We start from the raw sequence: 1,153,433 nt of genomic DNA on the forward strand, positions 1-1,153,433 counted from the left end.
GTCTGCCTCAAACTTTGACTTTGACCTGGTCAAGGATGACCACATGGCCACGTTTGGTGCTTTTTGCTTTTAAGCACTAGAAAACACATTTTTTAATTTAATTTGTAGAAGTTCATATTTCCTGTTCCTTACATTGGATATTTGTGTCATTTTGAAGATATAAAATATTCTCTATTCTTTTAAATTGATGTTGGATTTTTATTGTGTGTTGTGTTTTACTTATTTACTGTTTTGTTAATATTAAATGCTTTACACATCTGTCTCCTAAGTTAAGCATGACTGCTCATGAGCCAAGCTACCAAGTGATGAGCAAGGATTACTTTATTGAGTGACTGGACCTTTTGTGTGATTGTGGCCTTATTACTAACTGTAGGTACCTACCCGCACCTACTAATAAACCACTTTCCAACAAGTACTCTTAGCTCCATGCCGGGTGGCACCTGAGACACACATACATTCAGCACACACATTTAGTCGGGGTGCAGCCTTCAGTACTGCATCTTTTCTATATTTTACCAGGGTGTGCTGTTTGCAAACATACACACTGTCAACACACACTCTCACCATGTGCGCAGCAAAATACTTCACCCTTCATGTATTGTACATGTGCTGCAAAACACTTCACCTTTCACCCTTCATGTATTGTACTTCAGGCAAGCACACATACTACCAGTACATGCTTCCATCCTGTTCAGGGAAATTAATGAGATAGCAGATGTGGATTATCTATGACCATTTCCTTTTACATCTTTATCAGTCAAGGTTTCACAAAACTAAGGCAAGGATACTATCACCCTGAGTGTGGTGAACAATTAACTTAATACGGCTGACATTGGTTACACCAGCTTGCTTATGTTGGTGTGTCAATAAGCTGTTTTAGATACTTTTTACCATATTTATGTAAATTCATGCATTCTGTATTAGTGTTGGTGGTGGGTGCTTGATGTCATGCACTCACCTGCCTACTCAGGAAGATGCAGAACCAAGGGACTGTACACCTAGATGTGCCGGCTTCCAGAGGTGAGAGGGGGAAGGGACATAATACTATTAATACAGTATGGAATCTGCTCAACACAGATACTACACTGCATACTGGGAGCGTTTACAGGACACCACCTCTGGTTTTGTAAAGATACAATACTCTGGGAACAACAAGAAGAGGCAATTGCCATCAATAGTTCAACAAGCCTCTACACAATTTTCAAAGCACTGTTTCAAAAGCCAACACTTACAAGTTTCTTCAAAATCTAGCATAAGAGCAGAATAACCAGATTCTTCGGCTAGAATCTTCTGGGACTCTCAAGGAAGAACTCAAAATACTGATGGAGCATATGACACTCCCAGGGTAAACTCAGAACATAGATTGAAGTTACTGGCACTCCCAAGGTAGTACTCCATCATGGATTGGAGTCGGGGAACTCCAAGGCATACTAGAAACAAGGTTGCTCTTGATACGTAGGTTGGAGCTTAAACAAACTCTCAAGGTATGCTAGAGACAAGGTTACACCAGGAACTAGGTTACACTCAGTACTTAGGTTGGAGTTACTGACACTACCAAGGTTACACTCAGTACATAGGTCACACTTGGAACAAGGTTAAACTTAGAACAAAGTTACACCCGAAGCAAGGTTACACTCGGAAAAAGGTGATGCTCAGAAAAAGGTTATACTCGAAACAAGGTTATACTATGCACAAGGTTGGAGTTATTAGACACTCTCAAGCTTGTACTCAAAACATTGGTTGGAGTTACTGGCTCTCCCAAGGTATGAGAGAAAAAGGTTACTCTTGGTACACAGGTCGGAGGTAAAAGGTTCATTCAGAGTTCAGTCTCTAGTCCATGAGCAACACAGTTCAAGAGCCAAGGATTGAAGAGAGAGTAAAGAGCAAGGACAAATAAAGAGGACTGAAGGAAAATTACAGGGAAGAAGCTGGAGCAAAATCTAGAGTCTTCAAGAGGTTGAAAAGACAGGCCTGCTACTAATATTATGGATTAGTGCACACTAATCTGAAGAGAAAGTACTTAGTCTTGTCTAGTACTTTAAATGGAATCCAATGATGACAGGAGGCTCGTTGCAAGGTGGATGAATTGTAGGTTATGGAGTTAGACACTGGAAGAGTCACAGGAGTCAGGATCACAGAATCATCAGGAAAGCTTGGAAGACTAGATTGCTGGGAGTTTCTGGGTGACTTAGGAGATGAGTGAAGGGTCAAGCCTTGTGCAGGGCTGGAGTGCTGAAGGTCTGGGCTACTTAGGAGTTGAGTGCAGGGACAATGCTTGTGCTGGACTGGAATACAAGAAGATCCAGGTGACTCAGGAGGTGAGTGCAGGGCAAGCCCCATGCAGTTTCCAAGGCGGTATTTATACAGGAAGCAAAGAGTGTTCCAGAAAGGCACATGCCCCATGTGAGAGCTTGGAATCTTCCAATGAACTTGGAGAAAATCATGTGTTATACAATGGAAAAACACATTACATACAATGGATATGAGGCCAAGCTGGCAGCAGGTGCAAACAGTATTTGACAACAATAACAAGTACAACGGAACCTCAAGTGCATAATGGTACAAATCAGTGGTTCACAGTGGAAACGTGACTATCCTAAATTGGCATGCAATATCTGCAGGTGCTAACTAGACTAAACTTGAATAGGAACAGAACAGAACGGTCAATCGTTCAGGGTTTTTTGGAGGGGGGAGCCATGGAGTGCAATTTCAGTGCATTTAGGGCATTGTTTTCATGAGTAGTAGCACCTGCTGGAAGGTGGGGTGTGCTCAATACAGATGGCATCATGAAATGATGCCTTCTCCCACTAAAAGCAACACACAAAGCAGGTTAACCAGTGTTTTCTTTAAGTTTGATCCATATGTTTAATAAATTGCAACATAATATCCTTAATGTATTATTTTTAAAGTCAATATTTTTACCTGCAAAAAACAGACACATCAAAAAATTGTATGTTCTTTAATAATGAGGCCTGACAACTCTTGTGGATTTAGATGCCAATTTATTATACATCCGGTAAGTGCTTTGTTTATTTTGTGGCTTGTAGTGGTTTAAGTCAGGAAAGCTCACTTTTTATGCTGACTTCTCTGAACCATGGTGTGCATTTGTTTCTGTACTGTCATTCAATAGTCTGTGCTAGCTATGATGGAGTGGTCCATTGTCCAGCCAGCTCAGCATCTACTTTCACCACTGCCTGCTATGCTGGAGATTTGTGGAGACACTACAAGCTCCTGCATAGGACTCTGGCCGAGAGTCCTACAGACTGTAAGCCCTGTAAGACCATCCCAGTCTCGAGATTGAAGAATTGGCAGACACATTAAACGAATAAATCATTTCTGGTGTTTCTAAAGTAAACTATCATAAAGAGGTGCATTCTGCAGCTAGTGCAGCAACCTTGCTGTGCCATCTGATGTCAAGCATAGATTGTTCAACAAAAGAAAGGGAACTGCTGGGAAGGAGAGACTTCTACATGTTTTAAGATGTGTACCCGTGCCCTGAGTGCCCAACTGTACTGTTGTCTGGATCCCTAATGCTGATATTTTTGTCATATGAAAAATTGCATCATGTGTGTGCACCATGGCACAGACCTGTCACCCGGATTGTGGCCTGGTTGGACCAGGTGGGGTACCTGAAGTGCTCCCCTTACAGTGGTGGAAGGTCACCCACTTCCCTAAGATTTAAGTAGCATGGGTGCGGATGGTGGCAGCATACTGTATACTGATCAGTAGTAATGAATAGGTCCTTTTTACCCTGTGTCACTGGAGTGAGGCCTACAGACTCAATCACCTTTTTGACATTTGTTCTGCTGTGTGTTTAAGTCACCGTTAGCCTACATCAGTTAGGTGTGGAGTGCTGCACAGCACAGGAGTGGTGATTCTGTGCTGAATGTATGTGTGACTGGAAGGGTACAGTACAGGAACAGAGCAGGACTGTGCAGTATATGTGTAGTTAGTGCATGCACTGGGTGCATGTTTGCTTGTGAGCAATACGTTGCAGAAGAGATGGTGAGTTTTGTGTTGATCCTGGCATAGAGGGTGTTCCCGTAGTCCAGTTTGCTTATGATGATGGCATGCATGACAGTTGCACATCGCGGTTGCTACCAGGAAGGGGTGGAGGGGCTGAGGAGGAGCACATAGAGCGGGAACAGTGCACAGAGCGGTGGGTGCGTTGCAGGCAGTTAATTAGAAAAAAACGTACCTGCCCCTCCATGATGCGCCACTTTGCTCCAGCCGTCTCGTCTTCTCTTCCCAACCAATCACAGCGCTTCTTTCATGCTGTTATACAGTATGAAAGAAGAAATGCCACTTAGGGCGAGAGTGGGGAACTACACTTCAGTTTGCCCAGCCTCGGCCAGCCAAACTGACATGTGCACTTAGAAGCACACATATCACTCCTCCTCCACTTGTCATGGAGGAGCTTGGCCCCGCCCCACCGTACAAAGGAGGAAGATTAAAGGGACAATAAAATACTTTATTCGTCAGTGGGGCGACGCTCCCCCACCATAGTGGAGGGGCCGCCCGTGCAGTTGCACATTTATGCTCATGTGATGTGCACAAATACCTTTGTGAATCAGGACGTAGTGTGTATTTTCATGGAGCGTCTGAAAGTTTTGTGACCTCTTTTGGAATCTTTAGCTACATCATTTATACAAAGTAATTCAATTATAATATTGAGATCTGACATACTAGACTTCTTAAAAAAGGCTAAAAATAAATGTCTGGAAAAATCAGGTGGTCAAAGCAACACCAAAAACGTTTTATACAGTGCTCACAATAAGGTTTCAAGACATTCTTAAATCTGTTGATTGGTCTAGACGCACAGCATTGAGGAAAGAAAATTGTAAACTGTGGCTCATGCATAATTGGTAGTAATGAATGGGCTTTAAACAAGTACATATTGAGCCTCCGTCCTCACAGTAAAATGCAGATTTTCCTCATTGAAACAGAGTCCTAATTGTATTAAAGACATTTCTTTCAACTTCAATTGCTACAATTCCAGGTTCTTCTATTGCTACATCCCCAAATGGAAACATACGAATCTCCAGTCTTCTAGATAATCCTGGTGAGTCATCTAGGTTTTTGAAAAAAAAAAAGTTGCTCCATTGTTTCTTTTAGGTTCCTTCTGCTGAGGTGCCTTAATTTTATTCACAGAGTTTAATTTGTCTTCACATCACAAAAAGAGGCTGTATTTCCTGGTGACAGCTATACAGCCACTAAGTTAATGACCGATTAGTATCTTCACTTCAACATGTAGATTCTGACAGCGGGTCAGTGTGACATGCAGTTTGTGATCCCTTGGAAGTGTATTTTTTATTGATTTGTGGGTGCCCTATGATAAAAGTAGCAAAATAATAAAGCAATTTATTCACCTCCTGATCTTTGATAAAATCTAGACTTTACTTCACTATTCTTGCTAGGAAAATCTGTAATGTATTATTGAGTGGTATACCTGTCCAGCCGATGGATCAGAACTTGGCGCTTGTCATCTGTTTTGCAATTTGTTTCTAAACCATGACATTTTCCATCATTCTCTATCACGCAGGAATATATCTCTGCTGTAAGTTGATGCATATATGTTTTCCTGTGAGTCTCCTCATTGTTATAAGATGTGTGTGAGATGGTTCGAAGTGCCTACATGAGAAACGTTTAAGTGCAGTGTAGATGGGTATTTTCAGAATGAACAGAATCTGAAATGTTTGTATAGATCAATTGTCCCTTGATCACAGAAATCAATGTCTAGACTACAGGGGTGGCTCCTCTATAGGGGCAGAGGAGTGTCCCCCCCCACCTGCAGGGCCATGGGGTGACGTGCCCTGGGGGGAGCCTCAGAGCACATGTGTGTGTTTGGCTGGCCGTCTCTGGGTTGCCAAACACACAGGCGCACAGGGCTCTCTCCAGCCCAGCAACTGTGTTGCTGGGCTGGAGAGAGCCTGCACAGGCTCACAGTCTGCCTGGGAGTGCCCAGCCAGGCCGCTCCCAGCCAATCCTGACGCTGATCTAAGTAGTGTCAGGATTGGCACAGGGCAGGCTGGGAGCCTGTGCCTGCAGCACCAGTGAGGCGAGAGGAGGGAGAGGAGCGGTGTGGCACAGAAGCAAAGGGTAAGAGGGTTTTTTTTTGTATTTAATTTAATTCTTCCCCCCACTTCCACTTGGCCCACCCTGCTCTTGCTCATGCAACACCACCCCTTTCAGTCAGCGCGAGCCGCGACTGCTAGACTATAGAGAATCATAACACCTCAGCACATTATTCTGAGCCTCCTAAGTGTTGGTATAACTAATGTGAATAATTACGCAAAGGGGATGTGGTCTTTCCTGCACAAACATTAAGGGGTAGATTTAACAGCCCCTAGTGCCATTGGAGTGTCACTTTCATGATGCTCTGGTGGCACTAACCACTGCTCCATATTTACAAGGAGTTGTAGGACACTTTTTGTGGAGTTACACCTCCTTGTGAATATGGGCTCCTTGGACGCAGTTTTCTGCATCAGAGGGACATGCAATGGGTGTTGCAGTGGGCATTCCACCACAACACCCATTGCTTTTGATGCTCCCTCAGTTTTATGAGTTGTCGTAAACCTGAGGCAGCGCCCCTCTTTTTTTTCTATGTGTGCTGCATTGTAAAGCACACATAGAAGAAGCAAAATGCACGGATGATTGTTTATATGCCTGAGGGTGTCCCTTCCTGCACAAAAGCAATCATTCCAAAATTATGCTTTGGTACTTCTCTGTGTGCTGCATTTTGCAGCACACATAGAAGTGCCAAATCTCCATAATAGATTGTTTATGTGCAAGAAGGGACACCTTCCTACAAATAACAATCTATCCCCTCAACACAAACACCCTTACACTATTGTAAGGAAATGCCTCCTTGGCATGGTTACCCCCTGACTTTTTGCCTTTGCTGATGTCAAGTTATGATTTGAAAGTGTGTTGAGGCCTGCTAACCAGGCCCCAGTACCAGTGTTCTTTCCCTAACCTGTACCTTTGTCTCCACAATTGACACACCCTGGCATCCAGGTAAGTCCCTTGTAACTGGTACCCCTGGTACCAAGGGCCCTGATGCCAGGGAAGGTCTCTAAGGGCTGCAGCATGTCTTATGCCAGCCTGGGGACCCCTCACTCAGCACATGCACACTGCTTGCCAGGTTGTGTGTGCTGGTGGGGAGAAAATGACTAAGTCAACATGGCACTCCCCTCAGGGTGCCATGCCAACCTCACACTGCCTATGGCATAGATAAGTCACCCCTCTAGCAGGCCTTACAGCCCCAAGGCAGGGTGCAATATACCATAGGTGAGGGCATAAGTGCATGAGCACTATGCCCCTACAGTGCAGGGTAGCCATAAGAGTATCTGGTCTGGGAGTCTGTCATACACGAACTCCACAGCACCATAATGGCTACACTGAAAACTGGGAAGTTTGGTATCAAACTTCTCAGCACAATAAATGCACACTGATGCCAGTGTACATTTTATTGTAAAATACACTCAGAGGGCATCTTAGAGATGCCCCCCTGAAAACATACCCGACTTCCAGTGTGGGCTGACTAGTTTTACCAGCCTGCCACACACCAGACATGTTGCTGGCCACATGGGGAGAGTGCCTTTGTCACTTTATGGCCAGGAACAAAGCCTGTACTGGGTGGAGGTGCCTCTCACCTCCCCCTGCAGGAACTGTAACACCTGGCGGTGGGCCTCAAAGGCTCACCCCCTTTGTTACAGCGCCACAGGGCATCCCAGCTAGTGGAGATGCCCGCCCCCTCCGGCCACGGCCCCACTTTTGGTGATAAGGCCGGAGGAGATTAAAAGAAAAACAAGGAGGAGTCACTGGCCAGTCAGGACAACCCGTAAGGTGTCCTGAGCTGAGGTGACTCTGACTTTTAGAAATCCTCCATCTTGCAGATGGAGGATTCCCCCAATAGGATTACGGATATGCCCCCCTCCCCTCAGGGAGGAGGCACAAAGAGGGTGTAGCCACCCACAGGGCTAGTAGCCATTGGCTACTAACCCCCCAGACCTAAACACACCCCTAAATTCAGTATTTAGGGGCTCCCCAGAACCAAGGCAACTAGATTCCTGCAACCTGAAGACGAAGAAGGACTGCTGACCTGAAGCCCTGCAGAGAAGACGGAGACACCAACTGCTTTGGCCCTAGCCCTACCGGGCTGTCTCCCCACTTCAAGAAAAACTGCAACAGCGACGCGTCTCCCAGGGTCCAGCGACTTCTGAAGACTACCCTGCATCTAAAAGGACCAATAACTCCCGAGGACACCAGCCCTGTTCCACAAAGACTGAAACTTGCAACAAAGAAAAAACTTTTAAAGGGCTGCACGTTTCCCGCCGGAAGCGTGAGACTTTCCACTCTGCACCCAACGCCCCCGGCTCGACCTGCGGAGAAACACCAGTACAGGGAAGACTCCCCGGCGACTGCGAGCCCGTGAGTAGCCAGAGTTGACCACCCTGAGCCCCCACAGCGACTCCTGCAAAGGGAATCCAGAGGCACCCCCTGACCGCGACTGCCTGCTTTAAAGAACCCGACGCCTGGAAAAGACACTGCACCCGCAGCCCCCAGGACCTGAAGGATCCGACCTCCAGTGCAGAAGCGACCCCCAGGTGGCCCTCTCCCTTGACCAGGTGGTGGCTACTCCGAGGAGCCCCCCCCCCTTGCCTGCCTGCTTCGCTCAAGAGACCCCTGGGTCTCTCATTGAAACCAATTGCAAACCCGACGCCTGTTTGCACTCTGCACCCAGCCGCCCCTGTGCCGCTGAGGGTGTACTTTTTGTGCTGACTTGTGTCCCCCCCGATGCCCTACAAAACCCCCCTGGTCTGCCCTCCAAAGTCACGGGTACTTACCTGCTGGCAGACTAGAACCGGGGCACCCCCTTCTCCAATGAAGCCTATGCGTTTTGGGCACCACTTTTACCTCTGCACCTGACCGGCCCTGAGCTGCTGGTGTGGTAACTTTGGGGTTGCCCTGAACCCCCTACGGTGGGCTACCATGGACAGAACTTTGAACCCTGTAGGTGTTTTACTTACCTGCAAAACTAACCAATACTTTCTTCCCCCAGAAACTGTTGAAAATTGCAGAGTCTAGTTTTAGAATAGCTTATTGCCATTTTTGCTAAAACTGCACATGCTATTTTGTTGATTCAAAGATCCTAAGATACCTGAGTGAAATACCTTTCACTTGAAGTATTACTTGTAAATCTTGAACCTGTGGTTCTTAAAACAAACTAAGAAAATATATTTTTCTATATAAAAACCTATTGGCCTGGAATTGTCTTTAAGTGTGTGTGTTCCTCATTTATTGCTTGTGTGTGTACAACAAATGCTTAACACTACCCTCTGATAAGCCTAATGCTCGACCATACTACCACAAAATAGAGCATTAGAATTATCTCTTTTTGCCACTATCTTACCTCTAAGGGGAACCCTTGGACTCTGTGCATGCTATTTCTTACTTTGAAATAGTACATACAGGGCCAACTTCCTACAACTATGGTGCAAGGATGCCTGCATTGGAGCTGGCAGCTTAATTTCACACCGGCGCAAGGGGAAACGCAGGGCTGTGCCGTATTCATGTAAATACGACGCATCCCTGAGTTTTAAAAGTGGCTTAAATCAGGGCCTAAGTCTCTCCAAGTATAGTTTTGGAAGATTTGTGGGTCATGAGGATACATACCTATGTTTTTTACAACAACCTTTGTGACTTAGAGAAACATACCAAAACTATATATATTCAACATCTGTCCACTCTAAAGATTCCATTTCTTGGTGCCAGATCTACCTTGCAGCAATTTGGTCATTCCGTTGATTATTCAGTGCCTGTAACGCTTTGACAGCAATTTCTGTAAAGAAAACATCTGTGTGTTCACACAAGAATAGATAGGGTAATATGGTGAATGTATAAGTGTAGGAAGGTAGCCTCTTTCTTGCCTTGTTACCCCCACTTTTGGCATATTTGTGAGTATATGTCAGGGTGTTTTTACTGTCTTACTGGGAACCTGCTAACCAGGGCACAGTGCTCATAGTGAAAACCCTATGTTGTCAGTGTATTTGATATGTGTCACTGGGATTCTGCTAGTCAAGACCCCAGTGCTCATAAGTTTGTGGCCTATATGTGTTTACCTGTGTGGTGCCTAATTGTATCACTGAGGCTCTGCGAACCAGAACCTCAGTGTTTATGCTCTCTCTGCTTTCTAAAATTGTCATTGCAGGCTATTGACTAATTTTACCAATTCTCATTGGCACACTGGTACACCCATATAATTCCCTTGTACATGGTACCTAGGTACCCAGGGTATTGGGGTTCCAGGAGATCCCATTGGGCTGCAGCATTTATTTTGCAACCCATAGGGAGCTCAGACAATTCTTACATAGGACTGCCACTGCAGCCTGAGTGAAATAACGTCCACGTTATTTCACAGCCATTTTCACTGCACATAAGTAACTTATAAGTCACCTATATGTCTAACCCTCACTTGGTGAAGGTTAAGTGCCAAGTTACTTAGTGTGTGGGCACCCTGGCACTAGCCAAGGTGCCCCCACATTGTTCAGGGCAAATTCCCTGAACTTTGTGAGTGCGGGGACACCATTACACGCGTGCACTACACATAGGTCACTACCTATGTGTAGCATCACAATGGTAACTCCGAACATGGCCATGTAACATGTCTAAGATCATGGAATTGTCACCCAATACCATTATGGTATTGGGGTGACAATTCCATGATCCCCTGGGTCTCTAGCACGGAACCTGGGTACTGCCAAACTGCCTTACCAGGGTTTCCACTGCAGCTGCTGCCAAACCCTCAGACATGATTCTGCCCTCCTAGGGTCTGGGCAGCCCAGTCACTGGAAGGCAGAACAAAGGATTTCCTCTGAGAGAGGGTGTTACACCCTCTCCCTTTGGAAATATGTGGGAAGGGCTGGGGAGGAGTGCCTCCCTAATCTCTGGAAATGCTTTAATGAGCACAGATGGTGCCCACCTCTGCATAAGCCAGTCTACACCGGTTCAGGGATCCCCCAGCCCTGCTCTGGCGCGAAACTGGACAAAGGAAAGAGGAGCGACCACTCCCCTGACCAGTACCTCCCAGGGGAGGTGCCCAGAGCTCCTCCAGTGTGTCCCAGACCTCTGCCATCTTGGATTCAGAGGTGTTGGGGGCACACTGGACTGCTCTGAGTGGCCAGTGTCAGCAGGTGACATCAGAGACCGCTCCTGATAGGTTCTTACCACACTTGGTAGCTAAACCTCCTTTCTTGGTAGCCAAACCTCCTTTTCTGGCTATTTAGGGTCTCTCCTCTGGGTCCCCTCTCATCCTGATGAGTGTGGGCCCTGGAACACAGGAGCTGGGTCCAAGTGTCTCCCACAGTCCAGTGGCCCTTCTGTCCAAGTTTGGTGGAGGTAAGTCCTTGCCTCCCCACGCCAGACAGCAAACCTGTGTACTGCGTGATTTGCAGCTGCTCCGGCTTCTGTGCATTTCTCCAAGGATTCCTTTGTGCACAGCCTAGCCTGGGTCCCTAGCACTCCGTCCTGCAGTGCTCAACCCGCTGAGTTGGACTCCGACATCATGGGACCCTCCTTTTGTGACTCTGAGTTCACAGAACGTCCAGATGCCTGCTCCAGTACTTCTGCGGGTGCTGCCTGCTTCTGCAGGGGCTCTCTGAGTTGCTGAGAGCCCCCCCCTCTCCTCCTCCAAGGGGCGACATCCTGGGCCTTCCTGGTCCCCAGCAGCACCCAAAACCCTCTAAAGCAACCCTTGCAGCTAGCAAGGCTTTATTGCGGTATTTCTGCATGGAAACACTTCTGCACCATTCAGCTCGCCGTGGGACATCTTCCATCCAAAGGAGAAGTTCCTAGCCCTTTTCGTTGTTGAAGAATCTTCGGCTTCTTCCACCCAGAGGCAGCCCTTTTGCACCTTCACTCGGGGTTTCCTGGGCTCCTGCCCCCCCCAGGACACTATCGCGACTCTTGGACTTGGTCCCCTTCTTTTTCAGGTCCTCAGGTCCAGGAATCCGTCTTTAGTGTTTTGCTGGTGCTTGTGGTTCATGCAGAATTCCCCTATCACGACTATTTTGACTTTCTGGGGTAGTAGGGTAACTTTACTCCTACTTTCTAGGGTCTTGGGGTGGGGTATTTTGGACACCCTTACTGTTTTCTCACAGTCCCAGCAACCCGCTACAATCTCCCATAGGTCTGGTGTCCGTCGTGATTCGCATTCCACTTTTGGAGTATATTGTTTGTGTTGCCCCTAGACCTATGTTCACCTATTGCATCCTTTTGTGATTCTACATTGTTTGCACTACTTTTCTTACTGTTACTTACCTGTTTTGGGTTTGTGCACATATAACCTGTGTATATTACTTACCTCCTAAGTGAGGGTATTTTCTGAGATACTTTTGGCATATTGTCAATAAAATAAAGTACCTTTATTTTTAGTAACTCTGAGTATTGTGTTTTCTTATGATATTGTGCTATATGATATAAGTGGTATAGTAGGAGCTTTGCATGTCTCCTAGGTCAGCCTAAGCTGCTTTGCCATAGCTACCTTCTATCAGCCTAAGCTGCTAGAAACACCTCTATTCTACTAATAAGGGATAACTGGACCTGGCACACGGTGTAAGTACCACAAGGTACCCACTATAAGCCAGGCCAGCCTCCTACAATAAGTTATTCCACTGCATTTTATGAGTGTCAGGAATCCTGACTACATAGTTATGTGTAGGTTTTTTGTCCTTCTCATATACGTAATTAAACCTCCTCAGCATAATTCCCGAGGCTTTATAACCCAACGCCACCTGTTTATTTTGAGAACAACCCCTTGGCAGTAGGGAAACATATCATAACCATATATTCTCAACATGTTTACACCATAAGGATCAAATGGCTTGCCCCATACCTCCCTCGCTATCAATGGTTGATCAGACGGCTGTATTGAATACGTGGTTCCCATATTTTCTGTCAGAAATTTCTGTCCAGCTGGAGTTTTGCCACTTCACAAAGGAAAGGTTATGTTAGTATTGACAGTGCTCATGATTAATCTCTTAGATCTCTGGAATAGCAGGATACCCGATATGCATAGAGTTTTGTAGGTGTACTCATCTCCGCTTGCACATTACACGTTCGTCCTCTGAGAAAATATGTTGGCCATAGACATAGTTTCTTTATATTTTCAACATCTGTACACCATAATGATTCCATGGCTTGGTACCAGACTTCCCACGCCCTGAAGTGTATGTTATGCTATGTTATGTTATTTGATGTTAATTTGTTGAGCGCACAAATTACTTGGTGGGTATCCTGGTGCTTAGAAAAAGAGACACTGCCCTATCTGGGGCTTATTAGAAGAGCCAGGATTTACGTTTCTTTTGGCATTCTGGGACTGTGCTGGCAGATCTGATGTGAGGGTAGAGATTGTTCCGGGCTTTAAGAGAAGGTACCAAAAAGTGTGATTGCCAGCTCTTACCCTTCAGACAGGAAGGGCAGAGGTGAGCAGAAGGTTGTTGGAGCGAAGATGTTTGCCTGGGGAATGTAAACTGATATGGCTGTTCAGGTATGTGGGTCATAGGTTGTGCAGTATTTTATATGCGTGTGTGAGTAGTTTGAAACCGATTTGTTTGTGAATGGGGAGCCAATGAAGGTTTTTGAGGTGAGCGGATAGGTGTCTGTGGGATGGGGGGATGACCTGGAGCCTCTTAGTAAGTTGAGCAGAGATTAACATGTAAAGTGGTTTTCCGTAAATATTTGGTGAAAGCAAAGTGTGAACATTGGTGTCCAAGGGAGCACCCAAGCAGATGTAGGATGGTGCCATTGTTTTCCTTGAGGTAGTGGTAGGCCAGCAGGACAAGGCAGTTTTTGGTGTGTTCTCTTTGTTGTTTTGGGGAGCTACCAGAGTGGAGAGGTCTTTTGGGGGTGCAAAGTCATATACTGTTCTTATCTTGCTGCAGACATACATAGCAAGTTGGGAGCAGAGCTTCTGTGAGGGGTGTTGACGTTCATAGAGCTGTCAGTGGAGAAAGTGAATTCCTTTACAATGTAGAAAATTTTGTTTGAGTTATTGGTGCTGTTGTTGATCTGTTCGGTCAGGGAAAAGTGCTTGTGGCTCCGACTTGCTGGTCGTAGTGTTAGAGGGCTGATTTGTAGGTCTATCTTTTGTTGTGGTCAAGGGACAACATCAAATATGTGGTTTCAGTGCTTTTGTGCCTGGAATTACCACAAAATGGATGTTTCTCTCTCATCTTCCTCTCATAGTAAAAGTCTTATTGGTTAGATTGGTGCACACTGACAGTCTAACGAATGCGATGATAACTGACATTTTACTCTTCAAACAGGCCTTAGCCTCCTCTGCAAATAATCTTTCCACAATATTGTCTTGTACGTTTTATGGACTCATAATTTGTTTATGTGAAGAACAGCCACAGGACAATAGCAGAACAAATTAATATTATAAGTGGCGTAACTTCTTTTGTCATTTAGCCTCACCAGAGTCCAGGGCTTGTATTGAGTCTTACTATCCAGTCCCCCCAAAAATCAGTCTGGCTCTCATTGTATCTTAGTACTTATATTATCCTCTTTACTCCAGCATCATTCATTGGACAATGTAATGTCTCCTCTAAAGCATGCTCTATTCATACCTAAAACAACCTTCCTTGTAAGGGTGTGATCCTTGTAATAATGCAATGTTGTGTTCTATTTTGCCTGCCATATTTACCTTGTTTCTTTCCTGATTACTTTCCCTTCGGAAGGTCATATCTATCATCACTCATGTATACTGTGGGCTCAATGTAGAGAATAGTTGTTTTGGGAAGCACACACTAAGATAACCAAGGACCTGTCACGCATTGTCACAATCACTGCATTATCATTATAGTCTGTCCTTACAACTAACACCCAGAACTCCCCCTAATAGGGAAGCCTTCCAGGTTTCTGTGCTCTAGTTCATGTTGATTTGCCTTCCCTGTTTCTGCAGCGTCTTCATGGCATAGTCAAGCCCCCTTTATAGGAGACCTATTTATAGATTCAAGATGTGTGTCCGCAAAACAGACATGCACAGGGGGCTCGTCGCTGGTGCACCAAAAGTGCAGCTCAGGCAAGCTCGTCTGCACCTATCCATGCCTGGACGGCACCAGAGGCCAGAACCCCTGGTTCTGCCGACTCTCAGAAAATATTCCTCTCTTCAATTTAGGGAGTTAGCTATTTTGTTCCCCCATGCCTGCCATCAGACGCTGGATCTGTCTGACAAAGTCTTAATATGCAATGCCTGTGGCTACACGCTGTCAACCGAGTTAGACTCCACTTGAGTGATACCTTGCAGTATTCATAAATGGTACAGTTTTACTCAGAACTCAGAGCCAGATATCCTTTCCGTCATTCCACCAGGTTAAGTGATAATTAGATGGGATAGGAGAACCCATCGTGGACGGGGCATTGCCATTAATTTTAACCAATCTTTCTTCTGTACATTCAGTAAGTTATGCATAGTGGGTTGTGAAGCAGCTTTTTTCTCCCTAGTCTGTTCTAGTAATTCTCTTGTCCAGGATTCTTATCTATCGCCCTCTGGGCCCCGCTTCCAGTTTTATCACAGCATTGGTAGAAGTTTTACCTCTTTTGGTCCTGCACTAGGCCAGCTTCAGAGCTGGGGGAGATTTGAATCTTTACTTTGAAGACACTGAGGCCCCCATTATCACAATGGCGGTAAAAACCGCCTACCGCCGCAGCCAAAATACCATTGCCGCGGCTACCAGCCATCCGCCATTTTATGACTGTAGCCTGAATTCTGCCAGAAGGATGTTGGATTTCCAGCTGCGGCCATGGCGGCGGATGGAGGTAAGGTGGCGCTGCTGCCAGTAGACCTCCGCAGACCGTATCATGACACATGATATGGCCTGGCAGTATTCTGCTGGCAGACGCTGCTGCTGGCAGCAGCGCCCCGTCCTGTTTTCTGCCAGAGGACCCCCTGCAATTAGGTAAATTGCGTGCTCCGGCGGGGGAGAGGGGTGGGAGGTGTTGTGTGTGTGTGGGGGTGTGTGTGACTGTGCGTGTGTGAAAGCGGGGGGGTGTGGCGTGTTGTATGTGTGTGCATGTATGCCTGTGTGAGTGCATGTATGTTGTGTTGTGTGAATGTGTGTGTGCCTGTATGTGCCTTGCATGCGTGGGTGAATGTGGGTATGAGTGTGTAAATGAGTGTGTTTGATGAGTGAAGGTGCGTGTATGTCGTAGGGTGGTCTGGAGTGGGAGGGGGGAACCTGGGGAGGGGGTGGGGGTGGGAAAGACCCCTATCAATGACAGGGAAGGTCTTCCCTGTCACTGATAGTGCCTACCGCCATGGTTTTGTGGCAGTAAGGAAGACACAGAAACCATGGCGGTAGCTGGGGTCATAATCCGCGGGTGGGACAGTGACAGCCACCGAGCTGGAAACTAAAGTCTCCAGCCTGGCAGCTTTTACCGCTGTGGCAGACAGAGTGGTACATTGGCCAATGTCATATTATGGGGTAAAGTACCGCCAGCCTGTTAGCAGTACTTTTCTCCATTTTATTGCCGTCTGTCATGGTTGTAATGGGGGCCTGAGTGTCCTGTGGTAGCCATGTTAGTGACGGGCTTGGAAGCTCTTCAGTTACCTCAATTAGTCTCCTTTCACACGCAGTGGTGTGGTCACACGCTTGATTCCATTTTCTCCAATTTAAGCAATATACTCATTGATGCTCTATTACCTCTTTAATGGTCTGACCACTCTGCTGTATCTTTTTAGGTTCTTCTATGCCGTCCACTCTGCAAGATCTGTCTCTGGACTTAGGATCAGGTCAAGGAAATGGGCTAAGTTTACCTCTGTGAACTACACTCAAGCCTTAACTACTAGCCACCCTTAACTTGATAACTGCATTACCACAGCTAGCACACAGGTAGAAGATTGGATATCAGGATCTCTTGACCATATCACACCAGTGGTCGATAGGGTAATTCTCAGAACCAAGTCTACAGCAGATTGATTCAATGAAGAACTAGTTTTGCTTAAAAAGCAATGTAAGTGCTTTGAGCAAATGTGGTGTAAGGATTTTGATGAGGCTAGCAAGGTCAATTATTGCTCTTCTTTAAAGACCCAGCATTACCGTATTCTACAAGTGAAGCTTGAGTTCTATACCAATAAAGCTGAAGGAGCCCAGAACTCATCACAAGAAATGTTCTCAATTGTCAAGTCTTTGTCCTCTTTAGACCATGTATAACCTCACAGTCCCCCTTCGGAGGAGAGATGTAACACTCTTGCTACTTTCTTTCAGCACAAAGTAGCATCTATCTACTGGTCCTTTTCCGTGATTTCTAGGAATACTCAGTATCGATAGGTCTGGTTTGAACCTTCACAGGATCACTCTCATTTGCTTCAGTTCAAACCTTGAAAATCTGATGAGTTACAGCCCCTGATGTACTCTATAAACTCAGGTTCTCCTCTTGATGCATTCTCCCCTGCTATTCTGGAAATAAGAGCTGAGGAGATTAACCCAGTGCTGCTAAATCCTATTGACAACTATTTTGCTTCTGCCCAGGTCCCCACTCGCTAAAAGCATTCCTCAGTTGGGCCGCTCCTGAAAAAGCCTTTTTTTAAATCCTTCCAAACTTGAGAGCTATAGACCTATTTCATTGCTTCCTTTCTCCACAAAAGCTGTGGAACAACTTGTCAACCAACAACTCCTATTGTTTATTGAGTCAAAGGACTTACTGTACAGAACACAATTGGGCTTTTGACCTTGGTACAGCACAGAATCTGCCTTGTTGCTGGCCACTTTGTGCCAGATTCTGGACAGAGGTGGCACAGCAGTACTTTTGCTGCCAGACCTGAGAGTGGCCATGTCCCACAATTATAGAGCAATTGTGGAGCTACAGAGTTGGTCATAAGGCCCTGCTGTGGCTTTCATCCTTTCTACAGGGCCATACTTTTCAGGCCCTGCAGAAACCCTTTCAATCTGATGTCCTTCCAGTGCAGCGGGGGGTGCTTCATGGCTTATCACTGAGGCTCCATGGTATTCAATCTTTACATGTGCCCCCTGGCGGATATCATCGAGTGGCACGGGTTTGACATCATATCGTACACCAGTGATACTCAGATCACTGTCATCATTTTCAGAACTCTGCTGGGGCTGAAGCATCTTTAAAGGCTTGCCTGTCTGAGGTGGCCCTGAAATTAAATGCAGGCAAAACTGAGGTCCTTATTCTGGTAGGGCAGGTGTCTATTTGGACCCCCGATTGGTGTCCACCTTCACTTGGTTCCCTCTCAGTGCTGAAGCCTAAGGTCAAGAACCTGGGCATTCAGTTTGAGGTGAGCTTCACTTTCAATAGCCAGATCACTGCCTTAGCTGCCCAGTGCTTTGAGTTATTAAAATCCCTCATAAAAAACATCGGGCTCCTGTCTGAAGCTAAAAAAAAAAACAGTAATCCAGGCTTTAGTCATCTCACAATTGGATTACTTTAACGTCCTATATCTAGGAGTCTTGCAGTCCTGGCTGTTGAGGCTGCAAGGGCCGTAATGGTCTCTGCCCTTCATAAACTGCATTGGCTTCCAATGAAGAAACAGCTGTCCTTCAAGGCTCTCTGTTATTGTTAGAGGGCCTTTAATGAAACAGCTGCAAGTCATCTACACCATTTTATCAAATCCTACCTCCCCCTGAGGTGTCTGAGATGTTCAGGGCACTGTTGGCTGAAATTTCCAAGTTAAGAAAGCCCATTTTGGGGGCTGCCCTTTTAGCTGTTTGGTTGTCAAGCTATGGAACTCTCTCCCATGTAAATCAGAGCTTCCATTTCAGAAAAATCTTTAAAACGTGACTGTTTAGATAGCTATCTGGTTCTCCTCTGGCTCTCTGTGTCTTCTGTCGGTAGCTAGACCTTATCAGCGATAGGACACTTCTCTTGAAGTAACCATATGCTTTATAAATAGTTTTATTTATAATTATTATTATAATCCAGCAATCCAGATCTCATCAGCTAGCCAAGAGTTTTTTCTACTCAACGAAACCATAAGATGTCATCATTGTTGGTGCTCCTACAAATGGTCGTCGATAGTCAGCACATGCTACACAGAACACTTACACCCGCCTATGCACAATATTGTATCAAAGCCATGTAAACAGCAAAGCTCTGCGAAACCAACAGCACTGTCATACATCACACCCGTGTCAACCACTGCAATAAACTACCTTTAATATAATACACCTTTGTGCGTTCTAGTGGCAATTTTAATGCTTTAACCCTTCCCTAAATCAAATAGGAAATAAATAAACGGAGAAGATAACGGCACATTTAACATCAGGAAAAAGGTACACGCATGGAATGAAAGAACTAAGTAATTTAAGTAATATGAAAATGAAAATAAGTGGACATTAAATGTTAGATAAATGAAATAGTAAATGACATATGAGGATAAAAGATATATAGCAGGCACTGGCGTCTTTGCCCAGTACAGGGTTGAGCTCATAACTAATCTCTTCATTACAATAAAGCAAATAATTAAAAAAAAAAATCCCTGCCCGAATCTATGCACACAATGGCCGTCCCCATGAAATGCGCTCTTGTTCCATTTGCCAGTGGTTTACAAGTATAGATGATGGTGTCGTCAGTCAGGGAGACTTTTATGACTGTAATTATCGGGCCCAGTTAAAGGCTACGAAATGCTTGATGGGACTCATGAGACTTATTGCTAGTTGCTTAAAGTTCAAGAAACCAATGACCCTGGAAGAGTTATGTGCCTTGTGACACTCGGGGAGTATTGGACAAAGGCGTTTGAGGCTGGGTCAGGCAACCCAAGGAGGGATCACAAAATACTGCCGCCTTGAAGAGCCGATTGTATGTCACGAAAACAGTGCCTGCCTGCTTAAAAATGCTGCATTTACAAGATTTAAAAAGTAAGATAATATAGTTCCAAGATTTACGGCTCTCAGCTCTAGTTTAGGTTACCGAGTAAGTTAGCTATAAATGATGCACATGTTAAGGTGACATTCAGTTTCATTGCCTCTACTAGGGGTGAAGTTACCTGGAAAAACACTCCTTGCTTGCTGTTTCATTTTTAAAGGCACTGGGTAGCTGGAACAGACAAGTGATGTATAGAACAGACGACCTATGTGATAACTTGGAGCCTTGGGTTTGTCAGAGGTGAAAGACTAATGCTCATGGCAGGGTCACTTGTTTCACTGGCACAGTGACAAGGCCTCCCATTATGTAAAATAAAACACTCCATTAGTAAAGGCTATATTACTGTCCCCTTTAGAAGTACACTGGTTATTCCCAGATAAGGCTAAGAAAGCTTCTCATGCTCAATATTGAGGCTATACCTATAAGACCCCTGCCCAACCCCTTGCCCCAAATGTACTGATTTAGAACAGCTTAGCTCTCACCACAAAATCTGAGAATTGACCCAATTATTTAATTCAGCCTCATTGGGGCCACAGTGAAAAGTGGAACCTTAGACTCCTGCATCTGCCGGAAGGTGCAGCATACTGCTGACAAACTGCCAAAAGTAATACCATGCAAAGGCCAGTCTTACTTTACAGCTGTATTGCCAGCCCTACAGTGCACCAGTACTGTTTTCTGAATTGTGTGGTGTAGTAGTACTTGATCAGCGGCGGCGGAGTACATGACTCATAAAGGACTCATAGAAATAGGACCTGTCTCTTGGATGAGTCTTACTGATGTAGGTACGTATTGCCATGGTATGCTCACCAGCAGAAAGAGCGACAAATTTTGGTGATCATGGTCTTCTACCAACAAGTGAAAACAAACAATTGCCAGTCCTTAATTTGTGCAGGTGGTTGCAGGAGATCGACACTAGCACTCACTCCTGGGAACTGGGACTGGTATTTCTTCCACTGGCTCTGGCCACAGAAAGAGAGAAAGACAAAAATGAGGAGAAACGAAAGATAGAAAAACAGATTAGGGATGTAAAAGGGCCTGCAAGATTGATTCAAAGAGACAGAATGTGTAGGGTGGTCTACCACAGAGGCAGGAAGTGAAACCGGTACCCGTGAGACGAAGACTTCCTTGAATGCTGATTGAATTTGGTAAATATGAAAGGAAAATGTACAATTGCATTGTGTTTCTTTTTAGGTAACCAACTGCTGATTTTTGATAAGAGCCCTAGTTAGGAGTTTTCCAAATTAATGTTGCTAAATTGTTTTTGCATGAAGTCCCACATGCAGATGCTAATTTGAGGTTAGATGAGGATTCATTTGTTGCACGATGCAATTTGAGACCTTGTTATGCTGACTAATGTATGCAATTAGCCCATTACAGATTATAGTTTTAGTGGTTTGCGTTGCTATCATCGAATGCATTGTTATTCAAATGCTGCATAGATTGCATCTTTTTCGCCGTTATGGACAGCTATTAATGTTCATTTACATATATCATTTGGTGTTGAGACACATTTATATCGTGCTAGCTTTGTTAATATAGGGAAATAAATGCATTAACTTTGAATAAACTGGTGTGGTTATTCATGGCCGGAAGGTCATGGTTCGCAGAAATGTTTTCTGGATTAATTGTGAAGTGTTATGTTGATCAGGGCATTGCTTATGTTCGTTATTGATTATTGATTTGATTAAATTGATTACTCTCGGGTGAAGAGAGCCCCACTTGGTCAAAAGATTCATCGACCCAAGAGCGTCCAAATACAGGTAATTTATTAGGTCGGAACGCTCTATCAGTAGATGGTAGCAGAGGACGGTTTCGCCCTTTGGGACCCCGCTCGAGAGGTAACGGTTTCGCCCTTTGGGACCCCGCTCGAGAGGTAACAGTTTCGCCCTTTGGGACCCCGCTCGAGAGGTAACGGTTTCGCCCTTTGGGACCCCACTCGAGAGGTAACGGTTACGCCCTTTGGGACTCCACTCGAGAAGTATATGGTGTTGAATTAGATTTTTCTTGGGTAAAACCGATTGAGAGAATGATGATGCCCTAAGTCCCCCGCGACTTTCCCGGGATCTCGGAGCTTGCGAATGGAGAGAATGGAGGTGTGAGATCGGCGTTGGCGGTACTAGTGATGGTATGAGTGAAGTTAGGATTTTGCGCTTGCACAGCTTATTGCCGCAGATTGTTTGAAAAGGTTGCGAGGATTTTAGAGAATAGCGGAGGTGCGACTCCAAGTGTGAGAGTAGGGAAGTCGTCGAACTTCATGTGTATGTGGCGCTTTGTGCAGAAAAAGGTCCACGTGGTTGTTGTTGTTGTGACGGGCCCTGCGAGGTCAAGAGACTCCGGAGTATGTTGAAAAGTGTATGAGACACTTGTTTTAGGTTGTGGTCTGGTCGGTTTAATAGGTTGACCGGGCGTGGTCAACGAGTCGGTACGTGTGTTAAGGGAGTGAAAGAAAACTTCGACTTCGGGCTTTGACAAATTCTAAGTGCACTAGAATAGATCACTGACAAGTTAAGAGCAGAGTCTGCGGGTCAGAATTTGCTTGCGAAAGTGGGGACCGAGAAAGATGGAATAACTGCCGAGGCTAGTGAAAAATCCCTAAGGTCCTGAAGCGATTGTGTTACCCTTCCTGTAGTAAACCGACAGATCTGTTTTATTATTATTTGGTTGCTCGCGATACATGCTAGAAGTTGTTACGAGAGGAGCTGAGTGAAGGAGGACAAGCCGCGAGGCTTTGTCAGCCGCAGTGTGTGTGAGTGTGACGTCACTAGGAGCCGCGCTGGGATAGGTTGGTTGCAGAGAAGGGTCGCGCACGGATTGGACGCAGTCCGTGGGGCTCGATTGGAAGGGGAAAGGCAAGCGAAGAGTAAGTCACTTATTGATTACAAATTTTGTGAAATAAAAGACGAGAAAATGAAATTTTTTAAAGCATTAAAGAGCGCGATGAAGGGGGAGTCTTACATTAAAGCGAGCGTAGGAGAGGAGACGCCACCCGAAGGTACACCAGCTTACATTGTAATGGAGGAAAGGGGGGTAGCTCCGTGCCTTTGGCTAAAGCAATGGCACAAGCTGACAGAGAGACATGGGAGCGTAGCGTTCCCGATCCATGGGACATTCAATATAAGGATCCTAGAGAATTTGAGATTCACGATGTACGACATGAAGGTACCTCCAAGGCCAGCACAGTTTGAGGCTCTAGCGATTTGGGAACTAATGGCTAGACAGCAACAGCAAAAGAAGTTCGAGAACAGGATAAGAAAGGTAGAAAAGACACTAGCGGACGCTAGGTGGGATAATGAACAGAGGGTGTGGAGGTCAGATATATTGCAGGGGATAAAATTGTTTCCCGCAATTGCTAAGGAAGAAGAGGCGACAGGCAAGAAAGCTACCTGTAAGACAAACAGGAGGTGTTCCAAAGATAGAGAGGACGAGGAAAAGTTAAGGAGAGAAGAAGAGTCAGAGGATGAGGAGTTCATCATGCAATTGCTGAACGACCGTCCACCACCTTATGTAGAGAGTGAACAAGGTCCAAGTACCAGTTCTGCCCCTCCGGCACCGGTACAGAATAATGAAATTCCGAATTCAGAAACGCCAACGGGATCTAAGGACCCGAGTTTACTGTTCACCCCGCAGATACCGCAGGTTAGGAGAATATATCCAGATGTGCATATATTGAAAACAGCAGAAAATTATCAGCCGCAGGTCCCAAGGTACTACAGCAGTGACAACAGTACGGGAATGATTCTAGATCCAACCGTAATGGGAGTACAGAATGGTCGCAACCCAACATTGGCACAAGCTGAGTCAACCCAGCTTTTGATACCTCAAAAGCAGATGCAGGGGGGAACCGCACATGCTCAGATGACGGGGAGTCAGACGGGCATGCCGGCAATGATGACCCATAGTGTGGGAATGAACATGCCTCAGAACATGGGGAATGGACAGAACCCAGATGCGATATCCCTACCCATTACTGTAGGTCCACCGGTACCTTTGTACATTCAGCCTAACTCAGGTATGAGCGGTCAAGGATCAGTGGTGCAGAATGGGACGGAAAGGAGGTGCATAGAAAACACTCCAGAGACAACTCCGATAGCGGCTCTGCCAACTGGATCTGGGTCCTTGATGGAGTTTAGTCCCATATGTGCTCAGTCAACAGTGGCGAGGTCGAGTCCCCCACTGATGATACCGTTATCATCGAACACTGAAAAGTTGCCGCAACCATCAATGGCAGTCGATGTGAATGCTACACTGATGGGGTTGAATGCGCAACAGCTGACACAGTGGTTCAACAGTCTGAATTCCACACAAAGCTCAGCCAGTGGGAAGGGAGAAGACTATCTGAATAGGGTAAGGTTGAACATGGAAGCAGAAGAATTGGTGGAAGGGACTATGGGTTTGAATAGGTTAGAGTCCTACTCGGAAGAAGAGCTGAGGTATCTATGTCCCAGGATTACGAGAGAAGTGAACAAGGTACATAGAAGGTTGCAAGAAATAGCTGACAAAAACGGGGTTGAGATAGACAAGACAAAACACTTGAGCAGGAGCTATAGATTGGATTTCGGGACCACAGACTTTGAACACATGAGGTCAGCAGGCATGAAAACGCACCTTAGAGAATTGCTGCAGAGTGCACAAGTGTGGAGGTGCTTAGACAAATGGGAAAGCAGATGGGCAAAGAAAAAGGAAAAGAAGAAAGATAGTGTCCCAGAGCATAAGGAGAAAAGACCACAGAGTAGTGATGCAATAACCATGTTACCAATGAGGGAGACAGCAGGGGGAAAATTAATACATGTACCGTGGCACAGAAGCGACATTCAGTCTTTTACGGATGATTTTCCCAAACTGAGAGAGAAACCGATTGAATGGTATCAACAGACTGATAGGTTTGTGAAGCTTGCGAAATGTCTTTGGGAAGACCTGAACACCCTCTTTGAGATTGTGGTTCCGGCAGATTTGTGGGAAGACTGCAAAAGGGCTGTAGGTTGGCCGACAAGTGAACCAGAGAGGGACAGGGATACGGGTGCACCATCACCTATGGTAATGAGCTTGTACTATAAGGTGATTGAGCATTTGAAGACGAAGGTTGCCGCGAAAAATGTGGATTGGCAGAAGATTGATCGAACTGCCCAAGAGGCTAAAGAGTCGATTCATGGTTACTATGAGAGGTTGTTGAAGGCGTTCAAGAACTACAGTGGCACGGAAACAATAGAGGCGAAGGACATGCTTCATTTTGTGTTTAGATTTGTGGAAGGGCTGAGACCAGAGATAAGTCAGATGATAAAGACGCATTTGATTTGTTGGCAGTCGAAACCTATTGATGAGGTGTTGAATTATGCGAAATACTGTAGCGACTAAATTGAAGTGAAACAGAAAAGGTTTATAGAGAAAGTGATGATGATGCAACTTAAAGCAGCTCAGACAGGGTTGCAAGGGTTGCAAGGGTTCCAACAGCAGATACCGCAGCCGCAGCCGCAGGGAAATATGGTGTTTCAGCCACAGGCGAGAGGCAGAGGCAGAGGAGGTTTTGGGAGTAATGGTCCGGATTTGAACACTGTTGCGATTCCCAATGGTGTGCAGGCAATGAAAAGGGTGATGCCGTGTCACGTGTGCGGAATCGTCGGGCATTGGAAACGCGAGTGCCCGATGGTGGTGCAGGAAGGTGCAGGTGTTGGTCAGCAAAACAATGATGTCAATGCATTCCAGACAATGAGGGGACCGAAAATGAGAGGTCCAAACCCACATTTTCAGACCATAAATCAGCTGCAGGGATTACAGCCCATGCAGCCGCAGCAGATGCAGATGCCCCGTATGCAGATGACACAAATGCAGCCAATGCAACAGCAGTTTCCCATGGTACCTAATCAGCAAATGCAAATACCTTTGGCACCAATGAGTCAGCAGCAAGTGATGGTTCCTCCACAGGTCTCGGGTCAGGTGATGAATACAAATGGCACAGTACAACAGTTCCCACTACGCAGTGAGAATGGAATAAACAATGTATGGGAGAGTGAAAGTTCAGATGAGGAGGGAAATTGTGTGCTTGCCGCATCCTTGGAAGTTGATCAAAAGGGTCCATATGTGGAGGGAAGAGTTATGGGTCATCGTGTTTCATTCTTGGTTGACACAGGAGCCACACGTTCAACTGTTAGGAGCATTGAAGTACCAAATTTGCCACTCTCAGGGAGAACAGTTCAAGTAGTGGGAGTAGCAAACAGGCACCTGACGAACCCAATCACAGATCCAGTACAAGTCAGAATTGGTAACTATCAAGGGTTACATAAATTTGTGGTATGTGACTCAAGCCCGATAGCACTGTTAGGGAGAGACCTATTGTGCAAATTGGGATGTTCGATTATGTGTTCGAATGATGGAATTAGAATGCAGACGAGCAGTGATGGGGAAGAAGAGGACAGTGTAGAAGGGGATGAGATGGAAACTGTTGATGAAGAATATCCTCTGATTAACCTTTTTCCGATGATAACTGAAGAAGATATTCTAGCTGAATTACGGGAAACAGTCGGAAAGGAAGAGTGGGATATGACAGGAAAAGAGGTGGGATTGGTGAAAGGAGTGGAACCAGTGAAAGTGACCGTAAAACCCAATGTAACCTTTCCCCAGACCCCACAATACCACATGGCACAAGACACCCTCATGAAAGTCGCCCAACTCATTGACGAGTTTGTAAAACAGGGAGTACTGAAAGAAGTGTTAAGCAGTCCATGTAATTCGCCAATCATGGGACTAATAAAGCCGAGTGGAAAGGTCCGAATAGTGCAGGACTTGAGGAAAATAAATGACATCATAATTAAATGCTGCCCTGTAGTACCGAATCCAGCTGTGATAATGTTTCAAGTCCCTTGCGATGCCGAGTGGTTCTCAGTCATCGACTTGTCACAAGCATTCTTTTCGGTGCCTCTTCATGAGGACAGCCAATTTCTCTTTTGTTTCAAATTCTTAGACAGAGTTTACAGTTGGTGTCGAATTCCTCAAGGGTTTTCTGAGTCACCGTCAATTTTCAATCAGATTCTAAAGAAAGACTTGGAAGCGTTAGAATTGCCATTCGAGTCAACCCTAGTACAGTACATTGATGACTTACTGATTGCATCTAAGACAGAAAGTGGCTGCACAGCCGACACCATTGCTTTACTGAACCATTTGGGAAGGAATGGACACAAGGTGTCTCCTTCAAAGTTGCAGTTCTGTCAGAAGAAAGTGAAATACTTGGGTCATCAAATAGAGAAAGGGTCACGGAGAATAATGAAGGAAAGAATCACAAGTGTACTTCAAATGAGTCCACCAAAGACGAGGAGGGAGGTGAGGAAGTTTTTGGGGATGGTGAGCTACTGTCGCCAATGGATTCCCAACTTCTCAACTCTAGCAAAGCCTTTACTGAAACTGACCCAGAAGGATGCATTGGATGAAATTGAGCTGAAAGGAGATGAGATGGATGCTTTTATTGAATTGAAAGAATGCATGTGCAGGGCTCCAGCTTTAGGTATGCCTGATTACACAAAGCATTTCACATTGTTTTGTCATGAACGTGATGCATGTTCTTTTTCTGTCTTGACCCAAGCCCATGGTGGCATAAACAGACCAGTAGCGTATTTTTCAGCTACTTTGGATCCGGTCGCAGCAGCACTGCCAGGGTGTTTGCGCGCCGTAGCAGCAGTTGGTATCAGCCTCACTCAGAGTGAAGGAATAGTGATGGGACACCAATTAACAGTCATGGTCCCTCACTCAGTTGAGATACTTTTGACCCGCTCCCGAACGCAACACATGACTGGAGCAAGACTCACAAGGTATGAAACAATAATTCTGGGCTCACCGAATGTGCAGCTGAAAAGGTGCACTACGTTGAATCCAGCAACCTTGCTTCCCGGTGAAAATGCTGAAATTGAAAACGCTGAAGACGTCGAGCACGACTGCCTTCAGGTGACTGAATTTTGCACAAAACCCCGACCTGACATTAAGGATACTAAGCTTGATGAAAATGACCAAATTGTTTTTGTTGATGGGTCATGTTTAAGAGATGCATTGGGAATATTGAAAGCAGGATATGCTGTATGTACTGTAACAGGTGTCTTGGAAGCGTCCTGGCATCAAGGAGTCTATTCCGCACAAGTAGCAGAGCTTGTAGCCCTTACAAGAGCATGCCAACTGTCTACATTGATGAAGGTTACCATTTACACTGATAGTCAGTACGGGTTTGGAATTGTGCACGACTTTGGGCAACTATGGTCACAGAGAGGTTTCCTGACCTCTTCAGGGTCCCCAGTGAAAAACGGGGAGAGAATAAGGGAATTGTTACATGCCATTCAGATGCCAGCCGAAATTGCAGTGGTAAAGTGTAGTGCTCATACAAAAGGACAGGACTATGTTTCCCTGGGAAATGCATATGCGGATCAAGTCGCAAGATTTTGTGCCTTGAACTGTATATTGCTCAGGGATGAATGGAATTTGATAAGTGAGCCAGAGCTCGAACCAGCTGAAGCATTTGCCTTGAAGGTCGTGGATACAATGGATGAACTAAAAGCATTACAGAATAGCGTCAGGGAGGATGAAAGAGCTTCCTGGATTAAGTCACAATGTACAAGGAGACCAGATGAGTTATGGGTTTCAAATGAGGGAAAATTTGTTTTACCAAATAGTCTCTTATCGCAGCTAGCGCGGTTCTATCATGGGCAGGCTCACCTAGGGAGAGATGCCATGATAAGATTGTTCAAAACTGATTGGTTTAACCCCAGATTCCGTCAAGTTGCAGAAGCAGTTTGCCATCGTTGTGTCATTTGTCAGCAGATGAACCCAGGAAAGGGAACGGTTGTGAACGTGAGCCACATTGGCAGGGTGGGTGGCCCGTTCAGCAGAATGCAGATGGACTTTATTGAGATGCCTGTGCATGGAGGTCTGAAGTATGTGTTGGTGATTGTGTGCATTTTTAGTCACCGGATTGAAGCATACCCCACACGTAGAAATGACAGCCTTACAGTTGCAAAACTATTGTTGAGGGAGTTGATACCATGTTTCGGATTCCCGATCTCTTTAGAATCAGATAGAGGAAGTCACTTCAATAACGAGGTGATAAAGTTACTTTGCGCAGCACTGAACATTGAGCAAAAACTGCATTGTAGCTATCGCCCTGAAGCCTCAGGACTGGTGGAACAAATGAATGGTACACTGAAATCAAGAATGGCGAAAATATGTGCATCGACAAATTTGAAATGGCCTGACGCATTGCCTTTGGTGTTAATGTCAATGAGAAACACCCCTGACAGAAAGACTGGATTGTCCCCGCACGAAATTCTCATGGGCAGGGCCATGAGACTTCCTGCAGTTCCCGCAAACGCGCTTTTGAATATTACAGATGATATGGTGTTAGACTACTGCAAAGGTCTGGCTGACGTGGTTCGCTCTTTCTCTCACCAGGTGGAAGCAACCACCTTGCCACCGATCCAAGGTCCAGGACACACACTGAAAGCAGGTGACTGGGTCGTGATAAAGAAGCACGTGAGGAAGTCGTGTCTGGAACCCCGTTGGAAAGGCCCTTTCCAAGTGATCCTGACGACCACTACCGCTGTGAAGTGTGCGGGAGTTCCCAACTGGATCCACGCCAGTCATACAAAGAAAGTGTTGTGTCCCACAGACGAGGAAGTCGAAGCGCTGAAACTGCCAGTACCTGATAACAAAGTGCCGAGCGCTGAGACAGAGCAAAACAGAACTAGAAGCGAACAGGCAGAAATAGAGGAGAGAGAAATATTCTCTGAGGACGAAACAACCGATTCACTTGGGGAAGACCAAGGAGAAACCTCAGACAGCGACGAAGCAGCTGAAGGTAACAAAGAGCCTGAAGCAGCTGAAAGTGACAAAGAGCCTGAAGAAAGTAACGGTGACAAAGGGCTCGAAAGAGGTGAAGAAGCAGGAGAGCCTGATCAGAGGAGGGCTTTCCCAGAAGCAGACGGTACAGAAAAAGAAAAGGAAAACCTGATTGACTCCCCAGAAGGAGGGGACAAGGCAGAACAGAACAAAACTGTTCAAACTTCTTCAGAAGAGATCGCAGGTCCATCAAGTGGACACAGTGCAAAGAGAAGACCAAGTATATCACCAGTAAAACTAAGAACTAGAGAAACGTTGAACGACAGTGAAGGGCCAAGAGTGAAAGAGAAAAGAAAAGAAGTGTCTGTCGTGGTACCAACATCAAGTGAAGAAAAAGACTTGGCCAAAGAGGAAAGTACCAGTGAGGCAGAATCAAAGAGAGATGCAAAATTGAAAAGGAAAAGGATACCAAACAGGAGATATTCCGGTCCAGAATGGGCATATGTAGTCAATGACGATTGGACCGACGAATTTGTATCTCTTAGCCTCGAGAACGAAGAAGAAGAGATACCAATAGAAAAGAAAAGTTTTATGGACACTTTTGACTGAAAAAAAACAACTGATAAATGACATTGCTTGCTATAATCTAACGTGATACAACCAGCTGAGACATTGCTAAACCGGATGAGACATTTGCTAACTTGATAAGACTTTGATAACCTGATTGACTCTTAAACCCGATTTGAGACAACGTTGCTAACTGATAAAAGACTGAGTTATTGCCGAATTGAGACAAATGCTGCTAACCGATAAGTGACTGGGCTCCTGAAGAAAACTGTGTGAACATTGCGCTCGTTCAGCTTTGTAACTAATTGCTAAATCGTTTCTTTATAAGTGCTTCTAGCTCTCTGATTCTATACAGATCATGACTAAGTACGCTACACAAAACAGTAGAGTGAAATATTGTAAATATGCGTGTATAGGCTTGATAACTGCATGTGTACTAATAATAATGGCAATAGTGCTTGCAACGCGTGGTAAGGGTGAGAATGAGAAAATTGATGCTTCTACTTCTGCTCCTGTTACTGTGACTGAACTAACCGCATTGAAAAGACTAGAATTAGATGAGAGACACTTGCATGATAAGAAGGAACTTTCGTATAATGTTTTCTATCGCCTACTAACAGAATATGTTGAGACTATGGATGCGAAAGATTGTTATGTGTGTACACAGATACCGACATCGGTAACGGAAGGGGTGACTTATCACCACATGCCTCTTACATATGGGAGTACATGTAGTTTAGTAACTTCTAGATTTTATGGTCAAACTAACATACAGTATTTTTACTCAAATTATGATGTTACCTTTACATATGTTCCTATAATAACGCAACTAAGCCAGATTGCTAAAGATTGGGATGCTAAAATAATGAGGGAATTTTTCGAGCCAATGCAACCTTTTGAAACCGCTCACGCTCATAGGGAAAACCTTACCTGCTCGCTCTCTGCAGTAGAAATAAGCTTTATAGATCGCACAGATGATAGAAGGGCACAAATGAATGCGAAATTAGAAAAGGAGCTAAGTAAGAGGACTTCAGTAGATAATTATGCTTTTGCCGCAATAAAAACGCAAGGAAGAATAGCTTTAGACGCTTGGCATGTAGGGAAATTTTGTATATATCGTGGTGAATCTTATTATGATAACATTTTCGTGGGAGCGAGTGAATGTAAACATACGTTTATCTTTTAAGGCCAAATGGACATTCATGCTGAACGGACTTGACCCTGTCATACCTGGTGTATATTACATTTGTGGGCATAATGCCTATTATCGTCTTCCAAAGGGATGGTGGGGGAGATGTTATTTGGGTATAGTGTTCCCAAAGGTTTATCAACTGGATGACCTATTGGTGATTCCAAAGACGTCTGGATCTCATCGTATCCAGAAAAGAGAGACCGCAGCTGCTGTGGTAGGAGATATATTTGGAGCCATGATTCCTTCATTGGGAGTTGTGTTGAATTCCATCAAAATAAGAAAGTTGTCTACTATAGTGGATAACATGTTGACAAAGTTTTCAGGTGCTATAATCCTGATGGATGCTGAACTTGCAGCAGAAAGAGCTATGACTCTTCAAAACAGGCTTGCCCTAGACATTCTTTTAGCAAAGGATGGTGGCGTTTGCAAAATGCTTGGTGCGTGTCACTGTTGCACGTATATACCAGACAACAGTGTGAAGATTAAAACAATGCTTGCAAATCTAACAAAAGAGAGTGCAGACTTGAAGGAATTGAAAGAACCAGGAGTTTGGGAGAAGGTTGGAAAGGGAATTGCTTCAGTGGGAAATTGGCTTGGTGGCATTTGGAATGGAATATTACTAAAAATAATACAGGGAATACTAATAGTACTAATTTGCATTTTTGGGATTTGGGGAATAAAGAGGGGAATACTAATGATCATGGCAAGAATTAAAAGAAGGAAGGAAGAGAAAATGATGAAAAGAATGGCAGAAGAATACAAGACAAGAACAAGGGGAACTAAAAGGCAAAGAGAGCTGACAGAATTTTAATGGAATAAAATTTGTGGGAATAGTTTTGTGTGATGACAAATAGTCATCAGAGGAGGGATTGATGACGCAGAAACAAAGGTTTTACATTTATTAGCGCATAAACGTAGTGCCGCAATAATCAAGTGTGACTTTAACCGAACTAATAAAGATTGTACGGGGACAAATGTGCCCTCAGAGTAGTTTGCCAACATTTATAAGCGTGCTTTATATAACGTGATGTATTAGAATTGTACTAATCTGACATAACCGTAAACGTGTGCCATGATTTGCTTGTTTGAAATGTTTTAACTTAGCATAACTTTAGTGGAGGCTTTGGCCTAGTTGCCTTGTCTCACGGTTTAGATGCTCGTGTTTTTCTAATGTGCTAATAAAACGTGTATTCTTGCTTGAAGCTGTACTTTTCCAGTGAGATCGGTTCACATGCTTATCTTTAAGGTTTCGTGCCAGCCTGGCATCTTCTTCTTTGCTCCAAGGTCAATCTGCAGGTGCAGACAATGGAAGCTCTGAAAGTGAGTTAATTGGTAAAATATGTTGCAACTTACGTTCCCGACTCCAAGGATAATGTATGCCTAGGTAGAAGCTTGTGAATTGTTGTTTTTGATTGGACAATTTGAAGCCAACCTATGAACCCTCCAATGGAAGACCCTACTGGATTTGAACTGTTGTTTATTTAAACCTGGTGCACAAGAAGAAAACGGACATTAGCCATTACCGGACATTGAACATTTGCCATTGGCCATTACCCATTGCACCCATTGAGGTTTGCAGGACATTGCAGCCATTATGGCCCATCTTGCCGACTTCGTCATTTTGCCATCTTCTACGATGCCAATTGATGTTCGACGCCATTTTAAATGAGACTTTGATGCTTTCTCTAATCGAGAGAAAGAGACTTTAAGTAATTCTCGCCCTAGAGACTTTAACTTTGATTTGCCCCTTTGCATGAAGTAGTAGTTTTGTCCTTTTATCTTGCCGCTGTGAGGCAATTGCCCCGTCCACCCTGCCCCTTTGCCCCGTCCCATGCTGATCGGAAACCGGTACCCGTGAGACGAAGACTTCCTTGAATGCTGATTGAATTTGGTAAATATGAAAGGAAAATGTACAATTGCATTGTGTTTCTTTTTAGGTAACCAACTGCTGATTTTTGATAAGAGCCCTAGTTAGGAGTTTTCCAAATTAATGTTGCTAAATTGTTTTTGCATGAAGTCCCACATGCAGATGCTAATTTGAGGTTAGATGAGGATTCATTTGTTGCACGATGCAATTTGAGACCTTGTTATGCTGACTAATGTATGCAATTAGCCCATTACAGATTATAGTTTTAGTGGTTTGCGTTGCTATCATCGAATGCATTGTTATTCAAATGCTGCATAGATTGCATCTTTTTCGCCGTTATGGACAGCTATTAATGTTCATTTACATATATCATTTGGTGTTGAGACACATTTATATTGTGCTAGCTTTGTTAATATAGGGAAATAAATGCATTAACTTTGAATAAACTGGTGTGGTTATTCATGGCCGGAAGGTCATGGTTCGCCGAAATGTTTTCTGGATTAATTGTGAAGTGTTATGTTGATCAGGGCATTGCTTATGTTCGTTATTGATTATTGATTTGATTAAATTGATTACTCTCGGGTGAAGAGAGCCCCACTTGGTCAAAAGATTCATCGACCCAAGAGCGTCCAAATACAGGTAATTTATTAGGTCGGAACGCTCTATCAGTGACTGGGAGGAGACCCCAGCATTTAGCAGGACCGGCGGAGGCAAATAAAAACTGCCTCCAGGCACTTTCAATCACCCCTTTCCACTATCAAACAACGCCTAAATCCTTTTATTAAATGTATAAACCTAATTCACTTCAAATTCCATTCAATGCAACCAGCTTCTTTGTTGACAAAATTCAGAAAGTTAAGAAGACGTTAACTCTTTCACTGCCAGGGTGTTTTTTTAAACACATTCAGCATTAATATTTTTTCCTTAACAATTTGCAATTGTGACAGTCTAAATGCGACAAGTTGGTCTTGTAATCCTATAAAAGGCAAGGAAAAGTTTCATCACATTCGGGATCATCAGAAAGTGAAGGCTGTGTATAAAATCAATAAATACATTTTTCAATAAATATGTAACTGGATGCTGAAGATACAATTGAAAACATTACAAACACGCTACGGAGCTGCTCTATAGTTTGTTGAATTTCTCAAACACACGCTGGACCACGGACCAGTTCCAAAGGTCCCGCTTCTGACAATGTGTAATATGCGTATTGTTCCCCAAGGCTACGGTCAGCAAGCAGGGTCATTATTTTCCTTATCCGGTGTCTGTTGGTGGGAAACGCAGCTATTTCATATTGAAAGATTAGCCCAAAGAACTTGCAGAATTTAGTAATTTGTACATTTTCGTCATGACGCAATAAAAATTGGTATGGTATTCTCACGTCATCTCACATACAACATACATGTGAAGTAGTTGGTCCTTTATGTTAGTTCTAGTGGGCCTCATCAGTTTTGAGCTATCTGGCGTGTATAAGGTTTGTTGAATTTGCAGTGGGCACTATGAAGCCTTTTCTCCCAGTCCTGGCACAGACAGAAATGCATTTTCGGTGGTATCCGTGGTGGGTTCTTCTGCATGCCAGTGGTCTTCCACACACTCATTTACTGTTTCTCTCCAGTTTGGTACCTGAGTTACATTCTTGGTACACGTTTTTCTTAAAGGGCAGCCAGACGAGAAGTTCATATTAAGCAGGAGATGGTATTAGGTTTGTAACTCCGATACAGTATGACATCGTAATAATATGCAGTTAGTTATGTTTGAAACTACTAGGTCTTTATTTATGTGGGTGAAACTTAGAGCGGATAAAAGAAGGAAAAATACTCAGAACTGAATGCCACAGTAACTTCTATCACCAAATTAGCACAAACACGTTTATAGTTCTTATGAGTTATTAAAAAATCCTCCCTATACAGATAGAGGCTGATTCATGACGCTGAATATATGTGTATATTTAATTATGTGTACATTAACTACTACACCTAAGTGTTGGTCTCCGCTCAACATTTTAGAGTAGAGATTTACTCCTAGGTGTAGACTTACATGTATCTATCCCCTCCATTTCCATGACTAGTCAAAAGTAGTAAAGTTAGTAAGAAGTGTAAGAATACATTTATACATGTAAATTATAAAAAAATGTTTATTACTCATTTATAATTTTGAACATTTTTGAATACAATTCCTTTTAAGTGATTTACTTATATTTATTAAAAGTTATTGTATCAAGCTTTAAATGCAAAAAGGTTTATTAAAATATTTCATAATTACATTTGAAATAAGTATTGTGTTTCTATTTTAACATTTGATTCCATTGATTTTATTTATAACATTATTTCCTGTCTGTTTTTATTTTAGGTCCCTGTAGCCATTATTTTCTATAGGAAGGAGTTGTAGTGCCAGCGGTTGGCTTTGTGTGGTGCTAGACTTACTCCAGCTCTGAGCCATTCTGGGTCCCGTTTTGCTGTCATAACTTTAGAAGTGCAGAATTGAATTCATTTTTTCATTTTCAGCTTTATTTCGGCAAAACAATACCATAAAAGCATACTGACAACATTCTTACATTTCTAAAAAGGAACGAAAACACTTTTGAAAAAGACGATAAAATCAGATCAAGACCAGAACTCCCTCAGGGCCATACAATAAAAATAGGCAAGTTGTGGATATGAGTGTTATACAAGTAAACAATTAATCAATAAAAACACTATAAAAATATACAATACACATCATCATACAAATCACCATATAAATATTATAAAATACCTATAAATATAAATCTTTGTACAAAAACAGTTAAGATTGCTATCTCACTAATAGTGGCAATGACTATGTACTAGCACAAATAGTGACCATTATAAAAATAGGGTGCATGTTTTTTGGAAAAATATTTGCATCTGGCATATCAAAATGCCTCTAAAAATCCTGGCAGTGTGCATACCGTCATCACATGAGGGGTTGTTTAGCTAATTTTTGAAAGGTGATTGACAGTCCCTAGGACCCAACGTTTTCTTTCTTTCCTGCGTGCCTATATTCATTTAGAAGCCGTAAAAGGGGTACAAACAGGTAATACAAACAGCACATTATTCCAACAGCAACTAATATTCACTTAACTACTAAAAACAAGTTATCTGATGTTGGTCTTAAAAGCAATAAATAAGAATCAAGTACAGTATTTCATTTATAAAACCCATAAAAATGTACCTCCCGTGCCATCAGGCACTTATTTGCTTAGCTAAGGGGGGAATTTTTAGAATAAAAGTAAATAAATAACTGGATCCAAGAACTAGTTTCATACGTGTCAAACGACCATTCTAGGTAACTTAAGGAACCTCCCAGTGACTACGGTCCTTGTGCCAATTATCAGTTTGGGGACCGTGGATTAACTATGGGAGTTTTGCCTGAGTTAAAGCGCCTACAACCTCAGGCCTGCCTTGTCTCTGATGAATGAAATTGCTAGTAGAAACCGGCTTAGACCAGGAACAACATATGGTATCGTGCTGGATCTCAATAATCTTGCTGCTTCATTGCAGTTCCTGATTCCAACGTTCCTGCAGATAGGTCGGATCCATTTCCTCCTTGGTTTTTCGTAAGCAATGCAGTTTAAAAGAACATGATCCATCGTTTCCGGAGTCTCCATATTACACAGCTCACAGGTCGCCTCATGACTACTCCCGTTCGGGAGGCCCCATTTAAAGGTAAAAGCCTTAACCTGGAGAATCCCATATCGAAGCTTCATAAATAAGACTTTTGCTCGTCTAGGTTGGATAGTATCTATCTATTCCTCAGCACTCGGTAATGGTTTAAAATCCAGGAAACTTAAGGTTAGTCTACCTAGATCCTTGTTATAGAAAGGGCTACTAAGGGTAAAGTCCCAAAATACTTGCTTTAGTCGGATCTTGTATTGAGTTGTGAGTGTATGCGGTTCATCCCAATAGACTTTCAGCCCTAGATTGTAACAGCATTGCCTAATATAGTGAAGCCACGGGAGGGAGATGGCCTTGTCCAAACCCATGATCTCTGTTAGTGCTTGCCTGTATTGGATCAATTCAGGGGTTGTCCAAAGTCTACACCAGTAAAGCAGGGGCCTCAGGGCTGCCAATTTGCCTATTTGTTTCATATTAATGTCATAGGCTAAAGGGATCAACGGAGTGGATGGAGGGAGACCCAGTACCCCCCTCATAAAATTATTTTCCTGAGTAACCAATGGGGTTAATTTTGTGAACCCCCAGAGTTCAGCGCCATATAGAGCAGCGGCCTGTGCTTTGCACCTATAGATCTCAAATACTGGTGACACAATGCTCGTCCTTGAGCATTTGTATTTTTTACTAATTGCCATAGAGCTATGAGTTAAGGAGATTGCAGCTTTATTGATGTGCGGAGCCCATGACAATTTGGCATCAAGCAGTATCCCTAGGTAATTGAAGTTTTTTACTCGTTCCAGTGCCTGCCCTCCAATCCGAATGTTTCTCTTAAGTGCTTTATGGGGGTTGACAGTCAGGTATTTGGTCTTATTTGTATTTATTTCTAATCCCTTCGAGCTGCAATACTCACTGAATTTATCTAATAGAGATTGCAAGCCCATGGGAGTTTGAGATAATAGAATGGTATCATCTGCAAAAAGGAGGACGGGGACTGGAACATCATTCAATCTTGGTGAATCATGGTTACTTTGTTTCAAATGATGAACCAGATCATTGATGTATAATGAGAAAAGTGTTGGGGCCAGCACACAGCCCTGTCTCACCCCCCTCTTGATAGGTATTGGGTCTGTCAACTCTCCCTTTGGCCCCCACCGAACCTTTGCAAATGTATTTTCATGTAACCTCTCCAGCTGGCCCAGGAGGTTCCCTGGCATGCCCTGTTTTCCTAGTGCTGCCCATAAGGAGTCTCTTGGCACCAGATCAAAGGCTGCACGCAGATCCACAAATGCGATATAGAGGTGACCTTTCCTTAGTCTAGTATATTTCCACATTATTGTCAATAGCCTAAAGGCCTGGTCGACTGTACTCGTCTGCTGTCTAAAGCCTGCTTGGTATATAGTCATTATGCTGTTCTCTTCTATCCAGATACTAATTCTATTCAGGATCTGTCTAGCGTAAATTTTTTGCATAACATCTATAAGGCTGATTGGTCTATAGTTCCCTGGGTCTTCCCTGGATCCTTTTTTGTAGATTGGAATTATTTCTGACCCTTTCCATGTCTCGGGTATTAGGCCTCCCCTTGCTATAGCGTTATTTAAAAGGTTTAGATAAGGTGCCCAAATTTCTATGCTATGTTTGAACATATCCCCCGGGATCTTGTCCAAACCGGGGGCTTTTCCTGGCTTGATTGCTTCAATGGCAATCACCGTCTCCTCCAGACCAAATTGTAACTCGGGTAAAATGCCCCAAGTAGCTAGGGTTTTATGTCTTGAGGGATAGAAATCGAAGGTGGGGGGGTCAGAGTAAAGATGTGTAAAGTAGTTAACCCATGTTTTGGGATCTATATGATGATCTGTGGTAAATATGCCCTCTTTGCTGCCATGGGTAACTATTTTCCAGAAGATCCTTGTATCATTGCTTTTTGCTGCTTCCAGCAGGTCTTGCCATTTTTGGTCCTCCCAGTTGCTTTGGGCAGTAGCCAGCGTTTTCTTGTAGCTGGCCCTTGCCTGTTGTACGGCTAATTGATTTTTTTGCTTTAGTGCCTCTATCAGTACTCTTTTCCTCTCCCTACATTTGATAGTATACCATGGACTGCTTGGGGTGGTTTGGACCTTCTCCTTTTTATACTTGTTCTGTAGCTGTTTGGTCAGGATGGGTCTTAGTGCAATACTCAATGAATGGCGAATAGCCGTAATAGGGATGTCACTAGGTTTATTTTCTGCATAAGGCTCCAGGAGATCAGAAAATATGTTGTAAATATTTGTCATTGTATCCTGATTGCCTAGTATTGCTGGCCATTTTACAACCCTTCTATTGTTACTGAGGGTGGGTTGTAACTCCACCTTGTCGTGTTCTATATATTTCAAGTCCAAATCTAGGAGGTGGGCCCTGAGTTCAATTATTAGTGGGAAGTGATCGCTATCCCTTCTTTTATCAATTTTAAAATTCGCTAATCTTCCCCATGGACTTACACTATGCAGGATGTAGTCTATTTTTGAAGTTGAGTTGCCTCTCTGGAAAGTATCCAGATTAAGGCCTCCTTCACCCACTCTGCCATTGCACGCCCTCAGTCCGTTGTTTAATGTAAGGCCCATGAGTTGCAGTGCGGCCACTGTGCCTGGGACAGTTTTTTCTATTGTTAGGTAAGGAATTGCTCTCATTCGATCTTCCTCTTCTGCTAAATGTTCGAATCCAGTTATAGGTTCATAATTACAGTTAAGGTCACCCCCTATCATAATTGTCTCTCCTACTGGGATTTTTTTGAGCAGGTCATCTAGTAGAGTTATTTCAGGAGACTCCAAGTTTGTCCTTCTAGGTCTTATATATACATTGAACAAGTGGGTTATTATCTTATTTTTTTTCCCCACTACCAACCATAAAATGTCCTCTGACTCAGTGGCTTACATACATATCTCGACATTTAATGAGATTTTCGCCCATACAACCAACCCCCCAGACGGTCTCCCTCTGGCAGCTGAAGTTGCACTAATAAAGTAGGTTTTATATCCTAATTTATACGGTGGATCTTTAAGCCACGTCTCTTGAAAGAGACAGACATGATATCGATCAATATAGTCCTGCCAATCGGGGTTTATAAGCTTATTTTTTAAGCCGGCTACATTCCATGAAATCATGGTAATAAGACCCCTTCCGTTTAGGGTCGTAACATTGGAAGTAGGACTCAGATAGGTTGTTGAATCTTTCCTACTATGCAAAGGCTCCCCTACACTCCCTGCCCCTGTAGCATGAAAAACATTCCCTTCGTGGGGCTCACCTACTGTTGGGTCCCCATTGGGTCCCACTTGTGCCTGATCTATCTGGATTAGTCAATCTACTCTTTCAAGATTGGAATCACCATTTCTCTTTTGCAATCCCTCATTGTGATTGTGCTTATGCCTCTGGACACGGAGTTTGGTAATTAATGGATCCGAACTAAACCTCATGGCATTGAAATTGGGGGCGGGGGTTCTCTGTTCCATGTCAATCAAGCCTCTGGTTAATCTTCCATCCTTAAATGTTAATGCAATAACGTCAAGTTGCCCCTTCTCTCCAGGGATTCTTTCTGCCCCCCTGATATCTGAACGAATTATGGATAGACAGTGTCTTTTGGCCCTAATCCAGTGTGTAAGCTTATTTTTTAAGGAGTCCTCATCTTCTCTGCTATTTAAGGGCAATTTTGGAACATTTAACAAATAAACAACATTGGTCCTAATAGGAAACCTATCCTCCTCAGAATATGGATTCCATATAGTGTATTGATTATAATCATTAGATACTTGGGAATAGGGGTTCAGAGTAGGTTCCAAATTTCCTTTTTGGGATCCTTTTACCAAACGGGGATCTCTTCGTGGATTCCCTGTTCCTTGCCATAAATCACTAGCATTTCTTCTGGGGAAGTTGTGTGAGCCAATATTTTCCCCATTAATCCCTATCATGCATCCCTGTGGTTGATGTACAATCTTAGCTATAGCTGGAGTAGGGTTGGGGTTAGTGATCACATTTTGAAAACATGTGGGTTTACCTTGTAGATGGAACGATATTGGGGGGGACTCCTTTTCGCACTGAGCTCTATGGGTACCCCTACCCCCCTCCTTTTCCACGATATCTGTTAAGGTTCTTACTTCAAGTTTCAAGTCCCTAACTTCCTGGATTAATCCAGTGATTAGATCATAAAGGTCTGCTATAGATATTGTTTTATGTTTCAGAGGGTTCACTGGTTCTAAATTGAGAGGAGAGGTCCTCTCACTATCTAACTGTACAGTTGGGATATATGGGTGTATCTCATCCACAGATTCCCCCTCTTGTGCATTCTGTGCATTACTACTATCGAGTTCTGCCAGAACTGCATATTTATTGGAGCACATAGCTTCACGCTCCTGCGTATGGCTCTTCTTCCTATTATTATCGAAGGTGCATAGGTGTATGGATCGAGTTGTGGCAACTTTAGGGCTGCCAGTCCTAATATCGGATGATGCCTCCCCCTCTTGCTGGCAAACAATCTCTATCACTTTATCTTCCACTGGTTCGGTTTTCTTCGTGTAATAGGAGGTAATCTTTTTATCGGGACCCTCCCGAATAGTGGCCCTACTAGATAGTAGTGACTCTACCTCCTAGATAAGATCATCTATTTCAGCTATTGTGCAGTTCTCACCCGCATTCCTAAGTTTTTTTACAGATTTCTCCTTCCCCCTTGGGGGTTCTGATGCCTTGCGTTTTCCCATAGCTTGAACTGCCTATGTAGTGCTTCGGCTCTGTGAACCAGACCACAATATATAATTTATAAAAGAGAATAGAAGAAGGGCTGGTGGGGATAGACCTAGTTAGTACAATTATGACAACGATAACTATAAGTTTTCGACTATAGATATAAGCAGACCTGTTGCAACATGTGAAAAGGCAGAGGCCCAACCTAGCCCCTCTCCAATATCTATTAGGTAATGATAAAAGCGTTGCAACAATAGGTGGAGTATACCGTCCTAAGGCCCTCTGTAGAAAGACCTATTTAGGAGTAAATGTCAACACAGTACCTTCAGGCAGCCATACGTGTAGGTTGCCTAATCCATACAACTTTGGATGAATGTCAGGGGGGTGGCCCAGCCCTGCCTCTTTCTGGCAATGACAGGCAAGGACGGGCCCGCCCTTGGCCCGGGCTTCGCCCGGGCGCGTCCCGCGCGCGTCCCGTGTGGCGGGAGCGCTGTTTTAGTTTTAAAGGGCTCCTGCCCCTGCCACACCTCCTGGGACCTCTAACGCGCTACCCGCGGTGGCGGGAGCGCTGTTTTAGTTTTAAAGGGCTCCTGCCCCTGCCACACCTCCTGGGACCTCTGACGCGCTTCCCGCGACGGCGGGAGCGCTGGTAAAGATTTAGAGGGCTCCTGCCCTCGACACACCTCCTGGGACCTCTAACGCGCTACCCGCGGCGGCGGGAGCGCTGTTTTAGTTTTAAAGGGCTCCTGCCCCTGCCACACCTCCTGGGACCTCTGACGCGCTTCCCGCGACGGCGTGAGCGCTGGTAAAGATTTAAAGGGCTCCTGCCCTCGACACACCTCCTGGGACCTCTAACGCGCTACCCACGGCGGCGGGAGCGCTGTTTTAGTTTTAAAGGGCTCCTGCCCCTGCCACACCTCCTGGGACCTCTGACGCGCTTCCCGCGACGGCGGGAGCGCTGGTAAAGATTTGAAGGGCTCCTGCCCTCGACACACCTCCTGGGACCTCTAACGCGCTACCCGCGGCGGCGGGAGCGCTGTTTTAGTTTTAAAGGGCTCCTGCCCCTGCCACACCTCCTGGGACCTCAGACGCGCTTCCCGCGACGGCGGGAGCGCTGGTAAAGATTTAAAGGGCTCCTGCCCTCGACACACCTCCTGGGACCTCTAACGCGCTACCCGCGGCGGCGGGAGCGCTGTTTTAGTTTTAAAGGGCTCCTGCCCCTGCCACACCTCCTGGGACCTCTGACGCGCTTCCCGCGACGGCGGGAGCGCTGGTAAAGATTTAAAGGGCTCCTGCCCTCAACACACCTCCTGGGACCTCTAACACGCTACCCGCCAGAATTGAATTGGAATTCCGGGCCAGATGTAGGAAGAAAACATTTTGCGAGGTGCAAATTGCGAGTACTAGCGACTCGCAATTTGCACCTCGCAAAATGTTATGCAGAAAGGTGTCTCAGACACCTTCTGAGACTCGCTACGGGGTCGCAAAGACCCACCTCATGAATATTCATGAGGTGGGTCGCAGTTTGCGACCCCATAGCGAGTCTAGGCACTTACGGGGATGGTGGCCTGCTGGAAACAGCAGACCACCATGTCCATGACTGCTTTTGAATAAAGCAGTTTTTTTTCTTTTTTTTGCAGCCCGTTTTCCTTAAAGGAAAACGAGCTGCAAATAGAAAAAATACCGAAACCTTTTTGTTTCGGTTTTTTTCAGAGTAGGCAGTGGTCCATAGGACCACTGCCTGCTCTGAAAAAATATTTTTGTTTGCATTCACAAAGGGGAAGGGTCCCATGGGGACCCCTTCCCGTTTGCAAATGAGTTACCATCCACTTCAAGTGGATGGTAACTGCGAGTTGATTTGCGACCGCTTCCGCGGTCACAAATCAACTCTACATCGCGATGCGGTCGCAAATAGGAAGGGCACACCCCTTCCTATTTGCGAGTCAGAAACACATTTTGCGAGTCAGTACCAACTCGCAAAATGTGTTTCTGCATTGCCTGAGGCCTTATGCGCCTCGCAAACAGTGTTTTTCGCAGTTTGCGAGGCGCAAAAGGCTACCTACATCTGGCCCTAACTTACTGTTTTGTGGGTGGGTGGGTAGGCAACCCTCCCGTAACCCACCCCTTACTCCTACCTAGTCTCTTCCCCTTTAGTAGTAGACATTCCCTATTTTCCACCCACTCCCGTCTGTTCCACCCACATTTACTCCTAAAAGATGTACATATGTGTGCGGAGATTCCACACTTGGACGGACATCTATAGGCATAAAAAGAAGAGGTGGAGGTATAAACCTTACATGTAGGTTCATGTACAGCATTATGTTGTATGTTTTGTAGTACTAAGAAATACAGTTTGTGATTAAGACATATTGGTCATTGTTGTTTGTTTGATGGACATTCTTATGACTATAGGTAAACAGGACAAGACAAATCTTTTCTTATTGCACACTTAAGGAATTAGGATGACAATCCATGTTAATCAATAAGATAAATGGAAGAACTGAACATCAAGTACTACCCGTTTTTTGTTAGCTTCATATGAAATTCATTTCTGCTTAGACATGCCTCATTCAAGCAATGGTAGCTGGGCAGCAGAGATTTTGAGTCTGAGAATGCCTGTCCTGCGTGAGTGCACATGGGGGATATAATTATTTCCGCAGAAAATATTCTTTTCAGTACTGTATAGGTCCTAAACCCTTTTACTTTTGGGGAGAGCATGGCAGCCAGAAAAAGGGCCTAGCGAGCCAGTCATCACCTGCATTGCCTGTCATCCTCAAATAGATTTTCTATGGTCTGCAGAATCTTAAAATGTAGTATTTACCTTGTTTTACTAAAGCCACTGGGGCATCTAAAGAAAAAGAAGAATGTGGTCTATGGAGAGACCAAAGAAATGCTAGAAAGTGCAAGTGTTTATGTACAACTGGAGGACGCCTGACCTTCTACTCATACTTACTGACATGCTCTTTGCACCCTTAAGACTCAAGGGAACACATTTATTGTTACACCTTTAACTTACATTTTCACATATGAGCTAAGATTGACACAAGTGCCAAAATCAATTGCATTCTTTTAAAATATACGCATACTTTTTAACTCCTGGCCGATCACTGTGCCACTCTACGACTTCACTGCGTCAAAATTTTAACTTCTTCTCAGACCTGGAGTAAAATTAATGCAGGTTTTTACAATGGGAATCTCCTCTTTGTTCTGATGCATTGCTGGAGTTGCGTTAGTGTTATGATGCAACTCCAGCAATGCGTTACTTTAGCATCAACAGATGATTCAGAATTTCTGATGCATCCACGAAAATGTGCGCCATGGAGCTCTGTATTATAAATACAGCGCATCCATTGTGTCTCTATGGGATATGTGGCAGGCACAAGAAATCTGATGTGCCGATGTGCCAGTTTCTTATAAATGACCTTGTTTAGAGTTCAGCGCATGGGATTATCTGTCACAAATTGTATGTGACACCACCATGTCACATACCAGGTCAACACAGTCACATTTACCTGTTTCCACACCCTTAAACAGCTCAGAGAAATCTTTAAACTACTCCCACTGTATACCCACAAATGTCACAAAAGCCCTCATCACCAGCAGACTCGACTACAGCAACACCGTCTAGGTGGGCATTAAAGCCCACCTCACAATGGGGCAGCTGGTTGGTGTACAAGAACAGGACCTGCGATGATTCGACCTCCTGTGGGAAACAAATATGGTTAGATATCTTGGGATAAGACTTACACATGGCATGGCGGAGTTTGAGGCCGCAAATATAGGCAGAGTGTTGGAGGGTCTGAAATCTGCGGTGAAATTCTGGAACACTGTCCATGTCTCCTTGATGGGGAAGCTGGAGTTGGTCAAAATTATTATTCTGCCTTGATGCCTATATGAGATCCAGAGAAAAATGTTTGTGGAGCTGTATAAACTGATCTTTTCTGGACCACAAGGAGAAAGAGGGTTAGCCTAGCCAACCTCAAACGCACCTAGCATAAGGAGTGCTGGAACTGCCAAACCTAGAATTCTATTATCTGACAGCACAGCTGCAACACGCAGTTCACTGGCTTCAGGAGCATGAAAACTGGGAGAGTCAGCTGGTGAGGGGTACCTGTGGCAATGTCCCTTTGCCCGAACTCTTAAAAATGAGGGCAAGAGTCCCAGACTGGCTGGTTCAACAGGGGAGCATGGGAGCATGGGAGACGACAGTCAGGATTGTACTGAAATGGGCACCCTATGCACCAGAAATGCTCCTCTAGAATCTCCGCCCCTTTAAACTCATTGCTCGATCTCGATCGACGGCGAATGTGAGCTCCTGCAAGACCTCTACCCCAATGACAGGTTCATCACATTGACGGATGCCACAGAAATATTTCACTGGGAACAGGACAATTTCTGCAGTTTGCAAAAATTGGGGTGACAGCTCACAAGATATGGTTGACTTTCCCAAAGGTCCCCAGGGCATCCCAGACCTTGGATACATTGTTAAATATGCCTGGTGGCCGGAGATCGATCTCACACATCCATAGTGCACTGAGGGAGGATCTGCCTATAGGTGCGCTGCCGGTGCAGGCCAAGTGGCAGGATGTGCTGGAGGTGCCCCCTTTGACTGAAGACTGGGAGGAGATGAATGAGGGTGTGAAAATCACATCCATTAATGCATGGTTTAAACTGCTTCAATATAGGGTGGTGCACAAGGTTTATCTTACCCCCAGCACGCTTCTTGCAATATACCCGGTGCAACGCTCACTGAGCTCTTGTAGCCCCCGGATGGGCTACCACCATAGATATGTGTGTCGGTATGAGCAGCTGAGACTGCATTGAAGCACTGAGGAGAGGTAGAATGTATGGGTGTTGGGGACCTGGGGTGTCCCCATTAGTTGCAACCGACAGCCCATCAGGATGAACGGAGTTGAGTATACAGTGCCTGGAAATTAATCAGGCTGCACTAGAGCCAGAGAAGGGGATGGTGGAAAGAGGTTTCATGTTCATTTAAGAGTTGAAATGTTTTATGGACTATTCACATGAAGTATTGTTCTGCTGCTTTTGGAAAATGCCAATACAAATTTATACCAAAGAAAAACAAATGTGGCAGATGCTCCGTCTACTATAGTAAAAGTACATTACAGCCGATGGCACATGTGATAGAACGGGTGGATATCAATCACGTTTGGACAGAGTAGCCTTTTCACCAAAAGCTAAATAAAGCCCTAACACTTTAAACATGCACACTCTCACGAAAGGGTAATCTTTCTTCCTCCTGGCTCACTTTCTTCACAGCTACGAGGAGATGCCAATACTACACTCAGTTTATTTTGCATTCAATCATTTGAATCTTTGCATACAAAAGTTTAAAACGGTTGTTGGAACTATTTAAATTCTGTCTAGTGGGACAGGTGGGGAAAAGAGGAGGAAAGAGGGTTTTGTGGAAATCTTGTGTTCAGGGGCCCTTTTAGTGAAAGGGTGTGAGAGAGCAGGCATACAATGTTGTGGTGGGTAAAATACTGTATCCAGAAGTGATTTCAGTTCGAATGTTTCGGCTCATGGCCAGGTTTTCCTGGTCATGCCTAGTTTCATTCAATTGCATTTAGTACACGGGGTTTGGCTAAGTTTAATTTCAGTCTGTTTTGAGAGTCGTTTCTCATTGTGAGGAAGGAATAAGTGAAAGAAAGAAGCAGCACTGCTAGGTAGTAATTAGCAAAGTATTAGAATCGTGCCCATGCTTTCCTGGAAAGATATCCTATTAGCAGCGCTGTAGGTATAGGACTGAGCTTAGATATGCAGTAAAGTGTTTATTCTCCTAATTTCATCTTCGTAGCATGGCGATCAAGAATGATTTTGAATTTTATAGTATTCCTGGCTGCCTTTGACAAAGGCTGAAACTTCATGAGAAACCAGGAAAGTAATCCTCCAGGAGCATTGTCAGGATGCTTGTATAGTCTTCAGGTTGAATGTGTCTTATCTGCTTTCTAGGAAGGTGTTTCTACTGTTTCAGTTTGAGCACCATTCCCATTCCAGAAAGATATGTGCAATGCCTTCAGTTGATTTTCCATTGTAGAGTTATTACGTCTGCAAGGTATTGTTTCATTTGCGACTTTGCTCATGCTTTGCTCATACTGAGTCTTGCTAGGCCAAAATGTCTGCATTGTTTATGGCCAGCCTTGCAAAGGTACCTGATATGGTTTATTTTGTGAGTGTGGTTTCTATGCCTCCATACATGGCATATTGTTGACCATGTCTGCTTTTAAGCAGTATTAGGTTTTGTCTTATTAGCACTGTTTTATAAGACCCCATTCTTTATAAGAAATAGTGGGGGAGAAATATCTGAGGTGAGAGGTTTGTTTGCCTTGCTTTTTGCATCACATCCTTTCTTGCTAGTTTTCTTGGCAAATATATTATTGGGACTGAGAGTTTCTTCCTAGCAGTTGTTGATCAGGTGGGCACTGTGAGCTTTGCTAAGTTTGTCTGCATAGCCCATCCCACTTTTTTGTCATTGTAGTTCAACTGGACTGAATGCACAGTCTGCGTGGAGGGCCTCTGATGTTGAAAACCATGAGATCTAAAACGGAGAGTTCCAGAGTTTCCTCTGCGATGTTCTCAGATCAGAGAAATTCTCTGTGGCTACGACTCTCTGCTCCATAAGTGGAGATCAAGCCCGTTTTTGCCTGTGATGAAGATGACACACTAGAAAGTATTCTACCTCCATAACAGTATGTGAAGAAAAGGCTCCCCTGTTTGGCGTGCTCCTGAGTTATCAGCCTAAAGGAGAATGGGAATTGAGATATTTCGGATTTTTGAAGTGTGTGCTGGTAGCTGTAGGAATTCCTTAGGCAGGTCCTTTATGTGTGTGATGAAGCAAAACAGGCCCAGGAAGCAACCTTGTATCATTCCCGAGTCGATAGAACATGTTGGAGTCAGCGGACCATTTGCTACATACCTCACATGTGCAGATGTGTCTATGTACAGTTACTTGATTAGTTGGATCAGAAAAGAGTTCAGGATTGTTTTCTGACCTTCAAACAGAGTGTTCTGGTTAATGTGGTCAAATGCCAAAAGCAAAATATTGAAATGCGGCATACAAACAGTCGTTTTTCTGTTTTGAATATTTAGACACAGGTTGTTGACATATAAAGACCTGATCCGTCTAAATCAGCCTTGATCATTCTGAGACTTTGTCATCTTCTTTCTTCCCTTTCTTTGATGTTTTTCAGGACTACACTCGTGTAAATCTTGGCTTCCTGTCTATTAAACTGATAGGCCTGTAGGTTTTTGGATCTGTGGTCTTGTCTTTCTTGTAAATTGGGTTTATATGTTGTTATACCCTAAGTCTAGGAAGAAACACGTTTCATTGTACTGATATGAAAGTTTGTGCAGACATACCTTTTTCAATCGTATTTGATGTTGACTCAATCAGGTTCTAATTATGTGTTCTTTTCATTCTTCCAACCCAACTAGATCATTGAGCATTCTCTGATCTGTTATATTGTTCAGACGTTGGTATATGGTCAGTGCCTCTATTCCCCAAGGCAATGTTAATGCTTTTAAATACCTACTTAAATAAGTAAATACAAAAAAATAAAAAGTTAAATAAACAAAAGTAGCTGCAGGTGGGGGTTGGCTTGATGCCCATCTCAATCAGTGGCTAGACTAATCTAAGCCTCAAACATGAACAGTATTTTCTAGCCATGGTGTTCAACAGATCATTCCCATAGCTTGTTCGAAGCCCAAAAGAAATGACTGCCAACTCCCAGGAACGAGACTAACAATGTGTTTCTATGGTGTCCCACAAGGATGAAGGGAGTGGGGCATACTTTGCTCTCAGTATGTTTCTGGTGTGTGAAACCCTTTTCGTGGTGGTATAGGATGTTGCGTCCACAATGAATAGACAAGCATTTTCCGACACGCCCCCCCCTTGGAAGAAAATCCCATTGTTATTTATCTATGTAAGTATGTGTGTTGTTAACAATTTACCTCTGAATAGCTCTTCTCTATCTGTGTGGCTTTTTATAGCAGGAGTCTTGGGATACACCAACAATGAGAAGGAAAATAAATTAAAGCCACGACACTGGTGACTGGGGTCACTAGGAGGTAGGGTTACACCAACACCTGAATATGCATTACACTTTCTCTGTGACACAGAACAAATTCACTCTGGGACAAGAAAAACACCTAACCTAGAGGACACAAAGACACATAGTAGCGTGCTTTCTCAGACATAAAGTACAAGTGACTCCCAAACAGGAGTAAAGAGTGGCAAATAGACATCATAACTGACATGCAAAAGGCCTACTGATCACACTCACATGGTACTTGGTGGATGTTTGGAGGATCCAATGCTCCTTTCACTATAGAACATTCACCATTTTAACTTCCAGTACTTGGAGACGATAGTCTCGCCAGTGAGATCTCCAGAGTGCCACGATACCGAAGTATTAGCACATTCTGCAATATATCGAAACTAATAAAATAATATGCGATGTATGCATTTAGGGATAATTCCATATCGTACATATTCAAAATAAAAAAAAAATTCAACCATGATGTGAATGTTGTCTGGCAGCCGGAATTTAGACGGTAGCCGTTAGAACAAAATTGTAAATGCAGGGGGTTATATTTCATAGTCCAGCAACTGAACCAAAAGTAATGTAAACCTTGTGGCGCACTCATTTTTCACAGTGTTGTGGGTGAACCCGCATAAATCATTTTTACAACTTCCACTCCAGGAGAAAGCTGCCGTTCCTAAGCCATAAATATCAAACACCATTTGTCAGATCACATTACTTTATATGTGCAGTGAAGTCCCCAAGTTAACTGTTGTTGGGTCTCGTTTCGTTTGTGACCCACTTCATCAGAAGCAATCCTCAAAAATCGACATCCTTTCCACTCGACTCCGGATTACTGTTAGCTAACAAAATAGATCATGTGGCTTTCCTACCCCGTGGGGCACTGCCTGCTATTAATCCAAGCCCATCTGTCTGCCATCTTGAAACTCATTTATGTTTTCACTGGTGTGTTCTTAAAGGCGTCTTAAAATGATTTGCTTGTTGTTGAGGGTACGCGCGGGGCAAGGTCATAAAGCCTGAACTATGGATTCCAGCAGAACACAAGAAACTACAATGAACTCAAAGAATCATGGATAATATGTGCGTGCCTTTGTATGAGGAGAGTGAAATGTATGAAACCAGACTATTGTTTTCAAGCACGCCTCCCAGACCGACTGGTGCCCCCAGAGGATTGACTGTCTTTCACTATTTGATGGACATGCGATTTATCAAGAAAATAGCATTTTCTTCTGTGGATAGCTCTGCCGTTGCTTGAGGAGACATTACACAATGATATATATACATGGTATGTACACATGGAAGAGAGAGGGGAGTGAAAGAGAAAGAAAAAGAAACGAAGAGAAAGGAAGGATTTATGACAAAGTGAGGGATCGAAGTAAGCATTAAAGAAGGGATGGAAGAATTTTTTGAAGGATGGAAGAAAGGGCTATGACTATTGAAAGATGGTAGTCAAGATGGCATGATGGAAAACAAGATGGAAGAAGGATTGCTAGAAAGCATACAAGAATGGAAGAACAGACCTGAAGAGCACTCGTCTGCTTTGCAGGTTGTTCTCACTATACAAACATACAATAGATTAAAAGACAATAATTGGGAAAACAACTAAAACAGCAATGTCCTACGATTGGCTCAATCATACAAAGACAATAGAACAAAATAACAAAGTGCCAAACTAACTTGAACCACCAAGAACTACACAGAATATACACAACATGTAAAGTTACCTGACTACTTTCAGTCCTATCAATTTGAAAATCACACCCACGAGGTCGTCCAGAGAGTACAAGGCATTCTAAAGGCAGAAATATTCTCTACAAATGTTGATGGCATAACAAAGCAAAATAAGGTAAAGATAAAAGGTAGGAAAAGAATAACATAAAATGCATCAGACGAAGGACAATGGGATGAGCGAAAGAAGGGCATGGAAGAAAGAAGGGTAGTGGGACGAAGGATGAGTGAAGAAAGGATTGGATGAAATAATTAATTAACTAGTGTATTAGGACAGCAGAGATGCATGGGAAGGGGGTGCCTGGTAATACAAAGAAAAATCAAAGTAATAGAGAAAATGATGTAAGAATAAAAGGAAGGGGGAAAGAAACGAATACTGACAAACTGAAAGAGCAAAAGAGGTTATGAAGCAAAACACAAAGTATGCAAAGCTAGAATCAGCCGGCACAATTGAAACTACAAAGAAGAGACAACATGAAGGAATGCATGAATTGCCAGACGGAGGGATTGATAGATGTATAAATGGATATGGATATAATAGAGGCGCTTGCAAATTATTTTCTGCTCATAAAGGTAAATAGCATAGAATACATAACACAGGACTGTTAGACATGACAGCCTTTGGGTGGTAGTGCCCCAAACAGTTTGTCTTCACTCACTCCTGGTATGCCAAATTCGCTTTTGTTAGCTTAGGACTCTGCTCTAACCAGTGCTTAAGTGCTTGCACCCTCTTCCTAAAATATGGTACATTTGGCGTACACCTGATTGGCACATTTAATTTACTTGTAAGTCCCTAATAAATTGGTACTACATGCACCCAGGGCCTGTAAATTAAATGCTACCAGTGGGTCTGCATGAGTCAATGTGCCACCCACTTGAGTAGTCTTTTAAACATGCCTTAGACCTGCCATTGCAGACTGTGTGCAGTTTTAAACTGCCATTTCGACTTGACAAAATAACATTTTTGCCAGGCCTTAACCTTCCATTTTAATGCATATGTCCCCCTTTAGGTAGGCTCTAAACCCCCATAATAGAAGAGTGTAGTGTATTTATAAAGTTGGACAGGTACTTTTAAGTTTTACATGTCCTGGTAGTGAGACACTCTTAAATTTGTTTTCACTACTGCAAGGCCTACTTCTACCATAGAACAACACTGGGTTACTTTATTCCTTGTAATAAGTGATAATGTTTGATTAGGAGCAAGTAGGAAAATCAAGTATGCTTTTATATTAATTGTAATTTAAAGTTCTATTTAATGGTAAAGTTGGATTTTAAGTCACAATCCTGAAAATGCTACTTTTAGAAAGTTGGTATCTTCTTGGCCTAACCATTTGCTGCCTGCAGCCCATATCTTTTGGCACATAACAAGGTGTAGCTGTCAGTTGGCCTTTGGTATTTCCTCAGCTTAGCGTCACAAAGGGGAACTGGGAGTTGGTAGGATGGGCCATCATGACCTAATAGGAGGCACGGAGCTGTCACCTACCACACATACACTTCAAATGGGCTGCCTCAGCACACTCACAAAGGCTTCACACCAGTCCAGGATCACCCCAGACTTCTCAGAGCCAGACAGGGGGTGGAAGGACATTCCAGAACCAGATGTGGGGAGATGTCTAGAAATTCCTACCACTTCAAAGCTTGAAACAGTTATGCATCTTGGATCCTCAGACCAACTCTTCTGATCACTTCTGGACCTGTGGAAGACTCAGAAGAAGGACTACTCTGCTGCCCTGATTTGGAAGAACTGGCCTGCTGCAAGAAGGACTGCTGCGCTGCATTGCCTCCTGAGGAAGGAAGACTGGACCTAGACCCACCAGAGTCACTACAAGGTCTGGCTGCCTGGCCTCCTGCTCTGAGGTACAGTTACATAACAAACTCCAGAGACCTCTCCTGCATCTGTCCATCTGGCATGACTCCACTGGATCTACCTGTGCTCTGCTGCTGGCCTCTGCTAGAGTGAGTCATAATCCTCAAGAGGCGCCCCTCAGGTCCCAGTCCCCAAGTGTGATTTCCCTCAGAGCCAACACTGTGTGAAGCAACCTGATGCTGCGCTGCATGGGACCTTGCACCGGAGCACCTCGCAGGGCCTGATCAGCAGCCTCAGTGGTCGACAGTATGACACATCTCGATGCACGACCTTGCATAGAAAGACCTTGCAGCTCCTGATCGACAGCCCAATCAAGACCAATGCAACTCAATGCAGTGTGACACAGAACTTCGCATCTTAGTCTAAGTACAACCAGGTGCATTGCCCAGCAGGCCAAACTCAATCCTGTCCCCAGCACGCACTCCATCACTTGTCCCAGTCCAGCATGACCAGATAACACCATTTGAAGCTTTGACCTTTTTGGCACTTCTTTTACCAAAGACTTTGAAGTTGCACATCTCCAGTTCTACTGATTGCATTTTGTTTGTTCTGCTATCATTTTCTTAACTAAATTGTACTCTACTTTCGTAAATTGGTGTGGAAATTTTCTTTTGTCGTGTTTTCACTTTATCACTGTTTAAGTTCTGCATAAATACTTTACATATTGCCTGTAAGTTAATTTGACTGCTTTTTGTGCCAAGCTACCAGAGGGTTAAGCACATGTTAATTTAATGACTTTTTTGTGTTTCACTCTGACAAGGATTATGGGTGTTGCTTGTGTAGAGTTTCACTGACCTCAACCTATTAAATAATTTCTAAGAAGGACTAAATAAACAGTCTCACATTTCTCTTCAAATGAATCTGCAAAGTAATGCACAATGCATATTTTCAAATTGTTGCCCACAGCACATATCTAAACTTTGTTGTATTTTCCAAAGAACAGGCTTTGTCTGTGAACACATAGCAAACATTAATCTATCAAGAGTGATCTTGCAATCAAAGGACAGAAAAAAAGAATTAGCAAAGCCAATAGGTCTTGCTTATGTGAGAACTAATGGCATTGCCAAATGTTTTTGTAGCCATGTTGTACTGCAGCATGACTGCTATGCAGTGTGGATGAAAGTAAAACAAAAAAAGCAATATGGGGCAGTCAACGCTTGCCGCATCATAGCACTTTTATTTTTAATTTCAACCATTCTGCACATCAGCTGCACTGCAGTACAACAAGGTATAAAAACATTGACAAGCCAAATCGAAGGGCTATTTGGCTTTGTCAGTGTTTTTAAACCATTTTGTACAGCAGAGTAACTGTTGTGTATCATGGCTAAAAAAATAGAGTAAAAAATGCTATATGGTGGGCAGAACTGATTGTGTCATAGTGCTTTTTTTCAGGTGGAAGGGAGACGAGCAAGCAACAATAACAGGTGAGGGGAGGGAAATGGGCAAGCACCAACTGTGGGAAGTAGAGGGAGGGGGCAAGCAACAATGCCAGAAGTGGGAGGGAGAGGGACAAGCATCAATGACAGGAGGGGTCGGAAGGAGGCGAGCAACAACAAACAGAGGCAGGTGGGTACAAGCATCAATGTGGGAAGGTACAGGCAGCATTGAGCAATAAACAATGATAGGCAACAATGACAGCAGGAAAAGCAACAAAAATGGAGCAATAACAAAAGAGCTACAATAACTGGGTAACAATGATGCAGAGCAAGACTGGGGAGAGAGAAAGAAATAGAGAGCCTGCAAACACATTTACTCTTATGGAATACTGCAATTAAATAAAAGAAAAAGCACTGGAAATAAAGAGCGAGCAGTGGAAGGAAGCTGGGTGGTGCAAGAATGCAGTATTCAGCCGCGCTCCATAGAACAGGAAAACACATGAAAAGAAGGTAAAACTGACATGTGCTGACCAAACAGGAGCTAGCAAATAAGAGTGACAATGAAGCCAACTAATGGTAAGCATAGGGTGGGCTCTTACCCCCTATAAGCTAACAAAATGTCTCCCCATTGACAGTGTATGCTCTTTTCTCAAGAGAGACCTAAAAAGAAAAAAAAAAAAGGTGGAAGGATTCAAAAGTGACTATCTTCAGAACCTCAAAATAATCTAGAGAAAGTCACACAAAGCAGTAAATGTATCAGCATAATTTACATATTTGCATATGCCATGCTAAAAGTACCAACATTTCAATCTGTTCAGATTTAGAAAAGGTAATTTCACAATGCATGCATGGTTATGCCAGGGCAAATGGATCAAGTGTGTACTATCATGAAGCTTGATAATGAGAACTGATGATTCCTTATGAACATGTGCTAACAACCGTCCTTTCATAAGCAATCATTCTATTACCTAGTATAGGCTTAGATGCAGTGCTTAATTTGTAAATAAAAAGGTGCTGGTGCCCAAATCCCTCCTCTTAAGCATGCGGATGCTGCAATTAAATGCGCAAACATGGAATACTGAGACGGTGTAATCCTGAAGCCATCTTGGGCCTCTTTAATCCATTCACATCCATTTCCTGCTTCTTAAACTCACTCTTGCAGCTTTCTGCTTTCTACTACTGTGACACTTTTTCATTTTTCTCTTCCTTCGTCTTTCCCAAATGTGTATTTTGCTCGCAGTAAATGCCTGAGGCAGAAAAATAAGTGTCGGCACTCAAAAATAAATGTGGGTCCTCAAAAATAAGTGCCTGTGCTCCGCACTGGAAACAACAAGCACAAATTAAGCACTGCTTATATGGTTGAAAAGATGAATGTAAGGAATGGATGGATGGTTTAATATAAATAACTTGGGACACTAATCAGTTGATGCCCAGTGTCAGGGCTGGAACTGCCAGAATTAGCATTTTTTTAAAAAAAATGAAATATGACTTTTTGTTTGGAGTTTGGGAGAAGCATAAGGAGAATTTTAAGATCAGTTCTCTTTTCTCTATTAAAGTTTCAAGTTGATGAAGACCAGTATTTTATTTTTACCTGTGAATCCAGGTGGTGTATTGGGCATGACCCTTATTTTTGAGGACCAGGACTTATTTATCATAATTAGACTTTGACTCAGAGCAAAAGAGAGAAAGGTAGCAAAAGGAGAACAAGCATTTGCAATGCAACGGGTCTTGCATTTGTTCGAGTTAGAGCTTTTAGCATTGTAAACTCCTAACCGGACTTTTCTTGCCACACAAATCGAAAAAAAAAAAAATGATCATGCTGAAATTGAATAAAAAATTAGCGTGATTGCACTATGTAAAACCCAGCGCACTTCCTGGAAAATAAACAGGTAAAGTAGTGCAGAAACCAGGCTGAAAACATTGAGCCTCGTCAGTTTTTAGTAGTTTGCCGGTGTGCTCGAGGAGGGCTAAACACCGGAAAAAGCATGACGGATGGATGTTTTTCACTAATGAAAGCAAGCGGATTTTAAAAGGCAAGCCCACAAACCAATGAAAGTGACAGGCGTAATATGGGCGTGGTTACAAGCTTAAAGTGAGATTACAATGGGGCCGGAGTGCTTGTGCGCTCGACCCTAAAAAGGGAAGAAGAAAGAGAAAGACAGGAAAACAGTGATAAAGGGACGAAACCGATAAATAACACGGAACAGTGAGAAAAAAGACAGGAAGTGTAGAGCCGTGGAAGAATGGGCATTAGAAAGAATCAAGGATAGTAAGTCTTGTTATTCAGCAATGCCAGTGGTGTGCTCTTAATGAAAGCCCTTACGTAAGAAAGTAAGGGTTGGGGCTTGTCAGGCTGTGGGAACTGCAGACCTCATGCTGAAACAGTTCTGACAGATCACATCAGTTCTTAGGGATAATGATTTTTTACTTTGTAAGGAGAGCTACACTACGGCACATGACTACCTAATTACATGTCCTTCTAGGACTATTCATAGTAAAATTGTAGGGTGCCTACAGAACACCTCTGTGCAATGTGAGTTGTGCAAATCACTGTAGCATTTTTTGGCACTGGCAAAATTCGTACTACTTAGGTTGTGTAAAAAGACCTGGTAATGCTATGGACAGATAAATACATGCACACCAGCTAGCACAACCTGTGTACTCGGGCCAGTGGAAAGAGAGGTGTTAGGCATTAGGGACTGAAAACAGTCTAGGCTACTTTCCAAGAGAGGCCTTGTGGACGAATATCAGGAGCTTGAGCTTGATCCTCAGCCCTAAGGGGAGGTGAGTGTACACAAATTTACAGTACACAACTTTGAAAGGACACATGACCTCGTGAGCTCTAGCAAATTATCTATGTGTTGTAACTGAAGCATGGAATAGGAGCAAGATGATTAAATAAAAATAAAAAAACACCCTTGAATGTGGGATGAAAGTTAAGGTCTGAATTGATGTTGATTTCCACGATTCTACTTTTATCTACTGATGTTGATGCCTTATTTAAGTGATGTAAATGGGAGGGCTGAGAGAACTTAGCTTTTATATTCTATATTAACATGAAATGCTTATAAACTAATGTGTGATATTGCCACATAGAAATTGAATTAATACATTTTGCTTAAACGTGCATTTAAAATGTGACCACGGGGAGTGGCTGACAATGTATACGTGGACTAATAAAATGGCTAATGTTTCTGAATTATTGTAATCAAATATGTTTTACACTAATTATTAATGATTATGTTATTACAGCTATGCTAAATGAATCTTGTAGGCCTTAAGTTAAATGTGTTTTTCTAACGTGCAGTGTACTGACTCGCAAAAGGACATGACCTCTTGTTTTCTTCAAACTAGAAGCTGAATGTAACCATAGTGGATCTGTTCTCATGAAATTCATATTGCTTGTAGGAGAGTGCTAGCTTAAATGCAACAGTGTAGATTATTTATTTACTTAATGCATTCGGTCCAAAAAGTTTGGGCCATTTAAAATTAAAAAGAAAAACACAGTCTTACATAGATGTATAGAATCCATTAGAATCACAATAACTCATCATAATTCATAATTATAGTCATTCAAAATACTATAAAAATCTAATAATCAACTAGCATATAAAATATTTCAGTAAAATCCTTACAACTACAGTTAAATTCCGACTTAAAATACGACGATTAGCAAATTATGACATAAGAAAAACATCTCTGTAAGCTTCTGCGGTGTCAGTTTGCTCCTAAAAAGATCGGAAATTCTTGCTACAATACAGGGAAGGATGTCGCATATAAGTTAATAAGTTCAAAATAATGACAAGGTACATGACATATATTAAAAGTAAGAGGAAAAATGAAGAAATATGGGTCTGGTTGAAATCTCCCTCTATAAACAAACAAAGGCTCAGCCTGGAACTCTAGGGGCCCTCCACAGAAATAAGCCTAAGACTGATACACCAAGCTGCCGATAAGAATTTGGAAACTGAGGAGGCAACCAGTGTGGATATATCATATTTGCATATTCTGGTGGCATTGGCTCTGTCCAACAATGATAGATTTTTACAGAGGGGAATAATCCACTTTCCTCTAGGACTCTTATATGAGGGACAGAAGAACAGAATATGCTCAATTGTTTCTTTATAATGAGGGCAAGATATACATCTATCGGTCGAAGGGACGCTTGATGACCAGTGAGCCGTATAAATATTAATCGGCAGGGAACCATATCTAAACTGTAAATAAAGGGCACGAGCATATGGTGGGATGGGGAGGTTCATGAAAGTCTCAGGCCAGGGTTCATGTTTGAGTTGAAGGAATTCTATTGTTAACCTACCCAGCCCGTTTTGGCGCAGCATATCCTCGTTTGCTTTTTCCCAGTATCTTCTTTTAACAAGTTGTCTTGAGTTGCTGGGAATCAATTCCGGATGTTCCCAGTAATGGGGGAGACCTATTTTAACCCAAGCAGATTTCATCTCCTGCAGCCATTGGATTTTAGTCGGGCCCTGAGAAATAGCTATGAGTTCCCTCACCGCCGCCCTGTATGGTTCGAGTTCGGGAGTTGTCCAAAGGTGGATCCAATAGGAAAGCGGTCTCAAGGCCGCTAAGGTTTTGATGCTGTTTAACCCTAAGTCGAGCCTGAGAGGAATCATTGGGGTACCTACCCCTAACCGGGAAAACTGTCTAAGGAAGTTCTTTTCTTTTGTTTGTAAAATATCCAATCTTCTATGTAATCCCCAGAGTTCTGCTCCATACAGGGCCTCCGCGTGGATTTGGGCATTATGAATCTCGGCAATAATAATCAGAGGGGAACTCAGAGCCTTTCTGGACCTACGTACTAGGGCCCCACCTCTTTGACTTAAGATAAGTGCCCCTTTATCAATGGCTGCCTCCCATTTTCCTGTAGTCGATAATCTAATTCCCAGATAATCAAACTCTTCCACTTTCTCCAGCAGTATTGAATTCATTTCGATTCTGGCACATGGTCGTTTCCTTGAAGAGCTGTATATCATAAGTTTCGTTTTTTTTGTATTGACGTCAAGCCCAAAATCCCTGCAGAAAGCACAAAATTGGCTAACCAAATTTTGGATCCCCACGGGCGATTTAGCTACCAAAATTTTATCATCCGCGTACAATAAACAGGGGATTTTTCCCCCAGCCAATTTAGGCGAGTCGTTTATGCAATTCTCCAGATACTGGATACAGTTATTGATATAAAGCAAAAAAAGGGTAGGAGCCAGGACGCACCCCTGCCGGACGCCTCTATTAATAGCCACAGGATCTGTCAACTCACCCTCCTTGCCGCATCTAATTGGGGCATAGGTGTCGTCATGAAGCCGGGTGATAAGACTCAAGAGGCCTGAAGGAACCCCGTTGTTGGAGAGTGTTGACCATAGCATGTTCCTGGGGATCATATCAAATGCAGCTCTCAGGTCTATGAAGACCACATATAGATTCCACCCCCCCCCCCAAGTCCACATTCTTCCATTTGATTGCCAGGAATCTCATAACTTGGTAAAGAGTGCTCACAGCAGGTCTGAACCCTGCTTGTAAATTAGATAGGGCATTAGTTTCCATGATCCATTCATCGAGGTGGCACAAAAGGTGTTTAGCATAGATTTTTAGAAAATTATCTAGGAGGCTGATCGGACGATAATTAGCTGGAATATTGGGCCAACCTTTTTTAAAGATAGGGACTATCTCTGCCCCTTTCCATGAATGAGGGATAGGGGCTCCAGCTGCGATTGCATTGCAAATTTGATTGAGATAAGGAGCCCATATGTCAGGTCTTGTCTTGTATAAATCGCAGAGTCTCCACAGTTTTCAGCTATTAATTTCCAAAACCTGGAGGTATCTTTTGATTTGGCAGTTTCCAGGATAGCTACCCATCTAGCCCCTTCCCAGCTTCTACGTGCCTTGGTACATTCATTCCTATAATCTTTTCTGGCTGTTCTTATAGATTCAACTTGGCCTATTTTTAGAGTTTTCAATAAAGTGAGCTGTGCTTCCCTACATAAATTATTAAACCACCGTGCCCGGCACTTTTTCTTAGGGCTACTGGTGATCTCTTTTGTAAAAAGGTGTTTTAGGGAATCAAACAGCTTACTGTGGGCTGCTAAAAGCCTATCACCCTCATCATCTTCTTTGTAATGAAGCATGCACTTCATTTGATTAGCTAACAGATTGTATATTGATGAGAGATGCTCGGGGGATGTAGTAACAGACTCCCATTTTAAATTCCGTCTATTATTTGATAAAGCTAGCTGATGGGCGTAAAGCTTAGAGTGGGGTGTCTCAAGTAAAGGGAATAGGCCTCTAGTCGATAAAATCAATGGGTCGTGGTCACTCTCTTCATGCTCTTGTACTCTCATATCAACCATATGGCCCCACAGTCTAATATCGAGGAGTATATAATCAATCTGGCTTCTAGATCTTCCTCGTGAAAAGTGGGGTGCAGATTTGTGTCAGAGCAGGAGCGACCATTGCAGGCTCGAAGGCCATAAGTTATTGTAATATCAGCCACTAAACGAGCTGTTTTGTTCAATCTCGGCCTTTTATTAGAGACTAGCTGTGGAATCCCCCAATAGGCATCCTCTTCTTGGTATATCTCTTGAACCAGGGGGTTGGGCTCAAATGTGACATTAAAGTCCCCTCCAATCAGAATAAAGTGAGAAATATTATTTTTAAGTAAGCCATCCAATAAAAGTACAGTATCATGATCTACAAGGCTGCACTCACTCCTGTTATAAATATTGATTATTAATAAAGATTTTTCCTCGGGGATCATTAACAGTAGGGCCTGTAGATCAGGGCAGCCCGTATCTATTGCTACAGCTTTGCTTCTGAGAGAACTGCTTAGCCATATAAGTAGCCCTCCCGAAGGTCTCCCAGAGGGTGACTCTCGAGCTGGAACCCAAAAACTTCTAAAACCCAGTCTATGTTTGGGACCCGTCGCCCAAGTTTCTTGAAAGAGGCATAGTAGATGTTCATCACTAAATTGACCCCATTCCGAATTTTGCATTTTACTTTCCAGCCCTGCTATATTCCAACTAAGAACCTTAGCAGGATCGTTAGATTTGATATGTCTAACTTCCTTTGGAGGGATATGGTTGCCTGTAACTGTATTGTCCTGTGTGGTGTACACTTCACAAGGTGCTGGGCCCAATGAGATCATATCTAATGAGGTATCTAAACAATAGAGCCCTGGATCCCTAGAAATGATTGTGGGAGGAGGGGCCCCATCCTTGTTGACTGAATGAAAAGTGTTGTCAAAAGTTCCCCGATTATCAGGGTCCATCAAAAGCAATGAAATTGCTGAAGTAGGAACATTAGGCACAGTATGGTTTGTGTATTCAGAAGCAAGGGTGTTGGAATCCTCTTCCCACAAGCCATCACATAGTCAATCTATCTCCGAGAGTGACAGTGATGGATGTCTGGTACCAAGAACAGGGCTGGACCGTGTCACAGTGTCACGGGAAACTTTCCGTAACAATAATGGTTGCCTATTCATGGGTGGCCGTACGGACGGATAGAATGCTGGAAGTCTACACAGAGAGACCATGCCTACTGAAGGTTGTGGTCTATCTGCATTTAACGCGAGCTGCCGTACAAGAGCAGGGGAGTCAAAATTGATGACAATACAGTCCCCTGTGCCAATCTTTTCTAAAGAACCCACCCACCCAACCCTTCTCACCATCAAGATCGAGGGTGTCATGGAGAATGCAAACCCCGCATTAAGATGTAGCCAATGGATAACCTTGTTTTTGAGCTCAATAAAGGATTCCGGGGATTTGGTTTTAAGTACAGGCACATTAGAAATAACCAAGACATATGGGCATGACTCCGGGGGGAGTTGCAATGCTCTTGTTCCAGTTGGACCAATGGTCAGGGTCCTCTGCAAGGAGCCAGGGAGAACATGATCACAAGTAGGATTAAGAGTACCAATACTAGGGACTGGATTTAATGAAGGAGATATCCTTTCTGGGGGATGGACTGGAGCCATCAGCGGAGAGATAATCGAGGAGTCTGGTGCTCTGGCAGGACTGCTTAAATCTTGATTTAAAGAAGGAAAGTGGCTCTTGCTCGTTAGGGCAGGTCGTCTATTAACACTAATCTGCTCGTGAGTAGGGTAAGAATGGTACGAACAGGGTTGGGTGTCTGTAGTGGTAGAGGATACTGGCTTCTGGGTCTTAATAAAAACTTCCAGTTTCTCCTCTATTGTTTGAAGGCGGGTTGCAATTGGAAGGAGCAACTTAGAGATCTCTTCTCTTATGAGAACCCTAATGGACTCATTTGACTGTTGGTCACTGGTAAGAAGCAAGGAGGATGGATCCATAACCGTATTAAGGAGCTGAATCGAGTGGAGGGGACTCAGGGTCCTGGAACGTTTATTTAAAATGGCAGGCTCCCTACGTTTCCTTTTGCCCTTGGGATTGGGAATGATGGTGGTAGGGAGCACACTCTTTGAAAAGCTCCTGGCCGGCGAAATCAACAATGCAGGTGGAATGGAGTCATTTGGCGTTTCACCCTGGGACTTCTAGAGGGTACCTGCGGGGAGAGGAAAGGGGGGTCGTTATAGGTAGAGGTCCTGTGTGCAAGGTGGACTGTATGGGGAGGTCGTCGTGGGCTACAAAAATAGCTGGAGAAGATGGAACTGGTAAACGACGCTGCACCAGCTCTATTTCTTTCTCTAGAGCCCCGACGGCCTTTTGTAAAAAAACATCTAGGGTTTATTTGATCCAAGCTTCTCTTCGACCCCCCCCCCCACGCCGACGACCCATATTTCTTACTGGAGTCTTGGGGCCTTAGAGTGGAACGCAAGCTATAGAGATACAAACGAGCCCCTCTCAGTACTGTTAGAAACCCCGCACCTTACGATAATTCTTACACTCCACAACCCCTACTGCAGATGGCAGGCAAACAGGAACCCCCAGGAGCAAAAAGGAAGGGGGATAGCCCGACCCGGGCTCCTATACTCGTGGACGGGCACGGGATAGCCCCACACGCGTCCCGCGGCAAGGAGTCCTGGAGGGGCAGTCCCCACCTCAAGCACCAAAAACCGGTGAGCGAGGGGGGTCTGGGTCCTGCCCCTACCTCGCAAGCAGTCAACAAAGTCCAATAAGCGTGACCCACGGCAGCGGGCGCGCAAAGAGTCTTGAAGGGGCTGTCCCCACCCGAAACACCAGGGACCAGTCGGCTAGCGGGGTCTGGGTCCTGCCCCTACCTCGCAAGCAGTCAACAAAATCCAATAAGCGTGACCCACGGCAGCGGGCGCGCAAAGAGTCTTGAAGGGGCTTTCCCCACCCGAAACACCATGGACCAGTGGGTGAGGGGGGTCTGGATCCTGCCCCTACCTCGCAAGCAGTCAACAAAGTCCAATAAGCGCAACCCACGGCAGCGGGCGCGCAAAGAGTCTTGAAGGGGCTGTCCCCACCCCAAACACCAGGGACCAGTGGGCGAGGGGGGTCTGGGACCTGCCCTTACCTCACAAGGAGTCAACAGGATCCTCTGTCCACAGGACCGGCTCAACTGCAGGACAAAATCCTCACCTTACAGCCCTCCAAGAGTGGGACGTCAGGGGGGTGGCCCAGCCCAGCCTCTGTCAGGCGCTGATGGGCGCAGGACGGGCCCGCCCTTGGACAAGACGCGCTTCCCGCAGTTGCAGGAGCGCGAAAAGAAACTTAAAGGGCTCCTGCCCTTGTTTCCCGGCAGCACCTCCTCCTCTCTGGACAAGACGCGCTTCCCGCAGTTGCGGGAGCGTGAAAAGAAACTTAAAGGGCTCCTGCCCTTGTTTCCCGGCAGCACCTCCTCCTCTCTGGACAAGACGCGCTTCCCGCGGTTGCGGGAGCGTGAAAAGAAACTTAAAGGGCTCCTGCCCTTGTTTCCCGGCAGCACCTCTTCCTCTCTGGACAAGACGCGCTTCCCCTCTCTCTGCACAGTTCCACTCCCTACAGTGTAGATTAGTGTAATGTACAAGGTTGTTTAAACCGGTGAAGACAATGGAGCTACTGACCAAAAGATGTGCAAAGAATTACAGAAGGATGAAATCATACCGGACGTGCTACCTCTGAAGACGTCAAACACATGGACCAATAAAATGTCTGTAAATTAATATGGGGTGAAGGATTAATGACATAATCTGTTTTCTATTAGGATAAAGATAGTGGGGTATAACCATGAACCAATGAAATTTTAGGGGAATGTACTACGAAAAAGGGATAAAAACCCATGACACGGGGAGCCATTTAGGTGGGTTAGGGAATGCTATTGATTTTATCCAGAAACTCTTTCACTCTGTTTGGTGACTTATTGGTTTACTTAAAACCATCCTCATCCTTAGATTGCCCATTTTACACTTTGCCTCCTTATTGTTCCCCTTTTGTTCCCCAGAGCTGAGTTTTGACTGATAGCGAATCGACTGATGTCCAGAAGACGAAGTTGAACCTGAGTGCTGACCTAAATTTTGGAGAGTAACTATGACAATGAAATTGTGATTTGTCTGTTTGCTTTTCCTTTCTAGGTACCAACTGCTTAATTTTGACAGAGAACATAGCTAGATGTTTTCCAAATTGGTGTTCTAAATTGTTTTGCATGAAGCCCAACATGCTAATGCTAATCAGTGGTTAGGACAGGGGTTCACTAAAATTGACGCAAATAGACAAACGACTGAATCTATGTCTTGTTGAACTGACGCATTAATGACACTCTGCTAAAGTTGATCTATGTTCACGTCGTGTTATGTTCTGATGTTCACGATTCTTGCCTTAATGAAATCTTATCAGAGTTGCCAAATTGTGACTATGCTGTTTTGTTTCTTGGTTTTGAGATTAACACATCTACTTTTAGAATTGTAACTAATAGGGAATAAAACTCATAAAATTCTACTAAACTGGTGTTGTTATTCGTGACTGCAAGGTCATGGTGGAGGTGTCTTGAGTTGATTAATGTCTTTGACTAAAGTGAAATGCATTTTGATAAATATTGATGACATTATTGACGTATTGATTGACATATTGATTAGCTATCTCGTCCTTAGGTGTCTCTCAACTGGGTCAAAAGATTAATTGGCCTAAAACGAGTCCTAATGTGCAATAAATTATCATAAAGGGACGCGTTAGCAGGGCTTTGGTGTTCATGTCACCTAGGATCAGCTCATGTATTTTCATTCCTTGCATCAAGAAGCAGGTGCCCTTCAGCCAAAAAAAGATGTGATTTAGCCATTGCGCTATCTTCCCGTACTGGTTGTGGGGCTAGACCTGTGACCTAGCACAAGTGTTTGATTACGTCCGCTTGGACAAAGGTATTTATGAAGTGAGTATGTAGGAGGTAAAGTCATTTCAAAACGTACAGGTGATACATATTGAGACACCCCACCCACTTTGCTTCCAATGATGAAAGGTCTGCTTGGGTCTCATGTACTTTTCTTCTCAGGATGGCAATGAAAATCAAGGCTCTTCTTTTTCATAGAAAGAGGGATGCATCATCTCAGCTCTGCTCAGCAAGCACTTCGATTCTCATGGATCACTCACACTGCTTTTTACCTTGTTAATATTCGGAATGCATAAGCTAGATCTGTGCTTTTCTGTGAGAATCCTCCCATATCTTAATAGTAGCCAAAATAATAATCTGATTCATTGACTTGAATAGGTGTCGTCCAATTTCTTAATGGTGCTGATAAAGTAGTATTGAAACTTGGTGGCTCAGTACGAATTGACACTGGTTACAAGCTTTTTTTTACTTCTAAGTACACTGGTTCGAAACCTCAGTTCCTGATTGTGTACTGGTTGACTTTTTTGCTTATGCAGGGTCATCCCCAATCTTTTTGCCTCCTGCCTCCTATTTTTTCTGACCTGTTGCTGTTGGTTTTTTAACTGAGCACTTTACCACTGCTAACCAGTGATAAAGTGCATATGCTCTCTGCGTAAATTGTAATGTTGATTGGTTTATCCATGATTAGCATATTTGATTTACTAGTAAGTCCCTAGTAAGGTGCACTAGAGGTGCCAGGGCTTGTAAATCAAATGCAGCACTGGTTGTGCCACCCACATAAGTAGCTCTGTAATCATGTCTCAGACCTGCCACTGCAGTGTCTGTGTGTGCAGTTTTAACTGTAAATTCGACTTGGCAAGTGTACCCACTTGCCAGACCTAAACCTTCCCTTTTCTTACATGTAAGGCACCCCTAGGGTAGGCCCTAGGTAGCCCCAAGGGCAGGGTGCAGTGTATGGTTAAGGTAGGACATATAGGCCCTCATTCTGACCCTGGCGGATTGAATCCGCCAGGGCCGAGGGCAGCGAATGCACCGCCAACAGGCTGGCGGTGCATTCATGGGCATTCTGACCGCGGCGGTAACGCCGCGGTCAGAAACGGGAAACCAGCGGTCTCCCGCCGGTTTCCCGCTGCCCATGGGAATCCTCCATGGCGGCGCAGCAAGCTGCGCCGCCATGGGGATTCCGACCCCCTTCCCGCCAGCCTGGTTCTGGCGGTTTACACCGCCAGAACCTGGCTGGCGGGAACGGGTGTCGTGAGGCCCCTGGGGGCCCCTGCAGTGCCCATGCCAATGGCATGGGCACTGCAGGGGCCCCCTAACAGGGCCCCACATTGCTTTTCAGTGTCTGCTTAGCAGACACTGAAAAGCGCGACGGGTGCCACAGCACCCGTCGCACACCTTCCACTCCGCCGGCTCCATTCGGAGCTCGGCATCCTCGTGGAAGGCGCTTTCCCGCTGGGCCGGCGGGCGATCTTTTGCAGATCGCCCGCCGGCCCAGCGGGAAAGTTGAAATGCCCCCCGCGGTCTTCTGACCGCGGGGCGGTGTTTGGGCGGTTTCCGCCCGGCGGGCGGCATCCGCCGCCCGTCCGGGTCGGAATGAGGCCCATAGTAATGTGTTTTATATGTCCTGACAGTGAAATATTGCTAAATTCGTTTTTCACTGTTGCAAGGCCTGTCCCTCTCATGTGTGTTTGAAAATGCCACTTTTAGAAAGTGAGCATTTTCTTGCTTATACCATTTCTGTGACTCTGCCTGTTTGTGGATTCCCTGTCTGGGTCAGTTTGACAGTTGGGCTGGTTGCACCTCACACTAGACAGTGACACAAAGGGAGCTGGGGTGTAGCCTGCATATCCTGATTAGCCATCTGTGCTAGGAGGGAGGGGAGGAGTGGTCATTCACACCTGAAAGGGCTGTGCCTGCCCTCACACAATGCAGTCTCCAACCCCCTGGTGAGTGTCTGGGTCCTGGCCTGGGCAAGGCAGGATTTCACATTCCAAAGAGACTTTACTTTGAAGTAGGCCTACTTCAAAGGAGAAATTGGGTATAAGAAGGGCACCCAAAACCACAGACTTTAGAAACACTTCTCGAACCAAGAGGAACCTCTGCCTGGAGAAGAGCTGAATAGCTGAGGAAGAAAAGCTGCCCTGCCTGTGACTGTGCTTTGTGGAGCTATCCTGTAGTTGCTGCTTCTGCCAGAGTAAGAGGGCGAAGACTGGACTTTGTGTGCCTTCCATCTTGAGAAGAAATCTCCAAGGGCTTGATCTAGAGCTTGCCTCCTGTTGTTTGAAGTCTCAGGGACAGCAAAGACTTCTCTCTGCCAGCACCTGGAGTCTCTGGAGAGACTCCTACTCTGCCCTGTGGTGCCCATCCAGTTCCTGGGACCCTGAAAGGAGAAGTTGGCAGCCTAAAGACAAGAAAATCCACGCACAGTGCGCCGTGCAGGGAAAAGATTGACGCGAATCCGATATGCGGCTGAAAAAACGACGCGCCACCGGCTCAGCAGCTGAGATACGACGCTCGCAGGAAATACGACCGAAAAATCGACGCACGGAGTAGGAGAAACGACGCGCAGCATCGCTGACGGAGGCTGGGAGATCACAACCTGCACTGCGGGATTTTCGGGTCATCGTGCGGCTGGATTTTTTACTCAAGTACCGCCGTGCGGAGTTATTTTTGACGCACATCCGCCCGTGTGGGGTTATTTTTGACGCACACCAGGTACACTTTCACTCTAGCTGCGCTAGTGTGTGTTTAAAACTACTTAAAGACTCCTTTTGCATTTTTATTGATAACTTGACTTGTGTATGGTGGATTTTTGTCGTTTTGGTCTTGTTTTGTTTAGATAAATATTTCCTATTTTTTCTAGACTGGTGTTGTGTCATTTTGTAGTGTTTTCATTAAGTTACTGTGTGTGTTGGTACAAATACTTTAGACCTAGCACTATGAAGTTAAGCCTACTGTTCTGCCAAGCTACCAAGGGGGTAAGCAGGGGTTAGCTGAGGGTGATTCTCTTTTACCCTGACTAGAGTGAGGGTCCTTGCTTGGACAGGGGGTAACCTGACTGTCAACCAAAGACCCCATTTCAAACATGTACTATAAACATGTAACGTATGTTTGGTGTGGGAAGAATTTGTCTCTTGGTTATAGTAATCACTTTGGTATCTAGGGATCTAGGTTTTAATCTGGGATCTTTGTACTTGACAATGATTCCTGGCACATTTCATCATCTCCCTAAAAAATAATAATGTGTGTTTTGAAAAAAAAACAATTGTACAAGTTAAATCTGCAAATCACCACTTGCTGTGCATGACCTTGTACTGTTTTCCAACACATTAATTACACGCTGTGCTCTGTTACTCTATATAAATACCAAATACATGCAATTATAGACACATTGGCCTAAACCACCTCACTGCCTTGGTACCTACATAAAATGAAGTGACTTGTCCCACAAAAGGGAGGCTTTTGAAACTAATTGCTAATGTCACAATCCTCTTTCAACTTTACTTTGCCTTCAATGATTTACTACATTAGAAATCAGGTGACAGTAAAGTCCATAAATCAATTCATAAATCTAACAAATTACAGGCTTGCCCTGAAATCTAGTTGTTTGGTTTTGCATTTCTTGTGGGATATTTTAATGCTGAATTCATTAGTAGACTTTTTCACTCATATCTCGTGTTCTCCATATTGAAGCTTCTTGTCCCACTGACTGTGACATGCTTTTTAACAGTGAGGTCATTGTTCTGTAACCACCATCTATTTATTCTTTGTGTGTTAGTCAAGTCTATAGGCTGTTGATACTTTTTTTAATAGGAACAAGGTGTTAAAGGTCAGTGTCACCTAGATCCCTTCTACATATGACATTTAATGCAGGGATCAGAAAGATACAAAGCTGCCTTGAATATTATTACACACATAAAATAAATGTAAAAGTACATGGTTCACATTGGTTTGCCAAATCCAGAAAAAAATTGGAGAAGTTGGCCCATAAATTTTACATGCCCTGGAAGTTAGGGTCTTACTTCATTGTCATAAACGTAAGTACAGATGATTGCTGGTTCTGCTGTTGATCTTCTTTGTCTGGAACACAACCATTGTCTAATTTGTAGAGGAAGGAGGCCCATATTTACAAGAGGCCTGTGCTGCCGGTGCATGACTATTTCTGACACACAAGTGGAGCAGGCTGCACACCCATTTGGCCTTGCAGATATGGAGTATGGCAATGCAGCCCAAGTAGCTGCATGCCTTACTTTGCATCAGGGAGGCATTCCCATGGGTGTTGCATGGGTGTTCCCAGGTAACACCCATGAATTTTGATGCATTCCCAGATTTACAAGGTTTCACAAACCTGGGAATGCGTCAAAAGCCTACTCCTCCCCAGGGGAGGTGTAAGAGTGATGTAACAGTAAGAAATATCTTAATTTCTCCCCGTTTTTCATCTTTCTATGTGTGCTGCATTCTGCAGCACACATAGGAGGAAATCACCTACATTGATTCTTTTTGTGCAGGAAGGTGTCCCGTCCTGCACAAAAACAATCATCCCCACAATGCAGGCACCCTTGCACCATGGTGCAAGCGCGCCTGCATTGGTGCATGGCAGCAATTTGTGCGCCAGCACGAGGGAAGAGGACAGAAATGCGCCGTATCTTGTAGATACGGCACATTTCTGCCTTTTCCCAGTGGCCCAGGATGGCGCAGCAAGAGTCTTGCTGTGCCTCCATGCACCATGGGCCTTGTAAATATGGCCCTAAATGTTGAGGCCCAAAGTTAGCTCAGACCAGCACTATTGAATGTTGTGGTGCTGAACACCAAGGCTATATAGTCTTGATTTCACCTCTTGTCACTTGAATCATCCACCAGGCACTCCCTGCCTCTTAATCCCACTGTAGCAGATACTTTTTCATCCCTGCTCTCTCTCTTGGTTACTGTTTTTTCATCTTTATCTTCTTACATTTTTCCCCCTTTTGCGATTTTTTAAGTTTTTGCACTTAATCAAAGACTTTTGAGGAAAAATATGTGGCAGCCTCCAAAAATGAGTGCCTGTGGGCCATGCTTGCAACCCATCACCCGAAAGTAAGCACTGGACCCAACTAAAATCGCAGGTATTCAAGGCTAGTAAAAATAGAATGGCTTAGTCTAGTAACCGTGAGCAGGAAACTAACTATGTATGTAACACAATGTAATCCATACTTACTCATCACCAATTTTTTATTCGGCGTATACATCGTGCTTTGTTTGAGCAGTTGAAAGACAGTGCAAATATACAATGATTTCACGATTTTGATTTGAGGTGTCTTTAATTGATTTTGTAAATTATAGTACACTGATAATACAATCAAGAGATGAGTAGTCTCTAGTTACTACCTGTTTGATAGAAACGGCACAGTTATTCAATATTAATGAACAAGGCATATGTATGCCTAGGAGAAGCAAACAGCGGCAAAGGCAATCGCTAAATAAAGCGCGAGGAACCGCGAGAGCTGATTCAATCAATCCTCATTGTGAGGCGGAACCTCATAAACGACAGGGATGCAGTGCTATTGCCGTGGACCGTGAACTAAGTACTTACTGGACGGAGGTTTCTGCTAACTCGAGAAAAAGAAGCTTGTTAAATATAAAAAAGCAGGAATCCCGAAGCCCCACCTTTTTCAGCTTCACAAACCTACGTTTTTTCGACATACATATTAACCTCGAGGAAACATCCAGTCCTATTACAGTCATCAGTGATAGAGCTGAAAGTCCCCAGGCCGCTACTTCTTCATCTCAACACGCACAAGAAAAGAAACAGCGAAAGGAACGTTTTGGACAACACAAACCGAAGAGTTAGCACGTTTTAAAACTTCGACGTAAAACCGGGTTCCTGCCAAATTCGCCGACGTCTGGTTGTACTTCACTTTAGTCCTGAAGCAAAAGTATATATAATTTAAAAAATGAACATTTTGCGCCACTGATTATTTAAAAAATGCTGTGCCCCAAAGTTTTTTAGAAGCCCACTACTGGTGCTGAGTTTCTAGTATCAAGGCTGCTTGTTCTCGATTCCTCCTAATGCTTGTTTCCTTCACCACCCTAGACTTCCTACCTCTTTATCACCCTTGCAGGTTTTTCATCCTTGTTTTTTCCAATTGTCAATACTTTCCTATATTTTTCTTCTGCCTTCATTCTCCTCTCCCTTTTCTGTTTCCTCTCCTACTCCTGGTCAAAGCCTACTGATGAAAAATAAGTCCTAAACCCCAACATAGGGGTCAGTGTCCACAACCTGCAACCCTTGGCATTCACTAAGATCTGTTTGCAATCATGCAGTCCACCCACCAGCATATCAATGGACTCCAGCTATGTGACTTCCCAAATCTGTACACTATAAAGTCGTGAATGGTATTAAAGAGCGGGCAAGCTTTATGTTTTACTTATCACTCGTTTCGTCTATGCACAAGTTCCACCCGGAGCCTTTAATGGCTGCCAGTACCAACAGGATTTACCTGCGACTTCATAGCCATGCTGGTAAGGCAGGAAAGAACCTACAATCAGAGCACCAATATCTAGCATTATTCTGTTTAGCAATTAGGCCAGATTTGTGCAGAAGACGTTATCATTGTTGCGGTTTAAAAACTTGTTAAGCCAGCTCAGGGGCGCCTTGGACCCCAGTGAAACGAATTTCAAGGTTATGTCTCAATTTATCACCAAGGCGTTGTCTATGAGCAGCGACTACAAGCTCAAAGCAGATCTCCCAACACAACTCAGACAAGTGATCTTTGTGTTTAAATGTAAGCCATAGTTCATCTTTGCATCTAATATTGTTTTGAGCTTTTATTGTTAATAGATAAATAAGAAAGGGTGAACCAGATCGCTGTTAAGATGTAGTCAGTCACACTAAGAACAGAATAGTCCTTTATAGCTTTAAAGGATAGATGTACAGAGCACTGGTTGGAAAATACTGGTCGCAATTTCCGACCAGTATTTTTGTGTCAAGTGTGGTATTAATAGGTCCGCTTGCAGAATACTAATTCCTAGTGGGTCATAATTCAACTGACCTCATAAATATTAAAGAGGCAGGTCGCAAACTGCAACCCACTAGGAATCGCTGCCATTAGAGGGATGGTGGCCTACTGAGGTCAACCGACCACCGTGTTTGTGATAGCTTTGTAATAAAACATTTTTAAAAATGTAGTCTGGTTTTCTAAAGTGAAAACAGGATATAGTTAGTAAAAATGGCACTGACATTTTTTAAGAGTAAGCAGTGGTCCATGGGACAACTGTCTACTCATGAGAACAAATAATTTCAGCATTTTAGAGGTGATGGTGTCCCCTGTTGACATCTTCTGATTGCTAATGGCTTACCAGTACATATTAGCTGTCATTAAGGTATTAATGTTTTGCAAAAAGAGTTTGGTTGCAAAATAGAAACACATCCCATTCAGTATTTGGAAGGGACACCCTAAACACGCCCCTTCCAAATACCAATTCGGTATTTGGTCATAAAACCAAATTGGGATTCATTACCAAATGGCAATTTCATTTTACACAGAAGAAAAGGCCTTTTTGCAGTCACAAATGCCCCAATTCTGCAAATTGGGCCCTTTACGAACACACAAAGGCTTTGTACATCTAGCCTACAGTCTGCTCTGCCAGATTATTAATAAAGAGCTGTGGGTGTTATATAGGTTTTTCACTTGATGTTCAAACCACTTCGTTATTATATTCATTACCATATTGTCTGAAGAGGCCACTAAAGATATTTTGAGGCGTATGTGGGTAGTTGTTAGAAGTGGCGTCTCTAGTTAGCAGAGGTATTCACCTTTGCCCAAATAGGGACCACAATCCTAGCAGGGTGAGTCACACACAATCCAAATTATCCTGTGCCCACCCTCTGGTAGGTTGGCACTGAGCAGTCAAGCTTAACCTAGAAGGCAATGTGTAATGTTTTTGGGCAATAAATCATACAGTAACACAGTTAAAACACCACAAAAATACACCAAAGGTTTTGAAAAATATAATACATTTATCTGATTAAATTAAGGTCAAAACAAAAAAGATTCAATAAGCACAATTTGAGTTATAACTTTTGCAAGGTTAAAAAGAGTTAGAAATCAACAGTTGTCTTTTGTTTGCACAAAGTACCTGGTTTGCATCAAAATTACCACACACGGAGACTGCAGAGGAGGAGATGCGTGGAAAAATAAGGTGTGCGTCGGACTTTCCGACGCGGCACAGAAAATGCATTGTTTCTTTCCATGCTGCAAGGGGCTGTGCATCGATTTCCGGCATGCAGTCTTGGTTCCTCACTGCGATGTAGGGATCTTTTGGTGCCCAGGGAAGATGTGGGGAAAGTTCTGGGTGTGTGGGAAGAAGTCACAAGCATTGCGTCGATCCAGTGGGTGATGCGTTGAATTTTCTGTTGAATGGCAGGCGCTGTGTCAATTCCTCACTCAGGAAGTCAGGCTGAGTCGTTTCAGCTCGGATGTGCTTCGATTCGGTAGGGTTGTGCATTGAATTTCTGGTTGCAACGCAGGCACTGCGTCAATCTTCGCTTGGGAAGTCGAGCTGCATCACTCCAGTTCGGCTGTGTGGTGATTTCCTCCTCGCAGGGCAGACTGTGCATCGGTTCCGGCAGGCTGTGCATTGATTTTCAGCGTAACAGGAATTTCCTTGAAGAGATGAAGTCTTTTTTGGCCCTGAGACTTCAGAAAACAGGGGGCAAACTCAATCCAAGTGCTTGGAGAGCACCTTTCAGCAAAGTTAGAGGGCAGCAGGGCAACTGCAGGGCAGCAGTCCTCAAATCAAAGCAGTCCAGATGCTTCCTTTGGGCAGCCAGGCAGTTCTTCTTGACAGGTTGCAGGGTCAGGTCCAGAGGTGTCTGAGTTGGTGGGTTCAGAGACCCAGTTTATATACCTAAAAATGCCTTTGAAGTAGGGGGAGACTTCAAGTGCACAAGGTCCCCTTTCAGTACAGGTCTGTATGCCAGGGTCCCAGTAGGGGGTTTGGTAGTTGTTTGTGTGAGGCCACTAGCCTTTGAAACGTATCAGGTCCTCCACTTTTCCAGCCCAAGAAGACCCATTCAGTATGCAGATGAATGCAGATGTGTTTGAGTGTCCTGTGTTTGTGGTTGTCTAGGTGGAATGCACCAGGGAGCTGTCAACCAGCACAGCCGTGCATTGTAGACTGGCTGTAAGGCACAGATGGATTTTAAGTGCAGAGAAATGCTCACTTTCTAAAAGTGCCATTTCTAAAATAGTAATGTAAAATCCAACTTCACCAATGAGCAGGATTTTCTATTACCATTCTGGCCATACTAAACATGACCTGTTTCCCCCTTTCTGATCAGAATCTATAACTCAAACAGCATGTGAGGGCAGATCGAATGCTAGCCTATGAAAGGAGCAGACCTCACAGTAGTGGAAAACGTATTTAGATGTTTTCCACTACCAGGACATATAAAACACACCCGTATATGTCCTGCCTTATACTTACATGGCACCCTGCCCTATGGGTTCCCTAGGGCCTACCTTAAGGGTGACCTATATGTAGAAGAAGGGGAGTTTAAGGCCTGGCAAGTATTTGTAAATGTCAACTCAAAGTGGCAGTGAAACTGAACACAGGCCTTGCAATGGAAGGCCTGAGACATGGTTACAGGGCTACTTATGTGGGTTGCACAAACAGTGCTGCAATCCCACTAGTAGCATTCAATCTACAGGTAGTGCACTTTACTAGGGACCTACAAGTGGATCAAGTATCCCAATTGGGTATGAACCAATGTTGCCATGTTTAAGGGAGAGAACATATGCACTTTACCACTGGTTAGCAGTGGTAAAGTGTGCAGAGTCCTAAAATCAGCAAAAGCAGTGTCAGAAGAGTAGAGGGAGGCTAGCAAAAAGTTGGGGGGTGACCACCCTAAGGCTGTCAGGTCTAACGGTAGTGATCAAAAACAGGGTTGTCTCAGCCCAGTGGTTCTAAGTGGCATAATAAGCAATGATAGTGAAGTCTACATTGCCTGTGATATTACTGAAAATGCCAATTAATAACAGCTACCTGGGGATAATTTTATGTTGTATGTGGCCTCCTCCATGTGTCCTCCTTTTCCTGGGCCAGGAGTGAAATTCTACTGAGCTCATGAATATTAATGAGGGAGGTTGCAACCCACAAAGAATCACTGCAATCACAGCGATGGTGGCCCGTTGAGGTAAGCAGACCACCATGTCTGTGATAGCTTTTAATAGAAAAACAGGATGCATGTAAAATAAAACAGTTTTTTAAACATTTTTAAGAGTTAGAAGTGGTCCATTGAATAACTGTCTACTCATAAAAATATTTTTTTAGAATTCTTAAAGGTGATGGTCTCCCTTGTTGACATCTTCCTAGTTGAGAATGGCTTATCACTATATGTTTACAGTCGGTAAAGTATTAATGTTTTGCAACCGGATTTTGATTGTGAAACAATAATACATACCAATCCCATGCTCGTAACCCTGGCAGAACCCACCACTCTTGTTAGGGTAAGCTAGCTACACATCAGATATAACCTGTTCTGTGCTCACCATCTGGTAGCCTGGAGCAACAGATTATTTATGCCAATAAAATGAGAACAAAATGACAAAAATCCAATCAGTATATCACAAGTTATGCTTCTTAAAAGGGTTAAAGGTCAGCAGTGCTAGATTTCAATGGGCTACTCTTAAAGCCTTACAGTAATTCCTTATGTATGATTAAATCTAACAAGTTTGCTTCAGGACTTAGTGCGTCCCTTCGTTTCAGTACCTTTGGTGAGAAATGAAGCAGCTGGGGCCATGAGTGTCTGCGCACATGGGACATGCGTTGCTGCAGGTGAGTTCATGGTTGTCCGGGTGTCCGGCGACCAGAAATGCAGGGCCAGGGTGCACACGGTGATCGGGGTGTCCAGGCGCTGCTCATTCTCTGATCCAACAAACAGTGTAGGGGGCTGAGATGGAGCACCAGCTCACTTCTCTGGGGTGCCAGTGGCAACAGGCATGCTCAGGATGGTGTGGGCTGAGATGTAGCACCATGCTCACTTCTCTGATATGCCAGCAACAACAGGCACACTCAAAACGGTGCTAGTCTGAGATGAAGCGCCACACTCACTTCTCTGGGGTGCCAGTGGCAACAGGCATCCTCAGGATGGTGCGGGGCTGAGATGAAGCACATCACTCACTTCTCTGATATGCCATTGGCAACAGGCACACTCATAACGGTGTAGGGCTGAGATGAAGCCTGAGGTCTTTGATGTCTCTGAGACCTCAACGTGAAAAGGGAGCTAGCCAGCAAGCCTTTGCAGTCACTTTGGATTCAGTCCTTGGCAGGGCAGAAATCAGCAGGCAACAGGGCAGCACAACAAAGCAGAGAAGCAGTTCCTGGAAACAATCAATCCTGGCAGAGTGGTAATAGTTACAGCACAGCAGTCTTTACTTCAGCAGAGTTTCTTTCAGGTCCAGTAGTGTACTAATTTCAGGGGTCAGAGACACAGTACTATACTAAATAGTGCCTTTGATATGGAGGATGACTTCAAAGGATCTCTCTGAAGTGATCTGGTCCATCCCCGTTTCTGGCCAGCCCTGGATTCAGACTATTGGTGGGGGGTAATCTTCCCTTTGTGTGGGGCTCAGGCCACTCCCCTTTCAAGTGTAAATGTAAACCCTTCCCATCTTCACTGGCCAGAAGACCCATCAGTATGTAGATGCAGTGGAGTGTCCTGTGTTGTGGGTGACTGAAGGGAATGAACAAATGTAGATATATAGAGTTGTATGTGGGTAGCTATCAAAAACAGCAGTGGAATTGAATTGTACCCGCATACAATCTTCCTTTTCACCCCCTTCCACTCATAACAATTCCTATCCACAAATTACGTATATGCAATAATTACCTAGCACCTTGACAATTATGTTAATGTTACTTAAGTGGTTTCTCTTTACCCTTTCCCCGCTCCCTCCACATTTTCTTTCCCTCCCACAGTGTGCTAACCCTGCCGTCCCATTGGCATTGACTCTCTCTTTAAAGGTTGCCGCCAAGCATGGCAAAGAACCACTGTACCCCGATGTTCGCAATTATCTGAGGATGTGGGCAGTAGCATCACCTGCCTTTCCCCTACTTCAGTTAGCTCTGTGGATATCCAAGCAAGAGCAATGGAGTGCGTGCATCACTCTTAACGATTGTATCACATCTGAGGGCAATAGTTGATTACCTCCTCATCCATCTTCCTCTCACAATCCTTACTCTGTGAGTTGTGCTCTGCTTCCTACAGATACTGCTTCCTACCTCAACCAAAATTCTACCTCGAGAATGGCACCTCCAAATCCAGAAGGTCATAAATGAGGTAATGATCACATGTACTTCTGTTTTTTTTTCATACTGTTCATACTGCTCGGTGTATAGTACAGCGGATGTAAAAAGTTGAAATGTATAAGGCACAATCTGTAGTTAGGGGAGAGCTCCCGCATCTGCGCACAGCACTATCGCCACATCTTATCCAGAATGGGCGCACCCAGATCCGCCTCCCAATGAACTTTAGCTTCGGACTCAACAGAAGGCACCATATTCTGCATACAAAAGATATAGATTTGTGATGAGTCAACGGGGGATGGTGGCGTGTATACTATTTCCTGCACTCAACACATCAGGGGCCTCGCGGTAAAGCAGGAGTACAGCACCACCAACATGGCCCTGATCCTAAAGAAGAATAATCAGTAGAGCGTGGTGTCAGAGCAGGCTCTTAGTTTGTTCTCCAAGGAGACAAACATCGCCTCCAGAAGCCAAGACCCCAAGTAGTCATATTTAACTCCCGAAGGCATTCATTCAGTTGGCCAACCTCTGACGGAGGAAGGCCTGCTACATCCCGCACCGGCACCGAAGGAGCAAACACCTTGCACACCCCAGCACGCCACAGCAAGTTAGCCCAGGCCCATGCCAAACACGCCAGTGTCCACACCTTGCCGACGGGGCCTGGGAAGTCCGCCAACCACCCCAGCTATTTTGTCAGGACATACCAAGTCATGTTCAGGAGCCAGATGCGGAAAATAACATATGGGGTGTAACTAAAAATGCACAAAGTAGGCCTGCACACAGTGGTTAAAAAGTTCAAGATCCGGGGCCATGAGGCCTCCATGTTTGATGGAAGATTCAGAATCTCCCACGAAATTCAGGGCTGCCCACCTGCCCATGCAAGAGCCACGAGTGAGGATTTAAGTCGCTTCAGGAAACTAGTTGTGAGGACAGGAGGTAAGTTAACAAAGAGATACAAGAATTTAGGCAGAATCACCATCTTTGCTATCGTGATGCGTCCGGTCAGCGAGAGCGGCAGCGAGCGCCAAGCTGCCACCTTATCTTCCAGCCACGCAATGGCCTTGCAATAGTTGGCCGACCACAGTTCCTCCACCCTCTGGCTCAGACAAATACCCAAATATCGCACCGGCCAGTCCGCCCAGCAGAGGGGATAGCCGGAGCGGCACTGCAGCGTAGTAGCAGACAAGGGCATCACAACCGACTTTGACCAGTTAATTGTGATCCCAGAGATCCGGCTGAATCAAACTATTTCATCCAACAATATATCAAGGTACAACTGCGAGTTGTGAACATATAATGCAATGTCATCCGCATACATAGAAACTAGGATGGGTGTGCTGCCGGAAAGTCAGTCCCCTATGATTATGATGCTGTCTCAGTCGCGCCGTGAGGGGTTTCATCGCCGCCGCAAAGAGCAGTGGTGAGAGCGAGTGCCCCTGGCAATCAGACAGGGGTCCAACAACATCCCATTTATTATCAATCGGGCGGTCGGCTTCCAGTACCACAGGCAGATCAATTGGATGAACCTGGGACTAAGCCCCACTCTAGCCAGTAAGTCGAACATGTACGGCCAAGCAAGCGAATCCAATGCCTTCATGCCATCCAGAAAGACCGCCGCTGCGTGGTCCTCAGGGCCGATCACATGGCACATTGCGAAGAAGGTGCGGAGATTATACAATGTCGAACTTCCCTCACTAAGCCAGACTGGTTCAGCAGCACCAAAGAAGGGAGCAGGGGCTGTAGATGGACCGCAATGAGTTTCGCAAGAATCTTATTGTCTATATTTATTAGCGAAAGTGGCCGATAGGAATCACAACTACTCAGGTCCTTTACGGGCTTTAAAATCACCAAGATGAGAGCTTCCCGCAATGAGGCCCGGAGGGCACCTCTCTCAAGCGCCTCAGCATAAACCTCAAGGAGGTGCAGCACCAGTATATCTGCATATTCCTTATAGAAGGCCGGCGTCAAGCTGTCCAGTCCGGGTTCCTTATCGCCCGCTAAACTGCGTATAGCCTGAACCACATCTTCCACCAAGAAGAGGGGATCTAGATATTGTCTGTGCAAGTTCTCAAGCCAAAGCAGGCTAATATCCTCAAAATAATCAGCAGTGGCTGTAGCGCTCATTCCCGGCTGCTCAGCATACAGGTCTGAATAAAAGTCGGTCAAGACACGATTAACCTCCTCCCTACCAGTTTGGAGTACCCCTGCCAAGTCAGTTAATTCCACTATATAGTTCCCAGCCCATGGCTTGTGGAGCATAGCAGCCAGTGTCCTTCCAGCCCACTCGCCTCCAGCATATCTCCTCACCTTAACCTCCTTACCCAGAAAGCAAACCTCGCGAAGTGCCGCCTCCTCATACTGAGTCAGCGCCTCCCTGAGTTCAGCTAGGAGGCCGCCAGACCAGCCAGAGGTCAATCGCCGCTCCAAGCCAGCAAGCTGCACCTCCAGGTCTGCCAACTCCCATCCAAGCATCTTTAGCCCTCTGTGTTGTTTAGCAAGACAAATTCCATGGATTACGACCTTGAAGGCCTCCAATCAAGTGCCCGCCGAGGATACCGAACCCTGATCAACATTAAAGTAGTCCACAATAGCAGTGCGGATCTCTTCCCTGAAGGCCTGGTCTCTGAGCGCTCCACACGGCAACCTCCATGAAAACTCGCAGCTGAAGCCCCCAGGCATATGCAGCTCAGCAGAACTGACAAATGATCCGATAAGGTGCGAGGCATATGCTCAATTGACTTCATCAAGAGCTCCGCATCTTTAGTGCCAAGCCACCTGTCGATTCTGGACCAGCTGCCATGTGTGTAATTAACGCATGTGCCCTCTCTATCCCTGCCATGTTTTGCCCTCCACAGGTCCACCAGTGCAGCCTCAGCCATGATATGAGACAATGTCCTCGCAGCTGCCGTGTGCTGAGGTCTAGCCCGGCTCTCACAGTCTGCCCTCTGGTCCAATACCACATTGAAAGCACTGCCCCATAGTAGAAAGCCTCTCTCCATCACCATGGCAGCCATCCTCCAAATCCGAGGTGCCAGACTCCACATGTTCGAGACGGGTGGCATGACTGTCCACACTCTCCTTCAGGCGATCGGTTTGCTCAGTCAAATGATCTACCTTTCCATCTATGCTAGCCAAGCTGGGCTTGAGGTCCACAAACATATCCTTTATGGAGGGCGATTGCGGGTTCTCTTCCTGTGGCAGGTCTTCCAACGACCTGCCCGCCTGGCTGCATTTCTTTTTGCCCTCAAATGTAAGTTTGGGCTGCTTCTGGTCCACTTTCCCCATCGCAGTTAGGACACACAACTGCTTTCAGGCATAAGTCGTACAACCCTCCAACTCGGACATCCGCCCAGGCCAAAGGAAGGAGAGGGGGATTCGCCAACCCCCCAGTGCGCCCGCAGGTAAGTAAGAACAAGCACCAACAGCCTCCATCCAGAGCCAGCACGCTCCTCCAACATAAAATGATCCCTGGCCAGCAGCCCCCATCCACTCCAACAGCGAGCGCCGTCCCTAGGCTCCTACAGCACCGTCCATGGCAGAGACTTCAGACCGTGGGGCCCGCGTCCCGACCAGCACCGCCGAGGTGGCCCCACGGGGAACCAATGGCAAAGGTGCCAACAGAGCCACCAAACTACATCTCAGGAGCAGGGGGGCTGCCGTCCACAGCCCCTCCCCGTCTTCAGGGCACCGTCGCATCTCCCCCGTAGGCAACTAGATTCACTCTGTTAGGATTTGGGTGTTTGACTTGAAAAGGGGGGAGGTGGCGGCGTGATTTATGTGGTTTCCATCTGCATTTCTCAATGGAGTTATGGATAATTGTAATATATGCTATACCTATTAGCCTGCTGTTCTTTTTGGTCATGTTTTTTCTTTGTTTACACTGGCATGCTGATGTTCCTGTCCCCATTATTCCAGGCTCCTCTACAGTAGCTCGTTCAGACATTCAGATGGTGGCCTATAGTTGTACGCCTCATGCTGGAGTTTTGTGTTAATATTACTGTTTCTGTCTTATTGCGCTATTTCCTTCCCTCTTTTGTTCTCAGTGCCTACCTAATTCATGGTTCAGTAGTTTCTGTAAATATTAGCCAAGGGTTTCTCTTTATCCAGCGAGGCTACCTGTGTGAGACTGTTGATGGTATGGTCTCGGTACACAGCGGGAGGCGCTGTGTGGCCACAGCTTCCAATCAGAAGGGGTTGGTGCGGTATTTCCCAGCCGGAGGGGCTGGGGAAGAATACTCTGGCCGGAGGGGGTGGTAGTTGTCTACCCCAGCAGTAAGGGCAGGTGGTGCCCAGCGATTATCGAGTGGTAGTTGTCCACTCCAGTGGAGCAGGCAGGCAGTGCCGTGTTCTTGCATATTTTTCTGTTCTGATAGCGTTGAAGTGTTGTGCTCAATGGGGGTGTCATATTGATTTATTGTTTTTCCTGCTGGTTACATGAGGAGTTGAGTGAGATGAATGGATGAGGTGTTACAAAGGGGTGTTGGAGGAATCAACGGTGTGCATGACTTCTGTGTTAGGACAGTAGTGAGAATATAGTGAGGTAGGAGGGTTGGTTCCTGGTGGACATACTGACATAAAATAAAAGGGGTGTACTGACATCTTGTAAAGAAATGGCTCCCTGTTGCCGTTACCCCCCACTTTTTGCTGTTACTGATGCTGGCTTGACTGAGAAGTTTGCTGGGACCCTGCTAACCAGGCCCCAGCACCAGTGTTCTTTCACCTACAATGTACCATTGTTTGCACAATTAGCACACCCTTGGCACACATATAAGTCCCTTGTAAAAGGTACCAGTGGTACCAAGGGCCATGTGACCAGGGAAGGTCCCTAAGGGCTGCAGCATATGTTGTGCCACCCTAAGGGACCCCTCACCTAACACTTGCACACTGCCATTGCAGATTGTGTGTGTTGGTGGGGAGAAAAAGGCAAAATCGACATGGCATCCCCCTCAGGATGCCATGCACACAAAATACTGCTTGTGGCATAGGTAAGTCACCCCTCTAGCAGGCCTTACAGCCCTAAGGCAGGGTGCACTATACCACAGGTGAGGGCATAGCTGCATGAGCAATATGCCCCTACAGTGTCTAAGTCTATTCTTAGACATTGTAAGTACAGATGTGGCCATATCAAGTATATGGTCTGGGAGTTTGTCAAAAACGAACTCCACAGCTCCATAATGGCTACACTGAATACTGGGAAGTTTGGTATCAAACTTCTCAGAATAATAAACCCACACTGATTCCAGTGTTGGACTTATTTTTAAAAAAATGCACACAGAGGGTATTTTAGAGATGCCCCCTGTATTTTACCCAATTGTTCAGTGCAGGACTGGCTGGTCTGTGCCAGCCTGCTGCTGAGAGATGAGTTTCTGACCTCATGTGGTGAAGGCCTTTGTGCTCTCTGAGGACAGAAACAAAAGCCTGCTCTGGGTGGAGGTGCTTCACACCTCCCCCCTGCATGAACTGTAACACCTAGAAGTGAGCCTCAAAGGCTCAGGCTTCGTGTTACAATGCCCCAGGGCACTCCAGCTAGTGGACACAGCCCCCACTTTTGGCGGCAAGCCCAGGGGAGATAATGAGAAAAACAAGGAGGAGTCACTCACCAGTCAGGACAGCCCCTAAGGTGTCCTGAGCTGAGGTGACCCCTGCCTTTAGAAATCCTTCATCTTGATTTTGGAGGATTCCCCCAATAGGATTAGGGATGTGCCCCCCTCCCCACAGGGAGGAGGCACAAAGAGGGTGAAGCCACCCTCAAGGACAGTAGCCATTGGCTACTGCCCTCCCAGACCTAAACACTCCCCTAAATTCAGTATTTAGGGGCACCCCAGAACCTAGGAAACTAGATTCCTGCAACCTGAAGACGAAGAAGGACTGCTGACCTGAAGCCCTGCAGAGAAGACGGGGACACCAACTGCTTTGGCCCCAGCACTACCGGCCTGTCTTCCCACTTCAAGAAAAACTTCAACAGCGACGCGTCCCCCAGGGTCCAGCGACCTCTGAAGCTTCAGAGGACTACCCTGCATCTAAAAGGACCAAGAAACTCCAGAGGACAGCGGCCCTGTTCCACAAAGACTGCAACTTTGTAACAAAGAAGCAACTTTTAAAGACCACACGTTTCCCGCCGGAAGTGTGAGACTTTCCACTCTGCACCCGATGCCCCCGGCTCGACCTGCGGAAAACTAACTCTACAGGGAGGACTGTCCGGTGACTGCGAGCCCGTCAGTAGCCAGAGTTGACCCCTGTTAGCCCCCAAAGCGACGCCTGCAGAGGGAATCCAGAGGCTCCCCCTGACCGCGACTGCCTGCTTCAAAGAACCTGACGCCTGGGAAACACACTGCACCCGCAACCCCCAGGACCTGAATGATCTGAACTCCAGTGCAGGAGCGATCCCCAGGCAGCCCTCTTCCTAGCCCAGGTGGTGGCTACCCCAAGGAGCCCCCCCTTGCCTGACTGCATCGATGAAGAGACCCCCGGGTCTCCCATTGAATCCTATTGCAAACCAGACGCCTGTTTGCACTCTGCACCCGGCCGCCCCTGTGCCGCTGAGGGTGTACTTTCTGTGCTTGCTTGTGTCCCTCCCAGTGCCCTACAAAATCCCCCTGGTCTGCCCTCCGAAGTCGCAGGTACTTACCTGCTGGCAGACTGGAACCGGGGCACCCCAGTTCCCATGAAGCCTATGTGTTCTGGGAACCACTTTGACCTCTGCACCTGACCGGCCCTGATATGCTGGTTTGGTAACTGTGGGGTTGCCTTGAACGGAGGGCTGCCTTGGACCCAACTTTGAACCTTGTAAGTGCTTTACTTACCTGTGAACCTAACAAATACTTACCTCCCCCAGGAACTGTTGATTTTTGCCCTGTGTCCATTTTTAAAATATCTTATTGCCATTTTTGCCAAAACTGTACATGCTATTGTGATGATTCAAAGTTCCTAAGATACCTGAGTGAAATACCTTTCCTTTAAAGTATTGTTTGTAAATCCTGAACCTGTGGTTCTTAAAATAAACTAAGAACATATATTTTTCTATATAAAAACCTATTGGCCTGCAATTGTCTTTGAGTGTGGGTTCCTCATTTATTGCCTGTGTGTGTGTACAACAAATGCTTAACATTACCCCCTGATAAGTCTACTGCTCGACCACACTACCACAAAATGGAGCATTAGAATTATCTCTTTTTGCCACTATCTTACCTCTAAGGGGAACCCTTGGGCTCTGTGCATGCTATTTCTTACTTGGAAATAGTACATACAGAGCCAACTTCCTACACATGTGTATTAACTGACTGATTTAAGCTGCTATTCTACCAGAGCTCAGGAGATGTACGCGCCAATACCATTACAGTGACTGATTACTCCAACTGACAGGGTCTGCCTGTGCACAACACACTCTGCTGTCACCCCGCACCAGCACAAAGGGTAGGAGGCATGACCATCACTTAGGGCACGTACCTGTTTTTGTCATATTGTCCTATATGTGATTGAGAGCACTGTTCACCATTGTTGCATTCCCTGTGTGTCACCCGCCATGGATCTGGTCCGGGTTCTAATCCCATACAGCCGCACCCTGCCTCAGGGCAGGAAAGCAAAGGTGTGGGATCATTGCCTTTCTCTCTTGACCTTTCTGTCATCTTTTATTCGCTAAAAGGACGCCGGTGTACGCCGTCACCAGCACCTTGGCACTGGTTTCATTCCAACTTGTGCATGCTTGCGGTGGACAAGGCTCCGTGTACTGTTGTGTGATTGAAGACAAGCTCTCCGCTTCACTAATAACAAATGTGTTTGGCAGTGCTGATTTAAGTGCATGTCTTCCTCATGTGTCATTGGGTATGAGCGGAAAGGATAGCCTGCCGACTCCCTGGTGTTTCCTGGTGTGACCGAATTGTTTGCGTGAAGTGGTAAGGGAAAGTGGTGACCTCTTATTTAGCTATGGGGAACCCCTTTAGGAAGGAACATTTGAACACACACCAACCCACACCCCGAGGGATAGTCCTGCATACCAAGTAGCCGTTATGCAAGGACTACATGCATTAATGTTTCTTGACAAATGGCATAGACTGACTGCCAGGCGACCTAACTTACAGTTTCCAAGTAATGGCACATATGACATGAACAAGTTGTCATACTTGAGACAAATGCTGATTCTAAAGGGACGGAAAATACGTAACTTAGAATGGGACTCCTTCTAATCCTGGGACTTTTGCCTAAGGGAGCTCAGAGCAACCAATGACATCAAAGCTAAAGTGTGCAAGGAATTGGTCGTGCTGAAAGACGGATTTTATTCTGAAAGACAGAGGAGTGACAAAAGGGAGGAGCAGAGGGATAAAATGCTCGAAGTGGCAGGAACATTCCCATGTCTTCCTGTGGTAGGTGCACCATCACAGGAACACAGTATGCAGGGAACAACGGAGGAAGAGACAGAGGACGCACTCATTGAAGACATAGTGATGGGGAGGTTAGGTAATGAGAATAAAACAGTGAGGTCAGGGGAAAAAGTGCATGTTGAGCACTTAGTGACAGGCACAGAGCCTCCTGAGCTATCCCTGGCTCAGAAGGCTGCAGCCAGTGAACTCGCACATGGTTTAATAAAAGAGGAACTAACAAAAATGAACCTTGAACGAGTAACAGACTTTCAAACGCTGCAGGAAATAAGAAAGGAAACAGCCCACATTGCCCAGAAAACAAAAAAGGAAAGTGACAGTTTGTTGGTGTAGGCTACAAAGAAAGGCAATGGACCAAAATTGTTGAATACACATTGGAAACAGCAGTTCCAAGATGCATCCAGGGACAGTAGTGTAGGGACAAAGGGATTGCATGAGATAATATGGGAGATATGTGTTTTCACACACCACACGAAGCATAACATTGATATTATGACAAGGTTTTTAGAAGGAAGTCTGTCAGGGAATAGGAGGAACAGCCTCACGGGGGCACAGGCGAAGGGGAATTCACCATACAGTACACCGAGTGGTCACCCCAGCACACTGAGAAAGACAAAGGGGGTCATTCTGACCCCGGCGGTCAGAGACCGCCGGGGCCAGGGTCGGTGCCCCGCAGGGCATTCTGACCACGGCGGTTCGGCCGCGGTCAGATGCGGAAAACCGGCGGTCTCCCGCCGGTTTTCCGCTGCCCCTGTGAATCCCCCATGGCGGCGGAGCGCGCTCCGCCGCCATGGGGATTCTGACACCCCCTACCGCCATCGGAACAGGATGGCGGTAGGGGGTGCTGCGGGGCCCCTGTGGGCCCCTGCAGTGCCCATGCCAATGGCATGGGCACTGCAGGGGCCCCCGTAAGAGGGCCCCACTTTGTATTTCAGTGTCTGCTTTGCAGACACTGAAATACGCGATGGGTGCCACTGCACCCGTCGCACCTTCCCACTCCGCCGGCTCAATTCTGAGCCGGCGTCCTCGTGGGAAGGTTGATTTGCCCTGGGCTGGCGGGCGGCCTTTTGGCGGTCGCCCGCCAGCCCAGGGCAAATCCCAAAATACCCTCAGCGGTCTTTCGACCGCGGAGCGGTATTTTGGTGGGGGAAGTCTGGCGGGCGGCCTCCGCCGCCCGCCAGACTCAGAATCACCCCCTAAGTTCCTGGAATCAGACAGAAAAAATTGTCATGCCATACTTATAGATCTCATTGATAAAAGACAGACATTTTCAGAGGTAGAAAGAGATAACAATAGGGAATACAGGGAGGAACTACTGGCCATGGCGCGATCAGAACTGATGGCCCTAGGCCCTGAGGTACACCAGATATTTGCACAATACACCAACAGAATACAGTTGGGACACTTCTCAAATGAGTTTCACAGATGCAGATGTGCCATCCTGGGGTAACGATAAATTGTCTGAAAAACTGGAATACACCATATTAAAATTACAGAAATGGAAGGAATTGAAAGAAGGGCTAAAAACACCTCAGGTCCTGCAGAGCCTAGAGAAAAACAAGGAAGAAACAGAACAGGTACAGACAAAGATGATGCCTCCGAGAGAAGTACCTTCGTCCTCCATAGGAGAGGATGACCATACCCCAAAATATGTCTATGTACCTTGGAACAGAGCTGACCTGTTTTCCTTCACCAAAGACTTCCCAAAATTTACGCGATGAGCCACACAAATGGTACACAGAATTGAATAGAATAGTGGCAATGGGAGAAATGCTTTGGAAGGATTTGAACATGTTATTCAGTATAATAATACCACAAGATTTATGGGAGGATTGCAAGAAGGTGGTAGGATGGCCGGCAGAGGAACCAGTGAGGGGAAAAGGAGGGGCACCAGGACACGAGGTAGAGGAAGCAAGAGACAAGGTGAAAAAATACATACGAGAAAAAGTACCAGAGGAAAAGGTAGATTGGTCTAAAAATAATACATACAAAACAGGAGAAGAATGAGAGTGTGACAAGTCACTATGACCGCCTTCTACAGGTCTACCAGCAGAGTAGTGGAATGCAGAACCCACTGGGTGAAGCAATGCCTGCGTTTGTGACCAACTTTGTATATGGATTACAGCAGCCTATACAAACTCATTTACAGATGTCTTTTGTGTGCTGGCAACAAGAACCCATTGACAAAGTGTTAGCAGCAGCAAGGTATTGCGCAGACTATCAAACAAATATCCAAAAAGCAGACGATGAGAAACTGAAAAAGGATAAGGTAAAGCTAATGGTCGCACAAGAACAATTTTACAACAATAATCAAAGCAGGGGTAGGGGAAGGGACAGGGGCAGGGGACAGGGTAAACGGGTACCTTTCACGCCCCACCAGGTACCACCTGTTTCCACTGTAACCAACAGGGACACTGGAAGGCAGATTGCCCCCTTTTAGCCAGGGGACAAAGAGGCAGGGGTCAGCAGAGACAACAACAGGGCAGTATACAACACAGGACACAACAGTTACCCCGACCTTATACTAACAATGCATATGACGCAGCCACAGTAATTGACCCGGCTTGTACGGGTTGGGGTACATATTAAGACATTCCACAGGCACCTCAGGGGGGGCATGGGTTTCCATATCCACCTCCTGTTGAGGCGCATATCACAGGCCCAGTGTTGTCGGTTGATCAAGAAGGTCCATATGTAGATGGAACAGTGCTAAGCAGAACTTTGCCATTCTTAGTTGACACTAGGGCCACTAGGTCAATGCTAAAGGCCTCTTATGTACCCAACGCACCATTATCAGCAACTCAAATAACAGCCGTAGGTTTGACGGGACAACCTATGAATGAATACTTAACACAATCATTGAAATTCAAAGTAGGCCCTATTACTGTAAATCACCAATTCATTTTTGGGAGATATTGTCCAGTAAATTTGCTAGGAAGGGATCTCCTATGTAAATTACAGTGCACCATCAGCTGCTCACCTGAAGGGATCTTCCTGGAAAGCAAGGAGAATGGGATAGCGTTGCAGGCTTTCACGACATGTGACCCCGGAGGCAAGGGGCAAGAGCAAAGTCTCCCACAAGAGTTACAAGACTCGGTCCCCAGTGAAGTGTGGGCAAGGGGGCCAAATGATGTGGGAAGAATATTAGATTGTTCCCCAGTGTGAGTGACACTGCGCCCTGGAGCCCGTCTACCACAGGTGCCACAATACAAAATAGCCAAAGAGGAAGAGGAGGGGATAGCTCTAATAATAGAAGAGCTTCTAAAGAAGGGAATACTGCGGGAGGTACAACACAGCCCCTGCAACACCCCTACTCTCCCAGTGAAAAAGGCAACGAAAGGGCCAGATGGGTCCCCGATATACCGATTTACTCAAGATCTTAGGGAACTGAACAAGGCAGTTATACCATCATTCCCTGTGGTTCCCAACCCAGCCACCATTATATCAAACATTCCCAGTACAGCCACGCACTTCACAGTCCTGGATCTCAGTAATGCATTTTTCTCAGTGCCTCTTCATAGGGAATATTCAGTTTCACATTTAAAAATAGAAAGCTAACATATACTTGTCTTCCACAGGGGTTCGTAAATAGCCCAACATTATTCTCTGATGCTTTAAGAGCAGACTTGGCATCATTGCACTTTGCAGGAGGATCAACTTTGATACAATATATTGATGATTTGTTGCTAGCCTCACCATCACGGGAAGCGTGTGTCGAGGACACCGTGGCCCTACTCTGTCACCTTGCCATAAAAGGACATAAGGTCTCCCCAAAGAAGTTGCAGTTTTGCCAATCAAGGGTGGTGTACCTAGGGCACGAACTATCACCAGGGTCCAGGAGATTGCTACCAGATAGGATAACAAAAATAACTCAGTACCCCAGGCCACAAACACAGAAGGAGGTGATAGCTTTCCTTGGGGTGGTAGATTACTACAGGCATTGGATACCGAATTTCTCCTTGATTGCGTGACCACTTTTAAATTTAACACACAAGGATGTGCCAGACAAAGTACCATGGTCAGACAACTGTGAGGAGGCTTTTCAGAAATTAAAGTTTGCATTGTGCGCGGCACCAGCGTTAGGCCTCCCAGATTACACCAAAGATTTCCACTTATTTTGCCGTGAAAAGGGGGGTTGCTCCCTAGGGGTTTTGGCACAAAAACACAGCACCTTCTACCGCCCAGTGGCTTACTGTTCGGCCACCCTGGACCCAGGAGCAGCAGGTCTTCCCCTGTGTCGGAGGGCGGTAGAAGCGGCTGCCTTAGCAGTGGAACAATCAGAGAACATTGTCCTGGCTCATACTTTGGTGTTACATGTCCCAGATGCAATTGACACATTACTAACTACCACTAAGACCCAGCACCTGACAAATGCTTACCTCTCACACTATGAGTTGACACTATTGGCACCACATATAAGGATAAAGAGATGCACAACATTGAATCCCTCCTGCCTGTTGCCTACCGAAATGGATCACGATGATCCCATCATAGATAATTCCTTCCACGATTGTATTATGGCAGTTGACACAAACACCAAGGTCAGGCCAGATCTCAGAGACACCCCATTCCCTGAGGCCGAGGGCGATTTGTTTGTGGATGGTTCATGCATTAGGGACCGCACTGGGATGCTACAAGCAGCCTATGCCGTGGGGACGGCCAAATGACTACTTGAAGGAGGAAGGCTACCAAACATTTGAAGTGCCCAGGCAGCAGAATTAGTAGCACTAAACTAAACTGGCAGCAGGAAAGACAATGAACATTTACACAGACAGCCAATATGCTTTTGGGGTCACTCATGATTTCTGTCAACTGTGGGCGATGAGGGGATTCCTCACTTCAGCAGGCCAACACATACAACATGCTTCATTGATTGTTGCCTTGTTGCAAGCTCTACTACTGCCCTGAAAAGTTGCAATTGTAAAATGTGCAGCCCACACCTCTGCTAAGGACTATGTTTCTATGGGAAACGCTTTTGTTGACAAAGAGGCACGAAGAATAGCACTCATTGGGTAATGTAATGGTCAATATTAAACCCACCACAATAGCTAAGGAGGAAAGTACATATTTTGATCCAAAATGTGTTCAACAGCAGGCTGACGCGTCAGAACTAACAGATTGGGAAAAGGGCGGTTGCAAGACAGATGGGGAGGGTGTGTGGGTGGGACCCAATGGTAAAATATGTCTACCATCCACGTTACTGTCCTCTATGGCACGCCTTTTCCATGGCCCCTCACATGTGGGTAGGGATGGAATGATACGCCTGTTTTCACAATGTTGGTTTAATACCAAATTTCGTCAATGTGCAAAACATTTATGTAAGAGATGCACTGTTTGTGCACATTACAACACTGGAAAAGGTACGCCAACTGCTTCAGGCCACTTCCCACCGCCACATGGACCTTTGAGAGCCTCCAAATGGACTTCATTGAGATGCCCCCAGTTTACAAGCTAAGATATGTTTTGGTAATAGTTTCCATGTTCAGCAAATGGACTGAGGCATACCCCACCAGGAACTGTGATGCACAAACTGAGGCTAAGTGCCTTTTAAAAGAGTTAATGCCACGTTTTGGGGTACCGATTCTTTTAAGTTCAGACAATGGACCAGGATTCATTTTGCATGTTATTCAGGGCCTTTGCAAAGGGCTGGGAATAACACAAAAGTTGCATTACACATACCATCCACCCGTAGCAGGGGCAGCAGAGAGGAAAATGGGGTGTTGAAAAACAGAATAGGGAAGATATGTGCGGTGACTGAACTATCTTGGATTGATGCATTACCATTAGCGCTCCTTGCTATGAGAAGTACCCCTGATAGAGTCACAAAATTAGGTCCCCATGAGGTGCTATTTGGGCGCCCCATGAACATTCCAGGCCACATATCAGTTGCCCCATTGGCAATAAAAGATGATCTTTTGTTACAATATTGCAGGAAAATAAAAGAAAGATAAGCTGTCTTCACCGCCAGGTACTGCAGGCCTTGCCAGAAGGAGGAATGCCACCAGAACACAGACTATTGCCTGGCAACTGGGTTTGGGTCAGGGCCCACACTAGACGCCATTGCCTTCAACCACGGTGGAAAGGGCCTTACCAAGTCCTACTGACAACAGCCACAGCGGTCAAGTGTGAGGGTCTCAAATATTGGATCCACAGCTCACACAGCAAGAGAGCCATTAGACCTGAGGACATCCAGCCACCACCTGCGGTACCCATAAAGATCACACCTGCACCGCAGGGGTACAACCTTCGATCAACAAGCAACACCAGACAACAATGACAGGGCTGCTCGTGCTGCACTCCTACAGGAGTCAGGAGGTGCAAGCGGGTCCATCAAGGAGTTCTTCATAGACTGCTCGTGCTGCACCCCTCAGGAGAGGGATGGGTGCAAGCAGGTCTTATCTGAATATCTACATATATCACACAAGTGTTTCAAGTGCTAGTCACCTCTGACACCACTCTGTGAAGTGCCAACAAGAAGATACAAAGAATAAGAGAGCAACAGGCAAGGACTAAACAGTGCAATATGTGACACCTGGAGTATAATAATACCTAGAAGAAGAAGAGAGGAGAAAAGGTGGCCTATGGTACTAACTGCCATATGTACCCCGGTTTCAGCAATAATTATCACCATAGTGATTATTACATATGAAGAAGAAATACGAATCCCATATCTGGACCAAGAACAGCATATCAATAACAGGGTAAATGAAATAGGGATTACCATTGCTGTGAAACAAGAACAAGGGGAGAACTGTAGTGTGGTAGAAAGAGTGGGGAACAGGACACAGTGGATAAAATATACCAAATGGGAGGAAGATGGGAACAATTACAAGGATAATGCATTTGTGCAAATGGTGAAATTTTATAAGGAATTGGCAAATGTGTTGGATTGCTATATTTGTACACACTTACCCACCTCTGCCCAGGGAAGGACAGATTACACTCAGATTCCTCTTCCCCAGTATGTTTCATGTCACATACTAAACAGCATGTTCGCAAAGGAAGTGAATGGGACTATAAAGAGAAGGCCACCTAAAAGGAAGAGAAAGGTTGGAAAAGGGAGAATAAAGAAGGGAAACAGTAGGGGGGGGGGAAAGTAAAGGAGGAGGTAGGATAGGTGTGTGTGGACAACTAGTAGCGGAAAAAGGTGAAACAGAGCTGCTGGAAGCATTCAACATAGGAAGAGATAAGGGGTATGCACAGGGGGAGAAGAACATAGATATATCACAAATGTCCCTTTCTATACATAAGAAGAAAAAGGGGTCACGGTGTTTTCGATACCTCAAAGGCAGCATCCCAAGGCCAAACACATTTTATGATAAGGTGTGTTGAATGGTTACACCAGTAATAAAATGCCCTAGCATACACCTCCCAGACCATAATAATAGCAGCATAAAGGTAGGAGATAGCACCTGCTCCAAATACTCTGATTTGGATAACATATGGAATGGCCCAGAAGGTTTGTCTATAGGTCTCTCAGCTCCAAGGGGAATATTCATAGTAGGCAGGACATCTGCATATTTTAGGCTGCCTGCAGGGTGGCAGGGCTCCTGCTACCTGGCGTTCGTACTACCCTGAATGTTGCACATAACCAATTTAACCAATGCAACACAAGGGGCACCCGGAAGGGTACGAAGAAGAAGGACACCTACTTGGTTGGATAGGTTCATAGCAGTGGAAGGAATATTTGTGATGCCATTAGGGATAGCACATTCAGAATATCAAATACACAAATTGGCAGAATTGGTGGAAAAATTAGCAAGTTCTACAGCAGCAGCCCTAGGTAGCATTAATGAAGAACTTACAGACTTAAGAGCTGTTGTAATACAGAACAGACTTGCGTTAGACATAATTTTAGCAAGAGCCGGTGGTGTATGTCACGTGATCCATCAGGAATGTTGTGTATATATACCGGACAACAGTGGGAATATGAGGATGGCAATAGGGAAAATAGAGGAGGTAGAAGAGGGAGCAAGGAAAGTGGCGGATGTGACGGACGTAAGAGGAATACTAAATGACATTGCAGCATGGTTCCTGGCTGATAGAAGTACTGGTGATGGGAATAGTGGGACTAATAACACTAAGGGGGTTATTCTAACTTTGGAGGAGGTGTTAATCCGTCCCAAAAGTGACGGAAAAGTGACGGATTTACCACCAGCCGTATTACGAGTCCATTATATCCTATGGAACTCGTAATACGGCTGGTGGTATATCCGTCACTTTACCGTCACTTTTGGGACGGATTAACACTCCTCAAAAGTTAGAATAACCCCCTAAGTGTGTTGATAAGGGTGTGCCTTTCCTGTTTGACCATGTTAATGAAGAAAATGTGTCATAAGGACACTGAGCACCATCGCAAGAGAAGGCATGAGGATGAGGCCAGGAAAGTTGATTCTATTGAAATGACACCTGTCCATCAGGATAATTAGACTGTCAATGAGTGTTTTCATTGGATATCAGAGGGCGGAATGTGGAATCACATTCTCCTGGATCCATTTTGGGCCTGGTAGGCCTTGTGACACACAATGAAAATACAGGCCTGTTTCTGTTGAACACCTTACAATGTTGAATTAGCTAGGCCTTGAAGAAATGTCTATTGTGCTTGAAACGCATTATATTGCAAGGCTCGCTAAACTGATGGCCATCACAAGACACCAATGCATGCTAGCTTACGAAGTCCTCACTGCTAAATGTACTAATGTATGCACTTTTGGTTCCTCTTTCTCCACATATAGATGTATCACAAGACATTTGATTCAGAGGACATTGTGCAAGCTTCTTGTCTATGATTCTAACCCTTATATGGAGCAGAATGAAGAATAAATGATAAATCACGTGTGCTGTATAGTACAATTAATCATACGTCAATATCGAGAACCAATTAAATGTGTTAATGTGTCTGCGGTTTAATGCTATAAAATATCATGCATTACTTCCTTGTTCAGACTGTTTGAGCTGGACTTTGGCTGCTCAGTCTCCATGTACATGTATTTCTTCTTAAACTTTATCTAAGGAAGAGCAGGCTGGTCTTTGGTTTGTATCCTGAATTGTCTGCATCTGATTTACATCTGAGTTGGCTTCAACACAAGGTCATTGCGTCCTGTCATTCTGAGACCCATCCTCAGGGGATTACAATCTCTCCATACCAGTGACAAATTAGATTTGAGCGGACTTCCAGTGGTGACTGATGCAACTAAACTTGGACAGAGGGATTTTTCTTCATCTTCCCCCAGTAACATTAATCTCCACAGATGCGAGAAAGTGGGTCTGGGAAACTGGTTTGAGCATTCACAAAGCACAGGGAAGATGGATCAGAGTTGAGTCTTTCTTCCAATTTAAAGGAGTCACTAGACATCCAGAAAGCTATTCTACACCTTTTGAGCCTGATTCAGAATCAACTGGAATGCATTAAGACCAACAATCATGTGGCAAAATAATATCTAAATCATCAGGGAAGTGTGTAACCTCCAGCTCTTGTTCTCCTTGAAAGACCTGCCTCTGGCATGTGGAGAATCTCCTTTCTTTCAATGCATTTATCTTACGGTGAAGGAGAATGGGCCTACAGACTCACTTAGTCATCAGTTCTCTTCCTCTGTGTCTTTGTGCCTATGCCCCCTCCTCTTCCACCAGCTATCGAAGAAATTTGGGCCCATATTTATACCTTTTGTGCACCTTATTTGCATCACTTTTTGGCACAAAAGTGGCACAAATTTACAAAATACAATTATGTTTTATAAGTTTGCGCCACTTTTGCATAATAAAATGACGCAAATGCAGTGCACAAAAAAGGATAAATATGAGCCTTAGAGTTCAGTCTCTAGATCTGTTTGGCACACAGGAGAACAGTCTTCTACCTTTAGCAACACAAAAAGATGATGGACGGTGTGCTGAACAATGCAAACACACCCCCCCAAAGACAGATCTGGGTTTAATCCATTGTTCTTTTGCTCACCATGCCACCCCAGTTTGAACCCAGTCATATGCAAATCAGTCTTGACTCTGTTCCTCACGGGAACAGTCCAGTCCGAACTGTCAGGCCAGGTCCTCCCTGGAAAGGAAACAAGCATCCTCGGACTGGTTTTAGGGTATCACCTTTCATCAGCCAGGCTAGCTTGAATCTTCTACCTTCACTCTGCAGTTTACTTCCCTCATGGAAGGCCCGGACGACCTATGTATTCATGATTCCTGTGACTTGTGGTCTCCCTACCACATTTCATGCATTCAAATAACTCTGCGGGTGGTGAGCAAAATCCTGGAGATCTATGAAGGTCTTCCTGGTGCTCCCTGATTGGTCAAGGAGGTCCTAGTGCTTGTTGCTTCTGCAAATGCCGGTATCCCCTTCACAGGAAACTCCCAATTCATCCTTCTCCTCTCAGACTACCCTGTATAATCCCATCCTTTTGAAATACCTCAACATGGGCATTTGGCTTTTGAGAACTTCAGTCTAATCCCTCAAAGCTATTTGACAGAAGTGCCAGAAACTATCTAAGAATCCAAAAGGCCTCCATCCTCAAACATTATACTAGGCAATGAGGTAGCATTTTTCATCCTTTGCAGGAATTAAATGTTCATCGAGGTCGATGGACCTTTTGACTCAGTAAGTGGTGTGGTAGGACTATCAACAAAATGTCAACATCATCCCAAACAATTTAGACACTATGACCAATGTGGACACGGAAAGAAAACTCCAATCAGGAATAAAGTTAAAGGATTTATTACAAACACAAGCTCAAAGTCATGTAGACAATGTGTAAAACCAATTTATAAAGATACATAATCACCAAGGGTTGTCCATGGCATCAAAATAGATTCAGGTGAACTAACATTAATACAATTAAACATTCAAGTAAAATAAAGCATAACATGAATAAAAATATCTCAGACACAGATTTAACTCACTGCTCAGAATTTACAATCATTAGTCAATTCAAATTGAGCAGAGTCAATCATCTTTCGCTGGGGAAAGGTCAATCTTACAGCTAACCAAATCAGGGAAATATATGTGTGGGGATGAACACTTGAGGGCAAAATACCAAAAGTATGAAAAGGACAAGAAGAATTTGGAAAAAGATGATCTTGAATTGAAGGTCACTAAGTACGTTTGACAAAAGATAAGTAAAAAGAGAAGGCATCAGCATAGCAGAAGGTCAGTCACAAGTCTTTGGAAGGGGCAAATAGAAGGATTAATAAATCTAAAAAGGGCATTTCAAGGGTAAAAGCAAAAGAAGAGATGGAAATACCTATTCAAGGGTACAGCATTCAGGGAATCTTCATCAGCAAGACATCAAAATCAGCAAGGCATCTGCAAGCTTCAGGGTATGGATAGATCTGATCAGGAAGTTTCTCAAGACTGCTCACGACTTAAACTTGTCAAATCCTGATGACTTTTCTGACACGAAGGACAGCACAAATTTTTAAGCTTTAGCAGTGTGAAATCAAGATATATTTCTCCATATTCTTGGAAGACTAATAAGACAGCTTCCTTTTGGGTTTGGCAGTTTCAACTTCAAGAAGTCAGTTGGCAGCCATTCAAGCTTTATGGGATACTGACACCTTATTGATACCCTCTTTAGCATTTCAACTTTTACGAAGTTTTCTCTTTATCGCCCGCAAACCAGTCCCCGATTCCTTCCTGGGACCTCTCTTTAGTCTTGAAAGCTCTGTAGAAACACCGATTTGAACCTATCCTCCCTACAGATTTCAAATTCCCCAAAGTTCTATTCCTAGTGTCTATTTGTTCAGGGAGGAGGATTGGAGAGACTAGAGCCTTATTATCTTCATCTCTCTTCCTCAAATTCTTTCCAGACAAAGTGATTTTTAAACCCAGTCCATTTTTTGTATGAAAGAAATTGACTAACTTCCACTGCTTGGAAGAAGTTGTTCTCCAAGTATTCTTTCTTGACACTCAATCTATCAAAAAGACTAATCCCCATTGCTTGGAAGCGTATAGAGCTCTGTCCATTTACAGAACAATCTTTTCCCGCAAGACTTAGGGCATAATTTTGAACTTGGCGGATGGGTTACTCTGTCACGATAGTGACGGATATCCTGTCCACACAATGTAAATCCCATGGGCTATAATTTTATTGTATTGTAATAGTACTTATATAGCACTTACTACCCCTGACGAGGTGTCAAAGTGCTTTTCAGCAACTAGAACGCTACTCCAGAACCCAAGAGGAATTAGTGGTGGATTAGTATAGGGAAATATGAGTACAGTTTTAGTATTATTGTGAGTTAATTTGAGCAGAGGATATGTGACTTTGCTAGTTGGAATGACTAGAGTAATGGAGGGATAGAGGAGGGAAAAATCCAGAAGTGTTAATTGGGAGTTTATAGTAATGGGATGAGGTTTGGGATGAGTAAAGGGGAGATGGAGGAGGGAAGAGTCTGTGTAAAGGGTTAGGGAGATCATAGAAGCAGGAGGGGTTTTGGATGAGTCAAAGGTGAGATAAATGAGGGAGAATTTAGCAAGGTTATTTGGGAGATCATGGTAGACGTGGAAGAGGAGTGAAGAGCTTAGGCAGGGTTATTTTGGAGATGAAAGTAGTAGAATGGGTTTGGGATGAGTCAGAGTGGGGATGGAGGATAGATTGATAGAGAAATGACATATGGTAATGGGTAGACAAAGTAAAGCTTACAAGAGAGATAGAGTGCATTTACATTATTTTTATTTATTTATACATATATATATATATATATATATATATATATACATACATTTTTTATCATTATTTTTATTTTTATTTAATTTAATTATTCATTATCATTATTTTTTTATTTTAATTTACTTATTTATATTTTGAATTTTATTTATAGATTTTATTTTATTTATTTGTATTTAATTTTTCTCTAGTACAGTAGGACTAGTGTAATAAATAAATAGATATGTAAATACATAATAAGGGAATATATGTTCAAGGAATATGATAATTGGTATAACATGAGAAGAAAAGTAGTATTGTATGAACACAGATGTTCAAGATTTGTAATATTTGAAGTAAATTAATAAGTGTACTTTTCTAACATTTATTTATCTTGCCTCAATTTGTGAAGAGGAAAATGCTTATGATAATAAAACATTTGATCAGTGTGATATACAAATAGAGCAGGGATTCATAAGTATCTAGTATAACAACTTATCTAGGACCTATGCAATGACCTATGAACATGTTAAGCATAGAATAACATACACATATATATGTATATAGACACATATACACACACACATGCATACAGACACAAAAACACACACATATATATATATATATATATATATATATATATATATATATGTATATATATATATATTTACACACATGCATATACATATTTAACCGTGACTAAATATACATTTGTTAACCAGGTTTAAAGAATATGTGTGTGATCTATTGTTATGACATAGTTATACATATTTCCTTAAGAGCTATACATATCTAGAATGTTAAATTATTTATCAACACAGGCATATGATTGCTGTTTGAATATGGTGGTTATGAAGGAAACAGCCAAATCTTGAGTGGTCTTCTGAAGACAAGATAGCTTTCCATGGATCTTATATTTGGGGATAATGAATTCCATATTTTGGATGCTTGGATGGAGAAGAATGTACCACCTAAAGTCTTTTTCTTGTATGGTGGTGTTCTAAGGTGGCATGCCAATCTTCAGTGGAAGTTTCTTTGTTGAATGTATTTGGTTATTTTGTTTCTAGTAAAAAGTGGTCCTGTTCCATGTATAGGTTTGTGGGTGATATAAAGCAGCTTGAAGGTGGAACTTCTGGCAACCGGGAACCAATGAAGTGCTCTCAAGGCAGGCGAGATGTGGGCTTGTTGCTTTACTTGTAATAGTAGCCTGGCAGTAGAGTTCTGAATCCTTTGGAGTTTTTTCCATAAAAGATAGAGATGATCCATGGTACATGCCATTGGCATAATCCAATTTGGATAGTACAAGAGAAATAGTAGCCTGCACTGAGTGTGGAAACCCGAGTGTGGGGGAAGATGCGTCGCAGAGGCTTCAAGTGATAAACCTTGTTTGTGCTAATTTGTCCACTTGGGCATTCATTGTTATCTTAGAGTCCATGGTAAATCCAAGATTTTTAACTTCCTCAGATAATTGAGGAGGTGGTCGGAATTCGCAGATCTAGGTGCACAGTTATTCCAATCACCACATATGAGTATTTCCGCTTTGGAGTTATTTAGTTTGAGATGGCTCCAAGTCATCCACTGATCAACGGCTCTAAGGCAACTGAAGATTTGTGAGTTTTTAATTTTTGGGGCATTCCAATTTAAGAATTATTTTTGTGTCATCTGCATAGTTGCAACATGTGAGTTGAAAATCATTGATCAGTTCTGGTAATTCCATCATGTAGCTGTTAAAAAGCAAAGTTGAGATGATTGATCCTTGGGGGACCACTGCTTTTGTGAGGTACTGTTTGGACGAGAAAGGGGAGAATAGATAATATTAGTTCTGTTTTCATGGTAGGATGTAATCCAGTCGAGAGCAGTCCCTTCTATGCCGGCTTCGTGGAGTCTTCGAAATTAGGGTGTCATAGTCAACCGTATCAAAGGCAGCAGAGAGGTCCAAGAGAAGTAGTGCAGCAACTCCATTGCACTTGGCTGTGTTTTTAAGATCATCCCAGATTGCTATGAATGCCGATTCAGTCTTTATTCCTAGGCGGAATCCAGTTTGGAAGTCTGAAAGTCTGGAATTGTCTTCAATGAATTTTGACATCTGGGCAAATGCTGCTCTTTCTATCAGTTTGCCCAGGAAAGGTCCATTTGTGATTGGTCTGTAGTTGTTGGGGTCCTGTGGGTCCAGGTTTGTTTTCTCTAATAACGGTCACATGTATGCCTTTTTCAGGTCTTCAGGAAGAGTTCCTGTAGTTAAAGAGCTGTTGATGATTCTTCTTACAGGTGTGGGAGCAGAAGTAGATAAAAGAATGTTCTTGAAGATGTGTGGTGGACAAGGGTCAGAATGGCAACCGAAAGGCCTGCTTGCTTTGACCAAATCCATAAATTCAGCTTATGAAATTAGTTTGAAGGACATTAGAGGCTGGGTTGGTTTATTCATAGAAGGTATTTTAGGAAAGGGGTTGTGCTGATGGTTTTCTTCTGTTTTAAATAGGAGTCCAATGTGTCTGCATTGGCTGTGTAGTAAGTTGCTAGTTTGTTTGTGAAATCTTTAGTAGTGGGATGACTTCCTTCCATGGATTTAGGTTTTTGAAATTAATTGAGAATTTTATAAAATTCTTTGGTTGCAGATTTAGCATTTTTTATCCTGTCTGCGTAGTACCTTTTTTAAAATCTTTTTTGATTGATAATTTGTATATTCTGTTAGGTTTGTGTAGCTACAGTTTGTCTTGAATGTTGTTTGTTTTGAGCCAGGTCCACTGCAACCTTCTGATTTGTCACTTTATCTTTTTAAGTTCTGTGTTTCTCCAAGGTGTTGGTTTTCTTTTGTCCTGTTTAGTTTTTCTGAGTGGTATTAGGATATCAGAAGCTTCCTGTAGCCACTCATAAATTTTGGAACAGAATTAATTGTATTTAGATCCGTGTTGGCAGTTAGTTGTGTTTCTAAGTCATCAAAATTGAGTTTGCTCCATGGTCGATAGGTGGGGGGTGTGTTGATTTATGGTGTTTTATGTCAGAAAGTTATCAGATAGTGGTCTGACCATGTGATTGGCATGATGCTATGAACAGTAACTAGTTCACGCTTAGCAAAAATTACATGTAGGATGTGTCTAGGGATGTGTGTGGGATTGTGTACAATCTGATGTAGGTTCACTGCGACCAGGCCAGTGGTGATAGCTTTTGGATGGAGCATATTGGATTTGTCAAACCAAATATTTAGGTCCCCAAGAATGCATAGGTTTGAGTATAATGTAATAAGGTTTGAGACTGTATCGAGAAAAGCACCAGGGAATGTTGAGTTGTTAGGTGGAGGTCTGTAAAGGAGGAGAAAGATACAGAAGAGGAGGTTGGAGTAGGGTGGCATCTGGTGAGGAGGGTTTTATAACCTTGTATGGAAATGCTGTCTGTTTTACTGCGATTTATTGCTTGTTTGAATATAATGGCTAGTTCACCTCCTCTTTTGCCTATACAGTTTGTGTGATGGTTTGATATCCCGGAGGAACAGCTTCATGCAACACTGGAGCCATGTCATCTCCCAATCATGTTTCTGTTCTGAATAGTAAGTCAGGCTGTGTGCCTGTGAGCAGGTCGTAGATGTGGTGCTTGTTTTTTTAGAACAATCGAGCATTTATGAGCTGTCAGTTTAGAAAACGTGTGTTGTTTTGTTTAGGAGAAGGGTGAGCAGTATATTTGGAGCTTGTAGCAGGTGTGTTGTTAGTTGTGATAACTGTGTGAGGGTCACAATAGTCTTGTTTTTCAATATAGTATTCCTCTTCCAGCTGGCTAAGGAGGCATTTTGTTGGGTCTGTGTGTGTCAGTGGTGAACTTTGTGGCTGAGAGAGACATGAAGAGTGCACTTTTTTGAAGGGTAGCCTTATTATGTAATAGACAAGGGGATACAAAGTTGTTAAGAGTGGCATGTTGTTTATTTTGTTTGCGTCTGTTTAGTGTGGAAGGAGTATGGGTTAGTGGTGGTTGAGGAGCATGTGGATCATAATGTAAGGCTCTAAATTGTGCAATGGGTGAGACGTGGGTGAATGAATCTTGCTGTGTTAGGATTCTTGTGGTAGATGTTTGTAAAGAGTGAGAATGTAGCAGTAAAGATTGGTCAGGATTTGTATCTTTGTGTAGTTATGAGGGTGGGAGTGGGTGTGACGGAAAGTATAATAAAAGCTTGTGTTATTTTGATGTGCTGTTATGTGTGGTCTGTATTGTTTTTGTGGAATAGTGAGAGGGGATATTGATGTAGTGGTTTTCTGTGAAGGATTTGTATGTGAGTTAGTGCTGGTGAGTGGTATTAGAGTATTACGGGGGTGTTTATGTGTTTTGGAGATGAGTGTATGAGGTGTGTAAGAGGGGATGTATGTGTATCAGGGGAGTTTGTGTTAGTTGTGATGACTGAAAGAGGTAATATGTGTGGTGGAGTGGAGTGTGAGGATTGAATGGTTGCATGTAATTGGTGAAGAGAGGGGAAATGTGTTTGTTGATGGTGTGTTGGATGGGATTTAGATTTCAGCAGGCTAGCTACCCATCACTGTTGTGAAAAAGTAACCCATTCACCATGTTCTAAATCATGCTGTTAGTTTCTGTCACATATGGTCAGGTTGGAGAGATCTTAAGCACCCCTCTTCTACTTTATCCAGATGTATCAAAACTAACCATTACCAATGTATATCAGTTAACAGAGCAAGACCTCCCATCTTGTATTCAAGATAGATCAACTAGGGGTGTATCCACCTCCAGGGCAGCCTTTAAGGCACCACATCTGTTGTGCAGCAACATAGGCTACACCTCCCACTTTTATGTCTCATTATCATCTCCAGGTAGGTGGTGGAATATCAGTGGAGTTTGGTATCCATGTGTTATCCTCTGTGCATGATGTTTGAATCTGATATTTATTTACTTATTAAAATCATAAGTGTTACATTAGGTTAAATGGGATTATTCTTTCACAATCAAAATCAATGCCTTTTTAAATTGCTCCTTTTGCATGTTTTACAGACTCAGACATCAGCAAATCTAGCCACAGTGTTCAATCATGCATGAAGAATCATAATCAATATCTTCTTGCTTGGATAGTTACTCATGGAGTGAGGACTGGATGAGGAAGGCAGACAAGGAGCAAAAGACCTGGTTACTTACTAGTAATCTTCATTACGGTGGGTCCAGGTCTTCCTTGTCACAGTCCTGAATCCTTAGATTTTCAGAGATATTGAGCTTTATAATTTACAGGAAGTGCAAATGACCATTTCCTCCTTCATGGCCTTCTGACACTGTGAGGCGCCATCTTGGAGGTAGAATTTTGGTTGGGCTATGTAACAATGTCTGTAGGAAGCAGAACACAATTCATGGAGTAAGAACTGTGATGAGGAAGACCTCAACTCGGAGTAATAAAGATTTCTGTTGATTCCCATATTATTGTTGTCTTTCTATGAAAGGCACACAAGACAAAGAGTAATAGCGTTGGAGGAACATTGACAAGAAAAGTGTGTAATAAACCAGGCAAAATATCAAACCTTGTGAGGAGAGCATCTATCAGATTCTGTCAATATTTGTTTTGTTTGTCTTTGGGTTTATTAAATGTGACATGACTGCTTGACAATCCTTTATGTGACTCTTGTTAGTGTGAATTCCATGCAGAGATATCTAGCAGCTGGACTTGTTACCGGTGGATATCTCTGCATAGATTTTTAGCCTATTATGAGATAAACCTTTTGGAATGGGCAATGAAAGACCAGATACAGAATTTATGTGTTTTTTTCTCTGTTCTGAGGAGTTAAACAAGCACATTTCGACTGTAGTCTGGCAGGGAGAGAATGTGTCATGGCTGAGGGATGGGTGGGTCAGGAAAACGAATCCCAAATCAAACTTACCAATTGGATTTTGTAGCCGTTAAAATCAGGTCTGTTACTGTCCACCCAGTAAATCCAGGTGTAGTAAGAATGGCTCCCTCATGAATGAGTGGAGTGGAAATCGGTACAGGAATTCCACTGAGCCATTTCATTATCGGGAGATATGTATTTGTTTACAGCTCCACTTGTGCTGTTGCCTTTGGCACTAAGACCTTTGATGGATCCTCCAACTTTTTTGTTAGTTTTAATCGAGGATGGGCAGATAAGGTTTTTGAGGTAGAATTTCATAGGTACCCTGATGAGTCGTCCTGTGGTTTTACTAACCGCCCATTGTCCAATAGGCAATTCCACTCACTCACGTAACCCCCTAAAAAATCTTAACTCTTATAACGTGAGTGAAAACCACTATTAATCATTACAGTGTACAACAATTAGGTACTATTATATCAAAAAAGCAGAAACATGGGAAGACTGAACAGGCTTGTTTGTCTCAGTATAATATCAAGTGATATGCTGCTTATGGACACACTTCTTACTGAACCATAAATGCACTAGTCCCAGGTGAAAATTGCCTATTTACATATATTAATATACAGCCACAATTAAGAAGACTGATGAAAATGTCATACATGCTATTTTGTTTGATCATAATTTTCATTTTAGCATTCTGCTCAACCAAGGAATATGTTTATCCAGTGCAAGACAGATTATGGGGGTCATTCGGACTCCCGCCGGCCGCGGTAACCGCAGGGCCGGCGGGAGCCGCCAGAATACCGCTGCGCGGTCAGAAGACCGCCGCGGTTATTCTGAGTTTCCCGCTGGGCGGGCGGGAGACCGCCAGAAGGCCGCCCGCCCGCCCAGCGGGAAACCCCCTTCCACGAGGATGCCCGCTCCGAATGGAGCCGCCGGAGTGGAAAGGGTGCGACGGGTGCAGTTGCACCCGTCGCGATTTTCAGTGTCTGCATGGCAGACACTGAAAATCTTGGTGGGGCCCTGTTACGGGGGCCCCTGCAGTGCCCATGCCATTGGCATGGGCACTGCAGGGGCCCCCAGGGGCCCCACGACACCCCTTAACGCCATCCTGTTCCTGGCGGCCAAAACCGCCAGGAACAGGATGGCGGTAAGGGGTGTCGGAATCCCCATTACGGCGCAGCAAGCTGCGCCGCCGTGGAGGATTCCCCAGGGCAGCAGGAAACCGGCGGTACACCGCCGGTTTCCCGTTTCTGACCACGGCTGTACCGCCGCGGTCAGAATGCCCAGGGATGCCCGCCAGCCTGTTGGCGGTGCATCCGCGGTCCCCGGCCCTGGCGGATTTTACCGCCAGGGTCGGAATGACCCCCTATATCTTTTCTGAAAACTACAACACTTCTACGCTTTCTACTTTCATGGAATACAACTTGGGGTCTCCTGTAAGGTTGTGTGAAGTCAGGTAGTTTGTGCAAAAATAATGCTTTTTTCTTTGAAAACAAGCCACAAAAAGGCATTCCCAGACAGAAATGTGGGCTCAATAATGTGTGAAAACAATCCCGGAACCCTACAAAATTGCAATGACTCGTGACAATTTTTGAAGGAAGAGTTAGCATACAGCAGACTTGGGAACTATACATTAAGTCCAATTGCAATATTTCATGAGTTCTTAGACTTTACAAGTGTAAAGTGAAAAAACCTTCACTGAACATGCGATGCTTTCAGGTTTAAATACACACGTGCTTCACTAGGAAACGCTGAGCTACGCGTTTCACCTTTATTACTAGCTATAATCTTTTTAATAGCAGCATATTTGTTTTTAAAAAATTTACAAATTGCATAACAATCATTACCAAAGCAAATGTGTGTGGCCTTTTTATGGTGAATGTGTGCTTAAAGGGGTTAACAAGTGCGAGATATTCTGCGGAGGTCACCAAACCCAAGTTTGCAGACAATCCATATACAGAAATTAAAAACATAAACAGGTCTAACTGCTAGAGTGAGGTTTTTCTTCTGTATTTCATGTCCCTGGACCTAATCTACTCATTGTCTAGTAGCAATAGGGAAAATTCTGTTACTGCTGCAATTTAGAAAATGAAAAGGGGCCATGAGAATCCACGGCAGCATCCCATCATCCCTTGTTTTATAACGAGACCCAACAAGGGCCTCCCCTTAGTCAAAATTAAAAAAGCAAAAAGTAAATTTTTTCAGATTTCATAGACCTGAACTCAGCACCAAGGCCCACAAGCCCTGCCTCGAGGTCAGTGAATTCTCGGCAGGGGCCAGTGGACCAATTTTTCGGTGTCTCTGAATCCTGCAAATCCAGGCGTAGGGTCTGTGAATCCATCAGGACTTGTTGACCCTTGTTTGACTTCCCTCAGGATTTGTGGAGCCAGGTCAAGTAGGGCGAATCTTTGAGATGTCCAACATGGGCCCAAGAGTCTCTGTGTGTTCACAAACCCAAAGTGGGACCTGCAAACTACAAAAAAAGAGACCAAAGACCTATTACAACGAGGCTGGCCAGAGGTGAACCTCCACTGTGCATGGCTGAAGGGGTGGCATGGTGGTGGTGTGAGCGCTGAACTTTTACTAATAAAATATTCATGTGTATTTGATTATGATTTTGCATAGAAAACAGTTAAAATTGAAAACTGATGTGCGACTTGAAACTGTGCCCACTTGAGTGGCCGTCATTAATAACAGAGTGTCTTTGTTAATAGGCTTATTGACATTAATTGAAGTATTTATGTTATGAAAATGTAGCAGTAGGCCATACTCATGAATCTGCAATAACTACTCACTTTATAAGCCAAAGGCCTCAAGTTAACAAGGTTTGGGCCTTAGTTACACTGCCTCATGTTAAACTATACTGTTCTAATAAATTGTGAAAAATATGTCACAGAAATAATCAAATAAGGTCAGACGCGCTACCATAAATGTTAGCAGAGTAGGATGCTTTGTCTCTTTAGGAGCTCATCCTTAAGTCTGGTTTATGGTTTGTCTCCTTAAGAGATCACCATAAAGTCTGGAAAATATAGAAGAATAGGTTTGGTACATCCCATTATAGATTGTTACCTCAGAAATGATTAAAGAGTTGGATGGGTAGTCTCTGTAGAAGATCAGAGTATAATTCACAGATTTGGTAAGAAAAGAAATTGGTAAAGGCTAGAATTTTCAGATTTGATGATACAAAGTGGAGAGGGAATGTCTCCCTAAGAACCTACCACAACTTTTCCAAATCCTTGGAGCTTGCCAATGCTTGTTTGAGGATGTTCTCAGCATTCTAATTACAGTGTGAAAGGATTAGGTTTTGCGCTTACACAGCTTAAGCAAATCGCAGGTGAATTGTGATGTTTATGAGGATTTAGGGAGTTTGCAAACTCCAAATGAGGTTGTTGAAGGAGTTTGTGTACTCCTCAATGTGAGAGTAGGGAAGTCGTCGAACTTCACATGTGAGTGGCGCTTTGTGCTCAAAATTGTCCTTGTGGCTGTTGGTATACGTAACCTGTGTGATCTAAGACTCCGGAGTATTGGTTAGTTTATGAGACACTTAGGCCCCTTATTACGACTTCGGCAGTCTTGGAAAAAGACCGCTGAAGCCGCGGGAGCCAACATACCACCAGTGCTGGTGGTTTGCTTGGCCCCCTATTATGACCTTTCCGCTGGCGTAGCGGCAAAGTCACATCAACATTGCAGCCGGCTCATAATCGAGCCAGCGGCAATGTTGATGTGCAGGGGGTACAGCAGCACCCATTGCGCATTTCACTGCACGTGATTCAGGCATTGAAATGCGCGATGGGGCTGTGCCTGGGGGCCCCTGCACTGCCCATGCCAAGTGCATGGGTAGTGCAGGGGCCCCCAGGGGCACCCCAAGTCCCCCTTACCGCCAGCCTTTTCATGGTCGTGTTTACCACCATGGAAAGTCTGGCGGTTGGGGATTATGACTGCCCGTTTGAAGCCTGGCGGTATACTGGAGGGACCGGCGGTATGGCCGTGGCTAATGCACCACAGTCATAATACGCTGGCGGAACACCACCAGCCTGTTGGCAGTATTACCGCCAGTGTTCCGCCGACCGCCAGGGTCATAGTGAGGGCCTTAGTTTTTGTTGTAATTTGTCTAGTTTGATAGGTCAATCAGGCGTGATTGACAACTCGAGTGAGTGCGTTAAGGTGAATGAAAGGCTTTGTAGACTGAGATCTGGCAAGTCCTATGTGCACCAGAATAGACCCAAGGATTAGTTGAGAGTAAAACTTGCGGGTCAAATTTTGCGTGCGAATCAGGAAAACTGAGAAAGAAAGAGAAGCTGCTAGAGGGAAAGGCGGTCAGTGAAAAATCTGTAAGGTTTCTGAAGCAATTGTGTTACCCTACCTGTAGTAAACTGACAAATGGGGTTTTTGATTTGTTTAGTGCTGGAAATAATTTTGCATTTTTTTCCCATGAGTTTGAGTTTAGGAGGGCAAGTCGAAAGACTTTGTCAGCCTCGGTACGTGTGAGTGTGACGTCATTAGAGCCATGCTGGGGTAGGTCGGTTAGTGAGAATGGTCACACACGGACTGACGGACAACCGTGAAGCACAATTGGTTGAGAAGGTCAGCAAAAAATATTTTGGGATTGAAAGTCACTTCCTGATTTGATTAAAAAGAATGTAAGTTTACGAAATGATATTTTTCAAGGCTTTAAAGAGTGCCCCAAGGGGAGGCATGTATCTTGCAATGAGAATAGGGGAAGTTATACCAGCAGAAGGTACACCCGCATATGTTGTTATTGAAGAGCAGGGTGCTACGCCATGTCTTTGGTTAAAACAGTAGTGCAAGATGACAGAGAATGATGGGAGCCTAGCGTTTCCTGACCATTGAACATTTAATCTGAGGATTTTAGAGAATTTGAGAAGGATATTGTATGATTCGAAACCTCCTCCAAGATCACCACAGTTCGAAGCATTAGCAATTTGGGAACTAGTAGCTAGACAACACAGCCGTTGAAATTTGAGAGAAGGATGAGAAATCCTGAAAAACACTAGCAGAGGCTAGATGGGATAGTGATCAGAAATTCTGGAGAACAGAGACTCTACAGCAAATTAAGTTACTTCCTGCGATTGCCCAGGAGAATGGGGATGAGACTAGAAAAAGTATAAAGAAGAAGGATTCACAAGAGCAAAGATCAACAGAAGTAATCAAATTGCGATGTTCAGCTTTAAACATGAGCAGAAACTGCATTGCAGTTACCACCCTGAAGCCTCAGGACTTGTGGAACAGTTGAATGGTACCTTGAAATCAAGAACGGCGAAAATGTGTTCATTCACGAATCTAAAAAGGCCCGACGCACTACCTTTAGTTCTGATGACAATGAGAAGCACACCCGACAGAAAGACAGGATTGTCGCCGCATGAAATCCTCAGGGGCAGAGCAATGAGGTTGCCAGTGGTATCTGCCAATGCTCTCGTGAACATTACAGATGATATGGTGTTGGACTACTGCAAAAGTCTGGCTGATGTGGTTCGCTCTTTCTCTCATCAGGTGGAAGCCACCACACTGCACCCCTCCCAAGACCAAGGCCACAGCCTGAGAGCAGGTGATTGGGTTGTGATCAGAAAGCATGTGAGGAAGATGTGTTTGGAGCCTCAGTGGAAAGGTCCTTACCAAGTGGTGCTGATCACTACTACAGTCCCCTTTCATGACCTGTTGCTGATGCTGACCAAGCTGATGTCCAGCTGACGAAGACAATCGCAGCTTGCCGATCCATGAGGCGAGGTCTAACAAATGCTGATGTTCCTTGTTGCAATATTTGGTCTTTTGTCTCTAGGTACCAACTGCTGCTTTTGACAGAGACATTGTTAGATGTTTTCCAAATTTATGTTGACTGAAATGTTTTGCATGAAGCCCAAACATGCTATTCTAATCCGACGTTAGTGAGGTTTGCTCAATCAAACTAAAACTGCTATTGATGTTACTCAGTTGCTGGAATCAAATGTATGCTATTTCCATTGTGCAGTTACTTTTACTGTTGATTTGTACTATGGCATTAGAGGGGTTATTTATTAATGCTTTAGTTAAATTAAGATTCTTTAGGAGATGTGGTCAACCAGTGTTGCTTTTATATGTATATCATATGGTTTTGCTACTAATTTACATGATATTATTGTTGTTAATCTAGGGAAATAAGTTTTCTAACTTATACTAATGGTGTGGTTTTCATGGCCAAATGGGTCATGGTACGTGATAAGTTACTGACTCCAAAAAATGCACTGTTTGTTTGATGATGAGTATGATATATTGGACTTAGGGTGGGAACTTCTTAAATACAGTCAAAAGGTCCATCAAACCTCTAATGCGTCCCCTTATAAATTAAAGATAAGAAACCACATAAGGTTAGACGCGCTAACAGTGGTTGCCCACCAACAGAGGTTTGGGTGCAGGCCTTCACTCTAGGCCAGGCCCTTTGCCAAAAACCCACTTAGCATGGCTGTGTTGTCCATCCAAATTGGCTTGGGGACAGGACCTTGACAAACAGCAGGTACAACAATGGTTTGATGCCGGCTGTTTGATGGGTTCAATGCCTAGCCAAGAGTGTGTTTAACAGGTTTTGATTTGGATTTGGCTTCAAGAATATTACTGACTCAGGAGGCTCAACAATTAATAAAACTAGCATTTCATGGGCTACAACATGACTAATAGCCCAGATGTGACCTGAATTGAGATGCATCTATTAAAACAGTACCATAGATCATCACATTAGTAGCATATAGTAGTAGTCAAGCAGTGATCTATATTTTATTTTGAAGGATTAGCATATCGCCTCTACTTATTCTCATTCAGAAATATATGGGGAACTATAATGTTTGTTTGAGATAGGATCCTGCCACTCTGTTGGTGGGAGATTTAATCATCAGATTCCATCCTAGTGCCATTAAATGAGGATGGATTTAACCATATTCCAGAGAGCACTTTCGAGATTTTCCAACAGCGATCTTCATAAAGAAATACCTTAGATCTGCCCCTGTTATTGTTGGACGCCTAGTTATGATTAAAACCGTGGATCAATGTGAGTGAGAAATTATCACGCACACACCCAGGTGTTGACATGTTTCAGCATTTTTGCGCTGCCTCCATGGGCCATAGGCTTTCATCATGACATAAATCATACCCGAAGGGTACCATATTGCATTTGTGCTTAATAATGACCCCTCAGTATTCCTGACCATACGGTATGAAACACCACCATGAGCACCTTGAGAATATTTTTTCTGTGAGGACTACTAGAAGGATTAACTGCTGCCTTTCCCTCCACCAGTTATCCTGGTAAATGACTGAAACTTTATTTAAGGCCATCCTACTATGCTCACACTATTTTAAATATGATTGTTGGCCTTCAGGAAAAGGAAGGTGCATTCATTTGCTATCCCTGGAAATTAAAGCAAAGCAAACATTCTATCAGTGGCAATTTCTACCTCCCCCACACATCGTATCTGTTTCACAGTTTATAAAATACATTTATATCTTACTAGATGATTCCCTATCAGGTTCAAAATAAAATACTCAAAATGTGGATAAGTAGACACCTGCGGTAAGACGAGGGTTAAACAGATTGCCTACAAATCATTTCTGGCATATCAAGACCATAATGGGACCTGATAAAGTAAAACATACAGAACAAAAAAACTAGTTATATTTCTAGTAGAGCATATTATGAACAACTGCAGCAGATCCCTTTGATCATAATACAGTGTAGCAACTCGTTCAAGGTCCTGCTATCTTAGTATGGGGTGATCGGTTATTGAGAATGTGCGCTAAGTACCTTCTGAAATTGCAACAGTGCAGTGAAAGGATCCTCTGTTACTAGTTTATCCGAAAATGTGCATTATTCCATATCTGACAAAGTGACCCTGAACTTTAACATTTGCCACTTAATTGTTTGGAGCTAGTTAGGCAGTCTTCAAACACAACTGGAAGTTCAGCAACTGCGAGCGTGGCAGGGTCCCACAAAGCAGCAGTATAAATTCTGACCATAATTCTGACAATAAAACAACCCCAACTGTGAAGTTCAAGATGGATAAAGAAAAAATAAACTTAATTTATACAATATCAAGGTAGAACCAACTGGTGAGTTCTGTTTGTTTTAAAAATCATTTAGTGATAATTTAAACAGCTCTGATATACTTTTGAATTCATTTCTTATTGTACTTGCTAGTTTAAGTTTACATTTTAAAGGGAAAAAATACTAGGATTCGGTAATTTTCCCAAAAATGTTATTTTCCTTTTATAATAATTGTATCTATTCCAATATAGTACTGTTCAGGTCCTAACTGTGCCAATTGCCCCAAGCTGCATGCTGTTATGGGAAGAAGCAAAATGTGGAAGACAAAATAACAGGTCAATGGACAATGAGGGTGTGCTCTAAGGCCATCTGTGTACTTACATGTATTTGTATTTAGGATTTTTTTAATAGATAAGGATGCTATCAAAAGCTATCTCGTCTCTATGCCAGGCCTAAAAACTGCTTTGTTGCTTGGTTATTGGATACATTTTCTCTGATGTGCAGTGCAATGACACGTACGTTTGTGCACTTAGTTATATGGCACCTAGACACCATAAGAGTGCACATTGTGTACTATGACCTAAAAGATGTAAAACACAAATAAAGCTCCAGACCCTGATAGTGTGCCTTTGACTTATTCCTCTCTGATCTTAATATAAAATAGCCAGTGCTTCTGCCATAATGTAATAATACAAGTAATGATTTTAACAGCATTCTACCTACCTGGAGCACAGCAGTAATCCCGCCAATCCATACAAATGGTTCTAAACCCCTTTCATCAAACATATCACTCAATATCATGAAATGATAACTCTTACACAGTGTCTATGAAAATCTTATTTGAAAGGATTTTGCCATGGGTGAAAGCAATTGTAATGCTTCATAATATACATAGGATTTAGGTATTGGCACACCATCCTAGACAAACATCTGAGATTCCTAAAATCAGGCCTGTTTTGGAGCTTGTGTGATTCAATGGTATGCAGACAATCCTAGTGGGAAGTATTGCTGCTGTCCTTGGAAACACAGAAAGCAGGTACTAACGGTAGCTCACTAAAATACCTCCTCCTTAGGGGTTGGCTTTAAAGCGGCAGAGAAGATGAACAGTCAGGGATTTCTCTTGGGTTGTGCTGTGAGGTAGTGTGACTAGTTCTGACAGCCCATCTGCCATTCACAATAAATACAAAGCCCATGTCATGTGACTCCTTTGTAAAAACAAGCATTTGCAATGCAATGGGTATCACATTTGCTCGAGTTAGAGCTATTAGCGTTGTAAACTCCTAACCGTTCTTTTCTTGCATCATATATTGAAAATGAAAAGTAAAACAGTTTCACATAAGCAAGCTGATTCAAAGTGCCACGGCATGAGCTTGAAGGCGACACAGAAAAGGAAAAAGAAGTTCGCTTGCAGTCAAACGTATTGGCAAAAGTGCAATTAGCCATGTAACAGGGTTGATGTCCAAGGAGGTAACCAAACCACCCCAAGGAGGACAAAAGTAAAGCATTTCCCAATGATAACAATGGATTTTTCAAGGGCAAGCCCATGAATACGCCATAGTGATGGGTGTGAGGTGGGCATGGTTAAAAGCCCAAATAGATTACAACACATTGCTGCTATGCTTAACCTAAAAATGACTGTTGTTGTCATTACGTTAATATGCTCAGTAACTTTAATACATTTTATCGCATAATATAGGGCCTGATTATGAGTACGGCAGTCCTGAGACCTATGTGCAGGCAGTCAGAATGCCACAAGACCACCGGCAGGATCTTGAACCCCAGCGCTTTGGCGGTGGGGAAAGCTGTGGTCAAGCATGGTGGTGCCGATGTCAGCACTGTCATGCTGATCATGACTTGCGTTTCCGCCAGCCTTTTCATGGCAGGGACATTGCCATGAAAAGGCTGACAGAAAGGCAGAGACGGGGCCACAGGGGCACCCCTGCACCGACGGTGTCCATGTCATGGGCAGTGCAGAGGCCCCCCTGTCAGAATAGTCGGAATGTGCATTGTCTGCAATGGCAACAGTGTGCATTTCGACTGTGCTGATGGCGTTGACTATGCAGGAGCATTGGCCTCGGCCCTCCCTTAGAGCCAACGCAAATGCCACTGCACTGTCTCAGCCGTCTAGCCCAGCGCGAACATCAATACAGCAGTAGAGAGGCTGCTGACTTAGGCCCTCATTCTGACCCTGGCGGTCGGCGGAGAGACGGCGGTCGGACCGCGAACAGACCGGCGGTATTAAAAATGGCATTCTGACCGCGGCGGTCCCCGCCGCGACCGACCGCTACTTCTCCACTCCGACCGCCGCGGCGGTCATGACCGCGGGGCTGGAGTTTGCGCACTCCGGCCCGGCGGTCGACCCAAGACCGCCAAGGGTATTATGACCCTGCCTACCGCCGCGGTTTCTTGCGGGCGGGAACCGCCGTGCGAACCATGGCGGTAAGCACTATCGGGGCCAGGGAATTCCTTCCCTGGCACTGATAGGGGTCTCCCCCACCCCCCACTACCCACCCGAGTCCTCCCCCCACACCCTCCACCCCCCTGCCACCCCCCAGAGGTGGTACGAACCCCCTCCCCACCCCCACCCCGACATGCACATACATGTACCCCGACATGCACACACCCCCAACATGCACATATACACACCCCCTACACACACATACACAACGGGGACACATACCCGCACACATACATGCCGACATGCGCACCTGCCGAACAGCACACATTACCCATAGACACAGCAGCACCCCCCGCCCGCATACACGCACTCACACACCCCCTCTACACACTCCCACGCACACCCCCATGCACGCCCACATCACACAACACCCCCCCACCCCCTCCCCTCACGGACGATCAACGTACCTTGTGCGTTGGTCCTCCGGGAGGCGACGGGAGCCATAGGGACGTGACCGCCAACAGAAGACCGCCAACAGAAGACCGCCACACGGAAATGTGGGTCGTAATTCTGTGGGCGGTGTTCTGCTGGCGTGGCGGTGGAGGTTGACCAGTCTCCACTTTCCCGCCGACCGCCAGTGTGGCTGCTGGCGGTTTTCCGGCGGAACGCTCCCAGCGGTCAGAATGCGCACAGCGGCACACCGCCGCGGTCGGCGGTCTTCACCGCGGCGGTAACTCAGCGGTCTTGCGAAAAGACCGCCAAGGTCAGAATGAGGGCCTTAGTGTATTGGCCAAAGGCCAAATCAGGCCCATAGTGAATCATTGAGTAACACTAGGGACTTAGTAGAGGGGCAGTGCACTGGAAATCACTGTTACATCAATCATCAAAATATATTGATAAGCAAGTAGGCACCTTCGCATGCATAGGAGCTCATATGTAAGGACACTAAGGCCCTCATTACAACCCTGGCGGTCGGTGTTAAAGCGGCGGTAATACCGCCAACAGGCCGGTGGCAAAAAATGGGATTACGACCACGGCGGAAACCGCCAACATAGACAGCCACTTTAGTACTCCGACCGCCATGGCGGTACAAACAAACAGCGCGGAGGTAACCGCCAACAGACAGGCGGAAGACAATGTACCGCCCACCCTATCACAACATGGCAATCTGCCACCTTTTCCGGGGCTGAACCAACGCAAATAAAAACACGGTGGAAACAGTACACAGAAGGGAAAACATTCACCGCTCCACACCCCACGTGGAACCAGGACGCCATGGAGCCAGAACTGCATATCCGGCTGGCGATGGTCTTCCTGCTCCTCTATCAGGAGCTCCAACGACGGCCGCGATGACCACGGTGAGTACTGCACCTACAACACAGGGGACGGGGGAGGGGGAGGGAAAAGAGAGTGACACACACACGCAACACCCCCATCCCCACCCTCACCCACAACACCATACACAAAAATACATGCTGCAACCATTACATATACACCCCCCACACCCCCCTTGAATAACACAAGGGCAAAAGGAAATGATTTGAACGATTGTAATCAATAAAAATCCAGTAGTTAAAACTCCAAATCCAGTATATACAATTATGTACACCAACTGCACAAGTCCGGATAGTGCACCAATCATTGTCCATGGACCACTGGGCCCAAAATGCATGGGCGTGGCCCACACAAGATACCTGACTGGAAATGGAGAGAACACTGCTGGGGCATCAGACCGAAAATATACAGGCACCTCAGGGGGAGGGGGAGGGGGGCACCTCAGCCTGATGCACACACAACGCCACTGCTCTACGAGGGGGCTCAATGCCAATTGATGTATTCTGGGGAGTGCAAAGCCACAGTCTCTCAAGTCTCTCAAGTCTCTCAAGTGGGTGGGTTGCCCACTGCTTTATCCTGGGGAGTGCAAAGCCACAGTCTCTCAAGTGGATGTCATTCTCCACTGGTTCTTGAGGGGGCTTGGTGCCCAGAGTGCTTCATCCTGCCAAGGACTGAGGAAGTGGATGTATCTCTCCACTGGTTCTGGAGGGGGCTTTGTGCGTAGGGTGCTTGATCCTGCCAAAGATTGAGGTAGTGGATATATCTCTCCATTGGTTCTGGAGGGGGCTTTGTGCCCAGAGTGCTTCATCCTGCCAAGGACTCAGGTAGTGGATGCCTTTCTCCAGTGAAAGTGATGCTTCATGGAAGCTGCTCAGGCTCCTGGAGCTCACAACCAGCTTCGGACGACTGACCACTGAGGATGGCAGCCATGTCTGCGGTGGTGCCACTGCTCAGGATGTCACGGGGCCGCTGGCGGTGCTTGCGGCGGTGTCAGTCGCGGCAGTGCTGGCAGCGCGCTCTGTGGCGGCGGTGCTGGTGGCGGGCTCTGTGGCGGCGGTGCTGGTTGCGGGCTCTGTGGCGGCGGTGCTGGTTGCGGACTATGTGGCAGCGGTGCTTGCGGTGGGCTCTGTGGCACCGGTGCTGGCGGCGGGCTCTGTGGCAGCGGTGGTGGCTGCGGGGTCTGTGGCAGCGGTGCGGACGGCGGGCTCTGTGACAGCGGTGCTGGCGGCGGGCTCTATGACAGCGGTGCTGGTGGCGGGCTCTGTGACAGCGGTGCTGGCGGCAAGCTCTGTGGCGGCGGTGCTGGTGGCGGGGTCTGTGGTGGCGGTGCTGGCGGCGGGGTCTGCGACAGCAGTGCTGGCGGCGGGGTCTGTGACAGCAGTGCTGGTGGCGGGCTCTGTGGCAGTGGTACTGGTGGCGGTGCAGGTGGCGGTCTTCTCCACCGTACAGGTTGGCGTCGACGTGGAAAGGAGGTGTGACACTGGTCCCTCAGTCGCTGCCACCATGCCCTCTCCTGACCCTCCCTTCAGTTTCTGGCCCTTCCCCACTTTTGATGGTGGCGCAGCTGTCTTGCCACGTTTTGCCTGACACCTTGGTGGCAGGTGTTTTCTGCTTCTCCCTCTGGGATGTGGGCAACTTTTTTAGCTTGGCAGGTGGTGGAATGTCCTTGTCCTCGCTCTGTGGCACACTGTCAGCCCTGATGGTTGGTGCACTCCAATAGCCCACAGTTGCTGGCACCACTCTGCCTGGGGATGTGGTGGGTGAGGTGCTGGGTTCAGACCTGGAAAGCCTGGCCCTAGGGGACAGAAGGGGGGGGAGGTGTAGGGAAGAGGTCAATATTAGCCAGGAAAAGTTTTTGGACACACTGGGACGAGTAGATGGAGGGGGTTTGGGAATGGAGTAAGAGATAGTGGTTGTAGGAGGTGTACGTCCGCTGAATTTGGGTGAAGGTGCATGGGCTGGAGGCTGTTGTGAGGTGGATGGCTGTTGGGTGGGTGTGTGCCTGCGTTTGTGCACTTTGGGAGGAGGGCTAACTGACACACTGGGAAAGGACACAGGGGATGTGTGAATGGTAGTGGGGGTGGTTAGTGCACGTGAGCAGTGTGTGGTGATGGGCATGCTGGTGATGGAGGTAGTGGCTGAAGATGTAGTGCATGCAGGTGTGAGTGGAGAAGATACTGGAAGGGAGGAGGGAGATGTGGAGGAGGGGGAGACAGTGGAGGCGGTGGATGTTGGTATGTCTGCATGTGTGTGATGCTTGTGTGAGTGCCTGTGGGATGTTTGCCTGAGCCACCCTTGTGTATCGAGATGTGTGCATGCTGGTCTGATGATGTGCTTGGGATAGGCTGAGGTACAGGGGATTGGTTCTGGTTGGAGGAAGTTGGAGGGGGGAGGCTGAACACAGGGACAATGGCTGCCATCAGTGCTGAGGCCAGAGCCTGAAATGCTCTCTGTTGGGCTGCCTGGTCAGAATGAATGCCCTCCAGGTATGCATTTATTTGTTGCAAATGCCTCTCAACACCCTGGATGGAATTCAGAATGGTAGACTGCCCAACAGTGAGGGATCTCAGGAGGTCAATAGCCTCCTCACTGAGGGCAGCAGGGCTGAGATGCCTCCTCACTGAGATGCCTGGGGCGAAGGAGATGCCCACCCTCCTGGGTGAGCGGGCACGGGACACACGCTGAGGGGCTGCTGGGATTGCAGTGCTGATAGGGGGGGTGGCGGTTGTACTTATTGATGCAGGGGGCACAGAGGGGCCAGCCACCGCAAGGGAGCTCCCATCAGAGGAGGAGTCGCTGTCACTGTTGTCACCTCCTGTCCCCGCCGTGGAGCTCCCTTCGCCCTCCGTCCCACTGGTGGCTTCAGACTCCGTTGTTTCGCCCTCCAGGGCCAAGGGAGATGCAGCTCCCTCCTGCTCCGATGCCACTGATCCTCCACCTGATGATGCTATTGCACACAAGAACAGGGAGACCTCAAAAAGGGGGGAGAAAGACAGAAGAAAGACATATTCAGTGCATGCAACACCACTATTATTGGCGGGCACTACAGACACAGCAGCCCTCTGCACTACGCCATGCACTTATAGTTCCTACATTATTCACGTGCCCATGGGGTACAAGGCCTAAGCCCGATTGCTGCACACATGGAAGTCACAGGAGCCTGACTAGGTGTAGATGGCACTGTCCACTAGTGGGGTTGGGGTTCCACTGAACCTGCCTCACAATGGACCTTGCCTACCAAGCTCGCCCTGGCCTAGGGGAACCCACTGCCCACCTCCCCCACCCAGACACCTCGTAATGCGCGCAGAGTCAGATGAATGTAACTGTACTCACCCCCTTGTGGCTTCTGTGATGCCCTCAAGCGCCCATCCAACTCTGGATACGCCACCGCCAGGATACGGAACATCGGAGGGGTCATTGTGCGACAGGCACCCCTCCCACATTGGGAGGCCATCCCCAGCTGGGTCTCTGCCGTCTTCTTGCTCCAGCGGTGCAGGTCCTCCCATCTTTTCCGGCAGTGGGTGCTCCGTCTGTGGTGGACTCCCAGGGTCCGGACGTCCTTGGCGATGGCACGCCAAATATCCTTCTTCTGGTGGGCGCTGACCTAGAGGACCGTCATACTCATTGGCCCACGTTCCCTCCCTTGCCCTGACGCACATACACTCACCGTCCACTCATGCAGGCCTCAGTCCTCCCCCCCATGTATCTTCCATCCACACCACTCCAAACAGGCATTGCCCATGCAGCATGCTCACAGTGTACTCACCTGTTTGTCTGGAGGACCATACAGTTGTGTGTACTGGGGAGGACCCCATCCACTAATTTCTCCAAGTCCTCCGAAGTGAAGGCAGGGGCCCTTTCCCCAGACACATGAGCCATTGTCGCTTCCAGACTGAGGTCACAGCAGCACTTGCAGTGTAGGTCCTCTCCTGTTGAAGGTCAGGTATCAAGTGAGTGAACAGACATAAAATGTCGGTCACGTCTGCGGCGGTGCGTACCGTCACCGCCGGCGTACATCGTCATTGGCTCCTGGGACCCATAGGGTCCAATGGTAACCAATGCAGGATTGCGCCACGGTCTTCGACCACCTACCGCGACGGTGTAGAATGCCAGGGCAGTCACCTCATATCCCCTTGTCCCACCTTACAGGTCAGGCAGCCGCCATTTCAGGGGGCCACATGGCATTAATAATAACTGCGTCTCACCTATCTAGGCCTTGCATGCACACAGTACCAGGCACATTGCGGATTAATAAATGTGTGCAAATGACATTTTGTGATACCTCTGTGTTGACTGACTCTCTGCTCGCTGTTCTCGTCCATAGGGCACCTCCGCTGGGGCAGGTGATGAGATGGCAGCATCCTCTGATGTACAGACCGCTGGTGGACCTGTCGACAATGGAAGAGAGACACGTAATGGTCACCTACAGACTTGATCGTGCAACAATCCATGAACTGTGTGCCGAGTTGGAGCCAGACCTGATGTCAGCTATCTGCCATCCCACAGGGATACCCCCTCTACTGCAGGTCCTGTCGGTACTCCATTTCCTGGCAAGTGGGTCTTTTCAAACAACAGTGGCCATTGCATCAGGGATGTCCCAGCTAATGTTCTCTAACGTGCTGTCCAGAGTGTTGTCTGACCTGCTGAAACACATGCGCAGCTACATCGTTTTCCCTCAGGTGGAGGATTTGCCTACAGTGAAAGGTGACTTCTATTTCCTGGGACATATCCCCAACATCATAGGTGCCATTGATGGGACACATGTGGCCTTGGTACTCCCCCCGCAGAGGTGTGTTTGGTCGACCTGTACATCTCCCAGGTGAATGCCAAATTTCCTGGCTCAGTGCATGACGCTTACATTCTGAGGAATAGCAGCATCCCTTATGTGATGGGGCAACTCCAGAGGCACTGTGTGTGGCTAATAGGTGAGGACAAGGACCCTATACAGTGTGAATAGTTGTCTGGGTATGGGGTTGTCCCTACGGGTTAGTGTGTGTCTAACAGTTGTCTCTCGAAATTTGCAGGTGACTCTGGGTACCCCAACCTGTCATGGCTACTGACCCCAGTGAGAAATCCCAGGACAAGGGCAGAGGAACGCTACAATGATGCACATGGGCGAACTAGGAGGGTCATCGAACGGACCTTCGGCCTCCTGAAGGCCAGGTTCCAATGCCTCCATATGACAGGTGGTTATCTCTACTACTCACCAAAGAAGGTGTGCCAGATCATCGTGGCCTGCTGTATGCTGCACAACCTGGCTTTGCGGCGACAGGTGCCTTTTCTGCAGGAGGATGGTCCAGGTGGAGGTCTTGTGGCAGCTGTGGAGCCTGTGGACAGTGAAGAAGAGGAGGCAGAAGAAGAGGATATCGACAACAGAAACAACATTATCCAGCAATACTTCCAGTGAGACACAGGTAAGAAGATGTCACTGCCTCACACATCTCATACTATTGTTTGAGCTATCATAAGTTTGTCATTTTCACCCAGTGCATGGACCCTGACTTGTCACTTTTCCTTTCCATTTATCAGATGTGGGTCCCACTTTGTGACCTCTGCTATATTTCCTCCAGCCCTACAGCTGTGTTCCATTGGTATGTGGTCAATTACATTGACATTGCTATATTCCACAGTTATTGCAATTACACATTTGTGAAAGCACAGACTGACACCAGATTGTTTTGTGATTGATGTGTATTTATTTCTGTGCAAATAAGTGGAGGGGGGTTGTAAAATGGGCTGGGGTGATGGTGGAGGAATGTCCATGGCAGAGTCCAGTCTATTTGTTTCACAGGTGCATTGTACAAAGTGCATAGGAAGTGGAGCAAGGGCAGTTGAAGGATAGACAGGGTGACAAAGTGGGACAGAAGGGTGACATTCAAGGGGGTCTCATTTCCTGGCGGGGTCTTGGCAATGCTCTCTGTCTTGTTCCTGGACCTCAGGGACCGTTTGCGGAGTGGCTCTCCATCTGCTGGGGGTGGGGTGCTGGTGTCGTGGTCCTGTGGCGGTGCCTCCTGTCCACTAGTGCCGGCGGAGGTGGAGGGTTGTTCATCATCCAGGCTAGTGTCAGGGGCCCCTTGTTGTGCCACATTGTCCCTCCTGGTGTTGACAAGGTCCTGCAGCACCCCGACAATGGTGACCAGGGTGGTGTTAATGGACTTCAGTTCCTCCCTGATCCCCAGATAGTGTTCCTCCTGCAGCTGCTGGGTCTCCTGAAAGTTGGCCAGTACCGTTGCCTCGTCTCCTGGGAATGATGGTACGCTCCCATGATGTTGGAGAGGGCCTCGTGGAGAGTGGGTTCCCTGGGCCTATCCTCCCCCTGTCGCACAGCTTTCCTCCCAGTTTCCCTATTTTCCTGTTGCTCTGTCCCCTGAACCGTGTGCCCACTGCCACTGCCCCCAGGTCCCTGATTTTCTTGGGGTGGTGGGTTTGCCTGGGTTCCCTGTAGTGGTGGACAAACTGCTGCTTGAACGAATCCTGGGGACAAAGGAATGGGCCCGCTGGGTGGGTGCTGTGGTGGTGTTTCCTGAGAGGGGAGGCTCTGTGGTGGTTTGTGCCAGTGTCAGGGGAACCGACTGTCCTGAGGTCCCAGATGGGCCGGGCTGGTCATCTTGATCCAGTTGTGCAGAGCTGCTGTCATCACTGTGGGCCTCTTCTGTGGGGGGACTGGATATGTCTGGAACCTCCTGTCCGGTGACGTTGGGTAGGGGTCCTGCAGGGTTGTAAAGACATGATTATTGCATCTGTGTATGCCATTGTGCGCAATGGGTGAGTGACCTTGTACTCCAGTGCTTGCTTTCTTGTCTTGGTCCTTGTGTGATATTTGGTTTGGGGTCTGTGTGAGTATCTGTAGTGGACATGCTTTGGTGATGGGTGTCCCTGCTTTGGTGTTGCATGCAGGGTTTGGTGTTGGGGTGGGTGGGTTGTGATTGTGGGACATACGTGAGGTGTTGGAGTGATGGGGTGATGGTGAGGGTGGGGGTATGTGATGGCTTGCAGGTAGGGTGGGGGATATAATAGTTAAAAGTTGACTTACCAGAGTACCAGACTTACCATGACTTACTGCGAGGCCCTCAGGATGCAGTATTGCCAAGACTTGCTCCTCCCATGTTGTTAGTTGTGGGGGAGGAGGTGGGTGTCCACCGCCAGTCCTCTGTACTGTAATATGGTGTCTTGAGACCACGGAACGCACATTTCCCCTTAGGTCGTTCCACCTCTTCCTGATGTCATCCCATGTTCGTGGATGCTGTCCCACTGAGTTGACCCTGTCGACGATTCTGCGCCATAGCGCCATCTTCCTAGCAATGGAGGTGTGCTGCACCTGTGATCCGAATAGCTGTGGCGCTACCCGGACGATTTCCTCCACTATGACCCTGAGCTCCTCCTCAGAGAACCTGGGGTGTTGTTGAGGTACCATGATGTGGTGTGGGTGATGTGTGAGGTGGTGTGTGTTGTGATGTGTGAGGGGAGGTGTTGTTGTGTGTTGTTTGAGGTGCGTAGATGTTGTGTGAGTGATGATGTTGTGTGCCTGTGGATGCTAGTGTTGTTTCTAGTGATGTCTCTCTCTGGCCTTCTTTCGGAATATTTGGTAGTAAGGGTTTGTGGGTGATGTGGGTGTGTGTTTTATATTGGATTGGGTGTGAGGGAGTGGTATGTGTATGTGTATCAGGTGTGTGTATGTCAAATTGTCCAATGTGGTTGTGTTTTGTAAATGTATGTGTATTTGTACTGGCAATGGAATACCGCAGTTGAAAGACCGCCGCGTGGATTCGTGGGTCGTTATGCATGGGCGTATTCCTGTTGGCGTGACGGTGGAGGTTTTGTTATCGCCAGTTTATCACTGACCTTTGGTGTGGCGGACTTGTGTGGGTGTCTGGATTATGGCGGATTCCGATCTGTGGGTCGTAATAGCTGTAGCGGAATTCCGCCACCGCAGCGGTGTGTTGGCGGTCTTCTGAACGGCGGTAAGCGGCATTTACTGTCAATGTTGTAATGAGGACCTAAATCTTGTACTCCATCCTAAGGCTGTAATCTGCATCCCCCAAAGGAAGATAGCCAAGGATTCTGTCTGGTTCCCAAATTTCTGTGCATATATATGCAAAGCTTCCCCATCTGAAAGGAAATGAAGTAACATGCAGTTTGTGTCCAGTCCTGGGGCATGCAGCATAAATCCAACTGTCTACTCAAATACAAAGTTTACCCAAAACTTTAGGAGCAACCAATACTAACAAAGTGCATTTTCATTTGTTGTGTGCTTTAGCTTCTGGCCAATGTGTCACAGAGAAACTGGCATATTCTGCTTGATTATTGCTTACAGAAAATTATCTTCAGTAACACAAAGAACAGGATGGCATGTTTGGGCAAGAAGCCCAATTTCTCTGTAAAAGGTGTGAAAACCTGGTCCTGCCTTATGGCGGTCTCATTTTTCAGGTGCTGGTTTTGTCAAGCCACAGGCTGACCTATTGGAACTCGTATGGTCCTGATTGAATGGGACCAATGATTTCTCCTGATCCATTCTCTAGGTTGGTACTTACTGCCATAAAATTTTATGGAATACCCTATAACCTTAAGTACTAAATTCATGCAGGAGGACACCAGCCAATAGGTACCCCATTTCAATGTACTAGTACTCTCATGCTGACTTCACATCCAATGAAGGGTAATCAGAGGACCAGTGATGCAATATTACACCACAGATTTACCAGGGAGAGCCCATAGACCAAGGGTTCCAAAAAGATCCCTATGACCCACTGCTATGAGCAACTGTTACCAGCGGAGAGTAGTGTCACAGCTTGCACATTCAGGCCATAGCCACCAATGTGGAAATGACTACCACTTTGGGGTGTACCACTTTCACTTACAGAGTGTATCATTCTTTTGATTAGCAACATAAAACACAAGTGTATATATTTATAGATATTAAAGCAGCGTTTGACTTGTTTTCTTGATCATTGCAAGAAACAGAGAGAAAACGTGATAGTGATATGCAAGTGAATGTTCTTCAGCTCCTGCACAATGCTATCGTGGCCAGAGTTAGATATGGTAGCTATGAAGAAAACAGCAATTATTCTCTCACGATAAAAAAAAGTTTGACATGGAAGTGTGCTTGCCTACACTTCATTTTATCTGTTTGTTTATAAACAATCTAGAACTATCTCTTTTTGAAGTTAACAGTCAGATTAACAGTCACCTGATATCAGTACAGCCACTCGCTGCTGAAGGATCACTTCTGCGGCAGACCGAAATTTCTCAAAGCAAGTCTTTAGGCACCTTTCTCTGCTGTCATGATAAACATTTGCTGAACACCAGCACCAAGAAAAAATATTTTGTGATTATTTTCAAGTTCTCAGTTGTTTAAATTGTTTTGACTGCATGTAAGGTTTGATTTTATACATTTCAGGTTTTATACAGTGAAACGTCAGCAATCATGTTATCTTACATTTTATTTAAAAAATTGACTTCGTGACCTTTACTGAGTAAATGCTCTGTGGGCGGCTTTATATTGTTAACCAGACTCAATCAAAGGTTATGACGTTTTCTTTCACTACGGATACTAAAAATGTCCTCCATCTGTGTAAGCGCTGAATCAGGCATTAAAATCATTAGTGAATAAACTGCCTCGAGCCCCTTATTATTGTGAAATGAATTGTGTTCAAATTCATAACGAGGCATCTTTAAAAATACATTGAAGATATTATTTTATAGCCACAATATTTTTATAATTACATGGCTAAAATATATACGAGACGTGTTTGAGGGCTAGAAGCTTATTTGCGAGTAGAGGCTGGAAGCAGAGGCGCAGGGTTGGTGCAGCTCTCCCAAAAAAAACATGCTGGTGTTCCAAAGATGAATAAGCAGTGAAGATTTGTATAACGCCAAAGGTTAAATACGAGGTTTTGCCGTTTGACAAACTGATGTTTATTCTTTTAACATAGATATTTAGGGCCAGATGTATGTAGGCTTGTGTTTACGATTTCCTAATAGCGAATCTTAGCCAGTCGCTATTATTAAATCGCAAACTGGAATGTATAACTGTGTGTTTGACACTGTTTGCGATTCTGAAGGAGTCGCAAATTACCTATCTCTTCATTATTCATGAGGTAGGTCGCAATTTGCGACCCCTTTGGGAATGGCCACCCTCATAGGGATGGTGGCCTACTGGGGACAGCAGACCACCATATCTGTGACTGCTTTTTAAATAAAGCATTTCTTTTAATTAAATGCAGCCCATTTTCCCTAAAAGAAACGGGATACATTTCAAACAAAAATATGAAAAAATTTCTTTTCATTGTTTCGGAGCAGGCAGAGCCCGTGGGACCACTACCTGCTCTGAAAAAAATATTTTCACTTCCATTCACAAAGGGGACCCCTTCTGGTTTGCAAATGGGTTTCCACTAACTTAAAGTTGGTGGTAACTGTGATTTTTTTGCACCCGCATTAACGGTCGCAAATCTCATCTTACATCTCCCTGCAGCCTGCTATGAGGAAGGGATGCCTTTGGCATGCTTCTTCGTCATAGCGACTTGCAAACCTATTTTGCGAGTCGGTAACAGCTTACCGAGTCGCAGAATAGGATTTATTACATGGGGGAAAACCTTTTCCGATTCGTGACCGGGAAAAGGCTTTCATACTTGGTGTTTACTTTTCTATGTCTAACTGCAAAGTCAGAGCGTTTTGTGAGCTAACCTATTAGACAATCACAAGGAGTGTGAAAGGAAAGGCTGTAGTATGTCAGTTTTTTTGTAACTCATAACAAAATTGAAATACATGTAAATGAAAGGTACACATTTCAAAATATATTAGCAGTTAGGTAAACACAAATAAATTACATGTTTTGTAATTCTGAAGTGTGACGAAAACAAAGATTTTAAGAGGATCAAAACAAATCAAGCCGGCAGGGGCGTCCCAAGCGTCGTGTAAGATGGCCACCGGAACTTGAGCCTCCCAGTCGGTCTTGGCTTTGTTTATATAAGTCGACGCACAGACTCCAGATATCTATCTCTGGAGTTCAGATTTTGAAATCGGAAGGTGTTGTCCTTCTGTTGATGCCTCTGTTTTGTCCCTGGAGGTGGAAAGTCTCCTGATAACAGCAGGGAAATAGATTGCACTTAATCTTCTGACTCCATCTTTATTGCCTGGCAGGAATTCCTGAGGTAAACAGTGTCCAGAATAGATGACTCTTGTCTTTTACTTTGTGGAAACATAATGTTCTGACTTTCAATTATGTGTTGGAATATAATGACCTTTATTTGACTCATTTTCATTGCTTTTGGAGGATGCTTTAGCTTACAAAATGGGAAGAGCTTTCTTGTCAGATTTTCTGAGGTGAAATACAGTTAGTTTACCGGCCTTCCAATTTTTATATGCAAAGAATTCAAGTAAGGGATTTACTTACAATTGCTTTACGTTACTATTGCTTCTATCTACAGTAACTGCGATGTTCCTCCATTCATTTAAAGACAAAGATCTATTTTGGCTCTTTTTGACAAATTAACTTTTACTTATTTTATTTATGGGCAAACCGCCAAAGTCAAAAGATAAAGACTCTTCTTTTTACGTCTCGTCTAAAAGTATTGCCCATTCCAAGGCTCAAAAGTTAAATTTACCTCCTAATTCTTTGTCATTTATAATGGAAGGAGCAACGGAAATTGGAACAGGTTGCTTGCCCTCATCTTCTGGTGCAACTCCCAAGAAGCTTTCTGCCACAGTTAAACGTCATAAAAAAGACACAGCGTCACCTCCAAAGTCACCATCACCTTTCACCTAGGAGGATGTTATGGAAGAGCTTAAATCCTTAAAGCCCTTTGTGGTAAAAACCAATGCCTCCCTTTTAAGGATTGAAGATAAACTTTCTTCTCATGACCAGCGTATTACTGCAACAGAACAAAGGATTACCGAGATTGAGCAATCCATTCCAAATGTAAACACACTTACTAAATAAATTGAGACTCTCAAGCAGGCCACTGATGATTTAGAAAAGAAGAAATAGAAGGAATAACCTCAGGTTACATGGTATTCCGGAGAACTCATAAGGACCAAATATGATCGCATTTTACAACAGATAGTACCTTCTATTGTTTAGCTACAAGACCATGGTCCACTCGATATACAAATGGCACATCATCTGGGGCCAAGGTCACCTGCAAATAAGAAATACGTAAAGCCAAGGGGCATCATTATTCTTTTTCTTCAACATACCGATTTAATGTGATTCTTGTAGCAGCAAAAAACACAAAAAATCTACAATGGTCTGGCCATAAGGTCTTCCTTTCTCAAGACGTTTCTAATGCAACAGCTGCCACACACAAACGTTTTTTGGAATTCTGACCACATCTTAAATCTTTGAATATAGGATAAGCTTACTTCATCCTTGTATCTTTTAGATAACATATAAGGAAACATCTTATTCATTTGAAGATCCTGCTAAACTTCAAGACTTCCTTTGTCAGCATTGTCATGAGGACATGGAACTTGGAGCTACAGCGAAATGACATTTAATTTTTTTTGCATTTACTATACTCAGTCTACTTTACACTTCCTTCATGGTCCTTTCTTCTTGCTGTGATATATTATCCCATGTACTTGAGTATTTGTTTCTTTTTTGTATTATTCTCTAGAGTTGGATTGTTTGTCTCCAGTGCCATTCATGTGTAGTGGTCATCTGTTGATTATCATATATCCCTACCTCTGTTAACTCCGGTAAATCCTCTGATATGGTTTTTGTTTTATGTGTCTTAAACCCTTGTCTTTACTATTGCCTATATAATGTGATTTCTTTTTAATTGTCACTATTACCATTTAGACTTTCTTTAGCTGGGGTCGAGTTCGGTCCCATCTTTTGTGGCTCTCCACTCTCACTGTATCCTCTAGATATACCCTTATTCCTTAAGGTTTTTTCTGCAAGCAAGTTTTTTTATCCCTGAGTTGCCTTCTCTTCCAATATACTTTTCAAAGGTTTTTTTTACCCTTTGTCCTTCCTTCTCTTTCTTTCTATTCTCAGTTCAGGACTTTTTCTTCATTTCCAACTCTTCTGATGTCTATATTCAAGGAACTAAGTAATACTCCTAATGCATATAGATGACTTCACATGACACACCACTCAGAAGTATTTCTTGGAATATTAAAGGTTTGAAGAACCCATTTAAATGTCAATGAGTGCTTTCTCACCTTTTTCATTTACACTGTCATTTTGCACTTCTTTGAGAAACTCATATGACAAATGTAGATTCAAATAAACCTAAGAAACAATGGGTGGGGGGAAATATATCTTTCTCCTTCAGTTCAAGGTAAAAATGGGGTAGCAATCCTTTTTCATAAAAGACTAAACATTAACTTTGACAAGCAGGAGACTGACAATGATGGTCGCTGGGTCATTATACAATTTAAAATACATAATATTCTATATACTGTTTTGAATGTTTACTGGCCCACAACTCCAGACCTTAGTTTTCGGAAAATGATTTCACAAAAGATTTTAGAGTATCGTACTGACAACCTTATCTTAGGAGGAGATTGAAATACTATATTTGATCCTTTTGTAGATCGAAAGTCCACAACCAAATTCAATCCGAACAATGCACATAAAGCCTTCATTCATACAATTAAACATAATGCTCGTTCTGATTCTTGGAGACTAGCCCACCCTTCTATTCAGGAATACACTTTCTATTCTAATCCTCACAGAACCCAACTAGAATAGATTATATTTTTCTTAGTAAACATCTTACACACTATATGCTACATTCAGAAATATGCTCTATCTTAATTTCAGACCATGCTCCAGTCTCTACTGATATAGAAATTCCCCAGAACTCTTCCTTCAAATCTAGATGGAGGTTCAATAATTATTTGCTTTTGAATACATCTTTCATATCCTCATTTAAATAATTTATCTCTGAATACTTTGATAATAATGACACAGCTGACACTTCTTTTCAATTTGTTTGGGATCCTTTTAAGGCTGCTTTCAGAGGCTTCATCATCAATTACGTTTCCAAAACACGGAAAAATATGGAGAAACAATCAACTTCCATCTTAAGTCATATTAAAGCACTGGAAAACAAGCCTTATACTTCCAAATAAAACAATCAGGACCTCCAAGAGTTACTTGCTGCTAAGATTCAATTCAATAAAGTTACAACAGAAAAGATCAATTCCCGATACTATGAGGCAAGAACAAATCAGGTGCTTTTTTAGCTAATTATCTTAAAGGGAGGAAGGAAAAGAGTTCTGTTAAATCTATTGTTATTTCATCTGTTGATATCCTTTTAAATTATGCAGAAATTGTGAAAGCATTTGCAGAACTTTTATAAAGGCCTCTACACCCCATAATCCATGCCTTCCGATGATCTAATTAGTAAATATTTTTCTTGTCCTTCAATGCCCAACCACTGTCAAATTGATTTGTCTCTTTTAGATGCTCCATTAAAATTGGATGAATTATATTCAGCAGCCAGAAATCTTCCTTCTGGTAAGGCACCATATCCTGATGGATTTACTGTAGAATTCTGCCTTCACTTCTCTAATCTAATTTTTCCTAAATTATTCAAAATATTTAATTATCTCATTACAAACAACAATTCATCTGGTACCTTCACAGAAGCAATGATTTGCGTCATCCCTAAAAAAGAAGAGATCTCTCTCAATGTAGCAATCATCACCCTAGTTCCCTTATAAATACAGATTGTAACATTTTTGCAAAGGCACTTGCCATTAGATTGAATATGTTTATACCTGATTTAATCAAGGGCGAGCAGTCAAGCTTTGTTAAAGGCAGGAATATAATAGATAACTCACATGTCTTTCTGAACATTCTCAGTAAAGCCCCCAAACGTAAACATTCTTTAGCTGCGATTGCTCTGGATGCTGAAAAAGCATTTGACAGAGTCAACTGGAAATGTATGATTCAGGCACTACGCTGGCAGGGTTTTGGTGCCAGATTCATAAAATTAATATCATCATTATACTCTTCTCCACTCTCCTTTGTATTAGTAAATGGAATTCAATCATCATACATTTCCTTAAAAAAGGGTACATGACAGGGATGCCCATTATCCCCATTGCTTTTCATATTAGCATTAGAACCTTTTTTACATAGACTCAAAATTTCCAACAATTTTTCTGGTTTTCATTTTAGGGATGTCCATGTTAAATTTACCACTTATGCTGATGACATTTTATTATACATTTCCAAACCTTAATTCTCCCAATTTTTTTGACCAATTGCATCAGTATTCAATTCTCTCAGGGTATAAGCTTGAATAGAGAATTCTTAAATAATGCCTTTAAATGAATATTGTCTTAAAACTGAATTTGCAGGTATAAGTCTGGCTTGGAAACCTGGCAAGATTAAATGCTTGGGAATTTTATATCATAATACTCTCAGAGACACTATTAAAATCAATGTGGAAAGTTTGCTTTCCAAAATTACCAAGCTGTCCCAAAATGGGCTCCTCTTTTTCTTTCTTGGTGGGGAAGACAGGATTTCATTAAAATTATGTTTCTCCCAATTATCAACTTCTTTTTAATGATGCTGCCTCTTCAAATACCTGGGAAATATTTTAAATCAATTGATAAGATTTAACACATTTCATATGGAATGGGAAAACACCTCATATTTCTTTAACTCGTTTAAAGTTACCTTAGAACTCAGGTGGAATTAAATTTCCTAATTGTTGCCAATATCATAAAGCACTTAATATTAAGCAATGTCAAGTATGCTTTCTAAATGATTTGTAGTTTAAAACTAAGATATGGTATCAATTAGAACAAGCTTTATTTTCTTCCTTCCTTCATGACCATGTCTTAAATATGTCACACCCCCCTAAATATTGGATGCCATCATTGATTTCATTCGCATGCTCCCTGTTTCGATCATACATATCACTAATTCTTCTTCTAGAATAAACATTTTATGTTGTTCTATTTGGTACAATAAACATCTTTTACATAATGGCAAGCCACTATTTTGGCGTACTTGGCAGTACAAAGGTATTGTTATAGTCTCCCAGCTCCTTCTCCCTGATTGTCATAATTCCCTTTAGTTCCCTTTCCTCCACTTATAACCTTCCTCCCACATGTATTCAGTAATACTAGATTCTGAAACTACTTCTTTCACATGCCATAACATTGTTTTCTTCCTCTTCTTTACACCAAACTAATTCACGGTCATTCCCAGATCCCATCACAACCTACTTCAAAGCAGCACTCATATATAAAACCATCATAACTCCTTCAATAGATAGACCTAAATTTAAAATAGAAAATCTATGGAACAAGACCTACTTTCTCACTGGCCTATTGCCTTATGGCAACAAATATGGGAAAATGTACACTCCACTGCATGCCCAGCAAATTTCACTTAGACTTTATATTATTTTTACAATAGAATGTTTTATACACCATGTAGGAGGCTGGCCTGGTTTGTAGTGGGTACCTTGGGTACGTACACCTTACACCAGGTCCAGATATCCCTTATTAGTGAAATATAGTAGTGTTCTAGCAGCTTAGGCTTATAGAAGTAGCTATAGCAGAGCAGCTTAGGCAGAACTAGGAGACATGCAAAGCTCCTGCAATACCACTTATAGTTCCATAGTACTTATACACAAGTAAAGACAATACCCAGTGTTACCAAAAATAAAGGTAGTTTATTTGAATGACACAAGACCAAAAATATCTTAGAGGCAATACTCCCTCCGGAGGTAGGTGTCATACACAATATAGACACAGACACCAAAATAAGTAATTAGACATAGGATAATGCAAACAATAGGAAATGCTGTAGAATATAATGGGAGAAAATAGGTCTAGGGCAACAGAAACCATATACTAAGAAAGTGGAATGCGAATCACAAATTCCCCCTAGACAAGTGTAGTGTGTAGAGAATCGCTGGAAGAGTAAGAATACAGCAAGCGTAAGTAAAATACTTCACCCCAGAGCCCAGAAAAGCAGGAGTAAAACACTGCAAGTTTCCTTAGGACACACTACAAGTTGTGATTAGAGTTATTGCAAGAACCAAACAAGACTGCAAACAACAAATGGTGGATTCCTGGACCTGAAGACCTCCAAAGGAAGGAGACCAAGTCCAGATGTCAAAAGAAGTTCCAGGAAGGACAGGAGCCCCTGCCAACCCGGTTGGACGAAGACTGCAGAAATGCACCCAAGGAAGATGTCAGTGGGTTCCTGCATGATGCACTGGATGTCCCACAAAGAGAAGTTGGATGCAGTTGAGTTTTGGTGCTGGATTCCTCCAACAAGCCTTGGTTTCGGCAAAGTTGTGTTTTGTATCAAGTTGGCACTATTTGGACCCAGGAGGGACCTGGGGGCCTTACCTCTGTGTGAGGAGGAAGGGGGGGATCTCAGCACTTTAGAGAGCACTCATAACACCAGATAGCACCCACGGGAGTCCAGGATATAGGGACAAAGGAGGTGCAAAATGCAGTTGGTGCAGCACTACAAAGGAGGGTCCCACGCCGCCGGAGGTCAACTCAGTGAGTTGAGCATCACAGAATAGAGTGCTGGGGACCTGGGCCAGGCTGTGCATGAAGGAATTTTGCAAATAGTGCACATAGGCCTCCGGAGGTGAAGAAGACACAGTGCACAGGGGTACTGTCATTCTTGGGGAAGGCAAGGTCTTACCCCGTCCAAATTGGGACAGCAGGACAGTCTGTGTTGATGGGGTCCATCCTCTGTGTTCCAAGGAGCACACTCATCACCAGGAGAGGAGTCCAAGAGAACCAGTCGTCGACTTAAAAGGTGCCTGCTTGAGTAGGGGAGTGACTCTGTCACTCAGCAGGAGATTTCTTTGGTCTTTCTGGTGCAGGGTGAAGTCAGGGAGCCCTCAGAGTGTGCACACTGGAAAGTGTTGCAGTTGCTAGCTGGAGCTGAGGAAAAGTAGCCCTTCTGGATACTTTTTTGCTGTTACATTGGTTCCTGGAGCAGTCTGCAGTTGATCTGAGGTGAGAGGATGAAGAAGTAGTTGATGAGGATTCCTGCTGGAAACGTGCAAGTAAAATCTGAAGAGAACCCATAGGAGAGACCCTAAATAGCTCTGAGAGGGGGATTGGCTACCTTATCAGGTATGGACCTAACAGGAGGGGTCTCTGACGTCATCTGCTGGCACTGGTCACTCAGAGGCCTCCAGAGTGTCCCCACACCTTGGAAAACAAGATGGCTGAAGTCTGGGACACACTGGAGGAGCTCTGGGCACCACCCGAGGGGTGGTGATGGACAGGGGAGTGGTCATTCCCTTTTCCTTTGTCCAGTGTCACACCAGAACAGGGACTGGGGGTCCCTGAACCGGTGTAGACTGGCTTATGAAAGGAGGGCACCATCTGTGCCCTTCAAAGTATTTCCAGAGGCTGGGAGAGGCTACCCCTCCCCAGCCTGTAACACCTGTTTCCAACGGGAGAGGGTGTAACACCCTGCTCCTAAAGGAAATGCTTTGTTCTGCCCTCCTGGGACTGAGCTGCTCAGACCCCAGAAGGGCAAACCACTGTCTGTGAGGTGGCAGCAGCTGTTGCTGCATTGCTAGCCTCAGAGAGCTGGTTTGGCAGTACTGGGGGTCCATGGTGGAGCCCCCAGGATGCATGGGATTGGCTCCACAATACCAGATTTGGAACGTGGGGACAATTTAATGATCTTAGACACCTTACATGGCCATATTCGGAGTTACTATTGTGAAGCTACATATAGGTATTGACCTATATGTAGTGTACGCGTGTAATGGTGTCCCCGCCAATGTTCCCTGTAAGGGGTGCGCGCGAGCGCGCGCGCACCTTTCCTTCCCCCATCGCGCAGGCCCCTTTGGCAAGCGCGCACGTTGTTCCACCATTCCTGTACTTTGTGGTAGTTTATATGCGTTATCACTTTCTAAGCCTAAATAAGCCTTTTAGAGCGATATACGTGCTCCCCTAGGGCAGATAATGCTCATATTTGAATCTGGATTGAAGTCAATGAAAACAGCGTTTAAAGGCCGCTGGGAGTGTTTTAAACATCATTTGCCGTACTTTAACATACAAGCGAGCAAGTGATATTTATGTTGAAAATGAATGGTTAATGAGCTAGGAAATGCTTCAGAACAGTAGAAAATGTGCTGTTATCAACTTTTCCATCATTGTCGTACTTCATAGTTGTTTATATGCATTATCACTTTCTCAGCTCAAATAAGCCTTTTAGAGCGATAGTCGTGCTCTCCTATTGCAGAAAATGCTCATATTTGAATCTGGATTGAAGTCAATGAAAACAGTGTTTAAAGGCCGCGGGGAGTGTTTTTAACATCATTTGGCGTACTTTAGCATACAAGCGAGCAAGTGATATTTATGTTGAAAATGAATGGTTAATGAGCTAGGAAATGCTTCAGAACAGTAGAAAATGTGCTGTTATCAACTTTTCCATCATTGTCATACTTCATAGTTGTTTATATGCATTATCACTTTCTCAGCTCAAATAAGCCTTTTAGAGCGATAGTCGTGCTCTCCTATTGCAGAAAATGCTCATATTTGAATCTGGATTGAAGTCAATGAAAACAGCGTTTAAAGGCCACAGGCAATGTTCCCTGTAAGGCGCGCACGCACCTTTCCTTCCCCCATCGCGCAGGCCCCTTTGGCAAGCGCGCAAGTTGCAACGTTCTTGCAACGTCGCTCCCTGCATCATGCACAGCAAATGTGACAAGACAACAACAAGACGTAAAGGCACCTTCATTGCTCATTTATCGTCTGAATGGACAGAACACTTTTTTTTGTCCGCTTGCCAGAACGAGCCAGTAGGCCTAAAAATGGCTCACCCTTATAAATCCGATTAGTCATAGTGAGTGGCTGAGCAGATAACTTGAGGCCTCTACTTCAAGTTCCGATCTGTAACATCAACAGAGCACAAAACAGTGTTTGGGGGAATTGTAACTCTGAGTGCATGCAATGCGGAGGCTATCACTACAGCTGTAAAAGAGTTCTACACTGCCAATAAGCTGGACCTTATGAAAATGGTCATGTTTACATCAGATGGTGCATCAGTGATGCTGGTAAAGAACAATGGTGTTGCTACCCGCCTCAAACAATCCATTCCTCATCTAGTTGAGCAGCACTGTGTTGCGCACAGAGAAGATTTGGGAGTTGATGATGCCTGGAAAAAAGTGCTGATGATCAGGGAAATGGAAACATTACTGAGGACTGTCTACACTGTGTTCTCTCGCTCACCTTTAAGAAAGTCCAAGCTGGAGGAAATTGCTTTGGTCATCTGAATGTGAAGCGGTCTCCTTTTGGCCACTCAATGAGGTGCGGTGGCTTTCAAGGCATTTTGCTGTTGGTGCACTCTTGCGTAATTATGAGGTTGCTCTCAAATACTTTGATCATGAAAGAGTTGAGGAGAATGACCCAATTGCTAAATATCGGATTCAAACTACCATATTTCCTTTGCAGCACTAAATGACATTCTGGGTGAACTTGCATCTTTGTGCAAGTTGTTTCAGAAAAGCTCTTTGACCACCGTTGAAGCTGTACAGTATGCAAGAACAAAAATTACCCAAATAAAGGAACAGTACTTGGGAGACACTGTCTTTTGGATCGACACAGTAAGAGATCTGATGGCTTTGTGCAGAGAGGACCGAGAGTATGATAGTGAGCCGATGTTATCTTTCATTAAACTTCTTTGTGAGCACATGGAAAGAAGGTTCCGCAAAGATTAATTGAAGGAATGGACAAGCTTTGATTTCCATACAGTAACAACACAATCACAGTTTGATTTTGGGACTGAGAATGTACAAAGACTTGTTGAGAAGCATAAGAAGGTCTTGGCCCTGGGTGATTGTTACACCCCTGGTGATGTTGTCCGGCAGTGCAGAGGTAATAAATATGTGGTGGCAGCGCATATAAAAAATGGATTGTTTAGGACCTTTCAAGACATGGTGAATTTCACTCTGCGGAATGCTGCACAGTATAGTGTTGTATCTCAGCTTGTTGATATCTGTGCAACTTTCCAGGCTTCAAGTGCAGACTGCGAATGTGGATTCAGCCTCATGAACTTAATCAAGTCCAAATTAAGAAACAAGACTAGAGGAGAGTCACCTAGATATGCTGATGAGGACAAAGGCTTACCTCTCAAATGGGAAAGTTGATTTAGACCGAGTTTATCAGCACTGGAAAAATGGCAAGGACCGGCGAGAAAAACAAACATGTCACATATCTAACGTTGGCACCTGACTTGTCTAAACTCTGATGCGGCTTCTCCTACAGTCCGTGTGTGGGTGGGGTAGGAACATTTCTCAGCCTGTATCTTGGCAGGGGCATCATGACATTCATCAGCAGTGTGTTCATCAAACTGTAAATGTTAACCAATTGTACAACTGGCTGTATTTGATGTGCGGGGTCCTCTGCAGCACTCTGAGAGTATTCATTAAAGTTTCATAATGGTTCAACCTCCTGATTTCTGTTTTCTCTAACTGGGGTGTAGATGGCACTTAACAGGTCATGTCCTTGGGGTGTGCAACCAGGTCACAAAACTGCCTTGATGCCCTATTGCATGGAGCAATGATATCCCTTTTTTGCTTTAGTGGTATGGAGAGGCTAATGCCAAAGATTTTGGCTAGTTATGCGCTGCGCGCGCGTGAATGGTCAATTTCTTGGCGCACGTATCCTTGGCTGCAGCGCACAGGGACCGCACACTGCCGCACACAGTGGAAAAAAATTAGAGGGAACATTGGTCCCCGCACTCACAAAGTCCTGGGAATTGGCCCTTAACTATGTGGGGGCACCTTTGCTAGTGCAAGGGTGCCCTCACACTTAGTAACTAGCATTCATTAAATTAAGGTTAGACATAATTGTGACTTGTAAGTTACTTAAGTGCAGTGGAAATGGCTGTGAAATAATGTGTGAACTATTTCACGCAGGCTGCAGTGGCAGTCCTGTGAAAGGGTTTGTCTGAGCTCCTTATGGGTGGCAAAAGAAATGCTGCAGCCTATAAGGATCTCCTGGAACCCCAATGCCCTGGATACCTAGGTACCATATGCTAGGGGCTTATAAGGGGGGTCAGTGTGCTAATTGAAATTGGTAAATGAAGTCACTAGCCTATAGTGACAAATTTAAAAGCAGAGAGAGCATAAGCACTAAGGTTCTGGTTAGCAGAGCCTCAGTGACACAGTTAAGCGCTACTGACAACACACACATTAGGGCCACAAACTATGAGCACTGGGGTCCTGGCTAGCAGGATCCAAGTGAGACAGGCAAAACACACTGACATATAGGTTTTTCACTATGAGCACTGGGGTCTTGGCTAGCAGGGTCCCAGTAACACAGTAAAAACACACTGACACACACTCACAAACAGGCCAAAAGTAGGGGTGACCATGCTAGAAAGAGGCTACTTTCTCACACACCAGCTCACCTTTTTGGCGTTGTAACTGTAGTTCCAGAATCTATATTCAGATGTTTTTTTCATGATCCAAGGTTACCCAATTTGGGGAAACTGTTTGGTCTACCATTTAAAAAATTACTCGTTCCCAGGTTCCCTTTTCCATCAATGCACTTTTCTTAGGAAATCTGAGTAATCTCTGGCTCCATATTAAAATGTTTCATAAATTAATAGATCTGCTTGCTGCCATTGCTTTCCAGGTGACCAGGTGACCAACTGGAAGTCTACTGAAAATGTTTCCTATCTGCAGTGGTGGAACTTGGTGTGCCATAATCACCATCTAGATCACTACAATTTACCTTCAACTTTACTGACGAACAAGAGGGAAAAATTATGGGAACTATTAACATCATTTTTATCAAATACTGCTAAGATTCTTCATTGTTTTAGCAGATTACGTTACTCTATAGTTGTATTTTATTAAATATATTGTCTAATATTCCTTTTTATATACAAAAACCTTTTAGCTTTGTGCTTTTATAGTTTCATACTTTGCTATGTTATTCTTTTATCACATTGAGGTTTTGGTATACTTATCTTCATATAACTAATATTCTATACATTTTGTTACTCATCATACATCGTTTTTTCTTATTTTTCTTTCTTTGTTTCTTTTTTTTCTTTCTCACTCTTTTCTCCTTTCCTTAAAATTCCTTTCTATTTTTACATTGTTATAATTTATCTAACATAGAGTTCATATATTAATGAGAACATTTTATTTGTACACATTATATTGGAGTTGCCATGAACAGTTAAATCAATATTACTTTGTTTATTATTGAACTGTTATTCTTGAATATCTGTTCTGTATTATTCGTGCTCTTAATAAAATATATTAAACTTTAAAAAAAATCAAGCCACTTTACTTGCTGAATTGCAAATGATAAATATTTAATGAAACCTGATTTTTACAAATTGTTTGTTTGCTATAGTTTTATCAGTAAAACTGCATTTCAGTGAGAAGTTTGTGGACATTTCAATGGAACATGTGCTGTTTGTAAAAGTAACAGATTTGCATCAGTATATTCCAAAATGCTACACACCACACCCATGATACCCTCCTGCTGAATGGGTGTGGCTCAATAGTTATACCGATTCTTTGTGTGATGCATGGATTTTTCACATTCCCTATGATTTCAGTGATGCAGCATTGATGAAAGCTACGCCACTCTGATAATTAATCCAGCACCACTGATCTTGACCAGTGCCACCAATACAATTATTGTATCAAAGAAAGCATCTTCTCAATCACCATGCTAGTCTTAAACCACTGATAAGACAATGAGAAAAAGCCCTATTCATTCACACATTTCAAAGCAAAAACCATGTGTGTGCACAAGACATATCTGTCTTCATTCCAAACTTTTTCTCAGGAAATGTTTTTGAAATTCAGATTTCGAATGATTCCAGGAACCCTGTTTTCAAAAGACTGTAAAAGACAAAACATCATGGGATAGTATGAACTATGCCTTTTGAGTCACTAACAAATGTTCTGCTGTTCTCACCAGTTTATGAAGTGAAATAAATGTAATTACTTGGGATTTTAAAAGAGTAAAAAATGCGGTATATTGGGTCACCGGTGTTGGCATTACAAATATCAGAAAATGTAAAAAAAAACTTTTACCCCTTGCTTTTCATGGAAAATTTGGTTGGTGCATTAAATAATCAGCAATTCTGTAAATTCTTAACTGTTTAATTATTTTAAATACAATTTTAGAAAGAATTACCATGCAATTTATAAAGATTTTTTGCATGTCCTTACAATTGAGTTTGTTTGCTAATGTCGCTAAAACATTGATTTTTTGAATACATTTTGAAAACAGAGATGGATTTGTTAGATGTGATCAGACCCTCAGTCTTAGTTATTAATGGCCAGCAACATTTGGATGTTTGGACAAAATATTGAGTCCAAAATATGATGTGGACATAAAATCGTATCAAGAATATTGAAGACAAGAATATTGTGAAGGTAAGTTTCTATGGATATGCAAAGTTTTACTATACTGAACTCCACACATTTGTAACTTGACGATGTATATTTCTTCAAGGTACATAGTAAATCTATACCTACCTATTTGCATTTACCTTCTCAATATTTTGATCTTCTACATTGTTGACATGATACTCTGTCCACACAATATTTTTGTCCTTGCAATTCTGTCAGTGATCCAAAGCCATTTAAAATGGAATCAGTGTTTGGGCCCTGTTTTGAATTGTCACTCCTCAGAAGTAAGATCTAAAAATACTAAAGATTGTTTGCTAAGGTTTGAGTTTTCAGTTGAAAGCCTAGAAAACTCATAAAAGTATCTGCCACAGACAAGGAAAACGATCAATTCAAAAGAAAGGTGGAGAGATTGAAAATATGGCAAAATCCCATATCTATTACCATGACTAATTCCCCTGAAAAAAACATAGTCATTATTTTTAAAGAAGAAAATAATGAAGAAAGTAGTATAACGCTCGAGGTATTGTTGACTTTTTGTACTAATACAGAAAAGACAAAATACATATTAATTGTACAAAAACCTAATCAAATTCATTAAGGAACTAAGTTTAAATATCTGTCATAAATTATTTTCTTAAAAAAGTAATAACAATAAATGTAATAATCAGAAGATTGTATATATGTGTGTGTGTAGCAGTCATTTGCACAACCAAAGCATTTGGCCTGTGAACAAGGACGAGATGTCTGAAACGCGTAAGGCCTGGAAAATGTGTAAAGAATTCTTTGAATGTTACTGGCTTTGCTGCTTTCCAAAATAAACTGCAACCTGTTGAGAGTGCGCTTTTGTCCAGAGGACAACTTTGTTTTACACATATGTGTGTGTATCTGTGTGTGTATATATATTGGTAAGATGGTAAGATGATAGTTATTTGAACATTTTGAAGTTAATTAACTTAAAGTAAAGGAAGACGGAAGAGAGGGGACTTGTGGTGGTGTGAGACAGGCAGCAAGTGGTGGTGGAAAAAGGGAGGTGATTGAGTATGCTGTGAAGAAAGCTCTGGAACTTACCTCCTATACAAGGGCAACAAAATGAAAAAGGTAAGTGTTTCACTATGTGATATGGTGCTGAATAATTTCGGGGTTCCCATTAAAAAAGAAAGAATGCATGCGGAAAATATGACAAAAAAAGAGTTGATGTTTATTTTGAGCTCTTGAATTTAATGTTATTAATAAAAAATGCTATCATTATTTTGGAGCATGGAAATAGCAATCTCTGTTCTCACATAGATGGGCTCAATCACAACAACTCGGTTTAATTCTTCTAAAAACAGGCCATTCAGATTCCTCCTGTCCATTACCACAGTGAGTCAGGAAGAAGAACACGTAAAAGTATGGGCCTGATTTAGAGCTTGAAAGGAAGTGAAAATCCTCTGAATTCTGGAGGAAATACTAAATACAGAGTTGAATGCAGTGGCTGATTTTCCACCACAACACTATCACAACGGTAGAGGAAATTCAGTATGTGCCTTGTGACTGTCAAATAGAAATGAAAGGTTATTCACTTCCCTCAAAACTCTAAACCAATGTGATAATACACAATATCAATCTATTGTTGGCTTTCTACACTTGGTCAAAGGTTATGTCAAGCCCTTGCAGACCAGGCTACACAGCCTTTGTCTCTAGGATGAAGTGTGTAATTTAGGTTCAATCCTATGTATCTTCCCTCGCTAACTTGATGGAGAGGCAACATCAACATCCTCGGTTTTGGGGTATGCATTTTATAACTATGTTTGTATTTACTGCAGTGCAGTAGAGGGCAGAAACGCATACTGATTTAGATCACACCTCAATAACTGTGCATCAGAGCTCTCAACACTCCATTGACAATCGATAATGCAAGTATGGTTCTCATAACTGCTGCTCTGTAATGTGCACAGCACTGGGGTAGTCTCTGAAACGCTGACTGCTTGTAAAGATACCATCTAAGACAGCACTGCAGAGACACTCCACGTAATATGCTGCCCTTAAATGCTGTCACTATAACTTATCCGGGTACCTGAATATCCACCACAGGAATTTCCAGGAAAAGTTTTAGACATTTCCTGCTTTTCTCCTAGAACTCCCAATCAACCCTTCATGAATGGGGAAAGATAGTGAGCTCCTGGGAAAAGAGGAAGGGGAAGAGAAACACCAGCTGGCACTTAAAATGGGTATGTATCAGCAGATTAATCTGTACAGAGTGTTACATCTGTGTCATGAATGGAGTTGAGAGCTTACCACAGGGCAAAGTACGAGATGAGGACAAAGGAGCATTTCTTACATTGTAAGGTGGCATGCTTCGAGATGCCGTGATCAGCATGTGGCTAAGCATTCTTGCAGCTGGGACTGCACAGGTGTCTCCACCAACATCACAGCAGGCATACAGGTAAGAATGGAAGCAACAGGATTGCAGAACACAGTCATGATTTCCAGAATATGAACGCAGTCCTGCTGTATGTTACTGAAAATTGTTAGGCTCTGAAATGGCTCTAGAACTAACACACCTCATGTGTATCCTTTCAAGTGCGTGTAACAAAGATTTCCACTGGATATGACCCTAACCCACAGATGAATCAAATAGTCCTTAAATAAAAGTTATCTTGACACTATTACATTTCATAAGATGTCAAAGTCATTTCCGTCAAATATTCAGAGGTGGTGATTTCAGGTATCTTTATTTCAATCAATCATGTCTTTTCTCAAGTTGCAAGGGGGAATAAACGCATATAATAGAAATAAGTACATAAATGCTGCTACCAGATAGAAGTGTGTACATAGTACTCTTGGACAGTGTACTTATTCTGTGATCATAAAGGTGCAATTAAAAATGGAGAAACGCCTAAGAGATCCAAATTATAATGCAAACTCAAATGTGCAGACTGGGCATTTTCTCAGTGTAAACTATGCAGACTGAGTAAATCGAAAAAAGGACCATTTGTAAAGATTCACAAATGGGCCCGAAGGAACATGTGGGCCAAAATGACCATTTTTGGTGCACAGAATTCTGTAATCCATCCATATCATGAGAATGAACTGAAATTTTGGTATTTAGGTGCACCCAAAACAAGTGAAGTAAGAAAACTAAGGGAAGTGTTCACCTAATGAAATACTTTGGTTTTAAAGCGTGAGATTTTACTCCATTTATCAAAAGTCTGCACTGCACATAACACTTAAGTGTATATGATTTCCAAAGGCTTGCAATGTGATCAAAAGACATCACAACTATAGTGCACATAAACCTATAGGCATAAATAGAATAATACAGTTGACCATAGCTTCAAAATCTTCAAACTTGTATTATACCCTATTGATAGAAAAATGTGCCAGATTATGGGGGTGAGGGGAACCAGAATACAAATTTTAAGGTAAGAGGTTAACATGTATTCATTGTGCCAGGATATCAGAGTCTTGCCACTTTTACCAGTTCTGGACTGCAACAGTACACAACATTATCTTTTTGATGACCGGTAAGATTACTGTATTCTATTTCTGGCATCTAGCCTATCCATTTTTTAAGTCCTAATACTCAGAAGCAGTCTTGAGGTTTGTTATTCTTGTCATTTCAAATCTTCACCTTTAATTATGATTCATGATATTGACAATAAGGTTTTTCCCCTTTGCGCGTTTTTCCTCCTATGCTGGACACTCCTAAGGAGCCACATGACACCTTGCAACTATACGCTTCCTTCCATATTGGCTCTGAGATTAATGGGAGTAGTTCCCTCTTAGAAAATCAAGAAAGCAAGACTATCCAAGAATCCTCTCCTAGGCACTGAGAGTGAAAAAGTAAGGATCAAAAACTTTAATTGTGTGTGCAAGTAAATGTTAATTTTCCACCTTAGTGTCGCCCACCAATAGCATCTTTAATGGATTCATAGCTGTTTTCCTGGTCATTTCAATTACAGACCTATTGCATTGAAAAACGCAAAACATATAACTTTTCATAGCTATTCGTTCCCTCATTTTCTTCTTCGCCCCTCTAGTGTTTCTGTTTATCCCACAGCAAGGGCCATTCACCTAAATCCAAAGTAAACTTAACAATATAGAAACCCCAATCACTTCACATATATGTTTTGTAGGAGGCTGGACTGGCTTGTAGTGAGTACCAAGGGGTACTTACACCTTGCACTAGGCCCAGGTATCCCTTATTAGTGTATAGGGTGTCTAGCAGCTTAGGCTAATAGATAATGGTAGCTTAGCAGAGCAGCTTAGGTTGAACTAGGAGACGAGTGAAGCTCCTACAGTAGCACTAGTGTCATATGCACAATATCATAAGGAAACACAATACACAGATATACTAAAAATAAAGGTACTTTATTTTTATGACAATATGCCAAAGTATCTCAGTGAGTACCCTCAGTATGAGGATAGCAAATATACACAATATATATGTACACAATACCAAAAATATGCAGTATAGTATTAGAAAACAGTGCAAACAATGTATAGTTACAAAAGGGTGCAATGGGGACACATAGGGATAGGGGCAACACAAACCATATACTCCAAAAGTGAAATGCGAACCACGAATGGACCCCAAAGCCTATGTGACCTTGTAGAGGGTCGCTGGGACTGTAAGAAAACAGTGAGGGTTAGAAAAATAGCCCACCCCAAGACCCTGAAAAGTGAGTGCAAAGTGCACTAAAGTTCCCCAAAGGACACAGAAGTGGTGATAGGGGAATTCTGCAGGAAAGACACAAACCAGCAATGCAACAACGATGGATTTCCAAACGAGGGTACCTGTGGAACAAGGGGACCAAGTCCAAAAGTCACAAGCAAGTCGGACATGGGCAGATGCCCAGGAAATGCCAGCTGTGGGTGCAAAGAAGCTGCTACTAGGCAGTAGAAGCTGAGGTTTCTGCAGGAACGACAAGGGCTAGAAACTTCCCCTTTGGAGGATGGATGTCCCATGTCGTGAAGAGTCGTGCAGAAGTGTTTTCCCGCCGAAAGACCGCCAACAAGCCTTGCTAGCTGCAAATCGTGCGGTTAGGGTTTTTGGATGCTGCTGTGGCCCAGGAGGGACCAGGATGTCGCCAATTGCATCAGGGGACAGAGGGGGCGCCCAGCAAGAAAAGGAGCCCTCTCAGAAGCAGGCAGCACCCGCAGAAGTGCCAGAACAGGCACTATGACCCAAGGCAGAGTGACCCTTGACCCAAGGGTAGGTCGCTCTCCCTGCCGCTGCAGCCCCTCCAGGTTCCTGAGTTCCTGAGACCCACCTCACAGTAAGTACCCCCCACCTCCCAGCCCCTCGCTCTGCCCCGTGCTACTCACCCTCTCTCCTGCTTCTTTTCTTCTTTTCTTCTTCTCTGTTCTTCTGTTCTTCCTCCTCGCTCCTCGTCTGTAATCTTCTTCTGTACTCTTCTTTTCCCCGTCTTCACTCTTCTTCTCTTCTTCCTCATCTTCTTCTGTGGTCTTCTGCCCTCTGTTCTTCGTTTTCTGTATCTTCTTCTGTGTTCTTCTGTGCTTCCGGTCTTCCTTTCTTCTCTCCTTCCGGTCTTCTGTTCTTCTGTTCTTCTGTTCTTATCTTCTTCTGTTCTTCCGGTCTTCTGTCTTCTATCTTCTGCCTTCGGCTCTTCTGCCTCCTCCGTCCTCTTCTCCCCGCGCCTGCCGTCCTGCTCCTGCCTCATCGCCCTCCCTCACTCGCATCCCCCTCTCTATCTCCCCTATCTAACCCGTTCACAATCTACCTCCCTCACTCCTCCTATCTACCTATCTCTCTATCTCTCTATCCCACTATCTAACTCCCTCACTCTCCACCTCCTCCTATCTTCCTATCTCTCTATCTATTTCCCTATCAATTTCCCTATCTATCTATTTTCTCTATCTATTTCTCTATCTATCACCCCTCCCACCACCCCCTCTATTACCTATCTTCCTATCCTCTCACTCTACCTCTCACCCTCACCCACCTCTACAACCCCCCCTCCCCTATCTTCACAACCCTACTCCTATCTTTCTCCCTAATCTCCTAAACCTCCTAACACTCACCCCCTCCACCCTTAAACCCCCCTCCCCCAGCTCTTCTCACTCTACCTGTCCCCCCACCCTCGCGCTTTCCCGACGCGACCTCCTGCACGCCCATGCCCCCCGGCTCCCATTCGCCCCCAGCTGACCCCTCCCCCCCTCCTACCTCATATGGCGGCCGCTGCGCGACAGTGGTAGCGACCCTTGACCCAAGGGTAGGTCGCTCCCCCTGCCGCTGCAGCCCCTCCAGGTTCCTGAGTTCCTTAGACCCACCTCACAGTAAGTACCCCCGACCTCCCAGCCCCTCGCTCTGCCCCGCGCTACTCACCCTCTCTCCTGCTCCTGCTTCTTTTCTTCTTTTCTTCTTCTCTGTTCTTCTGTTCTTCCTCCTCGCTCCTCGTCTGTAATCTTCTTCTGTACTCTTCTTTTCCCCGTCTTCACTCTTCTTCCTCATCTTCTTCTGTGGTCTTCTGCCCTCTGTTCTTCGTTTTCTGTATCTTCTTCTGTGTTCTTCTGTGTTCTTCTGTGTTCTTCTGTGTTCTTCTGTGCTTCCGGTCTTCCTTTCTTCTCTCCTTCTGGTCTTCTGTTCTTCTGTTCTTCTGTTCTTCTGTTCTTCTGTTCTTCCGGTCTTCTGGTCTTCTGTCTTCTATCGTCTGCCTTCGGCTCTTCTGCCTCCTCCGTCCTCTTCTCCCCGCACCTGCCCTCCTGCTCCTGCCTCATCCCCCTCCCTCACTCGCATCCCCCTCTCTATCTCCCCTAGCTAACCCGTTCACTATCTACCTCCCTCACTCCTCCTATCTACCTATCTCTCTATCTCTCTATCCCACTATCTAACTCCCTCACTCTCCACCTCCTCCTATCTTCCTATCTCTCTATCTATTTCCCTATCTATCGATTTCCCTATCTATCTATTTTCTCTATTTCTCTATCTCTCCCCCCTCCCACCACCCCCTCTATTACCTATCTTCCTATCCTCTCACTCTACCTCTCACCCTCACCCATCTCTACAACCCCCCTCCCCTATCTTCACAACCCTACTCCTATCTTTCTCCCTAATCTCCTAAACCTCCTAACACTCACCCCCCTCCACCCTTAAACCCACCTCCCCCAACTCTTCTCACTCTACCTGTCCCCCCCCTCCCTCGCGCTTTCCCGCCGCGACCTCCTGCACGCCCCCACCCCCCAGCTCCCATTCGCCCCCAGCTGACCCCTCCCCCCCTCCTACCTCATATGGCGGCCGCTGCGCGACAGTGGTAGCGACCCTTGACCCAAGGGTAGGTCGCTCCCCCTGCCGCTGCAGCCCCTCCAGGTTCCTGAGACCCACCTCACAGTAAGTACCCCCCCACCTCCCAGCCCCTCGCTCTGCCCCGCGCTACTCACCCTCTCTCCTGCTTCTTTTCTTCTTTTCTTCTTCTCTGTTCTTCTGTTCTTCCTCCTCGCTCCTCGTCTGTAATCTTCTTCTGTACTCTTCTTTTCCCCGTCTTCACTCTTCTTCTCTTCTTCCTCATCTTCTTCTGTGGTCTTCTGCCCTCTGTTCTTTGTTTTCTGTATCTTCTTCTGTGTTCTTCTGTGTTCTTCTGTGCTTCCGGTCTTCCTTTCTTCTCTCCTTCCGGTCTTCTGTTCTTCTGTTCTTCCGGTCTTCTGGTCTTATGTCTTCTATCTTCTGCCTTCGGCTCTTCTGCCTCCTCCGTCCTCTTCTCCCCGTGCCTGACCTCCTGCTCCTGCCTCATCCCCCTCCCTCACTCGCATCCCCCTCTCTATCTCCCCTATCTAACCCGTTCACTATCTACCTCCCTCACTCCTCCTATCTACCTATCTCTCTATCTTTCTATCCCACTATCTAACTCCCTCACTCTCCACCTCCTCCTATCTTCCTATCTCTCTATCTATTTCCCTATCTATTGATTTCCCTACCTATCTATTTTCTCTATCTATTTCTCTATCTCTCCCCCCCTCCCACCACCCCCTCTATTACCTATCTTCCTATCCTCTCACTCTACGTCTCACCCTCACCCACCTCTACAACCCCCCCTCCCCTATCTTCACAACCCTACTCCTATCTTTCTCCCTAATCTCCTAAACCTCCTAACACTCACCCCCCTCCACCCTTAAACCTCCCTCCCCCAGCTCTTCTCACTCTACCTGTCCCCCCCTCGCGCTTTCCCGCCGCGACCTCCTGCACGCCCCCGCCCCCCAGCTCCCATTCGACCCCAGCTGCCCCCTCCCCCCCTCCTACCTCATATGGCGGCCGCTGCGCGACCGCGCCGCTGGCGCGCCAGAGGCAAGCCCGTCTGCGCCCGTCTGCGCCCGTCCGCGCCTGTCCCGCGCCCAGCGCCACGACCCCTGGTCCCCAGCTCTCCCAAACCCCGCTGATCCGCTACGACCCCACCACCCTCCACGCCCTCAACCCAGGGCGCTCCAACACCTGCTTCCAAGCTCACCCCAAACGCACCCATGGACCTTTCGCCTGCAACTCCTGCAAACGCATCTTCCACTCCCAACAACCACGACCACAAGCCCATGCGCCATCAACCACCTCAAGTGCATCCTAGTCAACGATCGCTCCGTCCACAAACACGCCGTTGAACTCTGGGACCTCCTGGACTCCATAGCACCGGACGTCGCCTTCATCACAGAGACCTGGATGAACGCCTCCTCTGCTCCAGACATCGCCACCGCCATCCCCGAAGGCTACAAGATCTCCAGGAAAGACCGCACCAACCAAGCAGGAGGAGGTATCGCCATCGTCTTCAAAGACTCCATCAGCGTCACCACCTCCACTGAGGACACCCCTCTCGCCGCGGAACACCTGCATTTTCAGATTCGCACCGACCCGAGGATCACCCTCAGAGGATTCCTCGTCTACCGTCCTCCCGGGCCACGCGCCCCTTTCAGCGACGCCATCGCCGACTTCATCTCCCCGCACGCCCTCGCCTCTCCGGACTACATCCTCCTAGGCGACCTCAACTTCCATCTGGAACAAAACAACGACCCCAACACCACCACCCTGCTCGACAACCTCGCCAACCTCGGCCTCAAACAACTGGTGAACACCGCCACGCACATCGCCGGACACACGCTCGACCCCATCTTCTCCGCCAGCAAACACGTCTTCTTCAGCCACGCCTCCGCCCTACACTGGACCGACCACAGCTGCGTCCACTTCACATTCCGACGCGAGACCCGCCACCTCCGCACCCAACCCATCCCTTGTCGACAGTGGAACAAGATCCCCGAAGGGCAACTCTTCTCCGCACTCGCCGCTAACCAAACCACCCTCACCACCGACCCCAACGACGCAGCCCTCAACCTCACAAACTGGATCTCCAACTGCGCAGACATCCTTGCTCCCCTCAAACGCACGCATCGACAGACCAACACCAAAAAACCTCTCTGGTTCTCTGACACCCTCAAAGAATCAAAGAAAACTTGTCGCGCCCTTGAGAAAGCCTGGCGCAAGGACCACACCGCTGACAACATGACCGCCCTCAAGAACGCTACCCGCGAACACCACCACCTGATCTGCGCTGCCAAAAGGAACTTTTTCACAGACAGACTGGACAAAAACAGACACAACAGCAGAGAACTCTTCAGCATCGTCACGCCCTCACAGGATTTGTGCGAATCCCTCGCCACTTTCTTCCATCGCAAGATTAGCGACCTCCAGGACAGCTTCGGACACCAGACCCAACCAAACACCACCGAACCGGCATCCACGGCCATCACCCTCAACAACTGGACCCACATCAACACAGAAGAAACCAAATCCATCATGAACTCTATCCACTCCGGCGCCCCTTCGGACCCCTGCCCGCACTTCATCTTTAACAAAGCCGACGACATCATCGCCCCGCACCTCCAGACCGTCATCAACTCCTCTTTTTCTTCTGCTACCTTCCCCGAATGCTGGAAACACGCCGAAGTCAACGCCCTACTAAAGAAACCTACGGCTGACCCGAGCGACCTGAAAAACTTCCGCCCCATCTCTCTTCTGCCTTTCCCAGCCAAAGTAATAGAGAAGACCGTCAACAAACAGCTGACCACCTTCCTGGAGGACAACAACCTGCTCGACCCCTCACAAACCGGATTCCGAACCAACCACAGCACTGAAACCGCCCTCATCTCAGTCACTGACGACATCAGAACCCTGATGGACAACGGTGAAACAGTCGCCCTCATTCTGCTCGACCTCTCGGCTGCCTTTGACACCGTCTGTCACCGCACCCTAATCACCCGCCTCCGCTCCACCGGGATCCAAGGCCAGGCCCTAGACTGGATCGCCTCCTTCCTCGCAAACCGTTCCCAAAGAGTTTACCTCCCTCCGTTTCGCTCAGAACCCACCGAGATCATCTGCGGCGTACCCCAAGGCTCATCACTCAGCCAGACACTCTTCAATGTCTACATGAGCCCCCTCGCCAACATCGTACGCAAGCACGACATCATCATCACCTCCTACGCCGACGACACCCAACTTATACTCTCCCTCACCAAGGACCCCTCCAGCGCCAAGACCAACCTACAAGAGGGTATGAAGGACGTCGCAGATTGGATGAGGCTCAGCCGCCTAAAGCTGAACTCTGAAAAAACGGAAGTCCTCATCCTCGGCAACACCCTGTCCGCCTGGGACGACTCCTGGTGGCCCACGGCCCTCGGCACCGAACCGACCCCCACAGACCACGCCCGCAACCTCGGCTTCATCTTGGACCCTCTTCTCACCATGACCAAGCAAGTCAACGCCGTGTCCTCCGCCTGCTTCCTCACCCTCCGCATGCTCCGCAAGATCTTCCGCTGGATCCCCGCCGACACCAGAAAAACCGTGACCCACGCCCTCGTCACGAGCCGCCTGGACTACGGCAACACCCTCTACGCCGGGACCACAGCCAAACTCCAAAATCGCCTGCAACGCATTCAAAACGCCTCGGCCCGCCTCATCCTCGACATACCCCGCAGCAGCCACATCTCCGCACACCTGAGACACCTGCATTGGCTCCCAGTCAGCAAAAGGATCACCTTCCGACTTCTCACCCACGCACACAAAGCCCTCCACGACAAGGGACCGGAATACCTCAACAGACGCCTCAGCTTCTACGTCCCCACCCGCCTCCTCCGCTCCTCTGACCTCGCACTCGCTGCTGTCCCTCGCATCCGCCGCTCCACGGCGGGTGGGAGATCTTTCTCCATCCTGGCGGCCAAGACCTGGAACTCCCTCCCCACCAGCCTCAGGACCACCCAGGACCACTCCGCTTTCCGGAGACTCCTAAAGACCTGGCTGTTCGAGCAGCAATAACCCCCCCCTTTTTCCCCTAGTGCCTTGAGACCCGCACGGGTGAGTAGCACGCTTTATAAATGTTAATGATTTGATTTGATTTGATATGAAGAGGAGTGAAACGGTGCTCACCCGAAGTTGCACAAAGGAGTCCCACGCCGCCGGAGGACAACTTAGAAAGTCATGCAATGCAGGTTAGAGTGCCGTGGACCCAGGCTTGACTGTGCACAAAGGATTTCTGCCGGAAGTGCACAGAGGCCGGAGTAGCTGCAAAAGACGCGGTTCCCAGCAATGCAGTCTGGCGTGGCGAGGCAAGGACTTACCTCCACCAAACTTGGACTGAAGAGTCACTGGACTGTGGGAGTCACTTGGACAGAGTTGCTGGATTCAAGGGACCTTGCTCGTTGTGCTGAGAGGAGACCCAGGGGACCGGTGATGCAGTTCTTTGGTGCCTGCGGTAGCAGGGGGAAGATTCCGTCGACCCACGGGAGATTTCTTTGTAGCTTCTAGTGCAGAGAGGAGGCAGACTACCCCCACAGCATGCACCACCAGGAAAACAGTCGAAAAAGCGGCAGGATCAGCGTTACAGAGTTGCAGTAGTCGTCTTCGCTACTTTGTTGCAGTTTTGCAGGCTTCCAGCGCGGTCAGCAGTCGATTCCTTGGCAGAAGGTGAAGAGAGAGATGCAGAGGAACTCTGATGAGCTCTTGCATTCGTTATCTAAGGAATTCCCCAAAGCCGAGACCCTAATTAGCCAGAAAAGAGGGTTTGGCTACTTAGGAGAGAGGATAGGCTAGCAACACCTGAAGGAGCCTATCAGAAGGAGTCTCTGACGTCACCTGCTGGCCCTGGCCACTCAGAGCAGTCCAGTGTGCCAGCAGCACCTCTGTTTCCAAGATGGCAGAGGTCTGGAGCACACTGGAGGAGCTCTGGGCACCTCCCAGGGGAGGTGCAGGTCAGGGGAGTGGTCACTCCCCTTTCCTTTGTCCAGTTTCGCGCCAGAGCAGGGCTGAGGGGCCCCTGAACTGGGGTAGACTGGCTTATGCAGAAATGGGCACCATCTGTGCCCATGAAAGCATTTCCAGAGGCTGGGGGAGGCTACTCCTCCCCTGCCTTAACACCTTTTTCCAAAGGGAGAGGGTGTAACACCCTCTCTCTGAGGAAGTCCTTTGTTCTGCCATCCTGGGCCAAGCCTGGCTGGATCCCAGGAGGGCAGAAACCTGTCTGAGGGGTTCGCAGCAGCTGCAGTGAAACCCCTGAAAAGGCAGTTTGGCAGTACCAGGGTCTGAGCTACAGACCCGTGGGATCATGGGATTGTGCCAACTATGCCAGGATGGCATAGAGGGGGCAATTCCATGATCATAGACATGTTACATTGCCATATTCGGAGTTACCATTGTGAAGCTACACATAGGTAGTGACCTATGTGTAGTGCCCGCGTGTAATGGTGTCCCCGCACTCACAAAGTCCGGGGAATTTGCCCTGAACAATGTGGGGGCACCTTGGCTAGTGCCAGGGTGCCCACACACTAAGTAACTTTGCACCTAACCTTTACCAGGTAAAGGTTAGACATATAGGTGACTTATAAGTTACTTAAGTGCAGTGGTAAACGGCTGTGAAATAACGTGGACGTTATTTCACTCAGGCTGCAGTGGCAGGCCTGTGTAAGAATAGTCAGAGCTCCCTATGGGTGGTAAAAGAAATGCTGCAGCCCATAGGGATCTCCTGGAACCCCAATACCCTGGGTACCTCAGTACCATATACTAGGGAATTATAAGGGTGTTCCAGTATGCCAATGTAAATTGGTGAAATTGGTCACTAGCCTGCTCGTGACAATTTGGAAAGAAATGAGAGAGCATAACCACTGAGGTTCTGGATAGCAGAGCCTCAGTGAGACAGTTAGTCATAATACAGGTAACACATTCAGGGCACACTTATGAGCACTGGGGCCCTGGCTGGCAGGGTCCCAGTGACACATACAACTAAAACAACATATATATATATATAACAAGATGGTACTTTCCTACATGTTTAAAGTCTCAATGACTGATTTTTACTCGATAAAAAGAGCTTCAATGTCATGTCTCTGATGCTACTCCAAATCCAGGAATGCAAAGTGGTCCATATTATGCCATCCAACTAAGTGATTAAGAGCACTTCTATTCAGTCTTCACCACTGCAGTTTAGCAATAAAGGATATATCACATGGAATATTCAGGTACAAAAAATCAGTATAGCTTCACTCTCTGAGTGGGAACATCTTCTTTGAAATCTTTTCTATTAATTCTGACAACTTTAAAATACATCCCACAGATAAAATGTTTTGGGAGGTGGAATTCTGTTTGTGTTAAATATATCCTCTATGTCCTGTCCTATTCTCTGCATCAATTAGACTGCTGACAGTTCAGGGACACCTCAGGGTCCCTTCAAGATGGCCACATTTCAAAGGAAGCATAATGGAACACTCTTATCAACCCTCTCCTGTCCTTCTCCACACATCACAGTTGAATTGTTTCAGGCCCAGTCTTCCTCACAAGTCCCAATTTCAAGCTAGTCATGTTTGGAAAGGTAAGAGATAATACAAATTGTGCATAAGCACACAACGACTTATCTGGTTGGTAGTTGACCACTGATTCCTATATATTACTCTGTTACATACATTGAACACAGAGGAAATTAAATCATTAACAGCCTTTATCACTTGTGTAGGTACAATGAACTTGAAAAGATTTGGCCTGCAATTAGGTTTTTGTGCCTTTCCTTATGAACAGCATTGTGCCCAGGGTGTTCTCCATTATGGTATATCACTTTGATTGCACAAATTAGACATTGCAGGATCACATCTTTAGTTTACAGAGAGATCAATTTTCTGAATTGTCTATAACTTATTTCCAAGTATGGGTGCACTTGCTTAGTGCCCTGATACTTGGTTCTCAATTTGCCCAATAGCATCTGTCTGAAGAGAAAACTTCCTCAGACATATGTTATCTTTCACTTGGATCCCATATGTTATCTGTGACTTGGATTCCATAGTTTGAGTTTCTTCTGTTGACTCTCTTAGTTTCCTTTAGATCTTTTTGAATCTGGTACCTACTAACCACTGCTCCTAACATTGCAGATTCCTTCTAATCTGAGACACAGTCTGAGGGGCATGACTTTGCTTGAAGGCTCTGTCCACCTCCAGTGATTATCATATACTTTCTTGTCTAAGAGTTCTTAACACAGGGTTTGATGTGAATTTTCCTTCTCTCCTACGAGTTCCATATTTTCATATTGCTGTAACTTTCTCTCTCAATTGTGACTGCCATGTCACAAAGCTGTGCATTCCTTAGTACAAGATTTACATCAATATGTTATAACAATACTATTTGAACCAAATTCTAGCATTAAAACTGGAAATTAGTTTAAAAAGTATTTCTGATATTAATGCACAACATTCAATTTTATATTGGATCAGGCACCTAAGAAACTCTTGTTATGAAATGTATCTTCCATCGATACAGGATATTTCCTCTATGTTTAGTTTCAAATTGATTATTTTTTTGAAACACATGTTGACCACTTTGAAAGATATTGGATGTGATATGGGTATTCCCATATCTTGAACCTGAGCTTTATGCTGTAATAATAAAGGAAAAACAGGGCAGAAGATGACACTGAAATGTATAAAGATCTGGTCTAAATACATAACGTTCAAATGGCATGACAGTTTTGAGTTATATTTTGTGAAGATTTATTTCAAATAACAGTATGCACACCTAGTTTAAATTAAACAAAGGGCCGATTAATTCATAGGCATCTAACAGGACTAATTGAATAAGTGAAGGTAGACCTTGCAGCTGTCCAATTACAGGGAAAAAACTCAGTGACCCACGTTATGTTTGTTTGTATCAAATGGAGGAAATGTTTGTTTTTTGAAGTTCAGAGATTATGGAACTAATAAACTCACCTTTGCTGTTGGATGATGCTATGAAAACCAGACCCCACAGCAGCATCTTACATTCGGTTAGGTCCAGTATAATGCATTAAGAAAGTTAGTTTTTATGAAAATAATGCCAGTGGTTGGCTGTTAATCACTATGGGGGTTATTCTAACTTTGGAGGAGGTGTTAATCCGTCCCAAAAGTGACGGAAAAGTGACGGCTTTACCACCAGCCGTATTACGAGTCCATTATATCCTATGGAACTCGTAATACGGCTGGTGGTATATCCGTCACTTTACCGTCACTTTTGGGACGGATTAACACTCCTCCAAAGTTAGAATAACCCCCTATATATTTATTAATGTAAGCATAAGAAAATGCAGATTCTCAAGGCTATCGTGTATAGAGAATTTGGATTTTATTAAAGACATGGAGGCTATCATTATGCAAAACCCTTTATTTACTACTTGCATGCAGCAAATCCTCCTAAGTTACAATTCCAGAACTCCGTATGACACATAAACAAGAACAGAACATTCACGGCCATATATGCAAGAAATGATGCATCGCAGGGTTGTGGCAGCGATGCATCAAAATTATTTATAATGTGCGGGAATTGGTTACAACGCCGTGGACGCACCATATTTACAGTAGGGGTACCATTGTGTATGGACCCAAGGTGCGTCAGAATTTCTGATGCATCTGTGGGAACCTTTCCGTAATGATTCCACCTCAACTGTGGCGCATTGCTAAAGTTGGCCTCACAACTGACACAACTTCAGTGATGTATCAAAATTTACAGGTGCTGTGTTAGTTTGAAATGTTGCAAGTAGCATAATGTGTTAGGACCAATGTAAAAGACTGTAAAATGGTGGAATATCACTTTCTATACTTTACATTGGTTCTGGGTGCAAGAGAGTATGCATGCAGTATGTCTATGTGTCACATTAGAGTGGGCATAGTATACTTATGTATATGAGGAGACCTGAGTATGTGTGACATAGTGAGTGACAGTGTACTGTAAGTGAATACAAGTATATGTTGAAATGTGAAGTGGAAATACATGTATTACCTACCTTATTTATGTACATACCTGTTGTCCTTTCATAGTACGCAGAGCTGGACCTGGTGACCCATTCCTCCATGGATAAGTGACAATCCAGGCCTTTCCCTTGCAAACAGTACACAGCATCACATAGCCTTGCTGCAGTGGATAATGAAATCACAGGTGTCATAGTCCCAGACGGGTGTATGGGGTCCTACAACAAGATTGGCACATGTGTGGACCCACTACGAGTCAAGAGGGAGTGAAAAAATACATATTCCAGTGTGTTAAGTGACTTCAGCTGGTCAGATTCCTGTTGAAAAGCCACTGCATCATTTTTACACCTGGGTTAAGCAGGCATAGGAATTCTGAAGCATTTTGGACAATTGCCAGTGATGCGTTACTTTGCATATGATTGACTTAACCTGACGCAGAAGGTTGTAGCGCAGGTAAAAAATTAATATGCCATCGCTGCATCAAAAATAATGATACAGCAGTGGTGCAAGCGCCTTGTAAATATGCCCCTCAGTCTATAAAAACTTAAAAAATTTCATTTTCCACCTCTTTTGGTGCTTCTCTGTATTTATTTCACTTTTATCCTATCCCGTTTTGCCCACTGCCATATATTAAATGTCTGACAAAAATATGAGACTATAAAATTCCATCCCAACAAAAATATGCTATTAGCAACTTACCCAAACATCAGATTTACAAACAAAATACTGCAATCTAACAACTGAAACAATTCTTTAAAATTGCTATACATTTAACCCTAATGTATTTTTCCTACTCTTTCTCTTTCTCTTCCATTTAACCTATGGAAAGGGAGGATGGGATACTGCTATACTGTCTTTAATAAAATAACAATTCTCTATACACAATAGCTTTGAGAATGGGCACTTTATGACATGACAGGAGGATGGCATTGTGCATGTTCAAAACCCCTCAGTGTGAATCCAGAATCGTGATCAACTGGTTTGAAACAAAACCTTTTGAAAATCTTCTGAATTTGACCAAACCACTGCTTTCATCATCCCCTCCAACCGTGATCCTGCACATAAGGCTCTCACAGCCATAGTTCCTCTCATAGAATGTGCTTTAAACCTATCAATATCTACTCCTATCTCCTTCATACCACCATAACCCATCTTGCAATAGTTTCTACTGACACTGCTTCACTATAATTTCTAGCATTTGAAATCCACAACTGATTCACGCCATATCCTCTAAACTCCTTCACCATTGATTATTGTACCTTCATGCAAAAAAAGAAATGACACAAAACTTTGGAGACTCCTCAAACTTTGGATAAAAAAGAGAATCCAGCATAGTCTGAGTCCTTCACCAAACTTCAAATAATAGTCCATCTGGCTAGTAAAATGTACTCTTCTGGACAATATTAAACAAAGTAACATTGCTAAATGCCACATCAATTCTGGTAGGGCTAGAAACCTATTTATTGGCCAATCTTCAAATAACTTAAAAGCTAAGGTAACATCCCAAAGGCTTTCATATTTAAACGTAGAAGTTATTTTCAAACAAATACCTTTCAAGAATCTACAAATCAAAGGACTCCAAACAATCAACAAACCCTCCAAAAGAGAAAGTCCTGCTGCAATTGCCAACCTCTAACAATTCAGTGTTCTGTAAGAAAACGTTTTCCAAAGAGGTCTGCGAAGAAATAAGCAACCTGTATTTCATCTGCTTCCACAGGGTCCAAATCCCTTACCATGCACCAATAAAACCATACTTTCCATGGACTGTGATATCCTTTCTTTGTGACTGGAGCCCAAGATTCCGGCTTAAGCTCCGGCTGGACTACATCAACTTACTCTACATAGGAATCACCAGGCACCTCCTGAACAGCCTAGAGACAATACAGCGTTCAGTGGCTAGACTCAACCTTGACCTCCCGAAATGGACCCACATCACCCACCACCTCAAGAAGCTCCACTGGTTCCCCATTCAGAAGAGATGTCAATTTAAGATGCTGATCCACACCTACAAGGCTCTTTACAATTGAGGACAGGCATACATCAACCACTGCCGCAACTTCCGTCAACCCTCTAGACACCTGTGCTACGTTTCCTTCTGCCTCGCACACACCCCTCACACCCTCTGAAGCAACAGTGGATGATGTTCCTCCTGCCTCACGGCGAAATCCTGGCACGACATCCTCCTTCACCTTTGGACTTCATCCTTTCTTTCTGGAATTCAGAAAAGGACTAAAGAACTGACTTTTCATCTGAACCCTCTAGCAGCTATGTTCTCAGTGCCTGGATACCCTCATGGTTGATTAGCCATGCTTTATAAGTTCTGTTTGATTGACTGATAGAGTGAGAATCTCTGAAGCCTTTCTCTAAAGACCTCTAAATCTCTCCGAACTCGTGATATCCTCCAGTCTAGAAGATTGAGCATACCTGACTCAATCAATGAATCAATCAATCAGTTGATGTGCAGAGTGTGACTTGTCACCCATGAGGATATCCAGGCACTGGCATAGTCCAGGATCTTAGTTAAAGAGCGAGGTTTTCAGCATCCTAAAGAATTCCTGACTCCACTAATAGATGCTCCTCTAAATTATTTCCTTTGAAAGACTGTATCAAAAAAGGACTTTCCATTGCCATTTCCATTACAAATGGAAACCAGATCTGTATGGTTCAAAAAGCAGTCCCTAGAACCACATTATACTCTCGTCTCCTTACATGAACCTCTGAATCATCGCAAACAGAGGGAAGGCCTATCTGTTCAAACTTTGCTAATTTTAAGTGAATTCATCCACTGCCATTGCTTCCAGATCCGGTTGCCAACAGAAATACCCCTTCTTTTGAAACATGTTATGGAATGCCAATAAATCTACACCCATTGGTCCCAGAATCAACTCTATTTTGCAAAATATATCCTATCTCAATTTCCACTCTCTCTAATCCTTGAGTTAGCAAGAGTTTCAATTTGCCACCAAAAATGTCCTTCCCCAGGAATTACTGAACTGCTAAACCAATCTTGTGTTCCTGACAAAACTCCCACAACTCCTTCAAAATCTCTATCAACTTATTTGATCTGCTTCCCCCCACTTTGTTTATATAACTCACTGGTATTACAATGTCCATCTTTAGCAATCAAACCAACCTTGCAACTGATCCCTGAGATTGTGTTACTCAAATAGACCTGCTGTAATTTCCAAGTAAATTATGTGCTCTGGCTTATCCTCCACACTTCATCTTCCTCCTGTCTTTTGTCCCAAACCCATCACACCCCAACCTAAGGTCCGACTCTAGTACAAAATCCGGAGCTGTCTCAAAAACAGACTGACCATTCCAAGTCTCCATATTCTCCTACCACCAGGTCAACTCCTCCTTCACTTCCTCTGTCACCTACACTTTGTCCCCATTCCAAAGACCTATTAACAGACCTTTGGTCTTCAAACCTTGAAGAGCCCTGTTATGCAATGGGCCCAGGAAAACAGCCTGAATGGAAGTGGACAGTAGGCTAAACACACAAGCTATTTCCCTCAAAGTTACCACCTGTCTTCCTCTCACATAATTCACTTCTTTCTTTATCAACTTTATTTTCCTCTCTGGCAACTGTGCAGTAAGTGAAATATTGACTTCTAATTCACAACGAGCCTAAATCTTTCCAACAAACTCCTCACCATAGCCAAATGTTTTTCCAAAACTGCTTTTCTTGATTCAAAATAAAACTATCATCCAAGTAAGTTATCATCCTCACATCCTGTCCTTACAACAACCCGACTACTGTCTTCAATGATTCATAAAACACCAAAGGGCAGACAAAAGAGCAAATGGAAGAAAAACAAGGAGGAGTCACCCTCCAGCCAGTACAGCCCCTAAGGTGTCCTGAGCTGAGGTGACCCCTGCCTTAGGAAATCCTCCATCTTGCTTTGAAGGATAACCCCCAATAGGATTAGGGATGAGCCCCCTTCCCCACAGGGAGGAGGCACAAAGAGGGTGTAGCCACCTTCAAGGACAGTAGCCACTGGCTACTGCTCCCCCGGATCTAAACACACCCCTAAACTGAGTATTTAGGGGCGACCCTGAACCCAGGAAACCAGATTCCTGATGATCTACAACAACAAGAAGGACGCGCTGGACTTCTGCTATTGTGCAGCCACCGGGGGTGAGTCCCGGCAACGTTTTCTGTGGGGGCGGAGCCAAGCCCCTTTAAAGAATTGATCGCACTCCCTCCTCGCGGGACGTGCTGGACTTCTGCTATTCTGCAGCCACCAAGGATGAGTCTCGACAACGTTTTCTGTGGGGGCGGAGCCAAGCCCCTTTAAAGAATTGATTGTGCTCCTGCCTCGCGGGACGCGCCCAGGCGGCACCCGGGCTAAGCACGGGGCAAGGGCGGTCCCGTCATCGACAGGAAGAGGCTGGGCTGGGCACCCACCATTAATCCTCTTCTAGGGGCCCCGGTGAACGGGCTAAAAGCATGAAATAGCACAGATTGAAGGAGGAGAAGGAGGCGCTCCTTTTATTTTAGGTATTCGAGATGCTTTTTCAGACACTCTGGTGGTCATTACAACCCTGGCGGACGGTGTTAAAGCAGCAGTAAAAAAATCTGAATTACGACCGTGGCGGAAACTGCCAACAAAGACAGCCACTTTAACACTCCGACCGCCACGGCGGTACAGACAAACAGCTTGGCGGTCACCGCCAACAGACAGGCGGAAGACAAAGTACCGCCCACAGTATCACAACCTACCAATCCGCCACCTTTTCCGGGGAGGATTCACCGCGGACAAAAACACAGCGGAAACAGGATCTCGAAGGGAAAACGCTCACCTCTACACACCCCACGAGGAATCCGGACACCATGGAACCAGAGCTCCACATCCTGCCAGCCCTTATCTTCTTACTCCTCTACCAGGAGCACGAACGCCGGCAGCGAAGACAGCTGTGAGTACTGCACCTACGACACAGGGGCGGGGGAGGGAAAAAACAGGGACACACACACGCAACACCCCCACCCACGACAACACACACACAAATACAGCATGATACATTACAGTTACACCCCCCAACCCCCACGGAAGAATGCAAAGACAAAAGGAAATGAGTGTAAACATTGTAATATATTAAAATCAAGTACGCAAAAATATATATTTACACCATAAACAAAATATACACCAAGCTTAGTAGTCCGGGTAGTGCTCCAATGAAGTCCGTGGAACATTGGGCCCACATAGTATGGGCGAGGCCCACACAAGATCCCCGACCATGACAGTGAGAACACTGCAGGGGCATCAGAGAGCAAGAAAACAGGCAAATCAGGGGGAGGGAAAGGGGGGGCACCTCAGCTGGTTGAGTGCACAACACCAAATCCACGAGAGGGCCACATGCCCACTGTTCAATCCTGGGGAGCGCCAAGCCACAGTCTCTCAAGTCTATACAGTGGGTGGGCTGCTCACTGTTCCATCCTGGGGAGTGCAAAGCCACAGTCTCTCAAGTCTATACAGTGGGTGGGTTGCCCACTGTTCAATCCTGGGGAGTGCAAAGCAACAGTCTCTCAAGTGGATAACAGTCTCCACTGGTTCTGGAGGGGGCATGATGCCCAGAGTGCTTCATCCTGCTAAGGACAGCGGTAGTGGATGACAGTCTCCACTGGTTCTGGAGGGGGCATGGTGCCAGAGTGCTTCATCCTGCTAAGGACAGAGGTAGTGGATGACAGTCTCCACTGGTTCTGGAGGGGGCATGGTGCCCAGAGTGCTTCATCCTGCTCGTGACGGACTCAGTAGCGTCAGTGCCCTTGCCGCTCATGGGCCAGCGGTGCTTGTAGCAGCGGTGCCCTGTTCAGCGGTGCTTGAGGCGGCGGTGCTCTATTCAGCTGTGCTTGTAGCGGCGGTGCCCTGTTCAGCGGTGCTTGAGGCGGCGGTGCCCTGTTCAGCGGTGCTTGTAGCGGCGGTTCCCTGTTCAGCTGTGCTTGAGGCGGCGGTGCCCTGTTCAGCGGTGCTTGTAGCGGCGGTGCCCTGTTCAGCGGTGCTTGAGGCGGCGGAGCCCTGTTCAGTGGTGCTTGAGGCGGCGGGCTCCTTTGCAGTGACTCAGCTGCTGGCGCTCCTCTCTAGGCCAGCAGGGCTTATGCTGGCAGTCCTCTCTAGCCCAGCGGGGCTTGTGCTGGCAGTCCTCTCTAGCCCAGCGGGGCTTGTGCTGGCGGTCCTCTCTATCCCAGCGGGGCTTGTGCTGGCAGTGGCCTCCTGGGCAGCGGGGATGATGGTGGTGGCCTCCTGGGCAGTGGGGATGATGGCGATGGCATCCTGTGCAGCGGGGATGATGGCGGTGGCCTCCTGGGCAGCAGGGCAGGTGCTGGCGGTGGTCTCTTGGACAGCAGGGCAGGTACTGGCGGTGGCCTCTTGGGAAGCAGGGCAGGTGCTGGCGGTGGCCTTCTGGGCAGCGGGGATGATGGCGCTCTTCTCCGCCGTGCTGCTCTTCCCAGACTTGCTGGGTTTCTTGTGGCCCTTCCCCACCTTGGAAGGTGTTGCAGGTGACTCCACATGACGCTTACATCCTGCTGAATAGCAGCATCCCTTATGTGATGGGTCAACTCCAGAGGCACCGTGTGTGGCTATTAGGTGAGTACCTGGAAGCAAGTCAGTGGGAGTGGTTGTCTGGGTCTGGGGATATCACTCCAGGTTATTGTGTGTCTAACAGTTGTCCCTCGCCATTTGCAGGTGACTCTGGTTACCCCAACCTGTCATGGCTACTGACCCCAGTGAGGAATCCCAGGACAAGGGCAGAGGAACGCTACAATGAGACCCATGGGCGAACACGGCGGATAATAGAGCGGACCTTCGGCCTCCTGAAGGCCAGATTCAGGTGCCTCCATATGACAGGTGGATCCCTATTCTACTCACCAAAGAAAGAGTTCCAGAAAATCGTGTATACTTCACAACTTAGCTTTGCGACGACAGGTGCCTTTTCTGCAGGAGGATGGTCAAGATTGCGGTGTTGTTGCAGCTGTGCAGCCTGTGGACAGTGAAGACGAGGAAGCAGAAGAAGAGGACATGGACAACAGGAACTCGGTGATCCTGCAATATTTCCAGTGAGACATAGGTAAGAGTACAAACCTGCCTACTACATGTACTTTAACACTACTACCTCTCTACTGTCTGTTGTTTTCACCCAGTGTATGGTCACTGAGTTGTCACTTTCCCTTACGATTTCACAGATGTGGGTGCCACTGTGTGACATCTGCTTTGATTCCTCATGGACTAGAGTTGTGTGACATAGGTATGTTGACATTACAATTGTAAGAGCATTTTGCCACAATAATTGCTAATACACTATTCCGAAATCACAGACTGACTCCAGATTATTTTGTGCTTCAAGGGTGTTTATTTAAGTGCTCAATATTGGAGGGAGTTGCAAAATGGTAAGGGTTGTTGGTGGAGGACTGTCCATGGCAAAGTGCAGTATATTAGTCTCACAGGTGCATTGCCCAAATGGGCATAGGAAGTGGAGCTGGGGCAGTTTGAGGATGGACAGGGTGACAAAGTGGGACATAGGGATGACATTGAGGGTGGTCTCATTTCTTGGCGGGGGTCTTGGCATTGTTCTCTGTCTTTGTCCTGGATCTCAGGGACCATTTGCGGGGTGGTTCTCCCTTTGCAGGGGGTGGGGTGCTTGTGTGGTGGTCCTGTGGCGGTGCCTCCTGTCCACTAGCGCCGGCGGAGGTGGTGGGCAGTTCATCGTCCAGGCTAGTGTCAGTGGCCCCTTGTAGTGCCACAGTGTCCCTTCTGGTGTTGAGTACTTCCTTCAGCACCCCTATGATGGTGCCCAGGGTGGAATTGATGGCTCTGAGTTCCTCCCTTAAGCCCAAATTCTGTTCCTCCTGCAGGCGCTGGGTCTCCTGAAACTTGGCCAGTACCGTTGCCATCGTCTCCTGGGAGTGGTGGTAGGCTCCCATGATGGAGGAGAGGGCCTCGTGGAGAGTGGGTTCCCTGGACCTGTCTTCCACCTGTCGCACAGCAGCCCTCCCAGTTCCCCTGTGTTCCTGGGCCTCCGTCCCCTGGACCATGTGCCCACTACCACTGCCCCCAGGTCCCTCTTGTTGTTGGGGTGGTGGGTTAGCCTGGGTTCCCTGTAGTGGTGGACACACTGCTGGTTGACGTGTCCTGGGAACAGAGGTATGGGCCCGCTGGGTGGGTGCTGTGCTGGTGTTTCCAGAGGGGGGAAGGTCTGTGGTGGCCTGTGACTGTGTCAGGGGAACCGACTGTCCAGAGGTCCCTGATGGGCCGGGCTGGTCATCTAGATCCAGTTGGACAGAGCTGCTGTCATCACTATGGGCCTATTCAGTTGGTGGTGTGGACATGTGTGGACCCTCCTGTCCGGTGACGCTGGGTAGGGGTCCTGCAGGGGTATAAAAGGATGTTTATTACATCTGTGTGTGCCATGGTGTGCAATGGGTGGGTGTCCGTGTACCCCAGTGCTTGCATTCCTGTGTAGGACCTTGTGTGATGATGGTTTAGGGGGGTGTATGGGTATGTGCAGTGGGCATGCTTTGGTGATGGGTGTCCATGCTTTGTTATTGCATGCAGGGCTTGGTGTTGGGATGTGTGGGTTGTGATAGTGGAACATTTGTGAGGAGTAGGAGTGAAGGGGGTGAGAGTGAGGGTGGGGGGTATGTGAAGGCATGCAGGTAGGGTGGGGGATGTAATAATTAAGATTTGACTTACCAGAGTCCATTCCTCCATCTACTCCTGCGAGGCCCTCAGGATGCAGAATCGCCAAGACCTGCTCCTCCCATGTTGTTAGTTGTGGGGGAGGAGGTGGGGGTCCGCCCCCAGTCCGCTGAACCGCGATGTGGTGTCTTGAGACCACGGAACTTACCATCCCCCGTAGGTCGTACCACCTCTTCCTGATGTCATCCCGATTTCTTGGGTGCTGTCCTACTGCGTTTACCCTGTCCACGGCTCTTCGCCATAGCTCCATCTTCCTTGCAATGGAGGTGTGCTGCACCTGTGATTCGAATAGCTGTGGCTCTACCCGGACGATTTCCTCCACCATGACCCTGAGCTCCTCCTCCGAGAACCTAGGGTGTCTTTGCCGTGCCATGGGGTGGTGTGGGTGATCTGTGGGGTGGTGTGTGTGGTGATAGGTGGGGTGCTATTTAGTGGTGTGTTGTGTGAGGTGCGTGGAAGTTCTGTGGGTGATGGTATTGTGTGCCTGTGGATGCTTGTTAGTTGTTTGTGGTGTCTCTCTCTGGCCTTTGTTCATGATTTGTGGTCGTAGGGGTTTGTGGGTGATGTGGGTGTGTGTTTTATATTGTATTGAGTGTGTGGGAGTGGTGTGTGTATGTGTATCAGGTGTGTGTATTTCGATTTGTCCAATGTGGCAGTATTTTGTAAATGTGTGTGTATTTTGAGCACGGCGGTGTATACCGCCAATGGAATACCTCGGTTGAAAGACTGCCACGTGGATTCATGTGTCGTGATAGTGTGGGCGTATTTCTGTTGGGGTGATGGTGGAGGATTTGTTTTTGCCAGTTTATCACTGACCTTTGTTGTGGCGGAGTTGTGTGGGTGTCTGAATTTTGGCAGATTCTGAGCAGTGGGTCATAATGGCCGTGGCAGGATTCCGCGGCCGCCGCGGTGTGCTGGCGGTCTTCTGCACGGCGGTAAGCAGCTTTTACCGTCAATGTTGTAATGACCCCCTCTGTGTCTTGTCAACTCATACGTGTATCAGGAGACGGTGAGGGTCATAGGACCATAACTTTTATGATTTTCTGTGGCAGGAAGCCGTGACTAATCCTCCCCCTTATGACAGGAGTTGTATAAAACTCAGCCTTACCCTAGGTTAGCATTAGGTATTGGACTCTATAAGGAAGGAAAAATAAGGCGTTCAGTTTTTTTAAATTTTGGTCAAGGATTCGCTTGCCCTGATGGGGAAACGCAAAGGAGATTGCGGAAGGAGGGGCCCCCTCAGGAGGCTCCCCCAGGCTGATAACTAGTTACCTCACCTCTGTGATGGGTGTCATTGAGTCGGAGATAGGGAGGGTGGAAGCTACTTTAGAGTCATCCCTCGAGAAAATAGGGAAAGGTGAGATGGAAGAAAGGACTCCCTATGTAAAATCTCCATCAACTAAGACAAGGACAGGGAATCCTTGTATTATAATGGATAAGGATCCCCAAGTTGACCTAATTACTTCCATGACCTCCGAGAGTCCCCCCCCCAAAAAAAGCAGGCAAGTGATCTCTCCTCATGTAACAGTCCCCTCTTCAGATCCAGCCCTGTCCCCTGTAAAATCTTATGCGCTAGAAAAGGACCCAATAGGAATGGAGAAGAGAAAGGGAAAACTACAATCCAAACCGTTAAAAATAATTATTGGAAAACAGACAAGAGACACTAAGACCTCTGAGCTCTCTAATGTCTATCTTAGCCAGATTGAGAACCAACTCAGGGATATAAAAAAGTTATGTTTTTTGGTTCTGGAGAAAGTGGCTGTCCTTGAGGAGAAGGTTGACTCTATATCAATGACAACGAACCCATCATCACTGAGGGTAGAATCTCAGCTCAACCATACTGACTCTGTGCGCCTACGAGCCTCGGTTATTTTGCCACATCAAAAACATAGGCTTAACCCCGTCCAGAATTCAGCTTCAAAGTCCTTGAATCCTGTGGCAATACAAAATTCTACAAATATGCAATCCCAGTGGGGAACAGATAAGCGGGAGGATTGTGAGGGCCAGGTGCCTATAAGAACTTAAACAATTCACCCAAGGATCCCGCTGGCATGTGTTCCCTATATTTTAATTCTGGATAATGTGCCTACACTAGGAAACTTGCAATACGAGTCTCATGCACCATTGTTAAATAAAGTGATGCACTGGATAGGAAAGTATTTGGGGAGGAGGGCAGATTTTTGCAAAGATATTTTAAGTGTAAGAAGGGTCCCCTGGGTTGGCTTATCCCCCAAGTCTTCACAAAGGGATTGCTTAATTATAAACTTTAGGAGCCCCTGGATAGTCAATGCCTTGCATCATCACTTTTCAACTATAATGCAACCTGCAGGCCCTATAAGAGTACAATGTATATCTAAGTTTATTCTTTCTTCACCTAAGTCCAATCCATCTGATTTAAATCACTCTGGAAAACAGAATCTTAGCCATCTTGGTGTCTCCAAATAGCTCAATACCGCCCTGGTGCTGTCTAACAGATTTGAGCCCCTGGTTTCTTTAGAGCAGTTAGACTGACCATCAGCAATTGGGTCTCCTTTACAGGGGACTCCGGATATAAATACACTGCATCAGCCCCTTCTGCAATCTAAGGGAGCCTCTGATATACATGATATATATGATAGGACAGTTTCTGGGATTATTTCTTGCAATGTGGCAGGATTAAAAATGGGAAACCTTGATTGTCTAAAATTAGTGACAGAAAATCTTTTTCTTTGTTGCCAAGAGACCTGGCTTATAAAGCTTCCATACATTAATGGTTATACCACATATAGTGCCCCTGCAATTAAGACCTCCCTGGGTAGGGCTAAGGGAGGTTTGGTTACTTTTGTATCAGTAATGGCAAAGGGGGTGGATGTGCGTTGCGGGCACATCCCCTTTTTTCCTGGCTTTAATTTTGAAATTATGTGAGCCATTTGACATATTGCTGATTAACTATTATAATAATATCTTTGATAACTCAGACACTAGTGTAGTTGGCAACCTGGAGACAACAATACACAAGGCAATGAATACTAGCAAGAAGGACCTAAAAATAATATGGGCCGGTGATTTTAATGCTCTCTTATGTGAACCAGAGTACCTAGACTGTTGTGGGCTCCTTGATGAAAACGACTGTCCCATCCAGCACTTTAAACATTCTCCTTATGGGAATGCTCTTAACCGTGTGATAACAGCTAACTCTCTGCTTTTTCCTATGCCAGTCTCAGAGGGGGTGCCGACGTTTATAAGAGGAGATGCCCACACCACAATTGATTTTATTATTTATTCCAGAGAATTAACCCCCTTTGTTGGGCAGTTTAGGGTGACGCCAACCTGTATTAGTGATCACAACCCTCTAACTATTGAAACAAACTTGGGTTTGAAGAGTGATTCTAGATTAGAGAAACAACATCCAGATATGAAGTTTTCATCCCGAAAAGGTCTTACAATCAAATGGGGAAAAATAGATAGTAACAGCTTTTTTAGAGAATTAATGCTGAATAAATGGACAGATGTTATGAAACTTTGAGTGACGATATGCCCCCCCATGAAATCGTCTATGCCCTTTCTTCTTTAACAAAGTATATGGCTGAAAAATTGCAGTGCTAAGGTACTAACAAAATAAGAGGCCCTCGATGGTTCAATCATGCATGTACCTTATCCCTAAAAAATCTAAAGAAAATAATGAATGCATCTGCTCAAGATCGACAAGCAGTTAAAATTGCAAGAAAGAGTTATAAGGAAGTACTTGCTATTAGGAAGGCTGAATTGAGTGAGTCTGCCTGGGAGGAACTGATTGAAACAAGTAAAAATAAAGATACAACTGCATTTTGGCGAGTGGTTAACTCTCCATTGTTGAACGATAAGCATGAAATGACTATGGATACTGTCCTCCCAGCTCAAACCTGGGTGGATTATTTCTCAAAACCTTTCGCAATGGAGAACAATACCCCACAAGATGACACAAATTGCCTTATGAAAATAGGAAATGCTTCGATTAGTGTGGCTTTTAGTAATACTATAAGTGTAGCTGATGTAAAACAGGCTCAAGACTGCCCTCCTGAGAAAGCCTCTGGCCCAAACAAAATTCCTGTTGATTTATACAAAGCGCTTCCAGATTTTTTGGGGCCATTGCTCACCAATGTTTTGAGATCTGTTATGACAGGTCCATAAGTAGATACTTGGGGAGAGGCGATTATTGTCCCCATTTTCAAGAAGGGGGACAGGGCAGATCCTTTATGCTAGCGACCAATTTCCCTGTTGGACAACTCAGTTAAAATTTTAGGCCGAGTGATCTTAAATAAGCCGGAAAACTGGGCAATTGAATCTAACTGTCTTTCAGAAGTGCAATTTGGCTTTCGACCTGGGTTGGGTATAGTAGAACAAACATTCAATTTGACACTTATAGTTCAAAAATATTTGTCCTGTTTAGCAGACTGCATGCTTGTACATCTTTTCGAGTTTGTTACTCTAAGGGGGGTTGTTTAACAGAAAAGTTCCCTTCACAAAAGGGGGTTAGGCAGGGTGCTGCCCCCCTTTCTTTTTCTTCTTTATATAAATGGGCTAGAGAGATCTCTCTGTGAATCGGGGAAGGATATGCCAATTATTAATAACACCCCAATTCCGGTACTATTGTATACGAATGACGCCGTACTCATTTCAAGGACAGCAAATGGCCTTCAGATTTTATTGAATGCTTTTAATATATTCATGAGAAACCTTGGTCTTAAAATCAACAGATCTAAGTCATTTGTGATGAAGACTGGGCCAAAGCTAGCAAAAAGCAAAAAATTTGTTTTGGACGGGGAAGAAATACTTAAGGTCCCACATGTTGCGTACGTGGGGGTTCCCAATTGATGTAGATTTTAATGGGAAATTTTTAGTAAATATACGTTCAATACAATTTCAGAACGCCATAGAAGCAGTTTTTAGATTCTCAGAAAGGTTGCGACACAAACCTGTAAAAAAAGAGGATGATTGTCTTCTCTAGTAAATGTCTCCCTATTGCGACATTTGGAGCTGGGGTTTGGGGATATGCTGAATGCTTGAGTCTCCAGATTGTAGAAACTACGTTTCTAAGAAGGCTATTAGCAGTCCCGCAATCAACTTCAGTAACGTTTTGCCATGAAGAAGTGGGCCTGAGATGCATATCCAGCTACATAAAGCTCCAACCCATACTACTATGGATGAAAATCTTGTCAAAACCAGAAGCTCATTTATGTAGAAGGGTGATACAGGATTGCCTTTTATTATCACGACCATTGGACATACCTTGGCTCAGATATGTCCACTCCTCTCTTCTTTCTTTAGGTCTAGGGGAGTTCTTTCTCAAGCCGGACCTTCTGACAAAGCGGGATATCAAAAAGGTAAAGGAAATATATTGGCAGAAAATGTATGATTTAAAGCCGAATTTGGCTACAGATAGAATCCAGGCGAGGAACCAGACACAGCAATCGCACCCAATGTTATATTTTACTACTACTAGCCTTGAGCGACATAGGTTCTCACTTACCAGGCTACGCCTAAATACACTACACTACTTGGTAGCATTTCCTACCCGTGGAACTTGGTTTAAGAACCTTCCACTGTGCTGTTGCGATGGAAAAACACCCCAAAGTATCTTGCACTTCACACTCTTCTGCACTTTTTATGCTATCCCAAGAAAAAGGTTTTTAAGTCCGTTATTTTTATCTAAAAGTATTAGAACTACCCAGCTTGCTTTCTTTTACTTACATAATTTGGGAGACGCAGACATAATACAGGCTGTGATAAACTTTATATATGCTGCTTTTGGAATTCGAAATATGTATCAATAATGTTTTTATTAATTTAATAATCAAGACATTTGTATATTTGTATTTATTGGATGTATTTTATGGTCTATTTTGTACCAAATAAAGTAAATTGATGATGAAGGACTGCTGACCAGAAAGCCCCACAGAGACAACGGTGACGACAACTGACTTAGCCCCAGCCCTACCGGCATGTCTCCAGACTCAAAGAACCTGCATAACGACGCATCCAGCTGGACCAGCGACCTCTGAGGTCTCAGAGGACTGCCCTGCAACCAAAGGACCAAGAAACTCCTCTGGACAGCGGCTCTGTCCAAACAGCAACAAAGAAACCATCTACAAAGGGACACCAGCCTCACTCCTGAAGCATGAGTTCCCAATACTCTGCACCCAACGTCCCCGGCTCGACTCCAGAAGAACCAACACTGCAGAGAGGACCCCCAGGCGACGCCAATGACGTGGACACTCTGAGACGACCTCCTTGCACCCCCACAGCGACGCCTGCAGAGAGAATCCAGAGGCTCCCCCTGACAGCGACTGCCTGGTAACAAAGAGCCTGACGCCTGGAAGAAGCACTGAACCCGCAGCCCCCAGGCCCGAGAGAAACCAACTACTGGTGCAGGAGTGACCAGCAGACGGCCCTCATCCTTGCCCAGTCGGTGGCTGCCCCAAGAAGCGCTCTGTGCCCTCCCTGCATCACCAGAATGACCCCCGTGTCCCTCCATTGCTTCCAATGCAAGACCCGACACCTACTTTACACACTGCACCCGCCCCTGTGCCGCTGATGGTGTATTTTGTGTGCCTGGTTGTGACCCCCTCAGTGCTCTACAAAACCACCCTGGTCTGATCCCCGAGGACGCAGGTACTTACCTGCTAGCAGATTGGAACCGGGGTTCCCCTGGTCTGTATAGGTGCCTATGCGATTTGGGCCCTACTTTGACCACTGCACCTGAACGGCCCTGTGTTGCTGGTGCTGGGTGTTTGGGGTTAACTTGAATCCCCAACGGTGAGCTGCCTATGCCCCATTACTAACTATTACTTACCTCCCCCAGGAACTGTTGATTTTTGCACTGTGTCCACTTTTAAAATAGCTTATTGCCATGTTTGCCAAAACTGTGTACATTGCTACTTTATTTCAAAGTTCCATATTTACCTATGCCAAGTATCTTACAATTTATGTACTTACTTGAATTCTGAATCTTGTGGTTCTAAAATAAATGTAGAAAGGAATATTTTCTATATAAAAACCTATTGGCCTGAGTGTGTGTTGTCATTTATTGCCTGTGTGTGTACAACACTTGCTTAACACTACCCTCTGATAAGCCTACTGCTCGACCACACTACCACAAAATAGAGCATTAGTATTATCTAATTTTGCCACTATCAACCTCTAAGGGGAACCCTTGGACTATGTGCATACTATCTCTCACTTCGAGATAATATATACAGAGCCAACTTCCTACACCTTGTCTTTCTTTCTTTTTTCCCCTTTGGTCTAATTGCACTAAAACACTTTTCCCCAACATCTGTTGTATTTCGCTCTCTACGATCTGCAATTGATCTTGATGAAAAACCAAATCCTTTGGTTCTTTCTCCTGAACCAGAACCTTCTCAAATTCTATTGCATAACCTCCTACAGTTGCAATAATCCGAGGATCCTGGGTTATGTTTTCCCACTCTTTTAGGAAGTTTCTTATCCTGCCTCCCACCATTCCTTGGAAAGAACCAGAAATATCTTCATACTCACCTGTTCGACAAGAGGATTGGGGACCTCTTTCTCTACCTCGTCCACTTCTTCCCCTCTGTGTGACGCTGCGCTTTACAGTGGCGTCCCTTTTGCAAACCACAGTCGGGCCGCCACACAGAGTATTGGAGCGTCGGCATTACTGCGGCCTGCATTTTTGTATTTCTTTTTAGGCGGCGTGTTCCAGAAAGCACATTTCATGCTCCCAGTAGCGCCGCCATTCTAACCTATTTCCCTGAAATGTTTGCTTTACTTACCTGGTGGGGGGACTCCTCTTCTTTTCTTCTCCTCTATTATTCTTCTATTTTCACTTCGCCTTTTCATTCTTCTGGTCTCCATTTTGTCTTCTTAGTGTTTTTTTTTCCCAGCATACCCTTTTCTTTTATGCTAATACTTTTTTCTCCAGCAGCAGGAACAAAGGCTTTTACCACACAAAAGGAGCAATTAGCACTACTTCTCCCAGCTCCCGAAGAGGAAAAGGAGTGAGGAGGAATGATCTGTATCAATCACCCAGCTGTCACATTGCACCAGAGATGGATCTGCCCAAGAGCTCCGAAAAAAGGAGAATGCCAGACAACTGGAGCCAACCACTGTGGGGCTGCCTTTGAAATTCTAGTGTGCAAGTCCCTGGCAGTGATGTCAGTGAGAAGTGGAGCTGAGACCCAAGGAGCTGATGTGACCAGTGACTCCTGGATGACACCATTTTGGATTGTTCCAACATGCTGTGCAGGAGGATTGAGTCAGGATTAGAGAGGTGATGTGGCACCCCAGGATTGATTAGAGGTGTCTGTCTTCTGGAACCTTCCTTCCCCCCTTTATAAACTCTTGCACAAGGGAAAGATACTCTCTTGCCCGCAGAGTTTTTATCTACTTCATTGCTGGATCCTGGGACTGCCATGGAGAACTGGAAGGAGGACCTCCCTGAGCCTAATTCAGGACCCAGGACTCTCTCCAGTTGACCCCAGGACCAAAGGGTCTCCCCAAAGGCCAGTGAGGCTTCCCCCTTATGCCTCCTGAGGACCAGTTAAGGGAAGCCCTGGACTTCTCTGCACCCACCAACAAAGCACAAAAGGCGAACTGGTTCATAGAGCCAGAAAGACCAGCTTTTTGAGGACTGCCCTGCTTTGGAGGTAAGGAGGGTTGTTGCAACTCTCCTGGTGGATAGAGCGCACCACCACGAGTAAAATGAGCCAAGGATCGTCCTTGTCAGCGTAACAAGGCCCCAGTTATGGCATGCTAAAGTTTGGGGACCTTTGGCCTATTTTACTCCCTCGGAGCCCATGGGGCTCCACAGCCATTCAAATACTTTCCCCCTTGGTGGACCAGGGCCATGGAGACGGCACAAGTAAGCTGACTGTGACCTTTATGTACATGTGTGGGGCACCTCTCCATCCTCTCACCCAGGAGCCCCATCCTCTGGGTGGATTCCTGGCAAACGGGGTTGGGGCCCCATGCCCATGCCCGAATGCTTCCAATATGGGAAGCATTTCCCCGAGATTCGATGTTGCAATCCCCCTGCAAGAGGTGGGTGGGGCACAATACCACATCCTTGGGTCCTGGATTGTTCAGGAAGATGGGAGGGCAGTGCCACCACACCCCCCATTCGGGATTCTCTTCCTGCTCCCCATGCTAAGGGGGGAGCAGGAGGGAGAAGGAGGGGGCCCCACACCAATGCACATCTGTCTGCTCAAGTGAAGGCACAGTGAAGGCAGACACAAGTAAAGGCTGTCAGCTCCTGCTCCCCAACCTGCCCTTCAACAGGGGCAATGGGACTAGGCGCCCTGATAAAAAAAAGAGAAACTTGCGGAACGAAGCCACCGGCAAGACGGAAAAAGACACAGAGAAACCAACACTGATATTCCCAGGCACAGGGGGAGAGCCACTGGTACAATATTCACTGCCTTTCAGGGACTCACCCCATAATGCTTAGCTGGGCCTTTCATTTCATTCACTTTTTTACCCATGATGATGGGACCACTACCAAATTAATCAGCCCAGTGCAGCCTTCCTGCCAAGGGTACTTTCTAGGTCCTCATCCTACGATGGGGAGGACCCCAAAATCATCACCTTTCCTGCTTTTCAATACATTGTCAACTGCTTCCATGACTAGAGCTTTTTGCTCTACAGCAGAGAGTGTTTTACTCTCTAGAGGCCTTGTGTACGGTAAAATTTTGGGAGGCCTAAAAGTGTATAAGTCCACTGCTCATTTGGTTACATCTTCTGGGGACTGATTGTATGGTTGCAATGCAATGCTTTTCCCCCTGTGATGTTCTGTAAGAGTTATTGTGACAATTACAGGTTAATGCAAAATATATAGATGTTTTATGGGGTTTTATTGCAATAATGATAATGATTCATGGCAAAGCAATCTGGTTATTACAAAATGACTTATTAAGTTCACTTAATTTCTTTGGGTGACCAGTGATTACACAATGTCATCTATGTACGTTTCATCTGCCAATGTATATTTGTAAATTTGTGTGTAATAATTGTACCCCTCCTTTTATTAAAGAGAATGACTGGACAATCATTTATTGAGTGTTATTATTGCATGCCAGTGATTACTAGCCCAGACTTCCTCCCTTGAGTAAGCCTTGGACTGCTCCAGCTCGCTACCCTGTCAGAATCAAGGGCTTCAATGTGGTGTTTCATTCCCAATGGTGACAATTATGGATCTATTACTTGTGATGGCCACACAACTAATAGCCCAATTTACAACAGTGGGTGTCATTATTTCCTTGTCACCCACAATACGCCAAGAGCATTCTGCTCTCATGACATTACATTCATCTTTCTCTAAAGGCTTTCTTATCCTCTGCCTTGGATAATCTCAACATGACTCAAAGGACACCAGTCACAACTTCTAGTGTGTCTCATGTCCTTAGGATCGAAAAGCTTTTGACCCAAAGGATGTTTAACTGGCCTTCCCGAAACAACTCTACTGTCTTCACACTCTCCAAATTCATTGTCTGAATAACCGTCATTATCAAATTGAATATGTACTCATCCAAATCTTTCTTTTTACCTTCTGTTATGTTATTAAATACCCATTCTTTCAAAGGGTTAACCTTCCCTTTCTTCTTGCCATTTTGGGCATCTTCCTCTTGTGAGTCACTTAGGACTCTGATCCTAGAAGAATCAGACACTTACTCTACTGATAGATGTTTCTTCTTCCTAAAACATTTACCTCCAGGACCCATATTAGAGATACCACCTTATTCAGACAAAAAAACAGAATTAGCCCATCTATTCCTATATTCATTCTCCAGAACAGTAGACCTGAATTATTTCCTTATTATGTCTCCCACTTTCTTCTCCTGTTCATTTCTCAGGCTGTCATTAACGTCCTCACCCATTCCTAAAGCCACTGCTTGCTTCCAAATAAATTCAATAAACTTATTTTTCTGTAAACAATTGGCTTCTCAAATGTAAAATCAACCAAACTCCTTATGTCCAGCATTAAAACAGATTGAGACACTCACCCTCTCTTCAAAACTGTCCTTATCAACAACAACAATCGCGCCTCCGGAGTAAAAACCGCAGATCAATTCTAAAAAATGCTGACCGACAGTCAAAATTAGTCCGGTGTTTCAGAAACAAGGCCAACTGAGCATAGATAATGCGCCTGCCATAATACAAGGCCTACTTGCTCTTGATGTAGGTCGATGTAGGCCCCAAAAGCGAGGCGTGCCCTCAACAAATATGGCTGCTTCCTTGCATCAAGACTTCAATTTTAGGTTTGTGCACATTGCTCAAAAACTTAAATCAACCATCTCGCACAAAGCGTGTGAGCCAGATACCTACCACTTTGCACTCATCGTACGATTCTTTCTCACAGTATGTCATTGTCTAACGACTGTTTGAAATCCCCAAGGAAAAGCCTAGAACACCTATCAAGCCACAAATTAAGGTAATTTTTCAAATAAATCAATTTATTCAGACTGTTTAATGAATATAAAAATGGCTGTTTCAAAAGCACAATTATCTCAATATCTAAACGTGACCTTTTAAACTGGAATGTTCGCTTAAATATCCAAAACGGAAACACAGCTAAACAACTCACACAGTCACTCTTAAGATCCCAACATTGGGTTCTTTCAATTAAACCTAAAATTTCCCACACATATCAAAATAAAAAAATGTATTGAGAAAAAAATAGAGTATACTTATCTCCTGAGAAGCGGCAAACAAAAGAGAGAAAAGATGGAATAATGAATGATGTTATGGACTGTGATCTTTTTTGGAACTTTGAAATTTTTTCTAGTTGGAGGTAGTAGTAAAAGCTTCTGCATAATTCTAGACTCCTGTCTTGACATAAAAGGCATCTTTTTCATATGTGTTTCTGAACGTTTTGCTTTCTTTGGATCTGTAGTGTTGCCATTTCTGTGACAGGTTGCTAAACAGTTCTAACTATTTCAGCGTGTTAACTATGAATTGCCATATTTAATGTTTGACAGACCTTAGATTTTGTGTGAACTGTGTTGCTAACTTATTGTGGGGCCCCTCTCTGGTTTTCCAGCAGTGCAACCATCTTCTTCAGAATCGAAACAACATATACTTGGAGGCTACTGTAGCAGATAGCCCAACCACGTGGCGGCTGCAGTTGCCAGCCTCGATTTGAATTAATCACAAATGCAAGCAAGGCCTGCATTTGTGATGTATAAATGCATTTTGTAGCAGAAAAGAAGGCATGGAAAAATGCAGGGCCTGGAACTAACAACCCCATCTGCCTCTTTTTTGTGATATTCATGGACGTTTGTGCAAGCTAAACTTAAGTGTGCACGAACCACACTGGTTGCATAAAAAAACAAATACCCCATGTACACTACAGATATGCTTTGCCTCCCACAAGTGACACACATACCTATTCAAATAAAAAGCACCCCTGCCAAAATGTGGGAAAAGCCTGAGGGTTGAAAGGTAAAGCAAACTCAATTAAACTGCATAATATTCAGATTTAAAAGATGTTTTCTCACCCCACTTAAATGTTTGTGAAGACAACGTGTGCTGAATATCTTGTTATTAAATGAAAGTGCAGACACAGTATATACATTGATAAAGCCTACAATATTTAAAAGTCTACCTTTCCTAAATTTGGCTTGCACCAACTTGGAAATTTCATTCTTGGTTCTTGTGGCTAAGTGCAAAATTAAAAATAATAATCAAATATAGATTTTAGCTGCTTGGCTGGCTCCCTGCAGCTTGTTTTAATTACTTTTTGTTGTATCTCTCCCGGGCAAAGGTGTGAAGAAATGCAAATGTTTCACAGATCTTGGTCCTGCTCAGGACAATACGTTTTTTAGGAAATTATGTAGGGGAGAACCGAATAATGAAGCAGGTGGGCTAAATTATGCAGCAACAGAATGCAAAATCGGCGTCCCAATGTATCACATTTTGTGAACTGCACTATTTTGCCATTTTTAGGTCTCAGCGCGTATGCGTTGTTTGCTGCAAGGGGGATTATTTACAGTAAAGGGCTTGGAGGCCACCCTTACTTACCATTGGTTCGCTCCATCTTCACTCTTCAGTGCAGCCTTTTAATTGGGCATCATAGACCATTGCGTCATTTCCGTTCCTTCAGTGGAGCATGGGCGAAATACAAATAAATAAACTTATTTAGTGGCCATCCGCCTGCGATATGATTAAGGTACTATTTCTTTTTTACCCCTCCCACTCCACCTCTCCTTTTTGCTTATTTCTCCTCTAGCACAAACTCGACTCGAAGGTATTGGAGCACTTAACACGAGGCCATCTTACATTCATGTTTTTTATTTTCTTTTCTTATTTAGACCCAGAGCTACTTTAAACAAATTACATTCTTTTTATTATTCTTTTTTTCTTTATCACAGGACAATTAGGTGATTTGCTCAGGATCACAGGATGTAGAGCGGATGCCAAGACTCAAGCATAGGAAGATTAAGTGATCTGCCCACAGTTGAGGCGACGGCAGACTGGAACCTGGTTCCTCCTTCCGTTCAGATGTCGACATCTTTGCCTGTAGCACCAGGCCCATTTGAGTCAGGCCTTGCCATCGTTTCAGTAAAACAAATTAATGATAGGGAAGCTGATTCACAGCACTGCAAGTTGATCCCTATTTCATTTGTTTTAACTTTACTGCAAACAACAATTGTGAACACAAGTGTGCTTTGCTTGCTGTTGCCAAATGTTCTGTTAGCAGATCTAAGGTAATAAACATAGCGTGACCAATAGCACTTGCATTCAACAGGAGAATTTGCTTCCTCCCTATTAAAGCACAGCATGACATTTTTACCTAAATATTTTTTTTTTTTTGTTTTTATTCCAAGCAATCAGCACATCTTGTTGCACGTCATGTATTTATTTCCCAAGAGCCCTTTTTCCTTGCATACTGCACCATCAGTGCTACGTGTGCTTAACACGGTATATGTGAGTATAACACATAGTTTATGACGGAGCCGCTCGTGTCATAAACCTTTTGGCCAGCTTAGTTCACACAGGAGCTAAAGAATGGGCCATTAGAAGACTCCATATCTCTGCCAAAACTATGTTGCAGTGCTTTCATTTAACAACCTAAGGCATTTTGGACGGGAGATGAGTAATGATTCACTTCACACCAATCTTTTATTGGATTAAAGTACACAATGGTTTGTGGAGGGAACAAACATATTTTCCTCAGTGAAATGGAGTTATTCTGCATTCTTATTGAAAGAGGGAAGCGTTTGAAGAGCTGTGCTGATAGCAAATATCACTACTAATAATAATTAATGAAAAACCTTTATTTCGATTACAAAAAAAAACATAAAAGCACAAAATCATAACAGACATTTGCAATTCATATAAAAAATTAAACACCACGAGTTTAAGATCCACAAATCTCATCAGTACAAAAGGCACATAGACACAAAAAGTTTTAAAAACCGGCATCATACTACAAAAAAAGTAAACGTTTTTCAAAGCAAAACAAAACCTCAGACAATTACAATAAAAGCCCAAAATTCATAATCTTATTCCAATGGAGTGCACTCAAAAAACTGGAAACCGCCATGGCAACAATAGGTTCATTCATCATTTGTAAGTATATAAAAGCGGGCCGATATTGTTAAAAACCTTTTGCTTTAAGAACAGGCAGCAGATACCTTCTTCTAGGGAGATCGTCGTAACTACAGAAAAATGCCGGATGTTCTAGGGTCTGGAGCGAAACATTGCCACAAGGACAGACCTTGATAAAAGATGTCTCAAATTGCCCCGGGGGGGGGGGGGGGGGGGGACGTAGGCTATGTCAGACAGAGCCTCATCTAGACCTGGTAAGGAGGAGTCTCCTCCATATGTTTCTAACTAAGGAAAGATAAGGTTACGGGCCAGGACTTGTATTTAGAGGCATCAAAGCCCTGGCTGAGTGAATACCCAAAACCAGCTCTTCTCTGCTCTCTCTTGTTTGCTGAAGAAATAACTCCCTCACAAACTTTCTGTCGGCCCATTTTAGCAGTTCTGGATTATAAAATAATTCAGGACGTCCCAGCAACAAGGCAATAGATCTGATGTAATTGAGCCACAGAATGTTATGGCCTAGCTCACACCACATACTGCAATCTACAACATCATAGGAGCAATTTTGGCATACTCTTCTGCAAAATTCGAGCCCAACTCCTCATGCATAAACAAACTCGGACTAGCAAGGTCCACCCCCAATAATTTTCTTCAGAAGTGATTTTCTTCATGTTGAATAGCCTTGAAGTTAGAATATCCCCAAATTTCTGCACCATGCAGTAGAACAGGTAAACACTTCAGTTGATATATCTTCAGCAATGGTAATAAAGGTATACTCCTAACCATCCAGGCAAATCTAAAAAGAGCCCCACAATAGTGACTGACATGCAAACAGCGAATTACAAGACATGGAGTCCAACTGCAATGCTGGACAAACATAACCACGAAGTAAGAAAAATGGATCACCCTTGACACTACCTTCCCCTTGATTGAAATGGGTCTAAGTTTTGGATTCCACTTCCCAAAAACCTTAAAGTGTGTTTTTGAGGTATATACATCCAGTTCTAAATCACCCATAAAATCAACAAGCAGATCCACCAAAACTTTAAGGCCATTCATCATGCAGGAATGTATAACCGCATCATCAGTGTATAGTAAGGAAGGCAATGAGGTGTTCCTAACTTTCAAAAAATCGTTACCATGGGCAGAATTCAGGTTGTTAATATGTAATAAAAATATGATTGGTGCTAGGACACACCCCTGCCTAATACCCCTTGAAAATTTAAAGGCATCAGAACACTCCCTTGTCGTACCAAATCTTACTGAAGCATTTACACCCGTATGTAAAGCTCAAAGAAGGTTTACCAAGGGTTGCTGTAACCCAAGACCCTCCAGGGTTGACCACAGCTTTGAAAGATTAACCCTTTCAAATGCACAGTTTAAGTCTAATAATACTTTTGTTAGCAATTCATCACACAGTGTTTTGTGTCTCTGTGCACTGTAAATAAGAAGAGTTACTGCTTTATTACTAGCATTTTGCAGCCAGAAAAGAGGATCTTCTGGTTTCAATCCAATGACTTGCTTACTAACAACATCACCCAAACCTACATCACAAGACGAACTGTGCCGACAACAACATCAAAGAAACAAACATTGGCAAAGCCTTGTCTTTGGGACCTACTGGATTTGGCTATTGCTTTTGTGGGGACCGTAGACCATTGGGACGCACACTGTGCAGCATCTTTAAAACAAAAAAGTATTGACAAAACCAAAGGCTGTCACATAGGCCAGACCTGTTGGCTTTGCCAAGCCTTGTTACACATGTTAACACTATCTGGACAAAGGTTTCATACCATTAGTACTGAGTTAATACCCAACTCCAGCAATAAGCAATAGATGGGTGACCAGTTAACTTTTGTGAAAGTCCTTCCACTGTGCAGAAACATGTTTGACTGCATTTTTAGTTACTTTTGTTCCATTTGAGCTAGTGACAATTTTTTGTTGAAATCTGCAGATTGAGCATCAGTCGAAGGATTACATGGCACATGTGCCAAATCCACAATTATGCAGGAAAAACCATGGCTATAAAATTGCATAAATACAGTGGCCCTGATCAAGACAGACACTTTCTGTTAAAAAAGTTTAGGCACAGAAAGAAAGGACAAGTTATCTCCTCTTTCTAGTTGTGGTCCTCTTGTCAGTGGTAGGGTTACTCAGAACAAATGCCAGTTCACACAAAGAGACAGTTGATGTTGCAATTGGGTTCTGCCCAATCAATACGTCTGAATTTTTTGATTTTGGATCACCCAGTTTTGCACTTTTTACTGTGGCTGAGTCTCACTAAATGTGTCTCACCCACAGTAATCACAAGGCAAATGGACTGAGCATGTTTACTGCCAGAGTCGACGTTATAAGGTAAGGCAACTCCTTTGCAGCTAGGATAAGGGGCAATTGGCTGGATACACATAAAAACATGTGCAAGCACATGTGTGTGCTGTGCATGGGAGATTCCCATTGTGCGCTGCCTGGTAACTGCACACAGGTAGCCGGGCTCAGAGGGGACTCCACAGGGTTAGATTTTGACCTTGGGTAGCCCTAATTATGTTAACGCACACTCAGTGTATTTTACTGTTTTGTCTGATGTGATACATTATAATACACATAGGATGAAATACTGCCTTAGAGTGCGGTTTCACTTCCTTTGGCCTACAAAGTCCATTTTCATAATGGGGTGGAACATGTGCACTAAAATCAAACTTGAGAGTTCCAAGAAGATACTCGTACAACTTATGGATCATCAAGAATTGCCATATTGCTCTGGCTCAGCTCAGAGCACAGGCATTTCGTCACCCGGTTGGGTCAGGTTAAATGCATTTCTTCGCAGCAGAGGGAATTAAGGCCTCCCCACTCTGAAGCAGTAATCAACAGTGCTTTCCCCAGCTACTGAGGAATAAAGGGTTGGGATAAAAAAAAAATCTGCTTGTGTCACACTGTACCAGGGCAGGGGACAGCCCAGGCTCACTGATCAAGGGAGGAAACCCAGGCAACTGGAGCCAACACAGGCGCTGGATCTCCTTTGAAGTTTTGGTGGGAAAAGTCCTGGCAGTGATGCCAGCAAGGGGTGGAGCTGAGACCCCAGGAGCAGATGTGACCAGTGACTCCTAAATGATTGCATTGTCATCTGTCCCAATATGTTGTGCATGAGGGTTGGGACAGAGGTGAAGATGTGATGTGGCACCCTAGGATTGGCCAGGGGTGCCTAGCTTCTAGAACCTTCAACACCATTTGAAACCCTTGCAGAAGGGACAGATGGGGCTTTTTGTGGCTGTTGGCGCTGATTATGAATTTTGGTGCTGGACCATCAGACTGCTACAGCCATGGGCAGATGGAAATAGAAACACCCTGATTCCCAAAAGAACTAAGGACTCTGCCCCCAGTACACCCAGGACCATGGGGGTCTCCCCAAGGACCAACGAGGCTGGCCCCCTCCTGAGGACCACTTGGAAGGAACATCTGGTCTTCTGAGCCCAGAGACAAAGACCTGGAGGAGAGCTAGCACAGCCAGCTAGTTGAAACACCTTCCTGTAAGGTGCACTGCTTTGTAGGCCAATAGGCCTGCTGACACTGCTCCTGATGGATATAGCTTGCCATCAGGAGTAGTAGAACAATCCTAGAATTGTCTAATTCAGCTGACCAGGACCCAAGTTAAGCTTGGTTCAAGATTAGTGACCTTTGACCCCCCCCAGAAGATTGAATGCATGGGGCTCCTCTGCCCAGTGGAAAAACTACCCCCTACATGGACCAGGTCACAGTGGTTGGTGCAAGACGTTTTTTATCATTTTTTTCTGAGGAGGGTATATGCGTGGGGCCACTCATCCACACATTGACTGGCCCTGGAGCACCCATCTCCCCAGGGGCCACTGCAGTGGAGACAGGGAGCATCATCGTGCCCTCCCAACAAAGAGAAAAGGGGCCCAGGACCCCACCTCTGAGTCCCCAAAGGCAGAGGCCTCGCTTCTGCTTCCTGTACCTTAGTCTGGGGGGAGTGGGGCAGCCACCTAAGATGAAGCGCCTTGCCTGCACACAGTGGGCAGGGTAGAGGTCAAGTGCTTGCTCACATACCGGTAAAGATGGATGCTGGACAGGAAAAGAGCCGGCAGAGGCAGCCAGGTTGGTGCTCCCCAAGCTGCCCCCATTTCTTCATAATGTTAGAATTCTTGAGTCGGACTGAGCCCCTGATGAAAAAAAAGAAGACCTGGGCTCCGAGCACAACGGGAGACCCACTGCTGTATTAATTGCTGCTTCCTTGGAGGAGTGCCCATATTGCCTCAGGAGAGGCCCATCTCCGTATATGTTTGCTTCTTGTGGTGGCCCCAGGAGGGCAGGGCCACCACCAACGAATTTAAGAAGGGGTGTGAGAAGCTGCAAGAGTTACAGCAGCCTCACAGAAGTCATTTTAAATGGTATCCTATGTTTGTGGGGTCAAGAAATCTATAACCCTTTGGGATTTTCACCTAAGTTTTAAGCATTGAGTTTTTGCTTTATGGCTGGAAGTACAGCACTCTCTAGGGCTAATTCTATGACTGTATTTTATGTGACCTGAAAGTGTATAAGAAAGACATATGGAATGTAGGCCCTTTAGAAGCCGCTCTATGGTTGCATTGTATGTGGTTCATAAATAGTGTTCTCTACTGCATGCTTTTATGGCTGTACCTTGTGTACCTTATGTGGCCTGAAAATATATAAAAAGAAAAACAAACAGATGCATGTTATGTTCATTTTAAAATGCTTTATTGGAATAATAATGTTGACAGTGTTCGCTGATCAAGGTTGTTATGCTTTAACGATATTAATAATAGCATGTATACACAGTTATGATTGATTATTACATTTATCCACAAAATGATAGTGTTTTTCACAGGTATTTTGAGGTCTTTTAGTATGGTAAACCTTCGACCAAGCCAATAGACTTACCTTTTTTTTCCTACAAACATGTATGACCCCTTATGAGGGTCAAATGTGATTGTAGGGTGCCCTCTAAGGTATTTTCTATCTGTCTTGTGTGTAAATTTGTAAATGAATGTGTAGTATTTAGTAGTGTGTGTATAATATGTGACAGGACAATCATTTATCAAGTGCTATTATTGGCAGTATATGGTGATCACTATGTCAAACCACCTCCCCTTAAGTAGGCCTTGGACTGCTCTGCTTCACTACTCTCAGATAATCAAGTGCTAAAATAGGATGCTTGGTGCCCAGTACAGGGAAACTGCAGACTTTTTACTTGTGCAGGCCTCACCTTGCTCCAAGGGAGAAATTGCATGGGGATACCACAGGGGTACCTGCAAGGGATGTTTCTTTCTGATTATAAAAGGTTTGGAAAAGGCAGGCTTTGGTTGGGGCTAGGAAGGTAAGATAAGGAGCTTGAGCCCTAAAGTACCATTTGTTTAAAAATGGGAAGGGAGTCCTTGTGAAATTGATTTTTCATAAATCAACGAAACAGATGAGGACAGAATGAGATTATTTTTTTAAAGTGAATTTGGTAATTCACTAGAAGATCCATCCTATAATCTACAGCTTTTAAAACTCTCAAAACTGTTTTACATTTATACAAGAATCTAGGAAGATGGAGAATGCAGTTATAAGAATTCCATTCAGGAAAGGACTGCAGACTGTATCTATTTTCCCTTGCCTCAGAGGCTCTAAACGCTGCTATATGGACCAGGAAATGTGGCCTCTTGCTGATCCAACAAGGGGACACTATATTGAGGCTCTGAGTTGAAATGCCTGTCTGTTTTGGATTATCTTTCCTTGGACTGAGAAGATGTGAGAATATAAGCAGTAGAGACAGAGACAGCTACCTCTGGGAAAGCAAGACTTATGCAGAGTTGAATTTTCCAATTGGATCCATAGGCTCAGGTGTGAAAAGCAATCCATGTACGTTTGAGGAAATCAGGGACACCATAAAAGACGTTTTATATGTGATACATATTTAATTTTAAAAAGTGGGTCATTGGTATGGTCAGTGCCCCCACAACAAGTGAACTGCTGCAATCAAGAGGCCATTCTGGTTGTCTTTGGATAGCTACCAGCCAACCAATTCTGTAGGTAGGTTTTCAAGAACAAAACAGGCTTTAATACATAAATAGTCAAAATAGCTTTTGAACAGCTCCTGAACTATATGCCATATTTACTGCATTTTCTTTCTATTTTGAAGATGCTATAATGCAGCAACCCGTGCTTAAAATGTTTCACAGATATTTGGTGGATGTACAGATAGGTGACTGATCAGCAGTGAAATATGGGAAATGTCTAAAATGTCAGTACCATGAGAATGTGCCAACCTAATTGAGTGTTTGTGTGTTTGGTTTTTAGGTTTTTATTCCAACACAGCATATTTGATTTTGCCTTTATGGTCTTGCGAGTACATTGGTGCAGCTATAAAAAGTTAGAATTCCCTGTAGGGAGCAGTATGTAAATGTTTAGTTATGCTACTAATTATTATTAGCCTTTTCTCATTTAACTATTGAAAGAGCTCATAAGTTGTTTATATTGTATGTTGTCTGGTTGCAATATTTCCAATATCATTGAAGGGCCCACGAGATTTATCTCTATTCGCTGATAATATGTTCATTGATCGTTCTTATGTGACAGGTCATCTGCTCTATTGTCTTAGTCCTATCCCCTCGTCCTCCACCAGTCATTCGGAGATCACAGTGTGACACATGCCATTTCTATTCAATTCTTTGAATTTAGTTACTGTCTTTCCCGTCTGAAGAGGTGGAAATAGAGAGGCCTGCTGATTACTGTGCATTGGAGAGTCTGGTTTAATTGGATGGTTCTCTCAGTGCTCACCAACAAATTGCATGAGTGTTTTGTGTGGTTTCTCAGATGCTGCCTCCTATAGCTCTATTTAGCTTGTAGAATTTTGTTTCGTATCAATTTTGAATCAACTACCTCACAGCTTTATTTGCTATTACCATGTAGATACGAGCGAAATATCTTTCTTCCCATATTCTGTTTGCAGTAAAGGCATCAATTAAATTAAATGGTTGATGATATTTGTAGACAGTAATGTTATCAATGAATCCTAACCAACATAAGTTGTTTTCAGACATGTCTAATTTCAGTTATCAAATTAAATATATTCCTGGGCAACAGCACGGTGTCCCACAGCCAGCTGGAATGAAATGATAGAGGGACACTGTCCATTTGTTCATCTGCAGCAGACGTTTCTCATAGGTTTCCTTCTTCATGGCAGATCCTACTTGACTCCATTTTCACAGCTATAAAAAGACAAAAAAAAATATCTTAGTGTTGGAAATGGCTCTTTCTGCAGGGTTGTCTTTCTCCTCCTATTTTTCGGACCTTGTATCTGTTGGCTTTAGGACTCTGGGCAGTTTACCACTGCTAATCAGTGCTAATGTGCATGTACTTTCTCTCATAAAACTTGGTATGATTGGTTTACACCTGTTTGGCATATTTAATTTACCTGTAAGTCCCTTGTAGAGTGGTATACCATATACCCAGATCCTGTAAATGAATTGCTACCAGTGGGCCTCCAGCAATGATTGTGCCACCCACAGAAGTAGCCTTTAAAACCCCATTCTCTGCCCACTCCGGCGAGCGCAGGGGACAGGGTAGGCCTATGGGACACAAGCAAGACGCACAACAGGCGTCCCCTCTGCCACTCAATTGAACTTTTTAAGTGATCAAGTTGGTCAGCTATTTACAGAACAGTTAGACAGTACACACTTATTTTGCAAGGAGTGGATTACATGGAGATATCTGTTAAACACAACCCCCATGAGATTATGTTAGGTTTCTGGTCCTGAAGAATTGCTGTGATCCATGTGGGACATTAAATAGGCAAGAAACATGTCAACCTTATTCCATTCATACACCTGAAACAGAATGATAATTGCGACCATTACTGACTTGCCCTGTTGCTTTTAATCATGACAGGTGCTCCTACACTATAAGCTGACTTTGGATCTCCCCTAGTCGTTTTTATTTTACCTTTCCTGCACCAACCTAAACTCCCCTTTTTGTACACCTTGTCACCCTAAGGTAGGCCCTAGGTAGCCGTATAGGCAGTGTGCTGTGTATGTAAACAATAGGACATGCACTTTTATGTTTTACATGTCCTAGTAGTCCTAGTAGTGACAAATGGTCTATTTCGTTTTCCCCTACTGTGAGCGCTGCTCCTCTCATAAATTAGATTTAGGAATTCCTTTATGCATTTATAAGTGGTAATTTCTGATCTGAAAGGAGTAGCATGGGCATGTTTGGTATGGTTGCAATGGTAGTGAGAAATCCTGCTTACTGGTGTAGTTGGATTTTGCATTACTATTTTAGAAATGCTACTTTTAGAAAGTTAACTCTAGTGTTTTGCAACCTGGCTCCAATCCATTTCTAGGGCAGAGTGACAGCTACACTTGGTTCATATTTTCCAGATAGTCACAATACAGGAGGGTCTAGGTGTGACAGGAGCGGTGTAAGAAAGTCCTCATTTTTGCCCTGGTCACCCCCAAACTTTTTGACAGATACTGGTGGTTACTGACTCTTGGCTGTGCCCTGGGTACTGCTTTCTAGTACCAGGGCCAATGCTCTGTGTAAAGGGGATATGCAAATCCCTAGTATATGGTGAGGCATGTAGATTTGGGTACCCCAGCATAGGTAGTGCACTGCTGAGGTGCCCAGTGTCATTCTAAAGGCAGACCCGCCTTGCTGGCTGCTTTTAAACCAAAGTTATACGCAAATTCGACTTTGGGATTAAATGTACTTCCAAAGTCTTAAACTACCTTCTTTTTACATATATGTCACCCGTAAGGTGTGCCCTATGTGCCTCTAGGGTTGTGTGCCATATAACTATATGCAGGGACCTTATACAAATTGTTTTATCAGCCCTGGTTAGGTAAGATAGCCAAATTTGTGTTTCCCTCACTGTAGTGAATGACCTGCATAGGCTAAAATGGGGTGACTTTATTTTAATTAACAAAGTCCCCTTAAGTGTCAGATGACTTGAGTTTGGTATCAAACTAATTGTTATAATAAATCCACAACTTACAATTGTTGGATTTAATATAACTAGTTCAGGTAAAGAGTTTTAAAACTCTACCTGTTACCAACTTCAGATCTGTAGTGCCCTTCTCCGATTAGCCAGCCTCTAACAGCCTAGCCAGGCTGCCTTGATGTGGTGTGAAGTGGCCTGGGCTGAACACAAAGGATGTGCCTGGGACAGGACATCTGCCTCAGCAGCTGGGCAAGCAGGAAGGAGGGCTACCAAACTGTTCTTCAAAGACAGGGAAGGACATTTGGATCAACCCAGGCACCTCCCTCACATCTGGCAACCCCAGACAATTAGGTGCCCTCTTGATTAGATTAGGAGAAGGCAGGAGAGGGGTGTGTTTAGGATTTTTAGCCACACCAGTGGGTGGCCTCAGCCAGATCTAACCTCCAAAAATCACTTTCAGCCATGTTGGATTTTTGAGGAAAGTTGCTCCCTGGGATTTTTGCCACACTTCCCAAGAAGTGGTCATCAAAAGGGGAAGGAGCCTGCCTCTGATTGGATACCCATAACCCCATACAGGCCCATGGGTGCGAATGGGCTCAGAATCGCTATTTGCGATTCGGTAATAGCATTTGCAATTTTTAAGAAATCGCTATAACCGAATCGCAAATATGATACATACCATTTTGCGAATCCGAAATAGCGATTTCTTAAAAATCGCTAATAGAGATTCGCAAAGTGGTTTCTTCATACATCTGGTCCTAAGTCCGAAGGTAAACTTTTGACCGAGGCCTCCCGCTTGCTGTAGCCAAGCAGGTCTCCATCACTGTCGGCCTTAAACTTTGACTTTGCCCCAGTCAAGGTGCGACCAGATGACTAGATTGAGGCTATTTATTTCTATGCGCTAAAAAACATGAATTAAAAAAAAATCATATCTCCCGTTCTCCTTATCTGAATTTATTTGTTTTGATGTCAAACTAAAGATAAAAATATGTCCTATGTTTAGGAATTGGTTTGGGATTTTTAAACTATTTCCTGTGTTTTATTTAACTACGGTTTTGTAATACTTGAATGCTTTACACACTTTGGTCCTAATTCTAACAATGGTGGTAAAAAACACCTACCTCCTCGGTGAAGGGCGCCAAAATACTGTTACTGCGGCTACCATCAATCAGCCATATTATGATCACTGCCGGACTTCCTCCACAGGAAGGGCGGAAATCCGGCAGTGATCATACTGGCGGACGGAGGGAGCTGGTGCTACTACCACCAGCACCGCCACGCCATTTGAATGCCGCCCGCCATATCATGACCTGTGTTACGGCCTGGTGGTGTTCTGCTGGCGGGCACTGCTGGTGGTAGCAGCACCCCTTCCCATTCCCTGCCGGAAGACCTCCTCGACAAAGGTAAGTTGGGCTTCCGACAGGGGAGGAGGATGGGGGGTGTTGTTTGTGTGTCTTTGTGTGTGCATGAATGTGTGAGTGTGTAAGAATGCGTCTGTGTGTGTTGTGTTGTTTGCATGGTTGTATACGTGTGAGTGAATGCGTGTAAGAATGGTGGTGAGTGCGTGTCTGCATTTCAGTGTGATTGTGTAAGAATGTGTGCGAGCATGTCTGGAAGTATGTGTGTATGAGTGCATGTATGCCAGTGTGAGTGATTGGGTGTATGCATGGTGCATGTCTGCAGGTGTGTGCGTGTATGGGGGGTGGGGGGAGTGTGAAGATCGGAAGGGGTGGGGGGAAGTTTGGATGGAGGGGGGTGTCAGGTGTGTGTTAGGAGGGTGGGGGAGCTGCCTACTGGGGACAGGGTAGGAATTCCCTGTCACCGGTAGAGCATACCACCATGGTTTTCATGGCATTGCTAACACCATGAAAACCATGGTGGTTGGCAAGCTCATAATGCTGCCGGTGGTACTATGCCAGCCGCCAGGCTAGAATTGACATCTCCAGCCCGGCGGCTGATACCGCCATGGCGTTATGAGTGGAGAAGTGGTGGGTTGGCTGCAGCCAACCTGCCTTTCTCATAATGTGGTGGTATGTACCGCCATTTATATAGAAAGGTACACTGTTCCATAAAGACAATGGGATTAATAGATAAAGATGCAGGGACAAAGAGTGTCAGGGATATCATTGATATCAGGAGAGCCCTCAATCACCCAAGGGGTGACAAGGATCATCACTGGGCTATCTCCTCGTCAAACCGGTGCTGCAATGTCTGGCGGACCACCCCAGTAATTGGGATGGTGCTAAACTGAAGGCAATTTGCCAGGGAGAGGTCTGAAACGAATACTGACTGAGAGGATAGAAAGGGTGTAAGTGTGTAGGAGAATATGAGAAGGTTAAAATTAGCTCTGAGCCTTAAACATCACTTTAATGAATCAGGGAAAAAGGCGCAGGCCAAGATTAAAAATAATCCAGAGTGTTAGTGGGAATAATGTCCCACTGTACTCTATAAAGAAGAAAAGGTAGTGTGCCTAACAGGATTAGAATCCAGGTAATAACAGGTAATTTTGGGAGACTGTACACTAGACCAGTAATCTCCCTGTCCCTCTTTTGTATTTAATGGTTTAAAACAGCAGGTTTGCTGTGGGACTTAGACTGGTTCAAATTACGAACCTTTTCAGTTATTTCTTCCACCTTTATCCCCTTTGACTATGGAGAATTTCCAAGGTCTCAGTTATGATGACGAGATAGTATCCGCGATCCTACAAGCCCCCTCGATCCTTAACAATGAAGGCTCTAATCCTACGGGAAGTCTCAAAGAGGACTGGGATAAATTTTCCTCTTTAAAACGTGAACTGATCAAGACTATAATGCATGACACCATAATGACGGAATATCTCAGAGCAAATATTGCTCCTAACTGCCTCTTGGTTTCCAACATGCCCAGGATTTTCAGACACGATCTGGTGTTCAGAAAAGATTGGGCACAGATCGCATGGAAATGTACCAGAGATTGGTTAGTTTTGATCATTAACAACTCAAAGCGTTTAGCGGAATCTATCACGGTACAAATCATGCATTGAGAGCACCATAAGACAACAGTCACATTATCATTTAAGAGCCGTCTCCTTGAAATCAATACTGAACTCAACGAGACGAAAGAATTTCTGACTCAACAGAAAATCTCAAAATTGCAAAAAGATATCAGGAGATTTGATCGAGAAAAAGTATATCCTTATATCAAGGAAGAGTATGATGCTGATGCTCAATCTCGTTCATCCGATGAATCCATTGTGTCTAACAAAAAAACTCGCAATTACAGCAGCAGTTCTTCATCTGATGGATGGAGCACTGACGAAAGTATGCAACAACCCCTTTATAACCAACCACAATACCCTCCTAACCTACCTTTCTTCTGGCAACCCCCTTACCCATTATTTCAGGCAGAAGAAGAGGCAAAGGCAGACGGGTCCATTGGAGCAGAGAAGAACCACAAATGGTCACTCGGAGCCAGGGCAAGAACCCCCCACCGAGGACTTAGTGGTCAACTTATCCGATAGACCTCTCTCTACACACGAATCAGCAGCCTTGAACAAAGGCTTCGGTTTTGTCCCCACACCTTCGGAGGATCCTTTCCGTTTGAACTGTGAACTCTCCCAGTTCATCAGGAAAATATGACTTCACTTTTTCTTTTTGGAACGCCCTGTGGCCCCTGGGAGTGATGACACCGGTCTAAGAAAACCATCCACTTTTGTTCCTCCATCTCATTCTCTCCCAGTTGAGGTCCTGGCATTTGAAAAAGCTGTTTTGGCGGACCTTGACTTAGTCTGCCCTAAGAGGCCATTTATGAATTTACCATCCACAGAGAGGAAGGCCTTGAAAGAGTTGTCTTCAGACCAGTCGATAGTGATAAAACCAGCAGACAAGGGGGGTGCGATTGTAATTATGAATACCTCTGATTACAGGCATGAGTGCCTCCGTCTCCTGAGTGACACAGCTCATTACGCTCCTCTTGCTCATGACCAACAGATGATCTTCAAACACAAATCAGAAGTATGATTGAAGAGGCTCGTAGCAACTTGTGGATCTCTCCTAAGGAAGCTGAGTTCCTCGACACTTCACATCCTTGGACTCCCTATTTCTACTGCTTGCCTAAGATACACAAAGGTACCTTCCCTCCTCCAGGCCGCCCCACTGTATCAGGCATTGGTTCAGTGTTACAACCCCTGTCTGTTTTCTGTGACTTTTTTTCTCCAACCTCCGGTGAAAGAATCTAGCACTTTCCTGAAGGACACTACACATGTCCTGAACCTGATTGACAACATTAACTCCAACACTGATGTTCAAGCTCTCATCACTCTAGATGTAGAGGCTTTATATACCAACATCCCTCAGGAAGCTACTTTACAAGTGGTAGAGTCAGCACGCCTTGCTAGTTCATGGTCATCTCCAACCCCGGTCCACTTTGTGATGCAATGTGCGACATTAGCTATGAAGAAGAACTTTTTTCAATTTGAAAACTCCCTGTTCCATCAGATTCATGGGACATCTATGAGCAGCACGTTTACACCCAGTTTGGCCTGTTTGTATATGTATAACTTTGAGAGATTGTTTATGCTACCACCATCAAATCCTTTTCACGACAATCTCATTTTGTGGCGTGGCAAGGGTCATATGAGGATATAGACAACTTTATCCAATGGGTCAATACTCTGGACCCTTTCTTGAGATTTACAGCCCATTCTTCATCTACACAAGTCTCCTTCCTGGATCTTGAGATCAAGATAGATAATGGCAAGCTCATAACTAACACCTTCCACAAAAGTACTGACCGTAACAGTTGACTTCTGTATGACAGTCATCATCCTAAGGCCTTGCGCGACAATCTACCTGTTGGACAATTCCTGAGGTTATGTCGCAACTGTAGCTCGGTCCAAGCCTTTGACACTCAGGGGGTTATTCTAATTTTGGAGGAGTGTTAATCCGTCCCAAAAGTGACGGTAAAGTGACGGATATACCACCAGCCGTATTACGAGTTCCATAGGATATAATGGACTCGTAATACGGCTGGTGGTAAATCCGTCACTTTTCCGTCACTTTTGGGACGGATTAACACCTCCTCCAAAGTTAGAATAACCCCCTCAGTCTCTTGACCTTAAACAGAAACTTTTTAACCAACACTATCCCAAAAAGATTATTAATCCTGCTTACAAGAGGGCTCGTAATAATCATAGAAATGCTCTACTGGCACCTGTACTTAGGGAACCGGAAAATCGACTGACATGTGTTTCCACATACACCCACCTGTCCAACTCTGTAAAGAAACTAATTAATAGGCGTTGGAATATTCTACAGAGTGTCGGCATCCAGATCCCTAGGCCACTGTTTGCTTTTAAAAGATCTCCCAATATACGAGATTTAATTGTCCATACTCGTCCACGCGTACAAACTGACTCGGTCAAACAGACCACTTTGTGGAATTTGCCTCCGGTCACCGGACATTATCCGTGTGACTCCTGTAATGTCTGTCCACTCACTATGTGGATTGACAGAGTGGACCTTGATCATTTTGGTACCTGGCATTTGAATAAACATACCAATTGTAACACACAACAGTGTATTTACTTGATCTCCTGTCCTTGTAATCTGAAATATATCGGTATCACAACTCGTCCGGTAAAACAGAGAATCAATGAACACCGGAGCAATATTAGATGCTCCTGTATTACAACTAAACTAAGTTCTCACTTTCTAGAAGCCAATCATGGTCCTGATGACATGTGGTGGATAGTGTTACAGGTACCAAGATACAATAGCAATGATCCCAATTTTCTATTCAAAATCGAACAAAGATGGGTGTTCAGATTCAAGACCTATAGTGAAGGTCTGAATGATGAGATCCCCTGAAATTCTTTGACACCCTAGGATGCTATTTCAGCGCAAATTCAATTTTAGTGTCCTTGTGTCGTCAATCATTGGTTCCCTGATAACCCAAGATGACACACAGATCCCTCTATGACCTTTGGACAGACTAATAATAACCGCAAATGTTTACTCTGGTGGGGGTCATGGTATCCTGAATCCTTGCTGAAATGTTCTCTCTTATGGATTCGGATCCCCCCTCCTGGAGTGATCTGATATGCAGATTTTTGAGAAAAGCGATGAGCCACTTGTCTGGCAGGGTGGCCTTATGTTATTTACCTATGCTTTGTTTGCCAAACTTTGGGCCAGATGTAGGTAGGTATTAAATTGCGACTTGCAATTTGCGAGCCATAGCGACTCGCAAATTGCAACTCGCAATACGAGATGCAGAAAGGTGTCTCAGACACCTTCTGCGACTCGCTATGGGGTCGCAAAGACCCAGCTCATGAATATTAATGAGGTGGGTCGCAGTTTGCGACCCCATAGCGAGTCTAGGCACTCACAGGGATGGTGGCCTGCTGGAGACAGCAGACCACCATGTCCGTGACTGCTTTTTGAATAAAGCAGTTTTTTTTCTTTTTGCAGCCTGTTTTCCTTAAAGGAAAACGAGCTGCAAAAAGAAAAAATACCGAAACCATTTGGTTTCGGTTTTTTCAGAGTAGGCAGTGGTCCATAGGACCCCTTCCCTTTTGCAAATGAGTTACCATCCGCTTTAAGTGGATGGTAACTGCAAGTTGGTTTGCGACCGTATTCGCGGTCCCAAAGCAACTCTGCATGGCGATGCGGTCGCAAATAGGAAGGGAACACCCCTTCCTATTTGCGAGTCGCAGCCTCAAATTGCGAGTCGGTACTGACTCGCAATTTGAGGTTGTGCATCGCGTTTGGCCTTTTGCACCTCGCAAAAGGCTTGCTACATCTGGCCCTTTGTTCTGGAATTGTAGATGATTCAGCTGTGGGTTGTATCACCACTAGTAAGATGGCCGCCTCCTCACGCACCCGTTGTCCATCTTCTATTTTTTTTTGCCTATTTGCCATAATATATTCTACCTTGCTATATTATAAAACGATTCCACTGCTATTGGACCAGTGAATCTAAAATGCCGGCGTGATTACTTGGGATCCAGACTAGGCTGAGTAATATCAGGTTTTCTTTCCCAGTGTCTGCTCACACCAGAGCTTTTCCATAGGATGGAACTGAAGAGTTGTTTCTTCCAATATGGCCACTGGGCAATAATTTTGCCCGTCTTCTATTTTTACGGCCCACAGCAACCGGTCGGTTGCTTCCAGATCGAGACGCGAACAAGACGCGTTTTCGAAATCATATTTAAACAGCCTGAAAATGCCGCACACGCATCTACAGGCGCACAGCGAATGGGCAGGTTTCCGGACGGACCAGGGAGCAGAAATAAGTAAGTGTACCATTAGACACTGGGCTTTTAGTGGCTGCCCCCTTTATGAGCCTTGGTCTCTAGCAGTATTACATTACTGTGCACAGGCACACGAGCGTGTGTTTTTAAGTGTTTAACCTTGACCTGGTATACCCAGATTTCTCTCAGCTTTCTATATGACCGCTCTGTTTTGCCAGCTGCACGTTATTTGTAGTGCATTCTCCTATACGCATAGGATCCTCAGCTCACACTCGGGGCCATGGACCTTTTGTCTGAGTTTGGGTTTGAACTCACATAGTAGTTAGACCTTTTATTAAGGTTTTATTCTTTACCGACTGATGTTTGATACTCCGACATTGAAAATCATTATTATATGTGTGATTTGACCAATTTCATAATGATGGTTTTGGCGCTTCCTTTCTGACCTACTATTGTGTACATGTGTGTTACTATGTTGCTTCTATGCCTAGTAATACCTCCTTGGTTGTGGCTAGCACGGTCCTAGGAAGCTCAATCTCGAATGTGGGATGGTAAGCCCTTTTATCATTTTGATTTGTGGCACCTTGGGGTTGTTTTTATGTGCTTACCTGCACTTTTGCACTAATATGTATTTGTCTTTCACTTCTATGCAGGGCGACTAATTGACCAACTGACATTGACAACTTGTCTACAGTTTGTAAGTGACATTCTAGTATTTCTTGTTTTAAATAGGAGAAGTAGTCTTCCGGGTCCTGCCGAAGCGTCGCAGGATCATTTATTTACCAAAAAAAGACACGAAACATGTTGACCACAAATTAACAGGATTAAGCACACTACCTTTTCTTCTTTATAGAGTACAGTGGGACATTATTCCCACTAACACTCTGGATTATTTTTAATCTTGGCCTGTGCCTTTTTCCCTGATTCATTAAAGTGATGTTTAAGGCTCAGAGCTAATTTTAACCTTCTCATACTCTCCTACACACTTACAGCCTTTCTATCCTCTCAGTCAGTATTCGTTTCAGACGTCTCCCTGGCAAATTGCCTTCGGTTTAGCACAATCCAAATTACCGGGGTGGCCCGCCAGACATTGCAGCACCGGTCTGACGAGGAGATAGCCCAGTGATGATACTGGTCACCCCTTGGGTGTTTGAGGGCTTTCCTGATATCAATGATATCCCTGACACTCTTTGTCCCTGCATCTTTATCTATTAATCCCATTGTCTTTTTGGAACAGTGTACCTTTCTATATAACAGGTAATTCTGGAATACTGTACACTGGACCAGTAACCTCCCTGTCCCTCTTTTGTATTTAATGGTATGTACCGCCAGCCTGTTGGCGGTACTACCGCCACATTTCCGCTCAACGCCAGGATCATAATGACTCCCTTTGTCTTCTAAGTTAAGCCTTGTCGCTCGTTGCCAAGCTACCATGTTAATTTATTGAGACTTAACTGAACCTAGTGGGGGTTAGTGGCCTGTTGCTAAGTGTAGGTACTTACCTGCCCATACCAATAATCCACTTTCCAACATTTTGGTGCGCTGGGTGGGATCTAGTACTTGTGTTCAGTATCACACTACAGTTTTAAGTAAAGCAAATTAAAAATCCTTTACATTGTCCTACTGCAAAAAATGTTTTAGATTTTTAATTTAGATTAATTTTAATTATTGAATTTTTGTGATTTTTTTAAATTCTTGTTTCCAATTTTTGCAAAAGGTTTTTGTTGACACAAAACTAGGAAACCATGGAGCTTGATGTGGCTAGCCTATCCACAATGACAGTAGTCCATCTTAGGGGTATGTGTACTGAGAGGAGGTTGCATGCAGCCACTAACCTCAGGAATTTTTTTTTATATAAAATCCCTGACAGCCAGGGCTGAGGCCCAAGAAGTAAGCACAGAGGAAGTTCCAGGGGAGGAAGACGTAGGGGAGGATGCCAGCTCCAACCACTCAGGGGAGGGAGGGCATCTGAGCCTGGGTGAGGATGAAGAAGACCAGTCCTCACTGCACACAGTTACCAGGGCCATACCCAAAGTTTGTTGGGGGAAGGGGGTCCCTTCAGAAGGAGAGAACCTGTCCCTTAGGTAAAGAGAGCTGGAAGCCCAGCTAGCATTTATTGCTTTGGAGACAGAGAAGCTGGCCCTGGAAAACAAAACGTGGGCAAGGGAAGAGAAAAAAGATGGTGGCAGTGACAGAGAAGTTGAGATGTTCCTGGGTGGGGGGTTTTGTCCCAGATTACTCAAGTAGGTGGTTCCTGCCTATGTAGAGGGAGATGATATAGAAAAATGGTTGGGGATCTTTGAGAGAGCCCTCCAGATGAGGAGAGGTAAGCCTCAATACTGGGGTTCACTTCTATGGGAGTTGGTCCCCAGCTTTGGGAGGGATAGGCTTCTGACCTTAAGGGGAGAGGAGGCAGATTCATACCCTGGTATGAAGAGGCGCTTAACTAAAAAGTTTGATCTGACCCCAGAACAGTATAGGCTTAAGTTTAGGAACACCTAGATGACAGCTACCCAGTCCTGGGTTGATTTTGTGGGCATCTCAGTTAAGGCATTAGAGGGCTGGATACAGGGCAACAAGGTAAGTACCTTTGAGGGGCTTTACAATTTGATTATGAGGGAGCACCTTCTAACTAATTGTTCCCAAGAGAAGCTCCACTAGTATCTAGTTGACTTTAAGTTGACCAACCCGAGAGAGCTGAGAGAAGCAGCAGATGACTGGTTAAGGACTAGGGATAACAGAAACCCCTAGGGAGTGACCAGAAAAAGGGAGGACATGGCTCTTCTCAGGGGAAGAACCAAGGGAATGATGATAAAAAGTCAAAAGAGTCCTCACAAGAGTCCCCAACACTTTCTCAGGGTGGGGGAGCCCTCAGCCTTGCCACTTCTAAGGGAAAAGGGTACCAGGGGAAGCATTATGATCCTATTAAGGCAGGAAAGTTTCAGGAGCTTGCTAAGGCAGGCATGTGTTTTGAGTATCATCAATCTGGGCACAACAGAATGGATGCTATTTGCTCCAAGAAGCCCCTAACTGGTGGGAAGTCCCATGGGATTGATAGTGTAGGTGTGGGGATGGAAGTTGATTCAGGGCTGGGATCAGGGTACACAAAGGTCACCTTAGTACCCATGGGTGGGGTGAACATTGCAACTATGGCCACCTTACCTCCCAGCATGGAGAGGTATAGGTAGAGGCCTAAAGTCAATGGGACTGAAGTGAAAGCTCTGAGAGATACAGGAGCCAATGTTACAATGGGCACAAATAATCTGGTTTCTCCAGAGCAGGTTTTACCTGATGTCTTCCATCAAGTAACATATGCAGATAGCAGAACCAAACTCCATCCCATGGCTAAGGTAAGCCTGGAATGGGGAGGTGTGACTGACTGGACCGAAAAAGGTAGCAGTAGCTCCTTCCCTCCCAGTAGAATGTCTGCTGGGAAATGATCTGGAAGCATCTCAGTGGTCAGAGGTGGAAAGAAGGGTCCATGCACAGATGCATGACACTTGGACCCTGGAACAATGGGCCAAGACTCAAAGAAAAAGAGAAAGGGCACTGGGTCTGACTTGCCAGCCCCACCAAGTACAGAGAGTCAGGAGGAATCCAAACCTGAGGGGGAGAATCTGACATCTGAGGGAGAGTCCCTTCTCCTCTAAGCTCTGCCTGATGTGGCAGAACTGCAAGGGGCAGGTGGGTTCACCAGAGAAGAATTGTGCCAGGGACAAAGGGAGCGTCCCACACTTTAGGGTCTGAGGCAGACTGCTGCCAGGCAAGAACAAAGGGATACCAGTGGGACCCACAAGGTTTAGTGGGAGGATAGGGTTCTCTACACGGAGGCAAAGGGCCCCAAACCAGGGGCAACCAGGCGAGTGATGGTCCCCCAGAAGTATAGAGAGTTCCTCCTGATATTAAAACATGATATCCCCAGGTCTTGTGGCAGACCAAGACCCAGAACAGGCTGGTCAGCCATTTCTATTGGCCCCACATGTCAGAGAAAGTCAGGGAATTTTGCAGCTCCTGTGTCACCTGACAGGCCAGTGGCAAGGCAGGGGGCAAGCCAAAGGCTCCCTAGATACCACTGGCAGTGGCTGGGACTCCATTTGAGAGGGTGGGGATTGACATTGTTGGTCCCCTAGACCCACCAATTGCCTCAGGCAACAGGTACATTTTGGTGGTTGTGGACTATGCCACCAGGTACCCTGAGGCAATACCCATCAGAACAGTCACTGCTCCCACAGTGGCTAGGGCCCTGCTTGGTGTGTTCACCAGAGTGGGATTCCCAAAGGAAGTGGTCTCAGATAGGGGCACAATTTTTATGTCAGCCTATCTGAAAGCAAAGGGGGTTGAGTGTGGTGTTACATATAAATTCACCACCCCCTATCATCCCCATACCAATTGTCTGGTGGAAAGATTTAACACAACCCTGAAGGGCATGATCATGAGTTTGTCTGACAAACTCAGTAGGAGATGGGATGTTCTCCTCCCATGCCTGCTGTTTGCATACAGAGAGGTGCCACAGAAAGGGTCTGGATTCAGCCAGTTTTAGTTACCGTTTGGGCACCCTGTAAGAGGCCCATTGTGCTTGGTGTGAGAGTCTTGGGAGAAACCTCTCAAAGAGTCCAGGAAGACTGTGCTAGACTATGTGCTGGGCCTGGGATCCCTCATGGCTGAGTACATGGACAAGGCAAGCAGCAACCTGGAGGCTAGTCAAGAGCTCATGAAGCTTTGGCATGACCAGAAGGCTACCATGCCTGAATATCACCCATGTCAGTTGGTGTGGGTTTTGGAGCCTTTGGCTCCTAGGGCACTTCAGGCCAAATGGCTGGGCTCTATCCAATTTTGGAGAAGAAGGGTGAGGTCACTTACCTGGTGGACCTTGGCACCCCCAGGAATCCTCATAGGATCCTACATGTCAACAGACTGAAACCCCACCAGTACAGGACAAATATGACCATGCTTATGGTCACTGATGAAGGGAAGGAGGAGGAGAGTGAACCTCTGCCAGACCTCCTTTCCACAAATGCACAAGATGGGTCAGTGGATGGAGTGGTACTCTCTCCCAAGTTGACAGCCCAGCAGCCAAAAGACTGCAGACACGTATTTGAGCAGTTTGCTGGCCTATTTTCTTTGATCCGTGGACTCACCAATTGGTGGGTCCATGATATTAACACTGGTGACAGCTTACCTATCAAGAACAAGCTGCACAGGCTGTCTGACCAGGTCAAAGCCAACATCAAAGCTTAGGTGGCTAAGATGTTGGACCTCAAGGTAAATGAGCCTCTGATAGTCCTTAGGCCAGTCCAGTGGTACTGGTACCCAAACCTAATCTCCAGGGTGGGAAAAGGGAATTAAGATGCTGTGTAGACTACAGAGGTCTAAATGCAGTCATCAAGACTGATGCTCACCCCATACCTAGAGCTGATGAGCTCATTGATAGTTTAGGGGCTGCCAAATTCCTGAGTACATTTGACCTACCCTCAGGATACTGGCAGATTGTCTTACGTCCAGGAGCTAAGGAGAGGTCAGCATTTTCCACAGCAGAGGGACACTTTCAGTTCAAAGTGATGCCCTTTGGCCTGAAGAATGCTCATGCCATCTCCCAGCAGTTGGTGAACAGGGTCCTATCTGGTTTGGAATCTTTCAGTGCAGCTTATCTGGATGATATAGTTGTATTCAGATCCACCTGGGAGGACCACCTGGTCCACCTGGAGGAAGTGTTTCAGGCCCTGCATCAAGCAGGCCTGACTATCAAGGCAAGCAAGTGCCAAATAGGGCAGAGTTCAGCTGTGTACCTGGGCCACTTTGTTGGTGGAGCCCATGTACCGCTTCTCCAGCCCAAGCTCCAGACTATCCTGGATTGGGAGGCTCCTAAAACCCAGAATCAGGTCGGGGCCTTTCTTGGCCTGACTGGGTACTACAGGAGGTTTGTTCACAATTATAGGACCATAGTGGGCCCCCTGGCCGAACTCACCTCAGAGAAACAGCCAAAGAAAGTAACTTGAACCCCAGAGTGTCAAAAAGCCTTTGAAACTCTGAAACAGGCTATGTGTTCAGCACCAGTGTTACTGGCCTCTGACTATAGCAAAGAGTTTGTAATGCAAACAGATGCTTCAGAAGAAGGGATTGGGGCAGTGTTAGCACAACTTAATGAAGAGGACCAGGATCAGCCAGTTGCCTTCATCAGCAGGCAACTACTCTCCAGAGAGAAAATATGGAGTGCCATTGAGAGGGAGGCCTTTGCTGTGGTCTGGTCCCTGAAGAAGTTGAGTCCATACCTGCTCGGCACTCTGTTCCATGTTCAAACTGACCACAGACCTCTCAGATGATTGATGCAAATGAGGGGGGAGAACTCAAAACTGTTAAGGTGGTCCATTTCCCTTACAGGGGATGGACTTCACAGTGGAACATAGACCTGGGAGTGCCCATGCCAACGCAGATGGCCTTTACAGATTTTTTCGCTGAGCTGATGGGGACTACCAGGGTGTAGGTTAGTAGCCATCGAATACAAACAAAAAAGGGCTAATATGTCGGGAGTGTTTAGAAAAAAGTTGGTCCTGTGTACGGTACTCCCATCATAATACCAAAAAAACAAAAGTACACAGTTTCAGCCAATAGACTAGTGCAAATGTATACAGTAAGTAATAGAGTTTATGAGTCTGCTCTTATTAGAACAAGATCCCTCACTCACCAAATGGTGACATGCTTCATCATCGGGCTTTTGCTCCTCGTCAGGCTGGCACTGCAATGCCTGACGGGCCCCTCGTGGGGGCTCCTTGCCGGACATCTTTTAAGTATAAAGAATGCCGGTAGCTGAGTGCTAGTATGTGGGATTGGTATATGGGTATGTGAAAAAAAAAATGGCTAGAGGTCTGGAAATATAGTATTTAATCAACCCAGACCCCTGCCATGATTAAAAACAGAGTGTGGGTAAGGATTAGAAGTAATGTCTAGTCCACCCTCAGAAACAAAAAAACTGTCAGTCCCTGAATTGGGGGAATGTGGAGAGTTAGATTACAGAACTAACTATACTTCTATCTTCGGGGTCAACATGTTTCTCGCAAAAAATGTCTGTTAAGATCGGTGCGATTCGTCAGGACCAAAAGACGTACCTAATCCACATGTTATAACCCAATACGGTATTTCTTCGTACCACAAAAACCCTTCTTGTATTAAACCTTTTTCTGGGATGTGGAGCAGGGGTAGGTTATCCACCCGGTGGCCACACGAGCGGGTTCACTATACAAGCCTGGACCACTGATGCTTATCGCTATCCCGATGGGGCCCATCCTTTAATACAAGGAGGGTTTTTGTGGTACGAAGAAATTCCGTAATGGGTTATAACATATAGATTAGGTAAGTTTTTCGGTACTGACGAATCGCACCGATCTTAACAGACATTTTTTGCGAGAAACATGTTGACTCCGATGATAGAAGTATAGTTTATACTTAAAGGATCTCCGGCAAAGAGCCCCCACGAGGGGCCCATCAGGCATTGCAGTGCCGGCCTGATGAGGAGCAAAAGCCCGATGATGAAGCATGTCACTATTTGGTGAGTGAGGGCTCTTGTTCTAATAAGAGCAGACTCATAGACTCTATTACTTACTATATACATTTGTACTAGTCTATTGGTTGGAACTGTGTACTTTTAGTTTTATAGTTAGTACCCATCACCTTTCATCCTGGGTGCAGTGTAGGAAAGTCCTCCTTTTTGCCCTAGTCACCCCCAAACGTTTTGGACAGATACTGGTGGTTACTGACTCTTGGCTGTGCCCTGGGTACTGCTTACCAGTCCCAGGGCTAGTGCTCTGCGTAAAGTGGATATGCAAATTAGGCTAATTATAATTGACCGTATCAACCTACATACAAGTCCCTAGTATATTGTAGGACATGTAGGTTTGGGGACCCCAGCATAAGTAGTGCACCCATAGGTGCACTGCTGAGGTGCCCAGTGTCCTTTTAAAGGGAGGCCTGCCTTGCTGGCTGCTTTTAAACTAAATTATATGCAAATTTGACTTTGGAAGTAAAAGTACCTCCAAAACCTTAAACTACATTTTTTTTACGTATACGTCCCCCCTAAGGTGTGCCCTATGTGCCCCTAGGGATGAGTGCCATGTAACTATATGTAAGCAGGGACCTTATAGAAATTGTTTTAGAAGCCCTGGTGAGGTAAAATACCCAAATTTGTTTTCCCTCAATGTAGTGAATGGCCTCCATAGGCTAAAATGGGGAGACTTTATTTTAATTTACAAAGTCCCCTTAAGTGTCAGATTACTCGAGTTTGGTATCAAATGATTTGTTATAATAAATCCCGCAACTTACAATTGTTGGATTTAATATAACTAGTTCAGGTAAAGAGTTTTAAAACTCTACCTGAAAGTTGCCAACTTCAGCTCTGTAGTGCCCTTTTCTGATTGGCCAGCCTCTGGCAGCCTGGCCAGGCTGCATTGAAGAGGTGTGAAGTGGCCTGGGCTGAACACAAAGGATGTACCTGAGGGAGGAGATCTGCCTCAGCAGATGGGGAAGGGGGAGGGCTGCCAAACTGGTGTTCAGAGGCAGTGGAGGACATTTGGAGGAACCATGCACCACCCTAACATCCTGCAACCCTGGACAGTTTGTTGCCCTCTTGATTAGATTGGGAGAGGGCAGTAGAGGGGTGTATTTAGGATTTTTAGCCACACCAGTGGGTGGCCTCAGCCAGATCTAACTTCCAAAAATCACTTTCAGCCATGTTGGATTTTCGAGGAAAGTTGCTCCCTGGTATTGATTTTTCCACACTTTCCAGGAAGTGGTCATCAAAGGGGAAAGGAGCCTGTATCTGATTGGATACCCAGGACTGTTTTTCACCCAGGAGCAAGAATAAATATGGCAGAGTTGAACCCACACCTCAGATCCCTACAAGGAAGAACATCAGAAGAAGAAAGACTGCAGTGCTGGACCCCTGACCTGCACCTGGACGCTGCACTCTGAAGGACTGCACCAGCTGCACACTTGGACTTCACCACAAAAAGGACTTTGCCTGGCTTCAACTGGTTCAAGGAGGGAGACCCTGGTTATTACAGGTAAAATAATGCTAACCAAAGTGTCAAAGCCCAGCTCACCTGAGTCCTTGTTCAGTTCTGATGGAGGTTGAAGACAATCCGACCCCACCCTGAAACTGCTTGTTCCAGCACACTAGTTTTTAAAACAGTGCACTAAGAACAGAAGCTCAAGGGAAGGGGGGAAGTGGATAAAATAAAATAAAGAGACAACACCGTTCTTGCGTTTCCACTGTTGAAGTGCTGCACAAATCTGCGGCCCTCTCTGACTTCTGTAGAAACTGGTGCCTAATGAAACATAAACAAAGAACAGATAAGTACAACCTATTCCTAACTGGGTTCCTGACTATCCCTTTATTTATTAGAAATTTTCTTCTAAAAGTACCTCTTGGATCCTGGTCTCTAGTTTCCAGGTTTGGAATGTGTTACTGCTCTGGGATGTGCTTTCTAATACTCTAAAGCTTCTAAAACATTAAACAAATACCGTTATCAGAATTACCAATATCAAACATTCATCTTAATATAACTAAAGCCTAAATTCCCAATAGCAGACTCACTTTTCCCATATTTCCAGAATCTTTTATAAAACAAATACTGTACTTTTATGTCAAAATACAGCATGTAATTTGTGCAAGTCCTTGATTTACTGTTTGCCTTGCTGTTAATGGTTTCCACGGTTCGATTCTTAAAAGTTCCATAAAAAAAAAAAAATGTTTGCTTCACAAAGTTCCGCAAAGTATTCTTGCAACAAAGAGTTTGAATCACAATGTTCGTGGAAGGTATCTTGTTTCAAATTGTCTCTACACAAATCCAGAAATTGTTGTCAAAGTTCTTTCAGGTAATAAAAGTTTTGCACTTACTTGTTGCTGGCAAGAGATACTGATCAGTCTAACCTTGTCTTCTTTCTCTTTTGCAGGTTGCTTGTAGGAGAGAGGCTGAGGCAAGGAGGAACCGGAAACCGGAAGAAGGAAGAGCCAGCAGCTGCGCCCATTGAAGCCAATGAAAGTCTGTAGAGAGCAGGAGTGCCAGCGCCGAGGGATCTGTCCTCAGGTAAGCGGGAGGTAGACGAGCACAAGCACTGGGTGAGGCTCGGGGGCTGCCTTTTATAGACAGGGCTGGATGTGGTCCTCACATGCTGCACATGTTCTTGAAAGGTGTGCAGAGCTGGGTGTGGTTTGAAGAGCTGGGTGTGGTCCTCACATGCTGCGCATGTTCTTGAAAGGTGTGCAGAGTTTCAGTTATTATGCAAATGAGTTAAATTAACACATGGCCTAGAGAGGAGTGTTTTAAAGAAGCCTTGGTAAAAGCAAGGCCCAATGTGTAAACAAAACAGCACATTAAACAACATACACAGAAGCCTGGGGGGGGGGGCAGGTGAGATAACAAGAAAGGCTTTCAATAGTAAGTTTAAAAGGGAGCTATTACAGAACCCACTAGTGCAGTGAGAGGTGACATGCTCTTTGCTGTGCACAAACCCTAACACAAAGTCCCCTGCATCAGCTGACCACTGTCCAGTGGCTATTTTGGAGTTTGAGCCAGGTGCATTCTGGGAGTAGGAGTACGCACCCTCAAAGAGCAACTCAGAGCTTCTGGTACCTTGGGGTGAGCTGTGGACTCCTAAAGGACCATAAAAGACCTTCTGGAAGAAGATCCAGAAGTTTGGAGAAGATTGGTAATCTTTTTGGAAAAAGCTCCATACAGGAACCGACCTGCCGCGTTGATTCTAGCCAGCTTGCCTCAACCGCGACCCAGCATGACTTGCAAGTTCGTCCCACTGAAGAAAATCTCCAAAAAAGTGACTAAGTCAGAATGTAGAATGTTGACCAGGACCTCCCGCACAGTGTATCGGAAGAGGGCTCGAGGGACGTCGGAACAAGATTCAGGTTTGGCCCGGTCGAAGGATTTTCATCTCGAAAAATTGTCTAAATACGAACGTAGAAATGTTCACCTAGGTCTCCTGCGATGCGTAGGGCTCCAGGAGGTCAGATCAGACTGGCGACTTCATCCCACTGAAGAAAACCTTCAAGAAAACGACTAGGTCTTTTGACCCAGGCCTCCCCCTTGCTGTAGCAGAGCAGGGCTCCATCGCTGTCAGCCTTAAACTTCGACTGTGTCCTGGTCGAGGTGTGACCAGATGACCAGATTGACACTATTTGTTTCTATGTGCTAAAAACATTAATTCTTTAAAAATTTATATAGCTGGATCCCCTTATCAGATTTTATTTATTTTGGTGTCAAATTAAAGACAAAAATACTTTCTATTCTTATAAATTGTTTTTGCATTTGTAAACCGTTTCCTTGTTTTATTTAATAACTGTATACTTCACACACATTGGCCCTCATATGACTCGGGCATTCTTTTCCTAAGACCGCCGAAGCCATGGGTGCAAGAATACCGCCAGTGCTGGTGGTCTTCCGACCACCATATTACGAGTACTGAAGGATTTCCACCACAATTTGGGCAGAAATCCTCCCGTAGTTGTGCTGGCGGTCGGGGTGCATGGGCGTTTCCACCACCGGCCCCGCCAAAAGGACTCCACCAGCCATATTATGACCTGTGATATGGCCTGGCAGTGTTGTGATGGCAGGGTGCTGCCGGCGGTGGAAGTGCCTGTTCCCATTCCCTGCCGGATGACCTCCTTGCCGGATAAGGTAAGTCGATCGTTCAACAGGGTGGGGGGTGTTGTGTGTACGTGTGTGAATGGGTGTGGTCTGCATGCGTGAATGTAAGTCTGTATGCGTGTGTTTTTGGGTGTTTGAATGCGTTTCTGAATGCATTTGTGTAAGGGTGTTTGAATGCATGTATGATTGTTGGAGTGAGTGAATGTATGGATGCATGTGAGTGAAAGAATGTATGGATGCATGTGACTGAATGCGTGTATGGATGCGTGTGAGTGAATGTCTGTATGTCAGTGTTGGTGAATGAGTGTATGCGGTGTGTTTGTGGGTGTGTGTGTGTGTGTATGCGGGGAGGGTGGTGCTGTATTGGAAGGGGGTGGGGGAAGGGGGGTTCTGGTATGGAATGGGGGATGGGGTATCCAGATTGCAAGGGGTTAGGGGGAGTCATCTGCCGGTGACAGGAAAGAGATTTCCTGTTACTGGTAGCCTTTCCACTAAGGTTTTTGTGGCGGTGCTACAGCCGTGGAAACCCTGGTGGAAAGCCAACTCGTTATACCCCCGGCGGTCTTCAGTGGACCGCCGGGTTGGAGATGCTAATCTCTGGCCCAGCTGTTCAACCGCCCTGTTGGTACAGTAAGGGGATGTGGCGGGTTGCCAGAGGCCAACCTGCCACACTCATAAAGTGGCGGTCTTCACCACTGGACCATTGGCAGTGAGACCGCCACCGTGGCCAAGGGTCATAATGAGGGTCTTTGTCTCCTTTGTTAAGCCTTGTTGCTTATTGCCAAGCTACCAAGGGTTGAGCTGGGGTTAATTTATTGAAACCTAACTGAACCTAGTGGGGGCTAGTGGCCTATTGCTAAGTGTATGTACTTTCCTGCCCTTTCCATAAATCCACCTTTCCAACAAGAGGCATCTGCGTCCATTTTTATACTGATAGTCTTCCTGGGCTGGGAGAGAGGGAAGCAGGCACACTTACATTTGTATTGGCTGTGTCCTTGCCTCACACAATGGGCTGAATTACTCCCTGCCGAGGTCCTTTGCTGGGTTGAAAGGAGATGTGTCATACCTGAAAGTGTCCTTTTGAAGTCATCCCCTGAACAAAGGCATTTTATAATTTAAGTATATGGGCTCTGACCCCATGATTTTAAAGCACTTTTGGAACTGGGACCAAACCTCTGTCAGATGGACTGCTGAGCCAGACTCATCTGGACTTCTCTTCAGTTTTTGCCCTGCTACCTGTACTGGCTGGGTTTCATAAAGGACTCATGGGACTGCTTTTCTGCTTGTTGCCCTGCTGCTAGCTGCTCCCTGACGTTTGGTTTCACCAGGCACTACTGGTCTGCCAGTAGGAAAAGTGATATGGACCACTTACTTTGTTGTGCTAACTTGCCGCCTTGGTTGGCTGTTTCCCCACCCCCTTGGTTGTCAGAAAGCCAGGGGTTCAAGAGGATCCAGAGAGATTCCTCCTTTGGTATTTATCTGGTGCAGAAGACGATCACGTGGTGAGTGTTTCACAGTTTTCGTTGTGTCATGAGCAATGAGAAATGTGTGGTGAGCGTTTCAGTGTTTATTTCATTGTTGACCAAAAGGAGCACATGGTGAGCCCTTCCAACTTTCTCCAAAGTGCGACTAGCAGCATGGGGTTTCCTTAGCGTGGCCCCTGATAAGGGATATTGTGATGTGCGAGAGGGAGTGCTGTGCTGAAGTACCATGTCCCTAGCCCCAGACACTGCTGGCTGTGAACCTCCTGGCCATCCCCCTCTGCCGCAGGAGACACAGAGCTCAGGGCTGGCAGCCTGGGGATCAGAGGAGAATCTCTCCCATCAGTGTCATCTGCTGCTGTTATTGAGTGGAGCGGGTGGGTCGCCAAGGATGCGGGGACCACTCTGAGGACATCAAGTCCCGGGGGAGCCTTTCAGCTGTTCCACACTCCTGCCAGGTACTCTGTCCCCAAACCTTGATGCGGCCCCCGGGGAAACATTGGAAATTTCCTCCACTTGTGTCAGAGGGACAAGCCCTGTAAATCACTATCATATTTGGGGGCATGGGCCTGAGGATCAAGCCTCATTTGAGGTTGGGGTCCATGTGATCCGGGTGCAGTGACTATGCATACCCCCTGTGGCACGAGTGCTCTCCCAGCTCTTTGATCCCGGAAGTTACTGCAATTCACCAGTGCCCCATACCCTCAAAGTTGGAAGTGCTTTATTTTACTTGGGGTATAAAGCACAATGGCCCTCATTATGAAATTGCCGCAGTGGTGAGAGCCGCCAACAGCCCGCCGCAGGGGCGGCAATTTGCCCGCCAAATTATGACACACAAAACCAAAACCAACAGAAAGCAGCCACAACAACAATTCTGCCAGACCCAATGGAGGCCAAAAACTTACAGACCCACCACCCTCCCTGCTACACCTGCAAAACACTGCCCTCCAAATTATGAATCATGAATCACCACAGTGGACACTCAGTGGCGGTTACCCATTGGCGGTGCAGGCCGCCGCAGTCGATTTGGCAACTCCACACCAGCAGAAGCCAATAGTAGCCAGATTGAAAAACCCACACCTGACACATATACACACACCATACACACCCACCAACAGCACTATAAAACACATCCCCACACAACCCACAATTCTTTGCTAACTCCACAATCCTGCTACACGTTGCCAGCATGTACATTGACAGAACTGCACACACCACAACCACTTATATACCCATCATGCATCACACACACCATACCTCAACACCTAATACCGTCTGCACAAAACGCACACTATACAATAGGCATGTACCCACAAAAGAACCCCCGTTTCACTGATGAGGAGTTGCGGGTGATGGTGGAAGAAACTGTCAGAGTAGAGCCTCAGCTGTTGGGTATCCATTGCCAGGAAGATGGAGTTATGGCATAGGATCGTGGATAAGGGGAACTCCATGGGAACCTATCCACGCACAAGGGACAACATTCAAAAGAGGTGGAATGACCTACAGGAGAAGGTGCATGCAGTGGCCTCCAGGCACCGCGTTGCCTTCATGAAGACTGGTGGTGGACCCACCTCCTCTCCCACAGTTAACAGCATGGGAGAAAAAAGTTTTGGATATCCTGCATCCAGAGGGCCTCACTGGAATCACTGGAGAGCTGGACACTGGTAAGTCACCATTACCACCTCAACACCAGCGATACCTGCATGCCATGTCACCCCCTACCCCCATAACCACCCTCAACTCTGTACCCCTGCATGCCCTACTCACTAAAAGCACACCCCTCCCAGCTCTGCATGCACACACAACAGTAATGCATGGACAGCATGTAGCACTGCCATTTCTACAATCCCTCACCATACACGAACTAAAGGTGGAAGGACAACACCCATCTCATAGGGAAAGCCAGAAATGCCGAATATGTAAATGACAATCACTGTAACAAATCTTTTACATGTCCACAGGTACACCAGCCAATGACAGCGGCGAGCATGTACCATGGCAACCCAGTTCTCCACCAGAAGAAGCCCTCAGTGATGACAGCAACTCTAGATGTCTTGACCTGGATGATCTCCCTGGCCAATCTGGGACCACTGGTCAGTCAGGCACCACAGCCAATACACAGTCCACCACAGGGCCCCCCCATTGGACTCCATCACCACAGCAACCACCCTACGTCCCCAAACTCTGTCCCCAGTACACCAAAATCAACAGTGTGCCCACCTGTTCAGGGACCCGAGTCGACACCACATAGGCAAGATGATGAAGGTCCTGGTGTCATTGGGAGTGGGCACACAGTTCAGGGGACACAGGCACAGGGGGCCAGGGCCAGTGGGAGGTTATCTGTGTGCTAAGGGGAGGCCCAACCCAGGGAACCGATTGCCCAGGAGGCACTTACACATGTCCTGGGAGTCTACTAGAAATCCCAGGACAGGATGGGCCAGGTACTTACCATCTTGCAGGAGAACCAGCGGCTGCAGTGGGAACACCACCGGTCATGCAGCAGTTGCAGGGCTTAAATTCCAACATAGCCTCCATTGCAGGGGTGCTGGGTGACATGGCGAACATCATGCATGAGCACACAACACACCAGCTTGCCCCTTTCACTAGCCAGTGTACTCACCAGCCTTCCACATCTGCTGCAGCTAGTGAACAAGAGGACCCACCACAAGACTCAAAGGCCATCAGCACCCCTCCCTGTGCAGCAGGAGAACCACCCCGCAAACGTTCCCTGCGGCCCAGACAGACACCAGAGACTGCAGCCAAGACCCAAACCACCACCAGGAAATGAGCCCCACCAGAATGTCTCCCTTGTGTGCCACTGAGACACCTTGTTCACTTTGGACTGCCATTGCTTCTTTTCCTATGGCCCTTTGGATGCTGGACCTGTGCTAGAAACTAACTGGGCCACTACACCAAAGATTGTATCCCCATCACCCCATTCTGTGGCACTGTCCCTTCCTTATTGTCACTTCAATAAACACACTTGAACACAACTGACATTTTTGTGCTTTAATTACAACATGTAATGTCTTGACCTGTATTATCCTGAGCAAATTTCAGGTAATTTGTGAATCCATACAATGGACAGTCAGTTTGGGGTACACATAACCAGTGTGAGAGCATCCCACAAGGCACGATCCACCAAACTGTGCGAAAGCAGTCTGTAGTGATCACAATCGTTTACAGTTGTGACCACACCAACATCTGCTAACAAGGAAAGCATCAGTGACAGTCATTTGAGAAGTGACGAAAGTAGAGTAACATGATCCCCTGTAACATAACAGCATACATTCAGCTGGTCACGTCTACTCAGTAATTTGCACAACAATTGACTCATAACACCATAAGTGAGGAGAAACAACCAATTACAGGCCCTCACGCAAGATACCACAGTATTAGCTATGCCATGTTATCTGCATGTCCACACTGTCAGGGAAATTGAAGTCACAGATCGGTTGTGTAAGCACATTATAAGTCACATGACATTCCTAGCAACATATGCTAAGTACTGTATGGGATGAGGACACAGTTTGCAGTGGGCATGTATTTGAGAATGCTAAGCTACTAACACATTGCCTGGGCTGAATAAACTTTTACATCATCACCATAACACTGGCACGACTGACCATAGATGGAAAAGTGTCAGCCCATGTAGGAAAGTACCATATTTCTTGGCATGTTACACCCAATTTTACATGTATGTCAGTATGTTTTTGCATGTCTCACTGGGATCCTGCTAGCCAAGACCCCAGTGCTCATAGTTTGTGGCCTAAATGTGTATACCTGTGTAGTGCCTAACTGTGTCACTGAGGCTCTGCCAGTCAGAACCTCAGTGCTCATGCTCTCTCTGCCTTTAAATTTGTCACTATAGGCTAGTGATTACATTTACAAATTTCAATTGGCATACTGGACCCCCCTTATAAGTCCCTAGTATATGGTACCTAAGTACCCAGGGTATTGTGGTTCCAGGATATCCTTAACGGCTGCAGCATTTCTTTTGCCACCCATAGGGAGCTCAGACAAACCTTTACACAGGGCTGCCATTGCAGCCTGTGTGAAATAATGCACATGTTATTTCACAGCCATTTTCACTGCACTTATATGTCTAATGTTCACTTGCTTAAGGTTAGGTACACAGTTACTAAGTGTGAGGGCACCCTTGCCCTAGCAAAGGTGCCCCCACATAGTTCAGGGCCATTTCCCTGGACTTTGTGAGTGCGGGGACACCATTACACGTGTGCACTACATATAGGTCAATACCTATATGTAGCTTTACAATGGTAACTCTGAATATGGCCATGTAACATGTCTAAGATCATTGAATTGTGCCCTCATTCCAAATCTGGTATTGGGGAGCCAATTCCATGCACCCTGGGGGCTTCACCTTGGACCCCCAGTACTGCCAAACCAGCTCTCTGGGGTTTTCACTGCAGCTACAGTTGCTGCCACCCCACAGACAGGGCTCTGCCCTCCTTGGGTCTGAGCAGCTCAGTCTCAGAAGACCGGACAATGGATTTCCTTTGGGAACAGGGTGTTACACCCTCTCCCTTTGGAAATAGGTGTTAATGGCTGGGGAAGGGTAGTCTCTCCCAACCTCTGGAAATGCTTTGAAGGGTACAGATGGTGCCCTCCTTGCATAAGCCAGTCTACACCAGTTTAGGGAACCCCCAGTCCCTGCTCTGGTGCGAAACTGGACAAAGGAAAGGGGAGTGACCACTCCCCTGTCCATCACCACCCCATGGGGGGTGCCGAGAGCTCCTCCAGTGTGTCTAAGACCTCTGCCATCTTGTTTTCAGAGGTGTGGGGGCACTCTGGAGGCCTCTGAGTGGCCAGTGCCAGCAGGTAACGTCAGAGACCCCTCCTGATAGGTGCATACCTGACTAGGTAGACAATCCTCCTCTGAGGGCTATTTAGGGTCTCTCTAGTGGGCTTTTCCTCAGATTACGACTTGCAAGAATCCAGCAGGACTCCTATGCACTTCTCGCTTTGATTTCTGCCTAGGATCGACTGCTGACTGCTCCAGGACGCCTGCAAAACTGCAACAAAGTATCCAGAAGACTACCAGCAACATTGTAGCGCCTAATCCTGCCGGCTTGCTTGACTGTTTCCAAGTGGTACATGCTCTGGAGGCTGCCTGCCTTCACCCTGCACTGGAAGCCACGAAGAAACCTCCCCTGGGTAGACAGAATCTTCCCCCTGCTCCAACAGGCACCAATCAGCAGCGTCACCGGTACTCTGGGTCCCCTCTCATCCTGATGAGCGTGGGGCCCCTGGAACACAGGTGGTGGACCCAAGTGACCCAGACTGTCCATTAGTCCAACTGTCCAAATGTGGAGAAGGTAAGACCTTGCCTCCCCTCCCCAGACAGTAATCCTGTGCACCGTGTGATCTGCAGCTACAAGGGCTTCTGTGCACTTTTCTGAGAAATCCTGCTAGCACAGCTGAGCCTAGGTCCCCAGCACTCCCTCCTGCGATGATCAGCACCCTGAGTTGACCTCCAATGTCGCTGGACCTCTCTTTGCAGTGTTGAGATGACCGCCATGTTCAGTCTTCTTGAACCCGTGTTCAAGGACTTCTGTGGGTGCTTGCCTCCTTTCCATGGGCTCTCTACATTGCTGAGGGCCCCCTCACCTGAGTGGCGACATCCTGGTTCTTCCTGGGCCCGGGCAGCACCCTTTTTCTTCAACTGTGACTCTTGCAAGTAGCAAGACTTGTTTGCGGTATTTTGCCAAGGAAACAACTCTGCATCCTCCAGCACACCGTGGGACATCTTCTGCACAAAGCAGAACCTCCTACCTCCTTTTGTTGTTGCAAAACCAGCTGCTTCTTCCAACCAGAGGCAGCCATTTTGCACCTTCATCCGGGGTTTAGTGGACTTCTGCCCCCCTAGATACTTTAACGACTCTTGGACTTGGTCCCCTTCCTTTGCAGGTCTTCAGGTCCAGGAATCCGTCTTCAGTGTTTTTCACTTTGTTGTGGTCCTTGAAAAATCCTTTATCACGACTTTAGTGTGTTTTGGGGGAAATAGTGGTACTTTACTCCTACTTTCCAGGGTCTTGGGATGGGTCTCCTTTACACCCTTAGTGTTTTCTCACACTCCCAGTGACCCTCTATGCACTACACTTGCCTAGGAGTGCATTAGTGGTTCGCATTCCACTTTCTTAGTATATGGTTTGTGTTGCCCCTAGGCCTATTGCATCCTATTGTGTTTTACAGTGTTTACACTACTTTCTGACTGTTTTACCTACCTGATTTGGTTAGTTATATATATTTTGTGTATGTTACTTACCTCCTAAGGGAGTATATCCTCTGAGATATTTTTGGCACATTGTCACTAAAATAAAGTACCTTTATTTTGAGTAACTATGAGTATTGTCTTATTTATGAGGTAGTACCTACATGATATAAGTGGTATTGCATGAGCTTTGCATGTCTCCTAGTTCAGCCTTGGCTGCTCTTCTATAGCTACCTCTATCAGCCTAATCTGCTAGAACACTACTACACTCTACTAATAAGGGATAACTGGACCTGGCATAAGGTGTAAGTACCATTGGTACCCACTACAAGCCAGGCCAGCCTCCTACATTGGTGGTGAACGGTGGGATAAGTACATGTAACTGCTTTACTACTTTGTCATTGGTGCTTTTCATAAGACAATCATATTCCTAATACTTAGAAATATACACAAGTAAAATTAACAGTCTGACTTTCACTCTAAAAACTTCCTAAAAAGTTTCTTAAAAGTTTCTACAAAGTTTGAAAAAGTTTTTCTCTCTGTTCTTAAAAGCTCAAAACTTTTTCTCTTACCCCTAACCTCTTTCTTTTCACCATGTCTATGGTAGAGGCTACTCCGAAAGTTGTGAAAACAACTTATGACAATCTAAACTTTAAAAGTTGAAGGGGTCTCTGTATAGAAAGAAGTTTGGGGATTGGTAAGAACCCTACTAAGGATCTCCTTCTTAACCTTTTCCTTGAAAGTGACTAGAGTCAGACTGGTCAAACCCAGAATCAGGAGGTAGAGGAGGGGGGTACCCAGACAGATTCAGGTTAGGGTCCTGAGAATTCTGGAGAGGGTACTTCCAAATTCCTTTAACTTAACAGGCCATCTAATGAAGCTGGTAGTTTGAGGGGGTCACACAGCAGTAGGACACCTTTCACTCCTAAAGTCCAGGTCACTAGTATTCAGGTAGTCAGAGAAGGATCCACTTCTGCACATTCTCACATTTCTTCTGTATCAGAAGCTTCCCAAAACTCCACCCTGAGGATAGCACCGTAGACAGGGAACTCAGAAAGCTGAGGTTGGAAGAGGCCAGACTGAGGCTAAAGCAGCAACAGTTGGCCTTAAATAGGAATCCTTAGATGTAGAGAGAGAAAGACAGAAGTTGTGGTTAGTTCCACATGGTGGCAGCAACAGCAGCAATCTTGATAGTCATCCTGTTAGAGAAACAGATTCAAGAAACCTGCATAAGATTGTTCCCCCTTACAAGGAGGGGGATGATATTAACAAGTGGTTTTCTGCACTTGACAGGGCCTGTATGGACGAATTGGTCCCTCAAAGGCAGTGGGCTGCTATATTGTGACTATCTTTCACTGGCAGAGGTAGGGACAGACTCCTTACGGTCAGGGAGAGTGATGCCAACAATTACAAGGTTTTGAAGGATGCACTCTTAGATGGATTTGGCTTAACCACTGAACAATACAGGATAAAGTTCAGAGGTACCAGAAAAGAGTCCTCTCAAGACTAGACAGACTTTGTAGACTGTTCAGTGAAGGCTTCAGAGGGATGGTTACATGGAGGTAAGGTGATTGATTATGAAAGCCTATGTAATCTAATTTTGAGAGAGCATATCTTGAATAATTGTGTTTCAGACTTGTTGTATCAGTACTTGGTAGACTCAGATCTGACCTCTCCCCAAGAGTTGGGAAAGAAGGCAGACAAATGGGTCAGAACAAGGGTGAGCAGAAAAGCTCACACAGGGATGACAAGGATGGCAAGAAGAAGGATGGTAAGTCTCATGACAAGGGTGGGGACAAAGACAAAAATAATTCTGAGTCTTTATCAGGCCCACAAAACTTCTCTGGGGGAGGTGGGTCAAAATCCTCTTCTCACAATCACAAGAAGCCATTGTGTTATTTATGTAAAAGTAAAGGCCATTGGACAAGTGATCCCACTTGCCCAAAGAAAAACACCAAGGCTCCCACCACCACAACCCCAACTGCGTCCCCTAGTGCCCCTAGTAATAGCAGTGGTGGTGGGAAGAACACTACAAATAGCCAGACAAAGGGTGTAGCTGGGCTCACCATTGGTAATGTAGTGGGGTTGGTCTAGTTAGGGAGACCACAGAGGCTGTTTTAGTCTTTGATAGTGGTATTGATTTTGCCACGTTAGTTGCTTGTCCCCTTAATATGGGTAAGTATAAGCAACTGCCCCTAATAAATGGTGTTCAGGTTGAGGCCTACGGGGACACAGGAGCCAGTCTCACCATGGTGATAGAGAAACTGGTTGCCCCTGAACAACACCTACTTGGTCGGCAGTACCAAGTGACTGATGCTCGTAACAACACTCTAAGCCAACCCATAGCTGTTCTGAATCTCAACTGGGGGGGTACTGGCCCAAAGAAAGTTGTGGTAGCCACTGATGTACCTATAGACTGACTGCTTACTAGGAAATGATTTGGAAACATCAGCTTGGGCTGAAGTGGAGTTGGAGGCTCATGCAGCAATGCTGACCATTCCAGGGCATATCTTTGCTCTCACAAGGGCTCAGGCCCAGAAGCAAGGAGGACAGGGAAACTTGGATCCTGGAAAAATGGACCAAGTGCTCTCAAAATCTAGGGATAGAAAGGGTAAATCCTTGCCCACTATCCCTCCCTCTCAAGAAGATTCCCCTTTTGAGGAAGAGGAATCCTCTCCCTGTGCAGAACCTACACCAGAGGAGCTGGCAGCTGACACTGCTGAGCATTTGGGTGCAGGGGGGCCTGCTAGGGAAGAGCTGAGTGTGACAGAGCAGACCTGTCCCACACTAGAGGGTCTAAGACAGCAAGCTGTCAAAACAGCAAAATGGGGATGTCACCTTATCTATACTGAGGCAAGGGACCCTAAACCTGGAGCTGCGAGGAGATTGGTCATCTCTTTGCAGTATAGGGAGTTTCTTCTGACTTTGGCTCATGACATTCCGTTGGCTGGGCATTTGGGCCAAAGTAAAACATGGGACAGATTTGTTCCACTGTTTCACTGGCCTCATATGTCAGAGGACAAAAAGGAGTTCTGTCACTCTAGTGTGACCTGCCAAGCCAGTGGCAAGACTGGTGGCACACCTAAGGCCCCCTTAATTCCACTTCCAGTGGTTGGGGTGCCCTTTGAGAGGGTATGGGTTGACATTGTTGGCTCCCTTGACCCTCCAACAGCTTCAGGGAACAGATTCATCCTAGTAGTAGTGGACCATGCCACTAGGTATCCTGAAGCTATACCATTAAGGACCACTACAGCTCCTGCAGTCGAAAAGCCCTCCTGGGAATCTTTTCCAGAGTGAGTTTCCCCAAGGAAGTGGTATCAGACAGAGGTAGTAACTTCATGTTTGCATCCCTCAAAGCAATGTGGAAGGCGTGTGGTGTTACCTACAAGTTCACCACTCCTTATCATCCACAGACAAATGGATTGCTTGAGAGATATAACAAAATTCTCAAAGGCATGATCATGGGACTCCCTGAAAAACTCAGGAGGAGATGGGATGTCTTGTTGTCATGCCTCCTTTTTGCTTATAGGGAGGTACCCCAGAAAGGAGTGTGCTATAGCCCCTTTGAACTCCTCTTTGGACACCCTGTAAGAGGTCTGCTTGCTCTTGTGAAGGAGGGTTGGGAACAACCTTTAAAAGCTCCAAACAAGACATTGTGGACTATGTGCTTGGCCTCAGATCAAGGATGGCTGAGTACATGAAAAAGGCCACTAAAAACCTTCAGGCCAGCCAAGAGCTCCAAAAGCAATGGCATGACCAGAAGGCTGTCCTGACATAGTACTAACCAGGACAGAAGGTGTGGGTATTGGAGCCTGTGGCACCAAGAGCACTCCAGGAGAAATGGAGTGGACCCCATCTAATTGTGGCAAAGAAGGGTGAGGTCACCTATTTGGTCGACGTGAGCACTGCCAGAAGCCCCCTTAGGGTGCTTCATGTTAATCGCCTTAAACCTTACTATGACAGGGCTGACTTAGCCCTGCTTATGGCCACAGGAGAAGGGCAGGAGGAAGAGAGTGACCCTCTCCCTGACCTATTCTCCACCACTGAAGCTGATGGCTTAGTGGAGGGAGTTCTATTGGCAGATTGCCTTACTGCTGAGCAGAAGGATAACTGCATAAATCTCCTTGGACAGTTCTCTGACCTCTTCCCACTAGTTCCAGGAACAACTACTTGGTGTGAGCACACAATTGACACTGGAGACAGTTTACCTATCAAAAGTAAAATGTATAGACAGCCTGACCATGTCAGAGACTGTATCAAACAAGAGGTACAGAAAATGTTGGACCTTTGAGTGATTGAACCATCTGAAAGCCCCTGGGCCAGACTAGTGGTGCTTGTCCCCAAACCCCATAGTAAAGAAAGAAAGAAAGAAATGTGGTTTTGTGTGGACTATAGAGGTCTCAATCAAGTAACAAAAACTGATGCTCACCCTATACCCAGGGCAGATGAGCTAATAGTTACACTGGCTTATGCAAAGTATCTAAGCACTTTTGATTTGACTGCAGGGTATTGGCAGATTAAGTTATTAGAAGATGCAAAACCAGAGATAGCATTTCAACCATTGCGGGGCATTATCAGTTCACAGTTATGCCCTTTGGATCGAAAATGAACCTGCCACTTTTCCAAGGTTGGTGAATACAGTCCTCCAAGGATTGGAAGCCTTTAGTGCAGCATATCTAGATGATATTGCTGTCTTTAGCTCCACCTGGGATGATCACCTGGTCCACCTGTGGAAAGTTTTGGAGGCCCTGCCAAAAGCAGGCCTCACTATCAAGGCCTCAAGATGCCAGGTAGGGCAGGCGAAAGTGGTTCATCTGGGCCACCTGGTAGGTGGGGAACAGATTGCACCACTGCAGGGGAAGATCCAAACCATTATGGAATGGACCTCCCCTACAACTCAGACCCAAGTGAGAGCCTTCCTAGGCCTCACTGGGTACTACAGGAGGTTCATCGAAAATGATGGCACTATAGCTGCCCCTCTTAATGACCTCACATCAAAGAAGATGCCTAAAAAGGTATTATGGACAGCTAGCTGTCAAAAGGCTTTTGATGAGCTCAAACAGGCCATGTGCTCTGCACCTGTCCTCAAAAGCCCTTCTTACTCCCAACAATTCATAGTACAAACTGATGATTTTGAATTAGGGGTAGAGGCAGTTCTATCACAGCTAAACACAGAGGGCCAGGATCAACCTGTTGCTTTTATCAGCAGGAGGTTGACCCCCTAGAGAAACACGTTGCTCTGCCATAGAGAGGGAGGCCTTTGCTGTGGTCTGGGCCTTGAAAAAGTTGAGACCATACCTCTTTGAGACTCACTTTATTATTCAAATAGACCACAAACCTCTATTATGGCTTAAACAAATGAAAGGTGAAAACCCTAAATTGTTGAGGTGGTCCATATCCCTACAGGGAATGGACTATATAGTGGAACAAAGACCTGGGAGTACCCACTCCAACACAGATGGACTCTCCAGATATTTCCACTTGGACAATGAAGACTCATCTGGGCAAGGTTAGCCTTATTGTCTCTCGTTTGGGGGGTTGTGTAGGAAAGTACCATCTTTCTTGGCATGTAACCCCCAATTTTACATGTATGTCAGTATGTTTTGCCTGTCTCACTGGGATCCTGCTAGCTAGGACCCCAGTGCTCATAGTTTGTGTCCTAATTGTGTATACCTATGTAGTGCCTAACTGTGTCACTGAGGCTCTGCTAATCAGAACCTCAGTGCTCATGCTCTCTCTGCCTTTAAATTTGTCACTTTAGGCTAGTGACTACATTTACAAATTTCAATTGGCATACTGGACCCCCCTTATAAGTCCCTAGTATATGGTTCCTAGGTACCCAGGGCATTGGGGTTCCAGGAGATCCATATGGGCTGCAGCATTTCTTTTGCCACCCATAGGGAGCTCAGACAAACCCTTACACAGGACTGCCATTGCAGCCTGCGTGAAATAATGCGCACGTCATTTCACAGCCATTTTCACTGCACTTAAGTAACTTATAAGTCACCTATATGTCTAACCTTCACTTGCTGAAGGTTAGGTGCAAAGTTACTAAGTGTGAGAGCATCCTTGCACTAGCAGAGGTGCCCCCACATAGTTCAGGGCCATTTCCCCGGACTTTGTGAGTGCGGGGACACCATTACACGCGTGCACTACATATAGGTCAATACCTATATGTAGCTTCACAATAGTAACTCCGAATATGGCAATGTAACATGTTGAAGATCATGGAATTGTCTCCCCATTCCAAATCTGGAATTGGGGAGCCAAGTCCATGCATCCTGGGGGCTCCACTATGAACGCCCAGTAATGCCAAACCAGCTCTTTGGGGGTTTCTCTGCAGCTACAGTTGCTGCCACCCCACAGACAGGGTTCTGCCCTCCTGGGGTCTGAGCAGCTCAGTCTCAGGAAGGCAGAACAGTGGATTTCCTTTGGGAACAGGGTGTTACACCCTCTCCATTTGGAAATGGGTGTTAAAGGCTGGTGCCCTCCTTGCATAAGCCAGTCTACACCAGTTTAGTGAACCCCCAGTCCCTGCTCTGGTGCGAAACTGGACAAAGGAAAAGGGAGTGACCACTCCCCTGTCCATCACCACCCCAAGGGTGGTGCACAGAGCTCCTCCGGTGTGTCTCAGACCTCTGCCATCTTGTTTTCAGAGGTGTGGGGGCACTCTGGAGGCCTCTGAGTGGCCAGTGCCAGCAGGTGACGTCAGAAACCCCTCCTGATAGGTGCATACCTGACTAGGTAGATAATCCTCCTCTGAGGGCTATTTAGGGTCTCTCCAGTGGGCTTTTCCTCAGATTACGACTTGCAAGAATCCAGCAGGACTCCTATGCACTTCTCGCTTCGATTTCTGCCTAGGATCGACTGCTGACTGCTCCAGGACGCCTGCAAAACTGCAACAAAGTATCCAGAAGACTACCAGCAACATTGTAGCGCCTAATCCTGCCGGTTTGCTTGACTGTTTCCAAGTGGTACATGCTCTGGAGGCTGCCTGCCTTCACCCTGCACTGGAAGCCATAAAGAAATCTCCCGTGGGTAGACAGAATCTTCCCGCTGCTCCAACAGGCACCAAACTTCAGCTTCACCGGTACTCTGGGTCCCCTCTCATCCTGACGAGCGTGGGGCCCCTGGAACACGAGTGGTAGACCCAAGTGACACAGACTGTCCAGTGGTCCAACTGTCCAAATTTGGAGGAGGTAAGTCCTTGCCTCCCCTCCCCAGACAGTAATCCTGTGCACCGTGTGATCTGCAGCTACAAGGGCTTCTGTGCACATCTCCAAGACATCTTGCATGCAAAGCCGAGCCTGCGATGATGAGCTCCCTGAGTTGACCTCCGGTGTCGTGGGACCTCTCTTTGCAGTGTTAAGACGACCACAGTGTTCAGTCTTCTTGAACCCGTGTTCAAGGACTTCTGTGGGTGCTTACCTCCTTTCCGTGGACTCTCTACATTGCTGAGGCCCAAACTGTCCCCTCACCTGAGTGGCGATATCCTGGTCCTTCCTGGGCAGCACCCTTTTTCTTTAACTGCGACTCTTGCAGGTAGCAAGACTTGTTTGTGGTATTTTTCCAAGGAAACAACTCTGCATCCTCCACCACGTCATAGGACATCTTCTGCACAAAGCAGAACCTCCTACCCCCTTTCGTTGTTGCAAAACCAGCAGCTTCTTCCAACCAGAGGAAGCCATTTTGCACCTTCATCCAGGGTTTAGTGGGCTCCTGCCCCCCCTGGAGACTTTAGCGACTCTTGAACTTGGTCCCCTTCCTTTGCAGGTCTTCAGGTCTAGGAATCCATCTTCATTGCTTTGCAGTCTGTTGTGGTCCTTGTAAAATCCTTCATCACGACTTTAGTGTGTTTTGTGGAAATAGTAGCACTTTACTCCAACTTTCTAGGGTCTTGGGAGGGGGGTCTCCTTTACACCCTTAGTGTTTTCTCACACTCCCATTGACCCTCTACGCACTACACTTGCCTAGGGGTGCATTTGTGGTTCGCTTTCCACTTATATGGTTTGTGTTGCCCCTAGGCCTATTGCATCCTATTGTTTTTTACAGTGTTTGCACTACTTTCTGACAGTTTTACTTACCTGATTTGGTTAGTTGTGTATATTTTGTGTATGTTACTTACCGCCTAAGGGAGTATATCCTCTGAGATATTTTTGGCACATTGTCACTAAAATAAAGTGCCTTTATTTTTAGTAACTATGAGTATTGTCTTTCTAGGTATAGTACCTACATGATAGAAGTGGTATTGCATGATGTTTGAATGTCTCTTAGTTCAGCCTTGGCTGCTCAGCTATAGCTACCTCTATCATCCTAAGCTGCTAGAACACTACTACACTCTACTAATCAGGGATAACTGGACCTGGCATAAGGTGTAAGTAGCATTGGTACCCACTACATACCAGGCCAGCCTCCTACAGCCCACATAATGCAGACATTTGTGCTTGGCACAACACAGCAGCCACACATCACTTAACTGTGATGGAGGACTGAACAGAAGTACAGTCTTACCTGTGTGTCATTGGAAGTACTGCTGTATCAGATGTGTTCTGTTGTCCACATCCTCTTTCTTCCCATCCTCTTCACTGTCTTCAGTGTCCTCTGCTGCCACAGGTGCATTGTCTCCCCCCTTCTCCTGCAAGAATGGCACATGGTGTTTGAGGGCCAAATTGTGCAGCATGCAGTGAGCCACCACTACCTGGCAGACTTTCCAAGGGGCGTGGAGTAGGGATCCATCAGATAAATGGAGACACTCGAACATGGCTTTCAGTAGCCCAAAATTCCTTTCAATTACCCTTCTGGTACGACCATGTGCTTCATTGTACCGATTTTCTGCCCCTTTCCTTGGATTCCTCACTGGTGTCAACAGCCAGGATAAGTTTGGGTAGCCAGAGTCACCTGGAAGTAGTGAGAGACACACATTACTCATGTGCAATGGCACAACTTCAGGTGGCATATAGTGACATACATTGGGTGAAACCTCTAGCTCACCTATGTGCCACATTCTCTCTCTCTGTCTAGTTGTGCCATCACCTGTGGGATGCTGCTATTCCTCAATACATAGGCATCATGCACAGATTCAGGAAACTTTGCAGTAACGTGGGAGATGTATTGATCTACAAGGCACACCATATGGACATTTATTGAATGGAAACTCTTCTTATTTCTGTAGACCTGCTCATTTGTCCTGGGAGGGTTCAAGGCAATATGGGTCCCATCAATGGCCCCAATCACATGTGATATGTGTGCCATTGTGCAGAATGCAGCCTTCACAGTGGGCAAATCTCACTCTGGGGGAATGAGATATAGCTGCTCATGTGTGTCATCAAGGCCACCAAAACTCTTTTCAGCACATTTGAAAACATTGGCTGTTACATTCCTGCAGCCAAGCCCACAGTCACTTGGAAAGAACAACTGTCCAGGAAGTGGAGCACTGACAGTACCTGTGCTGCAGGGGGTATTGCTGTAGTGCTACGAATAGCAGGAATCAGATCTGGCTCCAATTGTTGACACTGTTCAGTAATGGTGGCCCTGTCCAGAAGTTAGGTCATTACAATGTGCCGTTCCTCCAGTATAGCCAAGTCACTGAGGGATCTGTACATGGGTGCTTGCCTCCTCCTCCGCAGTTTTTGGTATTTAGGTAAAAGAAACGTTAGAAGGGTTTGACTACAGGAAGGATGGACACACAATATCAGAGTACACAAAGCAGTCACATCCAATTTATTCAAACAATGATTGAAATTTGCACTGGTGTCCCCTACATGCAAACGGACTTCCTCAAAAATACCAATACTTTTCATTAGCCATTGTGTCTCACAGATGTATTCGGAGTCATGTGTCGTGATTAGTAGCATTCTATTTTAAATGTTCTGTCAACTACTCATCTGCAGCAGTGCACTGGTATGAGATCTATTTAGAGTGCCAGAGTCTACAAGCAAACCAAAGAATGTAGCAGACTTGAATTGCCCTGGTGTCTACCATCGGTACCTATGACGCACATTAACTTGACCACCAGCATTATGAAATGGCAATTGCCTGTCCTGTATGCAGAGACAGGTGAAAGTGACCTCACTCCGCCGGCGTTTGGCGTTATGGTGGGCTCCACCACCATACAACTCCTCATTGGTTAACATAGAAGTCTATGGAGCAGAGGAACGATTGATGATCACTGCCGGTGATGACCGTGTTCACCGGCATCGACGTGACCGCCATTTCTCTATCCCACTTCACTTGATTCCTGACTCTCAACACATCAACACCTCCATCGCATGTGCTGCTGTGTCCTGTGTCTGGCACCTGTGATGGCCCGTGCTACAGGTGATAGGACTCCAGTCTTCATATCTAAGGACCTGGAGAAGCTTGTGGATGGGGTCCTAACCCTGTATGGACAGTTGTATGGGCCGCCAGATCAGCAGGTGGGCCCCTTTTGGTAGGTAGATGTATGTGTGTGCTGGCAGTGTGTAATTTACGGAGTGTATATTTGCTGCATGCAATGTGTACAAAGAGGAATGAGTAATGTGTGAGGTTTATGTGGGATCTATGCAGTATGTAAACTATTGCTGTAACAGAATGTAGTGTGGAGTTTATGGTGTCCTTTCGTCTGTGTTCCCTATGCAGGTCAGCGCCCATCAGACAAAAAGGTTATGGCGTGCCATCGCCAAGGATATGCGGACCCTGGGGGTACATATCCGGTCGAGCACCCACTGCAGAAAGAGGTGGGACGGCCTGTGCCACTTGAGGGCAGCACAGCAGCCACAAGTGGGTGAGTTCACACTGTGTGGAATTCTTTCCTGATGCCTGCCATGTTGTATGCGTGCAAGGTACTAGTCAGTGGATGGCCCAATATGCCAGTTTGGCTAATCTTGTAGAGTCCTGCTTAGCAATGTAGAGTTGTATGTACATTTGGTGTTGACAAGTAGCTGGCATACCATGGCAGACGTGGCTTAGTGAGTCCCAGTAGGTGTGCAGATGGTTGTGTTTGAGTTAATTTCTGCTGTTGTCCCCAGGCAATGGTTTGAGATTGTGGTTCATACCTCACAGATTTAGTTCCAGTGAGTCATTGTGTTGTGCATGCCATATGTGCTGTTGTTGCTGTAATTGACCCTGTGCTCCCATTCTTTCTCCCCTACCCTCTCTCCTTTTCTCATCCTGTCCTTGTGTGCATCAGCATCTTCTGGCAGAGGAGTGGGGGCACTGGCAAGTGGGGGAGCTGCAGCCCACGGGACACAGGAAGCAGAGTCCACCGATGCCGAGGGGACCAGTGGGTTAGAGGGCGAGGGGAGCACCACGAGGGAGACTGGAGTTGATAATACTGACTCTGATTCCTCCTACGATGGGAGCTCCCTGGTGGTGGTGGACCCCTCCGGGACCACCCCAGCTACATTATCTTCCACCACCCCGTACCAGCCCCGTCCTCCCAGTAGCCCCTCTCTCAGTTTTTTGTGCCCGCTCACCCAGGAGGGTGGGCGTCTCCTTCGCCCCAGACACCTCAGACCCTGCCCCAGTTATCCCTGCTGCCCTCATTAAGGAGGCTATCGACCTACTGAGACCCATGCCTGTAGTGCAGTCAACCACAGTGAATGCCATCAAGGGGTTGGGTTCTCAGATGCAGCAATGCAATGCCTACCTGGAGGGCATTCACGGTGGATTAGCAGCCCTACAGAAATCGTTTCAGGCTCTGGCCTCCTCTTTGACAGTAGCCAGTGTCCCTGTTTCTTCCGTCCCTTCTCCAACTACCTGTTCCCAGTCCCAAAGCCCTCTCCCCCTACCAATCCCAAGCACACAATCAAACCAGCATGCACAGACAAGTACAGGCACCACAAATCACACCACACGCATACACACAGCCAACACACTGAAGCACTCACAACAACAGCCACTGCCTCCACTGTCTCCCCCTCCTCCTCCTCCTCCCTCACAGTCACATCAGAACTCACACCTGCATGCACTGCACCTTCAGTCCCAGATCCTGCCACCTGTACAGCCTTGCCCACAGTCACCACAACAGCAGACCCGCAGACTAGCACCCTATTCACCACCTGCGCAGTCACCAACACCACCATCACAACTACATGCAGCACACCCACCTCACTTGCAGACACCACCACAACATACATGAACACAATCTTTTTGTCCTCTCCCACCCTGTCTGCCCAACCCCCTCCCAAAACACATAAACGCTTCCACTCAGGCACTAAACAGCCATCTACCTCACACATGCACACTGTACATGCACATGCAACCCAGTCCAGCACACCTACTCTTCCTACAACTACTCCCTGTACCTCCACTCCCAAACCTACTCCCACAGCCCGCCCCATTGTACCCAAAAAACAGTTCCTTGCCCACCTTGACCTCTTCCCTCCTCCTCCCCAACCCCATCCTGTCCGTAAAAGGAAGATCCCGCTCCCCCAGCTCAGTACCTACAACACACAGTCCTCTCATGTCCCTCCCCCTGCAGCAAAACCTCCCACTAAGGGGCACAAGACTGCCACTCCAACCCCCCGCTCCAAGCCCACTCCACCCCCCTAAACAGAAGAGCAAAGGCCTGCCCCCTCCCAAACTCAAACCCAAGGACCCCCTTCCAAGAATATCCCCTCCCCCTCAGCCCCACCTCCTCTTGAGATGGATGCCTTACATAATGATGTCCCTGCCCAGTGGAGTGACTTGGGGTGTCAGGTGTTGAGTTGGGCCTTGTTTGTTGCCCTGTGGGTTCTTTCTTACACTGGACTGGCCAATGGCCCTTTGTATATGGTTGCCTCATTTGTTGTGGGCACTATTCCCATCGGAATACAGTGGTTGGTCCAAAGGTATTTGACCTGGCCTTCTTTACTTCTGGGTTATGTTGCTGTTGGATTTCTCAGCAGATTGTTTTCGGTGTGTGGAATGTGTGTATGGTGTGTGTTGTGCTTGTGGGTGTGTCACTCTCCCCTCCCTCCCTTGTTTGATAGGCGGCTGTACTCACTGTCGTCATCAGCGTTGCTGCTCCTGGACTGCAATTGGATAGTACAGCATCAGCAGGGCTTCCAGTTCGGGTTTCCTGGCGGCCACGGACTCCTCTGTGTCACTGGAGGTGAGTGTCTCATTTTATATGATTAGTTTCTGCCAGGCTTTTCATGGCGACTTTGACCAGGATTCTGGAAATTCTGGCGGTGTGCTATGTCATAATATACTGGGCGGGGAATGGTGTTCCCCCAGCCTGAAAATGGCAACCGCTGTGGTCGGTGGCCGGACCGCACTGGCGGTTCAGGTGGTACATTGGCTGTATATGGAAGGGATCATGGACATGGTCATAATTTGGCGATCTTCATGCCAGCCTTGTGGCGGAACTACCGCCATTGCCGGTGTGGCGGTCAGCTGACCACCAATGTCAAAATGAGGGCCAATATCTTTCCAAAACTATGGATGTGTTTTCTATAGCACTAGAGGTTACAGCCTGCACTATATTAACATGTTTTCTTTCAGCATAGAAACTATTGCCTGTAAAGTACGTTTTTGATCCCTGCATTCTTGGTGAAATATGATACTACTCATGTCTGATGCATTTCATATCTTAGGTACCCACTAATGTTCCAATGCTTGTCATGTGACATAAGATGCTTCTCATCTTTACTTCGTAGCCTGATGCATTCCATGAGTGCTCGCTGATGTCACAAGATATATCATGTTGATTCATTCCTTGTTGGGATACCGAGTTCCATGTTAGGAATTGCATAAATATGCACAGTATTTATGATTCATGTTGTTTTGGTCTATGTCATACACTATAGACTATATTTTCTATATAACCCTCTGTGAAGTCTCAATTGCAGTGTATTTATTGTGTCACTGGTGTGAGTGTGTTATCCAAATGCTTTACAGATGACCTCTGGGGATAAGCCTGAGTTCTCTGCACCAAACTACCGGGGGATGACCACAGGTTATCTCTGGTGTGTAACTTACTTGCCCTGGGCTCTGCCTGGCTTGGTGCAATTCCTAGCCAACCAGTAGCCCAATTTCTAATACTAAGCATTTGTAGACTTGTTGGATAAAAAATAACCTGATGTCAGTCTGTTTAGTGAGACACATAGTTAGCTAGTTATCTGGCCATCCTGCCTACTTCTTTGATGTGTATCTGTTGATTAGAAGCCTGAAACCATCTTTCTGTCCACTGTAGTCAATTCTCAGGTTTGACTGACGCTTCTCAAAGGTATTTTAGTTCAGAATAGGGAGAGCCACACTCAGGTAATAAACACAATCCTAGTCAGTGTGAACCACAAAATTCAATTAAAAAACCTGAGCCTAATACTCTGGAAACTTTGCACAGTAGCAGTCAGGATTAACTTAGAGGCAATTTGTAAAGTATTTATACAGCACTTAACCAGTAATAAAGTGAAAACACAACACAAGAACAATCTTAAACCTATTTAGAAAAATAGAGTACATTTTAATAAATAAAATGACACCAAAACAACAAACGTTCAAACAGTAGAACTGAAGTTCTGATTTGTTAAACTTTCAGATGAAAATAGTGTCAAAGCATCACTAGGTGTTATTTGGTCATACTGGACCTGGTCAAAGTCACAAATTTCGGTCCACCACGATGAAGCCGGAGTCAGATACAGGGTCCAGGTTCATCTTGGTGAAGGGTTTAACTTCTCAAACAGTCCAAGACCACATGAGAAATCTTAGCTTGAGTTTAGCTTTGGCAGACTGTAAAAAGATTGTTGTGGGTGCCAAGAGCAGGTCACCTCTGCAGCTTCATACTGGCAAGAGACATGGCCTGTCACTGCTGACGCAAACAGCAGATTGTGGTCAGAGCTTTGCAATGGCAGGATATGTGGACGGCGTTGTTGATGTGAGAGCCCACTCCTGGTCGCAAAGAGTCCAATACTTCAGAATTTTCACCCGTAGTTCAGCCTATGCAGTTTTGAAGTAGGAGGAGTACACTCTGATTCAAGCGAAGGGTCCAGGACCTGGTGGAGCACCACTTTGGGATTAGGACGCACTCCATCAGACGACAACAGCATGGCTCTGGCAGGTCTAATTGGTGATGATCAGCTGGCAGTTGCAGGGAAGTTGTCTGGAAGCTTGCGTCCCTGTAGCTCAAAAAGAAGTTCAGCCAACTGACCCTTAGAGTTACTTCTAGGAATCGTAGGTTCAAGGCAAGAAGGTCTGGTCTTCCTTTTTCAGACAGCAGGGCAGTCCTGTTTCTGACTCTTCCACAGGTCGAGGAGTGTTCCGATGAGAGTTTCTGAAGGTCACACCTTTATACCCAGTGCCAACCTTTGTGTGAGGGCCCTCTTTTTGTCTACCCCCAAACTGGATCTGGTCAGTTGTGCCCCTTCCCCTGGGGTTGGCCCCCAACTGTCTAGAGTAACAAATGGCAGAGAGGTCCTGGTGTCAGCTGCAATTTCTGGTGACAGAGCAGACAGGAACGGAATGAGCACAACCATCTGACACCTCTCAGTGTACCCTTTGAGGCTCAGGAAGGGTTGTGTACAACCACCCAAGCCATTCTGCTCAGGAAAGGAGAACCCAAGGCCCTTTTCCCTGTGTGGAAGGAATGTATATTGCAACACAGGAGAACCATTAGAGTCATGCAGCCCTGGACACTGGCAGAAAGGCACATTTTATTTAGGCACAAAAATGACAACCTTCTAAAATTGGAATTTTTAGAATGGTAACTTAAAATCAAATTTTACCATTAAAGAGAATTTTAAATTACAATTGAAATGAGTGAAAGAAGTATTTATGCATCTGCTCCCAAACCAAAGGTACCACTTATAAAAGTTAGTAAGGTAACCGAGTGTTAGTCCATAGGAGGGGTAGCCTTGCCCCAGTGAAAAGTGCCTTTGGGAGTTTTTAACTGCCAAGATATGTAAAACGTAGGTACACATGCCAAGATATGAGGTGTTAGGGCCAATTTAGGGGGTGACTTTTAAGAATTAAAAGGAAGATTTAGGCTTGAGAAGTGGTTTATTTTGCTAGGTAGAAATAACAGTTTAAAATTAGACTACATGCTGCAGTGGTAGGCCTGAGACATGTTTTGCAGCGCAACGTTAGGGGGTGGAACACTGAGTGCTGCAACCCATTAGTAGCAATTCATTTAAAGGCCCTGAGCACATGTAGTCTCATTAACTAGGGACTTATAAGCAAAATATATGTGTCAATTAGATGTTTGACGATTTTACCATGTGAGGGAACACCAACACTTCACCACTTGTTACCAGGGCTAAATTGCATAAAATTCTAATGCCAAGAAGAACGGGTTCAGCAAAAACAGCTTTGTGAAAGCAAAAAGTATAGGGGAGTGTCACGCCAAAAGTGTCAGGTCTAAGACGTACCCTAACATATTTTGACTGCTGTAGTCAACTTCATATTTCTTTATTTCATCACCACAGTGTAGCTACTACCAATGGTTTGAAGCGCTACACATCATCTTAAATAAAATTAAAAAAGACTTGCATGCACATGAATTATCCTTGCTAATGATCTTCCCGGCGAGGCTTGTTTGTGGATATTCCACAGGTGATCATATTTCTAACATAGCACAATAAAGCTTCAGATCAACAATCATGCTTCACTACCTCCTCTCCAATGTCACTTGTCTGGGCTGGTAGCTTGGGTTGGAGCACAAATATCATAACACAACAGCTTTAGGGTTGTTTGAGCATCCTGTCTATGAGGGGCGTTCGAAATCAAAGCAGCGTGAATGTACAACATTGTTGGAGCTGAACATTGATATGTTATTACAGGGAACCATTCCCTTTACAGATCCATGGAAACTCTTTGAACGGGAAAAATGAAAAATGGTCTATGTTCATATTAGCCTTTGCTGAACTTACACATAAGTGTCGCATACAGGATGTAAAAGAGCAATATGCTAGAAAAACACAGGACGGTTTATCAGAATTATTGCCTCAATTGTAGGTGGAAGAGCATTTGCTTTACAAGATTGAATTTGCATTAGTAGTAGCCAATAAATGCTTAAATATTATAATTATTATCATTATTAGCATTATTATTAGTAGAAGTAGTAGCTGTAGTAGCAGTAATATTAGTAACAGTCGTAGTAATATGAGGACTATTGATAATACGATTAATAACAATGTTTTTGTTTTTATTATGAGTGGTAGTATTAATTGTAATATTAGTACTAATCTTTCAATTAGCAGTATAGTACTTGCTACCACCATTTTGCTGTTCAGAATGGGTGTTTTTATTATCCATCTCCATGGTACCCATTACAAAACATCAACTACCAATAACCTTGTGTGTGACTGGTCTTAGTGACATCTGAAATATGACCGGCATAACTTGCGTCTAGGGCTCTCTGGTACCACAAACATGGGTACAAGGAACTAGTCCATTTACCATTGTACAAAAATCTAGTGCCATGGTCACATTCCAAATATCCAGAGACTTTATGAGTTCAGTATGTATTCTAACATTGTGTGCTGATAATATCATCAGGCATCCTTTTAATGGTGTTTCTCCTCTTTAGTCCTCTTTAGTACCTCTAAGTGCTTCCAGTATGTCTGTGGATCCCTTGCTCTGAGGTAGGCTGTGTGGGTGATAGGTTTCCAAAGCCAAAATCTTCTCCTTTGACAATTAGGTCAGTGTATCCTGTAGATGAGCAGCTTCTACTTCATTGCATCTGGTGGGCTTTCTACGTACAAGATGCTACTTAACTACATGTGACTGATTGCATTTGTTAATACATGGAAACTTGTTTGGGGTTTTCTTGACTGCGAGCTGTTGCCAGAACTTAGGGCCAGATGTACCAAAGGATTTTACCCATTCTGGGGGTCATTCTGACCTCGGCGGTAAAAGGCGCCTACCGCCGGTCAGAAATCCTCCATAATCCCGCCGCGGTCGCGGAAACCCGCCACGGTCATTCTGACCCGCAGAAGGCAAACCTCCGAAAATCCGACCGCCACAACAGACCGCCAGACCAGCGGTCGGCGGAAAGGTGGAGGTGACCAAACCTCCACCGCCACGCCAACAGAAATACGCCCATCCCATTACGACCCACGAATCCACGCGGCGGTCATTCAAACGCGGTATTCCATTGGCGGGACACACCGGCGCGGTCAGAATACCCACCAACGAACAAAACTCACCCACATTGGACGATTTGAATCCCACACACCTGATACACATACACACACCACTCCCACACACACAATACAATATAAAACACCCACCCACATCACCCACAAACCCCTACGCTTACAAAATCGTAAAGAAGGCAAGAGCGAGACACCAGCATCCAAAACATAACAGCCACAGCCACTCAACACCATCACCCACACACTATCCACACACAAAACAACACACACCACCACACTCAACTCACTTAAATACACATACTCCACCCCACACATCATACACACCACCCCATGGCACCCCAAAGACAACCCCGCTTCACAGACGAAGAACTCAGGGTTATGGTGGAGGAAATCGTTCGTGTAGAGCCCCAGCTGTTCGGCACACAGGTCCAATACACCAGCATTGCCCGGAGGACGGAGCTATGGCAGAGGATTGTCGACAGGGTGAACGCAGTGGGACAGCACCCCAGAAATCGGGAAGACATCAGGAAGCGATGGAACGACCTACGGGGGAAGGTGCGTTCCATGGTATCCAGGCACAACATCGCCGTGCAGAAGACTGGCGGAGGACCCCCACCTCAACCCCCACAATTCACATCATGGGAGGAGGAAGTCTTGAACATCCTGCATCCTGACGGCCTCGCAGGAGTCGGCGGAGGAATGGATACTGGTAAGTTGAAGCTTCAATACTGCTTCCCCCCCACCTGCATGCCAAATCAGACCCCAACCCTCACCCCCATCCTCGAACCCCACCCTCACCCCCACCCCCATCCTCACCCCCACCCTCACCCCCACCCCCATCCTCACCCCCACCCTCACCCCCACCACCATCCTCACCCCCACCCTCACCCCCACCACCATCCTCACCCCCACCACCATCCTCACCCCCACCACACCTATTCCCCGCCAATGTCTCACCATCACAACCCACACATCCCAAAACCTAGGCCTGCATGCGTCCACTAAGCATGGACACCCATCACCAAAGCATGCCCAATGCATATACACATCCCCCCCACAAGCCACCCTCACCAAAGCCCCCACACACGAATGCCAGCACTTGGGGACACGGGAACCCACAGATACACCCATATGCCACACATTGAAACTATAACCATACCTCTATACCCCTGCAGGACCCGACCGTCAACACACCGCGGCGGAGGGGCCAGAATTATCCACACCCCCCACCCAAGAGGCCGTCAGCGATGACAGCAGCTCTGTCGATCTGGACACCGATGACCAGCCCGGACCATCGGGGACCTCTGGACAGTCGGTTCCCCTCACACAGGCACAGGCCACTATAGACCCTAACCCCTCTGGGAACACCAGCACAGCTCCCACCCAGCGGGCCCATGCCTCTGTCTCCAGGGCGCGTCAATCTGCGGTGTGTCTACCACTACAGGGCACCCAGGATAACCCACCACCCCAACAACAACAGGGACCTGGGGGCAGTGGTAGTGGGCACACCGGCCAGGGGGCAGAGGCCCAGGGAAACAGGGCAACTCGGCGGGCAGCTGTGCGACAGGGGGGGGAGGAGAGGCCCAGGGAACCCACTCTCCACGAGGTCCTCACCACCATCATGGGAGCATACAACCGCTCCCAGGAGACGATGGCGACGGTACTGGCCCGGTTCCAGGAGATCCGGGTGCTGCAGGAGGAACACTATCGGGGGTACAGGGAGGACATCCGAGCCATCAACACCACCCTGGTTACCATGGTAGGGCTGCTGCAGGACCTCGTAAACAGCAGGGCGGACACTGAACAACACCCAAGGGCCCCTGCCACTAGCCGGGACCAAGAACAGCCATCCACCTCCGCCGGCGCTAGTGGACAGGAGGCCCCCGCACAGCAGCAGCCCACCAGACCCCCACCTCCTGCAGGAGAAGAACCACCCCGCAAGAGGGCCCTGAGATCTCGCAAGACAGAGTAGGATGTCAAGACCCTCGCCAGCAATGGATACCACCTGATGTCATCCCACTGTCCCACATTGTCACCCTGTCCATCCTCGAACTGCCCATGCTCCATCTCTCCACAGGCCTCTGGACAATGCACCTGTGTGACTGTTACTCTGGACTCTGCCATGGACATTCCTTCACCATAGCCCCCACCCACTTGAAACCACCCATCCCATTTTGAGCACTTCAATAAACACCTATTTTGCACCAAAATATCAGGAGTCTGGCTGTGATTTCAATAGATTGTAATTGACATGACAGTGCAAATATGTCCTTGTACATGGTGAAGTCAACAAACAGCTGCCACAAAGCTGTAGTCCATGGGAAACGAAGCACAGGACTCGTAGTGGGGACCCCAGATCTGAAATAGGGAGGGAAAAGCCAAAACTCAGTCATCATACACTGGGGCAAATAGACAGGCAGCAGAGATGCTGCAGAGTAGTTAACTTTTACTAAATTATCTTTGAAATGTTACCTGTGTCCTATTGGAAGTACTGTTCAATGATTCTGTCCCTGTTGTCTGTTTCAGCCCCGTCGTCTTCCTCCTCGTCACTCTCCTCAGGTTCCACCGCTGCCACAACACCACCGTCTCGACCATCCTCCTGCAGGAAAGGCACCTGGCGGCGCAAAGCCAGGTTGTGAAGCATGCAGCAGGCCACGATGATGTGACACACCTTCTTAGGTGAGTACATTAGGGATCCACCGGTCATATGCAGGCAGCGAAACCTGGCCTTTAGGAGGCCAAAGGTGCGTTCGATCACCCTCCTAGTACGCCCATGGGCCTCATTGTACCGTTCCTCTGCCCTGGTCCGGGGATTCCTTACTGGGGTCAGTAGCCACGACAGGTTGGGGTACCCAGAGTCCCCCACTAGCCATACACGGTGTCTCTGTAGCTGTTCCATCACGTAAGGGATGCTGCTATTCCTGAGGATGTAGGCGTCATGCACTGACCCTGGGAATTTGGCATTTACATGCGAGATGTACTGGTCAGCCAAACACACCACCTGGATGTTCATTGAATGGTAACTTTTTCTGTTCCTGTACACCTGCTCCCTGTCTCTTGGGGGAACCAAAGCCACATGGGTCCCATCAATGGCACCAATGACGTTGGGAATATGTCCAAGGGCGTAGAAATCACCCTTCACTGTAGCCAATTCGCCCACCTCAGGGAAAATGATGTAGCTCCTCACGGATTTCATCAGGGCAGACAACACTCTGGATAACACCTTTGAAAACATGGGCTGAGACATCCCAGAAGCAATTCCCACGGTTGTCTGAAATGACCCACTTGCCAAGAAATGGAGTACTGACATGACCTGCACCAGAGGGGGAATCCCTGTGGGTTGGCGGATGGGGGACATCAGGTCGGGCTCCAGCCGGGCACACAGTTCATGGATAGTGGCACGGTTAAGACGGTAGGTCAGGATAATGTGGCGTTCTTCCATTGTCGACAGGTCCACCAGCGGTCGGTACACGGGAGGATTCATCCGTCTCCTCGCCCAACCCAGCGGACGGTGCCTAGGAAGGACAACATGGAGCACACAGTCAGGCAACCCACAGGTACGTACTCACAGCTAGCACAGTATACGATTCTCTATGCAGTGAAAGGCGTGTATGTGTGGCTATGCAAGGCCTAGGCCTGTGTGACGCAGTTGAAATTGAGCCATGTGGGCCCTGGAAATGGCGGCTGCCTGACCTGTGAAGTGTGACAATGGGATGTGAGGTCAATGCGCTGGCGTGGCACACCGCGGCGGGCGGCGGGCCAAGACCGCGGCGCGAAGCCGCATTGGTTAACATTGAAGCCTATGGGTTTCAGGAGCCAATGGCGAAGGGCGCCGGCGGTGGCGGGACGCACCGCCGCGGTACGCACCGCCGCGGACGTGACCGCCATTTTCTATCTACTTATCCACTTGCGACTTGAACTTTCACAGGAGAGGACCTATACTGCAAGTGTTGCTGTGACCTCGGTCTGGAAGGGACAATGGCTGCTGCGACTGGGGAAAGGGCCCCTGCCTTCACTGGAGAGGAGTTGGAGAAACTTGTGGATGGGGTCCTCCCCCAGTATGCGCTACTCTACGGTCCTCCAGACCAACAAGTGAGTTTAATTCTATCTGGATTTGGGGCCACTGGCTGGCTTGGGGGCCTGGCGGGGATGGGGGGCATGTTGGGGCTGGCGGGGGCCTGGCGGGGATGGGGTGCATGTTGGGCATGGCGGGGGGCCTGGCGGGGGGCCTGGCGGGGATGGGGGGCATGTTGGGCATGGCGGGGGGCCTGGCGGGGGGCCTGGCGGGGATGGGGGGCATGTTGGGCATGGCGGGGGGCCTGGCGGGGGGCCTGGCGGGGATGGGGGGCATGTTGGGCATGGCGGGGGGCCTGGCGGGGATGGGGGGCATGTTGGGCATGGCGGGGGGCCTGGCGGGGGGCCTGGCGGGGATGGGGTGCATGTTGGGGCTGGCGGGGGGCCTGGCGGGGATGGGGGGCATGTTGGGCATGGCGGGGGGCCTGGCGGGGGGCCTGGCGGGGATGGGGTGCATGTTGGGGCTGGCGGGGGGCCTGGCGGGGATGGGGGGCATGTTGGGCATGGCGGGGGGCCTGGCGGGGGGCCTGGCGGGGATGGGGGGCATGTTGGGGCTGGCGGGGGCCTGGCAGGGATGGGGTGCATGTTGGGCATGGCGGAGGGCCTGGCGGGGGGCCTGGCGGGGATGGGGGGCATGTTGGGCATGGCGGGGGGCCTGGCGGGGGGCCTGGCGGGGATGGGGGGCATGTTGGGCATGGCGGGGGGCCTGGCGGGGGGCCTGGCGGGGATGGGGGGCATGTTGGGCATGGCGGGGGGCCTGGCGGGGGGCCTGGCGGGGATGGGGGGCATGTTGGCCATGGCGGGGGCCTGGCGGGGGGCCTGGCGGGGATGGGGGGCATGTTGGGCATGGCGGGGGGCCTGGCGGGGGGCCTGGCGGGGATGGGGGGCGTTGGGCCACTGGAAAGGAAAATGCTGAGTAACTTGAACGTGGTATTTCTCCCTCCCTGTACGTGTCACATAGGTCCGCGCCCATGAGAAGATCGGGATTTGGCGTGCCATCGCCAAGGAAGTCCGGGGCCTGGGGGTCCACCATCGACGGGGCACCCACTGCCGCAAGAGGTGGGAGGACATCCGCCGCGGGACCAAGAAGACCGCCGAGTCTCTGCTGGGGATGGCCTCCCAACGTAGGCGGGGTGCCTGCCGTCAACTGAGCCCCCTGATGTTCCGGATCCTGGCGGTGGCCTACCCTGATTTGGATGGGCGCGTGAGGGCAGCACAGCAGACACAAGGGGGTGAGTACAAGCATCATCTACTCTGTTGTCGTGCAGTGGAGGTGTCTGGGTGGGGGAGGAGGGCTGTGGGTCCCCCTAGGCCAGGGCGATATCTGTAGGCTGGGCACCCCCGTAAGCCTCTGTGTCCCCAGCCACCACCCTCAGTAGTGTGTCAGTACAGCCATCCCTGGGCCGTGTCATCCATGGGTGCAGTTGACAACTCTAGGCGTGTAGGGCATCTTCCACGGAATGCGTAGCGGACCCCAAGTGCGCAACTTAGTGCAGGGGGCATCTGTGTCTGTCATGTCCGCTAACTGTACCGGAGATCCATGTACTCAATATCCCTTTATTTCTCTCTCCCCCCCCCTTTTTGTTTGTCTTTCTGTGCTTGTGTGCATCAGCATCATCAGGCGGAGGAGAAGTGGCATCGGGGCAGGAGGGAGCTGCATCTCACATGGCCCAGGAGGGCCATGCCACAGAGTCAGACTGGACCAGTGAGACGGAGGGCGAGGGGAGCTCCACGACGGGGACGACTGGAGCCTGCAGCGACACGGACACGTCCTCGGAAAGGGGCTCCCTTGCGGGGGTGGCACCATCCGTGCCCCCCGCCATTACAGGTACAGCCGCCACCCAGCGCACCATCTCCGCCCTCCCAGCAGCCCCTCCGCGTTCGCCCCGTGCCCGCTCTGCCAGGAAGCCGGGCATCTCCTTCGCCCCAGGCACCTCAGGCCCTGCCCCTGTTACCCCCGCTGCCCTCAGTGAGGAGGTCATTGACCTCCTCCGAACGCTCATTGTTGGGCAGACTACCCTTTTGAATGCCATCCAGGGGGTGGAGAGGGAGGTTCATCGCAGCAATGCGTACCTGGAGGGCATTCATTCGGGTCAGGCTGCCCATCAGCGATCGTTCCAGGCTCTGGCCTCAGCACTGACGGCAGCCATTGTCCCTGTCTCCTGCCTGCCTCTACTAACTCCCTCCTCCCAGTCTCCTGTTCCTCTGCCTGTCCCACCCACACCATCAGACCAGCCTGCACACACCTCAACACCCAAGAGAAGCTCATCCAAACATAAGCACCACAGATCACCCAGACATTCACACACGCAACATTCCGATGCAGACATGCCAACAGTCACTACCACCTCTGTGACCCCCACCTCCTCGTCTCCCTCCTCCCTCCCTGTGACGTCTACACTCACACCTCCATTCACCTCACCATCAGCCAGTGTTTCCATCACCAGCACACCCTCCACTCCAGTCCGCACACGTGCAGTCACCATCCCACTGCCATTTACACGTCCCCTGTGTCCTCTCCCACTGTGTCTGTCACCCCCTCTTCCACACCACACAAACGCAGCCACCCACCCACCCAACAGCCATCCACCTCACGACAGCCTATCCCTCCTGCACCTGCACCCAAAGACAGCAAACGTGACTCACCTACAACCACATCCTCTCCCTCCACTCCCATTCCCACTGTACCTACCACTCTCCATTGTCCCAAGAAGCTCTTCCTCGCCACTACTAACTTCTTTCCTGACCCTGAGCCCCCCCTCCTTCTCGTCGGGGTAAGAAGAGCACCTCAGCCACCACCAGCCCTGCAGCCCCCTTGACAAGGGTGCAGGGGTATTGGAGCCCGCCAGCCGCATGTCTGGATCTTCGCCCAGCAGCAAGGGGACAGCCAGCCCACCCCCTGGGAAGAGGAGCAGAAGGCGGAAGGGGCGCCGCAGGAGCCCGCCTTCTACATCCCCCCCGGACACCACCCAGAGACAGTCACCAGCCACAGCTCCAAAGGGAGGCAAGGGCCACAGGCCGACGACTAAGGAGGGCAAGGGCAGCAAGTTGGAGAGGTCAGGCAGCAGGCCTGCTGCCCAGGAGGAGCCCACAACCCCCATAGCCGCTGCCCCGGGAGGAACCGGCACAGCTGCCCCGGGAGAGCCCACCACCCCCATAGCCGCTGCCCAGGGAGGACCCAGCCCAGCTGGCCAGGAGGGCCCCACCACCCACAGCCCAGGTGGGCAGTGAAGGAGCACCATCCCCGCTGCCCAGGAGGGCACCACCAGGCAATTAGCAGTTGGCCATAGACCGTCCGCCGTCTCAAGAACCGCTGAACTGGGCCCCGCCGTCTCAAGAACCGCTGAACTGGGCCCTTCAAGGCAAGAACCGCTGAACTGGGCCCTTCAAGGCAAGAACCGCTGAACTGGGCCCCGCCGTCTCAAGAACCGCTGAACTGGGCCCTTCAAGGCAAGAACCGCTGAACTGGGCCCCGCCGTCTCAAGAACCGCTGAACTGGGCCCCGCCGTCTCAAGAACCGCTGAACTGGGCCCTTCAGGGCAAGAACCGCTGAACTGGGCCCCGCCGTCTCAAGAACCGCTGAACTGGGCCCTTCAAGGCAAGAACCGCTGAACTGGGCCCCGCCGTCTCCAGAACCGCTGAACTGGGCCCCGCCGTCTCAAGAACCGCTGAACTGGGCCCCGCCGTCTCAAGAACCGCTGAACTGGGCCCTTCAAGGCAAGAACCGCTGAACTGGGCCCTTCAAGGCAAGAACCGCTGAACTGGGCCCCGCCGTCTCAAGAACCGCTGAACTGGGCCCTTCAAGGCAAGAACCGCTGAACTGGGCCCCGCCGTCTCAAGAACCGCTGAACTGGGCCCCGCCGTCTCAAGAACCGCTGAACTGGGCCCCGCCGTCTCAAGAACCGCTGAACTGGGCCCTTCAAGGCAAGAAACGCTGAACTGGGCCCTTCAAGGCAAGAACCGCTGAACTGGGCCCCGCCGTCTCCAGAACCGCTGAACTGGGCCCCGCCGTCTCAAGAACCGCTGAACTGGGCCCCGCCGTCTCAAGAACCGCTGAACTGGGCCCTTCAAGGCAAGAACCGCTGAACTGGGCCCTTCAAGGCAAGAACCGCTGAACTGGGCCCCGCCGTCTCAAGAACCGCTGAACTGGGCCCCGCCGTCACAAGAACCGCTGAACTGGGCCCTTCAGGGCAAGAACCGCTGAACTGGGCCCGCCGTCTCAAGAACCGCTGAACTGGGCCCTTCAAGGCAAGAACCGCTGAACTGGGCCCCGCCGTCTCAAGAACCGCTGAACTGGGCCCCGCCGTCTCAAGAACCGCTGAACTGGGCCCTTCAGGGCAAGAACCGCTGAACTGGGCCCCGCCGTCTCAAGAACCGCTGAACTGGGCCCTTCAAGGCAAGAACCGCTGAACTGGGCCCCGCCGTCTCCAGAACCGCTGAACTGGGCCCCGCCGTCTCAAGAACCGCTGAACTGGGCCCCGCCGTCTCAAGAACCGCTGAACTGGGCCCTTCAAGGCAAGAACCGCTGAACTGGGCCCTTCAAGGCAAGAACCGCTGAACTGGGCCCCGCCGTCTCAAGAACCGCTGAACTGGGCCCCGCCGTCTCAAGAACCGCTGAACTGGGCCCTTCAGGGCAAGAACCGCTGAACTGGGCCCCGCCGTCTCAAGAACCGCTGAACTGGGCCCTTCAAGGCAAGAACCGCTGAACTGGGCCCCGCCGTCTCAAGAACCGCTGAACTGGGCCCCGCCGTCTCAAGAACCGCTGAACTGGGCCCTTCAGGGCAAGAACCGCTGAACTGGGCCCCGCCGTCTCAAGAACCGCTGAACTGGGCCCTTCAAGGCAAGAACCGCTGAACTGGGCCCCGCCGTCTCAAGAACCGCTGAACTGGGCCCCGCCGTCTCAAGAACCGCTGAACTGGGCCCTTCAGGGCAAGAACCGCTGAACTGGGCCCCGCCGTCTCAAGAACCGCTGAACTGGGCCCTTCAAGGCAAGAACCGCTGAACTGGGCCCCGCCGTCTCCAGAACCGCTGAACTGGGCCCCGCCGTCTCAAGAACCGCTGAACTGGGCCCCGCCGTCTCAAGAACCGCTGAACTGGGCCCTTCAAGGCAAGAACCGCTGAACTGGGCCCTTCAAGGCAAGAACCGCTGAACTGGGCCCCGCCGTCTCAAGAACCGCTGAACTGGGCCCCGCCGTCTCAAGAACCGCTGAACTGGGCCCTTCAGGGCAAGAACCGCTGAACTGGGCCCCGCCGTCTCAAGAACCGCTGAACTGGGCCCTTCAAGGCAAGAACCGCTGAACTGGGCCCCGCCGTCTCAAGAACCGCTGAACTGGGCCCCGCCGTCTCAAGAACCGCTGAACTGGGCCCTTCAGGGCAAGAACCGCTGAACTGGGCCCCGCCGTCTCAAGAACCGCTGAACTGGGCCCTTCAAGGCAAGAACCGCTGAACTGGGCCCTTCAGGGCAAGAACCGCTGGCCCTTTGGCAGACGTGGCAGGGCAGGATCTATCTCGGGCAGGGCTGCAGGATGTCCTCTGGCCAACTTGCCTCCTCCAGTGGCAGTGGGGTCTGTTATGGACTGTATGGACTGTGGCTTTGCTCTCCCCAGGATGGCCCAGTGGGCAGGCCACCCACTGTATGGACTGTATGGACTGTGGCTTTGCTCTCCCCAGGATGGCCCAGTGGGCAGGCCACCCACTGTATGGACTGTATGGACTGTGGCTTTGCTCTCCCCAGGATGGCCCAGTGGGCAGGCCACCCACTGTATGGACTGTATGGACTGTGGCTTTGCTCTCCCCAGGATGGCCCAGTGGGCAGGCCACCCACTGTATGGACTGTATGGACTGTGGCTTTGCTCTCCCCAGGATGGCCCAGTGGGCAGGCCACCCACTGTATGGACTGTATGGACTGTGGCTTTGCACTCCCCAGGATGGGCCAGTGGTCATGGAGTCCCCTCGTGGATCTGGCGTCGTGTACTCAAGTGGCTGAGGTGCCCCCCCTTCCCTTCCCCCTGAGGTGCCTGTCCTATTTTCTTTCTGATGCCCCTGCAGTGTTCTCTCCGTGGAGTTCTTGTCGTGGGACTGGGCCTTGCCCCTTTGCACAGGACCCCTGTGATCCACGGACAGTGGTTGGACTACATTTAGTAGCTGTATATATTTTGTACATAGTTTATTTATTTATTTGGATTACTGGTGTCCATATTTCAATATATCTGGCCGTTTATGATCTCTTCTTTTGGTCTTTGCATTATTTCGGAGGGGGGTGGTTTGTGGGTTGTGACAGTGATCTGTGGGAATGCATTGATGTGTGTGTTGTAGTGGGTGTGGGTGGGTGGGTGTGTGCCGGTAATCTTTTCCCTCCCCTGTGTCGTAGGTGCAGTACTCACCGATGTCTTCCGCGCCGCCGGGCGTGCTCCTGGTATATGAGGAGGAATAGGAGTGCGGGGATGACCTGTAACTCTGGCTCCATACTGCCGGAATCTCGCGTGGAGTGCGTAGAGGTGAGCGTTTTCCCGTTCGTAGTCTGTTTCCGCCGTGTTCTTATCGGCGGTGCTCCCGCCCCGGAAAAGGTGGCAGATTGGTGGGTCGTAATAGGGTGGGCGGTACTTTGTCTGCCGCCGGGCTGTTGGCGGGAACCGCCGCGCTGTTTGTTTGTACCGCTGTGGCGGTCGGAGTGTTAAGTTGGCGGGCTGTGTTGGCGGTTCCCGCCAGGGTCAGAATGCCATTTTTAATACCGCCGGTCTGTTCGCGGTCCGACCGCCGCCTCTCCGCCGACCGCCAGGGTCAGAATGAGGGCCTCTGTGTCTATGGGAAAAAGCTTTCGTACATATGGCCCTTAATGTTCTCAACAGAAAATGAGCATTCAGAGCTGTGCTGAGATATAGGTTTGTTTGCACACACGTTGGTTGCACTGTGTGCGGCACTTGAATGGACAGAACATGTGTTTTACCAATGAAAAAGAATGCTTGTATTGCCCATTTTTCCTGGTAGGCAAAGCGTATGCACCAAACTGGGAGACTGTATTGGCCATGGTGCAAATTCAATGATCAAGGTTATCGACCTGATTGATTTATTATTTAAAGATACAATAAGTGCAGCAGGATCGGTATATTTATTGTGATAGGCACAGGTTAAGGTCAATATGCATTTAACCCCTTCGGTGCCAGGCCTTTTCCCCCTCCTGTGCCAGGCCTTTTTTTGGCTATTTGGGGCAGTTCGGGCTTAGGCCCTCATAACTTTTTGTCCACATAAGCTAGCCAAGCCAAATTTGCGTCCTTTTTTTCCAACATCAGAGGGATTCTAGAGGTACCCAGACTTTGTGTGTTCCCCTGAAGGAGGCCAAGAAATTAGCCAAAATACAGTGAAAATTTCGTTTTTTTCAAAAAAGTGGCTGCAGAAGAAGACTTGTGTTTTTTTCCCTGAAAATGGCATCAACAAAGGGTTTGCGGTGCTAAAATCACCAGCTTCCCAGCTTTCAGGAACAGGCAGACTTGAATCAGAAAACCCAATTTTCCAACACAAATTTGGCATTTTACTGGGACATACCCCATTTTCATGTTTTTTTGTTCTTTCAGCCTCCTTCCAGTCAGTGACAGAAATGGGCGTAAAACCAATGCTGGATCCCAGAAACCTAAACATTTCTAAAAAGTAGACATAATTCTGAATTCAGCAAGGGGTAATTTGTGTAGATCCTACAAGGGTTTCCTACAGAAAATAACAACTGAAAAAGAAACATATTGAAATTGAGGTGAAAAAAACAGCAATTTTTCTCTACGTTTTACTCTGTAACTTTTTCCTGCAATGTCAGATTTTTGAAAGCAATATACCGTTACGTCTGCTGGTCTCTTTTTGTTGCGGGGATTTGTAGGGCTTGTAGGTTCATCAAGAACCCTAGGTACCCAGAGCCAATAAATGAGCTGCACCCTGCAGTGGGTTTTCATTCTATACCGGGTATACAGCAATTCATTTGCTGAAATATAAAGAGTGAAGAATAGCTATCAAGAAAACCTTTGTATTTCCAAAATGGGCACAAGATAAAGTGTTGAGGAGCAGTGGTTATTTGTACATCTCTGAATTCTGGGGTGACCATACTAGCATGTGAATTACAGGGCATTTCTCAAATAGACCTCTTTTTCACACACTATCTTATATTTGGAAGGAAAAACTGTAGAGAAAGACAAGGGGCAATAACACTTGCTTTGCTATTCTATGTTCCCCCAAGTCTCCTGATAAAAATGATGCCTCACTTGTGTGGGTAGGCCTAGCACCCGCAAAAGGAAATGCCCCAAAACACAACGTGGACACATCACATTTTTTGACAGAACACAGAGGTGTTTTTTGCAAAGTGCCTACCTGTAGATTTTGGCCTCTAACACAGCCGGCACCTTGGGAAACCTACCAAACCTGTGCATTTTTAAAAACCAGAGACCAAGGGGAATCCAAGATGGGGTGACTTGTGGGGCTCTGACCAGGTTCTGTTACCCAGAATCCTTTGCAAACCTTAAAATTTGGCTAAATAAAACATGTATTCCACTAATTTCGGTGACAGAAAGTTCTGTAATCTGAGGGGAGCCACAAACTTCCTTCCACCCAGCGTTCCCCCAAGTCTCCCGATAAAAATGGTACCTCAGTTGTGTGGGTAGGCCTAGCGCCCACAAAAGGAAATGGCCCAAAACACAACGTGGACACATCATATTTTTTCAGTGCCTACCTGTGGATTTTGGCCTCTAGCTCAGCCGGCCCCAGGGGGGCAGAAATGGACTAAAATAAATGTACCCCCCCAACCCCCAAAACACATCGTGGACACATCACATTTTTTCACAGAAAACAGTGCCTACCTGTGGATTTTGGTCTCTAGCTCAGCAGGCACCTGGGGAAACCTAGCAAACCAGCACATTTTTGAAAACTAGAAACCTAGGGGAATCCAAGATAGGGTGACTTGTGGGACTTTGACCAGGTTCTGTTACCCAGAATCCTTTGCAAACCTCAAAATTTGCCAAAAAACACTTTTTCCTCTCATTTTGCTGACAGAAAGTTCTGGAATCTGAGAGGAGCCACAAATTTCCTTCCACCCAGCGTTCCCTCAAGTCTCCCGATAAAAATGGTACCTCACTTGTGTGGGTAGGCCTAGCGCCCACGAAAGGAAATGGCCCAAAACACAACGTGGACACATCTTATTTTTTCAGTGCCTACCTGTGGATTTTGGCCTCTAGCTCAGCCGGCCCCAGGGGGGCAGAAATGGACTAAAATAAATGTACCCCCCCAACCCCCATACCTCCCCCCGGGAGCGCCCCTTGCCTACGGGGTCGCTCCCCTTGCGTGACATTGGCGCAAAAAAAAAATCCCAGTGCCTAGTGGTTTCTGCCCCCTTGGAGGCAGATTGACCTAAAATCGGCCGATCTTCCCCCAAGGGGGGCAAAAATTGTCTAAATACAATTTACCCCCCAAGGGAGCGACCCTTGCCTAATGGGTTGCTCCCCATCTCTAAAAAAACAAAACACAAAAAAAAATTGCCCTGGCGCCTAGAGGTTTCTGCCCCCCCGGGGGGGGCAGAAACGGCCTAAAATAAATTTGTCCCCCCACTCCCCCCCTGGAGCGACCCTTGCCTAATGGGTCGCTCCCCGTCTCTAAAAAAACAAACAAAAAGAAAAACACCCCAAAAAAATTGCCCTGGCGCCTAGAGGTAATAACAATAGGCCGATCTGCCAAATGGCCTAAAATAAATTTGCCCCCTGACCCCCTCCCCCCCGGGAACGACCCTTGCCGACGGGGTCGCTCCCCCTGCGTGACATTGGCGCAAAAAAAAAATCCCCGGTGCCTAGTGGTTTCTGCCCCCCTTGGGGGCAGATTGGTGTAGCAAAAATCGGCCGATCTGCCCCCAAAGGGGGCAGAAATGGCCTAAATACAATTTTCCCCTCCAGGGGAGCGACCCTTGTCCAAGGGGTCGCTCCCCATCTGTAAAACAAAAAAACAAAAATCCCCGGTGCCTAGTGGTTTCTGCCCCCAATCGGCCTACTCAAAATAGGCTGATCTGCCCCTCAGGGGAGTGACCCTTCCCTACGGATTTGCTCCCCTTGCGTGAAATTCACGTAAAAAAATAAAAACTCCCTGGTGTCTAGTGGTTTCTGTCCCCCTTGGGGGCAGATTGGCCTCATAAAAAGAAATGGCCTAAATATAATTTGCCTCCTAGGGGAGCAACCCTTGTCTAAGGGGTTGCTCCCCACCTCCAAAAAAACAAAACAAAAAAAAATGATCCCTGGTGCCTAAAGGCCTTCCAAATAAATGCCCTCCCTGGGAGCGACCCTTGCCCAAGGGGTCGCTCCCTTATGCCAGTTTCTAATACAAAAAAAAATATCCCTGGTGTCTAGTGGACGTTTCAAAAGCCGGATTGCTTGAGACGCTCAGAGAGACTTCAAAGGGAAGGAAATTCCTTTCCATATTTTTGTATGTATTTGTAATTTTATGACTGTCTGCTTGGTGGTGGCCAGCTTATGCACAATAAAGTAAGCCTGAGCAGGTTTTTGTGACAAACCAATAATAAAGGCTATAGACCTAATTCGGTTCACTCATAATAGTTATGCTAGATGCCATTGGACTGATGTGTTCATTATGAAAAGTTGTGATGAAGATAGTAGACCAGACATATTTATGGTGAAAAGCATTTGTTAAAGCCAGTAAGCCTTTAAGGGTGGATAGGTATTACACTGTGTGCAAGACTGTAGACAGATATTTATGCATAAGTACCTATATATATATATATAAGTACATACACATATCTCCATAGAGGGGCTTTGAATCAGGCCTTTTCAGTCAATGGTCTGCCCAGGTATCATTCTCACCCTGTTTCCATCCATGGCAGCATACAGCAGAAATTGCAGACTTAATTGATGAGGTCCGAGAACCCATTTCAAATAATAACCACGATCCTTGCCAGGGTGAACCACTAAACTCAGTAAATTACCTGAGCTCAAACCCTGGTATCTATGACACAGAGCATACATGCTTAAATTAGAAGTAATATGTAAATTATTTCTGACAAAACCCCAATAAGTAGAATCTAAGTATAGATTTTTAAAGTTTTAATTTAAAAATAGACCCAGAAAGCATTTAGTGTAAACCACAATCATCTGGTTGTGCTTCAGTGGGACAAGGTTGTCACAGTGCCCTTTACTCAGGATCTGCACGCTGCTGAACGAAAGGCCCACCTCCCGGCGTCACCAACTCAGAAGGCTATTATAGCACAGAGTTATGATGAAGCCAGGCTGGGGGAAGGGAATTAGCGTAGGGGCCTGTAGGGAGAGAGATTTGAAAGGAAACGGTTAGAACAAATATACATACATTCATTCATAACAGTATAACTCACCAATAGACTCTTGAATAAAGGCGGCTCTGTGATATCAGAGTGAGACCCTTTGTGAATTGGGCGTAGCCACTTCTTTGAATCATGGAACAAGAACAAACTGCAACCTCTAAACCTAGAGATGGCAAGAGCTTTGGACTATGGTCATACTCTAAATATCAATCATGTAACAATTATGCATTCATGAGATAAACGTTTGATCTCAGCCTAGAAATTCTCAAAGACTTAAATATGTATCTCACATATTATGCTTCCCAAAAAAAACCTATGAAACTATAATTTGCTTATCTCTGAAACGTTTTCAAATTTGCTACCTAGGCCTGAAACTTTATTCATTGAACTTGAAGCGTTTTGTTCATTGGGCAGAAGCGCCTTGCTTGTTGTTCGTGAAGCGCTTTAATCATCATACATGAAGCGCTTTGTTCATTATGCTAGAGAGCGTTTTTACTTGCTTTGTCTGAAGCGCTACACTTGTTATGCCAAGGGGCGCTTTACTCATGTGGCCTGAAGCATTTTGATACTCGTGCCCAGATCGCTTTACTCATGTAGCCTGAAACGCTTTGATTGTCGTGCCAAGGGCACTTTACTCTTGTGCCTTGAAGCGCTTTGCTCGTTGTGGTAAGAGAGCGCTTTTACTCATGTGGACTAAAGCATTTTGATCCTCGTGCCAAGAGCGCTTTACTCATGTGGACTGAAACACTTTGATTGTCATGCCAAGGGTGCTTTCCTCGTGTGGACTGAAACGCTTTGATTGCCGTGCCAAAGGCACTTTACTCATGTGGACTGAAACGCTTTGATTTTCGTGCCAAGGGCGCTTTACTCGTGCACTGAAACGCTTTGATTGTCGTGCCGAGGGCGCTTTTCTCATGTCAAATGAAACGCTTTGATTATCGTGCCAAGGGTGCTTTACACGTGTGGCCTGAAATGCTTTGCTCGTTGTGCTAAGGGGCGCTTTACTCCTGTAATCCGAAGCACTTTGATCATCGCGCCAAGGCCGCTTTACTCTTAGAATTGGAAACGCTTTGCTCGTTGTGCTAAGGGGCGCTGTACTTTTGGAAATAACAACCTCCTTCAAGATTGGGCTCATCAAGACCTTACCGCTACAAAGTATGACCTACTCATATCTGAATTTACCATGGAAACAAGGATACTCTGACTTGCTGTCAAACTGCCATGCAGGAAATCTGCTCTTCTTCAGAGGAACCCCCACAAGGTCTGACTCCATCGAAGTCTTCAAAATAGTGAGCAATGTGCTTGGGTGTGGCCGGGCTTTATAGGCCTGCCACACCCCAAGATGGCTGCTGCCTCTAAAAACCTGGGAATTGTAGTCCCTTCATAGAATAGCACTGATAAGTGCATCTTGTCCAACAATGTCCTGACCCTGCAGCTACATGAGCTTTACCACAGGGCAGACGATGCTGATGACCACTTTTAGAATAGGAAGGGATGACAAGTGGTACGCATAAAGCGCCGCAAATACACGCATCGGAGTTTCGGGCGGGACCTGGACCGCACACAGCCTTATTCCTGACAAAGGTTGAGTTTTAAGGCGGTTTGTCCTGGTGAAAAAATTACATTCTAATTAAAATATTTTTCTGAGCAAAAAGCCTTCAGCAAGGCAAAGTATCAGGGTGTGATCAAAGCTGGGAACAAAGACGATGGGAAGCTGAAGTCTGAGGTTCTGGTAAAACAATTGCAGAAGGCAGAAAAGCTCTGAGCAGGAAACATTCAGGTTTCACGTCCAAACAGCCTTCAAAGTCTATTGGCTACAGGCTGTGGCTTCACAGTCTATCAGATACAGGCTGTGGCTTGGTCTGATAAAGCTTTCTATGTTCGGACTTAGGAAGTTTTTTGGAGCTCAGATTCTTCAGAGGGGCAAAGCTGCAAGCTGTGACCAAAGAGGGACTGACATGGTCAAATACTGGTAAACAGAGGTCCCACTGAACTGGATTTTCTGATGCAGAGAAGAATTAGGCAGTGCCAATTCCAGTGGTGGTGCACCCTCAGGAGTTTGGCTCGACAGGTTTGTCCCATTCTCAGGGCATAAGGTTGGCAACATGTATATAAGTTCTAGGTTTCAGCAAACGTCAAGAGAAGTATACATTTACACCAGGCAAGGCCTCAGGACTTCAGGGACAGCATATAGGGGTCATGCCTCTTTCCAGCAATGAGCAGTATCAGGTCCAGGGCAGGTCCAGTTGGAAATGGGTAGCTGGAAATGTGGGAACATGGCCTATTAAAGCTTGTTGTGAACCTGTAGCCCAAACAGAGGTCAGGCTTCTCATCTTTGGAGTCTACTTCTTTGCCATATGTACAAGAGGGAGAGCAGGTACAGTCTTCAGGGCTCCTTCCAAGTTACAGGCAGCAGGTACAGTCTTTTTCTGTTCTTCCACAGGTCCAGAAGTGCTCTGAGGAGGGTAATGGTGGTGCCAAATTTATGCCTAATGCCAGCCTGTGGATGGGGGAAACTCCTGGTCACTCTGAGTAAAAGTCTTCAAGAGTGGCCCTATCCACCTTTGTAGCACTTTCTATGTTACTGCAAACAATTCCACAATATCCTTCTCAGCTCAAAACCAGCATTGCAGAACATTTCTTCCAGTGTGAAAAGCTTCTGTGTGCCACCCTAGATGTGTAGCCATTGAAAAGGGGACCTCTCCTCTGTTGGCACTAACACCCGTTCTGGGAGCAACTCTTCTCCCACTGGACCTGGTGCCCTACTGGCTATGGGGGAAGAGGATTGGGGCAGGCTCAGGTGTTAGTTACATCTGCCAGTGACAAGGTAGACCCCTTTGAAGTTATTTAGATTCTGGAGCACAACCCACAAGGTCAGCCTGCCAGACATACAGAACACCCTCCCAAACCCAAAGACTTTGTCTCGGCTCTATGAGCAAGTTCACACTTCATTAAGGGAGCTAATCATCTTCTGGGTGACAGCTGGAGGATCATGCAAATCAGAGTCCAGAGGCTTTAGGCCAGTAACAGACAACTTTTTAATGGTACCTGTTCTCAAATATCTATTACAAAACCAACTTTATCAATAAAATGTGTTTGCAATAAACATTTTAAAAAGTGCGGGAATTAATTCTATTGCTTCTTCCTCAGCAGAGATAGCAATATTAAAGGTAACATTGTATCCCAATCACAGTTGCCAGTAAGCTGCATGCCTGGGCAGCTGTTTAGGTTGCACTTTTATTCTGTGCACAAGGCCTGTCTGGAGTGTGCATTACAAAGGGACATTCTGCTGTGCTTTGTGGACACAAATCAAAAAAATTATGAAGGCACCTGCAATCTACAAGATCTAAAGAAAGGTCTTGCATAGTTTAAAATGCTGTGTTTTTGGTTGTACTTACATTCTGCTGTCACGTTGCTTTACAACTGCTTACTCTTTCAGACAGCTGGCACAGTATAAGTACTTTACCGATTTATCTTGTTTTGATCATTTAAATGAATAGAAAAGATGTGCTGTCTTTATCCAGCCCTGAGACAGAGCTGTCCATCAGAATGGGTTTTACAAGAAAACACAGTGGGATAACTTTACTTGTCATTGTTTTGCTAATGTATACATTCAGGTGCCAAACCTCTTCTATCAGTCTGTTTGAGTCCAGGAGGTGATTTCAACCAAAAACATAGGCCCTCATTTAAATCCTGGCAGTCCTTGGACCCCCATGGTTAATGTGGTGGTATCACCAACAGCAGGCTGGCGGTGTATACCGCCACATCACCAGTCATACCGCCAGATTGCATCTCTGACCCAGCGGTCCACACATGACCACCAGAGGTATAATGAGTGGGCCTACCACCATGGTTTTTGCGGCAGTACCACTGCCACAAAACCATGGCGGTAGGGTTATCGGTGACAGTGAACTCCCCCACCCCCAGCCATCACCTAATCCGCCCTCCCCACCTAGAATCACAGCACCCCCAAACTCCCACCCTCCCTAGAATCACAGTGCCCCACCAACCCCACACCCCCCTCCTCGCAGTCATGCACACACACACCCACATGCACAACGCATGCACCCATGTACTTCCACTTCCATACACGCATTCACTCGCACATGCTCACACGCATACACAGCGACATGCAGACCTGCACTCACCATAACATTCATACACGCATTCACTCAAATGCATACAACCTGCATACACCAAAACACTCATAGATGCATGCACACATGCGCACACACATTCATACACACACACAGACACCACACACTCACATACAATCCCCCCTACCCTCCACCCACTCCCCTGACGGACTCCCAACTTACCTTGTCCGGCGAAGAGGTTGTCCCGAAGGGAACAGGAAGTAGCACTGTTAGCGCCAGCAGCGCCCTGCCAGCAGGACACTGCCAGGCCATATGAATGGCCATAATACGGCTGGCGGCGTCCTTCTAATGGGGCGGTGTAGTTGGTAGCACTGCCCAGGGGCCTCGCCCTCCAGCATGGCTACTGATGGATTTCCGCCCTAATTGTGGCGGAAATCCGGCAGTGTCCATATTATGGCTGGCGGAAGACTGCCAAGACTGATGGTCTTCTGGCACCCATGGCATTGGCGATCTTGGGAAAAAGACTGCCGATGTCATAATGAGCGCCATAGTCTGCTTTCCCTTATGATTAACTTTGTACTTTGGAAAAACTTCTTGATATCAACTTAAGTTCTAAACACATACTATTTTATATCCTGAAAAATAAAACCAAGCGTTTTCTCTAGTGTCAAAATGAAGAGAAAAAATACTTATTCACACAATAATTGAATAGGTCAATGTCTTAAAAGAAAGCCTCAGCCCAAATCCCAACTTCCCAGCTTGAATTGTGATCTTAGGTAAATGACTTTACTTCACTGAGCCTCATTTTTTATGATAAACGAATCTGAGGACACCCTTAAGTGATTCAGTTCATGATGAATGCCATACAAAAACATCAAATGTGTGGTTAGTGAAAAACAATATGACTCAATTTATAAAAAATAGTATTTTGTGTGTGAAGAGTGGATATGACGAACTCACTTGTCTCCTTGTTCACTAATGCCACCCTCATAGGTGCATGCAGGTCTTTGTGAATGTTTCTAAGTTCATGTTTAGAAACGAATACTCTTAGTGTCACGTAGTGCATCGCCATGATCTAATATATGCAGTGGTGCCTGGTAAGCCAAATAAGCCCTGGCATTATTCTCTTATACTAGCCCCAAATCTCACCAAGTGAACACAGCGAGTAAGACTGACAATACCCAAAGGATGGGGACAAAAAGTTTCTTCCCAAGGAAATTGTGAAAAAATAAACAGTATGACAACATACAAATTAATTTTAATAGCACAATTTTCTAAATACATGGTTTAAAAAACAACGGTTTCCCCAGCCAGCACTGAAGGGTGAGTAATGAACAATTACAGTATTTCAAAAGCTGCCTAAAACAAAGAAGGCATACTTCACTTCTGCCGAAGTTACATATCTATAACCAAGCTATATACCCAATATAAAAGACACTGAATACACAGGCCCAAAGTGTAGTGAGGGAAACGCAGTCCCTATTAGATGGAGGGTGATCCACTTTGGAAATAAGAAGTTCATATAGTCTATGCCAAATGAAACAGGACATTTGTTCCTCATATACTGAAGAATGTGACCACATTCAGGAGAGTGCTATACCGGTATTATCGTTTCTGTGTAATATGGCCCAAATCAGGCAAAGTCCATAATACCCAAAAAAGCCTTTACTGCTTACTGAGCTGGGGAGGATTTTTGTGCCAGTCCCAAATGGCTATCAATGTTGTTAATGGCTGTTGCTGAGGGTTGCTTCAGTCATTCAGTACCTCCATATTACAGGTCTTCATGAATTGGGAAGCACAAAGAAGAATTGCTCTACTGGTTGTAGACAGTGCCATGAGGCCTGTGTCTACATTGTGCTTTGTCATGTCAGTTTGCCGGTTGCACTGCACATATGAATAAAACACCATACCCAAGGCAGTTTTCACTATTCGAAAGAGTTTGAAGCACCATAATGATGCCTCTATTCACAGTAACGCAGTATATCCCCATAACGGGCCAATTTCTGTAGTGGACAGAATGTACAGCACCATAGCCAAGCTAGTTTGTTATTGTATGTAAACCACTGCAACCAGGCCAGCATGAAGCCATAAGAAGAGGCACCACACCTAGGACAGTTTCCACAATCTGCTACATTTGTAACTCACCACAGCCTGGCTTGTACTTTCCCAACATGCGAAGCACCAGAGCCAGTCCAATAATGATCCAGTGTTTGAAGCACTATAAGAGTTATCTGCATGGCATGTGTATGTAAAACATTCCAGGCAGTACAGCACCTCTTCAGTAACCAAGGACCTCGGTCAGACTAGCATTGGCCTAAGGGGGCCAAAAGGGGGAGCACTTTGGGTGCTGGACAACGGATAGAGTCTAACGTTTTCTGGAAGCACATTCGAACTGTCCCCTAATGGAGCCAGAAGAAAATATGGCAACACCATAAACCAACATTTTTTAAAACATAGGGGCATATTTATACTTTTTAACGCACAACTGCGCCAACGCAGTTGTGCGTCAAGAATTTCACCGCCGGCTAACGCCATTCCAAACTCCATGCGGGTGCCTTATTTGTGGAATGACGTTAGCCGGCGCTGCAGACTGGTCTGAGTAAAAAAAAATGACTAACACCAGGCAGCGCCGGCGTATGGGAAAATGGGGGTTGTGTGTCAAAAAATGGGGCAAGTCAGGTCTGAGGCTAAAATCAGCCCTCAAACCGGACCTGCGCCATTTTGTTTGACGCACAATCCCCGTTGACATGACTCCTGTCTTAACAAAGACAGGAGTCATGCCCCCTTGCCCAATGGCCATGCCCAGGGGACTTATGTCCCCTAGGTATGGTCATTGGGCATAGTGGCATGTAGGGGGGCCCAAATCAGGCCCCCCACTGCCACTTAAAAAAAAAGTAAAAAAATACGTACCTGAACTTTCCTTTACTTCTCTGGGATGGGTCCCCCATCCATGGGTGTCTTCCAGGGGTGGGCGAGGGTGGCAGTGGGTGTCCCTGGGGGCGGGGGGAGCACCTCTGGACTCCTTCTGAGCCCACAGGTCCCTTAACGCCTGTCCTGACCCAGGTGTTGAAAAACTGCGCCCATCAGGCTGTGTGCCGTTTTTTAAGGCCCACCCCCTCCTGAGCGTCAAAATGATGCTGGGGGATAAATAAGGTGCACAGGCCTTTAAGTAATTTTTTGGAAGGGAACGCCTACCTTGCATATCATTAACGCAAGGCAGTTTCCCGCTTACAAAAAATGACGCACATGGTGGAATTTTGACGTCCGCGGGGTCGGGAGTCAAAGTTTAAATATGGGGCAGTGGTTGTGCCGAATGTGCGTCAAACTTTTTGAAGGACATTCGGCGCAAACAGAGTATAAATATGGGCCATAATGTTACAGAACAGTACAACTGTGATACGAATCACTATACTTTAATCCTTATAGATAATGGTTAAATCAACCTTGAAAGAATAAGAAGCTGAGGCAGCCCATTAAGGCATTCCCAGCCACGGCCACAGTTTTGCAACGGACATTCCTACGCCACCCATGGAGCAATGACATTTTGTGAGTATGTGTTAGTAATATATTTTTTCTTCAAATAGAAGAACTGCTGTAAAGTCATTGCTCCGTATTTTTTAAAATACGTTTCATGGCTGAGGTTCTTATAAAGCCGTTGTGTCAGAGGGAAATAATTCCAATGCCTGGGGTTCTGAAAGGCTGGTAGGTTTGGAGAACAGCCAGTCACTGGTCAGGCTCAACTCTGAAACCTGATTAGACGAGCGGCACAGGCATTTACACTTTACCTCTGATGGCTACATCAGACTCGTGGCTTAGCTTTGGCTCTTCTCTCCCTGTCAATCTGTGAGCTAAGCAGTTGTGTGTGAACCTGGAAAAAATGTGTTTAACGGGAGCCTGTTCAGGAGAATCTTTCTCCATAAAGCAGTTTCCTTGAATATTTCTTTATGAATGGCATAGATCTCTGCAGAAAATCACTTTGAAGTACACTGGGGTGCTGTATTATTGTAATTTTGATGGACATATTCTCCTACCAAATGCATTCTGATGGAATTTTTTTCTGCCACAATACATTGCTATTATATTGTCATTGCCATTTGCTACATATCTCTTATCATAGCATGTATGAAGGGTTGTTTATTTCACGAGCCTTCCCTTTCCCTATACCACTTTCTCTACAAATGATGGCTTTCTAGTAAATGTAGTTAGATTCATGAGATTTGAAATTTACCTTATCGACACTTATTTAAAAATAAATCCCAACAGATATGATGCCTCTTAATACTGGAGAAGTAGCATGTGCACACCACTCAGTAAAGTGTGCTCCCAAACACTGCTAGCCGCACATCAAGAAAAATAAATAGAGGGATAATTGATCCCAATGCTTTCCTATGGCATATCTAACTCTGCTACAGTGAAAATAGCCTTTTGGGTCTTTTCAAAGTAAGGACATGTTTTACATGAAACATTTACATGTCCTGCTTTTAAATACCATGCAGCCTTTCTTAAAGGGTAGAAAGGCCTACTGAGGAGTGGCATATTCATATTTAAGAGGAGGGCTTAGGCCTGTTAAAAAGGATATATTTTTCATAGGATGAATTTGCCTTTGAAAACTGCACAGCCAGGCTATTGGTGCAGTCATGCTAACACTGCCACTATAGTGAGCTCAGTGATGTAGTCCATTGGTGACGTTTAACTTACAAGTCCTGGGTACACTGTGGTACCATATACAAGGGAATTATAGGTAAATTAAATAGTCCAATCAGGGGTATGCCAATTTCATCATGTTGAAAGGGGGAGGGCAGGCACCATGCCACTGGTTAGCATGGGTGAAGTGCACAGAGTTCTACAGCCAGCAAAAACAGTCAAGGCAAAATCTGGAGTGGTGTTACACAAAATATGGTCATTTCAAAGAGTGGGGCAATAGTTAGCCCACTTAAGACATTAGTTCTATTTCCCTTTGAGTTACTGCATTTTGTTTAATCACATGTCTGCCTCTACCTGAAAATAAGAGTGCTTCAAAGCCATAGTTGATGGGTCAGTCCTTAAGTTGTCCTTTTATTTCTCTTTTTATAGATTCATGTTCATTTCTTTCCTTATTATTATTTATTATTATTACAATTTTTAGAGCATACAGCATATTCAGTCTGTCAGTGGCACTGGGCCCGTCGCTTGCTTCTCATTACTTCTGCAACATGCCACTCTCCTTGCAAACCCTGCCTATAAAACAGGAAGCCAACTCAGAATGATGTTGTCCATATTGTACCATTGTTTATCAACATAAGCAGGCCAACATATTGCTTCTAAATGTGGCAGATATGTTTGAACTTTTATACATCAGTACACCATGTGCAATATCATTACGAGATGGCCACCTGCAACATAATTTTTGTTTATTGCAAGCATTCTGTTTGTGTGTGGTATGTTTACTTGTTTCTACTTTCATTCTTCTATTATCCTGCCTATGTTTGATGAGAGTTTGTGTGTGTTTTAATGTGGATGTGTAAGTTGGTAAGTGCAAGAAAGGGTCAATGGGTAAATGTATGAACGGATGAGTGCAAGGTTGAGTGTCAAGGTGCATTTATGATGATGTGTTGTGTGCTTCACCTCAACAGTGATTGACGAGACAGTTTCAAATGTGAAACAGGACCTATAGACACTGCCAGTGCTTGTTTGTATCTGCATACCCTAGAACGCAATTACTGTGTGCATCGCATTCCTTTACCAATGCTGTTATTAGTATTTTGCTTTTTAACAACTAGTGTGTGCTTCTTTGTGAGGTTGCTTACGCTCAATTCAGCTAGCTCTCTGAAGCCCTCAAGGGAATCAATGTGCTGTAAAAAGAGATGCAAATCAAGTACATCAAAAATCCTTCAGTAGCAGGGGCGCAGCTTTTTCAGTTAGATTCGGGTTGTTTGAATCTCAAATTTCTCAACTAAAAAAGCAGTGGGTTGCAGGTTGGAGGGGTGGGATGACGAAGAATCGTGGTGATCTGTTTCCATGCGGAATTTTGTCAACCATGATTTGCATTAGTCAGGCCTCTGTCTAGAGTCGGAGAGTTAGTGAAAAACAATGGTTTTGAATGCTACCCTGAGTGACTGCGACTGGTTACACTATTTGCAAACATTCATTCAAATCACCTTTTGGGTGCTTGAATGCAGTAGTATGTCTAGGAACATTAGAGTAGCATAGCTTGCCTACCCTACCACTGCCAATGTTTGTGAATTCCAAAAAGTAGTACATTTTACACCTGTTCAAAGAGGACATATATGGGTGCAGAAATACAACTTTTTTGGTAAACTGGTCGTTATAAATATTTACGATTATAATCTAAAAATGTAACAAGTTCAAACCTGTTAGTGAAATGAGCACGATAAGAAAAGCCCACACAGACATGACAGAACAGAGTCAGAGCACCCTGGGCCAGATACCTGACCAAGAGTGCATTAGAGGGATGCCACACAGCAAATAACGCTGCTGAAGCTACTCTCCTGACCGTCCCACCTAGGCCTTGTAGTTCTCCCTGAGAACTCATGACTGCAGTTATGTACAACTCAGGGCCTGGAGCCCCTGCCCTGAGATCACCTATTTTAAATGCATTTTCACTGCACTCATTCTTCTTCATCCCTTCTACAAGAACCAGTGATGGTAGATTTGTCAAACTGTTGCATGTGGGCGGGGCTATATGATTCGACTAATTGTCTTTTAAAAATAATTTTTCAAGTGACTGACGGCCCCATGTACTAAGCCCAAGTTGCAAGAGAAGCCAACTTGCCGGCAAATTATTGGGCGAGGTAAACCAGAGTCGAGCCATAGGTAGGGCTTGTTTCTAAGAGTCTGTCCATGAGCCAAGCCATGAAAACACTAGCATGTAAAATATGATACAGTCTCTTCAAAATTAAAAACAGTGTATTTTTTGAACCAGCAGAAGAGTGTCACCTTAGTAGATCACGTTATATCACTGCACAATTAATTATTAAATGTGTTTTTGGAAACATTCATGGGTCACACTTTCAATTAGTGTTTCCAAAAAGCTCAAACATTCATGGGTCACACCACCACCAACAATGCAATTGGCAAATGAGAGGAACGTGTCATATCTCTCTGTCTCTCAAGAATGCATTTATCTGGGGAGTGTAACACCCCAAAAAGCCCATGAATCTACGCCCCCGTTTAGTAGTTGCCTGTTTAAATATGAGCTCACATCGTTGCACTAAGGTTGCTCATATTCAATATTAAATTTCCCTGCAGGTTTCTTTGCTTTTCAAGCTGCCAGTACTGCCAACCCCAGCTGTCTAGGATGCGTTTCTCAAGGGCATGGTCTAATTCTGTCACATTCCACACTTCTTTCTTCTCATAAAAGAACCGCGCTGTCCTCAAGATTTGCGTGCTTTTGGGAATCTAACACTGCTGAAATGTAAAAGCTATATCCGGATTTCCATATGGATAATATCAGAGATGGATCTCCCCCACCGCGTGGTTTAGGGGGCTTTAATATCCGTCCAGCTGTTGTATTCAATTGTAAAATAATCTGCTGTACAGAAAAGCTGCTGGAGCTGAAAGCTTTATTAATATTCATTTGTAAAAGTGGGTGTCCTGCTTATCCATTATGTCCTGTCTTTAGTGTGGTAGTATGGCTTGTGGAGATTACTTGTAGCGGATTTATTTTTTATAAATGTCAATAAAATAAAAGCATATTTTTGACAAAATGAATTGTGCAAGGCAGGGACGTTTCACTTCACACCCGCCAAAAAGACCACGATTTAAACTGTGACAATATTGCTCAACATTATCTTTGTAGGTGGAAAACTATGGCCACCCTTGGCTTCAAGGTAGGGGTGTACAATGTTTCAAAAACATTTTTTGTGAAAGTACACAAAAATTATGAAGTTTACTTGCTAGAATCTAGAAAATTGAACACGGCCTATCTTGGATTCAAACGTCACTCGAAGTACAGGCAAGAACCTGCTTCAAGTAGAAAAATCTGCTCAAAATCCGTACCTTAAGGGTAAAAAATATACAAAACTTCGTACATGTAAAAGCATACAATATTTTACAGATTATGCACACTCCAAGGCATCAAAGTCATCAAGGCCATGGTGCCCCTAGTATTTTGGTGAATGGGTTGCCATTTGCAGGTCCACAGTTTTTTTTCGAGAAGAACCATTGAGACAAGGTATGCATGTTTCAAATGAATACCAACCACAAGCAACATGGATGCACCAATGGATGACAATTTCACGATCACTACATTTATGATGATATCCGTTTCTTTGCAAAAGGAAAAGGCCAAATGGTTCTCCTTTAGATACAATTAAAAAGGTATAAACCACACTGAAATTTAAGAAATATTCTCTGCAGGCATGCATTTTGTATGAGGAAGTCAGAAGATCTCTTGAGTTTTTCAGAAATATCCATTGTGCATTTCACAGACAGTGGCTATGGAAGCATACTTCAGGCTCTAACTAGGAACATTAACAATCCCATTAGAAAAGCAAAAGCTGTCCTTACTGTGTTTTCATCATTAACATGCATGCATGCTTAGGGGAAGACAGATAGGACAGCAGTATCTACAAACGTAAACTATAAAGTGGATACGAAACTGAAGGAAGACATGGCCTGTAGGTTGATTCAAAGGTGAGGGTCTTATTGGGACCAAGCATGAGGTTGTGTTAAAAAGCAGACTAAAGCTCAGAGTTAAGCATAAATGTAAGCAGAACACTAAATGGTCCTGAAATTTTGAACAGCGCGTAAGGAAAAACAGAGAAGCAAAATGCACAGTAAAATTCCTGAAGATCACTAGACCAACGGGGTACCCTGCATCAAAGTTCAACCTCAGTTTGCCTAAAACAATCACCACTGGAGTCTCAGTCCTCATTTACCTCTGAAATCGTACTCGGGTGAAATCCAAGAAATCTGAAGACTAAAAATATTTGAGAGCCAGCGGGTGCACAGTTTGTCTATTACCTTTGCAAATTCTGGAAGAAGCAAAATAGATTGATAATTTAAATTGAACCCTGTCCTGGTGCCATGATACCTTTGGACAACCATGCACTTTAATAATTCATTCATTTATTCTATTCAGTTTAAAAGTGTATGATAACTGAAAGCAGGTGCACTCACAAACAGTTTCCTACGAGCCACAAAGTTTGGTCTGTGATGTGACCGAGGGCTGCACTGATGCAGCATGGTGGTGGTCGGAGTATTCATCGGGATCGGTGGTAAGGTAAGTGTAGGAGAAGCACTCATGCTCCCCAGAAATAAAAATGGGTACTGTTAGAAATGGGGTCTCTGATTGGTAGAGGTAAACACACTTCTCCAAGTAGGGATACAATCCTAGTCAGGGTAAGTCACTGAGCAGTCAGGCTTAACTTAGAAGGCAATGTGTAAACTATTTGTGCAATTATCAAACAATAACACAGTGAAAACATTACAAAAATACACCACACATGTTTATAAAAATAGATAATATATATCTGAATAAAATAAGGTAAAAGATGACAAAATCCAATAAGCACAAGATGAAATATCACTTTTACAGGTTTATAAGAGTCTCAATCCTTAGAACTTAACAGTTGTTTCTTTGTTACAGACAGTACATGGGATGCGTCAAAAATAACAACGCCCGGCGAGGAGGAGATGCGTGGAAAAATAAGGTGTTGCGTTGGATTTTCTGGCGCGGCACAGATGATGCGTTGTTTCTTTCCATGCTGCAAGGATTTGTGTCATTTTTCGGTGCGCAATCTTGGTTTCTTGCTGTGATGCAGGGATATTTTGATGCCTAAGGACGATGCGTTGAAAATCCTTGATGCGCTGGAAGAAGGAGCAGGTGCTGCGTCAATCCAGTAGGCAATGCGTCAAATTTTCCATCGCAAGGCCGGCACTGCGTCGAATTTTCAGTCAGGAAGTCCATGCTGCGTCATTCTGGTTGGCTGTGCTGCAATTTCTCAGCTGCACTGCAGGGTTTGTATCGATTTCTGCAGGTGTTGCGTCAATTTTTGACGCACAAGGAGTTTCTTGAAGAGGGGAAGTCTTTGCTGGCCTGAGACTTCAGAAACAGGAGGGAAGCTCAATCCAAGCCTTTGGGGAGTACTTCGGGGGAAGGCAGAGTCCTTCCAGCAGAATCAGGGGCCAGCAGGGCAGCAGGGCAACAAGCAGGGCAGCAGTCCTTCTCAGCAAAGCAGTCCAGTTGAGCTCTTTGGGCAGCCAGGCAGTTCCTCTGACAATGTGCAGGTGTAGGTCCAGAAGTGTCTAATTTGGTGGGGTCAGAGACCCAGTTTATATATCCAAAAATGACTTTGAAGTGGGGGAAACTTCAAAGAGTGGTTTTGAAGTGCACAAGTTCCCCTTTCCGCCCGGTACTGTCTGCCAGGATCCCTGTGGGGGGGTTATCAGTCATTTTTGTGAGGGCAGGCCACTGGCCTTTGAAATGTAAGTGTGAGCCCCTCCACCTTTCCTGCCCAGGCAGACCTATTCAGTATGCAGATGAATGCAGATGTGACTGAGCGTCCTGTGTTTTTGGTTGTCTGGGTGGAATGCACAAGGGGAGCTGTCAACCAGCACAGACCAGATGGTGATTGGAGACAGCCTTTAAGGTATAGATGGCAGTATGTGCAGAGAAATGCCAAATTTCTAAAAGTGGCATTTCTAAAATAGTAATATTAAATTCAACTTCACCAGTAAACAGGACTTTCTATTACCATTCTGGCAATATGAAACATGACAGTGCCACTCCTTCCAGATCAGAATCTATCACCCAAAAGTGTATGAGAGTAGATCTAATGCTAGTCTCTGAGAAGAACAGGCCTCACAGTAGTGGAAAATGAATTTATAGGTTTTTCACTACCACGACATGTAAAACAAATAAGTACATGTCCTGCCTTTTACCTTCACAGCGCAATGCCCGATGGGTTGCCTATGGCCTACCTTAGGGGTGACTAACGTGTAGAAAAAGGGAGTTTAAGGCTTGGAAAGTAGTTTTAAAGGCCAAGTCGAAGTGGCAGTGTAACTGCACACACTGCCTTGCAATGGCAGGCCTGAGACATGGTTAAGGAGCTACTTATGTGGGTGGCACAATCAGTGCTGCAGGCCCACTGGAAGCATTTAATTTACAGGCCCCGGGTGCATGTAGTGCACTTTACTAGGGATTTACAGGTAAATTAAATATGCCAATTGGGTAGGAAACAATGTTACCGTGTTTAGGGGAGAGATATTATGCACCTTAGCACTGGACAGCACTGGTAAAGTGTGCAGAGTCCTAAAACCAGCAAAAGCAGGGTCAGAAAAATGGAGGGCGGCAGGCAAACAGTTGGGGGACGACCACCCTAAGGCTGTCAGGTCTAACAGGTACGCACATGTTCTGGGAATCAGCCCTCCTGACACAGGACTGATACCTGTGAAGACAATATTTTATTTGTGCATTGTTTGTTTTCCATGGGGCAGGGGCCGGTCACACCCTTAAGCGAAAACAAAATGTCGTGCATAAATTCTAGGGGTTGGCACTCTTTGCACAAGGGCTGATCTCCTGGGGGTGGATTTCTTTTTTATCGTTGTTTTACCATGGCGATATGATTGTGCAGCTATAGAGGGTGTGACTGACTCTGACATTGCTTGGTTTTCAGCTGTCTCACACCTAAAATTGTCTCTGCTGCATCTGAGTGTCGTAGACTTGTTTCTTGAAGTATATTGTGGTATTAGGTATGTGGCAAGTTGAAGCAATACTTTGTTCTTTTTTGTTTCTTTGAGCATCATTAGAGAAATTCTTTGGTAGAGTTTTCCACCAGAAGCTAAGCACTTTTTCACTTTTCCACTTTGACACATCTCACACACACGCACACACCCACCCACTGTTTTATAACCATATATCTGCCTTCTACCTAGGATATAGTGTTTTAGAAGGAAGATTTTAAACAGGTTACAGAGATTCATTAGAGATGACGTCTCACTAGATGACTGCTGCCAAGCCCTAATCCGAGTAATGGGGGACAGTTCTGAGGCAGGATCAGATAAAGAGTTAGCATAAGAGAAAAAAGAAAATGGAGCAGAATCTGGAAGCAATCTTTCAGTCAGTGGATTTCTATCCAATGGCTCATCTTCCACTGATTCTGAGGAACATGTCCATGGCAGTCCTGATGTCTCTCTGCAAGCACAATCTGTGCAGTGGAGAGACAGTAGCAGGGTAGGCCAGCCTAGAGTGCAGTCGTGTGAATCAGCAAGAACAGAGTGCTGTATTGGCGGCTCCCCCATTTAGTGCAGTCCCATAATCCCCAATTCACTTCTCATGGTGGATGCTAAATCAATAAAAAAAATGTGCCTATTGACTTTGTCCATCTCTTTCTTGATGTTGACTTTTCCAAGGAAATAGTGCACCAGACAAATTTGTGTGCCAGTTTCTGAGGGAGCATGGAGGCACTCTGAGGGCTCAATCTAGTGCACATCAGTGGACTCCCACTTCAGATGGAATTGAAATAGTTTCTGTGTCTTATTCCAAACATTTGGATAGTGCAGAAACCAAGCATACATTCCCACTGGTCTACTTGCCTACACCCAGCTTCGCACTGATCATGAGCAGAGGTTGTTTTTTGAGATTGCAGGGTATCCTGCATTTCTATCATAATTCTGCTGCATTTTCTCTGAACCATCCAGACCATGACAGGTTGTTCAAAATTCATGTTTTTGTTGAACATTTGTTTGCTGGGTTTCTAGAGATTTATACTCCTGGAAAGAGTATAGCTGTTGATGAGTTCTAGATCCTGTACAAAGGGTGGCTCATCCATGCAGTACATACCGAGCAAAATAGCTTGTTGAGGCATCAAGATGCACATGCTGTGTGAGAACTCTTCTGGATATGTGCACAGCCTGAGAATGTATACAGGAAAGGACTCCACTCTAAATCCTGCATATTGCCCTTCCACACTAAGGGGCATATTTATACTCTGTGCCGAATGTGTCTCAAAAATTTTGACGCACATTTGGCGCAAACCTTGCACCATATTTATACTTTGACGCCCGACACCGCAAACGTCAAAATGTCTCCGTGTGTGTCATTTTCTGGGTGCAGGAAACCGCCTTGTGTTAATGAAATGGACAGGCGTTCCCATCCAAAAAATGACTTTAAGGCCTGTGCGCCTTATTTATACTCCCAAGTCATTTTGACGCACAGGGGTGGGCGGGCCTTAAAAAACAAGGCCCAGCCTGCTGCGTGCCGTTTTTTAACACCTGGGTGAGGGCAGGCATTAAGGGACCTGTGGGCTCATGTCCATGGTCTCTGACCATGGAAGCAGTCCACAGGTGCCCTTCCCTGCCCCCAGGAACACCCTCTGCCACCCCCACCTACCCCTGGAGGACACCCATGGATGGGAGGACCCTTCCCATGTAAGTACAGGTAAGTTGAGGTAAGTATTTTTTTTAAACATTTGTGGCATAGGGGGGCCTAACTTGGGCCCCCCTACATGCCACTGTGCCCAATGGCCATGCCCAGGGGACAGAAGTCCCCTGGGCATGGCCATTGGGCAAGGGGGTATGACTCCTGTCTTTGCTAAGACAGGAGTCATTTCAATGGGGGTTATGTGTAAAAAAATGGCTCAAGTCAGGTTAGAGCCATGATTTTTTTACTCTAACCTTACTTGCACCATTTTTTGACGCACAACTCCCCTTTTTCCCTACGCCGGCGCTGCCTAGTTGGAGTAATTTTTTGTTACTCTAACCAGCCCACAACGCTGTCTAACATCAAACTTTAAATAAGGCGCCTGACTGGCGCGTAGGAATGGCGTTAACCGGTGTAAATATTTTGACGCAAACCAGTGCCGGTGCTGGTTTGCGTCAAAAAGTGTAAATATGGGCCTAAGAATCATGGCAAAGATTGCATGGAAGCTTGTCTATTCACTCCTTCATAAAGGTTATAACCTTCATGTGGACAACTTCTATATAAGAGTAAAGTTGTTCAGCGACCTGTTCAAAGCTGGCATTGTAGCATGTTGTACAATTCTATGTCATTGCAAATGATCCCATAGAATCTTGTTTGTAAGAAGCTCCAAAAACACCAGAACACTGTGTTGCGTTCCAACAAACCGCTTGCAGTTAAAGTCTTATATATGTAGAATGTGTACATGATCACTAAGGGCCAGATGTACAAAGCTTTTTGCACGTTGCAAACAGCGAATTTCACTGTTTGCGACGTGGAAAAAGTACTTTGCAATGCACAAACCTCGTTTTGCGATTCTGTAACCTGGTTAATGAATCGCAAAACGGGTTTGCGAGTCGCAATTCGGAAGGGGTGATCCCTTCCTAATTGCGAGTCGCAGTGCAATGCAGGATTGCTTTGTGACCGCAAACGCGGTGGCAAACCAATCGTAGTTTGCACCCTTTTGAAATGGGTGGTTACCCATTCACAAAAGGGAAGGGGTCTTCATGGGACCCCTTTCCCGTTGAGAATGTCACTGCAAACATTTTTTCATAGAAGGCAGTGGCCCTATGGACCATTGCCTGCTCTGAAAAAATGAAACAAAAACGTTTCATTTTTCGGTTTTTGTAATGCATCTTGTTTTCCTTTAAGGAAAACGGGCTGCATTACAAAACAAAAAACTGCTTTATTAAAAAGCAGTCACAGACATGGTGGTCTGCTGTCCGCAGCAGGCCACCATCCCTGTGAGGGCCACCATTCGCAAGGGGGTCACAAATTGCGACCCACCTCATGAATATTCATGAGGTGGGCCTTTGCGACCCCCTTGCGAATCGCAGATGGTATCAGGGACACCATCCAACATTCCGAATAGCGACTCGCAAATTGCGTGTCGCTCTGACTCGCAATTTGCAGGTCGCAATTCGGAATGTTCCTACATCTGACCCTAAGATTCATGATGAGAGCACTTCCCCATAATGGTTTGGTGTCAGTTGGTGAAGTTCCCAAGCAGAACTTCATACTTGATTACAACAAGTTAGTGAGCAGAGTGGATAAGAATGACTAGATATGAGTCATAAAATTTGCACATAGTATAAGAAGTTGTTCGACCACGTGACAATATTGGCAACATACAATCCATATGTTGTTTACTGTCAGACCACCACAGGAAGACCAATGACCTTGAATTTAAGTTGGCCATGTCTGAAAGTCCTCCTACTACAGAAGCAGTAGCCCTTACTTTATCTGTAGTGGATGACTTTGCAAGCCTGCAGGCTTGGTACTTTGCCGACAGCATTCCTACAACACAGAGAAAGACTTAGCCATGTCGTCACTTCAGAGTATGCTCTAAGCAAGAAAAGAGGAAGATGAGCTGGTAGCAGCCTTTCAAATTGTTTCTTGTAGCTGAGAAAATATTGGATTTGCTTATGGCCTGCTTCATACCTTCATCTGCTGCAGACCTGGGCAGATGTTCTGTATGTCGTATGACAAATGCATTACAGTCACAGCACTGTACTGCACTTAATAGTAAATGGAACATAGCTATGTTGTTGCAGAGTACCCTTGACAGAAACACCCAAAGCCCTTATTTTATGTTTTCATATTTTTGGGGGATCATTTTCAATACCGCTAGAAACTCAGTAAAACATCAGAGCAAGTATGAACATGCAGTTCAGTTTTACAATAATCAGTTAACAAATAATGGTGATCTAGCCCTGTGTCACAGAAAGCTATTGGATCGATGTACAAAGTTAACAGTTATCATATGTGAGAAGTGTATAAGCATTCTTATGGTGATAAATGAGAATTTCATAGAGGAAATTTGGCAAGTGTTTACGTTACAAAAGCATGTCTCTGTAAGTAGTTGCGTAAGGGTGCCCAGATATGTCTGTGCAGATCACAAGCTTGCATAAGTTTATTAAAGCTATCAGACATTGTGCTCAGTATGTAAGATCTTTGATCCAGTCTCCTGTAGTTGGAATGGGTCCTCTACTCCATCACACATAGATACATCTTTTGGCCAATAACAGTGCAAGTGATGCCTCTTTATGTATTGGTGCAGGTTTATCTTTAGTGTAGTCTAGTAAAACAGTCAGTGAGCCAGGTGCAATATTAATGTTGATCATTTTAATCAATTCCATGAAATTGTTTTCCTAGTAAGTTGGTATTCCAGAACAATCCCACACTAAGGTCCATATTTATACTTTTTTAGCGCCTCATTTGCGTCATGTTTTGGCGCAAAAGCAGGGCAAACTTACAAAATACAATTATATTTTGTAAGTTTGCACCGCTTTGGGGCGCTAAAAATGTATAAATATGGGCTAAGTACTTAAATCCAGTGTCCTCTTTTTGCCAGCGCAAGCAATGTGAAGAGTCTTACAGTCAGTATCTATGGTGTCTGGGTGGAGTGTAATAGATTCTCTGCAAGTATTTGAACTGATTTTTAAAAAAAGTATTTAAACTCCATGAGTCTATGTTTTGCATTTATAGACACTTGTCTGGGGGATGAGCAGCAGGATAGCCATTGTTACCTGCTATTTCTAACCTTATATCAGCCAGCCTTTTTTGACAGTATGTGCGGCTGTGCGGAAATAACACTTGATGACAGAGCATAGAGACATGAGCGTATGTGTCAGGAGTTGGTGCATCATGTCAAAAAAGTAAGTAATGGAAGGGGTTGGGCACAGCAGGAAACTAAGGGAGTAGTGTCCGGCGTTTCTTTTCGGATTCTCAAATGTATGAACATGTCTAAGGCCATGGGGCTTCGTGTCACTTTCAAATATTGTTCTTAAGTCATAAAAGTAGTGTCAACAAACAGATCTCCTATGTTCTCTAGTTGAGGTTTTTCTAAATGCTTTCTAGTAGACTTCTCCAGACAAACTGGAGGCCAGGCACACAATTCAATTTCAGCATCAAGAGAATAGAACCTTGTTTCACTGCATTTCAGTAGCCATTGCCAGGCATGCACAGTGTTACCAGTTAGGTCAATGCAATTATAATTTCTAGAGGGGGGCTTGAAAATGTTTTTGTGCTAATACAGTTTGCTCTCCAACATCTTTCTCTAAACATATATATGGTAGTCCACCTGAGACATGTATCCAATTGCAGTCAGACTGGCCTTTTGAAACACAACAAAGGTTGCACCGCATATATTGTATTGTTTAAGTGGACACGCCAGTTCAGTGTTGTTTGCCTGCCCAGACAAGTCTGATCGTCAATTGTTGCAGTTTATTAAAAAAAATTATCAGTTAGGGCAACGGGGATATTTAAAAAACAGAATAAAAGTTGTAGTAATATCACCATTTTCATAATTGTAATTCTTCCCCTTAATGATATTGGTCACCTAACTATCTATGTTATCTGACAGTTGAGTCAGTACTACTCCATAGTTATTAGTCATGACTATTTGTGCACCTCATGTACTTTTATCTCTAAGTAATGGACCAGTCCAGTTGCTGTTTCAATATGAAATCTGGGGTTCAGGGCACTGTAAGGATTTGGCCCAGTTTGTCCTTAGTAGTTTTTGAAGTGCTCTTTAGAAAATTTAGGACTGTCTTCCCTAGCATGCGTACCCTACTTTCAAAGCTCGGGGAAAGTAGTCCTCCTCGGGCAACTACCAACTTATATCCACAAACTGGAAAGAGCTGGCTTTAGTACAGCGTATGAAAGACACATTTTCCTGAGTCTTATGTGGCTATCATGGAAGGAGTTAGTAAAGGTTCCCTTGGCATGCATTCAGTATCACTCTGGACTTCAAGGGCAGCAGATACTTGATAGATAGTCAAAAGTTAGTCTAAATTTCTTTTCATTTGGAATGCCGTGAAGCTTGTTGAAGTACTAACTGGCAACATGTCTGCCCATATGTGTAGAGATTTGCTTGTGAAGTGTTTGTATTCAAGTTGATCGATGACTAGGTGAGAGGTGGTGGGATTGGTGCTTCATTCCTGTGGTGTATGAATGTGATGGACGTGATAGGTTGATGTAACTGTTGTGCTGTGTTGTATTGGGCCAGCAGCAGGCGGTGTGAATAAAACTGAGTGTGGCAAATTAAGGCATGTGAGTTGTCCGTAAAGTGATTGGTGCCCTGACGTGGCTTCATTGATCACCTCTGGTAGTCAGGGGTTCAATATTCTTATACTGATATTAGTCCCCACGAGGGAACTCATATTGAACCTGGAATAATCCATTACTGTCACGGGCAGTAGGCCCAGCTGCACAAGTGGAGGCAGTGTTTTTATCCATACAAATGGAGATACGTACAGTGGTAGGAATTTTGTGGATCCCTGCTGATTCCACGAGTTTCCATCACAGATATGTAGGGAAAGGTGTGATTCTAGGCAACATTTGAAGTTTGCAGTGCATTGTGATTAATAAAATGCCATGGCATCCATGCAAGGCACATCACCCTGGAATCCACTGGATGTTTAGTTTTCAAAAATGTTTTTGGGTAGTAGGTTTCCAAGGGTGGTGGCCAAGCCTGTGTGCAGATAGTGCACCTACCCCTATGGCTGATCTCTCCACATAGCGTTCTGGCATATTGCGGTTTGAGCCCTTTCTTATCACAGGCACTAGCCCACCCAAGTGAAGTATCATTTTCATAGGATTATGGACTGTAAATGACTTTCCTTAGATGATATGTGTATTGTTCCCAGACGGTGAACAAAAGGCTTGGGTGTGGGGATAAGTTCTTCCTCCTGACATGATGGCCATCTAGGCTTTGACCAGGAACTTAATTAAACTTCAAGCACAAGCATATGTAACTGACATCTAGGCCTGCCCCTTCACTGTTTCAACTGCCAACTAGCCTCCAATCCCAGTGGAAAAGGAGCAGCCTCCCGAACCGGTTTAGAGTGACCACAAGAGAGGATTTGCCAGTTTTACCAGCCACAACGCTGGGACCGCTGTGCAAGTAAAGAAAGGTTCTGCCATATTGTTTTTGGTTAGAGAGATGCACTGTGGGATAGTTTATAGTAAAACACACAGGAAGTGCTGCAAAAGAGTTCAGGAGCACCTATGGGAACTTTTGCCTGTTTCACTCCCTGGTCAGCTACCTCAGGGACCTCTTCAAGGTTGGATTGTAGCTCTGCAACACTTGGATAGGGTGCTGGTGTCTCTGGTGTTCCTCATGCAGTTTAATCTCAACTTTCAATACATCAAGTCTCGCAAGCAGGTCTCTATGAATCCCAAATTGCTTGGCCATACGTATGCTGTGCATTTCGGCCATGAAAGGCTGCCAAAGGGTACTCACTGAGTCAACCGATCGGTCTTTTGTCTGGAAGTAATTTGATATTTACACCTTAAATTCATTATTAAATGCAGTGTCAACAAGGGTTTAAGTGCAAGGTTGATGCATGGTACTTGGATGTCAGCATCCCAAGCACCAACCTGATTGTGGCATGATCCAAGAATGCTCTGCTGATTTCATCCAGGCGCATCCGCCATGTGTGTAAATTCAGTAATCCATTCACACCCAGGAATTATACACGGAGAAATGTGGGCCATCTGCAATAGAGGTGTCTTTCAGGTTCCATATATTTAAAAGTCCTTTGGTGTGCATGTCAATGTCTACTCTGCTTTGTGATGTGTACGACCAGCAGGTTTGGAACAGTCCATGTGAGGCCCTGTATAATTTTTGAATAGAATTTAAAAATATCATCCTTCAAGATTTCCACTAAACATTCGAGCTTCCCCCAACTCACAGATCTTCAAAAAACAACTGCAAACCTGGTAATTCCAGTCATAGTAATTAGCCTTTTACTTTTCCCCCTTTTGCAGCCTTGCTAGGGCCGGGAAGTCTAACAGCTGTGCTTTCTATAAATTATTCATTCATTTATTTATTCATGTTTTCATTTAAGACTAAATTGCAGGCCCCCCACCATAATATCTCATGTGGAGATAAAATGGAGCATTTATGTCGGACCTGGGTAAGGAAATCTGGGTCATCAGTGTTAGGACTGTATAATTGATTAGTGTGACATGCTTACCATTTATGAGAGCTTCTATTATGTTATATCGACCTTGTGAATCATTTATCTCATAGAGCAAATGAAAAAGGGATCCATGTTTGATCGGAAGGGCAGTGCCTCTGACATAGGAGGACCATGAGGCAGGTGGCATGTGGCTGCACGATTTAGAGGCAAAACAAGTCTGCAGCTGTTCCAAGGTGCCTTTCTTGGAGAAAAGCTATGAAAAATGACTGTTTGTACAAATAATTAAGAATATTTCTAGTCTTACAAAGATTATTCAATCTGCAAACATGCCAGACCGATTTTTTTGGTCTGTCATTGCTCGCAAACATGTAATTCCAGGTCCGATAACTGGTGAATTTGATCTAGTACTCCAAAGTATATGCCCCCCATGCCATCATGTAGGGAAGAAAAGGTGGGAGAAGCGTGTAAACAATTATTTGTAGTGAAATGCAATAAATGTCCTGCATGTGGCTGATTGTGTAGGCCTGTGGCTGTTTATGTCCTTGTCAAAATCCCACCCCTCACCCTAGCAATCCCAACCTGCCGGTGGTCTCCAAACCAAGAATCCAGCCAAACCTGCACCAGTGACCCACCCACTGTCATTTCAGTTGAGGCTGACATTCCAGCTGTGAAGTCACTGAGTAGCAAGGAGGCCAATAGAGTACAGCTCGATGTTAGGTTAGTGTTTCAAAGTGTTCCTCCTCAATGTGAGTCAATTCCACATTACTCAGACTTTCGCCCGTAGGACTCATGCCTCGTGGGCAGTCAGTGCTGGCTGCAGTGACAAGCTGTTTTACAAAAGCAGCAGCACTCTGGGGCACCTGCAGTACATGTGGTTTATTTTGATGCCTATTCTTGAGGCATGCAGGGCAGAGAATAGAGTAAAGGATACTGACCAGGGCATAGTTTGTGTAAAAGAGCAGGTACCTTCAGTCCGCCTCGGGAGCAGCTACAGTAAAATCTGGCTGTTAGAGATGGGGTCTCTAGTTGGCAGTGGTTTGCACCCTGTCCAAGTATGGACCCTCACTCTAGTCAGGGAAAGGGAGACACACAGCTAAGATAACCCCTGCTCACCCCATTGGTAGCTTGGCTCAAGCAGTTAGGCTTATCTCAGAAGCAATGTGTAAAGTATTTGTACACACACTGTAACACAATGAAAACACCACAAAAGTACTCCACACCAGTTTAGGAAAATAGCCAATATTTTTCTGAGTAAAACAAGACCAAAACAACAAAAATACAATATGCAGAAGTAAAGATATCACTTTTTAAACATTTAAATGAGTCTTAATCCAAAGGAATCAATGGTTTATCTTTTTAGCACAAAGTACTTGGGATATGTCAAAAACAAAGAAGATGCGGGCCGCAGGGATGGCGAGGAACCGAAAAAGCAAAGCGATTCATCAGTCCCTTAATAAGCAGGGGAGGTGATGTGTTGATTCTTTTCTCACATGTGAGGCTATGCATCCGTTCCTTAGTGACAGGGGAGGTGATCCGCTGATTCTTTCCTCTCAGGAAAGGTGATGCATTGATTTCCGGACACACAACTTTGATTCCTTAGTGCAGTGCTGGGTCAATGAGAAATTGACACCTAAGGACAATGTGTGGAAAATCCAGACACCCTGTAATGATGGAACTATGGTGAAACAGGTGCTGCGTCGATTCTGCAGCTGCTGTATTAATTTTTCAACCACAAGACAGGTGCTGCGTTGATTCTGCAGGCGTTGCACTAATTCTTCAGCAGTGGTGTGTTGGTGTGTGGATTTTTCAGGTCACCAGCTTACACTTCCAAGGGCCCAGGGACTAGATTTGGCACCACTTGGCAAGTCAGGCCTTCAACAGTAGAGCCCAGGTACTGGCAGATGAAGTCTTTGATGTCCCTGAGACTTCTTAACAAGATGGCAAGCTCAATTCAAGCCCTTCAGTAACCTTGGAAAGCAGGATGCAGAAAGTCCAGTGCTTTCACTCCCAGGTCAGAAACAGCAAGCAGTAGGCCAGCACAACAAAGCAACAAGCAGAGTAGCAGTCCCCCTACAGCGTCCAGCCCTAGTTCCTGGCAGAATTTCCTCAGTCCAGAAGTTTCCTAACTTTGTGGTGTCAGAGGTCCAGTACTTATACCCATTTCTGTCTTTGAAGTAGGCAAACTTCAAAGAGAAGTCTGTGTAGTGCACAAGACTTTGCCTTTCCCTGCCCTGGTCCCAGACACACTCCAGGGGGTTGGGGACTGCTTTGTGTGAGGACAGGCACTGCCCTATTCAGGTGCAACTGTCAGTTCCACTCACTACTCTAGCTCAGGAAGGTCCATCTGGAAATGCAGGGCATACCTCAGCTCCATTTGTATGACTGCCTAGAGTGAATTCACAAACAGCCCACCTGTCATCCTGACACAGACATACATTCCACTAAGAGGCAGAGGCACAGAATGCTTAAGCAAGAAAATGCCCACTTTCTAAAAGTGGTATTTTAAAACTTACAATTAAAAAAACAACTTCACCAAAAGATGTATTTTTTAATTGTGAGTTCAGAGACCCCAAACTCAATATCTCTTTTTGCTTCAATGGGAAATTACACTTAAAAGATATTTGAAGGCAATCCCCAGGTTACCGTAAAGGAGAGACAGGCTTTGCAATAGTGAAAAACGAATTTACTGGTATTTCACTATCACCACATGTAAAACACACCAATACATGTCCTACCTTTTAAATACACTGCACTCTGCCGATGGGGCTGTCTTGGGCCTACTTTAGCAGTGACTTACATGTAGTAAAAGGGAAGGTTTGGGCTTGGCAAATGGGTGCACTTGACATGTCGAAGTGGCAGTTTAAAACTGCCCACACAAACACTTCAGTGGCGGGTCTGAGGCATCTTTACAGGGCTACTCGTGTGAGTAGCACAATCAGTGATGCAGACCCACTAGTAGCATTTGACTTAGAGGCCCTGGGCACACATAGTGCACTTTACTAGTGACTTACTAGTAACTAAAAATATGTCAATCATGGATAAACCAATCACCAATACAATTTAGACAGGTAGAACTTGCACTTTATCAATGGTCAGCAGTGGTAAAGTGCACACAGTCCTAAATCCAGCAAAAATGAAATTCAGCACTGGATGAAAAACAGGAGTTCAGAAGACAAAAAACCGAGGTAACTCTGCAGAAAGTGCCACTTCCAAAACTGGGTATAAGGAGACAACGTAATTTTCATGTACTAAAGTGTGTTTCTCTCATGCCACCCGAAGTGCACTATCACAGTACCTGTTGTTGAACAGTCTAATGATGAACGGGTGGGGAGGAGCACCCAGTGGGGCCTGAGACCCTAAGGATCTGTGGGCGAGTTCCGCTGTGAACAAAGGTGAGAAGCTATCCAGACTGAACAGGGATTTGAGTAGGTTTTTTATGCTCAAAGTGCAAGTGTTGGTAGATTCCATAATTCCCCCAGGCTCAGCCTAGCTTTAAGATCTTAAGTTCACTTTAATCACATCCAGGCGTATCCAACAGGGTTTTGCTATGTCCTGCTGTATCTGCTGTATCATCAGCCAGAGTTGAGATACCGGTCTCTGCAGTGGTTATCGTATTTTCGGGCTTATCAAGGGTGGTGGTCATTTTGTCAGCCCTGACTCTAAGCATGATGGGGTTCCTGTTTGTAGAGTTGAGGCTTTTCTGCATATGGAGAAAGAGTGATTTCACATCCAGATTTTCCGCTCCTTCAGTCTCCACCTGTGGGGTGTCAGACCTGTCCGAGGATGAAGCTCTCCTTGTGCATTTCATCTCAAACAATTGTTTTGCTTGCTTCTGTTCACCTTTCCCCTATTACCTGCCTATAAGTTGTTAGAACAAGACTTCTCCAGAAGGCACTAGTAGGGAGACACAAACTGCAGCACCTCAGAAGAAGAGCACAGTGGACACCTCAGTTTGAGTGGTGTGGCGCACAGTTCAATGACGGAGTCTTTCACGTCAGGCAGTTAGATAGCGAGTGTTTATCGTAGGGAGTATGTGGCAGCCCCTGACCAACCCCCCCAGGTCACCAGTTGTGCCAAGTTCCAATTGGAGTGCAGTGCAATTCCTAGTTAGGTAGCAGCATGCCCTCTAATATCAATGGATTGGACAGATGGTCATATCAGTTGGTCAGAATCCTCTACATTTAATGATCCAACACGCCATGCCTGCTGCTCTACACCCCAGATGGCCTGTTCAGGTCCAATGGCAATCATCAGGGACCTCCAGCAGCTGGGCCGAGTACAATGCATTCAGTCACCCAGTATGTTTCTCACCAGACCGTCCTGACCGCTGTAGTAGGCTTGTGAAAGCTGCTCAGGCCCCAATGTACAGTCACCACAGGCAAGGCCACCACACACTGGAATCGTCAAGTTGTACATTCTCGAACACTGCTGCCATATGCCCTCCACTCCGAATGGAATCGGTTCCTCCACGTCTCCAGCACCGGCTCAACTGACAGGCCCACTCTCCTGCACCATGGCCCGAGTAAGTGAATCAGGCCACTGTATGATAACAAAGCACATGCCCATTCTGGAGAATGCTGTTTTTTGAGACCCTGAAAATAATTAGCCAAGGGCCCAATGCAGAGAAAGTGTTTTTTTGGCAGAATATATGTCGAGTAATGTTATGTCTGCAGTCACTTGTTGTTCTAGATTAAAACCAGTCGGTTTGGATCTCTGGTTATGATGGATGACATAAGAGGCAGTATTTAGATTCATGGAGAGTTGCACACATTTCCGTCTTTTAACAAAACAGCAAGGAAAGAATCCTAATAACTTCTTTGTAATCCCCATTGGTAAAATAAGCTGCAAGGTGATGATCAATTGGTTTAGTAAGGTTATTTCTGAATGTATTTATTAACATCAACATGAGTTTATGCTTGGAAAAGATGCTATGGAAAATACCATAATGGCTCTCTCAGCTACTGACTATACTAATCATAAAAAGCTCCACTAGAATATAGGTTTAGCTGATGCACCTACCATGGTACAAGTTAATTGGGAGCAGGTATGACTGGCCATGTGCCATATGGGGTTTATTTATCAAATCACGAAAGGGCTTTTTGTGCTGTATTACTCGCTTGTGGAGCAGTTTTAGATAATAGAGGATGGAGGCTAAGGGTAATATCTAATACGGCACAAGTCAAGGGTACGATCATCAACCCTGTGTTTTGTCCTTCATATAAAACCGCTTGCATGTACGCCTTGTAAACTCTAACGTGCCTCACTTTGAATCTGAGTTACACTCATAGACTCCTAACACGAGAAACTAAAGAGTGTGTGTAGTCTTATGATTCTCCAACAGCTCCCTATCAAAAATGTACATCTGAGATTCTTAAATAGTCGCATATATGTAGGGTACAAGGAAAACTATACATACCATATGCACTTGCACACAATGCTGTCTCAAGGCCTAAGTGATATCTTAGCTACTTAGGGATTTAATATCCACTTGAGTCCCCAAATATCGTGTGCTTATCATACGGTTTTTGAATGAAATTGGTATGGTAGAATGATTTAAACACGATGACCAACACTGTAAAATACATGAGATATTCATATTGTTGCCTGATCTCCCTATTTTGTTTTAATTTGGCCAATTTATGGTCTTGCAACTGTCCGGGAATACGCTTAACCTCATCCTAAACGTTAACCTTTGTTGTTTTTGTTTTGGCTATTCATAAAAAAGGGTAACATTTCTGTATAATGGAGTGGTGCGAAACAATGAGGATTAGCATTATCTAGGATAGTGTTAATATCACAAATGTTATTCACCAGTTTCAAGAATCCTGTATAACACCAAAATCATGCCACATAATAACTTTCAAGCAATTTAACAAGATTCCATTGCTTTATCAAAAGTAAATGACTACATTTGTACACACATCTTTAGAATTGTTCTTGATAGAGGGGTCCAGTTAATTAGATGGCTATATTAATTTGGAATAAACCATTATCCCCTCACCTGGCCCACCTTGGAGGCCTGGTAATTCAACTGACTCCTTTACTCAAAGAGCAACAAAAGTGAAACAAATGTGTTTTGTGATGTGCTATCCACCCTAAATATTAACTGATGTAAAATAATTTGGCATGCTATATTGATATGTAGTACAGAAAACATTGCAAAAAAGCATTACAAGTGTATAATATCAGGTTTACTTACACATGAATTCTTCATACCACATCTCTGAGCGATCCACCAAACAGAACAGCCACTCTTCCAATGTTACTTTCTTGTTTCTGTCTGTGTCACATGACCTGAAGGACAAGTGTGAGTTTAAAAGCACAATTTAAAGCTCTCCATGACATTGGCCAATCAATGCTTTCTGGATGACATATTTATTAACCTTCGTTTTATGACATTGTACATATGTGTAGGAGGCTGGCCTGGCTTGTAGTGGGTACCAAGGGGTACTTACACTCTGTACCAGGTCCAGTTATCCCTTATTAGTGTAGAAGAGGTGTTTCTAGCAGCTTAGGCTGATAGAAGGTAGCTATAGCAGAGCAGCTTAGGCTGAACTAGGGGACATGCAAAGCTCCTACTATACCACTGGTGTCATATGCACAATATCATAAGAAAACACAATACACAGATATACTAAAAATAAAGGTACTTTATTTTTATGACAATATGCCAAAAGTATCTCAGTGAGTACCCGCAGTATGAGGATGCCAAATATACACAAGATATATGTACACAATACCAAAAATATGCAGTAATAGCAAAAGGAAGTAATGCAAGCAGTGCAAAGTTACAGTAGATTGCAATAGGAGCACATAGGTATGGGTCAACACAAACCATATACTCCAAAAGTGGAATGCAAATCACGAATGGACCCCAAACCTATGTGAGCTTGTAGAGGGTCGCTGGGACTGTAAGAAAACAGTGAGGGTTAGAAAAATAGTCCACCCCAAGACCCTGAAAAGTAGGTGTAAAGTGCACCTATGTTCCCCAGAGAGCACAGAAGTCGTGATAGGGGAATTCTGCAAGGAAGACCAACACCAGTAATGCAACCAAAGTGGATTCCCGGATGAGAGTACCTGTGGAACAAGGGGACCAAGTCCAAGGGTCGTGACAAAGTCGAGATTGGGCAAATGCCCAGGAAATGCCAGCTGAGGGTGCAAAGAAGCTGCCACTGGATGGTAGAAGCTGTGGATTCTGCAAGAACGAAGAGGGCTAGAAACATCCCCTTTGGAGGATGGATGTCCCACGTCGTGAAGAAGCTTGCAGAGGTATTCCCACACAGAAAGACCACAAACAAGCCTTGCTAGCTGCAAGGGTCGCGGTTAGGGTTTTTGGATGCTGCTGTGGCCCAGGAGGGACCAGGATGTCGCCACTTGGATGAGGAGACAGAGGGGGCGCCCAGCAAGTCAGGGAGCCCTCACAGAAGCAGGCAGCACCCACAGAAGTGCCGGAACAGGCACTACTAAGAAGAGTGAACTGGAGCTCACCCGAAGACACAAAAGGGAGTCCCACGATGCCGGAGGACAACTCAGGAGGTTGTGCACTGCATGTTAGAGTGTCGGGGACCCAGGCTTGGCTGTGCACAAAGGAAATCCTGGAAGAGTGCACAGGAGCCGGAGCAGCTGCAAATCACACGGTACTCAGCAATGCAGTCTAGCGTGGGGAGGCAAGGACTTACCTCCACCAAACTTGGACTGAAGAGTCACTGGATTGTGGGAGTCACTTGGACAGAGTTGCTGAGTTCCAGGAACCACACTCGTTGTGCTGAGAGGGGACCCAGAGGACCGGTGATGCAGTCTTTTGCTGCCTGCGGTTGCAGGGGGAAGATTCTGTTGACCCACGGGAGATTTCTTCAGAGCTTCTGGTGCAAGAAGGAGGCAGGCTACCCCAGAGCATGCACCACTAGGAAAACAGTCGAGAAGGCGGCAGGATCAGAGATACAAGGTTGCAGTAGTCGTCTTTGCTACTTTGTTGCGGTTTTGCAGGCGTCCTGAGCAGTCAGCGGTCGATCCTTTGGCAGAAGGTGAAGAGATAGATGCAGAGCAACTCTGATGAGCTCTTGCATTCGTTATCTAAAGAATTCCCCAAAGCAGAGACCCTAAATAGCCAGAAAAGGAGGTTTGGCTACCTAGGAAGGAGGATAGGCTAGCAACACAGGTAAGAGCCTATCAGAAGGAGTCTCTGACGTCACCTGCTGGCACTGGCCACTCAGAGCAGTCCAGTGTGCCAGCAGCACCTCTGTTTCCAATCTGGCAGAGGTCTAGAGCACACTGGAGGAGATCTGGGCACCTCCCCTGGGAGGTGCAGGTCAGGGGAGTGGTCCCTCCCCTTTCCTTTGTCCAGTTTCGCGCCAGAGCAGGGCTGGGGGATCCCTGAACCGGTGTAGACTGGCTTATGCAGAGATGGGCACCATCTGTGCCCATCAAAGCATTTCCAGAGGCTGGGGGAGGCTACTCCTCCCCAGCCCTGACACCTTTTTCCAAAGGGAGAGGGTGTAACACCCTCTCTCTGAGAAAGTCCTTTGTTCTGCCTTCCTGGGCCAGGCCTGGCTGGACCCCAGGAGGGCAGAAACCTGTCTGAGGGGTTGGCAGCAGCTGCAGTGAAACCCCGGGAAAGGTAGTTTGGCAGTACCCGGGTCTGTGCTAGAGACTCGGGGGATCATGGAATTGTCTCCCCAATGCCAGAATGGCATTGGGGTGACAATTCTATGATCTTAGACATGTTACATGGCCATGTTCGGAGTTACCATTGTGACGCTATACATAGGTAGTGACCTATGTATAGTGCACGCGTGAAATGGTGTCCCCGCACTCACAAAGTCCGGGGAATCTGCCCTGAACGATGTGGGGGCACCTTGGCTAGTGTCAGGGTGCCCACACACTAAGTAACTTTGCACCCAACCTTCACCAGGTGAAGGTTAGACATATAGGTGACTTATAAGTTATTTAAGCGCAGTGGTAAATGGCTGTGAAATAACGTGGACGTTATTTCACTCAGGCTGCAGTGGCAGGCCTGTGTAAGAATTGTCAGAGCTCCCTATGGGTGGCAAAAGAAATGCTGCAGCCCATAGGGATCTCCTGGAACCCCAATACCCTGGGTACCTCAGTACCATATACTAGGGAATTATAAGGGTGTTCCAGTATGCCAATGTGAATTGGTAAAATTGGTCACTAGCCTGTTAGTGACAATTTGTAAAACAGAGAGAGCATAACCACTGAGGTTCTGGTTAGCAGAGCCTCAGTGAGACAGTTAGGCATCACACAAGGAACACATACATATAGGCCACAAACTTATGAGCACTGGGGTCCTGGCTAGCAGGGTCCCAGTGACACATAACAAACATACTGAACACATAGGGTTTTCACTATGAGCACTGGGCCCTGGCTAGCAGGATCCCAGTGAGACAGTGAAAACACCCTGACATATACTCACAAACAGGCCAAAAGTGGGGGTAACAAGGCTAGAAAGAGGCTACTTTCTCACAATATGTACACATATACATACAGCAAACTGACAACTGGAAGCAATTTGTTCTCGATGGACCTTATGTCTTCTTTCACCAACACTAATAAGCAGGAAATGGGGCTACTGAAGACAAGCAATAGTATTAGTAGTAGTGGCAAAACCCTTTATTCGGTTAAATGAATAACCATAAGAGACATAAATCAGAATAAATACATAATAAAAAAGAAATACACGTGTGAAAAAAAATCATAGATGCACAATCCTTAAAATCAAATTATGAGTCATACACTAGATACAATAGTAGACAACTAATGGCACAGCTAATCAGAGATATAAAATATATACACATTAGGAAGACATATAGGTTAGGGCCAAGTCACTCTGATCTTGACAACATTACTTAAAAAATAGCCCATATTTATTCAAATGTTGCCCAACATAGCAAAATAGAGAATGGCTGGCCTTACTTCAACAAACTGTGCCTCTCTAAAAATTGGGAATAAAAACTTTTTTCTTGGAAGAGCGCATGAACTGCAAAACACAACAACATGCAAGGTAGACTGCGCTGAAGTTTTGTCACACTCACAAGGGCCTAGACAGCCCCCTGCCACCATCCTTTAGAAAAGCTTACGGGTGAGAAAAAAGAGTTCAACCTGAACCTGGATAAAAGCTGACAATGATAAATATTATTCACCCAGGAGAGGTATGGTTTCATAGAGCTGACTGTTTTAATCATACAATACACTAGCACAGATGGTTTACAGAGTTCGCAACCTTCTCTTGCAGCTGAAAGACCCAGTTGAAAATTCTGTTTCACTCCCAGATAACCTTCTTTCCCAATTTCTGTGGGCTGCAGAAAAAGACAGGGATGACCCAAAGCTGTGAATAAGGAAATAATATAACTCAACCACAGGCTGGCTTTATGGTTGTCTAAAAAGAGGCAATCCTTAATTATCAATCTATTAAGTGTCAGCTCACTCTTAAGCCAGATTGAGATCCACCGTAATATTGGCATAAGTTGAATGTGGTCTGAAATATAACTAACTCCTAGTTTTTCATGCACAGCAAGTGTGAAAGATTTCTGTGGAACCCCCCACAGCTGTCTAAGAAACTTGTTTATCTCCAACTGAATTAAACCACAATCCTGATACCCTCAAGATCGCTGCCATAACTAGTGGCAGAGACACACATAGCTTTATACACATGAATCAGGACTTTCACAGGTCTCTTGCCCACCCATGCAAGAAAATCTAAAAATGATCCACACAGTGTCCCTAACGCATACTTCTTTGATTGACAGATGGTACCCCAGGAAGATCTGACATCAAATAGTATACTAAGGTAACCTGATAACGAAAGTAGAGAACAAACTTGAGTAATTCTGGCTTTGAGAAAAACATGACTACTTCGTTTTGAAGGCTTAGCCCCAAATACCATTGTGAAATATTTCAGGGTATTCAGCAATAAATCCAGGCCCCCCATAAAGTTGACATAGGAATCTAAGAGCTTTTGCAGGCCTAATGCTGTCCTTGACATAAGCACAGCATTGTTCGCATATAGAAGCACTGGTAGTGCTCAAAAGCCCACTCGAGGGGGATCACTTTGTGCTGTCCGCAAGGCAGCCTTCAACCCTTTAATGTAGATGGTATAAAAATGGAGCGAAAATGCACCCCTGCCACACCCCCTCTGGAGACTGAAAAGCTCTTTGTGCAGGAGCTGTCAGTCCTAAATCTAGCAGAGGCAGACATGTCTATATGCAGGTCAGCTAAAAAAGAAACCAAAGCTGGCTCAACGCCCAACGACAACAGCATTGACCACAGCTTTGACCGGTTCACCCGATCAAATGCTTACGAAAGGTCCAGAAAACCCAGAAAAAGGGTCCTCTTTTTAACCACCATAGATTTTTGGATCAGGAGATGCAGGTTCAAGCATTGATCAATGGGTCCCGGCCCGGGCCTAAACTGGTACTGGGCATGGGAGATAATTCCATTCTCACCTCCCCAATCCATCAATTCCTTTAGGGTAACTGGACCCAGAATTTGGACTGTGGTGTCAATGAGTGAAATTGGCCTGTAACATTTTGGGTCTCCCCTGTCCCCCTTCTTAGAAACTGGAACTATGATGGATTGAGACCATGATGGTAATTGGCCCGAGGAAACTGCAGCATTTAAGATGTTTGTCAGCAAAGGGGCCCAAATGACTGTAATGCCCTTAAAAAGGTCAGCTGAAACACCAACTGAGACAGGAACGTTATGTCAGGTCAAACATCGAATTGCATCACTTACTTCTGAGATGGAAAATGAAAGACAGGGAAGGTTGGCAACCTGGGGACTGATGTTAACAGTGAGTAAACATTTACAATCATCCCATGAATAGAATGAAGAAAAATAATCAAACCATAGATCTTCTAATATAACCGGTGCCAAACATGACGTAGGATCCCTGACTAAAAGAGGGTGGGTTAAAACTCTCCAAGATAATGCACAATCATTGGTGTCACTGGTTTGAGCAAGCTCATCCCAGAGGTCATCCTTAAGGGACTCGTTTCTCTCCTTCAGCACCCTCTTATATCACAATCCTAAACTCTGTAATACCGCCCTGTTTCCCAGACAACATTTAAGGGCTGGCTTTCAAACACCTAGGGCTCTAGAACATTCCTGTTTGAACCACCAAGTGTTATTAGTGGCAGGTCTTGGGCTTTGCGTAGTAAGAGCAAGCTTGACCCCAGCACAAAGGACCGAAAAAGCTCTAAGGATGTCTTTGGTACCAATGTCAGGGTTAAGGCAACCTTCAACCTCATTACTAAAGTGATCAAAGAGGGACAGAAAGAAATCATCCAGGACGAATTCACCCTACCTAATTCACCTCTTCTGATCCAACAAAGTCAAGAATTCGGGAACAGAAGACAAAGAAGGGAGGGTTTGACTTCTGTGTGTTAAAACAAATACAAGTGCATCGTGTTTGCTCCAACCTGTCCATTTAACAACGTAATGCACCAAGGTAGGAAGAAGAATCATAGAGCTTAGCATATGATCCACAATGGATCAGACCCTCTTCCTACATAAGTGGGTACAGCCTGGACACTAGGAATAAATACATTATGTGAATAATTTAAACCATTTAACTGCTCACCTTGCCAGGAGTGTTCAAAATAGGGGAGTGGAGACATAGCTTCTGCCATAGGATCTTGTAATATAAAACATGGTCCAGGACAAGGGTGGATGTTAAAATCACACAAGACCACTATTGAAGTTTCTATAGCTATATTTACTTGCCAGGAAATTGGGGGATGCTTAAATCTCTCAATACCCACCTCTAAATTGGAGATGATATCAGGATGAAGGATGTTGCCATAAGGATTATAGACATTCACAATTAACACCAGTGAGTTGTCAGGGAAGGTTAATGACACCACCCCTACATAGAACAGTTTGTCTCTATTTCAGTCACTACACACTTGAGAGCCAACAAGACTAAAATGCACAACCTGGCCCTAGCACGGCCAGAGGAAGATGGTAATGGGGGCTTGAAAAAATAGGGCGTAATTCACTAGGAAAGGGTTGTGTATAAGGGACCAAGTTTCCTGGAAGGCTAAAGGTGGGATTTAATAAAGTCCAACCATTTGGTGTCCCTAATCTTGGCTTCCATGTTCCAAGAAAGGAAACTCAACTGATCCATCTGAAAACTTTCTGATAGTACCCCCTCTTCATATCTATAGCTACAGACCTACCTGTCCACTGATCAGCACCAGGTAGTCAATCCAAACCCTCTAGAGAACCCAAGGGCTCAAAACTGTTGGAGACAGTAAAAGGGGCAAAAAACTCCCCAACTGGACCACATGAAGACACAGAAGGGTCATGAAGGGATGTTGGTTGATACAAATTAGGCAAATCTACAACAGGAAGAACAGGGCGGGCACAGGGTTCTCAATGACATCTACCAGGTACAGCATGAGGAAGCTGGGGGATACAAAGCACAGGGTGACCACCCTTTATACAATCCTTTCCTGGTTTATAAAAGTACCCCAAAGGGTACATACTAATGCCTACATCCCCAAGGCCCCAGGAGAAAGCTAGGATACATGCCACAGCCCTTCTGTTGTTGAAATTAACCGCAATATAGACCCCCCTGCACAGTTTTGAGCCTTGGCCCACCCACCCCACTCTGCAGACCATATTTATCAGAGAATCAAAATGTCCATCCAACTCTGTCTTCTTAGAGACCCAGAGAAACACTTTATTCATAAGTTAGTGAAACCCTTCAGTGGTATCTGGAGCAAGAGGAGGCACGTTCACAAGGGCCACCACGTACAGGATGCAATCCAGCAGAAGATCAAGGAAATCAGACCTGTGGGCGGAGGCTCCAGGACAAGTCTCTGCCTGTTCAACAGGACGAGTCTCAGAATTCACACTGGGCTGAGGGTCCTTCGCTGTGGTCAGAGCTTCAACTGGAGCAATTAAAGGGCCCAATTGTTTGTTACCATCACTAAGAGGCCTACCCGATTGCAAGGCTTATTGTCTTATGTGCCAAGAAACAGGGGGTGTACCAGTATTATTAACGGGGGTCATAGAGGTCACTCCAGGGGACACTGATGTGGAAGCCCCTCTGTTGGGAACATTCCTTGTTACTGGTCCAGAGATGGAGGGAACAACTGAGTGTGGGGTGTGAAAGTTAGCAGATGTGGCAGCAAAAGAGGACTCCCTATTCTTGAGCTTGGTCAAGAGTTGATTATTGATGTTTATAAGGTCTAGTATCCTGGTATTCAGGGAGAATGCCAGATGCTTTAAAAGCTTTAGTTCAGATTTTAAATGCGTGACAAGGTTTTTTAGTCCAAGTAAACCCCTGAGAAAAGCAGTCTTAGCCTCCAAATCCACTTTGGGCGAACTAGTACAGCTGGATAAAATGATGGATGCAGGGACATGGGAAGGAGAAGAACCTGGGGAGCCTGAATGAACAGACCCCCAGCTGGCGAGATACTCAAAACAGAGGTAGTAGAATGTAGAGTAGGAGAACTGGGCCTACTCAAGTGACTCCGACGCTGAAATCAATCAGTTCCAGGTGGAGCAATGTCACAGGAGCCACCTCCCATGGTGATGACTTGCTCTTTATAAAACTATAATCTTGTTTTTCCCGGCCCTGGGAGCAGGCTCCATAGGGATCGATCTCCCACTACTAATCATGTCCTCAACTTCGACAATGAGGTTGTCAATTACCTGGAGGGCACAGTTCTCAGCGGCATGATGTCTTGCAGATTCAGGCCCCTTCCCTGCACCCTGAGGGTTATCAGATGCTTTACGTGTACAATGGATGAGGGTGACAAGGCAAAGACAAAGAAAACAGTCAAGCAATCCATCAGTATGCTACTGGCAATTCTACTAGGATAGGAGAAACATCTAGCAAAGCGAGGCTTACCAGGCAGTAAAAATGAACTAAAATCAGGGGACAGAGCTAAGGGAGGTAGCACTGTCCCACCTCTTCCTGGTCCTGACAGGTGCATGACAGGCCCACCCTTGGCCCAGGCTTTGCGCAGGTGCTGCCAGTACAGGTCCCACACTGCGTAGAAGTGGAGTCTGATTTATGCGCTTGATGGTGTGCACCAACTGCAAGCAACAGGTGGCTCCTGCTGCTGTGAAATCTGGGGCCCGTAGTCCAGGGTCAGGTAGAGTATCCCATGCTGTGGGGAGGTGGCGCCTGATTTATGCACCTGATGGCATGTACCAACTGTAGGCAACAGACGGCTCCTGACGCTGTGAAATCTGGGGCCTGTAGTCCAGGGCAAGGTAGAGTATCCTGCGCTGTGGGGAGATGGCATCTGATTTATGCTCCCCGTGGCACACATCAAAAGCAGGCAACAGGCAGCTCCTGCTGCTGTGAAATCTGGGGCCCCTAGTTCGGGGACAGATAGAGTATCCTGCTTTGCGGGGAGGTGGCATCTGATTGACGCACCTGATGGAGTCCACCAACTGCAGGCAACAGGAGGCTCCTGCCGCTGTGAAATCTGGGTCTCAAAGACCAGGGCCAAGTCAAGTATTCCAGGTATCCCAGTAGAGTTTCGAGGTATGTTAAAGTATTTTCCCTTTACTGGGGTTTGGGCACAAGACCTGGTCACAAACAACTAAATCTTCATTGTCTGCCTGTATCCTAACTCAAAGGGTGAGATGAATTAGACCAGCCCAAAGACCACGAGATGATCAGTATGTCAAGAAGGCAGGAGATTATCACTAAATTTTCACAGTGAGTCCTGGCAGTGAGCAGTACTACATATACCAACATATGCCAGATATGGAGCACCAGGCACATCTTGGTCTTTATTAAATAAAAAAAAGCATCCCTCTCTGCCCAGAAAGATAGGAAATACTCTACATGAACATTAGATGGAAAAGACGCTGCTGGCTTAAACGAAGCACCTTGGGAATGTATATGTTGTTGTCTTCTCCATAATCCATAACTTCACTATAAAGACATTCAACCCATCTTCAACAAGATTGTTCTGAAAGCATCTCAGGTGGTATCAGAGAAGACATAGGAGGCAAACTGTCCTGCACCTACTTTTTGACTCATTTAAGCCAACAGCAAAATAATTACTACTTAATATATTCACCACTAGAAAGTGTTCTGGCTCTGTAACCATGGTAAGCAATCTGATTTTTGCATACCATCAGCAAAATTGATTGATTTCTTCTTGCCCTAGAGATTCCTCAGATTTTAAGACAGCTGTCACCTCCACATGCTCAAGAAGCTTTCTTTGGACCCTTCTGACTTGGCTCTTTTTTGCCTCACCTCGGCCATATCTAGCCAACATTATTGAAAAATGTGCCACGTTTTAAAACTATAGATGTTTATTTAAACTAACAATCTCTCTTATTTCCTTCTGGCATGATTTAGGCCAGGCAGAAGGAATGAGATTTGCTTTGTTTCTGCTGATGATGACCTTTGTATAGAGCCATATCCGATGACATTGTCACCCTGATATTACTGGATATGTCTACAGAGTTTAACATGTTCTACCATTCAAAACATGTCTATCAACTTTCACAAACAGAGACATTGCACATCATATTTGCACAATATTCTTATTTGGCCACCAATAAGCTGCTGACATGCCTCCTTCAAGTTGTATTTTACTCAGGTCATATGCTGAGTGCCACATTGCTTTGCATCCTCTCTGCAGTACTTCAGTATTTACCTTCACCTTCTTGGGGTAATCATTGAATGAGATACGTACCAAACGATTCATTATGCAAACAACACAAATGCCAGTCCTTTAATGATGGCTTCTACTCAAATAAAACAACTGCCTGACTGCCTTACATTGATTGGCAGATAGATGAGTATTAATTAATTGATGTGTCATCCAAAAGAACCTTACATCTGTTTCCTCTACACTGAAACCTTTTTTCTGGCCCAGTAAGTTAGGTTTTAGGTGCCGCAACTGTGCTTAAGCATTTCATCTCATCTTTCTGCGAGTCAAGGAATCAGGGTAAAAACATGGCCTAGGCTTTTTTATACTATCATTTTATGTTAAACATTTTTCCATAAATAGGCTACTTGCAAAATGTTTCAGAAAAGACAACCCTTATGTTTCCTCAGATGGGTTATGTAATGGACTCTACCTGGGTGTACCACTCTTCTACATGATATTCAGAGGCTTCAGAATGCAAAGGGCAACTTACTGAGGGGAGTGCCACAGCCCTGCCAAGTTTCCCAGGCCCATCCATGATGTGCTGCTTTAGTGCAGGATTCTTTGATGGAATTCTGGGATTTCTGGTCTTTTTTTATCCCATTATAACACCTTGACTTTAACTCCCAGAATTCAAAGGAAATAAACTTGAATGGAGCAGCACATCATGCAAGGACCTTGGAAACTCGGCAGCTATGGTGGCATTTTTCCTTTTCTGTGTATCAGTGAAGAAAATGCAAGGCTCTGTATTTGACCTGAAGACCATCTAAGTGCTATTATAGTTTGTTTTTCAGGGAGAAAAAAAACATTTATATGATTAGGAGGACTCTCAACTCAGGCCTTTAATTTTAAGGTCCCACAAATCAGGAAGAGCTACACATGTGGCAGAGTGTTCTCATATTTCGTGACAAGGGTATGGAAAAGAAAAGCAGTATTGATGGTGAGCTGTGGGATACTGAAATTGGTTCCCTCTTTTCTATTAAACTTGTAATATTGGAATAGCAGATGGAAAAGATAAAGAATCCTAATATAATTTAGAGTTGGAAGCACTTCGTTAGGGATTTAATGGTGAAAATGCCTTGGAAGGAAGAGTGAATAGGACGCTGTAAAAGGAGGATAGGGTATTTCTGGGTTTGAAGGAGATGGCTAATTTGCTGTTGGACAGGCAGGTGAACTTGAGCTTAGTGTGCTGAAAATGGGTACAGATATTTTAAGAATGCTTAAAATATGAAATGTAAGTCACTCGTCCTGGCTTATCTCCAGAACCTACTACACCACAACTAGGAACCTAGCAATCATCAAGATTCATTCAGATCAAACACTCTGACAAATGATTACATTGAAACCATTGAGGGGGTGGGTCTCTAGAAAATCACATTGCCACATACTTCATGCAAGCCACTGGATCCTAATGTAGATGATTGGGCACCTTAACCACCTTGGTAGAGGTCTCATTCTAACAGCACAGACCTCCCACAAGACCATCTATTTTGTTGCAGAATCTGGCATGCCTTACTGAGTAAATAATGAAGGTAACCTGAAAACATGAGCACATACTAATGAACTGCAAAAGAGATTTTTGAAGTCATTGCTTCACAAATACTATATTGGGTGGACATCTGGTATTCTGTAGTTGGCAAGATGGGACGTCAGCACCATAAACAAGCTTTTGAATAAAAAATGTGGAACTGTATGGAACTGAGCAGTCTGGTTTTTTTTGTCATCGCCTTTATGACTCCAGAGATAAAATAGAAATATGTATTAAAGCCTTCCCTCGTTAACGTTTTGGTCAAGCTCTGTGCTAAATTGCTGGCAAATCGCTTGATGACAGTTATTCCAAGCCAGGTCCATCCCGACCAGTGTGGATTTATCCCCCTATGCAGTACCAGACATTGCATCCACAGAGGACATATACAGCTGTCTTGCATTAAAACTCTGGGTGGTTAGGCTGCCCTTATGTTAATCGACTTTGAAAAAGCTTTTGATACAATTGATTAGATCTACCTGGACATGGTGCTCAAATGAATGGGCTTTGGGCAACACTTCCGAAGTCTGGTACACGGGTACCTGCGCCCGAGTGAGGGTTAACGGAGTACTCTCAGAGGCTTTACCAGTGGTGTAGGGTACCTGACAGGGGTGCCCACAGCCCGCTCTCCTATTCGTGCTCGCCATTGAGCCACTGACGGTGTGGATCCGGTGTGATGCTCAGGTATGGGGATTTTCTTGGGGCTTAGCTATTGAGGACCACATAGCTCTTTACGCTGATGGTGTCCTCTTATTCATGTCTAGACCAGTGGAGACTGGGCCTCGGCTTCTCCAGATCCTAAACACTTTTGGGGAGGCCTCAGGACTTCGGGTTAATTGGGACATGTCCCTATTAGTTCCACTGATGGGAGATCGCTGTGAAGAAACTTGGCAATCCGAAACTCCAGTGCGTCAGGTTAGCTTTCCATACCTTGGGGTACACATACCCTGGGAACTGGATTTGACATGGAGCCTGAATTTGGCTCCTGTGCTGTGCAGAACTTGGGAGGAACTCACAAGCTGGACTACCTTGCCTCTCAACACCATGGGAAGAATCGTCTTGTATAAAATGATGACCCTTTTTAAATTCTTATATATTCTCCCAAACTTCCCACTGCATATCCCTCAACTCTGGTTTGATTCCGTGCAGGCTTTGGGGTGTAAGTTACTTTGAGTAGGCGGCCCCTCCAGGGTGTCTTTTGGCAAGTGCATGCTAGCAACATATGGCGGGGACCTTGCTATGGCAGACATACGCCTTTACTACTGGGCTTCTCAACTACTTCCTATCAATAATAGTTGCATGTATGGTTGGGCAATGCAGCCTACAGGGGCAAGTTGGCTATTCTGTTCCTGAATGGCATCATGCACATCCTTTAAGATGCCCCGATTCCTTCTGACATTCCTGAGGTTGCCCTGGTGGCGCTTGGAGTGTGTAGGGCTGCGCTGCTGTGGTTGGGTTGGAAGTGTAAGCTGACTAAGGAGACCCCGTTGTAGGTGGGCAGATGGTTGGAGCGAGTATCGATCCTAAAAGGATTCAAGGGTTGGTACTCCATTAGGATATCGAAGCTTGGTGATGTGTGGAGCGACAACCACATGAAAGCAATTCAATTCCCAATTTTACCATTACTTACAGCTCAGACATGCACTACATGTGTGCAACGACGCCCTCCAAAATATTACTGAATATAGCCACTTGGAAAATAAGATTCTTAAGAGCCACTTAGGGAAAAGGGGGATTTCCCAAATGTATAATTCCCTGGTAGTGCATGCACTTATGTCCTTGACTCCTCTGAGGGAAAAATGGAGGATCATGTGAGGGAATTGTATGAGGTGGACTGGAGAAATGCTTGCATGGCCCATTGCACCTTGACAATCTCTGCTAGAATCCGCTTTATACAGTTTAATTACTTACATCAAGCATAGATGACCCCCTCTCCATCTGCAAAAAGCAGGCCTTCTCTCCACCTCTGTATGCTATAGGTGCAGGAAATCATTGGGTGACTTTTTTATGTGGTCTGTGATTCAGTCATATTGGAAGATTGTTCTCGATGTGTTGTCTGCTGTAGTGGATGCAACCATAGCTAGAGATCCCAGAGTTGCCCTGCTGGGTATACTTGACGACCTAGGAGGATCCAAGGGGGACAGAATATTGGTTGGGGTGGGCATGCTGCTTGCCAAAAGAGACATTGACTGATCCTGGACTTCCTCAGCGGCCCCTCGATCATAGCTTGGACGTGGGGCATGGACCGGTATGGAACATAGGAGGAAACCATTTACGAGGCTTAGGGACGCTCCCGCAAATATATAAAGTCTGGAAGACATGGTGGGATTATCAAGGCATATCGAACAGATGATCTTAGAGACTTGAGCTGCAGCAATTGTGGGACTTATGGCTCTCGCCGTAATCCGGGATTGCTCACTGTACTGTTACATTATAATGTGGCTCTTTGTTTGGGCAAGGCATTGTTTTATATTTATTGTGTCAAAATGCAATAAACTGTTTCTATTTTAAAAAAGCAGTGCACCAGGTAATACTTCTGGGACCAGGTTTACGTACATTCACGCACTGCAGTGCAGCAAGTGAAGTTACTACTCTGTGCTGCCTTGTGTGAAAGGGAGAGAGCAGAACAATGCCATATTTACTATGTGCCAACTGAGACACCCTTGCGCCATAGTGCAAAGCTTTGTGCATTAGGTAAAACATTGTTTTTTGTAAAGGAAGGGTCCTCTTTCAGTGCCAAAACTATGCTTTATGGCATTTCCCACTTTCTAGGTGTGAGGTAGAATGCAGCACACATTCAAAGATGGAAAAACAAGCAGAAATTAAAACATTTCTCTTCATTTCACCTGCCTCAAGGATGCAGGATTTTGGCACCAATCCATGACTACAATTCTTTGTAGATAGTGATTTGCATAAAAAAACATGAGTGGTTGCATTAAAACACCCATGTATCACCTAGGGAATGCCCCATGACACAAAATAACATGAGGCAGCACATTGTGCAGCTTTGCTTTACATTGTGTTAGTGTCCAATGCAAATCACGATTTGATTTGAATTGGAAATCATATCACAACACTTTAAATAAGGTTTGCGCTGATAAAGTAATGCAACCCTGATGAAAAGTATTTTTAAATTTGAGCCCTTATCACTAAGGTGTGGTTCCTGTAAAATGATTGGTGCTTGAATGCTGAAATGAGGTTTATGTAGCTGCACACTATTTAAGGATCTACAACTCTGATTAAATGAATGTAAACATTTGAATGCAAAATTGGGACATCACAATATAAATCTTAGTTGTGGGGCTATCCATCAGTAGCTGGCCTGCAGATCAAAGAGTACACTGAGGAACATGAAGGATGAATTTGAAAGCCAGAAATCGGGATGAAGAATTGTGGATAATCCTATGTATCTCAACAAGAGGTTTGAATAGTGCTCTTTTCTTGCCAAGTAGCCAGTAGAGCATCCTTAAAGTGGGAGCAATATGGTCTCTCTGTAACTGGTCAATAGGTGGGCAGCAGCATTTTGCACCAGCTGGTGCTTTTGTAAAAGGTTTCTCTGGTTATCAAAGGTAAATGCCTTTGTTTGGTCCAGATGCGACAGGACTAAGGCTTGAAGTATGGTAATCTGAATTAACCTACAGTAGAACTTTATGCAACAGCTTAACTCGCCAAAACATAAGCTGGCTACCCTAAAAATCTGAAATTCCAGAGAGAGGTCAGAATCTACATAGACATCCAGAACGTACAGCTTTAGCTGAGGCTTGAACCAACAGGTTCCACTTTCCCCTAACATTTTTAGTGATCATGAGTTTTGTTTTTGCTGGATTCAGTTTGAGAAATGTAGAAGCCATTCACTGAGTACGTTGATTAAGACCTTAGCTCGTTTTGAGTAATTGAAAAGAGGATGTATAGGGGGTGATGCTGGCTTGTTAGCACTATTGGATGTCCAATGGTAGCGCAATGTGGCATGATAGAAGCAGTAGCGTACCTTGGATGCCAGGGGCCCTTGTGCAAGTAAAGAAATTGACCCCATTGTCTGCTGTTGGGGTAGCAAAAAATCACAACCATCATTGTTCATTGAGCCCCTCAGGGGGCTGGGTCCTGGTGCACTCCTCCTGCTGCATCAAATGCTAGCTAAGCCCCTGAATGGAAGTGTGTTGGACATGCCTGTCTTTTGTGTACAAAGTAGCTGTTAAGAATGTAATACTTGCATCTACTTTGTTGCAAGATTACAAAACTAACCTAGTCCATTCAAAGCGCAAATCAACTAAAAGTAAGTAAAATTTGCCACATGGTAATAAACATCATTTTTGTGTTTGGACTAGAAGATAAAACGAGTCACTGACCGAGCATCATGCACTTTGTTCGATTCTAGGACTTCCAATCTTTACATATACAATGAACATCCAACTAATTTATTTAACAAATCTGTTTTCCGGTAGCCGTAGTCTTTTACTGCTTAATGTGTACTAAAAATAAAATAAGAAATGGAATAAGCAGTTCAGCGTATAAAAAAAAAACACTCGTTTCTTTGCTGATTGCAATATTCATCTTAAGAAATCGTCGTCCGCCGTTTTGACCAAAGGGTGAAGATATGTGCTTCGGCTGCCCCATTACCAGAGAAGGGGTGGGAGGAGTCGATCTTTTGAATGACGCTAATTGTTCCCATCAAAGGCTTGTTACCCTGAATGAAGGCCAGGGGTAAAGGTCAGGTATTTACCGCCCCATCAGTCAGTGGGCCGAACCCATTCCAGCAATAACTCCTCTTCTTGCACTGCTCCTCCCTAAGGAGCAGCGCGACTGAAAGGGAGAGAGTCAGAGGTGTTCCACGAGAGAGGCGGACGGATAATAGGAAAGGAGGGGCAGGAATTTAAATCGCCCATCTAAAGAGAAAGGAAAGGATTGCAGAAATGAAAAGAGACATTATCATAAATTAAAACAAGACGCAGCTGAAGGGTATAATGTGATTGCAAATTCACCCACGATGCTGCATTTACCATGTGCATAAATGTTCGCCAGGCAACTGTGGCGCTTCTGTGCAAGACAAAAGTTACATTCTCATGATAATCTACACCCAATACTATCTGCGGTCTTTAAATTGAGATTTCATCCCATAATAAAGACACAACCTAAAACTAAGATGATGCAAATTCTCACTAGAAAACACCACCTGTTTACTCATAAATGTATGCAAAAATGTGGTAATATCATTATTCTAACACCTTTACGTTGGGTCGATATGGCACTGGGAAATCTGTGAACTACATTGTAGGACAGAGATATTGCTGGATAAGCTTTTATGAGAAGAACCATTACTATCCAGATTGGCTAATTTTCCGTTAAATCTTCTGACACAGTCCAGATGTGCCCAGGAGCATAGCAGCCATTGTGCTGGAACCCAGAACCCTGAGGGCCCCACTGAACCCTAATAATTGTTGTATTTTACTAACCCAGCCGCTGTCAAAGGGGCCATTTTCCTTGCTTGCACCAGGGCCCATGGCATCCTTTCTACACTACTACTTGTTTCCCAATCCTGCCACTACTCTTAATCCTACAACTTGGTATCTCATCAGCCCTGATTCCATGTAGGTTTTCAAACTCCTTTTGTGCTGTAGCCCTAGATGCCACATATATCGATATTCTAAGACGTGTGGTGATAAACACATCTCTAGTGCTCTCCAGCTAAAGTTTGGCGGTCACAACAGTCAAGATTTTCTGAAAGCAAATGCCCACTGACTACCAATCCATGAGACATTCTGTGTGGTAAGCACCAAAGTATGGATGCTATGCCCATTGTCCAAGAGAAAGCTCAGTATAGAAAGTATTCACCTAATCTGATGGTATAATAATTTACCGGACGCAGTGACTACCTTGCAATCATTAGCCCCAATCAGAATCAGGACTATATTGCAGGAGTGCCCTTAATGTCAAGGGGGACTGAATCTCTGAACTGATTTTCAGGCTAACCACTCACTCTGTAAATAATTTCATTTAGATTACTTGTATTTTATGTGAAATCTGACTTAAATCTTGTACTCGGGCACCTATACTGGAAACTCATCTCTTAGATAGTAGGTATCTTACTGTTCAGCCGTCCTAGTGATAAATTAGCCTGATCATCTACCCTAGTTCACTACAGGCTGCCTCTTTCATGTCAATGAACCCTGCTATAAAGCTAGCAATACCCCCAAAGTTATCTTCTTTGGAGCAGCATTGTAGTACTTTTTTGCTTGTAAAGTAAATTAGCTTTGATTGTATAAAATAGTTCTCAGGGAAGTGCTGAACATTGTTATTGAAAGGAAGTAGAATACGTCACAAAAACGTTTGAGAAACAAGGCTTTTGATTGCTTAGCCATCAGTGATCCAATTAATGAAGTCATGAACTCTTCATACCAAGGCCAGCAACTAGCAATATTTCAATGCAGCATGGAAAGTTTAGCAGATTGGGCATATCAACACTCCAAAGCTGGGGAAAGACATAGTGCTCTGCAGCACCCACGGTGTAGGCTAAGACTTCACAGCTCAGAGGTCCCTCTCTCATTCTTGTGCCTTTGTGTAGCTATTAAGGTAGACAGAGGAAGTTCCATTTTAGGTGCTCCTCATTACATTTTACTCCCGGGTGCAATAATTTTGCATTACATTATTGCTGCCAATACTTTGCTGCCTACTCAACTCATCCAGACTTCTGGTTAATTTATTCCTTTCTCCTTCCTCCCACGGGACAGTCGGAGGTTCTTCAACCTCCATGGTTATTCCCATCACCACCTTCCTAAAAGACTGCCAGCATGTCATGTTTGCATTGGTGTTCAAGCATAGGCTGATGGACGATCACAAAACCCATGTCGGGAAGGTTCCTATTAGGGTCCCTTCCAGCTCACCTCAGTGGGTGACAAGGCAAAGGGCCAATGAGACAAATGGTGAACACCTGTGTGATTCCTTTTGGCAAAAGTAGTCCCTAGAATGACTGTAGTACCAAATGATCTCTCCCTCATAAGCCTCCATTTCATATAACCATTACACATGATATAACACTTCTTAGCAACCCTCCCCCCCCCCAAAGATGCATCAATTCTGATGGATACCTGATCTGCCCAAAGTCCTTGAAAGGCCAAGATGAGAACCAGGATCTCCAGGGCAGGTGCACACCGTAAGGGCAGGGTTATTGGTTCCCTTGTCTTCGGAGTGGGTCCTACTTGTAAGGTTAATATATTACTAATATTTACACCACACATACATGCACTACCAGTGTTGAGGTAAGAAACCCAGCACTCAGATAGTGAACCCACTATTAGGGATAAAATATCCCTAAGTAGCCAAAGACATTCCCCTACTGGGAGAAAGGAGAAGGTAAATCTGGGTTAGGGCATCTTTAACAATAGGAAAAGGGACAAGCTCACACCTCCATAATTTGAGGTGGTGGTTGCAAGTGGGGCCTACTGGCTCTCTTTGCTGAGGACTGGCACTTATTTTTCCTTATGAGACTTTGACTCATAGCAAGAGAGGGAAAAATACACAAGTGGAAAAAGAAAGTGGTAGAGAAGGATGGAAGCACTGTGTCAAAAGGTGAACGCAGGAACCTGCAAGAATAAAATAAAAGGGCAGGGAGTGTCTGGTGGGGGATTAAAGATGCATAAGGTGGAATCAAGAATACGTACCCTTGGTATTTGGCATGCCAACATTCATTAGCGTAGCCACAGATTTCTGAACACAACTTTGGGTTCTGGCGCTTATTCTTTAAACAATTAAGCACTGCCATGCCTACTGAGGCAAGTACAACTGCCCTGGTAAGGAGGGCAATAGTATCATGAGAAAACTGAGAAAAAAGTCACAGTGCTACGAGACATAGAGACCATTAAAATATGTTTCATCTATGTGAGTTTATATAGGGTGCTACCACCAGTGAATGTAACACTTTGTCAAAGAAGGTGAACTGTGCTGGGAGAATAACCATGTGTTTTGCCCTTGTCTTAAGGACAGGACCTGTGGCTGTACCTGCCAGATTTCCATTTACTCTTTATTGCAACTTTCTTTGTGCTTGGTGCACTAAACAGGGGTATGCGTGTTTCAGGTTTCACTGTGAAGAATCACACCACCACCTTTGCCTAGGATACTGTTGGTATCATGCATACAACAGAAGCCTTGGAACAGGCCATTCATTGTGCAATTAATGGCAAAATGTTTTAAACCCAAACAGGAAGAAATGCCTTTTAATACACTTTGGAGTTCAAAAAACATATTGTATCCCCCAATGCCATATCATAATGGCAGTGGTACCAGAATGAAATTAGAAACGTGTGATTGAGTGAGCTAGCAATGTGTGACATTGGACAACTTGTGTGCTTTACAAACAGTAGCTCTGCCATCAGAGAAGGTCTTTGAATTTGCCACTTGCTTTTAAATCAGTAGAAAGCACAACATGATAAATTAACCATATAATAGTCTGAAAATCTCCCCAAAAATAACCATACGCACTTCAAAATAATAATATATAAAGTAACGTTTTCGTACACTGAAGAGGGTTCTGTGTTCTCCGGCATATTAAACCAGTTGATTCCTTTAGCTTGGGTGTACCATGGACATTTATCAAATGAACAGTTCTGTAGCTTTAAAATACCTGGATGAAATGACCTGACAGAAACTGCTTTGATGTTCACTCTGCTTGCATTGACTTTTAGATATCTGTTTGGCACATTATTACTCTTAGAAATCTGTAAAATAATGAAATACCAGATATTGCACACTTACTGGTGTACGGTTTCTGATGGGTATATATTTACAAGTGACTTGCGCTGCTGATGCATCATGTTTTGTGACTCACTGGTGGCGTATGCTGTAGACCTATATCTACAAGGCCACGCAAAGCCACTTTGCATGGCTTTTCATGGCCTTGTAGATATGGAGTAATGCAATGCAACACAAGTTACTGCTTTGCCTTCCTCTGCATCAAAGACTCTTTCCATGGGCATTGCAGTGGGTGTTCCCATGCAACACCCATGGATTTGGACGCATTTCCAGATTTACAAGGATTTGTAAACCTGGGAATGTGTGAAAAGCCTACACTTTTTTAACTAAATAAAGTTATTTCTCTTCGTTTTTCCCTCTTTCAATGTGTGCTGCATTCTGCAGCACACATAGGAGGAAAACGCCTCCAATTATTGTTTTTGTGCAGTAAGGTGTCCCTTCCTACAAAAACAATCATTCCTACAATGCAGACTCCCTTGCACCTGTATCTGCATTGGCACATGGAAGCCAACTGTGCACCAGCTAAGTGGAAGAGGACAGGAATGCACTGTATCACATAGATAAGGTGCATTCCTGTCCTTTTCTTTTGACACAGGGCATCGCAGCAAAAAGCCTTGCAGTGCTGCCCTGCCCAAAAATATTGTAAATGAGCCCCTAGGTGTGAAGGACTGCAGTTATGTGAACAGTGCACATAACAGCACAGAGTCAGAGGATGAACCGACATAGAGGGCAAAGGAACAAGTGGTCTGCACAAGGTGCATCCAGTGCAGGACCAAAAGTGATCACTGGTGATGTCACTGCTCGTGATGTAACAGAGGTCAAAAGTCGTGCCTTGCAGTTTAGTTGCGTCTCTGGTGCAGACCCCATTGCTTACATACTTACTGGAAGAAGGGCTTGGCACAGTGCTCCATGGGCAGATGCTTGTATTGGAGTTTTTTCAATTCCCTTTGACCGAGTTTGCCATTCTTGTTACGATCAGCAGTATGAAATCTTTCCTGCAAAGTAAGAAACTTACTTAGTGACAAGAGGAGTGGCAGGGGGGAGGACCATCAGTATTGGCATTGTAAACCTTTAATAAGTTATGTGGAAGGCAGAAGGATGTATAAAGGGAAAACAAAAATACAAGTACCAGAATGTAAATACTAAAACCTGCACCTAATAATTGGTTAAATCAATTGCTGGCATTTGCATGGGGTGCAACTTACTGGGGGTGCCAGAACGTCCCTCAAGCTGCAAATTTCCCTTCAATTCTAGAGGATGGTGACAAACAAATAACATGACGAATGAGGTGGCAACAACCTCTCACATTCCTCACTCAATGACAGAACCACATGCTGGAGTTATATCAGCTACTCCTCTTTGTACTGGCAATTACATAAGTGACAGTGCTCTTTCTGTATTAGATCACATTAGGCAACATTAGAAAATACTGTTGATTAATACGTTTAACCAACTTCCTTGTGTGATTTCGTTAAAAGACTGACAGGCCTGTCACTGGTGCCTGCGTTTGCAGCACTAGCCTCAGAAAACTTCCCAAAGTCATCAGAATGCGAATGGACATAAAATAGCCAATGTTATTTTACTAAAATTACGTTTCATTTTGGTTAATACATTTCACCATAAATTATTATATCCCTGTCAATTTCTCCCCTATATGAGGGACAGTTCTAAATTCAGAGTTGCTCGTTTTTTTACGTATTTGTCTTCTAGATATCATGGAAAATTCAGTTCTGATGAATATATTTCATTGGGGATGTGGAACCAAATTTTCCTTCTCATCCAAAATGATCCCTTTTTCAACTTCTTCATCTATTTACTTCCACAAAATGTCAATGAATAAGGATTTTTGGGAGAGGTTTGTCCTACATCATAAATTTTTGTTATATTTTGATTAAAACCATAAATAATAAAACATTCTCAATGCATCAAACATGCATTTAAAGATTTAATGGTAGATTTTACAAGTCGTGCAAAGATACGATTTGTATTCATTGCATATTAGAAAACAGCCAGGATTGAACTGGCACATTGCTTACAAATTCCACTGTAGCAGCACAATAATTCGTGTATAATAAATCAGATGGCCTTTTTTTCCCTCACGATATTTGTCTCATATGATTCAAAAATAAGTTTTTTTCAAAGTCCCTTAGGTAACACTATACATTATCTACCTGTGCGCACAATAAATTAGGCAGGGTCAGCTTCTCAACAACGAAACTATACTGGGATAAAAAAAAAAAATTCACCCCATTCATGATGTATCTATAGAATATAAACTTTGATGTGCAGGGGAATTCCTACAGTCTATGTTACTACAGTACATTGACTATAAATATTACACTAGACCCATTGCATGACTTAACTGTCTTCTGTCTAGGGACTTTGGTGACACATCATCAGTGTATTACATATTTTGCAAGAATGTTTATAATACTTTCAGACAGCATATGAAATAGGAGGAGTAGGTGTTGATTACAGGTGTTGCAAAGTCTATCTACAATACACTATCCCTGCAGACCTAAAAAAACAAATTGGTATTTGTCAGCCGATGCGGAGACCCAAACAGCCAGGACAAAACTAATAAAAAGTGGAGGGGTATTTTAGTCCTATTATCTACATGGATACGCCTGCGCCCCCAGGATCTAGACATATCTGCAATAGGTAGGGGTCTACAACTGATTTAAAGAAAGTGATTTTAGACTTCGTTCTTCATGTGCGACCCAATGGACTAAGGGTTCAAATACCCAATAATTTTTCAATAAATTATTGATTAACCAACAATGAATGCTCATTGAATTGCAACAGCTGGCTTCTAAACCACCAACGATATTGGTCCCCCAGGACAGTTGATAATATTATTAGTTAGAGCAGAGAAATGTAACCAAAGGCTTTGGGTATTGGGCAGTATTGTTCTCTTGTAATACAGAAGAGGCAGGGAATGGCATCTTGAATTTTGCAAACAATTTATCAGTGGTGTGCTATAGATTTCTTGAGCTTAGCAAATCCAAATTCTCATCCATCTAAATAAGGGGTTAGCACTCATTTTTATAAATAACATATTTGTGACCAATGTCCACGAGGAGAGGTAGAGTGGGTGTACGTTTAGATAAAACAATAATCTATTTTAAGAATAAATGATATTTAATGGCTAACATTTCTCGGTTGTTGTAACCCAACATTTCTGCTCCAATTGTTGCTGCATTAACAGCCTTGGCATGAAAGATCTTAAGTGTTGAGGTTTTGGCCCTTATCCTTATGCAAGGAGAGAATCTTTTCAAAACTCCATATAGTAAAGTCATCTTTTCTGCAAGGTTGTCAGTAATTTTTCAACTGTTTTCAACTGTTTCTTGACACTTAGTTAATTGGTAATCATAGTTTGTGCAATGTGATACTGTTACCTAGTACTACTAGAATGTGTGCTTTGCATTCTATAATGAAACTATACAATTGATGTCATCGAGTTCATACACTTAACTCTCCATTGAGGCCATTGCTTAATTGCACCAGTGGTATGGAAGTTAAATGTCATATGTGGGCTCCAGTGTGTAGTTACACCACCCACATATATGACAAAATCCAGGGTTACCAGGAGCACCATTGTGCTCTAGCTCAGATGCAGTTTAAAGTGGTGCTGTGACATATGGCAGGGAAATGGGCCTTTGCCTTGTGACAAAACCTATTTTATATAACGTATCTTTGCCCCGAAAATGTGTCTTTTAAAGCCACAGGACTGGGTGCTTAATATATACAAATGAGGTATACTAGATACTATGAATACTGTGCCCTCACAGTTAACTAAAGGTTGTTTTTATTGAAAAGGCAATGCTAAATGTTCCATGAAGAGACCTCGGCATAAATAAAATCCTCATTTGTTTTATATATCTGATTTGGAAAATTTTAGAGAAGAAATTATTTTTCACTTGGTTCCAAAAACCAAATTCAGTAGTAGAAGTAGATTTTGATAACATTAATGGAAAAGGAAATGTAAGATTTTTTATGTGTTGCCTGATAGAAGACTGGTTTACAATAGCTTGCCTCTCAGCGCAAATCCAGAGGCCCAATATACGGCCCTTGCTGGGAGTTAATGACCCTGCTCCCAGAGGACAATGGCTTGACTTCTGGGCCCAGGAAGGTAGGGATGTTGTTAACAGTTGCCCACATAACAGGGAATAGCTGTCTGGGAGGGGACAGTAACAGCTGACAAAACAAATTAAAGCCTTAGCACATCATCTTTTGACTTGGTGATGACGAAAGAGGCTGCCATGATGTGTACCCATTTATTCCGAGGTCCTTGTACCCATTTCTTCAGAGGGCTGGAGGAAATTCTCCAGTCAGTGGGTAGTGCACAGGAAAAGGCACGCACCATTGCAAATGGCTTACAGAGCTGCAAGCAGTGACCCAGTGTGGAGAAGCTTGGCACACACTGAACTAATTAGCATATGATCTATGTCTGGCACGTATGCGCATGGAGGTGTGATTCTGACCTACAGAGACAAATCACCTTTTTGCACACAGTAGATCTAATGTTGTTTTACCTTCACTGGAAAGTCAGCCAGCAGGCTTGTTTCAATGTGGATGTGTTGCAGAGACACACCCTGTGCACCGATAAGAAAGATGCGCAATTCCTTGTGGTCGTCCTGCACCATACCCCGTAGGAATACCACTGGGCAGAAATGCTCCTGTCATGGTGATGAAAACCTGTCTTCATCCTACAACTGTCTTCACCCTAGAATTACGTCCTCTGCCAGAAGACAGTAGCATCACACCATTTACGTGCAGTAATACACTTTATGGGTTCCCTGCTGCAACAAACCGGAGTAGAAAAATAAAATGGCCCTCTCTAGATGAACTTTTTCATTCTATACCAGTCGTTTCTGGTGCACAGTTAGTATTCTGTGTCAGGGCCGGCTTTAGCGCTAGTGGCACCCTGTGCAATAGTCTTTTTTGGCACCCCCCCCACCACATGACCACCTCCTCGGATTCACTTACTACCACCCGGCAAATGTGCCACGCATCTCTCAATAGCCCCCCTTTCACATACATTCATTTGTTTTAAAGCACTTGTAAAGGCTGGCTTTATTAATTCACTCAGCTATCCACATAAAATATAGCTCTGTTTTTTGCAGCAGGCATATTAACCATCCACGCTACTTTATGGCGAGTAAAAGCTGCCCCTAGACAAAACTCCCATCTCTCTCCTTAGCAGGACCATTTATCACAAGAGGTATCTTGACATCTGAAGGTTAGAAATACAAGGAACTTTTCAGCAAATCGCAGGATTCGTAAGTCATTACTAAACACACCTCACCCCTGAGGTCAGCGCCCCCCCCCCCCCCCAATCCAGGTCAGCACCCGGTGCGGTAGCACCGCCCTAAAGCATGGCCTGTTCTGTATATTACGAATGACAGTTACAACAACCAATGAGTGTTATGCGTGCTGATCAAAATGCCTCTTACAACAATTATTAGCGTAGTGAAACAGATCTTTCATCTTTCACTCTTTATGATAGAATTTCTGGGAGACTTCAAGGTGTGGTTCTGACCAGTCCTACAAATGCATACAAAAGTCAGTGGTGGTTTTTACCGTCAAAATAAGCAAACCGTTTTCCAAAGGTGTCGGAAAATATACCTCATGTGATTTCAGTTAAGTTAACCAGAAAACACCTGAAGAATGAAATCCTTGCTGTCGGGTAAAATAAAAGCTTACGAGATGGTTTTGTGATTGTATTGCTTGTTCCCCAAGTTTGCACGCCATCAGATCTAATTTAATAGTGTCTTTGTAACTATAGAGGTGGTAGCCGCAAAATAACAATATTCATTTTTTCAATTGTGAAATGAAGAATGGGTATTTTGTGCTTGCCTCAATGAAAACCTATGACCACCATGTTTTTCATCAAAAATGGTGGAATTGATTGTTAAATGGTTAAATACAAAAAATACACTAATACCTCTTTCATAGCTTTCAATAACTAACAACTAGCTCTTTACAAATTATAACTAACTTTCATAACTTTTTACCAATCAAAAACGTTTTTAATTTTGAGGAAGAACTATTCACCAACTAATCTCATGCTTAGTTACAATCCCTAACAATTAAGTGAATTGTCAAATCAAAATCTTGCAGGTTGACAATGTACCTTTTCACCTCTCACGCCCTTGGTCATGGAGGTTGGAGAGAGGAAGCACTAATTTGTAGGAAAGTAGTGTATTTTGTATCAGGCATGAATACCTCCTAATATGTCATGGAGGTAGCCTGGGGTTCTTTTAGAAGAGTCACCGAAGCAACTTAGTATACCGTAAAATATATCTGTTGAAGCCTTCATCATTTCTTTGTATTGTACCATTTAGTGTTATTTGCATGTAAAACCCCTTGGATAAAAGTGCAATAATAAATCTATTAAAATAATAATAATAGTCATAAAGGCAGGTCACTCCTCTCACCAGCACACACTGACAACGTTATTTTTCTTCTCTTTATTACATCAACCGAAAAGCACAATCATCCAGATGTGGGCTCCAGAACTGAGCATCAAGGACGGCAGACGGATGGCAGACGGCGGCGGATGGCGGCCAAGACCACGAACGTGCCGAATTGCAGCTCCCAGCCGGGGGCCATCTCCCAGCCTTGCCGCGGGTTCCACCAGCTAGGAAACCACAGAGGCTGAGGGGGAGTGATGCGGCGCCAAGTGGTGGCAGTGACCATGAGCACGGCGAATTAGAGCCCCTCGGACCCACCAGCTCAGAAGAGGCGCTGGTGGCGTGGCGCCGGGGGGTCTGGGGTGCAACGTGCGGCAGTTGCAAATTGCGGATCCTGGCCGGGGGCCGACCCCTCTTTTTTGCAACGCGACCCACCAATCAGGTCGGTGGCCGCAGAGAAGAATTGGTGACATCGGTGGGACACCGGCGGTGACTGCGTGGGACAGCATGCGGCCACAGGCTGCAGGTGCGGCAGGGTTGAGTGTTGTGCTCCTGAGGGTCCCGGATGCTTTTCCACCCCTGACTGTCCCTCCTGGCCCGTTTTGTGAGAGTGGAGCCACCAGGCACCCAGAGAAGTTGCAGGGACGCCGCGGGAGCTACAAGGTACTGTTGGTCTTCTTAAACGCCACTCCAATTATTTTCTCCTCTCACCTGGCCACCCGCTCTGCTCTAATCGTCTTTGGAAGTCCTCATCATCTAACAGAACATTCTCCATTTTAAAACAAGTGAAAGATCCAACATTGTCCCGTGGGTCACAATGACTGCAAACAAATTGAGATCTGAACAATTGCTTCCGGGGAAATACTTTTCCAAAACAAAATCCAATCCTTTGTGCAATAAAGCCACAGACACTTTAGGCCTAAAATGCTGAAATCAAATCTTTTCCTGATGGGACAAAGAGAAGGCCCCCCTTAATCCTTCAAAGCCTGGTCTCCCAGACTGCAAGGTCTTTCTTCCATCTGAAGAACCCCTCCCTTCTTGTCCTTATCCCAAGGATTCAGTCCTCCCTCACGTTCCGTCAGATCTAAACAGGAGCCCAGTCATGTCTCACACATCTTCCTTAATCCTTGAGCCTTCACTTTCTGTAAAGCTTCTTCACCTTCTCCAAGTACAATCCCTTAATTAAATCCCTTAATTAAATCATGATTTAACTAGCCTGGCTTTTGTAAAGGAAATTTCATCTCTTGAACTTGGTACTGACGCTCCTTTTCCATGCGCTGGCATAGAAAATCTTCCTGTGGACTTCACCCTCCCTGACCTCAATTTAGAACTCCATTCAAAGATATGGGTCCCACCAGGAAGCAAAATCTCCCCCACCATCTCCTCTACCTCCATCCATGGGTTTGCAGCTCTTTAGTAGGACACCCTCCAACCATTCCTCACTATGACCCTCATTACAACCATGGCAGTCGGTGATAAAGTGGAGGTAATACCTCCAACAGGCCGGCGGTAACAAAAATGTAATCATGACCATGGCGGAAACCGCTCAGACAAACAGCCACTTTAACTCACGACCACCAGGGTGGAATCAACAAGCACCAAAGCAGTAACCGCCAACTGCCAGGTGGAAGACAATGTACTGCCCACTCTATTATAACCGGCCTATCCGCCACCTTTTCCAGGGCAGTACCAACGACATCAAAAGCCTGGCAGAAACAGATCTCAGAAGTCAAAGGACTCCTCTGTGGAGACTCAGGAGAGAATGACAATGCCATGGAGCCTGAGTTGCAAGTTTTCCCCGTGCTTGTCTACCTTCTGCTTCATTATGAACACCAACACCGGCGAAGACGACCACTGTGAGTACTTCCGCATAGCACACAAGGGATGGGGAGGAAAAAGAGAGTGACACACACACGCAACACCACCCACCCCCACCCCCACCACCATACACACAACCAGAAGCAGCAACATAACATATCTACCCCGTATCCCTCAGGAATAATGCAAGGACAAAATGATTTGAAGAAAGTGAGAGTAATACAATGCAATACTATGAATAAGTGCATCAAAATCCAAACCTATATACATATTTACAAATGTACGGACACTGCCCAGTCCTCAATGTCTGTGGGCCACAAGACCACAACACACAGGCCAAGGCCACACCTCACTCCTGCAACAACACGGAGATAACACTGCAGGGGCATCAGGTCGAAAGTAGACAGGCACCTCAGGGGGACGGGAAATGGGGGGCACCTCAGCCGGAAGATGGTACAACACCACTGGTCCTGGAGGGAGCAACATGCCCTTTGTGCTGTCCTGGGGAGTGTAAGGCCACAGTCTCTCAAGTGGGTGGGTTGCCCACTGCTTGGTCCTGAGTAGTGCAAGGCCACAGTCTCTCTAGTGGGTGGTTTGCCCACTGCTTGGTCCTGGGGAGTGCAAGGCCATAGTCTTTTTCAAGTGGGTGGTTTGCCCACTGCTTATTCCTGGGGAGTGCAAGGCCACTGTCTCTCCAGTGGATGGCTTCTCCACTAGTTCTGGAGGAGGCATTGTGCCCAGTGTGCTTCATCCCGGGAAGGATGCGGTGAGTGGGTGGCTTCTCCACTGGTTCTGGAGGGGGCATTGTGCCCAGTGTGCTTCATCCTGAGGAGAATGGGGTGAGCGGATGGCCTTTTCCAGTGTTTCTAGAGGGGCCATTGTGCCCAATGAGCTTCATCCCGGGAAGGATGCGGTGAGTGGGTGGCTTCTTCCACTGGTTCTGGAGGAGGCATTGTGCTTAGTGAGCTTCATCCTGTGGAGGATGGGGTGAGTGGATGGCTTCTTCCACTGGATCTGGAGGGGGGCATTGTGCCCTGTGATGCAGATCTTGGGGAGTGCAAGGTCACAGTCTCTCACCTGGGTGTCAGACCCACAAGATTTGCAGGGGCCTGGCCGCACAACAGCCCATGGATGCAGGTCTTCACACTGTCTGCCGGCGGTGACGGCTGCTCAGTGGTTGCAGTGGTGCTGGTGGAGGTACTGGCAGTGGTGGGGGAAGGCTCCAGCCCTTCACCTGTAGCCTCGGACGGCTGCCCACTGGGGCTGCTGCTGCTGGCAGTGTTGCTGGTGGCGGTGCTGGCGGTGGTGGGGGGAGGCTCCAGCCCTTTCCCTGCAGCCTCGGACGGCTGCCCACTGGGGCTGCTGCTGCAGGCAGTGGTGCTGGTGGTGGTGCTGGTGGCGGTGCTCGCAGTGGTGGGGGGAGGCTCCAGCCCCTCCCCTGCAGCCTCGGACAGCTGCCCACTGGGGCTGCTGCTGCTGGCAGTGGTGCTGGTGGCGGTGCTGGCGGCGGTGGGGGGAGGCTCCAGCCTTTTCCCTGCAGCCTCGGACGGCTGCCCACTGGGGCTGCTGCTGCTGGCAGTGGTGCTGGTGGCGGTGCTGGTGGCAGTGCTGGCAGTGGTGGGGGGAGGCTCCAGCCCCTCCCCTGCAGCCTCAGATTCCCTGTAGCAGCTGGGAGTGCCTCCTTGCCCTTCCTTGAAGCAGCTGGGGGTGCCTCCTTGCCCTTCCTTGACACAGCTTCTGGTGCCTCCTTAGCCTTCATTGCAGCACCTGGTGCAGGCACCATTTCAGTGTGGCTGCCTGGTGCCCAGTATCTTCTCCCACCTGGAGTATCTGTCAACACTTCTGTGGCCTTGGACTGGGTGGCTGAGGCGCTTGCCTGGGTTCTCACCACCCTGGCCCGACGTGAAGGACGGGGGGGAGTGGTAGGGAAGAGGTCAATGGTGGAGAGCAAAAGCTTCTTAGGGACATTGGGGCAGGAAGAGGGTGAAGGTTTGGGAGTGGAGGAAGAGGAAGTGGTAGTAGGAGGTATCTGTCTGCTGATTTTGGGTTCAGGTTAATCGGCTGGATGATATTGTGAGGTGGATGGCTGTTGGGTGTCTGAGTGCTTGCGTTTGTGTACTTTGGGAGGAAGGGCACAGACACAGTGGGAGAGAACACAGGGGACGTGCGCATGGATGTGGGGGTGGTGACTGCCAGTGAGGGGCGTGTAGTGATAGGCGTGATGGTGGGAGTGGTTGAGGATGTAGTGCATGCAGGTGTGATTGTAGACACAACTGTGAGGGAGGTGGATGAGGAGGAGGAGGAGGAGGGGGACAGAGTGGAGGCAGTGGATGTTGGTATTTCTGCATCTGGATGGTGTTTGTGTGAGTGCCTGTGGGTTCATGTGTGGTGCTTGTGTTTGCCTGAACCACTCCTGTGTGTTGTCTTGTGTGCATGCTGGTCTGCCTGTGTGCTTGGGATAGGTTGGGGTTGAGGTGAATGGGATTGGGTAGAGGAAGTTGGAGGAGGAGGCTAGAAACAGGGACAATGGCTGCCATCAGAGAGGAGGCCAGAGCCTGGATTGATCTCTGTTGGGCTGCCATGCCAGCGTGAATGCCCTCCAGGAATGCATTCGTCTGTTGCATTTGGACTGCCCGCCCTAGATGGCATTCACAATGGTTGACTGCCCAACAGAGATGGATCGCAGGAGGTCAATAGCCTCCTCACTCAGGGCAGCAGGGCTAACTGGGGCAGGGCCTGAAGAGCCTGAGGCAAAGGAGATACCCACCATCCTGGGTAAGCAGGCACGGAAAACACGCTGAGGGTCTGCTGGGAGGGGGTGATGGCTGTACCTGTAGTTGGGGTGGGCACAGAGGTGTCCGCCACCACCAGGGAACTTCCATCGGAGGAGGTATTACTGTCCAAACTGCCCACCTCAGTCTCTGCCCTGGTCCTCCCCTCGCCCTCCATCCCACTGGTGCCCTCACGGTCTGTGGATTCGGCCTCCTGGGCCCTGTGGGATGCAGCTCCCTCCATTGCCGGTGCCTCTGCTCCTCCGCCAGATGATACTAATGTACAAAAGGACAGGGCGACAAAACAAAAAGGGAGGGGAAGAGACAAAGGATACACTTGGTCAATGGCGTCAACACCACCATTGGCGTGCACGACACACCCACAGGGAACAGTCCTACGCACTAGGCAATGCACTACCAGTCACAATGCTAGTCACAAGCCCATGGACATAGACACCTAACGCCAATTGCAGCATACCTGAGACCCACAGACCCCTGCCCAGTATTGGATGCCTACTAAATTGGTTGGAGAAAGTTTACATCAGACCCTGCCCAACATGGGACCTACCCTGCAATGTCCTGCCTGGCCTAGGGGCACCCATAGGCCCCCATCCCTTAACCAGATACCACCCCACCACGCACAAGTAGTATATTGGGGCACTGTACTCACTCCCTTGCATCTGCTGTGATGCCCCCAAATGCCCATCCAGGTCTGGATTGGGAACCGCCAGTATGCAGGCCATCAGGGGGGTCAGGGTTCAATGGGCACCCCTTCCTCGTTGGGAGTCCATCACCAGCTGGGCCTCCGCCGTCTTCCATGCCCAGCATCTCAGGTCCTCCCACTGTTTCCGACAGTGGGTGCTCTGCCTGCCGTAGACCCCCAGGGTCCGCACATCCTTGGCGATGGCACGCCATATTCCCTTTTTCTGATGGGCGCTGACCTGCATGGAAATTGACACAGGGAAAGATATTAGTCCGACCGTCCTGCCTGTTACACTCATGGCCCACCATAGCCCTTCACATCCCCTTACGCACAGACATGACCAAACATACATGTAGCACACTGCCCAGGGCCCTTCCACCAACCCCCTCCGCACGAGGCCTTCACACACAGCACTCCATGCATTCATGTCCCATGCATCGTGTTCACAGTGTACTCACATGTTGGTTTGGGGGCCCATACAGCATTCGGTACTGTGGTAGGACCCCATCCACCAGTCTTTCAACTCTGTCACGGTGAAGGCAGGGGCCCTTGGACCTATCCAACAACATACTGTTACAATCACAACATGCAATGAAGTGTAGTGTTTGGATATATGAGATACTGACCAGCTGTTCACAATTTAGCCCCATAAATTGCAACCACGTTGGATGAATAGGAAATGGAGACATTCCCCCGTGTACAGGCCCATGGTGGACTTGACAACAATGAAGGACAGGCAGATTATCCTCACCTATAGACTGGACAGGGCCACAATCACAGAGCTGTGTGCCCAATTGGAGCCTGACCTGAAATCTGCTATCCGTCACCCCACCGGATTCCCCCCTCTTGTGCAAGACCTATCTGTGTTCCATTTCCTGGCAACTTGCTCCTCCTGGGCTTGGAAGCAGGAATGTCACAGCCAATGTTATCAATAGTGCTGACCAGAGTGTTGTCTTCCCTAATTAAACAAATGCGCAGTTATATCATTTTCCCCCAGGTGGAGGATTTGGCCACAGTGAAAGCTGATTTCTATGCAATGGGACATATCCCCAACATTATTGGGGCAACTGACGGTGCACATGTTGCATTTGTCCCCCCCCCCGGAGAAATGAACAGGTGTTCAGAAATCAAAAGAGCTTTCACTCAATGAATGTGCAAATAGTCTGCCTGGCGGACCAGTACATCGCCCATATCAATGCAAAGTATCCTGGGTCTGTGCTTGATGCCTTTCTCTTGAGGAATAGCAGCATCCCATATGTGATGGCTCAACTCCCGAGGCACCGGGTGTGGCTAGTAGGTGAGCCCTGGTTCTCAGCCAGTGGATGTTGGTGTATGGGTATGGTGTGGGCCCTAAAGGTTGGCGTGTTTCTAACAGATGTCCCTCGATATTTGCAGGTGACTCTGGTTATCCCAACCTCTCATGGCTACTGACCCCTGTGAGGAATCCCAGTACAAGGGCAGAGGAATGTTACAATGAGGCACATGGGCGAACAAGAAGAATTATAGAGAGGACATTCGGCCTCCTGAAGGCTAGGTTTCATTGCCTCCATCTCACAGGTGGTTCCCTGTGCTACTCACCCAAGAAGGTCTTCCAGATCATCGTGGCATGCTGTATGTTGCACAACCTTGCCTTACATCACCAGGTGCCTTTTCTGCAGGAGGATGAGGCTGGAGATGGGCGTGTGGCAGCAGTGGACCCTGTGGACAGTGAAGATGAGGAGGCAGAGGATGAGGATGAGGACAACAGAAGTGCATTAATTCGTCAAATACTTCCAATGACACACAGGTAAGACAGTGTAAGTTCACTTTTAATTGACAGTTTTGTGTTTGACATTGTCACTGGCAGGCTGATTTTCCCACTTCTATGGCCACTCACTGTACCCTTTGGCCTCTACTTGCAGATATTTGTGTCCCACTATCGCTCCTGGTGTGTTGACTGCAGCCAACTACAGGTCATTCCTATGTATACATTAATGTACAGTTGTATTGCGGTGTTTATACCTTGTTAAACGAATACATAGTTAAATCATTTGACATACTCCATACTTGCATTTTTTTCAAAGAGTGTTTATTTAAGTGCTAATAAGTAGAGGGGGATGTGCAATGGGCTGGGTTGATGGTGGAGGAAAGTCCAGAATAGAGTCCAGTCCATGTGGATCACAGGTGCATTGTCCAAGGGGGCATAGGAAGGGGAGCAATGGCAGTTCAAGGTGGACAGGGTGACAGGGAGGGACACAAGGGTGACATTGAGGAGAGTCTAATTCCCTGGCGGGGGTCTTGGCAATAGTCTCTGGCTTCTGCCTGGATCACAGGGAACATTTGCGGGTGGTTCTCCTTCTGCAGGGAGGGGTGCTGGTGGCCTGTTGGTCCTGTGGCGGGGCCTCCTGTCCACTAGCAGCAACGGAGGTGGAGGGCTGTTCATCGGTGTGGCTAGTGGTAGGGGCCGCTGGTGTGCCACTGCCTCCCTCGTAGTGTTGGTCATGTCTGCCAGCACCCCTGCAATGGTGACCAGGGTGGTGTTTATGTCCTTCAAGTCCTCCCTGATACCCAGGTACTGTCCCTCCTGCAGCCGATGGTTCTCCTGCATTTTGTCCAGTATCTGGACCATCGACTCCTGGGAATGGTGGTATGCTCCCAGGATGTTGGTGTGTGCCTCCTGGAGAATGGATTCCCTGGGCCTGTCTTCCCCCTGTCGCACAGCAGTCCTCCCAGCTTCTCTGTTGTCCTGTACCTCTGTCCTCTGAACCGTGTACCCACTGCCACTGACCTCAGGTCCCTGATTGTCCTGTGTTTGTGGGGTGGCCTGGGGTCCCTGTAGTGGGGGACACACTGCTGTCCTGGGGACAGAGGTATGGGCCTGCTGGGTGGGTACTGTGCTGGTGTTTCCTGTGGGGGGAGGCTCTGTGGTAGAATGGGACTGTGCCTTGGTAACCGACTGTCCGGAGATCCCTGATGGGCCAGGTTAGTCATCCAGATCCAGGAGTCCAGAGCTGCTGTCATCACTGTGGGCCTCTTCCGGGGGGGGGGGGGGGGGGGGCGGATGTTGCTGGCACCTCCTCTCTGGTGACGTTGGCTGGGGGACCTGTGGGGATGTAAACGCAGTGTCATTGTTTCTGCATGTGACATCTTGTGCATGGGTGTGTAGCCCTCTAAGGTTGTTTTTGCCCTGGGAGCTTTTTGCCTTGTGTGAGTTGTTATTTGGTGGGCTAGCTGTTTCCCTCTAGTCTGCATGCTTTAGTGATAGGTGTCCATGCAGGTACAGACATTGGTGTTGCATGCAGGGCTTGGTATTGGGATGTGTTGTGATGGTGGGTGTGTGGGAGGTGGTAGAGTGATGGAGGTGAGGGCAAGGGTATTGGTATGTGATGGCATGCATGTAGGGGGTGATATTAATAGAGATTTGACTTACCAGAGTTCAGTCCTCCTCCTACTCCTGCCAGGCCCTCAGAATGCATGATTGCAAAGACTTGCTCCTCCCATGTTGTTAGTTGTGGGGGAGGAGGTGGGGGTCCACATCCAGTACTCGGTACAGCTAGTTGGTGTCTTGATGCCACGGAACGCACCTTCCACCGTAGGTCGTTCCACCTCTTCCTGATGTCATCCCTTGTTCTTGGGTGCTGTCCCACAGCATTGACCCTGTCCACGATTCTCTGCCATAGCTCCATCTTCCTTGCAATGGATGTCTGCTCCACCTGTGATCCGAATAGCTGTAGCTCTACCCAGATATGTCCTCTACCATGACCCTTAGCTCCTCCTCTGAGAACCTGAGGTGTCGTTGTGGTGCCATAGTTGTAGTGTGAGTGGTGTGGGTCAGGGTGTGTAGGGTGATGTATTGGGGTGTGTGATCTAAGGTGCGTGGTTGGTGTATAGGTGATGGTGGTGTGCAGCTGTGGTCTTGCTATCTCTCTTGTGGCACCTGTTTGTATTCGTAAAGGGTTGTGGGTAATGTGTTTTGTTTTTTTATAGTGGTGTGGGTGTGGTGTGTGAATGGGTGTCAGGTGTGTGTAGTTTGAATTGTCCAATGTGGTGTTGTTTTGTATGTGTGTGTGTATTTTGAGCGTGGCGGTATGTACCGCCAATGGTTTACCGCCATTGAATGTCCGCCATGGTGATTCGTGGGTCATAATATTGTGGGCGTAGTTCTGTTGGCGTAGCGGTGTGGGTTTTGCTACCGCCAGTTTATCACCGACCTTTGGGCTGGCGGACTTGTGTGTATGTGGCTGTATAGTAATGGATTGCTATGTGTGTGTCATAATATGGGTAGCGGTGATCCGCGGCAGTATGTTAGCAGCAGTCAGCATGGCGGTAAGCAGTACTTACCGCCAATGTCATAATGAGGGCCAATGTTCTCACCTTTCAACAACATCCAACCTGAATCTAAACGTTAACCCTTTAAACAGTAACCCTGATCAAAATATTTTGGTCTCCTCTTCGCTCTTAAGCTTAGAGCGGCTTTTATCTTCTATTTTGAACCTTCTAGGAAGATTGGTTGAAGGATCTGACTGCATTTTTAATTCAGTAACGGCCATTCTAAAAGAAATGACAGCTGGCAATGGAGTAAATCCTGGATTTTTCATGCAACATTGTAATGACCTTCTAGCATGGCATCAGACTACCGAAAACAACATGTCATCATCAGGGCAGTGCGCGCTCTACGGGCGACTAGAATGCAAAAACCTAACAATTTCAAGCTAACATAATTTATGCATTGTGTTGATATGATGTTGTTTAACCTTTTGCATTACAGAGTTTAATCCTGAAGACTTATGTTCAGCATGCATATAAACACTGTTCACATGTAATGTACTGCTGCAGGCTTTCAGACTGTTTCAGGGTGTGGTCCCCTTCCAGGGCCTTCTAGAAGCATTCCCTGCAGCATGCCTGGGTGTGGTTGGTGGGCTGGGCTAAGCCTCTATAAAAGGGAGCCAACCCAGCTCCACGTGCTCACTATTCAGAGGTCCCGGTGCAGAGCAGCAGCAACTTCCTGAGCTCCTGTTCCGGAGGCCTACTTTGATCTTCCAGGCCTTTGCTCTTCATTTACATTGGTGATCCTTGATCAGGGTGGTAAGACGGAGGTCGGGCTGGGCCTCCGATCCCGTTTTCGAAGGCTTTTGAGTTCTTGGGCCTAATTTTCATGTTGAGAGATTTTACCTCGTGCGTGTGAATGTGCTCTGTGTTTTTCTGGCATTTACATGTTAATATTCGAATCGGCAAGACGCGCGATTCGTTTCCTCGTGCTTTCACCCTTGATATGCATTGTGCGCTACCATTTCTTGGCAGTTACATGGTGGCATTCGAATCGGCAAGACACGCAATTCAATTCTTGTGTCTAATTCATGATATTCATTGTGTGTTACCATTTCATGACATTTATTGGCTGACATTCGAATCGGCAGAACACGCGATTCATTGCTTGTGTCTAATTTTGATATTCATTGTGTGCTACCATTTCATGACATTTATTGGCTGACATTTGAATCGGAAGAATGCGCGATTCATTTCTTGTGTTGAACTCAAGCTATTCAGCGAGCATTACCATTTCATGGCATTTACTGGGGGGTGCTCGAATCGGCACTACGCGCAATTAATTTCTTGTGTTTAAAATCACAGTGTTCATTATGCGCTACCACTTCATGGCATTTACTTGGTGACCACTGAGTCGGCAAGACGCGCAATTTATTTCTCGAGTCCAACTTATGTTATTCATGGGGCACAAGCATTCCATGGTATTTACAACCTTTGTGAAAATCTGGAATGTGCGCAATTCATGTTCCTGCAATTTTTAAAAAACAAAAAAATGCTAGAGTTCTAGATGTGATGTATGTACATAATACGTTCCTCAAGCACGATTATATGATGGTTTAGAAATCATTCAGATTATTTCCTGATCCTCATGCAAAAGATAATACTTGAATTTGAAAGTTGCATTTAACCTTTCTTGATTCCCTCACAGGTATCTAGTCATCTTGAAGCCTAGTTTTTAAGTCTATGCTTAGGTTGTCCATGTTTTCAGAATGACAATGCTTAGAGTTATAGCCTAGTACTGAATAATATGATATAATCTTGAGATTGTGTGTTTTAACCTTTTTGCTTCCTACAGGTCTCCTTCCCAGCTGTTCCCTTCCTAATCCCCTTTTCCCCACTTGGACTCTCTTAGACTCTGTGCCAATTCTAATCAGAAAATTGGAACTGTCTTGTGGTGGAAGTGTTGGGAACGTGCACAGACCCTGAAGATCTGGTGACTCTGACAGAATAGTGAGCCCACAAATTATTATCCTCCTGGTTTGTGTATGTTCTCAACATGGCCACACTGGACGAGCTAGTCAAGGCTATCACTCAGCTCCAAGCAGAGGTGGTATCATCAAAAGATTTGGCAACTAGCCTAGCTGAGAGAGTGAGTCAGTTACAGGATAAGGTAGAGAAGAAGGAACAAAATCCCACAGGTGTGTCTTGGCCAGGTCCTTCTTCTCAGACTTCTGGAGGCAATTCGATAAACATTTCCCTCAATGTTCCTTTAGCCATTCCTTTAGCTCCCCCAGAACGTATCTCAGGCGTCCCCTTGAAAGCGCAATCTTTCCTGGTTCAAGTGGAATTACACTTCACCTGCAGACTACATACTTTCCCCGATGCCCAGTCCAAAGTAGCTTTCTTGTTATCATATCTGACTGGAGATGCAGCTACCTGGGCTATTCCTCTTGTGCGTAAAGACAGCCCCCTGCTGTACAACTGGTGAAATTTTGTTCGCGAGTTTGAACGAGTTTTTGATCGTAGAACTGTAACATTGTCAGCAGATCGAGAATTACTGGACTTACGACAAGGGAATCAGGACTTAGGGGATCATTCCAACCCTGGCGGTCGGTGTTAAAGCGGCAGCTAACCCGCCAACAGGCTGGCAGTTAAAAAAATTGAATTCTGACCTTGGCGGAAACTGCCAACAGAGACCGCCACTTTAACACTCCGACCGCCACGGCGGGACAAGCAAACAGTGCAGCGGTCACCGCCAACAGACAGGCGGGAGACAATGTACCGCCCACCCTATCACAACCCACCAATCCGCCACCTTTTCCCGGGTGGTAGCCCCGCGGATAAAAACACGGCGGAAACAGACATTTGAAACGGAAAACGCTCACCTCCATACACCCCATGAGGAATCTGGACAGCATGGAACCCGAACTACACATCCTACCAGCTATTGTATTCCTGCTCCTCTACCAGGAGCACGAACGCCGGCGCAGAAGACAACGGTGAGTACTGCACCTACAACACAGGGGAGGGGGGTGGAGAAAATATTACGGGGACACACATACGCGACACACCCACCACCACCCTCACCCACTACAACACACACATCAATGCATAGCAATACATCACTGTTACAACCCCCAAACCCCCCCGAAAGAATGCAAAGACAAAAGGAAATGATCATAAACAGTCGAAAATATTGTATTATTGGCTTATAAAAATACCACACATTTAAAACTAATATATACATAAATATTAAAAGTCCGATAATTTTAGCTGTCATTGTCCGCGGACCACTGGGCCCAAATCACATGGGCAAGGCCCACACAAGATACCTGACACCAACGGAGAGAACACTGCAGGGGCATCAGATAGAAAAACTACAGGCACCTCAGGGGGAAGGGAAGGGGGGGCACCTCAGCCACATGAGTACACAACGCCAGATCCACGAGGGGCCTCCATGGCCACTGTCCCATCCTGGGGAGTGCAAAGCCACAGTCTCTCAAGTCCAGACAGGGGGTGGTTTGCCCACTGTGCCATCCTGGGGAGTGCAAAGCCACAGTCTCTCAAGTCTCTACAGTGGGTGGGTTGCCCACTGTCCCATCCTGGGGAGTGCAAAGCCACAGTCTCTCAAGTCCAGACAGTGGGTGGTTTGCCCACTGTGCCATCCTGGGGAGTGCAAAGCCACAGTCTCTCAAGTCTCTACAGTGGGTGTGTTGCCCACTGTACCATCCTGGGGAGTGCAAAGCCACAGTCTCTCAAGTCAATCCAGTGGGTGGGTTGCCCACTGTTCCATCCTGGGGAGTGCAAAGCCACAGTCTCTCAAGTCTCTACAGTGGGTGGGTTGCCCACTGTGACATTCTGGGGAGTGCAAAGCCACAGTCTCTCAAGTCCATCCAGTGGGTGGGTTGCCCACTGTTCCATCCTGGGGAGTGCAAAGCTACAGTCTTTCAAGTCTCTACAGTGGGTGGGTTGCCCACTGTCATATCCTGGGGAGTGCAAAGCCACAGTCTCTCAAGTCCATCCAGTGGGTGGGTTGCCCACTGTTCCATCCTGGGGAGTGCAAAGCCACAGTCTCTCAAGTCTCTACAGTGGGTGGGTTGCCCACTGTCATATCCTGGGGAGTGCAAAGCCACAGTCTCTCAAGTGGATGACAGTGTCCACTGGTTCTGGAGGGGGACTGGTGCCCAGAGTGCTTCGTGCAGGCCTGCCCGACACAGATGCGGCACTGCCCCTTCCGCCAATGGGCCAGCGGTGCTTGAGATGGCGGTGCCCTGTTCAGCGGTGCTTGATACGGCGTTGCCCTGTTCAGCGGTGCTTGATTGAAAGGGCCCAGTTCAGCGGTGCTTGAGATGGCGGTGCCCTGTTCAGCGGTGCTTGAGAGGAAGGGCCCAGTTCAGCGGTGCTTGAGATGGCGGTACCCTGTTCAGCGGTGCTTGAGATGAAGGGCCCAGTTCAGCTGTGCTTGAGATGGCGGTGCCCTGTTCAGCGGTGCTTGATACGGCGGTGCCCTGTTCAGCGGTGCTTGATACGGGGGTGCCCTGTTCAGCGGTGCTTGAGATGGCGGTGCCCAGTTCAGCGGTGCTTGATTGAAAGGGCCCAGTTCAGCGGTGCTTGGGACGGCGGTGCCCAGTTCAGCGGTGCTTGACACGGCGGTGCCCAGTTCAGCGGTGCTTGATTGAAAGGGCCCAGTTCAGCGGTGCTTCAGACGGCGGTGCCCTGTTCAGCGGTGCTTGATACGGCGGTGCCCTGTTCAGCGGTGCTTGAGATGGCGGTGCCCAGTTCAGCGGTGCTTGATTGAAAGGGTCCAGTTCAGCGGTGCTTGAGACGGCGGTGCCCAGTTCAGTGGTGCTTGAGACAGCGGTGCCCAGTTCAGCGGTGCTTGATTGAAAGGGCCCAGTTCAACGGTGCTTCAGACGGCGGTGCCCTGTTCAGCGGTGCTTGATTGAAAGGGCCCAGTTCAGCGGTGCTTGAGACGGCGGTGCCCAGTTCAGCGGTGCTTGAGACGGCGGTGCCCAGTTCAGCGGTGCTTGAGACGGCGGTGCCCAGTTCAGCAGTGCTTGAGACGGCGGTGCCCAGTTCAGCAGTGCTTGAGACGGCGGTGCCCTGTTCAGCGGTGCTTGATTGAAAGGGCCCAGTTCAGCGGTGCTTGAGACGGCGGTGCCCAGTTCAGCGGTGCTTGATTGAAAGGGCCCAGTTCAGCGGTGCTTTAGACGGCGCTGCCCAGTTCAGCAGTGCTTGAGACGGCGGTGCCCAGTTCAGCGGTGCTCGATTGAAAGGGCCCAGTTCAGCGGTGCTTTAGACGGCGGTGCCCAGTCCAGCGGTGCTTGAGACGGCGGTGCCCAGTTCAGCGGTGCTTGAGACGGCGATGCCCTGTTCAGCGGTGCTTGAGATGGCGGTGCCCTGTTCAGCGGTGCTTGATACGGCGGTGCCCTGTTCAGTGGTGCTTGATTGAAAGGGCCCAGTTCAGCGGTGCTTGAGATGGCGGTGACCTGTTCAGCGGTGCTTGAGATGAAGGGCCCAGTTCAGCGGTGCTTTAGACGGCGGTGCCCAGTTCAGCGGTGCTTGAGACGGCGGTGCCCAGTTCAGAGGTGCTTGATTGAAAGGGCCCAGTTCAGCAGTGCTTGAGATGGCGGTGCCCTGTTCAGCGGTGCTTGATACGGCGGTGCCCTGTTCAGCGGTGCTTGATTGAAAGGGCCCAGTTCAGCGGTGCTTGAGACGGCGGTGCCCTGTTCAGCGGTGCTTGATTGAAAGGGCCCTGTTCAGCGGTGCTTGAGATGAGTGTCCAGTGCAGCGGTTCCGGCCCAGGCATGGATGTCACTAGCCACCTGACATGTGGCTGGCGGGGCCTTCCTGCCCATCTGTCCGTTGGCTTGCGGGGCCCTCCTGGGCTGCCGTACTGGGCCTCTGGGTGTCCTCCTGCACACCTGGGATGGGGCTGGTGGGGCCCTCCTGGGCAGCTGGCCTGCTGCCGGACTTGTCGGGCGTGCTGCCCTTCCCACCCTTCCCTGGTCGTCTGTGGCCCTTTGCCACCTTTGGGGGTGTGCCAGGTGGCACCCCACTTCCAGACGGAGCCAGGGTAGGGATTTTGGTCCCTGGTGTCCGTGGCCTCTCGCGCCGGGCACTGCTAATTTTTGGGTGCTTTTCCGGGGGTGGGCTGGCCGTGCCTTGGCTCCTAGCAGGAGTAGTGCCCTTGAGGGTGGGGGACTCCACAGTCCTTGGACAACAGTCCTGATAGGTCCTGGTTTGGTGGTGGCTGAGGTGCTGATTGCAGTCTTAGGAGATGGACGGGGTGGGGGAGTTGTAGAAAGAGGTCAAGTTTGGAAAAGAAAAGCAATTTGGAAAGAGAGGGACAGGTAGGTGTAGTGGGTATGGGAGTGGAGGAAGAGGATGTGGTTGTAGAAGTGTGAAGTCTGGTGTCTTTGGGTGCAGGTGCTTGGGCTGTAGGCTGTCGTGAGGTGGATGACTGTTGGGTGGGTGGCTGCTTGCGTTTGTGTGGTTTGAAAGAGGGGGTGACAGACACACTGGGAGAGGACACAGGGGACGTGTAAATGCTAGTGGGGTGGTGACTGCACATGTGCGGAGTGTTCGGGTGGGTGTGCTGGTGATGGACGTAGTGGCTGAAGATGTTGTGCATGCAAGTGTGAGTGGAGACGTCACAGGGAGGGAGGAGGGAGACGAGGAGGAGGGGGACACAGTGGAGGCAGTGGCTGTTGGTGTGTCTGCATGTGGATGTTGCTTGTGTGAATGCTTGTGTGATGTGTGGTGCTTATGTCTGGATGAGCTTCCCTTGGGTGTTGAGGTGTGTGCAGGCTGGTCTGTAGGTGTGTCTGGGATAGGCAGAGGTACTGGGGATTGGGTCTGGGTGGAGGAAGTTGGAGGGGGGAGGCTAGAGACAGGGACAATTGCTGCCGTCAGTGCTGAGGCCAGAGTGTTGAACGATCGCTGATGGGCAGCCTGACCCGAATGAATGCCCTCCAGGTATGCATTACTCCGGTGCACCTCCCTTTCTACACCCTGGATGGCATTCAAAAGGGTAGACTGCCCAACAATGATGGTCCTCAGGAGGTCAATGACCTCCTCACTGAGGGCAGCAGGGGTGACAGGGGCAGGGCCTTAGGTGCCTGGGGCAAAGTAGATGCCCACCTTCCTGGGTGAGCGGGCACGGGGCAAACGCTGAGGGGCTGCTGGAAGGGCTGTGCTGGTGCGCTGGGTGGCGGATGTACCTGTTGTTGCGGGGGGCACGGATGTTGCCGCCACCACAAGGGAGCTGCCTTCAGAGGACGAGTCGCTGCCACTGACATCAGCACGAGTCCCCGCGTTGGAGCTCCCCTCGCCCTCCGTCCCACTGGTGTACTCAGTGTCCATTGCATGGCCCTCCAGGGCCATGTGGGATGCAGCTCCCTCGTGCTCCGATGCCACTTCTCCTCCGCCTGATGATGCTGATGCACACATGAACAGGAAGACCAGAAAAAGTGGGGGGGGGGGAATAATGACATGTTGAGTGTATGGATTACCGCTACTGTTGGCGGACAAGACAGACACAGAAGCCCCCTGCACTACGCCGCGCACTTGGGGTCCAATACTCAATCAGTGGGACATGGCCTACAAGCCTATGGACGACAACTGCACACATAGATGACACAGGGCCATGGATACCTGAACTTGGCACCCTACAGAGGTGGGGGGCGGGGGCACAGGGCCATGCCTTACGGAGGGGCCTAGCCTACAGAAATTGCCCTGGCCTAGGGAGACCCACAGCCCTCCTCCCCCACCCAGACACCTCAACTGCGCGCAAAGTCTCCAGAATGAGAGTGTACTCACCCCCTTGTGTCTGCTGTGATGTCCTCACGCACCCATCCAAATCGGGGTAGGCCACCGCCAGGATCCGGGACATCAGGGGGGTCAATTGACGACTGGCACCCCTCCCACGTTGGGAGGCCATCCCCAGCAGAGCCTCCGCCGTCTTCCTGCTCCCGCGGCGGATGTCCTCCCACCTCTTCCGGCAGTGGGTGCACCGTCTGTTGTGGACCCCCAGGGTCCGGACGTCCTTGGCGATGGCACGCCAAATCGCGATTTTCTGGTGGGCGCTGACCTATGTGACATGTACAGGGAGAGAAAAATTGTCATCACCTTCAGCATGCTCGATGTGAGTGGCCCCCCATCCCCACCCTTGGCATGTGGCACATGCTCTCATCTGTCGTCTCATGCATGCCTCAATCGCTCCCCTCCCCACCATCTTTCATCCACCCGACTCAACCCAGGCATTGCCCACAAAGCATGCTCCAAGTGTACTTACCTGTTGGTCTGGAGGACCATAGAGTAGCGCATACTGGGGGAGGACCCCATCCACGAGTTTCTCCAATTCTTCAGAAGTGAAGGCAGGGGCCCTTTCCCCAGTCGCAGCAGCCATTGTCTCTTCCAGACCGAGGTCACAGCAGCACTTGCAGTGTAGGTCCTCTCCTGTGGAAGATCAGGTATCGAGTGATTAAGTAGATAGAAAATGGCGGTCACGCCCGCGGCGGTGCGTAACGCGACCACCGGCGCACATCGTCATTGGCTCGTGAAACCCATAGGTTTCAATGTTAACCAATGCGGCTTTGCGCTGCGGTCTTCGACCGCCTACCGCCACGGTGTGCCACGCCAGCGCATTGACCTCACATCCCATTGTCACACTTCACAGGTCAGGCAGCCGCCATTTCAAGGGCCCACATGGCTTAATTTCTACTGCGTCAAACATACCTAGGCCTTTCCTCAACACTCATACAAACCATTCAATGCATAGTGAATCGTGTTGTGTGCAAGCTGTGGGAACGTACCTGTGAGTTGATTGACTCTGTGGTCGCTGTTGTCCTTCCTAGGCACCGTCCGCTGGGCAATGCGAGGAGATGGCGGAATCTTCCGGTGTACAGACCGCTGGTGGACCTGTCGACAATGGAGGAACGACATGTCATTCTGACATACAGGCTTGACCGAGCCACTATACATGAACTGTGTGCCCAGCTGGAGGCAGACCTGATGTCACCCATCCGCCAACCAACAGGGATCCCCACTCTAGTGCAGGTGCTGTCAGTACTCCATTTCTTAGCAAGTGGGTCATTTCAAACAACAGTGGCCATATCATCAGGGATGTCTCAACCTATGTTTTCCAAGGTGTTGTCCAGAGTGTTGTCTGCCCTGCTCAAACACATGCGGAGCTACATCGTTTTCCCTGAGGTGGGGGATTTGCCTACAGTGAAGGGTGATTTCTATGCCCTTGGACATATCCCCAACATCATAGGTGCCATTGATGGGACACATGTGGCTTTGGTACCCCTCAGCAGGAGTGAACAGGTGTACAGGAACAGGAAAAGTTATCATTCGATGAATGTACAGATGGTGTGTTTGGCAGACCAGTACATCTCCCATGTTAATGCCAAGTTCCCTGGCTCAGTGCATGACGCCTACATCCTGCGGAATAGCAGCATCCCGTATGTGATGGGGCAACTCCAGAGGCACCGTGTGTGGCTATTAGGGGACTCTGGTTACCCCATCCTGTCCTGGCTACTGACCCCAGTGAGGAATCCCACGACCAGGGCAGAGGAACAGTACAATGAGGCCCATGGGCGGACTAGGAGGGTGATCAAGCGAACCTTTGGCCTCCTGAAGGCCAGGTTCTGGTGCCTCCATATGACTGGTGGATCCCTAATGTACTCACCAAAGAAGGTGTGCCAGATCATCGTGGCCTGCTGTATTCTTCACAACCTGGATTTGCGCCACCAGGTGCCTTTTCTGCAGGAGGATGGTCCAGATGGTGGTGTTGTAGCAGCTGTGAAGCCTGTGGAGAGTGAAGAAGAGGAAGCCAAAGAGGACGACATAGACAACAGGAACACAGTAATAGGGCAATACTTTCAGTGACACGCAGGTAAGAGTACACACCGGCATATTACATTTACTTAAAGACTCCTACCTCTCTACTGTCTGACTTTTTCCCCCAGTGTATGGTAACTGTGTTGTGACTTTCCCTTCCGTTTTCAGAGCTGTGGGCCCCACTGCGTGACATCTGCTTAGTTTGCCCATGGACTACAGCTGTGTGACAGCGGTTTGTTGGCATCACAATGTGAATAAACATTTTGGCACTGTCATGTCTAATACATTTGTTAAAATCACAGACAGACTCCAGATTGTTTATGTGCAATAAGTGTGTTTATTCAAGTGCTCTAATTTGGATGGGTGGTTGCAAATCGGTGAGGGGTGATGGTGGAGGATTGTCCATGGCAGAGTCCAGACTATCAGGTTCACAGGTGCATTGTCCAAATGCCTGTGGGAAGTGGAGCAGGGGCAGTTTAAGGTTGGACAGGGTGACAATGTGGGACAGTGGGATGACAATCAGGGCGGTATCCTTTGCTGGTGGGGGTCTTGACATGTCTTCTTCCTGGATCTCATGGCCCGCTTGCGGGGTGGTTCTCCTTCTGCAGGGGGTGGGGTTCTGGTGGCCTGTTGGTCTTGTGTCGGGGCCTCCTGTCCACTAGCGCCGGCGGAGGTGGTAGCCAGTTCTTGGTCCATGCTAGTGACAGGGGCCCTTTGAGGTGCCACAGTGTTCCGCAATGTGGTGATTAACTCATTCAGGGCCACTACGATGGTACCCATGGCGGAACTGATGTTTCTGAGTTCCTCCCTGAACCCCATATACTGTTGCTCCTGCAGAAGCTGGATTTCCTGAAACCTGGCTAGGACCGTCGCCATCGTCTCCTGGGACCGGTGGTATGCTCCCATGATGGAGGAGAGGGCCTCGTGGAGAGTGGGTTCCCTTGGCCTGTCCCCCCCCTGTCGCACAGCAGCCCTCCCAGTTCTCCTGTTTCCCTGGGCCTCCGTCCCCTGGACCGTGTGCCCACTACCACTGCCCCCAGGTCCCTGTTGTTGTTGGGTTGGTGGGTTAACCTGGGTTCCCTGTAGTGGTGGACACACCGCTGATTGACGTGTCCTGGGGACAGAGGTATGGGCCCACTGGGTGGGTGCTGTGCTGGTGTTCCCAGAGGGGGGAAGGTCTGCTGTGGCCTGTGACTGTCTGAGGGGAACCGACTGTCCCGAGGTCCCCGATGGACCGGGCTGGTCATCTAGATCCAGGGAGACAGAGCTGCTGTCATCACTGTGGGCCTCTTCTGGGGGTGGAGTGGACATTTGTGGACCCTCCTGCGCTGTGACCTGGCGTTCGGGTCCTGCAGGGGTATAAAAGTATGGTTATTGCTTCTGTGTGTGCCAATGGCGTGCAATGGGTGGGTGCCCGTGTACCCCAGTGCTCGCATTCCTTTGTGGGGGCTGTTGTGATGGTGTTTTGGGGGGGGGTGATGGGTATGTGCATTGGGCATGCTTTGGTGATGGGTGTCCATGCTTTGGGGCCGCATGCAGGGCTAAGTTTTGGGATGGGTGGGTTGTGATGGTGAGACATTTGCAAGGGGTAGTTGTGATGGGGTTGAGGGTGGGGGTATGAGTTGGCATGCAGGTGGGGTGGGGGGATGAAGTAGTGAAGATGAGACTTACCAGAGTCCATTCCTCCACCGACTCCTGCGAGGCCCTCAGGATGCAGGATGTTCAAGACTTGCTCCTCCCATGTTGTAAATTCTGGGGGAGGAGGTGGGGGTCCGCCGCCAGTCCGCTGTACCGCGATGTTGTGCCTTGATACCATGGAACGCACCTTCCCCGTAGGTCGTTCCACCTCTTCCTGATGTCGTCCCGATTTCTTGGGTGCTGTCCCACAGCGTTGACCCTGTCGACTATTCTGCTCCATAGCTCCATCTTCCTGGCAATGGTGGTGTGCTGCACCTGTGTCCCGAACAGCTGGGGCTCTACTCGTACTATTTCCTCCACCATGACCCTGAGTTCATCATCTGAGAACCTGGGGTGTTTTGAGGTGCCATGGGTGATGTGGATGATGTGTGGGGTGGAGTGTGTAGTGATAGGTGGGGTGCTATTTAGTGGTGTGTTGTGTGAGATGCGAGGAAGTTCTGTGGGTATTGGTATTGTGTGCCTGTGGATGCTTGGTAGTTGACTGTGGTGTCTCTCTCTGGTCTTCGTTCAGAATTTTTGGTCATAGGGGATTGTGGGTGATGTGGGTGTGTGTTTTATATTGTATTGGGTGTGTGGGAGTGGTGTGTGTATGTGTATCAGGTGTGTGTAATTTGAATTGTCCAATGTGGTAGTGTTTTGTACGAGTATGTGTGTTTTGACCGCGGCGGTGTGTACCGCCAATAGAATACCGCGGTTGAAAGACGGTTGCGTGGATTCGTGGGTCGTAATGGCATGGGCGTATTTCTGTTGGCGTGACGGTGGAGGTTTGGTCATCGCCAGTTTATCGCTGCCCTTTGGTGTGGTGGACTTTTGTGGATGGCAGTATTTTGGCGGTTTGCCTGTTGTGGGTCAGAATGACCGTGGCGGTTTACCGCGACCGCGGCGGTGTTATGGCGGTCTTCTGTCTGGCGGTAAGCGCCTTTTACCGATGAGGTTGGAATGACCACCTTAGTGTCATATTTAGCCAACTTTAATCGGCTGGTTGCCAAGACATCCTGGCTTGAAGAAAAACAAGTGGCCTTGTTCTACAAGGGCCTCAAAAAGGAGCTAAAAGATATTCTAGGTCAAACAGACCCGCAGCCTACAGACTGTCAAGAACTGATAAACCTTGTTTTGAGGCAGGATCATCGTTTAACAGAACGAAAAGGAACATGCAAAAAGACTGAAAAATATTCCTGGCGTGTTCACGATAATAGAGACTCAAGAACTCCGAAAGAAAGAATGCCGGAACCTATGGAAATTGGAACAATCAGGAGACCTTTGACCAAAGACGAAAAGGACCTACGTAGAAAGAATGGACAATGTCTCTATTGTGGGCGCAATGGTAATTTTGCTAAAGAATGTCCAATCAAACCAAAGAGCAAACGAGGTCCAGTCCAGAAGGTCGCAGCCAATGCACAAGTCGAGTCGGAAAACTAAAGCACCCAAGATGCAGAGAAGGGTTGCTCTTGGGTGTCACCGTGGACCCTTCACAATCTAGACATCTCAAACTGGGTATAAAAGTTCAGGTAAAGAAAAAGACCTATTTCAAGAAGGCTCTAGTCGAATCTGGGGCTACCGGGAACTTTGTTGATGCCCAATTGAATCGTGCATGGGGGATCCCATGTATTGAAAAAAAGACCCCAGAAATCATCCAGGCAGTAGATGGACAACTATTGACTGGAGGTCTGGTAACTCTTCAGACTGTCCCTTTGTCGGTGATTTGGGAAGATAAGAATCAAAGAAAGAAACTTAAAGAGAAACTCATCCTTGACGTGATCAATGCTCCCCAGTATGGAATTATCCTTGGCTTACCATGGTTAACTAATCACAATCCAGAGAATAATTGGGCAGAATGAAAAGTTGTGTTCTCATCTGCGCTATGTAAAGAACAATGCCTCCAAAAGTTTCAAGTATCATAAGTTTGCAACTCTTACGTAGCCACTGCCGCAGAGAAAGAAGTTAAATTGCCCAAACAGTATTCATCTTACGAAGATGTATTCGATGAGAAAGAAGCAGAGAACTTACCTCCTCATAGATCTTATGACTGTCAAATTGATATAGTTCCAGGTGCGATACTCCCCAACTGTCGCGTATACGCCCTATCAGAACATGAAAATCAACATTTACGAAAGTATCTAGATCAATTCTTGGAGAATGGTTTACATTCGCCCTTCTAAGTCTCCTGCAGCTTCTCCTTTGTTTTTTGTTCCGAAGGTGAATGAAGAATTTCAAACTTGTATCGACTATTGGGGATTGAACAAAGTCACCATCAAGAATAAATATCATTTGCCCCTAATTCCGGTCTTGATGGAACAAGTAAAGAAAGCAAAAATCTACACGAAGCTTGATCTTTGAGGTGCTTATCATTTGGTCAGAATGAGAGAGGGCGACGAATGGAAAACAGCGTTCAAGACAAGATATGGCCTCTTTGAATACATTGTCATGCCTTTTGGTCTGTTTAATGCTCCAGCAGCATTTCAATTTTTCTTGAATGACGTTCTTAGAGAGTACCTCGACATATTTGCCATAGTCTATATCGATGACATTTTGATCTACTCAGACAATGAAAATGAACATGTACAACATGTCAAGAAAATTCTTGCAGCCCTTCAAAAGCACCATTTATATTACAAACTAACCAAGTGTGAGTTTCATGTTACCACAGTTGAGTTTTTAGGGGTTATCCTTACCCCTCAAGGTATGGTGATGGCAGAAAAGAAAGTAAAGGCCGTATCTGATTGGCCCACCCCAAAAACTGTTCATGATGTACAATGTTTCCTGGGGTTTGCAAATTTTTACCGGAGGTTCATAAATCATTTCTCCCAGACAGTGGCTCCAATCACTAAGCTATTAAGAAAGAAATAACAATGTGTATGGTCCCCAGAAGCTGACCAAGCCTTTTCAACTTTGAAGGAAGCTTTCTCCACTGCCCCAGTCTTGACTCATCCTGATGCGGATCGTCCCTTCATAGTGGAAGCTGATGCTTCAGATGTGGCAATAGGAGCAGTCTTGTCGCAACGAAACAAAGACACTGGTCAACTTCATCCTGTAGCTTGCATGTCCCGGAAGTTGAACAAAGCCGAACAGAACTATGTCATTGCTGAAAAAGAGCTTCTGGCGATTCGTGACGCCTTTAAAGAATGGAGACATCATTTGTTGGGTGCCAAATACACTGTCACAGTATAAACGGATCATCGCAATCTTCAGTTCATGAGTTACACTAGACTTTTGGCTCCTCGGCAATTACCCTGGATGATGATTTTTGCCGAATTTGATTTTGTGGTAACTTTCCGACCTGGTAAAGACTATCACAAAGCTGACGCCTTGTCCCGCCTAGAGTCTACCACTTTGCCTGCAGTTCAAACCTCCAGAGCTATCATTGCTCCAGCCATAGTCCTATGTATCATAAAAACTGAAGATTTCTTTAAAGACATCAGCAATTCTTTCACTGTTGAGAAATGGCAGACATGGGCCCAAGCAGATCCCAAAAGGTCAATCAAGCAAGGATTACCTTTTCATGACGCTCGTTTGTTCGTGCCAAACTTCGCAAGATAGTGTTTCATTGGTTGCATGTTATACCTACTGCAGGTCATCCAGGTACTCCTAAGACTCTTGAATTAATCCAACGCTATTTTTGGTGGCCTCCCCTAACAAAAGATGTTAAAGCGATGGTAAACAACTGCAAAGTCTGGGCTCGCACTAAAACAAGCCATTCAAAACGGAAAGGGTTGTTGCATCCACTCCCAACTCCAAGTCGTCCTTGGGAGCACATTTCTTTAGACTTTATTACAGGTCTACCAGTGGTTCAACAACATTCAGTAATCCTGGTGGTAGTAGATAGACTCATGAAATATGAACATTTCGTTGCCTGCAAGAAATTGCCCACCTCCAGTGAAGTGGCAACTATTTTACTGAATAGAGTGGTTCGTTGTCATGGACTGCCGAAAATGATCCTCTCCGATCGAGGGTCGCAATTTGCCTCCAATTTCTAGAAGACATGGTGCAAAACACTCCAAGTGAATTCCATACTATCTACTAGCCACCATCCTCAAACAGATGGTCAAACTGAGAGACTAAATCAGACTTTAAAGCAATACCTGCGTGCTTACGCTGAAAAAGCACTTCATTCTTGGACATCAATGCTCTGGTTAGCTGAATTAGCATACAATAACTCATTCCACACTTCTACTGGCGTTACACCCTTTTTGGGCTTGTTTGGCTATTATCCTGACACCTTGCCCATCACCATCCCTCAAGAAAGTTCTCTTACACCAGCTGTGTCAGAAACCATTCAACATCTGCATCAAACCCAGAAATTGATTCAATATCATTTAGAAAAGGCCAAACAAAAATACAAAAAGCATTATGATAAAAACATTGTGAGGGACGGCAGTATCAACCAGGTGATAAAGTGTGGCTTTCAACAAAACATATAGGTCGTCATTACTACCCTGGCGGTCAGTGTTAAAGCGGCAGTAAGACCGCCAACAGGCCGGCGGTTAAAAATTTGCAATTATGACTGTGGTGGAAACCACCAACAAAGACAGCCACTTTAACACTCCGACCGCCATGGCGATGCAAACAAACAGTTTGGCGGTCACCGGCAAAAGACAGGCGGAAGACAAAGTACCGCCCACAGTATCACAACAGGCCAATCTTCCACCTTTTCCGGGGCGGATTCACCGCGGATAAAAACACTGCAGAAACAGTATTCTGAAGGGAAAACGCTCACCTCTACACACCCCACGAGGAACTAGGACACCATGGAGACGGAACTCCAAAATCTCCCACCGATAGACTTCCTGCTCCTCTACCAGGAGCACGAACGCCAGCGGCGAAGACCACGGTGAGTACTGCACCTACGACACAGGGGAGGGGGAGGAAAAAAACAGGGACACACACACGCAACACCCCCACCCCCACACTCACCCACTACAACACACACACGAATACATATTAATACATGATAGTCACACCCCCAAAACCCCCCGGAAGAATGCAAAGACAAAAGGAAATTAGTGGAACCATTGAAATATATTAAAATCAAGTAGGCAAAAATATATATATACACCATAAACAAGTCCGTGGAACATTGGGCCCACATAGTATGGGCGAGGCCCACAGGAGATCCCGGACCATGACAGAGAGAACACTGCAGGGGTATCAGAGAGCAAGAAAACAGGCACCTCAGGGGGAGGGAAAGGGGGGACACCTCAGCCGGTTGAGTGCACGATGCCAAATCCACGAGAGGGCCACATGCCCACTGTTCAATCCTGGGGAGTGCAAAGCCACAGTCTCTCAAGTCTCTATAGTGGGTGGGTTGCCCACTGTTCAGTCCTGGGGAGTGCAAAGCCACAGTCTTTCAAGTCTCTACAGTGGGTGGGTTGCCCACTGTTCCATCCAGGGGAGTGCAAAGCCACAGCCTCTCAAGTCTCTACAGTGGGTGGGTTTCCCACTGTTCAATCCTGGGGAGTGCAAAGCCACAGTCTCTCAAGTGGATAACAGTCTCCACTGGTTCTGGAGGAGGCATTGTTCCCAGAGTACTTCACCCTGCTAAGGACAGAGGTAGTGGATGTATCTCTCCATTGATTCTGGAGGGGGCTTTGTGCCCAGAGTGCTTCATTCTGCTAAGGACAGAGGTAGTGATGTATCTCTCCACTGGTTCTGGAGGCGGCTTTGTGCCCAGAGTGCTTCATCCTGCTAAGGACAGAGGTAGTGGATGTATCTCTCCACTGGTTCTGGAGTGGGCTTTGTGCCCAGAGTGCTTCATCCTGCCCGTGACGGACTCAGTAGCGTCAGTGCCCTTGGCGCTCATGGGCCAGCGGTGCTTGAGGCGGCGGTGCCCTGTTCAGCGGTGCTTGGTGCAGCGGTGCCCTGTTCAGCGGTGCTTGAGGCGGCAGTGCCCTGTTCAGCGGTGCTTGAGGTGGCGGTGCCCTGTTCAGTGGTGCTTGGAGAGGCGGTGCCCTGTTCAGCGGTGCTTGGAGCGGCGGGCTCCTTTGCAGTGACTCAGCTGCTGGCTGTCCTCTCTGTCCCAGTGGGGCTTGTGCTGGCGGTCCTCTCTAGCCCAGCGGGGCTTGTGCTGGCGGTCCTCTCGAGCCCAGCGGGGCTTGTGCTGGCGGTCCTCTCTGGCCCATCGGGGATGATGGCGGTGGCCTCCTGGGCAGCGGGGATCATGGCTGTGGCCTCCTGGGCAGTGGGGATGATGGCTGTGGCCTCCTGGGCAGCGGGGATGATGGCTGTGGCCTTCTGGTCAGCAGGGATGACGGCTGTGGCCTCCTGGGCAGCGGGGATGATGGCTGTGGCCTCCTGGGCAGCGGGGATGACGGCTGTGGCCTCCTGGCCAGCAGCAGGGATGAAGGCTGTGGCCTCCTGGGCAGCGGGGATGATGGTGGTCTCCTCCGCCGTGCTGCTCTTCCAAGACTTTCCTGGTTTCTTGTGGCCCTTCCCCACCTTGGAAGGTGTCGCAGCTGACTCCACACTCCCACCTGGATCCCTGGGAGCAGCTTTGGTGGCTGGAGGCTTCCCCTTCTCCCGCCGAGCACTGGCCAACCGTTGATGCTTCGCAGGTGGGGGACTGTCTGTGCTGTGGCTCCGTGCACACTGGCTTCCCTGGTGGCCGGTGCACTCCAGATTCCGGTGACTACAGGCACCACTGGTCCTGGAGATGTTGTGGCTGAGGTGCTAGTTCGGGACCTAGGAGACGGACGGGGTGGGGGAGGTGTGGGAAAGAGGTCAAGGTTGGACAGGAAACGTTTTTTGGAGACAGTGGGACGGGTAGCTGGAGGGGGTTTGGGAGTGGAGGAAGAGGTTGTGGTTGTAGGAGGTGTTTGCTCACTTTGGGTGAAGGTGCATGCGCTGGAGGCTGTCGTGAGGTGGATGGCTGTTGGGTGGGTGTGTGCCTGCGTTTGTGTATCTTGAGAGGTGGCGTCACAGACACACTGGGAGAGGACACAGGGGACGTGTGAATGGTAGTGGGGGTGGTGACTGCACGTGAGCGAGGTGTGGTGGTGTGTGTGCTGGTGATGGCAGTAGTGGCTGTTGATGTAGTGCATGCAGGTGTGAGTGGAGATGAGACTGGGAGGGAGGAGGGAGATGAGGAGGAGGGGGACACAGTGGAGGCAGTGGATGTTGGTGTGTCTGCATGTGTGTGATGCTTGCGTGAGCGCCTGTGGGATGTGTGTTGCTTATGTCTGCCTGAGCTTCCCTTGTGTGTTGACATGTGTGCAGGCTGGTCTGAAGGTGTGCTTGGGATAGGCTGGGGTACAAGGGATTGGGTCTCGGTGGAGGAAGTTGGAGGGGGGAGGCTAGAGACAGGGACAATGGCTGCCATCAGTGCTGAGGCCAGAGTCTGAAAAGCTAGCTGAAGGGCCACCTGACCAGAATGAATGCCCTCCAGGAATGCATTTGTTTGTTGCAACTGCCTTTCTACACCCTGGATGGCATTCAAAATGGTAGACTGCGAAACAGTGAGGGACCTGAGGAGGTCAATGACCTCCTCACTGATGGCAGCAGGGGTGACTGGGGCAGGGCCTGAGGTGCCTGGTGCGAAGGTGATGTTGCCGCCACCACAAGGGAGCTCCCATCAGAGGACGAGTCCGTGTCGCTGGTGTCAGCTCCTGTCCCCGCCGTGGAGCTCCCCTCACCCTCCGTCCCACTGGTGAACTCCGAGTCTGTAGTTTCGCCCTCCAGGGCCATGTGGGATGCAGCTCGCTCATGCTCCGGTGCCACTGCTCCTCCGCCTTATGATGCTAATGCACACAAGAATAGGGAGACCACAAAAAGGGGGGGGTGACAGAAGAAAGACATGTTGAGTGCATGCATTACCGCTACGTTGGCGGACACAACAGACACAGAAGCCCCCTGCACTACGCCGCGCTCTTGGGCTCCACTGTTCAATTCCAGGGAAATGGCAAACTAGGCTATGGACGACATCTGCACATATGAATGACACAGGGGCATGACTAGGTGTACTTGGCACTCTACAGAGGTGGGGTGGGGTGCCACATGGCCTGCCTTACAGAGGGACCTTGCCTGCTAAACTCGCCCAGGCATAGGGAAACCCACAGCCTACCTCCCCCGCCCAGACACCTCCACTGCGCGCTAAATCAGCAGGATGAGAGTGTACTCACCCTCTTGTGGCTGCTGTGATGCCCTCAAGCGCCCATCCAACTCCGGGTACACCACCGCCAGGATCCTCAACATCAGGGGGGTCATGGTGTGACTGACACCCCTCCCACGTTGGGAGGCCAACCCCAGCTGAGCCTCCGCTGTCTTCTTGCTCCAGCGGCGAATGACCTCCCATCTTTTCCGGCAGTGGGTGCTCCGTCTGTGGTAAACCCCCGGGGTCCGGACGTCCTTGGCGATGGCACGCCAAACATCTTTTTTCTGATGGGCGCTGACCTACATGATTTGTACAGGGGGAAGAGAAACTTATTACCAACTGCACCGTCATAGTCATTGGCCCCCATCCCTACCCTTGGCATATGGCACATGCACTCACCGTCGTTTCATGCGAACCGCACTCTACCCCCTTCCTTCTTACATCCACCCTTCTCCACACAGGCATAGCCCATACAGCATGCTCCCAGAGTACTTACCTATTTGTCTGGAGGACCGTAGAGTAGCGTGTATTGGGGGAGGACCCCATCCACGAGTTTCTCCAACTCCTCCAATGTGAAGGCAGGGGCCCTTTCCCCAGACACTCGAGCCTTTGTCTCTTCCAGACCGAGGTCACAGCAGCACTTGCAGTGTAGGTCCTCTCTTGTCGAAGATCAGGTATCGAGTGATTGAACAGATAGAAAATGGCGGTCACGTCCGCGGCGGTGCGTACCGTCACCGCCTGCGTACATCGTCATTGGCTCCTAGGACCCATAGGGTCCAATGTTAACCAATGCAGCATTGCCCCACGGTCTTCGACCGCCTACCGCGACGGTGTACAACGCCAATGCAGTTACCTCACATCCTATTGTCCCACTTTACAGGTCAGGCAGCCGCCATTTCAGGGGCCCACATGGCTTTATTTTTAACTGGGTCACACATACCTAGGCCTAGACTCAACACACATACAGGCCACTTTTTGGATTATGATTCATTTTCTGTGTAAGCTGTGGGTACGTACCTCTGAGTTGTCTGACTCTGTGCTCGCTGTTGTCCTTCATAGGCACCGTCCTCTGGGACATGTGAGGAGATGGCGGCATCCTCCGGTGTACCGACCGTTGGTGGACCTGTCGACAATGGAGGAAAGACATGTGATCATCACCTACAGGCTTGACCGTGCCACAATCCAGGAACTGTGTACCCAGCTGGAGCCAGACCTGATGTCAGCTATTCGCCATCCCACAGGAATCCCCCCTCAAGTGCAGGTGCTGTCAGTGCTCCATTTCCTTGGAAGTGGGTAATTTCAAACAACAGTGGTCATAGCATCAGGGATGTCCCAGCCTATGTTTTCCAACGTGTTGTCCAGAGTGTTGTCTGCCCTGCTGAAACACATGTGGAGCTACATAGTTTTTCCTCAGGTGAAGGATTTGCCTACAGTGAAAGGTGATTTCTATGCCCTGGGACATATCATAGGTGCCATTGATGGGACCCATGTAGCTTTGGTCCCCCCTCACAGGAGTGAATAGGTGTACAGAAACCGGGAGAGTTATCATTCGATGAATGTACAGATGGTATGATTGGCCGACCAGTACATCTCCCATGTGAATGCCAAGTTCCCTGGCACAGTGCATGACGCTTACATCCTGCGGAATAGCAGCATACCTTATGTGATGGGTCAACTCCAGAGGTACCTTGTGTGGCTATTAGGTGAGCACCTGGAAGCAGGACAGTGGGAATGGTTGTCTGGGGATATCCCTACAGGTTAGTGTGTGTCTAACAGTTGTCCCTCGCCTTTTGCAGGTGACTCTGGTTACCCCAACCTGTCATGGCTACTGACCCCAGTGAGGAATCCCAGGACAAGGGCAGAGGAACGCTACAATGAGGCCCATGGGCGAACTAGGAGGGTGATCGAACGGACCTTCGGCCTCCTGAAAGCCAGTTTCAGGTGCCTCCATATGACAGGTGGATTCCTATTCTATTCACCAAAGAAGGTGTGCCAGATCATTGTGGCCTGCTGTATGCTTCACAACTGTATGCGGCGACAGGTGCCTTTTCTGCAGGAGGATGGTCCAGATGGCGGTGTTGTTTCAGCTGTGGAGCCTGTGGACAGTAAAGACGAGGAAGCAGAAGAAGAAGACATGGACAACAGGGACTCAGTGATCCAGCAATATTTCCAGTGAAACACAGGTAAGAATGCAAACCTGCCTACTACATGTACTTAAACACTACTACCTCTCTACTGTCTGTCGTTTTCACCCAGTGTATGGTCACTGAGTTGCCACTTTCCCTTACGATTTCACAGATCTGGGTCCCACAGTGTGACATCTGCTTTGATTCCTCATGGACTAGAGCTGTGTGACATAGGTGTGTTGACATTACAAATTAAAGAGCTTTTTGCCACAGTAATTGCTAATACACTATTTCGAAATTACAGACTGACTCCATATTGTTTTGTGCTTTAAGGGTGTTTATTTTAGTGCTCAATATTGGAGGGGGTAGCAAAATGGTGAGGGGTGATGGCGGAGGAATGTCCGTGGCAGAGTCCAGTCTATTAGTCTCACAGGTGCATTGCCCAAATGGGCATAGGAAGTGGAGCTGGGGCAGTTTAAGGATGGACAGGGTGACAAAGTGGGACAGAAGGATGACATTCAGGGCGGTCTCATTTCTTGGCGGGGGTCTTGGCATCGTTCTCTGTCTTTGTCCTGGATCTCAGGAGGTTGTGAGGTGGTTCTCCCTCTGTAGGGGGTGGGGTGCTGGTTTGGTGGTCCTGTGGTGGTGCCTCCTGTCCACTAGCACCGGCGGAGGTGGTGGGCAGTTCATCGTCCAGGCTAGTGTCAGTGGCCCCTTGTAGTGCCACAGTGTCCCTCCTGGTGTTGAGTACTTCCATCAGCACCCCTACGATGGTGCCCAGGGTGGAATTGATTGTTCTGAGTTCCTCCCTGAAGCCCAAATACTGTTCCTCCTGCAGGCGCTGGGTCTCCTGAAACTTGGCCAGTACCGTTGCCATTGTCTCCTGGGAGTGGTGGTAGGCTCCCATGATGTTGGAGAGGGCCTTGGGGAGAGTGGGTTCCCTTGGCCTGTCCTCCCCCTGTCGCACAGCAGCCCTCCCAGTTCCCTTGTGTTCCTGGGTCTCCGTCCCCTAGACCGTGTGCCCACTACCACTGCCCCCAGGTCCCTGTTGTTGTTGAGGTGGTGGGTTAGCCTGGGTTCCCTGTAGTGGTGGACACACTGCTGATTGGCGTGTCCTGGGGACGGAGGTATGGGCCCGCTGGGTGGGTGCTGTGCTGGTGTTTCCAAAGGGGGGAAGCTCTGTGGTGGCTTGTGCCAGTGTGAGGGGAACCGACTGTCCTGAGGTCCCCGATAGGCCGGGCCGGTCATCTAGATCCAGTTGGACAGAGGTGCTGTCATCACTATGAGCCTCTTCTGTTGGTGGTGTGGACATGTGTGGACCCTCCTGTCCAGTGACGTTGGGTAGGGGTCCTGCAGGGTTATAAAAGGATGTTTATTACATCTGTGTGTGCCATGGTATGCAATGGGTGGGTGACCGTGTACCCCAGTGCTTGCATTCCTGTGTGGGACCTTGTGTGATGATGATTTAGGGGGGTGTATGGGTATGTGCAGTGGCCATGCTTTAGTGATGGGTGTCCATGCTTTGTTGTTGCATGCAGGGCTTGGTGTTAGGATGTGTGGTTTGTGATGTTGGGACATTTGTGAGGAGTTAGATTGATGGGGTGAGGGTGAGGGTGGGGGTATGTGCTGGCATGCAGGTAGGGTTGGGGATGTAATAGTTAAGATTTGACTTACCAGAGTCCATTCCTCCACCTACTCCTGCGAGGCCCTCAGGATGCAGAATCGGCAAGACCTGCTTCTCCCATGTTGTTAGTTGTGGGGGAGGAGGTGGGAGTCCGCCACCAGTCCGCTGAACCGCAAGGTGGTGTCTTGAGACCACGGAACGCACCTTCCCCCGTAGGTCGTTCCACCTCTTCCTGATGTCCTCCCGATTTCTTGGGTGCTGTCCCACTGCGTTGACCCTGTCCACTATTCTTCGCCATAGCTCCATCTTCCTTGCAATGGATGTGTGCTGCACCTGTGCTCCGAATAGCTGTGGCTCTACCAGGACGATTTCCTCCACCATGACCCTGAGCTCCTCCTCCGAAAACCTGGGGTGTCTTTGCCGTGCCATGGGGTGGTGAAGGTGATGTGTGGGGTGGTGTGTGGTGTGAGAAGTGTGCTGATATGTAGTGATGTGTAGTGTGAGGTGCGTAGAAGTTATGTGGGTGATGGTGTTGTGTGCCTATGGATGCTAGTATTGTTGATGGTGGTGTCTCTCTCTGGCCTTCTCTACGTAATTGTGGTCGTAGGGGTTTGTGGGTGATGTGGGGGTGTGTTTTATATTGTATTGGGTGTGTGGGAGTGGTGTGTGTATGTGTATCAAGTGTGTGTATTTCGATTTGTCCAATGTGGCTGTGTTTTGAAGATGTGTGCGTATTTTGAGCGCTGCGGTGTGTACCGCCAATTGAATACAGCGGTTGAAAGACCGCCACGTGGATTCGTGGGTCGTAATGGTGTGGGCGTATTTCTGTTGGCATGACTGTGGAGGTTTTGTTTTCGCCAGTTTATCACTGACCTTTGGTGTGGCGGACTTGTGTGGGTGTCTGAATATTGGCAGATTCCGTGTTGTGGGTCATAATAGCTGTGGCGGATTTCCGCGGCCGCGGCGGTGTGTTGGCGGTCTTCTGCACGGCGGTAAGCAGCTTTTACCGCCAATGTTGTAATGACCACCACAGACTTCAAGAAGAAGCATATGTTCAACCCAAATTCATAGGTCCTTACACTGCCCTTCAGCAAATCAATCCTGTGACCTATAAACTGCAATTGGCAAGATCATTACGGATTCATCCAGTGTTCCACACTTCCCTCTTAAAAAAGGCAGTCCAGAAGGTCCGCCCTCATCCAGCTCCAGTTCTAGTACAGAGGGAAGTAGAATACAAAGTCAAGAAAGTGTTGGATTCTAAACCAAGAGGGCGTAATCTATGGTACTTAATCTCATGGAAAGGTTATGGCCCTGAAAGTAACTCATGGGTTTCCACATCTGATATCCATGCTCCAGTACTTGTGAGGCGTTTTCATCGTCTCAATCCTGACAAACCAGGCCCTAGAGTGTGTCTGGGAGAGGGGAGTACTGTCAACATCAGGGCAATGCGTGCTCTATGGGCGACTAGAATGCAAAAACCTAACAATTTCAAGCTAACATAATTTATGCATTGTGCTGATATGATGTTGTTTAACATTTTGCATTACAGAGTTTAATCCTGAAGACTTATGTTCAGCATGCATATAAATACTGTTCACATGCAATGTACTGCTGCAGGCCTTCAGACTGTGTCAGGGTGTGGTCCCCATTCCAGGGCCTTCTAGAACTTTCCCTGCAGCCTGCCTGGATGTGGTTGGTGGGCTGGGCTAAGACTCTATAAAAGGGAGCCAGCCCAGCTCCACGTGCTCACTAGTCAGAGGTCCCGGTGCCGAGCAGCATCAATTTCCTGAGCTCCTGTTCCGGAGGCCTACTTTGATCTTCCAGGCCTTTGCCCTTAATTTACATTGGTGATCCTTGATCAGGGCGGTAAGACGGAGGTCGGGCTGGGCCCCCGATCCCGTTTTCGAAGGCATTCGAGTTCTTGGGCCTAATTTTCATGTTGAGAGATTTTACCTTGTGCGTGTGAATGTGCTCTGGGTTTTTCTGGCATTTACATCTTAAACTTCGAAATCGGCTAGACGCGCAATTCGTTTCCTCGCGCTTTAACCCGTGATATTCATTGTGCGCTGCCATTTCTTGGCAGTTACTTGGTGGCATTCGAATCAGCAAGATGCGCGATTTGTTCCTCGTGCTTTAACCCTTGATATTCATTGTGCGCTACCATTTCTTGGCAGTTACATGGTGGCATTCGAATTGGCAAGACGCGTGATTCGTTCCTCGTGCTTTTACCCTTGATATTCATTGTGCGCTACCATTTCTTGGCAGTTACATGGTGGCATTCGAATCGTCAAGACGCGCAATTCAATTCTTGTGTGTAATTCATGTTATTCCTTGTATGCTACCATTTCTTGTTATTCATATGGTAATCTTCAAATCGGCAAGTCGCGTGATTCCTTTTCTTGTGTTTAATTCATGATATTCAATGTGCGCCACCATTCCTTGGCATTCACATGGCGGGCTTCGTATCGGCAAGATGCGTGATTAATTTATTGTGTCTAATTCATGATATTCATTATGTGTTACCATTTCATGGCATTTATTGGCTGACATTCGAATCTGCAGAACGCGCAATTCATTTCTTGTGTTGAACTCATGCTATTCAGCGAGCGTTACCATTTCATGGCATTTACTTGGGGGTGCTCGAATCGGCAATACGCGCGATTCATTTCTTGTGTTTAAAATCACGGTGTTCATTATGCGCTACCACTTCATGGCATTTACTTGGTGACCACTGAGTCGGCAAGATGCACAATTTATTTCTCGAGTCTAACTTATGTTATTCATTGTGCACAATCATTCCATAGCATTTACAACCTTTGTGAAAATCTGCGCAATTCATGTTCCTGCAATTTTGAAAAAAAAAAAATGCTAGAGTTCTAGATGTGATGTTGAATGTATAAAATAAGTTAATCAAGCACGATTCATGTGATGGTTTAGAAATCTTTCAGATTATTTCCTGATCCTCATGCAAAAGATAATACTTGAATTTGAAAGTTGCATTTAACCTTTCTTGATTCCCTCACAGGTATCTAGTCATCTTGAAGCCTAGTTATTTAAGTCTCTGCTTAGGTTGTCCATGTTTCCAGAATGACAATGCTTAGAGTCATAGCCTAGTTCTGATTAATATGATATAATCTTGATATTGTGTGTTTCAACCTTTTTGCTTTCTACAGGTCACCTTCCCAGCTAATCCCTTTCTAATCCCCTTTTCCCCACTTGGACTCTCTTAGACTCTGTGACAATTCTAATCAGAGTATTGGAGCTGTCTTGTGGTGGAAGTGTTGGGAACGTGCACAGACCCCGAGGATCTGGTGACTCTGACACAACAAAATACCCCTTGGTACTGATTTTTGCTCTCAGGCTGGTGCACCGCAGGTGGGACCATCCCCTATGAATCCCGCTCCCATTGAGAGCCCAATCAACTTCATTAGATTAATATTAAGTGACTTTTCATCAGAGAAAGACCCGGATCCAGTCTGTCAAAACTCTGAGCTGGTCATGTTTCCAATCTTCAAAGCTCGACCAAAGGCAAATATCTTGACCAGTACCTCGGGTACCCTAGAACAAACTCCAATACGTAAAAGGAAAAAAGTCAAAAGGTCCAAGAAATCAATCCGGAAACATCCTAAAAAAGGTCAGAGAAAGATACGATTCTCCGAAGATCAATCTGGCCCGCAAGATCCTTTAACCCAGGAGGTTCCAGTTCTACATTCTCACCTTACACCTACTGTTTTCCAGTCAATTCCCTTACCGCATCAACCCATCGGCAACCCTAAAATGGTTGATGCAATTTTGGCTTGTGATCCTGTCGTAGTTTGGACTCTTGCTCTGGGCAAGACTGCTGGTTTAAGGATGACCGTACTTTTGTTTGTAGCTGACTATGCCTATCCAACAACAAGTTGCAACTGTTGTCCCAACCTTACTGGCTCACTAGCAGCACATCACCAGAAACACAATAGTAAAAGGTGATTTGTGGCAGCCTTTACGCATGGACTCGAGAATAAGACATCTCAGGGAGTGTCGTGATTAAACGGAGATTACCCCTTTCTCACAGATATATCATGTCTCATACAAACACAGGCAATGACAAAGATGCAGTAAAGTTTCAATAGTTCTTTTTCAACACAACTGCAATTTGCGATTTGTTGCATGGGCTGCAATGATTAGGATAATGAATAGTGCAAAAAACAGAATAGTGAAGACAAGAGTCATTATTACAAAGACCCCCACCATCTTGCAATGCATGTAGAAGACATACGAGGTGTAATATGCCCTAATACCCTAATGTGATAGGCCTAACCTCCTACCTAAAGGGGAGCTGGGTTTGTTAAACCTAATCTGCCAATGCCATGAGAGGAGCCCCCAACCCTCGTTACTTTGGATTGAGGTCTCTATCTCAGACTCCGCAAAGCAGTCACAGACATGGTGGTCTACTGTCTCGAGAAGGCCACCATCCCTGTGAGTGCTGCAAATCGCAAGGGTGTCGCAAATTGCGACCCACTTCATTAATATTAATGACTTGGGTCTTTGTGACCCCCTTGCGATTTGCAGATGGTGTCAGGGACACCATCCTGCATCTGGGTTTGCGAACTGCAAATTGCGAGTCGCTCAGACTCGCAATTTGCAAGTCACAAACTCTGACTTACCTACATCTGGCCCTTAGAGTCTCTACAATGTAAAGGTATCAATACAGTTCCTGTCTTGAGTGAAACAGGCTTAAGGTTAACCGAGTGGGACCCCCAGCTTTCCAATGGGGCGTGAAAACCTACTTCCCCAATCATTCCTTTAGCTAACCCTGACACTAATTTTCATACCTATCAGGACTTTAAAATTCACCTGGGGGTTCATGGCCAAGAAGTATTACTTAGGGAGTCCCCAGTTTGTCCGCCTCCTGATTTAAGCACTAATCCCCATTCTTGGAATTGGCTACCGGCAGTGTTGAGTAGTTCCGCTACAACTTGACGGCTAACAGCTCCATCAATGTAGTAATGAGCTTACCCTTATATCTTGGAATGTGGCAGGTGTAAAGTCTAAAGGGGATCCAGGAGCCCAGGTCATTATGGTCTAAATTGTAAGATTTCTAACTTGGGGCTTGCATCGTTTTGAGATGAGGAAAAGGAGGAAGCATTTAAACAACCTCCTTGTATTTACCCTCACAAAATAAGGCCTGATAAGCGTGAGAAGCTCTTTCTCGAGTATCTCAGGGAGAATGATTATACTGTTGCCAAAGGTAGACTCCCATCTGACTCCTCAGCCCATTTCATACATAAATCGCCCAGGGGTGCTGCAATTCTGGACTATGTGGTATCGAGCTATCAGTCTTTTTCCCTGTTACAGGATATAATAGTATTAGAGACTACCCTCAGTGATCATCGACCCATATTTATACTTTTTTTGTGCCGCATTTGCGTCATTTTTTGACGTAAAAGCGGTGCAAACTTACAAAATACAGTTGTATTTTGTAAGTTTGCGCCGCTTTTTTGTCAAAATGCGGCACAAATGAGGCGCTAAAAAAGTATAAATATGGGCCATAATATTTTGGTTGTCTCTCTCGACTTGAAGGAGTAATCTGCCGATTCATGGAGTTTTACAGGACAGCACCCCCAGCTTAATGTCAAAACGGGATGAACATATTGGCCCCTGGGTAGTTTCAAGGGGCTCAAAGGTATCTTAGAAAGTACCCTGAATGATCTTGGCAGCTGGGTACGAAAAGTAATGGAGAGTTTTACTGTTTTCATGCAACTAGTTGTTTTGATCCCCTGCCAGAAGCCCCAGAGTAATCATATAGCGAAACCCCGCTCCCTCCCATTATTGAATAGAGAAATTAATGCTCTTATTCATAAACAGTATAGGGATGATACATCTGCGGGGCAATCCCAGCTAGGTATCTTAAAAAGAAGAAAAAGGAGGTTAAGAGTGCACCTAAAAAAAAGGATGCTAAAGATTCTGGGTTGAGGTAAGAGAAGCAGCCTCTTCTGGCCACACCAGGCAGTTTTGGTCTCCGATCACAGAGGGGTGTGGTACAAGAACCAGGCCCCTCTCAACATCCATCAACGAATCAAGCTGGTCGGCTTTTCTATCTGACCTTTATGCTTCTAATGGGACTATAGTGGAATTTCCCCAAACCAGATTCAATTCCTCATATTCATATCCCACTCTAAAAGAAATTGAGGCTACTATAAGAGGAATGCGTAGTTCTGCCGCGATGGGCCCAGACGAAATCCCAATACAGTTAATAAAACACGACTTATCCTCTTGGTGTAGGATTTTATTCCCGGTGTATCAACATTGCTACGATGCCAGGAATGTCCCTCAATCCTTGAAGGGTACCATCATTGTCTCTTTGTATAAAAAGGGGATCAAAGTTGCCCTGGGAATTACCGTCAGATTGCACTTTTGAACGCAGTCGGAAATATTGTTACCAAATATTTGCTGTCACAGATTAATGATTGGGCAGAAAGGTATAAAAGTATCCCCTTGGAGCAGTCAGGCTTCAGGAGAAATCATGGCACAATTGACAATATCTCAGTTTTTCAGGTAATTAATGAGAAATATGACTCTTTGCAGGGGGAAGTGATCTACGCAGCCTTTGTAGACTTCTCCACAGCATTTGATAAGGTAGATCATATCTTGTTATGGAAGATTCTCCTAAAGCTAGGCATGCCCGGTATTCTCTTTGACCTGTGGTAGCCCTTCACTCCTCCACCTAGTGCAGAGTTTAGCTAGGGGGTGAACGAGTTCTATCTCATGCCATTCCAACCAAAAACAGCCTAAAACAAGGGTGTATGTTGGCCCCATTGCTATTTTCCCTGTATCTTTCGGATTTACCTGCTCATTTAACTCAGTGTGAGGGTTTTACCCCTAAATTAAGAGGTAGACCGTAATGTTGTCTACTTAACGCAGATGACATAATCATTTTAGATCACACCCCAAAGGGGCTTAATAATCATCTTCAAGCCCTCGAACAATACACTGAAGCCCACTTTTTGAAGGTAAATTGCTCTTAAAGCAAAATTGTGTGCTTTCATGGGAATAAAAGATTTAAGTACAGCAACCTTGCTGGACCTTGGGAGCTCAACACATCGAAATAGTAACCTCATACGCCTTTTTGGGTAAAATCATCTGTGGGAGCATAAAATACAGTGAGCATATCGAGCACAAACAAAGGAAGGCCCAATACCAAGCTAACGGTCTAAATGCCTTATATAGGGCAACGGGCAGAAGGCACTTTGAACACCTAGAGGTTTATCGGGTGAAAATACCTCCTTCTTTACTGTGCGGTATGGAGCATATCGCTGTATCAAAATGGATCTTTCTCGATAAACTCGAGGGACGTGTCTTAAGGAATATCTTAACTGTAAACTCCGCCTTTTCAGCACCAATATTAAGACTTGAGTTGGGCTTGCGCAGTTACTTTATTCAAAGCCTGGCTGTGGTAATTCGCTGGATGTTTAACCTGATGAGGTGCAGTGACAACTCTTTGCGGTCACTGCTAAAAAAATAAATATTAGCTAGTCATAGGGCAAAATATACCATCTGTTGGAATTTTCCATATGCCATTGATCATCTGCAATTAGATTATTCTGTAATTTTCACTCTCACTCCAGCACTGCTCAAATCCACACTCAGGAAAGCAATTTGGGCGGCGAGTTTCCGCAGGGACAGCCAGGCATGCGTACACAGACAGAGTTTTCACACAATATCCGATTCCTTAAGGCCAAGGGTCACACAGTCCTACCTCATCTGGAACATGTCCCATAGGGTGAGAAGATTCTGGCTCCTGCTGCGACAGGGGAAGCTTCCCCTATACATTACAAGCCAGATGGTTTGGTTCTTCTGCTATTTGTAATCTTTGCCATAATGGAGTCCAAGATTTGAAACATGTTGTTTTAATCTGCCCGGCCTTCTTGCTTCATCGCCGCAGGTGGCTGCGCTCTATCTGTTTTACTTTTTCCTTTAGTATTGCTTCCAATTTATTACAAGCCCTCCTCTTTCCGCCTAATGAAATGTTTTGTGCTAGAGTTTTTAACTATTTTAAGTGTTTCTTAACATTGAACTAGTTTAATCAACCTGTCTACGAAAGTTTAATCCTTTTTATTTTTACTGTGTTTTTTTATAAATACGTATCATTTTATGTTGACCTCCAGCGGAGTTCCGTAACATAATAAATAAATAAACTTGAAACTTGGAGACAGCACTCGAAAGATTGTTTCTCATGTGAAATCCGTTTTTCCAGTTGAGACCTCACCAGTGACGTGGATATGTATAAAAGGTAAATCAGTCTCTATTTCTGCTGGACTATCACTTTTCCTTTTCAATATTTGTCTGACCACCAACATGACCTGGTCATATTGTTTGCTAACTTTGAGTTCATTCCTAGGTTCTGAAGAAAAAGAGAAACTTACTCTTGGTAGAGACTCATGGTACTTGTCTGTATGTTACTGAAGCTTAACATTTTAATGTACAAAGGTCAAAATGATTGTAATTATCCATGCTTTTCTAACCTTTGCTATCTGTCGTCTCTCCTGCCTGCTCAAGCAAGTCTGTCCTCCAATATTGCTGAGAGTGCCATTCCCTGAAATCTGCAGGAGGTACAGGAACCAGTCAAGAAGACGGTGTGGAAATTGGTCGAGTTCTCCCACAGAACAAACAGTTTGCAAAACTAGATAAAGGAGTAAAAACAGGAAGTCGTTAATGGATGTGGAGGGAGACTCAGAGAAGGAAGAAATAAGTACATAAAAAACGTTTGAAAGGAAGAGTGTATGGAAGAAAGAGAAAAAGGTAACAAGGAAAAAAGGAAAAAAGGAAAGAAAGAAAAAATATTGCGAGAGGCTCAGACCAGGAAGAACGAAAAAGTTAGAAACTAAGGCAATGGATGGAGTTGAGGGCAAGAAGGGAAAAGGGAAGGGAGGAACAGGCATGGTTAGTAGAAGGGCCAATTTAAATACCAAATTAAAATCGCAGATATTTAATGTAGAAAAATTATATGTTTGCTTTATCAAAGTTTGTTCTCAATAATGCAAAACAGAGGCTGCAGAATGTAAAGCGTGTTTTCCGTAATCAATAACAATTTAGCAGGCACCTGAAATTGCTAGGGAAATTTTCAAGGCTAGCCGTTAATAGGTCAATCACCTTTGCATCATACATGATGGCTGCTGCACGCCCCTTACACAGCTCACAGTAGCCACCCAGCATAAAAGAAGCTGCAAGATTGTCTGGGGCCTAAGGAGAAAAGCGCTAGTCCCGTGTAAGTGCCAGGCAAGATGGATCCTCCCAGCACCACAATAAGCAGGAATCCTGGTTGCCCCTACAGACTAATGAATTTATTAAAGTGAGTTTCCAATACTGTCCTAAAGCAATTAGAGTTCACCTCAGATCTGGTATGTAGTTTGCCCTTCAATAATCGCTACATGTCATTTATAAGGCCTCTTTGGAAATGTTCCATCGAGTTTTTGTGTTGATCTTGCTCAGGTGCTAGGCTGTCACCCACACTTTCATTAAGCTGAACCCTCTGATTCCGGCTCACTGGTGTAGATTATAGATTGCCCATTTTCATGCTTGATTCACGGGTTACTCATGCAATATAGACTCCATTCATCTGGCTTTGCATGTCATCTCTTCAGCTGTTCAAGAAAAGGCAGAGGCATCTCTCAATAAATTTCAAATGGTTTCTAAACCACTAATGACCTGGCTCTCCTTTTGGTGTCACGTTGAGAGATTTTCAGTACTTTGGCCCTTTAACACCTTGGGATCTGTCGCTGTACCTCTGTTGTTGGAATATGGGTTCAAGAATCAAATGGGGTTTGATGAAGACTCTTGCTGGTTGATAATGGCCTACACATTTCAGAAGATACTCTAAGCATCTACAATAACACTTCTGTACTACAATATGTCATGTCAATTCTGAATTTAGAATATCATAAACAACTTGTTGCTTAAAGCTGAGAGTAGAACCAGAGAGCATTCTGAGAGTGAAGCACATGCCTTTTGGAAAGCATATTTTTCCCGGTGAGTCACCAGTCAAAAAACAAAAACAGAGTATGCATGTCCAAATCCAGCATTACCTATGCTGTAGCATTTCAAATCATCTGGAGCCTCCAAGGGACTGTATCAGGTGAACTTGGGTAACGCCAGTCCTATCTACGCTAGATAAATGCATATACTGATAGAGTGAGAGGGGAAAACTTAAGTGAGCTTCATCATCATCAATTAACTTTATTCGGTACAAAAATAGACCATAAGAGACATCCAATATATACAAACATACAAATTTCATAATCATTAAATTAATAAAAACATTATTGATACGTATTTCGAATTCCGAAAGCAACATATATAAAATTTAACTTATCCTGTATTATGTCTACATTTCCCAAATTGTGTAAATAAGAATAAGCAGGCTGGGTAGCTCTAATACTTTTAGATAAAAATAACGGGCGTAAAAACCTTTTTCTTGGGTATCATAAAAAGTACAAAAGAGTATTAATTGCAAAGTACTTTGGCATGTCTTTCCATCGCAACAACATGGTGGAAGATTCTTAAACCAAGTTCCACATGTAGGAAATGCTACCAGGTAATGCAAACGTAACCTAGTAAGTAAGAACCTATGTCGCTCTAGGCTAATAGTAGTCAGATATAACATCGGGTGCAGTTGCTGTATCTGGTTCCTCGCCTAGATTCTATTCGTGGCCAAAAACGGCTCCAGGTCATACATTTTCTGCCAGTACATTTCCTTTACCTTTTTGGTAGCCCACGTTGTCAGAAGGTCCGGCTTAAAAAAGAACTCACCTAGTCCTAATAAAAGAAGTGAGGAGTGGACATATCTGAACCAAGGTATGTCCAATGGTCGTGATAATGAAAGACAATCCTGTATCACCCTTCTACATAAAAAAGCTTCTGGTTTGGACCAACTTTTTATCCATAGCAATATGGGTTGGAGCTTTATATAGCTGGATATGCATCTCAGGCCTACTTCTTCATGACAAAACATTACTGAAGTTGATTGCGGGACTGCTAATAGCCTTCTTAAAAACATATTTTCTACAATCTGGAGGCTCGAGCATTCTTCATATCCCCAAACCCCAGCTCCAAATGTCGCAATAGAGAGAGACATTTGCTAGAAAAGACAGTCATCATCTCTTTTACAGGTTTGTGTCGCAACCTTTTTGCAAATCTAAAAACTGCTTCTATGGCTTTCTGAAATTGTATTGAACGTATATTTACTAAAAATTTCCAATTAAAATCTACATCAATGAGAACCCCCAGGTACGTAAAATACGGGGAAGTATTTCTTCCCCGTCCAAGACAAATTTTTTAGTTTTTGCTAACTTTGGCCCCGTCTTCATCACAAATGACTTAGACCTATTGATTTTAAGACCAAGATTTCCCATGAAAGTATTAAAAGCATTCAATAAAATCTGAAGACCATTTGCTGTCCTTGAAATGAGTACGGTGTCATCCGCATACAATAATACTGGAATTGGGGAGTTATTAAGAATAGGCAGGTCCTTCCCCAATTCACAGAGAAATTTCTCTAACCCATTTATATAAAGAAGAAAGAGAAAAGGGGCCAGCACACAACCTTGTCTAACCGCCTTTAATGAAGGGAACGTCTCTCTTAAACCACCCTCCTTAGAGTAACGAACTCGAGCCGATGTACAAGCACGAAGTCTGCTAAGTAGGACAATTATGTCTTTGTCCACTCCCATATTAAACATGACCGTCCACAGTTTCTCTCTGTTGACTGTGTCGAAAGCACAGGACAAATCCATAAATGCTAAATGTATACACCCCTTTTTGACTTTCGTATATTTTTGGACTATAAGAGTCAGATTGAATGTTTGTTCTACTGTGCCTAGCCCAGCCCGAAAGCCAAACTGGACTTCTGAAAGACAGTGAGATTCAGTTGCCCAGTTTTCCAACTTATGTAAATCAGCAGGAATTTTGTCTGGGCCAGGGGCTTTCTCAGAAGGACAGTCTTGAGTAGCCTGTTTTACATCGGCTACACTTATAGTATTACTGAAAGCCGCACTGATTAAAACATTTCCTATTTTCATAAGGCAATTCGTATCATATTGTTGGACATTGTTCTCCATTGCAAAAGTTTTTGAAAAATAATCCACCCAAGTTTGAGCTGGAATGACAGTATCCATAGTCATCTTGTGCTTATCATTCAACAATGGAGAATTAACCACTCACCAGAATGCAGTTGTATCTTTATTTTTACTTGCTTGGATCAGTTCCTCCCAGGCAGACTCACTTAATTCAGCCTTCCTCTTAGCAAGTGCTTCCTTATACATCTTTCTTGCAATTTTAATTGCTTGTCGATCTTGAGGAGATGCATTGGTTATTTTCTTAAATTTTTTAGGGATAGAGTACATGCATGATTGAACCATCGAAGGCCTTGTACTTTGTTAGTGCCAGGGCACTGTAGTTTTTCAGCCATGTACTTTGTTCTGCGCTCAAAGTTGTCGTAACATGTGTCCATTTGTTTTGCATTAGATCTTTAAAAAAGCTGTTACTATCTATTTTACCCCATTTAATTGCAAGGCCTTTTCGGGCTGAGAACTTCATGTCTGGGTGTCGTTTCTCCATTCTCAGGTCACGCTTCAAACCCAAGCTTATTTCAATAGTTAGAGGGTTGTGATCACTAATACAGGTTGGCATTACCCTAAACTGCCCGACAAAGGGCGTTAGTTCTCTGGAATAAATAATAAAGTCAATGGTGGTATGAGCATCTCCTCTTATAAACGTCGGTACCCCCTCTGAGACAGATATAGGAAAAAGCAGAGAATTAGCTGTTATCACACAGTTGAGAGCATTCCCATAAGGAGAGTGTTTAAAGTGCTGAATAGGACAATCGTTTTCATCGAGGAGCCCACAGCAATCTAAATACTCTGGTTCACATAAATGAGCATTGAAATCACCAACCCATTTTATTCTTAGGTCCTTTTTACTAATATTCGTTGCCTTGTGTATTGTCATCTCCAAGTTGCGAACCACACTAGTGTCCAAATTGACGAAGGTATTGTTATAATAATTAATCAGCAATATGTCAAATGGCTCTAATAATTTCAAAAATAGGGCCAAGAAAAAAGGGGATGTGCCCACGACACACACATCCACCCCCCTTGCCATTACTGATACAAAAGTGGCTAGACCTCTCTTAGCCCTACCCGCGGATGTCTTAATTGCAGGGACACTATATGTGGAATAACCATTATGATATGGAGGCTCTATAAGCCAGGTCTCTTGGCAACAAATAAAAAGATTCTCTGTCACTAATTTTAGCCAATCAGGGTTTCCCATTTTTTATTTTAATCCTGCCACATTCCAGGAAATAATCCCTGAAACTGTCGTATTGTATATGTTGTGTATAACGGAGGCTCCCTTAGATTGGAGAAAGGACTGATGCAGTGTATTTAACTCCGGAGTCCCCTGTAAGGGTGACCCAGTTGCTAACGCTCAGTCTAACTTTTTTAAAGAAGCCAGGGGCTCAAATCTATTAGACAGCGTCAGGGTGGTATCGAGTGGTTTAGAGACACCAAGATGGCTAAGATTCTGTTTTCCAGGGTAAATTAGATCAGATAGACAGGACTTGGGTGAAGAGAGAATAAACTTGGATAATCGTTGTGCTCTTATAGACCCTGCAGGTAGCGTTATAGTTGAGAAGTGATGGTGCAAGGGATTAACTATCCAGGGACTCCTAAAGTTTGTAATTATGCAATCCCCTTGTGAGGACTGGGGGGATAAGCCAACCAAGGGGACCCTTCTTACAATTAAAATGTCCTTGCAAAAATCTACCCTCCTCCCCGAATGCTTTCCTACCCAGTGCGTCACTTTATTTAACAATGATGCATGAGACTCATAATGTGAGTTTCTTAGTGTAGGAACATTTCCCAAAATTAGAATATAAGGAGCACATGCCATAAGTTGTTTGAGTTCTCATAGTCACCTGGCCCTCAGAATCCTCCCGCTTATCTGCACCCCACCGAGATTGTACATTTATAGAATTTTGTGTTACCACTAGATTCAAAGGCTTAGAAGATAGATTCTGGACGGGATTCAGCCTGTGATTTTGGTATAACTGAGTAGCCGGGGCTGGTGGGCGCACAGAGTCAGTATGGTTGATCTGAGATTTGACCCTCAGTGGTGAAGAGTTCGTTGACTTTGATATAAGGTCAACCTTCTCCTCCAGGACCGCCACTTTCTCCAGAACCAAAGACCATAACTTTTTTATGTCCCTGAGTTGATTCTCAATCTGACTAAGACAGTCATTAGAAGGCTCCGAAGTCTTACTGTCTCTTATCTGTTTTCCCATAGTTCTTTTTAGTGGGTTGGGTTGTCGTTTCCCCTTTCTCTTTTCCATTCCTGCTGATTCCTTTTCGGGCTCATAAGATTTTGCAGGAGACAAGGCTGGATCTAAAGTGGGGACTATAGCATTGGGAGGGATTGCTTGCCTACTCTTTTTTGAGGGTGGACTCTCAGGGGTCATGGAAGTAATTAAATCTACTCGGGGGTCCTTATCCATTATTACAGAAGGATTCCCTGTCCTTATCTTAGTTAGTGGAGATTTTACATGGGGAGTCCTTTCTTCCCCCTCACCTTTCCCTATTTTCTCAAGGGATGACTCTAGAGTAGCTTCCACTCTCCCTATCTCCGACTCAATGACACCCATCACAGAGGTAAGATAGCTAGTTATCAACCGGGGGGGGCTCCTGAATGGAGCTCCTCCTTCCACACTCCCCTTTTCGTTTCCCCATCAGGGCTAGCTAGTCCTTAATTAGAAAGAGAAAAGAAAAATCTGAACGCCTTATGTTTTTTCCCTTCCTTACAGAGTCCAGTGCCCAGTGCTAACCTGGGGTAGGGCTGCGTTTTTTACAGCCCCTATCTTGAGGGGGAAGGCTAGTCACAGCTTCCTGCCACAGAAGCCCGAAAGTTGTATTCCTATAGTCCTATAGTCCTCACCGTCACCTGGTGTGTGTATAAATCAACAACACAGAAAGTGTCTAATAAAAGCCTCTCAAATACCCAAAATGACAGAGGCTCCTCCTTCTCCTCCTTCTGCTCCTTCAGTCGGCGCTTTTTCACAGTTCTAACTCATTCACCAGGGCCCCAAAAACAGAATTAAACGGGGGGCCCAGCCCAGCTTCTTCCTGTCGATGACGGGCGAAGGACGGGCCCGCCCTTGGCCCGGGCGCCGCCCGCGCACGTCCCACGAGGCGGGAGCACGATGAAAGATTTAAAGGGCTCCTCCACCCCCAGGCAGCAGTCCAGCGCATCCCGCAAGGCGGTAGCGCGATGAAAGATTTAAAGGGCTCCTCCACCCCCAGGCAGCAGTCCAGCGCGTCCCGCGAGGCTGGAGCGCGATGAAAGATTTAAAGGGCTCCTCCGCCCAAGGCAGTAGTCCAGCTCAGTTAAGTGAGCTTATTTTCTAAAGGTTTTAGTTGGTTAAAATAGCATCTTGATGCTGTCCCAACTTCCGCATTTAATGAGAAATCACCATCAATCGTAACACAGAGATTATTAACCAAGAGGACAGGTTTAGGACAGGGTCAGTCTGTGGATTGCAGCAAGAAAGTGTGAGTCTACAAGAGCTATGATGGTTTAGTTAATAGAATATCGAGCTGGATTTATTGAGGCTTTAAGGTTCGTCAAGAAAAGTATGTCTTCAGCATACAGCAGGAAACTGCAACCAGGCAGATCAAGTATCTGTTGACTTTAGTGGTTGTTTTGGTCTCAGGAGTGATATGTGATTTTTAAATTAATAATTTTAGTAAAAGTGTTTTGTGTAGTTAGTCTATATTTAAGTGTTCGACATTTTGGATACTAGTGGTAGCCAGTCCCCTTAAACTGAACTTGTCTGTTACTGTTCATGCAACATAACTAAATAAATCAGCAAGCCCTATAAGGGGGTGTAGATACCGTAAATCATGGAATAAAAGTAGAACCCTGTAGTACACGATGAACCGGACCGTGCACATGGGGAACTTGACTGAATCAATTAGGATTTGTTGCCACTGCTCTTGAAAGTATGATTTCATCCACTGTAGCATTGACCCACAAATATGCAGCCACTGCTTCACGCTTTAGTTCAATATTCCATACTCTACTTTGTCACAGGCTGTCAATAGATGAAGAAAAAGAAAAGCTACTCGAACATCCTTATCCAGAATGATAACCAGGTAGCACCTTATGTTGAACAAAGCTGTTTCAGTCCTCTTACTGGCTGGAAAACTGACTAATGATCGTTTGGAAGTCTCTGATGTTCCATATTCCTCTGGAGTTAGCACCACACTTTCTAGGATTTTCCATGAGTACTAGGAGTTTGGAATAGATCCATAATTGTCGAGGACCTCTGGAACGAGATGATCACATTTTCAAAAGGCGTTCATTGTGTAATGTTTGCAATTTGAGCAAAAATGATGAGTATTACTGTAATACAGTATGCCTGCCATCTGCATGAAAAAAATACATAATGAAATACCTTTATTAAAAGAATCACACAAGATACCAATGAGAGTATAACTTGAGCAGGAAGTGTCTTGCAGCCAAGCCAAACATCGTTTTTCTGCAAGACATTTTCTGCTCAAACTATTTTTTATGAACTATGCAAAACAGCATAAATGAAAGGAAAACAACAAGTTTGAACACATTCAATAATTACAAAATATTTTCCTTGTCAAATAAAAACTGCCCAGGCCTACTTTGTATCTGCATTGGATTTTGTGAAGAGTGGAAAAATCAACCATATTAGATAGGTTTGATGCTTTATGCTTGAGGGCTAGCCTTGCAATCTCTCAATGCTTCAGACAATCTATTGATGTTAACATTGCCCTAGAGGTGAGTGAGGTACCGGATATTAATGGAGATCCTTTAAGGTTGTTCATTATAGTTTCCCGTCTTTTGGTTATTGTGGATTTGAAGAATCTGTACACATCCTCTCAGTGCTGCTGGTTTGTATATAGGTTTTTCTGGAGTCTCTAGGGTGCCAAATATTGAGTATTTGATGGAACTAGTTAGTTGTCTCATCTATTTGCAGTATTTTACACCTGACAAAACTGTCCTTGTTGTGTTGATCTGTTTCCTTGCTGATCTACTTTCTCACTCTCTAAGGTTCAGCGAGCTCTTGATTTTACCATTTTTTTGATGCTCTGTTTTCACTTTCATCTTTTCTATGAGTGTGAATTTATGAATCATTGTTGAGATTGTAGCAGGTGGTGTTAATGGTCCAATATTGAGATTGCCAGAAACTGGAGTAGGACATACTGGGCCTTTACTTACTGTTTTTGACTAGTATCTTCACCCCAGTTACCAGCCATTGGGATTTGTTGGGCAATGAATGGGAAATAACACAAAGGCCCTGGAATTACCAGTTCCTTTACCACTGGCGATTCCTGATTACTGATCTTTTCTAGGCCTGGGCGGAGTTCACAGAGGACTCCGTGGAATTCCACTGAGTTGAAAAAAAAACTCTGTGGAATTCCACAGAGGCAGAGTTCCGTGACCCATGGAGTCCTGAATGCCCCTGATCTCAGAAGTGCTAGGCAGCGTTGGGCCTCGTCAGCCAGGCCTAACCCTGCTTGGCATTTTAGAGATCTAGCGCATTCAGGAGAGGGCCTTGGCAGTGACGGGCCAGTGCCCAAGAGGTTTGAAATGGCAGCTTTCTTTCGCTGCCTACGGCCTTGGCCTGAATTCAGGTCAGGGCTGCATGCAGTAAAAGCTGCCAGGCGTTTTGTGCACCAGCCTGACCCGTGTGCACTGCACATGGGTCAGGCCGGTGCACAAGAGGCCTGAAATGGCAGCTTTCATTGTCTACGACCCTGGTCTGAATTCAGGCCAGGGCTGTCGGCAGCAAAAGCTGTCATTTCAGTCCTTGTTTGCGCACCAGTGTGCACAAACAATGATAAAAGAGACAAGAACCTATCTGGGTCTTCCGGGGGGTCCTCCTCTCCTTCTCATCCAACAGCACTGAGTCTCACTGGCTGCCTCCCTCTGGTCTGCTCCGGTGCATGCTGGCACCCAGTTATGGGCTGCACAGCTCAAGCGGAGACTGTCTGCACTTGCCCTGCGCAGCCCCTACTGGGCTGCAGCACACCGGGTGAGCTCTGCTCAACTGGCGGGGCTAGTGGAGTTTTGGGACTTTTAGTTAAAAAAACTCTGTTAGCTCCGCCAGCGGTGCATAGCTCCCCGCACACCCCTGATTTTTTCCAGGGGCATTTTCCCCCTACTTTTAGCCAGTCATGGCTCGCAGGGATTCCTGGGGTCTGGGCGGCACGCGGGAAAGGGGGGGTGGAGGGTGATTAATAACATTTAATAAAATACAATTTAAAAAACTTACCTCCTCAGTCGCCGCGCTGCTCCTTTCTCCTCCGTCGTCACTGCATGCAGGCACAGGCTCCCAGCCTGCCCTGTGGCCAATCCTGACGCTGCTCAAAGCAGCATCAGGATTGGCTGGGAGCACCCAGCCATGGTGCTTCCAGGCAGACTGGGAGCCTGTGCAGGCTTTCCAGCCTAGCAACAATGTGTTGTTGGGCTGGAAAGAGCCCTGTACGCATGTGTGTTTTGCCGGCCCGAGACGGCTGACCAAACACACATGTGCTCTGAGGGGAGTGCACTCCCCTCTGCTCATCACCCCCAATGCCCCGCCCCTTTTACAAGCAAGGGATAATAAACAAAGTTTATTATCCCTTCCCCGTGAAACGATTTAAGCAGGAGGAAAATCTGCTCTGAAATACATTAGGTTTTACTGAGTATGTTCCCTTCTCCTGTTAAAATTTGGAAACAGTTCAGAACTGGCCTCTAAACGTCTTCATGATTTGTTTCAACAAGTAACTATAGTTGTTCCCCAAGAAAAGGGAGGAGGTATTTCGTTTATAGCACCTAAATTCCCCACACCAGCCCCTGCAGGGAAGCTAAGCTAATCAACAAATACTACTGGCGATGCCTTGCACATCTTTGACTCTTGCAGCAGATGAAACACACCTCTGTGAGTGGCCCATTTAAATTTATTTAAATGGCTTGCTTGAAAATCAGTGGTTATATTCCAGTTGTATGACTAAACACAAAAACAACTACAGCTGCCATTTACATTCATACCAGAATGTTGGGAACGTGTTCTGATTTTACAGTGAATTATTATCTTTTTCTAAAGGGGAACACAAGGTGTCACATGAGAATTGTTTCAAGAGACGAGCACAATGATTTCCATGTACATTAAAAGCATATTTTATTGAATAAGTTTGGAATTTCACTTGTACCTAGGCACCGTCCCTTGTGGGCAAGTCCAATCCTGCGACGTTTGCGACAGGCTTCCTTGTGTAGCAGGCACTGACTGAGGTAAGATTTTCCCGTCACACTGCACACTGGATCACTCTCTGTTCTGTGGAAAAATTAAAGCATTGATATCTAATAAGGCATGTCTCCTTCCTGGCTACTGCTCCGGGATAACAGTAATATTAAAAAAAATTCTGGTAGGTTTTATGACCCTAAATCATATATAGTTTGTTTAAGTGGCACCACCTCCCTGCTGTTGATTGACACCCAAAGACCGATTGCTACAAATCTATTTTTCCTTTTGTTTGTTTGTGTCTGCGAGTGGGAGAGGGAAAGCGCAGTACGAATGAACATGTTTATGAGTGTTCTTACACGATGATGATTGTGTGTTCATGGGCTGGTGTGTACACACACATATTGTACAAACACAATAGCAGCTATATATTTATAAAAATCATATACATGACTGTGTTTGTGCTGCAGTGCAAAGGAAAGTAAAAAACACGAATGTATGACACACTCTAACAGTAGCGGGCACCACATTACCCCACCAATAAAAAGCATGTTTGTAATTCATATTCACTAAATTAAGGAATCCCTGCAAATGCTGATTAAAACAGACTATCAACTGTTTTCATTATTTATTTATTATGTTTTAGGTTTTTTACTTAGCTCCAAAGGAAAGTGCAGCACTCTGTGGAGAATTTGTTGGTGGAAACCTGCAATATGTATTTCAGTAGAAATTACAATATCGTGCATTGGGTCTGGTCAAGGCTGAACTGTAAAAACCAGGATTGCATTGTGTTCCTTACTACCCTTATATGGGTAACTGAAGCACTTACCTATATGGGAAACAAACTACGCCATGTAGGGTGTGTGGTTGAAATGGTGTTGTCTTTGTTTTGTGATCCTACGTGAAAAATGTTTCCATGGTGTGTGTGATGACCATTGAGGTGTTGTTATCTTGTTATAGAATGCAGTGCGTAGCAGTGTGGTAGATGCTGAGATTTAAGAGACAGATGTGCCGTTTATGGTCTTTAGTAAGCTGGCAGCTTTGGACACATCTGCAGTTCTCTGTACGGTATTTGTTATGATTATAGTGTACTTAGCTGATAACTATGCTGGGTTGTCCAGCCTGAAATTTTGTTTATAGCTTTGGTCTAGAGCTGGCATTATTGGAGAGAGAGAGAAGAAAGTGCAGAGATCTGCTGGGATGGGCATTTTTTACTATCACTCTATATTTGAGGGTCTTTGTGAGATTTGAATAATTGGTCATAGTGTACAGTTATTTGAGACCTGCAGTGGTGGATCTCCAATCAACCAGCATTGTGTGACAGATGTCTTCAGTTATTTCATGGCTCTTCAGTTGGAGATAGGTGGTTTATAGGTGTGTAAAGTGCTGGTGATGGATAAACCCCATAGAAGACATGTCTTATGTGAGTGTAAGAGATGATCACAGTCCGCTGAGTGTTATGGTATTAGTATTGTGGTGGACCATAAAGTTATATATTAATTGATATAAGTGAATAATACCCAGGCGAACCATAGGTCAGCCTTTCTATGGGTTGTAACCTGAAGCTTGAACTTGAAGGTGTGATTGTCTTTCCAGGTTTTATCCCTGAGGTATTGGATGATGTTGTTATATTGGAAACAGCCATATTTTCAATTGTTTTCTGAAGTACATATACTTCTGGATGCTGGCTGGTGGTGACTTCCAGAGGTTGGCAGCTTGTACTGAGAAAGCAGTGGATCCTATGGAGTTCCTATGGTAAGGTGTATGATGATAAGACATGCAAGCCTAGAGCACAGTGTCCTTTTTTGTTTGTATTACTTGAATCTAACTTGTAGGTATAGTGGTCTTTTTCGTTAGGAGGCTCTGTGGACAGTGCAGAGTGCCTTATAAATGGCCCTTCTAGCTATAGGGAGCCGGAGGAGAGACTTTAAGACTGGAGTCCTGCATGCCTTTGGGGATGTGATGGAGATTAAAATGAGAAAATGAAACATTAATACAAGCCAGAGGCTCGTAATATGCAGTTTCTTTTTCTGCTATTTATTTAAGTAGCATGTTTAAATTTCCATAGACCTGCTCCCCTAGCCAAGTGGTAACAACAAAAGAAGAAATACCACAAACACTGGGCCTGATTCGAAAAGGTAAATTTACACTTTTATGTAAGTTACTTTGTTTGGCATTCACACACTACGAGTTAATAGTAAGTTTACAACTGCAGAAACTCCACAGTCCAAAATATTCCGTCCCAGGTTCAGAGTATCTGTAGTCAGTGAATACTTAAAAGAAGGTAAACCTACACAAAACTTTCTTTTAAGTTACTGTCTGCCAAGTTGGTTTTGTTGTTATACTTAGGCCCATAGTTATACTTTTTTAGTGCCGCATTTGCGTCATTTGTTGACGCCAAAGCGGCGCAAACTTGCAAAATACAATTGTATTTTGTAAGATTGCTACGTTTTTGCGTCAAAAAGCGGCGCAAATGCGGCGCTAAAAAGGTATAAATATGGGACTTAGTATCCTTTAGATGAGTGTCAGAAATCAGATCTGTTGATATGTCTTCAATGTACTTTCCCCGAAAGTGGTTCATTTTAAGCTTATAGGGCATACTAAGAATGTGTCCATCTCTGTAGAGGTTCTGACATTTCGTTTGCACCCTGAAGTGTAGAAAGGTGCTTTAAGTAGCATGTGCAATTAAAGGAAAACCAGAGCTATTCCACCCATAATTGTTCAATTGTTCATTTCATTGCCTAAGCCATATGCTCAGGTAACCTCAACTACTTTAAGTAGACGGGTTAAAGAAATAATGACCTTCAGAGGGTGGGTACAGGCTCGTCCTCCCTGGCTTAAAAAAAACACCTTGGTGGTGGTGTAGGGTATAGGATATGTTTACGTCAGTACACTAGTCCAGGGTTTCTACATTTAAAGCTTTTTACTGTAAACCAAAAAAATACTGCCAGTGTCACTAACCAGGCAACTGTCTTATTCACAAGGAGGCAATATATTTGGAGGGAAGCATTTCTCTCGAAAGGAATACATCTTATTTTTGGAGGTTTAGCATTGTCGGAAATGTATTGTACTTCAAACACACTACTTGAGTAAACAGCAGGAAAAGACACTGCATAAAATTATGCCTCCTTAGCCCACTGGCTGTGAGAATCTGCAATTGTAGAGTACTTGCCTGTTTATTTGCCTATTTATCTTAAACATATTTACAATTTGTTGCATGTGTGGGAATTATGCAATTGCTTTAATTAAGTACTGAATCAAGAACTGGTATTCAAGTTCCTCATTTTTAAAAACATATGTGTGTGTGTAAGTTAAACATATTTGTGTAAATAGTCTGACTTACAGTGAGAAAAAGACTTTTCAAATTCAGAAAAAAAAAATTCTGTTTGTAAATGGATTTCTTTACATGGAGAACACTGTGTAAGTAAATTTGCTCCTGTGATTCGGAGGTGGGCATGCAAGGGCTAGAACGGCCTGGAACTTTGTGCATACCCACAAACATATGCTTTATGCCTTTAGGGATCTTCACAAATCATTTTCCCATACCGTACCAGCCTGGAAATAGTCAGAGATGTACAATGAAAATATATTACCAGAAAGTAATGATTTCATCACCACCAGCATGTACCAACTCATCCCAAATGCATATGTGATTATCAAACCAATCATAATTACATGAAAGACCACTCAATAGTTTGTGCTTGATATGCCTCCATTTTTTTGCTGCATTCATCATGTGTCATTCCTGCTAATTTGTTTGGATTCAGGGATAGTCACAGTAGAAATTAAATGAGCCTTCTCCAACTATTTTAACAGGGATCTGGTGTAACTGTGGGGTTAGTACCAGCACTGTTATCACTGTGCAAAACTGGTAGCAGCCTACACAAGTCATGCATATTCCCTTTGCACCAACCTTTTTACAACCACTACCACCTTGGTTTTAAAACCCTTGCTGGCATTTGTTTAAGCTGAAAACCCTGCCTCCATTGTATTTTGGCCTGTGTGCAGGTGCCTGTAGGAATGCTTCTCTACTGCACTACTGGATTATACAGGACTGCTTCCTGTTTAGGCGCTCAGCTGTGAGAGGAAGTGGGGTGCCAAGCCCCCTGTGGTCTTGCTGCACCTGCAGATTAGGTGATCTTGCACCCTCCTGCTTCTCCTTTTGCTGGTTATTTTCTGTGTGTGTACTTATGATGCAGCCACCAGAATGATAGAGGCCAGAGGCAGGGGCCTACAGCAGCTGCGCCCGAAGTGATAGACCCAGATCCAAACATGGATGACATGGCCCACATTGATGCTACTCTTCTCTGCCACTCTGCCAAGTTCGACAAGGTTTTCAGGTCATATTGGACTATAAAACCTCCTTGGAAGCCAAGATTGACTCTACTCACTGGATGTTAATCTGCTCTGGGTAGACCATCGAAAGCTGATTGACAGAGGGGATGATATTGAATTGGCATTGACCTATTTGCATCCTAGCCTCCAGGCCCTCCAAACCCAAATCCGGGAACAGCAGTAAGAAGTCACTTCTCCTCAATGTAGGGCAGAAACTGCGTAGGGCCGCTCACAAGACAATAATCCTTGTTTTCTTGGCTTTCCTGAACGTACTGAAGGTCCCAATGTGGAACTGTTCCTAGAGGAATGATTGATATCTTTTTCTGGAAGGAAAAGTACCTAATTTCTTCTCTGTTGAGCGATCACAGTATATACAGGGCAGACCACCACCTCCTGGGGACCGACCACATCCAGTGATAGCAAAATTTCTGAATTACAGAGACTAAGGCGGTCATTACAACATTGGCGGTAAATGCTGCATACCGCCGTGCAGAAGACCGCCAACACACCGCTGCGGCCGTGGAAAACGGCCACAGCCATTATGACCCACAGCACAGAATCCGACAAAATTCAGACACCCACACAAGTCCGCCACACTAAAGGTCAGTGATAAACTGGCGAAAACAAAACCTCCACCGTCACGCCAACAGAAATACGCCCACACTATCACGACACACGAATCCACGCTGCGGTCTTTCAACCGTGGTATTCCATTGGTGGTACACACTGCTGTGCTCAAAATACACACAGATTTACAAAACACAGCCACATTGGACAATTTGAAATACACACACCTGATACACATACACACACCACACCCACACACCCAATACAATATATAACACACACCCACATCACCCACAAACCCCTATGACCAAAAATCATGAACAAAGGCCAGAGAGAGACACCACCATCAACAATATTAGTATCCACAGGCACACAACACCATCACCCACATAACTTCCATGCACCTCACACTACACACCACTACATATCAGCACACTTATCACCCCACACACACCACCCACACATCACTTACATCACCCCCACCCCATGGCATGGCAAAGACACCCCAGGTTCTCGAAGGAGGAGCTCAGGGTCATGGTGGAGGAAATTGTCCGGGTAGAGCCACAGCTATTCGGATCAAAGGTGCAGCACACCTCAATTGCAAGGAAGATGGAGCCATGGCAAAGAATAGTGGACAGGGTAAACGCAGTGGGACAGCACCCAAGAAATCGGGAGGACATCAGGAAGAGGTAGAACGATCTACGGGGGAAGGTGCGTTCCGTGGTCTCAAGACACCACCTGGCGGTTCAGCGGACTGGAGGCGGACCCCCATCTCCTTCCCCACAACTAACAACATGGGAGGAGCTGGTCTTGGCGATTCTGCATCCTGGGGGCCTCGCAGTAGTAGGTGGAGGAATGGACTCTGGTAAGTCAAATCTTAACTATTACATCCCCCACCCTACCTGCATGCCAGCACATACCCTCACCCTCACCACCATCAGTGTAACTCCTCACAAATGTCCCAACATCACAAACCACACATCCTAACCCCAAGCCCTGCATGCAACAACAAAGGATGGACACCCATCACTAAAGCATGCCCACTGCACATACCCATACACCCCCCTAAACCATCATCACACAAGGTCCCACACAGGAATTCAAGCACTGGGGTACACGGTCACCCCCCCATTGCACACCATGCCACACACAGATGCAATAAACATCCTTTTATACCCCTGCAGGACCCCTACCCAACGTCACCGGACAGGAGGGTCCACACATGCCCACACCACAACCAAAGAGGCCCACAGTGATGACAGCACCTCCGTCCAACTGGATCTAGGTGACCAGCCCGGCCCATCGGGGACCTCGGGCAGTCGGTTCGCCACACCCAGTCACAGGCCACCACAGAGCTTCCCCCCTCTGGAAACACCAGCACAGCACCCACCCAGTGGGCCCATACCTCCGTCCCCAGGACACGTCAGTCAGCAGTGTGTCCACCACTACAGGGAACCCAGGCTAACCCACCACCCCAACAACAACAGGGACCTGGGGGCAATGGTAGTGGGCACACGGTCCAGGGGACGGAGGCCCAGGAACACAGGGGAACTGGGAGGGCTGCTGTGCGACAGGGTGCGGACAGGCCCAGGGAACCCACTCTCCACGAGGACCTCTCCTCCATTATGGGAGCCTACCACCACTCCCAGGAGACTATGGCAACGGTACTGGCCAAGTTTCAGGAGACCCAGCGCCTGCAGGAGGAACATTATATGGGCTTCAGGGAGGAACTCAGAACCATCAATTCCACCCTGGGCACCATCGTAGGGGTGCAGAAGGAAGTACTCAACACCAGGAGGGACACTGTGGCACTACAAGGGGCCCCTGACACTAGCATGGACGATGAACTGCCCACCACCTCCGCCGGCGCTAGTGGACAGGAGGCACCGCCACAGGACCACCACACCAGCACCCCACTCCCTGCAGAGGGAGAACCACCTCGCAAACGGTCCCTGAGATCCAGGAACAATACAGAGAATGATGCCAAGACCCCCGCCAAGAAATGAGACCACCCTGATTGTCATTCTACTGTCCCACTTTGTCACCCTGTCCATCCTTAAACTGCCCCAGCTCCACTTCCCATGCCCATTTGGGCAATGCACCTGTGAGACTAATAGACTGGACTCTGCAATGGACATTCCTCCGCCATGACCCCTCACCATTTTCCTACCCACTCCAATTTTGAGCACTAAAATAAACACCCTTAAAGCACAAAACAATCTGGAGTCAGTCTGTGATTTCGGAATACTGTATTAGCAATTACTGTGGCAAAAAGCTCTTTAATTTGTAATGTCAACATACCTATGTCACACAGCTCTAGTCCATGAGGAATCAAAGCAGATGTCACACTGTGGGACCCAGATCTGTGAAATCGTAAGGGAAAGTGACAACTCACTGACCATACACTGGGTGAAAACGACAGACAGTAGAGAGGTAGTAGTGTTTAAGTACATGTAGTAGGCAGGTTTGTATTCTTACCTGTGTTTCACTGGAAATATTGCTGGATCACTGAGTCCCTGTTGTCCATGTCTTCTTCCTCTGCTTCCTCGTCTTCACTGTCCACAGGCTCCACAGCTGCAACAACACTGCCATCTGGACCATCCTCTTGCAGAAAAGGCACCTGTTGTCACAAAGCCAAGATGTGAAGCATACAGCAGGCCACGATGATCTGGCACACCTTCTTTGGTGAGTAGAATAGGGATCCACCTGTCATATGGAGGCACCTGAACCTGGCCTTCAGGAGGCCGAAGGTCCGCTCGATCACCCTCCTAGTTTACCCATGGGCCTCATTGTAGCGTTCCTCTGCCCTTGTCCTGGGATTCCTCACTGGGGTCAGTAGCCATGACAGGTTGGGTTAACCAGAGTCACCTGCAAATGACATGGGACAACTGTTAGACACACACTAACCTGGAGGGATATCCCCAGACCCAGACAACCATTCCCACTGACTAGCTTCCAGGTGCTCACCTAATAGCCACACACAGTGCGTCTGGAGTTGACCCAACACATAGGGGATGCTGCTATTCCGCAGGATGTAGGCGTCATGTACTGAGCCAGGGAACTTGGCATTCACATGGGCGATGTACTGGTCGGCCAAACATACCAACTGTACATTCATCGAATGATAACTCTTCCGGTTTCTGTACACCTGTTCACTCCTGTGGGGGGGTACCAAAGCCACATGTGTCCCATCAATGGCGCCTATGATGTTGGGGATATGTCCCAGGGCATAGAAATCACCTTTCACTGAAGGCAAATCCTCCACCTGAGGGAAAACGATGTAGCTCCGCATGTGTTTCAGCAGGGCAGACAACACTCTGGACAACACGTTGGAAAACATGGGCTGGGACATCCCTGATGCTATGGCCACTGTTGTTTGAAATGACCCACTTGCAAGGAAATGGAGTACTGACAGCACCTGCACTTGAGGGGGGATTCCTGTGGGATGGTGAATAGCTGACATCAGGTCTGGCTCCAACTGGGTACACAGTTCCTGGACTGTGGCACGGTCAAGCCTGTATGTGATTATCACATGTCTTTCCTCCATTGTTGACAGGTCCACCAACGGTCGGTACACCGGAGGATGCCGCCATCTCCTCACATATCCCTCGGACTGTGCCTATGAAGGACAACATCGAGCACAGAGTCAAACAACTCAGAGGTACATACCCACAGCTTACACAGAACACCAATCATAATATAAAAAGTGGCCTGTATGTGTGTTGAGTCTAGGCCTCGTATGTGTGACTCAGTTGAAAATGAAGCCATGTGGGCCCCTGAAATGGCGGCTGGCTGACCTGTAAAGTGGGAGAATGGGATGTGAGGTAACTGCGCTGGGGTTGTACACCATCGCGGTAGGCGGTCGAAGACCGCAGCGCAATACTGCATTGGTTAACATTGGACCCTATGGGTCCCAGGAGCCAATGACGATGTATGCCGGCGGTGACGGTACGCAGCGCCGCGGACGTGACTGCCATTTTCTATCTGTTCAATCACTCGATACCTGATCTTCGACAGGAGGACCTACACTGCAAGTGCTGCTGTGACCTCGGTCTGGAAGAGACAATGGCTCGAGTGTCTGGGGAATGGGCTCCTGCCTTCACATTGGAGGAGTTGGAGAAACTCGTGGATGGGGTCCTCCCCCAGTACACGCTACTCTACGGTCCTCCAGACTAACAGGTAAGTACACTGGGAGCATGCTGTATGGGCTATGCCTGTGTGGAGAGGGGTGGATGTAAGAAGGAAGGGGGTAGAGTGCGGCGTGCATGAAACGACGGTGAGTGCATGTGCCACATGGCAAGGGTAGGGATGGGGGCCAATCACTTTGATGGTGCAGTTGGTAATAAGTTTCTCTTCCCCTTGTACAACTCATGTAGGTCAGTGCCCCCCAGAAAAATATATTTGGTGTGCCATCACCAAGGACGTCCGGACCCTGGGGGTCTACCACAGACGGAGCACCCACTGCCGGAAAAGATGGGAGGACATTCGCCGCTGGAGCAAGAAGACGGCGGAGGCTCAGCAGGGGATGGGCTCCCAACGTGGGAGGGGTTCCCGTCGCACCATGAAGCCCCTGATGTTCAGGATCCTGGCGGTGGCGTACCCGGAGTTGGATGGGCGCTTGAGGGCATCACAGCAGCCACAAGGGGGTGAGTACACTCTCATTCTGCTGATTTTGCGCGCAGTGGAGGGGTCTGGGTGGGGGAGGTGGGCTGTGGGTTTTCCGAGGCCAGGGCGAGTTCCGTAGGCAAGGCCCCTCCGTATGGCAGGCCATGTGGCACCCCACCGCACCTCTGTAGAGTGCCAACTACACCTAGTCATGCCCCTGTGTCACCCATGTGTGCAGATGTCATCCATAGTCTAGTAGGCCATTTCCCAGGAATTGAACAGTGGAGCCCAAGAGCGCGGCGTAGTGCAGGGGGATTCTGTGTCTGTCGTGTCCGCCAACGGTAGCGGTAATGCTTGCACTCAACATGTCTTCCTTATGTCGTCGTCCCCCTTTTTTGTGGTCTCCCTGTTCTTGTGTGCATTAGCATCATCAGGCGGAGGAGCAGTGGCACCGGAGCACAAGGGGGCTGCATCCCACATGGCCATGGAGGGCCACACTACGGAATCGGACTTCACCAGTGGGATGGAGGGCGAGGGGAGCTCCACGGCGGGAACAGGAGCTGAGACCAGTGACACGGACTCGTCCTCTGATGGGACCTCCCTTGTGGTGGCTGCAACATCTGTACCACCCCCATCTACAGGTACAGCCGCCACCCCCACTTCCAGCACCGCCCTCCCAGCAGCCCCTCAGCCTTTGCCCTGTGCCCGCTCACCTGGGAGGGTGGGCATCACCTTCGCCCCAGGCACCTCAGGCCCTGCCCCAGTCACCCCTGCTGCCCTCAGTGAGGAGGCCATTGACCTCCTCAGGTCTCTCAATGTTGGGCAGTCTACACATTCCAGGGTGTAGAAAGGCAGTTACAACAAACAAATGCATTACTGGAGGGCATTCATTCTGGTCAGGCGGTCCTTCAGCAAGCTTTTCAGACTCTGGCCTCAGCACTGATGGCAGCCATTGTCCCTGTCTCTAGCCTCCCCCCTCCAGCTTCCTCCACCCAGACCCAATCCCCTGTACCCCAGCCTATCCCAAGCACACCTCTAGACCACCATGCACACAAGTCAACACACAAGGAAAGCTCAGGCAAACATAATCACTGCACATCCCACAGGCACTCAAGCAAGCATCATACCCATGCAGACACACCAACATCCACTGCCTCCACTGTGTCGCCCTCCTCCTCGTCTCTCTCCTACCTCCCAGTCTCATCTACACTCACACCTGCATGCACTACCTCTACAGCCACTACCACCATCACCAGCACACCGACCACCACACCCCGCTCACGTGCAGTCACCACCCCCACTACCATTCACACTTCCCCTGTGTCCTCTCCCAGTGTGTCTGTGACGCCCCCTCCCAAGATACACAAATGCAGGCACACACCCTCCCAACAGCCATCCACCTCACGACAGCCTCCCGCACATGCATCTTCACCCAAAGTCAGCAAATGAACACCTCCTACAACCTCTTCCTCCACTCCCAAACCCCCTCCAGCAACCCGTCCCAGTGTCTCCCAAAAACTTTTCCTGTCCAACCTTGACCTCTTTCCCACACCTCCCCCACCCCGTCCGTCTCCTAGGTCCCGAACTAGCACCTCAGCCACAACATCTCCGGGACCAGTGGTGGCTGTAGTCACCGGAATCTGGAGTGCACCGGCCACCAGGGCAGCCAGTGGGGCACGGAGCCACAGCACAGACAGTCCCCCACCTGTCAAGCATCAGAAGTTGGCCAGTGCCCGGCGGGAGAGGGGGAAGACTCCAGCCACCAAAGCCGCTCCCAAGGGTACAGGTGGGAGTGTGGAGTCAGCTGCGACACCTTCCAAGGTGGGGAAGGGGCACAAGAAACTCAGCAAGTCTGGGAAGAGCAGCACGGCGGAGAAGACCGCCATCATCCCCGCTGCCCAGGAGGCCACTGCCACTAGCCCTGCTGCCCAGGAGGCCAGCACCAGCCCTGCTGCCCAGGGGGCCACCGCCAGCACCAGCCCTGCTGCCCAGGAGGCCACAGCCAGCACCAGCCCATCTCCCCAGGAGGCCACCGCCAGCACCAGCCCTGCTGCCCAGGAGGCCACAGCCGTCATCCCCGCTGGGACAGAGAGGACCGCCAGCACAAGCCCCGCTGGGCCATGAAGGACCGCCAGCACAAGCCCCACTGGGACAGAGAGGACCGCCAGCACAAGCCCCGCTCGGCTAGAGAGGACCGCCAGCACAAGCCCCGCTCGGCTAGAGAGGACCGCCAGCACAAGCCCCGCTGGGCCATGAAGGACTGCCAGCATAAGCCCTGTTGGGACAGAGAGGACAGCCAGCACAAGCCCCGCTCGGACAGAGAGGACCACCAGCACAAGCCCCACTGGGACATGAAGGACTGCCAGCAGCTGTGTCACTGCAAAGGAGCCTGCCGTCTCAAGCACCGCTGAACAGGGCACTTCCGTCTCAAGCACTGCTGAACAGGGCACCGCCGTCTCAAGCACCGCTGAACAGGGCACCGCCATCTCAAGCACCACTGAACAGGGCACCGCTGGCCCATGAGCGCCAAGGGCACTGACGCTACTGACTCCGTCACGGGCAGAAAGAAGCACTCTGGGCACCATGCCCCCTTCAGAACCAGTGGAGAGATCCATCCACTACCTCTGTCCTTAGCAGGATGAAGCACTCTGGGCACCATGCCCCCTCCAGAACCAGTGGAGAGATCCATCCACTACCTCTGTCCTTAGCAGGATGAAGCACTCTGGGCACCATTCCCCCTCCAGAACCAGTGGAGAGATCCATCCACTAGCTCTGTCCTTAGCAGGATGAAGCACTCTGGGCACCATGCCCCCTCCAGAACCAGTGGAGAGATACATTCACTACCTCAGTCCTTGGCAGGATGAAGCACTCTGGGCACAAGGCTAGCACTCCCCAGGATATGGCAGTGGGCAACCCACCAACTGGAAAGACTTGAGAGACTGTGGCTTTGCACTCCCCAGGATATGGCAGTGGGCAACCCACCCACTGGAAAGACTTGAGAGACTGTGGCATTGCACTCCCCAGGATATGGCAGTGGGCAGACCACCCACTTGTGAGACTTGAGAGACTGTGGCTTTGCACTCCACAGGATTGAACAGTGGGCATGTGGCCCTCTCGTTGATTTGGCATTGTGCACTCAAGCGGCTGAGGTGCCCCCTCTTTCCCTCCCCCTGAGGTGCCTGTTTTCTTGCTCTCTGATGCCCCTGCAGTGTTCTCTCTGTCATGGTCGGGGATCTTGTGTGGGCCTCGCCCATACGGCGTTGGCCCAGTATTCCACGGACTTAATTGGAGCACTACCTGGACTACTATGCTTGGTGTATATTTTGTTAATGGTGTATATATCTATTTTTGCCTACTTGATTTTAATATATTACAATGGTTACACTCATTTTCTATTGCCTTTGCATTCTTCTGGGGGGGTTGGGGTGTGTAACTGTGATGTATCAATATGTATTAGTGTGTGCGTTGTCGTGAGTGAGGGTGGGGGTTTTACATGTTGGATGTGTGTGTCCCTGTTTTTTCCCTCCCCCTCCCCTGTGTCGTAGGTGCAGTACTCACCGTGGTCTTCGCCGCCAGCGTTCATGCTCCTGGTAGAGAAGCAGGAAGACTATCGCAGGGAGAATTTGGAGTTCCGGGTCCATGGTGTCCTAGTTCCTCGTGGGGTATGTAGAGGTGAGCGTTTTCCCTTCAGAATCCTGTTTCCGCCGTGTTTTTATCCGCAGTGAATCCGCCCCGGAAAAGTTTCCGCCATGGCGGTCAGAGTGTGAAAGTGGCTGTCTTTGTTGGCGGTTTCCGCCACGGTCGTAATTGCTAATTTTTTACCGCCAGCCTGTTGGCGGTCTTACCGCCGCTTTAACACCGAACGCCAGGGTTGTAATGAACACCTAAGACTTGATTTTCCAGTTGTTCTGCTCTAAGGGCCTTTGACAATACAGAAATTGCATGTATACATGGCGGAACTTAACGCCACTTCAAAAGTGCCTATAGCTAAGCCCTGAGCATCGTGTTTGAGTCAGATGCCCATTCGGGTATTTCTCGAATGAGCTTTCCTCGTTTCTTTACTTCCTACAAGCATTGCAAAGTGGACATGGTTTTGAAATGTTTTTCAAAGGCTGCCGCTATTTAGCTTCACTTTCCTTTTTTCTGTTTATGCAGCAGCATTTAACACCACTTCTAAATGGCCTCGCCGAGGGGCAAGCATCCTAGGCTCTTTGAGTCACGTACCTCTGAATCAACTACGCTGCCCTCCGCCCACAAACCCGATTGGTTACTCAATGCTCACACTCCCCTCACTTCGACATACACTGTGTATTAGCCCATGTGTTTATGCCTCTGCATTTGCTGCTCGAATGAGCATTCCCTGTTTCTGTATTTCCTACTACTATTGTGAATGAGGCATAGCTTCGAAAAGTTTATCGAGGACTGCCACTTTTTACCTTCACTTTCTTTTTCATGTATACACAGTGGAATTTAACGTCACTACGCAATTGTTGAAAGCTAAGCACTGAGAAATGCTGTCTTGGGTGCAAAAGATGCCTTGTGGTTAAACTTTTACCAATGCCAGCATCACAGGTGTGAGTATTTCAAAAGAATGGGCTTTGAATAGCGAGGCAGTTAACTTCACATATGAAGGATGCACTGATGTGCAGCAAATGTTAAGGTTCTTTTGTGCCACAAATAGCCACCCTGCCTCAGACTTCCTGGGTCGAACAGGACAACACGTTGCTTGTAACACGGACATGGCATCTTCTTTACCAGTCGAGTAGAGTGCTTCACAAATAAAATCAGATCACTCAATAATTGTACAGAATGTTTGTATGGGGATTATTGATCTTTTTTCCAAACATCTCTGTTTGCAGGGATGGGTACACGGTCATTTATACCGTTTCAGTTTTGATAATGTGTATCCATTTTGTATTCGACAGAAAGGAGTCCATCACTTTTTTCCTTGACTTGAGTGAGATGGCCTAGGGAGAGGCAGAGTGCTTTGAAACCTCCATTTGGAAATGGACAGGGGTATGATACCCAGTGCAAAGCTTGGGAGAAAGTCTGGCGTCTTGGAGAAGTAATGTGATTAATACTCATATCTTGTAGAAGAACACTGCTTGTGCCATCCGACTGAATCAATTGGGCACAGTTGTTAAAGTGGTAGGTCTTAAGCACCTCAAATATTTTTTGCTGTGTATTACAAATCTTATAAAAATCAGCATAAACACTCAAAATATACAATATATAAAACTGAATTTATTACAACTGGCAGTCTGTTTATAGTTCAATGGATTGTCTCTAGCAAAAGGGGTGCCGTCTAAGGATTGCCTATCTTGATGAGCTCACACCCCACTTATATTTTCTAAAACTTGTACCTGAATAAGGTTGGGGTGGGGCTAGAGTTTAACTCTAACAGTAACTATGTTTGTCACAAAACAAAAAATATGTTTCAAATTCAATTATTTTCATGTTAGTCATATACCTTCAAAACAATCCTGTGTTCTAGGGCCATAGACATCTATTCACATTTGCAAGACAAAGTCCACACTCGTTGCACATCAGACTCCTCAACCCTAATTCGTGTTGAGTTCCCTCCCCGCCAACAGCCCGAATCCCCTCAATGGAGAATAACCGATGGTGTCAGATGGAATATCAAGAGTCCAGACTTCATGAAAAACAAATATGGAAGCCAATATCCAGGCTTACCAGAGGGGGTTCTTCTCGAATTCTGAAAAGAAAGGGCCACCCACACACCTGGTTCAAAGTTCAGTGCCATGACAAATTACCCCTGGCCATGTAAGAGACAGCATCCACTTCCCAGCAACTGAAACTGTATATACAGTAGGGAATATTAGAAAAAAGGCAGTAAAAATCCCTTTCTCTAAAGGGAGGTGCAGAACAAGGGGGTGGGGGGGGTGTCCCTTGTCACAGTTTGAGGATTATCTTTCGTTTTAAACTAGAAAATATCAGCCATGCAAAATGATGGTCAGTCATATTAGTCAGAAGGGATGATTCACTTTGTATTTCCATGACCCACTTTTTCCTATGTCAGTGGTGCTTTGATCAATTAGAAACGCTGCTACGCTATAACAATACTAATGAATAACTAAATCCCCCCATGTGCAATTGGTGGTGGCAAGCAGATGTCAAATACACGTGATGGAAATTAGGTTCAGTCCGACAAAGAAGAAACAAATTCGACAGAAAGATGTAATGATTCACAAAGGCCAAATGTATTAGTGTTTCTAGTGCCACTCAATCACCTGTTTAAAGACAAGGCGTGAATAAGGTAAGCTGTACACAATTCACACTGTTATGACTAGGGAGACCTCAGATGACTGTTTTTTCTGTCACACATACATTTTGTAGGAGAAAATGTCATGAAAACTGCTAAAAAGCCTTTAAAATAATCGATCCTCTTGCATCTGTGCATGCACAAGGGGCTCCATGATTAAACAGTGCACACGCCTGCGTGCTATTCAGCCATTTTCAAGATGATGAAAACTTACACCCAATATTGCACTGTACACTTTTTGTGTACCATCTATTGGGGAATCTTAGTGAAACATCAAAACATGCAAGAGCTGAGCCTGGAGCAACGATTATCTTTAACATACACCATATGCCAAAGTAACAAACCCTGCAAACCTTTGATATATTTAAATATTTTCTCAAAGGTATGGTATGTTCTAGGATCGGAAATCCAGTAGAGCAAGAGCTGGATTTTCTTGGTTATCATGTAAAAGAATTTAGGCATACTTTCCTTACAATGCACACCTCTCTTGCTTGCCTTGTGAGCATTACAAAGTGGGAATTGGGAATACAGGAGTTGCCCCGAGTTAACTGAGACGATATTACAGCAGGGTCGTGATTTACCAGTGACTTGTTTGTTTGTAGTCTGTCTCCTGATCATAGTCTGTCTACTGTATCTTTAATGCTCTTCAAATTTGGATTTCCACTAGGAGGGATTTACATGTTTCTAAAATTCTGTATAAGAAAGGCCTTTTCCACCGTTAGCAACTTTTAATGTCATGTATAACATTATGGGGGTGATTCTCATTGAGGCGGGCGGCGGTAGCCGCCCGCCTCGCGGGAACCGCCATATGGCCGCTCCGCGGTCGAAAGACCGCGGAGGCCATTCAGGCTTTCCCGCTGGGCTGGCGGGCGACCGCCAGGAGGCCGCCCGCCAGCCCAGCGGGAAACCCCAACCCACGAGGAAGCCGGCTCCGAATGGAGCCGGCGGAGTGGGTATGTGCGACGGGTGCAGTTTGCACCCGTCTCGTATTTCAGTGTCTGCATTGCAGACACTGAAATACACAGTGGGGCCCTCTTACGGGGGCCCCGCGGCACCCCCTACCGCCATCCTGTTCCTGGCGGGAGACCCGCCAGGAACAGGATGGCGGTAGGGGGTGTCAGAATCCCCATGGCGGCGGAGCGCGCTCCGCCGCCATGGAGGATTCCCCTGAGCAGCGGAAAGTCGGCGGGAGACCGCCGACTTTCCGCTTCTGACCGCGGCTGAACCGCCGCGGTTAGAATGCTCGTGGGAGCACCGCCAGCCTGTTGGCGGTGGCCGCCAGGGTCAGAATGACCCCCTATATATATTATTATATATTTATAATTTGATCTGCCCTTTGCCGAATATTCCTCATAGAATTTTCAGTCAAGTAACAAGGGGTTTGGAAGACACTTTTAGGCTGGATGAAAAACTAGTGTAGACTGACTACACTGGTATATGTGTGCCAACATATGACCCTCTATCAGTGAGGCTACCATCTACAGTCCATGCACCAGTCACTACTGCTTGATGTGCTTACGCATGTTTATCAAAAGAGGACAGCACTCGAATTTTTCCTTAACAACCGCAAGACAGTCACTATGCTAAAGTAGGTATTTGATTTCTGTGTGATATTCAGGGACTTTGGCCATATGCATAAGACCTAACTGGGAAGTTACATTATTAGGTCCTTTTGGCTCCTTAAGCATGCCACACGACTCATGGGAAAACATACTCTGGCAGCAGGCCTAAACAGAGAGATGCTATTGTGACTTTTGACCTCAGTCATGAAGGCTGCTCAAACACTCAAATGACAACAATGGTGATACCCCTTTCTGGGGGTCGCAATCTGGTCTTGTTGATACAGGATGCCACGACCATAACATAGCATCTGCTAAGTAGTGAAATGATAAAAACCATCACTGTGCAGAAGAGACCAGATGCAACAATATTTTAGAAATTAATTCAGTCTCTGGATAATCTGCCTCTCCTTCACCATTGTTTTCCTGCAACATAGACATAGGAGTATAATATTGAGAGAGGTCTAACTCAAGTTGAAATCTCAACTACCATTGCTAATAATCCCCAAAAGCTGATATAAAGAGACGGCCCATCCCATTTCAGAAGGATTTCCTCTCTCATATTTCTATTATATGGCCTTTGATGTGGTATGGAACACGTGGGTGCCATCAAAGACAACTTGATAACTCAATTTTCACATTCCTAGCGGTCTCTAACTGGTAGTGGAAGACCTAGAATTGTTCTTGATTGCTAGAACTCTATTCGAAGAAGACCATTACAAAGGCTAATACATCATTTTATGAAGAGAGTGTAGGAGCTTTTCAGATGCTGGAAATCCCCCCACAATTGGTGGATGTTACGTTCATCCTAAATAGAGCATATACAATGGGACATCCACCTGACCATAGGTGGCCAGCTGGGCATGTACCAAACATTGGTGGATGTCTGTCTGCTTTGTTTAGAATGGACATCCACCATTTTCAGGGAGATGGCTTGAGTCTGCTAAACTCTAAGTAATCTCCTTGATGGTATCACAATGCCATATACGAAAGAACACTGATCAAATTTAGGAGTTTCTCACTGCGGATCTAAACACCAAGCTTATCTAGTGTCACTGAGAACTTTAAATATAAAATATTTGTCTCTTCTATAACAACCAGCAGCCAATTAAGCAAAATCCAAGTGTATCTGCAAAAAATGTTCTTTCCATTGTCATCACATGTGGAACATAGTCAGTTGCCCAACACTAACTTTTCATTTTTCAGGAAATAAACACTTTCTGTCGTAAAACACCAGGTCATCGTCTCCAGATCACATTTTATCTTTTCCTTAAATATCCTATTCTAATTGTTTTTAAATACTCTGTTTTGTCCATCAGCTTTTATTCTTGTTAAATAATCGAATTTCCTCCTAAAGAACCAGCTTTCTATTTTCTAGATTTCATTTTTATAAATGCACTAACACTGTTCCCAAATATTACCTTACTTTGAGAGCATAATGTTTTACATGGATGTGTACTGTGTCACGTTTTCCAGTACAGTCTCAGATGCCCATGCACTACCCTCAGAAACTAGGTATGAGCATAATTTGCTAGCTATCACCATCATATTTCAGCTGACAACAATATAGCTTAAGTATTGCATTCATGTGCTAGGGATTGCCTACCTAAGGTTGGTATCACTACCACATGCCCAGAATTGCAACCATCATACTAGGTTTAGGATAACAAGTCTATTTAGAGATTCCAAGATCATCCACTGAGGGGTCTCTTCGCACTGCTGAGAGTAGTCCTCATTTTGCCAAATTCAGAAGAAAGTAAGACTGTGCGATCTGCCAGGATGTGAACCAGTGACCATAAAGGCAAACCAAACAGAGATCCCTTGAATGGGTGAATTAGTCCACTGAGATACCAGTCCCAACTTAAATATCATATGAAAGATATTGTTATTGTATTCCAAGGGGATTGCCATCATGCTGTTATTGTTAAAGGGCATTTGTCTGGCAAACTCTGACAGTGATGTTACAGCATTAAAAGAGAGCAAAGCTGCTGAGAAAAGGGCTTCCTAGTGGTAAAATGCCAAAAGATACCAAGGCAAATAAGCAAAGCTCTAAAAAAGTTAGGTCTCAAGCTTTTCCTTGAAGCAAAGTAAGTCTCTTCTCCTAGAAACTGGCAGTTCATTCCATTTTAGGGGCCAAGAAAGAAGAGGGACACCCACCAGTGTGGCATGGAGAGGTAAGGTGCACAGTGAGAAGAGGGGCATTACCTGAGCATAGGACTCCACAGGGGCAGTAAGGAAAGATAATCACAGTAGGATAACGTGGGACTCTGCTGCCTAAAGTCATATGAACCAGACTCAGGGTCTTGAAAACAGCTATCATGATGTTAAGATTCTCAAGAAGGAGCAAAATGCATGTGTCTCGTTAGGTTAAGAATCAGCTGAGCAGCTGCATTTTGGACTACTTGGAGTCAAGTCAATAGGCCTAATGAGACGCCCAAATAGAGTTGAAGGAAATGGCCCTTTTTGCAGGGTTATCCCCAAACAACTTGCTTTTAACCTTCTTTATTTAATCCTGTGCTAAATTTCGTTTTTGCTGGCTTTAGGACACTGGGCACTTTACCACTGCTGACCACTGCTAAAGTGCAAATGTTCTCTGACTAAACTGTATTGGTGATGGTTTATGCATGATTGGCATATTTGGTTTACTAGTAAGTCCATAGTATAGTGCACCATGTGTGCCCAGGGCCTGTAAATCAAATGTTACAAGGGGGTCTGCAGCATTGATAGCGCCACCCACATGAGTAGACCTTTAAACATGTCTCAGATCTGCCACTGCAGTGTCTGTGTGGGCAGTTGTAAACTGCCATTTCGACCTGGAAAGTGCACCCACTTGCCAGACCCAAACTTTCCCTTTTACTACATGTAAGTCAGCCCTAAGGTAGACCCGAAGCAGCCCCATGGGCAGGGCACAGTTTACTCAAAAGGTAGGACATGTACTGGTGTGTTTTACATTTCCTGATAGTGAAATACTGCTAAATTCATTTTTCACTAATGCAAGGCCTATCTCTCCCATAAGGTAACATATGGATTGCCTTGAAATATCTTTTAAGTGTAATTTCCCATTGGGAGCAGACAGAGATGTGGAGTTTGGGATCTCTGAGCTTCCAATTTAAAAATACATCTTTTGGTGAAATTGGTTTTTAGGTTGTAAGTTTAAAAATACCACTTTTAAAAAGTGGTCATTTTCTTTCTTAACCATTCTGTGCCTATGCCTGTCTGCGGAATACATGTCTGCGTCAGGATGACAGTTGGGCTGTTTGTGAATTTACTCTAGACAGTCAAGCAAAGGGAGCTGAGGTGTGCCCTGCAAATCCTGAAAGGTCTTCTCGAGCTACAGCTATGGAAGGAGCTGTAACTTTTACCTAGGGCTGTGCCTGTCCTTACACAAAGGAGTCTCCAAACCCCTGGAGTGTGCCTGGGGCCACGGTAGGCAAAACAGGGTCTTGTGCACTACAAATACTTTTCTTTGATGTTTGCCTACTTCAAAGGAAACATGGGTGTAGGTACTGGACCACTTACCCCACAAAGTTAGATCACTTCTGGACTGAGGACCTTCTGTCAGGAAGACAAGCTGGATGCTGTAGGAGGGACTGCTGTTCTGCCTGTTGCTTCGCTGTGCTGCCCTGCTGCTTGCTGCTTCTGTCCTGGTAATGAAAGGACTGGACTTTGATTTCTACACCCTGCTTCCAAAGGTTCTCCAAGGGCCTGGATTGAGCTTGCTACCTTTTACGAAGTCTCAGGGACATCAAAGGCTTCATTTGTCAGCAACTTTGTTTCTCTTGCTGAGAGTCCTGAATTGCCAAGTGGTATCAAATCCAGTTCCTGGACCCATTGGAAAACATTCTGATGTAACCAAGAAGAAACAAGCACATGAAATCCAGAGCTACTTGAGAACCAGCGCCGCTGTCCATCTCCACGCCACTGCCTGCACTGGAGCTGTGATCCCCGATAAGTGCATTGATAGAGATTAATGCAGCAGGGCCAGCGCCGCCACTTCACCCATAAAGTCCTGCCACAGCGCGAATCCCAAGTGCTGTGTCACCGACGCCAGTGACACCCGACTCCGCTGACAGCACCTGTGGCCCCATGGTGTGAACGGCACATCACAAAGTTGATTCCTCTCATTTTGATCTGCTATATTCATCGACCCTGACGGGTCGTAAGGAACCGACATGTTTCCACCAACGCTGGATCACCTCCCCTGCATCCGTGAGGAACCAACACCTCACCTTCCCTGTCTAGCAGTAAGGAATTGACGTGTCACCTCCCCGTTAGCAGTATTAAACTGACGCAGCACCGACTCCAGGGACGCGTCACCTCCCTGACTCCATGCAACGTCTTTATTTCCTCAACACTTTCAAAGGTACTGTGCCTTGGGTCCATGCGACTCCGTGACCAGCCTGCACTGCCTTGTGAGTGGTGTTGCACTGTTGGAAATTACTCAGTCAAGATTTCGTGGTAGCCCCAGTTGGAGCTATTGTGTTTCTAAGTGCTTTACTAAGATTTAATCTTTAAAAAATATCTGTACTTGTGTATTTTGGATTTTTGTCATTTCAGTCTCGTTTTACTCAGCTAAATAGTGGCCCTTGTTCTAAACTGGTGTGGAGTACTTTTGTGGTGTTTTCACTGTGTTACTATGTGTGTATACAAATACTTTACACATCGCCTCTGAGATAAGCCTGACTCCTTGAGCTAAGCTGCCAAGTGGGTGAACAGAGGTTATCTTAGCTGTGCGATTTCCATACCCTGACTAGAGTGAGGGTTCCTACTTGAACAGGGTGCATACCACTGACAAATAGAGAACCCATTTTTGACAAGAGTGCATTCCGGTAATCCACACTAGATATAATTACAGCTTAAGGCTTAGGTAACCATTTTGAGTGATTCTATGGAGAGGACCTTCAATATTTTTGCAGCATTTTTGTGAATGAAAAACCAGGCTGCAGCTACTTTTACTTGACAGAAACAGTTCATAATCTAAAGTAATACCCGGATTCCTCATTGGAAAAGCGCCAGTGCCAGTTCTGCTGACTGTCATTCGTTGGTCCAAAGATGCATTTGTCTACTAAGCAGCAAGATTTCTATTTTATAACATTTAACAGAAGACAGAGAACATCCAGGTGGCAACTATCCTCATGCATCCTTGAAAGCTGGACTGAGTATAAGCAGCATTTTTGGTGATGATGACAAAGATCTTTGGATCATCTGCATGAGAAATAATCTTAAATCCGAAGGAAGGCACCAGTTCTGCCAACGGCATCAAAGCACCTCTAGTGGCCTCGGGATACCTCTTAAAGCAGTTTAGAAGTTTCAGCACTGAGGGAGGGGAGCACATAGCCTTCTGCAACACACCATCTCTTCTAATGCGTTTTCGTAGTGCTCGTGCTCTCAACCAATTGAGTGCTTGACACCTGATTGTGACACAGTAAGTGCTGGATATCCTCAGACGTGTCTTTCCTGATAACTGGCACTCATTAACACGGAGCAATCTTATAGTTTGGGGTGACTGGCAATCCATTTTCAGTATATCAAGTTTTGCACCACTCAACTTGTGAGTTTTCCATCACAGATCAAAGACAGATTTGGTCTGCAGAAGTGTGCGGTCAATAGCGTGAATGAAAGCATGCTTTCTTAAGAGAATGTGTCAGCTTTAATGAGTTCACAAGGAATGAGGTGATATTTACTCTGAATCTAAACTGTGACTGCTTGACTGAAGTTAGAGTAGAGGGAAAGTATTTCTAACCAGAGTCAGAAATCAATAGACTATGGCCAAGGGGCTTAGGGCGTACAACAGGTTGGTGTTAGCCATTATTGGGCATATGTACTTTTCATGAAGCCCCATTACATGGGAAGCGGCTCTCACATGTACAGGTAGAAATTCATATACAATGAACATATGTACACAGAGAGGCAAACAAAGGCAGACTCATTTAGACACATGCATATAAGTATACATCTGCTCACACACAAACTTGTCATTCACTTTCTCCTCTTTAACTACTTTTACCTCACTGGTGGATATGAATTGACTTCAGTGGGGGTGTCTCATTTCAAATCATGAAACACCACTACAGGGCCTGGGGCCAGAGTGATAGACGCTGGAAGCTTCAAGAGTGGTGCAGGCTTGTGTGCCCTTCATCTGTTCTTACCAGGCCGTTGCACCTATTGACAATACAGGAGCAAAGTACAGGAAGAAAAGGCACTGAATGGCAGCAGTAAAGAACTGTTTGACAGCCTCTCAATAACCTCAGTGGGAAGAAGGGTCTCAACACCGTCGCCTATTGATTGAGCCTTAAAGGCCCCCTTGGATTCAGAGTCAATGAGAGCATTTAGTAGGGAACTTGGGGTGTCCTCAGCTCTTGCCACTCCTCATGATCAGCACACTGGACACAGGTAAATCTTCAATTGATACCTATGCTGAGAGTTGAAACCGGTCTAAATGTAACCATTGATTGTGACCCATTTCTACCAAGAAAACAGATTTTATGGCAAGTCATGAAGGCTCTTAGTATACCTTCTTATTTTCAATAGCAGCAGACAAAAGAGAAAATAACTACTAATGCCAAAAGGCCTAAAGACAACAGCCAATTGGCACAGCACTGTAGTTTGACATAACCACCAATCAGGACACAACATAGCCTATAACATCTATCTTGACTGCGAAAATTCCTCTTTTATTGCTGGTCGCAGTAAAGATAAGTATCTCCAAATCGTTTTTTTACATTATTACAATATAGTTTTTTTAAGTGTTATGATATTATTGTTGCCAGTTAGTATTCATTGTGGTTTACCTTACAACACTCATTTTCTCTTTACAGCACATCTGCCACCAGACTCACCCGTACCTGGGTGTTGGTTCAGTCCAACGATTGGGTTTGTGGCTCGGTTCCTTCTCGCACTTTCCCAACTTCTGTGTCTGAGGAGCCTTTTTCTACCATCCTTCCTGTAGGCATTTTGCTATTTGGTGCTGGGCACGTCGAGGGCCTTCTCCTTGTCTGCTTCCTTAGCTCCCTTGATAGATGACCTGGGGCTTGGGCTACCAGTCAGTCACTACCCCCATTAGTTCTACTCATGCCAAGCCCCTCCCCAGTTGAGAGGGCTTAAAGCTGGTTTCACTTCCAGCATTATTAACCCCTTGGCTGCCACCTACTTTTTCTTGCACATATTGTCCAACATATTTTGCAACACATTTGTTCTGTCAGTCTTTTCCCCTTCATTCTAAATGGAGCAAGAGCAGTTGGTTTTCTATGCCCTGATGACGGTGATGCAGAGCCCTTTCACCATAAGTTGGATGTCTGCATTCAGTTCTCATTACAAAAGGTGGTCAATTAATCAATATAAAAATACTGAAAGCGCTGTTTTTTATTTAATGTCAAAAAATGTTTGGCCCAGTCTGCTGGGGAAAGAAAAAAACTTTACATTTTTGCCACAAAAAAATCTACTGTGCCCTAAGTTTCCCTTTTTAAAGGGAAAACAAGGTCCAGCACTAAACATAGTGTGCACCTATGGTTGGTGAGTCTTCCTTACACATGGATGAGGACTATGTTCCTCTAAGGCCTCTGTCTCCAGAGGGGATACATAATTTCAATTCAGTGAGTACCATAACAAAAATTGTTATTTTAAATATTCAAGATAGGGATAATGATTACTATTATCCGAATACTGATGACGATGATGATAAACGTGATAACTCTGAGTTTTGGCTGGGGCCTAATCCAAAGAAAAGGAAGGTTTCATCTTCAAAATCTGATCCTCTTGCTTCCACATCAATACTAGGCTCTCAAGGAATTCCTATGTTTGATCCCAAGTTCATACTTCATCTGAATTCAACTGAATGGTCCCAGGCAGAGCAAGTGGGGAAGGGAAACTCATTTCCTGCGGATTACACCTGCCTTTGGACAAACAAACCAGAGCAAAACTTAAGTCGGAATGCCCTAGACCATCTTTACCCTTAAATATTACTGCTACCCCAGTTAGTGATTCTAATATGTTAACATTATTTTCCAACTTTGGAAAAGACCCCGTAAGGGAGTGGATAAGGCTTGGTCTACATGCCAAGATAAATTCCTGGATGTAGTCGATACCTCATCCTGTATTTTTGATTTAGCTGAAACAGTTGGCTGGGCAATTCGGATATTGATGCAGTGGAGTTGTCCATGTGGATTCAGTGAGCGTCTTGTCTTCTAGGTAACGCTAATTCCTCCATTACACATGAGAGAAGGAAGGGTCTTCTTTTGAAACTGGATCTTAAGTTGACTACCTTGGCTTCATTGGATCCTGAAGTCAAAGCTGGCAGATTGCTGTTTGGAGATTCTTCCATAAAAGAATTAAGTAAATATGTGACCACTCTTGCCTCCATTGACAAGGCCCAAAAATCTTTGAAAAAGGTTTTGCCCAAAAGCTTTTTGCCAGGGCCGGCAGAGGAAGAAGCCACTTTGCTGGACGTGGCTTCAGAAGTCAATATTCCAGAGGCTTTAAAAACTACAATTCCCAAGACTTCAGACCCTAGTTTTATCCTCAAAACAATAGGGGTTTCCGAAATAGAGGGCAAAGGGGCATCAACGCAGCAAACCCTTCAGGTAGGTCCTCCATATGTTCCTCTTTCTGTGGTGGGTCGTCTAAGATTCTTTTTCCTCAAATGGAAGCCCATCACAGCAGATCCTTGGGCATTAGACACAGTTGAGGGCTGTTCAATAGAATTTTTTGCCATGCCTTTTCAATAACAGATCCCGGAACCCTTGCACTTTTCACAAGGAATGAGAGTGTTAGTGGCACCAGAGTTATCTTCTCTTCTTCAGAAGAGGGCTATTCATCAGGTGTTTCACCACCCAATGGAATTTCTGAGTTCTCTCTTTTTGGTTAAAAAAAAGAACAAAAAGATTAAACCTGTCATCAATCTCAAACAGTTTAATTAATTTGTAGCCTATCACCATTTCAAAATGGAGACCATCATTCCTCTAAGAGATTCTTTGTTGCAAAACAATTGGATGGCCTGTCTAGCTTTAGAGGGTGCATACTTAACTGTTCCCATTCATCCTTCTTCCAGAAAATATCTTCAATTCCAATGGCAGGGAAAGACCCATAAGTTTAGCTCTCGTTCTGTCTCTCTATGCACCTTGGTGCTTTACAGAGATCACAACACCTGGTGTAGTTCTACCCAGGTTTCAGGAGGTCTGTTCAATTATTTATCTGGGCGATATTCTCCTCATGAGTCAGTGTCTGTCTGTTGTGAGATCTGGGCTTTCTAATCAATACAGAGAAATTGATTCTTACTCCCTCCAATCAATTAGATTTCTTGGGGTTTATAGAAAATTCAGAGTCAGCTACCCTACATTTACCCATGTCCAAGATCGAAGCGCTAAAACCTGAAATTGAGCATACTTTACTCACTCCTTCCATTTCCCTCAGGGAGTTTGCTAGGATTGTAAGAGACATATTTACAACACCCCTGTGGCACAAGAACACTGCCAGAGCATCACTTTTCTGACACTCCAGCGGTACAGTATACCTGCACATATTTACAAGGCCATGTAAAGCCACCTTGCTTGGCTTTTCATGGCTTTGTATATATTGCCCCTTTCATGCATAAATATGCATGAAAGGGGCATTCCATGAGTGTTGGTGTGGGTGTTCCCAAGCAAAACCCATAGAAGCTGACACATTCCCAGATTTACAAAGCTATGCCACCCCAGGGGTGGTGTAAAAGTGGGGCATTAAGGAGGAATACCCTTATTTCTTCTCATTGTCTGCTCTTTCTATGTGTGCTGCATCGAAGCACACATAGAAGGAGGGAAACACCCTTAATGATTGTTTATGTGTTTAGGTGTCCCTTCCTGCACATAAACAATCATCCCTGCAGTGCAGGCCCCCTTGCACCATGGTACAAGGGTGCCTGCATTGACACTAGGCAGCCAAATGTGCGCTAGCACAGAAGAAAGTACAGGGATATGTTGTATTACTGTAAATTCGATGCATCCCTGCACTTTCCTATTGGTAAAGCTCAAAGCGACAAGCCAGTTTGCGGTGCCATGCTGCGTAACTCTCTTGGAAATATGGTCCTAGGTCTTCTATCCTCGTTGATTCAGGCAATTTTTCTGGGACCCCTTCATTATCAGGCTCTCCAAAGACTCAAAATTCGTCATCTTCGACGGGGTCTTGCCTATTCAAATCTAGTTCCTTTAAATCCAGTGTCTGGTATAGAGCTTCAATGGTGGATAGACCATTTAGGTTGGGGCGCCCAGTGTGGACAGATCTCGACTGGAGGCACATGATGATTGATGAAGTCAAAACTGCACATAAATTGTTTAGAGCTGCTTGCAGGCTCCTCTGCAATCCAGTCTTTCACCAAGGACAAAGTAAGGTGTTTTGTTCTTCTTTCCATGGGCAATCTTTCTGCGGTGCGATATATAAATCATCTTGGCTGCACTCAGTAAAAACCCTTGGCAGAACTAGCAAACAGGTTTTTGGGAGTTTTGCCTCCAACCCACTACCTCCGTTCAAGCACAATATCTTCCAGGCAATCTCAACACTGTTGCCAAATGATACTCATATTGTCCTCACGATTGCAGTGGCTGGTGATTATATCCTTCCATTTTCCAGTCTCTTTACCTCAAATGTGGTCCCCTTCACACAGACCTTTTTGTTTCCAGATTCAATTCACTTGTTACTCAGTTCTTCAGCTGGAGTCCGGATCCCTTGGCACTGGCAACAGATGCCTTTCTCCACAATTGGTCCAAAAACTTCAACAACACCTTTCCTCCTTTCATAATGATCAAAAGAGTGCTGGCTCGAGTCCATCTTCAGGCAGGTATTCTAGTTTTGGTGGTCCCAGTTTGGCATTCCTAGGTCTGATTCCCAACCCTTCTAGAGTTGTCAGTAGACTTCCCCATACTGCTACCAGTCTTTCAGGGTCTCCTGTTGGATCCCATCTGATCCAGGCACACTCTTATACTCACAACACCCTCTTACTGTCCACTTGGAAGGTAGCTGGAATGCCCAACCTCATCCAGACATTTTGGCTGGAGCTGCAGAATATATCAGCAAATCCTGGGCTCCAGTCATCACAAAGGCATAGAGGTGAGTCTGGGCTGCAGTGTAAAGCTGGTGTATACGAAAATCTGTCAGTCCCTTTTAAGGGGATGTCAATATGTAGGGAATTTCTTGGCCTCCCTGGCTAGCTGGGGACAATGTGTCTATAGTCAATTTGTACAGATCCTCAATCTCTGCGAATCATCCTCGAATTGATGGGAAACCTGTGGAAGAACAACCAATGGTGTTTTGCCTTTTAAAGGGAGTACAATTTTGTAATCCTCCTCTGCTGAAATACAGCCAGTTATGGGATGTTAACTTGGTTTTCCACTTGCTTACTAGTTAGTCAAATAATGTTTTGCTCTCGCTCAGAATGTAGTCTGACAAACTAACTATGTTGTTATGTCTCATTTCCATTAAATGGATTTCTGATGTCAAAGCTCTTGAGATTTCTTCTTGTCTCGTTACCAGTAGCTGCTTGCGGGGCGCGAAAGGGGAGGGGCGGCACATCAGAGCAGCACTAGGATTGGCTGTGAACTATATCATTAGATTTTCATTTAATTTGATTCATATTTAATAAATATATTTTTGTTTTAAATGTGTTTGTTTTTCATGTTGTTCTTTATTTAAATTAGGATTTGAAAGGAAAATCTGACCACTCCAAAGTTCATCGCTTTCTTACAATAACTGATGTTGGAGTGGGAATACTAAACCTAACTTCTCCAAAGTCCAACACTTTCCTTAGTTTTGCTTATGTTGCAGTGGAAATACTAAATCTAACCTCCCCAAAGTCCACCATACATTTGCTAATGCTGGAGTGAGAAAAGTAAATCTAATATCTCCTAAAACCTCTCCAAAGTTAAACACGTTTTGTACTATTGCTTAGTAGGAATGGGAGATGAAAATCTAACCTCTCCAAAGTCCAAGTTTCCCTACTGTTGTTTATGTTGGTTTCTGAATAACAAATCTAACTGCTCCTAAGTCCAACACTTTACCTGCTTTTGCTTACATTGGAGTGGGAGTAGTAAATTTGGCCACTCCAAAATCCAACACTTTCTTGTTGTTGCTCAGATTGGAGTGGGATTAGAAAATGTAACTACTGCAAAGCCAAGCACAATCCCTACTGTTACTTAGATTAGAGAGTGAATAATATGTCTAACCCCCTTTCAAAGTCCAACACTTTCCCTACTGTTGCTTTGATTGGAGTGAGAATGGTCACTTAACCCACACCCCCCACACCCAAAATCTGGCATATTATTTGATGTTGCGTAGGTTGAAGTGAAAAGAGTACATCTAATGCCTCCAAATGCCAACACTTTTGATACTGTTGATTAAACTGGAGTGGGTATAGTAACTCTGACTCCTTCTAAGTCCAACTCCCTACTAGAGCTTCATTATGACTGTTAATATTTATCTTATTATTATTATTTTTTTATATTTTAAATTATTGTTTATAATGAAATAATTTGCATTTCTTTTTTATATTTTTTATTTTGTTGGATTTGTATTAACTTTTTTCAATATGATTTGATATATGTTTTTGTTATGTATATGTTTTTTTTTAAATGTGTATGTATTGTTTATTTTTTAATGTATAGATATATTTTATGTGTATTTAATCGCAATTATTTAAACACTTGTTTTTTTTTAATTTTAATATTACTATAAATTTATTATTTGGAATAAAAAATGCTACATATACAGCCCATTATATATTTTTTCAATATTTTTGTAGTTTATTTCCAAATCGATATTTTTGACTCCAAGTGCTTTTGTTGCGATGTTTGTGTATCACAATATTTTGTCATACAAGCATATAAACATAATTGCGTAAGTACAGTTAAGAATTGATGAACACATTTACGACTATTATCCTGAAAGAAAACTTTAAAAACTGAAGAATTTCCAGATTTGACTATGGGATCGCACTCCTTTCAGGCATCCCCAACATCCATCTGGAACCGCTCAGAGTAGTGCAGTATGCTGGAGCCCACTTAGTGACCAGCAACAAGAAATTTGAACACATCACTTCTATCCTGATGATCCTCTAGTGACTATCCTATGGAGCTAGGATCCCAGTTTAAAACCACCAGCACTAAACACAAAGCACTGCAATTATTGTCACCCATTTACCTAAATGAGAAAACGAACATTTCTGAAACCAAATGAGACATAAGAAAAGTTCAATCCCTTCTCCTTGGTCTTCCAGCTTAAATTGAGAGTGAGTCATGACTCAATCATTGTTCAGAAGTGCCACAAGAATTAAGAACGCCCGTTCCCTGACCCTTCACTTGCCCAAATGCCTTGCTACCGTCAATAAAGACCTCTAAGCTCTTCTCTTCGAAAGACACACGAGTTAAAGTCCTTCTGCCTACACTCGCTCTCCAGTGTATGCTTTCATTTGTCTGATGTTGCATCTCAAAGTTACCCATGCACCCCCTGTCGGAAAAATAATGTGCAATTAAAGGAAACAAGATTTAGCTACCGAAGTGATCAATCAAGAGTCCTTCTCACATTTACTGGAACAGAACAGCTGAGTGAGGTCCCAAATAAAGCAGAACTCACGCGCCATAAACATTCAATCTGCATGCATGCTAATGTCTCCTCGCGTGATTATTTTGCATGTCTTACTTGAACATACTTTTTTACTTATTTCTGTACCCGTTTTTGGAGCACCGCAGAGTTAAATCGTTTGCCCCACGATTTAATGTGTGTCTTACATTTACTAACAACATACGGATCTTGTTTCGTTACAGGTCAAGTTCTGCTTTTTTAACCTCACCGGAGATGCGCATATAGCGTGGTGTGCTGCTTGAGCATCCATTAGCTTGCTTGATTGTATGTAGAGCGCCCTCCTGTGGAGAAAGTGCCTTGAGCTCGGATTTCACACTTCAGTGATTGTTTTTACATGTATGTATCTATTTTCATTGATGTATTTTGTCGATGTAGGTGTTATCCCACAACAAGGGGGCTGTCACTTTTCCATTGAAAAATAGATCTAATTTTCATATTTTAGAAACCTATGTTACACATGTTTACAAAAAATCATATTTACAACAACGAAGAGCGTTCAGCAGTTCAAGAAACGTTCCGGATGAAATGACGGAAATTACATTTTCGGTTTAAGATGGAAAACCGTGAGATACATATGCACATAAATGTGAGATGATATTTTCAAATTTTAGAAGCAGTTTAAAAAAAATTAAGTAGAACTTTGTCGTGGCGACTTTTTAACTTTCAAAACAAAGGTAATTTTACCTTATCTCCTCACCTATGTCACGGACTGCTGCCGAGAAGACCTGCTAAGCACCTTTATAGATTGGCTGAGGAACGGGTGACTCCCACCGGCAGCCACCCTTCCAGAATATTATGGGGCATATTTATACTCCGTTTGCGCCGAAATTGCGTCGTTTTTTTTGACGCAATTTCGACGCAAAACTAACTCCATATTTATACTTTGGCGTTAGACGCGTCTAGCGCCAAAGTTCATGGAGTTAGCGTCATTTTTTTGCGTGAACACCTTCCTTGCGTTAATGATATGCAAGGTAGGCGTTCCCGTCTTAAAAAATGACTGCGATGCATATGCGTCGTATTTATACTCCCGGGCAAAAATGACGCCCGGGAGTGGGCGGGTCTAAAAAACCCGCATTTGCGCCGTATTTTAGCGCCTGGGTCAGGGCAGGCGTTAAGGGACCTGTGGGCTCAGAATGAGCCCAGAGGTGCCCTCCCAAGCTCTCAGGGACACCCCCTGCCACCCTTGCACACCCCAGGAGGACACCCAAGGATGGAGGGACCCACCCCAGGGACATTAAGGTAAGTCCAGGTAAGTATTTTTTTTAATTTTTTTTGTGGCATAGGGGGGCCTGATTTGTGCCCCCCTGCATGCCACTATGCCCAATGACCATGCCCAGGGGACAGAGGTCCCCTGGGCATGGCCATTGGGCAAGGGGGCATGACTCCTGTCTTTGCTAAGACAGGAGTCATTTCAATGGGGGATGGGCGTCGTAAAAAAATGGCGCAAATCGGGTTGTGGCGAATTTTTTGCCTCAGCCTGACTTGCACCATTTGTGGACGCCCATACGCCATTTTCCCCCTACGCCGGCGCTGCCTGGTGTACGTCGTTTTTTTTAACGCACACCAGACAGCGCCGGCGGCTAACGTCGGCTAACGTCATTCAATAAATACGGCGCCCGCATGGCGCTTCAGAATGGCGTTAGCCGGCGCTAATTTTTTTGACGCAAAACTGCGTTGGCGCAGTTTTGCGTCAAAAAGTATAAATATGGGCCTATATGTGAACAATGGCAATTGTCCATTTAAAAAGGTCACACTTAGGAAGAAAAACAGAGGAAGGACAAAAGTCGTCTTTTGTTTTTACCATCTTGTAATTCTTGATTAATGATGGCAATAGTGTTGGAACTATCATCAAGGCCCTAACCACCTCGTGACTTTGTTATGTCTCTCGAAGAAACCATACATCCTTTGGGATACTGGTGTGAGCTCTTTATTCTTCTGCCATGTACGTGTGTTTTGCGCCGCCCTCTTGCCTCCCAAAAACAACCCCTCACGCCCCGCTTTTCTACTTTTCCTCCTCCTTAACTGCACCTCTTGTATGTGCCCATATGGCCACGGGTCCTCCGGCCAGCGGGGACCTAGTAGTGTCCAGTATACAAAAATCCCACACCTTCACCCCCGCCACCCAAATTGATCAAATGCCTTCATCCCTCAGGTCCCTGGGGTCTTTTATTGTCTCTATGGGTCCTGCTGGTCTCCGAATAGTGCGCCTGACAGTCTTAGTGGGGGTTTGTCTGCAGTGACTAGTGGCCAGATGTACGAACCATTTTACCGGTCATAAATGGCCCATCAGGCCGTTTGCGACCCGTAAAATGTGTTTTGCCATGTACAAAAGGCAAAATGCGATTCTATTTTGTTTTTGTGATTCGGTATTAGGAAGGGGCGTGTTTAGGGAATTCCTTCCTAAAACCAAATGGCACTGGCATGTCTGAATGTTTGGCAACCGTGAATGTGGTTGCAAAACATTCGCAGTTACCACCAACTTCAAGTTGGTTGTAACCAACACTTTGTGAATAGGGGCGCAAAACTTTTTCAGAGCAGGCAATGGTCCATGGGAGAAAATTAAAAGAAAATGTAATTTTTTTGTAATGCATCCTGTTTTCATTTAAGGAAAACTGCTGCATTAGAAAAAAAAACTGCTTTATTTAAAAATTAGTCACAGACATGGTGGTCTGCTAGTCCCAACAGGCCACCATCCCTGTGAGTGAGGTAATTCCCAATGAGGTTGCAAATTGCGAATTAGCTCCGGAATATTGATGCAATAGGTCATTTGTAACACTATTGGGAATTGCAGTGTGCTTTACAGTGTTCTACATTTTGTTTTGCGTTTCGCAATTTGTGATTCCCAAATGGGTCACAAATTGAGAGTGGAAAAACAAAATGTCACACATCTGGCCCCAAGTCCCTATAATAGCGGCTCCTCTCAACTCTCTCATGAGGTTTCACTTTCTTCTGGTTCATCTCACTTGTCTTTCCTTGGGCCATACTTTCCGAAGTGAGTTCTGTTGCGAGTCACCTTCTTATCAATCAGCATTGGCTGTGACCATGGTTCATTTACCGAAAGTCTTTTTTTTTGTACTGGGCATCTGTTTTTCTCTTCTGTTCTTGTTTGACAAGGACCTAGTCTCCTGATTTGAGATCTGACTCTTAGGCTTTCCTCCACATGTCGAAGTATTTTTTGAACTTGTACTTTTGCTGCTTGTTATTCTGCAGTTCCTTCCACTCACTGGCTTGATTTAGTGTTTAGGCAGGCTCCTTGCACCTGGGGATCCTCAAGTGTATCCCTCACCTTCGTATGATGGTTGCTGGACACTTCCCTGTCTTGCTATGGGAAGTGTTCCAGAATGCTGTCAGTACTTTATTTAGGGGCAATTGCACTTCTCGTCTGTCATGTTCAGCTTGTTGAACGTTTCTTTTCATGGCAGTCATGAATCATCCTAGCAGCCCTTTGGCGTGAGTTCACAGAAGGGTTATTGTGCTAATGTTTGAAGTTCAGGTGTGCTGCAAATGCTGCAAATTTGTGTCAATTAAAAGGGGACCCATCGTCAGTCATGACCACTTCTGGTATTCCCTACCCCACAAATATCTCATCTAGGGCTGAGATGGTGACATCAGCTCTGTTGGATGTCACTTGCCGATCTATCAGAAACTGGGAGTATTTGTCCATGAAAACAATGATACACTTTTCCGAATGTAGTAGCCCAAAAAAATCCACTGCGACCTGGCAACAAGCATCTTCTAGGAGTCGAGGCATCTGCAGTGGTGGGGCTGATCATCCCAGCTAATGACTTGTCAGTGTTGGTCTTCCTTAAAATGTTCTGGGCCATCTGTTACAGGGATGGGAACAAAACCCTTTCCACCACGGCATGTTTGGTTGCTACTATGTCTCGGTGGCCTTCATGTGCCAGACTTACTATTTTTTGGCATAGTTTCTTGAAGATAACATTGCTATAGTCTCTCACTACTTGTCCACATTCCACCACAGACAGCTTGTTTTTGATGTGTTGGAATGAGATCAGTTCCTTTGGGTCCACCCTGGCTAAAACAGCCCACATGTCTCCATTTATTGTTGACTAGATGCCTCTTAATGTCCTGGAAAGTTGTGCCTTCCTAGGTGGCGTCTGTGATGGTGTCTAGTGGCACATCAAGAGGCTGCACCTGATCATTTACAAAATGCAGATATTCTTTAGCTGGTGATAGCTTTTGGTGGGAGTGATAGGGTGTCTTGACAAATAATCAGCTGGGTTTCCTCCCTTTGCTGGCTTGAAGCTGATGGTATGGGGACATTCATGTATATGCAGTCCCCAGCATTTGATTGGGCTGGCATTTTTGCTCTTGGGTTGCCAAATATGGTAAGGAGTGCTTGATGTTCATCATTATTGCAAAGTGCTTGCCACGTATGAAGATGTGAAAATGTCTGGATGTCCATACCACCACTAAGCTTTCCATTTCAGGCTGGGAGTAGGCCCTTTCGGAGTCAGTAAGAATTCAACTCACTTATGCCACCACTTGGCACCTCTCGTCATCTTTGTGGTCGCTCCCAGTTCAGCTAGGCTGGCGTCTATGGTAATTTCAGTGTTGAGTCTGAGGTTAAAGAAGATTTGGTTTGTGGCATGACCTACTTTATGTTTGATTTCTATGAAGGACGTCTAGCACTCTGGTGTCCACTTGAAAAGCTGCACTTGTTTTTTCAGTTACCGGAGAGGATGGCTGACTGTGGCATAGTCTTTTATGTAGATCCTGGAACTCCTGACTCAGAGCCTCGTTGTGCTCTTCCAGTGTGGTTAAAAATACTAAGATGTCGGCACTGTAGGTTGTTTTTGCTACAGGGCAAATTACTGTCTTGATGGCTTCCTGGAAGATCTCTGCTGCTGATGATATTCCAAAGTTTAGCCGTTTGTACTGGAATAATCCTTGATAGGTAGTGAGTGTTCTTATGTATCTGGTGTTCTCCTGAAGAGCCAGTTGTTGATAGCCTTTGTTGAGGTCTAGGTTGGAGAATATCTTGGTGCCGTAAGGTAGTGTGATGATGACACTGATATGTGATCCAAGGTGTCTCTCTCTTTCAATGGCCACATTTTGGTACCCTCATGTCTACACATAGATTACCCTTCCTATCTGTCTTCCACTTTTGGGCCACCACTTCCGGGGATACCCATGATGTTGGACTCTCAATAATGTCTGTATCCAAGAGCTCTTGTAGCTCATTCTCTACTGCTCTCTGAAGGTGGAACAGTATTTTCCTGTGGCGCTGTGCCATTGGTTTCACACACTCGTCGATATGTAATCAGACTTGAAAGTTTACCATCCTTTCTAGGACAGTAAATAACTTTGGCTCATCCTCCACCTTGTGCAAGATGGGCTCCAGTTTCAGTTGTTCAGTGATGTGTAAGCTTAGAAGACAGTCTGCTGCTGTGGGTCCATCAATCAGCTGGAAGGCCTCGACTGACTGGTTTTAGTAAGTGAGCCTTGTTTGGAATTGTTTTAGACAAGGCAGGAAGTCTTTGACCCTCCATATGTATACTCTCACATTAGCTCGCTTTAGTTTTGGGCATTCATTTTGGTGCATTTCTACAGCACATTTGTTGTTGAGTGATGCTCCACTGTCAAGGACAAACTGGGCCTTTTTTTTCCCCCTTATCGGGGTGCAACTAAAGATATTCCTCCCACCCTTCTTGATCAGACACATGAAGACATATTTGTCAGTAGACTTGGGAGAAGGATCTCAGTTGTGACTCTTGTGAAGGTGATCTACGTGACCTGGACGTGGTTCGTGATATTGCATGAGATCTTGAAACACTTGGCCTTGAAACACTTGAAGATCTGTCACTCTTGACCCTCACTGCCTTTGTGTGATGTTGTGATCTCGGATTCCTCCCTGTCCGCATGATGTCTTGTGGTGATACTTTAAAAATCCTTCCGAATGGTTCTCTTTTCCAGATCGTGTGCATTCTTGACCCATGGTTGGGCAGCTCCAGGGTTGGGGGTATGTTTATCCACATCAATACCATCCTTGCTTGTATTATCAATGCTTCTAGGGCCGGCCCTTGTACTTCTGGCATTCTCTAGACCATGACCTTTTCTGTAATTCTTGGAGGCAGTTTTTGAATGTCTGTCTTGCAGCCGAAAAGATTATTAATGTTTCCCAGCTTTTCCTGCTTCAGTTTTCTTGGATTCTATCTAGGCCTGGTCATTGACCTGTGTCAGCTTTTCGATTTCATTTAACAAGTAACTGTTCTTCAGTAGATGTCAACAAAGGAACTCAAATTGACAGCCTTTGATGATCCTAAGATGCAGGGCGTCTTCAGTCATCATATTATCGAAGTTGCAGTGTTGCATTAAATGTTCCAGGTGATGAAGTCTTCCCTAGCTTCGTCCTTCTCTTGTGATGCCAGATGGAATTTATATTGTAATCAATGTTCCAAGAATTTCTTGCTGAGCACTGTACTTACCTGTAGGCCATTGACAACTATGGTGGTGGTTTTTTGATTATCCTACTAATAATTTTTCCTACTCAGTTCTTTAGTGCCATTAGCATTTGTTCTTCATCTATGTCTCTTGACCCTTTCAGGTCACTCAGCTACTCTTGCTATCGTGGTCCCATGCTACTTCCTGACCTGAGTGGTATGTGGACTGGTGGGCTCAGGTAGGAGGCCCCATAGAGTTGGTTGTCATCATTCTGCCACATGGTTCCTGCTGCTTTCTTTTTTTTATTGTGTTTTTGTGTGTTCCTTATACATGTTTCTGTGTTGCTCTTTTTCTGGGTGCTTGACCCTTTAGATGGTTGTCTGTGTGTTGGAGATGGGGTTCCTAACCTCAAAATTGCATCCCCATTTATGCCTATGGGCTGCCACCTGTACTTAAAATGGCTGTCCAAGATCTTTCTTTCTTTCCTGGGTCTGCCTGTTGGACCTGGCATCCTAAACTTGATTTCCTCTAACTTTTTGCCTTCAGACCTCCTGTTTTTGCTGACTTTGTTTTTGTTTGCCTTAGAATTCTGCACACTTTACAACTTCTATTCAGTACTAAAGTGCTTGTGCTCTTTGCCTCAAACATGATAACATTGGAATATACCCCATTTATTTATTTAACCTATTTATAAGTACCTGGTAAATTGTATTACATGTGCCCAGGGCCTGTAAATTAGATGCTATGAGTGGGCCTGCAGTACTGGTGGTGCCACTCACTTAAGTATCTCTTTAAACATGTCTCAGGCCTTCCATTGCAGAGCCTATGTGTGCAGTTCTAACCATATCGACCTGGCAAAGTAAACCTTTTTAATATATTTGACATCCATATGTTAGGCCCTAGACAGCCCGAGGGCAGGGTGCAATGTATTTAAACATTTAGACATACTTTTAAGTGGTGAAACACTCTTTTCTTTATTTGTTATTTAGTTGCAAATGTGAAACCATAAAAGACAGCTGCAAATACAATATAATAATAATACAATAAATAAAAGCAGTTAAAAAACTATAAAAATCTAAAATCGATACTGCATCTTCCAAGGTGCCTCTAATGAGCAAAGTAGCATTTAAAAATGTGTACACATTAGTATTCACCCATGCCCCAGGCAGCATTTGTAACTATAAAAGTGCTGGCCTCACCTGCCTAAAACCACACCCTTTAAGAAGGGGAACAATGTACCGGAACCTCGAGGCATAATAATACTTGCAACCCAGCATAAAACGTGAAGTGTCCTGGGGCGAATTTCCATCACATCTACACAGCCACAGTCGGTTCAAATCATAACATTCCCCGGGGAAAAAAGAAAGACATGCAACAGATTTAACCTTAGGCGAGTTAATAAACTTTAGTCCCTATTTTGTTTTTCACCATAATTAAATATGTCTCAATACCCCGTGTATTGGATATCAAAACATGGTGGTGAACAGAAGGTTTAACCAGCTCAACCTCTTCCCTTTCCCTAAAGGAGTTTTTGGCTGACTTCAAATTACCCTTGACAATGCCTTCCAAGCTAAATAAAACCCCTACTCTCCCCAACTTCGCAAAGGTTTCCTTCAGATACTTTAACCATCGGATTTTCAATGCATGGATCATTTGTAAACAATCTTAACTGATTATTAGGCGATTTAAGACCAACTCCTCCTTAGACCATACCCTAATCCAGGACATCAGTGACTGCAGTGTTGTGAGTTCGCTCAGGTACTCAACCCCTAACTTCTCATGTACCACAAAAGTTGCGGTACATTGGGGTATACATAAAAGACCTTTTAAAAGTGTATTGTCCTCAATCTGTAATTCCCTTGTAGGTAGATACCCCCATATTTCACTCTCATACAAAATCTTTGAAATGTACTTGGCATCCTTTTAACAGACTACCTAACCTAGCCGCAAAACTGAAGATGGCCCCTATAGACTTTCTAAAATCCATTCTCTTTGACTCTATCAAGGGCTTCCAATTCAATTTAGAATCAAACTGGACCCCTATGTAGGGAAAACTCTTCACTTTAACTGAAGGGGATCCTTTTAAAGAGAAGCTCTTGTGTTTTGAAGGGTTAGGGCCCACCACCATGATACATGATTTTGACAAATTAACTGACAGATCCAATTCCCCCATAAAAGTAATCAAATACATTCAGTAACTTTTGCAGGCCATTTGCGGATCTTCCCATCAGGACCATGTCTTCCGGGTATAACAACACCAGCAAGGGGTGAGAGCCAATTAGTGGGCAATCGCACTTAACATCCACTAAAGCCTTCTCCAGGTTGTTCAAATATAAACACACCAGAAACAGAGCAAGGATACATCCCTGTCTGACTCCACGTTTCATCTTAAAAGTCTCCGAGCATGCCAATTCCGCAGAGTATCACGCCACAGTCCGAGTATCTGAGTGGAGATCTTGCAGGAAATACACAGTGTTTGAGTAACCCCAATTTCCAGCAAGATATTCCACCGTTTATCCCTATTTACCCATTCAAACTCAGCCATTAGATCCAGGAATGAGAGATACATAGTCTCAAACTGAGTGATGGTGTATTTGCTAGCTACCAAAAAAAGATTCAAGCACTGGTCCATAGTGGACGTACCCTGCTGGAACCCATATTGGGGCCTCAATATAATATTGTTTTCCTCTGCTCAAAAATGCATCCTGTCTAATATCTCTGTGCCCAGGACCTTTACTAGAGAGTAAGGGAAATGGGCCTATAACAGTCCAACTTACTCTAATCCCCTTTCTTGAAAACAGGAACAATGGTGGATAATGACCAAGAAGATGGGGGACCCACCCTCACTGATGCATTCAGCACCAGCGTCAACAAAGGGGTCCAAAACTTGATGTACAATAGAAACAAATCAGGAGGTATTCCATCGGGCCTGATGCCTTATTCCCAGTAAGGCCTTTATACCCTGTCTTATTACATCTAGAGAGAAAAAACAAATTAGACTTTGCACGCTCCTCCTCAGCCTCCACTCCTGGAGCAACCTGTGAGGGACAATTAAACATTTTCTCATAGTGGTCCACCCAATCCTGGGCCGGTATATGAAGACAAATGCTAGGGGTATTCTTCTGGGCAAAGCTGGGCTGGTTAATAATTCTTCAAAAATTGCACTGTTTTTGATTGGGGTAGATTGTACCAATTCCTCCCATGCTCATCCCCTTAAGTCATCCTTCTTCCTTTTGAGCTCCTCTTTATAAATATGTCAGCATGTTCTCACATAATGCAAGTCTCTAGATGATGCTTTGAGGGTATTTTTCAAATTACGCTAGGCCTTAGACCAAGTAGAATCAAACTATTTCAGGGACTGGTTTAGAGGTCTTGTACAATGTGCAATAGGAAGGGCTCTGACCTTAGCTGCAATAGCTGAAAAATCACTTAAAAGGACTTAATCTGAGGAAGAAGGCTCAAGGCAAACTGGCAGATCATTAGTGCAACTGTAAAATAGGGATGATACAAAATAAATCTGGATTCACTGAAGACAACCTTAACCATCTTCCCTGGTTGTGAATCTGGGTTTTTTGCGCTACTTGCTGATACAATACATTTTTTCGCTGCTGAAATAGGGTCCCTCAGCCTAAGCATTAGAGGGTTATGATCACTACAAGGATGACTAAAAATATCAAAATTAAGAATTAAATAAACTGATGTAACTGAAACAAAAATGTAGCCAAATTTAGAAGCACAACCTTTGCCCTGATAAATTGGCACAAACATTTCATCATGAGGTACCATGAGCATATCCAAAGTGTGAACAAGATTATAATTATTCAACAGTGACGTGGTGAAACACTCTTACATTTGTTTTTCACCACCACAGGCCTTTCATGCCCTAGGTTAACTTTGGAATTGCCTTATTACACTTTATAAGCATAATTTCCAAAGGGAAAGAGGTAACGCCTCCAAATCTGGTGCCTCTGGAATCACAATTTAAACCCCAACTCATTGTGAAATCGGATTTTAAATTGCAGTTCTGAAAATGCCACTTTTAGAAAGTTGTAATGTCCTTACTTTAGCAATTTGGTGCTTCCTGCCTGTCTCTGATCACATGTTTGGGGTGGGGGGCAGCTGGGCTCTGAGTATTCCACCTAGACAGTCACACACAAAGGGAGCATAGGTGTGACTTTATGGGTCATCTGAGTCTTGATGGGCCATTCTGGGCAGAATGGGAGGGAGGAGTTGGGCACAGCCTCATTTACACTTGAATAAGCTATGGCCTGTCACACAAAGGGCGGCATACCACCCTGTAGTGAGCCTGGAGCCATAGCAGGCAGGGCACATCTATGCACTTCAAAAGCATGTCTTTGAAGTCTCCCCCACATCAACGGCACCACTGGGTATAAGAACTGGAACTCAAATACCACCATATCAGTACACTTTTGGGCCTGTGGATAATTTGACAGGAAAAGGCACTGCTGTGGTGCTGAAGGACTGCCACTCTGTTGGACTGCTGCCCAGCTGGACTCCTGCTTTGCTTGTTGACCTGCTGCCCTTTTGCTTGGGAGAAGCACTGGACCTGCATCTCTCCTACCCAAAACCTAGAGTGGCTCCAAGGGCTAGTTGGCTGACCTCCTTATCTGAAGTCTCAGGGACATAAAAGACTTCCAACCACCCTGCTTCTGCACCTGGACTTTGCCATCCGTGAGTCTACCCTTCCAAGTGGTGCCACCCCAGTCCTCGGCACTTAGAACTGAGGAACTGACACATCCTCTTCTATGGGAGCACAATCAACGCAACGCATCTGCTGCATTGAGCAGAACCAATGAATCGCTGCTACTGGGTGGGTCGAACCATCGCAACAGACTTGCATCGCCACTGCACCTCCATCTTGGGACTGACACATCACTTTCAGAAATGCTACTGTGAAACGCTCTCCCTGGTGCAAGCTCCTGGCATCTGCCATTGACAGCAACCTCGACAATGACGGTGAACCTCTACATCACAGCCACATAGGTTATCAGAACCAGCGCATTGTCGTAGGACTCTTGCCATGGGGGTAAGACTGCTATTGGTGACTGAGTCAGTCCCAATCTGACAGGGAGCTGTCGGCCTCACTTTGTCAGCTAGCTAGCGGCACCTCACCCAAGCCTAGAAAGTAAAGATAATTTGTGGCAGCCTAGAGACATTTCACTCTGACTCTTCAGGGAAGTGGTAGTGGATCAGATCATACCTTTGTCTCTCAGTTGCACAAAGTCTCACACATGGGTAGGCAGACAAAGAAACGCAGAATAAGTTTCAATGCATTTATTGAAGCAAATGCTATCTATGATAAAAGGAATGAGCTCTGATTATTAGGAAGATGAAACATAATACAGTGATGAATGTGACCATTAGAGTGAAACATATAAACAGTCCTACCATCCTGACATAATTATGAGTCTAAGAATTCCTATCTACCCCCTAATGTTTAACATGTGAGCATAGCAGTTAGCCCTTCTGCCCGTCCTGGTCTATTGAAACAGCTCCAACCCCATGCATGGAGAAAGGCAAGAGTTCGCCTCTTGTTCTGCTGGCAGTCCTCCCGGTTGGCTGAAAAGACAAGGCCAAGATCATTGAAGCTGTCGACTAAGTGGCACACAGCATAAGATTGCTGGCTGGAATGTCCCCTTTACCCTTTTTCGGCCTGCGTGGTGTTTATATAACAAAATGTGTAGTGTTCTGAGCACAGATCTGACATGATAGTATGTCTATGGTTAGAGGGTTGACTCTGTAACTCTTGGAAAAACAATACTAGGTAAACTATTTTGTATAAATATGGCAGCCTTGAGCAGGGCACAGAGTGAAATGTATGCAAAGGACAGATAAATGCAGAACACAAACAAGTATGTTTTCTAAGAAAGGCAGCTGATAAAATATAAACCAACTAGCTAAAAGCGAGCTGTACTAAAATGTAATAAAAGTGAATAACATGTCTTTGCTTCTTAAAGGCACAGACTATAAGCATAAGAGCTAAAATATAGATGCCAATCTAGGTGCTAAAAAGAACCCACAACAGCATCATCTCAACTGTGCCACACATCCTCAACAATGGCCTTCATATCATAGGGCCCCATTGACTGGATCCTCGATCAGGATCTCACACCGCAGCCTAGCCACATCAGGAAACTGATGCATCACCTCAGATGTGCAACACATCTGTGTTTCAAATCCATGCAATACTCCGCAACCAGGATTTAAGGTACTTTGGTTCAGCAGGCCTAACTGGGTCCCTGTAGCTGGTCCGCACTCCAACGCGGTCAGCCTGAACCTTTGACTATGTCCCAGACCGGTGCACACAGATGTCCCCGGTTGTCTCTTCTTCTCTCTAATCGCTATTTTACAGTTTATTCTTTAAAAATTAAAAACTCAAGTTCTACTTATTGGATTTTTGTTGTTTTTGTCTTGTTTTATTTATTAAAATAAGTTTTATTTTCTAACCTGGTGTGGAATCATTTTTGTGTGGTGTTTTCACTGTTTTACTGTTTCAAATGTTGCACAAATACTTTACACATTGCCTTCAAATTAAGCCTGACTGCTCTGTGCCAAGCTACCAGAGGGTAAGCACAGGTACATTTGGGGTTTGTTTGTTCCTTACCCTGACAAGAATTGTGGTTGCTGCTTGACCAGGACTCACACTCCAGTCAACCAGCAACACAGTTTCTCACATTGACCCTTAAAAATGACCACACCATTGGTTTCTAAGGGCTGCAACCTGACTTAAAGATGGCCACCCAAGTTCTCGCGTTTCACGAAACTTCAGTAATCTCTTCTGAAAAGATTAGGGTGTCAGTCTTTGCTCGAGAAACCACGCTTGCCATTTCTCATCAATGCTAGGGATTAGCTTTAGGTTATTTTGGTGGATGGCACTAACAACACAGGGTTTTCCAATTACTTTCATTTTCCTGCCATGTGCATACCCACATCCTTGCAATGTTTGTGTTCAGACATCTAGGGTTAGAGTCCTGGAGTTGTTCTACCTTCCGTTTGTTGGTGGCAATGGTTTTGGGCCCTGGTGAGTTCCTGCACTTTGGTTGCCAGTTGTCCTGTGATGTCCCTCAAATAAACCACGCTAAAGAAGTATTTTAGTTCTAACTCTACTCATTCAAAGGATGTTTACTACATTCACAGACAAGAACAAATATCTTCCTTGATGTCGGGGCTCTGGTGTTTCATTGGGAAGTCCCTGTCCCACCCTTCCTCACAATGTGATTGGGATTATTCCCCATTCACTGATGTCCACATCCAGGTAATGCCCACTAGCAGGCCTTATCTCAAGAGTCCACTCTGACGCAACGAGTACTGTTAAAAGTGTCTTAGCGCTACTACGCTTTTAGTAGAGATTTCCCCAGGGCCCAGTAGGCCTGTAACTACTTCAGCAGGGAGGAAGGAAGCATGCAGCATCTTAGAGTGTGTCCTGCCCATGGGCACTCTCAACAGCTCTGTCCCTGGTCAGGTGAGTCGGCTGGAATTGGACTTAGCTGCAGCACTCGGCAAGTGCAGACTCTCTACTAAGTCTAACCAGTCAGGCTCTGGCAGCAATCAGAGGTGTTTCTGTGTTCCTCCTGCTGGGTAAATTTACACGCTCCATAAAGGGAGAGAAGTAATTTCAATAATCCTGATCTCAATCCTACTGAGGTAGAGATGCTCCCACAACTTCCTCACTCAGTCCACTGGGTCGGGACAGTTGCAGTTTTTATTGCTCCTAGTGAGCTACGGGTCACCATTGCTCACAGTTCATGGGCTCCTGCCTGAGCGTACAGCACAAATGATCCAGGCAGTCACTCATGGCATATGCGGTTGCTGCACCATAGCCATGCAAGGCTTTGACCCTCAGTGCACATCAGTCCTTGCCACAACATCCACTTCTGGCATACCGGACTGCTGCACCACTGCCATACGAGGCTTTGGCCCTCACTGCACATCAGTCTTTACCATGGTGGCCCCTTATGATGCACGCTTCGCTGAGATCCTTAGGCAGTCTTTCCCAGGACGGTCCCCCTGACCCATGGGGTCGGTGCACAGGTGACACACAGGCTCCCGCCCTTACTGCACAGCAATCCATTTATACAGCTATCCTCACAGCAGACCTACAATTGACGTACTTTAGAGATCGCCAGGGGTCACAGTTGCAACCCCTGACTTTTCCCTTGTGACCCCAGGCACTGCTTTCACAACACTTGACTACAGAGATGGCAAAAGCAGTCCCCAAAGCAGAAGGGAAACAGTCTGCTGCTCAAACTGGGATCTAGTTCAATAAAATACATTCTGCAGATCAACACTCACAATTCAAAATAAACATATTAAATAAAAAAAGCACATTGTGCTGTGAATATATTAAAACATATCTGGTTTGAACAAAACCATCACTTTTGAGCTTACCAAAATAGAAAATGCATTTAAAGTGATCATAAACCAAAGTATTTTAACAATGATAAGGAATCCTGTAGGCCTATTGCATAGTTCATATTCAATATATTGCCCATATAAGTTAAGAGATGCAGACATAACAATTAAGTTTATTTTTTTTAAGCATTTTCCTGTCATGCATCAATACATTTTGCCTTTTTGGTGCACATAATGGAAACAATTACATCATGGCTGTTTGTATAAGAAATAATTGTGTTTCCTAGTTTTTTTTCCTATATTTCATGGCACTGTCTCTTTCAAATGAAAAGAAACGTCTAATGTTTACTTAGCATATCATTTCATCATTCATATTAAAATATGAAATATACTAAAATATAGGTGGCATTTAAAATAGCAATTTGTGTTAGCTGTGTTATATTAATTGCTCAATTGGTGCCACAGCCTCTCCTCATATCTCATACCAGGTGTACACTCAGCAGGGATCCTCACTGTCCCTCATTTCTTCCCACGCTCTCCTCTTCCTCACAGGGCACACTGGTATTGGTAAGCAGGTAGGCTGCGGTGTTCTAGGCTCCAGAGCAGGTGGTCTTGGTTTCCTTGGGTGATGTCCTTTCACCCAACAGCAGGACTAGAAGGCCTTGGCCACCAGTCTTGGTCACAGGCAGAAGTCTTCCAGAGTTTCCCCCTCACAAAGCACATCTGGCTGCTTGGCAGATGACAGTTTTTGGACCCTCAACCTCCGCTTCTTATAGTCCATTTCTAGAATTATGTGATTTAGGGCCTGGGTCTTTGAATTTTCATGTTGGGGGTTCTGCTTTTTTGAAGAACATACTTCTCCTCCCCCTCTTCCTCCTGAAAAGCAATCTATTACAGCAGGAGAGATTCCAAAGCTGATAGTCCCACAGAAGAGCCCATGAGAGTGATTAGAGTTCACACCTGGATGTCAGCCAGGGTGACATGTGCATCAAAAGGTTAATCAGAGGCTTCTAGCCCCATTTTTTACGATTCCCTTATCAGACCTATCACCTTCCTGAGATGTGTCCAGGCCCCTTCCTTGTGATCTCTCTCACTGAATCAAAGAGCACCCTTTGAAATATATACAGAGGGACCCACACTCTCCACCCCCAAGTGTGTCTCACCCAGCTCACAGGAATTCAGCAATACACAAATCTGTCTGAGGGATTCATCTACTTTCTTCACCAGGCAGGCCTGAGCCTTCCAAGATGAAACCCAGTGTCCTCCGTGTTACGTCCCATGATAGACACATTTGCACTCAGTTTATGTACACAACACACACAGTGTCCGGCACACTTCCCTCGGTGTGTTGTGCCACCAGAGGCACACATGCACTCAATACACACATTTACTCTTTGCGTATTGCTCAGTCCTGTACCCTTTCTTTATTATGCCACTAATAGGCACACCAACACCCAGTGCACACATTCACTATTTGCGCTCTGCAAAACACCTCACCCTTCATGTACTGTACTCCTTGCAGTTACACATAGACTCAGAAAAAGCACTCACCATGTATGCATTGCATAACATTACATCTTTCATGAACTGAGCTCCTCACAATTACACAGACACCAAGTACATGGCCTCATCATGCACGCACTGCACATCACTGCTCTATACCTGTATAGCTCCCTTTCTAGGCACACATACAACTGGTACAGAGTCACCACTGCTGCACTCCACAGCACTTCACATTTAACTGATGTAGGCCAATAATAAATTAAACACAGCAGCAGAATATTTAAAATTGAGAGAGCCTATAGGCCTCACTCTAGTGGCAAAGGCCAAAAGGGGCCTTCTACCGACGACTACTCTGGTATGCTGCCACCACTGCACCCATTCTGACTAACTCCTGGTGAAGGCAGTAATCTTTCACCATTATGAGTTTAGCTATTTGGGTGCCCCTCCTGGTTCAACAAGACTGCATCCATGAGACAGTCCTAAGTCATGGTGCACACACACGATCCGTGTTTACTTATGACAACAAAAATCAGCATCATGGATCCAGACAACAGTCCAGTCGGGCACTCAGGGCGGGGTAATCGCACATTACCATGCAGAAGACTTTTTTGTCCCAATACCATCAATCACTTTCTCAAGGCTTTCATTTCTTAATGTTTCATGCAAACAATTGTTGCTAAAAGAAGAAAGGAATTTCCAGTGTGGATGGCTTTTGAGAGCCCATGAGAGAAGTGTGTAGCATTAGCCTTTGTTGTGTTCATTAAAATGATCCTAAACTGATGCAGACTCAAAGTAGTATACAGTAATATGAATCATCAATACAATAAGCAAAAACAAAATATGAAAAAAAACTTCCATGTAAAAATGCTCAATACCTAAATTACAATCAGTACACACCATTGGCAATCAACCAATTATCATAGTCACTTTGCTGTTCATAATGTAGTTTGAATACAAAGTGGATCTCAATATTTCTGAGAAAATCTGTAAATCCTATGGGACAGTTTGGGAGAATAGTAGATTGCGATCTCAGTGGTTGGATTTTTTTTTAAGGAGTGCAAACAGAGTGAAAAAAGGACTGAGATAAAACTAGGAATGAAAGAAAATAGACAGGTCTTTGTAACAAACAGTGACATACTATGTCAACCCTGTTCCAACCTTGGGCAGATCTTTGGACAGACACACTTGGGTATCTTGACACCGTCTTCTTCCACCACCTGACACCATGATCCTGCTGGTTTTCTGCACTTGATAAGCGCGCATAGTTCAGCTGTATGAAGGACAAGGAGGAATGGGAGCAAAAAATATCAGGCATCAGACATTAGGTCACAAAACATTTAATCGACTAATAAGGAGTTAAAGGCCACACGTGTGAGGAAAGTAGAAAAAGAAAGTGGTAGAAAGAAAATGGAAGTAAGCATGAAATAAGCACTAAGGAAATGAAACCAAAGGAGAAGGAAAAAATATAGTGTAAAAAAAGAAAGAAAAATGAAAAAGATCATATAAAAAGAGAGAAATAAAGAGATAGTAGAAGTAGGAAATGAAATCCAAAAAATGAAAGAAGTGAAAGGAATGAAAGAAGAACACCACAAGGGTAATAAATAGGAAAGTAAATATAAGTAAAGAATAGTACAGAAATAATTAGAGGAAAAGAAAGAATGAAAGAAAAGGAAAGAAAGAGCGAAAGAGAGAAAGAAAGAAAGAAAGAAAGAAAGAAAGAAAGAAAGAAAGAAAGAAAGAAAGAAAGAAAGAAAGAAAGAAAGTGGAGTGTCATTGAAAATAATAATTAAGAGAGAATAGGTGGAGAAAGAGGGGGAGGAGGAGACAAGTGAGAAGAGGACAGAATATTACAAGCACAAAGAACATCAAAGTCATTCAAAGAGATAAGAGACATGAGAAGCACAAAGGCTGAGGATGAAAAGTGCAGCTGGAAAAGGATTGTGAGTAGAAAGAAAGGGGAGAGTAAGGGGAGTGTAAGTAGTTAGTCACTTAGACAAGAGGGAAACTTTAAAGTTGGAGGTTCGAGGGTGTTCAGGGAGATCGAGAAGACAGTGAGATGAAGAGAGGCAAACATGAGAGAAAAACTGGAGGAGATGTGGTGAGTTAAAGAGAGGTTTAGCTTGAAGTATTAGGGAAAATGCAAATTGGAAAACAGAGATGACAAAAAGGTAGAGATCAAAGTGAAAATTACACTTGTAGATGGAGATGAGAAAATGAAAGATATAAATGCAGATTAGAAGGTAACTATGAAAGCAGTGAGAGAGGTTCAGGGTCCATTTGCAGTTGAGAAGAAGACTGGACTAGATCAAGCTGAAAAACTGGGCAAATCTAGTGTAAGAAAATAAGAGCTGGCTACAAAGGTAACTTGGGGAAAGTAAATGAAAGAACAAGTGTTAAAGATAGAAGTGAGAAAGTACACTGTGAAAAAGTAGAGGTCAGAGAAAAACTGGGAGCCGTAGAGGAGAATCAAAGGACCCACAGGAAGGGGAAATCTGGAAGAAAGAGGGATACGTTAATGAGACAGCCAAAGGTTAATGTGAGAGGAAAGTTGGACGAGAATAAAAGAGGGCAGGTTAGGAGTACACTCAGAAGCAAGCATTAAGTAAGAACATATGTGTAAGAGCTGATCACATATGTTATGTGAAAGAGCTGGTCACATATGTTCTTTGTGGACTGTTCCCTCATCAAGGAGAATGTCAAGTCCCTCTCCTGGCCTGTTTCCCTGTTGCTGCCACCTCCTTGGTGCAGGTCTGAGCTACACCTGGTTAGCATGGTGCTGGGCCACATGCCTCACTGAACTCCCCACTGATGGAGAGGGTGTACTACCAGATCTCCAATCATAGCTTCTAGCTCAGGGCATGGAGGGGGCACAGCTAGACCTGCCACCACTCCTAAGTGAATACACAGAAACACCACTGGGGCCCAGTAACCATGTAAGAACTGGCTCTGTCTTAAACACCCCAGAAAAGCTCTAAAGCCTCACATACAACCACTATATATATATATATATATATATACATATATATATATATATATATATATATATAAGCTATGCTCGATATGGGATTGCCTGTATGTGGAGGGTAGGCCGTAGGTCTTGCACAGCAGCATTTGGATTAAGGTATGGTAATTAAATATTACTTTACATAAAAAAAACTATAGGAATTCACTAAAAAAACAAAGGTTACAGGGATATTATAGTTAGAAAATGGAATTTAAAAAACCTAAGAAATTCTGAAATTCACTAAAAAGCCAAAGTTTATAGGGACATTATAGTTAGGTTCAGATTTTACACACACAACCATAGAAAGTCAGCAGTTATAGTTATCTCAAGAAACTACAACTCATGTTTAAGGTAACTGTAACTCACACCCTCGTTATGTGCTGCTTATTATCCCACATATTACATCACTCATGTCATCTTCTTTGAGATCATTGATAATATTACTATGCATGGTGGTGGCACAAGTTATAGCTACCTTAGGGCACAAGTTATAGTTACTTGCGATAACTATGATTACTAAATTTCTATGGTTTCCTGTGTGTAAAAAACATAACTATAACATCCCTCTAACCTTTGGTTTTTTAGTGAATTTCTGAAGATTTTTTGACTCTATTTCCTAACTATAATGTCTAGGTCCAGAAAGAGTGCTTTTGTGTTTTTGTGTAAATCCATTCAATAGTTATAGAGTACTTAAGTAAAAATAAACTTTCTATATGCAGGGACACGGGGCTCTGTGGATCCCGACAGATCTCAAAGTTCAATCTGATTAGCTACCACCACGTCAACCAGGAAGTGGTGGCAGCCATCTTTAGAGTCTGGACTCTGTCCCAAGTCCGAATACATTTTTTTTTTTTTAAAAGACAGAAGGGGGCAGGGTAAAAATCCAGTGACCCCCTAGGCCTTTTTATGGGGTCCCGCCTGGGGCCAATTTTTTTGTATTGATTTTGCCATAAATTTACAGCGGAGCCACGAATCCATGGGAAAAGTAAAAATAAATTGAAACATGCTCAGTCTCATGTGCTTGTTTTTATATCCTCCTGAGTGGGCCAGGTCCTGGGGGGGTGGGAAACATATTTATAGTTTGGGGGAGGGGGCACTTATGGCCACCTCCCCAGGCTGATTTCAGCCTGGGGACCCCATCCCCTAGGGCCCAGCCACATAATCAAGGTGGAGGGGCACACAGCTCATGTCTCCAAGTAGATTTTGGCTGAAGGACCCACTCCTTGGGGCCTGGTATAAAATATGAAAAGGGGGGGAGGTGCATGTCCCCTTCTCTGGGCCAATTTTGGCCCTGTGGACCCCATGCCTTGGGGCCTGGCTAAATATGCAAAAGGTGTGGGGGGGCCCTCCTTGAGCCATTAATGGCTCTAGGGACCTTATCCCCTGGGGCAGTCTCAGGCTATGTCTGGAGGTGTCCGCTCCCAGGACACAGCAGTTATCCAGCCTGCACCGGCACAGGCAGGAACATCTGAGTTTGCTCTTGCTTGGTGGGATTTTTTTTATAGTGGCCCTGGGGATGTAGTCTCCAGGGCCGAAGGAGGCTCAAGGTGGTGACCCCTTCCCCTTTAAGATTTATATGGTCTGTGTGGATGCGGTCTACAGGGCCACAATAGGTTTCAAGAGGTGGGCCATCTACTCCTTAAAAAAAGGCTCTGGCCTGAGGCTGTGTGTGGTTGGCTGCCTTTGAGAGGCTGGCTATAGGCCAGTCCCTGCAGCCACCCCCTCCCACCCCCACCACCGTGCACAGCTTCTGGCTGTGCACAGCAGAGGTTTGGAATAATGTATGGTCATTAAATTGTACTGTATGTTAAAAAATATTAGAAATTCACTGAAAAAAACAAAGATTAAAGTAACATTGTCTGCATGTGGGGGTTGGTTGCAGGGCCTGGCTGAAGGCCAGATCCTGCAGCCATCTCCCCCATTCCCCGTCCACTCCACACAGCCAGATGTCGTGCACTGTGGGGGGGCTTGACTGACATATGTTAATTAGATATTACTTTAGGTTTAAACAAAACGCTGGAAATTCACTGAAAAACCCCAAATGTTATAGTAACATTGTAGTTAGGTGAAATGTTCAATTCTAAACTCTAAAAACCACTGAAATTCATCAGTTATAGTTAAGAGCAGAGATAAGTACATTCCTATTGCGCATTTAACTGTTCAGCCATTCACATTCACCCAATTCTATTGTTCTCCTAACCTGGATCTTTTGAGAGACTAGCCTCTCTGTAAAAGAAAAGTGTTAACTTAATATCTTCTTTTCTCTAGGAGTCAGAGGTATCCAAGGTTCTCTGGAGAACAATTCAAAGTCTAACAAATATACAATCTACCAATGTCTTTTACAGGAAACGAAAACTCCTTCTCAAGGTTCAGTTTTCTCAATCACAGTCTCTAGGAATTGTCTGAGCACTTAGGTTTGTCTCTTAGACTGGCAAGTCTGCAAGGCGAAGAGTTTTTGAATATATATGTACATATAGATACGTTGGCAAGTCTGGAAATCATACAAAAGGATTCCTTACTGCATTTGCTTGAAGTTCTGTTAAGCCAAAACTAATTCTCCTCAGAAAGCCAGTTGTTGGAAGAAGAAAGAAATTCAGCTTCTCCATAAGGGAAAAAAGTAGCTGGTGTGCACCCCGCAACAAGAAAAAGAATTAATTACTCAAAACTGGAAAAATTATTTATGAAACGAAGTGCCTCAGGAACACTGCTCATTCTCCTGAGGATGACAGTCGAAGTGCTCAGCTCCCAGAGTGAAACAGCTGGAGGGAGGCTTCAGCATGAGACTAAGGTAGAAACACTACAGCGCTGACCTCACAAACATTTGCGGCCATCATCTTGACTGGCAGTTAAACCTGAAGAAGCTAGTTCTAAAAACAGCCTTCGCAAGAGCCACCGAGAGTGAGGACGCAACTGCAACCAACATGGGTACAAGGAAAATGGGAATTGTTTTTGCTGAGGGAAGAACTTAACAAAACTGGCAATAGTTTTCCTGACAGTTAACCTATGAGAGAGGTAGGCCTTGCTGTAGTGAAAAATGGATTTAAGAGGTTTTAACTACCACAACATGTAAAAGCTAAAAGTACATGTCCCACCTTTTAAGTACACTACATCCAGCCCTCTCGGCTCTCCAGGTCCTGGACTAGGGGTGATTTATAAATATTAAAAAGGAAGGTTTGGGCCTGGCATAAGATTTATTTTCCAGGTCGGCCTACACTCACAGGCTGTAATGACAGACTTGAGGTGTATTTAAAGTGCTACTTCATTGCTGCAGGCCCAGTAATAGCATTTAATTTACAGGGCCTGGAAATATACTAAGGACTCATAAGTATATTAAGTATGCCAATTAGGTATAAGACAATTCTACCATGTTTTAAGGAGGGAGCGCAAGCACTTTCACACTGGTTAGCAGTGGTAAAGTGTGTAGAGTCCTAAAGCCAGCAAAAACAAAATAAATAAACAGGAGGGTTGAAGGCAAAACACTGAGAGTAAAACCACACCAGGAATGTGAGATTTAACGAGTTCCTACCTAGAAATCTGAGCACCCAGGAACAATCTGCTCTGAAGCTCTTACAAAATAACTCTGAACTAATCATACAGGAATCAGACAAAGGGGTAAAAATTGTACTTTTACATCCTGAGGATTACATGTTAAAAGTAACAAGACAGCTATCTAATAGGGATTGCTGCAGAAAACTAAAAGAAAGAAATACCAATGAAACTCAAAAGCAAACTGGATGAATGCCACATCATGAACCCTGATATCTGTTACCACAATTACATAAAAAAGGATTTCCACCAATCGGATGATCTATTATTGTGGCTATTAGCTCCATCTGCTCCGATATAGGAGAATATATGGATCACCACCTAAATCCATTTATAAAAGATCTTCCATCTTATATTGAGGATACCAAGGATATATTACATCACCTGGACACCATTGCACGAGAAGAAGACTATATCCTGACAACCATAGCCGTAATTTGTTTGTAAACCTCAATAAAACATATGGGTAGCATCAATGTGGTACCGAAAGCACTAGCAACTATACCAGCTCACTTTATGGAATCAAACCAAATAATACTGGAAATGCTACATCTGCCTTTCTAATGATGTCTTCAGCTTCAATTCAGACTATTACCTCCAGATCCAAGGGACTGTGATGGGGCCAAATTTGCAACCCTGTACATATGCATTCTAATGCGAGAGGTAGAAAAATTCTTGCTATCAGATGACAGATTTGCTGAATACACTCCACATAGATTCTTCTGGGGACGTTATATGAAAAATATTTTCTGCATCTGGCAATGCACAGAAACATTACTGAAACAGTACATACAAGAAAAGATAATGACAAATGGGACATCCAGATAACAGTGAATACATCTACCACAGAGATTGATTTCTTGGGCATGACCAAGTACACTAGAGATGGCAGGTTACAAACAAAGCAATACAGAAAAACCCATAGCTGCCAATTCTGTCATAAAGTCGGCTGCCAGACACACAGCACAATAGACACAGCTGTAGTGAGGATGAATTCTATCAATCAAAATCAGAAGACCTGATGGTGCACCTAGTACAAAGAAGTTATCAGAGTATTCACCTGTAAACTTGAGTAAAGGAAATAAGCAAGTAAAAAAGCCAAGACCTGATGCAAACAAAAACTCAAAAAAGACACATGAAAACAAAAAAATAATACTTGATTCATGTCAAATTATCACAATGGGCTTAACAATCAAAAAAGTTCTAAAACTCTACTGGTACCTACTCATGAGCAACTCATCCTTCAACAATGATATTGCCAACTACCCACAAATGGGTTTATGCAGACCTAGAAATCTCAAACTACTACTCTGCAAATCAGAATTATTTGCAAAAGACAACCCAAACCGCCTTTCTAGATAAACCTTGTAGGTTCCATACATGCCACTACTCTCGAGCCCGCAAATTGATATGTAATAAATGAAAGTCTTTTCACCTACACCTGAGATTACCGTTTGAATTTTAGATTGCGCCAGTAGTTAAATATGATAATTAACTATTCTTATAATTGAATGCCCATTTTATTTGCTGCACGTAGGCAATACTATAAAACCCTTATGAATCAGAATATTGGAACATTATCGGAATATCAGAAAAACAGAAACTGTCCCTCCCCTTAAGTGACATTACAATCGGCACCATCCGAACCAAACAAAACTGCACTTTTTAGGTTGAGCATAAGCGTTCGGCCTGGTATATACTTAAGTATACTTATACTGTAGATTAAAATGATTTAATTTGGTGGGTGCAGTGTCCTTTAAAAATTCTTGGTCGCTAGTGGTCAGTTCTGACTTTTTCTCCCTCCTTTTTCTGTTTCAAAGCAGTGACCACCTACAAACCAAAACTAAGAAATTCTTTAGTACATACATATAAGGAATATAGAGAAGCCCAGCATAGAGACATTCAAGATGGGAGTAAAGTGAAAGGAACTTTTCCATGCAGGTCGTGTAGTAACCGCAATACTGTTAAAAAAGGTGATATAGTGGAATTACAAGGGATGAGACATCATTTCATAGACATGGTGAATTGTAAAACTAAAAACATGATGTATTTGATAGTATGTCCATTTAACAAGGGTTATGTATGAGAAACAGGCAGAGAAATTAGGCTAAGCTTCAACGAACACAGTTCAGCGATAATAACTAAAAAGAGGAATGCTCCTCTAGTTGAACACTACTTGGAGCACAACCATAATGAAAATGATTTAAAGTGGTGTATATGAGAAAAGGTGAAGGGAACAAGATGAGGAGGAGACATTGACAAAAAAAGAAAATGAAGAGTACAGTTTTATATGAGTAAATTTAGAAAATATAAGGAGTGTTTAAATAAGAGAGAAGAATGGGAATATTTCGTAAAATGAGGATTTAACAGCACCTCACTGTGTGGAGGATCGATTTAGAAGGGGGACAAGACGAGAATGTAAAAATAGAATGAATTGGGCTAGATATTAAAATGGTGAATAAGTAAGGTCAGTTAAGAGAGCATATATGTTCTGACAATTTTAAAGAAGTATATAAATTAAAAAGAAACATCTCAGGTCATAGGTCCCTTATTAGGAAAGTAGAGGGGGCAAAATAATAAAAACAGTATACAAAAGGAGTGTACTAAAAATAGGGTAAAGAGCCTGATGTTAAAACTGCTGACAAACAGGGAAAAAGAAAAGAAAAAAATGGAGAGGAGTGAAAGAGTGAGATCTTAAAATTAAAACAAATTTTTGCCCATTAGGAAATCTTTTGTTCTCTAATCAATGTAGAGAGCAATACAGATAGAGAACTTTATATAGGGCTGAGATACGGGAACTATTGAGGCATCTGTATACTGTATACTCACACAGAGGTGTAGAAGAACCCAATTCCAAGATGGCTGCCACCTGTGACAGGGAGAGCGCATGGTGATGTGTAGTTAAGATGTGGCTATAAATACGACCTTCAAAATGGTGGATGATGTTTGTCACTGATAACAAGCAACAAAGAACACACCGACATACAGGAGAGCAGGCCGAAAAATGTAATTAGAAATGGAGAGGGCTTACAGTAAAAGTATCTTTGAATTTAAATTTAATCACTAAAAGGGAGTTTTACCTATTCTAGACATTTGCCCTTGAGGTGGAGTACACAGGAGATAGAGACACACCACTTTAATTAAAATAGCTGGAGTGAGCGCACTGTTTGAGAACAGTGTTATTACACTCAGAAGGTGAGAGATTCATAATATAAAAGTACTTTTGGATATTAATGTAACCACCAAGTATGAAGTGAAATAAATAATAGAGACACTTTAAATAATCATCTTCTTTGATCTGTTTAAAAATGAAATCCTTGGAAGACAGGAACCCACAACGCTATCAAAAACAAGAGGAGGAACAACGCTCAAACTTAATGAAAGGTATTGCATGTATGAATACAGGTGAGACAGGATACAAGCACATAAAATGTGAAGAACAGTAAATATTTATAAATTGGAAATGGTAATTGCAAAGACCAACGAGGAAGTTGAAATAATTGTAATATACAGAAGGTGGTGCTTATTAAGCCATTGTAAAATATACAATATACCTTATGAAAGGAATTAGTTGACTATTAACAGAATTGCCAGAAATAAGGACTACGTACCCGAGAAAGCGGGAGATAAAAGGGTAGTAGTAATTGAAAAAACTCTACACAAAAGCAGGGGATTATCATGTCATAGGGAGATTGGCATGGGAGTTAACTTGTTATAGATAAGAAATATCTCTAAAGATTCAACAAGATACAGTGTGAATATTAGAAATAGATGGTGTACTGTTTTTAAGAAGTACAAAGGTAGCAGTGTGATAAGAGTGATGAATTTTGGTTAACAAGTATATGACCGTTTTTTAATCTTGAGCTTGAAATATTATGAAATTGTTCAGACCATTTTTTCTTGTATTTTTTAGTTGAAGTGTATGGAAAATGTATGTATGAATTGATTAACTTGTCGTGAAGAAGGTGGTGTGAACCAACTGAAAGACCAGCGAAATGCTGCGTTGACAGTTTTTATAGTTGTATGAGAAATGTATTTTAATTGTGATTATGTTCTATTATAAAGGATAAGAGAACAAATGTTTTTATTTAAATATTTTGAATACTATAAAAATCAAAAGATAAGAAATAATAAGAAAAATAATGTGTAGGGTATGGTCTTCAAATAGTAATTTTTGGAGTATAGTGACTTTGGAAAACGGTCAATAGCCCATTATTTTTTTCACCTTTTATATATATAACTTTTAATCCCATTGTTAGAAATGGGGTTTTTGGTTGGCAGTCAGGTTGCCCTCTGTCCAAGCAAGAACCCTCACTCTAGTCAGGGTAAGTCACACACAATCCAAAATCAGCCTGTGCTCACCCTCCGGTAGCTTGGCACGAGCAGTCAGGCTTAACTTAGAAGGCAATGTGTAAAGCATTTGTGCAATAAATCATACAATACCATAGAATAACACCACAAAAATACACCACACAGTGTTTAGAAAAATATATAATATTTATCTGGGTATCTTCAGGTCAAAACGATCAAAGTTGCAATATGAATTTGTAAAGATATCACTGAAAAGTGATATAAAGTGTTTTAAGTCTTTAGAAAGTAAACAAAGGCCCTCATTCTAACCCCGGCGGTCTCAGACCGCCGGGGCCAGGGTCGGCGGGAGCACCGCCGACAGACCGGCGGTGCCCCGCAGGGCATTCTGACCGCGGCGGTTTGGCCGCGGTCAGAAAGGGTAAACCGGCGGTCTCCCGCCGGTTTACCGCTGCCCTTAGAATCCCCCATGGCGGCGCAGCTTGCTGCGCCGCCATGGGGGATTCTGACACCCCCTACCGCCATCCTGTTCTTGGCGGTTCGCCCGCCAGGAACAGGATGGCGGTAGGGGGTGCCGCGGGGCCCCTGGGGGCCCCTGCCGTGCCCATGCCAATGGCATGGGCACGGCAGGGGCCCCCGTAAGAGGGCCCCGCTTGTATTTCACTGTCTGCATAGCAGACAGTGAAATACGCGACGGGTGCAGTAGCACCCGTCGCACCTTCCCACTCCGCCGGCTCGATTACGAGCCGGCTTCATGGTGGGAAGGTCGTTTTCCCCTGGGCTGGCGGGCGGCCTTTTGGAGGCCGCCCGCCAGCCCAGGGGAAAACTCAAAATACCCGCCGCGGTCTTCCGACCGCGGTACGGTATTTTGGCGGCTCCCGCCGGGCGCGCGGTGACCGCGCCCGGCGGGAGTCAGAATGACCCCCAAAGTCTCTTTCAAACACAAAGTACCTGGTTTCTGGTGGAAAATCTCCTCAGAGGGCCACAGGAGAAGAGGTACGTGGAAAACTGGTGTGTGTGTCGATTTCTCCTCAGCACACACGGACTTGCGTAGTTATTTTCCACGCGGGGAGTCGTGCGTCGTTTTCCGGCGCGCGGTCAGTCTCTTTCTGTGGTTCGCGGGGAGTACCAGATGTCCCGGGTCTGTGCGTGGATTTTCCTGCTTGTTTTCCGGCTGCGCGTCGTTCTGCGGGGCTGCGCGTCAAAGTTTCGATCTCACGGCAGGCGTCGCGTCGATTTCTCTTGGGGAGTCGGGCGGCGTTGTCCTTGCGAGGCCGTGCGTCAAAGTTTTGATCTCACGGCAGGCGTCGCGTCGATTTCTCCTGGGAAGTCAGGCTGCGTTGTCCTTGCGAGGCCGTGCGTCAAAGTTTCGATCTCACGGCAGGCGTCGCGTCGATTTCTCCCTGGAAGTCAGGCAGCGTTGTCCTTGCGAGGCCGTGCGTCAAAGTTTCGGTCGTCCCGAAGGCATCGCGTCGATCAGCGTCGGTGTGCAGCGTTTTTCTTGCCGCGGAACAAGCTGTGCGTCGAACATTTCGGCGCACGGAGCGTCCAAGAGGAAGAGAGAAGTCTTTTTGGTCCTGAGACTTCAGGGAACAGGAGGCAAGCTCTATCCAAGCCCTTGGAGAGCACTTTTACAGCCAGACAAGAGTTCAGCAAGGCAGCAGGCCAACAGCAAGGCAGCAGTCCTTTGTAGAAAAGCAGACAGGTGAGTCCTTTGAGCAGCCAGGCAGTTCAGCAAGGCAGCAGGCCAACAGCAAGGCAGCAGTCCTTTGTAGAAAAGCAGACAGGTGAGTCCTTTGAGCAGCCAGGCAGTTCTTCTTGGCAGGATGTAGTTTCTGGTTCAGGTTTCTTTTCCAGCAAGTGTCTGATGAGGTAGGGCAGAGGCCCTGTTTTATACTAAGCTGTGCCTTTGAAGTGGGGGTGACTTCAAAGAGTGTCTAAGAATTGCACCAAGCCCCCTTTCAGTTCAATCCTGTCTGCCAGAGTCCCAGTAGGGGGTGTGGCAGTCCTTTGTGTGAGGGCAGGCCCTCCACCCTCCCAGCCCAGGAAGACCCATTCAAAATGCAGATGTATGCAAGTGAGGCTGAGTACCCTGTGTTTGGGATGTGTCTGAGTGAATGCACAAGGAGCTGTCAACTAAACCTAGCCAGACATGGAATGAAGGGCACAACAAGATTTTAGTGCAAAGAAATGCTCACTTTCTAAAAGTGGCATTTCTAGAATAGTAATATTAAATCTGACTTCACCAGTCAGCAGGACTTTATATTACCATTCTGGCCATACTAAATATGACCTTCCTGCTCCTTTCAGATCAGCAGCTGCCACTTCAACAGTGTATGAGGGCAGCCCCAATGTTAGCCTATGAAGGGAGCAGGCCTCACAGTAGTGTAAAACCGCATTTAGGAGTTTTACACTACCAGGACATAGAACTACACAGGTACATGTCCTGCCTTTTACCTACACAGCACCCTGCTCTAGGGGTTACCTAGGGCACACATTAGGGATGACATATGTAGAAAAAGGGGAGTTCTAGGCTTGGCAAGTACTTTTAAATGCCAAGTCGAAGTGGCAGTGAAACTGCACACACAGGCCTTGCAATGGCAGGCCTGAGACAGGGTTAAGGGGCTACTGAAGTGGGTGGCACAACCAGTGCTGCAGGCCCACTAGCAGTATTTAATCTACAGGCCCTAGGCACATATAGTGCACTCTACTAGGGACTTATAAGTATATTAAGTAGCCGATCATGGATAAACCAATCAATAGGACCATTTACACAGAGAGCATATGCACTTTAGCACTGGTTAGCAGCGGTAAAGTGCCCAGAGGTTAAAAGCCAACAACAACAGGTCAGAAAAAATAGGAGGAAGGAGGCAAAAAGTTTGGGGATGACCCTGTCAAAAAGCCAGGTCCAACATGACCCCCTACCAGCCTAAAGCCAGGGGAGAACAATCACTATCCTGATGTACTTCCCTATTTGAGGCGACAGAACAAGGACCCAGGCCCACAACAGCAGGGGCATGCTCCAGTTCTTCGCCTTCCTGACTCCAATTGGATCCCTCTGTCCATACTCTCAGGGCCCACTAAGCCAACCCATGGGGAACCTTTCTCCTTACCTGCGGATCCCATCTGTGCAGCACCTAACCTTACTTTGCTCACAGATGTATCCCAGGAGCAGGATAGTACCACCATGACCAACACAGTGGTGTTGCCCACTCTACCCCCGGGGTGGGACACTTGTCCCCTCCCCAGGGATAACTCTGTCCACCCGGACAGCAAGCCACAGTGGTTACTGACAGCTGCCAGGGATGAGAGCCAGGCCCCAGGCCTCTCAAAGCTCTCCCACCACTGTGGGTGTGGAGAGTGGGGGGCGGTAGCCCCAGGTGCTGGGCACCCTTTAACCACTCTCCCTTCCACCAGGTCAGGGATGACAGCCTGAACCTGGTCCTCCCCTCTGGGGCTCTGTACCCTCCCTCCTGGAGCGGTACCCCCAAAGTCCAACATGGTCAGGGGTCTTATAGAAGTCGCCCTGTACCATTCCTCCACCAGTGCAGGGCTGTTAACCTGCAACTGGCCCTCCAACCTGGGGTCTGTACCTTCAGTTTGGACTAGGGCCCGGGGTGAGGCTTCCCTCCCCTGCCCTCCCTTCTGGGGTCCAGCACCCTCCAACTAGGAGTGGCCTCCTCAGAAGACAACATGGTAGGGGCACTGTTATCAGTAGCCCCTCCCTCCAGGTCCGGGGGGACACCCTGAACCTGGTCTTCCAGCCCAGGGTCTGTACCCTCAGACTGGATCACTGCCTGGCAAACCAGGACTTTCTGGGAGGCACACCTACCCCCCACCAGGTCAGAGTTTAACCTCTGCACCTGACCATTCAACTCAGAGTCACCACCCTGAAGTTGAACAATTGCCTGGCACGCCAGGACTTCCTGGAGGGCACACTGACCCTCCACCAGGTCAGAGTTTAACCTCTGAACTTGGCCATCCAACTCAGAGTCACCACCCTGAAGTTGAACAATTGCCTGGCACGCCAGGACTTCCTGGAGGGCACACTGACCCTCCACCAGATCAGAGTTTAACCTCTGAACCTGGTTCTCCAACCTAGGGTCACCACCCTGAGGTTGGGCAACTGCCTGGCACACCAGGACTTTCTGGGAGGCACACCTACCTCCCACCAGGTCAGTTTAACCTCTGAACCTGGTTCTCCAACCCAGGGTCACCACCCTGAGGTTGAACAATTGCCTGGCACGCCAGGACTTTCTGGGGGGCACACCTACCCCCCACCAGGTCAGAGTTTAACCTCTGAACCCTGTTATCCAACCCAGAGTCAGCACCCTGAGGTTAGACAACTGCCTGGTACACCAGGACTTTCTGGGGGGCACTAGTACCCCCCACCAGGTCAGAGTTTAACCTCTGAACCCGGTTATCCAACCCAGAGTCACCACCCTGAGGTTGAACCATTGCCTGGCATACCAGGACTTTCTGGGGGGCACACCTACCCCCCAACAGGTCAGAGTTTATCCTCTGAACCTGGTTAGCCAACCCAGAGTCACCACCCTGAGGTTGAACCATTGACTGGCAGGCCAGGACTTCCAGGGAGGCACACCTACCTCCCACCAGGTCAGAGTTTAACCTCTGAGCCTGGTTCCCCAACCCAGGGTCACCACCCTGAGGTTGGGCAATTGCCTGGCACGCCACGACTTTCTGGGGGGCACACCTACCCCCCACCAGGTCAGAGTTTAACCTCTGAACCTGGTCATCCAACCCAGAGTCAACACCCTGAGGTTGGACAATTGCCTGGCACAGCAGGACTTCTTGGGAGGCACACCTACCTCCCACCAGGTCAGAGTTTAACCTCTGAACCTGGGTATCCAACCCAGAGTCACCACCCTGAGGTTGAATCTTTGCCTGGCATGCCAGGACTTCCTGGGGGGCACTCTCACCCCCCACAAGGGACACACCGTCCCCAAGGGCCACACAAGAGTCTGGTTGGCGCAGGTCTCCCGACCTCTGCCCATCCGGCAGAGTCTGGGTTTCCCCCAAACCAGAAACGGTTTCACCTGGGTCATTCCTGGGGGGCTCTGCTCTCAGAGCTGACCCCTGACTCTCAAGGTCCTCCACTGGGGTCTGCAACCCCCTCTCAACCCTATGTCTGGACTTCTGCACCCCCTCACTAGGAGGAGTACTGCCAGACACCAGAACTGTTGGGATGCTGGCTACAGTCACCCCCCCAAGTTCTTCTGACACTGCGGTGCTTCCCTTAAAAGGTGGCCCTACGGTACAGGCTAGGCTTCCCTCCTGGTGTTCCCTCATGGAACCCTCTAGGACCTGGGACCTACCTGGGACACTACAATCCTTTCCCACCTCACTCGGTTGGGAACCACCTAGACCACTCCCTTCAGGAGCACCCCCACATGCCTCTTCAGACTCTCTGGTACTCACCCAGAAGTCTGCCTCCATTGTAAGTTCCCTGGGGTCAGAGAACTCACACTCCACCTGGTGTTGGCGTAGCTCTGGAAAATAAGGACCAGACATATGCTCTCCAGCAATTACATCACTCTGCCCTTCACATGTATTAACCACAGTACCCTTCACCCAACCACCCAGTAACTCAACCTTGGAAAAGCACTCTACCTCACCCTCCTGAGACTGGTGAGACAGTATCTGTCTGTCCCTGACACTCAACCCATACTCTTCTGGGATGTCTCTACACTCTATATCCAGGACGTCCACCAGGGGGGAACCCTTTTCTCTGTCACTCTCTGCTAGAGTCAGTAAAGTGTCCCTCCCCCCAGTAGGAATATGACTCTCTGTGCCAGTTCCCCAATCATTCTCAGGGACCCTGTGCATAACGGGAACTACCTCATACCCTTGAACCGACTGGGGTGTGTCAACTCCCTTCTTCAAGTTTGGCACCACATCTCTGGGCTTGTGCCCTTTTTCAGCAGTATTAGATGCAAGATTTTTGCTACCACCATCTGAACTGGACTCAGCCCTTCCGGCCTCCAGTTTCAGCTCTTTACAGCTCAGCTCTTGAGCTGCAATCTTTTCTTCTTCCAGGGCTAAGAGTCTTTTTGCCTCAACTCTTGCAAGATACTCCTCTAATTGTTGCTCCTGTCGCCTTTGACCTCGGAGCCATTCATCTATCTCTGGGTCTCTTTCCTCATCTGAGTAGTCTTCCTCCTCATGTGAGCAGTCTTCCTCCTCATGTGCGTAGTCCTCCTCCTCATCTGAGGGGTACTTAGTCATTTGGTTTCTTGCTGCCTCTCTCTCTGCCCATCTTTCCTCCCCCCAGACTATGTAGTTATGTAGCATCTCCGCCTTAGTAGATCTCCTTGCTACAGGAAGGCCCCATTTTCTGCAAAGCTTCCTTAGGTCAGCCTTAGTGAGGTGGTCAGTACGAACAAAGAATGAGTAGGTAAGCAATCCCATTCTGATAAGATCTTACCAGCAAAAACCAAAATCCAAAGTCCAAAATATCAATAGTATATCCAGGAGGACATCAGAGAATCAAAAGCCAAAAAAAGATGAAAAATCAAGTTGACCTTCAACTGTGGGTAGGTAGTGAAATACTAAGCTACTGTATGTCACTGCACAAACACAAGTCCTATCCTCACCGCTGATCACCAATGTTAGAAATGGGGTTTTTGGTTGGCAGTCAGGTTGCCCTCTGTCCAAGCAAGAACCCTCACTCTAGTCAGGGTAAGTCACACACAATCCAAAATCAGCCTGTGCTCACCCTCCGGTAGCTTGGCACGAGCAGTCAGGCTTAACTTAGAAGGCAATGTGTAAAGCATTTGTGCAATAAATCATACAATACCATAGAATAACACCACAAAAATACACCACACAGTGTTTAGAAAAACATATAATATTTATCTGGGTATCTTCAGGTCAAAACGATCAAAGTTGCAATATGAATTTGTAAAGATATCACTGAAAAGTGATATAAAGTGTCTTAAGTCTTTATAAAGTAAACAAAGTCTCTTTCAAACACAAAGTACCTGGTTTCTGGTGGAAAATCTCCTCAGAGGGCCACAGGAGAAGAGGTACGTGGAAAACTGGTGTGTGCGTCGATTTCTCCTCAGCACACACGGACTTGCGTCGTTATTTTCCACGCGGGGAGTCGTGCATCGTTTTCCGGCGCGCGGTCAGTCTCTTTCTGTGGTTCGCGGGGAGTACCAGATGTCCCGGGTCTGTGCGTGGATTTTCCTGCTTGTTTTCCGGCTGCGCGTCATTCTGCGGGGCTGCGCGTCGAAGTTTCGATCTCACGGCAGGCGTCGCGTCGATTTCTCCTGGGGAGTCGGGCGGCGTTGTCCTTGCGAGGCCGTGCGTCAAAGTTTTGATCTCACGGCAGGCGTCGCGTCGATTTCTCCTGGGAAGTCAGGCGGCGTTGTCCTTGCGAGGCCGTGCGTCAAAGTTTCGATCTCACGGCAGGCGTTGCGTCGATTTCTCCCGGGAAGTCGGGCGGCGTTGTCCTTGCGAGGCCGTGCGTCAAAGTTTCGGTCGTCCTGAAGGCATCGATCAGCGTCAGTGTGCGCCGTTTTTCTTGCCGCGGAACAAGCTGTGCGTCGAAAATTTCGGCGCACGGAGCGTCCAAGAGGAAGAGAGAAGTCTTTTTGGTCCTGAGACTTCAGGGAACAGGAGGCAAGCTCTATCCAAGCCCTTGGAGAGCACTTTTACAGCCAGACAAGAGTTCAGCAAGGCAGCAGGCCAACAGCAAGGCAGCAGTCCTTTGTAGAAAAGCAGACAGGTGAGTCCTTTGAGCAGCCAGGCAGTTCAGCAAGGCAGCAGGCCAACAGCAAGGCAGCAGTCCTTTGTAGAAAAGCAGACAGGTGAGTCCTTTGAGCAGCCAGGCAGTTCTTCTAGGCAGGATGTAGTTTCTGGTTCAGGTTTCTTTTCCAGCAAGTGTCTGATGAGGTAGGGCAGAGGCCCTGTTTTATACAAAGTTGTGCCTTTGAAGTGGGGGTGACTTCAAAGAGTGTCTAAGAAATGCACCAAGCCCCCTTTCAGTTCAATCCTGTCTGCCAGAGTCCCAGTAGGGGGTGTGGCAGTTCTTTGTGTGAGGGCAGGCCCTCCACCCTCCCAGCCCAGGAAGACCCATTCAAAATGCAGATGTATGCAAGTGAGGCTGAGTACCCTGTGTTTGGGATGTGTCTGAGTGAATGCACAAGGAGCTGTCAACTAAACCTAGCCAGACGTGGATTGAAGGGCACAACAAGATTTTAGTGCAAAGAAATGCTCACTTTCTAAAAGTGGCATTTCTATAATTGTAATATTAAATCCGACTTCACTAGTCAGCAGGACTTTATATTACCATTCTGACCATACTAAATATGACCTTCCTGCTCCTTTCAGATCAGCAGCTGCCACTTCAACAGTGTATGAGGGCAGCCCCAATGTTAGCCTATGAAGGGAGCAGGCCTCACAGTAGTGTAAAAACGCATTTAGGAGTTTTACACTACCAGGACATAGAACTACACAGGTACATGTCCTGCCTTTTACCTACACAGCACCCTGCTCTAGGGGTTACCTAGGGCACACATTAGGGATGACATATGTAGAAAAAGGGGAGTTCTAGGCTTGGCAAGTACTTTTAAATGCCAAGTCGAAGTGGCAGTGAAACTGCACACACAGGCCTTGCAATGGCAGGCCTGAGACAGGGTTAAGGGGCTACTGAAGTGGGTGGCACAACCAGTGCTGCAGGCCCACTAGCAGTATTTAATCTACAGGCCCTAGGCACATATAGTGCACTCTACTAGGGACTTATAAGTAAATTACATAGCCAATCATGGATAAACCAATCAATAGTACCATTTACACAGAGAGCATATGCACTTTAGCACTGGTTAGCAGTGGTAAAGTGCCCAGAGGTCAAAAGCCAACAACAACAGGTCAGAAAAAATAGGAGGAAGGAGGCAAAAAGTTTGGGGATGACCCTGTCAAAAAGCCAGGTCCAACACCCATAAATTTAGAAAATTGTATGCCAGCAACATAATATCCATTAGGTCTTAGGATTCAAATTCACACCTAAAGGGAATTTGTGTATGTGTATGGACTGTTTATTTGTTTTGTTTTTTTATTTTTTCTCAGTGTAAGTACGAGGCTGCCAGCCAAAAATATCACAAAATAAATTAAGACTGATTGAGACACTCCAACGGTGCAAAGTGATATCTATGGACAACATAGTGCGCTCTGAATGACCTGAAAGGACACAAGCAGAAACATTTAAAAAATAAATGCTAAAGCTGTGTGCTCTGTGTGAAAGATTACTGCCAGTGACCTTGGCTCCAATGACCTCATTCATTACTCCGCAGTAAATTGAGGCAAAGACTCCCAGGTAAAAACACTGGTGCATAGCATTGGGATGGCACTTGATTTGTAGTTCTGCCACTTACAAGAGGGGTAAAGTGCAAAAACATTCTCTGAGATCAGTTTACATGATCACACAGGCGACCAAGCAATTCTATTTACGCTGACCTCGGGGGGACATTGTGAGCGCACAAACTCCTACTGGGCACAGGTTTCTTCATGCTAGCAACCGTAAAACCGAACGCAGGCCTTGCATCTCATTTTACAATCTTCTCTGAGCTCACAGCAGTGATGGCGCTGAGCACTTGGTCATCCTTGCACACATACATGAGAACATTTTAGAAGAGGAAAGTGGGAGATTTTAAAAACACTAGTCAGGAGAATGTATTTCACACATTGATTTCTATTGGAGCTGGAGACAATTTCAGGCGGGAGACAGACAAAATGTATTTACTTTTGCTCCAAAAATCAGGAGTCTCCCGTCAGAGTTGGGTCTATTGTCATGTGTACCTGCGCTATAAAACCCTTAGCACAGAGACAGATGTCACACTTTCACAAATAAATTTGCTGGGGAAAAAACAGGAGGTTTCTGTTGTGAACAGTCGCCCTCTGCAAGGACTTCACAGAGTGGCAGTGGCCTCATCCCGAGGCTGTTTTTCCCCTCCTGATGCAGCAAGAGGTAGAAGGGAGTCCGTCACCTCGGCACCATTGGCTGCGCATGTGCGCTGCCTCCTATCACACTCTTGTGCTGCCCCCATCACACCTTTGCCCTCCCCTCCATTGCACCCTGGTGCTGCCTCACACCACACTCTGGTGCTGCCTCCTATCACACTCTAGCATCCACACAAGCACTGTCTCCCATCACACACTGGTGCTTGTACTCACACTGACTCTGCCTCGCATCACACCCTGGCACTGGTGCCCACACTGGTGCTGCCTCCCATCACACCCTGGTGCTGTCTCCCATCACACGCTGGCACTGGTATCCCCACAAGCGCTGCTGCACATCACATGCTGGTGCTGGTACCCACACAGGTGCTGCCTCCAATCACATGTTGGCACACACGCTGGCATTGCCTCTCATCACACCCTAGCATTGGTACCCACACTGGCACTGCCTCCCATCACATACTGGCAATGCCTCCCATCACACCCTGGTGCTGCCTCCCATCACACAGTGGTGTTGTCTCCCATCACACGCTGGCCTGGTTGTTCACATGGGTGCTGCCTCCCATCACGTGCTGGCACCCACACTGGCGCTGCCTCCCATCACACCCTGGTGCTGGTGCCCACCATTGGGCTGCCTCCCATCACACCCTGGTGCTGGTACCAACATTGGCACTGCTTCCCATCACACACTGGTGCTGCCTCCCATCACACCTTGGCGCTGCTTCCCATCACACACTGGCGCTGCCTCCCATCACACACTGGCACTGATGGTAACACCAGCACTGCCGTCCATCACACACTGGCTTTGGTATCACATAGGCAATGCCTCCCTTCACTTGCTGACGATGCATCCTGCCTCCCATCACACGCTGGCGCTGATACCCACGCATGTGATGCCTCCCATCACATGCTGGCACTGCCTCCCGCACCAGGGGCGTATCTTGGTCAGTGAGATTGGGGGGGTGGGGTGCAAGATTCAGATTTTCAACAAGCAGACTGGCATTTAAAGATAAATACATCATACAATGAGGAGGGCGCACAAGAGGGGCTTAAGGTGCAGTGGAAAGAGAGAGGAATGCAGACTATCAAGGTTACTAAATTAGATAAAACAGAAGATTTTGTAAAACAAAAAAAACTAACCAACGTTTTTGAAGAGTTTCTTGCAGACTATCAGACAGTGTGTATGTAAAAATCTCTGGTGAAATCAGACGGACACCTCACCATACCCGACTGGAAGCACCTGTACCCAACTATTTATCAGAAAATATAGTATTAGAGAAGTGTGTGACACCCCAAGCACCTCCCCCTCCCAGCTACATCCTAATCCCTCATGCACTGGTGCTGCAGTCTCCCACACTAGCGCAGTGCCTCCCTTGCTGCCACACTGTTGCTTCTTCCCACTCCTGCGGCACAGCCATGCACCCTGTGAGACAGCCCTCCTTTCCACCACACAAACCTCTCAGGAAGGCAGCCTTAGGAACACTGCACATCACTAACCTAATCTGCTGGGTGAGCTGTTGAACTCAGCCAGCACTGGAAATCCAGCTTTACCATTCAAATATCAATGTTCTTCCAGATACATATTGAGAAAAGTTTACACTGCAATAAATGCCATTCCACTTATGGTCCAAAATGCGTGGATTAGCGTGCTATCCGGCCACTCCAAGTGCAATGGTGCCTCGCCAGGGGCATGAAGAACTATATGCAGCTGTGAAAAAGTGCAAAACAAATGCATACAACGGGTTTATAGTGATCGGCAGCGAAGAGATTCACAGGGGGCAAGTCACTGCACACCACCTGGTGTATATAACTCACACATGCTAATCACCACTGACTGGTACTGCACAAAGTGTAAGGTGACCAGGTGTCCTGGATTTACCCGGACAGTTCCGGTTTTTCACCAGTTGTCCCGACAGATTTCGAAAACTTTTGCTCATGTCCCAGTTTTTAGAGAGGGGTGCTTGAAAACTGTGGGAAGTGATTTTTTGTTTTCCAAAGAAGAGATAGTTAACAGGTGTATAATTAAAAAGCATTATACTGGCTTTAAAAATTGCATTTTATTTATGTTCTTAGTGACTCTTTTGTAATTCTGTGTTGATGAGAGCTGTCATTCTGTGCGCTCGGTTGAAGTAAAATTGTAGTCCTTCTTCTATTTTTTGTGAAATGTCCTGGTTTTTGGCCTTAAAATTCTTGTCACCTTAACAAAGTGTAAACCAAAATTTTTGATTTGCCTGCTTCATCACCAGCGACGATGGTACCGGTGTGATCGACAATGGATGGATCAAACAGAAAGCTGGTTCTGCCCTGCCAAGATTTAAACTTGTGGCAGATATTTTCAGCATGTGCGCAACCCATTCAGGTATATTTCTGGGTTTTCTTGTCAGTGTGACTGGTTGGATCTTCCTTGCACTTCATAACAGCCCCTCTGGGTGAACAATTAAGGACGTTTCCTAGGCAGGTCAGCTGCACTGGTGCCCTGCCTCATCCGGTCTGGGGCCAAATTACAAGCACCTCTGAGAGTTGGGTGACCAAGAATCCCGGATTTGCCAGGACACTCCCATTTTTAGGTTGAGCGCTTTTACCACGTGATGGTATCTATGTAGGCTTTTAACCATGCCCACCGCACACCCATCACTATCACTCATTCAAGGGCTTGCCTTTCAAAAATCCTTTGTTATCATTGGTAAATGCTTTATGTATGTCCCTTCTTGGGGCAGTTTTGTCACTGCCTTGGCTATTGACCCTGTTATGGATAATTGCACGTTTGCTGATGTGTTTGACTGAGATAATTTATTTTTCCTTTTGTGTCACGCCTTCGCGCTCATGCTCCTGGCAGCTGTGGTGCTTTGAATCGGCTCGCTTGCATCAACTGCTTTACTTTTCATTTTCAATTTATGTGGTAAGAAGAGTCTAGTTGGGAATTTACAATGGTATTAGGTCTAACTCGAGGAAACACAAGACTCATTGTATTGCAAATGCTTGTTTTGGATTGGAACATATCAAAGCATTTACCAATGATAACAAAGGATTTTTGAAAGGCAAGCCCATGAACGAGTGATAGTGATGGGCGTGCGGTGGGCATGGAGAACTTGTCATAAAAAGAAGAGAAAGCAAACTCATACTTAGTTTGGGCACCACTAACACTGGACTGAACATTGATGCAGAGATGCATTACTGGCTCGAAGAAATTTAAAGAAAACCCCCATCACATATCTATGAATGAGGTCAGATGCGATCACCTACCTGTATGAATCAATTATTAACTACCCTTGACCAAATTTCGTTCCTACACAAAACAGCTCATACTAGCTGATTAACAGATCCAGCCTTACACAACACCACAATATAAGCATGCTAAAAATGTGTATCCGGAAAATGAACCACTTTCAGAATTACAGCCAGTAGAAACATACCAACCTCATCAAATGCAACATAATCTCAGGGACCAAAAAATAATCATGCTCTTTTTTGTTGGAAATATCTGCATTGATGAACACATTAAGAATTGAATCAATGGTTGATAGCTGTTGTTTCTTTTATAAATGTAAAATGAATGACAAGCAGATAATATTGTTCTAGTTAAATGGAAAGTACCCTATGATACAATTGAAGTTTAAAATGATGAGGCACATGATTTGTTCTTGGATATGATAGGCTGTACTTACGGTCACTAACTATTACCTTTGAAGAACGCTCTTGTCCAATGTCCTATTAAAGACAAAACAAGGTGTGCTTTTCCAAATATGCTAAGACACACTTTGTTGGGTCACTGAATGGATAAATATTTTTATATACATATGTAAACATTTTTTTAATAGGAATTTCAAGATTCATACATTTTTCTTGTATTTTCATAAAATCAAGGTACTTTTCCCAAGTATGACAGTACAGAATATTTTATGCACAAATTTAACCTTTTTAGTAATGCAAATTTTGAGATACACACTTTTCCATTTATCTTAATAAAATATATTGTAGTATGAGATCCTTATTACACCATTTTACAGTATAACATCCATAATATCCATACAGCCTACAACTAGCTGCTACAAGATGGCCATCTCACTTATTATATCCTGCTCTAATATCCTACTTTGATCAGTAAACATCATTAAACCTAGATCAGTTAAGCTGTAACAATATGAAGACTCCCTTCATACACTCACTTGGCTACGGAGTAATTATGCCTATCCCTACACCGTGCATCACTAAATATAAACACTTTCATACATATCCAATCTGCCTCACTTCACTGTACACTTTGTTCCAATATGGTCGCACCTCCTCTTACGTGATTCACTGCTAGACCTCTGCACCAATATTGCCTCAGAGGTCAGCAAACTTAAAACACCAGCTTCCTTGGTCCCTCAAAGACGACTGCAGGAATGACAACGGAGAATACCTTATTTTTCACAAGGACCGCAGTGACAACAAACTAAGCGCCTGATTTAGATCATGGGGGTAATGGTCCCCCGTTGACCTTTGTACTGGAAATCCGTTCACTGCTGTGATGGTCCGCACACCATATTTAGATGTTGGTGCTCCCACAGACGAAAGTCTGCCTTTGAACTGTTGTTTCCATCAAGAAATATTGCCCGTGTTGACAGCGGGAGAGGGAAAAGGGGATGCCAGCGGGACCCCAGCCACCTTTCCCACCGTGCAGATTTGGATGTGCCTTACTGCTAAGAAAAAAGTGGTGAGCAGACCTCCACTTCAGAGTTGGCAGATTGGGAGGGCAAAAGGGGTGAAAACTCACCTTTCCCCCCCATTCTGCCCCCATCTCCGACTGGAAATGACTGGAAAACACCTGCCATCACTGCTGCCTTTGACCCACGGAGAAAACAGGAACCCCCCTGTCACCGTACAGGGTACATTGGGTGGGCACTGCATGGGAGGTCGGGACCACTGGCGACATATACATGTCACAGTATTTTATTTAACTTATTGTGACATGCATATGTCATGGACATGAGTGGGTCAGACATGGTTGGGGACACACTGGCACACAACACATATCGCACATATATAAAACCATCATTATGGTGACAGTATTCATTGGCAAATGAATGCTGGCACCTCAATGATGGTACATTCTCATCTGTCAACTGTGTCCCTGTGTACACATTGCCAGGAGACCTGTACCTGTCATGTCGTGCTGCGAGTTGTCAGTGTGAGTCAGTATGTGTATGATTGTATGTGATTTAATTGGCTGGGTGAGTGGGAGGGAGCTGGTGTGAGTGCTGTGGTTGTGTTAGTATGTGTGTCACCTGCATATGGCTGTGATGTTGTTGTGTTTGTCGTGTTGTGTTGTGTTGTGTGAGCAACATTCAGGTGAGTGGTGTTGTGTGGTTGTATTTGTGATGTGTGTAATTTTGCTTGTGTGTGTTTGTGGAGATGAATGTGTACTTGTGTTGTGGGTGTGTCATGTGTGGGTGCATTGGTAATGGTAAATGGATGTTGTGTTGTGGTGGAATGGCAATGGATAAATGTGTGTATGTGGTGTATTATGTGTGTGTGCAAATTAATTCTATTCCACAGCCACTGCCCTTGTCTGCTGTCCATTGGGTCCTGCAATGTCTTCACTCTGTCAGCAAACCGCTGTCAGTCCACTGCTTGCAGAGCGGTAAGATCTAAATATGGACGGCAGAACACAATTGACTTGATGGTCCTCTCGGGTCCGCCTCCGACGCGGCTTCAAGGTTTGACTGCCAAGATCTAAATCAGGCCCTAATTACTGACACTCGGAGGAAAGCGCAGAGCTCAACTCCTCCTGACTCAGCAGTTGCTCTAGCACCTCCTTTCAAACAATGTCAAAATAACACCTCTTTAATCTTTTTCCAGAATACATTTATGGCACCCTCTCTTAACCAATCCAACTCATTGTGTCACATTGTATTTATTTATTCTTACCATAATATAACACATTTCTTCTTCCAGACAGTATTTTGAAGGCCTTAACCAATCAGTACTTGGTGTATCAGTAGGCACCCCCCTCAAGCAACACTTAACATGACGACTAGTCTGATTCACTTAGATCACACTTATGTACAGCTGAATTACCAATTCACATCATAATGGCCTCACAATCAAAAAATGCTCAAATAATGCTTGCATTAAGCACAATGAAGTTGAACCTTTGCATATTACAATTGCTTTCCTTTCATAACTACTCCCTTACAACCTTCCACCTCACCTACAATACACAAGTAGATTAGTACTGCACTGTCACCTCATCAAGCAGAACTTATACTGATTGATCACTAGTTTGCTCTGCCCATGTTTTTATATGTTTTTGACACTATTCCAGTTAGTGCACAATGTAAAAAATCAATGATGATTCTGATTTGACGAATGATTTGACAAAATATATGTATATATGTTTATTTACCCTTTGCTTTTTCTGATTTTCTTTTTGTCTTTTTTGTAACATCTCTCATTTTATGTTTGATAATGTGGTTTGTAAAAATATTTACTAATTTCTTGTATTATTTGGCTCAATGTATGGGTCTGTTAGGATATGATTAAGGTTCCCAGTTTTTTGTTTGTACTGATTTTTACAGAAAATTAGTTTCCTCTCTGCATTTATTTAAAAAATGGAAAATGCATTACATTGGGCTTCTTTTGAGTGACCTTTCATACTGTCTTTCAATTCCATGCTAACAGCTGAGCCGATAGATGGTGTGAGGAGTTAAAAAATAGGGTAAGGTTTCCTTAAATATTGACATATGTCAAAATCCATTTAGAGTATATTACTAATATTTCCATGTAGGTGTAATGTTACGTTATTTTAGGCTGCTTAACTTGTTAAAAAATGACAGACGTCAAAGTATGAGTGCAAGTTTAGTAATTACATAAATGAGGAAATATACCATTTTACAATTTCATTTATTCACGGAACTCAATGTGAATATGGTTAAGTACTGATAAGAAGGCTAAAAACTAAAAATGGATAAATACAGATAGAAATGTTTACAAAATAAATACCATAAAACCGGGAGTCCTAATTACAATAAACACGCCAAATGATGCACAGTTTTTTCTCTTGTTTTACCTGCCATTGCGTAGAAATCATTCACGTATGTCACAACAATATTTTATAATTCGATTTACCTTTGGTGATCTGGGACATATATGCAGGCTTGAAAAAGCCCCAGGCCTGTGCACTGAATGGGGTGAAACACGTATCGGCTGGACACAGTTTTTCAAATTTGTGTATCAAAGAAATATAAAAATGCTCAAATGTAATATGATATTGTTAGAAATTAAATGGGGTCTCTAGTTGGCAGATGTATATACCCTTGTCTAAATAGGGACCACAATCCTAGTCAAAGTAAGTCACAACACAATCCAAATTATTCTGTGCCCACCCTCTGGTAGCTTGGCACTGAGCAGTCAGGCTTTACTTAGAAGGCAATGCGTAAAGTATTTGTGCAAGAAATCATATCATAACACAATGAAAACACCACAAAAATACACCACACATGTTTAGAAAAATAGATCATATTTATCTGAATAAAAGTAGGTCAAAACAACAAAGATATAGTGAGCGCAAGTTGAAATATCACTTTAAAAAAGGTTTAAAAGAGTCTCAGTGCTTAGAAATCAATAGTTATTTCTTTATAGCAAGCAATGCACAGGGACCTCAGAGTAGGAGATGCATGGAAACATAAGGTGTTGCATCAGATTTTTCGGTGTGGCACAGACAATGCATTGTTTTTCCACACTGCAAGGGGTTGCGTCGTTTTTCAGATGCGAAGTCTTGGTTCCTCATTTGGTTCATGCGAGGATATGTTGATGCCCAGGGATGATGCGTTGTAGGAGGCTGGACTGGCTTGTAGTGAGTACCAAGGGGTACTTGCACCTTGCACCAGGCCCAGTTATCCCTTATTAATGTATAGGGTGTCTAGCAGCTTAGGCTGATAGATAATGGTAGCTTAGCAGAGCAGCTTAGGCTGAACTAGGAGACGTGTGAAGCTACTACAGTACCACTTACTGTCATATGCACAATCTCATAAGAAAACACAATACACAGTTATACTAAAAATAAAGGTACTTTATTTTTATGACAATATGCCAAAGTATCTTAGAGTGTACCCTCAGTGAGAGGATAGGAAATATACACAAGATATAGATACACAATAGCACAAATATGCAGTATAGTCTTAGAAAACAGTGCAAACAATGTATAGTTACAATAGGATGCAATGGGGACACATAGGGATAGGGGCAACACAAACCATATACTCCAAAAGTGGAATGCGAACCACGAATGGACCCCAAACCTATGTGACCTTGTAGAGGGTCGCTGGGATTATTAGAAAATAGTGAGAGTTAGAAAAATAACCCTCCCCAAGACCCTGAAAAGTGAGTGCAAAGTGCAATAAAGTTCCCCTAAGGACAAAGAAGTTGTGTTAGAGGAATAATGCAGGAAAGACACAAACCAACAATGCAACAACGATGGATTTCCAATCTAGGGTACCTGTGGAACAAGGGGACCAAGTCCAAAAGTCACAAGCAAGTCGGAGATGGGCATATGCCCAGGAAATGCCAGCTGTGGGTGCAAAGAAGCTTCTACTGGACAGAAGAAGCAGAGGTTTCTGCAGGAACAAAAAGGGCTAGAGACTTCCCCTTTGGTGGACGGATCCCCCTTGCCGTGGCGAGTCGTACAGAAGTGTTTTCCCGCCGAAAGAACGCCAACAAGCCTTGCTAGCTGCAAATCGTGTGGTTAGCGTTTTTGGATGCTGCTGTGGCCCAGGAGGGACCAGGAGGTCGCAAATTGGACCAGGAGGTAGAGGGGACGTCGAGCAAGTAAAGGAGCCCTCTTAGCAGCAGGTAGCACCCGGAGAAGTGCCAGAAACAGGCACTACGAGGATGCGTGAAACAGTGCTCACCTGAAGTCACACAAAGGAGTCGCCGGAGACCAACTTAGAAAGTCGTGCAATGCAGGTTAGAGTGCTGTGGACCCAGGCTTGGCTGTGCACAAAGGATTTCTGCCGGAAGTGCACAGGGGCCGGAGTAGCTGCAAAAGTCGCGGTTCCCAGCAATGCAGTCTAGCGAGGTGAGGCAAGGACTTACCTCCACCAAACTTGGACTGAAGAGTCACTGGACTGTGGGGGTCACTTGGACAGAGTTGCTGGATTCGAGGGACCTCGCTCGTCGTGCTGAGAGGAGACCCAAGGGACCGGTAATGCAGCTTTTTGGTGCCTGCGGTTGCAGGGGGAAGATTCCGTCGACCCACGGGAGATTTCTTCGGAGCTTCTAGTGCAGAGAGGAGGCAGACTACCCCCACAGCATGCACCACCAGGAAAACAGTCGAGAAGGCGGCAGGATCAGCGTTACAGAGTTGCGGTAGTCGTCTTTGCTACTATGTTGCAGTTTTGCAGGCTTCCAGCGTGGTCAGCAGTCGATTCCTTGGCAGAAGGTGAAGAGAGAGATGCAGAGGAACTCGGCTGAGCTCTTGCATTCGTTATCTAAAGTTTCCCCAGAGACAGAGACCCTAAATAGCCAGAAAAGAGGGTTTGGCTACCTAGGAGAGAGGATAGGCTAGCAACACCTGAAGGAGCCTATCAGAAGGAGTCTCTGACGTCACCTGGTGGCACTGGCCACTCAGAGCAGTCCAGTGTGCCAGCAGCACCTCTGTTTCCAAGATGGCAGAGGTCTGGAGCACACTGGAGGAGCTCTGGACACCTCCCAGGGGAGGTGCAGGTCAGGGGAGTGGTCACTCCCCTTTCCTTTGTCCAGTTTCACGCCAGAGCAGGGCTAAGGGGTCCCCTGAACCGGTGTAGACTGGCTTATGCAGAATTGGGCACATCTGTGCCCAAGAAAGCATTTCCAGAGGCTGGGGGAGGCTACTCCTCCCCTGCCTTCACACCATTTTCCAAAGGGAGAGGGTGTAACACCCTCTCTCAGAGGAAGTCCTTTGTTCTGCCATCCTGGGCCAGGCCTGGCTGGACCCCAGGAGGGCAGATGCCTGTCTGAGGGGTTGGCAGCAGCAGCAGCTGCAGTGAAACCCCAGGAAGGGCAGTTTGGCAGTACCAGGGTCTGTGCTACAGACCACTGGGATCATGGGATTGTGCCAACTATGCCAGGATGGTATAGAGGGGGCAATTCCATGATCATAGACATGTTACATGGCCATATTCGGAGTTACCATTGTGAAGCTACATATAGGTAGTGACCTATATGTAGTGCATGCGTGTAATGGTGTCCCCGCACTCACAAAGTCCAGGGAATTGGCCCTGAACAATGTGGGGGCACCTTGGCTAGTGCCAGGGTGCCCTCACACTAAGTAACGTTGCACCTAACCTTTACCAGGTAAAGGTTAGACATATAGGTGACTTATAAGTTACTTAAGTGCAGTGTAAAATGGCTGTGAAATAACGTGGACGTTATTTCACTCAGGCTGCAGTGGCAGGCCTGTGTAAGAATTGTCAGAGCTCCCTATCGGTGGCAAAAGAAATGCTGCAGCCCATAGGGATCTCCTGGAACCCCAATACCCTGGGTACCTCAGTACCATATACTAGGGAATTATAAGGGTGTTCCAGTAAGCCAATGTAAATTGGTAAAATTGGTCACTAGCCTGTTAGTGACAATGTGAAAGAAATGAGAGAGCATAACCACTGAGGTTCTGATTAGCAGAGCCTCAGTGAGACAGTTAGGCACTACACAGGGAACACATACATATAGGCCACAAACTTATGAGCACTGGGGTCCTGTCTAGCAGGGTCCCAGTGACACATAACAACCATACTGAAAACATAGGGTTTTCACTATGAGCACTGGGCCCTGGCTAGCAGGATCCCAGTGAGACAGTGAAAACACCCTGACATACACTCATAAACAGGCCAAAAGTGGGGGTAACAAGGCTAGAAAGAGGCTACTTTCTCACACAACCCCCCCCAAACGAAGGACAATAAGGCTAACCTTGGCCAGTTGAGACTTTAGTGTCTAAGTGGTGATAAGTAGAGAGTAGCTCTGCAATAGTCTGGTTACTCCCTTTATCATCCACTATATGGTTACTTCCCTGTGGGGATGTACACCACACTGTTTGAAGTTTTTTAGCTAAGCAACAATGTGAAGATGTATTTTCAGAGTTTCTATCAGTAAGTTTTAGTTTAGAGCAGTGGGAATTGTCCACTGAACCTATTTGTAGTGATGGAAATGCCAGACAGGGATGCTGTCTCAGTAAAGCCATAGCTGGGCAAAAGCTTTGTCCATATGGCTGGAAGAGAGAACAGGGATGCTGTTTCTCTTGAGTTGGAGCAGGGCAGGGATGCTGTCCTATGAGCTCCACACTAGGGCAGGGATGCTGTCCTAAGTGTTGTGAGGCAGTGCAGAGTTTCTGCACTAAAGTTTCTCTGGGAGGGTTGGAGGGATGCTCCATGTTAACTAAAATGGTGCTCTTTTTCTCACCAATGTTAGTTATCCCACAGAGAGGTACTTCTACTTCAGGGAGTACAGCTTTGCCAGCTGATGCTTCCCTTGGAACAGGTGTCACCCCAGGAGAGGTTTCTCCCACCACAGGAATGGTATCCTGAATGGCAGGGTGGTTAGGGAATTCTGTGATACCCTTTTTACCTGTTGATGGAGAGGGATCCTGAGTTTTCAGGCCTTCTCTCCTTTGCTTTTTCATTTCAGTAGAAATGAGAGGGAACAATTCCTCTGGGATGCCCAGCATGGCTGCATGGGCATAAAACTCTACATCAGCCCAACCTGAGGCCTCTAGGTCATTACCTAAGAGACAGTCTACAGGTAAGCTAGGTGATACCACCACCTGCTTATGGCCAATAACTCCACCCCAACTAAACTGAATTATAGCTAAGGGAAGAAACTTAGTGGAGTTATGGACATCAATAATCTTATACTGTTGTCCAATGATGTGTTGATCAGGGTGCACTAGGTTTTCAGTCACCAAAGTGATACTGGCACCTGTGTCCCTGTAGGCCAAGGCCTCAACACCATTTATTGAAACTGTCTGCCTGTACTTATCCATTGTAAGGGGACAAGCAGCAAGTGTGGCAAGGCCAATGCCACTAGGTGTGACAGAAACTGTCTTGGGACTGACTACCCCAGTTTCTATTATGGACCCATAAGTGAACCCAACTACACCCTTAACTTGACTGTTGCCAGCAGTCCCACCACTAGTACCACTACTGCTAGGGGCACTAGAGCTTGATGTATTAGTGGTGGTAGGCTCAGGGGGTTTACCTGGACAGGACTTATCCCCTGGCCTATGGCCTCTATTTTTACACACAAAGCACCAAGGCCCATATTTATACTTTTTGACGCTAAACTGCGCTAACGCAGTTTAGCGTCAAAAAGTTTTGCGCCGTCTAACGCCATTCTGAAGCGCCATGCGGGCGCCGTATTTATGGAATGGCGTTAGACGGCGCAATCAGACCGGCGCTGCCTGGTTTGCGTGGGAAAAAACCACGTAGACCAGACAGCGCCGGCGTAGGGGGAAAATGGCGCATGGGCGTCTTAAAATGGGGCAAGTCAGGTTACGTCGAAAAAATCGTCTTAACCCGACTTGCGCCATTTTTTAACGACGCCCATCCCCCATCAACATGACTCCTATCATTGTAAAGATAGGAGTCATGCCCCCTTGCCCAATGGCCATGCCCAGGGGACTTCTGTCCCCTGGGCATGGTCATTGGGCATAGTGGCATGTAGGGGGGCACAAATCAGGCCCCCCTATGCCACAAAATATTATTAAAAAAAAAAAAAAAAAAACTTACCTGAACTTACCTGAATGTCCCTGGGGTGGGTCCCTCCAGCCTTGGGTGTCCTCCTGGGGTGGGCAAGGGTGGCAGGGGGGGTCCCTGGGGGCAGGGGAGGGCACTCTGGGCTCATTTTGAGCCCACTTGTCCCTTAACGCCATGCCTGACCCAGGCGTTAAAAAGCGGCGCAAATGTGCCGTTTTTAGCCACGCCCACTCCCGGGCGTCACTTTTGCCCGGGAGTATAAATACCACGTAAAGGCCTGGGAGTCATTTTTTAGACGGGAACGCCTCCCTTGCATATCATTAACGCAAGGAAGGGGTTCACGCTAAAAAATGACGCACATTCCGGGAACTTTGGCGCTATTCGCCTCTAACGCCATAGTATAAATATGGCGTTAGTTGGCGTTAGTTTTGCGTCGAAATTGCGTCAAAAAAAACGACGCAATTTCGGCGCAAACGGAGTATAAATATGGCCCCAAGGCTTTGTAAATTGTGTAGGTTGAGAAGAAGAGGAAGAATTTGTTTTATCCCCACCCCCTGAAGAATGTTTAAGATTTGAAGTGGGATCTTTGGTTTTACCCTTATCCCCATGCTTATCTTGAGATTTTTCACCATCTTTCTTCTTAGTGTTCTCTTTGTCACCCCCTGTATGAACTTTTCTGTTAACCCTTGTTCTGACCCATTTGTCTGCCTTCTTTCCCAATTCTTGGGGAGAGGTCAGATCAGAGTCCACCAAGTACTGGTGCAACAAATCAGACACACAATTATTAAGAATATGCTCTCTCAGGATCAAGTTATACAGGCTGTCATAATCAGTAACTTTACTGCCATGTAACCACCCCTCCAAGGCCTTCACTGAATGGTCAATGAAATCAACCCAGTCTTGTGAAGACTCCTTTTTGGTCTCTCTGAACTTTATCCTGTACTGTTCAGTGGTTAAGCCATAACCATCCAGGAGTGCATTCTTAAGAACTGTAAAATTATTGGCATCACTTTCTTTCACAGTAAGGAGCCTATCCCTACCTTTTCCACTAAATGATAGCCATAGGATAGCAGCCCACTGCCTTTGTTGGACATCCTGTACAACACAGGCCCTCTCAAGTGCAGCAAACCACTTGTTAATGTCATCCCCCTCCTTATAAGGGGGAACTATCTAATGCAGATTCCTGGAATCATGCTCTTTTGCAGGATGACTATGGGGAATACTGCTGCTGCCACCATGGGTTTCTAAACCCAGTTTCTGTCTCTCCTTCTCTACTTCTAAAGTCCGTCTATCCAAATCCAGCTGTTGCTTCTTGAGCTTCAGTCTGGTTTGTTCCACTCTCAATCTATTGAGCTCCCTTTCTAACAATCTGTCATCAGGGTGGGTGGGAGGGACATGTCTTGAAACAGAAGTATGGTGAGAATGGACAGAAGGAGACCTGTCCCTTACAGAGGGCACCCTAACAGCTTGGCTGACAGTGTAATGTGAGAGCACATCATCTGTATGACGTGACTCCACCTCAGTACCAACTATGCTAGACTGTCTTGTAATGGGAAGGCTAAGAAGTTTATTTCCTGAACCTTTACCTGGGGGAGTCCCTGGATAAGATTGGGAACCATTAGCTACTTTTTCAACAGATGGGGCACTTTTAGCCTTATCTTGTTCTCTAAGCATGTTAAGTAACAATTCCAAGGAAGGATTCTTCCCTACACTCAAACCTCTCTCTATGCAGAGACTCCTTGCTCCTTTCCAGCTAAGGTGATCATATGCAATCTAAGACAGGTCAACATTTTGGCCTGTGCCAGACATTTTTAGAGAGAGTTAAAGTGATAGTAAAAGATAAAAAGTTTGTCTGAGCTTTTAGAAAGACAGAGAAAAAAAACTTTTTAAACTTTTTAGAACTTTTTAGAAAGTTTAGAAGTACTTTTCAGCACTTAGAAAAGAGTGAAAAGAGGAAATGCAAAACTTTTTGGCTATGTGTATATACACTGAACTTGGTTTGTATATTTTTCTCTTATGAAAAGTACAATGACAAGAGTGGTAAGTAGTCTCAAAGCACTTATCCCACCACTGCACAACCAATGTAGGAGGCTGGACTGGCTTGTAGTGAGTACCAAGGGGTACTTGCACCTTGCACCAGGCCCAGTTATCCCTTATTAGTGTATAGGGTGTCTAGCAGCTTAGGCTGATAGATAATGGTAGCTTAGCAGAGCAGCTTAGGCTGAACTAGGAGAAGTGTGAAGCTACTACAGTACCACTTACAGTCATATGCACAATCTCATAAGAAAACACAATACACAGTTATACTAAAAATGAAGGTACTTTATTTTTATGACAATACGCCAAAGTATCTTAGAGTGTACCCTCAGTGAGAGGATAGGAAATATACAAAAGATATATATACACAATAGCAAAAATATGCAGTATAGTCTTAGAAAACAGTGCAAACAATGTATAGTTACAATAGGATGCAATGGGGACACATAGGGATAGGGGCAACACAAACCATATACTCCAAAAGTGGAATGCGAACCACGAATGGACCCCAAACCTATGTGACCTTGTAGAGGGTCGCTGGGACTATTAGAAAATAGTGAGAGTTAGAAAAATAACCCTCCCCAAGACCCCGAAAAGTGAGTGCAAAGTGCACTAAAGTTCCCCTAAGGACAAAGAAGTCGTGTTAGAGGAATAATGCAGGAAAGACACAAACCAACAATACAACAATGATGGATTTCCAATCTAGGGTACCTGTGGAACAAGGGGACCAAGTCCAAAAGTCACAAGCAAGTCGGAGATGGGCATATGCCCAGGAAATGCCAGCTGTGGGTGCAAAGAAGCTTCTACTGGACAGAAGAAGCAGAGGTTTCTGCAGGAACGAAGAGGACTAGAGACTTTCCCTTTGGTGGACGGATCCCTCTCGCCGTGGAAAATCATGCAGAAGTGTTTTCCCGCCGAAAGAACTCCAACAAGCCTTGCTAGCTGCAAATCGTGCGGTTAGCGTTTTTGGATGCTGCTGTAGCCCAGGAGGGACCAGGAGGTCGCAAATTGGACCAGGAGGTAGAGGGGACGTCGAGCAAGACAACGAGCCCTCTTAGCAGCAGGTAGCACCCGGAGAAGTGCCAGAAACAGGCACTACAAGGATGCGTGAAACAGTGCTCACCCGAAGTGACACAAAGGAGTCCCACATCGCCGGAGACCAACTTAGAAAGTTGTGCAATGCAGGTTAGAGTGCCGTGGACCCAGACTTGGCTGTGCACAAAGGATTTCCGCCGGAAGTGCACAGGGGCCGGAGTAGCTGCAAAAGTCGCGGTTCCCAGCAATGCAGTCTAGCGAGGTGAGGCAAGGACTTACCTCCACCAAACTTGGACTGAAGAGTCACTGGACTGTGGGGGTCACTTGGACAGAGTTGCTGGATTCGAGGGACCTCGCTCGTCGTGCTGAGAGGAGACCCAAGGGACCGGTAATGCAGCTTTTTGGTGCCTGCGGTTGCAGGGGGAAGATTCTGTCGACCCACGGGAGATTTCTTCGGAGCTTCTAGTGCAGAGAGGAGGCAGACTACCCCCACAGCATGCACCACCAGGAAAACAGTCGAGAAGGCGGCAGGATCAGCGTTACAGAGTTGCAGTAGTCGTCTTTGCTACTATGTTGCAGTTTTGCAGGCTTCCAGCGCGGTCAGCAGTCGATTCCTTGGCAGAAGGTGAAGAGAGAGATGCAGAGGAACTCGGCTGAGCTCTTGCATTCGTTATCTAAAGTTTCCCCAGAGACAGAGACCCTAAATAGCCAGAAAAGAGGGTTTGGCTACCTAGGAGAGAGGATAGGCTAGCAACACCTGAAGGAGCCTATCACAAGGAGTCTCTGACGTCACCTGGTGGCACTGGCCACTCAGAGCAGTCCAGTGTGCCAGCAGCACCTCTGTTTCCAAGATGGCAGAGGTTTGGAGCACACTGGAGGAGCTCTGGACACCTCCCAGGGGAGGTGCAGGTCAGGGGAGTGGTCACTCCCCTTTCCTTTGTCCAGTTTCGCACCAGAGCAGGGCTAAGGGGTCCCCTGAACCGGTGTAGACTGGCTTATGCAGAATTGGGCACATCTGTGCCCAAGAAAGCATTTCCAGAGGCTGGGGGAGGCTACTCCTCCCCTGCCTTCACACCATTTTCCAAAGGGAGAGGGTGTAACACCCTCTCTCAGAGGAAGTCCTTTGTTCTGCCATCCTGGGCCAGGCCTGGCTGGACCCCAGGAGGGCAGATGCCTGTCTGAGGGGTTGGCAGCAGCAGCAGCTGCAGTGAAACCCCAGGAAGGGCAGTTGGCAGTACCAGGGTCTGTGCTACAGACCACTGGGATCATGGGATTGTGCCAACTATGCCAGGATGGTATAGAGGGGGCAATTCCATGATCATAGACATGTTACATGGCCATATTCGGAGTTACCATTGTGAAGCTACATATAGGTAGTGACCTATATGTAGTGCACGCGTGTAATGGTGTCCCCGCACTCACAAAGTCCGGGGAATTGGCCCTGAACAATGTGGGGGCACCTTGGCTAGTGCCAGGGTGCCCTCACACTAAGTAACTTTGCACCTAACCTTTACCAGGTAAAGGTTAGCCATATAGGTGACTTATAAGTTACTTAAGTGCAGTGTAAAATGGCTGTGAAATAACGTGGACGTTATTTCACTCAGGCTGCAGTGGCAGGCCTGTGTAAGAATTGTCAGAGCTCCCTATGGGTTGCAAAAGAAATGCTGCAGCCCATAGGGATCTCCTGGAACCCCAATACCCTGGGTACCTCAGTACCATATACTAGGGAATTATAAGGGTGTTCCAGTAAGCCAATGTAAATTGGTAAAATTGGTCACTAGCCTGTTAGTGACAATTTGAAAGAAATGAGAGAGCATAACCACTGAGGTTCTGATTAGCAGAGCCTCAGTGAGACAGTTAGGCACTACACAGGGAACACATACAAATAGGCCACAATCTTATGAGCACTGGGGTCCTGACTAGCAGGGTCCCAGTGACACATAACAACCATACTGAAAACATAGGGTTTTCACTATGAGCACTGGGCCCTGGCTAGCAGGATCCCAGTGAGACAGTGAAAACACCCTGACATACACTCACAAACAGGCCAAAAGTGGGGGTAACAAGGCTAGAAAGAGGCTACTTTCTCACATGCGTTGATAATCTTTGACACGCTGGTACGAGGAGCAGGCGCTGCATCAATCCGGTAGGAGATGCATCAAATTTCCCATCTCAAGACATGTGCTGTGTCGAATTTTCTGATGGGAAGTCGGTGCTGTGTTGTTCCGGTTGGCAGTGGGGCAATTTTTGAGCTATGATGCAGGCTTTGCATCAATTTCTGCAGGCGTTGCGTCGATTTTCAATGTACAAGAAGTTTCTTGAAGATGTGAAGTCTTTGTTGGCCCTGAGACTTCAGAAACAGGAGGCAAGCTCAATCCAAGCACTTGGAGAGCACTTCAAGGAGGCGGGAGAGTCCTTCCAGAAGAGTCAGAGGCTAGCAGGGCAGCAGGGCAACTAGCAGGACAGCAGTCCTTCTCAGCAAAGCAGCCTAGATGAGTCCTTTGTGAAGCCAGGCAGTTCCTCTGACAGAGTGCAGGTGTAGGTCCAGAAGTGTCTGATTTGGTGGGGTCAGAGACCCAGTTTATATACTCAAAAATGCCTTCAAAGTGGGGGGAAACTTCGAAGAGTGGTTTTGAAGTGCACAAGTTCCCCTTTCAGGCCACTCCTGTCTGCCAGGATCCGGGGGAGGAGTTTATCAGTTCTTTCTGTAAGAGCAGACAACTGGCCTTTGAAATGTAAGTGTGAGCCCCTCTACCCTTCCTGCCCAGGAAGACTGATTCAGTATGCAGATGAATGCAGATCTGACTAAGTGTCCTGTGTTTGTGGTTGTCTGGTTGGAATGCACAAGGGGAGCTGTCAACCAGCACAGACCAGACGTGGATTGAAGACAGGCTGTAAGGCACAGATGGCAGTAAGTGCAGAGAAATGCCCACTTTCCAAAAGTGGCATTTTAAAAATAGTAATATTAAATGCAACATCACCAGTAAGCAGGATTTTCTATTACCATTATGGCAATACAAGACATGACCACTTTGGCGCTAACCCTGAACAGCACATCAATAGCATCAAAGATTTTGATGCTATTGCCCTCTACCCTGCGCCATAGTGCACTGTATTTTAAATACAGAGCACACATGGTGGCAGTAGGGGGGTGCTCAGGGATGCAAGAAAAGTGGCACTGCACTGGGTGCAGCACCACTTTTCTTAAATCTGACCCAAAGTGTTTCATCATTTGTGTAGGACCAAGTCCCCATGCAAAAGCCAGAACGCACCCTAGAGATTGCACCGGCGCTACATGCAGCTTCAGTGTGATCTGTATTACAGAAGTGGCCCCGTCAGTAATAAATAAATGCCCAGGAGTGCAAAAAGCGAGTGCACACAAAAACACTTCCATTGCAACCCTGGAGCACTCTGTTCATATTATGGCCCCTGCTGTATAAGGTGTAGATTACTTTACTATTATGTGTAGATCTGAGCTGTGTACACGTTCTTTTTCGATGTAAAAGCTCTGGCTCAATATTGTGTTCATTCGATTCACAAAGAAAGTAGTAATTCTGCGCTTGAAGATTTACACCTTGCTGCAAGTGTATATTTACTACTTTAGGGAATTCACAAACATTCCTAGGAACACGTGTGGAAAACTGCATGAGGCGACATTCCCAGCGAGATCCTATTTTTCAGAGTAGAGAACTCAACACACGAGTAATAGAATCCCCTTGAAAAGCGACATTTTTTCTCTGTGGGGAAAACTTTTGCTCGTGGAGAATCCCTTTTCCCTCCAACTCCAATAAATCTTGGGTTCCGTTTCACCCATCCCAGCTTTCAGATCGAGGGCGACGATTGTTTATTTCCTAATTCAAGAGGATTATTTTTAAGGGTACAATTCCCTAGTAAAGCGTCAGCTGATTATGCTACACAGATACTCTCCTATTGCTGGGCTCAGCTTCTTCAGTGGTTTTGTGTGCTGCTAATTGTTTCAGTGTGTTGCAAGCGCGCCCAGTTCTTAGTAAGTAAACTTACAAGGGGACGCGTGCAGGTCGATGAACCTTTTGAATCGCATGAACCAATAATCAACATAAGTAGATCAATATCAAACATTTAAGGAATCAAAGAAAAACATATTAATCAGAAATAACCATCACTCATGGAAAAGATTAATAATTTGTATTCCCTATTGATTACAATTCTAATCAAATGTTAATTTTGCCTTTATTAATCAATCTTTATTAACTCATCAAGAAAACAATATTTACCAAAGAAATCATAAGCAACAATGCAAATCATAAGTCAGTGATTATCAACATTAATTGAGTAATTCACCAATGCAAATTCGTCAGTCAATTGTCACCGTCAACGTCTCCCCTGTCAGCCTACCTAAACCAAGATTAGCATCAGCATGTGGGTCTTCATGGGAAAACAATTTAGATAAAACATTAATTTGGAAAAAATCTATCTAAAGAGAGAAATTCTACACAGAAAACAGCACATTTGGCAGCTGGAAGAAAAAAGGCACAATTTTGTCAGTTACATTTTTATAGCTACCTATCCAGGATGGATCAGCAACGAGTCAGTCTTCGTCCCCAGATCATCAGTGGTCAGCTACGTATCAGGCTCACAGAGTATGATCCCAATTATCAGCACTTCAGACAGCGTCTCCTGACGTCATCAACTTTCTCCTCGCAGTTCTGATTTCGCTCCCCTTGTCATGACTTTTTATTAGGGTCTCCCAGTCGGTCCCACTAATTGCTAATTGGTCAGTCTTGTCAGAAGTTATGACTCTAGCCTATAGTTTTTATTTACCAAATCTCAATTTCTGCATAAGCTTCAATCTCCATAGATTTGATTGGTCCTTCTTGTGATGAGAACATCATCTGGCTCTTCAGGTAACAAAATTGTTGCATACATAGGCCCATATTTATACTTTTTTTGCACCGCATTTGCATCATTTATTGATGCAAAAGTGGCGCAAACTTTCAAAATACAATTGTATTTTGAAAGTTTGCGCCATTTTTGCGTCAAAAAGCGGCACAAATGCGACGCTAAAAAAGTATAAATATGGGCCATAGTCTTTAGTCAGTGCTTTTATTGTTCAAGTTCTGTGAAAATACATTTAGCCTACACTACACATAATTGTATCAATTTGACTTCATCATCTCCTGTCCACTGGTACATTGTAGAATGTTCTAGCAGAGCCGTCTAAACTCTGCACAGAACAAGGAGCCAGATGTATGAAGCCTTTTTGCATTCGCAAACGGTGCGAATGCCTGTTTGCGAATGCAAAAAGGCCTTTCAGAATGTATGAAAGGCATTCTGAATGCAAGTTAAAGGAATCGCTAAAATAGCGATTCCTTAAAATTGCGACCCCATTTAGAGAATCGCAATTTGTGATTCTCTAAATGCGGCATCGCAAATAAGGAATCCTTATTTGCGATTCCTTAAGCACATGTATGAAGCAATTCCTTAACACGAATTGGGCATTAAGGAATCGCTATTACCACCAAGTTAACCTTGGTGGAAACCATGTGCAAATTTTAAACATGCATTAAAAATGATTTTTTTTAATTGACTTGTAACACACACATGCCCTTTTGGCATGTGTGCACCTTACATGTCTTCCAAAATTGTTTTGGGGTGCAGCAGAGGGGGCCTTAGGCCCCCAGCACCCTGGAGTTTGCATTTGCCAAATTGCAAATTCCAGTTAGGAATTCGCAATTTGGGAAATGCAAAAAATTCACAAATATGGTCCGACAGGCCCATAGGTGCTAATGGGGGCTGTATCGCAATTTGCGATTCGGTAATAGCATTTGCGATTTTTAAGAAATCGCTATTACCAAATCGCAAATATGATACATTGCGTTTTGCGAATCAGAAATAGCGATTTCTTAAAAATCGCTATTTCCGAATCGCAAAAGGCTTTTTTCATACATCTGGCCCAAGGTCTTTTTTCTCCAGTTACCAGTCCTCGCAAGCTTTGTCGAGTCTTCACGTTGTGAGCAGGCAAGGCCCAGTGAAACCAGGCCTTTAGTCCGGCTAAGTTAAGAATACAAATTAACACAAAACATAGGTTATACATCCAGTTATGCTATAATAGTACATTTTATATAGATTTTTCTCATTATTTAGCACCTGTTAATATAATACACATGATGACCACTCCCCGTGGGCACATTTTCTATTACACACAATATTTTCTAATATTAATTTCTCTACGCATTTTATTCATTAATAAACACACATTAATCATTAGAAATTTCTTGAATAAGCATATCTGCTCCATCAGTGTCAAACATGTTTCTGTCCCCGTACTCGTCAGTCTTTCTGTATTAAATTTTTGGGGCTGTAGCCTGCGTGTTTGCTAGTCCATAAACCGGTGTGTGTGTGTGTGTGTGTGTTTATGTTTAAATTAATAATGTGCGTTTAATGGGAAACTGAGGACACAGAGCTACAGGTTCATCACTATAGCATTGTGGACATTGAGCAAATAGGAGTACTTCTATAGTTTGATGTACATTGAATAGTGAAAGTGTTAGTGGAGCACCCTGAATACTGAGCTGAAATGAATGCTGTGCAGCACAGTCGAAACGTTTGAAAAGAGTTCATGGCATTAGGCAGGTGGAGTAGTAATTTGCTTATATTGGGGTATCCTGCCTTAATTTTGGGTACAGTATGTATATATATTTCGTTTGAGCAGGTGGAACTGAAATAAAAATTAATATTATTTTGGACTTTATGTGCTGACATTTGAATTTGTTTAATTGCCCTAAAGGTAATGTGGCAACTATTTTGAAACATCATGGTAATTGTATGCATTTGAACAATCTGAAGATTCTAGACGATTGTGAGCTTTTAAGGGCACTACTAGGTATCGAGGGGTTCTGAACTTGATGTTGTGGGCTTCTAGAGGAGGGAAGGGAAATACATAGGACCAATAAAGGGTTCGGCTGTGCAGCCGTGGTTCCCATGTGAACCAATAAGAAACGTGTTTCCAAACAAGTGTACACTCTTTTTAAAATTCACTTTTAACTACATAGGCTCGTCACTGGCAGTAACTATATAAGTAGACTATAATAATAAGAAATACCATATTTTTGCTGTTTACAACTTGTAGTCACACAATGTAGTGTAATAGCATATCTTTGGAAATTTTGTGTAACATGTTTAATACGAAAATTATGCGGGATTACACCAGTATAATGTTAATTTCTTCTGAGTTTAGTAGCCTCCCTTAAAACGTTTTGAGGGAAAGCCCTCAGGCCTCCAAGTATAACTATCTTTGAATTCTATCGTGAGTTGCTGGCCCAGGGTGCTTAAGAATGAGAAGTATCTAAATTAAACTGACCCAAAACCATGCCTCCCAAAAAATAAACTCAAATAAACGTTTAAAACAGGGCTTTGTTATAGTACCCATGCTCTTCAATCTTTACACAACCGATTTAGGGCTAGCACTATCCTAAGGGAACCGGTTCTCACCAAAAATTGGATCACTAAAACTACCGGTTATATAATACGCAGATGACCTTGTCATCTTGGATCAGACCCACATTGGGATACAGAGGGCCTTACGCATACTGTCTTCTTACAACATCAAGAACTGCCTCACAGTTAAAGCCTCAAAAACTAAGGTTCTGACCTTTGGCCAGTGTAAAATATCAACAGAGATGGAACCTTGGGTCGCTTAACATAACAACAACAATTAAATATAATGACCTGGGCTGATGGCTGTCTGACACAAGTAAATAATTCTTACAATCCAGAGCAATACAGCAAATGGCAGGAAAACAACATTCGCACCGGCAAAACTCCATCGAAACCAAAGCACAACGTATATGAGATTGTTAGCTTTACTACTGTTGGAGTTCCGAGCTCATTGGATGTCTAAAAGTGAGCTGAAGCAACGCTGTCGTCTGTGCATGTATGAAAAGGGTTCTCTGTGTCACCTATTAGGCGGCTGTCCTGCTTTGATAACTGACAGACGCATCCTGCTGCAGCTGTTATTTTTAAAGCATGAGCTATGAAACTGCAGGGAAGTGAGTACTTACACCTACACTTGTGATGTCCCACTGGAACTAGCAAGAATGGCAAAATATTGCTCCATAGTAGGGGAACGCCTAAGGGAATGTAACACCCGAAGTCTCCCAGCTACTATCACATTCATTCTTAGTACTTTTTGATAGGGACAAGCTACGTCATGGCACTCTATATTCTAGTTTGAACTTGAAATGCTGCCATCCCATTTACTAACAGAACTTTGAGATCACTCCCATCAAGGCATCCTCCACTCTGGTTTGAATTTGCAACACCGTCATCTTATATCAGCTGATGTGAAATCTAACGGTTGAATTTAATATATAGCCATAAAACCTGCAGTTTAGAAGTAAGGTTGCACTTTCTTTTTACTCCGGAATTGCACTAAGTGACATGGAACAGGTGGCTGTAGAAAAGACGTTGGTTGAGTCTCCACACTTTATTCACGATACACCTTGGTTGGTTGAGTTGAGTTTCCGCATTCTAAGCACACTTCACCTTGGCTCGATACTTGTTTTTTAGGCCTAAACGTGCATTTCACGCCATCATTTTGCACTAACTGGTACAGAGCAGGTGGTCGAACTTGACATGCTGCTACGACACTGGCACTTTAGAGCAAATTTTGCACCTCACCTTCTTTTTATTTCTGCACTAAGTGTGAGGTTACTGTTTTAAGGTATTTATTACATTGTTATGCTTGTTTTATTTTTGTGAAGATTTAAATTAATCATAAAATAAATAAATTAATACACAAAGCCTACAATGGTCATATCTTTTATTTACATAAAAACCTTGGAGGGGAACTCTCCAAACCCACTTGCAAAATTGTCTTTATATCCCATTCAATACTGTGTAACTCGATGGGTGTCCACTAAAATATATTGCTTTACACAAAGGGCCAGATGTGTCAAGCTCCCGGTTTGCATTTCTTAAATAGCGAATTTTAAGAAATCGCTATTTAAGAAATGCAAAATGGGATGTATGAAAATTGCGATTTGGTAATAGCAATTTCTTAAAAATCTCAATCGCTATTAGCGAATCGCAATTAAGGAATGGGACTCCATTCATCCCTTTGGACCTGTAGGACCATAGGAGTGAATGGTTTTGCATTTGTGACTTGCGAATTCCTGTTAGGAATTCACAAATTAGGTAATGCAAATCCCATGGTGCCTGGGGCCTAAGGCCCCATTTGATGCACCCCAAAAAAATAGTTGTGGACATGTAAAGCGCACACGTGCCCTAGGGGCATGTGTGTGCTACATGTCATTTAAAAAAATGCATTTTTAATGTATTTTTAAAAATTGCACATGCTTACCATCAAACTTCAATTTGTGGTAATTGCATTTCCTAAAGGCCAAATTCACATTTCGGAAATGCATGATACATGTGCACTGGTAATCGCAAATAGGCATTCCCTAGTTGCAATTGCCTATTTAGGGAATCACATCTTGCGATTCCCTAAATGCAGTCACAATTTCAGGGAATCGCTATTTTAGAGATTCCTTGAAATTGCACAGGGAATGTTTTTCATACATTCTGAAAGGCATTTTTGCATTCGCAAACAGTGAAATTTTACGATTCGCACCGCTTGCGAATGCAAAAAACGTTGATACATCTGGCCTATAATTTTGAAAACTGTGCCCCATTTACTGTCCACTCATTTGTTACAAAAAGTTGGAAATCACTATGCACAAATTTGCCCCCTTATACGCCCTTATTTTTGTGCAGTCTGTTCCTGGCTCCCTCCTCTTTCAATTCATTACTCTCCTCATTCCCTCCTGGAGGCTTGAAAAATTATCTGAGGATCTTATGAAGAAGACAAGAGTCTAGGAAAAAGTTACCGAAGCATTAGCTGCAGTTGAGACCCTGGCTGGAATTTCTTTTAGCTGAGGACCAGTTGTTAACGTAAAGAACACGGGTCTGATTTACTAAATCCTGTGCTCAAGCCAGTATGTGGAAATTGCACACACAGTGGTTTGTAAACATGTTTTCACTTTGCAATGCAACTAATGTAATAGTCAGTCGTATTACAAAATGCATATTCGTAGGATGTCGCAAAACTGTGAGGGACAACTGATCTCCATATGTTCAGGGACAGCTTTACTTTGCAAATCAGATACCTCCCTAATTGTGGGTCTAAAACTGACGGATGGTTTCAACAGAAATTGCAGTCCTAAATCATTGATGCATAATGGTCCGCACCACAAATAGGAGGGGAATGCCCCGTTCTTGGCCCCTCTTAAATGAGATTTGAAATGGGTTGCAGAAGACTGTTCTGAGTCAGAAAATACCTTTCTACATTGCACAATGGTGTTTTGGGGAGCACCAACTGAGAACGTGTCAACTCACACGGAGCCGCCATTTGTCACAAAATGGGAGCTCTTCACACAGGCACCTGGAGAAGAGCTGACATCACACAGTGAGTACAGGATGACCTGGCTATCCTTGCATAGAATCGATCTATAAAACTCATGTGTTTTAGGCCCTGATCCCTTGGAATACCCTATTGGTTTTATATTCTCCCACACCACATGAGGTGGATTCAAAAGCCTTTAATTTTGTAGACTGAAAAGAGCAGGGGAGACTTCCTATGCTCTAATCCCCCCTCTCCTCCCTACTGCTTCACCCTTACAATTGTCCTTTCTAGGCTTTTTGACAGGAACAAACTGAAAGCCAATAAAAATATTTCTGGCTGAGGTGTCAAGCATATTCAGTTCTATTAAGGACACAGAGGTGAGTATTATGCTTGTCTGTCTTTACTGGTAGAACTTACAGCAGCCAATTAAAACTCGTAAACACAAAAAACACATATCTTGTGAACCCCAGTAGTCCATTGACCTGCTCAATCAAGGGCCTGCTCCCTGTATATATGCTCTTGCCACCAAAGTCCTTCTTCTTTCTTTGCTAACTGATTGATAATATATTGACAGCTACTGAATGTAACGTAGAACCAGAACAAACTCATCACAAGGGTGAATTGTATTCTGCAACTGATGGCTGTTCACAAAGCAATGCAACAAAATCCTCCTTTCAAGTCCAACCTGATTATTCATGCTGATTTATTATTTGTCTGTAAGAAAAAATAAACAAAAGAAGGCGAATAGGAATGAATCATGTATAGTAAACCATATCCAGGTCAGAAATTTGAAAACATCTTTACAACAATATTAAACATCAATCAATAGCCACCATACTTTGAATTATTATGTAATCCAATGTTGTCTGCTATACGGCTGGGAGAACCCTCGCCTCCATGTCTTTTATGGAATTGAGAGTTCTTGATGTGTTAGCTAGAAAACGTTTTATTCCATGGCAGGACAGTAGGTTTTGGATTATGCTAGTTGAAAGCTGAGCCACCATCGTGGACACAACATCAAATGGTTTATGGTAGAAACACCTTTAAGGTGGAATCTGAAGACCAATCCACTGAGGCCATAATGTCCTCTAAAACAGAACCCATGCAAAAAACTTTAGAGGCCATGGCTCTGCGCACAGGTTGAGCTCCAAAAACAGAGACATCAATCCCAGCCTCTCCAACAACCACTAGACCCAATGGGCTAGAGTAGCCGCTGGGAAGAGATTAGAAGGGCTCCTTAGGGAAATAAGTAAATGACCAGTGAAATCTCTACAAAACTCTTGAGAACATTCTTCATAGGCTCTCAAGCACTTCACCACACATAACCTTTGAATATGAGGGAAAGTGGGGTAGGAAATACAACATGATGCTGTTTTCATATATCTAGAAATAGAAAATGAGACCCCAGATGGAGTATATAGTTTACCTGCTAAATCCAAAGCCTGCACGTTCGAGACGTGCCTACAGGAAATCGGACAAAAAAGAGGCATCAGCTTCGCTGACAATTGCTTATGAGAGAGATCTTTGTTGGCCAGACAGGCCCTCAAAAACACAACACTACATCAACATCCCATAACGTGGTATATCTCAGATGTGGACGACATACCATCATACTTCCCCCAAAAAGTTGACAGAGCAGGGGATGTTCACCCACAGGTCTGCCATCTAAATGTGGGTGGCCTGCTGAAAAAGAAGATGTTAAATTGTCAATGGTCCTATACGCCAGACCCCGAGAGGCCGATTCTAAAAGAAAATTTACAGTCATATGTATCTCTTACCCCCAGGGATGAACACTCTGTTCACCACATCTGCATGCCCATCTCTTCCAGAATGCCTCATATAGCTTATGCATGGAGAGAGACTAAGATTGTGATAAGAAAAACGTTGTATTCTTTGAAACTCCTGTTATGTGCCAACATTGCTGGAAAGTCTCCACACCGTGAGGGACAATTGACCCGATGTCACTAACGGATGAGGCAGACCCGATGAGTCAGAGAGAAGAGTTGGGAAGGATTGAATTCATGTTGGAGGAACAATAGACAAGAACATTGCTACTGGAGATCACAAATGTGCTTTCCAACATGGGGTCACCAAGACAATCTCCTCCGACTGCCTCCTCCCCTGAGAGAGTACTCTCTGAATCATGGGGGAGGGGTAAAACGCATAGAGAAGCCCCATCGTCCAAGAATGAAAGAATGCATTAGAGTCCGCTGCTAGGGGAACTGGTCTCCAACTGTAGGAGAGAGGAAGATGAGCATTCAGATGAGACGCAAACTGATCTGTCATACACGAACCCCACAGTAGATTTAAGATGTGAAAGACGCGGCACAGATTTTGCAGTCATTGGCATCCAGCAGGAAATGAGAATTCCAGTCCACCACCCCAGAATATATTCTGCGGTCACAAAAATCTGATGTTGTAGACAATAATGGCAAAAGTCCTTGGCAATCTCAACCAGAATCCGTGACTTTGTTCCCCCTGCATAATTTATGTAATGGACAACTGATATATTGTCCATATGGACAAGTATACAGCAGCTCACTTTCCGGAGAGAAAGGTATCAGATCTCAAACGCTCCCGCTAATAACTCTAGGCAGTTGATATGTAGACTCAGTTCTTTGCAGGATTAACACCCAGTCTCCACTGAACCACACCGAGCACCCCAACCCCAATGGCTGGCATCCGATTCTATGACTGTCTCTGCAGAAAATGGCTTTTCTGTTCCACACACCAATGTGGTCTAATCACCAGGCTATCTCTGTCCTGGCCTCCCCTGATAATACGACCTGCTCTGTGTATGATAGCCCTTTCTGGAGATGCAAAATCTTCAGACATTGAAGGGCCCGATAATGAAGGGGCCCAGGAAATATGGCTTGGATTGAGGATGCTAGCAGGCCCTCAAGGCACACCAGAGACCTCAATTATATAGTCAGCGAGGGAAGGGCTCTCCTCATCTCTTTCTTGTTGGAAATCTGTTTTGCAGGAAGTAATCTCTACAGGCCCTGATGGAGTCCACCTGAAAGCCTGAGAACTCTTTGGTCTGAGATGGAGTCTTGACTGATTTGTCATGAATGATTTGTCCAAGTTGATGACAAACCTGAGGCCTTGTAAAAGTCAAATAGTCCAAGAAAGGTGCAGAAGGATCATGTTTTCTCTTTGTGCCATGATTAGGATATCATCGAGGTAAATAATGAAGCGGACCCCTCTCTCTCTGAGATATTGAAATACCGTCCGTAGTCGTTTGGTGAAACACCAAGTGCCCAAAGAAAGGCCAAAGGGAACAACAGCTAACCCATACCATTGATTTTGCCAGCAAAACTGAAGAAACCGTTGATGAGGGGAGCAAATGGGAACTGTTAATTATGCGTCCTAGAGGGTGAGACATACCAGCCAGTTGCCTTCCAGTAACAGATCCCAAAGTAGATGAATGCCCTCCATTTTGAAATGGTGGTACACTATCCAAGAGTTGAACGCTTTGAGATTCAGGACCAGATAAGAGCCGCCGCCTTTCTTCTAAACCAAAAAGATTGTGCTGACAATTCCCAGAGGGTGAGTAGCAGCCTCAATTATTGCTTGATTAAGAAGGAGCAAGTGAATTTCTTTGCATTTGAAATTGCTCTCTATTTGGGGTAAAAAAGGCAGAGGGGAGAGTCTCTTGATGCAGGGTGGAATACAAATTTTGTTTGTACCCCTGAACTGTCTGCAGAATCCATGGGTCTTGGGTAATTAGTTCCCAGGCATGCAAATGCAACCTTACCCTCCCCCCTAGAATAACCTCTGATAACAGGATTGCTTTTATCTTAGTAAGTGGCATCAGAGGCGTTGCACGACCATGACCTCCTCTGATGCAGGTGAAGTAGAAGCTTAGAGAGCTATAGTATTTACCCTGACCTCTTTATGAGTATCCTCTTGAAGCCTGGTTGACACTATGGCCTGGTGCTCGGTCTTGGAAGCATCCGGCCCTGGCAAAAAGGCCACTATTAAACATCTTTTTCCTGGATGTTTGGGCTTTGTCCAATGCAGAAAAAGTATCAACATATTTTCCCAGATCTTTTACAAACATGTCTCAAACAAGAGGCTGTTCACTAAGGTGCCTGCCTCCATAGAGGCCAATACATCCAATTTTGGATATATGAGCATTAAAAATGACTTCCGGAGTTCTGTGGACATGGTACAATTGGCATTACCCAAGAGACATATCGCTTTCTGGGCCTATTCCAGGATCGTTTCTGGACCTAGCTGAGAATTTGCCTCTTTCGCTTGAACTGCAAGTTCAAGAATCTTTGTAATGGGACCGGAAAGGTTCAAAAGCTTATCTTGGCATCCTCTCTATGCTCTCTTGAGACCCTTCTTGGGGTCTTTTGCAAATCTCTTAAGGAAGGTCACCATATTGGGCTCCAATTCCTGCATTTCTGCAACAATGCAGAGGAGAGAGGGACAAGGGCATTCCAAACGTTCAGGCTGTCCCTGAACAAGGTATCAGAAGAGGAGCCCCCCATTGGTTCATGTTGCCCAAACCTCATCAGTGGTTGTTTAGATGACTTCAGAGCCGTAATTAGAGCCTCATTCACAGAGTCCTGTACATGGTTTCCCAGGGCCTCCAGTAAGCTCTCTTCAAACTCATAGGGCACCCCAGACATGTCCTGATAGTGCTCATCCTCTTCGGCGTAATACGCCATGGCTGTTATAATTCAAGAGGATCAGAAATTGTTTTGGGGGGGATTAAGCCGAAATAGGTATAGTACAACTAAAAATGAGAAGATGAGCCAAGGATGTGAAGGGAGCAACCTGTGTAAATTCGCAAAGGCAAATCCCTTGAAATGTTTATACTACCTCGTCGGGTATTCAGGAGGACTGAAGCACTTAAAAAGACATTACTGTCGCACTCAAAGCCGATCAAGCATAAATTAACACCACAGTCAGCCTCGCACACATGTGCAATGTCAGAAGAAGAAAGGGGACGCAATCGTCACAGAAGCAGTGCGCTTGCATTAGAAACATCCCTGCTCCCCCTCCACAGATGGCGAATGCGACGGGGTAGTCCTGCGGAAACCCCGAGGGTGAATGTAAAAATGTACTTATCTCCGGCTGCTACCAGCAAAGAAAGAGGAAGGACTAAGGTGGTAAGAACATATATACAGGGAGCAAGCCCTTGATTGGGCAGGACACTGGGCTACTAGGGTTCATGGGATATGTGGATTTTTAAGTTTAAGTGTTTGAATTGGCTGCTGCAAAGTCGATCAGTAAAGAAAAAGAAACATAATCAGAAGCCTCTGGTCCTGCCATAGAATCCAGGGCCTCTCTCACACTTGTAGAAGGTAGGTCTGACAACATGAATTCTGAGATGCAGACTTTGATCAGCAAAATCAGGCTTTAAAATCAGACTATACACCGGATGAACCATGCAGTCAGTTTTTGATTTGAAAATGTTATGTCTGTCTAAATCTTCTGAATATTTTTCAGGAAGGCCTTCAAATGAAACACTTTGCAGCTTTCTGTAGGAAAGTACTCTCTTTTTGGCATGTTACCCACGATTTCTGCCTGATGTCAGTGTGTTTGACTGTGTCACTTGGATCCTGCTAACTTATGCTCTCTCTCTTCTAAATGTTGTCACTGCCTACTGGTAACCCAGTATTTCACCCAAAATTGGCATACAGGTCATCCCTTATAAGTATATGGTACTTAGGTACCCAGGGTATTGGGGTTCCTGGCGATCCTTATGGGCTGCAGCATTTCTTTTGCAACCCATATGGAGCCCATGCAAAGGCTTCTACAGGACTGCCATTGCAGCATGTGTTTAATGGTGCATGCATCCTTTCACTGCCATTTACACTGCACCTGGTCACTTATATGTCACCTATATGTCAGGCCTTCCAACCCTGAAGGCTAGGTGCAAAGTACGTGTGTGAGGGCATCCCTGTACTAGCAGAGGTGCCCCCACATCGTCCAGGACCATTTTCCCAGACTTTGTGAGTGTGGAGACGCCATGTTTTGCGTGCACTATACATAGGTACAGCTTCACAATGGTAACTCTGAATATGGCCAAGTTTGGTATCAAACATGTTGGACTCAAACTCCAAGGCTTTTGCCAGCATTGGTTGTGTGATTCCATGAACTCTGGGGCCTCCGTAGAGGACCCCCAGTACTGCCATTACAACCTTCTGAGGTTTTCCAGGCAGCCCCAGATGCTGCCACCTCACAGACAGGTTTCTGCCCCCCGTTGCTTAGGCAGCTCGAGCCCAGGAAGGCAGAACAAATAGAACAAAGAATTTCCTTTGGGAAAGGGGTGTTACACCCTCTCCCTTCGGAAATAGGTGTTACAGGCATGGGAGGGGTAGCCTCCCAGAGCCTCTGGAAATGCTTTGAAGGGCACAGATGGTACCCTCCTTGCATAATCCAGTCTACACCAGTTCAAGGGCCCCTAGTCGCTGCTCTGGTGCAAAACTGGACAAAGGAAAGGGGAGTGACCACTCTCCTGTCCATCACCACCCCAGGGGTGGTGCTCAGAGCTCCTCCAGAGTGTCCCTGGATTTTGCCATCTTGGATTCCAAGTTGGCAGGGCAATCTGGGGGCACCCAAATGGCCAGTGTCAGCAGGTGGTATCAGAGCCCTCCCCTGATAGGTGCTTACCTGTGAAGCTGACCAATCCCCCTTTCAGGGCTATTTAGGGTCTCTCCTCTGGGTGGTTCCTCAGATTCAGCTTGCAAGACTCCAGCAGGAATCCTCTGCATTGTTTACTTCACCTTCTTACTGAAGAAACTGCATCTGGACCCTCCAGGAACTCCACAAACTTCAACAAACAAGCAAAGACGACTTCTGAAACATTGTATCTTCAGCTCCTGCCAGCAACTGCAACTTTTTCAGGTTGTGCATCCTCTGAGGAATGCCTGTCTTCAGTCTGCACCAGAAGAACAAAAGAATCTCCCTTGAAGTGAAGGAGTCATTTCCCTGCATCCCTCTGCAGCGACGACTGGTGGCTTGGGTCCATTCTCCTGAAGCAGTGTGTGGATCCAGCAACACAGGTGGTAGACTGAAGTGGTCCCGACAGTCCAGACGTCCAACTGTCCAACTTTGGTGGAGGTAAGAGCTTGCCACCCTAAGCAAGACAGTATCCCCATGCACTAAGTGTTTTTCAGTTGCCAAGGCTTGTTGGCACCCTTCCACTAAGTCTTCATGTACCATGCAGCTCCGGCCCCCAGTACTCAATCCTGTGATGCACAGCTGCATGAGTGGTTCTCCAGCGACGTAGGATCCCTTTGTCTAGTGCTGCGTGGGCCTCCTTTTGCACCTTCTTTGTCCCTGTGCTGTGGCACTCCCGTGCATGCTGCCTGGTCTTCTGAGGGCTCTCTGAGTTGCTAAGTCACTCCAGGACTCCCCAACCCCCCTCCATGAAGGACCCTACCGCCACCCCTGACCCCATCTGAAGCCCCCATGCAGTGACACCCCTGCCCCATCCCCATTCCGAACCCCCACCACCAATCCCCATTCTGAACATCCCCGCCCCCCGTACATCCATGCAGGCACACATAACACATCCAAACATACACTCACACGCACACTCATTCACACACACAGTCATGCAGTCACAACATCCCCCCACCCCCTGCATACACGCATTCACACGAGCACATATATACTTGCATACACACACACACACAAATACACACAACACCCCACCCCCCTCCATTCACACAAACACACACCTCCATTCACGCACACAACACTCAGCACCTCCTCCTCCCCTGTAGGTCGATCACCTTACCTGGTGGTCGCGGTGGTCATCCGAGAGGGAACGGGGTCCATTGTGCTTGTTCCGCTGCCAGCGCCCTCTCACCACAACACCGCCACGCCTAATACCAAGTCCTAATAGGCGTGGCAGTGTTGTGTTGATGTGGCGGTGTCGAGACGGGGCCACTCACCTGAAAAGCAGGATGTCTGCAGGGGCGATGGTATGCCCCCTGTCTTATCCAGGTGACTGGTTGACACCTGTTCGGTATACGTCAATAAGGACGCTCAATGAAGGACCACACGCCAATTGTAAATACAATTTAGCTTTACTAGAATTGCAGGTAAATCTAGGCATTTAGCACATTAACAATAGTAGAATAAGAATAGCAATGAAAATAATCTATTTATATATAAGTACACTACAAAGAGCATCTATGCATATATATATAAGCAAAGAGTTCATTGACAGATATAAGTTTTGATTAACTGTATACCAAAATGCATCACACTACGATGTTCAGGAAGCAGAATATACATGAGTTGAATACTTCAGATAAGCTTTGATTCACTGCACACCAAAATGTATGTTTCAATTACTGCAGCAGGCTCTCACTACAATGTTCAGGAAGCAAAATATAAACAAGCTGAATACTGCAGGTTATAAACACAGTGCAAGCATAAATAATCAGTCATAATAATAGAGCAGAGAAACAAAGGCTTTTCACCCCTGTGTGGAACTTAACTTAGTCCACGAAATGCTGGGAAGCCCTCTACCGCCTGCTTGGACCTCTCTCCCCCTCAAGCATCACGGTCAGCAAAACAGGGAGGCAGCGCTGGGCCATGGCAGCTTTCACAACTCGATCTGCGAGCTTCCAGTCCCTCACCCACACTTCAGTGCTTAAATAACTCGAAGCTTGGATTCTATATCTTTCTGGCATTTTCTAGCTAATGTTATCAGTACTTGGCTGCTCTGCCATTCTCCAGCCTTTGTTATCACCCCGATCTCCCGGAACACCTCCTGGCACTTCTTGGTAGACACAGAAATCCCGGCAGGTGTACCAAAAGCAAAGGTGGAGTGGAAGAGAAAGAGACAAAACACTGCACGTCTTGCCGGTCCAGCAAGACACCCTGTATCTTCGGGGGGCAGGTCGTTGTTGACAGAGTGATAGTAGAGTTAGTGCATTCAACTTCCTTGAAGCTGAATCTCTCGTTCTGATATGGGCACAGTAGTGGTAGAAGAACACCAGAATGCTCCAGCACTTTTCTTGGATATTAATAACTGTTGGCACAATTACTAACACGGCATTACCAAAAACCCAAACTGAGTACCATAACAATAAGTACTGCAACACTAGGGCTGGCTTCACAGAGATTCACTGTTGCACACTACAATTAGAACTGTGGTTGCACCTATCATGCACAAGAAAGACAAACAAGGGCATTAATTATATCACGTATAACTTTCCTGCATGCATAGGGTTAAACTATAAGGAGCAAAAACAATCCAAGAAATACAAATGTCCACTCTGGGTTTAAACACTTAGGGTGGCACAGTTTGGTTTGGTTTCACTGTGCGTGTGAAAAACCCTTCAAAAGCAAATTCCTCAAACCTGAAACACAGGCATGAATGACACAATTTAAATCCAAGAGTTATGCTATTAGAGAAACAAAAGTCACGTAAATGCTCTTTTAAAATTGCACTGTCACTTTTTGTAGTACTTGAGCTCAAGCAGATTTCCTGAAGCACATTTAGGCAAGTAACTACAATAATAATGTAGAATGCTCAGAAACGCGTTTGCCTCTTCAAGATAAGCAATCTGCCAAAATACGAGGTCTGAAAAACACCCGCTGATCTAGGAAAGCGTGGCGCCCAAAGAACACACTCCCTAGAGAATACTAATCACTTAGCTGCAGTTTTTTCCGGAGTGCTGGAGGAATGCCTGCTGTCAGCTGGTACAGGAATTGCCTCAAAAGTCCTGAATACGAGGATGACAGCAGGGGCTGGACTGCCAAATCAGATGCCGAGATCAGGAAGCAAAACGAAGCGAAGCAGGGAGGCATGCTTCACTCTACTATTTATAGCCAATCAGGAAAGCAGTTGAGTTTCCACATGTGGATGAGTCACCACACCCAATTAGAAGCACATGTCTACACCGCACCCAATTAGAAGCACGTCTACACCTGCTCACATTAGCAAACAAGCATTGGTAAACAAGCATTAATGAAACCAATTGTGTAACACAGCACATTATGTTTACTTGGAAACATGAAGGTTTAACCAAGAACAGAGATATGATTTAACCCTAATCCCTGGGGATGCTGACAGATAATGCAGGAGGCACCTTGGGGATTCCTGACAGGCGGTGCCTGCAGAGCAACCTCCACTGCCCTGCCAACCTCCAGTATGACTGCTGGCGGCTCTCCTCCCAATTTATGGAGGAGAGCTGCCAGCAGTCATAATATGGTGGTCTTCAGACCGCCATCACTGGCAGCCTTGTGGCTAGCAGGACTACGTTGTAGACCTTCAAAGTCATAATGAGGGCCTATATATGGTGCACCATGCCGCAGAGTAGGTGCAATAGTGTCAAGATAATTGATGCAATTGACCGACTGTTTAGGATTAGTGCTAAAAGTTTGGTGCAAATTCTGCACAGTACATAGGGGCCCATTGAAAACAATGGTGTGCCCCTGTTAAACACCTGCTCTGTGCAGGCACTAAAAGTAACCACTAACAATGACACATTGGAACCTCTTAGATTCCTCTGTACCATCGTTGTAGTACCCCTACTGGGGGAAAGCTCCCCTTGCATAGATGATGCCTGGCACAGGCATAATGTGGTGCAAGGGGTTACAAAGTGTCGCACTGCATGCGTAACACCACTTTGTAAACATGAGGCAGTGATTTTGGCATTGTTGGGCCACATTAGCGTCAAACAAAATGATGCTAATGTGGCGCAAGAAGATTCCAGACCCTCTTAAATTTGGACTTCAGGGTCAAATATGGATAACACCACACATATTCTGCATGGGTGAACCAGAAATGAATGACTAATCACCAGGTCCCTGAGGAACAACACATGACTCGAAAGAGCATTACCACACACCTACACAACCATCAATTCAAACAGAAACACACACAATACCAGATGCAAGTCTGAATCACCACTCCACTTACAACAAATATGTGCCATGGCACATAGAAATAACAAATATGCATGTGTGACACCTTTTCTCACATTTCTTTGCAGTGGACCGAGGTTACGGCACCTAGCTATGGGTCATGACCCCCTTTTGGAAATCCAACGACTGATGCTGAGAAGACTTACAGTGAAGGTCACTGAAGGACCAGGAATGTGTTGGAGAGGACATTTGGCCTCCTTAAATCCAGGTTCTGGTGCCTGGCTCTAACAGGAGGAAGCCTGTTATATGTACCATCCCTTGTATGCAAAATGATACTTGTGTGTGCTATTTTACACAACATCTGAGTATGCATCAATGGCCCCTGGGACGAATATGTAGACATCCGCAGTAAGGAGGATGAGAACAGTGATGCACAACAGGAGGATGGGGAACAACCAAACTCTGTTGCAGCAGGCAGAGAAGAACAAATTGTAAACAACTGTTTCTCATAGACAATGTCCTCCAAGAAATAATAATTTAAATAGTGCAATAAAATCACTTTAACTCTGATTTCTCATGGTGTATTCATTTTCACCATAAGATCACATTTTTAACACGCACACATCTCAGAGAGCTTGACGACCACCACAAAAGTTGTAAAGAACTTTGAAACATAGTCTAAAACTAAAACAAATAAAAAGAATGCACTACCACATGAATGTGTGGGTGAAATGTAGGCATAGTCTGTAGAAATTACAATTTACATTGTCACACACATATCATACAAGTGTGTTGGCTTGACATATACTGGAAATACACATGAAGACTGCTGTACAAATGTATGGCCCAGGTAGGAAAAGGGTAGCAAGTACCTACAATGGCAGGTTTGTGTCTGCTAGGTAATCAAGCAAAGTCTGAATGATGCTATCACAAGTGATAACTGAAAACATACTCCTCCGTGGCACTCACATGTTTGGCCAAGAGAGGGAACAAAACACCTAAATGTCTAGGTCTCTCACACTCAGTCCAGTTTGGAATGTGCATGTAATTCTGGCAATGTCCAAACAAGTCACAGACCCTTGCCAAATTGTATGTGTGAGGAAGAAGACAGAAAGGTTGAATGTTGCATTTTCTCTACTCACAGCTGTACAAAATATACTCATGGTGACTGTTACATAGGTTGTGGAATGCAGATGTCAGTGCATGAACATGTTGAATAAATGATGTGGAAGGACAGCTGATAGACTCCCTTATGTCAATTTGATGTCCATTATGCGAAGGTCACTCAGACAGTATACAAGTGCTGTGGCTGGTGCTCTGTAATTTGTAGGGTCAGTCCGGTGATCTAGCAAAGCCTGGAAATGTGAGAAATAATATTGCTTAGCCTGTGGAAGAAGCTGTGTCCATTTACAAAGTACTCAAGTCTGACTTAGTATGCTGCACATGAATGAAGGGACAGTGTTGATAACAAAGATGTGTACTAAGGGTAATCAGCCAAAATAATGCCAGCAATGTTGACTTAGAACCATATCGGACAAAATTTGCCATCAATGTGTGTGACGGAACACACATGGACTAATACTCACTGTACAACACAACAATGCTTCCATGTAACACCAGACACATATTCACAGAGAATGTGTAGGTCAGTACATATTCCAGTTACATTGACAACGAATATAACTATGTGCTTGGCTGGCACAAACAAGTGTGACTGAAGCAAGTGACAAATGACAGTATCTGTACCCTGAGTCTAAAGATATGACCCAGTTCCACAATCTATCAATGACCTAACCAAGCATCATAGGAATAATCTCATCTATCTATGCCCAGTTATGTCAAACCATAGCAAATGATGATACATGTACAACACCAACAAGGTGCAAGTCCCCAGGATATAATTAGGCATGGGCTGACATCGACAACCTCAAAGTTAACAAAACATACTTGGCTATGGGACCAGAAATGTGCAGGTGTATATCTGCAGATGACTGTGCATCGCAGTGCTGATGATCGATCTTGAGGATGGCAAATCCCAACCCAGCGCCCCCCAATCCTCAGAGGGGTCTACATTGACTCTTGACACAGTCATGGGCCTGATGCCTGTGCACAGTGAACTGAGCTGAGGTGCCCACAGTCAACCTGGGTCAATACATGTAACGATGGTCCTGTGAGGGCATACAAAGTGCCACTGGAGCACTGATGACAAGGGTGCCATCTCTGCCTGAGAGCAGCCCTGCCATACATATGTATGCTATTAGGTAAAAATGGCAATAAAAAAAGGGTGAGTCATTGTACATTCTAAGTGTTTGTGCTAAACATATAATCCCTAAATCTTATCACAGATGTCCCACCTACGTGAACCAGGCTTGGTGCCATCTATTTGCATATGGATAAAAGGGAACAATTCACATGTGAAAATGTGTATGTGTCACGTGTTTACTTACAAACTTATATGAACAGCACATATGTTCCCACATAGGGAAACATAGTTAAAACAGATATGAGTACACAGCTTTGAGACAATGGCCTACATATATCCATGCTGGAATAGAGAATTGGTATATGTCAAATCCCTAAACACACTACTGTAGTATGCATCACTTATCATACATGAAGCATATCTTTACACACACAAACATGCCACATACATACCAACAATGACACATTTCAGCCCACCATCCCCAACAAATGGCATGCATGGGGAATTATACATTACACGTGTTGCTTTGCATTATGAAGTCTGGCCCTTAGCGCACACCAGAGTGTGGACATACTTGCATTCACATTGTCATGGGTTACCGGATCTGAACCCAGCCTTAGTCAACAGCATCCTTTGCTAAAGATTTGTCAAGGCTATCATATGCATGAACTTGTTTTGCACTTAGCCCATCCTATCTTATGCTGTATTATGAAACATACTGTGGGAATTCTGACATGACAATGTGGTAGACCCACAATATGACTTCCATCACAAATGTACACTCACATTACACACATTGTACAAATATGGAAACCTATATGTGGAAAAGAGTCTTCATACACATGCACATTTGCAAACAGTATCAGTCCTCCAAGGCATCACACATGCCTACAAACATTTGGAAACACATTCCTATGTTACCGGTACACAGTGAAATACACATGCATATATGGGTAGTCCTACCATGCAAACAACAAAGATGCATAGCCCCTGCAACTAGGACTGGGAATCTTGATGACCTGTCAGCCTTCAAAATCCATGCATGCCAGTCATGAGTAAAAAAAAAATGACGCATACAGTAGTTCACCATACATTGCAAATCACTAAAATGACGCCTCGCACCACGCACTTCTACTCTAAGTCTTCATGCCTGTTCAGCTTTCATAAAACAAAATCCACCTATGGCTGTCATGCGTAAAATGCAGCTTACAGTAGTCTTTCAAGCCTCCCATTTACCAAAAATGACACCTCGCACCTGTGCATCTAATCTAAGTTGTCATGCCTTGTCAGCCTTCATAGAAAAATCCAGGCATGGCCGTCATGCGCCCAAAAAAATGACGCATATCAGAAAACGTGATGCATACACCCAGGAAGTGATGTAATAGGTTTACCTTGCTGCACACATGGAAAAGAAAACTTAATTTCACTTTTACTTTATAGTCTTGTAGTCTGTGCTTGAGAGAGGTTGTGTGGTGCTTGTACTGGTGTGAGAAGTGTTAGAGTTGGAGTCTTTTGTGCTGTGTCCTGTCTGTGTCTTGTCCATCTTGTAAATTCTGACCTTTTACTGTACATTTGTGTCCTGTTATTGTGTAAGTGTTGATGGGTGTCTGTCTTGGGGTAGTTAAGTTTGTTGGGTTATTGGGGTTATTTGGGGAATAGTTTCCTATTTATTTGGGTTATTTAGGTTGCATTGGAGGAAAACTGCAACATGTCAGGGAAGGGAAGGGCCCAGAGGTTGACTGGGGATGAACTTGGAGGGTTCATATGGTTAGTGTGTCACTACCTCCCCAACATGGTGGTTGTTGGTGGCTGTGTGATCATGGGCTGCCCAACAGAGGCACAGAAGCAGAGGCAGGGCAAGGTGTTCTACCAGTTTTGACGCATCTTCTTGACGGATGCATGGACTGCCAGTTGAAGCACCGGTGGGCAGACCTCATCAGCCGTGAAAGGGATCTTCTGGATCACTTGGTCATTTGGGTTGGAGGAACTGTTGGTAAGTACCCCTTATACAATGCAACATCCTTATTTGCATGTGCACGACAGTAGGATATAAGGATTTCTTCGGCAACTGATGACAAAGGTAAGGACAGCAAGTTTTGTGTATTATCCAGCCTGCATTCATGAGAGGTCAGCAATGCACAGGTTGCTGACAATATTGCATATACATATTGAAGTACCAAAAAAACACACACACATGTGCAATGGTGCAAGGGTACGTGTTTTCCCAGGCACAAATGTTCATGTCTATCATGGGCTTGACAACAGTGGGACTTTGCATAGTAATGTTTAGGTGATGACAAACATGACACTGGAGTATTGGTAGTCATGGGTGTGTATGTTCCTTGAGTCATGTGTGTGCAGAGTGACACAACAAGGACACAAATGTAAGAAAGACTTACAGGCTCCTACTACAACATCAGTGTCATACATTTTGATGCTAATGATGTTCGCAAGTATTACTGCACCATACGGCAAAAGTTGCACAATGCAAGCATTGTGACAGTTTTAAACTCTGGTGCCACGTGATGCCTGTGCCAGGCATGATGAATGCTGCTGTGGGACATACACATAAAATGAGTATTTAAATCTACTAGGTTCCACTGCGCCATTTTTGGAGTTGACTTGAATTCGTGCCTTAGGCAGGTTGGTTAAATGACAATCTCAATGTCTAATGTCACTTAGCAGGATTGGCACCTACATGTATGGTGCAAAGCATGTTAAATACCACCATAATGTCATAGTTTAGGATGTGTGTCAATTAAGACACCATCATCTATCTTTGGGTATCGACATTATGTCTGATGGGATGATGAGGATGTGGAATAGGTTAAATTATGCACAGGTGCAAACGTATGCTGCAATGGATTTGTGAGTCTTTGGAAAAGGTAATTATGTGCAAAAACACAATGATGTCAGTCATGATATGTGTCCGAGATGCTGGCTTTTAGAAATGTATGGATGTTTGCAACTTCTTTGTCACAGCATGTTACTGTACTGTGTGCCACAGGTTGCACAAATTTACTCTGGACATGGTACAATTTATTACATGTGTCAAAGTCTCCAAGGGGCTTATCATAGAGACACTTGCACCACCAGTGCTTCACTACTCTTCAGAAAGGAGGTGAGGCACCGCCTTTGCAAGTGTCTTTTTTAGAAGGCCAACAGTCAGTTGAGTACACATAGAGATTTCAGCTTTTCTCAAGATGGATGTGGGACATGTCTACGGATTTTAGCAAACAAGATGTGTGCAGATGATACTACATGTTCAACCTATCATGATGAGTGTGTGCGAGCATGGTCACATAACGTGTGTGTGAGATGTGCAAGCTGAGTATTTACCTGGCACTTAGGAGATGTTTCAAGCTTGTGCACAGATAGTGTGCAACACTGGATAGCCGTTATCCTTGCAACATGAACAATATATCATGGATGCTTGGAGGCAGTTTGGTACAGACTTGGTGCTTGATGTTGTTTAGGATGTCTGGTGGACAATGTGTCATCTAAAGATGCTTTTTCCATTGCATGCTTGTTCTTCCTCTACCCAACACAGTTTTTAATGACAAAATGACTCCAGTACAAAAGCAGGCCTTTTAAAGGAGGGCCGAGAGGTACAGGCACATCTGTGAGGTCCAGAGAGGGCACCGCAGGAAGGCCAAATGGTACAGGAGGGAGAAAGCATTGGGATCGTTGCAGGCATTTACACAAGGATGACGAGCCAACCAGACTGCAAATAGCATCAAGAAGAGTGTACCATCAACGCAGCGGGTCAGAGGTGGGGCTGCAGGTTCTGCCCCCTCAACAGCCATTTAGCACATTGCACTACACCTCATTTCGGGAATGGATACTGGCACACTAACCCCTGCCCCTCACAGTTTTACATATGCCTATTTTGTTGGACACATCAATGTTGCACTGGTACATCATCAGGGATATTTCCAGACACTAGTGTTCTGAACCACACATGCCATTGCAAACTCAGATATTTTTTCGTAGTCCACAATGCTATCAGTCACCTTAATCATGTTTGGGTCTATGCGTGTGGCTTTGTGTTTGACAGAAAAACCACATATGTCTTTTTGCTCTGTAGTCATTTTCGTAGCTTCACACAATGCATATATATGTGAATTTGGCAATTTATTTACATGTGTAAGTTTTGTATCAGAAGATGTACAGTTCATTGACTCCATGAGAGATACCAAGCCATTGAATGTCCAGTCAGAGTCCAAGGGTGAGGGACATCTAATGAGACATGTGTAGGAGAGGTGAGCATATCAGGAGTTACTAAAATTGGCAATAGGTAGGAATTGCGACTATGGCAGTCCAGGCATGATGATTCAACTGTGGTAGAGTGAAGAGGCATGTTGGCGGCTGTCACTACACTAGCATGATCTTATACACAGAACTAAAGAGCTACTGTTCATGTGGCACAGACTGTAGCTACTGGGTGGTTTTTCTAGTGAATGTTGTTCCTTCCCTATCTTCTTCCTTTGATGTGTGTGGTGCCTCCTGTGTCATGGGTGGTGGTCTTGTTGAAGTTGAGGGGGGGCACACGCACATCAGGGATTAGAGATGTGGAAGCCAAGGTCCCGGCAGCTGCCATTTGTGGGAAAATGAAAGGCATCACTACAGCAAGGAGGAACTGCTGGTTTCACAACAAAGTAGCTACATCGTGGTGGTAGGCAGCCATATTTTCAATGAGGGAGGCCAGATCCCACTGCATGGACTCCAGGACATTTTGGATGGCCCCCAGCATGTTGTCAGTCATGCTGGTGCCACCTTGGGAGGGCAATTGTTCCAGCCTCTGCCTCAGGACAGCAGCTCTGTCGGCCAGGGAGTGCTGGAGTCCACGTGGCTATCAAGATTAGCATAAAAAAAGGTGTCACTAATCATGCTAATGCCACTTTTGCAGCATTAGTGTTGTTTTTCCTTATGATGTTTCGCAAAGGTTAGCATCATTTTTTGTTTACGCTAATCTTTCCTTAGCACCATGGTGCATTGTTTTCTAAATGTGGCGCACGGATGGTGCAAGAAAATGTTGTTAGCAGGCATTCATTTTTCATATATCTGGCCCTAAATTTTGTTTTCAATGGGTTTATGTTACAAATATATTTAAATAAATGTATACTCCAAAAGACAGGTGCAGAGCGTCAATACAAGATGAAATTATCAGGCTGAGTTTTTCACGAACCTGCTTCTATGGATTTGTACCACTAGAGGGAACCACAGAACTATCAAAATAGAGGCTGGCCAATGATTTGATTTGTAACTGACCATATCATAATTTGTTGTTTCCCCAGAAAACGATTTGAATGATTTAAATAAATTACAGCTATGTGACAAGCGAGTCAACTATAATTTTTATATTAAATGGCGCCACTGCAGCTGTGCCTTCCTCTCCTAGTACGTGAATATTAGCAAGTCTCTCTCTTTGTGGCCAGAAAAATGTCTTTCTCATTTCCTAATTAATTTGGAGTACTGGCGATGCTTTATTTATTTTGGGATGATTGAATAATTGGAAGTTTTACTGTTACTACAAGAAAAATATTATATAAAAAACGAGTTTTGTATTAACGGTTTATTGAAGCACAGGTACAAAGGAGTGGCAAGCGTGCGAAGGCCGTTTGTGCTAGCCGCCCTGATCGCTGCTGTGGTGGGAAATTACAAACAAGCGTAAATTCAGGCTCATGTTAAAAGATAACTTTTTACGTCTTGGTAGTGTAACGTTTTTGGTGCAGCCATAAGGTAAATTGCTAGTTAAAATGTACTAAGCCACGCAAGGTGGCACAAATTGGCCCTTGCTCCTCTTTTTAAAAGTAACGCCTTGTGCTGTGTTACATTACATGCATGTGTTGGATAGTCGTTACTTGGGTGTAACATTGGCGTTCCCATGCATGCATCAACCCATGTTTTTGATGTAAACCCAGTTTTACTAAGAGCAGTAAACCTGGCTTTGTGTCAAAACGGTGCTTCTATCCAGGAAAGGTGCAACATGGAGAAATATATTCATTTCTCCTCGTTACCTCTGCAGCAAACAAGGAAAGAGGAATATGCCTCTAAGGAATGTTTTGTGCATGAAGGTATACCTTGCAGCACAAAAACAATCATGCCCGTAATGTAAACACCCTTGCATGATGAGACAATGGGGCCAGCGTTGGTGCTAGGCTACCTGAAGTGCAAAGTGCTAGGAGCGGCAGAAGTCAGAAGTGTGTCATATCTTAGAGATATGGCACATTTCTGCTATTCCCCTTTCACACAACACATCACAGGGTTGTGTTGCGTCAAAGATTAGTAAATCCAGGCCTCTGTTTGACACCTTGGTACACTGTAAGGATGATTTACAATTCAGAGAAGAGTAGACAGGGGCTCTGGGGGACTGGCAGGACGTATTGCTATAAAAGAGCATTGAATAACAATTGTGTTGAAGACCATAGCTGGGTTAGTTAGGCAAGTGGGCATTTCGCTAGATGGCTGTGATGTCTGAGACTGGTATGGCTGCTACTCCGAACCTGATGAGGGCCTCCAGAAGCCTGCAGGACAGAAAAACAATAAGCAAACTCTATAGCCCGAGAAAGTAGACAGACAATCAAAAGCTGGCCCAGCTCCAGAATTGTGATCCCGGAAGCATGGGTTGGCCCTTGATGTGAACCACGAACAGTCAAAAACGTTTCAGAGGTTGTGAGAAAGCCTCTTTCTAGCATGGTTACCCCCACTTTTGGCCTGTTTGTGAATGTGTGTCAGTGTGTTTTTACTGTGTCACTGGGATCCTGCTAGCCAGGACCCCAGAGCTCATAGTTTGTGGCCTAATGTGTGTGTTGTCAGTAGTGCTTAACTGTGTCACTGAGGCTCTGCTAACAAGAACCTCAGTGCTTATGCTCTCTCTGCTTTTAAATTTGGCACTATAGGCTAGTGACTTCATTTACCAATTTCAATTGGCACACTGGACCTCCCCCCTTATAATTCCCTAGTACAGTGTTCCCCAACCCCCGGGCCGCGGACCGGTGCCGGTCCGTGGATCAATCGGCACCGGGCCGCCCCACTGTGGCGGGCGGTAAATGTTTGATAATTTTTCCGTGGCCCGCTTGTCACACAATGGGACAAGCGGGCCACAGAAAAATTATCAAACATTTACCGGTCCGCGGCGATAAAAAGGTTGGACAACACTGCCCTAGTATATGGTACCTAGGTACCCAGGACATTGGGGTTCCAGGAGATCCTTATGGGCAGCAGTATGTCTTTTGCCACCCATAAGGAGCTCAGACAATCCCTTTCACAGGACTGCCATGGCTGCCTGCGTGAAATAGTGCACACATTATTTCACAGCCATTTTCACTGCACTTAAGTAACTTATAAGTCACCTATATGTCTAACCTTCATTTAATGAAGGCTAGGTGCAAAGTTAGTAAGTGTGAGAGCACCCTTGCACTAGCAAAGGTGCCCCCACATAGTTCAGGGCCAATTCCCGGAATCTTGTGAGTGTGGGGACGCTATTACACGCGTGCACTACATATAGGTCAATACCTATATGTAGCTTCACAATGGTAACCCTGAATATGGCCATGTAAGGTGTTGGGGAGCCAATTCCATGCATCCTGGGGGCTCCACCATGAACCCCCAGTACGGCCAAATCAGCTCTCTGAGGCTTGCAATGCATCTACAGCTGCTGCCACCTCACAGATAGGGTTCTGCCCTCCTGGGGTCTGAGCAGCTCAGTCCCAGGAAGGCAGAACAAAGCATTTCCTTTGGGAGCAGGGTGTTACACCCTCCCCCTTTGGAAATAGGTGTTACAGGCTGGGGAGAGGAAGCCCCCCCCAGCCTCTGGAAATGCTTTGAAGGGCACAGATGGTACCCTCCTTGCATAAGCCAGTCTACACCAGTTCAGGGACCCCTTGTCCCTGCTCTGGCGCAAAACTGGACAAAGGAAAGGGGAGTGACCACTCCCCTGTCCATCACCAACCCAGGGGTGGTGCCAAGAGCTCCTCCAGTGTGTCCCAGACTTCAGCCATCTTGTTTTGCAAGGTGTCAGGACACTCTGGAGGCCACTGAGTGGCCAGTGCCATCAGGTGATGTCAGAGACCCCTCCTGAGAGGTCCATACCTGATAAGGTAGCCAATCCCCCTCTCAGGGCAATTTAGGGTCTCTCCTGTGGGTTCTCTTCAGATTTTATTTGCAAGTTTTCTGCCGGAATCCTCTGCAACTGCTACTTCATCCTCAGGCCTCGCCTCAACCGCAGACTGCTCCAGGAACCACTGTAAAAGCAACCAAGTATCCAGAAGGGATACTTTTCCTCTGCAACTTCAGCTCCAGCCAGCAAATGTAACAGTTTCCATGCTGTGCACGCTCTGTGGACTCCCTGTCTTCACCCTGCACCAGAAGGACTGAAGAAATCTCCTGTGGAGTGACAGAGTCACTCCCCTGTTGAAACAGGCACCTTCTAAGTCAATGACCGGTTCTCTTGGACTCCTCTCCTGGTGATGAGAATGCTCCTTGGAACACAAAAGGTGGACCCCATTAACACAGACTATCCTGAGGTCATGCTGTCCCAATTTGGGGGAGGTAAGACCTTGCCTTCGCCAAGAACGACAGTACCCCTGTGCACCGCGTCTTCTTCACATCCTGAGGCCTCTGTGCACTATTTGCTAAATTCCTTTGTGCACAGCCTGGCCCAGGTCCCCAGCACTCTATCCTGAGACGCTGAATTCACTGAGTTGTTCTCCAGTGGCGTGGGACCTTCCTTTGTAGTGCTGCACCAACCGCATGTTGCACCTCCTTTGTCCCCATGTACTGGGACTCCTGTGGGTGCTATCTGGTGCTCTGAGGGCTCTCTGAAGTGTTGAGAGCCCCCTCTTCCTCCTCACATAGAGTTGATGCCCCCAGGTCCCTCCTGGGTCCAGGTAGCACCTACCTGATGCAAAATGTGACTTTGCCGGAACTAAGGCTTGTTGGAGGAATCCAGCACCAAAACTCACCTGCATCCAACTTCTCTCCATGGGACATCCAGTGCATCATGCAGGAATCAGCTGACATCTTCCTACGGTGCATTTCTGCAGACTTCGTCCAACTGGGGACTCCTGTTTTGCACCCTCTTCTAGGTTGGCAGGGGCTCCTGTCCTTCCTGGAACTTCTTTCGACTTCTGGACTTGGTCTCCTTCCTTTGCAGGTCTTCATGTCCAGGAATCCACCATTTGTTGTTTGCAGTCTTGCTTGGTTCTTGCAATAACTCTAATCACGACTTGTAGTATGCCCTAAGGAAACTTGCAATACTTTACTCCTGCTTTTCTGGGCTCTGGGGTGGGGTAATTTACTTACCTTTACTGTATTTTTACTCTCCCAGCGATTCTGCACAGACTACACTTGTCTAGGGGGGAATTCGTGATTCGCATTCTACGTTCCTAGTGTATGGTTTGTGTTGCCCCTAGACCTATTTTCTCCCATTGCATTCTATATCATTTCCTATTGATTGCACTATCCTATGTCTAATTACTTACCTTATTTTTGTTTCTAGTGTATATATTGTGTATAATACTTACCTCCAGAAGGAGTATTGAATATAAGATATTTTTGGTACGGTGTCACCCAAATAAACTTCCTTTATTTTTGGTAACACTAGTATTGTTTTTACTTGTGTATAAGTACTGTGTAACTGTAAGTGGTATTGCAGGAGCTTTGCATGTCTCCTAGTTCAGCCTAAGCATCTCTGCTATAGCTACCTCTATCAGCCTAATCTGCTAGAACACTACTACATTTCATTAATAAGGGATAGCTGGACCTGGTATAAGGCGTAAGTACCCAAGGTACCCACTACAAACCAGGCCAGCCTCCTACAGAGGTCAGCTATCTTAGAAGCTGACATCTGTCCACTTTTGGCATTTTAACACAAAACCCACCACACACCAAGCTACATACTTCATTTTCCTACTTTAGGAATTCCAGGGCTAGGACTTCTAGCCTTGCAAAAGGGAACATATGCTGCTCTTAGGCGTGTTAACAGGCTGCTACATGCTCCCAGCCATGTGCAGTAGCAGAAAAGGTCTTACTACCATAGAGGACCCCTTTTTGCGGCTTTTAATATTGTTATATTTATTGCACTATATATATTGTTATACATATACTCAAAAAAACAAAGGTTATCCTGATCTTATATTTAGGTTCTGAATTTATTCGCAAAAAAACACAATAGAAACCTAATTTAAAATCAATTAGTTGCCCCAAAAGCACCCAAAATAGTGTGAAAGAAAAGTGCTTGTGCAAAAAAAGAGAAAAACAGAAGAATTAGCAAAAACCACGTTCCGTATTACGATTCCAAATATTTACAATAAAGCCTGTCAGATGACCATTTTCTACATTGTATATCACCATTCACTAGGGGTAAAATGACCAAATCACTATTGCCCCTTATTAATCAAAAAGGAGAAAACCAGTCCAGGCTCAATCTATATTGTTGACGTTTCGACCCAGCGTAATATATAGGGCCCACTCTCTGCCTCAACTGCGGGTCTTCCTCAGGACATCAAACATATCATGGGGCAATATTCAGTTCATCATCCTTAATATTCCACAAAAATGGTATATCCAACTTCAACAATCAAGGATCTCAGTTCTGTAACTTTAGATCTCAGCACAGAGACTGGGGGGACAACTTCGCTCCCCTCCATTTTGGAACAAGCATTTACAATGCAATAGCTCTAGCATTTTCTTGACTTAGATCTATTGGCATTGTAAATTCATAACTGGACTTTTCTTGCCACATAAATTGGTCCACCCTGCCTCATAATTTTGTCTTTTCCTGCCATATAATTCCAGTAGCTGGCATTTAAACCACTTCCATTTACCTTCTTCCTCTATCTTAAAACATATACAATTATAATATAAACCTTTATCAGAAATAAACTTTTGGGACGGATTGGAGGGTGAAAGGAAAGAGGGAGTCGGGAGTAAAGATAGAGAAGACAAGTGGTGTAATAACGGTCTCATGAGTCCTGGAGTAAGAAAGCAAAATGGTTGACTGCAATTTCAGTAGGAAAATTCAGAAGTATATTTAGAGTTGAGTGAGGTCTATAGTTCTCTGGGCCCAATGCCACTTCACCAGTTGCCCCATTGTTAACTAGGCCTCAGGAGAGAAAGCATTTGAGGCAGAAAAAGAGAAGTGAAAGGAATACAACAGACAAAAGGAAGAAAGAGAAGGGGTCACAAAGAAATAAAAGAAAGAAGGAAAAGAAAGAAAGAGAAAATGAAAACACAACTAAGAGAAGAAATAGAGGCAAAAGAAAAAAGGGAAGGAAGCTGTCAGATGAAAGATAAAGAGGAAAACATAATGAAAGAAGTGTGAAAAGAAAGAGAAAAAATGACATTAGAGAAAAAAGAGAGATGGTGAAAGAAACAAGAAGCAAAAGAACTGGGGCATGTATGTATTGACACATTTCCCACAGACACAGAATGGGAAAACCACTTTGACACTACGGATCCCGCCAAGTAACTTGTGGCTTCCACATACAGGCGCGAAAAAGAGGGCTTTATAGTAAAACGTGAATTGACAGATAAAGATAAGAAAAACATCAAAGAAAAAAAAGAAGAAAGATTTTTAAAAAAGTGAAAGGACACATACCGGGTCAAAGGAAAGAGCAAATAAAAAAAGACAAATAAAGAATGAAGGGAAGAGAAAAAATAGTGAAATAATGAACACCTGATGAAGAAAAAATAGAGGAATGAAACAAGGAAAGAAATAACCAAGTTTTTGCGAGTTAGAAAGAGGAGGTAGCAAGGGGAAGAGGGCTATACAAAAAAGGGAGGGGAGTAGAAATAAACAGTTGAAACTTCTAGCGTGTGGATTTTAGAAGCTGGAAAGAGAAAAATGGTGGAGAAAGAAACCATTGAGAGTAAACAGAGTAAAGGAAAGAACGGAGTGCGGTAGGTGAAACAGACCCTCCCAAATAAAGATGGCAGCTAAGAATAGATTTAATTGGCTCCTCCAGGTCCTCAAACAGAAGTCAGAGTATTGTACGCCAACCCCAATACAGCAATATTGGGGTGCTTCAGATCAGGATTGGGTGTTTAGACAGAGCTGTGTCCCGGCCTAGTGCTGGAATAATAGAAAGGCAGCGGGTGAGGAATGAGAAATGGAGTGCCTTGTATTTCCTGGTTTTGGAATAATGGGACACTGCAGGTTAGGGTTGAGGTGCACTGACATAGTTGTATGTGGGCTGCAGTACTGGAATAGTAATGGGCACACAAAGTCAGAAGTGAGGTATGTTAATGGAGCTGTGTGTGGAACCTAGTATTGGCGTGCCAGTGTTGCCGAGTGTTAGCCTGGAGGTGTCCTGATAAAGCTACGAGTGGGGCCCAGTATGGTTTGTAGAAAAGTTGTATAGTATTCGTAGGGGCCATCTTTCTGAGGGTTAAATAAGCATGTGCCATCCACAACAGGAGCAGGAGGGAGCAGTGTGACGACTAACATGTGCGTGACGTGGAGACGCAGGTGGACGGTTCGGCAGCATTCGCAGCAGCAGTAACGGGTGTTAAACCTTGAACGCTGAAACTGCTGGAATACGGAGGACCGCGGAGGACTGCGTCGTTCTTTCCCCCCTGTGGTGTGACAGTAGTCGCAGCACAGAACAGGTGCCGAGCCCCGAACGCGGAGGTCCACAATGTTCTTTCTTACCTGTCCCAGCCCCTGCCACTGCTCCTCCCTCCACCCTCCGACAGACAGCAAACAGTAGGAACAGTGGTTTCTTGCTGACAGGGGAAACTCAGCAGGGCCTAACAAGCGTGTGGTGGACGAGGGGCTTGGTGGTTTGCCCTTGCTCCTTGTTCCCTCCTTGTTCCCTGTTTACCCCTGGAGCTGGGGCCAGGAGCTGGGGGATGGACATGGTCGCGAGGCAATGGACTTGTGGCTGTGGCTGGGTGTGGCCTGGAGTGGTGGTGTTTGATGGCCATTGGAGAACGCCAGGGCTGGAGCTGGAGTTGGTGAGTCCTGGAGTTTCCGGAGTTTGGGCAGAGTTGGGTAGAGATTGATATATGTATTGCTTGCTTTACGGAGCATCGAGTCTTGTAAAATACACACAACATATCGTCCCACCCCTTTAAAGGCCACCTAATCCTCACAAACGCCCCACAGACCAGTATCATCGACCAGTATTATTCCAGCATTGCATGGAATTGCCATTGAGTACTCTTTGAGCGTGCTCTTGCCCCCCGTCCTACAGTGACAGAAAAACAGAACATAGTGGTGGAGGGGCAGGGTGCGAGGTGGCACTCAAATTGTGCGGAGGCAGCAGTAGGAGTCAAGTGGCAAGCCCAAAGTGGCTTAATTTGATCAGCAATTCTGTATTATATATCTTTCGGTGAGATTCACACAAACACTTAAGACTGTGAGGACTGACGTGTGGTATATCTTGTCCTACTCTGAAGATCCGAATCTACGGAGGTTGTGGAGTGAATGCTGTGACATTATAGGAGCAGAGTGAGGTGTATTGGAACGGAGCGGTGTGGAGCTGTTGTTGACCGTCTTTGCTCCCCGCTCTCGATTTATTCCCCACCTTCATACTTTTTGATCTCAGCGTCCTACGGAAGGGAACAATTATGACCTTAATGAAACTTCGCTCTGGACATTTGTTGACTGGAAAGTCTTGCGTAAAAACTAAATCTATTCCTCTTCGGAATAAGGGTACATCCGCTTTCCAGCTGAAGGGCTAGAATCTGTTATTTTCCCTCTTGGAAAAGGGTAGAATCTCCCAGGTTGGGTCAAAGCGTGACCCTTCCTTTGGCCTTACAAAAGGTATGTGGCTAAGTGAATCCTCACAAAAAAGGTCTTAAAAGATGTCTGCCCAGTGGAGAAAAGCTCAGGGGAGGATGTAGAAGAGTTAGTTACCCTGTTCTCCCCACTAGTGACTATGGAGCATACTCAGAGTTCTCAGAACACTCAAAGCCTGTTTGGAAAACAGCCTCCCCTCCTCTATCCCTCCCTCCTTCTGTTGCTTGCTAATTCTTCCCCACTGGAACAGCTTAAGTCAGCACCTCAAGAACCCGATGTTCTGACAAAAGCTGCAGATTCGTCGGTTAATGGCTTCCAAGATTTTACCCTGCCTGATTTGGACTTAAACCTTTGTAGTAGAAACGGGCATCCGGAAAATGGCCTTTCTTTGCCATCTGGAGGGCCTTTGCCTGCGCTTCACTCTACAGGATTACTTCTGTTTAATAGCACTTCTTCTCTCCAAGTTTCCATCTACTCAGCGAAAGTTTTCTCACTGTGAAAGAAGTAGCCCTCTTTCTACCACGAGGAAATGGCTCATCTACACCCAGAATCAGCAGTGCAATACCTGCACTGCAGTCAGCCCACCGGGTCATCGTTGCATGCCTTAATGTTCTTCTGGCTACCTGCAGTATTGTTGTGGGGGTACTGAGCAGTTTCAGGGTTAGGGACATGATTAGCACTTCACCATTGGCAAGGGCAACGTCACAGGAGTCTGAGCATCTTGATGCTGATCCAGCATCCAGTGTGCGAGAAGCAGCACACATCCCTGGCCTCTGCTTCAACAGCATCCATTTATTTGTTGCAAATGTGAAGTAATGTCGACCACTTCTAGTACCCCATCTGTCTCTGGAAGCTTGTGTCCAACTTTTCCTTCCAATGATATACCCTGTACTGCACGTCTCCACTTTGTCCTCCATTCCCAAATTAACTATGCCACACTTTTCCTTTACATTGTACATGTGTGCCACACTCTTCCTTCTGTCCTGTAGACCTCGTCTCCTCCCACCCTGTAGACTTATTCCTTTCTGTAGACCAGCGCCGCACTTTCCGCTCCTGTACATTTATGGAACACGTCTTCCCCTGCGATGGAGTCCTGTGCCACACATTTCCTTCTGCTCTATAGTTTTATACATTACTTCCTTCTCACCCATGGTCCCTCACTGCCTCAGGAATCCTGTGTTACAGTTTTCCTTCCCTAATACGGTGCCACACTTTTCTGCCCACTTCGTAAATCAGTACCTTAGTTTTCCTTCAGGTCATAGATCTGTGGTGCACTTTCCTTCAGCATCAGTGGTGCTACACTTTACCTACTGCCCTGTAAATCTGTGCCACACTTTTTATCCTACTTATAAATCCATACGGTATGGCTACCACGTGTCTTTCCTACCCTGAGAAACTATGTCACACTTTTTCTCTGACGCTGTACACCTGTGCCACAAATTTCCTCCCTGCCACACAGTAAAATTTTGCCCATTGGAATTCAAATGTTCTTAGGTTTTTGATCACTGCTGAGCAATCCCTGTATGTTATTAATAAGTATATCAAAAAATATTTGGTCACTGTACTAACAAAACTTAAGTATCATTTTGCATGCATTTTAGCATTTAAAATGCAGGAGGGTCTTTAAAAACGTTCTCTTGCTCAAAACTACAGTAGCCAAACCATCCTTCCCAGGCCATTTTTTGTTCATCTCAATCACAGCAGTCCTTTTTGAGACTGTTTCCCATGCTCCCGTCTGCGGTTGACTTAAAACACATTAAAACAGTTCATGGTGACATCAGCACTGACAACAAGAAGGAACAACAAGACAGATGTACCTGCCTACAACGTTCCTTAGACTAGCGTACTTGTACATTTTTATAATAAGCCCCTCCAGGTTTGGCATAGTTGGGTTTTCCTTCAACTCTTATTAAATCACAATTAACAGACCACTTTTTTAGGTCTGAATTATCCTAGACCTTTTTGATTTAATAAAATGATATGTATAACATATATAACTCTAGGGGCTTTCAGTCAATCCTCTTCATCCACTGGCCTGTAATTGTCATTGACTTTTTTCTTTCATGCTGTATAGTACATAGGGGATAGTGAGTCAACCCACTTAAGCAACGACTTCACTTCATTGCCAGTTACACCTTTTGGCCCTTCCACAATGATCGCAAACACACAAATTAGCTCCCTTCAGTGTCAAGGCTACTGTGGTAATGTTTGCTTTTTGAGATCGAAAAATATTTTTTCTTTTAGCCTTCTTTTTTTTTTTTTGATTGCCGGGGACCTGTTAGCTTTCCCATATTTTTGCAAAAACTTGCCAAAATAACCCTTCATCAAGTAAAAAATGCTGGTAACCAGCACCAGACCTTTTGGCTTTATCAGTGCTTGTTTCCAGATAGCTTTACTGTTTCCCCCTTTTTTGTCAATTTCTTCGGATTGACATTTTACTTTCTGGGCATTAACTCGACTGAATTGTTGGCAAATTTTCTCACGTTTGGTTGCTATTTCAATGATTTTTTAAAACAGTCGGCCTGTGGCTTTGCTAGAACTTTACTAATTCACGACTACTTTGTGTATATTCTTGGCTGACAGCAGAAAAAGCACTGGTTGGTTTGTCTTGTATTACCCGCCACGCTTCCTCTTGTCACGCTGGACACAATCATCTAGTCCTAACTTTTTAGACAAAAAGACTTCTCATCCTGTGATTGTTGATTCCATAGGTATCGTGTTCAATAAACACTTCACTACACATCTTAGAATGCAACATACTGCTGCCGAAAAAGCAGGCTCCAGGTGTCATGTGGAGGACTCTTTAGTCGTGTCTACACACATTCAAGTGACCCTGATCGGTTCCCGTCTGCGAGGTCCTGTGCTACTCTGGGGCCACCCATGCCGCCCTGCTTCATACTTGCGTGTGCGGCACCCGAGCTCGCTCTCACAGGACCTACCTGGACTTTCGAAGAGTTCGGCCTTCCTGAAAGGTTTGAAGACCAGCGGTTAAAGACCTTGGAAGAGGGGGCAATAAATAAGAATATAAGGCATTCTATACTGAGCACATTTTTTTTACTGTTTGGATGGGTTGATTTGGCTCCCAGGCGTTTTGAGCCAGGTGCGGCGGTCCAAACCCCTATCCTTCCCTTCTAACTAGCAGAGGCTTAAACATTATTTCATGGAATGTAGCAGGGGTAAAGCATGCTAGGGAAGAATTATCATCCTTTAGCTCCTTAAAACCTGATTTGATTTATCTGCAGAAGACATGGTCCGATAGAGATCTACTGTGGGACGATTATTATGTTATTGATTGCAAGGCCACCCCCTCTAGGAGGGGACATGCAAAAGGAAGTATTGCTTGCCTGCTGTCTATTAGACTTAAGTAGAATTGTGAATGTTTTAAAGACCCTAGTAATCTTTTTCTGGGGTTACCCCTCCAGATCCAAAATAGCACAAGGGGTTTTACCTCCCTGCTATTGGTAAATGCATACATCCCACCTGATTCGTCTTACGATGCCTTGTTACAAAAGGTTTTTGTGTATATAAAAAATGCTACAGTTAGTGAGCACCCTCCCTTCATAGTTCTGGTTGGTGACTTAAATTGTAAGTTATCCACCAAACCATGTCGCAAGTTTGTGAGGTTAAGAGAGAGGCCTTGCGAATCCCTGCTTGCCTTCTCCCCTCATCGATTAGAACAAATAGAAGAGGGAAACTCCTGCTTAAACTCCTTAGGGAAAGTGATTGTATTATCGCAAATGGAAGATGCTTATCTGATTCACCAGCCTCTTTTACTCACGTTGCTCCATGGGGAAAGGCAATTTTAGATTATGTGATAGTAGGGTATCACACCTATGTCTTGTTAATTGACTTAAACACCTTGGTCAGTGATCATAACCCTATTTTATTTTCATTAGAAATGAATATGTCAATGACTGGGGCCCAGGAGTTGGATGGGGTGAACCTGGTCTTTCTTAAAAAGTCAGGAAGGTCCCAGTGAGACCCTAGAAGGATGCTAGGTGTTAGGAAGTCGCTGGAATCTGTGGTTGCAGTCATGGATACTTGGGAGGGAACAAACTGCAAAATTATATGACATTTAGGAATCAGTTGCTAATCAACTCTCCCCTGAGAACCCCTAAAAGTAGCCAGAGGACCATTTCACGTCCATTACTTGCTCTGAATAGGGAAATAAACAGTCTGGTCCAGGCCCAGTACTTAGACTACTCATATGTAAGGAAAGTTAGGGTGACTCTACTAAAAAGGAGAAGGAAGCGCATGAAATTATGTATAACAAGAAATTCTTGTAATAGAATTTGGATCCTTCTCAGGGAAGTAGCAGTAAAGGGTCAAGCTAGAAGTTTTTGGGTCCTGGTCAGGGAGGGATGTGGCTAGAATTCGGTAATCTCCTGATGCCATATCTGCTGCACGGTGGTCAGAATATATCGCCTCCCTGTATGCCCCAAATGGGGCTGAATTTTTTCAGCCCATGGAAATTAAGGAGGTGTATTCCATCTCCTCTCCAACAGTGAAAGAGATAGAACTGGCCATTTGCTCCATGTGTTTCTCTGCAGCAGTGGGCCCTGATAAGGTGCCCATTTCTGTAGAAAAACAAGATATCTGCTCTTGGAGTAAGATTTTATACGTGGTCTTCCGTAAGTGTTTCAGCTCTCAAAGTATTCCTCCCTCATGGTCCAGTAGCATTATATTACCCCTATTTAAGAAGGGCGACTGTAACTGCCAAATATCGGCAGATCGCCCTTCTGGATGCAGTAGGAATTTATTTTTACTAAATGTGTGCTTTGTAGACTTACTGACTGGGCAGAGGAGAATATTACCCACTGGAGCAAACAGGGTTCTGGTGTAATAATGGTACAATAGTCATTACAGAAAACTATGTGAGACTAAGATGCGGAGCAGTTTATGCTGCTTTTATCAATTTTTCAACAGCGTTCGATAAAGTAGATAGAGCTCTATTGTGGAGAAAACTGACTAAATTGGGTATCCCTTCCACCCTTCTTGAGCTTCTGATAGCCCTTCACTCTTCTACTTGTTGCAGAATTTTCTTGGGGAGGATAGAGGTTTTTCACATGAGATGCCCACTTTGAATGGACTAAAGCAGGGATGCCTTTTGTCTCCCTTGCTTTTTTCCTTATACATTTTGGGTCTGCCCTCCTTTCTCTCTCAGAGTCAGGGTTTTCCCACACAAATAGGTGGTCTCTCAGTCTGTTGTCTACTGTATGTCGATGACATTATTATTTTTGATCTAACTCTCAAAGGCTTACAGAACTGTCTTCAATACCTGTTGCAGCTCTCCGAGTACCACTTCTTAAAGAGGTTTCAAAAAGCAAGATTTTACGTTTCCATGGTAAGTAGAAAGCTAAATTTCTTAATTTCCATTGGGCATTAGGTATTAAAAAATTGGAAATTGTGAACTCATATACCTTTTTAGGAAAAATCATATGCAGGAATCTTAGTAATGTAGCCCATATTGCTTCTAATAAATCCAAAGCTGATGGTTAAGCAAGAGGCCTGATGGCGTTGTATACGGCCACGGGGAGAAGGCATTTTGCTCTCCTTTTAGCGGTCTACCGAGCTAAGATTCCCGCTTCTCTCCTTTATAGTTTGGAATTTATAGATTCCTCCAAATGGGGGTTCCTGAATCTTCTTGAAGGTAAGATCCTCAGAAAGCTTCTGTCTGTCAATACAGCTGTGTCGGTGGGAGCCCTAAGGTTGGAGCTGGGCTTAACAAGTGTGTTTGTCCAGGGACTATTCAGGGTTGTACGTTGGGCCGCTTCCCTTATCAAGGCTGAGGGCAATACTCTAAGGGCCTTGCTGCACAAAGACATTTTTTGCGGAAAATACTGGTTTTAGGTATACCTTTTCTAAGAATCTAACATACAGTCTAGAAATGCTTGATGTAGAGCTTAATCTGGTCTTGGCTACTCCTTTCTCACAGTTGAAAAGAAGCCTAAAACAGGTGACATGGTCTTTAAGCTATCAGTTGGACTTGGAGAGTTGTGCAAAAAAAGATTTCTTTAGAACTTAGCAAAATCTTTAGTAGTAAAAAAAGAAAAACCTTATGTAATATGGAATTTACCACATGGGGTTTTGGTTGCTATTGTGCTTGGTATTGTTACCTTTGAATGCGCTGTTGGCAAAATGGTATGGCTCAGCTAGAGTGCTGTTTTTGCTTTGCCGAAACACAAGATTTAAATTGTGTTTTATTCGTTTCTCCGTCCCTTGCCCCTTATCGAAGTAAATGGATAAGACCTATTTGTCTCCAGCTCTCCCTGCTGTTGGTAGCTGAGTTCTTCCAAGCCTTGAACGTCCCCCCAAATGAATTGTTTTGTTTTAGAATTTTTAACTTTTTAAAATGTTTTCTACATCTATTTTAAGGCTATGCACAATGGCACTTTATGGGTGGACGGAGAAAGATATGGGAGTAAGATGTTTTGATCAGATGCTCAAGATAGTTGATGGCTCTAATGAGTACCTTGTTTTAAAACAGATTGTGTGAATTCCGTTTATTATATGAATATTAGAATTGAGCTTCTGTAATGAAACTGTATGTGAGTGGGGTCCCAGTATAGGAAAGGAAGTGACCTCACTGGGGTAGAACAGAGATGCACTGATGGAGCTGCGACCGAGGTCCCTGTATTTGAACAGCAGAGTTTACTGACTGTAAGAACTGAGGTGCTCTGTCAGACAGCGTGTGGGGTTGTGGCACTGGCATGGCTGAGGGACGTGGAGTGTGTGAACTGAGATGCACTGATGGAGTTGCGCCCAAGGTCCCAGTACTGGAACAGCAGTGTGTACTGACTATTAGAACTGAGGTGCTCTGGCAGACAGCATGTGTGGAGTTCCTGGCACTAGCACGGCTGGGAGCTTGGAGTGTGTGAACTCTGGAACACTGAGGATATGCGCCTGAGGTCCCAGTACTTGAGCAGCAGAGTGCACTGACTGCAAGAACTGATGTACTCTGGCAGACAGTGTGTGTGAGATTCCTTGCATGGCTGAGGGCTTGGAGTGTGTGAGCTGTGGTGCACTAATGGAGCTGCGCCTGAGGTCCCAGTACTGGAGGAGCAGAGTGTACTGACTGCGAGAACTAAGGTGCTCTGGCAGACAGTGTGTGTGGGGTTTTTGGCACTGGCACATCTGAGGGCTTGGAGTGTGTGAACTGTGGTGCACTGATGGAGCTGCACCCAAGGTCCCAGTACTGGAGCAGCAAGATGTACTGACTGTAAGAACTGAGGTGTTCTGGCAGACAGCGTGTGTGGAGTTCCTGCCACTGGCACGGCTGGGGGGCTTGGAGTGTGTGAACCATGGTGCACTGATGGAGCTGAACCTGAGGTTCCAGTACTGGAGCAGCAGAGTGTACTGACTGCAAGAACTGAGGTGCTTTGGCAGACAGTGTGTGTGGGGTTCCTGGCCATGGCACAGCTGAGGGCTTGGAGTGTGTGAACTGCAGAGCACTGATGGAGCTGTGCCCAAGGCCCCAGTACTGGATCAGCAGACTGCACTGACTGCACGAACTGAGGTGCTCTGGCAGACAGCATGTGTGGGGTTCCTGGTCACGGCACGGCTGAGGGCTTGGAGTGTGTGAACTGTGATACACTGATGGAGCTGCACCTGAGGTTCAAATACTGGAGCAGCAGAGTGTACTGACTATGAGAACTGAGGTGCTCTGGCAGACCGCGTGTGTGGGGTTCCTGGCACGGCTGAGGGCGTGGAGTGCGTGAACTGCAGTGCACTGATAAAGCTGCACTTGAAGTTCAATTACTGGAGCAGCAGAATCTGCTGACTGTGATAACTGAGGTGTTCCTGCAGACAGTGTGTGTGGGGTTCCTGGCACTAGCACAGCTGAGCGCTTGGAGTGTGTGAACTGCGGTGCAATGATGAAGCTGCGCAGGAAGTCCCAGTACTGGAGTAGCAGAGCATACTCACTGCAAGAACTGAGGTGCTGTGGCAGACCGCATGTGTGGGGCTCCTTGGACAGCTGAGGGCTTGGAGTGTCTGAACTGTGGTGCACTGATGGAGCTGCGATTGGGATCCCAGTATGGAGCAGAAGTGGGCACTGTCTCTAAGGATTGTGGAGCCCAGGTAGAGCTGGGTGCCTAGGCTATAAGCAATTACAAGCGATTCTCTGCCCTTGCTCTCAGCACACAGGCAGGCACACTTGATAAAGAAAATCCAAGCCAAGGAAGGGAGGGAACCAGGCAACAGAGAGAGGATGAAGAGAGCCCACAAAGACCAAATGTGACCAAGATTACAGCCTGATTTATAGCCTTGTTTAGAGCTAAGCTCAGCGGAAGAATGCTCTGCAAATGAAAAGGGAAGCGTCCCTGGACAAGAGCAGGGAACAAAGTTGAAACATTTCCCCTACATACCAGATAAACATGACAAAGCCTAATTATACAGTAGTTGGTCCCTGCTCCCACACAAAAGAAGGCGGGACAAAGAGGCATGACTGACCATTAGTAAGCAAGGATTATTAAATTACACTGAACCTAATAAATGAAATAGCTGGAAGCCCACAGAAGACTTATATTTAAAAGTATATAAGAGGTCATCCATTTATGCTCAACCTAAAAAGTATTTGGCCCCAAGGAGGTGGTCATCCCCTGGGGTCCTAGTCACCCACCTTATAAATATTTTTAATAGTAGCCCCAAGGAGGTGGTGGTCGTCTGGGCCTGGGGGTGGTCAGCGCAGCCCCCCACATAATTATAAAATGTAGCCCCGGGCGGTGGTGGTCCCCAGGACCCAGGGGGATCTGTGCGGGCCCCAATAATTTTTCAAATGTTGTCCCGGGGAGGTGGTGGTGCTTAGGACATGAGAGGGTTTGTGTGGGTGCCCCTTTTAATGTGAAGCCCTGGGGAGGTGCTGGTCCTTGGGGCCCTGGGGGGGGCATGCGTCCCCCCAGATATTTATTTTACTGTTGTCCCAGGGAGGTGGTCATCTCTGGGATTGGGGGTCTGTCTGTGAAGGCCAACCCATATTTATTTTTATTATATAGCCTCAGGGAGGTGGTGGTCCCTGGGGTCTTGCTGGGAACCATGTGCCCCCCAAATATATATATTTAATAAATCCCCTTTTAAGCTCCAAACTCTTTTGCCCATGCTTGGCTTGGTGTTTGGAGCTTAAATGGTGATGACCGCAGGGCCTGGATGCAGGCCTGGCCCTGCAGTCCTCCCCCCAAAGCACATGGCCAAAGACTATGGCCATCATTACAACCCTAGCGGTCGGTGTTAAAGCGGCGGTAATACCGCCAACAGGCCGGAGGAAAACAAAATGGAATCACGACCATGGCGGAAATGGCCAACATGGACAGCCACTTTAACACTCCGACGGCCACGGCGGTAGAAACAAACACATCGGCTGTCACCGCCAACAGACAGGCGGAAGACAAAGTGCCACCTTTTCCGGGGCGGTACCAACGCGATCAAAAGCATGGCGGAAACAGTACACAGAAGGGAAAACACTCACCTCTCGACACCCAACGAGGAACCAGAATGCCAATGAGCCTGAGTTACACGTACTGCCCATGCTGGTGTATCTTCTCATCTACCAGGAGTACGAACGGTGGAGGCGGCGACAACCACAGTGAGTACTGCACCTACAACACAGGGGAGGGGGGAAAGAGAGTGACACACACACGCAACACACAATACCCCCACCCCCACCCTCACCCACAACAACATACACACATATGCATGCAGCAACATTACATACACAACCCCCCCCCCACCCCCTGGAAGAACGCAAGGACAAAAGGAAATGATTGTAACCAGGGTAATCATGAAAAATCAGATAGTCAAAATGCAGAATTCAGTATATACAAATATGTACACCAACTACACAAGTCCGGATATTGTACCAATCATTGTCCGTGGACCACTGGGCCCAAAATACATGGGCGAAGCCCACACATGATATCTGACTCGAAACGGAGAGAACACAGCTCGGGCATCAACCTGAAAATATACTGGCACCTCAGGGGGAGGAGGGCACCTCAGCCAGATGACCAGCCACTGCTGCACGAGGGGGCTCCTTGCCCATTGCTGTATCCTGGGGAGTGCAAAGCCACAGTCTCTCAAGTCTTTCCAGTGGGTGGTTTGCCCACTGCTTTATCCTGGGGAGTGCAAAGCCACAGTCTCTCAAGTCTTTCCAGTGGGTGGTTTTCCCACTGCTTTATCCTGGGGAGTGCAAAGCCACAGTCTCTCAAGTGGATAACAGTCTCCATTGGTTCTGGAGGGGGCTTTGTGCCCAGAGTGCTTCATCCTGCGAAGGACAGAGGTAGTGGATTCCTTTCTCCACTGGTTCTGGAGGGGGCTTTGTGCCCACAGTGCTTCATCCTGCGAAGGACTGAGGTAGTGGATGTATCTCTCCACTGGTTCTGGAGGGGGCTTTGTGCCCAGAGTGCTTCATCCTGCCAAGGACTGAGGTAGTGGATGTATCTCTCCACTGGTTCTGAAGGGGGCTTTGTGCCCAGAGTGCTTCATCCTGCCAAGGACTGAGGTGGTGGATGTATCTCTCTAATGGTTCTGAAGAGGGCTTTGTGCCCAGAATTCTCGACGTGCAGTGTGGCCGGTACGATTCCCTCACCTGGGTGTGTGTGCCACAAGATTGCCGAGGTACAGGTAGCATGATACGCCATGGAGGCAGAGACATACCCCACACTGCGGCGCTTCGCCTTCCACCTGCAGGTGCAAACGGTGATGAAAGTCATGCCTCATGGAAGCTGCCCAGGGTCCAGTAACTCTCCTCCAGCCTCGGAGGACTGACCACTGGGGATGGTAGCCATGTCAGCGGTGGTACCACTGTCCGAGCACGTCGCGGGGCTGGTGGCGGTGCTTGCGGCGGGGTCTGTGGCGGCGGTGCTTGCGGCAGTGTCTGTGGGGGCAGTTCGGGCGGCAGTGCATGGGTCAGCACCTGCTGAGGGACACAGCAGGACGTCTCCTGCAGCCTCGGACGACTGCCCACTGGGGAAGAGGCTAGGGACTGTCTCTGAGGCTGTAGATGTGCCAGTGGCGGTGCAGGTGGCGGTTGTGGTGCCGGTGCAGGTGGCGGGGCAGCTAGCGGTGTTCGCGGCCGTACAGATTGGTGTGGTCGTGGACAGAAGGTGTGACACTGGTCCCTCAGTCGGTGCCACCACGCCTTCTCCTGACCTGCTCTTCTGCTTTTGGCCCTTCCCCACCTTTGATGGTGCCACAGTTGTCTTGCCACTATCCCCTTTTATTTTTGCTGAGGCCTTGGTGGCTGGTTGTTTCGGCTTCTCCCTCTGGGATGTGGGCACCTTTTTCACCTTGGCAGGTGGAGGAATTTCCTTGCCCTCACTACGTGGCACACTGGCAGCCCTGATGGGTGGCGCACTCGATGACCCTGCAGTTCCTAGCACCACCGTGCCTGGGGATTTGGTGGTTGAGGTGCTGGGATGGGACCTGGAAAGCCTGGCCCCAGGGGAAGGACGAGGGGGTAGGTGAAGGAAAGAACTCAAAGTTTGCAAGGAAAGGATTTTTAGACACACTGGGACAGGAAGATGGAGGGGGTTTGGGAGTGGAGGAAGAGGTAGTGGTTGTAGGAGGTGGCTGCTTAATTTGGGTGAAGGTGCATGGGCCTGAGGCTGTTGTGAGGTGGATGGCTGTTGGGTGGGTGTGTGCCTGCGTTTCTGTGCTTTGGGAGGAGGGCTCACAGACACACTGGGAGAGGACAATGGGGATGTGTGAATGGTAGTGGGGGTGGTAATTGCACGTGAGCGGTGTGTGGTGATGTGCATGCTGGTGATGGAAGTAGTGGCTGAGGATGTAGTGCATGCAGGTGTGAGTGGAAATGAGACAGGGAGGGAGGAGGAGGTCCTGGAGGGGGGGACACAGTGGAGACAGTGGACGTTGATGTGTCTGCATGGGGATGGTGCTTGTGTGAGTGCCTGTGGAATGTGTGGTGCTTATGTTTGCCAGAGCCACTCTTGTGTGTTGATGTGTGTGCATGCTGGTCTGATGGTGTGCTTGGGATAGGCTGAGGTACAGGGGATTTGGGTCTGGGTGGAGGAAGTTGGAGGTGGGAGGCTGGACACAGGGACAATGGCTGCCATCAGTGCTGAGGCCAGAGCCTGAAATGCTCTCTGTTGGACCGCCTGCCCAGAATTAATGCCCTCCAGGTATGCATTTGTTTGTTGCAAATGCCTCTCAACACCCTGGATGGCATTCAAAATGGTAGATTGCCCAAAAGTGAGGGATCTCAGGATGTCAATAGCCTCCTCACTGAGGGCAGCAGGGCTGACTGGGGCAGGGCCTGAGGTGCCTGGGGCGAAGGAGATGCCTACCCTCCTGGGTGAGCGGGCACGGGACACACTCTGAGGGGCTGCTGGAAGGGCGGTGCTGGTGGGTGGGGTGGCGGCTGTACCTGTTGATGCGGTGGGCACAGAGGTGCCCGCCACCGCAAGGAAGCTCCCATCAGAGGAGGAGTCGTTGTCACTGGTGTATGCTCCTGTCCCCGCCGTGGAGCTCCCCTCGCCCTCTGTCCCACTGGTGGCTTCAGACTCCGTTGCTTCACCCTCGAGGGCCAAGTGGGTTGCAGCTCCCTCCTGCTCCGGTGCCACTGCTCTTCCGCCTGATGATGCTACTGCACACAAGAACAGGGAGACCACAAAAAGGGGGGGGAGACAGAAGAAAAACATGTTCAGTGCATGCAACACCACTACCGTCGGTGGACACAACACACATGGAGCAGCCCTCTGCACTACACCATGCACTAACAGTTCCACGAAATTTCAGATGCCCATGGGGTATGAGGCCTAAGCCCAATTGCTGCACACATTGAAGTCACAGGAGCCTGACTAGGTGTAGATGGCTCTTACCACTAGTGGGGTTGGGATGCCACATAGCCTGTCTCACAAGGGACCTTGTCTACCAAGTTCGCCCTGGCCTAGGGGAGCCCACTGCCCACTTCCCACACCCAGACACCTCGTTATGCGCGCAGAGTCAGCTGAATGAGAGTGTACTCACCCCCTTGTGGCTGCTGTGATGCCCTCAAGCGCCCATCCAACTCTGGATAGGCCACCGCCAGGATATGGGACATCAGGTGGGTCATGGTGCGACAGGCACCCCTTCCACGTTGGGAGGCCATCCCCAGCTGGGCCTCCGCCGTCTTCTTGCTCTAGCGGCGCAGGCCCTCCCATCTTTTACGGCAGTGGGTGCTCCGTCTGTGGTAGACCCCCAGGGTCCGGACATCCTTGGCGATGTCACGCCAAATACCATTCTTATTGTGGGCGTCGACCTAGAGGAATGGTACAGGGGGAAAGGAAATTCCTCAGCCGTCCGGACCATCATAGTCATTGCCCACCAGTTCCCACCCATGCCCTGACGCACATGTAGGCCTCAGCCCCACCCCCCATTTTTCTTCCATCCACACCACTCAAAGCAGGCACTGCCCATGCAGCATGATAACAGTGTACTTATCTGTTTGTCTGGAGGACCGTAGAGTTGCGTGTACTGGGGGTGGACCCCATCCACTAGTTTCTCCAACTCCTCCGAAGTGAAGGCAGGGATCCCAGACACTGTAGCCATTGTCGCTTCCAGACAAAGGTCACAGCAGCACTTGCAGTGTAGGTCCTCTCCTTTTGAAGGTCAGGTATCAAGTGAGTGAACAGAGAGAAAATGGTGGTCACGTCCGCGGCGGTGCGTACCGTCACCACCGGCGTACATTGTCATTGGCTCCTGAAACCCATAGGGCCCAATGTTAACCAATGCAGAATTGCGCCGCGGTCTTCGACCGCCCACCGCGACGGTGTACAGCACCATCGCAGTTACCTCATATCCCTTTGTCCCATACAAGTCAGGCAGCCGCCATTTCAGGGGGCCACATGGCATGGAAATAAACTGCGTCACACCTATCTAGGCTGGGAATACAGACAGATACCAGCACATAGCGGATTACTAACGTTTCTGCAAATAACACATTGTGATACCTCAGTGTTGGATGACTTTCTGCTCGCTGTTCTCCTCATATGGCAGGTCTGCTGGGTCAGGTGATGAGATGGCGGCATCCTCCGGTGTACAGACCCCTGGTGGACCTGTCGACAATGGAAGAGAGACACATCATAATCACATACAGACTTGATCGTGCAACAATCCAGACTCTGTGTGCCCAGTTGGAGCCAGACCTGATGTCAGCTATCCGCCATCCCACAGGGATACCCCCTCTAGTGCAGGTCATGTCTGTACTCCATTTCCTGGCCAGTGGGTCTTTTCAAACAACAGTGGCCATGGCATCAGGGATGTCCCAGCCAATGTTCTCTAATGTGTTGTCCAGAGTGTTATCTGCCCTGCTGAAACACATGCACAGCTACATTGTTTTCTCTCAGGTGGAGGATTTGCCCACAGTGAAATGTGACTTCTATGCCCTTGGACATATCCCCAACATCATTGGTGTCATTGATGGTACACATGTGGCATATGTCCCCCCCGCAGGAATGAACAGGTGTACAGAAACCGGAAGAGCTACCATTCGATGAATGTGCAGATGGTGTGTTTGGCAGACCAGTACATCTCCCATGTGAATTCCAAGTATCCTGGCTCTGTGCATGACATTTACCTTTTGAGGAATAGCAGCATCCCTTATGTGATGGGGCAATTCCTGAGGCATCGTGTGTGGCTAATAGGTGAGGCCAAGGTCCCAATACAGTTGACATAGATGTCTGGGTCTGGGGTTGTCCCTAAGGGTTAGTGTGTGTCTAAGAGTTGTCCCTCGTCATTTGCAGGTGACTCTGGTTACCCCAACCTGTCATGGCTACTGACCCCAGTGAGGAATCCCAGGACAAGGGCAGAGGAACGCTACAATGAGGCTCATGGGTGAACTAGGAGGATAATCGAACGCACCTTCGGCCTCCTTAAGGACAGATTCTGGTGCCTCCAGCTGACAGGTGGTTCTCTATACTACTCACCGAAGAAGGTGTGCCAGATAATCGTGGCCTGCTATATGCTGCACAACCTGGCTTTGCGACGCCAGGTGCCTTTTTTTGCAGGAGGATGGGCCAGATGGTGGTCTTGTGGCAGCTGTGGAATCTGTGGACAGTGAAGAAGAGGAGGCAGAAGAAGAGGATATCGGCAACCGAAACAACATCATCATGCAATACTTCCAGTGAGACACAGGTAAGAAGATGTTACTGCTTCCCACATCTCATACTATTGTTGAAGTTAGCATAATTCTGTCATTTTCCCTCAGTGTATGGACCCTGACTTGTCACTTTGACTTTCCATTTCACAGATCTGGGTCCCACTTTGTGCCCTCTGCTATGTTTACTCCTGGCCTACAGCTGTGTTACATTGGTATGTGAACCAGTAAATTGACATTGCTATGCTCCATTGATATTGCAATTACACATTTGTGAAAGCGCAGACTGACTCCAGATTGTTTTGTGATTGAAGTGTGCTTATTCCTGTGCAAATAAGTGGAGGGGGTTGTAAAATGGGCTGGGGTGATGGTGGAGTTATGTCCATGGCAGAGTCCAGTCTATTTATTTCACAGGTGCATTGTCCAAAGGGGCATAGGAAGTGGAGCAATGGCAGTTTAAGGATGGACAGGGTGACATAGTGGGACAGAAGGGTGACATTCAGGAGAGTCTTATTTCCTGGTTGGGGTCTTGTCAATGTTCTCTGTCTTGTTCGTGGATCTCAGGGACCGTTTGCGGGGTGGTTCTCCATCTGCAGGGGGTGGGGTGCTGGTGTCATGTTGGTCCTGTGGCGGTTCCTCCTGTCCACTAGCGCCGGCGGAGGTGGAGGGCTGTTCATCATCCAGGCTAGTGTCAGTTGCCCGTTGGTGTGCCACTGTGTCCCTCATGGTGTTGACAAGGTCTGCCAGCACCCCTGCACTGGTGACCAGGGTGGTGTTGATGGACTTCAAGTCCTCCCTGATCCCAAGGCAGTGTTCCTCCTGCAGCCGCTGGGTCTCCTGAAACTTGGCCAGTACTGTTCCCAATGGTCTCCTGGGAATGGTGGTATGCTCCCATGATGTTGGAGAGTGCCTCGTGGAGAGTGGGTTCCCTGGGCCTCTCCTCCCCGTCACACAGCAGTCCTCCCAGCTTCCCTGTTATCCTGTGCCTCTGTCCCCTGAACCGTGTGCCCACTGCCACTGCCCCAGGTCCCTGATCGTCCTGTGTTAGTAGGGTTGCCTGGGTTCTCTGTAGTGGTGGACACACTGCTTATTGACGTGTCCTGGGGACAGACGGATGGGCCCGCTGGGTGGGTGCTGTGCTGGTGTTTCCTGAGGGGGGGAGGCTCTGTGGTGGATTGTGACTGTGTCAGGGGAACTGACTTTCCCGAGGTCCCTGATGGGCTGGGCTGGTCATCTTGATCCAGGCGTGCAGAGCTGCTGTCATCACTGTGGGTCTCTTCTGTGGTGGGACTGGATGTTGCTGGCACCTCCTGTCCGGTGACGTTGGGTATGGGTCCTGTTGGGGTGTAAAAGCATAGTTATTATATCTGTGTGTGCCATCTTGTGCAATGGGTGAGTGACCCTCTACTCCTGTGCTTGCTTTATTGGCTTGGTCCTTGTGTGATTGGTGATTTTGGGGCATGAGTGAGTCTCTGTAGTGGACATGCTTTGGTGATGGGTGTCCATGCAATGGTGTTACATGCAGGGCTTGGTTTTGGGATGTGTGGGTTGTGTTAGTGGGGTATCTGTGGGTTGTTGGGGTGATGGGTGTGAGGGTAAGGGTGGTGGTATGTGATGGCATGGAGGTGGGGTGTGGGGGATAAAGTAGTAAAGATATGTCTTACCAGAGTCCAGTCCTCCTGCTACTCCTGCGAGGACCTCAGGATGCATAATTGCCAAGACTTGCTCCTCCCATGTTGTTAGTTGTGGGGGAGGAGGTGGAGGTCCACCGCCAGTCCTCTGTACGGCAATCTGGTGTCTGGATACCACGGAACGTACCTTCCCCCGAAGGTTGTTCCACCTCTTCCTGATGTCATCCTGTGTTCTTGGATGCTGTCCCACTGCGTTCACCCTGTCGACGATTCTCCGCCATAGCTCCATCTTCCTAACAATGGATGTCTGCTGCACCTGTGATCCGAATAGCTGTGGCTCTAACCGGACGATTTCCTCTACCATGACCCTGAGCACCTCCTCAGAAAACCTGGGGTGTTGTTGAGGTGCCATGATGTGGTGTGGATGATGTGTGAGGTGGTGTCGGTTGTGATGTGTGAGGGGATGTGTTGGTGTGTGTTGTTTGAGGTGCATGGATGTTATGTAAGTGATGGTGTTGTGTGTCTGTGGGTGCTGGTGTTGTTTTAGGTAGTGTCTCTCTCTGGCCTTCTTTCAAAGATGTTCTAAGGGTTTGTAGGTGATGTGGGTGTGTGTTTTATATTCGATTGGGTGTGTGGGAGTGGTGTGTGTATGTGTATCAGGTGTGTGTATTTCGAATTGTCCAATGTGGTTGTGTTTTGTAAATGTGTGTCTATTTTGAGAGCAGCAGTGTATACCGCTAATGGAATACTGCGGTTGAAAGACTGCCGCATTGATTCGTGGGTCGTGATACTGTGGACGTATTCCTGTTGGCGTGATAGTGTCGGTTCTGGTATCGCCAGTTTATCACTGACCTTTGGTGTGGCGGACTTGTGTGGGTGTCTGTATTGTGGCGGATTCCGAGCTGTGGGTCGTAATACCTGTAGAGGAATTCCACGGCCGCTGCAGCATGTTGGCGGTCTTCTGCACGGCAGAAAGCGGGATTTACCGCCAGGTTTGTAATGAGGGCCTATGTATGGTGCGGGATTGGTGTTGTTATTGGGGGTTGGCCAAACCCCTCCACGCACTTGCAAGGGCCATGGGTGGTGTTGTTGTGGGTGATTATAGGGAGTTGGGTGCAGGGTCTGGCCACAGGAAAGGCCCTGAGGGCAACCTCCACTGAGCACGACAGTAATTGGATTAACGTGCAGTAATCAAAATTGCTTTGCGTTAAAAAAACATAGAAATACACTAGAAAAAAATAACGGTTACAAGGACATTATATTTATGAAATACAATTTAAAAAAACAAAGAAATTTACTTACAAAAACAAAGGTAGGGCACGGCTACGCCAGCGTCCAAGATGGCCGCACAGTGTTAGAGCTCCGACTGATCGGTTCCTAGACTTGGCAGAGCCAAGAGATCCGGATCGCCTAGTGCCGATAATGTAGCAGGTGCAACTACAGGAAGGACCAGGTGCAGCGGCATCTTCGAAACGAGGGCCGGGGATTGCTACGCCCTGGGGCCTGTCGCGCATTGCATGCCCGTTTTGTGCCTCGGAGGCCTTGCAGCGACAGGGGCTGTGGGCAGGCCTGAGGCAAAGGTCGGTTGAGCCACCCGGTGCGGCCCAAGATTACCACTTGCAGGCTGCCCACCACTTTCACTTCATCTTGGTGGTCCAGGCGCCTGGTGGTGCAGGAAGGCCAGAGCCTCCCTGATGGATTGAACCGCTTTATAGAGGACAAGGGTGGGATTGACTTCCCTCACCAGAACACAGACATTCCCATGCTTTCTTGATCATCATGCCCCTGGAGGGTTTGCAGCTATTGGGACACTTTGCAGGAACAGCTGCACTGCGGGCTGCCCGATGGGTGCATCCTGCATCTCCCTATTGGCTGGTGATGATTGTGCTGGTATCAACAAAGGGAGGGACTGGGAGATTAGTTGGTCCAGTGTACGGTCTCCCAATTAATTGAACATACAAAAAAGGTGTACACTGTTCCAAATGGAAAAATATAATCACTAGGGGAACATTAAGGTTCAGGAGCAAGAGCCCTCACACATCCAAGAGGATGTCATGCTTCATCATCGGGTAGCTCCTCGTCAGACCGGCGCTACAATGTCTGACGGGCTCCCGTAAGGGGGCTCTTTGCCGGAGATCTTTTAGGTAGCAGCCGTGGTAGCGGACACTACAAGACCTGGTGTTGCGGTCAGGCGCTAATCCTGGCAGGAGAGTGAAAGCTAAAATTGGTTCCCAGTCTTAATAGGAGCGAGTCAATTCAATTAATCAATGGAATAAGACCGGGACCAAGATTAAAAACAGAAGGAAAGTGTAAAATGAGGAATAATGCTCAACCACTTTCTGCATGGTGCTGGAGCTTAAGGAGATTATCGTCGGGCTCCTAGGACATGGTCAACATGTTTCGAGTACAGTGGTCTAACAAGATCCTATGACGCTTCTTCAGGACCAATACATAATAAGACTTCTCGTGTCTATATTACCGAAAGTTTGCAAAAATGTCAAACATATCATATAGTCACTTACATTGAAGTTCACTAATTGTCAGAAACCTCTAATGGTCGCCCATCCCTTGGTACATGGGGGCCCCTTGGGAAGTAGCATGCCGAAAGCGGTCACTATTTGTGGATGACGGCAGTCTGCAGGGGAACCTACCCTGACGTGCTCTCCCGAAAAGACCAAATGATTGTGCTGGTACAGAGGACCTGCTGCAGTTCATGGTAGGCTGGGCCTGGGTGCTTTCGTAGCCTTCCCAGTGTCAACCCGGTGAGACACATGCCCCCCCAATGCCCTGCTAACTTACACCTTGCAACTACTGGCAGAGTGGGGCAAAATAATTGATTTTAGGACACGAACCTTGTGGACTGGCATTATACGACACCCTCTTCAGGCCTAGTCACTGGAGCATTGGGGCATGACATTGGCGACCCCCTTGTGTTCCCGGGCTCTGAGATCCTTTAACACTTCACGGACAACGCAGTAAAAGCTTGCATTTGACAAGCAGAAACAAACACCTCAACATACCGCACTCACGATGTCTGAGACGGGGGGAGGAGGCGTCGAGGACTCTGATATATCCATCAATGGCAATGCAATAATGATGGAGCTGTGTGTAAGTTTCCAGGCCATCGATGCCAGGTTTGACACACTAGCTACCTGCCTTGACAGGAAAGGGGAGACCGACATGATACGCGACTGGCACACACGGAGGACCGAATATCACAAATGGAGGATACTGCAGCCAAAATTGCCAAGAGGTTAGAGATACAGGAATCCCATCTGCACACAGTTGTCATAAAAAATGAAAACCTCGAAACTCGGGAGAGACGCAATAATATTCGTATTCTGGGAGTGGCTGAAACAACAAATACCTCTTGGACTTCCTTGTCAAATGTCAGCTCACAGAGTTGTTTTACCATGCTAGCTTCACCCCCGTGTTTTGTGGTGGAACATGCGCACAGATCACTCATGGTATGACCTGTGCTGGAAGCCCCCGTAACCAATTGTTGCACGTCTTCTAAACTACAAGGACCATGACACAACCCGAGAAAAGACTCCTCTGCAATATCGAGGAGCCACAATTTCCATCTACCCTCACTTCACAATGGCTGTACAGGAGGCCAGATGGAAGCTTCAAGATGTTAAGGCTGCCATTTGGGGTCTGGGTCTCTGCTATGGCATGATCTATCCTTGTCAGACTCAGTGTTGATGTTCAGGGCAAGACATGATTCTTCGATAAGCCAGCAGAGGTACTTGATTGACTTTTGCAAGAAACACACCAAGGAGAAACCACGTTCATCCCACCCACATACCCCAGGAGCATCCAGCCAAGACTTATTTTTGGAGACATAACTATAGCCCAGCTCTCAGAGGGGCTACAACATTTCTACCCTGCTGGCTATAGGGCCCCCTAGCTATGTGCGCATCATGGCCCTGCTATTATTTGTCTCTCCCCTAGGAGTACCGTGATGGCTGGTGTTCAGATCTTAAGACCCCTCAACAATGGGTACATAGCTCCTACATAACTATGTGATAGGGGGGCCACCCGCTGATGCATTGCCACCCCTCCATGGTTGATACCACACTATGGCCCTCATTACGACCTGGCGGTCAGTGATAAAGTGGCAGTAATACCACCAACAGGCTGGAGATACCTGCCACCAAATTATGACCATGGCGGAAAGATCTCCGAAAGACAGTCAATGTACCACACTGACCGTCAGGGCGAAAACAACATGCACTACGGCGGTAGCCGCCTACAGCCGGGCGGAAGTTAATGCTCCGCCCACCATATTTAGAGCCTGCAAACCACCACCTTTTCCGGGGCAGTACCAACGACATCAAAAGCCTGGTGGAAACAGAGCTCAGAAGTGAAAGGTCTCACCGTTGGAGACACAGGGAACCACGCCGGCTTGGAACCAGAACTGAATGTTTTTCCGATGATATTCTACGTTCTGCTCCACCACGAACACCAACGATGGTGAAGACGATGACGGTGAGTACAGCAGCCTAGCACACAAGGGAGGGGGGGAGGAAAAAGAGAGTGACACACTCATGCACAACACACACCCCACACGCACACACCATACACAAAACCAGATGCACTACAAAAATATTTTTACCCTATAACTCAGCTGAATAATGCACGGACAAAACAATTTTGCCAAAGTGTTTGTAATAAGACCAACACAGTCGAAATAATAAGTCAGGCAAAATAATAGATAGATACATATTTACAGAAAAAGGGACAAAGCCCAGTCCTCAATTTGCGTGGGCCACATGGCCATAGGCCAAAGTCCAAGGCCACACTTGTCACCTGCTTCAACACGGAGATAACACTGCAGGGGCATCAGTTGGCAAATAGGCAGGCACCTCAGGGGGACAGGGAACAGGGGGGCACCTCAGCCGGGAGATGAAACAAGACCACTGGTTCTGGAGGGGGCAACATGCCCTGTGCTTGATCCTGGGGAGTGATGGGCCACAGTCTTTTATGGGGGTGTCTTGCCCACTGGGCCTGGGGGGCAATGTGCCCTGTGCTTGATCGTGAGGAGTGATGGGCCACAGTCTCTCATGTGGGTGTCTTGCCCACTGGTTCTGGAGGGGACAAAATGCCCTGTGCTTGGTCCTGGGGAGTGATGGGCATCAGTCTTTGATGTGGGTGTCTTGCCCACTGGTCCTGGAGGGGGCAACATGCCCATTGCTCTTTGTCCTGTGGAGTGATGGGCCACAGTCTCTCATGTGGGTGTCTTGCCCAATGGTTCTGGAGGGGGCAACATGCCCTGTGCTTGATCCTGGGGAGTGATGGGCCACAGTCTCTCATGTGGGGCTCTTGCACACTGGTTCTGGAGGGGGCAACATGCCCTGTGCTTGATCCTGGGGAGTGATAGGCCACAGTCTCTCCGGTGGGTGTCTTACCAACTGGTTCTGGAGGTGAAAGGCCACACAGCCGCCCATGAAGGCAGGATTACATAGCGGCCGCCAGCGATGACGGCTACACAGTGTTGGTGCTGCTGGTGGGGGAAGGCTCCTGCACATCCCCTGTACCATCGGATGGATGCACAACCATGGTTGGTGGTGGGGGCTCCGTCATAGTTCCTGGTCTAGGCTCCTTGCCCTTCCTGCCTCCTGCTGCAGGCTCCTTGCCTTTCCTTCAAAAACAAGTAGCCAAGGTCCAATTCTCCCTGTTCTCAAAATTGCCCAAAATGAAGTAATTAAACAGTGGGTAGTCAATTGGGGGATGGACCAGTTAGCCCCAAATCAGCAATGGAGATCCAAAAGAATTGAGAACCCACTTTGAAAAGGTAAAAAAGTATATTCGTATGTCGAGTTATGTTCAGACAATAAAGTTTTGAATCTACGTTTTCGTTTTCAGTGCATTTATTGGTTCCATACACTGTAAGTTTGTCAGAAAAAAGAAAGCGAGACAGCCGACACGTGTTTCGCCCCATTGTGGTGTGTTCACCTGGGACTTTTTCAAGACATTATCGTTGTAGATCAAGGAAAATTAATTGCTTAATGTAGATAATCTTATTTACAATAGGAGAATCCTCAAAACGGTCCTGGGATCGTGAGCGTGGCGTCCCGTGCGGGCGCCATATAGGTAATCTAGTGAGGTGTGTGTTCTGCTTGGTGTGGTGATGATGCTGGTTGTGGATGATAATGTAGTGCATGCAGGTGTGAGTGTACAGGTGGGTGGGAGGGAGGTGTTGGAGGGGGAGGAGGGAGAGACAGTGGAAATAGTGGATGTTGTTGTGTCTGCAACTGGATGGTGTTTGTGTGAGTGCCTGTGGGGTGAAGTGTGGTGCTTGTGTTTTCCTGTGACACTCTTGGGTGTTGTCTTGTGTGCATGCCCATCTGTATGTGTGCCTGGGATAGGTTGGGGTTGAGGGGAATGGGACTGGGCAGTGGATGTTGGAGGGGGGATGGTAGAAACAGGGACAGCATCGATCTCTGTTGGGCCTCCAATCCAGTGTGAATGCCCTCCAGTAATGCATTAGATTGTTGAATATGGGCTGCCAGCTCCTGGATGGCATTCACAATGGTTGACTATCCTACAGAGATGGATCTCAGGCGGTAAATAGCCTCCTCACTCAGGGTAGCAGGGCTAACTGGGGCAGGGCCTGAGGAGCCTGGGGCAAAGGAGACGCCCATCATCCTGGGTGAGCGGGCACGGGCAACTCGATGAGGAGATGCTGAGAGAGTGGTGCTGGTATGGGGTTTGGCGGCTGTACCTGTAGCTGGGGTGGTCATAGAAGTGTCCACCACCACCATCAGGGAGCTTCCATCAGAGGAGGTATCTGTGTCTGAACTGTCCCCTCCAGTCTCCGCCGAGGTGCTCCCCTCGCCCTATGTCCCACTGGTGCCCTCACCGTCAGTGGACTCTGCTTCCTGTGTCCTATGGGATTCAGCTCCCTCTGTCGCCGGTGCCTCAGTTTCTCTGCCAGATGATGCTAATGCACATAAGGACAGGATGACAAAACAAAAAAGGGGGTGAAGAGATAAAGGATACACAGGGTCAATGGCTGCACCAACACCACCGTTGACATACACAGCTCCCTCACACACAGGGAACAGGCCTACGCAATATGCATTGCACTACCAGAGAAATAGCTTGCAACCAAGGCATGGGGTGGGGGACGCACATCGCCAAATGCAGCACACCTGGGATCCACGGTGCCCTAACCAGTAGTGGATGCCTACGAGCTAGGTAGCAAGATTATCCCTTCAGAACCCTAGCCACCAGGGGACCTATGCTGCAATGTCAGGCCTGGCCTAGGGGCACCCACTGAAACACATCCCCCACCTGGATACCACCCTATCATGCGTAAGTTGTAATAATGGGCACTGTACTCACCCCCTTCTGGCTGCTGCAATGCCCTCAAGCGCCCGTCCAGCTCTGGATAGGCCACCACCAGTAAGCGGGTCTTCAGGCGGGTCAGGGCTCAATGGGCACCCCTTCCTCTTTGGGAGGCCATCCCCAACTGGGCCTCCGCCATCTTCCGTGCCCAGAGTATTAGGTCCTCCCACTGTTTGCGACAATGGGTCCGCACCTCCTTTGTGATGGCACGTCATATACCCTTCTTTTGATGGGCGCTAACCTGCAGAGGCAATACACACAGGAAAATAGATTTAGACAAACAGCCCACCATACCCCTTCCCATCACCATTTCCACACACATGGCCGAGCACACAACCTGTACGCCGCCAAGAGGACATCCTCCCACTCCCCTTACACGAGGCCTTCACAACCACAACTCCATGCAATAATGCCACATGCATCGTGCTCACAGTGCACTCACCTGTTGGTCTGGAGGCCCATACATCAGTCCGTACTGAGCTAGGGCCCCATCCACCAGTCTCTCAAACTCCTCCGAATTGAAGGCGGGCCCTTTCCCCGGTCACACGGGCCATGGTAGCTGCCAGACAGGTCACAGCAGCACATGCTGTGTAGGCCCTATCCAATGGAAGGTCAGGTAGCAAGTGAGGAATATGACAGAAAATGGCAGTCACATCCACGGCGGTGCATACCTTCACCACAGGCGTAGATAACCATTGGCCACTGTACCCCATAGGGCCCAATGTTAGCCAATGAGGAGTTGCACAGCAGTTCCTGACCGCCTCCTGCAACTGCACACAACGTCAGCGGAAATACCTCACTTCCACCTGTCCCTCCACACACAACAGGCGGACGCCATTTCAGGGGTTGGGTGGCAGGCCCTGGAATAATGCTGCATCACAGGAGATGTTAGCACATACTGGACAAATCACAAAGACCCATTACATGTTTACAGGATGCAAAGTACTGTTGTAGCTCCATTGTTCAGTTTGTGACTGGCTCCTCACGCTTTTATCCCTTAGATTCCCACGCTGCGGGTGAAAAGGAGATGGAGACATACCCCGTGTACAGACCCCTGGTGGACTTGGCAAAACTGGAGAAAAGGCATATTATCCTCACCTATAGACTTGACAGAGCCACAATCACAGAGCTGTGTGCCCAGTTGGAGCCTGACCTGATATCTGCTATCAGTCACCCCACTGGGATCCCCCCTCTTGTGCAACTGCTATCTGTACTCCATTTCCTGGCAACTGGTTCTTTCCAAGTGACAGTGGACTTGGCAGCAGGAATGTCACAGCCAATGTTCTCAAACATGCTGACAAGAGTGTTGTCTGCCCTGATAAAACACATGTGCATCTACATTGTTTTCCCCCAGGTTGAAGATTTGGCCACAGTGAAGGCTGAGTTTTATGCAATGGGACGTATCCCCAACATAATTGGGGCGATTGATGGAACATATATTGCATTTGTCCCCCCCGCCAGAATGAACAGGTGTTCAGGAATTGTAAGAATTTTCAATCCAAAAATGTTCAGATGGTGTGCTTGGCGGACCAGTACATCTCCCACGTCAATGCTACGTATCCAGGGTCGGTGCATGATACCTTTGTCCTAAGGAATAGCAGCATCCCAAATGTGATGGCCCAACTACAGAGGCACAGAGTGTGGCTAATAGGTGAGCTCTGGTTCCCTCTCAGTACATGGTGATGTATGGGTATGGTGTGGGCCATGTAGGATAGTGTGTGGCTAACTGTTGTCCCTCAATATTTGCAGGTGACTCTGGTTACCCAAACCTATCATGACTGCTGACCCCTGTGAGGAATGCCAGGAAAAGGGCAGAAGAACATTATAATGAGGCACATGGGTGAACCAGAAGGATCATTGAAAGGACTTTTGGCCTCCTGAAGGCCAGGTTCCGGTGCCTCCATCTAACAGGTGGATCCCTGTGCTGCTCACCCAAGAAGGTCTGCCAGCTAGTGGTGACATGGTGCACCTGGCCCTCAGATGCCATGTCCTATTCCTGCAGGAGGAGGAGGAGGCTTGAGATGCCTGTGTGGCAGTAGTAGACCCTGTGGACAGTGAGGATGAGGAGGAAGAGGATGAGGATGAGGACAACAGAACATATGTGTTCCGACAATACTTCCAATGACACACAGGTAGGACAGTGTTACATCACATTTCATTTACTTTTGTTTTAATTTGTGTGGCAATGGCATGCTGATATTTTCAACTTCTATGCCCATTTACTGTTCCCTCTGGCAATTCATTTTGCAGATTTTGGTGACCTGACATATACTCCTGGTGTGATCACTTCAGCCAGCTACAGGTCATTAATCTATGCTTATTCTCTGTACAGTTGATTTGAAATGTTTGTACCTGTTACAATGAATACAAGTTTTGGCATACATGACATACTCCAAAATGTATTTTTTTCAAAGGGTGTTTATTGAAGTGCTAATATATAGAGGGGCAAGTGCAATGGGATGGGGTGATGATGGAGGAAAGTCTAGGGTATTGTTCCTGTCTATTTGTAGCACAGATGCATTGTCCAAGGGGACATAGGAAGGGGAGCAATGGCAGTTCATGGTGGACAGGGTGACTGAGTAGGACACAAGGGTGACAATCAGGAGAGTCTCATTTCCTGACGGGGGTCTTGGCAAGTGTCTCTGGCTTCTGTCTGGATCGCAGGGAACATTTGCAGGGTGGTTCACCTTCTGCAGGGGGAGGGTTGCTGGTGGCCTGTGAGTCCTGTGGAGGGGCCTCCTGGCCACTTGCGGCAGCAGAGGTGGAAGGCTGTTCAGATGTCTGGCTAGTGGCAGGAGCCCGCTGATGTGAGACTGCCTCCCTCATAATGCTGGCCATGTCTGCCAGCAACCCTGCTATGGAGATCAGTGTGTTGTTAATGGCCTGCAAGTCCTCCCTGATCCCTGGTAGTGTCCCTCCTGCAGCTGCCTGCTCTCCTGCACATTGTCCAGGATCTGGCCCATTGTGTCCTGGGAATGTTGGTAGGCTCCCAGGATCTCGGCAAGTGCCTCCTGGACAGTCAATTCCCTGGGCCTGTCCTCCCCCTGGTGCACAGCAGTCCCCCCAGTGTCCCTGTTGGCTTGTTCCTCTGTCCCCTGAATCGTGTGCCCACTATCACTGACCCCAGGTCCCTGATTGTCTTGGGTGCGAGGAGTGCCTTGGGGTCCCTGTAGAGGTGGACACACTGCTGATTGACGTGTCGGGGGGAAAGATGTATGGGTATACTGGGTGGGTGCTGTGGTGGTGTTTCCTGATGGGGGAGGCTCTGTGGTGGTGTGTGACTGGGCCTCGGTAACCGGCTGTCCAGTGGTCCCTGATGGGCCAGGTAGGTCATCCAGATCCTGAAGACCAGAGTTGCTATCATCTCTGTGGGCCTCTTCAGTTGGCGGACTTGATAGTGCTGGCACCTCCTCTCCACTGACATTGGCTGGGGTACCTGTGGGGATGTAAATGATGTGTTATGGTTCCTGTGTCTGACATATTGTATATTTGTGGCTTCCCTTCTTTGGTTGGTTTTGCCCTGCCAGCTTTCATTTGTGTATGTTAGCGTATGGTGGGCTAGTTAACTCTCTATAGTGTGCATGCGTTAGTGATGAATGTCCATGCAGGGCTGTGAGTGGTGTCCATGCATTGGTAGAGCATGCAGGCATTGGCATTGGGATAAGTGAGATGTAATGGTGGGGTGTGTGGGAAGTAGTCGAGTGATGCAAGTGAGGGTGAGGGTGAGGGTATGTGATGGCATGCAGGTAGGGGGGTGATAGTAGTAGAGAGTTGATTTACCAGAGTCCAGTCCTCCTACAACTCCAGCCAGGCACTCAGGATGCAGTATTGCCAAGACTTGCTCCTCCCATGCTGTGAGTTGTGGAAGAGGAGATGGGGTCCACCGCCAATCCTTTGTATAGCGAGCTGGTGTCTTGCTGCTATGGAACGTACCTTCCCCGTAGGTCGTTCCACCTCTTCCTGATGTCCTCCCTAGTTCTGGGGTGCTGTCCCATGGTGTTGACCCTGTCCACAATTCGCCGCCGTAGCTCCATCTTCCTTGCTATAGATATCTGCTGCACTTGTGCTCCAAATAGCTATGGCTCTACTTTGACAAGTTCCTCCACCATGACCCTTAGCTCCTCCTGTGTGAAACGGGGCTGTCTTTGTGGTGCCATGGGTGTTGAGTGATGTGTGCTGGTGAGGGTGTGTTGGGTAATGTGTTGGGGTGTGTGATGTAGACTGCGTGAGTGGTATATAGGTGTGAGTAGTGTGTGCCTCTAGTTGTGTCAGTGGTCTTGGTGTCTCTCTGCTGGCAGTTGTTTGTATTCGTAAAGGGTTGTGGGTAATGTGGTTGTCTGTTTTATAGTGGTGCGGTTGTGTGGGTGTGGTGTGTGTATGGGTGTCAGGTGTGTGTGTTGTTCGAATTGTCCAATGTGGTGTTGTCTTGTATGTGGGTGTCGATTGTGCACACAGCGGTATGTACCACCAATGATTTACCGCAGTTGAATGTCTGCTGTGGTGATTCGTGGGCCATAATGTAGTGGGCGGATTTCTGTTGGCGTAACAGTGTGGGTTTAGGAACAGCCAGTTTATCACCGACCTTTGGTCTGGCAGATTTGTGTATGTAGCTGAATACTGACGGATTGGTGTGTGTGTGTCATAATATGGTGAACGGATATCCGCCGCAGCAGCAGTAAGTTGCCCGCCATCAGTGTGGCAGAATGTGGGATTTACTGGCAGTGTCATAATGATGGCCTCTATGTTATAATGGGGTTGTTTTATTTTTGTTTTAATAAGGGAGCCACTTGGTACTTCTTGCCAGGTGTTCAAGTTCAGCTTTATTTCAGTAAAAAATACCATAAAAACACATTTTACAAAACACTTTTGATAAATATAAAGAAAAAAAAGGAAAAAAACAAGAACAAAATCCTCTGGCTAATAATTTCAAACATTCAAATTAACACTATATACCATAAGCAACATCTAAAATAGGAATAAAAATACAGAGATAAAACTACAGTGCAATATAAATACATTTGAGTTTATAACCAAATATTGAGAATGTAACCTCACAGGAGAAACAAATATCTTGTTCTCAATTTAATACTTCACATTCATAAGTTGTCTATAAAAAGCTAATCTATTGGGCTGCGACTCCACGCTCAACTCAACTTAAATACAATGCATTATAAATTACCCCTCAAAGATTTTGCTCTAATATGCCAGATTGCCTCTAAATATATTGCCAATGCACATGCCTCAGTCCCATGAGGGTTTGTTTTGCAAATCCTAAGGGCTAAAGGCCGGTTCTTAAGACCCATGGATCTGCAAAGTGGTATAAACCAACTGGCCCTCTGCTTGAAATAGGCGGAACAATGAAATAAAACATGGGCAGTGCACTCAGCAATTCCACATCCCATTGGATATAAATCTGAGTGTCTTTCATGTTGGGTCCATCTACAAGTGAAAGTGCGTAGTGGTAGAGATACTAATCTAAATCTGATATAAAGTGCATGTGCTAGAGGAGATATAATCAAATCCATGTAATGTTCAAATTCATAGTGGCACTTGACTGATATAAAACTATCTATCATACTAAAAGAAGGCACCTCTGCTAACTTGTCCACTTGTAGGCATTGCCAATACGTGTCCTTTACAACCTGCATGGCATTTTTTGGGAGATGAAAGGGGTCTGACCAATCGACACCCAACCCAAGTTTAGTAAAAGTATTTTCAACATAATTACACCACATAATTTCTTTAGTTCAAGTACTCAACGAGACACTCAGCCATGTTCTATATGGGCTGAAGATGTCCATAGACCAGATCCTTATCCAATACAACAGTGGCCTTAAAGCAGTTATATGTGAGATAGAGTATAGATTTAAATCCATCTGGATAGACAGTGTGGGGGAGCTTACAGGTATTTTTAACAAGGCTTTTATGAAAAACAATTCAGCACTCTCTAGATCCTTCAAATTGCTGTGTCCCCAAAGCTCTGCACCATAAAACCCCCTCAATGACTTGAGTTTTGTATATTTCTATCACAGGAGTGATGGCAAATCTAGAAGATAATACACCCGACTTTTGTTTCAGGCTCATAAAGGACTTCCATAGTTGAGCCGGCCATTTGTGTGAGTCCTCCAAACTGACACCCAGGTAGTCAAAGTAGGACCATCCAAAAATATCTGTTTCCTCACTTTGTGTTTTATGTCACCAAAAACCATGTATTTGGTTTTGGAAGTAATTATTTTTAAACCATGGTCCCTACAGAAGCCCATAAACGTCTCAAGTAAGTTAGCAAGTCCAAAGGCAGTTTGCGATAATAACAAGATATCACCGGCAAGCAACAAACAAGGAGTTTTTACCCCACCTAATTTGGGTGTGTCATTAACACAATCCAATAAGTAAGGAATGCAAGCATTAATAAACAATAGGTAGAGTGTGGGGGCCAGCACACAACCCAGTCTCATCCCTCTATGAATTGGGATCTATCTCTCTCGTTAATTCCCCGTTTATTCCCCATCGAATTCTGGCGTAACTCTCAGAATACAAATCTTTAATCAGGTTTAGTAGAGGTCCTGGGACTCCAGCTCTGTCCAGGACCTCCCACAATTTACAGCGCAGGACTAAATAAAAAGCGGACTTGAGATCTATGAAAGCAACAAAGAGTTTCTCTGTGTCTAAGTTCACTGTCTTCCATTTAATCGTAAGGAAGCGAAAGACCTGGTCAACTGTGCTTATTGTCTGCCAAAGCCTGCCTGAAAGTGCCTAGGGGCTTGACTTTCTTCTATCCATTCATTGAGCCTAACCTTGGGGGTTATCCAAAAGACTAATTGGTCTGTATTTTCCCAGGACAGCCCTATTCCCTTTTTTATGAATGGGACAAATAATTGCTCCCTTCCAAGACCGAGGGTAATTGCCACTTTCCAGGACGGTATTTGACACCATATTAACATAGGGGCCCCAATAATCAAGATCAGATTTAAACAGATCGGTAGGTATACCATGCAACCCAGGTGCCTTTCCTGATTTTTTAGCCTTAATGGCTATCTCCGTTTCCTTAAGAGTAAATGGGGGTAAGACTGTCTACAGAGGAAAAAAACATATGTTGATCTACTATCATTGGCAATGAGAAAAACAGGCTCATAGCTACACAATTCAGTAAAGTGGCCAATCCAATTTTTGGGGGGATCATGACAGTCAGGGCTAAGAATCTCATTTCGTCCATTTTTGGCCACCTAGGACCAAAAACGTTTTAGATTTCTATCCTTGGCTGTTATTAGTAATTACTGCCATAAGTACTCTTCCCAATGGTTTTTGCTGGTCTTCAATACAGATGCATACTCACGCCTTGCAGAGATTATCATAGATCTATCTTAAATGTTATTGCTTTTAAAGGACTACTCTTAGCTTCTCTACATGCCTTGCCAAACCACCTATGGTGCGATCGTGCTTTCAAATGTTTATTCTCCCTAGCAGTTCTAAAAAATAACTCTTTCAAGGAAGAAAAAAGGCCTACATGCAAGGCTATAACCTCATTCGGGGTACATGAACGAAGACCATCAGATAATTGATGGGTTGATACTGGGACACGCATTTATGCCCAAAGTTTGTTAGAGCTTGTAAAGGAATCTCATTTCAAGGCACTCTTGTTGGAAGACACCACTGAGGATGGGGTGCCGCCATTATTTTGTTGTACATCTCTTTTGGCAAAAAACTGCCTATAATATGTTACCAAGATTGGAGCGCGATCACTATTATATTGGTTACCCACCCTAATGTCTTTAATGGCATTATATATCCTCACATTAATAAGCACAAGGTCAAGCACACTATTGTAAGACCCTCTAAAAAAACTAGGGTTTTGCTGTAGTATCCGAAGGAAAATACCCATTTCCTGGGTGAAGACCATGAGTTATCATAAAATCTATGACCTGGAGAGCCCTGATGCTGGATTTAGGCTGTTTCCTCTGAGACAAAAAAGGAGGAATTCTCCATATTGAGTCCCCTATCTGCGTGATCTCAGAGAAAGCAGAGTTCCACTCAAGGGACACATTAAAATCACCAGCTACAATAATAAAGTGTGAAGAAAGAAAATCCAACACAAGGGCATTCAACATCTCAATAGTTTTAGACATTTGGGGCCAGATGTAGGTACCAAAAAATTAGCGACTCGCAATTTGCGAGCAATGTTCGACTCGCAATTTGCGTGTCGCTAATAGGAATGCAGGTACAACTTCCGGTGACAAATTGCGACTCGCACCCGGAGTCGCAACGCAGATAGCGAGTCCGCTGTCTGCGAGGTCGCTTTTTGCGACCGCGCAAAAAACAGACAGGCAAATTTGCGAGTGGGTGTCGCAAATTGCGATTATCATGAAAATTGATTGCAGGTGCTGCAGAACACTCCAGAAACCACTCCAGGACACTCTGGAAACACTTCCTGGCACATGATGATGACATCACAGCCAGGAAGTTTACAAATACACCTGGGAGGAGGGAGGACCACACCCTTTTTAACAGCAGAACTGCAAACAGAGCAACAGCAACAATGGCTGACACTCCCAGAAAGAGGAAATTGACATTTGCTGAGAAGGAGCTGGAGGTGCTGACAGAGGAATGCTGTCAGCACCATGATGAGCTATTTGGGAAGGCAGCCCTCAATGTGCCAGACTCTACTAAAAAAAGAATTTGGCAGGATATTCAGGAAAAGGTGAACTCCCTGGGGGTCAGCTACAGGAGTGTCGATGAGATAAAGAAGAGGTGGTATGACCTCCGCTCCCCGACCAAGGAGAGGGTGGCAGAAAGGCTCCGGGAGATGAGAGGCACAGGAGGGGGACCATCATCCATACCACCACCCACACCCCTGGAGGAAAGGGTGGAGGAGACCCTGGAGCAGGAGGCTGTAACAGGATTCGGAGATCTGGGCACCTCTGAGCCCAGGACATCAACCGGTACCATGTGATATGCCTGTACCCCCATCAATGCCATACCCCCACCCACCATGTACACAGGGGCATGCAAAACCAAGATAGCTCCATTTCAGGGTAGCATATACCAGCATGATGCATTATGGGCAATGTAGTCAAGTAGGCAGTCAATAGGCAAATGTTTATTAGGAAGTGTGCAACAGATAGTAGACATTGACAGTCTGTTCCCCATGTCCCACAGGTCTCCCACAAGACCCCACCACCAGCCACAGCAGCCAGGTACCAACAGTCAGCCAGCCCCATGAGGAAAGCACAGGAGCAGCCACCATTCCCACCTGCACCACCAACACCATCCCCTTGATGACAACACTTGCTGCAACAGTGGTTCCGGAGGCTGCACCAGCAACAGCCAGGAGTGCCACGGCACATCTCACAGGGCATCCACCGCTGCGCAGGCGACGCAGGTTGAGGAGAGCAGGGCTGCAGGACGAGTCAGGGCGTCCATCCACCACCATGACAGAGGCACAACTGCTACGTGGTCAGCGCCTGCAGAACCAAATGTTAGGGAAGATTAGTGGGGTTCTGCACCGCTTTGTAAGGAGCAATGAGAACAGCATGCAGCAGCTCCATGCACAACTGGACGTAATAGGCAACAACACTGGGGACCTAGCCCTGTCCATGCGTGAACTGGTGGCTGGACTGCTGTCACAGAGCGAGGTTGGGCGGCGCAGGGACTGCCAGCTGCTCCAGAGGCTGGACAGGATGGCCTCCTCAATTTGCAGACTGGCAGTCAACACCACTGGGCTGTCAAGAAGCACAGTCGGCCTCAAGGTGGAAATGGGCCTCTTTGCAGGTGATGTGGCAAGAGGCCTGGGCCGGATCACCCATGTGATCGACCTCATGGAGGTACGGCATGTGTCCAGGGGTACAGAGGACACCCCACAGGACAGCGAAGAGGGCTCCACTGTGAGCAGTGTCTCTGCTGGTGACACTAGGGTGCTCCGGAGTGGGAGTACGAGGCAGAGCACTGCTGAACAACCTGGGACCAGCCAGGCTGGCAGAGGCCGCCGTAGGCCATAAACTAAACACTGTCCCTGATGTTGGGGCACATGATGGCAATGTGCCCCATGCCAGGTTGGCTTTCTGAACTCCCTGAACAGTTTGTCATTGTAAATAGTTCAATTTCTGCACATATTAAATAATTTTATTGTTCCACTTAACAAATGGAGTGTTTTGTCAATAGGTGAGTATGGTTGAAGTTGACACGTACCTTCCAAAGTATTGGGTTGCGATGTGTTGCCGTCTCAGTCTGCCTTGATTTGCGATGCTCCGATCCCCATGATGGCGATGTGGTTGCTCTTGCTCTTCATCCTCAGAATCTGGGTCTGCAGGGGTGAGAAGTAGCCCCCGTCGGGTGGCAATGTTGTGCAGGATAGCGCATGCGACAACAATTTTGAATGCCGTTATGGGGGTATACTGGAGGGCACCTCCACTTCGGGGGAGGCATCTGAACCGTGCTTTCAGCAATCCAAAGGTGCGTTCAATCAGGTTCCTGGTCCTCTTATGTGCACTGTTGTATCGTCTCTCACATTCATTGCTGGGTGTTAAGTACGGAGTCATTATCCATGGCCGTAGTGTATATGCACTGTCACCTGTTGGGCACAAACAGTACACTGTTAGAAAGTCCTGGTTGGTGTGCACATTGATCTGTGTGTATGTCTACAAGGTGTATGCAGCTCTACCTAGGAGGTATCCGTCTCCAAACTCCCTACGTTCCAGGCGTTGGTGTATCCCACTGTGCCTAAAAATGTAGGAGTCATGAGTACTGCCTGGAAATTTCGCTACAATGTCAGTGATGACATAATGGGCGTCACAAACAACCTGAATATTGAGTGAGTGGGTACACTTTCTGTTGTGGAACAGATATTCCAGGTTTGAAGGAGGGCATATTTGAATATGTGTCCCATCTACACACCCTATGACATGGGGAAAGTTGGCAATCCGGTAAAAGTCCAACTTGGTACTGTTAATTTCTGCCTCATTCCTGGGTAGGTATATGTAGTGAGACATGTGTGTGAGTATGGCATCTAGGAATGCCCTGAGGTACCTTGATAGTGCACTTTGCGATACCCCACCTGCCACAGCAATGACCCCCTGATAGCTCCCCGAGGCCAAGAGGTGCTCCTCCTCTGCTGGGCTGCGTGGACTCTCTTCCTCACTGCTATCAGGTATATCTCCGCCATCTTGAGTAACCCAGATGCCTTCTGGGTCTCCTTTTATACTTTGGTAATGATTACCACCTGCTCTGAGTTAGTGGTAAATGGGACATGCAAACTGGGCTTTTTGTGACTAGTCGCAATTTGCGAGGTACAATTGCATATGGTTTGCGACTCGCAAATTGCGACTTCCTATTAGCGGGTCGCAAAATGGGGTCGCACATTTTGCGAGTCGGTAATGTCTCGCATCGCTTTTTGCGAGTCGGTAATGGGATTTTTGCATCCCATTTCCGATTTTGCGGAGTCGCAAATAGCGATTCGGGCCATTTGCGACTCGCAAACGTTTGCTACATCTGGCCCTTGGTTCGGAGGGCCTGGTCTGTTGTAGACATTGCAGAAAACAGAAAACCCTGCTTTGAATCTATTGAGCGGGCCAATATGTCAACGGAATCCTTGTAAATTTCCTTAATTTTGCCCACCTCGGAAATTCTTATCCATGTAATGAGACCCCCCGCTGCTCTTCCAGCAGGAGACGGGCTAGCCTCCTTGCAAAAGGAGCTATACCCCTGTCTATGAACATTTGATGTGGCCCAGGTTTCCTGAAACAAACAGATATTACATGTATTGATGTACTCCCCCCAATCAACATCAACATCATCTAGTTTATTTCGAATTCTGGCCACATTCCATGTCATAAATTCTGGGGTTGAGGTCTCAGGACCCGTAGAGTCCTTCTGGGGGAGCTCCAGAGTACAAGTTCTTACAGAACTCTCCATTGATTTTGATTTTGCCATATTTACATTGTACACTAAGGCCAGGTTCCTAGGGGAAAATGGTTCTAGATCTGGATCACTGACTGGCTGCAGGTTAGCTGCCAGGGGGAGTACAGTATTAGCCCGGAAGGCTGGAGAAAAAAACAGTCAATCAATATCTGAAGCAACGTCTGTTTGTACTATCTCCCGTGAATTGATCCTCTCAATCGAACACACGTGCTCATTCTTATGGGCCTTGAGGGGCGTCACTTCAGATGGAACTGAGGCCCGGGTTCCCTCATTTTGGGATCTGATGTTCGCAGTGGTGGAAATTCTCTTCGGCAAGTGACTATCCACAGGCCAACAGCTTTCGAGACAAATATTTGAACCATTTCGCAAGGAATTGCGAGCCTCCAGGCATAACAAGCCCTTTACCAACCTAGGACTAGATAGCATTAGCTTAATAATATCCCAATGGCCCGCCTTCTCAGTGAAACATTCAGCAGATAATATATCTGAATGGATAATGGAACCACATTGTCTGTTGTTCCGTATCCAATGAATGGCCTTATTTATTAATGATGATCTATCTTCACGTATATTAGGAGATAATAAAGATACCTTGCACATATAGATTGGATAGCCACTACTGGAAAAAGATTGAAAGAAGTTTGTGCAGTAGTAGAGTCCCACGTCAATTTTGCATGAGGTCGAGGAGCAGGTAAGACACAAGAATGACCCTTTGTACCAGATGGAATAGTTGGACTAGCCTGAGATTCTCTGTAACCATAAACCGACCTGACAAGAGGACTAGATCCACCCGCATTCCTCCCGATTCCTTGTTTTGAGGAGGTGAGGGTGGTAGTAATGGACTTTTCCTTGTGAATAGGTACAGTATCCCTCATCAAGCTGATGGAACGAAAAGTTTTTAATACTTCAGCTCCCTCACAGCTTCTTTTATGCCAGTAATAAGAGAAACCACATCCTCCTGAGAAAGGGCTGCAATGAAGTGTTGACTTAAAGGTTGCGGACTTAGAATAGGACTTCCTTGTTCGTGTTCATGGAAGTAATCGTGAGTCTCCATGGGGGAGAAACGATTTGTACAGGGAATATCGTGAACAATCACGTTGCCTGACAAAGCGTTCTCTGTAATTAAATGTGATGGACTAGTTCCCATGGCCTTTGCATTTGAACCTTCAGCTTGAACTGCCGGTATCGTCAAAATATTGTCATTTGAAGAAGTGTTGTCTTTACTAGGAAGTCTAGCCTTCAGAAAGGGAGAAAGGGAGCCGCTTTTCAATCCTTTCGGTGGATACTTCTCCTTTTTCTTCAACGAGGATTCTACCTCCTCAATCAAAGTGTCTAATTCATTGGTTACACAATTAGAAAAAGTATGTGGCATTTGGTGGAGCTTAGGAATTTTCGTTTGCACTGAGCCCACTGTTGGACTTCCTTTTGCCTTACACTTCCCCATTCTTGCGCTACTAAATAATCTGCAACACAGCACTGTCAATGCCAAACAACAACGTGTTTCAACCACAGTTCCTACCTCACGGGTAAGAGGGGTTGCCCAGCCCGGCCTCAGTCAGTCTCAGATGGGCGCGGATGGGCCCGCCCTTGGCCCGAGCTTTGCCTGGGCGCGGCCCGTGCATGTCCCGCACTCACGGAATCGAAGACGCTCTTTAGTGTCGGCTGCGGCAATAAGTGACGCCCCCTGTGTCACTGGGGGCAGCGTCTCAGGTGCTGGCATCCCTCGCTGCAGGAATCGAAGACACTCTTTAGCGTCGGCTGCAGCAACAAGCGCCATCCCCTCTGCCCCTGGGGGCAGCATCTCAAGTGCTGCCGTCCCGAGCTGGCGTCAATACAATTCAGTGCTTACTTCATACAGAAATATAAAAGGTTCTGTCAAGACAGAAAAGATAGAAAATGGGACCAGACAACCGAAGAAGATTGCTCTGGCCCACTCGCAATGAGGGCCTTTATCCACAGTACTATAAAAAGGTGCTATATCTAGATGGTCAGTGTGGTTGAAGCAAGTCTTTTCTCAAGCACTCATCGATAGCTGCAATAAATGGAAGGGAGCCTACAATATTTTGATACTCTTCTCTTTCACCAATCACAGAGGCCTTCTTGTTCAGCGGGTTGCAGAAATACCTCAGCAACCATACCTTTTGATATTACTTGCACCATTTCTCCAAATAAATATTTATCACCAGTGAAATGTAAGCAGCTGCCAATGGTGAAATCCTTCATGCTCTACGCAGAAGGGATCCACACACAACCCACTGGCAAATCATCTTTGGGTATACCACAATACTGGACAGGACGGTATTTGCTCAGGAAGCATCAAACTCCAGCTCCCAGCAGTGCCTCAGCCAGCACGAGGGGGCCCAAGCCCACTCCGATCCCAGGGTAATCACATACATCCAGTGCGGCGGTTCTGTTTGCTGGTCCTCTTACCCTCAATTCTCTTCAAGACTCCACCACAATGTGCCTCTTCCAGGTAGCCTCCCCCACCAGCAACCTGGTCTGAGGGTTGCCGAAGCTTGCACATGGGGAGGTCCGGTAAGCTACTGCTGTCCAGGTTTGAGTGGGGGGTTATGGGACAGTTGGAATATAGGTAGACTGTACACTATTAGATTATTTTTCCTTTTATGTGTACGTGCAGGAGACGCAATGGCACCCTTTCACCTCAAATTGATGACTGTTACACAGACCATAGGGCAACCGACTCTAAATGTTACATTCATGTCCTGGAATATCAGGGGTTTGAACAACTCATGCAAGGGGAAGAAAGTCCTAAATATTTAATTAGACATGGCCAACTGATCATTTTTCTGCAGGAGACTCATTAATCACCTACTTCTAGCTGTACATTTACTAAACAATGGGGCCCTCACCGATACTACTCAAACTACAGCTCAGATTTCCAACATGTCTGCATACTGATCCATAAAATGTTACCTTTTCATCCTCAGCACACTATTGCAGACACTCAGGGTAGATTACTCCTTCTGTGAGGCATATTAGCGGGCCATAGAAACTCACTACGCAATATATATGCCCCTACTGTACACATCACAGATTTCTTTTACACGCTTCAAATGCTTATTGACAGAAAACCCTCGGACATCTGATAATAGGGGGGGACTTAAATTTTCCGTAGGACCACATCCTTACATCCCGCTAATGAAACCCAATCCCTGCAAGTTTTACACAATATATGTCATCCCCACTCACTGAGGGACCCTTGGCAGCTAATGCCCACCACCACACTGATCTACAAATTCTATTCTGCCCATCATAATACCTGCTCTCACATTGATTTTTGGCTCATGGCACCCCAGACATGGCCCTGGCTCTGTTCTGTGTCCCACCTCCCGTGGACCCTCTCAGATCACTCTCCAGTCCAATTCCACCTATGCATCCCCTGCGTGGATTATAGGGAGCGTCCATGGCACTTACCCGTTATGGCTCTGCATGACGAGGTATTTCGATCGGAACTCTGCTCTGCTGTTATAGTATACTTTGCCATTAACATGGCTTCATTTACATCCAATGCAGCATTGTGGGAGGTGTGCAATGCCTACATTCGAGGCATCACTATAGTTAAACACGCAGGGGTCCTGCAAACTATCCACTGGTATATTAGCCATGTGGAAGCAGTGGTAGTTGATGCGGACAGCAGAGAAGCCTCGCGACCAGCCGGGGCACGCTTGCTTGCCTGAGCCAAATTGCTGGTTAAATTTCCTGGGAGCTGGAGGACCGTGAGCAACAGTTCCTGGATAAATGTCTTATATGGCTCCCCAGGTCTATTTCTTATATCCATGAACTACGGGGTCCAGTAGCTGAAGGACCTCAATGATCTCCGAGGTACAGTCACTACTATTTAATTATTACAAGCAACTCCGTGGCTGGGCTGATCCCCTGAGATGCTGCAGAATCTGGAGCAGGTGGCCATGATGTGGCTGAACTCGGCACAGCAGCAATATATAAGTGAGCCATTCACAGCTGAGGAGGTGATGCTGGCCATTGATTCACTAAACGGTTCTAAGGCACAAGGGACGGGCGGGTTTACTTGTGTCTTTTATAAGGCATACATGCACATCCTGGCCCCTACCTTCTAGACATGAACCAGGAGGCCATGGACGAGGAAGCTGCTTCCGCCCACACTTCAGGAGGCTCTGGTCACTTTGCTACTAAAACCAGACAAGCACCCCACCCTATGTGATTCACACCGACAGCTGTCACTTTTGAATTTGATAATGAAATTCTGGCAAAGATGGTGCCTAACAGGCTGTTTCTACTGCTGGACAGGAGAATCTCACCAGCTCAATCACGATTTGTGCCTCACAGGTCCACATCGCATAACCTGTATGCAATGTTTGTTTCCCTTCATAGAGTTTCCTCTAAAATAGCAGCCGCAGTTGTCCTACTAGACGTGGAGAAGGCCTTTGATTAATTGGAATGGCCTTTCCTAGAGGCAACTCTCCATAACCTCAGCATGCCCCGGGCTTTATCTCCTCAATCAGGCTGCTGTACTCCTCTCCTACTGCCGTATTTGAGTTAACGGCACATTGTCGCATGTCTTTCCCATCACTAGGGGAACTCGGCAGGCGCCCCCTATCACTCCTCCTCTTCATAATTGCTATGGACCATCTGATATTGCACCTTCGGGAGTAACACTTACACAGAGGATTTCAATTCAAGACTGGATCCCTATTGATCTCCCTATTTGCGGATGACATCCTCTTGTTTCTCCATCATCTCTTCACAAACCTGAACCCGGTGCTGGCGGAGAATGATCGGTTTGGCGATTTCTCAGGATTAGGATTAATTGACAAAAGTCCGAGCTATACCTCCTCACAGAGGTAACCACCCCCGTGGGCTGTGAGTTCCCTCTCTCCTGGGGTGAGAACCAGGTTAAATATTTGGGTAGTTATATACATCGAGGTAAGGAACACATACTTAGACTAAATTACAGACCCGCAATGGAAAGATTAAATATACAGATAGACCGCTGGATCCGCCTTCCCCACTCCATGGCTGGCCGGACTGCGGCCGGGCCCTGAGGCCAACCTCCCTACAAGCACCCAATCTTTCACCGTGTACTGTGAGTACATCAGTGTTTTATTGGGTGCATTGGTGTGTGGCCAGTCTGTGAGTGGGTGCATGAGGGTGTCCGTAGGTCTTTGAGTGGGTGCGTGAGTGTTTGAGTGGGTCTATAAGTAGGTGTGTTAGTGTCTGAGTGAGTCTGTGAATAGGCGCATAAGTGTCTGAGTAGGTGTGTGAATGGGTGATTGTGTTTGAAAGTGAGGAAGTGAGAAAGAAAGTATGAGGGAAAGAGATAGAGACATTTTAGGCTTTAATATCTCATATACTTACAATGAAATATTTGTGTTCAATTTAAAATAAAAAAATCTATTAATTATTTTAAATAAAATTATTTTTATTTAAAAAACAAATGAGGGAAAGGAGTCCAGCTGAACTTGAACTCCCAAAGCTCAGTGTGAAAGTCTGTGACCTTCGTACTGAGTTATGAGGGTTTATGTTTTTTAAGTTATTTTTAGCCCTTTATGGGCTTTCTAGGACTGCAAGGAAGCCCTTAAGGGCTCCCTTATAGTCCCTATTTTTTAAAATGTATTTCTTCACATATATATATATATATATATATATATATATATATATATATATATATATATATATATATATATATTTGTTTTAATTTTAATCAAAAGCCCTTACAGGCTAACTGGCATTTAAGGCTTCCCTCGCAGTGCCACTGCTTCAGCAAGCAAGGAGCTTCTTTGACAGCAGCTCCCTGCTTTCTGAAGCATTTCATCTCTGTTGCCTGCACGCCTGCTTTACTGGTCCCGCTGTCAAAACCCAAAGTGTTTGCTGTAGCTTGGCTGCAGCCAAGTAACAGGAAACAGCTATGTACCGGGGCCGGGCACCCCAGAACATAGCAGCCAGCTCTGGGGGGTGGTGGTCCAGAGGGCCATCAGTAGATCTAAGAGGGAGGCCGCATGGCCCCCTCCAACATATGCATAACCCCAAGGAGGTGGTGGTCCCTGAGTCCCTGGGGCTTGGTGGTCCCATAGGAATCCCTTTTCGTTTTATTGAAGGTGCCCTGGGGGTGGTGGTGCTCCAAGTACACTGTTGCACCACGGGTGGTGGTCCCTGGAGCAGTGGGGGGCACCCCCGCATAATATTAGCTCAATGCCCCGGGAGATGGTGGTCTCCGGGGAATCGGTAGAGGGCAGGGTGACCCACCACACATATTAGATGAAAGCCCTAGGGAGGTGGCAGTCCCCAGGACAGGGGGGGCAAAACTCAGCCCCGGGAAGGTGGTGGTCTGCGGGGCGTCGGATGGGGCCAGGAGGCCCCCCTCCTTTTTTTTTTAAAAAGCCCCTGGGACTTGGCCCACCCAGAGGCATTAGACTAACTAAGCACAGAAGACCATGCTTCATTGTTTTTTTTTTACAGCACAGTTGCTGATCCACCGTGTCTCCCCTTGTGAAAAAAAACAGAAATTCTTTTTAGCCCTGGGTACGTGATCCCTTTCGGACCCCACCACCAGAGCTAAGGGGTCAGGGTGTTCGCACCCTGGCCCCTTTTCCTTTTTTTTTTTCATTTTCTTTTGGGACTCTGCTTAGAAAAATTCCCAAGATGGCTGACAACACTTCAATGATTTCTGTTGTTGAACACTGCACAGCCAATGACATCTCGAGATCGGGAAGGGTCGCGAATCCTTTGCATCCCTAGATATAGAAATTTGTTTTCCCCTTAATTTCTCAAAAACTACTGAACGGAATTACACTGAAATAAAAAAAAACAACACTCTTTCTTGATCAGGACCTACCTTCCTGCAAAATTAGGTGTAATTCCGTCCAGTAGTCTTTGCACTATTGCTGTTCAAAATCCCTATGGAAAAATGAAAGGGGAAAACGTGTTTTGGGACCCCTCTTTTTTCTCATCCCCCCCCCCAGATGGATGTGTGGCTTTGTGTCTTTGTGGGGTGGGTCCAAGACAGACCCCCCCCAAGGGGTCAAAAGCATCTAGTTTTTATCAGCTTAACATGGTTGATCCACCGATTCATGATACATATTAAAAAGTGTAGATGCTCTAGGGTGGGCCAGGACCTGAGGGGGCAGCACATCACATTTTTACAGGGGATGGCAGCCCTCCATTCCTCAGGGCCAATGCTTATTTAAAGTAGAGAGTGGCATGTAGCTCTCTCCCTGAGCCTGCTTGTTGCCCTGGGGGCCCCATTCCCCAGCACTGTATCTGATATATAAGGGCCGAGGGACATGCAACCCCAGGGACTCCATCACCCAGGGCCATTTCTAACATAAAGGGGAGGAGCCATGTGGCTCCCCTCCATGAGCCACTGTTGGGCCCTGGTGACCTCATTTCCGGCTGCAGATTGAATGTTAGGGAGGAGGTATGGGCCCCCACCCTGAGTCATACACTGGCTCCAGGGAACACATCCCCAAACTCTGGTGTAGCAGTGTCCCACAGATCTCATTCCTTGGGACACTGCTGTTTTGTTGCCCACAAGAGTGCGGGCAAACACTGTTCACACTCTCCCGGTCAGAAAACTAAACTTTGCGCCCACCCTGTGAAAGTAGTGCAAAATGCTGCTCTTGCCAGGTGGGAGCAAAGGCATGATGGCAGCTCTAGTATGGTGCTGGCCAGGGAGTTGCCTGGGGCTGTGAGGGCTTTGGGGCTCCACCTAACTAAGACATGATTGCGGGTGTCCGGATGAGCACCAGGGCACCCAGCAAAAAATAAAAAGGTGGCTACTTCTCCCAAGGGGAGTTGGCAGGTGGCGGGACGCGTTGTGTTTGGAGCTGCTGGGGCGGCACCTGAAGCCCCTTTAAATCTTTTTGCGCTCCCGCTTGCCTCGCGGGACGCGCTGTGTTTGGAGCTGCTGGGGTGGGACCTGAAGCCCCTTTAAATCCCTTTAAATCATTTCGCGTGCCCGCTTGCCTCGCGGGTCGCGCTGTGTTTGGAGCTGCTGGGGTGGGACCTGAAGCCCCTTTAAATCTTTTCACATGCCCGCTTGCCTCGCAGGACGCGTTGTGTTTGGAGCTGCTGGGGTGGGAAATGAAGCCACTTTAAATCTTTTTGCACGCCCGCTTGCCTAGCGGGATGCGCTGTGTTTGGAGCTGCTGGGGCGGGACTGGAGGAAAATACCATCTTGCCTGGCATGTTACCCCCATATTTCACTGTATATGTGTTGTTTTAGTCTATGTGTCACTGGGACCCTGCCAGGCAGAGCCCCAGTGCTCATAAGTATGTGCCCTGTATGTGTTCCCTGTGTGATGCCTAACTGTCTCACTGAGGCTCTGCTAACCAGAACCTCAGTGGTTATGCTCTCTCTGCTTTCCAAATTTGTCACTAACAGGCTAGTGACTAAATTTACCAATTCACATTGGCATACTGGTACACCCATAGAATTCCCTAGTATATGGTATCGAGGTACCCAGGGTATTGGGGTTCCAGGAGATCCCTATTGGCTGCAGCATTTCTTTTGCCACCCATAGGGTGACAATTCTTACACAGGCCTGCCTCTGCAGCCTGAGTGAAATAACGTCCACGTCATTTCACAGCCATTTACCACTGCTCTTAAGTAACTTATAAGTCACCTATATGTCTAACCTTCACCTGGTGAAGGTTGGGTGCAAAGTTACTTAGTGTGTGGGCACCCTGGCACTAGCCAAGGTGCCCCCACATCGTTCAGGGCGAATTCCCTGGACTTTGTGAGTGCGGGGACACCATTACACGCGTGCACTATACATAGGTCACTACCTATGTATAGCGTCACAATGGTAACTCCGAACATGGGCATGTAACATGTCTAAGATCATGGAATTGTCTTCCCGATGCCATTCTGGCATTGGGGGGACAAATCCATGATCCCCCTGGTCTCTAGCACAGTACCCGGGTAATGCCAAACTGCCTTTCCGGGGTCTCCACTGCAGCTGCTGCTGCTGCCAACCCCTCAGACAGGTTTCTGACCTCCTGGGATCCAGGCACCCTGGCCCAGGAAGGCAGAACAAAGTACTTCCTCTGAGAGAGGGTGTAACACCCTCTCCCTTTGGAAATAGGTGTGAGGGCTAGGGAGGAGTAGCCTCCCCCAACCTCTGGAAATGCTTTGATGGGTACAGATGGTGCCCATCTCTGCATAAGCCAGTCTACACCAGTTCAGGGATCCCCCAGCCCTGCTCTGGTGCGAAACTGGACAAAGGAAAGGGGAGTGACCACTCCCCTGACCTGCACCTCCCAGGGGAGGTGCCCAGAGCTCCTCCAGTGTGTCCCAGACCTCTGCCATCTTGGATTTAGAGGTGCTGGGGGCACACTGGACTGCTCTGAGTGGCCAGTGCCAGCAGGTGACGTCAGAGACTCCTTCTGATAGGCTCTTACCTGTGTTGCTAGCCTATCCTCCTTCCTAGGTAGCCAAACCTCCTTTTCTGGCTATTTAGGGTCTCTGCTTTGGGGAATTCTTTAGATAACGAATGCAAGAGCTCATCAGACTTCCTCTGCATCTCTCTCTTCACCTTCTGCCAAGGAATCGACCGCTGACTGCTCAGGACTCCTGCAAAACCGCAACAAAGTAGCAAAGACGACTACTGCAACCTTGTATTGCTGATCCTGCCGCCTTCTCGACTGTTTTCCTGGTGGTGCATGCTGTGGGGGTAGCCTGCCTCCTCTCTGCACTAGAAGCTCCGAAGAAATCTCCCGTGGGTCGACCGAATCTTCCCCCTGCAACCGCAGGCAACAAAAGACTGCATCACCGGTCCTCTAGGTCCCCTCTCAGCACGACGAGCGTGGTCCCTGGAACTCAGCAACTCTGTCCAAGTGACTCCCACAGTCCAGTGACTCGTCAGCCCAAGTTTGGTGGAGGTAAGTCCTTGCCTCCCCACGCTAGACTGCATTGCTGTGTACCACGTGATTTGCAGCTGCTCCGGCTCCTGTGCACTCTTCCAGGATTTCCTTTGTGCACAGCCAAGCCTGGGTCCCCAAAACTCTAACCTGCAGTGCACAACCTCCTGAGTTGTCCTCCGGCGTCGTGGGATCTTCTTTTGTGACTTCGGGTGAGCTCCGGTTCACTCCTCTTTGTAGTGCCTGTTCCGGCACTTCTGTGGGTGCTGCCTGCTTCTGTGAGGGCTCACTGTCTTGCTAGGCACCTCCTCTGTCTCCTCACGCAATTGGCGACATCCTGGTCCCTCCTGGGCTACAGCAGCATCCAAAAACCCTAAACGCGACCCTTGCAGCTAGCAAGGCTTGTTTGCAGTCTTTCTGCGTGGGAACACCTCTGCAAGCTTCTTCATGACGTGGAACATCCATCCTCCAAAGGGGAAGTTCCTAGTCCTCTTCGTTCTTGCAGAATCTACAGCTTCTACCATCCGGTGGCAGCTTCTTTGCACCCTCAGCTGGCATTTCCTGGGCATCTGCCCAATCTCGACTTTGTCGCGACTCTTGGACTTGGTCCCCTTGTTCCACAGGTACTCTCGTCCAGAAATCCACTTTGGTTGCATTTCTGGTGTTGTTCTTCCTTGCAGAATTCCCCTATCACGACTTCTGTGCTCTCTGGGGAACATAGGTGCACTTTACACCTACTTTTCAGGGTCTTGGGGTGGGCTATTTTTCTAACCCTCACTGTTTTCTTACAGTCCCAGTGACCCTCTACAAGCTCACATAGGTTTGGGGTCCATTCGTGGTTCGCATTCCACTTTTGGAGTATATGGTTTGTGTTGCCCCTATACCTATGTGCTCTCATTGCAATCTATTGTGACTGTACATTGCTTGCATTGCTTTCTATTGCTATTACTGCATATTTTTGGTATTGTGTACATATATCTTGTGTATATTTGCTATCCTCATACTGAGGGTACTCACTGAGATACTTTTGGCATATTGTCATAAAAATAAAGTACCTTTATTTTTAGTATATCTGTGTATTGTGTTTTTTTATGATATTGTGCATTTGACACCAGTGGTATAGTAGGAGCTTTGCATGTCTCCTAGTTCAGCCTAAGCTGCTCAGCTATAGCTACCTTCTACCAGCCTAAGCTGCTAGAAACACCTCTTCTACACTAATAAGGGATAACTGGACCTGGTGCAGAGTGTAAGTACCCCTTGGTACCCACTACAAACCAGACCAGCCTCCTACATCCATCCAACAAGGTGCATGATCATTCCGTAGGGGACAGGTCCTTAATTCAGGAGCATGCTGAGTTTCCATTAGGGTCTCTGCCCTAGATAATTCTGTTGTCACAAGTATGAATGTTCAAAATGTGGGGGACGTCACCCTCTCATGCAATGTTTTGCCATGGTCAATGCTGGGGAACAATGAAAATCTGAGAGAGTCAGGGGACAACCTATACACCCACATTTATGTCAATTGAGATGCGTGGGCTGATGTGGTGTCTGCAATTTTGTCCTGATAGATAGAGTGCAATTTGTTTGGTGATGGGGGTTCAGGACGGCTTTTGGTTAGGTTATCAAGGTCCCAGAGTATGTAAGTGGGCTGACAATTTGAAATCCTCCAGAGAACTACTACAGGTGATTCAGGAAATATTTATGAAAGAACTGCAAAAAGGACAGGATTGTGGGCCCATACTATGATTGTGCCTAAAAAAGTTGAAGAAGAGTACTGTTTGATGAATTATTTATCATGAACTGAAGAGGAATCTTTAAATGATGAGGAAGATGCGACAGTGACATATGTGTCTGTTGGTGTGTCTGTTGAAGACGATGTGGTACTAGTCACGAGTGGGATCTTGGGATCTGAAAAAGCGATATGGACTCTGCATTTCACCTGTTCATCCATCACATTGTTTCTTTGATGGGCGTGCATTTTAATGGTGCAATTTATGTGGGCAGAGTCCTTCCTATGGCCTGTGTCATATCTTGTTTTCTTTTTTAAATGTTCAGCACTTTTGTACAGTGGGCCTTTTCATTTTCTAGTGATCATGAACTGATTTGCCACTCTCTGAATATTTTCTTATTTTTTGGCAGGGCTGGGTAGGGAATTGCCACTGTACTTTGCGCTGTTTTGAGAATATAGCACATGATTTAGGTGTCCTGCTGGTGGATGAAAAAACTGAGGACCCAGTTTTCTCTTTGACTTGAACACATTGTTAATGATTGCCATGCTGTCCAATAACAAGGTTGGACCGCCGGGCGGCCGCCAATGCGGCAGCACTCCCGCCGCGGCCATAATGAGATCCCTGTTGGGCCGGCGGGCAGAAACCTGGTTTCCACCCGCCGGCCCAGCGGGGATCTCGGCCGCAACACAGGAGTCGGCTCCAAATGGAGCCGGCAGTGTTGCGCCTGTGCGACGGGTGCAGTTGCACCCATCGCACTTTTCACTGTCTGCACAGCAGACAGTGAAAAGCTGCACGGGCCATGGCAGGGGGCCCGTGACTCCCCTTTCCACCAGCCTTTTCATGGCGGTTCTTACCGCCATGAAAAGGCAGGCGGGAGGGGGACTCGTAATCCCCTGAGCAGCGCTGCAAGCAGCGCTGCCCTGGAGGATTACTCCAGCCGGGACAAAAGTGTCGGGAAACCGCCGGTCCCAGCGGTGCGACCGCAGCGCTTCCGCCGCGGTTGTAATCCCCCCTGGAAGCACCGCCAGCCTGTTGGCAGTGCTTCCTCCAAAACAGCAGGGTTGTAATGACCCCCATAGCTGTTTGTGGATTTGGTCATTGTTGAGTGCTGAGTGACATTACGAACCATACAGAAACTTCTTGGATATTTTAACTTTGCATGCAGAGTGGTGAAAGCTGGTTGTACATTTTACAGCTGGTTGGGGATTTGTAATGTCTGGGGTTTCTTTACCATATCACAGAGTACAGATTTCAATGAGTTTAAGGGCAGACATATTCATTTTGAGAACATTGTAGAGTGATTTCAATGGGATACCCATTGGTTTTCTGGATGACGAAACAAATTGGCAGGTGCAGGTATTTTCAGATGCAGCTAGAGCAAAAGGTTTTGAAATTTTCAGGACTGGCAGGTGGTGCATGGAAGAATGGCCAGCAAACTGGTTTTGATCAGGACTGAAGTATGGCTTTCCTGGAGTTTTTCCCACTATTGTTAGCCGTGAATAACTTGGGAAATAACTGGAAAATCAATGAGTTGTGTTTAATGTGGATAACAAAAAGTTATCAATTTGATAAATGGTCAAAAAGCAAAAGGTGAGAGTTTTACATTTGCTGAGGAGATTCATGCTGTTGTGCTTACAACTGAACATTGTTTTCAAAGCTAGACACGTGCTTGGGGCAAACAATAATATAGCAGCGATTAATCTTGTTTGCAGTAGCAGCATTTTCTCAGGTCGACTCCTGGTGCATAAGTAAAGACAGACTTATGGTTGGACATCTAGGCATGGGGGGAGTAAGAGTAGTGGAACTCACAAGACACCACCCTTTAGATTGTTTTCCAATGCTAACTGTTCTGATTGTCGGTGTACTGTGCAAACCCTATTCTTGTAGACCTTCCGCATAATTTAGTAGCCCATCGGCACAGAGATTACCTTTTTCAAGCACCATTGTGTTGTAAGGGTCAGGGGCAGCTCCTCCGTTAGGGCAGAGGAGCGTCACCCCTCTTCCCCGCCACCAAACTGGGTTTATTATCATTTTCTGGTAAAAGGGTGGGGCCACAGGGGTGATGACCAGCTAGGGGGAGTGCTCAACACTCCCACTCACTGCATATGTATGTTTGGTCGTCCGTCTTGGGCCGGCCAAACCCTAATGCGCTGTAGGGTCTCTCCAGCCCAGCAACACATTTGGAGAGAGCCATCACAGGCTCCCAGCCAATCCTGACGCTGCTCTGTTCAAGGTCAGGATTGGCTGCAGTGCAGGGTGGGAGCCTATGCCTGTGTGCAGTGACAGAGGAGTGGTGCAGAGCCGAGAGAAGGTAAGTGGTTTTATTTTTTCATTTAATTTTTATTTCATTTAAATGAATGTTTATTCTTATCCTTTCTCCCTCCACCCCCCCCACCCCCCTGTGACCCTCCACCCCTTTCACACCCCGTGAGCCCTACTGGTAAGGGGCCACAAGGTAATTGCTCTTGTGAGGTTGTGTATGATGGCTGCAACAACCTAAAAGTTATCTGTTTCCATCTGGAAGCAGAAGGTCTGCTTTTGTTGCTTCTGTTTTACAATCTTGAGACACTAGATGATAATTAGGGCAAGAGTAATTATGCCGTTTTGTAGTCATGCTAAAAAAAAGATGTAAACTCAAACAGGCCAATTGCTACTTTAAAAAGGACCAGAGGAGGTGCAGCAAAGCTGGAAAAGCTTTTCATCGGTTAGTTGGTGATTGCAGTATTCAAGTCTTAAACTGGTACTTGGTACTAATGACGTGAAAGCCAGCATTCGTGTGTTAGAATAGAATTTTTTTAAAATAATGCAGATATAGAAAGTGCTTCTTTATGCTGAATAATTTGCTTTTATTTGCCGCACAATTTATTCAGTACCGCGAAATGATTTGATCATTTGCCGCATTATTCCACCGATTGGGACAACTGACTGCTGGGAAAAAGGCCAGCTCACTTCCTCGTGCCGAGGAATGGCGCTTTAAAATTGGACAGTAACCGAGACAAGACAGGATGCGAACTGTCGAAGAATGAGTGTATTTATAGATGGAAAACAACAAGGTCACAAACGAAAACAAGCAGTGCGCCCGAAGCTTAGTTATTTGAACCTTTGCCAGCCGGGCATTCCAGTCTCCCATGAAACAATGAGGAGGCCGTCATCACATCCGGACTTTGCAAATAGTACACCCGGACTTTTGAGTTTCATCAATAAATTCATTTATGTGTAATTTGATTTATATGTACAGAGGCGGGTGGCTCGAAGACGTTGCTTCAAAACACTCTTGGGGGAGCGGGCTTGCTGCACAAATCTATTCTTCTGGTTAAAAAAGAGAGAGAATGAACAAAAAGAACACACTGATGGTAAACATTCAAAATTATGGTGAGTGCAGTTTTCTGCAGGAAGTCTTTAAGCCAAGATGCGTGACTACCTCACTCCAGGACTCCGGACATTGTCTCCACCTTTCCACCACAAATCAATGTTAGTTAAAATATCAAAGGTAAAGCAACACTGCAATACCCAGAATGAATTACGTTATGACAGAAAGATCCGCCGCTGGATACTGTGTCCGTAACCACAGAGCCAGTGGCCACGCTAAAGAATAAGGGCGGGACTGGAGAAGGAGGGAAGGCGTGGAAAGAGTAGGAGGGAGATCTATCACGTGTGAACTAATCAGTCCGAAGAATAAAACTGTAATAAATAGTCGAAATGGATCCGCTAGTGATACTTTGTGCGATTATTTACAATGCCGTGCATTAGGCCCTGCGAAGGCACCGTTTGCCTTTCATCCTTCTGAAGTTAATACATTTTGTGCCGTTAACGTGGAAACAGCAACACCCGTTAATTGAAGCGGTCAAAACGGACAAATACGTTTGGGATATGGGGCATTGGCACCAGTGCTAGTGTAAAAATTTCTAATGTTTATAATGAGTATGCCCCACAGACCAACCTAGTAGTGGCGGAACAAAGGCCTTCCCAGCCGAGCTCCAGGGAGAAGCCCAGCTGAGTACCCAGGCCTGAAAGCTCCAGATAAGTCGGGAGGAGAGCCCTCTATTTACTTTGAAGGGGGGGTGGGGGGGGGTCTGTAGGCCACTGCACCATAGTTGCTCCTCTCAGGGGAGGTCTGGGGTAGCTGGGAAAGACCTGAAACCCCCTGACGTCAACTCGGATAATAACACAGTTGCTTCAGTCTTATTGGCAGGGAGTGGTAAACATCTGCACATGCGGCAGCTGTCACCTGATCTAGACGTCCGTCAGCCGCTCACATTCTTAGCACCGGCTGCTCAAGTTACAATCTCTCCATAAATCTTCGCCCGGGTAGTGAGTTCAGTGGCAGGGGTTCTTTGAAGAACTGTTTTAATTCTATGTTATAAAAATGTTAATAATACACTTTCAATCTCTACTTGCCAGCTGCTTCTCATCATTAGAACTGACTATTGATGGCTTGTTACCAGTGTTATCAAGGCACACCTGTTGCTTTGTTTTTCTTTGATAACAATACTCGCTGGAAATCAGAAAGTTTTTAGGAATTAATTTTGCTGCCAGAAACGAGTGTTCTTTATTGCGTATCCCCGAGGGCGCACACGAACGCGACCACCTCATTTCTTAAAACGAGAGAGAATGCGATGCGCTCTTTATTCCGAAGTGATACCTGTAGTGTCGATGGCCGGTGACGCAACCGACCAGCCGACACCCTGCGAGATATGGGAGTGTTTGTGGTTATGTAATTTCCTGTTTGTGGAAACCCCGGATGTTCCGAGGGATTCCACCTCTTTAACTGTCCTGTGTGGTTTGCTCCGTGGCCTCCGGCACTATCTATAAAATAAAGAGAGGCGTGGTCTGGTGGAGTCGCTGCGCTAGGAGCAACACGGACAGAGTGTCGCAGGGTGCCTCATTGACGAAGGCCCGTTGTCCAAACCGGAGTCGCGCGAGTTATTTCTATACCCGACGCACCTTTCGCTCCTGGCGTGTTGTAGCTCTTCTAAGAGCTACAACACCACAAATTGGCGACGAGGGTGTGCGGACCCTCGCCACTGGCTGTGCTCCGTGGCGGCCGCTTAACACGCGGTGCTGGTGTGGCGGAGGCGCGGCCTAAAAAAAAAAAAAATAATAAAGAAGACAAACACAAAAAAATAGAGCGGCAGCAGCTTAACACGCGGTGCTCGAGCCGGCCCTATTTGTTTTAGAGTCGTTTTGTCAGGAGACAGAGGGGCGGCCGTGCATGACACAGTGCTCGTGCCGGCTCTGCTCATCGTTCTGCTGAGATCTAAGTGCAGAACTTAGATCACGACCTCAAAGGCAACGACAGTCAAGGACCAGAGGGCACCCTCTAAACATTAACAAGGATTTTTTTTTCTAGGAACAAAAAAAAAAAAGAAAAGGGGAATCACAAAGAAGCTGACTATCCCAAGGTTTTTTTCCTCTCCTCATCTCGGAGCAGTCAGTCACCGGTGACGGGGTGCAAAAAAAAAAAAGGGAGTGTTGGAGACACAGAAGAACACAACTGTGCTCACCACAAACACTGCACAAATATATCTGGTACCTACACTGCAGGGTTGAGCCCAACTAGCCACTATGCCCGCAATACCTCCAGTCGAACCATTTGTGGTAGAAGGGGCACCGTCTTCCCAGGCTCCAAAGTGGAAAGAGTGGGTAGAAAGAGTACTCCTATTCTTTGAGGCCACCAAAGTAGAAGATGACCAGAAGCGTGCGTTACTGATCCACATAGGAGGTAAAGACATATACAAAATATCAAAAAACCTGGTGGAGAATGAACCCAAAACACATGCTACGCTGATAGCGGCACTCAACAGGCATTTCGAACCTATGGTCAACACGGACTATGGCCCTCATTCTGACCTTGGCGGTCTTTTCGCGAGACTGCCGAGTTACCGCCGCGGTGAAGACCGCCGACCGCGGCGGTATGCCGCTGTGCGCATTCCGACCGCTGGGAGCGTTCCGCCGGGAAACCGCAAGCAGCCACACTGGCGGTCGGCGGAAAAGTGGAGACTGGTCAACCTCCACCGCCACGCCAGCAGAACACCGCCCACAGAATTACGACCCACATATCTGTGTGGCGGTCTTCTGTTGGCGGTGTTCTGTTGGCGGTCACCTCCCCATGGCTCCCGTCGCCTCCCGGAGGACCAACGCACAAGGTAAGTTGACCGTCCGTGAGGGGAGGGGGAGCGGGGGTGTTGTGTGATGTGGGCGTGCATGGGGGTGTGCGTGTGAGTGTGTAGAGGGGGTGTGTGAGTGCGTGTATGCGGGCGGGGGGTGCTGCTGTGTCTATGGGTAATGTGTGCTGTTCGGCAGGTGCGCATGTCTGCATGTATGTGTGCGGGTATGTGTCCCCGTTGTGTATGTGTGTGTAGGGGGTGTGTACATGTGCATGTTGGGGGTGTGTGCATGTCGGGGTGCATGTATGTGCATGTCGGGGTGGGGGTGGGGAGGGGGTTCGTACCACCTCTGGGGGGTGGCAGGGGGGTGGAGGGTGTGGGGGGAGGACTCGGGTGGGTAGTGGGGGGTGGGGGAGACCCCTATCAGTGCCAGGGAAGGAATTCCCTGGCCCCGATAGTGCTTACCGCCATGGTTCGCATGGCGGTTCCCGACCGCAAGAAACCGCGGCGGTAGGCAGGGTCATGATACCGTTGGCGGTCTTGGGACGACCGCCGGGCCGGAGTGTGCAAACTCCAGCCCGGCGGTCATGACCGCCGTGGCGGTCGGAGTGGGGAAGTGGCGGTCGATCGCGGCGGTGACCGCCGCGGTCAGAATGCCATTTTTCTGACCGCCGGTCTGTTCGCGGTCCGACCGCCGCCTCTCCGCCGACCGCCAAGGTCAGAATGAGGGCCTATGAAAGGTTCATATTTAGACAAGCGAGGCAACAAATGGAAGAGTTGCTAGATGCTTTCCACAAAAGGCTAAGAGATTTAGCAAGCACATGCAGATTCACGGATGAGACTGAAGAGGTCAGAGGACAGCTAATCCAAGGGTGTGCGTCCCTTAGGCTTAGGGAACGTATTCTCGAGGAATCTGGAAAACCTTTACCGGATATTCTACAGTTGGGCCGCACCAAAGAGCTATCGAGAGCCAGAGCTTCGCACATGGAAGCAGCCCTACAGCGTCCCATTAAGGAAGAGGTGGCCAATACAGTCACAGCACCTACTAGTCGACCCCGACAAATGGGTAAGATGGCACGAACAAGGCAGTGTGGATATTGTGGTGGGGTACCACACAGAGCATCAGAGTGCCCAGCTAGAGGAAAAGCGTGTTCTAGCTGTGGAAAGATGAATCACTTCGCAAAGATTTGCAGGTCGAGAAACACTCGAAGTGCATCTGTCAACGTTGCACTCGAAGAAACCCTTCCAGAGAAGTCGGAACAGGGAAGTGATATGGATGATGACGAAGCCGTAATTCATGTTGTACACTCTCTATTTGCTGTCAAACATACCAGCCATCATCAAACACAGCTTCCAAAGTGCCAGATCCTCATGGGCCAGCATGAAATTGTCGCAGTGGTGGACACAGGAGCATCCATAAATTTACTGGCTGCTGAGGAACACTGCCGAATGTCACCAACTCCAGCACTGACCAAGGTGAATGTCAAGGTATATGCTTATGGGCAAAGCACACCTTTAGCTCTGAGAGGCATGTTCAAGACAATCATCACCCATGGATCACAATCCACACCTGCGAAAGTCTATGTGACGGAGGGAGGAACTGGTATGCTGTTAGGCTGCAAGGCTGCAGAGGAATTAGCAATTGTGACAGTTGCGTTTAGCATTCACAAGGAGTCCGTGACTGAGTTGGTCGCCCGATATGATGGGGTATTCATTGGCATTGGGTGTCTAAAAGGCCGAGAGATTAAACTACACATTGATCACACCGTGCAACCGGTAGCCCTATGCCATCGGCGAGTGGCGTTCCACCTTCGACCACAAGTGGACAGAGAGTTGGATAACTTGGAGAGAGCGGGAATCATTGAGAAGGTCTCTGGGCCCACTCCCTGGGTATCCCCGATTGTGTTGGCGAGGAAACCCAAACAGCCTGGTGAGGTGCGAATATGTGTGGACATGCGCCTCCCTAATGCTGCCATAAAGAGAGAAAGGCATTTGACCCCTACAATTGATGAAATATTGGGAGAACTCAGTGACTCTAGGTGGTTTTCGGAACTGGATCTCCGATCGGGGTACCACCAATTGGTGCTTGCCAAGGAATCCCACTATATCATGACCTTCTCCACACATGTGGGGCTCCGAAGATATAAATGTTTGAGTTTTGGGGTGTCCAGTGCTGCGGAGGTGTTCCAGAATGCCATTCAGGAGCTGTTAGTTGGTTTACCTGGAACTATCGTTAGTGACGACATTCTTGTCCATGCTCCAACCATTGCAGAGCATAACTCCAGGTTACAGCAAGTCCTCCAGCGAATTCAGGATTCTGGGCTTACCCTGCACCGCCAAAAGTGTGAATTCCTAAGGGATAGAATACAATTTTTTGGATATACGTTTTCCGCCAGTGGGGTAGCCCCTGATCCAGCAAAGGTGGACGACATCAAGAAGGCTCTTCCTCCTACAAACGTCACTGAGGTGAGGAGTTTTCTAGGGATGGTGAACTATTGTGGCCGATTTATGAAAGATTTGTCTAACATTACTCAGCCTCTAAGAACTCTCACCAAAGCTTCTGAGCCATGGAGATGGGGTCCTGCAGAACAGGCCGCGTTTGATAGTATCAAAGATGCCTTGTCCAGCGAAACCGTTTTGAGATATTTCGATCCTAAGAAAGACACCAAGATTGCCGTGGACGCTGGGCCAAAGGCCGTAGGTGCAGTGTTATTGCAAGATCAGGGAGAAGGAATGTGGTCTCCCGTTGCGTATGCCAGCCGGTCACTCACTGAAACGGAATAACGTTACTCACAGATCGAAAAGGAAGCGATTGCTGTGCACTGGGGCTGTAAGCATTTTCATCTCTATGTGTATGGCCGGCCGTTTGTGGTAACCACTGATCATAAACCGTTGCTTCCTCTATTCAATGGAACTACCTCCAAGCCACCTCCGAGAATTGAGAAGTGGATGTTGCAATTGCAGGACTATCAGTGCCAGTTGGACTATCGCCCAGGATCGGAGAATCCAGCAGATTATTTGTCGAGGCATCCTAGAGCTGCCTCTGCTATAGAGGTTAAGAAAGCGCAGGAAACAGAGGAGTATGTCAGATATGTCACTGATCGGTCCCGGCCCATGCCAATGACCATGGACGAAATTGTACAAGCGACCTCGAGCGATGAATGTTTGCAAAAGATTCTGGTGGCAATGCAGAATAATCAATGGCACCGTCTTAAAGGACAATTACCTTTGCTGAACACTGATTCTCAACGGATCATTGGGAGTCTGTACAATGTCAGGGATGAACTCACCACTGATGCTAAGGGGTGCCTCCTGAGAGGAAGCCGGTTAGTTATTCCCTCTTCCCTCACCGCCAAAGCTGTTGAGTTAGCCCATAATGGCCATCAAGGGATGGTCAAGACCAAGAGCCGTCTCCGGTCCAAAGTGTGGTTTCCTCTTATGGATGAGCAAGTGGAGAGCCTGGTGAGATCTTGCAGGTGGTGTCAGGCAACGGGTGAGTGGAGTAGGCCTGAACCAATCGAAACTGACCCTTCTCCGACAGGTCCTTGGGTCTCCGCTAGTTTGGATTTTGGCAGTTTGTCTGACGGACGCCACACTATGGTCATCATTGATGATTTCTCAAAGTATCCAGAGGTAGAGAGAGATTATCCCTGCCCTCACTGCTGAGGTGGTGATTTCGGGTATCGAGAAAACCATGGCCACTCATGGTCTAATAGCTGAGATAAAAACAGACAACGGACCACCTTTTCAAAGTAAGGAATTGGCTGAGTATCTGAAGATTAGAGGGACCCGTCATCGCCGAATCACCCCGCGTTGGCCCCAAGCTAATGGTGAGTTAGAAAGATTTATGCGAACTTTAAACAAGGTGATTAGAATTGCACTAGCTGGGGGTCAGGCTGTGGAATATGCCATTTTCTAATTTCTAAGGAACTATAGACAAACTCCTCATTCCACCACGAATCGAGCGCCCAGTCACCTGGCATTTGGGAGAGCGTCTGTGGATGCTATTCCTCATCATTCTTCTTGGAGTCCTCCAGCCATGGCTCCAGATCTGGTTCAGGAGAAGAGTGAGCCATGCTTGATGAGCGACTTTGTCTGATCTCAAGGTGGGAGATCAGGTATTGCTTAAACAGTCCCTGCCTGGTAGTAGATTTCGTATGCCTTTTGATTCTGTCCCGTGGAAGATTGTTCAAAGAAATGGGTCTGCTGTTGTTGCCCAGCGTGGAACTGACACTGTGACTCGCACTATATCTTTGTTTAAGAAGTTCCACTGTTCGGGAAGTAATGGTGATGAAGTGGTTGGTGACACTGACGATGTTATGCCGTTGTCTCCAGGACCCGCTGTGGAGAGTTCAACGTGTGATTCTGGTGATGTTCGAAGTGGTGTCCCGGGTTTGGCCCAGTTGGAGCAGCCGATGGATGGACCCGCCACTGAGTCATTGTCCCAACGCTCCGGGTCTGCCAGATATGGTTTGCGTAGTAATCCTCACCCATCTATCCGTCTACGTGATCATCTGTGTGACTGAATGTCAAGTTTTTTTTGTGTCGTTTTTGTATTTTTGGAGGAATGTAGTGTCGATGGCCGGTGACGCAACCGGCCAGCTGACACCCTGCGAGATATGGGGGTGCCAGCAGGTGACGTCAGAGACCCCTCCTGATAGGTGCTTACCTCTTTCAGTAGCCAAGCCTCCTTGCTTAGTAGCCAAACCTCCTTTTTTTGACTATTTAAGGTCTCTCCTCTGGGCTATTCCTCAGATAATGAATTCAAGAGCTCACCAGAGTTCCTCTGCACTTCCCTCTTCGACTTCTGCCAAGGATCCACCGCTGACTGCTCCAGGACGCCTGCAAAACCGCAACAAAGTAGCAAGACGACTACCAGCCTCATCCTGGCGGCTTTCTAGACTGTTTCCTGGTGGTTCATGCTCTGAGGGCTGTCTGCCTTCACCCTGCACTGGAAGCCAAGGAGAAATCTCCCGTGGGTCGACGGAATCTTCCCCCGCCAACGCAGGCACCAAACTTCTGCATCACCGGTCCTCTGGGTCCCCACTCATCCTGACGAGCGTGGTCCCTGGAACACAGGAGCTGGGTCCCACTGTCTCCCACAGTCCAGTGGCCCTTCTGTCCAAATTTGGTGGAGGTAAGTCCTTGCCTCCCCATGCCAGACAGCAAACTTGTGTACTGCGTGATTTGCAGCTGCTCCGGCTTCTGTACACTTTTCCAGGACTTCCTTTGTGCACAGCCTAGCCTGGGTCCCCGGCACTCTGTACTGCATTGCCCAACTCACTGAGTTGGACTCCATCGTTGTAGGACCCTCCTTTGTGACTGTGAAACGACCGCTGTCCTCAGATCTTCTAAGTGCCTGCTCTGGTACTTCTGCAGGTGCTGCCTGGTTCTGTGGGGGCTCTCTGAGTTGCTGACCGCCCCCTCTGTCTCCTCCTCCGAGGGGCGACATCCTGGTCCTTTCTGGTCCCCAGCAGCACCTAAAATCCTCAACCACACTCTTGCAGCTAGCAAGGCCTGTTTGCAATATTTCTGCATGGAAACACTTCTGCAACCTCCAGCATGCCGTGGGACATTTTTCATCCAAAGGAGAAGTTCCTAGCCCTTTTCGTTCTTGCAGAATCTTTGGCTTCTTCCACCCAGAGGCAGCCCTTTTGCACCGTCATCCGGGGTATAGTGGGCGCCGTCCCCCCATGGACACTTTCGTGACTCTTGGACTTGGTCCCCTTCCTTTACAGGTCCTCAGGTCCAGGAAACCGTCTAACGTAAACAGTTGTCAACATGTTTTCACTGTGTTTCTGAACGACAGGAGACCTTTTTTTGAACCCCTGAAGTCTTCAAGAAGGGAGTTCCACAAAGAGGGGGCAACCCTGCAAACAATTCTATTTCAAGACCGGCGGCTCAATTACTGTGATTATCCTGTAGTAAACAAAAAATGTAATTAATAGATAACTAACATGGATGAAACATTAACACAACAATATCCTATGATCTACCGGTGTGTGTATGATATTAGAGAAATTTTATTTCATTAATAGGTTTTAGCTGCAGCATAAATTATTTTGTCTTAATATATTTCCTTTAGATATTTTATGCACCCGCAGTGCTCTGCGATAAGCACATTAAGTATGTGGTGCGTTCGTGCCTTGTGGTGCTCTTCTCCTTCATATTTTGGAGGGGAGAAGCTGTCATTCTTTTGCGGCTGAAGGATTTTCTTGAAGTGTTTTCTTAAAGTGTCAGTACAAGTAACATTGTTGTCCGTTAGCAGGTGGTAGCTTTTCACTCCTGGCATCATATTATGCATATGGTGCAGTTTCCCTGTTTGTGCCATCGTGCACCTTTCAAAAGGTGTGCCCACCACAAACAGACACAGTGTGCCACATTACAAAGAATGTATTGCACTCAGGGTAGCCAGTAACTCGAACAGCCTTGGAGCCATACATTCAAGTGAAATACGCAGCAGCTGCTTCAAGGACACTAGAGTGTTTCACAGTGCAAGTGGCATGCTATCTGCACTTTGAAGAGGGTAGAGAGATCCCCTTGAAGGCAGGTGCAAAGAGTGGCTGCACCTACCTGCAGAGGTATGACTGGACTCTCTTTCTCTTTTCCAGAGGACTGCCTTTGGGTAGCACACTGAAAGTGGGCCACCATTTTTGGAACTCACGTTCAGTGTACTTCCTAAAGGAGCGTTTGCCTCTGCACTCGCGTCCCTAGTTCAGGGCAGGCACAGATGTTAAGTGATTACCTCATTTACATGAGACCATGTCCCTATTCAAATGAGAGAATGTTCTCTCATGACTGAGCTGTGCCAAATGTGTTCCAGTGCTATCAGTATTACAGAAAGGAACAAACAAGCAGGTGCTGCCCCTTCTATAATGCCATTGTGCCAGGGGTGCATAAAATAGGTGCACATGCTTATTCCGGCCCTTGATTACAATGCATAATACGTCCCCTGGTGGCCTTTCCTTTTATCTCATATGTCTGGTGCTACAGGAAGTTGGTTCTTTATATAGTGGACCAAAATGAGGTACAGTGTGCAAAGAGTCCAGGCAATCCCCATAGGTATCACAGAGGCAGAAATTACATCCCAAATGCCCCCTTTTGTGTAGTCTGGTTGAGCAGTTAGGCATAAGCATGTAAGGCGCCCACTCGAGCAGTAAGTGAGACTCACACAGTAAAGAAATCCGCTGCCAATTTATAAAAATAACATGTGCTTTTATAAAAACTTTGATACAAAGATCACCGGAGTCAGGTGAATACTTTTGGAGTTATTAATTTTTGGAGTTTTTAAAAGTAGACAGTGCATTTTTCAGATGCCGTAATGTTAACCTAGGGAGGAAGAACAAGCACTGCATATTGGTATACTACTCCCACTCACAGAACCAATCTCCTGGAAATAGGGTCAGTATGGGGCCAGGTCCAAGGCCACACCAACAGGTAATGTCAGACGGCACAGAGGCGGCTGGGTGCAGTGGTGCAGTTCAGTGTCAGGTGCCCAGTGTAAGTCTATGGGTATTATTACGGTCACAAAGTTGCTGCAGGGGTGGACTGAGAGTCCAGTCTGGGTAAACCACCGAGGGAGTTGAGTTCTTGCGATGCTCAGGGACGTAGGGACACCAATCATCCTGTGTTCCTCAGTCCGGGACATCCAGGTTCAGACGCAGTTCAGACCTTCAGGTTTACCATCACCGAAAGCAGTCACGGTGCAGATGGACCACAGAAACAGGCTGAAGACGTAGACTGGTGGACCAGTCTGGCCAAACCAACAGGTGGGCTTGGGTCTCACGAGCCTGGGGACGTGGGGGCATCAGTGGTACTCTTTTCCTTGGTCAGGGACATCTGGGTGCAGAGGTGTTTGGACCGTTGGGTTTACCATCACTGGAGGCAGTCGCGGTGAAGGAGGGTCTGCAGAATCAAACTGCAGACACCATCAGGAAGGCTACAGAGGGCAAGCTGGGGGTGGGCTTTGCCTCTGGAGGGCCTGGGGACCATGCTGACACCGCTTTTCCACTTCAGCTGGGGCAAGGCTGATTGGGTGCAGTGGTGATGGCCGGCGTCAGGTTTTCGGTAGTCCCAGTCCTCACAGTTCTTTCTGGGGTGCCTGTGGATGCAGAGGAGCAGCTCCTCCGCTCACAGGGAGTTTTTCTTGGTGATTTGCGGAGCACAGGCAGTTCTTCCAGTTTCTTAGAGGCTGCTGCAGCAGGACATGTCAGTTGCTCCTTGAGGGTTGGGTGCAGCAGGCAGGCTGGCAGGGTTGCCCCAAGTCATTCACACTCCTAGGTTTTTGGGTTCAGCAGTTATCTTGTCCACTTCTCCTTTTGTGTCCAGTGAAGATCTGCCGAACTGGAATCAAGGGGCCCCCTATATACTCAATTTAGAGGGCGTTAAGCGGAATGCAGGGTAGTAGCCAATGGGCTATTTACTCTTGGGGTCACTACACTCCCTAGATGACCTCTTCCTGTGGGGAGTGGGCATCACCCTGTCCAGAGGTCCTAAATTCCACACACCCATGATAGCAGAATTTCCTAAGTTGTGTCCACTTCAGGCTGGCCACCTTAGGAATGTTCCCAGTCTGGAAGTGTGACACCCCTACTGCATATCTAATTTTCCCACCTGTCTAGGTGCCAGATGGGCCCTGGGGCAGTGGGGCTGGCACCTCCCTCAAAGGAAGGCCAGATCTTCCTACCAAAGGTGGTGGGCTTCTATGAAGCTCCTCCCTTGGAATGCAGGTCATCCTGTGGGAAGGTGTGGGTAACACCTCAGCCCGGACAGGATTTAGTTTCTGACATCTCAAAAGCAGAGGGTCTCCACCTGTGAGGTCAGATTCTTGTCTGTTAATGGCAGGCTGGCCAAAACCGGTCAGTGAGCTCACCAGCTGTTGGTAGGTATTCCAGGGGGCACCAATAAGATGCCCTCTGGTACATGCATTAATAAATCTATTACTGGAATCAGTGAGGGTTCATTAATACAAGATGCTTGATACCAAACATCCTAGGTTCAGAGAAGCCATCATGTGGCTGGGAACTCGAAGTGACCAGCATCCAGCACATGTATCTAAAATGCTTCCCTGTACACTTACTATATCTAAGAATGGACAAAGACTTAGTAGGGGCATATTTGCTCATGCTTATATACCATCACTTGCAATATAATGCACCCTGCATTAGGGTTGATGGCTGGCTGTAGGAGTGACTTACAGATATTACAAGCGGTGTTTTAGGGGACATGGCACACTAGTGTGTGCCATGTTGTGTTTTCATTTGTAGGAGCACCTTGTCACACAACCTGCAATGGCAGTCTGCATAAGGTTGGTGCTGGTTCCCTCACAGTGGCACAAGTTATGGTGGAGCTCTGAGGGGCCTTTTTTTGTACCCATGTCCTTGGTACCAGGGATACCATTTACTAGGGATGTACAGGGGGTTGAAGGGCGTGGGCACTTGGGGATCAAGTGACTAGGGGCCTGATTCTAACTTTGGAGGACGGTGTTAAACCGTCCCAAAAGTGGCGGATATACCACCTACCGTATTACGAGTCCATTATATCCTATGGAACTCGTAATACGGTAGGTGGTATATCCGCCACTTTTGGGACGGTTTAACACCGTCCTCCATAGTTAGAATCAGGCCCTAGGTGTCTTGCTTTAGTGAAGGAACACTGGCACTGGGGACCTGGTTGGTGGGAACTCGTGCACTTCAGTTGAAGTTGCATTTAAAAGACAGACAAACATTGTGGGGTGGGGGTTTGTTGGGTACTGCAAGCAGAACCCAGATCCCTACAGTTGCTGATTTTTTAAACATTTGGGAATAGTTTTCCTTGGACGGGTAGAAGTAAGATTGACAAGAGTTTAAATTTGAGGCATTACCTTTTACAGCATAAAGTATTTGCTGCTGACTGGTGAGCTGTTGAGCTGCTTTCTTAGTGTCAGGCATCTATCCAGAACAAGGAGGGTTATAGAGATTACAGGAAAACATGGGTTGAAAATGCTAGTTCTCCCAAAACCTCTAATGACTTTGGACCAGCCTGTCTCTGATTCCTCAATGGATGATGAGGAATTTACTGTCAGCACAAGACCGGATTCTGATTCTGTTGGGCAGGTGGTTGTTCAAAATGTAGTTCAGTCAGTGGGGACTCCAGCTATGCAACCTATCATAGGAGGGTGAATTATAGCTCCTTTGAAAAAGCCAATAGAACATTTAAACCCTCCCCTTAGAGAGGAGTCACGCTGTCCCTGAGAGGGTATTTCCCCTTCATTAATTTCTAAGAAGGTGTCTCCAGAAACACATATCTGGGGAGTCTCAGGTTCTTTATGCAGATAATTTACCATCAGGCTCTAAGGTCTAGGTCAGATTTATCAAGACTTTGGGGGTTATTCCAACTTTGGAGGAAGTGGTAATCCGTCCCAAAAGTGACGGTAAAGTGACGGATATACCACCAGCCGTATTACGAGTCCATTATATCCTATGGAACTCGTAATACGGCTGGTGGTAAATCCGTCACATTTGGGACGGATTACCACCTCCTCCAAAGTTGGAATAACCCCTTTGGGCTGTCACAAAGTCACACAAAGTGGTAAAAAGTTTTTGAAAGGTAGTTACCTTCAGGTGGAAAGGGTATCTTTGTTCATTGTAAATGTAGTCTTTTCCCAATGCAAATAGTTCTTTGTGCAGGTTTGCACCATTTTTTGCAAAAGCAGTGTATCATGGGAGTAACATGGTTGGATGAGCACAATCACCCAGAGTTTGATCGCAAAACCCAATCTACTGAGATTGGCAGAAAGGGCTTTAGATAAAAAATAACACACCATTGAAGAAGGCATTAACTTGTAAAAATGTTTCCATTTCTCCAAAACATCCCACATATTGCATGTGTGCTGCACTGTACAGCACACGTTCAAAGTATGTAATGTTTAAGAATATGCCTAGGCATAGGATAGGATTTTGACATGTTCATCAATTAGTGCTATATGCTTAAAAAGCCTTACAAGTGTTAAGAATATTTACAGTAAGTTTTTAGGCTTGTAAATATATTGTGCATTGCACCTCTAATGATGGAAAAAAGAGTGATCCTTTAACCACTTTCAGTCTAATTATCAGTTACTTTTTGTCCCTCCTGAGACAGCACATGCACTGTCACTTATAAAACTATTTGTTAGCTTACAAAAAGCATCATCGTCACTCTCATTTCCTTGCTGCTCTGGCCAGCGCCTGCTGGCTTCATTTCCTCTTTGTGCGTTTGTCCCTCCCCTGGAGCATGGCCCAAGTACCTCTTCTTTCGATGCCCAATATCCTTCCACTGCTTGCGTGCTTTCAAGGATACTCTTTAATTGTATTTGTAGCACTCCATAAAGGTGCTAGTATGTGCAGGCCACCTTGCCCTCTCCCCCTCTGCGTTATTGTTAATTGCCACATTGATGTTGCCCCAATATATCTCCCCCCTCGGTTGTTTTGTTGTTTGTTTTGACTTGTGACACAGCGATTTTCATATGCTGTCTGCATTGAGCATTTTTTAAATGCGCTTCACAAATTGCTCTTTAAACTCCCTTATTGAACGCAAATCTTGGGGATGGCTTGTGAAGCCAAGATGGCAGACCCACCTTAGAGAGGCTACACACAACCACTCTGTTTTCCACAAAATTTCCTTGGAATTGCCTGTAACCTGCCATTTACATCTACTGCGCTGGACTCCTGGTCTAATTCATTATTGGGCAATGAAGCCTGGACATCATTTGAAGCCTCGAACAAGCCTTTGCCTGGGTTTAGCCTACGTCCGAATGGTGCTGCAAAGTGGCTGAGGGTGGACCATAAACAAACTGCGCAGTGATGGTTCTGTGTCCCAGGGCGAGTGGGAGTCCCCTCTCCATCTGGTGAGCTCCCCGTATGCTAGAATGAACAACAGAGACAGACAGTCTGGGTCCCGCCGCCCGCCAAGCGGGAACCGCCAGAAGACCGTACCGCGGTCGAAAGACCGCGGCGGTCATTCTGGGTTTCCCACTGGGCTGGCGGGCGACCGCCAAAAGGCCACCCGCCAGCCCAGTGGGAAACAGCCTTCCCACAAGGATGCCGGCTCAGGATTGAGCCGGCGGAGTGGGAAGGTGCGACGGGTGCAGTGGCACCCGTTGTGTATTTCAGTGTCTGCAAAGCAGACACTGAAATACAAGGTGGGGCCCTCTTATCGGGGCCCCTGCAGTGCCCATGCCATTGGCATGGGTACTGCAGGGGCCTCCAGGGGCCCCGCGGCACCCCCTACCGCCATCCTGTTCCTGGCGGGAGACCCGCCAGGAACAGGATGGCGGTAGGGGGTGTCAGAATCCCCATGGCGGCGGAGCGCGCTCCGCCGCCATGGAGGATTCTCAAGGGCAGCGGAAAGTCGGCGGTATACCGCCGAATTTCCGTTTCTGGCCGCGGCTGAACCGCGTGCACCGCCAGCCTGTTGGCGGTGCTACCGCGGTCATTCGCCCTGGCGGTTTTTACCGCCAGGGTTAGAATGACCACCTCTGTCCCTCTAGCGGTACATCGCCCGAACACCGGAACATTGGTGGTGTGCCTGCCCCTGACACATGTGCAGAGCTGTGGTGCCTGCCAACTCAGCGGCCTAACAAGAGACTCCAGATCACCCAGGTGAGGAGAAAGCCTGGGGCACTGTGGAGCAGCTGTTCCACTGTGGCATATGGATTTATGAGGGCCCGGATGTCAAATCGGACCATGGCCTGATTGTGTCCACGGGGGTGACTGTATCCTGCGACCAGCGGCCTCTGAATAAGTGACTGCCATCAGTGACCACTGCTGTCTGCAGGCCATCAGGAGGTGGCTGGGGACGCGAGGCGTAGGGGAGCCTGGTGGTCCCCCTGGCTGTGCTGGCTAATCTAGGAGGGCTTGACCCACAATAGAGCCGATCTGCTCTGCAGTGCGGCAGCTCTGAAGCACAGGGGTTGGTTTGGGCCCATGCATGACTGCCAGCAGCCACTCACATGGAAGCTATGAGGGCCCTGGTGTCAAATTAGACCCAGGCTTCATTGTGCCCACAGGGGGTGACCACGTCCTGTGACCAGCAGCCTCCACATGAGTGACAGTTATCACTGACCACTTGCGTCTGGAGCCCATTGGAGGTGGCTTGGGGACGCAAGGCATGGGGGGAGCCTGGTGGTCCCCCTGGCTGCACTGGCTAATCTGGGCTAGTTCGACCCATAATAAAGCTGATCCACGTTACTCTGTGGCAACTCTGAGGCACAGGGGTCAGTTCGGCCCCAGGCCTGACCGCCAGCAGTCACTCGCACACTACATTGTGGGACCAAAAGGACAGGACAGTGGTCCCTGTGCCCAAATTGGCAATTTTATCATGCCTCTGCCACCAACCCTGGTTAATGAGGGCTGAGCCTGAGGGATTCTTGTTACGATGCCCCATTATTGCACTGGTGAAGTGAAACATGAGACGCTACCAGTGACACTCCCTCTTGTGAAGCAATACCTGGCTGCTAATTTCCCTGCAGCCTGTGGGCTCAGAGGGCAGGACCTGGTTACCTTTGCCCTGTGCCTCCTGATCACATCCATGACTACTCACATCCTAGGTGGGCTCTCCTCACACCTCATGGAAAAGACTGAGGGTGGCAGTAGTGGCTAATTCTCCTCTGCAAAAGTGGGCAGATATAGTGGCCCGTTATTGTGTAGAACAAGCTGCCTTCCACATATGCCTCGGCAATGTTAATAATCCCTGGCCCGGTTGCCGTGAGATGCCCCCCTCCATATGCATGACAGGCCACTGTAGGTTGCTGGCCGCAAAAGTGATTGTGGCGAGCCTTCACTTGGTGGACCAGCTTGTGCCTTCTTGCATTGTCGCTGGCAAACTATAAGCATCTCAGTACCCTCATCGGAGCTGCTCTCCAACTAGAGGCCTTCCATCCTCCGCCTTCTGCCTTACATTGCTTTGCTGGTTGGCTCCCAACCACCACCATGCTGGCATGCTTGTGCTGTGGTGTCCCGGAGAAAACCAGGCACTGACAAGCAGGCCCTAACGCTCGTTGAGCATATCTATCACATCAGGAGATTACTACTTAAGCGGCATGGCAATGGGGCACTGATGCTCAACTTGGAACATTATTACCTGGCATCCCAGTTGCACTGGATGTTGCATTGGCTTGCCACCCCACAGCTGCCCGATACTGCCACATCGCTGCCCGCCTTGAGTCTCCTTAATATCCTCAAAATGTTCCACCCCTGCACCAGAACTCCACCACCCCAACCCTTACTTCTGAATGTAGCTTACTGCAAGGTGCTGCTGCTTTTGTTGCTGCCTATGCATCAAGAGAATGACAACCCCATGCACTCCAGCACTGGCGCAGCAAGAAATGGGGGCAATGCATCACCTCCACAGCGGAGTTATCTGTCTGGTATGAGGTGGGGCTTCATACTGTGGGGGATCTCGATAGAGCTGGGGCACTTCACCCATATGAAGGTTTGTTAGAAGCAGATGGTCTGCCCCTGGACACTTTCTCCTCTACAGCTCTCATTAGAGCACCCGGGTAGGCATGGTGGAGACATGGTCCAGGAACCCCCAACACACCATACTGTACAGTATCTCTACATGTTCCGCAGGGGCAGACACCTGGAGTGTTGGCTAGCTGATTCACTGTGCATGCATATTTAGCCATCACTTGCACCCCTCCATGCCCACTGGGAAGATGATCTGGGTCAACGCTGTACAGATAAAGAGTGGTCCTCTCTGCCGGAAAGCCCCATTCACATCCCACAAGACAACCAGTTCTGTTTAATTCAACTGTATGTAGTACACAGAGCTTACCTCGCACCTGCCAAAATAAACCAAACATTTTCACCGCACAAGTGCAGCTTGTTCATGCTGTCATCTGATAGGTGCAGATCTCCATCATATCCTCTGGGCTTGTCCCCAGTTACACCAGTATTGACAAGGAGTGACACACTGTCTGTTTCACTGCACTGGTAGAGACATGTTGACCATGTGAGAGTTTTGTTACTGGGCTTATGACGTAGAGGTAGGAAATAGTGGGTCATGTCCCAATTTATTGGCCTGAGACTCTTGTTGGCCAAGAGACTCATCACTAGAAGGTGGAAATCACCTGACCCGCCACCTTATATGGCATGGGTGCAGTCACTGACTGTTTGGGTGCCGGCTGAGAGAGTTGTTCTGCATAGAGAGGACATCCTGGGGATCCTCAAATAGCTAAAAACTGGGATGCCATCATGGCTGACTTACACACCGATATGCATTTTAATCTCTGAGCACTTGCATGCGCCGCTGCCTGGGGGTGCCGCAGAGGGAGAGGGACACACAGCATAACACACTACACTCCATGATCCATTTAAACACTAGGAACAACCATAACATCCCTAAGCTACTGCTTTCATGACAGCTAGAGTCGTACCTGATTGTGTGGGTAGGGGATAAGATTTTGTGGCCTGCCTGTTTATTATTTCTGTTATTATTATCATTATGGTTATTAATGTTGTTGTTTGCAGAACTGAACTCTTTGCTTCTCTCAATGTGAACTGTTTCCTCTAATGGCTTAAGTCTCCAACAATTGATTTACTTTCTTGGGAAACAATGTTTTACTTACCCTGTAGACTGTTGTTGCTGGACTCAAATCCAGATTTCTCCACGTCCAAAACTGGAATGCACCCTACTATTACCACAAATACACTGTATCCTCAGCAATAAAACTGAAATGTGACTATTGATCTTGAAAGTTGAAACTTGTAGCTGCTTGCACCGACAATTTGTAAAATTAGAAAAATGCAATAAACAAATTCAAACAAAAAAATCTAATCCAGATCTTCCATTTGGTATCTTTTTAATGAAGTTTTTGTAAATATATTTTACAGGACATATTCTCATTCCATTGGGTGCCATAGTAGACATTGAGGGTTTTTTCAGATTATTCAAAATACCAGATGCAGGTGAGAGGGATGGGCATTTCACCATTTCACGGGAGGACGCAAACTCTACATCTGTGCCCATCCTTGTCATTGGTCTGGAATGTGGGCACTAGGAATGCAGTAAGATGTTTAACTTTCGTAGGAAAACAGGTGTTGTTTGCCACCAAGCATCTGCAAAGCGCTCTAACATGTGTTCCCCTATCCTATCATGATGCTCAATACTGATTTTCACCTAAAAGATTATATTATCAACCATTTCTAAAGGCATTTAGGAAAGGGTAACATCATGTACCAAGACATTAGGTGACTCTAAATGACTCATCTTTATTGATTCCTTTGTCTGGATGTGTCAGCTTCCCACTTTAATAGGTAAATATCGAAGAAAAATGGTGTGTAATTAACTGACAGTTTGTATGAGTTCTGTTTAGTGTTCATCAGACACAAAGAGGGAGAAGCTACCCAAAGAAACAAACCAATGAGACTTATGTGATGGGTTAAATTGTCAAGGTACTGTGTAATTACTTAACAGTTAAACACAAGAATAGGCAAAACCAATTGGTCTCACATATGCAAAATCTCTATTGGCTTTGTCAATTTTTGTAGGCATGTTATACAGCAGCGCAGGTGCTATACACCATGGGTGAAAGTTAACTATAACTCATGCTTTCTCCATGAACTGCTTATGCCATTTTATATTAGTTATATCATGTGAAACAAATAGCTAGAATGGAGTACAGGGAGCAGCATAGAGTGGAGTGAGATATAGTGTGGTTCTATACAGGGGAATTGCTTACAGTGGAGTGCCCTATAGTGGAGGGCATAGAATGAAGTGGCACAGAGCAGCTTCCAGTGGAGTGGCATAGAGTGGAGTGAGGTACAGTGAAATTGCATACAGAGGAGTGGCCTAGAGTGGAGTGCGTACAATGTTGTGGTATTGAGTTTAATAGCATAGAATGTAGCATTGTAAAGAGGAGTTGCGTACAGTGGAATAGTGTAGAGTAAAGTAGCCTACAGTGGAGGGTAGTATAGTGGATTGGATTACAGTGGAGTGGCATAGAGCAGAGTAGCATAGATTGTAGTGGTGTAGAGTGAAGTGCTGTAGAGTGGAGTGGCATACAGTGGTGTAGCATACAGTGGATTTCTGTAGAGTGGAATAACATTGATTGTAGTGGCGTACAGTGGAGTAACGCAGAGTGGAGTGTCAAACAGTAGAATAACATTAAATGAAGTGGCATAGTTTGGAGGGTTGTACAGTACAATAGCCTAGAATGTAGTAGTATACAGTGGAGTGGTGTACAGTGTAATACCATACAGTAGAGTGTTGTAGAGTGGAGTGACATGTGCTGAAGTTGTGTGTAGAGTTCAGTGGTGTGTAATGGAATAGCATACAGTGGATTGGTGTACACTTGAGTAGCCTAGAGTGGAGTAGCACAGAGCAGAATAGCGTAGAGTGTAGTGTCGTGGAGCAGATTGTGTAGAGTGGAATAGCGTAGAGTGAAGTTGTGTACCGTTGAGGGACATACAGGGTAGTGGCATAAATTGTTGTGTCATAGAATGAAGTGGCATAAAGTGTAATACCGTACACTGCAGTGGTATAATTGGAGTGGTGTAGAGTGCAGTGAGGTAGAGTGTTGTAGCATACAGTGGATACCCTAGAGTAGAGCAGTGTACAGTATATTAGCGTAGAGTTAAGTGACTTAAAGTGGAGTGGCGTAGAGTAAATAGCGTAGAGCGGAATGGAGTGTGGGACTTGAAGCAGACAGCGTGTGAAAGTGGGTGAACAAATGTAGATGTCATGTTCTAAAAATATAGATTATGAGGTCTAAATGCTAAATATTGGTAGTAGGTGTGAATAGTGTAAGTAGTGTTGAAACTGTAAGAGCTAAAATAGTAATAGACCGGTGTACCACTGTATGTGCAATAAGAATGCAGTATCTGATTTGGTGAAGGATGTCTTTACAAAACGTGAAAGGCAGCCATGCAGTTTTTCAGCACACTTTATGAAAGTGACAATAGTTGAAGAAATGTATTTATAATTCCCTATGTATTTTTACAGCAGGAGAACTGCACCTTTTATTTAACATTTTGAAGTAGTGCAGTCATTTTCAGGTATTACTGCAGTACTCAGGCTTTTGTATAAAGATTTAAATATGTTTAAAAAATTATAAATTGAAATACACTGTAGTGCACTATATTTGTAAAATATAATATAGTGTCTTTTTAATTTTTTTATGACAAATATTTGTGAGTTTTACCATACCAATCAGGGCATGCTGGCCGACAGTTATACAAAAAGGAGAAAAACTCAAATTTATAACTATAAAAACACACAAATTGCATGGAAAAACCTCCCCACCACGCAACAATAGGCAATGATATGCATTTCAGACAATATTGCACATCTGTGCTTCATTTCTCCCAGGCAAGGCAGGACAACCCCACACCATGTGCACATCATCGTAAGCATAACGAAGTCCACTATCCCGAACAGGCATATGCAATATCTGGTGTAATAGACCCTGTTGAGGTTTTTAAGTTTCTATGAATTGTAGGTGCGCTGAAATAGCTGCCTTCTGAGGCGATCTTGGAGCATCAGCCCAGCCGTTATTGTCAAATGTTCCAAGGTCAGCCTCCCAGGATGTACCAAGGGCCAACAATGTATGTGGGCTGTGTAAGAGAAAGGTACAATATAATTTGGCTAATTTATGATCCCCTAGGTCTGCTGAAAGAAGCTTACCCTCCAGTGGGCTGTATTCCAGCAGGGAATCAAGATTGCCTATGTAAGAGGCAAGTACATGGTGAAGTTACTGGTAGCAATGGAATTGGCTGCGCTGTAGGCAGACCTCCCACTGGAGCTCCTGGAAAAAATTCAGGACTGTGTCAGACATTACATCTCCCAGGGTAAATATACCTACCATGTCTTACTTCCTAAATCCCTCCAATTGTGCTACCTGTTTCAGTGCAGAGCCATGCACAACTGTTTCCGCTCCGTGAGCCTCCCTATCATCGCATTGAGTGTAGCGAATTTTTCCATGCAGTCAGCACTAACCGCATTGCCAGCGATCCTGACGTTTCTGAATCTTTTTCATGTTATCCTGCTTTTGATTCCTAATTCTTTTTTTAGACGCATTGATTCAGCTATCAATAGTTTTCTTTGGGGCTACCAGAGAGCTTGCCATTGAACATTTTGGCAATTGCCACAAGAAGAGGGTGGATGGGCACTACCAGACTTCTAACAATGTTTTTGGGCAGCATTTGAGGATCTCATTTGGTGTCTTGTGGCTAAGAATTGTAATAGGAGAGTGCAACATATTTATGAAATATCCTTGGGCAGGGAAGCCTGTGGCCCCTTCTCTCACAATGAACCTAATTACAAGTAAAATCCAAGGTGATTTGTGTTGCTTTGACTGTTTGGCTTGAATGGTGTAACAAATGCAACATCACATATATCACTCTTTTATGCAAGTATGCAGTAGCTCTCTTTTTCCCTCTATCTTTCATAATGCTACATTGTTGCATAAACTGAATCTTTGGCTTAGCTCTACAAGGTTTGTTTTCACACCCACCACAGGTGACATGAGTGACTTTAGTTCAATGTACCAATGTATGAATGTGAAAGACAGGTTTTTGTAGCCCTGCAGAACCCCACTCAATACATTGTTGAAGTGGCTTAGTTGCTTTTGGGTAACTACCAGTCCCGAAACAGGGATCCAGGGATGCTGTGGTGACTGGAATCAAACCTATTTAATTTGTTTCAAGACCACACACCCAAACTACACTAAGAAACAGACACTTTAACTAAAAAGCATTTATGTCAAAAGCTCACCCTTTTGGTTAACACATCTAAAACAACCACACAAAATATAATTAAAACAGCACCAATGCATGTTGCAAACAACGAGAAAACAATTCACATTTCTACCGTGGTTAAGATGTAGTCTAAAAACGTAATACCCTAAAACCTACTTCTATGTGCTGCACTAGGAGAGTATGGACTAGTATAACTTGTGAGTTTCTTTGGGAGAATCAGTGCACTGCATGCTTGTTTACAGTTTTAAGCACCTAACATCCACCTTTGAAAAGGTGTCAGAGAACACCCCATGGTCAATATTAAATCAATGGAGCATTGCCCAAATGCTCTTATTTGTGACTGAATTACTGTAGTCTAACACTTGGGTGGCTGTAAAGCTGTATGACGGAAATGTTGAGAAAACTATTTACAAAGAACGGTTTAAACAAAGAATGTGTATTGTGCATTCTGCTGTATAATTCGTATATAGCCGATTTAAACATTACAATTAACATAGAAAATTCTTATCCTCCCTGACTCACCTTTCAACTGATATCAAATTTACAGTATGTTGACAACATTGTACTGTTGAGAAAAACACCTATTGAGCTACAGAGTTTAATCACCACCTTTGCAACCCAAATCGTATCATATGGAATGGAAATAAACATCAAGAAGACAAAAGCTATGTCTTTTGGCACCCATTTAAAAAAAGGGATGTGGTATATACAGGAGAAATAACCACCACAAAGTAGTACTTGCTTCTTGGAGCCATCTTCCATCTGTCTGAGAGAAGGCAAGATCCTTTACATTTGCAATTGCATTTAGATTGTTGCACAGCACATTGAATAGTTTATTTTTGGAGCCTCTCTTTAAATTGATAGCCACTCTAACTTATGGAACCAAAATCCTTTGAGGGAAAAACTCAAAAATGGTGGACACCATATGAGCAACTGTATATTGACTTTTGTTGATGCTTCAAAAAAATATTTCACAGGAACAGATTCATTTAGAGTTTGGACTGGTAAGTCAACAACTTGCCTGAAAGGAGGCCTTCATTAAAATATGTGAACAATTGCATGAGGCCCCAACATACTCACTAAGAAACCTAATTTGGGGAGCAATTATGATAATCAAAACTGGTATTTTGTGGCTATTAACACTCAGATTTGGATATGCTGAAACAAAGCAACTTTTGAGAAATTCCAATCACTTTAACTGTATTCACAAAATCAGCAATCAAATCTGTCAGCATACATTCACATGTGCACAATAAGGACGAGTTTGCCAGCAAGACCCAGTCTTGGAGATGAACAATCCATATGAACAAATGACCCAACAACAATATTTGAGGACTAAAATCTCTGCGCATATAAAACTAAAATTGTTGTCCTACATGTAGGGAAATGCTTCTTTTTGCATGTTCACCCACATATCTTTGGACAGATGCTACTGGTTTTTCAACTCGTAGAATGCACTGAGGTCAGATAACAAGACCTCATTGCCTGGCTGTAACCCCACACAAATTGCCGAATTGGAACCACTCAATTGGCAGGTAAGGACTTACTTACAAGTCCTTAGTACATGGTACCCATGGAACCCTAGGCATGTAAGACAGAGTATCCACTAAGGGCTGCATCACTGTGTGAGTCCCCTTCCTGTGACAAGGTACTAAATGGCTCCCAGCCTGCCACTGCAGATTGGAATTACAGTGTTTTCACTGCCAATTTGACATTGCCATTTTACCCAATGGCAAAGCCCCCCTACCCCTTAACATTATGTATGTCTCCTCTGAGGAAGCCTATAGAACACTATGGCAGGGAGATGTATTTTGTTAAGTAAGACATATGTTTTTCGATATGTCTTATCAGCAACACTTCCAAATTGTCATGAAACAAAAACTGGGTAGTAAATAACAATCTGTATATATTCAGCGCTGTTCAGGTAATGATAGCACTACTACCAGAGCTTATGTTCTTTTGGTCCCCAGGAGACCAATATGAATTTATAAACAGCATAAACCTTCCACACACAGTTCAAAAGATACATAGCAAATTCTAAATAATCCTATTATAGTAAGGATCCATAGAAGACTTAGATGAAATAGGTCCTTTCTTTGACTTTTCAAATAGGTCCACAATACCCAACATGTGTATCATTACTAATGTTACTTTTTCAAGGCTGTAGAACGTGTATAATAAAATTCACATTGTAATACATGAGAAAGATGACAGGGACAAAAGACCATTTGAAAAACGACCTGAAATCCAATGTTACATCTATATTCTCAGCTCTATTTCAAAGAAAGGAGAAGAAATGTAAAGAGCAAGTAGGAAAATGTGAAGTAATGTAAAAATTCCATACATGCCAGTGAAGAATTCTGTCCGTTTTAGAATATGGAAAGAAGATAGAGTGAGTAGTGGAGAAATGAGCCTGGTGCTTGAGAATTAAAAAGGAAAAAAATGTTTTTGTTCATCACCATGCATAAGAAAATCCAAGCATGCCCCGTAGCACTGAAGATATCACGTGAGTCCCTAAAAGTGAATCATGCATTGAGTACTCATGGCTTGAGTATGGTGATTGTTATTCTACAAAAATAAAGAGACGCCAACCAAATTGTCATTTTGCTGTGCATAAAATTAGCAGCCCCATTGGCTAACACAGAATTACCAGGTAGCATCCCAATCTTGCAAACATCTGAATGAGACTACCTAACTCAGTCATGTAAGGCATCAAATTAATTGTGGCATTAAATTCAACTTGATAGTCATGTCGAAAATAATGTCACTTTCAAAGTTAATCAACTTTTAGAAAGCTACCACTCTGTGTCTGCTAGTCCAGTGGCTTCACAAAGGCATACACATGCAGTCAACATTTTGCCTCCCCTGGGAGACCTGTGAATGACTACCAGGCTCAAGAACAAAGGCAGTTGCAGCAAAGCGAGTTGTCTCCTCCTCTGCCAGGATGGCCACTTGAGGGGTTAGCACAGAAGCCAAACTTCAAAGGGGAAGCCGCCGTTAATGGACTGCCAGCCACAACACCCCTGAGCAAGATGTCTTTTGTTCTCATAGACAGAATAGAGACAGAGCCAGAGAGGGGAAACTCGTCCACAAACCAGTTGTACCGTGAGCGCATAGCCCTCAGATAGTCACTCCTCTAAGGTGGGCTGCCAAGCTCCTGATGCTTGGGGAATGGTAGTGCCATTTTAAAGGGTATAAGAATGTGTCATTCTGGTATAGCCAGGTGTCACACATCACAGGAGATTCATCACTAGGTAGAAGAGGACCCAGTAGCCAATAGGCTAGTCACCATCTGGTCCTGGGACTTTTATGGCACCCTGATCCTCAGATCACACTGGGATCAGAGAGCGGACCGAAGAAGGACTGCCCAGCTGCCCTTGTACCCGCACAAAGAGAGGATGTATGCTCGGAGGACTGCACCTGCTGATCTTTGTGCTAGCAAAGTCTGGACTGTGCCTATGGCTCCTGGCTCAAGAAAAAGTTGATTTCTGGCATATAACCACAGCAATGACTCCAAGGATTAGTCAGCCAATCTCCTGGAACCACCTCCAGGGCCACAAGAGCGGAAAGAGCCCAAACCAACAAGTTGAAAGCCACAGCAAACGGTTTGCTGCTTCCAGTCACCAAGAACCTAAGAATACACATCCAAGATAGCCAAAACCTACACCCATGTCTCCTGGACTAGGGAGTGCTATAAGAGCCTGGATATGTCTCTACTGCATTACAGATTAACCAGTAGTCCATCATTGGCTTGCCTGCTACTACAACATAGAGGACTTTGAGGGACCTTGACCTCTGTGGCCAAGGTTGCCCCACTTCACCTGTGGACTGAGGAGCAACCACAAAGACACCCCATCAAACACACTATGATCGGAGCATTTTTGAGCATCTTTTTCCAGGATTCCCCTGCATCAAGACCACTTAGTTGATGTCTATGGCTGTCATCCTATAAAGTTTGTATCTTGCTTTAAAAACACTCTGGTGTCCAGGTAATGTTCCAAAGTATTCTTTCTGGCCCCATATACCTCTGTCCAGGCCGGACTTGGTCTCCCAACTCATGTCAGAGTTGCCAAACAAACTGCTTCAAACTTGTAAAAAGTTTCAAAACTTTTTGTTGGTCAGTGCTTATTTGCGGTTGATATAAAAGTTAATTATTTCTTATAAAATTCGTATCTCCTGAACCCTCTGGTGGATTTTGATGGTTAAGGTTTTGAAAACTACATAGAAATATAATCTATATTTATAAATTGGTGTCTCATTTCTTTTTTGTTGTGTGACTTTCTTATTTCGGTGTTTGGTGCTGTTAAGTGCCTTACACGTTGTTCCTTTGCAAAGACTTACAGCTACCCAGAGTTGAGCTTAAGGTTAAGTAAATGTACCTGAGTGGACCCAAGATGGTATGTGTGAAAGTACTGCATGACAACACCCCAGAGACATACCATATAGTACAACCAAATCATCACACTACTGAATAGGCATCTTTCCTACAAAGGAATTAACATTCAAATGGGAAAGAGCTTGGCTTTCTTCAAATTGCAGACCTTGTGGTTACAACAATGACATTGTTTTACATATACTATGTTTATAGCAAGCTTTAAAAAAAGGTTGCAGAAAACTCTTACTATTTAACATCAACAATCTTCATGTAACGACCTACGGTCAAGCAATTCTGAAGATCACCTTCAAGAACGCTGGCAGCAAAAGTCTGACTATCACAACCCTTTATGACTACCTGCTTAGCATTTTATAAATCAGAGTTAGCTAGTTTTAAAGTAACTAGGTTGCATACATATTTATACACAATGGTTTTATTGGCTTTTAACATTACTATTGCACTGAAACTACTGTTCTTGTCCTTTTTAACATGCTGACTTCCAATAAGCTTTTCTGGGTTTTTTACGCAACTTGTCTTTTTTCTAATGGTTTTAATTGACCATGCAATAATTACCTTTACTTTTGCTCCAGCATTTTCCCTACTATTGCTCTCACAAATGTATTGACTATAGCTTTAATATAATTTGTTATTCCACTGTGGGAAACTCCATGATCTTCACAGTGTTGGCCTTAACTGTAACTATCTGCACTTAGAAACGAATTAGATGGCATCAAACACATATATGATCCCACCTTTTGCTCTTGCTAGGTGGAACTATTAAGAGAATTATACTTTTTGTTCTTCGTAGGTATGGCCATTAAGATAGCTCATCAAAGTGAGAAAATTCCTTAGTGTTTATTAGGAATGAGGCCCTGGAGCATAATGCTTCAGCGGTTGTTGTTTGTGATCCTGGGTCACTTTATTGTTACCAAGGCGGTCACAGACGCTTAAGAGTCTCCTCTGTGGAATGCATTGTGCAAACATAAAGCTATCAGTCGAGCAGTTCACAATGGCCCCATGCAGTGAGGAAACCATTTTGCCACTGCATAAAATATCATAAATACAGTAGTAAGGTTAAAGAGCCCCAGAAGAATGAGATAAAGATGTGTCGCCCAGAGATTGTTCTCAGTTAATGCCTCCCGAGGCCACCTAATGGGCAGTGCCATGTAAGGTCCCAAGCAACTCTCGAGGTGTATCGAACAAGATTGCATTCTCAATGGGGGTATTATGGACCCCTGAACATGCAACTGAAAAGACACCATCCAATTAGGCCACCTAAGCGCCTGCTGCATATAGATATTTTCAAATTGAGCAGAACCGTTATTTCTCCTATTGTCACTGATGCAGAGCTTGGGTCTTGGTGTCACGGTTTTGGGCGGGCCTGATCAGGACTCTGGTTAGGACACCCCTTGAGGTCACTGAATATCCTAAAGAGGTAGTGTACTGGGGCAGAAGAGCAGCTAAAGGCATACACGGAAAGGACAGCTATCGACAGACACAGGAAACAGGAAAGTAAAAGCAGCGCAACCCTTGTGTGAACAAACAGGAAACGGATTACTAATGGACAAACACGCTGGGGTTGTACACAGAGTAGGGCGCAGAACCTCCCACAGTGACAGGGAATGTCAATGCCTCTGTGCAGTTTGCTCTTACAGATAATCACCATGCAAGCCCCATAGAAAGGTGGCAGCAGAAATGATTCTGTCTCTGGACCCTAGAGCACAAACAAGGATAGTACTTACATACACAAGAGAAGCTCTTGTGGGTCCAGCTGGAAACACAGTGGCGATTCCTGGAAAAACAGCAATAGCACACTGTCACTGTTAGGCACAAAAGACAACGTAAAACACTAGACAAAGATGGAGGCTGGAATTGCCTCCTGGAAATCAGGAGCCAACCCCAGTACAATGGAGGACACTTATACACTGGTGAAGACTGATGGAACACTTACCAGACACAAATACCAAGAGGAAACAGAAACAGAAGGGACAAACTAAGAGACAGAGGCAGGAATTGGGAACAGGCTCAGGCTGAAGCAAAGGCAGTACCAGGACTGGAAAAGAGGGTGCAAACTTCTGGCTGAAAAAACAGAGACAGGACTGGGAAACAGAGCAGGCTCTGGCTGGAACAAGCAAGGACAGGGCTGGAATACAGGGAGTAGGAATAAGCAGAAAACTGGACTTGGAAACAGAGAGCAGATTCAGGCTGAAACAAGGCAGGAAGAGGACAGAGAAACAGGGAGCAGGCTCTGGAAGAAACAAACAGGTACAAGGCTAAGAGATAGGGAGCAGACTCTTGCTGGGACAATCAGGAACAGGGCAGAGAAACAGGAAACAGGTTCAAGATGGAACAAGACTGGAACAGCATCCGATAAGGGGTCTGTAACACAAAGGAATCAAACTCCAATGCGCAACGGGGATCTTTAGGAAATGGCTGCTTATAAGCAGTTCCAAGCTGCAGAAAACCCCAGGTGGAATCACATGACTGGGCTGCACAGGAGAGGTCTCAGGTGTGTGTAGTTTCAGACACTCGCAAGTCCTGAGGGAGAGGATCCGGCGAAAAGGAGCAACTGGACTTCTCCCATAGAAAACAATGGTAAACAGAATCCAGGCTTTCCTGACTACCAGGCTGTGCATTATGGGATTTGCAGTCCCAGGAAGCAAATGTAATACTACAAAAGCATACCACGGCGAAAAGAGAAACAAACGGGAGTCAGCAAGGGACTTTAGATAAGTGTTCAAGGTGATTCCCAGACTTCCAATAGTCCCCTCACAGCGCCCCCTAGAAATGGGACGACAGAGTTGTAACACTTTGTGGTCTTTGTAATTGATTCTGGCTCTAAAAGGCATGTTGTCTATGCAATGTGAGAGGGAATGTACAGTGTCTCAAAAGGAGGTGAGCATTTCCCTCTCCCCTGTGAAACATAAGTAATAATATTCACAACCCTCCAATTGAGCAAACACAAACAGAGATGTATGCGTTCATAAAGACAAGACAAGTTAAAACAAATCCTAAAATGACGATTGATCAATAAACAGGGCAGATTTCAGAGACTGATCCGCACACTGTCCAGTAAAATATGCAAGTTCGGAGCATAGAACTAGCAGGTGGACAGTGAAATTGAAAGGGCACCAAAAGGCAAGCAAGGGCAATAGCACCACCACCAAAATTGTGGTACAATGGGCCTAATTGCCACTCTACATGCTGCAATGAGAAACTGGATTGTTGATTGACTAGAGTGTGAGCCCTGGTCAAGCAACAGCCACAATCCTTAGCAGGGTGAACCACAGAGACACTAAAGTACCTGTGCTTTACCCCCCAGGTAGCTTGGCACAAAAAGCAGTTTGGCTTAACTTAGAGACAATGTGTAATATATTTCTGCAGCAGACACACAATAATCAAGTGAGAATGGAACACAAGTAAAATCCCAAACCAATTTAAAAAAATAAACTCAATTTTAATATATTTATAGTAAAAAGTTGCACCTAAAAGATCAAACTGCAAACTGCAGGTATCTAGTTGTGCAAAATGAGGTCAAAGTAAAAGAATATGGCCGACCAGTTAGAGTATAGGTCAGATACAAGTAGTGAATTGACCCCTTTCAATGCTTACCTTAGGGCTTAGAAGAATTTTCAAGAAAAATGTTCTATGAATTTGCAGTGAAAATGTCTACATTCACACTTATTCACTTTTATGGACGTCAGAAATCTCCAGTGGGATGAGGCAGGAGGTGATAGACAAAGGCAGTTCCAGGAAGTTGGACACTCCTTTAACGAGGTACACTGAACAGGATTTGCTGCTGGGAGAAAAACATAACAGGAGCAGCCGCAAAGTCAGACCAATGGATGATGCACCTTAAGCAGGTCAAGGAGCAGGTTGGTCACAATCTTCCCTTGGTTCTCAGAGTAGTTTTTAGCCAAAATTGTTGTAAAACCAAGTTTTAGATTTTGGCTATCTGGGCATTGTTATCCCACAAACTAATGGTCCAGGACTGTTGAGACACCCCTTGGGGGTTCAGGACACACATAGGCCAGGTTCTGGTGCGGCTTCAAAATGGTAGGAGCCTTTTATGTCTATGTGGATCTGAAAAAGAGGCCAGCAAACTAGCCCTTCATGTCTCCCTGTTAGCCCTGGGTTCAGGTGAAGATGTAGGGTTCATACAGCAGGACTGGCCTCTGAATGTTCAAGGCCGGCTTCTGGCAGCAAAGCAGTCCTTCCAGGTACAGCAGGGCAGTGTTTTGGGGAGTACACAGACGGCCACAGCAGTGTAGGAGGCTGGCCTGGTTTGTAGTGGGTACCAGAGGTACTTACACCTTGTGCCAGGTCCAGTTACCCCTTATTAGTGTAGAAGAGGTGTTTCTAGCAGCTTAGGCTGATAGAAGGTAGCTATGGCAAAGCAGCTTAGGCTAAACTAGGAGACATGTAAAGCTCCTACTATACCACTGGTGTCATATGCACAATATCATAAGAAAACACAATACACAGAGTTACTAAAAATAAAGGTACTTTTTTTTTATGATAATATGCCAACAGTATCTCAGTGAGTACCCTCAGTATGAGGATAAGATATCTACACAAGATATAGGTACACAAACCAAAATTATGCAGGTAATAGCTAGAAAAGTAATGCAAGCAGTGTAAAGTTAAAATAGATTGCAACAGGAGCACATAGGTATAGGGGCAACACAAACCATATACTCCAAAAGTGGAATGCGAACCATGAATGGACCCCAAACCTATGTGAGCTTGTAGAGGGTCGCTGGGAATGTAAGAAGACAGTGAAGGTTAGAAAAATAGCCCAGCCCAAGACCCTGAAAGGTAGATGTAAAGTGCACCTACTACCACCAGAGAGCACAGAAGTCGTGATAGGGGGATTCTGCAGGAAGAACAAACACCAGCAATGCAACAACAGTGGATTTCCAGACCTGAGTACCTGTAAGGCAAGGGGACCAAGTCCAATAGTCACGACAGTGTCGAGAGTGGGCAGGAGCCCAGGAAATGCCAGCTGAGGGTGCAAGGAACCTGCCACCTGTTAGAAGAAGCTTGGAGTTCTGCAAGAAAGAAGAGGACTAGGAACTTCCCCTTTTGAGAATGGAGGTCCCACATCGCGATGAAGCTTGCAGAGGTGTTCCCACACAGAAAGACTGCAAACAAGGCTTGCTAGCTGCAAGGGTTGCGGTTAAGGTTTTTGGGTGCTGCTGTGGCCCAAGAGGGACCAGGATGTCGCCACTTGGAGGAGGAGACAGAGGGGGCACGCAGCAATGTAGGGAGCCCTCGCAGAAGCAGGCAGCACCTGCAGAAGTACCTGAACAGGCACTTGGAAGAAGAGTGAACTGGAGTCCATGCGAAGTCACAAAAGGGAGTCCAATGCCCCCGGAGGACAACTCAGAAGGTTGTCCATGGCAGGTTAGAGTGTCCGGACCCAGGCTTGGGTGTGCACAAAGGAAATCCTGGAAGAGTGCACAGGAGCCGGAGCAGCTGCAAATCACGCGGTACCCACCAATGCAGTTTACCTCCACCAAACTTAGACTGAAGAGTCACTGGACTGTGGGAGTCACTCAGACAGAGTTGCTGAGTTCCAGGGACCACGCTCGTCGTGCTGAGAGGGGACCCAGAGGACCGGTGATGCAGTCTTTTGTTGCCTGCGGTTGCAGGGGGAAGATTCCGTCAACCCACGGGAGATTTCTTCAGAGCTCCTGGTGCAAACAGGAGGCAGGTTACCCCCAGAGCATGCACCACCTGGAAACAGTCGAGAAAGCCGTCAGGATGAAGCGATACAAGGTTGCTAGTAGTCGTCTTGCTACTTTTTTGCGGTTTTGCAGGCGTCCTGAGCAGTCAGTGGTCGATCCTTTGGCAGAAGGTGAAGAGGGAGATGCAGAGGAACTCTGATGAGCTCTTGCATTCGTTATCTGGTGAGATCCCCAAAGCAGAGACCCTAAATAGCCAGAAAAGGAGGTTTGGGTACCTAGGAAGGAGGATTGGCTACCAAGAGAGGTAAGAGCCTATCAGAAGGAGCCTCTGACGTCACCTGCTGGCACTAGCCACTCAGAGCAGTCCAGTGTGCCACAGACACTACTGTTTCCAAGATGGCAGAGGTCTGGGACACACTGGAGGAGCTCTGGGCACCTCCCCTGGGAGGTGCAGGTCAGGGGAGTGGTCACTCCCCTTTCTTTTGTCCAGTTTCGTGCCAGAGCAGGGCTGGGGGATCCCTGAACCGGTGTAGACTGGCTTATGCAGAGATCGGCACCATCTGTGCCCATCAAAGCATTTCCAGAGGCTGGGAGAGGCTACTCCTCCCCAGCCCTCACACCTATTTCCAAAGGGAGAGGGTGTTAGACCCTCTCTCAGAGGAAGTCCTTTGTTCTGCCTTCCTGGCTTATGCAGAGATGGGCACCATCTGTGCCCATCAAAGCATTTCCAGAGGCTGGGGGAGGCTACTCCTCCCCAGCCCTCACACCTATTTCCAGAGAGAGAGGGTGTTACACCCTCTCTCAGAGGAAGTCCTTTGTTCTGCCTTCCTGGGCCAGGGCCGCCTGGACCCCAGGAGGGCAGAAACCTGTCTGAGGGGTTGGCAGCAGCTGCAGTGGAGACCCCAGAAAGGCAGTTTGGCAGTACCCGGGTTCTGTGCTAGAGACCCGGGGGATCATGGAATTGTCCCCCCAATGCCAGAATGGCATTGGGGGGACAATTCCACGATCTTAGACATGTTACATGGCCATGTTTGGAGTTACCATGGTGACGCTGTACATAGGTAGTGACCTATGTACAGTGCACGTGTGTAATGGTGTCTCCAAACTCACAAAGTCCGGGGAATTTGCCCTGAACGATGTGGGGGCACCTTGGCTGGTGCCAGGGTGCCCACACACTAAGTAACTTTGCACCCAACCTTGACCAGGTGAAGGTTAGACATATAGGTGACTTATAAGTTACTTAAGTGCAGTGGTAAATGGCTGTGAAATAATGTGGACGTTATTTCACTCAGGCTGTACTGGCAGGCCTGTGTAAGAATTGTCAGAGCTCCCTATGGGTGGCAAAAGAAATGCTGCAGCTCATAGGGATCTCCTGGAACCCCAATACCCTGGGTACCTTAGTACCATATACTAGGGAATTATATGGGTGTACCAGTATGCCAATTTGTATTGGTAAATTTAGTCACTAGCCTGTTAGTGACACATTTGGAAAGCAGAGAGAGCATAATCACTGAGGTTCTGGTTAGCAGAGCCTCAGTGAGACAGTTAGGCATCACACAGGGAACACATACAGTGCACAAACCTATGAGCACTGGGGCCCTGCCTGGCAGGGTCCCAGTGACACATAGACTAAAACAACATATATACAGTGAAATATGGGGGTAACATGCCAGGCAAGATGGTACTTTCCTACAAGCAGCAGGCAGTACTCTGAGAGTCCTTCCGCAGGTCCAGAATCCAAAATCCAATAATCCTCTGTCTCTCTCCACAGCCCCTTCATTTTTTAACCCACTTTGATTTCTTCCAATGTGAGACATTCAGAATGCTCAAGATGAAGAAATAGTTTGCACTACCTGATCTTGCCCTGTAACTATTCATTGTATGTGATGGAGTCTTGCAGTGTTGCTACCTGTAATGTACCTGTTCTTTGTTTGTGAAGAGATCTTGTCCAGCTGTTTCTCATGCTTTATATGGCTCCGTGATTTATGAATAAAACACCTGCGTATCTTCATCATTCACAAATTGTCTACTTTAATTTCTATCTATGTTGGTCTGCACACCTAGATGTGAACTTGAAAATCTGATTCACTCTATCCAGAGAATCACTTTAGATTGCACTTCGGTTGCTCCTGGGTAAAGCATGTTTATAATCTGCACTGTGAGTTTATATCCAGTGCATTCCTGTGGGCTGCTCTTCTATCTTTACTCAGTGGACTCTTCAGAGAACCTCCCATGGCTTCCTGTATATTGTGAGTGGCTTGTCATGGCCCTGGGTGGGCTCCAAAGAGCTTTGCCCAAGACGGCCTGTATTACAGTACATTCCTGTAGGTTGTTGCCCTGCCACTAAAATTCATTAGAGAAATTGAACCTTTTCCCTGCTTAGGATGGCAAGCAAGTTCACATACACAGCTAGCTCCCATAGAACGTCATTCCACTCTGTCCTTAAGTGCAGCGGCATGATCTCAGCAACACAATCACAGTAACATGCTCACTGCAACACAATCACAGCAACACAGTCACAGTGACATGAGTAAGGCATTTCCCTGCTCAGAGTGTAAGACGCCAAAAGGTTTGACAGATACACCACAATCATAATCCACACCTTTTTAACAAGACATAGCTGCAACCTCATATAAACTACCTGCATCATATCCCTCACCAACCTAATATAAACTACCTGCCTCACATCCCTCAATATGCAAGTGGCTTCCCTTCATCACCCATTTAAGCACTCTTACCTAAGTCATTATAAGAGCACCACCTTGGTCACTTGTGCACATCACCAAACCCTTCCACGTTGGCAACACTGAAGCTCAGCAGTCTTCAACCAACACTCCTCCATGGTATAGTATGCTGCCATTCCACCAATTAACTTTGGTATCCTGTCTGAAGCACTTTATTAATGCAATTGCAATACAATATAAAATTGGTGAAACCACTTAAAAAGCTAATAACACTGGCTTTGTCAGGAAGTGATTGGTTCATATTCTGTAAGGAGATTCTCACCCTTTTATTGAAACCAGTCCTTTGAATTAGAGTATGTGCTTTGCAGCAGGCACACCTCAGGCAAAGTTAGTAGCCGCCACAAATCAGCATGTTTGAAACATCTGGGCATGCACACTACCTGGATCCACGCGGCCTAAGTATGGACGAACTTTAGCTTCTTCTTCTTCTTGTCTGAATGCTTTCATAGGTGCTCTTGGAGTAGCCTATTAGAAAGAAACATAAAATATGATTAAACTACCATAACACAGAGAGCATTAAAGAGTTTACAGATTGGTGGGTTTATTTTATTCTGCACTGAACCTACTCTGACTGCTCATTTTCTCTCTTATCCTTGAATTTTTGGGTAGAAAGGCAAAGCATTGATGGATTGGCCAGAAGTCCACTTTGGTATTGTCTGGTTGTCTACACTCGAGCAGGGCTGCTTTCAGGGCAGGATGGGCTACCACGACCCGTGGGTGTCCCCGTGGTACCATTTTAGTTGCAGCCTCCAGCACGGGGCTGGTTTGAACATTTTTGCCAAGTATGATTTTGGCTTCACTCCAACCCTAAGACAACGACAGATTGAATCAAACTGGATCTCCAACATTCTTAGAGTCAAAAATAAAATATCCAAGCAATTGTGTGCCAGCCGCCACAATCTGGAGCTGTTTCCAAGCTAGTAGCACATCACTTTGACATTCACAATCTTAGTTGCTATTCAGTTTTCATTTCATTATTTTTGATCTTTGGGGATTGTAACTATGTGGAAGTGCAAATTATCTTATGTGGCACACACTGTAGGTTTCAGTTTGTATACTGACACACAAAGCAATGAAATAGGTAGCATGTCATAGACGATCAGGCCGACAGGCCTGCTGTACAGTTAGCAGCCACTTTAAGTGAACGATTGCAGTTCTATGTTGAGGTACATCCACTTCTATCCATTGTGGTTTGGCTCTCTCTCGCTAAAACCTGTCCAGTCAGCTTGTTACATGTGGCTCAATCAAAACACAAGAGTGGAAAAAGATTTGTACTGTGCCAAGAACCACAATCCAAGACTATAATTTATGAAGTATTTTAACTTTTCAAATAGTTATTTCGGTTGTGCCAAATCAAATGCTTTACTGACTTCTTTAAGCTAGAGCTCACAATATTCCCACCACCCTATCTCCCTGTACCCTTTCTGTCCCTCTGCCATGGGCCAGACCAAAACTTGTGCGTAATATTTCTTTTGTAAGCCACCAGGAACATTCCTGCGCTGGGACGTCATCAGGCCATTACATCCCATTCAACTAAAACGGGCCCCAGCATTTTGATCGTCCCTGTCGTATGACGTGTACCGACTGCATTAGAAATGTAGCAGGTGCTGTCGATGCACGAAGAGAGGTTGGGGCCTGCATCTCCATCTATAGTGGCATCATTCAAAGTATTCTTCATACTCCTCTAATGTTTGCCCACTTCTGAAAATTGAGGCTGTCTTTAAACATTCTTCTGCTGCCCTCCTTTATTCTGTTACTTTGACTGCTGCCAATAATGCATAAAGGCATGAGTGGTGACAAGGGTTATCGGTATTCTGGTGAATGACAAGCATCTCTTTTAAAAATTATGACTTGCAAGCATATTGTGTCAAAAATATTGTAAAGCCAAAAATATCAAGGTACAGAATATAGAAGTTAAGAATATTGTTTTTACGTATATAATATAGTTTTTTAAATACGCTGTATAAATTATAGTTTACTATGACATAGTTGCACTGAATGAATAAATGAACGAATGGACGAATGAATGAATGAAAAGTGATTTGTAAAGTGTAGTGGCTGTAAGGAAGATCTCTGGCAGTGTGCTGACAACAGAACAAGGACTGATTACGCCTCACAGAACAAAAAGTCATCAAATGCGCCTTAAAAATAGTTTCTTTAGAGGTTGACCAGAGAAGTCATAAATATATTTTTTAATTATTTTAATATTCATCAGTTACCATATTAATTAGAGGTGTTACTATTATAACCGCTTTATTGTTTTGGTATAGACATTTTTAACAAGCAGTATACATTTTTGTACACTTAATTAGTCATTTATAACTTAGTAGCAGGTTGTTGGCATTATAGAGAACTAGGGTGATGATGTATTTGAATTGTAGATAAGTGCTTTTTATTTTAAACTCATTTTCATGGTATTTAAATATTTAGTTCGTAATTAATTATTTAAAATGTGATTGATTGTTATTTTAATTATTTAGTGTATTTTGTGATTTTTTAATGTAGCATTATAGTTTTCCACAGTTAAACTACTAATTATAATTTAGGAGAAGATTGGTGGGTTTGTAGCAGAGTAGGGTATGAAGTTATTTATCTAGGAATTGTGGTTTTATGTAATTTAAATATTTATTTTTAAACAAATTAGGCAAGTTATTTAATCAATTAATTGTTATGACAACAAATTGTGTATTTGCATTGTCTATTCACTGACAAGTGTATTTATGAATAAATCTTTAAAAAAAATATGCTTGTGTTTTGTTTAAATTTTGTTTTATTTAACTACTATTTTAATATTGTTTGTTATTTGTAATTTATTTTAAAAGTTATTTTTTGAGCAGTAAAGAGGTATGTGTATTTTAAATGTATTGATTTTCTTTTATATTTATTTTTTGACTACTTAATTGTTTTTACATTAAGTAAAATAAATTGTATTGATTTTTAATGCATGTATTTTTTTGTGAATATGTTTTCATATTTTTATGTTGCTACGCATTCAAGTGCTAGTAAGTCTAGCCCTTCCAAAGTCCAACACTTTCCCTACTGTTGCTTAGATTGGAGTAGGATAACCCCCCCAAAGACCAACAATTTCTGTAATTTTCCTTATGTTGGAGTGGGAAGTAGAAATCGAATCCCTCCAAATTCCAGCAATTTCCTTCCTCTTATTTAGATTAGAGTAGGAATATTAAATCTATCCCTTCCAAAGTCCAACACGTTCCCTACTGATGTTTACATTAGAGTGGTAATAGTAAATCTAACCCCTCCAAATTCTGAGACTTTTCCTGCTTTTTTTAAATTGGAGTTGTGAATATGAAATCTTTGAGGTCTTATACTTCTGCTACGGATGTTTATTTTTGATTGTTGTTATTTTTTCTTTATTTTGTATATTATTTATAAAAATGAATTGCATTTAAACTGCGAAAGGAAGAAGAGGGAGAGGGGAGGTGAAGGGAGGAGAGGAGATGAGAGGAAAGGAGAGTAGAGGAGAAGTTCACTGGGATACAGAGACAAGCCTTGGCAAAGTCAGTAGGTCTCTCCTATGCAAAAGCTACTCCCTTGGCCAGTTTGGTCTAGCCATGTTCGCAGAGGTGTGGCTGCTGTTCAAGCATGGTCAAATGTTAGTGGCATGGAATGGACTAGAGTGTCATGGTGTGAAGTGGCATGGACTAGAGTGTGGTAGAGTGGAGTGGCATAAGTGGAGTAGTGTGGAGTGAGAATTGCATAGAATGGAGTACAGTGTTGTGGAGTGGAGTGGCAGAGAGTAGCACAGAGTGGCATAGAGTGGAGTGGAGTGGAGTGTAGGAGATTGGAGTGGCCTGGAGTTTTGTAGGCTGAAGAGGCACAGAGTGGCATTCAAAGGAGCAGAATAGAGTGGAATAGTGTGCTGTAGAGTGGAGGGCGTAGATTGGAGAGCGTAGAGTGGAGTGAGGTATCATAGAGGAGAATGTAGTGATATGGAGTAGTGTGTTGGGGCACAGAGTGGAGCGACATGGAATACAATATAGTGTCATAGAGTGGAATGGTGTAGAGTAACATAGCATAGAATGGAGTAAAGTGTCACAGAGTGGATTAGAGTGGAATGGCACAGAGTGAAGTGCCATAAAGTGGAGTGGAATACAGTGGAGTGGTGTAGCATAGACTGGAGTAAAGTGTCAAAGAATGGAGAGGCACAGCATGGAGTGGCATAGAGTGAAGTAAATTAGTGTGGAGGTTCATAGACTGGAGCGGCGGAGAGTGGCATAGAGAGTTGATTGGAGTGCCGTAGGGTGATGTGTCATAGAGTGAAATAGCGCAGAATGAAGTTTCATAGACTGGAGTGGTGTAGAGTGTACTGGTGTAGAGTGGTGTAACGTGGAGTAGCATGGAGTGGAGTAGCATACAGTGACCTAGAGTGAAGTGGCATAGAGTGGCGTAGATTGGAGTAACACAGAGTGTAGTGTCATAGAGTGAAGTGTCAGGGAGTGTCAGGGTTTGGAGTTTCGCAGAGTGGAGTGACATGGAGTGGCGTAGCATGGAGTATTATAGAGTAGGGTGTTATATAGTGTCATACAGTGGCATAGAGTTGAATAGCATAGAGCAGAGTAGAGTGGAGTGGCGTAAAGTGGAGTATGCATAGTATTGTAGTGCACTGGCATTACAGACTACACATTTTCAATTCAACTGACCATTATATTTGCACATAACGTTTTACTGGTACAAATGTACAGCATAAAATGATATTGTGGGTGTAGGAGGCTGGCCTGGCTTATAGTGGGTACCTTGTGGTACTTACACCTTGTGCCAGGTCCAGTTATCCCTTATTAGTAGATTAGTAGTGTTCTAGCAGCTTAGGCTGATAGAGGTAGCTATAGCAGAGCAGCTTAGGCTGAACTAGGAGACATGCAAAGCTCCTACTATGCCACTCATATCATATAGCACTATATCATAAGAAACACCATACTCAGAGTTACTAAAAATAAAGGTACTTCGTTTTAGTGACAATATGCCAAAAGTATCTCAGAAGATATACTCCCTTAGGAGGTAAGTAAAATATACAAAATATACCCACAAACCAAAATCAGGTAAGTAAACAGTTAGAAAAAAAGTGCAAACACTGTAGAACACAATAGGATGCAATAGGACTAGGGGCAACACAAACCATATACTCCAAAAGTGGAAGCTAACCACAAATGGACCCCAGGCCTAGTGTAGTGTGTAGAGGGTCGCTGGGAGTGTAAGAAAACATTAAGGGTGTCCAAGATACCCCACCCCAAGATCCTGAAAAGTAGGAGTAATTTTACCCTACTACCCCAGAAAGACAGTAAAGTCGAGATAGGGGGTTCCTCAAAGACAACAACTGACTGCAAAGCACTGAAGATGGATTCCTGGACCTGAGGATCTGCAAAGGAAGGGGACCAAGTCCAAGAGCCACGCAAGTGTCCAGGGGGGCAGGAGCCCACTAAACCCCAGATGAAGGTGCAAAATGGCTGCCTCTGGGTGGAAGAAGCCAAAGATTCTGTAACAAGGGAAGGTGTCAGGAACTTCTCCTTTAGATAGTAGATGCCCCAAGGCGTGCTGGAGGATGCAAAGTTGTTTCCATGCCAAAAGACCGCAAACAAGCCTTTCTAGCTGCAAGAGTCGCGGTTGAAGATTATGGGTGCTGCCCAGGCCCAGGAAGGACCAGGAGGTCGATCCTTGGAGGAGGAGACAGAGGGGGCACTCGGCAACAGAGAGAGCCTATGCAGAAGCAGTCAGCACCCGCAGAAGAACTTGAACAGGCATTCATGAAATCTGAGCACAGCGGTCATCTCACCACAACAAAAGAGGGTCCCACGAAGCCTGTGGTCAACTCAGTGAGTTGAGCAATGCAGGACAAAGTGCTGGGGACCTGGTCTGTGCTGTGTATGAAGGAATCCTTGCAAAAGTGCACAGAAGCCCTAGCAGCTGCAGATCATGCAGTACACAGGATTACTGTCTGGTGTGGGGAAGCAAAGGACTTACCTCCACCAAATTTGGACAGAAGGACCACTGGACTGTCGGGGTCACTTGGATCCAGCTCCTGTGTTCCAGGGATCACTCTCGTCAAGATGAGAGGAGACCCAGAGGTCCGGTGATGCAGACGTTTGGGGCCTGCGTTAGCAGGGGGAAGATTCCGTCGACCCACAGGAGATTTCTTCTTGGCTTCCAGTGCAGGGTGAAGGCAGACAGCCCTCAGAGCATGCACCACCAGGAAACAGACGAGAAACTCTTGTGAGCTCTTGCATTCATTATCTGAAGAGGAACCCACAGGAGAGACCCTAAATAGCCCTCAGAGGAGGATTGGCTACCTAACCAGGTAAGAGCCTAGCAGGAGGGGTTTCTGACGTCACCTGCTGGCACTGGCCACTCAGAGGTCTCCATTGTGCCCTCGCACCTCTACATTCAAGATGGCAGAGGTCTGGGACACAGTGGAAGAGCTCTGGGCACCACCCCTGGGGTTGTGATGGGCAGGGGAGTGGTCACTCCCCTTTCCTTTATCCAGTTTCGCTCCAGAGCAGGGGCTGGGGGCTCCCTGAACCGGTATAGACTGGCTTATGCGAGGAGGGCACAATCTGTGACCTTCAAAACATTTCCAGAGGCTGGGGGAGGCTACTCCTCCCCAGCCCTTAACACCTATTTCCAAAGGGAGAGGGTGTCACACCCTCTCTCAGAGGAAATCCTTTGTTCTGCCTTCCAGGGACTGGGCTGCCCAGACCTCAGGAGAGCAGAACCTGTCTGAGCGTTGCAGCAGCGGTAGCTGCAGAGAAAACCCCAGAGAGATAGTTTGGCAGGACCCGGGGTCCATGCTGGAGCCCGGGGGATGCATGGGATTGGCACCCCAATACCAGATTTGGCTTGGGGGGACAATTCCATGATCTTAGACATGTTACATGGCCATGTTCGGAGTTACCATTGTGAAGCTACATATAGGTATTGACCTATATGTAGTGCACATGTGTAATGGTGTCCTCACACTCACAAATTCCAGGAAAATTGCCCTGAACAATGTGGGGGCACCTTGGCTAGTGCCAGGGGGCCCTCACACTTAGTAACTTTGCACCTAACCTTCACCAAGTGAGGGTTAGACATATAGGTGACTTATAAGTTACTTAAGTGCAGTGTAACATGGCTGTGAAATAACATGGGCGTTATTTCACTCAGGCTGCATTGGCAGTCCTGTGTGAGAATTGTCTGAGCTCCCTATGGGTGACAAAAGAAATGTTGCAACCCATAGGGATCTCCTGAAACCCCAATACCTTGGGTACCTAGGCACCATGTACTAGGGAATTATAAGGGTGTTCCAGTGTGCCAATTAGAATTGGTAAAAATGGTCACTAGCCTGCAGTGACAATTTTAAAAGCAGAAAGAGCAAAAACACTGAGATTTTGGTTAGCAGAGTCTCAGTGATACAGTTAGGCACCACACAGGGAACACGTATAGGCCACAACTATGAGCACTGGGGTCCTGGCTAGCAGGATCCCAGTGACACAGGCAAAAACAAACTGACACACAAGTAAAAATGGGGATAACATGCCAGGCAAGATGGTACTTTCCTACAGTGGGGAAATGGCTTTACCTGGTGTATTGATTTGTTGTGGTTATATTGAAATAATTGGTTCTACCACACTTCACAATTACAAACAAATGTCCCTCATTAGTGGTTTCCTGATTCTGATATATTTTGAAATATGTGCACAATTCAATTACAGACATTTAAATTTTGTTGTGTGCTAGAAAAAAACTTTATTTTCTTTCTCCTTCCCAATATCCAACAAGATTGTTACATAATCCTCTTGCTTTGAAGTCAGTGAAAGGAAAGCAAACGCTTCCCTTATCCCTTGTGAGGCGTAAATTGCTTTGTGAATGATTAAATAATTAAAAACTTTGTTTGTTAAGAACGGTGTTGCACATGAGTTTCAGAGACATGGTCTGAAATTGTGAATGTGAGCTTGTAGATGCATACATTTATTTCAAGGTATAGGCAGACACCCCATTTAAATGGGCGTCTCCTTATCTTAATTTGGTAATGCTACAGCATACCACATAACTAGCCTCAGTTTCAAATTTCAAATCCAAACAGAGCTTTATTCGGTGTTAGAAATGGGGTCTCTAGTTGGCAGAGGTATACACCCTTATTCAATTAGGGACCACAATCCTAGTCAGCGTAAGTCACACACACTCTAAATGATCCTTTGCCCACCCTTTGGTAGCTTGGCACTGAGCAGTCAGGCTTTACTTAGAAGGCAATGTGCCAAGTACTTGTGCAATAAATCATAGAGTAACACAGTGAAAACACCACAAAAATACACTGCACAGGTTTAGAAAAATATATAATATTTATCTGGTTAAATTAAGGTCAAAACGATAAAGAATTAATAAGCACAAGTTGAGGTATCACTTTTGCAGGATTAAAAAGAGTCTTAAATCTTAGAAATCAACAGCTGTCTCTTGTTTACACAAATTACCTGGTTTTCATCAAAAATAACATGCACGGAGACCACAGAAGAGGAGATGCGTGGAAAAATAGGCTGGGTATCGGATTTTCCAACGCGGCACGGACAATGCATCATTTCTTTTCCCGCTGCAAGGGGCTTTGTGTCGATTTCTGGCACGCAGTCTTGATTCCTCACTGTGATACGGGGTTCTTTTTGACGCTCAGGGTCGATGCGGGGAAATCATGGACATGCGGGAAGAAGTCACAGGCGCTGCATTGGTTCTTCACTTGTGAAGTCGGGCTGTGCCATTTCGGTTAGCTGTACATCGATCTGGTAGGCAGTGAGTCAAATTTCTTACCGCAAGGCAGGCGCTGCGTTGATTCTTCACTCGGGAAGTCAGGCTGCGTGTTCCGGCTCGGCTTGTGTCGATTTCTCAGTCGCAAAATGGCTGTGCGTCATTGCCAGCAGGCTGTGTGCTGATTTTCGGCTGACAAGGAGTTTCCTGAAGAGATTAAGGCCCTCATTATGACATTGGCGGTAAGTGCCGCTTACCGTCATGCTGACTGCCGCCAACATACAGCGACCGCAGTGGTATACCGCTACCCGTATTATGACCCACATATAGAAATTCGCCACTATACAGACACACACACAAGTCCGCCAGCCCAAAGGTCAGTGATAAACTGGCAGTACCAAAACCCACACCGGTATGCCAGCAGAACTACATCCACAGCATTATGACCCACGAATCACCGCAGCGAACATTCAACCGCGGTAAACCATTGGCGGTACATACCACTGCGCTCAAAATACACACACACTAACAAAACAACACCACATTGGACAATTCAAACTACACACACCGGACACACATACACACACCACACCCACACCACTATATAACACCCACCCACATTATTCACAACCCTTAACCACTACAAACAATTTACAACAGAGAGAGAGAGACACACCAGGAGCACCCACAGAACCAGAGCCACAGAACACCATCACCCATACACCATCCACTCACCTCACAGCACACACCCCAACACATCACCCCACACACCCTCACACACACCACTCACACTTCATCCATGGTACCACAAAGACACCCCAGGTTCTCAGAGGAAGAGCTAAGGTTCATGGTGGGGGAAATCATCCGGGTACAGCCACAGCTTTTCAGATCACGGGTGCAGCAGATATCCATTGCAAGGAAGAGGGAGCTATGGCGGAGGATCGTGGACAGGGTCAACATCGTGGGACAGCACCCAAGAACAAGGGATGACATCAGGAGGAGGTGGAACGACCTATGGGGGAAAGTGCATTCAATGGTTGCAAGACACCAGATAGCTGTACAGAGGACTGGCAGTGGACCCCCACCTCCTCCCCCACAACTAACAACATGGGAGGAGCAAGTCTTGGCAATCATGCATCCTGGAGGCCTGGCAGGAATAGCAGGAGGACTGGACTCTGGTAAGTCAAATCTTTACTACTTTCATCCACCTACCTCCATGCCGTCACATACCCCCACCCCTACCCTCACCCCATCACCCCACCACCTCCCATACACCCCTATCACAACCCATCCATCACAGTACCCAGCACTGCATGCAACAACAATGCATGGACACCACTCACAGCATTGCATGGACACCCATTACCACAGCATGCACACTAGTGACAATCACTTAGCCAACCAAATAACAAATCACACAAGCCAAAGCTGCCTTGGTAATAACAACCATAGAGGGAAACACACCCATGCACAAGATGTCACACGCAGAAACAATAACACTGCATTTACATCCCCACAGGACCCCCACACAACGTCACCGGAGAGGAGGTGTCAGCAACATCCAGTCCCCCCACAGAAGAGCTGATGACTGCAGCTCTGCATGCCTGGATCAGGATGACCAACCTGGCCCATCGGGGACCGCTGGACAGTCGGTTACCCAGGCACAACATCCTGGGATCATACCACCATTCCCAGGAGACCCTGGGCCAGATACTGGCCAAGTTGCAGGACACCTGGGGGCTGCAGGAGGGACAGTACCTGGGGATCAGGGAGGACCTGAGGGACATCCGCACCACCCTGGTCACCATTGCAGTCGTGCTGACAGACATGGCCAACACCATGAGGGAGGCAGTGGCACACCAATGGGCCCCTCACACTAGTCACACCGATGAACAGCCTTCCACCTCCGCTGATGCTAGTGGACAGGAGGCCCGCCACAGGAACAACAGGCCACCAGCATCCCACCCCCTGCAGAAGGAGAACCACCCCGCAAACAGTCCCTGCGATCCAGGCAGAAGCCAGAGAACATTTCCAAGACCCCTGCCAGGAAATAAGACTCTCCTGATTGTCTACCTTGTGTCCCACTCTGTCAACCTGTCCACCTTGAACTGCCATTGCTCCCCTTCCTATGCCCCCTTGGACAATGCACCTGTGATACCAATAGACTGGACTCTATCCTGGACTTTCCTCCACCATCACCCAAGCCCAATGCACATCCCCATTTACTTCTCAGCGCTGAAATGAACACCCTTGGAAAAAACAAGTATGGATTATGTCAAATGATTTAAAGATGTAGTTGTTTAACAATCTGTAGACATTGCAAATGGACTGTGCAGTGATGTATACATAGTTATGACCTGTAATGTGCTGCAGTCAATACACCAGGAGCCACAGGTGGGCACACATATCTGCAAATAGACATGTTAAAGGGCACAATAAGTGGCCATAGTAGTGGGAACAGCAGCCAGCCAGAGAAAATTTACTTCACAAAACAGCAATGGAAGGTGAGGTTACAGTGTCTTACCTGTGTGTCACTGGAAGTACTGTTGTATGATAGTTGTTCTGTTATCCACATCCTCTTCTTCTGCCTCCTCTTTGACACTGTTCACAGGCTCCACTGCTGCCACACGACCATCTCCAGCCTCATCCTCCTGCAGAAAAGGCACCAGGCGTCTCAAGGCTAGGTTGTGCAACACGCAACATGCAATGATGATCTGGCAGACCTTCTTGGGTGAGTAGCACAGGAATCCACCTGTCAGATGGAGGCACCTGAACCTGGCCTTCAGGAGGCCAAAGGTGCGCTCAATGATCTTCCTTCTTAGCCCATGTGCCTCATTGTAACGTTCCTCTGCCCTTGTCCTGGCATTCCTCACTGGGGTCAGTAGCCATGAGAGGTTGGGGTAACCTGAGTCACCTGCAAATACCGAGAGATACCTGTTAGCCAGACACTCACCCTTAGGGCCAACCCCACACCCAGATACCAACATACACTTGGTGGGGACCATGGGCTCACCTATTAGCCACATCCGGTGCCTCTGGAGTTGAGCCATCACATATGGGATGCTGCTATTCCTCAGGATATAGGCATCATGAACAGAGCCAGGATACTTTGCATTCACAAGGAATTGTACTGGTCCGCCAGACACACTATCTGCACATTCATGGAGTGAAAGCTTTTCGATTTCTGTACACCTGTTCATTTCTCCATGGGGGGACACAGGCAATATGTGTACCATCAATAGCACCAATGATGTTGGGGATATGTCCAATTGCATAGAAATCAGCCTTCACTGTGGCCAAATCCTCCACCTGGGGGAAAATGATGTAGCTGTGCATGTGTTTCATCAGGGCAGACAACACTCTGGTCAGCACGTTGGGGAACATAGGCTGTGACATCCCTGCTGCCATTGCCACTGTCGCTTGGAAGGAGCCACTTGACAAGAAATGGAGCACATATAGGACTTGCACAAGAGGGGGGATCCCAGTGGGGTGGTGGATAGCTGAGATCAGGTCTGGCTCCAGTTGAGCACACAGCTCTTGGATTGTGGCCCTATCAAGTCTGTAGGTGAGGATAACATGCCTGTCCTCCACTGTTGCCAGGTCCATCAGGGGTCTGTACACAGGGGTATGACTCCATCTCCTATTCATCCTCAGCATTTGAACTCTAGAGTGAAAAATAGTGAGCAGATGGTCATATTCAAACATAGCCTCTGAGTAAAATGCCTTGCATGTTGTGACAGAAACAGTATGTTATTGTGTACTCTCGTATATGTGCCTATGTCTGCTGTGACGCAGTGCCATGGCCTGTTCCCCCCTGAAATGGCAGCTGTCTGACCTGTGTGGAAAGGCAAGTGGAAATGAGGTAATTCCGCTGACATTGTGCGCCGTTGCGGGAGGCGGTCGAGGACTGCCGTGCAACATCTCATTGGTTATCATTGGGCCCTATGGGTTCCAGTAGCCAATGGTGATGTACGTGACGGTAAGCACCGCTGCGGACGTGACTGCCATTTTCTATCATTTCACTCACTTGCTACCTGACCTTCAACAGGAGAGGACCTACACTGCAAGTGCTGTTGTGACCTGTGTCTGGAAGCGACCATGGCTTGAGTGTCTGGGGAAAGGGCCCCTGCCTTCACTTCGGAAGAGTGGTAGAGATTAGTGGATGGGCTCCTGCCCCAGTACTGTTTACTTTATGGTCATCCAGACTAACTGGTGAGTACACTGTGAGCATGATGCATGGCGCATGAATGCATGGTGTGCTGTGTGTGTAAGCCTTGTGTAGGGGGGGTGGCTGAGGGGTCCTAGGCAGAGTGCTGCATGTATGCTGGTCAATGTATGTGTGTAAGGGGATGGGAGGGATATGGTGGGCCATAAGTGTACCAGGCCAGATGGTAAGGTTGATCCAATGTATCATTGTTTGCAGGTCAGCGCCCATCAGAAAAAGGGTATTTGGTGTGCCATCACCTAGGACGTGCGGACCCTGGGGGTCTTTAACAGGCGGATCACCCACTGTCGCAAATGGTGGTAGGACCTGCGCCGCTGGGCAAGGAAGATGGCAGAGGCCCAACTGGGGATGGTCTCCCAACAAGGAAGGGTGCCCATCGAGCCCTGACCCCCCCCGATGTTCCGCATCCTAGTGGTGGCCTGTCCGGAGTTGGATGGGTGCTTGAAGGCATCACAGCAGCCACAAGGGGGTGAGTACACTTTCAGAATCAAAATCGTGCGTGGAGGGGTGTTATCTGGGTGGGGGATGTGGACCTGTGGGTGCCCCTAGGCTAGGACGAACATGGCAGGGTAGGATCCATTTTTGGCAGGCTCTGATGCACTCCAGCCCCAAATATGCTAATGGACATTTACTACTGGGCAGGGTCCTGTGGGTTTCAGGTCTGCTGCTATTGGCATTAGGCATTGTACTCCAGGGCCTGTTGACTAGCACTGTAACTGGTAGTGCATGGCCTAGTGCATAGAGCTGTTCCCTGTGTGTTCTGTACGCAGTAGGAAACTACCATCTTGCCTGGCATGTTACCCCCATATTTCACTGTATATATGTTGTTTTAGTCTATGTGTCACCCGGACCCTGCCAGTCAGGGCCCCAGTGCTCATAAGTATGTGCCCTGTATGTGTTCCCTGTGTGATGCCTAACCATCTCACTGAGGCTCTGCTAACCAGAACCTCAGTGGTTATGCTCTCTCTACTTTCCAAATGTGTCACTAACAGACTAGTGAATACATTTACCAATTCACATTGGCATACTGGTACACCCATATAATTCCTAGTATATGGTACTGAGGTACCCAGGGTATTGGGGTTCCAGGAGATCCCTATGGGCTGCAGCATTTCTTTTGCCACCCATAGGGCGCTCTGACAATTCTTACACGGGCCTGCCATTGCAGCCTGCGTGAAATAACTTCCACATTATTTCACAGCCATTTACCACTGCACTTAAGTAACTTATAAGTCACCTATATGTCTAACCTTCACCTGGTGAAGGTTGGGTGCAAAGTTACTTAGTGTGTGGGCACCCTGGCACTAGCCAAGGTGCCCCCACATCGTTCAGGGCAAATTCCCCGGACTTTGTGAGTGCGGGGACACCATTACACGCGTGCACTATACATAGGTCACTACCTATGTATAGCGTCACCCTGGTAACTTCGAACATGGCCATGTAACATGTCTAAGATCATGGAATTGTCACCCCAATGCCATTCTGGGTTTGGGGGGGACAATTCCATGATCCCCCGGGTCTCTAGCACAGTACCCGGATACTGCCAAACTGCCTTTCCGGGGTCTCCACTGCAGCTGCTGCTGCTGCCAACCCCTCAGACAGGTTTCTGCCCTCCTGGGGTCCAAGCAGCCCTGGCCCAGGAAGGCAAAACAAAGTATTTCCTCTGAGAGAGGGTGTTACACCCTCTCCCTTTGGAAATAGGTGTGAAGGCTGGGAGGAGTAGCCTCCCCCAGCCTCTGGAAATGCTTTGATGGTCACAGATGGTGCCCATCTATGCATAAGCCAGTCTACACCGGTTTAGGGATCCCCCAGCCCTGCTCTGGCGCGAAACTGGATAAAGGAAAGGGGAGTGACCACTCCCCTGACCTGCACCTCCCAGGGGAGGTGCCCAGGGCACCTCCAGTGTGTCCCAGACCTCTGCCATCTTGGAAACAGAGGTGTTGGGGGCACACTGGACTGCTCTGAGTGGCCAGTGCCATCAGGTGACGTCAGAGGGTCCTTCTGGTAGGCTCTTACCTCTCTTGGTAGCAAATCCTCCTAACCTGGTAGCCAACCTCCTTTTCTGGCTATTTAGGGTCTCTGCTTTGGGGAATTCTTTAGATAATGAATGCAAGAGCTCACCAGAGTTCCTCTGCATCTCCCTCTTCACCTTCTACCAAAGGATCGACCGCTGACTGCTCAGGATGCCTGCAAAACTGCAACAAAGTAACCAGATGGCTGCTAGCAACATTGTAGCGCCTCATCCTGCTGGCTTTCTCGACTGTTTCCAGGTGGTGCATGCTCTGGGGATAGCCTGCCTTCACCCTGCACCAGAAGCTCCGAAGAAATCTCCTGTGGGTCAACGGAATCTTCCCCCTGCTAACGCAGGCACCAAAAGACTGCAAGACTAGTCCTCTGGGTCCCCTCTCATCCTGACGAGCCTGGTACCTGGAACTCAGCAACTCTGTCCAAGTGACTCCCACAGTCCAGTGACTCTTCAGTCCAAGTTTGGTGGAGGTAAGTCCTTGCCTCCTCACGCTAGACTGCATTGCTGGGTACCGCGTGATTTGCAGCGGCTCCGGCTCCTGTGCACTCTTCCAGGATTTCCTTCATGCACAGCCAAGCCTGGGTCCCCGGCACTCTTTCCTGCAGTGCACAACCTTCTGAGTTGCCTCCGGCATCGTGGGACTCCCTTTTGTGACTTCACGTGGACTCCGGTTCACTTTCCTTCCAAGTGCCTGTTCAGGTACTTTTGCGGGTGCTGCCTGCTTTTGTGAGGGCTCCCTGAGTTGCTGGGCACCCCCTCTGTATCCTCCTCCAAGTGGCGACATCCTGGTCCCTCCTGGGCCACAGCAGCACCCAAAAACCTCTACGCAACCCTTGCAGCTAGCAAGGTTTGTTTGCGGTCTTTCTGCGTGGGAACACCTCTGCAAGCTTCATCACGACGTGGGACATCCATCTTCCAAAGGAGAAGTCCCTAGCTCTCTTTTTTCTTGCAGAACTCCAAGCTTCTTCCAACCGGTGGCAGCTTCCTTGCACCCTCAGCTGGCATTTCCTGGGCTCCTGCCCACTCTCGACACTGTCACGACTATTGGACTTGGTCCCCTTGTATTACAGGTACTCAGTTCCAGAAATCCACTGTTGTTGCATTGCTGGTGTTTGTTCTTCCTGCAGAATCCCCCCATCACGACTTCTGTGCTCTCTTGGGGTAGTAGGTGCACTTTACACCTACCTTTCAGGGTCTTGGGGTGGGCTATTTTTCTAACCCACACTGTTTTCGTACAGTCCCAGCGACCCTCTACAAGCTCACATAGGTTTGGGGTCCATTTGTGGTTCTCATTCCACTTCTGGAATATATGGTTTGTGTTGCCCCTATACCTATGTGATCCTATTGCAATCTATTGTAATTCTACACTGTTTGCATTACTTTTCTTGCTATTACTTACCTAATTTTGGTTTGTGTACATATATCTTGTGTATATATCTTATCCTCATTCTGAGGGTACTCACTGAGATACTTTTGGCATATTGTCATAAAAATAAAGTACCTTTATTTTTAGTAACTCTGTGTATTGTGTTTTCTTATGATATTGTGCATATAGTAGGAGCTTTGCATGTCTCCTAGTTCAGCCTAAGCTGCTTTGCCATAGCTACCTTCTATCAGCCTAAGCTGCTAGAAACACCTCTTCTACACTAATAAGGGATAACTGGACCTGGCACAAGGTGTAAGTACCTCTAGTACCCACTACAAGCCAGGCCAGCCTCCTACATACGCCAACGGTGGTGTTGTTGCTGGCATTGACCAAGTGCATCCTCTGACTCTTCCCCCCTTTTTGTTTTGTCACCCTGTCCTTATGTGCATTAGCATCATCTGGCGGAGGCACCGGTGACGGATGGAGCTGTATCCTACATGGCCCATGAGTCCGAATACACATACTTTGAGGGCACCAGTTGCACGGCGGAGACTGGAGGGGACAGTTCTGACATTACACCTCCTCCAATGCATGCTCCCTGGTGGTGGCAGGCACCTCTGTGGCCACATCAACTACAGGTACAGCCGCCACCCCCGTACCAGCACCGCCCTCCCAGCAGCCCCTCAGCGTGTTTCCCATGCCTGCTCACCCAGAAGGGTGGGCATCTCCTTTGCCCCAGGCACCTCAGGCCCTGCCCCAGTCAGCCCTGCTGCCCTCAGTGAGGAGTCTATTGACCTCCTGTGATCCATCTCTGTTGGGTAGTCAACCATAGTGAATGCCATCCAGGGTCTGGCAGGGCATTTGCAACAAACACTGCATTCCTGGAGGGCATTCACTCTGGCGTGGCGGGCCAACAGAGATCATTCCAGGTTCTGGCCAACTCCCTGATGGCAGCCATTTTCCCTGTCTCTAGCCTCCCCCCTCCAACTTCCTCTACCCAGTCCCATTCCCCTCAACCCCAGCCTATCCCAAGCACACCATCAGAGCATCATGCACCCAAATCAACACACAGAAGTGGCTCAGGCAAACACAAGCACCATGCTTCATCCCACAGGCACTCACACAAGCACCATCCAGATGCAGACACACCAACATCCACTGCCTCCCCTGGGTCCCCCTCCTCCTCGTCTTTCACCTCCCTCCAAGTAGCGTCTCCACTCACACCTGCATGCACTACATCCTCATCCACTACCCCCATCACCAGCACGCCCATCACTACACCCTGCTCACTGGCAGTCACCACCCCCACATCTATGCACACGTCCCCTGCATCCTCTCCCACTGTGTCTGTGCCCCCTACTCCCAAGGTACACAAACACAACACTCAGACACCCAACAGCCATCCACCTCACAACAGCACCCAGCCCATGCATCTGCACCCAAATACAACAGACAGACACCTCCTACCACCACTCCCTCTTCCTCCACTCCTGAACCTTCACCGTCTTCTAGCCCCAGAGTCCCTAAAAAGCTTTCACTTCGGGCCAGGGTGGTCAGGCCCCAGGCTAGCACCTCAGCCACCCAGTCCATGGTCACTGTCATTTCTGCAGCCACTGCATTTGTGAGAGGCTCAAAGAAGATACCCGTCCACACAGCCAGTGTGCCAGCACCAGCTGGCAAAGGCAAGGAGGCACCATCAGCAGCCGAAAGCAAGGAGGCACCACCAGCTGGCAAAGGCAAGGAGGCACCACCAGCTGGCAAAAGCAAGAATGCACCACCAGATGTCAAAAGCAAGAAGGGGCCACCAGCTGCCAAGGGCAGGAAGGGACCACGAGCTACCAAGGGCAATGAGAAAGCCACAGGCAGAATGGATCTGGAGCCTGGTGCTGGAGCAGCATCTGTGCAAACAACACCAGCAATGGCACTTGAGCCATAAGAGGCTGCAGGGGAAGGGCTGGAGCCTCCCCCCACGACAGGCAGCACCGCCGCAAGCACCGCCACCAGCACCACCACCAGCAACGCCGCCAGCACCGCCACCTGCTCCACCACCAGCACCACTGCCAGCAGCAGCAGCCCCAGTGGGCAGCCATCTGAGGCTGCAGGGGAAGGGCTGGAACCTCCCCCCACCACAGGTAGCACCGCCGCCAGCACCGCCACCTGCACCGCCGCCAGCACCACCACCAGCAGAACCACTGCCAGCAGCAGCAGCCCCAGCGGGCAGCCGTCCGAGGTTGCAGGGGAAGGGCTGGAGCCTCCCCCACCACAGGCAGCACTGCCGCCAGCACCGCCATTGCCACCACTAAGCATCTATCACCGCCGGTGGGCAGTGTGTAGTCGTGCCTCCATGGGCTGTAGTGCGTCCTGGACCCTGTAAAAACTGTATGTGTGACACCAAGGTGAAAGACTGTGACCTTGCACTCCCCAAGATCTGCATCACAGGGCACAAAGCCCCCTTCAGAACCAGTGGAAGAAGGCATCCACTCACCCCCTCCTTGGTAGGATGAAGCACACTGGACACAAAGCCCCCTCCAGAACCAGTGGAAGAAGGCATCCACTCATCCCCTCCTTGCCAGGATGAAGCACACTTGGCACAAAGCCCCCTCCAGAACCAGTGGAGAAGCCATCCACTTGAGAGACTGTAGCCTTGTACTCCCCAGGACCAAGCAGTGGGCAGACCACCCACTAGAGAGACTGTGGCTTTGCACTCCCCAGGACCAAGTAGTGGGCCGACCACCCACTAGAGAGACTGTGGCTTTCCACTCCCCAGGACAGAGTGATGGGCATGTGGCCCCTTCCAAGAGCAGTGGTGTTGTGCCATCTTCCGGCTGAGGTGCCCGCCCTTCCCCCTCCCCCTGAGGTGCCTGTGTATTTTCGACGTAATGCCCCAGCAGTGTTCTTTCCGTATTGAGGCAGGAGTCAAGTTGGGCCTTGGCCTATGTGATATGGCCCTGTGGCCCACGGACATTATGGACTGGGCAGTGTCCCTCCATTTGTATGTATTGTAGATACTGTTTTGTGCTTTGAGGACGTATTTCTTGAACTTTATATTATTACACTGACTTTACTCACTTCCTTTTGTCCTTGCATTATTTCTGAGGGGTACGGGGTGGATATGTAATGTTGTTGCATCTGTTTGTGTGTATGTTGTTGGGGGTGGGGGAGTTGCGTGTTGCGTGTGTGTGTCACTCTCTTTTTCCTCCCCCCCTTGTGTGCTAGGTGCGGTACTCACTGTGGTCATCTTCACCGCCGTTGGTATTCCTGGTGTAGAAGGAGGTAAACCGGCATGGGGAACACCTGTAGTTCAGGCTCCATGGCGTTGTGGTTCTTCCTTGAGTCTCCAGAGGTGAGTCATTTCCCTTCTGTGTACTGTTTCTGCTGTGCTTTTGATGGCGTTGGTACCGCCCCGGAAAAGCTGGCAGATTGGCTATATGTAATAGGGTGGATGGTACATTGTCTTCCGCCTGGCTGTTGAGGGTTACCGCCGCGGTGCTTGTTTCTGCCGCCGTGGCGGTCGGTGTGTTAAAGTGGCTGTCTGTGTTGCCGGTTTCCGCTGTGGTCATAATTCCATTTCTTTTACTGCTGGCCTGTTGGCGGTATTACAGCCGCTTAATCACCGACCGCCAGGGTTGTACTGAGGGCCCACATTTTTTTAACCCTGGGACTTCAGAAAACAGGGACAAGCTCAATTTAGGCCCTTGGAGAGCACTTCTCAGCAAACGCAGAGGGCAGCAAGGCAGCAGGGCAACAGTAGGGCAGCAGTCCTTCGCAGCAAATCAGTCCAGATTAGTCCTTTGGGCAGCCAGGCATTTCCTCTTGACAGGTTGCAGGTTCAGGTCCAGAAGTGTCTGTTTGATTGGTCAGAGACCCAGTTTAAATACCCCAAAATGCCTTTGAAGTGAGAGAGACTTCAAAGAGTGGATTTGAAGTGCACAAGTTTCCCTTTCAGTACAGGTCTGACTGTCAGGGTCCCAGTAGGGGGTTTGGCAGTCCATTGTGTGAGGGCAGGCCACTAGCCTTTGAAATGTAAGTAAGGCCCTCAACCCTTCCAGCTCAGGAAGGCCCATTCATCATGCAGATGAGTGCAGGTGTGGCCGAGTGTCCTGTGTTTGTGGTTGTCTGGGTAAAATGCACAAGGAAGCCATCAACCAGCCCAGCCCAGACGTTGATTGGAGACAGGCTGTAAGGCACAGATGGATTTTAAATACAGAGAAATGCTCACTTTCTAAAAGTGGCATTTCTAAAATAGTAATCTAGAATCCGCCAATAAGCACAATGTTCTATTACCATTCTGGCCATACTAAATATGACTTGGATACCCCTTTCTGATCAGAATCTACCACTCAAACAATATGTGAGAGTAGCCCTAATGCTATCCTATGAAAGAAGCAGGCCTCACACTAGTGGAAAACGAATCAAGGAGTTTTCCACTACCATGACAGATAAAACACACATGTACCTGTCCTGCCTTTTACCTACATAGCACCCTGCCCTATGGGTTACCTATCACCTACCTTAGGGGTGACCTATATATAGAAAAAGATGAGTTTAAGGCTAGGCAAGTACTTTTAAATGCTAAGTCTAAGTGGCAGTGAAACTGCACACATAGGCCTTGCAATGGCAGGCCTGAGACATGGTTAATGGGCTACTTATGTGAGTGGCACAACCAATGCTGCAGGCCCACTGGTAGCATTCAATTTACAGGCCCTGGCCACATGTAGTGCACTTTACTAGGGACTTATAAGTAAATCAAATATGCCAATTGGGAATTTTTAAGGAAGGGAGCATATGCACTTTAGCACTGGTTAGCAGTGGTAAAGTGTGCAGAGTCCTAAAACCAGCAAAATACAGTGTCAGAAAAGTTGAGGGAGGCAGGCAAAAAGTTGGGGGATGACCACCCTAAGGCAGTCAATTCTAACATTCGGTAATAATAAAAAACATAAAAGCATACATAACATACAGCAAACACACATTAGGTTAAAACCACACTAATAGTTAAGGTCTTATAAATACATGAATATTCAAGAATTCAAACAGCTGTATTGGACTACAGTCAATCCCCCATTGAGTTTCTTGATCTCACCACAGCCTTCAAGAAACTGGTGACATAAACAACAATATCCAGAGAGAGCATTTGTAAAGACGAGAGAGTAGGGCATGCTTATTTAAAATATCTCTCCTTAAAAAAGGGGATTAAATAGGCCCTTTTTTGGAGTTTATAGACTTTGCAGAACAAGGTAAAATGCACGCTATCCTGGGGTCACAGTCACAGGGTGGTAGATGCTTCTTGCCAACCGCAAGAAAATGCTAAAAGCTGGGGCAACAGTTTTAACGTAAATCTGGTGAGCAGTAATCAAGCATAATTAGAGGTAACAACTGTGAGATAGTGTTCCATGAACACGTCGGTTTTCAACAACAGATAGCCTCGCCGACACCTGCTGGAGGGCCTCGGATTTTCTCTGCAGCAGTCTACATCTTAAAAAATTGTCACTCCCCTAGCCCCGGTCTACCATTACAATCTTTTCGAGACAAGTGAACAAATCCTCTCTTCCTAAAATCTTCCCAAGATACCTTAATGTACTTGAGAAAAATGTATTTGCAGGGGAAAGTGATGGGATAAGCAGTCCTATGCTCCTGCTCTATTTAAATAGTCCAGGTGCCAACCCAACATAACAGGGGGCAGAGAGCAAAAACATCAGTAACGTAATTTATCCCCGGCTCTTCATGCACTCAAAAGGAGGAGGTACTCTGTGGGACACAAAGATGTCTCAAAAATGTTTTAGGCCATATAAAGGGGTTCCTGACTTTTGTATCCCAAAATTTCAATCCAATAAAATGCTTTGGATGCACTTTTAGCACGGTAAACTTGTATTGTATTGTATTGTATTGTAATCGTATTTATATAGCGCTTACTACCCCTGACGAGGCGTCGAAGCGCTTTTCGATGAGTAGCACGCTACTCTGGAACCCAACAAGAATTAGTGATGGATTAGTATTGTTAAATAATGAGTACAGTTTTAGTATTATGAGTTAATTTGAGCCGCGGATATGAGAGTTTGTTAGTTAGATTGACTGGAGTAATGGAGGGGTGGGGGAGGAAAGAAATCCAGAAGTGTTAATTGGGAGTATATCCTTCATTTACTCAACCCAAAGGCTTGGGATGAGTAAAGGGGGGTGGAGGGGGGAAGAGTATGTGGAAGGGTTAGGGAGAGCATAGTAGCAGGGTGAGATAAATGCAGGAGAATTTAGTAGGGTTGTGTGGGAGGTCACAGTAGTAGAGTGAGGTTTGGTGAATTAGATGTGGAAGCGGAGGGAAGAGCTTAGGCAGAGTTATTTAGGAGATGAAAGTAGTAGAAGGGATTTTGGATGAGTCAGAGTGAGAATGGAGGATAGTTTGATAGAGACATGACATACGATGATGAGTAGATAAGTGTGATAAGATGAGAGCAGGAATTCATAGATATCTAGTATAACAACCCACCCAGGAGCCATGCAATGATCCACGAACATGCAAGCACAGAAACAACATATACACATACATACATATATTTATATATATATATATATATATATATATATATATACACACACACACACAAACATGAATACACACACATATGCACATACAATACATAATCAGAACCATGGGTAAAAATACTTAGTCAAACAGGTTTAAAGAGTGTGTGTGTATTTTATTGTTATGACATAGTAGCAATACATATTTTCTAAAGAAACTATAAATAAATAGAAATATACATATAATCTGAAAAAATATTTATCAACATAGGCATATGCAGTTCATAGTTGTTTGAAGATGGTGGTTATGAAGGAAAGAGCCAACTCTTGAGTAGTTTTTTGAAGACAAGAAAGTTATCTTGGGCACTAATCCACTTCCTACCCAATCTGGAGGCACATTTCCAGACAGCGGCATTGTTCCTGGCAAGATCAGACAACTTCCAAGCTAACAAATGACTCCAGCGTAAAACAGCGTTGGACAAGACACGCAAATACGAGAAAGCTTTAACCTGTGTGGCCTTAGGTACATTCCTGGAATTGTCCCAGGGATTAAGCCAAATTATCCAGGCACACATGTAACACTAATTAACCAGGTAGGGTTTCCGCGCAGCTGTATTGGTCTCCTGTACTGGAACCCATTGATTTTTTAAATGTTTGCCTGATTGCAAATTGAAGATCAGTATAAGAAAGGCAGGGAAATATAATTGAATGAATATGCAGATATAGCTATCAAGGTCGAGAGCCAAGCGGTAGGACACCACCTGCAAGTATAAAAAGCATTTTATGACGCGAAATATTCATGTCAGCAATTTTATATTGTTTACAGAATGGTTTCAACCTTGAAAGGCCATATTAAGGAAACACAGAATGCAGGGAGTAATACATTTATATAATTGAGCATTTGACAGTTGAAGCATGCCTAGCATTTATCAGCCCCAAAATGTTTGCGTGCACTGATTTCTATAATAAGCATCGAAGGCTGTTCCTTTCACTGAGGTGATGTTACACTATGACCATCAAATATGCTTCAATGGTGTGGTACGGGCAACTCTCTGATTAGCACGAATGGGTCTGACTCTGTCACACGTAGGTTGACAATTAGGCGGGTGTCATCTGTGGTCTGCTTCCTTATAGGCATGGGTAAAGTGTGTACCTGCCATAACCCCCAAGTTCTAAGAAGCCGCTTGGTAAAATGGCATATCTCAGTTTCTCTCACTTTGATTGCTTTCTCTGTCGCAACCTTCATACCTCATTTTCCATCCTCTAACTCTTACTCTGTCTCTCTCCATCTAGTGTAATTTTCAAACTTTTTGGACTTCCAGCAATATGCACTTAAACTGTTTTGTATGTACGTTTAAATACAATGTATTTTTGTTTGGCATCATGTAGGTTTAAATTATTAGAAAATAGCTAATGCAATAGTTGTTCCAAACATGAGGCTCCAAAATAGGTCCTGCCTAGGGCCCCAAAAATCCTTAAAATGATGTTGTTTACTCCATCACTTCCAGGCTGATGGGAGTTATTAAAACCGGGAAACCTTGAGGTTCAATCTTTTAACCTTTTGCGGCTGCAAATCAACACCCCAGGAGCTCCTGTGGAGGGTCACCTGCAAAGGTTTCATATATACATAGGTGTGCATGTGTGTATATAGATATATGTATTTAATGAAAAATAAACAAAGATTGAAGTAATGTTATACTCAAGTGACTTTTTCAGTGACAACATTAATGTTTTGAACAAAAAAACCACAGAAATTCACCAGTTATAGTTAGCACCACTAACTCACTAACTATAACTTGTGCCCCCGCCATGCACTGCTTATGACCTCACATATGACATCAGTCATGACATGTTCTATGGCATCACTGATGACATTACTGATGACATCATTGACAACATCACTGCTAACATCATTGATGACATCAGCCAATGAGTGTGCTAGTTTGTTTTATAGTTTACATAGTGGCAGGTAAATGCCATATTACTTGTCTACCTAATGTTGTACAGCTAGTGTTCTGCTAATAGGTGCAAGAGTTTACGAAAACGTGTTCCTACTGAACATAGGTGGGCTGAGGTATTGAACACATTATACATCTTTGTATTCAAGAGTAACCCTGTGTGCAAGAGATGCTTGACTTCTGTTTATTATGTTCCACACAAGTTTTTAGGTTCTGCAGAAATTTTTTCAACTCGAGTAAGATTCTACGTATTAGATACTAACTTTTGTGAGCAGCCTTGCGCTATTAGAGAGAATCGTGTCAGCATGACAATTTCTACTTAACATAGAAGACTGTGGGCATAATTACGAGTTTAGCAGTCCACGGACCACCAAACTCACAGTGGCAGATGTACTGTCACAAAATCCTGGCTGTCTGACCTCTGGATTATGATCCAGGTGCTGGGATGGCCTCCACCGGGATCCCGACGGATTGGCAGCGGTCAAAGCCGTGGTCAGCCACCGCGGTGCAGAGTATCTTATATACATGTGTTTGTTTTGCTTCAGAATATGGTTTATCTGTACGGTTCTCACCACAGTACAAAGGGTGCAGGTAGTAGGATGTTTAGCAGCATAGGATCTTGGTTATTTCTAGCACATAGGGGGTCATTACAACATGGGTGGTAAAAGCCGATTACCGCCGTGCAGAAGACCGCCAATACACCGCCGCGGCTGCGGAATTCCGCCACAGCTATTATGACACACATCTCGGAATCCGCCGAAATTCAGACACCCACACAAGTCCGCCACACCAAAGGTCAGTGTAAAACTGGCGAAAACAAAACCTCCACCTCCATGCCAACAGAAACACGCCCATGCTATTACGACCCACGAATCCACGCGGCGGTCTTTCAACCACGGTATTCCATTGGCGGTATACACCGCCGCGCTCAAAATACACACACATCTCCAAAACACCGCCACATTGGACAATTCAAAATACACACACCTGATACACATACACACACCACTCCCACATACCCAACACAACATAAAACACACTACCACAAACCCCTATGACCACAATTCACGACCGAAGGCCAGAGAGACAGAGAGCACAGCAACTGAGAACCCCACCACACAGAGGCACACAACACCATCACCCATACAACATTACACGCACAATACACCACACACCACTACACATCACCACACATATCAACACTGACACCACCCCACACAACACCCACACCAGCCCATGTCACGCCAAAGACACCCCCGGTTTTCAGAGGAAGAGCTCAGGGTCATGGTGGAGGAAATCCTACGGGTAGAGCCACAGCTATTTGGCTCACAGGTGCAGCACACATCCATAGCCAGGAAGATGGAGCTATGGCGCAGAATAGTCAACAGGGTCAACGCAGTGGGACAGCATCCAAGAAATCGGGAGGACATCAGGAAGAGGTGGAATGACCTACGGGGGAAGGTGATTTCAGTGGTCTCCAGGCACAACATTGCGGTTCAGTGGACTGGCGGCGGACCCCCACCTCCTCCCCCACAACTAACAACATGGGAGGAGCAAGTCTTGACCATCAGGCATCCAGAGGGCCTCGGAGGAGTCGGTGGAGGAATGGACACTGGTAAGTCAAATCTTAACTATCATATCCCCCACCCTACCTGCATGCTATCACACACCCCCACCCTCACCCCCTCCCCTATCACTCCAACTCCTCACTAATGTACTAATAACACAAACCACACATCCCAACACCAAGCACTGCATGACACAACTAAGCATGCTCACCCCTCACCAAAGCATGCTCACTGTACATACCCAGAACAACCCCCAAACCATCATCACACAAACCCACACACAGGAATGCTTGCACTGGGGTACACACCCACCCACCCATTGCACACCATTACAAACACACATGCAATAATCATGATCTTATGTCCCTGCAGGACCACTAAGGAACGTCACCACACCGGAGGGTCCAGACAACTCCACTCCACCCACAGAAGAGGCCCACAGTGACGATAGCAGCTCTGCCCTACTGGATCTTGATGACCAGCCCGGACCATTGTGGGCCTCGGGACAGTCAGTTCCCCTTGCACAGGCACAGCCCATCACTGACCTTCCACCCTCTGGTAACACCAGCACAGCACCCACCCAGCGGGCCCATACCTCCCTACCCAGGACACGTCAATCAGCGGTGTGTCCACCACTACAGGGAACCCAGGATAACCCACCACCCCAAGAAAATCAGGGAGCTGGGGGCAGTGGTAGTGGGCACACGGTCCAGGGGACGGAGGCACAGGAACACAGGGGAACTGGCAGGGCTGCTGTGCAACAGGGGGCGGACAGGCCAAGGGAACCCACTCTCCACGAGGCCCTATCCTCCATCATGGGAGCATACCACCACTCCCAGGAGACGATGGCAACGGTCCTGGCCAAGTTTCAGGAGACCCAGCGGCTGCAGGAGGAACAGTATTTGGGCTTCAGGGAGGAACTCAGGACCATCAGCTCTGCCCTGGGCACCATCGTAGGGGTGCTGAAGGACATACAGCAGACCATGAGGGACACCGTGGCACTCCAAGGGGCCCCTGACACTAGCATGGACGATGAACTGCCCACCACCTCCGCCGGTGCTAGTGGACAGGACGCCCGCCACAGGACCAGCACCCCACCACCTGCAGACGGACAACCACCCCTCAAGCGGTCCTGAGATCCAGGAACAGGACAGGGCAAGATGGCAAGACCCCGCCAGGAAATGAGACCACCCTGATTGTCCTCCCACTGTCCCACTTTGTTACCCTGTCCATACTTAAACTGCCCCAGCTCCACTTCCTATGCCCATATGGGCAGTGCACCTGTGTGACCAATGGACTGGACTCTGCCATGGACATTCCTCCACCGTCCCCATCACCATATTACAACCCCACTCCATTTTTGAGCACTTCAATAAACACCCTTGAACCACAAAAAAATCTGGAGTAAGTCTGTGATTTTGAAAATATGAATTATCAATGACCGTGTAATAATGCTTTTCCAATTGTAAAGCCAACATACCTATGTCACACATCACAAGTCCTTGGAAGATGCAAGCAGATGACACACGTTGGTAACCACACAGGTGAAACCGTATTAGAAAGGTACAACTCAGTGACCAAATACTGCTATTAAATGAAATACAGGATAGAGGTAGACGTGTGAAAGTTAATTGAATGGTAAAAATGAATATGTTCTCATCTGTGTGTCACTGGAAATATTGCTGTATGACTGACTCCCTGTTGTCGATGTCTTCTTCCTCAGCTTCCTCCTCATCACTGTCCACAGGCTCCACAGCTGCCACAATACCGTCATCTGGACCATCCTCCTGCAGAAAAGGCACCTGGCTTTGCAATGCAAGACTGTGAAACATCGAACAGGCGATGATGATCTGGCACACCTTCTTCGGTGAGTAGAATAGGGAACCATTTGTCATATGGAGGCACCTGAACCGGTGGAATGGCGGATTGGTGACATCAGGTCTGGCTCCAACTGGGTACATAGTTCCTGGATAGTGGCATGATCAAACCTGTAGGTGACGATTAAATGTCGCTCCTCCATTGTCAACAGGTCCACCAGCGGTCGGTACACCGGAGGATTCCGCCATCTTCTCAAATGTCCCAGCTGACGGTGCCTAGGAAGGACAACAGCGACCACAGAGTCAACAAACAGAACACGACACAAAACACTTCCTGTATGTGTGTTGAGTGTAGGCCTAGCTATGTGTGACGCAGTAGTAAATGAAGCCATGTGGGCCCTTGAAATGGCGGCTGCCTGACCTCTAAACTGGGACAATGGGAATGTGAGGTCACTGTGCTGGCGTTGTACCCCGTCGCGGTAGGCGGTTGTAGACTGCGGCGCAATGCTGCATTGGTTAACATTGGACCCTATGGGTCCCAGGAGCCAATGACGAAGTGCGCCGGCAGTGATGATATGCACCGCCACGGACGTCACCGCCGCGGACATGACCGCCATTTTCTATCTGTTCAATCACTCGATACCTGATCTTCGACAGGAGAGGACCTACACTGCAAGTGCTGCTGTGACCTCGGTCTGGAAGAGACAATGGCTGCTGAGTCTGGGGAAAGGGCCCCTGCCTTCACTGCTCAGGAGTTGGAGAAGCTAGTAGACGGGGTCCTTCCCCAGTACACGTTACTCTACGGTCCTCCAGACCAACAGGTAAGTACACAGGGAGCACGTTGTATGGGCTATGCCTGGGTGGAGAGGGCTGGTTGTAAGAGGGAAGGGGGCAGAGTGCAGTGAACATGAAGGACTGTGAATGCATGTGCCACATGGCAAGGGTAGGGATGGGGGGCCACTCACATGGGCAGTGCAGTTGGTAATGACCTTTCTTCTTCCCTTGTGCATGTCATGTAGGTCAGCGCCCACCAGAAGAAGGACATTTGGCGTGCCATAGCCAAGGACGTCCGGACCCTGGGGGTCCACCAGAGACGGGGCACCCACTGCCGCAAAAGATGGGAGGACATTCGCCGCTGGAGCAAGAAGACGGCGGAGGCCCAGCTGGGGATGGCCTCCCAATGTGGGAGGGGTGCCCATCGCCCCATGACCCCCCTGATGTTCCGCATCCTGGCGGTGGCCTACCCGGAGTTGGATGGGCGCTTGAGGGCATCACAGCAGACACAAGGGGGTGAGTACACTCTCATTCTGGGGATTTGGCACGCAGTTGAGGGGTCTGGGTGGGGGAGGATGGCTGTGGGTGTACCTAGGCCAGGCAGAAATACGTAGGCTAGGCCCCTCCGTAATGCAGGGCATGTGGCACTCCACCCCACCTCAGTAGTGGGCCAAGTACAGGTATATGTGCCCCTGTGGCATCCATGTGTACAGATGTCCACCATAGCCATGTAGGCCATATCCCAGCAATTGAATCAATAGAGGCCAAGAGCACGGCGTAGTGCAGTGTGCTGCTGTGTCTGTATTGTCCGCCAACGGTAGCGGTAAGCCATGCACTCAACCTGTCTTTCTTCTGTGTCCCCTCCCCCTTTTTCTGCTCTCCCTGTTCTTTTGTGCATCAGCATCGTCAGGCGGAGGTACAGTGGCACCGGGGCACAAGGGAGCTGCATCCCACATGGCCATGGAGGGCCACACCACGGACTCAGAATGCACAAGTGGGATGGAGGGCGAGGGGAGCTACACGTCGGTCACCGGATCACCAACCAGCGACACGGACTCGTCTGCCGATGGGAGCTCCCTTGTGGTGGCGGCACCATCTGTGCCCCCCACTTCTACAGGTACAGCCGCCACCTCCCCTACCAGCACCGCCCTCCCAGCAGCCCCTCAGCGTTCGCCCCGTGCCCGCTCACCCAGGAGGGTGGGCATCACCTTCGCCCCAGGCACCTCAGGCCCTGCCCCAGTCACCCATGCTGCCCTCAGTGAGGAGGCCATTGACCTCCTCAGGTCACTCACTGTTGGGCAGTCTACCATTGTGAATGCCATCCAGGGTGTAGAAAGGCAACACACTAATGCATTCCTGGAGGGCATTCATTCTGGTCAGGCTGCCCATCATCGAACCCTGCAATCTCTGGCCTCAGCACTGATGGCAGCCATTGTCCCTGTCTCTAGCCTCCCCCTTCCAACTTCCTCCACCCAGACCCAATCCCCTGTACCCCAGCCTGTCCCAAGCACACCATCAGACAAGCATGCATACACCTCAACACCCAAAAGTAGCTCAGGCAAACATAGGCACCACACAACCCACAGGCACTCATACAAGCATCACCCACATGCAGACACAGCAACATCCACTGCCTCCACTGTGTCCCCCTCCTCGTGGTCTCCCTCCTCCCTCCCAGTATCGTCTACACTCTCGACTGCATGCACTACATCTACAGGCACTAGGACTCGCACCAGAACACCCAGCACCACACCCCGCTCACCTGCACTCACCACCCCCACTCCCATTTACACGTCCCCTGTGTCCTCTCCCAGTGTGTCTGTTACGCCCCCTCCCAAAGTACACAAACACGGGCACCCACACACCCAACATCCATCCACCTCACGACAGACTCCAGTACCTGCACCCAAAACACCTAAAGTGACACCTCCCACAACCACCTCCTCTTCCTCCACTCCCAGACCCCCTCCAGCTACCCATCCCAGTGTTCGGCAGAAACTGTCCCTCAGCAACGTTGACCTCTTTGCCCCCACCCCCACCCCTCCAAGTCATCAGTCCCGTCGTAGCGCCTCAGCCAAAAAGACTCCAGTACCAGTGGTGCGTGTTACAGGTGTGTGGAGTGCACCGGCCACCAGGGCAGGCAGTGTGACACGGAGCCAAGGCACTGCCAGTCCACCCCCTGTAAAGCATCTCAAGTTGGAAAGTGGCCGACGGCACAGCCTGGTGTGAGCAGCACGGTGGAGAAGGGCGGCATCCTTCCATGCGGGCGGGACGCCACCGCCAGCACCGTCATCACTGGTCAGGAGACCACCGCCGGAGTCATTGCCCAGGAGGGCCCAAGTATTGTCACTGGTCAGGAGACCACCGCCAGAGCCATTGCCCAGGAGGACCCAAGTATCGTCACTGGTCAGGAGACCACCGCCGGATTCATTGCCCAGGAGGGCCCTGGCTGCCACAGCCCCGCTGGGCAATGAGGGACCGTCATGCCACACACCAATGCACAGGTCAGAGGCCGCAATGGCAAAGCACTGCTGAATGGGGCAGAGCACCGCTGAACAGCCCAGAGACCGCCATGGCAAAGCACCGCTGAACGGGGCAGAGCACCGCTGAACAGCCCAGAGACGGCCATGGCAAAGCACCGCTGAACAGGGCAAAGACCGCCATGGCAAGCACCGCTGAACGGGGCAGAGCACCGCTGAACAGCCCAGAGACCGCCATGGCAAAGTACCGCTGAACAGGGCAAAGACCGCCATGGCAAGCACCGCTAGCCCATGAGCGGCAGGGGCAGTGACGCAACTGGGACCGTCACGGGGAGAGTGATGCACTCTGGGCACCAGTCCCCCTCCAGAACCAGTGGAGAAAGGCATCCACTCTGTCTGTCCTGCACAGGGTGAAGCACTCTGGGCACCAGTCGCCCTCCAGAACCAGTGGAGAAAGGCATCCACTCTGTCTGTCCTTAACAGGATGAAGCACTCTGGGCACCAGTCCCCCTCCAGAACCAGTGGAGAAAGGCATCCACTCTGTCTGTCCTTAACAGGATGCAGCACTCTGGGCACCAGTCCCCCTCCAGAACCAGTGGAGAAAGGCATCCACTCTGTCTGTCCTTAACAGGATGAAGCACTCTGGGCACCAGTCCCCCTCCAGAACCAGTGGAGAAAGGCATCCACTCTGTCTGTCCTGCACAGGATGAAGCACTCTGGGCACCAGTCCCCCTCCAGAACCAGTGGAGACTGTTATCCACTTTAGAGACTGTGGCTTTGCACTCACCAGGATGTAACAGTGGGCAACCCACCCAGTGAAGAGACTTGAGAGACTGTGGCTTTGCACTCCCCAGGATTGCACAGTGGGCAACCCACCCACTGTAGAGACTTGAGAGACTGTGGCTTTGCACTCCCCAGGATGTAACAGTGGGCAACCCACCCAGTGTAGAGACTTGAGAGACTGTGGCTTTGCACTCCCCAGGATTGCACAGTGGGCAACCCACCCAATGTAGAGACTTGAGAGACTGTGGCTTTGCACTCCCCAGGATGGTCCAGTGGGCAACCCACCCACTTGGGAGACTTGAGAGACTGTGGCTTTGCACTCCCCAGGATGTAACGGTGGGCAACCTACCCACTGTAGAGACTTGAGAGACTGTGGCTTTGCACTCCCCAGGATTGCACAGTGGGCAACCCACCCACTGTAGAGACTTGAGAGACTGTGGCTTTGCACTCCCCAGGATACATCAATGGGCATGGAGCCCCATCGTGGATTTGGCGTGGTGCTGAAATCCGGCTGAGGTGCCCCACCCCCACCTTCCCCCTGAGGTGCCTGTTGTATTTCTCTCTGATGCCCCGGCAGTGTTCTCTCCGTTTGTGGACAGGTATCTTGTGTGGGCCTCGCCCATGCATTTTTGGACCAGTGGTGCACGGACATTGAGATGTGCATATCTGCACTACTTCTCGTAATATATATACTTTTGATTGAGTTTATATGTATCTGTAGATATTTGAAACATGTATTTTGATACATTACAATGTTTGGACTGATTTCCTTTTGTGTTTGCATTCTTCCGTGGGGGTTGTGCGTTGTTACTGTGATGTTTGGAGATGCCCTGGTGTGTGTGTTGTAATGTGCGAGGGTGGGGGTGGGGGTGTTGCGTGTGTGTCCCCCTGACTTTTGCATCCCCCCTCCCCTATGTCGTATGTGCAGTACTCACCGTTGTCTTCGCCGCCGCAGACGCTGGTGTTCGTAGATGAGTAGGAAGACAAGGGCAGGTAGGATTTGTAATTCCGGCTCCATGGTGGCCTCCTTCCTCGTGGGATGTGTTAAGGTGAGCGTTTTCCCATTTCAACAGCAGTTTCCGCCGTGTTTTTATCCACAGTGAATCCGCCCCGGAAAAGGTGGCGGATTGGCGGGTTGTGATACTGTGGGCGGTACATTGTCTTCCGCCTGTCTGTTGGCGGTGACCGCCGCGCTGGTTGTCTGTACCGCCGTGGCGGGCGGAGTGTTAAAGTGGCTGTCTTTGTTGGCGGTTTCCGCCACGGTCATAATTCCCTTTTTTTGTCCGCCGGCCTGTTTGCGGTATTACCGCCGCTTTAACACCGTCCGCCAGGGTTGTAATGACCCCCTTAGTGTATTTTTTGACTGTTGCATAGAGTGTACGCTGTTCTTAGTAGATACTTTTTGATACTTATGAAAGTTCTAGTGTTTGCAGTGTGGAAGAAAGTAAACTCTCTCCAGGGCTGGCTTTAGCACTGTAAGTGCCCAGCGCCCCTCAATGACCATCTCTGACACAGATTCCCTCACTTCCCTCCTTTCACAATGCTCCTCTAATCTCCATAACCACTCACTCTCAGATACATTTAATTACTTTTATAGCCCCACTCATACCAGTGTGGAGTGTCAGAGCACTTTACATCACACACACATTACACAAAGACAATTAATCATATGTAAATCAGCGTACAGTAAATGTTACATAAGACAGAGAATTACAAGGTGTAGTAGTCACATGCCATCCTTACTGGTAGGCAGTATAGTTTAAGAGGGCTTGTTCTGGAAAAGCACAAACTCTGAATTTAAAAGGTTACAACATGTTTGGGGATTCTCTTTATATAATGAGAACTGTTTTCTATGCAAATTAACCCTTTTTGCAACTTTACGATAATGAAAGACTGGGTGAGAATCATAACGCTCAAGTTTTTTCCTTGCAGTAAGCATGCAGCTCTTTGACGACTGTTAATAAGTCACTGTTCTATATTGGGATTTTAACTTGGAAACTGCAAGTAACAAAAGGATCTCTATGACAAAAGCAATAAGCTAATGACCTATTTACGTTATATGCACATTGAATTCTGCATGGTACACATTCATTACAGGAGGCATCTTAACCCTCTGCACTACCTCACAATGAGTCAAAACTTCCATTAGACAGAACTCCTTTCTCTTCAGGAAGAACATTATTCACCATAGTTATCATGACATTTTTATTGTTGCCGGCAAATTGCTGGAAGCAGGGAAAAGCAGCAGCAGCAGGTGCTTTTAAAACCTTAATATACTTATAAACATGCATCCTCCCGGAAGTCAACACCAGGTGGTATGGCACTGGTCGCACTGCTCTAGAGCCGGCCTTGACTCTCTCCATAGAGTAAGCACTGTTTACCATATCCAGTTGTCTGTCAATATTAACTTCATCTCTCAATGAAGGTTTGGTGAGTTTTAGCTGGTTGATAGAGGACAAAACTGTCCTTAGTAGGTCATTTGTTTTGGAACTGACATTCACTATTTTTAGGAACATTAATTTCTCTGAACAGTTGTAAACAGATTGAACACCATAATCAATGAGGGTTTCCTATATATTGTGGTGGCTCCTGTTTTGTTTTAATGGGAATCAGGAGTTTAGCTTAGCCTTTGGCTTGCAGGCTTGTGTCCCCATCACCTAGTGACTTTTAACCTACTTAGCTTGCTCTGTTTTAGCACATTTATTTAATAAATTCTTCCAAGAAGGCTGCCATGTTCATAGTTAGGAAGATTTTTTAGTTTCACGTTATCGTTTCTACTCTGTAAAGGCATTACTATCAGTGTCAAAGATAAATGAAATACATAGGTATTTACATCATGTACTTTCCCACTTTCGTGTGACAGTAACACAATGTACCTTTCAAGGAATTGTTTATATAGTTGCCGCCTCAAGCATGCCTTCTTATCTATTGTTTGGGAACATACCTGCATCAGGGGTCCTACCAGATCTGTATAAATACATATCACACAGACAAGATAATCAGAGGTATTCCTACCAGATGCCATCAACCCTATCTATGTAACACATTGCCTTGATGCTGACCCAGTCTTTGTGCGTGCCCCCACGGAGTCTGATCTAGAGACCACATTCCAAGGTAATGAGGGTTGGGGGACTCTTCTCTTGGACAGAGTACTGGCAGATTAGGTTTAACACACCTAAGTCTCTTTAGGCTAGAGATGCGGTTCAGCATGCTAGGATATTAGGGCCTATTTCATATCTATTCTACATTTTAGGGTATTGCAAGATGGTGGGGGTCTTTTTATTCATGACTCTCATTTTTATCATTCTGTTCCTTGCATGGTTCATTATCCTAATCATTGCAGTCCATGCAATGTACAGTAGATTGCAGACTTGTTAATTATACCTATTGAAAACTTTACTGCATCTCTATCATTGCCTTTGTATGACAGACATGTTGTTCATGTGAGAAATGGGTAATCTCTGTTTAACCACGACTTCTCTGAGATATTGCTCTCTTGAGTCCATACTTAAAGGCTGCCACAAATCACCTTGTACTGTTTGGGTTTTTGGTGAGGTACTGGAGGGTTGGGCCGACATTTGTGACTTGTTGTAGGATTGGCTTAGTCGCCTACAAACAAAAGTACTGTCATCCCTAAATCAGTAGTCTTGCCTAAAGCAAGAATCCAACTACGATATGGTGCCACCAACAATGGTGTTTAGGCACTAATTTACAGATACCCTTACTATCACTGTCTCTCACACACAAAAGGTACCCTAAGTACCATTACAAGGAGACGTCCGTGGTCTTGGGAAAGACCCTCCTCAGCTGAAAAGGAAGCACCTAACTAGGCTGTAGGTTGTTCGAGCTCGAACTACTAAAAGGCCTTTCTCCCCACTTGGTGTTCCATCTCTGAACCCATTACACTATATGGCTAACGCCATAGACATTCCTGAGAATGCCAGACAAGCATTAACAGTGCACCTAGTAGCGCGTGGCTTAACAGAAGAGGGCTGGATTTCACATTCATAGTAGAAGCTAGCAAAGCTTACTTAACAGAAACATTTTATTCCTGGGTTACCTTTCTTCAGCAAGATCAGAGATCATACACATTCCACACTTACAGAATTACAAAAGTACCACAATGGTACCAAGCACTCCAGTAGCTTGAAATTTCGATTATTTACCAAGAACATCAGAACTGGTTTAGTGGCGCCCTATCACACGTAATACAACCCATGAGATTTGGTCCCTTAGGTAATGAAATACCAATGTGGACTATGTTTGCCACATATATACCTCACCCCGGTGTACAAAACGTGCAGGCAGCTGATCTGCGCAATCTATACCTTGAGCTAGTAACATCATATAGACTACTTGTTCAGTTCATAATGCGAACTCTGAACACAACACCAGCGTGTCTAGCACCACCAGCACCTACTGGATACCAATTGGCTACTACTAGGATTAATCCACAAACAGTACATTCTATTGTGGGTAAAGTACCCACAGAACGAAAGAAGTTCCCGTTCTGGATAGCCCAGAAAACAAATCAGCAGGAAGCTGTGTTTCCCCATATGAGACCACAGAAAAAACACAAGCACAAGGAGAACAAGAATCATTCACCTTATATACCCAAGAACAGGAAATGACCAACAGGAAGTAGAAAGTCACTATATTGGATTGGGAAAGAAACATAGGAACATACAGAGAAAAGACACCATTTTGAAAAAGGTTCCTAAGGCATGCAGGGAAAAATAAGGCATGCTGGGAAAAAGATAGAACATGGCTGCTGAATGTATACATAAAAACACGAGAAAAGAAGAAAAAATAAGAAAAAAGGACAGGCTCACCAGGTAAGTGAGGGGTAGGTACACAATTTGATATTGAGGGCACGCCGCACCCAAGACTCGCCGAGGCCCCATGCCAATTTGGTACCTTGAGTGAGAAAGTAAAGCACAGAAGGGGTGCGGCATGCCCTGCCGCTATGAACTGCAGTCACGCCCGAGCCATATGCTCGGTTTGCGCCGCAGTCTGCTGCGGCGCAACACATGCTGGTGTTGCGGCCCAAATAATACTCTTAAGCTTCTGGTGGCCGGGTCTATACAAACAGACCAAGCAATATGTCCTTTGCTGTGACATTTGCCAGTAGATAAAGGGCTCAAACATCAAACGCCCTCCGCAGACATCCCTCTTAGTGTCCAGTAGATCACTACAATGTGTGTACCTGAACCATTGTGGTCTACTACAACCGGATGGTGCATAGAAATACATCTTAGTCACTGTAGATTCTTGTTCTAGATTCCTGTGGGTATGGCCTCAGTGGTCGCTGAAGCTCAAACTGTTATAAAAGACCAGGGCCTTGCTTTTGCCTCTAAGGCATTCAGGGACCCATGTGGATGATGGGTGTTGAACTCCATTACTCCTCACTCTACCATCCTGAGGGAAATTTGGTTGGAGAGGAGGAATCGAGATGTAAAGCAATCCTTAACAGCTAGAGTAATAGGTTCTGGCCGCAGCTGGCTTCATCACCTATATGGGGTCCAGAGAGCACTGAATAATCTTCCAAGAAGGTACTTGGGGCGATGCACTCCTTATGAGGTTCTCTTTGGGATACCTATGTATGTCCCAGATCAAGACGGCCCTGGTTTGGTGGCAGCAGATACATCTTTTGACATAAATGAATATCTCACTGTCTTACAGGAGCTTCAGCAATTTTGTAATGATAAATCATCCTCCATTGCTGCCACCTAAGGAATAAGGGATTTGTCAACAACTTCTACTGGCTGGATTACTAATGTCAGGGATCTGGTTTGTGAGAAGATGGCTGTAAAGAAGGAATTCGGCCCATCATGTAGAGCACCGGTCCAAGTCCTAGGAATACAATGTACCAGAACTGTCATCCTACCACTTCTGCCTGGTTCCAAAGCAAACAGATTCATCTCCATTGACAATGTCAAACTCCACAATGTGGTTGATCTTGCACAGTAGACCCAGAGGTCCCTTTGATAGTTCAGTTTTTTCTCACTACCCAATAGGACATGCCTCTTGAAAGAAGAAACAACAATACTTCTGACTACACAGGCATGTCCAACAATGCTACCAATACCTCCTCGAGCATGGGGAGGGCGGAAAATTACCTCTTGCTGATTCCAGTTACCACTTCAACAACCACACCTGTCCAAGATGTGGCTGTCTTCTATTCCAACACATAACAAACTGACAACATCGTCTATTATGAGCCTTCATGCTAAGTGGATTCATCAACCAGTAATGCACCAGCTCCTGTGTTTGCAGAGACTGCATCTGGTTATTGCATCGACATTGATGACTTTTCCTCAACTTCATCCGCACCTGCTATTGAAACTGTTTCAAAGACATATGGCTTAAACATAACTATTCAATTAATCCATGGAGCTATTTGTGGTTATTTCTGACATTGCTTGCATTTTTTCTATGGATTGCTTTTGTTACTGTTTTCTTCGTGCTTATAAATGGTCATTACCTTCCTGAACGCTCTTCTGTCGAGCCACTGGATGAAGTTCTCACTCCATACCTTTCCTCACTTAAGGTCCAAAGAGACTTATCCCTTGTGAACATTTCAGCATTACCGATTCCTGATGGGATTGTGTGGGATAAAGTTCCATTTGATATATACAGACCTACTGAGGTCATGACTGATGTAATACACCTGGTGCTGTACCTGATGACTGGCATGTCCAAACAGTTGACTCTATGTTAAACTAAATAAATGAAGGATTACACTGTATTTGAAAGTGATGACGTGTACACCAACACACAGAATTATGGGGAGATGTTCTGCTATAACAACTGGGAACATTACTACCTGAACTGTGCAACTAGACACAGATCAATATTCAATTACTCACAGTGAGAACACTGTTCAACTCCAACTGTTTGAAGCCCAAAATATTATTCCAATCAATTTACATATTTTTCTGGGCATGACATTAAGAATGCAGAGTCATACTATTTTAAGTTACCACTTTCTAAAATTAGAAACATTTTGCTAACAAACACATAGCTGATTTATTTAGATTCCTTTGTTTCCCGACTTGAGGGAAGCTTTATTTAGTGCGTGCCTTATTTCCATGCAAATGATTTTTTTAAATGACACAATTCAACAGACTTCCTGTCTAGGGTTAGCAAATATGAAGGAAATTAATGCACCCAGGATCCCCACACCAGCCAAATTTGCCAATTGGCAGTCCTTCCTAAACATCACCGAGGAAGAATTAGATGCAAAGGTTTAGGTTGGTACCTATAATTCTTCACTTTCCAGTCCCAGCGGGTGGTTATTGTGGCCAGTAGTTATGAATGGGTGTCAGGACCATTTTGTGAATTCTTGCAGGGGTTTCAAGATCAGACGGCCGGACCCTCGCTTTGTCAAGGGTCAACACTCTGATATAGTTACTACATACAGTATGAGTAAACTGTGCCAACAATGGTTACAAACTAACACCTTGGCAGCAGTTAAGGAACATCTTAATTCTCTTTCTGAGGATATAGACTTACAGGACTTCTCGTTAGGTCCAAGAAAGCCACGCTCTAGAAGATTTGTCTAAGCCACATACAATGAGATCTGGAAGCTTTCTCAAATAGAAGTTGCTGCGCGTTTAAGGCAGATTGATAAAGATAATTTGGAAAAGGCTGTAGCTGTTGTTGATAATGGTGTGAACACTCTGTCAAAACAGGATATATTCCCTTAATAGCATACTGTCATCTGCAATTGACATAATTCAGAATGACATTTCCTTTTTAAATCATGAACAAAGTCAACTGCGTTCCATTATGAAGTTAGGTTGCACAATACAGATTTTGAAAAATGACTGCATTCCATGGAAGTATATTAACAGTAGTGACTTGTTTGCTGCTTTTAATTTATCCAGGGAACAACAAACACAGGGTAATAGGCAAGCACGTTTCACCTTGCTTCAAATAGAGAAACTGGAAAAGTTGCTTTTCACAGTGCCAGAGAGTCCATCGACAGATTGGCTCGTCCATGGCATTATAAATCTGCCCATTTCCACTTTTCGTTTTTTTAAATGCTTGAAACATCTTGCTGTGGACGGATACGAGCGGCTAGGTGATAGCTATATTAAAGAAAAGTAGGAGTTACAATTTGAATATAAATGTTTGAATGGCGAAACAGAGGAAGCAAATGTGAGAAAACTGTTAGTCATTCAATGATTTGTAAACTAGTGTCCCTTCATGGCCTTGGCAATGCGAGGGTTGCGAACTGGGCCTGTTCTCTGAAGGGTACTCCCGTCCCTTTAATTCTTCCGGCATTTCATGTACTTTCAAATGGAAGTTATGTGGTTCTAAACGACCAAAGCTGTTGCAGTATGCAACCAGGAACAGCCTACGCAATGTCAGTCTCTATGATCGTAACCTGGTGCGTACATGTTTTATTTCCCCCCCACACAAGAGATAAGAATAGCCAGGTGAAGCCAACTCACCAGTGTACCACTCCGACCACCATGGTGGTAGCAGCAGCCGGCTGGAGATAACCATCTCCAGCGCTGCGGCCGCCATTGTGCCACCTGCGGGATTATGACTCCGCCTACCGCCATAGATTCTGTGGCGTTCGTAACAGCATGAAAACCATGGCAGTAGACCCTATCAGTGACAGGGAATTCCCTGTCACTGATAGGATGCCCCCACCTCTCCAAACACCCCCCAGTCCCCCTACCTCTCCAAACACCCCCCACCCTCCCACCCCTACAACCAGGCCCCCATGCACACATGCAGACACACACATTCACACATCCGCACACACTTCAAAACATACACGCAGACACGCATTCAGATTTCTATTCATACACGCACTCACACTTCCATACATTAACACACGCAATCAACACTAAACACACACCCGCATTCAAGCACTCACTCACACATACATACAAACACCCCCCACACACATACAACACCCCCACCCCCCTCCCCTGTCAGAGACCCGACTTACCCAGATCCAGGGGGTCTTCCGGCAGGAGACGGGACAGGACGTTGCTACCGCCACCAGCGCCCCCCAGCAGGACACCGCCAGGCCGTATTATTTTTCATATTACAGCTGGCGGCGGTCTACTGGCATGGCGGTGCTGGCGGTAGCAGCTCCACCTTACCGCCATCCGCCAGTAAGGCCACAGCCGGATTTCAGCTCTTCTAGTGGCGGGAATCCAGCTGTGGTCATAATATGGCTGAGGGCTGGTAGCCACGGCGACGGTCTTTTGGCGGCCGTCACCAAAGCGGTAGGTTTTTACAGCCAATGTCATAATGAGGGCCTATGTCTTTTTGTATGTTTTAGCTATTTTTAACAAGTTTTTAATTAGATTTTAGTTATATTTGAATATGTTTTTAGCTTCTTTTAGTCCAGAGCATTTTAGCTTTGGTTTCTTCACTTTCTCTGGCGTCATCATTATGACGTCATACTTGTTCCGGCAATGGGAGGGTGTAGTAGATTCTGTTTAGTTTTAATGGGAATCAGGAGTTTAGCTTAGCCTTTGGCTTGCAGGCCTGTGCCCCAGTCACCTAGTGACTTTTAACCTACTTAGCTTGCTCTGTTTGAGCACATTTATTTATTTCTTCCAAGATGGCTGCCATGTTTATAGATAGGAAGATGTTTTAGTTTCACTTTATCAGTGCCACTCTGTGAAGGCACTATCAGCGTCAAAGATAAATGGGATACATCGGTATTTACATCATGCACTTTCCCACTTTCGTGTGACAGTAACATAATGTACCTTTTCGGGGAATTGTTTATATAATTGCTGCCTCAAGCATGTCTTTTTATCTGTTATGTGGGAACATACCTGCATCAGGGGTCCTACCAGATCTGTATAAATACATCTCACACAGACAAGATAATCAGAGGTACCCCTACCAGATGCCATCAATGCTATCTACGCTACATGTCGTCTTGATGCTGACCCAGTCATTGTGTCCCCACGGAGTCTGATCTAGAGACCGCATTCCAAGATAATGAGGGTTAGGGGGGCTCTTCTCATGGACATGATACTGGCAGATTAGGTTTAACACACCTAACTCTCTTTAGGCTAGATATTTGGTTCATTATGCTAGGGCATTAGGGCCTATTTCACATCTATTCTACATTTTATGTTATTGCAAGATGATTTTTATCATTCTGTTTGTTGCATTGTTCATTAGCGTGGTCATTTCAGCCCATGGAATTTACAGTAGATTGCAATCTTGTTACTAAAACTTAGTGAAAACTTTACTGCATTTCTTTCATTGCCTGTGTTTGACTGAGACATGTTGTTAATGTGAGAAAAGGGTCATCTCTGTTTAACCACAACCTCTCTGAGATGTCGTACTCTTGAGTCGGTTCATAAAGGCTGCCACAAATCACCGTTCACTGTTTGGGTTTTTGGTGAGGTACTGCTTGTGAGCTGGGAGAGTTGGGCCAACAATTGAAACTTGTTGTAGGATAGGCCTAGTCGCCTACAAACAAAAGTGCTGTCATTCCTAAACCAGCAGTCTGGTGAAATTCTATTTTTTTGTCAGTTCAAAACTTTAATGTTTACACTAACAAATTTACCTAAGTTACTTTAGCCTTTGTTATTTTTCAGTGAATTTCTACATTTTTTTAAAAAAAAACATCTTTTTATCACACTTAAGTATAATGTTATTTTAACCTTTGTTTTTTCAGTAATTTTCTAGGGTTTTTTAAATGTAAGGTGATATTTTATTGCCGTACATACATCCAACACCCAGTCACACACAACCTTTAGCCGTGCATGGCAGGAGGGTTGGCTGCAGGGCCCGCTGCCTGGCCCTACAGCCAACACCCCCTATGCAGAATATCCCACCCAGTGTCTAAAACCTGTGTGCAGTAGGGGTTTAGACATATGGCCTGCCCTCATGACCCCATCCCCCAGCCACGTAAACCCCCACGTAGACCCCCTCTCCATGCCTTATTAGGCTCTGGGACCCATCCTCCAGGGACTTTTTTGTTTTAAAGGGGAAGAGCCCCCTTCCTGAGCCTTGATAGGCCCCAGGGGTCCCATCCCCAGAGCCACTATTTAAAAATAAGGGGAGGGGGCAAGCACCCCTCTCCCTGTGCCGATTTTTGCCCTGGGGACCCCATCCTCTGGGATCTTTTTGGTTTAAAGGGGAGAGGGCTGTGTGGCCCTCCTCTCCGAGCCTTGATAGGCCCTTGGGGACCCCTTTATCTGGGACTACTCATTAAAATTAAGGGGAGGGAACCCTCTTGGCTCCCCTCCCAAAGCTTTATTAGGCCCTGGGGACCTCATCCTCCATGCCCTTTTCTGTATTAATGGGAGGGGACCTGGCCAGCTCCCCACATACAGCCGGAGGTGGCATTGCTCCTGCCCACAGAAAGCAGCTTCAAATGCTGTTACCTGCGGGCGGGACACTATTTTCATCTCTTTCTCTTCCTGCTTCAATGCAGGGGGGAAAAGGGTGAAACGTCTGCTCCCAGCGAGTGGGAGCATTTTCCAAAGTCTTGCATGCTGGGAGCAAACTTGGTGTCTGTTCCCACTAGACCAGAGATTTAAAAATGTTATCTCCAAGTGAGAGCAAGCACAGGTTTTCCTGTACACGCCGAAGCAGGCAGAGAAACAGCCATGTCCCAAGGGTGGGCTCCTAATAGGCGGTACTTGGGATGGGGTTCCCAGGGCCATTGGTGGCTCATGGAGGGGGCCACAAGGCCCCTCTCCCTTAAGGGAATTGGCCTCAGCAGTGGTATCCCCTGGGTCTTCTCAGGCTCAGGCAGAGGGGGGGTCCTCACGTGGTTCTTACTCCAGAAAGAGTGTTTTTGGTGTTTTATTGTAAATTTGTTCAGAAAGTTAGTAGTTTTGGAGAAAGGTTAAAAACGATTGTATATTTCACACTGCGAGCCACAGAGCCGACAGATCTCAAAGTGAGATTTGATTTTCTTCAACCACCTCAACCAGGAAGTGATGGCAGCCATCTTAGGATTTTATAGTCAGTCCCAAGTCCTAAAATACACAAAAAAGATATAAGGGGATGGGTTGCAGGGTACCCTGACCCCCTAGGCCTGGTGGTGGGGTTGCCAAGGGCAGAACATTTTTTTCTTGGAATTTTGGCATTAATTTAAGGCGGATCCGCGAATCCATTGAGAACTTTGCATATCTATACCTTCTCCACCAATCAGACCAATAGTTTGCACCACTTATATTTCATAGTTTGCACCACCCAGATTTCTCACATTAAAAACCAACAATTTTGATATACATTTTATAATTTCCCATAGTAATAATACAATGCAAGATAGTTCAACCAATTCACAATACTACTGGTTATCAATAAAAGGCTTCATCTAAAAATAAGTAAACATTACTGAATGATTTAATGTTAGTAGTCAAGCTGAATCAGGAAATGTTTTAATTGTTTTCATTGCTACAAGTAATGATGGATAACATGCAACAAAATATAAGTGATCGTAACTAGGATATTTGAAATAAATATAAATTGTTTCTTAACGATCATCGAACTAAAAGAGTCGGGCATTAATCTCTTTCTCTCCTCTCCAAGTCTCAGTCAAATGAGTCATCACAATAACTCAGCTTACTTAGTTTTCACATTATACATTGGTACTTCAATAATAGCTACAACCTATGATGGATATTATACGGCCAAAAGAAAGAAGCAAGAAAAACGTAACCAGATTAGAAATACAGTTGTTAATTGATGATTTACAATGGAGCAAGACTTGTATTTTAAAATATGAGACATAGGCCCTCATTCTGACCTTGGCGGTCTTTTCGCAAGACCGCTGAGTTACCGCCGCGGTGAAGACCGCCGACCGCGGCGGTGTGCCGCTGTGCGCATTCTGACCGCTGGGAGCGTTCCGCCGGAAAACCGCCAGCAGCCACACTGGCGGTCGGCGGGAAAGTGGAGACTGGTCAACCTCCACCGCCACGCCAGCAGAACACCGCCCACAGAATTACGACCCACATTTCTGTGTGGCGGTCTTCTGTTGGCGGTCTTCTGTTGGCGGTCACGTCCCTATGGCTCCCGTCGCCTCCCGGAGGACCAACGCACAAGGTAAGTTGATCGTCCGTGAGGGGAGGGGGTGGGGGGGTGTTGTGTGATGTGGGCGTGCATGGGGGTGTGCGTGTGAGTGTGTAGAGGGGTGCTGCTGTGTCTATGGGTAATGTGTGCTGTTCGGCAGGTGCGCATGTCGGCATGTATGTGTGCGGGTATGTGTCCCCTTTGTGTATGTGTGTGTAGGGGGTGCGTATATGTGCATGTTGGGGGTGTGAGCATGTCGGGGTACATGTATGTACATGTCGGGGTGGGGGTGGGGAGGGGGTTCGTACCACCTCTGGGGGGTGGCAGGGGGGTGGAGGGTGTGGGGGGAGGACTCGGGTGGGTAGTGGGGGGTGGGGGAGACCCCTATCAGTGCCAGGGAAGGAATTCCCTGGCCCCAATAGTGCTTACCGCCATGGTTCGCACGGCGGTTCCCGCCCGCAAGAAACCGCGGCGGTAGGCAGGGTCATAATACCCTTGGCGGTCTTGGGACGACCGCGGGGCCGGAGTGCGCAAACTCCAGCCCCGCGGTCATGACCGCCGCGGCGGTCGGAGTGGAGAAGTAGCGGTCGGTCGCGGCGGGGACCGCCGCGGTCAGAATGCCATTTTTAATACCGCCGGTCTGTTCGCGGTCCGACCGCCGTCTCTCCGCCGACCGCCAGGGTCAGAATGAGGGCCATAGTGGCTGTTATAATTTTTGTGTGAAATTTTCTATCTTTATTGAATCTATAATCAACAATTCTTAAAATATCAACTCCCAATGCCTCTTTTAGTTTTAATCGGTGTTCCCCTTTTGTGATTAACTTGCACATGATCAGTAACCAAAACTAAAATTCTATTGACTTCCTTAGTTATATGCTGTTCCAGAAATACAGGCCTATTGGTGACCTCATTTCTGCATTTTTTGATCTTTACAACGCTCTTTAAGAGGGTGCATTGTTGACCCAATATTTTGTATAGTACACATACAAGTCACATTATACATTAACAAAGTTGTGTTTAAATGAATGAAGCTCTTAATAGTGAAGTTTCATGCCTTATCAAAGTTGGAAAATGTATTTGATTCCTTCATCACAAATATGCAACACAAACAGGTATTGCACCAGTAACATCCTAATGGTTTATTCAGAAGCCAACTTAATAGATCTTTTTTCATAAATCTAGTGGTGTTACTGAGGGCCAGAAAATGTTTGAATAGGAAAGAATGGGATTTATGTTTCGGCAGAAGGGACATCTGTTACCATTTGACAGAGTAACCCGTCCACTGAAATCTAAATCAGGCTCTAGGAATGAAAAAGAGAGTACAGAAATTGTTGGTGCTTTGTCTGGCAGATTTGAGTGTAATTAGAAAGACATGGTGTTGGCCATTAACAGTGGTTACATACTGTTCCCCTTATTATCTTATTCTCGAGTCAATAATTGTGTGGCTGGAAACTAACATCAGTTCAAGCCCTTACAGTTGGTGTAAAAAATACTTAACTACCAGAATTAGGAAAGCAAGCCTCTGCCTTCTTCGAACATCACACATAATGTGTCATTGTAATCTTTTGTATACTTAAGGATCAGATCTGAAGAAGGAAGAACTTTAAAAAAAGGACACATTTTCAAGACAGGATAACTCACCTGAAAACACAAATGGCTAGTGACTAGGTCACCGATTGTGGACCCAGAGGATTGAGTGTAATCCTAGTCTCCACATGTGAACATGTGAGTGTGTCATAATGAGCAAATTAAGTCATTTATTTAGTCTGTATCAATATTATGTGGTGTTCAAAAGGAATTATCATTACAAATCAACTCTTGATCATTAGGCCCTTTGCATCTGTCATCTGCCTATTTGTTTTGCCCTTTACATACATTTCAATATAACTTTTGAAGAGTTAGTGCAGCCATAATCCTCACACATGGTAATTTGCAAAACTGGAAAGGGCAGGAAACTTAACAGTGGCAAAAATTTCAAAGCAGTTAAAAAAAGGTTCCCATTTATAAATAAATAAATAAAGTTCGAGAAAGATTACCAACTGTCACACAGCAGCCTTGGCATGCAGGAATGGACATCCGCTGTGATATCATGCCACTGTCCCACTGAAAGCAGATAAAAACTTCAAACCACTACCCATCACCAATGACACCCACAGTCTTCTTGCTCCCATGGATGCTAACCCTAATGTAGCATCCGACTGTAGGAGGCTGGACTGGCTTGTAGTGAGTACCAAGGGCTACTTACACCTTGCACCAGGCCCAGGTATCCCTTATTAGTGTATAGGGTGTCTAGCAGCTTAGGCTGATAGATAATGGTAGCTTAGCAGAGCAGCTTAGGCTGAACTAGGAGACGAGTGAAGCTCCTGCAGTACCACTAGTGTCACTTGCACAATATCATAAGAAAACACAATACACAGATATACTAAAATAAAGGTACTTTATTTTTATGACAATATGCCAAAGTATCTCAGTGAGTACCCTCAGTATGAGGATAGCAAATATACACAAGATATATGTACACAATACCAAAAATATGCAGTATAGTCTTAGAAAACAGTGCAAACAATGTATAGTTACAATAAGATGCAATGGAGACACATAGGGATAGGGGCAACACAAACCATATACTCCAAAAGTGGAATGCGAACCACGAATGGACCCCAAACCTATGTGACCTTGTAGAGGGTCGCTGGGACTGTAAGAAAACAGTGAGGGTTAGAAAAATAGCCCACCCCAAGACCCTGAAAAGTGAGTGCAAAGTGCACTAAAGTTCCCCAAAGAGCACAGAAGTCGTGATAGGGGAATTCTGCAGGAAAGACCAACACCAGCAATGCAACAACGATGGATTTCCAGATGAGGGTACCTGTGGAACAAGGGGACCAAGTCCAAAAGCCACGACCAAGTCGAGAGTGGGCAGATGCCCAGGAAATGCCAGCTGTGGGTGCAAAGAAGTTGCTACTGGACAGTAGAAGCGGAGGATTCTGCAGTAATGACAAGGGCTAGAAACTTCCCCTTTGGAGGATGGATGCCCCACGCCGTGGAGAGTCGTGCAGAAGTGTTTTCCTAAAGAAAGACCGCCAACAAGCCTTGCTAGCTTCAAATTGTGTGGTTAGGGTTTTTGGATGCTGCTGTGGCCCAGGAGAGACCAGGATGTCGCCAATTGTGTCACGGGACAGAAGGGGTGTCCAGCAGGACAAGGAGCTCTCTCAGAAGCAAGCAGCACCCGGAGAAGTGCCAGAACAGGCACTACAAAGTGGAGTGAAATGGTGCTCACCCAAAGTTGCACAAGAGAGTCCCACGCCGCCGGAGGACAACTCAGGAGGTTGTGCAATGCAGGTTAGAGTGCCGTGGACCCAGGCTTGGCTGTGCACAAAGGATTGCCGCCGGAAGTGCACAGGGGCCGGAGTAGCTGCAAAAGACGTGGTTCTGAGCAATGCAGTCTGGCGTGGGGAGGCAAGGACTTACCTCCACCAAACTTGGACTGAAGAGTCACTGGACTGTGGGAGTCACTTGGACAGAGTTGCTGGATTCAAGGGACCTCGCTCGTTGTGCTGAGAGGAGACCCATGGGACCAGTGATGCAGTTCTTTGGTGCCTGCGGTTGCATGGGGAAGATTCCGTAGACCCACGGGAGATTTCTTCGGAGCTTCTAGTGCAGAGAGGAGGCAGTCTACCCCCACAGCATGCACCACCAGGAAAACAGTCGAGAAGGCGGCAGGATCAGCGTTACAAGGTCGCAGTAGTCGTCTTTGCTACTTTGTTGCAGTTTTGCAGGCTTCCAGCGCAGTCAGCAGTCGATTCCGTGGCAGAAGGTGAAGAGAGAGATGCAGAGGAACTCTGATGAGCTCTTGCATTCGTTATCTAATGAATTCCCCAAAGCAGAGACCCTAAATAGCCAGAAAAGAGGGTTTGGCTACTTAGGAGAGAGGATAGGCTAGCAACACCTGAAGGAGCCAAGCAGAAGGAGTCTCTGACGTCACCTGCTGGCCCTGGCCACTCAAAGCAGTCCAGTGTGCCAGCAGCACCTCTGTTTCCAAGATGGCAGAGGTCTGGAGCACACTGGAGGAGCTCTGGGCACCTCCCAGGGGAGGTGCAGGTCAGGGGAGTGGTCACTCCCCTTTCCTTTGTCCAGTTTCGCGCCAGAGCAGGGCTGAGGGGTCCCTGAACCGGTGTAGACTGGCTTATGCAGAAATGAGCACCATCTGTGCCCATGAAAGCATTTCCAGAGGCTGGGGGAGGCTACTCCTCCCCTGCCTTAACACCTTCTTCCAAAGGGAGAGGGTGTAACACCCTCTCTCTGAGGAAGTCCTTTCTTCTGCCTTCCTGGGCCAAGCCTGGCTGGACCCCAGGAGGGCAGAAACCTGTCTGAGGGGTTGGCAGCAGCTGCAGTGAAACCCCTGAAAAGGCAGTTTGGCAGTACCCAGGTCTGTGCTAGAGACCCGTGGGATCATGGGATTGTACCAACAGTGCCAGGATTGCATAGAGGGGGCAATTCCATGATCTTAGACATGTTACATGGCCATATTCAGAGTTACCATTGTGAAGCTACACATAGGTAGTGACCTATGTGTAGTGCACGCGTGTAATGGTGTCCCCGCACTCACAAAGTCCGGGGAATTTGCCCCGAACCATGTGGGGGCACCTTGGCTAGTGCCACGGTGCCCACACACTAAGTAACTTTGCACCTAACCTTTACCAGGTAAAGGTTAGACATATAGGTGACTTATAAGTTACTTAAGTGCAGTGGTAAATGGCTGTGAAATAACGTGGACGTTATTTCACTCAGGCTGCAGTGGCAGGCCTGTGTAAGAATTGTCAGAGCTCCCTATGGGTGGCAAAAGAAATGCTGCAGCCCATAGGGATCTCCTGGAACCCCAATACCCTGGGTACCTCAGTACCATATACTAGGGAATTATACGGGTGTACCGGTATGCCAATGTGAATTGGTAAATTTAGTCACTAGCCTGTTAGTGACAAATTTGGAAAGCAGAGAGAGCATAATCACCGAGGTTCTGGTTAGCAGAGCCTCAGTGAGACAGTTAGGCATCACACAGGGAACACATTCAGGGCACACTTATGAGCACTGGGGCCCTGACTGGCAGGGTCCCAGTGACACATACAACTAAAACAACATATATACAGTGAAAAATGGGGGTAACATGCCAGGCAAGATGGTACTTTCCTACACAACCACCCCCCCCCAAACGAAGGACAATAAGACTAGTCATTACCTGATGGGTCTTCATTGTCTAAGTGGAAATATCTGGAGAGTCCATCTGCATTGGAGTGGGTACTCCCAGGTCTATGTTCCACTGTATAGTCCATTCCCTGTAGGGATATGGACCACCTCAACAATTTAGGATTTTCACCTTTCATTTGTTTTAGCCAAAGTAGAGGTTTGTGGTCTGTCTGAACAATGAAGTGAGTGCCAAACAGGTATGGCCTCAACTTCTTCAGTGCCCAGACCACAGCAAAGGCCTCCCTCTCTATGGCAGACCAACGCTTTTCTCTAGGGGTCAACCTCCTGCTGATAAAAGCAACAGGTTGATCCTGGCCCTCAGAATTAAGTTGTGATAAGACTGCCCCTATCCCTAATTCAGATGCATCAGTTTGGACAATTAATTTCTTGGAGTAACAGGGGCTTTTCAGGACAGGTGCAGAGCACATGGCCTGCTTCAGCTCCTCAAAAGCTTTCTGACAGTTTGCTGTCCATAATACCTTCTTAGGCATTTTCTTTGATGTGAGGTCATTAAGAGGGGCTGCAATGGAGCCATAGTTCTTTATGAACCTCCTATAGTACCCAGTGAGGCCTAAAAAGGCTCTCACCTGAGTCTGAGTAGTAGGGGGAACCCAATCTATAATAGTTTGGATTTTCACCTGAAGTGGTGCAATCTGTTCTCCACCAACCAGGTGTCCCAGATAAACCACCTTCCCCTGCCCTATCTGGCACTTTGAAGCCTTGATAGTGAGGCCTGCCTTTTGCAGGGCCTCTAAAACTTTCCATAGGTGGACCAGGTGATCATCCCAGCTGGAGCTAAAGACAGCTATATCGTCCAGATATGCTGCACTAAAAGCTTCCATCCCTTGCAGGACTGTGTTCACCAACCTTTAAAAAGTGGCAGGTGCATTTTTCAATCCAAAAGGCATTACTGTGAATTGGTAATGGCCTCCAATGGTTGAAAATGCAGTTTTTGCTTTTGCATCTTCTGATAATTTGATCTGCCAATACCCTGCAGTCAAGTCAAAAGTGCTTAGATACTTGGCAGATGCCAGTGTATCTATGAGCTCATCTGCCCTGGGTATACGGTGAGCATCAGTTTTAGTTACCTGGTTGAGACCTCTGTAGTCAACACAAAACCGCATTTCCTTCTTTCCATCTTTGGAATGAGGTTTTGGTACAAGTACCACAGGAGAAGCCCATGGACTTTCAGAGTGCTCAACCACTCCCAGTTCAAGCATTTTCTGTACCTGTTGCTTTATGCAGTCTCTGACATGGTCAGGCTGCCTATAGATCTTACTTTTGACAGGCAAGCTGTCTCCAGTATCTATAGTGTGCTCACACCAAGAAGTGGTACCTGGCACAGTAGAGAAGAGTTCAGAAAACTGACCCAGGAGATTTATGCAGTGGTCTTTCTGCTCAGCAGTAAGACAATCTGCTAGTACTACACCTTCCACTAGAGCATCTTGTTCTGTGGAAGAGAAGAGATCAGGGAGAGGGTCACTCTCTTCTTCCTGTCCCTCATCAGTTGCCATGAGCAGGGTGAGATCAGCCCTGTCATAGTAGGGTTTCAGGCGATTGACATGGAGCACCCTAAGGGGACTCCTGGCAGTGCCTAAGTCAACTAAGTAGGTGACTTCACCCTTTTTCTCAACAATTATGTGGGGTCCACTCCATTTATCTTGGAGTGCTCTTGGGGCCACAGGCTCCAAGACCCACACTTTCTGCCCTGGTTGGTACTGAACCAAAACAGCCTTCTGGTCATGCCATTGCTTCTGGAGCTCTTGGCTGGCCTGAAGGTTTTTACTGGCCTTTTTCATGTACTCAGCCATCCTTGATCTGAGGCCAAGTACATAGTCCACTATGTCTTGCTTTGGAGCTTTTAAAGGTTGGTCCCAACCCTCCTTAACAAGTGTTAGAGGACCTCTCACAGGGTGATCAAATAGGAGTTCAAAGGGGCTGAAGCCCACTCCTTTCTGGGGTACCTCACTGTAAGCAAAAAGGAGGCATGGTAAAAGGATATCCCATCTCCTGCGGAGTTTTTCAGGGAGTCCCATAATCATGCCTTTGAGAGTTTTGTTAAATCTCTCCACCAGTCCATTTGTTTGTGGATGATAGGGTGTAGTGAACTTGTATGTCACACCACACACCTTCCACATGGCCTTTAAGTAAGCAGACATGAAATTGCTTCCTCTGTCTGATACCACCTCTTTTGGGAAGCCCACCCTGGAAAAGATTCCCAGAAGGGCCTTTGCCACTGCAGGAGCTGTAGTGGTCCTTAGAGGAATTGCTTCAGGATATCTGGTGGCATGGTCCACTACCACCAAGATAAACCTATTGCCTGAAGCAGTAGGAGGGTCAAGGGGGCCAACTATGTCAACCCCTACCCTTTCAAAGGGAACCCCAACCACAGGCAGTGGAATAAGGGGTGCCTTTGGAGTGCCACCTGTCTTGCCACTGGCTTGACAGGTTTCACAGGACTTACAAAATTCCTTTGTGTCCTCTGACATTCTAGGCCAATGAAACAAGGGAACAAGCCTGTCCCAAGTTTTCATTTGCCCCAAATGTCCAGCTAAGGGAATGTCGTGAGCTAGAGTTAGGAGGAACTTTCTGTACTCCTGAGGAATCACCAATCTCCTGGCAGCTCCAGGTTTTGGATCCCTTGCTTCAGTGTACAAGAGGTTGTCCTCCCAGTAAACTCTGTGAGAGTCACTGACATCCCCATTTGCTTGTTTGACAGCTTGCTGCCTTAGAACCTCTAGTGTGGGACAGGTATGCTGTGCCACACTCAGCTCCTCCCTGGCAGGCCCCCCTTCACCCAAAAGCTCAGCAGTGTCTGCTTCCAGCTCCTCTGGTGTAGGTTCTGCACAGGGTGGAAATTCTTCTTCCTCAAAAGTTGAATCCACTGTAGAGGGAGGGATAGTAGGTAGTGATTTACCTTTACTAACCCTAGCTTTAGGGAGCACTTGGTCCATTCTTCCAGGATCCAAGTCACCCTGTCCTTTTTGCTTTTTGGCCTGAGCCCTGGTCAAAGCAAAAATATGCCCTGGAATGCCCAGCATTGCTGCATGAGCCTCCAACTCCACTTCTGCCCAAGCTGATGTCTCTAAATCATTTCCTAATAGACAGTCTACAGGTAAATCTGAGGCAACCACAACTTTCTTTGGGCCAGTAACCCCCCCCAGTTGAGATTCACAACAGCCATGGGGTGGCTAAGGGTGTTGTTATGAGCATCGGTTACTTGGTACTGGTGACCAAGTAGGTGTTGTTCAGGGTGGACCAGTTTCTCTATTACCATTGTAACACTGGCACCTGTGTCCCTGTAGGCCTGAACCTCAACACCATTTATTAGGGGTAGTTACTTGTACTTATCCATGTTAAGGGGACAAGCAACTAAGGTGGCTAAATCAATAGCCCCCTCAGAGACTAACACAGCCTCTGTGGTCTCCCTAATTAGACCAACCCCAACTAAGTTACCAAAAGTGAGCCCAGCTACTCCCTTGGATTGGCTATTAGTAGGTTTGCTCCCACCACCACTGCTATTACTAGGGGCACTAGGTGTAGCAGCAGGGGTTGTAGTGGTAGGAGGCTTGGTGCTTTTCTTTGGACAACTGGGATCTGTTGTCCAATGGCCTTTTATTTTACATAAATAGCACCATGGTTTCTTTTCTTTGTTTTGATTTGAAGAGGATTTGGGCCCACCACCCCCACCAGAGTGTTTTTGTGGGCCTGATGAAGACTCATTTTTAGATTTGTCCCCACCCTTGTCAGAAGACTTACCATCCTTCTTCTTGCCATCTTTGTCACCCCCTGTATGAACTTTTCTGTTCACCCTTGTTCTGACCCATTTGTCTGCCTTCTTTCCCAATTCTTGGGGAGAGGTCAGATCAGAGTCCACCAGGTACTGGTGCAACAAATCAGACACACAATTATTAAGAATATGCTCTCTCAGGATTAAGTTATACAGGCTTTCATAATCAGTAACTTTACTGCCATGTAACCACCCCTCCAAGGCCTTCACTGAATGGTCAACAAAGTCTACCCAGTCTTGTGAAGACTCCTTTTTGGTCTCTCTGAACTTCATCCTGTACTGTTCAGTGGTTAAGCCATAACCATCCAGGAGTGCATTCTTAAGAACTGTAAAATTATTGGCATCACTTTCTTTCACAGTAAGGAGAATATCCCTACCCTTTCCACTAAATGATAGCCATAGGACAGCAGCCCACTGCCTTTGAGGGACATCCTGTACAACACAGGCCCTCTCAAGTGCAGCAAACCACTTGTTAATGTCATCCCCCTCCTTCTAAGGGGGAACTATCTGATGCAAATTCCTGGAATCATGCTTTCTTGCAGGATGACTATGGGGGAATACTGCTGCTGCCACCATGGGTTTCAAACCCAATTTTCTGTCTTTCTCTTTCTATCTCTAAGGACTGCCTATCTAAATCCAGCTGTTGCTTCTTGAGCTTCAGCCTGGATTCCTCCACTCTCAGTCTATTGAGCTCCCTTTCTAACACTCTGTCATCAGGGTGGGTGGGAGGGACATGCCTAGAAACAGAAGTATGGTGAGAATGAACAGAAGGAGACCTGTCCCTAACAGATGGCACCCTAACAGCTTGGCTAACAGAAACAGCACTTCTACTATGGTGAGAAGGAATACTCTTACTGTGATGTGAGACCACACTATCTGTATGATGTGACTCAACATCAGTACCAGCTATGCTAGGTTGTCTGCTAATGGGCAGGCTAGGAAGTTTCCCTTCTAAATCTTTTGCTAGGGGTGCCCCAGGATCAGATTGGGAACCATCAACTAACTTTTCAACAGAAGTGCCACCTCTGGCCTTATCCTGTTCAACAAGCAAATTCACCAACAGTTCTCTAGGGGGATTTTCCCTACACTTAAACCTCTATCTATGCAGAGACTCCTTGCTCCTTTCCAGCTAAGGTGATCATAAGCAAGTTTGGACAGATCAACAGTTTGGCCTGTGCTAGACATTTTAGAAAGTGTTTAAGTGATAGAAAAAGTGAGAAAAAAGTTTTTCAGAACTTTTGGAAAGACAGAAAAAAACTTTTTAAACTTTTAAGAACTTTTTAGAAACTTTAGAGGTACTTTTCAGCACTTAGAAAAGAAGTGAAAGGAGAAAAGCAAAACTTTTTGGTTATGTGTACATACACTGAACTTGTTTTGTATATTTTTCTCTTATGAAAAGTACAGTGACAAAAGTGGTAAGTAGTTGCAAAGTACTTATGCCACCGCTGCACAGCCAATGTAGGAGGCTGGACTGGTTTGTAGTGAGTACCTAGGGGTACTTACACCTTGCACCAGGCCCAGGTATCCCTTATTAGTGTATAGGGTGTCTAGCAGCTTAGGCTGATAGATAATGGTAGCTTAGCAGAGCAGCTTAGGCTGAACTAGGAGACGAGTGAAGCTCCTACAGTACCACTAGTGTCACTTGCACAATATCATAAGAAAACACAATACACAGATATACTAAAAATAAAGGTACTTTATTTTAATGACAATATGCCAAAGTATCTCCGTGAGTACCCTGAGGATAGCAAATGTACACAAGATATATGTACACAATACCAAAAATATGCAGTATAGTCTTAGAAAACAGTGTAAACAATGTATAGTTACAATAGGATGCAATGGAGACACATAGGGATAGGGGCAACACAAACCATATACTCCAAAAGTGGAATGCGAACCACGAATGGACCCCAAACCTATGTGACCTTGTAGAGGGTCGCTGGGACTGTAAGAAAACAGTGAGGGTTAGAAAAATAGCCCACCCCAAGACCCTGAAAAGTGAGTGCAAAGTGCACTAAAGTTCCCCAAAGAGCACAGAAATCGTGATAGGGGAATTCTGCAGGAAAGACCAACACCAGCAATGCAACAACGATGGATTTCCAGACGAGGGTACCTGTGGAACAAGGGGACCAAGTCCAAAAGTCACGACCAAGTCGAGAGTGGGCAGATGCCCAGGAAATGCCAGCTGTGGGTGCAAAGAAGCTGCTACTGGACAGTAGAAGTGGAGGATTCTGCAGGAATGACAAGGGCTAGAAACTTTCCCTTTGGAGGATGGATGCCCCACGCCGTGGAGAGTCGTGCAGAAGTATTTTCTTGAAGAAAGACTGCCAACAAGCCTTACTAGCTGCAAATAGTGTGGTTAGGGTTTGTGGATGCTGCTGTGGCCCAGGAGGCACCAGGATGTCGCCAATTGCGTCAGGGGACAGAGGGGGCATCCAGCAGGACAAGTAGCCCTCTCAGAAGCAAGCAGAGCCCGGAGAAGTGTCAGAAAAGGCACTACAAAGTGGAGTGAAATGGTGCTCACCCGAAGTTGCACAGGAGAGTCCCACGCCACCGGAGGACAACTCAGGAGGTCGTGCAATGCAGGTTAGAGTGCCTGGCTGTGCACAAAGGATTTCCGACGGAAGTGCACAGGGGCTGGAGTAGCTGCAAAAGACGCGGTTCCCAACAATGCAGTCTGGCGTGGGCAGGCAAGGACTTACCTCCACCAAACTTGGACTGAAGAGTCACTGGACTGTGGGAGTCACTTGGACAGAGTTGCTGGATTCAAGGGACCTCGCTCGTCGTGCTGAGAGGAGACCCAGAGGACCGGTGATGCAGTTCTTTGGTGCCTGCGGTTGCAGGGGGAAGATTCCGTCGACCCACAGGAGATTTCTTCGGAGCTTCTAGTGCAGAGAGGAGGCAGACTACCCCCACAGCATGCACCACCAGGAAAACAGTTGCGAAGGCGGCAGGATCAGCGTTACAAGGTCGCAGTAGTCGTCTATGCTACTTTGTTGCAGTTTTGCAGGCTTCCAGCGCAGTCAGCAGTCGATTCCGTGGCAGAAAGTGAAGAGAGAGATGCAGAGGAACTCTGATGAGCTCTTGTATTCGTTATCTAAGGAATTCCCCAAAGCAGAGACCCTAAATAGCCAGAAAAGAGGGTTTGGCTACTTAGAAGAGAGGATAGGCTAGCAACACCTGAAGGAGCCTATCAGAAGGAGTCTCTGACGTCACCTGCTGGCCCTGGCCACTCAAAGCAGTCCAGTGTGCCAGCAGCACCTCTGTTTCCAAGATGGCAGAGGTCTGGAGCACACTGGAGGAGCTCTGGGCACCTCCCAGGGGAGGTGCAGGTCAGGGGAGTAGTCACTCCCCTTTCCTTTGTCCAGTTTCGCGCCAGAGCAGGGCTGAGGGGTCCCTGAACCAGTGTAGAATGGCTTATGCAGAAATGGGCACCATCTGTGCCCATGAAAGCATTTCCAGAGGCTGGGGGAGGCTACTCCTCCCCTGCCTTAACACCTTCTTCCAAAGGGAGAGGGTGTAACACCCTCTCTCTGAGGAAGTCCTTTGTTCTGCCTTCCTGGGCCAAGCCTGGCTGGACCCCAGGAGGGCAGAAACCTGTCTGAGGGGTTGGCAGCAGCTGCAGTGAAACCCCTGAAAAGGCAGTTTGGCAGTACCCGGTTCTGTGCTAGAGACCCGTGGGATCATGGGATTGTACCAACAATGCCAGGATGGCATAGAGGGGGCAATTCCATGATCATAGACATGTTACATGGCCATATTCGGAGTTACCATTGTGAAGCTACATATAGGTAGTGACCTATGTGTAGTGCACGCGTGTAATGGTGTCCCTGCACTCACAAAGTCCGGGCAATTTGCCCCGAACCATGTGGGGGCACCTTGGCTAGTGCCAGGGTGCCCACACACTAAGTAACTTTGCACCTAACCTTTACCAGGTAAAGGTTAGACATATAGGTGACTTATAAGTTACTTAAGTGCAGTGGTAAATGGCTGTGAAATAACGTGGACGTTATTTCACTCAGGCTGCAGTGGCAGGCCTGTGTAAGAATTGTCAGAGCTCCCTATGAGTGGCAAAATAAATGCTGCAGCCCATACCGATATCCTTGAACCCCAATACCCTGGGTACCTCAGTACCATATACTAGGGAATTATAAGGGTGTTCCAGTATGCCAATGTGAATTGGTGAAATTGGTCACTAGCCTGTTAGTGACAATTTGGAAAGAAATGAGAGAGCATAACCACTGAGGTTCTGATAAGCAGAGCCTCAGTGAGACAGTTAGTCATAACACAGGTAACACATTCAGGGCACACTTGTGAGCACTGGGGCCCTGACTGGCAGGGTCCCAGTGACACATACAACTAAAACAACATATATACAGTGAAAAATGGGGGTAACATGCCAGGCAAGATGGTACTTTCTTACACCGACCACCTGCCCTCCACAAGGGACCAGCTCATCTCACACAACACCACAGCCATCGTGAACTCTGTCGACTTAGGAGCACCCACTGAACCCTGTTCCCACCACATCTTCAAACTCAGGAGTGAGCTCACCTCCATCTTCAATTCATCCATAACCGCGGCATCCTTCCCTGACATATGGAAGCATGCAGAAGTCAAACCCCTTCTCCAAAAAACAACTGCAAACCCCAGCGAACTTAAGAACTACTGCCCCATCTCGCTGCTCCCCTTTCCCACCAAAGTCCTTGAAAAGGCTATAAACCACCAACTCACACAACACCTGGAGAACAACAACCTTCAGGACTTCTCCCAATCCAGAATCTGCACCAACCACAGCACGGAAACTGCCCTTATAGATGCTACTGACAACATCAGAATGCCTCGACTGGGGACAAACGAAGGCCCTGATTCTCCTCGACCTCTCAGCAGCAATCAACACTGTACCCCACCATACCTTATCAAGAGGCTGAATCACATCAGAATCAAAGTATATGCCCTCAAGTGGACTGCCTCCTTCCTCACCGGAAGAACCCAGAGAATCCGCCTATCGCCTTTTAACTCGGAACCTAAGGACATCATCTGCGGCATCCATCTAGGCTCGACTCTCAGCCCCACAATGTTCAACATCTACATGTGCCCCTGGCCAACGTCATCAGATCTGATGGAATGAACTCATATCCTATGCAGACAACACCCAGCTGATCCTCTCTCTATCAGAAGATCCCTCTACCACTAAGGCCATCTTCCACAGGCGCATGAAAGGCATCACTGACTGGATGAAGAACAACTGCCTAAAACTCAATACAGACAAAACAGAAGGGCTGATCTTCAGGAACAACACCTACCCATGGAACGGTTCCTAGTGGCTTAGAGAACTTGGGCCAGCACCCAGCCCGGCAGACCATGTATGCAGCCTTGGCATCGGCATCATCCTGGACAGCAAGCTCACCATAAAAAAAACAGATCAATGCAGTTTCTTCCACCTACTTTCTTATTCTTTGCATATTTTGTAAGATCTCTAAATGGCTCCCTGTCAACGCCATCTGAACCGCTACTCAAGCCCTAGTCACCAGCCGGATGGACTACTGCATTGCTCTCTGTGTAGGAATCACCACGCACCCCCTGAAGAAACTGCAGACAACACAGACCTCAGCTGGAAGACTCATCATCAACCTTCCCACATGGACCCACATCACCCCCATCTAAAGAATCTCCACTGTCTCCCCATTCAGAAGAGATGTCACTTCAAGATGCTGATTTACAAAGCCCTTCACAATCAGGGACCAGCGTACATCAACCACTGCTCGAACTTCCATCAGCCCTACAGACTTGTGCACTCCACCTCCTGCTCACTCGTGCACAACCCTGCATCTACTGGAGCAAAAGCAGAGGAGAATCCTTCCTTGCAGCTAAATCCTGGAACTTCCTCCTCCTTCACCTATGGTTCTCATCCTCTCTTTTAGATTTCAGGAGGGACTAAATACCTGGCTGTTCAACTGAACTGAGCAGCTTGCTCTCAGCACCTGGATACCCTCGCGGGTGATTAGTCACTCTCTATAAATCCACTTGTATTGTAAGATGCTGTACGCCCAATCTCAGTGGAAGAATAAAGTGCTTTTATTGGCAATATGGCAGGCTGCCATGGACCAACTTGTTGTTGCTTCTACAAAGTGAGCCTTGATCATGGGTGGGCATAGCCATCTTAATAACACATTTAAAGTGAACACGGGGACATTAGAACAAACAATAAAGACAACATCATACTTATATACCATATAGTCTTTCTTTTCATGGTTTTTCTTCTCTGCTTGTTGGTATTTCCAAAACATAAATATGACACTCAAAGTGAAAAACCCATCATGAGGATGACATATGAATTCATCATACAAATATATTGAGACTGAAAAAAAGGCAGATGAAAAGTAACAGAAAATGAGATAAAGGGCTCTGTTATAGCTCCGAGCAGCATACTCATTTAATCATATAACATTCAGGTCCTAGTGGGGTTACAATCAATGACAGTGCATTAGGATAATAGGGTTTTGATCCTGATGTTTCAAAGCAAAACATTTCTCTTGTTTGACTTCAAAGCATATTGTGTAGTTAAAACATGAGCTAAGGTGCCTTCCTTGCCTTAATCCACCCCCCCCCATTTTGTTGCATGTCATTCAGGCTCTGGTGATCCATTATCCAAAAATAATGCCCTATGACTTTCGACCCCAGCCTTGGTATTCTGAACATAAAACAATTATTTGCATTACTCTTGTTCAGTTTCAGAGCATATTATATCTTTAATAGTCTCTCACAGTTAATCTGCATACTATCTATAACTCTCATAAGGCCCCAATGGGCAGTGTCTTTCTGTCCTATGTTGATTTCACCTCCTTAAGTTCAAGGAGTTATATAAATATCTGATATTCTCACTTAACTATAATGTTACTTTAGCATCAGGTGCCAAGCCTATTTTTTGGCTATTTGGGGCAGTTTGCGCTTAGGCCATCATAACATTTTGTCCACACAAGCTACCCACACCAAATTTGCCTCCTTTTTTTCCCCAACATCCTAGGGATTCTAGAGGTACCCAGACTTTGTGGGTTCCCCTGAAGGAGACCAAGAAATTAGCCAAAATACAGTGACAATTTAGTTTTTTTCAAAAACATGGGAAAAAAGGGCTGTAGTAGGCTTGTGGTTTTTTCCCTGAAAATGGCATCAACAAAGGGTGTGTGGTGCTAAAATTACCAGTGTCCCAGCTTTCAGGAACAGGCAGACATGAATCAGAAAACCCAATTTTTCAACACAATTTTAGCACTTTACTGGGACATACCCCATTGTTATGATTTTTTGTGCTTTCAGCCTCCTTCCAGTCAGTGACAGAAATGGGTATCAAACCAATGCTGGATCCCAGAAACCTAAACATTTCTGAAAAGTAGACACAATTCTGAATTCACCAATGGGTAATTTGTGTAGATCCTACAAGGGTTTCCTACAGAAAATACCAACTGAAATAAAAACATATTGAAATTGAGGTGAAAAAAACAGCAATTTTTCTCCACGTTTTACTCCGTAACTTTTTTCTGCAATGTCAGATTTTTTAAAGCAATATACCTTACATCTGCTGGACTCTTTCGGTTGCAGGGATATACAGTGCTTGTAGGTTCATCAAAAACCCTAGGTACCCACAGCCAATAAATGAGCTGCACCTTGCAATGGGTTTTCATTCTATGCCGGGTATACAGCAATTCATTTGCTGAAATATGAAGAGTGAAATATAGGTATCAAGAAAACCTTTGTATTTCCAAAATGGGTACAAGATAAGGTGTTGAGAAGCAGTGGTTATTTGCACATCTCTGAATTCCGGGGTGCCCATACTAGCATGTGAATTATAGGGCATTTTTCAATTACACATCTTTTTTACACACTGTCTTACATATGGTAGGAAAAAATGAAGAGAAAGACAAGGGGCAATAACACTTGTTTTGCTATTCTATGTTCCCCCAAGTCTCCCGATAAAAATGGTACCTCACTTGCATGGGTAGGCCTGATGCTCGCGACAGAAAACGCAACATGGACACATCACATTTTTACATTGAAATCTGATGTGTTTTTTGCAAAGTGCCTAGATGCAGATTTTGGCCTCTAGCTCAGCCAGCACCTAGGGAAACCTAGAAAACCAGCGCATTTTTGAAAACTAGACACCTAGGGGAATCCAAGAGGGGGTGACTTGTGGGGCTCTCACCAGGTTTTGTTACCCAGAATCCTTGGCAAACCTCACAATTTGGAAAAAAAAAACACTTTTTCCTCTCATTTCGGTGATAGAAAGTTCTGGAATCTGAGAGGAGCCACAAATTTCCTTCCACCCAGCGTTCCCCCACGTCTCCCAATAAAAATGATACCTCACGTGTGGGTAGGCGAGGCACCTGCGTTTTTGGTCCTGGGCTCAGCAGCCATCTGGTGAAACCTACCAAACCCAGACATTTCTTAAAACTAGATACCCGAGGAATTCTAGGGAGGTGTGACTTGCAAGGATCCCCCAATGTTTTCTTACCCAGAATCCTCAGCAAACCTCAAATTTAGCTAAAAAAAAAAATTGAATTTTTCCCACATTTCTGTGTGGGATCACCACACCGAGACAAATTTCCTACCACCCAACGTTCCCCTCAGTCTCTCAGTAAAAATGATACCTCACTTGTGTAGGTGGGCCAAGTGCCTGTGACAGGGAAGAGACAAAAACCTGTCGAAATTGAGGGAGAACCAAAGCGGGTCCAAAAGGGCAGTTTGAAAAAAAACATTCTTAGGCTGACAAGTGCAGCAGAGTTTTTATCAGTATAGATGGGACAATGTTGGGTGGTAGGAATTTTGTGGATTCCTGCAGATTCCGGAAGGTTCCATCACAAAAATGTGGGAAAAATGTGTGATTTTCAGCAAAGTTGGAGGTTTGTAGGGCATTGTGGGTAAGAAAATGGTGCAGGGTGCATGTGAAGCACACCACCCCGGAATCAACAGGATGTTTAATTTTCGGATTTGTCTGGGTCTTGTGGAATTTTCTACATGGCAGCGTCCCAAAGTCATAAAAGTGCAGCCCTCACCCTTCCAATTTGGACGATTTTGAGAGTTACCAAGCTCTCATGGCCCAAATGTAAAACCAGAACCAAAAATAATCAAATGTCTTCTTGTTTGCTGTGGGATAAAATGTTTTATTGTGCGAGGGTAGATCTGAAAGACTGTTACCCCCTTCAGTTGGGGTGGGGGTATAACCAGGCCCATTCTGGTTGGTAGCCACCACCCCACAGTTTTTCGTTTAAAAAAAAATTCCATGCCATCTAGTAGACTTTCTGCCCCCCCCGGGGTGTGCATCAGGGGTAATTGCACCATCGGCCCACTGGTGGGCAGAACAACTTTGGCCCATTTACTTGGGGTGGGGGTATGGCCATACCCCTACCCTCTTATTTTGAAAACAATCTTCCCAGGTCTCTGGTGGGCCTTCTGCCCCCCCTTGGGGGCAGATGGGCCTTCCAAAAATAGGCCCATCTGCCCCCAAGGGGGGCAGATATGGCCAACAGTTATGTGCCCCCATAGGGAGCGACCCTTGCCCGAGGGGCAGCCCCCCAAAAACAACACACACATACACACACCAATCCCTTGTGTCTAGTGGTTTCTGCCCCCCCCCCGGGGGCAGATCGGCCTAATTATATTAGGCCGTTCTGCCTTCAGGTGGGGCAGAAATGGCCTTAAAACTATTTGGCCCCCCAGGGAGCGACCCTTGCCGATGAGGTCGCACCCTACATATAAAAAAAAAAAATTATGCCTGGTGTCTAGGGGTTTTCTGCCCCCCAGGGGCAGATTGGCCTGATTATATTAGGCCGATCTGCCCCCAGGGGGGAAGAAATGGCCTAAAAATGATTTGCCCCCCTGGGGAGCGGCCTTTGCCCAAGGGGCCGCTCCCCCTACGTTCATTTCCCAAAAGCAAAAAAAAAATCCCTGGTGTCTAGTGGTTTCTGCCACCCCCGGGGGCAGATCAACCTAATTATATTAGGCTGATCTGCCCTCAGCAGGGGCAGAAATGACCTAGAAACAATTTGGCTCCCCTGGGAGCGACCCTTGCTGAAGGGGTCGCACCCAAAACATAAAAGAAAAAAATAACAAATCCCTGGTGTCTAGGGGGTTTTCTGCCACCTCTGGGAGCATAAATGGCCTAAAAATGATTTGCTCCCCTGGGGAGCAGCCCTCGCCCAAGGGGCCGCTCCCCCTATGTTCATTTCCCCCCCCCAAAAAAAATATCCCAAGTTGTCTAGTGGTTTCTTCCCCACACTGGGGGCAGATCAGCCTAATTATATTAGGTCGATCTGCCCCCGGGGGGGGCAGAAATGGCCTAGAAACATTATGGCCCCCCAGGGAGCGACCCTTGCTGTAGGGGTCGCTCCCTAAACATAAAAGGATAAACAAGAAAAAAAAAATCCTGGTGTCTAGGGGGCTTTCTGCCCCCCCCCCTGGGGGCAGATATGGCCTAAAAATGATTTGCCCCCCTGGGGAGCAGCCCTTGTTCTTGGCGCCGCTCCCCCTATGTTCATTTCCCACCCCAAAAAAAATTCCCTGCTGACTAGTGGTTTCTGCCCCCTGGAGGAGATCGGCCTAATTATATTAGGCCGATCTGCCCCGGGGGGGGCAGAAATGGCCTAGAAATAATTTCCCCCCCCAGGGAGTGACCCTTGCTGAAGGGGTCGCTCCCTAAACATAAAAGAAAAACAAACAAAAAAAAAATACTTGGTGTCTAGGGTTTTTTCTGGAAATGGCCTAAATATTATTTGCCAGCCCTGGAGAGCGGCCCTTGCCCAATGTAAGTTTCCCCCCCCCCAAAAAACTCTGCTGTCTAGTGGTTTCTGCCCCCCCCCGGGGGCAGATCGGCCTAATTATATTAGGCTGATCTGCCCCCGGGGGGGCGGAAATGGCCTAGAAACAATAAGCCTGCCCAGGGAGCAACCCTTGCTGAAGGGGTTGCTCCCTAAACATAAAAGAAATTTTAAAAAAAATAAAAAAAATCCCTGGTGTCTAGGGGGATTTCTGCCCCTCCGGGGGAAGATCAGCCTAATAATAATAGGCTGATCTGCCCCCGGGGGGGCAGAAATGGCCTAAAAACTATTTGCCCCCCTGGGGAGCGGCCCTTGCCCAAGGGGCCGCTCCCCTCATGTTTATTTCACAAAAGAAAAAAATCCCTGGTGTCTAGTGGGCATTTCTGCTGCCCGATCACATCGTGATTGGGCAGCAGAAATGCTTGCAGAGACATGAAAGGAAAGGAAAGCCTTTCCATTCCTTTCATGTCTCTGCTGGCCCCCTCCTCCCAAGCAGAAGAGAAATGCTCAGCATTTCTCTTCCGCAATCGCGCTGGAGAGGTGTCCTCTGATGAGGTGAGCACGCTTTTGCATTCTGATGTCATCAGACGTCACTGGGGGGCCAGGGGGTCGGGGGTGGAAGCGATTCCCCTTCCAGCCCTGACCTGGGGGGTAGGGGGTGCGGCCCTTGGTGGGTGCGCTAGCGCTTCCCCCAAGGGCCAGTATATGGACGTAATGGTCACGTCCATGTTGCCACACGGGCACAGCCATGGACGTAACCATTACGTCCATGGCGTTGAACCGGTTAACAGAAATTCATATTTTGTTATCATATGTCAAGCCAAGATTTGGACGTGCGCAACAGGATTTGGCCTGCGCCCAGGCCCTGTGGCCCCTCACAGGTAGCCAACCCCACATTCTGCACAGCCTTTGGCCATTTGCAGTGTAATGTTGGCTGCAAGGCCTGCATCTGGCACATTGCATGCTGCAAACTCTAGCAGTGGTCCGTGGTCAGTATCTGCATCCGACCCCAAGCCACTTCGGTTTCTGGGATCCTCATTCCCGAGTTCTATTTTTTTAAAGGTAAGGGAAGTGAGCCCTCTTCGTTGAGCTACTTGAGGTCTTGGGATCCCCATTTCCGGGGCCAAACATATCTGTAAAGGGGGTGGGGCACTTGTCTGTCCTCCCGAGCCACAAAAGGTCCTGGGAACTCCAACTCTCGGGGCCTTTAAGGGGAGGGGAACATATAACCATGTCCCTGAGCCAATAGTGCCCCAGAACGCCATTTCCCAGGGACATTCCTCAAATATAGCGGGGTGCATGACCTTCCCACAACTGAGCCTTAAGGGGCCCTGGGAATCCTATTCCTGGGGCCGAATGCCAAACAAATGGGGGGAGGGCCCACTGCCCCCCCTCTGAGAATTATTAGGCCCCAGGGACCCCATCCTCCAGGGCTCAATTGCATTATTAAGGGGAAGGGCATGAGGGCACCCTCCTCAAGCCTTCTTGGGCTCTAAGGACCCCATTCTCCAGGACCAGAGGTGGGTGCCCTGGTGTGACCCCAGTCAGCTCCCCATATACTGTGGGAGCTGGCATTGTATCTGGCCAGAGGGACCAACTGTTCATGCTTGCTTCCTCCAGAAGGGAGCAATGTCTGTTTCCCTACCTGTATCAGTGTGGGCAGGGAAACAGAAGTCTACTCCCACCGAGCAGTAGCATTTTTAAATCTCCCATCGACTGGGAGCAGACATGTCTTTTCTGCCCACACTGCTTCAGGCAGTGACCTGCTGGATGATTTAAAATTGCTCCCAATGGATGGGAGCAAACATATGTTTCCAATTACCCTGTCCCGGGGTTGGGGACCCAGAGACAGACTAATTTAGCTGGCCCAGGGAGATGGGGCCTCTGGTGCCTTAAGAGACTGAGACTCGGGGGGGTCACATGCCCCCCTTCCTTTGAAGTTTTGTTGGGCTCCAAGGGATAGGGTCTCTGCCTTTTTAGGCTCGCAAGTGGGCTCAAGAGGTCCCTTTCTCCTTAATTCAAATAGTGACCTTGGGGTTAAAACTTGGGGAAGTGGGCCATGCCCCTGTCTCCCTAAATAATGTATACAGTGCCCCCCCCCGGGCCTTGGCCCACCCTGGGGTTATTTTTTTTTATTGGATGGGAGCCTACTTTAAAAAGAAATATTATCCCAGATTTGCAGATCTTCCAGAAATTCACTACCCCGTCCTTATGTCTTTTTTCCCATTTTTTTAGGTGGTCGCAGCCAATCAGATTTCTCCAGGAGATCTGTCAGGTCTGTGGATCCTCCCCGGTGTGATATATACAAAGCTTTTTAGCCAATCGTGTACTGCCTTCTCATTAGCATGTACCACGGTATACCGCAAAGTTGTCGCTGTATAAAGTGGCACAATATATAACTAAGATCCTGATTTACATGTTGATGGACAAGTTACTCCGTCACAACGGTGCCAGATATCCCGTCCATGGAACTCTAAATCCCATTATGTCCTCTGGATTTGGGCAGCCAGGATAACTGTCACAGTTCTGATGGAGTAACTTGTTCCGTCACTATTGTGACGGAGTAACTCATTCCCCAATATCTAAATCAGGCCCTAAGTATTTTCACACTTATAACTTTAAACCGATTTAAACTATTTACTCCTATTACCAAAAATGACCATTACACCCTATAATCTATATTTCTGCCACATTACGTCAACATCAGTTCACCCACTTTCATGTTAGGTTTGCTTAAACTACCACATTCCACTCTATAACACTCCACTCTTTGCTACTCCACTCTACACCACTCCACCATAAGCAATTTCAGTCTATACCACTCCACTCTATACTAATCCACATTATGCCACTCTACTCTATACCAGTCGACTCTACGCCACTCCATTCTACTGCACTGTATATTATTATACTCTCTGCCACTTGAATTATATGACACTCCTGTCTATGCCACTCCACTGTAAGCACCTCCACTGTATGCCACTCCACGACAACCCTATGCCACTGTGCACAGCACCTCTCTACGTCCCTACACGCTAAACCATTCCACTCTGTGCCACTCCATTCTGTGACAATCCACTGTTTGCTATTCCACTGTATGCCGCTCCACTGTATGCTATTACACTGTACAACACTCTGCGCTACTTCACTGTATGACACTCCACTCAATGGCACTACACTCTGTGCCATTTCACTGTGAGCCACTCCTCTCTATGCCATTAAACTCTATGCTTTTCTACACTAGACTGTACTACACTCAACTCTACCCTATTTCAATGTACTTCTATCCATTCTACATTATTCCACTCTAGGCCACTGCACTCTACACCACCCCAGTTCTTGCCACTCAGCTCTATGCCATTACACCAGTCTATGCTACTCCACTGCGATATTCCACTGTACAACACTGCACTCTACGCCACTCCACTCTACTCCACTGTATGCCTCTCCACTTTATGCCACTCCACTGTATGCCACTACATTCAATGCTATTCCAATCAACACCACTGCACTCTAAGCTAGCTACTCCACTGTATGTAACTCCTCTCACCAGCATTTCACTCTATGCTACTCAACTCTACACTATTTCACTCTATATCACTCAACTCTACATTATTACACTATACGCCACTACACTCTACCCCATCCACTATATAACTCTCCACCCTATGCTACCCTCTCTATGCCACTCCTCTCCGCCACTGCAGTCTCTGCCACTCCATTCCATGCTATTTCACTCTACACAACTACACTTTATGCTATTCTCCTCTACACCACTCCATTCTATGCCACTCCAGTCTACACCACTCCACTGTCTGCCACTTCACTCTATGCTAGTCCACTGTATGCTATTCCACTGTACACAATTCCAGTCTATGCCACCCTACTCTACACTATTCCACTATACACCTCTACACTGTACTTCTCTCACTCTATGCTGCACCACTGTACTCTATGCTATTCCAGGCTACACCACTCCAGTCTGTGCCATTCCAGTCTATGCCACCCTAATGTATGCTACTCCGCTGCACGCCACCACACCCTACACCACTCCACTGTACACTACTCCTCTGTACAACTCTCCACTGTATCACACACCTCCTTGTCCACTCTACTCCACCCTATCACACTACATTCTACAGCAATACACAATATGATACTCTCTTCCACTCCACTGTACGGCACTCCACTTAACGACACTCCACTCAATGACTCTAAACTCCACAATGTGAAACATTTTTATAAAGAAAACATTAAGGCCCAGATTTAAGAAAAATTATGCACAACTGTGCTAGCGCAGTTGTGTGTCAAAAAAATTAACGCCGGCTAACAACATTTCCTTGCTTCACCCATGCGTCGTATTTAGAAAAGGATGCACCATGGCATTAACGAAAGGTTAGCATAAAAAAAAATTATGCTAACCTTTGCAAAACATTGTAAGGATAATTGACGCTAATGCTGCAAAAGTGTCGTTAGCATGGTTAGGGTCACGTTTTTGAAGCTAATCGTGATGGCGCCATATTTTGCAGCATTAGCGTAAAAAAAGCCTGCTAGAAAGAAAAAAAACAAGGACCCAAGGTGAAGACTGAAGGACAGGGGAGAACCCAGAGAGATCCCAATCAACCTAGTGCAAGTCAGGCTGGACCAGAAAAATCCCAGGAGAAGGAGAAAAGGAAGCAGAAGTGTTGCTTCATGCAGGAGAATGACCTCTTGATCAGGGAGCACCAACATCAGCTCTTTGTCACCTCCAAATTGCCAGTAGGTAGGAAGGAGGCCATATGGCAGTCAATCGTCAACACAGTCAACAGTAGGGCAGAGATGAAGAGGACTGTCACTGATTGTAAGGCATGCTGGCACAATTGCCAGCACAGAACCAAAGAGAAATTGGCCAGGAACCGAAAGGCAGCACTGCAGACTGGCGGTGGAAGTCCAATACCTCAGGAGGAGCTGGATGAGCTGGAGGAGATGGTGGCAGGACAGGACACAGCAGCCTTCCAAGGCCTACCACAAAAGCAGGGTAAGTTGCAGTGGGGGGCAATCTTGAAACTAACAAGTGGCAGAAAGGGGAGGCACAAAGGGCACACAGAATGCATGGAAAATGCTTGCACCAGGACACAATAATGCCCAAACACTTCCAATGCGCTCACACCACCTATATGCACAGACCACTACCCAACCCACACGACAATCCCTACACTGTTGCAACTGAACCACCTGCCAATGTGTAGTACTCATTGGGCAACATGTACAACGCTTGCTGCACAGGGTGGGCCAACAAGAACTGCAAGATGCGTCCATGCGCCATTGGGAATGGCCACAAAAGTGATCATACACAACATATGTAGAATGTCTGTGATCATCATCTGTGCTGCTGTAAAAGTAGCTTCCATGTCACCAAGTAGCAAGGCTGCCTGTGTACAGGGAATGATTGGTGATGTCGACAAAGGAACACCTTCATGCATAACATAAGCTACAAGTGGTCTCACTAGGGGTACATATTTACAAGCCCTTACTGCAACATTAGCATCATATAGTATGATGCCAATGTAGACCCAAGCCGCCCATTCCCCTTGTGTTACCTAAAGAAAGTCACACAATGCATGCATAGATCCACTTTGTTACATCCTTCCACCACAATATGCCTGTGCCATATATGATGTATGCAAGGAAATATTTCTCACGCTGGGAGGGAAGAACAAATGGGGCAGGCATTCCTTAAAGATTGCACTGAGCTATCTGGAAACCTAAGTTGTGAGGTCTGACAAAGGCATATTTGAAAGTGATGCAATCATTCTAAGCAATGGACTTCCCTGTGCTTTGCTGCATTAATTCCATCATATATGGTGCCAATGTAGTAAAGAAACACAATAGTGAAACAAAATCATGAGGCTACTGGCAAAATGTACACCATGGTGACCAGAAATGTAAATACCGTGGTTCTATGGTGTTGTTGGCTGGGGCAAGGGTGCTGCTAGGCAAATGGTGGTTTGGGATCAATGTACCAAATACACAGAACGTTTGCCCTATGTGTGATGCACAAGGCAACACACAATGAACAACTATAATCTTTGGCAATACAAACATGTGACACCAACTTGTCAATCACACACCACCCTTGAGTTCCTGGTCTACAATAAGCCAAATACATGTGTGCAAAATGTGTAAAGGCATCAAAAGGTGGGTGGGTCACACATGTTTTGCATGGGAAGATCCTAAATATACACATGGAATGCCTAGTACATGCAGTGTCAGGTGTGAGGGGGGAAATTCAACTAAGGCCAGGATAAGATATACAAGGTGCCTTACCTTGGCATGGTACTTATGAGTTACTACTGTCCACCACTGGAGTGTACAGTACCAAAAAGATGAATTGGTAGAGCACTATGGTGTCTGTGTCAGGATTTTGTGTCACATATGTACCCATTTATGATGAAAGGCGCAATGCAACAGCTCAGCTCAGCTTGCTATGCTGTGCTGCATCATGACAAATGTGCAGGGATGTGTATTTCTCACAGTCAATGCATCCCTTTATCAACCTTTATCAACCTTGTTTATGTTAAAACATATGACGGACAACACCAACTTTTCCACACAAACTGCATGGTGCAGGAGTGTCCCTCTTGCAGGTCCTAACGCAGATGTGCAGGAAGGTGCACATCCTGCAAATTCAACTAACAAGAATGCTGTCTGCCACTTACAATGATTGATGATAACTTCAACACACATCTAAAGTAGTCCACAATAGGATTACAACAATGTCAGTCACCAGTACTACGACTACAATGCCACCTCTGATGTGGTGTCCCGACATGATGCGCCCAGACATCAATAAGCCTCAAAATGTATAATCTCCTCATGTCACCTCAAATGTTTTGTATGAGTGATGGAAGTGGGTGGGCTTTCTACATGCATTCACCTAGCCACTTTGAGTCATGTGTTCAACATCCTGCACCACACAATTTAACAATCGACCACCATATGTGTATGTGTGCAAACAGGAAGGTCTACCTTCCAGCAAAACAACACTCATTTCAGAGATGAAGGCATCCTTGCAGCTCTGCAACAAGGAAACCTGTGATGCATGGATGAGTGTTGTTCTGCAAGAAGGGAGAAATTCCTGTTTACACACATACACACAAGGTGGCTGAATCTCACAATGGGTGGTGCAGGATGATGGACACATGACTCAAAGTGGCTAGGAGGATGCATATTGACAGCTTTGACCCTTCCATCACTCCAACAACACATGTCTCATGACATGCGCCTCACCCTTGGAATCTGACTGGACATTCAATGGCTTGGGATCTCTCATGGGGTCAGTGAACTGTACATTGCACATCATCTGGTATAAAACTTGCAGATATAAATAAATTACAAAAATCACATATGTACTGTATTTTGCTGTGATCCATCAACTGTTTCAAATGTATGCATTGTGTGAAGCCTGGACAATGACGACAGAACAAAAGGACAAATGTGGCTTTCTGTCTGACACAAAACCACACACATAGACCCAAAATGATTAATATGACTGATAGCATTGTGGACTATGATAAAATGTCTGAGTCTTCCAAGCATGTTTTATATAGGTACCATGCAAGTTTACATACGGCATGTGTGGTTCAGAACACAAGTGTCTGGAAATATCCCCAATAATTGTATCAGTACAACATTGATGTGACCAACAAAATAGGGATATGCAAGACTGTGAGGGGCAGTCATTTGTGTGCCAGTACCCATTCCCCAAATAAGGTGGGTGCAATGTGCTAAACTTTTCAAGAATGAATGTTACAGAATTTAGCACAAACAATGGATGTTGTATAATTACTTTTCTTTGAATTTATATCCACACATAAACCGTGCCAGGAACTGTGCTGAAAAGTGTATTGAGTAGCTAATGTCACATCGCTGCGAATCAGACACCTCTTTGTTTATAGGGGATACACATAGCCACACATGTAAATCAATACTGAATGCATAGCCAAAAGCATTTGTCTAACATGGCCAATGCAGACATGATAACACCCAGACAGTCAATCATCATGGACAACATATTGTAGAAAACTAACCAGATTTATTATCACTAAGAAACACTACATATAAAATAAATCCTAAATCCACACTAACCTACACTGACCTAACCTATACTAACTTATCTTAACTTATCCCTACAGCTATCTATACTAATCTAAACATATCTTATACCTGTAACACCACACAGTAAACATTGGCCCCCCCACCCCCTCAAGAGACAATAGACGGGTATGACAACACGAACTAAAGCTAAACATAGGCTACCTAAACCTATTGCCTAAACAAATATATATATATACCCCCATACATAACCCCCAAAAAACCCCAAAACAAACAGAAAAAATAAATAAATCTCACCCCCCTAACTGTACTATTACCTACAGCTAGCCTACTCTATGCTACCTAACCTATGCCTACCCACCTACAACTAATTACAGTGGGCACTAGAGGAAGGGAAGGTACTGGGAAAAGGACACTGTCCACACTTAGAGCTTCTTCATCTTGTTCTTGAGGTATTTCAAGCATTTATAGTTCCTTGCACTGTTCTGCTCCAGTTTGGCCAACCTTGCTTCCACCTCCACCACATCCTTGTGCATATTTGCCTCAAAAGTTGAGCAAGTGGCAGCTGGTGGTGGCTGTTGCTGGGATGCCGATGTTGTAGGAGCCATGGATATGGAGGTAGTGGGACCTGCTGAGCACCCCTGACCCTGTACGTTCAGGTCACTCTTTTCTTTGAGATTATTGCAGGCTGTTTTGCTGGTTCCCCAAGTGGAAATGCCTGCCACAACCCTGATGTCTTATCCCTTCTGTACCTTTTGCCCATCCTGCAGTACCCTCTCTAGACCTCGCAGATGAGTTTGAACCACTCTGCCCTCTTGTCAAAGGCACGCTTCTGTGATGGAGTCATTGCAGCTGCTAAAACTTGAGGAGAACATGTTACCAAAAACTGAGTTGGATAGAGGAAGAACAAGAATGCAAAGGAAACAGGTTCTTCGGATAACACATGTTCTCCGTCAGGATCATAAACAATGTCAAGAGCCTAGTCTATACCAATCTGCCTCCCAAGCATCTACCATATATTGTTCATGTCGCTGGGATAGTGGCTATCCAATGTAGCACACTATCTGTGCACAAGTTTGATACATCTCCTAAGTACCAAGTAAACACTCACCATGCACATTTTATACATATGTGATGTGACTATGCTCCCTTACAATCATCATTGCACCTGGAACAGAGTGAAAGGTTGCAGACATCAAGAGACCATGGAGCAGTGGAAACAACTGAACGCCACCATGGCCACCATTGCAGGGGTGCTGCAGCACCACTACCCAAGCCAGCCTGAGACCCCTACAAACCTGGAAGCCCCTACCACTGCCCAGGACACAGACCACCCATCCACATCTGCAGCATCTACTGGACTGGTGGCACTGGCAAAGGACACAAAGAAGACCAGCACCCTACCCTGCAGCCCAGCACCAGACCCTCAAACGGTCCCTCAGACCCGGATATGGCACAGGAACACCTGCCAAGACCAAGGCCCCCACCAAGAAGTGACTCTGACATTGACTGTCTCCCAAGTCTGCCACTGTGCAACCATCCTCACCCGCCAATACCAACAAAACAACTTGCAGGGGACAGATGGACCTATACCCACTGCCATCAATCATCCAACCCATGTACCTACAATGGACCTCCACCATTAGCCCACTCCCTATCTCTGTAAAGCGCACCAATGCATTAAGGACACCAAATGAAACACATGTACACCAAATCGTATGTCCCCTGTCATATTGATGAATCAAATGTAAATGTGAATGCATTGTCAAGTCAATTCCATGAACAGACCTTTATTACAGGAATGGCACCCCACGCACAACATTGTGTGGAGTAAACAGAAATGTACACCATGTTTGTCTCATTGGCACATGCCACCTCTATATACAGGTAACACTGTCAATGACTACAGACACCACATCCCAATAGTGAATAAGTCAGACAGTAATTATGCATTGCAGACAACATCATCAGTGAACAGTACCTCATGATCACTGGAAGTATAGTTGGATCTGCTGGTTCCTGGAGTGGACATCTTCCCCCACTTCATCCTCACCATCACTCTCATCCCCTCTCACATGATGCAGGTCTGGAAACACAGCACCCTCCTCTTCCATTAGGGGGATAGCATTCCTCACAGCCACGTTGTGCAGCAGGCCATCACTATTCTACACACCTTCTCTGGTCCATAGCACAGGGAACCCCGAGAGAGATGGAGGCAGCCAAATTTAGCCTTCAGGAGACCTATAGTGCGCTCTCTCACCCTCCTAGTATGTCCATAGGCCTCATTGTAATTCCGCTCTGCATCTTCCTAGGACTTCTCACAGGTGTCAGGAGCCAAGGCATGTTGGGATAGCCAGAATTACCTGCAAAAGTGTTTTGAAACAGGACTGTAACAGACTGCCATTACTTGCAGACAGCCTGGCTGTCAGTTATGTACAGAACCAGTGTCATACACACTCACCTATGAGCCATCCTCTGTCCCCTTGTAGTTGATCCATCATGTGTGGTACACTGCTGTTCCTCAGGACAAATGAATCATGGACTGATCCTGGAAACATGGCATTCACATGTGATATGTACTGCTCTGCAGTGCACACCAATTGTATGTTCATTGACTGGTAGTTCTTCCTGTTCCTGTACACCTGTTCATTTACTCTTGGGGGGGATGAGAGCTGTGTGGGTGCCATCAATGGCACCTATCCCATTGAGTATGTTAGCAAAGGCATAAAATTCAGACTTGGTGGCAGGGAGGTCAGCCCTTTAGGAAAACTTCACGTATGTCTGCAGGTGTAGTTCAAAAGCATCCAGGAATTTGGACAGGACGAGGCTAAACATTGGCTGTGAGAACGCTGCACCCATGCCCACTGTCACTTGAAATGAGCCTGTGGCCAGAAAATGGAGTACAGATAGCACTTGCACTTCAGTAGGGATGGCATGCTGATTCCAATTAGCCGGTCTCAAGACTGGATCCAGTAATGCACTTAGCTCATGGATTGTAGCACAATTGAGTCTGTAGTTGATAATCATGTTACGTTCCACCGTGATCTCCAAATCAACAAGAGGTCTGTACACAGATGGGGCCCTTCCTGCCAAAATGGGTCTGTACCTAGAGGAAGTAGAGAACACATTTGAGGGACACATATACATATGCACAACATGTTGTGTATGAGTCACTGCTGTACAATATGTAGGTTACACACACGCGATGAATGATGTACAACTGTAGGGACATGTATGAGGTGGTACGTCTGGACTGTTGTGGGGAAGAAAGAGTCATGTGTGCAAACGACTAAGGAATGGGGTCCATAGGACCTGCATGGGGCCCATGACAATAAAATAACTGCGGTGTGCTGGCAAAATAGCAGCCCCCTGCCATCCAGATATGTTGAAGTGGAAGTGACCTCATTCAACTGGCGGTTGTTGTTATGGCGTAAGGCGGTGTTCACTGCCGTGCACCCATTCATTGGGTAACATGGTTGTCAATGGGGAATGTGGACCTATCATGATCGCCGCTGGTGGTGACGGTGCACACCGCCGTAGAGTGTACGCCATGTCGTCACCCCAGGTTCACTTGACTCCCGGATCCCGTGCATGCAAGTAACCACTGAGGGGGTTATTACAACTTTGGAGGAGGTGGTAATCCGTCCCAAAAGTGATGGTAAAATGACGGATATACCACCAGCCGTATTACGAGGTCCATAGGATATAATGGACTCGTAATACGGCTGGCGGTATATCCGTCACTTTACCGTGACTTTTGGGACGGATTAACACCTCCTCCAAAGTTGTAATAACCCCCTGAGTGTGCTGCTGTGTCCTGACTCTGGTTACTCAAATGGCATGAGTCACAGGGGAAAGGGCCCCTGTATGCCAAGTTATATGGTGACCAGAGGTGCAGGTGAGAAGGCGGTTGACGTGCATGGATGTGTGTGATGGTGGCGGATGACTGTATGCATGTGTGGTCGGTATGTATCTGCACAGGCGTAGAATGTGTGGCAAGTACCATAAGTGAGGTGGTGAAATGAGCTTGTGAAGTGTCCGTCCCATTGGGGACGTATAGTCAGCTGTATCACGTGGCCCTTTTCTAAACTCTGTGTTTCTTTTCTGTGTGTCCCATACAGGTCAGAGCCCATCAGAAGAGGGCACTCTGGCAGGCCATCACCAGGGAGGTGCGGACCCTGGGGGTCAACCAGTGGAGCACCCACTGCAGAAAGCAGTGGGAGGACCTGCGGGCCGGGCCAGGAAGACCTGCAAGGCCCAGCTAGGGAAGTCCTCCCAATGAGGAAGGGGTGCCCATCGGACCCTGACCCCCACTAATGCGCCTCATTCTGGCGGTGGCATATCCAGACTTGGATGGGTGCTTGAAGGCTGCCCAGCAGATACAAGGGTGTGAGTACCAACACAATATCATGCCTCGTAGATGGATGTCTGAGGGTGCTGTCGGATGTATGCTGTCTAGTGCCAGGTACTGTCAGAGGTGTCTTACAGCTATCCGGGCCCCATGGGCACGGAGATGTTTAGGGGCAGGTCTGCAGTTTATCAGGTCCTTGTGTCATGTGGGAGAAGAGTTGCATGCTAGGGTTGTGGTCACTAGTCAGGGGCATAGGCATTACTATAGCTGTAGGTGCTGTGTGTTGGTGTATAAGCTGGGTGGAAGTATGAATGAACCACATATTTACATCCATTCAGGTATTTATATATATCTGTCATGTTTTGTCTTCCTACCCCTGTGATCTTGTGTCCTTTGTCTACATCAGCATCATCTGGAGGGCAAGCAGTGGCACCGGCGAGTGGGGATGCAGTGGCCCACGGTTCCAAGGAGGCAGAGTCGACCAACGCCAAGGGGACCAGTGGGTTGGAGGGCGAGGGGAGTACCACGGGGAGGCTACTACTACTGGTCGTAGTGACTCTGATACCTCCTCCGATGGGAGCTCCCTGATGGTGGTGGACCTAAGTGGGCCCATCCATTTAGTGTCATCTTCCGCTACCCCCATACCATCACTGCCCTCCCAGTTGCTCCCCACCCAGTTGCCCGTACCCGCTCACCCAGAAGGGTGGGCATCTTCTTTGTCCCAGGTACCTCATCCCCTGCCCCCGTCAGCCCTACTGCACTCATGGAGGGGGCTATTGACCTCCTGAAGACCATTTCTGTAGGGCAGACAACCATCGTGAATGCCATCCAGGGGCTAGCATCCCAGATGCAGCAGTGCAATGCATACCTGAAAGGCATTCACGGTGCCATGTCTGGCCTACAGAGATCTTTTCATGCTCTGGCCTCCTCTTTGATGGCAGCTAGTGTCCCTGGCCTTTCCGTCCCCCCTTCTAACCACCTCTGCCCCTTCCAGCTCCCCACTCCCTTCATCCATCCCAAGCACACGTTCAGTTAGCCATGCACACACCTCAACACACAAAAAACATACACAGAAACACAAGCACCACACTTCCCACCACAGGCATACACACAGCCAACATACAAAGGCGTACACGACAACATCCACTTACCCTAGTGTGTCCACCTCTCCTGCATCCCTGTCTGTCACCTCTACATGCACACCCCCAAGCACTGCACCATCATTCACTGTTGCCGACACCATTCTTGCAGTCACCACAACATCAGACATCCAGTCATGCACCCCAGACACCACACCTACACTCGCCACAACAATACTGACTGACACATGCAGAACACTCACCAGACCTTCAGGCACCCAGTCAACATTCATGTACACTGGCAGCCTGTCTTGTCCCACTGTGTCCACTACCCTCCCAAAACACTCAAGCGATCCCAGACACCCACCCAACACACATCCACCACACCTCAGCATACTGTACAGGCACCAGCATCTACGTCCAGCATACCTACACCTGTTACAAACGTTCCCTCTACCTCCACTCCCACACCTTCTTCCATGTCCACCTCAACTACCCCTAAAAAACTTTTCCTGTCCTGTGTTGACCTTTTCTAACCTACTGGTCCACCCCGTCTCGTCCCTAAATGTGCCCACCTCCTTGCCCCGTCCACTCCTTCCACATCTAAGTCCGCCCCAGTCCACCCTTTCCATTCTCGTGCCCCTTCCCCAGTGAGCAAAAAGCCCTGTGCTGGCCCTGGTCCATCTGCCACCCCCCGGTCCAAGCCCGCTCCCCCACCTTCAAAGTCTAAACCCAAACCCCCACCACCTCCCAAACGTAAGCCCAAGCCCCCCTCCCAGACGTAAGCCCCCACCCCGCCACCCCCTGCCCCTGTTCCCAGAGGTGCCTGGCTGTCCCATTGATGTCCCTTTATGGTGGTGTACCATGTGCACAAGTGGGAGTCAAGTTTGGGCTATTTGGGCCCTCCAGACTTTTTGTGTTGGACTGCCCAATAGCCTTATTTGAACATTGCATTTTCAAAATCTATTAAAGTTTGAGTGCCCAGTGTTGCTGTTGGCACACTCTGGAGACGTGGTTCATCGTTTCATTGTGAGGTTGTGGTGTGCACATGTGTGTACTTTGGGCAGGTTGTATTGGTCTTGTGTTGGGCAAGTACCTCTTGTTCTGGTGTGTATGGCTTGTGATGGTGTGAGGGTTTGGGGGTGTGTTGCAGGCTGCGTGGGGTGGGTGTTTGTGTAACTGTGCCCTTTCTTCCCTTGTTTAGTAGGTTGCTGTACTTACCGTCGTCATCTTCATCGGCTGTCACAGTCGTGGAGATATATGGCAAGGAGCAGCACTGGCATGATTTCCAATTCTCTCTCCATGTCTGCTTCGGCGTGATGTGTGTGCCACCGGTGAGTGTTTTCTTTTATTTGGTTTGTTTCCACCAGGTTTTGCGTGGTGGTGGTTCCCACTCCGGAACTGCCGGCAGGCTTGTGCTTCATTATTTGTTGGGCAGGTGGGGCCTTTCCGTCAGCGTGTGGGCGACCTCTTCCGTTGATGTCAGCACTCCTCTCCTGGCAGAAAGTGGATTTCTCGCTTGCTGTTTTTGTTATGTGCTTCATTATTTGGCGGTCCAGCCTGTTGACGGTAGTTACCACCGGCGATGCGGACGTCATACACTTGGAATGCCCAATTGCACAAAATGTATTTTTATTGCCAGATTTACATAATTCCACACAATCTGTATGGCAGGGCTGCTCTCAGGCAGGGATTGCACCCCAGTCATCAGTGCTCCAGTGGCAGTTTGTATGCCCACACATAGCAATTGTTGCATGTATTGACACAGGTTGACTGTGGTCACCTCAGTGCAGTTCACTGTGCCCAGGCTGCAGGCCCCTGACTGTGTAAAGATTCAATGTAGCCTCCTCATGGACATGGGGGGGGCGGCATTAAGTGGGGATCTGCCATCCTCGTGATCTATCATCAACACAGCAATGCAGAGTCACCTGCAGACATACACCTGCACGTTTGTGGTACCATGGCCAAGTAGGTTTTGTCACCTTTGGGGTTGTTGATGTCACGCTTGCCCAATTATGTACTGGAGACTGGCAGCTTATTTGTGTTGGACATGTTTCATCATTTGCTATGGTTTGACATGACTTGGCAAACATAGGTGAGAGTATTCCTATGATTCTTGGCTAGGTCATTGATAGATTGCGGAACTGGGTCATGTCTTGAGACCCAGGGTACTGATACTGTCATTTGCCACTAACTTCTGTCACACTTGTTTGTGCTGGCCAAACACATAGTTGTAGTCATTGCCAATGTGACTGGAATATGTCTTGACCTACACATTCTCTGTGAATTTGTGTCTGATGTTACATGATAGCCTTGTTGTGTTACACAATGAACATTAGTCTATGTGTATTCCTTCACACACATTGATGGCATATTTTGTCACATATGGTTCTAGTTCAACATTGCTGGTATAATATCAGCTGATAATCCTTAGTACCCATCTTCATCATAAAAAATGTCCCTTCATTCATACACCGTATAGTAAGTCAGATCTATGTACTCTGTAGATGGAAACAGCTTCTTCTACAGGCTAAGCAATAGTATCCCTCCCATTTCGAGGCTTTGCTAGATTACATGACTGTCCCCACATATTACAGAACAACTGCCACAGCACTTGTGTAGTGTCTGAGTGACCTCCACATACTAGATCTGAAAGTGACGTAAGGGAGTCTCCCAGATGTCCTTCCACATCATTCATTCAACATGGGCACACACTCACATCTTCATTTCACAATCTATGTCACATTCACCATGCGTGTATTTTGTAAGTATGAATACTCATGACAGCTATGAGTAGAGGAGATGTGACATTCAACCTATCTGTCTCCTTTATCACACATACAATTTGGCAAGGGTCTGTGACTTGTTTGGACATTGCTTGACTTACATGTACATACCAAACTGGATTGAGTGTGAGAGACCCAGACATTTAGGAATTTTTGTCCCTGTATGTCACTCTCTCTTCGTCAAACATGTAAGTGCCACTGAGGAGTATGTTTTCAGTTGTCACGTGTGACAGTGTCATTCAGACTTTGCTTGTTTACCTAGTAGGCACAAGCCTGCCATTCTGGGTGAGTGCTACCCTTTTGCTACCTAGGCCATACTTCTGTATAGCAGCCTTAAGGTGTATTTCTAGGATTGCTGCAGGCATATGTAAAGCCAACACACTTGAGTGATATGTGTGACAATGTCAATTGTAATTGCTACAGACTATGCCTACATTCCACCCATACATTAATGTGGTTGTGCATTCTTCTAATTTGTTTTTTTAGTTCCAGACTATGGGGCAGATTTAGGAAAAGCGTTGCTGCACCCAGTGCAGCGCCACTATTTTTGCACCCCTTAGCGCCCCCCCTACTGCCACCATGTGTGCGCCATATTGAAAATGAGGCACACCATGCGACAATAGCATCTATTAATTTGATGCTCTTGATGTAGTGTTCAGGTTTAGCGGCAAACAGTGGCGGCCCGTCCTTTAGGGCGGAGGGGCCACGCCCCCTCACCCCATGAAGAGTGTCTGTCAGGCTGAACAAAGGTCAGTCTGACAGACACTCTTTATGTTGAGGTCAGGCAGCCAGGAGCAGACATGCGCGATTTGCGCAGACTCCTGGCTGCTTGAGCTGAACTTTGCTGGGCTGAGGAGATCACGACCCTTATGGGCGTGTCCTCCTCGGCCCAGAAAAGGTGCCTCGAGGCCCTCCCCTGGGTGACGAGGAAAGCGTCACCCATTGACACTCTCCCTGGGCGCTTCAGGTTTAAGCCCCGAAGTGCCCAGGGCGAGTGTCAATCAGTGACACTTCGTCACAGAGTGGGGTGGGGTCAGCAGTCTCACTGACCCCATCCCACTCTGTGACGAGGCTGGGACTGCTGCCTTCCCTCAATGGCTGACCTTAGGTCAGCCAGTGAGGGAAGGCAGCAGTCCCAACCCTCCTGGGACCCGGAGGCTAAAGGTAAGTGTGTGTGTGTGTGTATGTATGTGTGTTATGATTTACATTGAATGTTTGGTGCCCGCGTGCATGTTTGAGTGTTATTAGTGTTATTAATGGATGTGAGTGCGTGCGTGCGTGCGTGCGTGCGTGTGTGAGTGAAAGAATGAATGTGTGTGATCTTGTAAAATTAATGTTTGGTGCGTGCTTGTATGTTTGAATGGAATGAGTGTTGTTTATGGATGAGCGTGCGTGCGTGTCTGTGTGTGAAAGAATGAGCCTGTGTGTGTTTGTGTGTGTGTGTTTGTGTGTGTGCCCCGCCCGCCCCCCTCCCAAAGCTGCCGGCCGCCACTGGCGGCAAAACTTTTAGCCCTAACCCGGAACAGCACATAAGGGCCTATTATAGCCAATGGTGTCCTCCTTTTAATGCACGCCTTGAGCAGGCATTAAAAGTAGCTGCAATAATTGACACAGTGGAGATTCCAGTGCACCATTGTTGCAGCCCCCATAACGGGGGTACACCGCCCTTGCATACATTATGCCTGCCGCACCCATAATGTGGCGCAAGAAGTTACAAAGTGGCGCAATGCATGCTTTGCACCACTTTGTAAATCTTGTGCATCGATTTTGGCCTCGTTGGGTCACATATTGCATCAGAAAAATGATGCTAATTTTGCACAAGGAGACACTAGGTCCTCTTGAAATCCGGGCCTATGTTCCAAAGTTATTTACAACTGTTGCAATGTAGTCATGCCATCAAAGAAATATGCAAGTTAAGAATGGTATGTGATGGTGATCATGAGTACCCCATGAGAAAACAGAGTTAATGTGATTTTATTGCAATATTTAAATGATGAATCTTGGAGAACAGTGTCTATGAAAATAGTTGTGCACAATTTGTTCTCTTCTGCCTGCTCCAGCAGCAGAGTTTGGTTATTCCCCCTCCTCCTGTTGTGCACCATTGTCGTCATTCTCCTCATTGGGAACATCTACCTGTTTGTCCCAGGGGACATTGGTGCGTACACAAATGTTATGCAAAATACCACACACACAAGTGTCATTTTGCAGACAGGGGGTGGTGCATATATCAGGCTTCCTCCTGTAAGAGCTAGGTACCTGAACCTGGATTTTAGGAGGCCAAATGTCCTCTCCACTACATTCTTGGTCCTTCTGTGGCCTTCATTGTAAGTCCGCTCAGCATCACTGGTTGGACTTCCAAAAGGGGTCATGACCCATGGCTGGATGCCATAACCTTGGTCTGCTGCAAAGGAATGTGTGAAAATGTGTCAGACATGCATATCCTTTATTTGCTATTTGCCATGACACATATCTGTTTTAAGTGTAGTGGTGATTCAGACTTACATCTGGTAATGTGTGTGTTCCTGTTTGGATGGATAGTTGTATTGATGTGTTGTGGTACACTTTCATATCATGGGTTGTGCATCATGGACCTGGAATTGCTAAATAATTACTGGTCTAACAGTTCACCCATGCAGAATATATGTGGTGTTGTCTGAGGCCCAAATGTAGGAGGACCTAGCGCCTCCTTGCGCCACATTAGCATAATTTTGATTGACGTTAATGTGGCCCAAAAAGGCCAAAATCACAAAGCCTGGTTTACAAAGTGGCACTACGTATGCAGTGCAACACTTTGTATCCCTTGCTCAACATTGTGCCTGTGTGTATGCAAGGGGGATGTTCCCCTATTGGGGGGACTGCAAAAATGGCGTGCAGAGGAATCTAAAAGGTTCCAAAGCGTTATTTTTAGCAGTTACTTCTAGTGCCTGCACAGAGCAGGCGTTGAGAGGGGGCACACCATTGCTTTCAATGGTCCCCTATGTACTGCACAGGATTTGCACCAAACATTTTGCACTAATCCTACACAGTACATCAATAGCATCAGTTATTTTGACACTACTGCACCTACTCTCCACCATGTTTACGTTTACATTTACATGGTGCGCTGTATATTGGGGCTGCTTTGGATGCTTTGGATGCTGTGCCACTTTTCTAACATGTGGCCCTTAATCCCTTAACTTTAGACCTACAGAAGAATGTTAGGTAAATTTGAATCTATTTTGTATGTGTGGTGTGGCCCATGAAACAGGTGTTGCACTGCAAAATGGACACCACACCAGCATAGAAAATAGATAGTATTTATCTAAAACAAACAAATCCAACATATACAAGATATGAATTTTCAAAAAATAAGGGTCTTACTCCATAGACAACAATGGAAATGTTGATTTTAGACAAAGTACCCGGTTTGCGTAAAAAATAAAGCTGCACGGGCGAGCGTGCATCGGAAAAGTCATTGATGCATCGATTCCTTACTCGCAAGTGAGGCTGTGCATCATTTTCCTCTCCGGTTGGGTCGACGATGCGTTGTTTTTTCTTCCTCACAAGAGAGCGATGCGTTGATTTCCGGATGGGGCACCTCGGATCCGCGCAAGTTCACAATGACTTTGACTGCCAGTGACCATCATTATTAGCAACCGAAGCAGATGTTGCGTTGTTTCTCCAACCGATATGCCTCGCTCTCCCAGCCGCGATGCAGGTGGAGCATCGATTTCAGCCACGAAGCGGGTGGTGCATCGTTTATCAGCCTTGTTACAGATGGTGCACTGAAAATTCACACGCACGGAATTCTGTGCGTGGACTTCAGCTCTTGTTCTGCCAACTTCACCTTTCAGGGGCCCATGGACTGGATAGGGCACCACTTGGCAGGGCAGGAGTCTCAGGAGAGAGTCCATGTGCTGGCAGAGGAAGACTTTGATGGCCTTGAGACTTCAAATCAGGAGGCAAGCCCAGTTCAAGCCCTTGGAGATTCTTTTCAAGCAGGCATGCACAACAAAGTCCAGTTTTTGTCCCCTCTCACAAGCAGAAGCAGCAACTTTAGGATAGTCCAACTAGCCGATTAGCCAGATTTGGAGGTATACACGGCTGTGGGGAGGAACTGTAAAATTACCACAACACCCGAATATAAGCGCAAATTGTTTTGCTGCCTTTTCAAGAAAGGGGCTTGTAACTACAAAACCTTAATTAGATGATTGCTCTGCTAATGACCACATATACTCCTTAAGGAAGCAGCTAAAACCTTTTGTTTAGTTTGAAGAACACACACTAGTGCTGCTAGTATCGGATATTGCGGAACTGACTACAAGCAAGTTTGGGGTGTCTGTAAATCCCAAATGTGATTAAACAGAATCGGAGGTCCATTGTATGGGAATGATTTGTTACTTCTTGTGGAGCTTGTCACACTTAGCATGTATTTTGCATGCATTTTATCAGCCTGTCCTAAAATCTTCTCAACCACACATTCCTGCAAGCACAGCTACCCACCTGCATGCTTACATTTTACACATAGGCGATTTCTCATTATTATACACTTCCAGTGTAAAGTTTGTTTTCCAGTCACTATTTTAGCTAACACGTGCATGCTAAACTTAAAATCATCTTGCTGCCTAATTTGCCTCCTTGCATGCCTTAATGCCTCACTCCCTCCCAGCTCAGAAGAATGCCTTCCCCTGCCGCTTTTATTAAAGGGGCTGTAAAATGGGCATTCCTCAACCCTCTCCTTCACAGGAGACTCTGCGGGCTCTCCTGGGCCAATACATACCTCCAAGAAATGCAGGGTTGTCATGCAGCAACGGTCCTTCCTAATTGATTTTCACATAGCTTCTCTACCCTCAAGGAAAAGATAACCATGACAGTTATATTAATTCCCACCACTGATTGGTATAAAATGAAAGTGTTTGCATTTGTAGCACTAATGATTGTTGCTTGCAGGAAGTTATTGCAGGCAGTTTTATTGTAGGTACTACATTAAATGTGTGGTGAAAAATTACTCCAGGGTACTGGGACATGACATAAATATTGGTATGTGTGACCCGTTCCTCTGCCAGCATTTCTGCAAAACCCACAGCTTTTAGCCAAAATATTTGAAAAAAGGTGCTATAAATTGTGAGGGTTTTTTTCAAAAGCGATTCTGGTGGGGGTAAACGTTGTCTGTCTTGTGCAGTACAACATGGTTCTGGTGGTATGTTCCTTTCTCCGGAGAGAGGTTTGTGTTTCAGTTCAGCCCTGGCAGCTCCTTAATTTTAAAAGATGGCGTTGACATGTTTGAATAGGTGTCATGGCAGCCAAGCAGTGCTTAATTTGTGCTTGTTGTTTCCGGTGCTGAGCACTGGCACTTATTTGTGAGGGCCAGGGCTTATTCTTATGCCTTAAGCATTTGCTGCGAGCAAAGACACATATGTGAAAGACAGAAGAAGGAAAAACTAAAAAGCGTCATAAAGGGAGAAAGTAGAAAGTTGTAGGATAAGCTGAAGGGGCAGGGGTGGCCGTAAATGGATTGAGGAGGCCCCAGATGGCTTCAGAATTATGCTGCCTCAGTATTCAGTGCTGGCAGATTTAATTGCAGCTGCTTCGTGTTTAAGAGAAGGGCTTTGAGCACCGGCACCTTTTAATTTACAAATTAAGCACTGAAGCCAGGGTATGTGTTTACAGTCTGCCCAGACTAGGAACTGTGTGCATGCACCACACAACCCTGCTACAGGACGACTGCCCTCTCTGACAAACAAAGCAGAATATTCTGTGCCCGAGACTGTCTGCAAGGGTAATGCTGCCATGAAACGCTGTATTTACACAGTTTGACTTTTGAAGTTTAGGCAATAGCAGTTTTGAACTTTACTTAATGTATCGATCTTCGAAGGAAGTAAGTCTGATTTGGCCCTGCTGCCCAGATTGGCAACACAAGATCCTAGTTCATAAGAACACATTTACACCACATACAACTCAGTTGTCAATTTATTCACACGTTTGTACATAAGCTTTGCAGCCTTCCATATATTAATTGCATTTCATTATTTGCTGCAGATAAAGGAAGAAGGTAAATGGAAATGCTTTAGTTATATGCAGGGCTACTGGAATTACACGGCAAAGAAGACAAAATTATGGGGCAAGGTTCACCAACTTATGTGGCAAGAAAAGTCCAGCTATGCATATACAACGCCAATAGCTGTAACTAAAGCAAATGCGAGACCTATTGCATTGCAAATGCTTGTTCCCTTTACTTCCAGCACTCCCTAAGAATGCATAAACGTGCAGGCCCTTTCTCTCCCACCCTTCTTCCCCCTCCCACCCTCCTTTCTCTGTCCCACGTGTTTCTTATTACCCTCCCCCACCATACCGCATTGTTGCTGCATCCTTCCTCCTGTCACCCTGTTGTTGAGACTCGGTCTCCCACCCCATCTCTCCTCCCTTGTAATTGCTTAACCCATACCCCTGTTGTTCCCCAACATTGTTTCCACTCACCACCTGTTGCTACTTGAGCCTTACCCCACCCCCTCCTGCCAGAAAAAGCTCCTTGAGTCACCAGCGCTAGATCCATCATAGCATTTGTTTCACAACTTTTAGTCATGCTGTAGAACAGTCTCCCGCTGTGCAAATGCTAAAACACATTGACAAAGCTAATAGCTCTTAAATAGGCCGACCTATTGCGTTTGTGAATGCTTATTTGGGAAGCTACTCACCATTTGTAAATTCAATAAATGAATAAATGACCCGAGTCCTGATTGTATGATAAATGGGGATGCTGCATTACTTAAAATACATGAAGCACAATTTAAAGGTGATAATAGGTATATGGCAAAAACTGGCAGATTCCACAATCACCCACCTTTCAAATCCCAGTACCTACTTAAAGGTTATGGAATGGATTTTTTATGCATCGAAGTCACTGCCAGCTGTGCCATGTGAAAAACCTTTTTGGTGGAGCTCAGGACATTGGAAATGCTATTGGAGAGGACATTTATTTAGGGGAGTTGCTCTGATGCCATTATGGCAGTGTCAGGGATAAAAAATGCACAAATTTCCATAAGCCCTATGAGAAAGCTCAAAGTTCATCAGCTGCATTCATTGTTTATTTTTGCAAAAGCAAACTCTTGCTGGAAAACCATGCTGACAGGTCTGTCATTGCCAATTACAGTTTTTTTTGGCCAAAGTGGCTCCTGCCATTCCATGACATATTAACATATGAGAAAAAGCCGATAATATGGCAGCCAACTTTAAATGTGTTGGGTCCATCACATCTGCCGCTTTGACAACTGTAAAATAAGGATTATTTATACCTGATTCCATACCAAACATACTTCTACTTCTTCTGCAGGAACTCAAAGAACCTTCGTTCCTTAACATTATCACGATGATGTTAGATTTGAAAATGTACTACTTGCAGTGATGCATCCTTTTAATTTGGGGACACATTGACCCTAGGGACAGCAGTACAATATGTTATTTAGTCCAAAAAAAGGACGTTCTTCACAAAATTTAGAAACAGATTGCATACAGATTGGCATGTCAAGCCCTACCTGGTGACCATGTCTACTGTAAAATTAGGTCTTGGGTACTGAAAGCTTCAGGTCTCTGCCAGGACGTATCTCATAACGAAAAGTATTAAATAGAAAATACCTAAAGATATACATGGAATGAGTTTTGGTCATCTTCCTGCATTCCTTGCTTCCCAGTGGTGCAACTGCATTGTGGATCAACCCTTAGGACATCATGCACATAGAGAGGGGCAATGAGCCATCTATCTTCAGCTATTGGGAAACTCTGTGGGATGCAGCTAGAGCTTGACTCTGGGTTGAAGACATTTAGAAGTTCATCCCCCAGTGATCACCACTTTACTGATGCAATCAGTAATGCTTTCAATTTTACTTTCACTGAAAAATGGATCCACAGAGACTACAAATCACAACAGTTATCTCTTACGCTTTTTCAATTATCTCCCCTGATACCTTTGTATTGCTGATACCCAGGTCAGCGTTACCCTTCAGAAGCAATGTGTGGAGCTGTTATTTATGGGCATAGCAGGGAGGCGAGTTCAGCACTGGAGTACGGTGGGCTCGCTACACTGAGCTGTCCTTGGGATGAATACCAGAGAATGCCTACAAGCCCCAGAAGGAACCAGATCTGCAGCATCTCTGTAACAGTAGAGCTTATTCGTGAAGGGCAGCACAGACCACTTTCTGCAGACATGGGGCAGTGCTGGAAGTGTGTCTCATCAACGTGTGAGGCAGAAGCGATGCAAACGTGAGGTGGGGTAGCAAAAATGTGCTGGCATGGTTGAATTAGATGTGTGAGCAAAGAGGATATTTGTCTAAAGAAATGAAGGGGGTGGTGAGTTCCTGGTGGAGGCAGATGTGCTGCTGATGAGGGGAAAAGGTGCTGGTAAAGACTTACGAGATTCATGCTTTGGCAGAGGGCCTTTGATGTGATCACAGGGAATACCTATTTGATCACAGGGTGACTACCTGATGTGCAAAAGGGGTGTTGATGCCTGGCAGAGAAAATGCTGTTGGAGGCACATATGTGATGATATTCGGTAGAGGGCATGTGCTAATGTCAAAAGAAGATGGTGAAGGTTCTGGTGGGGCTTCTATCGCCAGAAAAAATAAGAATTTTGTAATTTAGTGGCATTTTAGGTGTACTTTATATGTTTTTGTATTTATTGATTACCGTATTATTCCCCCTGAAGATATTTGGTTGGAAAGTGTGCTGAATAGCATAGTGTGAAAACAAGTTGGTTAAAATTGAGTATAAATTAAGATCATAGTTACTTGGGGTTTTGAGTTTTGCCTAGGAAAATCTTAGTCAAATGAATGTCCATTTCTGCTTAGGAAAGCCCAATTGGCTGTTAATTTGGGTGAGAATTTAACAAAATGTAAAAATAACAGTCCTTCCCGAGGGACTTCTATTTAAAAGCTGTGGCAAGTGATGCGATTGCTGCATCACAAAGCAAACCCGGCCAGTGGCACAAGTCAATCCTGATTAAAGCTACTCAGAACTTTACAGGCAATTTCTGGATCCCTCCAAGAGAGATTGGAAACATTACTGAAAAATGGTACATTTCTAAGTATAAGAATAGTCAGGCACGGCCCATCCTTTAGGGCGGAGGGGTAAAGCCCCCCCACCTTTCGCCCTTGATGAAGAGTGCCGGTCAGGCCGGTCAGGCTGATCAAAGGTCAGGCTGACAGACACTCTTCATGTTCAGATTAGGCAGCCAGGAGCAGACATGTGCGATTTGCGCAGACTCCTGGCTGCCTAAGCTGAACTTTGGTGGACTGAAGAGGTCTCAGCTCCTATGGGCGTGACCTCCTCAGCTCAGCAAAGGTGCTTCGAGGTCCTCCCCCGGGTGACGGGGATAGCGTCACTCATTGACTTCGACCTGGGCGCTTCAGGTTCAGGCCCTGAAGCGCCCAGGGTGAGTGTCAATTAGTCACCTCGTCAGAGAGTGGGGTGGGGTCAGCAGTCTCACTGACCCCAGCCCACTCTGTGACGAGGCTGGGACTGCTGCCTTCCCTCATTGGCTGACCTAAGGTCAGCCAGTGAGGGAAAGCAGCAGTCCCGACCCTCCTGGAACCTCCGAGGCTGAAGTTAAGTGTGTGTGTCTGATCTTTTTAAATGAATGTTTGGTGCATGCGTGTATGTTTGAATGTTGATGAGTGTTGTAATGGATGTGGGTGTGTGCATGTGTGTGAAAGTGTGAGTGTGCTTCCCGCCCGCTCCCCTCCCTCCTAAAACTGCCAGCCACCACTAAGAATGGTAAACACTGGACGGATTAAAATATAGCATTTTTTATTCAGGGATAAGCAGTTTCCCCCTAAAAGGAATGTGTGGCAAACATGCATTTCGAAGAATATTTGTTCAAACCCCAAATCTGGGCAAACCTTTATATCAATTCTAAACAGTTCTTGGGTTTAATAGACTAAATTCTTTGTAAGTGGTACACATCAGCTCTAGACTGTAAACCTTACAATATTTTATCTAACATTTTATGACCACCAGTGCGTTTTCATAGACGCCAAAGTGAGCGAACGTTGCCACAATTCCAGGGTCAATTTCAACATTGTCAGCCTGAAGAAAGCCACCATTAAGTAACAACCATAAATCTACTCCAATCAGCATATCATATCTCCACTGTTAGCACACATGAATCAAAATGGCTTAAGTACTTGAACAGATACTATATTTATTGCAGGAACGTATAACCTTTTTTAGCCTACCTTTCCTTTAGCCAACTATAGTTAGCATGCCCGGACTTTGAACCCATGCTTGTAATCGAAACATACAAATATATTTCCCAAAAGGGAAAGGGCTGTTAGCTAAAAATTCAGGACTAGCTGAAAGTGTCTCACACACAGACTATTAATGTCAGGATCATCTGTGAAAGCCACAAAGGAGTAGGACAATCATCATCATCATCATCATTCGAGCTTTATTTCGGCAACAAGTATGACAGTCAGTAACATGACATGAATTCCCATATAGGATCACAACAAATACAACAGTCTTCAAACCACACACTTCCCCACATTCTAGCCTATTAACCATCCGAGAAAGTGCTTCAGTGCCCAGCAATGGGTAATCAAGCGCTATATATAAATTCTACAATACAATACTGGTGGGTATCTTTAATAAAACTGTTTGTGAATAGGAAAGCTGACATATAAGTGATTATTTGGCACCTGAATCGCATATTTCTGTCTCATAGTTACTAGTGTCCCAAATCTGGCTGTCTTTTTTACTCTTTGTTCTTACCAGGAATGTACATTATTTCCCTCTATCTTACTTTCACACTGCACCTCCGTCTCAGTATCATGGAAATCATTTAAACATGACATCTTTATCAAGGTGCAGTAACAGCAACCAAACCTCTCAGTGTGTCTGAGATTGGTCGTTTCCCTGAATGATATTAGAATGGCATTTCCTGTGTGTGTTATGAGAAATGCATACTCCTGGCACTTAACACAGCACAACTTATTGCATTTTAGTCGGTTGAGACACCAGCTCTATAATCATTTGGACTCGGACGATGCAGAGAAGCACCAGCATCTCATGCAGTGCTTAATTTCAGTTGGTGGTTACATATGGGAGCTATCAGCACTCATTAGGTCTCACCTAGGCGGTGCATGTGCTGTCCCTTCGAGACATGCTATATCTATTCTGTGAGCTTACAGCTTTCCCCCATCGCTTTCTATTCATCAATTTGTGTACCCTTCTAAAAGTCTTGCTTCCATGTGGCTAGTGTGTTCTTTGTCCCTCCTTTTTGTATCTTGCTCCCTCCCACGAAGCATGGCCCTAATACTAGTAGGCTTTTGCTTTAGGGCAATTTTTTTTTTTGCTGAAATATTTTTTCCTTGTCCCTCCATTCCTGTTTATCGTCAAGTTTATTGGGACAGATGCTCCTGTTTTTTGACACATTTACCACATTTGACATAAGTGCTCGATTTTTTTGTCGCTCTGTTTCTGTTTATCATCACGTGTTGCTGTAACAGATGTTGTTTCAAGCTCCACTCCTGTTATTGTCACAATTGGCAATAATTTTACAAAGTGTTTTTACTTTCTTTTAAGCATAGAGATGTATTTTTAAAATTTGACATGTGATGTAAGATGCTCCTTTGCTCATTTTGATCCTGATAACGCTAGCAGAACAAAAACAGCTGAGAGAATTGTTCACGGGAGGGGCGGGGCTGACACCCAGCACACTGCGCATGTGCATATCTTCTGTGTGTGGCACATTACTTCAGCAGGCACTGGCGCAGCAGCCAGCTCCTGTAATAGACAGTGGGACGCTTGACACTTTGAGGCTGCCTCAGCCACCAATATTTCTGAAGCAAGGAGTCAGTTTATTCTGCTTAGATAGCAGTGAGGCTTCATAAATGTGATGCTGTTACTTATCCCCACCCCAACCCTGTTTTTTCAACTAAATCTCTGTGTCTTCACCACCCCTATTCAAATGACAAACCCAATAGGTCTCCCATAGGCGAGACCTATTGGTTTTGCCAATGCTTCTGTTAGCCACCCCCACCCAGTTGATGAACCCTGTAGTTCTCCCATGGGTGAGACGTATTGGCTCTGCCAATGCTTGTTTTTGGAGAGCACCACTTATTTTTTCATCGGATATTTTCTAAGAGGAAGAGAGGGAAAAACATTCAAAGTGGAAGATGGAGGAAAAGAAAGACGGAAAAACTGCCACAAAGATAGAAAGGTGGTGCAATAGTGAGATAAATAGACCAGGCATGTTTGTTAGTGGATTAAGGAGGTCTGAGGCAGATTTAGGACTGCAGGACTTTAGAATTCGGCAATCTGACATTCAGTTGCACCAACAGCAGGCTTCTGATCAGAGTCCTGTGCACTGGCACATTTTCTTGTACAAGTTAACCACTGATTTTATGTATATGTGTAGCAGAGTGCCATGTTACTACCTACCACTGTCCAATTTAATTGTACTCTAATGCTGAATATGACAGGATGGAAGGCTGAGTAGGCTTTGCTGTAATACAAATTTGCTGGGATTCATATTTGTACCCTGCAGAAATTAGAAGTGCACAATTAACTGAGTCAGAGCTATGACTCTGCGAGAAGAACAGTCCCTGATGGCACATGCTGTAATCTTAAATCTTCAGAGCTTATTTCCAACCTAAGGCGTACAAAGACTTTTATATTTCTGCTCTGTAAATTGAATGTTGAATTGGGTAATAGTATCATCTGGTATTTATGGTGTTTAGAAATGGCAAAAGTGCAGTATGAAGCCCCATATAAAAAAGCATTGATATTCCTATGTGAGTCATTAGCTCACTGAGGTATTTTACTGGAGTATATCCATGTGACCACTGCACAGGTAAACAGCTGCTTCTACATGCGTGCATGATGCATGTGAGAAACTAGCCTCTTTCTAGCCTTGTTACCCCCTCTTTTGGCCTGTTTGTGAGTGTATGTCAGGGTGTTTTCACTGCCTCACTGGGATCCTGCTAGCCAGGACCCCAGAGTTCATAAGTTTGTGGCCTATATGTATGTGTTCCCTGTGTGATGCCTAACAGTCTCACTGAGGCTCTACTAACCAGAACCTCAGTGGTTATGCTCTCTCTGCTTTCCAAATTGTCACTAACAGGCTAGTGACCAATTTCACCAATTCACATTGGCATACTGTAACACCCTTATTATTCCCTAGTATATGGTACTGAGGTACCCAGGGTATTGGGGTTCTAGGAGATCCCTATGGGCTGAAGCATTTCTTTTGCCACACATAGGGAGCTCTGACAATTCTTACACATGCCTGCCACTGCAGCCTGAGTGAAATAACGTCCATGTTATTTCACAGCCATTTACCACTGCACTTAAGTAACTTATAAGTCACCTATATGTCTAACCTTCACCTGGTGAAGGTTGGGTGCTAAGTTACTTAGTGTGTGGGCACCCTGGCACTAGCCAAGGTGCCCCCACATCGTTCAGGGCAAATTCCCCAGACTTTGTGAGTGCGGGGACACCAATTCACGGGTGCACTATACATAGGTCACTACCTATGTATAGCGTCACAATGGTAACTCCGAACATGGCCATGTAACATATCTAAGATCATGGAATTGTCACCCCAATGCCATTCTGGCATTGGGGAGACAATTCCATGATCCCTCGAGTCTCTAGCACAGACCCGGGTACTGCCAAACTACCTTTCCCAGGGTTTCACTGCAGCTGCTGCCAACCCCTCAGACAGGTTTCTGCCCTCCTGGGGTCCAGCCAGCTTGGCCCAGGAAGGCAGAACAAAGGACTTCCTCAGAGAGAGGGTGTTACACCCTCTCCCTTTGGAAAAAGGTGTCAGGGCTGGGAAGGAGTAGCCTCCCCCAGCCTCTGGAAATGCTTTGATGGGCACAGATGGTGCCCATCTCTGCATAAGCCAGTCTACACCGGTTCAGGGATCCCCCAGCCCTACTCTTGCGTGAAACTGGACAAAGGAAAGGGGAGTGACCACTCCCCTGACCTGCACCTACCAGGGGAGGTGCCCAGAGCTCCTCCAGTGTGCTCCAGACCTCTGCCATCTTGGAAACAGAGGTGCTGCTGGCACACTGGAGTGCTCTGAGTGGCCAGTGCCAGCAGATGACGTCAGAGACTCCTTCTGATAGGCTCTTACCTGTGTTGCTAGCCTATCCCCCTTCCTAGGTAGCCAAACCTCCTTTTCTGGCTATTTAGGGTCTCTGCTTTGGGGAATTCTTTAGATAACGAATGCAAGTGCTCATCCGAGTTCCTCTGCATCTCTCTCTTCACCTTCTGCCAAAGGATCGACCGCTGACTGCTCAGGACGCCTGCAAAACCGCAACAAAGTAGCAAAGACGACTACTGCAACCTTGTATCGCTTCTCCTGCCGCCTTCTTGACTGTTTCCTGGTGGTGCATGCTCTGGGGGTAGCCTGCCTCCTCTCTGCACCAGGAGCTCTGAAGAAATCTCCCGTGGGACGACGGAATCCTCCCCCTGCAACCGCAGTCAACAAAAGACTGCATCACCGGTCCTCTGGGTCCCCTGTCAGCACGACGAGCGTGGTCCCTGGAACTCAGCAACTCTGTCCAAGTGACTCCCACAGTCCAGTGACTCTTCAGTCCAAGTTTGGTGGAGGTAAGTCCTTGCCTCCCCACGCTAAACTGCATTGCTGGGTACCGCGTGATTTGCAGCTGCTCCGGCTCCTGTGCACTCTCCCAGGATTTCCTTTGTGCACAGCCAAGCCTGGGTCCCCAACACTCTAACCTGCAGTGCACAACCTCCTGAGTTGTCCTCCGGCGTCGTGGGACTCCCTTTTCTGACTTCGGGTGGACTCCGGTTTGCTCCTCTTCTAAGTACCTGTTCTGGTACTTCCGCGGGTGCTGCCTGCTTTTGTGAGGGCTCCCTGACTTGCTGCCCCCCCCCTCTGTCTCCTCATCCAAGTGACGACATCCTGGTCCCTCCTGGGCCACAGCAACATCCAAAAACCCTAACCGTGACCCTTGCAGCTAGCAAGGCTTGTTTGCGGTCTTTCTGCATGGGAACACCTCTGCAACCTTCTTCACGACGTGGGACATCTATCCTCCAAAGGGGAAGTTTCTAGCCCTCTTCGTTCTTGCAGAATCCACAGCTTCTACCATCCGATGGCAGCTTCTTTGCACCCTCAGCTGGCATTTCCTGGGCATCTGCCCACTCCTGACATTGTCGCGACTCTTGGACTTGGTCCCCTTGTTCCACAGGTACTTAGGTCCGGAAATCCACTTTGGTTGCTTTGTTGGTGTTGGTCTTCCTTGCAGAAACCCCCTATCACGACTTCTGTGCTCTCTGGGGGATATAGGTGCACTTTACACCTACTTTTCAGAGTCTTGGGGTGGGCTATTTTTCTAACCCTCACTGTTTTCTTACAGTCCCAGCGACTCTCTACAAGCTCACATAGGTTTGGGGTCCATTTGTGGTTCGCATTCCACTTTTGGAGCATATGGTTTGTGTTGCCCCTATACCTGTGTGCTCCTATTGCAATCTACTGTAACTTTACATTGCTTGCATTACTTACTTTTGCTATTACTGCATATTTCTGGTATTGTGATCATATATCTTGTGTATATTTTGCATCCTCATACTGAGGGTACTCACTGAGCTACTTCTGGCATTTTGTCATAAAAATAAAGTACCTTTATTTTTAGTATATCTGTGTATTGTGTTTTCTTATGATATTGTGCCTATGACACCAGTGGTATAGTAAGAGCTTTGCATTTCTCCTAGTTCAGCCTAAGCTGCTCTGCTATAGCTACCTTCGATCAGCCTAAGCTGCTAGAAACACCTCTTCTACACTAATAAGGGATGACTGGACCTGGTACAGAGTGTAAGTACCCCTTGGTACCCACTACAAGCCAGGCCAGCCTCCTACATTGGTTGTGCAGTGGTGGGATAAGTACTTGTAACTACTTACCACTTTGTCATTTTGTACTTTTCATAAGAGAATAATATACAGAACAAGTTCAGTGTATGTACACCTAACCAAAAAGTTTTGCTTTTCTTCTCTTACACTATCTGCTAAGTGCTGAAAAGTACTCTTAAACTTTCAAAAAGTTTCAAAAAGTTGAAAAAGATTTTTTCTTCATCTTCTTTAAAAAGTCCTAAAACTTTTTCTCTCTTTCATCTGTCCCTAAACCTTTTTCATTCATGTCTGGTGTAGGAACAGTCTTAATTTGGTCAATACTACTTATGACCACCTTAACTTTAAGAGCCTAAGGAGTCTCTGCATTGATAGAGGTTTAGTGGTAGGTAAGAACCCTTCTAGAGAGTTACTGTCTAATATGCTTATTGAGAATGATAAGGCCCAGGGTGGCACCTCATCTGAAAGGTTGATAGATAGCTCACACTCTGACTCAGGGGAGCCCCCAGTAGGAGTGCTGCAGGGTTCTCTTCTTAATCTGCCCCTTAGCAGACCACCTAGCAATGCTGGTAGTAATAGAAGCTCCCATCACAGTAGGGATGTTTTTGTTCCTGCAGGCCAGGTTGCTAGGGTGCCAACTGTTAGGGACAGGTCTCCCTCTGTTCATTCACATCATTCTTCTGTTTCAAAACATTCCCAGCCCACCCACCCTGATGACAGGATGTTAGAAAGGGAACTCAACAAGTTGAGAGTGGAAGAGTCCAGGCTGAAGCTTAAACAGCAAAAGCTGGCTCTAGACAGGGAATCCCTAGACTTAGAAAAAGAGAAACAGAGGTTGGGGTTAGGACCCCATGGTGGCAGCAGCAGTAGTCCAGATAGCAATCCTGTGAGAGAACATGATTCTAGGAATCTGCATAAGATAATCCCCCCTTACAAGGAGGGGGATGACATTAACAAGTGGTTTGCTGCACTTGAGAGGGCCTGCATGGTACAGGGGGTCCCTCAAAGGCAGTGGGCTGCTATCCTATGGCTATCTTTCAGTGGAAAGGGTAGGGATAGGCTCCTTACTGTTAAGGAAAGTGATGCCGATAATTTCACAGTTTTGAAGAATGCACTCTTGGATGGATTTGGCTTAACCACTGAACAATACAGGATTAAGTTCAGAAAGACCAGAAAAGAGTCCTCGCAAGACTGGGTAGACTTTGTTGACTATTCAGTGAAGGCCTTGGAGGGGTGGTTACATGGCAATAAAGTTTCTGACTATGAAAGCCTCTACAATCTAATCCTGAGAGAGCATAATCTGAATAACTGTGTGTCTGATTTGTTACACCAATATCTAGTAGACTCAGATCTGACCTCTCCCCAAGAATTGGGAAAGAAGGCAGACAAATGGGTCAGAACAAGAGTGAACAGAAAAGTTCATACAGGGGGTGACAAGAATGGCAAGAAGAAAGATGGTGAGAAATCTCAGGATAAGCATGGGGATAAGGGTAAAACCAAAGATCCTTCTTCAAATCCTAAACACTCTTCAGGGGGTGGGGATAAATCAAAGTCTTCCTCTTCTTCACAACATACACACATTAAAAAGCCTTGGTGCTTTGTGTGTCAAAATAAAGGCCATAGGCCAGGGGATAAGTCCTGTCCAGGTAAACCCCCTGAGCCTACCATCACTAATACATCAAACTCTAGTGCCCCTAGCAGTCGTGGTAATAGTGGTGGGGCTGCTGGCAACAGTCAAGCTAAGGGTGTAGTTGGGTTCACTTATGGGTCCATCATAGAAACTGGGGTAGTCAGTCCCAAGAACGTTTCTGTCACACCTAGTGGCATTGGCCTTGCCACACTGGCTGCTTGTCCCCTTACAATGGATAAGTACAGGCAGACAGTTTCAATAAATTGTGTTGAGGCCCAGGCCTACAGGGACACAGGTGCCAGTATCACTTTGGTGACTGAAAACCTAGTGCCTCCTGAACAACACATCATTGGACAACAGTACACAATTATTGATGTCCATAACTCCACTAAGTTTCTTCCCTTAGCTATAGTTCAGCTTAGTTGGGGTGGAGTTACTGGCCCTAAGCAGGTGGTAGTATCACCTAGCTTACCTGTAGACTGTCTCTTAGGTAATGACCTAGAGACCTCAGGATGGGCTAAGGTAGAGTTTTATACCCATGAAGCCATGCTGGGTATCCCTGAGGAATTGTTCCCTCTCATTTCTACTGAAATGAAAAAGCAAAGGAGAGAAAAAGGCCTGAAAACTCAGGATCCCTCTCCAACAACAGGTAAAAAGGGTATCACAGTATCCCCTACCCACCCTGCCATTCAGGATACCATTCCTGTGGTGGGAGAAACCTCTCCTGAGGTGGCACCTGTTCCAAGGGAATCATCAGCTGGCATAGCTGTATTCCCTGAGGTGAAAGTACCTCTCTGTGGGATAACTAATATTGGTGAGAAAAAGAGCACCATTTTAGTTAACATGGACCATCCCTCCAACTCTCCCAGAGAAACTTTAGTGCAGAAACCCTGCACTGCCTCACAACACTTAGGACAGCAGCCCTGCCCTAGTGTGGAGCTCATAGGACAGCATCCCTGCCCTGCTCCAACTCAAGAGAAACAGCATCCCTGTTCGCTCTTCCAGCCATATGGACAAGGTTTTTGCCCAGCTATGGCTTTACTGAGACTGCATCCCTTTCCGGCATTCTCATCACTTTATATAGGTCCAGTGGACAATTTCCGCTGCTCTAAACTAAAACTTACTGATAGAAACTCTGAAAATATATCTTCACATTGTTGGTTAGCTAAAAAACTTCAAACAGGGTGGTTTACATCCCCACAGGGAAGTAACCATATAGTGGATGATAAAGGGAGTAACTAGTCTATTACAGAGCTGCTCTCCACTTATCACCACTTAGACAATAAAGTCTCAACTGGCCAAGGTTAGCCTTATTGTCCTTCGTTTGGGGGGGGGGTTGTGTGAGAAAGTAGCCTCTTTCTAGCCTTGTTACCCCCACTTTTGGCCTGTTTGTGAGTGTATGTCAGGGTGTTTTCACTGTCTCACTGGGATCCTGCTAGCCAGGGCCCAGTGCTCATAGTGAAAACCCTATGTTGTAAGTGTGGTTGTTATGTGTCACTGGGATCCTGCTAGCCAGGACCCCAGTACTCATAAGTGTGTGGCCTATATGTATGTGTTCCCTGTGTGATGCCTAACTGTCTCACTGAGGCTCTGCTAACCAGAACCTCAGTGGTTATGCTCTCTCTGCTTTCCAAATTGTCACTAACAGGCTAGTGACCAATTTCACCAGTTCACATTGGCATACTGGAACACCCTTATAATTCCCTAGCATATGGTACTGAGGTACCCAGGGTATTGGGGCTCCAGGAGATCCCTATGGGCTGCAGCATTTCTTTTGCCACCCATAGGGAGCTCTGACAATTCTTACACAGGCCTGCCACTGCAGCCTGAGTGAAATAACGTCCACGTTATTTCACAGCCATTTACCACTGCACTTAAGTAACTTATAAGTCACCTATATGTCTAACCTTCACCTGGTGAAGGTTGGGTGCTAAGTTACTTAGTGTGTGGGCATCCTGGCACTAGCCAAGGTGCCCCCACATCGTTCAGGGCAAACTCCCCAGACTTTGTGAGTGCGGGGACACCATTTCACACGTGCACTATACATAGGTCACCACCTATGTATAGCGTCACAATGGTAACTCCGAACATGGCCATGTAACATGTCTAAGATCATGGAATTGTCACCCCAATGCACAATTCCATGATCCCCCGAGTCTCTAGCACAGACCCGGGTACTGCCAAACTACCTTTCCCGGGGTTTCACTGCAGCTGCTGCTGCTGCCAACCCCTCAGACAGGTTTCTGCCCTCCTGGGGTCCAGCCAGGCTTGGCCCAGGAAGGCAGAACAAAGGACTTCCTCAGAGAGAGGGTGTTACACCCTCTCCCTTTGGAAAAAGGTGTCAGGGCTGGGGAGGAGTAGCCTCCCCCAGCCTCTGGAAATGCTTTGATGGGCACAGACGGTGCACATCTCTGCATAAGCCAGTCTGCACCGGTTCAGGGATCCCCCAGCCCTGCTCTGGCGCGAAACTGGACATAGGAAAGGGGAGTGACCACTCCCCTAACCTGCACCTCCCAGGGGAGGTGCCCAGAGCTCCTCCAGTGTGCTCCAGACCTCTGCCATCTTGGAAACAGAGGTGCTGCTGGCACACTGGTGTTCTCTGAGTGGCCAGTGCCAGCTGGTGATGTCAGAGACTCCTTCTGATAGGCTCTTACCTGTGTTGCTAGCCAATCCTCCTTCCTAGGTAGCCAAACCTCCTTTTCTGGCTATTTAGGGTCTCTGCTTTGGGGAATTCTTTAGATAACGAATGCAAGTGCTCATCCGAGTTCCTCTGCGTCTCTCTCTTCACCTTCTGCCAAAGGATCGACTGCTGACTGCTCAGGATGCCTGCAAAACCGTAAACAAAGTAGCAAAGACGACTACTGCAACCTTGTATCGCTTCTCCTGCCGCCTTCTCGACTGTTTCCTGGAGGTAGCCTGCCTCCTCTCTGCACCAGGAGCTCTGAAGAAATCTCCCGTGGGACGACGGAATCCTCCCCCTGCAACCGCAGGCAACAAAAGACTGCATCACCGATCCTCTCGGTCCCCTCTCAGCACGACGAGCGTGGTCCCTGGAACTCAGCAACTCTGTCCAGTTGACTCCCACAGTCCAGTGACTCTTCAGTCCAAGTTTGGTGGAGGTAAGTCCTTGCCTCCCCACGCTAGACTGCATTGCTGGGTACCGCGTGATTTGCAGCTGCTCCGGCTCCTGTGCACTCTCCCAGGATTTCCTTTGTGCACAGCCAAGCCTGGGTCCCCGACACTCTAACCTGCAGTGCACAACCTCCTGAGTTGTCCTCCGGCGTCGTGGGACTCCCTTTTATGACTTCGGGTGGACTCCGGTTCACTCCTCTTCTAATTACCTGTTCTGGTACTTCTGCGGGTGCTGCCTGCTTCTGGGAGGGCTCCCTGACTTGCTGGGCTACCTTCTATCAGCCTGAGCTGCTAGAAACACCTCTTCTACACTAATAAGGGATAACTTGACCTGATACAGAGTGTAAGTACCCCTTGGTACCCACTACAAGCCAGGCCAGGCTCCTACATTGATGCATCACTATATTTACGTCCTGCACTATGTTTACATTGAGACCATCCAAGCTCAATGACTACTTAATTAAGGCATCTAATTTATTAAATCCTCTGGTCACTTAGAAACTTAGCTGAAGGGCCATTCATTTAAGGTATCTAGTGTCAAAAAAGAAAGAGAGAACTGTGATCCAGTCGAGAAGGGGTCCTCTAGCTGCTGGGAGAGAGATATAGCAAGTTTAAGAGAGATGAAAGAAAGAGAAATGAAGGTAAAAAGGCGAACTGAGGAAGCAATGCGAGAGAGAAGGAGAAAATGTGAGAGAAAAGATGTAGGGAGAAAAGGAGAAAAGGAGGACTGGTTGAGAGTAGGTGGGAAAAGAATGGTGTATATCATCAGCAAGGACAAGGAATTATTGAAGTGGAAAGGGGATAGAAGAATAGGTTTTACATATGAAATTCCAATTGAATACTTATTGCAAAATGTGCACCAGTACACACTCGCAGTTAGTGTCTGTCTGGCTAGAGTGAATATGGCCTGTCTGTTAGAAATGGAGTCTCTGGTTGGCAGTCAGTTGGCACTCTGCTCAAGCATGGACCCTCACTCTTGTCAGGATAGGGGGATACACTCCTAGGATAACCCCTGCTCACCCCCTTGGTAGCTTGGCACAAGCAGTCAGGCTTATCTCAGAGGCAATGTGTAAAGTATTTATATCAACACACACAGTAACACAGTGAAAACTCCAAAAAAGGACTCCACACCAGTTTAGACAAATAGCTAATATTTATCTAAATCAGTGGTTCCCAACCTTTTGACTTCTGTGGACCCCCACTTTATCATTACTGGGACCTGGGGACCCCCACTGGATCATTATTGGAATTCGGGGACCCCCCCATTAAGCCATCACTGAAATCTGGGGACCTACTCTATTAATATTATTTAATTTTTTATGCTCTCGCGGACCCCCTGAGGAGGCTTTGCGGACCCCCAGGGGTCCCGGGACCACAGGTTGGGAACCACTGATCTAAATCAAACAAGACCAAAACAACAAAACTCAAACATACAGAAGCACAGAGACATCCAAAGGTTGTAGTCCAAACGAGGAATCAGTATACAAATGTGATGTTTAATCAGTATTGGACAGAAAGCCGAAACATGTTTTGTCATAGATTACTTTTTCAAGGCTGCAAGAATACAATACTGTATGACACGTATCAGCACCAATCGATTCCTTACTCATAAGTGAGGCTGTGCGTCAATTCTTTCTCCACCGGGCAAGCGATGCATTGATTCTTTCCTTGCAGGAAGAGATGTGTCGATTTTCAGACAGACAGCCCCAGGTCTGCGCTGAGCATGCGATGGATCAATTTTACCAGTGATGCATGAATTTTTCAGCTGTGGTGCTGGCGCAGCATTGATTCTTCTGCTACTCGGCTCCGGTGCATGGATTTTCACCTTGGGTTCACCAGCTTCTCCTTTCAAGGGCCCAGGGACTGGATGTGGCATAACTTGGCAGGTTAGGAGTCTCAGCAAGAGACCCCAGGTGCTGGCAGATGAAGTATTTGAATGCCCTGAGACATTCAGAACAGGGGGCAAGCACAGTCCAAACCCTTGGAGAATCTTCACAAGCAGGATATAAAGCAAAGTCCAGTCTTTGTCCTCTAAGGCAGAAGCAGCAACTGCAGGCCAATCCAGCAAAAACACACACAGCAAAGGGGCAGTACTCCTTCTCCAACACTTCAGCTCTTCTCCTTGGCAGAAGTTCCTCTTGATCCAGAAGTATTTTAAAAGCCTAGGGTTTTGGGTCCACTAATTATACTCATTTCTGCCTTTGAAGTAGGCAAACTTCAAAGGAAAGTCTCTGTTGTTCACAAGTTCCTGCCTTGACCGGGCCTGGCCCCAGACACACACAAGGGGGTTGGAGACTGCACAGCCCTTTCAGGTGTAAATGTCAGTTCCTCCTTCCCCACTCTAGCCCACAAGACTCATCAGGCTATGCAGGACACACCTCAGCTTCCTTTGTGTCACTGTTCAGAGGGAATTCACAAACACCCCTACTGTCAGTCTGACCCAGACGTGGATTCCACAGGCAGGTAGAGGCAAAGAATGGTTAAGCAAGAGAATGCCCAACTTCTAACTAACAATCTAAAAACCAACTCTACCAAAAGATGTATTTTTAAATTGTGAGTTCAGAGGCTCCCAAACTACAAATCTCTATCTGCTCCCAATGGGAACTGCACTTAAAAGGTATTTAAAGGCTGTCCCCATATTAACCTTTGGGAGACGTAAGCCTTGCAATATTGAAAAACAACTTTGGAGGGATTTCACTATCAAGACATGTAAAACATGTCCTACCTTTTAAACACACTCCACCCTGCCCATCGGCAGGGTGGAGTATGCCAGAGGGGTGATTTACATATAGTAAAAGGGAAGGGAGAATTGGCAGTGCAAGACTGCACACACAGACACTGGAGTGGCAGGTCTGAGACATGTTTGCAGGGCTACTCATGTGGGTGGCACAATCAGTGCTGCAGGCCCGCTAGTAGCATTTGATTTACAGGCCCTGGGCACCTCTAGTGCACTTTACTAGGGACATACTAGTAATTCAAAAATGCCAATCAGGGATTACCAATCATCATCACAATTTATACAGGGAGCACTTGCACTTTAGTACTGGTCAGCAGTGGTGAAGTGTCCAGTGTACCAAACACCAGCACAAACAAAGGCCAGCACACAGTTAAAAATACAGGAAGAAGAGGCAAAAAGACAGGGGACAACCACGCCAAGGATGCCAGGTCTAACACAGTCCATTCAGACCCATAGTAGGATGGCATTGCTGGACCTGCAGGCAAGGTGAAACTGCAGGGAGGTAATATGGATATGATTAGCAAACCTGGCCTGGCGCATCACAGCCTGTCATTGTTGCAGGTGGACGGAGTCAACTGCGCTGCACAAAAGTGTTTGCAGCCATTCAAATGTTTGCAGCCACAGCACAAAGATGGCATCTAAACTCTGAGACAGCCCTACAAGACCGGAGTGGCCGTACCTGGCATTGGGCACATCCCCGGGTGGCTGGAGGGGCCGGGGGCTGGGTTTGTTACTGGGGTCCGGTTTTGCAGCAGTGCTGCAATATCGTCACAGTAACAAAATGAGGAGCCTGACCAGAATAATAACTCACTTCTAACTCTTGTTGCAGAGTTCCTTGTGTATTCAGAAGTTTTCAGGCAACAATGAAAGCGTCAAGATTGATATCTCTGGTGAGTAATCTTCTTTCTAGAGACAGCTTGGAGTTTTGTCTATTGGTAGTTTTGACTCATCTAAATTAGCGCAGAGGATTAATTTGCCTGCTGCAAAGAACATGTACCATGCAAATCACAGAATTGTATTTTATGAGAATAGCTGAGTTACTGCTTTTGTCACAGAGATCCTTTGCTTACTTGCAGTTCATAATGTAATCTACCACAGTGAACTATGAACTGCCATCAAAACGCTGCATGCAAACTGCATGGTACAGGTTCAAAAGGTATGTTTTTTACCCAGTTTTTCATTATACTAATGTTGCTAAAAGTTGTTTGTTTGTGTTAAAAATACATTCTTATCAGTAACCCCAACCACTGTGTTACATTTTGAACCTGGAGTTTGTGCTTCTCCAGATCAAGCACTCTTAGAAAATGCCTGCCAAAATGGATGGAGTGAATCCTACATCTTTTATTCCCTTTTGTCTTGTGTAACATATTCTATACACTGATTTACACATGTGTGATTCATTGTCTCTGCATATGTGTGATGTAAAGTGCTCTGACACCCCACACTGGTATGAGCGGTGCTATATAAAAAGGAAATACATGTGGGAGAGGGGCTACGTAGAGATGAGGGGCCCTGTTAAAGGGTTTTAGTGAGGTAATCTTTAAAGGGTGCAACAAAAATTGTTGCATCTTGTTGAACTGTACGGTCATCATTTAATATGCTTTAAAAGCTAATACAACTGAATATATAATGAAAATGTGTTTAGACTGCACAATGTTATGCATTTCTTCCCAAATTTTCTTTCGATAATAACCCCCCAAACCCCCTTATAGAGATTAGGCTTGCCGCTACACACTGTACGGGCTAGTCTGACAAAATTTGCCGTGGTTGCTTTGTCTTCCCTGTTCAGTCCTGCAGCTCTATCCTTCTGCCCAGTAGAATAGCACGTGCACTCGCCTTCTGCACTGTGTTTATGTACACCCTGCGATCTTTAGACACTTCTCAAGTGATTTTTTTTAACCATTTGGGATAAAGCATTGTTTTCTTTTAGTCAAATTGGGATCCCCGATAGCCATAGCTATTTCTATCCTGCCTCTTCTATGTAAAAAGGCAGCACTTCTGTTCATATTTTAACTATTGGAAACATGCTATGATCCTGTGTAGAAGTTAATTTCATTGACATAAGACATTTCAGATGTATACACTGCACTGTTTATGTTGAAACTGTGGTAGAAATTATTCACTGTTCTTACGCTTTCAGTCTGACATACTCATTTATTTTAAAGCGCTACAGTGTAGCAAAAGGGGAACAAAAAATATTTACAACTGTGCCGAGAGTTTAGCAGAACCTACACGCATTTAGGAGAAGGAGGAGCACTCACCGAGCTGTCAGGCAGCATATTGCTTCATTCCTTGCCCAGCATATGATTATGCATCTTTGCAATCTAGATCACAATCAGACTTGCCACCTTACACAGTGCTGCCACCGTGTATCACACAATTTCAGTTCCCTTAACAAGGCCACACAGTGAAAAGCAGAAATCACATGATGGCAGAGAAAACAGGCTGAAAACCACTGAAAAGGTGGTTTTCTTGTTTGTCTTTGGATGCTCTAAAGAGCAGCCGATATCTATTAAGTTGTGTGAAAGTACCCTAGGACATCGGCAACAGTCTCAGAGGTGAACCCTTGTTTTTTTTTTGGGTTCATTTGTTTTTTTGGAAGGGGTGTGGGGGTTTAGTGAGGGACAGATTAACACTTTGGTGGCTGCCAGCAGTGGCAGGGCTGAGGAATTATTTCTGGAAAAGGGTTATCAAACTGGGCTTCTTCTACTACACCAAATTAATCTCATGTGTTTCAAGAAAAGGGTGTGAACAATCAATGTAAATGGTCCCTTCCCAGATGGTGGTCTGTCCAACGAATGCTATGTGAGGGTGCCAATACAGGATGCAGTAGAATCTTCTCCCATGATGTTAGTTCGGGTTTGAATTATATATATATTCAGCTGTTATAGTTAGAGTTCTTTCAAGCAACTATAATTCGTGCTCTAAGGTTACTATAACTCGCTCCCTCACCATGCACAGTTTGTTCTTCAATAATTTGAGTGATATTTATATATTTAACGATGTTATAGCAATTGGGATGTGTGCTGTGATATATGGGACAATTAGCAGTGCATGTCGAGGGCTACTAAAGCAGCTCCCTCTCTGTGAGAGCTATTGTTTCCTGTTTCTCCCTGCCTGCATCTTTACAGGCAAGACATAGGAAACTTGCATTTTGAAGAAGGGAAAGCTGTTTGACAGCTCTCACCTCATCGGACTGGAGTGTTTGCTGTGGCTTGGTGGCAGCTTCAAAGCTGCAGCCAAGCCACAGCAAACAGCAATGTCTTGTGGTTGAGCACCCTGGGACAGAGCAAGTGCCAGCTCAGGGGGGTTGGGGCCCCCAGAGCCATGAGTGGCTCCTCAAGGGGATGTGGAGCCCCACGTGCATAGCCCCAGGGAGGTGGTGGGCCCTGGGGCTGGAGGGGGTCCAAAACGGACCCCTATCTATTTTTTACACTTTGCCCCAGGAAGGTGGTGGACACCCACTCATCATTAAAGGCGGTCCCCAGGACTGCGGGGGGCGTATAGTATTTATGTTATGTCCCAGGAAGGTGATAGTCCCCGGGGCTGGGGGGACACATGCCCCGCAGGAGTTTTAAATACTGTCCCAGGGACGTGGTGGTCTCCCGGGACCTGGGACAAAAAACAATGCTCCCGGGACCTGGTCCACCCGAGTGTTTATTAAAAAACAAGCACAGGAGTCTACACTTTTTTACTTTCCTGCGAATCTGCAGCAACATTTTTTTTTGCCAAAAATGTTTTTTTTTTGCTCTGATGGGCACCAGAGCTAAGGGGTCAGGGTGTCCATACCCTGGCCCCTTTTCTTTTTTTTTATACTTTTTTTTAATGGTACTTGGCTTTAGCTGAGTCTCAAAATGGCTGCCAGACTTTCTGTTTTGAAGTGTTGGCAGAGCTCGGCTTTTTTTGCCAATCATCATAAAGGATCAGCGTCCCTAGATATATACCTGTATTTTTCCTTTAATTTCTTAAAAACTACTGATTGGATTTACACCAAATAAGCAAAAGCGTAATCTGTGTACTGAAAGCTATCTTTCCGCCAAATTAGGTGTAATTCCAGTTCGAGCTGCATTTGTTTCTTGATGGCCTCATGGGAATTAACATGGGACACCCCCCTTTTTTTCAGGCCCTGCTTGACAGATCACCCCAAAACTTTCCGTCTGCAACAAGAATCACCAGGCCACTTTTTTTTGGAACATTTTGTGAAGATTCCTCAAATAGTGCCAAAGATATAGGAACGTCAAAAAAAAAAAATTCTATGGAAACATGCTCCTAACTATAACTACCTAGTGGTGACTGCCACTAAGTAATATATATATATATATATATATATATATATATATATATATATATGTATATATATATATAAATCAGAAAGTGTTTCCAAGTGATGGATGCATGACACTCCATTTGTTTCCTTATGTTTTTTTCATTGTGTACCTCACTTCCTTGCTACTATATTTTTTTGTCCCTGATTTATCCTTCTAGCAATTGGAACGTCTACTGAATCAACTTTTGGGTATTCTTGCCTGGCTCTTTTTTCTTTCCTGCTGTTAGGACAAGTTTGGTGCCTTGTTAACAACTTCTTTTTCAATTAAGCACTACAAGATTGCCAAGGATGTGCTTTTTTTTTTAACCGTTGTGTCCTTTTCGTCCTAAAGTGGACCATCTTGAAGAGACACACCTTTTATGTATACTATCCTGTGCAATTTGGCACTGTGGCTACTGGGAGGAGTTGCACTTTTGTGGAGAAATCACAGACGGGGACCCAATAGATCTAGCCAGTATCCAGTCATTGACATATACCAAACAACTGGTATTATAAATTGTGATTCATGCTAAACTAAAATGAGTTAACTGGCAAGAATAACAATGTTGCTATCCTTGGCATAATAATGCTCATTCGTTCCACAGTATTTTCTATTGTAAGTTTGCTAGATCCTCAAAGAGGAGCAATATTTCACAGCCCAATGATATCTAATGCATTTTAATTTCTAAATAACCTTGTGTAAGGAAATGCCTCCTTGGCATGGTTACCCCCTGACTTTTTGCCTTTGCTGATGCTATGTTTTGAATTGAAAGTGTGCTGAGGCCTGCTAACCAGGCACCAGCACCAGTGTTCTTTCCCTAACCTGTACTTTTGATTCCACAATTGGCACACCCTGGCATCCAGATAAGTCCCTTGTAAGTGGTACCCCTGGTACCAAGGGCCCTGATGCCAAGGAAGGTCTCTAAGGGCTGCAGCATGTCTTATGCCACCCTGGAGACCCCTCACTCAGCACAGACACACTGCTTGCCAGCTTGTGTGTGCTGGTGAGAACAAAACGAGTAAGTCGACATGGCACTCCCCTCAGGGTGCCCTGCCAGCCTCTCACTGCCTATGCAGGTATAGATAAGTCACCCCTCTAGTAGGCCTTACAGCCCTAAGGCAGGGTGCACTATACCATAGGTGAGGGCACCAGTGCATGAGCACTGTGCCCCTACAGTGTCTAAGCAATACCTTAGACATTGTAAGTGCAGGGTAGCCATAAGAGTATATGGTCTGGGAGTCTGGTTTACACGAACTCCACAGCACCATAATGGCTACACTGAAAACTGGGAAGTTTGGTATCAAACTTCTCAGCACAATAAATGCACACTGATGCCAGTGTACATTTTATTGTAAACTACACCCCAGAGGGCACCTTAGAGGTGCCCCCTGAAACCTTAACCGACTATCTGTGTAGGCTGACTGGTTCCAGCAGCCTGCCACAACCGAGACATGTTGCTGGCCCCATGGGGAGAGTGCCTTTGTCACTCTGAGGCCAGTAACAAAGCCTGCACTGGGTGGAGATGCTAACACCTCCCCCAGGCAGGAGCTGTCACACCTGGCGGTGAGCCTCAAAGGCTCACCCCTTTGTGCCAGCACAGCAGGACACTCCAGCTAGTGGAGTTGCCCGCCCCCTCCGGCCACGGCCCCCACTTTTGGCGGCAAGGCCGGAGAAAATAATGAGAATAACAAGGAGGAGTCACTGGCCAGTCAGGACAGCCCCTAAGGTGTCCTGAGCTGAAGTGACTCTAACTTTTAGAAATCCTCCATCTTGCAGATGGATGATTCCCCAATAGGATTAGGGATGTGACCCCCTCCCCTTGGGAGGAGGCACAAAGAGGGTGTACCCACCCTCAGGGCTAGTAGCCATTGGCTACTAACCCCCCAGACCTAAACACGCCCTTAAATTTAGTATTTAAGGGCTTCCCTGAACCTAAGAATTTAGATTCCTGAAACTACAAGAAGAAGAGGACTGCTGAGCTGAAAAACCCCTGCAGAGGAAGAACAGAAGACACCAACTGCTTTGGCCCCAGACTCACCGGCCTGTCTCCTGCCTTCCAAAGAAACCTGCTCCAGCGACGCTTTCCAAGGGACCAGCGACCTCTGAACCCTCCGAGGACTGCCCTGCTTCGAGAAAGACAAGAAACTCCCGAGGACAGCGGCCCTGCTCCAAAAGAACTGCAACTTTGTTTCAAGTAGCAGATTTAAAGACCCCTGCAACTCCCCGCAAGAAGCGTGAGACTTGCAACACTGCACCCGGCGACCCCGACTCGACTGGTGGAGAACCAACACCTCAGGGAGGACCCTCCGGCGACTCCAAGACTGTGAGTAACCAAAGTTGTCCCCCTGAGCCCCCACAGCGACGCCTGCAGAGGGAATCCCGAGGCTCCCCCTGACCGCGACTGCCTGAACTCCATTTCCCGACGGCTGGAAAAGACCCTGCACCCGCAGCCCCCAGCACCTAAAAGAACGGAACTCCTGTGCAGGAGTGACCCCCAGGAGGCCCTCTCCCTTGCCCAGGTGGTGGCTACCCCGAGGAGCCCCCCCCTTGCCTGCCTGCAACGCTGAAGAGATCCCTTGATCTCTCATAGGAAACCATTGAAAACCCGACGCGTGTTTGCACACTGCACCCGGCCGCCCCCGCGCTGCTGAGGGTGTACTTTTTGTGCTGACTTGTGTCCCCCCCAGTGCCCTACAAAACCCCCCTGGTCTGCCCTCCGAAGACGCGGGTACTTACCTGCTGGCAGACTGGAACCGGGGCACCCCCTTCTCTCCATTATAGCCTATGTGTTTTGGGCACCTCTTTGACCTTTGCACCTGACCGGCCCTGAGCTGCTGGTGTGATAACTTTGGGGTTGCTCTGAACCCCCAACGGTGGGCTACCTTGGACCAAAAACTGAAACCTGTAAGTGACTTACTTACCTGTTAAAACTAACATTACTTTACCTCCCCCAGGAACTGTGAAAATTGCACTGTGTCCACTTTTAAAACAGCTTATTGTGTTTTATGTAAAAAGCATACATGCTAATGTAATGATTCAAAGTTCCTAAAGTACTTACCTGCAATACCTTTCAAATGAGATATTACATGTAGAATTTGAACCTGTGGTTCTTAAAATAAACCAAGAAAAGCTATTTTTCTATAACAAAACCTATTGGCTGGATTTGTCTCTGAGTGTGTGTCCCTCATTTATTGCCTGTGTGTATGTACAACAAATGCTTAACACTACTCCTTTGATAAGCCTACTGCTCGACCACACTACCACAAAATAGAGCATTAGTATTATCTCTTTTTGCCACTATCTTACCTCTAAGGGGAACCCTTGGACTCTGTGCATACTATTCCTTACTTTGAAATAGTGCATACAGAGCCAACTTCCTACACCTAGTTTAACATGGGAGGATTGGCCAGCCAAGAAAATAGATGTGCCTTGCTGAGGCTCCCCGAGTTGAGGCCTGAATCCAGCAAAATCCTTGGGTACTGAAGGCATTGGGTCCCCGCAGGGGAATGCTCACAACTCCTTAAAAGACTGCACGTGCCATGGAAGCGGAACCCTGGCCCCTGGGACCCGGTGAGAGGTCCGATGACCGAGTAGAGGATGTTGCCTGGAGTGCAGAGATGAGTGGAAGAAACAAGGATGCCTGAAGATGCCGCACACTGCGAGATGAGGGCGGACATTGTGATCTCTGAGGATCCCCCCCCCGGAGCCTTCCCCGATTACCTGACTGACCGCCGATCAGGTGGGTGCTGTGCAGCCCCCCAGCTTTAGGTAGTAAGTGAGAAGTTCCTTACATACGAGCACTGCTAAGAAATACTCGCAGCCTCCCCACCCTGGCAGAGTGGGATCCTTTGGTGTAGCGAGGCACTGCCAGCTGGCCCGATACAGGACTGCGCTGGGGATTGGCCGATGAGTGAAGAGCTGTGCCAAGAATTGAGAGCCTGGGCGGCTATGTTGCTGTCTGCAGAGCCAGCGGTGCAAAGTGGCAGGTGGCCTCAAAGCTGTGGGGTTCCGCCGAGGCCTGGTATGGTGAACAGCAGTACCTTTGAAAAGGCCCGATTGTCTGGGACAGTGGGAGAGATAAGACAACCCTAACGAATGATCCTTTGCTGCCCAAGAGGGTCTCTAGTGAGCCGTTTTTTGCTTTTTCTGTCTCATCCCTCATCTGGTACGGGGCGGATGGAGACCATCTTTAGGGCCCTCGGAAAGAACCCTGTTAGTACTGCGGGGTCACCGAACTACACCCACATATTTAGATAGCAGGGTAGTGACTGGCACCTACCTGGCTACCACATGACAGAGACAACCTGTAGGGATCTGGCGGGGGTGAGCGGACGCCTTTCAAAGTGGTGTTCAGCCCCGAGGAGACATAGCCTTAGAGGAATACTGCATAACATCACACAATGGTAAAAGACAAAGGCACCAGGGCGCCGCAAACCAATACAATCACGCAATAAGAGATCCCCTGTCATGGCCCTCATGATAAAGGAATACCACCTGAGGGGAACTTAAGCCCTGTAGAACAAGGACCGGGCATGGCAGATATTTTGGCAGTGATTCAGGGCTCTCAACAGGTGCCTGAAACAAAGATGGGTACTCTGGCTCGACAGCTGCAAAGTGGCAGACAGATTCATGTCAACTGAGGAAGATGTGGCCTCCCTCAAGCAAGAGATTAAGGGCCTGCAGGCATTAGTGTCAGGTCTGAAATGCAGCGTCACCCACATGGAGGGCCAGGTGGAAGGCGCGGGCCGTTCCAGAAGAAATAACCTTCAATTTTTAGGGTTTCTGAAGAAAGCAGAGGGACCCTATGCAGAACTCTTGCTCGAGAACTGGATTGTTCACAGACTGAAGGCTAAATGTCTTTCCAATTTCTTCTGTATAGAGACCGAGACATTATCCTTCAACATATTCGTGTACATGTCCCCCCACTTTTTGAGGACAAACAGATTAAAATTTATCCGGGTTACACCAAGGGAGTTCAAGACCTTAGAAACACGTTTTTGTCTACTAAGAGGATGCTCCACGACCATAACGTTAAATACAGTTTAATGCTGCAGGTCAGTCTCTGGGTTCAGCATGATAGCAAGGTCTCTACCTTTAACTCACCCCAAGAAGCGCGGCCTGGCTAGAATCACTGGGACTAGGTCACAAATAATGGCCACCAGAAAAGAGGGATCCTCAACTATGAGGAATTTGATGTTCAGAGAAAAAACGCACAAAGGCACAGTGCTCAACTGGGTCACCAACAGTGGAAAAGCAAGAACTAATCCTAATGGCCCAAGACAGACTATTACAGGAGGCTCTGCTCTCACTTGAAACACCTAACCCATTCTCACAGCTGAGTTAGGTCCCTGAGACACAGAATGATGATAATGATAAAGGTTGAGGGCCAAGAGGAAGACTAAACTCATGTGGGTGCATACACAGAGTGACAGGTAATATTTGGACCCACAGGATAGCACTACTACAATCAGTTGATTAATGGGGGTCACCCCTTGGTGAGTGTGACATATTCAAAACTCTTAAAATTGTTCAACATGTTGTTTCGGTGCGTCATACATCTCTACTCCGGAAGGGACCGAGGTTGTGCCAGTCAGGGGTTGTTGAGATTCGATTCAAACCTGCAACCCGGGAGGTCTAGTCACCTGGACTGTTTCTACATCTTACCCTAATTCTTATTTGAGTGGGGTGCAACAATAGGGATGGGGCAGTTGGGGTGGAGTTTGCTGTCCTCTACGACCGATGATTGAGATGAGAGATGGTCACAGAGGCTGCCCGTGGGCAAAACTGGAGAGGTGGAGGGATATGAGTTGTTGTTGCAATAGATCTGTTTTTATTGCATTTATGCTTTTTGATGTTACTTTCCTTGGGGACACAGCTTCCACATACATACGGTACATCCACCATGGGAACTCACAAGAAGTTATGATGCCCAGGGACTTTATATTCCTATGCAAGGATTATGGCTAGCCTATGTACCAAATATAAGCTGCTATCTTGGATGTGAGAGGTCTACAGGGTCCAACAAAGTTACAATAGGGTCAATGGCTATCCTCGTAGATATGGCATTGCAGTGGCATTTCTACAGAAGATCCACCTCTGGGGAGGCTGTATCAGATACCTCAGGAGGAGATGGAAAGAACAGGTATTTGTCAGCTCCTATTCAGGAAATGCACATGGTGCTTTGGTTTGGGTGGATTCAGTGGTCCCTTTTAAATCTTCACGGATGCATACTGATTATGATGGTTGCTACATAATCCTCAATGGCACACTGGACGCACACAAGGTGTGTCTCCTCAATGTCTATGCTCCGAATATCGATGATGGTGCATTCTTTGACACAATGCTGGTGGCAGCCCGGTGTCATTAGATAGAGAGATGATCCTGGCCGGCGACTTTAACTGCATCCTTGACAGTGGCATGGACAGGAAACCACCGAAATTGGGGGCGAAACCTCACATGACGCTGACCTTGAACCAGACAATATCAGGTTTAGGACTTACTGATATTTGGAGGCAATAACATCCACAGAGACATGCTTACTCATGTTATACTCCAGCAACCAATACACATAGTCGACCTGACTACTTTTTTGTCCAGACGGGAGCATGACTTCTTTTTTGTCCAGATGGGAGCAATACACAGGTTGGTTGACGTGCAGCATTTGGTGCACTATATCTCTGGTTACTCCTCCTTGATGCTTACATACCCCCCAGACAGCGTTGTGCTAAAGGTGCCGTTATGGAGACTGCACCCCAAAACTCTGCTGAATCAGGCATTACGGGCCACCCTCAAGGAGACCCTAACTGATTATTTTGAACATAATTGGGATAGTACAGATAACAGGGAGATGGAATGAACTGCCATGAAAGTGGTACTCTGATGAGTATGCATGGCTTCCTCATCTGCTATCTGCAGTGTTCTGGAAGACAATTTGACTCAACAGGAGGCATACTGGATACGTCTCACTGAGAATTTCAGACTGCAGTAATCCATACATTTTACATTTAGGAGATAACACATAGTCATTAGGTCCTGAAGAAGCGTCGCTGGATCCGTATGGACCACAGAGACGCGAAACATGTTGACCCTTGAGAGGGATGGTTTGTAAATTTCTCCATCCTTGTTTTTCTTGTGTTATAGAGTGATTGACCATTACCTCTGTTTCACTCTTGTGACTTTCTTTTAATCTTGGCCTCTATCCTTTATATGGACTAATAAATTAATTACGTGCTATTTAGTTTTTGAGAGCCAATTTGAACCCCTAGCTTTCATCTCCTATTTTTCTATTTTTCTATTTTTCTATTTTTCATACCCACACTTGGGATCGTTGCATCATCACTAAAAAAGTCTCCGGCAAAGAGCCCCCCCCTTTTGGGGCGGTGCCCGTCAGACATTGCAGTGCCGGTCTGACGAGGAGCAACTCCGATGATGAAGCATGACACCCTTATGGGTGTGTGAGGTTTCTTGCTCCTAAAATGTAGGACTCTCCCTCTCTTCTTAGATGTAGAACAGTCATTTGATACCTGACGATGGGAGTATGTCTGGCAAATGTTTTAAAAAATGGGTCTGGGTCCTACTTCTATTCTATGGGTCAAATTATTGAATTATGCAAAGATAGCCAGGGTAAGTACGGGATGATTTGTGTGATCCGAGATCCTTCTCCACAGGGGTATGCAGCAGGGGTAACCTCTGTTGCCCTTAATATTTGCCCTTTCGATGGAGCCACTGGTATGTGGGTGCAGATAAGGGCCACAGTACATGTGGTCTCCTTATACACGGATGACGCAATGGTTTACTTGCACCAGCCGGATATCTCCACCCTACTAATGCTTAGAAGCCTTCAGGAGTTTTTGGAGCTCTCACGTCTGTGGGCCAGTAATGCTAAGTCAGTACTCTTCCCTCTGGGGTGCTTCAAGGACTTACCGTTGGAACACCTGCAGGTCTGCAGTGGAGGATGGATCATGTTAACTTTGTGGGAATCCATGTTGCTCATGGGGAACAACGCCCATGCGATTTAAATTTCGGCAGAGGTATTGCCGGCCTACATACCTCACTTACTTTTTAGAACATGTTGAAGCTCTCATTGGTGTGGAAAATTGCCCTTATTAAAATGGTTATCCTAACTTGTTGCTTATATACTATGCAAGGAGCCTTGTGTGAGATTCCTCATTGAGTGTTCCGTGAGATTGATCACCTTGTTAGAACTTGTTTGGGTGGGGAAACGGTGCAAGATTAGCCTGCAGATTCTAACGAGGGAATAGGAGAGGGGAGGGATGGAGGTTCCAGACCTAGAACTTTACTATCTAGAAGCCCACCTGCAACATGCTATTCACTGGCTAGACACAGACCCTAACTGGGAGAGGGCACTGTTAAATGGAACATATCTGTGGTATCATCTGGGGACCCTTCGGATGAGAGGCCAAAACTTGCCCACTAACCTTCTGCATTTGATTCAACTTATGGGTTGCCTGTGGGAGAGAACGATCTGGAGGGTAATCAGCCGTGCACCATATGCCCCGGACCTGGATCTCTGGATTATTCACCCGTTTGAGCAGATGGCCCACACAATGATGATTAATAAATGGCTGGAAGGCTATTTGATGCTCTCAGACTTATATCCGGGGGGGGCTTTATTCACTTTGTGGAACGCAATAGAGACATTCCAACTGGTTCTCAACAGTTTCTCCAGTCTGCCAAAATTGCAGCGATAGCACAGCAGTTATGGCCCACATTACCAGAGGTATCTGACTATATACAGACACTAATAACTATGTTTTCAATGGCTGGGGGTTGTGAACTTAAAACCCATCTAAATTGCACTCTACGAGTGGACAGACAGTGCACTCCCTTCTGATTGAGGACAGCTTGCAACAGGTGTGTGAGTCTTAAAGACTGGTGCAAAATACATGAGGGGGTACAGATGGTGGCTCTATGCCCGAGATTCAAACTTACACAGTACTACATGATACACATGCCATACCTTTCTTCCAAACGAATCCATACTACATATCCTGATAGATCACAGGGCTGTGTCCGGTGCCACTCATCAGTGGCAGTGTTTGTACATATGGTCTGGCAATGCCCAGTCGCAGAGGAATATTGGACTGTGGTTTGGGAACTTATTGAGCATGCATCAGGCTGGGCGATCACCCACATGATTAAACAATGCATTTAAGGCCTCCTTCCTAATAACCCCAAGAAGAAACTGACCAAACACTTCACAATGCTGGGGCTGATGGTAGCCAAATGTTGTATTGCAGCTGGCTGGCTGAGCACTAAAGCCCTCACATTGACAGACTAGGGGAGAGATATGAAAGAATGGGCTGGTGCTGAAGAGGCACATATACGAAAGTCTCGAAGGGGTGAAAGGTTTGGGGATGATATAATAGCCTGGAGTGCTATCAGTCAAACCTTAAAAGACTCCACAGAAGATGTCAAGTCTCACTTGGAGACATAAGGTCCATGAGCACTGGGTGAACGGGGAAGAGTACGGTGTGAGCAGGGTGAGGGAGACTCTTAACTGTAGCCTGAGACTAATCCTCATGTTCGGGACTTTCCGAGATGTGGAGTTGGGGACTTAGCTGATGGTCTACACAAATTTGTTGACCCGTGAATGATTCCTACTACAGAAATAAGAAGCTTGCGGGGGAATGGGTAAGGAGGTACATATGGACAGGACTACTAGTGTATCCTGTGCATTTGTTGGACCCTACAAAGTAAAAAATGTGTAATTTCCATGATTATGGTTGTGTTAAAATGTTAATAAAAACAATTTTTTTAAAACCTAGTTTAACATTCAGCATGATTATGTTCACTATATCTTAAATCCTTATTTTGATACTTGTGTCATTATTTTTTAATAAGAATGTATTTTACATTAATAGGCTCTACAATATTCCACCTCATATCTCTTTCTTTCACCTCACAACACTTGTTTGGATCCTAATTTTCACGCTTTGTCACTGTTTTCCTCTTTGTTACTTGCCCCTTTCTCTCATTTCTGCCTCTTTTTCTCTTCCTCCGGTTTAAAGCCTGATGGTGAAAAATATGTCCTAGTCCCCAAAATGTGCACTGATGCCCACCACTGAAAACGACCTGCACAAATGAAGCACTGGGAAGGAAAAAAGAAGAGATGCAGAGCAAAAGGCATAAGAGAGGGGCACAAAGATGAGGTGGGAAGGAATAGGGAAGCCTGAGGATTATAGATGAGATGGACTCAGGGAATCATGTGGAGGCAGGGAACAAAAGAAAGGGACAAGGAGATGTGACAAGACAAAGGACAGATGCATAAGAGGAGACAGTGAAAGAAAAAGCTACAGTAAGGGAAGTGAGTCATGTACGAAAAAGCAGTCCTACCAAGTACCACTTATCAGGGGTTAGACTAATGCATTTTAGTGCTAATGGCAGCATCATCGCATTAACATGCATTTGTGATGCATTTACATGGTGTCTATAGACACTGGGGAATCATGAGAGGTACTCCCTAGCTGAATATAAACAATTGCTGTGCTATTTACACGTAATACCCTACAGCATGTGCGACTCACTCATTCCTATGGTGATCCCTGTCTTAGACTGCAGTCTGAAGCATTGTGTAAGCGCTGCGTGGAAAAATGAAATTGTGCTCAGTGGCTGAGAATCACAGGATGTTGATTTGCCGCAAGATATCAACCTGGTTCCCCAGTTCCATGGTCTGCATCTCTAGCCATAAAGCCACATTTTACTTGGAGAGAGGAAGGCAGGCAGAAGCTACATGAAAGCTCGGCTCATTATGAGCTTGAGATTCCAACAATACCTCAAGCTGAACCAGGCCCAGGCTTCAAGCTTGAGCCTAGCTCGAGCTTCCAGTAGCTCGCCCACCTTTAGCAGAGCATCACAGACTGTGACCATCATGTTAAGTTTGCTGACATTAAAAAGTGCTCGTAAATGTTTTGTGAAAGCAGAGAAATAATATTAACCATTGTTCACACTGCGCTGCCCAAGCGATTTGTAAATTGTAAATGCCTTAAGCTTTCTCATGAGAACTGAGTGTTGAAAATTTCCTACATTAGAAATTGCAACTTTGTAGATTTGTTGCCTGAGAAAGAGACGTTCCCAGGAGCCAAAAATGGACGTACTGACTACAGCTAGGATTGTAACAAAGAAATTACCTTACAAACCTGACGATGAGAACAGGAGAAGAGGAGCCAATCATCGACGTGTGAAAGGCTGTTTAGTTATAATTTAGATTTAGGGTTTGAAGACTATTGGCGCTATGGAAAATTTACAATTTCCTGACCAATGGCGGCGTGAGAAAATGCTTCAGGTAATTTTGTATATTCAGACCATACCTTGCAGAGCAGTTGGCCATTCCATTCCAAAATGTTCCTATTCTTGTCTGAGTACCGCTCGTGGAGCACAGCGGTTCCAGATGTCTTTTTTCCCCTTAACCATCCTCATAGAGTAATTGCGGTAATGCTGATTTCCTAAATTGATAGCAATCCTCATAGACTAATAGTGTTAATGCTGATTCTTTAACTTAGTGCCCTTTTTTTGGTTCAGTTAACTTAGAGCCCAACCGAGGATGAGCCATTTCCTGTTACTGTCCTGTTGCTGAAGCTGACCAGATGGATGTCCAACTGACGAAGAAAAATCGCAGCTTACTGATTCATTGAGGAGAGGTATAATGAAATGCTGTTGCTTGTGCTAAATGTTTTTCTCTCCTAGGTACCAACCGTTATTTTGATAGAGCCCTAGTTAGATGTTTTCCAAATTAACTTTTGATTAAATTGCTTTTCATGAAGCCCAAACACGCTATTCTAATAGGAGGGCTAGTTAGTATGCCCAATTTTTGTTCACTGTTTGAATCTAGATGTATGTTATCTCTGTTCTTCAGTCATTGATGCTATTCATTTGTACTGTAACTCTTGAGTGCCTAATTATCAATGCACTAGTTAAATTGAGATTCTTTCAAAGGTTTGGTCAGCCTGTGTTGTTTGTATATGCTTATCATTTGGTTTTGAGACTAATTTATGTGATATTAGCATTGTTAATATAGGGAAATACATTTTCTAATTATACTAAAAGGCGTGGTTGTTCATGGTCACATGGGTCATGGTGCGTAAAGATTACTGATTCAAAGTCTTTAAAAAACGTATTTGTTATTCATGTTATGTTGTTGCTGATCAGATGATAAGTAAGGATTGTGTATATGGTGGAACCACTCCAAGCGTAGTCAAAAGGTCCATCGAACCTCTAACGTGTCCCCTTATAAATAAATTACAAAAGACCAAATAAGGCCAGATGTGCTCCCAGTGGTGATGGGGGAATACAAGTGGTGCAGGACACAGTGAAAAACCAGTGATGAAGAGGAAAGAAATGACGTGTATTATATGCAGATGGAGAATTTCAGATAGATTCAGAGAAAAAGAGGGAATTCGGTGTTAACAGTGGAAGACAAGATGAAAGCACTATGAAGGGAGAACAGGAGTGATCAGATTGGAAAACTCTGAAGACCACTAGCCGTATCACAGATCTTAGTCATATTTATTTCACAATCGCATCTTGTCAGACTTGAATATTTTCAAATCTAATTATTCACAATAAAACCATTAGTATTTAATTATACTGTTAACAAGCATTGGCAATGCCAAAAGCTGTGGCTTGTTTTAGGCATATGTTCATTTTTTTGTGATAGGCCTAGAAAACTCCCAGAGAAGCACTCAAATATTAGTTACTAGTTTGATTTACTACCAACAGTGCCACTCATTTGACAGTAGAATGTCACTAATATGCACACTCACACCACCAAAACGTCATACATAAGGAGTCTTGCCAGCTACGAGAAAGCTGCAGAAAAACAGGCAAGAAGGGAGAAAGCTGAACATGGAAAGGTTAAAGTCATGCCCACGGTACCTGGAGATGGGCAGCTAGGGATGAAGAGGTGTCTCAAATTCCAAAAAAAGCTTCAGCTAGCTAAGATGTGGGACGGGCGAGTGAGTGGAGTAGCATGGCATATGTAATTGGTAATTACTATGAAGTTCTGTATGTTTTTTTTTCTGTGGGATGAAATGAGCTGAAAGTTATTGGGAGGGGTTAATATGACACCTTTTGGGAGGCACGGGGATGACTAGATTATACAAGCCCAGACCTTTAAGTATGAAATGTTAATACGGTCAGGTGTTGGAATGCCACTTCACCTAGAGCAATCCGTGTATCAATGGTGCCGTAGCTTCAATGCAAGCACAGATAATGGGCCCACATAGCCCCATTTTAGGTAATGAAAAACAGTTGTACTCAGGGTGAAGAGTATCCCTCACTGGTCCTGTGCCATTGCACCTGTCGCACTATTGATAGTGTTGGAGTGTGACTTTTAGAGTTAGTATTAATATGAAAAGCTTGCAATATAATGTGTAATGAAGCCGCATGGAAGATATGGTAACCTAGAAAAATAATGTACGCGTTTGAAATGTGCCCTTGGGGAGTGGCCATCAATGTCTACGATGATTAATGAAACTGACTAATAATGAATTAACGATGTACTAATGTATGATTTTGTATTAGCATTAAGGATTATGTATTAGGGTTTTGCTAAGTTAATCACTAGACCTTAGTTAGCAAGGGTCTGGACCTAGCTGCCTGGTCTCATATTAATTGTGTTTTTCTAACGTGCAATGTGCTGCTTTCCTGAAGGACACAAAGCTGTACTTTTCCAGAAGCTGGAGATATGTGTGTAGCCGTAGTAAATTCTTTCTCATGGAACCAGACTTGCTCAAGGAGACATTCTTGCCAAGTGCAACAGTGTAATTCGTAACAGGTGCAAGGTCGCCTGGACTAAGAGAAGACAATGGAACTACTGACTGGAGCAACAAGTGTAAATTTTCTTACCTGACATTCCACCCCTTGAAGACGTCAATTGCAGGAGCCAATCAACTGCATGAGAACTGTGTTAGGTGGAAATTCTAGTAAGGTGTGTGACGGATTATTGAACAGAGATAACGATGCACCAAATATTGCCCAATGGGAAATTAGAGACTTGTTCAACAGTTTTGATTTAACGGTGTGACCCAAAGAGAAATCAGCCATTATTGAGCCATTCCTCGCTGTTCTTCCTCACCAAACCTGCCATTACCATTCTGAGAGACTTTGTCTTTAGCTGTCTTATACCTTAAACCATCCTCACCTTGTTCCGTGTCCGTTATGCACTTCTCCTCCTTATGAGGGAAGAGCCTTTTCTTGCTATGCCCTACCGGGACTTACCTGTTCTATCCTGGCTGATGGCGAATCGACTGATGTCCTTAGGACGAAGGCTTACGCTGTTTGCTGACTCATTCGGATGGGTAACTATTTGATAAATTGTAATTGTCTGTTTGCCTTTTCTTTCTAGGTACCAACTGCTCTTTTGATAGAGGCCATAGTTAGATGTTTTCCAAATTCATGTTGCCAAATTGTTTTGCATGAAGCCCAACATGCTAATGCTAATTTGAGGTTAGTTAAGGAGTTCACTAATATCAGATGCAAATAGACAAACAACTGAATTCTTGCTTTGTTGAATAATGTACTAATGATGCTCTGCTAAAGTTAATCTATGTTAATGTTGTGCTTTATTCTAATGTTCATGATCTATGCTTTGATAGAGTTTTGCTCGAGTTGCCAAATTATAGTGGTTTTGATGTGCTTGCTATTGCTGAGACAAATAAACATGATATTAGATTGTAACTAATAGGGAATAAATATCTTAACTCTTACAAGTTTGATTGTGGTTTTTCATGGCTGAAAGGTCATGGTGCGTTCGCTGTATTGATCTACATTAACGGTATTGATTAGCCCGATTGATTAGTGATTGTGCATATTGATTGAGTTATTGACCTATTGATTGTGCTGCTAAAAGATACCTCGTTCTGGGAAGACCCCAAACGTGGTCAAAAGGTTCATTGGCCTAGACGTGTCTCCTTGTAAGTTTACTTATCAAGGTTTCCGACGCGTTATCAATAGCTAAACCCATGATTAGAGAAGCACTTATCTCTCCGCTGTCATAGGGGTAAGGCACTTTGCACCACAGGGGCTGAAAAGCTCCATGTTACACCCTCTCATAACCGGAGGTGGGGCTCACTTTCAACAAAACTGTTAGAGGGCTACACTGTGCACCCTTCCAGAACCGGTATAGACTGAAATCAGCTCTGCAGAAAACAAGCGTGATTTTTAATAAGACATACGCAAAAAAAATCAGATCCGGCTGTGTGATTGGCAGAATGAGGTCCAGCCTAAGCAAAAATAGAGTACGACTTTTTAAGACGATTTCAGAAGCCGCTGGAAATAACTGTTTGTTCTCTTATGATTTCGCTTCCGGTAAAAATACCGTCCCCAGAGAGATTCGTATTTATACGAACTGCCTCGGGTTTAGCAAATTGCAGCTTCCGATTGTCACTGCTAGGCCATGAAAAAGGCAGATTTTCCATCATTAGATACTCTGACAGGAAGGAAGTTGTAATTGTTGTGCAGCTACGTTGACATTTATATGCTCTGAAATGTCTGTCATTCTGAATACGCAAAAGCCAAAAAGCATAACCTGAAAAAACCACACTTATAGAAGAAACATTCATACAAGCGCATTAAGAAGTTTACCTTGTTAAACAGAATTCATCTATGAAGTCTTTTGCAGTGCTGCACATTTACAACTCACACCTAGTATTATGAATTCATTCCTGCCAGACAGCGCCCCTCCTTTTATTCAATAGGAAGGAAATGTTCAAGTTTGAAAACTAGATTAATTTCCAAAATAAAGACAAAAAACAAATGTAGTACAAAACTTCTTTGTAAACATCAGGACCCCGCCTGCAGAGCTTAATTTGTAAAATAATAAGTGCCGGTACCAATACTTTTTTCAGAAGTCTTCGGCTGGTGGTGCCGAATATCAATGCTGTCTAGTCCTCATTTCTCTTTCATGCACCACCAGATATTCTCTGACCGTTTATCTCTCCCTTTAGTTTCGTTTTTGCTTTCTCCCTTCATCGCTGTTTTTCCATTATTAACTTCCCATTTCTTTCCTGCCTTTCTCTCTCTTATTCTAAGTATGTCTAGTGATGGAAAAAAAGTTATGTTCCCCGAAAAATAGTGTCCACCTGCAACCACCATCTTAAATTAAGACCTGCCCACTTGTTTCCTGTGTTTTCCATTTCTCTAATTTGTGCAATGTGGTTTGTAGGTTAGGGCTCTTCAAATTCAATTTCCCATAGATTTGACACAGGCCAAAACCGTCTAAAAAATCTTTCATGTATTGGAAGCCCAGCTAAATCTTTGAAGATGGGTTATGTCTTCACATTATTATAAACTACTTACTTTCGATTGTAAGACCTATTAACCTCTTCTCCATTTGATAAGTTTGGTTCTTAACTTGCCTTGCTCTGCTGAGAACATATTTTACCTAATCAAGTGCAGTAAAACATGGCTGCTCTGGCATGTTCACTTTCACGCTTTTTAGAGATTAGACTGCTGGCTGAGGAATGAATGGAGCCTGTGATAGTACACCCTGCACTAAGTAAGCTGAAACATTTTGCTGCACCATCATCCAGTCTCTCTGCTTGGAGTAGTATTTTCTTTCTGTAAGGAAACAGGCTTGTTTTGCAGTTTCCTCCATTTGGACTACTAGCCGGTGGTTTTTCGACTTTAAGAGTGCACTGAGACCTGCCAGTCAGACCTCAGTGCCAGTGTTTTGATCCATGGCAAAAGATATGTTGAATTGTATGTCCTACATTGTCAAGTACTGACATAGTTATAAGTCCCTAGTATGTGTACACAATCTACCCAGGCTTTGTAAGGCACAGTGTCCACCCAGGGCTGCATCACTGATTGTGCCACCCTGAGATCAAAGTGCAAGATGGCCCCCAGCCTGCCACTGCAAAATGGAAGGGCAGTGATTTCACTGGCAGTTTGACTTTGCCATTGAAACCAATGGCAAAGCCAACCCTTCCCTGAACAATATTTGGAAGTCGCTAAGGAAGGCCCATAGGGCCCTATGACAGGGCCTGTATATCATTAAGTGAGACATATATTTCCCATAAGAATCAGCAGCAGTGCTTTCTCAGTTGTTGTTTTGCTGTGGAAAAGTTAAAAGCCCCTTTGGCTAGTACAGAGTTACTGGCTGTCACCCCAGCTTTGCTAACTTCTGAATGGAACTACCTAACTAGGTATTGTAATGTATCAAAATAATTGTGGCATTAAACCCAACCTGATTCCCAGGTCAAACTTAATGTCACTATTAAAGTTAAGCAACTTTTAGAAAGTTGCCACTCTGTGCCCCAGCTGGTCCAGTGGCCTCACATATGTCTTGGCCAACAGACAGATTTCTGCCCACCTGTGGAGACATGTGAATGTCTCCCAGGCTTAAGAACAGAGGTAGTTACCTTCCCTCTCAGTAAAGCCCCTCGGTTAATAGCCCAAAAAGCAAGCTTCAAAGGAGCAGCCTCTTTTGAATAGCAAATGGTCACAACACTCCAGTGAGACAGTCTTTTGTTAACAGAGACTTGCCGGAGACTGGACCAGAGAAGGGAAACTTGTTCACATATTGCACTCTGGGATTCTCACATGCTAAACATCGCTGGAACTTCATCACCAAAGAGGAGAGGACATTCTGGTCCATTTGCTAGTAACTGCATTGTCCCCTCAGGGAACTTTTCTGGGATATAATGGGCAGCCCTGGCATTCTGGACCTTAGCACACATTGGATTTGGAGAAAGGACAGAAAAAGACTCCCTTGCTACCCTTGAAACTCCAAAAAGAGAGGCCGCACTGTCAGAAGAACTGCCCCCCACTGCAATTTGGGCTACTGAAGTTTGAGCTGTGTCTGGGGCTTCTGGTTAGGGGAAAAGTTGATCCCCAGACCTAGATCGGAACTGTGACTGCAAGGTTCAGTCAGCTGGCCCCTTGGAACAGGATCAGGGATATCAAAGCTAGAAGAAGCCAAAACCAGCAAGTTGGTAGTCATTGCAGAAGTTTTGCCGCTACCTGCTGCAGGGCACTCAAAGCTACCAATTCTCATTGACCAAGCCTGTGGACCCAGCAGTGATGTCAGAGCCTCGATTAGTTGTTCAAGAGGGACACTAGCCCCACCAAAGAATTTCACCCCAACTGCAGTGCAAAGAGACCTATAGCCAAGTGCCGGCTGGTGAGCAACTGCATCAAAGAGTACACCCAAAGATTCACCACAAAGGCATCCCTTTTTACCGCACCATAACTGGAGTATCCTTGAGCATCATTTCATTGCGTACCCTCAGAATCTAAACCACTCTATTGAAGTCAATAGCCATCATCCTGCAACGTTTAGAACTAGACCTAAAAACACTCTGGTGGCCAGACAACTGTTGAAAGTACCCTTACTGTCCTCCTAGATGCCTACCTTGTTGGAACTGAGTGCCCACATCTGGTTGAAGTTGCCTAACAAACTCTTTCAAACTTTTCAATAGTTTCCAAACTATTTGTTGATCAATGCTTGTTTGTGGTTAAATTAAAAACTTATTGAATGCTTACAAATTCACATGTCTGGAACCCTCTGGTGGAGTTTGATGATCAAGGACTCTAAAAATTCATTAAAATATACTCTATTGTTGTAAATTGTTGTTGTGTCTCTTTCTTGTGTGTCATTTTCTTATTTGGTTGTGTTGATGATGATAAATGCTTTACACTAGCTTCCTTGGTTAAGCAATGTTGCTCAAAGCCACAGCTACCATTTATTGAGCTATAGGTTGTACAAACAAGCCTAACAGAACCCAAGAAGGTATTTGAGAGTGTATTACACAATAAGGCTACCAGGTCACATTATATAATACATCCAAATACTCACACTTTCCCCTTTGTGTCTGGTATCTCTATGAACATAATACAGGCCTGGCAGTGGGGACGTGACTGACTATATTCTGACCCCCACCGTGGCTCAAGATAGGATGGTGTAATGGCTCACATAAGTTTGAATATATAATATAAACAGTATTGCAATACTGTTTATGCAAGTATGGCTGCATCATGCTTGACTGAGTATCTCTTGATCTGTGAGTCACTCACTTATCATCACAGAGTGGGGTCTGTCCCACCGACCTATAGCTGTACAAGAACCACATTATCGTCTTGGAATTAGAAACCGGAACACAGAAAAGAAAAATTATAACATTTCTAGCAGCTTCAAACAGAGGATAGTTCAGTCAGGCAACCTCTGACTTTGGTGTATCTGCCAGGATTCGTAATACATCTATCAAACACTGAAATATGTGTGAAGTATTTCTGATAAGTGGTATACTCATGCATTTGTGACTGACTAGGAATCTGTAAGACCCCAATAGGGCACCAATCATCCATCAGATTGTTGAAAACAACACTAGGGAAGCCTCTCTACTTCAAAGGTTTGTTGACACTTGCATTTTGAAATTATTTCAATTGTCTACTAACTGCCACCAACTCTCATCAAACAGATTGTGATTGAATTAATTATCGAGTAAGCTGTGAGTACACGAGTAAAACACAGTGTCAGGACATTGCGTTTAAAAAATGAAATCGAAGACAGCACATCAAAGAGATTTGCAAGCAAGAAAGGGTCAAGCGTTCCTCATCTCACTGGGGCCATACACTTTGAAGCATGGGAAAGCTGGAGTACAGCTACACTGTTTTTGTAACATTTAACAATCACTGTTAACTTCAAAGGAAGCTGTGCAACCCCTGGTTAATTTGTACCGGTGGTTGTTAGTGCAACACCCGCCACCCTAGTACTTATTTTTGCATGCCAGGACTTATTAATGAGTTGACAATGTATTTATAGAGAGATGAATTAGCAAGATCAAATACTACGCTGATTCAGGCTGTAAGCCCTCCATGAAGAGAGCAGAGGGACTCGGGTCCGTGTTGTTCGCACATTTCATATGGAAGAGTGCAGTGGCGGCCCGTCCTTTAGGGCGGAGGGGCCACGCACCCCCACCTTTTGCCCCCCATGAACAAAGGTCAGCTTGACAGACACTCTTCATGTTCAGGTCAGGCAGCCAGGATCAGGCATGCACGATTTGCGCAGACTCCTGGCTGCCTGAGCTGAACTTTGCTGGGCTGAGGAGATCACAGCTCCTATGGGCGTGACCTCCTCAGCCCAGCAAAGGTGCCTTGAGGTCCTCCCCTGGGTGATGAGGAAAGCGTCACCAATTGACACTCTCCCTGGGTGCTTCAGTTTAAGCCCTGAAGTGCCCAGGGCGAGTGCCAATCAGTGACACTTCGTCACAGAGTGGGGCGGGGTCAGCAGTCTTACTGAACCCCATCCCACTCTGTGACGCGGCTGGGACCTTAGGTCAGCCAATGAGGGAAGGCAGCAGTCCCAACCCTCCTGGGACCTGGAGGCCGATGGAAAGTGTGTGTGTGATGTTTCAAATTGAATGGTGCGTGTGTGCATGTTTAAATAGTATGAGTGTTGTTAATGGATGTGCGTGCGTGTCTGTGTGTGAAAGAATGAGTGTGTGTGCCCTGCCCGCCCCCCTCCTCCTAAAGCTGCCGGCCGCCACTGGAAGAGTGTAACATTTTTGTCCTTCATGGCAGACTGTTGAACTACCACGCTGCCTACCCCGGGCTGCCGCCCACCCACCACCTTTAATATGTAGATTTAAGTAAAGAGAAAAGCGCCCACATCACTTTCACAAGTATAGCTCAGCAGAACTGTGGCCCGTCTTTTATATTCGAGGCGACAGTGATGAAGCAGAAAATGAAGGTTTTACATTTATTAACGCGTAAACGTAGTGTGAAATAATCATGTGTGACTTTAACCGAACTAATAAAGATTGTACGGGGACAAAATGTGCCCTCAGAGTAGTTTGCCAACATTTATAAGCGTGCTTTATATAACGTGATGTATTAGAATTGCACTAATCCGACATAATTATAAACGTGTGCTATGATTTGCTTGTTTGAAATGTTCTAGCTTAGCATAACTTTAGTGCAGGCTTCGGCCTAGTTGCCTGGTCTCACGGTTTAAATGCTCGTATTTTTCCAATGTGCTAATAAACGTGTATTTTTGCTTGAAGCTGTACTTTTCCACTGAGATCGTTCACATGCTTATCTTAAGGTTTCGTGCCAGCCTGGCATATTTTCTCTTTACTCCAAGGTCGATCTGCAGGTGCGGACAATGGAAGCTCTGAAAGTGAGTTAATTGGTATAAAATGTTGCAACTTGCATACCCATCTCCAAGGATAATGTATGCTTAAGTAAAAGCTTGAGAACTGTCGTTTTTGATTGGACAATTTGAAGCTAACCTATGAACCCTCCAATGGAAGACCCTACTGGATTTGAACTGTTGGCTATAAAAACCAGGTGCACGAGAAGAAGGTAGCGATTGCGCTATTATCCGCCATTACCAGCTCGATACCCGCCATTTTGCAGGACATTGCAGCTATTATGGCCCACTTTGCTGCGACGCCATTTGAGAGACTTTGATGCTTTCTCTAATCGAGAGAAAGAGACTTTAATGATTCTTGCCCTAGAGACTTTAACTTTGATCCCTTGCATGAAGTAGTAGTTTTACCTTGCCGCCGTGAGGTAATTGCCCCGTCCACCCCTGCCCCTTTTGCCCCGTCCCATGCTGATCGAGAAACGGTACCTGTGAGACGAAGACTTCCTTGATTGCTGATCGTAATTGGTAAATATGAAAGGAAATTGTAAAATTGCATTGTGTTTCCTTTAGGTAACCAACTGCTGATTTTGATAAGAGCCCTAGTTAGGAGTTTTCTAAATTAATGTTGCTAAATTGTTTTTGCATGAAGTCCCACATGCCGATGCTAATTTGAGGTTAGACGAGGATTCCATATGTCGCACGATGCAATTTGAGATCTTGTTATGCTGACTAAATGTATGCAATTAGTTCACTACAGATTATCGTATTAGTGATTTGCATTGCTATTATCGAATGCCTTGTGATTCAAATGCTACATAGATTGCACCTGTTTCGCCGCTATGGACAGCTATTAATGTTCATTTATGTTTATCATTTGGTGTTGAGACACATCTATATTGTGCTAGCTTTGTTAATATAGGGAAATAAAATTCACTAACTTTGAATAAACTGGTGTGGTTATTCCTGACTGAAAGGTCAGGGTTCGCCGAAATGTATTCTGGATTAATTGTCAAGTGTTATGTTGATCAAGGTATTGCTTATGTTCGTTATTAATTATTGATTTAAGGAAATTGATCGATATAGAGTACAGAGAGTCCCACTTAGTCAAAAGATTCATCGGCCTAAAGAGCGTCCGAACACAGGTAAAATTATTAGTACGGACCGCTCTATCAGTAGATGGTAGCAGAGGACGGTTTCGTCTTTTGGGACCCTGTACTCTTAAAGTACATGGTGTTGAATTAACGGTTACGCATTTTGAGACCCCACTCGAGAAGTTGAATTAGATTTTTCCTTGGATAAAATAGATTGACGGAATGATGATGGGCTAGGTCCACCGCGACTTTCCCGGGATCTCGGAGCTTGCGAATGGAGAGAATGGAGGTGTGGATTCGGCGTTGGCGGTACTAGTGATGGTATGAGTGAAGTTAGGGTTTTGCGCTTGCACAGCTTATTGCCGCAGGGTGTGTGAAAAGGTTGCGAGGATTTTTCTTTTAGAAGATAGTGGAGGTGCGACTCCGAGTGTAGAAGTAGAGAAGTCGTCGAACTTCATAGAAATAGCGGAGGTGCGACTCCGAGTGTGAGAGTAGGGAGGTCGTCGAACTTCATGTGCATGTGGCGCTTTGTGCATAAAAAGGTCCACGTGGTTGTTGTTGTTGAGACGGGCCCTGCGAGGTCAAGAGACTCCGGAGTATGTTGTTTTATGTTGTGGTCTGGGCGGTTTAGTAGGTTGATCGGGCGTGGTCAACGAGTCGGTACGTGTGTAAGGGAGTGAAAGAAACTTCGACTTCGGGCTTTGACAAGATTCTAAGTGCACTGGAACAGATCATTGACAAGTTGAGAGTAGGTCTGCGGGTCAGATTTGCTTGCGAACGTGGGGACCGAGAAAGACGGAATAACTGCCGAGGCTAGTGAAAAGTCCCTAAGGTCCTGAAGCGATTGTGTTACCCTTCCTGTAGTAAACCGACAGATCTGTTTTAGTTTTTGGTAGCTCGCGATACATGCAAGAAGTTGTTACGAGAGGAGCTGAGTGAAGGAAGACTAGCCGCGAGGCTTTGTCAGCCGCAGTGTGTGTGAGTGTGACGTCACTAGGAGCCGCGCTGGGATAGGTTGGTTGCAGAGAAGGGTCGCGCACGGATTGGACGCAGTCCGTGGGACTCGATTGGAAGGGGAAAGGCAAGCGAAGAGTATTCCGGGAATTAAAGTCACCTATTGATTACAAACTTTGTGAAATAAAAGACGAGAAAATGAAATTCTTTAAAGCATTCAGGAGTGCGATGAAGGGGGAGTCTTACATTAAAGCGAACGTAGGAGAAGAGAAGCCACCCGAAGGCACACCAGCTTACATTGTAATGGAAGAGAAGGGGGTAGCTCCGTGTCTTTGGCTAAAGCAATGGCACAAACTGACAGAGAAACATGGGAGCGTAGCGTTCCCGATACATGGGACATTCAATATAAGGATCCTAGAGAATTTGAGATTCACGATGTACGACATGAAGGTGCCTCCAAGGCCAGCCCAGTTTGAGGCTCTAGCGATTTGGGAACTAATGGTCAGACAGCAACAGCAGAAGAAGTTTGAGACCAGGATGAGAAAGGTAGAAAAGACACTAGCGGATGCTAGGTGGGATAATGCACAGAAGGTGTGGAGGTCAGATGTATTGCAGGGGATAAAATTGTTTCCTGCAATTACTAAGGAAGAAGGGGAGGCAGGTAAGAAAGCTACCTGTAAGACAGACAGGAAGTGTTCCAAGGATAGAGAGGACGAGGAAAAGTTGAGAAGAGAAGAGGAGTTAGAGGATGAGGAGTTAATAATGCAATTGCTGAACGACCGTCCACCACCTTATGCGGAGAATGGACAAGGTCCAAGCACCAGTTCTGCCCCTCCGGCACCGGTACAGAACAGTGAAACTCAGAGTTCAGGAGCATCATCGGGGTCTAAGGACCCGAGTTTATTGTTCACCCCGCAGATACCGCAGGTTAGGAGAATATATCCAGATGTGCCCATGTTGAAATCAGCAGAAAATTATCAGCCGCAGATGCCAGGGTACTACAGCAGTGACAACAGTGGAGGAATGATTCTAGAACAAACCGTAAGGGGAGTACAGAATGGTCACAACCAGACATTGGCACAAGCTGAATCAACTCAGTTTTTGATGCCCCAAAAGCAGATGCAGGGGGGAAACGCACATGCTCAAATGACGGGGAGTCAGATGGGTATGCCGGCAATGATGACCCATGGTGTGGGCATGAACATGCCTCAGAACATGGGAAATGGACAAAACCCAGATGCGATATCACTACCCATTACTGTAGGTCCACCGGTACCTTTGTATAGTCAGCCTAACTTAGGTATGAGCGGTCAGGGATCAATGCTGCAGAATGGGACCGAAAGGAGGTGCATAGAAAACACTCCAGGGATAACTCCGATAGCGGCTCAGCCAAATGGATCTGGGTCCTTGATGGAGTTTAGTCCCATGTGTGCTCAGTCAACACTGGTGAGGTCGAGCCCCCCCCTGATAATACCTCTAACATCGAACACTGAAAAGTTGCCGCAACCATCAATGGCAGTCGATGTGAACGCTACACTGATGGGGGTGAATGCGCAACAGCTGACACAGTGGTTCAACAGTTTGAATTCCACACAGGGCTCAGCCAGTGAGAAAGGAGAAGATTATCTGAATAGGATGAGGTTAAACATGGAAGCACAAGAATTGGTGGAAGGGACTATGGGTGTGAATAGGTTAGAGTCCTACTCGGAAGAAGAGTTGAGGTATTTATGTCCAAAGATTACGAAGGAAGTGAACAAGGTACATAAAAGCTTGCAGGAAATAGCCGACAAAAGCGGGGTTGACATAGACAAGACAAAACACTTGAGCAGAAGCTACAGGTTGGATTTTGGGGCCACAGATTTTGAACACATGAGGTCAGCAGGCATGAAGACGCACCTTAGAGAATTGCTGCAGAGTGCACAAGTGTGGAGGTGTTTAGACAAGTGGGAAAGCAGGTGGGTAAAGAGAAAGGAAAAGAGGAGGGACAGTGCTACAGAGCATAATGAGAAAAGACCACAAAGCAGCGAGACAGTAACCATGTTACCAATGAGGGAGACAGCAGGGGGAAAATTAATACATGTACCATGGCACAGAAGCGATATTCAGTCTTTTACGGATGATTTTCCCAAACTGAGAGAGAAACCGATCGAATGGTATCAACAAACTGACAGGTTTGTGAAGCTTGCAAAATGTCTCTGGGAAGACCTGAATACTCTCTTTGAGATTGTGGTTCCGGCAGATTTGTGGGAGGATTGCAAAAGAGCTGTAGGTTGGCCGACAAGTGAACCAGAGAGAGACAGGGAGACGGGTGCACCATCACCTATGGTGATGAGCTTGTACTAGAAGGTGATTGAGCATTTGAAGACGAAGGTTGCCGCGAAAAATGTGGATTGGCAGAAGATTGATCGAACTGCCCAAGAGGCTAAAGAATCGATTCATAGTTACTATGAGAGGTTGTTGAAGGCGTTTAAGAACTACAGTGGCACGGAAACAATAGAGGCGAAGGACATGCTTCATTTTGAGTTTAGATTTGTGGAAGGGCTGAGGCCAGAGATAAGTCAGATGATAAAGTCGCATTTGATTTGCTGGCAGTCTAAACCGATTGACGAAGTCTTGAATTATGCGAAATACTGTAGCGACGAAATTGAAGTGAAACAGAAAAAGTTGAAAGAGAAGGTGATGATGATGCAGCTTAAGGCAGCTCAGACAGGTTTGCAAGGTCTGCAAGGGTTGCAAGGGTTCCAACAGCAGGTACCGCAACCGCAGCCGCAGTTACAGGGAAACACGGCGTTTCAGCCACAGGCCAGAGGCAGAGGAGGTTTTGTGAATAATGGTCCGGATTTGAGCACTGTTGTGACGGGTGTGCAGGCAATGAAGAAGGTGATGCCGTGTCACGTGTGCGGAATCGTAGGTCATTGGAAACGCGAGTGCCCGATGGTGGTGCAGGAAGGTGCAGGTGCAGGTGTAGGTGTTGGTCAGCAAAACAATGATGTCAATGCATTTCAGACAATGAGGGGACCGAAAATGAGAGGTCCAAACCCAAATTTTCAGACCATAAATCAGTTGCAGGGATTACAACCTATGCAGCCGCAGCAGATGCAGATGCCCCGTATGCAGATGACGCAAATGCAGCCAATGCAACAGCAGTTACCTATGGTACCTAATCAGCAAATGCAAATACCTTTGGCACCAATGAGTCAGCATCAAGTGATGGTTCCTCCACAGGTCTCGGGTCAGGTAATGAGTACAAATGGCACCGTGCAACAGTTCCCACTATACAGTGAGAGTGGAATAAACAATGTATGGGAGAGTGAAAGCTCAGAAGAAGAAGGAGATTGTGTGCTTGCAGCATCCTTGGAAGTTGATCAAAAGGGTCCGTACGTAGAGGGAAGAGTAATGGGTCATCGTGTCTCGTTCTTGGTTGACACGGGAGCCACACGTTCAACTGTTAAGAGCAGTGAAGTACCAAATTTGCCACTCTCAGGGAGGACAGTTCAAGTGGTGGGAGTAGCAAACAGACATCTGACGAACCCAATAACAGATCCGGTACCAGTCAGCATCGGTAACTATCAAGGGGTACATCAGTTTGTGGTATGTGACTCAAGCCCGATAGCACTGTTAGGGAGAGACCTATTGTGCAAATTGGGTTGTTCGATCATGTGTTCGAACGAAGGAATAACAATACAGACGAGCAGTGATGGGGAAGAAGAGGACAGTGTAGAGGGGGATGAGATGGAAACTGTAGATGAAGAGTATCCTCTGATTTGTCTTTTCCCGATGATAACTGAAGAAGATATTCCAGCCGAATTACGGGAAACAGTCGGAAGGGAAGTGTGGGATATGACAGGGAAAGAGGTGGGATTGACGAAAGGAGTGGAACCAGTGAAAGTGACTGTAAAGCCCAATGCAATCTTTCCCCAGACCCCACAATACCACATGGCACAAGACACCCTCATGAAAGTTGCCCAACTTATTGACGAATTTGTAAAACAGGGAGTACTGAAAGAAGTGTTAAGCAGTCCATGTAATTCACCAATAATGGGACTAATAAAGCCGAGTGGAAAGGTCCGACTCGTGCAGGACTTGAGGAAAATAAACGACATCATAGTCAAATGCTGCCCAGTAGTACCGAATCCAGCTGTGATAATGTTCCAGGTCCCTTGCGATGCCGAGTGGTTCTCAGTCATCGATTTGTCACAAGCGTTCTTCTCGGTGCCTCTTCATGAGGACAGCCAATTTCTCTTTTGTTTCAAATTCTTAGACAGAGTGTACAGTTGGTGTCGAATTCCTCAAGGGTTTTCTGAGTCACCGTCAATCTTCAATCAGATTCTAAAGAAAGATTTGGAAGCATTAGAATTGCCATTCGAGTCAACCCTAGTACAGTACATTGATGACTTACTGGTTGCATCAAAGACAGAAAGTGGCTGCACAGCCGATACCATTGCTCTGTTGAATCATTTGGGAAGGAATGGACATAAGGTGTCTCCTTACAAATTGCAGTTCTGTCAGAAGAAAGTGAAATACTTGGGTCACCAGATAGAGAAAGGGTCACGGAGAATAATGAAGGAAAGAATAACAAGCGTACTTCAAATGAGTCCACCAAAGACAAGGAGGGAGGTGAGGAAGTTTTTGGGAATGTTGGGTTATTGTCGCCAGTGGATTCCCAACTTCTCAACTCTAGCAAAGCCTTTACTGAAATTGACCCAGAAGGATGCCTTGGATCAAATTGAGCTGAAAGGAGATGAGATGGATGCTTTTGTTGAACTGAAAGAGTGCATGTGTAGGGCTCCAGCTTTAGGTATGCCTGACTACACAAAGCCTTTCACATTGTTTTGTCATGAACGTGATGCATGTTCCCTGTCTGTCTTGACTCAAGCCCATGGTGGCGTAAACAGACCAGTAACGTATTTTTCAGCTACTTTGGATCCGGTCGCAGCAGCACTCCCAGGGTGTTTGCGCGCCGTAGCAGCAGTTGGTATCAGCCTCACTCAGAGTGAAGGAATAGTGATGGGACACCCAGTAACAGTCATGGTCCCTCACTCAGTTGAGATACTTTTGACCCGCTCCCGAACGCAACACATGACCGGAGCGAGACTTACAAGATATGAAACGATAATTCTGGGCTCACCGAATGTGCAGCTGAAAAGGTGCACTACGTTGAATCCAGCAACCTTGCTCCCTGGAGAAAATGCCGAAGTTGAGAACGCTGAAGACGTCGAGCATGACTGCCTTCAGGTGACTGAATTTTGCACAAAACCTCGACCGGACATTAAGGACACTAAGCTTGATGAAAATGACCAAATTCTTTTTGTTGATGGTTCATGTCTAAGAGACGGGATGGGGATTTTGAAAGCAGGATATACTGTATGTACTGTAACAGGGGTCTTGGAAGCGGGATGGCTTCAAGGAGTCTATTCTGCACAAGTAGCAGAACTTGTAGCCCTTACCAGAGCATGTCAACTGTCTGCATTGATGAAAGTCACCATTTACACTGATAGTCAATACGGGTTTGGGATTGTGCATGACTTTGGACAACTATGGTCACAGAGAGGTTTCCTGACTTCTTCAGGATCCCCAGTGAAGAACGGGGAGAGGATAAGGGAATTGTTACACGCCATTCAAGTGCCAGCCGAAGTTGCAGTGGTAAAGTGCAGTGCTCACACGAAAGGACAGGACTATGTTTCTCTGGGAAATGCATATGCGGATCAAGTCGCGAGATTTTGTGCCTTGAACTGTATATTACTCAGGGACGAATGGAATTCAATAAGTGAGCCAGAACTCGAACCAGCTGAAGCATTTGCCTTGAAGGTCGTAGATACAATAGATGAATTAAAAGCATTACAAAATAATGTCAGGGAGGATGAAAGAGATTCCTGGATTAAATCACAATGTATAAAAAGACCAGACGAGTTATGGGTTTCAAATGAGGGAAAATTTGTTTTGCCAAACAGTCTCTTATCACAGCTTGCGCGGTTCTATCATGGGCAAGCTCACCTAGGGAGAGATGCCATGATAAGATTGTTCAAAACTGATTGGTTTAACCCCAGATTTCGTCAAGCTGCAGAAGCAGTTTGCCATCGATGTGTCACTTGCCAGCAGATGAACCCAGGAAAGGGAACAGTTGTGAACGCGAGCCACATTGGTAGGGCAAGCGGGCCTTTTAGTCGTATGCAGATGGACTTCATTGAGATGCCTGTGCATGGAGGTCTGAAATATGTGTTGGTGATTGTGTGCATTTTTAGTCACTGGATTGAGGCATACCCCACACGTAGAAATGACAGCCTTACAGTTGCAAAGCTATTGTTGAGAGAGTTAATACCACGTTTCGGATTCCCGATCTCTTTAGAATCAGATAGGGGAAGTCACTTCAATAACGAGGTGATAAAGTTACTTTGCGAAGCGCTGAACATTGAGCAAAAACTACATTGTAGCTATCGCCCTGAAGCCTCAGGACTGGTGGAGCAAATGAATGGTACACTGAAATCAAGAATGGCGAAAATATGTGCATCAACAAATTTGAAATGGCCTGACGCATTGCCCTTGGCGCTAATGTCAATGAGAAACACCCCTGATAGAAAGACTGGATTGTCTCCGCACGAAATTCTCATGGGCAGGGCTATGAGACTTCCTGCAGTTCCCGCAAACGCGCTTTTGAATATTACAGATGATATGGTGTTAGACTACTGCAAGGGTCTGGCTGACGTGGTTCGCTCTTTCTCTCACCAGGTGGAAGCGACCACCTTGCCACCGATCCAAGGTCCAGGACACGCACTGAAAGCAGGTGACTGGGTCGTGGTAAAGAAGCACGTGAGAAAGTCGTGTCTGGAACCCCGTTGGAAAGGCCCTTTACAAGTGATCCTGACGACAACTACCGCTGTGAAGTGTGCGGGGGTTCCCAACTGGATTCACGCCAGTCACACAAAGAAGGTGTTGTGTCCCTCAGATGAGGAAGTTGAAGCGCTAAAACTGCCAGTGCCTGACAAAACCGTGCTGAGTGCTGAGACAGAGCAAAACCGAACTGAAAGCGAACAGGCAGAAACGGGAGAGAGGGAGATATTCTCTGAGGACGAAGAGACCAATTCGCTTGGGGGAGACCAAGGAGAAAGTTCAGACAGCGACGAAGCAGCTGAAGGTGACAAAGAACCTGAAGCAGCTGAGGGTAGCAAAGAGCCTGAAGCAGCTGAAGGTGACAAAGAACCTGAAGCAGCTGAAAGTGATAAAGAGCCTGACGAAAGTAACGGTGACGAAGGGCTCGAAAAAGGTGAAAAAGCAGGAGAGCCTGATCAGAGGAGGGCTTTCCCAGAAGCAGACGGTATAGAAAAAGAAAAAGAGAACGTGATTGATTCCCCAGAAGGAGGGGACAAGGCAGAACAGAACGAAAAGGTTCAAGCTTCCTCAGAAAAGATCGCAGGTCCATCAAATGGACACGGTGCAAAGAGGAGACTAAGTATATCACCAATAAAAGAAAGGACTAAAGAAAGTTTGAACGACGGAGAAAGGCCAAAAGTGAAAGAGAAAAGAAAGGAAGTGACTGTTGTGGAACAATCCTCAAGTGAAGAAAAAGACTTGACAAAAGAGGAAAGTACCAGCGAAGCAGAATCAAAAAGAGAAGCAAAATTGAAAAGGAAAAGGATACCAAACAGGAGATATTCCGGTCCTGAATGGGCATATGTAGTCAATGACGATTGGACTGACGAGTTTGTATCTCTAAGCATCGAGAACGAAGAAGGGGAAGAGATACCAATAGAAAAGAAAAGTTTTATGGACTCTGTCGATTGAAAGGATAATAAATGATATTGCTTGCTACAATCTAACGTGATACAAACAACCAGCTGAGACATTGCTAAACCGGATGAGACACTTGCTGAACTGATAAAAGACTGAGTTATTGCCGAATTGAGACAAATGCTGCTAACCGATAAGTGACTGGCCTCTTGAAGAAGACGGTGTGAACATTGCGCTCGCTCAGCTTTGTAACTGAATTGCTAAATAGTTTTATTTACAAGTGCTTCTAGCTCTCTGATTCTATACAGATCATGACACAAAACAATAGAAAGAAATATTGTAAATATGTGTGTATAGGCTTGATAATTGCATGTGTACTAATAAGAATGGCAATTGTACTTGGAATACATGGTAAGACTGAGAATGAGAGAATTGATGCTTCTACTCTTGCTCCTGTTACTGTCACCGAACTAACCGCATTGAAAAGACTAGCATTGGATGAGAGACTCTTGCACGATAAGAAAGAGCTTTCGTATAACGTTTTCTATCGCTTGCTAACAGAATATGTTGAGACTATGGATGCAAAAGATTGTTATGTGTGTACACAGATACCGACATCAGTGAAGGAAGGGGTGACATATCACCACATGCCTCTTACATACGGGATTACATGTAGTATAGTAATGTCTAGATTTTATGGTCAAACTAACATACAGTATTTTTACTCAAATTATGATGTTACCTTTGCATATGTTCCTATAATAGCGCAGCTAAGCCAGATTGCTAAAGATTGGGATGCTAAAATTATGAGGGAATTTTTCGAGCCAATGCAACCTTTTGAAACGGCTCACGCTCATAGGGAAAATCTCACCTGCTCGCACTCTGCAGTAGAAATAAGCTTTTTAGATTGCACAGATGATAGAAGGGCACAAATGAAGGCGAAATTAGAAAAAGAGCTACATAAAAGGACTTCAGTAGATAATTATGATTTTGCTGCAATAAAGACACAAGGGAAAATAGCTTTAGATGCTTGGCATGTAGGGAAATTTTGTATATATCGAGGTGAATCTTATTATGACAACATTTTTGTAGGAGCGAGTGAGTGTAAACATACGTTTATCTTTAAGGCCAAATGGACATTCATGATGGACGGACTTGACCCTGTCATTCCAGGTGTATATTACATTTGTGGGTATAATGCCTATTATCGTCTTCCAAAGGGATGGTGGGGGAGATGTTATTTGGGTATAGTGTTCCCAAAGGTTTATCAACTGGATGACCTATCGATGATTCAAAAGACATCTGGATCCCATCGTATCCAGAAAAGAGAGACCGCAGCTGCTGTGGTAGGAGATATATTTGGAGCCATGATTCCTTCATTGGGAGTTGTGCTGAATTCCCTCAAAATAAGAAAGTTGTCTACTATAGTGGATAACATGTTGACAAAGTTTTCAGGTGCTATAATCCTGATAGATGCTGAACTTGCAGCGGAAAGAGCTATGACTCTTCAAAATAGGCTTGCTTTAGACATTCTTTTAGCAAAGGATGGTGGCGTTTGCAAAATGCTTGGTGCACGACACTGTTGTACTTATATTCCAGACAATAGTGTGAAAATTAAAACTATGCTTGCTAATCTAACAAAAGAGAGTGCAGATTTGAAGGAATTGAAAGAACCAGGAGTGTGGGAGAAGGTTGGAAAAGGTATTGCTTCAGTGGGACATTGGATTGGGGGAATTTGGAATGGAATATTGTTAAAAATAATAGAGGGAATTTTAATAGTGATAATTTGCATATTTGGAATTTGGGGAATAAAAAGGGGAATAATAATGATTATGGAAAGAATTAAGAGAAGAAAAGAAGAGAAAATTATGAAAAGAATGGCAGAAGAATACAAAGCGCAAACTAGGGGAATTAAAAGGAAAAGGGAACTGACAGAATTTTAATGGAATAAAATTTGTGGGCATGGTTTGGTGTGATGACAAGTAGTCATCAGAGGAGGGATTGATGAAGCAGAAAATTAAGGTTTTACATTTATTAACGCGTAAACGTAGTGTGAAATAATCATGTGTGACTTTAACCGAACTAATAAAGATTGTACGGGGACAAAATGTGCCCTCAGAGTAGTTTGCCAACATTTATAAGCGTGCTTTATATAACGTGATGTATTAGAATTGCACTAATCCGACATAATTATAAACGTGTGCTATGATTTGCTTGTTTGAAATGTTCTAGCTTAGCATAACTTTAGTGCAGGCTTCTGCCTAGTTGCCTGGTCTCACGGTTTAAATGCTCGTATTTTTCCAATGTGCTAATAAACGTGTATTTTTGCTTGAAGCTGTACTTTTCCACTGAGATCGTTCACATGCTTATCTTAAGGTTTCGTGCCAGCCTGGCATATTTTCTCTTTACTCCAAGGTCGATCTGCAGGTGCGGACAATGGAAGCTCTGAAAGTGAGTTAATTGGTATAAAATGTTGCAACTTGCGTACCCATCTCCAAGGATAATGTATGCTTAAGTAAAAGCTTGAGAACTGTCGTTTTTGATTGGACAATTTGAAGCTAACCTATGAACCCTCCAATGGAAGACCCTACTGGATTTGAACTGTTGGCTATAAAAACCAGGTGCACGAGAAGAAGGTAGCGATTGCGCTATTATCCGCCATTACCAGCTCGATACCCCCCATTTTGCAGGACATTGCAGCTATTATGGCCCACTTTGCTGCGACGCCATTTGAGAGACTTTGATGCTTTCTCTAATCGAGAGAAAGAGACTTTAATGATTCTTGCCCTAGAGACTTTAACTTTGATCCCTTGCATGAAGTAGTAGTTTTACCTTGCCGCCGTGAGGTAATTGCCCCGTCCACCCCTGCCCCTTTTGCCCCGTCCCATGCTGATCGAGAAACGGTACCTGTGAGACGAAGACTTCCTTGATTGCTGATCGTAATTGGTAAATATGAAAGGAAATTGTAAAATTGCATTGTGTTTCCTTTAGGTAACCAACTGCTGATTTTGATAAGAGCCCTAGTTAGGAGTTTTCTAAATTAATGTTGCTAAATTGTTTTTGCATGAAGTCCCACATGCCGATGCTAATTTGAGGTTAGACGAGGATTCCATATGTCGCACGATGCAATTTGAGATCTTGTTATGCTGACTAAATGTATGCAATTAGTTCACTACAGATTATCGTATTAGTGATTTGCATTGCTATTATCGAATGCCTTGTGATTCAAATGCTACATAGATTGCACCTGTTTCGCCGCTATGGACAGCTATTAATGTTCATTTATGTTTATCATTTGGTGTTGAGACACATCTATATTGTGCTAGCTTTGTTAATATAGGGAAATAAAATTCACTAGCTTTGAATAAACTGGTGTGGTTATTCCTGACTGAAAGGTCAGGGTTCGCCGAAATGTATTCTGGATTAATTGTCAAGTGTTATGTTGATCAAGGTATTGCTTATGTTCGTTATTAATTATTGATTTAAGGAAATTGATCGATATAGAGTACAGAGAGTCCCACTTAGTCAAAAGATTCATCGGCCTAAAGAGCGTCCGAACACAGGTAAAATTATTAGTACGGACCGCTCTATCAACAGCAAGCGCCAATATTGGATATCCCTGCCCATTAAGCTTCAGGTTTTTCTTATTTAAGGATGAAGGGCATGGCGCGTCCATTTTACACAGGTATGTTATATCGTTCTCTTCCTTTAACAACTTCAGCCTGGTTTGAAGATGGAAACTTGTTTTAAGTACTATAAATAGCATAGGCCAGACACGTTTTACTACCATATGATGAAAGCAGGTTCTAGGTGGGGGGAATGTGTTACACGAATGTTTGTGCATTTTAGTTGCGTTACATTTATCTGCCGTGTATATATGTTCAGTTGTTTTTTATGTTTCTGTTTTTTGAACTGCATTATTGCAACGTGATGTTGTGTTGAATGGTTGTTGAGCTGCTTGCTATTTTGGCTGTATTTTGTGCTGCGCCCTTTTATGTTTAATTGTGCTGTGATTTTGCTTTCTGTACATTATTGTGTTATGATTTTTTATTTAAATATGTCAACAAATGCTGCTACATTCCTATTCAAAAGTAGCACATGCCTATACTGTTCCAGTGACAAGCAACCGTTTACCACTGTCAGGCTGATTTACTAATTAAAAGAATACTTACCCCTTAATTGATGCAGAAACCGTATCTTAAAATAGCAATTGGAGAGCTCACTTTCAGTTCACAGACATCCGAAAGCTGAACCTTTCTTGCTAAGATTTGAACTTGTGATTTTCAGATTCGTGTGGACAGATTCAATGCTGACTCCTCCTTCACCACAAATTGCTCCAAACAGATTATTTAGAAGTATATTTGACACTTTTAGTAAATTTACTTTTCTGCATGGCACTAACAAAACTATCTGTTAGGGAACAAGAAGTCTGAAGGACGATAGAGAAAAATAGAGAAGACCAAATAAAGCATTTGATCCAGTCACCATGCAGGGGCCATCACTGGTGCCCAGGTCTGGGTGACCTGAGCTAGTAACAGACTTCAGCAGCACTGCATACTCCAGGGTAAACAGAGTAGAGCACTTCAAATATAATATAAAGACGAAGCAGCTAGGATGTCTAGTAAGGACAGAGCCACGGTATTTCACACAGCAGTGCCCGATACACAAAAGGCACTTCCTCCTAGACGAGATCGGTTCAAGGTAGAGACCTGGAGAAAGAAAGTATCTGCTGCTCTGAGGTGGTGTGATACTTAGCTCCACTGGAATTTTGGGCAAGGGAGACGGAAAGCGTACATGGCCATGTGGACCAGACTTAGATTTTGCATTTATAAAACTCAGAAATATTAAGCCAGAGCAAGGATGACGGAGGTGGGTTACTGTGTTCTCTAAAGGAAAGTCATAGACGCATCCAAGCGACTGTGTTCTGGGTCATTTATAACCTTAGAACAGATTCAGTGGGGAGTCTGAAGCAGGCAGGTTTCAAATAATTATGCCTGGATGACACGAATGAATTTATAATGGTGAACTTGTGAGATAAAGAAATGTAAAATCGTTTTGAAAATAAGGAGGTAAAATATGCAGGAAAGTTGCACTGCTCTAGTTGTTAGTGTCATCTATAGGTAGGCATAAAATGTGACTCTTGATGGGCATTGTCATCCAGGTAGCAAAAAGAAATACAGCCCGATTGTGGAACAGTCCATATCTACCTACACTGACCATGTGGCACAAGGGGGTGGACTTGTGCGCCCAGCAAGAGGACCCCAAATATGCGGCAAAGGTCTGTCGACATCCCAAAATCAACGGTGAATGGCAGGAATATTATGAATTAGAACTAGAAATGCTGATTGCTTCCTGATGCAGAGCACTGATGTTTGTAAAAGGAATGTTGTGCACAGCTCTGGGCAGCTGACCCCTTATCTGTTTGCCTATCATATTAGCAGTGAATGTACTAAAAACCCAATAAAATTGGTTATAAAAAATGACTCTGAGAGTTTTCACATTTTTGGCAGGTGCTGGTGGTTCCCACAATGCATGAGGCCAATCGTTGCATTGCTAGAAAATTGAAGGGAAAGATAACTGTCGGATTTTAGACTTTTTTACAGTTAAGTGTAAGAAAATTATTAGACAGCCAGTTCTTTATTGCTAGCCTACAATTCTAAAAGCAGTTTCAATGTCAGTATTGATCCTTAAAACAATCTAGTTGTCATCTGCCTAAGTAAACGATTAGTCTGTAAATGATTTGATCAGCTAGGCTAGTGGAAAAACGAAGAGTTGAACAGTACAGGTAATAAATGGATACCTGAGGTAAACCGCAACCAATCAATGGGCTGTGGTACAGGAGTCAACTAATGTGAATGTTGAATCCTTCAACTTAGTTTGAAAGTCAGTTATGTAGGGACCACAGTCTTAGTCAGGGTAAGCCACAACACAATCAAAATTATCCTGTGCTCACCCTCTGGTAGCTTGGCACAGAGTAGGCAAGCTTCACTTAGAAGGCAATGTGTAAAATAATTGTGCATTCACTCATACAGTGACACAGTGAAAACACCACAAAAAGTACTCCACACCAGTTTAGGAAAATAGATAATATTTATCTGAATAAAAGAAGACAAAAACATCACAAATCCAATATGCACAATTCAAAATCTCACTTTTTAAAGGTTTCAGTGAGTACCAATCCATAAGAATCTGTGGTTATATCCTTGTAACACACATTTCTGGGATGCATCAAAAATAACAATGCACGGGGTCACAGATGAGGAGATATGTAAAAAAATATGAGGCTGTATCTGATTTTCCAGCACAGCACAGACGATAAGTCATTTCTTTCCGCGCTGAAAGATGATGCGTCGATTTCCAGGAGTGCAGCCTTGGTTTCTCACCGGGATGTGGTGTTAATTTGATGCCCAGGGCATTGAAAATCCTTGACGTGCTGGTCAAAAAGAGCAGGTGTTGTGTCGACCCAGTAGGCGATGCAGCAATTTTCCAGCTGCAAAGCAGGCACTGCGTTGATTTCTCTAGGCGTTGCATCGATTGTCCGACACATGGGGATTTTCTTCTCTTTGGTGAAGTCTTTGTGGCCCTGAGACTTCAGAACAGGAGGCGACCTCAATCTAAGCCTGTGGAGAGCACTTGTGGGGAAGGCAGAGACCTTCCAGCAGAGTCAGGATTTAGCAGGCACAGGAGCAACAAACAGGGCAGCAGTCCTTCCAGCAAAGCAGTCCAGATGAGTACTTTGGGCAGCCAGGCAGTCCCTGTGACAGAGACCAGGTGTAAATCCAGAAGTGTCCGATTTGGTGGGGTCGGAGACCGAGTATATATACCCAGAAATGCCTTTGAAGTGGGGGAAACTTCAAAGAGTGATTCTGAAGTGCAAAAGTTCCTCTTTCAACCCAGCCCTGTCTGCCAGGATCCCTTTAGGGAGTTCTCAGTCCTTTGTGTGGGGCAGGCCACTGGTCCTTGACCCCTTCACCCTTCCTACCAAGGGAGACCAATTCAGTATGCAGATGAATGCAGATGTGACTGAGTGTCCTGTGTTTATGACTGTCTGGGTAGAATGCACAAGGGGAGCTGTCAATCAGCACAGGCCAGACGTGGATTGGAGACAGGCTGTAAGGCACAGAAGGCAAGAAGTGCAGAGAAATGCCCACTTTCCAAAAGTGGCATTTCTAAAATAATAATATTAAATCCAACTTCACCAGTAAGCAGCATTTTCTATTACCATTTTGGCCATACTAAACATGGCAGGGCTACTCCTTTCAGATCAGAATCTACCACTTAAAGGTATTTAAGGCCAGTTATAATTCTGGCTTCTGAGAGAAGCAGGCCTCACAGTAGTGAGAAACTAATCTGTGAGTTTTTCACCACCAGGACATGTAAAATATATAAGTAAATGTCCTTCCTTTATAGCACCCTGCCCTATGGGTTACCTACAGCCTACCTTAGGGGTGACGTATATGTAGAAAAAGGGGAGTTTAAGGCTTGCAAAAAGTCTTAAATGCTAAGTCGAAGTGGCAGTGAAACTGCACTCAAAGGCCTTGCAATGACAGGCCTGGGAAATGGTTAAGGGGCTACTTGTGTGGGTGGCACAACCAGTGCTGCAGGCCTACTAGTAGCATGTAATTTACAGACCTTGGGCACATCTAGTGCACTTTACTAGGGACTTACAGGTAAATTAAATATGCCAATTTTGTGTGAACCAATGTTACTATGTTTTAGGGAGAGAGCATATGCACTTTAGCACATTTTAGCAGTGGTAAAGTGCCCTGAGTCCTAAAGCCAACAAAGATGAGGTCAGAAAAAGTGGAGAAAGGAAGGCAAAAGGTTTGGGGTGGCCCTTCAGAGAGGGCAATTTTCTTACAATCATGAAATTTTGTCCCCCTATCAAGCTGGGGGAAGCAAACTAGCACTATTGACCAAGTTTTTCACCTTTTGCTAATATAATGGAGGACGGTGGAGATTGGCGGGAGCAGTATACATGTTGCCTTAATTGTTCTCAAATCAGCCTTTGATCTGGTCCCCCAGAACAAACGTTGGCAGGTTCTGTGCGCTATGGGTATGCCTTTGAATTGTTGGGCGTATTGATTTGATTACATAAAGATAACTGTCAGCGAGAATGAATCCTCGGGGTTTGCGCCTGTTGCCAAAATGTCCACCTCTTGGCAGCTTCAAACTCTACTATCCGTTATAGCACAGAGTTAAAGAATGGCCAAGCGGGGGATGGGCTTTTGGTTGGGGACAGCGGGGAAGGAGACCTGTGGAAACAAGAGTTAAGAACACAATAGCAAAGTCTTTCACATTAATCTTTATGAACTTTGTTATAAATATCTATACTTTGATGACATGAGAGATCAAGAGTTTTTTCAATAACATGACCTTTTGGTTCTGAATACCTGGAAATAAAAGAAGGATTATGCAAACTTTCATATGAGCGTTTTTAGAATAACATCTTATGCTCTGAACATTGAACAACACTCCGTTGGATCTGTGTTTCAAGAATACTATGAACATTGAATAACACCCTGTTGAATCTGGGTTTCAATAATACTCTGAACATTGACTAACACTCTGTTTAATCTGGGTTTCAAGAATACTCTGAACATTGAATAACACTCTGTTGAATTTGGGTTTCAATAATACTCTGAAAATTGACTAACACTCTGTTTCGTCTAGGTTTCAAGAATTCTCTGAACATGGAATAACACTCTGTTCGATCTGAGTTTCAAGAATACTCTGAACATTGAATATCACTCTTTTTGGTTTTGGGTCTCAAGAGTCAATTGTCTAGAAACTTTTGCACAGCTTATTGCCAGACTGTGCAGCGAGACGAAAAAGCCTGACATGATCACGCACTCTCCCGATCTGTACTGCTAGAGTTAAATGCCAAGAATGAATCGCGCACACTGTTGCTGATTCATACATCAAGATTCAAATGTCATGAAATGATCACACACTCTGACGATCTGAACTGCAAGGGTTAATTGCCAAGAATGAATCGCACACACTGCTGTTGATTCAACCATCAAGATTCAAATGCCAGAAAATGATTGCGCACTCTGCTGATCTGAAATGCAAGGGTTAATTGCCAAGAATGAATCGCGCACACTATTGCCGATTCAACCATCAAGATTCAAATGCCAGAAAATGATCACGAACCTTGCCAATCTGAAATGCAAGGGTTAATTGCCAAGAATGAATCACGCACTCTGTTGCTGATTCAACCATCAAGATTAAAATGCCAGAAAATGATTGCGCACTCTGACGATCTAAAATGCAAGGGTTACTTGCCAAGAATGAATCGCGCACTCTGTTGCCGATTCAACCATCAAGATTCAAATGCCAGAAAATGATCACGCACTCTGCCAATCTGAAATACAAGGGTTAAATGCCAAGAAACAATCGCACACGCGATTTAGTCAAAAGACCAAAACTCGAAAATCTCTGGAAACGGAGTCGGGGAGCCTACCCCGACCTCCGCCTTACCGCCCTGCTTGAGGATCACCAAGGTATTGGGACAGTGGCCTGGAAATGTCCAAGTAGGCCTCCAGAATAGGAGCCCTGGAAACTGCTACTGCTCTGCACCTGGACCTCTGAATAGTGAGCACGTGGAGCTGGGCTGGGTCCCTTAAATAGACCCAGGTCCCACCCACATGCGACACCCAGCCAGACTGCAGGTAAGAATTCTAGAAGACCTCAGAATAGGGACCACACCCTAACCACACCCTGTAATCCTGCAGCAAAGCCTTGAAAATGAACAATACATTGTAAACAGCATTAATGATGTTTCAAGCTAAATCTCTGAAATGCAAAAAGTTAACCTACTGCATCAACACACAATGCATTAATTATTACATTGCATAAGGATTGGTTTTTTGCATTACGTCGCCCGTAGAGAATGCACTGTCCTGATGTTGACAATAACTATGCCAGGGTTCAATGGAGCAACCATGGAAAATTGACATAAACTTTCGTTATACTTATACTTAACTTTCGTTATACGCAAGTCTGCGTTTTAGCCCCAACCTTATTTTCATTGTTTCTTGATGATGTTGTCTGTATTCTGTCAGGTTTTCTATTGATGTTCCCACCTTGGCTGGTGTTAAAACACCCATCTTGTTGTTTTGAGGCAACTCTCCATTGATCTCTAAGACATACAGCAGGCTATAGCCAGCTTTTATTAGTTTTGAAGACGTTTTGCATAGCCTGCAGACTAGAGATCAATTCCACAAAGACTAACCTTATGGTTCTCAAGAGGCACAAGCTGGTTGAGTGTAAGTTAGAGTATGGGGGCACATCATTAGAAATGGTAGACGCTTTTTTACTATCTGGGTGTCATCCTATTTTCAACCCTTGCCTCGAAATCTCAGGTTGATTCATTGACAGCAAAACACAAGCAGTCATTGGGCGCTATAGTGAAAAAACATAGCTATTCATTTTAAAAATCCAATGCCCCGTTTTGCAAAACTTATGAGGCAAAGGCAGTACACTCTGTGCTGTACAGCTCTGAGTTGTGGGTTTTTGCTAATGTATCTTCTCTTACTTACTCTGAAAACACATTTCTGAGAAGTATAGCTTGTCTCCCTGGTAGCCCACCTGTGGTGCCATATTCTATGATTTAGGCATGAATGCAATTGCTGACAAAGCCAGACTTCAGCCCTTCCTGTTCTGGAGAAGGTTGTAGTCTCACCCTGCACTGGCGCAGTATAGGTTGGCGCTTAAAGATGTGGTGGAGGCCAACACAGCTAATAAAATCACCTGGCTTTGTCAAATCCAAAGGCACCTAACACATATTGGCAGGCAGTCAGAACTACAACTGGCTACCACTTCATCCTTAACTGCAAAGCTTTTGGATTTGAAGTGCGGGTGTCTTTTTGAACCATACTGGGATGCCATTACTGCTCCTCTGGGTTGCAAACTATGCCCCGTATTTATACTTTTTGACGCAAACCTGCATTAGCACAGGTTTGTGCCAAAAAGTATAGCACCATTCCTGGATACCAGCTGGGCGTCATATGTTAGCTATGATGCTAGCTGGTGCTAAGGCCTGGTTAGCGTCAATATGTTTCACGCTAACTGGGTAGGGGATGTATAGGTAACTGGAGGTTATGCGGAAAAGAATGGCGCTAGTCAGGTTACAGTAAAAAAATGACTCTAACCTGACTAGCGTGATTATTTTGATGCACAACCCCATGGACATGACTCCAGTCTTAGTAAAGATAGAAGTCATGCCCCCCAGCCCAATGGCCATATGCAGGGGACTTATGTTACCTGGACATGGGCATGGGCATTGGGCACAGTGACATGTAGGGGGGGCCTAAGTTATGTACCCTATGGCACTTAAAAAAAAAAATTTAAATACTTACCTGGACTTACCTGGGATGGGTCCCCCATCCTTAAGTGTCCTACAGGTGTTGGTGGGTGGGGGTGTCCCTGGGGGCAGGGAAGGGCACCTGTGGGCTCTTTCCATGGTCTCTGACCATGGAAAAAAGCCCACTGGTCCCCTAATGCCTGCCCTGACAGGCGTTAAATAATGGTGCTAAGCAGACTTAGCGCCATTATTTAACGCCCTCCTCCTCCCATGCGTGAGTTTAGCACGGGAGGATAAATAAGGGGCTAAGGCTTTTGAGTTATTTATTGCCTGGGAACGCCTACCCTGCATCTCATTGACCCAAGGTAGGTTTTCATGATAAAAAATTATGCTGACTCCATAACTGTGGCGCTAGACGGGTCTAGCGACAATGTATAAATATTGAGTTAGGTTTGCGTCAAATTAGCGTAAAAAAAATGACGCTAATTCAACACAAACAGAGTATAAATATGGGCCTATATTTTCAATTCAGAGTTGGTACTCTCCCCCTGGAATCATTTACTGTCAAATGGGCTACAAATAGTGATTTTTTCTGTCAGGTATGTAAGGCTCATATTGAGTCGATTGGCCATGTCCTTTTTGCATGTTCAGGCTATGTCACTGCTCATAAGAAATGGATCCATCCTATATGCAGACTACTTGGGACCCGTAGCAGCAGAACTGCACTCAAACTTCTTCAGACAGACCCCAAGCTCACTTGTCCATGTGCTGTTGCCAAGTTCTTGGGGGTAGACCTGGATCATGAAAACCTTGCCTGTAGGCAGCGTGAAACGTACTGTGAACTTTTTAAGCTAGTAACGAATTGGTTTTACAATAATGATATCTCTAGTATTTGCACCTGCGTCTCATCTGGAAGTTAGTTTCTACCTTATTCCTATGTCGGGCTGTTGCTAAGTTAACATGTATATATGTGATACTCAAATAGAATATAGCCCTTTTATGCATTCTTTGATCTACCTTACCTTTGTACACTCTAATGCTCTGGGTCTTATATTGGTATGCTTGCTGTTATTTATTTCATTAATGCTATGTCTCGTTTGTGTGCTTTCATAACTTGTTTTGTTTTTATTCAAAAGGTAGGTTATAACGATGCAGGAATTGCTAGAAGGAGGGAGTCACTTCGGTGTGAGAAACACAGTTGCGGTCTAGCATGCTCTGCATAGATGCACTACAATGTAATGAAACCTGGATGAAAACCGAATCAGATATTCATAAGGAACTAACGTGCTTACTGGGACACTGCAGAGAGCTTGAAGTAAAACCAGGCTCATCTCCAGACTGCAAAACCTCTGCATTTTTGGTCCACCTGTGTGCAAAAAAAACATTTACAGTTAGGAGAACAGTTGAATGACACAACAAGAGAAACAGTTTGCGTACAGAGCAATACATGTGCATATGTGGAATAAATGAGCATACATTGAGTATGAAGTGCAACACACGTCCTCCAGTGAGAACTCACGAAAAAGCAGCCACACTTATCTCTGTTGAAAAACAGGAGGCCAATACTACAACAGAGCCACGCCTTAATTCTGTAATGGTACTACAGTAGTTACAACTGTTTGACTGACACAGTAAATTTAATAGATGTGAAGTGTCCACACATTGAGCAATATTGCTATTAATCACAGTCATGAGGGCTATCCTTTAAGCCATTTAGACTTGAACAAAGCAACCATGCACAAATAGCTCTTGATTTTGCCTCTAGGTAGCCTCGTCCTTGGGGCAGAAAAACATTGGCAAAATGTTACTATGCAGGATGCCCATGGTCATATTGCTCCAGGGAGTCCAGATGTGTAACCTTAATAATGAGCTTTGACTTTCCTGTGTGCTAGCAGTATTGCTTCCACTTAATAGGAGGTTCACCCTCTGTGAGATAAGCATAGTCTTCAGTGCTGTTACACTAAACAGAAATAGGGAGCCTCACTTTCCCACTACGGTGGAGATCAGCAAAGTGAATTATTGACCTTTGTATACACAGCTCATTGCCTTAGATACACAGCACACCAGAGTTAACCATAATGAATGTGTGTTTTGTAGTGGCTTTGGGCGATCTTGGGGACCCACATCTATAGTTATTGTATAATTAGCTCCTCCACTCTGGCTTATTTATAAAGGATTCAACAGAGTAATTCCCAACAACATTTACCACAGTACTGTCACAGAAAATGTCCACACAGTTTGGTGGTGCACATTGTTTCTTTTTTTACTTGACAGAACCTTAATTTGTTACATTAATTCCTGCAGCTTTACTTTTATTTAATCCTGGGTGAAATTTTTATTTTCATAATTCCTTAATAATCAAAGAAATGTAGGTAATTCAGCGTTACAGTTTTGATGCAAAATTACCGAAAATTAAACAATTGCGCCAGTTTTCATAATCCTGAGCAATTTGACACAAAAATCTTACAGCAGGAGCACAGTAACAATTAATTTAGCAAGTGTGAGAGGCTGCTGGCTCCTGCTGTTCGTGTTCTGTTGCATTTAGCACTATTTTCTCAGAGCAAAATGTAGTTGCTGGTCCATTTTAGAAGTAAGAGTGCATTTTGCGTTAAATAAATAGCACTAAATAGTAGGCTACGTTCTTCACGTAATTCCGCGTAATCTCACTTAATTTAGCTGTACTTTCATGTAACAACGCTACAGCAAATTACATAAATTATGCCCACCCCTAATTTTATTCAGTGCAGCATGTTTTAATGTTGTCATCACCAGTTCCCATTACTTCCACAGAGACGGTCCTCGAAGGAGGATCCTTCAGCTACCATTATCCATATCCATAGCCGTATCCATATCCACCAAATAATCTCTTTCTATTTATCTCTTCAGATTTCCTCCATCTATAAAAGTATGAATCACAGGTGGAGGTCTTTTCATTCACCACAAATTAAGGTTCTCAATACTTCATTAACATTATTGTGGTTCACACTGCAGCTCCTCTTTTGTGTCCACTGGCAGCCACTCTCAATTGCTCTCCTCTCTGAGACCAACCAGACTGGTCAACTAAAGGAATGTGCTTAAGCTGATTGGAAGGTGCCTACTGCCCAACTACCAAAAAGTGACCATATAAACTGGATACATGACATGAGTAAATGCCCATCACCAGCCTCAGTGGCCTGATGACAGAAGAAGTGTCACTGAGTTATACTTTTCAGTCTCTGACTATGTCTTGCTCTCCAGGGGTCCAGATTCCACTGGCATCTGCACTGCTCTGATCCAGAAGTTCTAAGAGTGCTTGCTTTGCACTTGTGTGTTCCTTTTGTGACTGTAGGCCCACACTCCAGTTTTTCTGAAAAAAAAAAGACTGCGATGTGCTCTCTTCAGGTCTCAGATCAGTCTCTTTGGAAGTGAAGCTAGTGACCCAGTGACACAGAGACATTTGTGTTGCACCATGTTCATCTTTGAAGGTATTTTCAAGACTTACTCATAAACAAGGACACAAATCAGGTTTCCTGGTCATTTAATATTTGAAACCAAAACTGAAGCTCCTAAATTTGCCTTGCCATAAACTTTTCATCTCTACTGTTTGGCCCTTTGTATTGTGTGTTTTGTGTATTTTAGGAATCTCAATAAGTGATTATGAACCTTGTGTTCGCTTGAGGAATACAAACCTCTATGTTCTAAAATCATTTTGAAGAGCACAGTGTTGGATAATGATTACTGATCACAATCAGTTTACATTGTGTTTTACTTTGTGCTCTGTGTTGCCAAAGGATTCCTTTTCTTATATGTGATATCTTATGTAATTGAGTGATTTTTCCTTCATTGGTTATATTTTTATTGTAGCTATATGTACACAAATGTAATCTTTCAACAAGGTGTTTTAAACAAAAGAACAACTCTGACTCAACATTTAACTTTGTTGCAACTGCAATAACTGAATTATATACTCTAACTATTCTCATCTCATCTCGCACACTTTCCATCTGAGCTAGGCCTTCACTGCTCGACCGCTACCAAGGAGAGTGAAGGAAGCTTTAGCGACCAATTTGTCATCGTAGATCGGTACTGCTAGGGCAGGTGTTTTAATTTGAAATTATTAATGAGTGTTTATGTATTTTGAATAATGAGTTTATGAGGAAAATGAATAGCGTAGAAAAATAATGCATGCATTTGAAAATGTGACCTCGAACAATGGCCATCAATGTTCACGAAATGTACTAATTAATAATTAATACTTATGAAATATCGAATATATACTAGATTAATGCAGTAATATATCATATTAAGGGTTATGAAGTATGCTTTAGCTTTATTAATTGTAGGCCTTAACCTAGCAAGTGTCTTGGCCTATTTTGCCAGGCCTCATGCAGAAGCTTTATTTCTTAGCGTTTAATACAAATGCTGACAAGGTAAATTACACTGTGAAATGTCCATTGTCTTGTTAGAAGTGCTTAACGGAAGCTTTTCGTGAGAACTGACTACTAGGAGATGATGTTCCTGCTACTACAACATTTTATGTGTAATGTGTGCGAGACTGACTTTCCCAGGATAAGAACAATGACGATACTGACTGGATCTGAAGCTGCAACAATATTGTTACCTGACGAGCCGGGCGATGAGAACATCGTAAAGTGGACCAATCAACTGCATGTGAATTGTGAAATATTAGAATTCATAGATTTGGCATAGAAATATTATTGGGTAAAATATGAACATACGATTGACTGATCAATAGGGAATTAGGGGATAGTTTAGGTGACTTTGATATAACAATGCCGCAGAAGGGAAAAGATTCAGACTTGAGAGAGATTTGAGATTCATTCCTATAGTGGGCTCATATTCTCTAACTGAGAGCCTGATGTTTTGCTGATCGACTGATGACTTCAGGACGAAGACTGATTCTACTTTGCTGACCCATACCGAGAATAGGTATATAATGATAAACTGTGACTATTATACCTCTTATGCTATTTCTTTCTAGGCGCTGTTTTGATAGATCCCTAGCTAGATGTTTTCCAAATTTGTGTTTCTAAATTGTTTTTCATGAAGCCCAACATGCTGATGCTAATCTGATGTTAGTTAAGGGCCCTCACAAATGACTGACGATTACAGGGACTAATGACTGATGAATTACCTTGCTGAATTCCATGTATGTTATATCTTTGTCACAGCTGACTCTGCTATTGATTTGCACTGTATCTCTAGAATGTTGTGGTTCAAGCTTTGATTAGATTACGTTTCTTCTGAAGTTTTGGACAACCAGTGCTGTTTTTGTATGTGTTCCATTTGATTTTGAGATTAATCTACATGACATTAGCATTGTTAATATAGGAAAATAAACTTACTAAACTTTTACTTAAGGTGTAGTTATTCATGACTGAAAGTTCATGGTGTGTGACATTTACTTACTCCATTGATTATTGATTTTATTGATTACTAATGATTTATGATTTGAGCACTGATTATTGATTATGTACTGGAGCTATGATAAGAACTTCTTAATTGTGAGTCAAAAGGTTCATCGACCTATTCGCGTCCACTTGTAAGTATACTTATTAAGGTCTGACGCACTAACAGTTATGGTAGCAGACTGATGTTTAGTCTCCTTAAGAGCTTGCCATAGATGTGTGGTACTGAGTGATAACAGAGAAAGTAAGAGACCGATAGTTTGTCTCCTTAGGAGCCTACCATAGACGTGCAGTACACAGTGACAGGTGTTCCCAGAGATGGTAGAAGTTTGAAGCTGGTCCTTTTGAGAGTCATTTTTATTGAGATTTGGATTTTGCTTTTCAATGATGATAACTGGAGAGAAAATGATGTTCCCTTAAGCCCAAAAATGACTTACCCAGATCCTGGATCCTCCTAATGGTTGTTGAGGATGTTCCCGGCATTCTAGTGATAGAGTGAGTGAAGTAGGTCGTGCTTGCACAGCTTATGCAAATCACAGGTGAATTATGAGGTTGGTGAGGATCTTAGGGAGTTTGCGTACTCCAAATTACATTGTAGTAGGAGTGTGCGTACTCCATAGTGTGAGAGTATCAAACTTCACATGTGTGAGGCGCTTTGTGTTAAAACAATGTCCATGTGATTGTTGATGCATGGACCCTGCAAGTTCTAATATATTGAAAAGTGTATGAGACACTTGGTTATGTGTTGTAATTTGTCTGGTTTAGTAGGTTGAATGGGTGTGGTCAACAAGTCAGTGTGTGAGTTAAAGTGGGTGAGAGAAAATTTCGACTGAGATTTGGTGAGTCCTATGTGCACCAGGCAGACCCATTGATCAGTTGAGAGTAAAATTTGTGGGTTGGATTTTGCTTGCGTATCCGGGAGACCGAGAAAGCATGCGCAAAAAGAGCCATTATTGAAAATCCGTAAGGTTTCTGAAGTGATTGTGTTACCTTTCCTGTAGTAAACCAGCTGATTTGTTTTGGTTTTGGTTTTTGATTAGTGCTCGCAATATTTTGCATTAGTTTGTGTGTATTGGAGTTTAGGAGGGCAAGCCGCAAGACTTTGTCAGCTGCAGTACGTGTGAGTGTGACATCATTGGAGCCACGCTGGGATAGGTTATTTAGTGAGAAGGGTCACGCGTCCGTGAGAGGCAATTGTTTGAGAATGTGGGTGAAAGGAATCTTGGGATTAAAAGTAATTTCCTGATTTGATTTTGAATAAACAAAAGTAGAAAAGATGACGTTTTCCAAAGCGTTGAGAAGTGGCTTAAGGGGAGATACGTACATTACAGCGAGTGTAGGCGAGGCTACACCGCCAGAAAGTACATCGGCTTACATTGTAATGGAAGAGAGAAGTGTCGCGCCATGCCTTTGGCTAAAGCAATGGTGCAAATTGACAGAAAAAGATTGGAGCTTAGCATTTCCTACAAATGGGACGTTCAATTTGAGGGTTTTGGAGCATTTGCGGATGGCGCTATGTGAATCGAAGACCCCTCCGAGACCAGAACAGTTTGAGGCATTAGCGGTTTGGGAACTGGTAGCTAGACAGCAACAGCAATTGAAATTTGAGACAAGAATGAGAAGGAAGAAAAGACTTTAGCGGAGGCTAAATGGGATAGGAATCAGAAGATGTGGAGAACAGAGACTTTGCAGGGAATTAAGTTGTTTCCGGCGACTACACAGGAGGATGAGAAGGAAGGAAAGAAAGCAACAAAGAAGACTAATAGAGGTCCGTCTGAAAGTAAAGGAGGGAGCTAGAAAGTCTTCAACAGTAGAGGAGGAATCGGATAATGATAAGTTCCTTACACAGTTATTGAGAGACCGACCACCATCATATAAAGTATGTGAGAGTGGTCCGAGTACTAGAGCTGATCCGACATCCCGACAGAGGTTAATGGGACAGTGAGTCCAGTGCAGGTTAATGCTAACCTGACACCAAATGCGGTACTCCTGTAGTGCAGACTCAGATGCAGCCACCACAGATACAGAAAATATATCCTGATGTGCCCATTTTAGAGACGACTTTGAACTTAGTGGTGCCCACGGAACAGGTGGTTGGTTCCGAGACCAATACTGGTCCAGACTGAGCTGACTCTGATTTTGTTGCCTCAAGTGCAGCCACAGGTAATACCGAGATTTACATCAATGACAGGGACACATCCAATGATGAATCATAATATGGAAGTTACTCTCCCACAGAGTGTATGTGCCATAGCAGCCGCGGATGCAATATCGCTACCGATTACTCTTGGTCCAACGGTACCATTATTTGCACAAAAGAAACCGACTGTGGGTGAACAGGGAGCAATGGCCCAGAGTCTGATGAGAGGAGGACATAATGAACAAGTTCAGGTAGTCTCTCTTGTGGGTCAGACATTGGATGGATCAAGATCATTGCTAGATCCCAGTCCACATGTTTCACTTCCAGATACGGTGACAGGACCAAGTGTAAGCCAGAGCCTGAAATTATTGACACCGCAGACTTTGAATATAGTTGCACAGCAGGTGCCCCCAATCCAAGGGAGTAACATTTATTTACAGGGATTGACAGCTCAGCAGTTGACTGAATGGTTAGACAAATTGAATACCCCACAGAATGCCCCTAAATGAGAGGAGAAATTAAATTGTGTCAGATTAAGCATGGAAGCGGGTGAACTCATTAAGGGAACCATGGGGTGAATAGGTTAGAATCCTACATGGAGTCAGAATTGAGATGCCTGTGTCCAAAGATTACGAGAGAGGTGAACAGGTTGTATTAGAGATTAACAGACGTGGCAGAGAAGTACGGCATTGAGATTGAGAAAACAAAGCATTTGAAGAGAAGTTATAGATTAGATTTTGAGGCAAACGGTTTTGAACACATGAGGTCTGCAGGAATGAAGCACACCTTAAAGAATTACTGCAGAGTGCTCAGACCGGGGGAGCATTAGACAAATGGGAAGGCAGATGGGTAAAGAAAAGAGACAAATGGAAAAGGGATTCGTTGGAGCTGACTGAGAATGAGCTTCCCGATAAAGATCCAGTAAAAATTTCACCAATGAGGGAGATTCCAGGGGGAAATTTTGTTCATGTCCCTTGAAGCAGAAGTGACATTCTATCATTTACAAATGATTATCCAAAATTGAGAGAAAAGCCCTTAGAGTGGTATCAACAGACAGACAGGTTTGAGAAACTTGCAAAGGGTTTGTGAAAGGACCTGAATACATTACTACAGATTGAGGTTCCAGCTGACTTGTGGGTCGAGTGTAAGAGGAGTGTAGACTGTCCAACAAGGGAACCGGAGATAGACAACAATACAGGTGCGCTGTCTCCTGAGGTAATGAAATATTACTATAAGGTGAATGAGTTTCTGAAATCAAGAATTTTGTCGAAGAATATTGATTGGCAGAGGATTGACAGGATAGCGCAGGAAGCAAAGGAGTCGATACATGCGTACTATGAGAGATTGTTGCGGGCATTCAAGCATTACAGTGGTACAGAAACAATTGAGGTGAAAGACATGCTACACTTTGTGTTCAGCTTTGTGGAAGGATTGAGACCTGAAATTACCCAGATGATTAGGAGTCATTTGATTTGCTGGCAATCAAAGCCAATTGATGAGGTATTGCAGTATGTGAAATACTGTGGTGATGAGATTGAACTGAAGCAGAAAAAGTTGAAAGAAAAAGCAAGGGTGATGCAGATTAAAGCAGCTCAAACAGGGGTGCAAGGAAATTGTGTGCAGCAGATGTCGCAGCAGCATGGAAATGTTAAGATTCAGCCTCATATGAGAGGTAGAGGTCGTGGAGGCAATATGAATCGTGGTCCAGATTTGAATACTGTATTGGTTCAGAATGATGTGCAGAGAATGAAGAAGCTATTGCTGTGTTATATTTGCGGAGCCATGGGACATTGGAGGCGGGAGTGTCCGATGATGGTGCAAGAAGATGTTGTTCAGCAGAGTAATGACATTAATTCATTTCAGACCGAGGACCGAGACTAAGGGGTCCTAATCCTAATTTCTAGAATAATGAGAATCAAATGCAGAATTTTCAACCCATGTAGCAGGTGCAAATGCCCGTGCACAAGTGTCACAGTTACAGCCAATGCAACAGCAGGTTCCCATGGTACCTAGACAGCAAATGCAAATACCTCAAGCCCCAATAGAGCAGCAACAAATGATGCTTTCTCAACAGGTCACAGGTCAGAGACAAGACAGAAGTAGTAACACAGTGCACCAATTTCCATTACACAGGGAGGATGGAATAAATGTTGAATGGACGAGTAGTAGTTCAGATGAGGAGCCATGTGTGCTTGCGACTTCTTTAGAAGTAGATCAGAGAGGACCCTATGTAAGGGGAAAGGTTATGGGTCACAGAGTTTCATTTTTGGTGGACACAGGAGCTACACGCTCTACACTGCGAAGTGCAGAGGTTCCGAATTTGCCCCTTTCAGGTAGAACAGTTCAGGTTGTGGGGGTAGCACACCAGTATCTGACAAATCCAATTACAGATCCAGTTCAAGTTGAGATTGGCAATTTTCATGGACTGCATAAGTTTGTAGTCTGCGATTCAAGTCTGGTATCCTTACTGGGAAGAGACTTAGGGCCAGATGTAGCAAACTTTTGCGAGTCGCAAATGGCCCGATTCGCAATTTGCAACCCTGCAAAATCGGAAACAGGATGCAAAAATCCCATTTCCGACTCGCAAAATGCGACACAAGCCATTACCGACTCGCAAAAATAGCGACTTCATTTTGCGACCCGCAAATAGGAAGTCGCAATTTGCGAGTCGCAAACCAAATGCAATAGCCACTCAAATTGCGACTAGTCGCAAAAAGCCCATTTTGCACTTCCAATTTACCACTAACTCAGAGCAGGTGGTAACCAGAACCAAAGTATAAAAGGAGACCCAGAGGGCACCTGGGTTACTCAAGATGGCGGAGATATATGTGATAGCAATAAGGAGGAGAGCCCACGCCACACAGCAGATGAGGAGGAGGAGCCAGAGACAGGAGAAGATATACAGAACCAGGCAGACACTTTTCCAACAAACTAAGGAGGAGATATATGATAAATACAGAGTTAGCAGTGCAGCAATACTAGATTTAATAGATCTACTCAATCCTCAGCTTCAACGCCAGACTGTGCGCGGCTCGCCCTCCCTACACATGTGCAAGTGCTATGCTCACTGCACCTCTTGGCCTCGGGTAGCTATCAGGGGGTCATTGCCGTGGCAGGTGGGGTATCCCAAAGTGCACTCTCACAGTTCTTCAGAGCATTCCTAGATGCCTTACTCACAAACATGTCCAGATACATATACATACCCAGGAATGAGGCAGAAATCAACAGCACCAAGTTGGAATTCTACAGGATTGCCAACTTCCCCCATGTAATAGGGTGTGTAGACTGGGCACATATACAAATATGCCCTCCTGCAAATCTGGAATATCTGTTCCGCAACCGGAAGTGTACCCACTCACTGAACATCCAGGTGGTATGTGACGGCCATTATGTTATCACTGACATGGTTGCCAAATTTCCAGGGAGCACACATGACTCCACATTTTCAGGCACAGTGGGATACACCAACGCCTAGAACGTGGGGAGTTTGGAGACGGATACCTCGTAGGTATAGCTGAATACACCTTGAAGACATACACGCAGGTCAATGTGGAACCCATCAATGCCCAGCTAACATTGTACGTTTTGTGCCAAACAGGTGACAGTGCATATGCACTACGACCATGGATACTTACCCCGTACTTAACACCCACCAATGAGACAGAGAGGTGATACAACAATGCCCATAGGAGGACCCGAAATATCATAGAGAGGACCTTTGGACTGCTGAAGGCAAGATTCAGATGCCTCCACAGAAGTGGAGGTGCCCTCCAGTATAACCCAGTAACAGCTTTCGTGGGCTACCTCTCACCCCAGAAGACCCAGATTCGGAGGATGACGAGCAAGAGCTACCACATCGCCATCATGGGGATAGAAGCATTGCAAATCAAGGCAGACTGAGATGGGACCACATTGCAAACCAATACTTTGGAAGGTACGTGCTAACTGTCACCACACTCACTAATGTCACACACAAAGAGTCCAGGTGTGAAGTGGAACAAACAAGGAATTTAATAATGTGCACCAAAAAAAACTATATACATAAACTACAGTTCAAGGGCTGTAAAAGTCCACCTGGCATGAGGACACATTAACCTCATGTGCCTCTACTCCAGGACACACTCTACGCCGGCCTCGCCCAGCATGGCTGGTTCCTGGTGTGTCATCAGTGCCCTGCCTTGCGCGACCACTGCGCAACACCCTGGTGTCACTGGCTGAGACACTGCTAACGGTGGAGCCCTCCTCGCTGTCCTGCGGCGTCTCTGCGGCGCCCCTTGCCACCTGTCGTGCCTCCATGAGATCTACGGCGTGGCTGAGACGTCCCAGTCCACGTGCCACATCACTGGCAAAGTGGCCCATGTCCACCTGGAGGCTGACCGTGAGCCGTGACAGTCCAGTGGTGTTTACTGCCTGCCTGACGATGGAGGCAGACATGCGATCTAGCCTGTGGATGAGCTGCCTCTCACGGCGCCCTGCACCCTCTCTCTCAGTGATGAGTTCTGCCACCAGTTGTCTCATTGAGAGTGCAAGGTCGCCAACATGGGTATTGAGTTGTTGCAGCTCTGTGTGTACCAGTTGCAGCCCTGTGTCCTGGTTCTGTTCCATGCGCTGCATGGCCCCTGATATGTTCCTTATCTCCCGTGTCTGCAGGCGCTGACCACGTAGGAGTGCAGCCTTGGCGGCCGACATGGAGGCGTCCCCTGACTCAGCCTGCGGCACTGGAGGGACATTTAGACTCCGCCTGCGACGCAGTGGAGGCTCCGTGTCCTGTGCACCGGCACTGTGGCTGGGACCGGGTGCTGGCTCACTCACCAGTATGGCAACTGGTGCATCAGGAGGGGACTGTGTTTGGGTGGTGCAGGTCCCTGTGGTGGCTGGTCCTGAGTTCTGTGCAGGCTGGTGGCTGACCTGTGGCCCCTGGACGCTGTGGCTGGAGGTGGTGTTGTGTGGGAGACCTGTGGGACATAGGGAACACACTGTCAGTATCTACCATCTGTTATCTACTTCCTAATAAACTGTTGCCTATCAACTGCCTACTTGACTACATTCCCCATAATGCACCATGCAGGTGGTTGCTACTCTGAAATGGAGCTATTTTGGTTGTGCATGCTGCTGTGTACAAGGTGGGTGGGGGTATGGCATATATGGGTGTACATGCATGTCTCATGGTACTCACCGGTTGATGGTCCTGGCTCTGACGTGTCCAGCTCTCCCATCCCGCACACTGCCTCTGGCTCCAAGGTCTCCTCCACTCTTTCCTCCAGGGGTGTGGGTGGTGGTATAGTGGATGGTACCACTCCAGTGCCCCTCATCTCCCGGAGCCACTCTGCCACCCTCTCCTTGGTCCGGGAGCGCAGGTCATACCACCGTTTCTTCAATTCTTCTATACTCCGGTGGCTAACACCCATGGAGTTTACCTTGTCCTGTATTTCAGCCCAAATCCTTTTCTTTTCCACCTCTGGCACACTGAGGGCTGCCCTCCCAAAAAGTTGTTCATGGTGCTGACAGCATTCCTCAGTCAGCACCTCCAGTTCTGTTTCTGCAAATTTCAATTTGCGCTTTCTAGGAGTGTCTGCCATGGTAGCTGCTGTTCCTCCTGTTTGCAGTTCAGCAGTTTAAAATGGGTGTGGTCCTCCCTCCTCCCAGGTGTATTAGTAAACTTCCTGGCTGTGATGTCATCATCAGGAGCCAGGAAGTGTTTTCCAGAGTCTTCTGCTGCACCTGCATTCAATTTGCAGCACAGTCGCAATTTGCGACACCCACTCGCAATTTGCGTGTTTGTTTTTAGCGCGGTCGCAAAAAGCGAACTCGCAAACAGCGGACTCGCAATCTGCGATGCGACTTCATTTGCGAGTCGCAAATTGAAGTCGCTTTTTCTTTTTGGATACCATTTAGCAAGTCGGAAATTGCAAGTCGCAATGACTCGCAATTTCTGACTCGCTAATTTTTTCCTACCTACATCTGGCCCTTACTGTGTAGAACAAAGGATTTGGGGCCATATGTACGAACACATTTTCCCATTGACACAGAATGGGAAAAACCCTTTGCTACATCTGGCCCTTGATTACTTGCTCAACTGATGGAATTGAAATTCAGATGAATAGTGATGATGAGGAAGACCAAGCGCCAGAAATAGAGTGTGAAAATGCAAGTGAGGAGTACGCTTTGATTGAGTTTTTCCCGATGTTCGCAGTGAAAGAGCTCCATCCTGATCTGCAGGGAACAGTACAAGAGAACTTGTGGAATTTGACAGGAAAGGAAGTAGGTCTGATTAAAGGAGTGGAACCACTCAGAGTTACAATAAAACTGAATGCAGTTTTTCCTCATCTTCCGCAGTACCATATGCCACAAGATGTCCTGATGAAAGTGGCTCAGATAATTGCAGATTTTGTGAAGCAGGGCGTTCTGAAAGAAGTGTTGAGCAGTCCATGTAACTCACCGATATTGGATTTGAAGAAGCCCTGTGGGAAGGTTCCCATTGTTCAGGATTTGAAAAAAATAAATGAGATTGTGGTCAAATGTTGTCCCGTAGTGTCCAATCTAGCTGTGATAATATTCCAGATTCCATGTGATGCATAGTTGTTTACGGTCATTGATTTGTCACAAGTGTTCTTTTCTGCGCCTCTTCATGAGGATAGCCAATTTCTCTTTTGTTTCAAATTCCTGGATCAAATTTATTGCTGGTGCAGAATTCCTCAAGGGTATACAGAGCCACCTTCCGTACTCAACCAGATCTTGAAAAATAATTTGGAGTCGTGGGAATTGCCTTTCCAATCGACCTTGGTGCAGTACATTGATGACTTACTGATTGCGTCTAAGACAAGGGACAAGTGCAAGTATGATACGATTGCCCTGTTGAACCATTTGGTAAAGAATGTTCATAAAGTCTCTTCACTGAAGTTGCAGTACTGTTCAGAAAGTAGTGAAGTATTTGGGTCACTAGATTGAGAAAGGGTTGAGAAAGATATCCAGAGAAAGGATTACAACGAAATTGCAGATAAGTCCCCCAACCACACAGAGAGATGTCAGGATGTTCCTGGGAATGGTGAGCTATTGTCACCAATTGATTCCAAATTTATCAGTCGTTTCAAGACTATTGCAGAACTGACATATAAAGAAATCACTGATCCCATAGTGCTAGACCTGCATGAAATGAGAGCTTTTATTGAGTTGAGAGAGAGTTTGTGCAGACCTCCAGCATTGGGTATGCCTGACCACACAAAGCCTTTCACATTGTTTTGTCATGAGAGTGATGTGATGCATGTTCATTGTCTGTCTTGACACAAGTCCATGGAGGTGCACATCGCCCAGTAGCATATTTTTAAGCTACTTTGAACCCAGTTGCAGCAGCCTTACCAGGTTGTTTGCGTGCAGTTGCTGCAGTTGGTCAAAGTCTTTCACAGTGTGGTGACAGGATATCCCCTGACTGTAATGGTCCCTCACTCGATTGAGATTTTACTGACAAGGATAAAAACCCAATACTTGACTGGTGCTAGGTTGACTAGGTATGAAACGAGTATTTTGGGATCACCAAATGTGACATTGAAAAGATGTACAGTGCTGAACCCGGCAACCTTACTTCCTATTGAAAATGTTGAAATTGAAAAAGAGCATGACTGTCTCGAAGGAACTGAGTTGTGCACAAAACCGAGACCTGACATTAGAGATACCCGATTGGAAGAAAATGAATTATTTTTGTTGATGGTTCTTGTCTGAGAGACAATACAGGGACACTGAGAGCAGGATATGCTGTGTGTACAATTACAGGTACCTTGGAAGCTTCTTGGCTTTGAGGGGTGTATTCTGCTCAAGTAGCCGAACTGGTTGCCCTTACTAGAGCGTGCCATATTTCTGCTAAATTGAGAGTTACTTTCTATACAGATAGCCAGTACGCATTTGGAATAGCTCATGATTTTGGTCAATTGTGGTCACAGAAAAGGTTCCTGACCTCTTCTGGTTTGCCAGTGAGAAATGGTGAATGAATAAAAGAACTTTTCTATGCAATAGAATTGCCTGAAACGATTGCCGTGGTAAAATGCAGTGCACACCTGAAGTCGCAGGACTATGTATCATTGGGAAATGGATATGGGGATCAAGTCGCAAGGTTTTGCGCATTGAACTGTATATCTTTCAAAGAAAAGTGTGAACTGTTACCTGAAGAAGGCGAAACGTGTACAAGTTATGCAAAGAAAGTAATTGATACTTTGGAAGAATTAAAATCTTTGCAGAATAATGTTGAGAAGAAGGAAAAATGTTCATGGAACAAATTAAAATGTGTTCAAAGACAAGATGAATTATCGGTTACTGAGGAGAGTCAATTGGTTTTGCCAACTAGCCTGTTGTCTCAAATGGCAAGGCACTGTCATGGTCAAGCACATATTGGAAGGGATGCCATGGTTCGTCTGTTCAAACTTGATTGGTTCAACCCCAAGTTTAGACACGTTGCTGAAGCAGTTTGCCATTGTTATATCATTTGCCAACAGCTAAATGCGGGAAAGGGACAGTGGTTAACTTGAGCCAGATTGGAAGAGCAGGAGGTCCATTCAGCAGAATGCAAATGGATTTTATTGAGATGCCTGTGTGTGGAGGTTTGAGATATGTGTTGGGGATTGTTTGCATCTTTAGTCACTGGATTGAAGCCTACCCCACACGAAGAAATGATAGTCTCACAGTAGCAAAACTACTGCTTAGGGAGCTGATACCACGTTTCTGGTTTCCGATCTCTTTAGAATGAGATAGGGGAAGTCACTTCAATAACAAAGTAATTAAATTACTGTGTGCAGCACTGAACATTGAGCAGAAGTTGCATGGCAGTTACCGCCCTGAAGCATCAGGACTAGTGGAACAGATGAATGGTACCTTGAAGTCAAGAGTTGCAAAGATGTGTGCAGCTGTGAATTTGAAATGGCCCAATGCATTGCCTCTAGTATTTATGTCAATGAGAAACACACCTGACAGGAAGACAGGACTGTCGCCCAATGAGATCCTCATAGGCAGAGAAATTAGGTTACCAGCGGTGCCAGCAAATGCACTTGTCAACATTACAGATGATATGGTGTTGGATTACTGCAAGAGTCTGGCTGATGTAATCCACTATTTTTCCCTCCAGGAGAGTATCACAGAGCCTATCTCAACTGAAGCAGCAGGAGAGCCTAGTCAGAGGAGGACTTTCCCAGAAGCAGACAATCCTGAGAGACAAGCAGAGCAATTGCCTGACCCAGAAGCTGAAGGATTTGAGGTGGATCAAAGTCAAAGTGATCTGATTCCTCCTGAACCGGTTGCAGGTCCGTCAAGAGAAAACATCACGGAGCAAGAAAAAGGTTCAACTTCAATATTGAAAAGAATACTGACAAAAGGTCCTCGGAAAGGATATGAGTGGCCGGAATCACATGTGGAGAAAAGGAAAGAGGTGGTTGTTGAACCAACAATACAGGAAGAAGTAGATACCACAAGGAAAGAAGATATAAGTGAAGGAGAGCTGAATGGTGATTGAAAACTGAAGAGAAAGAGAATAGCAAGTCGAAGATACGCAGGTCCTGAATGGGCATATGCATCCACAAACGAATGGCAGCAAAAGTTTATGTCTTCTTGTTTTGAACGAGAAGTTCCGGGTCAGTATTTTGAGGTGACATGAAGAAAACAAATGAACTGAACTGTTGAAACTGTCAACACCAGAACAATGCACTCTCTACGGGCAACATAATGCAAAATGACAAACCTTATGCAATGTAATAATTCATGCATTGTGTGCTGATATTGCATATTAACTTTTTGCATTGCAGGTATGTATCTTGAAATGTCATTAATGCTCTTTGTTCATTTTCAAGCCTTTCCTGCAGCCTGGCTGGGTGTGGCATGTGGGCAGGGCTTTGATCTATTTAAGGAACCCAGCCCAGTTCCACGTGCTCACTATTCAGAGGTCCCGGTGCAGAGCAGCAGCATTTTCCAGGGCTCCTGTTCAGGAGGCCTACTTGGACATTTCCTGGCCCTGTCCTCATTATCTTGCTGATCTTCAAGAAGAGCGGTAAGGCAGAGTTCGGGGAAGGCCCTTGACTCAGTTTTCTAGAAATATTTGAGTTTTTGGCTTTGTGATTTACAGTGTGTGCGATTTAATCTTGGCACTTAACCCTTGCAGTTCGATCGGCAGAGTGCGTGATCATTTCAAGGCATTTGAATCTTGGCAGCTGATTCAGCAACAGTGTGCTCGATTCATTCTTGGCAATTAACCCTTGCATTTCGGATCGGCAGAGTGCACGATCATTTCAAGGCATTTGAATCTTGATGGTTTAATCGGCAACAGTGTGCGCGATTCCTTCTTGGCAATTAACCCTTGCAGTTTGGATCAGCAGAGTGTGCAATCATTTCAATGGTGTTTGAATCTTAATGGCTGATTCAGCAACAGTGTGTGTGATTAATTCTTGGCAATTAACCCTTGCAGTTCGGATCGGCAGTTTGCGCAATAATTTCAAGGCATTTCAATCCTGATGGTTGAATCGGCAACAGTATGAGCGATTCATTCTTGGCAATTAACCCTTGCAGTTCGGATCGGCAGAGTGCGCAATCATTTCAAGGCATTTGAATGTTGATGGTTGAATCGACAACAGTGTGCACGATTCATTCTCGCCAATTAACCTTTGCAGTTCAGATCGGCAGAGCACGCAATCATTCCAGGTACTCAAGTCTTGATGCGCAGTCTGGCAATAAGGTGCACAATAACTTCTGGGAAATTGAATCTTGAAACTTAGATCAAACAGAGTGTGATCTTTCTAGACAAAACAAGCGTAGTCAGTTTGCCTATTCTACAGGATCATTCATGAATCCTATAGCAGTTAATTATTTGGGAACAAATGTACTAATTGATTCTTGCTGTGATGTAATTGCTATGCTAAGGATTAACTTGAGAGAGTTCAATGTTCAGAGCATACGAGTATAAAAAGGTCACGTTATTGAAAAGTTCTTGATCTCTCATGTTATTAGAGCATAAAGAATTAAAACAAAGTTCATGAAGATTAATGTGAATGACCTTGCTATTGTGTGCTTAACTCTTGCTTCCACAGGTCTCCTTCCCCGCTGTTCCCAACCTAAAACCCATCCCCACATGGCCATTCTTTAATTCTGTGCTATGATAGATATTAGAGTTTGGAGCTGCCAAGAGGTGGACATATTGGGAACAGGCGCAAACCCCGAGGATCCGGTCTCGCTGACAGAAACAATCTGAGAGAACATTTTTTGAGAAAGAGTCTGTTGAAAGCAACTGGAAGAGACATTGATAACCTGATTTGACTTTCGAAACCTGATTTTGACAAAGCTGCTAACCAATTTTGACAAGTAAGAGGGTTCCTGGAAGTGAAACTGGGCTGTTGAAAGAAAAGTTGTCTATTTTTGTTTTTTGCTGCAAGTTTTCTAAATTCCTTCTGCTTTCTGATTCTTTAGAGATCATGGCTGACTTTAATAAACAAGGTAGAGGTGCTAGGCACTATAAATATATGTGCATTGGTTTGGCTATTATGTGTGGGATATTGTTTGTAGTGTTGAGTGTTGGTATGTCTGTTCTTGATACGAAAGGAGCCAACCATACTTTTGCTTTTGAGACGACTACTGCACTAACGGCATTAGAGAAGTTTAAGTTAGATGAGAAATATTTGCATGATTATACTAATGCACCGGGAGAGCTTACTTTTAATGTTTTCTGTTGCTTAATGAGTGAGTATGTTGAGACAATGGATGCAAAGAATTGTTTTGTGTGTACGCAGATTCCTTCATCAGTTGAGGAAGGAGTGACCTATCATAGTTTGCCCCTAACCTACGGGATAAGTTGTAGTCTGTTACTAAGAAGATTTTGCAACCAGGAGTATATACAGTACTTCTATTCGAATCATGATATTGTGCTTTCATTTTTTCCTATAATTAGATATTTGAGTAAAGTAGCTAAGGATAATGACATAGTATTAGAGGATTCTTCAAACCTACACTGATATTTGGCACAGTTTATGCGCATCACAACAATCTGACATGCTTGCTTCCACCTTTAGAGAAGAGCTTTTTAGATCACACAGAAGACAGGAGAAAGGCATTAAAGGAGAAATTAGACAAAGGCTTAAAGAAAAGAACTTACAAGAATGATTATGCTTGTAGTGCAATTAAAAAACGCAAGGGAAATTAGCTTTAGATGCACAACACGTAAGGAAGCTTTGTATATAGGCCTAAATCACGCACTGACACTTTATTTGTTTCAGAGTAAATGGACTTTTATGCTGAATGTGCAGGAGCCTGCAATTCCAGGGATATATTATATTTGTGGACATAATGCTTAATACCATCTTCCAAGAGGATCGTATGGGACATGTTATTTGGGGATAGTTTTTCCAAGGATTTATTAAATGGAGGATTTGAAAAAGTTTCCGAAAGTGACTGAGTTACATCATAAGAGACAGAGGAGGGAGTCCTCTTCTGCAATAGTGGGAGATATATTTGGAGCGGTGACTCCTTCAGAGGGAGTCATCTTAAATTTGATTAAGATTCAGAAGTTGTCTACTATTGTGGATAACATGCTGATAATTTTTTCAGGGGCTATACTTCTGATAGATACTGAATTAGCTGTGGATAGAGGTAGGACTCTTCAAAATTATCTTGCTTAAGACATTCTTTTAACGAAGGATGGCGGAGTCTGTAGAATGATTAATTCTAGCCATTGCTGTTTGTATATACCTGATAATAGTAAAGAGATAAGAGACTTAGGGCCTGATTCTGATTCTGGCGGGCGGCGGAGGCCGCCCGCCAGAATTCCGCCCTCCAAAATACCGCGCCGCGGTCAAAAGACCGCGGCGGGTATTTCAAGTTTTCCCCTGGGCTGGCGGGCGACCGCCAAAAGGCCGCCCGCCAGCCCAGGGGAAAACGACCTTCCCACGAGGATGCCGGCTCGTAATCGAGCCGGCGGAGTGGGAAGGTGCGACGGGTGCATTTGCACCCGTCGCGTATTTCACTGTCTGGCAAGCAGACAGTGAAATACTTGTAGGGGCCCTCTTACGGGGGCCCCTGCAGTGCCCATGCCATTGGCATGGGCACTGCAGGGGCCCCCAGGGGCCCCGCGACTCCCCCTCCCGCCATCCGGTTCCCGGCGGGAGAACCGCCAGGAACTGGATGGCGGGAGGGGGAGTCGGAATCCCCAAGCCGGCGCAGCAAGCTGCGCCGGCTTGGAGGATTCCTGGGGGCAGCGGGAAACCGACGGGAGACCGGCGGTTTCCCTTTACTGACCGCGGCTAAGCCGCCGCGGTCAGAATGCCCCGCGGGGCACCGCCGGCCTGTCGGCGGTGCCACCGCGTCCCGCGGCCCTGGCGGAGGAAATCCGCCAGGGTCGTAATGACCCCCTTACTTACTAATCTGACTAATGCAAGTCCTGATTTGAAAGAATTGAAAGAACCAGGTGTTTTGGAAAAGGTTGGCAAAGGGTTTGCTTCAGTGGGAAATTGGCTCAACAACATTTGGAATGGGGTTCTATTGAAAATAGTTTGTCTAATTGGGATATGGGGATTATGCAAATTATGCAAAAGGATTCATTTGAAAAGATCTAAGAATAATCAGAGGAGGAGAGAAAAGAAAAGGGACACATTTTACAGGGAAAATTCAAGGGGAAGACAAAAATATGAAGAAATTGAAGTGTAAAAATTTTAGTTTACGCAGAAGTTTGTGGGTAAATGTTGGTGTGATGGCACATTTAGTCATCAGAGGAGGGATTGCTAGCACAGGTGTTTTAATTTGAAATTATTAATGAGTGTTTATGTATTTTGAATAATAAGTTTATGTAGAGAATAAATAACGTAGAAAAATAATGTATGCATTGGAAATGTGATCTCGAAGAATGGCCACCAATATTCACAAAATGTACTAATTAATGATTAATACTTATGAAATATCAAATATGTACTAGATTAATGCAGTAATATGTCATATTAAGGGTTAGGAAGTATGCTTTAGCTTTATTAATGGTAGTCCTTACCTTTGCAAGTGTCTTGACCTATTTTGCCAGGCCTCATGCAGAAGCTGTATTTCTTAGCATTTAATAAAAATACTGACAGGGTGAATTAAACTGTGAAATGTTCATTGTCTTGTTAAAAGTGCTTAACGGAAGCTTATCGTGAGACCCCACTGCTAGGAGATGATGCTCCTGCTACTGCAACATTTTATGTGTAATGTGTGTGAGACTGACTTTCCCAGGACAAGAACAATGAAGATACTGACTGGACCTAAAGCTACAACAATATTGTTACCTAACAAGCTGGATGATGAGAACATTGTAAAGTGTACCAATCAACTGCATGTGAATAGTGAAATATTAGAATTCATAGATTTGGTATAGAAATATTATTGGGTAAAATATGAACATACGATTGACTGACCAATAGGGAATTAGGGGATAGTTTTGGTGCCTTAAATATAACACCACCGCAGAAGGGAAAAGATTCAGACTTGGGAGGAGAGAGAAGAGCTAGGAGAGATTGGAGATTCAATCCTATATTGGGCTCATATTCTCTGACTGAGAGCCTGATGTTTTGCTGATCGACTGATGACCTGAGGACGAAGACTGATTCTGCTTTGCTGACCCATACTGAGGATAGGTAGATAATGAAAAACTGTGATTGTTATGCGTCTTATGCTTTTTCTTTCTAGGTAACAACTGTGCTGTTTTGATCGATCCCTAGCTAGTGTCAGGAATCTCCAAGGTACCTCCTGCGTTATCTGTCAGCATCTCCAGGGATTAGAGTTAAATCATATCTCTGTTCTTGGCTAAACCTTCATGTTTCTAAGTAAACATAATGTGCTTTGTTACACAATTGGTTTTGTCAGTGCTTGTTTTACCAATGCTTGTTTGCTAATGTGAGCAGGTGTAGACATGTGCTTCTAATTGGGTGTGGTGTAGACATGTGCTTCTAATTGGGTGTGGTGACTCATCCACATGTGGAATCTTAACTGCTTTCCTGATTGGCTATAAATAGCAGAGTAAAGCATGCCTCCCTGATTGGCTTCGTTTTGCTTCCTGATCTCAGCATGTGATTTGGCAGTCCAGCCACTGCTGTCATCCTCGTATTCAGGACTTTTGAAGCAATTCTTTTCTTCGCTCCCGTACCAGCTGACACCAGGCATTCCTCCAGCACTCCGGAAAAGACTGCAGCTAAGTGACTAGTATTCTCCAGGGAGTTTGTTCTTTGAGTGCTGCGCTTTCCTAGAACAGCTGGTGTATTTCAGACCTCGTATTTTGGCAGAGTGCTTACCTTGAAGAGACAAATGCATTTCTGGACATTCTACATTATTATTGTAGTTACTTGCCTAAATGTACTTTAGGAAATCTGCTTGAGCTCAAGTACTACAAAAAGTGACAGTGCAATTTTAAAAGAGCATTTACGTGACTTTTCTTTCTCTAATAGCATTGGATTTAAATTCTGTCATTCATGCCTGTGTTTCAGGTTTGAGGATTTTGCTTTTGAAGTGTTTTTCACACACACAGTGAAACCAAACCAAACTGTGCCACCCTAACTGTTTAAACCCAGAGTGGACATTTGTATTTCTTGGATTGTTTTTGTTCCTTTTAGTTTAACCCTCTGCATGCAGGAAAGTTATATGTGATATAATTAATGCCCTTGTTTGTCTTTCTTGTGCATGATAAGTGCAACCACAGTTCTAAGTGTAGTGTGCAACAGTGAATCTCTGTGAAGCCAGCACTAGTGTAGCAGTACTTATTGTTATGGTACTCAGTTTGGATTTTTGGTAATGCAGTGTTAGTAATTGTGCCAACAGTTATTATTATCCAAGAAAAGTGCTGGAGCATCCCGGTGTTCTTCTACTGCTCCCGTGCCTATATCAGAAAGAGAGATTCAGTTTCAAGGAAGATGAGTGCACTACTTCTACTATCACTCAGTCAACAATGGCCTGCCCCCGAAGATACAGGGTGCCTGGCAAGACCGGCAAGATGTGGCAGTGTTTTGTCTCTTTCTCTTCAAATCCCCTTTCCTTTTGGAACACCTGCTGGGGTTTCTGTGACCACCAGGAAGTGCTGAGATGTGTTCCAGGAGGTGGGGGGGACATATCATCACCCATGCAGACATCCTGCTTTTCAGATGAGTGACCCGTCTCGACAGCTAGACGTTTTCCAAATTTGTGTTTCTAAATTGTTTTCCATGAAGCCCAACATGCTGATGCTAATCTGATGTTAGTTAAGGGCCCTCACAAATGACTGACGATTACAGGTACTAATGACTGATGAATTACCTTGCTGAATTCCATGTATGTTATATCTTTGTCACAACTGACTCTGCTATTGATTTGCACTGTATCTCTAGAATGTTGTGGTTCAAGCTTTGATTAGATTACGTTTCTTCTGAAGTTTTGGACAACCAGTGCTGTTTTTGTATGTGTTCCATTTGATTTTGAGATTAATCTACATGACATTAGCATTGTTAATATAGGAAAATAAACTTACTAAACTTTTACTTAAGGTGTAGTTATTCATGACTGAAAGTTCATGGTGTGTGACATTTACTTACTCCATTGATTATTGATTTTATTGCTATTGATTTTCACTGTAGCTCTAGAATGTGTTGTGGTTCAAGCTTTGATTAAATTGCATTTCTTCCACCGTTTTGGACAACCAGTGCTGTTTTTGTATGTGTTCCATTTGATTTTGAGATTAATCTACATGACCTTAGCATTGTTAACATAGGGAAATAAACTTACTAAACTTTTACTAAAGGTGTGGTTATTCGTGACTGAAATGTCACATTTACTGATTCCATTGATTATTGATTTTATTGATTACTAATGATTTATGATTATTGTGCATTGATTATTCATTATGTACTGGAGCTACAGTAAGAACTTCTTAATTGTGAGTCAAAAGGTTCATCGACCTATTCGCGTCCCCTTGTAAGTATACTTATTAAGGTCTGACGCGCTAACAGTACCTATTTACCTGGGTTGCAGGTAACACTTGAAGTCTCCCCTTTGAAATTGCAAGTGGTCCCTTTGACCTAATGTTTTGGGAATAAAGCTTCATAGTGTTGAATTTTTAAGACGGTCCTACGCTCCATTATCAGTATCCCTCCCTCTGACTTCTGCCAAGTCTTATGGTCAGACAGATCAGCTCAGGCACAGGAGAGAGAAAGCAAGAGAGGGTCTAGTGAAAGGGTGAAGAAAGGAAAAAGGGAAGAAACAGACTGAGAGAGAAAGAGTCAGAAGCATGTTCACATTTTGGAATTATCGTCCCTGGATCTATACAGTAACATTTATAAATGATTGTCCACCCTCATTACCCTGAGAGTCATGTGCAGAAAAGGTGCACTTGAGCCAGTTTGCAGAGCCATAGCTTAATGAACCAGAGGAAAACGACCCCAAAGTCCATGGTTGTGTCTCTGTAGTTCCTGCATGCCCTATGGCCCCCGAACCATGGATGTCATTTAGTTGTTGCCAGAGTTCACAGCTGAGACTGTGGACTTGTGCCTTGAGACTCTGGCACTGCCTTTACAATGTATGGCCTCAGAGATGGCAAACTCAGAGCCAATAACAGAGGTGCAGCTCGGCATTACGTATTTTTTGCCTGTTTTTCATTATGCTAATAGTGAACAATATTCTATTATTCATAAGTAGTGTATTATGAAACAGAGCACACTTAGCTGAAAGAGGACATTTGATGGGAGCTGTGGTGAGTAAAATGTTTTTAAGTGTTTGTATGTAGTGAGTGAGATTGGGGCTGAAATTAACTGTTCTTATTAGAAATGCAACACTGCAACAAATTTGCTGTATTACCTTGTGTCAAAGGGGGAGAGATCAAATGAACTATAACTACTAAGATATGACACTTTTTTCTCTCCCCATTCGGTAGAGAATTTTTGGCTGCCATGTGCAAATGAACACATCATTGTGGTACAGTGCAATGGAGTTTGCATTCTCTGAAGCATTGGTTTTGTATTGGAAGGGGGCCCTTCCAAATCTTGATTTGTGGTAAATCCTTACAAATGTGATGCAAAACTGGTGGAAAACATTAGTAAACCTGGGCTTGGGTGAGTGAGAATGAAAAAGAATGTGTGTAAGGAGTGTAGGAGAGTGGAAGTGGTTTGAGTGAGAAAATGAGTGTCAGCGAGAATGTTATGTGATGTTTGTGAGTTTGTTGTTGGCCCTGGCATACAGAAGGTAGTTATTGTCTTATAGATGCACTCGGACAAAATAATGGCACTGGCATTCTCGCAGCAAGTCTTAGAATGACATGCAACTGTCACTGGGACATAAGGGTTAGTTCTTGGCATAAAGGGTACAAATAGTAAAATACTGGTATTGGCATACTAAAGATAATTCATGGCATTTAAGGCATCTGTAGAAAAACAATGACATACTTGTGGAAATTCTTGCCATGTGTACACCAGTGGCAAAATGCTAGTACTAGCACAATAGAGGTAAAGGTGCCACCTATGACATATAGATGACATATTTTTCCAAATTCTATCATCTGCATATTTATGTCATTTATTCAAGGGGGTACCAATGACATATGAGGATGCCATGACAAAATGCTGGCCCTGGCACAATGGAGATATTTTTTGACATTTGAGGCCACTCATACAACATTTTGGAAAAACAATGGGGTCAATTCCACAGGAATAGTCAAGTTTCATTGGCTTGGCACACCCTGAAAGGATTTGAATACTTAGGAGTGCCCTTCCAGTGCCTACAACATTGTATCAAATTTATGTGAAAATTGTGCTATACAATGCACTATTTCACCCCATTCTTTTAAAATGTTTATCAGTGGGAGAAACCCGCTAGAAGAGGTCTGGCATACTCGCTTTGCTTCCTCATTGCAATTCAGGGCAAGTATTATGCCCAAGAACATTCAAAGATCAAGCCAGCACCATAATATAGGTGATATCTAAAATAGATATTTTTCTGTGTCAAGGTTTTAAACTAGTTTTGCAGTTTAAAGGGAACTTCCGTGATGTCAATTGTGATTTTATGGTCACCTGACATTCCTTCTGGAAAAAAAAAACAGGATCAACAGTCCTATGGTGTCACTTCCTGGGATGTTACTAAGATCAAATTGTATGTGATGTCACTTCCACTACCACTGTCATTTTGGTGAATCAAGGCCCATGCCCTGAATAGGATCTGACAGTTTTTGGCAAGCAATGCAGGTTCTGTAGATTCCAGTTTGAACTACCTTAAACAGCCAAATAAGTTCATCTTGAGCACACCATTACCAGCACATGTAAATGGCAGCCACAAGGGCGGTTAGAGTAGACTTTGATAACTTCTCTTGAGATCAGATAAGGGATCTGTGTTTGGGAAAAGTGTGGTGGTCACGGTGAACAAGGGAAGGGATCTCCTTATAGGTTTTGTTAACGGCCAGTTAGAGAAACTGAGCAGCAGGGAATAAATCTCTGGTGGGCTTTCAGGAGGTTACCATGTTAGGAACCCCAAGATGGAGTGCTCTCTTAGCCCCTTTGTATATCTTTTTCCTAGATACACCCAACTATATCCCAAAATTTATTTTCTCTGATTTCCTGAGTCACCTTCCCTTACCCCAATATCAAGAGTACCACTGTCAGTGACTCCAGTCATCATTTCTTGGGGAAGGTGAAGTCTAACTGAATCCCTTCACTTGGCGTCGGTTCTTCAGAAGGCTGAAGAAGCGGAGAGGGGCAGAGACTTTGAAAGGGAGAGGTGGAGATTAGCTTGCCAGGAACAACCAGGAAGGAGTCAGGAGAGACAGGAGTTATGGGCCCTGGTGGAGTGAAAAAGGAGAGCAGGAGAGGGAAAGGGAAATGGAAAAAGAATTGAAGAGTACGAGGATGGCCTACAACACAGACAGCTCCTGTGACACAGCGGGCGCCCATGGCATCTCATTCTCGGGCTGCGGTGGGGTCGGCAGTCTGATTTTCGGGCCACCAGGCTCACTGCGAACCGTTTGTTGGGTCGTAGTCTGTTTGGTTGCCTGCCGCGCGGTCTGATAACCCCGGATCAGGTTTTGGGCCTCTCTGCATTTGGTGTGCAGCCTGATGGATGCCGCTGGGTTCCCACGGCCTCCTCCCCCCATATTATTTTCACTTACCTCATGACTTGGAGTGGAGGCATTTCTTCTTTTTTTTCTTCTTCTGAGCTTTGTTTTCTCCTTCCCCAGGATTCTTTTTACCTGCATGCACTATTTCCCTTTTTCTCATTTCCTTTCCAAGATGGTGCCTTTTTCCTGTTTTTTCCTATGGAGCATTCCCAATCCAAGATGGCATTTTTCGTTCTTCCTACATGTCACTTCCTGTCTATGGGTTTATAAGGCACCAGATTCTTGCTTTCCTCACATTGCAACACTTCCAGTTGGTGGTGGTCTTCGCACTGGCTCGCTGTTATTGTGGAGTATCTTTTTGCATCTCTGTTCCTGCAGTTCTTGAAGTTCCTGATTCCGAAGTACTGTTTTCCTGACGTCCTCCTTTGTTCCTATTTTAGGAGTTCCTGTTTAAGAGATTTGTTTCCCAATTGAGTTTTTCGTCTGGGACTCCTGCTTCAACATAACTCTTGTCAGCAGCAACTTGGCTACTGGAAGCGGTCGCCCCTATCTCGGCCAGACCATAACTTGTAAGAAACAAGGCCATACTCCAGGTTCATCAGACCAGGGCGGTAACAGAAAAGCAGATCGTGGCATCTCCTCCTGGAAAAATATGATTCTCCCTCCATCTTTATAGGACTTCTTGTTATGGTTCCATAAGATATTTTGCAAATATGCGTAAAAGGCCACAGTATTTTTGATTGGTTTGACATCTTTGATATAGTGTGCTGGTTGCATGCTCTGACTGACATTCCTATGGGGGCTGCTTTAAGTCAATGAAAAGTACAGCTGTCATTTGGTGAATGCCTGTGGTTAATTAAATTAATTATGAACCGATGACGGAAGTTCTGATAAAATGGTTTGAGCTGAAGACAAATCAATACTTTCAGAGATTCAGGGAAACGAGGGTGGGTGGTTTTCCATTTGAAACCAGGATACATGGTGTGATCTGTGACTGGAATAAGCAGATAAGAGGGATGGAGGTAAATTATTTTCATGTCTGATGAGAACACAGCAAACCAGGGTGGAGTGTTCTGCTTTACTTAGGCAATTAATCTTTAACCTGACAGAAGATGATCCAGAGAAACTTGTTTTGTTTGCAGACATTAGCTAACAGGGTTAACAAAGGCCTGGAGCACAATACTTCTAAGCTAAAAGTGGAGAAGGACTCTCAACGGACTGCTTCCAAACTGAAGGATAAAGGCCAGGGCAATTCCCAAGGATTCAGGACTGGATAAAGACATGGAGGGAATCAGGTTCTTAGTCAGCAACAAAAGGACAAGGGAAGGAAGCAAGCTTCCTCTGCTTCCAAAGTAGTGGCTTGCTATAGGTGCCACAGGGATCTGCATTACAAAAAGGATTCTCATGTAACAGACCCTGTGCCCGTTCTGCCCATGATAGGCAGTGTGTTAACTCTTAGTAAGGAGACTTGAGAAGGATCTATGGCACTCAACCTAGTTCAAATTGACTTCTGGGGGCGGGACCCAGATGCCCTGAGAACATCCATCTAAATACCATGGGGTTTGGGCTGGAAGCTGGTATCAAGAGAGGGAAGGTCCCAGCCTTGAGAGATATAGGTACTTACAGAATTATTCTTCAAAGGAAGAATCTCAAACTTGAAGAGGTTCACCCTGGTTCCAATGGTATAGGTCTGGAGGCCAGTGGGGATAGCATGGAGTATCGGCATGCCAGAATAGATGTAATTAGAAAAGTGGCCATGGTCAATGTAGAGGTAAGAGATTCAGTGTGTAGGATATATTTTAGGCAATGATTTCATTGTGGTTGTATAGTACCAGCGGCAGAAGTTTACATAGCTTCTACAGCCTCAGCTTTTTGAACTGAGCACAGCCTGTGCATTAGTATTAGGAAGTGATCATGACCATTGCATATTTGCAAAGGCCAGAGAAATGTGGTGAGTAGATAGGACCACATTTTGAGAAGCTAGTTCTGTAGTACCCATCACACCTGCTCCTGATGGAGAGGAGGATGATGCACTTGAAGCATGCCAAGTTTTGGAGTCTGGGGCATGTCTGAAATGCAGGGTTTGTTAGCTGCTGGATGACCTACCCGGGGGGAGTTCCCACAGGCACAAGTTTAGACCTTGGCAGCTGTGAGACTTCAGAAGGAAGCCCAAGAACGGGTCAGCAAGGGAGTGGTTGTGAGACTTTACAATGACTGGGAGGATGGACTGCTTTGTAGTGCATCTGTGGAAGCTGTGGAAGAGGTTAGTCGTTGCATGGCTTGGTTTCTAGCCAGAGGTTAGAAAGAAACTAGTAGCTGCTCTAATGCACAGTAACTTTCTTTTTTCCCTGGTCATTAAAGTTCCATTAGTGGGTGACTTGGGCACTAAAAAACCCAGAACAGCTTGAAAACCTTGTTTTAGTGGCCATGGATGCACCCACCAAGACACAGGGAGGTTCTGTATATCCTGTCTCACTGGCCAGCTGAGTGGTACATTGGGAGATAGGCCCACCGTGCCACTGGTGACACTGCTTATAGTTTGTGTACCATTTGAGTGGGTGGGATTAACATTGTTGATCTATTTGTTTCCTCACCCCCTCACCATCAAGCAAAAAGTACATCTTGCTTGTGGTGGATAATGCTACCAACTACCCAGATGTGATGCCTCTCACTAACTCCACTGCTAAGGCAGTTAGCTCACTCCAAGAGATCCTAGGAAGGGTCAGAATCCCCAAGATGGTGATTTCTGACAAAGGAAGAAATTGCAATTCTTCTTACGTGAAAGAGAAGCAGGAGCAAGCTGATATTACCTGCCAGTTCTCCAGTTTGTACCTTCCATAGACAATTGTTTGGTAGAACAATTTAATAAGACCCTCAAGAGCATGATGGAAACACTTCCAGAGAACCTGAGTAGAAAGTGACACCTTCTCCTGCCATGCTTCCTGTTTACCTTCAGGGAAAATCCACAGAAGAATTTGGCATACAGTGCTGGGCCCACTCACGTTAGTGCCAGATGGATGAGAATGTACTTCTGAATCAACCCAGAAAGATTTGATGGACTATGTAGTTGGCTTCAGGATACTGATAGTACAATTTATGAGGAAGATGAAGATAACCTTTAGGCAAACCAGGGGCTGATATAGGAGTGGTATGATCAGAAAACAGCACTTACTGGGCACCAGCGGGGTCAGGACGTGTTGGTATTCAAACCCATTTCTCCCCAAGCTTTAGAGGAAAAATAGTCTAGACCGTACAAGGTAGCACATGTAAACCAACTGATAGGCACAGGTGCCACACAGGAATCCACAAGGGTGTTCCAAGTGAACTGGCTAAAGCTATACCTCCAGAAATATTTACAGCAAGTATACTGGCAAAGGAAGAGGCGGTTGAGGCAGGACAGTGAGCCAATCCATGAACTGCTGCACAGTGATGTCAATGATGGCTCTGTAGAAGGGGTGAACTTGCCACTGAACTGACTCGTAAATAGCAATAATAATGTATATGGTTTGTGGATCTCTTCTCATCTTAATGATTGACGGGTTGACAAAGGTTTGTAAGATATTAGACATGGAACTGATTGAGTGCTCTCATATTTCATGGGTCCGCCCAATATTGGTTGTTCCTAAGCAAGGTTTGATGGACCTATGATTTAGCATGGACTACTGGGCGCTCAGTGAGGTGACCAAGACAGATGTACACCTAACCCTTGAGCTGACAAGCTGGTGGAGTGGCTGGGTGCTGACTGCATTTTCAGTACCTTCGATTTAGTACAGTGGCTTTTTGTAGATGGAAGTGGCACCTAATGCACATGAGAAGCCTGCATTCTCTATGCTGAAAGGCCTGTATCAGTTTTAAGATCATGCATTTTAGGTTTAGGAATGCCCCTGCCACATCTCAACAGCTGGTGAGCTGTGTTCTTTCAAAGCTTGATGAGCTCTGCCTCTGCCTAGCCTACTTTGATGGCATTGGCACCTGAGAATGCCATTTTATGTATTCCCAGATATTTACAATGATATTTGTGAATTTGTTTTTATACCTGTTTAATGGACTACTAGAGCCTTCACATTATTTCATATTTACATATATTTTAAATGCACTGCCATTGTGTCATCTTGTGTTGTACGTTGCACAATTAGTGTGACTGTTCAAGTAAATATAGCCTTGTTCTGAAGGTGGCATGGCCAAATTAGAAACTTCAAATTTCGCCAAATTCAGCCTTTTTCCAAAGCTTGCAGTATCTTTGTTCAAAGCCTTCTCACATTTTTCCCACAAGAAAAGCCTGGCATCTGCTTGTTAGTGTCTATCTGAAGTTTCTCTTTGATCATGTGTCCTGTTCTCTACTACTTGGACTGAGAAAAATAGTTTAAAGGTAGCACATTTTTTAGGTCTCATCTGGGACAGTGCATGTGCTGTCGGTTCCGAGACATATTGTTGGTTTACAGTAGGTTTAGAGTGCTCCAGTTGCTTACCATTGAGTGCCTTCACTGTCACTCTCAATTGCTTGCATTCTTTTCTCTTCTTGTGTTGGTCCTTCCTTGGAGAGCATGGACACATTACTGTGTCCTTCCTCTGCTCGCTAGTTTAGATGATTCCTTTTTGTTTTCATCTAAGCACCCTAAAAGGATGCCATCTCGCCAATGTGCTGTCACCCTACCAGCTCCATATTTCTGCCCTTTGTTTGACTCCACTACCCGTGTTGCTTCCCCATGCACACACTTGATTTTGCCTCTGCCTTCTACCCACTTACACCATGCTTCCTTTGCCCTTTGTCCCAGGTGTGGCCTCTGCCTCCCACTGGTGCCCCCGCGTTGCTCCCCTCTACATTGTTGCTTCTTTCCAGTGGGGTCACACATCTGGTTCAGCTTTCAATTACCTCAGCTGGGGTTTCCTCCATTCACCCCAGCCATATGCAGCAGCTGAAACAAGTCCCTCTGGTATGTGATAGTTCTGTTACAGCCTCACACTTCATTTACCACACCTCACATAAGGGCTTTATTTATTACACACTCATTTCATTCTCTTGGACTTCAAAGCTACAGTGAGGATTCCTCCTTTTCTCTCTACTCATTTGTTCATGCCATGGCTGAAGCCACAAACCATCCACAGTTATGTATGTATGTATGTGGTATTATATAGCACATGCCTAATCAAAAGACCAAGGAATGCTGCACAGCTTCAAAGGCAAGGAAAGAGTTGTAGGGTGAATGGAGGTGAAGCTGGATTCTGAGAGCAGGGATGGGCTGTTACTTCTTTGTGATGTAGTGCTGTTGACAGTGGTTTTTCTTTCGCTGTAGGCTAAAATGCACGAAGGCTAAGGTGGTCATAATAAGTACAAAGATACCACTCCAGAAACTGGGGGGCATATTTATCAATCTTTCATGCAGTGCAATGCAGCAAGCCATCTCGCTGCACTGTGTGAAAGGGAAAGGGCATGAATGTGCTGTAGATACCATATGGTGCGTTCCTGTCCACTCTTAGTGCTGGTACACTTTTGGCTGCTTAGGGCCAATTCAGGCACTCGTGTGTCATGTTGCAAGGGTGACTGTGTTTTAGGCTGGATTTATTTGTGCAGGAAGGGAGACCTTTCTGCACAAAAACAATCCTGAGAGTCATTTCCCTCTTTCTATGTGTGCTTCAGAATGCAGCACATATTGAAGGAGGGAAGAATGATGAAACGAGAAGAAACAAATATATTACTCCTTGTTACGCCTCACCTGAGGAATTGTGACGCAGTCCCAGGCCTACCATTAATGGTAAATCTGGGAATGTGCCACAATCCATAGGTGAATGAGTGGGATTATCCACACTCCACCGATGAAACACCTCCCTGACGCAGAGTTACGCAAGGCAGTGATTTGAGCTACCTTGCTTCACTCTAGATTTATCAAGCCATGCAGACCCACACAATGTGGCCTTCTGTGGCTTGCCAAATCTCACTTAGGTTTTGCGTCACCAGTTCACTCCATTGTGTGGCGCAAGGGTGATGCAAACCGTGAAAAATATGCCCCTGGGTGTATCAATTGAGAAGGAACGTTCCTTTTTTTAATTTTTTTCACTTCTTCAACTCCACTCTTTCGGTATTCTAGCTTTTGACGTGCCAAGAGCCAAAAGAGGTAGGGAACTTGTTAGACATATAGGCAGGATGCTGCTTATGATGAATTTAGTGACGATTCTGCTAGTTTTGAAGTTGGGGTTGGTTGGCAAAGCGTGCCAGTGGAGGTCCATCTAGGTGGGGTGGGGTTCATATTTCTTAAAGCCCATGATAAGGCATGCTGTAGTATGAAGGATGCCTATATGGAGCCACCATGGAGGCTTTGGCTGAAATTCGGAAATCACTTTCTGGGAGTAATTGTTTCTCTTTCTGCAGTAGAAAAGTGGTACCAGCCCTTTTGAGTTTTTGTTGGGGTTGTGTTCCATGAGAGTGAGTCTGTGTCCAGGGTGAACCTGGATGACTTGCTAATTGGAGAAAAATGGGATTAGAATCCACTTAGGTTAATGGCACTGAATCAGGTTTGGACGAGGTATTGCTTATTGTTCTTAGTGAACAGAATGAATCTGTCTTGGTGGGGCTTTAGATCTAGATGAAGTGCAGGCAGTGTTTGAGATACTGGAATTTTTTAGCAGAGACTTTCAAATAGAGATTTATGTCTTGTGGTATTGGTGAATGTTGATACTATTGTAATTGACTACAGTCTCAAAGGGCTCTACATAATGTTAATGATGGCAGGGACAAGATGGAACTCCTGAGGACTCCATAGATGAATGGGATCTTTTGGGACCTGTAGGTGTCCATGTAAAGAAACTGTTTTTGGTTGGATAGGAAAAAAGAGAACCAGTGAAAAATGTTGCCATTGGATCTCATTTGCAACGTCAGGGATTTAATGAGGGAGGGGTGATTGATGATGTTAAAGGTGGCTGGAGAGGTCCAGTAAAATAAGGAGGCATGGGTCATGTTTTGCTGTGGTCAGAAATACATTGCCTATGATTTGTAGTGTAGCTGCGTCCATGCTGCAGCATGATCTGAAATCCGATTGGTGATCATGCAGAGAGGATTGGCTTTGAGGTGGATGTAGAGTTGTGTATATACTGTTTCTTCAATGGGCAAAGCCACAGTCTCATTCCCTAGCAGCTATCTGCACACTGTTGTTTTCACTGTGGTGCCTGACGTGTTGGGGAGTGAGCTCAGTTTTGCCAACCGTTGGTGACCAGTTAAAGTCAATCTCCTCCTACCCAACGCATTATGAATTATATTACATTTTCTTCAAACATACAGGCAAATATTGAGACCATGCCCCCCCTTGCACTAGCTAGCCTGCACTTCAGCTCTCAGGGCCGCTTTAACAAAATGATAAGCATTTCTCATTGTCTACAGAGACCCTTCCATTTGATTCAACTCAGGCACTAGAGATCATGGTGTCCTAGCCGGCATGCTATAAATGTGATCACAACTTTAATTTTCTGAGTGTAATGCCAAAGGACAAGCTTTCTGGGTGTTTTAGGATTATTTTTCAGAGTAGGGAGACAGTGCAGTACTTTGTATGGAGGGACTTCATGATGAATAAATGTTTCTCTCTTATGTACAAATCAAAGCCCCATTTGAGAAACTCATTTCTTTCTTATTGTATCCACAATTCCTACATGGTAGGATTTAATGAAAAAGGGTTGTTACTACAGTAAAGCATGAGACTGAATTTGTTCTACTATATTTTTCTTTCAGTAGCTACAGCTACTGAAATTAAGACACTTGAGTCTCAGTTGGGATCTCAATCTCGTGTGATAGTCTCTTTAATTTTTGCAACAGTATAGTCACCAGAAAACTATCTCACATCAGGAGGCTATTTTGTTATCAATCAATGAACTCATACCCCTAACAATCAAGAAAGCTATAAAGTTTGGTGAACATTTATTTTCCCAAATTGTAAGTGTTAAAACTTGGTAGTTTACTTTCAACTCCTTTATTTTAACAAGGATTCCATGGTCACCAACCAGTTTCATTTGTGTTTTCACCTTCCTAATATTGTAGTCCTTCTAGGGCAACAATTGTGCTGTCCTTGTTAACTCCTTAGAGCAAATAATCAATCTACTGTAATCCTGGTAGAAGTGATAGATTTTCCACCTGCAAGATGATTAATACATAATCAGTTCAATTGACTGCAGCATTAGGTGAAGGAAGAAGTTCAATATAAGAGTAATGTGTTCTGCTGTCAGAGCATGGCAAAATGTATTACCACACCACTTCTGTTGAGTTCCAGGATTTATAGTTGTACATAAAGACCTTCATATGTCATCAGTTGTCACAGTGAGTGAATAGGGCTTTAGAAAATGCACAAGCGAGTAGCTATATGTAAGATAAAGTGATAACACCCCACTCTAGAGAACTAATCATTACAAACAGTAATTCATAGAGTCCTATTTGATGTTGATATCAAGGCCCGTATTTATACTTTTTGACGCTAAACTGCGCTAACGCAGTTTAGCGTCAAAAAATTTTGCGCCGGCTAACGCCATTCTGAAGCGCCATGCGGGCGCCGTATTTATTGAATGGCGTTAGCCGGCGCAAGCAGACCGGCGCTGCCTGGTGTGCGTGGAAAAAAACCACGTACACCAGGCAGCGCCGGCGTAGGGAAAAATGGCGCAATTGCGTCTTAAAAATGGTGCAAGTCAGGTTGACGCAAAAAATCGCCTCCACCCGATTTGCGCCATTTTTAACGACGCCCAGACGCCATTTACATGACTCCTGTCTTAGTAAAGACAGGAGTCATGCCCCCTTGCCCAATGGCCATGCCCAGGGGACTTATGTCCCCTGGGCATGGTCATTGGGCATTGAGGCATGTAGGGGGGCACAAATCAGGCCCCCCTATGCCACAAAAAAATATTTAAAAAAAAAATATTTATACTTACCTGAACTTACCTGAATGTCCCTGAGGTGGGTCCCTCCATCCTTGGGTGTCCTCCTGGGGTGGGCAAGGGTGGCAGGGGGGGTCCCTGGGGGCATGGGAGGGCAGCTGTGGGCTCATTTTGAGCCCACAGGTCCCTTAACGCCTGCCCTGACCCAGGCGTTAAAAAGTGGGGCAAATGCGGGGTTTTCTGCCCCGCCAACTCCCGGGCGTGATTTTTGCCCGGGAGTATAAATACGACGCATTTGCGTCGCAGTCATTTTTTTGGACGGGAACGCCTACCTTGCATCTCATTAACGCAAGGAAGGCGTTCACGCTAAAAAATGACGCTCTTTACTCATACTTTGGCGCTAGACGCGTCTAGCGCCAAAGTATAAATATGGCGTTAGTTTTGCGCCGAATTTGCGTCGAAAAAAACAACGCTAATTCGGCGCAAACGGAGTATAAATATGCCCCCAAATGTTCTAATTATTAAGACATGTAGGGGTCGAGAAAAATGCTGTGGAGCAGGGCAGTACCTTAAGAGAGCTCCTTTGTGCCTGTGAGATGCAGGCCATCCCTGGACACCTAATTTCTGCATGTAATTTGGCTGAGTGTGTGTGAACATGGTCGGAGGCGTGGGTCATGTCAAGAACCCATGCAGTGAACTGCCGGGTGACCAGGCTGTCAGCAACTGAGAATGACTTCCATGAGGATTGAGATCCCAGTGGTAGTGATGCTAAGGAACACATAAGATTGGAAAAGGTCATCAATGCCTCTCCAGGGAGGCACCGTCAAGACATTCACAGACTGGCCAGGGAAAATTCGAGGTAGTCGCCAAAAATTTCACAAAGGGTACAATAGGCTACCTGTGTGGCATTGGACCTTGGATTGGTAGTCTCACTGTGACTGCAGCTCTCGTAGGCTATGTATAATGTGTGGGATCTGAACGTGAGTGGCTTCCAGACGGGAGTGGTCTATATGGCTGGGGGGCTGTCTAGAGCCCTCTCAGGTGTAGAGGATTCAGGTGGGATTATTTTCAATCGGAATGGCAAGTGGCTTTACACCATACTTCTAACTGATCTACCGACTCCTATCGGGAGAGACCTTTCTGTTGAAACATCCAACAACTTAGCTAAGATGAATAGCACTGGTAACTGTCTGCTTTATGTAGTTTAGGTGTGACCACATTCAGGTTTTGCTGCTGTTTGTTCATGGTGGTGAGTCACATAGCTATCAAATGGCTCATCGCTGACTAGTCCATGGATGTGAATTCTGAGGGGGCACACAGTGCTGGAAATGAGGACCCCGGTGTAAACCTCATTAGAGGTGCTGGCTGCTTTTTGTAGATAACAGAGTTGTGACCATGATAGCTGCAGTGCCCCCTTGTTTTTAGTATTTCCAAGGCTATGCTAATGCTTAGTCCGGATAGGGCCCTGATTAGACTGTAAGCTACTTCTACAATGTAGTTCCTGCTTTTTTAAACACTCACTTGGTAGATAAGCTACATTCCGTTGGGTGCACAGCTCTCCTCTCACTCACCTCCAACACTAGGTCTTGACTCAATATTGTTAGCTATAGTTACCCGTCACAGGGCAGTTGTCCCGTATTTGGTTGCTTTCATTTTCCCTGTCCTTAGCCAAACCCATTGATTATTGTCACACTCCTTTTTGACTTAAAATGTCTCCAGTCTGCCTAAAGATGTTTTCAAGTAATGCTAAAGGATTAATTAGTTTTAGAATATGTAAAAAGATACTAACATTTACAGTCTCACCACCTGGATATTGCTTTTATTCAAGAGATGCACCTTACTGAAACTGAATGTGATAAATTGAGAAGAGATTGGGAGGTCGATTAATGCATGCCCTATATTGCACACTGTGCCCTCCCCCATATCCCTTTAGAACATAAGAAAAAAAAGGAGTGGCCACCTTAGTTCATACATTTCTCTCTCTCCATATTGTAAGAGCATGTGTAGGTGCTGAGAGTAGACATGTCTTTGCTAAGATAAAGGGTTCAAGACTCGACCTTGATCAAAGGATCTATATATGCTCCAGTAGGTGCAAAGAGGATTTTTTGTTATTGCCTCCAAGATGAAAGGTATACTTGGAGGGGACTGGAACATGACTCTTGATTAGATCCTTTTTCAATGCGAAATACTGTCAGACCAAGCACTGAGAGACTCTTAGTGACTGACACACCCTGATGACAAGGATTAGAATTTTACATTGTGCATAAGTGATGACGTTCTGGTGATGTGTGGCATCTGGATGTCCCAGAGTGTAACATTTTTGCCACAACCAGCATGGCTGAATCCTTCCTTAACTGTAAGGGCCTTGGTAGCCCATCCCTAGAGGTGTGGCTACCATGGGGGTGTACAGCCCTGGAAAACCAGTTTCTGAACTGGTTTTCTCTCCTCTGTCCCTGACTCTACTCTGCTCTGCAGAAAACAAAAAGTATCCTGCCTGAGAGTGTTGATTTACCTTGGCTGCTCATCTTTTGGGCTAACACCCCAGGTAGCTATTGTGTGGGAGGAGGTCACACCTCCCAGTGTGGCAACAGCCTTTGTTCCTGGCCTGGGAGTCATTTACATGTCTACCCAGGTGGTCAGAAAGCTGCCTGTGTGTCAGTGCCTTTGTGAGGCCACTGGACTAGCTGGGGCACAGAGTGGCAATTTTGTAAATCACATTAATTTAAACTTGGCCATCAAGTCATATTTCATGCCACAATTAATTTGATACCATACATAACCCACTTGGTAGTCCCAGGCAAAAGTTAACGGGCTTGGGATGCCACCTGGCTTTACCCACAGCAAAACAATAATTTGGAAGTGTTGCCTCTAAAACATCACAAACATATGCTTAACATAACAAAATACAGCTCCCTGCCATAGGACTCTACAAGCTTTCCTTAGGGGAGACATATAAAATGTTAAGGAATAGGGTAGCTTTGCCAAAGGTTTAAATGGAAAAGACAACCTGGCAGTGAAAACACTGTCCTTTCAGTCTGCAGTGGCAGGCTGTGAGACATTTTTTATCTTGTCACAAAAATAGTGGTACACACAGTGCTGCAGCCTTGAGTGGGCACTCTATTTTACATGCCCTGGGTACCCTAGGTGCCACATTCTAGGTACTTATAAGTAAGCCAGGCTCTGCCAGTTGGGTGTATCCAATTTGACATGCAATTTGTATGGGGTTAAAACACTGGCACTGAGGTCTGGTTAGCAGGTGTCAGTGCACTCTCAGAGTTGAAAAACACCAGCAAAAAGCCCAAATGGGGGTAAAAAGTGGAGTGAACCCGGAAAAAAGCCTGTTTTCTTAAACCTTGTCACTGAGTGATTACAATAAAGTGGTCTGCACTTCAAACATGGCTGGTTTTTGTAAAGGCAGTGTCTGAATTCATGGCAGACATCCTGATTAAGAGTCTTTACTCTGACCAGGTCTGGATATTACAGAAGTAGAGATTAGTCCAGCAATCAAAAATCTGATGACTACTAAGGCTTTGGGAGATTAAGAAGTACTGTTCGAGCTTTATAAAATTAGCAAAGCGGTAACAGTGGGCCTACTTTGTAAATTATTTGCAGCTGTAAAAGAAGTATGGATATTTCCTGATGAATGCAATCACGCCTGGATTTCAGTGATACATGCAACTGGTAAAGACCTGCACTCTTTGTCATTTATAGGCCCTCTCTTTGATAAATGTAGACATGAATATACTGCTGCAAATCTTAGTCATGGGTCTTAAGAAGGTACTCTGGCACCAAAGTACTACAGTACAATGCTGTTTTATACATCAAAGTCAGGTGGGTTTTGTCCCATCTGACAACCACTAATCATCTGAGAACTGATTCCATCCTGTTAGGGCAGGTCCATCACGACCAGAAAGCTAAGATCATCTCCTTAGATGTCAAGAAGGCATTTGATAGGGTGGAATGGTCATACCTTATGAGAATTATGAAAAGAATCGGTCCAGGAAACTCCATTTTGAGGAAAGTCCGATTACTCTATACCAATCTCATGGTGGCAGTGAAATGTGGAGAATACATCTCCCCATTCCTTTTGGTTCAAAGCGGCACACGGCAGAGGGGTCCTTTGCACCTTCCTCTTCTTTTTCTAACCATGCTGGCACCTTTAACTATTGCCCTGTAACAGGATGCCCGCAATAAGGGAATACAGATGTCCACGAGAGAACAGAAGGTATTTTATGACACTGACAATATATTAGTCACCATACTGTCACCCTCAGACTCCATTCCCGCCCTTATTGCCCTGCTTAACCAGTTCTCCTAGTTGTCTGGTAACAAAATTAACTGGACTAAGTGTGAAGCTTTACCTATGACCTATGTCCTGAGAGTTGTCCCAGTACTATTCAAGAAGCATGAAAGAACTGTTACTGTGGGATTTTGTTTTATGAAAATATCATTTAGGGCAGGGATTACATTTGATTAAATTACAAACGTTGACTATTGTTTGTATTTGATTTTGTCTGCAAAAAGTGTATATGTGTGGTAATATTTGATGCCACAAGAGTATGTGTGTTGTAAAATGTTTATAACTCAGTTAATTTTCATGATTGGCATTACTGAATTAGTGGTAGTGTTTTCTTCAGTGTTACCATGCCGCCTTTGTCTGGCTAGTTTGTTTGTGAGTGTGTTTGCCATAGGCTACCATTTGTCTCTGGTCTCCATGCATGTGGCCAGGGGCCATTTTGTGTACTCTGTCCCCATAGGCCTGAATGTTTTTTTTTGTTTTGCATGCCTCCTTCCTTGTTAGATCACCATGGTGCTGGTGGCCATGTTGGGTACCCAGCCAGTGTGCTTTTGCCATAGGCAAGCATGTGTTATCTCTTCTCCATGCCTCCTTGCTCGCTGTTGTTTGACCATGCAGCTGGCGGCCATTTTTTTCAGCCAGCCAGTGTACTTTTGCCATAGACTAGCATGTGTTGCTCGCTGTTGTTGTTTGATCATGTGGTCGGCAGCCATTTTGTGCAGCCAGACAGTGTATTTTTGCCATAGACTTGCATGTGTTCTTTGTTCCCATGACTCCTTGCTCGCTGGTGTTGTTCCACCATGTGACTGGTGGCCACTTTGTGCAGCCAGCCAGTTTGCTTTTGCCATAGGCTTGCATGTGATATCAGTTTGGTAATATGCTTGAGAATCATTGTAGTATATTATTATAATTATGAGTATGACGAACAGTGATTTATATTAAATGCACTTTTTTGCATTTTTCACCTGCACTCCCTTGCCTCCCAATAGGTTTATCATACTCCCATAGTAAAGATATCAGCAATGAATTTTATTTTTGTATTTTTCTTTTTTCTTTTTCTTCTATTTTTTGTTCTATTTTTGTATTTTTTATTTTAACTTTTAATTTGTTTTATTTTAATCGTTTTAATTGTTATATTTTTTTTATTTTTTTGCATTTTGCCTTCATCCATGATCCATCCACCCCCTGATACCATAGGTGCACAGCCACACAACAGTATTAATTTTTTAGGCATTATTTCATTTCACTGCCTGCAATAGTAGGTACACTGCACACACACACACATTTTTTTTATGATTATTCCCTTTTCACCTGGACCCCATTGCCTATCATAGGTGCACATTTGCCTTCAGTTTTTAAGGGTTATTCCATTTTACCATGCACCTCCTTGACTGCCATAGGTGTCTCCTTTAGAATAGCTGCACATAAATCAAATAGCTATACCTGTATATTGTGTTATCCTGACTGGAAACAAAATGTTTTTGTTATGGTGGTGTGGTTTGACTTTACAATGTTTGGATATATTGTTGTTAATTATTTAGGATAATAACGTAAGTAACCAACTACACTAAGTTATATTATCTTTATCTGTACTAATTCAAACTGCAATAATACCGTGTTTCAATAAATGCTTTTTTTTGCTTGTTTGCTTTTAAGTGCACAAGAGAAGAGATACTACCCACAGTACCGTCAAACAGAAGGCCTGTCAAAAACATGTGACCACACAAGATGTGACATAACTCCACCAGTCTCTTCCGCTTGTGCAGCTCAGTGCCACTATCAACTGACAGCTTTGAGTTGGCCCCAAAGAAAGGTGCTAGCACGAAAGTGGCCAGTTAGAACAAGTAGCTTTCCACCACTGGTGTGCCAACCGAAAACTTTTTCTGGAGACATGTGCCTGCTGCACAAGCCTCGAGGGAGGACCTTGGGAGCAGCACTCCCACATCAACAGCACTACCCCAACCTAAGCCCAAGCCCATATCTGACAGCGAGGCAGCCACTGCAATCATGGCGACACCAATGAGCAGTAACGAGTTGGATTCGTCCTTTTTGCAAAGTAGTACTCAATCATTTTAGGAAACAGAGCAAAGTGGACAGCAGCTGCAGTCAGCAATAGTAGATCTTCCTGAAGTTGGACAGAACAGGAGGTTGATCTTCCTGCCGAGCAAGAACCACTGTGGTTAGAATCATTGTCTCCCAGATCTCCAGCAAGGAAAAAAAGGGTACACCTTCATCTTCTCCAAGCACCCCTTCTGATAACGATGATCTGGACATGGATTGTACCCCGGCATAGTCTGGGAGATGCTACTAGAGGGAAGGAAAAAGAAAAGTTCCTGAACAGATTAAAATTATGGGAGCCAGTCATTGTTATGGAAGTTGACACAGAGGAGACCAACATTACCCATCGTATTCAACCTGCTCCAAGGGATGTGGCACAGCTACCACCGTCAGCACCAGCTCCAATATTTGTAAGGCCCCTGCTGAGATCTGCATCACCCCCTACCTCAATAGAAGTATGCATTGCAGAGAGTTAATCAACAACACACTTACCTACGTTCACATCTTCTTTGGGCATTGGCACTGGCTCTGGCACACTAGGAAAGTACTCCTACCCAGTTTGGGTCTTTTTTTCGAATAGCCAGCAAGTGGAGAACATTGCAATATGTTCCATTTGCCACACAAGTGAGGTAACTCTGCTTCAACTATGGTACTGGAGGCCAAACGACACATATACAAAATACATCACACAATCCAGTGGGAGGAACACCTTAAAACAATAACTGAATATGGCTGGTGGTGAAGGTGAGGAGAGAGGGGAATCATCAGCTCCAATCACACTGGGAGATGATAAGGAAGAAGAGGGTGACATCTTTATGCAAAGCAGCCACATCCCCAGCAGTGTAACCTGCCTCAGCATACTCAAAATGGTACGAGTCAGATGGAGACATCACAGCATACAGTGACTGCCCCAAGATCCACATTGAGCCTACCACTTCCTACTTCTCAAACTTTGCCTGAGTCAGTGACCCAGAAAGGAAGAAAATATAGGCAACTATTACAGGATTGTTTAAGCCAGAGGGGCACCATGACCGCAACTACCCAATGGCACTTTGTACATTGGGAAGCTGGCTAAAGTGTTAGTGCTGAACCTTCTTTCTTTTTATTTTGTGAAAGGGGTGGGATTTTTAGAATTTGTGGCAGGCTTCTGCCCAAAATGGAAGGTTCGAAGTTGGACCTATTTTGCCAAAGTTGCGATTCCAGGGCTCCATCACAATGTACCGCAATTGGTTGGACAAGCTTAGCAGCAAAGTGTTGTTCACACTATCCACCTGACGACCAACATGTGGACCGGTTATCAAGCAACTGACTACATGTGAATCACTGCACACTGGATCTTTTTGTGTGGGTTAAGCAACAGCTATCTACAGGTCTCAGTGCTGAAGATACTTTTAAGGGACTTCTGGCAGCATGCAACAGTAGCCATGTTTGCCATGGAGAAATTTCATACAGCTGAAAACATCTTGGATACATTTAACTTTAACAGCACGGTGTTTGAATGGCTGTGGCCCAGAGGTCTCTGAATTGGATTTGTTGCCATGGGCAATTGCAGTATTATAAGCTTTGTCAGATGGTGGCTATTTCAGGGTCCTGTGTTTGGCACATTGATTCAATCTGGTCATGCAGGACTTCGTTATAAAGAAGACATAGTCAGCAAAATAATGACCACTTGCAGCAGAATTTGCACCCATTTCAGCCATTCTTTTAAAGCCTGTAAACAGTTGAGGATTATTCAGCGTGCTAAGATAGTACCAGTTAAAGCCCTCATACAGGAGATACCAGCACATTGGAACTCAACCTATTACATGTTGCAACGTCTGTTTAAGCAGTACAGACAGATCAATGACTATATCATTCAAAGTGGAGGGGATGTAATTGGGAAAAGTATGAATATGGATGGGGACAAATGGGGCTGTGTCTAGTCAAATGCCTGACACAGATTTTACTCCCTTTTGAGGTTTTCATATGGGAAGTTAGCAAGGAGGACAGTACAATGGGTTAAGCTATCCCGTTGTTGCATCTGCTACAGCACCAGTTAAAGAAGGTGTCTGAAAGGTTCGCACTCAGATGTGTGAATGAAAACTCAGAAATGGATGCTTTGGTTGAGAGCTTAATCTTCCCCTTGGCTGTTAATGCAAAGTTGCAAAATGACATCATGATGCCCAAGGAGTACGTCTGTGCTACACTACTTGATCCATGGTACAAAACAATTTGGGCCACTTTCATTCCTTTTTCTGAAGGGGATGTTTCAAAATATAAGAGGTGGATTGTTGAGCAAGCCGGAGACCTGGAAGGAGAATAGCTGGAAATTAGTAGAGTTTGACTCCCGGACAGAAGTGCTGGGGTGCCGCCTTCAACTTCTAGAGAGGGCAGTCTTATGTCATATCAGTCAACACCAGCAACAACCACAACTACAGAAACAGAAGGATTGGCCTCAACCTCTGCATTGGCTTGGTTTCAAGTGGCAGGTCTTAAGTCCAGTGCAGATGCAAAAGACAAAAGAGAGTGAGCAAGTGGCAGCACCAATGCCCATTGAGAGGATATTCCAGGAGTATCTGGATGACCCAAAAGAGGTCTATGTGGATCAAAATCCATTGGTGTATTGATATGCAAATATGTGCCAATGGTCAGTGTTCAGCAGGCTGACACTAAAGTATCTGGTTTGCCCGGTAGCCAATATTTCTGCTGATCGTGTGTTCAGTGCAACTGGTGCAGTTGTAACAGTGAGAAGGACCAGTATCTAACCTCAAAACGTGGCGAGACTGGCCATGATCAAAATGAAGCAACATTTCATACTGCACGATTACATTGCTCCTGAAACAGCAGAGGAAGTGGAGGAGGATGATTGGTCATAAATTAAATCAAGTTACCCCTGACCTGCTTTTAAGGTCAGAGTTCTCTCCACACGCCGCACAGCTCCACCAGACTGCCTGTGCCCTCTTCCACGCCCTCGCTGCTGCCGCGAGTTTGAGGCCCTCCTCCACCCAAAGGCACCCACCTGCACCTCATCCCTGGTGTCTAGTGGGTTTCCGTAAGTATTGTGTGTTGTTTTGTAACTGTCTTTGTTTTTGTGCCATTTTCTTTGTTTGTTTAGTTGTTTTTCCCCTCTTTTCCCTTGTTTCGTGCCATTTTCTGTGGCTGTTTTAGCCTTTTTGCTTCTTTGTGCCTTTAAGCCCCTTCCGCCTGTTTTTCGGCTCTTCAAAAGCTGTTCTTTCCCACCGCTGTGTCCCTGCAGCGCCGCACCCCTTGTGCCCCTATTTGTTCACCGCTCCCGCCTCCCAGCTGCTCCTCCCTCCCACCTCCCCTTCTTAATGGCGGCCGCTGTGCGGCCTCCCACAGTGGGTGCGCCACTGGTGCGCCGGAGGTGCACCCGGGCAAGCCCGTCTGCACCTGCCGCGCCTGGACCGCTCCCAGCACCAGTCCCCCTGGCCTGCGCGCCACCAGACGCTACTACAGTGCCAATGAACTCCACGCCCTCAAACCAGGCTGCTCTACCGCCTGCGCCCAATCCACCCAGAGGCACACCCACGGACCCTTCTCCTGTCGGATTTGCAGCTTCACCTGTCCCCAAGCCACCAAGCACCACGCCAGACCCTCACACAACCTCCTCACCTGCATCCTCCTCAACACCCGCTCCGTCAACAAACACGCCGTCAAACTCTGGGACCTACTCACCTCATCTTCCCCAGACGTCGCCTTCCTCACCGAAACCTGGATGGCTCCCTCCTCGGAACCTGACATCGCCATAGCCATCCCCAAAGGCTACAAGATCAACCGCAGAGACCGCATCAACAGACTGGGATGAGGTATCGCCATAGTCCACAAGAACACCATCAGAATCTCAACTAACACCGATGACACCCTTGAGGCTGCCGAACACTTTCACTTCCAGATCCACATCAATGCCAACACCACCCTCAGCGGAACCCTTGTCTACAGGCTCCCAGGTCCCTGAACTCAGTTTAGTGACTCCATCGCCGACATAATCAGCACCCAGGCCCTTGCCTCTACAGACTACATTCTCCTCGGTGACTTGAATTTTCACCTCGAGAACACCAACGACAGCAACTTCATTGCCCTGATCGGCAACCTCGCCACCCTCGGTCTCAAACAACTGGTCATGATGCCCACCCACTCCGCCGGCCACACGCTCGGCCCTGTCTTCTCTGCCAGCAGCCACGTCACCTTCAGCCATACCACCGAACTCCATTGGACAGACCACGCTGCGTCCACTTCACCTTCCAGAAATCCGCCACTCACCACCGCCCACAACAGATCCCCCGCCACAGCTGGAACAAGATCACAGAAGACCAATTGATCTCCATCCTCGCCCAGGCCCCACCGCCCAGCACCACTGACCCCAACACAGCCGCCCTCAACCTCAGACATTGGATAGACGACTGCGCCAACACCCTCACTCCACTCAGGAAATCCTCCAACAACCACACCAGCACCAAGGCCATCTGGTTCACTGTCGACCTTCAGGCCTCCAAGCGGGAGTGCCGGAAAATCACAAAGAAGTGGCACCTTGAACCAACAGAGAGCAACCATGCCACCCTCAAGACAGCCATCCGCAAGCACCACCAGCTCATCCGGACCACCAAAAGATCCTTCTACAAAGATTGCATCGACAACAACGCCCACGACAGCAAAGAGCTCTTCAGCATCGTCAAAGAACTCACCAACCCCAGGTCATGCTACATCGACCCCCCTCCATCGCAAGACCTCTGCGACTCCCTTGCCACCTTTTTCCATCACAAGATCACGGAAAACCACAACAGCTTTAACTCCTCGCCCCCCACTACCACCAACCCCAACACACCCAGCCACACCAACCTCTTGCTCTCCTCTACCCACATCAACAACCAGGACACCATCAAAACCATGAGCACCATCCACTCTGGATCTCCCTCCGATCCCTGCCCCCACCATGTCTTCAATAAAGCGAGCCCCATCATCACCCCCTAACTCCGTATCATCATCAATAGCTCCTTTGAGACCGCCACCTTTCCGGAGAGCTGGAAGCACGCCAAAGTCAACGCCCTACTAAAGAAACCCAAAGAGGACCCTGAAGACCTCAAGAACTACCGACCCATCTCCCACCTTCCCTTCCCGGGGAAGGTCATCAAGAAGTTTGTCAACAGCCAACTGACCCACTTCCTGGAGGACAACAACACGCTGGACACCTTCCAATCCGGATTCCGTAGGAACCACAGCACCGAGACTGCCCTCATCGCCGCAACTGATGACATCAGGACCATGCTCGACAAAGGCGAAACCACGGCCCTCATCCTCCTGGACCTCTTGGCTACTTTCGAAACCGTCTGCCACCACACCCTCTGCACTTGCATCTACCACGCCAGGATGCGCCACAAGGCCCTGGACTGCATCACATCCTTCCTCTCCGGCAGAACTCAGAGACTCCGCCTCCCTCTTTTCCTGTCGGAAACCGCCAAGGATCTTCTCTCAGCCCAACTCTTTTTAACATCTACATGGCACTGCTCGCCAACATCATCCGATCCCACAACCTCAATATCAGCTCCTACGCCGACAACACCCAGCTGATCCTCTCACTCACCAAGGACCCCGCCACCGCCAAAACTAACCTCCACTACGGACTGCATGCCATCGCCAACTGGATGGAAAAGAGCCACCTCAAATTTAACTCAGAAAAAACAGAGATCCTCACCTCGGCTCCAATTGCTCCGCATGGGACGACTTCTGGTGGCCAGCCACCCTAGGTACCGCACCAACACCCACCACCCATGCGCGCAATCTCAGCTTCATTCTAGACTCCTCGCTCACCATGACCCAGCAAGTCAACGCCGTCTCATTTTCCTGCTTCAACACCCTCTGCAAGCTTCGCAAGATATTCAAATGGATCCCCACCGAAACCAGAAGGACGGTCACCCATGCCCTCGTCAGCAGCAGACTGGCCTACGGCAATGCGCTCTACGCAGGAACCACAGCCAAGCTCCTGAAGAAACTACAACGTATACAGAACGCCTCCGCACACCTCATCCTGAACATCCCACGCCGCAACCACATCTCAGCCCACCTCAGAGACCTACACTGGCTTCCCATCACGAAGAGAATCACCTTCAAACTCCTCATCCATGCCCATAAAGCTCTTCACAACACGCCCTGTCTACCTCAATGAGCTACTTACCTTCCACACTCCCACCCGCCAACTCCGCTTCACCAACCTTGCCCTCGCCGCCATCCCCCGCATCCATCAAACTACAGCCGGCGGCAGATCCTTTTCCCACCTCACCGCCAAGTCCTGGAACACCCTCCCCGCCCACTTACGACACACCCAGGACCTCCTGACCTTCAGGAAATGCCTCAAGACCTGGTTATTTGAGCAGTAGCAGTCCTTTCCTCCCCCCCTTTCAGCGCCTTGAGGCCCTAGTGGGTGAGTAGCGCGCTTTACAAATGATTGATTGATTGATTGATTGAAGTGTGTTAGCTGACCAACTTCTGGGCAAAGAGTAAACTCTACTTCCCTCACTGAGTATGCCACCATAACACTTTATAATTATTTATTGTCAAACTTCTTTCTTTGCTGATATATATATATATATCTATTAGAACATTATGTTTTGTCTGATTTCTGCTGCCTCACCATTTGTAGTCACATGTTGTACTGCCATTTGTTAAAGTTTGTTTTGACCAATGACTTTGTGTTTCACCACTGCGCATATTAGTTGCTCAATGTTCACCAGTAGCACATGGTATGTTTTGTTCAGTTGAGCCGCCTATGGGCTTTGACATTGCATTAGTCATTACATTCTGTATTCTGCCTATTGGCTTTGACATGCTGTATCCAGTCTAGCCGCCTATTGGCTTTGACATTGCATGCCTATTGACTTTGACATGATGTATTCAGTTTAGCTGCCTATTGACTTTGACATGCTATTAGATATTCTGCCTATTGGCTTTGACATGATATCATATATTGCATTTTGTATTCAGCTCAGCTGCCTATTGGCTTTGACATGATATTATACATTGCATTTTATATTCAGCTCAGCTGCCTATGGGCTTTGACATGATATTATACATTGCATTTTGTATTCAGCTCAGCTGCCTATTGGCTTTGACATGACACTAGACATTGCATTTGATATTTAGGTTAGCTGCCTGTTGCCTTTAACATGACATTGCATTTGACATTTAGGTTAGCTGCCCATTGCCTTTAACGTGGAGTTAGACATTGCAGTTGAGAATCCAAGCTGTATTTTTCCAAGCTGTGTTTTTGCACAAGAGAACCAAGATGTTTTTCTCACAGTAGACTAGACATGATAAGAGAGAGTACATGGGTGTTGTTCTCTCTGCTTGAGCTTGGGAACAGGAGTAGTCTTGGAGACCTGGCCAGTCTCCAAAAGGCTTGCTCAGTTTCCCAGGTCTGAGAGGAGGGGGCACACCTTTGTAACGAATGTAACAGGCTGCAGAGAGTCAGATTCAAATCTGCCGGACCTCGTGCTGGAGCTTGGCGCAGGCTGCCAGCAATCCCGTGTGGGTAGATGAATCTCTCTTTCTCGCGGCTGACAGGGGTCATCAGCTTGCAGACCTTAGAAAGATGAAACTGTAGATAGTTCCCACACGGTGAAGTATTTGTTTTGCTTTGCATTCAATATCTTATAAATATAACCTGCTGTGTATATTGCAAACTGATATATTTTGTTTGATTAACGCGGACTTGAAAGCTACTAATTCGTCATTCATAAATATTGTGGTTGGGGAAGAATTAACAACAATAAAAGTCTTCTTTGACCTCAGAAGTGCATTTCTGTTGTGTTATGTTAGTGCTTAGAAACTAGATAAGAGGAAAGCACTACAATTGGTACCAGGAGTCGTGGGGTCGGTCATTAAGAGGTGATTAAGAGGGTGTTGACGAGTTAGTAGATTTCTAAGTGCACACTTTAAAAGTGTAATTGTTTTTTTTGTTATTTGGAGAATTACAGAAATTGTTTTTTTTGGAGAATCACAGTAGCACGGCAGACCATGACTGAGAATGCATGTGTTGATAAACTGCCTGATGGTGCTAAGAAAAACTGTGAATTGTTTTCTGTTTGGGGAATTACAGAAGAAAATGCATGTGTAGCTAAAATGCCTGATGGTGTTTTGAGAAATAATTCCTGTTGTACATATGTAGAAAACGTGTCTTTTGGGAGTAATGATGACAGAAAGGTCTGGATACCTTTATCTGCTTACAGAGAAATGCAGGAGAAATGTAGGAAGTTGGAACATGAAAATAGGAATTTACGTGAGCAAATTAGCCCGACTGAAAGTTATAAAAAGGCTGTTTTTGAAGAATCTTTCTTGTCCCATTCCAGTAATGAGGGGGTTAAGACAGCTCCGAGCTGCACTGAGTTTTCGTGTGAGCCAGGGTTTTTGGCAGACAAAATGCATTCCTTAACTGATAAGACGGACAGAGAGACCAGAATGTGATTTACGAGTTACCGTTGCAAAATGCACAAGTAAAACGAAGGATTTTAGAGCAAGACACCCCGAGTTTCATTAGCTTGTTTGATTTTTGGAAAAAGAATAGCTCTCATTTGAGTGAAATCCTAACACTTTTGTATATGGTCACTGTGAAAAATTATATGCAGTTGCGCGCTTGTGATTTGGCAAATGAAATAATGCAGACTTTAGGTTTTTGCGCAGTGCAAGAAGGAAAAACTGATGTACATGTAACTCAAGAACAAGGAAAGAAAATAGTGCCCCTAGCTAGAATCATACAATGGATCTGGTACTTGCAAGACAGGGCTAGAGTACCACAGGTAAAAGAGTTACCAATGAAGTTGTGTGCACCATTTGAATTCGTGTCCACTGCAGATAAAAAGCATGTTTGTTTTACTAATGATTCATTGACTGAAATGTTGTTTTCTGGCACAGGAGAAGGAATGGAGTTGTATAATGTGTGTCAGATTTTAAAGCAAGAGCTACGTGAGATGTGTCATTTTTACGCTGATTTTTGGTCCATTGCTAATGTTTTAGCACCTAACTGGTTCAATTACCTTGCAGATGTTAATGAGAAAAATTCAGAGAGAGAAGTGTTCACCCAGAATTCTGCCTTAGTGGGGATGGCTAAGTGGGTGCCCCAGAAATGTGAACAGCTGAGAGAAAAAGCCACTTACAGGTGGGCAGAGATGAGAGAGATGCACATTCCCCTAGATTTGATAAAAACTGAGCAGCACGCACAAAAGCAATCTGTCATGCAAGCAGTCACAGAGCAGTTGGGGAGAGGAAAGTTACCAGAACAGAAATGGCAAATTGATCAGGTTTTAGGGAGAGTGATTGCTGCAGATTACCAAGGAAAAATCGAAATTATGCTGATACCTAGAAAAGAATCTGATTCATTCATACAAATTGGAGACAGAATGGCCCAAATTGGCAAAAGTGCAGTGAATGGAGGTTTGGTAAAGAATGAGTCTGCCCCAGCCCTTCTGACAGTGCAAGAAAAGGGAAGCTGTGGCGCAGTAGATAAAAACCTCAGTACTGATGTGTGGGCTGAAGCCCCAAGTGATCCTCCAAAACCTGCAGAAATTATAACAAAGGGCCCCAAAAACGTCCTGCTGATTATAAAACAGGGAAAGAAAGAGGAAGGGTGCAGTTTAAATGAAAAATGTTATTTGCAAGAAAAGTCATACTTGTTTCTTTTGCAGATCCTACCATGTTTCGCCACTGTCCCTGAGTGTGCTGTGTGGTCCCCCTTCCGGTGTGTGCGTGTGGGGTCGGGGAAGGGACCGAATCCCCAACCTGAACCTGGCTGAGTAAAGTGCCAGCACCATGGATCCATTTTGCACAAACTGCGCCTTCAGTTCAAGTTCAACTTGTTTGATTGCATTCTTCCACTGGAACTAAGCTGTGTTTTTTTTTCTTCTTTTTTTTTCCCTTCTCGTATGGAACTCTGACTTTTGCTTACCTTCCAGAAAACCTTTCAGGTGGACCGTGCCCCTTTACATGAGTAGAACTCATGCCACATCAAATTGCTAACACTGTTGAATTAGAGACTCATTCAGAGTACAAATTGCTCAGTCTTTTCTGTGTAGATGTATCTGATGTGAAAGGTTATGAGATCAATGTGTTAATTCACTTCTATTGCTTTACAGTGATTGCTTTGATCATTCAAATATAATGTTTTTTTTTTTGTGCTGATGTTTTTTTTTGTTTTTTGTTTTTGTTTGAAACAAGAGATATATGAAACAAAAATTCATTGGTCAAAGGGCGGAATGTACTGCCATTTGTTAAAGTTTGTTTTGACCAATGACTTTGTGTTTCACCACTGCGCATATTAGTTGCTCAATGTTCACCAGTAGCACATGGTATGTTTTGTTCAGTTGAGCCGCCTATGGGCTTTGACATTGCATTAGTCATTACATTCTGTATTCTGCCTATTGTCTTTGACATGCTGTATCCAGTCTAGCCGCCTATTGGCTTTGACATTGCATGCCTATTGACTTTGACATGATGTATTCAGTTTAGCTGCCTATTGACTTTGACATGCTATTAGATATTCTGCCTATTGGCTTTGACATGATATCATATATTGCATTTTGTATTCAGCTCAGCTGCCTATTGGCTTTGACATGATATTATACATTGCATTTTATATTCAGCTCAGCTGCCTATGGGCTTTGACATGATATTATACATTGCATTTTGTATTCAGCTCAGCTGCCTATTGGCTTTGACATGACACTAGACATTGCATTTGATATTTAGGTTAGCTGCCTGTTGCCTTTAACATGACATTGCATTTGACATTTAGGTTAGCTGCCCATTGCCTTTAACGTGGAGTTAGACATTGCAGTTGAGAATCCAAGCTGTATTTTTCCAAGCTGTGTTTTTGCACAAGAGAACCAAGATGTTTTTCTCACAGTAGACTAGACATGATAAGAGAGAGTACATGGGTGTTGTTCTCTCTGCTTGAGCTTGGGAACAGGAGTAGTCTTGGAGACCTGGCCAGTCTCCAAAAGGCTTGCTCAGTTTCCCAGGTCTGAGAGGAGGGGGCACACCTTTGTAACGAATGTAACAGGCTGCAGAGAGTCAGATTCAAATCTGCCGGACCTCGTGCTGGAGCTTGGCGCAGGCTGCCAGCAATCCCGTGTGGGTAGATGAATCTCTCTTTCTCGCGGCTGACAGGGGTCATCAGCTTGCAGACCTTAGAAAGATGAAACTGTAGATAGTTCCCACACGGTGAAGTATTTGTTTTGCTTTGCATTCAATATCTTATAAATATAACCTGCTGTGTATATTGCAAACTGATATATTTTGTTTGATTAACGCGGACTTGAAAGCTACTAATTCGTCATTCATAAATATTGTGGTTGGGGAAGAATTAACAACAATAAAAGTCTTCTTTGACCTCAGAAGTGCATTTCTGTTGTGTTATGTTAGTGCTTAGACACTAGATAAGAGGAAAGCACTACAATTGGTACCAGGAGTCGTGGGGTCGGTCATTAAGAGGTGATTAAGAGGGTGTTGACGAGTTAGTAGATTTCTAAGTGCACACTTTAAAAGTGTAATTGTTTTTTTTGTTATTTGGAGAATTACAGAAATTGTTTTTTTTGGAGAATCACAGTAGCACGGCAGACCATGACTGAGAATGCATGTGTTGATAAACTGCCTGATGGTGCTAAGAAAAACTGTGAATTGTTTTCTGTTTGGGGAATTACAGAAGAAAATGCATGTGTAGCTAAAATGCCTGATGGTGTTTTGAGAAATAATTCCTGTTGTACATATGTAGAAAACGTGTCTTTTGGGAGTAATGATGACAGAAAGGTCTGGATACCTTTATCTGCTTACAGAGAAATGCAGGAGAAATGTAGGAAGTTGGAACATGAAAATAGGAATTTACGTGAGCAAATTAGCCCGACTGAAAGTTATAAAAAGGCTGTTTTTGAAGAATCTTTCTTGTCCCATTCCAGTAATGAGGGGGTTAAGACAGCTCCGAGCTGCACTGAGTTTTCGTGTGAGCCAGGGTTTTTGGCAGACAAAATGCATTCCTTAACTGATAAGACGGACAGAGAGACCAGAATGTGATTTACGAGTTACCGTTGCAAAATGCACAAGTAAAACGAAGGATTTTAGAGCAAGACACCCCGAGTTTCATTAGCTTGTTTGATTTTTGGAAAAAGAATAGCTCTCATTTGAGTGAAATCCTAACACTTTTGTATATGGTCACTGTGAAAAATTATATGCAGTTGCGCGCTTGTGATTTGGCAAATGAAATAATGCAGACTTTAGGTTTTTGCGCAGTGCAAGAAGGAAAAACTGATGTACATGTAACTCAAGAACAAGGAAAGAAAATAGTGCCCCTAGCTAGAATCATACAATGGATCTGGTACTTGCAAGACAGGGCTAGAGTACCACAGGTAAAAGAGTTACCAATGAAGTTGTGTGCACCATTTGAATTCGTGTCCACTGCAGATAAAAAGCATGTTTGTTTTACTAATGATTCATTGACTGAAATGTTGTTTTCTGGCACAGGAGAAGGAATGGAGTTGTATAATGTGTGTCAGATTTTAAAGCAAGAGCTACGTGAGATGTGTCATTTTTACGCTGATTTTTGGTCCATTGCTAATGTTTTAGCACCTAACTGGTTCAATTACCTTGCAGATGTTAATGAGAAAAATTCAGAGAGAGAAGTGTTCACCCAGAATTCTGCCTTAGTGGGGATGGCTAAGTGGGTGCCCCAGAAATGTGAACAGCTGAGAGAAAAAGCCACTTACAGGTGGGCAGAGATGAGAGAGATGCAAATTCCCCTAGATTTGATAAAAACTGAGCAGCACGCACAAAAGCAATCTGTCATGCAAGCAGTCACAGAGCAGTTGGGGAGAGGAAAGTTACCAGAACAGAAATGGCAAATTGATCAGGTTTTAGGGAGAGTGATTGCTGCAGATTACCAAGGAAAAATCGAAATTATGCTGATACCTAGAAAAGAATCTGATTCATTCATACAAATTGGAGACAGAATGGCCCAAATTGGCAAAAGTGCAGTGAATGGAGGTTTGGTAAAGAATGAGTCTGCCCCAGCCCTTCTGACAGTGCAAGAAAAGGGAAGCTGTGGCGCAGTAGATAAAAACCTCAGTACTGATGTGTGGGCTGAAGCCCCAAGTGATCCTCCAAAACCTGCAGAAATTATAACAAAGGGCCCCAAAAACGTCCTGCTGATTATAAAACAGGGAAAGAAAGAGGAAGGGTGCAGTTTAAATGAAAAATGTTATTTGCAAGAAAAGTCATACTTGTTTCTTTTGCAGATCCTACCACGTTTCGCCACTGTCCCTGAGTGTGCTGTGTGGTCCCCCTTCCGGTGTGTGCGTGTGGGGTCGGGGAAGGGACCGAATCCCCAACCTGAACCTGGCTGAGTAAAGTGCCAGCACCATGGATCCATTTTGCGCAAACTGCGCCTTCAGTTCAAGTTCAACTTGTTTGATTGCATTCTTCCACTGGAACTAAGCTGTGTTTTTTTTTCTTCTTTTTTTTTCCCTTCTCGTATGGAACTCTGACTTTTGCTTACCTTCCAGAAAACCTTTCAGGTGGACCGTGCCCCTTTACATGAGTAGAACTCATGCCACATCAAATTGCTAACACTGTTGAATTAGAGACTCATTCAGAGTACAAATTGCTCAGTCTTTTCTGTGTAGATGTATCTGATGTGAAAGGTTATGAGATCAATGTGTTAATTCACTTCTATTGCTTTACAGGGATTGCTTTGATCATTCAAATATAATGTTTTTTTTTTTGTGCTGATGTTTTTTTTTGTTTTTTGTTTTTGTTTGAAACAAGAGATATATGAAACAAAAATTCATTGGTCAAAGGGCGGAATGTACTGCCATTTGTTAAAGTTTGTTTTGACCAATGACTTTGTGTTTCACCACTGCGCATATTAGTTGCTCAATGTTCACCAGTAGCACATGGTATGTTTTGTTCAGTTGAGCCGCCTATGGGCTTTGACATTGCATTAGTCATTACATTCTGTATTCTGCCTATTGGCTTTGACATGCTGTATCCAGTCTAGCCGCCTATTGGCTTTGACATTGCATGCCTATTGACTTTGACATGATGTATTCAGTTTAGCTGCCTATTGACTTTGACATGCTATTAGATATTCTGCCTATTGGCTTTGACATGATATCATATATTGCATTTTGTATTCAGCTCAGCTGCCTATTAGCTTTGACATGATATTATACATTGCATTTTATATTCAGCTCAGCTGCCTATGGGCTTTGACATGATATTATACATTGCATTTTGTATTCAGCTCAGCTGCCTATTGGCTTTGACATGACACTAGACATTGCATTTGATATTTAGGTTAGCTGCCTGTTGCCTTTAACATGACATTGCCTTTGACATTTAGGTTAGCTGCCCATTGCCTTTAACGTGGAGTTAGACATTGCAGTTGAGAATCCAAGCTGTATTTTTCCAAGCTGTGTTTTTGCACAAGAGAACCAAGATGTTTTTCTCACAGTAGACTAGACATGATAAGAGAGAGTACATGGGTGTTGTTCTCTCTGCTTGAGCTTGGGAACAGGAGTAGTCTTGGAGACCTGGCCAGTCTCCAAAAGGCTTGCTCAGTTTCCCAGGTCTGAGAGGAGGGGGCACACCTTTGTAACGAATGTAACAGGCTGCAGAGAGTCAGATTCAAATCTGCCGGACCTCGTGCTGGAGCTTGGCGCAGGCTGCCAGCAATCCCGTGTGGGTAGATGAATCTCTCTTTCTCGTGGCTGACAGGGGTCATCAGCTTGCAGACCTTAGAAAGATGAAGCTGTAGATAGTTCCCACACGGTGAAGTATTTGTTTTGCTTTGCATTCAATATCTTATAAATATAACCTGCTGTGTATATTGCAAACTGATATATTTTGTTTGATTAACGCGGACTTGAAAGCTACTAATTCGTCATTCATAAATATTGTGGTTGGGGAAGAATTAACAACAATAAAAGTCTTCTTTGACCTCAGAAGTGCATTTCTGTTGTGTTATGTTAGTGCTTAGAAACTAGATAAGAGGAAAGCACTACACATGTATGGCTGGATTGGAGTTGGACCAGTGTATCTCCTTCAGGACACTGGAGACAATCCCTGCCTCCCTCCTTGTTTGTATCACCTAGCAGGGCAGCCCAGAAGTTCATTGATTTACAAGACTGATAAATTCCAATGTGTTGCTTGCATCAAAGAGGAGATACAATTGTGTACTTACCACCATGCTTGGATTGGAAGAGGTAACTACTAACTGTTGCACCAATAAGTGATTATATAGTACTGAGTGATTCTGAGTAACGAGAGATGATATATGTGGTGGCAGACAATAAGAGAGGTTACTCAACTAATTATTAAACTTGATTCTGATTATTTCAATGTTTAGGGCCTGATGGGTGACCATTTTCCCTGAAGGTGACAGGCCCTTTCAAACTTAGCTACATTTACCTGCAGGATCTACTCCTTTTTCTGTTTCTTCAGAGACCAGACCAGTCACTTTAGTTAACAAACACAAATCTACACAAAATACTTCAACTATGTTTCTCTACTTGTTATTTAACAACAGTGCACTATAGGTCTATCTCGCTCGGGTAGGGAGTGAGGCAGAGTTACTCTGAGTCAAGAGGCTTATGGAAGGACTCAAGACAGGACTACCTCATCAGCCAGAAGAAGAAAGTTATCGACTTCAAAGGGATACAATGATGATAATGACTCTTATGCCTAGTACTCAGCTCTGTGGAATGGAGCATTGATTTGGGAAATGCTGCTGAGTGTGTGTGCTACACTGCTGGCAAACATGAAACACTTCTTGTTTTTGCTCTGTCATTGAGGCTTCTTGGTACAGTCCTCATGAAGCTTACCTTCCTTCAGTCTTTCTCCTTGATTCTACAACCCAGTTTCTGTTTTACAATCCGCAGGCCTTCTCCTTTCCTGCACAAATGTAAGGCGAAAGCTGAGCTCAACACTCCTGCTTACTTAATGGACAGGTTCAGTCAGGCACTGAAGAGTGACGGACATTCCGAGAAGAATGCAGATACACCACCCAATTTGGCAATACAGTATAATTTTTCTTCTAACAATCATTTTTTCAGAACTGGGTGTGTTCACTTCACTCCTCTGTAATTTGTATTTTTCAAACCTAGATGACAGAACATTTAGATATCTAATAATAATTTTGGTTTCTGGGGGCAAAAGGAAAGTCTGCAATACATTTAACTGAACCGAGTCATACTCATTCATTCACTTCCTTCCACAACAGATTGATGATGATGTGCTGCTCATCGCCCTGATGAATATTGTTGTTGTGTTGTGTTTGTCTTTGTCACACCTTTCCCCAAGTCCCCTTCCCCATCCATTCATCAAACCCCTTACCCCCTTCCCGGGCTGTGTGATTTATTGAGGACTAACTTGATTTACACCAAATGGATCACACACTTGGTGGGGCGGATGTGGCTAAATGCAACACCAACTCAATGCAGGATCTTCTATTACCTGAGCAATAACCCACACCAGCCCCACTTACCCAACCACGCATATAAGAAAATAATTTGTCAATGTCAACATCATTATTCAGGCCTTTGTCATGCGTAAACGCTTAACTTTGTCCACTCCAGACATTATGTACACTTTTTATGGCTAAAGGATTTTGTATCCTTGGTTTTCATTAAACCCCATGCTCCCCATTCCTCAGAATAATTTACTATTGATAGTTTTTGTTATTAAAACTCATCTCCCTGCCCAGTTTGGGGAAATGTAAGGTACTGATAGGGGGATTTGAGATGGCATGGTAATTATGGAGGAATAAAGAGCTAACCAACGTAGACATTTTGCTCACAGGAGTAGGACACAAGTCATTTTTAGAATTACGAAAAAAATTTAACTGCCCTATTGACAATATTGGCAGTGTCTCTGAATCTCCCACTGCTGGAAGTCCCTGTTGTGCCATGCCCCACCTGCACCATTGCCCTCACTGATACTGATCTATTTGATGACACAAAAAGACTCCACAGGTACAGTCTCCAGCCTCTATTCAGTACTACCACACCACTTATTCTCTAGTAAGGTTGCAGAGGCGACCCTTAACTAGAGGAAAAGATGACTAAATGTTGAACTCCCTGAGGAAAATTGGAATGACCTGTTTATAGAGCATGACACTTATTTACGGGAGTCTAGACTTAAATTGGGTTACTTTAAGGTCCTTCTCTTGGGCATTGGTCACTGGAATAAGTCCATAGTGCTAAACTGGCTGCACATTCAAATTATTGACAATGTGGAAGTCCTAAAATTGATATTGTCCTTGTACTGAAGGAGTGTCTTAGGCTCTCTGCTTAATTGGTTAGCCACAATAATGTCAAAAATGACTGTTCCACACTCACTAGCCGCTAAGAAATCTTCCACTCCAACGTACTATGATTGTCTAGGCGAAGTGTGAAAATGGCTGCATATGAATGAGTCACTGTGAAACTGAATTGTAATTGCATTTATATAGCTCTTTCTACCCCTGACGAGGCACTGAAGTTCTCTTTGGCGAGTAGCACGCTACTCCAGAACCCAAAGGTGGATTTGTGTGGGTTACTGGAGGAATACATGAATTGTTATTTGGGGGGGTGGGAGTGGTAGACATGTGAGTCAGTAAGTTGGATAAATAGGCTAAAGAATGATAGAGGAGGGGAGATTTTATAAATGATTAGTTGGAAGTTCATAATAGTAAAAGAGGTTTAGGATGTCAGTGTAGAAAAGTGGGGTATTATGCAGTAAGGTTGGTCAGGTTTTATTATGCAATATTCTCACAATACCCCAAACTCGGTCCTTTGGATTCACACTAATAAATCCCCTGTGCAGTCCTGGTAGTGTGGCACAGAGCAGTCAGGATTTACATGAGGATCATGTGTTAGGCATTTCAGAGTACCAACACAGACAATAAGTAATTTGACATGACTCAAAAGTAATCCAACCCCAATTCATAAAAGATAGAGCAGATTTTTAAATAAATTTAGATATCAAAATGAAGTCAATCACATACATGTAACCATTGTTATGAATTTTCAAAGGAAAAATAAAACAGTGCAGTACGCAGCTGTGAAACTTTAAAATTGTGGCCAATGGAGAAAACAGCTAGGGTGAATCGGTCACTTGAAGGCTGAGTCCAGTGGAAATGTCTGGGGGTCAAGATGATGCAGGTTCAGGACCAGGATTCAGCAGTCAGTAAATATTACCTGACTTGTAGGGGCCGGTTGCAGAGTTGTCCTGTCAGTCCTTAGTGCAAAAAAAGGGAGATGCGTTCACTGAAAAACATACTTGTGACACTCGGTCACTTGCAGGTTGAGTTCAGGGGAACCCACTAGAGGTTCAGCTGGAGTGGGTCCCTGCACCAAGGTTCACCATGCAGTACAACTTTACCTGGCTCGTCCGGCCCAGATATAGAGTGGTCCTGGATGTCCTTGATGCTGAAGCCAGAAGCTGCAGATGCAGGACTTACCACTTAGACGGAGTGGGCGAGGAAACAAATGCAAAAGCTCAACAATGGAGCTACTGAGGTGGGTGGTTGAAGGTGCTACAGGGTTCCCTCGAGGTACAGCGTCAAACTAAGGTGGTGATAGCTTGACTAGCCACCAACACACCTTGTCAGTTGCAAACACAGTGAGTGGACACTTTGACGTTCTCGAGTCCAGGGAAAAACAGTAACGCCTCAAACTCGCCGGAAGTCAGGACTACATTTCCCATAATGCAGTAAACTGTATACTTTTGGGTGATCCTTTGGTGTGCCCGATGTGCGGTGGTTCTTTGGTTCTGGGAGCAAGCTGGTTTCTGCAGGCTGCAGGGAACTAGTACCTCTAGTCCTAGGGAGTTCTGCAGTTGCCTTTGGTTCTCAGAGAAGTTTCTCTTGACTTTGAAACCGGTCTCTGGTCCAGGTACAGTCACAGTCATGCAGTTGCATGGTGGTTACCACAGGCACAGAGATATGCACCTTTTTTTGTGCAGGTCCTGAAGGCGCAGAATGGGGTCTCTTCTTTTTCCTTGGGTGCAAGCCGAATCAGATCTGAGTTTCTGGTGCCAGGGGTGCCTTAAATCCTAGATTTAGGGGCATTAAGTGTGTGGGTGCAGGTGGCCAATGGGCTACTAGCCCCAGTGGCTAATCTGACCCTGAGGTGACCACATCTGGGGGTGTGTATCACCTTTTCTACCCACTTCTCGGTTGTACAGATCAGGTGACCCACCCTGGAGGTGTGGCTAGCCTTCTGTGGGTCTAAACCTCCTGACTACCTAATTTTCCTGCCTACCCGAGTGTAACTGAGCCTGGGGCCATGAGGTGGGTTTGTCCCCCTCAGGGGGACAGTCTACCTATATCAAAGGAGGTAAGATCACCGCCTTCACTAGATATCCTGCCAGGAAGAAAGGTGACACCTCCCAACCAGGCAAGCCTTTGTTTCTGACTTCTGGGATTGTTCACACCTCCTGACAGGGGGTCAGATTGATGTCTTAAAGGTAGCAGCTGCAAGCTCTCAGCCGAGGCACAGGAAATGCCGGGGCAACCAGGAGGGCAACCCCCAAGGTGCCACCTAGGTGAATGTCAAATTAAATCTGACTTTGGATTCAAGTCAGGTTTAATAAGACAAGTTGTTTGATAACAAACGTGACATACTTCAGCGGGCCATAATGGAGCTGGCTGCCTCGGATTGCCCAGGTGCTAGCCCATGATAGCCACTTATGGTCGCTTTTAATAGAAAAGGCCACTATAGGGACATGTAAGCTTTACTTATATATCCACACTTTTAATATAATGCACCCTGCCTTCTGGGCTTAGGAGGCCTACCTTAGGGTTGACTGGCATATATTAAAAACAGTGCTTTGACCTTACCACACATAGTGAGGGAAAAGTGGAATTGGGGCAACTTGCACTGCTCCTGCAGTCTGCAATGGGAGGCCTGCAGTCATAGGTTTACTTGGCACACCCAGGGTGGAACAATCAGTGCGTCATTCCCTGATAAACCCCTTAACTCCCATGCCCTGGGTTCTGCTGGTACCATATTCTATGGACTTATAAGGGAGTCATAGTCCTTGCCAACTGGGGATACCAATTCACACATATCAGATTTAGGGAGAGAGCACTGGCACCTGGGCCTGGGCCTGGTTAGCAATCTTCTGTGCACTGTCAGAGTCACAAACCAAAGGGTAGTAGTCCGAATTAGGCAAAAAGTGGGGTTTAACCTGCAAAAAGCCTGTTTTCCTACAGTCATGAAGCCTATTATTTTGAATAAAGGATGGTTAAAGGAGGAACGAGTTTGGAAAAAGTTATTTCGGAGTTCATGGTAGTAAAAGAAGTTTGGGATGAGTCAGATAGTGGAGGTAGGGGACATTTTAGAAGAGAAATAGGCTTGTCATAGGAGGGTGGTTTAGTGAGGTTTGGGGAGCTTAGTCATTTTTTCTGTTCTGCAGTGGGAGGAAAATATATAAATATGTAGATACATAACCACATGACAAATGACAAAATGTTCACATTTGAACAGATGTAGAACAGATGTGGGAAAGTTTCCTGAAGGTTGAATTCTGTATGTATTTTTGCAGAGGGAGTGCCTAGTGTATAAGACTGAATTTTTTCTGGTGCATCCTTTTCCTTGCCCTGTTCCCTAACGCCCTGCTATCTTTTTGACTGGTTTGTTGTACCTATTGCGTCTTAAGAAATGCCTTGACGACTTCAGGTGGCGCCCTAATGCAGTATTTTACAATTAGAACATATGTGATGTCTGAAAAAAGAGAAAGACTGGATGGTGCATATTATGTTCTTGTGTTTCTGCAATTCATTGATAAGAATTGATATAAAAACATGCCCTACATTTTTCGAAGTCCAGAATCCTATGAAAACTTAACATATCACGAAAAGAAATGACGCTGGGAAGGACCTCTCATTGGAAGCCATGTATGTCGTACACATGAAGCATCTTGGGCAAATTTAGAGGATCACTGAATTGTGACGTTTTACTTCTTGAAATGGTACAGGAACAAAATAGATTAATAACTACAGGAAATTCATATAAAACTCAAAGATCTATACAAGAAACAGGTAGTCTCACCATCACTATTTGAGATCATTCCCTCCAAAATGAAGTTCCAAAATGTTTCAAAGGAAAAGTGAATTTATTCTTTGAGCATGTTTAGTTTTACCAATTTTACATGGTTTTATTTGTTTGAAATGTGAATAAAGTTATATTGAAATTAACTGATCAGATGTCTGCGTCAATGTTTCAAAAGACAATCAGAAGGCTTGAAATTTGTCATAAGACTATTAGTGCCTCATTTACAGGGAACTGGCGAATCGGCTCTGATTTCCTTGCATCTCCCTGCCCCCCCCCCCCCCCCCCCCCCCAACAACACCATGGCAGTGCTGTATTTATAATACAGCACACCATGACACTCATTAGCACAACAGCGTTAAAATATTTTACGCAGTGTGGCGCTTTGCTGGACTAGCGTCAAAATTGTTGACGCTAGATCAGCAAAGCTCGGGAAGGCGAATTGAAAAGAGCCTACCGTCAGTTTACCACCTGCCCTGGGCAGGCGTTAAAAACTGGCGCCAGAATGGAACAGTGAAATCATGTAGATTTCACAGCGCCATTTTTTTGGGCCTCCCTTGCATACATTATACCAGGTCCAGGTATAATGTGGGGCAAGGGTTTACAAACTGGCGCAATGGCGACACTGGTCCAGTTTGTAAATACGGCGTAGGGTGGAGAACTGATTTGCGCCGCCGTTGCATAAAAAACACATATGCTATGTCGGCGCAAGGGGCTTGTAAGTGAGCCCCCTAAAGTTCAGAATGCTTGGAAAGCAATTGGATGTATCAACAGGAGGATGCAATGAATGCTTGTTCAGCACAATGCAGTGGCTGGTCTCTTATTCTATATCTTCGAAACTACCGAGGCATCCATTATTCCATAACTTTCCTATGTCTATTTAAATGTATTTTGGGGGGTGTATGGACGATGACAAATTCTGGGCCTGTAACTAAAAAACGAAAGGGACATATGCCCTATGTTTTGGTCTTTTGAACTTTTCAGTAGTTTCTGGCTGAAAGTTTAAGAAAGAATAAAGGGGGTCTTTTAGAGGTCGCTTGAAAAATGACATTCACCAGTAACTGGCAGTTTCACTGCTTGCCACTGTAGTGGGCCGGTCGCCATAATTCAAGTAGCCATTTGTGGTGTAGCTTACACAGCTACATGTGTTCAGTCCATCATCATTTCTTCCCTCCATCAGCAGACATGAATAGAAAGCACCAGGCCAAAACAACATCACCCCAGTTTGCCAAAGCAACAAGGTCCTACGGAAAGGGATTGTGCTGCAACTCATGAGAATAGTCCACCTACTGGATATTGTTATAGATACTGAGAGCTAAGGACAGAGCACAACGGCCACATGCACATAGGCAGGCACACAAACCATGCATTGTACACAGTCACTAAAAATCCTTTTTTTTTTTACAAAATAAAATTGTTAAAAATATTAACCGTTTTCCATTGGCAAATACAAAGATCAGACAAAATAATGAGAATTACACAACTAGTTTTAGAGTAAGACGAGGACTTGCGTGGTTCCTGACGGTTGGATATTGGCATTTGCACATGCTAAGGTCAATACGTGTATAAGAAGTGAACATAATGGGCATGAAGTGCAATGAAATCCATCTGAAAAGATGTCCTGAACTGTTCCTCAATACAATTTCACCCGCAATTGTTGTGACCTTCGGGCGGAGCAAATCCATGCCTGAGCCCCAAAAAAGGGGTAAAGTGAAGGTAAAAAAAAGAAGATTAACTGATGATTATTGACAAATAACTATTAAGAAAGTACCAGGCCAAGATAAGAACGTGTAAAAAAAAACAGGAGATGAGATGTATCTAATCCTCCCACAATTTGGATGTTAGCGTATTCTGCACTTGACTCAATTTAAACACAACAAACACAACTGATGAGTATTGAGCACCTCTGCTAACCGCTCATACACTAAGAAGCACTACTGACCATCTCAAATATTGACACATATCCTGACATCAACTCTGTCATTACATCATGATTATGAAATTTATGTAGTAAGCATCCCTTGTGAGTAAAGTAGCTTACGAACCTACATGAAGGGCGCATTTTTTAAGAGCTCCAGCCCCCACGCCCAGTAATCCAGTAACATCCTGTCCTTAGTCGGGCTCCTGTTACTCCTAATGGCGGGGAGCACGCTGTCTGACCTCCCTGACGTCCTGTGCCGGCTCTCCACGGTGCCATAAGCAGCATCCTGCGTCCTGACAAGACTTCACTGCGAGCCTGACTGACTACGACATGATGGTGACTGCGTAGAGACCGTGACGTCCCTGTGCCTTAGGTCGATAGAATAGGAGCATGGACAGGGTATTCCCTCCCACGAATCGGAGCCTTCCTACCTACTTCCTTCACTCCCTCCTGAGCAGCTGTGGTGTAGTGGCTTGTGGGGCTGGCCTTGTGCCCATGCAGTTGTGGGTCTTATGAACATGTCTAACTATGGACAGGCATTTTATGGAGATGTCTTGCGTGAAAAGTAATCCTGTGAGCTCTGTTGGGGTACCGTCCAGATATGCCTGGACGTGCCAGATTGCACGAGGCCCCAAAATGAGATCTGAGGACCTGGAGTCATGGAGGTCTTTGGGGTTTTGGTCTGACAAAGTTTGGTTGGCCCTGGCTGCTGGCAAACCTGGCTTCAGACTGCACCCCTGACTGCTCGTGCTGCCCTCCAACAATACTGCACCCACTAATGGACATGCAGACTGGAGATAAAATCAGTCCCTTTACTGGCTGGAACTTCTTGCACCTGGGACCTTTACTCAGTAGCTGAGTTCTATAACCATAGAAGTGATACCGCAGATAATCATTTAAACCAGTTCCAGCTAGCCAAAATCAAACGTCCTAGATAAGAAGATGCCAAAACGATCTGGCTGGCTCCTCAAAAAACAAGTTATGAGTATGGTAAAAAAATACCAAACTACTGCATTTGTTGCATTTGTTCACCCAGAGGGAGGAAATGTAGACATAAAGCATGTGCCAGTGACAATTACACTTCCCCATTCAGATGCCAAACGCCTTTGCAAGGTTTCATTAAACATTCTAAGGCAGTTTACTACTCACTTTTAGACAATTACCTATATCAATATTTTGGGAAGCTTCCCTTCACCACCTTGTTAGTTATTATAGACGTATTGAGGGGGCGACCTTAACAACAGATGAAAAAGCCGAAGGTATTATCTAACTAACTACTGGCACAGCCCCTGGTCCAAATGGGCTCCCAATCAAATTCTTTAAGGACCTTTCCACAATCAAAGATATAACCATTGCTCGATCAGTATTCCAACACAAAAGAAATGGGTAATTTAAAAAAGATCCCGCGGAGACACACATAGTTGTCATCCTGAAATCTGATAAACCAGCAGATAAATATGTTTCCTAAAGACCCATCTCATTAATCAACTACGAAACAAACATTCTCACCAAGATTCGGGCTAACCAACTAGCTACCATTACCACCGATCTGATCTTTATAGAGCAAAGTGGCTTTATATCCAACAGGCCGAGCAGACATAATATTTGGAGCGCTTACAATGCTATTACAATGGCTAAAAAACAGTGAAGGTCCCCTGCTTTCATGCTTATAGACTTTGAAAAGACCTGTGGTACCCTTTCTTGGGTTTACCTTTTCTCTCTACTGAAACATCATGGGTTTAACTACATTGCTTACATTAAATTAATATATAGTTCCCCGGTGACATGACTGAAAATAACATATGCTCTGCCTGAGGCCTTTGCTTTGTACCAAAGGCCTAAGGGAGGGTAGCCTCGTGTTACCGCTGCCCTTTGCTCTGGCTGTTGAACCACAGGCTCAGCACATTAGGCTAGATGATCAGATATCAGGCTTCTAGTGGACTGAGGAGATTGAACACAATGTATCCCTATACTCCAAAGACTTCCTATTTTATATCAGAGGCTCTGAGACTTCTGGTCCCTAGATCATACAAGTTATAAATGAATTTGGAGAACATACAGGCCTCAACATGAACTGGAACAAAACCAGACTGTCCCATTTAAGAAATTCATGGTCTGACCGAGAAGGGATTATAACAATTGATAGTAGCTGTAGACATCTAGGCATCAAAATAGCCAATAACTAATTGATTTCCCAGGTTGAGAAACTACTATCACCATGTGGTACACATAGGAAAGCACACCATTTTCTATCCTCCCCCACCCAATAACTGAAAGAGTCACCCTAGTTAAAATTATCCATTGTTCCAAAATATTAGATCCATTTCAAAATTATTAATTTTGGATGCTACCCAACACTACCCTTGCTTCGCTAATCTGCCAGTTGGAAACCTTTATATGGCAGGGGGCTTCCATGATGGCATTTGCCAAATTCTATAGGTCCAAATATTACAGTTGGCTGGGAATGAGGGACCATGGATTCTATTTTAAAGCAATCCACTTATTATCAATCCATTAACCAAGTAGTACTTGTATAGTGTGGCTTATCACCCGAGAGGGTATGCAGGTACTGTGCTGCAGGTTTCAATTGAACAACAGGTCTTGACTCAACAAGGGTGAAGTGAGGAGGTGGAGGCCATTCCAGGATTTGGCTGCAGGGAGCGGAGGTTCCTGGGAGGTCGGTGGAACAGTAGGCGGTGGTTCATGTCAGAAGGACCTTGGCAATGGAGGTCTTTGTAGGCGTGGGTTAGAAGCTTGAATTGGCAACTCTTCTGGACCAGGAGCCAGTGGAGGACCTTCAGGTGCTGGGTGATGTGGGTCCTCTTGGGCAGGTTTAGGACCAGTCTTGCAGGTGCATTCTGGATTGTCTGGAGTCTTTTCATAAGTTCTATGGTGTTATCAGCATAGAGTGTGCTGCCATAGTCTAGCCAGCTCGTGATAAGTGCCTGCGTCACTGTTTTTCTGGTGCTAATGGGGAGACACATGAAGTCTTCGCAGAACATGTGGAGCGTGTGCAAGCAGGCTGCGGAGACCACATAGACATGGTGTTTGATGGAGATTCCCCTATCCAGGATGATGCCTGGGGTTGCAGGCGTGGCCTGTCAGAGTGGGGGTTGGACTGAATTCTGATGGTCACCAGGAGTCATTCCAGAGGGCGTTTTGTCTGCTGAAGCTCAGTTTTTCAGTTTTGTTTTTGTTGAGCTTAAAGTAGTTGTTCTTCATTCAGGCTGAGCCGTTCTTCATACAGTTGTGGAAGTTTGTCTTTGTTGAGGTGAGGTCGACTTAGAGCTAGAGGACGAGCTGGGTATCATTGGCGTATGAGATAATGTTGATGTCGTGCGATCTGACGATGTCTGCAAGAGGTGTCAAGGAGATGTTGAAGAGGGCTGGACTGAGGAACGAGCCCTGGGAGATGCCGCAGATGGTGTGGTTGGATTGTGAGGTGAAGTGAGGGAGGCGGACACTCTGATGCACCCCGTGGGAATGGATGTCATCCATCTGAGTGCATCAGCAGTGATTCCAATTTGGTGTAGTTGATCAATGAGTGTGTGGTGTGAGACAGTGTCGAAGGCTGCAGAGAGGTCGATCAGGATCAGGGCAGCTGATTCTTCTCTGTTGAGTAGGGTGCAGATGTCATCTGTTGCATCAATCAGAGTTGTCTCAGTGTTGTGGTTGACTCTAAACCCTGATTGGGAAAGGACTAGCAGTTTGTTTCTCTCCAGTTGTTCAGTGAGTAGGAGGTTGATGAACTTTCAAGGACTTTGGTGTGGAATGGGAGCAATGAGATGGGGCTGTAGTTCTGGAGCTCGCTAGGGTCTGCAGAAGGTTTCTTGAGGAGGGGTCTCACTTCTGCGTGTTTCGATAAAGGTGGCTGTGGTTATAGATGTCATGAGGATGGTGGTGAGGTGGTGGGAGATCTTGTCTCTTTCAAAGTTGAAAAGTCAATGAGGGCATTGGCAGCGGCTGCTCCCAAGTGGGTGAAGTTCACTAGAGTGGTTGTGTTCGATGTGCTGAGTTGTTCCCATGCGGGAGCTGGTGGTCCGTGGTGGTGGTTGATGGGATAATGTGGAGATTGATGGGTTGGGGATCGAAATTTCTGTAGAGGGTTGCTATCTTGTTGTGGAAGTAGCCGGTGAGGGCGTCACAGAGTTCCTGTGAGAAAGGGATTGAGTTTTCAGTGGCTGATGGGTGGGTGAATTCTCTAACTATGATGAAGAATTCCTTGGTTTGGTTGGTGCTGTTCTTGATCTGGTGTGCCTGGGCCTCCTTTTTTGTGGTTTTAATCTGGCGATGGTAGTCGTTGAGAGAGGACTTGAAGGTGGCTCTGTCGGTGTGGTTCTTGCTGGTACACCGTCTTCTTTCCAGTTGTTTGCATCTGCGCTTCAATGTGCTGACTTCTGTTGTGTACCAGTTGGCTAATTTGGTAGGTCTATGCATTTTGACTGGTTTAGTGGCAATGACTCGGTCTGTGGTGCAGGTGATCCAGTCTTTGAAGTTATTTACTGCTTGGTCCAAGTTGGTGGAGACGTTGGTCTGTTTAATGCTAAGGGCGCTAGTAGTCCATTGGTGCTGAGTGCCCTTGGCCCAGCTGCAGGAGAGGATGCTGTGGTGGCTGAGGACTGTGCGGGGAGGTTCGGCAAGGGTGAAGTGTATGATGGATTGCTCTGACCAGTTGAATTCCAAGGTGTGGCTGTAACTGATTCCGTTGCTGGACGTGAAGATGGGGGTCCAGTGTGTGTCTTGCTTTGTGCATGGGGTCCATGACCAGCTGCTTGAGGCCGATATTCTTCAATCTTTCCAAGAGGTTGTGAAGTTGTTGCCAGTGGAGTTGTCCAGGTGGAAGTTGAGGTCTCCCAGGAAGATGTAGTGTTCTGATTCAATGGCCAGTGGGGTGATGGATTCCGCAATGGCGTCACTGAGGTCCGTACGTGGTCCTGGGGGTCACTATGCAAGTGTGCCTTTAATGGTGGTTTTGTCATTGGTGCAGAGATGAAAGCATTGGCATGGTTTCGCCATCAGTGATGGTGCATGTGATCAACTCCTTATGTTTGATGGCGATGCCACCACTATGTCCATTAGTTTGGTTGTGGTGTTTCATCTTGTAGCCATTGGGTGCTGCAGAGACAATGTCTGGGGCCAAAGTGGGGGTGAGCCAGGTCTCTGTGATAAAAGTCATGTCGGGTTGAAGGGGAAGATGGTGTCCCGGACTTCAGTGACATGTTTGAAGAAAGAAATGGCATTGAGCAATGATTGGATATATGGTCCAGCAGATGATCCTACCTACATGGTGGAGTTGTGGTCTATGGGCAGCCATTTCCTGCTAAACCACCTATGAGATGGTGACCTTCCTCGTCACCTTCTTCCTGCTAAATGGATCATCATTGATGCATAAAAACAGTGCTTAGACAAATGAAATGGAATGATGGAATCACAGGCATGACTCTTCCCTGGGACTGGGCCTATTTCCCACAGGTCAGTGCCTTGCAGTGATTAAGGGGATGGGACCTAACTCAGTATATTGAACTTGAGTTGCATACAGACTTCTGATATCATTAAGTCTTTCAGGGATATGCGAGAGGCTTTTAATCTGGAAAACTCCTAATTCTTTAAATATTAAGGCATCAAACCGTACCTGCACCCTAACATGGAAATACCTGAATACAACCCATTATAAAGGCTAAACTCACCATGGCTTGTCTACCTCAAAATTGCCAGTTTATCAATTCAACATCAATACTATATGAATCCCTTAGTATTAATACCTCTGCCACTTTTCCTAAATTAGGAGAGGAATTGGAGGGAGACCTTGGGCTGACTAATGAGGAGGCATGGCCCTTAGCATTGATGCCCCAGAGAGAATCAGCAATGTCTACATGTTATAGTCTGTACAATTTAAATACTGGACTATATATATCTTACCTCTCAACACCTGTGGAGAATGCAGAGAATTCCAGACCCATCATGCCTTAAATTGTAAAACAGAGGTGAGTGAGTTCATTCACACGACATGGTTGTGCAGAGTTATCCACCCATTTTGGAACTTAGTGCATGAGACGACTTTGGGTCCCCCCCTTTAATTTTACCCTGAAAATGATTTTTCTACTTGCAGTGGAAGATGAGGTTACACATTCCAAAAAGTTCTTCAGAAGATTGGGGTTGGTTATTTTCAAAAGAGATTTAGGCCCTCCGCCAGATTGGGAGTTTGATGGTTTGGCTAAAGCCAAACCACCGAGCCTCCACCCATCCCGCCACGTTACCATGTTCCGGTGGGCTGGAGGTGAGCACCTCCAGCACGCCAGAAGGTGTGATACCACTAGTGGTATCACAAGGTGGGAGACTGCCAGTATTTTCTGCCGGTCGCACAGCCAGAAAAAGCTGTCGGTCTTGCACCCAGGTGACAGGAATAAGCGTTCCTGTTGCCAGGATACACTTGCACACATGTTCACATACCTGCCCACATGCACTAACATACTCCCACACACAACAAACACACCCCCACTCACCTGCGCACTTGCGTCATACACCCCCATTCACACTAACAAACATACAAAAATACTGCACTCACGCACACATTCACTCCCCCAGTGCTTACATACATTCACCCCCCCCTCCCCAGCACATACATACATTTATACCCCCCCAGCACATACATACATTCAAACCCCCCTCCCCTAGCACATACATACATTCACACACCCCTGCACCGCATACATGCACTCACCCACTCTCCCCGTTCACTCACACAAACATGCATCCCCATCCACTTACACAAACACACACACCCTCCCTGTCCACTTACGTACACATGCACACGCATAAACAAACTCACCCCTTCCATCCGCTCAATCGCTCTCACGCACTCACTCACACCTGCACACACACACTCATGTTCTCACCCCCTTGCCCATCCACAAACACTTACTCACTCACGCAGACATGCACCCATGAACACCCTCTTCCCCCCACATTCATGACATTCACACATGCACTCACACACGCAGACACGTGTCCACAAACACCCCTCTTCACCCGCATTCAAGACATAACACACTCACTTACACACTCAGACATGCACCCACAAACACCCCCTCCCCAGCATTCATGACATTCACACACGCGCTCACACAAATGCACATTCACACACACACACACCCTCCCCTTGCCCGCATTCACGACATTCACAAACGCATTCACACACATAGACGCACACAAACACCCTCCCCAGTCGGATGATCCACTTACCTCGTCTATCGAGGAGGTCGTCCGGGAGAGGATGGGTCCTGGAGCTTCCACCTCCGGCGGCGCCTCACTATCTGGACTCTGCCACACAGTATTATGAGTTGTTATAATGTGTGTGGTCTCTTTTTGGCGTGGTGGTACCGGTGGCGGTACCACCTCTGCACCACTGACGACCAGCATGACTGGTCTTGGAATTCCACCCGATTTCTGGCAGAATTCAGAGATCAGTCGCATTAGGGTAGTATTTTGGTGCCTGCAGCTTTGGTGGTCTTTGGAAAAGACCGCTGAAGTCATGATGAGGGCATAGACCAGAAATGGCGAAGCCTCAACTTACCTATGATAACTTGGTTTAGATACTTTCTGCACACTGAACCCGATATATGATTGGCATGTGTGATGGGCATCTGGAAGGCTGAAGGTCTGTTTTAAATATGGGAATGTTTGATAACTACTGGATAGAGATTTATGCCGGGTGTTTATATAATAAAGCTAGATTGTACTGTTGTATTACAATGCCCATTGAAGGTATTGTTAAAAAAACCCTTATGAAAGTTAACAAAACAATGCAAAAACAACAATCACAGACGTAGGCAAGCATGCATGTTTTTTAATCATCTATGCCCACATCACTTTCACAAAAAAAATACCACCCTGTACTCCTGACAAGGTTTTTTTTTAACCCGTAATATATTATGCCATATAGAGGCATAAGACTGAAGTCCAAGAGTCTTTCCCAGAACATGCAACGTCAAGATGAGTTGTCAAGCAATTATAATGTACTCACTTAGCAGGACATTAAACCATAAAACGTGTAGCCCCTTGCAGATGGAGTTTGCAGAAGGCAGCAACGCACCCATGTGTGCACTGTGGTTTTTCAGGTGACTCCTTTGCACAACCTCTTTGACGACTGAGAGTCGGGCGTGGTGGGTGAGTCACAGTAGGGATGTCTCCTACCTTTAAAGGCTGCAGTGGTGGCCTTTGAGGTCTCTGCTTGGTCCAAGCATTTGACAAGGATGCTGGGTGGCAATATGAAACCTCTCAATCCTCTCTAAGGTCAGTGAGGTTGCTGGGGGGACATACTTGGGCGGTCATTACAACATTGGCGGTAAAAGCCGCTTACCGCCGTGCAGAAGACCGCCAACACACCACAGCGGCTGCGGAATTCCACCACAGCTATTATGACCCATATCTCGGAACCCGCCAAAATTCAGACACCCACACAAGTCCGCCACACCAAAAGTCAGTGATAAACTGGCGAAAACAAAACCTCCACCGTCACGCCAACAGAAATACGCCCACACTATCACGACACACGAATCCACGTGGTATTCCATTGCCGGTACACACCGCCGCGCTCAAAATACACACACTCTTACAAAACACTGCCACATTGGACAATTCAAAATACACACACCTGATACACATACACACACCACTCCCACACACCCAATACTATATAAAACACACACCCACATCACACACAAACCCCTACTACCAAAAATTTAGAACGAAGCACAGAGAGAGACACCACCAGCATGTACAACAGCATCCACAGGCACATAACACCATCACCCACACAACTTCCACGCACCTCACACAACACACCACTGCATATCACCACACTTATCACCACACACACACAACCCCACACATCACCTACACCACCCCATGGCATGGCAAAGACACCCCAGGTTCTCGGAGGAGGAGCTCAGGGTCATGGGGGAGGAAATCGTCCGGGTAGAGCCACAGCTATTTGGATCACAGGTTCAGCACACCTCAATTACAAGGAAGATGGAGCAATGGCGAAGAATATTCGATAGGGTGAACGCAGTGGGACAACACCCAAGAAATCGGGAGGACATCAGGAAAAGGTGGAACGACCTACTGGGGAAGGTGCGTTCCGTGGTCTCAAGACACCACCTGGAGGTTCAGCGCACTGGCGGCGGACCCCCACCTCCTCCCCACAACTAACAACATGGGAGGAACAGGTGTTGGCAATTCGGCATCCTGAGGCCTCGCAGGAGTAGGCTGAGGAATGGACTCTGGTAAGTCAAATCTTAACTATTACATCCCGCACCCTACCTGCATGCAATCACATACCCCTACCCTCGCCCTCACCCCTATCACTCCAACTCCTCACAAATGTACCAGTATCACAAAACACACATCCCAACACCAAGCCCTGCATGCAACAACAAAGCATGGACACTCATCACTAAAGCATGCCCACTGCACATACCCATACAACCCCATAAACCATCATCACACAAGGTCCCACACAGGAATGCTAGCACTGGGGTACACGGTCTACCACCCATTGCACACCATGACACACACAGATACAATAATCATGCCTTTCCACCCCTGCAGGACCACTACCCAACGTCACCAGACAGGAGGGTCCACACATGTCCACTCCACCCACAGAAGAGGCCCACAGTGATGACAGCAGCTCTGTCCAACTGGATCTAAATGACCAGCCCGGACCATCAGGGACCTCTGGACAGTCGGTTCCCCTCACACAGGCACAGGCCACCACAGACCTTCCCCCCTCTGGAAACACCAGCACAGCACCCACCCACCCAGCGGCCCATCCCTCTGTCCCCAGGACACGTCAATCAGCTGTGTGTCTACCACTACAGGAACCCAGGATAACCCACCACCCCAACAACAACAGGGACCTGGGGGCAGTGGCAGTGGGCACCCGGTCCAGGGGACGGAGGCCCAGGTACACAGGGGAATTGGGAGGGCTGCCGTGCGACAGGGGGCGGACAGGCCAAGGGAACCCACTCTCCACGAGGCCCTCTCCTCCATCATGGGAGCATACCACCACTCCCAGGAGACAATGGCAACGGCACTGGTCAAGTTTCAGGAGGCCCAGCGCATGCAGGAGGAACAGTATATGGGCTTCAGGGAGGAACTCAGAACCATCAGCTCCGCCCTGGGCACCATCGTAGGGGTGCTGAAGGAACTACTTAACACCAGGAGGTACACTGTGGCACTCCAAGGGGCCCCTGACACTAGCATGGACGATGAACTGCCCACCACCTCCGCCGGCGCTAGTGGACAGGACGCCCTGCCACAGGACCACCACACCAGCACCCCACCCCCTGCAGAGGGAGAACCACCCCGCAAACGGTCCCTGAGATCCAGGAACAAGACAGAGCACGATGCCAAGACCCGCGCCAAGAAATGAGACCACCCTGATTGTCATCCCACTGTCCCACTTTGTCACCCTGTCCATAATTAAACTGCCCCAGCTTCACTTCCTGTGCCCATATGGGCAATACACCTGTGAGACTAATAGACTGGACTCTACCATGGACACTCCTCCGCCATCACCCCTCCCCATTTAACTTCCCCCTCCAATATATTGCATTTAAATAAACACACCTAAAGCACAAAATGATCTGGAGTCTGTCTGTGATTTCGAAATAGTGTATTTGCAATTACAGTGACCAAATGTTCTTGAAATAGTAATGCTAACATACCTATGTCACACAGCTCTAGTCCATGAGGAATCTAAGCAGATGACACACGTTGGGACCCACATCTGTGAAACCGTAAGGGAAAGTGACAACTCAGTGACCATACTCTGGGTGAAAACAACAGACAGTAGAGAGGTAGTAGTTGAAAAGTACATGTAGTAGGCAGGAATGTATTCTCACCTGTGTTGCACTGGAAATAATGCTGGATGACTGAGTCCCTGTTGTCAATGTCTTCTTCCTCTGCTTCCTCCTCATCACTGTCCACAGGCTCCACAGCTGCCACAACACCGCCATCTGGACCATCCTCCTGCAGAAAAGGCACCTGTCATCGGAAAGCCAAATTATGAAGCATACAGCAGGCCACGATGATCTGACACACCTTCTTTGGTGAGTAGAATAGGGATCCACCTGTCATGTGTCGGCACCTGAACCTCGCCTTCAGGAGGCCGAGGGTGCGTTCGATCACCCTCCTAGTCCGCCCATGGGCCTCTTTTTAGCGTTCCTCTGCCCTGGTCCTGGGATTCCTCACTGGGGTCAGTAGCCATGACAGGTTGGGGTAACCAGAGTCCCCTAATAGCCACACTCGGTGCCTCTGTAGTAGACCCTTCACATAAGGGATGCTGCTATTCCGCAGGATGTAGGCGTCATGTACTGAGCCAGGGAACATGGCATTCACATGGGAGATGTACTGGTCTGCAAACATACCATCTGTACATTCATGGAATGATAACTCTTCCGGTTTCTGTACACCTGTTCACTCCTGTGTGGGGGGACCAAAGCCACATGGGTCCCATCAATGGCACCTATGATGTTGGGGATATGTCCAAGGGCGTAGAAGTCACCTTTCACTGTAGGCAAATCCTCCACCTGAGGGAAAACAATGTAGCTCTGCATGTGTTTCAGCAGGGCAGACAACACTCTGGACAATACGTTGGAAAACATAGGCTGGGACATCCCCGATGCCATGGCCACAGTTGTTTGAAAAGACCCACTTGCAAGGAAATGGAGCACTGATAGCACCTGCACTTGAGTGGGGATTCCTGTGGGATGGCGGATTGCTGACATCAGGTCTGGCTCCAAATGGGTACACAGTTCCTGGATTGTGGCACGGTCAAACCTGTAGATGATTATCAAATGTCTTTCCTCCATTGTCGACAGGTCCACCAGCGTTCGGTACACCAGAGGATTCCGCCATCTCCTCACATGTCCCAGTGGACGGTGCCTATGAAGGACAACAGCGACCACAGTCGTATGGGCTATGCCTGTGTAGAGAGGGCTAGATGTAAGAAGGAAGGGGGCAGAGTTCTGCGTGCATGAAAGACAGTGGGTGCATGTGCCACATGGCAAGGGTAGGGATGGGGGCCATTCACTTTGAAGGTGCAGTTGGTAATGACTTCTCTTCTTCCCCTGTACATTTCATGTAGGTCAGCACCCACCAGAAGAAAGATATTTGGCGTGCCATCGCCAAGGACGTCCGGACCATGGGGGTCTACCACAGACGGAGCACCCACTGCCAGAAAAGATGGGAGAACATTCGCCACTGGAGCAAGAAGATGGCGGAGGCTCAGCTGGGGATGGCCTCCCAACGTGGGAGGGGTGCCTGTCGAACCATGACCCCCGTGATGTGCAGGATCCTGGCGGTGGACTACCTGGAGTTGGATGGGCGCTTGAGGGCATCACAGCAGACACAAGGGGGTGAGTACACTCTCATTCAGCTGACTTTGCGCGCAGTGGAGTTGTCTGGGTGGGGGAGGAGGGCTGTGGGTTTCCCTAGGCCAGGGCGAGTTCCGTAGGCTAGGCCTCTCCGTAAGGCATGGCCCTGTGGCCCCCCACCCCACCTCTGTAGAGTGTGAAGTACAGCTGTTCATGCCCCTGTGTCATCTATGTGTGCAGATGTCGTCCATAGCATTGTAGGCCATTTCCCAGGAATTGCACTGCAGAACCCAAGAGCGCGGTGTAGTGCAGGGGGCTTCTGTGTCTGTCTTGTCCGCCAACGGTAGTGGTAATCTATGCACTCAACATGTCTTTATTCTGTTCCCCCCCTTTTTGTGGTTTCCCTGTTCTTGTGTGCATTAGCATAATCAGCCGGAGGAGCAGTGGCACTGGAGCACGAGGGAGCTGCATCCCACATGGCCCTGGAGGGCCACACTACGGACTCTGAATACACAGGTGGGACGGAGGGCGAGGGGAGCTCCAAGGCGGGGACAGGAGCTGAGACCAGCGACACAGACTCGTCCTCTGATGGGAGCTCCCTTGTGGTGGCGGCAACATCTGTGACCCCTGCATCTACAGGTACAGCCGCCACCCCCCCTACCAGCACCGCCCTCCCAGCAGCCCCTCAGCCTTCGCCCCGTGCCCGCTCACCCAGGAGGGTGGGCATTACCTTCACCATAGGCACCTCAGGCCCTGCCCCAGTCACCCCTGCTGCCCTCAGTGAGGAGGCCATTGACCTCCTCAGGTCCGTCACTGTTGGGCAGTCTACCATTTTGAATACCATCCAGGGTGTAGAAAGGCAGTTGCAACAAACAAATGCATTCCTGGAGGGCATTCATTCTGGTCAGGCGGCCCTTCACCGAGCCTTTCAAACTCTGGCCTCAGCATTGATGGCAGCCATTGTCCCTGTGTCTAGCCTCCCCCCTCCAACTTCCTCCACCCAGACCCAATCCCCTGTACCTCTGCCTATCCCAAGCACACCTACAGACCAGCCTGCACTCACCTCACCACACAAGGGAAGCTCAGGCAAACATAAGCACCACACATCCCACAGGCACTCACGTAAGCATCAGACACATGCAGAAACACCAACATCCACTGCCTCCACTGTGTCCCCCTCCTCGTCGTCTCCCACCTCCCTCCCAGTCTCATCTACACACACACCTGCATGCACTACCTCTACAGCCACTACGTCCCTCACCAGCACACCCACCAGCACACCCCGCTCACATGCACTCAACACCCCCACTACCATTCACACGTCCCCTGTGTCCTCTCCCAGTGTGTCTGTGACGCCCCCTCCCAAGATACACAAACGCAGGCACACACCCACCCAACAGCCATCCACCTCACGACAGCCTCCAGAGCATGCACCTTCACCCAAAGTCACCAAACGTACACCTCCTACAACCACAAACTCTTCCTCCACTCCCAAACCCCCTCCAGCTACCCGTCCCAGTGTGTCCAAAAAACTTTTCCTGTCCAGCCCTTGACCTTTTTCCCACACCTCCCCCACTCCGTCCATCTCATAGGTCCCAAAGTAGCACCTCAGCCACAACATCTCCGGGACCAGTGGTGCCTGTAGTCACAGGTATGTGGAGTGCACCAGCCACCAGGACAGCCAGTGTGGCAAGGAGCCACAGCACAGCCAATCCCCCCCCTGTGTAGCATCAGAAGTTGGCCAGTGCCCGGCGGGAGAGGGGGAAGACTCCAGCCACCCAAGCCACTCCCAGGGGTCCCGGTGGGAGTGTGGACTCAGCTGTGACACCTCCCAAGGTGGGGAAGGGCCACAAGAAACCCGGCAAGTCTGGGAAGAGCAACACGGCGGAGAAGACCGCCATCATCCCCGCTGCCCAGGAGGGCCCCGCCAGCCCCATCCCAGCTGTCCAGGAGGGCCCCGCCAGCCCCATCCCAGCTGCCCAGAAGGGCCCTGCCAGCCCCAGCCCAGCTGCCCAGGAGGGCCCCGCCAGCCCCAGCCCAGCTGCCCAGGAGGGCCTCGCCAGCCCCATCCCAGCTGCCCAGTAGGGCCCCGCCAGCCCCAGCCCAGCTGCCCAGGAGGGCCCCGCCAGCCCCAGCCCAGCTGGGCCATGAAGGACCGCCAGCCCCAGCCCAGCTGGGCCATGAAGGACCGCCAGCACAAGACCCACTGGGCCATGAAGGACCGCCAGCACAATACCCGGTGGGCCATGAAGGACTGCCAGCACAAGACCCGCTGGGCCATGAAGGACCGCCAACTCAAGCACCGCTGAACAGGGCACCGCCAACTCAAGCACCACTGAACAGGGCACCGGCAACTCAAGCACCGCTGAACAGGGCACCGCCAACTCAAGCACCGCTGAACAGGGCACCGCCAACTCAAGTACCGCTGAACAGGGCACCGCCAACTCAAGCACCGCTGAACAGGGCACCGCTGAACAGGGCACCGCCAACTCAAGCACCGCTGAACTGGGCACCACCAAATCAAGCACTGCTAGCCCATGAGCGGCAGGGGCACTGACGCAACTGGGACCGTCACGGGGTGAGTGATGCACTCTGGGCACCAGTCGTCCTCCAGAACCAGTGGAGACATGCATCCACTACCTATGTCCTTCACAGGATGAAGCACTCTGGGCACCAGTCCCCCTCCAGAACCAGTGGAGACATGCATCCACTACCTCTGTCCTTCACAGGATGAAGCACTCTGGGCACCAGTCCCCCTCCAAAACCAGTGGAGACATGCATCCACTACCTCTGTCCTTCACAGGATGTGTCCTTCACAGGATGAAGCACTCTGGGCACCAGTCCCCCTCCAGAACCAGTGGAGACATGCATCCACTACCTCTGTCCTTCACAGGATGAAGAACTCTGGGCACTAGTCCCCCTCCAGAACCACTGGAGAGATCCATCCACTACCTCTGACCTTCACAGGATGAAGCACTCTGGGCACCAGTCCCCTTCCAGAACCAGTGGAGAGATCCATCCACTACCTCTGTCCTTCACAGAATGAAGCACTCTGGGCACCAGTCCCCCTCCAGAACCAGTGGAGACATGCATCCACTACCTCTGTCATTCACAGGATGAAGCACTCTGGGCACCAGTCCCCCTCCAGAACCAGTGGAGACTGTTATCCACTTGAGAGACTGTGGCTTTGCACTCCCCAGGATTGAACAGTGGGCAAACCACCCACTGTAGAGACTTGTGAGACTGTGGCTTTGCACTCCCCAGGATAATGCAGTGGGCAACCCACCCACTGTAGAGACTTGAGAGACTGTGGCTTTGCACTCCCCAGGATAATGCAGTGGGCAACCCACCCACTGTATAGACTTGAGAGACTGTGGCTTTGCACTCCCCAGGATTGAACAGTGGGCAACCCACCCACTGTAGAGACTTGAGAGACTGTGGCTTTGCACTCCCCAGGATTGAACAGTGGGCATTGAGCCCCCTCGTGGATCTGGCGTCGTGCACTCATCCGGCTGAGGTGCCACCCGTTCCCTTCCCCCTGAGGTGCCTGTTGTTTTTCTATCTGATGCCCCTGCAGTGTTCTCTCTGTTTTGATCTTGTATCGAGTGTGGGCCTCGCCCATGCAGTTTGGGCCCAGTGGTCCACGGACTGTAATTGGTGCAATACCTGGTCTACTATTCTTGGTGTATAGTTTGTTAATAGTGAAATATGTATATTTTTGCGTACTGCATTTTAATAGATTACAATCGTTACACTCATTTCCTTTTGTCTTTGCATTCTTCCGGCGGGGTTGGGGGATGTAACTATAATGTATAGATATGTATTAGTGTGTGTGTTGTAGTGGGTGGGGGTGTTGCATGTTGCGTGTCCCTGTTTTTTGCCTCCCCCTCCCCTGTGTCGTAGGTGCAGTACTCACTATGCTCTTCGCCGCCGGCGTTCGTGCTCCTGGTACAGGAGCAGGAAGGCTATCGCAGGTAAGATTTGGAGTTCCGGTTCCATAGTGTCCTAGTTACTTGTGGAGTGTGATGAGGTGAGCGTTTTCCCTTCGAAATTCCTGTTTCCGCTGTATTTTTATCCGTGGTGAATCCGCCCCGGAAAAGGTGGTGGATTGGCCTGTCATAATAGAGTGGGCGGTACATTGTCTCCCGCCTATCTGTTGGCGGTGACCGCTGCGCTGTTTGTACCGCCGTGGCGGTCGGAGTGTTAAAGTGGCTGTCTTTGTTGGCGGTTTCCGCCACAGTCGTAATTGCAAAAAAAAATTCAGCCGGCCTGTTGGCGGTCTTACCGCCGCTTTAACACCGTCCGCCAGGGTTGTAATGACCCCCTAAATCTCTCTGTGGTCTCTGATTGGCATATGTGTGGTTGGAGAATGAGGCACCACCATGCATGGCTTCTCTTCAAACACACATCCTCTCTTTGGATGAGCTCACTATGCTGCCTTCGTCCCCAAGAGCATAGCTGCCAGTGGTGTAGCTAGTACAATGCAACAGGGTCCAGTGGTGGAAAGGGGCCCAAATAGAACAACTCCTGAGCCATGAGAGGGCACTTACATACCCATGCTGGAGTTCTGAATGTGAACAAGTATTAAAGATGACTTTAAATTTTGTTTTTATCTTCTCACATTTGTGGTGGGTTAAAAGAAAGGGGTCAATTGTCAGCCAAGTCTTCTTTTAACATGAAAGTGGTGTTCACTTTTCTGTCACATACTGCAGTGTGAGGATTTTGTAAAAAGAACCATGTTAAAATCTTGGTGATGTGAGAGAAAAGGCTGTAGGATGTAGTTGTCTTCTAACACAATAAAATATAAACATTTGAAGTTAACTCTACAAATATTTAAAAATAAATATCCAGCAGCACAAATGAAGCAATCTTTTAAAATTCTGAAGTATGGTGGAATCAAAATGTTAAACAGGTCAGAAATAAATCAAGACACTTTACTTGCTGATGCCCAAATGAAAAGTATACACTGAAACCTAATTCCCACACATTGTTTGTGGTATGTAAAGTTTTATCAGTAAAACTGTATGTCTGTGCAACTTTAATGACCATGTCAATGACCATGTCTATAAATGACAGTGGCTATCACACCAAGCATTAGTAATGTACTTGTGACAGGGTTCCTATATATGCAACACCAGCCACATACTACGCCCTTACTACTCTCCTGTGGAATGTGAGTGGCTTATTTACAGCACTTGTTCTTTGTGTGATGTTTGGATTTTTGAGAATCCCTCTGAGTTTAGTGATGCAACATTGATGGCAGCACTATCAGTCTGAAAATTGTTCCAGCACCACTGCTTAAAGGCCACAGGAGCTCTCACAGCTTTGGGAGCTTGCTGCGAGCTATGTTCGATTCCCTCAGCTGCAGGAGCCAGACTGAGCAACGGAATTTACTGAAGCACCTGCACGGGCACTGCAAAGTTATCATTGTGTGCACCGAAAGGTGAGCAGTGCACATGCTCACTTTTGTATATGCAGACCGTGCCATTCGGCCCTGGCTGCCTGACGCCAACAGAGGTAAAAAAAGAAGTTACACCCATGCTGCTGGGTGGCTTCTGAAGACAAGACAGTCACAGTAATCACTGCATTCAGTCTGATGGGTGGAGAGCAGTCAATGGCAGTAAGGTAATGAACAAAGACTTACTTTGAACAGAGTGTAGTATCTGGGATAATTAATGATTTGAGTGTTGTTTGTTTCATTTTGTACTAAAACGAATGCACAGGTAACTGTAAACAACCTCCTGGGGCCACCAATGCACAATTCTTCAGAATTACAGAAGTAGTAATAATTAGCCTTCTGAGACTCGTCAGAAACCGGGCAGAATCTCAGAAATCAAGAAATTGCTCCACAGTACAGTAGTAGAGGTGGGTGAGCCAAAACATTAACAGGGAAAGCCAAGTTAACCCCTTCCATGAGCTTGTAAGCCAATGGCGGACACATACACACCCTCCCGATGCGTCTGTAGGCCACTGGCTGATATCGGGGAGCATTAAAAAGTATCCTTCAGTGCTTGCAACGAAAAAAACAAAAAACAATGAAGAACAAAACAATGCAGGAGTGATGCGGAAACACTTCTGCCTCAACCGCCTACCACCCCTTCCACCCATCTCCAGATGCAGACTGGAAGAGCAGGAAAGAGTGGCTTACACTTCAGGTGGGTTTTTGATGCCCCCTTCCCCAAGTTTGTGGGAGGCACTGTTGGAAAGGGGAGAATATCCCCTTTCTAGCAATTCCTCTCACAAACTGATTACTCCTTGTGGATCGCTTTTGTGCCACAATCCATGAGCAAGAATCCTAACAGGCCACCAGGGACACCACAAAGGGGAACACATTATTTTTTCAAAGAAGTTGTTTTTTTTCACTTGGGGGAGTGATCGTACACCCCAGGAGACTATAAACATAAACATATGTAAACAAAATAAAAATGGTAAAATTGCCCGTGTGTCAGTGGGCCAACTCCCTGTGGGCAACAAATTTCTTTTGGGGAAATGTGTGGGTCTTCTGGGGGCCGCTTAACTTACTCAACCTGTGAACAAGGCAAATGCCGAAATGCATCAGGAGGGATTGTGAGCATGCTGCCATCATATTAAATGCTGGGCTGAGAAGAACTGGCTTCAATGTCTTTGCTTTTGCTGTGCATTTATGGATTTTATGGACTGCTTTGTCCCCGTAATAGTGGACGTGTTGGGGCCCTCTTGGATGAAGGATGTTTTGTTGTGTCTCTTTATATAAATATATATGCCAAGAGGAAGCATGCTTTTTTTTTTGCCACTTGGCGAATCTTCCTGAAAATTCTAATACATATACTTTGGTCCATTCAGCTGCAGTCTTGAAAGTTTCAGGATGATCGGTCAAGTGAGGACCGAAAAAAGGGGGGATCCCAAAATGCGTCTTCCCTATTACTTTTTCCATAGGGTCTTCAGACATGCCAACAGTTCAAACCGATAAACATAATTACACAAAATTTGGCTGGAAGCTAGATCCTGTTCCATGGATTGTGCTTTTGGTGATTTGTTGTAAATCCATTTAGTAGTTTTGGACATATGAAATGTTAAAAAATATAGAAATATAGGGACGCGGATCCTCCGCGGATCTACAACGGGTCGATACATGTGCCAAGTTGCAGCCACCATTTTGTTAAATGGGGGAAATGTGGCCCTGGGCTCAAATGGTGGGTGGAATGTGGATGAAGGGATCAGGGTACAGATTTCCTGACCCCTTGGGAGTAATATAAGTGAGGAAAAAACATAAATTGCGTTTTTAAAATGCATGGGATTAATATATTTTTTTTATAGTTTCTGACATCTGAGGATCCAACTGCATGGCTCACGGCGTCCCCAGGTGTAAATCTGCAGTGGGGTCCAGGGATCTCAGTGAACGTAAAAAAAGAAATAATATAATAATCATACGCCCTCTCAAACAAGCGGATATACACTCTCGCAGTCCTGTCACACTCAGGTGCTCTCACACCCACTCTCACACCCAGAAAGATACTCTCACACACAGGCACACTCTCTCACACCCATTCTCACACCTAAACACTCTCACACTCTCACACTCATCTCACAGTCAGAGACACCCTCTCACCATACTCACAACCACACAGACACTCTCACACCCACTCTCACATCCAGACACTCTCACACTCACTCCCACACCGAGACAGACACTCTCACACCCACAGACACCCTCTTAAACCCAGACACTCTCACACCCATTCTCACACCTAGACAGATACTCTCACACCCAGAGAAACCCTCTCACAAACACTGTCATACCCAGACACACACTCTCACACCCACAGACACCCTGCCACATCCAGTCCCACACCCAAACACTCTCACACAAATTCTCATAACCAGTCAGATACTGTTACATACCCTATCACAACCAGAGGTACCCTCTTACACACAGTCTCACACTCAAACACTCTCACAACCACTCTCACACCCAGAGACACCATCTCACACCAACTCTCATAGACAAACACTCTCACACTCCCTCTCACACCCAAACTCTCTCACACTCATCGTCACACTCAGAGAGAGAGTGTCTCACACACACTCTCACACCCTGACAGACACTCTCACTCTCACACGCATGCTCAAAGCCAGACAGACACCCGTACACCCACTCTCATGCCTAGAGACACCCTCTCACATCCACTGGCACATCTGCACAAATACTCTCACACTCACACCCAGAGACACATTCTCACACCTACTCTCATACCCAGAGACACCTTCTAATGCACACTTTCATACCCACTCTACACCCAGAGACACCCTTTTACACCCACTGTCACAGACATACACTCTCATATTCACTTTCGCACCCAGAGACATGCACACTCACTCTCACACTCAGAGACACTCTCTCACACACATTCTTACATGCACACAGACACTCTGAAGCTCACACTCAGAGGCACCCTCTCACACCCACTCTCACAGTCAGCTAGACACTCTCACAGTCACACAGACACTCTCACATCTACTCTCACACTTAGAGGAACACACTTACACCCACTCACATACCCAGATACATACTCTTACAGCCACTCTCATAACTAGTCACTCACTCGGACGCACATTCTCTCACTCACACAGATACTCATACAGTCTAGGGTGGCTGCAACCTGAGATGCAGAGCTGTGGGTGCCATTTTGTTGTAATGGGAAAGGGTCCTGGGCAAAAATGTGGACAGGTACACATGAAGGGGTCAGGGCAGGAGTTCCCTGACCACAGAAGTTGATATAAATGTGTCACATTAGGAAGAAATAGGTAGAGAATGTCAAAATAATTTTTGTTGTTGTTTTCGAGATTCACGAATCGGTCCGATGAGCTGATTGAGATTTGAAAAATAAACCCAAATTAATATGTGTATGGTAAAAGGACTGGCTATTAATCGAGTCTTTGTGTTTATGATGCGTAGATGATCACTACACTTGAAACAGAATGCAGTCTCTCAAATTCTGCAGGAACACTCTGTTGTCTTTGTTAGGTGAACTCGATCTTTTCTGTAAATAACATCCTTTCAAACTGTAAATGATTGTGGTATATTGAGCCTGTGTTATGGTCTGCGAGGAGTACAGAAACAGTTTTATTAACATGTTTCCTGAATGTGTCTATTTGTGAACAGAATTTTGTTGACTAGTTCCACTTTTGCTTTTAGCAAATGTTATAAAAAACAAAGGCAGTGTGTGGGAAAAGTATCATTAATTTCCCAAAGGTATCTTTCATTAGTATTTCCAAACCTACCTCTGTGACTGTGCCCAGGTTATTGCCACCAAAGTGCACAATCATAAGGTCTAGATGTTGGCAATCCTTAATGCTTTCAACCATAGGGAGCAACTGATACCACTTTAACCCTCTCCGGCCAATCCAAGTAATATAGGCATTAGATGCAAACAGGTCCCTGTCTTTTCTTAGACTCTCTCTGGCCCAAAACACAAAACTGTGTCTCAAAGTACATACTCTAAACAGTCAGGAGGGAAGCATAAATTCCACACATGTGCAGTTGTATGAGGCACTTTGTAAAGGAATTCAGTTGAAATGAAGGGTTGAAGTCACACATAAAACTTGTAGAAATGAGATTGAATTTCTGGGTATCAAAGTCTATGTGCACAATCAAATGTTACAGACCACAATGTATCCAAAAATGACATCAACAAATGGTTTTTTACATGGCACAAGCTTTCATCTGCAAAATCTAACGAAAAGCATACCATATGGTGAATTTTTAAGAGTTAGAAGCAATTGTTCAAAGGAGAGTGTGATGATAGAACAATGTGAGGAAGTGAAAAATCAATTCATTAAAATAGGGCACAATCACAAGGGCAATAAAACAAGTATGATGAAAGCACAAAAAACATGCAGAGAACATATGTTAAAAAGAAAAATGTTGACAGACTCATGGACCAGTGATGATCAGGATATAAGAATGATATTGTCATACAATAAAGAACATAGTGAAATTACAAAAATCTTGAAGAGACATTGGAATCTATTATATAATGACTCAGATCTTGGACTCTTGGTGGGAACAGGACCAAAGATTACATACAAAAAGCATCCTCCATGAAAGATCAACTTGTTAAGAGTAATTTTGCTGAACAAATACCACAAACTTGGTTAAAGACAGATAATACTGGTTTTTTAAAATGTTCAAAGTGTAAAGCTTGCCAAATTGGTGAAAACATAAAAAGAGTCAATTATACCATGGGGCACACCTTTAAGATCAACCAAAAAATAACTTGCGAGACCACTTATGTGGCATTTGTATTGAAATGCGGGTGTGGCTTAAAGTATGTAAGCAGCACTATTTGTAAATTAAAAAACGCATATTGTAACTGTAGGAGGCTGGCCTGGCTTATAGTGGGTAACTGAAGGTACTTACACCTTGTGACAGGTCCAGTTATCCCTTATTAGTAGATTAGTAGTGTTCTAGCAGCTTAGGCTGATAGAGGTAGCTATAGCAGAGCAGCTTAGGCTGAACTAGGAGACATGCAAAGCTCCTACTATATCACTTATATCATATAGCACTATATCGTAAGAAACACAATGCTCAGAGTTACTAAAAATAAAGGTACTTTATTTTTGTGACAATATGCCAAAAGTATCTCAGAGGATATACTCTAAGGGAGGTAAGTAAAATACACAAAATATACACACAAACCAAAATCAGGTAAGTAAACAGTTAGAAAAGTAGTGCAAACACTGTAGAACACAATAGAACGCAATAGGAGACAATAGGCCTAGGGGCAACACAAGCCATATACTCCAAAAGTGGAATGCGAACCACAAATGGACCCCAGGACTAGTGTAGTGTGTAGAGGGTCGCTGGGAGTGGAAGAAAACAAAAGCATTTCCAGAGGCTGATGGAGGCTACTCTTTCCCAGTCCTTAACACCTATTTCCAAAGGGAGAGGGTTTAACACTCTCTCTCAGAGGAAATCCTTTTTTCTGCCTTCCTGGGACTGGGCTGCCCAGACCCGAGGAGGGCAGAAACCTGTCTGAGGGTTGGCAGCAGTGCTAACTGCAGAGAAAACCCCAGAGAGCTAGTTTGGCAGTATCCGGGGTCCATGCTGGAGCCCCAGGGATGCATGGGATTGGCACCCCAATACCAGATTTGGCTTGGGGGGACAATTCCATGATCTTAGACATGTTACATGACCATGTTCAGAGTTACCACTGTGACTCACTCACAAAGTCCGGGGAAATTGCCCTGAACAATGTGGGGGCACCTTGGCTAGTGCCAGGGTGCCCTCACACTTAGTAACTTTGCACCTAACCTTCACCAAGTGAGGGTTAGACACATAGGTGACTTATAAGTTACTTAAGTGCAGTGTCAAATGGCTGTGAAATAACATGGACGTTATTTCACTCAGGCTGCAGTGGCGGTCCTGTGAAAGAAGTGTCTGAGCTCCCTATGGGTGGCAAAAGAAATGCTGCAGCCCATAGGGATCTCCTGGAACCCCAATACCCTGGGTGCCTAGGTACCATATACTAGGGAATAATAAGGGTGTTCCAGTGTGCCAATCAGGGTTGGTAAAAATGGTCACTAGCCTGCAGTGACAATTTTAGAAGAAGAGAGGGCATAAAAACTGAGATTTTGGTTAGCAGAGTCTCAGTGATACAGTTAGGCACCACACAGGGAACACATATAGGCCACAACTATGAGCACTGGGGTCCTGGCTAGCAGGATCCAAGTGACACAGGAAAAAATGAACTGACACACAAGTAAAAATGAGGGTAACATGCCAGGCAAGGTGGTACTTTCCTACAGGAGCACATTAGGGCTGTCAACAATAGTGACTTGAGTTACGCAATGTCAAAACACCATAGACAATGTCAGGAGGAGCATTGGAAAACCATGCGATATTTTGGAGTAGCACATGTCCCCGAAAATGAAAGAGGGGGCAATAGGACATTGAAATTGTGTCACTTGGAATCTAGAAACATTATTAAATTGAAGACAAAGACTCCGTTTGGGTTAAATACGGATGAAGAACTGTTTGTACACTTATAAAAAAACTAGTGAAGAAATTAGTTGGGACTCTCTTCTCATGAGCATACTTTGATTTATACTGAACACACAAAAGTAGGACTTTATCCATGTAATTGTAAATATTGATGTCTATTATAATGAAAGTCATTGTTTTGAATCACTGTGGTTATATATAAGGACAACAGTATCGATGATTCTCCCATTTATAGAGAAATGCACCATATTAGGAAGTTGAAAGATGAATATACAAATGATGTAGGGAATATGTTTTATTATAGTGTTGATTGCAGTAAGCAAAATATAGGCATGCTCAAAGTATTGACAAAATGCGCATAATAATGCATATTGGTCCATAATTTGAAAGCAGGTGCCGATTTGATTGTGTTGCTTATGGTTACTTGCCCTAATGGTGTATTTTATGTATGGGGTAGTCTCTAATATTCAAAAAAGTAATTGTTGTCAAAGAAAAATATATAATTATATGAGTTTGTATCTAAATTATACAATGACATTTGAAAGGGTTAACAGACTTAGACATAACAATTATTAATACATCATACCAAATGTTATTATAGAGAAGTAACTGATGTTTAAAAAACTAAAAAAGTACATGTAGGAGGCTGGCCTGGCTTATAGTGGGTACCTTGTGGTACTTACACCCTGTGCCAGGTCCAGTTATCCCTTATTAGTAGAATAGAGGTGTTTCTAGCAGCTTAGGCTGATAGAAGGTAGCTATGGCAAAGCAGCTTAGGCTGAACTAGGAGACATGCAAATCTCCCACTATACCACTTATATCATATAGCACAATATTATAAGAAAACACAATACTCAGAGTTACTAAAAATAAAGGTACTTTATTTTAGTGACAATATGCCAAAAGTATCTCAGAGGATACCCTCACTTAGGCGGTAAGTAATATACACAAATTATATGTACACACACCCAAAACAGGTAAGTAACAGTAAGAAAAGTAGTGCAAACAATGTAGAATCACAATAGAATGCTATAGGTACAAATAGGCCTAGGGGCAATACAAACCATATACTCCAAAAGTGGAATGCGAATCACGAATGGACCCCAGGCCTATGGTAGGTTGTAGAGAGTCGCTGGGACTGTAAGAAAACAGTAAGGGTGTCTAAAATACCCCACCCAAGACCATGAAAAGTAGGAGTAAAGTTAGCCTACTACCCCAGAAAGACACAATAGTCGTGATAGGGGGATCCTGCAAGAACCACAAGCACCAGCAAAACCCTGAAGACAGATTCCTGGACCTGAAGACCTGAAAAGGAAAGGGACCAAGTCCAAGAGTCGCAATAGTGTCCAGGGGTGGCAGGAGCCCAGGAAACCCCGGATGAAGGTATAAAAGGACTGCCTCCGGGTGGAAGAAGCCAAAGATTCTGCAACAACAAAAAGGGCTAGGAACTTCTCCTTTGGATGGAAGATGTCCCACGGTGTGCTGGATGTTGCAGAAGTGTTTCCACACAGAAATTCCACAAACAAGCCTGGCTAGCTGCAAGAGTCACTCTTGAGGTTTTTGGGTGCTGCTGGGGACCAGGAAGGACCAGTATGTCGCCCCTTGGAGGAGGAGACAGAGGAGGCGCTCAGCAACTCAGAGTGCCCACGCAGAAGCAGGTAGCACCCACAGAAGTACCGTAGCAGGCACTTGGAAGATCTGTGAACTCAAAGTCACAAAAGGAGGGTCCCACGACGTCAGAGTCCAACTCATAGGGTTGAGCACTGCAGGACAGAGTGCTGGGGACCCAGGCTAGGCTGTGCACAATGGAATCCTTGGAGAAGTGCACAGAAGCAGGACCAGCTGCAAATCACGCAGTACACAGGTTTGCTGTCTGGCGTGGAGAGGCAAGGACTTACCTCTACCAAATTTGGACAGAAGGACCACTGGTCTGTGGGAGACACTTGAACCCAGCTCCTGTGTTCCAGGGGCCACACTCATCAGGATGAGAGGGGACCCAGAGGACCGGTGATGCAGTCTTTTGGAGCCTGCGTTAGCAGGGGGAAGATTCCGTCGACCCACGGGAGATTTCTTTTTGGCTTCCAGTGCAGGGTGAAGGCAGACAGCCCTCAAAGCATTCACCACCAGGAAACAGTCGAGAAAGCCGGCGGGATGAGGCGCTACAATGTTGCTGGTAGTCGTCTTGCTACTTTCTTGTGGTTTTGCAGGCGTCCTGGAACAGTCAGCGGTCGATCCTTGGCAGAAGTCAAAGAGGGAAGTGCAGAGGACCTCTGGTGAGCTCTTGCATTCGTTATCCGAGGAATAGCCCAGAGGAGAGACCGTAATAGCGAGAAAAGGAGGTTTGCTTACTGAGAAAGGAGGCTTGGCTACTGAAAGAGGTAAGCACCTATCAGGAGGGGCCTCTGACGTCACCTGCTGGCACTGGCCACTCAGAGCAGTCCATTGTGCCCCAACACCTCTGAATCCAAGATGGCAGATGTCTGGGACACACTGGAGGAGCTCTGGGCACCTCCACTGGGAGGTGCAGGTCAGGGGAGTGGTCACTCCCCTTCCCTTTGTCCAGTTTCACGCCAGAGCAGGGCTGGGGGATCCCTGAACCGGTGTAGACTGGCTTATGCAGAGATGGTCACCATCTGTGCCCATCAAAGCATTTCCAGAGGCTGGGGGAAGCTACTCCTCCCCAGCCCTTCACACCTATTTCCAAAGGGAGAGGGTGTAACACCCTCTCTCAGAGGAAATCCTTTGTTCTGCCTTCCTGGGACTGGGCTGCCCAGACCCCAGTGGGGCAGAATCCTGACTGAGGGGTTGGCAGCAGCAGCACCTTCAGTGGAAACCGCGGAAAGGCAGTTTGGCAGTACCCGGGTTCTGTGCTAGAGACCCAAGGGATCATGTTACATGGCCATGTTCGGAGTTACCATTGTGACGCTACACATAGGTGGTGACCTATGTGTAGTGCACGCGTGTAATTATGTCCCCGCACTCAAAAAGTCAGGTGAATTTGCCCTGAACAATGTGGGGGCACCTTGGCTAGTGCCAGGGTGCCCACACACTAAGGCCCATATTTATACTTTTTTTAGCGCCGCACTTGCGCCGGTTTTTTACGCAAAAACGGCGCAAGCTTATAAAATACTATTCTATTTTGCAAGTTTGCGCCGCTTTTGCGTTAAAAAATGAGGCAAATGCGGCGCTAAAAAAGTATAAATATGGGCCTAAGTAACTTGGCACCTAACCTTCACCAAGTGAGGGTTGGACACATAGATGACTTATAAGTTACTTATGTGCAGTGAAAAATGGCTGTGAAATAACGTGGATGTTATTTCACTTAGGCTGAAGTGGCAGTCCTGTGTAAGAATTGTCAGAGCTCCCTATGGGTGGCAAAAGAAATGCTGCAGCCCATAGGGATCTCCTGGAACCCCAATACCCTGGGTACCTAGGTACTATATACAAGGAAATTATAAGTGTGTTCCAGTGTGCCAATGAGAATTGGTAAAATTAGTCACTAGCCTGCAGTGACAATTTTAAAGCAGAGAGTGAGCATAAACACTGAGGTTCTGGTTAGAAGAGCCTCAGTGATACAGTTAGGCACCACACAGAGAACACATATAGGCCACAAACTTATGAGCACTTTGGCTAGCAGGATCCCGCTGACACATATCAAACACATTGACAACATAGGGTTTTCACTATGAGCACTGGGCCCTGGCTAGCAGGATCCCAGTGAGACAGTAAAAACACCCTGACATGCATTCACAAACAGGCCAAAAGTGGGGGTAACAAGGCTAGAAAGAGGCTACCTTCCTACTCTACAGGTCCCAGAATGCAACATCATAGTAAAATGGTTTCAGACTATATAAGTGGCGTTAGATTCAACATTGTTTACCTGTGATTTAGACCTGTTTAGGTTGAAACGCGTTGGGTGGTGGATAGCACTGTTTTGAGGAATAATTAAAGGCTGAGAGAAGACCTTCCTGGAGTGCGATGAATCATTTTGCAGGATATATATATATATATATATATATATATGTATATATATATATATATATATATTTCTACGTGAATAGATTAAAAGATGAATTTAGTATTTCCGTGTAAATCTGCGGATCTGTTGCAGATCCTCAGGTTAAAACTGGGGTCTGCGCTGAGCGCAGCAGCAAATCCGCGGATACAGCAAAAACCATTATCAAATTGAGTTATCAGTTGAGGAGTGTTCGAAATGGTTAACTATAGCAGCCACTCTTAAGTGGTGTAATTTAAGTTCAATGTGAAAGGGAGATTGTGATTGGTTTGCTTATTAAATAACCTTAAAAAGAAAACTTGAAAAGGTTACCATTAATGGTTGCCTTGTGTGAGTGGTGTACCATTCTTAGGTTTGGTTTTGTGCATTTTCACTGAGAAGCAATTCAAACTGATACTCAGAAAGAAATATACACATGAACAAACACACATGATAGGTACATGTAGAAACATACTTTATTTTAAAATTCATTAGTGAAGGCATAAGGTGAATGAATGTGAGCAATATATTAATGGAGAATCAAAGAGTTTATGTGAATTAGAAAATGACCTTCAGACATATTTATGTTATCTTTTACCATAGAAAAAGCAAATTTGAGCTAGGTTGTATGTAGGGCACAGAGTATAGTGTTTTGTAATTAAAAATTAAAGATGCTATGCTGAGAGTTATAAAGTTGAATGTGCATGTTACAGTACAATCGCTAGTTTTGTATAGAATTTATGATGCATACTCCAATTCACATATGTTTTTAAAAACAATTACACATTGATAGACACAGCAGGGAGTAGGTATGTATAAAGTGCTGCCAAAGGTGGTTGTGATGTGATACAGTTTGTAAAATATGTAGTGATGTACTTAGCAACCTAATTGAATAATAAAAGAAGTAGCTGTTTAAAGATGGTTTGGGTCTACAACTGCAGAGCCATAGTCTGCATTTTTACTCACAGGTTGACTTGGTATTCAAATGTGCTTTTGCAAGAATTAAACTCTCCTTTCAGTGCCCAGGTACATATGCGCTGTGCCACACATACTTTATGTTACATAGCTATTAACAAAAGGATAGACCACTTACACATGCAGTCAGACACAGAAAGAGACACTTATACATTCATGCATACATCCAGACAGCAGCTATGTATGCTGTAGTATGATATCTACTTACCAACTGATACAGTCACTCCAATATGTAGTCAAGTAGTCTCATAACCTATTTGCTCATTCAGAGAAGCAGTGATTTAAACAGTCTAGTACTGGTGAGCCTGAGTATTCAGTTTTAGTGTCAGCTTGCCTTGGCATTAGAAAACCCTGCTTGACAAGTGTTACACACCCTTTTAGTACCCAAAACTGAGGGGCCTATTTATAAGCCTGTGGTGCAGGGTAACACCACAAGTGTCTTGCTGCGCTGCCCTGCTCCACAGGCAAAGGGCAGAAATGCACTGTATCTACAAGACACAGTGCATTTCTGTCCTCTCCCCCTGTGCTGGTGCTAAAATCAGCTGTCTAGTACCAACACAGGCACCCACGCACCATAGTACAAGGGTACCTGCATTGCATAGACATAGAGCAGGATGGTTGGGGATTAAAAGGTGAAAGACGTATTTCTGAGTTTATGTGACTTAGATGTACATATGTGGACTGGTAAACTTAGGTATATATGTACTCTGCCACCTATACTGGTAGTGATATACCTATTAACAAAAGGAAAGAGCACTCACCCACCCAGTTAGACAGCAAAACAGCCATTTATAAATTCATGTGTACATCCAGGCAATAACGATGTATGCTGTAATATGAAACCTAGCTGGCAAGTGATATAGTCACTCTCATATGTAGTCAGGTACTCTCATAATATAGTCACTCTATCAGACAAGTAGTAATTTAAATATAGTTTGGGCCTACTACTGCAGAGCATGAGTGACAAGTTGTACTGTCAGCTCGACTTGGGATTACAAAGCCTGCTTGACAAGCATTACCCTATTAGTGTAAAAAATTTACCCTCTTACGTAGGCTGTAGGTAGCTATTGACTAGGATGGTTTGTGATAAAAATCTGAAACATGTCTTTCCGAGTTTAAATGACTTAGATATGCAGAAAGGTATACCCAGATAAATATGTACTGTGTCACCCATGTTGCTAGTTATATAACTAATAACGAAAAAATAGAGCCACGTATACACCCAGTCAGACAGAGAGAGAGCCTCTTATTCATTCATGCACACATTCAGACAGCAGCTATGTATGGTGCAGTATGAGACCTAGCTGACAACTCATACAGTTGCTCCGATATGAAATCAAGTACTCATAGCTTAGTCACCAATTCACATGGTTTGGGCCTACCTCCGATGAGCATCAGTCTCCAGTTTTACTGTAAGCTCTACTTCGTATTAGAAAAGCTGCTTCACAAGTCTTAGATTCTACTTTTGCTACACAAAAGTCAACCCTTAGGTAGGTTGTAGGTTGACCATAGAGCTCAAATTTGTGATTAAGAGGTCAAATATGTCCTTCTGAGTTTAACTAACTTAGATGTGGAATTGCAGAGCTCTCTCTATGCCCACGTATATATGAAGTACCAACTTGATTTGGTATTAGAAAATCTGCTTTTTAAGTTTTCTTTTGTAGAGCTAAATGTATTGTATATTTGTTTTTCCAGGTATCTACTTGCAATTACATAAGAAGATTCATAATGCCTAACAAAAAACACAGATGAAAAAACAGAAACAGCAGTACTACCTGGTTAAAAATGACAGTAAAACACAAGGAAAGGTGGAAAATGTACACAGAAAGAACACAGTACCTGTTAAGATTACTAAGGAGTGGCGTGGCTTCGGGCGTCAAGATGGCGGTCGCACTCTGAGAGTGCTCTGGACCCCTCCGTCATCCGCCCTCAGAAGCCGCCATCGAGAAGTCTACCATGCTGCCCTGGCCGCCCCTGTGAGCTCCTGGACCTCGGGGAGGCCTCCGGCGCTAGCGCTGGCTCAGTCCGAGCCGTGAGAGCTGTGAGGGCTGGATGCGACCGGGTCGGTGGGTCTCCTAAGATGGCGGCCGGGCTGACGGCGCCGGGATGTGCCTCGGCGTTGGAGCCCGCCCGCTGACGGGGCCTCCTCCGGCGCGGGTGCCGTGTGCGGGGCTGGAGTGCCTGGGGCGAGCTGAAACCTGGTGCCCCCGGGGGACGGGAGAGCGACGAAGCCGGCGTTCTCCGTTGGTCCTCGGGGGCCGGACTATGAGGTGCTGGACCCGTGGGCCCGGCGAGAGGCCCGGAGAGAGTGAGCCCCGGGAGAGGGGCTCCCCTGCCTGACTCGAGTGGACGTGGTCGGGCCCCTGGACAGGGGCTTGCCCGCTAAGAAGACCGCACGGAGTGTCCTACGGAGGGCGTCTGGACCGGATTCTGCAGTCCGGAGCCCACAGGCCGGCTTGTGATACCCTGCCTATGCGAGGGGAGAGTAGCGAGGACGACGTGGAGGAGGTGAGCTGTGCGGCTAAGGGGACGTGACTGTGCGGCACGGCCGCTGATCCTGGGCGACCGGGGTGAAGTGGACGCCCGCGGCCCCCCCTGGTCCGCCCGCGCAGGAGCGCAGTTGCCCCTCACGCCAGAGAGGAGAGGAGGAGGGGAGAAGAGAGATCGGGGCCCCCCTCCCCATAAGTAAGCAGCGTAATGGGAACTCAGTAGGGCGCAGCGGGCCTGAACATTAAGGCTGTGCCCTGCGATTCACAATCCTTAATTTTAAAGAGACTCCCCAAAGGCTTGCCCCTATTCCACAGCCGCAATTTTGATAAAGCACGCCAATAACCTCGGAGATGGTAATTTAATTGCGACGCGCTGGGGCTCGCGGATGGTCATCGAGCCCCACGACTTCCCGTCTTTCCAAAACTGTCTGATAGGAGAAGAAACCGGCCACGGGGCAATCCAGCTACACATGACTGAGTGGAAGCCAACAAATTCAAAGGTCCTTGACATATTTCGCTGGCACACCCTGTTGGGGCCCGACCGCTGTGTCTTCCCTGTAGATGCGCTTAGGGTGCTGAATTTGGACGGAAGAGCTGCATAATTCGATCTGGGTTCTCCATCCCCTCCCTCCGAGATAACATGGGGAAAGACAGAGCAAGTAAACACCCTCCACCCTCTCAACCAAAGATTGATCAATTTGCAACGCCAACAGGTCCGAGAGGGGGCGGAGAGACAGCCGTGGGGGACCCAACACCAGACGGAGTGAATGCCATCCTCCTGGCAATCCAGACTTCGCAATCAGCTGTAGAGACTAAGGCCCATATTTATACTTTTTGACGCTAAACTGCGCTAACGCAGTTTAGCGTCAAAAAATTTAGCGCCGTCTAACGCCATTCTGAAGCGCCATGCGGGCGCCGTATTTATGGAATGGCGTTAGCCGGCGCTAGCAGACCGGCGCTGCCTGGCGTGTGTGGAAAAAAACCACGTAGACCAGGCAGCGCCGGCGTAGGGGGAAAATGGCGTTAGGGCGTCTTAAAATGGGGCAAGTCAGGTTGAGGCAAAAAAATCGCCTCAACCCGATTTGCGCCATTATTTTCGCCGCCCAGACGCCATTTAAATGACTCCTGTCTTAGTAAAGACAGGAGTCATGCCCCCTTGCCCAATGGCCATGCCCAGGGGACTTATGTCCCCTGGGCATGGTCATTGGGCATAGTGGCATGTAGGGGGGCACAAATAAGGCCCCCCTATGCCACCCAAAAAAAATTAAAAAATATAAAAAATTATACTTACCTGAATGTCCCTGGGGTGGGTCCCTCCATCCTTGGGTGTCCTCCTGGGGTGGGCAGGGGTGGCAGGGGGGGTCCCTGGGGGCAGGGGAGGGCACCTGTGGGCTCATTTTGAGCCCACAGGCCCCTTAACGCCTACCCTGACCCAGGCGTTAAATAGTGGCGCAAATGCGGGGTTTTTTGACCCGCCACCTCCCGGGCGTGACTTTTGCCCGGGAGTATAAATACGACGCATTTGCGTCGCCGTCATTTTTTTAGACGGGAACGCCTTCCTTGCATCTCATTAACGCAAGGAAGGCGTTCACGCAAAAAAATGACGCTATTTGCCCATACTTTGGCGCTAGACGCGTCTAACGCCAAAGTATAAATATGGCGTTAGTTTTGCGCCGAATTTGCGTCGAAAAAAACGACGCTAATTCGGCGCAAACGGAGTATAAATACGGGCCTAAAATCGGAGAGGTGCGTGAGGAGATGGGCCTTATCAGGCAGGACCTCAGAAATGCGGCAAATCGGATCACTAACGTGGAGGGCAGAGTCTCTTGCAACGAAGACGAACTAGCTGACCTTAGAACCAAGGTGGCCCAGTTACAAACTCGAACAGCAGAATTACATAGCCGGGCAGAAGATGCGGAAAATCGATCGAGACGAAACAACCTACGTTTTGTAGGATTCCCGGAAGGCGCGGAAGAGGATAAAGCCACAGAATTTTTAGAGCAATGGATCAAAAGCTGGATGCCAGACCAATCTCTTTCACCTTGGTTTGCAGTGGAACATGCGCACAGGGCCCTTGGTCCTCGCCCCCCTCCGGGCGGTCCAAAACGACCGATGATTGCCCGAATCCTCAACTTTAGAGATCGTGACAATATCCTCAAAGAGGCGAGGCGCTCTGAAAATCTTCAGTGGGACAACTACAAAATCTTAGTATTTCCAGACTATACCCGGGAGGTCCAGGTCCGCCGCCGCTCATATGAGCAAGTGAAACAAAAACTTAGGGCGATGCAGCTTTCGTACATGCTCCTTTTTCCTGCAAGACTCAAAGTTATTATGGCAGACAAGGCGTACTTCTTCGATTCCCCGGAAGAGGCATGGGACTGGCTGACTGAGGAGGGCGTCGGGGCTCGGAGGGGCCCGGCGGCGCGAAGAGGGGAGCCCTTCCGGGTGGATCCCCCCCCGCTGGTGGGCCCTGGCGGGGTCGTAAACGTACTAGGTCTCGAAGAGGAAGACGAGGACACTTGGACACTTCTGTGAACGGAGAGGCGGTGGGAGAGGCTGGCCCACAAATGGGAGGGTTGCCCGTTGAGTCTCCGACGGGACAGATTCAGGCGCGGGCCGAGGAGGAGGGCCGTCTGAGTCAATCCCCAGCGCTTGGCTGACGTGTTCCATGGAGCCCCGAATGGAGCGAATGGGGAGGTTTGGAGAGTCTGGTCCACCGTGAAGAAACCCGTGATGGGCTACAGCGGGGATGCAGGCTCCCCTCAAGTACTGTAAAATATGGCTTGACTTCTAGTGAATAATTGTAAATGATCCGTCTTAATGGAGGGGTCCATCACTCCACTCCTATGGCAGTCCTTATGGCTGTCTTGTTTTGGTTGACGGTTAGGGCGACAGATGCTTCCTGGGTGGGAGTATGGGGTGGGGGGCGGTTTTGGGGGAGGAAGGTTAAGTTAGGGTTAGATAGATGTATTTTGAGTATTGCGTTATTAAGTTTTAATTGGTCATTCCTTAGCCCACTGACTGGCATCCAAAGCTGTAAGACTCCTACGTAACCCACGTCTGGTCCACATTGACACAAATCATTTCTTGGAATGTGAACGGGCTGCTAGATAAGATCAAGAGATCTGCAGTAATTAACACTCTCCGTAGATATTCCCCATTGGTAGCCCTATTGCAGGAAACACACCTCATGGGAACTAAATGCCCTATGTTGGCCCGAGGGGGATTTGATAGGGTCTATCACGCAGGCTTCTCTAGGGGATCAAGAGGGGTAGGTATCCTGCTTCATCGCTCACTGCCCATGGTGGTAACATCTACGAGATCCGATCCACAAGGCAGATTCATAGTAGTCTCAGGACTACTTCGTGGCGTGACATTGAATCTTGTATGCGTATATGCCCCCCCAGCGGGATTTGACACCTTCTTATGTTCACTTCGACATGTGGTGGCGGGACTCCCCCAAGGAATCACAATAGTAGGAGGAGACTTTAATGCGGTTCTAGACCCTAGATTAGATGTGTCAGGGGATGTCACAGCGGGCAGGTCGGGCCGAGCCACAGGCCTTAAGAGTTCGGCAGACAGCCTAGGCCTATGTGAAGTGTGGAGAACTTGGCACCCTATGGAGCGTCAATATACGCACACGTCTGCTGCCCATCAGACACACTCTAGAATTGACCTAATATTTATGCCGGCCATGGACTTCTCCGGTGTCACGGGAGCAGAGATACTGTCCCGTGGGGTGTCGGATCACGCACCGGTGCGAGTCCGACTGGGCGGAGTAGACCTCACCAAGCGCCCGGTATGGCGCCTAAATGCTTGGCTCTTGCAAGATGAAGATTGTGTCCTCGAGATTAGAGATCGTCTCACGCAGTACTTTGAACTGAATGTGGGAACAGTCCAGTCGTCAGGCACGCTATGGGCTGCCTACAAGGCTACCTTGAGAGGGCAGGCTAAGTACCTCTTGCGAGCACGTGAGCGCATTCGTGAGTCACGTGTGTCCGAGTTAGAAGCGGTAGCGTTAAAACTGGAACGCCAGCAAGCAGTCTTATCCGAAATCTCCACATTGAGGCAGCTCACCAGGGTCCGAGAGGAAATTAAACACCTAACACTTGAGTCAGCGAAGCATATGTGGAGGGCATCGTCCGCCCGAATTTATGGCTGGGGGGACAAAAATGGGAAGCTCTTACACTGGTTGGCCACTCGACCCTTAGCTAACAGAATCATTCCCGAAATTAGAGATAACACAGGTACCCTTCACAAGACACCCATCGAGATTGCACAGAGTTTTGCTTCCTATTATGCATGCCTATACGCAGAACACCCCCGGCCTACGGTTGAAAAAGCTTCCCCCCTCCTGAACGACATAACACTCGCCAGAGTGTCTCAGGCGACTAGGGACAGGCTGGACGAAGCACTTGACCTAGCGGAAGTAACGAGTGCGATTGCCAGTCTGGCTTCAAGCAAGACACCAGGTCCGGATGGGTTTCCTGCGGAACTGTACAAGAAATGTAGTGACATTCTGGCCCCACACTTACTTGAGATGTATAGAGAAGCCGAGCAGAAAGGTCACTTCCCCTCAGGGATTGACCTTGCTACAATAGTAGTAATCCCGAAGACCCAGCCCCCATCGCCAAATTGCTCGGCTTATCGTCCTATCTCCCTCCTCAACACTGAGATCAAGGTGCTAGCCTTGATCCTTGCCAATAGATTAAAAGAGGCAATGCCCGTCTTGGTGCACCCTGACCAATGCGGCTTCATGCCTACGCGGAGCACCAGGCACTGTATTAGGCGTCTACATTTAGCCTTAGCACACCGTAAAATCCTGTCACACACCCCTCTAGCGCTGCTCCTACTTGATTTCGAGAAGGCCTTTGATACAGTGGATTGGTCCTATCTTGAACAAGTACTTATAAAAAACGGCCTTGGACCCAAGTTCCGAGGTCTTGTGGGACTGCTCTACTCTAATCCGACGGCTCAGGTCCAAGTAAACGGAGTGGTCTCAGGGGTGTTCCCGATCGGGCGTGGTACCAGACAAGGATGTCCACTATCCCCCTTACTCTTTGCATTAATAATAGAACCCCTGGCGAAGTTATTTCGAGAGGATCCTCTGATGGAAGGCTGGTCTTGGCCAGTGTGTCCAGAAGACCGTGTGGCACTTTATGCGGACGATGTCCTATTATACATAGCCAATCCGGCCAGGAGCGGTCCCCGTATCATGCAAATTCTGGATGTCTTCTCGGAGGCATCGGGTCTCGCCCTAAACCCCCAAAAATCCCTGTTGGTTCCGCTCCATCAATCTAGAGATTGTATGGACTGGCAACAAAGTATTCCAGTGCGAAGAAATAGCTTTAAATACCTGGGGGTGCATGTCGCAATGCTCCCTGAATTAGCATGGGAGCTCAATGTCACACCTTTAACCAGAAGAATCAAAGACGATCTTCAACGTTGGAAGGACCTTCCTCTTAATTTGCTGGGAAGAATCGCACTCTATAAGATGATGGCCCTTCCCAGACTTCTCTACCTCCTTCAAAACTATCCTAACCCTATCCCCATGAAATGGTTTAGAGACATGGACTCGCTAGCACGCCAATTTCTATGGAGTGGTACCCGTCCCCGGCTAGCGCTTAAAACCTGTCAGAGAGATGTTAATGAAGGGGGCTTGGGAATGTCTAATGTCCATTACTACCACCTGGCGACGCAACTACTAGTGATCAACGACTGGTTGGGGGGGGGTTGGACAGATCCGGCGTACCGTCTGGAACTCCAGACATTGACCTACCCCAAGATCTTTGACGCCCTATATGGTGGTAAGATCACTCGTGAGACCCCTGGGGTGACAGGGGTGGTGCTGCAGGGATGGCGGACGGCTCAAAAGATCTCGGGATGGTGGGGACGCCTTACTCAGCAGACCCCACTGTGGCAGGGGACCTGCTTGGGCGAAGTTGTGGGTCTTGAGGGATTCCAGAAATGGGATATTATAGGCATCTCTACTCTGGGTGATGTATGGGAGGGCACGAGCATGCGTTCCTTTGAGGATCTCCAAGAAATCTTTGCACTAAATAAGACACAGTTCCACAAGTACCTCCAAGTACGACATGCCCTTCTGACGCAGGTCCAGCCAGGGAATAGCATACCCGTAAGCAGTCCTATGGAGAGGAGGGCTCTGATGGGGAATCTGGGCAGGGGAGGTGTCTCCCAGGTGTATCGCACATTAATCTCTACTACGGCCTGCTCCCTCGAGGAACTTCGTCAGAAATGGGAAGGATGGGTGGGCCCTCTTGAAGAGGAGGACTGGACTGAAGCTTTGGCAGCTCCCCACTCCCTGACTATGACGACACGTCTCCGACTAGTACAGACATATTATCTTCATACTGCTTACCTTGCACCCTCCAGATTGCACAGAGCAGGACTCCGGCCTACGGCTGATTGTCCCCGCTGTATGAGCCCTAAAGCTGATTTTTTCCATATGGTGTGGTCATGCTCGGTTATCAGTACATATTGGAAGATGATCTCGCGTGAGGTCTCGTTGATTCTGCAAGTAGACGTGGCGCTGACACCATTGACATCCCTATTAGGGGTTGTGGGAGAATCGGGACTACGTAGAGCAGAACGTACCTGGCTGGGGGTGACATGCCTAGTGGCCAAAAGAGACATCGTGGCGGACTGGAAAGCCACTATGGCTCCGGCCCTGACCAAATGGAGGAGGGGAATGGACTGGTGTGCCCAATGTGAAAAGCTCGTATATGAGGTTAGAGGGTGTCCGAGTAAGTATAACAAGATCTGGGGGAAGTGGGACGGAATGACATTTTAACCCCCTGGGATGCGGACCGACACAGTGGAAAGAAGAACCCTTACACACTCCACCAACTCCTTTGGAAGGAAATGAGACACATACGTGGCACGTTGGTATTGACATGTACCGTCTATCTACTCAAGGTGCTGTCTGGGGCTTTGGAGCTGACCACTGTTTGGTGCCCATTGGCGCCTTGTTACTTTATTTTTAGTATATAATTGTATTGTTTGTTTTGTATTACTTTATTTTATTGCAAAATCAATAAAAATTCGTTATAAAAAAAAAAGATTACTAAGGAGTTTCTGAAAAATCTGCAAAATATTTCTGAAAGAGACTGTGTTGCTAAAATACAAGGTAAGGAATAAAATCAGGAATACAACTTAATTAATTTGATGTCATGTCAACATGGGACTAATGACTACTGGTACCATCGTCATGAAGAACTTAAATGCATGCTCTAAAACTGAGGTTCCCCTACCTGGTGGTTTGCAACACTGAGTTGCACAGAGTATGCAGGGTGTGATTTACTATAATTTCTAAGATAAGTAAACTTTAACATTAAGGATACTCGTTTGAAGACAGCACAATAACTTTGGTCTTTGGATCCTGCTAATGTATGTAGGTATTTCAATCACAAGTTTCAAGCAATGCTGGGTTTTATATGTCATAAAACATATCCTCCTCATGTAGAAGAAACAGATTTTTGTGGCAAAAATAATACATGGCAAGAGGTGCTCCGTTTATACACATTCTGGTATGGATAAAGGATGCACTACAATTTGGAACGGATAATGATGAGTGCGTACTGTCTTTCATACAACAGTATGTTACATGTACCATCCCAGATGATAATAATAACAAAACACTATGACAGCAAGCTCTATGCTTCCAAACACATAGATGTGGGTAAAATTGCAGCCAAAGATAGAGATCTAAAGGAAAGTTTTATTCAAGGTGTTGATTTGGATATCCAAGGCCTGTCACTTCCAGAGGAAGAGTGAACACCTTTTATCTGCAGTCAGGCATACACTGATAAGAAAACATACATAGAATCTGAGAAGATCATAGGCCTCCAGATATATTGATTATAAACCTAGCATTCTAAAATTAGGGAATCAAATATGGACATACAGTTTGTTGCAGACAACTCCATTCCTGTTGCTCACTATGTCACTTCATACATCACAAAATCAGAGATAACAGAGATGAAGGAAACGTGGGAGGAGATTTCTACAGAAAAATCTCTATCAAAGAAATTGCACAGTTTCAGCTTGAAAATGCTCTCACCTAGGGAGATAAGCTCATTTGAGTGTTGTGACAGGTTGAGTTCAGCTAGCGTGTACTCAAAGCCTAGGGGAATTGTTTGGGTTGGTCTAGGCCTGGCTAAAACATGAAACAGGGTCTTGAAATCTTTCCCCGAAACTCAATACCTAGCAGAATTTGTTCCGAAGAGCACACATACTGCAAAAACAAATATGTTGGATACCTACTATCCAAGAAGGAGTCTACACCTCGAAAATATGTGTCTTTACAAAATTCTGCTGCATTGTAGGTACAAAAATATTGTTTTGGAAAACACTGATGAAGGCAAATACGGTGTAGTTGGTTGTAATGGTTGCTTGGTTTGGCATCCCAAAGGTAACTTAATAAACCATAAAAAAAACTTAAGTGTCAAACTGCTGAAAAAACCTTTTTTTTACTGAGCACTTCTCCAGCTATTCAAATCTTGGCATTCTGAAACAGAGTTACTAAGACAATATGAGGGTCATTCTGACCCTGGCGGCCGGTGGCCGCCAGGGCCACCGACCACGGGAGCACCGCCGACAGGCTGGCGGTGCTCCAATGAGCATTCTGACCGCGGCGGTTCAGCCGCGGTCAGAAGCGGAAAGTCAGCGGTCTCCCGCTGACTTTCCGCTGCTCATTGGAATCCTCCATGGCTGCGGAGCGCGCTCCGCAGCCATGAGGATTCTGACCCCCCCCTACCGCCATCCAGTTCATGGCGGGAAAGCCGCCATGAACAGGATGGCGGTAGGGGGGGGTCGCGGGGCCCCTGGGGGCCCCTGCCGTGCCCATGCCAATGGCATGGGCACGGCAGGGGCCCCCGTAAGAGGGCCCCAAAATGTATTTCACTGTCTGCCTTGCAGACAGTGAAATACGCGACGGTGCAGTAGCACCCGTCGCACCTTCCCACTCCGCCGGCTCGATTACGAGCCGGCATCCTCGTGGGAAGGTCGTTTTCCCCTGGGCTGGCGGGCGGTTTAACTGGAACCGCCCGCCAGCCCAGGGGAAAACTCGTAATACCCGCCGCGGTCTTTTGACCGCGGCGCGGTAATTTGGAGGGCGGGATCCTGGCGGGCGGCCTCTGCCGCCCGCCAGGGTCATAATGAGGCCCTATGACTGCTATGAAGCTTCTTTCAATGCTGTAAAAGACAGCATTCAGTGTCAAATATTCCCGAACTACCTGAAAATGTTAAATGAAGAAATTGAACAAGAGAAAACAATTGCTACAGAGATAATACAGGGTGGTTCACAAAGCAGCCAGAGTTTTGGACCCTCAGTTAAGATCCTCTTGGACAGCCGATAATCGAAAATGAAGCTGCCGTAGCTATGAATGAGGTGGAGATAGCAATGCAACAAGCAAGAGAAGAAAATGTTGACTTGGAACAGTTATTAAAACGATTGAATAATGAGCAGAAGGAAATAAAAATAGAGCGTAGATTACTTCACGAAAACAATCAATGTAAATGTTAAAGTTTTAGGCCAATTCCTTTGTATGTCAGCAGATAAGCTGGCACTGGAAAAAGCGTTTTAATAAAAGGTCTAACCACTTATCTACAAAACACTACAGACTCCATTTTATTGTGTGTAGTAACAGCCCCTACTGGATTAGCTGCACACAACAATCAAGGAACTACCTTGCATCGTCTTCTTATGCGCCTGTTGAACACAATAATAAACTTGAATACCAAATATTTTCTGGCAAAGCTTGTCACAAAGGTTGAACAAATTAAAACTTTTAATCATTGATGAGGAGAGCATGGTCTCAAACTTAATGCTCACTTTAGTGCATTTAAGAATGCAACAGATTTGGAGGAAAACATGTAATTGTTTTTGGTGATTTATTGCAACTTACCCCATGAAAGGACAGCCTGTCTTTAAGACACTCGTACATGAAGAAACTCATAATTCTTTAGGAAGCACTGGAAATGTAATCATTTGGTTGAATTTCTAATAGAATGAACTAATTAGAAATGTGGGTCAAGCATCTGATATGCAAAATGGAAATATTCTGACGTATATTAGAATAGGAGTACTGTCAAAAGAAGGAAAATGTTGCTTGTAAACCCGATTTATAAACAACATATTTCCTTCCAAGAAATCGGCATGAGAGCTAATGTTTGAATTCATTTAACAAAAGAAATCCATTGTGTGTCTAATGCCTACTCTTCAAAAATGTACCTCTTTCAATGAACAATTACTACAACTAAAGAAAGGACAAATATTAGAATTTATATAAATTGATAAAATGGTACACCAGGAGGGGCAATACTGTTGAGTGGAATTCTTTGAAGAAGTCTGTTTCTCAAACTGCAGGATTTGAACAGTGTTTACGTGTTTGTAAGAACTGTACGGTGATTTTGTGGCATAATTTAAATATTGAGGAAGGATTAGATAGTGGAGTCATGGGTAAAATAATTGATTTAATTTTGTATCCAAAGAGAAATGAGGCTGAATAGCTAGCAAATACATTTGTAAAAAAGATAGCAAGGTCTTTTGTCCATTTGTTGCTTGTAAAAAAACTTTTATGTTCATAGAAAGCAATTTCCAATGTCTCTAGTATATGCAGTAACAATATATAAGTCTCAGGGTTTAAGTGTAGGCACAGTATATATTAGCATTGATAGCACCGTAGTCAAGGAAGGTATGTCATATGTATCATTGTCACAGGTTAAAACTTTGTCCTGTTTGTGTCTGATACAGTTTGATGACAGAAAAGTAAATGCTGATTCTAGTTGTGTGATAGAGAATAACCATTTGAGAATCCTATATGCTCCTCAATTAGGACAGTACCCAGTTTACGAAAAGTCTAGATTCTTACCAAAACTAATGATTTCAAAGGATCATAGTGAGGTTCTTGAGAAAAACAGGAAAAAAGAGAAGAAAGAGGTATTGGAGAAAAATATACAAAATACTGGTGAAATTGTTGATTACCAGTTCTCAAACCGCCTGGAGTCACCTGCTAAGCCAATGTAATTCTCAATACGCTATTCTCTTTACATCCTGTGGTTCATGCAATTAAACAGAAAAAGGATAACAGATTGTGTTCTGCACTCTCTAGCTTGTTAGAACGGTTGTACAGTGATAGAACAAAGACATATTCTGCATTTTTTATTAGAGATCTTGCAGATCTGTGCACTGGGTCTGTACACTTCACTCAAAACTCTCAAGAAGATGCACAAAGATTCTTGATGGCCCTACTTGGTATTTTAAAAGAAGAGATCTTACCTATTGATGACCTACTTGGACTCATAGCAGCATGATTCTGAAAATTGTTCCTTTTCTTCAAAAACATTAATAGAATCAGAACGATTTATCTACGTAACTCTAACAGACTGTAAAACTGTCAGTTTTGAGAAATTGTTTAAGGATGCATCACAAAATAATACCTGCAGAAAATGCAATTCAGACAACTTTGAATATAAGAATAACTGGCAAGTACAGCATCCTAATGCTACAAGATGTACTGCATATGGAAGTAAATTGGAAACACAAATTACAAATCTCTATATATGGTAAAACACATGCCTGTATAATCATTATTTTTCACAAGTTTGTAAGTATTACATCTGGACATTACACCATCTAAATAAAAAATACAACTGAATGGACAGAATGCAATGATAGCAACCTTCCATTCAAGCAGAGACCACCTTATAAAATACCAAATTCTTATCTTCTGTTTCTTGAACCAAAGTTCTATGGAGGATGACTACTGAAAATTGGAATAGTAAACTTCTGGGACTTATAATACAACAAGTTAAGACATCATCCGGCCTAACAAGGGTGGTGTCTTCATTACGTATTCCAAATCTTGAAATGTAGTTACTCTTGCAAGAAAACAACCAAGTTAGCACTAAATTGGAAACACAGCCTACAAATTAAAATACAGGACAATGATCTACTAAATAGAAAAAGAAATACTGCTAAACTTATGTTTGAAGAACAGATGGGAAAATATAAACAGAATTACACCACGCATATACTGTACGCCTGTTTAGTGGGTGAACAGAATTAATGACATTATGTGGCCTACCAAGGGGGATGTCTTTGTTTACTTTTTTCAACTACCACTATCATTCATACACATTGATTGTATAGGTAAAACAGTTAGATAAATATATGAAGTGAGTGTGATACATAGTAATGTTAATCTGAAATAACATACTAAGTACTTATGTTTTTATTTTTACCAATCTATGGGCCAGATGTATCAAAGTATTTTGCATTTGCAAATGGTGCGAAATCCAAAATTCCACAGTTTGCGAATGCAAAATAGCCTTTCCGAGTGTATGAAAGGCATTGGCAGTCCCAATTTTGTGATTCCCTACAATTGTGACTCCAAATAGGGAATCCCAATTTGCAATTCCCTAAATATGAAATCGCAAATAGGGATTACCTATTTGCGATTTCATAAGCGCATGCATTAGGCATTTTCTGAATGCAAAATGGGCATTTAGGAAATGCTATTACCATCAACTCCAAGTTGATGGTAACCATGTGCAATTTAATAAAATGCAATAAAATGCATTTTTAATGGTGCCCTGTAGAGCACACATGCCCCTAGCATCATTACTACTCTTGCCAGGCAACTCAGCATCATTCTAGGGAATCATTCCCCTGCCATCCCTGGCTGTAAGTAGCATTCAAAATTTAATAAACATTCAGCACCTCCATCATTCACCAGTAGCATTACCTCCATATTTATGTTTGCAATAAAGCAGTGCAGCTGGCGGGCGTTCTTGTCCATATGAATCGTATAGCATTTGATGCCAAAAAGAACCCCTTTCATCTCATGCCAGGGGTCGTTGTGTGGGGTTGTCACTGCACATATATCTGACAAGAGACACACTGTTTACTTCAAAGAGCATGAATGAGCCACACCATCCGAAACTGGCTTCAAGTATTTAATTGCATCAGGCATCCAAAATTAATTTTAACAATCATCCAACATAACAAGTTTCGACCTAGTAATGGTCTTATCACATGGTATATGCACAGATGTGTTGCTTAAGTTCTTTTAAAACATACAGACAGCAAGAAGGACTTAGGTTTAAACTTGATCTCATCATAAAACCAAAGCGGTCATTGTTACACTTCATATTTCTTAAAGAAAATCAGTGAGCTATTCAATTCTTTTATCCATGTCATTGGACAGTTCATAAACTGAGATGTTTATCACACAGCACTGATTAAATAAAACAGTTTTTCCATGCTGCTTTGGTAAGTGACTCCAATAACCATAACCCCTTCCTTTTGTATCAAGTCCTTTACTCACAGTTTTCTCACATTTGAAATTGCGTGGAAGGTACCCACTTTCAGCCTCTAGAAATAATTTCATGTTGTGCTTTGGGGGTTATGATGTTCTACATACATAGTCTAAAAGTAACAGCAATATACAGTAGTCTAAGTTATTAGAAACGGCCTTCTGCTGCATCAAAACCACTCTTGCCAGGCAAATCGGCATGATCCTAGGGAATAATTTCCCTGGGAACCCCAGGCTGTATGTAGCATTCAAAATTTAATAAACATTTGTCACAGCCATGATTCATCTGTAGCATTACCTCCATATGTATGTTTACAATAAAGCAGTGCAGCCGGCAGGCGTTCTTGTTTATTGAATCGTATAGCATTTGAGGCCAAAAAGAACACCCTTCCTCTTGGGTCGGGCCCATTGTGTGGGGATGTCACCTCACATGTATCTGACAAAAGACTCACTCTTTACTTCCAAGAGCATGAACGAGCCACATCATCAGATACTGGCTTCAAATTGGTAGACACACACCCCAGTTTAGAAAGGAATGTGATCTTGAAAAGGAGAATAGTTTATTTATTTACATTGAGACTGAAAAGTGGGACTAGGAGTTCCAGGTAGCAAGCACCAGGAGACGCTAATGAATTCCTGGGGGTAAAGGCAGATACACCCCCTGCCGGGAGGTGAGGTCTTACTACCAACTCATCAATTGGGCGCATTGTTGTTTCTGACATTGGGGTGAGGACTCAAGCCCCCAGAACTTCTAGCAATTAGGAGGCAGAGTCACACCATTAGCATGCTAGTTGGGAGCCCTTTAAGTCATCTAAGCTCTCCTACATCCTGCGGCCTGGCACGCGATTTGTTAATGTTAGCAGCTGGTGTGAGGACTCTAGCCCATTGAATTTACAGCTGCTAGGTGGTGGGGCCTGATCTCTGCATCTGTTATCAGCACACCAGTTTGCGCTATTTATTTAATACTTCCTAACGCCAACTGAGGCCACCTCACCCGGCTCTTTCTAGTCCTTATGCATTTTAAAGTATTGTTTGCTCACGGACTGGCATGATTGACTTGTTTTAATTTTGTGTGATCCACCGATTACTTTCTGCACAATCAAACATCTCTTCTTGTCTGAATAGATATACTAAGCTAGATCCTTGCTACTTGGTATTTAACTGCTTGTCTCCGGAGCTGAAGGTGCTTGGGTTGAGCTTGCTGCTATATTCCTTGCCATTGAAATGTACTTTTTCATCATATCTAATGCTGCTTGGGTGGGAACACATCCCATTAGAGAAGCGACACACACTAGCTCAGGGTTGTCAGGGTCACCCTATTAACACAACTTCGCCCCCATGGTAAAACTCAAGGCCAGCGATAAACTACCAGAGTCGGGGAAGGTGAAGAAGCAACTGACACACTCAGCTGATAATTGAACTCTTGATGGGATTAATGTACTGATTGAAGAGGTGAAGAACCTCTTAGCCACAAAAGACAAGGGGGAAAAGCAGAGATAGGTAGCAAGGGGAATATTAAGTTATTTTTTAACTATCCAGTTACATCTAGAAATAACACTCATACTAGCGCTGACGTTCACACCGATACATCTCTATCCCCTTTGACCAGTCAGCAAAGTTATCCATCTGAGCAGACAAGGACCATGGGTTCCATTGCACTCTCTGTGGGTGTTGAATGCCACAATGTGAGAAAAAAGGGCTGATTGCAGAGGCCCCCTAACTTTTTGCCCCCATTTTCCACTTTTGGCTGCTGTTTTCCTCACTCTGGTGGTGCCCTGGGTACTGCTAACCAGTTCCAGGGCCTGTGCTCTGTGTAAAATCAGTATGCAAATTAGGCTAATTATAATTGGCTAAGCCAACCTACCTATAAGTCCCTAGTATATGGTAGGGCATGTAGGTTTAGGGACTCCAGCACAGGTAGTTCACCCATGGTGCACTGCTGAGATGCCCAGTGTCATTTTAAAGGCAGGCATGCCTTGGTGGCTGCTTTTAAATTAAAGTTATATGCAAATTCGACTTTGGAATAAAAAGTAGTTCCAAAGTCTCAAACTACATTATTTTTAGATATAAGTCACCCCTAAGGTGTGCCCCATGTGCCCCCAGGGCTGGGTGCCATGTAACTATAAGCAGGGACCTTATAAAAATAGTTTTATAAGCCCTGGTGAGGTAAAAACAGCCAAATTCGTTTTTCCCTCATTGTAGTGAATGGCCTTTATAGGCTAGAATGGGGAGACTTTATTTTAATTTTAAAAGTCCCCTTAAGTGACATATCCAAAGAGTTTGGTATCAAATTAATTGTTATAATAAGTCCCACAACTTCCAGTTGATGGATTTAATATAACTTGTTCAGGTAAAGAGTTTTAAACTTTACCTGAAAAGTTGCCAATTTCAGCCCTGCATTGTTTTTGCTGCTGCGCTCTGATTGGCCAGCCTCTGGCAGCCTGGCCAGGCTGCCATGATGAGGTGTGAAGTGGCCTGGCTTCAAACAAAGAGATGTGCCTGTGGGAGGGGATCTCCCCTCAACAGATGGTGAGGCAGGAGGGGGAGGGCTGCCAAACTGGTCTTCAAAGGCAGAGAAGGACATTTGGAGCAACCCAGCAACACCCCCACATCCTGCAACCCCAGACAACTAGGTGCCTGATTAGATTAGGAAAGGGCAGGAGAGGGGTGTGTTTATGATTTTTAGCCACACCAGTGGGTGGGCTCAGCCAGATGTAACCTCCAAAAATCACTTTCAGCCATGATGGATTTATGAGGAATGTTGCCTCCTGGGACTGATTTTTGCCACACTTCCCAGGAAGTGGTCATCAAAGGGGGAAGGATCCTGCCCCTGGTTGGAGAACCAGGACCCCCCTGTTTTTCACCCAGGAGCAGGGATAAAACTGGCAGACCTGCACCCACACCTCAGATCCCTATCAGATTCCAACAAGGAAGAACTACGGGAGAAGAAGGACTGCCCTGCTGGACCCCTGACCTGCATCTGGATACTGCACTCTGGAGGACTGCACCAGCTGCACACTTGGGCTTCACCACTAAAAGGACTTTACCTGTCTTCTACTGCTTCAAGAAGGGACTCCCTGTTTGCTATAGGTACAAAGGAGCTGCCCAGAGTCCGCTGCATCAAGTCCTGCAAGCAGAGCCCAGCTGACCAGCGTCCAGTGGCCATTTGAGGATTCTGATCAGGTGCATTCTGGGAATTGTAGTCCCAACTCCCAAGGAGCAACTCAGAGCTTCTGGAACCTTGGATCCAGTTGTGGACACTTCAAGGACACAAAAAGGGCCTCCAGAAGTTTGGAGACGTTTGGAGCAACTCCATAAGTTGAAGAGGTGCATTGTGGGAGTTGTAGTCCCAGACACCAAGAGGCACACCAGAGCCTCTGAACCCTTGGCTGGTGCTGTGGACCACTTTCCTGAATCAAACACTTCTGAAAGTAAGTGTGACAGTGTTACCTCGTGGGTGGCCTGAACTCTGGACCTTGTTCCTTTCTAGTGTGACCTTTTTTAACCCTTTGAGCGCTAGTTGCTTCTATGCGCTAGAAAGCATTAATTCTTTAAAAAATCCACATCTCCGGTTCCCTTTATCCGATTTTATTTGTTTTGGTGTCATTTTAAAGATAAAAATATTTCCTATATTTCCTATTTTTATAAATTGATTTTGGATTTTTAAACAGTTTCATATGTTTTATTTAATTACTGTTTTGTGATATTTGAATGCTTTACGCTTTGTCTCCTAAGTTAAGCCTTGTCGCTCGTTGCCAAGCTACCAAGGGTTGAGCTAGGTTTAATTTACTGAGACTTAACTGGACCTAAGTGGAGGTTAGTGGCCAGTTGCTAAGTGTAGGTACTTACCTGCCCTTACCAATAAGCCATTTTCCAACACACAATATATTTGGCATGTTGGGGATCACGGGCTCATCATCTCTTGACCATATCCAGCTGCCTGCTTCTTCTAATAGTGGCCCTATTTCAGTCAGAGCCATGCAAAGCTACAGCTAAACTCCACAAAAGATGAGATATCTAGTTTAAGAGATTGTATTCACAGGTTGTCCAAAGTTCTTAACAACAAAATGGACAATTTAACAACTCTTTTATTGAGCTTAAATTCTAACTGCCATCAACCTAAGGAGAAGGATGACCTTACATGCTCAAGCCTAAGTAAACACTTGAGAACCATTGCATCTGATAGGTCACCAATACATCCATTTGCATGGAACCTTGAATCACAAGTGCCTACCAGCTGTCGACCAGCCAGGGATCTTCACTTTCCACCTACCCTGGACATGGGTCCCACCCTCAGGGCATCCATAAGGTGTGAGCGGAAGTTTATTTTGACACATATGGCTAAAAGACCATTTGCCCATAGTTGTTTAAACACTCCTATGCGGGACGCGCTGCTGGTGGAGGAGCTGCAGGTGTGGGACAAAGGCCCCTTTAAAAACTTTTGCGCGCCCGCTTGCCTCGCGGGTCGTGCTGCTGGTGGAGGAGCTGCAGGGGCGGGACAAAGGCCCCTTTAAAAACTTTTGCGCGCCCGCTTGCCTCGCGGGACGCGCTGCTGGTGGAGGAGCTGCAGAGGGGGGACAAAGGCCCCTTTAAAAACTTTTGCGCGCACGCTTCGCGGGACGCGCCCGGGCGAAGGGCGGGCCCGTCCTGCGCCCGTCCTGCGCCCGTCAGTGCCCGGAGGAGGCTGGGCTGGGCCACATTATTTTCTTCTCTGTATGTGGAGTTGGCGACCAGCGGTTGAACCCACCGCAGACCTGAGGATTACAAACTGCTGCAGGTGAGCTGCATTATTTCAGTCTTCTCAGTAAGGCCCCAGTGGGGTGGAAATAGGGTGGGGATAGAGGAGGCAAGTGCGTATAGTAAGAGGCTGATCAAGGAGTCTAAAACACGTCTGCTGGTCAAAGGAAAACTAGAAGAGATAAGATGGGCAGACGGAAGGGGTGGGGCACCCTTGGAAAAGGCCGGTAATAACAAGACCTTAGATGTATTTCTTCAAAAAGCGGTTGGAGCCTTAGAAAAGGAAATTGAAATGGTTGAGCGCCGTCTAATCGCCCCTCCATTGATGCCAGCTAATCGCCTATCCTTATCCCCACCGCAAATTTTAATACAACCCCTTCACTCACACGATTTACAGACCGCTCCGGTTATCCCAACTTCAACTACCCAGGAGCCTATTGTGGTGATTCAGGATGATGCCATTGAGCTACCAGAACTGGCACAGCCGATCTTAGGCAGGTCCGCACCCAATCCAGAGTGCAATACAAAAGGTAAAAGGAAACGAGGTGAGGTAAATCTAAGGAACAAACGGGCCCGTATTTTGAGCTCCCCGAATCGTGGCGCACTAACTTGGAATAAGGACCATATACCATCTCAACCATGTATTGTTGATCGCTCAGCAATTGATTATATAATAGAACATATAAAAGAAGAGCTTTCTGAGAGGCTACACCCTATAGTAACTTGCCTACAAGCCATTGAGGAGAAACTGGGAGGCCTCATTAAGTCCCAGCAGATGGTTACTCCCCCCTTAGTGGACTCGCAACTTCCCTGCCAAACTCTTCCTCCGAACCCACTGGGCAACAGCGTCAGTAGTCTCCTTTTACCACTGGGTATGGATCATAGGCTTTCAATGAATTGCCCTGATCCTCTGTATCAACCAGAGAGGGATTCAACTGGCAGGCTGGCCACTGCTTTAAAGGACAAGTGTTCTAAGGTATCCGCCTCCTTTTCAAGGGGGAATGGAGGAACAGTTTCTTCCAACGATATGAGAAAGAAAACCTATAAAGCTACTCCTTATCAGAATTACCTACAAACAGACCTGGTGCATACGGATGGAGGAATTAAATTAAGAACTTTACATCTTCCGCCGGAATCCTGCCCATACGTTCTTGTCATTACGAGTGTTCCTAAACTTAAAACCAATACCTCTGAAACATTTATTGAATTGAAAAACAAGGTTATACATTGGTTACATATCAACGCCAGATTTGCATTTCATATGGTACCCTTAATATTAATGGTGAGGAGGGTGGGTTGGGTGGGTCCACTTAAGAAGCCTGGCATGGGGGATTGTATTGTTATCAATTTTGATTCACCTGCCCTTGTCCAGCAGCTCTCTTCAAATGTGTGTAAATCTAATCCTCTAGGGGGAGAAGTATCTCTGTGCAGACTCCAAGCTTTTTATCCTCAACTAGCCATACCAGCTATTAAGGGGGCCTTGATGCCACTTGGAGGCTCCATTGTTCTCAGACGCAGCTTGCCCGCCCAGTTAGGATGCAGCACCCTTTCACCCTTTCTTTCCGAAGTTGATTGACTAAAAGTTAGCCCCGCGCATGGCCCACCTAAGTTTCTAGGAACTAGATATTTGGACAAGAATTATCTTGTATCTAGAACTATTGGAATACAAGGAATAGGAATAGGTATCCCTGAGGTTGATCAGACTCTTATTGCAGACATCAGTGGCTCTATACTAATCCCTCCACCTGCCCAGATAGAACTTTGTAGGATGGAAAACAGCCAGCCTCCTTTTCTTTGCGGTCAGAGTGGGGAGATCATTACTTGGGGAGCTAGTGAGGAGGGCGAGGCTCATGTGAGCAACCCAGCTCCGGAATCAATAGGTCCCAATAATTGTGGGACTATTCCACCTGCCCGGGTACTTGAACCGACCATGCCAGGCTTCGATCTAATCGGGGTGAGCAATCCTTTGGGTGATAAAGCAGCGGAATGTGTAACCGAGACTAGTCTAGCTACGACTGCAAGGGGTACTAAGCCTCCTTATGGCACTCCACTTGTTAGAGGGCAGTCCCCGGCTAAAACACTCCAAGGTAGAGCAGATGTGTTAGATACAGTTCTTAGTTGGAACATTGCAGGGCTGGAGAATAGAATGGGCATCCCTGAATGTGGTAAATTCATAGATGAACATAAGATATGCCTCTTTCAAGAAACGTGGGCACTGGAGCCCAAATATAGAATTGGGTTTAAAAGCTATTGGGTCTCAGCATGCAAGGCGACCTCTGGGAGACCTTCAGGTGAACTGCTCATATGGCTCAGCTGCTCCCTCAAGTGTTGGGTTGAAGTAGTAGATATGGGTTGTCCCGATCTGATGGGTTTAATAATACCAACCCTTAAGGAGAAACCGCTCCTAATAATTAACATCTATAACAGGAGCCCGGGTAGTAAATATGAGTCAGACGCTTTGACTATTTTGGATAGTTTTCTTTCCTGTAAAACCTCCACCTACTTCATTCTTATTGCAGGGGATTTTAATGTCACCTTCGAGCCCTATTCGCTGGCTCAGGAACTATACAAAGAAGAGGACGCATATTGGGGCATCCCACAATTGGTGTCGAGCAAAAGACCGAGAATGAACAGGTTAACATACCAAGTCGTGGATATCACACTGGCACATGGTCTTCGGGCCTGTAATGGTCGCTCCCGCTCGGATGTTAATCTCCATTCTACCTTCAGGCGTGGAGCCCAGAGGAGCCAGATAGATTATATTTTGCTTGACATTCGGTTGTGGGGTCACATGACTGATATGAAGGTTCTAGAACATGAGGAAAGTGATCATGAGCCACTGATTTTATCGGTTAGGGGTCTGTTACCTTTACTTGAAACCCCTTGTCCTAAGACTTATGATCAACAGCTTGTACTGACAAATAATAGACGTAATGTTAAATGGGAATCTGTGAATACTCATTTAGGTTCTATTACATCTATATATAGCTTATTGGCTGACCAAATGTAGCGTATGTCCCTGCTTTTAGAGGATGGTGAAGGGCTTATAGTAGCCCATACAGAATTATTTAACTCTTTAAAACACTTTTTCACCAAAGAGATTGTTAGTAAAGCAAAAAAGAAGTGCAACGCAAGGTGGTTTAGCGTTGCATGTAGGTAAGCACAGCATAAACTATTGATAGCTCTGAGAGGGGGGCAGACAGAGCATATAAGGCAACCAAGGAAAGACTATAAACAGGATCTTAGCAGGGCCCGCAGGAGATGGGATGAGTCAAGATGGTCTACCCTTCTGGAGTCTGCAAAAGTTAATGATACTTCGAGGTTCTGGAAACTGGTTGCCGAAGCTAGTGGGGAATCCTGTCTTCTGCCTGGTACTTCAATTCTTCCCGTAGTGTGGGCTGATCATTTTGGCCGATTATACTCAGGGCCTACAGAAGCTACTACTAGGGAATTGAATGATATCATGACCTCAATCAAATTTACCCTGGCAGAAACCAAGGTTGCGATTGTTTCACTGAATTGGGGAAAGGCCCCAGGCATTGATAAAATCCCAGGCGACCTTTATAAGACAAGACCGGGCATATGGGCCCCATACCTGAACTTGGTTTCTAATGCAGTTGCTGCAGGAGCGCCTGTCCCGAGCTCCTGGAAGGGAGCGGAGATAGTTCCTATTTTTAAAAAAGGCAGTCCCTCTGACCCCGCTAATTATCGTCCAATATCCTTACTTGACAACTTTAAAAAAAAAATTGCAAAGCAAGTCCTGTTCCATCTTGAAGAATGGATTTTAGAAACCAAAGCCATCTCTAATTTGCAAGCAGGGTTTAGACCTGCTGTTAGTACCATAGACCAAGTCCTAAGATTCTTAGCAATCAAATGGAAGACTGTGGAAGTAGGAGGGGGAAACTTGTATGTGGTTTTTATTGACCTCAGAGCCGCATTTGATCTGGTCCCCAGGAACCTGTTATGGTTGACATTAGCCAATAAGGGCATCCCCAAAGGTCTTCTGAAACTTATGGTTCGACTGCATGAGAACACCTATGCACAAATTAGGAGTGGTAAAGAGGGCGATCTAACAGATCCAGTTGCCATTGAAAGAGGAGTTAGACAAGGTTGTGTTCTAGCCTCTACTCTTTTCCTCCTATATATAAACAATTGCATTAATTATCTAGCAAATTGTACCAATGACTCGCATAAGTTGGCAGGGAAGAAAGTGCCATGCTTGCTTTACGCGGATGATACCATTTTGTTGGCCAAAACATCTATGGGAATTCAAAATCTGGTCAATCAATTTTGTGTATTTTGTAGAGACTATGGGCTGGATGTCAATGTTAAGAAAACAAAACTTATGATATACAGCGCCCCGAATAAGAAAATAAAAGCAAATATAGCGATGGACTCAGTCCTTTTGAAGAGGGTAACGGAGTATGATTATCTGGGCATTAGATTATCGGATAGGGGCAGTTGGGATGCAGCCATTAGAAAAGGGGCACTTATTATTAGTCAAAGAGGTGGAGTGCTAGAACGAAAGGCTAAAGCCGTAGCAAGCCCCCCTTTGATTCCCATTTCCGAAATGTATAAAGTCCAAATCCGTGCTGCTGCCCTGTACAGAGCGGAACTCTGGGGTTCTTACAGACAATGGGATACCCTTCAAATTAAAGAAAATAATTTTTTCAGACACATATCTAGGCTAGGGAAGGGCACACCGATGATCCCTCTCAGATTAGATCTGGGTATAAATAGTATTAAAGATACAGCGAGTTTAAGACCACTCATATTGGGTTCAATAATGGAAAACGGAAGAACTTGAGCCTTTCAGGGCAGCAATCAAAGATCTCATAACACCTTATCAGGGATGGGAAAAAGTTTGTTGGTTGAGGGAGATGAAATCAGCTTGGGTTAAGCTGGGCTTCCCCCATTATTGGGAGAATCCTGAGATGATTCCTGCTAACGCCAGGTTGTTGACCAAAGAGAGATATTGGGGAAAAGTTCATGATGAGTCTCTTCATTGTAACGGGCCAGGTCAGTTGACAGCAGAGTTTCTGCTGGTTAAACACGAACCCCGGCCCGAGAACTTCCTGGATCTCCCTATACCAGCACGTGCCCGAGCCTTATTCCTTCAGCTCAGATACGGAACATTAGCAGTTAATAGTTTCACGGCCCGTTGGTCGACCAACAGCTCCATGTCCGATAAATGTATTAATTGCAACTCATGTAAGGAAACACCTGAGCACGTTCTATTTTTCTGTCCCTTGTATAAGTGTCCTAGAGGAAAGTGGATTATCCCTCTGTGCAAGGTTTTGCTAATGCATGATCGAGCCAGTGCTTACAGACTATGCAAATACGATTCTTCCACGTTGATAGTAAGCTCAGTCTCTAAATATTTGTCAGCAGCTTGGACCATCCGTAGCAGGATTATCTTAGACTCTAGTCTATTGGTTGAAGAAAGGTCTAACAGCTAATGGACGAGGATTTTAAATGGCTATGAAATTCAAATACGATTACTTGTGTTGTTTTATCTATGGATTAACTTCAAAGATATTAGGTTTTATTGTTGTTTGTGTTTTTTATCGGATTTTTTACCTAATTGATGTATAGTACCGTAGCACATAGCACTTTGTAAATAATAAGATTTAACTCCTATGAATAATTTATTTGAGAAATGAGTCTTACTCTATGGTACCCTTTTAATGTTTGGTCTATAATTATCACAGCATGAAGTATTTTATGAAGTATTATGAACAATTTTTTATGAATAATCTATATAAGAATAGTCTCCTTTTAAAAATATGTAAATTTATGTATGTCTAGATCAAAATATATGGCATTCTGAAGTTTTTATAGGTAATATCAGAAAAGATTTAGTATACAATTCATTTTTTTTAATTTGTCTTGGTAAATGGTATCCATTAAGCAAGGAGGCACCAACTTAGGAGTATCATTTAACATTTGTCCTGTTAGATAAGGAGTGTATTAATTGTATTTGTTTTTTTTTCTCTCTCTTTTTCTTTTTTGTGATGGTCATGATCTCCGTTTCATTTTTTATGTCTGGTCGTTTTTATGCATTTTAATGGTCTAATTTTAGACCGATTAAATAAATAAATAAATAAAACACTCCTATGTTAAATTTCAAAGAACTAAGATCTAGGCCACCAGGGTATAGTACTAAGCAACATGACATATTTATGATCAATGTCCCAAAACTCACAGCAACTACCAGGAATCACAATAATCTCTGATTAAAAAAACTATTCACTGGCTTAGAAAAGTCAGAAACTGTACATCAGTCATTAGGGAGGCCCGTACTCATACTTTTTTTATCACTGCCTTTATGTCATTTTTTGATGCAAAATCTGCACAAACTTACAAAATACAGTAGTATGTTGTAAGTTTGTGCTAATTTTGCTTAAAAAATGTTTGCAAATGCAGTGCTAAAAAAGTACAAATACGGGCCTAGGTGCTTCTCGAGCCATAGTAGAATTTGATATGGCAGAAACGGCTCTGGCATTACATCAAAAGAAAAAGGGAAAAGCACCCGGCCCCAATGGCATCCAAGGTGATTTGTATTCCTCTCAACCTTATTCAAATAACCCAAGTAATGTCATCATGAGAAGGGAGGATATCCCACCTTCCTGGTGAGGGGCTATCATCGTCCCCATCTACAAAAAGGGGAGGTGGGATGCTTCCTCCAATTACAAACCAAACAGTTTATAATAGATAATAGAGAAATTCTGCAGACAGGTCGCCATATTCTTTCAGACTGTCAAGCAGGTTTCTGGAGCAAGTTCAGCACCCAGGACCAGGTTTTCTGCATTGAGATGCTTTGCTGGAAATACATTGCCTTGAAGCGGGACCATCTTTACATAGACTTCATCAATCTGAGGGCTGTCTTTGGCTTGGTCCCTAGGGAAAATCTAGGGTGGGTGTTGGAAAATTATAGCATTCCAGTAGACCTCCTAACAATTTTAAAAGTCCTCAACTTGGAGATCTTTGCTCAGGTCAGGTGAAATACGGGTGGGTACATAACACACACAATACCAATTAATCTTTGTGTAAGAAAGGGAGGTGTGCTTGGACCCATGCTGTTTTTTTTATACATCAATGGTGTAGTTGAGTGGCTAGCAAACTGCAATCATGACACACCAAAATATGCAGGTATTAACATTCCTGTTCTCATGTTTGCAGATTAAACATTGTGTTCTCAAGAACCTCATTGGGTCTCCAATCTCTCCTTGATTGTTTTACACCTTTTTGTCCATCTAGGGGCCTTGCGATAAAACCTACAAAATCAAAATGAATGGGACTGAATCCTCATTGTTCCTTTAGAGGCAGGATGATGGTGGAGAGTGTACCCTCGAAACCTTTTGATTACTAGCTGACTAGCTGACAATGTCTTGGGCTCCCCAGATGAAGAAAGCAAAGCCACATTACATCAAAGAGCAGCGGTAGTAGTCAGGAAATACAGTCCATAAATACTTTCTAGTAGTATGATTTTCTGGTCTACTTCTGTAAATTCCTGTGAGTTCATGAAATATGTTAATCTGCACTCATGTAAAGACATATACCTTGGGTCACTTTTGTGACTTTCTTTAAGAATTGGGCCCCTAATTAGGTCTGGCATCAACCAAGACCTTTTTATTTATATCAAAAATTCTGTCTCTCTCTATCCCTCTATCAGCTGGTTTCACTGTGAGTGATAGCAATCTGCTCATTCTCAAGGCACAAAATATTTTTGTTCAGTGCGAGGAACTATTGTGTTAGTGTTTTTTTTTTAGGCCAAATTTTTTTTTGTTTTTTGACAATGTTTGTTACAGTGGTGAGGTCTCAGCTGCACCCACAACAATAAAGTTTTAAAAAATCAATCAATCAAACAATCAAAGTATTTATAAAGCACAATACTCACCCGTTAGGGTCTCAAGGAGGTACTGGTCATAAAGCCATGTCTTGAGGCGTTTCCTAAATGTCAAGAGGTCTTGGGTCTGCCGAAGGTGGAGCGGTAGGGAGTTCCAGGTCTTGGCGGCAAGGTGAGAGAAGGATCTTCCTCTGACGGTGGTGCGGCAGATGCTGGGGGACTGAGGCGAGGGCACGGGTGGGGGTGTGGAAGGTGACTCTGTCGTTGAGGTAGGCTGGACCTGTGTTGTGGAGGGCTTTGTGTGCGTGGATGAGGAGCTTGAAGGTGATCCTCTGATACTGGTAGCCAGTGTAGGTCTCTGAGGTGGGGGAAGATGTGGTTGCGGCGTGGGATGTCAAGAATGAGGCGGGCGGATGCGTTCTGGATTCTTTGAAGCTTTGTTTGGAGTTTGGTTGTTGTTCCTGCATATAGGCCATTTCCGTAGTCCAATCGGCTGCTGACCAGGGCGTGGGTGACAGTTTTCCTGGTTTTGACGGGAATCCACTTGAAGATTTTGTGGAGCATGCAGAGAGTGTTGTAGCAGGAAGAGGAGATGGCGTTGACCTGCTGAGTCGTACTGAGTATTGAGTCCAAGATGAATCCCAGGTTGCGTGCGTGGGTGGTTGGTGAGGGTGCGGATCCTAGGGAGGTGGGCCACCAGGAGTCGTTCCATGCTGTGGGGTTTGTGCCAAAGATGAGGATTTCTGTCTTGTCTGTGTTTAACTTGAGGTGGCTTGATTCCATCCAGCTCTCGATGGCGTGAAGTCCATTGTGGAGGTTGTTTTTTGCAGTTGTAGGGTCTTCCGTGAGGGAGAGGTTGAGCTGAGTGCGTCTGCGTAGGAAACTATGTTGATGTGGTGGGTTCATGCGATGTTGGCGAGTGGGGCCATGTAAACGTTGAAGAGCATGGGGCTGAGCGATGATCCTTGGGGTACGCCACAGATGATTCTGGAGGCTTCTGACAGGAACAGTGGAAGGCTGACTCTCTGGGTTCTGCCTGAGAGAAATGACGAGATCCAGTCAAGTGCCTTGTCGCGGATTTCAGCGTTGTGGAGGCATGTGCGGAGAGTGTGATGACATACCGTGTCGAAGGCTGTGGAGAGGTCCAGGAGGATGAGTGCTGCTGTTTCTCCTTCGTCGAGCATGGACCTGAAGTCGTCTGTGGCAGCAATGAGTGTGGTCTTGGTGCTGTGGTTTTTGCGAAGTCCGGATTGGGAGGAGTCTAGTGCTTTGCTGTCTTCCAGGAACCGGGATAGTTGGCTGCTCATGATTTTTTCAATGACCTTGGCTGGGAGGGTGATTAGGGAGATCGGCCGGTAGTTCTTGGGGACGTCTGGGTCTGCCTTTGGCTTCTTCAGCAGGGCGTTGACTTATGCGTGCTTCCATCTTTCCGGGAAGGTGGCTGTCTCGAAGGAGCTGTTGATGGTGTTGCAGAGGTGGGGAGTGATGATGATGTTTGCTTTATTGAAGATATGGTGTGGGCAGGGGTCCGATGGTGATCCGGAGTGGATGGAGGCCATGGTGTTGGCAGTGTCTTCTAGGTTGACGGGGGTCCAGGTGTGGAGGAGGGGCGTGTTGCTTGGGGTGTTGGATTCGTGGATGTTTGTGGTCAGCTGGTGGGTCTGGGGGTTGAAGCTGTTGTGGATTTCATCTATCTTTCGACAGAAGTGGGTTGCGAGTGAGTTGCAAAAGTCCTGTGATGGCGGGGGTCCGTTGGAGCAGGTCCTGGAGGTGGAGAGCTCTTTGATGATGCCTAAGAGCTCTTTACTGTTGTGAGCGTTAGTGTAAATGTGGTTTTTGAAGTGGGTCCTTTTGATGGTGCGGATCAGTTGGTGATGTTTGCGTATGGCGTCCTTGAAAGCGATGTGGTTGGAGTTTGTAGGTTCAAGGTGCCAGTTTTTTTCCATTCTGCGGCATAGCCGTTTGAATTCCTGTAGGTCTGGGGTGAACCAGCTGTCCTTGATTCTGTAGGGGGAGTTTATTTTTTTTTTTGAGCGGTGTGAGGTTGTTGGCGCAGTCTTCTATCCAGCGATGCAGGTTGGTGGAGGCTGTGTTGGGGTCAGGGGTCCCAGGGGGTGTGGCCCGGCCGAGAGTGGAAATCAGTTGATCCGTTGATATTTTGCTCCAGTTGTGTCAGGGGGTTGTGTGCGGTGGTGGGGAGTGACTGGTTTCTGGTAGTAGAAGTGGATGCAGCGGTGGTCTGTCGGTGGTGTGGCTGAAGGAGACATGGTTGCTGGCTGAGAAGATGGGATCGAGTGTGTGGCCTGCGGAGTGGGTGGGTGAAGTGACGAGTTGCTTGAGGCCGAGGTTGGCGAGGTTGTCAATTAGGTTGGTGGTGTTGATATTGTTGTTATTTTCTAGGTGGAAGTTCAGATCGCCGAGGAGGGTGTAGTCCGTTGAGGCGATGGCTTGGGAGCTGATGGCATTGGCGATGTTGTCGCAGAACAGCGGTCTGGGGCCTGGGCGTTCTGTAGACCAGTGTTCCTCTGAGGGTGTTGTTGGCGTTGATGTGGATTTTGAAATGGAGGTGCTCGGCGGATTTGACGGTGTCGTGGGAGTTGGTGGAGACTCTTATGGTGTTTTTGTGGACTATGGCGATTCCTCCTCCTGGTCTGTTGCTGCGGTCTCTTCTGGTGATCTTGTAATTTTCTGGTATGGCTATGGCTATGTCTGGTTCCGAGGCCGAATTCATCCACGTTTCAGTGAGGAAGGCGACGTCGGGCGAGTATGTGGTCAGTAGGTCCCAGAGTTCAATTGCATGTTTGTGGACGGAGCGGGTGTTAAGCAGGATGCATCTTAGGCGGCTGTCTGTGGCTTTGAGTTGGAGTTTGGAGGGTAGGTTGCAGGTGAAATTGCAGGCTTTGCAGGAGAAGGGTCCTTTGGTGCGTGTCGGTGTGGACTGGAAGCAGACAGAGGAGCGTCCTGGATTGAGGGCGTGGAGTTTGTCAGCAGTGTAGTGGAGATTGGTGGCGCAGGGACGTGTTGGCCAGGGGGTCTGGTGCTGGGCGCGGACGGGCGCAGATGGCCTTGCCTTTAGCGTACCTTTGGTGCGCCAGCGGCGCGTCCGCACTGCGGCCGGCACAAGAGGGGAGGTGGGAGGGAGTGGCAGCTGGGAGGAGGGAGGGAACCTCCAATGGGAGTGCGAGAGGGCGGGGCAGCAAGTCACCAAAGCGGGAAAGCTACGGAGAGACGAGGAGGAGGGAGGGGGCAGGGCCGTGGGGACACAGTGGCAAAATCCATACAGGGATGGGAAAAATATCCAAAAGATGGTTCAAGTACCAGGAGCAGTGGTGAGGAGGAAGCGACCTTCCTGCAAGAATGCAGGGTCAGAGGTCGCTGTCAAAGCGTGTCAAAACAAGACACATTGACAAAACCAAAAAACTGACCTCCGATGCCAGACGTATTGGCTTTGCCAATGTTTCTTTAACTTCATGTTTCCCAGAATCTTGTTGAAACTGGTTACGCTGATTTTCCATTATGAATATTTTTTGGAAATACTAGCATGCATCATTTACTAAATGATGCTTCAAAGAAATGGTACCTAAAATTTCACAGTAGTTTAGCAAAACAAATTTTCCTAGTTGCTTTTTTGTGAACATTTTAATTTGAAAGCAAAAAAAACATCAATCTTGTTTTCAAGCTATTGCAAATATTTGCATTTAATCAGAGAATTCTGTGAGTTTTATATGTAGCCTCTTACTGTTAAACATTGCAAAAGTGTGTACACTTTATTTTCTACTAGAACCAAAGTCAATAGTGCAGTCTGAGCTTACAACATTTATTTACAGCACTAATCCTAACAATAAAGGCTTTGCATTGTACATTCTAACCGTCAACAGGTGCAAGATTTACTGCCAGTCAAAGTGATCGAAACAAATGTTACGTCATGGGTGTTGAAACCCTAACTTCCAAACTGCAGTTGAGGTATATGATTTGAATTTGTATTTCGCTATATCAAAAGAAATAAGATTCAAGCAAAAAAATCAAGGCTTTGCATTAATGAACCATGAATACAAGTTCAAAGAGCTTAAACACACTGATGCAAATATTACCATAACTGCAGACGATTCCCTTCCGTGCTCTATAATGTGACACTGTAGACTGGCAGCGAAAGCGTTTGTGCTGCAGGGTGTTAGCCCCACTTGCCCCAAGGACTAAGTAAACATGAAATCTTTATTGTCCTTGACCTCAAGCAATATGTCCGGGGTGTCAGGCTAACGGAATTCCACACCTCTGCTATAGGGCCACTGCTTTGGCTGGGGCTATCTATACAGCAGAGGTTTGTGGTTGTGCAGATGTGTCCTCTCTTGGTTTAGCTAAAAGCAAATTCATCAGGTCACTACCTACTTTGCCTTCGAGTACCCCTTTGACACCCATATGTTTTGACCTAGAATTCATTTCGGTAAACTCTGTGGTCTTTTTATAAACTTTGATTTATTGTACCATCTTGGGACAACATTGGAACTAGCCCCTTATTGGGACGCCCTAGTCAAACATATAAGTATCGACAAAACTATATGTACTCCATTGCTCAAGAAGATCAAATTATTTTGAGTACCCATTAAAATGGAGGAGATATGGCAATCCCCAGCTTCAATGGACAAAGATATAGCTATCAAGTTGAAGAAAGGTTTTTTAGGAATTTACATTAGTTATAACATGCCAAGACCGAAAAGAGGGGATCCTCACTGGACAATTCTTCAAGCATAAATGCATCCCCAGTTTAAAGCACTATCGGGACAGGATCAGGCCTGTGCAAGCTAAAAGCCTGCATATTAAATTTAGAACTGATGATCTACTGCTTAAATGTTTTCACAGGCAAAAGGGATAAGAGCACTACACCATCCATTAACTGTCCTTTTTGCCTGACATCCCCAGAGATGGAAGAACACTTTTATTTTTTTTGTCCAGGTTATCTTTTTCCTCGAACAAGATGAATTGTTCCAGTTTGTAAACTAAAGTGCTTTACACATTATTGGGAAGCCTTCATGCTCCTTGGATGTGATACAAAGGAGCAAATTGTCTTTGCTACCTCCTGGTTTTTACTCTCGGGATGGAGAATTTCGAAGTGCAAGTGCGCAATGAGGCCTGACGGCTCAAACTAGGGCCTTTTTACTCTCTGATACATGTATTTTCCTCCATATGCTGCATTTGCACTTTGAGCTTTCACTTTGTTATTTGAAAACATGTATTTTTAGGATAGACCTTTTAATAATATTTTAATGAGTATTGAGAATTGTTTTGTATGCAATTATGTTTTTTTATACTTTTATGTGTGTAATACTTTTCTGGTTTTTATAAGCCGAAATAAAGTAAATATAGACTGATTGGTTGATTGAGTTAGATGATCTTTCCTTTCTCCATACCGGAGTGTGTATTCATTAACTTGGGGAGAGTGGAGTTTTTGTGTTTGTCGATGGGTTCCTCGCCCGACTCACACACCACTGCTGATTGGGCTCCCAGATGAAGAGGAAGTGGTGTTGACCATGATAGATAGATAGATAGATAGATAGATAGATAGATAGATAGATAGATAGATAGATAGATAGATAGATAGATAGATAGATTTTTTTTCAATTGTGTGTTTTCCCCTGCAGGCCAGATTGTGAACCTCAGGGGAAAATCACACATAAATATATATATATATATATATATATACTGCACGTGCCACATGTCTACCAACTGCAGATTATGCGCTTGATGGTAGATTTATGTGGCATATGGCACATAATTTGCCTTTCAATAGTGTATATATTAGTCTATTCTGTTGCATAAGTTGGTACTCTCCTGCTGCATAATTCCCTTGACCCTTGGAATAGCACTGTGAGTTTCACAATGAGCATGGCTGTGGATAAAGTTGCAGCAGCTACTATGTGAATGTGTGCTTTTTGAGATCAAAGGGAGATTTGTACATTTGGGGACATTACATTGATACTGCCAGTTGCCTGTCAGGTCACCCAATAATAAAGATTTACATGTTCCCAAACAAAAATATGCTGTGGTATTGGATATGTGGCAAGATGAAGTAATACTGTTTTTTTTTGTCTTTTTTAGAGAACCTGCAGATTCGGAAAAGAAGATAAAGTAAAGTGACATCATCTTTATTTACTGTTGTACACATCTCACACGCACACACCCACCAACCATTTTAGAACAACATGTCTACCTTCTACATAGGACAGTGTTTTAGAAGGACGGTTTTAGCCAGTAGCAGAGATGGCATCTCAGTGGATGACTGCTGCCCAGGCCCTATGTTGGGTTATGAGGACAGCTCTGAGGCAGGATCAGAGACTGAGACAGCAGATACCAAGACAGCATCGGAGGGAGTGGAAAATAGAGAAGAATCTGAAAGTGATTTTTCAGTTGGTGGAGTCCCATCCAACAACCCATCTTCCAGCGACTCTAAGAGACACAGTGATGGCATTTGTGCTTTCCTTTTGCAAGCACAGTCTGTGCAGCGGGGTGACTGTAGCAGGTTGACCGATCCAGAGAGCAGGCACATGCAGTGGCAAGCACAGACAGAGGTTCTCTTGGCAGCCCCGTAATTTAGTTCAGCCACAGATTCTGCCTTTCACTAGCGACACTGGTTGTAAATTTGATATGACCAGTTTTTTGTCAATTGACTACATCCATCTTTTTTGGGATGTTGACCTCCTTGAGCAAATTGTGCAGCAAACAAATGTGCATGCTGAACAATTTCTGAGGGAGCATGGAAGCACTCTAGTGCTCATTCAGGGGTACACAAGTGGACTCTCACTTCGATGAGGAGTTGAAGACATTTCTGGGACTTACCCTCAAAACAGGGTTAGTGCATAAACCAACCTTGCAGTCCTAATGGTCTACTCTCACGGTTTGAGTAACCCTATATGCACACCATTCATGAGCAGAGATTGTTTTTCCTATTGTAGCTCATGCTGCATTCCATTTTCAATGACAATCCTGCTGCATTGCCCCAGGACCATCCACACCATGACAGGTTGTTCAAAATTCAGCCTCTTGTGGAACATTTGCATGCCAGATTTCCAGTGATTAATACTCCTGGAAAACATATAGTGATCAATGAGTCCTTGATCCTGTGTTCAAGTAATACATTACAAGCAAAAGAGCTTGCTGTTGCATCAAGCTGTGCATGCAGTGTGAGATCTCTACTGGCTATGGTTACTACTTGAGAGTGTACAGAGAAGGGCTCCACTCTAAACCCTGTAGTTTGCCCTCCCACGCTAGGAGCCACAGGAAAGATTGTATGGGAGCTTGTCCAGCCATTCCTTCACAAAGGTTATAATCTTTATAGGGACAATTTCTATAGGGGAGGAGAGCTGTTCAGTGAGCTGTACAAAGCTGGCACTGTGGTCTGCGGTACAGGTTGTTGTCGCTTCAACGTATTCCAGCAGGGGCTAATTTATAAGAAGCTCCAGAAATCTCAGAGCACTCAGAAACTGCTCGCAGTGAATCCTCTGATAGGCGTGATGTGCAAGTGCTCACTACAACTCTTGATGAGAGCACTTCCCCCATCACGGTTAGGGGTCAAATGGATAAAAGCTCACAAGCCCAACTGTAGACTTGATTACAACAAGTACATGAGTGGAGTGGATAAGAACGACCAGGTTCTTCAGTCATACAGTGCGAATTGATAGAGCTTAAGAATTAGTGCTGTCCCTCGTGTCACAAAAGTCATTAGGATGTGATAAGTTTAAGTTTATGAAACTAAAGAAAGAAAAAGTATGCACTGACACATTTTAAATATTCAATTGCTTGTATTTCAGAGCACGACTTAGGTGCCTTTTAAATTAAATCATGTTAGAAGGATAAAACCAATGGTAAAATGTCATTTAGATTCTAGGCTAGCAGTGCATATAGAAACAATATTGCATTTCTTGTGATTAATGAAAAATTTATGAGTTTAAAAATATGTGCAAGTGAGAAACATGCACTTCTCCATTATACTAATGAAAGCTTTCCCATTTATATTAATTATATTATTCACACTGACAAATGATTAGTAATGTGGAATGTATAAGTTTGTATGATATATGTGTTTAATAAAAACATATTAATTAAGCACATTTTATATTTTTTCATGTTTTAACAGATGCTTAGGCCTGCAGAGCTTGCATTCTGCAGTAATGTAAAAATGTTGAATAATTTTTTTCATAACGTGAAGTCTTTTTGCAGATCTTGTTCACCTGAGAAGCAAAGACATTTTTTAATGGGCTCCATTGTTTAAGCTTGGGAAAAATTCATTCCTTTGCCCTTGAGAAAAGCACATCACAGGAACAGGGACTGAGATTGTATACATTTGTTTCAAACCTGCTTGGAGTCACACAGAAGACAGATGTTCCCATGATAGACCTGGAAAGAAATTTGATTGTTTCAATTTAGAGTCATATGACTGGCACCCATTGGATGATGTCTATTCAACCTGACATGAACTGATACCTTTCTCGAGTCAAATTAGTTTGTGAAATTTGAAATAATGATGTACATTTGAACTTTGGTCAGTCCCGAGCAGGCCTTTGCAACTTGCAGAGGTTGCCCTGATGCTTACTGATGTTTATGTTTTGCTGATGAAGATTCCCTGAATGCTTCACCCTAGGAAAGATATCTTCCTCTTTGCCATTTGCCCTTACCATTGAAATGCCCAATTTAGAGCAAGTAATCCTTTTATTTGTCCCTTCAGAAGACTTGTATCTGAGCATCTGATATGCTGACATTTTCTTTTTTTACTTATCTTTAGCCAAATTTAGTTAGTGTTCTGCAATCCAAGATTATCTTCTTCCAAATTATTTTTGTGCTTTTTGTGCTTTTTTTATTTTGTCCTCATGTGTGCCTCCCCACACATGTATTTCCCTGATTTGATTAGCTGTAGATTTGACCTGTGCCCAGACAAATATTATTGACTCCGCTAAATTTGAATTGACTATTGATTGTAAATTATGAGCAGAAAGTTTTATCTGTGTCTCAGATATTTTTATTAATGTTATATTTTATTTTACTTGAATGCTTAGTTTTATTAATGTTAATTCACCTGAATTTATTTTGATGCCTTGATTATGTATCTTTATAATTTGAGCGTTGTCTACATGACTTTGAGCCTGTGTTTTTAATAAATCTTCTAACTTTATTCCTGATTGAAGTTTTCCTCCTGTGGCCACATTCGTCATGGTGTATAAATTGTTTCAGGTGTTGTTGAAATTGTGTTGATTGTTCGCCACACGACTTACAGGGTCCAAAGGTCTGTTGACCCTGGTGAGCATTTGATTCTGCCAAGGATGAAATATGCATCCTCACATCTGATAGCAAACTGATGGTTAAGTCCCATAAGAGGGGGAATCATGTTTTGTTTAGTGCTGGTGAGTTAGGATTGATCTCATGTTATTGCCCAGTCCAAAAATTGCCCACCCCGTAATGCATCGCACTGTCCATTCCAGAGATGAGTAAAGTTTCAGCACTGTGCCTACAAGTGACATGTTGCGTGAGTATAAATAGGGTTTTGCGCTTGTGATGCTTTTGGTTTGAAGATTGCAGTGAAGTGGGATGTTATGAAATATTTTGCGGAGTTGTCATACTCAAAATGATTGTGACGCTCTTGATCAAGATTGTCTGTAGTTGTTGTTGTTGTTGACAGACCTGTCATGGCCTAAGAGCCCGGGATAAAGCACAAGTGTAGAATTCACTCGGTTAATTTATTGTCTGCAGTAAGGTTCTTTTCATGAGATGTCGTTGGTGGTGCCAATAGCTTTTCCTTGAATGAGTGTGAGTTGTTGGCTGGTATTTAGTGAATCCCAAAGGCATACGGAGTGAGAATTGCTGGTCAAGTTTCACTCATTGTGTAATTGTGAAGCATACAGTCAGAAGTGTAGCCCGTACAGCTTTCAAAGTGTTTGAATTCCAGCCCCTAATGTGCAGACAGATTGTAAGTTTTTGTTCCGATATTTTGCATTAGGTGTCAGTGTGTGATTGTGTGAGAGACAATTGTGAAGCGATTGCAGCTGCTGAGAGAAGTGAGTGTGATGTAACGTCGTATCACGCTGGTATAGGTCAGTAAGTGTGAACCGCACTGGTATTGGTGGACAGTGCTGCGTTGCTATTTGTTGAAAACACCTTGCAAAAAGGATTGTGGGATTGTAATTAGTTCCTGATTTGATTGAAAATCATTGTGGTTAATTGAATTTGTGCGAAAATGAAATTGGTCAAGGCATTAAGAAGTGAGCTAAGAGGAGTTATGTTTATTCCAGTTAGAGAGGGGGCAGAAGCTCCACCCAGCTTATCATGTGGCACCATTAAAAGGAGTTTCTGCATGCGTATGGTTAGAACAATCGTGTAACATGAGTTAGAAGAGGATGCATAAGCTTTTCCCTATTATGGAGCATTTAATTTGAGAGTGTTAGACAATTTGAGAAGAATACTGTATGAGTTAGAGCCACCTCTAAGAGCCACACAATTTGAAGCCCTTAATATTTTAGAACTTATTGCAAGACAGAGAACAACCACAAAATCTGAGAATAGAATGCAGAAAGCAATTAAGACATTAGCAAAGCTAGATGGGATTCAGAACAAAAATAGTGGTGAGCAGATATATTAGATGGAGTGAAAATGTTTCCAGCTATTACAGGGGAAGGTGATGGAAGTACAAAACCTAAGACCCGAAAGAAACAGACAGCAAAGGGAGAGCAGAAGGCAGAAGATGAGGATACAAAGACAGTCACATAGGAGAGTGATTCGGAAGATGAGTTCATAAATCAGCTTTTGATGAATTGACCCCGCACAGATCCTGAATCAGACAGTTCCAGGTGCACCTGCTGATTCATTGGCACAAGCACCTGTGGCTTATCCACCAGTTCCAACTGTTAATACAGCACAGACCATTTCAAGTCCAGTTGTAAATCAAGAAATACCAAGCCCAGTTATTAATCAGGCAATGCCAAATCCCAATATGAATCAGACAGTTCAGACACCTGCCATGACTAAACCTGTGCAGAATCAGCTTACGTCTATGATTAAGCTAGTGAAGACAATGTCAAATGTTACCCCGAATCAAACAGAACAGTACTGTTTTAACAGTTCAAAGTGCTAGAATGTCAACTCAACAGAATCAGATGAATTTGATGAGTCCTGATGCATTAACAGTTCCCCTGATAGGTCCAGTTTTTCCCTTGTTTGATTCTGGTAATTCTGGAAGTAATGCCCTTTCAATGAATGATTCAGCAGTTCCTGAAATGCCAGCTGCATCTGCTGGGATATCATCAAATGGTTTGCAGAGATCAGTTCATTCTAACATTTCAGAGATGGAGCGATCAGCTTCTTTTGGTTCACCTTTGACCCCTACATGAATTGCAGAACCTAACCAGATGTTAAATCAGGCAGGACTAGTTCTTATTGCAACGTTTCCACAGGGAACCCCACTTCCTTATATGCCTGCACCAGATAAGATTACGATTATATATTGCACTAACCCCCAAGACGTGCCCCAGAAAAATAATATAAGTTTGCAAGTTCTTTCAGCACAATAGTTAACAGTTTGGTTAAGAAATCTGAGCCGGCATAGTGCAACAGGTGCAAAAATGGGGACGTTAGATCTGAAGAGGCACCTGAGAGAGAAAGGACAGTAAATGTGCCCAGACTAAAATTAGAATTAAACAAATTAATTTGGGGAATGTTAGATATGGAGCAATCGGAAATGTACACAGAAGATGAATGGCGAATCATGTGTAAGGATTCTACTCAACCAACAGGACAGGCTTATGAAAAGTTAGCAGAATAGGCTGAGAAACATGAAGTGGACTTAGAAAAATCTAAACCTCTAAAAAGAAGTTACACATTCAAGTCCAGCACTAAAGACATTATTAACATGAGATCGTCTGGGATGAAACTGCACATTAAGGAATTAATTATATATATTCTAACATGAGCAACATTAGATAAATGGGAGGGCAGATAGGCGAAGAAAAGAGACCAGAAGAATACAAAGCAGAATTTGTCTCCAGCTGGAGCAAATCAACCTGAGGGGAATGTAAAAATGATGCCTATGAGAGAAATATGAGGTGGAGGTTATGTGCATGTACCCTCAAGTAGGAGTGATATACTGCCATTCATTAATGATGACCTGAGATTAAGAGATAAGCCAGTGGAGTGGTAAAAGTGGACAAAAAGGTTTGTAAAACTTTCAAAATGCCTGTGGGAAGATTTTAATACTTTGTTTGACATTTTGGTTTCAGGTCACTTGTGGGCTGAGTACAAAAGGAGTGTTGATTGGCCTGATCATGAACCTCTGAGAGATCCAATAACTGGGGCGCCATCTGAAGAGGTGATGAAAAAGTATTATAAGGTAGTTGAATTCCTAAAGAGCAAAGGCCCAGATTTAAGAAAAGTGGTGCTTCAACACATGAAGTAAAGACTTTTCTTGCGCCCCATTGCGCCCCCTAACACCACCATGTGTGTGCAGTATTTATGATTCAGTGCACCATGGCACACATCATGATAAATAGCGTCATCATTTCTGACGCTATTGTTGTACTTTGCAGGATTAGCACCAAAAATATTGGCACTAATCCTGCAAAGTACATAGAGGCCTATTATAAATAATGGAGTGCCTCATTGTAACGCCTGCGCTGAGCACATAGATTCCACTGCGCCATTTTTCTGGGCCTCCTAATGGAAGAATGCCCCCTTGCATAAATTATGCCTGGAGCAGGCATAATGTGGCACAAGGGTTATCAAAGTGGTGCAATGAGTACATTGCACCACTTTGTAAATTTGGTGCAGCGTTTTTGCTACATTAGCGTAAAAAAAAATTACTCTAATTTGGTGCTAGATGGTGCAAGGTTCTTCTTAAATTTGGGCCACAGTGTCCCAAAAGGTACTGATTGACTTAAAATTGACAGGACATCACAGAAACCAAAGAGTCTATTCATGTTTATTGTGGGAGATTGCTGCAAGCTTTCAAACAGCATTGCAGTGTAGAGAACATAAAGCCTAACGATATTGGTAATTTTGTGTTTAGATTGGTGCAGGGATTGAAGCCAGACATTAGTGAAATGATTCAGTAGCATCTGATTTTTTGGGAGAATAAACTCCCTGATGCGATCCTGCCGAATGCCAAGTACTGTAGAGATGAATTTGGTTTGAAGCAGAAAAAGTTAAAGGGAAAGTTGATGGTGATGGAATTGAAGACTGCATAGAAAGGAAGTCAGAGCCCCCAGATGATGGTGAATACAAGTGGAATGCAAGATGTGCAACAACAGGTTAGCAATGTGGTTCAACCTAGAGGTAGAGGTTGTGGTATTCAGGTGGATAAGTGGAAATGTTATCAACATTCATTCATTGAAGAAAAAGTAATCCTTGTCATGTTTGCAGAAATTATGGCCATTGGTGATGGGAATGTCCCAATAATAATGTGAATAATTTGGTACAGAATGCTGCTGTTGCTCTGACTCAAGGTAATAATCAGGTTCAAATTCAGAGAGTTCAAAGACCCCGAATCCTAAATGTACAAGTGTCGTCAGGACAACAGATGCAGGTACCACAATCCCCGATGACACAGCAGCAGGTGATTGTTCCTCAGCAAAACATGAACCAGATGGCAAATGTGAAGATAAATCAGATGGTGAAATCAAATGAGAATCAGATAGCAGCAGAATTTTCCTTAATTGAGTTGAGTGATGAGAAATTCATAGAAACATTTCACAGTGATAGTTCTAATAATGAGGATTGCATTGAGCTGCATTCTAGGAGGTAGATAAGCATGGTACCTATGTAAATTCCAATGTTATGGGACACAATGTGTCATTTCTGGTTGATACTGGAGCTACACATTCCACTATCACAACCGCAGAAGTGCCAAACTTGCCCCTATCAGAAAGGTGATTTCAGGTTGTAGGAGTAGGCAGCTGACAAATCCTGTTATAGAACATGTCCCAGTAAAAGTTGGTTAATTTGAAGATAAGCAACAAATTGTGGTTTGCGGTTCAAATCCAGTACAGCTGATGCTAATGCACACATGGACAGGATGACAGAAGAAAATAGGGGGGGAGAGATAAAGGGAGCACTGAGTCAATTACAGCACCAACACCACAGATGGCATTTACATTACCATCACACACAGGGATCAAGATTGAGCGCCATGCACCGCACTGGCATTCCATTGGCTAGGTACCAGAGCAAGATGAGAGCCAACCACTGCCATCTGCACCCCTCCTGTAACCTACTAAGCCCAGTCTGACATTGAATGCCATCTAGCTAGCCAACAAGATTTTGCCATTCACCCATTTACCCTGAGCTGGACCAAGCAACAATGTGTGAGCTAGCATGAAGGGGCACCCACTTACTGAAACCCACCACCAGCATCCTATGCCAGGCAACAAAGATGGGTGTTACACACACTGTACTCACCCCTTGTGGCTTGCGCCCATCCAGCTCTGGGTAGGCCACCGCCAGTATGCAAGCCATCAGGGGGTCAGGTTCTCGACATGCACCCCCCCTCGGTGGGAGGCCATCCCCAGCTGTGCCTCCGCGGTCTTCCGGGCCCAGCGTCTCAGGTCCTCCCACTGTTTCCTGCAGTGGGAATTTTATTATTGTTACAATAGCCACTTTTATGGTTTTGTTTTATTTTCTATCTAACTGTTTTGACTAGGCCAGCCCTCTGTTCTCAAACAAGACATTCTTGCTCACTCTGTGTTTCTTCCAAGGCTACAGCAACTTACATTGCCGGTGAACGTGGTATAAGTTTAGTCACCGGCATTCGTAGAAAACACACATCCTTACGTAGAGACATTTTCTGAGAACATCAGCTGTTCTATCATAAAAACACTTCCCTGTCCCTTACACGTTAAAGGGAGATTCCAGCCAGAGAACCACGACTGTATGTTAATTGCTGAACGCTTCGCTATAGATGCTAATGCAGACTTCGGGCCTTTGGTCAGATATGGGGGATGATGTCTTCCCAGGGGAATCTGAAGGGCAGAATTAGAGCTTAACACGCTGTGCTCTATTGCGATCTAGGCAGGAATTAGTCTATTAATTGTAGTGACAATATGGTGGCGTTATTCTTATGCTTCACTTTCCTAATCACCATTTTGATACTGTCATGCTGTGTCATTCTGGTTATTGCAGCTCACGCTTTTCTATCTAAAATGCAGTTGTTTTATTAAAATCATTATTGAAACACTTACTGCCTGTGTTGGTTATTGTATATATGAAACAAATGTAAATGAGAGGAACGGAAGTCTGAGTGACCATGGCTTCCCTGAGAAACCAATTATGTCATGTGCTCGGCACCCAGTTGTCCCTGCCCTTGAGTAGAGATGAGGCACTGCTAGTTAGCCAGAGCAACACCCAGATTAGAGGGACAGGTGTCACCCGCAGTGGGTTAGACTTAGTCTCCCACACCGCTGGCGATTCTGCTGCTCAAACTCCAGTAGTCTCATTAGAATAATGAGAGCCTACGCGACATGCCAACTCCTCTAAAGTGAAGGCAGGGGCCCTTTCCCCTGTCACGTGGGCCATGGCAGGTCCCAGACTCAGGTCACAGCAGCACATGCAGTGAATGTATTGTCCAGAGGAAAGTCAGGAATCAAGTGGGGTTATAGTCAGAAAATGGCGGTCACATCCATGGCGGTGTACAATGTCACCGCCACCAGTGATCCTTATCGGACACTGTACTCCATAGAGCCCCATGTAAGCCAACGAGGAATAGCATGGCCGTGCACGACCGCCTACCCCAATGACGCCTAATGCCGGCGGAGTTACATCACTTCCACCTGTCCCTTCATACAGGACAGGCGGTTGCCATTTCATGGTGCAGGTCAACATTCTGAAATTGAAAACTGTGTCATTGATGTCAATTGTACATACATTGCCATTTACATAGTTCTGTTACATACAGGCTCAATGTACACTGGAGTGGTGATTCCATTGTTCAGTTTGTCACTCCCTTCTCACTCTTGTGTCCCTTAAGTACCTACCACTACAGAGGAATGGTAGGAGGAGGCAAGCCCTCGTGTACAGACCCCTTGTGGACTTGGCTACACTGGTGGACAGGCACATTTTACTCCCCTTTAGACTGGACAGGACCACAATCACAGAGCTGTGTGCAAAATTGGAGCCTGATCTGCTATCTGATATCCATCAGCCCACTGGGATTCCCCCTCTTGTGCAGTTCCTATTAGTGCTCCATTTTGTGGCAACTGGCTCTTCCCAAGTGACAGTGGGCTTGGCTGCAGGAATGTCACAGCAAATGTCCTCAATAGTGCTAGCAAGGGTTTTGGCTGCCCTGCTCAAAAACATGTGCAGCTACATCGCTTTCCCCCAAGTGGGTGATTTGGCCAATGTGAAGGCTGGTTTCTATGCAATGGGACAAATGTTATTGGGGCCATTGATGGAACACATATAGCATTTGTTCCCCCCCCCCGGCACAATGAAGAGGTGTTCAGAAATCTGAAGAGTTTCTACTCACTCAATGGGCTAATGGTGTGCTTGGCTGACCAGTACATCTCCCACGTCACTGCCAAGTATCCTGGGTCAGTGCATGATGCCTTCATCTTGAGGAATAGCAGCATCCCACATATGATGGCACAACTACAGAGGCACAGGGTGTGGCTAATAGGTGAACCTGAGTCCCCACCCAGTGCATGTCAGTGTATGGCTTCAGGAGTCATCCCCAATACCATTGTGCAAGGGTAATATTTGTCCCTCACTTCTTGGAGGTGACTCTGGCTACCCAAACCTGTTGTGGCTCTTGGCCCCTGTAAGGAATGCCAGGACAGGGGCTGAGAATAGGTATAATGATGCTCTTGGGTGAACCGGGAATATAATTGAGAGGACCTTCAGCCTCCTGAAGGCCAGGTTCAAATGTCTTTATATGACAGGTGGATCTCTCTGCTACTCCCAGCTACTATCTGTCAGATAGTTATTGTATGCTGCATGTTGCACAACCTGGCCATCAGACGACATGTGCCCTATCTGCAGGAGGATGGAAATGCTCCTGTGGAAGCAGTGGACCCTGAGGACAGTGAGGATGAGGAGGCAGAGGATGAGGATGTGGACAATAGGACATCAGTCATATGGCAGTACTTCTAATGACACACAGGTAAGGCAGTGGAACTGACCATTCCTCTGATTATTTATCATTTGTGTGTGGCTGTAGCATGATGGCAGTCACTTCTTTAGCATCCCAACTGACTGTCACCTATGCCTTTCCATTTTGCAGATGTCCATGTGGTTACAACTGTGTACTGATGTGATGGCTACAGACAGCTACAGGCCATTTTTGGATAGAATCACAAAGTTCAGGATAATTGCACAAGATGAAACAGTTAAAATTATTGCAATTTTTTTCACATAAAGCACTATCACTCAAGTTGTGTTCAAAGGTGTTTATTGAAGTGAAAAATATAGAAGGAATAGGGCTATGGAATTGGGTGATGGTAGAGGAAAGTCCAGGGTATTGGTCCAGTCTGTTTGTAGCACCGGTCCAGTGTCCAAGGGGCCATAGGAAGGGGAGCAATGGCAGTTCATATTGGACAAGGTGACACAGTGGGACACAAGGGGGGCATTCAGGAGGATCTCATTTCCTGGTGGTGGTCTTGGTCTTGGCAAGTGTCTCTGGCGTCTGTCTGGGTTGCAGGGAACGCTTGTGGGGTGGCTCACCTTCTGCAGGGGGAGGGGTGCTGATGGCCTGTGGGTCCTCCGGCAGGGCCACCTGTCCATAAGCTGCAGCAGATGTGGAGGGCTGTTCAGTTGAATGGTTAGTGGAAGGGGCCCGCTGGTGTGATGTGTAGTCCCTCATGATGTTGGCCACATCACCCAGCACCCCTGCTATGGAGACCAATGTGGTATTGAGGCCCTGCCTGTTCTCCTGGCGGTGTTCCTCCTGCAGCTGCTAGTTCTCCTGCATGATGTCTATCACTTGACCCATCTTGTCCTGGGATTGTTGGTAAACCCACAGGACATTAGTGAGTGCCTCATGGACAGTCGGTTCCCTGGGCCTCTCCTCCCCCTAGAGCACAGCTGTTCTCCGAGTGTCCCTGCCCCCTGTTACTGTGTCTCCTGAACGTGTGCCCACTGCCACTGACCCCAGGACCCTGATTGTCTAGGCTGTGAGGTGTGGACTGGGGTCCCTGTACAGGTGGGCGCACTGCTGATTGACGTGTCCTAGGGACAGTGGTGTGGGGATGTTGGGGGGCTGCTGTGGTGTTGAATACTGAGGGGAAGGCTCTGTCGTGGACTGGGTGTGAGCTGGGGTATCTGACTGACCAGTGGTCCCTGATGGGCCAAGAAGTTCATCCAAATCCAGAAGTCCGGAGTTGCTGTCATCAATGGGGGTATCTTCTGGTGGGGGACTGGGTAGCCATGGCACCTTCTCACCACTGGGATTGGCTGGGGCACCCGTGGGGATGTAAGTTGTGTATTACGCTACATGTCTGTGACATTTTCTACATCCCTAGCTTCCTCCATATCGTTGCTGTTGCCCTGCCAACTTTGTTTTTGTATGGTGATGTATTGTGAGATTGTTAGTTCTCCATGCTGTGCATGCATTGGTGGGGGGTGTACATACATGGCTGGGAGGGATGTTCATGCAATGGGTATGGCATTCAGGTTAGTATATTGTGGTGGTGCACTGTGGGGGGGGAATGGAGTGGAGTGATGGGTGCCAGGGTGAGGGGTGGTGGTGGCATGCAGGTATGTAGGGGGATAGGTAGTAAATATTGACTCACCCACGACCAGTCCTCCTGCAACTCCAGTCAGTCCCTCAAGATGCAGTATTGCCAAGACTTGTTCCTCCCATGCTGTCAGCTGTGGGGAACGAGGTGGGGGTCCACCTCCAGTCCTCTGGATGGCAAGCTGGTGCCTTGCTGCTATGGAACGTACCTTTCCCCGTAGGTCATTCCACCTCTTCCTGATGTTGTCCCTTGTTCTTGGATGCTGTCTCACGGCGTTCACCCAGTCCACAATTCTCGGCCATAACTCCATCTTCCTTGCAATGGAGATTTGCTGCACCGGTGCTTCAAACAACTGTGGCTCCACACTGACTATTTCCTCCACCATGACCTGCAACTCCTCATCAGTGAAACGGGGGTGCCTTTGAAGGGACATGGGTGTTGTGTGGTGTGGTTGTGCAGTGGGTGTTGAGTAAAGTGGTGGGGTGTGGGGTGCGTGATGGATGAATGGGTGTTTGTGGTGTGTGTGTAGATGTGTCTATGATTTACGTAGCTATCTCTTGGCTATTTTTCATGTTCGTAAAGGGTTGTGGGTAATGTGGGTGTGTGTTTTATTGTGCTGTGGGTGGGTGGGTGGGTGGATGTGGTGTGTGTATCAGTGTCGAGTGTGGTGTGTGTTTTTAGATTTGGCCAATGTTGTGTTGTATTATACTTGAGAGGCCATTCTGACTGCGCTGGTGTTTACCGCCAATTGTTTACAGCTGTTGAATGTCCGCTGTAGTGATTTATTGGTCATAATGTGGAGGACGTTGTTTTGTAGGCTTAACGGTATGGGTGTCCGTACCAACAGTTTAACACTGTCCTTTGGTCTGGCGGATATGTGTTTGTTGCAGTAATCTGTCAGTTTAGTGTGTGTGTTTAATAATATGGCGAACGGTTGTTCGCCTCCGCAACGGTATGTTGGTGGCCGTCACCGCAGCGGTAAGCGGGATTTACCACCAATATCATAATGAGGGCCTATGTCATGTTTGTTGATGGCTCCTGTTTAAGAGTTCCTGATGGTACCCTGAGAGCAGGTTATGCAAGTTGCACAAACTCAGGTGTGATAGAAGTCTCCTGGCTTTGAGGAGTCTCTTCTGCTCAGGTAGCCAAATGGGTTGCTCTTACAGTAGCATGTTGTGTTTCTGAACGGTTCAAAGTGACCATTTTCATTGATAGCCAGTATGGGTTTGGTGTCGTTCACAACTTTAGACAGTTGTGGTCCCAGAGAGATTTCATGACCTCCTCTGGATCACCTATCCGAAACAGTGGCAAAGTTTATCAATTGCTGAAAACATTACAGTTACCTTTGAAAAATGCAGTTGTAAAATGTGCAGCTCACCAAAAGTCAAATGATTATGTATTCTTGGGCATCATCTATGCAGAGGAAGTAGCGAGGTATTGAATCCTGCATTTCACTTCCTTTAATAAGGAATAGAGCTGTGGAAATGACAATGAGGCAACTCAAAATTTCTTTATGATTAATACTTGGAAATAGGTTAAACGAGTGCAGGAAAAATAGTAGGGTTGGGTTAGAGCAGTATGTGTCCAGAGAAATGAGGATGATTTTGGGGTGGTGAGTGATGGGAAACCTGTGCTGCCAAATAGCTTATTGTCCTTGATGGCAAGGTATCACCATGGCCATAGGTAGAGATATGATGACCGGAACATTCTGGCAAACATGGCACAACCCCAGAATTAGCTTGGTTTTGGAATCAGGGTGTCACGGATTTGTAGTGTGTCAGCAACTGAATGTAGGGAAACAAAATGTTGTCACTCTGAGTCACATTGGTAGATCAGAAGGACCATTCAACATGCAGCTTCATTTCATTTGAATTGCTAGTGTGCAACGAGATGGTGTATATTTTGGTTGTGGTGTGGGTATTCTCCCATTGGGTAAAAGCTTACCCAATTCGAAGAAATGATAGCGTCAAACTGCAAAGATGCTGTTGAGAGAGTTGGTAGCTCAATTCTGCATTCTGACTTATTTTTTACAGAATTATTGTGTACAGCATTACATGCTGAGCAAAGATTGCACTGCAGTTACAGATAGAACCTTTAGGGGGGATCAGATTAATGTAACATTGAAGTCTCGACTGTGAAAGTATGTGCATTTTCAACACTGAATTGGCCAGATGCATTGCCTCCTGCCCTGATGAGTATGTGCAGCACACCTGACAGAAAGACAGGCTTGGCACCTCATGAGATCATCAAGCGGTGTGCTATGAGATTGCCAGCAGTGCCTGCAAATGCTCTTGTGAACATTACAGATGACTTGGTACTGGAATATTGCAAAGGACTAGCTGATGTGGTTCATTCTTTGTCTCACCAGGTTGGATAAGCAACTGCACAACTGCAGCAAGAACTTTGTCATGTCCTGAGTCCTGTGAACCAAAGTACCTGGCATGGACTTGCCTGGTTCTTTTCAGAATGGTAATCAATATATAACATCCATGTGCTATCAGGTGAAGTGAACAGCTTCAACCGTGCATGGTACAAAATCCTTTCACTGGTGCTGGAGGACTCGCCTGTCCAACCACTTGACACAACTTTCTTGGGATCTGTAAGATCTCCACTATATTTCATCCACTTAAGGAAATATTTCCATTTTCTGTATTTCATTAAACTAGTTCAATCATTTCCATAAAGTTCATTTTCACAAAGTTTTTAGAATTTAATTGAACGTTTTGTTGTGGAATTCTAAAACATCAATCAAAAGTATTCCACTTGAGTTACAAATTTTACTTCATTTGTACAATCACAAAAACCCAATGCATTTCATGCCCTTGACCCTTATTCAGGGGTATCTGCAATTGAAAAGAAATTCTCTGTGATGTCCGATGCATGTGATCAGAACAGCTAAACACAATTCCCATGTGTGTTCACCACTGTGAAGCATGTGGCTCCTGTTAGATGTGAGTTCATTGACATTTAGATAATCGACAATGATGAACTTCAATTTCTGAACCGGTAGGCAACATGCTTATCCAAGCCACTGCTCAATGCTGTAAAATCATGTCACATGTGCAGAGTATAATAGTGCACTGGTGTTTATATGCCTGCATCAGCTAGAAGTTACAAACATAAACAAACACGGAAAGTGTCAGCATCATGTGGTTGAAAAACTCATATGCTTATACTGCAAGTTTGACTTGCTATGCCATTCCTAAATTCAGTAACTGTGCGCAGATATTTTAAATGTGCCGAACCATCAGTAATGCAGGGAACTTGATGGGATTCCCCCGTCTTTGTGCACTCATGAGTATAACCATGCATTTACATTAAATAAAACAAAGTATAACCATGTGCGAAAATGCTATTTTATGATTAAACAAGCAAAGTATCCACATTTACTGAAAGCATGCAATGTGCAACAGTTTGTTAAAAGGTCACGCACTGTAATTAAATGTGCCTTAATTAAACCAATTAGTAACAAAACGTATGTGCAAGTCTGTTCATCAATGCATTTGTGTCTATCGAAGTGTCCATTCGACCAAACAATCCAACACTGAGGTTGGTCTGAAACTATTAAATAACACTAACGGTTGCTCCACCCTTCACCTCGGTGAACATGCCAACACAAAAAGCGGACTAACATGAAAAGAAAAATCAAAGTTCCATCTTGAAACTGCTATGTTTGAATCTGCTGTGTCTTTATGGGTGATTCTAATATGCTATGAAACTTAATACTACATCATCTAACTCAAAATTCTGAATTGATGTGACCTGAGATGATTATGAATGTAACTTCAGAACTCTTTACAGAATAACAATAAAATGCATCAAAATTCTTAACAAGCTGCATTTCAATCATGTTACACACAAGCAAAATATGTCACCATGATGAAACCTTACAGCACAATCAACCCTTTTACACAAAGCAAGCATATTCCACTTTGTCATGCCCACTTGTTGTGTGGAGTCTAAACGTTTTATCTAGAAAGTGTCTGCTGCACCCTAAGAGAGGTATCTTACTCTTTGCCATTTGCCCTTATCCTTGAAATGCCCTTTTTAGAACTAGTAACCATTTTATTTGCCCCTTCAGAAGACTCGTAACTGAGTTTCTGATATGATGGCGCTTTCTCTTTTTACTTATCTTTAGCAAAATTTAGTTAGTGTCCTGCAGTACAAGATTAACTTTTTCCAAATTAGTTTTGTCCTTTTTGTGATTTTTTCACGTGTGCCCCTCCACACATGTATTTCCCTGATATGGTTAACTGAGGGGTTGACCTGTGTCCAGCTAAAGACTACTGATTCTGCTAGATTTGAATTGACTAATGATTGTAAATTCTGAGCAGTGAGTTATATCTGTGTCTCAGATATTTTTATTGATGTTATGTTTTATTTTACTTGAAAGCCTATTTTTATTAACGTTAGTTCACCAGAATTTATTTTGGTACCTTGGGCAACCCTTTGTGTTTATGTATCTTTATAATTTGGGTTTGCACATTGTCTACATGCCTTTGAGCCTGTGCTTGTAATAAATGTTTAACTTTATTCCTCAATGGAGTTTTCCTTCTGTGGCCACAATTGTCATGGTGTCTAATTTGTTTGGGGAATTGTTGAAATTTTCTTGATGGTTCACCACACTACTGACTGGGTCCAAAGCTCCTTTGACCTTTTTGAGCATTTGATTCTTGTGAAGGATGATAAATGCATGCTTAGAGTCGTAGAACCTATACTTGGTACAAGAAACCGTTTACCCATATGATCCAGATGGCAACATGCAATCCGTATGTTGTTTATCATCAGACAATCACAGGAAGACTCATGTCTTTCCTTGAGTTTCAGTTGTTCATCATTGAAGGTCTTACTGCTGCAGAAGGAGTAGCCTCCATTTCATATGTTCTGGAGGACGTGGCAAGGCTACCGGAGCAACACTTTGCTGATAAAATTCCTGAACACCTAAAAAGACTTGACCAGGTCATTGTTGTAAAGTCTGCTCTAAGCATGGAAAGAGGCAGGAGATTCATGTTTACTGTTCCCATCGCCCATCATAGCCAACCCTGTTTTTCCCTACTTGCTTTATGTTGGATCATACAAAAGTGGAGTATTGGGAAAATGACTGAGGTGGAGCTGCCGTTAGTAAAACCTTCCAATGGCTGTGCATGGATACCCACCTTCCATGGGTCACTACTTCGCTAAGCTAGCAGCCACAGAATTTTAGCTCCTCTACTTGAGTAAATCACGGATTTCCTTATAGCATGCTCAGCACCTTTATCCATCATCAGAACGCAGTAGGTGTTCTGTTCGCCGATTGACAAGTGCATTACAGTCACCACACTGCACATAATGGTGGATGGAGCATATGCCATGGTGTCATGAAGTACTATGTGGGACAAACTTTAAAGGCTTGACTCGATATTGAAGTGCTTTTAGAGATCTTATGTATACAACACAAGGACCACCGTATTTGCCCACAAGAACCAGAGTAAGTGTAATAAGTATTTAGTATAAGGACAATATACATTTCCTCATATATCCAAATTAGTGCACATGACACAGAGCTCAGAGAATGAATAAGTATATATATATAATAACAACATTCATAGAACAACATACAACCTTGACATCTGTTCAGTGTCTTGTTTTTTGGTTTTGTATAAATACCTGTCCACTCTCTGAGCACTGGATTGTATAAACTAATTTGGGTATATAAGGAATTTTATATTGCCCTTATACTAAAGGTCTGAAAACAATCATCATACAAGATATTGGTGGTCATTCTGACCTCGGAGGTAAAAGGCGCCTACCGCCGGTCAGAAATCCTCCATAATCCCGCCGCGGTCGCGGAAACCCGCCACCGTCATTCTGACCCGCAGCAGGCAAACCTCCGAAAATCCGACAGCCACAACAGACCGCCAGACCAGCGGTCGGCGGAAAAGTGGAGGTGACAAAACCTCCACCGTCACGCCAACAGAAATACGCCCATGCCATTACGACCCACGAATCCACGCGGCGGTCTTTCAAACGCGGTATTCCATTGGCGGGACACACCGCCGCGGTCAGAATACACACAAACGAACAAAACTCAGCCACATTGGCCGATTTGAATTCCACACACCTGATACACATACACACACCACTCCCACACACACAATACAATATAAAACACACACCCACATCACCCACAAACCCCTACGACCAAAAATTCTGAAAGAAGGCCAGAGCGAGACACCACCATCCACAAACTAGCAGCCACAGCCACTCAACACCATCACCCACACAATATCCACACACAAAACAACACACACCACCACACTCAACACACTTAACTACACATACTCCACCCCACACATCATACACACCACCCCATGGCACCCCAAAGACACCCCCGCTTCTCAGACGAAGAACTCAGGGTCATGGTGGAGGAAATCGTTCGGGTAGAGCCCCAGCTGTTCGGCACACAGATCCAATACACCAGCATTGCCCGGAGGACGGAGCTATGGCAGAGGATTGTCGACAGGGTCAACGCTGTGGGACAGCACCCCAGAAATCGGGAAGACATCAGGAAGCGATGGAACGACCTACGGGGGAAGGTGCGTTCCATGGTATCCAGGCACAACATCGCCGTGCAGAAGACTGGCGGAGGACCCCCACCTCAACCCCCACAATTTACAACATGGGAGGAGGAAGTCTTGAACATCCTGCATCCTGACGGCCTCGCAGGAGTCGGCGGAGGAATGGATACTGGTAAGTTGAAGCTTCACTACTGCTTCCCCCCCACCTGCATGCCAAATCATACCCCAACCCTCACCCCCATCCTCGAACCCCACCCTCACCCCCACCCCCATCCTCACCCCCACCCTCACCCCCACCACCATCCTCACCCCCACCACCATCCTCACCCCCACCCCCAGCACATCTATTCCCTGCCAATGTCTCACCATCACAACCCACACATCCAAAAACCTAGGCCTGCATGCGTCCACTAAGCATGGACACCCATCACCAAAGCATGCCCAATGCATATACACATCCCCCCCACAAGCCACCCTCACCAAAGCCCCCACACACGAATGCCAGCACTTGGGGACACGGGAACCCACAGATACACCCATATGCCACACATTGAAACTATAACCATACCTCTATACCCCTGCAGGACCCGACCGTCAACACACCGCCGCGGAGGGCCCAGAATTCTCCACACCCCCCACCCAAGAGGCCGTCAGCGATGACAGCAGCTCTGTCGACCTGGACACCGATGACCAGCCCGGACCATCGGGGACCTCTGGACAGTCGGTTCCCCTCACACAGGCCCAGGCCACTACAGACCCAAACACCAGCACAGCTCCCACCCAGCGGGCCCATGCCTCTGTCTCCAGGGCGCGTCAATCTGCGGTGTGTCTACCACTACAGGGCACCCAGGATAACCCACCACCCCAACAACAACAGGGACCTGGGGGCAGTGGTAGTGGGCACACCGGCCAGGGGGCAGAGGCCCAGGGAAACAGGGCAACTCGGAGGGCAGCTGTGCGACAGGGGGGGGACGGGCCCAGGGAACCCACTCTCCACGAGGCCCTCACCACCATCATGGGAGCATACAACCGCTCCCAGGAGACGATGGCGACGGTACTGGCCCGGTTCCAGGAGATCCAGGTACTGCAGGAGGAACACTATCGGGGGTACAGGGAGGACATCAGAGCCCTCACCTCCACCCTGGTTACCATGGTCGGGCTGCTGCAGGACCTCATCAACACCAGGACGGACACTCAACAACACCAAAGGGCCCCTGCCACTAGCCTGGACCAAGAACAGCCAACCACCTCCGCCGGCGCTAGTGGACAGGAGGCCCCCGCACAGCAGCAGCCCACCAGACCCCCACCTCCTGCAGGAGAAGAACCACCCCGCAAGAGGGCCCTGAGATCTCGCAAGAAGACAGAGTAGGATGTCAAGACCCCCGCCAGCAAAGGATACCACCTGATGTCATCCCACTGTCCCACATTGTCACCCTGTCCATCCTTGAACTGCCCATGCTCCATCTCTCCACAGGCCTCTGGACAATGCACCTGTGTGACTGTTACTCTGGACTCTGCCATGGACATTCCTTCACCATAGCCCCCACCCACTTGAAACCACCCATCCCATTTTGAGCACTTAAATAAACACCTATTTTGCACAAAACTATCTGGAGTCTGGCTGTGATTTCAAAATATTGTAATTGACATGACAGTGCAAATATGTCCTTGTACATAGTGAAGTCAACAAACAGCTGCCACAAAGCTGTAGTCCATGGGGAAACGAAGCACAGGACTCGTAGTGGGGACCCCAGATCTGAAATAGGGAGGGAAAAGCCACAACTCAGTCATCATGCACTGGGGAAAATAGACAGGCAGCAGAGATGCAGGAGAGTAGTTCAGATTTACTAAATTATCTTTGAATTGTTACCTGTGTCCTATTGGAAGTACTGTTCAATGATTCTGTCCCTGTTGTCTGTTTCAGCCCCGTCGTCTTCCTCCTCGTCACTCTCCACAGGTTCCACCGCTGCCACAACACCACCGTCTCGACCATCCTCCTGCAGGAAAGGCACCTGGCGGCGCAAAGCCAGGTTGTGAAGCATGCAGCAGGCCACGATGATGTGACACACCTTCTTAGGTGAGTACATTAGGGATCCACCTGTCATATGCAGGCACCTAAACCTGGCCTTTAGGAGGCCAAAGGTGCGTTTGATCACCCTCCTAGTACGCCCATGGGCCTCATTGTACCGTTCCTCTGCCCTGGTCCGGGGATTCCTTACTGGGGTCAGTAGCCACGACAGGTTGGGGTACCCAGAGTCCCCCAATAGCCATACACGGTGTCTCTCTAGCTGTTCCATCACGTAAGGGATGCTGCTATTCCTCAGGATGTAGGCGTCATGCACTGACCCTGGGAATTTGGCATTTACATGCGAGATGTACTGGTCAGCCAAACACACCACCTGGATGTTCATGGAATGGTAACTTTTTCTGTTCCTGTACACCTGCTCCCTGTCTCTTGGGGGAACCAAAGCCACATGGGTCCCATCAATGGCACCAATGACGTTGGGAATATGTCCAAGGGCATAGAAATCACCCTTCACTGCAGCCAATTCGCCCACCTCAGGGAAAATGATGTAGCTCCTCACGTATTTCATCAGGGCAGACAACACTCTGGATAACACCTTCGAAAACATGGGCTGAGACATCCCAGAAGCAATTCCCACTGTTGTCTGAAATGACCCACTTGCCAAGAAATGGAGTACTGACAGGACCTGCACCAGAGGGGGAATCCCTGTGGGTTGGCGGATGGGGGACATCAGGTCGGGCTCCAGCTGGGCACACAGTTCATGTATAGTGGCACGGTTAAGACGGTAGGTCAGGATAATGTGGCGTTCTTCCATTGTCGACAGGTCCACCAGCGGTCGGTACACGGGAGGATTCATCCGTCTCCTCGCCAAACCCAGCGGACGGTGCCTAGGAAGGACAACATGGAGCACACAGTCAAGCAACCCACAGGTACGTACTCACAGCTAGCACAGTAAACGATTCTCTATGCAGTGAATGGCGTGTCTGAGTGGCTATGCAAGGCCTAGGCCTGTGTGACGCAGTTGAAATTGAGCCATGTGGACCCTCGAAATGGCGGCTGCCTGACCTGTGAAGTGTGACAATGGGATGTGAGGTCAATGCGCTGGCGTGGCACACCGCGGCGGGCGGCGGGCGAAGACCGCGGCGCGAAGCCGCATTGGTTAACATTGAAGCCTATGGGTTTCAGGAGCCAATGGAGAAGGGCGCCGGCGGTGGCGGTACGCACCGCCGCGGTACGCACCGCCGCGGACGTGACCGCCATTTTCTATCTACTTATCCACTTGCGACTTGAACTTTCACAGGAGAGGACCTATACTGCAAGTGTTGCTGTGACCTCGGTCTGGAAGGGACAATGGCTGCTGCGCCTGGGGAAAGGGCCCCTGCCTTCACTGGAGAGGAGTTGGAGAAACTTGTGGATGGGGTCCTCCCCCAGTATGCGCTACTCTACGGTCCTCCAGACCAACAAGTGAGTTTAATTCAATCTGGATTTGGGGCCACTGGCTGGCTTGGGGGCCTGGCGGGGGGCCTGGCGGGGATGGGGGGCATGTTGGGGCTGGCGGGAGGCCTGGCGGGGGGCCTGGCGGGGATGGGGGGCATGTTGGGGCTGGCGGGAGGCCTGGCGGGGGGCCTGGCGGGGATGGGGGGCATGTTGGGGCTGGCGGGGGGCCTGGCGGGGATGGGGGGCATGTTGGGGCTGGCGGGAGGCCTGGCGGGGGGCCTGGCGGGGATGGGGGGCATGTTGGGGCTGGCGGGGGGCCTGGCGGGGATGGGGGGCATGTTGGGGCTGGCGGGAGGCCTGGCGGGGGGCCTGGCGGGGATGGGGGCATGTTGGGGCTGGCGGGGGGCCTGGCGGGGATGGGGGGCATGTTGGGGCTGGCGGGGGGCCTGGCGGGGATGGGGGGCATGTTGGGGCTGGCGGGGGGCCTGGCGGGGATGGGGGGCATGTTGGGGCTGGCGGGGGGCCTGGCGGGGGGCCTGGCGGGGGGCCTGGCGGGGATGGGGGGCGTTGGCCCACTGGCAACGAAAATGCAGACAAACTTGAATGTGGTATTTCTCCCTCCCTGTACGTGTCACATAGGTCCGCGCCCATGAGAAGATCGGGATTTGGCGTGCCATCGCCAAGGAAGTCCGGACCCTGGGGGTCCACCATCGACGGGGCACCCACTGCCGCAAGAGGTGGGAGGACATCCGCCGCGGGACCAGGAAGACCGCTGAGTCTCTGCTGGGGATGGCCTCCCAACGTAGGCGGGGTGCCTGCCGTCAACTGACCCCCCTGATGTTCCGGATCCTGGCGGTGGCCTACCCTGGTTTGGATGGGCACGTGAGGGCAGCACAGCAGACACAAGGGGGTGAGTCCAAGCATTATCTACTCTGTTGTCGCGCAGTGGAGGTGTCTGGGTGGGGGAGGAGGGCTGTGGGTCCCCCTAGGCCAGGGCGATATCTGTAGGCTGGGCACCCCCGTAAGCCCCTGTGTCCCCAGCCAACACCCTCAGTAGTGTGTCAGTACAGCCATCCCTGGTCCGTGTCATCCATGGGTGCAGTTGTCAACTCTAGGCGTGTAGGGCATGTTCCACGGAATGCGTAGCGGACCCCAAGTGCGCAACTTAGTGCAGGGGGCATCTGTGTCTGTCATGTCCGCTAACTGTACCGGAGATCCATGTACTCAATATCCCTTTATTTCTCTCTCCCCCCCCCTTTTTGTTTGTCTTTCTGTGCTTGTGTGCATCAGCATCATCAGGCGGAGGAGAAGTGGCATCGGGGCAGGAGGGAGCTGCATCTCACATGGCCCAGGAGGGCCATGCCACAGAGTCTGACTGGACCAGTGAGACGGAGGGCGAGGGGAGCTCCACAACGGGGACGACTGGACCCTGCAGCGACACGGACACGTCCTCGGAAGGGAGCTCCCTTGCGGGGGTGGCACCATCCGTGCCCCCCGCCATTACAGGTACAGCCGCCACCCAGCGCACCATCACCGCCCTCCCAGCAGCCCCTCAGCGTTCGCCCCGTGCCCGCTCTGCCAGGAAGCCGGGCATCTCCTTCACCCCAGGCACCTCAGGCCCTGCCCCTGTTACCCCCGCTGCCCTCAGTGAGGAGGTCATTGACCTCCTCCGAACGCTCATTGTTGGGCAGACTACCCTTTTGAATGCCATCCAGGGGGTGGAGAGGGAGGTTCATCGCAGCAATGCGTACCTGGAGGGCATTCATTCGGGTCAGGCTGCCCATCAGCGATCGTTCCAGGCTCTGGCCTCAGCACTGACGGCAGCCATTGTCCCTGTCTCCTGCCTCCCTCTACTAACTCCCTCCTCCCAGTCTCCTGTTCCTCTGCCTGTCCCACCCACACCATCAGACCAGCCTGCACACACCTCAACACCCAAGAGAAGCTCATCCAAACATAAGCACCACAGATCACGCAGACATTCACACACGCAACATTCCGATGCAGACATGCCAACAGTCACTACCACCTCTGTGACCCCCACCTCTTCGTCTCCCTCCTCCCTCCCTGTGACGTCTACACTCACACCTCCATTCACCTCACCATCAGCCAGTGTTTCCATCACCAGCACACCCTCCAGTCCAGTCCGCACACGTGCAGTCACCACCCCCACTGCCATTTACACGTCCCCTGTGTCCTCTCCCACTGTGTCTGTCACCCCCTCTTCCACACCACACAAACGCAGCCACCCACCCACCCAACAGCCATCCACCTCACGACAGCCTATCCCTCCTGCACCTGCACCCAAAGACAGCAAACGTGACTCACCTACAACCACATCCTCTCCCTCCACTCCGATTCCCACTGTACCTACCACTCTCCATTGTCCCAAGAAACTCTTCCTCGCCACTGCTAACTTCTTTCCTGACCCTGAGCCCCCCCCTCCTTCTCGTCGGGGTAAGAAGAGCACCTCAGCCACCACCAGCCCTGCAGCCCCCTTGACAAGGGTGCAGGGGTATTGGAGCCCACCAGCCCGCATGTCTGGATCTTCGCCCAGCAGCAAGGGGACAGCCAGCCCACCCCCTGGGAAGAGGAGCAGAAGGCGGAAGGGGCGCCGCAGGAGCCCGGCTTCTACATCCCCCCCGGACACCACCCAGACACAGTCACCAGCCACAGCTCCAAAGGGAGGAAAGGGCCACAGACTCCCGACTAAGGAGGGCAAGGGCAGCAAGTCGGAGAGGTCAGGCTGCAGGCCTGCTGCCCAGGAGGAGCCCACCACCCCCATAGCCGCTGGCCAGGGAGGACCCAGCCCAGCTGGCCAGGAGGGCCCCATCACCCACAGCCCAGGTGGGCATTGAAGGAGCACCATCCCCGCTGCCCAGGAGGGCACCACCAGGCAATGAGCAGTTGGCCATAGACCGGCCGCCGTCTCAAGAACCGCTGAACTGGGCCCCGCTGTCTCAAGAACCGCTGAACTGGGCCCCGCCGTCTCAAGAACCGCTGAACTGGGCCCTTCAAGGCAAGAACCGCTGAACTGGGCCCTTCAAGGCAAGACCCGCTGAACTGGGCCCTTCAAGGCAAGAAGCGCTGAACTGGGCCCCGCCGTCTCAAGCACCGCTGAACTGGGCCCGCCGTCTCAAGAACCGCTGAACTGGGCCCCGCCGTCTCAAGAACCGCTGAACTGGGCCCCGCCGTCTCAAGAACCGCTGAACTGGGCCCCGCCGTCTCAAGCACCGCTGAACTGGGCCCCGCCGTCTCAAGAACCGCTGAACTGGGCCCCGCCGTCTCAAGAACCGCTGAACTGGGCCCCGCCGTCTCAAGAACCGCTGAACTGGGCCCCGCCGTCTCAAGCACCGCTGAACTGGGCCCCGCCGTCTCAAGAACCGCTGAACTGGGCCCCGCCGTCTCAAGCACCGCTGACCTGGGCCCCGCCGTCTCAAGCACTGCTGAACTGGGCCCCGCCGTCTCAAGCACCGCTGACCTGGGCCCCGCCGTCTCAAGCACCGCTGAACTGGGCCCCGCCGTCTCAAGCACCGCTGAACTGGGCCCCGCCGTCTCAAGAACCGCTGAACTGGGCCCCGCCGTCTCAAGAACCGCTGAACTGGGCCCCGCCGTCTCAAGAACCGCTGAACTGGGCCCCGCCGTCTCAAGAACCGCTGAACTGGGCCCCGCCGTCTCAAGAACCGCTGAACTGGGCCCCGCCGTCTCAAGCACCGCTGAACTGGGCCCCGCCGTCTCAAGCACCGCTGAACTGGGCCCCGCCGTCTCAAGAACCGCTGAACTGGGCCCCGCCGTCTCAAGAACCGCTGAACTGGGCCCTTCAAGGCAAGACCCGCTGAACTGGGCCCTTCAAGGCAAGAACCGCTGAACTGGGCCCTTCAAGGCAAGACCCGCTGAACTGGGCCCTTCAAGGCAAGAAGCGCTGAACTGGGCCCTTCATGGCAAGAAGCGCTGAACTGGGCCCTTCAAGGCAAGAAGCGCTGAACTGGGCCCTTCCAGGCAAGAACCGCTGGCCCTTTGGCAGACGTGGCAGGGCAGGATCTGTCTCGGGCAGGGCTGCAGGATGTCCTCTGGCCAACATGCCTCCTCCAGTGGCAGTGGAGTCTGTTATGGACTGTTTGGACTGTGGCTTTGCTCTCCCCAGGATGGCCCAGTGGGCAGGCCACCCACTGTATGGACTGTATGGACTGTGGCTTTGCTCTCCCCAGGATGGCCCAGTGGGCAGGCCACCCACTGTATGGACTGTATGGACTGTGGCTTTGCACTCCCCAGGATGGCCCAGTGGGCAGGCCACCCACTGTATGGACTGTATGGACTGTGGCTTTGCACTCCCCAGGATGGCCCAGTGGGCAGGCCACCCACTGTATGGACTGTATGGACTGTGGCTTTGCACTCCCCAGGATGGCCTAGTGGGCAGGCCACCCACTGTATGGACTGTATGGACTGTGGCTTTGCTCTCCCCAGGATGGCCCAGTGGGCAGGCCACCCACTGTATGGACTGTATGGACTGTGGCTTTGCACTCCCCAGGATGGCCCAGTGGGCAGGCCACCCACTGTATGGACTGTGGCTTTGCTCTCCCCAGGATGGGCCAGTGGTCATGGAGTCCCCTCGTGGATCTGGCGTCGTGTACTCAAGTGGCTGAGGTGCCCCCCCTTCCCTTCCCCCTGAGGTGCCTGTCCTATTTTCTTTCTGATGCCCCTGCAGTGTTCTCTCCGTGGAGTTCTTGTCGTGGGACTGGGCCTTGCCCCTTTGCACAGGACCCCTGTGGTCCACGGACAGTGGTTGGACTACATTTAGTAGCTGTATATATTTTGTACATAGTTTATTTATTTATTGGGATTACTGGTGTCCATATTTCAATATATCTGCCCGTTTATGATCTCTTCTTTTGGTCTTTGCATTATTTCGGAGGGGGGGGTTTGTGGGTTGTGACAGTGATCTGTGGGAATGCATTGATGTGTGTGTTGTAGTGGGTGTGGGTGGGTGGGTGTGTGCCGGTAATCTTTTCCCTCCCCTGTGTCGTAGGTGCAGTACTCACCGATGTCTTCCGCGCCGCCGGGCGTGCTCCTGGTACAGGAGCAGGTATAGGAGTGCGGGGATGACCTGCAACTCGGGTTCCATACTGCCGGAATCTCGCGTGGAGTGCGTAGAGGTGAGCGTTTTCCCGTTCGTAGTCTGTTTCCGCCGTGTTTTTATCGGCGGTGCTCCCGCCCCGGAAAAGGTGGCGGATTGGTGGGTCGTGATAGGGTGGGCGGTACATTGTCTGTCGCCTGGCTGTTGGCGGGGACCGCCGCGCTGTTTGTTTGTTCCGCCGTGGCGGCCGGAGTGTTAATGCGGCGGGCTGTGTTGGCGGTTCCCGCCAGGGTCAGAATTGCATATTTTGGACCGCCGGCCTGTTGGCGGCTTGGCCGCCGCATTATCACCGATCGCCAGGGTCAGAATGAGGGCCATTGTGTCCTGTCCCCTTTTCCACTAACACTGGGTATGATACCAGTGACTGAGTTTTCACACTTTCAAAGTAAAAGTAGAAGTATTGGTGAATGAGTCCCACAGGACATCTGTTTGGTTTGGTTTGTTTAGGAAACTTAGGTAATATTCCCAAGCATGTTTGTCTTAGTTTCAACTGTAGATATGCTCGCACAGTTCAAGGAATGAGGCCTCAGAAGGCATACAGGGACACCCTCAAATTGTATCTACAAACAGAAATGAGTGGAATTTAGCACAATAAGTGCGCTGAAGGTGCATCAAAGACGTTTTCTTGAGCTTCAAGTAGCTAGGGACAGAAGGCATCAGTATAGCTTCATTTGGCAAGTATACAGGATTAGTCAGATCTCTAATGAGGACAGAGACATGAACGGGTAAGAAAAGTTTACAGTAGGTGTGCTTTCATAGGAAATTGCACAGGTAGAAGGCAGATAATAAAGGTAATGCAAATATACATGCCATACTTCATCTGCGCCTGCGGATTCAAATCTGTTGGCACCGCACTCACCCTGATAGAGAATTACTCCCTCACTCCACTAAGCAGATGACTCCAAACCCTGCAGAATGCAGTAGGCATCCTCCTCCCTTAACATCCCAACACGTACACACCCGGCACCTGTAACAGGTTCACTGACTCCCAATTCACAGCTCTTTTCTAACTCCTGAAACACACATTCAACGTCTTACACAGCACTGGTCCAGTATACCTCAATACCTCCTTAGATTTCAGAAACCTTTCAGACACCTTTACTCAGACTAGACAGCACCCAAGCAAGGAAAATAGACTTCTCCTAATTGGCTCCAAAAGGGCAGAATGGCCTGCCTCTAAACATATGTGCTATTTCTTAAAGTAGTGCATTCCACACAAAGCTGTACACTTGGCTGTTCAACTAGGTTACTCCATGGCTAATCCCTGACTGCTCTTGTATCAGCGACAGGATACCCTCTCGGGTGATACTGCGTTTTACAAACAAAATCATGCCATTACAGAGAACTCTGCACCAAATGCTACACGTATGGCTAAATGTTTGACCTGCATGCCATGTTCACCCTCTCTCAGAACTTAGTAGATGTTCAGTTTGCATTACAGCACAGCACTGCAAATAACGGTGGATGGGAGATATGCCATGTTCTCACAGACTACCCTGTGTGTGAAAACATACTGTTCTTCATAGTTTATGAAGTTCTCTTTAAGGAACTTCTGAAGTATTCCTCAGCATGTTTGCCTCAGTTCCAAAGGTAGATAGGCTCACTCAGTAGAGGAATGACACCTCGGAGGCATACTCGAACACCCCCAAATTGCATCCACAAACTAGAAGGAGTTGGATTTACCACAGTGAGTACACTAAAGGTGCATGTAAGACATGTCTTCCTGAGCATCATGTGGCTGTCATGGCAGCCATTAGTAAAGGTTCACTAGGCATTGGTAATGGTCAGAAAAAAGGAGGCGGTTACTTGACAGGTGGTAATATTTAGTCAAACTGATTCCATCCAATGGCATATAAATGTGATTGGCTCTTGCATTGTGGCAGCATGTTGATAGGACTCCACACTGATCAGTTGGTTTGGGTCTCTGGTCGGCAGTATAAAAGTCTTGTGTGTGGTGCACAAAGGGCGTGTGAGTGAGCCAGAAAGCAGTTGGTACTTTGTAGTGGCTTTATAGCTCACCTTCAGAAGTCTTGGTTACAATATTCAGATACTTTAATAAGTATTTCTGCTTCAAAGCCAGCACTCCTGTAGGTGCTAAAGCCAACCGATCTAAGTAGTGGATTAACTTTAAAAAATAAGTACCAGATTGTGGTAAGATGGCCCTTTTGAAGACCTCCTTGTTTTTTATCTCATTATGGGTGGCTGTGGAATTTTGGCACTCGCTCAGCCGACACCTAGACAAACCTGCACATTTTTGAAAACTAGACATCCAGGGGAGTCCAAGAGTGCATGACATGCGCAGTTCTCACCAAGTAATATTAGCTAAAAGCCTTGCAAATGTCAAACTGTGGTAAGAAAGACACATTTTCATCATATTTCTGTGATGGAAAGACATGGAATCTGCATACAGGTATGCTACCACCCTGAGTTCCCACATGCCTCCTGTTACGAATGGTATCCCACTTGTGTGTGTGTGGCTCAACAGAAAATTACACAAAAGGCGCAAACCGCAACGTTGAGAGATAAGCAATAGGATTAGTGAGTTATTTTGGGTCATGCTGTGATGCTACCTATGCAAACCTACTATACAAACCACAAAAAAAAATTAAACTAGACAACCAAGGGAGTTTGGGTGGTGTGCTTTGCATGGACCTCACAAGGGTTTCTTACCCACAATGCTCTACAAACCTAAAACTCTGTGTGAAATCACATATTTTCCTTCAATTTCTGTGATGGAAACTTCTGGAATGAGCAAGAATCCACAATATGTTTTTACCACTGGGCATTACTCCACTTGTGCTGATAAAAAATGCTGACCCACTTGTGTGGCTAGGCATAGTGCCCACTACAGGAACAGCTCTCACCTAGAACAAAAGAACTCTAGCCAGGGGACTCTCATTGACCTAGGTTTGATCCATTTCTGTCACGGGCAGAAGGCCTACCCACACAAGTGAGGTACCTTTTTTTGGAGACTTGTGGGAGTACAGAGCACTTCTTATTACCAATTGGATTTAGCTGCATTTGTGCCTTTCATGTGTACGCCAGGGAATAAGAAAGAAGATATTTTCAAAAATACCCTCTAAATCATACGCTAGTATGCTGGGTACCTTGGGTTCTTGGAAAACCTACAAATCCTATATATCCCTGTAACCAAAAGAGACTTGCAGACGTAATGGCATATTGCTTTTGTAAATTGGCCAATGTGACAAAAAGTTACAGATAAAAATGTTATCACAAATAGCCATGCCATTTTTTCCTACTCATTTCCAACATTTCTTTCTTTCAACAATTATTTTCCTTGGTAAAACCTTGCGGAATCTACACATATGACCCCCTGCTCAATTCGGAATTATGTCTACTTTTCAGAAATCCTCTAGCTTTCCTGGATCACCCATGGTTTTCACACTGGTTTCCACCACAAACTGGAAGTAGGTCGAGAGCACAAAAAATAGGAAAAATGGGCTACCTCGTTGAAAAAATGCCAACACTGGTACAAAATTATGTTTTTTGATTCAGCTCTGCGTGTTCCTGAAAGCTGGGAAGATGGTGACTATAGTACAGTGAACCATTAGATAATGCAATTTTTAGGGGAAAAAACAGGCACTTTTATCTGGAGCACTTTTCCCTGTTTTTCTAAAAAAGAAACTTTTGCTGTATTTTGCCTATTTTCTCTGTCCCCTGCAAGACAATCACTGAAACATGGGTGCCTTTAGAATAAAAAAAAAGGGTTAAAAATTGGCATGGATACCTTATGTGAAAAAAGAGGTCTGGTGCCCTAAGCGAGATCTTCTCCAAATACCAAAAAAGGGCTCAGCAGGAGGGGTGGGGGGGCAGCAGCTAAGGGTTAAAGGGTCTGTCTTGGCTATAAGATACTATTATTATTATCATTATTAATATTATTATTGTTCCAGAAACACTAACCTCAGATACAATGCTTGCACATCAAAACTTGGAGTTAAACAACAGAAAGCCGAGAGTTTGCAGGTTTCCCTTCATATTTGCCAGCCACCTGCCCAATCCTCGTTGCCCAATCTTCTTTGCTTGATGATTGCAAAATATAAGTGAAATCATGTGTGTTCTTTAGCATGCCAAAAAATACTCCAGCATGAGCACCTCATCAATATGTTGGCTGCACAATCAAAGCACGCGTATCAAGCACTCCTGCCAAGGCCAGGCACATCTGCTCACAGTATTGCTTCCTTGCAGTATACCGTTGCTTCTGTAATGTCGGTGCTGTTGTGTAGGTTTATTAAAACTATAAAGAAGAGGTGCACAACAAAATGTATCAAAATATAGGAGAAAATGCAATTTAGAACTGATCCCCACTCTCCCAGCACAGTACGCTCATCTGCTTTCTCTTCCTATTTTTTAAAGATCGTCTCAGTGCTTTGATTAACATCTTAAGCACTTTACAAATAAGGTATGACATGGAAAAACGTAGCGAGTTAAGCAGTGACTAGGTTGTGAAGCATGGCTAGGTTTTATTGTAGCTAATTAATTGCGTTGGGAAAAAACTACTAAATAAATGGAACATCATTTTTTCCTCAAGCGGAAAAAGCCACCTGTTAAACAGGTCCAGAAGGTTTAATCTCGCCCAGTGCACAGCCTATAGAATAAATCGGAGGGCATTGTGTACGTTTACCCCGAAAGTACAGTGCGGAGGTAGGGCTGACAAACAAGCCCTGTCTTTGAGTACTTAAATGTCACGTTGAGCCACTTCATCTCCGAGGTAGCTGGAAATGGCAACAACACAACAAGGCGCTTAAATCATAGCGCTCGTTATATATCACCGTGGAGATACAACAGAGTGCAAAACCAGCAAATCACTTCGTTTAGTAACATGGTGCATATTTTACTCAGTCCTACCACATGTTCAACACATCAGCCTTATTGGGCTGCTTTAGTCAAGCTTGCTTTAAGGTCTTAAAAAAAGAATTTAGGCGAAAGGGAACCTGTATTCAGTATTATTAATCACCAAGAGCATAGCTATAGAGTGCAGGAGGTGCAATGAAACGGAATTCAGGGGTTTAATGGACCCACTGCAGATCCAATCAAACAACAAGGGAGCTGTTTTCCTTGCTTGCATTATGTCCCATTGCATCCTTCTAGTCACTGTAAACCACAAAAAGATGACTCCATTTCTCGCTTTAACAGCATAAGGCCTCATTTAGATGTTGGCGGACAGGTTACTCTGTCACAACGGATGACCCGGACACAGTAATATAAATCCCATTATTTCCTATCGGATTTATGTCAGAGAAGGGGATATCCGTCACCTTTATGACGGAGTAACTCGCCCTCCGAAATCTGAATAAGGCCCTATATATTAGACAGGGTTGACCGAGGGATGTCTTCAGCACTGTGCACTAGTTGTTCTGTGCCATACACCAATGTGTCAACAGTGGCCCACTTGTAGCAGACTAAATTCACTCATCCAGTTGGCCGCCTAATATCTTTTATTCATTTCTCGTTTCTACCCCAGAGAAAAGTTTCACTCACCTCGGTAAACGTGTGTGTGCACTGGCGCGCTCCTCTTCTCTGATGCCCCGCCGTCTCGCGCTCCTCACATGAAAAAGAGCACATGGAGATACTAAAACAGGAGCATGAGGCGGGAGCCGGAGGCTGGAGGCTGGAGCCCTGCCAGCAGGCGCACATACTGGCCGCAGATATCGTGTTTTACCTTCGCTTTCGGCAGCTGCATTCACAGGTCTCAGTGAGGAAGAGGAGCAGTGATTTGTGAGGATTCACAGTTATATTCGATGCTTTAAATCATAGCACCTGGGATTCATGTTTTTTCAACAGAGTGGTGCTGGTTTAGGTTAATTTAATAGGAGAAAGTCTGAAAAAAACTGTAAAAAGATCAGGCATAAAACGTACCAGCACAGAGAACAAACACGTTCCCAAGAAGTTTGTTTCCTTTTCATACCACTTATGCGAGAAAGTGTGATCTTTCTCATAAATCCTCAAACGAGGTATTCCGTTTTAAATAGTAACTTGACTTCCACACCCCAAAATACGCGTGAGCCATTTTCTCTGGTTGTAAGGGCACTCAATAGTCACTGGGAAGCATCATTGGCGGATTCTCTTGTGTACCACAGACGTTCCAGGTCTTACATACTACTGCAAGTTGGTGTCGTGTGCCCTCGGTCCACATACTAAGGGAATAATGACAAATCATTAACATTTATAAAGCGCGCTACTCACCCGTGCGGGTCTCAAGGCGCTAGGGGAAAGCGGGGGTTACTGCTGCTCGAATAGCCAGGTTTTTAGGAGTCTCCGGAAAGCGGGGTGGTCCTGGGTGGTCCTGAGGCTGGTGGGGAGGGAGTTCCAGGTCTTGGCCGCCAGGAAGGAAAAAGATCTCCCACCCGCCGTGGAGCGGCGGATGCGAGGGACGGCAGCGAGTGCGAGACCAGAGGAACGGAGGAGGCGGGTGGGGACGTAGAAGCTGAGGCGTCGGTTGAGGTATTCCGGTCCCTTGTTGTGGAGGGCTTTGTGTGCGCCGGTGAGAAGTCGAAAGGTGATCCTTTTGCTGACTGGGAGCCAATGCAGGTGTCTCAGGTGTGCGGAGATGTGGCTGTTGCGGGGTACGTCGAGGATGAGGCGTGCCGATGCGTTTTGAATGCGTTGCAGGCGATTTTGGAGTTTGGCTGTGGTCCCGGCGTAGAGGGTGTTGCCGTAGTCCAGGCGGCTCGTGACGAGGGCGTGGGTCACGGTTTTTCTAGTGTCGGCGGGGATCCAGCGGAAGAACTTGCGGAGCATGCGGAGGGTGAGGAAGCAGGCGGAGGACACGGCGTTGACTTGCTTGGTCATGGTGAGAAGAGGGTCCAAGATGAAGCCGAGGTTGCGGGCGTGGTCTGTGGGGGTCGGTGCGGTGCCGAGGGCCGTGGGCCACCAGGAGTCGTCCCAGGCGGACGGGGTGTTGCCGAGGATGAGGACTTCCGTTTTTTCAGAGTTCAGCTTTAGGCGGCTGAGCCCCATCCAATCTGCGACGTCCTTCATACCCTCTTGTAGGTTGGTCTTGGCGCTGGCGGGGTCCTTGGTGAGGGAGAGTATAAGTTGGGTGGTATGTGGATGTAACTGACCATGGATGTAACATGCGTCGGAGCCCTTTTATTAACAGGGTTACCGGACTAGTAACGTCTGTGATGTTCGGGGGCGGGATGGTTGGAAGTACAGCCTGGAAGGAGGGGTTGCCCCGTTACGCGACGACCCGGACACTAGACACACTCCAACTAGAAACAAGTACTCCATTTGCACTGCATCTTCTCCAGTGCTAGCAGTCGTAATACTCCGGAAATTGGCACTAATTTAGGATCTCAGACACAGCATGACACATTAATCATAAATGCCAGTGGGCTTGAGGTTAAAGAAGGTAAACCCTTCCCTAATCTGGTGGGTTCAGGAAACTGCAAAAGGGATTACTATAAAGTCAAGGTGGTTCAGCTACCTTTAACAAGCTGTGTTCATGTCCAGCACTAGATCATGAATTCAGGTGCTCAGCACCCAACAGTAGGGCGGGTACACTGAGGGCAAGTCAAAGGATATTGCAGGACTGTATGACTATCAAAAACAAAACAAATTACTTACACGTATATATCAGACCTTAAATATCGACTTCAATTATATTGTAAAGGTAAGAATAGATAGGGCAGCATATATTTACTATTCTATCTCAGAATCTCCCTACCTTGACCAGATTGTGTAAATCGACGTCTTGGAGTCAATATTTGTGCAGGGCCATATTAGAAACTCAATAATTAGGCACCACATGTAAAGCAGGTTTCCAAACATGCATAGCCCATCATTGTCTCTGGCACTTTCTCAAACTTGTCATGTTAATGAAGCTGCAGACAAACAGTATATGGTCAGAAAGAGTATCCTGGAGCATGCAGAGCATGCAAGAGTCACAACGAACAAAGACAGGAGTAATGTAGTGGCTGCACATATGGAACAGCATCCCCAAAGTGACTTGACACAATTGAAATTTGATGCAATTGATCAAGTAGAAAAATCTGAACGAGGGGCAGACAGAGAATGAACTTTTAAGCAGAAAGAGTCAAGGTATATAATGTTATGCACATAAACCCCCAATGGGCTGCATCTAGACGAGGAACTGTACATTCAAAGATAGCCCACCAAAGAGTAACAAAAGTTCCAGTGGCTTGGAAAAGCAGAGACCAAGGATATCAATAAAGGCAACTAAATAAACAAATGGCGAAGGTCCATAGAATGAATGCCAAAATAGAAAAAACAAATAGTATGAGAAAAGAAACAGCCTCTAGAACCGGACACAGATTCAGCATAATGTCACTGAAATGTGTGAGTACACTAGGCAAAAACTGCACAATTAGATCTAAGTATAGGTATAAGTTGAAAGGGGCATTGCGGAAACTACAACATGCATAATAAGGGAAAAGAAAATCCGATTAATATTGTTCAGAACTTGATGAACAGTGATGCAAGTGGAAACATGGTGGATCTCCATAATAGCAAAATCATCAATAAGTGGCAGTGTAGCCATTGTGTGTAACATCAGAACTACCATGACCAGCATGCAAAGCAGGCCTACTTCCAGGATTTGTGATGTGGGAGGGTCATAAAGATGAATGTTGTTGTCCAGAGGCTTGCAGATATCTGAGTGCTGGGTCTAGACATGCTGGATGGTGTGAGCTGCATACCACACCTTCTGACAGGTTCTGTCTACTAGTTTTGACTGTATACTTCTAAAGATTTAAAGCTAAGGGCTTGACCTTTTCTTCTCTCCCTCCCTCACCCTTCTGTCTCTCCCTCCTGACTTCACCCTCCTTTTGTCTCCACTTCTCCTTGCTGCCCTGCTCACCTCTCCCTCTACTTCCTTCCACCTCACTCTCTTCCCATCATCCTACTCATTCTCCACCTTATCCACCTGTTTCCCTGCTGTGTCCTCCTCTTTCTACACTTCACTTTCCTACTTCTTTCAGCTCACCCTCCTCTCTTTCCCCTTATACTGCTTTCTCTCTCTAGCCTCACATCCTCTCACTGTGAGTCAACTTACTCTAGCTCCAATTCAGCCTTCTATCTCCACTGCTTCCTTCTCTCTTTTTCTCCCTCTCGTCTCTTGCTCTCCTTTCACCCTTGCTCACCCTCCACTGTCTTTCCAACCGCCATCCACATATCCTCACTATCCTCCCTCCTGCCTTAGACTTTGCCCTATTACCCTTCCACCTCTCTGCTTCACATTACCCTCTCACCATCTTATCCTTCTCTCTCTTATCCGTTTAGGCCCCCAGGAGTACGGAGCACTATAATCAGGGCCACTGGAATTATGCAACATTCAAGGACCAAATTATGCAGCAAGTTTGACTACATTTTGCAGCGTAATTTGAGATAATTCCAATTAAACCTTTGCAAAAGGCCTTTCATTGTGCAGCAACACATGACAGTGTTTTAAGTAACATTTGATCAGTTGAAGATGGCTTGTGTTCAAATCTTCAAATTATACAGCAAATGATGGATTGCTTGGCAAATTTGATAAATCCATAATTACATACAAAATGCTGCAGTTGCAGATTCACATTTCAGTGGCCCTGACTATAATTCATTTCTGTCTGTTCATGTGACAAAATGCGGGAATTCATTGGGACAGAACAAATGGACAGTCACCAGTGCCCCAAAATGGAGTGACTTTTCTTTAAGTTTTTTTCTAATTATATTAGGGAGCCCCGCCTTCTCCTAGCACCTCAGGAAAGTGAGAACAGATAGGATAGCGGCAACACATTGTCAGTGCTGCCATGGAGTTGTTGCCAATGCTATTCTGGCATAATAGGCACTTGCACTGCTCCTTCTCATTCTGCAACATTGTTGTGTTAGTGAAATTTAACCCCTTCTCAGCCAGACCTTTTCCCCCTTAGGTGCCAGGCCTTTTTTTGGCTATTTGGGGCAGTTCATGCTTAGGCCCTCATAACTTTTTGTCCACGTAAGCTACCCACGCCAAATTTGTGTCCTTTTTTTCCAACATCCTAGGGATTCTAGAGGTACCCAGAGTTTGTGGATTCTCCTGGAAAAGACCAAGAAATTAGCCAAAATAGAGCAAACATTTAGTTTTCCTAAAAAAAAACAGGAAAAAAGTGCTGCGGACGAAAGCATGTGTTTTCTTCCCTGAAAATGGCATCAACAAAGGGTTTTTGGTTCTGCAATAACCATCTTCCCAGCTTTCAGGAACGGGCAGACTTAAATCAGAAAATCCAATTTTTCAACACAATTTTGGCATTTTACTGGGACATGCCCCATTTAAAAAAAAAATTGTGCTTTTAGTTTCATTCCATTTAGTGACAGAAATGGACGTAAAACCATGATCCTGGACAGCTAAACATTTCAGAAAAGTAGACAAAATTCTGAATTCAGCAAGTGGTAATTTGTGTAGATCCTACAAGGTTTTCCTACAGAAAATAACAGATGAAATAAAAAATATTGAAATTGAGGTAACAAAACATCCATTTCTTTCCACATTTTACACTGTAACTTTTTCCTTCAGTGTCAGATTTTCAAAAGCAATAAACCGTTACGTCTGCTGGACTCTTCTGGTTGCGGGGATATATAGGGCTTGTAGGTTTCTTAAGAACCCTAGGTACCCAGAGCCAATAAATCAGCTGCACCTTGCAATGGGGTTTCATTGTACACCGGGAATACAGAAAATTATTTGGTAAAATATAAAGAGTCAAAAATAGATATCAAGGAAACCTTTGTATTTCCAAAATAGGCACAAGAAAAGGTGTTGAGAAGCAGTGTTTATTTTCACATCTCTGAATTCCGGGGACCCCATACTAGCATGTGCATTCCAGGGCATTTCCCAAATAGTCGTCTTTTTTACACACTGTCTTACATTTGGAAGGAAACAATTTGAAGAAAGATGAGGAGCAATAACACTTGTTCTTCTATTCTGTGTTCCCCCAAGTCTCCCGATAAAAATGGTACCTTACTTGTGTGGGTAGGCCTAATGCCCTTAACGAGAAACGCAACATGTACACATCACATTTTTACATTGAAATCTGACGTGTTTTTTGGAAAGTGCTTCTAGCTCAGCCGGCACCCAGAGAAACCTACCAAGCCTGCACATTTTGTAAAACTAGACACCAAGGGGAATCCAGGATGGGGTGAGTTGTGGGGCTCTCCCTAGGTTCTATTACCCAGAATCTTTTGCAAACCTCAACATTTGTCAAAAAAACACTTTTTCCTCACATTTCGGTGATGGAAAGTTCTGGAATCTGAGGGGAGCCACAAACTTCCTTCTACCCAGAATTCCCTAAAGTCTCCCAATAAAAATGGTGTCTCGCGTGTGTGGGTAGACCCAGTGCCCGCATTAGAAAATGCCCCAAAACACAACGTGGACACATCAAAATGATCTATTACAAATCTACCTGTTTTTGTAGGTGAGTTTTTGGTCCCAGGTGCGGCGGTCATCTAGGGAAACCTACCAAACCCAGACATTTTTTAAAACTAGACACCCAGAGGAGTCCAGGGAGGTGTAGCCTGCGTGGATCCCCCAACATTTTCTTACCCAGACTCCTCTGCAAACATCAAATATAGCTAAAAATCACATTTTCGACACTTTCTTTGTAGGATCACGTTGCTAGTACAAATTTCCTACCAACCAATGTTCCCCTCGGTCTGCCTATAAAAATGATACCTCACTTGTCTGGGTGGCCAAGGTGCCTGCAACAGGAAAAGGCCAAAAACGTGTAAAGATTGAGAGGGTAGCACAGTGAGGTGGCACAATTTATATTTGTAAACACTTTTAGGCTGACTCTGCTTTGGGGACACACACAAGTGAGGTATCCTTGTACTTGGGAGACTGAGGGGAACGCTGGATGGTAGGAAATTTGTGCCGGTGCAGTGATCCTACAAAGAAAAGTGAGGAAAATATGATTTTTTTAAAGCAAATATTGAGGTTTGCAGGGAGTATTGGTAGGAAAATGTTGGGGGATCCACGCATGCCACACCTCTCTGGACTCCTCTGGGTGCCTCATTTAAAAAAATGTGTGGGTGTGGTAGGTTTCCCTAGATGACCGCTGCACCCAGGACCAAAAATGCAGGTGCCCCCCCCCCCTGGAAAAACAGGTAGTTTTGTAGAAGGTCATTTTGATGGGTCCACGTCCTTCTGTGATATTCCAAACACTAAAATTGTGAAAAGAAACACACTTAGGTTATGTTAAAAAGACCCCTCACCCACCGATGTAGTTGGTGGCATGCTTCATCATCAGGGTCCTTCCCGAGACACCTAGCATGTCATGGGTGTGCTTTGACACCTGATTACAGCGGAGCAGGTTTTTTCATTTTTACCACACATACTGGTTGGATTTGGCATGAGGGTGAGTGATGGTTCAGTAGATCAAATTTTATTAACAAGAGATTTCACAAAAATGAAATGCACTGTTAATGACGGAAAGGCCACAAAACCGAACCAATTAATCACAGCTCACGCCGCCAGCCGCGGACCCAGCACATTACAACGATCGCATCAACAGATAGCACCATTCAAAGGCCCATCACTTTCATATGCCCACATGCTTGATACAACAATCACACCAGCTGATAGGAGTCTGTGGACTGGCGTTTGGCTAGCAGTGAGTTGTAGTGGCCAACAGCAAGTCACTATTTACAATGCCAGCCAAGCACCACTCCACGCACACCGCCAGCCAAGCGCCACTCCACACACACTGCCAGCCAAGCGCCACTCCACGCACACCGCAGCCAAGGGTCACTCCACGCACAACGCCAGCCAAGCGCCACCCCACGCACACCACCAGACAAGCGCCACTCCATGCACACCGCCAGACAAGCACCACTCCATCCACACCGCCATCACTTTTTTCTTTTTCATCTACGAGGAAACCAGTAACTAATTATAGATAAGTACAAAACCACAAACACAAAAGCTCTAACTAAATACATGACAATATTGCCAACCGTGAAAGTAAACATATGAAAATATAAAACAGGCAGTTTACCTTCACGGTAGTTCCCAAAAATTCTTTTGGGTGTTGTAACTCCTGAAACAGCCGGCCACACACAGCCCAGGCTTTGAAGGACAACCAGGGCAGTACATATGAGTCTCCGTCCGGATACCTCTTCGGGCACAGACTCTACATTTCATAGCAGGAAGGTCTTTTTTGGTAGTGGGAGGAATGTGATCAGGAAATTGGTGATCTTTCAATCTAGCCACATCCTCTACCACTGCTTCTCTAGGAACTCTTGCCTGTTCCACCACAATAAGGCTCACTATCAGTGACTCCTAAAATTTAACAAATTTTATCTTTGACTCAGAGGAAAAATCCTTGAACACAGTAAAAGCATTAAAGGTCGCTAAATGGAAGAGATATATAGCCAACCTTTTATACCAAACGTAAGACTCATGAACAGCAGTGTAAGGTTCCTACCTCTGATATACTCTATCAACACCACACATGTGCTTATTGTAGTCCAAAATGCATGCAGGTTTGCACAATTTGGCAACCTGACCCCAAACGGCCACAGAGGAAGTACGCTCATCATGGATGGTAGTCAGCATGAACACATCCCTCCTGACTGCAAATTTCGGAGCTAGCAGCTCATTATTATGAAAGGCACTGCACTGTCCCCTGGATAGCCTTTCCGGTTAAAGCGGATTGTGAAACAGTGAAACAGTGTCCACTCTGAACAATTCCCTGAACAACTGCACTCTAGTGTAGACGCTCTCTACATACAAATGGAGGCCTTTGTTAAATAGTCGTCTACCAAGTTCCCATACAATTTTCTCACTAACCCCAAAAGTGGGTGGTCAATCAGGGGGGTCATTACTGGAATCCTTACCAGTTTAGACCCAGAAATTATACACATATCCTGTACTACTTTCAGACAGCATATACATCTTAATTCCATATCGTGCCCTGTTGCTAGGAATGTACTGCTTAAAAACCAAACGCCCCTTGAACAGGACCAAATACTCATCCACAGATATTTCTTTTCATGGAACATAGACCTCAGAAAAATGATCTACAAAATGATCAAGGACAGGCCTAATCTTGAAAAGAGAGTCATAATCAGGGTGATCTTGTGGCAAGGCTAAAGCATTGTCAACAAACTGCAGCATCCGAAGAAGAAGCAAATACCGATTACGAGTAATGGTTGCAAGAAATGTAGCCATTGCCGTCAAGGGACTAGTAGACCAATAAGAAGCCAATGACGGCTTCCTTATCAACCCTTTCAAAAAAGTCAAACCCAAGAAATTTTTAAACTCTTCTAGATGTGTGGGAATCCACTGGGTAGCTCTTGACTGTGACCTAAGTCTGGCAGCGTTGTCCCTCAAATACTGCTATGCATACAAATTAGTCTGCTCAACAACCTCTTCCAAAAATACATCATCCATTAACAACTGAAATAAATTGATAGGCAAAACATTTTCTGTATTCACTTTACACTCTGGGAGACCAGTAAAGGCAGGCAACTCTGGCTGCTCCATGTTTGGGGCAACCCAGAGTTCAGGTCTTCCAATGGGAAACCTTTCAGCCCCAGGCTGCTGCACAACTGGCACATCAGTGTCCTCCTACAAAACAGGCTTCCTCATCAGAACCTTCTTCTCAGACAGAACATTCACTGCCAGAATCTCTCACTTCCTCCTCTGCCTCAGATATACAGTAAATCTCATAATCATGATCAGAAGATGACTCAAAAAGCATACCAACAACCTCCTGAGCGGACAGTCTACGGCTAGCCATGATCCTTTCTAAGAAGTGTAACTTGACAAATGCACCAACAACAACCAGCACTGTCTAAAATAAGTCATACACAAAGTGTGGCTTTATCACAAAGAGTTATGTACTCAAAAACTATACCAATTACCTGCCTGAAAAAGCTAAACTCACCAGCAACTACTCTGCACAGACACAGCAATCACCAATGATAGCCCACTAGAAAGAGAAAAGAAAAAACAATTAGATATAAGACAGTACAAATTTCATTGTGCACACATCTAAGGACAATTTCACACACAATCCTGCCTATAATACACCACCTACAAACATGTCATTCATGCATGGCAACAAAACTCTTTTGAAGTAATTTGTTTTTTCTTACCTCCAACATGCAACTATGCAAACTGCAGGTCAACCACTGCCAAAACAACAAGGACCAACAACAAAGGAAGCAAAAGCTTTGAACTAGAACAAAAAGTAGAAATAAATTGTTATACTCACAAATGCAAATACTTTGCCAGTTGACAAACACCCCTCCACCAAACATTTAGGCATTTTCTTTGGTGTCTAGTGGTTTCTGCCCCCCTTGGGGGCAGATGGGCCTAAAATAAAAAGGCCAATCTGCCTCCCATGGGGCAGAAATGGCCATCAGTAATGTGCCCCTCTTTGGGGGGCAACCCTAGCCAAAGGGGCCGTCCCCCACACAAAACACACACACAAGATCCCTGGTGTCAAAGTAGATTCTGCCCCTCTTGGGGGCATTTGGGCCTACCAAAAATAGGCCAATCTGCCTCTAGGGGGGGCAGAAATGGCATACAGCAATATGGCCCCATAAGGGGAGCAACCCTTGCCCAAGGGGTGCCCCCATACAAATAAAAAACACACACCCACACACCCAAACAACAATCCTGGTATCTAGTGGGTTTCAACCACCCTGGGGGCCTGATCGGCAGAAAAATTGGTAGATATAGGCCCAGGCGGGGGCCAAAACATAGAAAAATGTTTTACCCCAGGACAGCTAAGGGGTCGCTGTCTAAAATTTGAAAAAACAATACAAATCCCTGGTGTCTAGTGGATTTTGCCCCCCCCCCCAGCCAAATAAAACAGCCGATCTGGCCCCAAGGGGGACCAAAACACAGATTTTGCCTAAGGGGTAACTCCCCCCCCAAAAAAATAAATAATCCTTGGTGTCTAGTGGATGGATTCCTGCTCCACGATCGCGGGCAAGAGCAGGAATCCATTCAAAACAGGCACAGGGTGTAAGGAAAATCTTTTTCCTTTCCCCCTGTGTCTGTTTTCCCCCATCCATCCTACCCCCCCCAAGGAGAAGGACTCACCTTAAATGCATCCTCTCTCCAAACATGCTGAAAGCAAATGGCTTCCAGCGCATCCCTGATAGCATTTGATGACGTTGGCACGCTGTGAGCACGCCAATGTCATCAGATCGCTGAGAGGGAGGGTCAAGGGTGGAAGGGGAAGCAGTTCCTCTTCCATCGCTGAATGAGGGGTGTGGGCTGGGTACAGGATGAGCTGGTCTCATCCTCAGCACACGGCAACCGTGGCTGAGGGCGAGACCAGCTCATTCCAAGCACCCGAGGGGTTAAAAAGTCTTCACTTAAGCCGAGCCAAAACTTTGTCATTGCCACTGTTATTTGCTTAACATAGGCCCATGAGCAGAGCTACTGGAATTATGCAATTCTGTGGCTGCATGGTAGCCCACATAATTACATATTTGCCACAATTGTCACATAAGTCATCATCTAATGCATAATTTATAGAATTTAACAAAAAAATGTTTCTAGCTCAAATGGATCAAAAGTTCCTAAAAATGCAGTAACACATGTTGATGTTCAGTGGAAAGCCCTATGCAAAGGCCGTCTAACCACCTTTAAGTTTCCTATTTCTGTATTTTGGTGTTAAACTGGGTACTAACAAGTGTAACTTTCACCAAGACAGTGTGAAAGTATAAAAATATAAAAATCATGACGTAATATTGTCACAAAGTATAATACATTACGCAGCATAGTGTACCTTTCCTTGCCACGTTCTTTAGTCAATTTTGCAGTGTAAATTAGATTTCCCAGGCTTCATAATTTCTGTGGCCACAGCCATGAGTTAGGAATACGGTCAAAGCTGAAAGAAAATAAGATAAACCACTACTAAGATATATATCCTGTTTGTGTCCACATTTTCATGACTTTTCTTGAAATGGCAAAATCCTCCACACTAATTCGCTCAGAAAACTGTTTTCATTACTGTCACAGGAGCTTGCGGTCTTAATTATAGCGGGAGCGTTTCAATTACTCTTACAATTTAAACTTGCACAGTAAATGCAATTACTACCTGTGACCTCACCCCTGTCCACAGGCACTTATAGTAGCCAAACGCATTGGGGTTATACTTGCAAGCTGTATAATTAGGCTTTGATAACAAGGCTGCAGCTCTGTGTATTTATTTCGTTTGGTGGGCCACAGGGCTTTCTTGGGAGGGCCAGGCCCACCCTCTGGAACCGGGCCTGATGCACAGAGCGGACATTGTTGAAATCAGGAATCGGCAAAGCATGGAATATGGAAACCAGGTGAATACTATGTGGAACTTGAGGTGTATTGAGGAAATGGTTGTGTGCAGTGCTTAATTTGTAAATGAAAACGTGCCTGTGCTCAAAGCTCTCCTCTGAAACACACGGTTGCTGCAAGTAAATGTGCGAGCACGGAATACTGAGGCAGAGTAACCCTGAAGACATAGCGGGCCTCTTTAATCTATTTACAGACACTCCCTGCCCCTCCAGCTCACTCTCGCAGCTTTCTGCTTTCTAACTTTGTGACGTTTTTTTGCTTTTCTCTTCCTCCGTCTTTCCCATATGTGTCTTTTTCTACAAGAGTTCGCAGCAAATGCTTGAGGCAGAAGAATAAGCCCTGGCCCGCAAAAATAAGTGTCGGTGCTCAGCACCGGAAACAACTAGCACAAATTAAGTACTGGTTGTGTGGGTGTAATCTAAAAAAACAGAAAAACAAAGGAAGTGTCAATCGATGAACATTAAATCCATTATGCATCACATCAGAATGACCATGACCAGCGTACCTAGAGCGGGCCAGTGAGGACATTAACTGTTGCGAGAACTTGGGAAAAAAAACAGAAAAAAGGGTTACTACTACAGAGTTCGAAATGTACAACAAATTGTACACACCTTGGTTGGATACATGTTAAAAAGTGAATGGAAACTGGCCAAATAAAATAAAAGTCAAATACATTGGGGTCCCGGGGGGGGACTGGATGAGGAACGAGGCATTTCCCCCCGGAGTCTTTGGGCAGGGTGGTAGGGCCCTCAACACGGTTGGGCGTCTTTGGGCATTTCTTTTGGTGGGGACTGGGGTGGGGGATATATTGTAGGAGGCTGGACTGGCTTGTAGTGAGTACCTAGGGGTACTTGCACCTTGCACCAGGCCCAGTTATCCCTTATTAGTGTATAGGGTGTCTAGCAGCATAGGCTGATAGATAATGGTAGCTTAGCAGAGCAGCTTAGGCTGAACTAGGAGACGTGTGAAGCTACAGTACCACTTAGTGTCATATGCACAATATCATAAGAAAACACAATACACAGTTATACTAAAAATAAAGGTACTTTATTTTTATGACAATATGCCAAAGTATCTCAGAGTGTACCCTCAGTGAGAGGATAGGAAATATACACAAGATATATATACAAAATAGCAAAAATATGCAGTATAGTCTTAGAAAACAGTGCAAACAATGTATAGTTACAATAGGATGCAATGGGGACACATAGGGATGGGGCAACACAAACCATATACTCCAAAAGTGGAATGCGAACCACGAATGGACCCCAAACCTATGTGACCTTGTAGAGGGTCGCTGGGACTATTAGAAAATAGTGAGAGTTAGAAAAATAACCCTCCCCAAGACCCTGAAAAGTGAGTGCAAAGTGCACTAAAGTTCCCCTAGGGATAAAGAAGTCGTGTTAGAGGAATAATGCAGGAAAAACACAAACCAACAATGCAACAACGATGGATTTCCAATCTTGGGTACCTGTGGAACAAGGGGACCAAGTCCAAAAGTCACAAGCAAGTCGGAGATGGGCAGATGCCCAGGAAATGCCAGCTGTGGGTGCAAAGAAGCTTCTACTGGACAGAAGAAGCTGAGGTTTCTGCAGGAACAAAAAGGGCTAGAGACTTCCCCTTTGGTGGACGGATCCCTCTCGCCTTGGAGAGTCGTGCAGAAGTGTTTTCCCGCCAAAAAAACGCCAACAAGCCTTGCTAGCTGCAAATTGTGTGGTAAGCGTTTTTGGATGCTGCTGTAGCCCAGGAGGGACCAGGATGTCGCAAATTAGACCAGGAGGTAGAGGGGACATCGAGCAAGACAAGGAGCCCTCTTAGCAGCAGGTAGCACCCGGAGAAGTGCCTGAAACAGGCACTACAAGGATGCGTGAAATGGTGCTCACCCGAAGTCGCACAAAGAAGTCCCACGTCGCCGGAGAACAACTTAGGAGGTCGTGCAATGCAGGTTAGAGTGCCGTGGACCCAGGCTGGACTGTGCACAAAGGATTTCCGCCGGAAGTGCACAGAGGCCGGAGTAGCTGCAAAAGTCGCGGTTCCCAGCAATGCAGTCTAGCGAGGAGAGGCAAGGACTTACCTCCACCAAACTTGGACTGAAGAGTCACTGGACTGTGGGGGCCACTTGGACAGAGTTGCTGGACTCGAGGGACCGCGCTCGTCGTGCTGCGAGGAGACCCAAGGGACCGGTAATGCAGCTTTTTGGTGCCTGCGGTTGCAGGGGGAAGATTCCGTCGACCCACGGGAGATTTCTTCGGAGCTTCTAGTGCAGAGAGGAGGCAGACTACCCCCACAGCATGCACCACCAGGAAAACAGTCGAGAAGGTGGCAGGATCAGCGTTACAGAGTTGTAGTAGTCGTCTTTGCTACTATGTTGCAGTTTTGCAGGCTTCCAGCGCGGTCAGCAGTCGATTCCTTGGCAGAAGGTGAAGAGAGAGATGCAGAGGAACTCAGATGAGCTCTTGCATTCGTTATCTAAAGTTTCCCCAGAGACAGAGACCCTAAATAGCCAGAAAAGAGGGTTTGGCTACCTAGGAGAGAGGATAGGCTACTAACACCTGAAGGAGCCTATCAGAAGGAGTCTTTGACGTCACCTGGTGGCACTGGCCACTCAGAGCAGTCCAGTGTGCCAGCAGCACCTCTGTTTCCAAGATGGCAGAGGTCTGGAGCACACTGGAGGAGCTCTGGACACCTCCCAGGGGAGGTGCAGGTCAGGGGAGTGGTCACTCCCCTTTCCTTTGTCCAGTTTCGCGCCAGAGCAGGGCTAAGGGGTCCCCTGAACCGGTGTAGACTGGCTTATGCAGAATTGGGCACATCTGTGCCCAAGAAAGCATTTCCAGAGGCTGGGGGAGGCTACTCCTCCCCTGCCTTCACACCATTTTCCAAAGGGAGAGGGTGTAACACCCTCTCTCAGAGGAAGTTCTTTGTTCTGCCATCCTGGGCCAGGCCTGGCTGGACCCCAGGAGGGCAGATGCCTGTCTGAGGGGTTGGCAGCAGCAGCAGCTGCAGTGAAACCCCAGGAAAGGCAGTTTGGCAGTACCAGGGTCTGTGCTACAGACCACTGGGATCATGGGATTGTGCCAACTATACCAGGATGGTATAGAGGGGGCAATTCCATGATCATAGACATGTTACATGGCCATATTCGGAGTTACCGTTGTGAAGCTACATATAGGTAGTGACCTATATGTAGTGCACGCGTGTAATGGTGTCCCCGCACCCACAAAGTCCGGGGAATTGGCCCTGAACAATGTGGGGGCACCTTGGCTAGTGCCAGGGTGCCCTCACACTAAGTAACTTTGCACCTAACCTTTACCAGGTAAAGGTTAGACATATAGGTGACTTATAAGTTACTTAAGTGCAGTGTAAAATGGCTGTGAAATAACGTGGACGTTATTTCACTCAGGCTGCAGTGGCAGGCCTGTGTAAGAATTGTCAGAGCTCCCTATGGGTGGCAAAAGAAATGCTGCAGCCCATAGGGATCTCCTGGAACCCCAATACCCTGGGTACCTCAGTACCATATACTAGGGAATTATAAGGGTGTTCCAGTAAGCCAATGTAAATTGGTAAAATTGGTCACTAGCCTGTTAGTGACAATTTGGAAAGAAATGAGAGAGCATAACCACTGAGGTTCTGATTAGCAGAGCCTCAGTGAGACAGTTAGTCACTACACAGGTAACACATTCAGGCACACTTATGAGCACTGGGGCCCTGGGTTACCAGGGTCCCAGTGACACATACAACTAAAATAACATATATACAGTGAAAAATGGGGGTAACATGCCAGGCAAGATGGTACTTTCCTACACAACCCCCCCGCCAAACGAAGGACAATAAGACTAGCCATGACCTGATGAGTCTTCATTGTCTAAGTGGAAATATCTGGAGAGTCCATCTGCATTGGAGTGGCTACTCCCAGGTCTATGTTCCACTGTATAGTCCATTCCCTGTAGGGATATGGACCACCTCAATAATTTAGGATTTTCACCTTTCATTTGTTTTAGCCAAAGTAGAGGTTTGTGGTCTGTCTGAACAATGAAGTGAGTGCCAAACAGGTATGGCCTCAACTTCTTCAGAGCCCAGACCACAGCAAAGGCCTCCCTCTCTATGGCAGACCAACGCTTTTCTCTAGGGGTCAACCTCCTACTAATAAAAGCAACAGGTTGATCCTGGCCCTCAGAATTAAGTTGTGATAGGACTGCCCCTACTCCTAATTCAGATGCATTAGTTTGGACATAGAATTTTTTAGAGTAACAAGGGCTTTTCAGGACAGGTGCAGAGCACATGGCCTGCTTCAGCTCCTCAAAAGCTTTCTGACAGTTTGCTGTCCATAATACCTTTTTAGGCATTTTATTGGATGTGAGGTCATTAAGAGGGGCTGCAATGGAGCCATAGTTCTTAATGAACCTCCTGTAATACCCAGTGAGGCCTAGGAAGGCTCTCACCTGAGTCTGAGTGGTAGGGGGAACCCAATCAATAATTGTTTGGATTTTCCCCTGAAGTGGTGCAATCTGTTCCCCACCAACAAGGTGTCCCAGATAAACTACCTTACCCTGCCCTATCTGGCACTTTGAAGCCTTGATAGTGAGGCCTGCCTTTTGCAGGGCCTCCAAAACTTTCCATAGGTGGACCAGGTGATCATCCCAGCTGGAGCTAAAGACAGCTATATCGTCCAAATATGCTGCACTGAAAGCCTCCAGCCCTTGCAGGACTGTGTTCACCAACCTTTGAAAAGTGGCAGGTGCATTTTTCAAACCAAAAGGCATTACTGTAAATTGGTAATGGCCTCCAATGGTTGAAAATGCAGTTTTAGGTTTAGCATCTTCTGACAATTTGATCTGCCAATACCCTACAGTCAAATCAAAAGTGCTTAGATACTTGGCAGATGCCAGTGTATCTATGAGCTCATCTACCCTGGGTATAGGGTGAGCATCAGTTTTGGTTACCAGGTTGAGACCTCTATAGTCTACACAAAACCGCATTTCCTTCTTTCCATCTTTGGAATGGGGTTTTGGTACAAGTACCACAGGAGAAGCCCATGGACTTTCAGAGTGCTCAACCACTCCTAGTTCTAACATTTTCTGCACCTCTTGCTTTATGCAGTCCCTGACATGGTCAGGCTGCCTATAGATCTTACTTTTGACAGGTAAACTGTCTCCAGTATCTATAGTGTGCTCACACCAAGAAGTGGTACCTGGCACAGTAGAGAAGAGTTCAGAGAATTGATCTAGGAGATTTATGCAATGGTCTTTCTGCTCAGCAGTAAGACAATCAGCCAAAACTACACCTTCCACAAGAGCATCTTGTTCTGTGGAAGAGAAGAGATCAGGTAGAGGATCACTGTCTTCTTCCTGTCCCTCATCAGTTGCCATGAGCAGGGTGAGATCAGCCCTGTCATAGTAGGGTTTCAGGCGGTTTACATGGAGTACCCTAAGGGGACTCCTTGCAGTGCCTAAGTCAACTAAATAGGTGACTTCACCCTTTTTCTCTACAATTGTGTGGGGTCCACTCCATTTATCTTGGAGTGCTCTTGGGCCCACAGGCTCCAAGACCCACACTTTCTGCCCTGGTTTGTACTGAACCAAAACAGCCTTCTGATCATGCCATTGCTTCTGGAGCTCTTGGCTGGCCTGAAGGTTTTTACTGGCCTTTTTCATATACTCAGCCATCCTTGATCTGAGGCCAAGTACATAATCCACAATATCTTGCTTAGGAGCTTTTAAAGGTTGTTCCCAACCCTCCTTTACAAGTGTGAGTGGACCCCTAACAGGGTGACCAAAAAGAAGTTCAAAGGGGCTGAAGCCCACTCCTTTTTGGGGTACCTCCCTGTAGGCAAAAAGGAGGCATGGTAACAGGATATCCCATCTCCTGCAGAGTTTTTCAGGGAGACCCATAATCATGCCTTTGAGAGTTTTATTAAATCTCTCCACCAGTCCATTTGTTTGTGGATGATAGGGTGTTGTGAACTTGTAAGTTACACCACACTCCTTCCACATGGCCTTTAAGTATGCAGACATGAAATTGCTTCCCCTGTCTGATACTACTTCCTTTGGGAAGCCCACCCTAGAAAATATTCCTAGGAGGGCCTTTGCCACTGCAGGTGCTGTAGTGGTCCTTAAAGGAATTGCTTCAGGATATCTTGTGGCATGGTCCACTACCACCAAGATAAACCTATTGCCTGAAGCAGTAGGAGGGTCAAGGGGGCCAACTATGTCAACCCCTACCCTTTCAAAGGGAACCCCAACCACAGGCAGTGGAATAAGGGGTGCCTTTGGAGTGCCACCTGTTTTGCCACTGGCTTGACAGGTTTCACAGGACTTACAAAATTCCTTTGTGTCCTCAGACATCCTAGGCCAATGAAACAAGGGGACAAGTCTGTCCCAAGTTTTCATTTGTCCCAGGTGTCCAGCTAGGGGAATGTCGTGGGCAAGAGTTAGGAGGAACTTTCTGTACTCCTGAGGAATCACTAATCTCCTGGCAGTTCCAGGTTTAGGATCCCTTGCTTCAGTGTACAAGAGGTTGTCCTCCCAGTAAACTCTGTGAGAGTCACTGACATCCCCATTAGCCTGTTTGGCAGCTTGCTGTCTTAGACCCTCTAATGTGGGACAGGTTTGCTGTGCCACACTCAGCTCCTCCCTGGCAGGCCCCCCTTCTCCCAAAAGCTCAGCAGTGTCTGCTTCAAGCTCCTCTGGTATAGGTTCTGCACAGGGAGGGAATTCTTCTTCCTCAGAAGTAGAATCCACTGTAGAGGGAGGGATAGTAGGAAGTGGTTTGCTTCTACTAGCCCTAGCTTTAGGGAGCACTTGGTCCATTGTTCCAGGATCCAAGCTTCCCTGTCCTTTTTGCTTTTTGGCCTGAGCCCTGGTTAAAGCAAAAATATGCCCTGGGATGCCCAGCATTGCTGCATGGGCCTCCAACTCCACATCTGACCAAGCTGATGTCTCCAAATCATTTCCTAGTAGACAGTCTACAGGTAAATATGTGGCTACCACAACTTTCTTTGGACCAGTAACCCCCCCCCCCAGTTGAGATTAACAACAGCCATGGGGTGGCTAAGTGTGTTGTTGTGAGCATCGGTTACTTGGTACTGGTGACCAAGTAGGTGTTGTTCAGGGTGGACCAGTTTCTCTATGACCATAGTCACACTGGCACCAGTGTCCCTGTAGGCCTGAACCTCAACACCATTTATTAGGGGTAGCTGCTTGTACTTATCCATATTAAGGGGACAAGCAACTAAGGTGGCTAAATCAATAGCCCCCTCAGAGACTAACACAGCCTCTGTGGCCTCCCTAACAAGGCCAACCCCAACTAAGTTACCAATAGTGAGCCCAGCTACTCCCTTGGATTGGCTATTAGTAGGTTTGCTCCCACCACCACTGCTATTAGTAGGGACACTAGGTGTAGCAGTAGGGGTTGTAGTGGTAGGAGGCTTGGTGCTTTTCTTTGGACAACTGGGATCTGTTGTCCAATGGCCTTTTACTTTACATAAATAGCACCATGGTTTCTTTTCTTTGTTTTGATTAAAGGAGGATTTGGACCCACCACCCCCACCAGAGTGTTTTTGTGGGCTTGATGAAGACTCATTTTTAGATTTGTCCCCACCCTTGTCAGAAGACTTACCATCCTTCTTTTTGTTGCCATCTTTGTCACCCCCTATATGAACTTTTCTGTTCACCCTTGTTCTGACCCATTTGTCTGCCTTCTTTCCCAATTCTTGGGGAGAGGTCAGATCAGAGTCCACCAAGTACTGGTGCAACAAATCAGACACACAATTATTAAGAATATGCTCTCTCAGGATCAAGTTATACAGGCTGTCATAATCAGCAACTTTACTGCCATGTAACCACCCCTCCAAGGCCTTCACTGAATGGTCAATGAAATCAACCCAGTCTTGTGAAGACTCCTTTTTGGTCTCTCTGAACTTTATCCTGTACTGTTCAGTGGTTAAGCCATAACCATCCAGGAGTGCATTCTTAAGAACTGTAAAATTATTTGCATCACTTTCTTTCACAGTAAGGAGCCTATCCCTACCTTTTCCACTAAATGATAGCCATAGGATAGCAGCCCACTGCCTTTGAGGGACATCCTGTACAACACAGGCCCTCTCAAGTGCAGCAAACCACTTGTTAATGTCATCCCCCTCCTTATAAGGGGGAACTATCTTATGCAGATTCCTGGAATCATGCTCTTTTGCAGGATGACTATGGGGAATACTGCTGCTGCCACCATGGGTTTCTAAACCCAATTTCTGACTCTCCTTCTCTACTTCTAAAGTCTGTCTATCCAAATCCAGCTGTTGCTTCTTGAGCTTCAGTCTGGTTTGTTCCACTCTCAATCTATTGAGCTCCCTTTCTAACAATCTGTCATCAGGGTGGGTGGGAGGGACATGCCTTGAAACAGAAGTATGGTGAGAATGGACAGAAGGAGACCTGTCCCTTACAGAGGGCACCCTAACAGCTTGGCTAACAGAAATATCAGTACCACTGTGGTGAGAATAAATGCTTTTGCTATGATGTGAGACAACACTATTTGTATGGTGTGGCTCTACATCATTACCAACTATGCTAGACTGTCTAGTAATGGGCAGGCTAGGAAGTTTCTTTCCTGAATCTTTTCCTGGGGGAGTCCCTGGATCAGATTGGGAACCATTAGCTACTTTTTCAACAGATGGGGCACTTCTAGCCTTATCCTGTTCTCTAAGCATGTTAAGTAACAATTCCAAGGAAGGATTCTTCCCTACACTCAAACCTCTCTCTACACAGAGACTCCTTGCTCCTTTCCAGCTAAGGTGGTCATATGCAAGTTTGGACAGATCCACATTTTGGCCTGTGCCAGACATTTTTAGAGAGAGTTAAAGTGATAGTAAAAGATAAAAAGTTTGTCAGAGCTTTTAGAAAGACAGAGAAAAAAACTTTTTTAACTTTTTAGAACTTTTTAGAAAGTTAGAAGTACTTTTCAGCACTTAGAACAGAGTGAAAAGAGGAAATGCAAAACTTTTTGGCTATGTGTATATACACTGAACTTGTTTTGTATATTTTTCTCTTATGAAAAGTACAATGACAAGAGTGGTAAGTAGTCTCAAAGCACTTATCCCACCACTGCGCAACCAATGTAGGAGGCTGGACTGGCTTGTAGTGAGTACCTAGGGGTACTTGCACCTTGCACCAGGCCCAGTTATCCCTTATTAGTGTATAGGGTGTCTAGCTGCATAGGCTGATAGATAATGGTAGCTTAGCAGAGCAGCTTAGGCTGAACTAGGAGACGTGTGAAGCTACTACAGTACCACTTAGTGTCATATGCACAATATCATAAGAAAACACAATACACAGTTATACTAAAAATAAAGGTACTTTATTTTTATGACAATATGCCAAAGTATCTGAGTGTACCCTCAGTGAGAGGATAGGAAATATACACAAGATATATATACAAAATAGCAAAAATATGCAGTATAGTCTTAGAAAACAGTGCAAACAATGTATAGTTACAATAGGATGCAATGGGGACACATAGGGATAGGGGCAACACAAACCATATACTCCAAAAGTGGAATGCGAACCACGAATGGACCCCAAACCTATGTGACCTTGTAGAGGGTCGCTGGGACTATTAGAAAATAGTGAGAGTTAGAAAAATAACCCTCCCCAAGACCCTGAAAAGTGAGTGCAAAGTGCACTAAAGTTCCCCTAAGGATAAAGAAGTCGTGTTAAAGGAATAATGCAAGAAAAACACAAACCAACAATGCAACAATGATGGATTTCCAATCTTGGGTACCTGTGGAACAAGGGGACCAAGTCCAAAAGTCACAAGCAAGTCGGAGATGGGCAGATGCCCAGGAAATGCCAGCTGTGGGTGCAAAGAAGCTTCTACTGGACAGAAGAAGCTGAGGTTTCTGCAGGAACAAAAAGGGCTAGAGACTTCCCCTTTGGTGGACGGATCCCTCTCGCCTTGGAGAGTTGTACAGAAGTGTTTTCCTGCCGAAAGAACGCCAACAAGCCTTGCGAGCTGCAAATCGTTCAGTAATTGTTTTTGGACGCTGCTGTGGCCCAGGAGAGACCAGGAGGTCGCAAATTGGACCAGGAGGTAGAGGGGACATCGAGCAAGACAAGAAGCCCTCTTAGCAGCAGGTAGCACCCGAAGAAGTGCCAGAAACAGGCACTACAAGGATGCATGAAACAGTGCTCACCCGAAGTCGCACAAAGAAGTCCCACATCGCCGGAGAACAACTTAGGAGGTCGTGCAATGCAGGTTAGAGTGCCGTGGACCCAGGCTGGACTGTGCACAAAGGATTTCCGCCGGAAGTGCACGGAGGCCGGAGTAGCTGCAAAAGTCGCGGTTCCCAGCAATGCAGTCTAGCGAGGTGAGGCAAGGACTTACCTCCACCAAACTTGGACTGAAGAGTCACTGGACTGTGGGGGCCACTTGGACAGAGTTGCTGGATTCGAGGGACCTCGCTCGTCGTGCTGAGAGGAGACCCAAGGGACTGGTAATGCAGCTTTTTGGTGCCTGCGGTTGCAGGGGGAAGATTCCGTCGACCCACGGGAGATTTCTTCGGAGCTTCTAGTGCAGAGAGGAGGCAGACTACCCCCACAGCATGCACCACCAGGAAAAGAGTCGAGAAGGCGGCAGGATCAGCGTTACAGAGTTGCAGTAGTCGTCTTTGCTACTATGTTGCAGTTTTGCAGGCTTCCAGCGCGGTCAGCAGTCGATTCCTTGGCAGAAGGTGAAGAGAGAGAGGCAGAGGAACTCGGATGAGCTCTTGCATTCGTTATCTAAAGTTTCCCCAGAGACCCTAAATAGCCAGAAAAGAGGGTTTGGCTACCTAGGAGAGAGGATAGGCTATTAACACCTGAAGGAGCCTATCAGAAGGAGTCTCTGACGTCACCTGGTGGCACTGGCCACTCAGAGCAGTCCAGTGTGCCAGCAGCACCTCTGTTTCCAAGATGGCAGAGGTCTGGAGCACACTGGAGGAGCTCTGGCACCTCCTAGGGGAGGTGCAGGTCAGGGGAGTGGTCACTCCCCTTTCCTTTGTCCAGTTTCGCGCCAGAGCAGGGCTAAGGGGTCCCCTGAACCGGTGTAGACTGGCTTATGCAGAATTGGGCACATCTGTGCCCAAGAAAGCATTTCCAGAGGCTGGGGGAGGCTACTCCTCCCCTGCCTTCACACCATTTTCCAAAGGGAGAGGGTGTAACACCCTCTCTCAGAGGAAGTTCTTTGTTCTGCCATCCTGGGCCAGGCCTGGCTGGACCCCAGGAGGGCAGATGCCTGTCTGAGGGGTTGGCAGCAGCAGCAGCTGCAGTAAAACCCCAGGAAAGGCAGTTTGGCAGTACCAGGGTCTGTGCTACAGACCACTGGGATCATGGGATTGTGCCAACTATGCCAGGATGGTATAGAGGGGGCAATTCCATGATCATAGACATGTTACATGGCCATATTCGGAGTTACCATTGTGAAGCTACATATAGGTAGTGACCTATATGTAGTGCACGCGTGTAATGGTGTCCCCGCACTCACAAAGTCCGGGGAATTGGCCCTGAACAATGTGGGGGCACCTTGGCTAGTGCCAGGGTGCCCTCACACTAAGTAACTTTGCACATAACCTTTACCAGGTAAAGGTTAGACATATAGGTGACTTATAAGTTACTTAAGTGCAGTGTAAAATGGCTGTGAAATAACGTGGACGTTATTTCACTCAGGCCACAGTGGCAGGCCTGTGTAAGAATTGTCAGAGCTCCCTATGGGTGGCAAAAGAAATGCTGCAGCCCATAGGGATCTCCTGGAACCCCAATACCCTGGGTACCTCAGTACCATATACTAGGGAATTATAAGGGTGTTCCAGTAAGCCAATGTAAATTGGTAAAATTGGTCACTAGCCTGTTAGTGACAATTTGGAAAGAAATGAGAGAGCATAACCACTGAGGTTCTGATTAGCAGAGCCTCAGTGAGACAGTTAGTCACTACACAGGTAACACATTCAGGCACACTTATGAGCACTGGGGCCCTGGGTTACCAGGGTCCCAGTGACACATACAACTAAAACAACATATATACAGTGAAAAATGGGGGTAACATGCCTTGCAGCAGGGAGTTTGTTTTAGTGTGCCCCCAGGGTAGAAAAAAAACAAAAAAACACACACAGACAGGGCAATAATTAGTACAACACTAACCGCAGCGAAGAAGAAGGCTGAGACGTGGTTGCAGTGCAGTATTTTCATAGCGAACAGTTGAGGCTTACCTCGGCTCCGGGTTGTCTGAAGAGTGTGTGTGCAAGGCATTGGTCCTCCTGGAGAAAGTCGGGTGCATGGACCTCGTGCGGCAGGAAGCGTTGGGTGCGTTGCGCTCAGTGCGTCGGGTGTCGGCTGGTGTTGCGGCGGCGGTCATCGCATGTTTGCCGCGGTGCCCAGGAGGAAAGTCACTAGAGGTGAGAAGTGGCGGGCGGGCAAGGGGAGGCACTCAGGGGAGGAGTTTGCAGCAGGAGGCTCGAGGAAGGTTGGGCCGCAATTGGCAGGCACACGGGGGAATCCCCAGCGTGTCTGTCAGCTTAAAGGCAAATCGGGAGCGGGGGGCACGCAGAGGGATGAGCCGGGCGCAGCCTTCAAGATGCGCCCGGACGGCTGAAGGGGAAGGGTCTTGGTGGGAAAGGGGTATCGGGCGACGGCAGCCAGTCACCAGGGCGGGCCTCATCAACACTCGAGGAGCACTGCAGGGGGGGTGAGCCCATGGGTGTCATGGGCTCGGACTGGGCCTCCCACAGGCATTTTGGATGTTCCCAGAGAGCAAGGCAGGCGGAGAGTAGGAAAAGGGTCCGGAGATAAGGAGGGTGAAGGCAGCCAGCCACAGGTGTCGGACCAGAGGATGCTCATCTCTGCAAAATGGCCAACCATGTTGGAGTGGAGCGGCTGTGAGGAGGAGGGTTGTAGTGAGAATAAAGGAAAAGGGTGGCAGGAGGCTGAGGATCCCTTCCCCAGGCTTAGTACCAGATTACCAAGGCGAGTATACGGGGCCCAGGCCATGAGGAAGGGGGGCGGAGTGCTGGAGGTCCCAAAGGGGGAGTCAGGGTCATCGTGGGATTCTGAGGGGGTAGTAGGGGAAGGCGGGTCGTCAGATGTGTCGTTTGAGGAGGCATTATGTCAACCTGGCACATCGGACTTTCATCAGCAGGATGTGGTGGATTTTGGCGACGCGGAACCAGGCGAGCAGAGTGTGGCTCGGGAATCCTGGCAGGAAGAGAAGGCGGGGCCCGGGGCGGGCGGCCGGATACCATCAGCAGGAGTGTGGACAGGACAGCGTAAGGTTGCGGATGCTCCCAAGGGGCGGCGTGGTGGTATGGGTTTTGTGCCTGCCGGCGCCACCATCTCTGGGGAGCAGCGTCCGGGCCTATCAGGTATGCGGCAGGCGAGGGGAGCCTCTTCACCCGGGCGTGGTGTGTGTGGAGATTTGAGCACTGATTTTGCGCCGAAGGGGCAACAAAGGCAGGAAGTTTGAGTGGAGGAGGAGTCGGAGGGGAGTAGCATTGAGGAAGGAGAACTGATGGAGGGAAGGGACGACCAGGAATGGTGGGAGTGCAGTAAGGGTGGGGGGGCCGCTAATCCTGTGATTCAGTCATTACAGAAAGGGAAGCAGTGGCAGGTGCGAGCTGCTGGCGTAGTGAGGGAAGGATCTCGGCTGGAGAAGTGGACGGCACAGGAGCGGCCCCCGTTGTTGTCTTCAGGTAAGGAGTTGGCTCGGCCAAGTCATATGGTGTCCATGGTGATTGAAGCGTGGGAGGATGCAGTGCGACTGTTGAAAGGTGTATATGTGCACGATGCAGGTATGGCAATTGAGAGCGGTGAGGGTGAGCACGGGTCAGGTGACATCGTTAAATCGGCAGAAGTGACTAAAGGACTGATGAACAGTGAAAGTTTACCTCTACTGCAGACAACTGACACTAAAAAAGGGGACAAGGAGGAGGAGCCGGCGTCCATGTGGGCTAAGTTACCGTACATGGGCACAGCTAAGCCGTTGGGGGTGCATCTGATGCAGGCGACTAAAGAAATAATTTGGAAAGGGGAGTACGTTGAAATTTTGAAGTTGCTTCACAGGGAGGTTCGGGCGAAGGAGGGCTCCAAGGAAGAGAAGTGGGAGCTTGCAAAGCGGTCTAAAGTGCCAGTTAACATTGAGAATTGGACGGCGGCCTTTTTGATTTTCGCTAGTGTTCACTGAGAACGCTTTCCTGAAAGGTCTGTGCTGTTGTTTAAGTACATGGAGATCATTCGGAAGGCGCAGATCAACTATTGTGGGTATGCCTGGCGACAATATGATGAGGAGTTCAGGTCTCAGATGGCCGCAGATCCGGAGGTCAAGTGGGGGGAGATAGATTCGGAACTATGGCAGCACACGATGGGTCCGGCGAAATTTGGAAAGACTGTTTTCACAGCCAGTGGGTTACCCATTACTTATCGGCCTTTTCGGGAGCGCCCCACCGAAGGGGCATGGACCAGGGGCACAAGCCAGGCAAGCTCAAGCTCCATGGGTACAGGGCGATCGGGAGCGTGTTGGGACTATAACAAAGGCATACGTTCTCGTGAATACTGCAAATTTCGTGCTCCAAGTGTGCAGGGCGCCACTCCCTCATCCACTGTGCAGGTCAGCAAAGTGCCACAAGCTCGGGATCGGCACAAGGACAAGTTTTTGGGGGTGGGCAGCCGGCAGGCTCCGAGGGACGGGATGGACAGAGATTTACTCAGGGAGTTGCGGGAAAAGGCGCATACTCCGGTTGACGTGGACACGCTAGCATGATGCTTAAAAGTCTATGACAGACGGACAGACGCCGACATGCTGGTACAGGGTTTTTGACACGGGTTCCGTTTGGGCTACACGGATCCACGGGAGCAGCGGTGGGCGGATAATCTTCGGTCTGTGCGAGGGAAGAAAGACCTGGTGCGCCATAAGTTGGAGAAGGGGGTGGGGAAAGGTCGCATGGCTGGCTCTTTTTCATATTGGCCAATGCAGAACCTCATAGTGTCTCCAATTGGCGTGGTGCCCAAGAAGGAACAAGGGCAATTTTGGTTGATTCATCATTTGTCGTGGCTGGAGGGATCCTCGGTCAATGACTTTATTCCAGCTGACGTGACGAAAGTGTCTTACGCGTCGGTCGATGTGGCAATTGATATGGTGGTGCAGCTGGGCCGCGGGGCATTGATGGCAAAAACGGACATCAAGTCAGCTTTTCGGCTGTTGCCCATCCACCGGACGACTTTGAGCTGTTAGGAATTCAGTTTCAGGGATCCTGGTATGTGGACCAAGCACTTCCAATGGGCTGCTCCAGTTCCTGTGCGCTATTCGAATGCTTTAGCACTTCTCTACAGTGGATCTTTATGCGGTTGGTGGGCCATGTCCATGTGACGCATTATCTAGATAACTTTTTCTTTGCGGCCCCAGCCGACAACCCGTGTTGCGCAGCTGTTTTACAACTGTTTCAGGAAATCACGGGAGACCTTGGTGTGCCCTTGGCTTCTGAAAAGACAGGGGGCGATGTACGGCGCTGTCGCTCCTTGGTATTGAATTGGATATGGTGACAGGGACCGCTCGACCGCCTGGTGACAAGAAGGTGGACATGATGCAGAAAATGTATGACATGTTGAGGAAAAGCAAGGTTACAGTGAGGGAGAAACAAGTGCTGCTGGGTCACCTTAATTTTGCATGCCGGGTGGTGCGAGCAGGGAAGACTTTTTGTAGGCTGTTGGCTCTGGCGCTAGCCAGGCAGTCGCTGCCTCATCATCATGTGCGCCTCAAGACGAGGGTGCGGGAGGACTTGAGGATGTGGAATACCTTTCTGGAATCCTTCAACCGCATTCCGTTGAAGGCCTGGCAGGGTTGGGAATGGGATGTCTAGATCTTTTCCGATGCAGCAGGCGCAAGGGGTTTTGGTCTCTACTGGGAGGGCTGGTGATGTGCGGAGGAGTCGCCTTCTGTCTGGAAGAATGGTGGCTGCAGTATAGCATTTTTGGATCTTTTTCCACTGGTGGTGGTGGCGTGCCTGTGGGGAAGCGCCTTTCAACATAAGCGTGTATTGTTTCGGGTGGACAACATGGCAGTGGTGCAGCTGGCGAATAGGCAATCTGCGCGGAAATTGCAGATTTTACAGCTCCTGCAGGTGTTTGTGTTGCAGTGTTTAAAAAATGACATCCTGTTTAGAGCGGTGCATGTTCTTGGAGTGAACAATGACATCATGGATGCTTTGTCTCGTTCACTGTGGGATCGGTTCCTTGTGTTAGTCATGGGCGCGGACCTATGCAGGACGGTTATGCCGGGAGAGCTATGGAGAATAGGCACACGAGGATGCTTCGACTGGTACTGAATTCCTTCGCGCCATCCACCTGACGGGCTTATGCGAAGGCTTGGGAGGAGTTTTTAGGATCCGGGGCACAGAGACGGGTAAGACAGGATGACATGGTTGAAGATGTGGTCCAATTCATTATGGCTCTGATAGACAAAGATCAGTCCAGGGTTACGATTGCAGGCAAGCTAGGGCCGTTGGAGTTTATGGGTAAACTTTTTTGGGGATACCCGCCATCAGCAGGCAAGCTCGGCCAACGGATTTTGGACGGATGGGCAAAGGAAGAGGGTCAGAGAGGTCGCATTAGGTGGCCAGTGTCATTACTGTTGTTGAAGGGGCTGTCAGGTGTCTTGGGGGCGGTTTGCTTCAATGCAAGGGAGACATTTCTTTTTCAGACTGTAATGTCTTGGCTGTTTTTTGGCACTCTTCGGGTTTCTGAGTTATTGGGTCTGACAGGGAAGTCGGGCATTCAGTGGCAGGAGGTGAATTTCAGCTGTATGGGTGTGGCTTTGCATATTAGGAGTTCCAAGACTGACCAGACGGGATCAGAGGTGGTTGTATTTCTCCACCTCTAAAAGGAGGTTTCTATCTGCCCCTGGAGTTTGGTCCACCAGTGGAGGAAGAAGGCTGGTATTCGTGAGGGTGCAGTGTTTCTGCACAGCGATGGGAGCAGGGTTACAGCGTCTCAATAACTAGCAGTCATGCGTAAAGGGCTGTTGTCCATGGGTGTGGATGCGAGGCAATTCAGGACTCATTTCTCTCGGATTGGGGTTGCTACCGAGGCAGGGCAGAAGGGCTGGGGCAAGGAAGAGCTAATGGCATTGGGGAGGTTGAAATCAGGATGTTTCAGGAGATATGTGAGAGGGAGAGAATAAAAAAATTTGAACAGCAGGAAATATAAATAGATAAGGTGAGAGATTGTGATCTGTGCACTCATGTTTTTCTTTTCTCCTTCGCAGGTGTGGTGCTGGGTCCCGGGGAGGAGTACATTTCCATTTGGGTGATCGGACACTCCTTTGTCAAGTGGGCACAGTGCCAGGCCCATCAGACTGTCATAGTGGAGAATTTAGGGTATGATCTAGCCCGTTATCACATGTGTTGGTTTGGTAAAGGGGGGATGAGATGGGGTGAACACTTGCCCCGCCTGCAAAGTGCTGCAGTGAGGGGTCCGTGCCCTGATGTGCTGTGCCTCCATTTGGGGGGAAATGATTTGGTGGCCACGACGGGTCTTAACCTTATGAAACTGATGAAGCGGGATTACAGGTCATTTTGTCCCCGTGGCGGGGATGGCATGTGGTTTTTACGGCCTTTGTTCCGCATCGGGTATGGAGGGGAGCAAGGAAGCCAGGTGCAAGTTGAATAAGGAAGTGAAAAGTTACTGTCTGGAGAAGGGTATGAGATTCATGGAACATTCAGATCTGCGTTTCGAGGATGATGAATTCTTTAGGGATGATGGGGTACATTTATCCTTTATGGGAATGGAACTCCACCTTTTGCAGATTAAGGAGAAGCTGAGAGGGATTTTGAAGGAAGTTTAACAGCTTAGGTATGGGGCAGAAAAAGTCGGAGTCTTTTTTCGGGTGGCAGAGAGAGCTTTATGACAGGAAACCGGTGCACGGTAGGGTGAGGATGCATGGTTGTCGCTTGGAGCAGGTGCAGGTGGAGGCGAAGAGAGCTTTATGACAGGTAACAAAACTCTTGCGGAGGATAAAACTGACAGGACAATTTAGGTATTAAAGGGGGAGGGAGCGGCAGTAGGTCGCGACGGACAGGCAGGAAGCTTGACATTAGCGTACAGGATTAGAAGAAGCGGGTAGGACAGAGAAATAGGTAGACGTGAGTGGAGAAAGGGAAGGCAGGATGAGGTTATAGGAAGGGGGGAGGGCAGGGCAGGGGAGGGGGCTGGAAATTGGACAGGTGTTTGCAATGTCTAGTGAGGCTTTAGTTTTGTGAGGCAAAGGCCAAAGTTTGTTCAATTGTAGGTGCACCTGTTTCATTAAAGCAGCCTTTTGCACACAACAATCATGTTGTGGTGTCGTTCACTCCTCCCCAATGTTTGACTCGGAACAAGCAAACTTGGTTTGAAGAATATGGCATGCGCATTTATTTTTTAACTGCATTCACACCGGTCGTATTTTAACAGCACAGTCACACTGATATTTGCACTTTATGATCATGATTGATATTGTTTTCAGTCAATCAATCAATCATGGATTTGTAAAGCGCGGGTAATGACCACAACTCCCAGAATCAGGGAGCAGTGAAAAAAAACGTAAAAAATGTAAAACGTACATAAACATGGTAATAGGACTGTGACAATTTTCCTGCGAGCAAAGCCCAGGGGGGTGTTTTTTGTTGCTACTCCTCCAGCAGAATGCAAATAAATGAAAATATGGTCCTGATCTGAGTGCGCAACTCAATTGTTTGCTGGAGAAAGTAATGTGTTTTAAGAGAGATAATCAAGTGGCTCCATGACAGCCTCTTTTCCAAAGTTGTCTCTACTCCATTCTAAATAAACTGGACCTATCACTCACCCTAAAGACAAGAGAATACTCCTTTCCGTTTCGGAGAGTACACTTCCTCCTTTATGAAACAGTGCGGAGCAACATTACCTTCTCCACTGGAGCAAGGCTTCTTGTCAGCCTTGGGTGATGAGCAACTTGAAATTCTAGCATATAGTTCTCATCCCATGCGGTGCTGTAGAGCTTTACGGGTGGCCAAAGAGAGAACAAAGTAGTTGGTCTAGAAGCCCATTACTCATGGGAATCTATGGAATTTGTCTAATCAAGGGTCTAATCCAGTGGTTCTCAAACTTTTTAATGTCCCTACACCTTGGGGGGGGGAAATCTCTGCGCCCCCCCTAGACTTTGTCACAATTATTTAATTACGTTGGCAATACTTAAATACGTCTATATTTATTTAAACATTGCAGTGAAGTTCTGTTACCTTTTAAAAACTACAATAAATGTTTTTCTGCATAAAAAAAGCAGTGTTTTCTGCATAATACCTTTTATGGCCAGAGCCTGGCGCCCCCCTTAGAACCACTTGAGGCCCCACAGGAGGGTCGCCCCCAGTTTGAAGACCCCTGGTCTAACCAAAAGGTGTGCCTGCTTCAAAAGTCTCATCCCCAGCCAATAACAGCATAGAGCATCTTTCCAAGCATCCACCTGTGCATCTTACACTGAAGGACAGAGGAAGCAGCAAACAGTAATAAGCTCGTGGATTGGAAAATCACAGATCACGTATCCAAATTAAGTGGAGCTGTTACATATCATATCAGGAAACTTGGCAGTAAAGGCAGTGAAATGGTTTTAGCCACTGCGTTCTTCCAGGAACACCTCTCAGCCCAGAAACCTGAGATTGAAGAAACTTGTAAATTGTTTGTGAAAAGCAGATTCTAAATGCCTCACGGCGGGCATGGGAAATGATGTGAGGAACCACCAACTGATTCCGAAAGAGTGCAGTATTCATTTACCACATGTACGCGCAGTCACACTATATTCACTTTGGTTCAAGGGAAGGACTCTAGTTAGGGGGAAATGAAAAGAGTTTACCAACAGAGGGAGTAGATACCTCTCACAGGGTTACAGTATGTTATTCTACTGATTGTGGTTATGAGTCCGCTCAGTAAATGCTAAATTCCATCAGTTTCCACATCCTGGTAAGAGAACTCGAGCCGCCCTTCATTAAGGATGTAAGAGCATGTTAGGTGAGCTCCCTTTGTAATGGTGGAGGGTAAAGATAAATGGAGCAACATCAGAGGGATTACTGCATGGGGTTAGTGGGGAAAAAACAAACAGCCAGCCCGAAGACGTTTCAAATGGTCAAGATGGCATTTCTCTCCACCCACAACTAAGACTTTTCATTTCTATGCAATAGAAAATGCTGCAGAAATCCAAACCTGTTGCCTACATAATGCAGTTTGGCAGTGAATCGGCTAAAGTTAGAATAAGCAAATGCTTCTAGCTAAAGCAGTCCGAACATTAAACAAATGAGCACAGCAGGTCTAGATTTGCATGTGGAAGGTATCTTTAATGATTCGTAAAGTGTGACAAAGGGCAGCAAACAGAGGCATGAAAGTGATACCAGCCGCTGTAAATGGTGGGGTGAGCCGAACCTATGGAACAAAAACAAAACAAGCAATGAACCTCATTTACTCATGAAAACTCAAGGAAAACTGAACCTTGGATCAGGATTAGTCACCAGTCATTCTACGTTGGACTTCAGCACTTTTGAAGTCTTTCTGTGGCATCTCAGGATGGCTAGAGGAGTTGTAGTACAGTAATCAGTTTCCTGTAATGATGACCAAGCACATGATAAGCCATCTTTGCCCAGATTTATGAAAAATGGCGCTGCACCTCGTGCAGCACCACTTTTCTTGCTCCCCTTAGCACCCCACCTAATGCCACTATGTGTGTGCCGTATTTAAAATACGGCGCACCACGGCGATAGGCAGAGGGACTAACGCCATAAATATTTACGCTGGTGCAGGCATAATGTGGTGCAAGGGATTGCAAAGTGGCGCAATGCAAGCATTGCACCATTTTGTAAATATGGTGCAGCGTCCTTGCCCTTCAACAGTGCCACATTTGTGTAAAAAAAAATGACGCTAATGTGGCATTGGAATGGTGTTAGGTCACCATAAATCTGGGCCATTGTTTGGTGTTAAACAAGGATGGGTGTTCCTACCCTTATCCCATTCTATGACACACTGAGGTGATGCTTAATACTGAAATTGACTCTATGACCGTGGTGGCTAGTTGCATATAGAGGAACTGTTCAAATTTCAATGCAAACAAGACCCTCAAATATAGTAGGATTTCTCTATCAAATGAGAACGGGACAGAGCCAGTAAATGCGTCCTAGAACAGATAGGGCCAGATGTATCAAACATTTTTGCGATCACAAACGGCCCGTTGGGCCGTTTGATATCGCAAAAATGCGTTTTGGTATGTAGCAAGGCCAGTTTGCGATTCGGTAACCTGTTAATTGGAATTTGATTGTTTTGTGACCGTGAATGCGGTTGCAAAACAATTGCAGTTACTACCTACTTTAAGTAGGTGGTAACCCATTCGCAAAGGGGAAGGCCCCTTTCCCTTTGTGAATACATGCAAAAATGTTTTTTAAGAGCAGGCAGTGGTCCCGTGGACCACTGCCTACTATTCAAAAATGAAAAGAAAACTTTTCATTTTTCAATTTTAAATGCATCCCATTTTTCTTTAAAGAAAAAGGGCGGCATTTAAAAAAAAAAAAAAAAGATTGCTTTATTGAAAAGCAATCACATACATGGTGGTCTGTTGAGTCCACCAGGCCACCATCCCTGTGATTGTAGCCATTCGCAATGGCTCACAAATTGCAATCTGCCTCATGAATATGAATGAGGTAGGTCCATTTGCGAGCACTTGCGAATTCCAATAGCGATTAATTAATTGCAATTTGCTAAAAATCGCAATTAGGTAATCGCTATTGTTAAGTATAATACATCTGGCCCTTAGTATCTAACATTTTTGCATTCCTGAGGTAATCCCTGTAGACTTTGATAGGGGCTAGGATGGCATCCATACATCTATCGTTTAGTCGTGTCTCTTGATACTAGATATGGAATCATTTTAACTTTTTTAACTTATTCCTTCATACTGATGTCGTTAGACTCCTTAAGAGCATGGACCCTGACAGTCTTCTACCAAAGGATAGCTGTCAGGCGTAAATGGTTTCACAACTGCATAAACAAATGCCAAGCCTGTCTGCAAATATGCAGCTGTAAATTTCGTGCCAGCTGTGGGGAATTGGACTGTAAAGGGACGGTATTCCCTGACAGTTTGTGAATGCGCACAAACTTATGACATTGTTGGCACTTACGAACTCCCCCAATACTCATTCTCACCACAGAAACAGTCAGAGATTTACTCCAGCAAAGGGCTGGACTAGTCTCATTCCAGGATGGGATGGGGCAGAACATACCGAAACTTTCTAGGGGTGTTGGGGAAGGGATTGTCCTGTTGAGAAAATAAGGAAAATGTTCACTTCCACGGGGGCTTCATTTCTCTAGAGCACTTATACTTTGCAAACAACTCTGCACTGGGAATACAACAGATGTTGCATGACATTGACAGTGGTGTGCTCCAATAACTGGAAATGGTACAGCTTTCCATATGTTCTACTGGGAATGTTTTTGAATTACACAATGTGCATTTACACCTGCGAGTATGAGTTAATCGAAGTGTGCTAATACAAGACTTTTCTTTATGGATCAGGATCACTGAGTGCAGAGGTTCTCGTGTGTGGTCAGTCTGCCTCACTCTCTAATTATAGTGAGAGCAGTCTTTCACACTGTGCATACTGCTTCAACTTAACACGACTTGCACTTGCAATCTGTTTCTTTCTTTGATAAGCCGAAGACTGTTGTTATGATTACATAGTTCTCTGTGTGTGTAGGACATAAAAATTGCAAACAAGGTTCATTCTCCATACGCCCGATTAGCACCGTTCTATTTCCTTTTTTTGGGGGGGGGAAAAGGAAGAGAGATAATTACTTTCATACATCATTGCCAATAAACAAACAGTTTGTGAGAAAATAAAAAATAAAATATATGATTACATCTTCTCATTCGGCTGGAGAGGGACATTTCCCTCGTTTATCATCCCGACAAAACATCAAATTAAGCCTTCAATCATTGACCGTAAGCCAGTTCCGAAATTGTCCCCAGATAGCTTTCCCTTTCTTCCTAGCCAATCTCCCCTTCCATTCATACAGGGCAATTTCCAGATGATACACAGATAATAACCGGCCCAACCACTGCTGCCATGATGGTGGTTGCGGGTTCAACCATGCGGAGGAAATACTTAATCGATAAACCGCCATGGCAAGGAAAATAAACGCACTCTGTCATCCCCTTATTTGTTCAGCAACCCCTAAGACCATGATCTCCGGGGTGAAGACCACGTCATACCCCAATATTTCTTTTATCCCGAGTTGCATACCATCTCTCAATGTTGTTAATTCCATGCACGTAGCAAACATATGAACTATATCTGTTCCGTGGACCCCACACCTTGGACAATTAATTCCTCGTAAGCCCCCCATTAACAAGGTGGGCCGGCGTACAGTACAGGTCAAACATGGTCTTATAATGTTGTGCTTGTAGAGACGAAGAGAGTAGCATAGTGTGTCCTAATTCAAGTGAATTGAGAAAATTAACACTTCCATCAACCAGTTTGCCGCTCCACCTTTCACTATGCTTCCCCAAATCAACGGGTTGTTCTGCCATCAATAAGGAATAGATTAATTTAATAGTCATATTAGATTCCCCCAGAATACCTTTTAACAATTGGTTGCTTTTAAACCCCTGTGGCCCCCCCCCCCCGTTTTCTTGCCCAAAAAGTCTCGTACCTGTAAAAAATTTAAAAAATCCCTTTGTTCTAAACCGTACCGTTCTTGAAGACTCATAAACGCCTTCATTCCAAAGTCGTCAAAAAAGTCTCCTAACCTCACTATACCTTTGGTGGCCCATTTTGCCATATAGTTATCCTTAAATATTTCCGGAAGCGACGGATTATTCTTAATTAGGGTATAGTAGTTAAATCTTCCAAGCCCGTTCTTTATATGCCATGGCTGCCAGTATTTATAGGCCGCCTCTAGTACCTTGTATCGAGCTTTCTTATAATACCCCAGTTCATGGAGGGTTAGCAAACACCCATTAGAGGCAGATTCCACGAGCAGTTCATAAATATTGGGAATACCTTCAACCTCGTTCTCCCCTGGTCTTTCCCCCCATAATGGACGCATATATTGAAATGCGGCTGCCATTTGATATAGCTTCATATTAGGCAAGGCCCACCCCCCCCCCCCTTTTCACGAGGTAGAGACATAAACTTAACCGATCTTCTACACTTGCCATATGCCCAAATAAATCTCATAACTACCCGGTCCATATCTTCAAACCGAGAATTTGTAAAGTTCAAGGGTATGGCCCGAAAGAAACACAATAATTTTGGGAGGAGAATCATTTTGACCATATTACACCTCCCCATACTAGTCATGTGCAAATTGTTCCATCTATGCATATCGTTTTTAGCCTTCGCAAGTATTGGATCTAAGTTCAGGTTGATGATTTCTCCTACTCTTGGTGAGATATTGATACCCAAGTAAACTGCATGCTCCACCCTCCGATTGTCCGGAGAATTTGTATATTGGTTAACCAACAACTGTGTTTTGGTTCTGTTTAACAAATACCCGGAGAACATCCCGAACTTGGTCGTCACCTCTTCGATTTCTTTCAGGGCTGCATCCGTATTGGAAGTTATAATGGCTATATCATCTGCATACGCTAGGACTTTTGTATCCCATCCATATCTGCACACTGGAATAATCTACTTGTTCCCTTCAAGCTGTCTGAGCAGGGGATCTATGTATAAGGCGAACAATAGCGGAGAGCATGGGCATCCCTGCCTAGTGCCTTGCCCCACTTCAATACATTCAGACTGCCCTCCCATTAGTTGTATTCTCACTCCCGGGGACTTATACATAGCTTTTATTGCCAAGATGAACTTTTCCCGAAAGCCATAGTTCTCCATGACCTGCCAAAGATATTTCCAATTAACTCGATCAAATGCTTTCTCTGCGTCTAACAGGGCGACAGCCATGGGCACCTCCGCAACTTCTGTTGCGTCGAAAATCGTGATGACTCTTTGAATATGTTCTACCGTATCTCTACCAGGGACAAATCCATGTTGTCGAGGTATTACCAATTTCTTAATTACCAGGGATAAACGGGCAGCGAATATTTTTTTATAGACTTTAGCATCACTATTAATTAATGTTATCGGCTGACATGAGGCCGGGCTCTGTGGGGCCTTCCCTTTCTTTAAAAAGACTACTATGTTGGCCATTCCCCATGATGGCAGGGTTTCTCCACCGTTCTGTACCTGGATAAACAGCTCGATCATCAGTGGACATAACAGTATTTTAAATGTTTTGTAGAACTCTAAAGGGATCGCATCGGGCCAGAAGCTTTTCCCGGTGGCCAATTTGCTTAATGCCTTGTCTATTTCTAAACTACCGATTTGTCCCTCCAATTGCAGATAATCCTCTTCTGATACTTTATTAAACCTGATGGGGCTTAAGAATTCCTGCATCTCTGTCAATGAAAATCCAGTTGTATCACTATAGAGGTCAGTATAAAATCCCTGGAACACCTTCCTAATACCATCCGCGTCTGACACTATTTGTCCCTGTTGATCTTGAATCTCTCTGATGACCCCAGCTGCTGCTTTATGGCTTGCCCTTACCGCCAACAGGTGCCCAGTTCTTTCTCCAAACTCATAGCTTTCAGAGCGTTGCACAAGATATTTTCCCACTACTCTTTCTGCGTTAACTTCATTTATTGCTGCCCTTGCTATAGCAATCCGCTCCTGGGTATTCTTTGTATCTCCCCCCCTTTCTATGGCTGCAATCAGCTGTATTTCTAAATCTCTGAGCTTCAAATATGATTCTCTTACTTTACTTTGAGCCCTTTTTTGTTTATTCAGACTAAAGCTCAGAGTCGCCCCCCGCACTCCTGCCTTCAGGGCATCCCAGACTATCTCTATAGGGGCAGACCCTAAATTAATCTCTAAGAATTCCGCTATCCAATTCCTCATGCAGTCACAGTATTCAAGGTCATTAAGAAGCCCTCTTTCGAAGGTCCACCTCCTGGTTTTGTACTCGAGACCATTTAACTCCAAGTCCAATACCAATGGATTATGATCTGACATAATCCGTGGATATAATTCCATACTATCTCGTGTTAACAATTCAGGAGATGTCAAGAAAAAATCTAATCGAGCCAATTTCACATGAGGGGCAGAGAAATAAGTGTACCCAGGATCTAAGTCACATAGCTTAACCGAAGCATCCACCAGTCCACCAGTCCTAACTCTTTCTGCAGACCTACCATTGCATTAAATACACGAGGCTTCCGCCCCTGATATTTCTTAGCTGTGGGCGCTAAGAGATCCTGCAAGCCATCCCAAGAGCCATTAAAGTTAAAATCCCCGCATAGGATATATGGGGGAGGCCAGCCAGTTAGTTCTACAGCCATGGTATCCATTACAACTGGGTCATCAGTTACCGCCCCATATACAGAACACAGCGTAAAACTACCTCCCCCATAGAAACATTCTACAATTGCCCATCTCCCATTCCTGTCAGCCTTCTGCCTGGCAAATTTCACTTTATTACTCCGGTCCAGTATCGCCATCCCCTTAGTTTTCAGCATACTATCATTCTCATACCAAGTGACCCTAAGATTCCACGGTTTTCATATTCCACATGAGTTTCTTGTAAGCAGTAAATATCCGCCCTGAGGGTTTTTAAATCTTCCATAACTTTCTTTCTTTTTCGGGGATCATTTAAACCACAAATATTAATAGAAGCTATTTGGAGTCTAGTCATTTTTATCCCCTTTTTCTTTTTCCCCTCCCCCCTTCCCAGCCTCCCAGTCTTTTTTGTTTGGTTTCCATCCTGCCTATATGCAATCTTACATATACTTCCCTTCCCCTCTCCCTCTCTAGTCCTTATATTCTGCTCAATTCTCTTTATCCCTTCCTTCCCCATTTTCCCCCCTTTCCCCTCTTCCACCCTCCATACCATCCCCCTCCCCACACCACTCCCATCCACCCCCTCCCTCCCCACAAGGGCTGGTTGGGGTCCCTTCCTCCCAGCCAGCCCTCCCCCTTCTTGTAGAGCAATTGAACCACCTTTGGCCCGAATGTTGGCGTGACGTAGATATGGGGTGCCCGCCCACCACCGAATTCATTGCCATCTTAACCCACATCATTTTAACCCCGTCAAGTATTCCTTTGCTTGAATCTCTGACATAAACCATCTCACTTTCCCATTCATAACCGTTTTTAGGCGAGCGGGGGCAATCAAATAAGCTTCTCCTCCCTTGTCAAAAAATGGTTTAATCAGCTGTCGGAGCCGCCATCTACGCTCCACAGTTGTATGACAAAAGTCTGGTCGAGTAAAAAAGGTGACCCCTTCCATATTATGCGGGGCGTTGGGGCGAGATTTATCAAACATAGCCTGCCACAACAGATAGTTACCAAAAAACACCAGAATAGCTCTAGGATATTTTGAGTCAGCTGATTGTACCCCCTCCCTCCTGTTTGGGGGAAATCTATGGACACGCTGAATCTCGTTATCCCAATCCCTATGGTTCAATTCGGGAAATGCCCCCTGTAGTAGCTTAATCATGTAAGCCCGGATGTCATTCCCTTCCAGCCCTTCCTTTATGCCCAAAAGTAGATTATTTCTTCTCTGTCGGTTCTCAAAGTCTTCCAGCTTCCACATTATGTCAGTCAATTGACCCTCCTGCATAGCATTCTGTTGCTTCAGCATATCGACATCCTCTTCAACTGCTACTATCCTCTCATCCATTGTGCCTAATTTGGCTTCTATCTCAGTACATGATTTTGCGACTTTAAGCACTGCTCCTTGCAGCCGCTTTGTGGCTACCCTGGCTCGGCGACTTTCAATCCGAGTTTCTGTTTGAAATTCTTTAATTCAATTAAATATCGATTGTAGCATCCCAGAGTCAGTACTCGCTGCGCATGTATCACTCTTCATACCCCCATTGTTTCCTTCCATGTCATTGTCCACCAACTGTTGACCGCCCATGGCAGATATATCTGTTGTACGCGTTATATCCGTTAAACTAATGCTGGAATAATCCCATTTTAAAGTCTTACTCCCACTTGATGCGGAAAATTCGGTGCCCTCCTGCGACCCAGACCATGTTTTTGTGCACTTACGCTGCCGCCGCCTCTGCCGTACTGTGGGTTCGTTACTTGATGATGCATTTCCCCTCTCGGAGGATGTGTTGCTACCAGATTTGCTAGGGCTATGCTCGTCAGCACTACGGAAATCGGATTCCTCTGTCAGAGAGTAGAATTTGTCCCCACTATCTTTTGCCCAGTCCAAGATTTTCATCTCTTTTTCAGTTTCCTGGTCACGCCCTCCTGGGCTTTGGGAAATATTTTGCCCAGCTACGATATCCTGTGTGGGTTTTATATTACTTAAATCTTCTCCTTGCGTTACGGTCGCATGCTGCTGTGCAAGGGCCACTCCTTCCTTCTTACCGTTGCGCAGCTGTCTGAGCCCACTAATCCACCACCACCGGGTTGGGCTGCTGTTTCCTTAAGAGTCTTTTCACTGAGGGCCCCCACGGGTGAACTTTCTGTGGCAGTCTGACCTTCTCCAGAGGTGGGGTTTATAAGCGTAGTTCCACTTTCTTGCGTCTCTCCTGCAAGAAAAGATGTGATAGTAGCCTTGGTTTTACTTTTCCCCCTATTCTCCGGGAGGGGGGTGACGTTATCATCCAACTTTACATCTTTCCCTTGGCTAGTTATGTTTCTCCCAGTTTGTCTACCCATTGTCGATATAGGCCGTCTGTTCGCCCCGGCTGGGTCCCCTTTATCTTTTCCTGACCGTAAACTTTTTGCGCCATCTGTCTTATCTCCAGAGTTCCGAGCCATTTTTGGCGCCATACTTATTTTCAAGGAATGGGGGAGTGCTCTCACAAATCCAGCTAGCCCTACTATTACTACTATCACGTCATGTATCACGTCATGTATCACTCTTTTAGTAACGCCCTTTGCAGGCCGATAGTGGGTACAAGAGCGGTCAGTACTAACCTTGGTAATCAATAGCATTGGGGCCACCCAGTACTTGTTAAAATTGTACCCCGTAGAGCTTCTAATCTTCAATTTTCTTTTGTTATAGTTCACATGTTCACAAAATTCAGTAGGGTAGGTGCCCGTTCTATTTCCATGGATATTGCCTACCTATGCCTCCAATAGATTTTATAATGACACTGTGGAAATTCTGGCGTGCAGCCCAGTAGCAGGTCTCAAAGTGGGTATCAGGGCTCTGCCTACCCTGTTTTCTGGCTTAATTTTATTTGCTAAAACCATAAACAATCACCATATAAAAAGATGCAAAAAGTTACCCCAGCCAAACTACCAGCTCAAGCTGGCTGCTAAAGGCATTCCTACTATTGTCCTTCTCATACTCTTATGTGAAAGAGACGTGTCCCCATTCCCAGGTTGGCATGGATGGGGACACTGCTGCCATATCTGACTACTGCTGGAGGAGTAGATAAGTACTCACCCAGTGTTATGATTTATAAAGTGTAGTGTATTTTAGTAAATATGTAACAGAATTCATATGCTAATTCTTGCATTTTACTTAATTCATCACAAGGCTGTTTTTTTTCCAAAATAATCAGAATGTTGAATTTAAGCCTGGTTGTTTACCGAAGACAATTTTCATCATTTGATGCAACTATTTTATTGGAATACATTTCAATGCTGCAATTCTTTTTAATGTTCGGTTTATTATTTGATTTCATTGCCATTGTTGTGTTTATTTGTATAGTCATATCTGTTCATATAATCTTAACTACGTTAGGACATTAATATTCATTACGTTTATAAAATATACAGTGAGATTTCTTGTCTGTATCAATCCATGGTGAAAATAATTTTGAAACTCACTAGTGCAACATATAATCATTTAGTCCTTTTGGAATGATCATTGCCTGGCACCTCCTAGGGTGTTCACTGGGCCGCTATTTCATTCACAGACCTGTTGCATATTCTGGAGTGTCGACAGGACGATCAGAGTTCCTGCTGTATCACAGCACGAGTCAGAGGTTAGAGTTTGACGGAACCGAACTTTACTTTCCCACTGAGAGTTATGCGTTGAAAAAAGCCAGCCTCCTCTCCCATTAAACGTAGACCAACCATTGCTTTAAGGAGCTGAGACTCTTACACTGATGTTTTGCTCTTTGCAAAAAAAGTGCCAGCAGTCTCCATCCCAAACCAGAAGAAGAGCAGCTTCTTTGCACTCGACAGCTGCTCTAAGCACCCTTTGCACCATTCTACCGCAGCTCTCAGAGATGCAGTACACTCAGTGTAGGGTGTTTTGCATAAGCCGCCTGAGGCGTCCCCAATGTCACACCATTCTCAATAATACTCCAAAGAGTGTCCATTGGGCATATATTTGTTATATTTGTAAGCTGTGTGTCCAGAACTACCAAACTCAAGTCTAGCTACATTACCTAGAAGGTACTCTATCCAGGTGGTTTAGTGCCTGCTCGGAGATCATTGAATCATCTGAATGTCTCAGGTTTGAATCCTTGCGCATTACCTTAGATGATTATCTTTCAAGGGTCGATAAAATAAATATAAAAGAGTTAGGAACAGTAAGACCATTTATTAGAAATGGCGGGGTCGACTGTGTGAATGATCAGAAAATCAAGTTAAAACAGCTCAGTGGGTTTATGAAACAGTTACACAGATAAGCTAGTAACATGCACCTCTCTGGTTTGCAGATAGGCCGAATGTGATCACCACCCTAAGTTGAATCTTTGAGGCATCAATGAATCGCTGCTGAACAAATGCTCCCATTCCACGCTTGACTCCTCAGAACCCCCAACCTACACAACAATTCACAAGGACAGACAATCAAAACTTGGCGGTGACACCAAAGTAATTCACAAATCTACAATTAAATTCTCAAAAGTCACAATACTATCTTTATCCTCCCTTGAACGCCTTAAAGTTGCAATATGAATCTCTCCATCTTATCCCTATTTCTTACATCTTCCACCATCCCTTCCTTCCTCTAAGCTGATTCTGAACAGGAAATCTTTAAATACATCACCATCCACCAAATACTCTCCTAGAACATCACCTACCACAGAGACTTTAGCTTAAACTGGGGGAAAGCACTGCATGCGCCCTATACACCAGAAAGGCCGGAATCTTCATACCATCACTCCCCACGCTACTATGATTCACTGCAGAAGCTCAATAGAGATTGACTGGTCGGACTATTACACCATTCTCTTTCCAACCATTCTCTCTCAATTCATCCTTACCTCTAAACAGCAAACTCACACAGTTTAGAAAATATCCTTCAAAAACCTCTGTACGAATGCCTACGATGGCCTTGTTTTGTATCTGAAACAATTTTATCAGCTCCAAAATGACAATATTAATGCCATGCTCGCTGCTTACAACAGACTCATGCCCCAAACATATGACACAGTGCCACAAGTGAAGCTGAAACGACAATGTCTAAGACTCTCGCAGCCTTGGTTTTCCTCTGAACTAAACATCAAAAGAAGAGACATTCATAATCAATAAAATCAATGAAGTCTCTGAAAATCCCCTATTCCACACACAATGCTCAAATCACTGAAGAAACTGTACAGCAAGGCACTTCGTTGCCCAGAACAATTTATATACAATCCAAAGTACATCAATCCACAAATCCTCCCAGAACACTTTGTGAGAAAGTAGCCTCTTTCTAGCATGGTTACCCCCACTTTTGGCCTGTTTGTGAGTGTGTGTCAGTGTGTTTTTACAGTGTCACTGGGATCCTGCTAGCCAGGACCCCAGTGCTCATATATAAAAACCGATATCAGTGTGTTTTGCCTGTCTCAGTGGGATCCTGATAGCCAGGACCCCAGTGCTCATCGTTTGTGGCCTAATGTGTGTGTTGTCAGTTGCGCTTGACTGTGTCACTGAGGCTCTGCTAACCAGAACCTAAGTGCTTATGCTCTCTCTGCTTTTACATTCATCACTATAGGCTAGTGACTTCATTTACCAATTTCAATTGGCAGACTGGATCCCCCTTATAAGTCCCTAGTATATGGAACCTAGGTACCCAGGGCATTGGGGTTCCAGGAGATCCTTATGGGCTGCAGCATTTCTTTTGCCGCCCATAAGGAGCTCAGACAAACCCTTTCACAGGCCTGCCACTGCAGCCTGCGTGAAATAATGCACACGTTATTTCGCAGCCATTTTCACTGCACATAAGTAACTTAGAAGTCACCTATATGTCTAACCTTCACTTGCTGAAGGTTAGGTGCAAAGTTACTAAGTTTGAGGGCAGCCTTGCACTAGCAAAGGTGCCCCTTCATAGTTCAGGGCGATTTCCCGGGACTTTGTGAGTGCGGGGATGCCATTACATGCGTGCACTACATATAGGTCAATACTTATATGTAGCTTCACAATGGTAACTCCGAATATGGCCATGTAAGGTGTCTAAGATCATGGAATTGTCCCCCCATTCCAAATCTGGTATTAGGGAGCCATTTCAATGCATCCTGGTGGCTCCACTATGGACCCCCAGTACTGCCACACCAGCTCTCTGAAGCTTGCACTGCAGCTACAGCTGCTGCCACCTCACAGACAGGGTTCTGCCCTCCTGGGGTCTGAGCAGCTCAGTCCCAGGAAGGCAGAACAAAGCATTTCCTTTGGGAGCAGGGTGTTACACCCTCTCCCAAAGGAAATAGGTGTTATAGGCTGGGAGGGGTAGCCTCCCCCAGCCTCTGGAAATGCTTTAAAGGGCACAGATGGTGCCCTCCTTGCATAAGCCAGTCTACACCGGTTAAGGGACCCCTTCTCCCCTGCTCTGGTGTAAAACTGGACAAAGGAAATGGGAGTGACCACTCCCCTGTCCATCACCACCGTAGGGGTGGTGCCCGGAGCTCCTCCAGTGTGTCCCAGACTTCAGCCATCTTGCTTTGCAAGGTGTGCGGGAACTCTGGAGGGCTCTGAGTGGCCAGTGCCAGCAGGTGACATCAGAGACCCCTCCTGATAGGTCCTTACCTGATAAGGTAGCCAATCCCCCTCTCAGGCCTATTTAGGGTCTCTCCTGTGGGTTCTCTTCAGATTCTATTTGCAAGTTTCCAGCAGGAATCCTCTGCAACTACTACTTCCTCTTCTGACCTCGGATCAACCGCAGCCTCTTCCAGGAACCGCCGTAACAGCAACAAAGTATCCACAAGGGATCCCTTTCTTCTGCAACTTCAGCTCTAGCCAGCAACTGCAACAGTTTCCACAGTGTGCACGCTTTGAGGACTCCCTGTCTTCACGCTGCACCAGAAGGACCAAAGAAATCTCCCGTGGCGTGACGAAGTCACTCCCCTGCTCACGCAGGCACCTTCCAAGTCGACGACCGGTTGTCTTGGACTCCTATCACAGAGGCAAGCGTGCTCCTTGGAACACAGAGAGTGGACCCCATCGACACAGACTGTCCTGAGGGCCTGCTGACGCAATTTGGTGGAGGTAAAACCTTGCCTTCCCTGAGAGCCACAGTACCCCTGTGCACTGCATCTTCTTCACCTCCTGAGGCCTCTGTGCACTATTTGCAAAATTCCTTCATGCGCAGCCTGGCCCAGGTCTCTAGTACTCTATCCTGCGATGCTCAACTCGCTGAGTTGACCTTCGATGGTGTGGGACCCTTCTTTGCAGTGCTGCACCAACTGCATTTTGCACCTCCTTTGTCCCCGTGTCCTGGGACTCCCGTGGGTGCTGTCTGGTGTCCTGAGGGCTCTCTGAAGTGCTGAGAGCCTCCTCTTCCTCCTCACACAGAATTGAGGCCCCCAGGTCCCTCCTGGGTCCAGCCAGCGTCATTTTGACACAAAACACAACTTTGTCGTAGCCAAGGCTTGTTGGTGGCTTCCAACACAAAATCACATCTACAACTATCTTGACGTTGTGGGACATCCATTGCATCATGCAGGAACTCACTAGCATCTTCCTAGGGTGCATTTCTGCCGTCTTTGTCCAACCAGGGACTCTTCTTTTGCACCCTCTTCTGGGTTGACAGTGGATCCTGTCCTTCCTGAAACTTCTTTCCACTTCTGGACTTGGTCTCCTTTTTTTGCAGATCTTCAGGTCCAGGAATCCAGCAGTTGTTGTTTGCAGACTTGGTTGGTTATTGCAATAATTCCAATCACGAGGTGTAGCGTGTCCTAAGGAAACTTTCAGTACTTTACTCCTGCTTTTCTGGGCTCTGGGGGTGGGGTAATTTACTTACCTTTACTGTATTCTTACTCTCCCAGTGATTCTGCCCACACTACACTTGTCTAGGGGGGAATTTGTGATTTGCATTCCACTTTCTGAGTATATGGTTTGTGTTGCCCCTAGACCTATTGTCTCCCATTGCATTCTATAGCATTTCCTATTGTTTGCACTATCCTATGTCTAATTACTTACCTTATTTTGGTGTCTATTGTATATATTGGGTATAATACTTACCCCCAGAAAGGAATATTGTCTCTAAGATATTTTTGATACTGTGTCACCCAAATAAATACCTTTATTTTTGGTGACACTGAGTATTGTCTTTACTTGTGTATAAGAACTGTGTAACTATGAGTGGTATTGCAGGAGCTTGGCATGTTTCCTAGTTCAGCATAAGCTGCTCCGCTATAGTTACCTCTATCACCCTAAGCTGCTCGAACATTGCTACTTCACTAAAAAGGGACAAAAAGACCTGGTATAAAGGTGTAAGTACCCAAGGTACCCACTACAAACCAGGCCAGCCTCCTACACACTTCCAATTCATCCATACTAACATCTCCCCATCTACAAAGGCCATCTCTGACCCCTCATCCAACAAATGTATTGCATTTCTGGGCATCCTTAAAAAATGCTTTCCATACGAGCCTACTTTTCTTAAAGGGACAAACCCATCTAAATCTTGCATAGCACGACGAATAAATGGAGCTTTTTCAAACTAGTCAATCCAGAAGACCTTATCATTAAAATTTGAAAACCCACTACTCACTACAATGATGTAAGTCCAGCAACCATTATCAAGATAAATTAATTTTACATTTCCAGTGCCTGGTGCAAAATCAATAATTGCGTTAGTTTGAGAACTCTTCCTCTCTAAAATGCAGTCAGATCACCTCCTAAAAAATGTACCTCGACTGTCAGCAGTGTGGTAGCTTTTTCTAAATGTGCAGTTTTGAGTGACAAATTATTTCTGATTACTAATGATTTTTATGATGAATATAGTCATATATAAATTATTAATGTTGCATTTGAAACAAATTGTATTAGATGTTTAGAAGTGTGTTTAGTAATGTAGTTTACTTGTGCCACATTTTTGCAGAGATACCATTTTATTAACATGGATGCTGTTTTGGTGCTCTGTTTGTCTTGCCCCTGCTCATTATCCACCCCCAATCAATATCCCAGTGCCTGTCTTCTCTCCCCACAGTTTTCGTAGATCACAGGACACTGTGAAGCAACTGGTCTATTTCCTTAGAAAGCATATATTGTTAATAACATTTTTCTTGTGTACTAAGCGTATCATTCTCAAGGAAGTTCTGATATAGGCTTGCTAGCATACATAAGAGTATGAGTCTTTGTTGGAAAATGTTTCATACTGTGTTGTATACCTCCGGACTGTGCTGTGGCTGAGGAAGGTGATGGAGTTTTACTTCTCCTTAGAAATAGGTTAGTGTTATATTTTTGACTATGAGAATCTAAATTCTGATTTTCTCAACATGTGTTATCATTAGTGATGCCATGCTGAATTTGCAGTTTTGTTTATTACCTGTTGATAATATGTGTATAAAAACTCGGTTTCGGGAATAAGATGACTTTTTCTTCCTGGGATGCTGTCAGTTCCTCTTATGATTTGTGTTGCTTATGTGGATTTAGAATAATTCTGATTTCTGACTATGCACTTTGTATCTGAGACTTCATGGCCTATATTTAGCATTTCCCTATAATGCTTATTCTGAGATTTTTGTAATAAAACTTGATAACTTTCCATCGGTCTAGAACTCCGTTACTGTGTAGCCCTAGTCACTATTTTTATTATTCTGCTAATCTGTTGTACTTGCTGTCAAGGAAGGTGGTGACTGTTATCATAAATTCAATCGTGCAGGAACCAAGTCACCAGAGGTAGATTTTGGGATGATCTAAATTTTGGGGTCCAGTAAAATATTGGGGTTCTACACCCACAAAGGTGCTAGCAGAGGATGGTTGTGTAAGAGCTCCTCCATGTTATTGTGGATCTCTAGAGTAGTCCCTAAAGATTTTATCTTGATTCCTGAGTCTTGAATGCCAAGTACGAGGGAGAAGGGAGATGTTTACACTCTGCCAACATTGCAGGTGTTGGAGACTCCTGAGAAGTTATTTGCTGAGCATTCTTGAATGATTTGGACTGTAGGTATCATTCGAGTGAACCAACTTGTGTGTGGTGTATTCATTTGGGATATATGTTGGAGTATGTGTTTGAGGGAAGGATTTCTATTTCTGTTCTAAAATGTTTGCAGTGATGATTGTGGTTTTAATTGGTGGATTCATTACTGTTGAACTGATATATTATTCATATTTGTAAATGCATATAAAGATCATTTGAAGATTATTTGAGGTGTGTTGGACCTGGCCCTTTCTACAGGGTCATTCCCCAAACTTTTTGCCTTCTCCTCCTAATTTTACTGTCCCTTTTTGGCTCACTTTTTGACTCTGGTCACTTTATCACTGCTAATCAGTGCTAAAGTGCATGTACTCTCCTTTGTAAACTTTAATATGTCTGGCTTATACCTGATTGGCACATTTAATTCACCTGTAAGTCCCTTGTACAGTGGTATCCCTGTACCCAGGGCCTGTAAATTAAATTCTACTAGTGGCCCTGCAGAGCAGCTTACGCCATCCACAGAAGTAGCCTTTCAAACCTGTTTCAGGCCTGCTAGCGCAGAACCAGTGTGAGCAGTTTACTGCCACAAGGACCTGGAATCCAAATTTACTTGCCAGGCCCAGAACTCCCCTTTTACTACATGTAAGTCACCCCTAATAAAGGCCCTAGCTAGCCTTATGGCCAGGTTCCTATGTATGTAGAAGGTATGACATGTGCCTAGTAGCGTGGCCTGTCCTGGTAGTGACAAACAGCCTATTTTGTTTATCACTGCTGTGAGTGCTCCGTTCTCATAGGATTGCATTAGAAATGCCCTTCACAGTGTCACGTGTGGCAGAGGGGTGGCACTGGTCCCTTGACGAGGTTGTGACTACAGGGAGGTGCTCCCACCGAACTCCAGTTTGAGAGGTATACAATGATAACTCGTGAGTGACTACAGGGAGGTGATCCCACCGAACTCCAGTTTGGGAGGTATACAATGATAACTCGGTAATCCTGAGTGTGTGCACTAAAAGGGGAAAATTGAACCCAAGCTCATCTGTTGATCAAAAATTGGTTGACAACAGATAGGGAATTTTATGTTAAGGGGATCAATGGTCCTCATGAAGGCCGAGTGGCCCATATGGGCGATGGAAACGGTCAAAACATGTTGACCCTAGAACAGATATATAGGGTGAAGGGGTGATTATATCCCTATATCACCACCATCTTTATAATCCTTTTAATCCTATCCGGTGAATCCCAAAATAAAGATTAACTATGGATTCACTTGAGATAATTTTAACAATCTTGTGTGGTGTTCTGTATGTCTGATCCCCGTTTGTCTCCATATGTTTTTTGTTCCCCCTCCCTTTTGTTCCATTCCTTACTTTGGTCAGCTCGGAAATGTGTCAGCATAGCCCTATGATGAAGCATGCCACGATTAGTGGGTGAGGGCAGATTTTCTAACATATATGCTGTGTCTCTAGTTGGTGGGGCCCACCCTTTTGGGTCTCCACTTAGATTTTTTGTCCTTTGTGTGTTGCTGGTCTTATGATTGGGAGGTTGGACAAGAAATGTTTCCTCTCACCCCTTTGGTAGTGTGTTGATGATAATTAGAAATGCCCTCCCTTATGTCTAGAGGGTATTGCCTGATTTATGAGGGGTAGCGTAGGCATGTTTGGTATAGTTGTATTGGTAATGAGAAATGCTGCTTACTGGTGTAGGTGGATTTTTTGTTATCATTACAGAAATGCTATTTCTAGAAAGTGAGCATTTCTCTGTGCTTATGACGCTGGTGTTTTGCAGCTTGACTCCAATCCACGTCAGGGGCAGAGTGACAGTCGGGCTTTGTGCATACATTTCAGACAGCCTGTACACAGGGAGGGTGGAGGTGTCACAGAGGTGCATTTGCATATTGAATGATCTTTCTGGGCTGAGAGAAGGAGGAGGCGGGGCACACATGCATCTGTAAAGGCTGTGCCCTGGCCACACGCAAAAGGCTTGTTTACCCCCAACTGATGTTTGGAGCCTGTGCTGGAGGAGAGAGGGGACACTCCCAGAACCAGTTGCAACTGGTTGAAAACCCCTATCCCCCTCATTGAAAATGCTTTGCAAAACTGAATATAAGTAGAGGGGATTTGTCTCCATTAAAACACACAGGAAACATACTTGTAGCTGGACACAGACTGATGCTGGAGGAACTTACCAGGAACCGCCATGCACTGCTGCTGCTGTGCTGACCTGTGACCTGTTTGGTCACTTGGAGGAACTGCTACTGTTTGCATCACCTTTGTGCTGGTCTGTTGCTGGGCCCTGCCACCCTGTGCTCCACCTTGTGTCCCCCGGGGGCTGGGTACTCTGGCCCCTCACTCCTACATCAAGTTGCTCTTTAGCGCAAAGGAGCTCTGTGCCCTGACTGCAAAGTGTCTGAGTAGACTCTCTCATCCCCTCATTGGAGTGCAGGGAGTAGCGCTCTATTTGCTGTCCCCAGCGCCTTGAGGGCGCCTTGGTTTATTGAGCCTAGTGCATGGAGAGCACTATCTGTTACTGAAATTCACTGCTGTGGCCCAGGCAACGGATATTTTCGAAGAGCGTCGGAAACACAGTATGTCCAGTGCCCCCGGTGCACAAGAGATCGGATGCTGGAGCACATGAGCTCCTACGGTGCCCCCGGGGTGAAGCATGCTGAGGAACCAGCGTACCACATTTGAGTGTGGGCGCTGTCAGGAGGAAGTGAGGCGATGGGCTTAAGAGAGCTTGCGGGGCACCCCCTCCTCTCTCGGTGTGGAGATAAGGCCTCAGGAGGACTCTCCTCCCTTGAGGCGAACCGTATGTCTACCTTCCCGCCCCGATCGCTACAGAGAGGCCTGAGGCTGGGTGGGAGTTCAGGACCGTGCCCCAGAGCCCATGGGCTCGGTGCGGTTGTGGCCCCCACCACTGAAGCCAGGAGGCTTCCCTGTTGGGGCCAAAGGGTCACCGTGAGTGGACGGCAGTTACTCAAGACTGGAGGCTTCCCCGTCGTTCCCCTTCATAATTGCTTGATATAGATCGCGGGTGGGAGGGAGACCCTGCTGGAGGCCCCCATCATTCCTGCTGGGGCCCCACTGCACAAATCACCCGTAAGCAGGCTGGGGTGGCGACCCTTGGGGGAGGTCCTCGGTCCTGTCAACAATTAATCTAACACTCCCCCCCTGGGGAAAGGAACAGGATGTGAGAGCTTCCAATTTGGGAGACAGGAGACCCTGTGTTTCCCACCATCCTCTTGTTTTGGCCCTGGGTGGGTAGCAGAATGCACTCACCAGTTTTGGGGTGAGTCTCTTGACTTATGCTACTATGTTTTCATGACCTGCCCTATGCTTTCTGATGTTCCTCTTATGGACATTTATAGTGATATCATGATAAGTGTATTGGTCTAGTAATGTTTTCCTGACTACTGCTTATGTTGCAGAATAATAAGTAACCTGTGTGTTATGTATGACTACTGTTGATCTTTGCAGAGTAACAGTATTATGTAACATTCTGACAACTCTTGGGTAGCAGGGTATTACTGACACGTTATGTTTGGTCTAATGCTGCTGTGTACAATACAGATTATTTTTATATAACTTGGTGTTGTGCTCCCTTTGTGGTGTATTTATTGTGTCACGTGTGTTATGTGTGTTGTGCAAACGCTTTACACATTGCCTCCAGATTAGGCCTGATTACTCATGCCAAGCTACCAAGGGGGTGAGCAGGTGTTTTCTGGGACGTGTAACACCCTTGCTCTGACTAGAGATGGTGGGTTCTGCGTGGCTTAGGTGCATACCCTAGCCAACCAGAATCCCCATTTCTAAGAAGGTGCTATAGGTTTAATTGGTTGGTTTGGTTTGGTTATTGGATTCACCAAAATCCAAGATCTCGAGGTGTAATGATTTTCCTTGTCTGTGATTGTGGTGTGTAAAGCAAGGTGCTGCGCACACATTGCAAGGGATTCTGAACTAACGAGTTTCCCTTTCTAGGTTTAGTGTTTAATCTGCATTGGTGATTCTTGCTCTTGAGTGCATGGGAGCCCGTGCCTGCAGGTGGATTGCTGCTGGAAGTGAGTCTGCCTAGTGTGAATTATAGTCATGGAGGGAAAGCCCTGTGAACTGTTTTCCATTTTTGGTTTTGAATTTTGTTCTTTTTTATGAGGTTTTATTGGTTTGATTGAATTGGCTTACTTGATTTACTGACTTTTACTTCCTTACTAGCGTAAACAGACAAAGGTTTATTTACTTTATTGGTTTAAAAGAGGTTTTGTAATTATTTTCCTGGTCATGGAATAGTTGTGCTGTGATTGGTTAGTCAGCCAGGGAGCTGTGCTGGGACTTGTGAACATTATGACACAGCAGTGCTCTGATTGGTTGGTTACTGTCAAAGCCATGCTGTGCTGGGTTGACTTTTGACAGAGCCATTATGTGATTGCTTTTTTGTTCGCTAGTTCATTTGTTATGATTTTGAATTGATTTTTGGGTTTGTTTTGAGTAAAAGTAATGGGAAGTTTGATCAAAAGGCCTAAGGCTACTGGGGCAACTAGGGGGGATCAGAGATAATGGTTAGAAAGAACACCAGCTTGACTTGTAAGTCCCTAGTAAAGGGGTACTAAATTTACCCAGGGCCTATGAAATAAATGATACGACTGGACCTACAGCACTTATTGTGCCACCCAATCAAGTAGCTCTTTAAACATGTCCCACACTTTCTATTGCAGCCTGTGTGTGAAGTTATAAACTACCAAATCAACCTGGCAAAATAACCCTTTTGCCAGGCCCAATATTTCCTTTTGAATACAAATGTCACCATTAGGGCAGACCCTCAATAGCCCAGAGGGCAGAGGGCAGAGGGCAGAGTATTTAAAAATGTAATTGTACTTTTAAGTTTTACATGTCATGGTGGTGAGAAACTCCAAAATTTGTTTTTCACTACTGGAAGACCTACCACCCCCATAGGATAACATTTAGTTACTTTATTATATTTAATAAGTGATAGCTTTCAATTAGGAGCAGGTAGAGCACTCGAGTTTGGTGCCTAATGAATTGTAATTAAAACACCACTTTAGTCTGATTTGAAGTCATAATTCTTATAATGCTGCTTTTAGAAAGTTTACATTTTCTTGTCCTAACCATTTGGTGCCTGCCGTCCCTGAGTCACATGACTAGGTGTAGCAGGCAGTTGGTCTTTGTGTAGTGCTCCCAGATAGTGAGAGAAAGGAAAGCAAGATCTTAGCAGGATGGGCCACTCCAACTTAATGAGGGGGAAGAGCTGTCATCTAACACACTTGCACATCACAAAGGCTCTGCCTGCGCACTCCACACTGGGTTTGTCACTAGTCTTTTATGTTCCAGGGAAGGTGGAGCTAGGGCAGGGAGGAAGGGGATGGCTGACACCTCCGGGTGGGGGGTGGAAGTCTCTAGAAACATTTCCTACTTCAAAGTGGGCACCAGGTATAAATTTCGGACTTCAGACTCCAACTCATCAGTACACATCTGGACCTGTGGAACACTCAGGGGAAGGACTGCTGTGCTGTTTTGCTGCAAGAAGGACTTCCACTCTGCAGCCCTGCTGCCCTTCTGCCTAAGTGAGAAGGACTGGACCTTCATCTTGAACCCAGGACCACTAGAGTGACTCCAAGGGCTAGTTGGCCAAGAGACAGAAAAGGCTTCCTCCATCTTAAGCCCACCATGTGAACTCTGCTAGCTGTGATTCATGCCCTCCCAAATGGTGCCCCCCACCAGTCCTGGTTACATGGTCCTGAAGGTGCTAAGCCAGCCCAACTGTGGTGGTAGCAGAACCAACAAATCACAAGGCATTGCCTCCCAAAACCTTTACATCAGAACCTTGGTGAATCGCCTCATCAAACTCCACATCAGGACCACTGCATGACACATCCCCGGTGGAAGACTTTGCAACCCTGCCTGCAGCCTCCCAGAAACCACTGTTGCTTGAAGGATTCTTGATGAAGGCCTTTGCACCTCGAACACAATGCAGGACTCTGCATCACAAGCCCTGCAGCTCCTTTAGGACCAGCTGGTGAGCAACACATCTTCGATGCAGGACTTTGCATCCAAGCTTCTTGTTGACTGTATCCTTGTCCACAACCTCACATCAGAGACTCATTACTGCTAGGTACCACTGCTGCACAACATATCCTCGACCCGGGACTCCGCATCGCTCTGCAACCAGTATTTAAGGTTCTTTGTTCAATGGGCCCAAATGGGTCTCTGTAGTTGGCCCAGGCTCCATCGTCATTACCCTAAACTTGTGACCTTGTCCCGGTCCAGTGTGAACAGATAGCCACAGTTGAGTCTTTATGCTTTTTGGAGGTATTTTCACTGAACTCTTTAAAATTGTATATCTCTGGTTCTACTGGTTGAATTTTTGGCATATGGTCTTGTAATATTTATAAATCTTACTCTATTATTTACTCTATTTTTCTAAATTGTTGTGGGATTTTTCTTGAGTTGTGTTTCATTGTATTACTGTTTGAAGTGCTGCATAAATACTTTACCCATTGCTTCTAAATTAAGCTTGACTGCTTTTGTGCCAGGCTACCAGAGGGTTAATTTAGGGTTGCTTGTGACTTCACCCTGACAAGGATTATGGTTGCTGCTTGAGTAGGATTTCACCCCTCTCACCCAATGAGCCAATTTCTTACATACCCGTCTCTGGCAGAGAAGACCAAGTTGTAGGGATGAACAATAAGCAAACTGTTAATCAGGTTACAGCGGATGTTTTAGTTAAAATGGCCAGATGGAGAATAAGCACCAGTTTATTTTGTGTAATACAAGTCTTGTGAATTTGTTGGGAAGGGACTTGGCCTGCAAAATGAATTGTCTGCCTTATTGCACACCAGATGGTATTGCAATTGAAATGAAAGATAATGATTTAGGGGGTCATTCTGACCCTGGCGGTAAAAACCCGCCAGGGCCAACGACCGCGGGAGCACCGCCAACAGGCTGGCGGTGCTCCCATGGGCATTCTGACCGCGGTGGTACAGCCGCGGTCAGAAAGGGAAAACCGGCGGTGTACCGCCGGTTTCCCGCTGCCCTTGGGAATCCTCCATGGCGGCGCAGCTTGCTGCGCCGCCATGGGGATTCCGAGCCCCATACCGCCATCCTGTTCCTGGCGGTTTTGGCCACCAGGAAGAGAATGGCGGTATGGGGTGTCGTGGGGCCCCTGGGGGCCCCTGCAGTGCCCATGCCAATGGCATGGGCACTGCAGGGCCCCCCGTAACAGGGCCCCACCAAGATTTTCAGTGTCTGCCATGCAGACACTGAAAATCGCGACGGGTGCAACTGCACCCGTCGCACCCCTTCCACTCCGCCGGCTCCATTCGGAGCCGGCATCCTCATGGAAGGGTGTTTCCCGCTGGGCTGGCGGGCGGCCTTCTGGCGGTCGCCCGCCAGCCCAGCGGGAAACCCAGAATACCCGCGGCGGTCTTTTGACCGCGCAGCGATATTCTGGCGGGCCCAGGGTCGGAATGAGGCCCTTAATGTTTAAGATAAATTGACCAGATTCAAGATTTGAGTTATTCCCAGCTCTAACTAAAGAAGACCTGCATCTGGATTTATGACATATTGCTAAAGTTGAGGTATGGGATTTTGCCGGAAAAGAAATTTGATATATTAAAGGAGCACAACCAATTAAAATGAAAGCCAAACCAAATGCAATATTTCCTAGAACTAGCTAATAGGGACATATAAAAGAGGCAGAAGTGGGATTGAAACCAGTGGACAAAATGATGATCCAGGAAGAATCTATTGGAGGGACTTGGTAGTACTTGTAACTCTCCCATTATGGGAATAAAAATCCGAATGGCAAGTGGAGAGTTGTACACGCTCTCCACAAGGTTAATAAGATTTTTGCTCCATGTTTCCAGTGGTATCAACTACAACAGTGATTTTGTTTCAGGTTCCCTTAGAAACAGAATAGTATATGGTGATCAACATACAACCAAACTTTCTTCTCTTGTCCGTTGCATACAGAATCACAATCACCGTATGCGTTCTAATTTTTGAATAAAGATCTCAAGTGGTACAGAATCCTACAAGGGTAAAAGTAAAGTCCTTTGATTGTTAGCTAAATCTTGAAGAAAAATCAAAAGAGTTTGAATTTGCCATGTAATTCAGTCTTAGTGCAGTATATTAATGACATACTACATATATGACTAAAGAGGATTGTAAATTTGATAAAACTGCCTTGTTAATTCATCTAGCTGAAAATGGACATAAGGTTTCCCCAACTAAAATGAAGTGTTGTAAGAATGAAGTCATCTATCTTGGACACCATATTGAAAAAGGTGTGAGGCGAGTCTCAAAAGTACATGCTTCTGCAATTCTGAAATGGAGTAAGCCGACCACGCAGAGGGAGGTTTGGATGTTTCTTGGATTGTTGGTATGGTCGTGTAATACTTCTTGTGTATGAGGAATCCCAGAGTACCTCTATTCTTCATGTGAATTTGATGATGTATGGGATATAGAAGGTTTTTACTTGATAAGTGGCAGTACTAGGCTTGACAGCAGAGTAGCTCTTGCGTGTCCGTCCTCTGCTGCCATGTAGCTCTTCAATTTAATAAACATTTCCTTGTGCATTCACAAAAAAAGAATGATTAATCAGAATTTTGGGGATTTTCAACAGAATATCGAACATATAAAATTTCAAAATCTCAATTTTAAAGTAGGTTCAATTTTAAAAATGAGATTTTGCAAATAATCAATACAGCGTTTGAGATCAACCAAAAGTTTCATTGTAGTTATCAACTTCAATCACCTGGTACTGTGAAGAGAGCTAATGGTACTTTCAAGAACAAACTGACAAAAGTCTGTGCTTCAACTGGTTTAAAGTGGTCTTATGCCCTCCCTCTTAATTTGATGAAAATGAGAAGTATTTCTGATCGGAAGACTGGTTTATCACCCCCACAAGGTATCATGGGAAAGCAATGAGGCTTTCATATGTTCCTTCAGCTGCATTTGTTTTGATAACTGGTGACATCATCCTAGATTATTACAAGGGTCTGGATGATATGGTGAAATTTGTTTCTCATCACATTTATGTGGCAACAGAAGAATCCAATGATATTGCATGTCATTGCCTTAACTCTGGTGACTGGATTGTGATCTGAAAACATGTCAGGAAAGGACGCTCAAAGGAACACTCAAAGTGACCGTATCAGGTAATCCTGATGATGACCACTGCTGTGAAATGTGCTGGTGTGCCACAATGGATGCATTCTCCTCACACAAAGAGAATGAGAGTAACTGAAGTGGTGGATGAATCCGCTGGTCCAGATCAAGTACACAGAGCCAGGATCAACATCAGAGCCAAGCTCAGGTATGCAGAGAGTGGTGGTGAAAACGTTTAGAAGGTGAGAAGTCTGAAACTGGTGAAGACAAATAGCAATGAGCAATTGCACAGCTGTCTAAAGACCCCTGTCTATTATCTCACAGGTGGAGAGAACTCACCTGGGGTCACAGTATCGGTGTGGTGTGGGTATTGCAAGAACTGATAGCACTACGGCTCCCAGCAGGCACTGTTTCACCAGGACAAAAATCACAACTGTGTACCAATTTGTAATAGCCATGCCCAGAAATTTAACAATGGAGAATACTCAAATGAACGGTTCATATCAGTATATGCTGTGGGCAAATCAAAGACCATGACAACAATGCAATGGATAAAGGACAGTTTCCTGTACAAAGACACTTACACACTGCTAAAACTGTGTCCCCTGCTACACTGTCCCTTTTACCTTTCATCGCCCATAGAACTGTACTCACTTGGGGGCTGATAATTGTTTAGTCTGTGGGCCAAGGACACCTAATGCCAGGAATGCTAAGGACAGCTGCCACTGTGATACTACTAACATCCTGCTGCTACTGTGTCCAGTGACACTCCAGCCCTTCTAACTCTCATCACCCACAGAAATGTACTCACCTGGGAGGCTGATCGTTGTATAATCTGTGGGCATAGGGCACCTAATGACAGGAATGCTAAGGACTGCTGCCACTGGGATGCTACCACACCATCACCCATGAAACTGTACTCTCCTGGGGAATTAACACATATATATGCAGTATGTTGTACCTGGTGTAACCTGTCTCATATAGCCAGGTAGAATGGTCAATCCAAATCTGATGAACACATAAGTGTCCACATGAAAATGTGCAGCTGTCTGTAAACTTAAGCATGTTGTTTATCCAACTGAAAGGTAGCATGAAACCGATGATGCTCCACTGTTGCCAAAGTATAGGTCTATGAACAGACATACAAGTACAGAGATACCCAGACATCCTTTAGCAGGGTGCCTTGAAATAACATCCTCTGGAACCCCAAAGGGCAGCACCGTGATATTGAAAGTTGAGGTCCCTGTCACAAATGGGCATTAAGCAAGGCCAACCTGTGCATGTCCCAAAGCATAACTAACTGTTAGGAAAAAATGTCACAATACAACCAGTAACTGTCTGTTTCGGATCTTCAACAGGTCTACTTGCCACTGGGACCATTCAATCCACTCCTGAGACTGCCACTTGGCCCCTGGGTGAAGACCTCAGTGAGGAAGCCACTCCTGGCTGTGTGGACATTGACGAGGACTGTAACCCATCTGGGGAACCGGGTCAGACGACAACTCTCAGCCTCACCCTGCCCTCATCAACTCCTCCCAACCCTGTTACATCAGCATCACAGGCAACCAGGTGCACCCAAGCCTGAGCACAGAGAACACACCATCTTGTGCCTCCCACTCCAGGTACCGGAGTCCCAACTCCAGATCCCTAACAATGATGAACTTGGCACTAGTGGCAGTGGCCAAACTGTGCCAAGGGCATAGGCACGTAAGGGAAGGGGGCATCGGAGGGATGGTGTGGATCTGTGCCCTGAGGCTGCTAGAGACAGTTCTGGCCAGGACAGAATCTCCCAAGTCTTGGGAGCTTACCAACAATCCCCATGTATCATGGGCCAGGTAATTGCCATGCTGGGGGAGATCAAACACATGTAGAGGGACTACCACCAGGAGGTCATGCAACAGTGGCCGGCCCTCCGTGGCCACAAGACCTCCCTCACAGGGGTGCTGAGAGACATGAACAACACCCTGAGCAGGGATAGACAGCAACATAACATCCCCCCCAGTGACCAAGTTACACCAGCCCCTACGACCTCTGTAGAAACCAGTGGAAGGGAGGCCTTGCCGGGGGAAAAGATCTGCTTCAGTAGCTGGAGAACCCCCGCCGCCCCCACAAGCATGGACGTCCACCTAAACAACCAGGAGTTGCAGATGCCAAGACACCAACCACTGCCAGGAAGTAACCTCTGACTGATGGTACCCGCTCTGTCTGCCACAGATGCACCCAGTTGGCATTTCTTAAACAACATTACATTTTTCATGATAGTGGGACACTGGACTTGGGACTACAAAGGTTGTGTCTGCTACTCTGATGATCACATCCACCATGACTGATCCCTTTAGTGTCTGACTTTTTTATTTCACACACAATCAGCCCAATATCCCATGCACAAAAAATAAACAGTACTAAAATACCATTCATGTATTGTGAGCGTTTTTCACCAATTTGAGTGGATGTGAAATGTCTGATATCCTTCTTATTGAAACATAAATAGGAGATGTCAGGAGGGACATTTCAAAGGTAATGCCATGCTGAGGGTCCCTAACAACACAAACACCAAAGCCTTAATCTTCATAAGACCATTTTCATGACACTGTGCAGCACACAGACAGAACGACTGTCAGGCCTATCATAGTCAAGTCTGTCCAATTAATGTATACTTTTGCTCTGGTATCTGTGAGGACCATCCCACTGATCACTGAAGTCATGGACATGTCAAGCTGTGTCTGACTGAATCAATCAATCACTCAAAATGTTTGTAGAGCGCGCTACTCACCCATGAGGGTCTCAAGGCACTGGGGGAGGGGAAACGGGGGGCAGGGAGGGTCACTGATTGAACAACCATGTCTTGAGGTTCTTTCTGAAGACCAGTAGGTCTTTGGTTTTGCGAAGGTCGGTGGGGAGGGAGTCCCAGGTTTTGGGGGTGAGGTAGGAGAAAGACCTGCCTCCTGTGGTGGTGCGTTGGATGCGGGGGACTGTGGCTAGGGCGAGGTTGGCTGATCGGAGGTTGCGTGTGGGAGTGTGGAAGTTAACTCTTTGATTGAGGTAGGTTGGCCCGGTGTTGTGGAGGGATTTGTGTGCATGGATGAGGATCATGAATGTGATTCTCTTGTCTATGGGGAGCCAGTGAAGGGATTTGAGGTGTGGTGAGATTCGTTCGTGGCGGGGGAGGCCAAGGACGAGGCGTGCAGCTGTGTTCTGGATTCTCTGGAGTTTGCGTTTGAGTTTGAGTGTGGTGCCGGTGTAGAGGGCGTTACCGTAGTCCAGTCTGCTGCTGATGAGTGCGTGGGTGACTGTCTTTCTGGTTTCTGGGGGAATCCATTTGAAGGATTTTTTTAGAGTGCAGAGTGTGTGGAAGCAGGAGGAGGTTAGGGCATTGGTTTGCTGTGTCATGGAGAGGGAGGGGTCGAGGATGATGTTAAGGTTGGGTGCGTGGGTTGTGGGGTGGGTGCAGGGCCTAGGGCGGTGGGCCACCAGGAGTTGTCCTGTGTGGTTTTGTTGGGGCCGCAGATGATGATCTCGGTTTTGATTGAGTTGAGCTTGAGGTGGTTAGTGGTCATCCAGTTGGCGGTGTCGAGGAGAGCAGTGTGTAGGTTGGTTTTGGCAGTGGTGGGGTTGCGGGTGAGGGAGAGGATGAGTTGGGTGTCATCTGCATAGGAGAATATAGTGATTCCGTGTGCTCGGTGGATGTTGGCTAGGGGGATCATGTAGATGTTGAAGAGTGTGGGGCTGAGGGAGGACCCTTGGGGGACTCCGCAGGTGATCTTGGTAGTGTTGAAGTTGAAGGGCGGAAGGCGGAAGGCGGACTCTCTGGGTCCGGTCGGTGAGGAAGGAGGTGAGCCAGTCTAAGGCTTTGGGGCGAATTCCTATATTGTGGAGGCGTGTGTGGAGTGTGTGATGGCAGACGGTGTCAAAGGCTGCGGAGAGGTCTAGGAGGATGAGTGCGACGGTCTCGCCTTTGTCGACTTTGGTCCTGATTTCGTCAGTGCATGCGATGAGGGAGGTTTCTGTGCCGTGGTTCTTGCGGAACCCATATTGTGAGGGGTCAAGAGTGTTGTTTGCTTGGAGGAAGTGGGATAGGCGGGTGTTGACTAATTTCTCTGCAACCTTGGCGGGGAAAGGGAGGAAGGAGATCGGGCGGTAGTTGGAGAGGATCTCTGGGTCGGCTTGTTTTTTTTTTAGGAGAGCTGTGATTTCCGCGTGCTTCCAGGGGTCTGGGTAGGTGGCGGAGTCAAAAGAGGAGTTGATTATGTTGTAGAGTATGGGGGCGATGGTAGGGCTAGCTTTGTTGTAGATGCGGTGTGGACAGGGGTTGTAGGGGGAACCGTAGGGGATGGAGTTCATGGTTTTTTCGGTTTCTTCCTGTGTGGTGGGGGTCCATGTGGAGAGTGTGGTGGGGGGGCTCCTGAGTGGGGGTTGGGTTGGGTTGGGTGAGTGAGGGGTATGTGTGGTGGGTGGGTGTGGTATGGAGCTGTTGTGGATGTCCAGGAATTTGTGGAGGAAGTGGTTGGAAAGGGCGTCACATAGGGGCTGTGTGTGTGTGTGGGGTCTCTGTAGCTGGCTTTGGGTTTGGCAAGTTCATTGATGATGGTGAAGAGTTCTTTGTTGTTTTGAGAGTTGTTGTCAAGGCGTGTCTTGTAGTGATCTCTTTTGGCGGTGTGTATGAGTTGGTGATGGGTGCGAATGGTGGTTTTGAGGGTGGAGAAGTTGGTTGTGGAAGATTCTAGTCTCCATATTTTCTCAGCTTGGCGGCATTTGCGCTTGGAGTTCAGGGGTGAACCATTGGGCGTTCTTGATGTTGCGGGTGGCGATGTGTTTTCTGAGGGGGGCTAGTGTGTCTGCGCAGGTAGTGATCCATTTGGAGAGGTTGTGTGCTCCTGTGTTGGGGTCGTTGGTGTGGGGGGGTATGGGTCAACAGAATGATTGGCATGCCTAGCAAAACTACATACCCCATTATATAGACAAAGAACAGTACTGTAGTCCTTAGAGAAAGGTCGTTTCACTTACAATGACCAGATATCCGTGGGCATGTGACACTCCTATGTCAGTGTTGTGCCACAGGCACTGTGGCCTGCAATGAGGGAACACAGAGACAGCTACATACCTGTCACACAGGATAATTGACAACACAATGTGAAGGAATGGTTTGCACTTAATTACATGTGACAGGGACACAAAATCACAAAAAGTAACCCTATTGTCCCCACTTACTATGGCAAACAGGTCCATTGTGTAGCATAGGTGTCTACCCTCCCACCATCCTGGCAGCCTGGGCATGGGAATCATAAACCCCAAGTTGTTATAATACAGTACCTGCATCAATCCATGTCCACTTCACATGTCAAACCAGCTCCATCCATCTTCCAATGTCACAACTCAGATATGGCCACATGAGGATGGCATAGTGAAGAGACCTGGAAGGATAAAGTGTAACACCAGAATGTTAGCAAGGTGAAGGTCTACATGACCTACAAGTTTTTATGACGACTTGTTTCTTAACGCAAACTGTGCTTTGCAGTTCCCCAAACTAAGGTGTCCCTCCCGAAAGTCTAAAGTGCAAGTCATTGAAACCTTGAAAACTTCTGCTGCATATTGCATAGCATCAAATGACCTAACAGATTATCACACAGAGACCCTTCACATACAACCATGAACCGCATAGTACCCCTAGGCATCAGTGAAATCACAGATCATCACATACTTATACTCAGGTGAAGTACTGATTGATGAGATCAGCCCGCATGTCTCTACCTTCATCCACATCACTGTCATCCTCACTTGGCATATCTGCAATCTCACCCGGTGGCACTGCCAGCTCCCCCTCATCTGGGTTGTATGGTACCTGTCACCTCAGGACAAGGTTGTGGAGCATGTAGCAGGCCCCAATGATTTGGCACACTTTAGCAGGCAAGTAGAGGAGGGCTCTACCAGACTTACTGATGCAGCAAAATCTTGACTTCTGGAGCTCAAAACCCAGCTCCACGACATGTCTGTCCTTCCATGAGCCTTGATGAAGCGAACATCCACTGGCATGGTTGGGTTCCTCACTGGTGTCAACAACCGGGGATAATTTGGTTCTGCAGAGTCCCCTGTTAGGGAATGCAACATGGTTACAAACATAAGTTCAGGGCATCATCACATGTGGCAGCAGACATAGCATACTAAAACACATGATATATGTGACTCACCAAACAGCCAGGCCCTCTCTAGGTACAGTCATTTCATCAGTTGGGAATAGCGCTGTTCCGCATGATGAAGGCATCATGGACTGACCCGGGGTACAGGACACATACTTGGGAGATGTAGAGGTCAGCCAAACAGACTACCTGGACATTTATGGAATGGAAGTTTTTGCTATTCCGATAGACCTGTTCATTGCCATGTGGAGGAACCAAGGCTACATGGGTACCATCTATGGATCCCACTACATGTGGTATTTGTGCCAAACCACAGAACTCTGCCTTCACATAGGCAAAATCTTCACATTTAGGAAAACCGATGTAGCTTTCTAGGTGTTTTAACAATGCAGATAGTACATTCTTCAAGATAAGACTGAACATCGGCTGGGACATCCCAGCGCTTAGCCTGTAGCCAGGAAATGCAGTACAGACATAACTTGCACAATGGTCCTGATGGCAGGCATGAGATCTGGCTCCAACCGACGACAGAGATCCTTGAGTGCCTTCCTATCCAGGTGGTAAGTTTGTATCACATGCCGATTCTCCATCATCTGCAAATCTGGCAGTGGACAGTATACAGGAGGTTGTCTTACTCTTCTTATGCAAGGAAATCTATGTGAGAGGAAATAAGAAGGTATTTCCATCAATCATTGTGTCATTTGTATGTGACAACACATTTGTCACATAAAAACTTTGACATACCAATTGAAACAGTGAAAATATGTCACACATGGCACACCAATGGAATCAGTGACACCATACTGACATTTCTTCACATTGTTCAAATAAACAGATATATCCCTAACATCATACCACAACAACAATTAGTGGAATGTATATCAGACATTGGCTGTTGTCAATTGCCCAATATACATGTCTGCCCATAGCTGAGAGGGTGGTGACAGTACCCCCTGATTTATTTTACATGAGCATACTAACATTACAACATAACCCAGCTATCCGTAAACACACATATTTGTAGTCAAGGCCAAAACAAATGTGTAGGATGTAGTGCTGTTTAACACATTGTGATGCATTAACTATTACATTTTACCATCATGCAAAGGCATTAAAAAAGGCTACTACTCCACTGGACAATGTGAAACGACCACGACCTCCGGCGGAAGTCGTCATGGCAGTAGGCGACTGCTACTGTGGTGGACATAACCAGTGGATAACTTTTGCTGCCTACAGTGGTCTTGGGCCAATGGCAGTGTCCGCTGGATGGTGAAGGCTATGATAGTGGTGGTCATGACTGCCATCTCCTGCAGAATGTCTCACTTGACTCCTGACACTACTGCCAGCAAGACCTCCACGATCTGAGCTGCTGTGTACTGCCTCGGGAGCAATCATGCCACATCCTGCAGTTGAAAGGGCCCCTGCCTTCTCATAGGAAGAGCTGGAGAAGCTTATGGAGGAGGTCCTCCCCTTGTATGGACAGCTCTATAGTGCACCAGAGGAGCAGGTAAGAGCACCATGTGCAGATCTATTACAGTTGCTCACTTCCAACAACAGTAAGTCCTGCGCTGTGTATGGCTTAAAAGATAGATTGTATCATGTAATCCCTGTAGGTGATAATGGTGTGCATGCATGGTAGGGTTGCTGTGCATGTAAGTACATGAGGTGGCAGATTTTGTCCTGGCACAACATGTGGTGTGTACCATGAGTGTTCTATGACCCACCATGGAAAAGATACACCTGTGTAGCTAAGGTGTGTGATGGACACCCTTATGGTGAGTGTGTGAAGTGATTTCGCTCTATCCAATGACTACTGTGTGCTACAAGTGACAGGACTATCTGCACAGGTTCTCATTGACATTTGTTCTGTGCCCACATTGATGTACTTGTGTCATGTATTGGCAAGATGCGTCCACATCCATTTGGGCTCTGGACTTGGTACTTACCATGAATTTGCTCCAGTCCTATACTACAGCATGACTAACATTTAAAATTGTATTGTCTCAGTATGATCAGCTGCAACTCCCCAGGTGGCTGTAACCTCACACAAACAGGTGGATAATACTTAATGTTACCATAGGAAGGTGGATAGGTTCTAACACACAGTCCACTATTATGTATCATAGGTTATGTCTATGTGAGTGTGTGATGAAGAAATGGGAAAATCATCTTGATTGAATGTTGCTCACTGATGTGTCACAGCTTTTTGTGATGCATTTATGTCCATCATACATGTTACATGATTTGCAAAGATGAACTCTTGTCAGTTGTTGCAGGGTTATTTCACTTGGTAATTGAGTTATGTACACAGCCATGTGTAATGTTATACCACAATTGCCCTAATGCATGTTGAATACATGTGTGCTTGAGCTGCCTTTCCAATGTGACACAGTATTGATTATGAGATGTAAGCATTTGACAGCCATGATGATGTCCTCATGCATGGGAGTTCTGAGAATGGTGTATTTCTGCACAATTAGTAGGAATGGTACTTAGGCAATGGATGTCCAATCACAGCAATGGACAAGACAGTCATGTGTCATCATCATGTGTATACTGCCTTCAATGATCACACCTCACTGATTGCATTTTGTAATAAGTCCCTACTATAGCTATGAATTATCTAACACATGACACCAGGCTTTTTGGCCATGTTATGTTTGAATTTTAACATCATTGGGGCTGTTGTGCTGATTCTACTACACCTGTGCATCGTTTAGAATGTGACCACTGAGTGTGGGTTCCCATAATGGATTGTGTTCCAACCATGTTCATCTTTCTGATGTAGGGAGTCTGGGTTAACCCCACTGAAGGATGCCCTGCTTACCATATCTGATTTGCATGTACTGATGTATATTTTCAATCTACTGACATTAGGTGTATTCCATGTAGTGATAGTAGGGTCTGTCTACTTCCTCCTGCACAATGCTGTTCACAAAGTGATACATAGACCAAGGTTAATATTCTCTTATTACATTGGGCAGGTATTACATGTGACATGGCAATTAATGGCATGTGTCCATGGTGAGTTGGATTACCAAATGTCACTAGATGTAGGTATGGCTTGCTTATACCAGTGTTGCCTGCCTTTACTTGGAAATTTATGTAGCGGTTTCATTAATGATTCCACGGCAAAGTCTTAGTGAGGATGGCATTGTGCCTGTGTCAATCTTTAGCTTCCTTGCCAATGGCAATCCATTGCATGTCTACTGCTTTTTTATTGCAGTATGTGACACCAATTATTTGTAGATAGGTCACCTAGGTATAGTTTAGTTCATGTGGTTGTTGTAGGTAATCTGTGCTAATGTGATTAGGTAGCTTTGACGGTGTGTTTCTCTAACGAATGTGATACACATGCATTGTTTTGTGTTGTTACTGACGTTGGCCTTTTTCAGGCACTTTCTAGGTTGTCCTTAGGATATGTTTTGATATAACTGTTTTTATGTGTATGTCCTGACCCACTTCACTATCTGTTCTCAGCATCAGCATCGGCAGAAGAAGGAGACAGGGAACAGCCAGGTGGGGAAGCTACTGGCCACGGTGACCTCCGGTCAAGACACCTCAGACAGTGAGGGACCCTGTGCCCCAGAGGGCGAGGAAAGTGCCATGGGGAGACAGGATCTTCCACTTCATCTTCAGAATCTTCCTCCAGTGGACAGTCCCTAGTGGTGGCAGAACCATCAGGGACCCCCGACTACCATCTCTGTCTGCCAAACCCCATTCTATCACCGCCCTCCCTGTAGCTCCCCACCCAGTTGACTGTGCCTGCTCACCCAAGAGGGTGGGTGTTTCCTTTGCCCCAGGGACCTCTGCCCCAGCTCCTGTTAGCCCTGTGCCCTCAGTGAGGAGGCTATTGACCTCCTGAGGTCGATCTCTGTGGGTCAGTCCAGCATAGTGAATGCCATCCAGGGATCCAACAGAACAATGCATTCTTGGAGGGCATTCACAGTGCAATTTCTGGCCTACTGAGATCATTTCAGGCTCTGGTCTTCACAGTGACGGCAGCCCATCACCCTTTGTCTCCTGTCCCCCTTCCTCTTCCTACTCCAAATCCCCCCTTCCCCGACCCAAACAAAGCACACAGACAGATCTGCAATCTTCCACCTCAATAGACAAGGGAAGAGAACACAAACACAAGCACCACAAGACACACCCGAAGCATGCACCCAAACAACATCTACCTGCAAACACTTCAACAGTCACAACCTGACCTGACACCCCCTCGACCCCCTGCATCACAGACACAACACAAGGCACACATACAGACGCCACACCAACATTCACTGATCCAGCCGCCACAACCCATCCTACCCACAGACAGCACCCCAGCAGACCCTCAGATATCCACCCCAGTCTCCACACACCTTCAGATACCACAACCACTGAAACTCCTACATGATCCAAACTCCAAAAGATCAGTCACCCTCTTAAAAGATCATCCCTGCTACCTCTTCCAGCACCCATGCCCCTCCCCCTACCAAGAGGAAGTCCACCCTTCACAAGAAGGTTCCCCTCCAAATCCAAACCTAAAGCCACTTCTCCCAAGCCCAAACCCCTTCCCCTGCTATTGGACTATTACATTTGTCATATCTATGACATGAAAGCCAATTGGTTCTAGGTTTGTTGGTTGCATCTTTGTCCTGCCTTTGATTCCAGAGGTGAATGATGTTCCTGGCTAACACTGGTTGAGTGTAAGTATTTGTGTGTGTGTGCTGCTTGCTGATCCATGTGTGGTGGTTTGGTGTATGTGGGTTTGTGTGCAGTGCTGTGGTCCCCCAAGTGAATGGTGGGTGTGTGGTGTGTTAGGTTTGCATGTGTATCATAAATGTTGTTGTCATGGTATTGTGTTGTTTGTGGTGGAATGTGTTTGATGCGGTTATGTGCAATGTGGACATGTTTGGTGTATGCCTTTTACCCCGATGTGGGTATTGTGTACATGTGGTGTGTGTTGTGGAGTATTGTCAGTGCAAATATACAGTATGTTGAGTTGTGCTTTTTGCTTTACATTTATGTGCATTTGAGAGTTTAGGTGTGTGTCCATCAGAGCTGTCTGGTGTTTCGTATGGTGTCTGGAGCAGTGTAAGCTTTGTGTACTTCCCCTTCACCCATATGTACGACTGTGTAGTACCTTTGTCATTGGTAATTCTTGCATTTGAGTTGTGAATGTGGCCAGTTCACATGGATAACTTTGTTTGAGCCTTGTTGTAAATGACATCTGCACCAGTCCGGGCTCTTTCCATTTGTGGTCTTGCTGCTGTCTTCTCAGCTGTACCAGTCTTGTTGTGTTGTGTCACTTTGTGTGTTTGGTATGTTTGTGTGTGTATGTATTGTGCATGGCCTCATTGAACCTATGTGCTGGGTGTTTGTTGATTGCTTTGTGGACTACTGGAGGTGTTCTGTCTCAATGATGGCACATGGATGTATGTTTGTGTTGTATGTGTGTCTAGTCCTTGGTCAATGTTGAGTGTGAGTGTGTGTATTGTATTTGTTTGTGTGGAGTAGTTGTGTTGTTGTGAGTTCGTCTGTTGTGTGGGATTGTGCGATCCTGGGTCTGTATTGTGTTGCCGTGGGTATATGTGTGGTATTAACGTGTAAAGTGTGTGTAACACAGTAAGAGTTGTTGTCTCAATAGAAAATGTAATATAGCAAATACTGTACATTTCTAAGGTTGGTGTTAATGATAATAATATTAGTAGTTTTGGTTGGATTATTGTTGTGATTTCTTACTCCTGTGTGATATGCAGCAGATCGAATTGTGTCAATAATGAAAATAATGTTGAGTTTAGTACTAAAATAAATTTATATAAATATGATGTAATAGTGCACAGAGAAAATTTAGTTTGTCGATTTAAGGCTAACGTATTATAAAATGATTAGAGAATATGTAGATATAATGAAGGTTAGTGGGTGCCACGCTTGCACCTATCTTCCTGCGTCAGCTGAGGAGGGTTCTACCTATGTACAGCTTCCTATTTCTTAGTTGCTTTTGTGTAATGCATTTATTGCAATTTTTAATTAAGATGAGTTTCTTTCTTCTTTTTTAACTGATTTGAATGGGTATTTAGAGGATTTGCCTATTAGAGAAGTGTGGTCATTGGTGCTTCCATTGGAATGTGAGGTATTACGATTTCACTTTAACTAACAGATGGAAAATGTCTGGTAAGATTGTTGAGAGTCAGATGTTTCTGGGCAAGGAGTTGGAGAGGATGACTGAGATGATTTCCGTTACCATTTAACTTAATAAACATCCTAAGTTTGTATCCTGTGTTTACATCTCATCTGCACCTGAACCGTAACTGCATTATTACACTGACGATGAAGGAGAAAATTGGACAAGGAGAAACAGGGCATCAGCTCCAGAGATCATCTCAATATCTATTAGAGCGAGGGAGACTTTATTTCTGAAATTAGCCTGTGTTGCGAATGGATGTTTACCGTACTTTATGCGACTTTTAGGCATGTTTCAAGTGTGGTGGCATCTTAAGAATTGCTGTGGATCATTACATTGACTTGTATTAGTGACAGCAGCATTAGATACACCAGCATGAGTGAAGGTTGGACTGCAGCATTTTTTTAAAGTGTGTGAAGGCAACCGCGGTTACAAGGGAAGGCGTACCATTTCTGTTGTGGTATTGTGCTAGTGGCAGTGATTGGCAGCTTCTGGAGAGTAGCTGAAGTAATGCATGCAGTAGAGACATGTACACATACATGCACACGTGAGAAAACAAGCCAGATCGTCTGTAGAAACAAATGTAAAATGAAGCATAGAGAACAAGCCCTACTTTTTATGAAAACAGATGGAAACTCACGTAGTGGCAGCCATCTTGGGCAATTGGCTAACGACGTACTATCCTGTTCGAGACCTGCAACTTATTCAGCAATGGGCACACTTTCAATTTACCAGTTGCCTGCAAATGCACAGCAACAGGCACGTTTTGAATATATTTACAGCCTGTACATGTATACAGCGACAGGCATGCTCTTAACATTTATTGTGACACAGCGACAGACATGCTCTAATCTTCATGATTGCCTGCGTGTGTACTTAACGTTTATTGTGACACAGCGACAGGCACATTTTTATCTTCACGATTTCCTCCATGTGTACAGTGACAGGCACACTTTTCATTATAACAAGCAAGGTAACAGATACATTGCAACTGAACTCGGTTCCACTGCACTTGGCCTAACAACGAATTTTGTTCTTGGACTTACCATGGTCGTCAACACTGGTTACCTTACATCGACTTTGGACGCTATTACCAGTAAGGCACACTAATACCGGATAGCCTGTTCACAGATGCAAAGACTCCCTTTAGGTTGTAGAAGAAACTGATTCTGAATGTTGCCAAATTGTTTTGCAAGTGAGCTGTCAAGATAGGAAATGTCCTACTGACAAAATTACAGTTGATGGAGACATATGTATTATTTGATTCTTGGGCTAAAATAACATTGGTGTCTAATACCTTTTAATATTAAAGTCAAACTCATGAAGTCAGACATCAAGCCGTTTTCATATGGTGGTGAACCAATTCAGTTTAAAGGCTATTTTATAGATATGATTGCATACAAAGAAAGGTTTGTGACTGGCAAAGTATATGTTTCATCTAAAGCTGACAGCATACTGAGCTGGTTTCATCAAAAGAATCTTGGGGTCATGTTGGATCCAAACAGTGACCCCCCCAATTATTTTTAAAGAAACAGTTTGATCTGTGAAGCAAGTGATAGAAGTAGTAGGGAATGAGAATTCTGTGGCCAATTTAATGAACAAATGTATAAATGTCTTTAGGGCAGAGTTGGGTTGCTTGAGGGTTTACACACATATGATTAGATTAAAAGATAATATTCAACCTGTGTGTAGCAAAGTGCATAATGTCCTGTTTGCAGTAAGAAAGGACATGATAGTTGATCGAGAAAAATTAAAAAAAGCCAAATGTGATTGAAGAAGTACAAGAAATAAAGTGGTTAGGTCCAGTAGTCTTTGCAAGATAAAGCAGTGGAGAGGTGAGACTGTGTGTAGACCTGAGAGAGCTGAACAGAGGAGTAGTGGTAGGTAAGTATCTTATTCCCAACATCATAGACATGCTAACTTTTTTTAAGAGGGTTTAAAATGTTTTTGTTGATCGACTTGAAACAGCTTATCATCAAAATGAGCTTGATGAGAAATCCAAAGATGAGACAACTATTGTGACACTTTTTGGCACGTTCAGGTACAAAAGAAAGGTTTCTGCAGCCTCAGTTTTTCAGGGGACAATGGGAAATGTTTTAAAAGGTGTGGAAGTTATTAGGATTCATCGAGATAATGTACTCATTTATGAATCTGACATGGGTGAACATGATGAAAGCGTTAGATCAGTATTAAGGAAACCACAGGAAGCAAACTTCACAATAAAAGGAGGAAAGTCCAAATTTAGACATAAACACATAGGCCCTCATTCTGACCTTGGCCTTGGCGGTCGGCGGAGAGGCGGCGGTAGGACCGCGAACAGACCGGCGGTATTAAAAATGGCATCCGCGACCGACCGCCACTTCCCCACTCTGACAGCCACGGCGGTCATGACCGACGGGCTGGAGTCTGCGCACTCCGGTCCGGCGGTCGACCCAAGACCGCCAACGCTATCATGACCCTGCTTACCGCCGCGGTTTCTTGCGTTCGGGAACCGCCATGCGAACCATGGCGGTAGGCACTATCGGGGCCAGGGAATTCCTTCCCTGGCACTGATAGGGGTCTCCCCCACCCCCCACTGCCCCCCCGAGTCCTCCCCCCACACCCTCCACCCCCCTGCCACCCCCCAGAGGTGGTACGAACCCCCTCCCCACCCCCACCCCGACATGCACATACATGCACCCCGACATGCACACACCCCCAACATGCACATATACACACCCCCTACACACACACATACACAACGGGGACACATACCCGCACACATACATGCCGACATGCACACCCGCCGAACTACACACATTGCCCATAGGCACAGCAGCAATCCCCGCCCGCATGCACGCACTCACACACCCCCTCTACACACTCCCACGCACACCCCCATGCACGCACACATCACACAACACCCCCCCACCCCCTCCCCTCACGGACGATCAACTTACCTTGTGTGTTGGTCCTCCGGGAGGCGACGGGAGCCATAGGGACGTGACCGCCAACAGAAGACCGCCAACAGAAGACCGCCACACAGAAATGTGGGTCGTAATTCTGGGGGCGGTGTTCTGCTGGCGTGGCGGTGGAGGTTGACCAGTCTCCACTTTCCCGCCGACCGCCAGTGTGGCTGCTGGCGGTATTCCGGCGGAACGCTCCCAGCGGTCGGAATACGCGCAGCGGCATACCGCCGCGGTCGGCGGTCTTTACCGCGGCGGTAACTCGGCGGTCTTGCGAAAAGACCGCCAAGGTCAGAATGAGGGCCATAGAGTATCTAGGGCATGAAATTTCAGAAAAAGGCACAAGATCAAAAGTGAGTTTAGTGGATGAAATCAACAAGTTGGTATCACCAGAAAACAAAGAGGAATTCTTTATGTTTTTAGGGATGGCTGAATATTATTGTAAGTTCATCCCGAATTTTGCGATGAAGAGCGCAACAATGAGAAACCTGTTGAGAAAAAGTGTGGATTTTAATTAGGATCAAGAATGTGAAGAAGAGTTCAAACTACTAAAGTAAGAATTAGGTGCTGCTCCTAACTTAAGAAGTTTTGATCCTAACAAGAAATTCACCCGGATTGCCGAAGTGAGACTCAAGGGGCTAGGATCAGTCTTGATGCAAGGTGAAGGCAGTGAGACCAAGACAAACATGCTTGCATCAAAGAATCTGAAAAAGCCAGAGATGAGATACTCAGTTATTGAGAGGGAGTCCCTGGCAATCTTTTGGGCAGTAAAAAAAATAGAACTTTTCTCTGGGGAAAGGAGTTTAAAGTAAAAATGGATCATCAGCCCTTAAAAGAAATTTTCCACAAGAGGGGATTGAATCTGTGTCAGCAAGAATTACTAAGTAGATAGTAGCTCTGCAGGAGTTTAGTTTTTCAGTTGAATATATTCCGGGGCCTAAAAATGTGGTGGCTGATGCACTATCTTGATTTGTAGACAGGAAAGTGGATAAGAAAGGTATAGGCGAGGAGGAGGAAGAAGAAGATGAGTTTGTGTGTGTGTGTGCTATAGAGAGCAATGTGATTTTGGAGGAAGTGTAGAGAAAATTTACAGATGAAGATTGTGGCCCTCATTATGACATTGGCGGTAAGTACCGCTTACTGCCATGCTGACTGCCGCAACATACTGCCGCCGCAGCGGATTACCGCTGCCCATATTATGACACACATAGCAATCCGTCACTATACAGCCACACACACAAGTCTGCAAACCCAAGGGTCAGTGATAAACTGACGGTCGCAAAACCCACACCGTTAAGCCAACAGAACCACAGCCACAGCATTATGACCAATGAATTACCACAGCGGACATTCAATGCCGCTAAACCATTGTCGGTACATACCGCCACGCTCAAAATACACACACACATACAAAACAACACTACATTGGACAATTTGAATGACACACACCTGGCACCCATACACACACCACACCCACACTCCCACACCATTATAAAACACACACCCATATTACCCACAACCCTTTACGACTAAAAACAACTGCCACAAGAGAAATAGCAAGACCACAGACAAGACCACAGCCACACACCACCATCACCTATGTACCATCTACGCACCTTACATCACACACCGAAACACATCATCCAACACACACTCACCCAAGCTACTTACACTACACCCATGGCACCACAACGACACCTCAGGTTCTCAGAGGAGGAGCTAAGGGTCATGGTGGAGGAAATCATCCGGGTAGAGCCACAACTATTTGGATCACAGGTGCAGCAGACATCCATTGCAAGGAAGGTGGAGCTATGGCGGAGAATCATGGACAGGGTCAACACCGTGGGACAGCACCCCAGAACAAGGAATGACATCAGGAAGAGGTGGAACGACCTACGGGGGAAGGTTTGTTCCACAGCAGAAAGACACCAACAAGCTGTACAGAGAACTGGCGGTGGATCCCCACCTCCGACTCCACAACTAACAACATGGGAGGAGCAAGTCTTGGCAATCATGCATCCTGAGGGCCTGGCAGGAGTAGGAGGAGGACTGGACTCCGGTAAGTCAAATATCTATTACTATCACCCACTCTACCTGCATGCCATCACAAACCCCCACCCTTACCCTCACTCCCATCACTCCACCACCTCACACACACCCCACCATCACAACCCACCCCTCCCAATACCAAGCCCTGCATGTAACACCAATGCACGGACCCCCACCACAGACCTGCATGAACACCCATCACTAAAGCATGCACACTAGAGAGAATCACCTAGCCCACCAAATAACTACTCACACAAGGCAAAGCTGCCAGGGCAATAATAACCAAAGAGGGCAACACACCCATGCACAAGATGTCACATTCATAAACAATAACATTGTATTTACATCCCCATAGGTCCCCCTCCCAACGTCACCAGGGAGGAGGAGCCAGCAACATCCAGCACGCCCCCAGAACAGGCCCACAGTGATGACAGCAGCTCTGGACGCCTGGATCTGGATGACCAACCTGGCCCATCAGGGACCTCTGGACAGTCGGTTCCCAGGTACAGTCCCATACCACCACAGAGCCTCCCACCTCAGGAAACTCCAGCACAGTACCCACCCAGCGGGCCCGTACCTCTGTCCCCAGGACAGGTCAATCAGCAGTGTGTCCGTGACTACAGGGACCCCAGGACACCCCACAAGCACAGGATGATCAGGGACCTGGTGTCAGTGGCCACACGGTTCAGAGGACAGAGGCACAGGACTACAGGGAAGCCTGGAGGACTGCTGTGTGACAGGGGAGGATAGCCCTAGAGATCCACCTCTACAGGAGGCACTCACCAAGATCCTGGGAGCATAGCACCATTCCCAGGAGACGATGGGCCAGATACTGGACAAGTTGCAGGAGACCCAGCGGCTGCAGGAGGGACAGTACCTGGGGAACAGGGAGGACTTGAAGGACATCAACACCACCCTGGTCAACATTGCAGGAGTGCTGGCAGACATGACCAATACCATGAGGGAGGAAGTGGCACACCAGCGGGCCCCTGACACTAGCCAAACCAATGAACAGCCTTCCACCTCCGCTACCGCTAGTGGACAGGAGGCCCTGCCACAGGACCAACAGGCCACCAGCACCCCTCCCCCTGCAGAAGGAGAACAACCCCACAAATGGTCCCTGCGATCCAGGCAGAAGCCAGAGTCTAAATAAGACTCTCTTGATTGTCACCCTTGAGTCCCACCCTGTCCACCTTGAACTGCCATTGCTCCACTTCCTATGCACCCCTTGGACAATGCACCTGTGATCCACATAGACTGGACTCCATCCTGGACATTCCTTCACCATCACCCCAGCCCATTGCACATCCTCCTCTACTTATTGGCACTTAAATAAACCCCATTTGAATAAATACAAGTATGGAGTCTGTCAAATGATTGAACTATGTATTTGTTTAACAAACTTTAAACACTGCACTACAACTGTACAGTAATGTATACATAGGAATGACCTGTAGTTGACTGCCGTCAACACACCAGGAGCGATAGTGGGGTACAAATATCTGAAAATAGAGATGCCGAAGGGTACAGTAAGTGGCCATAGAAGTGGGAAAATCAGCATGCCAGTGACAATGTCAAACACAAAACTGTCAATGAAAAGTGAAGTTACAGTGTCTTATATGTGTGTCATTGGAAGTATTGTCGTATTATTGCACTTCTGTTGTCCTCATCATCATCTTCTGCCTCCTCATCTTCACTGTCCACAGGGTCCACTGTTGACACACGGCCATCTCCAGCCTCATCCTCCTTCAGAAAAGGCACCTGGCAATGTTAGGCAAGATTGTGCAACATACAGCATGACATGATGATCTGGCAGACCTTCTTGGGTGAGTAGTACAGGGATCTACCTGCCTTCAGGAGGCCGAATGTCCTCTCTGTGCTTCTTCTGGTTCGGCCATGTGCCTCATTATAACGTTCCTCTGCCCTTGCCCTGGCATTCCTCACAGGGGTCAGTAGCCATGAGAGGTTGGGGTAACCAGAGTCACCTGCAAATATCGAGGGATGACTGTTAGACACACACTAACCCTTAGGGCCCACACCATGCCCATACACCAACACCTACTGGGTGGGAACAAGAGCTCACCTATTAGCCATACCCGGTGCCTCTGGAGTTGAGCCATCACATATGGTATGCTGCTATTCCTCAAGATTAAGGCATCATGCACAGACCCAGGATACTTTGCATTGACATGGGGGATATACTGGTCCGCCAGGCACACTATCTGCACATTCATGAATTGAAAGCTCTTTCGATTTCTGAACACCTGTTAATTTTCTCCAGGTGTGGGACAAATGCAATATGTGTACCATCAATAGCCCCAATAATGTTGGGAATATGTCCCATTGCATAGAAATCAGCTTTCACTGTGGCCAAATCCTCCACCTAGGGGAAAACGATGTAGCTGTGTATGTGTTTAATCAGGGCAGACAACACTCTGGTCAGCACTATTGAGAACATTGGCTGAGACATTCCAGCTGCCAAGCCCACTGTCACTTGTAAGGAGACAGTTGCCACGAAATGGAACACAGATAGGACTTGCACAAGAGGGGGGATCCCGGTGGGCTGACGGATAGCAGATATCAGGTCAGGCTCCAATTGAGCACACAGCTCAGTGATTCTGGCCCTGTCCAGTCTATAGGTGAGGATAATGTGCCTGTCCTCCATTGTTGCCAATGTACATAGGGGGATATTTCCAACTCCTATTCATCCGCAGCGGTTGCAATCTAGGGGGCAAAACGGTGAGCAGCTGGTCAGTATTCCATATTTACAAACACTACACTGCATTGCATGTTGTGAATGTAACAGTATATTGTTGTATAGGTCCAAATGATGACTATGTGTACTGTGACGCAGTTAGGTGCCATGGCCTGCCCCCCCCCCCCCGAAATGGCATCCACTTGTCCTGTATGGAGGGACATGTGTAAATGAGGTAATTCCGCTGACTTTGTGCGCCATTGCGGGAGGAGGTCAAGAACTGTCATGCAACTCCTCATTCGATACCATTGGGCCCCATGGGTTACTGTGACCAATGGTGATGTACTCACCGTCCCTGCCGTGGCCGCCATTTTCTATCTGTTCACTCACTTGCTACCTGACCTTTAACAGGAGAGGAACTACACTGCAAGTGCTGCTGTGACCTGTGTCTGGAACCGACCATGGCTCGTGCCACTGGGGAAAGGGCTCCTGCCTTTCCCGCTGCGGAGTTGGAGAGACTGATGGATGGGGTCCTACTCCAGTACCAAATGCTGTATGGGCCGCCAGACCAACAGATGAGCACACTGTGAGCACGATGCATGGGGCATGAATGCATGGAGTGCTGTGTGTGAGGCCTTGTGTGGGGGTGTTGGTGGAAGGGCCCTGGGCAGCGTGCTGCATTAGCATCATCTGGCAGAGGAGCAGAGGCACCGGTGACGGGGAGAGCTGCATCCCCCAGGGCCCAGGAGGCCGAATCCACAGACGGTCAGGGCACCAGTGGGCAGTGTTGCCAGATTTTTAGAGCATTCTCTAGCCCAAAGCCAACTAAAAAGTAGCCCAAAGTAGCCCAATTTCGGTACTTTAACGAAGATGGGGCAGTGGCAGACACTAGATAGAGAAGTAGAAGGATATTTGTGGCTGGACAGTCTTACAGAAGTGGTAAGCGCAGAATTTCTGCTCTTGCGAACTGTATACCTTCTCTCATACTTGCAGGGTGCAACCCGCACAAACCAATTTTTCCCGCATAACTGGAAAAAATATAGCCCAATTGTGCGTGATCTAGCCCAATCTGGCAACACTGCCAGTGGGATGAAGGACGAGGGGAGCACCATGGCGGAGACTAGAGGGGTCTGTTCTGACAGTGATACCTCCTCCGATGGAAGCTTCCTGGTGGTGGTGGACACCCCTGTGCCCACCCCAACTACAGGTACAGCCGCCACCCCGTACCAGCACCGCCCTCTCAGCAGCCCCTCAGCATGTTTCCCATGCCCGCTCACCCAGGAGGGTGGGCATCTCCTTCGCCCCAGGCACCTCAGGCCCTGCCCCAGTTAGCCCTGCTGCCCTGAGTGAGGAGGCTTTTGATCTCCTGCGATCCATCTCTGTTGGGCAGTCAACCATAGTGAATGCCATCCAGGGGCTTGCAGCCCATTTGCAACAAACACATGCTTTCCTGGAGGGCGTTCACTCTGGCATGGCGGCCCAACAGAGATCAATCCAGGCTCTGGCCTCCTCCCTGATGGCAGCCATTATCCCTGTTTCTATCCTCCCTCCTCCAACTTCCTCTACACAATCCCATTCCCCTCAACCTCAACCTAACCCAAGCACACAAGCAGACCAGCATGCACACAAGACAACACACAAGAGTAGTTCAGGCAATCACAAGCACCACACATCATCCCACAGGCACTCACATAAACAGCATCCAGATGCAGACATACCAACATCCACTGCCTCCACTGTGTCCCCCTCCTTCTCCACCTCCCTGCCAGTTGCATCTACATTCACACCTGCGTGCACTTCATCCTCAACCACTACCATCATTACCATCACGCCTATCACTACATGCCCCTCACTGGCAGTCACCACCCCCACATCCATGCACATGTCCCCTGTATTCTCTCCCACTGTGTCTGTGCCCCCTCCTCCAAAAGTACACAAACCCCGCACTGAGACACCCAACAGCCATCCACCTCACAACAGCATCCAGCCCATGCACCTGCACCCAAACCCAGCAGACAGATACCTGCTACAACCACTTCCTCTTCTTCCATTCCCTAACCTTCACCCTCTTCCCGCCCCAATGTCCCTAAGAAGCTTTTCCTCTCCACCCTTGACCACTTCCGTACCACTCCCCCAGTCCTTCACGTCGGGCCAGGGTGGTCAGAACCCAGGCGAGCACCTCAGCCACCCAGTCTTTGGCCACAGTAGTGTCGACAGCTACTGCAGGCGGGAGAGGATCCCGGGCACCAGCCAGCAACACTGAAAGGGTGCCTGCACCAGGTGCTTCAAGGTAGGGCAAGGAGGCACCACCAGCTGCAACAGAGAAGGGCAAGGAGGCACTACCAGTTATGACAGGGAAGGGCAAGGAGGTACCACCAGCAGCAGCTAGGAAGGGCAAGGAGGCGTCACCAGCAGCCTATAGGAAGTGGATGGAGGCACCACCAGCTGCAGGAGGGAAGGGCAAGGGGCAATCCCCAGCTGCTGACAGGAAGGGCAAGGGTCCTCCACTAGCAGGCAGGAAGGGCAGGAGGCCTAGTGCTGGGACTCATTCAGAGCCCCCACCACCAACCATGGTGGCTCAGCCATCCGAGGCTGCAAGGGAAGGGCTGGAGCCATCCCCCTACCACTGTCAGCACCGCCATCAGCACCGCCACCAGCACCACTGCCAGCAGCAGCAGACCCAGTGAGCATCAGTCCAAGGCTGCAGGGGAAGGGCTGGAGCCTCCCCCCACCACTGCCAGCACCGACACCAGCACCGTCACCAGCACCACTGCCAGCAGCAGCAGCCCCAGTGGGCTGCCGTCAGAGGCTGCAGGGGATGGGCTGGAGCCTCCCCCCACCACTGCCAGCACCACCACCAGCATCACTGCCAGCAGCAGCAGCCCCATTGGGCAGCCGTCCGAGGCTGCAGGGGATGGGCTTGAGCCTCCCCCACCACTGCCAGCACCGCCACCAGCACCACTGCCAGCAGCCCCAGTGGGAAGCCATCTGAGGCTGCAGGGGAAGGGCTGGAGCCTCCCCCCCACCACTGCCAGCACCGACACCAGCCCCGCCACTGCCACCAATGAGCAGCCGTCCCCGCCAGCGGACAGTGTGTAGTCCTGCCTCCATGGGCTGTTGTGGGTCCTGGCCCCGGCAAATCCTGTGGGTCTGACACCCAGGTGAGAGACTGTGACCTTGCAGTCCCCAAGATCTGCATCACAGGGCACAATGCCCCTCCAGAACCAGTGGAGAAGCCATTGACTCACCCCATCCTTTCCAGGATGAAGCACACTGGGCACAGTGCCCCCCCACAACCACCAGTGGAAGAAGCTATCCACTCACCCCATCCTTCCCAGGATGAAGCACACTGGGCACAATGCCCCTCCAGAACCAGTGGAGAAGCCATCCACTCACTACATCCTTCCTAGGATGAAGCACACTGTGCACAATGCCCCCTCCAGAACTAGTGGAGAAGCCATCCACTAGAGAGACGGTGGCCTTGCACTCCCCGGGACCAAGCAGTGGGCAAACCACCCACTAGAGAGACTGTGGCCTTGCACTCCCCAGGACCAAGCAGTGGGCAAACCACCCACTTGATAGACTGTGACCTTGCACTCCCCAGGACCAAGCAGTGGGCAAACCACCCACTTGAGAGACTGTGGCCTTGCACTCCCCAGGACAGCGCACAGGGCATGTTGCCCCTTCCAGAGCAAGTGGGCAAATCACCCACTTGAGAGACTGTGGCCTTGCACTCCCCAGGACAGCGCACAGGGCATGTTGCCCCCTCCAGGACTAGTGGTGTTGTACCATCTTCCAGCTGAGGTGCCCCCCCATATCCCGTCCCCCTGAGGTGCCTGTGTATTTTCGACCTGATGCCCCTGCAGTGTTCTCTCCGTGTTGTTGCAGGAGTGAGGTGGGGCCTTGGCCTACGTGTTGTGGCCCTGTGGCCCATGGACATTGAAGACTGGGCAGTGTCCCTACGTTTGTAAATATGTATATAGACGTTTGTATTTTGATGCACTTATTCATGTTATTTTATCGTATTACACTCGCTTTCTTCAAATAATTTTGTCCTTGCATTATTCCTGAGTACGGGTTGAATATGTAATGTTTGTGCATCTGGTTGTGTGTATGGTGTTGTGGGTGGGGTGGGGGGTGTTGCTTGTGTGTGTCACTCTCTTTTTCCTCCCCCCTCCCTTGTGTGCTAGGCGGCAGTACTCACCGTGGTCGTCTTCGCCGGCATTGATGTTCATAATGCAGCAGAAGATAGACGATCATCGGAAATATGTGCAGCTCGGGCTCCATGGCGGCATGGTTGTTCCCTGAGTCTCCACAGGTGAGTCCTTTGACTTCTGTGCAGTGTTTCCGCCATGCTTTTGATGTCATTGGTACCGCCCCGGAAAGGATGGCAGATAGGCTAGTCATAATAGTGTGGTTAGTACATTGTCTTCTGCCTGGCTGTTGGAGGTTACCGCCAGGGTGCTTGTTGATTCTGCCATGGCAGTCAGTGTGTTAAAGTGGCTGTCTGTCTGAGGGGTTTCCGCCGTGGTCATAATTCCATTTTGGTTACCGCCGGCCTGTTGGCATTATTACTGCCGCTTTATCACCGACCGCCAGGGTTGTAATGAGGGCCTATGTATTACGAAAGATTTTCAAGTTATAGATGGGGAGGACAATGAAATTTAGAAATGTTGGAATGTAAAAGAGAGGTTTTTAGAGAACCAAGTCACCAGGTAGGTAGAGGAAGTCTGTCATAAAGTTGGCACATTAGGGACATCAAGGAATATCCAAGACTAAAGAATGGTTAAGAGCAACTTGAAATGGACCTTGAAACAGAAGAGCTAATCATAGAGCATGTATGATTAGTGACAAAATCTTGAAACTTAAAGTGTAACCTATGGTTGTGCAGAAATTATCGAAGGATCATTGGGAAGAAGTGTCTTCAGATATCTTTGGACCTATTTACTCAAAGGTAGGATCCACATATGTGATTATACTGATAGATTCCTTTTCAAGATGGCCTAAGGTGACTTTTATGCAGGGAATAGAAACTGAGCATATAGTGACATTTATTAGAGAACTAATAAGCAAGGAATTCTAGGCAATTTACTTACAGATAACATAGTTCATTTAGTTTCAATGAAAATGAAAATGGAGGAGTTTGTAAGAGGAAAAAGGATTAGGCGCACAAAATGTGCTCTTAATCATTCTGGTATTGTAGAACACTTTAACAGGGTACTTAAAGAAACAATCAGGATGTCCAAGGACAATGCACAAGAATGGAAGGAGGAGGTATGGAAAAAAGATGTGATATATTGCTTAACACCGCACATGATCACTGGCAAGTCCCCCATTGAGCTGTTAAGGAAAAGGAAACTTAATTGAGTCATGACACCTGCATAGGTCAATGAGAGGTGTAAGGATAAGTCCAGATCAAAGAGAAAGTTGAAAGGGATATTATGGTAAAAGAAAAGATGTATGAGAAGAAGGAGAGGTTTGATGCAAGAAGTAGAGTAAAAGTTACTAAAGTGCAAGTAGAGGATTGGGTGAGAATCAGTTTACGAGATGAGCGCATAATATTTTCTGATCCCATTTGAGTAGTGAAGTTATTTAGGAATGCCATAAAGGCAACAGATTCCAGAGTGTGGAATCTCAACAGAGTGGCGGTGGTGAAGTATGTTAAAGAGAAAGAGAGGGTGAAAGTACACAGTGATGACGCTGAACAAGAAAACGAGCTGCAGGTGGAAGATAATGGTGGAAGAGATCGTGAAAAAAGGGTGAGAAAAGATGAAGATGTGAAAAAAGAGAGAGCTGAAAGATTTAAAAGAAAGGTGACTGCGCCAAAGTTATTGGAGGATTTTGTTAGGTATAAGTAATGTCATGTATGTTGAAATATAAAAAAACAAAGAAGATAAACTATGTAACTCTGTACATGTATAATTACTTCTATTAGTCATATTTAAGTCTGTGGATTGATCTTAAGTTAATACCATATTGGTAAGTGGAAAAATATGTTTATGCATTTTAATCTTAATTACAGAGTTATGTTTAATGACATGTTTAATTATAAGAGAGGGAGGTGTGTGGTAATTGGTGCTTCCCGTGGAATGTGAGGTATTAGCATTCCAATGGAGCTAACAGATGGAAAGATGGGACTCAGATGTAACTGGCAAGAAGTTGGAGAGGATGGCTGAGATGATTTCCATGTACCATTTAACTTAATAAACATCATAAGTTTGTATCCTGTGTTTACAACTCATCTGTACCTGATCCATACCTGGATTAGTACAAAAAGACAAAAGAGAAATTAAATGTGGTCAATTTTTTAGAGTGATTGCGTAAAACAAGTGTGATACTAACACTGAATGAGGTTATATGCGTGTTTTGAGCTTTTGAGTTTTCTGGCTCACCCTGAAACGAACAATATACCTTTTGCCATACCCAAACCTTCCATTTCAGTACACATAAGTCACCCTTAGGGTACGCCTTGAACATCCCAGAGGGCCGGGTGCAGTTTAACTAAAATGTCGGACATCTACGTTTAAGTCTGTGGTAGTGAAAAACTCTTACATTCATTTTTCACTACAGCCTCTCCCCTAGGATACCATTGGAGTTACCTATTACATTTAATTTGTGTAACTTCCAATAGGGAGTAGGTAGACAAGTCAAATTTGGTGTCTAACGAATTGTAATTAAAAGTCTTGTTTCATGGTAAAGTTGGATTTTTAGTCACAATTCTGAAATACCACTTTAAGAAAGTTCGTATTTTCAAATCTTGTCCTAACCATTTGATGACTGTAGTCTGGTCCTGGGTTACATGAATACTTGTAGCTGAAAGTATGGTCTTTGTTTATTTCCCCAGAGAGTGAGACAAAGGGAAGACAGGCATTGGAAGGATGGGCCACTCTGAGTTAACAAGAAGAAGTAGCCTACTATACTTGCACATCACGAAGGCACTGCTTGAGCACTCTCACAAAGGGATTATCACTGGTCTTTTGTGAACCCTGACAAGCTGGGGCCATAACAGGGAGGAAGGGGATACCTGACAGCTCAGGGAGGTGAAAACCTCTAGAAGCTGGCCCATGCTCCATCAAAGCCAGCATGATATTTGTGACTTTGTCCCAGTTCGACACAGCCAAATAACTACAGTTGGCACATTGTGCTTTTTGGTGCTATTTTCACTTAAATCTTTAAAACTACATATGCCCAGTTATATTGATTGGAGTTTTGTCAATTTGGTCTCAAATTATTTATAAAAATTTGATCTATTTTTCTAAATTGGTGTGAGCTCTTTCTTGTGTTGTGTTCTCACGTTATTACTATTTGAATTATTGCACAAATGCTTTACACATTGTCTCCGAGTTAAGCCTGACTGCTCTGTACCAGGCTACCAGAGAGTTAACCACAGGTTAATTCAGGGTTTGCTTGTGACTTAATCGTGAAAAGGGTTGTGATTGCTGCTTAAGAAGAATTTCATCCCACCCCCCCCCCCCACCAACCAGCAGTTATCCATTTTCTTACAGGCCTGATTTCAACAAAGGTGGTGACTCTTATCACAAGATGAAGGGTGCAGCAGCCAAGCTATCAGAGTAAACTTTGGATGATCTAAGTTTTGGGGTGCAGTAAAATATTGGGGTGTGGCTCCCATATCTGCCATCCGGCTACCACCATATCCAAGACATTCTTTGGCAAGGCAAGGTTATGGAAAAATGTATCTCACTATAGTAAATGGACTCCATCAGTACCTGCCCCCTTCTCACTGCTCATAAACCCAAACTCTGAATGAACTATGGCATTGAGACTTTCTCATCAAACGTTGTGGATGAAATTAATTGGATGCTGGATGCTGGTGAACCCAGTCTCTTCGTTCTGCCTTAACCTCAAAGCAACGAATAATTGACCATAAACATTTGGTATGTTATCCCTACTTCAAAGGCAATTCAGAATTAAGGGAACAGTACTACATGCTTTATCTTGTTCTTACACAACAAGTTCCAAATTGTAAAATTTGGAGGCAATATTTCTCCATTAAATCCTGTTACTTGTAGGGCTCCACAAGGCTCTAGTTTAGCCCCAGCACTTTTAAATGTATGCATTGATGACTCCACAAAGTGTCTATAGCAATAGGTTTCTAAGTTCATCAATAAGCAGCTAACACTCAAATCTACATCAAAACATCATCACTGCTTGACATCCTCACTCTCTAATCTTTACTTGCAAACATTCAGACATGAACGTCACAGAAGTTCCTTACTCTCAATCCTGGAAAAAGCTGACTTAAGTTTGTTCACACCAAAATACAAAAAGAACATCAACACAGAGCTGCTAAAACCTCTAAATTGTGCAGACGTTCACATTTTACCTTCACTCACTGTACCTTTACTGAGGTCATGCTAGACATCTCTTTATCCACATATAAATAAAATCATCAGAATGGCAACATTTCACCTTTGAACTGTGAAACAAGTCAAGCCATTTTTATTTCCTTCTCTTCTAAAAACAGCAGCCCTCCCCTTAATCCTGTCACACATGGACTTTGGTAACACTTTCGTAGCAGGCTTCTCCCATTCCTCTCTCTTGCCACTCAAAACTATACTATATGCCACAGCCAGGCTTGTATCATATTCAAAGAAATTTGATGAAATCACTCATGTCCTCATTGAGTTACAATGGCTCCACATAGAGGCAAGAATCAAATTTACATTGGGATGCCTAGCTTACATTACACACCAGCCCTCTCTTCACCTTACCGTTCTAATTTTATCTATCAGGTGGTAGGAGAGGCCGTAAAGCAAAAACAACATTCTTTTGGAAATCCCAAGCTTCAAAACCACCTATGCTCATTACCAATTCTTCCCTAGTAGGGCTATTCTTTTATGGAACTGACCTCAGAACTGAACAGACCCTGCTATTATTACTTCCCATCATTCAAGGTGTGCGGGAAGCCAGGTATGTGAGAAAGGAGGAAAATGTCCCTTGATGAATGTGTAACTACAGGGATCGCTCACCCACTGCCTTATGAAGCCAGACTAATGCTACATAGATCATAAACAGGAAAGGGTCTATGATGGTTTGTATGCTGTGTGCATGCTTCATTTTGTATGTTACATAAACCTGTGAGTGATTGGTAGTGCCAACCATGAACTGTAGGGATAAAGCTAAATTAAGCCTGTTGATCCTGAGTGGCATGCAGAAGGCTGAAACATGTCGACCTACTGATGTTACTGCTCACTATACCAAAGAACATCTCTGTGTTTTTAACCGTATTTAGGTTCCCACTAAGTTACCTGAGTAAGGATTCTGCTTAATGAGTTGGATAGTGGTAAGGATGTCTTGAAAAGTGATATCAACCTTTAGAGGTGAAAAATCCATCTAGGTATTTGAAACTGTTGTAACAGAGGATAAATCATGCAAAATGTCTTCTTGGCAAGGGATGGCGATAGGGATATAAAGATTTTGGTGGTAATGACAATTCAAATAAGTTAACCTCATCTTTGTGTACCAAAGTAGCATTGGCACATAAAATAGAATCCACTTTTGCTCGATCTTTCTTGATTTTAAGATAATTAGTGAGAAATATTCTGGATTTGTTTTGACGTCTATAGTACTTAGTACTGGACATAAGAAGGTAAGATGCAGCAGGTTCCGTCAAGATCTTATTGAAATCAATTTTGACTTGAATTAATTCCTCCAGTTTGCCTTCTCTCTCAGGTAACATTTCCATGTACACATTATGCAACCGTATGTGTTGCTTACGCAATACAGTGAACCTTTCACCTCCTATGTCAATCAGGTATGACTTGAACTACTTCACCCAGTCCTTCCAATGTATTTCAGGATCTCCAATTTCATTTAAGAAAGAAGGTGGTTGATTCATGCTTGCTGCAGACATCTTATTATCAAAATGAGCAATATGAAGAATACAAGATAAAGACAATAAATTAGAATGTTAACATTTTTTTCTTTTAAATCCTTGGCCTTAACTAATTATTACTTCCTTATATATCTTTAATGCCCCCAAGGTCCGTACACCATTAAAACCAAAAGATTTTGTCCAGTAAATGTAATGTCTCCAATGTAATGTTTCAATTATGCGCAATTTATGGTGTGTGTATCACTGTTAGAATTGCCAGTCATAGGTAACACGCTGCAATTGACACAGTCTAGTGGTGTGTGTGTGTCACTGTGAAAATTACCCTTTCAATTATACATAGTGTCTCTGTACAGCTTGCAGCAATGATATGCGCAACTAATACATTTCGGTAGTACGTTTTTATGTTTGCTGGAGGAGGTGTGTCACAGTGCTGCTTAACCGCTGAGAGGGATAACACACTGCATGTAAGTGCACCACTTACGATCAAAGAACACACCATCCTCACAAGCTACGAGGTGAAAAGGTTACAGTTTGACAGAGGGTTATTCCCTCGATGTGTTCTAGCTCATGATCGTTACCCTTCCCCTGAGACGCACATGGATTAGTGCGTGAGGAGAACGACCTTTGGCTCTGATGTAGGACACCCACACAACCTCAGAAAGGCTTCCACTGGGTGCAAAACAATTCCAGCTCTAAAGTTGCTGGCCCACGGAACAAAAATGAAAGATGCTTCTCACATGAAAGCATGTGAGACACTTGTCCTTCTGCACTCAGGGGAGAAAACTCCCAATTTCTTTAAGAGGCTTCTGCTTGGCTATAAATGTTTGATACTGCTCCTATTCCCTTCAGCATGCATGCAAAGTTGTTCCTTCAGGAGACATGTGAGAGAGAGTAGTGTCCTCGAGGACTTGTAAATCTTTCGTCTACAAGGAAAAGCATCTTATGTCAACAGGGAGGATATATGTCTTTCTTATAGGTAAGCTGCTCAAAGAGGATAATGCTCTCTCAGGAAAGCTACTCACATGATGCTCCCATGAAATTTTGTAGATTAGGATAGCATTACCGGCAAGGCGATCTTCTGTAAAGGAAAGAGTAATAAAATGGGGAGGTGGCTGAAACTGCCACCTGCACAGTTTGGAACTCATCGCCAGTATTATAAATTGGAATATTCACTGAGACAAATGATGAGGTGAGAAGTCTTCCTTACTCAGCCATCTACTCTCTTCAACTGCTCTTCAACAACTGCTATTGTTCTCAACATTCTTAACCAAGATTAAGTTTAGTTTTGTGCTATTTGACACTCATGAGTTGAGAAAGAGACATTCCAAGTTGAACAGGGAATGTATATAATATTACAATCCTAAGGAAATATATTTATAACATACTGTATCTATCTCATATCCATAATACAACATTATGAGATTTGGTTTATGAGGTGAGACTTACCAACTCATAAGGGAAAAATTCCAGCCCTTCAGGTCGATGGACCTTTGACATAAGATGAGATTAACCAGGATCTGCACATCAATTAAATAATCATGTTTCCACTATTATTTTCAGGCTATGATGAGGGTTGATGTGAGTTCAAAAGCTTCATTTATCAGCCTTTATAGTAGCTTGATTTTTATTGAAATTAGCATATATTGCCATCAATTTCAACCAATAGTTAATAAATCAAAATAATCAATCAATATCAGAATAAATGCATTCTATTAAGGAAAGAGTCCCTAGTCTATGGCTCTCATTACGATCTTGGCGAACGGGGTTACTCCATCACAAATATGATGGATATCCCATTCGCCATATTACGTTTCCATTGTATCCAATGGGAATGATAATATGGTGACCAGAATGTCCATCATGTTTGTGACAGAGTATTCTATCTGCAAAGATCATAATCAGGACCTAAGATTCAGGAGAGATTGGGGTAAAGGAGGTATATGTGTCAGTCACAACCTACAAGGAACTCCAAATAGAGTGGTTAAAGCATACAGCTTTAAAGTCAAATATCAGTTATCAATCAAAGAATAACTTCCCGTAAAGAGAGGTTCACTCAGCGGAGTTTCAGACTGGCATAGATTCAGATAGGAAAAGTAGTGAGGGCAATAAGCAATGAGGAAAGCTACTCAAGGAACACGCATTATGATAGATATAGCAATGTAAACTTTTGCAACATGTTTCTTCTTCCTCCTTCAGTCAGGCAATCAGCATTTGGTGTCTTATGGCAGTAGTAAAATTTCATTGTCGTCTCACCGCAGAAACAATGGCCCACGGACAGCAATGTTTAAGTGAATCATTTTTATGAAAACCTTTGTATAAATCCATGATGGTTGTCATAATTTACTTTTCTTAAGAAATCTGCTGATTCATGGTTAAGCTTACACATCATTTTACTATAACAAAAGCTGCTTATTGATTCTCTTTACTAAGTTTTTTTATGATTAGAACTATTTTGCAGAGTTAAACTAAAACTTTTTAATACATTATTATATTCTATGAAAAACATACCTATATGAAGGTCAAAACTAAGGGGGTCATTCCGACCCCGGCGGGCGGCAGAAGCCGCCCGCCTGGCGGGAACCGCCAGAAGACCGTACCGCGGTCAAATGACCGCGGCAGTCATTCTGACTTTCCCGCTGGGCTGGCGGGCGACAGCCAGAAGGCCGCCCGCCGACCCAGCGGGAAAGCCCCTTCAACAATGAAGCCGGCTCCGAATGGAGCCGGCGGAGTTGAAGGTGTGCGACGGGTGCAGTGGCACCCGTCGTGATTTTCAGTGTCTGCTAGGCAGACACTGAAAATCATTATGGGGCCCTGTTAGGGAGCCCCTGCACTGCCCATGCCTGTGGCATGGGCAGTGCAGGGGCCCCCAGGGGCCCCACGACACCCGTTCCCGCCATCCTGTTCCTGGCGGTTTTTACCGCCAGGACCAGGATGGCGGGAAGGGGGTCGGAATCCCCATGGCGGTGCTGCGAGCAGCGCCGCCATGGAGGATTCTTTGGGGCAGGGGTAAACCGGCGGGAAACCGCCGGTTGCCCTTTTCTGAACGCGGCTTTACCGCCACGGTCAGAATTGCCCTTGAAGCACCGCCAGCCTGTTGGCGGTGCTTCCTCTGTCCCCGGCCCTGGCGGTCCATGACCGCCAGGGTCGGAATGAGGCCCAAAGTTCTTTTACATTAAGTAACTGTTTTTACAATGTCAGCTTGTTAGAAATTAAACATTTCATATTCTTAACCTAGGTCAGTTTTGCAGAAAATGCCTGTTCCGGTTATTCAATCATAATATGTATAAATGTGACAGTCAATTTTTTTCACTCAAATTAAAAGGCATTGTTTTTCTTCTAAGGCCTACATGTTAATTCTACATGTTTTTACATTAATCGGGTTTATTTACAAACCCTTCAGCAGTGACAAGCTTCAAAAGGTGCCAAACTATGCCCCAATGGCTGTGACGTATCACACCTTCACCACTTGGTAATGTATAGCCACAAATGTTATCCAAAGACCCCCAAAAACAGCAACACAGTGCCAGCAGTGCAACTTAACGACAAATGGGGTATTGTTGTTCTTTCAGTCGATCACAGCACACCTTCCATTACCCAGGTACTGCCATACCTTAGGCAAGGGGCAGCCTATCAAGACAGCAAGCCCCTCCACGCAGAAGGCGGGCATTTGTTTACTTCCTGTATGCTTACACAAGGGTGTTTTACTGCTCACAGTACCTGATGGCAAGCACACACAGACAACTGCATAAGTCCTATAGACTCTTCCCTGAACTAAAGTATATTACACCCTTGCCAGTCAGTGGGCATAGCTTAAAAAGACACAAGGATACACACTTGTGAGTTGCTTAAGCAATGTCTTTAAATGACAAGATCATATGACTCTCATTGTGGACTATTGTTCTGTTTATAATTATTGAAACCTTTGTTGTCAGTTTGCACTATTGTAATGTTAGAATGATAATAATAATGAAAATGGTACTGATGGGAGCATCTCAAAAAAGTATCTTTCATTCAAAGTGCCACAATAAAGGGAGCTTAACTTTGGATTCCAAATGCAAATATTGTCATGGGGAATTGATCTACCATTGCAAAATCTTTTTCAAGCCATTTACCTGTATATAGTGCTGACCAGAATCTTAGTGCTCTTGGCATGAAAACAGACAGAAAACACACAGCAAAAAAGTAATATACCTAGGACAATTAACATATTTAATAATGTCTCACTGGAATCAATTAAGGAAACATTTTGAAGGACGTTTTAATAAATAAAAAAGAAACTAATAAGCATTACGCTGTGGGTGCTGCAGTACCAAAAGATTATAGCAAAACTGTTATAGAGTCCAAAGAAGACATGAAGCACAGGTGATGCAGGAATCAGAAGTAGGCTTTATACAAGAGACTCCATCCATTAGCCCTCCTAGAAACCACTACAACATAACTGACCACACAGATAATCTTGAACCTGATCACAGAAGCACATTCCATAATAGAACCCAAGGTGAGGCAAATCACAAAGACCAGACTGCTAACCCAGGTATATCCTAAGCCATGCACATGATTTAATGCTGCAGTGGGCTCAGTGTTTGAATTATCATCCAGGGTGGGCAATAAACCATAGTCTGTCCATGCGTAAGGTGTATAAGTTAAAATGGCTACTGGAGTTAGCATATGGGGCGTCCATTTGGGGATACGGGAACAGCCTATCGCTGCAACTAGAAGAGGATAGATTTTGTAGGCAGCTGTTGGGAGTTGGGCCTAGTATTCCGTGCTTTTCCTTACATGAGGAGCTAGGTTTAGGCTATGAGGACGATGATATTAAGCTTGCCGCTCTGCTCCTTTTGATTTCTATTTGGACTAGTGAGCATACAACTCTTAACAGGGAAATTATGTCTGACTGCCTGTCACGTGATTTGGGTCTGAAAATCTCATTGTTAAATTACATTAGAAATATTGAAACCAACGTCGGTCAATCAGAGTTATTCACTTGCCTGAAATCATTGATCAAATGAGAGAAGAATTAGGCTAAGGGCGAGTTAAAAAAATTGGCCATGGCTGATAGAGAATCAAGTGAATTAATCAAATCGTCTGTGCGAGACTTTGCCATGATTAAGACATTCCAAGCCCTACCTATCTAAGGTTAATAACGTGTGGTAAAGGAAAATTGTAAGAAGATTTTGATTGGGCTCCATTAGCTGTAATCTGTATTTTCCCCTGGGTCAGTTTGATCTTAAAAGTATTCTTGTGTGCCCCTGTGATGGGGCCTTCTTTCAGACTTTACATTATTTTGTGAATTTTATAAAACTTTTAGGTGAAGATTTCTATTGCCCATTTTAAAAGAACAGGGCTTTTTGCAGTGTAGAACTGCCTTTTATCTTTTGCATATGGTAGGTGTGAGAAAGTAGCCTCTTTCTAGCCTTGTTACCCCCACCTTTGGCCTTTTTGTGAGTATTTGTCAGGGTGTTTTCACTGTCTCACTGGGATCCTGCTAGCCAGGGCCCAGTACTCATAGTGAAAACCCCATGTTGTCAGTATGTTTGTTATGTGTCACTGGGACCCTGCTAGCCAGGACCCCAGTGCTCATAAGTTTGTGGCCTATATGTATGTGTTCCCTGTGTGATGCCTAACTGTCTCACTGAGGCCCTGCTAACCAGAACCTCAGTGGTTATGCTCTATACAGGCTAGTGACTAAATTTACCAATTCACATTGGCATACTGGTACACCCATATAATTACCTAGTATATGGTACTGAGGTACCCAGGGTATTGGGGTTCCAGGAGATTGCAGCATTTATTTTGCCACCCATAGGGAGCTCTGACAATTCTTACACAGGCCTGCCACTGCAGCCTGCGTGAAATAACGTCCACGTTATTTCACAACCATTTACCACTGCACTTAAATAACTTATAAGTCACCTATATGTCTAACCTTCACCTGGTGAAGGTTGGGTGCACAGTTACTTAGTGTGTGGGCACCCTGGCACTAGCCAAGGTGCCACCACATCGTTCAGGGCAAATTCCCCGGACTTTGTGAGTGCGGGGACACCATTACACGGGTTCACTGTACATAGGTCACTACCTATGTACAGCATCACAATGGTAACTCCGAACATGGCCATTCTGGCATTGGGGGGACAATTCCATGATCCCCCGGGTCTCTAGCACAGAACCCGGGTACTGCCAAACTGCCTTTCCGGGGTCTCCACTGCAGCTGCTGCTGCTGCCAACCCCTCAGACAGGTTTCTGCCCTCCTGGGGTCCAGGCAGCCCTGGCCCAGGAAGGAAGAACAAAGGACTTCCTCTGAGAGAGGGTGTAACACCCTCTCCCTTTGGAAATAGGTGTGAAGGCTGGGGAGGAGTAGCCTCCCCCAGCCTCTGGAAATGCTTTGATGGGCACGGATGGTGCCCATCTCTGCATAAGCCAGTCTACACCGGTTCAGGGATCCCCCAGCGCTGCTATGGCGTGAAACTGGACAAAGGAAAGGGGAGTGACAACTCCCCTGACCTCCACCTCCCAGGGGAGGTGCCCAGAGCTCCTCCAGTGTGTCCCAGACCTCTCCCATCTTGGAAACAGAGGTGTCTGTGGCACACTGGACTGCTCTGAGTGGCCAGTGTCAGCAGGTGACGTCAGAGGCTCCTTCTGATAGGCTCTTACCTCTCTTGTATTGTGTTTTCTTATGATATTGTGCATACGACACCAGTGGTATAGTAGGAGCTTTACATGTCTCCTAGTTCAGCCTAAGCTGCTTTGCCATAGCTACCTTCTATCAGCCTAAGCTGCTAGAAGCACCTCCTATACACTAATAGGGGATAAATGGACCTGGCACAAGGTGTAAGTACCTCTGGTACCCACTACAAGCCAGGCCAGCCTCCTACATTGGTTGTGCAGCGGTGGGATAAGTACTTGTAACTACTTACCACTTTGTCATCGTGTACTTTTCATCAGAGAATAATATACAAAACAAGTTCAGTGTATGTACACCTAACCAAAAAGTTTTGCTTTTCTCCTCTTACACTTTCTACTAAGTGCTGAAAAGTACTCTAAAACTTCTAAAAGTTTCCAAAAAGTTAGAAAAAGTTTATTTTCTCTCTGTTCTTTAAAAAGTTCTGAAACGTTTTCTTTCTCCTCACTGTCTCTAAACCTTCCTCTATCATGTCTGATGTAGAGTCTGCTCTTAAAATGGTCAATACTAATTATGACAATTTGAATTACAAGAGTCTAAGGAGTCTCTGCTTAGATAGGGTTTAGTGATAGGAAAGAACCCCACAAAAGAGTTTCTATATAACATGCTGATTGTGAATGATGAGTCCCTAGCAGGCACTTCAAATGAGAAGTTAAAAGATGGCTCCCATTCTGACTCAGGGGATCACCTTGAGGGAGGTGGGGAGGGTTCTGTTCCAAATCTGCCCCTTAGCAGACCACCTAGCAATGCTGGTAGTAATAGAAGCTCCCATCATAGTAGGGGTGTTTTTATTCCTGGAGGCCAGGTTGTTAGAGTCCAGTCAGTTAGGGACAGATCTCCATCTGTTGTTTCCAATTTATCTTCTGTGTCCAAGCATTCCCAACCCACCCACCCTGAAGACAACATGTTAGAAAGGGAACTCAAAAAGTTGAGAGTGGAAGAGACCAGACTGAAGCTTAAAAAGCAACAGCTGGCTCTAGATAGGGAATCCCTAGACCCGGAGAAGGAGAGACAGAGATTGGGGTTAGGTCCCCATGGTGGCAGCAATAGCAGTATTCCAGATAGTAATCCTGTTAGAGAGCATGATTCCAGGAATATGCACAAGTTAGTTCCCCCTTACAAGGAGGGGGATGACATCAATAAGTGGTTTGCTGCACTTGAGAGGGCCTCTATGGTACATGGGGTCCCTCAAAGGCAGTGGGCTGCTATATTGTGGCTATCTTTCAATGGAAAGGGTAGGGATAGGCTTCTTGCTGTTAGATAAAGTGATGCTAACAATTTTGCAGTTTTGAAGGATGCAGTTTTGGATGGATTTGGCTTAACCACTGAACAATACAGGATTAAGTTCAGAGACACCAGAAAAGAGTCCTCACATGACTGGATAGACTTTGTTGACTGTTCAGTGAAGGCCTTGGAAGGGTGGTTACATGGCAGTAAAGTTTCTGACTATGAAAGCCTGTATAATGTTATTCTGAGAGAGCATATTCTGAATAACTGTTTGTCTGACTTGTTACACCAATATCTAGTGGACTCAGATCTGACCTCTCCCCAAGAATTGGGAAAGAAAGCAGACAAATGGGTCAGAACAAGAGTGAACAGAAAAGTTCATACAGGGGGTGACAAGGATGGCAAGAAGAAAGATGGTGAGAAATCTCAGGATAAGCATGGGGATAAGGGTAAAACCAAAGATCCTTCTTCACATCCTAAACACTCTTCAGGGGGTGGGGATAAATCAAATTCTTCCTCTCCTTCACAACATACACACATTAAAAAGCCTTGGTGCTATGTGTGTAAAAATAAAGGCCATTGGCAAGGGGATAAGTCCTGTCCAGGTAAACCCCCTGATCCTACAATGAATAAGTACAGGCAGACAGTTTCAATAAATGGTGTTGAGGCCCAGGCCTAAAGGGACACAGGTGCCAGTATCACTCTGGTGACTGAAAACCTAGTGCCCCCTGAACAACACATCATTGGACAACAGTACAAGATTATTGATGTCCATAACTCCACTAAGTTTCTTCCCTTAGCTATAGTTCAGCTTAGTTGGGTGGAGTTACTGGCCCTAAGCAGGTGGTAGTATCACCTAGATTACCTGTAGACTGTCTCTTAGGTAATGGCCTAGAGACCTCAGGTTGGGCTGAGGTAGAGTTTTATACCCATGCAGCCATGCTGGGTATCCCTGAGGAATTGCTTCCTCTCATTTCAGCTGAAATGAAAAAGCAAAGGAGAGAAAAAGGCCTGAAAACTCAGGATCCTTCTACAACAACAGGTAAAAAGGGTATCACAGTATCCACTAACCACCCTGCCATTCAGGATACCATTCCTGTGGTGGGAGAAACCTCTCCTGGGGTGGCACCTGTACCAAGGGAATCATCAGCTGGCACAGCTGTACTCCCTGAGGTGAAAGTACCTCTCTGTGGGATAAATAATATTGGTGAGAAAAAGGGCACCATTTTAGTTAACATGGAGCATCCCTCCAACCCTCCCAGGAAACTGTAGTGCAGAAACCCTGCATTGCCTCACAACACTTAGGACAGCAGCCCTGCCCTAGTGTGGAGCTCATAGGACAGCATCCCTGCCCTGCTCCAACTAAAGAGAAACAGCATCCCTGTTCTCTCTTACAGCCATATGGACAAAGTTTTTGCCCAGCTATGGCTTTTCTGAGACAGCATCCCTGTCTGGCATTCTCATCACTAGAAACAGGTCCAGTAGACAATTCCCACTGTTCTAAACTAAAACTTACTGATAGGAACTCTGAAAATATATCTTCACATTGTTGGTTAGCTAAAAAACTTCAAACAGGGTGGTTTACATCCCCACAGGGAAGAAACCATATAATGGATGATAAAGGGAGTAACCAGTCTATTGCAGAGCTACTCTCCACTTATCACCACTTAGACAATAAAGATTCAACTGGCCAAAGTTAGCCTTATTGTCCTTCGTTTGGGGGGGGTTGTGTGAGAAAGTAGCCTCTTTCTAGCTTTGTTACCCCCACTTTTGGCCTGTTTGTGAGTATATGTCAGGGTGTTTTCACTGTCTCACTGGGATCCTGCTAGCCAGGGCCCAGTGCTCATATTGAAAACCCTATGTTGTCAGTATGTTTGTTATGTGTCACTGGGACCCTGCTAGCCAGGACCCCAGTGCTCATACGTTTGTGGCCTATACGTATGTGTTCCCTGTGTGATGCCTAACTGTCTCACTGAGGCCCTGCTAACCAGAACCTCAGACTTTGTGCTCTCTCTGCTTTCCAAATTTGTCACTAACAGGCTAGTGACTAAATTTACCAATTCACATTGGCATACTGGTACACCCAAATAATTCCCTAGTATATGGTACTGAGGTACCCAGGGTATTGGGGTTCCAGGAGATCCCTATGGGCTGCAGCATTTCTTTTGCCACCCATAGGGAGCTCTGACAATTCTTACACAGGCCTGACACTGAAGCCTGCGTGAAATAATGTCCACGTTATTTCACAGCCATTTACCACTGCACTTAAGTAACTTATAAGTTACCTATATGTCTAACCTTCACCTGGTGAAGGTGTGGTGCAAAGTTGCTTAGTGTGTGGGCACCCTGGCACTAGCCAAGGTGCCCCCACATCGTTCAGGGAAAATTCCCCGGACTTTGTGAGTGCGGGGACACCATTACACGTGTGCACTGTACATAGGTCACTAACTATGTACAGCGTCACAATGGTAACTCTGAACATGGCCATGTAACATGTCTAAGATCATGGAATTGTCCCCATGATTCCCCGGGTCTCTAGCACAGAACACGGGTACTGCCCAACTGCATTTCCGGGGTCTCCACTGCAGCTGCTGCTGCTGCCAACCCCTCAGACAGATTTCTGCCCTCCTGGGGTCCAGACAGCCCTGGCCCAGGAAGGCAGAACAAAGGACTTCCTCTGTGAGAGTGTGTAACACCCTCTCCCTTTGGAAATAGGTGTGAAGGCTGAGGAGGAGTAGCCTCCCCCAGCCTCTGGGAATGCTTTGATGGGCACAAATGGTGCCCATCTCTGCATAAGCCAGTCTACACCAGTTCAGGGATCCCCCAGCCCTGCTCTGGCGCAAAACTGGACAAAGGACAGGGGAGTGACAACTCCCCTGACCTGCACCTCCCAGGGGAGGTGCCCAGAGCTCCTCCAGTGTGTCCCAGACCTCTGCCATCTTGGAAACAGAGGTGTCTGTGGCACACTGGACTGCTCTGAGTGGCCAGTGCCAGCAGGTGATGTCAGAGGCTCCTTCTGATAGGCTCTTACCTCTCTTGGTAGCCAATCCTACTTCATAGGTAGCCAAACCTCCTTTTCTGGCTATTTAGGGTCTCTGCTTTGGGGATCTCACCAGATAACGAATGCAAGAGCTCACCAGAGTTCCTCTGCATCTCCCTCTTCACCTTCTGCCAAAGGATCGACCGCTGACTGCTCAGGATGCCTGCAAAACCGCAACAAAGTAGCAAGACGACTACTAGAAACCTTGTATCGCTTCATCCTGCCAGCTTTCTCGACTATTTCCAGGTGGTGCATGCTCTGGGGGTAGCCTGCCTCCTCTCTGCACCAGGAGCTCTGAAAAAATCTCCCGTGGGTCCACGGAATCTTCCCCCTGCAACCGCAGGCAACAAAAGACTGCCTCACCGGTCCCCTCTCAGCACGACGAGCGTGGTCCATGGAACTCAGCAACTCTGTCCAAGTGACTCCCACAGTCCAGTGACTCTTCAGTCCAAGTTTGTTGGAGGTAAGACCTTGCCTCCCCATGATAGACTGCATTGCTGGGTACCGCGTGATTTGCAGCTGCTCCGGCTCCTGTGCACTCTTCCAGGATTTCCTTCGTGCACAGCCAAGCCTTTGTCCCCGGCACTCTAACCTGCAGTGCACAACCTTCTGAGTTTTCCTCCGGCGTCGTGGGACTCCCTTTTGTGACTTCGGGTGGACTCCAGTTCACTTTTCTTTGAAATGCCTGTTCAGGTACTTCTGTGGGTGCTGCCTGCTTCTTTGAGGGCTCCCTGACTTGCTGGGTGCCCCCTCTGTCTCCTCATCCAAGTGGCGACATCCTGGTCCCTCCTGGGTCACAGCAGCATCCAAAAACCCTAACTGCAACCCTTGCAGCTAGCAAGGCTTGTTTGCGGTCTTTCTGCGTCAGAACACCTCTGCAAGCTTCTTCCAGACGTGGGACATCCATCCTCCAAAGGGGAAGTTCCTAGTCCTCTTCGTTCTTGCAGAACTCCAAGCTTCTTCCAACCGGTGGCAGCTTCCTTGCACCCTCAGCTGGCATTTCCTGGGCTCCTGCCCACTCTCGACACTGTCGCCAGTATTGGACTTGGTCCCCTTGTCTTACAAGTGCTCAGGTCCAGAAATCCACTGTTGTTGCATTGCTGGTGTTTGTTCTTCCTGCAGAATCCCCCTATCACGACTTCTGTGCTCTCTGGGGGTAGTAGGTGCATTTTACACCTACCTTTCAAGGTCTTGGGGTGGGCTATTCTCCTAATCCTCACTGTTTTCTTACAGTCCCAGTGACCCTCTACAAGCTCACATAGGTTTGGGGTCCATTTGTGGTTCGCATTCCACTTTTGGAGTATATGGTTTGTGTTGCCCCTATACCTATGTGCTCTTATTGCAATCTATTGTAATTTTACATTGCTTGCATTACTTCCTTTTGCTATTACCTGTATAAGTTTGGTTTGTGTACATATATCTTGTGTATATATCCTATCCCCATACCGAGGGTACTCACTGAGATACTTTTGGCATATTGTCATAAAAATAAAGTACCTTTATTTTTAGTAATTCTGTGTATTGTGTTTTCTTATGATATTGTGCATATGACACCAGTGGTATAGTAGGAGCTTTACATGTCTCCTAGTTCAGCCTAAGCTGCTTTGCCATAGCTACCTTCTATCAGCCTAAGCTGCTAGAAACACATCTTCTACACTAATAAGGGATAACTGGACCTGGCACAAGGTGTAAGTACCTCTGGTACCCACTACAAGCCAGGCCAGCCTCCTACAGTAGGGGATGCCTCAGTTTGTCTTGCTGTGGGATAATGTTTTAGAAGTGCAATATGTTGGTGTAATTCTGTGAATTGTTTCATTATTTATCAATGTATCTATTCAGTATTTGTTTTTATATTGTTATCTTACTTTATGGTTATCTGTATCAATAACTGGATAAACTGAAACTGAAACTGAAAATATATGGTTGATGTTAGACCTGGTACTTTTTGCAGGGTCACTCCAAACATTTTGCTTTCTTCCTCCTACTTTTTACTGAATTCCATGTTGTTGGCTTTTGGACTCTGTGCACTTTACCACTGTCAACCAGTTCTAAAGTGCTTGTGCTGTCTCCTTAAAACATGGTAGAATTGGCTTCAACCCAGTTAGCAAACGTAATTTACTTATAAGTCCCTAGTTGAGAAGCACTAGCTGTGCCCAGGGCCCATAAATTAAACGCTATTAGAGGGTCTGCAGCACTAATTGTGCCATCCACTTAAGTAGCTTCTTAAACATTTCTCAGGCCTGTCATTGCAGAGCATCTGGGTGCAGTTTAAACTGCCAGTTCGACAGAACAAAATAAATATTTTGCCAGGCCCAAACCTTCCTTTTTAACACATATAAGTCACCCATGGTGAAGTCCAAGACAGCTCAAAGGTCTGGGTGCAATGTATTTAAAAAGAAGGGCACATACTTTTATGTTTTACATGTCTTGTAAGTAAAAAACTCTAACATTGGATTTTAACCACTGTATTGCAAGGGCTATCTCTCCTATAGGATATCATTGGAGTTGCATTATTATCTTTTATATGTGTACTTTCCAAATTGGAAGAGATAAGTAGTTCCTGTCTGGTGTGTAGGAAGTATCATCTTTCTTGGCATGTTACTACCATTTTTACATGTATGTCAGTGTGAGAAAGTAGCCTCTTTCTAGCCTTGTTACCCCCACTTTTGGCCTGTTTGTGAGTGTATGCCAGGGTGTTTTCACTGTCCCACTGGGATCCTGCTAGCCAGGGCCCAGTGCTCACAGTGAAAACCCTATGTTTTCAGTATGTTTGTTATGTGTCACTGGGACCCTGCTAGTCAGGACCCCAGTGCTCATAAGTTTGTGGCCTATATGCATGTGTTCCCTGTGTGGTGCCTAACTGTCTCACTGAGGCTCTGCTAACCAGAACCTCAGTGGTTATGCTCTCTCATTTCTGTACAAATTGTCACTAACAGGCTAGTGACCAATTTTACCAATTTTAATTGGCTTACTGGAACACCCTTATAATTCCCTAGTATATGGTACTGAGGTACCCAGGGTATTGGGGTTCCAGGAGATCCCTATGGGCTGCAGCATTTCTTTTGCCACCCATAGGGAGCTCTGACAATTCTTACACAGGCCTGCCACTGCAGCCTGAGTGAAATAACGTCCACGTTATTTCACAGCCATTTATCACTGCACTTAAGTAACTTATAAGTCACCTATATGTCTAACCTTTACCTGGTAAAGGTTAGGTGCAAAGTTACTTAGTGTGAGGGCACCCTGGCACTAGCCAAGGTGCCCCCACATTGTTCAGGGCCAATTCCCCGGACTTTGTGAGTGCGGGGACACCATTACACGTGTGCACTACATATAGGTCACTACCTATATGTAGCTTCACAATGGTAACTCCGAATATGGCCATGTAACATGTCTATGATCATGGAATTGCCCCCTCTATGCCATCCTGGCATAGTTGGCACAATCCCATGATCCCAGTGGTCTGTAGCACAGACCCTGGTCCTGCCAAACTGCCTTTCCTGGGGTTTCACTGCAGCTGCTGCTGCTGCCAACCCCTCAGACAGGTTTCTGCCCCCCTGGGGTCAAGCCAGGCTTGTCCCAGGATGGCAGAACAAAGGACTTCCTCTGAGAGAGGGTGTTACACCCTCTCCCTTTGGAAAATGGTGTGAAGGCAGGGGAGGAGTAGCCTCCCCCAGCCTCTGGAAATGCTTTGTTGGGCACAGATGTGCCCAATTCTGCATAAGCCAGTCTACACCGGTTCAGGGGACCCCTTAGCCCTGCTCTGGCGCGAAACTGGACAAAGGAAAGGGGAGTGACCACTCCCCTGACCTGCACCCCCCCTGGGAGGTGTCCAGAGCTCCTCCAGTGTGCTCCAGACCTCTGCCATCTTGGAAACAGAGGTGCTGCTGGCACACTGGACTGCTCTGAGTGGCCAGTGCCACCAGGTGACGTCAGAGACTCCTTGTGATAGGCTCCTTAAGGTGTTGCTAGCCTATCCTCTCTCCTAGGTAGCCAAACCCTCTTTTCTGGCTATTTAGGGTCTCTGTCTCTGGGGAAACTTTAGATAACGAATGCAAGAGCTCAGCCGAGTTCCTCTGCATCTCTCTCTTCACCTTCTGCCAAGGAATCGACTGCTGACCGCGCTGGAAGCCTGCAAAACTGCAACATAGTAGCAAAGACGACTACTGCAACTCTGTAACTCTGATCCTGCCGCCTTCTCGACTGTTTTCCTGGTGGTGCATGCTGTGGGGGTAGTCTGCCTCCTCTCTGCACTAGAAGCTCCGAAGAAATCTCCCGTGGGTCGACGGAATCTTCCCCCTGCAACCGCAGGCACCAAAAAGCTGCATTACCGGTCCCTTGGGTCTCCTCTCAGCACGACGAGCGAGGTCCCTCGAATCCAGCAACTCTGTCCAAGTGGCCCCCACAGTCCAGTGACTCTTCAGTCCAAGTTGGGTGGAGGTAAGTCCTTGCCTCACCTCGCTAGACTGCATTGCTGGGAACTGCGACTTTTGCAGCTACTCCGGCCTCCGTGCACTTCCGGTGGAAATCCTTTGTGCACAGTCCAGCCTGGGTCCACGGCACTCTAACCTGCATTGCACGACCTCTTAAGTTGTTCTCTGGCGACGTGGGACTTCTTTGTGCGACTTCGGGTGAGCACCGTTTCACGCATCCTCGTAGTGCCTATTTCTGGCACTTCTCCGGGAGCTACCTGCTGCTAAGAGGGCTCATTGTCTTGCTCGACGTCCCCTCTCTCTCCTGGTCCGATTTGCAACCTCCTGGTCCCTCCTGTGCCACAGCAGCATCCAAAAACGCTAACCGCACGATTTGCAGCTAGCAAGGCTTGTTGGCATTCTTTCGGCGGGAAAACACTTCTGCACGACTCTCCACGGCGAGAGGGATCCGTCCACCAAAGGGGAAGTCTCTAGCCCTTTTCGTTCCTGCAGAAACCTCAGCTTCTTCTGTCCAGTAGAAGCTTCTTTGCACCCGCAGCTGGCATTTCCTGGGCATCTGCCCATCTCCGACTTGCTTGTGACTTTTGGACTTGGTCCCCTTGTTCCACAGGTACCCTAGATTGGAAATCCACAGTTGTTGCATTGTTGGTTTGTGTCTTTCCTGCATTATTCCTCTAACACGACTTCTTTGTCCTTAGGGGAACTTTAGTGCACTTTGCACTCACTTTTCAGGGTCTTGGGGAGGGTTATTTTTCTAACTCTCACTATTTTCTAATAGTCCCAGCGACCCTCTACAAGGTCACATAGGTTTGGGGTCCATTCGTGGTTCGCATTCCACTTTTGGAGTATATGGTTTGTGTTGCCCCTATCCCTATGTTTCCCCATTGCATCCTATTGTAGCTATACATTGTTTGCACTGTTTTCTAAGACTATACTGCATATTTTTGCTATTGTGTATATATATCTTGTGTATATTTCCTATCCTCTCACTGAGGGTACACTCTAAGATACTTTGGCATATTGTCATAAAAATAAAGTACCTTTATTTTTAGTATAACTGTGTATTGTGTTTTCTTATGATATTGTGCATATGACACTAAGTGGTACTGTAGTAGCTTCACGCGTCTCCTAGTTCAGCCTAAGCTGCTCTGCTAAGCTACCATTATCTATCAGCCTAAGCTGCTAGACACCCTATACACTAATAAGGGATAACTGGGCCTGGTGCAAGGTGCAAGTACCCCTTGGTACTCACTACAAGCCAGTCCAGCCTCCTACATTGTCAGTATGTTTTTGCCTGTCTCACTGGGATCCTTCTAGCCAGGACCCTGGTGCTCACAGTTTGTGGCCTGAATGTGCATACCTGTGTAGTGTCTAACAGTGTCACTGAGGCTCTGCTAATCAGAACCTCAGTGCTCATGCTCTCTCTGCCTTTAAATTTGTCACTATAGGCTAGTGACCACTTTTACCGATTTCAATTGGCATTAAGGAACACCCTTATAATTCCCTAGTATATGGTACCTAGGTACCTAGGTATCCAGGATATTGGGATTCCAAGAGGCCCATATGGGCTGCAACATTTATTTTGCCACCCATAGGGAGCTCAAACAAACCTTTACACAGGACTGCCATTGCAGCCTAAGTGAAATACCACACACGTTATTTCACAGCCCTTTTCACTGCACTTAAGTAACTTATAAGTCACCTATCTGTCTAACCTTCACTTGTTGAAGGTTAGGTGCAAAGTTACTAAGTTTGAGGGCACCCTTGCACTAGCAAAGTTGCGCCCACATACTTCAGGGCCATTTCCCCAGACTTTGTGAGTGCGGGGACACCCTTACACGTGTGCACTACATATAGGTCAATACCTATATGTAGCTTCACAATGGTAACTCCGAATATGGCCACGTAACGTGTCTAAGATCATGGAATTGTCCCCCATTCCAAATATGGTTTTGGGGAGTCAATTCCATGCATCTTGGGGGCTCCACTGTGGACCCCCAATACTGCCAAACCAGCTCTCTGGGGTTTTCTCTGCAGCTTCAGCTGCTGCCATCCCACAAACAGGGTTCTGCCCTCTGGGGGTCTGGGCAGCCCAGTCCCAGGAAGGCAGAACAAAGCATTTCCTCTGAGAGCAGGGTGTTACTTTCTCTCTCTTTGGAAATAGGTGTGAAAGGCTGGGGAGTGGTAGCCTCTCCCAGCCTCTGTAAATGCTTTGAAGGGAACAGATGTGCACTCTTTGCATAAGCCAGTCTACACCGGTTTAGAGAACCCCAGGTCTCTGCTCTGGCATGAAACTGGACAAAGGAAAGGGAAGTGACCACTCCCCAGTCCATCATCACCCAGGGGTGGCCCAGAGCTCCTCCAGTGTGTCTCAGACCTCTGCCATCTTGTTTCCAGAGGTGTGGGGGGACTCTGGGGGCCTCTGAGTGGCTAGTGCCCGCAGGTGATGTCAGATACCCCTCCTGGTAGGTGCATACCTGACTAGGTGGCCAATCCTTCTCTGAGAGCTATTTAGGGTCTCTCCAGTGGGCTTTTCCTCAGATTACGACTTGCAAGAATTCATCAGGGTCCCTCTGCACTTCTCTCTTCGACTTCTGTCAAGGATCGACCGCTGACTGCTCCAGGACACCTGCAAAACTGCAACAAAGTAGCCAGAAGACTACCAGCAACATTGCAGTGCCTAATCCTGACAGCTTTCTCGACTGTTTCCTGGTGGTGCATTCTCTGGGGGCTGCCTGCCTTCACCCTGCACTGGAAGCCACAAAGAAATCTCCTGTGGGTCGACGGAATCTCACCCCTGCTTCAGCAGGCACCAAACTTCAGCTTCACTGGTACCCTGGGTCCCCTCTCATCTTGACAAGCTTGGCCCCTGGAACACAGGTGGACCCGAGTGACCCAGACTGTCCAGTGGTCCAACTGTCTGAATTTGGAGGAGGTAAGTCCTTGCCTCCCCTCCCCTCCCCAGACAGAAATCCTGTGCACCATGTGATCTGTAGCTAGAAGGGTTTCTGTGCACATTTCCAAGAAATCCTGCATGCACAGCTGAGCTTAGGTCCCCAGCACTCCGTCCTGTGATGCTCAGCTCCCTGAGTTGATCTCCGGTGTCGTGGGACCTCCTTTTGCAGTGTTGAGATGACTGCTGTGTTCAGTCTTCTTGAACCCGTATTCAAAGACTTCTGCGTGTGCTTCCTTCCTGTGCATGGGCTCTCTATGTTGCTGAGAGCCCCCTCTGTCTCCTCTCCCAAGTGGCGACATCCTGGTCCTTCCTGGGCCCAGGCAGCACCCTTTTTATTCAACCACAACTCTTACAGCTAGCAAGGCTGGTTTGCAGTATTTTTCCAAGGAAACAACTCTGCGTCCTCCAGCAAACCGTGGGACATCTTCTGCATGAAGAATAACTTCCTACCTCCTTTTGTTGTTGCAAATCCTGCAGCTTCTTCCAACCACAAGCAGACATTTTGCACATTCATCTGGGTTTTAGTGGGCTCCTGCCCCCCTGGACACTTTAGCGTGGATTTGGTGGACTTAGATGGAATTGGCTTAACCACTGAACAATACAGGATACATTTCAGAGATACCAAAAAAGAGTCCTCTCAAAACTGGACATACTTTGCAGACTGTTCAGTGAAGGCCTTGGAGGGATGGTTACATGGCAGTAAGGTGACTGACTATGAGCCTGTATAATCTAATTTTGAAAGAGCATATGTTGAGTAATTGAGTGTTTGACTTGTTGCATCAGTACTTGGTAGACTCAGATCTGACCTCTCCCCAACAATTGGGAAAGAAGGCGTATAAATGGGTCAGGACAAGAGTGAGCAGAAAAGCTCATACAGGAGGTGACAAGGATGGCAAGAAGAAGGATGGTAAGTCTCATGACAAGGGTGGGGACAAAGACAAAAAGAATTCTGAGTCTTCATCAGGCCCACAAAAATCCTGTGTGGGAGGTGGGTCCGAATCCTCTTCACACAATCAAAAGCAGCTGTGGTGTTATTTATGTAAATGTAAAGGCCATTGGGCAAGTAATCCCACTTGTTCAAAGAAAAACACCAAGGCTCCCACCACCACAACCCCAGCTGTGTCCACTAGTAACCCTAGTAATAGCAGTGGTGTTGGGAAGAACACTACAAATAGCCAGACAAAGGGTGTAGCTGGGCTCACCATTGGTAATGTAGTGGGGGTTGGTCTAGTTAGGGAGACCACAGAGGCTGTTTTAGTCTCGGATGGTGGTATTGATTTTGCCACCATAGTTGCCTGTCCCCTTAATATGGATAAGTACAAACAACTGCCCCTAATAAATGGTGTTGAGGTTGAGGCCTACAGGGACACAGAAGCCAGTGTCACCATGGGGATAAAGAAACTGGTTGCCCCTGAACAACACCTACTTGGTCAGCAGTACCAAGTGACTGATGCTCATAACAACACTCTTAGCCACCCCATGGCTGTTGAGAATCGTGAATCTCAACTGGGGGGGGGGGTTATTGCCCCAAAGAAAGTTGTGGTAGCCACTGATTTACCTGTAGACTGCTTACTAGGAACTTATTTGGAAACATCAGCTTGGGCTGAAGTGGAGTTGGAGGCTCATGCAGCAATGCTAGGCATTCCAGGGCATATCTTGCTCTCACAAGGGCCCAGGCCCAGAATCAAAGAGGACAGGGAAACTTGGATCCTGGAAAAATGGACCAAGTGCTCCCAAAAGCTAGGGGTAGAAAGGGTAAATCCTTGCCCACTAATCCTCCCTCTCCAGAATATTCCACCTTTTGTGGAAGAGGAATCCTCTCCCTGTGCAGAACCTATACCAGAGGAGCTGGCAGCTGACACTGCTGAGCTTTTGGGTGCACGGGGCCCTGCTACGGAAGAGCTGAGTGTGGCACAGCAGACCTGCCCCACACTAGGGGGTCTAAGACAGCAAGCTGTCAAACAGCAAAATGGGGATGTCACTGATACCCACAAAGTCTATTGGGAAGACAACTTGCTCTATACTGAGGCAAGGGACCCAAAACCTGGAGCTGCCAGGAGATTGTTCATCCCTTCACAGTATAGGGAGTTTCATCTGACTTTGGCTCATGACATTCCTTTGGCTGGGCACTTGGGCCAAAGTAAAACATGGAGCAGATTTGTTCCATTGTTTCACTGACCTCATATGTCAGAGGACACAAAGGAGTTCTGTCGCTACTGTGTGACCTGCCAATACAGTGGCAAGACTGGTGGCACACCTTAGGCCCCCTTAATTCCACTTACAGTGGCTGGGATGCCCTTTGAAAGGGTAGGAGTTGATATTGTTGGCCCCCATTGACCCTCCAACAGCTTCAGGAAACAGATTCATCCTAGTAGTAGTGGACCATGCCACTAGGTATCCTGAAGCTATACCCTTAAGGACCACTACAGCTCCTCCAGTGCAAAAGCCCTCCTGGGAATCTTTTCCAGAGGGGGTTTCCCTAAGGAAGTGGTGTCAGACAGAGGTAGTAACTTCATGTCTGCACATCTCCGAGCCATGTGGAAAGAGTGTGGTGTTACATACAAGTTCACCACTCCTTATCATCGACAGACAAATGGATTTGTTGAGAGACTTAACAAAACTCTCAAAGGTATGATAATAGGACTCCCTGAAAAACTCAGGAGGAGATGGGATGTCCTGTTACCATGCCTCCTTTTTGCTTAGAGGGAGGTACCCCAGAAAGGAGTGTGCTACAGCCCCTTTGAACTCCTCTTTGGGAACCCTGTAAGAGGTCCCCTTGCTCCTGTGAAGGAGGGATGGGAACAACCTTTAAAAGCTCCCAAACAACATTGTGGACTATGTGCTTGGCCTCAGATTCTGGATCGCTGAGTAAATGAAAAAGGCCAGTAAAAACCTTTAGGCCTGCCCTGACACAGTACCAACCAGGCAGAAGGTGTGGGTATTGGAGCCTGTGGCACCATAAGCACTCCAGGACAAATGGAGTGGACCCTATCTCATTGTGGAGAAAAAAGGTGAGGTCACCTATTTGGTAGACCTGGGCACTGCCAGAAGCCCCCTTAGGGTGCTTCATGTCGATCTCCTTAAACCTTACTATGGCAAGGCTAAATTAACCCTGCTCAGGCCACAGATGAGGGGCAGGAGGAAGAGAGTGACCCTCTCCCTGACCTCTTCTCCACCACTGAAGCTGATGGCTTAGTGGAGGGAGTTGTACTGGCAGATTGCCTCACTGCTGAGCAGAAGGACAACTGCATAAATCTCCTTGACGAGTTCCCTGACCTCTTCTCCTTCTCCAGAGACTGTATCAAACAAGAGGTACAGAAATCGTAGGATCTTGGAATGACTGAACCCTCTGAAAGCCCCTGGGCCAGCCCAGTGGTGCTTATCCCCAAACCTCATAGTAAAGATGGAAAACAGGAAATGCGGTTTTGTGTGGACTATAGGGGTCTCAATCACTTAACAAAAACTGATGCTCACCCTCTCCCCAGGGCAGATGAGCTAATAGATACACTAGCTTCTGCCAAGTATCTAAGAACTTTTGATTTAATTGCAGGGTATTGGCAGATTAAGTTATCAGAAGATGCTAAACCAAAAACAGCATTTTCAACCATTGGAGGGTACTATCAGTTCACAGTTATGCCCTTTGGATTGGAAAATGCACCTGCTACTTTTCAGAGGTTGGTGAATACAGTCCTCCAAGGATTGGAAGCCTTTAGTGCAGCATATCTTGATGATATAGCTGTCTTTAGCTCCACCTGGAATGACCACCTATTCCACCTGTAGAAAGTTTTGGAGGCCCTGCAAAAGGCAGGCCTCACTATCAAGGCCTCAAAGTGCCAGATAGGGCAGGGGAAAGTTGTTTATCTGGGCCACTTGGTAGGTGGGGAACAGATTGCACCACTGCAGGGGAAGATGATATCCATTATGGAATGGACTCCCCCTACAACTGAAACCCAAGTGAGAGCCTTCCTAGGCCTCACTGGGTACTACAGGAAGTTCATAAAGAATAATGGCACTATAGCTGCCCCTCCTAATGATCTCACATCAAAGAAGATGCCTAAAAGGGTATTATGGACAGCTAGCTGTCGAAAGGCTTTTGATGAGCTCAAACAGGCCATGTGCTCTGCACCTGTGCTCCTTTTGTTGTTGCAAATCCTGCAGCTTCTACCAACCGGAGGCAGCCATTTTGCACCTTCATCTGGGGTTTAGTGGGCTCCTGCCCCCCATCCCCGGACACTTTAGCTACTCTTGGACTTGGTCCCCTTCCTTTGCAGGTTTTCAGGTCCAGAAATCCATCTTCAGTGCTTTGTAGTCTGTTGTGGTCCTTGAAAAATCCTTTATCATGACTTTAGTGTGTTTCTCGGGAAATAGTAGTACTTTACTCCTACTTTCCATGGTCTTGGGGTGGGGTCTCCTTTACACCTTTAGTGTTTTCTTACACTCCCAGCAACCCTCTACACACTACACTAGTCTAGGGGTCCATTCATGGTTCGCATTCCACTTTCTTAGTATATGGTTTGTGTTGCCCCTAGGCCTATTGCATCCTATTGTGTTTTACAGTGTTTGCACTACTTTCTGACTGTTTTACTTACCTGATTTGGTTAGTTGTGTATATTTTGTGTATGTTACTTACCTCCTAAGGGAGTATATCCTCTGAGATATTTTTGGCATATTGTCACTAAAATAAAGTACCTTTATTTTTTAGTAACTATGAGTATTGTCTTTGTTATGATATAGTACCTATATGATATAAGTGGTATTGCATGAGCTTTGCATGTCTCATAGTTCAGCCTTGGCTGCTCTGCTATAGCTACCTCTATCAGCCCAAGCTGCTAGAGTTCTACTACACTCTACTAATAAGGGATAACTGGACCTGGCACAAGATGTAAGTACCATTGGTACCCACTACAAGCCAGGCCCGCCTCCTACATGGTGTCTCTGGGATCACAATTTAACAACCTAACTTATGGTAAAGTTGGATTTTAAATTGAAATTCTGAAAATTCCACTTTTAGAAAGTTTGCAATTTCTAGCCTTAGCCTTTTGTTGCCTGCAGCCTATCTGTGAGTCTCATGACTGGATGTGGGGCTAATGCGCATTGCTCCCTAGCCCCGGCACAGCCAATGGGGACAGTGGGTTCGGTAAAGGTTAATGATGGCCAGGTTCAAGGTGTGGTGCAGGGTAGTCCTAATGTGTTGACTATTTCAGTATAATTTATCCTGATGTGCTGATTCTTGAGACAACTTCAAACTTAGTGGAACCTACGAAGCAAGTGGTTTCAAGACCACTGCTGGTTTAGACTGAGACAACTCCGATTTTTCTGCCTCAGGCACAGCCACGGGGATGTGGAGGGTTACGCCAATGACAGGGACGCAGTCAGATTTGACTCCGGTAAGGAATCAGAGTATGGGAGTTACTCTTCCACAGGTGCCAGAGCAGCCCCAGATGCAATATTGTTGCCAACTACTGTTGTTCCAGCGGTGCCATTATTTGCACAAAATAAATCAATTATGGGTGAACAGGGAAAGATGTTTAATGAGGAGGGGAATAAATGAACAGGTTCAAGTAGTCTCTTCTGTGGGTCAGACCTTTGATGGATCGAGGTCATTGTTAGATCTCAGTCCACTTGTTGCACTTCCTGATGCTGTGAACGGACCAAGTGCAGGTCAGAGCTTGAAGCTATTGACTCCACAGACTTCAAATGCAGTGGTACAGCAGGTGCCCCCGATGAATGCAAGTAACATTTCGTTACAAGGATTGACAGCTCAGTATTTGACTGAATGGTTAGACAAATTGGATACCCCACAGAATGCTTCCAAGAGTGAGGAGCAGATCAATTGTGTCAGATTGAGCATGGAAGCAGGTGAACTGGTTGAAGGAACAATGGGGGTGAATAGGTTAGAGTCCTACATAGAAGCAGAGCTGATATACTTATGTCCTAGAATCACAAGAGAGGTGAGCAAGGTACAGCAGAGATTAGCAGAGTTGGCAGAGAAGCATGGCATAGAAATTGAGAAAACAAAGCATCTGAAGAGAAGCTACAGGTTAGATTTTGAGGCGAAGGATTTTGAATACATGAGGTCAGCCGTAATGAAGGCGCACCTTATAGAACTATTGCAGAGTGCTCAGGTTTGGGGAGCCTTGGAGAAATGGGAAGGCAGATGGGTAAAGAAGAGAGCTAAAATGAAACAAGATTCATTAGAGGTGACTGGAAATGTACAACAGGACAAGGATCCAGTAAAGATTTTACCAATGAGGGAAATTCCAGGAGGACATTTTGTTTATGTTCCTTGGAGTAAGAATGATATTCTGTCATTCACAAATGATTATCCAAAATTGAGGGAGAAACCAGTTGAGTGGTATCAGCAGACAGAACTGGAAATAGTGGTTCCAGCTGATTTATGGGTTGAGTGTAAAAGAGCTGTAGATTGGCCGACAAGTGGCCAGAGAGAGATAAGAGTTCAGATGCACCATCTCCTGAATTAATGAAGCATTACTATAGTGTGACTGAGTTCTTGAATATGAGGATTTCACCCAAGAATATTGATTGGCAGAGGATTGATAGGACAATGCAGGAGGTAAAGGAGTTGATACATGCGTACTATGAACGATTGTTGAAGGCATTCAAGGAGTACGGTGGCAAGGAAGCGATTGAGCTGAAGGACATGTTGCATTTTGAGTTCAGATTCATGGAAGGGCTGAGACCTGAAATAGGTCAGATGATTAAGAGTCATTTAATTTGCTGGAGGTGTTGCAGTATGCAAAATACTGTTGTGATGAGATTGAATTGAAGCAGAAAAAGTTGAAAGAGAAGGCGATGGTGATGCAGATTAAGGCAGCTTAAACAGGAGAGCAGGGGACTTTTGTGCAACAAATACCGCAGCAGCAGGGAAATGTCATGTTTCAGCCTCAGATGAGAGGTAAGGGTCGTGGGGGTAATTTGAATCGTGGTCCGGATCTGAACCTTTGTGGTTCAGAATGATGTGCAGGGGATGAAGAAGATGCCATGTCACATTTGCGTAGCCGTGAGACACTGGATGCAGGAGTGTCCGATGATGGTGCAGGAGGGTGTTGGTCAGCAAAATAACGATGTCAACACATTTCAAAATGTGAGAGGACTGAGACTGAGAGGTCCTAATCACAATTTTCTGAATAATGTTAATCAGATGCAAAATTTTCAACCCATAAAGCAGGTGCAAATGCCCCATGCACAAATGTCACAGTTGCAGCCAATGCAGCAGCTGCTTCCCATTGTACCTAGACAGCAAATGGAGATACCTCAAACCCCAATGGAGCAGCAACAGATGATGCTTACTCAACAGGTCAAAAGTCAGAGATAAGACCGAAGTGGTAATGCTGTTCACCAATTCCCATTTCACAGTGAGAATGAAATAAATGTTGAATGGATGAGCGATAGTTGGGATGAGGAGCCATGTGTGCTTGTGACTTCCTTAGAAGTAGATCAGGTGGGGACCCTATGTCAGAGGGAAGGTAATGGGTCACAGAGTCTCATTTCTGGTAGACACGGGAGCTACACGCTCTACTGTAGAAGTGCAGAAGTTCTGAACTTGCCCCTTTCATGTTGAACAGTTCAGGTCGTGGGGGTGGCGAATCAGTATTTGACAAACCCGATTACAGATTCAGTGCAAGTTGAGATTGGCAATTTTCAGGGACTGCATAAGTTTATAGTCTGTGATTCGAGTCCAGTATCCCTACTGGGAAGGGACTTGTATTAAAACCAGGTGCCTGATTACTTGTTCAAGTGATGGAATTGAGATCCAGACAAATAGTGACGATGAGGAAGCTCCAGCTCCAAAGACCGAGTGTGAAACTACAAATGTGGAGTACCCCTTGATTGAGTTTTTCCCGATGTTCACAGTGAGAGAGCTGCATTCTAATTTGCAGGGAACAGTTCAAGAGAACGTTTGGGACTTGACAGGGAAACAAGCAGGTTTGATCAAAGGAGTGGAGCCGAATGCAGTGTTTCCGCAGCTTCCACTGTACAACCTGGCACAAGATGTCCTGATGAAAGTGGTTCAGATAATTGCAGATTTTGTGAAGCAGGGAGTTTTAAAAGAAGTGTTGAGCAGCCCTTGTAATTCACCGATAATGGGGTTGAAGAAGCCATGTAGGAAAGTCTGAATTATTCAGGATTTGAGAAAAATAAATGATATTGTGGTTAAGTGTTGTCATGTATTGCCCAATCCAGCTGTAATAATGTTCCATAATCCATGCGATGCAGAATGGTTCACAGTGTTTGATTTGTCACAAGCGTTCTTTTCAGTGACTCTTCATGAGGATAGTCAATTTCTCTTTAGTTTCAAATTCCTAGATTGAGTCTATTGCTGGTGTAGACTTTCTCAAGGGTACATTGAGTCACCATCCTTGTTCAACCAAATCTTGAAAAATAATTTGGAGTCATTAGAGTTACCTTTTCAATCGACTCTGGTGCAGTACATTGATGATTTGTTGATTGAATCCAAGGCAAGATACGAGTGTAAGTATGACACAATTGCCCTGTTGAACCATTTGGGAAAGTTTGGTCATAAAGTGTCACCACTGAAGCTGCAGTACTGTCAGAAGGTAGTCACCAAACTCAGAAAGGGTCGAGGAAACTATCCAGAGAGAGGATCACAATGATATTGCAGATAAGCCCCCTGACTTCACAGAGAGATGTCAGGATGTTTATGGGTATGGTGGGCTATTGTCGTCAAAGGATGCCGAAGTTTGCAGAGATTTCAAAGCCTTTGCAGAAGCTGACTAATAAGGATGTCACCGATCCCATAGCGTTAGACCAGGAACAAATGAAAGCGTTCACTGAGTTGTGAGAGAGTTTGTGCAGGGCTCCAGCATTGGGTATGCCTGATTACACGAAACCTTTCATGTTGTTTTGTCATGAGCATGATCCATGTTCATTGTCTGTCTTGACACAGGACCATGGAGGTGCTCATCGCCCAGTAGCATATTTTTCAGCTACCTTGGATCCAGTTGCAGCAGCCTTACCAGGTTGTTTGCGAGCAGTTGCCGCAGTTGGTCAGAGTCTTTCACAGTGTGAAGGCGTAGTGATGGGATATTCCTTGACTGTAATGGTCCTTCACTCGATTAAGATTTTGCTGACAAGGTCGAAAACACAATATTTGACTGGTGCTAGGTTGACAAGGTATGAGACTAGTATTCTGGGAGCACCTAATGTGACATTGAAAAGATGTTCAGTGCTGAACCCGGCAACTTTACTTCCAAGTGATACTACTGAAATTGAAAAGGAAGAAGATGTTGAACATGATTGTCTTGAAGTAACTGAATTGTGTACAAAACCAAAACCTGACATTGGAGATACTCAATTGGAAGAAAATGACCAAATTGTTTTTGTGGATGGCTCTTGCCTAAGAGTCAACACAGGGACACTGAGAGCAGGATATGCTGTGTGCACAATTACAGGTACCTTAGAAGCTTCCTGTCTTCAAGGAATGTATTCTGCTCAGGTAGCAGACTTGGTCGCTCTTACTAGAGCGTGCCATGTTTCTGCTCAATTGAGAGTTACCATCTATATGGATAGCCAATACGGATTTGGAATAGTTCATGATTTTGGTCAATAATGGTCACAGAGATGTTTCCTGACATCTACTGGCTCACCAGTGAGAAATGGTGAGAGAATAAAGGAGTTGTTGTATGCGATACAATGGTCTGAAGAAATTGCCGTGGTGAAATGCAGTGCACATCTAAAGTCACAGGACTGCGTGTCTCTGGGAAATGGATATTCAGATCAAGTTGCAAGGTTTTGCGCATTGAACTGTATATCGTTGGAAGACAAGTGGGAATTGTTATCTGAAGAAGACACTACATGTACGAGTTTTACATGAAAAGTGATCGACAACTTAGTGGAATTGAAAACTAGTAATGTTGACAAGGAGGAGAAACGATCATGGAGCAAAATTAAATGTGTTCAAATACAGGATGAGTTATGGGTATATGAGGAGGGTCAGATAGTCCTGCCGAATAGTCTGTTGTCTCAGATGGCGAGGTATTATCATGGTCAGGCACACATTGGGAGGGATGCCATGGTTCAACTGTTCAAGAATGATTGGTTGAATCCCAAGTTTAGCCGAGCAGCTGAAGCAGTTTGCCATCACTGTGTCATCTGTCAGCAATTAAATGCGGGGAAAGGGACTGTGGTTAATTTGAGTCCATTCAGCAGAATGCAACTGGATTTCATTGAGATGCCTGTGTGTGGAGGTTTGAGGTATGTGTTGGTGATTGTGTGCAACTTTAGTCACTGGATTGAAGCCTACCCCACGAGAAGAAACGATAGCCTTACAGTAGAGAAACTGTTGCTTAGGGAATTGATACCACGCTTCGGATTTCCGATGTTTTTAGAATCAGGTAGGGGAACGCACTTCAATAATGAGGTGATTAAACTATTGTGTGCAGCACTGAACACTGAGCAGAAGTTGCATTGTAGTTATCACCCTGAAGCCTCACGACTACTGGAGCAGATGAATGGTACCTTGAAGTCAAGAATTGCAAAAATGTGTGCAGCTACAAATTTGTAATGGCCTGATGCATTGCCTTTGATGTTGATGTCTACGAGAAATACACATGACAGGAAAACAGGATTGTCACCCCATGAGATCCTCATGGGCAGAGCAATGAGGTTGCCAGCAGTCCCAGACAATGCACTTGTCAACATAACAGATGATATGGTGTTGGATTACTGCAAGGGTCTGGCGGACGTGGTTCGCTCTTTCTCTCAGCAGGTGGAGGCCACCACACTGCCACCAATCCGCGATCCAGGGCACAACCAGAGGGCCGGTGACTGGGTTGTTGTCCGAAAGCATGTGCGCAAGATGTGTTTGGAGCCTCGTTGGAGGGGACGGTACCAAGTGATCTTAACAACTACGACAGCTGTGAAGTGTGCAGGGATCCCGAATTGGATTCATGCAAGTCACACGAAGAAAGTGGCATGTCCACTGGATTATGAAGAAGGGTTGTTGAGAGTACCAACAACAGTGAGACAAATTACAGCACCAGAACAGGAAAAGGAACAAGGAAGAACCAAAGCTGAGCCTGAGCTCATTGAGGACGGTTTTATCACTCCTGTGAGAGACGAGGGTGGAGGGAGAGTTCCTCTAGGAACCTATCTTAACTGACGTAACAGGAGAGCCTAGTACAGAGGGGGATCTCCCAGAAGCAGACGATTCTGAGAGGCAAACAGAGCAAGTGTCAGACCCAGAAGGAGAAGGAGTTGAGCTGGATCAAAGTCAAAGAGATCCGACTCGTCCTGAGCCTGTTGCAGGTCCATCAAGAGAAAGCACCACAGAGAAAGAAAAAGATTCAAGCTCAATCCTGAAAAGAATATTGATGGAAGGTTCAAGAAAAGGAGACAAGTGGCCTGAATCACAAGTGGAGAAAAGGAAAGAGGTGATTGCTGATCAAACAATAGAGGGAGAAGCAGATACTACGAGAAAAGAAGAATTAAGTGAAGGAGAGTTGACTGGTGATTGGAAGTTGAAGAGAAAGAGAACAGCAAGTCGAAGATACGCAGGTCCTGAATGGGCGTATGCAACTACATACCAGTGGCAACAAGAGTTTATGGGCCTGATTCTAACTTTGGAGGACAGTGTTAAACCGTCCCAAAAGTGGCGGATATACCACCTACCGTATTACGAGTTCCATAGGATATAATGGACTCGTAATACGGTAGGTGGTATATCCGCCACTTTTGGGACGGTTTAACACCGTCCTCCAAAGTTAGAATCAGGCCCTATGTCTTTTTGTTTTGATAGGGAAGTTCCGAGTCAATATTTTGAGGTGACCTGAAGAAGATTGACGAATTGAACTGTTGAGACAATCTAAGAAATATTTTTTGAGAAAGAGACTGTTGAAAATAACCGGAAAAGACATTGATAACCTGATTTGACTTTTTGAAAACCTGATGTGACAAGCTGCTAACTGATTTTGACAAGGAGAAGGGTTCCTGGTAGTGAAACTCAACTTTAGAAAGAAGAATTGTCTATTTTTGATTTTTGCTACACGCTTTCCGAGTTACTTCTGTTTTAGGATTCTTTACTGATCATGGCTGATTTTGATAAGCAAGTTAGAGATGCTAGGCACTGTAAATATATGAGCATTGGTTTGGCAATTATGTGTGGGATTTTGTTGATAGTATTGATTGTGGGGTTGTCTGTTCTTGATGCGAGACGAGCCAACCATAATTCTGCTTTTGAGATTACTCCACTAACGGCTTTACAAAGGTTTAAGCTAGATGAGAAGTATTTGCATGATTATACTAATGCTCAAGGAGAACTTTCTTCTAACGTTTTCTATCACATGTTGAGTGAGTATGTTGAGATGATGGATGCAAGGGATTGTCTTGTCTGTACGAAGATTCCTTCGTCAGTCGAAGAGGGAGTCACTTATCATAGTCCTCCACTAACGTACGGAATAAGTTGTAGTTTGTTATTAACAAGGTTTTATAACCAGGAGTACCTTCAATATTTTTACTCTAATCATGATGTTGTGTTTTCGTTTGTTCCTATTATTAGATATCTGAGTAGAATAGCTCAGGATACTGACATAGTATTGGTTAGAGGATACTTTGAGCCTACACTAATGTTTGGGACAGCCTATGCTCACAAGAATATTCTCACATGCGTGCTTACATCATTAGAGAAGAGCTTCTTAAATCATACTAATGACAGGAGAAAGACACTCAAGGAGAAATTAGAAAAAGGCTTGGAGAAAAGGACTTACAAGAATGATTATGCTTATAGAGCGATTAAAACGCAAGGGAAATTAGCTTTAGATGCATTACACGTAGGGAAGCTTTATATATATATATAGGCCAAAGTCGCGCACTGACACTTTATTTGTAAGTATGACTGAATGTAGGCATGTGTTTTTGTTCCTGAGTAAGTGGACTTTTATGTTGAATGGGCAGGACCCTGCGATTCAGTAGATTTATTACATTTGTGGACTGAATGCTTATTACCGGCTTCCAAGAGGATGGTATGGGACATGTTATTTGGGGATAGTATTCCCAAAGATTTATCAGATAGAGGATTTGAAAAAGTTTCCGAAATTGACTGAATTACATCATAAGAGACAGAGGATGGAGTCCTCTTCTGCGGTAGTGGGAGATATATTTGGTGCGGTGATTCCTTCAGTGGGAGTCATCCTGAATTCGATCAAGATTCAAAAGTTGTCTACTATTGTGGATAACATGCTGACAAATTTTTCAGGAGCTATACTCCTGACTGATACTGAATTAGCTGCGGATAGAGCTATGACTCTTCAAAATCATCTTGCTTTAGACATTCCTATAGCGAAAGGTGGCGAAGTCAGGAAAATGATTAACTCTAGGCATTGCTGCTCTTACATACCTAATAACAGTAAATAAATAAGAGACTCACTTACTAATTTGACTAACGCAAGTAGTGATTTGAAGTAATTAAAAGAACAAGGTGTTTGGGTAAAAGTTGGTAAGGTTTTTGCTTCAGTGGGAAATAGGCTTAGTAGTATTTGGAATCGGGTACTATTGAAAATTCTACAGGGAATATTAATTGTGATAGGTTGTCTATTACGGATATGGGGGTTATGTAAATTATGCAAAATAATTCAATGGAAAAGGTCTAAAAATAATCAGAGGAGGGAAGAAAGAAATAGAGAAAGAATCTATAGGGAAAATTTGAGAAGAAGACAAAATGTTTAAGAAATTGAGCTGTAAAGTAGGGGATGGTAATAGTAGTGTGATGACATATTTAGTCTTCAGAGGAGGGATTGCTAATGCAAATGTCTTAATTAGAAATTATTAATGGATGTCTATGTATTTTGAATAATACATTTTGTAGAAAATAAATAATGTAGAAAAATAATGTGCATGTATGAAATTGTGGCCTTGAAGAATGGCCACCAGTATTCACAAAATGTACTAAATGAGTGATTAACACATAAGAAATATTGAAAATGTATTAGATCAACGTAGTAATATGTCATATTGAGAGTAATGAAGTATGTTCTTACTTATCAATGTAGGCCTTAACTTAGCAAGTGTTTTGGCCTAGTCTTGCCAAGCGTCATGCAGAAGCTGTATTTCTTAGCATTAAATGAAAAATGCTGACAGAGTGAACTAACTGTGAAATGCTCAGTGTTTTAATAAAATGCTTGTAGGAGGCTGGCCTGGTTTGTAGTGGGTACCTTGGGTAATTACACCTTACACCAGGTCCAGTTATCCCTTTTAGTGAATGTAGTAGTGTTCTAACAGCTTAGGCTGATAGAGGTAGCTATAGCAGAGCAGCTTAGGCTGAACTAGGAGACATGCAAAGCTCATGCAATACCAATTATAGGTTCAGATGTAGCAAAGGTTTTTACCCATTCTGTGTCTATGGGAAAAAGTGTTCGTATATATGACGCATAGTTACACAGTACTTATACACAAGCAAAGACAACACTCAGTGTTACCAAAAATAAAGGAATTTATTTGGGTGACACAGTACCAAGAATATCTTAGAGACAATACTCCTTCTGGAGGTAAGTATTATACACAATATATACACTAGACACCAAAATTAGACAAGTAAATAGTCATAGACCAATGCAAACAGTAGAAAATCCTATAGAATGCAATGGGAGAAAATAGATCTATGGGCAACACAAACCATATACTAAAAAAGTGGAATGTGAATCACAAATTCCCCCCTAGACAAGTTTAGTGTGTGCAGAATTGCTGGGAGAGTAAGAATACAGTAAAGGTAAGTAAATTATCCCACCCCAGAGCCCAGAAAAGCAGGAGTAAAGTACTGCATGTTTCCTTAGGACATACTACACCTAGTTTTGGGATTTTTCAGCAGCCAACTAAGTCTCCAAAGAATGACTGCTGGATTATTGGACCTGAAGACCTGCCAAGGAAGGGGATCAAGTCCAGAAGTCAAAAGAAGTTCCAGGAAGGACAGGAGCCCCGCCAACCCCGAAGAGGGTGCAAAAGAAGAGTCCCCAGTTTGTCGAAGACTGCAGAAATGCACCCTAGGAAGATGCCAGCAAGTTCCTGCATGATGCAAAAGATGTCTTACGGTGTGAAGATTGTTGCAGATGAGATTTTGTGTTGGAAGGCGCAAACAAGCCTTGGCTACAGCAAAAGTGAATTTTTCATTAAAATGGCACTGGATGGACCCAGGAGGGACCTGGGGGACTCAACTCTGTGTGAGGAGGAAGAGGGGGCTCTCCGCACTTTAGAGAGCCCTCAGGATGCCATTCAGAACCCCAGAAGCCACAGGATCTGGGTTCAAAGAAGCTGCAAAATGTAGTCGATGCAGCACAACAAAAGAAGGTCTTACACCGCCGTAGAACAACTCAGCAAGTTGAGTGTCACAGGGTGGAGTGCTGGGGACCTGTGTCAGACTGTGCACCAAGGAATTTTGCAAAGAGTGCACAGAGGCCTCAGGAGGCGAAGAAGACACAATACACAGGAGTACCATCGTTCTCGAGGAAGACAAGGTCTTACCTGCTCCAAACTGCATCAGCAAGACCTCAGGACAGTCTATGTCGATTATGTCCACCCTCTGTGCTCTTAGGAGCACGCTTGTTGCCGTGAGAGAAGTTCCAGGGTACCAGTCGTCGCCTTAGAAGGTGCCTGCTTGGAGTAAGGGAGTGATTCCATCACTCACCTTGATATTTATTTGGTTCTTCTGGTGGAGGATGAAGACAGGGAGTCCCCAGACCGTGCACACCGTGGAAACTGTTGCAGTTGCTGACTTGGAGCTTGTCTCTTGTAGACACTTTGTTGCAGTTACAGCGTTTCTTGGAGCAGGCTGCGGTTGATCCGAGGTCAGAGGATGAAGCAGAAGTTGCAGAGGATTCCTGAAGGAAACGTGCAAGCAGAATCTGAAGAGAACCCACAGGAGAGACCCTAAATAGCCCTGAGAGGGGGATTGGCTACCTTATCAGGTATGGACCTATCAGGAGGAGTCTCTGATGTCACCTGCTGGCACTGGCCACTCAGAGCCCTCCAGAGTGCCCCCACACCTTGCAAAGCAAGATGGCTGAAGTCTGGGACACACTGGAGGAACTCTGGGCACCACCCCTGGGGTGGTGATGGACATGGGAGTGGTCACTCCCCTTTCCTTTGTCCAGTTTCCCACCAGAGCAGGGGAGAAGGGGTCCCTTAACCGGTGTAGACTTGTTTATGCAAGGAGGGCACCATCTGTGCCCTCCAAAGCATTTCCAGAGGCTGGGGGAGGCTACCCCTCCCTAGCATGTAACACCTATTTCCAAAGGGAGAGGGTGTAAAATTCTGCTTTCAGAGGAAATGCTTTGTTCTGCCTTCCTAGGACTGGGCTGCCCAGATCCCAGGAGGGCCGAACCCTGTCTGTGAAGTGGCAGCAGCTGTAGCTGCATTGCAAGCCTCAGAGAGCTGGTTTGGCAGTACTGGGGGTCCATGGTGGAGTCCCCAGGATGCATGGAATTGGCAGCTCCCCAATACCAGATTTGGAATGGGGGGGACAATTCCATGATCTTAGACATATTACATGGCCATATTCAGAGTTACCATTGTGAAGCTACATATAGGTGTTGACCTATATGTGTTGCACACGTGTAATGGTGTCCCCGCACTCACAAAGTCCGGAGCAATGGCCGTGAACTATGTGGGGGCACCTTTGCTAGTGCAAGGGTGCCCTCACACTTAGTAACTTTGCAACTAACCTTCAGCAAGTGAAGGTGAGACATGTAGGTGACTTATAAGTTACTTAAGTGCAGTGAAAATGGCTGTGAAATAATATGTGCGTTATTGCACGCAGGCTGCAGTGGCAGTCCGGTGTAAGGGTTTGTCTGAGCTCCCTATGGGTGGCAAAAGAAATGCTGCAGCCCATATGGATCTCTTGGAACCCCAATTCCCTGGAAAACCTAGGTACCAAATACTAAGGACTTCTAAAGGGGGTCCAGTTTGCCAAAGGAAATTGGTAAATGAAGTCACTGGCCTACAGTGACAAATTTAAAAGCAGAGAGAGCATAAGCACTGAGATTCTGGTTAGCAGAGCCTCAGTGACACAGTTAGGCACTACACAGGCATACACATTAGGCCACAAACTATGAGCACTGGGGTCCTGGCTAGCAGAGTCCCAGTGAGACAGGCAAAACATACTGACGTATAGGTTTTTATCTATGAGTACTAGGGTCCTGGCTAGTAGGATCCCAGTGACACAGTAAAAACACACTAACACACACTCACAAACAGACAATAAGTGGGGGTAACCATACTAGAAAGAGGCTACTTTCCTACAATGCTTAACCAAAGTTTTCTACCAGAACTGATGGACAGGAGATGATGTCTACAATCGTATCATATCATATGTAAAATGTGCTAGATGTACTTTCCCAGGACGCGAACAATGAAGACACTGACTGGAGAGGATGAAGCAACAATTTTGATGCCTGACGAGCCAAATGAGGAGAACATCGTAAGGCATACCAATCAACAACATGAGAAAGGAGAAATATTAGAATTCATAGATTTGGGACATTGAAACTATTGGGTAGAGTAATAATGTAAGATTGTTTGACCAATTGGAAATTAGGGGATAGTTTGTGTGACTTTGATAAAACAACGTGACAAAAGGAAAATATTCCAGACCTTTTTCTGATTTTGTGATGCAATATTGAGAAGAGAAGAGATTTGAGATTCTGTCATTGGGCTCATATTCACTGATTGAGAGCCTGATGTGATGCTGATCGGCTGATGACCTGAGGACGAAGACTGATTCTGTTTGCTGACCCATACCGTGGTTAGGTAGATATGACAATATGACTGAAATTTATTTTTGTGCCTTTCCTTTCTAGGTACCAACTGCGCTGTCGTAGTTAGTATTCTGGGCTAGATGTTTTCCTAATTCTTGTTTCTAAATTATTTTGCATAAAGCCCAACATGCGGATGCTAATCTGGGTCAGATGAGGGTTTTTATATATGATGATTGACAGATTACAGAGACAAATGTTTAACAAACTGTTTTGCTGAACTTCATGGACAGTGTTGAACTATTGAAGCTGACTTTATTGATTTGTGCTAACGCTCTAGAATGTATTGTGATACAAGCCTTAATTAGATTGTGTTTTTGGTGTCTTTTGGCTAATTAATACTGTTCTCATATGCATTTCGAATTGAGCTTTGAGTTAAATTCTTATGATTTAGTATTGTAAACCAAAGGGAAATAAAATACTAAACTCTTCTGAAAGGTGTGGTTATTCATGGCAGAAAAGTCATGGTGGGTGAGAATTACTGACTCTATTGATTATTGATTTGACTAATGATTATTGTTTATTGTGAATTGATTGCTATATGTTATATTAGAGCTATGACAAGATTATTCTAAGTGAATCAAAAGATTCATCAACCTATACATTGTCCCCTTGCAAGTTTACTTATTAAGGACCTATACGCTAACAGAACCAACGCATTTTCCTTCCCCACCAACGCATCTAAGTTGCCGTCGAGGACAAAAACATCGCTAGCGGTGTGTCTCAATGACAACGTATGGCCTTCCTCACAAAGACGTTCACTGACGCAACACTGTTCAAAAGCATTGCACTGACAGCTGCGCTGCTGGACGAGATGCATCTCCACTTGTGCAGATCGGAACCAATGCATTGCTTCCTCTGCTCGCCGCATAGGTACTTCAACATTGATGCATCCCTCCTTTCAAGGTACTTTTTCAGCAAGGCATGGTTGGTCCCTGTATTCGACCTGTGCTCCATTGCGGTCAGCCTGACTAAATTGAAGTTTATGCTCTTAAGCATTATTTTTGTAGATATTCTTTAAAAATTCATTTCTCAACTTCTGCTTGTTGGATTATTCTTATTTTGGGCTTGTTTTGTTCATTAAATTAAGATCTAATTTTGTAACCTGGTGTGGATTTTTTGTGTTGTGTTTTCACTGTTTTACTGTCTTAAGTGTTGCACAAATACTTTACACATTGCCTACTAAGGTAAGTCTGCCTCCTCTGCCCCAAGCTACCAGATGGTGAGCACAGGCTAATTTACGGTGTGTAACTGACTTACCCTGACTAGAATGGTAGTTCCTACTTTGACAGGGTGGAATTCCCAATATCTAATACTGACCTTAAGGAACAGTTCTCCTGCTGTGCTGACCTGCTGCCTGCTACACTCTTGTCTGGGGAAGAAGAACTGGACCTGCAACTCCATCTTGAACCCAGGACTCCAGAGTGGCTCAAGGCGCTAGTCTGCTGGTCTCCTGATCGGAGCTTTAGTGACAAAAAAGACTCCTCAACAACTCTTGGACCTACGTTCAGTGAGTGCCTGACCCCCCAAGTTGCTGCCTCTCAGGTTCTGGGCCCTTGGTGTGGCTCACAAGCTCTTGAAATCAGGTTTTTGGGCCCTTTTCAGACATTGAACAGGCCTGTTCAAAGTGGAACCGTTGCATTGCTCACACCAAAATTCAGCATGAGCTGCTGATTCCCCATTTCTTTGCACAGCAGCATTGACAGCCTGCGTGTAACTGCCAAGGCAAAGTTCCAGTCCACTGGTCTTTGATACCCAACCTGCTCTTCGTGCCATGCCAACCACAAACGGGATTGGCACCAAACATTTGAGAAGATAAAACTTCAACGGGGCTAATCTGGGACTGTATCTGACCCATGCTCCATCGCAGCCATCTTGATCAGTTGACTTTGACCCGGTCCAGCCCAACCAGATATCCTCGGTTGACAGTTTATGCTCTTAGATGCTATTTTTTTGCTTTGCTCATTACAAATTCATAACCCCGGTTCCACTAACTGGATTTTTGTTGTGGTGGTCATGTTTTGTTTATTAGATTAAGCTCTATTTCACTAACCTGATGTGGAATCTTTTTGTGTGATGTTTTCATTGTTTTACTATTTGAAGTGTTGCAGGAATACTTTACATATTGCCTCTAACTAAGTTAAGCCCGGCTGCTCTGTGCCAAGCTACCAGAGGGTGAACGCAGGTGAATCTGGGGTTTGCTTGTGCCTAAACCTGATTAGGAAAGTGGTTGCTGCTTTACCAGGGCTCACACCACAGTCAACCAGTAACCCAATTTCTAACAGTTGCCATGAACTGAAAGTCACCACAAGCCACCCTTCATCAATTGGAGTAGGAATATTTATAGTTGATGGACAGCAGAAATGTTTTAATGCCTGTGACCTCTGCAACTGGAAAAGAAGACTCCCTCAAGATCTCTGAGACAACATTTTCCGAGTTTGTCAAACACTCAGATGACAAACAGATTCAGAATAGTGTGAGCGTAGTTATAAGAGCAGCGAGAAGTCGTTCCCGAGTACTTGGTGCCCAGAGTTAAAACATGCATAGGGCTGATATTGAGATGTGGCATTCTGGGGAGAATTATGTGGGGAATGTCACCACACTGATGTACAACTTCCTTTGTAATACACCTTGTATAGTTTGAAAAAAACATAAAGGTTTACAGGCCTTCATTCTTTGGCCTCTTATTTAATCAATCACCTCTATTCGCTGATTTAAACAACACTGTTTTAATGTTTTAGAATATAAATGCTCCTGTACAATGCATGCATCTCAGTGAATTGCGAAACCTTTCACAATGCTCTCCAAATATCTCTTTTTACTTTTAATACTAAGGCGTTCCAGCTACCATGTTCTCCTTTCAAACGCTTTGGGCTTGAGGTCTGTTTCAAGCAGGTCATTTGGATTTGTCAAATTGGATTTGCATCTCTTTTCTTTACTAGATGCAGCATGTAAATGTAGCTGCTTAGGCGGGACTGCCCAGTGCAATTTCAGAATGTGCGTCTGAAATACTGTATCGTTATGGTTTTCTTAGTGTTTGTATTTGTCTTGGAAATCACACATGACCGTATCAATCTCTGGGTTTCCTCTGTACCCACATATGTGGGCATTCCAATGTTTATAAATTTACCTAATATACTCATTTTTCACGAGCTGGTTCCTTGAAGCAGTCCATGATCCCACGCTAGCTTCATGAAACAATGGCGGATTAGGGTATATGTCATATACAGATTTAGTTTTGCCATTTAAAACGAGGACTTTTGCTGAATTCTAGATTGTTTGGATCAATTTTACCTGTTACTCATAATACGGGCTTTAAATGAAAATCTTATTTTACTCTAATTTGAACCAGTGTGTGCATTTCAAAAGCACTGTACAATAAACCTGTGTATATGTTTGTTCTACTATCAAGGAATTAAAAGAAACGTTTGACAGACATACATATATGGTACACGGATGACACCTGTCCCTCACTGTTCTTGACTCATACATTGAGACCCTTGTGGATATGATTTGAAGTTGTAATGAAATCCATCTTTGTTTCTTAAGGCAGTTCTGGGTAAGGCAAAATATCTCTGCTAAAGAGCCCCTTTGTTGGGGTCCGCTTGGCATGGCAGCCGCCCATTGAGGAGCAGGTGATGATGAAGCATGGCACTTTGGTTTGTGAGGGTTTGAGTATCCCATAAGGGACGCTTCGTCTGTCTGTCCTTTCACTAGATTTGAAATAGCAATTAAGTATTAAACCTCCAACAGAACAGCACACTACTTCGCTGCATGATTATTCTAGTTTGCCAAGATCATCAGGAGTGCTTGTGTTTTAAATATTTTATATTGAACTGTTTAACCTTTTTTATTCTTTTGTAAATTTATGTTTTGTATCAGTTTCAAATTACTATATTGAATTTGACTTAAAATGACAGTTGTTGGGAGTGTTGCCAAGCTGCTGAAGGTGTGGGCTACTTTCTCAAGGGCTCCCCCGAGTCACCCTACTCTAATCTATTCAAATCTAAAGTTCAGATGTCCTGAAGACCTCTAGTGTTGATCTTGAAATTGCTTCCCCTTCCTGATCCATTCTCTAGATGAGTTGCAGCAGCAAAACCTACAACACATCACCAGTGGATGAAGGAGAGGTGCCCGGGGCCAACCTGCTGGCCTGCAACACATGAACAACCAGGGTACAGGCCGGAGGGGAAGAGGGGGCTTGGCACCTTTCCCAACACCTAGGGAGTAAACGATTGGTGGGTATCCTGGGGCATACTAACATCTGGTTTGGCCCCCCTCAAAAATTATTGACCAGTCAAAGGAGACAAGACCACCCATCTCCCACTGAAGCCACTGACCAGGTTTGATGTGCAATGCAATATCTCCTCCTCAATAGTGGGTCACCTGAACAACAAGAGTTCACAATAACCCCCTAAGACATCATCCACTGACAATGGGACTGGCCCAACCTGAAAAAATCACCGACCCGTGATAAACATTGCAGGCAGACAGGCAGAGAGGCAAGAAGTGTGGCCCATGAGGCGTACAATGCTGGAAGATGAGCTGCTGGGGAAGCAGGAGCGCAGTCAGAAACTCACAACAGCAGGAACTACCCAACAACTGACATACGCTCCTAGGGGACTCATCCAACCCCAACTGGGGGGGTTTGGGAAGACTGCTCCCTGCTCCCTCTAGCAAGGCCACCGAACAGGCTTGGAGCTTCGGGTAGTGCCACCATCCCATTTCTCAGTCACCTGGGTCAGAGGAGGTTGTACTAGTTCTTCAGGAACACAATTGCCAGGATGGATGTCAAATCAGTACTCAGATTCCCTGGCTGGGGTTGGGATGTGGTCCGGAGCACTTCTAGTCTCAGTTCAGAGCCACGTGTGAACCTGCAAATGGGCACCCGCCCATTCGATCTGCTGCTGCCTGGGGAAGAATGAGTGAGGACTGACCTTGGGCTGCAGTTGCCCATCTGAAGGTGCCCCTGCAGATTGGCTCTGTGACTCATTGGCAAGGGATCATCTGGCCAGGGACACCAGAATATGGTAGTCAGTTTCATTGTCTCTGGAGGAGGTACATGACGGTTGGAGGGACTTAGGATCCACCTGAGACTTGGTGACTCCTGCCAGATAATGGGATGGAATGTACAACTCACTTGCCATAAAGACTCCTCTGATCACCCTGTTATTGGGCCCCACATTCATACATGTGAGCTACATCAACTGAGTCCTGCTTCCCTTTCTGGGGCTTTAGGTTGCTTGCTCAAAACAGCTGGCATTCATAATCCTGCGTGACACCCATGCAACATCCTGACTGGTGGGTGAGTACCATTATGCTGAGGTGATCCCTCCAGATTAACTGCTGGAACTGCCCACAGATAGAGGTCAGAGAAAACTCTTTGGTACACTGAGGCCCCCTTTATAGGTGCATCCTGTCTCTGGCCAACCCTAGAGCAAAGTGGGAAAGTTCCTCGCTAACAGATGGAGAAAGCCAAACATGCTGCTCTGCCCCTATAAGGGTGCAGGAACTAATTTACGAAACCAGGCCAAGCCTCATATGGAGGGGAGCTGAGACCGGTTCCTCCAAGGAAATGCATCCCAAGACCACATAGACTTCATATTTCAAACAATCCAGAAGCCACAGAAGTCTCTAAAGGCGAAGATAGGAGATTTAACACTTGTTCTCTCTCTCTCCTTCCTCCGACAAGACCTCCGGAATTCATTAGACAGGGTCACATAAACAGAGGGGCACATTTCTGATGCTAAGGATCATATCCGTGGATTTAAAACCAAAATTACTAACATGTAGAAAGGAGTACACCAAATGGAGGTCAGCATGGAAGATGCCAAATGATGCTTCAGATGAAACAACTTTTGTACTGCAGGAGTTTCAATGAATCAGAAGACCCATCACCCACGCAACTCATCACACAATGGTTCCAATCTCGGGTACCTGTGGAGGAGATATCATCACATTTCATGATTGTAAAGGCTCATAGATCTTTAGCCCCTTCAATCGCTGCCACCTGGGCCTCCCCAGAACAATCATTTCATGGATCTTTAACTTTGCAGACCGAGATGCAATCTTGAGCGCCTCTGCCAATGAGACACTTTGAAATGGGGCACTTCCCACATGATGGTATTTCTGAACTACACCTTAAAAGTGCAGCAGCAGGGGCTCTCCTGTTTGCCAGTAAAACCAAAGATGCAGGCTGAGTGAATCAAATATATGCTGCTTTTCAGTGCTTTTGTCTCAATGTCATCTTTGTGGATACAAGTTTCTTTTTCGATACCCCAAAGGGACCCTGGGCTTGGGTGGAAGAGCAACCAGATTTCCTACACCAACATCCCTCAACAGAGCTTCCTTTGGAGAAAAGGGGTACTAACAGCACATAGCAGCTGCCAACATGCTGAAATCACAGAAGAAGACACAGTTCTCAAGAAATGCTGATGAATATTCCAAAAGAACACTGCCCCAATCTGAGGACAATTTATCTAGCGAACAAAGAGCCAAGACTCCGTGATCACATGCATAGGTGGGATATGCACCAACATGCTATACACAAACCGGTGAGGGGCAACAAGGAGGAATATCATTATTTCTCCTTGTTATTTACTCTTTCCATGTGGGACGCACTTTGCAGCAGAAGTAGAAAAAGGACAATGATGTTAAGGATTTTCTTTGTGCAGGAAGGTGTCCATTCCTGCCCAGAAACATTTGGGGTCTTTGAGGAGCTAGAAACATAGACACCCCATGCTGACATGCATTTAACTGAGATATTTGTGATTCCTAAACAGGAGCTGCTTGACCCTCAACATTATTCTTCCTACTACCTCATTTCTGTCATATAATTTGGAGGAGAAGATATGAGTGAAGGCACTAGCTAATTCCATGATCAGAGTTATTGACTTGCTTGTCCACCAGACCAATTATGCTTTATTCCCCCCTGGGCCCTAAGGCATAATATTAGAAGGGTTTATACTGCTGGAAGACATCATCAGGTGGGGGTCTGGTAACCCATTGGCTAGTAGATACCTGGTCCTCTGAGGGCAAGTTGTTGGCCTAAAATTGGCACTCCAGTCACCTGGACCTCAGATTACGACTGTATTTGAGAAATGACTGAGGAAGGACTGCCCTGCACTTCCCTGAACCTGTTAAAGAGGGGCTGCACCAAAGACAAGACTTCACCTGCTGCTCCTGGGCTAGCAAAGAGAGGACTGTGCCTTTGGTGCCTAGCTCAAGGGAAAGTTGTCCCTCAGCACAAGGCAGAAGAGTTGAACTCCAAGAGTCAGTTGGCTGACTTCCTGTTCCAGCATCAAGTCCACACTAGCTGAAGAAGCCAGTTTGGTGGGGTTGGTAGCCACAACTGCTTGTTTACTGATGCCTGTCAAAGGACAATCTGAGAGAATGAAGCTTGCCGCTCAAAAGTTGCACAAAGTCTGCTGGAGCTGGAAGAGTAGTAGAAGTGCATTTTGGTCGCCCAAGACGGACACTAGCCACAGTTAAGAAGGACCACTGGTTTCACTGTGACCAGAGACCAGAAGACTAGTGGCAACAGGTTTTTGGCTGGACTTCATCTGGACTTTGAGGGACATCAACCTTTGTGGCCAAAGTCACTCCACCAGCCACATGGACAAATAATATCTTATTATTAATGTTGTGATTCCCTCGTCTAGGTCTAGTTCTTGTGTTGTGTGCAGGCAGGAACCCCAGCAGTGCTGGCTCAATCATGTTCCATTAAATAATAAATGTGGTTAACTGCATTGAATTGTCATTGCTGGGTTTAATCAAGGCTAGATACTTGTTGCTATTAGGCAACACCCTTCTGCTCTTCTGTTTGCCATGTGCTACACAGTGACTTCATCCAAGAGAGACTATAAATAGCCTCACCTCACACAGGTCAGGCTGTGCTTGGCTTTGTTTCCTGTTTCGGCAGAGCTGAGTTCAAGAGGGTCAACCCTCCCCCAAGCTTCTTCACTGTTGACCGGTAACCAGGGAAAGGACTAAGCGGAGTTTGAGAGCCAGCCCAGTAGAGAATCCCCAAGGCTTTCTTACTGTTGCCGGGCAACCAAGAGCCAGGACTTCTTCCAGTAAAGCTAAGTGACAAAATAAAAGGCACTCAAATGAGTGTGAATGCTTTTGAATGCTTTCAAACTAATTCTTTATGTATTTTTGAAAAAGGCTTTGGTGACTTTCATTTCAGAAAGAGAGACATTCAAGGTGGTTAGCAAGAACATCTGAAAGACTGTTTAGCCTTGATTATTTTTATTATTACTCTTATCCAATCGCTTGTTGTCTTTAACGTGTGATCTGTGAAAGAAAGTGACACATCTAAAACTGTGTTGTAAGAATATAATCCTCATTAATGTTTGTGTGCCACCTGTTACTAACAAAATCACAAATTCCTACACATCATTTTCAGTGTTGATCCATACTCAATGTCAGTGATTGTCACAAAAATGAACATGGGGCAATCACGTTTTGAAAGTTTTCTGAGCTTTATTGTTCAACCAGTGCTTATGTATTTGCTTGTGGAAAGAGCGTATTCCTGTTTTGTGTGTTTTAGTTACGTTACATGTTTAGTGTGTGCAATAACGTCAAGAGTGATTACTTAATACAATATTGGACAGAGAGAAGTCCCAGGCAATAGTGGTGCATTCCTGCCAGCCCTACAGAGTGGAGAGAAAGTACAAGGAAGTGATTTGAGTGATTATCTGGGGGTCTGAGTGAGTGCGTGAGCGTTAGTTGGTTAGTGGGCAGCACATCGCTCATACTTGTTCCTTTCTCACATAGAACCTCACTCCTCAACAACGTAGTGACACCGGCCACCTGCACCCTCCAAAGTAGGGGCCCAGCTGGACCAAGCAGCAGTGGCAGTATCTCTCTCTCTCTCTCTCTGTGTAATCCAAATCCCCCTCCCTTTGGGGACACCTGCCGGGACTCCCGTATTAAGATCGACAGTGCCAAGAGGTTTCCTGGGAGGAGGGGTGAACCGTCATCGTCCTTCCAGATAACCTGTTTTCAGGTGAGTGGTTGAGCTCTCACAATTTAAGCTGAAAGGGATGTAGGTTGAAATCCTATTGGCAAGAAATTGTTTCAAAAGGAAATACTTCCTTCGTCCAATCCCACCAGTGCTGAACTAATTCCAAATAGAAATTTCATAATGTGCTGCTTTCACATCACGATTTGAAGCTTACTTAAGACACAGCAATATTGTTTTCCAACAAACAACTCTCAACATATTTCAAAACTTTAGTTTTTCCTTTATTTCTATGTTGAGTATCTACTAAGTATTATGTCTGACTTTCATTCTTACCACTCACATATTACTGCTGCTAGGAAGAGCCCAGTTTAGTGCAGTGTTGTGGCTTCTGCCTGACCTGGGGATTGCTTGTAGACCACAGCTCAGTTGTTCCCTGGGATGCAGTGACAAGAGTAATGGGGTTAAGACAGAGGCAAACAAACAGGCACTCTGCTTCTGGATTCAGAGTGCAGAATTATGCTGCATGATCACCACAAGAATTCTACTCTGCAGTTATTTGTTCATGATCCAGCTCTATGCCCCTTTAGATTAAACTTACATCCGGAGCTCACTGCCCGGAATCGTAGCCGTCAGAGTAAGGGCATTGCACTACCTCCCTATTTAGGGTGGATGACGTGATGTTCTTCATTTTTCTGTCCATCTTCTGCCAGGAACATAAAAAAATGCTCCCCCCACACAGGGGAAAAGTAATCTAGGGTGTGGGAGACAATTGTTCTTTGTTTTACAAAAACTCCCACTTTGGGAGCTTGGTTTTGAAAAACAAATTATTTTGTAAAGTTTGGTGGACAGTCATCAAAAACAACTTTTTTTATCTTCATCTGTCAAGGCACAAAGACCATTGTTGGCCCAGCTGTGATCTCCAAATTTGGTGGACAGTAGTACTTAATATGGGAATCACAGACTTCTGTCGGAACGCTAACCCAGCACTACTTGACATGTGGGTCAGACAATATAGTACTGTTCAACTAACAAACAATTATTGTGGGAGTTGACCTTCAAGGCAAGTCTTTTAGGCAGACCACAAGATGTGCGCTCTTATTTACATTTTAAAAAACACAGAGCAAATAGATGCCCTCCCCGAGGTGTATATTACTTCAAAGTATTTGTATTACCTCTTAGAAACTGTATAATTTTGAGTTAACTATACCACTTATTAACTTAGGGGAAAAGGCACTAGAATGGCAAATTACTTGGAAATTGCTAGTCATGAGGTGTTTCAAAATCATATACAGGAAAAGCATGCAAAAGATGTTTTTGACTGTTTTTGAAATGCAAGTGTCATTGGGCTACTCATAGAAAACCTTTCTCATTATGAGGTGTATTTTCAGTTCTACAGTGAAGCAACTATCCCTGCTCTCAACCCGCTTTACATGGTCTGAGAGAAACCCTACATACACAGCACTGTATATAGCCTGTGCAGTGTCTGTGTGTGTGTTTTTTTGTCTCTGGGTCAGTGGCTGGTCCGCCTGCTCTGATGCCTAACAGTTTGCATGGCAGGGGAGTATATGGCTGCCTGTGCAACTTGTTTCCAATAATTCTATCATCTAAATGTGAGAATTGTCTGTGACTGTGTGAGACCCATGCTGCAGCAGAGATGACCACCTCTACCATCAGTGAAGCATGATTGTTCTGGAAGATGGAGCTGAGAAGCAGTAAGGAGGACGATTGTTCTGGAAGTTGAAGCAGTAAGGAGGAGGGAGTGCAAAATTATTTAAAGGAGGCATATGCAGCCAGTTAGTAGAAGCTATGCAAGTATGCTTTGAATGCTATGTACTGTGTATTTTCTATGTGTATGCGTTCGTGTCTCTCTGTTTTTGTGCTGACGCCTGGCATATTGATGTTTAATTTTACAACCATGCATGCTGGCTACAGGGCCATGTCAATTAATTTGACATTTTTCCCTAGGGCTAATAGCTTGGTCTTAAGTATGTTGAGGTTGAAGAAATTGTGCCTCAACTGTCAACTGACCATTGAAAGGCAGTCTGTCAGGCTCAGCACTGATGTAGAAGCCTTCTTGTCTAGCCTATGAATAAGTTGTGTGTTGGTGACGCATCATTTTGGTTGTACCATCATGCGTTACAGTAGTGATATAATATTGTAATAGACAATATATATATTGTGTGCCTTAACAACATCACTAATGTAAAGTGTAGCATCTAAATCGTATTATTGAAGGTGCATTCAAAGTAAAAGACTAGTAATTCATATATATAATATATATATATATGTATATATATATATATATATATATGTGTGTGTGTGTTCTCATTTTTTATTTTCATATTCTGAATTGTAGTACTCAAGCACATTTATATTCATGTATTCTGATTATGGTATCATGATATAACCACATATATAATCATACTTCATTTATAATTCTTGTTTTCATTTATAATGGCAAGATGCACTTATAATAATGTATTTCAAATGTACATTGGCTGTTTTATTCTTACTACAACCAAAGGCCTGAAACATTTGGTTTCTTGTGTTTAACATTCAACATGGAGTTTTGCTCATGTTGCAATATTCTATATTTGTAGGTGTGTCCATGCAAGTCTAAAGTTAATGAAGGGCATATTGTGTGTTGAAAATAGTAAGGTACAGGAGGATGTTCGTGCAAGGACAAGGAGTTATAATGAATCGTGAAGTAAAGACTCCTGTTTGTGTACCAGACACTGAGAATCATTCAGAGTTATCCTGATGTTTGATCCATGGGGTGAAAAACCTGAGGGAAGTTGCTAATTTCAGCTATGTGAGGAAGATGGAAAACTACTGGTGTTGAACAAGTGAATTTCTCAAAGGTACTGTAGGTTTAATTAGTATATACCTAGTTACACTAGGGAAAATTTGCTGGAGACTTGGGGGGATACAGACCTCTTGTCTCTTTATTTCTTTGTGACTTTCTGCTACGCAACACCTCTCTATCAGAACTTAAACTGAGGTTTCTGTTATGCTCACACTTTCCTACATTCCATGAGACTTTATTAAGATTTTACTTTAGTTTAGCTTAGGATATTTAGATTAACTTTTATTCACCAATGATTAGGCCAGAAGACCCTAATTTATATACTGTTCATCAGATTTTGTTTCTAACCTTTTGTGTTACCTCAACTGAAATTCTTGTATGCCTTATGCTCATATGATTTAAGTTTATTTGATGCTTTACTTCATCTTTGGTGATCACCTACCTTTATAGTATATATAGGACGGGAAGCGCTGTGTGCAGAGGAGGAGGGGCAGGAGCCCTTTAATTCTTGATTGCGCTCCCGCCGTCGCGGGAAGTGCTGTGTGCAGAGGAGGAGGGGCAGGAGCCCTTTAATTCTTGATCGCGCTCCCGCCGTCGCGGGAAGCGCTGTGTGCAGAGGAGGAGGGGCAGGAGCCCTTTAAACATTGTTGGCGCTCCCGCTGCACTGGACGCGCGCGGGCGGCGCCGGGCGAAGCCCGTGCCAAGGGCGGGCCCGTCCTTGCCCGTCATTGCCAGGCAGGGCAGGGCCACCCCCCTGACATCCATCCAAAGACGTCTGGACCAGACAGCCCAAATGTACATGGCTACCTAAAGGTACTGTGCCGGTGATTATTCTCTAAAACAAAGAGGGTCTCCAGGAAGCGCATTTATGGTGCCGTTGCTTAGGAGTACTGACTTCTAAATTGAAGGACGCGCCCCCCCTCACGTAAGGACTGACATAGGCGAATTACGCGCAAGGCATAAGTCAGGCCTACCACTCCACAACTGCAGGGGACTCGGGGGGTCATTCCGACCCCGGCGGGAGGCGGGCACCGCCCGCCGGGCGGAGACCGCCAGAAGACCGCACCGTGGTCAAATGACCGCCCAACGGGAAAGCCCCAGCAACGATGAAGCCGGCTCCGAATGGAGCCGGCGGAGTTGCTGGTGTGCGACGGGTGCAGTGGCACCCGTCGCGATTTTCAGTGTCTGCTTTGCAGACACTGAAAATCAGAATGGGGCCCTGTTAGGGGGCCCCTGCAGTGCCCATGCCAGTGGCATGGGCACTGCAGGGGCCCCCAGGGGCCCCACGACACCCGTTCCCGCCAGCCTCTTCCTGGCGGTGTAAACCGCCAGGAACAGGCTGGCGAAAGGGGGTCTGAATCCCCATGCTGCTTGCAGCGCCGCCGTGGAGGATTCCCAGGGGCCCCACGACACCCGTTCCCGCCAGCCTCTTCCTGGCGGTGTAAACCGCCAGGAACAGGCTGGCGAAAGGGGGTCTGAATCCCCATGGCGGCGCTGCTTGCAGCGCCGCCGTGGAGGATTCCCTGGGGCAGGGGAAAACCGGTGGGAAACCGCCGGTTCCCCTTTTCTGACCGCGGCGGAATTGCCCCAGAAGCACCGCCAGCCTGTTGGCGGTGCTTCCTCCGTCCCCGGCCCTGCCGGTCCATGACCGCCAGGGTCGGAATGAGGCCCTCAATGTGGTAAAAGGCTGTGACTGGACACTTGAACCAAGTAGGGTCTGAGTATAATTTGGTTCTATCTTTCCCCCAGGCAGGGGATCTGAGTCTGATTTATCCGTTAAAAGAAATTTGCGGTGCCCTATCTTGGATAAAAGGGACTAGCCTGTCAAAATGGGAAAACGTAAGGGAGACAACGGGGGAAGGGAACCCACTCAGGAGGCCCCCCCACCTAGGCTAATAACAAGTTACCTAACGTCTGTAATGGGTGCCATTGAGACAGAGATAGGGAGGGTAGAAGCTACTTTAGAGTCGTCTCTTGAGAAAGCAGGAAAGACTGGGGGGGGGACGGAATACGCCGGCACCACCACTGCCGAGTAAGACTAAGAAAAGAAACCCTTGTGTAATAACAGAAATTGACTTAATTGATTTAATTACTCCTACAACCCCAGAGAGTCCACCCTAAAAAAAAAGCAGGCCAATAATTACCCCCCCTACGGCAGTAACCCCCATATACCAAGTGGGATCTCCTGTAGATAGGGAAGGCTTTGGAGAGTCCTTATCAGGAACTAAGAAGACCAAGAGCAAATGTCCTTCTAAAACCCAAAAAATAAAACGACCTATAGGGAAACAACCAAAAGACTGTAAAAATTCTGATCCAATTAAAACTTGTTTTTTGCAAATTGAAGAACAACTCAGAGACATTAAAAAGTTATGCTCATCAGTTCTGGAGAGAGTGGCCATTCTCGAGCAGAAGGTTGAATCTATAACGAGCATAAAACCTAAACCACCGAAGGCGGAATCTCAGAACATTAATTCCATTCCTGAATGCTTGCCAGCTCCACCTACTTATCAGCATCTGAATTCTAGAATATCTCCTGCCCATAATCCAACCCAAAAACCCCTGAACATAGAGGCTTTACAGGATTCTACAAACCTACAGTCTCAGTGGGGCACAAACAAACGGGAAGGCTGGCTGGATACCACTGGCATGTGCCCCCTATGTTTTAATCTTGGAAAATGCCCCTATATTGGAAAGCACCCTCCCCGAGTCCCATATGTCACTGCTGAATAAGGTGACTCATTGGATAGAAAAACACACGGGAGGGTGGGTTGATTTCCACAGGGACATTCTAACTGTAAGAAGGGTACCTTGGGTTGGCCCATCTCCTAAAACATCACCTGGGGACTGTATTATAATAAACTTTAGGACCCCCTGGACTGTCAATGCATTGTATCACCACCTCTCAACTATGAGATCATCTGTAGGGCCTATAAGAGTCCAACGTTTGACTAAGTTTATTCCTCCGTTACCAAACCCATGTTATTCTGATTCAACCTACTCTGGGAATCAGAATCCCAGCAACCTTGGTCTCTCTAACCCCTCTGACACTGCTCTGACATTATCTAATAGGTATGAGACCCTGACCTCACTAGAGCAGCTAGATTGACTACCACTAACTGAGCCATCCATGCAAGGCACTCTGGAGACAAACGTTCCCCCACAGTCCCCATTAGAATCTAAAGGAGTCCCTGATATACGTGATATACAGGGTATGACACCCCTAGGGATTATTTCATGGAATGTTGCAGGTCTAAAATCAAAAATTGGAAACCCTGATTGGATAGATTTAGTGATGGGAAACCTCATTATTTGTTGTCAGGAGACCTGGCTCACAGAATCACCACATATTAATGGCTATACCACATACTATGTTCCTGCAACCAAGGCCCTTGCAGGCAGAGCTAAGGGCGGTCTGGCCATCTTCTTATCTGTGGAGGCTGGAGGGATGGAAGTACGTGTTGTAGGCATGTCGCCTTTTTTTCTGGCCCTATCTCTGAAACTAGAAGAACCATTCGATATACTACTGATCAACTACTATAACAACACCTTTGATAACTCAGACATTAGCGTGGTCAGTAGTTTGGAGACCTTAACACATAAGGTAACAATATCCAGTAAAAAGGACATACGAATAGTCTGGGTGGGTGATTTTAATGCCCACCTCTGCGAGCCAGAGTTCCTTGACTGCTGTGGTCTCCTGGACGAGAATGACAACCCTATTCAACACTTCAAACATTCCCCGTACAGGAATGCTCTTAATTCTTTGATAACAGTAAACTCTCTTTCCTTTCCCACACCCGCTACTAGAGGGATACCAACATTTGTAAGAGGGGACACTCACACTACTATTGACTATATTATTTACTCTAGAGAATTGTCCCCTATTACAGGACAACTCAGGGTTACCCCGACCTGTTTTAGTGATCACAATCCCTTGTCCATTGAGATTAATTTAGACCTGACAAATGATTCAAGAAGAGGGAAGCGACACCCTGCTATGAAGCTCTCATCCCAAAATGGGCTCACAATTAAATGGGGGAAGATAAACAGTAATAATTTTTTTAGAGACTTATTTTTGAATAAATGGCCAGACGTTATGACATCCCTGGATGAAAATGAGCACCAACAGGACATTATTCGTGCATTCTCCTCTCTGACAAAATATATGGTGGAGAAACTTCAGTCTCAACGAGCTAATAAAGCCCACGGCCCAAGATGGTTTAACCACGCATGTACCACATCCCTAAGCAAGCTAAAAAAAACAGTAAATGCATCCCCCAAAGATCTATAAGCAATTAAGATTGCCAGGAAAAACTATAAAGAAGTTCTTGCCAAAAGGAAAGTTGAACTAAGTGAATCTACGTGGGAGGAATTGATGGCTGCAAGCAAAACCAAAGATACAACTGCATTCTGGCGTGTGGTTAACTCTCCACTATTGAGCGATAAATATGAGACGCCCATGGACACTGTCATCCCAGCCAAGACCTGGGTGGACTATTTTAAAAAAACTTTCGCCATAGAGACAAACACCCAATCAGAAATGCTAAATTGCCTAAAACCTGCAGGAAATGATCAGCTAAGTCTGGCTTTTAGTAATATCATAAGCGTGGATGACGTTAAACAAGCAATTCAAGATAGTCCTTCTGAGAAAGCCCCCGGTCCAGACAGAATTCCTGCTGACTTATATAAAGCACTCCCAGACTTCTGGGGTCCACTGCTAACCAATGTCATGAGATCGGCCGTGGTGGGCCCTCTAGTAGACTCTTGGAAAGAAGCAATCATCGTCCCGATTTTCAAGAAGGGAGATAGGGCAGACCCCCTGTGCTATCGCCCAATCTCTTTGCTGGACAGCTCAGTAAAAATTTTAGGCTGAGTAATTTTAAATAAGCTAGAAGAATGGGCAACTGATACTCACTCCCTCTCAGAAATACATTTTGGCTTTCGCCCAGGGGTGGGCACAGTCGAACAAACTCTTAATTTGACACTTATAGTCCAGAAATATACCAAAGCCAAAAGGGGCTGTATACACTTAGCATTTATGAATCTTTCCTGTGCTTTCGATACAGTCAGCAGGGAGAAATTGTGGAAGGTAATGCTGGGTATGGGCGTGGATAAAGACATAGTTATATTACTTAGTAAACTTCATGCCTGCACAGAGGCTCGGGTCCGTTACTCCCGGGAGGGAGCACTGACAGAGAAATTCCCCTCACAAAAAGGTGTCAGGCAGGAATGTGTTCTTGCCCCTTTCCTCTTTCTCCTATATATAAATGGGCTGGAGAAATTCCTTTGCGAATTAGGGAAAGACTCCGCAGTTATTAATAACTCTCCAATTCCTGTACTTTTATATGCAGATGATGCAGTATTAATCTCAAGGACAGCAAATGGCCTCCAGTCTTTATTGAATGCTTTTAATACCTTTATGAGGAACCTTGGTCTTAAAATTAACAGAACTAAGTCATTTGTTATGAAGTGCGGTCCTAAACTAGCAAAAACGAAAAAATTTACTTTAAATGGGCATGAGATACTTATACTTAAGGTCCCACATTTTACGTATCTGGGGGTCCCTATTGATGTTGATTTTAACTGGAAGTTTTTAGTTAATATACGCTCAATACAATTTAAAAAAACCATTGAAGCTGTTTTTAGGTTTGCAAGAAGTCTTCGGCATAAACCTGTTAAGGAAATGATGACTGTCTTCACTTCTAAATGCCTCTCTGTCGCGACATTTGGAGCTGGGGTTTGGGGGCTTACAGAATGTACAGGGCTCCAGATTATAGAAAATACATTTCTAAGAAGACTACTATCAGTCCCCCAATCTACACCAGTAAAGTTCTGTCATAAAGAAGTGGGTTTAAGATACATATCTAGCTATATAAAACTTCAACCTCTTATATTGTGGTTAAAAATCTGGACTAAGCCTGAAGCGCTTCCATGTAGAAAGGTGATACATGACTGTCTCCTTCTGTCACGATCTCTAGATATACCCTGGCTTAGATATGTTTATCTCTCTCTCCTATCCGTAGGACTAGGAGATTTTTTCCTTAAACCAGATACTTTAACAAGACAGGATATTAAGAAGGTTAAAGACATATTCTGGCAGGAAAATCAGGACATGGACCCAGGCTCTAGTTCAATGAAACTATGGACAAGCTATGAGACACAACAACTTCAACCAAAGCTGTATCTGACCATCACTAATCATGAACGACAAAGGTTTTTACTCACAAGACTACGATTAAACACTTTACATTATCTGGTAGCATTCCCAGTTACTGGAACCTGGTTTAAGAACCTCCCTCCTTGTTGCTGTAATGGAAAGACGTCTCAAAGTACATTACATTTTATGCTTTTTTGCATTTTATATACTGCTCCAAGAAAAAGATTTTTACATCCGCTATTTCAGTCTAACAGTATTAGAACTAGCCAACTTGCTTACTCCCACTTACATGATTTGGGAAATATGGACATAATCCAGGCTGTGCTAAATTTTATGCATGCTGCTATTGGTGTTCGGAAAATGTATTAACAATGCTTTTAGAAATTTTTATGACTGTGAAATCTGTATGTTATTTATTTATTTTATGTCTTTTATGGTCTTTTTGCACCGAATAAAGTAAGCTATGATGATGATATGATGATAGTATGCTTTTTAGGTTAATTTACATCAGTTTAGCACTTAATTTATAGTAAAGCTTTTTTCTGTGTCTTCGAGATTTAATATGTGACCGAATAGGTTACACTGCTAATTGATTGGAAAGGTTGACTTTAACTTCCCTTTACCACTCAAGCACCTGAAAAGGTCATTTGGGAGGAAAAAGTAAGAGAATGGGCCCAGAGCACCATAATTTTTGTCTGCCTAAGCCATTGTTCGACACTGTTCAGCCAAAAGATCTAATACAGACCATCAAAGCACAGCCATAGACTTTAAAGAAACGGGGAACGGGGGAGCTCTACTGAACCCACATAGAACCTCAGGCATGAATGGGATCGGTGGGGGATGAGTGGGAGATAAAGTCTGATACTACCCATTCACAAAGGCTAAAGCCATCTCACTCTTCACTCTCCATATACCTCAATGATATGATTATTCAGTACACCATGGATCAAATCATTGCAAGCAATGGGAAAGTCAAAATTATGACACCATAAATCCATTTTCAACAATAGACTGTATCTCATCTAATGCTCTGGCCCCGGGTTGAAAGTCTAATTGCCAAGGGTCCAGTACCCATGATTGTGTAAGGAAGTTTGATAGTTGCTTAGCAATCTTTTAGTCTGCAGACTTAATTAAGCAATTTCCCTGGTGTTCTCAAAAACATGAGGCCATATTTGGGCTCCAACCATGTAGCTGTCAGGTGGTTAAATGCTGACAATGAGGGCATACAAGTGAATTTTATAACGGACTGTGGGTGGTATGAAGGGTCCAGCCCTTAACCAAAAAAAGCAGTTCTTGGTCTTTGTTATTCTGATAATGCAAACATAAAACAAAACAAGGGTAGTAGTGGTACATTAATTATATCGTCCAGTTCAATCAAAAATTGAGGGTGGTGCTTAATGGTTACCAATGCCCTACTACCCTAAGGAATAGACATGTACTCAAGTAAGTACATCACATGCAATATACCAAGGTTGGGCTCCATAATTCATAACAGGATTCCAGGTACACTGCAATCCCATGTACGCTACTTCTTGAATGATTTGTTAAAAAAATCTCTTGCTTCTACTTCATCTTCTGGGGTAGCTTGTCTCCCACCATGCAATCTAATCATTATGAAATTGTCTTCTTCTTGCATGCCCTTACTTCCTCTTCTCTAAAACAGCAAATGATCATTTTTTTAAATGGGGACCGTGTTCAACAAGCGACCTGCTGCAGAGATTAGACAATGATTTACAGATGGGAGAGATGTGGCAAGGGGTATAGATGTGAAAAGGGTGTAGCAGGCAGGGTTCCTTTTCCTGACCCACACTACAACTTGTTATCCTTACTCACTGGTGTTTGTGTGTGCAAGGTAGAGGAGGTGTAAGTAAATCAAAGGTGGGGAGATGAGGACCAGTAGGAGGCTAGGTATGAGGAGGTCTTGTTCCTATCTTCTATGACACTCTCTAATTCTTGAATCAACTTAGATTGTGTGTGAGGTCATGTGGGTGGAAACAGGCAGGGGTACCTTGTGAGAGGTGATGGAATAGCCAGTGATTGAGGAGATAGGGCAACTGATTGTTAGATCTCGGTGACAGCCAGATTCCTCTAGGCTGTGCTTCTGGTTTAGACCACCATATTGTTGAAGGCCCAGAGAGCTTGAAAGACTGAGCAGATGGTTTCCTATGGTAGTAGAGGCCAGTAAAACATAGAGGTTATCACTAGGAAGATTAGTCATTTAAGTCCATCATCAGTATGGTACCAAAGTGGCCTTTGGAAGGAGCACCCTACAATATGTCCTCCTAGGCAGTCCAGAGGTGTTTGTGCAGCTCCATGCATGATGCTGGGCCTGCTAGATCTGTTTCTGGGATTATTTGACCAGGAGGAATTACACAGAGCATGGTAGAGTAAAGTTTGCTAGCTAATGAAAATTTAAGCTGGCAAAAACACCACCTACATCCCAGCAAAGACATTGCACACCATACCAATTTTCCAATCGCGTGATCTCCATGCTAAGAAGACGTACAGTGAAATGCAGTAGTGAGTCATAGCTCACATAAATTGACTGTCATCAATTTCGTTAAATTGAACTTACTGTGCATCCACCTTACTTGAAGTGAGAACAATGGTGGTAAGGAAATCCCTAAGCTCTGCACTCAATTATTAATTATATGGCATCATCTAAAGGAGCTAACTAGCCTAAAAAATAACATTTGTAAAAAGATATATTGGAAGGAAAAAATAGTAATGAGTGTGCAATCAGGTTCTCTCCATAATAAATTAAATCATCTTCTGTAGAAAGGTTGAAGAGTATTTCAGAGCAAAGTTTAATTTTCTCTGCTAGCATTACATGCAGAATCCAGAAGGAATGTCTGGAGTCTGCAATACCATTTTTTCACACTTCTGAAAACCATAGATACACACGAGGGGCCGGATCACAAAACATTTTTCACAAACGCTGTTTCATATTTTGCACAAAACAAGTGTACTCCAAATTATCTGCAGGCAAAACAAACCAGACAATATTTTCAGATTTTTGTGAAAGGGAACAAACATTAAAGGAGAGAGTACCAGAGATTTCAATCCGGAACCAAATCTTTTGCCATCAGAGGGATACATCATGAATGGAAAAGTGGATAAGATTTTATTACAAGACACAGAGGCTCTTACTATGCATGTCTTCTCTTACTGTTTGTTTATCACAGCACTTTGACAAACTACCATACCCCAAATCCTGTAGGCCAAAACAGGAAACAACAGAAAAAATACCTTATGGTATAAATAGGACCAATCAGTCCATAGCGTCTTCTTTCCTTACTGCTGTGAGATAAGTTTCTTGGCATGGGCCTGTGTGAAAGTTGGTAGATTAGAGCATTGTTTGAGCTGGTTATCTCTTCAGCATCACACCCAAACATTGTGCCTTCACTTCCCCTCTTTTGCTGCATTCATTTTTGTTGGCTTTAGGACTCCAATTACAATTGGCCTCCACCTAATTTGCACACTTACCTAATGTGTACCTAATGTGTAAGATCCTAATAAATGGTACTACGTGTGCTCAGTGCACCTCAGAAAGTCCTTTCTCACTGTTGCAACGGCAATCAGTCCCATAGGATAACATTGGGTTACCTTATTACAATTAAGAAGGAATAACGTAAGTTTAAGAGCAGATAGGAAAAAAATGTTTACACTTGAATTGTAATTTGAAACCCACCATAATTGTAAAGTCAGATTTTAAATCTCAATTCTGAAAATGCCTCTTTTAGAAAATTGGCATATTCTTGTGCTAACCATTTGTGCCTTCTGCCAGTATCCTGGATCACATGAATGTGAGTAGCTTAACTGTTGGCCTTTGTGTATTCCTCCGACAGTTGTGTTTACCTCGCAGACAGTGAGACAAAGGGGGACTATGTGATGGAAGGATGGGTCATCCATTTTAAGGGAATGCCTCCTTCACACAGTCACACAAAGGAACCCAACACTTGTTTTTGTCACCCTGGACTACTTGGCGTCTTGAAAGGGAAAGAGAAGAACTTTCCAGAACCATATGTAGAGATAGTATCGGGAGATCCACAACTTCCAAGGCTAGCACCAGGTATAAATATTGGACCTCCTGAGCCACTCATTCGATAACTTCTGAACCTGTGGAAGACTCAGAAGAAACACTGCTCTTCTGCGCTTCTGCTTGAAGAACTGCTCTGCTTCCTTTCTGCTGGAAGAACAGCCCTGCTGCGCTGCTGGAAGGAGTGCTCTTCTGCCTGTGGAAGAAAGCCTAGATCTGCTCCTTGAACCCAGGACCACCGGAGTGTCTCCAAGGGGCTAGCTGGTTGTCTTCCTGTGTGAGCTACAGAGACATAACAAGCTCCAGAGACCTGTCCTGCATCTGCTCAGGTCACCAGACACAAATAGACCTACCTATGCCCTGCTCTGGGTTACCTCAGAACTGGAACAAAGAGAAGCAACTTTGATGCAGGACTTTGCATCGTAGCCCCTTGCAGCTCCTGTTCGGTGGCCTCATCAGAACCTATGCAGTGCAGGGCAACTCGATGCAGGACCCCACATCGCCGCATAGCTCATGATCAGTGGCCTCAACGGATTCTGAGCAGTGAAGCCCAGGACCTCTTATTGTCGGCTTCATCAGAGCCAATGCAGAGCGACAGAGGATCTCGCATCGCAGCCCCTTGCTGCTTCTGTTCAGCAGTCTCATTGGAACCAACGCAACTCAAGGCAGCATGATATAGGAACTTCCATCTCAGCCCACGTACAACCAGGCACACTGTCCAGCAGGAAGGAATTCCCTCCAAAGCCAGTCTGCGCTCCATAGCAGTTAGGATAACAAGCATAGCACATTCAGTCGCCAAAATAACTGAATTATATATATTTTTTTATTTTAAAGCTCTCTTCTAGCAGATACCTCCCTCCTAATCTTTGACCTGTCTGGCCACTCTGAGCCACTATCAATAGCAAACTGAGCTAGTGCTTCACAATGGTGGGCTTCTGAAGAATCAAAAACCTAAAAACAGGCAACTAACTTTGGCACACCTAGGGAAGCAAACAATGATTTCAAGGTGCCATTAATCAGGGCTCATATCTATATTACTAGGGAGCTACTCACTTAGGCCTAGCGGTGGAGGACGAATGGGGCAAGGGGTCTTGTTCGACTTGCCCCTGTCTGCAGCATCATCCTCAAACTTTTTGCCTTCACCCCACCTGTTTTCTCAACCCGTTTTTGTTGCCTTTTAGGACCCTGCCCACTTTATGGCTGTCAACCAGTAATATAGTGCTTGTGCCCTCTCCTTTAAACATGGTAAAACTAGCTTACACCCAATTGACACCTGCAGTCTGTTCTTGGGTCACATGGCTAGGTGTAGTTGGCATTTGGTCTTTGTGCATTCCTCCCAGACAGTATCACAAAGGGAAACTAGGTGTTGGCAGCATGTGCCTTCTCTGACAGTATGAGGGAGCGGAACTGTCACCTACCACATTTGCACTCCAATGGGGCTGCCTCAGCACACACACAAAGGACTTCACACTAGCCTATTCAGTGACCTGGCAGACTGGGACCAGGGCAGGGTGGCAGGAAATTCCAGACCCCTCTGTAGGGTACAACCTCAGAAGGTTCTCCAACTTCAAAGTGGGCACCATGTATAAAAAAGGGGCCATCAATTTCAATCTTCAGTACACTCCTGTACCTATATATACAACTGAAGAAGAACACCCTGCTGCTTGAGGCATGTTTTAGTTGCTGAGAAGAAAGATTGGGCCTGCTGCCTTCATCCAAGGCTGATTGACTCTAGGGGACAGCTGACTGTAAAGAGTGCAAGAGTGATTCCTTGATCCCCAGTGGTGCCTCCCCAGGTCCTGGATCCTTGACCGGCATCAGAAAGCACTCCTCTGCCTCAAAAAGGAGAAAAGCTGAACTTTTCAGCTCGTTGAGACCACAAATGGGGCCCTCTATGCCAAGAACTTGTGTGATTTTATGTGCTTTTATTTGGGTTTTGCTGGTGAAAGCATGGTTGACAGCCTTCAGGAGCAATGAAAATAGCATTTCAGTTGTTTATTATGCCTGATTCACAGTGCTAATTCTGTAGCAAATTGTTGTTAGATTGTTTTTCAGCGTTTCTATTTTGTGCACTACTAATAATGATTAATATTTTCTATTATACATTAAAACACATATAGGCTGGATTGATATAATTGAAACACATTTCACATGATGTGTAGAGGTGTATTTATTATTGTGTTTTATTGATGCTACATTTACACATAAAACTCCACATTACACAAGATGAATGCCATCCCTGTCACTCACTCCTGCCCCCCCCCACATGCTCTGTAGAGTACAATCAAGCTGACACGTAACAGTGTTATGATTATATTGCTATCAATTAACTTTTCCCTGTTTCCTAACACTTGAAACATTATTATGGTCCCTTCTGCAGTCTTCTGGTATGATCACTAGCCTATTCACTTGTTGAAAGCCCTATTGTTTAAATGTTTCATATTAGTTAAAACATCATTGGATGACATCAGCATAGAGGGTATGGATTAAGGTTTTCAGAAATGGTATGGTGCTTATATGTTAAAGTAATGATGTGTATTTCTCTTGTGTTCTGATATTATTTTAAATTTGAGACTCTTCATGGCATTGACTCTGTTCCGCCTATTTTTAAATTTTTTAATAAAACCATTTACTTTTATCAATCGAGAACTTATTTAGTGAGTGGGCCCCTTATACATATTGGAAATGTTTTACTGTGCAAATTGATGCTTTTGCAGTGTCGTCACATACAATTCAATCTGTGAGAGAATCACAAGAAGTAATATTTTGGGATGTCTAAATTTTGGGTTAGGGTTTTGCTCCCACAGTGTTTTGACAGGTACTCTGTGAATAAACATCAGTTTAGCAGGATGTATCACAAAAAGGTTTGGCTTTAGAAGGATGGGTTGCTTGGCCTGGACAAGCCTTTTCAGCTGTCCACAGTTCAAAGTCCAGAATTTTGTCGAATGGTAGTCGCATAAGTTTACATAGGTAGGAATGTGACGAGCAATTCCCAAACCACTGTAAATGTTGGAAAAGGGGAACACCACTAGGTAAATATGTCTGTGGACCACCTGCTGCACTGCCCTACAGATGGCAATAAATGTCCCTCATGATTTTAACCAAAGCACTGGAAACTACAGTCAGTGTACAACAATGGAAGTAGGTGCTAAAAAGTAGCTGAAGATCAAGCTGCATCCACCTCTGCTGATGCATGCCTCAGGAGCAGCTGCCACTGCTGCTGAAGGCCAGAGTATGCAGTGGCATCAGCAAGCGGTCCATATGTGTTCTTGTGAGAGGGTCAAGTTCTCATGAAAGTTTGGAATCTAGCCTGAATTCATACAAGACATAAAATAGTTGCACAAGACCTCCAAAATTGTCTTACAGTGGCAGGTATGATGTGTGCCTGTCAAAGAAGTGTACAGGGAAGTTATGAAAAGGTTCAGGAAATTCAACTACAAGACCTATGTACTGTAGGAAAGTACCATCTTGCCTGGCATGTTACCCCCATTTTTCACTGTATATATGTTGTTTTAGTTGTATGTGTCACTGGGACCCTGGTAACCCAGGGCCCCAGTGCTCATAAGTGTGCCTGAATTTGTTACCTGTGTAGTGACTAACTGTCTCACTGAGGCTCTGCTAATCAGAACCTCAGTGGTTATGCTCTCTCATTTCTTTCCAAATTCTCACTAACAGGCTAGTGACCAATTTTACCAATTTACATTGGCTTACTGGAACACCCTTATAATTCCCTAGTATATGATACTGAGGTACCCAGGGTATTGGGGTTCCAGGAGATCCCTATGGGCTGCAGCATTTCTTTTGCCACCCATAGGGAGCTCTGACAATTCTTACACAGGCCTGCCACTGCAGCCTGAGTGAAATAACGTCCACGTTATTTCACAGCCATTTTACACTGCACTTAAGTAACTTATAAGTCAGCTATATGTCTAACCTTTACCTGGTAAAGGTTAGGTGCAAAGTTACTTAGTGTGAGGGCACCCTGGCACTAGCCAAGGTGCCCCCACATTGTTCAGGGCCAATTTCCCTGACTTTGTGAGTGCGGGGACACCATTACACGCGTGCACTACATATAGGTCACTACCTATATGTAGCTTCACAATGGTAACTCCGAATATGGCCATGTAACATGTCTATGATCATGGAATTACACCCTCTATGCCATCCTGGCATAGTTGGCACAATCCCATGATCCCAGTGGTCTGTAGCACAGACCCTGGTACTGCCAAACTGCCCTTCCTGGGGTTTCACTGCAGCTGCTGCTGCTGCCAACCCCTCAGACAGGCATCTGCCCTCCTGGGGTCCAGCCAGGCCTGGCCCAGGATGGCAGAACAAAGAACTTCCTCTGAGAGAGGGTGTGACACCCTCTCCCTTTGGAAAATGGTGTGAAGGCAGGGGAGGAGTAGCCTCCCCCAGCCTCTGGAAATGCTTTCTTGGGCACAGATGTGCCCAATTCTGCATAAGCCAGTCTACACCGGTTCAGGGGACCCCTTAGCCCTGCTCTGGCGCGAAACTGGACAAAGGAAAGGGGAGTGACCACTCCCCTGACCTGCACCTCCCCTGGGAGGTGTCCAGAGCTCCTCCAGTGTGCTCCAGACCTCTGCCATCTTGGAAACAGAGGTGCTGCTGGCACACTGGACTGCTCTGAGTGGCCAGTGCCACCAGGTGACTTCAGAGACTCCTTCTGATAGGCTCCTTCAGGTGTTGCTAGCCTATCCTCTCTCCTAGGTAGCCAAACCCTCTTTTCTGGCTATTTAGGGTCTCTGTCTCTGGGGAAACTTTAGATAACGAATGCAAGAGCTCATCCGAGTTCCTCTGCATCTCTCTCTTCACCTTCTGACAAGGAATCGACTGCTGACCGCGCTGGAAGCCTGCAACACTGCAACAAAGTAGAAAAGACGACTACTGCAACTCTGTAACGCTGATCCTGCCGCCTTCTCGACTGTTTTCCTCGTGGTGCATGCTGTGGGGGTAGTCTGCCTCCTCTCTGCACTAGAAGCTCCGAAGAAATCTCCCGTGGGTCGACGGAATCTTCCCCCTGCAACCGCAGGCACCAAAAAGCTGCATTACCGGTCCCTTGGGTCTCCTCTCAGCATGACGAGCGAGGTACCACGAATCCAGGAACTCTGTCCAAGTGGCCCTCCACAGTCCAGTGACTCTTCAGTCCAAGTTTGGTGGAGGTAAGTCCTTGCCTCACCTCGCTAGACTGCATTGCTGGGAACCGCGACTTTTGCAGCTACTCCGGCCTCCGTGCACTTCCGGCGGAAATCCTTTGTGCACAGTCCAGCCTGGGTCCACGGCACTCTAACCTGCATTGCACGACCTCCTAAGTTGCTCTCCGGCGACGTGGGACTTCTTTGTGCGACTTCGGGTGAGCACTGTTTCACGCATCCTTGTAGTGCCTGTTTATGGCACTTCTCCGGGTGCTACCTGCTGCTAAGAGGGCTCCTTGTCTTGCTCGATGTCTCCTCTACCTCCTGGTCCAATTTGCGACCTCCTGGTCCCTCCTGGGCCACAGAAGCATCCAAAAACGCTGACCGCACGATTTGCAGCTAGCAAGGCTTGTTGGCGTTCTTTCGGCGGGAAAACACTTCTGCACGACTCTACAAGGCAAGAGGGATCCGTCCTCCAAAGGGGAAGTCTCTAGCCTTTTGCGTTCCTGCAGAAACTGCAGCTTCTTCTGTCCAGTAGAAGCTTCTTTGCACCCGCAGCTGGCATTTCCTGGGCATCTGCCCATCTCCGACTTGCTTGTGACTTTTGGACTTGGTCCCCTTGTTCCACAGGTATCCCAGATTGGAAATCCAGCGTTGTTGCATTGTTGGTTTGTGTCTTTCCTGCATTATTCCTCTAACACGACTTCTTTGTCCTTAGGGGAACTTTAGTGCACTTTGCACTCACTTTTCAGGGTCTTGGGGAGGGTTATTTTTCTAACTCTCACTATTTTCTAATAGTCCCAGCGACCCTCTACAAGGTCACATAGGTTTGGGGTCCATTCGTGGTTCGCATTCCACTTTTGGAGTATATGGTTTGTGTTGCCCCTATCCCTATGTTTCCCCATTGCATCCTATTGTAACTATACATTGTTTGCACTGTTTTCTAAGACTATACTGCATATTTTTGCTATTGTGTATATATATCTTGTGTATATTTCCTATCCTCTCACTGAGGGTACACTCTAAGATACTTTGGCATATTGTCATAAAAATAAAGTATCTTTATTTTTAGTATAACTGTGTATGGTGTTTTCTTATGATATTGTGCATATGACACTAGGTGGTACTGTAGTAGCTTCACACGTCTCCTAGTTCAGCCTAAGCTGCTCTGCTAAGCTACCATTATCTATCAGCCTAAGCTGCTAGACACCCTATACACTAATAAGGGATAACTGGGCCTGGTGCAAGGTGCAAGTACCCCTTGGTACTCACTACAAGCCAGTCCAGCCTCCTACATGTATCCATCATAATACATCGAAAGCCCAACAGAATAGACCACATCTCTGACTGCGCCAGCACCTGCTGGGCCAAAGTGAAGCTGCAATGCAAGAATGAAAAGGTGACCTAAGTGTTCCTTATTTTATGTTTTCATTTGCCTCTCTTAATGTACTAATTAGCAATACCATAAAATACTGCAAGGTGATGCCCAGGAAAAGGGTGAATTCTCAGGTAAGCCAGCCTAGCCAATAACATTACTATTAGGGGCAATTTCCTCATGTGTGTTTTTTGGGTTTCTTTAATATACCTAATGTCCACACATACCACTAATATTAGTGCCCTCATAGATACTTGCAATTCCTAATTTGTTCTCTTGTGATACTGAGGTAAAACACGGTGGCAAAATCCCAAGATTGAGCGTTCATTTATATTTTTTTTATATAGAACCAGAAAAGGATTACAAGTTTGGATTGACTCAAACTACTTTTTTGAAAGGCAGGGGGTTGTCTCCCCAGACATACGTACTATCTTCCTATATTCTGCGTCTTGTAAGCATTTTGTTATAGGTTGTGTAAAAGTTGGGTGTTTTATAGATTTGAAAATGGATTATGACTTTGTATGAATGCTTCATACAGATTTCTGTACTTTCAGGCAAGGGCAGCTCATCCAAAAGGGTGGAGGAGTTTCGCCCCCCCACCAGCAGCGACAGCTGCAAAACATTTTCACAAAAACAATAATAAACTTTGTTTATTATTGTTTTGGGGGGAAAGGGGCGGGCCACTGGGTGACGAGCAATGAGGGCGAGTGCTCAGCACTCCCCCTCGGACCTCATGTATGTTTGTCCGACTGTCTTGGGCTGGCCAAACACAAATGCGCACAAGGCTCCCTCCAGACTCCCCCTCGGACCTCATGTATGTTTGTCCGGCTGTCTTGGGCTGGCCAAACACAAATGCGCACAAGGCTCCCTCCAGCCCAGCAACACAGTTGCTGGGCTGGAGACAGCCTGCACAAGCTCCCAGTCTGCCTGGGAGTGCCCTGGGTGGGTGCTACAAGCCAATCCTGATGCTGCTTTGAGCAGCATCAGGATTGGCGCAGGGCAGGCTGGGAACCTGTGCCTGCAGGTGCTGTTCTTGCGGCGGCAGCCCAGGTACTTTTTTTATTTTTTATTTTTAATTGAATCCCCCCCCGTCTTCCCGTGTGCCACCCCACCCCTTCAACGTCGCGCGAGCCATTACTGCCTTTAGGATGTTTGAACATTTCTAAACCAGAGTTTTTTTCTCTTTGCCAATTTTTATTTGGATATTTAATGTATTTTTTGTATTGGGACGGAAGCGGAAGGAGAAGAGCTGAGGTTTTTGATTTTTTGGGGCATGAGATTAATGTTTTTAGTGTTGGGATGGGTTCAAGATGTAGGAAGTAGGGGTTGGGGTTCCATTTTTATGAAACATAGGCATTTAATGTTTAGGGCAAGTTTATGAAGGGGCTAGGGTTTATAGAGAATTTAGGTTTTTGAGTATAAAAGGTATGCTTTTAGTGTTGGGGATGAGTGTAGGATGGGGACATGCTTTGAAAATTCTATTAATCATCTTAATATCACACCTTTCAAGGTTTACTAGGTTCCAAGAAGTAGGGAACGTAAATAAGCATTTTTTGTTATTGTAAAGTTAGAGTGATTCTTTAGAGAAGGTTGAAGATTTTCTGAAAGGCTGTCAGAAAAGGTTTGGGTTAGGTGATTTCTACCTATTTGAAGCTGTCTGCTAACAGTTTGTTTCAAATTATGCAAATCTGGCTGTTGTCCTGTTGTCCTGCTACAAGGAAGGATACTTCAAAAGGCCTCTTTCAAAATGGAACCCAAGGGCTCACTGGAAGTGTTTGCAATATCTTTCCATTGGTCAATTGAGTCTTTGACCTCAACATTGATCGCACAGCTAGATTAATTATGCTTTGTGGTCCTTTCTACAAAGCCCCCAGAGAAAGAAATAGTTGATATACTTTTAGTGAGCCTGAGATTTTGTGCTCCTTTCTTGAAAATGCACATTCCTCTTGAGTCTAAGAATCCTGCTACACCTTCTAGATTTCAATCATTAGTGGGTGGAAGGTCTTCTATTTTTACTTCTGTAGAGTAAAAGAAAAATAATACTTTTTATGTATATTTTGTTTCTGGGAAATTAGTGTACCAATAAATTTTATAACCTTCATTAATGAGGTGTTTTCTTGACATCTTGTTTAGTTTAAGATTGACTTTGATAGAATTGATAGATAGTTGAGTGGGGTGTTTGACTGTTGATAAAAGAAAAAACATGCTCTGGTATATACATTTCTCCTTTAAAGAAAGGTGATTTTGCCATATCTTAATTTTCATTTACATTGTTTTATTCATACTATTGATAATTTAGGAGAACAATAGTTAGATTTGATCCCTAGCAATGATGTTCCTCTTTTTCTGTTATTCATTACCTTAATGTACACAGTTCTTAAGGCTCCTTCTTTCATCCTTTCTTTTGTGAAAGTTTTTTCCTTAGTTTTAAATTTTTTTGAGAAATATACAATGTAAATATTTTGGTGTAAATTCGTTATATGTTTTTCTTAATAATAACAAGTTATGATTAGCATAAAATGTTACAGATGTTATATTTACCTTACTTCTCTTGGAGCTGCCGGTGTGAGTGTGATTATTTATTACTTTCTAGAAAAAATGGAATGAAATATTTCATTATTTTAATTATTATTAACTATCATATTTTACAGGGGTATTTTTATAGGCACTCACCAGATAACATAGCTAATTGGCACTGTCGTCGCAGCACTCTGGCGCTCACTAGGACATGCCCTTTTGAGTCAGTGATATCCCCCAGCTAATAATTGCATGGTGATTGCTTCTTTGTATTTATACTTCATTTTTTAAAAATGAAAAATATGTATTAATCAAGATTTTCCTGTTGTTTTTGGGTTAGGGTAGAGTGTTGAATGTCTCCAAGACATTAATGAGACATTGAAATAAGAGAGAATTCCATGGATATGCTGATCTTTAAATCACATGTCTTTCTGATAATTACATTCTCTTTACCACCCTTCTTTCTTGGCCGGCCTCGGCTGAGATGCTCGTAGTACTTCGCTGTTAGGATGACCTTTCAATCCAAGAGACTCAGCACTCATCTGTGCTCTTCTGTGATCACTCACTCATGTATTTTGGGACTGACCACTATTCAAGCATCCTAGGCATTGTCCTGGCATGTTAATACTTCTTAGACGGGTGAATGGTCTGCACAAAATGTGTATTGTAATTTATTTTAAGTAAAGATGATGTTTGGACTCAAGTTGTAAGTTTCAGATGAAATTTATAATGCAACAATTAAGATTCAAGTTTGAAGAATGATGTGAAATGTTTTATATATTCTTTTGTATTCTTTAATATTTAGTACTTTTACTATTCTGTCATGTCATTGAAGTTCTTACCAATTCACAAAATACTGTTTGTATTATGTATACGTAGCGTCTTTATTAATGTGTTTGCTTTTAAAGAAGCACAGTATACCGGTCCACAGCACAGCAGAGCATTGTTTCTACAGTGTAACCTCAGAAGCACATTGCTTTATAAGGTCTAAGTTCTCCGTTGTGTCTTCAGGCTCTCCCGAGGTCACAGCTGCAACCCATCTCTGCGCCCTTCAGGTTAAAGGTTAAGTGGTTAAATAAATGATAGTGTGGCATGTGTATAACTGCGATAGAAAATGAACAAAGTTGACATCCTGCTTTCCCTCGTGATTTTGTAATGTAGCATGCTTGTTTGTGTGGGAGATGTGCAGTGGTCCAGGCTTCTCCAAACCAAGCTCCAGGTTTAGGTGAAGATGTCAAAATCATGTCAAAATCAGGAATTTGAATCATAGCCAGGCCTAGGAAGCATTTCACATTGCACTGGATGATGTGTTTAGTATGATTACATTAGGCAGAAATAGGGCCTTTTATTTGTAGTATTCAGAAATCAAAACAAAAGTATTAATCACTTTTAAAAAATAAATTATTGTTATCCACAGTTAATGTCCTGAAGACTAAAAATTGTATTTGGTGGAGTTTTCCTTGGATGTGTAGATAACAATCCACTCTTTCATTGTATATATATTTACAAATATTTTAACTAAACTCCTCAAATCTCCATTTTAATGTTTGTCTAACAGTAAGTATTGTTTGGAAACATGCAATTTTTAAAACTATGGCCCTTATTTAGATTGTGCCAGAGGCGTTACTCTGCCACAACCGTGACCAATAGCCCGTCTGCTGAAATTTACATCCTCTAGAAAACAATGGGATGATATCTGTCACCATTGTGACACAGTAACTCCGCCACCGGGATCTAAATCAGGCCCTATATTTCTAGAAGATGGTGTTGTAAGCAACATTGTATTTTGGACTGCAATATGGAACTTTGGCAAAAACACATAACAAATTGTCTGACCAAAAATGCCTTTGTTACTGAAATTATGTCTTGCTTTTTAGGTCTCACGTAAGTTAGCAACAGACCTATTGTGTCCAGTATAGATGTAGAGTGGGCTTAGTGTCCATTTTGTATTCATGATTTGATGACTTTCCTGTTCATCTCAAGACTCGGATCCTGATTTGAAGGCTTTCTTCAATATTTGTGTGTTAGTGGCAGCATTTCAGTCTGAATGTGTTTTAATTGGATGACTTGTGTTAGCACGTCAGTCCTTATTTGGTCTTTTAATGTTAATAGTTAAGGGAATGCAACATATTTCGATGAACTTTTTGACTATGCTTGGAGTGATTTCATCATAACGCTTTAGTTCAATGCAAATATGACATCACAATTCATAAACATCGCACAATTATTTCCCTGGACTCAGTAATCTTCACACACCATGACCTATTAAGCCATAAATAACCACACCTTCTAGTTTATTCCCCTGTATTAACAATGCTAATATAATGTAAATTAGTCTCAAAACCAAATGGTACGCATACACAAAAAACACTGGTTGACCAAATCTTCTAAAGAATCTCAATTTATCTAGTGCATTGGCTATCAAACATTCAAGAATTACAGTACAAATCAATAACAAGAATAACTGCACATTAGAAATGACATACATTAGTTCAGCAAATGAACAACATAAATCCTTTTAATAATGATTTGTTAACATTTACGTGTCTCCCTCTCTACCTCCAGATTAAAGTAACATGTTTGGGTTTCATGCAAAATCAATTTTAGTCAAAGTTAATTTGGAAAACATCTTGCTATGGCTCTAACAAAACAGCAGTTGGCACCAAGAACAAAACTACAAGAAGACAATAGCATTTTGTTTTGCCTCCCCTCAACATGGGTCAGCAAGCTGTGATTCTCTTCGTCAGTGGGACCTCAATCTAGTCTTCTTCAGCAAAGGACAATGAAAGGGAATGGTTCAGACACAGGGGTCTGTACGCAATCTAAACCATGTAGATGCAGTCTCTAATGTCAGCGTCAAATTATTTAGCAATCAAGCTCCAGATTTAAAGTTAAGAACAAAGTCATCCGGAACTGCTCAGTCCCCAGCTCAGAAAAGAATAAGCCTGCAAAATGAGAATGAGAAAATGAGAAGAATGCCCATTCTCCTCTGTGCACTCAGATAAGTTAGAATCATCTACAGAACTTCCCACATTTTAACTGGTCAGAAAATTGTGCGTTTACAATCAACCCAATTAGAGTTAAACCTCAAAACAAAGTTATAACTAAACACATTTATGAATGGTTCCTTTTCTACTGTTCCCATCATCTGATTCATTAGGCAACAATTTTGTAACACTCCGGACTCCAGTCAGTAAATCCATTGCTGAATCCTGGGAACATCGCTGTCTCACGCATCAAACTATACAGTGTAACCAATACAAGATATTCTAGCTAGCAGTTCTCATGAGAAAGTTAAAGACATCTGCTAAAGCTTGGTCAACTCAGTGGGAACAATAAATGTGTTCCATTTTCTGAACATACATTCCCACAAATGTATTCAGACATTGCAGTTTAACATGAGGTTGTGCAAACTAGGCCCAAAACCTCGCTAACTGAACGCCTACGATTTATAAGCAAATACATTTCATTAAATCATTAATATAACATTTCATTATAATTTCTCTATGCATACACTTTGTATAATAATTAATACGCGTTTACAAAAGGCATCATGTTTTTTTTTTTACGCGGTCACTCAAGTGGGCACATTTTCCAAGTCACACATAATTTTCTATGTTAACTAAATTCTATGCAAATTCATAACTTGTAATACATAAACAAGGTCTTGTGTTGCTTTTCCCCTGTGGAACTTCACAGCCTCCTGCAAACCATTGTTCACTCCCTTGAAACCCCTATACCTTTAGTCCCCTTGGTTGCACTCTTGTAAGAATATCATGTGTTTCCTAGTTTATTAGCTCCATTCGCCATTACCTATTCCATGTAACTATTTAGGCATATTTTTTCACCTGCCTTGGGTATTGGCATGACTGCTAACTGCCAATGCTCTTTGGGTCTGGCTATTTTGATTATTTGATTTCAACCGTCACTTGCACCTGCCATCACAACCATTAGGTTAACACATGTTTACTCCCAGATTTCCATTGGAATATTCTGGCCTACCATGTGAGCTACGTGCCCTTCTGGAACAGTCTTCCCATCAGGTTTAAATTCCCTGTCACCTCGTTCCAGTCTTCCCAAGCATCTTACCTCCACTCACCTTCTGAGCCGCATGGAAGCTCCAGCAGTCTAGTTGTCCAAGACTTCCTGTTGATCCCGTGATCCTGACTCCATCATCATCTCCAGTGTCATTGCATCCAGAGCTACAATTCCACCTCCTCAAAGGCTTCTTCTTCCTCAATCTTCAGACTTCCGGCGGATTCCAGTTGAAGATTCAAAGACTAGTCAAAGTACTTGATTCCCAGTTTAGTGCGCACTAATCTTTAGTTGAGTTTTGAGATTTGTCTAAGACTGAGTTCCTTCAAGGAGAAAAAGCTGTTATTGGAAATCTGATATTAAATGCTTCTATGTTTTGAAAATCCAGACACTTTATCTCATGGGCACTATGAACTTTATTTGACTAAGAACTCATGATCTCCATGTGTGTATTTTTTGGCAAGTTTTGTATTAAGAAGACGGAAAGACTTTGAGCGCACAGTCTATACTTTTGAATTTTGAACTGAAGACATTGTTGTTTTAGACATTCTGCAGAGTGCCAAAAAGCTCCAGTATTTGGATTGTATCTGTTCCGAAGTTTTAATTGTGATAAAGCCTGTCAGTGATATTGTTGTATAAAACTGTTTAAACACCATATGATGAGAACTATTAGTAAACAACTCTTATTGTTGTTTCTAGTCTACCGCACCCACATCAACACTGAAAGGTCCAGGGAGACCATACCCTCCTGTGCTGTGTCACAAGGCAGCAGAGCAGACCCAGTGTTGCAAGTCTACCTTTTCCATGTTTTATCCTAAGCTCTCTTCCCCTTGGGTAAATGTATAATGAAAAGGTTTTGGTTTCTTGATCATTAGCCGCCCTCCGGGGGGGATAAGAGATCCAGCACCATTTCCGCGGTCGGTATCAGGTGAGTGAGTGGCACTCTATAAGCTATTGTTAATTAATTTATTTGGGGAGATGTGGTCAATTCCAAGTCACAGTTCAAGATGCAACACTAATGAGCCTCATCTGAAGTAAAAGAAGTAGTAACACTGACTTCTTCATTTGCAAGTGCACCGTGAAATGCAACCACACTGATCTAGAGTTCTCCACCAATATGGAGCAAGGAAGGTCTCAGGCTCAGAAAAGGAAGTTGGTGTCTCTGTGACCATTTCTCCACTGGAGTGTGCAATAGAAACATGAAAATACATTCATTCATTTTTTTATCAGCTTTTAAAGTAACAAGCAGACAACTTTCATGTGCATTTGTTTTCTGTACAGACAATACAGATACAACAGAATACAAAAAATTGATAAAATTGTACAGATTTATTTGTTGACTCATGAATCCATTTCAGAAATAAATTAATTAATGTTATGACTAGAAATTGATGTTCAAATGTTAAAACACTCCCTCCATTTTTCTTTTTTGTTTAAAGAAAAGGACAGAACACTGGAAGAGAGGTATGGCAACCATACTTAATCACCATTTGGAGGGTATGGTGTAAAACATTCTGGTCTGGATCATTAATAGTGTGTGTTTTTAATATATCTCCTGAGGTCTGGTGAAGCAGGTGTTTGAAATGAAAATACTAATGAGTATTCATGTATTCTGAGTAATGGATTTACGTAGAAAATATAATAATATAGAGAAAAATAATGCACACATTTGAAAATGCACCTACGCGAGTGGTCGCCAATGTTCACGAAGTATACTTATTAATGGCTTATTAATATGAAATGTTGAGCAAATGTATGATTAATGTAGTTATATGTCATATTAAGGGTTATGCATTATGTATTAGCTTTATTAATTGTAGGCCTTAACTTAGTGGAGGTCTTCGTCTAGATGCACGGCCCCATGTCAAGTCTTATTTCTAAACAGATTAATAAAATGTTTGCTTAGAGAATTAAATTGTGAAATTCCACTGAGCTGTTCAAATGTTCTCGTAGCTAAAAGTTTTTCTCATGAGAACCGATTGCTAGAAGATGCTGTTCTTGCTAAATGTAACAATGTGACTTTCTCAGGAGAAGAACAATGGAGACACTGACTGGAGTATAAGCTTCAACAATATTGTTACCTGATGAGCTCAATCATGAAGACATTACAAGAGGAGCCAATCATCTACATGTGAACCGTGTACTAGTAGAAATCATAGATTTTAAGTTTTAGTTCTATTGGACAAAGTGTGAACATGCGATCCCTTGACCAATAGGGACTTGGGAAGTAGTTTAGCAAATCTAACTTAACGGGACTGCACTGATGGAAGATAGCCATTTTGCCAATTTTCTTCCAGGCCGAAAGGTTGTTATTCTCTTGAGCGTCTTGACAAGAGAGTGCTTAACTTTACTGCTTAAGGACTTAGCGTTTTCTGAACTTTGATGCTGAATCCTGATGCCTTGCTGACTGAACTGATGTCCAGATGATGAAGACTAGCTTAACTTGCCGATCCATTTAAGGAGAGGTATACGAGTACCAATATGATTTGTAATGTATATTTTTCTTTCTAGGTACCAACTGCGCTAATTTTGATAGAGCAATATTTAGATGTTTCCAAAAATTGTGTTGACTAAATTGTTTTGCATGAAGCCCAACATGCTGATGCTAATCTGGTGTTAGAGAAGGATCTTCACTAATGAGAAGTTGTTATAGGGAGTAACAGTCAATGTATTTCTTTGCTGAATCTAAATGTATATGATATCGTTTGTGCAATTGTTCTTGTTATTAATTTCCCCTGTAACCTTGGAATGTGTTGTGGTTTACGCTTTGATTAGATTATGTTTCTTCCGCAGAATAGGACAGCAAGTGATGTTTCTGTATGTCTATCATTTGATTTTGAGACTACATCACACAATATCTTAGCATTGTTAATGTAGGGAAATCAATATTCTAACCTTTACTAAGAGGTATGGTTATTCATGACTGAAAGTCATGGTGTGTAACAATTAATGACTCCTATTGATTACTGATGTTATTGATTATCACTGATTATTGATGTTACTGAATAATTATTGATTATTGACCGGCTTGTACTGAATCTAGGTTGGGAACATCTTAATTGCAAGTCAAAAGGTGCGTCCCCTTGTAGGTTTACTTATTAAGGCCAGACGCACTAACAGGTCTAATAAAATGTGTGTGCAATTTTGACATCCCAAAGTAACAGTAGAGGAATTGCATCATCTCTGAGAAGGAGTTGCGTCCTGATGAATATTCATTGCTGCTTGCGAGGGAATGAAATAGGCACTGCCTGCAAAAAACCTATGCAGATGTATGCAGCAGATACTTCTGCAGAGAGAAGCTTGTGTCATGCATCGAGGTAGTAGTGTATTAAATGTGACAGACTATTACTGTGGTTAAAGTTAGCAAAAGTACTTGAATAGCAGCGTTTGACCAGCACAAATTAATGGTGTAACTTATAATTATGGGCCTTGAGCTGATGGTGCCAAAAGATATGGCATTACTCGCAAGCAGGCACCCAGCACAACATCTGCATCAATACTGCAGTTAACCAGATAAATATTATCAGTGCAGATGTCATGGAAGCACATCAAATTGAGCAAAGATGTGGAAAACAGTTGTGAATATTCCTTAAAACCCTTAAGGAGCAGAACATTGCAGAGTCCAATGAAGAGATCTCATAAAAGCCACTGAGCACAAGTGAGTAAAAAGCAATAATTGACAAAGTTTTTTTGTGTGAGAATCCCCATAGATATGTTATGAGCTCAACATGGCAAGCAATGTGTAATGTTGAAGTCAGCTTATAGACCGTTATACCACATTCAGGGAATTAACAAGTATTGGCAAATCCAATAGATCTCACCTATGTGAAAGCAATAGGATTTGAAAATGTATGTTGGCTATGTTATAAAGCAGGGTGGCTGCGGATCAACATGGCAAAAAGTTAATGGTATGGTGTAAAGTAGAGTGGCATAGATTGAAGTGGTATGGAGTGGGAAAGAGTAGAGTTATGTAGAGTGGAGTAGAGTGGTTTATAATAGAGTGGCGCAGAGTGGAGTGGCATAGAGTTGAGTCAAGTGGTATATAGGAGAGTGGCATAGAGTGGAGTGATTAGAATGGTGTAACGTGGCGCAGAGTAGTACAGTTGTGGATGTAGGTAAGTAAAGTTTCAGTACAGACAACAGATAGTGTAAAGGCAAAATAAATAGGAAGCCATAAAATATCAGAAATTTTGATGTTACTGGAAATACATGCAAATACATAAAATATCATGAAATGAATGAAGAAAAACCAAAGTAAAATAAAAGTGCATCTTTTCAAAGAAAGAAAACCAATGTAAAATAAAAGCACTTCTTTTGAAAGCAAGAAATTCAAATGTAAAATAAAAGTGCATAGAACAATTTAATATGCCTTAATGGTGTCTCAGTATTACTAAAGCGTCGATAGAGACGGCAGTTAAGGTGAAAGCAACATAAATATGAAGTGGTATACCATTTTTAAAAGTAGGAAAGCACATAAAACATCCAGGAGAAAAAAACATAAAGGGTTATAAAAATAGTAGTGTGTTTCAAAAAGACAAGGAAGAAGAATGACAAGGAAGAAAACATGTGCGTGCTCCATGCACCAGGGAGGAGCTAATACATGAACGGAAAGGAAACCTACATGAGCTAAGCAATCGAAAGTTTGCAAATAAGAGTGACAATGAAAACAGCCAGTGGTATGCTGAGGTTGGTTTGTAAGCCCACTAAATTGTAAACGAGAAGACTAGCAGCAAAGAGCAGTAGCTGTGTAGCCGAGACAAAAAAGTATTTTAATGGCCATTAATACTCTGCCCCACTACTGTATTCACTATACATAGTTCTGGAGGCAGTTAAAAACAGAAAGGAATCAGTACTGTCAAACACAGGCCTAGCCTCTATGGACACACTGTTCTACTGCATGCCATCTGCTATGCCCCAGTTTATATATACTTATATATATATACATATATATATATATATATATATATATATATATATGTATATATATATAAGTATATATAAACTGGGGCATAGCAGATGGCATGCAGTAGAACTGTGTGTCCATAGAGGCTAGGCCTGTGTATATATATATATATATATATATATATATATATATATATATATATTATATATATATATATATATATATATATATACACACACATACACAGCCCCCCCCCCCCATTTTATTACAGCCTATCCATCCTGGCACCCCGCCCCCCCCCCTTTTATTACAGCCTATCCACCCCGGCACACAGTGAGGAGAGCTGATGAACCAATGCCTTTCTCCCCGGTGTGACCACCCATCTCCTGCAAAACTAATTATGGCATCAGGGTGAAACGAGAAATACTCCACAAAACCTGCTACTTCAATTGGTGTGGGTCCTGTACCAAACAGCACAAGACAACAACCTTCTTTCTTATAAGGCACCTAAAACTACAGCATCATGCACTTTTTGCCTCTGTAATAAAATGATGCGAGTGATTCAAAAGGCCGAAAGAAACCAACATTTTAAACAGACTGACTTGGTTGATACAATGCTGGAAGAGCCACAACTTGCCCTTCATCCCCTTTCATCTATTTATCAGTATTATATTTCTAAGCACTGTTCAAAGGGACATCTGGCCTAGGTAAACAACATTGGTTTTTAAAGGACCCACAGCTTCGTCTGTAAAGGCACATATATGTTTAGCAAGTATTTTTCCACCTATAGGCACTGCACCAGCACAGAACAAGAGAGCGTGTTTAGCTTTTGTTAGTTAACTGACTTTTCCATGAGAGGGTTGAAAGATCCGGGCCAATACTAGTGAGAGGGCTAACTGATATCCCCAAGGATGTTTGTCCTATGTTGGAAGTGTTTCCAGGTTGTGCGTGAGGACCAGCAAGGTGCAGTTATCATGTTACGAATTGCACGGCTTAGCAGTGTAATGGATGAAGACGTGAGAGATAGGCGCACAGTTTATAGTTTTTAGTAAGCTGCCCGCTTTGAGCAGCTCTGCAGGTCCCTCTCCTGAGAAATAGTAACTACAACCCTGCCCTTCACACTTCCTATCTCCCAAACCTACAGTCCTCAGGAAGAGCAAGTAATCACCAGACCTTACCCAATAGGCCCTCTATGAATTTGAAAGGGGAACTCTATCTCCTTTACTTCCCAATCCACCGCATGGTAAGCCAGGAATGGAGACAAATGCCATGGAAAGAAAGGTTGTTTGGGAGGAAAAGAGCACCTGTTAATTACAACACTCAAATCTGCATCTGAACACGATACGCAGATTGTGCCCTATTTTATTTTGATACCTGCTGGCCAAACTTATATGGCTCATATTATGGAGACAAAAGGGCAAGTGGAATTGCCCAGGCTCACAGAGTATAGTCTGGCACCTCAATGGAAGCACTAGACTGTGCCGAGTACAGCTGTAAAAGAAAAGAAAGAGGAATGCTTTAACCACAAGCATGAAAACACTAGGACTTAAGACATAACAGGATTGTATCGCAGGACACACGTTTTGAAAGTGTCCATTGATGAGTCACTCAGCACAGGCCTGTCATTACATTTCACAACACATTCCATAAATGTCAGTTATTCAAACCGACAACCCAATGATTGTAGGTACCGGTGCATACATTGCTAATGCTAGTATCACAGAGGTCAAGGTATTAATATGCACAGATGACAATACCATCTCCTGGCTCGCACCACTTAATAAAGAGTTTTAGGGTGGACAAAGGAGGCGACTCTATTGTGCTTCCAGGAATAACAGAAAAACGACAGCCTGTACCGTGACCTCAGGCAGAGTTCTGACATGAATTTGAGGCAGATTTTCAAGAAAAGTACTATTAGTAGCAAAACATTAAGACCCAGATTCATCAATGTCTTGTATTCCCCATGTACCTGGCACGGGGACACAAGGAAACACAAGCCATTAAGTTAGATTTACTATGCTAAGCCGAGCCACCTCATGCGGCTCTGTGTGGCATAATAAATCTGGAGTAACACAAGGCAGCGTCTCTGTGTGGGGAAGGCGTTCCATGAGTGGAGCGTGTGTGTTTTCAAGCATTCAACCATGGTTTTGACACATTCCCAGATTTACTAAGACTAGTAAACCTGGGAATGAGTCAAAATGCTATGCCTTCCCATGTGAGGTGTAATGAGGAAAATATGTTTATTCCTGTTTGTTATTTATCACTTCTATGCATTCTGCAGCACATATTGAAAGAGGAAATGCCTCTTGGGTTTGTTTTTGTGCAGGAAGGTGCGGCATATGTTAGTAACTATGGTGCATTTCTTGTTGCTCCATTTGACGCAGCTCAGCAAGTTGTTTGCTGTACAGCGATGCACCAAATCTTATAATAGCAAGTGAGGTGAAAACAACACTACCATGGCAAAAGAGAAAGGGGTTAGTGTGAAACCATGAGTATGTGTGTGTCGTGTGTGTCTCATATATGCGCATATGCTCAATGGGTTGGTGTGTGAAAGGGTGTGTGGTGTGGCTGTTCATGTGAAGTGGTGCTTATATAGTTGTGCATGTGCATAGTTGATGTAGATGCACGGAGTGCAGGGGTGATTAGTAAGGAGGTGTGTGTGTAGGTCGTGTGTATGTGCGTATTTCTCTATTGTTTATTTTGCTTTTTATTTCAGGGCTACTTTTACCTAATGTTTTTCCCTCTGTTACTTATCTCTTTCTTATCCTCTACAACATATATTATTACAGCAAAATGGATTAAGAGAAGATCCTTGCATTTGAGAAAACTTTAAACAGAAAGAATAACTCACTTTGTAGGAGAGATGTACAAACAGACGAAGGTCCACTGAGACCAAGACCAAGTGTGCAGGTAACAAGATATCCGAAAGGCAGATTTCCTGTGTTAACACTTGAACCTTGCTAGTATGAGTTTATAAATAACAAGAGATACATACGCCTAGAAGCGGTCCTTATTTTCCGTCGTACAACCCTGTCAGGAAAGCAACAGCTCAATATCAGTTTTACTTTTATGGGACCATGGCCACTGTACAACTCATGTCCAGTCCTTGTGCTACCAGGCCCACATGCACCAGAACATCTCCCTGCACCGCACAGGTTATGTGAGTACCTGCGGGACCTTTTTTAAATAACATGTTTTTAAATTTACAGAAATATTGATGAAGAGCAGCTCCTACAGAGATGCTTAATCTTTAGAGGTTAGTCCAAACCAGAATACCCATCACGCAAAGATGATAGGCTGAGTCTGCCTAGCCCATAATCCATGCATAGCAGAACAGTGGCAGGTTATGCAGACAGCATATAATCCACTTGGCTAACTCCATAAATGATAAAGTTACAGGGGTTTTATCCGCCTTCCTAATCCCAGTGAGGGTGTCTTGTATACAAAATACAATTACACCCTACTTACAATGGTTTTAAGCGCTGCAAGGAGTTTTATAAAACATAGAGACACACTCTGAGCCCTCATCTCACCTGTAATGCATGGCACCAGGTGGTCCCTGGTTGGCTTGGGGCTCTGCAGTGCTAGAGCCGACTGAGAGACCTTCACCCAGTCAGTTGTGAGCTGTCCCCCAGCCCACCGATCTTCTGTCGCCTCTCCCCTGCAGTACTTGTTTGTCTCACTGGCTGGTGCTGAATTAGCACTTTGCAAATTCTTGTTTTTATGTTTAATATGTTTATTTGAGTAATACAAGTGTACATGCAGTAACAATTAGACCAATCCACAAAAAGATATTGCCAAAGATATCAAATAAAGAAATATAGGAACTCAAATACATATTAATTTTTGAAAAATAATCCAATATTAGAACGGCATTAACAGACAAGCACATACGGAGAAGAAACACAAAAAGAGGCAGAAAGAATTAGATGAAATGGGAAGCGCATCCAAAGAATAACTTTCAGATAACAGCATGTACAAAATTATAATAAATATGGCAGAAAATTCATGCAGAAGTCAAGGAGCATAATTAATTGCAACTTTGGAAAAATAATTGGTGACTGGTGACCACATACTATCTCGTTTAACAGACAGTGGAAGATAATGTAAATTATATCTATCCAGTCTGATTGTAGCATACTAAGTTCCACCACTGAATGGTGATATTGTCTGTAGATTTCCAGGTGGATGTAATCACCTGTAAATCAATTGCTACTATAAAATCCACTAATTTACCAAGCATTCTGTTAAGTGACTGTATGAAATGTAACCTATCAAGGAACAGTTGTCTCATGAGAATGGTACAGGTGCACCAGTAATAGATACAATTCTAGCCCATAACTGAACCAATAAAAAAGAAACAGTTGGGCATAGAAAAAAAACATATGAACATATGAACCAGACGGGGAATTACAACGCCGACAAGTATCCTGCTTGAGAAGATTAAGTTTAAACAAACGAGTTGGAATGGATAGTAGTATGTTCTAATTGAAATATAATGTTTGTGTTAAAGTGGCCAGGTGAGCTGTGCAATGGATTTTCTTCGAGAACGTGACCCGAATAGAGAGACGCCAACTGCATTGTAAATCAGATTTCCACAAACTTTCTTGTTTGGACTTAGGTCTGTAATGGATTGCTGTAACGAGTTATTGTAAAAGAGTGAAGCTGCGGATGATGTAGTAAACCCTCATATCATTGTTTTGACACAGATAAGGTGAGAAGAGTTTAAGTGAATTTTGAAAAATATCTTTCAGTAACTGATAATGTCTATGCAATGTAAGAATGAGAAAGGGATTGAAAAGAAATAACTAAATTGTTAAAGAATAGATGTGAGATAGTAAAAAGATCCCTATCAATCCAACTCCTCCCCAACTTCATATGGGCATTTGTGGGGATAAAAATAAGGGTTTGATCGGGGAACAAGACTGGGACATTACTCATGGCAACCAGAACTTGGGGGGTTAGGGCTCAAATGAATATGTTTGTGGGATAAAGGTGCTATCATGGAAGATTCTAGTAGGGGCCACAATTTGGAATTAATGTCTCTATGGTCAAAAAAGCAATCCTGAACTTGCTTAATCCAAAACGCCCTATGGTAGAGGAAGAAATCAGTGAAATTAACACCACCTGAAGACTTGTGGAGGTTTAATATATCTAATGAATTTCAAGACGCTTTCCTATTCCATAGGAAATGAGATACAATTTTGTTCAGAGTGTTAAAGTACTTCCTGGGGGTCATTGTGGGTAACATTAGAAAAAATAAATAAATGGATGTACCATCATCTTGATGGTATCCAAACGACCCAACCAAAAGAGAAACATAGGTGACCAACCCTGTATGAGGTGATTCCTTTTTAAAAGTGATTTCAGGTGTATATAATCTTTAATAATAATCTGCGAAAGCAAGCTGCAGTGTCTCCATCTTGAAAAAATTGGGTTCCTGAAATAATGTAGATGAATTTAATTGTCAGTTTTTTTCTTTCTACATTTCAAGGAGTTAGCCAACAGGGTATCAGCTCCATTCCTTCCGCCATAACAACTGGCATTACCTTTAATGAGCGTGCCACCAGTTGTTTCAGTAGAGAATTTATGTAATTGTTTCTTAGCCCCAGTCAGTGCATCCAAATGTGCTTTATTACTTTGAGGTGTACAATATGTATATTCAGATGCATGATAATAGTTAAAATAGCATTGGATTATTTTCCCTACATTTATTTTAAGAAGAGACATAGCTGTTTATAAAACACCTTGAAGTAGATTTAAAAGTGTTCCATATTAAGTGAAAGGGTGTGTTCCCTATATTGTTTTGTTCAAGTATTCAAATAAAAGGTTTCATAAAAGTAGGAAAGCATTTATCAGAGAGCAATTAATTATTGAATCTCCAATGCGATTTGTGATTATGATAAATGAGGACTTCAAGACTTGTCCAAACGGGGCTGTGGTCTGAGATCGGAATCGAACAATATCTGACTTGGTTGAGTGTTGGAGTAAATTCTAACTTATAATTTATATAATAAATATATTCAAGGGAGCACTGTGAAAGGAATTCTCATTAAGGTCTGTATTAACAAATCTCCAAGAATGAGATGAGGAGGGTTGAGATATGGGGCCAGATGTACAATATTTTGTTTTGTAGATCGCAATTTGCAGTCCATTTGGGAACTGCAAACTGTGAGTCGCAAAACAAAATGTACAACAGTGTTAAGCATACTGTTTGCGATTCCCAGTGGGGTTGCAAATGACCTACCTCACCAATATTCATGAGGTAGGTCGCAATTTGCGACCCTATTGGGAATGGCTAGCACTCACAGGGATAGTGACCTGCCAGGGACAGCATACCATGATGTCTGTGACTTCTTTTTAAAAGAGCAGGTTTTTTTTAGCTGCAGCCCGTTTTTCTTTAAGGAAAACAGGATGCATTTCAAAAAGAAAAATGAAAAGTTTTCTTTTCATTTTTTCAGATTAGGGATCTGTGGGTCTGTGGGACCACTGCCTGCTCTGAAAAAATATTTTTGCATGCTGTCACAAAAGGGAAGTGGTCCGGTGGGGGCCCCTTCCTGTCTGCAAATAGCTTACCATCAATTTGAAACTGGTGGTAATCTGTGAATGTTTTGAGACCTCATTTTGGCAACAAAACATTGATACATACATTCAGGATTCAATATTAGGGAAGCTCTGAACATGCTCCTTCCTTATACCGAATTGCAAAACCCAAATTGTGATTCGGTACCTCCCAAAAAGCAGTTTCCTAAACGGAAATAGGCAGATTCTGTGAATTGGCCTGTTTGCGATTAGGAAAACATTTTTTAGTACATGTGGCCCACAGTGTGTTGAAAGGCTTTGTGGGCTTTCTGAGGGGAAAACTTGATAGAAGAATGATGGTTTAGAAAGGGATCCAAAGCCTGATTGCAGGCTTTGTGATCTTTTGGGAAATGCTTTTTCAAAAATTAGGATTTCGATGTGTGAGGCTGTGTACAAATAATAACGTGGAAGTGGTGTCATCTATCTGAAGCCTAGCTAAGACTCACTGGCCTTTAGTATCACATTCCTGGGAGAAAAATAAAATGCATAGATATTTATGACAGAGAAAAAAACAATCAATTTTTTTAAAGAACAGAAAGAGAAGAGAACAACTCACCCACCCAACATTTCTTTAACATGACAGTTTCCTTTTCCGTAAGATGAATTTTTTGAAGTAAGGCCAACTGGCATTTCAATCTAGACAAATGTGACAATACACATTGAAGAGAGAACAATAAGAGTGAGAGGAAGTAATGGTAATGAAGAAAAATACCCCCATTTAAATTAAAAAGGACAAGAAAAGGCACTACAGGAAGAAGTTTCATAATTACTAATGAAACAAAAGTGACATGTATAAACATCCCTAAGGATAAAGGGGTTACGGGACACCTAATTAGGATGTACCAGTCCTGGCTCATACGAACTAGAATGGGAATACAACCATGGTAAGAAGATAACAGAAGCGAGACAAAAAGGTGAACAAGAACAGCCGAGCAAAACTTAACCATGTAGAACAAGAATATAGCAATAAAGAACTGGATTATAGACTACCACTAATGACAAAGAGAAAATTGGTGGTGTTAACGCGTCCCTTTCTGATAATTTATTACACATCAGGACTCGTTTTAGGCCAATGAATCTTTTGACCCAGTTGAGACACCTTAGGACGAGATAGCTAATCAATATGTCAATCAATATTTATCATAAAATACATTTCACCTTAGTTAAAGTCATTAATCAATTCAAAACTATTACCATGACCTTGCAGTCATGAATAACCACACCAGTTTAGTAGAGTTTTATTCCCTATTGGTTACAATTCTAAAAGCAGATGCATAAATCTCAAAACCAAGAAACATAATAGCATAGTCACGATATGGCAACTTTGATAAGATTTCATTAAGGCGAGAATCACAAACATCAAAACATAGCACGGCGTAAACATAGATCAATTTAGCAGAGTGTCAATAACGCGTCAGTTCAACAAAGCATAGTTTCAGTCGTTTGTCTATTTGCGTCAGTTTAGTGAACACCTGTCCTAACCACTGATTAGCATTAGCATGTTGGGCTTCATGCAAAACAATTTTAGAACACCAATTTGGAAAACATCTAACTATGGTCTCTGTTAAAAGTAAGCAGTTGGTACCTAGAAAGGAAAAACAAACAGACAAATCACAAATGCATTGTCATAATTACCCTCTAAGGTTTAGGTCAACGCACAGGTTTAGTCTTCGTCTTCAGGACATCAGTCAAATAGCCATCTGTCAGAACTCAGCTCCGGGGCAAAATGGGGCACTTCCCTCATAAGGAGGCAAAGTGTAAATTGGGCAATCTAAGGACGAGGATGGTTCTAAGCGAACCAATAAGTCACTAAACAGAGTGACAAAGTTTCTGGATAAAATCAATAGCATTCCCTAACCCACCTAAATGGCTCCCTGTGTCATGGGTTTTTATCCCTTTTTTGTCGTACATTCCCCTAAAATTCTATTGGACATTTGTTATACCCCACTATCTTTAACCTATTAGAAAATACATTAGGTCATTAATCTTTCACCCCATATTATTTTACAAGTCTCTCATAGGTTCTCCTGTTTGATGACTTCATAGATGGCACGTCCGGTATGATTACATCTTTCTGTAATTCATTGCACATCTTTTGGTCAGTAGCTCCATTGTCTTCACCGGTTTGAATGACCTTGTACATTACATTAATCTACACTGTTGCATTTTGTTTAATATCACCCTACAAGCAATGAAGAATGCATGAGAACGGATCTAGCATGGATACATTCGGCTTCTAGTTTGAAGAAAACAAGAGGTCATGTCTTTTTGTGAGTCAGCACACTGAAAGATAGGAAAAATACATTTAATATGAGAGCCAAGCAGCTAAGCTTCGGCTCATGCTAATTTAAGGCCTACAAGGATTTCAGCACAAATTCAATAGCGTAATCATTAATAATTAGTATAAAACGTATTCAGTATAACATGTATAAACATTTTAGTCATCATTATTAGTCCACGTATACATTGACGGCCACTCCCCGTGGTCACATTTCAAGTGCGCGTTTAAGCAAAATTACTATTTCGGTTTCTATGCGGCATTATCACACATTAATTCATAAACATTTCATGTTAATATAAATTATATAAACTAAGCTCTCTCAGTGGTAATAGACATTAGTGAGACAAGAAAAACAAGGACAAATGTAAGGATCCAACATACAATCCATCACTGAAATAAAACGGGAAAAAGAAGACAAAAGGGTAATTGATTAAAAACAAAAGATTATAACCTAAAGGAGATAAAACATTTTGTTAATTACAAAGGTTAAAGGTAAAAGAGTATATAATAGAGTTTTAGCATACACTTAGCTACAGTCTCCAAATCCTCATGACTATGTTGATGAATGAAGTCTTGCAAACAATCTTCTAAGGTACAGGATGTGTCTTTATAGATCATTTTGAAGAAACACAAGTGTACCAACCCATATCTCATGTTCATAGAATTCAACCGAAGACTCATCTCAGGAAAACACTTTTTTTCTGGCTGCAACTGAGTTGGAAACATCCTGTGAAAAAAAGACCATCTTCCCCCACCATTGTAACGAACCAAGGCCCAGATTTAATGGGGCCCAGTGCCATTTTAACACCACATTAGTGTAATTTGTTTTTACGCTAATATGGCTTTGGAAGGCCGAAAACACTGCGCCTTGTTCACAAAGTGGCACAAATGCTTGCATTGCATGACTTTGTAACCCCTTGTGCCACATTATGCCTGCGCAAGGCATAGTTTATGCAAGGTGCTGTGTTCCGGCGCTGGCAGGGGTGAAAAAATGGCGCAAAGAAATCTAAGAGATTTATTTCTGTAATTTTTATTGCCATATTTAACAGTTGCTAAGAGCAGGCATTAAGAGGAGGGTCCCATTGCTTTCAATGGGCCTCTGGGTGCTTTGCAGGATTAGTGTCAACATTTTTTACGCAAATCCTGCAAAGTGCCGGACTAGCTTAAAAAATTATGATGCTGACTATTGCCCTGGTGCACCGTATTTTAAATACGGCGTACACATGGTGGCGTTAGGGGGGCACAAGAAAAGTGCTGCTGCACTAGGTGCAGCATCACTTTTCATAAATATGCCCCCAAGTTGTTTGGCTGCTCACAATATTTGCATCAAAATCAGTAAACTGTAGAAAAAATAATAATCCCCCTAGGCCATGAACCAGGGGATAAATAAAGCTTGGGTGTGTAGGAGGCTGACCTGGTTTCTAGTGGGTACCTTGGGTACTTACACCTTACACCAGGTCCAGTTATCCCTTGTTAGTGAATGTAGTAGTGTTCTAGCAGCTTAGGCTGATAGAAGTAGCTATAGCAGAGCAGCTTAGGCTAAACAAGGAGTCATGCAAAGCTCATGCAATACCACTTATACTTACACTGTACTTATGCACAAGTAAAGACAATACTCAGTGTTACCAAAAATAAAGGTATTTATTTGGGTGACACAGTATCAAAATTATCTTAGAGACAATATTCCTTCTGGAGGTAAGTATTATACACAATATATACACTAGACACCACAATTAGACAAGTAAAAAGACATAGAACAATTCAAACAGTAGGAAATCCTATAGAATGCAATGGGAAAAAGTAGGTATAGGTGCAACACAAACCATACACTAAAAAAGTGGAATGTAAATCACAAATTCCCCCTAGACGAGTGTGGTGTGTGCAGAATCACTGGGAGATAAAGAATACAGTAAAGGTAAGTAAATTACCCCACCTCAGAGCCCAGAAAAGCAGGAGTAAAGTACTGCAAGTTTCCTTAGGACACACTACACCTCGTTTTTGTGATTTTGCAGCAGCCAACCAAGTCTGCAAAGAACAACTCCTGGATTATTGGACCTGAGGACCTGCAAAGGAAGGAGACCAAGTCCAGAAGTCAAAAGAAGTTCCAGGAAGGGCAGGAGCCCCTGCCAACACAGAAGAGGGTGCAAACGTAGAGTCCCTGGTTAGTAGAAGACTGCAAAAATGCACCCTAGGAAGATGCCAGTGGGTTACTGCATAATGAAAAAGATGTCCCACAGCATGAAGATCATTGCAGATTACATTTTGTGTTGGAAGTCACCACAAGCCTTGGCTATGACAAAAGTGCATTTCTCATCAAAGTGGTGCTCGATGGAACCAGGAGGGACCTGGGGGCCTCAACTCTGTGTCAGGAGGAAGAGGGGGCTCTCTGCACTTTTGAGAGCCCTCGGGATGCCAGCGAGCACCCCTAGAAGCTGCAGGATCTGGGTTCAAAGGAGGTGAAAAACATGGTTCATGAGGCTCATAGAAACTGTTGCAGTTGCTGACTTGGAGCTGAAGTTGCTGAAGAAAAGTGTCTCTTGTAGACACTTTGTTGCAGTAACAGCGTTTCTTGAATGATATTTGGCCAGTAATTGCATGAGGAGTGAGTAGGTGCCATAAACATGGGCCAAACCACTGACCATTATAACTAGGAAGCTGAAGGAGGGTACATATGGCCAAAATTAATGTCAGCAAGCATGGAGAAGTGATGATTATTAGGAAGTCACCTAAATAACAAAGAGCCACACGTAAGCTACCTTCTTGTTAATCACTGAGTCAACGGTCAAAAATGGAGAAACACTGGTTAATATTCAGTTAGCATTTTTATAAAGCACCCAGTTGTATCAAATTATTTTTAATTAAGAAGTTGGAAACAATATACATTGTGAATTTAGCCTTGAAAATGGAATAAACCATGTTATACGCAGCTACAAAAGCAGAGAGAGACCATCAAGAGCCCACAAATTATACAAGTGCTAAAGAGTAAAGCTGTGCATCTTGGAGATTACCTCAGGGGAGGCAACAAAGTGTTCTTCAAAATGGCAGCCTCTCTAAAGAATGAACCACCCTAGCTCCAAAATGACAGAAATGTAACTGAAAAATACCTGAAAAAAAGCTTGAGGTGTGGGGCCCAACATCCATCAGCAGAATCCGGGAAAAAAATGTACGAAATGAGTTGGAAGCAGCTGTGTAACCAACCGTCCATCTGAGCCACCTGGAGCTTCATCGAATGCTGGCCATCTTCCATGGCATGTATGTGTGCCCACCCCTCCAAATTCAGCAAATTCTAATCACTAAATTAAATCTTCTTTACCGTCATTCCAGTTGTGGAGGCAAGAACGCTTCTTAGTCTTTTGTACGGCAGCACAGCTGCGCAGTATGGTTAAAAATTAAGTTAGTCAAAAAACATTATAACTCAGCTATCCATGGTGCTGCGTGGTACCGCTTTTTTCAGGTGGAACTATTTCATGGCCCGTGCTAGGACTCCATATTAGGTTAATATTTTTCACTTGGCATCTTTTTTCTAATGGTGACTGTCACATAGTTTCCTGCTAACACAAGAATGTCCGGCTCACGCATTTATTCCTGGTAGGCATTGTTGACCTGTAGTTTGCAAATTCTGTCCAGAGACAAATGATGAGTACGCAATGCAATTGTGCTGTGCTCATTAAGAGACAATCCATTTTTGCTAGAGAAAGCAAAGTGGCTGTTCTGCACCTCTGTCACAGAGTGATAGGGAGAACGCTTCATTATATAGTGTAGTGTATATAGTGTAGCATTTATGCTACACTCATTGAGAGGAGCACTTCACACCAAATGATCATAAAACCGCTGTGAACTGCAACTGAGGTGCAGTCTTGCTGACTCCGACATCCATCCTGCAAAGGAAGATAACTTGTACACTTAGACCGGCTTCCTGACACCTAAGACCTAGGTGTGGGGGTTAGACTGCTCCAGTTGATCTGGCAGAGGGTTACTCCTGCTATGCTATCTTTAGTATAGTATTAGATATGGATAGGAGTGAACGAAATTTAGTAACAATTAACATGGTTGAAATGCTTATGTTTAGTTTCTAAAATGCTGATTACAGTCTCCTCTTTCTAATAATCACAGCTCATACTTTCTTGACAAGAATAAGATAATTTCCATAAATGTTTTGCAAATGAATTTTCATATCTTTCTTGTGTTTAACTTAGGCATGCAAGAGTGACCAAACAAAAGGGTTAGATCTGTTTTCACAGATTCCTTGGGAATAAGAGTGTCATGTGCCAATAACATCTATTGCCTTGGTCAATTCAGGAGTTTCGATGTGGAAAGGAACCAAAAATTACTGATTATATATGTAGACTAAGCCTATATTGTGAAGTTTTTGTTGCATATACACAGTCCTCCTACCATTCTGATAATGCTGATTACAATAACATATCTCATCATCCTAATAATCGCAGCTCATGCTTTCTTTGCAAGAATGTAGACTGTCTATATTGTGAAATTCTTGTTGTCATATATACAGTCCTACTACCATTCTAATAACTCTGATTACAATACCTTGTCTTGTCTTTCTAATAATCGCAGCTCATACAATTTTTGAAAGAATAAGATGATTTCAATAATTATTTTGAAAATGCATTTTCGTATATTTCTTGGGTTTAAGTCAGGCATGCAAGAGTGACTAAGCAAAAGGGTAATATCTGTTTCATTGGATTCCTTGGGAATAAGAGTGTCATGTATGAAGTTACAAATAATTTCCTGGGTCAGTTTAGAGGTTTGGATGTGGTATTGTGCGCTAGCTGAAAGAAACAAAAAAGTACTGATTGTATATGCAGACTAAGTCTATATTGTGAAGGTTTTTTTGTTATATACACACTCCTACTAACCTCTTTGGAACTGTGTAACAGGACAGGGATGGGCAGATGGGCAAGAAAGGAAGGAGAAAGGGGTGCTGGGGAAGGGAGGAAGAAACACAAAGAAGTAGTGGGTGGAAGAGGAAAGCGCAACATTAGAAAAGGTTGGGGAGAACGACCTGTAAGGAAATGTATTCTTTTGCATGTTCACCCCCACATTTTTGGACTGATATTGCTGTTTTTTGGCCCTGAGAGTGCACTGCACTGAGGCCAGCTAACTAGACTCAGTGTCTGTGTTCTGCCCCTATACAAATTGCAAGTCACATTGGATACACACAATTGGCAAGGACTGACTTACTTATACACCCTACTATATGGTACCCAGGGCATATAAGGCAGAGTGTCCACTCAGGGCAGCAGCACTGTTTGTGCCATCTTGTGTGTGATAAATTACAAAATGGCCCCCAGATTGCCACTGAAGACTGGAAGGACAGTGTTTTCACTGCCAGTTTGACTTTGTCATTCACTCCAATTGCAAAGCCACTCTATCCCTTAACACTATATGTAAGTCTCCACTTAAGAAGACCTACAGGTTTTGTTAAATAAAACATATACTTTTTATATGATTTAACACCAATACTTGAAAATTGTCATTTTCCTGTGAATAACGTTAACAGCTCCATTTGTTAAGACAGGGCCACCGGTACGCATCTCAACCTGGCTTACTTTTGAATGGGACTACCTAAATGGGTAATATAAAGTATCAAATAATTGAGGCATTAAGCCTGACCTGATGCAGAGGTCGAATTTACTACCACTATTAAAGGCAAGCAACTCTAAGAAAATGGCCACTCTGTGCTCCAGCTAGCCCAGCAGCCTCACAAAGGCCTGGCACACAGACAGCTATCTAACTGCCTCGGGAGACATGTCAACAACTCCCCAGCACAGGAACGAAGGCAGTTGCAGTGGAGAGAGGTGTCACCACTTCCCCTTGGATGGCAACTCAGTGCATTAGCACCAAAATTTGAGCTTCAAAAGGGGAAAAGACTTTGTGAGGGAAGTAGCACCAATACCCATGAGCAGGATGCCAATTGTTTCTGCAGACAGATTGGAGATGGGATCAAGGAGAGAAAACGTGCCCTCAAACAGGTTATACAGTGGGCTTTAGCCCTCTGGTAGCCACACCTCTATGGTGGGTTTCCAAGCTCCTAATGACCAAGGAAGGTTCACACCATCTTGAAAGGGGCAAGAATGTGGCAGTCTTGGATAGCCAGATGCCACACATCGCAGGAGCTTTAACACTAGGTAGGAGGTGGCCCACTACCCAATTCTCTGGTGATTGCGTGGTCCCCTCAAGTCACTTTCCTGGGATAATTTATGGCACTCCTGGCACTCTGACTCTCAGATCATGCTGGAATCAGAGAGAAGAGCAAAGAAGAACTGCCCAGCTACCGCTGGACCCGCACAAAAAGAGGCTGCAGCACCGGAAGAACTGCACCTGCTGCACTTTGAGCTAGAAAAGATTGGACTGTTCTTGCAGTTTCTTGCCTAGGGAAAAGCTGATTCCCAGCCCCAACCTACAGCAGTGGCTCCAAGGATCCGTCGGCTGATACTCTTGAACCAGCTGAAGTTTCCCGAACCAACAAGTTGGTAGCCACAGAAGATGTTGCTGCTACGAGTCACTTGGCACCCAAGAGAACAAATCTGAGATAGCCAAAAGTTGCACCTGACTCTACATGATCTGAAAGTGATATCTAAGTCCTGATTTGTCATACCCAAGGGACACTAGCCCCCACCAAAGTATTTTACCCGAACCCCAGTACAGACTGACCAGTAGCCGAGCATCGACTAGTCTGGTACTGCAATGTAGGGAACATCGAGGGACCCTGATTTCTGTGGGCAAGTTGGCCCCATTTCAACCGTGAACCGAGCACCACAACCGGAGCAACCTTTGAGCATCTTTTGCTTGCATCCCTATGAATCAGGACCACTCCATTATCGTCTATGGTGGTTGTCCTGTAAAGTTTGGATTTTGCTTCAAAAATGCTCTAGTGGCCACCTACCGAACCTCTGTCCTACCTGAATTGGTCACCAAGCCCTGGCCAAAGTAGCCAGACTGTCTCAAACTTTTTTAAACTTTCCGAAGTTTTTGTTGACCAATACTTGTTTCCGGTGGCATTGAAAAGTGATATTATCTTCAAAAATCTGTGGTAGTCATTATGACAATGGCGGTGACAGTTAAAGTAGCAGTAACATCGCCAACAGGCTGGCGGTAATTACCGCCAAATTAAGATCATGGCAGTAATAACTCTAATAGACCACCAATGTACCACATCAACCGCCAGGCTGTGAACACCACTGACCACAGAGGCAGCCATCAACAGCCAGACGGAAGCCAAGGTACCGGCCACCATATTATGACATAGCAAACCACCATGATTTCAGGGGCAGTACCAATGCAATCAAAAGCCTGGCGGAAACACTGCACAGAAGATAAAAGACTCACCATCAGCGACACATGGAACTGGAACTTCAAGTCTTCCCGATGCTCTTCTACGCCATGCTCCACCTGGAACACCAACGCCAACGAAGTGGACGAAGGTGAGTACAGCTGCCTAGCACACAAGGGAGGGAGGGAGGAAAAGGAGAGTGACACACTCACGCACAACACACACCATTCACACACACACAATACACACAACCAGCTGCAGAGGAAAACCAGTGTCACAGAACCCACGTCATAATATTGCAAGGACAACATATAGGTATAACTGATATTGTAATTTGATACCAACAGCTACCATATTGTCCATGTGATAAAATAAATTGGAGTAAAGTTCAGAAAGGGCTAATAGCTAGTCCAAAGTACAAAAGGCCCACATGGACACAGGGCACGGTCCAAGCACCAACTTGTTCCCTGACAACATCCGCACTACACTGTGCAGGGGCATCATGTTGGAAAAGGGCAGGCACCTCAAGGGGAAGGGGGTGGGGGCACCTCATCTGAAGTGGGGAACTTGACTACTGGTTCGGGAGGGGCCTCCATGACCATTTTCCTTTGCTGGGAAGTGCAAGGTCACAGTCCCTGATGTGGGGAACTTGCCCACTGGTTCTGGAGGGGGCTCCATGCTCATTTGCCTTTGCGGGAGAGTGCAAGGTCACAATCCCTGTGGTGGGGAACTTGCCCACTGGGTCTGGAGGGGGCTCCATGCCCATTTTCCATGCCACCTACCAATTATAATTGTAAAGCCTACTGACTCATCCCCTTGTGGCTGCTGTGATGCCCTCAAGCGCCCATCCAGCTCTGGGTACGCAACCGCCAGTATGCAGGCCATCGAGGGGGTCAGGTTCTGAAGGGCATCCCGCCCTCATTGAGAAGCCATCCTCAGCTGGGCCTCCACGGTCTTCTGGGCCCAGTGTCTCATGTCCTCTCACCTTTTCCTTCAGTGGGTGCTCCGCCTGCTGTAGACCCCCAGGGTCTGCACGTCCTTGGCAATGGCATGCCACAATCCCTTCTTCTGATGGGCGCTGACCTGCAGAAGTAATACAGACAGGAGGACACCCTTACACAGACAATCCAGCTTGTCACACATATAGCCCACAAATCCCATTTCCATCTCCATTGGCACACACCACCTGACATACCACCCCCCAAAATAACATGATGCTTGCACACACATCTCCATGCAACCTTGTCACATGCATCGTGCCCATGGTGTACTCACCTGTTGGTCTGGAGGCCCATACAGCTGTCCATACTGGGGTAGGACCCCATCCACCAAGCACTCCAAATCCTCCAAAGTGAAGGCAGGGGCCCTTTCCCCGGTCACACAGGCCATGGCAGGATCCAGACACAGGGCACAGCAGCACACGCAGTGTAGGTGTTGTCCTGTGGAAAGTCAGGAATCAAGTGAGGTCATAGATAGAAAATGTCAGTCATGTCCGCGGCAGTGTACACGGTCACCGCTGCCGGTGATCCACATTGGCAACTGTACTCGATAGAGCCCCATATTAGCCAATGAGGAATACCACGGCGGTGCAAGACCGCCTTCTGCCATGACGGCCAACATTGGTGAAGATACCTCACTTCCACCTGTCCCTACATACACGACAGGCGTTCACCATTTTATGGTGGTGGACAACATTCAGATAATTGAGAACTGCGTCACTGCTATGATTTGCACATACATTGCCATTCCCATTAATGCTCAATGTACACTGAGGTGGCGGTTCCCTTGTTCAAATTGTGACAACCTACTCTCTCTTATGTCCCTTAGATACCTACCACTGTGGATGAATAGGAAGAGGAAACAAGACCCCGTGTGCAGACCCTTTGTGGACTTGGCTACACTGGAGGACAGGCACATAATACTCACCTATAGACGGGACAGGGCCACAATCACAGAGCTGTGTGCTCAATTGGAGCCTGATCTGATATCAGCTATCCGTCATCCCTCTGGGATCACTCCTCTTGTGCAAGTTCTATCTGTGCTCCATTTCCTGGCAACTGGTTCTTTCCAATTGACAGTGGGCTTGGCAGCAGGAATGTCACAGCCAATGTTCGCAATCGTGCTGGCAAGGGTTTTGTCTAGCTTGGTCAGACACATGTGCAGCTACATTGCTTTCCCCAGGTGGAATATATTGCCACTGTGAAGGCAGGATTCTATGCAATGGGACATATACCTAATATTTTTGGGGCAATTGACGGAACACATATAGCGTTTGTCCCCCCCACCACAATGAACAGGTGTTCAGGAAACTCAATGTGCAAATGGTGTGCTGGCTGACCAGTACATCTCCCACGTCACTGCCAAATATCCTGGGTCGGTGCATGACGCCCTCGTCCTGAGGAATAGCAGCATCCTAAATGTGATGGCACAACCACAGAGGCACTAGGTGTGGCTAATGTGTGAGAATGAGTCCCCACCCAATGTATGTCAGTGTATGCCTTCAGGAGTTAACCCCATACCATTGTGTAAGGCTAACGTTTGTCCCTCAATATTTGCAGGTGACTCTGGCTACCCAAACCTATTGTGGCTCCTACCCCTGTGAGGAATGCCAGGACAGAGGCTGAGAATTGGTGTAACAATGCCCATGGGCGAACCAGAAGAATTATTGAAAGGACCATCGGTCTCCTGAAGGCCCGGTTCAGATGCCTCCATCTGACAGGTGGATCCCTGTGCTACTCACCCGAGAAGGTCTGCCAGATAGTAGTAGCATGCTGCATGTTGCACAACCTGGCCCTCAGAAGACATGTGCCTTATCTGGAGGAGGAGGAGATTGGAAATGCCCCTGTGGCAGCAGTGGACCCTGAGGACAGTGAGGATGAAGAGGCAGAGGCTGAGGATGTGGACAACCGAACATCAGTTATAGGTCAATACTTCCAATGCCACACAGGTGAGACAGTTTAACTGACCATTCCATTGACTATTGATGTTTTCTGTGAGGCTGTAGCACGATGGTATTCACGTCCTTTGCATCTCAACTAACTGCCACCTATGCCTTTTAATTTTGCAGATGTTGGCATAATAACGACTGTGTACTGATGTGATGACTACAGACACCTACAGGTCTTTATTTGTGTGCTATCACAGTGTTCAGATCATTTGCAAAAGATGTGGCTGTTTCCATGATTGAACATTTTCATAACATAAAACACTATCACTCATGTTGTGTTCAAGGGTGTTTATTGTAGTGTAAATTATAGACAGTAAGGTGCAATGGAATGGGGTAATGGTAGAGGTAAGTCCAGGGTATTGGTCCAGTCTGTTTGTAGCACAGGTCCAGTGTCCAAGGGGCCATAGGAAGGGGAGCAAAAGTAGTTCAGAGTGGACAAGGTGACAGAGTGGGTCACAAGAGGGACAATCAGGAGAGTCTCATTTTCTGGCTGTAGTCTTAGTTTTGGCAAGTGTCTCTTGCTTCTGTCTGGGTCGGAAGGAACGTTTGCAAGATGGTTCACCTTCTGCAGGGGGTGAGGTGCGGGTGGCCTGTGGGTCATGTGGCAGGGCCTCCTGTCCACTAGCTGCAGCAGAAGTGGAGGGCTGGCCAGTAGACTGGCTAGTGGTAGTAGCCCGCTGGTGTGCTGTCCATTCCCTTATGATGTTGGCCATATCTGCCAGCACCCCTGATATGGAGACCATGGTGATGTTGAGGGCCTGAAAATCTTCCCTGATCTCCTGATTGTGTACCTCCTGCAGCCGCTTCTTCTCCTGCATGTTGGTAAGGATCTGACTCATCTTGTCCTTGGATTCTTGGTAAGCACCCAGGACATTAGTGAGTGCCTCCTGGAGAGTCGGTTCCCTGGGCCTGTCCTCTCGCTGGCACACAGCTGTACTCCCAGTGTCCCTGTTCCCCTGTGCCTGTGTCCCCTGAATGGTGTGCCGACTTCCACTGACCCCAGGACCCTGATTGTCTTGGAAGTGAGGTGTGGCCTTGGGTCCCTGTGCAGGTGGGCACACTGCTAATTGTCGTGCCCTGGGGACAGAGGTGTGGGGGCGTTGGGTGGGTGCTGTGGTGTTGGATACTGATGGGGGAGGCTCTGTGGTTGACTGTGAGTTGGCGGGGTGGCCGACTGACCAGTGGTCCCTGATGGGCCAGGTAGTTCATCCAGATCCTGAAGTCCAGAGTTATTGTCATCACTGGAGGCGTCTTCTGTTGGGGGAGTGGATAGTCGTGGCACCTCCTCGCCGCTGGGATTGGCTGGGGGACCTGTAGGGATGTAAGTGATGTATTATGCTTCATGTCTGTGACATCCCTAGCTTCCCCTCTATCATTGCTGTTACCCTGCCACCTTTGTTTGTGTATGGTGATGTAATGTGGGATTGTTAGTTCTCCATGCTGTGCATGCTTTTGTGATGGGTGTACATGCAGGGCTGGGAGGGCTGTACATGCATTGGTATGGCATGCAGGGCTTGGCATTAGGATTAGTCATATGTGTAGGTGCACTGTGTGGGATGGAGTGGAGTGATGGGAGTCAGGGTGAGGGGGTGAGATAGCATGCAGGTATGGGAGGTGATCAGTAGTAAATATTGACTCACCAGTGTCCAATCCTCCAGCTAGTCCAGTGAGTTACTCAGGATGCAGGATTGCCAAGACTTGCTCCTCCCATGCTGTGAGCTGTGGGGGCGGAGGTGCGGGTCCACCGCCAGTCTATGAGCTGGCGCCTTGCTGCCACGGAACGTACCTTCCCCCATAGGTCATTCCACCTCTTCCTAATGTCGTCCCTTGTTTTTGGATGCTGTCTCATGGTGTTTACCCTGTCCACTATCCTCCGCCATAACTCCATCTTCCTGGCAGTGGATATTTGCTGCATCTGTGCTCCTAACAGCTGTGGCTTTACCCTGACTAGTTCCTCCACCATGACCCGCAGCTCCTCATTGGTGAAACTGGGGTACCTTTGTGGGGACATGGGTGTTGTGTGGTGTATGTTGTGCAGATGGTGTTGAGTAATATGGTGGGATATGGGATGTGGAGTTGGTGACAGGTGAATGGGTGTTTGTGGTGTGTGTGTGAAGTTGTCTCTGTGATTTTCATGTCTGTCTCGTGGCAATTTTTGGTGTTCATAAAGGGTTGTGGGTAATGAGAGTATGTGTTTTATAGTGTTGTGGGTGTGTGTGTGTGGTGTGTGTATGAATGTCAGGTGTGTGATTTTCGTTTTGGCCAATGTTATGTTGTTTTGTATTTGGGTGGCCATTCTGAGTGCGCCGGTGTATACCGCTAATGGTTTACCGCCATTGAATGTCCACCGTGGTGATTTGTGGGTCATAATACGGTGGGCATTGTTTTGTTGGCATAACGATATGGGTGTTCATACCAACACTTTAACACTGATCTTTGGGCTGTCAGACATGTGTTTGTGGCAGTACTCTGTCTGTTTGCTGTGTGTGTCTCATAATATGGAGATCGGATGTTTGTCACCGCTACAGTATGTTGGCAGCAGTCACCACGGAGGTAAGTGCCATTTACCGCCAATATCATAATGAGGGCCTGTATCTCCAGAACCCTCTGTTGGAGTGTTCAACAAGGTCTCTAAAAATTCATAAAAATGTAATCTATTTTTGTGAATTGGTGTCTTCCTTCTTTTATGTGTTGCTGCTTTCTTATTCTGTTGTTTGGTGCTATTAAGTGCTTTACACTTAGTTCCTTTGTTAAGCCTTACTTTTCACTGCAACAGCTACCCAGGGTTGAGCTTAAAGATAAGTAAACAAGCCTGACTGTACCTAAAATGGTATTTGTGAGTGTACTGCACAAAAAGGCCACACAGCCATATAATAAAGTACACCCAAATTCTTACACAGCCCGACAGAGGACAGACACTAATTAAGAGGAATCATTCTGGGCTTGGATCAATCTGTGCTTGGTCAATGTGCCAGAAAAGAAACAGGAAGTGATGCCTGGCAGGCGTTGGCCAGTTTTGGAGGCAGCAATGAAAAGCGCCACTGAAGCCAAGGAATGGTAAATAATGGGAGGCTCCAAGCCCCTTATTGTAAACAATATCTCTTGCAAGTGCAGGCAGTTCATGAGCTTTCACAAGTTCAGACATAAATGACACCTGCTGTACCACTGTTGCAGTCAATGATGTTTGGGCATTATCAACGTTGTTGCAACACAGCTGTGCAGAACTATACTTGCAGAATTGGAATCCCAAAGTACCAATCATGCGGGTGCCACCATGTTGACGTGTTGGAGTGTGTTTTTCAAAAGCAATATTAACATGAAAAGCTTGCAATATACTGTGTAGTGAAGCTGCATAGAAAATGTGTTAACATAGAAATAATGCACACGTTTGAAATGTGCCCACAGGCAGCGGCTACCAATGTATACGAAGACTAATGAAAGCTTGTATTCTGAATTAATTATGTACTAATGTTTTGAATTTGTATTAGCATATCATAATTAGAGTTATGTATTAGAAGTTGCTTATTAAATTTGAAGGCCTTAGCTTAGCGAGGGTCTGGGCCTAGTTGCTTGGTCTCATATTGAACTGCATTTTCTAAACGTGTAATGTGCTGTTTTCCTGAAGGACACAAAGCTGTACTTTTCCAGAAGTTAGATGTGTGTAGCCGTAGTAAATACTTTCTCATGAAAACCGACTTGCTCAAGGAGACATTCTTGCTGAATTCAACAGTGTAATTCGTAACAGGTGCAAGGCTGCCTGGAGTACGAGAAAACAATGGGGGCACTGACTGGAGCTCAAAGTGTAACTTTTCTCACCTGACATTCCACCTGATGAAGACGTCAATAACATGGACCAATCAGCGACATGAGAACTGTGGTTTGTGGAAAATTCTGGCAAAGTGCGTGGAGGATTATTGGACAGAGATAAAGATGCACCAATTACTATCCAATGAGGACTTATGGGCTAATTAGGTAGTTTTGATTTAACCGCATGACCCAAGGAGAAAGGGCTGCCATTCTTTTGAGACTTTGCCGTTTATTCTTCCTGATACTTTAAACCATCCTCTATCCATTCTTAACATATACTTACTTCTCCTCCATATGAGGGAAGAGTCCTATTCTTAGCTGTGCTATATTGAGACTTTCCCCGTCCTATTCCTGCTGTTGGCGAATTGACTGATGTCCTGAGGACAAAGACTGAAGCAGTTTGCTGATCTGTTGGATTGGTAACTATCTGATGCAAATATGTAATTGTCTGTTTACCTTTCCTTTCTAGGTACCAACTGCTATTTTGACAGAGGCCATAGTTAGATGTTTTTCCCAAATTCATGTTTGCTAAAATGTTTTGCATGAAGCCCAAAATACTAAAGCTAATTGGAGGTTAGTTAAGGCGTTCACAATTATCCGGTGCAAATAGACAAATGACTGAGTTCTTGCTTTGTGGAATCATGTATTAATGGGACTTTTCTAAGTTGCTTCATATTAATGCTGTGTCTAAATGATCAATAATATTCTCTATGCATTGATTAATTGCGTTCTAATTGAAAATCTGAAGAATTACTAATGAGATGAATTGGTAATGAGATTAACGGAGGTGATATTAGATTGTAACCAATAGGGAAATAAATATCCTAACACTTAACTAGTTTGTTGTGGTTATTTGTGACTGAAAGGTCTTGGTGTGTTCACCTATTGATACTTATTAAATGTCATTGATTAGTTGTTGACTAGTCATCGTGAATATTGATTGGGTTATTGATCCATTGATTTGGGATGCCAAAAAGATACCTCGTACTGGGAAGTCCTTGAACGTGGTCCAAAGGTTCGTCGACCTATGCGTATCTCCTTGTAAGTTTACTTATCAAGGCTCTGACGCGCTATCAGTTTTCAGTAGCAGAGGTAATGGTTTGGCCCTTTGGGGCCCCAGTACGAAAAGATCACGGTTTGATAACAGTTTTTGGTAGTAGTAGTGCGGATGGTTTGACCCTTTGGGGCCCCAGTACAAGGGAGTATGGTTTGATAGAGTTGTTGGTTCAAAAGGTCTGATAGGAATTTATGGGCGTGGTTTGGAAGTAAGCAAGGTGTATCGGAAAATTGGGTCTGGGAAAATTATTATTTTTTCTAATGCAAATTGGAGAGATGATGTGCCCCTAAGCCCCAAATGACTTTCCCGGAATCTCAGAGCTTGCTGAAGGAAGTTTGAGTATCTTCTCAGCGTTCTAGTAATAGTGTGAATGAAGTAGATTTTGCTCTTGCACAGCTTATGCATATCGCAAGTGAACTGTGAAGTTTGTGAGGATTTTAGGCCAGATGATGATGTTTTAGTAGGAGTGTGCATACTCCGCAGTATGAGAGTAGGGAAGTCGGCGAACTTCATGTGAGTGTAGCGCTTTGTGCTAAAAAAATTGGCCACGTGGTTGTTGATGATGTACGGACCCTGCTTGGTCTAAGACTCCAGAGTATATTGATAAGTGTAGGAGACACTTGGTTTATGTTGTAATTTGCGCGGTTTAATAGGTCGATGGTGAAGTCGACGACTCGAGTATGAGTCAAAGTGAGTGAATGAAAAATTCGACCGAGATTTGGTGAGTTCTAAAGTGCACTAGAACGACCCATTGACAAGTCGAGAGTAAAATTTGCGGGTAAAATTTTGCTTGCAAGTGCGGGATCTGTGAAGGAGAGAGTAGCGGCCGAGGCTAAGCAAAATCTCTGTAAAGTTCTGAAGCGATTGTGTTGCCCTTTTCTGTAGAAAACCAGCAAATTTGAGTATATTTTTGGTTGGTGCTTGCATTACGTTGCATTAGTTTGTGTGAATTCAAGAGTGGGAGGACAAGCCGCAAGACTTAGTCAGCAGCAGTGTGTGTGAGTGTGATGTTGTTGGAGCCACGCTGGGATAGGTTGGTTAGTGAGAAGGGTTGCGCACGGATTGGCAGCCGTCCGTGAGAGGCAATTGGTTGAGAAGGTAGGCCAAGAGAGTTCTGGGAATTAATGCCACGTCCTGATTCGATTGTGAACAAAATAAAAGACACAAAAATGAAATTTTTCAAAGCTTTGAAGAGTACTTTGAGGAGAGACATATATATTACCGCGAGTGTAGGGGAGGTTACACTGCGAGAGGATACACCGGCTTATGCCATAATGGAGGAAAAGGGGGTTGTGCCATGTCTTTGGCTAAAGCAATGGTGCAAAGCTACAAAGAAAGAAGGGTGTTTAGCGTTTCCGGAGCACGCAACGTTCAATTTGAGGATTTTGAAAAATTTGCAGAGGGTGCTAAATGAGCTAAAGCCACCACCGAGACCAGCACAGTTTGAGGCGTTAGCAATTTGGGAGCTGATGGCCATACGACAACAGCAACAGAAATTTGAGAGGAGAATGAGGAAAGCAAAAAAGACACTAGTGGAGGCTAGGTGGGATAATGCACAAAGGGTTTGGAGAAGGGAAACAATAGATGGAGTCAGGCTGTTTCCAGCAGTAGCTCAAGAAGGTGAAGACAAAGGGGGGAAAGCTACTTGTAAGACCGACAAAAGTCCTTCCAAAGACAAAGAGGCTAGGAAGCCCTGGTCAGAGGTAGATGGCTCAGACGATGATGAGTTCCTTAATCAGTTACTAAATGACCGACCGCCACCATATGCGATAGATGACAATAGACCGAGTACTAGTACATGTCCTGCAGGTTCGACCCAAGAGAAGGTGACAATGAATCTGATACAGGTTAGTCCTGTCTCGACACCAGTCCCAGTACAGAGTCGTTTTAGCGTGTCTACTACTCAGGGTATGCAATCTCACTTGCAACCACCACAGGTTTAGAGCCTCTACCCCGATGTCCTAATTTTAGAGACTACAACGAATCTGATGATGCTGACAGAGCCAATATATGGAAGACCAAAGTTGATTCAGACAGATCCCACTCCACCTTTACTGACCCAGGTACAGCAGCAAACGGTTCGGAATTGTACTTCGGTCATGGGGCCGCAGTCAAGCATGGCACCAGTTATAAACCAGAATATGGGAGTTAGTCCTCCACAGGTGCTGGGAAACAGGCAGACACCAGCCACCATATCTTTGCCCATTACTATTGGTCCACCAGTACCATTGTATGCGAAGGCGAAGCCTAGTGTATGCGATCAAGGGGTAATGACTCAAGAGATGACAAGAGTAGGATTTGTAGGAAGCTCCCAATGAATGACTCCAGTGGAACCGGCATTTGAAGGATCTAGGTCTCTGTTAGACTTCAGTCCGATTGGAGCTCCTCCAGAGGCCATGAGACAGACAGGTTCAAGACGGTTGACTCCGCAGATCTCGAGTGCGAATATACCGTAGACGCCTTTAGCGCAGGCTGGGAATATCTCATTACAGGGTTTGACAGCACAACAGTTGACCGACTGGTTAGACAAGCTTAATACTCCACAGACTGCTCCTGTAGTTGCAGGGAGAACGGAAGGAGAAGAACACCTGAATTGTGTGAGGTTGGGCATGGAGGCAAATGAACTTGTTGAAGGGAGCATGGGAGTGAACAGGTTAGAGTCATACACGGAAGCAGAATTGAGATACTTGTGTCCAAAGATAACTAGAGAAGTGAGCAGGGTGCACCAGAGGTTGTCAAACTTGGCAGATAAATATGGCATCGATTTAGACAATACCAAACCTCTGAAGAGAAGTTATAGGTTAGATTTTGAGCCTAAGGATTTCGAACAAATGAGGTCTACTGGGATGAAGGCACACCTCAAAGAGATAATGCAGAGTGCACAAGTTTGGGGAGCCTTAGAAAAGTGGGAAGGCCGATGGGCGAAGAAAAGAGATAAGAGGAAAAGTGATTGCATAGAGCAGTCAGCAAAGGCATTACCTGATACCGATACAGTAAAGATGTTACCAATGAGAGAGACTGCTGGAGGGGTTCTTGTCCATGTGCCGTGGACTAGAGGTGATATTCTGTCATTTACAAATGATTTTCCCAGGCTGAGGGAGAAGTCAAAAGAGTGGTATCTGCAGGCGGGCAGGTTTGTGAAGCTTGCGAAATGCTTTTGGGAAGACCTGAATGCTCTCTTTGAGATCATAGTTCCAGCTCATCATCATCACTTTATTTCTATAAAAACATACCATAAAATTACGATACACAAAGATCCATAAAATGAGATTAAGAATAAGAGTAATAAAATTTGGAGTCATACTCTAAAATCAGCAGTTTAAGACAAGACAACACAATGACTAAAAATATCCATGAGTATAAAATGTAAAAGAGAAACATGCAACATCAACTGAATAATTAATACAATAAGCTGATATACATGCACTGTATATCTCAGCTATCGTCTGCTAGACCTATTTCTGATATCTGTCGCTGAGATTCGTTCTTTAAAAACCCTATTCTAAAATGCCAAATGGATTCAAAATTTTTTGCCAGAGGGTACGCAATTTGTACAGATGAATCTAACTTGAGTACTCTCAGTGCAGAGAAGCAGTTCCTAAAACCCATTTGTTTACATAGAGGTCTAATCCAAAGAACCCTCTGTTTGCAATATGCAGGGCATTGAAAAAGAACATGGGTAACAGTTTCTTCACTCTCACAGCCCATCGGACATAGCTTGGACCTATTGTTTGTATTGGACCATTTGTAAGTTAGTGTACGCAAAGGAAGAGACCCTATTCTAAATCTAGTATACAGGCCACGTGCAAATGGAGAAAGTATTATGTCCTTGTAATGTTCAAACTCATGGTGACATTTGATTTGTAGGAGGCTATCAGTCATAGAGGAGGGTGGAACTGCGGCCAATTGCAAAGTTTGAACATTGAGCAAAAATGCATCTTTCAAGATCTGTATAGCATTTTTAGGGATAGAAGAAGGATCCTTCCAATAGGTCCCCTAACCAAGATGAGAGAAGGGCCGTTCTACATGAGCACACCACCTAATTCTCGAAGTAAAATTAGTGCCCACCAAGCTGGTCAGCCCAAGTCTATATGGAGTGAGAGCGTCTAATGACCATAGACGAATCCAAAACAACAATGGTCTTAGGGCGGCAATATGATTAATCAGAAGGAGATTTAGGTCTGTTCGAATAGGCAAGGAAGGAGTACTTGAAGGAACTCTTAACAACATCTTTAAAAACAAGTTTTCCACCCTTGCCAAATCCTCCAGATTGCATTGGCCACACAACTCAGCTCCATATAGAGCCCCCTCCCCCGGCTTGAGACTTGTATATTTCAAGAGCAGAAGTCAAAGCAAATCTGGGGGATCTAGCAGCAAATCTCTTAATACCGCCCTCCCTTTGTTTCAGACATAATGTTGATTTCTGGATATGAGCATGCCATTTATGTGAGTCTTCTAATTTTAAACCTAAATAATCAAAGGTACCCACTCTTTCCAACGCCATACCCTCTAAACGAACAAGTCTCCTCATCTTGTGCTTTTTGTCTCCAAACATCATATATTTAGTTTTTAATGGATTGATTTCCAAACCGTGATCTTTACAAAAATCCATGAACCTCGCAAGCAAATTTGAGAGGCCTATGGCTGTTTGGGATATTAACAAGGTGTTGTCAGCAAATAGGAGAAATGGAATCTTCTGCCCTCCCAATCTAGGGGCATCACTAGGGCATTCCAAAAGATAGGGGATACATGTGTTAATGAATAGAAGAAACAAGGTAGGGGCAAGTACACAACCCTGTCTCACGCCGCGATCTGTTGGAAACTCTGGGGTTAATTCACCATCCGGTCCCCAACGAATTCTGGCTCGATTGCCAGTATAGAGGTCTCTGATTATATTAAGCAAAGAGCAGGGGACCCCTACACTGCTCATAACTTCCCACAGTTTATGACATGGGACAAGGTCAAAAGCGGATTTCAGGTCTACAAATGCCACAAAAAGATGGCCTGCATCCACATAAACAGTTTTCCATTTTATGGTGATGAAAAGGAAGTCCTGATCGATGGTGCTAACCTTGTCTCTGAACCCTGCCTGGAGATGACTTAACACTTCCCGTGCGTTTCTCTTCTTTTTATTCAAGAACAATTTCACTTCTTCTATCAAATTGTAAATCTCTTTGGTTACGCAGTTTGTATGGGGTTGCGTAACTTTATTGGTTTTTAGTATTTTCGGCTTGGCAGAACCCAATTCAGGACTACCCCTCGCCTTGCCCTTCCCCAATTTATTTGAAGACCTCAGCACGGGTAAGAATAATACTTTTAAAAGTTACAAGTGCAAGGAAAACCCAACACCAAATCTTAGGGCCCAGAGGGGGAGCCCAGCCCGGCCTCGGACGGTCTCTGATGGGCGCAGACGGGGTTGGAGTCCCCCTCTCAGCCCCAGGTGTCCAAGGAAAACTCTGTCGCGGTGCGCGGCACGCGTGAAAGCGTCTGCTTTGCTGGGGCAATGAGGGCGGCAGCACAGAATCCTGAGGGTTGGAGTCCCCCACTCAGCCCCAGGTGTCCGAGGAAAGCCCCAGGTGTCCGTTAATTGATTTGTAGCCTTCTCTTTTTGCCCCCTCTGCACTGAATCCATAGGATGCCAAAGCACTAGACATGAAGGAAATGCAGGGTTAATGCAGAGTCGTACACAACAGGTCCTTGGTTTAAGCTGCTGCAACTTGGAGCTCGGTCACAGACGTCAAAAATTATAAATAGCAGCATTAATATCACATTCTGCCTTTCCACACACAAAAGAGGTTTGGGGGAAGCAGTAATTTGACGAAACAATAGCGTTTAACAAATCCCCACATCAGTCACTGAAGCCCTATGCAAGAAAAGTGTGGATTGGCCGACCGAGGAACGGCAAGGGACAGAATCACAGGAGCACCGTCTCCTGAGGTGATGAAGTATTAAAGTATTACTATAAGGTGATTGAGTTTCTGAAATTGAGAGTTTCGCCGAAGAATATTGATTGGCAAAAGATTGATCGGACGGCTCAGGAAGCCAAGGAGTCGATACATGCTTATTGTGAGAGGTTGTTGAAGGCGTTCAAGCACTATAGTGGTACAGAGGTTGTTGAGGCGAAGGACATGAATCACCATGTGTTTAGGTTTTTTGAAGGGTTGAGACCTGAGATTAGTCAGATGATTAAGTCATTTGATTTGCTGGCTAGCAAACCCGATTGATGAGGTGTTGCAGTATGCGAAGTTGTGGGAAAGTACCATCTTGCCTGGCATGTTACCCCCATTTTTCACTGTATGTACGTATGTATGTTTTAGCCCCTGTGTCACTGGGATACTGCTAGCCAGGACCCCAGTGTTCATAGTATGTGCTTTGTATGTGTTCCCTGTGTGGTGCCTAACTGTATCACTGAGGCTCTGCTAATCAGAACCTTAGTGTTTATGCTCTCTCTGCTTTCTAAATTTGTCACTGCAGGCTAGTGACTAAATTTACCAATTCTCATTGGCACACTGGTACACCCATATAATGCCCTTGTATATGGTACTTAGGTACCCAGGGTATTGGGGTTCCAGGAGATCCCTATGGGCTGCAGCATTTCTTTTGCCAACCATAGGGAGCTCAGACAATTCTTACACAGGCCTGCCACTGCAGCCTCAGTGAAATAACATCCACATTATTTCACAGCCATTTTTCACTGCACATAAGGAACATATAAGTCACCTATATGTCTAACCCTCACTTGGTGAAGGTTGGGTGCCAAGTTACTTAGTGTGTGGGCACCCTGGCACTAGCCAAGGTGCCCCCACATCGTTCAGGGCAAATTCCCCGGACTTTGTGAGTGCAGGGACACCATTACACGTGTGCACTGTACATAGGTCACTACCTATGTATAGCGTCACAATGGTAACTCCAAACATGGCCATGTAACATGTCTAAGATCATGGAATTGTCACACCAATGCCATTCTGGTATTGGGGGGACAATTCCATGATCCCCCAGGTCTCTAGCACAGAACCCGGGTGATGCCAAACTGCCTTTCCGGGGTTTCCACTGCAGCTGCTGCTGCTGCCAACCCCTCAGGCAGGATTATGCCCTCCTGGGGTACAGGCAGCCCTGGCCCAGGAAGGCAGAACAAGGATTTCCTCTGAGAGAGGGTGTTACACCCTCTCCCTTTGGAAATAGGTGTGAAGGGCTGGGGAGGAGTAGCCTCCCCAGCCTCTGGAAATGCTTTGATGCGCACAGATGGTGCCCATCTCTGCATAAGCCAGTTTACACCGGTTCATGGATCCCCCAGGCCTGCTCTGGCGTGAAACTGGACAAAGGAAAGGGGAGTGACCACTCCCCTGACCTGTACCTCCCAGGGGAGGTGCCCAGAGCTCCTCCAGTGTGTCCCAGACCTCTGCCATCTTGGAAACAGAGGTGTTGGGGGCACACTGGACTGCTCTGAGTGGCCAGTGCCAGCAGGTGACGTCAGAGACCCCCTGTGATAGGCTCTCACCTCTCTTGGTAGCCAATCCTCCTTTCTTGGTAGCCAAACCTCCTTTTCTGACTATTCAGGGTCTCTCCTCTGGGGAATTCTTCAGATAACAAATGCAAGAGCTCACCAGAGGTCCTCTGTACTTCCCTCTTCGACTTCTGCCAAGGATCGACCGCTGACTGCTCCAGGACGCCTGCAAAACTGCAACAAGGTAGCCAGACGACTACGAGCAACATTGTAGCGCCTCATCCTGCTGGCTTTCTTGACTGTTTCCAGGTGGTGCATGCTCTGGGTGTCATCTGCCTTCACCCTGCACTGGAAGCCAAGAAGAATTCTCCCATGGGTCGACGGAATCTTCCCCCTGCAAACGCAGGCACCAAAAGACTGCATCACCGGTCCTCTGGGTCCCCTCTCTTCCTGACGAGCGTGGTCCCTGGAACACAGGAACTCTATCCAAGTGACTCCCACAGTCCAATGATCCTTCAGTCCAAGTTTGGTGGAGGTAAGTCCTTGCCTCCCCACGCTAGACTGCAAACCTGTGTACTGCGTGATTTGCAGCTGCTCCAGCTCCTGTGCAGTCTTCCAGGGTTTCCTTTGTGCACAGCCTAGCATGGGTCCCCAGCCCTCCATCCTGCAGTGCTCAACCCGCTGAGTTGCCTCTGACGTCGTGGGACCCTCCTTTGTGACTCTGAGCCAGCTCCGGTTCACAAATCTTCAAAGTGCCTGCTTTGGTACTTCTGCGGGTGCTGCCTGCTTCTGTGGGGGCTCTCTGAGTTGCTGAGTGCCCCTCTGTCTCCTCCTCCAAGGGGCGACATCTTGGTCCCCAGCAGCACCCAAAAACCTCTACCGCAACCCTTGCAGCTAGCAAGGCTTGTTTGCGGTACTTCTGCGTGGGAACACTTCTGCAACCTTCAGCACGACGTGGGACATCTTCCATCCAAAGGAGAAGTTCCTAGTCCTCTTTGTTGTTGCAGAATCCTAAGCTTCTTCAATCCGGAGGCAGTTCCTTGCACCTTCATCTGGGGTTTTCTGGGGTCCTGCCTCCCTGGACACTATCGCGACTCTTGGACTTGGTCCCCTTGCCTTGCATGTCCTCAGGTCCACGAATCCGTCTGCAGTGCTTTGCTGGTGTTTGTGGTTCTTGCAGGATCCCCCTATCACGACTATTGTGTCCTTTTGGGGTAGTAGGTGTATTTTACTCCTACTTTTCAGGGTCTTGGGGTGGGGTATCTTGGACACCCTGACTGTTTTCTTACAGTCCCAGTGACCTTCTACAAGCTCCCATAGGTCTGGGGCCCATTCATGATCCGCATTCCACTTTTGGAGTATATGGTTTGTGTTGCCCCTAGACCTATGTTCACCTTTTGCATCCTATTGTAATCCTACACTGTTTGCATTACTTTTCTTACTCTTACTTACCTGTTTTGGGTTTGTGTACATATAACATGTGTATATTACTTACCTTCTTACTGAGGGTACTCACTGAGATACTTTTGGCATATTGTCATAAAAATAAAGTACCTTTATTTTTAGTAACTCTGGCGGTCATCCTGACCGCGGCGGGCGGCGGTCGCCGCCCGCCATGCGGTCACCGCCAAATGGCCGCTCCGCGGTCAGAAGACCGCGGATGCCATTCTGGCTTTCCCGCTGGGCCGGCGGGCGACCGCCAAAAGGGCGCCCGCCGGCCCAGCGGGAAAGCCCCTGCAACATAGAAGCCGGCTCCGAATGGAGCCGGCGGTGTTGCAGGGGTGCGACGGGTGCAGTAGCACCCGTCGCGATTTTCACTGTCTGCAAAGCAGACAGTGAAAATCCTGCTGGGGCCCTGTTAGGGGGCCCCTGCACTGCCCATGCCAGTGGCATGGGCAGTGCAGGGGCCCCCAGGGGCCCCACGACACCCGTTCCCGCCATCCTGTGGGAAGGGGGTCGGAATCCCCATGGCGGCGCGCAAGCAGCGCCGCATTGGAGGATTCTCCGGGCCAGGGGAAATCTGGCGGGAAACCACCGGATCCCCTTTTCTGACCGCGGCTTTACCGCCGCGGACAGAATGGCCCTGGAAGCACCGCCAGCCTGTTGGCGGTGCTTCCGTGGTCCCCGGCACTGGCGGTCATGGACCGCCAGGGTCGGAATGACCCCCTCTGTGTATTGTGTTTTCGTATGATATTGTCCTATATGATATAAGTGGTATAGTAGGAGCTTTGCATGTCTCCTAGTTCAGCCTAAGCTGCTTTGCCATAGCTACCTCTATCAGCCTAAGCTGCTAGAAATACCTCTATTCTACTAATAAGGGATAACTGGACCTGGCACAGGGTGTAAGTACCACAAGGTACCCACTATAAGCCAGGCCAGCCTCCTACAGAAGTACTGTAGTGACGAGATTGAATTGAAGCAGAGAAGGTTAAAGGGGAAGGCAATGCAAATTAAGGCAGCACAGTCAGGGATGCAGGGAGGTTGCCTACAGCAGATGGTGCAACAGCCGCAAGGAAACGGGATGTTTCAGGCGCAAGTGAGAGGCAGAGGTCGCAGAGGTTTTGTGAACAGAAGTCCAGATTTCAACACTGTAGTGGTTCAAAATGATGTGCAGGGGATGAAGAAGATGTTACCTTGTCATGCTTGCGGGGTCGTTGGACATTGAAAGCAGGAGTGCCCGATAATGGTGCAGCAGGGTGTTGTTCAACAAAGCAATGATGTCAGTTCAATCCAAAATGTGAGAGGACCGACATTGAGAGGTCCACATTCAAATTTTCAGAATAACGCGAGTCAAATGCAGGGTTTTCAACCCATGCAGCAGGTGCAGATGCCACATATACAGCCGATGCAGTTACAACAAATGCAACAGCAGGTTCCCATGGTACCTAGACAGCAAATACAAGTGCCTTTAGCGCCAATGGAACAGCAATAGGTGATGCTTCCTCAACAGGTCACAGGTCAAAGAATGAGTCAAAATAACACAGTTCAGTAGTACCCATTGCGTGGTGAGAATGGAATAAACGATGAATGGTCGGATGAGAGTTCAGATAGTGAGGAGTGTAGGCTTGCAGCGTCCTTAGAGGTAGACCAGAAAGGGGAAGGTAATGGGTCACAAGGTTTCATTCTTGGATGACACAGGAGCTACACGCTCTACAGTCAGAAGTGCAGAGGTTCCGAAACTGCCTCTTTCGGGAAGTACAGTTAAGGTAGTGGGAGTGGCAAACCAACTCCTGACTAACCCAATCACTGCTCCGGTGCAGGTTGAGCTTGGCACTTTCCAAGGACTGCATAGATTTGTGGTTTGTGATTCAAGTCCTGTGTCCCTAATGGGAAGAGACTTACTGTGCAAGACAAGGTGTTCAATCACCAGTTCAAATGAGGGGATTGAGGTCCAGACAAACAGTGATGATGAAGGAGAGGAACAGGTTTCAGAGCCTGAAACGGAGACAACAGATAAGGAATACCCACTGATTAACTTCTTCCCGATGTTCACAGTGGCTGATCTCCCGGCGGACTTGCAGGGAACAGTCCAAGAGAAAGTGTGGGATTTGACAGGGAAAGAAGTAGGACTGATAAAAGGGGTAGGACCAGTTAGAGTTAGTGTGAAGCCAAATGTTGTGTTTCCTCAGGTACCGCAGTATCATATGGCACAAGATGTCCTTATATAGGTTGCGCAATTAATTGCAGACTTTGATAAACAAGGAGTCTTGAAAGAAGTGATGAGCAGCCCATGTAATTCACCAATAATGGGACTGCAAAAGCCTTGTGGGAAGGTTCGAATTGTCCAAGATTTGAGAAAGATCAATGACATAGTGGTGAAATGCTGCCCAGTGGTGCCAAATCCAGCTGTGATCATGTTTCAGATTCCATGTGATGCAGAATGGTTCACAGTAATTGATTTGTCCCAAGCGTTCTTTTCTGTGCCTCTTCATTAGGGCAGCCAATTTCTCTTCAGTTTTAAATTCCTGGACAAGGTTTACAGTTGGTGATGAATTCCTCAAGGGTTTTCGGAATAACATTCCATATTCAATCAAATACTAAAGAAGGATTTTGAGTAATTGAAGTTGCCTTTTCAATCGACTCTAGTGCAGTACACTGATGATTTGTTGGTCTCATCCAAGACAAGGGATGAGTGCAAGTATGATTCGATTGCCTTACTGAATCACCTGGGAAAGAATGGACACAATCTGTCGCCAAAGAAATTGCAATATTGCCTGAAAGAAGTGAAGTACTTGGGTCATCAAATTGTGAAAGGTTCGAGGAAGTTATCCAGAGAAAGAGTGACTGCACTATTACAGATGAATCCCCCAACAACACGGAGAGATTTTAGGATGTTTTTAGGAATGGTGGGTTACTGTCGTCAGTGGATCCCAAATTTCTCAGTCATCTCCAAGCCATTGGTGAGACTGACGGTCAAAGAAGGGCCAGATTTCATAGTGTTGGGAGAGAAGGAAATGAAGGCGTTTACTGAATTAAGGGAGAGCATGTGCAGGGCTCCAGCTTTAGGTATGCCTGATTACACAAAGCCTTTTGTTCTGTTTTGTCATGAACGTGATGCATGTTCTTTGTCTGTCCTGACACAGGTCCATGGAGGTGTAAACCGACCACTAGCATATTTTTCAGCTACTTTGGACCCAGTTGCAGCAGCCTTACCGGGTTGTCTGTGTGCAGTAGCAGCAGTTGGACAAAGCCTCTCACAGTGTGAAGGTATAGTGATGGGACATCCTATAACAGTCATGGTCCCGCACTCAGTTGAAATCCAATTGACCCGTACTAAAACACAGCACATGACGAGTGCAAGGCTGACAAAATATGAAACGATTATATTGGGGTCACCAAATGTAACGTTGAAAAGATATACAGTGTTGAACCGGGCAACTTTGCTTCCAAATGAAAACACAGAAGTTGAAAATGTGGAAGATGTAGAACATGATTGTCTTGAGGTAACAGAAATGTGCACCAAACCAAGGCCTGATATTAAAGATACCCAATTGGAAGAAAATGATCAAATTATCTTTTGCTGATGGCTCATGTTTGAGAGACTCGGTAGGAGTACTGAGAGCCAGATATGCTGTATGTACGATTTCTGGCATCCTGGAATCGTCTTCGCTTCAAGGAGCATATTCTGCTCAAGTAGCTGAATTGGTTGCTCTTACTAGAGCTTGCCATGCCGCTGCCCAGTTGAGAATGACTATCTATACTGATAGTCCCTACGGATTCTGAATTGTCCATGACTTTGGCCAACTGTGGTCACAGAGGGGTTATTTGACCTCCTCTGGTTCGCCAGTGAAAAATGGTAAGAGTATTAAGGAGTTGTTGCACGCGATTCAGTTACCTCATGAAATTGCCGTGGTGAAATGCAGCGCACACCTGAAGTCACAAGACTTTGTTTCAATGGGAAATGGATTTGCGGCTCAAGTTGCAAGGTTTTGCACATTGACCTGTATATTGTTTAATGATCAATGGGAATTGTTGCCTAAAAAGGAAAATGAGACATGCACAGATTACGCCTTAAGGATGATTGACACGTTAGAAGAGTTGAGGTTGTTGCAGGGTCGTGCTAGCAAGGATGAGAAGCGTTCTTGGGTTAGGATGCAATGTGTACAAAGACCAGATGACTTGTGGGTCTCAGACGAAGGAAAAATGGTTTTTCAGAACAGACTTTTGTCACAATTTGCAAGGTTTTACCATGGTCAAGCACATATTGGGAGAGATGCCATGATTAGGTTGTTCAAAATTGACTGGTTTAACCCGAAGTTCAGACAAGCTGCAGAAGTGATTTGCCATAGGTGCGTCATCTGCAAACAGATGAATGCGGGGAAAGGGACAGTGGTAAATTTTAGCCACATTGGAAGAGCTGGACGTCCATTTAGCAGAATGCAATTGGATTTTATTGAGATGCCCATGTGTGGAGGTTTGAGGTATGTGTTGCTGATTGTATGTATCTTTAACCATTGGATTGAAGCATACCCTACACGCAGGAATGACAGCCTCACAGTAGCAAAGCTGCTACTTAGGGAATTGATACCACGTTTTGGGTTTCCGATCTCTTTAGAATCAGATAGTGGAAGTCACTTCAACAATGAGGTGTTTAAGCTTTTGAGTGCAGCATTAAACATGGGACAGAAGTTGCATTGTAGTTACCGCCCTGAAGCATCAGGACTAGTGGAGCAGATGACTGGTACCCTGAAGTCGAGAATGGCGAAAATGTGTGCAACCACAAATTTGAAATGACCCGATGCATTACCTTTGGTGTTAATGTCAATGAGAAATACGCCCAACAAGAAAACAGGACTGTCTCCTCATGAGATTCTCATGGGCCGAGCTATGAGATTGCCCGCAATGCCTGCGAATGCTCTTGCGACTATCACGGATGATATGGTGTTGGACTACTGCAAGGGTCTGGCTGATGTGGTCTGCTCTTTTTCTCACCAGGTGGAAGCTACCACCCTACCACCGATAAATGATCCAGGACACAACCTGAAAGCTGGTGACTGGGTTGTCATCAAGAAACACATAAGGAGTTTGGAGCCACGTTGGAAAGGGCCATATCAAGTGATACTAATGACTACTACTGCTGTGAAGTGTGCAGGAATTCCGAACTGGATTCACGCCAGTCATACGAAAAAGGTGACGTGTCCAACTGATGAGGAAACAACAGAAAAGGAAGTCTCAGGTCCGGACAGTGATTGAAGGGGAACTGAGACTGATGGAGAGCCCGTTGAGGACGGCTTGGTCACTCCAGTAAGAGATGAAGGAGAAGAGATCCAGAGGGGTGAAGGTGAGCCTATCTCAACTGAGGCAACAGGAGAGCCTAATCAGAGAGAGGTTTTCCCAGAAGCAGACGGTTATGGGAATGAGCTAGAGCATTTGACAGACCCAGAAGGTGAAGGAGTTGAGGTGGAAGAGAGTCAGAGTGTCCAAACTCCTCCTAAGCAGATTTCAGGTCCATCAAGAGAAAACACCATAGAGACAAGAGGGGGCGAAAGGTTGCCGGAGGAAAGATCACAGACCAGAGAGATACTGAAAGGAGACAAGTGTCCAAAATTGCAAGTGGAAAAGGGAGAAGTGGTTGTCGAAGATGCAATAGAGGAAGAAGTTGATACAACTAGGAGAGAAGATCTAAGTGAGGGAGAGTTGCAAGGTGATCGCAAGTTGAAAAGAAAGAGAGTAGCAAACAGAAGGTAGGCAGGTCCTGAATGGGCGTATGCAACGACAGCTGAATGGCAACAAGAGTTTTTGGTGTTTTGCTTTGATCGAGAAATTCCAGGTCAGTACTTTGGCACCTGAATCTGGCTGAAGAAACTGAATTGGTGTAAAGATCGAAATAAAGTAGAGACATTTTTTTGAGAAAAGAGACTGAGAATTTACCAGATGAGACTTTGAAAAACCTGAATTGACTTTTGAAAAACCGATTTTGACAAGCTGCTAACCTGAATTGACAAGGATCCTGGGAGTGCAACTGCAAGCTATAAATAATTGCTTAAGGAAGATTTTCGCTTGTTTGACTTTTGCTGCGAAGAAAAAAAAATAATAATAAAATGAGAAGAACATTTTCTAACCATCCTCTGTTGTTGCTTGTATTAACCTTCCTTCACTTTCTGATTCTTTACAGATCATGGCTAACACTAGTCAGGATAATAGAGGGAGTAGGCGTTGTAAATATTTGGGTGTTGGTTTAGGTGTTGTGTGTCATATTCATTATGTTTGTGATTGTGGGTGTGACACTAATGGATAAGAGTGGGGCTAACAATGCTACAATTCCTGAGACTACCACTGCACTAAGAGCTTGGGAAAGGTATGAGCTGGATACGAAATATTTGCATGAGGGAACTAACGCAAAAGGGGAACTCTCCACTAACATTTTCTATCGCTTGCTGAGTGAGTACGTTGACACAATGTATGCGAAGGATTGCTTTGTGTGTACACAGATTCCTGTTTCAGTACAAGAGGGGGTTACCTATCATAGTCTGCCACTAACCTATGGGATGAGTTGTAGTTTGTTACTAACAAGATTCTATAACCAGGAGGAGAGTCAACACTTTTACTCAAACTATGACCTTGTGTTTTCTTATGTGCCTATAATAGAGGATTTGAGTGGGGTAGCTGGATACTATAGTATAATGTTAGTTAAAGGATTCTTTGAGTCGACATTGACGATTAGTACATCTTATGCACACTGCAATAACTTGACATGCTTGCTTACACCTATAGAGAAAAGCTTTCTAGATCACACAGAAGGTAGGAGAAGGGCATTAAAGGGCAAATTAGAAAAAGGATTGCAGCAGCAGGTTTTTACTAGTAGTGAAGGGTATGGTACAATTAGAGAACAAGGGAAGCTAGCTTTCCATGTATTACACGTAGGGAAGCTTTGCATATCTAGGCCGAAATCATATTATGACAATGTGTTTGTGGGAATGAGTGAATGTAAGCATGTGTTTTTGTTTCAGAGTAAATGGAGGTTCATGTTAAATGGACAGGATCCTGCAATCCCAGGGATCTATTATATATGTGGACTTAATGCTTATTACCATCTTCCAAAGGGATGGTATGGGGCATGTTATTTGGGGATAGTTTTCTCAAAGATATATCAACTTGACGATTTGAAAAGGTTTCCGAAATTGTCTGAATTACATCGTACTAGGCAGAAGCGAGAAACTGCTGCTGGTGTAGTAGGAGACATATTTGGGGCGATAATTCCTTCGGTGGGAGTTATTTTGAACTCCATAAAGATTCGAAAGCTATCTACTATTGTGGACAACATGCTGACAAGTTTTTCAGGGGCTATACTCCTGATGGATACTGAACTTGCTGCGGAGAGGGCTATGACTCTTCAAAACAGGCTTGCTTTAGACATTCTTTTTTTTTAAAGAAAAATGGCGGAGTTTGTAAGATGCTTAATGAGCGTCATTGTTTTGCCTATATACCAGATAATAGTAATGAGATTAGAAGTATGCTTGCTAACTTGACTAAGGATAGTACGGATTTAAAGGAATTGAAAGAATCAGGTGTTTGGGAAAAGGTTGGAAAGGGATTTGCTTCAGTGGGAAATTGGCTTAGTAACATTTGGCATGGGATATTGTCAAAAATTGTAAAGGGGATATTGATTGTTAGAGTTTACTCATTTGGATTATGTGTGGCATATAAAATTAGCAAAAGAATAAAATTGAAAATGGCGAAAAATAATAAGAGGAGGGAAGAAAAACAAAGGGAAAGGTTGTACATGGCAAAATCAAAGGGGAGGCCAATAAGGGAAGAGATTGAGTTGAGAGAATTTTAATATGTAAAATTTCTGGGGGAAGGTTTATGTGATGACAAGAGTCATCAGAGGAGGGATTGTTGAAGTGTGTTTTTCAAAAGCAATATTAACATGAAAAGCTTGCAATATATTGTGTAGGGAAGCTGCATAGAAAATGTGTTAACATAGAAATAATGCACATGTTTGAAATGTGCCCACGGGGAGTGGCTGTCAATCTATACGAAGACTAATGAAAGCTTGTTAATTCTGAATTAATTATGTACTAATGTTTGGAATTTGTATTAGCATATCATAATTAGAGTTATGTATTAGAAGTTGCTTATTAAATTTGAAGGCCTTAGGTTAGCGAGGGTCTGGGCCCAGTTGCCTGGTCTCGTATTAAACTGCATTTTCCAAACGTGTAATGTGCTGTTTTCCTGAAGGGCACGAAGCTGTACTTTTCCAAAATTTAGATGTGTGTAGCTGTAGTAAATACTTTCTCATGAGAACCGACTTGCTCAAGGAGACATTCTTGCTGAATGCAACAGTGTAATTCGTAACAGGTGCAAGGCTGCCTGGAGTACGAAAAAACAATGGGGACACGGACTGGAGCGCAAAAGGTAACTTTTCTTACCTGACATTCCAACTGATGAAGACGTCAATAACATGGACCAATCAGCGACATGAGAACTGTGGTTTGTGGAAAATTCTGGCAAAGTCTGTGGAGGATTATTGGACAGAGATAAAGATGCACCAATTATTATCCAATGAGGAATTATGGGCTAATTAGGTAGTTTTGGTTTAACTGCACGACCCAGGGAGAAAGGGCCGCCATTCTTTTGAGACTTTGCTGTTCATTCTTCCTGATACTTTAAACCATCCTCTATCCATTCTTAATTTATACTTACTTCTCCACCATATGAGGGAAGAGTCCTATTCCTTAACTATGCTATATTGAGACTTTGCCCCGTCCTATCCCTGCTGATGGCAAATTGACTGATGTCCTGAGGACGAAGACTGAAGCTGTTTGCTGATCTGTTGAATTGGTAACTATATGATGCAAATCTGTAATTGCCTGTTTGCCTTTCCTTTCTAGGTACCAACTGCTATTTTGACAGAGGCCATAGTTAGATGTTTTTCCAAATTTGTGTTTGCTAAAATGTTTTGCATGAAGCCCAACATGCTAATCCTGATTTGAGATTAGTTAAGGCGTTTATAATTATCCGGTGCAAATAGACAAATGACTGAGTTCTTGAATTGTTGAATCATGTATTAATGGGAATTTGATAAGTTGCTTCATATTAGTGCTGTGTCTAAATGATGAATAATATTCTCTATACATTGATTAATTGCGTTCTCATTGAAAATCTGAAGAATTACTAATGAGATGAATTGTTAATGTGATTAACAGAGATGATATTTGATTGTAACCAATAGGGAAATAAATGTCCTAACACTTAACTAGTTTGTTGTGGTTATTCGTGACTGAAAGGTCATGGTGTGTTCAACTATTGAATCTTATTAAATGTCATTGATTAGTTGTTGACTAGTCATCGTGAATATTGATTGGGTTATTGATCCATTGATTTGGAAAGCCAAAAAGATACCTCGTACTGGGAAGTCCTCGAACGTGGTCCAAAGGTTCGTCGACCTAGGCGTGTCTCCTTGTAAGTTTACTTAACAAAGCTCTGACGCGCTATCACATGTTCAACCGTGTCATACATGTCTATCTCTGAACACAAAGATTTGTGACTTCTAAGTCAGGCTCATGGGAACACCATGTTAGAAGCTACAAGGGAAAGTTCAGTAGCAGGCTCTTCGCCCATTCCAATACGCCTGTACGCATAGCACATGGAAAGAATGTCCAAGGCTCCTGTCACATTGGTGGCATAGTATGGTACTGTGTCACACTGTCACTGCCTTAGGTGAAAGATTAGGACCGTACAAGTTGCAATATGGCTTTCATGCTGGATCCTTGAAGTACGCAATAGGGCAGCTCGATGCTAATGCTTCCTCTCAACTTCCTCTTCCCCAGACATTGTGAACAATATATGTACTGCTGACATGCTTTGTGCCCATTATCTAGGATGGACGAGGTAGACATTTATGAATGGGACCCAGTGCAATGTTTCTAAAGTCTTCTCAGAGAGTCATTTTTCGTGACAGTTTCTCTCTCCAACATATATATGGCGTATTGGCTATAATGTCCATCTGTCAGTGAGGCTGTATGTCAAAATATAGAGGTTAATAATATCTACCTGGACATTACCGATTCCAGTATACATTTACTATTCTTCCCTCCACATTTACATATATTGACAATATGTTGGTAGATGATATTGGAAAGTGGCTATAGGTGCATATGTTGATTTTAAAACTTAATTGTAGTGCAATAACACAGTTGCGATATGTGCCATGAGCGGACGAAAATAAATTGCATAATGAAGCACATATAAAGGAATTTTTGTCAGAATGTGAACCACGGCGATCCTCAAAACAATCTCAAAGCGTGCCTCGGAAGATGAAAGAAGTCAAAAGATAGATTTGGTTGTGTATTCAGCTGCTGATCGTGCCGGGGAATGCCTGAGACAACTTTGCTGGTAAATTCAATAATGTATTTTTGGGAGGTGGGGGAAGTTCAAATGAACAACCCAGTTGTGGTGATTCTTCCCTTCCCTTAAGATGAACGAGTAAGGAGGAGTGTGTGTTATCGACACACCAATATTTGTTTCGTAAAGGACACAAATGTATGTAGTCAGTGATAGTGAAAATTTTCATTTTTATAGCATAACAGTTCTTCGCTGTAATCTGCCATTTCCACCCTAACTCACCCTCCTTCCCACATTCTAAGTACGGAGTCTCGTGCCAGTCATATACTTTCTGTTTTCTGGATGGTGTTCTGAAGAAACCAACAGACCAGTGCTCAAAATTACAGCCCCCAAAAACATGAAGCTTTAATTATGGCAAAATGTCAAACAGATGGGATACAGCTATGCTTTCAATAAAATCCCACATCTTAGTCCAGTTAAGTTTACTGCTAGTCTAAATTTAACATAGAGATGGCTATATGCGGTTCTTTAATGTGTGCAAAGGAGGCACTTCGACCTGCACTTAAATCACAAAGCTCTGAAAAGAGGTGCTAATGAGAAACATCGATGAAGGCCTGCAAATTTAAATGCTTTTGTAAAGGTGGCAGCCCAGATATAAAATTGAGTTTTTGACAGCTTTGTGTTATTATGGAATGTATACATCTAGAATAAAACACATTGATGAAGTAATACAATCAATAAGTGTGTATAAGAGCCTATTATATCCTAACAATATTTGTCCCCTGTGAGAGCAGTAGTAGTTTGAAAATACCTGGCCCATCATGGAAACATTTTAAACCTTTGTTTTGATTTTTTGAACTACCCGCATTTTTTGTTTCTGAAACTTGTAAAATGAATAATTGTGGCCCAAATGAGCTAAACCAAAGCCTATTTGCAAACTTTGCAGTTTATTTATAGAAAACATCTTCGGTCGTACACACAAGCTGACTTCCTCTTTCTGGCTTAGATTTTCTAAAATCCGAGCAACACTGTGAAAATTCCGCAGTGCTGCGAGTAGGGTAAAAACTGGGCGGTCATGTATTCGCAAATAGTTGCACCCCAAAGATGTCATTGGTGGCGTTCATGCAATGACAGGGGCGGCTCCTCTGCAGCAGCGGAGGGGCGTCACCTCCCTGGCTGAGCCAGCAGATGAAAAATAAACGGAAGTTTGCTGTCGTTTTATTTTTCATCATTTTTCATCTGCTGGCTCAGCTAGCTACAGGGAGGGGCAGAGCTGGGCCACAGGAGGTGGGATGGGGGAGGAAGGGAGAGTGCACTAAGTGCGCATGTATGTTTGGCCAGCTGTTTGAGGTCGGCCAAACACACATGCGTACTTAAGTTTCTCCAACCCGGCTGTGTACACAGCCAGGCTGGAGAAACAGCACAGACCCCAGGCTTGTGTCTGAGCGGCAGTCTGAGCCACTCAGACCAATTCTGATACTGCTTACATGCTATGTTTAGCATGTAAGCAGCTCCAGTATTGCTGGGGAGCCTGGGCTGGTGTCCCAGAGTATGCTGGGAAATCACAAGAGGAGCGAGATGGCTGGAGGCTGAGGGAGACAGCAGCACAAGGGAAACAGTAAGTGTTTTTTTTTGTTAAATGTTGTTTCCCTCATCGCCCCCCGTCGCCCACTCCTCTGTCCTCCCCCTTGACATCTGCGGCAGCCGCCGCTGGCAATGAAAGCAGATTTTGGGGAACTCTAAGCATTGCGCTATGGCACGAAGGTGAGAAATTGTTGTCATGAATGAGATTTGTAATCTAGTGCAACTCCAAAACAAACTTCTTTGCACAAACGGGTCAGATTAGGATGCACTACAGCAGTGGTTCCCAACTTGTGGTCCGGGGACACCTGGGGGTCCACGAAGTCTTCTCAGGGGGTCCGCGACTGCTTAGAAAATTAAAAAATATTAACAAATATTGACAAATTAGGTCCCCAGCTTCCAGTAATGACTCAGGCGGGGGTCCCCGGATTCCAATGATGATTCAGTGGGGGTCCCTGGGTTCCACTAATGTTAAAGTGGGGTCCACAGAAATCAAAAGGTTGGGAACCACTGGACTACGGTATTAGTTCTGGCTTTGTATGGAATCCTAATGGTGCCTTTCTTATTTCTGCCCTGTTATGCCCACATTGCATACATTAACAATGATTTAGTGCCACACAATGAGTACTGCGCTTAACAAGTAATAACAAAAATGTGCACTTAAAAGTTAATCAGCGCTTCTAATTGCACCACTTTGTAGTGTGTGGCATTGTTTTTTGTTGCGTGAAAGCCAGGGCAATAGAACAGCAAATCTGAGACTTAGTGGGGAACTGAGTTCATTCGATTGGAATAACTAAGTACAACCACTGGTTTAAGTGAAGCAACTGCATTTATGGCATTAAGGCCCTCATTACAGCTTCGGTGGTCTTACAAAAAGACCGCCGAAGCTGCGGGAGCCACTTTACCGCCAGTGCTGGCGGTATTTGTGGCTCCCTATTATGACTTTTCCACTGGGCCAGTGAACGGAAACAGCGTTTCCATCCGCTGGCCCAGCGGATAAGTCACATCAGCATTGCAGCCGGCTCATAATAGAGCCGGTGGCAATGTTGATGTGCAGAGGGTGCAGCAGCACCTGTCGTGCATTTCACTGCCCGAAATTCGGGCAGTGAAATGCGCGATGGGGCTGTGCCTGGGAGCCCCTGTGCTGCCCATGCCAAGTGCATGGGCAGTGCAGGGGCCCCAGGGGCACCCCGAGTCCCTCTTACCACCAGCCTTTCCATGGCTGTGTTTACCGCCATGGACAGGCTGGCGGTTGGGGATTATGACCGCCTAGCAAAAGTCTGACGGTCAGTTGCAGGGGCTGGCGGTATGGCCGTTGCTAATGCGCCACGGTCATAATACACTGTCGGAATACCACCTGCCTGTTGGCGGTGTTACCGCAGGTGTACCGCTGGCCGCCAGGGTCGTAATTAGGCCCTAAATCTTTTGCACGCTTTCAACATTGCTTAAAACCCCACCCTTGTTGCTCTTTACCAGGGGAATAGCTTGGGCAGTGAGATTAGTGGGTGTGAGCTTCAGATTTTCTAACAATTATGCTGGTTAAAATATATTGTATGAGATGCAGTGCATGAGGGGGGCAAAAAAGGAGTAGGAAGGTAGAAGCGTACGGATTGCTTGGGGTACTTAAAACTCAACATTCAGTAAAATAACAATTTTTAAGACCTTTAAAACTCAGCTGTGTGTGTATGTGTTTTTGTCTGTGCATGTAAAGATCCCAGGTGAAGTCCCAGAAACACCTCACAATACACGACTTAAAACACCTGTTCCCGACTATTTACTATGGAATACATTTATTAGGGGGTGCAACACCCCAAACACTCTGATGCTATGCCACTGCTCATTACTCCAAATGGGCAGCCAGTAGAAGGCTCCAAGATGGATCATATCTTTTCTTTCTGGATAAAATTAAATGAGGTTGCTTCCCACCCTCCTATTCATCATCTCAACCAATGTACACTGAGGGCCTTATTAGATCCTGGCGGAGGGGATTACTCCTTCACAAATGTGACGGATATCTTGCCCACAGTCTTACGATCCCATTATATCCTATGAAGATCATAACATGGCAGACGGGATATCTGTCACGTTTGTGACGGAGTAACCCCTCCACTGAGATCTGAATCAGGCCCTAAGTGTTCTGAAAATTAGCAGTCCTGCACCTCTGCTGCTTAGGTATAGCATTTAGGTATATGATACTCACAACGAAGTTCTGTTAGTTGCGCTGAATGATGCTAGAGGTACTTGAGGGGTCTGATTACTAAGGGAGAGTGACAGAGTGGTACTGCAGGTTCTGACATTCAACTTGCTCAGTTTAGCAGTTAAAACATTCTCCTAGGTATCCTAGATGATCTCAATCCAGGATTTAGGCCTGTCTGCAGAACCAAGATGTCCATGTTGCAAATTACTGATTTGTCTCTATGCTTTGTAGACAATGGTAACTTCTGTCTGCTCGTCCTATACAACTGGCATCGGCCTTTGACACAGTCGGTCATAAAACACTAACTGAAATTCTAAAAGGAAACAAGTTCATAGATGGAACAATCCTAAATAGTTTTGCATCTCTCTTCAGATAAATTTAGGCAACACTTTCTCAAACATCCTCAGTTTCGTCTAAGGGGTATCCCAAGATGCAGTTCTTGTTGCCACTCTGTTGATCCTATACCATGACATTGTTGGCACCCTTCTCCAAAACTTTAGCACATTACATTGCCAATATGATAGTGATGTGCAGTTTCACGTAAAGGTCTCTTTTCTGGTAGATGTTTCACTGCAAGAAATGGCCTGGGGAATATATAGGCTCTCATTACAACATTGGCGGTAAGTGCCGCTTACTGCCATGCTGACTGCCGCCAACACACCGCGACCACAGCGGTATACCGCTACCCGTATTATCACCCACACAGATAAATCCTCCACTATACAGACACACACAAAAGTCCGCCAGCCCAAAGTCAGTGATAAACTGGTTGTACCAAAACCCACACCGTTATGCCAACAGAAATACGCCAATAGCATCATGATCCATGAATCACCGTGGCTGTCATTCAACCTCAGTAAACCCACAGGCGATACAAACCATCGCACTCAAAATACACACACACTAATAAAACAACACCACATTGGCAATTCAAACTACACACACCTGACACACATACACACACCACACCAACACCAATATAAAACACAAACCCACACTATCCACAACCCTTTACGACCCAAAGATTTTGGCAAGTAAGAGAGAGACAAGCCAGGAGTACCCACTGAATCTGAGCCACAAAACACCATCACCCACACACCATCCACGCACCTCACAGCACACACCCCAACACATCACCCCACACACCCTCACACATAACACTCACACTACACCCATGGCACCACAAAGACACCCCAGGTTCTCAGAGGAGGAGCTAAGGGTCATGGTGGAGGAAATCATCCGGGTAGAGCCACAGCTATTTGGATCACAGGTGCAGCAGACGTCCATTGCAAGGAAGATGGAGCTATGGCGGAGGGTCGTGGACACGGTCAACGCTGTGGGACAGCACCCCAGAACAAGGGATGACATCAGGAAGAGGTGGAATGACCTATGGGGGAAGGTGCGTTCGTGGTTGCAAGACACCAGATAGGACTGGCGGTGGACCCCCACCTCCTTCCCCACAACTAACAAGATGGGAGGAGCAAGTTTTGGCAATCATGCATCCTGAGGGCCTGGCAGGAGTAGCAGGAGTACTGGACACTGGTAAGTCAAATCTCTATTACTATCACCCCCCACCTGCATGCCATCACAAACTCCTACCCTCTTCCCATCACTCCACCACCTCACATATACCCCACCATCACAACCCACTCATCCTAATAGCAAGCACTGCATGCAACACCAATGCATGGACCCACATCACAGACCTGCATGGACACCCATCACCACAGCATGCACACTAGTGACAATCACTTAGCCAAACCAATCACAACTCACACAACACAAAGGTGCCTTGCTAATAACAACCATGGAGGGAAACATATCCATGCTCAAGATGAAACAATAACACTGCATTTACATCCCCACAGGACTCCCACTCAACGTCACCAGAGAGGAGGGGCCAGCCACATCTAGTCCCCCCCAGAAGAGGCCCACAGTGATGACAGCAGCTCTGCACACCTGTATCACGATGACCAAGCTGGCCCATCAGGGACCTCTGGACAGTCGGTTACCCAGGCACAGTCCCAACCCACCACAGAGCCTCCCACCTCAGGAAACATCGCCACAGCACCCACCCAGCGGGCCCATCCTTCTGTCCCCAGGCCAGGTCAATCAGCAGTGTGTCCACCACTACAGGGACCCCAGGACACCCCACAAACACAGGACGATCAGGGACATGGGGTCAGTGGATACACGGTTCAGGGGACAGAGGCACAGGACAACAGGGAAGCTGGGAGGTCTGCTGTGTGACAGGGGGAAAACAGGCCCAGGGAACGACTCTCTATGAGGCACTCATCAACATCCTGGGAGCATACCACCATTCCCAGGAGACCATGGGCCAGATACTGGCCAAGTTGCAGGAGACCCAGCGGCTGCAGGAGGGACAGTACCTGGGGATCAGGGAGGACCTGAGGGACATCCACACCACCCTGGTCACCATTGCAGGGGTGCTGGCAGACATGGCTAACACCATGAGGGAGGCAGTGGCACACCAACGGGTCCTTGACACTAGCCACACCGAAGAACAGCCCTCCACCTCTGCTGACGCTAGTGGGCAGGAGGCCCTGCCACAGGAATAACAGGCCACCAGCACCCCACCCCCGCAGAAGGACAACCACCACGCAAACAGTCCCTGCGATCCAGGCAGAAGCCAGAGAACATTGGCAAGACCCCCGCCAGGAAATAAGACTCTCCTGATTGTTACCCTTGTGCCCCACTCGGTCACCCTGTCCACCTTCAACTGACATTGCTCCCCTTCTTATGCCCCCTTGGACAATGCACCTGTGATTCAAATAGATTGGACACTACCCTGGACTTTCCTCTATCAGCAACCCAGACCACTGCAATACCCCCTCCACTTATTAGCACCTAAATAAGCACCCTTGGAGCAAAATCAAATATGGAGTGTGTCAATTGTTTGACAAATGTATTAGTTTCACAAACTATAAACATTGCAATTCAAATGTACTGTAATATTTACATAGGTATGACCTGTAGTGGGCAGCAGTAAACACACCAGGATCCAGGGTGGGGCACAGAGATCTGAAAATAGAGATGCCAAAGGGTACAGTAAGTTGCCATAGAAATAGGGAATTCAGGCTGCCATGTTCAATGTCCAACACAAAAATGCAATGGAAGGTGAAGTTACAGTGTCTTACCTGTGTGTCACTGGAAGTACTGTTGAATTAGTGTGATTCTGTTGTCCACATCTTCTTCCTCTGCCTCCTCTTCGTTACTGTCCACAGGCTCCACCGCTGCCACAAGACCATCCCCAGGCTCATCCTCCTGCAGAAAAGGCACCTGGCGTCTCAAGGTCAGGTTGTGCAACATGCAACATGCAACGACGATCTGGCACACCTTCTTGGGTGAGTAATATAGGGATCCACCAGTCAAATGGGGAAACCGGAATCTGGCCTTCAGGAGGCCAAAGGGTCACTCAATGATCCTCCTTGTTCGCCCATGTGCCTCATTCTAACATTCCTCTGCCCTTGTCCTGGCATTCCTCACTGGGGTCAGTAGCCATTAGAGGTTGGGGTAACCAGAGTCACCTGCAAATATCGAGGGATACCTGTTAGCCACACATTCACCCTTAGGGCCAACCCCACACCCATATACCTACATCAACTGGGTGGGGACCATGGGCTCACCTATTAGCCACAACCGGTGCCTCTGGAGTTGAGACATCACATATGGGATGCTGCTATTCCTCAAGATAAAGGCATCATGCACAGAGCCAGGATACTTGGCATTGACATGGGAGATCTACTGGTCCGCCAAACACACCATCTGCACATTCAGAGAGTGAAAGCTTTTTCTATGTCTGAACACTTGTTCATTTCTCCGGGGGGGGGGGGGGGGAGACAAATGCAATATGTGTACCATCAATGGCACCAATGATTTGGGGAATTTGGGGATATGTCCCAGTGCATAGAAGTTAGCCTTCACTGTGGCCAAATCCTCCACCTGGGGGAATACGATGTAGCTGCACATGTGTTTCAGCAGGGCAGACAACACCCTGGTCAGCACGTTTGAGAACATAGGCTGTGACATCCCTGATGCCATGGCCACTTTCGCTTGGAAGGAACCACTTGCCAGGAAATGGAGCACTGACAGGACCTGCACTAGAGGGGGGATACCTGTGGGGTGGTGGATAGCTGAGATCAGGTCTGACTCCAATTGGGCACACAGTTCTTGGATTGTGGCCCTATCAAGTCTGTAGGTCAGGATAATGTGCCTGTCCTCCATTGTCACAAGGTCCACCAGGGGTCTGTACACGGGGAGATGTCTCCATCTCCTATTGATCCTCAGTGTTTGAACTCTAGGGTGAAAAACAGTGAGCAGAAGGTCATATTCACACATATTTCCACATTCATATGCAATTTTTGCTTTACAGAAACAGTATGTGAACACGTAAGTCAGTTGATGTGCCAATGTCTGCTGTGACGCAGTTAGGTGCCATGGCCTGTGCCCCCCTGAAATGGCGGCTGCCTGACCTGTGGGGAGGGATAAGTGGAAATGAGGTATTTCCGCTGGCGTTGTGCGCCGTTGCGGTTGGCGCACAACACTGCATTGGTTATCATTGGGCCCTGTGGGTTCCAAGAGCCAATGGCGAAGTACGCCGGTGGTGACGGTACGCACCGCCGCAGACGTGACCCTCATTTTCTATCTGTTCACTCACTTGCTACCTGACCTTCAACAGGAGAGGACGGATACTGAAAGTGCTGCTGTGACCTGTGTTTGGAGGCGACCATGGCCCGAGTGTCTGGGGAAAAGGCCCCTGCCTTCACTTCGGAGGAGGTGGAGAGACTGGTGGATGGGGTCCTACCCCAGTACCCTTTACTCTATGGTTCTCCAGACCAACAGGTGAGTACACTGTGAGCATGATGCGTGGGCCATGAATGGATGGATTGCTGTGTGTGTAAGCCTCGTATAGGGGGGGGCCTGAGGTGTCCTGCGTAGAGTGCTGCATGTATGGTGGTCAATGTATGTGAGCAATGGGATGGGGAGCATATGTTGGGCCATGAGTATAACTGTCCGGACGGTATGACTAATACCTTTTCTGCTGTTTTTTTCCTGCAGGTCACCATCCATCAGAAAAAGGGTATTTGGCGTGCCATCACCAAGGAGGTGCGGACCCTGGGGGTCTTTGACAGGCGGAGCACCCACTGCTGCAAACGGTGGGAAGACCTACGCCGCTGGGCAAGGAAGATAGTGGAGGACCAGCTGGGGCTGGCCTCCCAACGAGGAAGGGGTACCCGTTGTACCCTGACCCCCCTGATTTTCCGCAGTGCCCTATCCGGAGTTGGATAGGTGCTTGAAGGCATCACAGCAGCCACAAGGGGGTGAGTACAGATTCTGATTCATGACTTTGCATGCGTTAAGGTATTACCTGGATGGGGATGTGGGCTGTGGGTGCCCCTAGGCCAGGGTGAACATGGCAGGGTATGTTGAATGATGGGCAAGCTCAGATGCACTCCAGCCCCAATAATGCTAATGGGCATCTACTACTGGGCAGGGTCCTGTGGGTTTCAGGTGTACAGCTAATGGTGTTAGGCATTGAACCCCATGGGCTGGTGACTAGCATTGTAACTGGTAGTGCATGGCCCTAGTGCATAGGGCTGTTCCCTGTGAGTTGTCTATGCCAATGGTAGTGTTGTTGCTGGCATTGACCATGTGTATCCTCTGTCTCCCCCCCCTTTTTGTTTTGTCACCCTGTTCTTGTGTGCATTAGCATCATCTGGCGGATGAGCAGAGGCACCAGCGATGGAGGTAGCTGCATCCCACATAGGCCTGGAAGCCGAATCCCCGATGGTGAGGGCACCAGTGGGACGGAGAGCGAGGGAAGCACTACGACGGAGACAGGAGGGGACACTACCGAAAGCGACACCTCGTCCGATGGAAGCTCCCTGGCAGTGGCAGACACCTTTGTGCCCACCCCAACTACAGGTACAGCCGCCACCCCCGTACCAGCACCGCCCTCCCAGCAGATCCTCAGCGTGTTTCCCGTGCCCGCTCACCCAGGAGGGTGGGCATCTCCTTTCCCCCAGGCACCTTAGGCTCTGCCCCAGTCAGCCCTGCTGCCCTCAGTGAGGAGGCTATTGACCTCCTGAGATCCCTCACTGTTGGGCAGTCAACCATACTGAATGCCATCAAGGGTGTAGCAGGGAATTTGCAACAAACAAATGCATACCTGGAGGGCATTCACTCTGGCGTGGCGGCCCAACAGAGAGCATTCCAGGCTCTGGCCAACGCACTGATGGTAGCCATTGTCCCTGTCTCCAGCATCCCCCCTCCAACTTCCTCTACCCAGACCCAATCCCCTCAACCCCAGCCTATCCTAAGCACACCTTCAGACCACAATCACCCAAATCAACACACAGAAGTGGCTCTGGCAAACACAAGCACAACACTTTATCTCATGGACACTCACAGAAGCACCATCCACATGCAGACACACCAACATCCCAATGCCTCCACTGTGTCCCCCTCCTCGTCCACCTCCCTCCCAGTAGCGTACCAACTCACACCTGCATGCACTGCATCCTCATCCACTACCTCCTTCACCAGCACGCCTATCACAACACGCCCCTCACTGGCAGTCACCACCCCCACATCCATGCACACGTCCCCTGTGTCCTCTCCCACTGTGTCTGTGACCCCCTCCTCCCAAAGTACACAACGCAAGCACTCAGACACCCAACAGCCATCCACCTCACAACAGCATCCAGCCCATGCACCTGCACCCAAACACAGCATACTGACACCACCTACAACCACTCCCTCTTCCTCTACACCCAAACGTTCACCCTCTTCCCGCCCAGTGTCTCTAAGAAGCTTTTCCTCGCCAAAACTGACCTATTCCCTACCCCTCTCCCCTTCCCGTCCTTCACCTCAGGCCAGGGTGGCCAGAACCCAGCCCAGCACCTCAGCCACCCAGTCCATGGCCACTGTGGTTTCTGCAGCAACTGCAGGTGTGAGAGGATCCAAGGAGGCACCCGTCAGCACAGCCACTGTGCCAGCACCACCTGCCAAGGCCAAGAAGGGTCCGCCACCTAGCAAGGGCAAGAAGGGAACACCAGCCAGCAAGGGGAAGGAGGCACCACCAGCCAGCAAGGGCAAGAAAAAGACACTAGCTGGCAGAAGCAAGGAGGCACCACCATCTGCCAAGGGCAGGAAGGGGCACACAACACCAGCCATGGCACTTCAGCCGTCCGAGGCTGCAGGTGAAGGCCTGGAGGCTACCACCACCACTGCCAGCACCGCCACCTGCACCGCGGCCAGCACCGCCACATGCACCACCGCCAGCAGCACCACTGCCAGCAGCCCCATTGGGCAGCGGTCTGAGGCTGCAGGTGAAGGCCTGGAGGCTACCACCATCACTGCCAGCACCGCCACCTGTACCACGGCCAGCACCGCCACATGCATCGCTGCCAGCAGCACCACTGCCAGCAGCAGCAGCCCCAGTGGGCAGCCGTCCGAGGCTGCAGGAGAAGGCCTGGAGGCTACCACCGCCAGCACCGCCACCTGCAGCAAAACTGGCATCCACTGAGCAGCCGTCACCGCCGGCGAGCAGTGTGTAGTGGTGACTACATGGGCTGCAGTGCGTCCTGGCCCCTGCAACACCTGTCCCAGAACCAGTGGAAGAAGCCATCCACTCAGCCCCTCCTTGCCAGGATGAAGCACATTGGGCACAAGGCGCCCTCCAGAACCAGTGGAAGAAGCCATCCACGCATCCCCTCCTTGCCAGGATGAAGCACACTGGGCACAAGGCCCCCTCCAGAACCAGTGGAAGAAGCCATCCACTCACGCCCTCCTTGGCAGGATGAAGCACACTGGGCACAAGGCCCCCTCCAGAACCAGTGGAAGAAGCCATCAACTCAGCCCCTCCTTGCCAGGATGAAGCACACTGGGCACAAGGGCCCCTCCAGAACCAGTGGAAGAAGCCATCCAATCAGCCCCTCCTTGGCAGGATGAAGCACACTGAGCACAAAGCCCCCTCCAGAACCAGTGGAAGAAGGCATCCACTCACCCTATCCTTGGCAGGAGGAAGCACACTGGGCACAAAGCCCCCTCCAGAACCAGTGTAGAAGACATCCACTAGAGAGACAGTGGCTTTGCACTTCCCAGGACCAAGCAGTGGGCAAACCACCGTCTTGAGAGACTGTGGCTTTGCACACACCAGGACCAAACAGTGGGCAAATCACCCACTTGAGAGACTGCAGCTTTGCACTCCCCAGGACCAAGCAGTGGGCATGGAGCTCCCTCCAGGAGCAGTGGCGTTGTACCATCTTCCTGCTGAGGTGTCCCCCCATTCCCTGTCCCCCTGGGGTGCCTGTGTGTTTTTGACCTGATGCCCCTGCCCTGTTATCTCCGTATTGAGGCAGGAGTCAAGTGTGGCCTTGGCCTATGTGCTATGGCCCAATGGGCCACAGACATTTTGGAGTGGGCATTGTCCGTCCTTTAGTATATATTGTATATATTGTACATACTGTTTATTGATTTAAGTACGTATTTATCTAAAACTGTACTATTGCACTCATTTTACTCCATTCCTTTTGTCCTTGTGTTATTCCTGAGGGTTACGGGGTGTATATGTAATGTTGTTGTGTGTATGGTTTTAGGGGTGGGGGTGTTGCGTGTTGTGTGTGTGTGACACTCTCTTTCCCCCCCCTCCCTTCTCCCTTGTGTGCTAGGTGCAGTACTCACCGTGGTCGTCTTCGCTGGTGTTTGTGTTCCTGGTGTATGAGAAGGTACACCAGCATTGTGAAAAAGTGCAGCTTGGGCTCCATGGTGTCATGGTTCTTCCTTGAGTGTCGAGAGGTGAGTCGTTTCCCTTCAGTGTTCTGTTTCCGCCATGCTTTTGATAGCGTTGGTACCGCCCCGGAAAAGCTGGCGGATTGGCATGTTGTGATGCAGTGGGTGGTACATTGTCTTCCGTTTAGCTGTTCGCGGTTTCCGCCGCGGTGTTTGTTGCTACCGCCGTGGCGGTCAGTGTGTTAAAGTGGCTGTTTGTGTTGGCGGTTTCCGCCGTTGTCATGATTCCAATTTTTTTACCACGGCCTGTTGGTGGTGTTACTGCCGCTTTATCACCGACCGGCAAGGTTGTAATGAGGGCCATAGTCTTGGAGGACAAACCATCACCATAAACTTAGTCTTTTTAAAACAGAGTTTCTAATGTTGTTGTAACATTCTGGTTCAGTCTTGCCTTGACTCTTTTAGCATCCTTGTCTGTAAGCCAGTGATCAGAGTGTGTACTAAATCATTGGGTTTCATTCTTATTAGGAGACTCAACTTCCTCACTAGTATAGATAGCTCAGAAAATTCAATTGAGCGATTAGATCCCACATCCTGAACACAATATAAATGTAGTGCGTCAGTACTTCATTTTTTAAGATAACTTTGTAAATACATTGTCCCACTGGTTTAGGAACAAAGCAATGTAAGCCACTCAACTGAAATCTTCTGTACTCAGTGCAGCAAGGTTCGTCTCTGGAAGCAAATGTGTTCAATGTATGTCGCCTGTTCATGATGCTGCAATTGCCATGAATTGAAGCAACTTGGAGCTGCAAAAAATACAGCCTGTAGCACAAATTCATTAATCCACGCAGTAACCCATGCATTCAGACATACATACAAGCATTCACTCATTTATCCATCCATGCACTCACTCATTCGTGCAAGCATCTATGCTCTTAGTTCATTATCATTTAATCAGTCTTTGCAATTACACACCTGTCTAGTGATCTATCCATTAATTGTCTGACTCAGCCATACACACACACAAGCTAATCAATCAATGAAGACATCTTTTCACTAATAAAACAAAGATCATGTCTATTGGCTTTGACAGTGTTTGCTATAAAAGTATAGTGCCCTGCCTCCAAAATAACATATATTAAGACATGCTTCTTAAACAAATACCATATATTTCCTTCACATACCTCCTTCAAGTCTGTATGTGAATATGGTGCTTCCACACCACTTAACTGAAACATATGCTGAATTTCACAAGTTATAGTTAACAGAAGTAATTATACCTTTTACACTGCCATGGATCTGTATTAACGTTAATGATGTAATTTCAAATGTCATCAGTGATGTTATCAATGATATCATAAAACATGTCATGAGTGATGTAGTATATGAGGTCATAGGTAGTGCATGGCAAGTGCGCAAGTCATGGATACTCCAGTTAATTATAGATGGTGATTTGTAGTGTTTTTTGTTTAAAATGGTATTTTACCTGACATTTTTACCTAACTATAATTTTGTTTTCGCCTTTGTTTTTTTTGTGAAATTCTAGGGCATTTTTTACATGAAGTTAGATTTATCACCATACCTAACTATCCCAACAATCCCTCAAGCACACTGTCTATCAGAGGTCAGGTCAGTTCAGTTTATTTATAAGTGCTTAGGTAATTAAACCCTTTACAGTGTGAAAATTAAGATCAAAACAAATTCCACAATAAAATACAGCATATCCAGATAAGCACCACAATAATTAAAGTGGTAAGATGCCTCAGTACAGAAGTGCCTCAATACCAATAGTAAAATCACAAAAAATCTATCAGCAGTAACTCCTTCATTTCAGTTAGCGTTTCTGACTTTATTTGGCGTCTTATCTTTAATTTATAAGGGGACGTGTTAGAGGTTTGATCGACCTTTTGACTGCGCTTAGACTAAATCCCACTGTAGAACTCTATTTCAATTCAAATCATTAACAATATCAATCCACAACATCAATAATCTTTGGAGTCAGTAATCTCACACACCATGACCCCTTTGGCCATGAATCACCACTTTTATGTAAAGTTGGAATGTTTATTTCCCTATATTAACAATGCTAATATTATGTAACTTAGTCTCAAAATCAAATGGAATACATACAAGAACAACACTGGTTGACCAAACCTTCTAAAGAACATCAATTTAACTAATGCATGGATTACTACGCACTCAAGATTTACAGTACAAATGAATAGCAAGAACAACTGCACAATAGAAATAGAATAAATCTAGATTCAGCAACTGGGTAGCATCAATTATTTTATTAATAGCAACTATTAGCATTTTAGGGTTTTCCCTCACTGACCCTCCTGGTTAGAATAGCATGTTTGGACTTCATGCAAAACAATTTAGTCAACATAAATTTAGAAAACATCTAGCTATGGCTTTATCAAATTAGCTGTTGATACCTAGAAACAAAAGACAAATTCCAACAAGAACAATATCATTTTGTTATACCTCTCCTCAGTACGGATCAGCAAGCTACGATTATCTTCGTCATTTGGACATCTGTTCGGACAGCATCAGCATGGGACCATGAAAGGGAATGGTTCAGAACTAGGGACTCTAAGCTATCTGAACCATTTGGAAAGCAATGTCTAAAGAATCAACATTCAGCATCAGAAGTTTAAGCAATAAAGTTAAAGATTCTCTAAGTAGGAGAATCAAGGGCGAGTACACCTCATCGGTGGAAAACTTAAATGGGAATGAGCACCTCTCTCTCTGTGCAGTTGGGCTACGTTAAAACCATCTAAAACACTTCCTATGTTGCCACTGGTCAAAGAATCGTACGTTTACATTTAGTCCAATAGGATTAGAAATATGAATCTAAGATATAACTAAACTGTCTTTCACATGTTGATGATCTTCTCCTGTTCCCATCGTAGGGCTCGTAAGGTAACAATTTTGTATTCCTCTGTCCTCCAGTCAGTGTATCCATTGTTAGCTCCTGGGGACACGGCTTTTTCACACACTAAACTATACAATGTAACAGTAACTAGTACACAACATTCTAGCATGGAAAAAGAAAGACATCTGCTAGCGTTGGTCAGCTCAATGTAAAACAATTCACATATTAATTTCTTCAGGCGTACATTTCTCACAGCGCTATCTTAACAGTACAGCTGAATATGAGGCTGTGCAAACTAGGCCTCGCTAACTTAAGGCCTACAATCAATAAAGCAAATATATAAGTAATCATTAATATAACACACTATTACATTAATCTAAACATGAGCACATCGTTTTGTGTTAACATCTTCCAAGTCACATATCATTTTCTATATTAAGTCAAATTCTATGTGGATTCATAATTCAAAATACATTAATATTTATTAGTAAAATTCAGCATTCACAATCCCTCCTCTGATGACTAAATATGTCATCACACTTCCATCTTGCTACACAATGTTTTGCTCCCCTAAAGTTAGTCTGCCTTATACCTTTTATTTCTTCTTTCCCTTTTCAAATTTTCCCTGAACAATTTTTCCATTTTAATTTCTTTCCTCCTCTGATCATTTTTCAATTTCTTTAATTTAATCACATGATACAATTTACATATTCCCCATGCTTTAATTATGCAAATCACAATAGTCAATATCACTTGTATTATTTTCAATATTATCCCTTTTCCTAGGTTGCCAATCCGATTTCCCACGGAAGCAAAATCATTTGTCAACTTTTGCCCAAACTCATGTTTTTTTCAACTCTTTCAAATCAGCACTATCATTAGTCAGATTGTTAATAAGGCTTCTAATTTATTTACTATTGTTAGGAATATATGAGCAACATAGTGTCGAGTTCAGCATTTTACAAACTCCGTTATCCTTTAAAAGAATGTCTAATGGAAGGCGGTTCTGAAGAGTCATAGATCTTACCGCAGCCATTTCTGTATCCATCAGGATCATGGCTCCTGAAAAAATTATCAGCATGGTATCCACAATAGTAGAGAACTTTTGAATTTTCAACGAATTCAAAATAACTCCTAATGAATGCATTATTGCTCCAAATATGTCGCCAGTTATGCCAGAATATGATTCTCGCCTTTATCTAACATGATGTAATTCAGTCATTTTAAGTAATGTACTCAAGTTCTCAAGTTGAAATATCTTTGGGAAACTATCCCCAAGTAAAATGTGCCATACCATCCTCTTGAAAGAAGGTAATATGCATTTGGTCAACAGATGTAATAAACCCCTGGAATTGCCGGATCCTGTCCATTCAACATAAACATCCATTTACCCTGAAACAAAAACACATGTCTACATTCACTCGTTCCCACAAACAACGTATCAGTTCTAGATTTAGGCCTTTATACACAAAGCTTTCCTACGTGTTGTGCATCTAAAGCTAATCTTCCTTGTCTCTTTTTTTCACTAAATGCATTATTGTTTCTAAATGTCCTTTTCTCTAAGCTCTTTTCTAATTTCTCTGTTAATGCCTTTCTCCTCTCATCTGTCTGATCTAAGAAGCTCTTTTCCATGGGTATAAGCAAGCATGTTAGGTTGTTTCTAGGTGCGTAAGCTGTGCCAAATGTCAACGTAGGTTCAAAGAATCCTCTCACTAATTCTATAGTGTTCTCCTTAGCTACTCTACTCAGATGCTTAACTATAAGGACAAACGAAAATACAACATCGTAATTGGAATAGAAATACTAAATGTACTCCTGAATCTTGTTAGTAACAGACTACAATCGATAAGTAAGGGGCAAACTATGGTAAGACTCCTTCCTCGACTGATGAAGGAATCTGCGTGCAGACATAACAATCTCTCGCATCCATCGCCTCGACATACTCACGCAATAAGAGATAGAAAACATAGACGAAAGTTCTCCTTGGGTATTATCTACGTGCAAATATTTCTCATCTATCCTAAACCTATCTACTTCTATGAGTGCAGTAGTCGTCTCTAAAGCTGAGGTATGGTTAGCCACACTGTTATCAAGAAGAGTCATACTCCCAATCAACACCAAACACAATATCATGCAAACAATCACCAAACCAATACCCATATATTTACAGCACCTATTCTTCCTACCCTGTTGACTAGGGTTACTCATGATCTGTGAAGAATCAGAAAGTAGAAGAGAAAAATTATAACTATGCAGCAAACATCAAAAACAAAAATCTTCAATCTTCCTTTAGCAATTATTTACAATTTTCAGTCTTTCTTCCAGGATCTTTTGTCAAAAATAGGTAGCTTGTCAAAATCGGTTTAGCTTGTCAAATCAGTTATCAAAAGTCTCTTCTGGTTAATTTCAATAGTCTCTTTCTAGCACTTTTATCAGTTTACAGTTCTCAACAGATCAGTTCATTGATTTCTTTCAAATGCCAAAATATTGACCTGGAATGTCTTGATCAAAACAAAAAGGCAAAAAGGCACTCTGCCATTTACTTGTCGTTGCAAATGCCAATTCAGGACCAGCGTACCTTCGACTTGTAATTCTCTTTATTTTCAATCTTTGATCTCCATTTAATTCTCCATCACTCAAATCTTCTTTCCTTGCTGTCTATTTCCTCCTCGATTGTTGTCACTGTCATTGCTTTTTTTCTCTTTGCTTTTAACTTCGGCCACTTATCTACTTTCAGTGGACCTTTCGCTAATGCTCTTTTCAGTGTCAAACTTGTGATTTCTTTTTGTTCTGCAGGATTTTCTCTTGATGTACCTGCGACTGGTTCAGAAGGAGTCAGACCATTTTGGCTTTGATCTGCCTCAACTCCTTCCCCCTCAGGATCTGTGATTTGCTCTGATTGTCTTTCAAGACTGTCTGCGTCTGGGAGAGCCCTTCTCCGACTAGACTCTCCTGCTACCTCAGTTCAGGTTGGTGCACTGTCACTCTCCTGTAGGTCTTCTCCTTCGTCTCTCACAGGAGTGTTTGCACTCGATGCAGTCTGCTCATAGTCAGTCTCTGATTCTACTTCTCTCCTCTCAATTCTGGAGTTGTTCGGGACGTTGTTGGTACTCTCAAAAACTCATCTTCATTTTCCAACGGACACACCACTCTTGGAGTATGGCTTGCGTGGATCCAGTTCGGAACTTTAGCGCACTTAACAGCTGTAGTAGTGATCAGCACTACTTGGTAAGGACCATTCCACAGAGGCTTCAAACACGTCTTCCTCACATGCTCTCTGATCACAAACCATTTACCTGCTTTCAGGTTATGACCTTGATCTTGAGATAGTTGCAGACTGGTGGCTTTCACCTGATGAGAGAAAGAGCAAACCACATCAGCCAGACCTTTGCAGTAGTCCAAGACCATATCATTTGTCATGGTCACAAGAGCATTAGCAGGAACCGCTGGCAACCTCATCACTCTTCCCATGAGGATCTCATGCGGTGACAGTCTCGTTTTCCTGTTGGGTGTGTTTCTCATTGTCATCAGAATTAACTGCAGTGCGTCGGGCCATTTCAGATTCATGAACGCACACATTTTCGCCATCCTTGATTTTGAAGTACCATTCATCTGTTCCACAAGTCCTGAGGCTTCAGGGCAGTAACTGCAATGTAACTTCTGCTCAATGTTTAAAGCTGAACATAGTAATTTAATTACTTCATTGTTGAAATTACCTCCTGTACACCTTTTCATTGACACATTTGGGGACCCCAGGATGATCATTTCATAACGAGTCAGCCTGGCACCTGTAAGGTACTGCGTTTTGGTTCGGGTAAGTAAACCTTTAATGGAACGAGGGACCATAGCTGTTAAAGGATGTCCCATCACAATGCTCTCACTCTGAGTGAGGCTCATTCCAATCACTGCTACTGAATGCAGACAACCTGGTAAAGCTACTGCAACTGGGTCCAAAGTAGCTGCAAAAATATGCTACTGGGCGGTTTACCCCACCATGGACTTGAGTCAAGACAGACAAAGAACATGCATCAAGCTCATGACAAAACAACATGAAGAGTTTTGTGTAGTCAGGCATTCCCAAAGCTGGGGCATTGCTCAGGCTTTCTCTCAAGTCCGAAAATGCTTTCACACAGGTTTGATCTAACACTAAGGGATCAGTAACTTCTTTGTGAATTAGCTTCTGCAATGGCTTCGAAATGACTCAAAAGTTGTGAATCCACTGGCGACAATAGCTTACATTCCCAAAAACATCCTGACATCTCTCTGGGTTGCTGGGAGAGTCATCTGCAATATGGCTGTGACCCTTTGTCTGAAAATCTTTCTGGTTCCTTTCCCAATTAGGTGACCCACATATTTCATTTTTTTCTGACAGTACTGTAATTTCACTGGGAAACTTTGGCCCACATTACAACCCTGGTGGTTGGTGGTAAAGCGGCGGTAACACCGCCAACAGGCCGGCGGTAAAAAAAATGGAATCATGACCACGGCAGAAACCGCCAGCACAGACAGCCACTTTAACACTCCGACCGCCACAGCGGTAGCAACTAACACTGCGGCGCTAACCACCAGCAGTCAGGAGGAAGACAAGGTTCCGTCCACTGCATTACAAGAGGCCTATCCACCACCTTTTCTGGGGAAGTACCAACGCCATCAAAAGCACAGCGGAAACAGTGTTCTGAAGGGAAACCACTTACCTCTCGGCACTCAAGGAAGAACCAGGATGCCATGGAGCACGAGCTGCACGTCTTTCCCATGCTGGTGTATCTGCTCATATACCAGGAATACCACTGCCGGCGACAACGACTACGGTGAGTACTGCACCTAGCACACAGGGGAGGGGGGGAGGAAAAAGAGAGTGACACACACATGCAACATGCAACATCCCCACCCTTACCCCCAACACCACACACACAAGCAGATGGAACAACATAACATATACACCCCGTAACCCTCAGGGATAACGCAAGAACAAAAGGAATGGAGTCAAATAAGTGTTATATTAGAAATAGTTGTAAATACATTTAGAACTCAAAAACAGTATTTACAAAATATACAATATTTACAAAAGGCGGGAAAATGTCCATTTAAAATGTCCGTGGCCCACTGGGCCAAAACACATAGGCCAAGCCCACACTTGACTCCTGCCTCAATACGGAGAGAACACTGCAGGGGCATCAGGTTGAAAACACACACAAGTACCTCAGGGGGACGGGGAGGAGGGGGGCACCTCCACCAGAAGATGGGACAACGCCACTGCTCCTGGAGGGGGCTCCATACCCACTGCTTGGTCCTGGGAAGTGCAAAGCCACAGTCTCGCTAGTGGGTGGTTTGCCCACTGCTTGGTCCTGGGGAGTGCACAGCCACAGTCTCTCTAGTGGGTGGTTTGCCCACTGCTCGGTCCTGTGGAGTGTAAAGCCACAGTCTCTCAAGTGGGTGGTTTTCCCAATGCTTGGTCCTGGGGAGTGCAAAGCCACAGTCTCTCAAGTGGGTGGTTTGCCCACTGCTTGGTCCTAGGGAGTGCAACGCCACAGTCTCTCAAGACTGTGGTTTTCCCACTGCTTGGTCCTGGGAAGTGCAAAGCCACAGTCTCTCTAGTGGGTGTCTCCTACACTGGTTCTGGAGGGGGCTTTGTGCCCAGTGTGCTTCATCCTGCCAAGGATAGGGTGAGTGGATGCCTTCTTCCACTGGTTCTGGAGGGGGCTTGGTGCCCAGTGTACTTTATCCTGCCAAGGACAGGGTGAGTGGATGCCTTCTTCCACTGGTTCTGGAGGGGGCTTGGTGCCCAGTGTGCTTCATCCTGCCAAGGATAGGGTGAGTGCATGCCTTTTTCCACTGGTTCTAGAGGGGGCTTGGTGCCCAGTGTGCTTCACCCTGCCAAGGATAGGGTGAGTGAATGCTTTCTTCCACTGGTTCTATAGGGGGCCTTGTGCCCAGTGATGCAGCACTTGGGGGGTGCCAGGTCACAGTCCCTCACCTGGGTGTCAGAGCCACGAGATTTGCAGTGGCCAGGATGCATGATACTCCATGGAGGCAGGACTACAGTCCATACACCGGTGGCCACGGCTGCACAGTCGTGGTAGTGCCGGTGCTGGTGGGGTGCTGCCAGTGGTGGGCGGCGGCTCCAGCCCTTCCCTGCAACCTGGGACGGCTGCCTACTAGGGCTGCTGCTGCTGGCAGTGGTGCTACTTTCAGCGGTGCAGGTGGCGGTGCAGGTGGCGGTGCTTGCGGCGGTGCTGGTGGGGGTGCTGGCCGTGGTGCAGGTGCCGGTGCTGCCAGTGGTGAGGGGAGACTCCAGCCCTTCCCCTGCAGCCCGCTGGGGCTGCTATTGCTGACAGTAGTGGTGCTTGCGGCGGTCACAGCAGCACTTGCAGTGTAGGTCCTCTCCTGTTGAAGGTCAGGTAGCATGTGAGTGAACGGATAGAAAATGGCGGTCACATCCGCGGCAGTGCGTACCGTCACCGCCGGCGTATATTGCCATTGGCTCCTGGAACCCATAGGGCCCAATGTTAACCAGTGGGAATTACCTCCTTTCCACTTGCCTCTCCACAGAGGTCAGGATGCCGCCATTTCAGGGGGGCACAGGGCATGGCACATCAACTGACTCTCAAATTCACATACTGTTTCTGTAAAGGAAGAGATGCATCATTATTTCAATAGATGTGTGAATATGTCCCTCTGCTCACCGTCTTTTTCCCTAGACTTCAACCATTGAGGATGAATATGAGATGGAGACTTCCTCCCGTGTACAGACCCCTGGTGGACCTGGAGACAATGGAGGACAGATACAATATCCTAACCTACAGACTTGATCGGGCCACAATCCATGAACTGTGTGCCCAATTGGAGCCAGACCTGATTTCAGCTATCTGCCAGCCCCCAGGTATCCCCCTCTAGTGCAGGTCCTGTCAGTGCTCCATTTCCTGGCAAGTGGTTACTTTCAAGTGACAGTGGCCATGGCATCAGGGATGTCACAACCTATGTTCTCAAACGTGTTGACCAGAATTTTGTCTGCCCTGCTGAAACACATGCGCAGCTACATTGTTTTCCCCCAGGTGGAGGATTTGGCCACAGTGAAAGTTGACTTCTATGCCCTGGGACATATCCCCAACATCATTGGAGCCATTAATGGTACACATGCAGCATTTGTCCCCCTCCGGAGGAATGAGCAAGTGTTCAGGAATAGAAAAAGCTATCACTCTCTGAATGTGTAGATGGTGTGTTTGGCGGACCAATACATCTCCCATGTGAATGCCAAGTATCCTGGCTCTGTGCATGATGCCTTTTTCTTGAGAAATAGCAGCATTCCATATGTGATGTCTCAACTCCAGAGGCACCGGGTGTGGCTAATATGTGAGCCCATGGTCCCCATTCAGTTGATGTAGGTATGTGGGTGTGGGGTTGTCCCTAAGGGTAAGTGTATATCTAACAGGTATCCCTCGAATATTTGCAGGTGACTCTGGTTACCCCAACCTCTCATGGCTACTGACCCCAGTGAGGAATGCCAGGACAAGGGCAGAGGAATGTTAAAATGAGGCACATGGGCAAACAAGGAGGATCATTGAAAGAACCTTTGGCCTCTCTGAAGGCCAGGTTCCAGTGCCTCCATCTGACAGGTGGATCCCTGTACTACTCACCCAAAGAAGGTGTGCCAGATCATCGTCGCCAGGTGCCTTTTCTACAGGAAGATGAGCCTGGAGATGGTCTTGTGGCAGCAGGGGAGCCTGTGGACCGTGAGGAAGAGGAGGCAGAGAAAGAAGATGTGGATAACAGCTCACTCATTCAACAGTACTTCCAGTGACACACAGGAAAACACTGTAACTTTACTTTCCATTGCAGTTTTGTGTTAGACATTGGACATGACAGCCTGATTTCCCTATGTCTATGGCCACTTACTGTACCCTTTGGCATCTCTATTTTCAGATCTCTGCAGCCTACTCTGGCTCCTGGTGTGTTTAGTGCTGCCCAGTACAGGTCATACCAATGTATATATAACTGTACATATGATTTCAAATGTTTACAGCTTGATAAACTAATACATATTTCAAACATTTGACAGACTCCAAGGGTGTTTATTAAGTGCTAATAAGTAGAGGGGGATGTGCAATGGGCTGGGGTGATGGTGGAGGAATGTCCAGGATAGAGTCCAGTCTATTTGAATCACAGGTGCATTGTCCCAGGGGGCACAGGAAGTGGAGCAATGGCAGTACAAGGTGGACAGGATGACAGAATGGGACCCAAGGGTGACATTCAGGAGAGTCTTATTTCCTGGTGGGGGTCTGTGCAATGTTCTCTGGCTTCTGCCTGGATCGCAAGGACAGTTTGCGGGGTTGGGGGTGCTGGTTTCCTGTTGGTCCTGTGGTGGGGCCTTCTGTCCACTAGCGCCGGCGGAGGTGGAGGGCTTTTCTTCAGTGTGGCTAGTGTCAGGAGCTCGTTGGTGTGCCACTGCCTCCCTCATGATGTTGGCCATGTCAGCCAGCACCCCTGCAATGGTGACCAGAATGGTGTGGATGTGTTTGAGGTCCTCCCTGATCCCCAGGTACTGTCCCTCCTGCAGCCGCTGGGTCTCTTGCAACTTGGCCAGTATCTGGCCCAAGGTCTCCTGGGAATGGTGGTATGCTCCCAGGATCCCTGCAAGTGCCTCGTGGAGAGTGGGTTCCCTGGGCCTTTCCTCCCCTGTCGCACAGCAGTCCTCCAGCTTCCCTGTTGTCCTGTGCCTCTGTCCCCTGAACCGTGTGCCCACTGCCACTGACCCCAGGTCGCTGATTGTCTTGGGTTTGTGGGGTTGCCTGGGGTCCCTGTAGTGGTGGACACACTGCCGATTGACATGTCCTGGGGCGAGAGGGATGGGCCCGCTGGGTGAGTGCTGTGGTGGTGTTTCCTGAGGGGCTAGGCTCTGTGGTGGTATGGGACTGTGACAAGGTAACCGACTGTCCAGAGGTCCCTGATGGGCCAGGTTGGTCATCGTGATCCAGGCGTGCAGAGCTGCTTTCATCACTGTGGGCCTCTTCTGGGGGGGACTGGATGTTGGTGGTACCTCCTCCCCGGTGACATTGATTGGGGGTCCTGTGGGGATGTAAATGCAGTGTTACTGTATCTGCATGTGCCATCTTGTGCATGGGTGTGTTTCCCTGTATGGTTGTGATTGCCCTGTCAGCTTTGCCTTGTGTGAGTGGTGATTTTGTGGGCTAGGTGATTCTCTCTAATGTGCATGCTTTAGTGATGGGTGTCCATGCAGGCCTGTGATGGGTGTCCATGCATTGGTGTCGCATGCAGGGCTTAGTATTGGGATGGGTGGGTTGTAATGGTGGGGTATATGTGAGGTGGTGGAGTGATGGGTGTGAGGGTAGGGGTAGGAGTTTGCAATGGCATGCAGGTAGGGTGGGGGATATAATAGTACAGATTTGACTTACCAGAGTCCAGTCCTCCTGCTACTCCTGCCAGGCCCTCAGGATGCATGATCGCCAAGACTTGTTCCTCCCATGTTGTTAGTTGTGGGGGAGGAGGTGGGGGTCCACCGCCAGTCTTCTGTACAGCTACCTGGTGTCTTGCAACCGCGGAATGCACCTTCTCCCGTAGGTCGTTCCACCTCTTCCTGATGTCATCCCTTCTTCTGGGGTGCTGTCCCAGAGCGTTGACCCTCCACGACTCTCCGCCATAGCTCCATCTTCCTTGCAATGGACGTCTGCTGCACCTGTGATCCGAATAGCTGTGGCTCTACCCGGATGATTTCCTCCACCATGACCCTTAGCTCCTCCTCTGAGAACCTGGGGTGTCTTTGTGGTGCCATGGGTGTAGTGTGAGTGTTATGTGTGAGGGTGTGTGGGGTGATGTGTTGGGGTGTGTGCTGTGAGGTGCGTGAATGGTGTGTGGGTGATGGTGTTTTGTGCCTCAGATTCAGTGAGAGCTCCTGGCTTGTCTCTCTCTCACTTGCCAAAATCTTTGGGTCATAAAGTGTTGTGGGTAGTGTCGGTGTGTGTTTTATATTGGTGTGGGTATGTGGGTGTGGTGTGTGTATGTGTGTCAGGTGTGTGTAGTTTGAATTGCCCAATGTGGTGTTGTTTTGTCAGTGTGTGTGTATTTTGAGCACAGCGGTCTGTATGGCCAGTGGTTTACTGCGGTTGAATGACTGCCATGGTGATTCATGGATCATGATGCTGTGGGCTTATTTCTGTTGGCGTAACGGTGTGGGTTTTGGTACAACCAGTTTATCACTGACCTTTGGGCTGGCGGACTTGTGTGTGTGTCTGTATAGTGGCGGATTTCTCTGGGTGGGTCATAATACCCGTAGCGGTATACCACCGTGGTCACGGTGTGTTGGTGGCCGTCAGCACAGCGGGAGGTGTCATTTACTGCCAATGTTGCAATGAGGACCTTTATGTCCATTCTTCCCTGAATGATTCAGTAATGCAATAGTATCATACTTGCATGCTTCTCTCATCTTTGATGCAACTAACAAATCATCAATGTACTGTACCAATGTCAATTGGAAAGGCATTTCCAATTACTGCAGGTTCTTTTTCAAGATCTGGTTAAAAATAGAAGGTGATTCTGATAACCCTCGAGGAACTCTTTACCAACAGTAGAAAAATTTGAAACAGAAAAGAAATTGACTATCCTCGTGAAGAGGTACAGAAACAAATGCTTTTGACATGTCTATTACAGTGAAAGATTCAGCATCTCATGGAATCTGAAAGAAAATTACTGCTGGATTTGGCACTACAGAGCAACACTTAATCACAATGGCCCTCATTATGACCCTGGCATAATTACTGCCAAATTACAACCATGGCGGTGATGACTCCCATAGACAGCCAATGTACCACACCAACTGCTAGGGCGGAAACAACACTCACCACAGCGGTAGCCACAAACAGCCAGGCGGAAGACAAAGTACCGCCCACCATATTAAGACACATCAATCTGCCACATTTTCCAGGGCGTGCCAACGCCATCAAAAGCCTGGTGGAAACACTGCACAGAAGAGAAAGGACTCACCATCCGTGACACAGGGAAGAATAATGCAGCCAGGGAACCCAAGCTGCAAGTCTTTCCGATGCACTTCTACATCATGCTCCACCTGGAACACCAATCCCTACGAAGACGACGACGGTGAGTACAGCCGCCTAGCACACAAGGGAGGGAGGAAGGAAAATGAGAGTGACACACAGACGCATGACACACACCCGACACACACACATCATACACACAACCAACTGCACACAAAAAACAATGGCACACAGCAGAATAATTCAAGGACAACAAGAATGCACTAAGGTGAAAGTATTGATATCAACAGTTAATAAATAATCCAATTGTACGTGTGTACAAATGTATACAAAGGGCCACTGCCCAGTCCAATGTACCATGGGTCCACATGCCCACAGGGCACAGTCCAAGGCCTAACTGGAATACTGACTTCATCCGGATAGAACTGTGCAGGGGCATCAGTTTGCAAGTGGGCAGGCACCTCAGGGGGTTGGGGAGTGGGGGAGCACCTCAGACGAATACGTGAAAAATTCCACTGGTTCTGGAGGGGGCTCCATGCCCATTTCTCTGTCCTGGGGAGTGCAAGGCCACAGTCTCCTGAGTGGGTGACTTTCCCACTGGTTCTGGAGGGGGATCCATGCCCATTTCTCTCTGTTGGGGAGTGCAAGGCCACAGTCTCTTGATGGGGTGACTTTCCCACTGGTTCTGGAGGGGGCTCCCTGCCTATTTCTCTGTCCTGGGGCGTCCAAGGCTACAGGCTCTAGAGTGGGTGACTTTCCCACTGGTTCTGGAGGGGGCTCCATGCCTATTTCTCTGTCCTGGGGAGTGTAAGGCCACAGTCTCTCAAGTGGGTGAGTTTCCCACTGTTTCTGGAGGGGGCTCCATGCCCATTTCTCTGTCCTGGGGAGTGCAAGGCTACAGTCTCTCGAGTGGGTGACTTTCCTACTGCTTTTGGAGGGGCTCCCTGCCCATTTCTCTGTCCTGGGGAGTGCAAGGCACAGTCTCTCGAGTGGGTGATTTTCCCACTGCTTTTGGAGGGGGCTCCATGCCCATTTCTCTGTCCTGGGGAGTGCAAGGCCACAGTCTCTCAGGTGGGTGACTTTTCAATTGGTGCTGGAGGGGGCTCCTCATACAGCAGTCCCTGGAGGGTGGCCTACCTGGCTTCTGCGGGTGGTGATCGCTGCACTGTAGTGGCATATGGAGGTGCCTCCTGTGCAGCCTCTGCTGGTGACCAGGGCTGCTACTGTGGTGGCAGATGGAAGTGCCTCCTGGGCAGCCTCTGTTGGTGGTGATAGCTGCACTGTGGTGGCAGATGGACTTGAGTCCTGGGCAAACCTTTGCTGGTGGTGAGGGAGGCACTTCCTCAGCTGGCAGTGGGGGCCCGTGACAACTGGTGATGGTGGAATTGTCACCCTGACAGCCTCCGCTGGAGTCGAGGACTTCTTCCCCTTCATGGCATGAGGCATGGAATCCTTACCCTTCCTGGCAGGGGGTGAGGGCTTCTTCCCCTTCATGGCAGGTTGTACGTGTTCCTTAGCCTTCCGGGCAGGAGTTGAGGTCTTCTTCTCCTTCAAAGCAGGAGATGCAGGCTCCTTCCCCTTCATGGCAGGAGGTGTGGGACCCTTCCCCTTCTTGGCTGGTGGAGTGGGATCCTTCACTGACTTGCCACCATGACTAGGTGGTGCCACCACTGTCCGCGTGGACTGTTTGGCTGTGGTGCTGGGCTGGGTCGTTGGGACCTTGCTCTTATGGGCAGGACGAGGGGAGGGGGAGGGAAGAGGTCAAGTTGGGCAAGGGAAAGTTTTTTAGGGATGGTAGGGTGGGAGGAGGTAGGAGGGATGGGAGCGGAGGTTGAGGGAGTGGTTGTAGAAGGTGTATGTCTGCTGGATTTGGGTGCAGGTGCATGAACAGTATGCTGATGTGTGTTTTGGATGGCTGTTGTGTGTGAGTGCTTGTGGTTGTGTCATTTAGGAGGGGGGACAGACAGGGTGGGAGAGGACGCAAGGGAAGCGTACATGGATGTTGTGGAGGTGTCTGCTAGTGATGTATGTGTGCTACTTGGTGTGTTGATGCTGGTGATGGATGTTGATACAATGCATGCAGGTGTGAGTGTGGACGTGTCTGTGAGGGAGGTGGAGGAGGAGGAGGAGGGGGAGACAGTGGAGGCAGTGGATGTGATTGTGTCTGCAACTGTCTAGTGTTTGTGTGTGTGTTTGTCGGATGAAGTGTGGTGCCTGTGTTTTGCCTGTGCCACTCTTGGGTGTTGTCATGTGTGCATGCTCGTCTGTATGTGTGTACAGGATGGGTTGGGGTTGAGGAGACTGGGACTGGGAAGTGGTAGTTGGAGGGGGGATGGTAGGGACAGGAACAATGACTGCTATCAGAGAGGAGGCCAGAGCCTGTATCGATCTCTGTTGTGCCACCAATCCACTGTGGATGCACTCCAGGAATGCATTGCATTGCTGCATCTTGGATGCCAGCCCCTGGATGGCATTACCAGTGGTTGACTGACCTACAGAGATGGATCTCAGGAGGTCAATAACCTCTTCAATCAGGGAAGCAGGGTTCACAGAGGCAGGGCCTGAGGTGCCTGGGGTGAAGGAGATGCCAACCCTCCTGGGTGAGCGGGCACGGGGAACATACTGAGGAGCTACTGGGAGGGAGGTGCTGGTACAGGGGTGGCGGCTGTACCTGCAGCTGGGGTGGTCACAGAAGTGTCCACCATCACCAGGGAACTTCCATCTGAAGTGGTATCTGAGTCTGTGTTGTCACCTCCTGTCCCTGCCGTGATGCTCAACTCGCCCTCCGTCCCACTGGTTCCATTGGAAATGTTGACTCTGCCTCCAGGATCCTGTGGGAAGCAGCTCCCTCTGTCACCGGTGCCCCTGCTCCTCTGCCAGATGATACTAGTGCACACATGGACAGGATGACAGAAGAAAAAAGGGGGGGAGAGAGAAAAAGGAAACACTGGGTCAATTACTGCAGCAACACCACAGTTCGCATACACAGCATCGTCTCATACAGGGATCAGGCTTGAACACTATGCATTGCACTGCCAGTGATTTGGCTAGATGCTACGACAAGATGAGGCGCACACACCACCAACTGCAACCCTTGTGGTATCCACAAAGCCATGACTGAAATGGAATGCAAACAAGCTAGGTTACCTGCATTTGCCATACACCCATTATCCTCAAGTTCACTCACACTGCAATGTCTGGCCTGGCCTAAGGGGTACACATTAACTCACATCCACCACCCGATCTCACCCCACCTGCCAAATTTTTTAATAATGCCCACTGTACTCACCTCCTTGTGGCTGCTGTGATACCCGCAAGCGCCCATCCAGCTCTGGGTAGGCCTCTGCCAGTATGCGAGCCATCGGGGGGTCAGGTTCCGACGGGCACCCCTTCCTCATTGGGAGCCGTCCACAGCTGGGCCTCCATGGTCTTCCGTGTCCTCCGCCAGCCATAGACCCTCAGGGTCCGCACGTCCTTGGCGATGGTGCGCCATAATCCCTTCTTTTGATGGGCACTGACCTGCAGAGGTAATAAAGAACACCATTAACGAAACAATCCAGCCTGTGACACATATGGCCCACCAATCCTGTTTCCATCACCAATGGCACAGACATCGCCCGCCCACACCATGTATACCACCACAAGACATTTCCTCCACCACAATGACACGATGCTTGCACACACATCTCCATGCAACCTTCCCACATGCATCGTGCCCAATGTGTACTCACCTTTTGGTCTGGAGGCCCATACAGCAGTCCGTACTGTGGTAGAACCCCATCCACCAGTCGCTCCAACTCCTCCAAAGTGAAGGCATGCGGCACACGCAGTGTAGGTTTTCTCTTGTTGAAGGTCAGGAAACAAGTGAGGATTGAGATAGAAAATGGTCTGCAGCGGTGTACAGTACACCGTCACTGCCAGCGCAGATCCCCATTGGCCACTGTACTCCATAGAGCCCCATGTTATCCAATGAGGAATTGCACAGCAGTGCAAAACCACCTTCCGCCACGACGCCCAACGTCGGTGGAATTACCTCACTTCCACCTGTTCCTAAATACAGGACAGGTGGTTGCCATTTCATGGGGGAGGACAACGGTCATATCGACATTAACTTTGTCACAGGCTAGATTAGCACCTACCTCGCCATTCCCACTGTCCCATAACATAAATGCACTGTATACACTGAAGTTGTGGATCCATTGTTCAAACTGTGATAGCCTACTCACTCTTGTGTCCCTTAGATACCTACCGCTGCGGATGAATAGGAGGTGGAGACATACCCCCGTATACAGACTGTGGGAGGCTGGCCTGGTTTGTAGTGTGTACCTTCGGTACTTACACCTTATACCATGTCCAATTATCCCTTATTAGTGAAATAGTAGTGTTCTAGCAGCTTAGGCTGATAGAGGTAGTTATAGCAGAGCAGCTGAGGCTGAACTAGGAGACATGCAAAGCTCATGCAATACCACTTGTAGTCACACAGTACTTATACACAAGTAAAGACAATACTCAGAGTTACCAAAAATAAAGGTATTTATTTGGATGACACAGTACTAAAAATATCTTAGAGACAATACTCCTTCTGGAGATAAGTATTATATACAATATATATACTAGTCATCAGAATTAGACAAGTAATTAGTCATAGGATAGTGCAAACAATAGGAAATGCGATAGAATGCAATGGGAGAAAATATGTCTAGGGGCAACACAAACCATATACTGAGAAAGTGGAATGCGAATCACGAATTCCCCCCTAGACAAGTGTAGTGTGTGCAGAATCGCTGGGAGAGTAAGAATACAGTAAAGGTAAGTAAATTACCCCAACCCAGAGCCCAGAAAAGCAGGAGTAAAGTACTGTAAGTTTCCTTAGGACACACTAGACCTCGTGATTGGAATTATTGCAAGAACCAACCAAGCCTGTAAACAACAAATGGAGGATTCCTGGACCTGAAGACCTGCAAAAGAAGGAGACCAAGTCCAGAAGTTGAAAGAAGTTCCAGGAAGGACAGGAGCCCCTGCCAACCCAGAAGAAGGTGCAAAAGAAGAGCACCCAATTAGTCGAAGACTGCAGGAATGTACCCTAGGAAGATACCAGCAGGTTCCTGCATGATGCAAGAGATGTCCCACAACGTGAAGATGGATGCAGACATGATTTTGTGTTGGAAGTCGCCAACAAGCCTTTGTTTACGACAAATATGCAGTTTGCGTCAAAATGGCGCTGGCTAGACCCAGGAGGGACCTGGGGGCCTCAACTCTGTGTGAGGAGGAAGAGGGGGCTCTCAACACTTTAGAGAGCCCTCAGGATGCCAGACAGCATCCACAGGAGTCCCAGGACATGGGGACAAAGGAGGTGCAAAACGCTGTTGGTGCAGCACAACAAAGGAAGGTCCCACGCTGCCAGAGAACAACTCAGTGAGTTGGGCATTGCAGAATGGAGTGCTGGGGACCTGGGCCAGGCTGTGCACAAAGGACTTTTGCAAATAGTGCACAGAGGCCTCAGGAGGTGAAGATGATGCAGTGCACATGGGGTACCATCACTCTCAGGGAAGGCAAGGTTTAACCTCCTCCAAATTGCGTCAGCAGAATCTCAGTCTATGTCGATGGGGTCCAACCTCTGTGTCCCTAGGAGCGCGCTCGTTGCTGTGAGAGGAGTCCAAGGGTACCGGTCATTGTCTAGGAAGGTGCCTGCGTGAGCAGGGGAGTGACTCCATCACCCCAAGGGAGATTTCTTCGGTCCTTTGGGTGCAGGATGAAGACAGGGAGTCCTCAGAGCGTGCACACCATAGAAACTGTTGCAGTTGCTGGCTGGAGCTGAAGTTGCAGAGGAAAAGTATCCCTTGTGGATACTTTGTTGCTGTTACAGCAGTTCCTGGAGCAGGCTGCGGTTGATCCGAGGTCAAAGGATGAAGTAGTAGTTGCAGAGAACCCACAGGAGAGACCCTAAATAGTCCTGAAAGGGGATTGGCTACCTTTTCAAGTAAGGACCTATCAGGAGGGGTCTCTGACATCACCTGCTGGCACTGGCCACTCAGAGCCCTCCAGAGTGCCCCCATAGCTTGCAAAGTCTGGAGCACACTGGAGGGGCTCTGGGCACCACCCCTAGGGTGGTGATGGACGGAGGAGTGGTCACTCCCCTTTCCTTTGTCCAGTTTCTTGCCAGAGCAGGGGACAAGGGGTCCTTGAACTGGTGTAGACTGGCTTATGCAAGGAGGGCACCATCTGTGCCCTTCAAAGCATTTCCAGAGGCTGGGTGAGGCTACCCCTCCCCAGCCTGTAACACCTATTTCCAAAGGGAGAGGGTGTCATACCTTGCTCTCAGAGGAAATGCTTTGTTCTGCCTTCCTGGCTGCTCAGACCCCAGGAGGGCATAACCCTGTCTGTGAGGTGGCAGCAGCTGTACATGCAGTGCAAGCCTCAGAGAGCTGGTTTGGCAGTACTGGGGGTCCATAGTGGAGCTCCCAGGATGCATGGAATTGGCTCCCCAATACCAGATTTGGATGGGGGACGATTCCATGATCTTAGACATGTTTCATGGCCATATTCGGAGTTACCATTGTGAAGCTATATATAGGTATTGACCTATATGTAGTGCACACGTGTAATGGCGTCCCTGTACTCACAAAGTCCCAGGAAATTGCCTTGAACTATGTGGGGGCACCTTTGCTGGTGCAAGGGTTCCCTCACAATTAGTAACTTTGCACCTAACCTTCAGCAAGTGAAGGTTAGACATATAGGTGACTTATAAGTTACTTAAGTGCAGTGAAAATGGCTGTGAAATAACATGAGCGTTATTTCACGCAGGCTGCAATGGCAGGCCTGTGCAAGGGTTTGTCTGAGCTCCCTATGGGTGGCAAAAGAAATGCTGCAGCACATATTGATCTCCTGGTACCATATACAAGGGACTTATAAGGGGGGTCCACTGTGCCAACTGAAATTGATATATTTGAAGTCACTAGCCTACAGTGACAAATTCAAAAGCAGAGAGAGCATAAGCACTGAGGTTCTGATTAGCAGAGTCTCAGTGACACAGTCAAGCACTATACAGACACACACATTAGGCCATAAACTATGAGCACTGGGGTTCTGACTAGCAGGATCCCAGTTAGACACTCAAAAAACATACTGACATACAGGTAAAATGGGGGTAAAATGGCAAGGAAGATTGTACTTTCCTACACTAACCACCTGGATGGAGTATCTTCTAGGTAATGTAGCTAGACATGAGTTTGGTATTTCTTGACACACAACTTACAAAAAAAGACCCAATGGACTCTCTTTGGAATATTATCAAGAATGGTGTGACATTGAGGATGCTTTAGGATGCTTTAGGCGACGTATGCAAAACACCCAACACTGCGGTAGAACTCTGCAAAAAGATCTTGCTTAGAGCAGCTGTCGAGTGCATAGAAGCTGCTCTTCTTCTGGTTTGGAATGGAGACTGCTGGCACTTTTTCTGCAAAGAGCAACACATCAGAGTAAGAGTCTCAGCCCCTTAAAGCAATGGTTGATGGGAGACGAGGCTGGCTATTTTCAGCGCATAACTCTCAGTGGGAAACTCTAACCTCCGACTCGTAATGTGATACTGGAGGAACTCTGATAGTCCTGTCGACACTCTTGATTATGCAACAGGTCTGTGAATGAAACAGCGGCCCAGTGAACACCCTAGGAGGGAAGAGAAATACGAGTGAGCGAGAAAGAGCAGTTTGACACCAGACCTGTTTCTGAAAAGTCAGATGCACACACTGTAAATTCCTAATCTTTTTCACCACTTACATGTTTGATCATTTTGTATAATTACCCAATAGTGAGACAGGCAAAAACATACTGACATACAGGCAAAAAATGGGAGTAACATGCCAAGGAAGATGGTACTTTACTACACAGACCCCTTGTGGACTTTGCCACACTGGAGACAGGCACATGAGCCTCACCTATAGACTGGACAGGGCCACAATAACTGAGCTGTGTGCCCAATTGGAGCCAGACCTCATATCTGCTATCCGTCATCCCACTGGGATCCCCCCTCTTGTACAAGTGCTATCAGTGCTCCTTTTCCTGGCAACTGGTTCTTTCCAAGCAACAGTGGGCTTGGCAGAAAGAATGCCACAGCCAGTGTTCTCAATCGTGCTGGCAAGAGTCTTGTCTGCCCTAGTAAAAGACATGTGCAGCTACATTTCTTTCCCCCAGGTGGAAGATTTGGCCAGTGTGAAGGCCGGATTCTATGCAATGGGACATATCCCCAATATTATTGGGGCAATTGACGGTACACATATTGCGTTTGTCCCCCCCGCCAGAATGAACAGGTGTTCAGGAATCATAAGAGTTTCCACTCACTGAATGTGCAAATGGTGTGCCTGGCGGGCCAGTACATCTCCTGCGTCAATGCTAAGTATCCTGGGTCGGTGCATGATGCCTTTGTTCTGAGGAATAACAGCATCCCAAATGTGATGGCCCAACTACAGAGGCACAGGGTGGGCTAATAGGTAAGTCTTGGTCCCCACCTATTGTATGTTAGTGTATGCCTTCAGGTGTCATCCCCAAATCATTGTGTGAGGATAAATGTTATCCCTCAATACTTGCAGGTGACTCTGGCTACCCAAACCTATCGTGCCTGCTGACCCCTGTGAGAAATGCCAGGACAGGGGCGGAGGAACATTGTAATGAGGCACATGGGTGAACCAGAAGGATCATCAAGAGGACCTTCGGCCTCCTGAAGGCCAGGTTCAGGTGCCTAAATCTGACAGGTGGATCCCTGTGCTACTCACCCGAGAAGGTCTGCCAGATAGTAGTAGCATGCTGCGTGTTGCACAACCTGGCCCTCAGATGGCATGTACCCTTTCTGCAGGAGGAGGAGACTGGACATGCCCCTGTGGCAGCAGTAGAGCCTGAGAAAAGTGAGGATGAAGAGGCTGAGGATGAGGACAACAGAACATCAGTTATCCATCAATACTTCCAATGACACAAAGGTGAGATAGTGAAACTGACCATTCCTATGATTATTGGTGTATTCTGTGTGGCTGTAGCATGACAGCATTAACTGCCTTTGCATCTCAACTTACTGTCATTTTACAGATGTTGGTGCAATGGTATGGGGTGATGATGGAGTAAGGTCCAGGGTATTATTCCAGTCTGTTTGTAGCACAGGTCCAGTGTCCAAGGGGCGATAGGAAGGGGAGCAAAGGCAGTTCAAAGTGGGTAAGGTGAGAGGGTGGGACACAAGTAGGACAATCAGCATCTCATTTCCTGGCGGTGTTCTTGGCAAGTGTCTCTGGTGTCTGTCTGGTTCGCAGGGAAACTTTGTGGGGTGGTTCACCTTCTGCAAGGGGAGGGGTGCTGGCGGCCTGTGGTTCCTGTGGTGGAGCCTTCTGCTCACTAGCTGCAGCAGAGGTGGAGAGCTGGTCAAAGGACTGGCTAGTGATAGGGGCCCGCTGCTGTGCTGTTTTCCCCCTCACGATGTTGGCTATGTCTGACAGCACCCCTGCTATGGAGATCAGTGGTGTTAATGGCCTGCAAGTCCTCCCTGATACCCTGATACTGTTCCGCCTGTTCTCCTGCACATTGTCAAGGATCTGGCCCATCGTGTCCTGGGAATGTTGGTAGGCTCCTAGGATCTCTGAGATTGCCTCCTGGAGAGTCAGTTCCCTGGTCCTGTCCTCCCCCTGGCGCACAGCGGTCCTCCCAGTGTCCCTTTTGGCCTGTGCTTCTGTCCCCTGAACGGTGTGCCCACTGCCACTGACCCCAGGTCCCTGATTGTCTTGGGTATGAGGTGTCAACTGGGGTCCATGTACAGGTGGGCATACTGCTGATTGACGTGTCCTGGGTACAGAGGTGTGGGGACACTGGGTGGGTGCTGTGGTGTTGGATACTGATGGGGGAGGCTGTGTGGTGGACTGTGAGTGGGCTTGGGTGACCAGCTACCCAGTGGTTCCTGATGGGCCAGGTTGTTGATCCAGATCCTGAAGTCCAGAGTTACTGTCTTCACTGGGGGCATCTTCTGTTGGGGGACTGGTTTGTTGTTCACCTCCTCTCTGCTGACATTGGATGGGGCACCTCTGGGGATGTAAGTGTTATATTATGCTTCATGTCTGTTACATATTGTACATCCCTGGCTTCCCCTCTATCGTTGCTGTTGCCCTGCCACCTTTTGCTTGTGTATGGTGATATATTGTGTGATTGTTAGTTCCCCTATGCTGTGCAAGCTTTGGTGATGGGTGTCCATGCAGGGTTGGGAGGGCTGTCCATGCATTGGTATGGCATGCAGGGTTTGGCATTGGGGTTAGTCATATGTGTAGGTGCAGTGTGTGGGATGGAGTGATGGGAGGGTGAGGGTGTGAGATGGCATGCAGGTATGGGGTGATGAGCAGTAAATGTTGACTTGCCAGTGTCCAGTCCTCCGGTTACTCCAGTGAGTCCCTAAGGATGCAGTAATGTCAAGACTTGCTCCTCCCATGCTCCGAGCTGTGGGGAGGAGTTTGGGGTCCACCGCCAGTCCTCTGTATGGCGAGCTGATGCCTTGCTGCTATGGAACATACCTTCCCCCATAGGCCGTTCCACTTCTTCCTGATGTCGTCCCTTGTTCTTGGGTGCTGTTCCACGGCGTTCACCCTGTCCACGATACTCCGCCATTGCTCCATCTTCCTTGCAATGGATATCTGCTGTACCTGTGCTCCAAACAGCTGTGGCTCTACCTGAAAATTTCCTCCACCATGACCCTTAACTCCTCATCAGTGAAACGGGGTGCCTTTGTGGGGACATGGGTATTGTGGGGTGTGTGATGTGGGGTGCGTGAGGAAGGTATAGGTGTAAGTGGTGTGTGTGTGTCTAGTTGTCTCGGTGCTGTTCGTGTAAATCTCCTGTCAGTAATTGTTGTTTATAAAGGGTTGTGGGTAATTTGTGTGTGTGTTTTATAGTGCTGTGGGTGGGTGGGTGTGGTGTGTGTGTATGAGTGTCAGGTGTGTTTTTTTAATATTGGCCAATGTAGTGTTGTTTTGTGTGTGGGTGTCCATTCTGAGCGCTGCAGTATGTACTGCCAATGGTTTACCATTGTTAAATGTTCGCTGTGGTGATTTGTGGGTCATAATGTGGTGGGCGTTGTTTTGTTGGAGTAACGGTATGGGTGTTGGGACCGCCACTTTATCACTGACCTTTGGGCTGGCGGATTTGTGTATGTGGTTGCATTCTGTCAGGTTTGTCACGGTCTGCACGTCTCTTACCACAGTTGGGTGAAGAACTTGAAAGAACACCTGGTCTTCTACTGGTTCTAGACTGGCCAAGATAGGGGTTACCCTTTCTAGTAGCCACAGTGCTGCTGACTGGAAAAGATAGCAAGGCAGACCGTACCCTCCAGAAGGAGTCCCAGAGGAAAACCCCCAAAAGTTGGGAAAAAACCTCTATCACAGAAACTCCTGAAAAAGAAGAAAAAGAATCAATGAAAAAAAGAAAAAATAGAATAAATCTTGCAGGAAAAAACAGGAACGCGAAAAACATGGAAAACCAGATGCGAGGATCACCACCAAAGTGGAAGTGTTTGCAAAGCAAGGAAGAAAATAACTGAAGTGCTTATATTCCAGAAAACAGGAAGTGACACAACAGGAAGAAAGTGGAACACCATCTTGGATTGGGAAAGACCATATAGAAAAGAATAGGAAAAAAGACCAAGTAGAAAAGGAAAAGGAAGAAGGCATGCTGGGAAGAAGATCACCAAGGAGGAAGACAACATGGACACCAAGAAAAAAGAAGAAACGAAGATGGGAAAAAGAAGAAGATAAAGGAGGAAAGAAAAAGTAAAAACCCAAGGAGGTAAGTATAGATGAATTCAAGGAGGCTGGCAGGGGCTGCGGCGTGACCCAAAGCACGAAATGTGCCGCCTGGGCCGCACTATGAAAACCAGTAGACAGAAAAATGGGCTGCGGCAGTGCCGGCATCCCGCAATTCGGACCGCTTTCCCAACGACGGTCTGAGAAATAGACGCCACAGTAGTGCGCAGCAGCACAGTAGGCTCCCTTCCGGATGCCCCAGGCTTGTCAGGAAAAAGAGAAAAAAAGGTGCAAACCAAACAGGGTACATGAACTGAAGAATCATCTTCCCATGAACAGTCACTGAGGGGATAACCGTTCCAGTGGATCAGGGATTGGAGTTTCTTCTGAAAGATTTGTGAATCACAGATCTCTTGTACCTCATTTTCAGGATGGCCTTCCACAGAAAGGGGAGGAGGACATTGGAAACTCCTACGGTATGGATCAGAAACAAAAGGTTTAAGCTATGAGACATTCAAAACTGGATGAACCTTCCAAGTCTGTTGTAAACGTAGCCGAACAACAACAGGATTCAATAACTGCCGTATGCGAAGAGGACCATAAAAACGGGGTTTGAACTTGTTTTGTGAAAAACAAAAGGGTAGAAATTTAGACGAAAGCCACACTTTGGGGGTCATTACGACCTCGGCGGTCTTTTTGCAAGACCGCCGAGGTACCGCTGTGCTGAAGACCACCAGTGGTGGCGGTCTTCCGCTCGGCGTATTATGACCGTTGGCTGCTCTACGTCCTTGTTCCGACGGAGAGCCGCCAACAGCCATACTGGCGGGAGGCGGGGAAGTGGAGGTTGCTCCACCTCTACCGCAACGCCAACAGAACACCGCCCAGCAAATCACGTCCTGTGCTTCACCGTGGCGGTGTTCTGTTGGCGGTGTGGTGTCGGCGGAGCTGCCCCCATGGCTCCCGTCCCCTCCTGGAGGATCGTCGGACCAGGTAAGTCGATCGTCCGTGAGGGGAGGGGGTGGGGGAGTGCTGTGTGTTGTGTGGGTACATGGGGGTGTGCGTGTGTGTATGTAGAGGGGGTGTGTGAGTGCGTGTATGTCTGTGGGTATGTCTGTATGGATGTGTGCGTGTATGTGGGTGTGCGTGTATGACTGTGTGTGTGGATGTAGGCATGTATGTCGGTGTGTGTGCGTGTAAGTATGTACGTATGTAGGTGGTCCCTGCGTGCGTGTCGTGTGGGTATGGGTGCAGTGATGTTGAGGTCGGGGTGGGGAGGGGGGCCCTGCCACCTTTGGGGGGTGGCAGGGGTGGTGGGGGGGTAGGGGAGGGAGTCGTGGTTGGGGTGGGGGGTGTGCCAGACCCCTATCAGTGCCAGGGAAGGAATTCCCTGGCACTGATAGTGCTTACCGCCATGGTTTTCATGGCGGTTCAGACCGCTGGAAAACCGCGGCGGTAAGCCGGGTCCAAATACCGCCGGTGGTATAGTGACGGACGCCGGGCTGGAGACCCAGGTCTCCAGCCCGGCGGTTGTCTCCGCCCTGGCGGGCGGAACGGAGAACCGGCGGATGACCATGGCGGTAACCGCCATGGTCATAATACGAAAAATAAGACCGCCAGCCTGTTGGCGGTCTTACCGCCGGTTCTCTGCCTTCCGCCAGGGTCATAATGACCCCCTTTGTCTCCTTGTTGATAAGATGGTTCCACCCGACATTGCCGATCAGCCTTTCTTATCAAAGTTTTTTAGAAGCCGGAAGAGTAGTACGAATCTGGTCTTGAATATGGCAGAGTCGTTGTGCAAATGATGTAAATGCAGGAACAGAAGGATACACACGAGGGATAGTGGAAAAAGTCTTAAGATGGAAACCATCGGTGCAGTAAAAAGGTGTTGATCCTGTTGCCCTAGGTACTGTATTATTGTAGGAGGACTCAGCTAAAGAAAGGAAATCCGACCAGTTACTTTGAGTAGCATTACAGAAACAATGTAAATATTGTTGGAGTTCCTGATTCAAGCGTTCAGTTTGACCGTTGGTTTGTGGATGAAATCCTGATGAAAGGGAGACATCAATGTGCCGCAAATTAAAAAAAGCTTTCCCAAAACGTGACACATATTGGGGTCCTCAGTCTGAAATAATCACTTGTGGAAGGCCAGGTAGGCGAAAAATATCTCGCATGAATATGTGACTCATTTCTTAAGCTGGGGGTAATTTCTTTAAGACTGTGAAATGCGCCATCTTGGTAAAAGAATCAACAGTTACCATGATGACATGATTCCCAGGAGAATACGGTAATGAACATGTGAAATCTGTAGACTGGGTATGCCATAGAGCAGAGGGAACAGGTAGGGGCATCAATAATTCTGCTAGCTTGGTTCGAGGTGTTTTGGTTTGGGCACATACAGAACATGATGTTACATAGGATTTGGCATCGTTCTTAAGAGTTGGCCACCAAAAGGTAGAAGCAACTCCTGTGTCTTTTTAATTCCACGATGTCCAGCTACGGTAGAATCATGGCACATCAGTAACACCTCCGTTTGTACTTTCTTAGTTGGCAAAAAGAGAGTGTTTTGATAATAGAAGTAGTCCAGATCCTTTTGTAGTTGAGGACTCAATCTCTTCCATTCTTGTAGTGGAAGATACTGGTATTCTGATTTAACACGATCAAGAAAAGACTAAGGCCCTCATTCTGACCTTGGCGGGCGGCGGAGGCCGCCCGCCAAAGTCCCGCCGTCAGGTTACCGTTCCGCGGTCGAAAGACCGCGGCGGTAATTCTGACTTTCCCGCTGGGCTGGCGGGCGGTCGCCTTCAGACCGCCAGCCAGCCCAGCGGGAAAGAGGCTTCCACGATGAAGCCGGCTCGGAATCGAGCCGGCGGAGTGGAAGCTGTGCGACGGGTGCAGTTGCACCCGTCGCGTATTTCACTGTCTGCGCAGCAGACAGTGAAATACATGTAGGGGCCCTCTTACGGGGGCCCCTGCAATGCCCATGCCAGTGGCATGGGCACTGCAGGGGCCCCCAGGGGCCCCGCGACCCCCCCTACCGCCATCCGGATCTCGGCGGTCCGACCGCCGGGATCTGGATGGAGGTAGGGGGGGTCAGAATCCCCGCGGCGGTGCAGCAAGCTGCGCCGCCGCGGAGGATTCAATGGGGCCGCGGTACACTGGCGGGACCCCGCCAGTGGTGCCGGTCCGACCGCGGCTTTACCGCCGCGGTCGGAATCCCCATTGGAGCACCGCCGGCCTGTCGGCGGTGCTCCCGCGGTCCTCCGCCCTGGCGGTCAAAGACCGCCAGGGTCAGAATGACCACCTAAGTAACCTCTATGATTCAACTGGATTCAATGATAGTTGGAGAGGAAGTGTTTATACTTTCTGGATATCGACGGGATAATGCATCAGCTACTAAGTTCTGTGATCTGGGAATTTAGGTTACAATGAAGTCATATTGGCTAAAAAAGAAGGCCTATATTGCTGTTTCGACATTGCAAATTCCGGAGACATTGTAAATTATGATGATCAGTTCTTGCTTCAAACGGTTCTTTGGTACCCATTAGGAAATGTCTCCATTCCTTAGACAGGCTTGAGAGTAAGTAATTCCCCTTCTAACACCGAATAGTTGTGTTTGGCTTCTGTAAATATCTGGGCTAAGTAAAAAAAAAAAAAAATTCAAACCCGTCGTCTTCTTGTTTCTGAAGCAAGACTGCACCAATTGCTCTCTCAGAGGCGTCAGTAACTACTATAAACTTCTTAGTAGTCTCTGGGTGTTGTAATATAGGAGCTTGGGTAAAGGCCCATTTCAGATTTTAAAAGGCCCTTTTAGTACTGTCAGTCCAGACAAATCCATTCTTCATATTTTCCCCCTTGATGGTCTGGGTGCTAAAACTTTGTTGATGGGCAATGTCTTGTATAAATTGTCGATAAAAGTTGGAGAGACCTAGGAAGCATTGGGTTTCTTTGACAGAAGAGGGAGAGGGCCATTCCAAAATGGCATGTACTTTGTCTGGATCCATAGCTATTCCAGTCTGATTGATGCAGAACCCAAGATACTGTACTTCAGTCTTGTTAAATTCAAATTTTTCTGATTTACAGTGCAACTGATTCTGTCTGAATCATTCCAAAACCTGAAGTACATGTTCAGTATTTTGTTCAGGCATACAGGAGTATACTAGGAGATCGTCCAGATAAATCACCACACTATGATTCAATAAGTCAGAAAACACGGAATCCATGAATCATTGAAATATGGAGGGTGCATTAGTTAAACCAAAAGGCATGACATGGTATTCATAATGGCCGAATGGAGTTCAGCGTGACTGTCAATGTCTCTATATATTACGAGCGCGCTCCAAATGGCTTTTAAGCGAGCTTAGATTTACTTTCTGACACCAAATACGATGTAAGCGTTTTTGCTGTGACAGCGCTTTGCTGTGATTGTGTATTGGCATATCCAGCTTTGACTTTGTCTACCTTTTGGACTCATAACATGGCTTTGATCTATAGCTTGACCAATTGTTGTTTTACAAATGTTTGGTTTCCCTTTCCTTTCTAATTAGTAGCAACAGCCCCAGGCTTGTACCTCCCAAGGAGCCCTTCCTACAGTTGGGTATGGTAAGCTCAATTCTGTTTTTTATATATTTTGCATTGTGGTCTTTCACCAAGGGTGGACACCAAATCAGCACAAGTCACTTTTGCACTACTATTGCATACCTTGTGGTTTCATTTTAATTATTACCTTTACTAGGGCGACCTGAGTGTGTTTAGTTGACCGGTTTGACAGCATGCTTCAATGTAAGTGACTGTTTGGTAATGGTTTGACTAATTGTTTGACTTACCGAATTAAGATAGACCTTTATAGGGACGTTTCCCTTTATGATACAGGAGAAGTTTCTTTGTATTTGATGGTCCTGAAGAAGCGTTGTAGGATCTGTGATGACCGCTAGACGCAAAATATGTTGACCAGTCTCTAGGGGTTTTGTGATAGTTTCCTGTCCCCCTCCCTTCATTTTTTAAAGTATTTGAGCATTATTCCTCATCATACCACTTTCGTGTTGTTGTTTTTAATCTTGGTCTGAACCCTGTGTTGATTATTAAATAGTGATTTCCGACGGGGCACAGAACCAATTTTAATCCTCTCCTGTCTTGAGTCTGCCTATAGGTATTAGTTTCTCATATTCCACCACGGCAGCAATCTTAAAAGATCTCAGGCAAAGAGCCCCCTCACGGGGAGCCCGTCAGGCATTACAGCGCCGGTCTGACGAGGAGCACCCCGATGATGAAGCATGACATCCGAACGGATGTGTGAGGGCTCTTGCTCCCAAACAAATAGGTTTCCCTCTCTTTTCTAGGAACAGTGTACTCTTTATTGTTTATTGTCTCTCAATTATCCTCCTTGTTCGCCCATGTGCCTCATTGTAACGTTCCTCTGCCCTTGTCCTGGCATTCCTCACTGGGGTCATTAGCCATGAGAGGCTGGGGTAACCAGAGTCACCTGTAAATATCGAGTGATACCTGTTAGCCACACACTCACCCTTAGGGCCAAACCCACACCCATATACCTACATCTGTCACGACTTGAACCTGGAATCCGCTGAACAAGTGGCGAGGTTCTTGTTCCTGAAAGTTTGGCCTTGGCCCAGGTAGGGGCGACTCTTTCTGGTAGCCACAGTGCTGCAGGCGATAGGAACGCCAAGGGCAGTCCGTGTCCTTCAGAAGCAGTGCCAGAGGGAAAAAAAACCTAAAAAGGGGAAAAAACCTCAAAAAGAATGTTCCTGAAATAGGAGGAAAAATCAATAAGTAAATAGAAGATCAAAAATGAACAGGAAAACACTGGAACAGAAGTGTCACCAGTATCTGACTCAAGGAAGAAGGAGCAAAGACACCATCCAAAACAGAAAGTGTTGCAGCGCAAGGAGGGAACAAATCACAGCCCTTAAATACCCACAAACAGGAAGAGCAAAGACACCATATTAGATAGGGAAAAACACATAGAAAATAATGGACAAGGAGCCATAGAGAGTAGGGAACCAATGCATGCTGGGAAGAGAGGGGAATAATGGGAAAGAAGGAAAGACATAAAGGGAAGCACAAAGAAGGGCGACAGAGAAAAAGGACAACAATAGCAGGTGAGTGGGGGAGAGGTATCTATGTCAGAAAGCGTGTCGTGCTGGAAAGAAACGAGGCCCCATGCCCAATTTGGGGCCTCGGATGCTGCAAGAAAGGCTGGGGGCGTGGCGTGCCTCAGCGCCGTGCGCCGCAGCCCGAGCCGGGTCGTTCGGCTCGCGCCGCACGCCGTGGCGCGACAGTAGGTCCTCCCCCCGAAGCCCCAGGTTTGTGCGGAAATAAGCGGTGAAAGTGACGAATCAGAAGAGGGGCGTGAACAGAAGACGTATCTTCCCAAGAGCATTCGCTAAGAGGGTAACCCTTCCAGTGAATCAGATATTGAAACCGGTTGCGAAAGATATGAGAGTCACAAATTTCCTGTACCTCATATTCTGGTTCATCATTCACCAACAAAGGAGGAGGAGAAGGAAACTGCAGAGAGAAAGGATCAAGAATATAGGGCTTGAGCTGGGAAACATGAAAAACTGGATGGATTTTCCAGGTACGAGGTAAGTGAAGACGGACAGTGACAGGATTATCAGCTGAAGAATACAGCAAGGACCGTAGTAACGAGGTGGAAACTTGTTCTGAGAGAGTCGCAAAGGCAGAAATTTTGAAGAAAGCCAGACTTTATCCTGGATGTGATATACTGGAGCTTCCCTGCGCTTCTTATCTGCCATTCTCTTCATTTATCTCTTAGTGTCCAGCAAGTTAGACCGAATCATTCTATGGATCTTTCGAAATCGGTTAGAAAAGGAGGTGACAGCAGGAAGAGAAGAGGTAGACTGAGGAGTAGTAGGAAAAGAGGTAGGATGATAGCCATAAGAACAGAACGGGGTAACCTTGGAGGCACTATGGATAGTGTTGTTGTAAGAGAATTCAGCGATAGGAAGGTAGGTACTCCAGTTTCTCTGAGTAGAATTACCAAAGCAGGGAAGGTACTGCTCTATTCCTTGGTTGAGACGTTCGGTTTGACCATTGGTTTGGGGATGGAAACCAGATGACAATGCTATATTGATATTCAGGGTCCTACAGAAATGTTTCCAGAACCGGGAGATGTACTGAGGTCCCCTGTCTGTTACAATGCTGTGTGGGAGTCCATGTAGACGAAAAATTTGATGGATGAATATCTGGCTTAGTTCTTGAGAGGTGGGTAATTTCTTCAGGGCAGTGAAGTGAGCCATTTTCATAAAGGAATCTATTGTCACCATGATAACCCGATTTCCTACTGATGGAGGTAGTGAACACATGAAATCGGTAGAAATGGTGTGCCAGGGAGCAGGTGGAACAGGTAATGGTTGCAGTAATCCCGCTGGTCTGATACAGGGAATCTTTACTTGGGCACATATGGGACAGGCCTGTACATAACTTTCGACATCCGATTTCCAAGTAGGCCACCAGAAGGATTGCGAGAGTAATTCCTGCGTGGCCTTGATGCCTCTATGACCAGCAACCGGAGAATCATGGCACATCTGCAGCGCTTTTCTCATACTCCTCTTGTAGGGAGGAACAACAGGTTCCTATAATAATAACATCCCTTTTGTTTACGTATTAGGGGGTTTAAGTCCTCCAGTTCTTGTTCAGAAAGGTTGGAATATTCCAGTTGTACCTCATCCAGGAATGATTGAGCTACACCGATGATCTTGCTGGGCTCAAGTAGATATTGTGAAGGGGTAGGAGTACAATCTGGAATATGGCGAGAAAGAGCATCGGCCAGTATGTTTTGGGATCCAGGAATGTAGGTGACATAGAAGTCGTACTGACTAAAGAAAAAGGCCCAACGAGCCTGACAACTGTTCTGGCATTGAAAGTTACTTAAACATTGTAGATTACGATGGTCTGTTCTCACCTCGAAGGGCTCTTTGGAACCCATAAGGAATTGTCTCCACTGTTGGCAGGCAGTCTTCAGGGCTAATAACTCCCTTTCTAATACTGAGTAATGTTGTTCAGACACAGAGAGTACATGAGACAGATAAAACACAGGATGTTCTAGACCATCATCCTCTTGTTGTTAATGTAGGACTGCTCCGATGGCTCTTTCGGAAGCATCAGTAACAACCACAAATTGTTTTTTGTATCTGGATGTCTTAGTATCGGTGCTTGAGTGAAGACCTTTTTTAGACTTTGAAAAGCTGCTTCAGCCGCCTTTGTCCAGACAAATCCATTGCATAAATTCTCCTTCTTTAATGTTTGAGTAATGTGACTGGTCTGTTCCGCAAAGTATAGAATAAACTGTCGATAAAAGTTGGCCAGTCCAAGAAAACATTGAGTCTCCTTAGTGGAGGATGGGGACAGCAAGTCTAAGATGGCTTGTACTTTTTCCGGATCCATAGCTATTCCAGTGGGACTAATGTTATAACCCAAATATTTGACTTCGGTCTTATCAAACTCACATTTCTCTGGTTTACAGGACAGGTGATGTAGCATGAGTCTTTGGAGGACTTGTTTAACGTGTTTAGAATGAAGTTCAGGACGTCTAGAATATATAAGGATATCGTCTAAATAGATTACTACTATATGGTACAAGAAATCAGAAAACACAGAGTCCATAAGTCTTTGGAAAATTGATGGGGCATTAGTGAGGCCAAAAGGCATAACTCTGTATTCATAATGACCAAATGGTGTTCAAAAGGCAGTCTTCCACTCATCTCCTTCTTTAATGCGCAAAAGGTGGTAAGCTCCATGAAGATCTAACTTGGTAAATCATTGAGCCCCTCTGACTGCCTCCAGAATATCTTTGTTGAGGCGTAAAGGATAACGGTCTTTTATAGTGATCTTATTTAAACCACGAAAATCCGAGCAGGGACAAAGATCTTTGGTCTTCTTGGGTACAAAAAAGAGAGGAGCTCCCGCAGGAGAGGACGGTGGTACAATAAGACAGCTGTGCAGATTTTCTTGGAGATAATGTTTGAGAACTTCCTTTTCAGGTTCAGTGAGAGAATACATTCTCCCAAAGGGAACGATCGCCCCAGGTTCCAGGGGAATTGTACAGTCATAATCTCGATGTGGGGCAAAACAGGTCTGGTTGGTTTTTGGAATACATCTTGAAATTCTAGATAGTGATCAGGGACTCCTTGGACTGCATTAATGGAACAACCTGTAGGGAGTTCAGAAGGCATCAATTTCTTGGGTGACCAGTACGTGTCTGAGGTAAAACAATTTTCATAACAAAACTGTGAGGACAAGGAAATAGTCCTGGTTTCCCAATTTATATAAGGATTATGGGGGTCATTCTGACCCTGGCGGTCAGTGTTAAAGCGGCGGCCAACCCGCCAACAGGCTGGCGGTCCAAAAAATTGAATTCTGACCCTGGCGGGAACCGCCAACACAGGCCGCCGCTTTAACACTCCGACCGCCATGGCGGCACAAACAAACAGCGAGGCGGTCACCGCCAACAGCCAGGCGGCAGACAATGTACCGCCCACCCTATCACGACTCACCAATCGGCCACCTTTTCCGGGGCGGGAGTCCCGTCGATAAAAACACGGCGGAAACAGACATTTCCAATGGAAAACGCTCACCTCGACACACTCCACGCGGAATCGGGACAGCATAGAACCGGAACTCCACATCTTCCCAGCCATTGCCTTCCTGCTCTTCTTCCAGGATCACGAACGTCGCCGCAGACGACAACGGTGAGTACTGCACCTACGACACAGGGGACGGGGGAGGAGGAAAGGTTACGGGCACACACATACACCACACACCCACCCCCACCGAAATACCTACACACCAATGCAGATTAAAAAGTCAGAGTGACACCCCCAAACCCCCAAAACAAAAATGCAAAGACAAAAGGCAATGATTGTAAAAATAGAACTATATTATAGCAATAATTAAGTATAGCGAACTTAGCAATATATAAAGGATTATTACACATCTAGAACTATATATATACAAGTAGCAAAAGTCCGGCACAGTTTTGCAAAGTTCAAATGTCCGTGGGCCAATGTGCAGCAACACATGGGCAAAGCCCACACACGAGATCGAGTCCATTGGAGAGAACACTGCTGGGGCATCAGAAAAATAAAATACTGGCACCTCAGGAGGAAGGGAAGGGGGGGCACCTCAGCCACATGAGTCCACGACGCCAGATCCACGAAGGGCCTCCATGCCCACTGTGCCATCCTGGGGAGTGCAAAGCCACAGTCTCTCAAGTCTCTACAGTGGGTGGATTGCCCACTGTGCCATCCTGGGGAGTGCAAAGCCACAGTCTCTCAAGTCTCTACAGTGGGTGGATTGCCCACTGTGCCATCTTGGGGAGTGCAAAGCCACAGTCTCTCAAGTCTCTACAGTGGGTGGATTGCCCACTGTGCCATCCTGGGGGGTGCAAAGCCACAGTCCATCAGGTGGATTACAGAGTCCACTGGTCATGGAGGAGGCATGGTGGGCAGAGTCCCTCGTGAAGCCCTGCCCGACACAGAACCGGGCCTGCCAATGGGCCAGCGGTGCTTGACAGGAGGGCCTAGCGGAGCGGTGCTTGACAGGAGGGCCCAGCGGAGCGGTGCTTGAGATGAGGGCCCAGCGGAGCGGTGCTTGACAGGAGGGCCCTGTTCAGCGGTGCCTGTCTTGGCGGGGCCCTGTTCAGCGGTGCTTCTCACGGCGGGGCCCTGTTCAGCAGTGCCTGTCTTGGCGGGGCCCTGTTCAGCGGTGCTTCTCACGGCGGGGCCCTGTTCAGCGGTGCTTCTCACGGCGGGGCCCTGTTCAGCGGTGCCTGTCTTGGCGGGGCCCTGTTCAGCGGTGCTCCTCACGGCGGGGCCCTGTTCAGCGGTGCTTCTCACGGCGGGGCCCTGTTCAGCGGTGCTTCTCACGGCGGGGCCCTGTTCAGCGGTGCTCCTCACGGCGGGGCCCTGTTCAGCGGTGCCTGTCTTGTGTTTCGAGTGAACCACACCTGGCCAATACTTCCCGCTCAGTCAGCATCGGACCTTTCCGTTGCGGGGCCCTCCTGTGATGGAGTCCTGGGGCCCTGGGTCTCCTCCGATGCCCTCATGGCCAGGTCGGCTGCTCCCTGCCTTTTGCGCTTTGCTGCCCTTGCCCTCCTTGGCAGACTCTCCGTGGCCCTTGGCTCCCTTACCCGATGTGGCAGGTGACGGTGCAAGGCTACCCTCCTTGGGGGCAGGTGTATCAGGCCTGTCGCGCCTGCCCTTCAGTTTTTTGCTCCTCTTCCCAGGGGGGGGGGGGCTGGCTGTGCCTTTGCTGCTGGCCGATGTCCCTGCCCAAGGAAAGGGCGGACTCCAAAAACCATTCATGACGTTCTTGGGAGTTGCTGGGCTGGTGGTGGCTGAGGTGTTTTTGGAACTCTTACGAGATGGAGGGGGTGGGTCAGGTGAGGAAAATAGGTCCAGTTTATAGAGGAATAGTTTTTTAGGAGCAATGGGAAGGGTAGCTGGAGTGGGTATGGGAGTGGAGGAAGAGGATGTGGTTGTAGGAGAGTCAAGTCTGGCGTCTTTGGGTGCAGGTGCTTGGGCTGGAGGCTGACGTGAGGTGGATGGCTGTTGTTTGGGTGCCTGCCTGCGTTTGTGTGGTTTGGAAGCGGGGGTGACTGACACACTGGGAGAGGACACAGGGGACGTGTACATGGCAGTGGGGGTGGTGACTGCACGTGTGCGGACTGGTCTGGAAGGTGTGCTGGTGATGGGTGTACTGGCTGTTGGTGGTCTGCATGCAGGTGTGAGTGTAGACGTCACAGGGAGGGAGGAGGGAGACGAGGAGGTGGGGGACACAGAGGAGGTAGTGGCTGTTGGCATGTCTGCATCTGTATGTTGCTTGTGTGAATGCTTGTGTGTTCTGTGGTGCTTATGTCTGGATGAGCTTCCCTTGGGTGTTGAGGTGTGTGCAGGCTGGTCTGTAGGTGTGGATGGGATAGGCAGAGGAACAGGGGAGTGGGACTGGGTGGAGGGAGTTAGAAGAGGGAGGCTGGAGACAGGGACAATCGCTGCCGTCAGTGCTGAGGCCAGAGCGTTGAACGATCGCTGATGGGCAGCCTGACCCGAATGAAGGCACTCCAGGTATGCATTGCTTTGATGCACCTCCCTCTCCACACCCTGGATGGCATTCAAAAGGGTAGACTGGCCAACAATGATGGTCCTCAGGAGGTCAATGACCTCCTCACTGAGGGCAGCAGGGGTGACCGGGGCAGGGCCTGAGGTGCCTGGGGCGAAGGAGATGGCCGCCTTCCTGGCCGTGCGGGCACGGGCCAAAGGCCGAGGGGCTGCTGGGAGGGCGGAGCTGGTGCGCTGGGTGGCGGCTGTACCTGTAGTATCGGTGGGCACGGATGTTTCCGCCACCGCAAGGGAGCTCCCATCCGAGGACGTGTGGGTGTCACTGACGTTTGCACGGGTCCCCGTGGTGGAGCCCCCCTCGCCCTCCGTCTCACTGGTCATGTCGGAGTCCGTTGCATGGCCCTCCGGGGCCATGTGAGATGCAGCTCCCTCTTGCGCCGATGCCACTTCTCCTCCGCCTGATGATGCTAATGCACACATTCACAGAAAAACAAAGAAAATGGGGGGGAGGGGAGAAATAAAGACAAGTTGAGTGCATGCATTGGGGACACCGTTGGCGGAGAGGACAGACACAGAAGCCCCCTGCACTACGCTGCGCACTTGGGGTACACTACTCATTCACTGGGACATGCCCTACAAGCCTATGGGCGACAACTGCCCACACAGAATACACAGGTCCATGAATAGCGTTACTAGGCACCCTACAGAGGTGGGGGGCGGGGGCACAGGACCATACCTCACGGAGGGGCCTAGCCTACAGAAATCGCCCTGGCCTAGGGATACCCACAGCCCTCCTCCCCCACCCAGGCACCTCCACTGCGCGCATATATAGCTGAATGTGCTGGTACTCACCCCCTTGTGTCTGCTGTGATGTCCTCAAGCGCCCATCTAGATCGGGGTAGGCCACCGCCAGGATCCGGGACATCAGGGGGGTCAAGGTACGACTGGCACCCCTCCTAGGTTGGGAGGCCATCCCCAGCAGAGCCTCGGCGGTCTTCCTGCTCCAGCGGCGGATGTCCTCTCACCTCTTGCGGCAGTGGGTGCCCCGTCTGTTGTGGACCCCCAGGGCCCGGACGTCCTTGGCGCTGGCACGCCAAATATCGATCTTCTGATGGGCGCTGACCTATGTGACATGTACAGGGGGGGAAAAGAAACATCATCACTTTTCTGCATGCTCGGTGTGAGTGGCCCCCCCTCCCCAAACTTGCCATGTGGCACATGCTCTCCTCTGTCGTGCCATGCATTCATAATTCGCTCCCCTCCCCTCCCCTCCATCGTACATCCACCCCACTCATCACAGGCATTGCCCACTATGCATTGGCCCCCGTGTACTCACTTGTTGGTCTGGAGGACCGTAGAGTAGCGCATACTGGGGGAGGACCCCGTCCACGAGCTTCTCCAACTCTTCGGAACTGAAGGCGGGGGCCCTTTCCCCAGTCGCAGCAGCCATTGTCACTTCCAGACCGAGGTCACAGCAGCACTTGCAGTATAGGTCCTCTCCTGTGGATGCTCAGGTCTCGTGTGATTAAGCAGAGAGAAAATGGCGGTCACGCCCGTGGCGGTGCGTACCGCGGCGGTGCGTACCGCGACCGCCGGCGCACATCGTCATTGGCTCCTGAAACCCATAGGGTTCAATGTTAACCAATGCTGCTTTGCGCCGCGGTCTTCGACCGCCTACCGCCACGGCGTGCCACGCCAGCGCAATGACCTCACTTCACATTGTCACACTTCACAGGTCAGGCAGCCGCCATTTCAAGGGCCCACATGGCTTAATTCCTACTGCGTCACACATGGCTAGGCCTTGCAACGACACTCATACAAGCCATTCAATCCAGAGAGATTCGTGTACTGTGCAGGCTGTGGGAACTTACCTGTGGGTTGATTGATTCTGTGCTCCATGTTGTCCTTCCTAGGCACCGTCCGCTGGGACTTGCGAGGAGACTGAGGAATGTTCCCGTGTTGAGACCGCTGGTGGACCTGTCGACAATGGAAGAACGACATGTCATACTCACCTACAGACTCAACAGTGCCACTATACAGGAACTGTGTGCCCAGCTGGAGCCAGACCAGATGTCACCCATCCGCCAACCCACAGGGATTCCGCCTCTAGTGCAGGTGCTGTCAGTACTCCATTTTTTGGCTAGTGGATCATTTCAAACTACAGTGGCCATTTCATCTGGGATGTCTCAGCCTATGTTTTCAAGGGTATTGTCCAGAGTGTTGTCTGCCCTGATGAAATACATGCGGAGCTACATCATATTCCCTGAGGTGGGTGACTTGCCTACAGTGAAGGGTGATTTCTATGCCCTTGGACACATTCCCAATATCATTGGTGCCATTGATGGTACCCATGTGGCTTTGGTCCCCCCAAAAGACAATGAACAGGTGTACAGGAACCGAAAAAGTTATCATTCGATGAATGTCCAGGTGGGCTGTTTGGGTGACCAGTACATCTCCCATTTAAATGCCAAGTTCCCAGGGTCAGTGCATGACGCGTACGTCATGCGAAATAGCAGCATCCCTTATGTGATGGAACAGCTACAGAGACAGCGTGTGTGGCTAATTGGTGACTCTGGTTACCCCAACCTGCCTTGGCTATTGACCCCAGTGAGGAATCCCAGGACAAGGGCAGAGGAACGGTACAATGAGGCCCATGGGCGTACTAGGAGGGTGATCGAGCGGACCTTCGGCCTCCTGAAGGCCAGGTTTAGGTGCCTGCATATGACAGGTGGATCCCTAATGTACTCACCAAAGAAGGTGTGTCATATCATCGTGGCCTGCTGCATGCTTCACAACCTGGCTTTGCGACGCCAGGTGCCTTTCCTGCAGGAGGATGGTCCAGATGGTGGTGTTGTGGCCGCTGTGGAGCCTGCGGAGAGTGAAGAGGAGGAAGACGAAGAGGACGACACAGACAACAGGGACAGAGTGATACTGCAGTATTTCCAGTAACACACAGGTAAGAATCTACTCCTGCATTTTATTATATCTGTAACAGTACTGGCTCTCTACTGTCTGACCTTTCACCCCAATGTATGGTAACTTAGTTGTGAATTTGCCTTCCTATTTCAGTGATCTGGTCCCCACGGAGTGCCCTCTGGTTTATTTCCCCATGGACTACCGCTGTGTGACACTGGTATGTTGTCATCACAATGTAATTGGACATTTTTGGTTGGTTATATCGAATACATTTGGTTTAAAAAAATAAAAAGCAGACTCCAGATGGTTTTTGTGCAATAATTGTGTTTATTGAAGTGCAAAAATTGGTGTCTAGTTCAAAAAGGGTGATGGGTGATGGTGGAGGCATGTCCATGGCAGAGTCCAGACTCTCGTTCGCACAGGTGCATTGTCCATATGCCTGTGGAAGGTGGAGGAGGGGCAGTTCAAGGTTGAACAGGGTGAACAAGTGGGACAGTGGGATGACATCCGGGGGGATCCGTGCATGGCGGGGGTCTTGACATCCTACTCTGTCTTCTTCCTAGATCTCAGGCCTTTCTTGCGGGGTGGTTCATGTTCTGCAGGGGGTGGGGTCCGGGTGGCCCGTTGCTGTTGTGTCGGGGCCTCCTGACCACTAGCGCCGGCAGAGGTGGTGGGCTGTTCTTCCTCCATGCTAGTGGCAGGGGCCCTTTGGGGGGCCACATGGTCCCGCAATGTGGTTGAGTGCCACCACGATTGTACCCATTGCGGAACTGATGCTGCGCAGTTCTTCCCGGAACCCCATGTACTGGCCCTCCTGCATGGCCTGGATCTCCTGGAACCTGGCCAGGACCGTCGCCATCGTCTTTTGGGAGTGGTAGTATGCTCCCATGATGGTGGTGAGGGCCTCTTGGACAGTGGGTTCCCTAGGCCTGTCCTCCCTCTGTCGCACAGCAGCCCTCCCAGGTCCCCTTTGTTCCTGGTCCTTTGTCCCCTGGACGGTGTGCCCACTACCACTGCCCCCAGGTCCCTGTTGTTGTTGGGGTGGTGGGTTGCCCTGGGTGCCCTGTAGTGGTAGACACACCGCTGCTTGACCTGTCGTGGAGACAGAGGCATGGGCCCGCTGGGTGGGTGCTGTGCTGGGGTTTCCAGAGGGGGGGTAGGTCTGCTGTGGCCTGTGGCTGCCTGAGGGGAACCGGCTGTCTAGAGGTCCCCGATGGTCCAGGCTGGTCATTAGGTTCTAGGTCGACAGAGCTGCTGTCATCACTGGGGGCCTGTTCTGGGGGTGGGATGGACATTTCTGGACCCTCGGGCCGATGTGTTGGCGTTCGGGCCCTGCAGGGGTAAAAGATTATGGTTATTGCTTCTGTGTGTGCCATGGCGTGCCATTTGTGGGTGCCCTTGTCCCCCAGTGCTGGCATTCCCTTGTGGGAGGAGTTGTGAGGGTGGTTTGGGGGGGGGGATGGGTATGTGCAGTGGCCATGCTTAGGTGATGGGTGTCCATGGTTTGTGTTGGCATTCAGGGGTTGGTGTTGGTTTGGGTGGGTTGTGCTGGTGAGACATTAGCAGGGAGGATATGTGCTGGGGGGTTGGGGGTGAGGGTGGGGGTGTGGGTTGGCATGCTGGTGGTTGGGGGGGTGAAGTAGTTGAGATTAGACTTACCAGAGTCCATTCCTCCGCCTACTCCAGCGAGGCCCTCAGGATGCAGGATGTTCAAGACCTCTTGCTCCCATGCTGTGAATTCGGGTGGAGTGGGTGGGGGTCCGCCGCCAGTCTTCTGCACAGCGATGTTGTGTCTTGACACCATCGCCCGCACCTTCCCCCGTAGGTTGTTCCAGCGCTTTCGGATGTCTTCCCGATTTCTGGGATGCTGTCCCACAGCGTTGACCCTGTCGACGATCCTTTGCCATAGCTCCGCCTTCCTGGCTATTGTGGTGTGCTGCACCTGTGTGCCGAAGAGCTGGGGCTCTACCCTAATTATTTCCTCCACCATGACCCTAAGTTCTTGGTCCGAGAACCTGGGGTGTCTTTGGGGTGCCATGGGGTGGTGTGGATGAGGTGTGGAGTGGTGTTTGTGGTGATGAGTGTAGTGGTGTGTGGTGTTTTGTGCGTAGATGTAGTGTGGGGGATGATGTTGGGTTCCTGTGTGTGTTGTGGTTTGCGTTCCCTGTGCTCTCTCTCTGTGTATTGCACCTTGTCTTTGAATTTCGATTTGTGGGGGTTTGTGGGTGATGTGGGTGTGTGTTTTATATCGTATTGATTGTGTGGGAGTGGTGTTTGTATGTGTATCAGGTGTGTGTATTTGTAATTGTCCAATGTGGCAGTGTTTTGTAGATGTGTGTGTATTTTGAGTGCAGCGGTGTGTACCGCCAATGGGATACCGCGGTTGAAAGACCGCCGCGTGGATTCGTGGGTCGTAATGGCATGGGCGTATTTCTGTTGGTGTGACGGTGGAGGTTTGGTCATCTCCAGTTTATCGCTGACCGCTGATGTGGCGGCCTTTAGTGGAGGTCGGGTTTTTGGTGGTTTGGCTGTTGTGGGTCAGAATGACCCTGGCGGGTTACCGCGGCCACAGCGGTGTTATGGCGGTCTTCTGACCGGCGGTAACTGCCTTTTACCACCAGGGTCAGAATGACCCCCTATGTCTTATGAACCACGGAATCCCTAAGATTATAGTATGATTGGGAGATGATATCAAGTCAAAGGAGACGTGTTCTTGGTGGTTCCCAAATTGTAAACTTAGAATCAGGGTATTAGTATCGACTGGACCAGAGGAAATTAAGGACCCATCTACTGTGGGTACTTGTTCCGGTACTTCCTTGGGTTGTGTTGGTATTTATTGTGTTGTGGCCCAAGACTTATCCATATAAATGTCACTAGCACCGCAATCAAGTAAGGCCATTGTTCTCTCCTCGCGACCGTCAGGTAACTGCAGAGTCACCAGAGCATAAACAAAGTAGTGGCGTTGTCCTTGAAAGAACTAATGGAAGGTATAGCAGATGATCCCGTCCCCTCCCTTCTTACAGAGGACGGGAAGTAGCGTTTCCCGTAGGCCTTAGAGGACGAATGGGGCATGTACGAAGCATATGACCGGCAGCACCACAATACAAGCACAATCCTTTTTTACATCTTTCTTCACGCTCACTGACGGAAAGTGGGTCACAAGTAGTATCCACCTGCATAGGTTCACCTTCGGTTTCTCTGACGGGAGGGCGAGGTTCCTCTGGACGGTGCAGAAAGACACGTGAGGTACTTGGCTGGGAAGGTCCTCTGTTTCTTCTTTTTTCCAAACGTCGTTCTTGGAGACGATATTCGATGCAAAGAGCTAAATCCATCAGACAGCGAAGATCTTCAACTCGGGTGGAGTGTACTAACTCGTCTTTGATCTCCTCCTTTAGCCCTCTACGAAATAGGGTAACCAGAGTTCACTCCACCCAGGTTGTCTCGGCTGCAAGCTGTCGAAAGCGTGTAATATACTGGAGGACATCTTGAGAGCCTTGTTGGATGTCACACAGTGCTTCTTCAGCAGAGGCTTCCAATCCTGGACGACTAAACATCTGTTTAAACCGATTCACAAAGGCTGGATAATCAGACAATACTGGGTCATTGGACGAGACCATCGGAGTCGCCCAGGCCAAGGCAGGACCAGATAGGGCACTGATAAGATAACCCACCTTTGGCTTGTCGTGAGAAAATTGTGTGGGTCGGAGGGCAAAGTAAACAGTCAATGCATCCAAGAACTCTCGCAGTTTTGTTGGTTCACCGGAGTAGCGAGGAGTTGAGGAGGAAACGGTAGGAACATCTGTACTGCGGAAGGCTAAAGCTTGTCGTAAGGCAGCATTCTCGTTGCGTAATTGTTGCAGTTCCTGAGCCTGTTACAGAATGGTTGCCAGAAGGGACTGATCAGGATCTGCAGCTGCCGCCACTGTATCATCCATGGTGTTAGACGAAGTCGGCTGTATTTGGTGCTGCAATCTGTCACGACTTACGCGCTGCTTGGCCCGGAATCCGCTGAACGAGTGGCGAGGTTCTTGTTCCTGAATGTTCGGCATTGGCCCAGGTAGGGGCGACTCTTTCTGGTAGCCACGGTGCTGCAGGCGTTAGGAACACCAAAGGCAGTCCGTGTTCTTCAGAAGTAGTGCCAGAGGGGAAAAAACCCTAAAAAGGGGAAAAAACCTCAAAAAGGAATGTTCCTGAAATAGGAGGAAAAGTAAATAGAAGATCAAAAATGAACAGGAAAACACTGGAACAGAAGTGTCACCAGTATCTGATTCAAGGAAGAAGGAGCGAAGACACCATCCAAAACAGAAAGTGTTGCAGCGCAAGGAGGGAAAGAATCACAGCCCTTAAATACCCACAAACAGGAAGCGACCAACAGGAAGTACAAGGACACCATATTAGATAGGGAAAAACACATAGAAAATAATGGACAAGGAGCCATAGAGAGTAGGGAACCAATGCATGCTGGGAAGAGAGGGGAATAATGGGAAAGAAGGAAAGACATAAAGGGAAGCACAAAGAAGGGCGACAGAGAGAAAGGACAACAATAGCAGGTGCGACAACATCAACTGGGTGGGAACCATGGGCTCACCTATTAGCCACACCCGGTGCCTCTGGAGTTGAGACATCACAAATGGAATGTTGCTATTCCTGAAGATAAAGGCATCATGCACAGAGCCACAATACTTGGCATTCACATGGGAGATGTACTGGTCCGCTAAACACACAATCTGCACATTCAGAGAGTGAAAGCTTTTTCTATTCCTGAACACTTGTTTATTTCTCTGGGGGGGGAGGCAAATGCAATATGTGTACCATCAATGGCACCAATGATCCTGGAGATATGTCCCAGGGCATAAAAGACAGCCTTCACTGTGGCCAAATCCTCCACCTGGGGGAATACGATGTAGCTGCGCATGTGTTTCAGCAGGGCAGACAACACTCTGGTCAGCAGGTTGGAGAACATTGGTTGAGACATCCCTGATGCCATGGCCACTATCGCTTGGAAGGAACCACTTGCCAGGAAATGGAGCACTGACAGGACCTGCACTAGAGGGGGGATACCTGTGGGGTGACGGATAGCTGAAATCAGGTCTGGCTCCAATTGGGCACACAGTTATTCGACTGTGGCCCTTTCCAGTCTGTAGGTCAGGATATTGTGCCTGTCCTCCACTGTCGCCAGGACCACCAGGGTTCTGTACATGGGGGGATGTCTCCATCTCCTATTCATCCTCAGCGGTTGAACTCTAGGGTGAAAAACAGTGAGCAGAGGGTCATATTCACAAATATGTGAAAATAAAAATGCATTTCTTCCTTTACAGAAACAGTATGTGAATTCGAGAGTCAGTTGTGCCAATGTCTGCTGTGACGCAGTTAGGTGCCATGGCCTGTGCCCCCCTGAAATGGCGGCTGCCTGAGCTGTGAGGAGAGACAAGTGGAAATTAGGTAATTCTGCTGGTGCTGTACGCCATTGCGGTCGGCGGTCGATGACCGCCGCGCAACTTTGCATTGGTTATAATTGGGCCCTGTGGGTTCCAGGAGCCAATGGCGATGTACGCCAGCAGTGACGATACGCACCGCTGCGGACTTAACTGCCATATTCCATCTGTTCACTCACTTGCTACCTGACCTTCAACAGGAGAGGACCTACACTGCAAGTGCTGCTGTGACCTGTGTCTGGAAGCAACAGTGGCTCGAGTGTCTGGGGAAGGGCCTCCGCCTTCACTTTGGAGGAGTTGGAGAGACTGGTGGATGGGGTCCTACCGCAGTACTCTTTACTCTATGGTTCACCAGACAAACAGGTGAGTGCACTGTGAGCATGATGCGTGTGCCATGAATGTATGGATTGCTGTGTGTGTAAGCCTCGTGTAGGGGGGCTGAGGGGTCCTGGGCAGAGTGCTGCATGTCTGGTGGTCAATGTTTATGCGTAAGGGGATGGGAGGGATATTGTGGGCCATGAGTGTAACAGTCCGGACGGCATGACTAATCCCTTTTTCTATGCATATTTTTCTGCAGGTCAGCACCCATCAGAAAAAAGGGTATTTGTCGTGCCATCGCCAATGAGGTGCGGAACCTGGGGGTCTTTGACAGGCGGAGCCCCCACTGCCGGAAACGGTGGGAGGACCTGCGCCGCTGGGCAAGGAAGACGGCAGAGGCCCAGCTGGGGCTGGTCTCCCAACGAGGAAGGGGTGCCCGTCGTACCCTGACCCCCTTGATGTTCCACATCCTGGCGGTGGCCTATCCGGAGTTGGATGGCGCTTGAAGGCATCACAGCAGCCACAAGGGGGTGAGTACAGATTCAGAATCATGACTTTGCACACGTTAAGGTTTTACCTGGATGGGGGATGGGGGCTATGGGTGCCCCTAGGCCAGGGCGAACATGACAGGCTAGGTCTCTTGTTGGGCAGGCTCTAAAGCACTCCAACCCCAATAGTGTTCATGGATATCTACTGCTGGGCAGGGTCCTGTGGGTTTCAGGTGTGCATCTAATGGCGTTAGGCAATGTACCCCATGGGCTGGTGACTAGCTTTGTAACTGGTAGCGCATGGCCTAGTGCATAGGGCTGATCCCTGTGTATTGTGTACGCCAACTGTAGTGTTGTTGATGGCATTGACCAAGTGTATCCTCTGTCTCTCCCCACTTCTTGTTTTGTCACCGTGTCCTTGTGTGCATTAGCATCATCTGGCGGAGGAGCAGAGGCACCAGCGACGGAGGAAGCTGCATCCCACATGCATCCCACATGGGCCTGGAGGCGGAAACCACTGACCGGCACCATTAGGGCAGAGGGAGAGGGGAGCACCACAACAGAGACAGGAGGGGACACTACCGACAGCGGCTCCTCCTCCGATGAAAGCTCCCTGGCGGTGGTGGACACCTCTGTGCCCACCCTATCAACAGGTACAGCCGCCACCCCCCATATCAGCACCGCCCTACCAACAGCCCCTCAGTGTGTTTACTGTGCCCACTCACCCAGGAGGGTGGGCATCTCCTTCGTCCCAGACACCTCAGGCCCTGCCCCAGTCAGCCCTGCTGCCCTCAGTGAGGAGGCTATTGACCTCCTGAGATCCCTATCTGTTGGGCAGTCAACCATACTGAATGCCACCCAGGGTGTAGTAGGGAATTTGCAACAACAAAATGCATACCTGGAGGGCATTCTGGCGTGGTGGCCCAACAAAGAGCATTCCAGGCTCTGGCCTCCGCACTGATGGGAGCCATTGTCCCTGTCTCCAGCCTCCCCCTACAACTTCCTCTACCCATTCCCAATCCCCTCAACTCCAGCCTATCCCAAGCACACCTTCAGACCAGCAATCACCCAAATCAACACACAGAAGTGGCTCAGGCAAACACAAGCACCACACTTCATCTCACAGGCAGTCACACAAGCACCTTCCCCATGCAGACACACCAACATCCACTGCCTCCACAGTGTCACCCTCCTCCTCCTCGTCCACCCCACTCCCAGTAGCGTCTTCACTTACACCTGCATGCTCTACATCCTCATCCACTACCTCCATCACCAGCATGCCTATCACTACACACCCCTCACTGCCAGTCACCACCCCCACATCCATGCACACGTCCCCTGTATCCTTTCCCACTGTGTCTGTGACCCTCCTCCCAAAGTACACAAATGCAAGTACCGACCCACCCAACAGCCATCTACCTCACAACAGCATCCAGCTAATGCAACTGCACCGAAACACAGCGGACTGACACCTCCAACACCCACTCCCTCTTTCTCCACTCCCAATCCTTCTCCCTCTTCCCACCCCAGTGTCCCTAAGAAGTTTTCCTTGTCAACATTGACCTCTTGCTAACCCCTCCCCCCGTCCTTCACCTCGGGCCAGGGTGGCCAGAACCCAGCCCAGCACCTCAGCCACCCAGTCCACAGCCGCTGTGGTTTCTGCAGCTATGAGAGGCTCCAAGGAGGCACCCGTCAGCCCAGCCAGTGTGCCACCCACACCTGCCAAGGCCAAGAAGTGTCTGCCACCTGGCTAGGGCAAGAAGGGGACAGCATCCAGCAAGGGGAAGGAGGCACAACCAGTCAGCAAGGCCAAGTCAAAGACTCCAGCTGGTAAAAGCAAGGAGGCACAACAATTTGCCAAGGGCAGGAAGGGGCACAGAACACCAGCCATGGCACTTCTCCCGTCTGAGGCTGCAGGTGAAGGCCTGGAGGCTACCACCACAACCTCCAGTATCGCCACCTGCACCGCGGCCAGCACCACCACCTGCACCGTGGCCAGCACCACAACCTGCACCGCGGCCAGCACTGCCACCTGCCCCGCCGCAAGCACCGCCACTGCCAGCAACAGCAGCCCCAGTGGGCAGCCATCTGAGGCTGCAGGTGAAGGCCTGGAGGCTACCACCACAACCGCCAGTATCGCCACCTGCACCACGGCCAGAACCTCCACCTGCTCCACCCCAAGCAGCACCACTGCCAGCAGCAGCAGCCCCAGTGGGCAGCCGTCCGAGGCTGCAGGTGAAGGTCTGGAGGCTACCACCACCACTGCCAGCACCGCCACCTGCAGCACAACTGCAATTCACTGAGCAGCCGTCACCGCCGGAAAGCAGTGTGTAGTGGTGACTACATGGGCTGCAGTGCGTCCTGGCCCCTGCAAAATATGTCATTGTGACACATTCAGGTGAGAGACTGTGACCTTGCTCTCCAAAACATCTGCATCACAGGGCACAATGCCCCCTCCAGAACCAGTGGAAGAAGCCATCCACTCAGCCCCTCCTTGCCAGGATGAAGCACACTGGGCAAAAGGCCCACTCCAGAACCAGTGAAAGAAGGCATCCACTCACCGCCTCCTTGCCAGGATGAAGCACACTGGGCACGAAGCCCCCTCCAGAACCAGTGGCGATATGCATCCACTATCACTTTCCTTGGCAGGATGAAGCACACTGGGCACAAGGCCCTCTCCAGAACCAGTGGAAGAAGGCATCCACTCAGCCCCTCCTTGCCAGGATGAAGCACATGGGGCACTAGGCCCCCTCCAGAACCAGTGGAAGAAGGCATCCACTCAGCCCCTCCTTGCAAGGATGAAGCACACTGGGCACAAGGCCCCCTCCAGAACCAGTGGAAGAAGGCATCCACTTGAGAGACTGTGGCTTTGCACTCCCCAGGACCAAGCAGTGGGCAAACCACCCACTTGAGAGACTGTAGCTTTGCACTTCCCACAACAAAGCAGTGGGCAAACCACCCACTTGAGAGACTGTGGCCTTGCACTCCCAAGGACCAAGCAGTGGGCACGGAACCCCCTCCAGGAGCAGTGGCGTTGTACCATCTTCCGGCTGAGGTGCCCCCCCATTCCCTGTCCCCCTGAAGTGCCTGTGTGTTTTCGACCTGATGCCCCTGGAGTGTTCTCTCGGTATTGAGGCAGGAGTCAAGTGTGGCCTTGGCCGATGTGTTTTGGCCCAGTGTGCCACGGACAATTTTTGATTGGGCATTGTCCTGCCTTTTGTATACATTGTATATCTTGTACATACTGCTTTTTCTTTATGAACGTATTTCTAAGTATTATTAATATTACACTCATTTGACTCCATTCCTTTTGTCCTTGGATTATTCCAGAGGGTTACAGGGTGTATATGTAATGTTGTTGCATGTGTTTGTGTTTATGGTGTTGGGGGTGAGGGTGGGGGTGGGGTGTTGCGTGTTCGTGTTTGTGTCACTCTCTTTCCCCCCCCCCCTTGTGTGCTAGGTGCAGTACTCACCATGGTCGTCATCGCCGGCGTTCATGTTCCTGGTGTATGAGAAGATACACCAGCAGGGAGAACACCTGCAGCTCGGGCTCCATGGCGTCCTGGTTCTTCCTTGAGTGTCGAGAGGTGAGTCGTGTCCCTTCAGAGTACTGTTTCCGCCGTGCTTTTGATGGTGTTGGTACCGCCCCGGAAAAGCTGGCGGATGGGCAGTTTGTAATGCAGTGGGTGGTACATTGTCTTCCGCCTGGCTGTTGGCGGTTACCGCTGCGGTGTTTGTTGCTACCGCCGTGACGGTCAGAGTGTTAAAGTGGCTGTATGTGTTGGCGGTTTCCGCCGTGGTCATGATTCCATTTTTTTTACCGCCGGACGGTTAGCGGTGTTACCGCCGCTTTAACACTGACCGCCAGAGTTGTAATGAGGGCCATAATATTTATCTGATAAGATGCAGGTCAAAAACTATTAAAATGCAATAAGTATATTTTGGAATATCACTGTAAAAATGATATAAAGTGTCTTTAATCTCTTAAAAGCAACAAATGTCTCTTGCAAGCACAAAGTACCTGGTTTGTGTTCAAAATCTTCCCAAAGAAACGCAGAGGAGGATATGCGTGGAAAACAGGGAGGTGTGCGTTGATTTCTCAGGCCGCACACAGCGATGCGTTGTTTATTTTTTATGCAGGAAAGGCTTTGCGTCGATTTCCGGTGCTCGGTCTTGGATCCTCTTTGGATTGCGGGGCTTTCGGATGCCCGGGAGACGATGCGTTGAAATCCAGCACTGACAGGCCGAAGTCACAGGGGCTGCCTCGATCCAGTGGGTGTTGCCTGGAAATTTCTACTGCACTACAGGCACTGCGTCAGTTCCTCTAAGGAAGCCGGGCTGCGTCGTTCCGGCTCGGCTGTGCGTCAATCCAGTGGGTCGGGTGTCGAATTTGTGGTCACTATGCTGGTGTTGTGTCGATCTTCTCCTTGCGAAGTTGGGCTGTGCCGTTCCGGTTCGGCGTGTGGTGAATTTTTCATGGCGATGCAGGCTGTATGTCGTTTTCTGCCGGTTTTGCATCAATTTCCGACACACAGGTGGTTCTTATTGCAGGAATTAAGTCTTTTTGGTCCGGAGACTTCATGGAACAGGAGGCAGGATCTATCCAAGCCCTCGGAGAGCACTTCTCAGCACAGCCAGAGAGCAGCAAGGCACCAAGCCAACAGCATGGCAGCAGTCCTTCACAGAAAGCCATCAGGTGAGTCCTTTGGGCAGCCAGGCAGTTCTTCTTGGCAGGTTTCAGGTTCTGATTCAGGTTCTCTTCTCCAGGAAGTGTCTGTGACAAGAGTGTCTTGTCAAGAAGTGTCTGTGAGGTAGAGTGTCTACTTCAAAAGTGTCTGAGTTGGTAGGGACAGAGGCCCTGTTTAAATACTCAAATGTGCCTTTGAAGTGGGGGAGACTTCAAAGAGTGGCTTAGAAGTGCACAAGGTCCCCTTTCAGTTCCATCCTGTCTGCCTGGGTCCCAGTAGGGGGTATGGCAGTCATTTGTGTGAGGGCAGGCTACTGTCCTTTGACATGTTAATGTCAGGCCCGCAACCCTCCCAGCCCAGGAAGACCCATTCAATATGCAGATGTGTGCAAGTGTGACTGAGCATCCTGAGTTTGGGGTTGTCTGAATGAATGCACAAGGGAGCTGTCAACTGAACCTAGCCAGACGTGGATAGGAAGGCACAGAAGGATTTAAGCGTAGAGAAATGCTCGCTTTCTAAAAGTAGCATTTCTAAAATAGTAATATAAAATCCAACTTCACCATTAAGAAGGATTTTGTATCACCATTCTGGCCATACTAAATATGACCTGGCTACTCCTTTCAGATCAGGATCTACCACTCAAACAGTATGTGAGGGTAGCCCAAATGCTATCCTATGAAAGGAGCAGGCCTCCCAGCAGTGTAAAACGGATTTAGGAGTTTTGCACTACTAGGACATATAGAACACATATGTTCATGTCCTGCCTTTTACCTACATAGCACCCTGCCCTATGGGCTACCTAGGGCCTACCTTAGGGGAGAATTATATGTAGAAAAAGGGGAGTATAGGGCTTGGCTAGTATTTTTATATGCCAAGTCGAAGTGGCAGTGAAACGGCACACACAGGCACTGCAGAGGCAGGCCGGAGACATGGTTAGGGGCTTCTTATAATGGTGACACAACCGGTGCTGTAGCCCACTAGTAGCATTTAATTTACAGGCCCTGGGCACATGTAGTGCACTTGAATAGGGACTTACAAGTAAATTAAATAAGCCAATTGGGTATGAGCCAATGTCATCATGTTTTATGGAGAGAGCCTATGCACTTTAGCACTGATTAGCAGTGGTAAAGTGCGCAGAGTCCTAAAGCCAGCAAAAATTAGGTCAGAAAAAGAAAAGGAGGAAGGCAAAAAGTTTGGGGGTGACCCACAGAAAGGCCATTTCCAACAGTCGGTTTGTAGTATGGGCTACTCTGAACTGGTACTGTAAGTGAGTCTTTCACCTTTCCATCTTACGTTCTCGCAATCTATACTTTATATTCAATGCTTGCTCCATCAGTTCTTTCAGAGATCTAAATTGAGTGGAATGTACCAATTCATCTTTTATTTCTTCTCGAAGTCCTCAGCAAAACAGAGTTACAAAAGTGTGTTCTACCCAAGTGGTCTCAGCTGCTAGCTGTTTAAACTGGGTTATATATTGTAATACATCCTGATTGACTTGCTGTATATCACATAATGCTTCTTCAGCAGCTGCCTCCAACCCGGGTCGCTCGAACATCTGCTTAAAGAGTTTAAGAAAGGCAGGATAATTATCTAAGACAGGATCTTCAGCAGAGACCAAGGGGGGCGCCAAAGCTAGCACTGATCAAATAATCCAACTAGGCCTTGAGAATTGTAAGGGACGAAAAGCAAAGAATACTGCCAAAGAGTCCAGAAATTCCTTTATTTTATGCAGATCTCCGGAATATCGAGGTGTCGAGATAGACACAGGAGGTATGTTCACAGGTCGGGAAGACAAGGCTTGTCGTAGTGCGACATTCTCTGCCTGCAGTTTTTGTATTTCTTGAGCTTGCTGTTCCACAGTATGGAGCATGGATTGTGCATTTTCTACAACAACATCATGTAGTCCTTCTATGGTCAACACGCAACGCAGATTCTTTTGGCATTGCAATCTGTCACAGTCTGCACATCTCTTACCACCATTGGCTGAAGAACTTGAAGAACACCCGGTCTTCTACTGGTTCTAGACTGGCCAAGATAGGGGCGACCCTTTCTAGTAGCCATGGTGCTGCTGACTGGAAAGGACCCCAAGGCAGACGGTAACCTCCAGAAGGAGTCCCAGAGGAAAAACCCCAAAAGTTGGGAAAAAACCTCTATCATAGGAACTCCTGAAAAATAGGGAAAAGAAACAATGAAAAAAAGAAAAATAGAATAAATCTTGCAGGAAAAAAACAGGAACGCGGAAAACATGGAATAACAGGAGCGAGGATCACTACCATGGCGGAAGTGTATGCAACGCAAGGAAGGAAAGAACTGAAGTGCTAATATACAAGACAACAGGAAGTGACACAACAGGAAGAAAGTGCGACACCACCTTGGATTGGTAAAGACCATATTCAAAAGAATAGAAAAAAAGACCAAGTAGAAAAGGAAAAGGAAGAAGGTATGTTGGGAAGAAGAACAACAAGGAGGAAGACAACATGGACGCCAAGAAAAAAGAAGAAACGAAGATGGAAAAAAAGAAGAAAAAGGTGGAAAGAAAAGAAATAAACCCAAGGAGGTAAGTATAGGGGAATTCATGGAGACT

At 45.9% G+C, this 1,153,433-nt stretch overlaps 1 protein-coding gene across 1 annotated transcript; it reads right to left on the reverse strand.

The window, feature by feature from the left end:
- Positions 1-185,354: 185,354 nt before the first annotated feature.
- On the reverse strand, positions 185,355-880,462 carry LOC138300803 (SPARC-like). The gene is made up of 9 exons (XM_069240576.1): positions 880,408-880,462; positions 718,834-718,907; positions 566,679-566,763; positions 407,465-407,576; positions 359,046-359,167; positions 348,291-348,448; positions 301,339-301,451; positions 279,743-279,837; positions 185,355-187,859 (listed from the first exon to the last, which is right to left on the reverse strand). The coding sequence occupies exons 2-9, from the start codon at positions 718,894-718,896 to the stop codon at positions 187,810-187,812; spliced, it is 798 nt and encodes a 265-aa protein (XP_069096677.1). The 5' UTR covers positions 718,897-718,907; positions 880,408-880,462; the 3' UTR covers positions 185,355-187,809.
- Between the last annotated feature and the right edge of the window lie 272,971 nt (positions 880,463-1,153,433).

This window comes from Pleurodeles waltl, chromosome 6 (genome assembly GCF_031143425.1).
Source record: "Pleurodeles waltl isolate 20211129_DDA chromosome 6, aPleWal1.hap1.20221129, whole genome shotgun sequence".
NCBI lineage: Eukaryota > Metazoa > Chordata > Amphibia > Caudata > Salamandridae > Pleurodeles > Pleurodeles waltl.

What these genes read in the sequence shown, in the direction of transcription:
- LOC138300803 (XM_069240576.1), bottom strand. Translation starts at nt 718,896, where the DNA reads ATGCAGAGGTTTTGCAGTCTGGAGATGAGCCTGGTTTTACTTCAAGCT. An exon ending in AGAGACGACAGATAGCAAAG is followed by an intron (nt 301,452 to 348,290) that starts GTTAGAAAAGCA and finishes CTTACTTTGCAG; the next exon opens with GAAAGATTTCATACTGCTGA. An exon ending in TGTGCCAAGCCCTTCTTCCA is followed by an intron (nt 279,838 to 301,338) that starts GTAAGTATGTAA and finishes CTTGTCCTTCAG; the next exon opens with GTCATGTGACACAGACAGAA.